Genomic DNA, 1,153,433 nt, shown 5'->3' on the forward strand with positions numbered 1-1,153,433 from the left:
GCCTATGAAAATACTGACATGACTTGCATATGGAATGGTTTGCAGATCACATGGAAATACCAGAAAGCGTCTTGCCTTTTTAGGCACCAAAATCTTTATATGACAATTTGAAAATAATGAAGCATATGATCAATCCCCACTTTGTGTCTAGCAATGAAATCTTGTGGGAATTACAAATGACCAGAGGTGATTTCTCAACTTGATATAAATAGGGAAGGCTATATAGAGAAAATTGGCTTAAAGATGAAGAACATAAGAAATATTTTTTTCAGAAGAAAAAACTATTTTCAGTATGGGAGAAGGGATGCTCAAGTCATTATCAGGGGCTCATCTTCTGTTCAGACTTGAATATGTAGTATGAGATGAGTATCTGCAAACATGGAAAGCCTGAGTAAAAGGAAGATGATTTTGCATACATAAACTCCCTATCAGTTCAGTGACTTTTATATCAGACAACATAGAACCTTCAGGAGATTCAGGGAAAATCATCGTGTCTATTCCTTAGCCCTCAATGTCTTCTGTCTCAATATAGCAGAAATGAGGATTGAATGAGGTCACCAAAGAGTTCTAAAGATTATTTATAGTCTAAAATAATAAATATTGAATCCTTGAAACTCTAGGGTCATCTCTTCCTGAATTCGGGGCTAACTTGGCATAAAAGGATGTGAACAGTGAGACACCTTAACCATAACATTAACGTCTTCTAAAGTTCTAATCTGACCTACAATATTCACTCTGACCACTGACTTCGCAGTGAGATGATCTTAAATCTTGGTCCTTCTGGGTTATGTTTCTGATAATAATAATTGCTAATTGAATTAGTCAAGGTTCTCTAGAGACGCAGAACCAATAGGGTGCGTGTGTGTGTGCGTGTATTATAAGGAACTGGCCCACATGATTACAGATGCTGAAAGTTTCCAGGTCTGAAGTTGGGAAGCTGGAGACCCAGGAGAACTGATGGTGTATTTCCAACCAAGTCAGAAGGCCAGAGAACCAGGGGAACCCATGCTGCAAGTCACAGTCTGAGTACAAGTGTGAGGGCAGGAGAAAATTAATGTCCTAGCAGAGAGAAAAATTCTTCCTTGCTCAATATTTTATTTTATTCAGGCCTTCAAGGGACTGGATGAGGCCTACCCATACTGGGAAAAAGCAATCTGTTTCACTGATTCAAATGTTAGTCTCATTCAGAAACACTTGTAGACACATCCAGAACAATGTTTAACCAAATATCTGGTTTCCCCATGGCCCAGCCAAGTTGATACTTAAAATTAACCATTACACTAATATTCATTGAGAACCCAGTACATTCCTGTCATTTATACTGGATTTTAATCTTAAATTTAACTTAGTCTTCCCAGACACTCTAAGAAGTCAGGTCTAATTATCATCTCTATTTACTGAATGAGGAATTGAAGGTACAGAACTGTAAATTCCTTTTCCATACATCATGCCACAAAGTGGTGGAAAGACATTTGCCTGGCCCCACAGCTGTCTAAACTATGTCACACTCACCTATCCTACTGTCATGGTGTCTTGGGTCCCACTGAGTCAGCCCAAAGGACCACAATTCCAGCTTTGGTACAAATAGTTGCTTTAATGAAAGTGAACTTGTCATAATTTTGCTTATATGTTGTGCCCATTAAACTTAACTAAGGACCTAATGTTCCTAATTTTATAAGATGGCTATGGGGAAGGAAAAATCACAAAGCTTTCTGGGAGGTAGTCTAGAAAATGTAACCACTAGAATGTGGAGCACATGAAGAGGGATGACAGTAAATAATGGCTAAAATTCAATGACATCTATGAGAGTTGGGATGTAGTGCTTCTCAGTGTTTGCCTGATTCAACCCCTTGATTTCTCCAAGAGTAAATCAAGACCTAAAGAATTTGGTTTTGTGACTCTCCAAAGGCTCTGTAGATTGGTAGATCTAAAGTTAGGTTAAGTTATGGAAAATCTTTTTTTAAAAAATTTTAACTGTATTTTTTCCATTACCATTTTGAATAACAATAGCCAAATATATAGTCCATGTTATGGTAGTAACACCAAACTACTTATAGTTGTCTGCTCACTTTGTCACATTGCTGCATAGCTCTGTTATGTGATGTGCTGCAGTTGGCTCTTGTAAAAGAGCAAATGATGCACATATTTTCCCCAGAACCCACTATTAAACATTTAGTAGCCCACCACTGTCTTTTTGCTTTGATTCTGACCACTTTTGTTCCATACCTTCCCTACCATTTTCACCTAGCTTTATTTTCAAATCTACTCATTTACCCCTTATAAATCAGCTAAATATAATCTATAAAAATAGTTCTCCTTAATCCCCTTCTTGATGCTTTTATAACAACTCATGCATATGCCCTCTTTTAGTTAAAAAAAAATTAGTCATGTTTGACCTTTTCAAAGATAGAGCCTGTGTGTGTGTTTTTTTATACTTGTATCCCTAGTATATAACAGGGCCCTATCTTTGGGTGATATCCAGTAAATGAACCTTAGTTAGGGGATCTACTGAATGTTTTTGATCACAGGGGGAATGTGCTCTAAACACTGGAAAAGATGACTTTGGCAGTGGTAAGACATGGGAATTGTGGTGAGAAAGACTAAAAGTCAAAAGTGTGGTTGTTAAGGCTAAGGGTCTGAATGAGGAAAGCTATGTAATAAATGATGTCTGAGAGTCCATGAAGAATGAACCACCTAAATTTATTAAAATAGGTGTGATAGAAATCATTGCTATGTATTGGCATCTCTTGGAAGTTTGTTAGAAATGTAGAATCTCGGGCCCCATTGGAGAGCCTATGAATCGAAGTCTGCATTTGAACAAGATCCCCCCGGGTGATTTGTATGAACATTTAAATTTGAGAAGCACTGGTCAAAGAGAAGGAAAGAGTAAATGATGACAAGCTTAGTCCTGTGTTTCCTAGTCACCGGATTTCTCAATATTTTCACATTGAGTAGATTCCTTTACAGATTCATATAAAGTGACAGTAAGCCAGGGACAGGTGAAACACTGGTTCTCTCAAAGAACCATGGAAACAACTGAAAATAATTTTGGAGAAAATAAAGTCCTCGTTTCCATAGAAGGGCTGCATATTTTTAGAAAGCTCATAATAAAATGTGAAGCAATAAACCTTATTCTCTATTGCATTTTTGCGGTAAGCGTCTCTTTGCTATATGTACAGACCCCCAGGTCCATAAACAGCCATGATTATCAGGTACCTTAGGGAGGCCTTCAGTGTAGGCTGTCTTCTCCATAGGAACTTAAAAAAATATTGTTATTCATTATTTATTATTTTTATTGTTGTTCAGTTACAGTTGTCCCCATTTCCCCCCCACCCTGTTTTTCTCCTCTGTCCCTCCCCTCCCCCACTCTCCCAGTCAATCTCTGCCCCATTGTCCTTGCCCGTGGGTCTTTACACATGTTCCTTGACTTGACCCTTCCCCCTCTATCCCCCATTATCCTCCTTTCCCCTCCCTTCTGGTCACTGTCAGTTTGTTCTTTATTTCTATGTCTCTGTTTCTATTTTGCTTGCTTACTACTCATTTTATTGCTTAGGTTCCACCTATAGGTGAGATCATATGGTATTTGGTCTCTTGTTTCACTTAGCATAATGCTCTCCAGTTCTATCCATGTAGTTGTGAAGGGTAGAAGCTCCTGCTTTCTTTCTGCTGCATAGAATTCCATTGTGTAAATGTACCACAGTTTTTTGATCCACTTCTACACTGATGGACACTTAGGCTGTTTCCAGCACTTGACTATTGTAAATAATGCTGCAGTGAACATTGGTTGTGCATAGGTTCTTGTAAATTGGTGTTTCAGGATTCTCAGTGTATAATCCCAGCAGTGGAATTGCCAGGTCAAAAGGCAGTTCCATTTTTAGTTTTTTGAGAAAATTCCATACCGTTTTCCATGATGCAGACTACACCAGTCTGCATTCCCACCAATAGTGCACTAGGGTTCCCTTTTCTCCACAGTCTTGCCAGCACTCATCTGTTGATTTGTGAATGGTGGCCATTTTGACCAGTGTGAAGTGGTATCTCATTGTGGTTTTAATTTGCATCTCTCTGATGGCTAGTGATGTTGAGCATAATTATTTCTAATACTCTTATTCTTCAAGGCCATTCTCAAAGTTAAATTTCAATCAGTTAATCCAGAAGACAAGTTGAAGTGTGATAATATGTTAACAATATGTAATAGTAAGAGTATTCAATGTATACAATGCTTGTAACAGGTCAGGCACTATTCTAAGTGCTTTACACATATAAACTCAGTAAATTTTCATAATATACTATGAAATAAGTGACATTAATATGGCCTTCTTCATTTTACACAAGAAGAAACTAAAGAACAGAGTAACTCACCTAAGGTCATGCAACTCAGTGACGGGCTGGGATTCAAACCCAGTGGCTGACTTCAGAGACACTGTTCTTAAGAACTGTGCCCATGGTTCTCCAACCTCAGCATGTGTCAAAATGTTGCCAAACCTTGAATGCCAGCATCCTGAGTCTCAATGACAAAAGAAATAAACACTGAAGTCAATACAATATCAATCAGATAGAGTTTGTTAAAAAGAGCGTGTGCATAGGGAGTCAAGCAGAAAAAAAGAAGTTGAGCTCCCCAAGGGGTTCTTGTGGTTGGCTTATCTAGGGGTCTTGGGGTAGATGTAGGGCTTGGAAATAAGATGAGGTCAGTTTTACCATGATTGTCATTTGGCTGCAGCTGATCCCCAACTAGTCACAAGATGGTTTCCATGGTCAGTGGACCACCCAAAGGAATGTAAAATAACACTTGTGCAAACATTATGGTTACCATTTAATTGGCAAAACAACTATTTTGCAGAACATGATGTTAAGAAAGATGTTATCATCCTATATTCTTTCCTTTAAAGATGTGGTTAGGTTAATTTATCTATGGAATTTTACTGAAAGCAAGCAGCCATAGTCAGTCCTCTAAGATGGAGTTCTTTCAAAGTGGAATCCAGATGTTACTCCTACACTTTTTCAAAGTATTCTGGAATGCTTGTTGAAACACAGATTTCTGCCTTCTCAACAATATCTGATTTGGTAGATCTGGCATATGGCCTGAGAATTTGTGTTTTTTTGAGGCTACTGGTCAAGGCTCCACACCTGGAGAATCATTTCATCATGCAACACATATCTGTCTGTGTTACTTAATTTTAGCTTATTTAATTTCGTTTTAAAAATATCTTTTTTGTAAAAAAAAGTCTAGATACAAATGAATAATAGGAATTGAGAATCCTCAGATGGTTTGAAAATATCATTATGAAAGAATTAAGTGAAAAGTCTTTTGAATGCCTCATACCAGACACACACAGCCTTTACAAGTAACCCTTTTCCAATAACTCTGTTCAGGTAATCCTATTCATACATTTTTTCTATTTTTTTTTCAAAAGAAAAATTTTCTAAAGATTTTACTTCTGCAAAATGTTAATGCTAGTTCTGAAATAATGGAGGATGTAAGATTTTCAGTGTGGTGGGTTAGAAGTAGCACAAGACCTACATACATGCATGCCATTAATTACCTTGCCTGCCTTCTGACAGGTCCCACAACCTCTATATTTCTTTATCTGTAGCATGAATCTTGGACTAAGTCAAATAGCTTCTTTTGTCTTAATCCTGTGGATAGATAATTCAAGATGGGGGCCAACAATCTCCCATCAGAGACCAAAATAGAGGCCCTGCAGAAGCACTTTCTGATGTTGTAATGATAGCCACGGCTTTCTTGTTACTGAAAAGGAAGAAATAACAAAGAACTCTGCCAGCAGTCTACTAATCATGAATCTATGTCACAGTGACAGTTAATCTTCTCTTCCTATTAATAGATGCAGATGCCTAGGGGCTTAACATTTTCCTACTAGCTTAATAAGGGGAAAAAGACTAAATGGAAGGCAGACAGAGTTGCCTAATTGCATAGCCAGCAGCTATTGGGGTGTTGCTCAAAGGGACAAAACCAAAAAGAAGAGAGAAGCAAGATGGCAATTCACCATAGCCCATGCCAGCATGTTGCCCTCAAAAGAAATTAAAAGCAAGTCATTTTGATCAGTTTTGGTATATCTTTAGGAGCATAATCAATTAAAACCCCAGATTAACCTTCAGTCACTATCCTGCCTGCTGAGCTATATAAAACAAAGGTGAAGCTATATTGATTTCTTTGAAAATGCCATGGAATATTTACTACAAGAATATAAAAGAAAAATAAAGCAGTGTCTACTCAGTTTTGCAAAACCAATATGGTTTCCAGTTCAGGAAGTTATCAGGTCTTAATGTGCTCAGATGTTTCATGGGCATTTAAACAGAAGAATCTCATGAGAAAGAAAGGGCCATATATGTTTTTAAAATAAAAAAGCATTTCACAACCTGGCTGGTGTGGCTCAGTGTATTGAGTGCCAGCCCGTGAACCAAAGGGTCGCTGGTTCCATTCTCAGTCAGGGTACATGACTGGTTTGTGGGTCAGGTCCCCAGTAGGGGGAACATGAGAGGAAACCACAGATTGACATTTTTCTAATTCTATTTTTAAATTAGGTGGATTTCTATCACATCCGAAATACAACACCCTAATAGTTATTTCAAGTGTTTCAATAATTTTTCTCAGTAAAGAAAAATAGTACTTTGAAAATAATGTATAAATTTTGAAGCAAGAGAAAGCTATATAAAATAGGCTAAATCTTCACATTGTATAAATGTGTCCTTGAGCAACTTTCTTACTAAAGAATACTCATTACACAAAATAGTAAAAGGATGCTTATTAAGCTTCTATTCTGATATTTTAAGTAATGTCTTCATGAACCACATTGCATAGAATCTAATTTGTACACCAGAACTACTGAATAGTTGTAAATTAAACTCATATTTACACCACTAGCCCATTAGCTCAGTTGGTTAGAGCTTGGTGCTAAATTAAGTCATGTCTGAGGGCTTACAAGGAGCTAGATATTTTGCTAGATAGACTGAGCCATTCCTTTGTTTGTGGTTTCCTAGACTACACAGTATAAATCTGCACAACAAATCACAGAGTGTCAATTCAGGGATTGAATTCTCAAAGATTTTTTTCCCTTTTAGAGCTCTGGCCAGAAAGATGTATTCCTAATCCATTCCCTTTGTAGACCAGTAAATACTTCCTTAATCCATGTTTTAAGGAGCTGATACTTTGTGGGGCATGCTGACTCTTAACTTTGCTTGAATCCAAAGTCTTGTCTCGTTTACTGTGTGCTTCTTAAGTCACAAACCTCTCAACATTAAAAACTGGCATATCCCTCACATCTAAGTAAGACTCATTTTCGCTCCCTTGAAATTTTTTAGCCCTGGGCATATTGTTTAATTTGGGGGGTCTTTGTTATATTTGTTACAATGCTTATAGATAGTTGATAGTAGAAAACATTTTTAGGCAACCTTGACTTCTAGGTTTCCAGAATAGATAACAGTTGTATGTGTTCTCTTTATAAAGTAATCACATTAAGAACTGTGTCTAAGTATGGAGATACTCAGAGGTAACATACTATAGGGTTCGGTACCAAACTGTCCAGATTCTCATTTGGATACCATAATTTAGTTTTAAGATCTTAGGTAAGTTGCTTAATCTTTCTCTCCCTTGATATCCTCATCTGTAAAATGACAATGACGACTTATAGGATGCTTTGAGAAATAAATGATTCAGGAAACAAAGCAGTGCTTGTATGTGTGCATTAAACTTTTAATAAAGATCATTATTAGTCAGCCTATCATATGTAAATTGAGGTATACAAATACTTGCACAGGATGTATAAATGAAATTATTATCCCCTGTACTGCTGGTCTATATCAGGTACTATGAAAGTTCTGTATTATGTTGACAAATATAATCCTCACAATCTGTTAGGTGTGCATGTACTTTTTATTCCCATTCTATCTATGAAGAAAATTACTCACTCAAAACTCACACAGCCTTTGCGTGGTGGAATAAGAATGGAATGCAGATCTGTTTTGCTCCAAAGTCCGAACTTGGTATCAATAGATTTAAGCTCAATGCAGACTCCATCAGTGACCAGTTTTATAATAATAATAATATCCAACACTTTCATTGTATTTTCTATGTGTTGGGAACTGTTTAAGAGCATTTAAACTCATTTATTTATCATAGTAAACCTTTGAGAAATGTACTATCCTTTCTATTACTCTGTTTCATAGGTAAGAAAAGTAAGACATAGAGAGTTTCAGTAACTTATCCAAAGTCACCCAAAAATAATAAGTAGAAAAGTATTTGAAACTAATCTATCTAGTTAAGTTCATATGTACTCCATCTATGCTATAGAACTATAAGCTCCCTGTTCTGTCTAAACTTTAGTTAGATTCCCCATTTTTAGAATAAAGATAACAAGGATTAAGTAACATCATACAGATAGAAGTTTTTTTAAACTGTAAATCACCTTATAATATTGGTTTTTATATGGAAACATTTTATAGTATGGGCAACAATTTAAGTTCATAAAGTGAGTAAATTATAATCTTGACAGTTTAATATTTACTTTTAATTGTATAATATACAAAGGGGCTTGTCAACATTAGTTCAATCATTTCATCACCTTTTGTGGAAAAAAGAATTTCATCAGAGTGATCACATCTTGACTAACATTTATAAATATTTACTTACATCCTTCCATTTCATTATAACAATGACTAATCACACATCATCTAATCTTGATTATGTGAGTGATTTAAGGAACATTGAATTATTTTACATGATTGAGGGTTTGGATATTCAAGACACTTGCAAATTGTCAAAAGAGGCACCTGTGAATATGAGAGATTAGAAATTGTACTTTTCATGTTTGAAATTTCGGGGCTTTGAAGATTTTCACATCTATATTCATGAGATTATTGGTCTATAGTTCTCTGCTAGTAATGTATTTATCTGGCTTTGGTATTAGGGTAATTCTGGTCTCATGAAATAACTTAGAATATGCTCCCTCTTCTTCTATTTTCCAGAAAAGGTGTTAGAAAATTGGTACTATTTATTCCTTAAATATACTGGTAGAATTCATCAATAAAACAATCTGACCTGTTACTTTCTAATTTGGAAAATTATTAATTTTGAACCAATTTCCTTAATAGATATAAGAGGCTAATAAAGGAAGTGATTGAGATGTGGGTTCTGAATTGGTTGGTTTGCAGTTGAAATGCCCAGTTACTGGCTTGTGGCTTATTACCTTCTGGAATTGGCTAACCTTGGGAGGGGAGGTGCCTCCAGAGTAGAAAGATCCCAGATGTCAAAATATCAGAATGAATAAACTAAAAGGCATAATTGATACTGGCTCCAGAGATTTCTGCTTCAGGTAAACAAATCTCATTTGTAACAGTATAAATTCAGGGGTGTCTCTCAATTTCAGGGTGGTAGTTTCCCCTGCAACCACAGTTCTCTGATGGGCCCAACAAACGGTATTGATTTTCAATTTGTTCAACTTTTTCTTGTTGTAATACAAGTGATGAGTTCTAACCTCTCAGTACACATAAGAACTGAATCCAGAAGTGTCCCAACCAGTTTTAATTGTTCTGTTCACTTCAGTTTTATGCCGAGCTCAGATTATTTGCACTAGCTTCCAGATTCAATGGAGTTACTCTGAGAAGTTTTTTTTAATGGAAATTTTTGCTCAGCCTAGAAGTGGGGTGGTAGGCAGTTTATTCATACAGAATCATGTGCTTTTATTTTACTTTTAAAAATTATATCATGGTTATATTTTATAGGAAAGTGCCAGGATATTATTTTCTTTAACAAATTAATTATTCAAACATTACTTATAGCAGCTAAAAAATAAATTTCACAAAAGTACAGTAATTTCTTTCTGCTCTCATGTGCTGAAATAAACACTAGCATGGAAATCCTAGGACTCAGTTTTGAGTATTGATTGTTAATTACCAGCAAGATAGTTTTACAAATACCTCATTCCCAAATTTCTCAATACGTGGATTCAGGTAATAATATTTGCCTTCCTAATTTGCAGTGTAGTTAGGACCATGAGAGGGCACATGGAAGGTTTACATTTACATTGCAAAGCACCACAGAAATATAAGTGAGTAATATCCTTATTAATAACTTCCATGTACTGTCTCCCCTGTGTATATGCCCCCTTCCAAACAGAACACTGATCGAAGGGGACATAATAGCTTCTGTGTTCTTGAATCCTTTCCCTCAGCTCTTAATGAGGGAGCCTAAAAGACTGAAATGAGAAGAGTAAGTGAAGCATGAGCAAATGAAGGACAACAAATGAGTCTTCAAAATAAACCACCATGGGCATGGTTACTCAGGAGTTAACTAGGTAGGAAGTTTAAATAGCCTCTGTGACAGAGTTTACTGCTGCTGGTGGCTGATGAAGTTAAGAGGGTATCCCAACACATATTACCATGTTTGCTGGCTAGACCAAGAGAGGAATTACATTCCTGTTTGACAATATGTCTTTTTCTTAGCAGTAAATTCAACCAAAATAACAAACTACAGGCAGAAAATGATCATAGATTGTGCCTTGGGTAATAACAGTGGGCAGGGAACTTTATTGCCCAATAAACGTTTGCCCCAGCTGTATCATAAAGCATGTAGGAGAGAGCAAAAATTCCCCCTAAATTGCCTGTTTCCCACCATTGTTTCTATTTTTTAACTTTGAAAGTAGTGAAGTTTTATATTACTAACTCTTTGTGTCCAGTTCCATAGCAAACGCTAACATGTCTTGCTGATGTCCAAATGAATTCACTTCCCCAGGACAGTTAACATTAAGAAAGAGTGAGGAAGCAGCCCAGCATTTCTTGAGCACGAACTGTATATCTAGCTCTACGGGAGCTGATGCATGTTAGAAGTAGAGGGCAAGTCAAGCTAATTTGGATTTGGATGCGTGGTTGCATAAACTGTGTGACTCTGGGCCTTGGGTTTACTCTTACAGTACCTTAATCATGTTTTTTTCTTCATTACACAGTCTGCCTTAAAAGCTCTGGGAGAGTTGGTACATGTAAAGCACTTACTGCCCTTCATCACAGAGTATCCTAAAGAACTCTGTAAATTAGGTACCTTTCTCCTCTGTTTTATAGGAAAAAAAAATGAAATGGAGAAAAGTTTAAAAAACATGCCCAAGGGAGGAATATGGCAGGATTTGAACCAGGGTTTAACTGGCTCCCGTATCTTAGCTCCTTCCTCTCTGTTATAGAATTATGAAATACCAAATTATATTTAAATATGTATTGTGAATATACTATATATGCTATATGCCATAAATATTATATAACATGTGTGTTATATATTTATTCTGGCCCTTTCCATATTCTCTTTATGCTAAAATAGTAACTTGCTAATGCCTTTCTTAAGACTAAGTTTTTAAATTTGAAGTTAAATGGTAATTTATCTCTCAATCACATTTCTTTCTTTGTGAGAAAAACTCAGATGAATTTTATTCTGTGTGAAAGGGTGAAAAGTTCATCAACTCCCCGTTTGGTTTATGTATTCAGACCTTATATGGGTTATTGTATTATATGAATTGCAAAGTGAATATTTGAAAGAAAATTGCAAATAAAAAGCAAATTTATAAGAGATTCATATAAATGTTATGTTTTTAAAATTTTGAGAAATTAATATGATTTATGTAATATTTATTATCAATATTAAATTATTTTTATTATTTCTTGCATGGCAAAATATACCTAGTTCTGAATAGCAATCAATTTTCAAATAGAATAAAATGTAGATTAGGTAAATTAAATTCAGTATAGAAGTAACCTGCATACAAAATTTTATAAAATTAAAAAGGAAGTAGAAAATATACCATTATACCCGGGTTTTTGTGTTTTATTAACTGGTAAAATAAACTGTGATTTATTTAAAGACAATTTTAAAAATTGACAATTTTTTTCATTTTTAAAATTAGACTGCAAATAAAGTAGAGTATAATCATATCAATTTTACTTAATTCCCATAAGGTGCTTGAGAGAGAAAAACAAAAATAAGTAGTCCATGAAATGCTGCCATATTTTGATTATGTAAATAAAAATTCTGATGTAGAGTTTTTAAGCAATTTTCTCAGATGCTAATATTTAACAGAGTAAGGCTAATTTTCTTTTTCTTGTTATGACTAATCAATGCTACATTTATAGAATTTTAAAAAGACTCTTGCTTAAATTTTAATGAAGCTAGTTAATTTCCAGAAGAGAGTAATAAGATATCTGTTTTGGAGAGGTAAATAAATTATTTTTTAAAGCAGTGCATTTCTCATACACATGCACTAAATGAAGGAAAACCACCTCTTGAGGGTAGGGTTGGAAACCAGGTTCAACTGTGAAAAGCATTTTGAAGGTAGTGATTAAGATAAAAAGTCCAAATCATAGATGTAAATTTTTCCACTCTGTATTAATACAATAAAAATAATAGCAATAATGAATGTTTATTTTCTTTCTTTTCTAGAAAATAACTTCTAGTAAACTCCAAGGTTTCAGATATAATTCACTCAAACTATAGAGTTGCTTGAAAAAGGAAATGAGAGAATTTATAAAATCTAATCTTGATCATGGAATTGCTTATTAAAAGAAGCTCCTAAAATTAGCACCATGCCTAAAAAAGTTGGTAGACACTATCACTGAATTATGGTCTATCTTCTACTGTATTTGGCCAATGCAAATGGAAAAGCTTCTGTGAAATTTCTTAATAGAGACATAATTTCAGTTCATTACAATCTAACACTCAACTCACTGGCAAAACACATTTGGTATATAAGACATAAGGTTTTCACTATGTGAGTTAAACACCTGGGACATTTAATACATTTTCATAGAATATGAAGGCGCTCTTTTAAATGTTAAATTTATATTTTAAAGTTATTATATCCTACTCTCACCTTACTTTTCTATAAACCATGAAACTTCTCAAGTTATTTGTCTATACTGTTTCTGTTAGTGGATTCACAAATTACATTATTTTATATAATTTAAAAGTATAGGTAATTTTAAAAAATTATGATTATTATTATTTTTAATCCTTACCCAAGAATGTTTTATTGATTTTAGAGAGACAAGGGGGGAGACAGAGATAGAAAGAAAGAGAAAGAAACATAAGTGTGAGAGAGAAACATCCATCCATTACCTCCCATATACACCCCTACCCAATCAAGGATCAAACTGCAGTATAGGTATGTGCCCTGACCAGGGATTGAAACTGCAAACTTTTGGTGTATGGGATGATACTCTGACCCATCCACCCAGCCAGGGCTAAAAATTAATATTTAAAAAATGAATATACCCTGAGTCTAACAAAATTATAGATGAATTTTCCTTTGATTTCTACATAAGCATAAAATAATGCCTATGTATTATTTGTTAATTATCATTTATTGTTATAGCAAAAAAAAATTGAATTAAATGTCTATCAACAGGGTACCAAACGAAAACAATTATTTATCGCCTATACCAGGGGCACCAAACTCATTTTCACCAGGGGCTACATCAGCCTCCCAGTTGCCTTCAAAGGGCCGAATGTAATTTTAGGACTGTAGAAATGTAACTACTCCTTAACTAGGGGCAAGGAGCCTTACTATTGTTACTATCATAGCAAAGTGATCAAACCTAACACCATTAATAGTGGTATCACCTAACATTATATGTTTTCTGATATGATGCAACATAGAATTATTGATAAAATTCTTTTGCCAAAATTGTATTAAAAAACTAATAAAGCATTTAGTACTAATTCAAAATATTCACAAGTGATTTTATTAGTACATTAATATCAATAATATATAAATATATCTATTTCTCCACATTCTCTCTAATAAGCAAGGCTCTTTTTTCCATGACTATGTAAATATGGAATAATATTCAACAGTATTTTCATTTTTATTTTTCTAATTACTAGTTCTGTTTTGATGGGGTCATTGATTTTTCCACACTATTTTATTATGTTATAGATGCTTATTCATAAATGGTAGGTTAATATGAGATAAATACATCCTTTTTGTGTGTGTGTTTATATGTTATATGCCTATGCAAAGTTAGCTTTTTGGTAGGTTTTTAGCATTCAGAATTTCTCAATTTTCACCATATTTTCATTAACAGCAGTCTGTTTCTATCATTGAGGGTCTAATCCCAGGAAATAAGATTGATTAAATATATAATATTGGATAATTTTTCCCTGATTTGTATAGGATTTTACTGGTTGCATTGCTTAAATCTTCTTCAGGATTAAAATTCTTATTACCCTAGCTGCTGGGAATGTTGCCAGCAAACACCCTTCACCTATCTCTTCCCTTTGGGGATTGCCTTAGCTAATGAGACCTGCCTCTCTCAAGGCCATTCTTCCTTTGACAGACCTACTCAGGGCTTAACTGACATGAGGTAAAGGCCTGGCCCTCTTGACCTTACTTAAGACAGCCTCAAAGGTTTATCCTATCTTGAGATTCCTAGTAAGGTCAGTTAATACTTTCTTTAAGACTGTATCTTTTAACTGAAAAAAAAAAATTGTTTTAAAAGACTGTATCTCCCTCTGCCCAATCTTGCTCCCTTCCCTCACCTTGCACAGGAGCTTCCCCCGAAAGCACTCCATAAAAAGTCTCCTATATATGATCATTCAGTATCTTTATTCTCCTCCTTCTATATTTGTTATAATCATTGTGGTCAGTGTTCTGTATTTGTTGAAATATTATCAATGGTGGAAAACCAAAAGATATGCCCTTCTCCCACTAAAAATGAGACTGTTTTCCAGAGGCCATTTCTGCTGTTGAATAGGTCAGAAACATTTCAAGCCAGAGGAAATAAAGAGTTCTGAAGATTTTATTTGCTCATGACTAGAGCAGAGGTAAACTCCTAGTGCATGCTTCTTACTGCCCGTGTCTCAGGTGATCCAGAATGACAACTCTGAATGGCTTAAGATAGCACCTCCAATTTTGGACTGTTTGGTGGGATGTACACTTAGATTTCTCATATTTCAATCTTAAGAATTTTATTTTATAGTGTTACGTGCATGTGTTTTATTGATTTAAAAACTGAGATATAAATATTAATGAAAGCATTTGTTTTATTTTTCAAATTTGCATACATAACATAGGAGGCTGATTTCCCCCTCCTGTTGCCTGAACAAACACAGGGAGTGACCATAGCTGCTCTGGCCCACAGGAAGCAATGTAGTCTTACTAGTCATCCCTAGACTATAAATTCCCAACTCCTGAGCCAAGCTCTCACCACCAAACTTGGCAAAAATTTCCAGCAGACTTGTTATATGAAATTTTAAGAACTAAAATGAACTTGTTTCTATTTTCTGTATTAGATGTTCTATTTAGAGGAACAGCATGCACCTTTTTTATATATAATGTTAGGTTTTAAACTATATATTTCTTGAAGAGCTTTGTGATACATCCAACCACTTTAAAAATAGCTCATATAACATTATTTCATCTGCCAGGAATTATTTTCTCAGTAGAAAATTTCTAACACTTCAGGCTGAAGTATATGGTTCTTTGGATAATGGGTATGGTATTGTGTTTCCATACTTAATGCACAAACACTATGGATCTGAAACAGGCCTGTATAGAAGGAGTACATATTTTAGAAAAAGAGTATATAATTTCAAATAATGTTTTCACCTTGCAAACATGTATGAATTTCATCACCTTTATGGCATCCACTTCACTTAAAATTCCATGTTGTAATTCTTCTATTTAACCTCTTGTAGAAAAATCTTTCCCACCTCACTTTACACTCTGAACCTCCTTCCTCAGTAATCATGGCATCTTTTGGCTTCTGGTGTAATCTACAAATGATGGAGGCACGGCTGGGAATAATTAATTTTGGGAGAAGTTAAAACTCAAAATTAATAAGGTGATGCCTGAAGTTTTCAAGATGTGTTTTGACACAAATTGATATCAATTTCAAAATACTATCACTGAGATGAATATTTATCTTGAGTAATGCATTTTTGGTAAATAGGTTTCTAAGAATATTTTCTTTTTAAGTGCCAATTTCAGGATAGTGCTTTTAAAAATCTAATTTACAAAAAATGTACATGCCAAAGGTAAACCTAGTTTCCTATTAGAGCCTAAGGCTGTAGACAAGAAGACTGTTGTAGATTACCAGAGCTGTCTTAAACCAATTAGTTAGATGATGACAAAAATGGAACAACCCCTATACAGGAAGACATTCCAATTATTATTCCTCCTCAAACTAACAAACCCCAGTAGTTAATCTTGGCTGAAAGTAATTCTGAATGTTATTATTGTCCAGCAAATAAGGAGAATAAGTAATAGCTGCTACTATCCTTTTAGCAGTAATATGGCCAAGCCCTGACTATAGCACTATAATTCAGTTTATTCAGATTTGACATCTATCTTTTGTAATGTTCTTAGGTATTCAAAATTGTCTTTATCTTATATTGGATCTGTCCAGGCCAAAAAAGAAAAAAAATGAAACAAAACAGAAGCTAGCCTAAGTACTTCAAACAGAGAGTAGTTAATAGCAGAACTGGTTATGAAAGTGTTAGAAGGGGTAGAGAGTGAGAAAGTAATGTTACCTAAAGTCTGTCTCTAAGGCAATTTGTTGCTCTGCCAGCAGAGAGTGCTGTGGAAATGGTACCAAATTAGATAAGTGGACAGCTAGGAAGACATGTGCAGATAGACACTGCAGGAGCCCGAAGTCCTCTGATGAAGCTGCTTTCCTTCCCCCAGTACGGCTAGAGCCAACAGTCAGTCACCTCCAATAGCCTACTCTGCAGAAGACACAGCACAAATAACATGGCTTTCTCTTTCTTTTATTTCTATATTCCATCATAGACACGTACTTCATTTTGACAGAATCCAGTGAGTAAACAACTGACAGAAAAGTCTAAAAAATATAATTTTAAGTTTCCAGCCCATACCACAGGGTGGAGTGTGAGATTGAACTCAGGCTGATTTATGCAATATACCTAGAGAGATATTGAGCAATTATATTTTAGGGTTTATTTTAAAGGAACTATTAGTACACAGGAGCCTAGTACATGATATAGGAAAAGTGTGCTGTCCTGGTGTGGTAGTCAGAAGCAGAGTTCTGATAAGAGTAACTTTAGGGTTGGTTTGTTATTGATGGGCCTCATCATTAGCTTTTATTTCATACAGGAATAATTTTACTTCTTGATAACTGCACACAAAGCCATGAGCAAATATGCATCTAATAATAAACATTCAACTGACCTTTTAATATCTTACCACTATTTTACTTCTAAAGCTACTACTGGCACAAATAGAAACTGTGATACAGACTATTGGTGGTCACTTCCATTAAGGTCTTCTGTTAAAAAAGGTCTTAATTGGAAATAACCCATTTTTATCCTAGCCTATGCTTTATTCAGTAATAGATACTCATTTCTAAAACACATAAATACTTGCTTATGGTGTACTATACTCTAGATTCATGAATTTCCAGATAATTGTTTTAATATGTAAATTAGATAGACAATGTAAGTGTGTGTTTAGAAAGAGGGAGAAATATGTTAGAAGAATGTTTATGTACATATAAGAATATATACTATACATACCTACCTGTATATCTGAATACTTAAGGATATTAAAGTCAAGGCTACAATGTGAAAACAATCATACCTCCTAAAAAGAATTGGATTGGATAAATAACACAGAACCCCAGAAAATCTAAGAAAGGGATTGGATAGGGGGAGGACCCAGCACAAGCCCCCCAAGAATTAGGGAAGAGATTGGTTAATTTAAAAGAAAGCTGACCTTTCCCAGGCCCGAGATAATATATTCAAAGCTTAACAAAGGCCCCTCTGCATTCATTTGTTTGCCTTTTCCTCAGGATATTCTTTCTCTGTTGCAGCCATGCAGGCCTGGCAGTCACATGGGCCCAAACTTGGGTGAACTCCAAGCAGGGGCCTACATGGAGCAGCACAGCTGGCAATAGAAACTAAGTTAGCTGGATGGGACAGAGACTTTGCTGTACTAAGATTTGGCATGGACTGAACTGAACTACAAAAGCTTCAGATGCCCTACCGATGTTGGGCCAACATCACAAAATTTCTGGACCTTGGCCCTTCTTCTGGGCTTGGTGAAGACAAGGCTGGACTTCTTCCACGATGGGACCAAGCTGAGCCATCTGGTCTCCTTCCACAGCGGGATGGAGCTGAGCCATCTGGTCATGAATGAGACACGGGGAACCTGGGTGCAGTCCTTGTGTTTGCTCCAGCCCCAGTAAATCTCACCACTACACCTCATCCTCCTATATGTGGGTCCCCAAAATGCTTTTCTTGCAACTCCAAGGAAGAACACTATTTCCATTGGCAACACTAAGAATGATGGCCAAAGAAAAATCTACCCTGCATATTTTTCCTTGTTATACTGAAATAAGCAGTTATACTGAATTAAACAGTTATACTGAATACGCTTCTATATTTTCAGAATTCTTAATTAACTAGCAGAAACACTGCTAGTGTTGCAACTTTAAATATAATATGGCTCATATATTTCCAGTCTATCAAGTTTAGACATATTCTTCTTTATCTGTTTAGCTGTTTTAATGTGAGAAATATCTAATAAAATGTATCAAATGCATTTTTATCTTTTGTTGATTTTTCTATATTAAAATGGTTAAGTTCATATATTGCCTAATGCTAAATCATCTTTGCATTTCTAAAACAACTACAGGAGCAGGTAGTAGTTATACTTCATTGCATAACTACATTTGCAATTATTTTTAATTAAGTTGGGGTATAGTTATTTTTAACATATAAAATTTTTGCTGTAGAATTAAGGATATTACTGTGACAAATTGTGATGGAAAACTACATTTTTCTCTGTTCTAAAAAATTATGTACATAGCAAGTATGTTACCTGAAGTTGAGTAGGTCTTGTGATTTTAGGAGTAAAAAAAAATAAAAGCATTATGCTAAGTGAAATAAGCCAATGGTGAAAGAGAAATACCATATGATCTCACCTATAAATGGAACATAATCAACAAAGCAAACAAACAAGCAAAATAGAATCAGAGACATTGAAATAAGGAACAATCTGACAGTAACCAGAGAGAAGGAGGGAGAGGGATAATAGGGGAAAATAGGGGAAAATAGGGGAAGGGCCATCAAAGAATATGTGTGGACAAAGCCAAAGGGAGTAGGTTTGAGGTGGGGATGGGTGGGGATGGGTGGGGTGGGGGGGCATGGTGGGGTGAAAATAGAGACAACTGTACTTGAAAAACAATGAAAAAAATAAATGATCACAATTTATAATTTTTTTAATTAAAGAGAGGATTCAAGTTTCATAATGGATATTTTTAATTTCTGAATTTTATTGAATTCATTCATAAAATTCCAAGTTTATTGGAAAATGTTTTAACCTATTTTTATAAAAGCGTTTAAAATTTTTTCACATATATTGTTCTAACCCTTCCCACTTGCCTAATTTAGTTTTTTAAATATCTGTTGTCTTGTGTTACAAACCAAACTGTGCCCCACTCCAATTCATATGTTGAATACTTATACCCTACTAACTTAGAATGTGGCTGTACCTGAGGTAGAACCTTTGAAGAGGTAAGTGATAATAAGGTCCTTTAGGTTGAGTCTTAATCCAATCTACCTAGTGAAGAGAATAAGTTTATACAGGGAGAAGCACCAGGTATGTGGACACAGAGGAAAAAGGTTATGTGAACACACAGTGGAGAGGCAGTCATCTGCAATGTGAAGAGAAAGACTTCAGGAGAAGCCAAACCTAACTTGACGATGGACTTACATATAGAACTTTGAGAAAATAAATTTCTCTTGCTTAATCCATTTATTCTGTGCTCACCAGTTATGGCAGCCTGAGAAAATGAATGCATCTTGCATTGATCAGACTTACAAGATTTGTTATTTTATCATTCCTGTTCCTAGAACTTTAGTTTTATTGATGAAATCTATAGCTTTTAGTGTACTTTATCTCTAAGTTGTTTCTGTTTTTGTTTTTATTTTTTACTATAATATGAAATGAAACTTGTTTCAACTTTTTATTTTTCCAAACTTTCATATTTAAAAAAAATATATTCTAAAGGCTCATTTCATCAGTTTATTGATTTAGTCCTTCCTTTCCATCCATTTCTAAAATCTATAATTTCAATCATAATTTTTTATTTTTATTCAAGAGTTATTTACAAGAGGTTTGGTTAAGTAAAGATGGATTTTTGTTTGTTTTATTTCTTGATCTTTGTGACTAATTTCTGGAGTATTGCATTGCTTTCAAACAACATATCTTATGCTATTTCTAAGTAAATATATGCTCCTTATAACTAAAAACATGGCTTATTTGTAAATGTACCCCAGGTACTTTATTCATTCACCAAACTTTTGTTGAACAGTATTTTTGGTGTGTGCCAGGCTCTGGAAAGCATGGAGAATAGCACTGTGAACAAGGAACAGTGCTATTCTCCAGGGGCGCAGAGATGAAGCTTACATATGAATTGAGGGAGTGAGACAAATAAAAGTAAGCAGTCCAATAAAATAATTTCAAGTTGTAATAAGTGCTCTAATGAAAACAAGTGAGGGCCGAGATGGAGACTAACAAAATGGGGAATCTACTCTTGGTAGGGTGGTTGTAGAAGTCTTCCCTGAAAAGAGGATGCTATCTGAAACATCAAATCAAAGGAGAGCTCACCATGAGAAGAGTTGGTTGTATATGGACAAAGATGGAGTCTCACAGAAAGCCCAAAGGCAGGGGCTATGCAGGGGAGAACCGGTTTTGCCACTGGGAGCCTTTCCTCTAGTGTTGTGGGTAATCAGCTTTTTCCTCTAGGTAGGATGATTTACCTCCTGGCAGCCTAAGTTACCTGTGGCACTGTTCTGCTTCTTTGGCCCCAGTGCCAACTCTCCAAGTGTTCTTGGTAATAACATCTCCCTCATTTGAAGAATTATATGAACAGGTTTAATCTGAAAATTTCTTCCATTGTGACCTTCTCTTTTAGATAGCTGGTCCCACCCTAATAATGAAATTATTATGATTCTACCAGGGAAATTCAGATTTTGGGGAGAGATTTCCACCATGAAGTTGTAGGATCCTCAGTGCTCTCATATTCATTTCTCAAATTGAAAGCATTTGCTTTACTTCTGAGTTCCTATCTATTCAGGCTTGTTGATGACACCTTTCTAGCTTGCTGGTACTGTTATGAATTTATTCTCATAATCATATTTTTTGATTATGTCATTTCAGTGAGATCCAGGATTAATAAATATACAGGACTAGTTGACTTTTTTAAACTAGCGTTCAAGAATTTACTTCAAAAGTATAGTTTTATTTATTTTTAAAATGCTTATGGAGTTCTCAATCAATTGCAAATATGTCAGTTTATGGGAAACTTGATGAATGCATGTTACCTGCTTTTGGAATTTGTTTTCTATTTCTTCCCATTTACCTTCATTTTTCTTTTTTCTTTTTTAGCTGATTTAGGACTTTAATATCCTTCACATATTCAACATAAAATACTGACAATAGATAAATCACAGAGGGAAAGGCTCTTCAGCAAGGATCTTCAGAACTCACAGCATCACTCTGGTCAAATACTAAAGCAAGGTCAAACAAGTAAACAAATGATAAGGGAGTTGAACAGATATTTTTTAGTTTAATGACATAAACCAGCCAGCTAACCTTCTCTTCCACCCAATGAATGTAAAATGAATCAAGGAACTTCTAAACCTGGTGAATCAGCTTCTAAAGGGAGGAGGAAAGGGAAAGACAGAACTGTTGCTAATCTAATGTGATAATGCACAAGGTCGAGGATTCTGACAAATTCTTGAAATCTCTACATGTGTTACCCAAAACCACATTATTAGAAATATAAATGCTTAGTGATAAAAGCTTTGGTATTAAAAACAGATCTTGCCACATAAACACATGGTCACTTTTATCTAATTATGAAAATAAAAGCACAAAGAAAAGATCTCCAGTTTGCCCTTTAGCCTTGAATTCCTAAATGCCATGTGGTCAACATTAACCTGAATTAACAGCTATGGAACCCAGTAGCCTCCAGTGCTGTCACTTTGGAAAGGATCAATATTCAGCACCCAGAGGACCCTTTCCACCCTCCATGCTGCATGTTTGTGTGTGTCTACAGAAACATTAAGTTTGCATGATTAAGTCCACAGGTAGGTTTGAATACTAAGATCTAACTAGAAAAATTAGTAGCAAAGACAACATAAGCTGGAATCACAAGGAAAGCTAAAGGAAAATTTCTAAAAATTGTTCCATTTCAAGTCAAATTTAAGATGTCTGTTAAGATCAATCAGTTTTACAGACCTGTGGATATTTTGCTGTTTTGGGAAAAGAAGGAGGACAAGGAGATGAGGAAGAGGAAGAGAAAGAGGAGGAGGAGGAAGAGGAGAAAAAGGAGGAGAATCTGTAATAAGCATGTTCCTTTGAGAAAAAATACTAAGTTTTTCAAACTATTGTTAAGTTACTTTAAATTTTGGATATTGTTCAAAGGGAGAGTATATATTGGTTAGAATATATTCACAGCTGATGCATCTCCAAAAATTCTTCATGAAGGCTGCCAGTTCCTGAGCACCCTCAGTGTGACAGGATTATACACAGACATCTGGATGCCTTCCACAGACCTATGCCCTTTCAAGATCATATTGAGCTCAAAGTCTTCATCGAGAAATATTTTTCTAAAGCATTGTCTCCTTTGGTGTTGCCATGAGGAATGGAATATTCATCTTGCTTCTTTTCTGGGGCTCCACTGGACAAACAGAGTCCTTCAGGATTATCAATGATCCCTTAAATCATTTGAGATTTGATGGCTGCTGCACCACCCATTGTCAATCCACTCCAGGACCATGCCCATGATGTAGATGCTGAAGCAACGGGGTGTGTGGCTCAAGGAGTTGTTTCTGTTCTGCACTCAGTACTCCAGAGCCGAGGGGCACGGTCCAAGGGAGAACCCCACCATGTCATCATGGATGATCACCACAGTGACTCCCACAGAGCCAGTGTTTTTCTGCACATCAGCAAAAAAATGACACCACATATGGAAGACGTCACAAACCAGCATTGCTCTTGAAGTCAGGAATTAAGTCAAAGTCCACACCACACACAGTCTCATTGGTGCAATAATGCACCAGGGAAGTGTCCAAACTGAGGGTCTAGCATTTTTGTATAACTACCAAGTTTAGGGTGGAGGATATTCAGAATCCCATAGCCCCACGGTCTCAAACATCTTGGCACCTTCTGCAGCTTTAGCTAACCAAGTTCCTATCATCTCGTAGCCAGCTAAGTAGTTTTCTGAAACTGTTACAAATGTTAGTGAAATCTAATGACCTATGGCTCATTTTAAGAACCCTAATGCCTTTGTAGCCTAATAATTCATTTGGTATCTCTAACAATACTGAGCCTAGAAGCTTAGCAGGGACGGCCCAAAGTTGATCATCTGCCTCTGTGTCCACAGTGCTGCCGCCTGGGCAGCAGGCAAGTCAGCAGAAAACTGAACTGTTTCTTAATTTTTCTATAATACTCCATATCACTACTATACTTTTCACAGTTCTGAATAGGTGTGAATATTGGCATTTTAGTGAATGAGAGAAGAAAGAAAAAGAAAGAAAGAAAGAAAGAAAGAAAGAAAGAAAGAAAGAAAGAAAGAAAGAAAGAAAGAAAGAAAGAAAGAAAAAGAAAGAAAGGAAAGAGAAGGGAAGGAAGATGATAGTTTGGTACCTTATACATATTCATATAAACAGAATAAAAGGTAACCAATATTTATTGTGCCCCCACCAAAACTAAGGTAATTTACATATATAATATATAATTGCACATTAAAACAACAAGGTCTTTTAATGCTAGGATGCTCATTCATTTACCTAAGATCCCAGAATTAACAACTGGGTTAGCTAAGATTGGAAAACATTTATTAACTTCAAGTCCTGCCCTGGGTGGCATAGCTCAGTGGATTGAGCATGGGCTGGGAACCAAAGTGTCCCAGGTTCGATTCCCAGCTAGGGTACATTCCTGGGTTGCAAGCCATAACGCCCAGCAACCGCACATTGATGTTTCTCTTCCCTCTCTCTCTCTTGTCTCTCTCTCTATCTCTCTCTCTCCCCCTTCCCTGCCTAAAAATAAATAAATAAAATCTTAAAAAAAAAAAAAACAACAACTTCAAGTCCTTGCTCCTCCTAATCCCCTACAAAGTCCAAAATCCATAGCAAATGAGACTGAATGTTAATGGGTAGAATTATTGGTGTTAAGAAATGGATCTGAAAACTCTGAAATACACGGACATGAAAAAATACATTATGTTCAGAGAAGGATGACAGAAGAAGAGAACAGTTAACTACAGAAGGGTATTTCTTTTTTTTTAGATTTTAAAAAAAGATTTTATTTATTTATTTTTAGAGAGGGAAGGGAGGGAGAAAAAGGGAGAGAGAGAAACATCAATGTGGGGTTGCTGGGGGCCATGGCCTGCAACCTAAGTATGTGCCCTGACTGGGAATCAAACCTGCGATGCTTTGGTTTGCAGCCCTCACTCAATCCACTGAGCTACGCCAGCCGGGGCCTCAAAAGGGTATTCCTAACTAAATAAGGGTCATATCACTTACTGCCACTAATGTTACTCCAGAACCCCAATCCCACCCTGTGACAATTTACAGAAGAACGCAATGGCTCCAGCATTTGTTTCCACGAGAACAAGGATTACATTTGTTTGTTATCTATTTCAAGAGGCAGAGTTCTCACTTCAGTACTTTTAATAGTCACAAAAGAATAATCAGTCCTGCTCATCACTCATCTTTTAATTAATATGCTGTAAAAAATTGGTTAGGATAATATTCTATAAGCTTGATAAATCACTTAATTTTCAGCAATAAATTTTGTCCAAAATATTAAGTAACATAACAAGTAAAATAGCAATACATTTTTACATATATTTTTGATGCAGGTAAAATTTACATAGAGTGAAAAGCACAGATCTTAAGTAAGGCTTTTAATGACTTCTGATAGATGTAATCACTCATAACTACCAACCCAATGTGATACAGAACATTTTCGTCACCCCAAAAATTTCTTCATGCCCCATTCAAACACTGCCACTCATAGGCAACTAATATTCTGACTTCTATTTCCTTGCTTTTTATCTTCATATAAATAGAATCATGCATAAGTTCTCTTTTGTGTTGGTCTTTTACTCAAGGCAACATTATACTTTTGAGGTTTATCTGTGTTGATTTTCTTTCAGTTGTGCATTCTTTTTTAAATTTCTGATTAGTATTTTATCATATAACAATATAATGCTTTGTTATTACACTCCCCTGTTGATGACATATGGGCTGCTCTGAGTTTGGGATCATTATGAATAAAGCCACTATAACTAGTTTTGTTCAAGTCTCTTTGTGGGCATTCGTCTGTCTTAGGTAAATATCCAAGAAGAATTTCTAGATATAAGATATATGCAAGTTTAACTTTATCAGAAAGTGTCAAAGAGTTTTTCAGAGTAGCTGTATTATTTTCTAATCCCATCGACAATGTAAAGAGGTCAGTTATACCACATGTTCAACAAATGTTGATGTTTTCAGTACTTCTAGATTTAGCTGTTCTAATGAGTGTATAATGGTACCCCATTGTGAGTTTAATTTGCATTCCCTGATCACTAATGAAATGGAGGAATTTTTCTGGTTGTAACTGGTCATACTTATATCTTCTTTTGTCAAGTATCCAGTTCTTTTGCTCATTTTTTAATGCAGTTCACTTTATTTTGAAAATTGATTTGAATGTGTTCATTATATATTTTGGATAAAAATTACTTGTCACATATATATTAATGAAAATAATTTTTCCCCTGATGTAGCATGTTCATGTACATTTTTGACAATGCCTTTTGATGAAAAATATATTTAATTGAGGCATTTATATCCAGTGATATGTTCAGATCAAAATATAAAAGATTTCCATCACCCCAGAAAGTTTTCTCATGCCTTAATGTCCATTTTTTTAGTCACCATCACACCCCTCCCAACAGAAGCAACAACCAATCTGATCTCTAACATTAGAATTTAGCTTTACAGAGTGAAGAATTTCTTATGACTAGATTATACATTTTCTTTCAGTTAACATACTTCTAAAATTCAGCTATGTTTTTAATATGTCAGGATTTCATTCCTTTTTATTGCATGAATCATTCATTTATCACATTGCTGCATGGCATTCCACTGTATAATAGTCTTTTGTTTATCCATTGATAGAAATCTGTTTTTTCATATTTTTCTATTATATGGATATAGTAATAACACTACTGCAAACATTTTAACATAAGACTTTCTCCAGATACATAGTTCTATGATAAATACCTAGAATGGAATTGATAGGTCTATAAGCTAGATGTATTTTAAATATTTCATAATTTCTAGTGTATTGATTTTGCACAGTTGCATTACATTAATCTTGAAGCTTTAGGTGCTATTTTAAGTAGATTTTAGTTCATTTTCTAATTGCCATTTATTTCTGATAAGTAAAAATACAATTGTTTTCTCTCTATCATATTCAAATCTTCAGAAAATGTTAAATTTCCTTTTTTTGTTTTTCCTTCTTTATTGCCTTAGATTGGATTTGGTACCAGGTTTATAGTGGCTTCTTACCATTAACCAGAAAGTATTCCTTTGTTTTCCATTTCTGAGTTTGCATAGGAAAGTATTATTTCTTCCTTAAATATTTTTAAAAGTTCACCAGTGATGCCACATTGTATTTGGAACTTTCTTTGTAAGTAGCTTAATTAACAATATAATTTTAAAACATATACAGGACTATTTAGTTATATTTTTTAGTAACTTCTTATAATTTCTGTCCTTTAAGGAAATTTAAGTTATTGAATGGATTGAACTAAAATGTCTTCACATTAGTTACTTATGTTGCTTAATTGTGTATTTCCTACTTTCTCTTGATAAATCTCCTTAAATATTTATCAATTTTGGTTATCTTTTCAAAGAATGAAATTATTTGTTTGTTGACTGTCTAGTATTTTTTGTTGCGTTTATTTATGCTCTTATTTTTGTTATTTTGTTTCTTCATCAATTTTAGTTTAATTTATTCTTTTTCATATGCTTAAAGCACAAGACATTAATTTTAAGTCTTGTTTCCTTTAAGAATTCAAAATTCACACTTCATTTAAGTATTGCTTCAACTAAATCCCACATATTTTTATATGTTTTCAATGCACTTATTGCAAAATATTTTCTCATTTACCTTATGACTTTTTATGGCCTGTCAATTACTTGGGAGTGCATTTTTAAATAACCATGTTTATAAATTTCTAAGTATCTTCTTATTATTGATTTCTAACTTATTTCCACTCTAATCTAGGATTTGATCTATCTTTTTGAATGACCTATATGTATGGGCTGCATATTGGGTGTAGGTATCTGCAAATGTCAAATAAATCAAGTTGGTTGATAGGAAGTTAATTCAAAGTAGTGCTCAAATCATATATATGTATCTTTTTTTGTCAAACTTCTCTGAAAATGGAATCAAGTCTTTGACATTAGTGTGGATTTATAAATATATTACTCTTGTTCTATTTTAGTTTCATAAACAGGAATATTTTTGTTCTCAGTGCCATGCACATTTAATATTTATAGTTTACAGATTAATTTACATTTTTTTCATTATGAAAAAAATCCTTTTCCAGGTATGCTTCTTGAGAGGTCCTTTTTCTGATATTAATAAAATTACATCGGTTTTCTTTTTTTTAACATCTTAATATTTTCTTTTTTTTAAAGATTGTATTTATTTATTTTTAGAGAGGGAAGGGAGGGAGAAAGAGAGAGAGAGGGAAACATCAATGTGCGGTTGCCGGAGGTCATGGCCTGCAACCCAGGCATGTGCCCTGACTGGGAATCGAACCTGCGACACTTTGGTTAGCAGCCTGTGCTCAATCCACTGAGCTACACCAGCCAGGGCTACATCAGTTTTCTTAATCCTTTGCATCCTCTTGTTTTCAACCTGTTTGTGTCTGTGTTTAAAATGTAGTTTTTTCGCAGAAAAAAAAATGAAGTCTGGGGTTTATTATTTTTTTAATTCTTTTTTGCTTTTTAAAAATCTAGTTTGAACTTTTCTTTGACTTGATGTGTTTAGTTTATTTATATTCAATGTAAATATTGGTAAGTTTGTAATTCCAGCATCTAGACATTTGATTTCTGTTTATACCATCTGCTTTCTATTCCTTTGTTCTCCATTCCTTTTATATGCATTTGTCATATGATACATGGAAATGTACTCATGTCACATTAAAGATGTAAGGTTTAAAATGATACAAACACTGGGAATAAAATATGTAAAAATAGAGAAGCTACCAAGTAAAGATCAGACCTATTTGACAGCACAAAAATGTAAAACTTTTGTGTAATAAAGGGTACTCTGCAAAAGTTGTAAGAAAAGTCACAGACTGGGGGGAAAATCTGAATCCATATATTTATGGAACTGTATATAATACACTGTATATGGAATATACTTGTACTATATATTAATATATTAATTAAATACACAAATTTACAGTATATTGAATTTTATATAATAAAATAGTAAAATAACATATGTGGTAAACATGTTCAAGGGTTAGCATAAATATTTATAAAGAAGTTTTAACTCCCCAATTTTCCCCCAGATAAAGACATCCATGTAATACCATATTTTGCCTGTCAAGCTGGCAACATATTTTTGAAAGAGAAATAATATCTGTTATTAATGATGATGTCAAGAAATCAACACATTTATATACTATTAATAGAACTGTGAATTGTAACATCATTTTGGATGGCAGTTTAGCAATGCTTATAAAACATCAGATGTTCCTATTCCATAATGCAGCAATTTCTCTACTTGCTCTGCAGATGAGAACCCTCATCACATCACTGCTCAATTCAGACACTAAGTTGGAAAGCACCTAACTTCCATAACAGGCACTACATACATAAATCATGGCAAAACCGACTGTGTACTCTTTTACTTCAATAAAACATATCTTCATGTATTAACATGAAAAGACTTCTGTAGAATATTAAATGAATAAAAGTAACTCCAATGCCCTATGATAAAATGTAAGTATTTTTAAATCTCATATATGTATGTGGGCATTTAATTTAGCAGGACATGAGCATGCATGATGATATTCTCATAATTGCACAGAAATAGATTTATTAATGGCACTACTTTTGGGAGATAAATGGAAATGAAAAGAGAATAAAGAAGTATTTGTTTCAACCCAACAGATGATACTTTTTCAATAAAGAATAAACAAATAAATAGACTAAATAAAAAAAAGCAAAAGAGGGAAGTGCTCACTGAGAATCCAGTTCTTTGCAAATTGCCTCCTGTGAGTGCCTTGTGATACAACTCTACCTTGTAGCTTTATGAAATTTGCTCATTTTTCTAGGTAACTCAGACACTTTTTTTCTGACATATCTGGATATCCATTACATGACTAACTATATAAACAAATTAAAGTGCCTGGTGGAGACTATTCATCCAGGTTAATTCACAGAAACTGGTAGATAGCACCTGCATCTATTTTGTCCTTTACTTAAAAATAGAGACTTTAACAGATAGCAAACGCCCTGGAATCAGCTACTAATGAAATATGAAATCTAGGAACATTCTCTTCTATTAAATCTTGAGTATTGTCAAATGCCCATACTCCTTCCCCTGTTGAAGAGAACTGGTTACTATAACAACCACTGCGGCAGTATTATTAACACACACAAAAACCCAAAACCCACAACCTCAAAATGACGAATGTTTTTGTGTTCACAGTATTATCAGGTAATTTAGAAATGTGATAAGAAAGGGAAAATGTAGAAGGTATTTGAAATTAGATATTTATCCACAAAGTAAGTTTAAACAAATTAGAAGTCAGAGGAAACTGAATAAACAGGGTACCTCCCACTTTAGGCTTCAAGATGATAGTGCTATGGTTACTCAGAGATCACAACCTCATTCTCCAACTAATCTGGGGTCTGTGGGTAAAATAGGGAGAGCTAACTACTGATGCTAGATAACCAAATGAATATATAGGTTGCAGAAAATGCAACCTGATTTCACAATAAAGACTACTGGGGGAGGTGAGGATAACTAAACTGAAGAAAGTACAAATTTTAAGCTTTTATTGTTACTTGCTGTAAAATAGAGATAACACTTCTCCCCCCTCCCTTATTACCATGAGTATAAAGTTCCATAATGTTCTTACAAAGTGACTTAAAAGCTGTTAAGCTGGAAAATGTAAATAATTGATATCAGTAATTCTTACTGATAAAATTAAAATGACCAAATATCTGTAATTTATTGATAAACTACTTTTGTTATAACATTTTCGATAGTGTCATTTCTTTAACAACAAAAAAAATGTTTGCTCTCTGAGACTCAAATGATATTAAAAGCTGTACCCAAGCATGGATAGCTATGGTGAATTCTGAAAGAGGGTCTGAGTCTGAGTTTATAAAAATATATTCTCTACATCTAAAAAGAAATAACCTTTGTTTAAACTCTCGCTATTATATGTATATTTAGTAGTCAATCACCAACCTGTTACTTTTCAGAATTTAACTACATTTAAAACGTCAGATTCTTGTTATGCTGCTAAATATATCTCCCTCCACATACAAGTGTAATGACCTGAAACAGTGTTACTCACATAATGGAGCCATTTTTATGGCTGTGAGCGAGTAAGTATAAAACTGCCAATTTCATTTTAACCCAGCTTTTCTAAAACAAAGTAGTCACAACAGCTTGCTTTAAACAGACATGAAAAGATGTGTGGCTGTGACCAAACTCTGAACTATAAGAGTGTTTTTACATGACTGATAACCGCCTAAAAATAGAGATTTATACATAGAAATGTTGGTAATCTTTAACTACTAAACTAGATTATGTTTCTATAAACGCTTACCAGACTGTTTTAAAATCCTGGATGATTGTCCTATTTGTAAAGTTGAGAACACTAGACAAGAATGATAGAACATGGTACACAGGGTATGAGTGTGTAGGCTTAGAAGTAGTATTTGATTTTGTTTGAAAATGTGAATGCCTATGATTAGTTTTATGAATCACCTACCATGTCAACAAAGACGAACTTCATAGAAAACTAAGAAAGGAAAGCCCACGACTCCTTCCCACAGACTACAGAATTTCAACATCAATAAGATAGCATCTCTGTAGCTATGAAACAGTAGCATATTTCCAGACTTTGGATTTGATGTAGCCTTATCTTCATAATAATATTAAAAATAACATTAGATATAATAATAGTCTAATTCTATTAATCAGGTTTTGTTTCTCTAATGAAATTTTTTTCAGGAATCTTTTTGTTAATACACTTTGTTGTTGTTTATTTTAATGTTTTCAAGAGTTTCAAATCTTCATTTTGATCTCTGCTCTGATTGTAAAAAATGTGAAGAGATAGATTCTGCTAAACTGAAAAACACAGATTCTCTACTTGATGAGATTTTGGGCAATGTTTCTGGAAAACATGGAATAATTTTGGATGATATTTTTAAGCAAATTTGAACAGAAGATAAAATATATAAACAGACATCCTGAGCCTTTGATGAATTAATTTACTATCGTCCATGGAGAGTCCAATCTGTAGCTTGGCATCCAAGGTACTCCACTATTCATCACTGCTTCTCTCTCCCAATGTGTTTTTTATTATTACTCTGTAAATCTGATTATCCACCTTCCATATCAGCCTCTGACTTTCTTCATTTTATTCCTGTTTGGAATAGTCTTTCTTTTTCATTGTTTCTATCCACACTTACTGTCCCTCAAAGTCTAGCTCAAGTCCCTTCTTCATGATGTTTGCCTGTTCTCATCAGCCTTAAGTAATGTCTTTTAATAGAATTTTTTAATTTTTATTGAATTTATTGGGGAGCTGTTGATTAATAAAATTATATAGGCTTCAAGTATACAGTTCCATATGACATCATCCATATACTGTGTTTTTACCACCCAATGCCAAGTTTCCTTCCATCACCATTTATCCTCCTTTTATCTTCCTTCTACCTCTCTACACATCCACTCTTCCTTCTGGTGATCACCATACTGTTGTATGTGTCTACTAGGGCTTTTTTTTCTTAATTCCTTCATCTTTTTCACCAAGTTCCTAATATTTGCTGCCCATTTGGCATGTACTATAGGGTGGTGAATAGCATTTGTCATTTATGAGTGTTCCCTTTCTAAGGCACTAGAAAACAGAGTAAAAGGGTCTAATAACTTTTGTCCACAGGAACTAGCAGATTTTCCTGAAAACAATAATAATAGTGATGATAACTACATATTTTTATAGATGTGCTATTTATGATGAAGGAAAGATATAGAACCAAGTTTAAGTCCAACTGCATCATTTATTAGCTTTGAACCTTTGATCGAGTTACTAAGTAATCTAAGACAGTATGTTAAGGACTTCGTAAGCGTTGTCTGATGCAATCTTCAATGTAACATCACATGGCAACATCTATTATTAACTCAACTTTAAGACTGAACAAAGCGAATCCCAAAACGGTTATTTAAGGACAGGAGCTAGGAAATAGAGGGTTTGGGATTTTTCTGCTTGAGAACCAGAATTATAGTGTTAACCACAGAGAACAGCAAGCTTGTTGGATGTATACCTATGTGTTATTATACCAACCTGTTGTTACAACTACCTGTTGAGCATGTACCCACATGCTAGTAAAATGGATTTTAGGGCAAGAGAAGGTGAATCTTTCTAATTACAATAAGAATCAGGCACTTGAGTTCAAAGGAATTTTTAACACTAATAGAAGAATTGTTAAAAGGACTGCTTCCGCCCTGGCTGGCGTAGCTCAGTGGATTGAGTGTGGGCTGAGAACCAGGCATCACAGGTTCGATTTCCAGTCAGGGCACATGCCTAGGTTGCAGGCCATGGCCCCCAGCAACCACACATTGATGTTTTTCTTTCTCTCTTTCTCCCTCCCTTCCCTCTCTAAAAATAAATAAATAAAATCTTTTTTTTTTTAAAAAAAGGACTGCTTTCTACTTGCTTTACTGACAGCAAAGCTAAAAGCCCTGCTGTTCTCCCTTCCACTGGTAGACTGGGTACTATTGTTTAAATCAGCTCTGAAGTCTCCCCAAATGAGGAATGACATGACCTGATAGAGGAGGTCTGACAGGCAACTAGCCACAGTTACACAGATAGTTGCCTTCAACTAGAGCTGGGTATTTAAAGTTGAAGCTGGTTTCCAATTTATCATCAAAATTAAGGCAGAATGTTTAAAGAATGAACAGGGAAATATCTCAAACACTTTGGCTTTTTAATAGTTTTGACCTTTTTAAAGTTGAATTTGTGACAGGCTAGGCTGCAAGAAAACCTGGAAGAAATAAAACTGGAAAGTTCTAAAAATATGAAGTACAAATAGTAATTATTTTTTAAAAGTTTAAGGCTCAATTCAGCTCAGATGTCCTAAGTACAAATGTCTCTTAATTTCCACCCCAACACTCTCTAAGCAAATAGATGGTCTTTGCTGCCTCTCCCTCTCCTCAGCAATTCCACGCTTCATGGATACACTATCAGATATGTTTTGTCATAATTTAATTGCAAGTGTTAGGTTGATAGTCATGAGCTACTTTCCTCAAGGGCAAAGCTGTCCCACTTTTCTAAATGTTTATATGTGTTGATGTCTCATTTGTATGAAAGGCCAGTGACTAGCCCACAGATTATGGAAGCCAACCAAGAATTAGGAGGACCTATTTTAAATCCTATAGCTTGGCAGGAAACTAGTTGTAAGATGTTACCTAACTCACAACTTTCTTGATTTCAGTTTTAATTATGAAGTTAAACTATTTGTTCTAAATTATAGTTGTGCATTAAACTCTTTAATTTTATACTGTAAACTTACTTATCATGCATAGTTTCCTTAATAGTAATTTCATCCTTATCTTCTCTCTCTTTCTGGCATTAGTTTATGTTTCTTTATTGATTATTAGCTACTATCATCCCTGAGCTGATTTCCAAACCTTCTATATTCTTCCACTGTTTTCACTCTTATTCTTTTTCTTTCTATGTTTATTCACTCATGGAATTTCAACTGCCAATTATTTGACACTGAATATTAAATTTTCAATTTTCTATTCTGTAACCACTATGCCATATCATTTTCCTAGGTCATTTATATTAGCAATAGGGATCATACAGCCTTACAATAAGGCATTTTCTCCCAAGTTTAGGTTGTCTCTGTTTTGAAGTCAATTTAGATTCCTTATGCAATACCTCTGTAGTTAATTCACAGCTAAATCTTATATTTCTCTTTACAAGCTTGTCTTATGAGATCTGAAACAATCTGCATCAACATAGCTCCACTTTTGGGACTGAAAACTGAGACCGGCTGCATCAACATGACTTTTGTGTGAAGAGGTATTTGCCTAGGAACATTGACTATAAAACCCAATAGACAACTTCACAGTTTGTTTCAAGAAGAAACAGTCTTGTTTTCATACCAGATATAAAATTTTAAAATCCAGTAAGGACATATTAACACCTATGACTTCAACATCTTTTCTAATCTAGTCATCATATGGCTGTTAGACTAAACTCTTTTTCTTGTTGTTGTTTGATTTTCTGTGGTTTTATTCAAAGGTAAAGGGAGAAACACATCTTTATATTAAGACATAGAGATGAATTATAGAATAGCTGCAACTTCAAAGAGTTTTGCTTTTATGATGGGCAACTTGGTATTATATTTATTTTTTTAAGTTTTTTATTGATTATGCTATTACAGTTGTCCCAATTTTTCCCTCTTTGCTCCCTTCCATTAAGCACCCCAACTCCCTCCAGCAATCCTCACTTCTTTGTTCATATCCGTAAGTCATATAAATTCTTTAACAACTTCATATCCTATATTCTCTTAACATCCCCTTGCCTATTCTGTAACTACCAATTTGTGCTTCTTAATCTCTTAATATTTTCCCCATACTCCCTTTATTCTCCCAACTGATAATCCTCCAAATGATCTTGATATTTATGATTCTGTTTCTGTTCTGCTTGTTTGCTTAGTTTCTTTTTTAGATTCAATTGTTGATAGACTTGTGGTTTTTGCCATTTTATTGTTCATAATTTTGATCTTCTTTTTCTTAAATAAGTCCCTTTAACATTTCATATAATCATAGTTTGGTGTTGATGAACTCCTTTAGCTTTACCTTGCCAGGGAAGCACTTTATCTGCCTTTCTATTCTAAATGATAGTTTTGCTGGGTAGAATAATCTAGGTCCTTTCTTTTCATCACTTTGAATACTTCTTGCCAATCCTTTTTAACCTGCAAAGTTTATGTTGAGAAATCAGCTGATAGTTTTATGGAACTCCTTTGTAGGTAATTATCTGTTTTTCTCTTGCTGCTTTTAAAATTCTTTCTTTATCTTTAATCTTTGACATTTTAATTATGATGTGTCTTGGTGAGATCCTCTTTATATCCATCTTGTTTGGGACTCTCTGTGCTTCCTGTAATTTTATGCCCACTTTCTTTATGAAATTAGGAAAGTTTTCTTTTATTATTTTTCAGATAGATTTCTAATTTCTTGTACTTTCTCTTTTCCTTCTGGCATGCCTATGATGCAAATGTTGAAATGCTTGAAGTTGTCCCAGAGGCTGCTTACATTATCCTCAATTTTTTGGATTTTTTTTTTTTCTTGCTGTAGTAATTGGATAACTTTTTCTTCCTTATGTTCCAAATCATTGATTTGATGTTAGGCTTTATCCACTCTGCTGTTGATTTCTTGTAAATTGTTCTTTATTTCAATTCATGTCTTCTTTATTTCTGGTTAGATCATTTTTATTCTGTCAAGGTACCCACTGAGTTCCTTGAGCAACCTTATAGCCAGTGTTTTGCACTCTGCATCTGACAGATTGCTTATCTCCATGTTGTTTATATTTTTTTATGGAGTTCTTTTCTGTTCTTTCATTTGAGCCATATCTCTGAGTGTCCTCATTTTGGCAGCCTCCCTGTGCTTGTTTCTAAGTATTAGGTAGAGCTGTTATGACTCTGTGTCTTGGCAGTGTGGCTTAATATAGTAGGTGTTCTGGGAGATCTAGTGATACAGTTTCTTCTATCCCCCAAACTGGGTACTTGAGGTGTTCCCTCTGTGTAGGCTTACTCCCTCCTCTCGTAGTTGAGTCCTGATTGCTGTCAGCAGGTCAATGGGAGGGATTTACCCAGTCCAGTCAGCTAGTAGCACTGGTTGTGACTCCTGCCCAGCAACCACCTTCCTTTGAGGTTTGTGAAGGTGGTTGGGTGGTGATGCCCCGACATGGTCTATAACTGTCTGTGGTTACACAGGCTCTAGAGTTTTCCAGGTGGTGCAGGCCAAGGTTAGCCTCCAACTATGTTCTGTATGGGGCCCCTTGGTGTAAGCTATAAAGCGATCTGCTGATGGCTGCTGCTAATGGCAGGCTGGCACCACTCAGTGAGGTACAATGGGGGCACCAGGGGGGAGGACTGAGCTCAGCTGTTGCTTGTTTGAGCATATTTAAGAAGGTCTTAAACCTGGACCTCACCCAGCCATTCCTATGGAAAAGCCACTGTTACCAGTATGGGTTGGATGGGGCAGAGCCTTAGGTAATTATCAGGGTGAGTCAGGTTGATAGTAACTCAGATGTGGTCCCTCTGCACTGTAGCTCTGTGTGATGGAGGACTCAGAAAAGGAACAATGCCACTGTCTGCACTTCTGTCTGGGAAGAAGCTGCCCCCAGCTTTTGTTCTGATGCCAGACACTTCAGTTCCTCCTGTACACAACTAGCACCCTTCAATGTACTGCCTGGGTACTAGAGCTCAGAGGGAGTAAGTCTGAGTAAGTCTAAGGAGATGCATGAGAATCCCATAGTTTCTTCTGTTGACCCAACTCCAACTGGTTTTTATAGCCAGAAGTTATGGGGATTTATATTCTTGGCACTTCAGCCTTGGGCTGGGTGGTCTGATGTGGGGCTGCATTTCCTCATTCTCAATATATCCCTTCATTTTATAGCCACCACATATGGGTTTGGGGCCAGCCAATTTCACATCTCTGCATCTCTGTCCCTCTGACCCTTCTATCTGCTTGGATGAACATGTTTTCTTTAATTCCTTACTTGTCAGACTTCCATACAGCTCAATTTTCTAATTGTTCTGAGTGATATTTGTTCTGTACTTTAGCTATAATTTTTCTGTGGTTGTGCAAGTAGGTGAGCTGTGTTTACCTATGCCTCCATCTTGACCTACAGTCTCTAAAGTAATTTTAAAAAATATTTTAGAAAAGTACATACACTCTAAAATCTACAGGGAAAGTTAAACCTGCAGAGCCAACTTCCTAATATATACTTTTGATGCTCTTTTCATCAAACAGTGCACCTTAATTCTCCATTAGGTCATTAAATTTAATGACCTTTTTTCTTTCTTTTTTTTTTTACCCTAATGAGATTCTTTCCTTATGGGCTCTTAATTTACAACACAATTGTCAGCAATTAAACATAAGTCTCTAACTTTCTTCTTTTACCAGGGAGTCTAACACATCTATTACCACTCATCTACGTTAACATACCCTTTGCAACCAGCTTCAATGTTCCTTATTTTGAAGAAGGCTTGACCAACTAATTCAAGTCATTCCATTCATCTGAATCTTCCCAAAATTCACTTTGTTCTTTATTTATGGCACTTGCTTTAATATATTTTTAGTGTCTTGCAGGATTTACTGTTTGTTCATTCTCAGCAACAGAATGAATGGTCGTCATCAAAAAGTCCATCTTTTACCTCACTTTTACCAGCCTCAAGCCATGTAACTAATTCTGGATGATAGGCTATATAATAAATGACATGTGTCACTTCTGAAAAAAAGCATAGGACATTTGGAGCTCAACTTCTCACATGTGTCTCCCACTAGAAGGCAGTATGTCCCAAACAGCACAACTACAAGATAAAGGAGTCCCTGTGGGCCGGACCCCCAAGGCACGTTACAAGGCAAATCTCTCAAGTAACTTAAGGTGGACATGGAGAGAGGTCAAAAACAAATCATTGTGTGTTAAGTCATACAGATTCTGTAGTTTGTACCTAAATAGTCTTCAAAGTTAGTCAAATGACTTTTGCTCAGTTAGAAACCATTTCTTCAATTGATGTTATGGTTCTCTCCACAGTATACCACATAAATTTCTACAGAAGTATTGTAGTCAATAAACACTTTTGTTTATATGCCTTTTTTCATAGTATTTAATGTTCTCTAAAAACAGAAATTGTGATACAATAGAAATGAAATCAATGGTAGTGATCTGGAATTCTTTTTCATACCGTTCTAAATATTGCATGTTATATTTAATTTAAAAGTTTTGTAAGGGAGAAAGTTATCTGAGTGTATCTGTCAGAGATTAATCAGGAAAACCAAACTCCTAGGAGTTATGTGATAAGGAATTTATTATATAACTCAGACCTTACATAATTGGAGGAGGAACTGGGAAAGGGCAGGTCTTAGGGAGTAAGAGGATAGGAAGAGATACCTACCAGTCAACCTGAGAAGCTAACAAGTGGAGTCACTGAGGTGGAACTGTAAAGGGGGAGCTGCTGGAAAGTCTTTGGGAAACTATTGCCTCTTCAAACTATTGGGTTTTCAGCCCATGGTCTTGCAGTGAATGTCACATAGCTGTTGGTCAACATGATCAGTAGTTGGGTGGAAGCTGAACCTGGAGTGGAAGAGAATGAGGAGTAGCTGAAATCTCTTACCACCAGTGCATCTATATTGTCACTGTACTTAATAATAGAGATTCTCAGAGAATAAGGGTTGCTACTTCACCTTCATTTCCCAAATCTCATGTAAATCTCATTCTCGGGCAGTGTAATCCAGAACCATAAAGGTGAAGGGATTAGAGGAACAGAAAGCTTGGCCTTTCAAAGCAAGATAAGTTTAAGAGCAGTCAGCTACTGGGCCAAGAATAATAGGTTAAAGATGGCCATAATTCAGTATTTCTTCTCCATCTATGTGTGGAGGTCAACTATACTCCCCTTGTAATTGGGTTGGGCATTGAGACATGTTTTGCTTTGCAGCTGAAGTGATGCTATGCCTGCTTTTGGCCTAACCCATAAGAAAACCTTCGCAAAGCCTAATTACTAGAGCCTCAGCTGCTTTCCTTCTGGATCCACCCTTGGTCAGTGCTGAAGCTGCAGTTTCCTCCACCTGCTCCTAGATTCCAGACCCATTCTGTGAGGCATGGAAATACTTTAATTTTTACTTTAAGAATCCCTTCTTGGCCTGGCAGAAACATCTCAGAAATGTGTACGATCTAAAATTTCTTTTACCCAACCTTCCTTCCTTCCTTCTACTTAACTTTCTTTCTGTTTAACCTTCATAGATGTTTCTCCCAAGAAATATCTTACTCATCTCATCCCATCTTCATATCTGCATCCTGGAATATCTGAATCAACATAGGCAGTTTGTTGTGCAGCAAGAAATAACTGAAACAAAGTTGAAAATTCTACTTTTGCCTAAGACAGACCTCATATTATGCCATTAGATTCTATTCAATAAAGATATCTTCATAAAATGTTTAATGATTATTCCTGTATGAACTTTTTATATGAATCACAAATAAATATCCTATGTTCAGGGCAGACATTCTCTTGTTAATGAAACAGTATTATGTATATTTTGAAGAGAAATATCAAATTCCCATAAAAATGTGGTTTTCAGATTCAGCTGCTTACAATGCTCAATCAACAAATCCTTTCTGGATGGCTGCCATCTGAGAGGTAGAATGCTCAGCCCTGAAGAAAACAATTTGATAACACAATGATGTATCTTCAAGAAGCTTTGATTGTACTATGGAGTAAATGGATGTACAAATATAATCAACAGTATCATGAGGTTAACTCCTGGTTGGTCTACCTTTTCCATCTGTTTATTATTGGAATAGACCAGCCAGCAGTTAACCCTGGGAATGTCTGAATTTAGCTAAGATTTGTAGAACAAGTAGCATGTAAGGAATGATAAAGAACCAGCGAAGAAAACCAAAGAGAAAATGAACAAAAAAAAAAAACTAATTACAGATTTAGTGAAAATTAGAATGGTTCATGGAAAGGAAATGGAACATTTAATGTAAGCCAGGCTTTTTGATGCTGAAAGCCTAATTTGATCCCCCCCTCAAAAATTAGCAGAGTATGTAACTATCTATAGGAAACTTGATGGTTAGTTAGCTTGAAACTCTAAAGCATCAAACAGCTTCATGTAGCAGAGCGAGGATTCCATACTACTTATATCTGATTTGTTTAAACATGGTGACTTTCTAGAATTTAGAGAATGAGAATAAAAATTTGAAGCCATAGGGGCTGGAAAGAAAGAAAACAGAGAAAATAATTTAGCAAGTAGGAGGTCACTTGATGCCTTCAGGATTGCAAATTCATAGAGTGAGAAATCTCATTTCAGTTAGTATGTAACTAAGAAACCACAAGAAAACACTTTCAAATAAATAGACTTTGAAATTTAACACAAGTGTTTATTTCTTTATTTCCCATTTTTCTTCTAATTCTTGGCTGGTAGGAAGTGGAAAATTCTTTACACTCCCCAGTCAGAACACTGGGCCACTTTTGAGAGCGAAATGATTATTTAAACTAGGCAAAGAGCCCAACCAGGTGTTATAGCTTAATAATAACAGTAATGATGTCATTTCCTGACTGGTATTATGTGTCAAAAAATGTTTGCCATGTATGACCTCATTTAATCCTTCCTACAGGATGGGGAGTAGGCATTATTTTAACCCCATTTTGTAGACAAGGATTCTGATCCACCAAGTTAAGAGAAATTGTTCAGATTTGCACAGCCTGCAAGTAATGGGAACCAAGCTCCAAACCCACAATAAACGGGTATCTACATCCTATTTATAATTTAACTTGTGTTTTGAAGCTGTACTTGCTTATATTTTGAAAAAAATTATGATCACATTGTTTAAATTCAAAACATCAGCATGCAATATGAGTAGTTTCTAATATGTCCTAAAAGAGGAATTATAAGCCCACATAAGAGGAAATGTATATCTATGTACATATATAATCTCAGTTTTTGAAAATACAAACCCTCCTTTATAATTTGCATTTTAGAAAGAATTACTAATTTTCAATATCAGCTTAAAAAACTTTTTTAATGGCTACCTAGTCTTCCTTTATATGGATATATCATAATTTGTCAGCCAGTCTACTATCAGTGGACATTTAGATTATTTCCAATCATTTGCTATTACAACCCATGTTATAATTAATAAACTTGTACTTTACTGCATTTGGTGTTTCTTTTAAATCCCTCAGTCTTATTCCTGACCCATGCTACCTCTCTGAAGGACCCACATCGTCATTCTTGGTAATTATAACTCAGAGATAAATATTTTTTAATTAAGAACATTTTCAGCTCCACCAGTCTCTCGCTGTAGCATTTCCCATGAGGCAAGGAGGTCTAAGTGTGAATGTTCAGCTCAGAGCATTTACTAAAGCAATAGAAGGAGTGGGGAACAATATTAGAAAAAAAAGTAAACAGGGTTGAGGACAATTAGGGGTAACAATCAAAAACAACCATCAAAGGGTCTTTTTAATCTCCTAATGTTTTAGGGAAAAAACTCCAGTTTTCCTATTTAGAAACTATCATCCCCCAAATATATAAACCAGCTAATGTCCCACATTTGTATTGCCAACCAATTGTTTCACCAAACATTTGCCTGATGCCTAGACATACTTTAAAAAGCTCTAGAAGCTTGAATACTGGTTATGCATTTTTTTTCCTCACTCATATTGATTACTTATTTGGAGAGCCAACTCATAAAACTGAACAACTTTGTCTGTAGGAAATCTATTTTATTTTGAGCTTTTTAGAAACACTTGTTTTATAGATCCTCAGTAATATTATAAATGGTTCAATTTTTGTTAATAACAAGGACTTTGGAAAGTTTAATATTTTTGAAGGTATTTATTAATCATATCTGCTCTGCTCTGAACATTTGTTCTTGGCTCCTTCTTTCTGATTATGCCAATTCTGTTCAAATGCAATCTTATCTCATCCCATTAAGAAGAATAAGCTTTATTAAAGCTCTTTAAGGGCTGGTCAGTAGAATGAAACCCTTACATATTAAAGTGAGAAGCTTAGAGGATATTCAATAAATACTATTGCCATGATAATGATAAAATGGTATTTGCCCAAGATAAGTAGGAATTAAGACAGAGGAGACAGATTTCTACCTCTGATAACTCCCAAAGATCAGAGGTTAAGCAGTCTTCAATTCTTTACACAAAGCATATGTAAGAAAAAATTTATTGTTACATGTCTTGGTTTAGAGGTCTTCATAATGCACAAATAACAAAATGAAAATATTTCTCAGAGAGACTAATTTACATCTAGCTTTTACCCTCAACTGAATGATTATGAAGACATTTATTGAGTACAGCTATAGTCTAAGGGTAAAAGAGCAGAAGCTATTTTCAAAGTATAGGTGAACAAAGAAAATATATATCTTCCTTGAGAAAGTAGTATCATTCAGTTGTGAACTTATTGATCAGATATTTAGTGTGGGCTTATTAGTGGCAGGTACTAGGACAGGAGCTGATGAATAAAGCATGATCCCCGGTTTCTGTCTAGAAGGAGACACACATGTTAAAAAAAATAAATGTTAGAATATTATAGCATGAGGATCAGACTTTTCAGGAAAGTCCATGCTGAGCAGCCAACTCATGTTCTTCACAAATATTTCCCTCCTGGAATGAGGCAGGCTGGTGCTCTGCACCCGCAGCCAAAGCCTCAAGAATCCCTGTCACAGGCCAAGCAGCAATGTATTTCTAGCTCATTAACTTTGGTGAGTGGGAAGCTTTAATGTGGTGGGCAAATTATAATACTAAAGTTTAATTATAATAGGAAATATAGTTTAATTTCAGCATTTTTCAGTAAATTGGAGCAAAAGGAGATATGTCATCCTAGTCAGAAACATATTTTCATCTGTAGAAATAAAATTCATTAGCAAGAGGATAATTTACTGCCAACAGGATGATCCAGGTTGCAGCTAGGTGTGCAAGTCATCAGGCTTTTTCTGGTTCATTATAGAAACAAAGAAAAGAAGCAATGAAATGAATATTCCCTAGTAATTAAGTAGCCCACAATTGAGATCAGTTTTATAGTTGCATAAAAATATAGTATACTCTCTGGCAGGCCTTCTCTTTTTTCTCTCTCTTTTATTGCAGGTCAATCAAATACAACCTGAGTCTTTGGATACAGAAGATAGAACTCTGAGGGTTACAGTTTGACTGTTCTATAGAAATTATTATTGTTTTATAGAAAATACTCATTTACTTCATAACATTTAACAATACTGGATCATTCATTCACTTATTTATTCAAAGAATATTTATTGCCACATTATTGGATATCAGTGACAATATGGTGGGCAATTAACAAATAAGTTTTCTGCTTTCATCAAACTCTGAATCCAGTGAAGGTAAAAGCTATTAATCTCCTGGCTGGCATAGCTCAGTGGATCGAATTCGGGCTGCGAACCAAAGTATCGCAGGTTCAATTCCCAGTCAGGGTACATGCCTGGATTGCAGGCCACGGCCTCCAGCAACCTCACATTGATGTTTCTCTCTTTCTTTCTCCCTCCCTTGCCTCTCTAAAAATAAATAAATAAAATCTTTTTTAAAAAGAGCTACTAATCAAATAATCAACCAAATATGAGTCTAGTTTCACCTATAATAAATGCCACAAAGAGAAATCACATAATGCCATGGGAGTATAAAGCAGAGGAAAAAAGAACACATTTTTAGGGTTAAGGGAAAATTCCTTGGAGAGTGACAGTTGATTATAAGTTGTGTGCTAAGGAGAACTAGTTATAAGTGTGGGGGCATGGAAGTGGATTCTAGGTAAAGCGCACTTTACATTTGCAGGCTAGAAGGATGACAAGTTTAAGAAACAATATATGCAGGTGGAGGGGGGAGGGCTTGTACAAGTTGAGGATGAAGAGTTATGGAAAGGCTCAGCAATGCAGTCTTATAGCCGTGTAAAGTATTTAGGTCTTTTATTAAAGCCCATTAAAAGATCAGTTAGCACTTCTTAAATCTATACTATATGCAAGGTCCTGTGGGTTTATTTTACAAGAATGGCTGTAGAATATATAATGGTGTTGCCCAGAGCACCACCCCCTTCAGGACTGAGATACTCTTTCCTCTGCTGCCTCCCCTCCCCTCCTTGCTGCAGGGGGTGTACCTGCTGACACACAGCCCAGTCCCTCCCCCTGACTTTTCATTAACTAGAGCAGCTACCTTCTCTAAGATTATGCCCATGCCCTATGACAACCTTCATCCAATGACTGCCTTATGTTGGTGTGAAAAGGCTTCCCTCTTTCCATATTGCCAAGTGAAAATGTATCCATGAAAAATAATGATGTATTATCATATACAATCTCTCATTGAATGAATTCATAACACTCATGTTTGGCTTTTGAACTACCAGAGTTAACAATCTGAGAAATCAATATGTATACTACTTTGACTCTTTACATTAAAATGAACAAATTACTTTTTAATGTAATTGGTCAAGTCTGTTGAATGAGGCAGGCAGATTTGTGGAGGTTGTCTTATTGATCAATAAACAATTAATTAAATGCCACATTAAAAAAGCATATATTTTTTCTATTCTTATCCTACATCTTTACATCACCTGAGACTGATGAACTTTCCCTTCTTAAACTCTTTTCCTTGCCTTCATAACATTATATCATCTGGTTTCTCCCAAAACTATTCTGACCATTTGTTCTCTGCCTCTTTTAAGGAATCCTCTTCATGTGTCCACTCTTGAAACTGTAAGAATATATAGAGTTCAAGGCTCAGATCTTAACCTATTACTCTTTTCACTCTGAGTGGCCTCATAATTTCATCCATTTTTATGATTTAGCTTCTACATAAGTAACGATTTTCAACCTTCAGTTTTAATCCAAAACTGTTTTACCAGTCATAGAATCTGCATCTTGATATGTCTGCTGTTCAGTTTCAAAACTGACTGTAAAATCAGAAACAAAACAAAACAAAATCCCTAAACAATAATCTTAGTTATTTTTTCCCAAAATTGTTTCTTCTTGTCTTCTTTATGTCAATTTATGACTAAATGGATTTATGTACTATGAATTTTACTTTATAAGTATTTCTAAAATCAGTCCACTGTTTCAGATTCCAGTCTCCACTAGGCAAAAACAGGTATTCTTTATTTCTTACTTATTCTTTTGTCCTTGATCTTTTCTCCCTTAAATTCTTCTTTCATCCTACTGCCAGAATGATCCATAAAAATTTGGAATTCAGTGTGTCATTTCCCAGCTAAAAAATCCTTCAATACTTTCTTATTTCTACAAATAAATTCTGAAAGTCTCAGACTGGCATATATTTTCAGAGTTATGGCCCCTGGTTACTTTTCTAGTAGTAGGTCTTGTCTTCATTTGAATTCATGGAACATTTTATACGGTATTCAGCAGTGCTCAAAATTGTTCAAAACTAACTAAATGAATGAATAAATGAGAATGAATGAATGAATTCTAGAAATGTAACAGACTATCTTGTATGACTGGACAAAATCTATAGACAACAGAGTGAGACTGTGCAATAAGGTAGTAACATGTTATTAGCTAAGCAGTACCAGTGGTTAATAAAAATCAGCTGCTATAGCAATCTAAACACCAATGAGACTATTAATGTGTGCACTGATTCATATCTGTATACTCTAGGATTATATGATAAAAAAAAACCCTCCTTAGAACAATTGGGCAATAGTTTTTAAAATAATGTATTTTAGTTATCCTTACCTGATTTGAATTTATAGACCCCTTTCATGGCAATTAAATGAATTTAAAATCACTTTTAAAAGAAAAGTGTACCTGGCTGGTGTGGCTTAGTGAATTTAGTGCTGGTCTGTGAATCAAAGGGTCACCAGTTTAATTCCCAATCAGGGCACATGCTTGGGTTGCAGGCCAGGTCTCCAGCATGTGGCACAGGAGAGGCAACCACACATGGATGGTTCTTTCCCTCTTTTTCTCCCTCCTTTCCCCTCTCTCTAAAAGTAGATAAATAAAAATCTTTTTTTTAAAAAAGAAGAAAAGTGTATATGAATTTGCATTCATCAATTTTTATATAAAAGTTCAGTGACTTCACTAAACTTGGCTTAAAAATTCCTGATATAATCAGTCTTTAATTTCTCTAATGCTTGGTTACATGAGTTTTGAAAGTTACATCAAAAAATTTTAATAGTATTATATATTCTGTTATAGTAAACAACAGAACCAAAAGGCAGATGATTGGTTTAAGGATAGTAAATAATCCTAAACTTACCTGACCTTCACCTTCATCTAGACTCTATTATTTACCCATTCACAGGTTTAACTTTATTATGACCCTCCCATGTCCCTTTCCCTGCGCTTGACTCTAACTCTCACTTTTAGTTTGACCTTTTACCTGTCTTAATCCATGTCCCTGATCTTCACTCTGATCTTTTTCCATGTTGCTAACCCTTAAGCTAAACCAGAGCAACACCATCACTATGACACTAACACTCTTTTACGATGAGTCTGCTGACTGAGTGTGACCTTGAATTTCATCCTCACTCTCATACTTTTTCTGATCTGTTACCCTATACCTCACTCTTTCCCTAATCCTTGCTTTACTCTTTAAAAAGTGGATTTTATTTATTTTTAAAGAGAGGGGACAGGAGGGAGAAACAGAGGGAGAGAAACATTGATCCATTGCTGTTCACACATGCCAAACTGGTGACTGGGGCCACAACATATACTCTGATGGGAAATCGAGCCAGTGACCTTTCAGTTCACATGCTGGCACTCAATCTGCTGAGCCACACCAGCCAGGGTTCCTCATCTTGCTCTTTGATAACCCTCATGCTAACTCTCATTATGACTCTGACCCTCAACAGAACTGACATATACATTCACACTACTGTAAATATGACTCTGACCCTCAACTGATTCTGACACTAAGCCTGAGTTAGACACTAATGATCACACTCACACAGTACAGAATCTGAATGTTAGTCCTATCCCTACCCTGCCCTGACTCTGATTCTGATTCTGACACACTGACTCTGTCCTTGAATGAATGCTCACACTTATCCTGACTCTGATTTTTACTCTCACACTGACTCTGTTCATGAAATAGACCTGAAGGCCAAATGCAAAGTCAGGATGAATGTTATAGTAAAGTTTAAGGTTAGGATCAAGGTCATGGTAATAGTGAGGGTCACTGTGAAGGCTGAGTAGAGTCACGGTGTCAGAGCCAGTTTTAGGGCAAGGATCATGGTAGAATTCAGACTCAGTGTCGCTGTGGTCAATGTCAGGGCACTGATCATGATCAGATCCAAGCTCTGTGTCAAAGAGAGCGTAATGGACAGGCTTAGAGTGAGGGTCAATGTCATGGTAAGAATGAGCTTCAGGGTCACAAGTCAGGGTCAAAGTGTGTGTCAGTGTCAAAATAACCATTGCAGTCAGTGAAGGGTTTATTTTCAGAGTAAGCTCAGCAGCTGGTCAGGTACAATGTCAGCATTAGTGTCAGACTGAAGTTAGAGGTCAGAATCAGGATGAGGGTGAGTGTACTATTATGGCCAGCGTGAGGATGATAGTCAGGATCAGGCTGAGAATCAAGGTTACTCTTAGGGTCATTGTGAGAGTCAGGATCAGAGTGAGTACCCAGTAAGGGTGAAATTATGTAGGAGGCTTAATGTCAGTTTCAGAAACAGCATGAAAGTTAACATCAAGGGAAGGTGAAAGTGTGGGATCACTTGCCTAGGGGATAGTCAGGGTGAGGGTCAGAGTCTGGGTGAGGCTCAAGTTGACTATCAGTGTGAGAACAGTCAAGGTATGATAAGAAAAAAAATAATTGTGGGTAAATGAAAAATTAGTTTTATTAACCCTGGTTGGTGTGGTTTAGTGGATTGAGTGCCGGCCTGCAAACCAAAGGGTCGCCAGTTTGATTCCCACTCAGGGGTTGCATGCCAGGTCCCCAGTGGGGGGCATGTGAGAGACAGCCATACATTGATGTTTCTTCTCCTCTCTTTCTCCCTCCCTTCCCCCCTCTAAATAAAATAAATTAAATCTTTAAAAAATTAGTTTTATTAATGCAATGTACTAAAGGTTTTCTTTATTAAGTTACATAAAATATATGTCCATGTGTTCAGTGTCTCAGTGAGGCATGTTGCTGAAGGAGATGGAACATAATATTTGAACATAGATCTATGAAGTCTGTCTAGAAGGTATCCAGCCATGTAACATGATAGAGACATTTATTGAAAAAATACAATAAATAAGAAACTTTGTACATAGGCCAATGATACCTCAGTCCCCTTTTAAGTATGCACCTTGGGACCTCACACATTTCTCCTAATCACCATCAGCTGCCCCATCATATTTTCTGGAATCTCATCAATGGTCTGAAATCTCTTCTTTTTCAAAGGTGATTTTATTTTTGAGAAAAGTGAGAAATCTCAGGTTGCCAAATCTAGGATGTAAGGGGATTGATCAAAGTACCTGCGTGATTTGATATTTTGCCAAAAATATCTGCACAAGACGTGATGCATGAGCAGGCACATTGTTGTGACAAAGCTGCCAATCACCAGTTGCGCAAGTTGTGGCCTTCTGAATCATACAAATAGTTTGCATGGAGGAATGTTCAGGCTTAACACAAAATTTAATGCAGATTCATTGCTGTACTCACTCAGTCATTTTGAATGCGACAGCCACACAGTGCACATGCTCACTCAACAACATCTATCACCCCCACTGACTTGTATAGTGAAGTCATCATTGTTCACACATGCTCATTCCAGTCCACTCTCCTTGGCTGCCAGGTTACATTGATGCCATGCAAACCATTCTCATTATATTAAGAATAACTAGACTTTTTCTAGACAAACCTTGTATACCTACTGAAACAAATGTGACAGTCAAAAGAAAAAACAACATAGCTATTTACATTTTATCTAAAAAAATCCAAGATGTTGAGGCATTAATGTTTTACTTTTTTAAATATATTTATCTGGGCATTTAGTTTTATTTTTCCATCTGCATTTCAAACTTTAGAACATATGTTGATATACACATGCAGAGGCAAAAACACAAAAATACTTTGGCATTACTCAAAGTATTAAATTAGTCAAAGGGTTAGCAGAGTCATTCACCATTTTTCAGTCCCGTGGGCAAAGATTGCATTATTTAAGGAAAAGAGAACGAAGAGCTGAGCAGTAAGTGGGTGATTCAGAGATGCATAAATACCCCTCCTAGAGTATTCAGTGAAACTCTTATCCTTCATCAGATTTAGGACAGAGAGTAAGAACTATATGGACAATTTCCCCGTCTTGCTGCCTTGCCATCTGTCCTAAAGTAATCATTATTTTTCTACAACAATTGCATTGTCGAATCTTCATTAAGGAGCAAGCCATTACTTGGAACAATTATACTGGCATTGAAACTGTTGGCACAGCAAAGCACATTATTCACGAATCCCGCATGTTCCACATATGCTGGTCCCATTGCAGATAAAACCAGAAATCTATAGTTTTACTCTGATATGAGAGCTTAGAACCAAAGACTAGTAAATCAGGTAAATCAAGATAAATATCAACATAAGATAGGGAGCAAAAAGTCAAGACCATTTGAAGTTTTCTTTATTGTGGGAAGCAATTAGAGAACTGGATACTTTCACTTTACCAATGAATTTATTGACCACAGTTCTGTTTAAAAATTACCATTTAAATTTTATTCTTTTCCTTTGTAATCTGCTATCAGCAGTTACAAATGCCTGTTGAAATTGCTCACAACCACTGAAATGAGCAATTTTCTGTGTTTGACAATATAATAATGTCACACTCTACTAACTCTACCCAAGAATTAAAAAATAATTTTAAATGATATACGTACTAGGTAAAAATATCAGGCCAGTGTTCACTTCATTCCTTTGTTCAGTAGCATGCAATCAATACCTGCAACTAGTGTACATGATCATTATGAAGAGCTCTGAAAAGAGATATTTAAGCAATTAGAAGATAACTGTGCTTATGTGTCATTATTCAATAATAGAATCAAAATAGTAGATTTTATGAAGGTATTGTTATATTTCAGCCCTGGCTGGCATAGCTCAGTGGATTGAGAGTGGGCTGGGAACCAAAGTGTCCCAGGTTCGATTCCCAGCCAGGGTACATTCCTGGGTTGCAGGCCATAACCCCCAGCAACCGAACATTGATATTTCTCTCTCTCACTCTCTCTCTCTCTCTCCCTCCCTCCCTCCCTTCCCTCTCTAAAAATAAAATAAATTAAAAAAAATTTTTAAAAAAGGTATTGTTATATTTCCTGGCATATCATTTACTTATTTTGTTTATATTCTGTTTGCTTCTGTTTGGCTCTGAACAAAAGTAAAAGCTGCATGATGAGCAAAGGTTATTTCCTATACCTAAAATCTCCTCCGATCCTATGAATACATTTTTCTTTAAAAACTTGAAATGTTTAATCATTAATTGTAAAGCTCCTAATGTCCACCAGAAATGTATAGGATAGTTTTGCAGACTGATACTGGAGAACACAGATCAGTACAGGAGAAATGGTAAGGTGACATGTGTCATATTTGCATTACTTTGTCATTGAGAAATTCCTTTTTATCTATGGAGAAAGACAGAGTGTTCTAAATCAAATATCATATTTTAGTAGGCAGTATAAAGTATTAGAAAGAAAGCTTCCCACAATGTATTTCTAGGAAAAATGGAAGTCTACTTCTGTCTTTCAAAGAAAATAGAAACTTCATTTTAAAAATAATCCACCAAATTATTATTTTATTAGTGACAATTGTCCTGCCCAGAAATGGAAGCAAAAGCTAACACCTTTTCTAATAACCATGCTTTTCCAGGCTTACGTTAAAAATATTGACAAATGTAGGTGAAATAAACTTTGAATCAATAGGATGACTATTATAAGAAACATGGAAAACAAGTGTGGGCAAAGCTGTAGAGAAATTAAAACCTTGTGCTCTGGTAGTCTGAATGTACAATGATGCATCCACTTTGGAAAACAGTATTACAATTTCTCAAAAATTAAAAATAGAGTTACCATATGATCCAGCAATTCCACTTCTGAGCATATATTCGGAAGAATTGAAAGAAGGTACTATATCTATGTTCATGACAGCATTGTTCACAGTAGCCCAAAGATCAAAGCCCAAGTATGCACTGATAGATGAGTAGATAAACAAACTGTAATATATACATACGTGGCATATTACTCAGCCTTATAAAGGAAGGAAATTCTGACAAATGCTACAACAGGGATGGAACTTGAAGACATGCTGAGTAAAATAAAACAGTTACAAAGGGACAATATATTAATAGCAGCTATATTCATTTTTGTTCTTTTAAACTATATATATATATATATATTTTAAATTTTGTTTCTAATAAGATTGTCTAATAAACAATTAAAAGAAGGAAGAAAGCAACAAGAGGAAGAAAACTGTATTTTACTTGCAAAATGCTGACATCCTTATAAATATAGACTGTTTGGAAATCGCATCTTGTTTAGGCACTTTATGGCCTTATTTCCCAACTCAGAGTTTCTTTTCTGAAAATAAGACCCTCTACCAGACTTAACAATGAGCTTTATGCAGTGCCATTTGCAGATTTACTTAGCATATGCTTACCTTCTTTTTCCAGAGATTAATGTGAGAGATGTTAAATGTGAGGTGTCACACCATTTCTTCAGCATTCCTCTTGAGCGCTCCCCTTTATTCTTTGGGAGTGATCATTACCCTCTTTTTCTTTATCCCTCAGCTTGACTTTAATCCATAGCTCTGTTGCAAAGAAATATTGACAGCCTTTTTCTGAGAGATAATGATTCTGTTTAACATCTTTGTAGTTGCCATGCAATACCCTCTTTAAAGTGCATTGTGTATATCACACAATACCACAGACACATTGAATCTTACTATGTTGTGTTTTTAATGCAGGACTTATGCCCAGCCACTGGATCCTTATTACAACTACAGTTCTCTCCAGATGTGAAGGTAAAAGAATTTCAAAGTCGTTCTGAGGGAATGAAAGGCACTACTCTAATAACTCTCCTGGGGATGCCACAACCAGACCCTGAGTAGAATTGCTCTTGAGTGGGGCTGATGCTGAACATTTCAGAGAATCACAGTATCTGTTAAACTGGGTTTGTGGAGGGTAATCATAAATGATGGACTTGGTTTTGAGAACCTGGATTGAGGCTGTGTGTAGACACAGGCTTTGAGAAATAAAGCAGTTAAACAACTTGAACAGTGCTTTTAATTACCTGTACTTCTTAGTTTTCATTAGCGTAGGCAATTAGAGAGGTTTTTTCAGCATGAAAATAAATCAATCAACAATTCTATTACATTCTGTATTTTTAAACCAAAAATGAATTCACATTTCAAATCTTATCTTTTTAAAGCAAAGTCATACAGTAGCTGTTATTGTATTTAAAGCCAAATACCACATGTATGTTTTTTAAATCATTTTCTTAACATTATTTGTATCATCATTACATTTTTCAGGGCTCTTTTCTGTGCTGAATTGTTAGGGGTGAAAATTCATCTCCAACATTCTTCCATTCTAAAAGTACTTTGCCCTGGCTGGCCCCTCCATGCAGAAATCTATTTTCCTGTGTTCTAAAACTTTCCTTCTTTTTTCAAATGTCAATGTCAACATAACTTTTCTGTGTCTCATTCTGTTATCTCCTGTTTTAGTGAAAAACAGATAATCTGGTGTACTCAAATGCTACTTAGTTCATGAGACTCCATGGTAAATGTTATTTGTCTATGCTAAAACCCAATCTAGACTGCTATGAGATAACAAATTAACCTAAAGAAATGTCTGTCGTCTTTGGGATTTAAGACACTCTTTTCCAGCTTAAGGAAGAAATATTTTTCTTTAGTTAGCTGGTTGTTATTATCCCTTCATGCTTTACTGCTCAGTGTGTGGACCTCAGACCAACAATGTCAGCATCATTTGGAAGTTTCTTAAAAATACAGGCTGTTGGGTCAGGGCAGGTAGTTCAGATGCTTGCAGTATTGTCCCCACATGTCAAGGTTGTTGGTTTAATTCCCCATTAGGGCACATACAAGAAGCAACCAATGAATGCATAAATAAGTGGAATAAGAAATTGGTGTTTCTCTTTTTCCCTTTCTTTGCCTAAAATCAATCAATAAAAATTAAAAATATGGTGTCTGAATTTTGTCTAACCACTAAGCTGTACACCTGAAACCCACAGAAAATAAAACTAGAAAAAAAAAAGAACATTAATTAAAAGAAATACAGGTTCTCTGGTCTCCCCCTAGACCTAATGAATAGTTCTCTGAATATTAGCAAAATTTCTAGGGATTTATGTGCACATTAAAATTTGATAAGTGCACTTTAAACCTTACCATACCAATATTTATATATGAATATTATACATACTGTAAATAATAATAAGACCCAATATTTTGAGTGTTTCTATCTACAGGCATTGTGATAAGCACCTACCATAATTCTGACATAGGTACTACCAGTATCCCAATTTTGCAGATTGGGTGCAGAGCCTGAGAGGTTCCACAGCTTGTTTCATTTCCTAGTACTAACAATATGTGAAAGAGTCAGGAATTAAGCTCAGCCCTATTAGATGCCAGACCATGAGAACTCAACCATCTCCTATATGTGCAGAAGGGTTTATGTTATTTGGCTTGCTTGGTAAAACATGGAAGCTGTAAGCATATTACCCTGGTGAGATCATCATACATTATACTAGTAATGTTATATCTTCAGGTGGAAACTGCCAGGAGCAGCATTTTATCCACCTGTATTTAGTGGAAAGGTTCAAAGGCCCATAAATCTAAGAAAGAATGATAAGCATCCAGGACCTTCTCTGATACACTATTGCCTTTTTCTCCAGGGTCAGTTCAGGACAGTTGTTAATCATGCCAAAGAGATTTTTGGTGAGTTGCTCTTTCCCTGTTTCCTTCCACTTTCTATATTACCATCCTAGGGTATTCACAATCAAAAATTCAGATATTAGAGATTTCCACATAAAATGGTAAATAATCCTACCTGCCTTTTCAAAGAAGCAGGACTGGGAAAATATTTATATTATTTTATTTTATTTATTTACTTTTAGAGAGGGAAGGGAGGGAGAAAGAGAGAGAGAGAGAGAAACATCAATGTGTGGTTGCTGGGGGCTGTGGCCTGCAACCCAGGCATGTGCCCTGACTGGGAATCGAACCTGCGATGCTTTGGTTTGCAGCCTGCGCTCAATCCACTGAGCTATGCCAGCCAGGTGGACTGGGAAAATATTTGAATGACTGGGTTAAGTAGGAAGTGCAGAGTTTCAAATAACCGAGGAAGCATATAGAGGTGACAGTAAAATGAGGTGAAATGGAAAATAGAGAGAAATTCCAGAATTAGATTACTCAATATAAAAAATTCCTATTTTGATATAAATTAATATGGCCCATTTAAAAGAAACTGAACCATACCTATCCGTGTCCTTATAATCTCATTTTCTAGAAATTAATAACAATTGTTAAGCCAGGTACTCATTCTTCAGAGGGATCCCTATCTCCTTACCTACTTACCTACACCTACTGTTAGTTTTCGCAAATGGAGATTACTCTAAGCATTTTGTTTTGTATCATGTATTCTCCCTTAATAACAAATGGTGAACATACAATATTGTAGTGTCAGGATATGTAGACCTATGTCACTTCTTTTTTTTTTAAAGATTTCATTTATTTATTTTTAGAGATGGAAGGGAGGGGGAAAGAGAGAGAGAGAGAAACATCAATGTGCAGTTGCTGGGGGTAATGGCCTGCAACCCAGGCATATGCCCTGACTGGGAATCAAACCTGCGACACTTTGGTTTGCAGCCCGCACTCAATCCACTGAGCTACGCCAGCCAGGGCATATGTCACTTCTTTAATGACTGAAGATAGTACATTGCATGGATGTGCCATATGTTCAAAATATTTTTATGGAAAACATTTATTTTGTCATTACTTTATGCTGCAAAAAGAGTATCCTGAATCTATGTTAATGCATACATACTTATGTGCTAATGTGAATATTTTTAAGAATAAACTTTATAAACAAAATTGTTCAACTTGATATACAATGCCAAAGCGTCCCTTTTTAAAGAGTGGCATCAGCTGACCCCTCACCAGCAATGTAGGAGCCTTCACATTGATACACTCAGGCTCTGAAAAATTGTGTCCATATGACAGTACACAAGTATCTTATTGGTCTTTAAATTTCACTTATTTGCCTCATAGCAAGATTAAATATTTTCATATAATAATTGACCATTATATTTCAATTTCTATAATTTCCTAATTTATTTATGCAGCCTACTTTACATATAAATGATCCTATCATTATCTGTAAGATTTATTATATATTATAGAGGTTCTTTTCACTAAAATAAGTGATACAGTCTTATAGCTTGTAATTTAATTGTATAAGAGTGTGTCTTTTGCCCAATTTTAATTGGGTTGTGTTTTTTTCTTTTTTGCTCTTGAGTTTTGTAAGTTCTTTATGCATTTTGGATATTAAGCCCTTTTCATTTGTATAAGCGAATATGTTCTCCCATTCTATAGATTTTCTTTTTTATTTTGCTGATGTTTTCCTTTGCTGTCCAAAAACTTCTTATTTGATGTCCCATTTGTGTATTTTTCCCTTTGTTTCCCTTGCCTGGGGAGAAATATCTGAAAAAATATCGCTAAGAACAATGTCTGAAATTTTACTGTCTATGTTTTCTTCTATAATTTTTTATGGTTTCAAGTTTAGTATTTAAGTCTTTCACCATTTTGAATTTATTCTTTTGTATAGTGTAAGAAGGTGGTCTAGTTTTATTTTTCTGCATATATCTGTCCAATTTTCCCAATATCATTTTTTGAATAAACTATCATTAGCCCATTTTATGTGCTTGCTTCCTCTGTTTAATATTAATTTACTGTAAAGGTGTGGGTTAAAGGTTCTGGGCTCTCTATTCTGTTCCATTGATCTATTTGTCTATTTTTCTATAAGTACCATACTGTTTTCACTACTATGGTCTTATAGCATAGTTCTATATTAGGTAGCATGATTACTCCAACTTTGTTCTTCTTTCTCAGGATTGCATTGCTCAGTGGGGCCTTTTGTGGTTCCATGTAAATTTTGAAATATTTGTTCTAGTTCTGTGAAATATGTCATTGGAATCTTGATAAATATTGTATTTGAATCTATAGATTGTTTTGGGTAGTATGAACATGGTAATGATGTTAATTTTTCCTACCCATCAACATGATATGTGTTTTTAGTTATTTGTATCTTCTTTAAATTCTTCCTTCAGTGTCTTATAATTTTCAGAGAACGGTCTTTTACATACTTGGTTAAGTTTATTCCTAGGTATTTTATTCTTTTTGAAGTAATTGTCTCCAAAGAGGACATACAGATGGCCAATATACATATAAAAAGATGCTCAACATCACTAACCACCAGAGAAATCAAATTAAAAACACAATGAAATATCATCTTACACCTGTCAGAATAGCCATCATCAATAAATCAACAAACAAGTAATGGTGAGGAAGTGGGGCAAGGGGAACCCTTTCAAACTGTTGGTGGAAATGCAGTCTGGTGCAGCCACTGTGGAAAGCAGTCTGGAGACACCTCAAAAAACTAAAAATGGATCTTCCCTTTGACCCAGTGATCCTACTTCTGGGAATATATCCAAAGGAACCCAAAACATTAATTTGAAAGAACACAAGCACCCCTATGTTCATTGGAGTATTAGTTATAATTGCCAAGATATGGAAGCAGCCCAAGTGTCCATCAGTAGATGAGTGGATAAAATAACTATGGGACATTCACACAATAGAATACTACCTGGCCATAAAAAGGAAGAAAAATGTACCCTTTGCAACAGTACTGATGGACCTGGAGAACATTATGCTAAGAGAAATAAACGAGTCAGAGAAAGACCAGTACCATATGATTTCACTCATACATGGAATCTAATGAATAAACTGAACTAACAAGCAAAATATAGACAGGCTCATAGTTAGAGGGCTGGATGACAGTTAGGGTGGGGCGCTGAGCATGTACAACAGTGTGGTGATTATGGGGGGGTATAACGGGGAGTAAATGGTAATGGAAAAATACAATAAAATAAATTTAAAAATAAGAGAGTGCCTTATACACATACTTCAAATTTCAGGAAATAAAAGCTGTTAACATTTTTCCATACTATCTTAAAACCCAAGTGCCCATTTGTTGCAATCCCTATTTATTACATGACTTCATGTAATTTTGATCATCCTGCATATACCTAGAAAATTTTATTTATGTCTATTCATTTTCTACTGATTTTAGGTCACAATAATAATAACTTTCTAAATTATTTTTGGAAGTGTTTTTCAACTGAAAGTTTCCCCATCATAGTCTTCCTTAGGCCTCAGAGAGTGTAAAGTAAATAAATAAATGCATTGTGTTCACAGATCTCTAATCTGGACTTCACACTTTTACTGTACTGCTCTTTAAAACTCTAGTAAATGTTAGATCACTACTAAAGTAGGTTATTCTTTCAAACAAATTCTGAGATTTGTTTGAAATTCTGAGATTCAGGAAGATTCCGTGTTGTCTTGTGAGGGGAAAAAAAGAGGAATTATATCAGGCAAGGCAGCTAAATCGGCTCTGGTGACCACTGGAGTGGCAGACATCATAGTCCTATTATCTATTCATAAAGAGAGCACAGTCCCAGAACAAGCTAGAGTCAGAGAACCTTGAAATATTTGCATTTAAAGAGATCTCAGTTGCAATCTAGTCTCCAAATCTTTTGCAAGAAATGAGTATTTAAATTACCTAAATTTAGACAACTCAATCAGAAATTAGAGATAAGAAAACTGTTTAAGATAGTAGAAATTACAATTTACAATTAGAGTAGTTAGTAAAAATTAATTGCACATAGTTTTAGAAGTACAATATTTCCCTAGTGGTGCTGGCAAAGCAGAGACCCATGGAAGAGAGCAGAGGTGGGAGTGCATAACCTATGGTGCTATCTGGGCTAATATAAGTCAGCTTCTGACAAAAATAGCAACAGGCTCAATCCCCATCAGAAACAGGACTCAAGACTTGTCAACTACTTACTCCCCCTAAAAGACCATCAGAAAAACCTGTTGATAAAGCAAAGTTTATTAAAGTTAGTTCAGAAAGGGTGAATAATATCTTGACAGTGTTAACAGTACCTCAGAAAAGGGAAGTCAGGTAAAGGTATTTATAGGTTTTTGGGTTTTGTCCCAGTGGTTTAATTAAAATTTAAGTTAACTATTTGCTCAACTGACTAAATTGACTTAGAATATTGGTTTCCAGCAGTTTCCTAAAGTTATTTATTATTTAGAGTATTATTTTTCTGGGTAAGAATTTCCTGAAAAAATGCTTAGGTCAAGTTGACGCAGGTGATCTAATTTCCAAATCCTGATAAACTCTGCAGATGCAATCAGTCTCAATTCTAAGAACTCTGAAGAGATCATCTGGGAAACAAGTCCTTTCTGCCTTCTAGCTCCTTGCCAATTATCATTTACAGACATCTAATTTTTCAACAAGATTCTTGTTAATCACTATAGTATAATTTCAGGGACCTACCAGCCCCCTCAAAATACCTTGCATTATGCCAAGTAACTAGATGTTAACACCATGTAACTTAATTGTGAAATGTATAAAACAAATGTGCTGTTTGGGTATCCTTTTTTTAAGCATAAGTTTTATCTTCCCAGCATTACTCGTCTGACAATAGGTGGCCTCCACCTAATAGTGTGGAATGACAGTGTCTCAGTACCTAAACTGTACATATTTTTTCCTGGACTAGTCACAGTTTTCACATTAATGGCTTTGAAGCATAGCAGTCAAAATGTGACTATTATATATAAAATGACCTTAGGTAGTGTTTTCATCATGCATAACTGTAGGGCAAGTGGAAGCAGTCTGGCTTCCTCACCCAGGTGTCTGGGTAACTAAGGGAAGCAGTTCCCATAGCCTTGGAGTGGCTTGACAACTAATGTTCTCACAGCCTTGAGACTGGGTCTGATAAACTGCTCCCATAATATGAAGTGGGCTTGCACGCATAGAATTATGTTATGTTATGTAATGTTCTGGCAGTTTTCCAGCTTTGCTCCCCTCTAGTATTTAAATAGGTAGGGACTCCCTGCAGGGCAATGATGAGAGAAATGCAAGGGGACAGGTGCCACGATGGGTGCAAGCCTAGGGAGCAGGGGCCATGACCTGAGACATGCAGATAGACACGCACCTTGCAGAGTGTGTGGCTCACCCATCCATGAGTAAAGGCGTGTCAGACATCCCAACGGCTCCATGAATATTTTTCTGTCTGCATGAATACCATGGACCTTACTGGTCTTGAAGAGTCACAACACAATAATTAAGGCAGGGGGAACTCTTAATGTTTGAAGTTTTAGAAAGTAAATATTTAAACACAATCATTCTCTATTTTGTTAATTAAATCTATTAAATATTATGCATATACATTAATGATTTTTGAGATATTAAATATAAATCATATCATCCCATAATAAGTATATATAACCCTCTGCTATATTAAATTCATATAAAAACTTTCTGGTTATAACATAAAAAAGAATTACAAAGGTGAATATTCTTATTTACAATAGTGATTATTGATGTTCACATCACCCCCCATTATTTCATGCTTTTTCCAAAGCTATGTCTAGAGTAAGCAAAATTGTTATTATAATTTTAATTTTCAAGATAAGGCCTCACATTCCCAGGATTATTTTGAAAATTAAAGCAATAAATTCATTCTCCTTTTTGTTAAAAAGAAATGTGCCAGTGATAGTGGCAACTATTAGAGTAATTTTTCCATTGTTATTACTCTTCTTCCATTTTATATTCTTAAGTAGAAAGCAATTACATACTTAGTAGTCCTTATGCAGTGGGCAGAGAGATAGGCTTGAGGGGAACAGGAATGACAGGCCATGTGCAGAGGGTAACCAGAACGGAGAGTTTCTGGGTGCCTATAGGCCCTTGCATGGCCACTCCCTTAAGCACAAACCGCTTCAGATGACATCTAGACCTCAGTTGTATTTCAGTTCCAGGCCCAGAAAAGCAGTAAAGCTAGGCGGAGCAACCGTGACTGACATCAGGACCAGCTGCAAGGACTAATAACCCTCCCCTGGTGCCAACCAGTCAGTGGAAACCATGACCCTGAGGAGGCACACCTGGGAAAGCTGATTAATATTCTCTTGAGTCCTTCCCCTGAGACCGCAGATAAAAGCCCTCAGGATGGGGTACCCAGCTAGGCTCACTCTATGGAGCACCCCTTTCTTTCCCCAGAGCTCTCTTTTTCTTTGTCTCTATCCCACCCGTAAGCATGCTCAAACCTCTCCTCTGTCTTTCATCTCTCAACACACATCTCTCTCTCTGTCTCTCTCTCTCACTCTATCTCTTTCTCTCCTAAGCTCCCAGAGCCCTTCTTTTGCTGTAACTTGTTTCCTGAACCCATTTCTTCTGCAGCTCACTTCTTCTACCTCTGTGACTTGTTAAATAAAATTTCTTTTATAAGTTGAATCTTGGCTCTGAATTCTTCATTTAGCTAGAACTGAAGAACTGAGGTTGCTGACCTGAGGTTATACCTGGTGCCATTTTTCCACCACTAACATTTAAATAAATTTTGGCCTGGAAATTATTAGAGCATGCACAAAGATTTTTTTAACTGAGCTAGTAAAAAGAGCTATAGCTTTATTGTTTCATTACCAGGACCTAAAATCTACATCAACACATATTTCCAACAAATCATCTCTCACATCTTTCTTTGCTGCAATTTTTTATCAGATTTTAATTTAGCCTTTTCACTAGGTGGTAAGAAAAAAACAATATTCTTCCTTTTTGTGGGATCCGGCTAAGGTAAATTGAGAACAGCATGTACCAAAGAATGCTCACTTTCTACTGCAATGTGAAAGACAAGCCTTCCTCCACCTCCAGGCTATAGAAAGGAAAGCTGAGAAACATCACATAGAAAAATGTCTATGGAAACTCCTTTATGAAGTTTGTCAAAGGGTTGTCTTCTTTTCTTGCCACCTGTTCAAGGATGAGAAGGATTTCTGTCGCCCTCAATCAAGTTGGATGGTACTCACAAACCTGACATGTGTCCCTAGAAATTGGGTGGGCACAACACCTAGTTTCTGCCTCAGATATAAACAATTTCAAAGTCTGGCTGGAGCTGTCCCTGTAAAAAGAGAGGCAAGAAGTCTGCAGTCGTAACAAACCACTCTTCTACTGGCTTCTTGGGCAAAAGTGCTTATTATTCAAGAGTCAGCTATGGTACCTGCAGAAATGAGCTAGAACTGAGTTATCTTGAAAGAAATTCCATGTGCAAGGACTGAATGAATGTCCAAAGTCAACTTACCAGAGAGAACCTTCTTGCAATGGAAACCAGGAACTGAGGAATAAGTTATAAGTAACCAACTAGCTGGAGAAAGATGTTACCTATGAAGATGGTGTTGTAGGAGGTCATGGGTGAGGGGGAGGTTCTTTTGAGAATTCACAAAATTACCCCATCAGAAGGTAGCACTTGAGCATCTTACAGGTAGAGAACCTTCAAGACAAATTTAGAAAGCATCATTCAAGTTAGAATGGTTTACCCCCTGCTTGCAACTGTAGAGGTACAAGCCAGGAGACTAGGTGATAGAAAAGATGATACAGATCAACAGTAGACCATCTCACACAGCCTTATCCCTGCCAGCTTTGGTCCAAGCTCATCAGGCCTGTGGTATAGGAGAGGAGCAAACTGTCAATCACATGAGAGAGTAAGGATTTTATTCAGATTGGATTAAAATGTTTATACCTGGAAAAATAAGTTTATTAATTAATTCCTGAGAATGTAAAGAAAATTTAAGGCATCTGAGAAATGATATGCAGAAAAGATCATCTGAGCTGTGGGCTCTAGGAATGTCCCTCGTGCGGGTTATGTAGGCCCTCCTGTTGTAATAGAGTCTCTATCGCTATTAGCGCATTTATGCATGGGGTTGACACTCAGGCTGGCTGACTCTGAGGGTCACCCCTGACCACAGTGCACAAGCTTCTCTGCAGGTGCTGACCACATGAAACAGAATTCACCTTAGCAAGTTCTGATGCTTGCTGATATCTCCCTTTGGGTATGCCACCTGTGAAGCTAATTGGATCCTGTTCTGATCTCTGAAGCTGGCCTCTATGTGTGTAGGTTCTGGGTACTCCTGAGAAGGACTCTGGTGCAGAGCAATGTCAGATGCGGCCTGTGATGGGCCCTAATCAACCTGTTTGGAGCTACAAAGTGATCCACAGTTTGTGGCTGCCTGTGCTGGGACCTGCGTTTATGTGGGAGGGGCCTAGATGTGTACCAAGGCTGGCTTTCATTAACACTGGGCCAGGGGCAGGTCAGCAGAAGTCACAAAGCACCTGGGAAATCATCACTACACTGAAGATAATGAATATATCAATCAACTCCAAAAGTTTTGTCATGACACATCTATCCCACCTAAACTTTTTGACCTTCTCTTCTGTCCCCAGACTAATCTACTTTCAGTCACATAAATTAACTTGCAATTTATATAAATGTAATCATATAGTACATACTTGTTTTGTCTGATTCCTTATACACAGCATAATTTTAGATAGATTCACTCATAACTTTGTGTGTATCAATTATGTGTTCCCTTTTATTACTGAGTTATATTTCCTTGTATGCATATATCATACATTGGTTATCTATTTGTCTGTTAATGAGAATTTAGGTTATTTCTAGTTCAAGGTTATTGCAAATAAAACTTCTATGAGCATTTTTTCACATCTTTATATGAATATATATTTTAATTTCTCTTTGGTAAGTGCCTAGGGGTGGACAAAAGTCCCAAGATACCCTGTGATATGCATCTGCCTACTGGCTGCCAAAGATTACAAAGAGAAAATCTTAGAAGCAGCAAGAAGAGATAGTTAGTCACCTACAAGGGAACTCCCATTAAGACTGACAGCTGATTTCTTAACAGAAACTTTTCAGTCCAGAAGGGATTAACATGAAATATATAAAGTGATGAAAAGCAAAGACCTACATTGAGGACTACTTTACCCAGCAAGGTTATCATTTAAAATTGAAGGAGAAATAAAGAGCTTCTCAGAAAAGAAAAAGCTAAAGGAGTTTGTTACCACCAACCCAGTATTACAAGAGAGGAGGAGAAGGAGAAGATGGGGAATTAAAATCAGGAACATAGTTAAAAAAATTAAATGTCAGTAAAATAAAATGTCAGTAAATATATGCCTATCAATAATCACTTAAAAATAAATAAATACCTATGTACATACATACATGCACACATACATACCTAGGAGTGGAATGGCTTGATAATACACTGGGTGTATTTTATTTTTATTTTTTAAAGAAAATGCTGGATTATTTTCCAAAGTGGCTATACTACCTTGCATTGCCAATAGTTGTATGAAAGTTTCAATTCCTCCATATCCTGGTCAGTGCTTAACATGAACAATCTTTTTAATTCCAACCATTCTAATGTGTACCCTATGGGTAATACAGAATAATTTTAATATGAATTTCTCTAATAATGTATAATATTGAGTTTTCCTAATCATATGTCTTCTTTGATAAAATACCTGTTCAAGTTTTTTTTTTTCAATTTTGTTAGGGGTATTTTTTGTTTGTTTCTTATTAGTGACTTTGAAAGCTCTCTTTTACATTCTGAATATAATTCCTTTATTTGATTTACAATTTTCTTCCAATATTTTGCTTGTCTCTCAATTCTCTTATTAATTTAATGTTTTTAAAGAGCAGAAGATCTTAATTTTGATGAAGGATAACTCATCATTTTTTCTTTTATGGATTATACTTTCAGTGTCATCTTAGTGCCATATAAGAAATCTTTGCCTACCCCAAATCACAAAGATTTTCCTCCTCTGTTTTCTTCTAGGAGTTTCATCTGTATATCCACTTGGATGGAATTGACATCTTAACAATATTGAGGCTTTGGACTAATGGGAAAAGACCATTTATTTAGATTTTAAAAAATTCCCCCATAATGTTCTATAGATTTCAGTTTATACACAGACCTTGCACATTTTATCAGATTTATCCTTGTCTGGCTAAGAGACAACATAAATCTGAAAATAAGTTTTCTGAGACATGAGAAGTATAAGCTTCACTATATAGAAAAAACAAGGAGCCTCACTTAAGTTCTCACACAGTTATATATAAAATAAGACAATAGACGTCCCTGAAAAATTTACCGTGATTCATATTCTTTGAGTTACTAAGGTTAGAAATGCTGGGTAATGTCAGGCTTATGGTTGAAATGAGCTTTCTACAGAAGAATTTAGAATGAGACTGATGATTAAAGAGAAAATAAAATCTAGGAAACTTTTGGGCACATAATTGTTAAATTTTAGTGGTAAGATTTAAAAATTTACTTTTTAGACTCTTCTAAGTGTCTATGCATGCCTCTTTGACAAGGTCAGATAGATACATCATTCATTGCAGTATCACAGAGTTTAACTGATCAGATAAAATAACTGTTTTACACCAATGCTGACTAACACCAGGTCAGGGTCTGTTCAATGTCAGTGAAATCCTCATGTCTGAAACCCTTAAAAATTAAATAGCTAATAATCTGTGATGAGTAATGAAGGCACTGACTTCTCCAGACTCCATGGCTATATAGCTTCCTCTGACACCTTAGAGCTCTGTGTGCAGTTAAATAATTTCATTAAATGAGAATTCATGTAAATAAAAAATACCATGTGAGTTCATGTCCTAACCAGATTTCTTTCCCTCTTGTACACTCTTGAAGCATTTTGGGCTGTGAGAAAATATTTGGTATGGAAATGCCTTGCAGCTATGTTAAGTCCCTGGAGTGGCAGTTGACAGTTCTGAAAGGCCATGGCCTTGGAGGCTGATGAGTCTCCTACCCCACCTGAGTTCCAGACAGAGAGAGCTATTTTTTAACTCCACTATCAGTGCACATGACTGTCCTTGCAGGACCACTGAGCCAAACTGATGTTATGTTTTCGTTGCTGAGGTGAGAGATGGAGGTGCAGCCAGTAGTTTCACATAATCTTTTGGAGTCGTGGACAGCATTGGGGAAAAAATGGCCATCAAAGTAAAATAAATAAAATCGAACAACAATTTTAGCAAACTACTCAGGAGTACCCAATGTTTGTCACTGAAGCAAATGAAAAGGTACAGGGACTTTCTAGATTGATTATTCTACCTAAACCTCATAATTCAAGTGTTGATGGGATAGTGGTAATGGTGCAAAAGCCAATTTAAGGAAACCTCTTGACATTCATTTCATACAGTGGTTTTTAAAAAGATATGTTTAATCCTACTGCTATTTTTATCTCCATGGAGAACTTCATGCAACTCACACTTTTTTTCTATTCTTCATAAATCACTCAGCTGCTGACTTCAAACTTCAATTCACTCAGTTCAACACTTACTGAGCAACTGGCCCGTGCAAAGCCTTGAATTAGGCTGGAAGGAATTCTAAGATAAATAGAACATAGCTTCCACCCTCCAAGGGGTCACATTTCAATAGGGAAGAGAGGCATACAAATCAACAATTTTAAAACAAGGGAACCTCTGTGAGAGTGTTTTTATTATTATATTGTGGAAATGTAATGGAGTACAGCCAGGGTCCCCAAAATGAATGATTTGTAATGGGGTCCATAACTCGTGGTGTCTAGGAATATAGGGTAATAAACCTGGCTAGGGGAAAGGACATATGGAGCAGGGCCATTGAGAGTTGTTTTGCAGGCCAGCTTCACAGTTGATATGCAAAAATGGCTATTTTATATGTCAATAACAGCAGGCTAGTCTTCCAGCCAGAATGGAGCCAGAAGGTATGCATAACTTTGACCCATGAAGTAAGTGGGAGGCAGGTCCCCCCTGGTTACAGCGCCTGCGTGACAGCTTGGAAATGGTTTGCTCCACGCCACAGGGCCACACTTGGCCAGACATACTTATGGCAGCCCAGAAACGCTGAAAACTGCAGGAGTGCTGGCAGGCGTAGCCAACTGTGGGAGTTGGAAATAGGGTTATGGTGGAGGTTCTAGGTCAGGATTTAAAGTAAATACAGGCCTCCACAAGGGACAAGGCACACAATGCAAGACTAGGGAAAGAGGACAATGTGAAACCATGCAGTAAGGAAAAGGGTGAAAGGACTCTTGATGGTGAGCCATAAGAAGGTGCCACGTGGTCTTGGATTAAGAACTGGAGATCCCCTCAGTGACAGAGCTAATGGTTCTGGGGGTAGGAAACCTGCCCAGCCCAGCATGGATGACTGAGGAACTGGGAGAAGTGAGCTGCAAACTTCTGTTCTTTTTCTTCTGGAGGATGGTACTTCCAATTGGCACGTTCTGAGACTGGCCTGCCAGGGCAAAGGGGGAAAGGAAGGACTGTGTGTGTTTGTGGGTATTTTAAGGGAATTAGGGATTTTAGTGGTGACATTCTACCATTACACTAAACCTGTATAACTTTTGAATAAATAGTTCCTTTCCTGTTTACCAGACACTGGCATTGATAGCCACATAACCTAAGGATGACAAGTAAAGAGCTATAGTATAGAAAGAACCCCAGGGAGGGGCTCGTTTTGGTAACAGGATCTGCTTCCCCCCACCCACCCGGGTTCATTATGTAACAGAAAGAGATGTGAATTCTGGGTAAGTGCAAGGACATAGACAAAGCAATTTCTTTTCTTTAATGATGACTTCTGAAACTTCTACCTAAGTCTCATTATTGGCTCATCATGTTATAACATAGTATCGATAAGGGACTCAAATTTGGAAAATTTTTAGTTTAAGGTAAATAGTTAATAAGCCTCTTAGGTAATGCATATGTTGAAGCTATTGTTTCAGGAACAGAACTTATGGCCCACCACTCCCAGAGAGACAGCCCCACCACTCCCAGAGAGACAGCCAACCTCCAGAGGCACAGCTAAAGACCACCACCTGGGGCACAGCTGGAGACATCCAAGCCATTGTGTTCTGGGGAGAGACACACCACCTACCACCTGCCTGGGGGACAGCTAATTGCCCAGGGCAAGAATGCTGTATTTTTTTAATCTATTTTTCCCTGAATTTCAAAACCCCTCACCATACTTTGTTCTGTTATAAAAAGGCTGGCTTGAAAGGAAATGTAAGACAGTCCATTAGGATATAGATCCCCGTCTTCTCAGATCACCCACAGAGATTCAATCTGTATCACTGCTTATGGGGTCTGGTAGGTGACAGGCAGCACCAACACTGGCTTTTCCAGTTTGGGCTTGGCTCAACTTTAAACAGGCTTCTTCATGACTGTAAGCCCTGACCTCCCTTTCCTTGGAATGTTCACTTTAGAAACCTCGTAATTTTTTTTCTCTGCTCCTTTGAAATGGATGTAAACCTTTCCTCAGCCTCTTGCTAGTTTACAACCCAGAAATTGTTCTTTTAAAGAAGTTGCTAACAACTTCTTTAAAATTTAAACTTGCAAGGGGATAGTACTCCAGTCTCCTGTCTGTGGGAGAATAGAACCTAACTGGAATGGATGGGTCCCCATTAGCACACAGATTGGCCTAGTTTACAGAGCAAAACATTTGTAAACTCAGGGAGAACTCAATGTGCTCCTTTTATCTCGCTAATCAATATTTCTCCTAATGTCCTCCAGTACTTCCTCCAGCTCCCCTCAGCACGTAAAAACCCTCCTGCCCTTCGTCTCACAGAGCTGGATATCCAGACTGGGCCTTTGTTCCGCCTTCCTTGTTGCTGGCAATAGTACAGGGATAAAACCAATTTCTCTCTGCTTATCTTGACCAGTGCAATTTTTAAAAAGCATGACCACAGGTATGAATTTCTAAGTGACTTTAGAAGTCATACTGCCAGTCTCCTGAACCTCAGTAGACCTTCTTTTCCCCATGTGTGACCAGCACCTTCTTCATAAGAACCCTGTGAGGATCAGAGATAGGCACATCCCCTGAAAGGAGGTGGGCACTCACCAGTTTCTCTTTTCTTTCTAACCCTCAGAAACAACACATAGATGAGTAATGGTTGGACACATGGACTCCACAGCTTTCTGTTTATTACTGAAGGTCTGTAGTGTTATATTGCTCTATTTGTCAATATAGTCCTCCAGAAAATAACTTCACTTCATACAGACTGCTGCTGGTAAGCAATTCAGTTATTAATAAAATTTTAAGAATACGGAGTAGCTAAAGAGCTGGAATCAAGAGATAATTAATTTGCATCTTAAAGGCAATGAAAAACTATTATAATCTGGGATTAAACTCTAAAGCCAACAGAAAAATATTTACGTAGGCTAGTCAGTTTTCTCACTGTATCTCTCTGTACTATGCTAACTTGCCTCTCTCTATATCTGAAAACAAATGAACTCTTTTTCTTAAACATTTCCCTCTACTTGCTTTCTATCATATTACTAACATTGGACTCGCTCTTATTTTCTTCTACTTTTTAAAGGTAAGACTTTCTTCTTTCTTGCTTGCTGTATTTATTTTTAGAGAGAAGGTAATGGAGAGAAACATCAATATGTGGTTGCCTCTTACATGCCCCCTACTGGGGACTTGGCCTACAACCCAGACATGTGCCCTGACTGGGAATCCAACCAGCGACCCTTTGCTTCACAGGCCCATGCTCAATCCCCTGAGCTACACAAAACTGGGCTCTTATTTTCTTCTTAAAATTTCTTCTCAAAATTTAAGTTTAAATGTCTTTTTGTTTGTATCTTCTTATTTATCTTCACACCATCCTTATGAGGAAGGTAGGCTATGTAAACCCCTTTTACAAATAAATAAACAAAAAGAAGAAATAGGTTTTCAAAATTCAAGTAGGTAACAATTGGAGGAAACTGGATGAAATTCTCATCATCTAACTCTACATTCAGAGTATTTTCTATTTTGCCATGCTAACATATTTTAAAATATGTAATAATTTTGTCTTCCTATTTCTACTTTTCATTAAGATATTATGTAAAACATCAGTATCTTGGGAATGTTTTGGCCTCTACAGGTTATTCACTCATTTTCCTTCAACCACTGCCTAACTAAATTCCTAGTACTGCTTGTTTTCTATCTACTGAATAGCATATTTGCATTTTTGGGATATACCTGCCGAAAACTGCTGAATTAGATAAAATGCTATGGCTGAACTCTTTGCCAACTCTGTTCCCCCTGCCTGACTGAAAGGTCTGCAGTGACCAGCACTGTGGCTGCATGCCTCCCACATAACTCCTCCTGAGGGGTTTCTTCCCCTCATCCTGTTCATTGTGTTAGGATTCTTGACTCCAAGTCTAGATATGCTATGAACTGTGATAGACATGGGTCAGAGTTGGGTAAATTCAGTTGTTAGATAAATGCTTCCCTGACCTCATAATTCTTTAAGGAGAAGAATGTAATGATGGACTCACCATGTTCCTTTCTAAACTCTCTTTTTCATGCCCAAGCCCAATGATGAGAAGGAAAGTTTGCCTTGTGATGGAAATCAAGGGCTTGATGGTAGATTCTTGGGAATTATAGAACACAAACAATTTATTCCACCACTATATAAAGGAAGTTTAATATTTAATAAACATTTTTTCTATTGGTACATATGAGACTAATTTAACACCCAAAGAGAAAATCAGGCTTAAATTTAAATGCTATTAATTATAATTAAAGATTGAGAGTTATCCAGGAATTTTTTCTTCAAATTTTGCTTCAAATTGTACTTTTGTTTACATATATTGGAAGCCTTTTTACAGTTTTTAAAAAATATATTTCTAGGTTTTAAAATCTGAATTAACTGGACTTCTGGCCAATATGAGGACATAGAGAGATACACTTTGCCTCATCCCACAACCAAAAGAAGGAAAACAACAAATTTAAAAACAAGAAATAACCAGAACTGCCAAAAAATCTAACTGTATGGAAGTCCAACAACCAAGGAGTTAAAAAAAGAAACACTCATTCAGACTAGTAGAAAGGGAAGAAAAGTGGGGGGTGGGCAGAGAAGGGAAGCTGGAATGGAGAGGATGAGTGGTAAGGCAGCAGCTGGAGGACTGGGCTGTCCCACATTTGTGTGAGGGTAAACTGGGCAGAACAACTGGGGAACAAGACAGACTGTGCAACCCAGGGCTGTAGCACAGGAAAAGAAAGCTTCAAAACCTTTGGCTGGAAAAATGCTGTGCGGGTTACAGCAATGGGAGAAACTCCTAGTCTCACAGGAGAGTTAGTTGGAAAGTCTTCAGGGTCCTAGAATGTACACAAACCCACAAACCCAGGAATCAGGATCAGAGGGACCCAATTTGCTTGTAGGTAGCTGGGGAAGTGATTGAAAACCAGCCTAGAGCCCAACAAGCAGCATTATTCCCTCTCTGACCCCTCCCCCACATACAGCTCCACAACAAAGCAAAGTGGGTTGCCCTGGCGAATACCTAAGGCTCCACCAATTACTTGGTAACAGGCACATTGAGACAAAAAAAAAATATGGCCCCAATGAAAGAACAGATCAAAGCTCCAAAAACAGAACTAAGCAATAAAGATATAGCCAAACTATCAGATGGAGAATTCAAAACACTAGTAATTAGGATGCTCACAAAAAAGGTTGAGTATGGTCACAAAATAGAGGAAAAAGTGAAGGATATGCAAAGTTAAATAAAGCAAAATGTACAGGGAACCAACAGTGAAGGGAAGGAAAACAGGATTTGAATCAATGGTTTGGAGCAGAAGGAAGAAATAAGCATTCAACCAGAACAGAATAAAGAAACAAGAATTCAAAAAAATCAGGAGAGGCTTAGGAACCTCTGGGACAACTTTAAACATTCCCACATCTGAATCATAGAGTTGCCAGGAGGAGAAGAGGAAGAGCAAGGAATTTAAAACTTATTTGAATAAATAATGAAGGAGAACTTCCCCAGTCTGGTGAAGGAAATAGATTTCTAGGAAGTCCAGGAAGCTCAGAGAGTCCCAAAGAAGTTGGACCCAATGAAGCACACACCAAGACATATAATAATTATATTACCCAGATTAAATGTAAGGAGAGAATCTTAAAAGCAGCAAGAGAAGAGGAGATAGTTACCTACCAAGGAGTTCCCATAAGACTATCAACTGATTTCTCAAAAGTAACTTATAGGCAAGAAGAGGCTGGAAACAAGCATTCAAAGTCATGCAAGGCAAGGACCTACATCCAAGATTACTCTATCCAGCAAAGCTTCAATTTAGAATGGAAGGGCAGGTAAAGTGCTTCTCAGATAGGTTGAAGTTAAAGGAGTTCATCATCACCAAGCCCTTATTATATGAAATTTTAAAGGGACTTATCTGAGAAAAATAAGATGATAAAAATATGTAAACTAAAATGACAACAAACTCACAGCTATCAACAACTGAACCTTAAGAAAAGTGAAAACATAAACAAACTACTCACACAACTAGAACAGGAACAGAAACACAGAAATGGAGATCACATGGAGGATTATGAGCAGGGAGGATGCAGGAAGAGAATGGGGAAAAAGGTACAGGGAATAAAAAGCATAAATGGCAAGTACAAAATAGACAGGGGGAGGTTAAGAATAGTATGGTAAGCAGAGAAACCAAAGAACTTATATGTATGACCCAGGGACATGAACTAAGGGGGTAGGGGTTGCTGGTGGGAGAGGTTGCAGAGCAGAGAGGAACAAAGGAGAGAAAAAAATGTGGCAACTGTAATAGCATAATGAAAAATATACATTAAAAAAAGAAAAAATCTAACATTATATTGAATCCTTATAATAATTTAATACCTGTCTTCCCTTTATTATGTCCAGAGTGCTTCAAAATCAGGTGAAATGACAAGAACCTGGCTTGAAAGGGAATTGTATGACTGAGATTTCCACTTCTATGCATGTTACTTCTTAAAAGAAATGGGTAGGGTGACTTTTCCTAATATTCTGCAATTGAAATTAATTTGAGTGGTCAAATGTTTTACATGGAAATATTTCAAGACAACATTAACCCTCCATTATCAATTGTCCATTATTCTTTATTGTGAATTATTAACATTAAAATAACACTAGCTTGTTAAGGACTGAAGTGATGAGATCTTTTACTTTGGAAGACTAAGAAATAATATGAATCTCTTTGGATAGCCACAAAGACACAATGAGACAATGTTTAGACACTGAACACTAAAAAGGTCCCAACCTCCACAGGGGGAAAGGAAGGATAAGAGATGGAGAAAAAAAAAGTGACCAAGATAAAATTGGTCTAATTTCAAGGTGACCCTGGACATTTTTGCTATTGTTGCTACTGCCTAAGGCAAGAAGACAATAGGATGAATTTAAAAGAGATCAACTGCAAAAGTCACTCTGAGCTGAGTACCAGTTTTCTCTGTTCATATCCTGTCCCCTCCTCCCCCTTTTTTTTCCCCAGCAGGAAGGGACAGGGGAGAGGGAAAACAACTGATGAGAAAGGAATATACACCATCCTCCCTTCTTTAGTGTCAGTGTAAGGCGTATGTTTTCCATAGAGCTGGTAGTAGCCTATAGATGAGGAGTATGGGCCAAATCTGCCAGAGTGATTCCCTGGAGACTTTGTGAAAGTTCAGATCTCTGATAAAAAGGTATGCCTAAAAGTTGGAAAGAACCTTCTTCTTCTTTCATGAACATCAGCATTATTTCTGCACTTTAACTAGTAGTACATGAACACAGAGACAGCATCCTTTGCGTGGGTATTGGCATTCCCACATAGTTTGTGGCAATGGCAAAATTTCTCCAACAAGAACAGACAAGGTCCATGTTAGCACTGAAGCTGACAGAAAGGTTGGTACTGATGCTGACTGTTGAGACATTTGGTAATTCTTAAAATCAACTGAAGAGCCCCTAACCATGTGCCTGAAGTCCTGAGTAAAAGGTTATCAAGTCAACAGTCTTCTAAGTTAAAACCATAATTAAATTACCAAAATATATCAGTAAAAACAAAAGCATGTAAGAGCTCATTTTTCTTGAGAGGGCATGGACCATTTGATCATAAGCTACCCACTACTCTCTCTCAGACATCCATTACTTGGCTGGTTATCAAGCTGTTTGCCATTTTGGTAGAAAAGCCTAGGAAGGAACAGGTTTTCTTTGGTTTGCCTTACATGTGAAACTCAGGAGGCAACTTCAGGTATCAGATGTGTTTTCAACCATCATAAAAATTAAAAGCCAATCAATCACCAGCCTAATCCTTGAATTTATTGTTTTATCCATTTGCTGAGTACCAAACTAAACACAAACTCAGTGACTCCTTTCACCCAAAGTAAAAGATATATTTTTTAGGAAAAATCCTGAAAAATTTTATTGAACAGAAATTTCAAGAAGATTAAACTATAGAATGAAAACTGAAAAATACACAGAACAAATAATAACATTTCCAGATAAAACTCTTATCCCAAAATGAACATGAGGGAACTTTTTATGCTAAACTCAGGAAACATTTCTTCATGTCATTCAAAACATGTGTTCATTCACCAAATATCTGGATGTCAGCTTGGTGCCCAGCATGATGAAAGGCTGGAGAAATATTGGTGAGCAAAGGAAACAGTCTCTCCTCTGACTGAAACTACTGTTTACTGGGAGTAGCTGGCCATTAATGAAATAAGCCCAGTAATAAACATGAATTACTAACAGAGAAAAGTGCCCTGAAGGAAGAAAGAGCCCAGCTTGCCCTTGTAACTAGATAAGTGGGCTTGACTGAAGACCAGGCAAGAACATACTGAGGGAGTGACAGAAAAAGGAAGATTAAAGAAGATAATCAGGTAAAGTTAACTCAACTTTAATTCAGACCACAATGATTTAAACAGCACACCAGAACCTCTGCAGTTTGAAAACAAAATCCCCAGCAAGAGATGTAGTTTGGCATTCAGTCACATTCTGATCTTTATAATCACATGCAATTCAAAATATCCTAATTACAAGAATAAGAAAAACTGAAATGTTGTTAAAGCGGCAGACACAATCCTAGAAATGCTGCTTCCAGTCAAAATATTGTACTAAATATGCTTGCTGCCCTTTGATTAGGCCTATTGGTTGTACGGACTAAGCTTGGTACTCAGCCTACACAGCAGTGGCCCAGCTCCCATCCCCTGTACTTCTCAAAAGAACAGTAACTACCATTAACAATTATATGATTATTTGTGTTGTCATTACAATGTGATGACAGATATCACCTCATAGGAATGTAGTAAAACTTAAAATCATCTTAGCCTTAAATTTTTATTCACACTGTTAATGTGCCATTGTCAAGTAGTAGAAAGAGCAATGTAAAAATGGAAAAGCCTGGGAAAGATGCAGACTTGACCTCGAGTGTTTAACATCCATGAGGCTTTTATTTCACATCTGTGGCCTCGTCACTCTGTGGTCCTGAGAAAGTCACTTATTCTCAGTCAACTAAATATTAACAGGAGTGGTTTGCTATTTTGCTCTTTAGTTTTTAAAAGTAGAATAACTCAATTATGAATGCACCAAGGCAAGAAAACCTTCCTTTCTCTACTCTGTCCTTCCTAATTTTACAGGTTTTTAAACAAAAATTAGGAAGTGTTTCCTTTTTTGGCTTCATGAAACCTTGCTCTCCAAGATTATCAGAAAAGGAGGCTATTAATTATCTTGTAGCAATTTGAAGAAAAATGAGATAATTGGTGTGAGTACAACTTGAGTTCTATAAGAATATAATCATCATCATAACGACCATCACCATGATAATAATTTTTGAGCATTCACTTGTGCTAGACCTTCTGTTATTAACTAGTTAACATGTATCACCTCATTTAGTTTTCAAGGCAATGGTATAAAATTCGTATTATTTCTATCCCCACTTTACAAAGGAAAAAACTGAGAATTGAACAGACTAACTTCACAAGGTGATACATTTAATAAATATTAGAATTGGGTTTTTATCTGGAGTCTGTGTTTTGAATTGTCTCCTTATCTAGCACAAATTATGTAACTTTATATCTATAGCTACATTATAAAAAAGATTTGTAATGCTAAATTGGAAGATAAATTCTTAGTATATGTGGAGGGGCTCTGCCCTCAGAACCACCCCCCCGCCCCATCCGCCACAGATGAGAATAAGTCTACCAAGCCCTGATCTGCTTGGGGAGGAAAGGTGGCCGATCTTTTGAGGAGAAAGGCCAAGAGCCTTTTCCTCAACAGCTTTTATTGAATTTGTTGACACAGGAATTCAGGTAAAGCTCATTACTCATTGTCAGGAAGTAAGGATCAAATAACAAGGAACTCTGAGGGCCTATTCTGAGTCAGGGTCAGATAGCTAAAGAGCTGTAAAAACTTTGAGTAACAAACTTACTTCTTCCCTGGACCCTTATCATTCAACTGAGAGCATTCTAAACAAAACAGGTTTCACAGGATTTTACATACTCTTTCTTAGGCCCAGTCACTCAGGGAACCTGCCCTTCCCAGCACAGAGCTGCACCACCCTCTGTCATTGTTTCAGGCTTAGGTGGAGCAAGGGAGGTAAGGCAGCCAAAAGATTAGATTTTCCCACAGGCAATGAGGACTCAGGCTATGTCAAAGCCAAGGGGTGAGGGTCCATCACCCCCTTTTGCTGTAGCCCCCAAAATCTTTCCTTGGGGGCCTCTCACATGATCGTGCCTGTTTTAGGTAGTTCCCCCCTTGGGGAATCTTACTCGTCATTGGCTAACTGACCAAGCATTGGGGGCCAGGCAGGGTGAAGTAAAAGGAGCAGAAGTGGTGCTCCTGCCAGGGAGATAAGCTTTTGTCTCCTTGCTGGTAACAGTCCAAGGTTGTCCCCTCAGCCTTAGCCTTGGTGGGGGTTACAGCTTCTGATACCAGGCAGGGCAGTTCCCAACAAGTATACTCATTTTTCTATTTATACACTGAAATATTATGCCAGGAAACAGCCCAGGTAGCATCTTTCAGTGCCTCATCTTCCCAGGTATCAAGAAGGTCTTCAAGTCATTATACCTGCTCCACAGGTGTTTGTTCCAGGCCCACCATCTTGGAGAGAATCTCCAGGTGGGTGTTCGCACTATTCTTAGAGCTTGATATGCTTCACTTTCTCCCAAGAAATTCAAACCAATAGCCTCTGAGTAGGAAAAAAATAAATAAACTAGGAAAAAATTAATTAGCAGTGCATCCTTCCCAGCATTTCTTTGTGTGAAAACCATAGAGAATTTCCAGGGAGGAATAAAAATAGACAAAGTCCACAGCCACCTCCTGGCCTTTACAATAAATTTGTCTGGGGTTTATAACAAATTTATGGTTCATTATAACAAATGAACCATAGTCTCAGCTTGCTGGGGGAAATGGTAGTAAACCCCTGAGCATGTTCTATAGATTAGGATACAGTCTCTTCACATTTTTGTCTTTTAAAGACTGCATTTCATACTCTTGTGTAACTTTGGAAACTGCAAAACTTGGTTTCTGTGTCTGAAGATTCAAATCCAACATTGTTTGTAGGACAGAACATGAGAAAACACTTCTGATTTGATCTTACACAGTTCACTCCTCAGTTGCTAGAGTCTGCAGATTCTATAAAGACAGAATAAGACCTTAAACACCAAATATTTTCAGTTAATATTAAACTTAAAAAATGGAAGCCATTGCTCAGCTAATTTAGGCAAAACAGAGCAGGATAGGGGAACGATGTTCTGAGGTACTAGCTCAAATACAAACTAAAAAATATTTTAAAGATCAATGTGTTAAATGTGTTACTCATTCACTAACAAATTCTTTGACAGGGCTATTCAGAGCCAGGCATTCTGCTGACATAATTTCTCTGCTCTCTGATTTCTATAAGTGTGTTGGTGCTTACTCTACATTCTACTCTGGGTTTCCAGAGTAGAATAGTAAAAAGGAAATGGGTTTCTGGTTTAATTTTCAGTTTAATTTCTTGCTACTTATGTGACATCAAACAAAGCAGTGAACCTGTCTAAGTTTCATTTGCCCATCTGTAACATTAGGGAAAATAGTGCCCATTTATTGTTATAAGTGTTAAACAAAGTAATGGGTGCAATACAGAGTGAGAGCCCTCCCCCTGTATTTCCTTGTATTCTCTGCAATTCCTGAAATACAGAGGTTTACTAACCATTTCTTTTCTGGATTATTAAGTGTTATTTCTGATACTTTGTCAATAGTGTTACCCCTAGAGCAATAATGCATAATTGTTAGAGTTTACATTTATATAACAAAACCAGTGTCATCACTCAATAATTTCACTGTATAAGGTCCAAACACATAATTTCATGATTGTAGGTCCTTCAATGCAAAGTGCTGTGCAAAGCAGTTAATTGGAGAGTTTGTTTTTGACACTGTGTCCTCTGGATGTCGTGGTCTGTGAATCACCTCCAGCTCCTCTATACACCTTTCTCTGCCCCTCCAAGGACCTACCCTGCTCCACTCACCAAGGACCTTGATTCTAACAAGCTCAAATTTTATTTGGATAGGGTACTTCTGGACTGTTGGACTGAAGGGGATTCATCCATTTATTCAACCCATATTTGCACTACCTGCCAAAGACAGGAATTTTTGCTAACTGTGAAAACATTATGCACAACATGGGCTGCGTTAAAAAAAAAAGTGCTTTTTGGTATTAAGACCCAGTATCAATCAAGTCACAGCAAGTAAATTCACTTTGATACCTTTAAGAGTGGATTATTTTATAAAGATTAAATTAACAGCAGATCAATCCCAGTGGACTATAAGAGAAAACTTTAAGTCCCTCAATGATTTAGGGGCTGAGATTTAAATTAGTAGGCAGAGACTGGAGGTGAGAACCCCTTTACTTAACTTGCTGTACACGGGAGAAAAGATGTATTTGACACCCTTCTCAGCAAGCTTTTGCTAAAGGGCTAATTACATGTGTTGTCCTAGAATAGAACAGAGAGAATTAACCCAGCAAATGTTTTTGTCCAAGACTAATATGCTAGCAAATATGAACATGCACACACACTTTGTAAGAAAGCGGCCCAGAAGTCCTTAATCAAATTTATATGGAAAATGGCCTGGTTATAAAAATATTTGTTTCTAGGGGTTACCAAAATGAGATAACTAAAAATCAGTGCCAAGTTCACTGCTGTTTCCCATTTTTGGGTTAATAAAAATCAAAATACATTTGATTTTTCCCTTATACTCTATTACTTTGGAAGAAAAACAGACTTTAAATCACATACCATGTTGTGTGTTTTGGAAGGTCTTCCTATTAATCTCTTTGCCACTTCTTTAAAAAAGGAGTTCTTACCTTTTGCAACATCATGAATGAAACTGGAGACTATTATGCTAAGTGAAATAAGCCAGTCAATGAAAGACATACCATATGATCTGACTTATAAGTGGAATCTAATGAACGGAAATAAACTAATGAGCAGAATAGAACCAGAGGCACAGAAACATGGAACAAACTGACAGCTGTAAAAGGGGAGGCAGGGGGGGAGGGATGGTGAAAGGAAGGGGTAGTGATTAGTCAAGGAACATGTATGAGTAACCTGAGGACGTGGACAACAGTGTGCTGATGGACTTCAGGGTTGGAGCTCGGACTGGGTGTGGGGGGGGGGGGAATGGGGACAACTGAATAGCATAAACAAAATACTTGAATTAAAAAATATATGCTAGAAACTTCTCTTAGTAGGTGTATAGAAGAGTTTCAAAAAATTCTCTTGACATTTTCATTGTTATTTTGGGGAAGAATAAGAAATTAAAAAAGCATAAGATATTTTTTGAGAACTAAAGAGAGATGTTCTTTCTTACTCACTGACCCAGGAAAATATCAAGAAAGTTAATATGTTCAAAGGGAGGTTTGGTCTTCCCACTACTCTTATCAATATTAGAGAATGGAGATCTCCACGATTCACTGTGTGCAGCATTCTGTATTTCTGACAGATCATTCTTCATATGTCCATCTCTAAACAAATCTTGTTTTCTTTTTTTAATCATCAGGTTAGCAACATGTCTACTTGTTTAAGAGAATTCATGGACATTTTCTAAATGTAATACAGATAAGTAATATAACCCTGACTTTATATTTTTTATTAATTATTTGTTATACAACTTGTCTTCTGTATCTCTTGCTTCACATTGTGTCTTTATACCTGCTGCCTGATATGCAAAGTAGTCACTATTTGTTGAATAAACTGATGAATTCCATTTCCATAGGAATCAACTCCCAGTCCCAAGACCAAGGAACTAAAATTCCTATCAGTGATATTTACTTCTCATGAGTTGTAAAATGTGTACTACATAAGGTTAAAATTACTAACCAAAATTAAACTAAAAAAGTAACTGAGTATAATCTTTAATGGTAAAATTGACATAATCTTCACAATACCCTGTCTCTAGAGTCAGGTTTGGACTGAAATTCTGGCTTCAATACATAGTACTTATGTGATTTATGTAAATCACTTAAATTGATGTGCTTTACATTTATCAAGTGTGACAACTACCTCATAGAGTTTAGGCAGCTTAAATACGATTATCCACATAGAGGGCTTTGGAACACTATCTGGCTCATAATTAGCTGTTAGCTATAACATATCTATTCCATCTTGTCCTGATGTGGAGCAACCTCCAGTTCACAGAAATCTTCCCATTGTATATAGAAGAATCAGTTTATTTTGAACACAGAGAGAGCAGTTCCACCCTCAATTATTTCCTTCTGTGCCAACTGTGGTTGTCAATGTTTCTGTTCCAACTTTTTCTCACCCCCTCATTTCCCAGAAGAATAAATATATAGAGAAAAAGGAATGCAAATCAGGGAGGAGAGGAATGAACACTGCTCTGCCACAGTTGGAGGGTCAGGATTTATGTGCTCTCAAAGAAGGTGGCAATGCCTGCTGACCTTACTACTTTCTTGCATCCCCAGTTTGGAGATCTGTACAATTTGGGTTCTAGTCCCAACACTGGCACTGATTGTTTTAGGCACAAAACAGCTCTCTGGGCTTGTAGTTTCTTCCTGTGAAAATGTAAGAAGTTAAATAAAATTATCTCAGTGGTTCATTTCAACTGTAAATTTGTATGATTTTATGTCTTCCCTCTTACACCCTCTTCAAACTGGATTACTTTGAAAAACATTGCATTAGTATCAAAATTATTAAGCAACATTTTCATTTTTGTTAATAACTAACATTTTGCACTAAATATTTTTTCTTAATTTATAAATAGTAAGTATCACCAACTTGTTCTTGAGTAAATAACTCTACTTCCCAAATGGAAGCATATCAACTCTGACAGTTATGCTTCTTGGCCTTTGATGGGGGTATATCCCCATAAAACCATAAGTTGAAAATATTGGTAAATCAAAAATTCATTGATTATACCTAACCTTTCACATATTGACCCTAGCCTTGCCTATCTTAAATGTGTTCAGAACACTTACATTAGTCTATGGTTGGGCAAAATCATCTAACGAAAATGTTATTTATCATGAAGTGTTGACTATTTAATGTAATTTGTTATGTGTTTGTGTTTTGCATTCACACAATCATAAAGTCTAAAAATCATAATTTGAACCATTGAATTGGGGACTGCCTATAATTTAATCATCAACATTATTACTGATTTCATTAGACTTGAAAAGCATTTCTTGCAGAGCTCTACATTAAATGATATTACTGGTTTTTTTGGGAGATGGGAAGTGAGACTTGTGTTTAAAAATTTTAACACTGGGTGAGGATTTTGCTCTTCTGCACTTCAGTAGCTCTTTCCTAATTATTGGAAATTACTAAGGCAGGAATGAGGTTATACTCTTAGAAATATGCAAAGTGTGTTAGGTAGTTTAGCAACATATATCCTAAGAATGTCAGCACTGATTATCGTGAACTCTGTCTATTTCTGGTACATTGTTTCCTTCAAGGGAGAGCATCTCTGCAGAACATGAAGGCTGTCTTGATAATGACATATACATAAAGGCTTATTGTGTTTTCAGCTATCAGTTTGAAAGGAAGTGTCTCAACATTTCTAGGCATCTCATTATTTTTAGTTTCAAGATTTCAAATGACCTTTAGAAACATTTTGAAAAATATTCCCCGATGCAAACTCCTGAGGAAAAAAAATAATGCCCTGGGCAATCAGACGCAGCATGCTACTGTTTGCCAGCCATTAATACACCCTATGGATCTACAGCAGGAAGGGAGCCTAGAGGATATATTTTCCAAACATTTGCAGAGAGAGAGCTGCTCTACTCTGGGGGTATATTTGTGCAGCTGTCTTGGAAAACATTCTGATGAGGCTCTAGTGAGCAGCTCTTCACTTATTTTTTCAGCAGTTCTTTCTTTTAACTGTAGTTGCTTTTAATATTTTAGAGTCAGGCTAGGAATTCTGACCTCTAATTTCTCCCAGACTATTTATTTCATCATTAATTGCTCACCCATTAAGCTCAATGTTTTCAGGTGGGCTAGAGAACACATAAATATGTCAAGCCACAAAGGCACAAATATTGTTCTTAAAAGAAAATCACCAGTATACAGGTCATTTTGAGAAAAACAGGTCTTCAGATGACCTGTGTTGACCATGGCTATGTTAGGAAGCTTGACCCTGGTCACCCATTACCTATAAGAAAGAAACTGAGAACTTGAAATTCTAGGAAAGTTTTCCAAACTCATTTAACCTTGGAATTGTGCTAGTGTTATAGTTTATCCCTGTGATTCTGTGCTCATGAGATAAAGCTCACTCACTGATTAAAACAGTACATACTCTCACAAATTAATTGCTAGCAGAAATTATAAAAATGAAGAAATAATCAAAATCTGAATTTTAAGCCTAAACAAAATTAATAATGCTGAAGCACCTGAAAAATTAAGTGGCTTTTAGTAATAATATTTTTACATGATTTTAAAAAAGTTTTACTTTTTTAAATTTGTTATAAAACATGAATCTCAAAACATTTTAAAACCAAGACAGTGTTTTATTTTCTTTTTAGTAAGTCACACATTGCATAAAATATTAGAAATATTGTCGTTTGATTCTTATCTCAAGTGCAGCATCCTACCTATTAGAATACTTTGTTTCACTATGCAATTATATATATATATGTATGTACATATATATCATTCTCATGATATGATAGAGGAAAAGGTATAATATGAAATTACAATTTGCAGGATTTCAAAGAGCCTTAACTTAAACCTATTCTTAAAAAAGTTGTAAAAGTTATTTATTCACCAATAATTCAACTAAACATAAAAATATACAAAATTTAAAAATGTGTAGCTCTTTTAATATGAAAATTTGCATGTAAACATAGAAATAAAGAAGGTAAAAAACTGCCTGGCTGGCATAGCTCAGTGGATTGAACGCGGGCTGCGAACCAAAGTGTCACAGGTTTGATTTCCTGTCAGAGTACATGCCTGGGTTGCAGGCCATGACCCTCAGCAACCGCACATTGATGCTTCTCTCTCTCTCTCTCTCTATCTCCCTCCCTTCCCTCTCTAAAAGTAAATAAATAAATAAATAAAATCTTAAAAAAAAGAAGGTAAAAAACTGAACTCACGTGTTCCTGTAACCAAACTTCAGCAATGATCAACATTCTACTCTTAGTCTTTCAACAATGATTTTCTTTATTTTCTGTAAATACCAAGTAGGTGGCTAGATTGACTTTTTGAGCATCACACTGCCTTCCATCAAGACACATATTATATTTGATTGTCTGAATGTAGTATTGTAAACATTCATCAATACTTTCCCACAATGTTACCCATCTTTATATCCCTACTTTACTTAGGTAAAGTACTTACCTAAGTACTTTAAAATTTACTGTTATTGCCTAGATATATTATTTCTTTAAATATTAAAAAACACGACTTTCTACTTTTATCATTCCTCTTTCATTTATTAGCTTACATAAAGATCTTAATCAACAGCTTGATGACTGACAAAGTCCACTGAAGACAGGTAGGATAGATGCTTGATTCTTCCTCGTTGTCAGTTCTCAAATTACGAGTTGTTTCTTTGTAAACTCTTAAGGACACCAATAATTTATGCTCTGCTTTGTTCATTCTATTTTTGTTTTGTTTTAGGAGCCTGTGAGTTTTATCGTATTTTATGATTTCAATCCTTTGCAGCCATTATTCTTTTTGATGCTCAAGATACCCTGTCAATGCCAGCTGCTCCTGGCTCCTTTTTGGGTTTTTGAGGGATTTCTTGCTTGTAGGCACAGCAGGATATTTCAGGCTCATCCTGGAATTTCCCTGCCCTAGACTTGAATGAGCCATTTGTCCGGGGGTCCTGGTTCCTTTCTCTGGAAAGTTGCATATAGAAGTGACAGTATTAGCATCAGGGGTACTCCCTGCTCCCAGGGCTTTTGGGGGCACAGGGTTAGAAAATATACAAATTTGAGAAAAACAATAAGTCATGAATTTATGCCAATATTTAGAATTGGTATTACAGAGTTTTTCCTAATGTGTAAGATTTTACTTGATTTCTAACATATTTATATATTTTCTCCTCCTAAAAGTTTTAGGTTCTAAATAATGTTAGCATAATTATATTTGCCTTCTCTTATAATAATATGTATGTGTATAATATAGTTTGTATATGGATGTTATATTGTTTAAAAATACAGTTATCCCTATGGTCATTAAACATAAGTATGCTCACTGAACGCAGTTTAAAATCAGTGTGATTCTTTTCCAGGCCTCTGAATATGTATTTCTACATGTTTGAGTAAAAATGTTGTGTTTTCTAAAGTACAGTCAAGTCATTCTTCCAGATCTGGTTATTCTACCAACTTTATATACTGTTAGTTTTATTTTTGGTTTCTTTCAATATTAAGGGATTGCTTTGGGGTTTTGATATGTTTTGTTTTAATTCAATTTGGTTTTTAAGTCATGAAAAATACTTACATGACTCCAAAGTCCAAATTGTGAATCAGAGTTCTTTGTTTGCAGCTTCCTCCTCTCCCCTCGCTATTCTTTTCTTCCCACCGAATAACCATTTTTATTACTTTCCAGGTTAGCCATTCATTTTTCCTTAAAAGAAAAAAAAAAACCCACACAATAAAAACACTTCCTGAATCTATTAGGATTTTATTAGTAAAGCAGAACCACTATGAGTGATATAGAAGATTTATTGTAGGGATTAGGCATTACACCATCCTGCAGAGCTGGTTAAATGGTCTCCGTGAGTCCAGTGGCCCTGGATCTGGCTCCCGCCTTCAAGTCAGCAGCACCAGCAGTTAGGAAGAAATGATGTACAGAAATCGAGGAGAGCGGTGGTAAACCTGCTGTGAAGATGCACTGGAATCCACGTCAGAGTCTTATCAGGACTGGCAATGATGCCTAATTAACTTCAAGCCTCTGGCTTTGATGGTGTGGGTAACCTGCAAAAGAGTTGGCACACTTTTCCACTATGTGACAAGTAAGAGAAGTTGAAGGCGGAGGTGCAGGGGCGGTTGGAGAAGCTGCCTGTTGAGCCATTGCCCCATGCAGACCCTCCATGATGTCTTAAAGTGTATGAGCAGCAATGGTGCCCTGACCTCATATTGAGCAAAGTGTAAACCTAGCAGCTGATTTGGATCAGTCTTCAAAGTCCATCCAAATTTTGCCTATGGTCAACTCTAACTTGGAACACGCTGGAAAAGAATACTGAGAAACTTAGCTCCAACTAAGCTAAGTGGAAACAATACAAAGACACCACAGTTCATTCTTTCCCAACATGTCATCAAATACCATATTTTTTGGACTATAAGACTTCCTGCCCCAAAATTTGGGAGGAATAACGATTGTTAATGCTGCTGTTGAGTTCTGTTTACATTTACATTGGTGAAATATTATGTTATGTTATTAAATATTTTACCACACTTTTTTCCTTCAGAATGTTTTTTCCTATTTTCCTCCTCTAAAACCTAGGGGTCTTATGGTCCAAAAACCATGGTATGTACCTTTTTTGACTCAAACTTAACTCCTAGAAAATATGATAGCAAAATTATTATTTTCACTTACATAATGCAACTATCCCTCATATAACCAAAAATATACTGCTTCACCCTCAAAGGGAGATACAAAATTCTTTGATCTATTTTTTGGTGATATTGTATGCCTCTTCTTGCTAAAACATCCTTCTCCTTTGGTGTTCTGTAACTTAAATACTGACATATGATGCCCACTACTGTGAATATGATAGATCAGGGGTGTCAAACTCATTTTCACTGGGGCCACACTAGCCTCATGGTTGCCTTCAAAGGGCAGAACGTAATTTCAACACCTTAGCAGTTAAGGAGTAGTTACATTTATATAGTCCTAAAATTATTTTGGCTCTTTGAAGGCAACCATGAGGCTGATGTGGTCCCTGGTGAAAATGAGTTTGACACTCCTGTAGATGGTAGAGAATAGTAGAAAGAAGACACAGATGATTTGTAAATATGTATGTATATACACACATATTCATATCAAAATTAGGAAGAAATATTCATGACTATCACTTTATTTCTTCAAATTGACAAATGACTATAGCTGATATTTATAACTATCATCTTCCACTACACCTATCTGATCGTCTTTAACCTTGGCAAGCACCATGATGGATGATGTTTCTTGACTCTTGAGGTGACTTCATTCTTAAAGGTCTGGGCCATTAGAACTATTACATAAATAATGCTGTAATTAATACCCTTGTTCATAAGTCACTCCATTTTTATTTCTTGTATATCTTTTGGGTAAAAAGTGTGCATCTCTACATTTTCTATTTTTGCTTTTTTGATTCAGAAACAGTTTGTGGAACAAAAGATTCTGTTCTTTCCTTGAAATGAGTCCCTTTTATTCAAAAATTCTTAGAGGAATGCATGTGTGGATTATAAATTAACATTATACAATACAAATCAAATAATATCCCAGACACATTTTGAAATTATAGTACACATTATATAACAAAGAAGCAATCATTAAAAGAACAACTGTATGTATTAGAATATTTATTATGCAGTATTGTGTGGTGTGAACCTTGATGATAAAGCAAATAATTCTTTCTAGCTTCTCAAATGAATCCACAAAAAGAAATACCATTGGTTTGTTCAGTGCCAGCATGAAATTTTTATGACTACGCGGGATGATACAGAAAACAGTGATTCACTCTGTTTAGATCTATTTAAAAACAGAATTAAATTTTGATCCTACTAAGTATCTGAGGACCACCTAAAATATCATTATATCCTCTGTGAAAATGACACTTTTCCTATGACTGAAGTAAAGAAACCAATTCAGTCTGTTAAATCTAAGTGCTCATGTGCCAATTTTTATTAAACCTTTCATTGAAAAATGCCATAAGATGATTCAGCTATAAAAACCCAAACTTATGATTTCTCTTGAGTTTTTGGACACTTTTAGCCACTGTGAGGTACTAAGTAATCCAAGAAGTTTTCAATACCTGAAGCAGAGGGTTCTTATGCTGATATGAAAGGAAGCTACCAAAAATATGGGGCACTGAGAAAAGATAGGGGGTTCAGGAGATAGGATACCAGGTGAGTCACAGTCATAAAGGATCAAGTGCATAAAATAAGGATATATTTTTCTAGGAGCAAGATGGTTAAAACATACAATAGGTGTTAAATCAAATGCTGGCCTACCCAAATTTAACATTATATTGGTCTGCATTTACATCAGAAATACTCACTAAAAGAATTATAGATAAATTTAGCAAAAACTGAGAATATTCTATGTGGATTTTGCATCTCTCTGCCTCTCTAGTCACATTCTACCTACTCAGTCACCTCCTGTTCAGATTTCTCTTTCCACGCCTTCTCCTTAGAGCCTACTCAGGTTTCCTTGCCAATTTCCTAAGTTTATCACTTTACAGCAGTGTTTTAAAAACTCTTTTACCTCTATTTATAGTAAGAAACATATTTATATTATCAGCCAGACTACATATGTACATAAATAAAGAAATACAATTTAAAGAAATAACACTTTCCCCCATTAATTCAATGTATGTTGATATTTTGTATTCTATCTAACCCTAGCCACTCTATTCTATGTCATTGAAAAAAAGAATGACAATTTCCTCACACTAGGTTGATATTTATCTAATACTGCAAAATGGCTTAAACACTTATTGCATGCTAATGATTTCCAAATCTAAAACTCCAACCTAGATCTAATTCTTGAAATGTAGTCATGTATAGGCATGTGCTCATTAGACATCATCTTCTAGATGTCTTCTGTGTCTCACAAATCCAAGGGCCTAAGATTAAAACCTCTCTCCCCTCTACTGTCCAGCTTGATAAGTAGAACCAACACCTACCTAGTCACTGAAAGTAGAAATTGGAGCTGAGCTAGATAGAGGAAAGAAAAAAATATAGCATTAATTAATGTTTTTTTTTACTGCAAGCAACAAAAAGTATAGCTCAGATTGTTTCAAACAATAAAGATATTTATCGGTTCATTAAAGATGGCTTAATCTTGGCTTGCTCTTAAATTTCTTACATCTCATTGGCCTGAATTGTATCACAAGCCCATTTCAAACCCAAGTACTATGTTTAGGGAAGTGTCAAGTGTTGATTGCCTTAGAACAATTCATAAAACAATACCTCTGCAAAAGATGGATAGGAAATCATAAATATCTATTGTAGTTACCCTACATGATTCAATCTTTCCTAAAGAACATGAATTACTTCTTAGAGGAGTGGCTGGCTGAAAGAAAATTGTGCTCTGGAAGGAAGAGAAAATGGAAAGTGGCTCATAGTTAGGCAAATAATGAATCCATCTCCACATGGCAAATGTGCCCCATCTCTCCTCTCATGCCATGACAACTATGGCTAATCTATCACTTTCCTAGTGCAAGCTCCCACAACCTTTCAGTTCCTCTGGACTGAGCACTCCGTGCAAACACTTCGAATTCATCAGAGTTATCACCTTGTGTTGACAACTATTTGTTATTCCTGCCCTGGGTCTTCTTTCTAATTCATCCCCATCACCTATTAGGACATACAATTTCATCTCTGACATAACTCACCAATTATTTCTAAAGTCATAGGCTCTACTTCAAGTTTTAACCTGTTCAAACATAACCTATTGAAAAAGTCTCAAGCTCTCACATCTATCCTTCCTTCTGATTTTAAAGAGGTATTTCTAAAATGCAAATATAACCAAATCATTAATATTCTTCTAATTCCTCAATGATTCCTCATCACCTATAGGAAAAAAGTTCCAAATCCTTATCAGGCACACAGAGCTCCTCGTGCCTTGGCCCTTATTTATTTCTTATTCCTGTTGCCCTCCACATGAGTCCTATGCTCCTGTCATAACAAACCTCATACAGCTCCTTAATTGCACCATCATGATTCATATTTTAATGCTTTGTGTATCTTGCTTTCTGTGCTGAGAAAGTTCTCTCTCCTTATTTACTTTCTCTCACTGAAATACCCCAGTGGTCACTATGGCATATGTTCTGTCTTGCTGCAATACCTTAATAAACTGAATTGTGTTTTTACAATGGATGTGTTTCTAGTAGTCTTTAGGCACTGTGCTTTATCAGTGCAAGGTTTTATGGCACAGACATGCAGGAAATATTGTGTGTAAGGCATGATGAGAAAAGCAGGAGGCTGCTTGGACACTTTGTCAGCAAAAGGCATCACCTGTCTTTTGAAGATTGAGGAATATCAGCATCCCTTCATATCTTTAACTTAACATCTGGTTTAAAGAGTTCTGGTAGAAGATTTAGGGTGCATGAATGCAAGGGGGCAAGAGAAGATTACTTTTGCAAAAACTCAGAATACAACTTCTACTAAGCAACTCAAAGCCTTAATGGGAACCCCTTTTTTATGAATAACAAATATTACTCATTGCTATGAAGTGTGTGACCTAAGGGGAAAAGTTATATCCTGTTCTACTTATCATTTCTTGACCACTTTATTAATCCATGCCTCTGAACCACAAAATGGAGAGCAGTGAAAGGGACAGCTCTCTTTATCTTACCATGTTCCCAGAGCTATTTCACCACTGCAGTGGTATTGCATTGTTTCTTCTCCTCCTCCTTCTTCTTCTCCTTCTCCTTCTTTCCTCACTCAAGGATATGTTTATTGATTTGAGAAACAGAGACAGAGAAACATTGATCGGTTGCCTCCCGTACGCTCTCCTACTGGGGATCAAACCCGTAACCTTTTGGTGTATGGGACGAAGCTCCAACCAACTGAACTGCCTGCTAGGATGCGGTGTTCCTTACCTCAGGCTGACTGGCCTATTAGTGGAGTCCCATCCATGTGAAAATTGGATCCATTTAAGGTGAGAGTCAGATGGAAAGGAAAGAAAAATGTCGGGAGATAGTGCCAGCTACCCCTTATGGTTTTCTATGGGAACTTCTGATTGCTGATCATCTCATTGCAAAAAAGAGGTGAGGAGTAGCGAACAGTAGTACAGAGAAAAATATATTTTTAGAAGACAAAAGAGTGAGGAGAGAGAGAGAGTCAAGGAATGCATAAGGTCTAGAGCATTGATAAAAAATGCAGAAAGTGAAAATGACTAAAGTTTATCCATAACTTTTTTATATTCTTGTTTTTATGAGTCAACTTGAAAGAAAGAAGCCTATCCTAAGTGTTATAAATTTAATAGTGTTTTCCCCCCAAATATTGAAATTCTAACTTCTAGTACCTCCAAGTGTGAACTTATCTGTCATAAGAATTTTTCAGGTCTAAACAAATGGAATGTGATCATTAGTGTACAGTATTATACATATTTATTTTGGAAATTTTCCCTTGGTCATGTTTTGTTTTATTAACTTTAATAGTAGGATATAAAATTGTTTCAGGTTTAAAAATCTGTGTATAAGCAGTCCTGTGCAGTTCAAACCTGTGTTGTTCAAGGGTCAACATTATCTTTTGACTATGCAGCTTCAAGTTAGAAGAGAGATTTTTTGTTTTGGAGTGATTTTTAAAAATGTAGTTCTAATAGGCAGGAAGTCACAATAAGTCACATAAAATAAGTCACTGTCATAGTGAATGTGTAAGCCTTTCTATATCGTCTTATACCCATCTTCTCTCCACTTTAATATTCAAGCAGTAATCTTGTCACAGAGCATTAGTCAGAAACTACGATTATCTAATTGCATGTTGCCTGAAGAGCTTTAATTTGAAAATCATTTTTAATCATATATTCTCTCCCCTTGAAATATTAGCACATTAACATAATAATTTGTGGTAATATAATGTAGTTATTTTTTAGGCACTTCAGATAGGTAACAATGATCTTTAGTGAGCTATGCATGTTGTTTTAATCAGGGCAATATTTATTCACAGAAGTTTGTAAGAATTTTAATTTTAAAACACTCTCTCACTTTTCTCAATTTCTTTTGCCTTAACCTTACCTTTCATTGCCTCAGATCTTGACAAATTTTCAGTGTCAAAAGGACACCATCTTTTTAATTGTGTATTTGTTTGGCATGTAAATGGAGGGAGCACTTTGGGATACGCGGGGTGGGGGGAATAGAATCGAAACATTCCACCCGAGTGGAGAATAAAGAATAAAGATGGCTTTATGCTTTACTGGTACCTTACCCTCTTTGACACTTACTTTAAGAATCAACTTACTTGGTAAAAATGCAAATGATTGCCTCCACCTCTTTAAAATTTTAGGTAATACCATTAGATATCTAATCAGTTAATAACTGTTTGATGCTTAATCACATCACCCACTTCAGAAAATCCTCACATACCATAATGCCTCATTTATTTGCACGGAAAATGTTTTTACACTGAACTTCCTAGCAAAATTCAAAGTATTACAAATCAATAATTTTTATTCTTATAAGAGAATTGAATACTTGACCAAACCCAATAGGAGTCTCAGAGGCACAAAAACTACTAAGATGTATTTTTCACCTGTTGGCAAATGTTTCTGACTTAGTGATTTTTCTCTGTAAATGTGTTAAACAATTAAAAGATAATTCGATAATGTGCTAATAAGTCATTGTGAGCAAAATAAATGGTCTCATTAACAATCCTTGACAATAATTAGTATTTTTATGTTCAATGCCATATACAACTTGACAATAATTAATCTTTTTAAGTTCAATGCTATACACAACTTCGATTCTTAAAGTCAGAAGTAACTTACCTAATGACTCATATATAGGCACATGTACATTAATTTGAACTTTGATGCTAATTGCATCTTTTGAAAAACAAAGCAATAACTCAAATAGCATTGGAAACCCCTTTGAAATATTTGCCTGTAAAAGTCAGAATTGAGGGTCAGCAGAGGTTAACATAAACTCAGTTTTGCATTTCAGAGGTTAACATAAACTCAGTTTTGCATTTCAGAAGAGGTTAACATAAACTCAGTTTTGCATTCCATTAGCTACTAAGGGATGGCTTAAAATGTTTGCATTCGGGGCTTACTTTTGCAAATCCGAGGTACTACTTTCTCAGATAAGCCAATGTGAAGAGTTTCTTACATAAAGTTCTTAAGTTCCAGAATGTAGCTGCCTCAGGGTGTTCTAGTTTAAACCTATTCCACTGACAGTGGACTCACAGGGATAAACCCAGGGCTTTCAGTCTGCTTATGCTATAAACAAAAGCCAGTCTCAATGCATGAGGAAAAAGGGGAAAAGATAAATACAAAATGCCTGGACATTGTTTCTCCATCAAAAGCATCCTTTGTGTCAGTTGTTCTAGATGTTGGAATGAACAGTGAACATGCCAGACACAGCTGAAACTGCCCTTATGCACCTTATGTCTTGTTCAGGAGGCAGAATATCTATCTGAACTATTGCCAACCCTCCAAGTGCCCTTTGAGGTATGCCCTAGGTGGGCATGTTAGCTGATAAGGACTAGGAGGAGGCTTGCCAGCTCAGCTAGTACATGGCCCACATGAGGTGGCAACATAAGCCACCTGGCTTCAAAATCTATACTCTTCCCGCTACACTCTAATTATAGAATTGAAAGGTCAGAATCTATTTCCAGGTAAATAAAACTGACCCTAGTGATTATCTAAGCAAGAATAGCTCTTCTGTTGCTTGACTGGTATTGAAAGAGATTTCTGTCAAGTGCAAGCAACTGTCATTATGGCTTCAGCCTCTGCCTCTCATAGTGGAACTAATGAGAGGCTGCACTTCCTACTCAGGCCAAAGTGATATGGTGGCTAGAGTCCCCCATGCCTGTCCGTGTCAGATGGAAGAGAAGAGGATGTCAGAGAGGATAGTTGACTGCACTTTAGGTTTGAGAAACGCAAGAGGGAGAAGCCCGACTACATGCCAAACTCCGGAAACTTCTATAATAAATGGCAACCCTAACAAAGAACACAGCAAGGGGATTTTAATTTTGAGCATTTTTAAATTCATAATTTTTAAATGTGCACTATGTATTTCTTTTAAATGTTATATCCTTAGAGAAAAATTACAATAAATTTCTACAAATGAAGTTAGTGATAGCAATGTTATTTTGTTATTAAGGGGTTGGTCACATCTCCAGCTGCCTTGTCGTCCCAACATTCCATTCTCTGATCACAGAATACCACACTTCCATTAGAAGAGTGCCCGTCTAGGTCATATCGGATTTAATTACTGTGGTACTCATATAATTATGGAGTTGTTTCAAGTTCCAAATACACCTGTTCCCTTAGAAATTTACACTTTTGCAATGAAGAAATACAGTGTAATTTTTTTAGTAGGAAGACATTTAAAAAGTAAATTGGAAATAAAATGTATCAACACAAAATGAACAAGGGAAATCGTAAAGTCCTTTCTTTTCTCCCTCTCCTTAACCCCTGGCATAGAACATAGTACACTAGAAGAAAGGAGAAAGATGGAAATTCATTTTATCCTTAATTATATGTATTGTGTGCCTAGTATGTGCCAGGCATTGCTCTAGATACATGCATTATCATGATGAAGTCAAGATCCCTGCTTTTTGGTATTATATGTTCAAGTGTTGGGTGCTTGGTAAGGGAGGAGAGAAAGAGGAAATAAGAGAGCAGGCATTAAAAAACAATAAGTACATAAATTTGATAATATGTTAGCAGGTGATAAATGCTATAGAACTAAAAAGTGGAGCAGGGTTTCAGACTGGAATGTCTCGAAGAGATGTGGAAGACAGCCTGCAGTATTAAAATAGGGTGGGTTAGGGATCTCATAGAGGAAGTAAGTTTTAATCCAGGTGAAGGAGTTAGCCTGTGGATATCTAGGAACAAGTATCCCCAGCAGATGCCTTAATCCAAGAGCACATATGGCTTGTCAAAGAAATAGCAAGTAGACTGATTGGTATAACATGAACAAAGGAAGGCATTTTAGGAAAGGAAGTAAGAAAGTTAATGGGGGTCAGATCATGCGGAGCTCTTGTAAGGCCTGTTACTCTGTATGAAACAGGAAGCCATGGAAGGGTTTTCAGCAGAGGACAGACGTGTCTGGGTGACACTTCACAGCATGATTCTGTTTCTGTTGACAATAGACTGTGAAGGAGGCAAACGTGCAACCAATTCAAATGGTGATTCAGACCATGGTAGTAGCAAAGGAGACGTTAAAAAGTCGTCAAATTCAGGAATTGTGAAGATGATATCAATATGATTTACTCAAAGAGAAAGAGAAGTCAAGGACAGGGAAATTATTGGACTGAGCAAGTGGCAGGATGGAGTTGCCATCAACTGAGATGAAAAATCTCTTTGGATTCAACCGATATGTAGAATAAGAGAAGGAGTTCAGTCTTGGACATACTAAGTTTTTGATGTCTATTAGTTATCCAAAGGGAGATGTCAAGTAGGCAGGCTCAGATAAAAGTTCTGACCTGGGGAAGACATTTGGTAATGAGCACAATGTAGGCGGTATGAAAATCCAAGGTTCTGCATGAGATCACCAAAGGACTGAGTGTGAGCAGAGAAGATGGCAAAGGATAGCACCCTGGAGGGGAAAAAGGAGGAAAGTCTAGAAAGGAAAACAAAATCAATTGACCAGTGAAATAGGACAAAACCAAGAAATGAAAGTCTATCTAAAGGAGGAGACAGTATAATCTGCTGGGTCAAATATTTCTAAATCTGCCAATGAAAACCAGAGAATGTGAGAAAAACAAATTCATCACTCACGCTGATCCATATAATTAGAGGAAGAACTATGAAGTGCTTTTTTTACAAGCAGCTTAACTCCATATCATCCATTAAAGGCCAAAAAGTTGCAAATACATACATAGAAATTGAACTATGAGCTCAGGAGCACACAGCAGATGCTATAAATCATCGTAAAGGCTATTGTCCATTTTGACCTCAACTGTTCAGACGGTGTTGATCTCTTAGGCTCTGCCTTATGTAAGTTGTCACTTGGTAGAGGAAGGGTGCTTGCTCACTCCACGAATGCCTCTCATTCATAGAGAAAAAACTCTGAAACAGATATTTGCCTGTTTATCTAGGCTTCCAGCCCACAAAATTGGTGAAGAGGTTTGTCAGCATTCAGTCAATGTTCTATCTGCCAACTCTTTCTGAGGGTAGAAGCTGGGATTGGTAATTAGTATCCTCCATCATGTGGGAAAATAATCCTTAGGTCAGAAAAGGGTGAGTTAGCAGAGAGGCCACCAAATGGCTCAGGAGCTGAGGAGGAGCCACAAGGATACAGAGCTGAGCAGGAGATTTCACATTTTTTTTTTCTACCAGGTGCTTAAGAAAAGTAAAACAAGGTTAAGTTATAGGTCTATCAAGATCTGAAGGAGGCACCGCTGGTTTGTTAGGTTAACCTGGTTAGCCCTTGAAATGCAAGGCTCTGCTCCTGGACAAGAGGAACCTAGAAGAACACAGCACAAAGACAGTAGGGCCAACATGGAGTGCAGCCCCCATGGTTACAGAAAGCCAAGAGGGACGTTTTGGGTGTAAGACATAATATCTAGACAATGTCCTTTACTCTTACTGATTGTTATAGTAAAAGTTTGGAAAAACCAATGAGGTATTCATGATGTTTACAAATCAGTGAGCTTCCAAATCATGCATGCAGAATACAATATTTTAGGTGTTTTCTTCAGAATAAAATTATGAAACTAGATAATGTTAGAACATCCCTCCCTCTCTCCTGTCTTTCCACCTTCTTTTCTTCCTTCTTTCTTTTCACTTAGCAAGCACAATGAGTTTTTATTATTTTCCCCTTGATTCTGTATGTGAATAGGACTGCAGGGAAACCACTGCTCTCTCCGGCATGGGCAGCCTCATCCATCCTCCCCTCCTAACCCTGATGGGCTGTCCTCCAGGATTGTGGCACCAGAATCAAGGAGTTAATTCATAGTATTCTAAAAATATTGTTCATATAATATTAAACATTAACTTTTCTAGTTTAAGTAATTTTTTATAAAACAAAGATAAAAATAAATAAAATTATTTTAGAATAAAAATTAAATAATAAATTCTTTAGAATTGTGCACTTTTTAATGTTTCTATTATTATATATATTTTTGGTATCAAAATTGCACAGGGATCACAATATTTTCTTACTGCTAAGAGATATCCATAGGCACTTAATTATTTATTTAAATGATCTACAAAATGGAACATAAGCATAAAATATTGAAATTGTTTATCTATTTGAAATGCTAACAATTTTTTAAAAAGACAACATATAGCAAAAGAAAACTAAATTGGTATACCTTAATTCTACAAAAGTGTATAAATATTTAAATTTGTAGCAAAAGAACAATTATACCACTTAGTAATGCTTACAATATTTAAAATGTGTAATTCCTTATGCACAATCTACTTTTATAAATGTTAAAGAACTGTGTGTCAAGCATATATCTAAAACATTTTTGAAATTATTTTCTTTTATTTGTGGCTGCATTGACCAAATAAATCCAAACGCTCTAAAAAATGTTATTTGAGTCCCCTTTTTCTGCTTGTGCTATTTTTAGCTGAAAGTACAACTGAAACCAAGCAACAGTTTATGCTCATTTTTACACCAAATTAAATGCATGATAAAAACCTCATTTTTAACCATTATAGATACAGCCTTCATCATCCAATTCCCTAACCTCATTCTAACTCATTAAAAACAGAACAGGAAGTGATTTGTTCTCTCTAGCCAACAACAAAAACAAAAGGATAGCTTTATGGAATGATGAAATGAGGATCACAGAAATGATCTTTATCTTAAAATACAGTTAACAAAAAAGCTGCCCTGCATCACTAGCATTTCAGAAGGTTTTTTTAAACAAATACAATGAAAACTGCCTTTAGAATTTATTGAACAATATGAAGCAAAAGTTGGACACAGATTTACACAAACTATTTAAAACACATTGCTGGTGTTCATTCAACACCTTAAATCCACACAATAGATTATATTTAATAGCAGTTTGAACATGATGTAGTCACACCAGATATGCTCATGTGCTCTACAGAAGAGATTCCCTTCCTCTATTCCCTATGTTGACATACTGGAGAAAAATTGTGGGTAGCAGCTAAATCCTGAAACACAAGCTGCCTTAAGACATAATTGAATTTCTGCTCCCCATCTGAATTGGAAATTTACTCAAGATCTGAAGATATCAGCTATGCAGAAAGACAGCTTGTGGATGATGACATATACTTTAAGGTTTCGCATTTCTTAAATTCTTTCTATTTGTTAAGTTAGCATACTTGCTAAGTTAAGAAAGCATACAAGTTTGGCTTCCTCTGGTACTAGATGTAGCATCTGTAAATGAGATGCAAGTGACATGGTTGTGATCAGGTAATATCATCAATTCTCAAGTGATGAAACAGCGTGGGTGATACCAATCTTTTGAGGTTATTTGAACTAATTTGTACTATGCTCTCAATCTCTCACCAAATAAAAATAAAAAAGGGTCATCATTCCTGTTGTTATATTTCTCTCCCCACCCCTCTCTCTCTTCTCTTCACCTCCCCCAACCCCCGTTTATTAAGTTTTTCTAAGCACCAAGGAAAAATTGAATTCATGGGCTGTGTGTGTGAGAGTCGCAGAGTTCCACTGGGCAGTGTAGAAATCTCTGCTGATTACCCAGCAGCCTTTTAAGCTGAATAACCTAGAACCTACACAGTGTTCACGATAACAGACAATCCAATTCTCAGTGTAAGCTGTGAGCCAATTTTACTTTTAACAATCATAAGCAAATGGAAGTGAGGGGAGAGTATGCTCTTTGTTTACTGCTAAAATGGCTTTGCTTCTCCAGAACAGTTTTCCAATAATGCCACAGTGTTGTGTAATAGGGCTGTTTCCTGTTAGTTTCTTTATTTTTGCTGCAGGTCTTTATTTATTGCCTGTGGTAGTATTTTATAGAAATAACTATTTATGTATGAAAGGTACTGAGAAGTTAAATTTCCAAAGTTAATTATCTGTAAAGAGAAGTTAATGTTTCTAAAGACTCAATGTACTTATTACAAAATGCTTAATAAAGACATTACTTTCATGATTGTGCCTTTTCTATTACGTTTTTGAGTGCTTTGCAGTTGAAGATGGTATTAGGCTATAGTATTAACAATGATGAGTCCTAACATCAGAGCTGACAGCTTTACGACCTTTGGACAAGCCTAAATACACATCTGGGTCCCAGTCTTATTCCCTATAAACAGAGAAACTGAGAATAAATCACCTGTAGGTTCTTCTTAAGTTTCTACAGTTGTTCATAGATTTGCACTTAGAAAATAAATTTTGTGATGGCTCCTGTGAAACCACAAAAATACATGTGATTTTTCATAAAATGACACATCTCCCCTCTAATAGTAAAAATCTTATTTATGCCATTAGATGGTCATTAAATACAACCAAAACCTAAAAATTACTTTTTATCTTAATGAAGCAACTTAGGTAATGTAGCAGCATGTTTATAAAATGTTGTGTTTCATTTCCATAAGGAAGGATATTTTATCATAGAGAAGGAACTACAGCCCATACTTTCATTTGAAGAGCATGAGGAAGAAAATTATCATTTGGAGATAGTTATGTACATCCTGTCTAAATATATTACTAGACTTTATTTTAAAATTTAAAATATTGTGCAAAAAAGGTATGATACAGTATCGCTTAGCAACTTTAACACACATTTTTTTAGTTAAATCAAAAATAATTGAAGAAAACTTACTATGTGCCAATGACTCTACTCGATACTGAAGGTAATTCAGTGAAAAACACTGATAAAGTCCCGCCTCCTGTGGGGCCTGCATTCCCCAGTGTGTGATGGTGGTGTTGGGGGTGGGGACACGGGAGGACAGACAAAAAATAAAGAAGCAAGTTTACACTTTGTCAGAGAATGTACAGGGCATAACGAGGGCAGGAGGGGAAGGTTTGCCTACCCGATGAGATAAAATTTGAGTAAAGACCTAAAGAAAGGGAGTGGGAGAGCTCTGTGGAGCAAAGGGAACAAAAACGTAGGACAGAAACTTGCTCGTCAGCCACAGTGGAATAAATGCTCAGAAATGTGTGTGTGTGATTGTGCCTGTAGTGTTGTCATTCCTGAAACAGACTGTATTAAAGTTCTTGTGTGTTTCAGCTTTTAAAGATTAAGAACAAATGTGCAGGGATATTTTCCCATAATTTAGCCAGGACAAGAAGAAAAGGGGAGAAAAGGAGAGTCCTTGGTTGACTTGTGAGTCCACTATCAATTTAAGGCAGTGGTTTGCTAGCTCTTGGATGTCACAGCTTCCTTTATAATTTTGCTGTAAACAGTGGATTCTCTACTTAAAACAAATGCCTTTCACAAACTTCTGCTTACAATTCTAAGGCATTCAGGGATACCTAAAGACCTCAAAGTGAGGCATGTCTACACTTTAAGAAGTGAACCTGAAATGCTCCAGGTTGTAGAATTCTTTCTTTGAGTTTTACCAGTATAAAGCCAAAAAGGAAGTAATGCTAGCAGGGAAAATCATACAAGATTCTACTGGCTTTCCTTTTCATTATAAAGCAGTGTGTGTGTATGTGTGTGTGTGTGTGTGTGTGTGAGAGAGAGAGAGAGAGAGAGAGAGAGAGAGAGAGAGGAGTTCGTTTTTAAGAAAGCAGTCAGAGCTTTTTAAGAAAAAATGAGAGTCAAAGACATGGCATCTACTTTACATGACGCTTCTTGCATTGCTTCCCCTAGATTTCTCTTAGTTGCTAAATTTATTTATTAATGAATAAAATACATGTGTAGAGTGAATTTAAAGGCATTGTAAATGGTATGAAATACTAAGTTATTAGCTCAATTCCCACTGATAAACTTTTCTTCCTTTATGTGTCTTCTGCTCATGTATTTTGAACACAAAGAGTTTTAGGATGGAGAAAGAACATGCGAAGCTAGCCTAATTATGACTGTGTTCCTCGAGCCATAGTTTATGGCAAATGATATTGAGCAGTTTATTCATGGATATGTATTGAGTTCATTCCTCTGATGATGAAAACGTTAGCTATTCTAGCATAGCAATAAAAGTCTGATAGCAATGCATTATTTTCAATATGTAAAATAAAATATTAATAGCTACCTAACTAAATGCTTTAAATGCAGGATCATTAAAAGTCAGAGCTTATACCCTCCACCCTTTGCCTACAATGCTGTACAGCATAAGTGATGAGTCACAGTCTAGAGTGAAGAGAACAGGGGCTGTATAAGACAAAGATGGTGCTTAAGGATTGATTTTCTGACATCAACACTGGAACCAGTATGATTGACATCAACTCTGGAACCAATATGATTGTTAAACACTCGACCTGCATTAGGACCACTTGCGACCTGAACAGAGTCTTTAAAAGGATTCAGTCGCTGCAGTTTGGCTCCAGTCATCTTGCTCCCCTCAACGCCTGCTTGTTTCTTTTGATTTCATGCCCTTCAAATTCCCCACCTCTTTTTTTGTTTGTTTAAATGTGATGCTTTTAGAACTCTGTAAATCAACATCCAGTTTAATTTTTTCTGGTGCAAAACTTGGAACTAATTTTGTGTGATGAATTCATTGTTCCGAGATAATTCAATGTGTGACCTGCTGTCCACATGGATACTCAACATGTTGGCAGAAAGGTCCAGCAGAAGCAGAGTGAGATTATAAAATGATACTTTTTCATAATGAAGACATTTTATAAGGCATTTACATTGTCTCTCTTTCAATCACTATGAAAATAAAAAATAAAAATACCCCTCCCCAACAATCCTGTTGACATAAGGACAATACAGATTGTTTTTTAAAGCAAACACTTTGTTTTGTTTTTTAAGTTTTTCAGATGTTTAATAACACTTTGCTGTTATTTATATTTTATGTGCTTTTGATCAGATACAAATTCTTGTAAGGAAATAAGCAAACGTTCCTAAAAATGAATTATAAACAACTGTGTTTTAGAATACTAAAAGGATTTTAAAACTTTCAATTCAGCAAAGTTAATATTTTTCCTTAATTGAAATAATGGAAAAACAAAAGTGTAGACACTTTGATGGCTTGGGGGAAACGGTATTCACACTCCCAAAGTCATGTTTCTCAGCAGCCACTGTTGGGATCTGCTTCCGCTACAGTCCTGCATGGTAGGTACCATTTTGTCTTCTTCAGAAGGTTCATCCAGACATTGGTTGCTGTTAACATGTCTCAAGGTGAGTCTCTGTAAAAGATAACCAATAATCAGTACAACATATTTTATCTCTAACTTCACTAGTACATCAGATTAAATCAGTTCTTTAAAAGAAACTTCATGGGTTTTTTTAGTATAAATACTGTAATATGTAAAAGGAACTGTGTAGGTGGCTCTAAATTAATTACTATACAACTTTCACTGTTACAAATTCATCACTATCTAATGCACCTTTATTTGCAGATGGTTAAAGAAACTGTCCAACATATGCTATGCATTGCCAAGAATTCGGGATCCTTTGCAGAAAGCCCATTTGTGAGCTCTGAATTCAGTCAAGGGCTGTAAATATTAACAAGCTTTCACAAAAGCTTAGTTTACTTAGACATGTGTTATTCAGTAACCATTTGGTAAATAGGCAAGGAGATGTCACAGCTGTGACCCAAATGGAAAAAACTACTAGAGATGCTCCCATTTCCAAATACTAAATAAGCCATAGTGTCTGTGACAGAATTTATTGAGAACAGTGATTATCATAGCAAAGATCTCTTACTTGATATTATGCTCACCATAATTTAGTTTGCATTTCCAAGAATCTTTGAAAAAATCAATATCAAATAAAAACAGGGATGTGATAGTCATATATTTTTATATGTATATCTATTTTATTTTCTTCATAACAATATTCATTAGAAAGCATTATCTCAGTACCCAAATTCTGAAGTATAATTCCAAAAATTTCATGTCAACGGGTCATTACACATCTTGTCTTTTGAGTTCATATTTACAGTTTGAAGTTATATATTTTTTACTTTATAGGTATACATTTTAAGTCCACATGCTTTATACTAATGTATGCACATTGATTATGCACATTTTTGCTCAGTTTCAAGGCCAGTGCCTAGAATCATACTACATAAAAAAAAAACCCTTCCCAAACAGAAGTGTTTAAATGCATAGGAAATGATTTGCAAGTATGTCTTGAAATAAGCACACCATTTTTATTTTGAATCACCAAAATTAAAGGCAGACAATTTTGGGAGATCTCATGATATTATAATTGAAAGTTGGATGAAAAAATGCAGTGAGAATGCAATAAACTGGCGGAGAAGTGCTGCCTAGACAATTGTAATGTTTCTGATTAGGTGTGCAAACACCCTGAACTGCCCTGTCCTGAGAAAAGATGGAGGGGAGAACAGACTTGTGGAGGAGAATGCTTAATGGACAACAAGCAGGAAATTAAAAGAGCAATGTTGTCAGATGTGAAGATACAAGAATGGGGCCTTTGTTGTTACTCTTTCATTACACAGCAGCAAGCTATTTATACTAAGAAATGGAGGGAAAAAATGGCCAAAGATAGGCAAAAAGGTAGTTGACTTATACTTATGATCCCAGACATTATGTTGTTGGCTGATGAATCAATAGCCAACTTGAAAAAAATTAAAAACAAAACCAAAATTTTTTCTAGAAAGTTCTAATTAAAATCAATAAAATATTTGTCATTTTTGTTACATACCTGAGGTCCTTTGTGTATATATGTCTTTTTTCAAAAAAGCTACTTACCCTTGCTTGCTTCTGATATATCCTTTTTAAAAATATGTATATGACTTTAAAGATCAAATTGAATGTGCTGTCAACAACTTAAACAGGAATACTTTTTAAATATTAGTGTTGTTCTTTCTAAAAATGTATAAATATTTCCTTCTATGGAATTCATTAATAGTCCAAAGACACAACTACAAAGATAACAACCAATCAACCAAAACTCTCTCATTTTTAATGCTGGACTGTTTTTACCTATTTTAGGATAACACAGCCCTAAGTATAAATTCCTATGATTTCCACTCCCCATTCACTGGTTGTGAAAACTTGGGCAAGTTATGAAATTATTCTGAGCTATCAGATTCTTTGTCAGAAAATGCTCAGTTAAAATTATGAATACTTAAAAATGCCCCTTCCTTTTCTGCTTAAAAAATTTGACCTTCAGTCTACTATCTAACTGGGATCCCTTGGCAACCTGATAAGGGGAAAATGTTAACTATATTTCCAGGCAACATTACTTATGGTAAAAATGACCTCTGATTGATAAACCGTATCAGCACCAAATCAACTTCATTATAAATACCTGATAGGAAGCCAAACTGTGGGCTTCACTAAGTGCAAAGTCTTGGAGTTTTGCATGTTGCACTGGTTTACTTGAAGCTCTGCCTATGGAGTTGTTATAGATACCCTCTCCTGTGAGGCAGAAGGCCCTTAACCAGGCTGTTTTCCAAGCCCACCTCACGTGGCTCTCATCTGCTCACACAGGGCTGTCACCCGTGGAGAAGCTCCCATAAAGCAGTATGAACTGCTTTAGGAAGTGATGCAAATTCTGCTCAGAGAAACGGGTTGTTGTTTCTGTCCTAGAATTCTGTACTCGGACCTGGGAGACTACATGTTTAAGTGTAAGAAGGCCCCTTGCTGGCCACTGCATCTCCCAGGCAAGGTTGCTCTGAAATTAAACTAAGGTAATATATGAGGTATGTAAATTGTTAGAGATGCAAGTTCTCATTGTGCAAAAGGTCCAAACTTTGCCAGCTTCCCAAATGCATGTTTAAAAGCCCTTGTCTAAAATGTAGTTCTGATCTAAATGCCACCCCTCCTCTCCTCTCCATACCTCCTTCCCAGCCTTGTCATAACCATTCCCAGCTCAATTTTATCCTCTTTAACTAGTTCATTTGATGCAGAAAAACTCCCTAACATCCCTGTGTTCTCATAACAAGGTATTGGAAAATGTAACATACTTTATTTACAGGACACAAATACCTTAAGATCAAGAACTAGGACATGTTGTTAATTGTATACTTTACAAAAATCAATACCAGTTTTCTTTAAACTTAAACTGAGTTTTAAGTTTAATAAAATTCATTTATTAGAATAAAAATTCACTTCATTGCTTACTGAGAAAATGTTCACAAAATCATACAAGTGAGAGATAAAAGGTACAATTTCTTAGACACGTTTTTACTATATCACTTAAACCAAAAATCTTAGTCTACAATAAATGCATTTGATTTAAATTTCAGCCTAAAGAAATAAATTCCAGAAAGGATATGTTACATCTTCACATAACCAAAGTATATGAAGTAAAATTAATAAAATTAAATCATTTCAATGTTCCAAAAGAAACCATTTTTGGTTATATTAGTTTTCTTACTGATTTTATTGACTTCTAATGCAAAATCTATTGTCATATAGACAGGGCTGTAGTTAGCATTAGTGTAAAAACTCTGTTTTTGCAGTAATGCAGTAATACATTCCATCAATTATATTTATATATATATATATTTGAAATAAAGAAAAAACTGGAAAATACCTGTTAATTAAATATGGAATAATTACTACTGAATATAGGCACACCCCAAATTAATGAGCAGCTAAGAAGTAAAAGACAGAAAAATAACTCCATGGAGAAACGGCACATAAAGATTTTTTTAACCACATTTAAAGAAGTTTCTAGATTTCAATAACAGAACATAAAAATACTAAACTAATATTAATAAAATCTGAGACACAAACCTCTACAAATTATTAGAGAATGTAATCAGTAGGATTCTCAAAAATATTTCTAAAAACTTCCACTCTTGTGTAGTTTCTCAGTAGCCATTTCTGCAAAGTGCTGCTGTTGCACACTTCCGCAGTGGGCTGCTGGGAGCCCTCAGCCACTTTGCTTACTGAGAGACAGGACTGGGTGTTTATGTGAAGAAGAGTTTGGGTCTGTTTGACAAAGAAAATAGTGAATAATGACAAAATCAAGTACAAAGGCAGTAATAAATCAATCGTTCTCGACAACATACAATTTCTACTGGATGAGAATGGAAGGCACACATCACAATAATTGCATCCGTGGAGCTGTGAGCCACATCCTTTTAGATGGCTTTAATATCAAGCGTATTTGGCAGGACTAAGTGAAGATAGAACTGGGAATAAGGAGAAGAGCCTGAGATCAAATATGAAAAATTTGCAAGAAAAGGTTATATTCTTAGTGCCCATTCTAGTAATTAAATATTTTTAGTGCTACATGCCAATTTTGTGAGTATGGATATTTAAAACTGTTGAGTAGTCCACAGAGTTTTCAGCCACGTTCTTTGGCCTGCTCCTCCCTTTGACCTAAACTTGAGTGGATGCCAGGGGAAGATGCAGGGGATCTCTTAGTGTTAATGCTTTGCTTTACTTTTTACTCAAATTGTTTCCACCATGTTTTCACAGGGCTGACCTGGTGGTGTTAAAAGTGTTGCACATATATGCTGGCACATTCATCTAAATGTCAATTAGCAAGCTAATGAAGGAAGAAAAAGGAAAAGATTGACTCCACCGGGGCTCTTAATTTCACTCTTCAAACACAATTTGCGATTAATTTGTCTGTTTCTTGTTTTCCATCTATTTCCTCAGAAGGAGCATAGCTCCAGGGAGATGAGAGACCATGACCACCTACATCACCAAGCCCAGTGCCTGCACATAGGAGTCATTCTCTAAGTTTGTTGAGAAAACGAATCAGTGAAAGGCTAAGGCAGAAAATAAATTTTGATAAAATTAGCTACATATCTTGGGCAGCTTAATGGACACACAATCAATGGATTTTTCCATTTCAAGGACTGACTCTACAGAAAAATGGTAAAGGATCTATAAAGATAAAAATGTAATACTAAAATATGTTAATATGTTAAATACCATTTAACATTTTTCAAAAAAATATATTGGTAATGGTTTGCCACAAAATATTTCTCCATGAATGACTATTAAAACATTTCATAGAGCTTTAACTCCAGGTACTTCTAAAATGTTCATGTATACTCCAAGTGCTTCTAAGAAAAATTAGAAATCTCAAACAACCACATTGAGATAAAAATTATTTTTTATTTAAAAAATAATAACAAAACTTTCAGTGTTTTCATTTGTTTGAGCAGTAGCATAGTTTATTTTCTGAGTATTCTGCCTAAAAGAGATATCAATTATTATTTTATGTTTTCTAATAATTTTTTACCATTTATATTATGCAAATTTATATAATAGAGTCCACCTAATTAAATACCCTTCAGTTTATATTGTGGGCATCTTTCTTATCATTAAAATAATCTAAAAACATAGGCCATTAAAACTTCTACAAGGTAGATTTGTCAAAATTATTTACCTTTTTCAGTTGGGGGCAATATCTGTCCAATTTAGAACCATTGAAAAGAAAGCTGTGATAAACATCTTTGAACATCTCTCTCCGTATTTACAATAATCTCTTTAGAAATAATTCTTAGAAGTGAAATCACAAGGTCAAAAGTATGACATTTTGATACTTACTAGCAAAGTTCTAAAAATACCTATAACAATGACTTTGCAATAAAGCAGCAGCTACTATTCTTACGCTTGTTAAATGCCAGGGTAGTGCCTGGGTGCTAGCTTCACTGCACTGACACCAACGTTGCGTGTTGCCATTGAAATTATTCTGGACAGATTGCCGAGATACATAAAGAAATTGATAAAAACACACATGAAATAATTTTTATGTATTTTTTATAGTTACTTAAAATATTTTTTTCATTTTCATTGGCTTTGTACATTTCTTTTCTGCTATTTATTCAAGAACTTGCATGTTTTTATATGGGGTGTACTCTTTAATATTTCTCTTTGTCATATTTGTTGCAAATGCTTCTCACAACTTTAGAAGACTCAGCTTTAGAAGACTCGGTCACATCAACTCAGTTGTGAAGGCAATGTGATATCCCGGTTGACACACAGCATACTGCCAAATATGTTTCCTACAACATTCTTTAAAATATTGGCAAGAAAACAGGGTAACATGAACCCTAAGCTAGTGTTGATTTTTGTTTACATTATACCACTACTTAATTGTTCACCTGAAGTAGAAAGAATTAGTATTTTCTGGGATTTGCAAAGTTTAATCATACTATTTTAAAATGCATAAGAAAAAAATAAGCCCTGGCTGGTGTAGCTCAGTGGATTGAGTGCGGGCTGGGAACCAAAGTGTCACAGGTTTGATTCCCAGCCAGGGTACATGCCTGGCTTACAGACCATAACCCCCAGCAACCGCACATTGATGTTTCTCTCTCTCTCTCTATCTCTCTCCCTTCCCTCTCTAAAAATAAATAAATAAAATCTTTTAAAAAATGAATTCCTCCTGCCTTTAAACATATCTGTATGTTTGCTCTCTAAGATAAGATGTGTCATGGAGTATCCCTAAACCTGACCTTTTGAAGATGGAGTTACTACTGAATATCAACTGAAACCAGGCTAAGAAAACAATTCCAGTGGCAAAAGAGAAAAACATAAATTATAAAATTAGACACACACTTGTACCTTGTTATTAAAAAACACAAAGTAAAAATTTTGCTATTTTAATGAACAAATAAAAGTGACTGCATGGTTGACTGAAAAATCAATCATACAGGTCTCAGTTTAAAAGATGTCATACTAAAAGTTTAAAATAAGACCTAAATGATAATTATTATACATACAAGTAAATAGGGTAGGATAAATTTAGACTGTGTAGGTATTTAATATTATTATTGCAAATACAATAGGATTTCCCCTATTGATCAAGTATAGAATAATATTAAAAATTAATATAATAAAGTTGCTATTCAAAATGTTAAATATAATCTCCTGAAAAAGTAATTTGTGCATTTGTTAGAACAGAATGAGTAGTTTAATGAACATGTATAAATGTTTAATAAACAAGTGCTAAAACTGCAGTACTAAACTATTAAGTTTCCTATTCACTAAATGATTCTACAAAAGAAATTACAGCTATGAGTCAATGGGAACATAGAAAGGTAAAACTCGTCTGATATAGGCAGCCTTTCAAAAACAAATCAAACAACTGTTTCTATTAGGAACGCTACACAGGGAAATAGCTGGGTTGCCAGTTAATAGATCACTTACCTTGAAATTATATTCCCATTTACCTGCTTTCTGATAAGGTAAATAAAAAAGGTATTAAGTAAAATCTACACATTAACCTCCATGATTTCAGTAAATACCAATCCCACATATTTTACCTACTAAAAAAAATTCCTTGCATTGTGACTCTGAAACGTTTGATACAGATGGATATTGACTTCATAACAATATTTTCTCAGTCAACTTGCTCAGTCACATGAAAAACAAGGCATTTTTAGCATCATATTTTGCTCCCTTTTTATTGTGTTGCATAGTGTTTGTTGAGCATAAGTGTTCTATTCTAAAAATAGATCGTCACACTGTATGTAGCTGCCTGGATGTTCAAAAAGAACTGTGATTATGCGAATTTATTGCAGGAAAATGTAAATTTCAAATGGATTGGAACGCAACTGCAATGTTCAAATACAATGTAACAAAAACCTGAATAAAATAGAATGGATGAATGACAGTCCTTTATAAAACTAGTTTTTTAAATGTTTCAGTGAGATGAAATGTAGGGTTATTTTTTCCTTTTTCCCTTAACTCTTGAGTCAGTGGGCTTTCATAGCACCAAAGTGTTCAGGTAATTTATTTAAGGGATTCTAGATCAGCTGAGGATTTTGCACATTTGCTAATGATGCTCAGTTGTCCCACAATCGAACATGTTTGGCTAGGAATAGGTGATATTGAATTAAATACATGGTTATGTTATTTAAGAAATATTTTATTAAGAAAGTAGGACATCACATTTTAAATCAAAGTTGACCAAAGACACGTATTTATTTCCAACATGCACTTCATTTTATTCTAATAAAAATAGAAGTAATTCAATATTAATTATATTATGAATATGGATACCTAAAGTCTGTAAGCAGTTAGACCCCACTGAAAATGTAGTTTTATGACTGTCTGTGTATCTAAATAGACAATGCTTATTTAAGAACATCTTTCCAATGGTCAAGGAGAAATTCTATGTGAGTAAAATTTCATATCACAAATAATTGATAGCATTTATTTCTTTCATTTATAATACCACACATTTAGCTTATCAGAACATCATAATTGAAGGCATCTAATTGTTCTGAGTTTTTCAGTGACCTTGACAGGAATATAATATAATGGAAAAATTGCTTGAATGTTTCAAAAATCTGGAGTGTACAAACCCAGAAAAGGCATTTAAATACTCAAAGCTTACATTTACTAATGCAAACAATACAAATAAGATATTATTATTGTTTAGCACTGTTGTTAAAATTGCATGAGAAAATTGATGAATTATAGACACTCAGAAACTTTATTTCCTCCTATTCCCTGCCCACTCCCCTCAGATAATAGTTAAAAAAATAAATAAATAAAACAAAGAAGCTAAATAGACTCCATGTTTTGAGACTTTATGACGCTGTTTCAATTTTTCTCTGGATATTCCCACAACTCTGTTCCTGTTTGTGACTTGTTTTTCTAAACTGAAAGGACTCTGGGAGATAAATTGATGCAATATTTCAGCTGTTCACACCGTGAGACTCATAACTGTATTGGTAACTAGCTTTCTTTGAATATGTCATTAACACCGAAATCCTGCCTCCACCCCCGGCAGTGTGATCTTTCTGCTTCCGAGTCTTCCTGATAAAGGTTCAGAGAAGAGAAGTTTAAGGTAAGTTTTAGCTCTGTAAGTCCACCAAGTTAAACTCGACCAAGTTTTATTCTGCTTTGAAACTGCATCACTCAGAAGTTTTTCAAAGAAGAATATTTTTGTCTTTGATAGCAATAGATAAAGAATAAATCACAGAAGTAGCAAGCAGCACTTTTTACTGGTTGGAATACTCAAAGACAAGAGCTACTTAGCAGTTACTCCTCTTTCCTGTCTGCTCCCGTTTCCTCCCCAATCTTTCTTGGACACCCTGTCATTTTCCAAAGTGTAGATATGTCCTTTCCTAACTTTGTAGTATTTTTCAACAGTGTATAAAAAGACTAAGATAAGTAAAGGTTTGGCCAATGTCTAGATCTGACATTTTCAAAGTTTAATATGTATGTGAATGTCTTGGAGATTTTTGTTGAAATATAGACTCTGATTTAGGGTGTCAAGAGTGATATCTCAGGTTCATAATTTCTAACAAGTTCCCAGGGGATGTTACTAGTCCTAGAATCACACTGAGGGTAGCAAATGTTGGGGCTATTCTGTAGACTAAAGTAACCCTAAGCCTAATATTTAGAAGAAGAAATGATGGGAAAATATATTATGTTTTTATTTTATTTTAATAATAATTTTCTTTTTTCCCTGACTTCTTCACAAACAATATCAGTCTTTTATTTCAAAGCTGAAATTTCCAGAAAGGCAATGCATCATTCCTCCAATTATTCTATTTTCTTGTGCCTTCTCTACATTATGATTTATACATTTACAAATTTGGGCAAAAATACACTATGACTTAAAATTTTAAAGTTAGACAAGCTAAACATCACAATTTAATTTTGAAACCTAAACATGTAAGACAGTAAATAAAACTGTTATATACTAGCCTGGCTGGCGTAGCTCAGTGGATTGAGCGCGGGCTGCGAACCAAAGTGTCACAGGTTTGATTCCCAGCCAGGGTACATGCCTGGGTTGCAGGCCACAACCTCCAGCAACCGCACATTGACGTTTCTCTATCTCCCTCCCTTCCCTCTCTAAAAAATAAATGAATAAAATCTTAAAAAAAACCTGTTATATACTATTAAAGTGGTTGAATAGTTTATTTAAAAGTAAACATTTCTCAATATTTATGAGCTTTATTTGTATGTGTTGTAGAAACAAAATTTACCTGATACAAAAATATTACAATAATCTAAAATATTGCAACAGACAACTATTACTCATCCAAAATAATAAATTTACAAAAAAATTTCTTTATCTTAGTTGAGGCTACCAATCTTTTTTTCACTTTTTCTTGAAAATCCCTTAGTATTCAATAGTCTTCCTACTGGCTGATAAAAATATAAATGAAAACATGTCTGATTACCAACAATGTTTCAGAAATAAAGGAGTTTGAGGCATAATTATAAAAGCCAATATCCACTCAAAAATTTAAAAGTTTGAAGATTAAGAGTGGCATTCTCAAATTCAACAATGCTCCATCTTATAAAAAATGTACATGCCTTCCCCTTTTCCTATAAATATATGTTAGATCACATATGTGATATCATATCACACACCCAAATAAAGCCCTGGCACTCTGGTGAAAACTAAAGAACAAAAACAACAACAAAAAGTTTTATTTTAGAAAAATAACTCTTTCCGGATTTCTCATTTTTCTGTACATTTATCTGCACTTTTCCTCACAGAGGAGGTAGGGAACAAAAGAAAGGTTCATATTTACTGACATGTATTATAGAGGAAATGTCTTCTGCTAATATAAAGGGCAGTGATGATAATGAAGAGAAAAATAATGGTCGTCAGATGAAGAAGGTGACTAAGGCCCTAAAAGGACAAGGTGTGAAGGGAGCGCACTGGAACAACAGAGGAAGGACTCGTGGTGCTCGCTTCAACGCTGTGTCCCGGAAGAAGATGTATCCAAAGAGCTTGGTAATGTTATGTCAAGTTTAGGCCCAGATTTTAACCCTGTGTAACTAGTTTCAAGTCATATAAGAATTCAGTAAGTTCTCTTGATACTCCACTTCAGACATTATAACATCATGCAAATTAAAGTGACATTAAAAGCTTTTGGAAAAGAAGGCCTTGTTAAATATCAGTAATACCAACAACTCTGTATATTGGTTTCTAAAATGTCACTCTAGCAGAAATTTTAAGCTTTCATAGAACACTGTATTTGTGAAATTTATTTACCTCTACTATATTATTTACCATGAAGGAATAAAGTTTACTTCTCTTCTTAAATAAGACACCAACCACTTAATAATGTGGAAAATGTAACACAACCAACTCACTTTGTTAAGCAAAGAGAAATGAAAAAAAAATCAAGCTGTTTCCAGGCAGCTTCCTTATGCAGAGGAAAATATTTCTTTTTTATTAGCTCCATCTGATGGTTGATCTGGTTTTTACACACTGCAAGGCTATAAATTCCCAACAGTAATTTTATTGTTTCTTCTCCCTCTCTTCTCTCAGAAAGATGTGCTACATTGAGAAGATTATCGCATTTTTCAGAGTATTAACTATTCTAAAGAATATTCATGCTAACCCTGTCAGTTTTTTTCTTTTCCCTTTAAAGTGAGAAGCATAGGTATCACAGATTTTAACAGTATAAGATTTAAAATGCGAAAATGTTGATACTGTCCTGCACATGCATCTGCAGACACACCTCTCAAATACCACAGCCTGCCCTTCATGTAGTTTATGTCAGGCATGTACATAGGATAACAAAGGTTAAGTACTTAAAAATGACCTTATGCCTCTCATTTACTTAAGTATATTTTGAAATATAGGTGGGGCAAAAGTATGTTTACAACTGTTCATATGGAAAATAATAAAGTAATACGTAGGTAAGAATACAAGAATAAACTCCATGTTTCATGTACTCACAAGCGTAAGCCCACTTTTGCTCCACCCTGTATATAACTGAGCTGAAACATTATAAAATAAGTGAACTAAGGAAAATACTATACCTCAGCATCATATTCCCATAACTGATTTCCTCTCATATGGTGGCATTTTAACATGATTACCGGTCCATTGAGTCTAGAAACATCCAAGCACAAGTCATCGGTTCGTATTTCTTTGTCAGCGGTGTAAGAAAACACCTGCAAATATAAAATTCAGCAAATAATTTAAAAATAAAAATCACAGTATAGCAGATTCATCTATAGTGGCTTTCATATCAGATAAACTTTCCAAGTTGTCTCTGCTGTGTGATCTTGAGGTAGTTTATCTGAGTCATTTTCTTCAACTGCAAAATAGGGAGAGTGTCATCTGTTTTAGGTTTGTGAAGCTTCAATTTAACAAATTAAATTATGAAATGCTTATTATTTGCTGGCACCATATTTCCTGTGCTATACTTGCTTTTTAAAGCTCACAACAGGTTCAATAAAAAAGTTTATACATTGCACGGAACTCAACAAAGGGCAGTCCTTGTTCCCACTACCATATGCACAGTTCCTCAATCCTAGAGATAATGATGTTTTTCATAAAGCACTTTAAATCTTTCTTTTCATAACATAAATACATCATGTAAATTTTATTAAATATTGTCAGTGGGTCTATGAAGATGTTAGAATTATCTTCCGTAGAGATCTCCTGAAAGGTAGGTTCTGTGCTTACCTTTTTCATATAGTTTTGAGTGGGCTTAACTACAATTCTCAAAATACTGAAGAAATGTCAGGGTGGATTGTAGACTCGTTGCTAGCTAATTCAAACTGATCCTATACAATCTCGATTGCTTTGTTCCTGGTGTGAATAATTTATTTATAACATTGGTCATTAAAGTTTCATGAGAGTTATTAAGTACATAATTATAAAAGTTGTTTTCTTCCTCTGTCAAATATTAATCCACTATAGAGGCATGGGTTTATTTCTGGGCTCTCTGTTCTGTTCCATTGATCTATGTATCTATTTTTATGCCAGTTCCATGCTGTTTTGACTACTGTGGCCTTATAATATAGTTTGATATGAGGTAGTATGACTCCTCCAAATTTGTTCTTCTTTCTGAAGATCACTGTTGCTATTAAGGGTCTTTTGTGGTTCCATATGAATTTTTGAAATATTTGTTCTAGTTCTGTGAAATGCATCATTGGTATCTTAATGGGAATTGCTCTGAATCTATATATTGCTTGAGGAGTATGGACTTTTTAATGATGTTAATTCTTCCTATCCATGAACACAGCATATGCTTCCACTTATTTGTATCTTCTTCAATTTCTTTCTTCAGTGTTTTATAATTCTCCAAGTACAGGTCTTTTACATTCTTGGTTAAATTTATTCCTAGGTATTTTATTCTTTTGAGCCCATTGTGAATGGGATTGTTTTCTTAGTTTTCCTTTATGATAGTTCATTGTTGGCATATAAAAATACAACTGATTTCTGGATGTTAATTTAGTATCCTGCTACTTTGCTGAATTCATTTATCAGTTCTAATAATTTTCTGGTGGAATCTTTGGTGTTTTCTATGTATAGTATCATGTCATCTGCAAATAATTACAGTTTTACTTCTTCCTTTCCAGCTTGGATGTCTTTTATTTCTTCTTGTCCAATTGCTATGTCTAGGACTTTCAATACTATGTAAATTTTATTTGTTGAATAAGAGAGGTAAAAACCGATATCCTAGTCTATTTTCTGATTTATAGGGGAGCACTTGTAGTTTTTGCCTCTTAAATGTGATGCTGGCAGTGCATCTGTCATATATGACCCTTATTATGTTTAGGTATGTCCCCTCTATTCCCACTTTGCTGAGAGGTTTTATCATAAATTGGTGCTGGGTTTTATCAAATGCTTTTTCTGCATCTATTGATAAAATTATGTGGTTTTTATCCTTCATTTTGTTTATGTGGTGTATCACATTTATTGATTTGTAAATGTTATACCAATCTTGCATTATAAGAAGAAATCCTGCTTGATCATGGTGCATGATCTTTCTGAGATAGTACTATATTCAGTTTACTAGTTTATTCAATAAATGGTGTTGGAAAAATTGGACCGATATATACAAAAAAATGAAATTAGACCATGTTTTCACGACACACACAAGAATAAATTCAAAATGAATTAAAGACTTAAATTTTAGACTCATGATTATAAAAACCCAAGAAGAAAACAGGTAGTAAAATCTCAGACATTGCTCAAAGCAATATTTTTTTCTGATATATCTCCTCAGGCAAGGGAAATAAAAGAAAAAAATAAAAATTAGACTACATCAAACTAAAAAGTTTTTGCATAGCCAAGGAAACCATCAACAAAATAAAAAGACAGCCCACTGAATCAGATAATATATTCAATGATACATCAAGTAAGGGGTTAATATCTAACATTTATAAAGAACTTATAAAACGCAACACCAAAAAATAACAAAAAACAATCCAATTACAAAATGGGTAAAGAATCCAAATACCCACTTCTCCAAAGAGGACATGCAGATGACTAATAGACATATGAAAAGATGCTCAACATCACTAATCATCAGAGATATGCAAATTAAAACCACAGTGAGATATCAGCTCACACCAGTCAAATTGGGTATCATCAATAAATCAACAAACAACAAGTGCTGGTGTGTATGTGGAGAAAAGAGAATCCTTGTGCACTGTTGGTGGGAATGCAGATGGGTGTAGCCTCTGTGGAAAGCCCTAATGAGTTACCTAAAAAAATTAAAAATGGAACTGCATTATGACCTAGTGATTCTACTTCTGGGAATTTATCCAAAGAAACCCAAAACACTAATTCAAAAGAATATAAGTACCCCTATGTTCATTGCAGTGTTATTTACAATAGCCAATGTATTGAAGCAGACCAAGTCTCCATCAGTAGATGAGTGGATTAAACAACAATGGGGCATTTACACAACAGAATACTACTTGGCTATAAAAAAAAAAGAAAGAAAACTTTACCCTTTGCAACAGCATAGATGGACTTGGAGAATATTATTTTAAGTGAAATAAACCAGTCATAGAAAGACAAATACCATATGGTTTCACTCATTTGTGGAATCTAATGAACAAAATGAACTAACAAGTAAAACACAGACAGACTCATAGAGAACAGGATGACAGCTCTGGAAGGGAGTTGGAGAATGGAGGATCAAGGGAAAAAAAAAGGTCCCATGGACGTGGACAATAGTGTGGTGATTGCTGGGACAGGTGGAATGGAAGAGGGTATAAGGGGGTAAATGGTAATGAAAAATACAATAAAATAAACTATCTAAATAAATAAATAAATAAATAAATGATAGTTGTTTTCCTCCACTAGCTCTGATAACCATGGTTCAGTATTCTGTGGGTATCTATTTTTTTTTCCTTGCACTGTCAAGTATAATGAGGAAGGCAATCTCAGTGTCTGTTTCCCAAAGCAGTCTGATCATACTGCAGGAAGTCAGGTCTACAGATCACTTATCAACTCAGGAGCCCTAGTCTTTAAGCTGAACAAGTTAGTCTTGAAAGGATTGTTGTTACAGTACTGCTACTCACAGTTTTCTGAAAATCACAAGAAGTCATGAGAGGAATGTGCAATTGGAGCCCAAGAATTCTCTTAAGCCAGTTATCTTAAAAGGAAATTCTTCACAGAGGTAATACATCCTACTCAACAATATAAAAACTTGAGAAGAATGTGGAGTTTCTTTAATTGAACTATTTAAAATATAGTCATCATGGCATGAAATACAGGAAAAAATGTCCTGTCTTTAGTATAGTTTAATGTTCATATTTTTCATGGAAAGTATGAGTTATCAAAATAAGAGTAAAAGAAACACCCCCCAAAAATAAGTATTTGTATCCTTCCCAAACATGATTAGTATTTTTTAAAAACAGAATTACTGTAGTCCCTCTTGCATGCGGTTTTGCTCAATGTGGTTTCATTGACCTGAGATCAACTACCATCAGAAAGTATTACCTGGAAAATTCCAGAAATAAACAATTCATAAATTTTAAATTCTGTGCCATTCTGAGTGGCACGATGAAATCTCACGGTGACCTAGTCCACCTTGCCAGGAGTGAGAATCTTCCCTTTGCCCCACTTGTCTATGTGATACATGCCCATAGCCTTAGCCACTAGCAGCCCCTCATGTATGCTGTCACTGTAGCACCTTGTTGGCATTCAAATAATTGTTCCATTTTACCATTAGTTATTATAATTGTTCTATTTTATTATTAGTTATTGATGTTAATAACTAATTTATGTTAATCTCTTACTGTGCCTAATTTATAAATTAAACTTTATCATATGCATGTAGGAATAGGAAAAAAAACATAGTGTAAGTAAGTTTCCATATTATACATGGTTTCAGGCACCCACTGGGGGACTTCCAATATGTTCCATGTGGATAAGGGGGGAATACTGAGCAAATATACTTAATTAAGTAACTAAATCTGGAAGTAAACCTTAATCTGATGGAAGAAAGTGTCTAGAGAATTTTCTTTTGCACATTACAGGGTTGTTCCAATATGAAGAATAGTTTTTCACAATGATATCACTTTCTTTTAGTTGCCTGCATGCAACTAAATGGAGACACCAAAGCACCACAGTTGCCATTAATTTTGTGTGATGAGTATAGTCGTTGCCTGAGCAAATATTCTCCTCAGGTTTCTTATGATAGCTTGGAAATTACACCTGTTGAAAGTTCTAGAGCAGTTTACTACATTCTTTGTTCCTCAGTTTCTAATTTCGATTCATATTTTGGTCAATTAGCAGATATCTTAAGTAATTTACAACCAGAGAATTTATAATTGTAGAATTTTTTGAGTCTCTCCCTCTGTCTCTTTCCTCTCTCTCTATATATATACACATATATGTATGTGTGGGGGGTATATATAGGCTCACAGGTACAATTTTTTTGAAAAATATCTGTAGATAATATGCATTCATTATTTTCTGGAATTAATGTAAAATTGAGATTTCTTTGTTTTTTTGTACCTGACAATCTTATTTTTATGCTTCAGTGTTTTTAGGATGTCTTTAAGTCTATATAATAATAATAAAAAGTACATGTCAGTATATACACATCTTTTTTTTTATTTGGAAATTATTAAGTTTGATCTCAATTATTTATCTTTTATATTTTTACCTATAATTATCATCTTTCTGTTTTTTCATATCTCCTACTGCAGGAGAGTCTTGGCTTTTGGGATAGCCTGAAATGAAATATTATATGCAAAACACTGTAGAGATCCAGGTTCCCGGAAACGTTCAGTGATCGATCATTTGTATTATCTTCCCAGTCTTGGAGCTAACCATACATTGTGGCCTTGTCTATGGATTACTGCCTTGATAGTATGTGTGAAATCCAAAACTTTTAAGACAGGAGCTTTGCTCCAGCCAGTCTGTGCCCACCTCTTGGCCACCTCAAGTCCTGCAGTGGGGCTCTAATATCTGATGACAGTCATTCCTGAATTTTTGGCACGATACCATTCCCATATGCCCTCCAGACTCACCAGTTGTGAGTTTCTGCGACTCCAGAGGCGACCTCACAATCTCTTCAGATCTCCTAGGAAGCAGCGGCTCCCTATGGCTATTGCCTGTCGCCTGTGTCAGTACTCCAAGTAGAATCTCTCAGTTCTTAGTAGCATACCTGCCCAATTTCTTTTCCTACTGTAGTTAAAAGCTTTATTCCCAATCATAAGGAACAGAAAATGCTTCAAACCTGAACATATGTGAAGCACATTAACTTAAACTATCATACATGTTGATGACTTTATGAGATTGATTCCGTCATTAGTGAAGTATGATGATATGTTCTTTTATAAAAATTGGAAGCTATCTCTCCCTTTCTAGTTGCCACTCAAATTACTTTATCATTGGTTAACAATACTTATTCCTACTAAACCAGAATTGAGTTATACAGACACTAGATTTAGCATTTATTTTCAGTTGCTCCAATGCCAGCTTGACTCTAATGACAGTTGATGAAATCAACCTGATCACATCAAGCTAAGGGGACGAGAAACAGAGTAAAATAATCTATTTCTGTCATTCCATCGATTATAAAAGAGGAACAGGGAGAAAGGTAACATTAATTAAACATCTATTTGTGTGAGAAACCATGTGTGATATGATTCATATATATTAAATAAATTTGTATTTTTGTTACATTGTGCAGTTATATTTATATTCCCATGAATGCATAGCAACTCATGGTATTGCAAAACATAATAATTAGCGCCCTTTCAGTGTGCTGTAGGGTGCTTTGAAAATTCTGTGTTTTATAACTAATCTTTATATTTATTTAAACACAAAAAATAATGAGTCTATTTAGCTTTCTATGTCTTCCTTTGTACTCTGCTGGTCAAGCTAGCTCTAAAACCACTAAGATGGCAATTTTTATTCAATTATTTTAGTTCAGCTATTGCATAAAAAGTGATGCATTTTTTTGTTCCACTTTGTGGATCCTGTTATTTATCATGCCTCCTGAGACTCTTTTATTGTCTCCTATTGTATTAGTTTGCTAGGGCTGCCATAACAAATTACCTCAGATTGGGTAACTTAAATAGACATTTATTTTCTCAGAGTACTGGAAGGTAGAAGTCGAAGATCAAGGTATCAGCAGGACTGGTTTCTTCTGTGGATCTCTCTCCCTGGCTTACGCATGGCAATTCTACCTGCATCTTCACAGTTTTCCCTCTGTGCCTGTTGGTGTCCTAATCACTTCTTACAAGGACGACAGTCCTATTAGATTAGATCTCACTGTAATGATCTCATTTTACCTTAATCACATTTTTAAAAACCCTATCTCTAAATACTGTCACATTATGAAGCACTGAAATTACACCTTTGACACAGAAATTTTTTTTAGGGGGGGACACAATTCAGCCCATACCTATCAACCCTTTAACATGCATGGAAAAGAGATAATGCATTTTTCCCTACCCCTTGAGTAAAACTACCAATTGTATGATCTCTCTGATTACCTGTCTAGAGTCCCTGAGGACTCAGTTCAGAAATTATAATGGTCTGTTTAATGTTATCAATTGACATTCTGAATGGAATACAATAGCAGGTCTTCTCCCTTTCTCTAAATCGAAGTGCTTTAGGGTGGAAGCTTGCAGCAGGACAGGGCAGCGTTGACTGTATATCACTGTCTTAGGTATTCTTTTCATTCTCACCTTCTTTGCCCACACCCCAATTCCCCAAGGCTGCTAATTGGTTTTTTATTATTCCAGGGAGGTAAAGCTGTGGAAGTCTTACCTGAACTGTTATAGCCCCTTCCCATTCTCCGGCCTGGCAGAGATTTAAATCTCTTTCTCCTGGGTGTTTGTGGTTCTTCAGAGAGTCCCAACACTAAGTAGATCTCACTGCAGTGCTAAGAGGACATGGTCTATTTTATAGTGGACCACTTTTTAAGACTTGAAAGCTCAGAGAGGCAAGCCGACCCAGGCAGGGAAGTCACTGGAATTCAGTGTCACAGGCCATCTTTCCCGCGTGTGGGTCAGGTCACAGGTTGCAAAACCCCGGAAGTGTAAGAAGCACCTAGTAAGCTCTCAAAGTGGTGTCCTACACAATTTGTAGGGCCCAGTGCCAAATGAAAATGCTGGACCTATTTTCAAAAATTATTAAGACTTTCAAGATTATAGGGCACTGTTCAGCTCCATGAGTTTGTATACCCATGAAGCTGCCCCTGCCTTGAGTCCTCCTCTTCATAGTTTTGTCTCCAGAAACTAGAATCCCAGCCCCACTCCCTAGAGGAAGGGCAACTACTCCTCCCATAGAAAACATTACAATGTTTTCTACCTTCTGCCACTTCCTGTTATGGGATGAATTGTGAATATACTTGGAAATAAGGTCATTATAGATGTAATTAGTTAAGTAACCATGAGGTCATACTGGAGTAGGGCAGGCCCTTAATCCAAAATGACTTGTGTCCTTGAAAGAAAACAGAGACATATGGAGAGAAAACAGCCCTGAGACTAGGGAGAGGGAAATTGGAGCAATGTACCTACACTGTATGGAGATTGCTGGCAAATACTGGAAAAAACCAAGGACTAATTCTCCCTTCTAGGTTTCAGAACTATGTCCCTCTGACAGTTTGATTTTTGACTTGTACCTCAAAAATTGTGAGCCAGTAATCTTGGCTAGTGTGGCTCAGTTGGATGGAGCAGCATCCCATGGATCCTGGATTGAAAGATAGTGGGTTCGATTCCCAGTCAGGGCACATATCCGGGTTTCGGGTTCCACTCCAGGTCAGGCCATACAAGAGTCAATTAACTAATCAGTGTTTCTCTCTCACATAGCTATTTCTCTCTCTCTCTCTCTTCTCTCTTTCTCTCTCTCCCTCTCTCTCTCTCTTTCTCTCTCTCTCTCTCTCTTCCCCACCCTCCCTTTCATACTCCCTGGTTTGCTTCCTCCTTCCCTTCCTCCCTCCCTAAGAGCAATGAAAAAATGAACTTGGGTAAAGATAAAAAAAATTGTGAGACAATAAATTCTTGTTTTAAACAATCCAGTTTATGGTAGTTGGTTATGACAGCCCTAGGAAGCAAATACAGGTTGAAGTATCTAAAAGTCATGGAATCAGTTTTCCAAATTGCTTTTGCAAATTCTGCATATAGGAATTGATTTTAGATTTCATACCTGTTGTATCTTGGTGACTGGGCTCAAAATTGCAACACCAAGTTATATTTTATAAAATCAATTTTATAGTATTTTTTTCTAAATAAATATATCTTCATACAGTGGTACTTTACTGTGACTAGGTGATTTATCTGGTTTCATACCTATTTATAGAGGTCAAATTTATTTCTCTTAATTGATATACTCAAATGAGTTTAACAATAATTTCTGACAATAAAGGATGATAGCCAATTCTAATCTAAATTCCTTTTAATCTTATTTTTTTTTCTTAAGTGTGCATTTTCTTTATTTCACATATATGTCTAGGTGTTCCAGATTTTTCATTTTGGTATGTCCAAATAAATTTTACAGTTATTCAAATATATACAGTGAAGACAGCCTTTAAAGAATTTCCAAGGACTGCTGTGAGAGTGATCTCTTACAATATGCTGCATGAAATGAATGCTGAATTTCAGACAATGAAAGATTGTGTGTATCTATTCTTTTAAAAGTTTCATCATGCTTAAAATTCTAATGTTGTATAGTTACTTCTTTAAAAATACTCTTTTATTTTTACCCCTTTGAAAATTTTCAAGCAAATATTTTCTTAGAGGAAAGGCCTAAGAACAGTGTTCAGCAGTACAAGTTTCAAGCCAAGTTCACTGTTGTCGTTTTGGGACCTGGGCCAAGCCTCCTTCAGCGAGGAGCTCAGGCACTGAACGCCCTCTGCTGGCTCTGTCTTGCCACAGGATTTCTTTTCTTTTATCCTTAGATGATGAAATATTAATATTTTGCAAAATACACATATGTATTCAATTCTTATGTATTTATATGTAATCTGTATTTGAAAGGTTCACCCATGTATTGTACTCAGCTTTATTATGTAAGGTGCGATTTCCCTAGATTTAGGTTTCAATTTATAAAATTATTTTCCTGTCGAGTGCCTCAGGACAATATTTTCTATAGAAGTTCAGTTTTATGTAACTCTGTCACTTTATGCCAACTGTTTCACTATCTAGATTAAGAACCAAAGCCAACAAATTTACAGGATTCATGCAGTTTTCCAGAGCTGCTTAGTGACAGAGGTCTCTCTGAACCCCAAGCACATTGTCACTACTTTTTTACTTGACCACAGTGCCCTGTACACACCCATCACTTAGTCATGCTGAGCTTTGGGCCCCCTGGGGGATCACTTTAAGTATTTGAAATGTGGTCAATTTGAGATTTTATCAACAACCATCTGGAGAAATAAATTATAATAAAATTAATACATGTTTTTTCCTCATTCTGTAAAAATAGCCCAGGAAAATTTGTATTGAAATAACAAGGAAAAACATCTAGCAACAAAAGTCAGACCTTCAACAATGTGATTTAGTTTTCAAAATGCTCTTACCCTCTTTCATACCATTGTGAAATTAGCACAGAAAATGCAGAGATGGAATGGAATTCATCAATGGAGCTACCAGGCAAAGAAACTTTTGTACCCAGACGGGTCCTTTGTCTGTTAACTTGGACTCAGGTTTCATCTCTAGCCTGTTGCTCAGTGGTTTGCTCAGAAGAGGGTAAGGAGAAGTAGGTAGCTTCTAGCTGTGTGCTCTTACCTTACATGCCTAGATGGTATCTGTGGTGTTTTACGATTTTAATGATCTAAAACCCTGTGAGTGAAAACAGCATGTGGGTGTGAACCTCACATTCAGCATTTCTATCCTGTCCTGAAATCATCTACCACACATCAACTCTTTCCTCTTTCACTTCACTGTAACTATGTGTAACAATTTGCTGTTTCTTCATTTGCACTCAGCTCATCTCATTCTTCAACCCCTGCTTGCTATGTGATGAGCACATCACTAGGACTATTCTTCCTATTCTGCTTTGCTCAGGAAAAGATTACCCCCCTTAAAGTCTTCGGATATTCACTTTCTTCATGCAGCACTTGGTAATGACTCTCACCTAGACGGCCTGCTTGCACTGCGTTCTATGTACAGCATTGTTTGTGTTCAGCGTGGTGCAGCACAGCCCTAAAACAACAGGATTTGGATAAAGACCCAGACCTGGGTCTCCACCAACAGTTACTGTGAAGTTTCGTCAAAGTCTTGGCTTCCTTATCTGGGAAAAGGGACAAAGATGTATGTCCCTTGTTTCTTGAGCTACTTTGAGAGAGGTAATGAGATAATTCACATAAATTTTAAATACAGTACTAGCCCCAAGTAACATCTAAGTATTAGTGTTTATCTGTACAAAAATTTAGATATATAATCTACCTTTATTATATTCTGTCTCATCCTTTGTTTTATTTTTAAGCCTTGCTGCCCCATTAACAACATTAAGGGTATGTTTTGAATACTTATGGAAACAACTCTAGGAAAAATGTATGTTTCCAACAATTACTTGCTGAATTGAAATGAAAACAATTCATCTTTGGAATTCTCTAGTCCATTTTGTGGAAAACAGAGCAAGAGAGTAAGGTAATATAATAATAAATGGGATGTACTAATACAGTAACAAAATGTGATTGATGTTCCTATTTTCTTTCTACTTCATCGTTAAATCTTCCCATTTTAAACACTACTAATATTAAAGTTTATGTATATTTAATACTTTACACTGTCTAGAAGTGTTTTTAAAGGAAGTCTATGATTCAAGAAATCTAATAAACATTATGCTCCAGACACTCACATTTTACTATTGTACCCTTGAATACAAATTTAAGCCCAATCAGAATCCCTCCCAAAAGAGACTCAGCTAGCTATCTGAATGCGTAGATGAGGACAGTGGTAGACTTCTCAGATGACTCCAGCTTTTCGGTCCCCTGCTGTGTGTACATGCCTGTTTAAACATGCTTCCTTTAAGTGGGAGTGAGACTTTCACTCTGACAGAAAAGTCACTCCATGATTACATTACTCTATATAGGATCTCCTATTAGCCAACCAAAGACAGATTTTCTTATTGGCCTGCAAGACACAAACTACCAGGTTTTGAAGAGGGCCAACGTGGCAGGGGACTGAGGGCAGCCTCTTGCTGCTGAGAGCAATCACTGGCAGAGAGCCAGAGGGGGGAAAACATCCCACCAAAACCCCAAAATATGGGACTTCAGTCCTTCTACTGTGAGGAACTGAAATTGGCCAATAACCAGAAAGCTTGAAAGAGCACCCTGAGACTTCAGTGAAACCACAGCTCCATCCGACACCCTACACTGCTGGCTGCAGAGTCAGGGCAGCTATAGACCAGCTCAAGACCTGAGAGCTACCAGAGAAGGCCTGGGAGATGCAGGCTCCAGAAACAGCATGGTGGGAACAGGCAGGCCTGAGGTGGAAGACCTCTGGATGGAGCAGGGACAGCACACAGTGACCAACCACCTTGTGTTATAGTAGAGCTAAGGGGATCTTCCCAATGCCATCTAGGAAAGATTCAGAGAGCAGCTTTATCTAAAACTATTGCAGGTCCTGTAAGGTGGTGGTCAGCCCTGATTACAAGAGACTATGTGATTTAGAGGGAGAGGGACTGCAAGGGGAACAGGGCCCCCAGGGGCCTGTGCTACAGCATGGGGGCCATGGAGACACTTTTAAAAAGAGAGCTGAGATGTACCTGAGGCTTGGCAGGGACCTGGGCACATAGACCTGTGCACAGGCAGGTCACAACAGCTTTGCTAAGCAAAAAAGCTCAGAGTCAAAATATACACAGAAGGAAGAGGAGGACCCAACCTAATATAGCTCGCAAGCAGAGGGCAGAGCAGAGTGGAGGATTCGGACTGAATCCCCTATGAGGAAGCAGCAGGCTTGGGTCTGGAAGGCAGGAGCTGAATGCCTGAGATTTACTCCAGTCAGCCAGAGCCCTTCACAGCAGGTGAACACAACCCCCACCTGCAAGATTACAGGCTTGATGGCAAGGTCAGGCCCAGGAATTTCTAGTTGATGTGTACATTTCCTTAGGGGAAAGGAGAAAAAGGCCCTTTGCCAGACACTATGTGCTATACAGCTCCTCAAGCCCCATTTATTAAACTCAGTAGAGCAGAGAAAATAGAGACAGGCACAAAAAGACACTATCTTCTCTCTTGCAAAGCTGTTTAACATTCACTTCATATCCTTCAAGTTGGGGCATAATACAGCACCAGGCTTTATAATATAGTTTATTCCAAACCTCATATATTGCTTTTCCCTTCTCTTATTCCATACTACCCCCTTCCCCCAACTTTGTATTTTTGTTTTAAATTCTATTTTCCCTCTTGCTATGATTTGTTTCTATTCTGTACTATTACTATTGCTCCCTTCTCAAGCCTCTCAGAACCATTTGTAACTGCCATTAGTTACCTCATACTCCTTCCTCCATTCTTAAAATACCCTTATTCTCTCCACTTTTACCAATGTTTTCTCATAGGTAGTAGATAAGGTGAATAATACCCTCTATCATCTCAAAGTAACTTCTTTCCTCTAGACATCTCTTAAGCTCTTCTTTCTTTCCTTGTGCCTTCTTATTCCCATTTCACCCATATAAATCTTAGCTCATTGGTTGTTGATATCTCTGTGGTGGAGATATTTCTGCAATTAGTGTATATACAAATATATATATTTTCTTTAAGGTTTGGTTTTAACCTAACACTACATGTTTCACTTCTCTTAATCCATTCAACCTTCCCTCTTCCCTTTTTAAATTACAAAGTAAATTTTATTTTCTTTCCCACTTTGCCTTGTCTCTACTCCTTCCTCTTATTATTGTCCCTCCCTCACAAAATCCCTTGTCTTTCAGTTAGTCATCTCATATTCATTTTTCATTTCTTATAATAGTCTTAATTTCTTTACATGCTTTTTAATATTGGTGCATTGCCTGTTGATAGTGTGAGTGTGGGTGGAGGATATCTTTATGGGTGTGGGTCTGTTTCCTGGACTGTTTGTTTTTTGTTCTGGCAGCATCTGTGCAACAGTATAAAAGATGTGGAGGGCAGAGTGACTCTCAGTCGATCAGCCAGAGGGAAAACCCCACCAAAGAAAGACCCAGAGACAACCCAAACCTAATTACAACCACATAAAAGGCATAAAGGGCAATGCAAGAGCATCAAGCACAGTTGATCAAGGGGATTGCATCACAGAGTCCCTCAGGTCTCCTGCCACAGAAGATCACACTTCAAAGACAGGGAGTCAAGGCAGATGGATCTAACAAGCAGAAAAAAAAGAAGAGTCACCAACAATGGGGAGACACAGAAACAACCCCAATCAAAAGGAAAGGAAAAATCCTCATAAGGACAGCTAAATGAAACTGAGGCAACCAAACTATCAAACATCAAGTTCAAAATGATGGTTATAAGGATCCTAAAGTTGATCAGCGAGAACTTCAACAACACCAGGTAACCTTCAAGGAACTTATTACAAACTACACCAGCATGAAAAATGACATAGACACTATCAATGAGAGCCAGGAGGAAATGAAAAATACACTAGCTAAAATGAAGAACACAGTAGAAGGAATTAAAAGCAGGTAAGATGAAGCAGAGGATCAAATCAGCAAGCTGGAGGACAAGGTAGAAGAAAATTCCCAGACAGAGCAAAAAATGAAAAAAGACTCAAAAAGAACAAAAAGAGGTTAAGGGATCTACAAGGCAACATGAAACATAACAATATCTGTATAATAGGGATACCAGAAGGAGAAGAGGAGCAAGCGATAGAAAACCTGTTTGAAAATGTAATGACAGAAGACTTGCTGAGAGAAAATGTCATGCAAGTCCAGGAAGTATAGAGGGTCCCAATCAAGATGAACCCAAACAGGCCCGCTCCAAGATACATCATAATTAAAATGGCAAAATTTAAAGACAAAGAGAGAATCTTAAAGGTGACAAAAGAGAAACAGATAGTAACATAAAGTGAGCTCCAATAAGGCTAACAGCTGATTTCTCAGCAGAAACACTGTAAGCCAGAGGGAATGGCAAGAAGTATTTGAAGTAGTATAAAAAGCAAAGGCCTACAACTGAGATTACTCTACGTAGGAAGGCTCTCAATTAAAATGGAAGGTGAAATAAGGAGTTTCCCAGACAAAAGAAGGCTAAAAGAATACACCTCTACCAAACCAGCACTGCAAGACATGATATAGGAACTGCTTGAAGAAGATGAAGAAAAAGGGTGAGAGAGAGTAACACAGATTCAAAGGTGAAAAATGGATAAGTACCTATCAATAATAACCTTAAATGTAAAGGGATTAAATGCTCAAATCAAAAGACATAGGGTAGCTGAATGGATAAGAAAACATAACCTACACATATACTGCCTAGAAGAGACCGACCTCAGAACAAAAGATCTATACAGACTGAAAGTAAAAGGATGGAAAAAATATTCTGGTCAAATGGGTAGGAAAAAAAAGCCAGGATAGCAATACTTATATCAGACAAAATAGACTTCAAAACAAATTCCATGAAAAGAGACACATAAACACACTTCATAATACTCAAAGGATGAATCCATGAAGAAGACATAAATATTGTAAACATATATGCACCCCACATAGGAGTACCCAAATATATAAGGAAAATCTTGGAGGACTTCAAGAAAGATATCAACAACAACACACTTACAGTGGGGGATTTTAACACCCACTGTCAACAATGGATAGATCTTCCAAACAAAATATCAACAAGGATACTGTGGCATTTAACAATGCCCTAGGTCAAATGGACTTAACTTACATATATAGAACCTTTCACCCCAAAGAAGCAAAACACACATTCTTTTCAAATGCACATGTAACATTTTTTCTTTTTTTTTTTTTTAAGATTTTATTTATTTATTTTTAGAGAGGGAAGGGAGGGAGATAGAGAGAGAGAGAGAAACATCAATGTGCAGTTGCTGGAGGTCATGGCCTGCAACCCAGGCATGTGCCCTGAATGGGAAGTGAACCTGCGACACTTTGGTTCACAGCCCGCGCTCAATCCACTGAGCTACGCCAGGCAGCACATGTAAAATTTTCAAAGATACAACACATGACAGAACACAAAACATGCCTCAAGAAATTCATGTCAAGCATTTTCTCAGACCACAAGGGATTAAAACTAGAAACCAATCTCAAGGAAAAATCTCAAAACATTCAAATTTATGGAGCTTGAATAGAATTCTATTAAACAATGAATGGGTTAATAATGAAATCAAGGAAGAAATAAAAAAGTTTGTGGAGTCTAATGAAAATGAACACACAATAGTCCAAAATCTATGGGACACAGAAAGGCAGTTCTGAGAGGGAAATTCGTATCAATACAGGCCTACCTAAAAAAGATAGAAACTTTCAAATTAACAATGTAATCCAATGGGTACCAGAACTGGAGAAATAGTAACAAACAAGGCCCACAGGCAGTAGAAGGAAGGAAATAATTAAGATCACAGCAGAATTAAATGACATAGAGACCAAAGAAAAATTGAAAGGATCAATAAATCCAGGAGCTAGTTCTTCGAAAAGATAAACAAAATTGACAAGCTTTTAACCAGACTCATTAAGAAAAAAAGAGAGAGGACCCAAATAAATGCACTCAGAAATGAAAGGGGAGAGATTACAACTGATATCACAAAATGCAAAGGATTGTAAGAAACTACTATGAAGAAATATGCACCAAGAAGTTTGAAAACCTGGGAAAAATGGACAAATTTCTAGAAACATATAATGTCCTAAAACTGAATCAAGAAGAAGCAGAAAGCCTGAATGGACTGATAATAGCTAGTGAAACTGAAGCAGTGATCAAAAAACTCATGGCACACAAAAGTCTTGGACCAGATGTCTTCAATCAAGAATTTTACCAAAGATTTAGGGAAGAGCTAACCCCTATCCTGCTCAAACTATTCAAAAAATTCCAAGGAGAAGGACGACTCCCAAACTCTTTTTATGAGGCCAGCATTATTCTAATTCCAAAACCAGGTAAAGATACAACAAAGAAAGAAAACTACAGGCCAATATCACTGATGAAAATAGATGCTAAAATCCTCAATAAAATATTGGCAAACAACATCCAGTAACACATTAAAAAGATCATATACCATGATCAACTGGGATCACCTCAGGGATGTAAGGATGGTACAATATTCAAAATCAATAAATGTAATATATCACATAAACCAAATGAAAAACAAAAATCACATGATCATATCCATAGATGCTGAAAAAGCATTTGATAAGTTACAGCACCCATTTATGATAAAAACATACAGCAAACTGGGAATAGAGGGAGCATACTTCAATATAATAAAGGCCATATGTGAGAAACCTACAGCCAACATCATACTCAATGGCAAAAACAAAGACTTTCCCACTAAGAGCAGGAACAAGACAAGGATGTCTACTTTCACCAGTTCTATTCAACATAGTATTGGAAGTCCAAGCCATAGTGATCAGACAGGAAAAAGAAACAAAAGGCACCCAAAATGGAAAGGAAGAAGTAAAACTGTTATTGTTTGCAAATGACATAATAGTATACATAGAGACCCCTATAGACTCCACCAGAAAACTACTCAACCTAATAAGTGAATTTGGCAAAACAGCAGATACAAAGTCAATATTCAGAAATCAAAGGCATTTGTGTATACCAACAATGAAATATCAGAAATAAAAATTAGGGGAAAAATTCCATTTACTATAGCCAGAAGAAAAATAAAGTACCTAGGAATAAACTTAACTAAGGAGGTAAAAGACTTGTACTCAGAAAACTACACAACACTGAAGAAAGAAGTTAAGGAAGGCACAAATAAATGGAAACCTATACCATGTTCATTGATTGGAGGAATTAACATCATCAAAATGTCCATACTGCCCAAGGCAATGTATAGATTCAATGCAATCTGTATCGAAATATTGATAACATATTTTACTGATATAGAACATATATTTTAAAAATTTATATGGAACCATAAACAATCCCAAATAGCCTCAGCCATTTTGAGAAAGAAGAAAAAACTGGGAGGGATCCAAATACCTGATATCAAACTATATTACAAGGCCACTGTAATCAAAAGAGTCTCCTACTGGCATAAGAACAGACACATAGATCAATGGAATGGAATAGAGATCCCAGAAATAAATCCAAGAGTCTGTGGTCAATTAATATTTGACAAATGGGGCAGGAGCATAAAATGGAGTAAATAAACCTCATCAATAAATGGTGTTGGCAGATCTGGACATGTACATGCCAAAATATCAAATTAGATCACCAGCTTACAACATACACCAAAGTAAACTCATGGTGGATAAAAGACTTAAATATAAATTATAACACAATAAAAGGAGAACCTAGGCAGGAAAGTTTCAGATTTCCCATTAGGCAATATTTTCATGAATATTTCCTCTAGGGCAAGGGGCATAAAGGAAAGAATAAACAAGTGGAACTACATCAATTTAAAAAGCTTCTGCACTGCTAAAGAAAACATCTGCAAAATGAAAAGGAAACCAACCATATAGGAAACATATTTGCTAATGACACCTTACACAAGAGTTTGATCTCCAAAATAGATAAAGAATTCACATGACTCCATGCCAGGAAGACAACTCAATTAAAAAATGGACAAAGGACCTGAACAGACACTCCTCCAAGGAGGATATACAGAGGGCCCATAGACATATGAAAAGATGTTCAACATCACTAGCCACCAGAGAGATGCAAATTAAAATCACAATGAGATACCACCTCACACCAGTCAGAAGAGCCATCATTAACAAATCAACAAACAAGTGCTGGAGAGGTTGCTGAGAAAACAGAACCCTAGTGCACTGTTGGTGAGAATGCAGACTGGTGTAGCCACTGTGGAAAACAGTATGGAATTTACTCAAAAAAGTAAAAATGGAACTGCCTTTTGATCCAGCAATTCCACTGCTAGGATTGTACCCTATGAATCCCAAACCACCAATTTCAAAGAACCTTTGCATCTCTTTATTCATAGCAGTATTATTTATAATAGCCAAGTGCTGGAAATAGCCTAAGTGTCCTTCAGTAAATGAGTGGATCAAAAAACCGTGGTATATTTACACAATGGAATACTATGCAGCAGAAAGAAAGAAGGAACTCCTATCCTTAGGACAGTATGGATGGAACTAGAGAGCATTATGCTAAGTGAAATAAGCCAGGTGGTGAAAGACAAATACCATATGATCTCACCTATAAGTGGAACCTAATCAACAAAACAAACAAAAAAAAACAAGAAAAAAAGAACCAGAGACGTGGAAATAAAGAAGAAACTGACAGTGAGCAGAGTTAGGGGAGGGGAATAATGGGGAAAAGATGGGGAAGGAAGGGTCAAGTCAAGGAACAGGTACAGAGACTCATGGTCAAGGACTATGGGTTGAGGACTGTCTTTGGGGGCAGGGATTGCACAGGGCAGGCTAGAGCAACAGTGGGAAAAATGGCAAAAACTGTAACTGAAGAACAATAAAAAATAAGAATAAGATCTTTATTAAAAATTAGAATAGATGCTAACCTGTTTCCATGGTAACTTACTGAAACAGGCCTTTCTTCATTTAATGGAAATGTATGATTTATGTACATAACACATGTAGCTCCTTGCTCTGTATTGGATCAAGTCCTTTGATAAAAGAATAAAAGAAATGAACTGCAGGAAAGTTCTATAGCTCTGTCCCTGCTTGTGGTAAAATTATACTTGGGCACTAAATAATAAGAATAAGAGGCCTTTCATTTTGGCTATATTCATTTGCTATGCCATTTTTAATAACAAAAGTGCATGTCCAAGTGTTTTCATGAGGTCGTATTAGAAATAGGTTACAAGCTATGCTTTGACAACCTCTTTGCAGCCTGAAGCTCTTTGCTCCTTTTGTCACCCTCAAACCAAAATTCCCTTACTTGACATTTACATTCTGTTATTACCTTAGCTCCTCTACTTATAAAACTTAATTTTCTGCCCTCCCTAGTGCAGGCCTGCCACTGTGTTTGGACCTGCGTCCTCACTGTCCTCACATGTACTCTGTGCTCTGTGCTCGCTGTCACTTCGGTGAAGCCTCCCTGTCCTTATTGAAGCTCTTTTGTGAATACATCCTATACAGCAGTATAAATATTCTTTGTTTCAAGAATCATTGTGTTATTATCCTGCTCAGATTGAATATAGGGATTGTGTTCTTATTTACTTATTTATATTTCATGCTTTAAAAAAGTGGCAGTAGATTTACACAGAATTTTACATATAGCATAACTACACATATATATGTGTAATATATGTGTGTGTGTGTAAATATATATATATATATATATATATATATATATAACAGGTAAGATGAAAGAGAGAAAATACATCCACATAAATGATGATGTAATAAAATAATCTAAGAATGAGGCTAAATATAGTCAATAAAATATTAATTTTTTCTGTATGAACTATGTATTTAGTAGGAAAAAAAAAACCCTTGCTCAAGAGAAAAACTTTTCATAATATGCAGAATAGTATGAAATTCTCTTAGGGGACCCATGGGAAGGATTTCTTGTCATGTAACAAACAGCATCTTCACCAACTTTCTTATACACACACAAAAAAATTTGAGTTTTAAGTATATCTTTGTATTCCTCTTAGTGCCCATATATTACTGGGTTCATAAATGGTGTTCAATACATTATTGATTAATGAGTTTTTTTCTTGAAATCATTAGTTTTTGATTGCCAGCAGGTTGCTCAAAATTGTCACATTGTTCTGAGATATTTTCTAAAAATATTTGTTTTCTAAACATATTTTCTTAAATTTAAGCTTTCTAAATTTGTTTTTCCTGTCACTGATCCAAAGATTTCACAAATCATTTGGATTTCCTGCTGTTGCCTCTATGACAAAACAGATTAAGAATACTAGAACTGATAGACATCTAGTTCAACCACATCAGTTTATAGTACTGGACACTGAGGTCCAGAAAGGACAAAAGACTTTTATAAAGCCACTGCTATGACAGAATAGTTATGCCTTATCACCCATCTTACGTCAAATCCAATTGCTGGATGGTGGTGTTTGGAGGGAGGTCTTTGATATGAGGTCATGATTGTGGAGCCCTCATGAAGGAGATCAGTGTCCCCATAGGAAGAGGGAGAGACCAGGGTTTGCTCTATGTCTGCGCCATAGGAAGACTTAGGCATATGACAGGAGAAATACACTTAAAGATAAAGTGAAGAAAGGAATGAGGTTCAGACATTTGAAATAGAACAGAAGAGAAAATTTCTACTGGGACTAAGTAGTTATTGGAGAAAAACCTGTATCTAATAAAATTAGCAGAAAGCTTGGAACCCGTCTCTAAGTAACAGGAGCTTCAGAGGAGATAAAGTGGTTGGCTGCAGGAGCAGATTGGTGCTGCTGGTTGCAAAACATTTTTTTTTTACTGGTTTTTAGTTAACAGCCGACCTTTCTCAATAAGAAAAGTTCTATTGGTGGTGTGGGATAATGTGTGTGTGTGTTGGGGTTTTATTAAACTAGGATAATATAAAACATTCTGCTTTATGAGAATGTGTGATATTTTACTATTCAGGGAATACTCTGGGATTCTCATTAATTAAATGAAATTAAATTTATGTGAACTTCTAAGGGTTCATAAAGTATTTTAAAGTGTGAGCCTTATGGAAATTTAATTTTAAAGTCTTCAGGGCATGGGTTGATATAATGATACACTATAATTAACCAATTAATCAACAGAATAAATATTTTATCCTACTACATGCACAGACATACACTGATATCACCGTTTCCCAAGGTCCCCTCTTAGAGACTATCATGCAAGTTCAGTCCAGGGTCCCCCTTGTTGCCCCTGCAGCCCATTTTTCATCTATCGCTTTCTGTAACAGGAGTCACGGTTGGTGTCTTCACCGTTTCAACACCAGGAATAATCAAACCTTTTGAAGCTGGTTTGTTTTTATACTTTGACATCATGAATCATATAACCAATTTTGTACTTATAGCTAGAAATCTTAGAGCCAAAGTTGTGGCTTATGAAAATGAATGCAGGATTTCAGGAAATTAATTTTAATTTTAGTATTTAACTTTACAGTAAAATACTAAAAGTGCTTTCTAGGTTGAACTTGCATTACCAATTTTTCCATAGCTTTTGGAAAAACTGTCATATGTGATGGATCTTAACTATTATTACAAAGAAATGCATAAAATTAGACTGAACAACACTTAGAAAAATGAATCTAAGAAACAGGTACTAAGCCCTGGCTGGCGTAGCTCAGTGGATTGAGCGTGGGCTGGGAACCAAAGTGTCCCAGGTTTGATTCCCAGCCAGGGTACATGCCTGGGTTGCAGGCCATAACCCCCAGCAACCGCACATAGATGTCTCTCTCTCTCTCTCTCTTTCTATCTCTATCTCCCTCCCTTACCTCTCTAAAAATAAATAAATAAATAAAATCTAAAAAAAAAAAGAAACAGGTACTTTTAGTACTCGATTTTCAGGAAACATTAAGGGAAAAAATTCTCACAATTTCTGAGTAATTCCTACCAGGGAAGAAACAGGTTGAACACCTGTGGATTTATCATTTGTTGCTATGCCAGGAAACATTCTGAGCAGGCAAAACTAGGCAAAATCAGATCGTAGGTTTAAATTCCTCCACATTTTAATCAACCCCAGGCTTAGCAGATGTTCCATCAATGTAAATAATTATGCAGTGAGTTAAGCAATTTTTTTGTGATTGTTTGCTCAGTTCTTGAGTTAAGATTAAAAAAAAAATTACAACAATTTTTAGAACTCCCGTGCAGAATTTATTAACTATTAACCAAAAGAAACTGTTATAATTTTAAGGATTTACTTTTAGATATTTTATATTTTTTAGTTTTATCAATGAAGTATTTAGAGCTTATTGACAAGTTTATTTGCTACAGCAGTTACACTAAAATAGAAAAGAGAATACAAAAAGTCAAAATAAAATGGAATCTCCATAAACAAAGTTTCCATAATTAAAATATTCTGTAAGATCAGTATAATTCAAAGCTATTCTATTTAGCTACCACTTCATATATTGAAGCTGTAAGATGAAATAATATATTTTTCTAACTTTGTGGAAGCTTTGGTGTCTTAGACCTCTTTTCCAAAGAGGTGGATTGCTTACAAATACTAAGCTAGACCATCCCGGGAGTTTTCATTTGTAAGATCCTATATTAATTTCCTGTGGCTGCTGAAACAAATGATCAGAAACTAAGTGGCTTAATGCAATGGAAATTTATTCTCTCATAGTTCTGGGGGCCAGAAATCTGAAACCAGTTTCATTAGGTAGAAACCAAGGTACTAGTAGGTCAGCATTCCTTTTGGAGGCTCCAGGGGACAATCTGTTTCTTGCCTCTTCTAGCTTCACGGCTACTGCCTGCAGTCCTTCACTCATGGCCCCATCATTTCTTCTCTGCCTCCATGGACTCGCTGCCTTTTCTTATCCTGTGTGTCAAGCCTCTCTCCGTGTAATAGGATACATGTGGTTGCATTTAGGGCCAACCAGATAATCCAGGATAATTGTCCCATCTCAAATTCCTCAATTTAATTACATTGCAAAGTTGTTTTTTTTCATATAAGATAACATTCAAAAGTTTCAGGGATTAGGATGTAGATATCTTTGGGGGTCATTTTTCAGCCTGCCATAGCTCCAAATCTAGGTACATCTATAGCGACAGTTTCATCCTCCAGGATATTTTTTCCTTTATGTGGTTGAAATGTTGAAACTATTTCTGTGATAACAGCAGGTATTTTAGTAACTAAAATTTTTGTATGAAAAATTTCTGTTCATTCATTTTTACAGTAAGCAGTTATTATCATACAGAATTAAAAAGGAAAAGAACTAATTATTGCTTCCAAGAAGAGTTTACATTTTTGGAGATATAATGAATAAACATACATAATTGAAATGACACCATAAGAGCTAAAGTATAAGAGAAAAATTGAGAGATAAAGTAAAAAAAATGAGAAAAATTTTAATTATTATGATTTCCAAAGAAGGAATTATCAATGAAGATTGAAAAACAATATATATATATATATATATATACACACACACACATATATATAATACTACACAAAGAGAATTAAGTTTTCAATTGGAATTAGATAAACTATGTAAACTATGGAACTATGTAAACTAGATAGAATTCATGCAGTTAGAAAAGTGGAGGAAGGCATATCAGGTTGGTATAAGAAAGATATCACAAAGAACAAACAGATCATAATAAATTTTTAAACACTTGGTCAGGCAATACTCAATAGTGATGGAGTTGAGAATTTCTGTAGGTGAGCAACAGAAGACAAAATTACAAAGGTAATAAGTGGTCAGATTATATAGAACTTGGACCAATAAATAATGTTAATTTTAGCTTGTAAAATCCAAGAACTTTTAAAAGTTTTTGTTTGTTTTTTCTAGTTGGGAGCGATATGCTGGAAGGAGTCCTCAGTTGATTATGGACTGTGAGTAGAGTGAAGATGGGAACAGGTTGGAGCCATGGGGAAATTCTACTGAAACTACTGTAGTAATCAAACTATTGAAGCAATCAAAGCCTAGACTGAGAAAGTAGAATTATTAATCAAATAAAAGAAGAAATAGATAAAAATCACACACAGAAAGAATCCGCAGGGCTTAGTGTCTAGTCTGGGGAGGGCAGGGGTAATGAGAGATAAGAGAGAAAAATGTAAAAATGGGCAAATGATGAGATTAGAGGGACAAAAGGCTTTGAATAAAGGATGTAATTATAGACAGACTGAGTTTGAGGCTACATATTCTCATTCAAAAATCATTGTGTATTAGTTTGAGACAACAGGTGGTATGATTTTGGGGCTTCCTTAAAGGTAAATTTGAGGGGATTGATTATCTAGAAAAATAAATAATAGACTCACTGACTTATACATGTATCCCAAAAGCTCTGTTGACATGGGGCTGATCCTATAATAACAGGCCCTGTTGAGACTACTTGGAATGAAACTAAATCTGGGACTGATGGACTTGAGGATGAGCAGAGACCTCCTGATCCCCAGAAAAACTGAGCCAATGTGAAATGTATGTCTTTCGATATTTTGTTCTTCCGACATCATATACTAACGTCATCTACAGTGTCTATCATAGGCTAGGATAATGAGGTTTTGTTGAATGAGTGTTTGAGCCAAATTACTATTTCATCCTCAGTATATTCTATTTTTCTGGTAGGAGCATCAGCCAATCAAAGACCAGAGATGTTCTCCTAACCAAGCATTAATGAGATTGAAAGGCTCTTAGAATACTTTCTATTTCTGTAAAAATTATAATAACTCTGCTCTTCTAGCTTGCATGTATCCAACTCATTTAAACATTTAATGAGTGTCACATGTTCATTCTTTCTTCATAGGGCATTTCCTTTCACTTGCAAATTTACTTTGTGAAATCCCTGGAGAGTTTTTATGCCATTATGCACATTACTAAAATGGGACAAAATTAGTGTAGAAATGGTTTCTAAGTAATTACAGTACTTACAAAAATGCAAACTTAAAATGAATACATACATGTTGAATGAATGTATTCATTACAATCTGGGAATGTATTAGTATGCATTACTAAAATAATTAAGCTTTCTCTAGGAGAAGGGATGTAATGAGGAAAGTATCAATCTACTCTCAAAAATTTGTAATACACCTATCATAAGGTTAGATTTCTTCTTACGTATAAATAATCACATTTTAGAGGAGGAGGAGACATTTGTATAAAAATATAGGTAAGACGTAATGATCTTTTCTTTATCTTGGCAGACACAGGGCTATAAGAAATGGTTAGCATAAGCTTCCCTAAACGCTACCTTGTAAAATGGCTCTGAATCATTTACTGCAATAAGTTACATGGAATGTTTCTGTATGCTTTCTAGCTCTCTTCAAATGAGTGGCTCCAGGGAGAAAGTGAACCATTATAAATGTATTAAAATGTGAGCATATATTTTATCTTTGGAAGGAATTAATACAATATGTATGGGGGTTTCTTTTCCTCCTTTTTGGATTAAAGATGTATTTTAATTCAAGAGGAAAGACTCCACATTACATTTAAAAAAATTATATACTGATACTTAATATCAAATCAATGGTTATTTTATAAATACTATATTAATCTAAGTTGTACACAAGTATATTTTATGTAAATTTTAAATAGAAATTTGTGTCAGACTTAAATTGACATGATATATGAGTTCTGTCCAGAAAGTATCCATCCATGTAATATGAAAAATAAAGACATTTATTGAAGAAGACACAATATACAGAATACATTGTACATAGGACAATGATGCCTTAGTCCCCTTCAAAGTAGGCACCTTGGGACCTCACATAGTTCTCCCAAACACCATTAGCTACCATTTAATATTTTCCCGAATCTCACTGACAGTCTGAAATCTCTTCCCTTTTAAAGGTGATTTTAGTTTTGGGAAAAGCCAGAAGTCATAGGGTACCAAATCTGGGCTGTAGCAGGGCTGAGTCACCTGGGTGAATTGATGTTTTGCCAAAAAACACTGCATGAGACATGATGCATAAGCAGGCGTATTGTCTTGATGATGCTGCCAGTCACCAGTTGCCCATAGCTGTAGCCTTCTGAATCATCTGAATATATTCCATGGAGGAATGTCCAAGCTTAATGCAAAATTTAATGCATATTCATTGCTCTATTTGCTCAGTCGTTTTGAATTCAATGGCCAAAAAGTACACAGGCTCACTCAAAGGCATCTACCCACCCCCACTAATTAGTATGGTAAAGTTGTCATTGTTCATGCATGCACATTCCTGTCCCCTCTCTTTGGCTGCCAGGTTACATCGAGGTTGCACAATCCATTCTGGTTATAGTAACAATGCCTGGACTTTTAAAGATTTATTCACCAGTTTTGGTATTGGCTCCTTTAAGTTTATGTAAATGTCATTTAAAAGCATCTCACTAAAAAAGAATTGTGTTTATTTTTGTGTGTGGTGTAAGAAGGGGATCTGGTCTCATTATTCTGGACATATCTGTCTAATTTTCCCAAGACCATTTATTGAATAAACTGTCTTTAGCCCATTGTGTGTGCTTGCTTCCTCTGTAGAATATTAATTGACTATAAATATGTGTGTTTATTTCTGGACTGTTTATTCTGTTCCATTAATTTATGCTTCTGTTTTTATGCCAGTACCATGCTTTTTTATTACTATGGACTTATGGTATAGTTTGATATTAGGTAGTGTGATTCCTCCAACTTTGTTCTTTCTCAGGATCACTGTTGCTATATGGGGCCTTTTGTGGTTCTATATGGGAAGTGGGGGTGGGTGGGGTTGCGAGGAGTTGTGGGGGAAAATGGAAACAACTGTACTTGAACAACAAACTTGAATTAAAAATGTGAAGAAAAATAAAATACTATTTACAATTGCTAAAAAATAAATAAATTTTTGAAATATTTGTTCTAGGTTTATGAAGTATATTGTTGTAATCTTAATAGGAATTGTGTTGAATGTATAGATTGCTTTGGGTATTATGGGCATTTTTATGATGTTAATTCTTCCTATCCATGAACATGGTATGTGCTTCCACTTATTTGTATCTTCTTCAATTTCCTTCTTCAGTGTCATAATTTTCTTAGTACAGGTCTTTTACATCCTTTATGTGGAATCGAATGGACAAACTGAACTAACAAGCAAAATAGAAACAGACACATAGATAGAGAGCAGGAAGACAGACCAGGGGTGAGGGGGTTATGGGGTAAGAGGGATTGAGCAAAAAGGAAGAAAGGACTCATGGGCATGGACAACAGTGTGGTGATTGGTGGGGGGAGTGGAATATAAGGGGACTGAATGGTAATGGAAAAAATAGAATAAAAAGTTTTCTAAAAATAAAAGAATTGTATTTCTAAATCAAAAATGGAAAGTATAAAGTCAAACAATGACTGAAACACAGTGTTTCAAAGTCTGTATATGAAACACACTGTAGACAAAATGTCAAATCAGAAAAATATCTACAATATGACCATAGGTAATAGTGTTACTTAATAAAGTGTTTTTATGAGTATATAAGAGAAAAAAGAATCCTCTCAATCTCCAATGAAAACATAAGCAAATTCATGACTAGGAAATTCACAAAGTATTAATATCAATTACAAAAATACTTAAGTGCACTGATGTTAGAAATATAATTTAAAAGTATGGATTTAATAATAATTCTCCATTTGCTACCTTGTCTTTCCAGTATTCTGGCTACAAAAACCTCCATGCATTCATTCATTTGTTTGACTAGTTTTTATTTGGTACCTACCACAGTCCAAGCCTTATGCCAGTGCTGGAGATAAAAAGGGGAGAATGTGCTGGATATAGGAGTGTTTAAGAAAAATATATCCAGAAAGTACCGAGAAGTTAGTTTTTTCTTGATCTCAAGAAAAGAAAGAAGAAAGAAAGAAAGAAGAAAGAAAGAAAGAAAGAAAGAAAGAAAGAAAGAAAGAAAGAAAGAAATAAGAAAGAAAGAAAGAAAGAAAGAAAGAAAGAAAGAAGAAAGAAAGAAAGAGGAAGGAAGAAAGGAAGGAAGGAAGGAAGGAAGGAAGGAAGGAAGGAAGGAAGGAAGGGAGGGAGGAAGGAGGAGAGAGAGAAAGAAGAAACTACCAAAACTCCTGTGCAAGGAAAAATAGTTAATGTATAATTCTCAGCAAAGATAAAGAACCTTCTTCTAGAAATGCAACTGAGTGGAAATATGAAAAAATAATATTAACATTTGTTATGACTTTTGTGTAAAAGCAGAAGAGAGAAATTTAAATATTTTTATGGATTGAGGCTACTTTTAAGAATTCAAAACTAAATAACCATAAAAATAGATGCTGCTTCCATGGTAACATGAAAGAATAGCAATAAAAAACAGGGAAGGTGGGTCTGAGAATAGAATCCTAAAATCTGTTATTTTTTTCAAGTAAGCCTAAAACTTAAACATGTTCCTACTATTAATCATCCTAGAAATATTGAGTTCTACCAAGGTATGAATCATAATAAGGTTTTATGCAATGGGTTAATATTTTCATATATATTTCTTAGAACAGGAAAAATAGTATATTTTATTAAGCTTAACAATATCACAGAAGCATTGTGCATTTATCTTGCCTCTGGCATTTTTCACTAAATGAACATTTTTTTTCTCATAAAAATATAAAGAGAAATAATTAAGAACATAAATGAAAAAATAAGTACATAAAATAATTAATGGCAATTTACCAGTAAGTACTGAGTGTCTAGTATATGCCAGGCTAACTGACAGTTGTTTCATAAATGTAGTAATCTTTAGAGAAAAAAAGATTAAGGAACATCTATCTACTTTGTAAGCTCAAAAACATTATGTGACCAACCATAAGTTATCCAAGCCAGATTAATGCTATAAAATGTTCTTTTATTCTCAACAGTTCATTTTTCTCTAGTTTTGCTTAATTATGAAAGTAATGCATATATATATATATATATATATATATGTACACATACATGGGATAAAAATTAAAATTCCTTCTTCCAGTTCAATCTTCTTGTCAGAGGTACTCTATATTCCAGATAGACTACTATACATAGCTATTATATAGAGCTACTATATAATCTATATACATAGCCACTATACATAGCTACTATATACATAGTTACTATACATAGCTATTATATAATCTATTACATAATCATCTATATAAAATTAGATATTACAGGTACTACAAAGAAAAATGTCAATGCATTTTTCATAAATGAGATCATTCAAAATAAGCTATACTCTGAATTTTTTATCCTCTTTTCAGTTTTTGCTGACAATGCATATAGACATATCAGTCATTTTGGTGGCTATGCAGTATTCTGTGCTATGAATATACCATAATTTATTTAAATATCCCCCTCTTGGTAAATATTTAGCTATTTCCACTGTCTGTGTTATAACAAAAAGGATGCCAGTTAACATTCTTGTATATATATTTGTAGACATGAATAAGTATTCAGGAAGATGAAAAATAATGGTTTTAATTTCTATCTTGCCATGAAATTGACAATGTAGAGATGGTAGAATATCTGTATGTATGGTGTTTTTACATGTTTTTCCTTTGCTCACTTCACTTATGAATCCCTGAGCTTGGTGACCTTGTATACTTTTGTCCTTATTTGCACATACCTGATAAAATGAGATGGGTCTAAAATATTTGACACTCTTCACTACCTGTAAGTTCATTGAAAATGTTGTCCTTTAAATTAAATTCTGTAGCATTTTCTTAGTAAACTTGGGATAATAAAATAGCCTAATTAGTTCTTAATTTGAATGCCTATTATTGTTATTGACTTGTAAGCCAGAGTCTAACTTGATGGCTTTCACAACAACATATTGCCCTCAGATGTGAAGCTGATAATAAAGGAGAGTTTACCTGATTTCCTCCCATACCGTGACAGTTGAATATGCCCACTTTTTCATTTTCCTTGCGGCCCATGTTGTCTAAACATTGATTAGTCTCAACATTTCTTATCTGAAGGAAACATACACAAAAACAGAATTCAGAGACCTAAGTCAGAAAATCTTTCTGATATCATCAAATTGTATATCGATAACAAAATTATACATGTTTATAAGGAAATTTCTCTAAGAACACTTCGCTTTAAATACGTATTTCTCTTTCTCTGTGTCCATTTCCAGATCCATGTAAGCTTCTGACGTCCTACTGAAATAAGCTTGAAGAGCCAACGCTGGCATTGTCATTAGCCCCTAATCAAGAGGCACAACTTGTTCACAGCACAATGTCGGAAAGGAAGGAAACTCTCCATGTTACAAATTAGGAATTCTTCCCAAAAATCCTTTTAAAACTAGGACAGTTTCCAAATTCTACTTGAATAACCATACTCTGTTCTTGAACTTTCTATGGTACCATATGCAAAGGAATAGACACAAATTGGTTAAATCTTCAAATTTATGTTTTTATAGATTGTTTCATTACTAGGTGCTTCACTTTATATATTAATAAAAATTAATTACACAGTTTATTTCTGTAACTAAAACATATTCATCCATTTCCCATTCTTAATGCCTAACTTGATGGAAAGCAGTTGACCCTAAGAAAACATTACAAGGATAAATGGTGATCTCACATTAAAAAATTTGGAAAAGCAAGATTAAATTGCTGACTGCAAACAAAAGATTTTTGGTATATAATCAAACATTGCATTAGTCCCAAAATTAACATAAAGCTAATACATATTTGATACATATTTGAGCCAAATGTAATTACATAAGCCATTCATAGTTTTAAAATACTCTAATTACTAAATCATGTACAAATGGGTGCAAAAAGAAGAAAAATTGTTCTAATATATAGAATGTTTTCATTTTTTTTCTTAGTCTCCACTGCAAGTATGAATTTACTGTTCTTGTCCACTGTGCTTCCAAAAAGTTTTTATCTCTGACTCTTATTAGGACATGCATATTTTATAAGTGAATGCATGTTCATTCATACATTACTTGGATATGTCCATTTAGCTATGTATGCTTTAGATACATGTTTATTCATATTGGCAATTTTTAAAAAGTTAAAAATTAATACAGGGGATGGATTAGGTTAATACAATTCACTTTTTTTGTATGGTGCAGAACTTCATGGTCACGGAACAGTTCCTAGAATTGGGAAAGAAGATATGATTTTCATTTAAGGCCCTATTTGGCAACTGAGAACAGTGGGAATAACAATTCATACTTGACTGGGGTTGGAAAAAGTGGAGCAGAGTGGTCAAACCCTGTTCCAGTGGGTTGGGATTCAGAGCAGCATTACAAACGTTTTCATCAAGAAATCTGAGCAGCAGCCCATTAGAACAGAGAGAGCACACTGTGAATCTTAGAGGGAAAGGGTATAAACTTCAAGCAGCAAAATCATGTACAGGTCCCATAATGGTGGGTTCTCTCGATCTGATTTAGGTTGGTTCAGGTGCTGGTGGAAACTGAGCCAATAGACTAAGGCTGAAGGTTTTTCAGAACCTGTAGCTGCATGGGATTGGGAAAGGTAGCAACTGACAGATGTAGTAAATTGGTTTGCCTATGTTTTCAATGATCTGATCAATATGCAACATATAAGTTGAATTATTTTTAAATCCCTTACATCAGACTTACTAACTTTTCATAAAAGGCACGCTTCTTGAAAAACAATAAAAGAATTATTTATCATCATAAAAAGTATAGAACAATATATACAATAACAGAGGAATAAATATCTCACTGAGTGAACAGAGTGAACACAGTCCCTCCCATCATGGACTATACATTTTAGAAGGGAGGAGTACAATACACAAACATACTTGTAATGTCAGAAGATCAAGGAGTCCTAAAAGGAAATGTAAAGTACAGGAAGTGTAGAGAAAGTAATAGCAGGGATACTATTTTAGACAGGGGTCCAGGAAAGGCCACTTTGAGGAAACGTTACTTGAAAAGACACCTTATTGAAGACAGAGAGCAATCATATTTCCATCTATGGAAGAGCATTCTAGGCTGGAGGAAAGCAAATGAATGCTCCCTGAACCTGAGAAAATGAGTGAAATAACAGGTGAATGATGTAGCCAAGGTACAGTTAGGGAGGGGAAGATTAGAGAGGTACCCAAGACTAAATAATATAAGAAATGAAAGGTTTTTGAGCATGAAGGTGACATATCAGTTTGTTCTGGCTTCTGTGTGGAGAGTGGATTAGATGAAGGCAAGAGTAAAAGCAAGGACACAAGTAAGGGACTACTGCAGTCACACCAGTAAGGAGTGATGGTTACTTGGAATAAGTAGGTCAAAGAGGTCAAGTTTGGCATGGTTCTTCAGGGAGAACCAAGTAGGACCTGTTGTTAAATTGAATATGACCTATGAGAGGGAATAAGGACATCAAGAAGCATTCCAAGGTTTTGACTGAAGCAAATTGGTAAATGATTCCATTTACTGGGAATAATATTCTAAGCTTTTGCATACATTGCTAAAATATGTCTGTGGTCTTTACATTTAAAAACCAATTTGGTAGATTTGAAATCCTTGACTCACAATGTTCCCTTGAGTAAGAGTACCTTTAAAATGTTATTCTATCTACCATCAGCATAAATAATTGTTTTTGAGAAGTCTGATGATAATCTGGTTTTCTTACCCTTATCCTTATAAATGTCTATCTGCCTGAATGCCAATCTGACTTTTCTTTTTCCTTTTCTTTAAAGTCCAATAGAGTTACCATAATATATTTTAATATTGTTCATTCTGGATTACTCTTCAGGTCTGTGGTATTTCTTTTCAACATGTAGTTTCACTTTTATTTTTAAGAAAGTTTCCTTTGTTATAATTATTATGTTAATTTTGTTTAATTGCTTTGATTTTCTCATTAGAAAATCCTATTATCTGGGACCTTGTTGCTTATCTTTCATATATATCACTTTCTGTTGAAGGGTTGTGTCTTATTTTTTATTTTGAAAAAATTTCCTTCTCCCCTCTAAAATGTCTATGGCATTTTATCCTGGAATTATTGACTCATATGGTCTTCAAGTTTAGCCTTCATTTCTAAATGGTTTTGTTTCTTATTTTTTAAATTCTTTCCTGCCCTCATTTCAGAGGGTTTTTTTTCTCAATTTGATTTGTAGTCTTCTGTCCTATATTTTATTATAAAATTTCTTCTACCTTGTTTTGAAATTTTAGGTTATATGTTTCCTCTTTATCTTTATTCTTATTATATTTATCCTTTTCAATATTTTTTTGCATGCCACCAAATCTCCAGTCTTTTAAAACAGAGGATTTTATCAAGGGATTCTTTCTCTTCTCACCTCTCTCTCTCTCTCTCTCTCTCTCTCTCTCTCTCTCTCTCTCTCTCTCTCTCACCTGGCATCTTAAAACTATTCCAAGGCCTGGTTCCCATGCCTAGACACTCCCATTTAGTTGGTGGAAAGTATAATCTGTCCATCAGGGTTTTTTTTTTTTAATTTCCTTAGGTAATTTTAATATGCAGCAAAGTTTAACAGCTACCATGTTGGAGGAAGGTATAGAGTGTCTTGATGTTAAATGGTAACTTTACAATGATTTTCCCTTTGAAATAACTTCTTTTTTAGCAGTTCCCATATGGGTTGCCCTGTATACTCACTTGGAAAGCTTTTGAAATATTCAGACTGGCTTCACCCTCATAGATTCTTATCCACATGATCTGAAGTATGGCAAGAATACAGTTTAAAGCCCCTCAGATGAATGCACAATTAGTGTTGAAACTCCTTGTTTCAGGAAAACACACTGGGGTACTTGCTAGCTGAAAGACTATCTATTTTGTGAATCATTTTAGACACTGAGCACTGGTGGAAAGTTAAGGAGGTTTTCATATCAAAGCTGATTCCTTTACTACCCAGTGGGGATGTTTAAGGGGGAATGTTTTGAGCTGTCCTTGACAGGAAATGTTTACACAGGAGACCATTTCAAACTTCACAAGTCTGGATCTCCTCTTTTTTACTTTTGGAAGAGCTGAAAAATTGTCTTTATTTTTTGAGATCTCCTAGTTCTGTTCATCTTATATTTTTATCTGGACCTTCCATATCTTTTGTCCCCATTGCCCCTACCTCCTCAATTTGGGCTTTATTCCTTCAGATTTCTCCTGAGAAGAAGCTTCAGCTTGTGAGTTTTAAGAATTCACAGGCCACAATGTTCAGACCCTCAAACATGAGAAAGGAGACTTTTCACTGACTTCAAAATTAGATTGTATGCAAGTACATCTCTTAGTCTTAACTATGATAAAATTGCCCTGAATCAATTTCTCATGAATATTTATTAGTAATTTAGGTGGCATCCTGGTCTTTCCATCAGACACTCCATTGCTTCCCTTTGCTTCCTACTGCAAAGATTGCAGTAAAATATGGTTGTAAAACTGTCAGCTCATATTTTGTAATTTGTGAGTATACCTTGCCACCTACTTTTGTTGTCAACATTGTCCATCAAGCTTTGGTTCTGCTATCCCCAGTGCTCCTTCTGTTTCTATGGGGGGAATCCACAGACTTGCAAGCATGATGCTACTGCTGCAACTATTTTTTCAGAATTTCAGGATAGACTCATTTTAGGGAATGCAAGGAAAGAAGCCTGCTACATTTTTGACATGTTCTAACTTTTCTACAGTGGTTTGGTAGTCTCTGGACAAGTAATATTATTTGTTTCTTAGGATATAGCAGATGTTCAGAGGATACAATATAGGAACTCAAGTCCAGTGTGGTGAAATTGGCTGGACATGGGATCTGGGAGACAAGAAACAAACAGAACTCTGGTTTGGGGCAGCTATGGAAGGAAACAGGGCAGATGACTACCACCACTGCCATGGTAATTAACAATTATGAATTGTACAAGCCACTTGCTATTCCAAGCTCTTCTGTGTAACAACTAATTTAATATTTATAACCAACCAAACTACTCTCATTTTACAAATGAAAACATTAAGATACAGTGAAGTTAAGTAATCTGCCCAAATAAGGAACTGAAAGTTATTATAATGAGTTTGGGAATTGCCCACCCCTGATGTCCAGAGAGGCAGGCAGAATTTATCAGAAAGGAGGTCTGGAAGGAGTGAGGAGGAATCAAGCTCTAGTTGACCAGAAGTAGAGGTAACAGTAGGTAATCCAGACAATGGTGAAGACACATAGAACAAGACATATGGAAGCTGGCTAGGATCAGATCTGGGGACCATGTTAAGAAGAACAGATGTAAGGTTTTCTTTGTGTTGAATGCCACACTGCTGGACTGAGGTCATGTAAGAATTTCTGGCAATGGCCAGGATGACATTAGATATATACAGGATGGGGCATAGAGTATCAGGGAACAGGGGTATCCGTCAATACCCATCTTGAAAAAATGGGAGGAACACATCATAGGAATACAGACATAATATCTGAAAAGTTTCTGTCATTAGACCTATGATACCCAGATTTAAAAAGAAAAATCCACACCCACCTAAAAGGCAGGTTGGTTTATATGAGATTGTTCTCAAGTTAGTGAGCCAAACACTCTTGGGATTTGCAACACCTTCTTTAAAATATAAAAATGGTCACTAGTGTGTACTGACAATCCTCAAAAAGAACATCTTAATGCAAATTATAAGTCATTGGCATACAAGAAAGTTCACGCTGTGCATCTCATCTGTCAATATGCAGAGGATGATCAGATTTAGGATAATCTTGTGTGATCTTGAAATCAAAATCTGTCTAAAAATACCCTGGGACCTCAGTCAAAGAATGTTATTTAAGCAAAGAAGTGAAATTTCAGGAAAGATCCTGATCTTGTCACCAGTACCTGACAATACTAGTTGCTTGGTCATGCCATTAAAAAAATCTAAGCAACCAATCACACTAAAGGAATTTGTTAGAAATTTCTTACTGAATGTGGTCTATGACTTGTATCAATGTAAGTATAGCACAATGGTAGTTCTGAGATCTGGAAAATTATTTTGATTCATGCTTCATGTTAGCAAGTCTTTTCTAAATGTTTCTACCTCATCGGCTTTTGCTCCCTCTGCTGGATTTTAATAGCAAGCAACCATGAGAATTCCAATTCTGAAAAGAGGCACTTACTCCCTCCTACTACTCCAACCTTTACATTTCAAAACTGATATGTGAAATCCATTCTAAAGATAAGAGTCTAAACTTAAACTATTTTATTTTTTGCTTTAATTACTCTGATACTTGTTTATCCTTTAATTTCACATTATGTTCCTCATTGTCATTATTTTATATGTCAACCTCATTTGGTTTTTCTTTGTAAAGAAGGAAATAGGCACATTTGTAGTCAATTCCTGAGTTAAATATTAATGTTTCCATATCATAATTGTTATAGTGAGTGTGTATTTAAGTATATTTTCTTTTTGCCAAGTTGTGAATAAATCAGAGGGATGTGTGAAGAATCTCTGTGCTTAATAAATCCAAGCTTACTTTGGTGTAGAATGCCCTGATGAATGACTATGAGACTTAAAAATTCTGAATATGTGATATCTTACCACCATTTCACCAAAAAAGTAAATAACATAAGAAATTAAACAATTTCACTTATTTTGGTGAATAACAAAAACAAACATGATTGAGTCCTGGGAGAATTCAGTATATGCCTAACTTGCATATACTTTGTTGTAGTTGTTTGTGCCAATACATATTTAAGTAATAAAATTAGAATTCATTCTAGCCTAATTATCAGTGATGTGAATTAAAAATATTTTCAGGTAATGAACCCACTCGCTTTGTTCACAGGTGAGTCAACCAGCCCAACTTGTTTAAAGTTAACAACTAATGATGAGTAGCATCTTCTGTCTGTCCATATGCACATTCAGTTACCCTGGCATGGAAATTAGCTACCTGGGTACCAAAGGGTTTTGGAAATATAATCATAAGCAGAGAGAATGGCTCCATTTGTGTAAGTCATCTAAAATGAGGCTTTCTTACTGGTTATCCTATTAAAGGGTCAAGAAGACTGTGAATCTATAAATAGATTAATCTCCTGATTACCCTCAGAGACGGAAAAAACTTTAAGCATTTTAGCTTCTGAGTTTGCAGTAACTGTTTATACTCTGAATCCCTTCAGCCTAGCAGCTTCATAGATGTTCATTTTTAGTAACATAAACTTGCTCTTTGACAGTATATAAGGACATGGTGCCAATATGTGCCAATCTCTTAATTAGTTGCTGTGGTTAAGGGACACAAGAGGGAAAAGAAGTGCTGAGGTCAAGTAGGTAATACACAATGCACAGATAATGTCTAAACATCTTCACACCAACAATGAACTACAAATTTTAAGCCCCAAGAGTTAAGTCACTTGGCTCCAGAAATCCTCTTCTTGCCGTCTGATGTACCTGTGTTCCATATAGCTCACGATGCATTTTTTTTTTTTTTTTTGTAAAAATGCTGGCCTGTCTTCTGGGGTGAGAGATTACTGCATTAAAATGACATTTTCAATCTTAAACTTGAATTAGCCTTTATATTTACAAGATCAGAGCCTGGCATACTAAATCTACATAAGCTAAAGGGCTACTTAAGAAGAGAATTTAATGCTGCAAAGAGCTTCACTTCCTTATTCCATTATGATCTACTTATCGAGTCTAAAAGGCACATGCTTCATTAAGCTACTTAAAGGTTTTAGTTCAAAGCAATTGCACAGCTTTTAACTTCCAATTGGAAATTGCATGAAATTCATGAGCTGGGAAATGTAATATTTCAATTACCTGAGTAAAATGAAAACATAAGAAATTAAGATATGACCATCTAACATCAATAATTCTATTAATGATTATTTTGGTGACAATATATAATGAAAAGCTAAATACCACATTTACCTCTATCTTCTAGTACAGCTAGGAAGATTTTAAAAATTAACAGGGAAATGTATATTCATCAGTGGGCTGCCACATTAAATATACAGGATTTGATAAATAGTGAAACTTAAGCAAATTGTAAATTGTTAAATCTTAACAATTTTGTTTGAAATTAAGTGGGTACATATGAATATACTACAATGAAATATTTTTTTGTCTGGATAAGTAGCTTGGACATGAGATATTACCTTCGTAAAGAGCTTTAAGTAAATAACTGTTGTTCATTAACAGTTCATCCCAAACTCATTATCAAAATGTCCATCTTAAATTATGCATATGTGACTATGCAAAATTGAATTGGGAAGTAGTGTTCCTTGCTCTGTGAATTTGTCCTTCTGTTTCCATGGAAACAGTTGCTAGATTGCTTCTCTTTAAGACTGGGTTTTTAAGTGGAAAACTACAGTACATTAATATCTCAGAAAGTTGAAAACATTGTATCTCATAGATTTTTTTGAATTTGTTAGGTTTTTGAAACAGGAGTTCATAGCATGCCTATATACCTCATGTAGAACAATTTTATTTCTATTGAGCTTCTTGATTCTCTCTTGCCATCCTCCCACCCAGCATAATGGCTTAAAAATAAAGGTCTTATTTGACTTTGCATCCTTGGCATATAATACAGATTCCAGCTCAAGCCATTTTTAAGAAGCATTTTGAATAAATAAAATACAATAATATAATCTATTTTCTTTTCATAGTTATAAGAAAATATGAGCTTTAGCATCATACTAAATTCATACTGAGTCCTGACTTGAACAGTTAGCTAGTTCTATGACTCATAGGTCAATCACATAAATTTTCTATATGTCAGTATCCATATCAAATGGAGAATCATAATGAAACTGTCATGTAGTTGTGACTTTTAAATGATATGGTTAAAATAAAGTATCGAAGACAATGTTTGACACAGTAAGAAATCAATAAATGGTACCAATAATAATTATAGTACTTATACCAGTGCTGCTACTACTTGTTGCCCAGCATGGTGCTAGATGCCCTGTATCTTCGATCATCACTGTGGCCCTGTGTGATTATCTTCATGCCACTGACAGGTACCAGAGATCCCTAGTGTTAGTGTCCCTCAAATTGTAAACTAGGAGGTCAGATACTAAGCGTTCTTTGCTTGTTTCCGAGGCCTGGGATTTTTTTCAGTACAACATACTGCCTCTTTTGGATATGTTTCAGAAATCCAGAAAGGCACAGTCTCTCTCTAAAAGCTTTTCAAACTATTTCTATAAATTAAAATATGGCCACCTGATCCATTACAGAAGATAGGTAATTCAAATCAGAGGTTGTACAAAGAAATATTCCCACACTGTAGTGTATTTTCACTTCTTGAGAAAGTCAGTTAGTGCAGTAAACATAAAATTGGATTTTTAACATGGAAGTAAATGTGTAGGTTCCATTTCAGAGGCCTGTGTCCTTCTCAGGAGTCACCTGGGTCACCCCAGGGAATTTCCCAAATGTCCTCTTTCACATCTGTCTTGTTATATGCCCTGGTTGTATCTCCTTTTAAAAAAAAGGTATCAATGTTTACTCATCAGCTGGGTCCATTTACTATAATGAGAGAAATACTCTACTACAAGAATAAAAAAAGACCACATTTTATAAGGGTACAGGCAGGTTCCTGATTGTTCAAACTCTTCAATGAAGAAATAGGAGTATTAGATATTTTATTGGGGATCTCCAGTAGAACTAGATTATAAAACTAGCATGCCAACAGTGTTCAAGTTTAAAAAGCATTCTCATATATTTTACATATTGAATACAAACCCCTGTGACATTGGTGCTAGCCTGGGATACTACCTATTTGAAAACAATGATGACAACAATCCCCCCATAAAAAACAAACAAAAAAGGTAAATAAAATCCCAAGGCACAAGACTATTTAGTGACTAAGTCACATCCAGAAAGTGGTATGTTCAGTGTTTTTGCATACGAATCTTTGCATTACATTATTCAGATTAAGGTTAAATATCTGCAAATTAAAAGATTTTACAGAGAGATACTTATATGGCTAATATGGAGGTGGTGATTTGTCAGATAGTGGCAATTTGTCAGAATATAGCATAGAAAAACACCTTTTCATAACAATTTGCTAGGGATCCATTCAGTTTGAGTTTTCTTATTTCTTTAATTATTTTCTAGTTAATCGTAAGTAAATTATGTTTCCATATTAAAGTTACAGAGTGGACAAAGTTACAGATTCTTTTTTTGGGGGGGGGGGGGGGCAAATGAACCAAAAATGTATTAGCTCAAACTCTATAAATTTTCAGATATCCTAATATTATAGTCTACAAAAATGTCAACTTCAAAGCCCTGGCTGGCATAGCTCAGTGGATTGAACGTGGGCTGGGAACCAAAGTGTCCCAGGTTCAATTCCCAGCCAGGGTACATTCCTGGGTTGCAGGCCATAACCCCCAGCAACCACACATTGATGTTTCTCTCTGTCTCTCTCTCTATCTCCCTCCCTTCCCTCTCTAAAAAAGAAATAAATAAATAAAATCTTAAAGAAATGTCAATTTCAACTGAAGAATAAAATTAATAATTATTTTCCAAATGTATTATTTGATTGCTATTAAAATGCTTTAGTTACAATCAATATTAAATTTGTTTTAATTCCCAAACCTAATCCCTATTAAGGTGGAAATTAATGACAAGGAACATACAATTCATAAAGGAATAATTCTTATTTTAAGCAACTGAATATATATTATGAATAGGTATTTGTATAGTTATGATGAAGCCAACTTGTATTTCTAAAGATAATATATATTTTGAAAAAGAATACTTCTCAGTGGATCCAGAAAGTCGAAACTTTTAATTTTAATAATAATACTAAGATATCACCTTCAGTTTTCACTCTCTTCATGAATGCACAAGGAGTCTTCCAGAAACTACGTGATGTATGATATTACAGGAGACAGAATACCAAAGCAGAGATGAAGGACACAGCTACCTTCTATTAGGCTAGACATTAATGCAATTTATAAAACTATAAATGATGCTAATCTTCTTACCATTGGTTTGCTTTGGAAAATATATTATTTTTCAAAAATTTTACCTATATTAACATGTAATGAAGTATTACATTAATTAGTGAGTTAATAAATAGGTCTTGCCCTGGCTGGTATAGCTCAGTGGATTGAGCACGGGCTGTAAACCAAAGGGTTGCTAGTTCGGTTCCCAGTCAGGGCACATGTTTAGGTTGCAAGTGAGGTCCCCAGTGGGGGCCACAAGAGAGGCAACCACACATTGGTCTTTCCTTACCTCTTTCCCCCTCCTTTCTCCTCTCTCTAAAAATAAATAAATAAAATATTTTAAAAATTAAGAGAAAATTGTTAAAAAATAGGTCTTAAGGTTAGAAGTTTTAGTTTCAATACAGTAAATATTAATAGTTAGAACCCATATAAAGATCTTTTGTGTTTACAATAAATTTTAAGACTGTAAGGTAGGTGCATTTGAAACCCATATAATCTTATTAACTATGTCACCCCAATAAGTTTAATAAAAAAAGAAAAGTGTTAGCCCTGGCTGGCATAGCTCAGTGGATTGAGCGTGGGCTGTGAACCAAAGTGTCGCAGATTCAATTCCCAGTCAGGATACATGCCTGGGTTGCAGGCCATGGCCCCCGGCAACCACACATTGATGCTTCTCTCTCTCTCTTTCTCCCTCCCTTCCCTCTCTAAAAATAAATAAATAAAATCTTAAAAAAAGAAAAATGTAAGATTCATAGAACCAAAGAGTCTCAGAGCTATTGGTAAGGAAACAAGAAAATACTATTTATTCAGACTTAAACTATCCTCATACATTTACAAATCCCAATGATAAAGATATTTATGGCCCTTGTAATATATAAGAAGTCATTAAAATAGATCTATTTAAATACCCTTAAAGTATTTCATTCATAACATAAAAAATATTGAGTTTATTAGAGATTGCTCCATTTTCAGACAAGATTGGGCACTTCAGGGTGGCATGACCGTAGACCCCGTTTCCAAAGTATATTTATAACTTAACCAAAATAAATAACTCATACCTCACCAAGTGAGTAATAACGCCTTGGGATCTGGGAGTCCGGATAGATGTTCTCAAGGTACCAAGAAAAGGGCTTACACTTCAGATTTTCTCTTAGTGTCTTTCTGACTGACACGTCTCCGTAATCCACTTTGACAACACCTGGAAGTTTTCAAAGAAACACAGATCAGTTTGTGCTATTTTTGTTTTAGCACTGTTTCACTCTGTTTACTTTGTGATCAGTTTTTTCTCTATCATTATAATTCCATCAAATTAAATTGCCTTTGCAGCTGTTACTACATTGATTTTTATTACTAAGATCCAATTAGTATATTAAATTGATATAAAAATAGTTTTCCCATTGGCTATAACTTTTCAAATGCAAATATTTATCACCAAGTACTTGTACTTAGATTGAATAATTAATCAACTAAGCATAAATTGGCTTTAATTTAGCATCTTATAATCGAAGCTTAACTGAACCATATGATAATATGGTTGTTTCTCTTTAATAAAAATTTCAACAACTCCAATGCCTCTGTTAATGCTCCCATGTTCCTTACAGTGTCATTTACTCACCACCCATAGATTTCATGAGGATTTTACTATATAAATATGATCCTCAACAATGTGTGGCAGCTATTATTTTATGTTCTAAATTTCCCTTCTTCTTGAACTTTTATTCCACCTAGACTTGCCATAGATCTGATTTTTTCTTTATTGACTTTTTTCTTGTTTTATTTTTTGAGTTGATGTAAGACACCTGAAATCCTTGGATAAGTTAGTAAGTAAAATAAGCATAAAGAAACTAACATAAACAAATTGAATATACTCAAAGGTGTATATTAAAATTACTTAGCACCTGGAGAACATTATGCTAAGTGACATAAGCCAGTCAGAGAAAGACAAATACCATACGATTTCACTTGTATGTGGAATCTAATATGCAAACTAAACTAATAAGCAAAATAGAGACAGAATTTTTCCCCAGGAGGGTTATTTAAGCAGTTTTCTGATTGAAATGAAGTTAGAAGTTTCATTTGAATATTATTTTACATTATATAACAGAAAATGTTATTTTTGCCCTCATCAGATCTGGCAAAGGGTGGCTAGTGGAGAACAGGGATTACTGTGGAAAGACAAGCCTTCATGCTCTACTGTCTCCAAACTACCCCTTGCCTTGACACTGCAAAGTGGGTTTTGTCCTAGTCCCAGGTAATTTAAATTACCTTTAGAAATGCAGGAAATACCTTGGGCTTATCTTAATATTTTGGTTAGGGTGGCTTTTTTCTTCTGTATCTATGTTTTCCTTGCTTAGAAGTAAAATATTGTGTAATAAACAGTAGTGCTCTCCAAACATTCCATTTCATCCTCTACATTTTCCAGGCCTCTGCTCCTGGCCAAAGAGCTGGTGGGTAAGGGACACCTGTCAATTCTGGTCTTAAAGATGGAAGATCAGTAATGAGACCTTCTCCAGCTCTCTTGTCCTCCAGTACAGGGAGTGATGAGGCCTTGTATCTCAGAGAGTGTAGCTACACAATGATGAGGCCTTTTTTTTTTTGTCCCATGTCTTTGAGTGACTATGAAGTAGCCTGAATTAGATTATTCACACCCATGGTTTAAAATGCCATCAGCCTCGTTTTCCAAACACTTACTTCCAAGCCCCTCTAAAGTAGTTGACCCAATTGTTTACCCAAGAATTTTACTGGGATTTCTAAGATGCATCTCAAATTTGACAAGTGTAAAACAGTCCTCTTGATTTTCCAACTTGCTCCATCTCCAAAGTTCTCCATTTCAATAACTAGAACAAATGTCCACCCACTTGTTTGGGGTAAAACACAGGAGTAATTCTCTTTATCTTACATACACATATTCAAATTATTAGCAATTTTTGTTATCTCTGTATTCACAATGTCTCCCCAGCTCCCTCACAATCCTCTCTACCACTCTCTCTCGTCTCTTGCTTAAACTGGCATTGTAATAGTCCCCTAACTGGCCCCCCTGACATGTTATATTCCTCTATTTATCCCTTATTCATTATTGCCTGCCCTCTGGACAATATATTTTGAATATAAGTAAAATCATGTCTATCTCCTGCTCTAAAGCTTCAAATGATTGTCTAGTATGCTAAGAATAACTGAAAATATCTTAACCATTGCTTAACATCCTTTATGAACTGGCTCTTGGCTATTTCTCTGAATTACTTATCCATATTCACTTCTTTGTAGCCACATTGACTTTTCTTGTTGTTGTTGTTCTTGTTTATTTATTTATTTTTTGCTTTTCTTCTGATGTGCCAAGGTCATTCTCACTTCATAGCTTTGTAGTCATCCTTTTCTTGTATGAAATGGTGGTATCCTGCACTAGAACTTACATGAGCTGCCCCTCACTTCATACAAGTTTCTGCTCAAACCTCACTTCCTCAGATTCACCCTGAACTTCCTATCATCATGACTAGCTTGGGAATGGGAATGTGAACACACTAGCCTAATAAATGTATACTGAGAATTTGCTAGTTGAAGTTGACACTGCTAGCTATATAGATGCTTCAAGACTGGGGCTTCTAGGACTACCATATAGAGAATCCCTACAATAGAGATACCAATACAGTAGTACAACAAACAGATAGAAAAAGAAAGGGAGCAGAGGCCAGGCCAAGATAAAGTCAGGAGATGTTTATTTATTTTATTCCGACTAAATGCGAGGTAATTTTCGAGGAACTTGGGATACATCAGTGAATGGCACAAATAAAAGTATCTTCCTCTCTGAAGTTTAGAGTCTAGTGGAGGAAGGCACAAAAAAATACACTAAAAGGTGATATATGCTATGACAAAATTAGACTAGGGTGAGATAGGAAGGTTGCAATAGAAGAACTCTTAGTGCATTTTTACATATTTTTTTCAAAGGCAACAAAGAATTACATGTTTTTAAGGTTTTTAATTCTTTCAATAGGATCTGCATAAATCTGGAAATGCTTTGATAATAAGATAAAGATGCATTATAAATTTGAAAAAAGAGCATTTTAACTAACTACAGGATTACAGATTTGATTAAGAAGTTAATGATAACACAAGTTGTTATACTTAATTAAATAACTTGCCTCTTATTCATCATTTTAAAATCTACTTCATTATAGTACTAAATTTAGATTGTAGGGCATTTAAGTTTTAAATGTTTAAATAGATAGTAGATTGAATATCATAATGATCTCAGTTAAATGCTTCTCTAGTAGATGCTTAATAAGCCTAAAGTTCTGGTTCCACTAGAATTAGGTCACCTGATAGCAGAATAGCCAAAACTCTAGGCTAAAGTTTAGAGTTCTATTCATAAGATTACGTTTTGCAGTTAGCTTCAAGAAAAGGGGAAATTATATGTCTTTAATAGGGAATGCTTAAGTAAATAAATGGTATATTTATTTATCCAATTGACAAAATGTAATTCATATGTTGAAACAATTCTGCCTGTATATGAATATGAAAAATATTAATAAAAATATAAAGCAATTTTACTATACTGTTATTATAACAAAGTAAAATGAAAATATGAAACAATTTAAAAAACAATAAAAATAGCACATTCCCTTTGCTAACTAAAAAAAGAAAGCAAGAACTTAATAGATTTATTTCTCCTTAAGCACAATTAAAACTATGTAGCTAATCACAAAATTTTTTATATCCAATGATACCATATTAACTATATGCCTGTATATTTTAGTAGACCAGTACATATAGTTTCAATTCAGAATTTTTTTGTGATAGTTTCAAAATTCCCTATACCTGAAAATGTATCTCTTTATTTTGTTATTCACTTCAAATACTTGTCATGAGGAGCTTTATTCTTATCTGCATTCCTTTCTTTTCAAAAGTATGAAATAAAAATAAAAAGAGAAATCATTTTTAAGCCAACTAAAGACTATTATGTTATAGAGAATATAAATACTATACTGTGTCAGAAGTTTAGAAAATTATTTGGAATTCTTTTTTTATTAATCAAAACCGCTCTTTAAATCCATTATTTAAATTTTTACCCATTCTTGATATGCAAAAAATTACCCAGGCTCAAAACCACTCATTAAAAAATCACTGGATAGAACAACATTAACAGGCTGATGGCCCATGCCAGCTAATAATACATAGTGGTTATCTGTTGAATTTAGCATTTACTATTATGACTGCAATTTTATTTTAATGGAATTAAAATGAGATAATGAATTGTACAAAGGTCATAGCTATGTCACATAGAAGAAGCAAATATCACACAACTTCTCAATTTATTTAAGTCTGTCTGATCTCCAGAGTCAAAAGTTTGGGCAGGTCTTCAGGCTAAATTTTCTAGGTAATTGCCTCAAACTCCAGCTCAATTTGACAATAAAAATCTCATATTGAACTACATGGTTCCAGATGAACAAGAGTATGAGTAATAAGAATAGTGAGCCTTTGCAACTGCCTTTTAAATAAAGGTCAATTTTATATCAGTTGAAGCAAATCAACTATAAAATGCACTATCTAGAGGGGAAAAATCCAAGTAAAGACCTTCACAGCAGTGTTTGCCAATCTTCTGAAGCTAGAGTGGCCAGAGTATATAGTCACCTGCTCCCTAACTCACAGATTTTGTAGAAAATGCAAATGTATTAGCTAATGAAACCACTACAGACATGCCTTTTGTATTTTGTTTTTTGTTGTCTGCTTTGTATCTCCCCATAGTAAGGAGAAATTTACAGACAATTTATATGTTTATCTTTTAAAACCTTCTTACAGTTACCCATAATTATGTAGTCACTGCAGATAATTCTAAAACAGATAAATATAAATGGTAAAATAAGTCATCTGTAATACAGCCACATTTGCATAATGCCAATGATTTTTCTAGGCTTCCTTCTATTTATGTATGATTATATAGATATAACTTCTCTTGCAAAGTTTTATTTATACTGTAATATGTACCAGTAACTTGCTTTACTCCTAAAACAGTATGTCATAAAGACTTTCTGGTCAATTCACTATTCTGTAACATTCTTTTTAATGCCTCTATGGCATTCTATTTTACAAGTTGGTAATAACTTAATCGGTTCCCTATTTTGGACACTCAAGTGTTTCTCATTTTAGATTTTATTTCTTCTTTTATTTTAGACTTTAAAATCAATGAATCTTTATACCATTTTTACTATGCTCTCAATTATTTCATTAGAATAATCTCTAGAAGCAATGTATTTTGAGAAATTATATGCTGATTTCAAAACTTTTAAAAACCATACATTTATTACTAATCTGCTCCCCAGAAACATGTATCAAATTAACACACACTTTAACAATGTTAAGAAAGCAAATTTCCACCCTGGCCAGGTGGTTCAGTTATTTGGAGCATCCTCCAGTATGCCAAAAGGCTGCAAGTTTGATTCCTGGTCAGGGCACATACCTGGGTTGTGGGTTCGATCCCCACTGTGGGCACATATAGGAGGCAAATGATTGTTGTTTCTCCCTCACATCTCTCTCTCTCTTTCTCTCTCTCTCTCTCTCTGTCTCCCTCACTTCCTCTGTCTCTAAAATCAATAAATATATCCTTGGGTAAGGATTTTTAAAAAAGCAAATTTATTTACCTTTCGGAACACTGACAATTTTAATTTATTCTTTTCAAAAAAACCTCACCCAAGGACATGCTTATTGATTTTAGAGAGTGGGAGGGAGGGTGAAAGAAATGGAGAGAAACACCTACCAGTTACCTTTTGTACCCACCCAGACTGGTTCAAACCCACAACTCAGGCATATGCCCTGCCTGGAAATAAACCTGCAACTTTTCGGTTTGTGGCATGACACCCAACCAACTAAGCCACATTGGCCATGGCTTGATTTATTCTTTAATTCACCACTTTTTTTATGTGGAGATAAATAGTACCTCATTATTACTTAAAATTGATTACTAGTGATGATAAATCTCCTATTGGCTTTTCCATGTCTTCTTTTATAAATCACCTATTCTTTCCCTTTCCCCAGTTTTCCATTAAAGTGTTCATTTTTTTTTTTTTGATGTATAAGCACCCTTGATACAGATTTTTGGGGATAGGTGGTACAAACATTTAATTTTTTTGTTCTTTTTTTGACAATACAAAATGCTAACAATTATTTCTCTTGTGCTTTGTACCCTTCATAAGATACTTAGAAAGCCTTTCATTAACTTGACATATTTTTTAAAAATGGCCAGCTATATCTTCTTCCATTCTTAAAATTAATCACATAAAATTTATTATAGTGTATTACCAACATGTTTCTTTTTGGCTTTTATTGTTTTTGTTTCTTTGTATTATACACAAACTATATCCATTTTTTAAATGATTCACCTGACTTTTTTTCATTTTGTTTTAATTAATAAGCATACTAACCAGCTCTCTAATTTATATTACTGCTTGAGAAGTCTGTAGGCCATCCACTGTTATAATGTAAATTTTATCTACAATCAACTTAGGTTAATAAAGTTTAACATATAGCTATATATTTAGATGACATCATTTTGACCCCTGTGAAATGTAAATGAGAATCTGTATTATGATATTGGTTTTCATTGAGGGTAAAAAAAAGGCCATTACTCAAAAATTATTGCTTTTAAAACTTATGCTGAGATCTTTGAATATTTCATCACATAATTTTGCTTTGTTTTATTGTTTTTTATTAGGAACTTTCAGGAGCAATTCTTTTACAAAGTCAGAAACAAGAAAAGCTCTTTCCCTCACAATCGATTTATTTTTATCTTACAAACACTGCTAACTTTATAGTGATAAGGTATCCCTCTGTTTTCTACCCAGTGTATCATATGAATTTAGAATTTCTAAAGCCATCTCACACCATTTTTGGAATAAGACACACATTTATCCATCCACCCATGGCATGGCATTACTGTGGCATGGTCAGGGCGAGGAATTACTGAAGCAACATAGCATTATTTAGTGGACTTCATGTTCTTAATTACACAACAAACACTTTTATATATACTTTCTCATTAAAACTATGTAACATTTAGCCCTGGCTGGCGTAGCTCAGTGGATTGAGTGTGGGCTTCGAACCAAAGCATCGCAGGTTCGATTCCCAGTCAGGGCACATGCCTGAGTTTCAGGCCACTACCCCCAGCCACCACACACTGATGTTTTTCTCTCTCTTTCTTTCTCCCTCCCTTCCCTCTTTAAAATTAAATAAATAAAATTTTTTAAAAAATCTTAAAAAAAAACCTCTAACATTCCTATGTATTATCATTGTTTTTTATTCACTTTAAGGATAAAAGGACCGAGGCATTAAATGGTTAACTTGCTTCAGCTTCCTTAGAAAATAGCAGGAGGAGGATTAGAAGTCACTCATATCCATCTAATACCAAGGTTCATGATCTTGTCCACTCTACTAGAATTAGAGAAAAAAAATGTAGAAACTTTGAAAAATCTATCCAGAGATCTATTTCCCTGAGTGGTGGTACAAAACATGGTAATTAATCCTGCATAAAGAACAGAATCAACTTGGCAAATTCTCCTTTCCTGAAAGACCCAAGGTTCTATACAAACTTGAATTCATAGAAATAAACGATCAGTAATTATACAATTGGGGGTTATTCTACTGATTTGACAATTAAGTATAAGCCAGACATTCCAGTGTGCAACTGACTGACCAAAACATGTTCATGTAGTGCTTCACAAATTGTGTCGGATAGTTCTGCAGGATGCTAGATACAACTGTTTCTTCAGTGCTATAATGATCTGATGTCATTATGCCATCTCTGAAATAGCGATATATTTGATAATCAGTGACATCCCACAATTGTCCCTGAGGAGAAGACAATTAACTGTAGTTGTCCACTGCTTGAGCATACGCAACCTTGTTTTGCTTTGTGAAATAACTAGCCAATTGTAGTTTGTTGTCTGAAAGCTTTCCTTTAACACTGCTGGTAAAATCAAGAAAGTGCCAAGATTAAACTTTGCTGAATGGTTTCAGGGATTTGAAAGAGGTCCCAGTGATAACAATGTTTTAAGAAAGCCTACATCATCAATCATCTTGAAGGCACTGAGGATGACAGTAGATGGAAAACACATACACACCAGTAAATCTGCAATGAAAAGTGATTCAAAAAGTCAATCTCAAAATGTGAAGTTACTTGATCAATTTATTTTGCTTATTTAAAAAAATACGTGTATTCATAAGAATGAGATATGTTCATTTTTTTGTCTGCATTAGTTTATATCTAAAACAGTCCTTTAATATGTTGACCCAAAGAATGAATGTACCTGTTGAGAAGAGCTAATTGGGCTCATATTTATAAACAGAGCCAAGCAGCCATTGCTAAATAGGGGCATCTTGTGCAAGCTGCACTTCACGGAGAAGCCTGCACCAAACTCGCTGCTTTGCACACTGAATTGCTTATTTGCACTGTGTTCTTGCCTTCTGAGCCAACCCTTATAAAGTAGTTCCTATAACTGTATCTCAACCAATAGGACTGTGACCTTCCCCATCCAACTGGTATTGCACAGCTATATCCTCATTAGTTTCTTCACTGACCAGAGTGGCTCCATTTCAATAAATTAGGATAGTTCCTTTTGGATCAATCAAACTGTGAGATTTGGAATCCTCATTTGCATGAGGAGTGACCAATCAGGGACCAGGGATGGGATTTCTCTCTATATGAGTCAGCTCAGGAAGTGGACTTTTAGTTTCTATTAAAGGCTGTGTTTCCCTGGATGGAGCTGTATCGTTGGCTGGAACTGCAACAACGGAGCAGAGCTCTAGCCAGACCTGAGCTGTAACACCAAAGCCTTGACAGCAGGGCTACCTCACTGGCACCATTTCATAGCTGTGCTGCTCCACAGCCATACTGTTTCACAATCGAACTGTTTGCTCTGAATAAAGTCTGTCTCCCCTTTTACTGTATCCCAAATTGGGGACTCCTGTTGGTGTTGAATTGGTGACAATGACCTTCCAGTGATAGGAACAAAATAACTGTAACGGAAAACAAGTCTTACATTATAGTTTAATTGGAATTTTTTCTTTTTGCTATGTAAATGGTGGTGTTATTTAAGTTGATAGTAGCTTAAATTAGATGAAAAAGTGCTTAAAATTTATTATCTGGTCATATTTTAATAGAAGCAATGAGTTAAACAAATTCAACAGGTATCTTTACTATAGGCTCCTCAGAACTCTTAATCTGCTAAAGTATATTTTGAATATCTAAACTAGGTAATATTTCTCAAATATATTTGTACTTTTTCAAAAATCTGAGATGACTCTCCACAAATCAATGATAAACACAGCTTTATTGTATTTTCTGCATCTAAGCAAAATATTAATCATGCACAGAACATAAGTTAATTTCATTAGAGGAAAACCTTTTGGGGGAAAATCTATATGCTTTCAATTTTTTTCATTAGCAAATTTCCATTGCAAGATTTTAATTAAACCAAGACAGTGGTAGTAAATTCAAATATATATATTTGTTGATATGCATATTTCTGTTCAGTTCCTAGAACAGTATCTGGAACCAATAGACATTATTTAGTACTAGCTGTACTGTTCTCTGGTAAATGCTCTACTTTCCCTCTATTCTTTCCCTTTTATTCTCTCTTTTTCACTTTAAAAAAAAAAAAAATATATATATATATATATATATATATGCAAGAAAAATGTGTATAAATTTCATTTCATGGTTTAGAATTGCTACTTTATAATTATTAAAAGTATCTAGACTTATTTAGACATAGTTTATATTACTCTTCATATAAAAGAACATGGGAGAGAGATTTAGCTCTGTATTTAGAACTAAGTTCAAAATTTAGCTCTAAAGTGTTACTTGGCCTCATTAAAAAAGAACATCATTAACAAAAAGTTTTAATATTTATTAAACTTGCACTTTTCTAGTGTCTATTTAATCAGTATTGTTGCTGCAAGGCCAATAAGAAAATCTCATTATGTTTTTGAATTATGAGTTATTAGCATAAAAAACTAATATGACCCAGGAAGACCAGTGTGAATTGGTTGTCACATCTTATTAACTCAAGTAATACCTGAGATTACATTATGGGACACATTAACTCATACAGAAGAAATATTAAGTTGACATAGTGAATCCTTGATTATCTAGGCTGATAAAATATAAACCTAGGGTATATAATTTTTGTCAATAGGAATGACTTGCATATAATTTAAAGATTTCTATTTATGCAGCAAAGGGAAAGAATTCTTCATGTAGATGTGATTAAAGGAGATTAAGAAACACCAGTTACCTTAGGGACTACTAGTTCAAACTCCCTGGGTTTGAATTCTGCCATGCTGTGTACTGAATTTGTGATATTGGGCAATTTATGTAACTTCATAGGACCTCAGTTCTTTCTTCTATTAATTGGGCATAATAATAGCACTTTCCTCAGTGTGTTATTGTGATTATTACATGAGTTAAAATGTAAAACATTACTTAAACAGTACATGGTACATACTAAGTGCTCACTAAAAGTTACCTATTATGTTTGCTGTTGTTTTTATATGGATATGGACCTCAAGGAGCACATTATGTCTTTACAGAGGGGTGGGCTAGTTATTTTTCTGAGCCTGTTCACTTCTGTTGGACATCAGATGAATGGAGTGGGAAATCAAAACTTAACTTTGGCCCACATGCCCTTTCAGTGAGACGCATGCCATACATTACTTTTATGACTTCAGAATTGCACTCCTACAGCCATCATTTAAGGTCTCAACACAAGCATTTTTCTAAACCCAAAGTGCTAATATCATGAAGGTGAAATTCCACATACCTCTGCACCTGTTACTTCCCCTGGCCACATTTTGCACTGTGGTGATTTTGATATATATACCACACACAAAAAACCCCACAAATTCCATAACCATGGATTTTCAGTTAAAAGGATACAGTACTACTATGAACAGTAGATATTCAGGTGTTCAAAAAAAAACTGTTCTAAGACAACATGTTCATTTCCATTTTGAAAAGAAAATTGCAAAAATATTCTCAACTTCCATTGTTATCCAATTTGACCCTCTGTCCTGAACTACTATAAGTGAGGGAGCTGGGGAAGCCTATCAGAGAGCCATTTGTCACCCTCAGGACACTGTGTACTGTTGCTGTGGAACAACCAATGACAAAAATTTCAATAAGCATGACTTTGACTTATGATTTTGGGGAATGGTAGAATAACATATTGCTCCTGGGTTTTCTATGCAGCATTTATCTTCTTCTAGCACCAGATATGTCAAAGACTTAATACTAAAAACAAAGCAAAGTTTATTTATTGCATACATAAGATACAGTTCACAAACCAGACTTAACACTACATGGCATGAGAACCGCTCAGCAGTTACTAAATAAGGTCAACACTCAGTCATGATGAAAGGGGGCTGAGTGTGTCAGCTGTGCTTCAGCGATGCTGAAATAGTCTTCTACATAATAGTCTAGTGCTCTATTATATAGAGAATTCTCACATGCTTCTCTTATTTTTACAGCACTGTATTTTTCTCAGGATGTCATTGATCTAAGGATATGCTACAATATAACTCAACAAACCCTCTGGGTCCACGGAGGGGATTGGGCCACTGTAGGGAAAGGCAGAATGTCAACCTCTTGAAAGGAATAGCATGTTGTTAATGTAGTTTTTTGTTTTCTTCTAGTGAGGGCTTGATTTGTCTAGGGAAAAGAAAAGCATTTTGAATCATATTCTAGCTGTGGAATTCAAAGGTACAAATTCTGAAGAATATCAGGGGCATTTCTAAAAATATAAACAATCTTACAAGCATTGATTTAAGCTCCTCATTTTATTTATCTTGTCCTCCAACTTTGCTTGTTGAAAATGGTTATAACCTTGAAATTGTTAGTTAAAATATGGAGGAAGGACTGATTAACAACTGTGTAAAATCATAACATAGCATCAAAATTGTAAGTGCTTGAATTAAGTTGACCTTTCACAGATGAAAGACTCAAAAAGTTGATTAGATCTACATGAAGTAGCACAGCTGATAAGTAAAGGAACTTGCTTGGAATCTAGGTCTCTAGACTTCCAGGTCAGTGCCCTTAACATCTGTTCCTTCATTCAACAATTTTTATTATTTCTCTCTTTGTGTCACATACTTTATTGGGTGATAGAAATAAAACATTGAACAAAAACCTCTATAGTTTCTTCCTTCACAGCTTAATCAGTAGTTAATCAAGTAAACAACACAAATGAAAGTCACCAAATATTAAATTGCAAATGTATTTCATAGATGGTCAAGGTGTAAAGGCATATAATAGGCAACTGACCCACCAGTGGTTAGGTCGGGGCAGGCCACAGAAAGCTCTCTAAGGAAGTGAATGTTGAGCTGAAATGGTAATCAAGGTGGATGAGAGGAGATGGAGAGTGAACTGGCTGGGCTTTACAGGAAATGCTATCTGATTTTATTGTTTGGGAATATATTAATAAAAGTTGTTTTTATTTGGCTATTTATCAAATTACTCACTTCTTTATTTCTGATTTATTTTCATGGCAGACATATTCTAAGATGGCTCTGCTTGTCCCTAGTTCCTGGTCTTCAAGTCCTTGAGTGGTCCTTTTCTTTGAGTGTTGGTGGAACCTGTGCCTTGTTTCTTACCAACATACTATGACAAAGGTGAAGGGATAGCACTACCATGATAATGTTACACTACAGTTGCCACTAACATCTGCTAGCAGATTATTGACTTGCTCCGTTATTGGCTTTGGTTGATTAAGCTGCCATCTTGTAAGCCGCCCCATGGAGAGGCTCACATGGCACGACATTGCTGGCCAACAGTCAGCAAGGAACTGAAGCTCTCAGTTTCGCGATCTGAAAGAGACTAAATGTTGACAAGCACATGAACTTGGAAGCAGACACTTCCCAGTCATGCCTTGAGATGTGGCTGCAGCCCTGGCCGACATGCTCATTGCTTTATGTCACAGACTCTGAAGCAGAGGACCAGTTAGACCCCACCTGGACTCCTAGCCCACGGGAACTGTGAGAAAATAAGTGTGTGGTTTAAGCCACTAAGTCTGTGGTATTTTTTAATATATCAGTCAATAATTAACATACAGGGTAGGGCAAAAGTAGGTTTACAATTGTGAGCATGCGAGAGACAATTTATTCTTGTATTACTATTTATCCATTATGATATTACTTTCCACTGAAACAGCTGTAAACCCACTTTTGACTCACCCTGCTTTGGTCCTTTGTGTCATTTCAGAGTGTATCTCAAATGTCTTCTTTTTGGTTCAAATAGCATTAAAGTCCTTTGTCATCTTATAAAAATCTCCAGGAAAACTAAGAAAAAAATTCTGGGGACAATATTATGAAATTATATAGATAATCATTTAATTCTTAGTATATAGATTTGAAAAGTCTTTAAAAGTTAAACATCTGGAAATATTAACACATAACCATTTAAGAATACATAAAGATATTTTACCACCTTTTTTTACCTAAAATGTAATAGAGTCTAAAAAGCATTAGGCCAAAAACTGTAGAGAAATGAGGACTTAGATGACTAATTTCTGTCTTTCACATGTGAATGGTGCATCTAATCATGAATTCTAGACCCATCACATACTAGCCATATGACCTTGGGTCAAGTACTTCATTCCTGAAATGCACAATAAAAATAATAACCTCTTCATAGATAACTGTGAGGAAATAAATGAGATAAAGCATGTAAAATACCCTGGCACAAAGTGAGAGTTTGAATGTTTTAACTACTGTTATATTAAAAAAATCATAAACACCTTTTGCTCAATTATATAAACTCTGCAGTAAAATCTGATACTCTAATATCAGATTAGTCTTATTTATTTCATTTGTTGAATTTTTAAATAAAAATGGAAAATTTTTAAGTTTAATTACATTTCTTCTGCTAAATTAGAAAAATCTTAAAGCAATTTAAGTAATTTTAGTCATGGATTAGATATTGGTTACTTCAGAAAATTATTATTAAGATAGTATCTTATTTTTATTTTCATAGGGCTCAATAATTTTAATCTTTTTTATGTAGTCCTCAATCTTGTATTTTCTCCCTGCCTAATGTTCAATGTTTGCTGAGTTGAAAGGTACTCTTCAAGGTGGTATTATAGAACCCATCCAAATTTTAAGAATATTAAAATTGTATGGTTTCTATATAATATAAATATAGATATCTGCTTGACGATAAACTAATGCTGTTTCAATATTTACAGAACACAGACAGACACTATGGGATGTAATTCATATTAAGTAATCATTAACACATCATCATTCTTTAATTTTTTAGTGTTTTCTAGATAATTAACTTTTAAAACTTTCTTGTAGATACACAACATGAGATTCAAACAGCCTTCTAAGGGACTGAATATGTGGGAGGATATGGGACAATGTTAATAGGGAAAGGTGAATTATTTTAAAAAGTTATTTACAATAAAGGGTATTTTAACTTTTACTCTTAGCTTTATAAACAAGGTCTCTGAACTTAAAGATGGTCAATAGTAACACTAGCTAAGGTTAAGAACATTCGATCAAACATCCTTAATAAAAATCCAATTTACAGCTTCTTTAAATAAGGAAGGGAAGCCACGTGACATTTTGCCTGGTGGGTTTATTTTATTAGAACATAATGTTAGTACTTAGTCAACATGACATGTTTTATTGTCATATTCAAATATAAATTTGCTGAGATAGCCTAATGACATAAAATTAGGTGGCCTTTTTAAAAATATATTGTTCCTGATGTAATTTTGTTTCTGCTTTAAAAAACCCAGATATTTATTATGTATACATTATGTATTTCCACCCACATATTATATGTGCTCTGAAATTACTGCTGTTATTATTATTTTACTTTACATAGTAGAAGAAATTTTTCTGAGACTGGTCCTTAAATATTTTTTAAAGTCACAATTTATCAAATTTTAAGTGCAGAGAGAAGATTCCTAATTATGTAAGCCAATAAAAATGGCATCATGACAAAATGGTACAGATCAGTGGTTAACCAAGGAAAAACAGCTTTGACTTTGTAACACGCAACTTTTAATACATAGCTTTGTAATGTAAGACATCATTGCCACCAATCTGCCCTCTGCAAACTTTAGACAAAATAAAATGCACTTTTTATGCATGTGTAAATTATATTAGATTAGGCACTTGAAACAGCGAGGTCGAATACTGGGTTGAAGCAAGTTTCCTAGAGTTCAGCATTTTCTCAGGAGAAGGAAGTTCAGGAAGAAGGCATTATTTCTAACATAACATATTATACACGCTCTCATTGTCTCAAGAGAAGAGGCACAAAACTGCACATCTCAGATCATTCATAAGATAGTCAACCTGGGGAGTTTAGTAATACTTCTGATAGATGATCAGTTCTTAATCTGCACATTGAGTAGGTGTAGCAGAGCTACCTCCTGCCATTATGGTCCCTGTGAGCATCTTGGGGTTCAGTTTAAGAGTGGTATGTAGGGAGGGGGTTCTTTTACAGATAACTGCTATCCTCCTGGACAGGAAACTGGATGTGGTTTGTGGGTCCAAATGTCGAATGGCCTACTTGGGTTTGAGTACTCCCAGATGATGGGGGTGGCATAAATATAGTCAGAAGGAGGGAGGTCAGGATAATCTAGCTAAAAGGGGATGCATCCCTAGAAGGCTGGTGTGTCCTGAGAAACCCCTGAGCTTTGTTCCACTGGTAGGCCACAGTGCCAGTGTGCTCACGTAACAGTAGGAATTGTATCAGTGGGGAATTGTAACTCACCCCATCATTCTTTTGACATTGTTTCTGTAAATGCTGACTCTTACATGTAGGACCTACATTGTAGGTTGTAGGTAAATAGAACATTTGTATAAGGATCTGATGAACTAACTTCAAAAGATACGGACTCTGACATTCAGGCATCCCAGCTCCAGGATATTTGCTGATTTTCAACTTCACAGCCAGGATGACATGAAGACAAGATAATGTGAAGCCAGGATGATGCACACCAGACCATCACTTGCTTTGTGAGAATGGACTGTGCTAGTCTGCAGGTAGGGAACTTTTCAATCTCCTTCCTTGATTTCTGCTCTGTTTCCCTCTCCCTCCTTATAAATACCTCTGCCTCCGCTGAGAGGTGAAGATAGGCTTTGAGACACGAGTCCCCATCTTGTCAGGGAAATGGCCTTTGAGACATGAGTTCCCCCATCTTCCAGGTGGTTGGCATCTGAATAAACCACTTTCTTTTATATATCAGCACCTGCCTCTTCAATATTCGCTTTCAAAGCAGCAGGCAGCCAGACCTGCGCTTGGTAAGTCAAATCACTGACGTCTCTCCCTGAGTGTTCTGCTGACTACCCCATCTAATGTGGCATGACTATTTTGCCCAGTCCCCTTTCATTATCCTACTAATTTCTTTAGCTGCTGTCATAATCAAATATACTACTTAATTATTTATTCCCTGTCTTCATGCTACAAAGTAAGTTCCATGAACATAAGTGTATTTGCCTGTTTCACATACTGTTAGATCCCCAGGACCTAGAAGAATGCCTGGCACGTATTAAAATCAATAAATGTTTGTTAAAGGTAATAGTTTATTCATCCACCTAAGTCAGATGATGTCTATGTAACTTTTCTTTTTTAATTATTTTATAAAGTCTCCTTTAAATAATGTAAAGTTAATAGATAAACTAAAGCCACAGAGTGATTCTTTTGTTGCTAAATTTAGAAGGCCTGAGCTTCATTTTCTCACAGAGCAAGTACAAAGGAAAGCCCGTTTCTCCCTCTCTTTTTCCCTTCCTCTCCTTTTCTCTCTCTTTTTACCCATGTGTGTGCATGCCAAGAAATCTTCTGCCGTAAAAAATAAAACAAAAATTCCCAGTATCAATCAGCATGGGTCACAGGTACATAAAAATTTTGGTTACAAAAAAAGACAATGAGCAGATGTGAGACAACTCAAAAAGCAGACACCACAAGCCTAAAATAAGTCCTTACTAAAGATGATTACTATCACATCACTGATAATTTAATATTTGTTGCATATACTCACCAAACTAGTATATATTTAAATATCAATTGTTTACATTACCTATTATTCTCAGAAAGTCATTTCACTGTCTTCAAAAGTTCTAATTTAGAAAATGTTTCAGGTACAATTTACAAGTTCATATTTCAACTGGATAGATACTAACATTCCATTATTTTTTAGGTTTTGCAGCTAAAAGTATTCAAAATGAGGTGTATAGCAACACTAACAGAAGTTTGCTTAGCAAGTCTTATCCTTTCCTCAGCATGAAATTATATATTCACAAATTTATTAAAGAAGGAATTAGTTAAAGCTATAGAGAACTCTTCCAGGAATCCTTAGATATTTCTTAGAGTTTAAGAGAGAGATCTTAAGATTTTCCTCCCTTATTTCTTTCATGTAGCCTTATGGGACCATGGAAAACCCACAGATAATATTGTCTTAGATATAGAGGAGTATGAAGTAAAAAGAGAATTTGTCATAATTTTTAAATTTTGTCTTATTTGCCAGATAATGTCTATGGTTACAAATGGACCTTAACCTGCCCTTTCTTGTTCATTCTCATTTGGTGTAAGAGATACTCAGTGTAATTTTGACAAAGATTGGGATTAAATATTCAAACGAGTTCAGTATGACACAGACACCTACAAGTTAGGCTGCATGTACATATGTATTTTATTAACGGAATTCATTTTGTTTTCTGTCAACTCCCTCTTTTACCACCTGCTATTAGATTCTTTTCACCCTCACTGACGTTTCTGTTGGTCAAAGTTGGCTTATCCAGTGGGACTGAGATCTTGATGGCCAGGGGTCCAAGCTCCTGGTTACCTTGCTCCTCTGTCAGGTTTTGATTGCCTCTGTTATCAGCAGACATGGAAACTCTAACAAGTACCTCAGCGTATCCAGACACTCTGAGTTCCAGACACTCACTCCTGTCCCTTTATGTGTCAGCATCTCTAACTTTTCACGATAACCAAGGTCAGTTACTCACACCAGGAGAGTAAATGTTTCTCTTTGCTGCTGGTCCTTCCACATAAGTGTCCAAAATAATTAGGCTACAGTTGTAGCTTTGGGTCATGTGGAACCCTTATCATTTTACCTGGTGGGAGCATTCCATCTCTGGGGGCTATACATTCAATACAATAAAATATGAAGTTGTGGGAATAGATGCACAAAATCCACTATTGACTTCCTTGGAGTGGTGAAAGGTATCAATCTTACTTCTACTCTTTGATTTCTGGACTATGTGTTCTTGTTACTGAGACACTGCACCCTATAACTGCTGCTGGTTCAAAGTATACCACATCTTGCAGGACAGCACCCAAACCCCGTGGGAAGTTCCAGCCAGTGCCTTAGCTGAGCCTCTTCAGAGGTCATTCCAATATTTTGTCAGGCTGACTTCTGTGGCAATATAGTTTTTGACAGAATCAATGGATCCCATGGTGATGTACCCATTGTCAAACCTTCTCCATGTGAAGTGGTTCTTTGGGCCATGGCAATGGTGTATGAGATCGCATCTTTGTTTGGGAAATGAGTTTGTAATCCCACTGCTAATGGCACTAGAAGAAGTAGTATAGGCAGGGAAGGCAAACCCATATGAAAGTAAAGACAAGATACTTCCTCCTTTAGGGCAAAAGGCATCTCATGGCATTAATTTGGCACTACTGTTTATTATTATTTTTATATGAAATATATTTTTATATTTTTAATTTGAAAATGTATTGAATTTACTGCAGGTGACATTGATTAATACAATTATGTTCAGGTGTAAAATTCTCTAATACATCATCTGTATATTGTATTGTGTGTTCACCACCCCAAGTCAAGTCTCCTCCATCACCATTTATGTCCCCCAAACCCCCTTCTACTTCCCCTCATCCCTTTACCCTCTGGGAATCACCATACTGTTGTCTGCTTATGACTTTTGTTTTATTTTTGTTTTTCCTTAACCTCTTCACCTTTCTCCCTTCTAACATCTGTCAGTCTCTGTTTCTATGAGCATTTCACCCCAAAGCAAGCAGAATATACATACTTTGTAAGTGTTCATGGAATATTTTCTAGGATAGACCACATGTTAGGACACAAAATAAGTCTCAATAAATTTAAGACTGAAATCATATCAAACATCTTCTCTGACCACAATGGTATGAAACTAGAAATCAGAAAAAAGCCTGAAAAACACACAAACTTATGGAGGCTAAATAACACGTAGCTACGCAATGAATGGGTCAATAATGAGATCCAGGAAGGAAGCAGAAGCTGGCACTGCTGCTTAGTCTCCCTGAGGGACAGTGCCAAACTGTAGTGTAAGTGTCTGATAATCAACCTTTTTGGTTGTAATATATGTGCTTGTAAGTGCCTGAGATTAAACTTTTGATTGCTTAGGCATGCATCTCAAAACATCCATTGCTAATTACACAACTAGACAGAGAGCCAGTCTGACCCACTGATTAAGTTGCCTTACCTACATAATTTACTGCTTGATTGAGTGCTTTTTCCTTCCAGTGGTTTAATTCCGACTCTTGTTGGTTTTTTAAAACTTGTTTTCTTTTTTATTGAGATATAATTGACATATAGGATTATATAGCATTATATTAGTTTCAGGTGTACATCAAAATGATTTAAGATTTGTATTATTGCAAAATGAGCACCACAGTAAGTCTAGTAAACATCCATCGCCACCCATAGTTACAATTTCTTTTCTTGTGATGAGAATTTTTAAGATTTACTCTCTCAGCAACTTTCAAACATACAATATGGTATTATTAACTCTAGTCACCCTGCTGAATTTGTTTTAAATAAAGCCTTAAATTCTTATATTCTTTAAAAATAAATCCAACCCTGCTGGGGTAAAAATGTTTCTGTACCTCTTTGTACTGACTCAGTAAAAGGTTATAGAAAAGAATTATATTCCATGAAAAACTCAGACTGTATATATAACCTCTAGTATATTTCAAAGTATGCCCCTCAGAGATCCCTGCTGTCGTCTAACTGTAGAATGTACCAGAAAAGCAAAAAGACATGTCATTAGGTAGCATTAGCTGAACTCAATGGCATTCTAATGAAGAAGGGATTTGCTCATGAAAAGGAAGACAATTTTTAGAAAATAAAAAAGTGAGGTATACACAAACACACACACACACACACACACACACACACACAAACAAAATACCCCATTTCTTCCAACCATCTTCAAATTCCAGGTAATGTTATTTTTATTATGGATTTTCTTTAGAGGGAACTTTTTTGTTAGGTATTTAACTGCTCCACAATACTTTTCCAAGTGAAAAGAAAGGCAAATTATATATTCCCCTTTGACTTTCTTATGTGAAAGTGGGGTTTATATTTTGTAAAATCTGAATGTGTTCATTAATGACTAGATACTTTAAACAAAATGCAATTTAAAAGAATTATGAAACCTTTAAGCGCATGGGCCAGGTATGCATTGCCAATACCAAAAGCAAATCTGATGTGGACTCATATGCTTTATTACTCAGAGGATCCAGTAGATGGAAGTCTTTCCCTTTTAACATTCAAACTGTTTCAAAAGCAATGTGGTTGGATTTGCTATTCCTGATGAAAAAGTAGATGGAAATAGCTGGGGATAAGCAACAAACAAAAAAAACCATTTGCATCTAAGAGCATATCAGAAAGACCACAATTTACCTGCTTTGTAAGCAGTTTGCAAATTGCGTTATCAAAGCCAGGTTGTTTTGGTCCCCATGAGGTGAATGAGAAAGGGAATAATACATAAAGGAATGATTCCTGGAACCAGGCTCTTGGTGGCTGCAGTTTTGTCTTCCTGCATTAGTGTCCGTGTTCTCATTGCCCTTTCTCAGTGAAAAATTCACTAGGCTAGTAGTTGCATCTGTTTCACTATGTTCCAGGCCTTTTGAAGCAACCCATTCTGAATTAGAATCTCCTAGGACTAGCAAAGGAAATAGCCCAGGAACTCTCCTGAGGAGTGAGGCTCCAGGGCAGGGCCTGGCTGTTTTCCTCTTTGTCTCTTTCTTTCTCTCTTAGGCTGGTCACCTCTGCTTTTTCTCCAGAGTCCTGAGTATTATCTCTGAGGGTATCCATAGATTTTTCTTCCACTTGACTGTCTAGGGAATGAATGAATTATATTTAAAATATCAGATTTAATTATTAAGATGAATTAAATCACTACTAGTCTATTAGATTATTTTGTTCTCTGTCTCTTTGAAAAATATTTGAAATTGGGGTAGTTTAAATAAGAACTGTGGGTTTGGAGCATTTCAATGTACAGTGTATGCTGAGTATTTTTGTCCAGTTCATACCTTAATGTGGAATTAAGACTTTGGCAGGAAATCCATGCATTTCTCCCATTCTAAAAGGGGCAGTTGAATGGTGCTTTTCCATGCGTCTACAAGTCAAACTAATGAAGCAATTATGTATGATGGAAAACTTGCTTTTTGCTACTCAGTTTTGAAGTTTTATTGTTAGGCTTTAACTTAGAGCCTTATCTTTGGTAATATCTCCTAACTGTTCTAACTGATCACCAGTTTGTCTTACACTAAGCAAGAGTCATCAGCTTGTTTCACTGAAAACTCATTTAGCCACCTCCCATAGACTTTTAAGGACCAAAAGGCAATATACAGGATCTGGCAGAAGTAAGGCTTACTTGAGTGTGGTTGGTAGGGTAATAATATGGGTGTAATAATTTATAGCTTTAATTTGAGCATTTCACCTAAATTGTCACATGGTGTGCTTGAGTGTGATATTGTTGTATTACAGAATTACACGCTTATGATTTTGTAAAAAAAAGATTATGTAATAAAAGAGGGGTGTTATTTGTGCTGGATCCTGTACTTAGGATTTAAAAAGCAACAGCTTCCACAACTTCTCTATGTTAATAGTGTTTTTTTGTTCAACAGGAAGAGATGTGGATAAAATCCTTCAATTTTTTTGTTTACTGAATACTAGAAATTCACCACATATTGTAATGGCTTTCAGGAATGTGATTCAATAACATTCCAATTTGCAAAGTGGAAAGTGTCATCTTGCAGCTACAGCCTCAACTTCTATACCAGAAAAGAATCAAGAGAATGGGAAGCAGGAAAAGAATCAGGAAAAGAAAGGAGGCTGGAGGATAATACATGGTTATAACTGGTGAACTGTCTGAGTTGACAAGTCTTAAGGAGGAATTCATAAAAGGCTTTGAAGAGTTATAGCATGTTTGAACATAACTTTAGCTTCACAACTTAAGACATCAAAAATGGCACTCAGATAACATAAAATCTGCCTCAAACAAACAAAACAAAGCAAAATACAAGCACACCTCATTCCAATGTACCTTGCTTTACATTGTGCTTTACAGATTTTTTTTAAGTAAGTTGAAGGCCAGACCCCACACCACAAAAGATTATGACTCGCTTTACTGCAGTGGTGTGGAAGCAAACCCACAAGATCTCCAAGGGATGCGCATACACATAAAACCCTGATTATCTTTGTTATTACTCACACACCATTTAAACATCTTTAAAAGTGTTTAAAGCAATACTCCTGCCACTCTTGTAAACCACTGGTACAAGACTAAGGTAAAATTCATACCTAAGGTGAAAAAGCATTTGTTGTTATAATCCTTTGATCAAAACTAGTTGCAAATAGACTCAGCTATTTTGTAAGAAAAAGCAATGTCTTAAACATTGCTTAAAATAGCTATTTTTAAAATTTAAACATTGAATGCTCATTTATTTTAAAGCAGGTATGGTTTTTACACAAGATTTTGGAGGAATAAAAAAGTCCATGGGTGGTACTGTTCTCTGTTCTATTGCTTATCATATTTGTGCTCTTCCACAAGGAGTGTTCCTTTTTGATATCGCTTTTCTTATTTGTAAATTGGGGAGCTGAGCTAGATATCTCTAAATTACAGAGACATGGGAAAGCAGAAACAAAAAGGAAAGGAAGAGAAAAATCCTGGAGTCATCAGATTCAAGTCTCAGTTTAAGTGGCAAGGACAGACATAATAATATGACTTTAAGTTTTTCATGTCATCCCTGTATTTAGTTTGATTACCAAAACAGCTAAGTTTATTTTTTCCTTTTTAATTAGTGTTCCCTCATATATTATGCCAGAAGTCTTCTTCTCAGCATCAGCAACTGATAATAAATTACAGTGCTAAAACTTTATAATAAACTGAGGAGTTCCTTTTGAACATTATTCATTTTTCATAATGTTTTCATGACTCTAATTGACTTTGGCACTACAATACTTAGTAGAATGTTCTGACTTTTTAAATCCAAGATTCAATTTTAGCTTTCTTAGTTGCTAGAAATTGTTTCCTTTAAAAGATATTTTAAAAAGTATTTTAGGCATATATTGATTAAAGACCAAGTTTATTTTTTAACCTATTTTAACATATATTGGAAAAGAAAAAAAAGTAACTGAAGTTTATAATATTTTCATGATTTGAGTTTATCAAAAAAAGTCATTATTTTTTTAAGCATGGAGAAATGATGTATTTGCTGGGGAAAGTTTCAAGAAGAATAAAGTAATAATCACATGCAATCCCACTACCCAGAAATAAACAAAAGTAACATTTTATCACATTTTTGAATATTTATGTTCTATGTATTTTTCATCCAGATGAAAACATTACATTTTCCATTTTTACTTTCTACATTTACCTTGTTTTCTAAGCAATTTGCTAATAAAAACACTTTGTAAAGTTTGAATAGATTCATAATAATGTAATCGATGTACCATTATTTGTTCCTCAGAGACCTATTGTTGATTGTCAGATGATGTTCTGCACAATATTACAAATGGCGTTGTGATAAATGCACTTTTGCATAAATATTTGCATGAATTTTATAATTACCTGTAAACATCTCTCTTAATAGGGCTCCAGGGACCAAAAGTCTGTTTTCTCTTGCCTCTAGTTGCTAGGGAACATTGACAACCACACAAATAAAGCAGCAAAGGAAAGAATGGTGAATTCTTTCACATACTAAGATCTTGAAACCTTTTAGTCTGAGCAAGTTCTATCCTCCTCTATAACTAGACAAAGTTCAAGTAAATGTGACAAATTTCACTCAATTTGATGACTTTTGGAATTTTTGATTAGACCATTCATTATGTATAAATCCAAAAAAATATGATCTAAAAAAAGGATTTACTGCTTTTTAGAAAGCAATTAAGCTTTAGAATCTTCACAGACACCTGAAGTGTGTACCAAAAAGTAACCTGTATTCTTTAATCTATATTAAAGCATCTCTTCCTTTCTAATATGTTACAAAACTTTTGAACATGACTTTAGGCTATAGATTTCCACTTTGTTTATGTATTTGTCTAGGTCTGGAATAAGTGCTTAATTTAACTTCTGCTCTTAAACTTTGGAGAGCAGTGTATTGAATGAATCATTCATTTCTACTTAAGTAAATATGGGACAGGGAAATATTTTTATCACACCTTTGCCCATGATCGTGGTAATAATGACCCCCAAAGACTAATATTTCTATGAAAATTAAGATTTAAATAAACCACTGATATATGAAAACTGTCCTTTTTAACTATTAAAAACCTAAAAGATAAAAATAAAGAAAAGTTTTAAAAATTATTTTTGAAAATGCTTTTTTTTAATACCTAAGGACTCATTTCATACCTTTTCCCCACTCAAAATCAGACTATAGCTGCAAATCAGGCAAAATGATTCCCTTCAGTGGTAGACAATACAAATGTCTACTCCTGCTAACAGAATATAAAATATTTGAAATTACACAGTCTCTGTGCCCCTCTGGCCTCAAGGACTTTCTTTTTGCTACTGTATATCTTTATCTTCAACTTTTCCCTCTTTACTAGCTCCTTCTTATGAGCACATAAATATCCTTTAGTATTTCCAATATAACAAAATATAGTCAAAAGTACAATAATAAATAAGAAGGACAAATATTTTTTTCTGGCCACATGATCACCTCTCTGCTCTGTCATACATACAAAATAACTTCTGGAAACATTTGTTGATAAAAGTAATTCTCAATGCTGGCAGCATATTAAAATTACTTGGCAAACTCTCAAAATACTCCAAGCTCCAAGAATACTTCCAAGATTTTCCTCAACTCTCTCCCTCACAGAGGCTCAGATTTAATTGGTCTGAGGTTAGATTTGCCAGGGATTAGACATAGGGATTTTCCAAAGTTCCACAGATGATTCTAAAACAAATCCATGGTGAAATACACCGGTCCATATCCTATTTCCGATTCCACACCACCCATTCTATGTTGAATCTATTCTAACATTGGATTTGGAGAGTAAACTGTCTTCTTTCACCATCTGCTGGTCATAACAGCTAGGGTGATCAAATATATTTTCTGACTGCTCAGTTGGGGGCATAAGTAACCAGCTTTATGTACCTAGTGGCTAACAAAACTATTTCTGGACACTTCATCTACTTTATCCTACCCTTCTCTTCATTTTCCTTTGGGAATTATTTTTGTATTTCCAGAGATCAAATCCAGAGCAGTGTTGGGGATGGCTTGGGGATTCATAGGGTTATTTTCCCTTTCTCTGCTTATATGAAGGCTCTTAACATCTTGAACCCTGCTCTTCCCTGCCTGTTAGAATGACCCTGCTTAAATTTGCAATGCTTATGTTTTCTCTCTTTATTTATGGTTTACAACTCAATTATCTTATAGCCAGGAACTCTCCACACTGCATGCAGAGAATTCTATTTCTACCCCATTACAAAAATTTTAATTTATCAACTTCATACTCTATAAGCATATGCATATGTTTTTCTTTCATTTTCAACACATACTTTCTCATGTTCTTTTAGGATTCAATTTTCTTTCTTTACCCTTAACTTGTATTTTAGTGGTGACCTCTGAAACCTTGGCATAACTCAGAAGGTTATACCACAATGAATAGCAATAATAATAGCCATTTGTTCAGATTTTGTTACGTTCTAAGCTCTGTGGTAAAATTTCCTTATATATACTAACATTTAATTTTCTTTAAAAACTTGGAGATCAAAGTTATTATCTTCATTTTATAGTTAAAAAACTGAAGATGAAAGAGGCAATGTCACCTTCTCATGCTGACAGAACTAATAATTAATGGAGTCTGGATCTACAGGCAGATGTTGCTGACCTGTGTTCTTAACCACACTATAGTATTTCAATTCTTTTGAATATAGTCAATAAATTCCCTATTGTCATAGACCAAATAAACATTGGGATCTGTTAAAATATATAATGTGGTTATGGATCATCTTGATTTACAAAAAATATCACAGTGCCTATAATACATAAACGAATGAAGATAGAACATAGTGGCAATGATTCCTTCTTTTCATAGGGTCTCACCAGACAGAAGGAAAAGAGTATTCCATAATATTTCTTGATATACATCACCCACAGTCCAGTCTAATCTGTCCCCATTTGTTTATTTTCCATCTGTGACCCAGCTTGTTGGGGTTCCTGTACCTGTAGTGATATCTTACAGTTGACTCATTTATGACCATCTGACCTCAGACTTTGACTTGCTTTTTCTGTGTAGCTATTCTGTCCTTTTGCCCTCCTGGTGACCTCTTTTCACACATTTGTCATTGTTCAACCCTACCCCATGTCTCTCTCCACCTCACGGAGAGGGTCTCTCCCATTGTGTGCCAGTTCATGCCCAGTCTCTTGTCAGATCAACTTGATTGTCACCTTAAAATTTTCATTTGATTAATGCTACTCAGAAGTCCTAACATTAAGTTACACATTTTAGAAATTAATGCTGGCTTGGAGCACACTTGAATTTGTTTCAACAGTTTAAATAATTGCATTCAATATATCATTAGTCCAAAAGAAAGGAGATGGTTGGTTTGGCCAGCCTTCCAACTAGGTCTTGGTTATGATCATCGTGTTCTCTTCAGTAGGTGGGCTTGGCATGATTTCTGTCTGAAGCTATGCATCTACAACAGACACGGTGCTCCTGTTTAAGTTGTTTCTCTCTCTTTTTCCTCATATATAGCATATATGTCAGTTGATATATATTCATGTATTTATAGAAAGAAATGTGCATATTCAATATGCATTATTGTATATATGCTTACTATTGTAATTGTAAAGTATGTGTACTTTATAAACTATGTATTTTAGACAAACAATTCTGAAAAATTCCTTTTTCACAGAAGGCAGGACATTACTTTCATGTTAAATAATATTATAAGATAAAATTAGTTTATTTTTAGTAACTAGGATATTTTTGAGAAGTAAGAAAGAAGAAAAACATTGACTATGATATGCCACTAAATTCTTTGTAATGGTTTTCGCATAAATCAATGTTAAATGATGTATGTATAATCAGGAAAGTATTTAATGTATTATTAATTAAGATTAATTACAGGAACATTTCAACAAGCTTTAGTTTCCATCTACAATATTTATTTCTCAAGTACTCTGGTAGAAAAAATAAAAGCATGTGATGATTGCCAATAGCACTGACTTTTTACTAATGGACATGGGCCTAAGTCTCTTCCTTGTGCTGGTATTAGTGCAGTTTCCTCCAGAGGGAAATATTTATTACTCCTTACACTGAGGACATCCTTCAGAAGATTTGGCTACAAAGGAGGGTTTCCCTTTGTAGCGATATTTCCTTCTGTGCAGTAAATAAGACTTAGTCAATCAATCTAATCACATTACTGAATATCTAACAGGAAAAAATGCAGGCAATGGACTCCTCAGTTTATAGTTTTTATCATTACTTGCTGTAAATAAATCCAGTGGAGGAGCATTTCCTTGCTTCAGTGGCAACACTCAGTCCATGGATAGGAGAGCCTTGTTATAGCTGCTCACATCACTATATGAATTAGTTTTTTGTGAACTGAATCTTAACTTTATTGGGAAAACTCAGCCTTTCAAGCAATTTTGGAATAAATGATTGTAGTGCACAATGAGACTGAAGGAACTTTGTGTAATATAAGTGCAAGAATTTTCTGGAATAATTTCAAAAACTGTTATTCACTCTCTTTTAAATACTGTTTGTAAACAGAACTATGTTTTTCTTTCTATTCTTTGATGATGGTATACTTGTGCTTTTCTGGTTTGTTTAAATTGAAAGTTACAGCTGGGAATAATTTGTATAAAGACTATTTATATTCGACAATTGATTGGATTAAGGGAATAATGTGTCTATTTCAGTATCCCCAGAGCCTAATATAGTAATAGGCTCAGTAAGGTGTTTAGTGAATGGAATAAATGGACAAATGTAGCCTCAATAAAGTTAATGATTTTACACATTCAAAAAGAAGAACGCACTGGAGCAGAATGGAAAAATCACCCCAACTAAATGGGATTCTATTTCCTATATGTAAAGGTGTGAATTAGATTATCTAGAAGTACTAAACTGCAGTATATTTTTACAGAAAATATGAGATTACAAATGCACATAAAAGGGTAGAATAACAATACTTAATAGTCATAAAAATAAATTAAAATTTAATGTCTAAACAGGATGAGAAAATGCAGCATTTTAGGTAAGATCTGATTTTAACTGGGCCCAAAGTTGTCTTCCTAAGGTTATTAATTTGCTGTACTTTCTAACTGTTACCACACTATTCCCACAGTCTTGATGGGATGCCCTAAAAGCAACATGTTCTCCCTGGAACCTCTAATGGCTACTCCTTCCTAATCATCAGATTTTGCTGATGTCCCAAGGAGAAGGAATATTACACAATATGTTAATGTGTTTAACATTAGCTTAAATGTCTTGTCAACAAAGAGGTTGCATTACTGTGCTCCCAGAATGAGGTTAATTGAGAAATATATGTCTATTTTAATTCCATGAGACAAAATTATAAATTGCCTTTCCATAATATTTCCATAAGAGTTGTAAATCATTTGCCTCTCAATGCGATATTGCTTGACTCTAAATAGATATTCCAATATAACTTGAATTCTATAAGAACAAACAACAGTACTTCATCTGTTTGCTCAGTATAGGACACTTTTCATTGTGTTCTATTTAATACATAGCTCAAGAACAGTGGACTTTAAATGCTCTTTATATGAAACAATAATTATTGAAAGATAAATGATTGAGACTGTTTTGCTTTTTAGACTTCCCCAGTTGGTTTCATCTGAGAGCTGTAAAGGGATTAAAACTTTTATGCCAACCCACTGAGCAGTGCTTGAATGTGATTCCTTTGTAGATGCGATAAAACACTCAGGTGATATTTTCAGATGAATAAAGACATTGATTTAAAAAACACAATTGCATAAACATGATGTGGAAGGTACAGGTCTGGGGAGTCAATTCAACACTTCTATTTAACTCAGGTCTTTATCTTTCATATTTATTCTAAAAGAGCTTCTCATGAAAATTCCCTACAGACAAAGAATTTGACCACATTTACATTTCAAGCTATAGACATAACCATTTCATCATACTACTCTTTGATTTTTCTCTTATTTTGGAGTGTGGTTTAATTTTCTTTCATTACCATGATGGGTCAGAGTGAACAGAAGAATGACTCAATAAAATTGCACTTTTAAGAAAAGGTCATGTGGATAGATTGATAGAGGTAACTATGGTGGCAGAATCCTCACTAGGTCTATCACAGGAATCCAAAGAATAAATGATCGAGACATTTACCCCCAAAAGACGAAACACATGTCATAGGCATAATTCAGAGTACTGCTCTGAAAAGGCTGGAGGCAAGACAGAGTTGGAGAACATGCAAGCCATAATAGGAGACAGGGATAAGAAAGAGTGATTCAAATGGGGGTGAGCTGGCTGGATAGGCACATATCTGGCCTAACAAGTATATACAGTTTGTCTCCTGATTAAAGTATAACAGTGCTAGAGCAAGTTAGAAAAATAAAAACTGGTTTCAAAAAACTTTAGCAAATCCCAGAGATCAGTAATATTGGGTGGAAAAAGAAAAAAGAAAAGAAGTATTGAATGCATTTAAGCCTAGAAAATACTAGGCTAAAGTCAATCAGAAATCAAGATGAATACTGCACAATGATGCTTTAAAAGCTGTGTAATGGAATTTGGTATCTCAAAAATAGACTGCAAGTTTATTTGTAACTTATATCTGTTATAGTGAAAACTCAATTAATGTATTTAATATTTTAAAGGACTTTAAAGGTAAACCTAAGCTAATTATTAAACCTATATGGTCTCCTCAGTCATGAAAATGAATATGGGAATAAAGAAGGATGGAATTACTTCTTTAATGCAAAAGCTAGTTGGCCACTTGTGGAGGATATTTCATGTAAGCATAGTAGTTAGCTGTTGCTACAGAACAAACCTAATGTTTAATAACCAGTTCATCAGCTCACAGTTCTGCTGATCATCAATTTGTATGGATTCAGCTGAGCTGTTCTTCCCTTGTTTTGGTTGGAGTTTCCTCTTGCATTTGCAAAGAGCTGCTGTGTTAGTTGAGAGTTTATGGAGACTTTGGCTGACAAGTCTGGGATGAAGTAGAACCTCTCTACATGACTTCTCACCCTCCAGTAGGCTAGAATTGGTTTGCCCACAGGGCATGCCCTCTCTTTTCCAAGAGGTAGTAACAAAACACAGGAGTGAGCCTCTTTGATCTTAGGCTCAGTACTTACTCTATGTTACTTATGCCACAAAGGTAACTTAAGAGGCCAGTCCAGATTTGAGGTTAAAAACTAGGCTAACTTCTTCATGGGAGAGGAAGAATTTTTGGTCATGTTTTTCACTCTTCCATGATATTTGTTAGAGTTGAAACTTCTAAGGACCATTTCAATTCTTATTGCCTATGCTTCTGTGCTACCTTTCTCTTTGGTCACTCAGTTTTTCACAAATCCTCACTCCTATTTTTACCCCTGATTTCCTATTTCTGATGTGATAGCCCAGAGAGTGTCAATTCCATGTGACTGGACTTAATAGTGGTGGAACATTTTCCCTTGGACTGTGAACAGACTAGTTTGGGGTCAGGGGACACTTATCTTAAAAATAGGTCTAATTAGTTTTCTAAATTAAATCAGACCTCAGTGGAATACCAGAAGCTAAACTATGAAGACCTAGGACAGCAAGAACTAAAACAGGTATGAGGTCACTGCCAAAGGCTAAGGTGAGTAATATAGATGAAACAGCTTGTTTTCTAGAACAAGTACTTTACATTTAATCTGAAGGCAATCAGATTGCCTGTGATATAGGCATGCTTTTAATCCTATTTTACACAAGATTAGAGTATCTTGTATTAAAGCAAAATAAAAGTGTTTTTACAGCTGATAAGCATTATAGCTACTATTTGAACTCAAGACAGCTTAGCTCCAAACATTCTGCTTTGAACCACAAAATTATATGGTCACTGAAAAGAAGGTTACAGCTGAAGGAAGTATTAGAGACCATCTAGTTACATTCCAAGATGGTTAATAACTTAAGCCAAAGTAAATAGTTGGCCAGTGTCAGAATTGGGACTATAATCTAATTTAGTTTACATATACACCAACCTTGAAAGGGATGTATACACTATATATGTACATACACTGTATATAAATACATTGTTACATTTATTGATCTACAAACATTCCCATCCTTTGTTATACCCAACAGTGCTGATCACATTCTGTTCAATAAACTTTCTCAAATTAAATAATCAGACAATAATAAATAAAATGCTTCTTTAGGTTTTAGTCTTTCCCAGCCAATTATTCCAATTATTTTACATAACCCACCCTTCTAAATTATGCATGGTATTTCTATTTCTCTTACTTTAAAAAATTCCTCAGCATTTTTCCCAATCAGATCTTTACTGTGTTATCCCAAAGCTCCAAAGTATGATATATTTTCATGGCCCAACTTAAATGCCACTCCTTGGCCAGATTAATCTTGTTTTCCCTCCTCTGAGTTCTTAGAGCATTGTGTTCACAAAGTTTGCCTAGGATTTCATTGCCCGATAGTCACCATGGTCCCACACTGAACTGTGAGAGCCCTGAAAGCAGGAACTCTGTTTTATGTTTCTTCATATCTCTATTGCACCGTATACTAGTTTGTACAAAATACATACTCCAAAGTTGACTGAGTAGGCTCATTATGAGAACAGAGTTTTTGGGACATTTATGCACACGGAGGTACACTGTTGCAGAATTACCACTCTAAAAATAAACATTAGATTGTAGGTACAACTCCTCTAATGAGCACTTCCAGTAGAAAAAAAAAAAACATTTTAGAATCTATTTTGCTTTTCTGCCAAAAAATCACCCTATACTGGGAGAATACCAGTCTGTTGTACCTTTTCTGGCACCTTCCTCTCCTTGTTGGCCTTTCTAAATCTCCAAAATCTAGCTGGGAAAGGAGTTAAACAGAGAATTGCCTATTCCCTTAACATTCTGAAATGTGAATTGTTAGATTGTTTTTGTGTGAAAAGAAAGAATAAGCCTGAATAGAGAGCCAATGAAGTGCATATGGGTTGTCATTTCCTTCACATTGTAAGCAACAGTAGTAAACAAGGACATAAATGTTAATGATTTTCCTTTAACTGAAGCCATCCAGTCATTGCTCTCGCATTCAGAGCAGTGCAGTCATTAAACTACTGAAACATATGTATATGTTAATATTTGCAAACACCAATGTATGAAGAAAAGCAGTCGATGTAATGCTGTATAACTCAAAATAACATGATCATCTTTCTTTCCCACAAGTTTATTGCCAAGCATTTTTTTTTAAATTTGCAAAAATTCATTTACTACATATTCAGAGACTCAATCTGGTCCCTTTACATGATAGTTATATCTATGCAATTTTTTTTTCAATGCTAGTGTTTGAGATTAAGGGCTACATTTTTAATCAGTCTACCTTAATAGGTTGCCTTAGATAGCATTGTATCACATCATGTTTAAGAAAATAGCCATTCTAACTGATAACCCACTCTACTAGGGAGCAGCAATCTAGTTCACATTGATTTTGAGTACAGTTTTACATATCCATCTGCTCCACTTTAAGCTGGGCTTGGACAAATCGATGCACCTCTAGCATCAACATGAGCTAAGTAATCAATGGGTAAGGAACATAATTATTTACTGCTCAGTAATTGTGTTTACATTCAAACAAAATACCATAAAATGTGCAAGGCCATATTGGAGGAACGACAAGTGACCCATGAAAGAGCAGACTGTATTCCTCTATGCATTCTTTCGAATGAAGCAGATTTCAGGAATTTTACCAGGTAAAAGGTAAGAAGGCCCTAAGTCTTGCCTTTGCCTAGTTTACTTCTCAGATACTGAGATCATTGTTAATCTTTTGATGAATACTGGGAGCCCTCCAGTAGGCAAACAGTAGCATCATGGCTCCAGGCAGCAGTCTTCTTTGCTGGATTATCATGAGCTCCTGTGCTCATCTGGTCTCTGCCCACCTGCTCAGTACTGGCTCTGAAGCCTCACCTTAATTATCCTTCTGTCATTTGAACTTGGATTTTATAGTTGGTCTCTGCAGTATTTGCATCTCAGTTCTCCCTAGTGGATTATAGCTTAGACTAGTCCCACTAATGCTCTGTAATCAGGGCCACCATAAACAGGAGACTTGGTCTAGTTCCAACTCCATCTGAACTCTCACCTCTGGTACCACTAGCTACCTGATTGCTGCTTTAACTCCACTGTGAAGGGTGGGGGCAGGGAGTCAAACAACAGCCATAAAAATAGCAGTGCATGAAATACCTTGTTATTCTGATTCTCCACACTTTCGTAAGGCAGACATACACGCAGCAGGACAGATAAGCCTAGGTTCTTGCTGCACAGCATAACCGAACAGATGGGCTGTGATGAAATTGCCCATCAAAATGTTTCTGTCCTATTTTATTATACTTATTCAGGCAAAGAATGCAGATTGAAATAAGAAATGGCCAAAAATAGGGTTGGTTGTTAGTGAATTTCAGTGAGTTAAAAAATTTATAGGACCATAGATGCAGGGCACACATTTCTTTCACTGTAGCCTCTTGTATACTACAAGAGCTAGAGACTGTACTTGGTAAGTATCTAAATAGTAAAGTTAGATGTATAAAAAATGAAATGACATAAATAAAGTGGGCAAGTACCCTGTTCAAAGATCATTCAAATTTGTAAATCAAATCAACAATTAAAGATATATATATATATATATATATATATATATATGACCAACTTGAGTTTATTTCAAAAAAGATAGTTATTTTCTTTTTTTAATTTTAAATTTATTTTGTTCAATTACAATTCAAAGTTTACATTAAAAATTATTTTGTGTTACTTTCAGGTGTATAGCACAGTGGTTAGACAATCATATACTTTGCAAAGTAGCCCCCCAATATTTCCAGTACTGATCTGGCACTATACATAGTTATTACAACAATACTGACTACATTTCCTATTTGTACTTTACCTCCTATGACTTTTGTAACTACCAATCTATACTTGTCAATCCCTTCACCTTTTTCACCCAGTCCTCCAACCACCTCCCTACTTCCCTCTTTTTTAAAGGACCTTTAACATTTTTTATAATACTGGTTTGGTGGTAAGAAACACCTGTAACTTTTTTTTTGTCTTGTAAGCTATTTTTCCTTCAGTTGTAAATGATAGCTTTACTGGGTAAAGTAGTCTCAGTAGTAGATTCTTGCTTTTCATCACCTTGAATATTTCATGAAAATCCTGGCCTGAAAATTTGCTGTTGAGAAATCAGTGGACACTCTTATAGGAGCTCCCTTGTAGGCAACCATCTTTCTCTTGTGGCTTTTAAGATTCTCTCTTTGCCTTTAAATTTTGCCATTTTAACTATAATGTGTCATGGTATAGGCCTCTTTGGGTTTATCTTTTTTGGAAATTTCTGTGCTTCCTAGAGTTGTGTATCTTCTTCTTCACCAGGTTAGGGAAGTTTTCAGTCATTTTTTTTCAAATAAGTTCTTGATCCCTTTCTTTTCCTTCCGGTACCCCTATAATGTGGATGTTGTTATGCTTCATGTTGTCCCACAGGTCCTTTAAACTGTGCTCCTTCTTTTTAATTCCTTTTTTTGTGTGTGGGCTCTGATTGGGTGATTTTTCCTACTTTGTCTTCCTAACCACTGATTTGATCCTCTGCTTCATCCAACCTACTCTTTATTCCTTCTAATGTATTCCTGATATCAGATATTATAGTCTTCATTTCTGAGAGGTGCTTTTTTATGGTTTCTATGTCCCTTTTCATGCTGTTGTAGTTCTCATTAACTTTCTTGAGCATCCTTATAACCATTACCTTGAACTCTGTTTCTGTTAAACTGCTTGCCTACATTTCATGTAGTTCTTTTTCTGGAGAGTTCTTCTGTTCTTTCATTTGGGAACTGTTTGCGTGTGTGTGTGTGTGTGTGTGTGTGTGTTCCCACTTTGGTTGCCTCTTTGTGTTTGTTTTTATGTATTAGATAGATCTGTTATGACTCCCAGTATATGTGGGTGGTCTTATGTAGTAGGTGTCTTGTGGGACACCACGGTACAGCCTCCTTGATCACCCAAGCTGTGTACTCCAAGAGTGTCCCTTGTGTGAGTTATGTGGACCCTCCTATTATAACTGAGTCTTGATTGCTATTGGCCCATTTGTATGTAGGATCGACCCTCAGAATAGCTGACTGTGAGGTTCAACTCTGACCATGATACGTCAGCTGTTGTACAGGTGCTAGCCACATGAAGCGGAATTCTTCTTAGCAGCATTTGGTGCCTGCTGAGATCTCCCTTTACATATACTGCCCATAAGCTTATTGGATCCTGCTATGATGTTGTTTGAGTTGGTCATTGGATGTGTTGTTTATGGGCAACTTGGGAGGAACTCAGGTGCAGATCAATGTCAGATGCTGTCTGTGCCTGGCCCTCAGCAAACTCTTTGGAGCTCCGAGTGATCCTTAGTCTGTGGCTGCCTTTCTGGGCTAGAGTGTGCATGGGAGGGATGAAGCTGCATACCAAAGCTGGCTTTTACCAGCACCACACCCAGGGCAGTTCAGCAAAAGTCAAAGTACCCAGAGATCTACCTCTGCCTGCTCCACCTGCCAGCTGACTTTCAGGCTCAGTCACTGAAAGAGCCTCTGGTAGAGTCAGGAGGATGGGACTAGTGGATCTCCTGTGAGTGGGAGGTGCTGGTCTGGCTTCAAGGAAGGTGGTGGATGTAGCCCCTACCCCAGAGCCAAAGGACTCTGTCCCAATTTTGCCTCTACCTTGATAGGACAGAGCCACTAGGAGTCAAAAGATATATTTTAAAAGTGGTATGATTTATTTTTTAATACTAAAAAGAAAAAGAAAAAATAAGTAAAAAATAAAATAAGTAAAGGAAAATATAACAACAGCCATATGATATTTACTTGCAGTATTTGTAACCTCTCCCATTATTTGGAATAAGTTAATATATTTCATGGAAATGTCAAATTAAAGGATTTTAAACCTTGATATTATTTTAATATATAAGGTACTATTGTGCAGAAAAGTGAACATAATTATTTTGATGCATATAGAATTAGCTTAGAATGATGTGATCTCTTAGTCTGCTGATTTTTAACCAAAGCATTTAGTAAGTAATGTGTAACCAATTCTAAGTTTACATCAAAAGGACTATAGAAAAATATTTTTGGAAATATAAAAATTTACCTAAAATAAATAACCTCATGAAAAAAGTGACAGATTTTTCTAAGCTGAGTAATTTACTAAAATATGTATGAAGGAAGAAAAGTCATATCAAAGACAAATGGATCACTCTTCCATGGACACAACACTTGCTGTTCAGAAGAGCAGCTTTCTTGATGTCAACATATATGTTTAGAACACCAAGTAATTTATGGCAGGACAAAGCAAATCAAAAGATGATTTCAAGGAGTAGAGCAGTGCATAAGCAATATGCAAATACTTCCACATACAGAAATACTCACTTGTAAGGGCTTATAAGGGCTTATAAGGGCATAGCCCACTTAAAGCTCAGATATACTCAAAATTTGTTGAGATGAGTAAGTTAGAACCTCAGTATAGAGGACCAAAGAACAATTACTAAATTTAAATAAGGGAAAAAAGTTAAAATATTTTTAGTTTTATTTATTTAATTGGTAGTATATTTTATAATGCGCATTTAACATAACGGAGCTGCATATTGTCATTTTTTATTGTCTATAAGGTTCTCTGAAAGATCAATCATTCTACCCACCCCTGTCATTGCTTTAGTAGAATGTCAAATGTGACTTATATTGGGGTGTTGGTATCCTGACCAGCCCACTAACAATCAGCTATCCCTTGACTGATACTCTCATGGCAGGTCTAATATGTGTAGCTTTGTTAGAAGTGAGAGCACAGAAGACCAGAGTATTTGCTTAGCTTGTCCAATGTTACAGGGAATAGGAATGCCAAATCTTCCTCCAGCTGATCCTTACCAAGCACAATGTCTCATGATTGCCTCCTATTAGTGAGTAACTTTGGCTAACTAAAGAATTTGCATTCCTTAAATATCAGAAGCACCTTCCTTCCTACAATGAACATGTAGTCAAATGAGAAGCCATAAATACACATGGACTCCCAAGCCAGACAGTAAACTTTATTAAGGCTCCACTAACTCACATGGTGTATTTAAACAAAAAATAGCATTCTTATCAGTGATATAAGAAAACAAAATATAGTAATATTAATTCAGTTTAGAAGATGCATTGCCAAAAGTGAATCATCACCCCAAAATGCTATAAAGCATTTCTGACTCTCCTAGGAAGTTAAAAGCTAGAAGGGATCTCAGTGATTCTGTAATTTTAATGTGGTGATGAAACAAATGATTTGGCCTCAGAAAATAATGTACTCCAAACTATGTTGAATGGAAAAGATACAGACAATTAGAGACAGATAGATCTTCTTTATCTAATTCCTAATAAAATGTTTTTTTTTAACCTACTACCTGAGTCACCATACCTGTATTTCTTTTCAATCAACCTCCAGGTTAATAAAAGATAGGTATTGTCAAATATCCATATTATTATAGATCATGTAAGACAACCAAAGTTTTTTTTTAAACTAAGATACTTGTACCACTAGAGGAAAACATGATAATTTATAATTGGTATATACACATATTTATATCTTAAATGTATAGCTCAGTATATATTTAATATGCATCAGCCTATAACTTCATAGTTTAAGGCTCCATTAAATTGAGATTTAAAATCAATTTAAAGAAAATGTAAATATACATTTAAATTGAGAATAGAGATTATTTGCCAAAAGTTGCCCCAGTGATGAGGTGTCCTAAATAAAATAATTTAGTGTAAATGATAAAATATCTCACTTAAATGTGAAATAAGATAGAATATTCCACTTTACAAAGTATTTTTCAGAATAATTTATTTCTCATGTGTTGCTTTCTTGCTATATTTGTTTCAAGAACTGATTAAAAAGCATTTTTTGCATGGGTCTAGATTTCTCATAACTAAAATCCAATCTGAGAAGACTGAAAACTGGCAATTCTCAGAATGTTAAGTAAAAACATAGGATTTTAGAGTCTAATTTAGAAAATTAGAATAATATATCAGAGACACACTTATTTCCCAGAGTGCAAATTAAGTCTATTTAATAGCAGGTACATTTAAAGTCACTTGAATAATAGCAGAAAGCTAATAGAAAAATATATAGATAATTTTGTTAAAAATAAAGCAAACAGATTTTAATCCGATTCTGAGAGTCTTTGCTCAAAATAGTAATAGATTGGTAATCAAAAGAAATCATTCGAAACTGTGTTTAGCAAAGATGTAGGGAACAATAACAGACCTAAATGAAGTTGAACTGAGATGCTAGAGACCATTGTAATTTCAGGGAGAACTTGATGACAAACAAGACTTCTGTTCCCAATAAGAACAAATGACAATGAAAGACTCTGGCAGAAAGAAAGACAGAATGCTGAAGTTGAGACTCTTTCCACTAACTAAGAACATGTTAAATGTCCTCTTTGGCAAGAGGAAAATGTGGCCTCACAGTATTATCAAAAACAATTTGACCTCAGAACATAGTGTCCAAAATTCTAGAACATTATTAAGTAGATAATTTTGCTTGAGGAAAGTACTCATTTTATGCTGTCTCTCAAACTAAAAGTTGTCCTGTGGATGCCGTGAGATTTATTATTACATTTATAAATAAACTCTGGGGTTATCAGCTAAGCACATGAGTAATAATAAAAATGAAAAACTTACTTTTCATAGTTTGATAATAAACTTTTATATGTTTATATAACATATGTTTTATATGTTAACTGCATAAGCCAAACAAAACATAAAACACATATACATGTTTTATAAAACATAAAACATAGCTTGGTAATAAACATTATATATGTTTATATTATATGTATATATGACTTTACATATATATGATTTTCAAAGCATATATAGCATAATACACTATAGCATGTATTATAGCATAATACACTATAATATGTAATGTACATTCTGACATATCATCCATCAAAATCTGAAATATATTTCTTAAGGATGTATTTTAAACTGTGCCAACCAGAAACCACTGGATGACTTTTGCAATTCACTTCACATAGCTAAAGATAAACTGCACTGGTTTAAAGAGAGACAACAATCACATTATCTAAAATAATAGTGGGGATTCAACCTCCTAATATCCATAGTAGTGATGAAGGTTCAAGGGATTTGGGGTCCTTATCAATAGTACTAATGAACCTGTCCCAAATATTGGTATCTATTGAGTGCCTACAGTTCAGTAGATCTCATTCTGAAATCTGGGTGGGTTCTCTCATCAGTTTCATTAAGACTACATGGCATCTTCTTTAGGCTCAGCAGTGGAAATAGCCCACAAGACAATAGATGAAGTCCATGGACAACCACTAGATACCTTAAGGGCTACTGGAGTAAAGAGAGAAATAAAAAATGGTCCAAAAGTACATGAACATTTCAAAAGCTGGTATCCCATTTATGTAATCGAAGTCTCTTATATCCACTCCTAAATAGAAATCATGTTCTTTCAGCTTTTGAGAAGTTTTACATGTTTCATTACTTTGAATTATGTTTAAATGATTAAAATATATTTAACTTTAAATTATCTTTAAATAATTTAAATATATCTTATTGGGAATTTTAAAGGAATCTCTATCTTCCAGGATAATATTTGAAATACTACATTTTTCTAAGCTGACAAATCCATTAATGACACAAGTCTACTTAAAATTTTAGATATGTTTACAGATGCTTAAGAAAAGCAAAAACAAAGTTCTTTTAGAAACCTCTTCATATAAAGTGAATATTCTCCACCCTGGTATACCTTCCAATAGTGTAACATGGCCAATTATTATTGTTAAATTGTCCATTAAAATGATAAGACCTACATTATACAACAAAATCTTTAAAAAGAACCAATTTAGAAGGATTTATACTCCCTGATTTCAGGACATAAAGCTACATTAGTCAAGGCAGTGTGGTGTAGGCAAGAGAACAGAAGAGTCCAGAAACAGACACACATTTACACAGATATTTGATTTTCAACAAAGCGGTCAAAACAACACAATGAGGAAATAAAAATAACTTCTCATATGACACTGAAATAACTTCCTGCATAGGCCAAACAAAATAAAACACTCAACCCTGACGTCATACTACACAGACAAAATAATTTCAGATTGATCACAGGCTTAAATATGAACGCTAAGCCAATAAAGCTTTTAGAGGTAAACATAAGGAAAAAACTCTGTGACATGAGGGTAAGAAAAGAAGTTTTAGGACATCATAAAATGACCATTGATAAATTAGGCCTCTTCAAAATTTTAAGAACTTGGCTTATCAAAAGACAGTAGAAAATGAATAAAGGGAAAGCACAGACAGAAAACATTTGCAAGACATATCTGAAAAAGGCTGATAGACAAGATTATATGAAGTCTTCCTACAAATCAATACTATAAAAAGACAACTCAGTTACTAAAAACTGGAAAATATTTGAAGAGATATATTTCAAGTAAAGATATTCAAATGACCAATAAGCACACAAAGAAGTGCACTCAACACTATTAGTTACCAGGCAAATGAAAATTAAAAAAACAATGAGATACCATCATACATCTCCCAGAATGATAAAACTTAAGAAGACTAACCACATATAACCCCTGGGAAGATATGGGCAACCATACTTTCATACATTGTTGGTGAAATTGTGAAATGGTTTGATTTTTTTCTCATAAAACTAAATATGCACCTACCTTGTGACTCAAAATTCTCAATATTTTGCGAATTATATGAAAGCTGATGTTCACAAAAATACTTGCTCATGAATGTTCATAGCATTTTGATTCATAATAGCAAAACCAAACCAAACAGAACTAGAAACTACCATGGCATGCATTAGTGGGAGAATGAATAAACAAAGATAGTATATTTTTACTATCTTTGGCACTTTACTGTGCAATGGCATTGCACAGTACTTAGCAATAGAAACAGATCCCGATACATGCAATACCACAGATAAATCTAAAGAAAAAATGCATAACAAAAGGAGGTTCTTTTAAGTGAAAAGATGAAAGTCCTTGACTACTTAATAAGGAAAGAAAATGTTGTATACCAAGGCTGCTAAGATCTATGATAAGAACAAATCTTCTGGCTGTCAAAGCAAAGAAGGAAAAAGAAATTCATGTGAGGTTGCTGAGAGAAGGAGAGCACATTCACATACCTTTTATAACAGCAATATTGTTATTTTTGTTCTATTTTATTATCAACTATTGTTGTTAATCTCTTAATGTACCTAATTTATAAACTAAACTTTATCATAGGTATGTATGCATGTACAGGATAAAACATAGGACTCGGCACAATCTGCAGTTTCAAGCATCTGCTTGGGAGTCTTGAAATATATCCCCTGAGAATAAGGAGGAGCTACTGTATTTTCAGTGGAGTCTTGGTTTACACAGTTGTATACATTTGTTAACTCAGACATGTGTACTGTAGATATTTGTATTTCATTGTATGTAAATTTTACTTTTAAAAACTTCTAAACAAATATTGAGTAATTGGTGCTATTTAAGTATTCAACTATTAAATATTAAATACTCAAACATTTAGTAATTACATAAAGTATTAAGTTTAAGTATTTATAGGATGCGATATAGTATCACAAGTATTTATAGGATAGGTATCTGAAAAAGAAAGTATATGGTAAAATGTTAATAGCAGAATACAAGTGGTTGGGTATACAGTTCTCTGTAATGTTCTGTCAACTTTGCTTTATATTTGAAAATTTTCACAGAACTTTGTGGGAAAATGCCATTATATTAACAGATAGAATAACAGAAAAGTAACATCACTGCTAGAACACTTGAAAAATTATGATTCAACCTGGCCAGGTAGCTCATTTGGTTAGAGCATCTCCCTACATGCCAAGGTTGTGGGTTCAGTCTGGGGTCAGGGAACATACAAGAAGAAACAGTGAATGCACAAACTGCACAAATAAATGGGACAACAAATGGATGTGTCCATCTCTGTCTCTGTCTCTCTCTTCCTCCCTCAATGAAAAAATTTAAAAATAAAAATTATGATTCATAGCCCCAGAAAACAAAGTAATTTATGGTCTTCTAGCTCAAATATGGAGAACATATTGACAGTACTATTATTCACTAAAGTTGGTTTAATAATGACACAATAAAAATTTTTGTTGTCCTTATCAAACCACACAGCCCAACAAGACTTTAAGAACGTCATTGGAATTCTGTAATGGCACCCTTCGGAGGAGGTCAGAGGCCCCAGTGGTCTCTGCAAATCGATAGTACCTCCCCCTGCATCTTTAATCACAGCTTCAGTGAGAGAGTGTCCGCAAACTATCTTTCACTTTCATGTTAAAAGATAGCTTTGATCTTAATTAAAATATAATTATAATTATTTTTAGTATTTAGAGAAAAACTTTTGAGAATCAAAAATATTTTTGAATGGTACTAAGAAGTGCTTATAAAATAAATCAGGAAAAACATGTAAACACTCTTAGTAAAGTGCCCACAGCACAGTGCCTCACTCACTGATGTATGTTATTTTACCTATTTTCAGAAAATTAATGTTTTAGGTAAACTGCTTTAGCCAATTTCATATAAGAGGATATCTCAGAATGGAGTTCAAAAATCATTTACTTTTGGGTTCTCTTTTCAAACAATAGATATGAAACTACTTTGCATAATAAGAACTTAATGCTCATACACTACCCATTAAGTGGGGCCTGAATAATAAATTATTTTAGTTCATATGTTTATCAATTCAGTTAATGTAGCTTTATTAAGTAGCTACAATGTGTCATTGTTCATGGTGCTAAGAGGAACATATTAGTTAATACTATGTTTTATAGGTTTGCTCAACAAGTTACCAGTCCTCCTCAAACTGAACACATACCTGATAAAGCATTAATGGATAAGACTAGGTAAGAACATCTAGGCAACTTCCAAGTATGAGCAGTAAGTTAGCCTTTTTGAGTTATAAAATAGAAGCAATAAGCTGAGAAAGTTTCATGCGGTGCCAGCTGACGATATCAAGACAGCATCTGTCCTTTGGAATCCCATGTTTTACGCCAAAGAGAAAAGTTGCAAGAAAGCTCCTCTCATTTTAGTGTGGCAAATACCATAATGCTAGAGTGAAGTGTAACATTTACACATACCTGTGCTGAGGCACTCTGAGAACCAAGACTATTTAGTTTGAGAAAAAGAACTTATACCCTGCATCTTTAAGAAAGCATTAGGTGGAATATAAAAAAAATGTTGGTTGGTTGTGTAGGTCATAAATGTTTAAATATAAGCAATTTCATATGGTTCAACTAAACATTATTTTATAAAGGCAAGTCTCCATTTCTTAATCTGATTTGTTACAATCCCTCAACTGATGTATTGCAAGAATCAAATGAGATGGCAAATCTGAAAGTACTTGGTACACTATAAATGTACCTACATGCAATCATACAGCCTGAGCTTGCAAAGGGGCAAGGCTTGGTCTGGGATGGGTATAAGCCTGGGGTGCATTATTCTGCTGGCAGGTGAATGGGGACTAAAGCTTAAATGTGATTCATAAATTCAAAATCAGTCCACACAAGATAAGAATTATATGATTATTATTCCAATTGAGTCTAGTTTCTGCCTGGCAAGTTTTATGGCACAGATCCAGAGAGGTAGAAAATTAGCATCATGGAAACAGTTGGGAAGTCCCAGGCATAGAAATGCCAGCATTCTAGCAGAGGAACCCAGATATGACGGAGCTGGAGTACAGAGGAGAGAATTGGTGTGGAGAGCTACGGTTAAGAATTATAACAGGCAGGTTTATTGAATGCTAACTGTATAGGGGTCACCATGCTAATGTCCTCTATTCCATTATTTCAGTGAATTGACAATAAGCCTAGTGGAAATATGAGTTTTACACTACAATGACCTAACTGTGAAAATCAATTCAGCCATTTATTAGTTGTGCAGTTTTTGTCAAGAGACAAACTCTGTGAGTGTCATTTTACCATCTGTATAATGGATTAAATGGTAAAACAATCATTCCACGATTTTTTACAAGAAAATTACCCAGTCACCAGAGAAGAAGGCCAGTGCTCCGCTCCTGAGTAATTGTCATTCAAAGTTAGTCTGCAGCTGCAGGGACCAGAACAAGGAGATTAGTAGGATGCTACCATTAGGACTAACTGGATGCTGCTCAGAGGAGATGCATCCAGTCAGTCTCTGCACTGGACTTGATGGTTTCTCAGAGAGTGGGGGTGGAGGGTTAGGCGGTGATAAGTAAGCTTTAGCAGACTAGTGGAGACACTGGGTAAAAGGTGCATCAAAGGAACCGAAATAGGTAATATGCGGAATTATTTCCTGTAACAGTGGCCATGGAAGAGAGCGGTCATACAGTGTTGGCGAGTATATTAGCCACGAAGTCAGGTTGGCCTGGATTTAGTCCCAGCTTTGCACCACCACTTCCTACATGGCAGAATTTAGGAAGTTTATTTACTTCTTAGAACCTCAAATTTCTCATTTGTAAATTGTCAACTGAAAAAACTACCACATGGTTTATGAGGCTTAAATGAGATAATTGCATGAACAGCACTTAGAACTGTGTATAACAATGTTAGCAAACACCTTTATAAGTAGTAGCCTTTGTTGATTAAAAGGCTACACATTTTACTTTTCAGAAAATTTATCAAAGTAAACACCTGGTATACAGACTTGAGCATCAGACAAAGTTTTAGAGACAACAAACCTGGCAGAGAGTCAGACAGAAACTGACCAGGACAGGAGCAGGGTGTGGGAGCTGCGGGTAGGCAATTGCCGCAGCACATCCACAAGTCCCTTCGTTGGTTATTGGAGCACAAGCCAGACAGGCTAGCAGAAAAAAGGAGGTGAGGCAGACGCAGCGATACTGTTCCTTACTGAGCTTCAATTTATTCACTTATTAAAAGGGATAATGATACTTATTTTAAAGCCTTTTATGAAAATAGCAGCCAAATAAAATTGTGTTTAAGTGTACTCCTTAAATTGAAACAATATGTAAGCCAGTTTTGTATTATTATTACCAAACAGCACTGAAAAAGCATGAGAAAATTTTCCTTATGGAACTGAAATGTAGAATACAGTTACATGGAACACAAGGGAGGACCTCCCCTAAAAAAAAAAACAAAAAAAAACAAAAAAAACCAGAATTATCTTCTGGAGGGTGGCGCCTTCTAGTGCAGGCTTCCCCACTAGGTGAGTGTTCTAGGAACCCATCTGTATCAGTGTGCCAGCTGGCGTTGTTGTGAGAGGCTTCATTTGGCTTCAGTGAATTTTTTGGAGACTCTTTCAAAGTGTTTGCCCATTTCATGATGGGTGGTTTACCAACACATCTGTTCACACTGTGCTGAGTGTTCAGCAGCTTTTGATCAAAAACAGCATGACCCCTGTGCTTCACCTTTCCTGTTCACCTAATTCACTCCAGGAAACATTTTTTTCCCCTGGATGAAAAAATTCCTCAAAGGGAAATGTTTTGCTAATGTGGAAGAGGTGAAAAATGGCAGAAGCAATAAAAAGCATCAAGATCCAGTTCAAAAACTGTTCTGAACAGTGGAAAAAACATTTTGACAGGTGTATGGCATCAAATGGAGAGTACTTTGAAGGTGAATGTAGTTTAAACATGTGAAAATAAATACACAATTTTTTCTAAATAAACTCCATTTTTGTGTGTCCTCCTTTGCAATTAGACTTCCTAAGTACATCTCATAAGTATTTTGTTTCAAAGAAAAATGTACACTGTGGTGAAATTTTTATAATCTGTGGTTGATTAATATGTATATTTTATATTTACTTTTTATACATTTACATAAAACTACTTGTTTTATTTATCAAAGTGTTTAGAAGCTGTATTTTCTTGTGATAGAGATGCATGGATCCACATGATCTTATAAGAGATTTATCTGTGTGCTAGTGATTGAGCGATCTCATAAAACAGAGCTCTAGTCTTTATTGATTTTTTTTTTCAATTCAGTTCTGGAAGTTCACAGCTGCAATCTTCTACAAGATGCAAGAAGATTATAATGCTAACTCATGTTTCTAAATGGAATTTTATCAGCTATATTGAATCTGAGATCTTTCAAAATAATAAAATCATGTTTTCAACACCATCTCCAAAAGATATTTCATGGCCTTGCCATTAATACTTAGACTGAATCAAAACTAAATTGTGCTAAGACATTCCTGGGGCTAAAAGTCCTTCAGTGTCTCCTTATGTTCTTCATGATAAAGACTAGAACTCTTTTACTGACATACAGGAACCTTTGTGAAACTTCCTTTCCCTTCAACATCAAACCCTGAATTCCCACCTTATATATATATATATATATATATATATATATATGCTTTTATATTATATATGTGTGTGTGTGTATATATATATATATACACATACACATAGATTTCCTCTGTCTTAAATATTCTTCTTGAAGATTCTATTTGTCACTTAAGACATAGTTGAAGTGTAAAGTTTTCTGTAAGCCTTTGCCTGGTCCCTGATGCCCTGTGCCCCCAAACACACAATGCTACTTCCTATCTATTTATCCACATCTCCTGACTTGAATATGAGCATATGAAGGCTATTGTGCCTTTTGCTTCTACATTCCTAAAATTGATATGTCCATTTGCACATAGTAGGGAATCCATGAATATTTTTTGAATGAACAAGTAAACACATAAAGGTTACCCTGACTGCTATTTTGACTCTGGATTAATGTTTTATTATAAATTGCATTTTTCCCATTACCATTTAGTCCCATTATACTCCCCTCCCTACCCCATAATTACCACACTGTCGTCCACGTCCATGAGTCCTTTTTGCTCAAACCCTCTGCCCTCTAAGCTGTCATCCCCCCCTTTTAGCAGTCAGCCTGCTCTCTAACTATGAATCCATCTCTATTTTGCTTGTTATTTCAGTTTGTTCATTAGAATCCACATATGAGTAAAATCATATGATATTTGTCTTTCTCTGACTAGCTTATTTGACTTAGCCTAATGTTCTCCAGATCTATCCATACTGTCGCAAAAGGTAAAATTAATGTTTTTAATACAGATGCTCCTGCTTTATTCTATGTTCATGCTTCCCCTAGGCTCTAGGATGATAATGATTCTCTTTATGACTCTTAGCAACACCTGAGAGAACCGACATCTATTTCTGATTTGCACACAGTCTAGTGAGCAGAGCCCCCTTACTTCCAGCAGACACAACTGGCCCTGCCCTCCTTCTGCTTTTCACCCAGCATTGTCATGATTTGCAGTCACGTGAGAGACAACATTACTTAACATTGGATTCATTTTATTTTGTCTATGGGCCTGGATGGCCATGTATTATTGGTATCCATAGATTTAGGATATTATGTCTGTTTGCTAGGTTGGACATCTCCCTCACTTCCGCTTCTGGATATGCCCATCTCCTTCCCTTCTGGTGTCTTTCTATGCACCTGTCTCACCCTAGGCTTTGGATTTACATCAGTTCCCAGGTCTCTCCCGGTTTAAATGACTTCACAGTAAATTAAGCCATGGTCAACCACGTCCTTAGAAGTGACTTGTAATAGCTTTAATGTTGGATCTAACAGCACTGTTGTGCATGAATAATTTGATTTTATGCAAAGACCATTTTGATTCCTTCTATCCTGAAAAGAAAATATTTATAAATAAAAATGTTGATTACATTCATCTACATTTTGACCAAGGAGGAAAACAATCTGATGGCAGTCTCTCATTAAAAGCACTTTAAATGACTTTCCGTGGTACTGAGAGTATTCTTGCAGTGTTTCTGTAAGCATGATAAGGTGGCTGTATTTTATCTACATTTCACGGATAGGAAATTATAACTGGGTAATTCCACTGACACATTTCCTCAGTTGTGTTTAATTATTGATGATAATTAAATGGGGTCCTTTGATTCCCACTTTATTGCTCTCTTCTTGGATTATACAAAGCTGTTTATTGATGATGGGCCATGTGAACAGTCTTTGGGATATTCTTGGTACTTTCTAGAATTGTATTTGATTAATAAAACATGTATGAGTTGTTCAGGTGTTTTCAAATATTATGGTAATTTCAAATAACCTGATATGTAAAGTATTTTAATGAATCAGCAACACAGTTATGGTATTGAAATTACAGTATTCATTTCTATAAATCTAGCAAAAAATAAAGAGAGGCAGAATTATCAGAAGGGATTTGATAGTTTTGTTTTATTTCCATGACCTTTTAAAAAGTTCTAGAAAGGCTCTGTTTGAATCTATGCTCTTTTATCCCTAACTCTCACCTCTGAATAACATGCAGACTCTGGAGAGCGAGATATCAAGTGCATTTCCCAGGTCTTGCAGAATAAAAGTGTCAGGAACTGCTTTGTGAAGGCTTTCCCACTGTGGAGTATAAAACAGTATTGGGACTTCCTCAAATGGAGTCCCCTGCTGGGACACACTGCTGGGAAGCGGCAGTTCGCACATCAGAGACAGGCCAGGCCCAGACATGAAATAGGCGCCTTGGCTTTGTTATGAATAAGACAGACTTATGGGTCAAAGCTCCTGTCAAAAGGGAATTATGCTGTTTTTTCAAAGGAGCTCTAGGTTATGCAAGGGAACCTAATAATTTTGTGGGTGATTTTTCCCTCTTGGCTGTAAATTCTGCCTAAAAAAGTACCCTTACAATAAACAAAGCAGGCACATTTTAACATTGTGAAACCATTAAGCATTACTAACACTATTAATTTTTCAGTGAATATATTAAGAGGGCCTAATCAAACAAATGTGCTAAAAAAACCTATTTGGACAGCAATTCATAAGAGTAGCTTTTTTTTCCACCCTCAAATGCTTGGGAAGTCATACAGAGTAGTTTGAAGCAGGATTTATAGACTGTTCATGGGCCAAGAATCAAGGAACAAGACCAAGGTTAGAAGCCTCTCTTTCCTCACCTTTAAAACAGGAATATAATACAATTCTGTAGTAATTTTGTTAATACCAAAAAAGATCAAGCATGGCAAGTCTTGAGCAGGGTGCCTGTCTGCTTCCTAGAAAGGACTGATAATTATTAGCTATTTCTGAATCATTATTATTAATGTGAATGTATGTGATAAAAAGAAAAGTTCTGGTAAGTGGCCTTAAAAATATCAATCTGGTGAAGAAAATGCTAACCTTGAGATAACTGGATCTAGATAAGGCAGCCAGCTTTAGATATACAATGTTAGCACTTTACTCAGCCTTTCACAGGCTCACTTTCTTCCTCTGTAAGTAAGAATAACACCTAGTTTTGAGAGTTGTAGTGAACATGAAACAAAGTCACACATGCCAACCACCTGCTATAAGTACTTAGCTAGTCCTTTTTGCCTTCCCTGAAAGTCTATGGCGACAATCTTTGTAGTTTCAGTTGGTCAGAATTGAAGAGACCAAATGTTTCCCTTCTATGGCTCTGGTCTGACAATATGATCTCTTAAGTGTATTAGCTTTAATATTATTGTTACAGAACACACAAGGCGGGGGGGGGGGGGCTGGGACGATATACTATTATTGAAAGAAGGCCCCGGTCCGTTATGTCCTCCGCCCTAGGAAAGACGTCTCTCAATGCCAGAGATTCGTGAAAAGGAAAGAAAATGTTTATTTAATGCTATACTAACTTAAAGTAGTGACCTAATGTCTTTATCAAAAAATCCTAAAGTCCCTAAAAACACCCACAAACAGACACAGTCCTTCCTTCCTTCCCCCTTTGCCCAGTCCAGAGTACCGTATCTCAGGAAAGGAAATAGAAGTCCACGGCTCAGGCAGTCCTCTGGTTCTTCCCAGTTAGTACTCCATCTCGACTGGGAGACCTCCCTGGCTTCCTGGCACCCTCGCCTGAGTCGCCAGGATCTCTGCTAAAACCAGGTGGTGGTTCCCCCTTCTAAAGCTGTGGGGGTCCCCACTCTGGCACAGGCACGTGGTCCTCTCTCTCAGGGCTGCAGGAGTCTCCACTCTGTCAAGTCCGCGTGGTTCCCCCCAATGGCTGCCGTGTCTGGGTTTAAATCCCCCGCACCAATCTTCTTCTGCAGCCCCATTTCTGACTCCTCCTACACTTGGGCACACTTGCCCTCAATCTGCTGTCTTCTCCAGCTTTTCTGGTCGCCATCGTGGGTCTGGACAGGTGTCACCCCATGTCCTGGAGCCAATCTTCTCCCAGCTCCCACGCAGGCTCTGTAACTCAGGGGACCTGCCTCCCAGGTCCCATCTTGGGGGCAAGGTCCCTTTGCATCCCCCTGGCCTTGAGCATGGCCATAGCTATTTAGCATATCTAAGTGACCAGCCAAAGGCTATAGGTATGCTAAATGACCATGCCATGGATTAGCTGCAAAGCTGCCCTGCACGTTCTTGCTCTGTGTGCCCCTTACCCCAACTCATACCTGTAGGGGAAGGGGTGAAGACACCTTAAAATCTCCTGGACACCTTGAGTTCTGGACCCCATTTCAAATGCCTATTTGGGGTCCCCCCTCTTGGCTGCACCCTGTAACATTATGAGCAATGACAAAGTTAAGAACAAACAAATATATATGTGACTGATTGGTAAGGAGAGATCAAACTTGACAATAATTAACTTGTCAAACCACTGGAGGATGTGTGATTTACAAAGTTGAGATGAGATAGAAAGAAGTTACAAAGAACAATTACAGATTTGAGCATGTAAAAATTTAGAAAGTGATATCCTCAAAATATATTGCCAAGATAAGAAAAAGGCATTTTGAATGAAATGTTATGTTTATAACAAACATGAAAGATCAAAGGTTATATTATCTTTTACATAGCATGTGCTCACATGAATTAATATACTAAGGCCTTGATAAATTAGTGGGGAAAAGCAAGGAAAGACTTTACAAAAGAAGAAATGCAACTATTAAAAAAGCAAAACATTCATAGTATTTCTTTTTTTGTTTTTATTTTAGAGAAAGGGGAAAGGAGGGAGCAAGAGGAAGAGAAACATCCATGCAAGAGACAAACATCAAAGAGTTGCCTTCTGTACACACCCCAGCCACAAACAAACCTGCAACCCAGGCATGTGCCCCAACTGGGAATTAAACCCCAGTGAACTTTCAGTTTGCAGGACGATGCCCAACTGAGCCACACTGGCCAGGGACATTCAGAATGTTTCTTAATCCAATTGTACAAACTAAAATATTGAGATAACTTAATCACCTATTATTTTAAATTTTAAATTAATACTTATTGCTGGTGATGATATGGAATGAAACTCTAACTTGAATTTGAGTTACAATGAATTTCCATTAACTTTCAAATTTCCTAAATGTGGTTATATAAATCTTTAACTGTAAGTTTTATATAAAATAATTCGATATTAGATTAACAGCTTTGAAGTAGTTGGTGAAAATTTTCTTACTACAGTGAGGAACATGTATGAACCCATAATTCATTGCTGTGTACAACAATTATATATTGAATCTCTTTTGAGAATATTTCTGGCAACTAAGTTGCATGGATATTTGATCAGACTCTAAGAGAGAGAATCTAAGTATCAGGCAGTAAATTTATGCAGCGTTATATTTTAAAGTAGGTTGAAAATATAATGTCTGCTGTGGCTATATTAGGGGTGCAACTTTACAAATGGGAAGAAGGGAGAAGTCTATGAGAGAAAAATATAGATGATTAAAAAAGTAATTTATAATTTTTGACATTTTTCTTTGAATATTAATTTTTTTGGAAACTGCTATCATATGTATTTCTCTCCTCTAATCCATTCAATGATTCTGTAAAATACATTTTATTGCAACTTCACAGATAAAACATTGAGACTGAAAACAGTTAAATGACTTCCTTCCCCACGTTCCCTAAGAAGGCCAGTAAAGACTTCAGCTTGGGTTTGAACTTGAGTCTCCTGACTAAAGTTTCTCTACTTTCTATTATGCCAGTATTAGTATATGAGTGTCAATGATAAAGAATAAATTTTTCCTGTAGACTAAAACATGGATTTTGGACAAAGGATAGAGTACATACAGAGTGAACACATACAAATGAAGTTTTCTTAGCTTTTGCTGTTTTGGGAACATTGGGGTAAAAATGTCCCATTGCTACAGGCGTGAGACTGCAGTGAAAGTTCGTTGTCAGGAAATGCTGACTCGAATCTCTTTACAACACAGTTGAGGCTAAGTTTATAGTTGTGTTATTTCTGAGGATCTCCATTCTAGTTAATGGAGATTTCAGAAGAGACTGAACTTCTGTAATTATTGGGAGTTTGTGTCACTCTAACATTCTTTAGACAGTCTCAAAAAGTGATTTTATTTTAGGGCTATCATTCTGGATCAAGCTGTGCTGTCCACATAATTAAATTTAAATTTAATAAAATTAGAAAAGCAGTGCCTTAATCATTGTGGGTACATTTCAAGTGATCTGTATGCACTTATAAATAGCGATGACTCTGAACAGTGCAAAATTATAGAATATTGTTATTATTGCAGAATATTTTATTGAGCAATAAATTTCCTAGAGCCTGGAAAAGTAAATTCCTTACTTTTTTTGTAAGGAGAAACCTGTCAACTCAGGAGACACAGGAAGTTTTTGAGCTGTTGGAGAGCCTGGATTCTTTCTGTGGGCTTGTTTTTAATCTCAGGAACCACGGGTCTCACGCTCCAGGTGTTCAGGGATTAATTATACACTGCCTGTCATGTCAGGAAAGAATAGCAAAAGCTAGAAAAAAAATCATTCATTAATCAATACTACTGTGAGGAGTGAAGTGCTTGCTCACATAAGGTCTCTTTGAAGAGCTCTATTTCCGGAGACATACAAAGGCCGCTCATAGGAAATTCTACCCTACTTGACTTAATTCCCCAAAAAGTGAATCTGAAGGCTTTTCCAATTTGAGGCAAAGATGAAAAGTGTGTGTGTATATTGTTCTGAGTCTCTTGATATGTTTGCCCTTATTTTTAACTACAGTATGCTGGGAACCCTTAAGGTAGCTTCCTGGGCCCCTGGAGCCCACCACACAACCCTAGTTAATTCTTGCCAAGATCAAAATTTATCCCACCCATTTACTTCTCTGTCATCAAAATTTGCCTTTCTAAAATGCTCTCCAGCTAACCGCATTAACTAATTCTTGTCTGTGCATGTAATGATTAAGGAATGGTGATGGCATGAGAATGTCCTCGAAATAAAAGTACTTGTATTTTCTGATGTGATTGATAGTTTTGCAAGACTGTGTCACTGAAAGAGTGAAGCACAGAATAAAAAGACCTGGGTTTGGTTCTGCCTCCACCATTTCTTAATTATGTCGCTATAGGCATGTACTCAGCTGTCTTGAGCTGGACTCTTCATGTGAAAAATGGGGACAATAATGCCTACTACACACAGGTTCTGTGAGGATTACATGGTATAATGGATTTGTATATAAATACATTTGAACAATTTCCCCCATGATGTCAAACTAACATCTCCACAGTTTTATTTTGTTCCTTTGTGAAGGCACTGATCTCAGCTTAGGGCTGTTTTCTGCAGAAAAATTCCAGATGTCCTTTAACACTGTCAGAATGTTATTTGCTAGTTTGAACATAAAAGGATGACAGAAACAGCAACATAATAGTGTGTTATGTCTTTGTAGGGCCACTCAACAAGCAAGAACTCCTATTCGTGGGCTGTGTAGTATGAGTTAATTTGGTTAAATTTCGTAAAGTTATACCATGCGATTATAGAGTTTGCAAACACAGTCTTTTGTGCTTTAAAGGCAAAAAAAAATTAGATCTAAGGTTAATGTCACTTTCTGATGAAGGAATTTGTAAAGAGCATAGAAACAGAATGCATAAAACCCCTCTTAAAAATATTCTATCAAGTAATAGGTCGTATGACTCACAAAGGGGAGAGATAATAGTGTATATTTGGAGCTGTGTTCATATTTTCAAGCCTCTAAAATGCCACTCAAAACACTGAAATATTCTGTCTATAAATAGACAAGTGACAGAATTTTATGTCTTCTCAAAATTCAAAAATCTTCTCAGGGGTGCAATTAGGAATAGTAACAAGAGTGAGAGCAGCTACCTTCCCAAATAGCTCATAATTTTTTTTCAAAATATTTCCATAATCAGTTATATCATGCAACCAAAATCCCTGGGAGAACTCTTGTCCCTTTCTAATTATACTAATAACTATGAGTAGATGTGTTTCACTGTACACAGTGTTAAGCCATGATTTGGGAGAGTGCATTCAAAATGACCTAGGACTCCCAGGGCCCATTACATGTGAGGTTCATTCAAGTCAGAAAGCTGTTTGTCAGATACATCAAAAGGCATTACGGGAAAGGCCATGGCTGGTTTATTGACATCTTACTGTAAATTTCAAAGTTTAGGAATAAATACTTAACTACACTCTTTTTTTTTTAATGAAAGCTCTAGTATTCCAATATGTTAGGTCTATTAAATCATATCCTATTTGTACCTCCATCATAAAGTTGCCTGTTTACCTGCCCACTGGCTTGAAATTTTCTTGGAGACAAGCAATGTGTCACTTACTACTTTATCTCTCCAGATCCCAGGAAAGTGCCTATCAAAACCACTTCTTAAAATGAATTTATGAATGAATAAATATATGCATTAACTCATATCATTCAATTCCTACCCATCCAAAACAAACAAACAGTTCTAACTTCTGATGCAGGTAACAGTTCTCCAATGTTGTATTTTTTAAATTCATTTTACTTGACTTCCTAAATCTCTAAATATTCTCCAGATCTCTGGTAATTTCTTCAAAAAGACCCACACACTGCCTGTCAGGTGCTGATGCCACATACATTTAGCTCCAATTGGCAGGTTTGTTGTGGAGTAAAGGAGATCCCAGACTTAAAACCCAGATTAGCCCGAGTTTGTATTTATTCAGTCTCCCTGATCCCCAACCTTCTTGTCTGTAAAATGGGGATAATAAATTTATATCAACTGTGATAATCTACAAAATTGGCAAAAAGCAGATGCTCAAGAGGAGATGCTTAAGTGCACTGTAATAGTATGGTGAGCTTAACTCAAGCAAATTTAGTATGTGCTCCATAAAATTTTTTTTATATCTTTAAAATTAAAACCCCTGAAGAAATGTCTTGTACGTATGTATATACATATACTATACATCAAACAACTGTACAGAATTGTATATAAACCAGGAGTTGGCAAATCTTTCAGTCAGGGGCCAGACAGTAAATATCCTAGGTTTTGTGGGACATGGTCTCTGATGCAACTATTCAGTTCTGCTATTTCAGCACCAAACCAGCCCTAAATTATGCATAAGCAAATGAGCGTGTCTATGTTTTGGTAGAACTATTTATGGACACTGAAATATGACTTCCACAGAATTTTCATGAGTCATAAAACATTATTCTTCTTTTCATTATTTTCCCAGTCATTCAGAAAGGTAAAAAGCATTCTTAGCTTACAGACCATAAAACAACAGCAACAATAAGAGAAACAGACAGAGGGCTAGATTTGCCCCATGACTGTAGTTTTCCAGTCTCTGTTATAAACCAAGCCATGTGTACTATGTATACTGAAATGTATGGCTTATTTAGGGAATTTTCAAGATTAATGTTTCCTGTGCACATTTTTCTTCTTTACATGATCACTTAATAACTCAACCACCTTTTGAGAGGTGAATTAACTCTTTTATCATTAGTGTTTTTGAATTGCCTTAGTATTCAACCTTTATTAAATTTCATTTTCTCCACACCTACTCTCTTGGTGACTCATTGAGTGTTCTGACCTGAAAATCGTATTCAAGTTGATGGCTACCAAATTCACATCTCTACCTGAACTTCTTTCCTGAACCTTAGACACATATTTTAAATACCCTACTTAACTTCTCTACCTGGATGTCTGAAGTTCATCTCAAACTTAACAGGTCCCAAACTAATGTCAGGATCTTCCTATTAAACATGTTTTGTTGTCTTTTATTTTTTTAATTTATTGATTTTATTTTTTCAGAGAGAGAGAAAGAGACAGAGACAGAGACATTGATTTTTTTGTTCCACCCACTCATGTACCAATTGGTGATCCCTGTATGTGCCCTGACCGGAAATCGAACTCATAACTTTTGTGTGTCCAGACAACACTCAAGGCAACTGAGCTACCCAGGCAGGGCTCTCATTGTCTTTTTGTCCTAATTTATGGCAACTCCTCTTTCTATTTGTCCAGGCCAAAAACTGGGTAATCTCTGACTCTTTTCTCTCTCTTAGGACACATATCAATTCCACTTGCAAATACTCTTGGCTCTATCTTCAAAATATACCTGGAATACAGTGATTTCATGCCATCTCTACTGTTAATCGTTCTTATCATTGTTCACTTGAATTATTGTACTGGGCTATCAACTGGCCCCACTATTCTCCCCGCCCTCAGATATCTAGTTTATTGTTAACATGAGATTCAGAGTTATCTGTGACAATCTAAGTTTGTCACTCTTGTGTTCAAAACTTTCTGATAGTTCTATTTTACTCAGAGAAAGTGCCACAGTCCTTGCTGTAGCCTACATAATTCACTCATATTTCCTGATTCCTCTCCCAAACCGTCTGACTTAATCTTCTTCAACTTTTGCTGCTACTCCATTGCTGCAACACTGGTCTTGCTGAACTTGAAGCATGATGGTCACACCTCTGTCTGGAAACTGTACCCAACCTTATGATGTAGGAGTTGCTCAAATGTTACTTTTTCAATGAGACGTTCCCTCATTACTGATTGATTGGTTTCATACTATGTCCCACACCTCCAATCACAGCACTTCCCTGCTTTAAATGTTCTCCATTACATTGTCACCTTTTGTAAAACACTGCACATTTTTACTGTCTCATTGATGCTACTAGAATGTAATTTCCATGAATGCATATATCTTTACCTGCTTCTTTCACTGGGGATCCCCCTGGTAAAATAGAATGATACCTGGCATAGTAGGAATTCAAAAAATATTTGTTGAAAAATTGAACATCTTTTGGTGTTGGGATTTTGAGTAATTTTATCCTTTTTTTCTTCATACATGCCTTGATTTCTCATGAAAAATAAAAAAATGTAGAACATTCATTAGATCAAGAGACACATTTTGAGCTCTAGCCCTAGATAAGTAAAGTCACTTTACATCTGTGTGAACTTGGGTAAGTTTTAATCTATTAAATGCTATTCAGCATGAGATCATTACAGAGGTTGCTGTATATTTTCCTAATAATAATTTTAGAATAAGCAATGTAATAAATTATAATTATATATATATAGTCCCATGGACTCGGTAATCTAAACTAAATGAAGGACAAGTTTTGAATCTAAATTCAGGGTGAAAGTAAAGTGATTTTTTTCCAACTACGGAAGAAGAAAAAAAAAGGAGGAGTCTTGAAAAAAACTTAATTTTATCATGGACATCAATATAGTGTATTAGATGACACAAGGAAAAATAAAATAAATAAATTGAAAACATATGTATTAAAGTCATTAAGGAAACAGTGCAAGTGGCAAAGAGCCAAATACTTTCATGCACCACATTTGAAGAATATATGTGTATTGTAGGTGAGGAAGGATGAGAAGAGATGAAGGGGTTCAAGGAGGATTAGTGGAGTTGTGAGCAGAAGATGGGAGGTGAGGTAACCTTGGTTTCCCAATCAAGTTAGAAAATTGGAGCAGTAGAGATCTGCTAAGATAATGCCATGGGAAAAATACAGTACTATGTTGGCTGGCTTCCGAACTGTTAGCAGGTTCTTACTTCAAAGCCACACACAACATTCCAATTTTTACACTATCTACCATGTGAAGACAGAAGTAGGATAGCTGCTTTTAAAATCAGTTTGTATTATATCACATGTGCTTGCAAAATATTTCTGTGATAAACCAACATAAAATATATGATCACAAGGCATGTATTGCAGCTGAAAGCATATTTTATCTACCAATAAACCTCTAGTACACTGAATGTAAAAATCCCTTCCAGCAATTGGGAAATAAGCCATCAATCCGAGAAACTCTTGTGTACACAGAAAGAGGAAAGGCTCAGGTACCAAAACTGAGGACCAAAGTAGAGTCTTTATTATTAAAAGGAGTTTAAATCATTCCTTGGAAATCAGAATTTAAATCAATAATTGTTAAAATCTAATCATTTAATATCCATTGTCACTAAAGTGAGTATCCATTTCTGTGTGTTAACTGAACACAATTAAAAGCTAAAACTCTTCCAAAAACCTCACAGTAAATGCTAATTTTTATTTTGATTATTTCTATTCAAACATGTTTATAAGAACATCTATATTGGGGGGAAAACCATGCAATTTCATTCTGATAACATTGCAAACATCTAAGTTATGTAGTAGTTAATTACTGGGGCATACACCTAAAGCTAATATAATATTGTATGTCAACTGTAATTTAAAAATAATAAAAATTATTTAAAAAAACTTTTAACACTAGCCTAAAATGTCTTATCTCATTGAGTCACTGCAAAAAAAAGCTCTTCAACTATCCAAAGTTCCTTCAAATTATGATCAATGAATTATACAACAGTATCATCTTCATGAAGGAGTTAGGCAAGCCTGAAAGTCTAGAGTAGCCATCATACAAAGAAGCTATAGAATATGATAAATGCACCAGCTCCTTGCTACTTACTCTTGGTGGTAAAACATCTGTATTAATATAAACTATGAGAAAGCTACATTAGTATCATGTGTTTGAAAATGAGGTTCAGAGGGTCAGTTAAATGAAAGAAGGATCTGTGCCTGGTTTTGTCTCTGACTGAATGTCTGACATGTAGTAAGTACTCAGACAATATTTGCCTAGTAAGTGAACAAATAATTGTTCAGCCATCTTATCAAGTCCTTTACCCTCACATGCATGATACACTCTGGCTCATTCTTTAAAAGCATCATATTTAACATCAACTTGTATTAACTGGATCTTTTTATTTTCTGTACTCTGATGCTCTGACATCTGGGACCTTGCTGACCCTGGACAGCCCAACCCTTCCAGGTTAGTTGATTGCTAGAGAGAGTAAACAGTCTACCAAGGACTATTCCTGTCACAGGCAAGCCCAAAAGTATAGAGCCCGCACCCAAATCACCTCCCCTATAGGGCTCTCATACTCATAGGGCTGCTATGTGCTTGCTCTAATCACCCTAGAACCAGGGACAACCACTACATTACAGGACCGGATGAAAACATTCAAATTCATCAATCATAGCCCTGCTTTCCCTGCCCTGCTTGTTCCTTCCTGTGGAGACCACATTAGGGGCCTGGTGGACATGCTCCTCACTGCCTCTGCCTCCTGACTGACCCTGGTATGCCAGGAGTGGCCCCTCCGCATGACATGCCATGTCTCTTGTTTCTAGGCATCTGTGAAAATAACAAACTTCTTCCTTCATGACACTCATTTTCATGTCTGTCTATAACCATACCTGCTTAAAACAAGTGCAGGTGCCCTTAAAACAGAATGCCTGTGTACAAATGTTTATATTCAAACTGTTGCCAAAAGAAATGTAACTCTGTGGGGGGAAAAATGATCTCATATGAAGCAATGAGAAACATTTGTTCACTTATGAAATTGGCAAAAATGTTTAAATTGGTCCTCAGAATAATTTGGTGCAAAGTAAACCAATACTGCGACAATTAACTCAACTTGTGACCAGAAACTCCACAGCTACCTAAAATGCTGAATGGAGTAGAGTAGTGAACAGTATGTATTAATTTATACTAGGTACTATCTCTTATATGGAAATGTATTAATACAATACTCAAAGAAAAATATTAAAAAATTATAATCCCACAATTATAACAAAACATGTATTTGGTTACTTATATAACAAAGAGTAGAAGCCAACCAGTAAAATTCTGAATGAGTTTGACTGTGTGGTGAGTTTATAGGTGTTTTTAAATGCTTTATTTTAGATTTTTAAATATTAAAAAATAGAAAAATTAAACTATGTACCCATAATACAGGTGTAACAAAGACAAATAGTTTATTAGTTTCAAATCTTTTTTAAAAATAAAATATTACTAACACAGCTAAAATTGTCACATTCCTCTACCTTTCCTTCTCCCCCAAATTTACGTATAAAGCAGCCGTTTTCCATCTATACTTTAAAAAAACTGTACAGCAAATATATGAGTTTCTAATTAGGAAAATCATATTAAATTTATCTGGTGTGATACTGTAATGTCTCTTTATATTAATGTTAATCTGCATCACTATTTTACATGCTGCAGTGATAGCATTTCCACATAAACCTTGGCCTTAACCTGGAATACTTACTGTATGAGGCCTCATTGTCCATCAGAGACTGCCAGGCATATCAGGGATCCTTTGATGGGAAGATTATATATATGTTCTGTATGTATGTGGCACTCAATTCCTTCTCTGACCCACTATTCATGCTATTCAGTCCCTTGGTAATATTGTCTGTCACTTGCCCTAATAGACATAGACTCTTTTTAATTTTTTATTGTTGTTCAATTACAATTGTCCCCATTTTCTCCCTATATGCTCCCCTGCCCTACCCACTGCCCACATTCAATCCCCCCCTTGTCATTGTCCATGGGTCCTTTATACATAATCATTATCTCTACACTATTCATCTTAGAATTCCTAAGGCTTTCTAACAAATTAAAGTACCAGGGAGATTCTTAATGAATAGACACTAATTTACATGTAGATTTAAAGAAGATCTGAAAGCTAAAGGAAGCTGTCAGGTCATAGAAAAACTTGATTCTTTTATTCTACTATTTATCACAACATTTTAACTTCTAATGATTTATTCTAATGTGAGGCAAAGATTTAATTCCAAAAAAATTTGCCATGTTATTTATAACATTTTTAAATGACCTAGAATCTCAGTAATTTTAGAGTTTGAATAAATAATTGTGATTAATCCTTATAATGCAACATAATGTAGTAATAACAAAGTATAAATATAATTTAATTTTTTAAAAGATTTTATTATTTATTTTTAGAAAGAAGGGAAGGGAGAGAGAAAGAGAGGGAAACATCAGAGTGTGGTTGCCTCTCAAGCGCCCCCAAATGGGGATCTGGCCTGCAACCCAGGCATGTGCTTTGACTGGAAATATAGCAATCCCTTGTTTTACAGGTTGGTGCTCAATCCAGTGAGTCACAGAAGCCAAGGCAAAGATAATTTCTGAATGGGAAAGTGTTCAAGGTATGTAAGTTGATTAATTTTTATCATTTTCCCCTCTATCTAGAGATTTGAAGTATACAAAAATGCCCACAGTGATTATCACTGGTATTAGAGTTACCGTTGTTTCTTATTGCCTTTAAAAAATCTTTTTATTTATATAATTTTCTGCACAGAAATTTATTTTATAGCAAAGGAAATATAACTTCTTTAAAATGATTTAAAAAGTGATTTCATAAATAAAGTGATTATTTAGCCAGTTGCTCTAGTGCTGCATAGAAGAGAAAGCAAATAGTTTATCTAAAAAGCTTCCTTCTTTGAAAGTAGGAAATACAATATATTACCAGGTTCAAAAGAATGATGCTTAGTACTTGGAATTTGTTGAACAAAAGTGACAGAGGGAAGCAAAGAAATTTGCAAATTTTCAATTGTGCCATCATATTTTTTTATATAACTATTCTACTTTCCCCTGTGACTTCATATTATAATATCAATTTTGAACTCATTTGAAATAGCAATTAATTCTATCTCTGCCTAAGTAAAAAACAAATACCAAAAAATATTTCAAAATATCAGTGTTCAGAAGTGACTAGAATCATAAATAAAAAGTTCCTGCTACTGTAAAGGCAATTAATTAGCAGCTTAACCCTCCTGTTAGACAAATTGAAATGATGAATATTTATTTCTTCCTGTTAAAGGAGAAAGTGAGTTGTCTTCCTACCAAATCTGCAAGTGGCAGCTGATGCTTTGTTTGAAACTAGCCTTTTGTTTTAACATATGAAGCTAATGCTGTCTCTTTGCTTGGATACTAATTGAGGAAGATAGTATCAGAAGCCTTTATCTACAATGGTAGCAACCTGCAAAGCTTCACAGACAGCTGAGTTCATTATGTTAGAGCTGCCAATCACATTGCCACTCATTTATACTGCTTTTGAAATCTCATTGTTATGTTTCTCATGGACTTTTCTTTTCTCTTTTCTTTCATAGGATACTTAAACCTTCCAATCTACCTCCTCACATATGACATTCTAGAAGATTCCCCATAAGACTTTCTTTGTCATAACAGAGAAATAAGATGGTTTATCATTCCACTAATGTTCACGATATGACTCTTAGCTAATCTCAAATATTTTAAAATCAGTTTCACAATTATCTTGACATTCTTTTTTCTGCTTACATTTATGAAAAAACATAGGCTACTATAGCATTCTGTGTATCATTATGGATTCTTATTAAGGATTCTCATAACACCCACTAAGAAAACCCATGTATAGTCAAGAAATCAACATACAACATTTAAACTTGAATTGGAGCTAGAAGTATTCTCAGCACTAGATAAATTTAAGTGGCAAAAATGAGACAGCAAACAATATCAAGTATCTTATAAGGAATTTCAGTGTTCACCATCTCACTCGCAGGGCCACTGCCTCAGAACAGCCTCGTGGGGTCCCATTTCAGACACAGGCAGTGACCGACTGCCTAGTTGCTTACATCAGAAAACTTGCTGTAATTTTTTTATTTTTTCCCCCTCTCTTAATTAAGAACTTTCAAGCAATCACTGTGTTTTGTTATTCTGACCTCCAAAATACTCCTGGACTTGTATACATCTCTCCATTCTCACCACCATACGGGTTTAGGTTGCCAACATTTTACACTTGGTTTAGAACACAGCCTCTCACGCTGCCTCCGATCTGATCCCCACACTAGTCTTTCTACCATAAAATAGTCAGAGCGATCTCTCAAAATAAATAAAATCAATTGACTTTCCACTATGTCCTTCCCTGGCACCCAGTTACCCTTTGAGAGAAATTCCTGCTGCTGCTTAACTTTTCCAATCACATTTCTCACTTTCAGTTCCTGGAAGGCATCATGCTCCCTCTTAATTCCCTGCAGTGACACACTTCAACCCTCTGTCAGAAAAGTTCTGTTCTCTCACTCGTCTCCTGGCTAACTTCTGCTCATCATGCATGTTCCAGCTCAGAAATCACCACACTTACAAAGCCTGATCTGGGCTCCTCAAACTATTTTCAGAAGCTTTCCTGTAAGTTCTGCTGTACATTTTCCTGGCCTACTTTCTCGTTTTCAAATGCATCCTAACTGTTTAATTATTTGCCTTTGTTTACTGTTAGATGGCAACAGTAATAAGGATGGGGAGTATGATATTTAGTCCAACATTTGTTAAAGAAAAACAAATAAATGGATTCAAGATTTGCCAGAAGAAAATATTGTTCATATATATTTTATTACAACTCAAATTTATTGCCAAATGAATAGAACTACCTAATTTTCCTCCCACTTAGGGCTTTAAACTCTTTAGCCCTATCCTGAGCATAAAATAATGTTGTCATTCCAGAAGCATCACAGTTCTTTATATTGTTCCATTTTTTTCTGTCCTTTCAGAGACTTTTCTGCTTTCTGTGTACATAAAGTCTATTCTCTGTCATGAGCACATTTTCTATTTGTTTCGTGGCTGTGTCCTCAGAGTGCCAAAACACCAAGGATATGAAGCTTAATAACAGGCACCTAGCACCCTTCTTCATAATGGCATTTTGTTAAAGTAGCCCTCTTTCCTATGGCCCTTCCGTAAATGCATCCACCTGAATAGAAAGCACTGCTTCAACAAGGGAAAAACTCTCATTCCCTCAGTATGGAGTCCAAACACCTGAACAGCTAAACAGCCTCCCATTGTTAACAAGGCTTCTGAAAAATATGATCATGTGATTTTCCTTTTCCCAACCCCTCTATTTTCTGCCTCTTTCAGAGCATACTTAATAGTAAGGGGTCTGGAGGAAAAGTTAAAAGCTCCATCATTTTTCAAGAGTCAGTGTTTCCTGAGGCCCTGGTGTGGAGCTAGGCAGGTAGGGAAAAAGACAGGCTTCCTAAAAAATGCTCTTGTTTGGGTGGGGGGCTGGGAGAGCAGACTCAATGAGCTCAGCCCAAAACAATATCACCTATTACAACAAAGGCTTGGGCAATTCTGCAGAAGCATTGATAATGGAGTGATTAGTTCCCATGGGAAGAATTAGGAAAGAGAGCTAAGAGACATCAGGAAGCTTCCAGGAGGAGGCAGTGCACACCTATGTTCACCTACATGTGTTTTATTTTCCACAGCAAAAAATCTGAATGACTGAAAACATTTACCAGGAAAATGGATTTCTTATTTGTCATAACTTTCATTTTGAGGTCAGATAAGACACGTTATAAATTTTCAACATTTGCCTTTAGTCTTGAATTAGTAAAAATTCATAAATTTGCCTGTTTTAATTTTTATTTTACTATATTTTATTTATATTTTTATGATGAAATTCATTCAGATTTTATAAGACATTTGGCTTTAAATATTTAAATCTATGCTATATTGAAATACAATATATGTAGCAGAATATAATAAATATTATACTTTTCCAGATAAATTCAATTAAAAATAACTTAATTGATAAAACTATAAAGGTTTCAGGAGTACAATTCTATAATACATCATCTGCATACTGTATTATGTGTTCACCACCCCTAGTTGAGTCTCCTTCCATCACCATTTATCTCCCTTTGCCTTCTTCTACCTGCCCCCACACCTCTTACCTTCTGGTAATCAATATACTGTCATTTGTGTCTATGAGGTTTGGTCTGTTTGTATAATCCCTTCACCTTTTTTACCCAACTCCCAATTCTCCTTCCCTCTGGCTGCTGTGAGTTTGGTCTCTTTATCTGTGAGTCTGTTTCTATTTTGTTTGCTAGTTTATTTTGTTCACTAGATTCAACAGGTACCTCACCACTAACTTTGCCCTTGACAAGTTTGAGCCCAGGGAAACCAGCCTACACCAGCAGAAGACATGTTCCCATTCTGGTGATATCTCTGTTGCTGGGTTAGCGACTAGAAGAGGTAGGTGTATTATTGTAAAGAGGCCTCTCAGCTTGTTTGTTTGAACTCTCAGCATCTATAAAATTGAGTCCGTAAAGAATATAGACATCTTATTTACAAACTATGTGGTTTTATAGACCACATATCATTCCCTTGGTCTCTAACTCTTCTGTTGAGTGGCTAGAACAGAATTTGTCATACCCATTTTACATATGAGTTGCTGAGGCTGATTCAGATTCAAAGATTTATCAAAACTAGAGAAGTTTTGCAACTATCTAGCTACAAAGTCAGGGTGCATGGCCTTCATTTATAGGCTCGATGGAGGTGGAAAATAGTATCAATATCTCCTACACAACATTCATATTCACATACACTTAATGACAACTTCAATTCCTTTCTTCTTCAGATTTTTCTTCTTTAATACCACTAATCCCTTTAGCTTTTCTCATAAGTCATAATGTCTGAGGCAATTTTCATGCTGGGCAGTATCAAATGATTAGACATAAATTATAAGTTCATAGTGTTCAAATGTGCTTGAATAAACACTATTTGTTCATTCTTTCAATCATTTGTTCACTTATTCACCACTTGCCCATTCTCCTATGCACATATGGGAGGGCATTTGTGCCAGACACTGGGCAAAGATCTGGAATAAATCAATCTCTGCCTGTGAGAAGCTCCCAATTGAGTAAAAGATGCAAATAAAAGCACATAGCTATAAATGCAATTTTAGGGTTACAGATAAGGTGACATGGGAGTAGATTCAGTAAAAGAACAGCAGTTGAACAGGATCTTGAAGGCATTTTCCAGGCAAATAAAGGATAAGAGTGTTCTGAGATAAAATGAGATTGTCCATACAGACACAGAGGTTAAGTGTGTCTGGACTGCTATCCCAGTGTAAGAAGCATGGTATTCTGAATACTGAGTCCAGGAAGTAAGAACTTCAAGTATTTTCCATGAGATGAATTAAATTATGCAGCCTGTTACAACTGCATTCAAGCCTAGTGTAGATCACAGAGACAAGCAGAGCTGCTGTTTAAATTCTTCAAACCAGTCCAATGAAATTCTTCCTTCGAGAGGATTGCCTCGGGCTTTTGCCTTCAGAGCTCTTGTGTGTTTCAGAAAGAGCACATTTACTCTTCCCTATTTCTGTAACAAGATGCAGCTATCAGCTTATTCCAAAAGCTAAATATTTGTGATTTGGGGGAGAAATTGAAGGCATTCCAAATTATTTCTCACCACTCAGTGACAGATGCACATATATTAAGTTTGCTGATAATGGTAGGCATCATTCAGAATGCATAAAATAGCACAAGAACGTGGTTAAAAGTAGATTGTATCCCTTTTTATCTAAACTAGCTTTCTGAAAGTCTATCTTCATTAGAATTCTAGAAGACTTATTTATAATGAAAAGAATATTTTTGAATAATAGTATAGAAAAGTTTCCAAGTACTAAAAATTGTAATTAATTAATAGCTTTTTATACCATTATTTCAAGAGGTGATCTTATCAAATTGTGCCATATACTTTTCTCCACATTTTCAAAGCTTGCATTGTATTTGTTTCATGTATAGCCAACATCTTGGTTGGTTTTATTTTGCACTGCATTTTATAAGGAAAACAAAGAGCGCTATAAAAGGAGTATTTTTGATGAACTGTACATTTTTCTTTAAGTCCTCATAAGGCTCATATGAAGAGAAAGAAACTGTCCAGGCAAATTAATTACCCCAGGTCTTCTCTCCTAAGATTATCTTTGGACCTTGTTGTCCCTATAGCTGAGACAAGGGACATAAATTGTCAAAGAAAATGTGTGTGCTGCAATTCCTTTGAATTTACATGATTACAAAAAGAGGGGGATTCAAAAACACTCATTAGGAACTTAATTGGAGGGATAGATTATATTTAAATTTAGGTCATGCTTTATTTTGTTATTTGAACCTGTAATTTCATGTGTACTATATTGGAAAATGTAGTTTAACCTAAGGTAAAACAGGGCCTACAATAATGTGTGAATTGTTTTTCTATGATGTGGTGTACATACAAAATAATTCCACTTATATAAGAGATCAAAAACAAGCAAATAAACATATATATGGGAAAAACCAATAAGAGAAGAAAGCAATAGAATATTTACCATAAAATTTAGGACAGCACTCAATTCTAGCAGCAGGATGGTTATGATGCAATTAAGAAGAGGCAAGCAGGTACTTTTAAAATGCAATTGGTATCTGGTTTTTAAATAGCATGTTGAGTACAAGTATGTTTATTTAATATTAATTTTTAAACTGCCCTTTATCACACAAATGTTGGTTTTCATGATAAAAATTGTAACACTATGTCCCTAATATAATGTAAATGTACTATAAAATGAAAATGGAATAAACAAAATGATCAGACAAATGCTTGGGACTACATAATTTAGGACAATTGGTAAAATTTGAAGTCAGAATCTAAAAAGAGAATTCTGGAAAGGCAATTCTGCCAAAATAATATGATCAAATTTACAGCTCTGTGGTGTTCTAATTTGATTCAAAAATAGATGGAGTATACAGCGGTGTGCATTGTTAGCAGCATATCCCTTAAATCATCTTCTACGAGACTTTGTGTAGAAACTACAAATTATACAACAATAGCTCTCCTGCAGTAGAGTTTAAATTGCAGTAATGATATCACTGATTAAGATCACTTGAGTAAAAGTGATCTTTTGGAAAACTGGCCAGCAGGGAGAAACTTTGTAACATATTGAAATTAAAGAGCACTCTCATCCACATAAAGATGCACTTCATCTCCTCATGGAAATGTGCCCACGAATGACCAACAAGTGATTCCTTAGGGAAGTGTCTTTACCCCCCTTTTTGGCACTGAACCGCTATTCCACTGCAAATCCCCAATGTGAATTAGAGCAGGGCCAATTTTAACCTCAAAAAAACAACTAAAGCAGGCATTACCTGTGATCCTCCAAGACTAGGGGAAACTTCAGCAGTGATCCAGCAGAAAGTATCAAATTTAAAGTAAATCTGACTCCTGATGAACAAGCCAGAATGACTTTAGCTGAAAAATGTGTCCTCAGCACCTGAAATATTTAACCTACTACAGAAAATTATTTGCTACTGATTTTGTATCTTGGAGAATATTTCTCCAGCCCAAAAGGAAATTTTTTATAGTTAAGTCCTTCCTTCTGACAAGTCTTAGATTGGGTGTTTTGTATCTATATCACAAGGCTAGTTCCTATTTAAGATAATAAGAATATAGTCAATTATATCTTTTGTAGGTATACAAAGGCATAGAGGGACCAGTTTAGTAGACAGTAGAAACCAGAGTTTCAGGTTATTTTTTTAAATAACCTAGAAAATTGTAATGTAAAACAATGTGGCTGTTTTAGTAATCATTCATATTGATGAGGAGGGAAAATAAAAATACAGAATATCCAGTTAAATCTGAATCTCATATGATCATACAGTTAATATTTTAATAGCATAAATACATTCCAAGCATCAAATATTTCATAGGACATACATTAAAATGTTACTTGTCATTTACCTGACATTAAAATTTAACAGGTAACCTTGTTTTGTTTTGTTTTTTTGGCAGGGGAGGGGGCTAGAATTCCTCTAAGTGTGGAGTAATTGTAAAGTTTAGAGATTTGATTTTAGAATTAAGGGGCTCAATCTTAGAAAAATCCTTTGCATCTATTGCAGGAGCCAGAGGGAAACAGAGGAGCCAACCAGAGGAGACCAAAAAATGAGACTGAATAATATTTACTGGACTTCAGTGTTTTTCAAACTTTAGCATGCCCATGAATCACCAGAGATCGTGTTAAAATGTATATTCTATGTTACTATGGAGTTTTAGTTTGAGCTGCTATAACAAAGAGCCGTAGGCTGGAAAGGATAGGGAGAAGCTGACTTGTAAACAACAGGAATAAATTTCTCACAGTTGTGGAGGCTGGAAGTCCAAAGTCAGGGTGCCAGCATCGTTCAGTTCTGGTGAGAACCCTCTTCCAGGCTGCAGATTGGGCACTTCTCAATGTATCTTCATTTGGCAAAAAGAGAGTGAGAAACCTCTCCTGGTTCCCTTTTCTAAGGGCACTAATCTCACTCATGAGGGCTCCACCTTCATAACCTCATCATCTCCCAAAGGCCCCTCCTCCTAATACCATCACATAGGAGGTTAGGATTTCAGCTTGTGAATGTTGAGGGAGATAAACATTCAGTTCATTACAGTGAAACTATGCAAACTAATAAGCACAGATAATAACAATGCCACTGGTCCTTGGAGCGTGCTGGCCAGAAAGGGATTACAGTAGTGGTTCTCAGCTCTAAAGTCCATTAGAATCATCTGGAGGCTTATCCACCATAAATTCCTGGCCCTAACATTCCCTCAGGGTCTGTTAAGTTCTCAGGTGATGCTCGTTTAGACTATTGAGACCACACTGGGGAACCATGGGATTAGAGACCGAGTACTCACAGATAATCTATTTATATGCCACTTGAAAACAGTAAAACAAAAAGGGCAATATATGCATAATTACACACAATCAAAAGGAAATACCTAGTTTTAAAAATAAATTACACAAGGAAATTTAAAGAAAAAAGTGGTTTTAAAAATCTCATATCTAAGTGTGCTTATATATTAAGATGACGGAACTTAATTTTAAAGGGAGTAACCTACTGCTGTCTTTTTTTGGACAAAAATAATTGTTTTTAAAAATGAAATAGATATGGCTTTTTAAACAAAAAAAGAGAAAAATTTAAATATGTACAATATGAGGATATCTGATTTGGGTACAAAAATGTAATTCACAAAGTTCCTTGATGGTGAAGTTTAAATCCTGGTGTCATTTGTAGTAAAATCTATCCTTTTTCAGACTTCTCCCATTTACCTTCAGATATCCAAGTGTCTTTGAGTACCTGATCTGAAGGAGCCCAATCTAGTTCCTTTCATGTGGAGGTAGTGGAGAATACTGGTTCTAATTTGACATTCAAATTTAATAGGGAGTCTTGTATTACTCTTATTATTATTGGCTAGAATACTTTTCTGTATGGAATAATCATAGTATAAAGCTTGGTGACTTTAGAATTAAGAGAGTCAATGTTGAAAAAACCTGTGTGTCCATTACAGGGTCCAGAGGAAACAAGAGGGCCAACCAAAGGAGAAAAAAAAGAGACTGAATGATTGTCTCAAACTTGAACATGAACAAAAGTACCATAGACTTGGACTTCAAACTGGCTTTGAGTGAATATCTCACATTGAAGGGAGGACCAAAACTTTCTCTTCTGGGATGGCTGTGAGCCCCAAGGTGTACCTTGCTGGCATGTGAGGCTGGCCTGGCTCACTCATTTTTCAGATTTAGGTTCAGAGATGAAGCCATGCCCATTCAAGTTGGCCACAGCCTTCTAGTAGAAAGCACTTTTGTTTCCCCACCAGGCCACTTCCACAGGAAGCTGGGACACCCAGTGTTTGGCCTCACAGAGATGAGGCATTGAAGGTTCCGAATACAGTGGAACTGCACCACCAGGTTCAGGACTCAGGGTGAAACGGTGGCTGGGTCTACCATAAAGAGACAGAAATGAAAACAAGGCAAGCACTTTTAACAGGGGGAAGCAGCTCACAAATAAGGTTGAGTTTCTTCACTGGAAAGCACCTACTACTTCTGGAGGTCATGTCCAGAGTACTATGGCAGGGCTGAAGGATTCCCACCTACTAATGGTACTTGTTAGTCCCCTGTGACCACACCACTGCCATGGGCAGCCAGCCCTGGGGAGCTCTCAGTTACATTTGGGGGTCTTGTGTTTCCTCTGTGTACCAGAACAACTGCGCCCACACCCACCTTGCCTGATTCAGAGTCAGAATCACCCCACCAGTCCTCCCTACCTTCTCTGCAACCTACTTTCTTTCTTGTGGCCACCCTGGTTTAATCCCTTAAATGTAGAACTTGGAAGAGGATTGGGTCCTTCCCTCCAGGAAGGTTATGCGCTCCTCATGCCCATAATGAATCTACTTTATCTCCACAAACCACTTGCATAAAAGATGCCAGTAGCATTTGCCAAGTCATTGTGAAAGCTTCTCAAATTGTGTCATTTAAATATAGCACAATATAAAAACAAAAATCTTCATATACTGCCCTGCTCAATAACCTCCAGAGAACAAAGATCAGATTCTATTTTTTAAAAATTAGCAAAATTGTATCATTGCATATGATTTTAAAGTAAGTAAAGTACAAGACATAATTTAAAATGTTTAAGGCAATAAAATATTTCATAGGAAGATGAAAAAGAACCAAAATGTTTTAAAAAAGAATTACTAGAAAAGTACTAGAGAATATTTTCAAAAAGGAAATCTGCAAGAGCATAAACCAAAAGGTAGAAAAATCAATTAATTTGATATCATCAAAATCAAAGATTCTCACTGAAAGGACTCAAAAGAAATTAATACCAAGTATGGAAGAGGAATGGAATAGGTAAAAATTGGGTTGGACCAAAAATTCTCCATAGTGACCTTGCCATACTGCTTTTATTTTTGAAATATGTGAATGTATTACATATTGAAAATTTTAAAAAGCATTTAAAATAAAAAAATGAATCCTGCTTAATGAAAAATAAATGGACAAAGTTAACAGACACCTAGGAGAAGATACTTGCTGTAATTCTGCAAAACCATCTCACAAAATTCTATGACCCAGGAATTTTGAGCCTGGGTACAAATCACTCCCTCCCCCCACCCCCCGCCCTTACATAAGTGCATAGGAACACATGCGGTGCTAATATCTAGAATGTCTAGCACACAATAAATAGCTGATGCTATTTGTTAATCAAATAATCAGAAACTAATAAGTTAATGGCATCAGGGAGTTAGAGCAACTTTGAGTAACCTTCACAGAGGACGAATAGTTAAAATGAGGTGGACTGGCACCCTGAGTGCAAACCAGCATGTAGATTTGTAATTAGAAACCAGGAATGGGTGTTAAAACCCTAATGTTTGTGTTCTAAAAAAGAAGAAAAATAATGAGATATATAACTGAACACCATTTATGCTAATTAGAAATAATGCTGAACAATGCACATTGTTCAATAAAATATTAAGATAAAATAAACATATTAAGCAAATTGGAATGGTTGCCTATCATAGGAAGTAAATAAGTAGGCCATAGCCACAAGCCAAAAAGTCTGATTAACTAAACCCTCTTCACCCAAAGTTGGCGGGGGTGGGGGGTTGTGATAGATTAAAAATAGTCATTCTTTGCACTAATATCCAGTGATACCCTTACTTAGTTGTCCTCCTAGCTTCTGAGAGCAGGAAGACGCTTGTCCTCTCTGTTTTTTCCTGTGCCTTGTCCTCCATGTAAGGAGCTTGAATGAGAGGAAGATGAGATTTCTTTAGTGAGTGCTGCTGCTGAACAATGCATCCCCTTTATGTCTACATAACCAGCTGGGAGAAAAGGATCTCAAATTTCAAAAGAATTAGAGAAGCTCCTTTATTCATAAGAATATGGACTGTTAGAGTTGAAAATACAGACCATCATTTTCTATTGCCAATAGAAATTAAGTACAGGCATTCCTTGTTTTAGTGTGCTTTGTTATATTGTGATTCATAGATTCTGTGTTTTTCAGCAAATTGAAGGTTTGTGGCAACTCTGCATTGAGCAAGTCTAGCAGTACCATTTTTTCAATAGCACTTGGTGTCTGTGTGACATTTTGGCAATTCTCACAATATTTCAACCTTTTCATTATTATTATATTTGTTATGGTGATCTGGGATCAGTGATTTTTGATGTTACTATTGTTTTATATTTTTTAGACATAATGCTATTGAACACTCAATAGACTATGGTATAAATAATTTTCATATGCACTGGGAAACCAAAAAATTTGTGTGACTCAATTAGGTTGTTGGCCTTATTATGGTGGCCTAGAACTTAAACTGCAATATCTCTGAGGTATGTCTTTATTCAGTACATGAAAAATTAAGTAGTTTTCCCAGAATAAAAAATCTACATGTTTAGACCTTAAATTCAAATCCAAGATTTCTAGTTTACTACCAGGCCTTTAAAGCTAGAGTCCTGAAGATATCACATGTTGATGGAAGAATGAATAGGGTTAAAATGTCCGTAGTACCAAAGGCCATCTACAGATTTAATGAAATCCTTATCAAGATTCCAATGGCATTTTTATAGAAGAAGAAATTAGAATTCTCAAATTTATTTGGAACCACAAAAGACACTAAATAGCCAAAGAAATCCTGAGAAAGGAGAATAAAGCAAAATAGTCATATGTAAAACATAAAAGTAGAACCTATCTTTCACTACTCATAAAAAATGAACTCAAATAGATGAAAGACTTAATGTAAGACCTGAAACCCTAGGAAAAACATAGGAAAAAAAGCCCCTTGACAAGAATCTTGGTAATGATATTTGGGATATGATACCTAAGAAACAATCAAAATTAAGCTAGTGGAACTCCATCAAACTGAGAGCTTCTGCATGTCAAAAGAAAAAAAAATCAACAAAGTGAAAAGGCAATTTACAGAATGGAAAACAAAACTGTAAGCCATATATCTAATAAGGGGTTAATATACAAAATTATAAAGGACTCATACAAATCAATAGCAAAAAATATATAAATAATTCAATTACAAATGGGCAATAGACTTGAATAAACATTTCTCCAAAGAAGATATACAAAAGGCCAACAGGTATATGAAAAGATGCTCAACATCACTAGTCATTATAGAAATGCAAATCAAACCACAATGAGATATCACATCACCCCTGTTAGAACAGCCATCAGCTAAAAGATAGGAGGTAGCTGGCAAGGATGTGGAGAAGAGGGAACTCTCGTGCACTGTTGGTGGTATTGTAAACTTCTGCAGTCCCTTTGGAAAACAGTAAGGAGGATTTTCAAAAAGTTAAAAATAGAACTACCATATAACTCAGCAATTTCATTTCTAGAATACATCCTAAGGAAATGAAAACACTAAATCAACAGATATCTGCACTCCCACAATCATAGCAATGTCATCCAGAACAGCCAAGCCACAGAAACGATCTACGTGTCCACTAGTGAATGAGTGATTAAAGAAGTCGTGGTGTATATATTAATAATAAAAATATTCAGTCATTAAAATGAGGAAATCCTGCCATTTGCTACAACATGGATGGACTTTAAGGGCATTATGCTAAGTGAAGTAAGTCAGATGGAGAAAAACAAATACTGTATAATTATAAGTGGAATATTTAAAAAAACCCAAACTCATAGCAAAATGGATCAGATTTATTAGCACCAGAGGAGAGGGATGGCAGAGGGGAAACAGGAGAAAGGTGGTCAAAAAATACAAACTTCTAATTACAAGATGAGTAAGTCCTAGAGCTGTGACATACAGCATGGTGACTACAGTTAACACTGCTACACAATATATTAATATGAAAGTTAGGAGAGTAAATGCTAAACTTTGATCACAAAAGACAAGTAAAAAGCTAGAGTACTAAACCTGGGGTCCTGGCCTCTTGCAAATTACAAAACTGGGAACCAAAGCTCCTGTGAATTCTAAATTTGTTTGAAGAAAGTTGTGTGTACATGTTTCTGACTGGAGTAGTTTCATAAACTTCATCAGATTTTTGAAGCAGTTTATAATCTCTGCTCTCAGTTAAAAAAGATTGTTTTAAAGGAAGTCAGAAGTATACTTTTGTATCAAAAGTGTCATTTTATTGTACAGCTAATTTTTTCACATACCTACTATTTATCAATGAATTTTAAATAATGACTTTTCTGAAAACAATAGAATACATACATATTTGACATTGACTAGTGTTTCCTTATATTATTTTATTCAGATATTTATTATTTATAACAAATCAAGTCCCTACTCTGTCTCAAAGTTCCAATAACTTTATATATATTATTTCATTAATGCTCACAAATATGGGATATGTGAGATGATTGATAATCCCAAAATGTCAAAAATGAGATTCTCTGAGATCATTCTTATTCAAATTTTTACTTTATAGATGCAGAAACTGAGGCATAAAGACATTACATAACTTGTCCCAGGTTACATAGCTAGTACTGGATTAAGACTTTACTTCGTATTAATACATGTGTATGTATTTGATAAAAAATATTTTCTCTGTTAATGTTTTAATGTATGGAGAAGACAACAGGATGAGAATGAATCAGTATTGTGGGTTATAGCCAACTAACATAAAATTTTTAACAAATGGTGGAATGAAAGAATTTGGAAGCAGGTATGGGATTCTTGCCCAAGACAGGAGAAAGGAAGAGAGGTTGACAATGGATAGCATGCCCAAAGTGTCTTCTGTGGGCATTAAGTACTATTGTTCTAAGTCTCTTTATCACATTTAGTGCCCTTCATCACAAGATAGCCAGGCTGACTCCTGGGTTACAACCCCAGGGTCTCTTCCTCTTCTTTCTCCCTCACTCATTCCTGTGTTCTTTCCTCATAATTGTCTAATTGAGATCCTGGCATTTCCTCTCATCTTCCATTTACTTGGGCAACCAGCCAGCAGAGCATGTTTATGATGCTAGATGCTAATATATTTTCTCTGAGTGGTTTTCTACTTATTCTCTTTCTCACATTTTTCTGAGGCTTTTCCAGAGTGAGGCCAATAAATACCAGAAGAAAATGGGAAACTAAAACATCAAGCTACTCTTATTGGAAAAGAAAATATCTTTTCAATATTACTGTCCCCAGGAGTCTGATTTCAGATGGAGTTCACAATCAAATTTAGAATCTTGCATGCTTTAGGTTTGTACAGAGCAAGATCTGTACCAGATCTTGGTACCAGAATGGGATGGCATCAAAAAGTAGAAGGAAAGAACTCTCTTCAGTCTCTCTGGTTCATATCTAGGACAGTGAGAGTGGCCCCAGAGAGATAATTAGGAGAGCTGTGGAGTGAGAGTGGAGAAGGTTGGTCAACACTGTGCCCTGCTCAAACCTTATTTCCCAGTCAAGTCTCCCATTCCTCCCATAGGTCAAAGCTAGATTTATACAGTTATATTTAATTGGGTGTTGATTTTGATCAATTAAATAACTTATTCAGGTACTTAGATCTATATTCTTTAATTTCAAAAAGGATTTTTATTGAAAGAATAATTATGTTGAAGTAATAAAATTCCCTAAATTACTGTTTTACAAATTCCCTAACTCATCACTGTTTTCAAATTTTGTTCAGAGACACTGCACCAAGAACATACAAAGTTTATAACACATAACAGTTTTAAAAACTTAAAGTGATATTAAAATGGAGCTTGTTTAGTAATGACAACTCCGAGAGAATAACATTGAGTAATAAGAACACCATCACTATCTTCATTTATCTTATTTTCAACTGTATAAATTAGAAAGTTTAAACTGTTTGATATGTTTTATCAGGGTTTCCATGTGTTTAGAATATACTTTAATACAAATTGCTTTTAATATAACTTAAAAGTTGTTTGATGAACCATATTAACCAGATATACAGGCAAATCATTAGATGAGATCTAATTATTTTGTCACTTTAAATCTCTTTGTAAAATAGTGCATTGTCCAAAAAGTTCATTTAGTTTTTTCTGTGCTATGGCTCTAGTAGTGCTTGCTTATCTTTAACTTCATTCAAAACAATGAAGTTGTGTTAGATTGTATTGTGATAGCTGTCATATCAATGTGCATTTAAAAAAACATAAAAAATGGTGAATTTTTGTGCAGTCATTTTAATATTGAAGATGGAAGAAAATATGCAAGATTTTCAGTGTATTATGCTTTATTATTTCAAGAAAGGTAAAAATGCAAGCAAACTGCAAAAAAAAAAAGATTTGTGCAGAGTGTGGAGAAGGTGCTGTGACTGATAGAACATGTCAAAAATGGTTTGTGAAGTTTCTTGGTACTAATTCTTTGCTGTAGGGCTATCTTATGCATTGGAAGATGTTTAGCAGCAATCCTGGCCTCTAACCACTAGAAGCCAATAGCAGGAGATAGCCGATATACTCAAAATATCCAAATCAATAAAGTTTTTGGTGAAAATGAAAAATGTGTCTTTTATTTTATGGGAAAAAAACATAGGGATTTTTTGGTTGACCCAATATAACAATCTGTTAATTTTAGCCCATGTCTCCTACAATTAAAACATGAACATTTCTAGACAATCCATTTAGAATTAGTACTTATCCCGCTGTGTGTTAGTGATTCTATGTGCTTTTGTGCACATGATCTAACACAGCACTCTCACACCAGGTGGTTCATAGGCAGTTATCAGTTATGGCGGCCATCTACTTTTAAGTATGGACAATCCACACTAATAGTAATTACTACACACTATGCTGCTTTTGATAAAATTATGCAAAGTCTATTTGTTAAGTGTGTGTCCTACCTTGCAGAAATTGTTTCCCCTTCCCTTTGCAAGGTCCTTGTCCCATCTCTGTTTATCCTGGCCTATATCCATTGTCCAGCATTCCTTGCTACCAAGGACTTATTGCAAATCTCTCTTTGACTTCTAGCACCATTGGATAAAGATAAGTAATAAAAACAGAATTCAAATTTTCTAGGTAATTAGTACTAATAAGCTAAAGGATAGAAACTTGCAAGGGAATGTGAATTGTTAGAATGCTGAGGGACTCTGTCATTAAGTTTAATTTCTGGTAGGAATAAGAGGTTAGTTTTTTTGGTTTTGTTTTGGTTTTGCAAGGGGCCATTTTAAGAAGTCTCAATTTAGCACATCTGAGAAGTTTAATCTATCTTGTGTTATTACTCGATCTAGAAAAGGTTGACTTTGCTAGTTCTGTAAAAGTTATCCTGGACTCTGCTCACCTTGTTGAGAGCATATGTAACTAAATAATTCCAGAACATAACTCATATTTTATTTAAGATTGCTAAAAGATGAGTATAACATAGAAATCCAAGCGAAGATTATCCACCAGAACATCTAATGCTGGAGACTTAGCCTGAAACTGCTAGAAATAAGAAATCTTCAATCATGTGTAACCACCTGGCCAACAGTCATTTACGTAGATGATGCCACCAAGGGTCTGAGTGATCCATTCAATTCAGTTAAAACTAGAATTGAAATTTCATTTAATTAATTATATTAATTTTTAAGCCATTCAGTGTTAGTTATGCTAAAATTAAATAATGAATGGGGGCACTCTGTAGATTAATTGACAAGATGAAAGTAGGTATAATAAAGCCTCTGCATGTACCTAAGTCATGTTTGATTCATATTTAATACTCATATCAAACAAAAATGCAGCTAACTCCTGACAGTAAAAACCCATGCATCTTACATAAGTCTTCTTAATCATTTGCATCAATTTGAAAAATGGTGAAATTTCCTACTTAGGTTCAACAGCCTTAAAAAAGTAAAAATTAATCATGACCAATCCAATCCAATTGGAGTAGAATATACTAATTGGAAACTTCAGAGTATTTCATTAGTTGTACACACACCCAAAGTAATCAATTATACTGGAGCTATATGTGTTGGTTTTTTTCTTTAGGGAGAAGCAAAAATTAGATATATTTTGGTATCTAAACCCTAGAAGGTGGTGATTATTCTGTGAATAAATCTGTATAAGAACTTCAGTTACATTTATTCACTCCTGAAATACTTTGAAACTACTCAGATTTGATAAGGATAAAATTCTTTAAGGGGTTTTATCTGAAATGGCTGCTGAATTGCTAATCAAAGACTCTGAAGATGCATTGATCATCCTTACTGTTAAAATTCAATATTTTTGTAACAGTCAATAAATAGTATCAATGCCATCTACTTATCTACTTTATGAAGCAAAAAATACATTCAAAATTATTAGAAAGAATTACTATAATGGGAAGTGATAGAATTACATTAATAAATTTATTGAAAATTCAACTGTTATAGCTGGTACTTTTACTTATGCTTCACAGATAAGGATAATAATGCTTTTTATAAGGAGAGTTTTCTGACTCTGGCATTCTGTTCATGCTTATTGCCCTGAAAGAACACTGACTACTTCAGAGAAGAAAATCTCATGAATTCTATTCAACTGAAACCTAAATCATTCCCCTACAATTTCTGGGGTACCTAACATATGTTAGAGTTTTAACAAAAAATTATCCAAAAAGCCATAAAGGCTAAAGCTGACAGATTTTACTTCAACAATTATTTTTTTAAATATCTTTTTCATATATCAACTGAATTAAAATATGTGTATTAGTCTGAGAGGAAATCCTTCCAGTGTATACAGACAAAAGACTACCAGAATACAAAAATATCTATGAATATATAAAAGGGCAAAAAATACCCAACAGTAAAATTAACAAAGATATGAGTGAAAAGAAATCCAAATGAAAAATAGCAAAAAGGATGTTCATGCCTAGTAGTAATGTGATAAAAGAAATAGGATATATATGTAAATATGCATAAACATATGCATACATGTCACAAAAATATATATGTAAAAATGAAAAGGACAGATAGGCTAGAGTGTTGACAGTATACTGTAATGGTGTTCAAGCACCACTCCTGAGAGTATTAACGATTAGTCTCTTTAGATGGAAGTTTTGAAAATATCTACCATTATGTATGTGACTATCCATTGATCCAATAAATCTTCTTCTATTAATATACATGGCTAATAATGACAGAAATATCTAACATAAATTGAGTGTTTAATGTTTGTCAGTCATTCTTATAAGTGCTTTTTTTTTTCATTTCAGTCTCAAAAAAGAAAGAAACCCCATTCTATCAAAGGCCCTATTACTCTAATTCCCATTGTGCAGTGAGGAACAGTACAGAGAGGTTAAGTAAGTGCAGAGGGCTGACACAGAGACAGGATTTGAACTAACCCAGGCAGTCTGCCACCAGGGCTTTCTTTCTTAATGCTACTGTCGTTTAGAAATATCCTCTCAGGTTCACAAAGATGTTACAAGAAATGCTTCTGTACTTTTTTTATAATGGCAGACAACTGAGACCTGACTAATGCTTGTCAATATTGGTATGAATAAATAAATGTTTGATACATCTCTGAAATATAATACTATTTAGCTGCACAGTAGAATTACATAATCCTATATGAATTACATATATAACAAATAGTATACTTATATGATCTTATTTACTCTTATGTGTATATAGCTGTCTATGTGCACAAATACATAAAAGAAGAATTTGAAAGATATATGTCAACTAATTAATGGAGGGTTATTTTAGGCCAGGGAGACATTGATGGTGATTGAAACACATATTCTATTTGCCTCTATCATATGTGATAAAATAGAAAAACAGATTTAAGTACAATGAACTCTAAAAACAAAACCCAACAAATAAATGTAAGAAAACATACATAGTCACATTATTTACATAGATTAGTGAAGAAAGGAATACTTTAAAAAATGTGTAAATGCTACGAGGGGAGATCTCTGGGAAGCTACTGGAGTTTCTGGGGAAATTATATCAAACTTGATGCCCAAATGATTAATGATTAATGTAGGTGGATGATGGTGTTATTTTATGCAGAGGTGACACATTCATTAACTCATCATGCTGTTTTAGACATATGCAAAAATGTAAAAGCAGAAGAGAGCTGGATTGAGCTTTGGTACATGAAATGCTATGGTTGAAAGTGTAGGACAAAAAGTTGAAAAGGTGGGCAAGGACCAGATCACATGACATTTTGCCTTTGTGTAAAATCATTACAATGTTAGGTAAGTGAAAGATCAAATGAAATTTTGTTTTAGGAAAATTCTTCAGCAGCACCATAAGGGAGGGTGAAATGGGCAAGCTTTTAGGTAGGGAAACCCATCGGGACAGTAGGGAGGTGATCTAGATGCAGGAAGAGTCTGAGAAGAAATATACTTGAATGAGTTTGAGAGAACTTAGCAGGTAGAATAGAAAGGACTTAGAGATTCATTTGATTTTGAAGCTTGTGAGTAAGAAGTAGGAATCAAGGAAAATGTATGCAGTTAATATTAAGTACCTCTTTTAATTTTTGACAGCGTGTTCCCCATGTACCAAGCACTTATGTTTTCATTTAAGATAATAACTTGCAATGGTCTAGTCATTTCATTCTTTAAAAGCTAAGGCAATTATCTAATTTGTGTTCATAAACCCCCTTCTTGGCATAATGCAGATACATATCAGATATAAAAATATAAATACCAATAAAATATTAACAGTAAAAATTGGCATAATGCCTTAAAGAATAAAAGAGTTCAAAGTGATTGGTTATAGCAAGGAAAAACAGTTGTCTGTCTCTATTATATCAACAATATTAAGTGTAGCTGCCATCCGTTATTTCAACATTTAACACTTCAAGGTTTCACACAGATACTTGAATTATGTGTTTTTACACTATGGAATATTAAAATGATTTAGACTTTTCCCCTCATAATATTGCATTCATTCAGTGACACCACAGTTTGTACTGCTGAAAAAGCACTTATTAAATAATAAAAGCTCAAAATTCATAGGTACAAATGTGCTTTACTTTTAGAAGTGCTGCAGTCTTTTTAGATGAATTCATGTTAGTCCAAGCAAAAACTGGTATCCTTGAACTATTATTTTTTTTAAAGTGTATGCTGCACATTTGCTGGGAACATCAAAATCTGTGCTTATTAAATCATCCTGAAACCACAGTTCTATGACTTATAAAAGAAATTAGGCTCTACACTCAAAAAGCTGGTTATAAAATATTGTAGCTTTAAAAATCAGCATATGAAGAAACATTTGTATTTTATAGATACAAATTCCAAGAGATAGAAATGAATATAAGACTTTAATGTTCATAAAGATCCAAAGATGTTGCTAACAAAGACTTCCTTTAATGAGCCGATTTTCTACAGCATTTTTAAAAGGTTAACAAATGGACAGTTAACCTTCAAAACAAGTTCAAGGATCTTTAAATGCATACTATGTACCCGGAATACAGATCAAAATACTACAATATTGCCAAAGGAAAATATGCTGTTTCCCTAGTTACACATACGTACATTTGAAGGTATGTTTTGGGAGTCTTTCAATTTCATTATCAATTTGTTTTTGCTCAAAACAAGAGCTCAAGCTGTTCATTAAGAAAAGGAAGAACAACTGGAGGTTATACAGTTGTTTCTAATCACCATGTCAATTGATACACATTTAGAATTCAGTCTCCCCAAAGAAAGCAGATCAATATGTGTTTATAGAGCAGCCAGCATTTCAAATATATGGTTAGTGTAACTACATTCAATGTTCTTAAGTTTTTTACCTGTGACCAACAAGAAAAGAATGTTAGTGGCCTGTTCTGTGAAGAGTGGTGTCTTCTTACCACATATCATTTCAAAGCATCTGCTAGAACAGTTAGATTGGCTCAAGCTGAACCAGCACAATTACTGGTAAAATCTGCCTCATGATTTAAGAACCTACAGGGCTTTAAAAATCTATGATGCTACAGTATTTGCATTCTTAAAAAGACAACCCAAAATCAAACTAAACAAATACTGAAAATGTACTTTCCAGTACTATTTCAAAGTATTTCTACTCTTCATTCTAACAGCCATTTAGGAGACATAATTAGACACTGCCAATGGCTAATGAGCAGAGGTCAAAACAATTAGAATACATAGTAAATATATTTTTTAAATCAGGTAAATTAATTCACATGTACATTTTTATATATCCCATTTTAACTTTCAATTAATGTGTATCTTGAGAAAAATTAAAATGTGTGGAAAAGTAATTTTGTTTTAAGTTTATGGGTTCTTATATTATGCTACTACATTAGAGAATATTATTATCTGCCTAAATTGTGCCTGTTAGGCTTTATATTAGTCCTGGGTGATAAGATTATATTACTGTGTATCCCTATGATTATGGCAGAATCATAAACCACTAGGTACGTGGGTAAGCCAATGGAAGGTCCTTTTGTGATGGCAAACTTAGAGGAATAATATTCTATATACGTGAAGAGTGTTCCTCACCTTTCTTTTGTCAGTGGGTTCTTAACCAGAAGTTGGATCAGAGAGGTGGGACAAAGGCTTCTAATTTGCTGCAATTCTTGTCAAGAGATTCCATGATATAGATCACACATCAATGGAGAATTCAGTAGAAAGGAAGAAATAAAAGTGGCTCCCTTTTAAATTCATTCATTCTTCTAATTATTCTGCCTATATTTTTTTCAAGGACTACACAGACAGGAATGTTACTAAGCACTGGAAATACATGTTTCTGAACTACTTATTTTGAATATAAAGATGATAATAATAAAAATGAAACAATATGATACAGAGTCATGTTTATTAGTTGGTTTTAGGGATGATTCAGCTCTGTCTCAAACTGGGTGTGCTTCCTCTCTGGAAAGTCTATTATTCCCTGCAGTTTGGAAACCATGGCCAATCCAAAGTGAGTATTTTGATTTGGCCAGGTGGCTCAGTTGGTTGGACCATCTTCATGTTCCCTGGTCGGGAGCATATAGGAGGTAATCAATCAATATTTCTCATTCTCTATCTGCCCCCCCCCCCAATCTGTCTCTTCCCCTGCCTCTCTCTCTCAAATCAGTGAATATATCCTCAGGTGAATATTTTTTAAAAATGGGTATTTTATAGAGTATACTGGAAGGAAGCAATGTTGTCAAAATTTGATTCATAAAGGGTCCATACTGTAAAATCACACCTTTAATAACTGCATAAGAGAAGAATAAGCTTTAGTATAGAAATCCTGAAGTAAAAAATAGGATTCTCTTCACAAAATGTCTTAGATAAATGAACAGCTACATGGAGGTGCTTCTAGAAGGTAACATAATTTCCTAGCCAGAATATTAAGGTGGTTCAGGGGAATTAAACAGAGCTCAGTATAAACTTTTTTAGAATTTTTCATAAATATGTGTGTGATGATTATAATAAAGCATATAAGTCTTAGTGTGAATCTGCATGCATATATGCCTCCAATCTCATTTCATACCACCTTCCTTCTTTACAAACTTACTTGTTACCTAATGAGATGAAAAATAGAAACCCAACAAATCTAGACAATAGCAAAGAAATGCAGGATTTTGATTTTGAAAGTAACAGAAACTATCAGTAATGATGAAAATAGTTACCCACTCTAAATGGCTAGACACCACCCATATGATAGATTCCTGGCTGCTTCCACACAACACACTTTGTTTTTGGATGATTTGAAACCTCCCCAGGGCTAGAATTGTTTTTAGGCATCCAACCCTACTTTCCAGCTTACTTCCCTTCCTGTCCCACTGAGAAACAATTCAGTGTTTCATGATTTTGATTTTCTCTCTGCTCACACTGCAGCAGGCAGCTTCCATGCTCTGCCATGCTGTGTCTTGAGACATAAATGCCTCTTAGAAAATTCCAAAGTATTTTCAGCATATTCCCCAAATATCCTTTCCATGCTTTCCAAGGTACCTTTCTGGATTTAAATGAGGCCATTTTCTGAGAAAAATAACTTTCCTAATGATATTTATTATAACATAAAAACTGTACTTTCCATAATATACAGCTCCTGTTGAGGAGCAAAACATGATTAGTTCCAGATAACAAGCATTATTTTTCACTCTTTAAACACTAAAGCTCATTATTTCATTAGTTTCAGCCATGGTTCTGCTGTTTATCTGCTGTTTTCACTCAATGGGAAGTTATACAAAAGAGTAACACATCTCTTTTCACAAATAATACTCATCATGAGTAAATATGATATATATATTACAATGATTTCAATTACATTTCTAAATGTAAGTAGTATAAAATCACACATACATTTCTTTATTCCATTGCTCTTTTCTTTATATTTGAACTTGTATATTTCTACAAGTAATGATTTGATTAAAAAAGTATCATCAAAAAAATTAAAAGGTTGTATAAATGTCACTCCCTTGCTGCGAATTTTACATGCTCTTGCTTAGCTGAACTCTGAACATCTGGGCTGGCTTTCCACTGAAAAGGGAAATACGCCTAAGCATGAAATAGCGTGCCTGGAAATAACTGCTTGACACAGAGGAGGCTTGAAATGTGTGACAAACATTCTTCTCTTAATCACACATTTACACGCGCATTACTCTCATTTTTCATTTCTACAGAGTAATGCTGGACCTTAATAAAAAAGTTCACATTGTTCATTCCCTTCTTCATCTATAAGAATTTCCCAGCTTCCTATAAACTTTTAGGAATCAGAGTATGTCAATTGAAACTAAACAGCCTTTTCTAAGCCATGAAATGGGTTCTGACACAGAAAAGGTGTGGACATGGACTTTGGCTGTTTTTATGGGTTACATAACAATGACATTGATGACCATAAGGTCTACACAAAACTATCAAAATAGAACATTACTGTTTAATTTGTCAATGTAGTTGAATTCCTGTTATATTAATTTATGCTTTGGTCTCTGTCTAGACTCTGAGATCTTGAAGGCATCCCTGTGTCTTCCTCTTGTTTATATCTTCTCATTGTGCTTCATCTTTTTCCTTAAAAGTAACTAATGTCTGAGAATCATTTTTAATAATATGATGATTGAAGAAATTCTAGAAAATTATAAAGAACAAAATCACTTATAATCACACAACCCTGTAATGTGATTTTCTCAGAAGGCTTTCTTCTTTTTGTTTTAAATGACTTTTAAAATTCTTTAAAAATTTTAATGCATTACTAAAATTAACTCCAAAATTTATTTAAAATAAATTTTAAAATATAAATATTTCATAAAGAAAATTTAGAAAATGTAAATACATAAAAGGAAAAGAATAAAACACCTCATATCCCACCACCTAGAGAGAGCCCACATTCACTTCCATGTCCACATCCATTGTTCTCTGTACAGAATGTAGTATAACATTTTATTGTCCACATTATGCTTTTTCACATATCTACTGATGAGTAATTTAGTTATTATATATTCTTTAGAATAAAGAGATTAATATTTGCATAATTTTCTATCTTGTTTCTGTAGATCATTTACTCTTTCCCTAGTCAGTTGGTAAAGAAAATAAGGCAGTAGAGAACATTTCTGCTGAAACATTATCAACATTTCTTATCAACTCAGCCAGTTTAATTTGTGAAACAAGAAAATAAAGTGTTCCTTTGCTTGAAAAAATTTTTTTTCTTAAAATGACCTGATACATGTTAATTAAATTTGGATCTCTCTGTGTAGTGCTTGCTCCATTTTTCCAGCATAATGCTTATGGCAAGAAAGAAATGAAGAAAAAAAGAATAGGCATTTAAGATCAGTGTAGTGTTTCTCATTTTAAGTGAAAATTAACTTCATAGTACAGATTTCTCAAACATGACTTTCTGCAACATTATGGTGATAACATTTTATTTAAAATATGAATAGCACCAATAAAACACATAGTCAGCATGCTTAAAATTGCACTTTCCTCTGCAGAGAAAGAAAAATGCCAGAATTGCTTACCTGGGGATATGATGTAGAAGAAATCTTTAAATTCATCCATCCAGACTTCTGCCAGTCTCCTGTTGTTCTTGTTAATGACATGACCAGTGCCACCAGGAAAAGTGTATGGAGTAGCCTTCCGAAAAACATGACCCACATGGGAGCAAGTCACAATCTCCAATGAGCCTCCACATTGCCAGATCTGGGGGAAAGAACGATTGTTACAAAACAGTCATTGTAGATAATACTGTCTGAGAAGCAACTGAGGCTAAATGAGGCCAAATCTTCACATCTTATGTGGGTCAAGGAAACATCAGATGAATACAATTTACAACTAATATACTTAGATTTGGCAAAATATTCTAGTTTGGAAGAACTTTATATATTTAAATACTGTAACATTAGAATCATAGAAATAAGATGTAATTTTTTTCGTGTGCCTTTATTAGACTACTTAATTTTCAGTTTCTAGTAGTTAACTTAATTGTTGTTTAAGAGTGATTTGGTGTCCAAAATTTGCTTCAAATGAATGAATTTGTCCATGTTAGATGTATCTTCAATAACTAAATTTGATCTGGAGAAAAATCAATCTGTTACATAGCATCCATTTGGAATTTTAAATTGCCACTAATTCCCAGTTGTCTGTACCCCCGTATCATAAGGCCTTTGGATATGTTATTATTCTTACTAAAATATGTTGGAACTCCTTTATATGTCCTCAACATCTACACATCCTTGAAAGCCCATCTCCAAGATGATTCCTTTTTAGTACTGAGATTTAAAATTGCATGAGTTTTGTACTTTGAACACATCTTTATGAAGAATTGATTACACCATGTTATAAGCAATTGTTTACTTCACCGTCACTTGGAAGATGTATGCAACATATTTCTTGTTATCCTAGATTTACTAAGAAGTTGGGGCCATCTATTAAATAGATACCCATAAAACATTTTAAGCACCCATAAAACATTTATTTCTATAAAATCACATATATATAGCCATAGGTTATACTAATAGTATGTGTGTATGTATGTTTTATATAGACAAATATACCTATATATTACTTAAATACATAGATGTGACTTATATGTACTTATACTACCCACACCCATAGATTTATTTCATAATGTGATATGTTACATAAGTGCTACAGTTTTTATTCCAATAAACAAAGTCATCATGATTGCTATATGTAATTGGAAGGACTTGGTTTAATACTGTAGCTAACATTGCTCCTATTCTAAGAAGAGTTGCTTATCTGTAGAGAAAACATTCTCCAGTTCATTCCTCAAGTAATATTTATTTTAAAAGGGGGCTACTCTCAGGATTGTGTAGTGCTATGAGACATTCATTTGTACCAGAAGATGAAAGATGCCAGGTAACAAGCTGTATTCATCAACAATGTTTTGTGTATTACATATATCTTTTCTCATTTTCTGCCTAAATATTGTAATGCTAACAAAGAAGATATTCCAATCAAACACCAAAATGATGCAGTGATATAAAAGAAGACTGGAATTCACCATTCCTATCAAAAGTCAGGATAACTCATTCTTAAATAATCAATGTGTTTAATTAATTGGTAACTTTCTCATCTTTCTAGCATGAAAGCTATAAATTTTTTTTGTAATTACATATATTTTTACATTCTTCCTTACCATTGGAAAGGAGGAAGTTGATCCTTCTATCAAAGACAAATTTATACTTGTTTGTCTAGATCATATCCCTTAAATCTAGCTTAAAGATTTCACTGGTTTGGTTCTCCTCTTAATCTTCTCCTGAAACATCAATATTTTCCCTCATTCCTAGATTATATCTATCTTCACATAGTATCACTTAAAATCTCCTCTTTCAAATAGGTTAAAAAGAGATAAACATTTAAAAAATTACAAAATACAACAAAAACTCCATTCCTCAGTCCATATTTTCATTCAACATCTCTTTTTTTCTGAATCCTCTCCTATAAATTAACATAAAATTTTTATTGAGATAGGTTGTTTCCCTTGCTCCACGATTCATCTATTTTCTATTCATCACGAAGTTCTTTACATTTCTGTATCTTCCCCAAAATTGCCATAGTGAAAATCACCAAAGTTTCTTGATGAATACATATCAGACACATTCTTGGATGCTCTAGCTTTTTGTCCTACTACTTCCCTGTTTGCATACTTTAACTCTAAACATCTACTTGAATGCTGGCCTTCATTGTTCTTTATTCATTCTCCAGGTGTTCTTATTTGTTCTTACAACTTTACGTATGATTTCATTAGTTACCACCTCCACAGTGACATCTCATCCCAGACCTCCTCTGTGGAATCCAGACTTATGAATTCAAATATCTATTTGATGTGTTCTCTTGCAGAGACATCCACAGAAACATGTCTGAAGTGGAACTGTCAATTCATCTCCATCTCATCAATCAGGTCTTATTTCCTTTCAGTGTTTTAAAAAAAGTCATCAATAAATAGTGCCACCATTCATCCAGGTGGTCAGCACAAAAAAGCAAACAAACAAAAACACCAGGATCCTCCCAAAGCCTTAGAAGTCTTCACTGATTTATTCTTTTCTTTAATCACTTATACTCAATCCATCAACAAATCCTGGTGGCACTCTCTATAAAATAATTCTCAGTATATTGTCTCTGTCTCCTGTGCCACCATCTTTGTCCTAATTATCAACATCTCTTGTCTGTCAATGGCAACAGACTCCTAATGGTCTTGCTGCTTTCACTGCTGCTCTCCTACGATTTGTTTTGTACTGAGAAATCAGAGTGGTCTTTAAAAATTTAATCACTTCATTTCGCTTCCCTGCTTAAATCCTTCAATGATTTCTCATTGCACTGTGAATATAAACAAGAATCCTTTAACAGGGCTTCTAAGACCCTACATAATTCTCCCCCTCTGTCAATAAGCGCTGGGGATATTGGCCCTCTGCCATTTCCTGGAATAACAAATCACACACCAAAGTGCCAACGCTGCTCTCCCTGCACCAGGAATACAATTCTGTCTGCCTGTCATCTGACTGCCTCTTCCCCAAATTTCTCATCTCGGCTAAAACATCACCTCATCACAGGGATATTCCCCATTTTCCATATTTAAAGTACCTCATCCCAGGTTTTTTCTGTAATAGCAACCTCCATTTATTTCCTTCATTTCTCATCATAATCTGCAATTTATTTATTTGTTCGACTATGCACATTTCCTCCAATAAGAATGCAGCCTCTAAAAGGGCAGTGGGGATGCCTCGTCTTTGTAGTCACAGAGCCAAGCCTAGTGCATGCTACCTGGTATGTACAATAAGTACCAAGATTCATATAACAAAGGCATCCATGGCAGAATATAAGATTTAAACTGACATATTTTAGAGAGATTTTAAATTGAAATTTTCATAGAAATATTTTGAGTATCAAACCAGGCAGTGTAGTTTATTAAAATGATATGCAACTGCTGTTTGCCATACCTTGGGAATAGAGAAAGTACTTTGGAGGTCACAACACAAGCAAACACTAGACATTATTGATAGTTTATGAAAAACCATGTTGCTAAATAATACAATCTTATTACTATTTTCAAAATGCTCACCCCAGGATACATTTATTGATTTTAGAGAGAGAGAAAAGAAGAGGGGATGGAGAGAGAGATCCATCAGTATGACAGAGAAACATCCATAGGTTGCCTCCCGTGTGTAGCTCAGTCTAGAAGCAAACCTTCAACCTGTGTATGTGCCCCAACCGGGGATCGGACCAACAAATTTTTGGTGTGTAGGATGATGTTCTAACCAACTGAACAACCAGGCCAGGGCCAATTTTAAATTTTAATATTTTATAAAAGTAGCCATTTAGCTGAATTCACATTATCTCTCTGTCAAAAAATGCAATTTAGTGAAGTACTCTGGTATTTGCACGATGTGACCAGGCCATTCAGACAGGTGTCCCCAGTTTAGAAGAAATAGCATATGGTATGTTGTACTTGAGAAGAAATTTAAGATTTTCTCTTCATTGTCAGGAATGCAGTGTTAGTATTGAAACTTTCCCTCCTCTTCTGTGGATTAGGTATAAATGAAGAGTTTCTTTCTTCTTTCACCCCAGTCATATAGCAGAACTAGATGAATGAAAGAGAGACTAGCAGTTCACTCCCTGGTGGATGTTTCGATCAGTGAGCTCAGCATTTCTACTATGGTGCTGCCATTGAACACAGCATGAGTGGGGAGTGAGTGTGGGGGAAAGCCTAAAGTGTGGGAAAGAACACGATTGGAGTGCAATGGGGGGCCCCTCTGATACAGAGAATACCGAAGGTGGGTTGGGGTTCACGGTACAACTCATTCCTGCACATCCCATCCAGGGATGCAATGACTCTGGGGGGAGTGGTCTTCGGAGGTAAGTGGACCAGACTTTAGTGATTCCCAGACTCTACATGGGATATAGAAGAGAAAAAAAAATGAGCTTTGGGACTATCAACATGGCAAATTATAAGCAGATGTACTGTTGACATAGGGGATCTTACAGGGTCAGAAAGAGACAAAAATTTCCCTCTCCAAAAGGCATTTGAATGACAGAGGGTGTAGGGGGTGAAGCTGAGAACACTTTTAAGTAAACAACAAAACCTTGTATAGAAGACTGTCATATAAACAGAGGTCACAAATAGCAAGTGAAACCATACTGAGACAATAATAGGCAGCCATCATAAAACATGATATGTTAAGACCTGCCATTCTCTATCCCTTCTGTTTGATCTTACGCTCTGGGGGCCTGGCAATGCAGAAACCCTTCCAGTACTTCTATCAGTGTGGGCCTAGGGAATGCGAGCCATGTAGTGCTTATGAAATCAAATCTTTGAACTGAACATTACTAGTTTTTTTAATAACCGAAAGTGACCAGAAAGCTATAGAATCTGTTCCAAATGACATCAGGATTTTAAAGAACATTCTTCAAAGCATGAAACAATGATTAGATAAAAAATAAAACCATTAAAGTTTTTATACCACTGATTTCCGACTACTCAGTAAGCACTGTTGCATATAATTAGTGATTGACAGCTGTCCTCAGGGTTCCCAATTTGCCTTTTTTGCAAATGTGGATTAGCACTGTGGCTGTGTAAGTGAGGGCCTCTTATTTCCACTCTGTCCCTCTTGGCCCTTACCCTGGGTTGTAGGCTTATGGATTTTATGCCTTAAATATATAGACAATCAAGAAAATGGTATCTAGCTTAAAATCTTTTAATAGTAGGGTTCCAGTAGTTTCATTCCTTTTCTTCCTAATAAGCAAGTGTGAGGATAGGTGAAAGTGCTGATTTTGGGTTATCCTCCTAACTGCAATGAGATTTTGTGTGCACATGTATTGGCATAATGCAATAATGGTTGTTGATTTACAAGACAGAAGAAAAGTCTGTCACTGACTTTCACTCTCACAGATGGAGGCAGTTCTTACACACTTATGAGAGATAACAGAGGTGGAGGTAAATGTTGCATCACTCAGCGAACACTGGCCTGTGTTTTGCTTTAGAGCCAGTCTACTGACTACAGGAAAAAAGTGAGTGCTTCTCCCATTGCCACCTGTGCTCACAAATGTCATAGACATTCATGTGATATTTCCCAGGTAAAGTCTCTGTGCCAGATTTGCATGAAAATAAAAAGATCAAGGTAGGAGTACATAGCATTGTACATTATCTAGAGTGATATTGTCACGATAATGCCCAGTTAATACAAAAACAAAATATTCAATTGATCAAACATTGACCAGGTAGTCATTGTGTACTTAGTAGATACAGTTCCCAGCAAACAATATAGTTAAATATTAAAGTGAAAAGAATTCAAAATGAGTGGAGTCCCTATGACTAGCATGGTAATTTCCCTTAGTGTACTTTCAAAAAATGTTTTGAAAGGATGGAAGAAATGAAGGAAAGAAAAGAAGGAAGAAAGAGTATGACACAGTCATTAATAACTTGGGCATGGAGATAAGCAAGTAGAAATTTTCCAGTGACTCTGTCACTTACTGTCTATGTGTACTTGTAAAAGTTATTTAAGTCTTCAAGGTTTTAATTTTCCCATTGGAAAATGGGATAAACTGTGTGGATTCAAGCACTATGCCTGACACTTCCTGTGGGAAGAATGAAATTATCTGTATATTGCCTAACTTTCTGTTGTTGTTGTTCAAGGAAACAGATATCTGCTGATTATCAGGTTCTTCTTGCTTATTAGAACTATTTTATTCAAATTCTGGTGAACTTTACCTTTTTTGGAATTACAATGTCTAGGAAGGTAGGTAAAGTGTAGAATTTTATAAAATAGCCAATTAGTCTCCAGTTAGAAATTATTTTGGTTTTTGAAATTATTTTACAGTGTCTGAACAAACAGTATACACTGAATAAAATACGATGCCTCACCCACATGAACACTCGATGTCCAAACTAGCATATGAACTAATGATGTCCAAATTATTCTGTATCATCAAGCACAACTGATTGCTATTTTATGGCTTTCTAACAGATTAATATTTGTATACCATAACTCTCTCAAGAAAATTCCATCATGTATAAAATGCAAACTGTACTTTTATCCACAGGGGATTGAAACTAGTTAGTTGCTTGTTTTTGTTCCCAGATATTTTTTATGAGAGACTTTTGATGATGGAGAAAGTTATTAATCAAAATGTAAAATGCCCATTGCTCATTTGATTATCTTCTTGATTTTCTTCTCCCAGCTAGAAGACAATTAACTAACATGCATTATTCTTTTCATGTTTCTTGGCACCTGCATCAGAGTGACATTTTAATTAAGGTTTGTAAACTTCATAAACTTCAACTTTGCAATCTCAGCTCTAGTGTTACAATCGTTTCTTATTTTACAGCTGTTGAGTCAAATTCGTGCAGCTGCTTGTCTTCACACTACTCATCCCTGCTATCCCCCTGCCCTCTCCCACACACACGATCTCCGGCACAGAGTCTTTGTTTATTTTGGCCATAAACAAAAACAACAACAATATACCATGGAAGCACATACACAAAGGTTGTGACTGTGGAGGCTCTAGTTCCCAAGATCATATCCTGACTCTGCCACTTATTAGCAGGATGAACTTGGTTACTTCATATTTCTGTGCTTTATGTTTCAGAAATAACATGAGGCTAGGAGCATCTACTTCACAGGTTATTGCTAGTACCGAGGCAACCTGACACACATAAAGATACTTAACCTTTGTGAGAAAATTAGATTGAAATGGAGCAAATAGGAGAGACTTATTAAGAGGCTATTACAATCATCTACGGAAAAAGATGATAATGACTAGACCAGAGTGATGACAATGAAAATAGAGAGTAGAGAGGAATGTAACAACTTGACATAATCTGGGGAATTAAAGCTAAGAATTAATGTATGTGATTTCCCCTTCTATTATGTTCTCCCTATTAGGCCAAAGTCACACACATTTCTTCAGGAAAACAGCTCTTAAGTATGCTAGTAGCTTTCATCGACCACAGTTTTTACTGACTTACAGCCTTGTCACTTACTTTTATACCTCCTCACTGTATTTAGCTCAGTTCTTTAGTTTGTCATGTTGTTAAACGTTCGTGTGTGTGTATTTATGTATATACATTACATATCTCTATTTTAGTCTTATCTCCCTAACCACATTATTATCTTTTCTGGAAGGGGCATCACATGTTTCACTTTATGAAATTGACATTCATCAGTACATGAAATTTAAATTCACTTTTTGAAATTGGTATAATTCACACATAGTGAAAAATATTAGAACTTATATGTACTATTCAATCAGTGTTTTCAAAGTTTAAAAAATATTTAGTTCACATTGGTGCTTAACACATTGTATGTGGGAAACATATTTATATGTTTTACGTTGACTGGTAGTAGAGCTCGCAATAAAAACTACCCACAAACAATGTGTTAATACATAAGGAGTGACCAATAGAGCTATTCATATTGATATAGCAAAATCTGAAAAATCACACAACTTATACAAAATGTGTCTCATAAAATGAAATTAGGTCCTGGCTGTGTTGCTCAGTTGGTTGGAGCATCAACTATAAGCCAAAAGACTGCAGGTTCTATTCCTGGTCAGGACACATACTTAGGTTGTGGGTCATATCCCAAGTTGGGGTATATACAGGAGGCAACTGATTGTTGTTTTCTCTCTTTTTATCTCTCCTTTCTTCTCTCTAAAATATTAATAAATGTACCTTCATATGAGGACTAAAAATGGAATTAAGAACAACATTTATTATTTTCTTAGTTCCAACAAAGGAAAAACTAAAATAAGATACCGATGAGTTGGTGAGTTAATTTTCAAAGTATTTCTTTCTGTATTCATTGTTTGTTTCAAATTATTACTGTCAACACTTCGATTCTCCACTTTGTTAATACGTACTCAAGTAGATTGATGACAAATCCTTTAATTCTTACAATTGAAGCAAAGACTAAAAGAATCTTTCCTGAAGGCAATATGATCCTTAATAGGTTGACACAAATACAAAAGGCACGAGAGTCTTCATCTAAAAGAGGTGGACATAAGGGCTTCTGTAGGCATTTTCTATTCATTCCTGACACAAAACTTGCTAGTTATTCCTTATAATTGTTTTGATCAGGGAGGGTCTCCTTTAATTTGTTTGACTCTTGGTCTGATTTGCAATTCAGAATATCACTGGGGAGATTTATGTGATCTTGAAGAGGTCTCTCGTGCTGGAGTCATATTCTGATATCATAACGTCTCAAGATGAAGTCTCATACGTCAAGCTGCCGTGACCTTCCAGTGCTCACCAGAGATGTTAGGGACCATGGATTCAACATGTCTAAAAATCCATCCAAGTTTGACTAATTTGGTGTATTTTAAAAAACAGAATTATTATTTGTATAAAAAAGAAAAGAAAGCACCAGATTTGAAATGGGAAAGCTGGATTCTGGATATGAAATAAACACATCTAATTGTTAAATTTGGAACAAGTTAATCTTGAGAGTCCTAAGAAAATTCGTATGTAAAAGGAAAGGTAGTAAGATTGATAGTGGCTAAGTTTTCTTCCATATTTCTCACATTCAAATTCATTCTTTATATAGAGTAAATGACTAATTTCAGAGATCATATCTTCAGATAGGAATTATAAAACTCTCCAAAAATGTTTTTTAATTGTTCAATTACAGTTGGCATTCAATATTATTTTATAGAAGGTTAGTCTGTACAGCATAGTAGTTAGACATTTATATATTTTATGAAATGATCCTCCAATAATTCTAGCGCACACCTGACACTGCACACAGTTATTACAATATTATAGACTATATTTCCTATGCTGTGCTTTACATCCTCAGGACATTTTGTAAGTAACAATTTGTACTTAATTGCTTCATCTATTTCACCTAGACCCCCAACCCCCTCCCATCTGACAGCCATTAATTTATTCTCTGTATCTATAAGTCTATTTCTGTTTTGTTTGTTTTGTTCTTTACATTCAAGTAAAATCACATGGTAATTGTCTTTCTCTACCTGACTTATTTCAGAGTATAATTCCCTCTACATCTGTCTGTGTGTCACAAATGGTAAGATTTCATTTTTTTTTTATTGCTGAGTAATAGTCCATTGCATATATGTATCACATACTCTAAACAAACACTTCAATTAAAAAATGGGCAAAGACTCTAAAATATATAAACAACTCATACAATTCACCACCAGGAAGACAAACAATCCAATTAAAAAATGAGTAAAAAACTTGAATAGACACTTCTCCAAGGAGGACATATAGAGGACCCATAGACATATGAAAAAATGCTCAGCATCACTAGCCATCAAAGAGATGCAAATTAAAAACACAATGAGATATCACCTCACACCTGTCAGAATGGATAACATTACTAAACAAACAATAAGTGCTGGTGAGGATGTGGAGAAAAGGGAACCCTAGTGTACTGTTGGTGGGAACGCAGACTGGTGCAGCCACTGTGGAAAACAGGATGGAATTTCCTCAAAAATTTAAAAATGGAACTGCCTTTTGATCCAGTGATTCCACTGCTGGGAACGTACCCTAAGAAATCTGAAACACCAATTCAAAAGAACCTATGCACCCCTGTGTTCATAGCAGCACTATATATAATAGCCAAGTATTGGAAATAGCCTAAGTGCCCATCAGTAGATGAGTGGACTAAAAAATTGTAATATATCTACACAATGGAATACTATGCAGAAGAAAGAAATAAGAAAGAATTCCTACTTTTTGCGACAGCATGGATGGAACTGGAGAATATTATGCTAAGTGAAATAAGGCAGTCGATGAAAGACAAATACCATATGATCTCATTTATGAGAGAAATCTAATGAACAAAATAAACTAATGAGCAAAACAGAACAGAGACATGGAAACAGGGAACAGACTGACAGCTGCCAAAGGAAAGAGGGGAATGGGGGAATAGTGGGAAGAAAGGGAAGGGACTTGTCAAAGAACATGTATGAATGACTCATGGACATGGACAACGGTGTGGGGATTGACTATGAGAGCAGGACATGAGCTGGATAGTGGAAGGCAAAAGGGGAAAAATTGGGACAACTGTAATAGAATAAATAAGAATTTTTAAAAATGTAAAAAATATATAAAAAATGGGCAAAGGACCTACATGGATGCTTCTCCAAAGAGAACATACAGATTGATAACAGACGTGTGGGAGATAATCAGTATCACTCTAATCATCAGAGAAATCAAATTAAAACCATAATGAGATGGCACCTCACAGCTGTCAGAATGTCTGTCAACAATAAATTAACAAACAAGTGTTGGTGAGGATGGGGAGAAAAGAGAACCCTCGTGCACTCTTGGTGGGATTGCAAATTGATGCAGCCACTATGGAAAGCAGTATGGAGGTTCTTTAACAAATTAAAAATAGAACTACCTTATGAACAAGCAACCTACTTTAAAAAGATATATGCATCCAAAATTTCAATCAACATTTTCCTAGTTGAGGAAGCTGATTATATGTTAGTTAAATTAGAAGGACATGGTACAAATATCATTCTCTGAACAAGAGAAACTATGAGAAATAACATTGTAAAATTTATTATAAAGCAATCAATGTGTTTTTTCCCATCAGATTTGGTAGTTACTCTATTTTAGAAAGGTCACAAATATTACAAAATATGCAAAGAACTTCAGGCCATAGGATAGTTTTTCAAGAAACAGAAATAGGGTAATTTGAATATTTTATTTTCACATTGGTATTAAATGTAGGCAATTCTGATTTGAATCTTTTTCAATTCATATATCCCATTAATTCTTTTAAAATGTCCAGTTATCAAGTATTTTCTCTTACAAAGTACTTTCTACCTTAACTTAGAAATAAATCTTCTGAAATCTCCAAATTCAAAATGAACCCTTTTATACCTATTCATTTCCTAAAAGACTTAAAATATTAATCCTGAAATAATTTTCCTTAAGGGAGGTCTCCCAACTTAATCTACTTTCTCCTTTGTCAAAGAATTGGCAAGTGAGTCTTGGAGTTGGGGGGTTGATGGGAGTACCAGGAAGAGAGAAGGAAAAAAAACAGAACAGAAACAAGGAAAGGTGCGCTTATACTGGGTGTGGCTTGAACTGGAAGAACTGTTTGGAAGTGGACCTGAGACAGCATGTGTATGAACCAGCGTGCATCACAGGTATAGTGAGCTGTTGTGGTCACAGATGCAGTCTTTTTAACCTTGTTGCCCACTCCTGTCAAACACAAACACCCATTCCCAGCTATTAAAAGGCACAATGAAGATACCTTCTCTCTCTCTATACACACACACACACACACACACACACACACACATGTATGCAACATGCACATTCTACTGCCACGTCTTGCCTCTCAACACCTGTCTGCACCTTGGAGCTTTTAGAACTACCATGCATTATGTGCACTTCATTTCCTAGCATCTGGATAATAGTTACCCATCATCATTCCACATTTTATTAGGACTACTTGTATTGTAGGAATTCCCAATTCCACTTTAGATAAGAGAGCAAGACTCATTCCTACTTGCATTATGACAAATCTTCCATCTTCTACTTAAATGACATGTATGAATATAACAGACAAGAAATGAAGAAGCTCTCTACCGGATATTGAAAACCCTAAGTAATATAAGGTGGTTCTGCCTAAGAAAATTAGTGTCTAGATTTTCATATTTACAAAAATGTACTAGTTTTTTATTAGCATACATTTTCTAAAGTAGATCATTTATTTAAAAGCATAAGAAATAATGTGAGTTGGCCACATTTTTCATCTTTCAATAATCAATAATCTTACAGTATGATAAATACTGGAGGTTTTTTGAAGTATTTACTGTGCATTTAAGAGGGATATTAACCAAAGCAAATGTAGAATTTTTGAAATTTGTGCTTTCCTCATTGTACAGTTAATCCTACAAATAAGCCTCAACTGAAAGTTGCATATAGACTAAATTTTTGAAAAGTGGAATGAAAGGATCTATGACTTATAAAATAATATCTGAGTCATATGTTTTGCATTTTACACTTGTTTCCTGCCATGTCTGATGATCGGACTGCCTGTCAGATATCAGTAATATCTGCTGCTTCTGGCCACAGAGCATGTGACAGCTGCGTGATGCCACTCTAGAATTCATGCCAGAACGGTCCTCTTTGAATAGCAGTAGACCACCTGGGTACCCAGCTGCAGTGTGTGACAACATCTCCTGTTCTTTTATGGATGCCAGAGATACTTAACAAGAACTTGGATCAGAGAGGGGAAGAAAACCTGGTGCCTCCGAAAGCTATCCTTCAGTTACTCGATTTGTCTATTTGTAAATTCTCCTCTCAGCTGACTGCTGCCATAGCATTTTCCTTGAAATGAAATTTCCTGTGTAACTTGTGAAGTGGTCAAAGGTCTTTCAAAGGTAAGACTTCTTGATAAATTTGAGGAAAGGGAATGACTTTTCCCCTCTCCAGCATTGTCCCTTAGGCATTGGCTGGGGTCTATTCAGCAAATATATACTGGCCATTGACTTTGTGTCAAGCACCATGCTGGGCTCTGGGGCATGGAAAGGATGATAAAACATGGCCCTCTGTGTGTAAGTAGCTCACAGGCCAGGCCAGTTGTGAGGATCAGACCTGAACATACTAAAGTCCAGTCGTAAGTTTGCATTTGACAGTTAAAGAGTAGCATCGTGCCTACAAGAGCAGGACTGTTTTTAAGAGGTACTCATCCTAACTGTAATCCTTTTATGGACAGTTTTCTTTTCCATTTTTCAATCAGCTAGAGACATTTTGTTTCTTGCCAAAGACCTGAGATATTTTTATAGGAAGCTATTTGTTTTGCTTCAGATAAATACGTTCCTTAGGGGGCACATATAAAACTCTAATGCCATCAATAGAAAATTATGATTCCTTTCCAAAAATCATCTTACAGGCATCTTTTGTGTGTGTGTGTTGTCGAATACTTAGTGAGATAAAGGTGAAACATATAAAAATATTCATATTAGTGCCACATCCAGTGCTCACTATAACCACAAAACTCACTTTGAGGGAAGGTAAATCTGTACTTTGACAGTTTTTAAAAATAAATTGGTAGTAATCGATGCAGGTTACACTACACTTCAGAAGAAGAGTAAAGAAATGACCATGGAAAAGCACCACTTAACATGTTACCTTATTCCCTATCAGTCCCAAATGAGGAGAGTGCAGTACAGAGTTTATTTTTCCAGATAAGATACTTAAAGTGTAGTGAAGATAATTTTCTCATGTTTCATTAGAATTGAAAGATGTCACTCTTGTGACATTGAAAGGTTGTTTAATAGAGAACATCAATGCTCCTTCAAATGCTTGCTGAAGAAGCTATGTTGAATCCCAGTCTTTCTCCTTTTATCAAGCCCCAATATCAATCCCATCCTCTCTGCAGATAATCTTTTGCTTTCCACTTTTCTTGAGTTCAAGAACACCTGACTTGATAAGTTATTCATTCCCTCCTTGAAATATCTCATATGCCCTAGTTTTCTCTTTTCATTTTAGGAGAGTCAACCCTCCTTTCCCAAGTTAAACCCTGACCTTGAGATCTTAAACTCAGAATAGAAGACTAGTAGACTGGGAACAGAGGATGTGGGTTGGATGTTCAGACCTGCTGATTTCTAGCCACATCACTTAATTTCTTAAAACCAATAGTTATAGGATAAGACAATAACAACACATTCACAGTGTGCCATAAAGACATAATGAAATAATAAGCCTAAAACTGCATTATAAACTAAAAAATGTTAGACAGTTGTACTTTATTATTTCTGTAACAGTCTTCTAATACCTGCAGGTGTTTACCTCATCAATTGTCTCCTGTTTCTCTTTCAATATCACCTAGGCTTTTTAATCCTTTCTATCAGCTTATATTTTATCGTGTCCCCTATGATAAAACAAAAAAATAACAAAGATAATTACTCTAGTCATATTTACCTTTAAGTTACTATGTGTCGTCTTTCTTATTTGATGGGGAATTTCTTTAGAAGTTTTCCTTTTCTATAAAAATCTTCACAATCCAATTTTCTTAACATCTTATATTCTGATATCTTCATTCTATCATCTGAAAGTGCTTACAAAGCTTTTTAGGAGCTTTCATTATTCTTACTTCCTCACTTCTCAGCAGCATTTGACAATGTAGACAATCACTACAACTTTCTAAGTTTTTGTTATATATATTTGTTCTTCCCTGACAGCTTTGACTTAGCATTCACTTTCTCTTATTTTCTCCCACCCCTAAATGTAGGTGCTATCTAAGGACATGTCTTGCTATTCTGCTCTTCCTATTTTCTTTTTTGGCGAACTCATCCATTTGCATATGATTATTTAATTATACGTTCCAAAAAGCTAACTATCAAATTTGTCACCTTCCTTATACTTTTCCTTGACTCTGCAACACATTTCCAACTTCCTCAGGTACATCTTTAACTTTCCATGACCTTAAAGATTCAAGAGTTTCCATTCTGTTCCCCAAATATGAAAAGAAAGTTTGTAGTTCCTGAGGTCTTCTTTTACAAGGCCAGAGAAATAATCAAGAAACACAAGTCTTTCATAGGTCTAATTAATATTCAAATATATCATCACAGGATTAGTGGGAAACATTTTTTCTTTGAGCTATTTATTTATAGATTCTTAATTCAGGAATTCCAGAAGTTATGATTGCTCAAGCCTTGTTACCTTTTATTGACCTATTAAAACTACAGAATATAAAGCTGGTCAACCAATAAAAATACAAAATTTAAAAATATAAATAAAAAATTTGGTTAACCCATTAAAATAGAAAAATTATAAGACTGACCTTGCACACTGAATTATGAAGTAATGAAATGGGAAGAAAAATATAGTCAAATCTTTGACAATGGAGCAGTCATGCAGGAACTTACTTTAATATTCAGGCACATTCTGGTGGCAATAGATGAGGGCTAATAATTCTACACCAAATTTTTATTTGAATTTTAGCATGTTTAGAGTGTAAACCAGTGGCTATTTTTAATAACTAAATATTTTAATAATTTGTAATTCATCGAGTTTGAATATTTGCATGTGTAGTGAAAACAGTTAAGTTGGATTTATTTTTTTAGGATAATTTAAGAAATCTGTTGAAAAATCTACAACTACATTTTCAGTGGTATTTAAAACTCAGTGTTATTGGTGCTGGATGCTCAATTTTGAACAAATGGATCAAAACCTTTCCTTAACATTATCTCATACCCTCAAAAGGATTACCCTTAGTATCTTGAATCCATTATTGCTGAAATCAGTCAGCCTTACTTAAATAAATCTCATAATTGGTTTCCTTTTTTAACTACATTTCTGGTTGACTACAGCAACAATGAAATGATTGGGAGTCACGTACTTAAGATAGACATCACTAAGTGTGACAGTATAATCATAGCTTAAGATGTTGCACATTTATTTCAGTAGTTGCCATAGAGATTTAAATTCTCCTCCTTAACAAAAAGAATAGGAACTTGATTTTGAATGTATTAATTTTGGCTAGCAAAGTGCACAAGATTTCCTAACTGAATGCACATATATAAAAACAACATTTTTGTAATTTTGCCCTAGAAATCTTTAAGGCATCAAATATAGGTATGTAAAAATAGTAGGTTCAATGTCTTGAGTTTTTAATGGATACTTCATTAACTCTGTCATTTGAATCCTACTCTGGGAAAACACATATTTAATGGCTTAGTAATATTTCATTCACATAACTTTCAAGAGAGAAAATAAAATGGGAAGGAGGGAGATCAGATACTCTAGCCTGAACTTAGGTATGGCTCAAGCGCAAAGGAGAACCATGGGTGTATAGACTGTAAGTCGGAGCTCACCTATTTCTAGTCCCTGTTCTTCTTCCGCTATTTATAAAGCCCTTGAATGTTTATTTATAAATTCTTCCGTGACTATCCTAGACCACAGAAATATTTTCCTCCTTTGAATATAATGTACTTTATATCTGCACCCTCAAGTGATACCTAAACCATATTTTACTCTCCAGACTGACATATACTATTCGCAGTGTTTAGTGCAGGTCCATATATATAAATATTTATGTTGACTGATGGCTAAAATGAAGGGAGACTGATATTTGGCTGCTGAACAAAGGTAATCTAAAGTATAATGTAAACATTCCAGAATTCATTAAAGATAAAAAAAAACAAATGTATGGGGGAAAACATCAAGGTTTATTATGATAATATGTGTAAAATGATTCTATGAAGTGATAATCAAATGAAAAGCCTCACAAACTCCTAGAGAGCATGTACTGGCCTGTTTTGGTCATTTCTACATCTCTAGTTCCTAGCACAGTGCTTGGTATATAGTAGGTGCATATCAACTATTCACTGAATAAGTCAATCAACTAAATATTGTCCTACAGAATGATTTATATTTTAGCCCTTGAATAAGAATGATTTTCCTCTCCAATAGCTTTAGGATATTTGTGATCCTATAGATTTGGAATGAGAAAATTCAGCTCACCATTTCTTAGTTGCCCAAGGCTTTTTGCATTTATCTTGCATGATGCTCTATCTTGAATGTTTCCCCTACAAAAACCAGCACAGCTGGATTCTCCAAACAGTTTGAACTCAGCTAAAACACTTTGAGATATTCCCTGACCACTCTGAGGCAGTGTAGTGCTCCATTTCTCATTCATTTCCCTCGAAGCACTTGTCTGTGTCTGAAATTAACAGACTAATTCTCCTATTCTCCTGGTTACTCATTTATTGTCTATCATATCTCCCAATAACATAAGATTATGAAACCAGGGAATGTCATCTATCTTTGACTATTGTCTACCTCCCTATACTCAATTACTAACAAATATTTTTAAAATAGATTAATTAGTAAATTATTTGAATTAATGTTTTTGAAATATTTTATTGGAATTTAATGACAACTTTATCTCATTTCATTAAACACAGTATACATAAATGATTCTTAAAATTTCAAAACTAGAAATATTTTTGGAAGTTAATTACCTTTCTATTTTCATAAAAGAATGGAAACTTCTCAGATTTTTACGGTTTTAGGTCTAACATTTAAGTCTTTGATCCATTTTGAATTTATTTTTACATGTAGAGTAAGAAGGTGGTCTAGTTTCATTTATCTGTACATATCTATTCAGTTTTTGCAACATCATTTATTTTTAATAAACTATCTTTAGCCCATTGTATGTGCTTGCTTCCTCTGCTGAATATTAATTGACTGTAAAGGTGTGGGCTTATTTCCGGTCTCTTTATTCTGTTCCATTGATCTATGTGTCTGCTTTGATGCCAGTACCCGGCTGCTTTGATTACTATGGCCTTATAGTAAAGTTTGACATTAGATAGCATGATTCCTCCCACATTTTTTCCCCTCAGGATCACTGTTGCTATGTGGGGCCTTTTGTGGTTCCACATAAATTTTTGAAATATTTGTTCCAGTTCTGTGAAATATGTCATTGGAATCTTGATAGGAATGGCAATCTACAGATTGCTTTGGGTAGTATGGACATTTTAATGATAATTCTTATCAATGAAACACAGGCAGCAAAATCTCAGATACTGCTCAAAGAAATTTTTCATCAGATATATCTTCCCAGGAAAGGGAAATAAAAGAAAAAAGGAAACAAATGGGACCACATCAAACTAAAAAGTTTTTCACAGCAAAGGAAAACATCAACTAAGAGGTAATATCCACATTTATAAAATACTTACAAAATTCAACACCAAAAGAACAAGTAACCCAATTAAAATGGTCAAATGACCTGAATAGGCACTTCTGTAAAGAAGACATACAAATGGTTAATAGACATAGAAAAGTTGCTCAATGTCGCTAATCATCAAGGAAATGCAAATTAAAGCCACAATGAGATACTATCTCACACTTGTCAAAATGGCTATTATCAACAAATCAACCAACAACAAATGCTGGCAAGGGTGTGGAAAAAGGGGGACCCTTTTGCTCCTTGGTGGGAATGCAGATGGGTGCAGCCACTGTGGAAAGCAGTATGGAGATACTTCAAAAATTTAAAAATGGATAGGACTTTCAACTCAGCTATCCCACTTCTGGGAATATATCCCAAGAAACCCAAAACACTAATTTGAAAGAACACAAGCACCCCTATGTTCATTGCAGCATTATTTACAATTGCCAAGTATGGAAGCAGCTCAAGTGTCCATGAATAGGTGAATGGATAAAACAACTATGGGATATTTACACAATGGGATCCTACATGGCCATAACAAAGAAGAAAATTTTACCCTTTGCAACAGTATGGATGGACCTGGAGAACATTAGGCTAAGTGAAGTAAGCCAGTCAGAGAAAGATGAATACCATATGATTCCACTCATATGTCGAATCTGATGAACAAACTGAACTAACAAGCAAAACAGAGACAGACTCATAAATAGAGAGCAGATGACAGCTAGTTGGGGGGTGAGGGGTGGAGTGCATGAGCAAAAAGGAAAAAAGGACTCATGGATATGGACAACAGTGTGGTGATTGCTGGTGGGTTGGGGTCTAAGAGAAATAAATGGTAAAGGGGAAAAATACAATAAAGATTAATTTAAAAAAGAAAAAAATAGAAACTTAATTTGTAAAATAAATATTTTAAAGCCAATTCAAGGCACCACGTCTTTAGCTACAAAATAAAGTTAAAATTTTTATCAGAATATTTTAGGCACATTTCAAATGTAAATAAGCAGGATAATTGCCTTAATTCTCAGTGTTATTTTGTATGATTAAGTACCCTTAATGGAAGGCTATAGTGAAATTTCGCCATGATAGAAATTGTCACTCTTTTCTGTATAATAATTCTGAGCAAATTTAATTTCTTCATGTATCTCTCCTTATTGCCATAAATTCAAACAGTTAACTTGAGGTCCTATGTATTTAGATTAGAAGGATCATAAAGATTTCTAGGTTTAATGCAGGTACATATTGAGTATCTGTGCACATTAGCAGAGAAAATTCAGTAGTCACAGACACAGAATTGGAGCATGTTTCTCAATGGTGACATTTCAGATATTATCTCTATTAATGATTCTTGGTTTCTAAATGTACTAAAACTCATTAAAAAAACAGGTACACCTGACTTCTTGCTAAAAACAAGGAAATTTTGCTTAGTATGTTTGAAATACGCCTGTATTTGTTAGAGAGCCTATATTTGTTAAAGCTGCTGCTTTTATCATAGTACAAAAATCAAATTCCTTTTATGCACCTTTATTTCCATTCAATGGTTTAATTCAAGAAGCAGAACAAAAACTTAGAGTAATCCCCCAATAAAATTTATTTCTAATGTATATATATATATCTAATAATCGTAAAAATATCATTTTCCTCTGCTTTATACATTAATGAAAATTTGTATTATACACCTTATTTTATATCATTTTCATTCTATCTATTCCTTTTTATGCATTTAATTTCTATCCATCTTAAAGGGTTTCATAATTCCCAAATCACTTAATTATCTGAGTCCCAACTCCTTTAGGATGTTGGGTGAGTATCACGCTACACTTATTTGCAATAGAGTTCACTTATGCAGTAACCTTTTTAAATCCACATATTTATTGTCATAGTATATCCTTTGTACTACTACTAGAGACTTAAATTCTAAATATTCATAAATATTATTCACACTTACATAGACACACACACATAAATTTAGATAGATAGGTAGATAGATAGATGATAGATAGACAGATAAAGAGTAGACTGTATAGGTTAAACATTAGATGAATATATCTGCAGGCTGATAAATATTCCACATGTTTACATTCTACAGAGAAACACTCATATGATAAGACTGTGAGACTATGAAAAAGAGCAGTGACTGTTATTGATTCAAGAAAGCAGTAAATTATGAGTGGTATTGACAACCCAAAAAATGTGTTTCTTTTTAAAAAGTCAATTTAGGAGACAGTCAAGTAACTATAAAAGAGAACCAGAGATTAATAACAAGTTCTAATGTCTCCATGTAGTATGCTTGCAAGGTGACACATTACTTCAATGACTATTTGATATCTATTCTCATATTCTGGTTTTGGGAACCAGAATGTTTTAATGAATAGGTATAGCAGTAAAAATTACCGAGCCTTAGGCTATTACAATTTTAAAGGCAAAACAAATTATTCTAAGGTTTGCTAACATCATCATAAAGTTTGATTATTTCCTAATTTTCCTGTTTTTCATTTGTTTTGTTTTTTCCTAAAGGAGCATATGAAATCAGGCATTTAGTTGTAGTTAACATTGAAAATAAAATTCTAACACATTCACTTTGAAAAAATAGTTTTCTATGGACACCTTAAATGTGAGTATATGACTCCCAGTGACCCAGTGATTTAAAACATATATAATACATGTAACACAGTCATTAGAAACAATTTCTCAGGTATCTCTTATGTAGAGAATTTTTTTCTGTGATTTCAATTAATCAAAGAGGAAAGACATAGAATAAGATGTGTTTAAACAATGGATTAATGTAGAGTGGTGGCCCAGATGCCAGAAGATCTAACTGTAAGCACAGAAGTGAAAAATTCAAGCCATTTGTAATGTGGTTAGGTTTAACCTGCACTAAACAGGTACCCTGCACTAAGCGGGTAACCAGAGAGAAACGTGCTGCAGTTCCATTAATATTGGTTTACATTCTTTATGGAGGCTATGGTGTCCAACCTGCTGCATGTGGCCCAGAATGCAGCACAACACAAAATTGTAAATCTACGTAAAATCTTTTTTTTTTTGGCTCATCAGTTTTCATTAGTGTTTGTATATTTAATGTGTGGTCCAAGACAATTCCTCCTTTTCCAATGTGGCCCAGAGACACCAAAACATTGGACACTCCTGCAACATGATGTGAGCTTATAACCTCTTAGACTTTTTTTTAAAGATTTTATTTATTTATTTTTAGAGAGGGAAGGGAAGGAGAAAGAGAGAGAGAGAAACATCAATGTGCGGTTGCTGGGGGCCATGGACTGCAACCCAGGCATGTGCCCTGACTGAGAATCGAACCTGCAATGCTTTGGTTCGCAGCCCACGCTCAATCCACTGAGCTATGCCAGCCAGGGTTGGACTTTTTTTAAAAAGAAGCCAATAATGGTACACACTTTTAGTTATAAAATGAATAAGTTCTGAGATCTAATATACAGTATGGTGATCATAGTTAATACTACTGTATAACATACAGGCACACCTCAAAGATATTGTGGGTTCAGTTCCAGATCATCGCAATTAAGTGACTATGGCAATAAAGTGAGTCATATTAAATTTTTGGTTTCCCAGTGCATATGAAAGTTATTTATAATATATTATAGTCTATTAAGTGTGCAATAGCATTAGGTCCAAAAAAACAATGTACATCCCTTAATTTAAAAATGCTTTATTGCTAAAAAATGCTAACCATTATTTGGGTCTGTTGGAAAAAATGTCCCCAATAGCCTTTCTCTATGCAGGTTTGCCACAAACCTTCAATTTGTAAAAAAATGCAATATCTGCAAAGTGCAAAAGTATGAAGCACAATAAAGCAAAGCACAATACTGCAAAATATGCCTGTACTTGAAATTTGCTGGGAGTAGGTCTGAAATGAATTCACCATATACGCACATACACACACCGCACCTAGGTGAAGTAATGGATTAGCTTGAGGAGAGTAAAAGTATGTTTATTGTTGTGAATATGTGAAACAGTTTATTTCTGTATTATGATCTATTAACTATATTATTTTTCATATGAACAAGTATAAGCCTACATTTGCCCACCTCTGTATATCAAATCAACACACTGCAAACCTCATATATACACAATTTTTATTTTCAATCATACCTCAATGAAGCTGGGGAAGCCCTGACTGGCATAGCTCAGTGGATTGAACGTGGGTTGCGAACCAAAGTGTCGCAGGTTCAATTCCCAGTCAGGGTACATGCCTGGGTTGCAGGCCATGACCCCCAGCAACCGCACATTGATGTTTCTCTCTCTCTCTCTCTCTCTCTTTCTCCCTTCCTTCCCTCTCTAAAAATAAATAAATAAAATCTTTAAAAAAAATAAAACTGGGGGAAAAAAAGAGGCTAACAAATCTCTATATTGACAATAAGAGTGCCTTATCATATTTACAAAATAAGTGTTCCACAAAACCATTTCCAACAAAACTGTGGATAATATGAACTTAGATTAAATTCACTTACCAGTAAATGAAATTTTATTAAAGTCTGGTTTTTATGACCAATCAAATAAAATGAAAGAAATGTCAAGCTCTCAACATAGATAAACCATTATGCTCAGATTTTCATGAATTAAGATTTTTTGAAAAGGCACAGTTTTAAAAGAAATTACTAGACTTTTGTCTAAATTTATTGGTATAAAAAATTATTAGGACTGACATTTTCACTTGTCAAATTTCAAATTGTGTGGACATTTCTAGAAAATTCTTTACTTCCTTTTAATGCTTTCACAAACCTGGATACTGCAATCCCAAAAGTCTAAAATTTCTTCGCCTCATTTACCACACTACTCTGTTCAATAAAAATGTCTGCTTTTCATTTTTCCATTATTTATGATGTCAGTTTCCATTTCTTTCTCACTTCATTGCTTGTGCAATTTGGAAATAAATAGATTTCACATCATAGGGCATTTCACTTGGTTATATCCTTCAAATAAATATATTGCTGTTTTTATTGTAATTTGAAAGACAGAGAAAATTGGATCATTTAAAATGAATTCCATCCTGTCAATTAAAATATTGGCTATTGACAAAACAGCCTCTAATTTTGAAGGGTTATGATCATAATAAAACTAATTATTTCTACAGTACAGTGTACTTCGTTAAAAACTTCAATAAGTAGTATCTGATTTCCACACGGTTGTTTTGAGAGGTAGATTGTTAAACTTAGATCAGTAGGACATTTACAAGTAAATAGGCTAAGGTCCTGACTGGTGTGGCTCCAAGAGGTGGGTGTCATCTTGCAAACTGAAAGTTCACAATTTTGATTCCTGGTCAGGGCACATGCTGGGCTGCGGGCCAGGTCCATGGGTTGGGGGTATGCAAGAGGCAGCTGATTGATATTTCTCTCCCACATTGATGTTTCTCTCCCTCTTCTCCCTCCATTCCCCTCTCTCTAAAAATAAATAAATAAAATCTTAGAAATTAAAAGTGAATAGGGTAAACCATACTGAGAATCTGATGTTGATGATGCTATCAATTACATTTTCCCTTCATTTGCTTCTCTTTGTAAGGTGCCTGCATTGTTGTGTCTCTGTGGTATGTGTGCTTTAATATTTTAACAACTTTACTGAAGTATACTTAACATACATAAAACTGCATATATTTAAAATGTGCTATTTGGTAAGTTTTGACTTATATGAAACCTGGGAGGCTATTGCTACAATCAATGTAATAAATATGTACATTATCCCCAAAAGTCTTCACATGCCCCCTTGTTATCTCTTCCAGCTCTAGTATCCCACAATCTGCTGTCCATAAAACAGCTTATCTTTGTGTCACTTAGTTTGCACTTGACTAAAATTTTATATAAATTGACTCATATATGTGATCCTTTTGTTTGCCTTGTTTTGTTCAGTGTAATTTTTTTAAAAAATTAACAGTGTTACAGGGTGTATCAATATTTCCTCTATTTTTTTTCAGTAGTAAGAAGTATTCCATGAATTGACAAATCATAATTTACCCATAAACCATTTGATGGACATTTAGATGTAAAACTGTTACAGCCCTGACTCATGTGGCTCAGTTGGTTGGGCATTCTTCTGCAGAGAAAAAGATCACTGGTTCATTCCCAGCCAGGACGCATGCCTAGGTTGTGGGTTCAATCCTCAGCTGGGGTGCATACAAGAGACAACCAGTCAATGTTTCTCTCCTTCTTTTTATCTCTCCCCTCATCTCTGTCTAAAAATAAATAAAATATTTTAAAAATGCTATGAACATTAGTGTACATCTCTTTGTATGGATATATGCTTTTTTTTCCCTTAGGTAAAATACCTAGGAGTTGCTAAAGAAATAGTAAAACTGTTTTGCAGCATTGTGGTACCATTTTACATTCCTACCTTTATTCTATATTCAGTTCTCTTACATCATCACTAACATAGTACTTTTTAATTTTAGTCATTATTATAGGTGTATAGAGTTTTCTCATTATGGTTTTAATTGTATTTCTCTAATGTTAAGAATTTTCTCAAGTGCTTATTTTTCATCTGTATGCCTCCCTTAGTGAAGTGTCTATTGAAATCTTTGAGTCTTTTATATTTGACTGTTTTTTTTCTTTTCACCAAGTTGAGAGGTTTTTGTTTGTTTTTTTTTAATACAAGTCCATCATCAGATACAGTGTTTTAACAGTTTCTTCCTGCCAGTGATTTGTCTTTTCAATTTCCTAACAGTGACTTTGAGGTATAATACTTTTCCATTTTGATGAAGTCCATTTTATCAATTTTTACTTTGATGAGTTGCAAATGTTTTTCTCTAATGTTTTCTTTTAGGATATTATAATTTTAGGTTTTACATTTTGAATTGTTTTTTATATTGTGCAAGAAATATATTTAAATACTTTTGTGCACATGGATATCTAGTTGTTCTGGTACTATTAATTAAAAATACACTCCTTTCTCCATTGAATATCTTTTGCATATTTCATTAAAATCAGCTGTCCATATATATGTGGGTATATTTCTAGACTTTCAATCATTTCATTGTCTTTCTTTTTGCCAATACCAGGGAATCCTAATTATTATAACTTTACAGTACATTTTGGAATCATCTGTTAGTTTTCTAACTTTTTACTTTATCAAAGCTTTTATGGTTATTCTATTATCTTTTGCATTTTCATATAAGTTGTAGAATCAGCTTGATAATTTCTTAGAAAAACAAAAGCTGCCTACTAGGGTTTTGATTAGTATTGCATTAAATCTATTGAAATGAGGAGAATCGACAGCTTAAAAATATCATATTGAGGCTTCCAAATATTAAATAGGCATAGTTCTCCATTTATTTAGACATTCTTTAATTTCTCTCAGCAATATATTGTAATATTCAGAGTAGAGATCTTAGTGTGTCTTTGTCAAATTTATCACTATTTCATATTTTTTATTCTATTTTAAATGGATTTTTATTTTGATTTTTATGGTTGCTGCTAATATCTAGAAATATAATTGATTTTGTATATTATCCTTATATCTTGCAAACTGAATGTATCACCTGTTTGTTTTAATAATTTTTAAAATAAATTCCATTGAATTTTCTAAATAATCATGTCATCTGGAATGACAGTGTTACTTTTTCCTTTATAATATGGATAGTATTTGTTTATTTTTGTTAGTCTAGTGCATTGCTTAGAATCTCCACTATAGTGTTAAGTTGAAGTGATAAAAGCTACTGATCTTAAGAAGAAAACATTGTCTCTTAACAGATGTAGGCTTTTCTTACAAACCCTTTATTAGGTTGAGGAAGTTCCCTGCTGTAATTAGGTGGCTCTGGGTTTTGTTGTTTTTGTTGCTTTTGTCCTTTTTGTTTTTTTAATCAGAAATAGAATTGCATTTTCTCAAATGCTTTCCTATTGAGATGATCCCTTGATTTTTCTGTCTTGGTTGTTAATGTGGTGAATTACATTGACTGGTTTTTGAGTGTTAAATCAGCCTTCCATTCCTGGGGTGAACCTCACTTATTCATTATGTATTTTCACTTTACATATTGAAAAGATCAATTTTGCTAAAGTTTTATTTAGAAGTTTTACATCTATGGTCATGAGGAATATCAGCTTGTGGTTCTCTATTCTCTCTATGTCTGTCAAATTTTGCTGTTTGACTAATGCTAACCTCATAGAATGAATTGGGAGGTATTATCTCCTCTTCAATATTCTGAAACTATTCTTTATTTATACTTAAAACACTTGTTAGAATCTACCAGTGAAGTTATCTGGCAAGGGGTTGCCTTTGTGAAAACTACTTGTTTTTTTAATTACAAATTTCATTTCTTTACTGGATATTGGGCTATTTGATTGACCTATTTCTTCTCGTGAGCTTTGATAGTTCATCTTTAAGAAAGTTGTCTGTTTTATCCAAGTTGACAAGTTTATTGATATAATGCTGTCAATAATATTATCTTATATTTTCTAATGTCTGTAATAGCATCCATAATAATATGGCCTTTCTCATTCCCAATATTGGTAATTTGTGTCTTCTCTTTTTCTTATTAATTTTGGCTAGAAATTTGTCAATTTTATGTATCTTCTAAAGGAAACAGATTTTGGTTTTATCTCTTTTCTCAAAATATTTTTCTCTTTGATATTTTATAATTTCTGCTTTGATTTTTATTATTTCCTTTGTCTTAGATATTTTGTGTTTACTCTCCTCCTTTTACTCTAGTTTCTGAAGGTGGCAGCTGAAGTCATTGATTTCAGATCGTTCTCTTTCTGGTACTTACATATATGTTCAGTGCTACAAATTCCCCCTAATTATTACTTTAGTGGCATCACAAGGTTTGAAAAACTGTGTTCATTTTCACTCAGTTCAAGATACTATTAATTTAACTTTAAATTTCTTCTTTGATCTATGAGTTATTTAGAAGTTTACGATATAGTTTCCCAGTATTTACCCCAGCCCCATGGCCCTTGAATTGGTCTGGGTGGAGAGTACAGGCACTATTGCTGGTCTTAAGTGAGGGACAATGAGACCTCTTTCTGATGGTCCTTTCCTCGACTTGGGTCATTTTCTCACACATATGTGCTGATCAGTGCTCAGTATTAACTGAGTTCTGTCTGTGCAGCCTTCTCTTCTCTATTACTCTGTCCACCCATCTCTAGCCACCTGATCTCCTGGACACCCACCCCCAACTTTTCAATTCATTGAGTCCACTGGGATCTACCTAGGTCCCACTTCTCTTTCTGAAGCCTAGACAGTTTCTCTAGGCAGTAAGATGGACACACTGTAGGGCTCTCATTGTTTCTCCCATCTTTCAGAAACTACTATTCTTGATGACCTATGTCCAATGAGTTGTTATTGGGCAATAATATATGCCCACCTTTTATTGATTTGTGTGTGTGTATAAATCCAGTACCTGTAATGCCAACTCTAGATGATGCTTTAAAAATAATAAACTGTTTTATTAAAATCCATTATGAGTATAAGTAAATGTTTTATACCCCAGGTTTTTAGGATGTCAAAGGATGTTGCAGCAGCCAAAACGAAGTGTTTTTTTTTTTCTTTTCTAAAATTTAACCTCTTTTCTGGGCAGAGGAGTTTAAGAACCACATGTCAACTAACAATTAGAGCAGTAGTACTTTTTATAAGTATTGCATATTCTGGCTTTAAAGAGATTTTGTTGTACATTCTCTTCGTTGATCACTTACAGTGAAGGTCTGATTATTAAGGGCCAGGTTGTTATTAAGTGAAGGTCAGGAGTGTCACAACTTGCTCAAAGTTGCACAGCTTATAACTACTGCAACAATAACTGCTGTTTATGACATACTTCACATGTGGTGAGTGGGGTGTTCAATGCTGTATATACAATCTTATTTAATTATCTCTGAAAGCACATCAGGAAAGTGTGACAATCTTTTTTATTGTAGATGTGAAGAAGTTACAGCTTAGGAGACATATTATCTTACCCAATTCACACAGCTAATAGGGGCAAGAGCTGGGACTTGAACCCTGGCTGCCTGCCTCCTAGATCATGCTTGTAACTGTTAGTCTATCATTCATGGCAGAGCAACACTCTTCTGAGTCCCTTGCTGCCTTCTCACAATTTTCCACCATGGCCTTAATTGTCTCAACAGTGGCAGGTTATCTCATTTTGAAATATACAAAACATTGTGCATCTTGGAAATATTGCTCCTGTGCTCTTCTTGCTCATGAAAGGCAAGGACTTTTGGTGGTGATGCTTGTTGGGTAGTTTTTATGCTGACACCAGGGGTATTACTGAAAGACAGATTATACTTTTGTTGGTAAATTCATATTATACTCAGTTCTTTTTGTCATCAATTATTTTATATGGATATTCATTTCTGAATTCCTATCTAAAATGTTAACTTCTACCAATCTCCAACATCTACCACTTCATATTATTCTCCCCTTATTTTTTCTTTTTAACACTTACCACTAACATATTAATATACAGAGGTTGGAAAAAGTAGGTTTATAGTTATTCATATGGAAAATAATACAGTAATTAATAAATATTAACACAAGAATAAACTGCATTTTGTGTACTCACAATAGTAAATCTACTTTGCCCACCCCTGTATTTTCCTTTTTTTCTTTACTCTATGTCTCCTTCTTTAAAATAGAAGTTCCATAAGGACACATGGTTTTGTTTGTTTTGTTCACTACTGTATCCCGTGCACCAACTGAGTAAGAACTCAATAGATATCAGCTAAATAAATCATCATCTGTGTTTAGACAGTGTTTTTAGGATTTATTTAGATGACTATTGTGGAATGGAGTGGAGAGCAATACCTGAGACTAAGCTTTCGGGAGTGTTAGGATCTGCCTGTCCATGTTCTCACTGCTATTGGATGTACATCATACACCAAAGGAAGCTAAAGCCTGTAAGAGGAAGTTAAGATTACTAGATGAGGCAGCTTCTCCTCTTTCTGCTGATAATACCATCAGCTGTTAGGACTGGCGTGTTATAGAAGGATAAGCTTACTGAGGAGGTGGTAGTGTGGTAATTAACAGCATAGCCAAAGGTCTCATTGTGTTGGGGTTCGATTCTCAGCTACTCTGCTTAATAGCTCTATAAATATTAGAAGTCACTATTATTTTATGTAAAAATTGTTTATCCTGATACTTCAAGGAATTCCAACTTATGAAATTGTTAAAACTTACTATTGTAAGAGACTGAATACTTCTTATTTCTTTCTAGGGAGGTCCTAAGTTTTCATCAAATTTTCAACATCAGCACTTTCAATACTTCTGGGCATTAAAGATCAAGTGATACTATTATAAATAAATCTGCACAATACATTCCTTTGGATTGGCCTAAACTCCCTTGGGGCCAGCCAGAATCCTAATATTTTGCAAGCTCTTAATATTTCTATGTTTCCTACTTACCCCTGAACCTACAAAAAAACAGAGCTACAAAGCAATAACTTCACTATGATTACAATCACCTTTACAAAGTTGAGGTTAAGTGATTTGCCTACATGACAAAGACAAACCTTATACATAAATTTATATTTAAAAATCACATTTTAACAGACTCAGAGCCCCATGCTGGCAGGAGGTGATTACATTGTGTCTGTTGTATCCCTGAATTTCTATCTTTGTACATTTCTCGGGACACGAAACTGAAAGTGAGAACCATGGCAGATAAGCAAGAAATAATGTGTAAATTGGAACATGTTAAAGGGATCAGGAATGAGACCCTACAGATAGAGAAGATCAAGGTCTGTTTGAAGGCTAAGGTTGAGGCCCTAGAATCAGTGGAGAGACACCTGAAGGAATACAAGCAGGAGATGGACCTCCTGCTACAAGAAAAGATGGCCCATGTGGAGGAACCCCGACTGATCCATGCTGACACCCATGTGATGGAAACTACCGTCAAACAATCTGAGAATGACTTAAACAAGCTGCTAAAGTCTACCTGGCATCTCCATGATGAGTATGAGCCACTGAAGGAACATGTGGATGTCCTGTGCATGACTCTGGGCCTGCAGAGGCTCCCCGACCTTTGTGAAGAGGAGAAGCTCTCCTGGGATTACTTTGAGAAGCATAAAGCAGATTGGCAGAACCACAGGACCTTCCCAATCCCCAAATCCCTGGCTACTGCAGCCCTTGCTGCCCAACAACTTCAAGTATTTGAGGAGCAGAACACTGGGCCGACAGCCACCTTCAGTATGCAGCCCCTACCTATGAAGGCCTGCTTGTCCTGTCATCAGCAAATTCACTGGAATGCACCCATATGCCCTCTGTGCAAAACTGAGAGTCAGTCCTAGAACCCCAAAAAGCTAAAATGGAAGTGGGAAGAGTGAAGAGAGGGAGAACGCATAGACCTCTACAGTTCATAACCCCTCCCCTTGGCCAGTGATTGATATCCTGATGTGAAACAACCCTTTCCCACCTCTACCAAGTCTCCACTTTATTGTGATGGAAGTGCAACACCTCTCTCACTTTGCTCTTATTTCTTTCTATTGGGGTTTCTGGTTTAGGAAGAGATGTGGTTCAGGTGCTAAAGGCAGTATGTCTCATAATGCCTTCTCTCCCACGGACATTTCATCCCCTGCTCTTCTTTGGAGCAAAGCATAGGGCAGCAGGTCCACATGTGATTCTCTGTCTTTTGTGCCTGAGGGCTGGGGCCTAAGTTCTGAGGGCTGGTGAAGGCCCATGTCTTGTTTAGTGTAAAGGCTGCAGGGTGTTCCTCCCTATACTTTTGCCTTAGGGTTTAAAAGGACAACAACGTTTCTCAAGGCCCAGAGGTAATTTAGACAACCTCTCCTTTTTATATTAATTTTGGAGGACTGCCTGTTATTAGAGAGTTCATCATCCCACCCTACCCTCAGTCTCTCAGATATACAAAAGTTCTCAGGTACCAGGCTGTGTGTCTGGGGATCCGGAGGTCTGCAGGCCTTTCTCCCATAGTCCTAGTTTTTACAAATCAGCAGAAGTTCCCCATGGTGAAACCAGGGAGCTGGAGCTATACCCACTTCATGAAGTTCTGCCTAACTCATTGCCTAAGTCATGGGGCTAGAGCTGTGCTACAGGGGTTGCTTTAGGCTTAGAAGGGCCCTAGGCCGACAATTGTGTTGCCTTTTACTTAAAACCATTACTGTGGCACTTACTCAATTGTATATTATGGGTCACAGGAGTGGGCTGAGATTCAAGTGAGAGACAATTAGTTTACCCACAGTATATATACAATATATACTATACAATTATACACAATTGTATACATAATATACAATTATATATATACAATATATAGTTATATATTATGGGTCACAGGAGTGGGTTTAGATTCAAGTGAGAGACAATTAGTTTACCCACATGAGTGGGTAGGACTTCTCCATTTATCCCTCCTTCTCCGGGTCTTCCCTCTTCTGTAAGGCAGCCCCAGCTCAGGTCAGCTCCTGGCCACCCACTTTCCTGTGGACTGTGCAGGTGGCCTTCCCTCCCCAAAGAGAATGTACCAGGGTCCCCAAACCCTAAAGCTCTCTACTGCACCAAAGCTGGATTTCTAATAAAGACACTCTCAGACTCAAGGGACAGGGATGGGGACTGGCTGACTGAAAAAGTTTTAGGTCTAGGTCTCAGTCCCTGGCTGAGGAAGGAGAGAGATTTTCCTTTCTTCCTTAACTTTCATTTTGAGTTCCCACAGTGTCCATGTATTCAAACTATAAGAGATTTCTTTGCTGTTTGAAGTAAGAGTGTTATGTTTGTACAAATCCTTTTAAATAAACATTTGTTCATTGGAAAAAAATCATATTTTGTCAGTAATACCTATGTATCTCTCTCATAAGAATGTGGGATTTGGAGAATAAAAGCATCACATCTTATTCATTTTTGTGGCCTCAGTATCTGGAAAGTATAAAGCATGTACTACAGGCCAACACGTGTTTGATCTGCAGTGACTGAGGTGGATATCAGCCTCAGGTCCTCAACACAGTCTTATTTCATTAAGTCATACATCTTCTCATGAAATTAGTCTAAAGGGAAAGTCTCATTCCTTTGCTAATATACTGGTCTAGCATTTTCTTTTACTATCTTCCCCAGCTAAGGTACTAGTTATTAAGCAGTTATATTCATATAATGGAAAGGACAGTAAAAATGAATCAAAAGTCTAATAAAAAGCAAAATATATAGGTTTTTTTAATTGAAATTGTGTGGAAACTAAAGTCAATGATATGTTTTAAAACAATTGAAAAGCAGTCACTTAGGAATACTTTATTTCTTAATAATCTCTAGCAACCAATCACAGTACACTTCCTATACTATTTTCTAAGGATCTGATCATACTTAGGGCCACTATTTGTATTCACTCCATCCTCCTGGTATCTGCATTAAATATTATTAGATTTTCAAATTTCATATTCTCAAATCTTCAATTTCTGATACATTTATACCTCTGTTGCATTTCCTAGATCATATTCTCCTGTTTTTTTCATAGTAGTCCACTAAATTACTCCCTATAGCATCTTTTAATCAGATGGATAGCATCCATGCAATGTGGCAGCTATGTTTTGAAAGTAACTGAGATCCACTGGCAAAGAATCAAGCTTAAGAGACAAGGAGAAAAGAGGTGAATAAGAATCTTAGGAGAGAAGAAGAAAAGAGTCACAGATAGTAGAAATATCACTATGTTGATTTTTTTCCTTATCCAATCCCAGTGCAGCATCCAAAGAATTTTGGTCACTGAATGTATTAATACTCTCATCATTATACCTAAGGTTAAGAGCAAATTTTTTTGAGGTTTTGAATTACTTCCTTCCTGAAGCAAGAAGACATTCCTGAATATGGTACTAAGTCTTGTGGAGCAAGTTGCATTAGACTATAAGTATATAAACAAATGTGGAAAGAGTAAAATTCCATTAATTAACAATGTTTTTAAACATCTGACTATAAGCAAGTTTTATTGGCAAAAAGCTGTAGAACTAGGCCATTCTAGTGCCTCTAAATAATTCAGATTAAGCAAGACTTGTTAAATTCTACATTATATAAATTCAAAACAATCCTTATCTTCAATTTTGGATATTTTATTACAGAACATCAGATATATTTATATTTTGCTAGTGAAAAACAAACTTTACTTTCTAACCTTTGTATATATATCTAAATATCATAGATAAATATATCTAAATACTAATAATTTCATTGCACAAATAATTCTGGCAAAACACTTGAGTGTTTTAAATATTGCATGTTATTCTAAAAATGGAAAAAACAACAGTGTTATTAATTTATTTCACTTAAAATAATAATATAAATGGTTTGAAGAAAAAACAGTATGTTAGCAATTATGCAACAGTATAAAATCACATTTATATGTATGTAATTTAATTTATGAATATAATAAAATGTTAAATTATGCATATGCTTCCTAATATATATATATGAGGGATTAACCTTTAATTTTTATTTACCTGGAAGGTCATTTAATAAGAGAATTTGCATTATTTAAACTGATTCATCAAACAATATCTACAATTGCAAAAATAGTCATCCTACATACAAAATTATCCAGAATTCCTTTTTCCACAGGCTATTCTTAAAGTTATTTGAGAATAACCTCAGGCAGCACTTGCAAATTTAGATAGCATAAATACTTCCAACATTCAGTTCAAAAATACAAACTGATTTTATAGGGTAATGTTTTATTGAAAAAGTAAAGCCCTTCTTAATATCAAACACTGAAAGACCTAATGTGTTTGTACTATGAATAAAATATTTTTGAAAACTTAAAAAACACCTATAAATTCCCACTTAACAGTAAATATTGCATGCAAAAGACTCTAGCAAAGTTTCTAAATGAGTATTAAAATGACCAGCTGATCAGCAATTTGCATCACTTCACCAAAAAAGATTTGACAGTAAGTTACTAGGTCTATATATGCATGCAACAGAATAGTATGTTCATAGCCAAAAAATAAAGTAAAATGCAATTACCCTAAAAGACATTTCAAGATTCTCTCCACCCCAGATATCCATTCCTGCATCGTAAGTTCCTATCTCTTCAAAGTAGTTTCTGTCAATAGAAAATAGGCCACCAGCCATAGTAGGGGTCCTAGTTGAAAAACAAAACAAAAAGAAAAGAATATCTTTTGAAAACAATGTGTGGAGTTTAATGAGAGTAGCAAATATTTCTGAGACATTCTAAATTAAAAATAATAGTACTCAAAAATCTCAAACTGGAAACATAAAGCCAAGGTGAATGAGGTTTTAAAATTAATAGATAGCATTTTATCATATTTTCTGTAAAACTAAATTGATTGCCCTCTTTTTCTTATAGATTATCATACAGACACATGGAAGGAACAATGGGCACTTAAGCAGGGTACCTACATTCCTTCTCAAAGGGAAAGCAAAGTTAGTGCTCTTAGCATTGAATACTACACCTTCAGAGATTACTGGTCATGAATATCCCAGCTGTGAACTTTTGTCATCTAATTATCACTCATTTTAATGTGAGCTCTAGAAACTTATGGATATGGTTCTTCTATGAAAAGATCTATAGCCTATTTAAATATAAAAATATTAAATACTATAAAATGTTTATAGACAATAAGTATCTAACAAGAATTATAAAATTATTTTAAACATTATTTTTACATCTAATCAATTAATCTGCTTACCTAATTAAAATACAGTCAATCAATAATACTGGAGAATCATAAATCTTATATGTTATTCAGAGGTTTAAAGTAAATTTGGCACAGATGCTAAAACTTTTTTCTAGGAATAAATGCCTTTCATTCTCCCATTCAAAAGGTCTCTATAGGAACTAAGAAGTCAATTTTTCAGTTTTAAGTGGTTAATTAGTTAATTTTAAAAAATCATTAAAGCAATATTGAAGTGTTTCTATACAAGTGGGTAAATTGAAACTAAAAAAGAAAATTCTAGTTGTTCACAACTGGATCTATCTATACTGGCAATGATTATTTTTGAACAGTTAATTATAGTATAGTGATTTTCAGCCTTCTTAGCACATTAAGCAGAACTTGAGGCACATTTAAAAAAAATGCACTTCCATGCTTGGGTACCACTCTCCACAGATCAGATTTAATTAACAGGAGGTGGGGCCAGACCTTGCATACTGTGTAACATACCCAAGATGATTGTGATGTGCTGTTAAAGATGACAAACACTGATCTAGTAACTTAGATATGGAATGCTCATCTAAGAAAACTGAGATTGGTTTAAAAAATGTTTTGCTTTTCGTGAAATTATATCCTCTTCTGCCACAGGGTATGCTCATGTCTTCTAATTAAACAATATAGTTCAAAGAAAAAACAACAAATAATATTGCACTTGGGTAGCTACCATATTGCAAAGGTCCCAATTTCTCCCAGAGCTCTCACTGTTTTATACTCAGGTAATTAACTGCCCATCAGCTGGGGAAGCACAGACTCACATAGTCTCAAATCTGTTTTATTACTTCTGGTCTTGCTGGGTTCCTAACAGGAATGGTATCATTGACCCTCTGAGTTATAATGAGAAACACTAACAAAGTGAAACAGATGGTAATTATGGTAGCCACAGCCCTCACCTGACTGGGGTTTTGAAATTCTGTGGTAATAACTATATAAAGTATTACAGTGCTGGATAGCCTATTTAATGAAATGAGGAACCAAAACTGTTGCAATTATTCTATCATAATGCAACTAAGTGCTTAAGAATGTTAAATAATACATTTTTAATGATCAATTCAGAGTGCCTACCTGCTTATCTATTTATTAATAAAGTACTAATGCATTAAAGTTAAATACATGTATTGATTTTCATCTTACATCTTGGTCATAATTCCTATAAATATGTGAGAAATATATAATAAATTGCTACAATAAATTATATATTTAACCATAAGAATGACTCATTTCACTTATTCTTGAAAAGTAACAAAAAAGTAAAATTAAAACCAAAAAAGCCTGCATTTTTAAGGAAATACACTCCTAGATAGAATTTTTTGTCTTTTCAATATCAGCTCTCTCGACTAGTTGATACCTACTAAATGATAACTGCAGCTGAAGCCAGTGTTAGGTAACATGTTCTGTTCTAAGTCAACTGTTCTGTATCATCCCTAATGAACGATTTATTTATGCCCATGTAAACCTTAAGTATTTAGGATGCCTAGAAAATGAAAAGCCTGGTTATAGTTGAATTAGCTGATATTGTATGCTTTTTAAAATGTGTTTATACAATGTCAAACCAACCAACAAATTCAATTAATTTGGGGGAGGGGGATAATCAGCTCAAAGGCTATAAACATTACCTACCACACAGCAGGTAGGTGAAGATGAATTAATAGAAGAAAAGCACTTAGCACAGTGCCCAGCATATAATAAACAGTTAATAAGATTATGGATATATCTTTGTTGTTGGTGGTTATTATTCAAAGAAAAGATTTGAATGTCCTTAATTTTAGCTTCCCATAAACACATCTTCCCGTTGAATTTCAAAATCATTTGGGACTACTTTATATCTAAGATGTTGAACTCTGAAATCTGACTCTCTGAACACAACTTTCTCTTTTACAAGCCTTTCTATTGCAATCTGATGGGAGTCATTTTTTATTCTTCACTGGTGATTTTGGTTCCTTACCTATTCCATATTCTCACAAAATAACCCCTTCAGGAATTGTCTTCCTTCTTTCTCCCACTCCCTTTCCAAGATTCGGCCATGTCAAGGAAAAACTACCCAAGCATCCCAGTTCTCCTTGCTTGCTTTATACAACCCATTTTCTTTTTGTCAGTATCAGTGTCTGGGTAAACGTACCCTTTACCTCATCTATTTCTGCTCCTAAGGCCTACAGAATCATTGATAGAGTAATATGATTAGGTTAACTGGTCATACTGAAAATCCATGTTGATTCTCCACAAACTGTCTGACATCCTTTTATCTATGCTCATTTACTTACCTGTTTCACTCCTAACTGAATCTTTGCCAAAGTTTGGGACTCTTCACAAGAAACTGGAGATTAAATAAATGCATAAAATCTGAACTCCTTCACTCTCTACCTCTATAGCTCTCTAGAGAGATGATAGATAGATAGATAGATAGATAGATAGATAGATAGATAGATGACAGATCATCTGGACTCTCCCTTCCTCTTGTCTCAGAGGAAATAAAATCTCTTTTCCTCCCTTTATGGACTAGCATTTACTCTTGTGCCCTCAGCTGGCTCTTTTTCTGACTACCATTTCAGCCACTTGCTCATTGACTGTTACATTTATGTTTCATGCCTTTGACTTCTAGACAGTCCCCTTGAGCTTAGCTATTCAATTCAGTTCTATCCTAAATCAAGATACACCCTCATACTATCCTACTCCTCATCCAAACTAGGGACATGCATTTTCTATTCTCTTCTCTGGTAACCTTAGTGAAAGGATACTTTCTATGCACTCCCTCAACTCCTGTTGACTTTCTAACGAGGGTCTGGATCTTGCTCCTACCTCTACAATAACCTTTTTCTGAAAAGGCCCCATTGATTCTGAACTTCAATAGCCTTTTCTGAATTTCTTCCTTTGAAAACATTTAACACAATTCATTAGCCTCTCTGCTGAAAATTATTTTTTACCTCAGTTACATTGTTCTAGAGAGATTTTTCTTTTACCAACTAGCCTATTAATTTTGTGATTCTTATTGATGTCCTTCCTCTTCCTTCCCCTTGCTGCTTGTCAGAGCTTGGTCAAGGTCTAAGTTTCACATCTGTGACATGATGTTATACAATTTTATACAATTTATAACATTGTTTTTTAGAAATGTGCACTTAATAACTGTCTTCTTTTCCCCAAAATGTAGTACCCCAAGGGTGTCTCAGTAGCACTTTTCTCTTTCTATACTCTTGGCCTGTTTCAGCTCATTTGTCATGAGCTGAATTACCTTTAATTGTCACCTCTATGAGTTTGACTCTTAATCTGTGTTCCTTTTGTCACTGCCTCCTTCTGCACTGTATGCTTTTTCAATTACTCACTAGATGTTTTGTTTTTAAAAAATCCTTCTGACTTTCCTCAGTGTGTTTATCACAGAACTGAGCATAGGCTGATATCCCTTCTATATCTGCTTCTCTTTCCATGTCCTCTGTCTCCTTCCAGAGCCTCAATGTAAAAGGATGAAAACACTTTTCAGCACCTTTGTCTTTTGTGTCTCATTCAATAATTTCCCAAATGCTTCTATTTTTTTCCAAAGCACTTTTGACTCTTATCTGTGTTCTCTGTTTTCATGGTCACTATCCAATTTTAGTCTTCTTATTGCTAACTGTATGTTAATGGAATTCTTTAGAGTCTGCTGCTTCCAAAATTTATTGTAACAACCATGGCCATATTAATTTCTCTAAATCAAAACTCCTCTTAAAATGTTAACCAGATGTTTGAAAACCTATTTTAAGGTATAAATCCCAGCTTCTTATCCTGGCTTTAGGGATCTGGAGTGCCCAATCGGTTCCTCCATTTGCTTTAACTGTTTCCTTGTATTTAAAGTGTTCAGCTGTTGCTAGTAAATGTTTCACACTTTCTCACCTTGGTGCATATATGTAAATCCATTTGTCACTTGCATTTTCCTTTGTAAACTCCCCTTATATGTTCAAACCTGGTCTATTCTTAGGCCAAAGGAAAGAGTATACATTCTATGCGATCTGCCCTTAGTACAACCCTTGTCCCTCCAATCTGGACCTAATATCACCCTCCTACTGACTTCCACAGCACCCTGTTTCTGTATCCAGGGTACTTGGCACTGCTTATTAAATATAATATTCATGTCTATATAAATTTTACCACTACTATAAGTAAGCACAGCCAATATATTAGTTGGGTAGTATTAGACTATTAATAGACATTTATTGAATAAATAAAATTTTATTTTATTTTTTAAATTTATTTTTATATAGAGAGGGGGAAGAGAGGGAGAAAGAGAGGGAAAGAAACATCAATATGAGAGAGACACATTTATCGGTTGCCTTTGGTACTTGCCCTGGCCAGAGACTGAACCCCCAACCCAGTCATGTGCCTAATGAACTAAGCTACACCAGCCAGGGCTGAATTAACAAAAATTTTAAGTGAGCAATGCATTTCATGGCCACAAAACAATGTATTTAAAAGTTTAAATTATGTGCAATTTTATTTCTTAAATTATAAAAAAAAATCATTGCTCATATTTGTTAAATTGATGAGTAACAAAAATGTCTACACTGATTCTAGGAATGTAAAGATCTTATTTTTAAAGGGGTTTTAGGAGTGCAGTGTGATAGTGCCTCAGAATTAAAGATATAAAACTTTGTGATGATGGCAAATATTAAAAGACTCCAACAAGTAAGCATTTGGCATGAAAAATATTGAACCTTTTCACCAGGAGATGGAATATTAAAAGAAATTATAAAATACATTCGATTATTCAGTAATGCTAAAATGCAATCCCTGTATTTTCATCAAGAAGTTAATGGTAGCCTATATTTCACACTGAGATAAACAACCATGTGTAAAAAGCAGATAACCAACCTGTGAGAGAGTCTAAGGAGACTCTAAGAGGTAGCTGAGTTTAGTTTTTAGGAGTATGGACTTAGTATCTAGATTGATGGGTTTGAAACTCATCCCCACAGAGTGAATTTTAGCAAGCCACTTAAACTCTGTCTTAATTCTAACATCTGCAAAATGGGTATATATGTCTTAATGCATGTAAACTCAGAATAGTACCGACACAAAGCATTTAAATATTATTTTTACTAAAAAAAATCTGTGTTTGCCAAGATTATAACCAGATTTATGTATATATGTATGTATGCATGTATATATGTATTTATTTATTTATTTTTAGTTTTCAGAGTTCAATTAATATTTAATATAACTTTAATATTTTAGAGCTACAGAACCTACAGTTTTGGTCAACAAATTTAGTTGCAGTATGTTTAAATGACTTGTTCAAGGACCCCTAAGTAATGGCCCAGTTAAAAAAAATTGCTTTCTTCCTTTCTTTTTCTTCCTTCCTTGCTTCCTTCCTTCCTTCCTTCCCTCCTTCCCTTTCTCTCTCCCTCCCTTTCTACATAATATTCTACCAATCTGTAATCTTTCAAGTTATCCTTTTGACTTATACAGCAAAAGATCTGAGAGGTGGCTATTAGAAATACAGTTTTCCTGATTTCCATTTCCAAATTTATGCACCATTGTTTTCCTGTGAATTTCAGCACTCTCTTCAAAGTAATTTCTTTCAAAGTTATTGAAACATAATTTCTTGCTATTTTTTTTTCTTTGCTATATAGAATTCTATGTAATCTTACCTGGCAAATAACCAAGGACCTTGTAGAAAAAAATCTAAAGAAGATTTGAGAGACTCTAGTTCAGTATTAGGCTGTTGTTTGTATTGGTCAAATATCACAATATGTAGACTTAGTGTTTAGCTCTGTATTAATAACATTTCTCATATAGTGTAAACCACAATAAAGAGAAATGATAAACATAAATATTTTATTATTTATCAAATATGAGGCATAAATAGCTAAAATGGTCATGTAATTTTGATTATTTTTAATATCATAAAATGTAATGACTTTGGCCCTGGCTGGCATAGCTCAGTGGATTGAGCACGGGCTGGGAACCAAAGTGTCCCAGGTTCGATTCCCAGCCAGGGTACATTCCTGGGTTGCAGGCCATAACCCCCAGCAACCGCACATTGATGTTTCTCTCTCTCTCTCTCCCCCTCCTTCCCTCCCTCCCTTCCCTCTCTAAAAATAAGTAAATAAAATTATAAAAAAATGTAATGACTTCATTTGGCTAAACATTTTGCGGATTCAGAAACCAAAGGAAAACTAGGTGTTGTGAATCTCTTTTCATCCTTCCTTAATCTGTCTACTATACCCAAATATGGAAACAGAAGAGAGAGAAAAGAGCAAAGGCACAACAATTCTTTTATTAAAGCAATGAATAATAAAATGTTGGATGTAATTAAAGGTTTTTTACAGAGAAAAAATGGGAAGTTTGATGGAATATTGAACACCATGAGACTCATTTCAACATAATGTTTGGGTGAGAAAATGCAGCTTTCTGTAGAAAAGAAACTGTTTCCATAAGAGTTTATGCTGGCTTGAACTCTTAAGCAAGAAAGCTTACCCAAATCCTTGTAGAATCTATGGAACACAAACAGTTTCAAAGCTATTTTTAAAGGATAAGAAAAAAATAAAGTTTTGCTTAATATGAGCTTATTTTCTGCCAGGAAAAAAGAACAATTTACCAAGTATGGGAATCAAGCACCTTGTATATGCTAAAAGACCTTCATTTCCAAAAATCAGTATTTTTTTCCTTAACCCTTTTTAGTAATCTTCACAATCTGATACAACTCTTAGCTTCCAAGAGGATGCACAGTAATTGGTACAAGTTTTTATCTTTTCTTTTATTTTTACTATATAAGAGGGTTCAAAATAAGCAATGAGGCCCACTGAAATAAGATATTTTAATATATTTTGTATAATGTAATAAATGTATTCAGTATATTAATGTGATATTTAATTCATCACCTTGAAAATTTCTATACTATCCCAGTTTTATTATTATTTCAATGGCCTGCTAGGAAAGTCCTGTTAATTATTACCTAAACTATTAGAAATTAGTATAATGTAAATGTGCTATTTTTCTCCAGAGAATATAAATTCACACATTCCATCTGTGGTTGGATCTTTTTCTCTCAAAATCAACGTATGTTAGATTTTAACATGGGCAAATAAGAATGTTGGACAGTTGAGCCCTGGCCTGGTACCTCAGCTGGATGGAGCATCATCCTATACACCAAAAGGTTGTGGGTTTGATCCCTGGTCAGTGCACATAACTAGGTTGCTGGTTTGGTCCCCAGTTTGGGCACATATGGGAGGCAACCAATAGATGTTCCTCTCTCATATCATTGTGTGTTTTTTCTCTTTCTCCCTCCCACCTCTCTGTCTAAAATCAATTAATATATCCTCAGGTGAGGATTTTCAATAAAAGAGGAAGAATGTTGAATAGTTGAATATTCCAAAGCTCAACTATTTCTATCACACTTTGTTCTGTTGAGAACCCTGACCGTTCCTTGTACTGTTGCTTTTGTTGCTTTAACATTTCCTACTGTAAAGAAGTGTCTCATGGACTTTGAGAGAATTTTTCTGCTTCTGTCTTCTAATTTAAAAGTATATTTTAATTGAACTGAGAAAAACCTGTAATACTAGAGAATATCTGAGTTAAAAATTAAGAACTTCATTATTAGTTGCTATTAACTAATAAGAAATATTGATTTATATTTTAATAAAATAAATGTTCTTCATTTACTATACTTACTAGAGGGACTATAAATTGAAGGGAATAAATTGGCAGAATATAATAATATTAAAACAAATTTTATATTGTCTGATTGCATTATTCTATAGAGACCACATTATATGCAAAAACTGTAGATAAGACATAGTTGGCAAAAATAAAGTATAAACACACTCTTAATTGACTTTAGTTACTAAAAAGAGATAAAGCTAAGTAAATAATTGAAATACTAGCAACTATTAAAATTTTATTTATGAAAAAATTAATGGCATGAGAAAATACTCATGATATACCAATTTTTAAATTGGAGAGAAATGTATATAAAAATAAACATAACATATGTTAACATATGTTAAAAATAAACATATTAAAAGAAGTGGCTCATTGGTGTTCTGTTTCATTATGCTTTAGGTGCTTGTCACATTTATTTTACAGTGCGCATATGTTACACATTAGAAATAAATTTAAAATATCTCCTTTCAAATACATTTCTCAGTTAATATTTTAGAGCACTTCATGAGTTAAGCAGGGCAGTGAGAATAATTTTCCATTTAATAGTTGAGAAGACTGGGTAATTTTCCAATTGGAGGAGATTGAAATAAAACCCAGATTCTCCAAAGCCAGATTCAATGCTTCAGTAATATCATACTATAAGGATTCAAGAAATTGATATGTGAAATTTCTGCTTTTCACAATAAAGTCACAGTAATTGTAATCTGAGCTGTTATTAATATGTTATATATTTGGTATTCTTTATAAATTTCTAATTCTTTGAAAGGAAAAGAAATATATGAGATCAGACAAATATTGAAAAGGGGTATCAAAGTAAATAAAATGTGTCATAAATAAAAATTCAAAATTACATCTATGGTTGACTTATTATAATAACAAGAATTAGAAAAATTTCTAAAACTCTTTAGTTTTGCTTTAGGAAAATACAAAACACAATTACATGTAAAAATGAAAGAAGTCACATTAATAATATTAACAATAGCTAAATGTAAAGGAGTCTACAAAATGAGAAAAAAGGGTAAAGAAAGTTAAATAGACTTGATAAATAGCATGTAGGTCTCCAATAAAGTTATCTATTTAAATAATTAAGGAATTAAAGTAGAAACTAGTATCTTTATAACTATGGAGGGTTACTCACAGGGCATAATTAAGAGACTAACGCAATAAATAAGGATAACAATGGATTCTTTTATAAAAGCCCACATGACTCAAGCAGTTGACATAGTTTAACTCCTGTGTATACATGCTCTGACCACATATGCTGGCCTCTTCCCCTCATCCAGCATACATATGGCCTGACCCAGATAGTGAGCAACTTTAAAGCAGAGAATGCTGTGCTTATTTTTGTATGTGCAGAACCTAGCACAATACACAATGGGTATCTGCATATGGAACTAAACTCATTTCAATAGCCTGAACCAAATCAATTAAAAATTTATATGCATTAGAAAAAATGCATAAAACACCCCAAGCTAAAAAAAAATTTATTTGGGAGACTATCTACACTACCAGGTAATTTATGCTACTAGTTGCTATTCCAATAGTTTATATATATGCATAGTCATAAAAGGTTCACTTGTTTAATACTTTAAAACTCAACTACTTTCCAGGCAGAATTCTCTAAGTCAAAGGCCATAAATTTAAAAGATTATAGTCAGTTATATAAAATCAGTATGTTGAGTTGATTAGTTGCAGTAAGTATATTCCCCTCCCCTTTGACTGGGAAACAGATACAGAGAAATATCTTTCCAAGGTTAGCAATGATGACACTTGGTAACTGATCCTCAGCCTCAGACTCAGGGACACACAATAAGAAGGAGCTGTGGGGACTGTGCTAAACTTTCCTGCTACTTCTGTATGGGCAGCTTTAACTCAACTCCACCTGATGGTGCCAGTTATAACCAGTGGGCAATAATAGCAAGATCATCCGGCTTCTAAAGAACAGCTGGAAATCCAGATTTTTACTTATAGCATCTCATTTTTAGCCCTGGTCACATGGCTCAGTTGGTTGAAGCATCAATCCCATAAACCAAAATTCTACAGGTTCAATTTTCGGTCAAGGTACATGTCTAGGTTGCAGGTCTGATCTACATTTGGGGCAGGTGTGGGAGACAACTGCTCAATGTTTTTCTCTCCTCTCTCTCTCTCTCTCTCTCTCTCTCTCTCTCTCTCTCAGATCAATAAACACATCCTCAAGTGAGGATTTTTTTAAATCTCATTTTTAAAAGGATGGTAATTTTCAAAATCCAAACACTATATAGGCCAAGAGAAATTCACCTGCAGAGCATATTTGACATGGCCTCCTAGGTTATGATCTCTGGTTTAACAATTGATTACTTTATTGTTGCACATATAATTGAGATATTTCTGAAAAGTCATATAATTTGACTACTGAAATATTAAGAAGAGGTTACTGATTAAAGAAAACAAAATACTAGGAATTATGTGTGATATTACTCCACATTCATAGCTTCTTCACAATTACCAAGTATTTCAAAAACTCAATATATTATCAGAATGAAAGTATCAAAGTCCAGAGGTTGACAATAGAATAATAATGATAACAATTGCAAACTTTACTTTAAATGTGGTATAACTAAGGTAAGGTCACAAGTTCAAATTGGTTCTCTATGTACACAGAAGCATGATTGTATTTCTAAGTGATGACTAAACTACTCAATTATAGTCACTAGGAAGTTCTGTCTTAACTGACATTTTAAATAAAGCATTCCACTAAGAAAACTAAAATTTCAACCTCATTTTAATCACTTTAACTATTCAGAATTCTGTTAATCGAGTAGAAAAAAAAAATGTCTTCAACACCTGGAATGATTAATATGTTTGTACAAATGTGAGAAAAATGATCACATCTGAAAGTAACAGATTACAAGTACAAAGAAGGTTCACACGATAGCTACGCTGATGAAAATTACCTTCAGGCTGTTGCAACAGAGCTTGTGAATTATTTAACCTTTTGCCATAAATATCTAGAAACTTCAGCAAAGATAGGTTTCTCTTTTTTCCTTGCTCCAGCTCCCTCAGCAATTTAGAAAATGAAATACTGTGCAGTTACTGAGGGACACAAATAAAATATACTTAGATTTTTATCAGCTCTCCATGTTACTACAATAAAACCATATAAATATTGCAAGTAGGCTATTTCATCTTATGTTTTCATTAATGAAAGATGAGAAACACTATCCCATTTCTATATAAATCTTTACTTTCATAAATGATATCAGTGAATTACTATGAATGTTGGCTACCTCTTAATTATCCATCCTTTCACTCTGTGAGAAAATAAAGTTAGGTTCCAGTCAGGCTGGTGGCATAGGTAAGAATGGTATTTGGAATATCCCACAACCACATAAAAAGTACAACTAAAGTACAGAACAACCATCATTTGTAATCACCCAAAATCTAGTTGAACAGAACCCCTACAACTAAAGATTACAGAAAAAGCCACATCATCCATAGGAGGAGCAGAGGGGTAGAACCAGCGGATCCACACCAACAAGTGGCAGATAAATATCAGGAGAGATATCTTGACTACAGAGGTCTCCCCTAAGGAGTGAAGGACCTCAGCTGCATATCAGAGCTCCTAGCCCAAGGTTCTGGTGCTGGAAATACAAGTCACTATGACTTCTGACTATAAAAACCAGCAGGGATTATGGCTGAGTTAGAGCCCTAAGCATTCCTCTTAAAGGGTCACGCATGGACTTACATGGATTCACTCCTCTGAACTCTAGCCCTGAAGTATCCACTTGAAAGGCATCAGGGACATAAAAAAAGAAACTGAATTGTCTGGCTTCAGGGCAAAGGACAGAAGGGCAGCCTTTTCCCAGACAGAAGTGCTGGCAGAGGCCATTGTTCCTTTGCTGAGCCTTCCCCCAACAAATCCAGCAGGTGGCCAAGATATCTGAGTCTCTATCAAACTGGCTAATAACACTGTTAGCCCTGTTCTGGTGATTCCCTGAGGCCCCACCCCACACAACTAGCAAGCCCACCCAATCCTTTCACAGTGGCTTTTCCCTATGAATGGCCTCCCTTTCCTCATGCTTCAGGCTTTCATATAATCTCTCAAACAAGCAGTATCTGGCCTCTGTGCTCTCTGTACCTATTGCCAAGTGGTCCTTGGCCCAGTACTAGCAGCAGTTTTCCCTGGTCTGAAGTTTGGCCTCTCCTGGGCACTTCCAACCCCAGAAAAATTAGTAGCCATCTGCAAAAAAGATGATGAAAAACTTCTATAACCTGGTAAAGAAAATAAACAGACAAGTTCAGGGAGTTCAGGGAGTCACAATGAAGATGAAGAGGCCCATACCAAGACACAACATAATTAAAATCCAAAAGTTAAAGACAAAAAGAAACTTAAAAACAGCAAGAGAAAAGCAGTTACGGTAGTTACCTTCAAGGGAGTTCCCATAGACTGTCAGCTGATTTCTCAACAGAAAATTTGCCAGACAGAAGGGATTGGGAAAAATATTCCAAGTGATGAAAACCAAGGAACTACAAGCAATATTACTCTACCCACCAAAGCTATCATCTAGAATAGAAGAACAGATAAAGAGATTCCCAGGCAAGAAAAAGCTAAAGGAGAGTGACATCAGAGAAGTGGTGGTGTGAAAGATTTCCTTGGTCTCTCCCTTTCAAGTTTCAAAAATTTGAACAGCTATAATTCAACAAAGGATTCTCTGATCAACACACATACACATCTGAGAAATCTGCACTTTGAAACATCTAAAGGTGAACAAGTGGGAGTGAACTGGGGAGGCACAAAGGGAAAACAGCTCAAAGGAGCCATGGATGGGGGCTGGGAGCTCACTGCAGGTCTCACACCAAAGACCTGCAGTTCCTTCAGCTGAGAGGAGCAAAGAGATTTAGTGAGCATTCCTGCAGAAGTGGGCAATATGAACTTGCAGCTCATCCCAGTGACCTGGGCAGGGGTAAAGTGCAGAGGTATGGCCACAGATGTCTGATAATTGGCATCCCACACAGAGAAACAAAGTCACAAAGCCTGGCTGCCTTTCCTTAACCTCCCAGAGCCTTCCTCTTTACACTCTTCATGTCAGGTTACAGAGCATATTACCTGAGAAATGGTACTACAGAAAGTTTTTTTTTTTCCTGAGTAAAGTGTGCACTCTGCTACTAATCCCAGGGTTGGGTGGAGGCACAGGTAAGGTGCTGCAGAGGTCTGCCAGTTGCTATTTCTGGGAGGACAAAGCAACAAAGCAGGTGGCGGGGTTAACCCAGGTTACCACCCACAAACATTGAACATACATGGCCAGTGGCATCTGGCAGTCACACTGGGATTTCAAGGATTTGGGGCCCTACCTCCTATTGCATTCCTTTGAGTGATAGGTTCCCTGGGACCTGTGCGACTGAATTGCAGGGGAAGTGCCTACCTTCCCAGGGAATACTGGCCATTTTCTACCAACTCACAGAGATATGAAAAGCCAGAGAAGTGCCAGAAAGCTAAAGAAAAAACCTTGCAATTCAGTACCACCTACTTGAAGACAACAGAAAGACATCTTTCTCAATCTACTAGAGAAGTGTCACACATACATACATGCCTACACAGAGAAGGAATCCATGAAATACCATAAATGACCAATATAATGAGGCAGCTCAGAGAGAAAATGAAAAATCTCCAGGAAACAAACTTAAAGACATGGAAATCTGTGATTTAAATGACATAGAATTCAAGATTGCAGTTCTAAAAAAATGAATGAGATGCAGGAAAACACAGATAGGCAGTTTAATGAACTTAGAAACAAAATCAATGAACAAAGTAAGTATCAAAAAGATTGAACTTTAAAAAGAACTAAATAGACATTCTGGAAATAAAAACATCAATAAAAGAGATCAAGAATGAATTGGTGAGCATAGGAAATAGACTCAACCAGATAGAGGAAGTAATTAGTGATATCAAAGATAGAAATCTAGAATGATGCAGAGGGAGACTTCAGCATAAAACAATGAAAGAAATCTAAGAGAATGATCTGAGTCCATCAGAAAGAGCAATGTAAGTATAATAGGCATACCAGAAAAAGAAGGATGGAAAAGAAGGGAACAAATAGGTGACAAGAACTTCCCATACCTATGGAAAGAGCCAGATCTCTAATACAATAAACAAACAAAACACCTAATTAACTCAATCCAAAAAGGCCTTCTCTAAGGCATACTGTATTAAAACTCAAAAATTAATGACAAATGCCCTGACCAGTGTGGCTCAGTTGGTTGGAGCATCATCCTGTAAACAGAAAGGTCACAGGTTTGATTTTAGGTCAGGACACATGTCTAGGTTGTGGTTTGGTCCTCAGTAGGGGCACATGTGAGGGTCAACCAGTTATACAAGGGTCAACTGATTGATGTTTCTCTCCCTCCCTCTCTCCTTCTCTCCTTCCTCTCTCTCTAAAACCAATGAGCAAGTTCTCAGGTGAGGATTAAAAAATTACTGACAAAGGAAATAATTCTCAAGGTAACCAAGGAGAAGAAGAAAGTAACCTATAAGGAAAACCCCTCAGGTTATCATTGGACTTCTCAGCAGAAGCTCTACAAGCTAGATGACAGTGGGACCAAATACTCAAACTACTGAAAGAGAGAAATTACCAGTTAAAAATAATATATTCATCAAAGTTATCCTTTAGAGGTAAAGGAGAAATAGAGACTATTCCAGACATACAGAAACTGAGGGAATTTATCAGTGGAAGACCTCCATTGCAGGAAATACTCAAGGAGGTTATTCTACCTGAAACAAAGAACAAAAGGTCACAAATTGTGAGTATGGTCACTACCAAACTTACAGTAGAAACAGGGATAACTTGTGACAACAGAAACTTAAAAACAGAAGGATTAAAATCTGAATTTGCAAAGAAGGATGGGGATTAGGTAAATTCAAAAGAAAATAATGACTTTGTATAAAACTTTCTTTTCCATAAACCTCATGGTAACCAGAAACAAAAACCCCAAACTGAAACACATAACTTTAAAAAAAGGAAACAGGGGACAAAAGTATGAAATACCACCAGACAAAAACACAACAGAAAAGATCAAATGGAGGCACAAAGCTACTCCCCCCCCCACCAAAAAAAGATAAAATGCTTATGGGAAATCCTCATACATCAATAATTACAGTAAACATAAATGGACTGAATTCACCAATAAAAAGACAGAGTAACTGATTAGATCCAAAACCAAAACACAATGATGTGCTGCTGCCTTCAGGAGACATATCCAAGTTGCAAAGACAAAAATAGACCCAAAGTAAATGGGTGGAAATGATTGTCCAAGCAAACAGCATCTACAAAAAAGCAGATGTAGCCATACTAATATTTGACAAAATCAGTTTCAATATAACAAAGGTAACAAGAGACAAAGATGGACATTACATAGTGATGAAGGGGGCACTACCTCAAGAAAACATAATACTTCTCAATATATGCAGCCAGTCAGGGAGCACCAGAATGTATAAAGCCACTACTAACAACTAAAGGGAGAAATAGACAAAAGCATAATCCTAGTAGGTGGCTTAAATACTCAATGAACAGCTCCAGAAAGATTGTCCAAAAAAGCAAATCAATAAAGAAATATCAGCCTTAAATGATACACTAGACCAAATAAGCATAATTGACATTTACAGAGACTTTTACCCCAGAACATCAGATTATTCATTCTTCTCTAGGACACATGGAATATTCTCAAGAATAGACTACCTGTTAGGACACAAAAGTAGCCTCCACAATTTTAAAATCAAAATCATACCAAGCTTCTTCTCTTACCACAATGCTTTGAAATTAGAAATCAAATGCAAAATGAAGGTTAAAAAAGCCCCACAAACATATAGAGATTAAGTAACATACTACTAAAAAATTACTGGGTCAAAGAAGAAATAAAAGTTGAGATCAAAAGATATATAGAGACAAATGAGAATGACAAAATGACTTATCAAAACTTTGAGATGCAGTGAAAGCAATAATAAAAGGGAAGTTTATATCAGTACAGATCTATCTCCAAGAAAAAAAGAGAAAGAAAAGAAAAATCCCAAAGTCAGCAGAAAAAGAAAATAATAAAAATTAGAGCAAAATTTAATGAAATAAAGAAAAAAAGACTGTTAGCAAAAGCATAATACAACAAAGAGCTGCTTCTTTGAAAAGATTAATGAAACTGAAAAACCCCTGGCTAGACTTACTAAGGAAAAAAAGAAAAAACTGAAACAAAATCAGAAACAAAAGAGAAGTTACCACAGACTTCACAGAGATACAAATGATCATATTAGAATAGTATGAAAGACTATATGCCATCAGTTTAATAACAGAAGAAATGGATATGATCCTAGAAATGCACAGTCCTAGTAGACTGAATTTTGAAAAAGTGGAAAATCTAAATAGACTAATCAACAGAGAGGAAATTGAAACAACCATTAGAAACTTCCCCAAAAATAAAAGTCCAGGACCAGACAGGTTTACTAGTGAATTCCACATAATATTCAAAGATTTGGCATGTATCTTTTGCAAACTCTTCCAAAAAATTGAAGAAGAGGCAATACATTCTAGCATATTTGTAGAGAGAAACATAACCCTGATACCAAAATCTGGCAAGAATAACACACACACATACACACTACAGAGTGGTATCTCTGATGAATACTTTATTTCCTTAAAAAAAAGCTAGCAAATTGAATACAATACATTAACAAATACATCATGAAAAAATGGGGTTAATTGCTGGGGTGCAAATATGGTTCAACAAATGCAAATTGGTCAAAGTAACATTCCATGTTAACAAAACAAAGGAAAAAATATATAATCTTATCAACAAATGCAGAAAAAGCATTTGATAAGATACAAAACCCATTTATGATTATAATACTCAATAAAATGGATATAGAAGAAAGATATCTCAAATAATGAAGGTCATATGGGATAAATCCTTGGCCAATATCATGCTCATTGGTGAAAAACTGAAAGAAAGTCTTTCCTCTAAAATCAGGAACAAGACAAGTTTGCCCACTTTCATCATGCTTATTCCGCATAGTTCTGGACATCCTAGCCAGAGCAATTGGGGAAGATAAATAAATAAAGGACATCCAAGTTGGGAATGAAGAAGTAAAAGTGTCACTTTTTGCAAATGGCATGACTGTGTATATAGAAAACCCAAAGACTCCACACAAAAAATAGAAATAATAAATAGAGTCAACCTGTAAGATTCAAAATTAATGTAAAACATCCATTGCATTCCTATACACTACCAATAAATTTTCAGAGAAGAAAATGAAAAAAATTCCTTTTGTAATTACAACCAAAAGAATAAAATGTCCAAGAATAAACAAAGAATGTAAAGGACCTATATACTGAAAACTACAAAATATTATTGAAAGAGATTAACACAGACATTTAAATCCATGTTTATAGATTAGAAGAATCAAGATAGTTAAAATGTCCACATTATCCAAAGCAATATACAGATTTTTGCAATCCTCATCAAAATTCCAGTGTCATTTTTTAAAGAAATGAAACAAAAAAATCATCTGATTTGTATCTGGGAACCATAAAAGACCCAGAGTAACCAAAGCAATCCTGAAAAAAAAGAAAATAGCTGAAGGTATCACATTATCTGACTTCAAATTATACTACAGATCTACGATAAGCAAAACAGCATGGTACTGTCAAAAAACAAAAACAAAAACAGACATACAGACCAATGGAACAGAATTGAGAGTCCAGAAATAAAACCACGTGTATATGGACAAATAATTTTTTTAAATTGCTTCTTTTTTTTAAGACTTTGTTTATTTATTTTTAGAGAGGGAAAGGAGGGAGAAAGAGAGAGAGAAACATCAATGTGTGGTTGCTGGGGGCCATGGCCTGCAACCCAGGCATGTGCCCTAACTGGGAATCGAACCTGCGATGCTTTGGTTCGCAGCCCGCGCTCAATCCACTGAGCTATGCCAGCCAGGGGCGGACAAATAATTTTTGACAAAGAAGCCAAAAACATAAAATGGAGGAGGGAAAAAAGCCTTTTCAATAAATGATCCTGGGAAAATTGGAAGGTCAAGTGCAAAAGAATGAAACTAGAGTATAGTTTTTCCCCATGTGCACACACACTAAAATGGATCAAAGACCTAGATACAAGATCTGAAACATTAAATTACACAGAAGAAACCACAGGTACTAAACCTATGGACCTGGGTCTTAGAAAAGATTTTATGAGTTTGACCCCAAAGTCAAGAGGAACAAAGGCAAATAATAAATGAATGGGACCATATCAAACTAAAAACCTTTTTCACATCAAGAGAAAGCATGAACAAAACAAAAGGGCAACCACCCAAATGGGAGTTGACATTGGCAAATAGCTCCAACAAGAAGTTAATAACTAAACTACATCAAGAACTAATACAACTCAACACCAAACAATTCAGTTTTAAAAAATGGGCAAAGGACCAAAACAGACACTTGTCTCAAGAAGATATTCAAATGGCTAATAGATACATAAAAAGATGCTCAATGTCACTAGCCATTAGGGAAATGCAAATCAAAACTACAATGAAATACCACCTCAGAGCTGTTAGAATGGAATAAGGCAGGCAATAACAAGTGTAGGAAAGGTTGTGAAAAAAAGGAGCTCTCATTCGCTGCAGGTCAGTATGTAAACTGGCACAGCCACTATGGAAAACAGTATGATGGTTTCTCAAAAAATTAAGAATAGTTATAGTTTGACCCAGCAATCCCTCTTCTGGGTATCTATATGAAAAATTTGAAAACATTTATTTGCAAAGATGTATGCATCCCTATGTTCATTGCAACATTATTCTTGGTGGCCAAGACATGGAAACAACCAAAGTGTACTTTGATAGATGACTGGATAAAGAAGATATGGTACATATATATTGTGGAATACTACTTATCCATAAGAAAAGATGAAATACTACTTTAGGATATTATGGATGAACCTTGAGAATATTATGCTAAGTGAAGTCAGTCAGAGAAAGACACCATATAATTTCACTTATATATGAAATCTAAAGAACAAAATAAAACAGAGACAGACTCATAGATACAGAAACAGACTGATGGTTAGCAGAAACGAGAGGGTTTGGGAGACTGGGTGAGAAATGTGAAGGGATTCAGAAGTACAGATTGTTAGTTACAAAACAGTAACTGGGAGGTAAAGTACAACACAGGGAACATTGTCAATAACATTGTGATAACTGTGTATGGTGCCAGGTGGGTACAGGAAATATCAACTGGAATACTGTAAGGTATATGATTATCTAATGAATGGGCTGTACATCTGAAACTAATACAAAATAAAAGTGAATGTAAATTGTAATTGGAAAATTTTTTAAATAAAATTAAAATAAATATTAACGCTCAGAAAATAAAATAAACTAAAAACCTGGAAAAGTATATAATAAAGCATAACTTTGCCAGTGTTTAAAAAAACATTGAGTACAAAAAACACTTTTAAGACTCATCTTCGAATGAATAAATACATTATGTATATTTAAGTTCAAGTATTTTGATAGAGTTCACTTGGGATCTGAATTTGAAAAACCACCTAACACTAAATGCTACCATGCTGTGGGAAAATAGGATTTCTAATAAACAATGGTAATGTGAACTACTATATTTCCTCAAGTTATGAAAGGCAAGGATCAATAAGACTTGGTGAATGTGAAGATTACAGCAAGATTTCAGGACTACTAAATCACACTTTAAGTAATATCATAATTTTATCTCTTTATTCAATCATTGTAGCCACATTTTTTCTTTGATGTAGTAATACTTTCTCCAGGGGTTTAATTATTTAATTAAATAACAGTATTTAATTCAATAACAAACAATCAGAGCTGTTCTCTTCCATTGGCAAATTTTTAGAGTTAGTTTTATTTAATTCATTATATAATTAATCTTGCCAATGGATGTAAATCCCTCATTAGTTTAAAAACCATTTTTATTGAGATAAGGGGCTATATATATTATTTTAGAATGTTATGGCATTTCTCTATTATTCCATCTAAATGATGATATGTCAAATTAATTTTTAAACTAGTGAACTCTTAAAGTATATTACTCAGGAAATCAATTATTGGTTGCAGGTAAGAGGTATGCAACAATATGTTAAAGTAAGAAGATGATAATTTTATGCTAGTAAAGTGGGTAATGCTTATCTAGACAACTAAAGATGTATATGGTATTTCTCATTTCGTATTATGGGCAAACATATTTTATGAATAAATATTTCAAATTAAGTAGCTGTTTTCAATAATTTGGAACAAAAATTCCTTAGTAATTGTTAATATATTAAAATTTCTAAATGGATTTTCTTTTGTATCTGCCAGGAAGGCAGTTCTTTAAGGTTGGTAAATTTAGAATATTTTGGTTATTTCCATTTTGAGTGCACCACTACTATAAAATGTATACATTTAGGTAAGGTATATACATATGTTTACCTGAATTGGCAAGGCTAGCCCATAGCACATATCTGTCACGTAGAAAACTTACAAAAAGTATATTTTGAATATAAGATTATACAAAGTTTCAAAGGAAACTTGGCATTTCTGCCAATACTGAAATTTGCCTGTGCTAATTTAAACTAGATTTAATATTCCCATTGATTCTTAGAAGACCATGTAAAAGGTGATAACATATGAGTATATGAATAAACACTTTATGACTTTTAAAGACTTAAAAATGAGAATACAAATTTATAATACTTCTTAACTACTATAAGAATACACATGCTATCCTTTGGAAGAAGGAGCTACATACCTGACAGGTAATGTTCTGTCTCCTTTCCTCCTATCCATTTCTCTTTGGGGGACAGGATACCAACGAAAATTCAGTTTCCAGTTGAAACCCCCATAGGTCATGTCTGACCCAGCCATATATTCAAACGTATCATCGCTAATCACATCAATGATGGGGCACACAACTGTTTTCCTGCAGGAAAAGTAAAACCAGTAAATAATAATTTAAACATTACATTTGTTTCTTCAAACTAAATATAGCTGACATAAATTATAGTTAAATATAGCTATAGTTGAAATTTAATTATTTTGTGACATTAATATAATTTTATTTGATTTCATCTTTTTATCTATAGAATTATTTCTTTTTATCACAGTCAACTTTATACTCCTATGTATAATCTAATCAAATATAATAACTGATCTTCAGCTGATTTTCAAATGCATTCTAAGTATTAACTCAGCAGGATGAACATGGTCTGTTTTTCATAAAACCTTCCCCTACAGCATGATTAGTAGAGCTGTTTTGATATTATGCATTATTTTAGCAATTTCATTTATAGAAAAGCAATAAGCTACAGGAGAATAAATGATTGCAAATTTGATCTTGCAGTTCGAATCTCAGGGGGGTTAGGTTAGTTTAAAGAGACAGTTCTGAGAAAATCTTTATGGAGACAATATCTATTATGAAAAACAAACAAAAACCAACAAACAGAAATAACCATAAAAATAGTGGCATCAGTTTAAGTGAATGTTTCCTATAAAAAGTATTAGGGTCATGACAATTTCTGAGTGAACTGTCCTCTACTTAAGACATTTATTGTAACAATCTAGATATTTTAAGACAGAGAAAAATAATCAACATCAGTTTCCAATGTTTATCCCCAGACCCATCTTTTCTTAAAGAAAGAGGAACAGCTTCTGGATGTGGCTTTTAGGATAAGAAATTTTTCACCATGGGAAGTCATTAGGTACTCTTTTAATCCAAGTTGTGCCTTCTCAAGTCTCCCCCTACTCCTGGCTTATATGTTTTGCTACAGGATCAACCTTGTGTCATCTCCACAGTAAATGTGTGGGTCTATACAAGTTTTCCTTAGTTGTATCCTGTTCTGAAGAACAGAGCTTATTTTTCAGCTTTGGTCCAAGGTAAACACACAAATATGCTTTGGAATCACCCATAGATGTGGAAAGTAAAGAAATGCTATCCATCATGTATTCTGGTTCTTCACACCAGTATCACCAACACTTATTTCAATTGGGTTTTATATTCCACACAATTAATTAGAGTCTAGAATTCTCTGAAAACAATAGAATCCGTCCATCCTTGGAAAAGCTCCTTGGTAACACTGGTTCCTACAAAATTAATATATTTCTCTCTTTCTTCATTAAATTTAATAATTTAATTTGTAAGGAGATGAAATTAGATCTAATAACATTGAACAGGACTTCATTATATCTTATGGCAACTTCAGAATTTACAAGTAGGACAACATATTAGAGTTCATTACATACAAATACAATTTAGGTATGCTGTTAGATTAAAAAGTAAATGATCTATGCATGGTCATATTAAAACAACATCATATTAAATACTCACTAAGTTGAATATGAAACACATGTTTTAAAAAAGCAGCATAATGTATGAAATGTTGCCAGGAAATGCATTTAAGATGTTTCAAGTTCATTTTATTTTGTCAGTCTTACCCTCCTGTAGGCTCTGTACAATACACAGGGTGGAAAAATGTTATTAGCTGTGTAGTACACTCAGTTGACTAAAAGGTTCCTACTGCTTTATTCAACTGCTATGGTTCAGTTTTAACAGCCTCCATCCATCTTCCTGGCAAGTACCAAATCTTGCCACTTACGTGATATAGCTGGACTAGCTTGCACTGTGTGGCCCTGTCTAGGGTGTTTAATTAAAAACCTCAATTCTACAAAGACCTTTTTACTGTAGGTGAAATGACTTTGCAAGCAAGGTGTTAAGCAATACTATGTTATATCAGACAGTATTTAACATAGTTGTCTTCCTTAAGTGCTTGGAAATTATACTCATTTATCATCAATGTTTATGGGGATGCTCAAAAAAAGCTGATACTTCATAGCCTTGTCATCAGAGAGAACTGCGGTTATCCATAAGAGTTCTTAATTTCTACAACATATTATTTAGTCTTTCATTTCACCATTCTTATATACAAAGTGGCAATATTGTTTAAATAATGAAACATTCTTTATTACTGTGCTCTCCATGTTTTTTTTTTTTTAATTCTGAGTGGAATGTGAGGTTTTATGTGTTTATTTTTAAGGTCCTGGCAAGGTGGTTTTGAACTAGGCTTTGAATAAGGACACTGACCTAGTAGAAAGAAGACTGTTCTGGGAATGGGAGGAACTGAATTACTCCCATTACTCTCAATAACTGGGGCAAGCTACTTAATTTATATGTTCCTCCTTATTAGGCACAAGTACAAAGGTAAGGTAAGAATGTCTACATTACCTACCTCACAGAGTGGTTGTGAGGATACCATAAGTTGCTTTGAAAACCTGCCAAAATTGCACTATTTCAAATTATACTGTTTTCCTTCACCTAATAAAATGAATATTCAACACATGTTTACTGTTTGAATTAACTATTTCTTAATCAAATATTCATGTGCAGCACAAATAAGCGAAGTTCTTTATTAAGTGAGGAGGATGGGGATGGCTTACTTAATTTAGTTAATTTTATTTCATTTTATTATTTTATTTTTATTTTTAATCCTCATCCAAGGATACGCTTCCATTGATTCTACAAAAAGAGGAAAAGGGAAAGAGAAAGAGAACCATTGGTGTGAGGAAGAAACACAAATGGATTGCCTCCTGTATGCACCTCCACCAGGGAATCAAACCCACAGCCTTATGCTGTATGGCACAGTGCTCCAACCAACTTAGCCACCACCCAGGGTGAGGGTATGGCTTTTTTAAAAGCTAGGAAATAAACCTCCTGAAAATAGCAACCTAGAAAAGTTTTGATGGAAAGCCTAAACTGTCCTGACAGGTTCAGACATGACCCAGGCAGACATAACACACGAGTTCTTACCTGTCTTCTTTTATTCTGGCCAGCAAGGGCTCCAGCCATCCAAAAGTACATTCACAGTGTGCATCAAGAAAGGTTATGACCTGCCCTTTTGAAGCAGCTGCTCCTCGGAGACGGGCGCGTATTAACCCAGAGCGCTCTTCCATTCTGATAATTTTTACTGGCACATCTAAATTTTTCACATAATTTTCTAATGTCAACTTGAGAAAATCTGTAATGTGCAATAAGAATTTAAAAGAAAGTTTTGAAACTGTTTTAAGACACAGCAGAGATACTACGGGTCAGATGAATATTCAGCACATAGAAATAGTGTCGAACTCTTGCAACTATTTTTGCAGTCGGTGGCATAAAGGTACAGAAATTGCATCAGTCTATTCATGTCGAGTTCATTATAACCTGCCACTTACTTGGCTGACAAGGATAAGGATAAAATTGGAAGTTAATACACCAAACTGTAATTGAGAAACTGGGCCACACTGGCAAATGAAGGCTCCTCAATTATGTTATTTTGCATTTACCTGAACTAAAAGAAAAAAAAAGACAAGTATCCATAAGTCATATAAATGCTCAATCATATAAGCAGTTAAGTTGTGGGAAAAAAGGAACTGTTTTAAAAGTCATTTTGGCTGATTTCCTGGGTTAGTAAGAACCAAATGGAATCATGAGAGAAACTGTAATAATTAGTTACTTGTTTCTGGAGTTGGCATTGCCTGGGTACATTGATGAAAAGGCACTGATTATGATGGGTGGCTTCAGGGCTAGTATAATTATAAGGAAAACACAGATCATTTCCCAGCTGTCCTTTTGACCATAACAAAGTTTTCTAATTTAAGAAAATATATGAGAAAAATATTTATACCTCTTTCACTGGCATCATCAACCAAGATGACCTCAGAAAGTAAATAGTGTGGGGAACGATTAATAACACTGTAAACAGTTCGGAGGAGAGTGCTCCAAGCTTCGTTATGAAACACAATGACTACACTCGTGTTTGGAAGTTCATCAGGGTAGACCTTTGTCTTGCATCTGGAAAAAAGGAATGTTGAAGGATATGTTAATAAATAATTCATTTTTCATTCTGATCCCTGTAATAAAAAATACCCATAATAGCACAATTTTAAACTTGAAAGGTCCTTATAAAGGAAACATTTTATGCATATATACAATAACTTTCCTTTTTATAAATGCTGTGAGTAATCAGTTGGCATTTAAAAATTAAATATGCACAATTACTAATATTTCACTTTAATTCCTTCAGAGAACCAAGCAGCATGACTTCCACAAGTCTAAGAAAGCTAAAATAATGTTCTGAGACTGTCAGTAGAAGATCAGTTACAACAGGAACAGATTAGTTCATTTAGTGGATATAATTTTAATCATTGTTTAGAAAAGGAGAATTATTATATAACTCAAAAACTCTTAAGAACATAAAAAGACATGCATCCACAGGATTTTGAAGCATGTAGAATGAAGATTATTTTTTCTATTCTCAAATCAAGTAGGGCATGCTTTCCATTCTCTTTCAGAACGCTATAACCATGTCTACTTTGAAAGAAAGTTTAAGAGCCAGGATGTATGTGGCAGAGTCTCAGTTAGTGTTCTGTATAATCAAATTGGAGATCAGGAAAGGGAATAGGTAGGCCACCAGCACTCCTCAACCTTTAATGGGCATAGGAATTACCTAGGGATTTTTTAAAATGCAGACTCTGATTCCATAGGTCTGGGTTATAGTCTGAGCTTCTGCACTATTAAAAAGACATCCAGGGGGTTCAGAGGCCACTGGTCCCTAGAGCAAACTGATTAGTAAGGGGCTAATCCATAATTGTCATTACTACTAGAACTTGGTTTCCTGAGAAAAGAATTTAGCTTCACTCATGAATCCAAAGCAGCCCAGATTTTACTTTTCAAGCAATCAATCCAAAAATGTACATTTGAATAAATAATATTCATATTGTTCTGGTAGTCATCCAAAGTTTAATCATGTAGGTGGTCCTTATCCTGTCAATTTGTCAACATTCAACATTCAGACATTTCTGTCATGCAATGTAAAATCATCGTGATTATAGAATATTAAAAAATACCACTGGGTATCCATAGTTGGAATTAAACTTTATTCACATTATTTTTCTTCATATAAAATATTCTGAAGAACTAGATGATTAAAGTTATTCTATAAAACAAAATGAACCCAATATTTCTTGCCACTCACAAATGACCCAACACATGACACAAAACAAGCATTGTTATAATTACCCATGAATGAGAAAATCCAATAAAATGTGAGAAAATAAAACATATAATAAAACAAATACTGATTGTGTGCCTATTGAGATTTTAATCATCTTTTAAAGTAGTATAAATTTTACCTACTTAGTGAAGTCTTCTGCAATATAATCAAGTAAGAATGTACATGTACCTGAACTACTTTTCTTCAGCATATATTTATTTGGAAAACATTTAATAAGCATCTGCAATATATGAGATACTGTATATATAGGAAAAGAAAAATGTAGGGAGGAAAGGTAGTTTGATTCATAGTCATTCTCCCCATTCTGCTGCCAGATTCAAGTAGCTTCTATGTGCTTCATCATCATTTGACTTAAAGTTCTACACAGCTCAGCACTACATGAACTTAGGAAGCCATATTGGTAAGTCAGAAAGCATGTCTCCATGATTTTCCTCAACTCTCAATTATTTGGCATTATCAAAACACCTCACCACACACCTCACCACTTTCAGCATGTTAAGAAAAATGTGTGGTGAAGATAATCATCATCGTCATCATTACCAATAAAGAAATAAGACTGGAAAAATGGGCTGAAGCAGTCTAATGGTTAACAACTAGCTTTGCCTGAGGATTACAGTCTATAAATGCTACTCAGTATTATTTGGAATAATGTGATGAATTTTAAATCAAATTTTATGTCATACTAAATGCCAACAAAGAAAATATGAATGAAGTATTCATTTAGGTAAATCACTTAAAATGTCAAAATAAAAGCAGACACTTAGATACACTTTCTTAAATCATTTCTATCATGCTCTATTTTTGTAGTTTAAAAAAATCTACTCACAAATGTTAATTTTGTATTCATAATATGTGACAAAGTTATACTGACCCAGTTCACTATTAATGCAGCTATTATGTTTGCTTAGAAAAATCTCTGTACTATGTCATTATTTAATGCAGCATAAAAATAAAATGTGGCTAATATTTTCATTAACTCTTCCTCCTTACCTGTGTGAAAAGTTATTTGGCAAAGAAAACTTTGTCTAATAATAAAATCATTTATAGTATAATTGTTAAACTACAAAAATCAATCATTTTCTATGTCAGTTTATCTAGTCACCTCAAATACATAAATCAATGAGTTAGGATATACATTGTTTCTGATAGTTTTGTGATACACTGAACTAGTATTATTGCCTGTATTTCATCAAAGCTATTATTTCCTCTATTTCACTCGTGGTAAGATACAACATGATCGTAGGTACCACTGAAAAAATCTTACAATCTAATTGTAATCTCTTTGGGGAAATGTTGGTTACATTTAAATTCTACACATGTGGTTTATTCAGCACACATAACTTAGTGAAAGCATTGCTGTATAAATAGCCATGACCATATTCATACACACTTAAAAAATATTGCCTACATTACAACTGCTGGCTGGGTGACAATGTCTGTAACTAACCATTAACTGTAACACTTATCCTGACTTAAGACATATAAAATATAAAAAGTACATTTCTCACAACAGGCAAATACAATAATTTTCTGGTATAGTCAAGAAAAATTACTTAAAGTGTTATTTAGGTTTTTAAAAAAATAGTTTTAGTTTCTAAGATGGTAGAATCTATAACTCCCTGATTTTCCAGGCATGATTATAAATAAAGAAACAGGAGAAATCTGTATTGGAGGTGGGGATACTTAAATAGATTGGACTGCTCTAGTATTCTCTTCTTCCTGACAGATGGTGAACATTGTCTTCTTTGTAATATTACAAAAAAAATTTCAATATTGTCCAGTTTAGCCTTTATATATTTTATATAGTAGGAATAAAGTAGATAATTTTGAATGTGTGGTAGACATTACTTGGTCTAAAAGCCCAGAATTGCCAAATGTTGGAATTGACAAGGATTTCAAAGCTGACTAATTCAAATATTGATTTCACTGAGTACAAATTTCAAATCACATAGCTAGTTCAATACTCTGGCAAATAAAGAAATACAATGATAATAATAAGGTGATTTGTTATTTAATAATATTAGTAACAGTAATGTTTTCCCCGTATTATATGCTATATGAAACATTTTAAATATTACTGGTATCTGAAAATTACAAAAATTGAATTACTCAAAAATATGCCTTAATCTTATGCTGAAATATATATATCTTTAATCAAATAGAGCAATGATTTTCCCCAAGGAGTTTGTCATTAAAACTAAGCATAGAAAATCAACTTTCACAAAATTATGTACATACAGACCAAATACTGTTTTAGCAATCTGTCTTATGAAGGCATTAGTTTTCTCTTATATAAACATCTAAGTGAAATTGGTAAAATTGACATTAGTGTGGGAGCATAATGTATAAGTAACAGAGTAAAAGTGGCAGGTTACAAAAGCAATTTTCATCAATTTGAAAGGAGTATTTGATTCTTACTAGTACAATTAACTTCCTGAAATCTGGTATTCTAGTAAAGTCACAAGCATTATCACAGCAATATTTCATATTTGTACTGTATTATGACATTCTAAATCTATAATAATTAAAGTATGAGTTTGTTTTCTTTTAATTCTGTAATAACATATTTGTGACTCTTAATCTTGGCTGTACATTGGAATCACCCCGTGAGCCTGGAAAAAAAAAAAACCCAAAAACTGATGCATGTATTTCAGCAACAGAGATTCTGTTTTTAACTTACAGCCAAAGTTGAGGACTGTTGCTGAAAGTTATTCACTAATTTTTAATAATATATGTATATATATGCTTATTTATATATACATATATTTAAGTATATAACTATATAAATAAAACCCTTTTACTTACATCAACATTTTAAAATAAGATGCATAAAGTTAATATAATATCTCTTTTTATGTTTGTAGCACTATTTCCTATAATTATAGCCCTGGAGTTGGAAAGTCTCCTCCACTTCATTTACAATCTCTTTGTCATCTAGTACACTAGTGTCAGTCAGTCTTCTCTTTTTCATCTGTTGATTTATAAATATATGAGAAATAAATCCACCCATCCTACTTGAAAGAAAATATAGGGGTAGGGTCATGTTTCCAATGTCTGAAACATGGAAAGACAGTGAGATCGTGTTATCTGTTTACCTTCTTTTCACTTGGGTATGCACACACTATGAGAACAAAGACTATTACAATTTGATTTTATCCTTTTCTAAACCATACTGATGTATTCAGATAAGCTACTGAGTACAACATGCCATATCAAAGAAAAATTGACTATAGATGAAAATGTGAAATCACAAAGGATCCATAATTACACGGTGGCTTAGACACAATCCATTTAGGACTACAAACAAAGGTTGTCAACACTGCAGTGTGTGTGACTTGTTGGATTGCTGGTCAGTGAGTCAGTGGTCACTTTTTTACCACCTCAATCAAAGGTTAATAACAATCATTTAAAATAAAGACTAACAATAGAAGTCCTCTATAGCCTTCTTACTTTTAAAAGCTATAGGAATTGCATTGAGTGTTGCAGAATCACGTGTGGTTTCTACATTTCCAAATCATTAACACTGATATTCACAGAGGAAAATTTCATCATTTTCCAATGCATCCATGCAAAAAATACTTGGGCAACAGGACAGTAGTTCTTTCATAATCATTAAACAGCTCGGGGCCTCAATAAAATGAAACATTTAATTTTGTATGGGTTTCTATATATTGATTTCAATTTGCATTATATTAAAATCTTTCAAAAGTAAGTTCCTATAAGTCATAATTACCTCAATAATTCAATTTTTTAAAAGAATCAAATCTTTATCAATCTTCTCCAAACACCTTTATTTTAAAATCCAGGTAGACCCTGTACTCATTGTTGCCTATTTGCTAGTAGAGCCACTCCTTCCTTGCTCCTTCTGTTTTCTTGTACACATTTAGATGGGTGGAGTGAGAGAGTTATTGGGTTATTGATGTGTTTCCAAGACTCCCTTGCAGGTTGGCTTGTGTTTGAAATATGCCAAAAGGACCTCAGAGAGAGATTGACAAGTTGGAGCAACCAGAAACAGGAAGCCAGGTAATGTCTCGCTCCCTTTCCCTAACACCATAAAGAACTAGTCTGCCTGCTCTGACACCTGAATCTTTTTAACCTGATTATACTGTTTCATAATAAAGCTATCTAATCCAATAGACTAAGGGATTCTTTAAAAGAAGAAATATTCATTGTATTTACCTCTGCCTCTCCAGAATATAGCGTTCTGCATGTCACAAAATATTTCATAAGGCATTGAGGAATATAAACTTTATAGTGAGGTTATTGTGTGATTTATCAGAAAAACTTCTCTGCTTTTTTAATCATCTGAACTAGAGGTATAGAAACACTAAATTTTCCACATTTCTGTCAGATCTTCAGTTGGTTTTGTTATTTAATCTTCTAGAGCAAGGGCAAATAATTGAGCTAGGGATTGGAAAGGGAAATAATATAAGAAAATGGGTCTACAGGTTATTCTATTATAACATATTCCTCTCCAACCTAAGTAACATCATTCCTGTTGAGACATATTGGAGCAAGCTCTCTACCTAGAAAAAAATGTCTGCCCCCCAGTTCTGCCACTTAGGATCTGTGAGCAAACTCTTTTGTTCAGTTTTATCATCACCTAAATCAGAGTAACACTACTGCCTTATCTGTTTTACATGACTTTTGAGGAAAACAAATGAAATTATAAATGTTATTATATGAATGTAATTTATTATACTATTCTTACATTATAAAACACGGTATACAATATTATAGATAAGGTCTATGTATTATTTGGGTCAGCCTTGCTTTTGATAGGATTCTGAGCATACCCATGTTCTAATAATTTCTCTTTCATCCTTAGATCCTGTGGCCAAACTTCCACTGTATTCCTCAGTTCTGATGCAGTTTCAATAATAGATCTGGTGTCCAGACCATCCTGGCTTGAGAACTTCTGTATTTGTTTATCCAGTTATAGCAATGTGGAATAAAAGTCCCTCCTCTTTCCCCTTCAGACCTTCTAAATCATTTATTGCTCTAATCTAAACTTTCTCTGGCTAGCTGTAGCTGTCAGCTATTCAAACTTCCTCCTTATTTACTTTAATCTCTGCTTATTATTTTCTACTGGGCAAATTCAGAGGGTCATGTTCCGCCTGCCTGCTGAGATCTCTGCTTCTGGGCTGCTTCTGAGTATCCATGAGCTGTCTACCAACTTGTGCTCCCTCATACCAACTGAAGCTTGGACTGCCCACCACTGCTTGCTCACTGTGGGGTATTATCAAATCCTGCATTCCCCAGCCAGAGTTCAGCCATCTCCTCCAGCAGTCAAGCCCTGATTTAAGAAACACCATAATATGAAAGCTAGTTCTAAGAGGTGAACATTTATTGGACTCTTAATTATGTATCATTGTATTGTACTATATATTTTATGTGGGTCATCTCATTTGTCCCTGAGAAGTGAAACCTTCTGAAACTACAAAGGTTAATTATCAGTACTGTGATTAAGGCTATAAATTTATAAATAGCTTCAATGCATACTTTAATAAATTCCAGGAAATAAATTTATTCAAGCAATAAAAAATTGCTGAAACAAGCCTCTTCTGAGAACAGGTTGCTCATGTGAGCAAACAGCTTTCTTCTCAGAACAATATGTATTTTACTTAAGTAGACAAACTGCTTGCTTATCAATGGACCTTGAGACCCTCTCCTCATCATGTCCACCAATCCTAAATTATTGTATCACATTCTTGACCAACCCAATCATAAACCACTGATACCCAGACCTCCAATTCTATAAATACCCACGTATAACTAGCCTCCTCTTTCCCAGACTATTAGAAATGTCTGTCAAGGTAGTTGTTATTCTGGTATTCTGGTTGTCTTTTGTGGACTAAGCTGTTGATAATCCTTATAATATTATGAACTAGTCATATTATTACTTCAATTTGTTAAGTAAAGATCCTGCTATTCAGATCAGTTAAGTAATTTGCTTCTAAGTGATGGAGCCAGGCTTCAAAAGTTGTTGTTCTATGGATAGAGTAAAGTTCTTTGCCACTTAAGGAGGAAACTGCCTTTGTTATGGAGAATTTTTAGATAAGGAACTTGGAGAAGCTGGGAGGAGCCAGAAGACTGAATTCCTAGGAAACAAAGAAAGTCTAACTGCTTTGAATGAGATGAGGGGTGCCTTTGCTTGCTACAGTAGGTTGGGGCCGGGAAGTGAGAAACACTTAAGAAAGAAGAAAGAAGGAACAAAGGAGAGGTGATCACCAAGTAAGATGCTGAGAGACTGAAGTAGCCATTAGACTTTCCTCAGTGTCCGTGATAGCTGGAATATATTTTTAAGATGAGTTATGTCCAAAGTTGATATTTGACTATAATGCTGTAATGCAATGCCACCTTCTGTCCTGGAGTTCATTAAACCTGCTGTGCCCATAAATGTACTGCATTAGTGGTTACAGGGCTATGTCTCTAATTTTAGAAAGAAGCCAGGTTTAGTTTTGGATTGCTCTGTGAGAAAATGGAGAAAATGGTCACAAAAGCAATTACAAAATCATAAGTCCACTGGGGCAGTTGAATAAATCCTATGAAAAGCTCTAGATGTCCACAGATAATTCTTTGTGGGTTTAAAATGACCTCATCTTGACTTTAACAGACTGGATTCAGTCAACTAACATCTGGTTTATATTAAAAACTAAAACATCATAGAGGTAATTTCTACCAAATAAATTTCTACCAATGGGCCATCAGATAGTCCCATTGGAGTTATTTCCAAGAGTTAATAAACAGCATTTTTTAAGGATATAAAACTGGATATTGTACAAGGATACTTCATATTCTTTCTATTGTGAAGAACGCCCCTGAATTTTAGAAGTGAACTATATCATTCAACTCTGTACCTAAAAGAAAAGGAATACCATTCAAGTAAGTGCTATAACCTTCAATGTTTTAGAACATGAGTTTGAGATTGCTCCTTTTCTGTGGCCCCTGAATATAACTCTTTCACGCTACTGAAAGCACTTAACTATGAGTTGTCTAAAATAAATGTTTATTGAATGTGATCATTGTAATGAAAGTGAGTTTGCAACAAAATTACTCATTACTGCCATTTGTATATTTAAATTCTTAGATTTGTTAATAGAATTTTATAAGAGTAGCAGTGGAATTTGGACCAGGCTTTGTTTCTGTCTCCATTGATGGCCTTAGCCAGGGTCAGCTGACCATTCTAAGCCTCAAGTTTTTTACCTCTGAGATAATGCAGCCACTATTCATCCAGGTTCACAGCCCAAAACTTTGATGCTAACATTACAAAGGTGATTTCGACATCATGAGTTACAATCTGGATGATTCCTCCCTCAATACCTTTATTACCCATCCTGCTATTGTATTCTCTTCACAGGCCATCACCTCTTCTTTAAGTTATTGCATGGTGTCAACATGGTACATTTGTAGAACATTCTTGATCCCCAACACATATCCTCCTCATTGGAGATCTAATGAGGATTCAAACAGCCACTCTTTTATTCAAATGTTTGTGATGGCTCTTCATTGCCTAAAACTAAAATCCAAAGGCTCCTCCTGACATGGCTCAGCACCAGTCCTGTTATCTTCTCCTGTCATTATAGCATTTAACTCTTTAGCAATATTGAACATCTCAAAGTTCCTTCAGGAAACAAAGTTCTCTCTCACACATTTATCTCTATCTGTGAATCTGTTGTTTTTGGAATGTTTTCCTCCCTGGATAACACACACATTGTTTAAGATAGGGCTCAAGTCAACTTCCCTTCTAAATTTGAACCCAAATGTTCCCCAGGGCTATTCGACACTTCTTAAACTCTAGTATGTTTTATACCTTTATTTCCCTTCCCTTCTCATATAAATAGTTAGGTAATTCAATACATTGAAAGAATGGAGTCATTTTGAAGTGTGTAAAAAATTCTCTGTTATACTACATTGCTGTTTTCAAGAAAAGATCTGAAAGGCTTCCTCTGCACTTAGTATTCTAATGAGACTTTCTAACTATAGAATTTTTTAATATAAAATATTTATTTGCAGTAGCTCCTGTATTCATGATTCTGCTTTGTGTGGTTTCAGTTAACCATGGCCAACTGCTCTTTGAAAATATTACATGTACAATTTCAGAAGTAAACAATTTATAAGTTTTAAATTGCACAGTTGAATAGTGTGATGAAACCTCTTGCCACCCAGCTTATCCCACCCTGGACTGAATCATCCCTCTGTCCAGTTTATCCACACTGTATACTCTCCCTGACCATTAGTTACTTAGTAGTAGTTCTCTCAGTTATCCATTTGACTGTAGCAGTATTGCAGTGCATGTGTTTAAGTAACTTTTATTTTGCTTAATAATGGACCCAAAGCACAACAGTAGTGATGCTAGCAATATGAATATGCCAAATAGAAGCTATAAAGTGCTTCCTTTTTATGTATGTATGGGGGAAAACATAGTATATATGGTACTTTCTGTGATTTCAGGCATCCACTGGGGGTCTTGGAAGATATATCTCATGGATAACAGGGACCACTGTACATACTAAAAATATGTTGGTTGTGAAGCATACATTCTTGGGAGAAGATGGAGTTAGAAATAAATGAAAGTTCAGTTGGTCAAGGAAAACTCTGTATCCAGAAAGAATTGTTATAGATGATATTTCAGAGTAAAAGCTTGTGTCAAGTACAGCCTAGCATTGGCAAGCGGCAAAAGCATTGCCATGTGTGCGGCCTAAACAAGCAAAACAAAAATATGCTAAAAATTGATGTTTTTTGTGGGACCTAGTATCAGATTAACAGGGACCAGATGATGAATTCAGAAGTAGAACACCACAGTACCTGTAAGTTCAGAGAAAGAAAAGAATTCACTCATGAGGAAATTGGGCTTCTGCTTTTACTGAACACACTAATACCAAGTATAGAAATCAGTCCATGAATCAGGATATAACATGGGGACTAAATCACAGGATCAAAGTGCTAGCTGAGAGACACACCAGCTCAGGCAAAACATAAAATGAGCTTGTCGAACTAGGATCAGGACCGCCATCAGCCTATACTGACCTTTGTGTGGTTAGAAAAAGATGCCCCTTCTGGACAGTAGAGCCCTGTCACCACAGACTTAAAAGCAAAGGAGATCTTTGTGCCCAGAAAAAGGCCCTTTTTCTTCCAGTGAGAAATAGCCACTTACTAAAATGCCCAGACAGCCTCATCAGCAGACAGCAGTCCTTCAGTCAGGTGTCTCTGTGCTGCACACAATGGACAACTCTACAGGGATGTCCTGAACCTGGAAATCCTTTGATTATCCTGGCTATAAAGATGATTAGTTCCATTTCCAGAGGCATAGCTTCATCTCTGGATCAAGAATTGGGAGCAGAATTCATAGTGAGGCAAAAAAATCAGGCAGGTCATTACACTTTATTGGAATGGAGTCGATGTGGAGAGTCCATCTGTATGGAATCAACTATGTGGGCTTTATGAGAACTTACTTTCTTTGGCACAGACAACGTTTTCACTTATTTCTACTTTTGTTTGCTTCAAAGCACTGTATGTCTACATATCTATATTTTCTAAAAATTTTTAAAAGATTTTATTTAGTTATTTTTTAGAGGGGAAGGGAAGGAGAAAGAGTGGGAGAGGAACATCAATGTGTGGTTGCTTCTCAAGCAGCCCCTACTGGGGACCTGGCCTGCAACCCAGGCATGTACCCTAGACTGGGAATTGAACCAGTGAGCCTTTGCTTCTGAGGCCAGCATCAACCGCTGAGCCATACCAGCCAGGTATTATTCTAAAATTTATATATATATATATGAGTTACATTCAATAATATTCTGAAATTGAATATTACAGGAAACAATTATACTCTGTTCCTGTGGCATAAAACTTAAATTCCATATGTTACACACATGCAAAAATATTTTAAAACCATTTATAAGAACAAAATTAAAAGCAAAGTGCCGTGTAAAAGAAGTGAAGAAATTAAAGCATAGAAAACAAGTTATTTTACCTTACAAAAATGTTTAAAAATATGAGAGTAATTGTAAGGTTTAATTGCTGCTGAATTAAGTCATAGTTAAGACTGTATGAATCACAAATTGCTCTTCTTTCCTCCATACCAAGTCTATTAATAAAAATAATATTTTTTTCCACTTAGTTTCCACTGAGCACAGCCATTGTTGTCAATGGCAACAGCAGGCACATCATTTTGGGTGAAGTGAGATTCATCTGATGTTTCCCCACCATTTAGAGTCTGGTAACCAAATTTTGGCAAGAATACAACTGGAGGGATGTGTCAATCTTAGTGCATTGTAGCAAGAGGCACATAATGTTGATTTGGCCATTAGTAATATTAATGTTGACCACTTGAGTATGGGGGTGTCTGCCAGATTTCTCCAATGTACAGTATATTTCCTATTGAAATATATAAGTTGCTTATGAGGAGATAATTTGAGATTTTGTAAATTTTTCTAGCTTTTATAAAAATTTTACTACTAGTTATATCAACCATTGGTGATTTCTGCCTTTAATATGCATATAGCATGCTTTTTTGTGTGTGTATTTGGCGGTGTATTCTCAGGGTACTTTTCTAGGAGTAGAACTGCCAATTCAAAGTACTGTAAATGCATATACGATTGTATTAGATGTTGACAAATATTCTACTATAAAGGTTGCACCAATTTGCTTTCCAATCATCAATGTTTGACAGTTTGCTTTCTTAGAGACTTGCAAACAAAATGTATTATCAAGCTTTGAAATTATCACCAGTCTGAATAAGATATCTTAAAGTAGTTTTAACTTGCATTTTTCTAATTAGGAATGAAGTCAAACTTCTTTTAGTGTTTAACATGTTTACAAGTCAATGTTACGTGTGTGAATGTATATATGTGTGTATAATGTCAGTTCCAGGTCTTTGCCATTTTTGTATTGAAGGATTTTGGTTTCTTTGTTTTTTTGTGGTCTTCCCTTAATTTTACAGACATTTTTACATTATGTGATATTAGCCCTTTATCTGTGATGTGTCTGTCAATATTTTCTACCAGTTTGATATTTGTCTTTCATTTTAATTATGTTTTGTCAATTAATGGTTGTTATCATTACATATATTCAAATGTATCTATATTTTCTTTTATTGTGTGTGCATTAATTACAAGCAGAGACGATTTCCCCTCACCCAGGTTATAGAGGAATTCAGCTTTCTTTTTTAAAATGTAGACTTCTGATTGCTATGGTACTTACTCTTTTGTATAATGTAAGGTGTGGGTATAATTATGTTTTTTTTCCAAATAACTAATCAGTTGTCCAAGATTCACTTCCTAGAACTAGAACAGTAACTTGAGGTGTTACTTTTATCATGTATTAAACTTCCATTTATTCCTATAGTTATCTCTAGACTTTTGTTTTACTCCACTTGACTTTTAACTATGTTCCACTATCACGCTGTTTAGTGGTAACATGATACTCTAAGAAAGTATTATGGAGCTGTATTTTAATGTTTGGTCAGACTAGTTCTCTCTTGTAGCTCTTGTCTTTGTTGGTCTGGCATGTTTATTCCTTGTGTGAGGTCCTCTAGCCATCTCATTTTAATGCCTTTGGAAGTATCAGTATACTCCTCTTATATTTTGCACCCTGTTTATCAACTACAGTGTACTGGTAAATTAGTTTATCTATTTTAATGTGAAACTTAAATACAATGAAATGCACAAATCAGAAGTGTATATTTCCTAAGCTTTGATAAGTGACAACATCTGTATAGCTCGAAGTCCTATCAGGATATAAAACATTATCACAACTGCAGAAATCACCAGGTCTCTGCTCTTTTCAGTCACAACTATTTTGCCATAATATCATACAGTATGCACTCTTTTGTATGGTATTTCATTCTCTTTCTCTCTTTACACACACACAAAATTAAAAAAAAAACAGTGTAAACTTCTCTGCTTACCTAAAAAAATATAAAGAACAACTCCACTCTGGAGCATCTTCTGAATTTAGAATAATTGAAATCAATGCAATCTTTATGTCAACTCCCCCTTTCTTTCACAAACACCTCATGAATGCCCTGAGTCTCAACTGATATTGCTAACTGTAACATAAAATATGCTTTAGTGACTGCAAGCAATATCAAAATGTCAAATGTATCTATTCTTAAGTGTAATGTAATGTTAGTTAAGAGCACCCACTACTATTGAAGAATGAGAATCCTGGGTAATAAATACTTTTACCTATAATAAATTAATTTCCAAATGATTTATTAAACATGAAGTAATAAATTCCAGCAAAATAGACCAGGTATCCATTTATAATTACATAGTAAAAAGAAAAACTGAATATAATTACTGTCAAGTATATTTGTTATTTGCCCAACAGTCTTTGCATATTGTAGATGTGTACTATGTTGAGCTGTCTAAAACATAATATGTGTTTATTTAATTTCTTTATTAAAATTTTCAGACCTGTATTTTTTTAATTGAAAAATAATTTGAATATCAGTATAATGGGTTTCTCTTTTAAATCACATTTAAGGTTTAAGACCATAAAGGAAGATATAAGTTGTATATGCTAAAGAAATTCTAGATATTATCTTCAAATAAATTAACCAAGAACTACAATTTTTTATTTAAAAATAGAAATCCATTCTTAAACCAACTATTTCTCTGCTACATGTAAGCTCTGGACTATACCTGGAAAAGTATCTTAATCCAGTCTTCTTTATTATGTATGTAATCAATGTGTCCTTTGTCTTTAAATCCTATTGTAATAAAATGAAATTTAAAAAGACAACAATTGTTTGTCTCTCTCTCCTGTTCACACCCACAGTTTCTACCACTTCATGACACCCCCTTGCTAATCCAACCCACTCCATGCACTTAATACTTGCTGAACCAGCCTGTGCTTGGGAGCAACATATATGCATCAACTCTTTTTCTGAACCTCTTTTCCTGAGAGATAACCAAATTGGGTAGATTTAGCATCTATTTTGTCATTGCAACCCCTGTTTCATTAGTTTCTAGGTGGCTTAGCCTCCTGGTACCATACCAGCCTTGTAATTTACTCCCTGGATAGTTAACTGACTTTCCTTCCTGTAGAATTATGTCCACAGAGACAGTCAATGCCGTGATGTAGGTGGAAGATGGTGAATAGGAGAAGGAAATGACTGATATCGGGTCTGGGAAATACAATGAAATCAAGGCCCTACAGAAACCATGCTTTTTGTCACCATGAGCAAAGTAATGTGTGAGTGTTTAACGTGTGAGTGTATATTTTCTATTCCCTTGTTCTACTTTGTATGTATAATAGTATTCACAGAATCAGACAAGGTGCCTCACTAACCATTTAATAACTTTAATTTTACGAATGGGGAAACTGCATCACGTATGGAAAAAGTAACCTAACAGAAGTCTCACGAATATTTTGTAGCTTTGCGGTGGCCAGAATCTAGGTCACTGGGCTCCCCAAACAGTGACCTTTCCTCTTCAGTGTGTCCAGTAACTGCTAGGGGCTATTTCCCCACAAAACACAAATGCTGCAAACGTTTTATCTCTTATGAGACACATAGCAAGAAACCAAAACCAAAATGAACAGACAGGCTAAGTGATTCATTGTTTTATCAAAAAAAATTTTAGGGACTAATATAATATAAAGTACTTTTTTCGTTTTTGTATAGTCTATCCTTATCTGTTTTTCCTCTTATTAAAAACTTCTTTATCTTTCATGTTGTTGGTTGTTCAATATACAGTTTCACTGAGACAACATAGTGCAAATGAGAAAAGCTGTGAAATATTTCAAAAGCCTTTCTCATTCACCAATAATTGATGTAGCTCATTGTAGAATTTATGATAGTTTTCTTTTAGGTATTTAAATTTCCTACATAGGCTTTATAGACAATATATCCAGTGCTTTCTCTTCTAGGTAGAGTGGGGTAAGCCTGTAAATTTTACAATGAAGCAGGCTAGAAGAGAATAAAAGTATGCAGAGAACAAATAGTAAAGAAAAAAAAGATTAAAATGGTGGTTTTCCTGAAATGCTAGAAAAGGGAAGTCACACATATTATTTTCCAAGTTTCTCAATATAACAAACAAAACTTGAATGGAGACAACTATGGGGGAAATGAACATTATTGTGGAGAAATGTTGGGGAGAGTATCTCTGGGAGAACTACAGTGATGTGGCTGTCACAGTGGCTTAGAACAGAGGAAACGCCACTGTGTGTTCCCCTCCAAACACTAATAAAAAATATAGAAAATGACTTTCTGTAATAAGAAAAATAGGAGATGTTTTTAGCCAGGACAAGAACAAACTTCATTTTAATGTCAATCTTTGTGTTCTAAAAAAGAATGTTTCCATGTCAGAAGAAAGGTTTCAAAAGTAGTGAATAGAGTTAGTGTCTGAAATCCAAGTCCTTTTTCTACATGCTGTAGGAAGAAACGAGTTATCATTGGAATCTATTACTGGAAAACACAAATAGAATTGCTTTTCATTCTCCAAGGAGAAATTACTGCGGTTGCGATTGTCAAATTATTATATTCTAAAGGTCACTCCTCTCTCAGATCTCAAATGGCACATTATGATTCCAATTTTAGAGAACAAAGTCAAATTCAAGCCAACAGTCAAAAGAAGTACCTATCTGTAAAACAAAACAGTTCAGTTAGGTGAAGTAACTAAGTCAAGGAGTTATTCTCATAAGAATCTTAATTTAAAAAGATACTGGCTTTGAACATAGTGATGAGAATGATTCACTCCTGACAACTAATACTAGAACTTGTTTTATTATTGTCATTAACACTAAAATAGTAGAATTCATAAGATATTCGAGCACAGAATTTTTATGAGATGAACTTTTGAAGAACTTTTACCACATGGTCGTAATGTTAATGTCATTCAAGTTAAGATAACATTTGAGACCCTGGCTGGTGTGGCTCAATGGATTGATTGGGCACCAGCCTGTGAACCAAAGTGTTGCTGGTTCGATTCCTAGTCAGGGCACATGCCTGGGTTGCAGACCAGGTCCTCAGCAAAGGGTGTGCAAGAGGCAACCACACATTGATGTTTCTCTCCCTTTCTTTCTCACTCCCTTCCCCTTTCTCTAAAAATAAATAAATAAAATCTTTTAAAAAATAACATTTAATTCTTCAGAAATATATGTGTGTGTATATGTACACATATGCATATGTATTTTTAAGATCTGGGGTAAATAAATGAACAAAAAATTAACTTAACAGCTAGAGGCCTAGAAGAAAATTATTTTAGAATTGCTGAGAGTATATTGGAAAGTTCTGGAAAGTAGGTAGTTATTTTCTTTGGTATATCATCAAGTAACTAGTTGCACCTTAGTCTTTTGAGCTCTGAGATTTTTACTAATCATAATATTTATTTTAGATATTTCATTCTACTTTGTAACCTCTATAGATTACCTCAAGTTCTGCCTTTAATTATACATTCAAACTTTTCATTTATGGCTGATGGATGACATTTATACTTGGAACATATGGGAACATTCACTCATGGGGGATATGTTTAATCAACATGACTGATACTTAATGAAGTGGATAGAGGCAGATGCACCATAAAGAAACTCAGGCACCAGCCCATTCAGCATACTGTATCTAATTTTATAATTACAATTTTTATTATTTTCCTTGAAGACATGGAATTAGCTTAAGTTTCAAGTTCCACAAACATAGTTTTGCCCTAGAGGTTGAGTATCATGTATGAGAGATGTTTCCTCATTTCTCACTTACCAGAAATTAGCTTGCTGCTTGCTGAGGACCTTGTCTCAGTGTATGGGCATCTATTGGTCACATGTGCACACAGACCGAAGGGTTTAGCACTAAGTTTTCAGCAACCATAACTCTGCTGGCAATCCTCATTCCCAGGAGGAGAGTGGCATTCTTCTACCTCAGCAGGGAGCAGGACCTGAACATGACACACTCAGGGCCAGACACCACAAAGCTAGGTTGGCACATGGACAGTTTCATTTCCCAAATAGCACCCAAAGCCATGGCCATCTGAAGACAGCTCAACTTGGAAGAGGACTAGGCTGAGGATGCATGACTTCATTGTAATGAGAAACTGAAGTGGCTTATTTGTAAGAGAATTTGAAATAAGAAACCTTACTTGAGTTATGCTAGTTATGTGCAACATGGGTCCTCAAATGGCATTGCCTAAAAATATATATTGGTAGAAAAATTTGGATTTAGGTTATTTTTGTGAAATCAAAAGATTGTAAAAATGAAGACAGGTAAGGAAATTAAGAAGCAGGTTTTCGCACCATAATGCCAATCGTTTACCTTGGATAGAAATTTGGTAAAGTGACAATCATTTTTTTTGCCTTATCTTCTTCTTTGAAGTGAAATTAGTTATAATGCCTATCTCATAAGGATGTTGGAAGGATCAAATGAATTGATACAAATAAAGCACTTGACACAAAACCTACATCATAGTGAACACGCAATAAATGTTTATTATTATTATTACCATATTTATCACAATTATTAACATAAGTTTTAGGCTCTGGCTAGGTAGCTCATTTTGGTTAGAGCATTGTCCCAATATACCAGCATTGCAGGGTTGATCTCTGGTCAGGGCACATACAAGGAGCTGATGTTTCTCTCTCTTTCTCTCTTTCACTCTGTCTCTCTCTCTCCCCCCGCTTCTCTGTCTCTCAAATCAATAAACAAAATAAAACAAGTTTTACAATTTAATAAGCAGATTAAAAATCAAAATCAAAGACAAACACTGAAAAGACATTTGAGCCATGATGGTTAATTTTGATATGTCCAGAGAGATATGGAGATATCTGAGGTGACTCCAGGTTTTCAAGTATCACTAATAGAGGCAAAATGTTGACTTTGATAGATGCAAAAAGATATGGAAATAAAAATATAAAATGTTCAACTCTGTAGCTCTACTTACTCAAATATTAAATAGATAATGGGAAATCAACAACACACAATTATTAACAAAATTAGTATTACTGATGAAAAATATGTGTTTGGAAAGACTGTTTATGTTTAAGATGTGATGGGTAAAAGAACTCATGGAGGAGCCGTGAAAAGAATGCTGAGAGAATTTAGATAGGATTAAGATAAAGTGATTTCAAAGAAGGCTTAGTCAGCAGCACTTAGAAAAAAGACAAAGACTCTGCTGGATTTCCCAGCAGGGAGGCCCTGGGAGACAGGGGGGGGGGGGGGGGGAACCCCAGTGTGAGGAATTTCAGTGGACAGTCTTGGGGACAGGCACCAGGTTACACTGGGTGGGGTCAACAAGTAGACACAGTCAGTGACGACTTTTTCTGGAATTTGACTGTTAAGTAAAAGTGAGAAATAGTGCAACAACTGGAGGAGGATTTGAAGCCAAGAGAGGGTATAATTTTTGTATGTAGATTTATTAATCTGGTTGCTTATACGGTAGAAATAATGTACCATTGTTTCAGGCTGTGGAAAAGGTCAGTAGGGACAAAAAGTCTGAAGACTGAGGAAAGAAATGTATTACTGTCACATTTCTGTTTATGGCTGACACTAGGATACTTAGGGAATCACCTCTTCACAGCCTTCAAGTAAACCAAGTAGATATAACCCTGGTTGAAGGTCAATGTCCCAGGCTGATTATGAAGACTCACTCCACTGATGAAAGTCCAAGCAGTCCCTGTTTGGGTTCACTGACATATTTGTGCATTTGACCTGTTGGTGTCCAGCTCTTTTGTCAAATTTGTATTGTTTGTATTTTCTGAAATCTGATATCTGATCCATCTGATATAAAATGCCCTCACGGCCTCATGCTGTGTCTTTGTTGAATATTCCCTGTTTTAATAGGTCGTTCTGGTCTTTCCTTTCAAGATATCCTAGACTCCTATAGCTTTGCTAGGATCTCTTTCCAGCAATTTTGTATACTGCCAACTAAGTCCCGAGATGATTAAGTACACACAAAGAGACACTTTTCAAAATGTGTTAAAAACATTTTTCTTAGAAGAATTTTTTTTTACTTTAAATATTTATAAATAGTTTCCATTTTCTATTGTCTCTTTTTTTTTTTATTCGCATAAGCATACATGTCTCTTAGAATCATGAACAATAAAAATTATTTTAATCTTAACATTGTATAGTTTTCATATTACTGGAAGGCTAATTCCTCAGCAAGAAACTTTTTGATATATATTTTTAAAGCTTTGCATATATAAGGGAATTAGCATTAGCTGAGTCACAGAGGCCTATAAAATTCATGAGGATAACAACTGCTAGAACATGTGTATAATACTTTTTAATATCATTGAAATCAAGAGGTACATAAATTAGAATAGAACATATGACACATAAAATTAAAATGTAAACTTAAAAATGTTGATAACCCTTTTCCCCACTAATTTACACATTTATGTTTACCCTTCAAGCACTCTAGACTGGCTTCTAAATGTACAGCCAGATGTAATCCCCTCCAGAAATAGTGCTTTGCTCAACCTTATCTTTCAAAATAAGAAGTTAAATGTGAGTTATGTGCTAAATATTGAGAATTTCATCACTGGAAACTAAAGTTTAAATTTTATTTGTTATTTGTCATGTTCTTTAAGGATTTCACAAGAGGTAAGGCAAGTGACATGGGTCTTTTTTATTAAATCTAAATAATATAAACTATAAGTCCTTTGTGAAGAAAGAAGCAATTTGAATAACTTAATAAAAATAAAAATAAATGGAAGGTGTTTAATATAGCTGCCATTATAAGGCTTTTAAAGAGGAGAAACAAGTTATTTTGCATTTTCTTCTTAATAAGTATAATCAATAACATTGAAAAATATATGGGAAACGGTTATTCTGAAAGTTGTACCTATATTAAATTACTGTGAATTAAAATTAAAGAGAAAGAGCTCCTGTCAACATGGAGCTGTACATAAACACAGCTCACCTCCTCACACAACCACATAAAAATTACAACTAAGCTGTAGAAAAACCATCACTCAGAACTGTCAGAAATTGAGTTAAATGGAAGTCTGACAACTATAGAATTAAAGAAACCACATCCATTCAGACTGGTAGGAGGGGCAGAGACATGGAGATGAAGAATTAGCTGGTCCCACACCCTCACCTGGTAGATACAAATTCAGAAGGGACATCTTGGGAGCAAAGGGTTCCAGCCTCATACCAGGCCCCCCAGCCCAGGGTTTTAGGGCTAGGAAGATAAGTTTCCACAGGTTTTGACTACATAAACAGGAGGGACTGAGTTGGTGGAAGAAACTGCTGGAAGATTCTCAATCAGTTCCTCTTAAAGAATTTGCATATGGACTTATTCAGACTCAATCTCTCTGCATTCCAGCACCAGGGTAGCAGCTTGAAAGGCACCACTGGCATACAGGGAGAAACTGAAGTGTACAGCATCAGGTCAAGAGCTAGGGGACATGCTTCATAGCTTCTTAAAACCTCTCAAACAAGCAACAGCCAGCTGCAGCGTGCCCCCAGCCCTCGTACCTCTTGCTAAGTGTCCTCAGGCCCAGCACTAGCAGCAGCCAGCCTAGGTTCACAGCTTGGCTTAGCCCAGGAACCTCCAAGCCCAGAAGAAGTAGCAGTCATCTGAAGATTGCTTTGTAGCTTATATTGTTGGCCTGGGGCCAAACACAGGTGATGGCTGACCTTGGCCTGCACCACCTGGGAAACCTCAGAGCCCATGTACCCAGTGGGCAGCTATAGACCATGTCAGAGCACCACCACCCTGTCCCTACATAGCTGTTCCATGAAGGGTAGAGGTTTGTCATCAGTGGTCATAACCAGTCCTTGCAGCTGAATGGCCTAGCCAAATCTCTCCCATTGACCTGCCAACAGCAATCAAGGCTCAACTATAAGAGAAGGGAGTACTTATCCCACATAGAGGGCAAACCTTGAGTACCCAGCTTGGGTGACAGGGGAGGCTGTGCCACTGGACCCTGCAGAACACCTACGACATTAAGCCACACTACCAAGACAGGGAGTCAAAGCAGCTCTACCTAAAACAAATAAACAAACACAGGGTGGCTGCCAAAATAAGGAGACAAAGAAAATTGGTCCAAATGAAAGAAGAAATCAAAACTTCAGAAAAAGAACTGAAGAAAACAAAGATAAGCAATCTATCAGATGCAGAGTTCTAAACACTGGTTATAAGGATGCTCAAAGAGCTTAGTGAGTACAACAGCTTAAAAAGATTCAGTCAGAAATGAAGTATACACTAATTGAAATAAAGAACAATTCACAAGGAATTAACAGTAGAGTAGATGAAGCTGAGAATCAAGTCAATAATTTGGAACATAAGGAAGTGAAAAACAACCAATCAGAACAGCGAGAAGAAAAAAGAATCCAATGAAATGAAGATTGTGTAAGCAGTCTCAGGGACAACTTCTAGCATTCTAACATTTGCATCATAGGAGTGTCAGAAGGAGAAGAGAAAGAACAAAAAGTGGAAATCTATTTGAAAAAATAATGAAAGAAAACTTCCCTCATTTGGTGAAGGAAATAAAATGCAAGTCCAAGAAACACAGAGAGTCCCAAACAAGATGGATGCAAAAAGGCCCATTTCAAGACACACCATAATTAAAATGCCAAAGATAAAGAGAGAATCTTAAAAGCAGCAAGAGAAAATAAGTTAATTAACTACAGGAGAGTCCCCATAAGACTGTCAGTTGATTTCTCTACAGAAACCTTGTAGTCTAGAAAGGATTGACAAGAAATATTCAAAGTCATAAAAAGCAAGGACCTACAGCCAAGATTGTCCTGCCCAGCAAAGCTATCATTTAGAATCAAAGGGTAGATAAAGAGCTTCCCAGACAAGAATAAACTAAAGTAGTTCATCATCACCAAACCATTATTATATGAAATGTTAAAGGCACTTATTTAAGAAAAAGAAGATCAAAACAATGAACAGTAAAATGTCAAAAAATACAAATCTATCAACAATTGAATCTAAAAACAAACTAAACAAACAGAATAGAGACAGAATAATGAATATGGGAAGTGGTTTAATGGTAGCCAGAAGGAGGACAGTTTGGAGGAATGGGTGAAGAGTGAGGGGACTAAGAAGGTACAAAATTGCTGGTTACAGAATAGCCATGGAGATGTAAAGTACAGTAAAGAAAATGCAGTAGCCAAAGAACTTATACACATGACTCATGGACATAAATAATGGTGTGGGGATTGCCTGAGGAAGTGGGGATGCTGGTAGAGACGGTAAATGGGGAAAAATTGGGACAACTGTAATACCATAATCAATAAAATATAATTTAGCTCTGGCTGGTGTGGCTCAGTAGATTGAGTGTTAGCCTGCAAACCAACATGGGTTTCGGGCCAGGTACGCAGAAGGGGGTGCATAAGAGGCAACCATACATTGATGTTTCTCTCCTTCTTTTTCTCCCTCCTGCCTCTCTAAAAATAAATACACAAAATCTTTAAAATATATATACATATAGTTTAAAAAAATAAAAATAAAATAAAGTGGAGTCCTATTGTAATATTTTGGAAAACCCTCATTTAATCTCATTTTAATAAATAGAAAGGTATTATTTAAAAGCTTATTTTTAAAAATAGAAGTCATTTACATGGCAAATTCATAATTTATTACATAATCAGAAACACAATTAACAAAAATTTTGCTTCCTATAGAGGAAATGGATTCTATAAAGCAACTATATCTTCACAAACTTATTTTTAGTCTTAATGGTTTGTTTAACCTATTGTATACAAAGTGTTATCATTTTATCATATAATATAAACATTATTGAGATATTTTACATTATTTTAGCAGTTTCAAAAATCAGAGTTTAATTTACACATACAGCCCATCACAATTAGGTCTAGCCATGTTTCAAGTGTTTGATAGCCTAATGTGGACAGGAGCTACTCTATTTCACTAACTTCTTGAATTTTATTGGAAAAAAATACTCATATGCCAGTCAATCTTTATATCTAGAAAATGATGGACATGTAAATATTTAAGGAAAATGGCCCTGTAATATTCAGCTATGCAATATCAAAAAGGTTTTAAGTCTGCCAGAATGAAACCCTTCAATCACACCTTCCACTGCCACAGTTCATAATGATAACATACTCTGAATCTAGACTTGAATGTCAAATTGTTAAAGAAAAACACTTCTTCAGTCTCCTCTACTGTCCATGCTCTACTTCACTTTTGTCACTTCTGATCACTAAATGTATAGTAGTTTTATACACATCAACCAACTCTGGGACACATAGAGTGTTTTACAATTTAACTCACTTTTGACACTCTGTACTTGGAGTTAGTGCCAGAAACATAGGTTAAGAGCTCAATCCCACAACACTGCCCACTCTCCACTTCACATGCCAATTGCAAATCCAGGTTGTTAACCTGTGCTTCTGACAGATTTGCTATAAATCAGAGGTTCCCACAACTCCTTCCTCAGGTTTGATTAATTTGCTAGAGCAGATCACCAAATTCAAGAAAATAGATTCGATGACCAATTAATTATAAACAAATATAACACAAACTGCCAGATGAAAGAAATGGATAGGGCAAGGCATAGGGAAGGAGCATGGCATTTCCACGCTGTGTCAGAGAGTGCCATTGTCTCTGCATTCCCATGTGTTCACAGCCCGAAGGCTCTCCAATGCCTCCCTTTTGATATTTATGGTGTCTTTATTACATAGGCCTGATTGATTATAAAATTAGCCATTGGTGATTAAATCTAATCACCAGTCTTTCTCCCTTCCATGCAGGTCATGGCATCTCCTGAAAGTTGTAGTCCCCTTCTCGATCTAGGTAAGATATTCTTCTATGTCAACTTCTCTCTCCACATATGGTTGCAGAATTAGCCCCAGAAACTTTCGATGTTTTTATATACCCAGCCCAGCAATACTTCTGAAAGCTAGGGTGTTTACCCAAATAGACCAAATTAAAGTTGAGTGAGTGATCTCATAAGTCATATTTAGTCAAGTCATGTGCCATTACTGAGTCTAACACTGTGGCTAGGGTAGCAGGCTACTCTTAAGGGAACACCCATCACAAGCCCAACCTTCAAGGTAGGAAGTTGGAAGCAATTCCATTTCATTCCCATGGACTGATAATAGGGAAAAGATGATTCCCCTAATTATGATCTAAAATAATGTTATTTTAATAAGATGGGGTTGAGGTGAGAGGCAAAAAACAATAGTTCCACAAGCAGGGTCTACATGTTTTGATGAAAAGGTAGTGTTTGATTACAAGGTAAACCATGTAACACATGATGAGAGTATAAACTAAGGAGATGGAGAATTAGTGCTGAATTCAAGACAAACTTAGAACAAGGGCAAAGACTGGATAGTATTTGATGAAGGAATGGCTGTATTTTATACAAGAATAGGAAAAAAAAGGAAAAATTGGTAGGTCCTGGTCTTAGTGAATAATCTGAATTCTAGAGCCAGTCATTGAGAAAAAAATACTATTTTGGATTCATAAATATAATTGATAAATTATATAATGCTATCAGTGAATACTCCAGTATGCAGGTGGACCTCAAGAGAGATCTGAACAAATAGAAGTAAAAATTATTTAAATGAATGAGATAAAACAGAAAAATTTATGTAGTGAAAAGGAGGAAAATATATTGAGGAATGGAACAGATGGGAAGAAGAGAGGTACCTGAGGGTGGCTATTACTCTAATTCTTCTTTTGTTATTAGAAAAAATGGAACATGTGAATAATTTTAAGCAAAGGTAAAATAAAAACTAATAAATAACTGGGGCTTATCTTGTTTTTTAAAGATGATCTGTATCGTTATAAAAATATGATTTTCTACTCTCTTCTGTCAAAGAAAGGGCTCCCAAAGTTCACTGCTACTGGCATACCAATATGTAAATTCTCACTTTCTGCTTTGGGTCTACTCCTTCTTTCCATCCACTGCTAAGTAAAATTCTCCTTTTCCTACCCCCTTCATTCCCAATAACCACCCACCTATCTCATTTCCCATATCATTCCCAATACTGTTCTCTATATTCTAGTCTAGTATCTGCTAGATATGTCTTATTAATTTAAATCTGACTTTGTGATAGTTTATAAATTTATATCTACAATCTGCTTTCTGCTAATGTATCTGCAACATTTACTTTCAAATTCAAAGCCATTTGATTCAACTTCAACATAAAGAAAATTAATTTTTTACAATTAAATCCATAATTTTTCACCTTTAGAGCAGATGTAACCATTCTTCCTCTTTAAACCAAAGAAATTTTTTTAATTACTGGCTCAGTCCTTTGATTTCAACATCTAAAGTGAATATTATACTTTCTGTACATTAGAAGACCACAGAATATTTTATATTTATCTATTATATTCAACTCTTTTGATTAATAAAATGTATGTATCTGAGCAAAAAAAATCTGGAAAGGAATGTGCACAATTCTCAATAATAATCGTATTGCATTGAAAGGATTATATCACCTTCATTTGTAACCTGCTTCTTATCCACTCTAATGAATTATTTTTCTAGCCATTAGTAGATTCTACTGACTTAAAAAAAAAGAATAATGGCAGGGGAATAAATAAAGAACAAAAGCTTAAAATGTCTGCTTTATTGCCTATCTTCAAAATGCTATCCCTACCTCAAAACCCTTTGTATGTTTTCAGAGGCAAAGATTCTTGAAAATTCCTTATACTGTGTCCACTTCTTCAATTCTCATTCTTTAAAAAAACCAATTCAGTCTTGCTTCTAGCATCTTAGCAAAATGGAATTCTCTCCAATTGCTTTGGAGAGATTCACCAATGACATGCATTTTTCCAAACTCATTGAACATTTTAAAGTCATTACTTTGGGAGATTTCTTGATTTCTCAACCTACCACTCTTTTCTCCTGCCTTTCTAAATCAACCCCCCTCTCTCTCTCCCTCTTTCATCCTCTCTCTCTAATCATTTCTCCTCAGTTTACTTTTATAGATTTTCTTCCTTCAGCTTTCAGCTTCTAAATGTCCTCAATGAATCTACTACTTCCTTCCTATTTTCACTTCAGGATATCTCATCCAGGACCTTGGCTTTAAATATCATGTATATACTGATGACATTTCTATATCAAGCCCTGATCTCTTCTCTGGGGTATCGACTTGCTATACCCCTTGAATGTCTGTCTCATAGACATCACAAATTAACACATCCAAAATCAAACTATCAATCCTGTTACTCTTCTAGTTTTCAGCACCTCTATAAATGGTGCCTACATCCATTAAGTTATTTAGGCTGGAAACCTAAAGGACATTTCTAATACTGACCCCCACCTTCAGTTTGTCAACTCTACTTCCTAAATATATCTTGATCTATCTTCTATGATCACCAAAGCTTCTTAGTTTCACACCCATCATATTTACTTTACCAGTACTAGAAAAAAACAGCCTTCTACATGGTTTCCCTGCTACCATATTTGCCCAATTCCAATCCACTGTTTCTATAAACCATTCAAAACAATATTTGTAAAATGAAATTAAGATCATATTTTCCACTGTGAAACCATTAAATAGCCGTCATTACAGGTACATGAAATACAAACTCCTTAGCATGGCCCTCAAGACCTTGCATATATTAACCTCATTCTCAAACTACATTGTCTCACTTCTTTCAATAGCTATATGTGTAGGTTACTGGCCTTGTTCAGTTCCTCAAATAGGCCACGGTCGTTCCACTCAAGGCATGTTCTTCTCTTTCATGGAAATTTTATTATCCATTTCATCTGGCCAGATATTGTCATTCTAAACTGTCTTCAAAACGTATAGTTCCATCCTCCAAAATGCCATAAATACATAATATGTCAAATACGTTATTGTCTCAAAGAAGTGGGCCACTTCACAAATTATTCTATATAACAATATTCTGTCGCTTTGTGCTCCATTCTAGTTATCACAAAATATAGTTGCAGGTCTATTTTGTGACAATGATTTATCAGCTATTTTCTAAACTGTATGCTTCACTGGGACAGAGTCTTAACTAGAACAACTCCTTTGTCCTCTAAGAATCTAGTAACTTGCTGGGCACATATGCTCAATAAATAAATTCATAAAATGTTATAATTTAAAATGCACTTTATACCTTATCACCAAATGTTGGTGACATTTCCCAATAACTAAAAATTCACAAATATGGGGAAAATACAAAATAGGAAAAAGATTATATTAGCACTATTATAAAGATAAATAACCTAAATCTTCAAGGAATTTCAATGCTCTAAATTATTTTAATGAACATAACAGAAATTTAGAATACAGAAAAAATGTATGACATTCTAGTGTAAAACTACAGCAGAAGGTTGATATAAAAATCATCTTTCAAGAAGTTTAAATTTACTGATTTTGTAACTAGAGATATATAAACACACATAATTAAAATTCAAGAAACATGCAATGATCTCTTTGAGATAATGCCCAAATAAAGTACTGCACATGTAAGACAACTTTGGAAAGGTTGGATATTTTTTCTAAAACTTTTTACTGGAAACAAACTTTCTAGCAGACTTTAGAGATTAACATCAGTCAGCATTATGTAAATGATAGGAACAGATATCAAGTGCTAAAATAGTAACAAAAGTGTTAGAACTTAGAAGAAAAAAATCTAGCAGAAGTAATGAAAACTGAGTGCAATTCAGTAACATAGACCCTAATGTATAGTTCTGGTAAGAAGTTATTAACCTTTGGTCCATCTTTTGGGTCCCATTCCCTAAAATTAAATGGAAAAAGTTTGTATTTATTTGCATTTTGCTTGGGAGAAAAGAATCTTAACTTTTGTTAAATTCTCCACTGAGGTTTGTGACCTTTTAAAAATAGGTCAACAACAACCATAACCACAAAACCCATGAATCCTCAGATTTTTTTAGATTATAATTATTTAGTAATCTTTCTGGTAGATGTATGGAGAATAGATTTGATGGAGATGATACTGGAGAAAAAAAATAACAGGAGAATGTTAAAGTCATCCAGGTAAGAGATAATACTGCCCTAAAATAGGACGTGGTATCAGAGATGAGGACGATGAACAATTATATATAAATCCCGATGTCTGATTCTGCATGCTGAAGTAGCCCTTGTTCTTGACCTTAGACTTATTCCTTAACTTCAAAAGCCACTTCCTCTTCACCCTGGACAATGTGATAGTAAACCTAGGATGCTTAGAAGGTTATCCATGCCTGAATAAGCAAACTTCTTTAAAACCACAGTCACTCAACTCAAGAAAATTTTATAGGAAAGTTTTAAATTACTGAATTTGCCTTATAGTAAATAAACAACAAACATAAAAATTATAAATGTCCCAAAAAGTGAAGACAAAGCTTATAAATAGAAGAGGCCATGCAAAAAGGCACTTAAGATAAAACTGAATAAAATATAAAGAAACTTAAAGAAATGGATTTTTTTAATACTAAAGTTGGGTGTTTCCCAAAATTTTGGAAACAATCTCTAGAGTTTTCGGGCAATGGAGGTAGAAAGGAAAATGAGTCACTTAATTTTTATAGGAGGGTTACTCATGAATTGGAGACACAAATATAAAGCTATATGATACTCATCTGACTTAAATGTATTTTATTCTGAGAATAATAAAAAGAAGCAATGACAAAAGTGACTCCTGGGAACTGAGTAGCATTGTTGGCATAAATATTGTGTGACAGACTGCTCTTAACAAATAATAGACATATTGGCAATTAAACAATTATAATTTTAATAAAATAAGATTACAAACTATATACACAATTCTAAATTTTCTAGTTGCCATGTTAAAGAAATAAAAAGGAAAGAATGAATTAATTTTATTATATATCTTATGTTACTGAATATATTCAAATTATTAACATTTCAACATGTGATTCATTTATTACCTAGAAAATTTATACTTTTTTTTACTAAATCTGCATATATATTTTATACTTACAGCACATCTCAGTTTGGATTAGCCACATTCCATGTGTTCAGTAGCCTCAGGTTGCTAGTGGCTACTATATTAGAAAACACAGGCATGAAACACAGAAAAACTATACTTTTTAAAGAGGAAAACAATTTTCTTTAGACAAAAATGTATGAGAATACTATAATCTATCCACTCATTTAATGAGTAGCAATTTTATATGATCATTTAACAAATAGTGTTAAGCCCTTCACAAATTGAAAGCCCTGTGTCAAGGCAACACTCAGATGATTTAGAAAGGATCCTATCTACACGGTGATTATAGATTAGCAGCGTGACATCTCCATCCATCCACCCACCCCTCATTCATCTGCATAGATAAAATATGTGTAGACATGTAAATAAATAATTACCATATGACATGATAAATGCTAAGATGGAAGCCACTAACTTCTCACGAAGAGGAGAGAACTGACACAAGGTGAACCTCCACAGGATAAATGTACTGACACAGGCAAAGGCACAGATCACAAAACAGTATGTTATGCCTGACACTATTCATAGTTTTATGTGACAAGGTAGTAGGCATCACAAGGGGAAAGTAGCAGGAATGAAGGTAGAAATAAAAAACTATAAAATGCCTGTAGGTCTTACTCAAGAATTTTGACTTTATCTTATAGATTTGGGGAACTGTGAAAGTCCATCATCTTAATGGTTTAACATTTTAACTTTGTGGAAGATTTAACTATGTGGAAAATGAATTACAGTGAGGTCAAAACTGAGTAAATAACTATTATTATAATATTGTAATTGGGAGTTTAAAAGAAAGAGAACATACTTAAGACCTCTCAAAATTCAGGGAATTTTTGAATGAAAAAAAGAAAGTCAAGAATCCAAGTTATTATGCATTGATATAATATTACTATATTTATTCAATGAATATTTATTATGTACCTACAATATTAAAAATACTTTCTAGGGTGAGGGATATGGTAATACTAAGACAGACAAAATCTTATATTTTATGGGGAGCAAGTTTTAATTAAATCAATATGCAATTTAAAATATTTAAGTCATTGAAACCATTAAATAGGGTAAAGAAGTGAGTGTGAGAGTGGAATGGTGGCGCTATAGTTAAGCTGATTAGAGAAGAGCTATCAGACGTGGCTAATGTCTGAACATAGACTTGATAAATGAGGAGTCAGTCAGAGGTCAAGTGCCTCAGAGGAGAGCAAAGGGCAGTGGCCCAGAAAGGATGAGCTTAAATGTTCAAAGAAGAGAATTATGGCCTGTGTGTATGGGCTTGTGGAATGTGATACAAGTATATGTGTGGTAGACAAGGTGAGCAGAAGCCTTATTAATGATAGCCTAGTAAGTAAAGTAAATCTTTTACATTTTCTTTATTGAAATCAGAATCTAATGGGGAGTCACAACCGAGGTAGTGGCGGTATCATTCTTAATTTTTACTAAGTCCCCTCTTGCTGTTCTGTGGAAAATGAACAGGAGATAGGCAACAATGGAAACAGCAGTGATGTAGGATGGCAGCCTAGGAGTCTGGGAGAAGTGAATCAGTCTACTTTCTCTTCATATTCCAAATGGCTGAAAACATATTCCTTAGTACTTCCAAATATGTCAGTAATCTCATTTGATGACCATAGATTGTTCAGGACACATTGTGGAGCTGGAAGAATAAGTGGCTCAGATAGTTGGAGAGTAAATTGAGGTAGAGTGTGAATAAAAGGAAATTATCCAGAGAGTCCTGAAGTTTCTTCCAAAGCACTAGGCAGAAGTTGTTGCCACTTACCCTGGAGGAGGAGCAGATGGAGGGGTACCCTAGGGATCAGGAGTTAGGGCGAGCCTTCAGACTTCTAGTGTGAATGACTTTAAAAGGAATTACAAGACCAGAAGGAGGTTTAGTGCCAAAGGGAAAATTGTATATATATATGACATGAGACATGTCATAGAAAAGACATTTCAGTTACAACTGAGAACGCATGTCCTGAGAGCTTGGTAGTAAGGCTTTCAACCTTGATAAATTGAGAGCTTCCTATTGCAGAATATTAATGACTTTTAATCATCTAGAGGTGTAACATGAAGAGAACTGGACGTGAACAGGGAGGAATATAAAACACTCCCATTTATTCCATCATCTTCTGTCAAGGCTGATCAAGGCAGAAATGGCTGACTGGGTATGAGTACTGATCATGAATTTCATTATATTTATCCCCACCCCCAACTGCGTTATTTTAAGTTATTAGTTCTGAGAGACTTTTTGTGTGGGGGCCAGTCGTAGCTTGAAAACAAAAGTGCAGACTAGAAATGTAGGAATGTACATTTTCACCAGCGGGTATGCGAACCTCAGGTCAATGGCTTCCAGGCACCATGGCATTGACTGACTGAATCAGAATCACCCAAACTGCATACTGAAAGTCATTATGTTTCTCCCCAGGCCTCCTGTAGAAAGCATCTAATGGTAGGCTCAGGATACTGCATTTTTATTAATTTCCCTTGGTGACCCTGATGAACATTTAGGTTGAAACAACTAATGGTGGTCAAGCGGGATTGCTGACATACACTTTGAAGCACTAAGGAATGTGGTTTTAGCCATTTTAAATATCAAAGGAGAGTATATTTTAAATAGAAACAAATATATATTATATATAATATATAAATAAATACATATAATATATATAAAGCTTCTTTATGTGTGTGATTATATATAATGGTGGTGAAAAATGGATGGAATTATAGGGACACTTAGTAAACATTTCAGTTCGTAAATTGTTCATCAGATGATAAGGCCTGGACCATTAGTCTTGCCCTCAGGTAGTCGAGAAAATGCCAGAACTTTCTCAGGCTAATAATCTTATTTATTATATGGTTTTAGTTACTCTGGGCTTCCTGTCCATGGTTGAAGAGGATACAGAGAGCAATAATCCTAATCTGTAAGTGACCACCTACAGGACCTGTACTAAAAAAAAAATTTCCTATCGTTGCTCTATTACCATTGCTCCAATTTCCCTCATTTCTCTCCCTCACTGTCACAGTCAATCCCCATCGCTGTTGTGTCCATGTCCATGGGTCATTTATACCTATTCATTGATTAGACCTTTCCCTGTCTTTCACCCCATTTCCCCTGTCCCCTCTCCTCTGGCCCCTGCAGTCCTCTTGTTTCCAAGTTGCGGGTTCTATTTTGCTCATGCTGTTTTGTTCATTGGAGTTTCATCTTACAGGTGAGATCAGATGGTATTCATCTTTCACCTCCTGGGCTATGAAAAAAAATTCCGACCTCCAGTCAGATAGGAAGCCAAAAGGAGAGTGCCCGCAAGGACAGGCGAGAATAATTCCTGAAAAACAGACGTTTAGGCAGGCAACAGCCGTACTTAACTATAGAAGGAAAATACATACAAAGTTAGCTGAAATAACGCTATTGGGGTTTTCCTGCCACCTTAAACGAGCCCCCAGATGAAGAGCAGTTTTTCTTTTCGCTACTACAGATGCACCATTAGCTCTTTATATATCAGCATTATTCTTCAGTCAAATAGTTATCTGTCTTCCCTGCTAGATACAGAGTGACCTCTCCTGTAGTGAGACATATAGTAAGTGTTTAATAAAAGTATCCTGAGTGAATTAAATCTAATACTAAGCAGTATAAGCACTATAAATGCCAGAGGTTACTTTCCCTGATACAACTTAGTTGTGAAAATGTGATTTTCGAGAGGCAAATGTGAAACAGCAATATCAAAATTCAGTGAATCTCTCAGAGTCTTTGAGATGTCAAGGACAAATTGCAGATGGCACCAGTATCTTTCAGTATGAGCCACTCTAACTGAACAAGAACTTAGATGAAGGAAGAGCAGTCCCAGACAAAACAATCTTTTTGGTCGTATCAGTTCAAATAGCTGCCAATTTTGTAAGAAAGAAGCAAGGAATTTTCAAATACACACTCTTATGGCAAAAACTATTTCACTTGACTTTTACCATTATCTGAACACCAATGAAGATAAAGGAAGCCTGGAAAGGAGCAGATAACAAAGGATGCTTTAAAAAGTGTGATCTAAAGAACATGTTATGGTCTATAATTTTGATTGTTTCTGTATGTTACAATGGAAAAATTACCTCAGCCCGTTTGGAATAGTTATTTGAGGGACGCCATTCCACATCCCTCTAAATAAACTCAGAGAGTGAAGATTTACATGTGTGCCATCAGCACTAACTAATGTCTTCCGTGTTGACTGCTAATAGGTGTGGGACAGTTTTCAATGCCATGCTTCGCAGAGCAGGTAACAGACACACTGGTTTCGGGGCTTCTTTCCTGCATTGAATTTCTGTCAAGGCAGCAACAGTAACAAATCAGACAAAGCTTGTAAGACATGCCAGGATTTAAAAATGCATCTAGAGAGAATTATGCTCCCACACTGTCATCAATATACATGCATGCAAGATTTTTTCTACCATCTCTATTAACTATGGATATTTTAATTTCATCACTGTGCCATCATTCAGATTATATTATGAATGCCTATGACAACTCTTCATAGGCTGTGATTCCAGTTAGCCAGCTGCACTTGATAATGGTGCTCACAAACTGACACACAGCATGCTATTTACACATATGGCAACCCACATGACTGCACACACACACAACACACACGTGACTTTAGGTGTAAGAACTGATAACATTTCAAAGGATCTTTATTAAAACTCATAATATTGTTTTGTAATTGGGTTGTATTTTATGAGTAAAGCAAAATTATGTAGGATGTTAAACTTTCTAGTCTAGCTCCTAAAGTCTCTTTAGTTCACAATATAACTTAAAGATGAATGGCATCATCATATACATTAGCCAAATTTATAGCACAGTTCTTCATGGACAATGTATTTAAAGGCAATGTAGTGGCATCCCCTGCCCCCCATTCCTCCTACCATACACTCACCAGACCTCACATTTGTATCTGTGGTGGGATCCTCTTCATAGTTACCACACTCACCCCGTAAGTAAAGCAGCAAAAGCTTTTCATTGAAAATAAAGGAGATAAGAAATAGTATGCTTTAGGCATGTTAATAATAATAATATGAAAGGACACATCTAATTTTATGTTCCACTGTTTATACAATCATTTTCATTCCTAAAATAAAAGTTTAAAGGGATAACAATTTATAGAAATGTAATGCCCTTAATATTTAAGTTTCTTAGAGTTAATCCCTCTTCCCTACTCCCCACCAAACAAATGTCTTGCCAGTGGAAATAATTTCTCGTATGTTGAAGATATAATTTTCTGTAAGCGTCTAATTGGAATATGGCAACTGTGCATCTCTGGGATTCTTGCTCTGCAATTATGAGATCAAGGACAAAATGCATATCTGAATAATGTATTATGCTTTCCATCCAAGCCTTGATTGTTACAGTCTTACAGAGTTTAGATAAAAGATTCCTTACCCTGGGGTAAAAGAAAAAATTCTGTCTTTGGAATTCAAAAAGAGACACATTCCAAAATTAGATTTTGAAAAATTGCAGATTCTCTGCATTTTAATAGTATACAATCCCTAGTTTATGTCCCTGATGGAATTTTATGACCAAAATTATAAGACTGATTATTTTTGCACTAATACAAACTTTGAACATACCCGTAAGCAAAAAATTACTCCATTCAGACATAATTACTTAGCTTCCATTTGTTAAATTACTGTAAAACCCTCTCACTAACTGCCTTGTCTCACAAATAAATTCATGATGAAAGTAAAAAATCTAGATTTATGAAGCCACTGTGATATTGGATGGAAAAAAGAAAAGTGACTAAATCTCAAGCTCCCTGAAGTTTAATGTTCCCATTCCATGCTGTGTTTGGTTATAAAGAAAGCATAGTACAGTTTAAAATCTTCCTTAAAATGAAGGTTGAATTCTATACTTAGTATATTTCAAGTATACTAAACCTAAAAAGTTATTTGCAATTTACTTTGTCCTGAGAGTAAAAATAGCCTTTCCTCTTGCAGTCCATTTTTACAGTAGTCCTATAATAGGCATACCCTTCTCCTAATAGTAAATCATTAGAATCAGATATAACACAAATTTAAGAGGGAGATTAATAGCAGACAGAGTCATTGTTGTGACCTTGATAGGATGATTATTTTTTAAATAAAAGCAATAACAAATGGTTAAAAATACAGAGAAACTTATAATTAAAAGCTACAATCTCCCAATTAACCTCTCTACTCTGAGTCCAGTTCATCAGATGCATGCACTTGGAGTCCTTTCTGTTGTATCTTCTCCATAGCTTTAAACAATAAACTATTATTTTTAAATATGAAATACATTCTCATTTTTACCGGTTATTTAACATTAGCCAATGATATTCTGCTATGTTAGGTTAATATTTAGTCATTTATATCATGCTCCTCTTGCCAATATAGTTATAATGCCATTGTCAATTACCATATCTAAATCTCTCTTCTTGTTATGTCAGCCACAGATGGTAACTTCTTGACTTTCTAGTTTTTAAGATGAGGATATTAGCTCTTCAACCCTTTAACTCTCCCTGCTCCCATTTTCTAATTTGTTGCTGTTATTTTATTTTGTCAAGATTAATAACATTTATATCATGTTTTGTAATCTCACCTGAAAAGGCTATATGCTCAGAGGTATCTCCTAGAACTGGCACTCCATAAAAGTGGAGAAAGTGACAATCTCTTTCAGTACCTTCTCTACCCCAATTCCTGGTTCTAAGGCGGTAGTCACATACTTAAGGAGAAACCACCCTATTGTATTTATAGCATGTTGAAAAAAACAATTAAATAGCTTCAGGAGGTTTAGGAAACTTATCCTGAAGATATTAGAGGTTGGGAAGAAGGAGTTACAAAGGATAGCTTTAATTTCTAAAAGACTTTCATGTGTAGATAGAATTTGTATATGACATCAAGATAATAGGATAGCATTGCAATGATTCACGTTGTGATGCAGGTAGCAGGAAATAACAAGACCACACACAATTAGAACTCAAGAGATTTAAACATTGGCTGAATGACTACTTAGTAAATGCATTGCCAAAAGGCATTCCACAGAAAATTCATGAAATAATGATTTTAAGAGAACCTAATTCTTTGAAATCAGAATACAAAGAGCAACAAAAGAATAATAGCATTTATTATGAAAGTTCACATCTATAATTACAATGTGACTTTTCAAACATGGATTTATAAATATCACAACATTGATACAATTAAAAATAAACTAATCAATAATGATGACAGGCAATAGCTTCCTATTAGTATTACCATTAGTTTTAAGTACACATTGATTATCATGTGATTAAATAAAAACCTTTATTTCTTTTGTTTTTTTCTGCTGATGTTATCCTCATCTTTTTAAAAATTGTTATTCTATTACAGTTGTCCCAACTTTTCCCCCATGGAGGAGGATAAATAAAAACTTTAAAATTGAGGTTTATTATACCTTGCTTTTTAAATTTTTCTCCTTATTTTACCTCTGACTTTATGAGTATCTAAGGGGTTCCCTTCCTTCTATCTTTGGTGTGACTAACACCATTGGATTAATACTGATTATTGTAGAGTTTCTGCTCTTTTCTTCATGGAAAATGTTGGGGTCAGAAGAGTAATATTTAAAATCACCAGGCAGACTAAAGCCCTCCTCCCCTTTCCTGGGTTCTCTGCAAATCTGGACAGAGTGGCCAGTGGGAGTCACTGAGCAGACCTAGAGGAAGTGTGCCCTCCAGGCCTGCAGGCCAGAGCAGCGGAGCAGAAGTGAATCTAATCTGGGAAAGAAGACTCTGCTGGCAGGCTGCCAGTCTTCCCCACGTGGCCACTCCTATCTTGCCTTGGGAAGGTTTTACCTCCTTTTGTTCATAAGTCTGAAGTTACTTCCATGAGATAATTACCACCAAGGAGAGTAGTCCCTCAAATATATTTAACTCTTCATCTCCTTTCTGAAATATGGACCACCTTTCACTTTCCAGAACACACATGCTATGTAGCCAGAGGATGTGCCAGGCTGATGGCCCCATCCATGGCCATCTCTACAAGTGTTGGTGCTGTAGCATCACTACTCCTTCCACAGCAGTGCTGTACAAATACCACAGCCTTTGTGGAAGTATTTTTATCTCATAGCCTTCAGGGGTTTAAACAATTCCCTGAATTTCTCCTGAGTTGGCACTGGGCTGAGAAAAACACTAATGGTGGAGATCTGAAGCCACACAGAGCTTCCCCAGGTACCTATAGTCCCGCCTTGCTGAGGACTGTGGTTCACATGTGTATGCATATACAATTCAGCTTTAAAAAGAAGGCAATCCTGACATTTATGACAACATGGATTAACCAGAAGGACATTATGATAAATGAAATAAGTCAAGCACAGAAAGACAAATGCTGCATGATCCCACTTACACGTGGAATCTAGCATAGAAACAGAATAGAATGGTGGTTGCCAGGGGCCTGGGGGTAAGGGAAATAAGAAATGTCGGTTAAGTGGTACAGAGTATCAGTTATGCAAAGTGAGTGACTTCTGGGGATCTAACGTGCAGCATTGGGCTGTGTCCTTGAAATTTGCTAAAAGGACAGATTTTGAGTATTCTCACAACAAAAATAATGCTTAAAGAGTATATAATTTTAAAAATAACACATATGTACAAAAATGTGACTGGAAAATTCTTTGGAATTATATAGCAAGAAGGATTCTAGAATCATCAAGAACATGCTGTTTACAGGTTGTTGTCATTTAAATTATTCAAGACAAGCTGTATTATTTAACAATTTGCAAGGATTAAGATTTCCAAAGATTCTGTAAATTCTTTTGTGACTTCAAGACTCTATTCTAAAATCATTTATGGTCAATAAATATTTCTTATAAGATTTTTATTGATAATTTCATTTAATAACACTAGAAATTAACTTGAAGAAACTACATTGTATTCATATGCAACAATATCATATAATCTTTAAAAATTATGGTATCCATTATGTTAATATAATTTCATTAAATAAGAAATCATGTTACAAACCATCACCTACTCTGATCACAAACATTTAAAGCAGTATATACACATAGGCATGTGCATGTAATGTATATTATAAATATGTGATGTTCATAGACAATGTCAATATGTTTTTGGTACACAAGAAAAAAAGAACACATTACAAAGCATGATATACTATGTTCCTGAATATGTACACACTATATGGCATATATGTAGTGGGAGAGAGTCCTCTTGAGCTCCTACTTATCTTTCCAGGTATACTCAGAATTCAAGCCTCTACTGCTCTGTGCCCAGGCCAACTCTTAGCAAACACCACTGAAGGAAGAGATGATGCCCCCTGGGACAAAGGGCAGGCTTGTTATAAAAGCAGTGCTTCCCGAGAATGCACACTCCTCTCCTGTGATGCAACTCAACTGCTTCTGAAGTGCCCTTGGTGTTCTGTGTCACTCAGGCTGATGCAGTGCCATGAGTAACAATGTTCTTTGTCTCTGACCCAAGAGTCTCATGTCTTTTGTCAGAATCCATGAAGTATCAAATTGTATAGATCCACATATGTCCATATGTATCTCATATTACCACATGCATGCAAACAGGCATGGTCATTTCCAGATGATAGTGTCATGAGTAATAGTTTCCTTTGTGTCTGCTCATCTTTGATATTTCTGTAACTGACATGTATTATTTGCAACCAGAAACAAAACAATAAATTCACTTTTAAGACTAACAAAAATTAAAAAACAAAAGAACTACTACTGTAAAGCTTTATAATTCAAGCATGAACTCTACCTTTTTCTTAAAGTATCATTAGAATTTTTTACTTATATTTAATGAAAATTTCAGACAACACAGCCTTAAGCATAAAAAGGATTTGAAAAACTCAGTTTTCTGACTTCACATGTGATTTGATCTGAATCCTCACAATGTCATCGGAGTGTTTTTTCTAAGTATCATATCCTTTCTAAAACTCGCCTTTCTCTTTATTTCAGAAATAGTTGCAATGGTGTCAAGCTTTATAATCTTATATCCTAATGTCCAAATGAAATGAGACTATATTTCCCTATAGCTCTCAGAGGAAAGACTACTCAGAAGACATCAGCAAGTATCTGCAACATCCTGAATGGGAGCAAAGTTTGCCCCTCCAAATTATAACTCTTTGGGATACTATTTGAAGCAGGTTATTTTTTAACAAAAGTCCCAGGATATAACTTTAACCTTTTCCCCAACTGCTTAAAAGGAATTTAGTTACAGAAACTGCTCTAGGAAGGGAGATATTACAGAGAACTATATATACTAGTATGCAATATAAAGAGAGTAATCTAGCAAGGTCCATTTCATCACAGTCCTTCCTGTATCCTGCTATTAAAGATGGTCCAGAAAACATTTACTTACCAAACACTTAATTTTCCATCCCTATGTGAATCTCCTTTCTGCCCTGAGAAGTCCCAAACCACAATCCCCTCTCTCTCCTTGGCTCCATATTGGCCTGTTAAGCTCAACTGTCCAGTGTGCCCTCATGTCTCATATTCTATGGCAGGCCTGTATGTACATCCGTAACAAACTCTGGACACTTTCTCCCGTTAATGTGTCCCATGTTAACTTGATTATTAGTCCAGCCAGAAGTACTGAGAAGGTGAGATGAAAATTATTTTTGACTCCCCTAGTCCCATGGGCTCAAACTGACTCATAGGACCAGGCCTGATGAAATTAGTAAGTGCTAGAGAATGGACTTCACAGATTCAGCTTCTAACCTGGGTGGGTCAATATGACCCAATTTGTGGATCTATGAATATGAGTAGTACCATTTTTCAGAGTGAGCTGGGATTCTGTTACTACGTAAGGGTTGTGGGGTGGCAGGAAGGATCGTTGCCAGTGGCAAAACCATTTCACTGTAGGAGCTTAGCTGTGTAGATTTGGTTTGTGCATATAACTGCCCAACAGTCTAAAAGTTAAGACACAGTAATTCATTTAAACCCCATAGCTGTGACTTTTTTATAAAATTTGAACAAGTTCAGGTTTAATTACCACTGAGAAGCTACGAGGTATGGCGTCCCCATATGTGTGGAAGGCCTTGATCACTAAACAAAGAAAGGATAGGTCAAAAAAAAAATCTTTGCCTATTAAGGTATTGAAAATCTGACAACTGCTAGGGGTAGAGAAGATCAGGATGACATGATTAAAGTTGAATTTAAGGTGAAATACTTAATCTGAACAATCTGAAGTGAGCAACAGTCTTTAAAAGTTATGAGAAATAAGGTTTCTTAGGAACTCTCTGTTTCACCTCGTTGAGTACATTATTAACATGAATTATTTAATCCTGTCTAAAGAAAAGAGAAATGGCAGTGTTTCTTCCATGGTAAGTTTTAGAAGAAAATGGAAACTACTTTTCAATAGCATTCATATTTGGAATGTCAAGAACAGCAATTACAACTAAGAAGGTTTGGTAGTGGCCAAATCTGGTGGCTGAAGATAAAAGTCAGGAGAGAATAAGGAATTCCTAGGTAAGACTATTTCTGCTTCCCAGAAACAATAGTCTATATAAAGGAACACATTTATTCTCAAAAGGATCTGACTGAAAAACTGTGGTGGGGGAGGCAGGGGCACAAAGCAGTGGTTTTAAGACTGCGGTTATGTCTTTAAGGTTAAAATGTTTAAAATCTTGGCTGTATGATTTATAAATTGTGTGGTTTGGGGCAACTTGCTTAGTCTCTTTGATCGTAGGATCCTTATAGGTAAAATGGTAGTAATATTAATAGTTTCTAGTTCATTATATTACTGTGATAAAAGCATTCAAAGCCCACACAACAGTATTTGACTCCCAAAAGGGCTTTAATGAATCTCAGCTAACAAAATGGGATAAACTGAAAAGTTTACCGAGGGTAGAATGCAGGGGTGCTGCAGAAGGAACAGTGGAAAGGTTGGCGAAATGTAAGAGGCAGAGAACTTTAGATGTATGTACCATTTGGCTCAGATAGACCCAACCAACCAATTTACCACTAATCCCTCAGGAAATGACTGTTTACTCTGAGGACCTTTACAGAATTCTTGATTTCTCTCTTTGTATATATTTTATTTTCATAGACAAACATTGATCCCTTGTGCTCTTCTTTTTAACTCTACATGTGTATGGCATAGACAAAATTAGCCTCAGTCTCTCATCCGAGATCTCCACATAAATGTCAATACTGAAAAATGGTCTAGTTAATGAAACATATGGTCACTGTTTGTATATGATTAGTTTACAGCTATTTAAAACATGACACCAATTATATGAATAATATCTTCTTATAGTAGTTAGTCTCAAATTTGGCTGGATATCAGAAACAATTGTAAGAGTTTAAGAAGGACACAAGGTGGCAAATACCTCTGAAGATGCTAATTCAGTCACTGAAGATTGAGACTCAGATACAGAGATTTTTAACAATTTTGTTTGGTAGTTCTGATGTGTAATCTAAAACCACTGCTGTGAGGAGATACTCTCCTACATGAAAATTACAACTGATACTGACTGGTTGCTTACCAAGTGCCAGGCACAATTCTATACGGTTTACATGAATTAACTCACTTGAACTTTAACCTGTCTAATCCTCACATATGATTATTATTCCATTTCACAAATGAGGAAATTGAAGCACAGGGAGGTTAACTTGCCCAAAGCAGCAAAGCCAGTAAGAGGTGGAGCTGAGATTGAAACCCAGGTAGTCTGGCTTCAGAAGCCATGTATTTGTACATATTGGAAAGCAAAGCAAACTTTTGACATTCTCTCTCAAGAAATTAGTGGAGATAAATTAGACAAGAAAAATTATCATTAGTTATAATCTCTATGGCAAAGGGGAATTCTGTGCAGCATGACAGGGGGAGCTTCCTGGAACAGGGCAGTGTGCTTTTCCGTAAGACCCTGTCAAGATCAGGACCGTGACTGATCACTGCTCAGGCTTCTGGGGAAATTCAGGCTCCCAGAGGAAAGTTGTAGAAGAAAAACTTGTAATATTCAAGTGATATTTAGTCACGGTCACGGTTCTTCAGGAAATAATTACCTATGCAGACTGGTCAGCTCTGAGAAAAGACACCTACTCTTCCCCAAAGATAGCTGTCCTAGTTCTGGAGATGCAAATGAAGGACACAAACTTGAATGCCTTCCAGCCTGAGTCTGGGTTCTCTTCAGTAACAGTGAAAAATGAACCAGCTAGAGATATCAGTACCGTCTAAGTTTGCAGGAGAGAAGATGGAGTGAATCATATGGACATATACATATAATATTTATGCTCAGCAGATTCTGTTCCTGACAACTGTAAATTCTTCACGGGAATTTTCAAATAAAATTGTTTGCTGTCATTGCTCAAAAATAGTCAGAGATTTATGTATTCTTATCCTGATGTGAAGCAAAACATATGTATGTGTTTTATTTTTGTTCAGAACATGCATACACACAATAGTAATACATTTTTTACAAAATATTTTAATGCATGTGTGATATTTACTCTTTAACTATTTAACTAATGTTTGTTGATAGCTCTTTTACTCAGGAAGTAGAACTTATAGCTGCTACTTTAAAGAACTCAACAAATTTCAACTTTTGCTGTGAATGTAAGTTAATAAAAATTGTTAATGCAAACTTTTCGGTATGTGTTTCTAAAATAGGAAAACAAGCTCTTGGCAACCAAGATATTTTAACAGTTTATTCAACTATACCTAAGCCTTAAGTATGGAACAACATTAACATTTTAAAAATTTGCTTAGAAAATTTCTGGTCTTCTAAGTCTTGCCTTTAAAATATTTTAAAAACTATTTCTAAAATTTTATGAATTTAACTTAAACCAATAGAAATTATTGACTGGAAACTTCTATGAAAATGGAACTAATTTCTAGCTAACAAGGATAACTAGAAAGTAAATTTTATAGAGATAAATATAAAGTATTATGCCATGTTTGCTCACACACACAAAATGGTGAAACAAATGACTTTATTATACATTGCTATGAAAAATAATTGTGTACACTGTATGACCAGTGGAAGACACATTAAATGTTTTTTTAAAATAGAGCTACATCACTGGTCACTTAGCCCTTTTGAAGATAAATGTAACTCAAACCTACCCAGTCCATGTTCATCTAGGTATCATGTCAAAAACCATCAATTCAACATCTCACCAAATTGAAAAGTAGAATAAATCTTTGCCAAAATCACTCAAATGGATAACCCAAGGTGACTACATTCCTATCATATAATAAAATGTTACCCTTCTGCATTTCTCTCTCTGTATTTAGAGATCATCAATCTCTAAGTATCACTCTCCCCTAAATCTCACCCAAAAATGACAGTTTTCTTGCTTCCAACTGCAGCCTGCCCACATGGCTTTTCTTCTGAAACAGCCATTTTCTAGCCTTAAAAATGTAAACAAATCTAAATTTGTCAATCCGTAATTTAAGACAAGAGAAGTCAGTGAGCCAGGAAAACAAGTGTTGTGTGTGTGTATATTTGCTATTATTTCCTTGTATGTAAAAGGAGACTTACCTTTTGGAGCCTTATCATACTGGCAAAGCCACACTAAAGCAAGTGCCCTTGTCCCCTGCTTTCAGCCATTTCACATCTCCAGTGTTTGCCACTGATTAAAGGGTTCCACACACCCTCGAGTCCAGATGGTTTGGGGACATGAAGCATGGTGGACTTGTACCGCCTAACAATGGAAGCTACTGAGTATTTCAAATATATGGTTACTACAAAAAATTGAATGTGCTACAAATATAAAATATATCCCAGATGATGAAGACTATTAAGGACTATAAAATATCTCATAAAAAACATCTTATTGATTAAGCATTAAAATAAGCCTATATTTGACATATTGAGTAAACTAAAATATATCCTACTAAAATCAGACTCACCTATTTCTTTTTACTTTTTAAAAGTGAAACCTGTAAAAAAATTAAATTGAATGTGTGGTTCCCATTTGTGGTTCCATTTATACTGCTACTGGATGGCTCTGTAGATTATTAGCGTGTTCAGACCTCAGAGACTGTGATTGAAAACAGCACTGAGGATGCTGAAGTTAATGAGGAAGAAACAAATTGATTGTTTCCTGCATAGCAGATGGTCAGAAACAAAGCTGAGCTGGACTTTGCCTCCTCTGTAATTTTCAAACCTGGTAGATATCTTAGTAAAAGTAATGTGCTTATATCTATGAAAACATTTTTATAGTCAGCTTAAAAAAATACAATACTTTCCATCTGTGCTAAAATTGTATCAGGTTCTTTGAACCCCAGCATGTTGGTCCCATAGTGCTGAGATTCTAACAAGAGCCACATACCTATTTCCAACTGTCTGAAGAAACATGTATTCTTCAATGGGGTGGGTGTACAGAAAAGCTTAACTCTGACTGAGGCAACAATTGGTTGGGTCAACAGCTGTAATCACAGTAGACATCAAGTTTTGAGCCTTGACTTGCCAGGCAAAGGGGGTTGCTCTACATGAAGAAGGTAATTTCATGCCTGAGTAGCGCTGCACTATTAAATCAGAAAATTGAGTTACAGTCCTCTCACATCACAGGGCCTGCTGCAAGCAAGCCGGCCTCGAAGGGGCATTTGATGACATTTCATCAAGAACAAGACAGGGGAAAGAAACACACAAAAAAGGGAAACCAAATAAGGTGTGTTGTACGATCAGATATTTTGGCTTAAAAATCTTTTATTTTTACCTGTTTTGTGGTTTTCAAAACCAATTGCATTTTACATACTAAAGCTAACAATAGAAAAACTTGAGCAGCATTATTAGAGGTATAAAATGTGAATCTCTATTTTTTCTGTGATATGAAGTGATTTTTTTCTAATGTTGGTAAAACAGCTTTACTTAATCATGAAAGCATTCACCCCACACCTCACCTCAGTAGAAATGGGTGGCAGAGTACAAAGTGGTTAGTCATCTAATATTTATTGAGATGCAAGTTGATATCACTCTTATGTTTAGTATTTCAACTTCATTTTTTTCTAAATTAACTTCTACTTTTTTATTCTACTTTTTAGTTTGTTAGGTTTAGCTTGTTATCATTGAGAATGTGTCCAATCTCTCTCCATATGCTATTTCAGAAAGGTCAGAAAGTACAATTATATAAATAAGAAAAATATTTTGACTCAAATCAAAATGTCATTAAATCACCTCATTCAGAACTTTTGTTCTTACAGAAGGGGATTATTAAATATGTTCTTGAGATCAGGAAAGTGAGGCACACTAAATAAATGATTGATTCAACAGTTACTACTTGTAAGTGGAGAAACCAAAGACTTAATTATTTTAAAGCAAGCCAATGTGCAGAAAAATGAGAAGTATTTTGACTATGAGATAATCCTACATATTTTAAGAATAAAATAAAATATACTTGTTTTTGCTATGATGATTTTTGTTTCCAGCATAATATGCAAGCAAAGACAACTAAGAAAAGTCGTATCTTACTCCATTTGCTATATACAAACAAAATATTCACCAGTCTAATTTAGAAATAGTCTGCTGCTTATCAAATGTTCTTTGCTACTCAGAGATTAATATGCTTATCTTTTCCAGCTTTAACATTAATAAACACTAATTAACTTACATGCAAGGCTTCAGCTGGGTTCATAATCATAACATCTATTGTTATGTTTTATTTTCCTAGCCGGCGGTCTGCCTAGTAATAGACTTTATTTTTACTAACATGGATACATCTTATAACTATACTTTATAATAATTTTTAATAGACACAATTTTTAAAATCTTGTAACAGTGAATACCTGCAGTACACAGCTTTATTTTGTCTTCCTGGAAGCCACTTCCTTCTTTGGAGAAAATACTACTCTTTACTTAAGAATTATCACCAGCCAATATTGACTTATATAGTCCAGCTGGGGACTGCCATGATGCTTAGTTTTTGGTCACTGCTCTGTGAGGTCCAGAGTGTTCATCTAACCAAAGGCTGGCCAGTGAGGCCCTTCCTTGTGACTTTTGGACATGGGTCCAGGAATGTCAAGTTATTATTAGGCAAACATTTGGAAGGCTATGTTTATTACTGTTTGGGGAAAGATGTACAACAATGTCAGAAAATGAAGCTAATGCAGAGACAAGAGCAGCAATGAGAAACAGAGAAGGAACCCCGGTTCCCAGCTTTATCACTACTCTCTCTTTCCTTGGCTTAATTATTCTGTAAGATAAACAAGGAACTCTAATAGAAGAGAATATACATTATTTACCTCTTTTGGTGAGATACTATGAATTGTGGTTCTGTTACTTATAGTCAAAAGTACCCTAGTAAATAAAAATGCCATAGAAATGGAAACAGTTTTATTTTATTAATTGTAATATAAACAAAACTTCATCTGATGTCCTCAGAATGCACTACAAATTAGTTGTACCTCTCTCCCCCATCCTCAGTTTTTAATGTCTAGGTGTGATCTCACATGGTTGTTCAAATCTCCAGTTTTGAGCCCCTATTTCTGTCAAACCAGTACAGTAGAGAAAGTTCATTGACACGGTTTCAGAGTCTGCATCGCAGGGGATCTCTAAGGAACTACCATTGCTGAGTTTTGCTATGGTACCAAATAAAGATATCCGTAATTATCCTAAAGGGCTATCACAATGCATCTCCCTTTTCCAACCCTACATCTCTGTGAGATCTACTATTCTTCATATACCTAAACCAAGGCAATATTTCCAACAGTTTGAATGCACAAGCAGATATGAGACATCAGCAGTTTTCTAAGACAGATATTAAAGAGATCAATACTACTAATGTCAGTTTCTAAATTTGTAAAATAAAGCTACTTTTCATAACAAATATTTTATTTAACAAATAGTGAGATTGTTATTTTAAGTGAATCAATATATATTTAATATATACTTTTGCTTAAATTCTAATATAACAAACATCATTTATTATAATCTATATAGAGACAAATTTTTGTCCTTCACTAATTTTTAAGATTAAAGTTTGAGGACAGTTGGTATACTCTCCATATTGGTAGCTAAGAAAGAAGAATCCTTAATGACCCCATTATAGAAAAATATCACAAAAGAAAACAAAAAAGCAGCCCTTTGAGGCTCAGACTAATTCTGATCATATGCACAGAACAAGCTGACAACTTTCAAACATTCGGAAATACTTCTACCATACCATACCATACCATATTTGCACACACAAAACCCACTAGTAATCTGTGTGTTTTGCCATTTGATCAAATAGAGAGTCATGGAACCCACAGACCATTTTCACAGAATGAGTTTAGTAGTCACACGATTGGCATAACTTCGGGAGGCAGACAGCCTGATTTTGAAACTCTGTTTCTGACTTCGGTTAGCCTGGGCTGATTATTTGCCCTCTATAATAAGCCTGTTTCTTTATAAGCAAAGGGAGCTATGATAGTACCAAGCTCAAAAGATTCTAAGAAAATTAAATAAGCAATGCATATAAAGTAATTGGCATAGTATCTGACATTCAGTAAGAATCCTCTAAATATTACTCAGTATTTCAATTATGTTATTATTCTCATTAGACTCCCAGATTAAAAGACTGAGTGGACAGAGATAAATAATTCTCAATAATGTCTGAAGAAAAAAGAGAAAGTCTTAATACTTTTTTAAAATGTAATAATTAGTACACTTTATTTGACATTCATATTAGCTTAAACATTAAATAAATGACTAAATGGTGAAATATTCTTAATATTAAATATTTATTTGTAATTGATTTTTTAATGTAAGAAAAATCACTGTTGACAATCTTCAGGAGACATGCAAATGTAACTTTTAGTAATCCTGGATCAAATAAAAAAATAAATTATTTCTATTTGTACCTACAGGATCCAGTAACTATATATAGTGCACTGAAAAGTGTTTTATAGTTAAACATTAAAAGCTGTATTGCATGTTGTGGAAGTTTATCGAACTCACTGCCTTTAAAAAAGCAAAATGGCATTGCTTCATCTCCAAGTTTTAATGATTCCTTTGGGAAAGGCACACATTTATGTTAAATAACTGATAAAACCCCAAATTGTTATTTTACTGAAGTAGTTACCAGAGAGGAAAATGTTAATGTAAGGGGAGAAGTGCTATAAATGAGTATTAATTAAATGTCTATTTGTAGTAAAGCTGAAAAATATTTTCTCTCCAAAGATATTTTCCTTTTAAGCAACACATTCACATTTTGTTGATTTGCTTCTAGATTCTAACCTTATTTCTAAAACCTATTCTCTTATTAAATGCTTTATTGTCAAAATGGTCCACAAACATAAAAATGACTCATTATACACCAATAAAAATGAACTAAATACAAAAGAGTAGATCCACTGAGTACTTGTTTTATCATAACACATTTATATGCATATGAAGATCTATAGTTACTGATATTGAAAGATAGGCATTTTAATAAATAAAAAGCAGATTTAAAAAGTAGCAATAAAATCTGCCTAAGTACCACACTGATCAATTATCTAGTTATATATACAAATATATGTGTGTGTGTGTATGTGTGTATATATATATATATGTATTAGTCAAGAAAAATAAGTTTGGAATTATTAACACCAATTTTTACTATGGGTGGTGATTTTTTTATTCTTTATTACACAGTAATTAATTCTTGAAAAATATTCTGGATGCATTTAATACAGTTAGAAAAAATCTGTTAGCTTCAACAAACAAATATAACTATAGAAATGTGCACTTTTCATTAGGAATATATAAATGCAGATACTGAAAAAACAATATTTATACTGACTTTTTAAATAAGTGGTTTGTTGAGTTGACTGAGATAAAGAACCACAGAGAATGAGGAAAAGAAAAAGGAACTTCTAAAATATATCTAATATTTGAATTATATTAAAGTAATAGAACATTCGAGACCAGTATATATACTCAGCTTTTTATTTTTAATGTTTAGGGAAACGAATTTCATGTTGTTATGAGTCTGTGTGTTTTTGTAAATAGCTTAAAATAGTCAGTGAACAAAAAGCACAAAAAACAAAATGATTATGAGAAGGCTACAGATGTCACAAATTATTTTTCATGCACTGATGCCTTCGATGCCATCTGTATGGCATGTGTTTGGGTTAGTTTAAACAATGCGATGACACCTTCATAAATTGGTATTCATGCTGAGTATGTGAAATGCACTACAACTAAGCAGCATATTTTTATAAATTTTGCTGTGAAATTTGTTTTCAAATCAAGCACATAATAAAATGCACTCTAAATCAGCCATAGAAAAATGTGTGTCCAAAAGCATTTGCCTCCCAAAGTATCTAATTGAATATGCAGTAAAGTTAACAAATAGAATTATGACAGAGTTAGCTGAAAACACTCTTCTATATTTTCATCAACCCAAACAGTGACACTTAAATGTCCTTCCTTGAAAAGCTGCTTTGCCTGGATATGAAATTGTAGCTGAAGCCTCTTTAAGTCATAAATGGCACATGAAAGGAACAACCATTGAAAATCAGCATTTAATATGTCTTCATGGCCTATTTCAGAATAAAGACAACAACAGCAAATACAAGACATTTTATTTTATAGCAAATACTAGTCAAGTCCTTTGACACTCAATCCTACAACTTTGAAAAAATATCCCTTGTTTAGGGATTATCTTCCACATTTTACATTTCTCCCACCCTCTCTCACTTTGGAAACTTGATGCATACTCATAATTTTAAAATGACTATGAAAAAATCTACAAAAAGTTAAATCATATGTGCAACTTACCATCAATTACCCTTTTCATAATTTAATTGTCAGGCTGAAGAATATTATGTATTTCACATGCAGATTCGCCCAGCCATTTATTTGTGTATTTATTTGTTCACTGAGCATTTGCTGAATATTTACTATACAAGAGGAAAAGACAGTGGAAGAAAATATAATCTCTGCTTTGCACTCTGAAGAAGGGAAACAGATGTGTAAAAAGTAATTACATTAAACTGTGTAGTAAGCACTATCAGAAAGTTATCAATGGAAGCGTCTGTGAGGGGTGCTTCTTACCGTACCTGCGACAGTATCCGGGGATGGAAAGAATTAGAAGAGTCAGGGGAAGGAGATGATTTTGCAGGGCTCTGAAAGATGAGTGGGAGGTTGTCAGGTGGACTTGGCAAGGAAGAGACTTGGCAAGCAAAGGGAATAGCATGGTGAAAGGTATGTCAGTAAGAGAAAACCGAGTGCTCTAAAAATTCCAAAGGGGTCCTGTATGTCTGGACCACACGGTACCTTTAGGGCAGTGGCTGCAGCTGAACTAAGAAAGGCTGTCTAAAGGAGTTTTAAAAGATGCCAAGGCATTTAGCCTAGAATGTCAGTAAAAGATGTTTGTAAGGGAGCCATATGACCATATTTGCATTTGCAGAAGATAATTCTAGCAGACTTGTGAAAGAAATTGGAGCTGGCTGAATGTGAAAGGAAGTTGACCACAAAGCTGGTGACAGGGAGATAAATTAAGAAGCAATTGCAAACCCTCAGGCAGCAAATGATGAGGACAGTGTGACTGTAACAGTGGAGAGAGACTTGAGGAATATGTAATTGATGGAATTAAGGACATTGGGACTATCTGGATAGGCAGAGTAAGAGAGAAGACATGCAAAATTTTGAGTTATTTTCTCACTTAGCAGTTCCCACGTTTTAGACATTGTTTCTCCACTCTATACCCTATTTTCCATTTGAAAAAAAAAAAACTGTCAAATCTGTCAAATGCAAAAGTAGTCAGACATATTTTGGTATGGGCCGGTGATTTTGAGTTCTGGCTTTGCCAGTAGACAAGTGCTACCTCCTCCGTTTAGTGCTTATGTAACTCAAGCAAGTTGCTCCCACCTCTTATCACCTACCTCACAGAGGTGAGCCAAGCAGTACATGAGCTAGAATATGTGAGGCCCTTAGCACTGTGCCTGGATCATCCGAAATGCGAGCACAGCTAGGAACAGGGCAAAGACATGATATCCTTAGCCCCTGCAATGAGTGTTCTCAGGAGCGAAGATCATCAATTATTGAATTAATTTAATGACAGTTTTGCTCTTAAAAATTTACTTTTCTATTATTTGAGTAATTATTTGTGGGGACTAGAGCATACACATAAAATGGCAAGTGGGACATTGGGCTACAGCTACAAAAGAGAGTGGCTACTACTCACTGGAAAATTATTATACTAAAAACCTAGCCCATTGATGGCAGATCCATTGTTCGCCTGGTGTCTAATAGACTAGTTTCTGTAGGAGTTTTAGGTTTACAGAGAACATGAGCACAAACAATTTCAGGGGTGTAAAACTCATTTTCACGGGGGGCCACATCAGGTTCGCAGTTGCCTTCAAAGAGCAGAATGTAATTTTAGGACTGTAGAAATGTAACTACTCCTTAACAGTTAAGTGAGAGCTCTGCACTGCCACCGGGTAGAAACAAGGTGCCCGGCTGGGTAAAACAACGTGGAGGGGCAGATTTGGCCCGCAGGCCTTGTGTTTGCCGCCTGTGAACTATATGGTTCCCTTATACTTTCTTTCCCACTACTCCCCTCCCCTCACCACACAGATTCCCTTATTATTGATACCTTACATCCGTGTGGAATTTGTTATTACTGTAGAGACAGGGTAAATACATAATTATTAGCTAAAGTCCATAGTTTATATTAGGGTTCATTCTTCCTTTTGTATTGGGTTGCCCAAAAAGTCAGTTTAGTTTGTCTTTCAATAAAGTAACACATTTTTCATTTTCACCAATAACTTTATTGATTTGGATATTTTAAGTATGTTGGCTAACTCCCATGTGGTGGAACATCGATTGTTCCCAATTGGGAATGGTCTTCAACTGGTCTACCCTACCACGGGGCATTGTCTAGGGACAAATCTCCAGCACGAAATTTTATAAACCAGTCTGACACATTCGATCAGTCACAGCACCTTCTCCAAACACTGCACAAATCTCTTTTGTGTTTCAGTGCATTTTTACCTTTCTTGAAATAATAAAGCATAATATGCTGAAAATGTTGCTTATTTTCTTCCATTTTCAATATTAAAATGGCTACACAAGAAAATCACCAATTTTGATGTGTTTTTTTTTTAGTGCATGATGATATGGTAGCTGTTGAAATACAGCCTAACAAAATAGGTTCGAATGAACTTAAAGACAACTAAGTGGTACTAGAGCCATCTTATGGAAAAGAACAAATGAACTTTTGTCAACCCAGTACATTCCATGGGCCTTACCAAATGTACAATGACAGGTATCCACCTGTCATTTACAGTATCATGCAAAAATAGTTTCATGGCCCTAATTCTTCCCTGTGCTGCACTTACTCATCTCTCTTTCTCAAGCTCCTACTGCCTGGCAACCATTAATATTCTTTTACTGTTTTTATAGTTTTGTCTTTTCCAGAATGTCATATAATTGAAATCACATAGTATGTAGCCTTTTTGGACTGACTTTTCTTTTTTTCACTTAACAATAGGCATTAAGTTCCTCCTTCTCTTTTCATGGCTTGAGAGGTTAATCTTGTCACCATTGAATAATACCCTATTGCCTGGATGCACCACAGAAAATGTACTTGTTCTATTTTCATGATACTAGAATTCTAGATTCTTTTAACATGAAATCTTTCAGTGTTTAAATATTGGTAACTAACTTAGGTGGTTGTTACTGTTGTTTACCATTGTCTGTAACTGTTAAAACACTGATCCCTTAGCCATATACCCCAATATTATAACTCACTAGATCAGAATGAGGCTCATGAATTTGCATATCTAATGATTTCCGGGCAGAGCAGATGCTGCCGGTTCCTGGCCCACAATTCTGAGTGACACTGATCTAGCTAATCCAAACTATAAATTTTGACCAAGAGGAGTTTTTGGTTAAAATGAAGTCACTAAACATATTCCCATGAAGAAGTTTTCCTTTTGCTTTGGTTGATATGCTAAATAAAATATAACATTATTATGTTAAATAATGTTAAACATTATTTTTAACATCCACATTTTTAAGGATACACAAATAGAAAAATAATGGGAACACTACAGAATAAAGGGATATGTTCACCAGGATTGTTTCACTTTTCTTGTTTTGTATAATAGCATTCATACCGTTATTCACAACAGACTTTTAAACCAAAGTAACTACCTCTTCATTCTCTTGATACCAGGGTTTCTTAAAATGAGCACATTAATTAAATATATCCCTCTACTAGAACTTGAACAAAAATCTTCTGCATTATGCTGATTTATAAGAGGTACACATTCTCACAACAAAGATATAAAAATTCCAATTTAAATGGGCAACATTCTATTTTTTTTTCCTGTATATGTGTGTCTGCCTGTGTCTAACCTAAGCAGCATGGTCCAAGGTTGTGATGATCACTTCCGTCTCTCAAGGAATCGTTATCATAGGGTTTCTTAGTCTGGTTTCTGCTTCCCTGAAAGTGGGCTACACATAGCAATCAGGGATTCATGAGCTTGAATGGGAAAAATACATATAGTCATTACCTTCTAAATGAGAAACAGCAATTATTTTAACTATAAATGTGGGCAGCAAATCATGGAAATGTTGCAGTACCTGTTACTTTGACCCTAATAATAATCATAGACATTTTCATCATCTCATCACATCACAGTTATAGGTGTCTGGGATTACCACCTATTTTTATCACTATTTTAAAATTATGGTGGTTATCAGAAAGAAGTACCTCAAGATAGAGGTAATACTGCAGGAAAATTACTGTATTATAGATTTCTTTTAAAATATTTGACTAGTTTCAAATTGTTTTTTTTTCTTTTCTTCATATTTTGTACATTCCAAGAAGTGGTCCATAGGTTTAACCAGGTTGTCCAAGTAACCCATGGCACTGAAAGTTTAAGAAAACTTGCAGAACTCACTAAAAACATCCTAAGTAGCACTAAGGAAAATATTCATTTGAATTATTACATCCACAATAGTTTTCAATTCTGGTCTTTGATGAATGTCTCTCATATTCAGTGTCTATTTTGGAAGTGAGACTATTCAGACAATAGAAAGACACAAGTCTTTCTCAATGAAACTTAGTATGTTGAAAATGTCACGTTATATGATCTGTGTGGATCTCTATAAATTGAGTTGACCACAATATTGATCGAAACAGCTAAAATGAACAGATTAGCTAATGTCACACACTAATGTATTTGCCGCATATACTAATCTCTGCAGAAAATGAGAAGGGTAAGCTGAAATCAAAATTATTCTAATTATTAGTTATGTTTCTAATAGTGGTACATATTTATTTGATAAGACTATGCAGATGTTTGGCTCACTGGTTGTTTTCAAACATTGAGAGACCTGAATTTGCAACTTCCCTAATCAAACTAACAAAATGATAGAAAATATTACTTATGATTTGCTCAGAAAAAAAGATAATGGTTATTATGACTACATTGAAATGAAATAACATCAGCTCTAGTATTCATAAGGACTTATGATAATTCTCTTTTTAATATGCAGAGACTTTTTAATCAAACATATGAAAAGCAATATAGTTATGCTGACAAGAAAAATGTCCTTATTTCCCCAAGACTAAAAACATGTCCTCATAACAGATATGCAGCCAGAAAAATGTGATCCATGTAATCAAAGTAAAAAATGAGAGATAACAAAACAAAAGTTCCACTTTCACAACTGCTTAGAACTTTCATAAAACTTCAGCTTATATCTCAGTGATAAATCCAAAAAGTTAATAAACCAAATGCCAAGTTTTCTATATATATGCTTACATAGAGGAAAAGATATATTGGTTATACCTTCAAGTAAATCTAGTAAAAGTCAAATACTCCTACTAGTTTTGCTTAGACACTTCCTTTGAGTAGGAAGGATTATTTTAGACAAGTTAATGCTTGTTTTTTTAAACTTTATGTGTGTCTACTCCATTAATTGCTTTCCAACAGGCTCATGGCACTGTGTGCAAGCTTAGAAAATCCTGAGATTAATCTCCTTAAATCTCAAATTTAATAAAACTCCCTATACCTTATATTTCCCTGTTTCTCAGCCTCTTTCAACTCTGCAGACTGGTGTCTGGTTTCTGCTTAGTGTCACAGATTCTGTGCCCTAAGTTAGGACTGCTTAGCCTGTTTCAGACTGTGGCTGCAACTGTGCTTTTCCACATCCCCTTAACTCGAACAGGGGCATTTGGAAAAGAATTTGCAAACACTGAGGCATTGTATGGCTAAAACCACTTACTCTTAGACCTGGGGTGTCAAACTCATTTTCCCTGGTGGCCACATCAGCCTGCAATTGCCTTCAAAGGGCCAAAATAATGTTAGGACTGTATAAATTTAACTACTTCTTTCTTAACTGTTAAGGAGCAGAAATTACAGGAACAAGTATAAAGGGTTCATGGATAAAAACTAGGGGCAGATGAAAATGGGAGGGAGGAGGGGAGGGCTGGGTGGGTGGGTTGGGATGGGATGGGAGTAAAAGATAGAAAATTGTACTGCAACAACAAATAAAATAAAATAAAATAAAATAAAATAAAATAAAATAAAATAAAATAAAATAAAATAAGAAGAAATTACATTACATTTGGCCCTTTGAAGACAACTGAGAGGCTGATGTGGCCCCCAGTGAAAATGAGTTTTAACACTCCTGTCTCAGACAATCTAACCTATCATTGTAGGTACTGGGAATACACAATTTAAATGCATCATAAATTCTCTTTTCAAAGGTAGGCTAAGAAAAATCATACATTGTAAACTTATTGCAGTTAAATTATGTCTATATAATGTAAGTTCAAAGAACACTTTTATTGGGAGTGGTCATTTGAAATTGACCTTCAAAAACCTCTTTTTTGGTAGAGTTACTTAAAATTCAGTTTTTCAGGAATCCAGATTCATATTTGATGTTCAAGGATGAGTAAAATTAAAACTTACTTGATTAGTTTGACATTGTGTGTATGTTTGTATATGCATTTCATTATTGTATTGACCCTAAAGAGCATGTTCACTAAATAAAAAAGTAATAGGATGGCAAGTAATTAATAAACATCTCCTATAGAGTAATCATAACCCACAATTTACCACCATTTCCACAAGTGGATTATATCATTAGCAACTCACAGCAGTCCATAAGTGCAAACCTCTCAAGTGGAATCATCTTGAAATAGCTGATACAATCAAGCTGTGAAGCTGAGAAACAGTTGAGCTCTTAGGTTATCATACTTCACTAGTGCTGCCTTAATAAGACATCCAGGAGCTTCTGTTTCAAAGTCAAGGACCTCAGAGTGTCCAAATTAGACAGGTACTTTTGAGTCAAGAAAACTAGGTTTGTATCCTGCTGGTCTCTTCCAATTATTAACACTATGCGCTAGGGCAAGTCAATTAACCTCTCCAAATTTTGTATTTTCCATCTGTGAAATGGGATTATTATCTGACTTGAACCAATTTACAGATTGAAAGCACACAAACTTACATTCTAGTTATTATACATATTAGGTTTCAAGTTATAGAGAAATGGAAGGATGCAAGTGAAACTGAAGACAAGTTGCTAGAGTAGCAGGTAGCGTGAAGTCCTTCTCACTCGGCATCGCAGCTCAGCTTGGTGGTGTGCTGGAGCTGGCCAGTACCAGCTCACAAGAGCTGATTTGTACATCTAACTCTTCTCTACCTCATATCCAGTGATGTCAAGTGGATTTCTTAAAAATCTACGTGTGTATTTTTAAGTGTGTGCACACATATCCATACAGAAATGCAGGTACATGCATACTTACCTTTGAAATACCTTTGAAAGTGTATTTCTATCTCTGTATATTGAAATTCAGAAATTAACATCAATAGCTCCAATTTCATTTTAATACCACAAGATTCATTATAGTTTTTCTCTTTCCATAATTTTATCTCCCTTTGGTGACAATAAGAAGCCTGACTATTTGATCAGTCTTAGTGTACACATCAGCTCAGTCACCTTCATCACACGAACGAGCTCTGAAACTCAATACACAGCACCTCTCCAGCCCTATGTGCTCTGACATGTAGTTCTATACCCTACCACCCAGAAGTCCTACTCTACCCAAGCTTCAGCATCCTTCCCTGGTCAGCTACTAAATGGATAACCTGCTCACCCAGATCCTCATGCCAAATGCCTCTCCCCATACACTGGTGCCCTGCACCCCTGACTTGGACCCAACCACAGACTGGCTGGGTCCCCTGTAAAATCATTCTTCATCTCACTCGGGTTCTAATACCCTGTCTGGGAAGTGCTGTTGTGAGGATGCCTTCCTGAAACTATTCAGGTTCTGACATGCCATGCCAGGCCACCTCCTGCAGGACTGCCATCCAAGACTTGCACAAGTTCTGGCACCTCTTGCAAATCCACCTTTCTATGAGGACTGTGTCCTCACCCAGCTTGGGCTCTGATGTTCATGGGGTTGCCTTCCTTATACTCTATAGACTCTGACACCTTCACCACACATGGATGCCTTCATCACCCTGCATGGGCTCTGACTCTGATTGGCTGACCATGGCCTATTCCCCCCACCCACCATCCATGCTCAGCACCACCTAACAGCTTTTGGTCTAAAATGTTTAAGAAGAAAAGAGGAATGGAAGGAAAGGGAAAATGGAAAAAAAATAATGGAAATGGAAAAAGATCTTTTGCTTTATGTCAAATGTGAAAGAAAAGTTTACTGTTATCACTCTCAAAAGCTCAAAGAAGAGGCTGTTTTTTATTAACCTTTCAGGCGTTTAAACTAATTCCCAAAAGTTGTTTATTCATCAAAAGCATAATTGGTACCAAAATTCTTCTATCAGCCTTGGGATACAATTTTTTAAAGTGCTATCTATGTGTTGGAGAAATGGGTCAACCAGTCACGCTACATCTTCTCGCATACAATGTGTTTCTGGTGCTCTTTCTCTCTTCCTCTACTGGCAGGAAACAGGTCTAACTCACACTTCCAATCACAGGATCTGGCACCATTCCTGGTACCTGGTAGGCCCTATAAAATAGGAAGATATTTATTTAGGCTTATGAGACTTAAAGAGAAACTGACTACATACCACCCTCAGGTCTCCACATGCAAACTTCTCACAAAGAGCCTTAAATAATAGCTGCCTTGTACCGAAGATCTCAAGCAAAAAAGTGGCTCTGTCCAATACTCCTCACTGAGCTCCTAAGCAATTGAAAATTCTTCTGCCAACTGTGGAGTTTGACCCAATGACATCCTTTCGATTCAGTTCTTCTAATAGCCTTTCTGTTTGTGTAATTTTCTTCTCAGCTTGGAGCCCTGATCTTGATTTAATTTCATTTTCTCTAGCCAAAAACTACAATCAGTGCCCCTTGGTGATGTTTCCCTGAGACTGCTTCTTCATCTAACAGAAAGATCCAGAATATCCATTAACTTCTGCCAGTGTGAGAAACTAGAAACCTATGTTGCATCTTATCCCAGAAAGCTAAATCCCAATAATTCTAAATATACATGAAAACTGAAGAATTAAAAAAACCCTCAAATAATAAAATGTAAGTATTTATTCAGAGTATTCTCAATCATATCTTAAAATGATTAAAGACAAACTCAATGTTTCACCCTTTCTCAAGCTGATTTTATTTGTATTTTGCTGATATAATAAAACTAACTGTAAGCATGTACATATGTCTCAGTTAATTATGATCAATTTCTGAAATTTGTGCTAATTACATGATGAGTAAAAAAAAAAAAAGAAACCCTAAACTGGAGGTACCTTTCCACAAAGCAGAACAGATAAATAGGAGGATCTCTTCCAAATTTATTGATACTTTTTGTTTTAGTGAAAAGAGAAGAGGCATATATTTCCAATGAAAATATCAAGCATTTAATTGATATTTATTAGATTATTTTCTTAGCTACTCAAAGAGTAATATTTTTATTAATCTTTCTTTTCACACTGACATTTATTTAAAGGAGAAAAAAGAACAACTTCCTATCATTTACATTTGTTTTCCTTTTTTGAGTTCCTTTTTCCATGTATTTTAGTTTTTTAAAGAGTGTATTATTAATATATTCAATATGTAAATGTTAAGTACAGAGACAATGTCAAATGCTTTCCTAGACATTAGAATATAATGAGTTCTGGCTGGTGTGGCTCAGTGGTTAAGTGCCAGCCTTCCAATCAAAGGGTCACCAGTTCAATTCCCACTCTAGGGCACATGCCTGGGTTGCAGCCAGGTCTCCAGTAGAGGGCATGTGAGAGGCAACCACCAATTGATGTTTCCCTCTTTCTCCTTCCCTTCCCTTCTCTAAGAAAATAAATAAATAAAATATTTTTAAAAACAGTTTAAAAAAGAATATAATTTAAAAATCAGCCCCAACACCTTGTTTTCCTTAAGCTTAACATTTAATATAAATAAACAATTCCTTTCAGTTTTAATAAATAAAATGGTTGATATTTTTTCAAACATTCTGATTTTCTAAATTCTAAATTTGGACATATTTCTGTGTGCATATATTCAAATTCAAACATCTATTCTATATTTAAATTCTAACTTTAAATTACTAGCATTTGAGGGTGACACATCATGGGCCTTCTTATGCTCCTTATGAGTAACTTTTCAATATTAAGTCACACAAACCTTTTTATGTAAATAGAATAAATTAATCTTTTAACTAAAATAACAGCTCTTTAGTCAGTAGAGTTTCTACTTCTGAACCCTGAACCTCAAATTTTGTTTTCCAGAATGCCAAGTTTAGTTTTTTGTATGTTTCAATAACTTAATATCTCTCTTCTTTGAATGGTAAGTACTTCAAGCTGCTATTACCTTTTGTTAAAAATATTTTTAGTTGTTGAAATCATAAAATATATTTTAAGTACTTAAGCTTTAATTCCAAATCCCAAACACAATCAGTGTAACACAGGAAGGCAATGCTATAAATGCTCTGTGTATATTTCAGTTATGTTTAAGCCATTTATCATCCAAATATAACCTTTTGGATCATTTTATTTGCCATTATTACCAGATTTGTCTTAAAATGCTGTGAATTCCTGGATTCACAGCCTTTTCCACTGTCAATTTTAAACTTATTTTCCACCTCATATGTTGGAACATTAGAATAACTCTATGTCATACCTACAGTATGTCTGCATAGCTGCCTATTGGAAAGTTTTAAAAATACCCCAGCATCTGGAATTCAGTGTGAGATAAAGCTCCCTATGTTATTTGGCATGCCAAGTGGTCTAGTGATCTTCATTAGGACTAAAGTTATACATGAACAAAATAGTTTCAAGAAGCAAACTTAAAGCTGAAAGAGACCTTTGATGACATCAAGGTAAATGCTTTGATTTTATAAATGAGAGACCAATACCTATGGAATGTAAATGATATAACCTCAGGGAATTAATTAGAGGGGAAAACATTTTTAAGATTTTCCTACTTCTTGTACAATGCTATTTTTAAAAAATCTCACTTTAAAATAGGTATTTCTATGTTCCCCTACTGAACTGCTACCATTTTTTACTAAATTCCCACTGTTATGCACTTATTCCTCAGAAAATCCATTTGTAATTTCTATTTCTGGGCCTATGATACCCTCAGTGTTGTTACCGTGTAGACACAATGCTAAGCTAGTATGTCCACACAATAGTGTGTACATGGATGTTTATAGCAGCTTTATTTATACCTGCCAGAACTTGGAAGGAAACGAGATGTTCTTCTGTAGGTGAATGGGTAAATAAACTGTGGTACATCTAGACAATGGATGTCTGGATGAGCTATTAAGCCATAAAAGGACATGGAAGAAACTTAAATGTGTATTTCAAAGTGAAAAAAAAAGCCAAACTGAAAAGGCTACATACTGTATGATTCCAATAAGATGACATTCTGCAAGAGACAAAACTATGGAGAGAGTAAAAACAACAGTGGTTGCTAATGTGGGGGTTGGGGGAGAGTAGTTGAATAGGGGGAGCATGGAGGATTTTTAGGGCAGTGAAGCTACTTTGCATATCATAATGATGGAGATATGTCAATATACATTTGTCCAAACCCACAGAATTTACAAAAGCAAGAGTAAGCCCTAATTTAAACTATGGACTTTGGGTGATTATGATATATCATAATGTAGGTTCATCAGTAGTAATGAATAATAATGCCAGATGTATGAAATGGGGGAGACTGAATGTTTGAGGACAGGGGATATATGGAAATCGCTGCACCTGACTCTTGAGTTTGCTGTAAACCAACCACTGCTCTAAAATATAAAAACTTTAAAAGTTATAACTAGAAAGAAAAAATGAAGGAACACAAATCACTCCAGATATTAAGTATTTTATGGACTACTATAGTCACCAAAGAATGCATAGTCTCACCTACTGTTTGTCAAATGAAAAACATCCCATGATCACACAGCCACCACAGCTTAGGTGTCAGATGGACAAAAGCAGTGAGATGAATAGTGAAACATTTATTCATTCAGAAAATATGGGTTGAGGCACAGTTTTGTCTTTTTTAATAAGTGATCTTGGAACACTCATCTAACCACTATAAGTGATGCTGACACTTACTCACCTGACATTTTGTGTATTGAATGTAATCAAACATTTAAGTGAGAAATATGAGTCATAATAACAGTCATAATAATTATATAGAAGGATCACTATAAACATAATTAAGACAGTGTGAAATCCATTCACATATTTAAAGGTGGCACCAAACGAACATTATCATCATTAAAATTTCATCAAGGTGAAACTGTCTACCACCATAGATTTTTTGGTTGATGTTTTTAAGAATAGTGAGGTTGGAAAACTTACATTACTTCATATCTTTATCTAACCATGTTCTTTGTAACACATAAATATTCAATGCCTATATAAAAATGAATATTTTTATTAGGAAGATCAAACCATATCATAAAAAATAAAGATGAAAATATGGTATTGTATAGCCCCAGCCAAGTCTTCCCAGGATGTATCTGCCACAGCCAGGCCATTATTGAAACATGTGCATCTCATGTATACCTGATGTCTTTCAGCCTCCTGGGTTCTGGGCTTTCATTTTGTGATACAGCCTATTAGGCACACAGTTGAAGAAATTTACTTCTATTAAAATCTCTCACAGCTGAATTGACTCTCAGATGACCAAAACTGTTTATGAAAGACACTAAATGTCTTTTTAAAAACTATGTTAGTTTGGAATTGCACATGACACAAATTTTAACATCAAATTGATATTTCCCTGCATATATACATTGATAGTTCTACCAATAAAAATTTCTTTTTTACTTAAATTCCAGATATATGACAAATTTTCTCACTCAACTCAAATTTTTTTGTCTGTTTGTTTCTTTTGATATAGAATATTTTAGGATATAAACCACAACAAAATTTTTCAAAAAATACATTTGATTCTGTTATGTTGCTCAGCCTTATATTTTCTTAGAATATGATCCTCTTGCCTATAGCAAAAGCTTATAACAAAAACATCGGAAAAAATTACCTTCCATGTGTTACTTGCTCTTGCATAATTTTCATTGTCAAAGGCAGTAAATATGTAAAGGTTTTATCTTATCCTATATTGCCTGAATTACTTGAATGAAATTGTCCAATTTTTCCTTACTCCCCAATGCTACTCTCATCATTATTTATCCACTACCCTCTGGATTTCTTTATCTGAAATCAACACCATCTGTCAGCCACCGACTTAATCATTCCTGTTGTTCCCTGTTATCCCCACTCCTGCCACAATGCACACCAATTCTGGACTCTCTAAAATGATATCACCATAAGACTCACATTTCTTTTTTTTTTTTATTTCAAGGTCCATTTCAATCATCTGGTCTGGAGATGCATTTGACATGAACTTCTAGACGATTTAAATGTAGACATATCTATTCTAGTTGAATATTCATTAATACTATAAAATACATTCATTGGACCTTGAGTTTACATGCATTGAACAAGGTAGACTGCAGCATTTCACAGAGACTTATGCTTTATGATCTCAGTCTTACCATTACTGCCTCATTGCTTTATATATATTTCAGTGTCCTCTGACCTCTCAACAAACTCAAGTAAGGAAGATCGGAAAGAGTACAACTACAGAGTCAGAGAGCCTTGTACAAATTCTGGCTTAGCAACTTGTATACTGTCTGATAACAGATAATTGTGGATATGTAAAATAGAATAAGAAAACCCCTTTTTCTTAGAATTTCAGCAAGTGTCAAAACTGAGGCCAGCTAGTGTTATTTAACCTAAGCTCTTTTTAAAGAAACTACTGGGTAGATAACAGACTTAATGCTGTGGCTGTGAGTCTCTTTCAACCACCTCCAGATTCTAGGGAAGAAGAATAGGAATTTGAAGAAGAGTGCAACGAAGTAAGGGAATTAAAAGACATCATGTATATGGTGGTGTATCTCAAGATGTTCATTCTCAGAGACTGTGACTGTGTTTAATAGATCAGAATCTCATTCTTAGCATAGACATTTATTGGCTTTCAAAGTGTAACAACCTGAAACCTCTGGGGCTATAATAAAATGAGAAAGGACTTGGGGAAGTGTGACTTGCTCTCCTCAGTGTTTAGAGACATGCAAGGCAGAAAGCATCCTAGAGAGTGTAAGGTCTTGGTGGCGAAAAAAGTGGAGAAGTGCTTTTGAACCTCTGTGTGGCATGACACCATGAATTTCCAAGGGCAAGTACATATGGTAGGAGGTAGACAGCTTCACATCCTCTCAATGGGGCTGTGCTCTATAGAGCTATCTGCTGTGCCTGGGGAACCAGAAGCAAACACTTGGGAGGTTAATTGCCTGAAGCAGGAACTGAGCTGAGAGACTGAAAGAAGTCAGCTGGAAGTCTTTGGTCCCTGTTGGCAATTGTATATGGAAGATGTCTCCAAAATGTGCCTCACTAAAAATGAAAACATGGATGCCTGCCACATTGGAGACTCTGATGACCAAACAGCATTAGCCAAAAACTAGCTGTACCATTTACTATTTGAAAATGAGTCTACTAGCTTAAAATGGCCAGAAAATTGCAGATAAGTCATCCAAAGCCTGGAAGGGGAGGTCTGGCAGCCAGTTTAGAAGAAATTACAGGAAAAATCCATTTCTAATATTTCATCCCCCACCCCCAAAAGGTCTTTTTTTTACCTAGGTTCCTTAATTATAAAGTGAGAATAATGCCATTTATTTTTAAGCTTAATTTGAGTCTTAGAGGACTAAAGACTGAGAATTTATAAGCATCTAAAATAGTGAGTCCCACCCAGTTGTTTCTCAATAAACAGAAGTTAAAGAAGGACCCACAACTTTAACCATCAGTTAGTCCTCTCTTAGGTATCACTAAATTCCAAATACTTCAATTTTGCTCTGATTTTTTACAGAGCACACTATACTAATTCCCAACATTGAACTACTCCCAATTCTCATTTGTGGTATTCTGCTCCAGGTGAGACTGTCTGGCTGGGAAAAAAAATTAACAAAAATGCTAACTTACCTCAATACAAATCTACACTTCTTGCATGATGTCAGTAACCCTCTGAAAACCCTCTCAAAACCTCTTTTTTTTAAAGGTTTTATTTATTTATTTTTAGAGAGAGGGTAAGTGAGGGAGAAAGAGAGGGAGAGAAACATAAATGTGTGGTTGCCTCTCATGTGCCCCTTTCTGGGGACTGGGCCTGCAGCCCAGGCATGTGCCCTGACTGGGAAGGAACCAGTGGCCCTTTGCTTCAAAGTCTGGTGCTCAATCCACTGAGCCACACCAGCCAGGGTTCAAAACCTCTTTTGATTACAAAATCAAGTCAAGGTTTTCTTCCTGTCACATACTCTATATACTATCACAATTTACATCATCATTCATTAATTTATAGTCACTCAACAAATACTTATTGAGAGTTTCTGCATACAGCAGAAACTATTCTAACAGCTGGAAATAGAACAGAGAATAAAACAGAAAATTTCTGCATTCAATTAACTTATGTTATAGGGGAGGAAGCAAATAACAAGGGTTAAAAATAAAACATGCTCTTCTTTAGCTAGTGAGTAGTATAAAAGAGGAAAATAAAGCAGGGAGATAGAAAGTGTCATGAGAGGTGTAATTTTGTATGAGGTGGTCAGGAAAGATCCCAGAGAGGAGTAAAGACCTTGAAGAGAAGAGACCCACCCATGTGACTATTCCAGGCATTAACATCCCAGGAAGAGGGAATAGAAAGTATAAAAGCCCCAGTATCACCTATGCCTGGAACGGAGTGAGAAAGTGGGTGAGCACAAACACAGAATGTGGGAGAAGGAAGGGGAAGATAGATCATGTAGATTTCCGTAGGGGATTGAAAGGGCTTTGGCTTTTACACTAAAGGAGATGCAAAGCACTGAAGGGAATTAAGAAAAGTAGCACACACTGAATGATGTTTTCATAGAATCACTCTGACTGTTACATTAATCTGGGACTGCAGGGCACCAGGGAAGGTCAAAACACAAACAAAAAACCCATTTAATAGGTTACTACAATAACTCAGGTAAAAAATATCAATAGCTTGGATTAAGATGATATCAGTGGAAATGAGAAGAGCTAAAGTTTTGAATCGGTTGATATGTCAGATTGGGGTTTCAAGGGGAAAAGAGTGTTCGAATGAGACTCCAGGGATCGGTACAAGAAACTGAAAGAATGAGCTTCTATGTCTTAAGTTAATGAACTCCATGAAAAAAAGAGGTTTTATGGGTACTATCAGGTGCTGAGTTTTAGATATGTTAAATTCCACATTAGTATTAGACATTCAAGTGAAGATATCAAAAACCCTATTAGATAATCAATTCTGAATGTTAGGGGAAAGGTCTAAACTAGAGGTTGAGATGATATTTAAAATGAAGAAACAACATGAAATTCCTAAGAGAATAAGTGCTGACAGAAAATCGAGCAGCTCCAAGGACTTACCCTTTGGATATACCTACATTTAGAAGTTAGGGAGAAGAAAAGGCCATAGAGATGTAAGAAAATTAGGACAACATAGTAATTTGAAAGCCACATGAAAATTTTGTTTCAAAAAAGAGATAAAAATCAACTGTGTCAAATTATGCTGACAGCTCAAGAAATACAAGGACTGAGAATTCACAATTAAATCAAACAACATAAGGATCATTAGGGACTTTGGCCAGAGCTGTTTTGTGGGGATTAGAGTTAACTGAAGTACATTTAGGACAAAATGTAGGTGTATTGTTGTTCAAGACACAGGGTACAGCAATTCTTTCAAGAAGATTTTGAACAAGAGGAGAAGAAAAATGGACATATCTGTAAGTAGAGGTGTTGTTTAAAGAAGTATTTATGTTTGTTATTATGGAAGAATAAACAGCATGGTTGCATGCTGTTAGTAATAATCTGAGAGAGAAGAGAATTGATGACTGAATGGGTAGGCAGATTGTTGGGATTATGCACTTGAGTAATGAAGAAGGGATGGTACCTGGCGTACAGTAGAAGGGCTGGTTGTATTCAAAGCATGGAAATCCATTCATAGTAATAGAAGGGAAGATAGTGTAAAAAGCTACGAAGGCAAGTAAGTGGGTAGATGCAACGGTGAGACTAGTGGGCATTTGATTCTATGTGCTTCTATTTTTCTCAATAAAATAACAAGTAAATTTATAAGCTGACATTGAGGATTAAAGAGGAGGTATTAAACATTGGAGGGAAGTGTTAAGATTATGAAGTAATAATTTATAAAGAGAAAGTGAGAGTAAATGTTGGAAATGTCATATGACTAAAGGACAACAGTAGTATCCTCCTTGAGGATAGTGATCGTGACGATGAGTCAGCATGTTCAGCATGACTCTGTGAGCACTTCTCTGAAGAAGCTCACTATTACATTAGATCAGTCTTTTCAACAGACTGTAGGATCATCCTCTATGGCACATCTCCTCATCTCTTCCTCCCACTTGGAATCTTTGTGTTTTCTCTTATATCTACATGTAGCACATGATTATTCAAGGGCTAACCCATAGTTCAAGTTTTCTACAAAGCTCTTAGTAACATAACTAGTTCATTTTTTTCCATTATATTTGTTGGTGTTCTCTAGTAGTTGAAAGCACATACTACCAAGATTCAAATATCAGCCATGTGACCTCAGTGAAGTTCCTTATCCTTTTCAGTATTTTTCCTAATCCATAAACCAAATAAAGCAAAACATAAGATATTCTCTTGTTGAGAATTCCATGAGATAACACAGATAAATTACCTAATGCAATGGCTGCTCCACGGTAAAAGTTCAACAAATACTGAATATTAGCTACATTTACTATTATAAGAGAATTTATTAATTCATGTATAGTAATGAACTCATGGGATAAAAATCTTTTCCTAATCATTATGTTATGTAGGGTATTATGGATCAGAACTGTATACCATATTTGCTTTTATTTATTTTATTTTTAAAACCTGTTTTATTGATATCATTCCCATACCATATAATTCTTCCTTTTAAAGTGTCTAGTTAAATGGCTTGTAATAAATTCAAAGTAATACACTGGCTTTTAAATTGCTCACAAAATGCTAGTCAGAAAGAACATCCTAGATGTGTGTTTATGAAACTGAATTTTACTTATAAACTTACATTGTAAAATTTAACTTTATCTTGTATAGCCTTATGATAAAATAATAACTTTATACTGGATCTTTCCACTTGAATTTCATATAATACCATTTTAAAATAACCTTCTCATAGAGTATAACCAGACAGCTTTGCATGACCTTTTAGTGAAAATGTCTCTATCTTATCTATATAGTATCATTACTACTTAAAAATAAAAGATGTAAAAGGATCAGAAATAATGTCTTTCCTGAGGGAAAAAATAAAGCAAGACACAGTAAGTGCTATAAATAAATGTATAGTAGAAAATATATTTTTACACATATGAGGGGGGACCCCCCAAAAACAGAATTTATTTATAAAAAAATTGTGTATTCTTACATGTTTAAACCTCAGTCACCTTCAAAGTGTTCTTCATCTAATGCAATACATCTATCGAGACATTTTTTCCACTGCTCAAAACAGTTTTTGAACTCATCAATTTTGAGGCCTTGTAGTACTTCTGCCATTTTTGTTTTACCTCTTCCACATCATCAAAACATTTCCCTTCGAGGACTTTTTTCATTGGGGAAACAAACAAAAAGTGCTCAGAATGAGATCAGGCAAATAGGGAGGGTGGGGCATGGCAGTTATGCCATTTTTGGTCAAAAACTGCTGAACACTCAGGGCCATGTGAGCAGGTGCGCTTGTAAATCAGCCATCATGAAATGGACAAACATGATGAAAGTGTTTTCAACAAGAAATTCACTGCAGTTGGTACACTGATAAAGAGGGGTTCCTAGGATGCTCACCCAGCAGGGGAAGCCTGTACTACAGAGGGCCCACCCTCCACAAGATAATTCCATTTTTGGGTCCCCCCTTGTGTATGTCTATCCTATAATTATAACCACTCATATAACCCATATATTTCAAGATGGACTTGGACTATATTAATAAAATTTATTTATTTCATAACACTGTTTGTAATATATTTAATGTCACAAAATTACATAGCAATATTAAGACAGTAAATGTAAAATTCAATGGCCAAAAACAAATTTTCTCATTTATACTGAAATTATCATTCAGCAAGTATATTGGCTCTGGAGGAGACTTTGCAAGGTCATAAAATATTAATCACAATATACAATAGGATTTTTAGACATATGTCAACATCTCCCATGTCAATGTAACTGTGTCTTACTGTCATGGGTTAAGCTATATTAACTAAAATCAAATTCTTCCTCTGCAAAGTAACATTGTAAGTTGGCATTAGAACAATTTAACCTTCCCTTAATGTGCTGATGTGTGTACAGAAAACATCTGTCCATGGGGAAAAAGCAGTGTGGAAGGATTTCATATGGAAGTCAAATATTCCTTTCATGTAAGACTCTTCTAGGAACAGCAAAGCTATATCCTTTCTTAAGCTAATCAATCTGCAGATGTTAAGAAACCATTTCTACTTTTTAAATTATATTTTTGTATGGTAAGAAAAGTACATATTTAACCACAAAGTCTACTTTCAAGGACCAACTTTAGAAATATGAAGATTACATTTTAAAAGTTATATTTTACACAATAATGCTAACACTATATAGATAAACATAGCATTGATTTCACAAAGCAGAAATATAAAATGAGAATATTAATTGGATTTCTCATCTCTGTTCCACTTCTTCTTAATTTGAGAATTACTACAACTTTCATATGCTGGCAAAAACGTTGCTTTATGTAAAGATAACTATAGTTTCTGCAGTATTTCAATTTTTCTAATGCACACATGTGTGGAATTAACGCCATTACCCAGGTTATGAGTGTACTTTGGTATGCCTCTGCATATGTAATTGCAGGGGCACTTACATTTAGTAGGTGTTTGATGGTTGTGACACTGCAGAGACCCAGGCACATGTGGTTGGGACCCACACACTGAGCAGCAAAAGGAAACGGAAAACCACTAAGGCACTTTCTTTTCTTATTCTCTTGTTTTTCTTTTGTTTTACCTTAAAAACTCCATGATAAACAGTCCCAAATGAAGCACAAGCTAGTGCTGAGATGAGACTCCAGGTTGGGAAGCACTCAAACAGTCAGTGGTGAAGAACCAAGAACAAGTACAGATTTCATTGTGCTAATGATGTAACAAGACCAGGGCCAAGATGACTAGCAACTGATGGGCACAAAAGATGCTGCCCCACAACACATAAAATCAGAAAATGGAACATAAGAAGCCACAATCAAGGTAAACTTAAAATTATAAAGCAAGCAATGGAATGTCTAAATATTGTAGTGCTTGGTGTTAGTGAATTAAATGGATTGGAAAGGGACATTTACAGTCTGAGAACTACAAAGTGTTCTACTCTGGGAATGACAAACTCAGAGGAAAGTAGTGGCTTTAATACTGAGGTAAGATGAAACACAGGCTATCAGGTGCCAATGCCAAGGTCAGACTGAAAAATATCAACTAGCCTTTAGGGAAAACTGTTAACATAACCAACATTCAAGCCCATGCTCCAACTATGGAGGCTGAAGAAGATGAAATTGACAGCTTTTGTGCAAGTATCCAGGAAGGAATTGATCACACACCCAAACAAGATACACTGATAATTATATGTAATTGGAAAACAAAAGTAGGAAATAAATCAGAATCAAGTGTTATTGGCAAATTTGGACTAGGGATCAGAAATAAAGCAGGATACCAACTCATGGATTTCTATAAAGCCAACAAGTGGTCCATAGCAAACACATGCTTCAAGCAAGCAAACAGACTGTTGTATACATGCACATCACCAGATGGCCAATATAGAAATCAAATAGGCTATGCAACTGGAAGCAGGCAATGGAGAAGCTGCATTCCTTCTGCCACTGGATCAGGAGCAAATCGCAGTAGTAACCATAAACTGTTAATGCTGAACATTAGCGTAAAGCTAAAGATCACAAAAGGAATCATAGTGCCAAAATATGACATTCCTGATATAAATGACATTCCTGATGTATTTAAAGTCCACATAAAAGGTATTCATGCTCGTAAACTTAATTGAACAAGAACCAGAAGAACTGAACCTAAAAATATTATTAGGAAAGAATGAAAAAGACAATGTCAGAAATAAAAAGGAGGGAAAAACCAAGATCTGCAACAAAACAAACACTGAAAATCGTTGAGACAGGTAAGAGGCAAAAGTTAAACATTACAAAAGCAGAGTTATAATCCTGAATGCAGATTCTCAATGACTATTGCAGAAATAAAGATAACTGTTATGTAGTCAATGCAAGGAGACTGAAGAGAACACCAACAAGACAAAACAAGAGATTTCTACTAAATCATATATGGAACACAAGCCAATGGATTTCAGACTAATGATGTGTGACACATATCCCAACCTTCAAGAAAGGTGATGCCAAAGATGCAATAACTGTAGCATCCTGCTGTAATTTCCCACACAAGTGCAGTGATGCTCAAGGTGATGCAACAAAGGCTTCTACTGTATATGAAGCATGAAATGTCAAATGTTCAAAATGGATTCAAAAAGATAAGAGGTATTCAAGATCCAGCTGCAAGCATTCATTGGATATTGGAGTGCTCTGAAGATTTTTAGAAGGCCAGTCTATATTCACAGACAGTTAAACTCTTGACTGCATGGATCATAGAAAGCTATTGGTTGCCCTGGTTGAGTGGCTCAGTTGGTTGGACCATTGTCCTGTACACCTGACTGGTTTGATCCCCAGTCACAGTATGTACCTAGGTTGCAGGTTCAGTCCCCAGTTGGGGCATACATGTGACGCAACCAATTGATATTTCTCTCCCCGCCCCCTTCTTCTCTCTTAAAAATCAAGGAACAGATCCTTGGGTGAAGAACAAGTTTTTAAAAAAGCTATGGGTTGCTGCAAAAAAAAATGGCTGTGTTTCAGTACTTGATTGTCCTGATCCTTAGCTTGTGTTGTGGGTAGAAAGTCAATGTCAGGACAGTATAGGGACAGACAGAACGGTTTCCTGTAGGGAAGGCATCAGACAAGGGAGCATTTTATCTCTACACTTGTTTAATCCTTATGCAGAACATGTATGAAAAACTGGGCTAGACTCAGAGGAATGAGAAGTGAAAGCTGGTGAAAGAAATACCAATAACTTAAGATATAAAGATGACACCTTCTTACTGGCAGACAGCAGCAAACATTTAAAAGTACTTATGAAGAAAGGAAAAGAAGAAAGTGCCAGAGTAGGACTGCATTTGGACATCTAAGACAAAATTATGACTATAGAAGAAAGATACTTTAACATAGACAAGGAAGACATTGAAAATTGTTAAAGATTGTATTTACTTGGGTTCAGGCATCAACTCAGGTGGACACTGCAGCCAAGAAATCAAGAGAAGGTTGAGACTTGAAAAGGCAGCAATAGAAGAATGAGGAAAGATCATCAAGATGAAACATGTGTCATTAGAAACCAAAGCTAAGATCATCCACACCCTTATATTCCCTAAAATGATGTGCAAAAGTTGAACAGTGAATAAGGATAATATGAACAAAATGATTCATTAGAAAGTGCTTACTGGAGGAGAGCTCTATGGATACCCTGAACCATCAGAAAGACAAACAAGTAGGATAAGGGTAAAGTAAGCCTGAGTGTCACTAGAGACAAAAATGACAAAACTGAAGCTGTTCTGCTTGGGGGCACACCATGAAAAGGCAGATTCTTTAAAAAGGAGCAATGCCTGGAAAAATAGAAGGCATCAGGAAAAGGGGAGACCAAATATGAGATGAACTGACTTCATAAAGGAAGCCATAGGCATGAGTCTATAGGAGCTGAGCAGGGCTGTTAGGGACAAAACACTGTAGACATAACTCATTTATAGGGTTGCTTGGAGTTGGAGCCAACTCAATGGAATGTAACACACAGTGTGTGTGTGTGTGTGTGTGCGTGCGTGTGTGCATGCATGTGTGTGTGTGTGAAATAGCAATACCACCAATCAGCTCCAAATACGAATTTGAATCATTAGAGTCCTCTTTTGATCCTTTTGCTTTCTCTTTCCCTGTATCTTGTCAGTCACCAATTCTAAAATATCATTTCAAAATATTCTTGAAATCATTTCTACTTACAGAATATTTTCCTCTTATTTGCTTTACGTTTAAAACACAAGCACACACACACACACACGGATATACACAGAGATAGATATAATTGAAAATTAAATCACATGGCCATCTCTCCTGAAGCCATCCTGAATTTGGTATTTGTCTTTATCCCTCCATTTTAATTTATTACTAATCATTGTTTTATATTTCTAAGGAAACTATGTTCAATAATTTCTTATCTAGTCATATTATGTGAAGATAATAGCCAATAGGGAATCCTATTAAATTCAGGTTTCTCTTTAATATAATATCTGGTACATAAAGTGAAGGCATATCTCATCATAAGCATCATTTCCTTCATGGCACATTTCTGCTTCAACACCTCCTAGTGGTCTATCATGACATATCTAAACAAAGGCAGGAGCATTGTTTTTAAGATTCTTCATCACCTTCCCTCAGCCTATGATCCAGAATGCCTATTTACATAAAACATTTCATTCTAGTTCGCCCGTCTCCACTCAAGGCTTCATATACTTTCTGTCTAAACTACATAAAAACTATATAACCTTTTTTATTCCTGAATTATCCAAAATTTCTGCATTGAAAAATTGCCTTTCTTATTTTTTACAAAAAATTATTTATATAACTAAGTCTATCACATTTTATTGATACAAGCTCTGATTTTTAATGAGGATTTAAAAATTAAACATTTCACCCTGGCTGGTTTGGCTCACTTGGTTGGAATATCATCGTATAAACCAAAAGGTTACAGGTTGGTTTCCCGGTCAGGGCACATGCCTAGGCTGTGGGTTCCATCTCCAGTTGGGAGATCACAAATGGTCCCTGGCCAAGGTGTGTATGATGGGCAACTGATCAATGCTTCTCTCTCACAAGAATGTTTCTATTCCTCTCTCTTCCTCCCTTCCCCCTTCTCTAAAGGAGGTCCTTGGGTGAAGATAAAAAATAAATAAAAGTAAACATTTCTGCACCAAATTATATAGAATTAAATATAGGAAACAAAAAACAACAGAAATATGGTGAAACATTTATAGCATAATAGTGGGTAAATATAAAATCCTTTTAGTCTAAAATAACTCAAGTAATAAATACATACATAAAATATAATTACCATATACATTTAGAAAATAAAGACTAAGTTCTATGCTTTCTAAATTAGAATTCACAAAACCAAAAATAAAAAAGAGGGTATTTGGTCAACTTGAATATATAAACTCTAGAGAGTATAAATGAAATAATAGCCAGGGTCCATACTCAAGTTTTCCTGTAATTCATATTCTTAACAAGTAGTTTCATTAGCTCTGCTCTAGCCAGAACTGGCTTGTTCTTATATATTCTTTTCTTCCTGTACAGAAATGTATCTCCTTTTTGTCTAAGCCTGGCTCCAAGCACAATCACCCTATAAAACCTCAGTCCAACTACACCTCTTTATAAAACTTTTCCTTTGCCTCACCTCTACACAATGGTACTTCTAACCTCCCACGTTCATGTACTATGATTTTTAGTTACTTTCTGTCTTACATGCACAATGATGTGTAATGAAAACTTGTGCCTTATAGTTTTCATGGGTACACAATTAAATCTTGGTAAGTGCAAATATATAAAATAACAAAATACTTCTGTTTTATAAAAGATGAGGCTGTAAATGACAGCTGAAAACTTTATTTCCAGCCCTGGGAAAGAATACCTATCATTTTAAAAAGTTCAAAAAACACAGTTGGAAGTCTCATAGTTCCTGATCTCAAAACTTATTGCAAAGCTACAATAATCAAAACAGGCTGGTACTGGCATAAAAACATATAAGACCAATTGGATAAAATACAGGTGCCAGAAATAACCCCTTACATACACAGTCAAATTACTTTCAACAAGGGTGCAAAGATTACACAGTGAGAACACTTCTTTTTGAGAAATGTAGTTGGTAAAACTAAATATCCACAGGAAAAAAAAATGAAGTTGGACCCTTAACTTAGATCATATATAAAATAAACTCAAAATAGATCCAAGACCCCAATATAGGAGGTAAAACTCTAAAACTTCTAAAAAAAGCATACTAGAAAAGCTTCATAACATTAGATTTGGCAATAATATTTTGTATGTGACACCAAAAACACGAGCAAAAAAGATAAAAATAGATAAACTGGACTGTATAAAAATTAGAAATTATAGAAAAGTAACAATACAGAAAAAAGGTACCTGGACTTCTAGGGGTGGTAATGTGGGAAGGCAAATATATGGGAAAGCTGATAGAAGATAAGGGTTATTCTGTAAGTTTAGTTTATGCTCAGTCATATCAGCATCTTATCTACCACCAGCAATAAAGGTTGTTGTTTCCTTCCTGGATCAAGGGAGATGGCAACTTCACCAGGTTAATTTATGCCTTGTATTTGGGCACATGGGGGAGAGAAGAGAGCTTTACTTGTGTCTGAGAGCTTTTACTTAATTGCTCTCAGTTCAAAACAATCTTTAATGCCAAAGTGGTATATTTGGGGTGGCATATTCTGATCCCCTCCATAGTTAACACTACTGAACTGTACAGCTAAAGATAGTTAAGGTGATAATTTTTGTTTTGTATATTTACCACAATTTTAAAAATTAAGAGTAATAAGTGAAAATGGAGTTATGCAACATTCTTTCTCCCTACAGTGGTTATAAATGTGTCCCTGAGACCATGTCTGGTAATGTTTCTCTCAACTTTCTTATTTGAAAGAAAACTTACAGTATAACAGTATATTAGCTCAATAATAATAATAATAATAATCTATCATCTCCATCTTTCACAAATACATATGCATAAACACACATATACAGACATTTTTACACACCACTTTCAATTTCAGTAGCAAAATTAATTCCACACATGAGCATATTACATTAATCAAAGTATTATAGAAATTATCTTCACTGGCAAAATTTTTGTCAGCATATAAAAGAAGGTAGTAATTCTCAAATTAAAAAGAAAAGATGTGGAACAGAGATCAGAAATCCAATTAATATTCTCATTTTCTATTTCTCCTTTGTGTAACCAATGTAACATTTATCATATTTCAATTCATGAGGAAGGCAATCCACATAGATGGACAGGTACACTTATAAAATTGAGCACAGGAAAATACACACTACGGTTTATTGCTATTTTATATAGTAAATAAACTCTTCATTTTTGAAAGAAATTATTCAGAATTTTTATGCTACTGCTCCTCTTCCACTAACAATGAAAGAATGCTAGTGTTTTTTTTTCTCCTTATCAGCTTGCAAGTGTGCATATGTAAGAAGCAGTTATTTGGTCTATGATATAAATAGCTAAAATAAATGTCCTATTTCCTCATTTTCTCCCTGATAAAATATATTTAAATGCCAGATGCATCATAAACTTCAAATAACTCAATACAGAACTTGAAGTGCTATTAAATGTTTGAATACAAGTAAATGCTAAAGAACCTTAACATTTTGCTTTAATTTTTAATTACCCATAGCTTTTCAAAATAAATATTCACCCAATAATTACTTCTAATTTGTTATTCAAAAAGAATTATAAAGAGAGAAGATCATTGCTTAAAAAGTTACCATGCTTAGTATAAAAAAGAAGGCTAAGGCATAAGAAAGTTCCACAGAAAAATAATAATATAAAATTTTCAGTAGGAACTCAGTACAGTCCTATTCTTACTTTGCCATTTTTGCTATTATTGCTATGTTCATACATTACTGTGGTTAGTTGTTTAGGTAAATATATTCCTATACCCTCACAGTCAGGGCCCAATACAGTCATTTACTTTGATTCTCAAAGCTAAGCCTGTTTTAGGTAAATGGCAAAGATTGCTTGATTGGTTGACTGACTCATTAGTTTGTTTAATCAGTGAAAGGAAACTAAGGTTCAGAAAAGTAATGATTTACCATGATTTTACACCTATATGTTCAGTTCTATCTCTAGGAAATTTCCCCCTAATTACTTGAAGAATTCTCCAGAGTTGGTTTTTGTGTTCCCCTTCTTTATTTACTTTTTGCATTTAATGGAATACAGTCATATGCCCAACTCAATGATTATGATCACAGTCAGACTCTCTTCTCTGCTTCCAGGAATGCCCAGAGCATGGGGTAACATTGGCTACAGAAACCTCAGTAAACCAAAATGTGGTATTTGTTGACTTTCATGTAAATACAATTTAAACATTATTTTCAAAAAATAATACGCATACACATAAACATGCATGCAAGGCGTACACATTTACTTAATGTGCATTCTCTTGCATTTGTGCAATTATAGTTTTATATATCCACTGGTCTCATATCTCTAGCATTGTCTGTTCCAGGAATTCAGTAATTATTTAACAGCTTTGTTAATTACTAAAAAGAAATTATAGTATTTACATGATTAAGATCTACTCATCTGACTCAAATGTGAGTTTCTAAAAGAGCCTTTTGCTCACTACTCTACTCTTGATCCCTTTCCTTTCTTTATTCTTTAATTTGTTCTAAGTTCCATGAAGGAGGGACTGAATTGTGTCCACTGCTATATCCCCATAACAAGGAGCAGTACTTGGCACATGCTAGCATATTAGGTGCTAAAAAATAATGTGTTTAACATCTTCTAAAAGGGTTCTTTAGTTTGGTAATTCTTGTTTCTCTTTCTCTCCCTCTAAATAGTAACACAAAATCTTATGTTTAAAAACTAAACAAAATGTTATATATTTACATGTTTTCTGAAAACAGAAATATTTATGTCCTACTCTTAAATCCAAACTACATAAATTTATAAAACTTACAGTCATAATTGGTGAGAAATAGGCTAATGATCCTTAATGCCGATGCATCAACACATCAGGATAATAATGCTTTTTAAAATTATTTTAATATATTTTATTGAAATTATTAGGATTATATTAGTTAATAAAATTATACAGTTTTCAAATGTACAATTCCAAAAGACATCATCTATATACTGTATAGTGTGTTCATCTACCAAAGTCGTCTCCATTCATCACCAAGGTTAATAATATTTTTTCTCAAAGTTCTGAATCAAAATGTTATAACATTGTAATATTTTAAAAATATATGGAAGGTGGACAAAGGAGAAAGATGATTGGTTACATTTGTCTGGAATTTTATTTTTACACAGGTTACAGACTTCAACCAGAATGTCAGAGACTGAGGGTCTTCAAGAAAATTAGATTTAGTAAGGTCTTCAGCCTTGATTGAACTTAACATATCCAAATACCACAACTAATTGTGGTGTAATTCCTTCTTGTCCCTCAAATAATTAAAAATTATATATAATTGTACTACAAATACTAACAAACTAAATATGTTCAGAAAAGAAGTAAATTAACATAAATACTTAAGCATCCCTAGGGATGGGCATTCAAGAAATTAACTTCAGTTTGTCGTGATGTCTCATCATGACTGCCTCCAAGAAAAACTATTTCACTCTAGTCTCTCCTCTATGAAAACATGAAGTATTTGCTTAGATTTATTCCTCTGAAAACACCTTCAAATATTTGTAGATTTACATTAAAACTAAATACAATATTAAACTATTTGGGTAAATTTTCTTCATTTAATTGAGCCAGTTTAAGTGTATATCTATTTAAATATTGAGATATTTAAATGAATTCACTATTTGAGCAGTGCAGGCACTTTCTAAATAAATATCAACTTAAGTTTTCCACTAAATAAGCTTTCTTAAAAATAATTATTTGTGAATTCCATCTTTTTCATATTGCATATAATTTATATCAGTCATCACTAAGGCTATCTTAATGTGCCACCATCCTTTTCAGGTATAACTATTCAAAAATTAATACCAAGGTTGAAAAACACTGTTTTGTACACCAAATGAGTATTAACAAATTTTGACATCTTTTAAATAACAGTTGGGATAGCTGATTCATGGTGTGTTTTTCAACATTTGTTCCCAAGCAGTTACACAACTGAGTCACTCAAGATGACTTGCAAATGTCCCTAGTAAAACTCACATACACTTTATGATTTATCTAGGAAATGTAGATGGTACTTATGATTTTTTTCTTTTGTTTTGATGGCATACACTGTGTTGTGATATAAAAGTGAAATGGGAATATTACTTCATAGACTATTTACAAAATCACAAACTTTAAGCCAGTTATTCAGATCATGTGTGGCATTTTGGGAAATTTTTAATACTAAGCAATTTGCATCCTCCATTTTTAAAATATAAAATTGTTTTACAGTTTAGAGCTTAATTATTCAAGTACTCAATATGTTAAGTGATTCTTAAGGGAAGATATAGCACTGGCCACAAATATTTTCAATGGCTTCTCATAGATGATCTTACTTGTTTTTAAAGTAATGTGTCTGTACTAAAGTAATTCTTACCTTAATCACCCCAGATCTTGTATTAAATTTAATTTATGTTCTGCAGGTTGACAATAAAGATTCCTTGAAAATTTGAACTAGTGCTTACATGGTTTTCTTGAATGACTAAGTATCACATTTACACATTTTATTAAAACATGGTTTATAAAACAAAATAATAAATGCAACATTATAACATCATAAATCTAGCATATAAAATACTAAAATTAATCAGAAGAATATGATTTTTGTGCTTTTCAAAATACAACATTTCTATATACATACAAATATGGACAGAACTACCTATAAAATTATTTAGCTCTTTGGAAGGCACAAATGTAATACTTGAAGTTTTAACCTTTTCCTGGGGACCAAAAACATCATAATCTACAGTTGTTTGTGGTCTTGTTGAGAGAAACATTCCCAAAACAAACAACAGTGTGTAAAAGCAATTACTTAGCTACCAAATGAACTTTCTGACAGCTGAGCCCCAGCATCTCAATAAGGTTTTGGTTACTTTCAGCTCATTTGAAGAAATTCAGAAAGGAGAAAAAAATCGGATTTAGTATTATGATGTTAACACCACCATACTACCAATGTAATAAAACCAATTATATGTGGCAAACTTTACTTGCATTAACTATGATTTTATTGTATATAGAAAAAGTCATTATATGGCTAAAAGAACAACTTCAGTTTACATAGAAGTGTGTTTTTAAATATATCTGTAAACTTGGAAATTTTCTAAAATCTCAGGGCATATCTTTCTAAGTTCCAAGCATTTTCTTTATAAGGTCTATACATTAGAATGACACTACTGCAAATAAACACCTAATTTCATAACATCCATTTAAAATAAGTTCAACTATCTAGAGCATGGCTTATAGTTAATCACATATAAGTTGAATTTTTCAACTTAATTTTTCATTCCATATTATTATTGCTAGGCGATTATTTCCTTTATGGATAATAACTGAGCACTCCGATTATAAACAGCAGCATAAATTGCTGGAACCCATAATAAATAATCATTTATAAGGTCAAAGAATCATACAGGCAACTGACTACTTTTATGCTGGAATAGCAAAGCATATAGTTTCTCAAATCAAAATGTGAGAGCTTTGTATGCTGGCAAGAAAATAATCTACTAAAGAGCAGGTTTGCTCTATATTTGGCAAGATAAGACAAAGAAAAATAAAACAAAAAACATCTCATGGTGAAAAACCTGTTAGGCTGTGTGTTCTGCATTTTTTTTCAAACAGCATATTTTGCCCTGCCAGAGAAGAGGACAGTTCATATTTCTCATTATATATATATGCATAGTAAAATCTTGCTATGGTGTAGTTATTCAGAACCACAGACTTCTAGAGCTGAAATAGTCTTAGTTAACTGAAGTTTCTGAGATAGTCTGAAATATATAAGATTATGTAACACATGTAAACTCACCCTTCTAATCTTACATCTGGCAGACTTCTGTTAAGGGCAATCAGATCACTGGCCATAAGGTTAAACTGATTGATTTTAAACAGTTCTTTCATCTTCTCCTGGTCATCTTTAGGAATCAGCACAGCCTTCCCCATTTCTCCTGGCCCTTCTTGGTTTCTTGAAATAACAGCTGTAAGACACACAGTAAACAGATACATAAAAACACAGATAGGGAACTGAATGAATAAATTCATGTGTTGGATTTGATTCTCAAGCGTATTATTTATATACTGTCTTAATAATACATTCATTGAATTTTTAGCATTTACTTATAAATCACACACTACACTAAAGAAACAGCCCATTTTAATTCACTTAATGCATGTTGTCTTTCAAGTCTAGACACATAAGGTGACCTGACTAATTATCAAGATTTAATAATTACATGATACAAAATACCAAAAGTAAAATTTCCAGACCTGTACTTAGAAAATTATGACACTGAAGAAATACAAGAAACTATAAATAAGTGAAAGCACATACTATGTTCATGGATAAGAAGAATTAACATAATTAAAATGCTCATACTATCCAAAGTAATCTATAGATTTAGCACAACCCCTATCAAGATTCCAATGACATATTTCACAGAACTAGAAAAAATATTTCAAAAATTTATATGGAACCACAAAATGCCCTGCATAGCAACAATGATCCAAGAAAAAAAGAACAAGTTAGAGAAATCATTCTACCTAATATCAGACTATACTACAAGGCCATAGTAATCAAAACAGCATGGAACTGTCATAAAAACAGGCACATAGATCAATGGAACAGAACACAGAGCCCAGAAATAACCCATACCTTTATAGTCAACTAATATTCAACAAAGGAAACAAGTTCATACAAAGGGCTAAAGGTAGTTTATTCAATAAATGGTGTTGGAAAAATTAGATGGATACATGCAGAAAAATTAAACTGTATCACCTTCTTATACCACACACAACAATAAGTTGACAATCAATAAAAGACTTAAATATTAGACCTGAAACCATAAAAATCCTAGAATAAAACAGAGGCAGCAAAAGTTCAGACATTACTCGTACCAAAATTTAACAGATATCTCTCCCCTAGCAAGGTAAACAAAAGAAAAAATAAATAAATTGGACTACATCAAACTAAAAAGCTTTTGCACAGCAAAGGAAATAATCAACAAAATAAAAAGACAGTCCACAGAATGGGAGAACATACTCACTGATACATCTGATAAGGGGTTAATATCCAAAATTTTATAGAGAACTTATAAAACTCAACACACACACACAAACACACACACACCAACAACAACAAAAGACACCCCAACCCAATTAAAAAATTGCTCAGAGGACCTGGATAGACACTTCTCCAAAGAAGACATACAGATGGCCAATGGGCATATGAAAAGATGTTCCATGTCACTAATCATCATAGACATGCAAATTAAAACCACAATGAAATACCGTCTCACCTCTGTCAGAATGGTTATTATCAATAAATCAACAAACAGCTAGTGTTGGTGAGAATGTGGAGAAAGGGGGACCCTTTTGCACTGTTGGTGAGAATGCAGATTAGTGTAGCCACTGTGCAAAGCAGTATGCAGAAACTTCAAAAATTTAAAAATGGATCTGCCTTTCAATTCAGCTATTCCACTTTTGGGAATATATCTGAAAGAACCCAAAACACTAATTCAAAAGAACATATGCACCCTTATGTTCATTGTGGTTTTATTTACAATCACCAAAATGTAGAAGCCCCCAAGTGTCCATGAGTAGATGAGTGGATAAAACAGCTATGGGACATTTACACAATGGAATACTACTTGGGCACAAAAAAAGAAAATCGTACCCTTAACAAAAGTATGGATGGACCTGGAGAACATTATGCTAGGGAAAATAACCCAGTTGTATAAAGGCAAGCACCTTTCCCTCATATGTGGAATCCAGTGAACAAACTGAACTAATAAGAAACATGGAGACAGCCTCATAGATGGTGAACAAGAAGACAGCTAGTGGGTGGGGTGAGGGGATGAAGGATTTGAGCAAAAAAGAAAAAGGACTCATTGACATGGATGACAGTGTGGTGATTACTGGAGAAAGGTGGGTATTAAAGGGACTACATGGTAATGGAAAAAATACAATAAGGATTAAACTGAAAAAGAAAAATAAAAAAGAGAAAGGATATTTTGCTTGATTTGAGAAATAAGATTCTAACAGTAATATGTTCCCTTGGGAGAGAGTAAGCTTATTGTCCCTAAAATCAGAGGGAGTTAGAGTTAGCTTTGGGTGAATATTGCTGTTGGTGAGATGTTGGACTTAGCTAGGCATTAAGGTACCTTCCATTTCTAGGACATAAGTTTTTTTTTTTAATATCAGTTTCCTAGGTTTTTCTTTTTTTTCTTTTCTTTTTTTTTTAAAGATTTTATTTATTTATTTTTAGAGAGAGAAGGGAGGGAGAGAGAGAGAGAGAGGGAGAGAGAGAGAGAGAGAGAGAGACATCAATGTGCGGTTGCTGGGGGTTATGGCCTGCAACCCAGGAATGTACCCTGGCTGGGAATTGAACCTGGGACACTTTGGTTCCCAGCCGGTTCTCAATCCACTGAGCTCCGCCAGCCAGGAGATATAAGTTTTGATTCCACAAAAAATGCATGTTGTTCTCTCGGGAGTCTTCTAATTCTGACATAAGGAACATAATTGGGCTATATAATATTATCTATTGCCCATGGGTATTTCACGTGTGCAGCAGGTATACCTATACATGTATCTCACATTTATTTGCCCATTCCTTGTTTCCTCTATATAGCTCAAAGATAAAAAATCACCTCAAATCCACAAAATACCACATTTCTCCACCAAGTAAAACAAAACAAGACAAAACAAAACAAAACAAAACACGAAGCACAGACCTGACTGGTATGGCTCAGTGGATTGAGCACCAGCCTGTGAACCAAAGGGTCTCTGGTTCAATCCTAGTCAGAGCACATGTCTGAGTTGAGGGCCAGGTCCCCAGTGGGGGGCACATAAGAAGCAACCACATATCAATGTTTCTCTCCCTCTCTTTCTCCCTCCCATCCCCTCTCTCTAAATATTAAAAATAAATTTAAAATCTTTAAAAAAACAGAACTATCATTAAAGTACATGTGCTACCTTTTTACTATAATAGGAAAATGTAATAGAGAAGGCAACTAAATGTACATTATACCTTAATTATTGATTTGAATATAGAAGAAAATATCCCAAATCAAAAGCTGGTTTGAACTACAAAAGTACATTAAGATACTATACTTTAAATTATCTTCTTTAATTATATAGTAAAATCATTAAAATTGATAAATAATTTGACTCAAAAATGACACTATAATCATGTGCCACATAATGAATTTAAATCAATGATGGATCATGTATATGATCCATCACATACAACCCTGGTCCCATAAATTATGATGAAGCTGAAATATTCCTATCACCCAGTGATGTCAGGGCCAGCATAAGGTCACGGAGCAATGCGTCACTCACATGTCTGTGGTGATATGGCGTGAACAGACACACTGTGCTGCCAGTTTTAGAAAAGCCTAGCTCACACAATTATGTATAGTACACAATACTTGATAATGATAATAAATGACTATGTTACTAGTTTATATATTTATTATACTGTACATTTTGCCATTATTTTAGTGTACACTCTTTCTACTTACTAAAAAAAGTGTGCTGTAAAACAATATGCCATGCTATGCCAGCTGCAGCCTCACATCTCTAGTGTTTACTGTGTCTCTTGATTTCATTTGTTATGGTAGAGTCTAACTACTGGACTATCCTCTTTTCTCTCCCTCCTGAGTACACATTTTTACATCACCCAGTCTCCCCTGCAATTAAGTGTACTCCTATAACTGATATAGAAATGATATATGGCAATTCCAGACCTAGTCCATAAAAACTTCCCAGTGTGATTCTCCATACTCCTTCCCTTGCTATAGCAACTTCAGAAGCCATTGAAAAGAGCAGAGGCATCACAAGAAGGCAATGATATGAGTGACTGAGTTACTTGGAGGAGTGCCACTAGCTGATCAGGTACAGGAGTCCCCCCCTTGTCCATAGTTTCACCTTCTGCGGTTTGAGTTTTCTGTGGACAGCCAAATTCCAAAAATATTAAATGGAAAAACCAAGAAATAAGCAATTCATAAATTTTAAATTGTGGGCCATTCTAAGTACCTCAGTTCATCTCCGATATGGGCATTGTATTACCTCATATCAGCACAAGAACACAGGTGAGTTCAGGACAGTAAGATATGTAGAGAGAGAGACACATTCCCATAACTTCTATTTCAGTGTGTTGTTGTAATTGCCTCATTATTAATTATTATTGTTACTATCTTATTTTGCCTAATTTATAAATTAAACCTTATCATAGGTATGTATGTGCAGGAAAAAACAGTATATATAGGGCTTGGTACCTTTGCTGTTAGAGACATCCACTGGAGGTCTTATTTTTTGATCCTCACCCAAGGATATTTTTATTGATTTGAGAAAGAGAGAGAGGAAGAGAGCAAAATCAATGGGAGAGAAAAACATTGATCGGTTGCCTCCCATATGCACCTCAGTCAGGGATTAAACCTGCAACCTAGCTATGTGATTGAACCTGCAACATTTTGGTGTATGGGACAATGCTTCAACCAACTTAGCTACCCATCCAGGGTATCCACTAGGGGTATTAAAAGATTTGACCTGGGATAAGGAGGGACTATTGTATACACACTGCATAATTTACATGAGAGGAAAGCAGCTCTAATTTTGTAAACCACTGAGATTTCAGAACTATCTGTTATGCCTGATAGTGTTATTTTTGTTACTTCACTTTGTCCTTTCCCCATTAATGTATAAAGACTCGCCAACATGTTCTGCCTCAACTTTGACTTAGCCAATTGCCTAGCATTCTGTTCATTCAATCAGTGAATAAATTGAAAAAAGTAGGAAACTTGGAGGTAATCTAGTTCTTCTATCAAGGGACTGATGAACAGAATAATTCAAATAGAAGTTTTCTCCATCTCAGAGATGCATGAAATTATTGACCATAATATTAAAAAAGTAAAACTCGTACTTCATATTTTATATTAAATTTAGTGCTAACGTGTATTATATTTGGCTTGATAATAATATTTTTACACATTATAAATAAATATAGAGACATTAGTACAAGTTCAAAAATGTTTATTGATAGCAAAACATAATTAAAATGTATGGGAACTATGGCCTTAAGCAGTTTTAATTAGATCACAAAACAGATCCTAAGCAGACAGTTAAAGAGACCATCATTTAAATAAAGCAAGCATTTGATTAATCTCTTTTCAATTCCCAATTATGTAACTTCTAAAAAAATAATAGTTTGTATACCTATTACGAATGATACTCAGTATGGCTGCCTAAATTTTGGCAGCTATTAGCCTCACAATCACAGACCAATTACTCTGCTTTCATTGTTCATAAATTCTTCTTCTATAAGATGTTTAAATGACTTCACAGTACTGTTTAAATAAAATGTTATGTTACATGTTCGCATGGGCATTATAGTGGATGCTCATATCACACTCTCTTAAAATATTCTATACAAGAAAATGAAACACTGCTTATACGTTATGATTCAAGAATTCATTTAAAAATATATTCTAGGGAAATATAAATATACTCAAAGTTTTACTTACATATATGGCATATATGATTAAAGTAGCATTATATTTGTACATGCAGGCAAAAATAAATGTATATTCTCCTCTCTCTTGCTCTTTCTATAAGCAAAATATTATATAAACTGTTATATCTTTAGAAAAAACTATGCAGCAATTAAAATTATCCCATAAAAATGTAAAATATTTTCATATACCTAAGTGAAAAAAATGTGCCATGAAACAATGTTACAAAACAAACTCATTTCTATAAAAATTAGTTGTATGATGTATATGCATATGTCACCAATGAAGATTGGCAGTGATATGTTAGATTAGAGCTTTTATTTTCTTTAGCATTATCTATATTTTCTTAATCAGTTCAACATTACCTAATAAGGTGATTTCAGTCTCATATTAATAAAAAATCTGGTTTCAGTGAAAACAGGTATAACCTGGCTTTTACAGAGACAGTTACAAAATGAAGTTAGTAGATGTTGGAAGCATTAAAAAAAGGGAGATTGATGTTGCTTGGAATTCCTAAAGGAAGAAAAGTTTCTTAATGTACACAAGATGACAAGCATGTTGAAGACCCATAAAGCATTAAGGTTTGTTCTTAGGAAAATTTCTCACAGGAAATTTGCTACAATTTACAGGTAAGAAAACATTTAGTAGCTGAGCAAGCATGAGTAGCAAAGTTCTTGGTTTGTTTTAGGAAAAAGCAAATTCCTATATTAGTATAAACAGTTTTCACTTTCAGAGTCATCCTTACAAATCATTCTACATAGCTATGAAAGCCAATGCGATCCTTATGTTCAGGAAGATGTGTTTGGCACGTGTGATAGCCATAAATGTTTCCTGGAAACAACTGGCCCAGTTTATAAAGTGTTCACTAAGGTAATAAAATCATGAGGAAATAGGAAATTATTTCCTTCTGCATTAAGAATGAGCTTGCTCATTTAAAGTATTTAAATTTATAATGGCTATAGTAATAGCCTTAGTTTCTGCTTTGAATAAAAAATCTTCCTAGCCCTGGCTGGTGTGGCTTAGTAGATTGAGTGCTAGCCTGTGAACCAAAGGGTTACCAGTTTGATTCCCAGTCAAGGCGCATGCTTGGATTACAGGCCAGTTCCCCAGTAAGGGGGATGTGAGAGGCAACCACACATTGATATTTCTCTCTCTTTCTTTCTCCCTCTCTTCCCCTCTCTCTAAAAATAAATAAATAAAATCTTAAAAAATAAAAACATCTCCCCCCCACCTCTGCCTATACTACCCCCCCCCCAAAAAAAGGAAAAAAGAAAACACAAGCCCACGAATTTTTTTGTAAAGAAAAGCACCAATTTTGGCTTTAAGATGCTTTGGAAAGCCTTCTGTAAGGGGACACAAAAAGTGAAACTGGCCATTTTAAATAAGTTACACAGACTTAGACACAATTCCTGTGTCTGAGACACAAACCTAGACACAGACCTGACACAATTCACTTAAATAATCCCTTACATAATCCAACATTCATTTTAAATTGTTTCTAAGATACACAATTATAAACTCTAAGCATTTGATATATCCCAGATATGATTCATCAAGTTTGGAAAAATATAAACACTTTGACCAAAATTAAAGAGCATTGCATTCATTGAATGTACATCTAATTGTGGAAGTACAAACATATTTTTCAAATAATTTCTGAACATTTTATTTATTATGAAGCTGCAAAAAATATCTAAAATGGTTAAAGTTTATTAACTGATATTTCAGAGAAAATGTGAGGCAATCGTTACTCAGTTTGTTATGAACTCATGTAGAAATTAAAATTCCTTCACAGAAGTCTGCAATTAAAAATTATAAAATAATACTGAATTAAATTTGAGCAGAAAAGGGAATCATGTCAAATATTCCAAAGTATTTTAAGTCATTAAATTAAATCAACTGCTGGATTGCATGGTTTTGTTGATGGTAGTTGTGCTGAATGTCTTTTTTTTAGCTCACCAGGCCTCACTCGGCCCCATGTCTAGCCTGCTGTGTCCCAGGTTGCTAACTTCTATTCACATCAACCAGGCTCCCTTGGCCTTTGATTTTTGACTGAGAAGGTACCAACAGGTATTGGGAGATGGAAGATTAATGAGGTTGAGGTACTAATTTCCCTGGTTCCCTCTCTGCAGGGTTGCTGTAGGTTGGGTCTCTCACTCTCAATGATAATGTCATGGGGAATATCCTATGACTAGCTAATGAAGTAAGAAACAGTGTAAGGCCAGATTCAATAAGAAGCTACCCTCCATTCTAGCATCTGCTGGAAGCTGCTTTCTTACAGTTCTATTCAGCAGTGGCCCTGAAAGTCAGTGGGTGAAACAAAATCCACCCACAGGGCAGAACCTCAAGGAGAAGAAATTTGACTGAATATTTAAAAGGTCCTCTAGAGGTAGGGGACCTACATAAATCCATGAGCAGTAGCTAACAGGTTGGACAGGTGGTAAGAGATTTAAGGGAGCTAGAAGGGAAAATCGATGACAAAGATGTTTGATGGAAGGAGTATACGAGTGGTCCCCTTGAAATAGATGCAAAAATGGACATTAATGTCCTGTGTAATCTTCCAGAAAGGGCTTCCTCTGCAGAAGAGCCTCTCAACAATCAGATGGACAAAATTATCCTTCCTATAGCTGTCAGTTTCTTTTTCTTTTTCATTTAATCTATTTTCTGTTTCTTTTTTCAGTTATTTGGGAGGGAGACATACTAGACCAGGATAACTCAGATGAAGACTATAGATGTGACAACATCCACTTCTCACCACAGTTAATATGAGTAAGGCCACCTAAGCTGCCAACAGCAGAAGGGAACACAAAGCCATTCATATGGCACCATTTTAGACCCATTGGCATGAGGCTGATTCTACTGGACCCCTTTCATCATTGTGAGGAAAAATGTTATCTTGGAGAGAAAGGTATCAGGAATCTGATACCTTTCACAATTCTCTCAGTACCACCACTTGTAGACTTACAATATCCTATTTTTCTTGAATTTAAGCAAAATCTCACTTCAGACCAGAGAAAATAACATAGCAAAAGAAATGTGACCATGAGCCCAACCAAAAAATCCCCTGGTCTCATGTCCTCAACATATATAAGTAGCTGAATGGATAGAATAATCTGCTGAAGACTGCTGGAGCATCATTAGGGAGACACAACCTTGTGCATTTGTGATGTTGTCCTATAGGATGTTATATACCTGAAACCAATATCCATAGTGTCATATCATATCTCCTATAGACAGAATGCACAGGTCCAGGAATCAAAGAAGGAAATGAGAGTGAAATCTCTCAGCCAATAATTCATTGGAGCAATATTTGATTTCCATCTCAGTAACTTCGGGCTTTATGGGTAGAAGGATACTAGTTTCCATGTGAGAAATGCTTTCACTAGAAAACATAATCATGATTCTGTCAAACTGGAAATTGACAAATCAGAAATTGAGTCTTCCCTCTGGCCATTACGAGCTCCTTAAGTTGTTGTACTGACCAGCAGACAAAGGGACCACTATAATAGTTGAGGTGATTGATGTTATTTACCAACAGAAAATTAGATTGCTGCCACACAAGGGGGATGGGAAGAACTACTTCTGGAGCCTGGAGGGTTTTTTTCTGGAGCACCTCACTTCTTCAACAGCCTGGGTAATAGAACAATGAAGCAATCCCATAAAGACAGACCAATTAAAGGCTGATAGCATGGGATAGAACACCACCAAGTAAAGAATACTATACAGATTATTCACTGACAGAGCTTAGGATACACATTGTATAGATGTAGCTAAAAGAATACAAAATTATCATCTAAGATCTCATGAGTAAGTCATGAAACTATAGCAGCTATATTTCAGATTATTTATGAATTTCTTTCTCTACTTTTGTCTAGATTACATCATACAAAGAGCATTAGGGCTTGCTAACATATTAGATTTTGTTTGGGAATATGACTAGACTGACATCAAGTCATAGGATACAGTGGTTGGTGAGGTTTGTGCCTTTCTTATACTAGGAAGACATATTTTTCATCTGGAAAAAAAGGTAGAAAGCTGAGAAGACCTAAGAGTGGCATGTAGGACATTTTCAGTTTGTTCCTCCAGATCCACATTCCACTCTAATCTTTCTCAAATTACTCCCTAGGAAGCTGATCTGAATGAACTACTTCTTTGGCTTGAGATAAGGATTTGGCCATTGGGAAAAACCAGTAAGAGTTTGGACAGAACAAAAGTAAGTTAAAATGTTTATTCCCTTGGTTCTTCCTTATGTAGTAGTTACAAATTGGCTCTTGTCCCCAAAACAAAGGGTGCATCTCTGTCAGGTGGTCCTCTCCCTAGAGGTATTTTTTTTTAATAAGTTCATATAATGGCTCTTCCTCTTCCATTTAAGTGCAGGGCTTAGTGATAACTTAACTCCTGCTAACCAGCCCCAGCATACAACCACCCATTCTTGTTTTTTAAAAATCTCTCAATTCCTTTGTAAATAGCCCTTGTGTCACACTCTCCTTGGCTACTGGGTTGAAGCATGCTTCCTGCTGATAGAAGAGTTTAGAAAGGTATGGGGAACTCTAGTGGGTTACCCATTTACATGGCAAAGTTTACAGTTAAACCACTTTAACTAGCACTTAATCCATCATTTTCTCTGGATTAAATTTTACTTTAACTCTCTAATATACTTTCTTTAAGGTTTTCATTTCTTTTTTGGTCATGTTCTTTGATCAGTTAAAAATGTATAAACATGTATCTGTAATTAATTAGGTTGATTCATTTGTGATTAATATGGGTATTACAGCAAACAAAAAATAGAATAAAGTAAGCTAAAAATTTAAAAAATGCGAGTATTTTCCTTTTCTACCCCAGTGAAGTATCTTATGCATCCTTGAGGCACATACAGCACATTTGGGAAATTACTATAGATAAAGTGATAGCATGCCATTCCATTTCTTGTCACAAGACATTTTGCCATCAAGAAAGGCTGATTTGACATCATCGTTGGTTGGTTCTTATACAGGGACTATTTTCATTTTGGATTCACTTCTTCAGGCTGGGCATGGGGCTGACATTCTAATTGATTTTCCATAATGGCACAATAGCAAGAAAATGAGAAAAATTACTGGACAGAATTTCTTAGGGCAATAATATGGATTAGGTATAAATGGTAGGCATGCTTTGCCATGTTTCCTGAGAATCACATCCTCAAATTTCAAGGAATGAGGTATGTTAAAGCCTGGCATATATGTGTGTATTCTGATGGGGGGTGATCAATGAGAAGCTGAAAAAAGGAAGTTTAGAATGGTGGGGCATAAAACATGAAATCATAAAAGTACAATTTGCTTCTTTTATTTTAATATTCTTAATATTAACTTATTTTTTTAAGGAGGAGGGAAGGGAGGGAGAAAGGCAGTGAGAGAAACATCGATCAAATGCCTCTCATGCATGCCCCAACCGGGGCATGTGTCCCAACCAGGAATCAAACTGGCGACCTTTTGTTTTGCAGGACGATGCCCAACTAACTGAGCCACACCAGTCGGGTGTTTCTTTATTAAATATTAATTCTTGGACTAGTGTATTGCCAGTCCCTCTGATGTTGAAAACCTGAGACTGGTGAAGGTTTGCAGGGTTTACATTTCAAAATTATCAAATGTAACCCTGAGAGTAAGCTTGCATATTTCATAAAAAGTCACAAAAAGGAATTTTTATCAATTCTTAAATTAAGCTGCTACATAACAGACTTAGACTTTCTATTACCTAAATGGTTATGTGATTTTTAAATCAGATCCTTTCCAGAAGCTCAAGCAATTATTCAGGTTATCAAAATAAACTGATGTAAATTTGCTGCAAGAAGCACCATAATGTTAAATGTAACATTCTGATAATTTTTTTTCATGGAGAAAATCTGTGGTGGAAGAAAAAAAGTCCAATGCTCTATCCAAACTAAAGGCTAACCTCAGCGATCTCATACCTAATCACTACCTGCCTCCTACTGCTGCCCCTTATGTTTATGTTTGGGGCAGTCCTACATTTTAATGGCCATCTGTATACACCAACTGCTGATCTTTGTATTTATCACAGTTATGTAAATCTTATTGCTTAGCATTAATTTATACTGAATTTTGAGTTTTCCATTGCCTCTGGCCCTCTTTTGTTAGTTAATAAAAACAAATAGAATACTAATAATATGTTATAATAAAGATGACTTTCTTTAATAATCACAAGAATTAAATTGAACATGCTAACTAAATAATGCAAATATGCCATTGAAATTTCAGAAATCCATCATACACTACTTTGCCCTTTATAAAGTATCCAAACATTCTAGGAACTCAACCACTCAAGATATGTAAGAACTAATCAATACTCATTCAATAAGCATTTACTTTCCGTGGCAAAGAAATGTGATAATTCTAAAATAGAAATGCTATCATAAAAATCAACACAAGGCTCAACCACCAGTAAAATACATGTTGAAATGACAAACTCTTTTTAAAATTCATCAGATCTATATAAAATATTGTCAAATATATTCTGGCTTTTATTATCCAAACCTTGTTTGTTTGTTTGTTTCTTTCTTTCTTTAAGTTAATTTTAATTATATCATAAGGTCAAAGGCATACCATGGGTGCTTGCTCAGCAAGACAAATTGCAGATTAAATTACTGAACCAATATTAAATAGCAGACAGTGCTCTAAGCCTGAAGATGAGCAAAACCCTCCTCTTCTCTTTATAGTTTCCTCTTAAAATCCTTAACATTATACCTGACTATATATAATAAATATCATATATATGTATGTATACACACAGAGTTTTTTGGTGGTAGTTTTTTAAACATCCTTATCGATACTACTTATTTCTTTTATAATATTTGATGATTTCATCTTCAACTTTTCATAACTAATAGAAGTATTTAGTTTTCATTATACAAGGTTGGCAAATGTAGGTTTACAGCTGTAGTGTAACAATAAATTAATATAAGAATTAATAAATAGTCATACAAAAATAAACTGTTTCACTTGCTCACACTATAAGCCTACTTTTGTGAACCCCTGTATATGTGTCATTAGTTTAAATCTTGTACAACTCAAAACCAATGTGGTTAAAATTTAGTTTTAGAGATTCTTCACTCAGACTTGATTTTCAAGGTAACTGTATATAAAGCTTTTGAGGAAATTTTCCCATTAATTTATTTTAACACAAAAAACAAGGCAGCTTACTCTCATATAGTTGCCTTCCAATGGTTAGTAACAGGTCTAGCATTCTATGGGAATAAGTAGCAGCAGTCACTTAAGAAAGCATCTTTAAAATGTCTTATATTAGTGGTTAATGTCATCTAATATGTGATTCCATTGCAATATATGGTTAATAGCTTTTATCATGCTATTAGGAAGGAGCAACTAAAAATATGTGTCATTATATTGTTACATTTTCACAGTTATTTTGTATTTATTTTTCTGTAGTACTAAACCAATGTGAATTATATCACCTTTTGTATTTTATAGCACACAGAAGAAAAAATACTTCAAGGCCACTGGTGGGGACCTCAGTTGGTCAGAGTGTCATCCCACCACACCGAGGTTGTGGGTTCGATCTCTGGTCAGGGAACATAAAAGAAGCAAACAATGAATGCACAGTTTAAGTAGAATAATAAAATCAATGTTTCTCTCTCTTTCGCTAAAAAATATCAATAACAAAAAGCAAAAACGCTTCAGTAATTTCAAAATTAAGTTTGTTTGGTTTAATTAAGTGCAGCTATAAGGTAAATGTTCTTTTAGAAGTGGATTTAAGGTTGTTTATTGATCAAGTTTTAATTAATCTTCCATTCGAGCACATCTAAAACTTTTCACTATCCCTTAGATATTGTTTCCTTCCAGCTCTATTTCTTCACTCTGGCCTCTTTCTTCCTGTGCACTGTGCTGCTTTATGGACTCTCAAACGGGACATCAGTTAGATGAAATAACTCAAACTGGACAGATATGAGCATTGTATGTTTAGGGAATATTGATTTACATTCATCAAAATCCAGATACCTGCATATCTTACAGTCACAATACCTCAACTTTGCAAATTTAGGTGTTTTGTCTGAATGCATGCAGTGTTTGAAATAGAAAGTTGTTTTGTCTGAATGCACAAAGTGTTTTAAATAGAAAGTTGTTTAGAGTCAAATTGTCTCTCTTTACCTAAGCTATTGGGGTTTCAAAGTCAAGTTGACTTTAGCTTGCAAGTCAGTGTTGCAAATTTATCTCCTTGATCTTAACATTAACTTTTCAAAGTTTAAAACATTAAAATATGGGCATCAGAAAAATAGATTGGTGAAAGAATAGAATATAGAGTGATGCAATAAAGTTTCCCTTACATATTAAATATCACACCTAACTAAACAAAATCCTATGATAGTAGCAACTTGCCTATTCATCGACATAATGTGTTCTGCTCATTGAAAGAGAGTCAGAGATCCCTAGCTTCAGCTGTTGAAGAAGGTACATCATTTCCCTTATGAGAAAGAATCTGGGATCATTATATGAAAGTTTTTGCTCTTATGATAAGATGTTCCTATGGCTTTTTTTTTAAGAGTTGCCTTTTTTTAAGATTTTATTTCTTTCTTTATTTATTTATAGAGAGGGAAGGAAGGGAGAGAGAGGGGGAGGAGAGAGAGAGAGGGAGAGAAACATCAATGTGCGGTTGCTGGAGGTCATGGCCTGCAACCCAGGCATGTACCCTGACTGGGAATCAAACCTGCGACACTTTGGTTCGCAGCCCGCACACAATCCACTGAGCTATGCCAGCCAGGGCTGTTCCTATGGCTTTAAAGCAAAGTGTAAGTGGAGGTCCAAATCTGGCTTATAAAGTTTAGTTTTCACTGTAATTATTTAGATAACCTCCATTCGTATTGGTCATCTTTTAACTATGTAGGTGAGAAAAAAAAGGAGTGGGAAGGATGGAAGCAAACTTTGTCAAGTTTAACTCTGTAAGGTTCTATGTAATATATTTCCCCATTCATTACAACTCAAGCATTCATTAATAATAATTTTTCTTCTTAGAGTTTTTCCATTTCTTTCTGTTTTTCTCATCTAATGTGAATTATTGTCACCTTTCTCTTTGTCCTGTCAAATCCCAATGATGTATCAGGACATTTTGTTGCCTTTTATCCTATCTGCAAATTATCTAATGCAGCTTTCCTTTTTTTCAAATTTGGGGTAATATTTTATGAAACATTTTGTTTTTATGTATATTGCATGTTTAGTTATAATTATTCACATACAATTGAATATTTAACTCTTATAGGTATTGGGTATGATAGAACTATCTCTTCACATTCAATTCAATTGAGTTCAATAATCATTTACTGACTTCTACATGCCAGGCTCTATTCGGGATACTTTGACATAAGTCAGTGAAAAATACAGAAAAAATTCCCTACCCTAGCATTTCTTACATCTTACACATTCTCTACTTCTGCTTCACCCCTTGATAATTTTCATTTTCTCCTATGATATCCTTTCTTACCAGTTCCACTAAATTTTTTTTCAATTGAAAATCATGTTAACATTTAATAAAAACAATAACAAAACAGGTCACACTTAAGCTGTGCTCATGTGCTAACCACTCTTTAATATCACCTCATTTAATCTGCATAACAAGTCTATGGGATGGGCCCTGTTTATCAACTCCCTGATTTTATGAAAGGAGAAACACAGAAACAGAGAAGGGATAAATAACTTTCGGTCTTGCCCAGGTGACAAGAGAAGCTTTGATCAAACCCAGGCAGCTTAACCCCAGAGTTTGTGCTATTTACCAATATATGTATAGTACCTGCCCAAAATCTCTCCAGAAAGGTTTATGCAGCATTCCTTTGAATGTGGTTAATTTTAGTTATTTGTTTAAGAGCAATCCAAAACTCAATTCAGGATCTCTGATCTAGCTGAAGCTATGCTGTGCACTGATAATCAATTTAAAAGCGTCAAATACTGCTCAGAACACAGTATCTGTCCCTTTCTTAATTTAATTTAGTCTCATGGTCACCGACTTGAAAGGTCCCTCTTTAACACTAAACTGATCATTCTTCATGTGAATTCAGAGAATTCACATCTGTTCAAAATAATTAAATTTTCCTTACATGTGAGAAATATATTAAGAGAACATGTATATATTTTACTGTTATCTGATGCAATGACTTTTCTGGGTTGTGAAGAAGCATAGGCAAACTACATATTTGAATACTTCACATTAAAAATAATTCTAATAATTGAATAATTATTTCTGCAGGAAACAGAGTCCTTTTAGATAGCAACTTTATTTGCATGCTGTAAGTTGGACACAGACCTATAAAAATATTAAAGAACAAAGTTTATATCAGAGTAAGTACATTAACTTAATACATAAGGACCAATGTATCTGCTTCTTATTCTAAATCCATTGTTCCAAATCTGTGATAGCTTCCCTATCTTCTATATCAATGAGATTACCCTCTTCAGATGATAAAAAAAATCTCAAGATTATATTCTAGTTGTGCTCATCTTCATCTAAATGAGAGAGAGACAGAGAGAGACAGAGAGAACTCAGATATGTCACTAATTTTAAGATTCTTGGCCCTCACAGTTATGATATCTTTTTCAAAACTAGCTTTACTGAGGTATTTTTAAATACAATAAATACTCATTTTATGTGTGCAATTCAATGAAATTTGACAAATATATACATCCATTTAACCACCACTCCAATCAAAACACAGAGAATATTCACTGTTCCCAAAGTCCCCACTTGCCCCTTCTATTCAGGCCTGCACAGCTGCTTGGAGTTGGCCATGTGTCTTCTGTGGCTGTAGTTTAGATTTGCTTCCATAGCATTTGTATAAACAGAATAATATAGTATATAGCCTTTGCCTCTGACTCCTTTAATTTAGCATATTGTTAATATAAATGTATATTGTTTATGTAACAGTACTTATTTTTTTTTTGAGTCAAGACCAAGAAATAAAATTGCTGGATTATATGATAAGCATATTTTAACTTTGTAAGAAATTGCAAACTTTTCTTCAAATCACATTACTGTCAGCAATACGAGTCCCATTTGTTCCACGTTTTTATAGTAGATATTGTTATCCATTCTGATGTGTAGCTTTTCATAAATACTAAAATATATTTTATTTAAAAGTTTGCTACAAATTTATAAATTGAAAATATTTAGACATCTTGATCTTCATCTCACAAATGTATGGAGGTGAGCCCACACTAAGGCATCATAGGGGCATCAGTGGGAAATAAATATGTTCAATCCCCTACACAGGTCTATAGAGGACTCTACAGAAATGCGCTTTATGCCTCATGGCAAAAATGGCTTTCACTAGGCTGACATAATGGAAGCTGACCTATGTATGCATCTCTGTATGTGAATTAATCCTGGTCCCATTCCCAAATATTTTTATCTCAGAAGTGTGTATAGATGCCACATCTATCTTTCATGGTCCTTCTTTATAAAAACAGACCCTCTGCTTATAAAACAGTATCAATTCACTGATAATAATTTATTTCATTTCTGACACACCTCTTATCTTTATGGAGATTCAAGTTTCTGACATGTTATGTTGTTTCTTTAAAATAACTTCTTTCAAAATATAGTAAAGATCTGTAGGCAATAAAGAGTTTCAATTTTTGTCTGAGCAAATGTTTTTCTCTTTCACTACTATTTCCTATAGTCTTGGATGCTTCAGAGACTTTTTTCCAATCTTTTTTTCTCTTTGCATTTCGGTCTGGGTAATTTCTATTGTCCTATCTTCCAGTTTGCTCTCTGTCCTTGGCTAAGGCTTCTATGAGTGCATTGAATACACTCCTCATTTCTGTTACTGTGTTTTTAATGTCCAATATTTCCTTTCATTCTTTTTTAAGTTTCAATATCTCTGTTGACATAATCCATCTGGTGCTTCATGCTGTCTACTTTCTCCATTAGAGTCTGTAACATACTATCATAGTTATTCTAGATTCTATATATATTTCCAGTATCTGAACCATGTGAGTCTGGTTCTGATGATGACTTTGTTGCTCCAGATTGTGTTTTATCTTGCCTTTTAACATGTCTTGTAATATTTTGTTGAGAGACAAACTTGTATAGGTCAATAGATATTAAAGTAAACAGAACTTTACTGTGAGAATTTAAGATAGTCTGGCCAAGAATTAGCTTGTTGATGTTTATTTTATCTATCCCATCAAGGTTTTTTAAAGTCTGGTATATTAATATAATAAATATATAATAAAATTCATCCTTATTAACATAAGTTCTTACAGTTGCATATAGTATGTAATTATCACCATAACCAAAATATAGACTACTTCTAGACTTCAACTAAGTTTCACTGTACTCATCTGCAGACAATCTGCTCCTCACACCTCCAGCCACTGATAGCCACAGTAACTGATTCACATTCCCATAATTTTAAATTTTCTAGAGTTACATATAAACAGAAGAGCACGCTATTCAGTTTTCAGTGTTTTTGTGTGTGTCTGGCTCCTTTTACTTAGCATGATGTGCTTTTTAAAATGGAATCATATGGCCTGGCTGGTGTGGCTCACTGGATTGAGCACCAGCCTGCAAACCAAAGGGTCTCAGATTCAATTCCCAGTCAGGACACATGCCTGTGTTGTGGGCCAGATCCCCAGTAGAGGGGTGCACAAGAGGCAACCACACATGATGTTTCTCTCCCTCTTTCTCCTTCCCTTCCCCTCTGACTAAAAAGAAATAAATAAAAAATAGAAACATATAAAATCTTAATTATAAAAAGAGAAGGCAAAAATGTAGAAAAAAGGTTCAAGAACAATTGTAATGAACATAAAATATGCACAAACATAGCAGACATTAATCCAACTATACCAATAACCACTTTAAATGTAAATGCTTTACAGACACTAAATAAAGGCAGACTATAAGAATAGTTAATAAAATCTATATTGTCTATAAGAAACTCATTTTAAATATAGAGACTCAGGTAGGTTAAAACTAAATGGATGGAGAAATACAGATCATGAGGCAGACAGTAAAAGAAAAATACCACCTGATCTCATATGTGGCATCTAATGAATACAAATTAATAAACAAAATAGTAACAGAAACTAGATACATGAAACAGACTGACAGCTGCCCAAAAGGAGTAGGTGATAGGTAATGCTATGAAAGATATTAAAGAGATTAACCAAAGAACATTTATGCAAAATGCATGGCATGGGCAACAATATGGATATTGACTTGCAGAGGGTAGAGGATGGGGCTCAGTGGAGGTGGGGAAAGGGAGAAAAGGCAGGAACAACTGTATTGACATAAATAATAAAAAAACTAAAGGGAGGAGAAATACAGATCCTGCTAAAAGAAATCACAGAAAAGCTGTGTTAGCTATATTGACTTCAGACAAAGCAAATTTCAGAACAAGAAAAATGATCAAGAATAAAGAGGGTTTTTACATAGTGATAGAGTGGCCAAATCTCCACAATGAGATAACAGTCTTCAACATGTATGCATGCAACAAAAGAACATTAAAATGAGTAAGTCAAAATCTGATAGAGTGTATAGAAAAATAGACAAATTCACTATTTAATTGCCAACTTCAGCACCCCTCTTTTAATGTTTAAGAAATTTAGCAGGCAGAAAATCAGTAAAGATACAGATGATCTGAAAAACCCTATGAATCAACTTGATCTAATAGATATTTACAGAATACTCTATCTAATAACAGCAGAATACACATTTTCAAGCTCACATGACAGACTGAATAGGATAGATTACATTCTGAAACAAAATTTTCAAGAATAAAGACAATATATGTTTTCAGACCACAATGGAATTAAAGTAGAAATCAAGATGTGGAGAACCTATATTAGAAAAGATATAAAACTCTGATGAAAGAAATCAAAGACATAAATGAATATAAGATATTCCATTTTATGTTCTGGAAGACTCAATATTAGTAAAATGCCATTTATTCCCAACTCAATCTATAAATTGAAAATAACCTCAATCAAAATAGCAGCAAGTTACCATGTATACATTGAGAAACTATTTCAAAATACTAATCAGAAAGGTCTATGATAAATAAAAAAACAAAATTGGAAGACTGGTACTACACGGCATTAAGACATTGTTATACAGTACAAAAGAACAGACACACAGGTCAATGGAAAGAACAGGACACTCAGGAAAAGACCTATATAAACATAGTCAACAGAGTCAACTTCTCTTTAAAATGAGTAGTCCCTGTGACAAGCAGTACTAGATAAATTAGGCATGTGCATGCAAAAATAAGTAAATAAACCTAGACACAGACCTGACACAATTCACTTAAATGAAAAATGCAAAACTTTTAAAATTCTAGAAAGCAATAGATCTACATGATATTTAGTTGAATGATGAATTTTAGATACACTACCAAAAACATGATCAATGAAAGAAAAAAGAACAAGCTGTATTTTAATAAAATTTTAAATTCCAGTTTTACAATACCTTGTTAAGACAATGAAAAGTCATTGACAGGAAGAATGTTTTAAAAGTATATATCTGATACAAGATACTGTCCAAAATATACAAATAATTATCGAAATCTGCCCTGGTTATGTGGCTAAGTTGGCTGGAGCATCATTCTGTGCAACAAAAGGTTGCCAGTTCGATCCCCACGTGCTTATGTTGTGAATTCAATTCCCAGTCAGGGCACATACAGGAGACAACCAATCAGTGTTTTTCTCTCACACTGATATTTCTTTCTCTCTCTGTCTCCCTCTCTCTCCTGCATCCCCTACCTTCTTCTCTCTATAAAATCACTGAAAACGTGTCCTCAGGTGAAGATAAAAAATTTATCAAAACTCAACAATAAGAAAAATGGGCAAAATATCTGGACAGACATATCACTAACGAAAGTATAAAGATGACAAAGGAACATAAGAAAAAATAATGAACTTCATTTGTTTTAGAAAAGTGCTAATTAAAGTAAAAATTGTCTTTATACACCTATTAAAATGGCTCAAATAAATAAAATTGATCCCCAAATATGCCACTTTGGCACTTTGATTATTTTGAACTAAAGTTATTTTAAAAACAGCTGGTGCAAGAAGATCACTCCAACCATCTTTTCTCCCCCTGATAGTAGGAAGTACATCCTCCCTGTAAAAGGTACCTGCCCTGTACCAGGAGGCAGAGAGACATCCTTACCACCAGAGATAAAGAAATTTAGGGCCCAAACAGCTGTATAAACAAACCTTGTTACAGACCTACTATTTACTCTACCCTAAGCCCAAACTTCTTTGTCTCATAAATTCTTTACAAATATATTGTATCTTGGACTAAAAGGTATAAAAGCAGCCTTACTTAGCTCTTTAGGACTCATATTTTAAATAGGGATCCTGTTCATACAAAATTTAATTTATTTTTCTCTTAACCTATCTTATATCAATTTAATTCTTAGACTAACCAAAGAACCCAGAAAAGAAGAAGCAAGTTTTCCATCTCAACATTTTCTATAAATTGATAAAATGATTTGGTGTCAGATATGGTACAAAAGGAAAGGGTTTGAGAGATTTTTAAATGCAGGTTCATAATAACACATATATACTATAATGAAATATATGCATAGATTTTTATATTTAAAATTTAATTAGGTAATATTATAACATTAGGACTGATAGTATATGTTGCTGTTAAATCTTCTACCAAAGGCATTTTAGTAAAAAGAGTTTTTGAATAGTTTGCATATCATCATTAAAGTAAAGTATAGTGTCTTATTAATAATATATACACATATATAATTGATATTGATAATTTTTGCTTACCTTTGCATAACAATGAATCACAGTTCTCATTTGAATGTTTAATGTTTGCTTTTGTTTATGAAAGTTAGTGTTTTACTTTACATTGTATATAATAGATGAAACAAAAACCAATAATTTTAAAACAAAACAAAAATGTACAAGAAAATATATAATCTAGTTAGTATTCAATTTAACCAGAATACTTTTTTAATGATGTAGATAGAAAATATTATCACTGTAGGAAAACACTGACCTTCAGGTAAATTCTAGCATTATAACAGCACACAGGTTCATCTTGTACTTTAAACCAACCTCTTTCACTTATAGTTCTTATAATGCCCCCCAAATGTTCTTTGTGGTGAGTTTGAATTAATCTCTCCCAAAGCTCCCTCATTCAGTTAATTGCTAAATGCTATACATCCTATACTTGTAATCTTCCCATTTATTTACTCCTTTCCAATTGTATAGTTACTTCACTATGATGATCTACTCAGCAGGTAATTATTGAGTTTTTCTTATTTGACAGGCACATATCAAATAAGAAAACTATGAAATTCATTAGATGCAACTCTCCCAACAGAGGCAGTTTCACTCTGCCACCTCCTAAATTCAACATTTTTCATGTTTTCAATTGTCTGGCTCATTTGTGTCTTTAATACTGAACACCAGGTGTGCCACATTTGTTGTTCACTGAAGGCAGAGAGTGAGGGATAAAAGGGGCTTTAGGAACATGCAGAGATACCACATTTCCTGCCTTGATTTGTCATATTTGACTTCCCTGACTCATCAATTAATCAAAAATATACCCCAGGTAATTTTTATAAATACATTCTTGAGCTGTGTTTTACAATATGATAGTCACTAACCACATGTGGCTGTATAATTTAACTAAAATAAAATAGAAATCTAGTTTCTCTATTGAAGTAGTCACATTTCAAGTACTCAAGATTCACACAGGGCTAGTAGCTGCTTTACTGGACAGTGAGGATTTCAGGATTTTAAAACATTTCCATCATTGCAGAGAAGTCTGTGGGATGGCACTTCTAGTCTTAAAAACATAGATTTTTTAAACCGGTCCAAACAAACTTCTGTTACCCTGGCAAAATTCCTTATAAATATTTTAAAAATAAGGTTTTGTTAATCTTCTTATTTTTTTCTAAGCAAAGGTCAAGTAGGTATTATATTAGGCATATTTAAGGAAAAATAGGAATACTGTATTACTTGATAAAAATCCAAAATGGAATAATTATATTTCAAATTTCAGAATATCTGAAAAGATGTTTCAATAATTTGATTATTTTATAAACAGTGTATATTATATCCTTGTTAGATTTATCATGATAAATACAGAAACAGGCCTTTTTAAATTCAGGTTTATTTATGACATTTTTCTTTAAAGTAGTATCTGCTGCTGAACAGAAAATAAACTTTTCTTCCATCCTATTGACATAGCACATCATCCTCCTATAATAGGATTTCTGCTATTTAGTGTTATCCCAGTGGTTTTGTGTTTTTGCTTGTTTTTATTTATGTGCCCATCTTACCTGTTAGTTAACTGCTGGAGAATAGAGACCTTCTAGTTCTGTTTCCTCACAAAACCTATTATAATGCTTTGAGCCTCTTAAAACTGCAACAAACTTAGCATGTGATCTACTGTATGTTTTAATTCATCTTAAAAATATTTATTTATTAAAATTATTACTTACTCCTTTACTAATTTTGATGATAAGGGATAAGTCCTCCCAAAGCACCTTGTGTCACACTGGGTGGATCTCCTTTGTTCTCTGATTCAGTTAACAGGGCCATTTGATTCCCATACTAAGCTAATTCTTTTAATTTAATCTTTCTCATTAATAAAAGTGCTACAATGGCTAACACTGTGTAATATCACAATTTTTAAGAATGCATGCAGGGAAGAGGGCTGCTATTTACTGGTACTCCTCATAGTCACTGTCATCAAGAACTTGATAACTATGCTGCTAATTTTGGACTTATCCTGGAGGCAATAAGAAATTATTAATAGTATTTGAACTACATGGTATAAGCATAGCATTTTATAATAAATCAGTGGTAGCAAAAGAAACAGTTGTTTATGATAAAAATGACAACTAAGAATATTAGTTGAGAACATATTGTAAGAGATGATGAACATCTCTGTATATACAAGGTTTGAGTCTCTGTATGTACAATAGGTGAGGAATATTGAGACATATTTTGTTATTTTTAACTGAGACTGATATTAGAATAAATCATTTCAATATCATGGCTAACAGCCAGTTGAGAAAACTGGCATGCCTCTTATGAACTTCTCTGGTTTCTGTTTTTTAACTAGAGTATTTATCTCTTTTCTCCACTCTATTTATTATGCTAGGTAGGTATGTTCCTAAGCCAGAAGCCAGAAGGGGAGTATGTGCCTAATACTAGGAATGTGGTTGTGAGGGATGAAATCAAAAATTGAAAACACATGAAAACACCGAGAATTTGTGCTTTTATTTTCTTTGAATATGCTACACTAATTCCACTAAAAACAAGAAGAACAGGAACAGTATCATAGGTATGGAAGTCATTTGAAAGATTATCAGTTGGGAGGGGGAAAGTGGAGAATAGGAGAAAAGGTGCAGGGATTAAGAAGTACAAATTGGCAGGTACCAGTAGACAGAGGATTTTTAAGAGCAGTATAGATAGAGTAGCCAAAGAACTTATATGCATGACCCATGGATATGTCTAGTGGGGGGGACTGCTGGAGGGAATGAGGGTATCAAGTGGAGGGGCATAAAGTGTGAAAAATCAGGATAACTGTAATAACATAATCAATAAAATATATTTAAAATTGAAAATGATACTTTGTCTCAGACTGAAAGAAAGATGAAATTATCTTATGCATAACCTTGTTCACAAAGATAAAACATTGACATGATACCTAAAGAAAATAGAGCCAATTATTTTAATCTACATAATTTATGGTTTATAATATTCAACTTATAAGGATTTGTGCTTAATCCTGAATTATTTCATAAAGTATAATATAAAAATATTGTATTCAATATTATAAATATTAAAACCAGTATATTTTAAGATGTGAATTATTTAATTTCATAAAATTTATTCAGATAAAATTACAAAAATTCTAAATGACCCTATAATTAATCCATGTTATTAACTGCTTTTCTAAGTTTAACAAATAATAGAATAATTTTGGGGACAGCCCATAAATAAAGCTGCATTCTGTTCAGATATTAAGAGAAGGCTATCATTTTTTTTTTGTCTTCTTGTGGAAAGATCGCATGCATTTTGCAACATGGAAGAGATTTATTTAAAGACAAGAATGAATTGGGGTGGAGTGTAAAACTAGCTTGTTTTTGGCAACAACTGAAAGTAAATACTAAATTAAACTTTTTAAAAATAGCATTCTTGACCTTTCTTTTTTCCATAGATTCCTTTGGATTTTAGTGAAGTACTTTAGCTCTTTTCAGATTAGTCTTTAAATATGTAAAATAAAATGTATAGGATTACAGTAGAAACCAATCATATTAAAATAGTTATCAAAATATTGTTTTAATTTTGTGAATGAGTTATATGAAATTTTCTTTGCTAACATCATATAACATGATATAGTAGGAAATCAAGTATCTCCAATAATTTTGAAGTAGTTATGAGACTAAATGATACTTAAGGATATTATAACATCTGCACAATAAACTAACAGCTGCAGAAATCAAAAAGATACATAAACACTAAAAGCGTCAGTGTAACATTAAATTTGTTATTTATGAATAACATAGTTCAAATTTATTAAGTCCTGGATATTTGCAATAGGAATTTTCGCTTTGAAAATCATTCTTACATCAGTCAACTATGCATCAGGTACAGTTCATGAAGAAATTTACCTTTTATATATAAGGTGCTTTCTTTTCTATTAAAACAAAAAAATGTTGAGTTTTTAAATTGGACTAGATTCAGTGAAATTGGCAAAAGTATTGGAAAATTAGCTGATAGGAAGCATTTTACAGTGACAAAAAACAATAATATGCAGTCAATTATTTTGAAAATACAATTTCTTTGTTCAACTTTTCTCTATAATCCAATATCTAAATTAGAGCTTTATAGATACAGGTTATATCAGACTGAGATTTCTAAAAATGAAAATACTGAAGATGAATGCATGCCAGATAACTAATTGGTGGAGGAACAGTTAACATTTAAACCAAGAGAACATGTTAAGTGAATAATATTTTCCCTCAAAAATAAAGATAGTCTGCCAATTAAATATTGTATGTAACTACTCAGTGCCAAGTTAAATATTGAAATTCATTTGGAGAGATGAGAGGTGAGAAAAGGACAGGAGGGAAAGGGACAGAAGAAAGGGAGAGGTGAAGGGAAAGAGACAGACAGAGAAAGAAAATTGATTGATTATAAAATTCTACACCATTTAAAATTTAAAAATCTTTTTTTTATTTAAAAACATTTTTCCTGCCCTGGCTGGCGTAGCTCAGTGGATTGAGCGCAGGCTGGGAACCAAAGTGTCCCAGGTTCAATTCCCAGCCAGGGTACATTCCTGGATTGCAGGCCATAACCCCCAGCAACCACACATTGATGTCTCTCTCTCTCTCTTCCCCTCTCTCCCCCTCCCTCCCTAAAAATAAATAAATAAAATCTTTTTTAAAAAAATATTTTTCCTCAACCAAATATGTCTTTAGAGTTTATTGAAGTGGCTATTTTAAGGATAGGATTAGAGCTGGCAAATAACTTTTACATATTTTTATACTATTGTGTCTTTTTTAAAATTGATGAGAGAGAAGGGAAAGAAGAAAAGGGAGAGGGAAAGGGAGAAGAAGGGGAAAGGAGAGAGAGAGAGAGAGATTCGTTGTTCTACTCATTTATGCATTCAATGGTTACTTCCTGTATGTGCACTGACCTGAAATCAAACCTGCAACCTTGGTGTTATTGGGCGATGTTCTAACCAATGAGCAACCTAGCCAGAGCTATTATGTCGTAATGCCCATGCCTTAGTAATCATAAGAGTTTAGGGAAGGATCTGGTCAAGATGGCTGCATAGGTGAATGAAGTACTCAAATCCTCCTATAACACAACAAAATTACAACTAAACTAAAGAACAACCATCATTGGAACTTTCTAAGATATAACTGAATAAAAGTCCTAAATTAAGGCTATAAAGAAGTCCCATCAACACTGACAGGAAGTGCAGAGACTCAGAAAAAGCTGGTCCCACATCCACACTTAGCAGATAAAAATCTGAAGGGCTATCTTGGCTGCAGAACTTCCCCCTGAGGAGTGAAGGATTTTAGTCCCACACCAAACCCCCAGCCCACAGTCCCAGTGCTAGGAAGAAAAGTCCCATGATTTTTGGTTATGAAAACCAGCAAGGATTCTGGCTGAGTGAGATGGGGTATGACTTCTGAAATCCCAGGTGCTCCTCTTAAAGGGCCTGTGCATCGACTTAGACTCACTTACTCTGAGCTCCAGCCTTGGGACAGCAACTCAAAATGCATCAGGGACATATGGGAAGAACTGAATTGTCTAGCATCAGGGAAAGACCTGGAGGGGCAGCTTTCTCCCAGACATAAGTCCTGGCAGAGGCCACTGTTTCTTCTCTGAATGCCCCCCCACCCCTATCCCCCACACAGCCAGCACATGAGAACCATATCTGAGATTCCACCAACCTAGAGTCTCACCTTGGTGATTTTCTAAGACCATGCCTCGCCCAACTGGTGGACCCACACAAACTCTTTCCCATGGCTTTTCCATATAAAACGCCTGTTTTGGCTCATGATTTGGACTTTCTTAAAATCTCTCAAACAAGCAGCATCTGGCCTCAGTGTGTCCCATACCTCTTGCTAAGTGGCCGCAGGCCTGGCACTTGTGGCAGCTGCCCTTGGTGTGCAGTTTGGCTTTTCCTGGGCACCTCAAGCCCAGTACAAGTAGGAGCCATTGCCATGGCTAGCATAGCTCAGTTGGTTGGAGCATTGTCCCATAAACCAAAAGGTTATAGGTTTGACTCCCAGTCAAGGTACATACGTGGGTTTCAGGTTTAGTCCAGGATTGGTGCATATAAGAGGCAACTAATCAATGTTTCTCTCTCACATTGATGTTTCTCTCCCTCTCTCTCTCTGTCCCTTCCCCTCTGCCTAAAATCAATAAGCATGTTCACAGGTGAATATAATAAATAATAATAAAAATAAAAATAAATTTAAAAATAAGTAGCCATTTCCAGATTGCTCTTTACCTCATGCCAGGTGACACTGGGCAGAGACACGCTGAGGCTGACCTTGGCCTACACCTCCTGGAAGGCCCCAGAATCATGACATCCAGTGGACAGCTTTAGACTATATTGAAGTATGACCCAACCACCTTCACAAGTGACACATTCAAGGAGCAGGCTCAGCAGGCCCCAAAGCTTTCTGAACTAAGTCCTATTCTGTGGGGTCAGCCCCTGCACAGCTGATCCTCCACAGTGGTCCCAGCTAGTCCTTGCAGCTGATTGGTTTGGGGGTAAATCCCTCCCATTAATGTGCCAAGAGCAATCAAGTCTCAACTATAACAGGATGCAGTACACACAACCCATGTAAGGGATGCACCATGGGTGCCAGTCTCAGGTGATCAAGGATGCTGTGCCACTGGTCTCTACAAAACACGAACTATATAAAGCCACTTGACAAAACATGGGTGACATAACAGCTTTACCTAATACATAAAAACAAACCCAGGGAGGCAGCCAGAATGAGGAGACAAAGAGACATGTCCCAGATGAAAGAAAAGAAATCTGTAAAAAGAACTAAACAAAATGGAGACAAGCAATATACCGGATAGAGTTAAAAGCACTGGTTATAAAGATGTTCAATGAACTTGGGGGAAAAGTAGATGAACTTAATGAGAATGTCAACCAAGAAATGAAACACATAAAAATGAAGATTGAAAACAAACAAAAAAAAATACCAGTCAATTAATGTATGAAAAATACATTAATTGAAGTGAAGAATACATTACAGGAAATCAACAGTGGAAGAGATTAAGCAAAGAGCCAAATTAGAGATTTGGGATATAAAAAAGCAGAAAACACCCAATCAGAACAGCAATAAGAAGTAAGAATTTTAAACAAATGAGAATAGTATAAGAAGCCTCTGGGACAACTTGAAGTGTACCAATATTCACATCATTCGGTTGCCAAAGGAAAAAAGAAAGAGAGCAAGGAATTTAAAGTCTATGTGAAAAAATAATGATGGATAACTTCCCTAACATGAAGTAAATAGACATACAAATCCAGGAAGCACAGAGAGTCCCAAACAAAATGAACCCAGAGTCCCACACTAAGACACATATAAAATGCCAAAGTTTAAAAACAAAAAGAGAATCTTAAAATCAGCAAAAAACCCAAAAAATTAAAAAAAAAAAAAAAACAGTTAGCTACCTATAAGGGAGCTCCAATAAGACAGTCAGCTGCTTTCGCAGCAGAAACTTTGTAGGCCAGAAAGGATTGACATGAAATATCCAAAGTGATGAAAAACAAGGATCTATAACCAAGATTGCTCTACCCAGGAAAGCTACCATTTAGAATCAAAGCACAGATAAAGCTTCCCAGACAACAAAAAGCTAAGGGAGTTCAGCATCACCAAACCAGGATTATAAGACATGTTAAAAAGATCTTCTTTAAGAAGAAGAAAAAATCAGTAATAAAATGGCAATAAAGACATATCTATCAACAACTCTTAAAAGCAAATGGATTAAATGCTCTAATCAAAAGACAGGTGGAAGCTGAATGGATTTAAAAAACAAGATCCTTTCATATGCTATATATGAGAGATTCACTTCAGATCAAAAGACACACAGAGAATGAAAGTAAAGGATTAAGAAACATATCTCATGAAAATAAAAACAAACAAAAAAAGCTAGCATAGCAATATTTATACCAGACAAAATACTTTAAACAAAGGTACATAACAAGAGACAAAGAAGGACCCAGCAATTCCATTTCCAGGTATTTATACAAAGAAACCCAAAATACTACATAAAAAAGAATATACATCCATATATTCATTGCAGCATTATTTACAATAGCCAAGATATGAATGCAACCTAAGCGTCCATCAATAAATGAATGGATATGAAGTGGTACATATATACAGTGGAATATAATTCAGTCATAACAAAGAATGAAATCTTTTCATCTGCAACAACATGGATGGGCCTAGAGGATATTATGCTGAGTAAAATAAGTCAGATAATAAAATACAAATGCCATATTATTTCACTTATATGTAGAATCTAAAAAATGAATAAATGAATAAGCAGAACAGAAATCTATTCATAGGCACAGAGAACATTTTGATGGTTGCCAGAAGGGAGGGGAGTAGGGGGAGGATGAGTCAAAAAGTGAAGGGATTAAGAAGTGCAAACTGGTAGTCACAGAATTGTCATGGGGATGTAAAGTACAGCACAGAGGATAAAGTTAATAACATTGTAATAACTGTGTGTGGTGTCGGATGGGTACAAGATTTATTGGGGTGATCACTTAGTAAGTTATAGAATGTCTAATCACTTGGTGGTACACTAGAAAATAATATATTATGTGTTAACTGTAATTTCAAAATAAAAGCTTGTTTAAAGTAAAAAATATTGGGAAAAAAGAGAGTCCAGGGCAATAAAGGCTGGTACAAAGCTGAGCAGCACTACCCTAAGGCTTAGAGCACAGTAAACTACCACAGAGCCGGGCAGGACATTGACCGAGTATTTCCTTTCCCAACAGGACTTTTTGCTCTTCTCATAGGGAAGGCACTACACTTTGCTACCTTGGAAACTGCCTGGTGGCCTAGTTTGATAAAAACTTGTTCAGTTGGATTTAATGGGCTGTTCAAAATAATTGTGTTTCATACAGAAGAAACAAACTTGAGAAAAACACCAATAACTTACCTATACGTAACATGTGTCCAATTATAAAGGTACTATACATATATGATCTCTGAGATACTTCTATATGCAACATGTTAAGAAAATTAAATGTTACACTCTGAATAGTGACAGGCTCTACATGTAGGAAATAGCCACAAAACTACCACATCAAAAGATCTTACTTTTATAACAAGTCAACAAGCAGTTCCATTTATTGCTTTCTATGGTTATATTTACATACCACTTTCATTCAATTTAACAAGCAGCTTGATGTGGTGGGGGAGCAGCAAGACTATTTAGAACAAGATTACCTGGGTTTGAGGTATGCTCTGTGGTATACCACTTGTATGCTGAAGTATATGCATATTGGGCAAGGCTATTCACTGCATCATCATAAACTTTCTCATTTGCAAAATGAGGAAAATAAACTGTGAAATGTCTGGGATCTCCACTAGGTTCAAATAAAATAATACCGGGAAAAATTCCTTAAACAATACAGGCTGTTTCATGAATAGTCTTGTGTATTTATTTTTATTTAACTATTTGATATTTAAAGCAGCATCTCTTCAAAGAAGTCTCCCCTAAACTCTCAGTTTGGGCTATTTTCTTTTGTTGTGCTTGCATAGTACCCTGTGCAAATAGTTACAAGAAAGTTTACATAGATAATTCATCCTCCTCACCACAGACATACAGTGACTATGCATAACCCATTTTTGTAATGGTAGAGCACAGTACATTACAGATGCTAAACAAACTTTGCTGAACTGTACTAAGCTAAAATTCAAAAATATTTAAGAAAATCAGTATTTATTATAGATAAGCATTGATTCTATTTTTGGGTTTCTCTTAGTAATCTCTGCAGTCACTGTTATTTTAGTTTAAAATATCACTAAAAAACACAAAAGAAAAAGATAAAAGATAATCCTCTACCCTCAGATAGTTTATAAAAATACCATTTAAAAGAAATGTTCACCATTTACTATTTCACATCTCATTTTCTTTATTCATATTATTTTATTTCTTCTACCGTTGAGATTCTATTGAGATATAAGTAGGATTATATTATTTTCATTTAATGGGACATGAAATCTTTTGAGCCTTTATATTTAAGTACTTGAATTTATATTTTAAGTTTTTCTACTAATGCTTTAGAAGTGTGTGTGTTGAGCATTCTATATTTATTTTTTGAACAAGCACTGGGGCACAATCCAGATATTTGCTAGGGCGCTGCACAGAAACTAGTCATATTTTTTCACATGGAGCTCTTTAACGCACACACACACACACACACAAAGTACCTTTGGCTGCCTAGACCCCACATGTTCTCTGTACTCATATTTCATGCCTCTTACCCAGCACACATGATATATTATTCTTATTGAAAATTTGGGTCTTGTTCACCTGACTTAATATCAGTACCATCATTAGTGCTGATTATGGAGAGAACAATGTTTCTGTACAACTTACAGATTTTCTCTTAATCATAATATGGTTACCTGTCCTCTAAATACATTGTTAGGTATTCTTAAAGCAACTTCTAATTCTAGTGAAAATAATTCCACATTTTAAGTCTTTGGCTATGCCAGTGCAATTCCAACAGTCACAGTTTTCAGTTAATTAGGTTAATTGGAGAAGACATTTTCAGCATTCCAGGAAAATAAGCCTACAAAAAGCATGCATTTCAAATGGTGTAGTTGCTTTTAAACTTCAAAAGATTCATATTATAACACTTTGCATATCTCAGTTAGTCTAGTAAAACACCTTCACAAAACCACAGGGCCTTCTAATGCTCACAAAAAATCAAACATCAGCCTCAGATTTTCTTCTTAATAATTTTAATTTGTTTTAAAGAAAACCGTGTAGAGTAATTCCTACCAACATAGGTGAAATTTATCAGAAATGACTGCAGTTAACTTGTCTGGGAGTTACAGTTTTTCACAGGAGGACTCACAGGCCTCAGCAGCTTGAACTTAGACTGCCAGAGCACTGACTTGTAACTGTCCAAACAACCGTACACACCTAAATTACAGCAATTTTTTTCACACATGAAGCATGAAATGCCTCCGCTGGCAGCAAGATTCTCTGTACTCAGCTTGTAATAACAGGGTTGCCAGACAGGCCTTCTGCCTATCTAGATTTTTGTAATAAGCCCTCAGGGTAGTAGAAAATATGTGATTAGTTTAGTTTAAAGCAGTTCTGTAATCTAAATGATCCATTTACCTATTGACGACAGAGCCTTGCAGTGGTCATTTGGTCATTAGGTCATTAATATCTTGATGAATATTTAAAATTACCTCAAGAAAGTCTAAAAATAAAGTAAAAACTTTCAGTTTAACCATTACATGTCCTTTTTCTGACACAGATGACTATAATTCTGAAGAAAGTTTTATTAATATCTTATAGGTGAATTAGATCTTTTTAAATGATTTAATATAATAACATGTTACAAAAAGTAACATGAACATTTTGGTCCTAGCCTTCAATTCTTCTATTTAAAACTGTTGAAAGCATAAATTTAATGATAAAATATAATCAGAAAGTATAATGTATACTATAAAAGTAATAAAAGCTAATAGCATTTACTTTATATTGTCTCCATCCCAAATTGAAGATTTTCTCAACAAAAATATCATTAGAGCATTTATCAAACATCTAGCCTAGAGCACTAGACTTCAAACACAGCCTCAGCAGTAAAACAGGGACTAGTTTAGTTATTGCATATCATTGCAATATTATACTTTATTTATGCAGTCTAAGATATTTTAAATAATTTTATGTTGAAAGCCATTGGTTCTTACTGAATTATCCCTTTGCATTCCTGCTAACAATACTGATAATTCTATATTTAATAGTTAGTTTGGCTCATCAAATTAAGAACACTGAGCACTTATGCAAAAGATTGTAATGAGAACATCTGTTGTTTTCTTTCCATATCAAAAACAAAAACCTTACTCGATAGCATGGATTACACTTTTTATTGTTGCACTTTAGATTTTTAAAATTTAAGGGATACTGATGTATACATATTTGAGTTGGATAACTGTGACACATATTTTTGTGCAAAAATGGAAAACATTAAGGACATATAAGTGAGTAGGATAAATGTGAAATATCCTAATTGAAAAAAGTTATTCTTATAAAGGTAAAGGATATTTCAGTTGAATATCCGGAGTGATTTCCTGACTATGAACAATAAATGAATTATGGAACAGCTTCCTGAGACTGTGGAAGAAGTTCAGTCACAAAGGCTATTTTAAAATAGACTGGGGAAACTGCTGAAGGTACATTTTGTAAAATAGGAAATGTAGCTTTTCAAAAGGATAGAATGAGTAAATCAAATTTGGTATTTTTTATGGGCTTGCATTTTGGGCTTGCATTGATAAAATACATTTTGAATTGCAGACAGCCAGCATATCACACCCCTCACCCCCAGTCTGTGTTGCAGAAAGTCTATTGCAGAGAGTGGCTGAAGGGCCTGGGGCATCTTCTTTTATCTAGCCCCCACTCATAGGTACACCACAGGTATGACATACAGGTCAAGAGTAAGGGGACCTGATCACATTTGGCCCCAACTCACTCAGAGGGCAAAAGTTCTATGCTAGGGGTGGAAACCCAAGAAAACTGGAAAGTACCACCACTGCTCAGTGTCCTGCTTAGAAAGGAAAAGTGTGACATTTTATTTATTATTGAATTTTGGGGAAATCATTGGTTAATAAAACTATATATGTTTCAAGTGTACAATTTTATGATACATCATCTGTATATTGCATTGTGTGCCCACTATCCAAAGTCAAATCTCCTCCTGTCAACATGCACTTGACCCCCTCTAGCCATCACTACTGCCCCTGTTTTCCTCTGGTCACCACCATACTGTTGTCTATGTCTATGAGTTTTGGGTTCTATTTGTCTTGTTTGTTCTTTGCTGCTTTCAGTTTTATATCCCACATATGAGTGAAACTATATAGTTCTTGCCTTTTTCTGTCTTATTTATTTTGCTTAGCATAATATTCTCAGGGTCCATCCACATTGTCACAAATGGCAGTATTTTGTCTTATGGCTGAGTAATACTCCATTGTATTTACCACATCTTCTTTAAACAATCCAATTTAAAAATGGGCAGAGGACCTGAACAGACACTTCTCCCAAGAAGACATACAAATGGCCAAGAGATATATGAAAAGATGCTCAACTTCACTAACTATTAGGGCAATACAAATCAATACAACAATGAGATACCACCTCACTCTTGTTAGAACAGCTATTATCAGCAAGACAGGTATTGGAGAGGTTATAGACAAAAAGGAACCCTCATTCACTGATGGTGGGATTGTAAAGTGGTGCAGCCACTGTGGAAAGTAGTATGGCAGTTTCTCCAAAAAGTAAGGAGAGCTACCATAAGACCCCTCATGAAAACCCTCTTTTGAGGATCTACCCCAAAATTTGAAAACATTTATTTGCAAAGATATATGCACCCCGATTTTCACTGCAGCATTATGCTTGGTGGCCAAGATATGGAAACAACCAAAGTGTCTCTCAATAAGAGTATCATTTTTGAGAGAAGCAGGCCACTGTCCTGCCCTCAGCTACAGAGCAGTGAGGCACACAGATTTTACCAGGGAAAAGATAGGCCTTAAGAACAGAGAGTTTCAAAGGTCACCCCAAAGGAACTAACTTTGTTAGGAACAGACTATGAGGATGATTGAGCCTAAAAGCAAACATTCTCTATAACAACAAGAATTTTGGAAGACAGCATTAAGAGTAGGGTAGTAGCTCCATGAGAGTAGTAAGCTAAATTATAAATCAACTATAATTCACTATAGAGAACCAGGTAAAGAGACAGTCAAGAAATGCCCTCCTGGGTTTAGAACAAATCTCAAAGACTGACCTTTAACTCTATGCCTGCAAATGAGCTTAATTTAACTGGATCAGACTGTAGAGCAATTTTTGTCTCTGGGTATTTTTTAAAAACAATAGCACAATCAATTTGCAATTAATGCTGAAGAACAAAAACAGACAATCTTATCTGTGCAAAAAGGCTTCCCAAAATTGTTCTGATATTTTATTGTATTTTTAAGATTTTGTTTACTTTTTAAAGAGAGGGGAAGTAAGGAAGAAAAAGAGGGAGAGAAACATCAATGGGTGAGAGATACATAGATTGGCTGTCTCTTGCACACCCAGCCGACAACCCAAGCATGTGCCCTGAATGGGTCTCGAACTTGTAACCTTTTGGTTCACAGGCTGGCATTCAATCCACTGAGCCACACCAGCTAGGGCTAATATTTTATTTTAAAACAAGCACTGTTACCTCTACCTTTTATTGAATTTATTGGGGTGACATTGGTCAACAAAACCATACAGTATCAAGTGTGCAACTTAATAACTATATATAGAACACTTTTCTAGAAAATACACACTGATTTTTCAAAATATACAGAATATGGAAGGTCACAGTATGATTAATGAGCAAATGGCATTAGTGCCTGAATCTAGATAAAATTAAAATAAAGAATAGTTTTTTCTTCATATCCACTAAAGGTAAAATAAGAAAAAACAATATTACAATATAACTGAAGAGATGAGGGCCACAGTTACTTTTGCAAAATCAATTAGAGATTCAAGGCTACTATAAAGAATTATAGCATATAGGACACAGCCTGTGGCCCCCTGTGTTTAATATATTTTCACAATATGGTAAAAATTTTCAATCTACAGTATAGCTATCTATTTACAGTTATTTATATAATCTGTTCCATTCACAAAGGGTATAAGGCAATTTACAGACATTTATAAAAAGTTCTCTGATACAAAAGCATTAATGGAAGTATATACAACTAGCATACAACCCTGAATAATTCTTATAAAAAATACTATAAGGCTCAACACAATTAAGAAATTAGAAAATAGATTTAGTTCTCTCTCTACTTTTGGACAAAGAAAAAACATAAATAGCAATAGTTTCAAATTCTTATTCCAAGAAAGTTACATGGTTGCTATGAAGTGCAGCCTATTCTAGCACGAAGGTCTGACAGAACGTCTCCTGTAGGTCCTTTTTCTGGGATTCCTGACAAAGAACAGGAAAATGGACCATATGTATAGTCTCATACCAGTCAAACTTATCAAATTTGAAAAATATCAAAAATCACACAGTTTATTTTAATTATCTTATTGAGTACATGAATAAATATATTAGAAGACTAATGACCACACTAACATAACCATACTTTAATGTAATAAAGTCTTTCAACTCTTCAGAGTTAGGAAATGGGGATGGCAGACAAATTAATAGCAAACCTAGACAAATATGTTTATAATGGTTTATAATATCAAATCATAGTCTCATTAAAATAAAATAAATTTGAAAAAACTCTAAGATAGACTTGTAAATGCTAAAGATAAGAGATCCCTGAAACAAAAAATAAGGTCTCTGTATAATCACAATACAGTGAGTGCTATGAATTCCACATATATTATGCCTCCAATTTCTATGCATTATATTTTGAGATTCAATAATTCAGACTTTTAAGAATATCATGTAACTTAGCGTTTATGTAAGGCTCCACTGATGTGCATAACAGCCTGAAAAATTAGCTTACGGGCCATTATTATATATAACTTTTTTAGGAAAGTACATTTTGACAAGTAGCCAAAGGTTTCTCAGTGGTGTAAAATCTGCATATTTTCAATAATGCTCACTTCCTTTCAGAAGAAAACAATATATCTTTCTTTTTTCCTTATCAGGAATCTGAATTCACACCTGCAAACATTTGAAATAAAGAACTAAATCCTCTCATGAAAAACAAATGATGATGACAGAGTTCATGTGGTGAACTCATTACATCCATTTCATCGAGCTAGAGTTAGTTTTGTTTTGTTTTACCAGATAGTTCAGTTGTGCACAATGGTATGTCCACAGGTGTAGTTCATCTTCATTTACTAATAAAGTTACTTTCTTGAGGGCATCAATCTGTTGGGTCCCTCTAGGTTATGATTATAAAATTTAAAAATGTAAATAGGTATACCTAGCTTTAGTAAATATTTTGTTTCCAAGTTGTAATTGAAACATTGGTTTTCTAAAAGTTAACTCATGCTTTAAAGTATCACCAAAACAAACAAATAAACAAAAAACCCTCAAAGGCAAATCCTCTGTCCAAAAAGTTACATTTATGGGGTGAAAAAATAATCAGTGTTCTGAGTATAGATGCATACAATCAAGTTTATGTAGATGAATATGTAGAATATTGATATTTATATACTTGTATCTATAGCTAAGACATATATACAAATTATACAAATATACAAATATATATTTGTATACATATATACAAATTAAAAACTAAATAGCTCTATAAAGGAAAAAAGGTATTGCCAGTTCCACATTACAGCTTGCTGAAACGTCAGCATCATACTGTGGGCAACAACCACAGTACAATGAGTAAATAGATGCTACTAACAGCACTGTAAAAACTTAAGCCAAATTACAAAGCAATTAAGAAAATATAATTTTCCTAAATGAATTATTCATTATATTAAGTTCATAGGTGTGAGATGAACCCAATTTACACCCAAAGCTTAAAATACATGATCACATGTAATCTTCACAGAAGCTCTGCTGTGCGAACAACGAGGAAACTGAAGCTGAGGGTTTGGGTACCTTGCCTGAAGTCTACTTAAATGAAATGATGGAAGCAGGTATCACACCCAAGATTCTAGAACCCTGAAGCCTTTTGACTGTCCTTTCGTCAGCAGTCAGAGCACACATGCACACCCTTCTGGCTCTCATAAAGTCGGTGGATTTTGAATGACGCTGCCATCTGTGTTTTCCCCAATTTGTGCATATGGATGTAATTATTTCTACAACTAGCTTTTGTGAGGCTAAGCTGCACCTGAAAACAACAGTTTGCATGAACAAAGAAGTCATTCACACACTACTCTTACAGTTTAATATTAAAATCATAAATGTGCTTTGTTTTAATTAGCAATTAGTAATAATCCACATTTTCAGCTGCCACTATTTAAACCCTAAGCGAGAAATTAAAGAGCATTTTTTTGCTTCAAACAAATTTTCTAAATTGATACTTTTCTTCCATTTGGAGTGTTTTTATTTTTTGAGTTTAGTACTGCCGAATATTTCTATTTCTATGATCAGGGGAGGAGAGTGAAGGGGAATAACACAGCTCAGTAGGAATATAAATGAAGATCAATTGTGTGGAATTGGATTCTCTGGAACTTTCATTATATAAATTCTGTAGAAACAGGCACAGGACCAATAACTAACCATGACTTCAGAATTACTTAAAAGCAATTAAATTGCCTTAGTGAACAAGAAAAAATAAAGAGTGAAGAATAAAGAAAAAAATAAAGAATAAAGGAATTTCATTTTTAAGCAAGAAACTTGATGTGAATGTTCAAAATTGATGCTTGTAGTAAATATAAAAGATTTCTAAATAATTTCAAATACAATGTTACTAATAATTGGTATACTTTGAGGAAAAAAATTAACATTGGGAACAAAGAGAAAAATCATATTTAGTGCATGGAAGTTTTCTTAGGTAGCACTGATAGTATGAAAGCTTATCTGAACTTTACTAATGAGCTTTCCTTTTATTTTAGCCTAAACAAATGCCTGTGTTATAGTTGGCATGAAAGTTGGATTTGTTTTAATATATCAGCTTTTCGTCATTTATGGTAGAGGCAAGTAAAAGCATTAGTATTATGGTAAGCAGTTTTATAATGTAATATAGCCTCTTTAAGTATGTTTAAATAATTTAGGAATTATATTATACTTAACTTAAAATTAGTTTCCTGGAATTTAGTCAGCTTACCTTAGACTTGCAATATTGTTTCATGGATCAGAATTTAAACACACCTTTCATACTCAAGTTATATAAATATAGTTTTCATAAAGCACAGCTAGCACTTATACAGTAGAAACTATATGAACCAAGAATCTTGTTAAACAGTTCAGCACAAAATTTCCCATGATATATTCATAATTAGATTTTTGTAGAAAGAATGTCCAGGAAAGTATAGTTAGGAAGTTAATAAAAGTGATTTTCTAATGTACTTTAACCTATTACAATAAAAAGTTACATTTACAGTTAATATATTACTTTTAGAGCATTACTGATTAGTACTCTAAGAATAGCAACCAGCAGATAGTGTTTAAGCTAAATCTCTCCTACAGTAAAAAACTGAGAAGTGTATATAGAGTATTTCAGAGGCAGCCTATCTGCATACAGTGTAGCTTTCTCCAATTCCTTCAATCTGCCCTCCACTGCCACCAAATGAACCTGTCTGTCACCTTCACTCTCTGGGTTAAGAATATGGCCTTTCTTCCTTCCTACTAGCCACAGAAGCATCGAGGTTGAGTTATTCTTCATGATGTTTAAATGTATTATTCAGAACTCCCCAGAACTGGCAATCTCCTTTTGATACTAAAGCCCGTCTTTGTCATCCCTGCTCACACACCATTACTTCTCTCTTCTTTACTTCAGCAGGGACTAAACTAGAATTGTCACCACTGCTGCATAAAGGGAAATGGCGGTCAGGATGTGGCTATCAGATGAGAGGACACAAAGGACTGCTTCATTATCAGAGGCACAAATCATTATAAAAAGGAGAGTCCGCGCCCTGGCTGGTGTAGTTCAGTGGATTGAGTGTGGGCTGCGAACCAAAGTGTTGCAGGTTCAATTCCCAGTTAGGGTACATGGCTGGGTTGCAGGCCATGGCCCCCAGCAACCGCACATTGATGTTTCTCTCTCTCTTCTTCCCTCCCTTCCCTCTCTAAAAATAAAATAAATAAAATTTTAACAAAATCTTAAAAAAAAGAGGAGAGTCCCAAACAGAAGTATTCATGGATCAAAGAAGGAAGATATCTTTCTCAACTTTCAAGTTCCCCTTCAAAGCAACTTCCTCAGCAAAGCCTGAGCTTTCTCCAACACTGGGAGTTGAACAACGCAGCATTTATTTCTCGAATCAATCATTAGATGTTTATTATTTGTTTCTTTGAGGGAAGGAGACTTTGTTACACCTCACAATATTCATCATAATAAAATTGCATATAAGGTATGCTCAAAGCACAAGTACTCCTGCTAATTCATCAAACAAGAGTATTAAAGAATTTTAGACGCCATTTTGGTCAACAACCTTAACTAAGAAGTGAAGAAACAGAGGAACAAAGAAATTAATAAAATCAACAAATTAATTTTCAGAATTTATGATATGAATATAAAGATTATTTTAGTCAGCCTGTGGAAAAGTTATTTTATTTTTTGGAACATTCTGGTATTTTATGTGAAATAAGACAGGGGGTAAAAGACAAATACCATATGATCTCACGTATATGTGGAACCTAATCAACAAAACAAGCAAGCAAAATATAACCAGAGACATTGAAATAAGGAACATACTGACAGTAGTCAGAGAGGAGGAGGAGGGGGATAACGGGAAAGAAAAGGAAGGGTCATCAAGAAACATATCAAGGGCCCATGGACAAAGCCAAAGGGGGGTAGGATTGAATATGGGAGGTGTCAGTGGGTGGGGTGGGGGGAAATAGTGGTGGGAAATGGAGATAACTGTACTTAAACAGCAATAAAAAATGTTAAACATAAAAAAATAATTAGTAAAATGAGCAAGAATTATTTTTTAATATCACATAGAAATCTTGAATGCTCTGAAACATGATATGAGGAAAACTTGTGCTTTGAAGATGAAGAGCATCAAACCAAGCATCAACTCAGTTGTATCTGTGTTTTATGATCTTAGGTAAGTTATTTTACCTCAGCTTCATTTTGTACAAAGTGAAAGTAAAATTCATTCATTAAGTAAACATACATCATAAAACCATCATCAGTCTGCTTTTTACCCAGGGAATCTATTTTGATAGTGAATAGTAAACTGGCTTCTAGATTTTAACAAGATCTAGGTACTAAACACCTATGCTATTTTTTAAGAAATCTGTCATATTTATAAAATGTTTAAAGAATCTTTTGGTTGTACGGACAGGAAATTGCTTGAATTAGAGCCTAGAGACTAAGAAAACCCAAGGCTTAAGCACACTGCTCTATTGTGGTTCAACCACAGATTCCATTAAGGTTGAGGCTACTCCATACTGTTAAACACCAGACATAGTATTAAAGCATAAATAAGATAAATCAATAGTCATTTGACAATGGTCTACCTTCAAAGCAAACTACATTTGGATATCTAATAGCATTAATACCTATGGGAAATTAGGCATATGGGAAAAAAAATCATGCATTATGGAATAGAGGGGTATATACTGTTTTCTAAATACTGGTAAAAAGTATTTCAGGGTATGGTCAGGGTCTGTGACCTGAGTTTTGGGTAGGAATATCTTTGGAATGAGAATAATTGATCTATCACAGTCCATTTTTCTACTTACTTATAGCAAGGGCCAAAATAAAATTCATGATACTGCCACATAAAGGGCAATGATGGGCAGGGATGTAGATTTTCTGGTAAGAGGACACAGGACACTTCTAAATTAGGAGTGATGTAAGCCATCTTAAGAAGGCAAGTCCCAAACAGAGGTAACCATGGAACAGAGAGCAGGAGGCAGTAGGCTGAAAGAATACCTACTCTGTCTCAAGAAGCCAGGTCTGTATGCAATATTGAGGTGGTTTCAAATATGAAAAGGAGGAAAATAAGATGGAAAAAATCAAGGGAAGGGTATTAGGGTATCCAGAAATGAAGAGATTTAGACAGAAGATGAGTCAGCAGACTTTATAATTTCTCTGTGGAATTAATGTTAAAAATCAACTGAATTACAGGGGTTCCCCAGGTACATCCAGACAGTGAGAACATGGAACTCAATCTATAAACACAGAGAAATCTTGCATACATAGCAATATAAAATATGATATGAAGTATTTCAATGCGAGCACATAGCCAGGTGACTTATATAAGAAGCCTTGGAAAACTTCAGAAACTAAATTTTCTTAAAAATCCAGCATTTTCTGTCCTCTATCCCAGATAATAAATGTGACACTCTGGCTAGAGATCCTGAACACTAGCCTCAGGTTTTACCCAAAGAATTGTAAAGTTTCTGCACTGAGCTGATGAGTGATACCTTGGCTCATATAAGTTCCCAACTCACAGGGAAAAATAGTTGATATCATCATGCTTTGATAACAGCATCTGAATAGCCAAGGGTTAGGGAGAGAGTAAATACACAGGGACCTCAAGTATAAAAAGCTGCTTTGAGCTCTGTGTATCCTAAAGTTTGACCAATGTTAATATGTCAGGAGAATTGAAAGAGGGTTACAAGTTAGAAGTCAAGTGAATGCTCCTTCTCTTGCCATCTCCTTGGAGGGAAATGGGTTTTTAAAAGACCCTTAATTCTAAGTTTTCTTAATTTTCTTCATTAAATGCTAAAGAAACCACTTTAACACCTTGGTCATAAAAGTAATAGTTAAATAATATTTAGCTCTTCTTTCTATTCTTTTTTCTTTTTCTTTTCTTCTTCTATAGCTAATATAGATTAGCTATATTCCAGTACATGACCAGTGAATATTTGCAGAATAAGTAAATGATGCAAGTAAAACAGCCAAGTTGCTTAAAGGTTCCCACAGTATACCTCCTTCCCAGCACACTTGCTGAAGTAATACTTGCACAGATCATCAACTATACTAACTAAAGGACATTTGAAAGACAAAGGAATAGAGGAAACCAAAGTAATAGGGTATGTTATATCTAAATATACTCAAGTTCAAAATACTGCTTACCTATAAAAACTATGTAAAGATATACAGAAGAGTAAAATGGAATGTTTTATTTTGTTTAATATTCTTCCTCAATATTGTCAATATTGTTCAAGATAGCTCAAAGTAATTTAATTTTACTTTGTTTTAAAATTTTTTGTTTGATGATGCATACTGTTAATTCGTATTAATCTTAACAACTCATATTTGTAAATTACTTAAACTTATTTCATGTATTTCAAAAAATATTCTTTTATCAATTATATAAATTTTTTAAAAGAAATTTCCAATTAGGAAAAGTTTCTTGCATAATGTCTTCTGACAAGATCCAAAGACCAGCTTTTTTTCTGACCCATGAATATTTATCATCATTCTGCTTTGGGAACCCCATAAGAATTTCTTCTTCTAAAAGCTCTTTAATTATATTCCATAACATTCATAATTTTTATTTCTCTAATTATAAATTCATCAACAAGTATTCTGGTTACCGCTCATTTCTCTATATCCAGAAATCTCTTGGTGATTAGTTCTACATATGTTGTTTATCTTCAACATCCCTCCATGTAACAGTAGAGCTCCCAACAAATTATTCCCAGGTTAGAATATGGTTATGTATTCCTCGAAGCTACAGCTATACATTATAATGAGATTATGGTCACTTAGGCAGGAAATTATCTGGAAACAATAATAACTAAACATGGCATATGCTAGATTCTGTTCTTAGTATTTTGTAATCATTAATCCATGTAATCCTCACAATTCCAAAAGTGTGGAGTATTGTTTTCTATATTATTGTACTTGAAATAACTGGGGCACAAAAAAGTTAAGTAACCTAAACTCACACAGCAGTACTGGGATTCAAACACAAGCAACATGTTTCTGGGGTTTGCTCTTTCAACCACTGTGTTCCCTGCCTTTATGTGTGAGTACAAGCATATTTTTAGTAACTTATTCTTCACCATTTACCTCACATATGCTATGTATTTGGTAGTTTGGAAAGAAAGAAAGAAAAAAAAGGAAATTAGGACTCCTAATTTCAGGAAAAACATAAGTGCATTTATAGGAGGCAAAAACGATTGTTTTTTTCAATAAAGATGTCAGCAATAGTGATCAGAGATGTCTCCATCGATTTTGACATTATTCAGGGATAAAGAAGGATGAACAAAGTACCTTCTTCCAACCTATATTCATTTTAACTAAAATTTGTTTCTTACTTACTGTATCTATCTATCTATCTATCTATCGTCTACTTGCAATCACAGCCTATTTAATATACATTTTTCATCTCAAAAAGGAAATGTGTGAATCTGCAATGAACAAATCAATTTAATTTTCTCTACCTACCACTAAAATTCAATGTATTAAATATAACTTCTATTGTATATAAAAATTACAAGGTAATATCCTGGAACAAATGAAGTAACACATAAATAAATAGTAGGCATGGATTTGAAGATATTTATCAAACCAGATGGCAGTCATGGCAGCCAACAAGTCAAAGAACAGTCTTCCAGAGAAGCCGCATGCTATTGGTAAATGGAAATTTTAAATGGCTTAATTTTACTTCATAACATTTCTGATTAATCACTGAAAATAACTAAATTTTATTGCAAAATATTTGAAAAATACCTTCAGTTTGGAAAAAGAAAAAAGTCACCCATTTTCCCACTGAACAACTTAAAACTATTGTTAGTGATCTGGAACATATTCATATTTCCTTCTGCTTTTTAAAATATTGATCATCCTCTCTTCAAGAATGCTATAGTCTCTTATTTTCACTCAACATTGAACAATTAATATTTCCTTCAATTTACTATTGGAAAACATGTTTTATTTTAATTAGTATGTAAGACTCATGCATAGAAACAGGCCATAATTTATCAAATCTTTCACTATTATCTCCAGATTCTCAATTAGAAATAATGCCAGTAGATAAACTTTTTATTAAAATTTATGACTATTTCTAAAGGATATACTTATACAATTTTGCTGTGTTATTTCAGACTACTTTCCACAAATGCGTCAGTTTAAATTCTCACTGGTAGTATAAAAGGACACTCATTTAAACACACCCTCACCAACACAGAATGTTATACACTTTTTTATACCTTTGCCCATTTGGTAGTTAAAAATGATGTCTTATTTTAATTTTAATTTAAAGGGATGTTTACTTACAAATACTGTCACAAATAATATGAAATATATTCTATTATTTTATATATTTTATAGTCACCTCCTTGTCTCAGGTCCTATTATCATCTATCTATGTGGAATTTATGTTTCATTTTAAGTTTTCTAATGTCAAATGTTAGACAAAAACCTATGGGAACCTTGTAAATAAAATTTGTATCAAAACAATTAATGAGCTTGGTAAATTTATAGCAGCTTATAAACCAAAACTCTCCTAAAAGTTTCCAATACATGAGTATTCAAAGTTAAAATTAATGAGGCTTTATAGTTTGTATATTCAACTGCGTTTAAATTCTTTCACCAAGCACCCAAAACAGCAGGTGTATTATCTCAGGTCAGACCTTCTTGGTCCTTTGTGTCTTACAGCAATTGATTCTTAGAGACGTTTTATTATTCATTCTACTCTAGCTATTAACACTTTAGTAATATTATTTGTCATTCTTTAGGAATATTTATTACTTTAAATGGTAGCTAAAATGAACTAAAATAGAAGAGATTTAAGAGACCATCTTAGAAAGCACTACGAGAATTAATAAGTTTCACTTTCAGAATATAGGAAAGCAAAACCAACTTAGAAATTTACTATGCTATGGAGGGTATTAGTTTGCAGTGAAGCCTCTATAAGTGTTACATGATTAATATTCCTTATTCAGACTTGCAAAGCCCTGAATTACTGCTCAGTAGTAAGTACAGTGTTTTATAAAATTTGCTTCAAGGTTAACCCCTCATCTTGGTTTCCATGAATCAGTCCTAGGTTAACACTAGCCCATGCAACCCATTCATTTTATCACTTATCAGAGAAACGGAGGCCAGGCTTAGGAAATAAATTATAGAGTTGTCGTTTATAAAATGCTATAAGGTGCTAGGTGATTTTCACTAGCTGGAATTTATGTCTTATTATTGGAACAGAGCACAGTCTCCAAAACCAGAGTGCTTAGGCTTGCCTCTGGCTCCCCAATTTATTAAATCGCTTAGCATGGGTACATTACTTAAACTCTCTGTACCCCAGTTTTCTCATCTATGCAATGTGGAAAATAATAGTATCTAATGTGATAGATTACATTTTTGTTTCTAAATACTTGCTACCACACCTTATGAGAAGAAAATAAATTCCCTTCCTCATTGAAAACATGATTGATCATGCAATTGTGGTGTTCCCGCCTATGAATTATAAATCTTCATTCCATTAAGGAAGGATTAGCCATTTCAATTCTTTTCCTCAAATCAATGTGAACAAAAGTGATGAGTACCACTTATGCAGAGAAGTTTTAATAGTCATTGTTTGACTAAGCCCTCTCTCTTTCCCCTTTGTTACAAGATTCAGTTTGGACTAATCTTTCAGCCTAGGTAGAGCAGAGCCACTGTTTGTCAACCAGAGCAACTGTTACATGCAATGTGAGCAAGAAATAAAATCTGTTTTTGCTGTATGCTTCTGAGACTGAGGACTTGTTCATCATGACAGCATATCATGGCCTAACCAAACCAGTACATTATTTCAAAGGGTTGTTTTCAGGATTAAATGTATAAATATAAACATAAAACATTTAGAACAGTGCCTTAAACACAGTAATACTATATAAGTGATGATGAAGATGATTAATTCTAGTAATATTCAATAGCTAATGAAGATATCTTAAATGCAAATGGCCTATAGACACATGAAGCCATGTACAGCTCAATAATATTAATGATAAAAATAAATGAAAATTAACATGAAAACAAAAACTTTTATTCTAGTATTAAATTGACAATAAGTATTAGAGCAGATTTATATTAACAATGACAATGTTTCTGTAGTATAACTTAGAGGTACATGTAAATAATTATAGTTTAAACATTTTTCTGAGTAAGGAATTATGGATGCATTCTAAATTATAATTGGAAGTTATCTATTCTACATTATTTACATCAGCAAAGCAATGAAAATATTATTTAATCCTAATAATAGGAATCATTAAATTATGGTATATGTACTGTTAAATTCTACTTAGAAATTTAAATTATTTTAAAGGAATATTTAATGATACCTACAAATGTTGATTAGATCTAGATCTAAATATAGATATAGACATACACATATTAAATGGAGTATACAGAAACTCCATTTTAGTAAAAACAAATACACATGGGTAGCTGTCTCACCTTCTATATTTTTCAATTTTTATATGTATTAATTTTACAGTAAGAAAAATAATTTAAAAATTAAACATACTGCTTTATTTATTGTATAAATGTGTCTCAAAACCAAAGAAGAAAAAAACAGAATCCTCATGACAATGCTGTACAACGCAAACAACAAGGACTGTGGTACTGAAGATGTATAGTCTAATCCCAACTTCCTCACTCTCTGTGTGATTTCAGCAAAATTACTAAAACTCAAGGAGCCATATTTTCTCCATCTGCAATATGATAATCATAACTACCCACCCTGATGAACTGTGTAGAAAAGAAACAAAATCATGCATATAAAAACCTGATTATTCTCAATAAATGTTAGCATCTTAATGCCAACTTATAGTATTATGCTATATCAGTTGACTGATTCCCCAGTTATCAAGCAAGGAAAACCTTTCTTCAGTCTTTGGTTTGGTAATGGGTTGTGGATTTTGCTGTCATCCCTCTCCCATGTACCTTTACCCTGGGAACTGTATCAAACAGTACTACTCCAATAGGTTATAAAACAGCTAAGTGTGTGATCTTCCTTTTGATTACCCTGTGTAACTGCCCTTTTTACTTTTAAGCATAACCTATTTATGATAATAACGAAACTTTATACAATTGAGATATTTGCAATACATAGTAGCTCTCAAACTTTTGGACTTAGGACTCCTTTATAGTCCTAAAAAAGATTAAGAATCCAAAGAGCATTTGTTTTTTAGGGCTATAGCTATCAATAGTACTGTGTTATAAATTTAAACTAAATTTTTTAATTAAAATTTGTTAGGAACTGCCCTGCCTGGTATCAGAAGCTGTAACCCCCACCTAGGCTAAGGCTGAGGGAGTGGCCTTGGACCATAAGCCAGCAAGGAGATAAAAGCTTATCTCCCTGGCAGGAGCGCTGCTTCTGCTGCTTCATTCATAACTGAACCCCAAAGCTTGGTTGGTTAGCCAATGACGGGTAAGATTCCCCAAGGGGGGAACAATCTAAGATAGGCACAATCACATGGGAGGCCCCCAATAAACTTTGGGGGCTACGGCAAAAGGGTATGATGGACCCTCACTCCTCAGCTGTGATATAGCCTGAGTCCTCATGGTCTGGGAGAAAATCTCCTTATCCCTTGGCTGCCTTACTTCCCTTACTCCACCTAAGCCTGAAACAATGACAGGGTGGCGCAGCTCTGTGCTGAAAAGGGAGGGTTCCCTGGGTGATCAGGACTAAGAAAGAATATGTAAGACCCTGTGAAACCTGCTTTGTTTAGAAAGCTCTCAGCTGAATGATAAAGGTCCAAGGAAGAAGTAAGTTTGTTCTTTAAAGTTTTATAGCTCTTTGACCCTAACTCAAAATAGGCCCTCAGACTTCCTTGCTATCTATTGTTTGATCCCTACTTCCCAGCAATGTTTAATTTATTTATTTTAATCTAAAAATAATAAAGCCAAATAATGTTAACATACAAAATATTTTAATGAAAAATTAAATTTTTATTATATTTTCTAAATAACTATATTATTTTTTTCTAAATATAATTATATTTTCTAAAAACTATTGAGAAATCAAAATTTTTATATAGTAAATAACCTTTAATATTTGGCTCAATAAAAAGCCTGTTGTATTATATCATATATGTCTTTGAATTCAATCAGTTGCTATGTTGTTTTGTTTCACACATATATTCATCTGGAAAAGGAAATAGTATTTTTATAGCATTTTCAGACAATTATAAATACTATGCTTTGATAGTACACTAAAACTCAACAAGTAAGCCCTGGCTGGTGTAGCTCAGCTCGCGGGCTGCGAACCAAAGTGTCGCAGGTTCGATTCCCAGTCAGGGTACATGCCTAGGTTGCAGGTCATGACCCCCAGCAACCGCACATTGATGTTTCTCTCTCTGATGTTTCTCTCTCTCTATCTATCTCCCTCCCTTCCCTCTCTAAAAATAAATAAACAAAATCTTTAAAATAAAAAAAAAAACTCAACAAGTAAATTTCCCAAAGGTTACTTATAACATGGAAACTGAAAGCACAATAATCAATGTTTCATACTTGACTAGGTTAAATCTATTGGTCTATGTTGCACTTTGGGTTTTTAATATATGCCTAATTTTATAGCATCTTGCATTATAACATTCATGGAAAATATCTGTTCATTGTGTTATGCACATCTTGCAATTGTTGATACATTTCATATGCAATATTTTTAAAAATTACATTTGCTTATATCATCACTGATCTCAAAAAATTATTTAAATTTTAGGAAGCTATCAAGTTCATAGTGAAGAATATGGGTTTACAAAAGTATGAATTTCACTTCAAAGCTCAAATTTTATCTCGGCAATAAATATTGTTACTTGTTTTTCTGAGATGAATGATTCACTTCATATTTTGAGGAAAATGTCTGCTAAATACCCAACTTTAAATATGCATAGTTTCTCTGTCAGCTACTTGTTCAGTTAAAAATAATGTGCTGTGAAATAAGTAGCTAGTTCAACTTACTATTAAAACAACTGCACAAAAGCTTCTATTCTAAACAGCCATGGCATAAACAGTATGAAGTGGAAGTACTTTATGCTTATTTCCCATTTCATCATAAATATGTACTCACTCTTTATTGTCTCTATCAATGTAAATGTCAACAAAATGAAAAAAAACAAAGAATATCTTAGTATTATTATAAAAAGGCATTTGACCTCATAGACCCTGTGATGGGGACTCAGGGATCTCCAGGGATCTACAGAAATCATAATTTGAGAACTACTGACATCAGTCATATTCAAGTCCTGAAATCATGCAAATGATTGTATATCCTTAGTTCTCTGAGGTAGGTTGGGCTTTGTTAACTTTGTTTTACTCCTTTAGAAGAAATATCTCCTGTGTTCATTCAATTCTTTGTTTCCCCAATAACCATTGAATAGTCCACTCACCCCCTCTTAAAAATGGTAGCAGACTGTTGTCTCTTCATTCAACTTTATCTAAATGCTGAAGTTGCCATCCCACTTGCACCTGCTGTACTGTTTCCCAGAGGTAGAGAGATGGGTAGCCTCAGTCCCCTACTTTTTATGACCAGGAAACAAGGTTCTACTGATTCTGCAAAACATGCCATATTCTCTTGGGTGAAGCATGGTAAGTGAGGTAGCATTACAGAAGGAAGTATAAATGTGGGCTCTGGAAATCTACTAACAGTCATGAGCTGTAGGTCTAGGCTGTGGTTTTTGAGCCAGGTCTTGAATATATGGTAATGAAAAAAGAAAAAGTTGCAATTAGCCCCAGTCTGTTTGACAGTAAACAATAAGCAATCTGTTAATGTTTTTCATCACAGATATGAACAACAGTTTCATAAAAAGTCTTATGTTCAAACATGATGACGATATGCATATGTAAATGAAGTATAGTCGACTCTAGTTATTCCCCAAAGTTACATTCTGTGAAGCTACAATGAACCCTGGATTAACAGATAATGAAATATGGCTCTTCTGGGAAATACAGGGTTAGGCTCCTGCAAGCATCTGGTCATATTTTTTGTCATCTAAAACACTGTTTGTATCATGGAGATCGGTTTGCTAAAGTCCTTTATAAAATAAACCAGTCTCTTCAGCCTTGCAAATTTGCACTTGCATATAACCCTTTTCCTGTACAACATTCACCATGTATTTTTAAATGTCAATTACTGTCTCATAACTAAGGAAGCTGTCACCCCTGCAAGTTTATTTTCTTGCCGTATCAACCTTTGAAGTGAGCAAGCCAGGCAGCACTAACCAAGAAAGGGTTAGCACTTTCCTGACTCTAGGTAACATGACAATAAATTTCTTTACCTATCAGCCTCCTAGTAATGCTGTTCAATTAAAAAAATATGCTTTTTGTTGATCATTACCTCACAGATCCACAAGTTTAGTCACCTACCCATCTATTCACCCTGCACTACAAATGTTAGTTTATCACATTGCAGAGCAGGCTTATATACAAATAAAAAATTTTCCTCTTCCTTTTTCAGGATGTTCCAAACTTTGATTCATTAACATTGAACTTAGGGTCAGCAGCATTATAACTCATGCTGAAACAAACTTGTCTAACATGTGTACCTTCACCATAAGACACATCACAGCCTTTTTGCGCTTAGGAACACTTCACAGCACTTCAACACTATGCTTGGGAGCAAATTTCAAAGGTGAAAGCACCACAAGAAAAAAATGCAAAACCACTGGCACTAAGTAGATTGCTACCAAGACACCTGTTTACAGCCCGAGAGCTGGAACAAAAAGACAGAGCGTTGCCTATACTCTCTCCATGGCAAATGTGTGCAGCGGGCAACGCAAATGTTTTGCTGCTCTGTGTATGTGTAAAAACTGACTACAAAAATGTCACAAGTATTGGTTTTGTGGTAACAAATATATTTTATTAAGTAGGCAGACTCACAAATACAGAATCCATGGATAATAAGGGTTGACTATATTCACAGAGAAGTTAAAGTTCAAAGGTATTTGGAATTATAAAAATGTTACAATCAAAAAGATGAAACTGCAAATGTATTTTTTCTGTCAGTAACAAAAGCATTCATCCATAAATTCATAATCTTTAGGGATATAGACACTGTGTTAGGATTAAGTATATCAAAGTAGTTTTTTATATATAGTATAAAAATTAAAAATCCAGAACTTCTGGACAATTTCCATTATCAGCTATTCATTCAAATGACATCAACTCCCAATTCAGGTCCAGTAAAAAGACATAAATTTATATTTCAGTTTCTAGTATTGGATAAAATACTAATAGAAAATCCATTGTGCTTGAATTAATACAGAAAAAGTAACAACTTGCCACAAAAAAGTCATATATCGGAAACATTTCTGAAGCATTCAATTCTATTTTTTAAATTCATTTTGGGAAATTATTCCTTGATGATTGATTCCAGGCATTTTAGAAAAGGCATACCAAAATTGAAATGCAATTTACAGAAAACCCTCATTATTATCCATTTAAAATCATCCATAAGTATTTTAAGATCTTATTAGGAGCTAAATTCTAAAACTTTGTCTCAAACTTAACTCTTTTATCACAATAATTTTGATATAATTTAGATTAACCTTCTTGAGTCAAATATTTTGCATTCGGTTACCAATATGTGAAACTATATGAAAATATAATATTAAGTCTCAGAAGTTTTACAAATCAAGAGGTTTGCCTTGTTTATACATACAGAAGCAATATGAAAGAACACCCTTCCATTTCTTCTTTACTTTGTCTACTTCAAGGCCAAGTAAATAACCTGCTTTGTGATTGGCTCACTAAATATGGAACTATAAATCCTTGCATGCCAGCTCCATTGTGAATCCCCTTAAGTTTAAATCTAGGGTCACATATCAAGCACCTGTAGGAGTAGCCCTCCTGTAGACTCCTCCAGTGCTCATAGCGAAGGTTCCAGCATCCTAAGTCCTGGGTCAGTCATGTTGCTGGCCCTAATTATGCACACTAATAACATTTTCTCAGTAATGAGTTTTATATTGTGCCACTGATTCATCAACTATTTATTCAATATCCAATATGTACCTTGAACTGTGAGTTAACCAGAATACAAAATGAATGATACTATATATTTCTGTCCATGATCATTTTCAAATTAATTTTTATGTGTAGAAAAGTAATCATTATTTTCATTAGAAGGTCATCCTTTCCCCAATGCATATGTGTTGGTCTATTTCTAAACTATGTCGTCTCTCCTGCTCCTTCACTTGTTGATCTTTGTACTCATACTAGACTCTGTTAACTTTTCTAATTTTAGAATGAGTCCTGAAATCTGTTAGCATGTGTTCTTCTTAAACATTTTTTTGAGCTATGCTATGTCCTTTTAGTTTCCATATAAATATTAGAATTATCTAATTAATGTCCACAAAAATTAAAGTGTTTGATATAGATTAAAATAAAATATATCCACAGATCAATTATATTCTCTACATAACTCTTTATTAAATTCTATAGGCAATGTTTTAAGGTTTTCAGTATAGAGGTCTTACACATCTATTAAATTCATTCCTGGGTATTTTGTGTTTCTATCAATTATAAATGGTGTTTTAAAATTTGCATTTTGCAATTAGTCTCTAGTTTCAGTTTGCCACTAGTCTCTAGTTGACCATCTGAAGTTCTTTTAATCATTTTATAGGTATGTGCTTCCATTTGAAATTATTTTCCTTCAACTGAAGAACTTTCTTGAGTATTTCTTGTAGTGAAAATTTCTATAGAAATTTGGTTTTGTTTAAAAAGAATTTATTTTGTGCAAATCTTTGAGGAATATTTTTAAGGATAATATTCTACATTGACTCTTTTTTTCTTTGAGCCCTTTAATGACATATTATTATTACTATTATTATCATTATTGAAAAGTGGTCAAGCAATTTATTCAGGAAATCAGTATGCTGGTGTTAGAATACAGTTTTCCAGTGCTTTTAAAAAAAATTTTTTTAACAAACTTTTTTTTAAGATTTTATTTATTTATTTTTAGAGAGGGAAGGGAGGGAGAGAGAGAGAGAGAGAGAGGGAGAGAAACATTAATGTGCGGTTGCTGGGGGTTATGGCCTACAACCCAGGCATGTACCCTGGCTGGGAATCGAACCTGGGACACTTTGGTTCCCAGCCCGCGCTCAATCCACTGAGCTACGCCAGCCAGGGCTAAAAATTTTTTAAAGATTTTATTTATTTATTTTTAGAGAGGAAAGGGAGGGAGAAAGAGAGAGAGAGAGAAACATCAATGTGCGGCTGCTGGGGGCTATGGCCTGCAACCCAGGCATGTGCCCTGACTGGGAATTGAACCTGCGATGCTTTGGTTCACAGCCCGCACTGAATCCACTGAGCTACACCAGCCAGGGCCACATTTTTTAATTTAATTTTATTTTTTAACATTTTTTGTTGTTGTTGAAGTACAGTTTTCTGCCTTTTCTCCCTACCCCTCCCCACCACTCCAGCCCTCCCCACCTGCCTCCCCTGTTTCTACAGCCCCTTGTTATTGTCCATGTGTCTTTTATAGTTGTTCCTACAAACCCCTCACCCTTTTCCCCTTTAACCTCCTCCCCTCTCCCCTCTGGTCACTGTCAGCCTGTTCTAAATGTCAGTGTCTTGGGTTACATTTTGCTTGCTTGTTCATTTTGTTGATTAGGTTCCTGTTAAATGTAAGATCATATGGTATTTATCTTTCACCGCCTGGCTTACTTCACTTAGTATAATGCTCTCCAGTCTCATCCATGCTGTCAAGGGTAGGAGCTCCTTCTTTCTTTCTGCTATGTAGTATTCCATTGTGTAAATGTACCATAGTTGTTTTATCCATTCACTTACTGATGGGCACCTAGGTTGCTTCCAGCACTTGCCTATTGTAAATTGTGCTGCTATGAACATTGGGGTTCATAGGTTCTTTTGGATTGGTGTTTCAGCATTCTTCAGATATAATCCTAGCAGTGGAATTGCTGGGTCAAAAGGCAGATCTATTTTTAGTTTTTTGAGGAAATTCCATACTGTTTTTCATAGTGGTTGCACCAGTCTGCAATCCCACCAACAGTGCACTAGGGTTCCCTTTTCTCCACAACCTCTCCAACACTTGTTGTTTGTTGCTTTGCTTATGATGGCCATTTTCAATGGTGTGAGGTGGTATCTCATTGTGGTTTTAATTTGTATCTCTCTGATAGCTAGCGATACTGAACATCTTTTCATATGTCTCTGGACCCTCTGTATGTCCTCCTTGGAGAACTGTCTGTTCAAGTCCTTTGCCCATTTTTTAATAGGGTTTCTTGTCTTCTTAGAGTGGACTCATGTGGACTTAGTGAGTTATTTATATATTTTGGAGATTAAACCCTTATCTGAGGTATCATTGGCAAATATGTTTCCCATATGGTTGGATCTCTTTTCATTTTGATACAGTTTTCTTTAGCCATGCAGAAGCTTTTTTTATTTTGATGAGATCCCATTTGTTTATTCTTTCTTCATGTCCCTTGCTTTAGGGGACATATCAGTGAAAATATTTCTGCATGAAATATCTGAGATTTTCCTGCCTATGTTTTCCTCTAGGACTTTAGTGGTATCGTGACATCACTCTTTAAAAAACTTAACAGAAAAGAGAAGAAAATGACAGAACTTACGAACCAAAAATAAATCCTGTTCATAAAATGAATAAAAATAGAAAAAAAGCAGATCACATCAATGTGAAGTGACAGTTTAAAATGTTTTAAATGGTGACTAAAGCAATAATGCTGACGAAAACTATCTCCTAAAAAGCAAGCATGAAGCTAAAATAAATAATGCATTAATCCAAGTTGAATTAAATATCATAAAATATGTATTTAGAGTCATGAAAAAAAATCTGGATAATTGTGAAAACTAATACCAGAAATGGACAAATAGGAAGACAAATAGGAGAATTAAAAGGACTCAGGAAAGAAATAGAAAAAAAAAATAACTCATTTCAGAAATGAAAGCTAAAGTAAAAAATTTACAAGGGCAAACATATTTAAATAAAAGTCTAATAAAGGCCATTGTACAAAAGAAGTAAAATCACCAGGAGAATGAAAATTATATACACACACACATATAGGTATTTTTAAAAAAAAGGGAAAAAGTGTTTGAATTGGAAGAAAATCAAAGGGAAGTCTATGTATAAATGCAGTCCATAGAAAAGAAAATCAAAAGGATGAAAGTTAACATTTCAATATTTACAACTATAATCAAAGAAAACATTCCAAAAATACAAGAATATCAGACTCCACGTTTTCAATTAATACAGAACAAGGAAATCTGGCACCATCTAGCAAAGCTATTGAAGATCAAAGACAAAGTCCTTAGGACCCTCAGACAAAGATGGAAACCCGAGAGAATTAGAATGTCATCAGACCTCTCTAAAAGAAACACAAAACAAGGCACAAGTAGAGTGAGGTTTTTGAGGAAGTTAAAGAATAAAAGTGTGAGCTCTTCAGGTATGAAACTTAAAAAAAGGTCAAACCCTTTTTAAAGTATCAGGAGTACAGAAAAGCAGATTTAAATGTGCAAGGAGTTACAGAATACCAAACTGGAAAACTTTGCTAAGGGACTGATGTGAGCATTCTGTATGTTTACTTCAATAAATTCACTTTTTGAATTAAGACTCAAACAACATTGGAATTACAGGCAGAAAAGTAAAATTTACAAAATTAAAATTTGTGACAAAGTACTGAAGGATCTGATTCCTGGCCCAAATTCTGTATGTGAACTTTCAGGCCCAACCTTACGCAAATACAAAGACTGTTTTACCCAACAGGCCTCAAGGGGGGAAGCTGCCCTCCCTGCCCGAGATTTGGTGCACTTCAGTCTCTGAAGGGAGTTGAAGTCAAAGATCCAGGCCCTACTGGTTAGCCATGCTCTTAGAATAGAATAATATAAAAATTATTATAGAGAAAGACATACAGAAAATATGGGTAAGCAAATTGAGTAAAATCTTCATGAAGGATAAATCTGGTTAAAGGATATATAGGTATTTTTGTAGTGTTTTTATTTTTACAACTTCCTTATAAGTTTGAAAATATTTTCTAATAAAAATATGTAAATACATATAAGCTAAGAAGAAGAAATCATTTGCCAAAGGTCACCTCCATGGGAATATAATGAGAGGTGCCGGCTCATAACATTTGATTTCTTGGTGTATCTCAATATAAATCAATTTCTCTCTTAGAAAATATAATTTCATGTTGGCTATATTCCTCTTGCTTGTTCTTCCAAATCTGCTCTCTGTATCAGTACAGTTTCCTGTGTTCCCCTGAAGGCCGACCTTTATGGACTCATTAATCAGCTCCCTTTTGCTAAGGTACTCTCCTGTGTCGAGCCAATGAGAATGCCAGCAGGATCTCAAGCTTGCTTTGTTCCAGGGACTGTTTCTCTACCAAAGTTTATTGTTTCCTTTAAGTGGCTCTCTCATACAGATACCACTGTAATTCAAATTATAACTCTATCTATGGGTACTGCAAAACTGCTCCTTCCCTTTGCTTAAGGGGTGAAACAGCAACCTCGGCACTGTAAACCTACTCCCCCAGCTTCACTATTCCTGGTTGGTTTCTTTTAACCCTGACAACGACTTCATAAATATCCCCTCTACTAAGCCTCCCCCAATCACTCTTTTTTAGTATGCCTTCTCTTTATTGCAGGGATCTTGTCTGGTATATAATGCTAATGGGAAAAACAAAACTAACATGAAAAACGTATTTAAATCTTGAAAATGTTTTAAAAACTATATTACAAAAATGCAAATATTAGTAAAGGCAGGGAAAGATGTGAAAATTAATCATTTAAAAATATCTACATGGGTCATTTCACTGATGAAAAATAGATGAAATCAATTTAACTGTTAAAGCAACACATTTTTTTTAAAGATGTCTCTAAAGTAACTTAACCTAATGGTGCATATACAAGTTGGTAGGAATTGTATATTTACATATAGATACCAAAAGCAATGCCTTGAAAACAAAATGAAGCCTATTATATATGATCAAATCTTTATATTATAAATTAGTATCACTTAACTTCTCTCTCTTTCCTTGCAGCCATGGTCAAGACCCCAAAGACCACTGAAGGGTAAGAAATGTTCAAATAAGGCAACTTCAGTATAAAACCATGGCTATTTTCCCTAGTTTTTCTGCATCTTCCCTCCATTTTCTCAAAATATCTGCTCATATCCTATAACCAAATCCACTCTATCATTGACTATTAATAGCAGCAGGTTAGGTAAAAGGGGACATTTTCTTTTACTCAAGTTGTGACAACTCCATCTTTCAGCTGCTCAGTCTCAAAACCTCAGAGTTATCCCTGATTCCTATTTTTGGCTCACACCTCAAAAACTATTGGTTCTTGATGATTAGTCAGATTTTACAGTAATTTTTCCACTGTTCCGTCCTAGTCTGAACCACCTTCCTCTCACACCTACATTACTATACCTTTCTAATTGTTAGTACAGCTTCTATCTGACTCCTACTAAGTCTCTTCTTGGCACAGTGGCCAAAATAATCCCTTTGAAACATAGACTATGTCACACTTCTCAGAGCTCTACAATGGCTCTTTTCAATCTAAATGGCTCTTTTCAATCTAAATGAAACCCAAATTCTTTTACAATTGCTTAAAAGGCTCTATGTGATCTTGTTCCCATTACCTTTCTAAACACATTGCCTACTAATTGCCAACATTTTGCCTCTTCTCTAGCCAAACTGGCCTCCTTGCTGCTCCTCAGACTCCAGGTATGACACCACCTTTCCACAGGCACTTCTCACTATCTGGAACACTCGACCCCCAAATATTCCCAAATGCATGTTCTATATTTACTCAGATGTCACCTTTTCAATGACGCCTGCACAGACCTGTCTCTCATTTTACCATTTCCTATCCCCTTCTCTTTTCTAAATTGTCTTTGTTCCAGGAGTCATTGTCTTTTAACTTTCTATATCATTTGTGTAGCACATTTATCATTTATGGGCTTCTATGACTCAAGTGCAATGACTGGCACTATGCATGTGTTCAATAAGCGTTTGTTGAATGAATTAATGGAATAATATATTCAACAAATACGTTTTGAGTTCCTCCAAAATTGTTAAATAGTCTAAAAGTGTTTTTCTAATGAATATTTACTCTGTAGATTAACCACAATGTCTAAATGATACTGAAATCATAATGATACAATTGAATCAAAACATTTCTCATTTCTGAGTAAATCCTACTCAGCTATTTCTGTACATGTATTTCAAACACACATCTTGTCTGTGCTTCCTCTTGATTCTGCTCTCTATTCCCATTGCAGCTCCAAAGCAAGACTATGTGGTCCTACTTCTCTTTGCTCCACCATGGGACTTCATATATTCGATTGGGTTTATGTGTTAATGTGTTCTATTTCACAATTGATTTTGAAATTTTCTATGGCAATGTCTATTGTGTGCATCTTAGTTTCCCAGCATTTAAAGTCAGCAGTGTATGAATATTTAGTGAATAAAAAGAAGAAAAAAAGGAAATAAGAAGGTACACAGAACCTCCCTGTATATATTTTTCTGAAACCTGTCAATGTACAATTATTTCAAACTCTAAGAAGATGATTTAGGTTTCTTACCTGTCTTTTTCTTATTTTTTTCTTCAGTTTTCCATACATAAAAGAAGACTATCTATAAAAATTCTTGAGTCATGTAAATTCAACACAAGACTAAAGTAAATTAATTTGTATCATCCCTCAATTTTTCTAATGTAAACATTTTACTAAAGTAATTATTTTAAAATGCCATATAAATATTCCAATATTTTTATTATTTTGACATTTTTCATCACCCTTAAAGTATCATAAAAAATTTGAGTTTGTAACAGATTCAGGAGAACCTCTGTATTAGTGCCTTAAGCAAAGACATTAAAGAGTTTAACCAAAATTTGAGCAGTTTTTATGGTCAGTTTCAGCTATTGGTTTAATTCAACAATTTTTAGAAGAAACACTGAGAATTAATGCAAGTTCCAAAACCAAAACTCAAGCTTTGTTTTTATTTTTTCTTAAGTACTATAAAAAGCACTGAGTGTATGAATCTGAAACTATCAGGATAGTTAAATTGATCAGCTAATGTATTAACTACATCTTAAGGTAGGCTGATCAATATTTTGTCTTAGATTAAAAATGCAAGGATGCTAAGTAATTTCTATAATAGAAAATATAAACCTAGCTGTCCAGTAATACTTAAATTATTACAGGCAAATAAAATATATTGTCCACTTTTCTTTGTGCAAACTATACAGCATATTTGGGGCATATGTAGGGCCTATTCAACACAGTTATATTGACTTTCGGCCAACATGTTTTCCAATTACTTTTTATCCAGAAAAATACTGGATAAATTCAGTTTTTCCTTCTTTTCTTGATGTCTATGTGAAAAGATGCACAGCTCTTTGAAATAGGACCAAATCAGCTTAATATAGTTTTCTTACCTAAGCTTTTATCTCTATGGGGGATCAATAATTCCAGCATCAAGAAAAGCCTATCACAGAATTATAACTACAAAGACAAAACTTCCTATTGGTTTATTTAACAATAAAATTCAGATTTCAGTTAATCTCTTTTTCCTGAGAGAATAACCAATTCTGGACCCTGTAAACAAACATACTATGCATTAAAGTTGGAGATTGACCATTAGATCATACCCTAGTGCCTTTGCTCTGCTTAGGTCATAAGCCTCTAAAAGCACTACTTGAAAATACAATATTCCTAATGAGAATGAATCTGAAACTGGAAATTTAACAAGTACTTTTCTGAACATGGACACCAGCTTGCCTTTGTGCTATTTCTAAATTAAGCTTCTTATTTTTAAAAGTGAACCTCCTCTTTCTATTCAGACTACTCTGATTACATCAAACAGCATCCTTCCTACTATCCATGCACTTTTTTCAAGAAAATTGAACCTCTGGGATGCTTCTTCCAATTAGTTAGTCCCATTCTTATGGCAGAAACTCAATGCAATCTTATAATTATTTGCTTATCTCTAACAGTTTTAATAGTGATTATATATTTGTTTGCCTTTGAAAATGTATCCATGTTGCAGAGGATGGGATATGTTTAAATTGCTGTGAACACTACAGTCAAACAATAAATACTAGATGATTAACTACTGATCACACTCCCATAAAAAGAAAGCACTATATTTATTTCAATCTGTGTACAATTGTAAGTCCAAGAAAAATATAGGCTCAATTATTTTTTAAGCTACAGGTTGAAAAAGTGGCTCAAGAGGAAGGACCCCTGCTGTGGATAAACCCGTCAAAGATATTATCCTGCCTTCTCATAGACAGAACAGCTGCTTCAAAGTGATAGCTATTCCTACACACACAAAGTTGCAAAATAAAACATTATTTGATGAAAATGTCTACTTATGAGGGCAAGCACATGAGTAGACAAACAATTATATGGGATTTAGTGAACAAGAGAGCCTAGATCCTTAATCAAACTTCTACTTATCTTTAATTAAAGAGAATAATTGGCCACACATATGCTAAGGGATTCTTTTATTTTTAACAAAATTATGTCACACATCATATTTTGTCAATTTAACTAGACACTGAATATGTCATGTAGCTCACTGAAATCACACAGAACATTTATCCACCATTTTAACGTGTGCTCTTAGTTTCTAATTTCTTGTATATTTTATTATGTATACAGCTTTTATTTCATAAGGCTTCCTATGAAAAAACTTCTCTGAATAATTTTGTTGACAAAACTTATTGGGTTTTTTCCCTTCCTACATAGAAGTTACTCTGTTGGCTACTAGCATGCATTGTTTAAGGATGTTATAAATGGAAGAATAAGATACCCACACTCTGGCCTGACAAGAAGGGAATTAGAAAGAGAGAAATAAATTTGTACTCAAAAAGATCAGCTCTGAAACACATTTTATACCTTAATTTTTAAGAATAAAAAGCAGTATTGTTTTTCCTATTTAACATAGATTGTTATGTAAAATGCAAAATACAAAGTGGGGCAAATGCAGGTTTATAGTTTACTATTGCATTATTATTTATTATTATATTATCTTTCCATATAAACGACCATAAAATGTCTTTTGCCCATTCCTGTATGTCATAAGTCCCTTAAATACATGAATAAGTCATCAGTTAGCAGTAGCTTAGATGGTGCAGTTTATGTTCCTTTTATCACTCTTTCCACCTTTGTTCCTCATACAGATAATAGCAGAGTCAGAGAGTGTCACTTAGAACATGAAAATAAAAATGGACTATTTGAAATTCATAACACACTTGTCCAGAAAGCATCCTGAAAAAAATTAAGGAAAAAGTAGCATAGAAAATATTGTTGGAGAAAAGAAATATAAACAAGAAAACCAATAAATAGATCTGAACCTGTACCAAAAGAAAATAATTGTACACAGAAAATTCCCCAATAGTATAATATAGATTCAAAAGATAAAACATTAAAAATAAATGTATTTATAAAAATGGTTCCATGCAAAAACTGCATTTTATTCATATACAGAAAGTAAAAGCAAAGGGGGGAAATGTCATGAGTATAAAGTATAGGGAAAATAAACAAATCAGAGTTCCTAGGGCAAGAAAGTGAAAGTGGTGGGTACTATAATAGGAAAATCTATCTGTTCTGTTATATGTATTTAATCATCATCCAAAACACAGTACAGGTATGCTCTCAATTTTCTTAGAAAAGTCCCAATAACTTAAGAAAAAAAAAGGAGAGAGGCAATGGCATTTAGCTATTAAAATCTATTTACCTGTATTTTGCTGTGTATAATGTGCAATTTTTGCCCAAATTTTTTAGGAAAAAATAAGGATGTAAATTATACATGGGTAGTACTAATTCTGTATGTTTATAAATGTTTTTAATTCTTTTATTTATGCTTATGTGTTAAAAGTATAACTCTAGAAAGGAATAACAATACCCATATGCAAAATAATACCCTTTATGATACAAAAAACAAGTATCTAAATAAAAATAAATAATTGAATTAAACAATTAAAACAAAACACTTTTTTCCTGAAATTTTGGGCCAAAAATGTGGATGCACACTATACACGGCAAAATATGATACCTCAGAAATGACTCTCAACACTGGTCTTTCATCCATTCTCAGCCCAGATTCACACCATAGGTTACTTTAAATCCTGTTGCTTTAAAACCTAAGCCACAAATGCACATATTATGTAAATTCATTGACAAATATTCTATTATTTACAAATACCTATTACAATGTTTGATACAGGCTCTAAACATCCTAAACCAAAAAACAACTCAATGTAAAAATGGTACCTATCTTAGCCAGGAGGTCAAGATAATCTTAGAGAAAGAAAACTTGTTTTAAGTAAAAACAAAACAAACTGTATTTACTGAGTACTTATTATATAATGAACACTGTTATTTACATGCATTAGTTCATGAAGATTTTATGGGATAAAAACTGCCATTGCAACTATTTTGAGAAATGTAGTACCAACAAGTTAAGCATGCTGCCCAGGGCTGTGAATCCTGTAGGCTGGGGAAGATGAGAAGAATGAGAGTGCACACAAGGGCAAACTCAAAATGTTGAGCTCCTTCCTCACCATCAAGCTCCCTGAGTTGAAGAGCTTGACCTGGCAACTAATTAGCTATGCAAGCAGTAGCAATGATATAATCTTTCTGGACATGCCTCAATTTCCCTTCATTGAAAAACTTGCTTCAAATGATTGTCACAATAGCTAATTCTCTAGGTTTCAAATTAAAACCGTTGGAATTAAGTGGTGTCACTGAGTGATTCAGCCTATGAGGCAATATCATGTTACAAGAGATCTTGAAAAATGAACAAGCCAAAAACAAAAACTTTCTTTCTTCATATTTATTCACAGGCACTTATTTGTGAGGATATGGGAGAACAATATTTCTGTAAATCTATTAGTGTAAAAAATGCCATGCAAGACGACTCTGTCTATTCCCTGAGGAAGACACAAAGACTATAGAGAAATGTCATTTTAATCAGCCAAGGCCAACATACCTCCTGCAGGCTCCTTCAGCCAGAGTCCCTATGCATCAAACCCAAAACACCCTCTGTGCAATAATCCTTCAGCTCTCACATAGCTCAGAGGTAGCGATATCCATAAAAAGACCCAGATACGGTATTAGATATGCCAACACTGGTTAAGTTAACATTGATTCATATAATTTTGATTCCCAGGCAACCGAAAGTGGTATCTTTCTCCCTATGAATATGGATGTAGGGTAAGTGGAGGCAGTCTGACTTCCTCATCCAGGTGTCTGGGTAACTAAGGGAAGCAGTGTTCCTATAGCCTTGAACGGACCTAATAAGTAGTGTTCTCATAGCCTTGACACTGGGTCCCATAAACTGTGGGCTCGCATGTGCAGAATTGTTATATTATATAATTCCTGGCATCTTGCTGGCTTTATTCCCCTCTAGTATCTAGACAAATAGGGACTAGTTAGAGACACACACGAGGAGACAGGTGCCATGATGGGTGCCACACTGGGGAGCAAGGGCCATGACATGTGACATGCAGAAGAGACAAGCAGCTTGCACGTGTGTCTTGCCCACCCGTGAATAAAGACATGACAGGCAACCCAACAGCTCCATGAATATTTTCCATCTGTATGAATACCATGAACCTGACCAGCCTTGAATGGTCACAACACAATAGAAATATTTTTTTTTAAATAAAGCATAATTTACATTCAGTAAAATTCACTCTCTCTGACGTATAGTTTTGTGAGTTATAGCCATGTAACCACCACTAAAATCAAGATACATAATAGGTCCATCACTATAAACTCACCCTTTTTAAAATATAGTTCCATCACTTCTGGAAAACACACACACAGCTGTGTAATTACTACCAAAATCAAGACACATAATGAAGACATAAACCAGTTCCAACACCCCACAAAATGTCCTGGAGCCCTTTTGTAGAAAATGACATGCCTCTCCCCTTCTCCTGGCAACCATTAATCTGTTGTGTGTCTCTATAATCATGCCTTTTCCCAAATGTCATGTAAGAGTCATACAACTTCTGGTCATGGCTCTCCTCCCTGCACAACCACATCAAAATTACAACTAAAATATAGAATTCTAAAATATAGAATTCCATCATTCAGGAATGTCAGAAATCGAGTTAAGTGGAAGTCTGATAACTATGGAATTGAAGAAACCACAACCACTCAGACTGGTAGGACTGGTGAGGATGCAGAACGGGCTGGTCCCACACCCATGTGGATAAAAATTCAGGAGGCATATATCGGGAGCGAGGAGTCCCAGATCCACACCAGGCATCCCAAGCCCAAGGTTCCAGTTTTCAGGAAGATAAGTTCCCATAATTTCTGGCTGTGAAAATCAGCAGGGATTGAGTGGGAGAAGGAGGTTGATGGAGCCCTAAGCAGTTTCTCTTGGGGAACCCATACATGGACTCACCTATACAGACTTGCTCCCAGTAGGCTCCAGCACCAATGAGGCAGCTTTCAGGGCACCAGTGGTATACTGGGAAAGACTAAAGTGTCTGGCATCAGAGCAAGCAGAGGTCTTGAACCCTTTGCTGAGCTCTCCCCCCACAGAGCTGGTAGGCTAGTGCTATACCTGAAACTCCAAGAACCTGACTAACACTGTGTAACCCAACTTGGAGATCCACAGAGACTCCACTAGACCCACTTTAGCGGCCCACCCAATCTGCTTTCCCATAGAATGGCTGGTCTTAGCTCCTAAATCCTATCAAGCAATAGCTATCTTCAGAGAGCCCTAGCAGCAGCCAGATTAGAGTCACGGCTTGGCTTCACCTGAGAATCCCCAAGCCCAGCACAAGTAGCAGCTATCTCAGATTGCTTTACAGGTCAGACAGGGTGTCCTGGGCAAAACACGGGTGGGAGCTGACCTGGGCCTGTATCACCCAGGGAAACCCCAGGTCCAGCACACCCAGTGGACAGCTACAGACCACATTGGAGCACCAACACCCTGCCCCTGCACAGCTGATCGTCCGTGGAGGACAGAGGTCAGTGGTCAGTGGTCACAGCTAATCCTTGCAGCTGACTGGCCTGGGGAAATCCCTCCCATTGATCTGCCAACAACAACCAAAGCTCAACTACAAAAGGAGGGGGTACACAGCCCACACAAAGAACGCACCTTGTGTACCAAGCTTGGGTGACAGGGGAGGCTGTGCCACTAGACTCTACAGGACACCTACTATACTAGGCGACACTACCAAGACACAGAGTCAAAGCAGCTCTACCTATACCTAGAAACAAACACAGGGAGGCTGCCAAAATGAGGAGACAAAGAAACATGGCCCACATGAAAGAATGGATAAAAACTCCAGAAAAAGAGCAAAGTGAAATGAAGATAAGCAAACTATCAGATTCAGAGTTCAAAACGGTGGTTATAAGGATGTTCAAGGAACTTAGTGAGAACCTCAGCAGCATAAAAAAGACAAAGTTGGAACTAGAAGATTCACTAATTGAAATAAAGAACAATTCACAGAGAAACAACACTAGAATGGATGAAGCTGAGAATCAGATCAATAATCTGGAACATAAGGAACCACAAAACAACTATGCAGAACAAGAAGAAAAAAGAATAAAAAATGAGTTTAGTATAAATAGTTTCTGGGACAACTTTAGGAGGTCCAACATTGATCTCATAGGGGTTCTAGAAGGAGAAGAGAAAGAACAAGAAATTGGAAATCTATCTGAAAAAAAAAAACAGTGAAAAAAAATTCCCTAATTTGGTGAAGAAAATAGACATGCAAGTCCAGGAAGCACAGAGTCCCAATGATGGATACAAAGAGGCTTACTCCAAGACACATCATTATTAAAAGACCAAAGGCTAAAGATAAAGAAAGACTCTTAAAAGCAAGAAAGAGAAAAGTAGTTAGTTACCAGAAGGTTGCCAGATGGGAGGGAAGAGAGGGAGAATGAGTGAAGAGGTGAGGGGATTAAGAAGTACAGATAAGTAGTTACAGAATAGCCATGGGGATATAAAGTACAGTATAGAAAATGGAGTAGCCAAAGAATTTATATGCATGACCCATGGACATGAACACTGGTGGGGGGATTGTCTGAGGGAGTGGGAGGTGCTGGGTGAATGGGGGCAAAAGGGGAAAGATCAGGACAACTACAATTGCATAATCAATAAAATATCATTTCAAAAAAGATTCATACAGTTTATAGCCCTTTGAGTCTAGTTTTACTAACTTAGCATACTAGATTTGAGATTTTCTCGTGTTTGCATTTATCAGTAGATAGCTCATTTCAATTGTTGAGAAGTATTGTGTTGTATGGATGTACCACACTTTAACCAGTCACCAGATGAGTAACAGGGGTTGTTTGCAGTGATTCTGAACAGAGTCGCTGTAAGCATTTGCATACAAGTGTTTGGGTAAATATAAGTTTTTACTTCCCATGGTTAAATACCTAGCAATTGTATGTTTACCTTATGAGAAACACTTTTGTATTTTCTAAATAGCTATACCATTTTGCATTCCCACTAGCAACGTATGGATTCAACAGAGTCTAAGCTGTTCTACTTGGCATTATCAGTTTTGTTGTTGTTGTTGCTGTTAACCATTTTAATAAATATATGGTGATATCATACTGTGGTTTTAAATTGCATTCCCCTAAAGAGTAAAGGTGTATAGTGTATTTTCATGTGCTTAGTTGTTATACCTTCTGTACTGAATATCTATTTAAATATTTTGTTCTTTTCATACTTGGTTCTAAAAATTTCAATACTTTGAGATTTTTATTATTGAGTTTTAAGAAGGCTTTATGTAATCTGGATAAAAACACTTCATCAGATATATAATTTTGGATTATTCTCTCTACAAATAGATTGATTTTATTTTCATTCTCCTGTATTTTGAAAAGCTGATATTTTTATTTTGATGATGGTCAATTTTATCAATATTTTATGGGCTGTGCTTTGAAGTTGTAGTTAGAAAATATTAGCCTAAAATAAGGTCACAAAAATCCTCTACTATGTTTTTTTTATTTCTTTTTTTTTATTGTTGTTCAAGTAAAGTTGTCTCCATTTCCCCCCACCAATCCTCCCCATCGCATCCATCCGCACCTCCCACCCTTGATCCTACCCTCCTCCCTAGATCCTACCCCCTTTGGCTTTGTCCATGTGTCCTTTATACATGTTTCTTGACGACCTTTCTCCTTTTATCCTCCATTATCCTCTCCCCTCTGATTACTGTCAATTTGTTCTTTATTTTAATGTCTCTGGTTATATTTTTCTTGCTTGTTTCCACTTACAGGTAAGATTGTTTCCACTATAGGTTCCACTTATAGGTGAGATTATATGGTATTTGTCTTTCACTGCCTAGCTTATTTCACTTAGCATAATCCCCTACTATGTTTTCTTCTAGAAGTTCTATACTATTAGGTTTTATATACTGGACCTGTGACCATTTTTTAGTTAATTTTTATGTATGGAACAAAATATGGATCAATGTCCATTTATTCTGCATATGGATGTCCAATTGTTCTAATGTGAATTTTTGAAAAGTCTATCATTTCTTGACTAAATTTCCATAACATCTTTTCCTTAAAAATCAATTGACCATATATGTGTGAGTCTATATCCAGCCTCTATATTTAAGCAATTCATCCTGAAGGGTTTTAGGAGGTAGATAGTACCTGTAAAACCAGATATTGACAACCAATTCTTTTCCATTCACAGGCCAGTGCTCAATCCACTGAGCCACACAGCCAGAGCCAATAATGTTTTCTTTCTAAATAGTTTTTATTTACATAGTTGATCCTGGTAGCTGAAGGCACTATTGTTTCATTAGTCTTCATATTTTTACTATAAGGCAAATAGAATTTTCCCTAGTTTTTGCATATAGGAAATAAAAGGCACAAAAAGAAAAAAAGGATGAATGGATATAATATAAACTCCATATTATAAAGGTCTTCATAAATTTAAAAGAACTTAAAATTTACTTAAGAAAATTGCTATTTTTAAAGTGGAGGACAGGAATAAAAAGAGAAAACTGAAGGCAAAGAATAATAGAAAATGAGAAAAAAAAGGAACATTTATTGAGCACCCCTGATTGCCATGTACCATATAAGGCATTTTGCATGTGATGTTAATTATTTTAAATAATTGATTCTGACAGCAATGTATTCAAACAGTCTGTAGAGAAGCCAGTCACTGAAGTCAAGATTTTTCTTCCAAATTCAATGGAAAAACAATTCCTTCTTGTTATATATCTCAAATCAAAAGTGATTCTTTAAATACTTGTAAAAGCCAAGTTCTTTTGAACTCCTAATAAATCATAACAACTGTGGGAAGTTTTAAGATACCCAGGGAGAAAAATAACAACTAAAAGATCAATCCCATAGTTAAATGTGAATAAAAAAGCCAGGGCTCCACTCACTCAACAAGCATTTATTGAGCACCAGCACACTGAAGGTTTCTATAGAGGGTTATGTTGCAGTCCAGTTAAAACACTCTCCAACCCTCTTATACCCACTCACCTCAAGGAAGTAAGAAGAAACATATTTAGTAACTGATCCAAAAGAAAAAAAAAAACAAGTTTAGTAAAAGAAATATAAAATTTTGAGGGAGTTTTTGGAGACAAAAATAAACTAAATGAGATTAGATAAATCATTAAAAAAGAGTGCATTTGAACTCATAGGTCACAGAATGATAGGCAATATAGATAATGCAGATGGGGGGTAAGCCATTCTAAGTAGAAGAGGCACATAAAATGCATGGAGAAAGTTGGGGTACGTTTAGGGAACAGAAAAGATAAGCCCATTGTGTTAAACGTAGAACACATGGCGATAAGTGACAGGAGATAACCTTGGGAAGGCAGACTGAGGTCAGGTGATGTGGTGCCTTGCTACGACATCTGTTCTTTCACAAATATTTCCTGAGTGCCTGCTGTAAGACAGGCAGGACAGCAAGCACTGACAATATCAGCCACATACAAGACACACAGGTCACACAAATATCTTCCCTCATGGTTGTTACAGTCCAAAGACTTGGAAATTAGGACTTTATTCAAGAGGCAATGACTATTACTGAAGAATTTCAAGCAGTCAGGCTGGGTTTGGGGAGTTGTGATGGTAGAGGAGTATTAGTAAAAATGAGTACAATTAAAACAATTATAAACATTCAAACTATTTTTGCTAAAGAGTGTGAACACTGAGAAATATATAGTATTTTACAAATGAAAATCATTTCTAAATAGACTTTTGAAAGTTTAGAGTTAGGACAGAACAGTACACTAAACTAAATATTTTGCTAACTAGGAGAATCACAGGTTTTACATATGCTGGAGTAGGGTTTATGATTATTTAGAAAAGAAAGAATCTTCTATCTATACACCTTAATGATATCCACTGATCTATTAATTCTTGTACCAATGAGCATCTACACTTTATTTAAAAGGAAAAAAGGCTAAAGAAATAGATTCTTTAATTTGTTTCAAACCCTAATTAATAATTAATTGTTAGAGGCTTCAACTTGAAGAAGGAATGAGATAATTTTCCACCACTTGCTTTTTTCAGTAACTGAGATATAAACAGGAGTGAAATTTAACAAGTTTTACTCGACAGAACAGAACATTCTGCACATTTGATGTCTCCTTGGCATTATCTCCTGATTTCCACTCAGACAATGCCTGATTCCTGACAAGATAAGACAGATATTATTACTGAGAGTTAGAAGCACTGCTGGCTCTTATCTGAGCACCACCCCCCCAGGAGGACACAACACTCCCAAAGTTTCCGAGAGACATTCTATTCCAGAGTTTATAATGTCTATGTCCTCAGAGCAGGGAGGGGATCAAATAGTGCATCTGTGCTATAAGACAGACATAAAATACTCAGCTTGGTTTCTGGAAACAAATATGTGATTTCCTTTAAACTTTTAATTAATATACTCAGGTACTTTCTAGTGTAGTACAAAATAAGGACGCTGTATTTCTAAAGTGAAGATTAACTAATTTTGAGTATGATGAGTATGAGAAAAGGCAGTAACAAACATATTAAGAATTATAATACTTCACTGCGTTTGCTTTCATGAAGAAAAACAACTCTATTTTTCTCTACTATATATAATATATAAACTATAAATATCTTCATATATCATATATAGTATACATCATCTATATTAGATATCATATATGAGATATCATTACTATTATTAATATTTATTTTATTTTCATTGTATTTTTCCATTACCATTTATCCCCCATACCCTTTTCCACATTCGCCCACCCACTTCCCCAATCACCACACTGTTGTCCATGTCCATGAGTCCTTTTTCTTTTTTTGCTCAATCCCTCCAACCTCAAACCACACCTTTCCCCCTCCCCTGAGAGCTATCAGTCTGGTCTCTATCTATGAGTCTGTCTCTATGGTGCTTGTTCAGTTTGTTCATTAGATTCCATATGAGTGAAATCATATTGTATTTGTCTTTCTCTGATGGTCTTAGTTCACTTAGTGTAATATTTTCCAGGTGCATCCATGCTGCTGCAAAGGGTAAAGTTTTCTTCTTCTTTTACTGTTGAGTAATATTCCATTGTGTAAATGTTCCATAGTTGTTTTATCCACTCACCTAGTAATGGACACTTGGGCTGCTTCCAAATCTTCATGATTATAAATAACACTGCAATGAACATAGGAGTGCTCATATTCTTTTGAATTGTATATCCCTAAGATTATTAAACCTCAAAAAGAAAGCAGCAATCTATTCATGTATTTCCTCTTTGAGCACTCCACCATATCTGAGATTTAATTGTTAAAATGTGGGTTTATATTTCAATATTATTTCCCTCTTAAATTGGCTGCTGTGTTTTTCAGCAGTAGGAGAGATCCTCAAGGCTTTGTAAAAAGAGAGAGAGAGAGAGAGAAAGAGAGAGAGAGAGAGGTACTTCACCATTCTCCTCAAACTATTGGCTTTCTTCATCAGTCTTTCAAAGACTACATCAAGAGGAATTGCACATCAAAATAAGAAACAAAAATTCATGTCTTATAAACAATTGTGAGATAAGTTTATCTGGCAAACAATGTAATACAGCATAAGAGCACTGGCTCTAAAGCCAGAGGAACTAGGATCATATACCACCTGTGCCACTTACTGCTCCACCTATGAAGAAAGCCTTTCCACCACAGACTCACTTTTTCCAGCCTCTAGTAATTATAGTTGCATCACCCTACTATTGTGAAATTTTTAAGTCACATATGAGAGAATTATAAAAATGTTAATTGGTATTACATTTAAAATCCCTTGTTTCTATAACTCTATTCTTGATTTCAATGTGGACTCTAAGACAAAAAAAAAGGAGAAAGGAAGTGGACTTCACAAAAATTTTGGATCAATTTTAGAGAGCATACTTAAAATTTCATATAGAGAAAAATTATTCAAGTCAATAACAAAATTTAATATAATTGAATAAGGAATATATGTTTTGATAAAGCTATATTCTCATTTAGGGAAAATTTGCTGGCATTGCTCAAAGAGAAAAGTATCAAACAAAATGAAAATTAAATAATTGTTTAAATTCTCAAAATGACAAAAAACTGTAGGACACCATCTTTAAAGTGGTGACAAAAGAAAACTTTTCTTACAGACTGTATAAGCAATAAAAGGACTACTCATTCTTTCCCAGCTTTTTACCTTGATATTAAAAAGTTATGTCAAGCCCACCATTGGCATGAAAACTTGGTATAGTAACTACTAATGATCTGAAAAGCTCCATTAGTTTCTTAAAATGAACATACTTATTTCCTGTTATATCTAGTAAATCCTGAATTCTGCATCAATTTGATACTTGTGTCTCTTGACTTTTAGATTACAATATATGTCAATAAAGCCAAGAATGAGAAAATATGCTTTAAATTAATATCACTATAAGATTCCAACAGGAAAAATATTAATCCAAAATTATTTTTCAGACCAGCTAGCAATACGAGTCAGAAAAAAATAATAGCTCAGATGTAGGGAGGACCTACTATAAACCCAGTACTGTTTTATCAATTAGTTTGTTAGGTGTCAATCACAGTCTTATGAGGTGAAAACAAATACTATTATCCCTACTCTATGGATGAGGAAAATGAGGCTTTAATTATGTTGGTCATTGTTACTCAGCTTCCAAGAGGCTGGACCAAGATTTCAACCACAGTTTGCCAACTCCAGATCATATACTCATGTCTACATCACAATATTATCTTCATGTTTATCAAAGAACCTATTTTCTGATATAGGTTTTTAAAAAGCATCCTTTTTAATAATATCTACAGAAACTCCTGATCTATTATTCTCTACTGGAAAATTTCGTTCTTGGAGATCAATAAAAGTTCAAGCACATAGCAAATGTCACTAAATCATTACTTACTCATTTATTGAGATTCTCATTTCAGTTTTAGCAAATGTACTCAAAATGTCTAGAAAAATGAAAAATGTTCAACTAAGTGAAACACATCGCACTAAGAAGACAATGAGAGCAGAAAGCACTTAGCTCTGGTATCCTTTCACAAATGTAAAAGCAAGTTAGAGTAAGAGAAAGGCTCATCAAATCATCAGGAGGTGTCATGTTTTCAGAATAACAGAGATAAGTTACATGCCACCAAAAATTCACTCAAGGAAATTACAATCTTACTAACTGGTATGGATGATGCATTAGTGTGCTAGGCCTACCGTAACAAAATATTATAGACTGGATGACTTAAATAACAGAAATGCATTTTTCACAGTTCCAGAGGCTGGAAGTTTAACATCAAGTTATTGGCAAGTTGGCTTCACTCCTTGGCGAGCACACGGCTGCCCTCTAACTGCGTCCTCCTGTGGCCACTTCTCTCTGGGTATGTCTCTGGTGCCTCTTCCCCTTTTTATAGGGACACCAGTCATTTTGGACTAGGGCCCTACCTTAACAGCTTCATGTTAACTTAATCACCTCTTTAAAGACTTTATTTCCAAATATGGTACATTCTGAAGTATTGGGGTTTGGGGTCTCAACATAGAATTTGGGGGTACATAATTCTGCCAAACGTATGGCAAGGACAATTCCTAAGAAGACACATGGGCTGAACCTGTCCAGACCTTTCTCATGGAGAAATAAAAGAGCAGTTTTCCAAGTATTAGGGGGGGAAATCTGTACCAATTATGAAGCACTCTTCCACACCCCAGGATGACACCACAGGAGCGACACCTAAACAAAGATGGTCTGCCAGACCATTTCAAGTTTGTTGTGTCTAGAAATGGCCATCATGGTATTGCCAATGGCCCTGCAATGTTTCCCCCACATCTACTAGACAGAAAAACAAACAAACTTTATGGCAAACATGCAAGACAGTCAAAAAGTATATTGAGTATTTGTCTTTCAGTGAGAGACAAAGGTTAAGTGCAATCTGGTATTCCTCTGCTGTAAACCATTTTTTCTCTTTTGTTTGTCACTGCTTTTATCTCTTCTTTCTAAAACTGCAGGACTATCAGGACTGCTGCCTTCAATCTAAAGCAGTGGTTTTCACTAGAATTTAAAGCCTGCATCTCTGTGCCTGCCCAGAAAGCAAGCCCTTAACTGTGGGACATGGTGTTCTCCCCTCTCTCTTGAAGCAACATGACTTCCCTCCTCAGGTGTCCTCCAACTCAGCAGGTCAGCAGAAGCAAAGAGAAGAAGGTGAGAAACAAGCAGAGCAGAAGGCAAAGGCCAAATGCAAAGATGAGTGAAGAAGCATGGGGTCACAGAGGAGTATTTTCTTAGAAAACACAGCTCACTGGAAGCAGTGTGGTAACAATAAAACAACTTCATTAAGTGTAAGCAATCACTAATACAATAGTCAATCTTTGTCACACAAACACAAATTTCCATTTCATTCTCTTTCTTAATCTTCTATATCATGGCTATCATGTTCCTCTCCTATGTTTTCTAATCACAGCAGCCAAAACTCACATGGCTTTGTGGACGAAAAAGGGGGTATGTACAAGTTCAGAGACCAAAAGAAACCTCACAGAGAGATCTGATCAAAAATTACTAACTGCCCAGGCCTGTAACTTCGTTTAGTAAAAGGTTTAAAAGCAAAGCCCTGCACATAGTTCTTGTGTATCTAGGATAGTAGACCTTTGAAATGTCAGAAACAATCCTCTTTTGCAGACTCCTAGAAGGTGCCCACTCTCAACGGAGCACATAGTCCTAACTATCCTGACCTTGCTTTCTCCCACTTTCACGTGATCTCCCTGTGTTCCCACCGTATTTCCACAGGTGTAAGAGAAACTTCAAAACTGTCATTCTCTGGAGCACTTAAGATCTTGCCTCCCAAAACTGTCATCAGTTTGCTCAAATAAATTCTTATAAAATTTCTCTCAACAGGTTTGACTGTAATGAGGTCTCCCCATTCAAGTGCTACCTGATTACTTGTCTTTAAACTACTCTTTCATCATGTAATTTCATTCCTCTTTTCTAAAAGTCTCTTTAATTAAAAAGTACATCAGCCTTTAATAATTCTATTATTTTTCTCCATAATCTGATAATTTGGCCTCACCCTACATGTCCATGATCCATCCTTTTTACACATTAGTCAGCATACACTGAGTTTAGTAAACACCTATCTCCGTATTATTCTAAAAGCATGTCACCAGTCAGCCCAGAATGTCCTCCCTTTTCCCCTGTCCTGCTGACCATAGATGCCCCATCTTCTGAAATCCGGCTAATATCCAATCCATGACTTCCCAATGATGACTTCCAAACAGATAGTACCAGAGCTGGACCTGACAATCCATTTACCTTTGGGTAGCTTACACTGTATCTCTCACAGTTACCGCAGATTAAACATGAGTAACATAAACATACCTCCTCCAAAAAAGCTGCTTCTGCCCCAGGGTTCCTTTTATAGACCCAGCCAAAATAGATCTTCACCATCCCCTACACCCAATAATTCATTAAGTCCTTTTGAACTGACTTCCTAAAACCCTCTAACATCTGGTCCCATTTTATCTCTGCCCTTTACCTTGCTTTAATCAATTCCCAACCTAGCCCACTGCATTAATGTCCTAACTCTCTTCTTTGTCATTCCATCCTGTTTCAATGCACCAAACTATAGCGCTGTAACAGGGTAACCAAAGCTCATCTTTATCTACTAGCACCAGGAGTTGGGGTCAACCTTACCTCACCATCAGATCACCAAGCCAACAATATTATCCTGCCACATAATGGACAGTAAATGCCCCCAAGTTTTTTGCCTGGGAACGGCCTCAGATAAATGCCTATACGTAGTTTAAGGAAGTTCAAATGCACTTATTTGATGAAGTCTTCCCTGACTTCACTAGGCAGACTTGGTCACATCTTCCCCACAATTCCAGAGTATTATGTACAAACTCTGTTTTGGCACTTATAATGTTATAATACAATCCCTGCACATTATTTCTGTGAGTAGTCTATAAGCAATTTGAAGGTTTGGGTCATGTATTTTTTTCATGTATATATTCCCAGAAAATATCAAGGTAACTATTACCTTGATAGTTAGAAAATATCAAGGTAATTATTACCTTGATTTTAAATAGATGCATGACAGGTGATTCAACAAACAAGGATCGATTGTCTAATACATGTGTAGAACCATATCAGTTGGAAGCATTAAAAAACAGATAAACCACAAACTATAGATATAAAAGTAATTCTGAAGTTTCACTTAAAAACCTAAAGCATTACTTAATTTTGAGACTTCATAAAATGGTAATCCTTGGAATTTTATAATTTATATTAAAAATGAGAAGGAGTATGTTGATAGTACAGTTAAAATATTTTAAATAAAGAGTTACTACATGTGGCATTAGGTCTTGCAAAATATCCCATACAAATCCTAAAACACAAGAAAATACACTACAATTACATGAAATGAAAAACTGATAATCAGCAAAATAACACTCCATCAGTGAATAAAAGGAAAAGCCATATTTTTCTATTTGCTTTTGCTGCACAAAAGGTTTTCAGTGTGATGCACTCCCACTTATTTATTCTTCATTTTGTTGCTTGTATTAGGTATCTTTTAAAAAATCATCAAGACCCATATCAAAACACTTTATTCCTATGTTTTCTTCTAGGAGTTCTATGGTTTTAGGTCTTACATTTAATCCATTTCAAGTTAATTTTTGTCAGTGATACCACTGACAAAAAAGATATAGGTCCAGTTTCATTCCTTTGCATGTGAATATCCAACTATACCAGCAGTATTCGTTAAAAAGACTTTTTTCACAAATATTACCCCAATCAAATTTTAGTGGACTGTTCATGCTTGGGTTTATTTCTGGGTTCTCAATTCTGTTCCATTAGTCTATAGCTCTTTTTTTTTTAATGCCAGACCATACTGTTTTAAAAACTGTAACTTTATAGTATAGTTTGAAATCAGAAAATGTGATCCCTCCTGCTTTGTTCTTTCTCAGAATTTCTTTGGATATTTGGCATCTTTTGTGCCTCCATAAAATTTTTAGTGTTTTTTTTTTTTACTTCTATAAAACATGTCATTGGAATCTTGATAGGGACTGAATCTATGGATGGCTTTTGCTTATTTTGAAATGTTAATGACATTGACTCTTTCAATCCTTTAACACAGGTAACTTTCCATTTGTGTGTCTTCTTCAGTTTCTTTCATCAATATATTGCTTTCAACATAGAGATCTTTCACCTTCTTAAAATTATTTCCATTTTGTTGTTTTTGATGTGATTTTATTTGGGGTCAATTTATTTTCAGAAATTCTGTTGTTAGTATTAGAAATGGTACTGATTTTTGGTGTTAATTTTGTATTCTGCAACTTTACTTACTTTTGATTAGATCTAACAGTTTTTTGGTTAAGTCCTTATAAATTTCTACATACAAAATAATGTCATCTTCAAATAGAGACTATTTTACTTCTTCCTTTTTAATTCTAATAACTTTTATTTCTTTTTCTTTCCTGATGGCTCTAGCTAGAATTTCCAGTAATCTGTTGAGTAGGAGAGGAGAGAGTGGACCTATTTGCCTTGTTCCTGATCAACATCACCAACCATTAAGGAAATGCAGAATTAAAACCACAGTAAGATATAACCTCACACTTGTTAGAATGGCCATCATCAAAAAGACAAGACATAACAAATGATATAGTGAATGTGGACAAAAGGGAACCCTTGTGCACTGATGGTAAAACTATAAACTGATGCAGCCACAATAAAATCTGTATGAAGGATCATCAAACAATTAAAAAATAGAACTACCATATGATCCTGCAATTCTATGTCTGGGAACACATACAAAGAAAATTAAAATACTAATTCAAAAAGCTATCTGCACCCCCATGCTCATAGTAGCATTATTTACGATAGCCAAGATATGGAAACAACCTAAGTGTCCACCAAGGGATGAATACACATATCTATATGGAATAGTATTCAGTGAAAACTGAGGAAATTCTATCATTTGTGACAACATGAATAGGCCCTGCAGGTTTTATGCTGAAGGTGTAAATATATTTTTAAAATAGAAATTATCATTTGTGCTCAATATAATTTGAGGATAAAATTTAGGATGTTAGGAAACAATTCAATGAAATAAGGGAGAGGTTGACTTCAAAATAGAAAAAAAGACTTCTAAATAGAAATTGATATTTGATATCAATTCATATTATACTTGAAGATCAAAGTTTGAACTTATTTATAAGTGATAATGTTACTCATCAGAAATTTTTAGCCCATTTTGCTAGAATATTAACTAGATGTTATTTTTCCTTTTGTGATTCATAGTCCAAGATCTATGTCATTAAAATATTTTGGCAAGGTATCTTTCAATTAAGGTCTTAGTTTTTATACTCTTGAGCTCAGTTTTTTCATAATCTGCCTATACATACTTGATGTAAAGCAAATATTTGAACCAAGACAATATGATTTCAGAACCTACAACTATATCCAGTTGTTTATAATGCCTATTAAAAAAAAGTTTTAATCATATTATATCCAACTCAGTGTAGTAAAATGTCAAATGCCCAAAAGACATCAAAGAAATGTCTTAAATTTGAATATATGTGACTTAGGCTTTAAAGGACTTCACAATGACCTTCATGATTTGGCATTTTCATATTTTTGTTTTGAACATCCTGGACATTTAGCTACCCCATGATCCATAACACAAATGCAAGCAAGCGTGAGTATATTGCTTCTGTGTTAGACAATGATTGGACTGAGACAAGAACTGGTTATGGCTCTATATCTAGAACACCTAGCAAGTACCTGAAAAGCAGACTAGGCATTTCAATAGATAACTATTTAATGAACAAATACCTATATAAATGAGCTAATCATAAATATGGAATTAATTAAAGTGATCTGAAAATGTACTTTATACACAAAAAAAGGCCAGAAATAGGCCACAAGGAATATGGAAATCTGTATAGCACTTATAGTATTTACAGAAAAATTAAGAATTTCCTTCACACACACCATTTTCAAAATCCCATAACAATGACATTACTATCTGCACTTGATACATAAAAAAGTAAGTTTCATGAGTTCATTGAATGCAAAATATTTAGGATGTGGCAGAATCACCAATCAACCCCATGTTTTCTGCTTTTAAGGGGGGTAATTTTTCATTCCATACACTCTAATAAAAGGGTAAGTTATACCACAATTCATACCCCTGTTTGAAGACTCATAGAGTGTACCAATTCACTTTAAAATCCTTATAAAAATAACTTCTGTACATTTTTAATTCATAAAACGTTAATAAAATGGGTGTTTCTTATTTCAAAATACACAGTCTTTGTATACTAGGTACTCACATAAAGTGTTTTCTAAAGCAGTAGTTTTCAAACTTTACTGTACATTAGGATCATTTGGTTATTTTTTTAAAATCCTAATAGACAGTTTACACACAACAAATTTTAAATCAGAAACCCTGGGGCTGGATCCAAGGTGTCAACATTTCTCTAAAACTCTGTGTTTCCAATGTGCAGCCAAGTTTGTGGACTATCCTTCTGAATTTTCCTAGACTTAATTGAGTGTTTGTTTACCCACTTACTGGATTAGAGGGCAGACTTTGTTAGGTGTAGATGTCAAAGTAACAACACATGATGGTATAACAGAAAATGTGTGAAAAATATTTGTACATGTGTGCACTGTGCATACACACTCACACTCATGTAGACACATGGGTCACCAGGAATATATCTTAAACCTGTCTATGTTCTTGCTATTATTTTTGTCCATCTGATGAATCAATGATAAGTCAAGGGTGATTTACACTTTACCGTTGGAGTTTGAGGTATAAATGCCTTGTGGTAAAACAATTATTCTCTCAGAAGCTTTTGTTTTGTCATCATTCCATAAATGTTGCATAAGTTAAACAGCATTTACCATGATGGCATCTACAATGCAGAGTTTGTGGTTCACATTTTAGGCAATTAGATTATATCAGGTATATCAAGGGATCAATTTTGCTATTTTCAGTATAGATAAATTTAAACAACAGAGCTATAATATGAAATGTTCTCACTCTATGATTAAAGAAGACCTCTGGTGATCTCACTGTTTCTATAGCAGTATTTCTTAAGTTGGATACTAATAGCTGGCAAAGTGCACCAATAAATGAGACAAAAAAATTGTTTTCCTTAAATAATGCTTAAAAATTGACACATTTATTTACATTTTGAAGAGAAATCACCTATCGGCTCTCATGAGGGAAAAGTTAAAAATACTACAACAGGAAAGGACATAAAAAGAGCTTCCAGGCAGCAGTCACAGATCCACTGTGCATCTGGCAGGAGGGGCCTCTGAGTCAGTGGCTGGGCAGCTGCCCCAGTACTTGGTTTACAGCTGGCAATTCAGTGGGACTGTTTACTATGGAGCCATCCATCGTAGCTTGGGTGGCATCAGCTGTTGACAACAGATGCCCGCCTAGCAACACCTTCTAAGCAACCAGAGCCCAGGAAACCAGAGAGCTCAGAAAGAGAAGACAGGAGGAGAAAAGGGTTTCAAGGAGCCCAGCTTCTTCAGGTTCCCTGGGGTGCTGTTGAAGACCCATCACACAGTAGCAAGTGCAAAATTGAAAATGGCTTCACCAGAACATAAGAACTTGTCCCCTTCACCAGAGTCTCTTGAACTCAGGTAACAGCATATTATTAACAACACAAGAGAAACACCTAGAAAAAGATTTAAAGCCAAACACTGACTTGAAAGTTGGAAAAGAGCTTCCTTGTTTATGAAAATCTTTTTTGAGGAACAGTGTCAGAGCTCTTGGAAGATGTGGATCCACACTACCAGAATCAAAATACTTTCATGTACCAAACAAAAAGAGAACAATTTTAAGATTTACTGCCACCTGCTGTACACTGTGTCCTTTCAATTCAATTGGTAGACCAAATATTAAGATTTTGATACATCCTTTTTCCAACTATTAATTTCAATTAGTGTTTTATTGACTGCATATTTATGTCCACGTCTGATCTGCAAAAATGAAGGCCAGCACAACAGCACACTTTCCTTGGACTTGACACACTTGAAATGCTTGCAAAACTCACTGCAAGAGGCAAATTGGCAGGACAGTGTTATTCCTTTGGTGATCCACGGGACTGGCCTGATTTCAATGTAACTTTGAGAATACAATGAAATGCTCACCTCTGAGCTTCATTCCAATATTTAGAATGGTAAGAAATTTGAAAATTAGATATCCTGCACCATTACTTAAATAAACTTCCTGGTGTCATTATCTGACTTTGTTTTTTTCTGAGCCTATTTTCTCTTAATTGGGATGGAGTTCTTATTAAGCATCGTAAAGTGTACATGTTTGCGATGGCCTCAAGGAAACAAAAATAAAACCCTGCACAACAGAACCAGAAACCCATGTTAAATTCAAGGTAAGAATCACTTGCCATCTCTTTCAAAAATATTAAAATTCTTCTTAATGGAAAAGAAGTCTTCACAAAAATGTTGATTTAAAAAGAAACAAGAACAACCTGTTGTTTCAATCAGAACAAATTCCACTTCAGGTCAAACTTCATGTAAAGGTTGTAATGTGCTCCAATACTAACTTGGATCATTATCATTTATCAAAAGAGCAAGGTTCCAATCGTCAGACAGTTAAATCATGGAAACCTACATTTGGAATTCCTCAAACTTATTTTTTAATAAATAAATATGACCAAACCCTAATTTGCAATTTCATCAGAGTAAATCCTCATAGTACTACCTTTCCTCAATAAAATTTCTTGTTAAATATAAATGTAAGTTTGTCCACTCAAAAATACTGTAACAAAATATCATCAAGAAATCACTACATAATTGAAAGCCCGGTTAACAGCAAAGACTTCCTGGGTGTCTACAATATTAGGCATGGAAGAGCATCTCAAAGAGGATTATTTATTCTTTATTCTTCCCTTCCCAGCTGTGACTAAGGAGTTCAATTCATATTTGTAACACAGTAATACTAAATTCCTGAAGTATATGCAAAGTATACATATTCTAGATTCTACTAAAGCACACCTTAGAAAAATGGTTTTGTTATATTTAATTACGATGTGTTCTTATTACAGATCATTAGTGCCTTCATAGATCTAACACTGTCTTAATTTTTAAAAAATCAATTAATAGTTTAAACCACTGTACTTTGAAATAGTTTTCTATTTTAAAAAAGTGTTGTTTAATCATATATCTGCTGACTTTCATACTATTCTTCTTTGTAGTTCAGTAACAGAGAAACAATTTGCAGTGATGTTAACCACTGTGGGCAAAATATAATCTAGTTCTGGGACCAACTGAAAGTTCTAGGTTATACTAAATCCTAGTGTTCATTTGATCAATAGACAATTATAACACACAGAAAGAATTAAGTTGCAGGAATTCACATGCATTTCTATGGCAAATAATATTTTAATGTAAAACACTTTCCACTAAAAACACCTCTTTCACACACACAACACCAGTAACCATGTAATAATTGGAATAGAGATGTGATGAGCAATGAGAACACTCAGAGAAATTTTGTCTAGTGACTAATTTTATTTTGAAAACGTATTTGTTTGACCTCTCCCCAAATAACACAGAAGCGGAATCATATACCAGGTAGCCTTTTGTGTTTGCCTCTTTTACGTAGCAAAATCCATTTAAGATTCATTTGTGATTTTGTACAAATCAATAGTTCATTTGTTTTAGGGGCTGAAACCTGTCCACTGTATGGTTGAAACACACAGTTTGTTTATTTCACTGGTTGAAGGGCATCTTGATTCTTTCAATTTCTTTTTCACTAAGAATAAAGCTCCTAAAAATATTTTTGTACAACATGTTGTATGGACATAAATTTTCATTTCTCTTAGGTAAATAAATACCTTGTAGTGAAATTGCTGAGTGATATTGGAAGTATATCTTGAACTTAATGAGAAACTGACAAACTTTTCCAAGGTGACTTTGCTTTCTGACCAGCAATGTATGATGGCTCCATTTGTTCCACATTTTCCTCAGCGTTCATTATTGTCTTTTTTTTCTTTTTTTGAACTATAATAATAGATGTCTCCTGGTATCTCATTGTATTTTTAATTTGCATTTCCCTTATGACTAATGAAGTTGAACATTTTTTCATGAGTTTTACATTCATGTATCTTCTTTGGTAAAGTGTCTGTTCATCCTTCATTCATTTGTTTTAACTGGATAATATCTCTTATTATTTAGTTGTAAGAATTCTTGACATAGTCTCAATATAAATCCTTTGTCAACTAAGTGATTTGTAAATATATTCTGCCTCTGGAGTTTGTGGCCTATCTTTTCATTATCTTCACAGTGACTTTCATGGAGTAAAAAAATTACTATGATAAAGTTTAATAATGGTTTCATTTATGGAGTATGACTTCGATATCATAACTAAGAATTATTTGTTTTTAAAGTCACAAAATATTTTTCCTATGTTTTCCTCCAGAAGTTGTATAGTTATGTTTTACACTTAGGCCTATGATCGTATTTTTAAAAAATCCTGGCCTGAGGATACATTTATTAATTTTTTTTGAGATAGAGAAAGAGAGAGAAACATCAATCAGTGGCCTCCCAAATGCACCCTGACCATGTATGGAACCCACAACCTAGGTATGTGCATTGATCAGGAATCAAACCTGCAACTTTTGGTATGTGGGATGACACTCCAACCAACTGAACCACACCAGCCAGGGCAAGTCAATGATCATTTTAAGTAAACTTTTTATAAGGTATCAGATATGGGTCGATTTTCATTTTTTCACAGTTAGTTGTCCAGTTTTTTCCAGCACCATTTATTGAAAAATCTACATTTCTCTAATAAACTTCCTTCACAGTTTTAGAATGTTAATTAACAATATTGGCCAGCTCTAGGTCTGGAGACTCTCTCTTTCCCCGTAAGACATATTCACAGACAATGTTAGCTTCCATATAGAAAAGTCCAAACAATTGATTAAAACAACTCCCGTGATTACAAAGTAAATTTACTATGTTACAGGCTATAAGATCAATATTAAAAAAATCAGGGTTGTATTTTCATGTGCCTTGTTTCTAATCCCAGCAGAAAAGCACTTAGTATTGTATCAATAAATATGATGTTAGTTACTTTCTTATTGTATCAGGTGCCTTTTGAGGTTAAATAATTATCCTTCTATTTCTAGTGTTTTGGGAGGTCTGTCATAAATGGGTGTGGCCCTGGCTGGTGTGGCTCAGTGGATTGAGTGCTGGCCTCTGAACCAAACAGTCACTGGTTTGATTCCCAGTCAGGGCACATGCCTGGGTTGTGGTGTGGGCCAGGTCCCTGGTGAGAGGGGTGTGAGAGACAACCTCACACTGATTTTTCTCTCCTTTCCCCTCTAAAATCAAACAAATAAATACTTGTAAAAAAATAAAAAATGGTGTTAAAGACTTTCAAATGCATGATATAGAATAATCTCTGTAATTTTTTTTAACATCTGTGGGGTCTGTAATGATATGCCCTCTTGCATTTCCAATTTTGACAATTTCTGCCATCTTTGTTTTCTTTTTTGGTCAGTCTGGCTAGAGATTGGCCAGTTTCAATGCTTTTTAATTTTTTCAAACACCAGCTTTACTTTCATCAATTTCTTATTGTTCTGTTTTAAATTTCATTATTGCTGCTCTTAGCTTTATTATTTTCTTCCTTCTTGTCCTAGGTTTGTTTTTTTTTATAGTGTCTCAAGGTGGAATATTAGGTTACCAATTTATGTCCTTTTTTCTTTTTTAATGTAAGTATATATTGCTATGAATTTCCACATGAGTGCTTCAGCTGTATTCCACAAATGCTATCACCTCATATTTTCGATATTAAAAAATATTTTTAATTTCTCTTGAGACTTCTTCTGTGGGTTAATTATAAATGTGTTTGATTTCCAAATATTTGAGGATTTTCTAGATATCTTCCTGTGTTCTATTTATAGTTTAATTATTTATGTTCAGAGAACATGTTTTCTATGATTTCTATTCTTTTTATTCTGTTAAGGTTTAGTGTACATCCTAGAACACTGTCTGTCGTGCTGAACGTTCCAAGTGCTCCTCAAAGGAATGTGTATTTTGTTATTGTTTGGCTTCTTGTATTAAATGATAATTCTTATATAAATGAGAGTTCTGTTAAACTAGTTAAGTATATTGCTCAGGTAGTCTTTATCCTTATTTATTTTCATTCTAGGTTGATTTATTAATTATTGAAAAAGGAGTGAGTGTCGTAGTCTTCAATTATAATATTGGATTTGTCCACTTATTCTTTCAATTCTATACATTTTTGCTTCATATATTCTGCTTCAATGTTAACTACGTGCATATTTAGGAACATTATGTCTTTTTTGGAAAACTGACCTTTTTATCATTATTTAATATGCCTCTTTAACCCTATTTATATGCTTAATTTGAAGACTGTTGATATCATATATAGCTACTTCAGTTTCCTTTTGCTTAGTGTTTCCATGATCAATACTTCTGCACTCTTTTACTTTGTCTATCAATACACTCATATTTAATGTGGGCTTCTTGTAGATTTTGCTTTTACTACCTAATCGATCCTTCTGACTTTAAATTAGTGTATTTAGACCATTTTCAATTAATTTCATTTAAACAATACTGTTAGATTTGAAAATCTATCAATTTGTTTTTTTTTATTTATCCCCTTTTCTCTGCTGTCTTTTTCATTATTTTTATCATCCTATATTAAAGCTCTGCTATTGACTTATAATTTATAACTTTTTAAAAAATGGCTAATGCCCATCATAAGGTTTAAATTATACATCTTTACTTAATCAGTCAACCCTCAAATAATATTATATTGCTTCATGTATAGTTACTGCAAGAATGTTGTAATACCGTATTTCCCAATTCTTCCCCTTTCACCATTTGTGCTATGTTTGTCACGTATTTTGTTTTTACATATGTAAATACACTTCACTGTTACTTTTTTTATTTAGACAACCAGTCACATTTTAGAGCAATTAAAAGTATGAGAAAATAAATTTCATTTTACCTTCATTCAATTTCAGTGCCCTTCATTTATTTTTGTATATTTGCGTTTTTGTCTGGTATCATATCCTACATCTCTAAAGAACTTTAATAGTTTACAGAGCAGTTCTGCTGCCAGTGAATTCTCTCCAATTTTGATCTTTAAAAAACACTTTTATTTCTCCTTCATTGTGCTTGAATTTCAGTAGGTATAGAATCCTTAGTTGACAATTGTTTTCTTTCAGCATGATAAAGGTATCACTCCTTGTCTTCTGGCTTGCTTAGTCTGATGAGAAGTCTGATATATATTGTTATCTTTTCCTTTGGATGACTTCAAGATTTTTAAAAAAATTAATCCTCATCCAAGGACATGCTTATTAGTTTTAGAGAGAGGAGAAGTGGGGAGTGGAGAAAGAGAGAGAGCACCAAGAACTGAACCTGCAACTTAGGTACATGGTCACACAGGAAATTGAACCCACAACCTTTCAGTTTACAGGAAGATGCTCCACCCAACTGAGACACACTGGCTAGGGCATCTTCAAGATTTTTATTTTGCCTTTAGTGTCCAGCAATTTATGTTTATATGTATATTAATTTGTTCTTTGAGCTTCTTTGCATTGTGGTGTCTGTCATTGATTTTTTTAACCAAATTCTCGATATTTTTCCTATTAATATTTGAAAATTCGTTGCCATTACTCTTCTTCAAAGATTTCTTTGTTCCTGTTCTCTCTTTCTTCTCCATCTGGGATTTCAATTACACATATGTAAAACAATTCTTCTGGGATTACAAATACACTAATTGATATTGTGCCATGACTCTTGTTTGGCTCTGATTTTTTCTGGTTTTAAATGTTTTTACCTCTTTGTTTTTTAGTCTGAGTAATTTCTGTAGACCTACATTTAAGTACAATAGTTCTTACCACAGCTGTACCAAGCATACTGATGAGCCCATCAAAGGAATTCTTCATTTTCATCACTGTATTTTCATTTCTAACATTTCTGTTTGATTCTTTCTTACAATTTCCAGCTCTGCTAGAACTACCTATTTGATGTGCATATTATTCACACTTTACATTCATCTTTAAAATAATAGTAGTTATTTTAAATTCTCTATCTTTCATTTTATTATCTGGTCATATCTTGGGTTCCATTGAATTCTTTTACTTTGGCATTGTGTCCATTTTATTGTGCCATTTTGTATGTCTCACAAATTCTGTTTAAAGGTGAGGATCTTGCATAGGACATCAGACACTGAGCAAATAATTTTGGTCTTTAAATGAGAGTGACTGTCCTGCTAGTTTGAATGAAGCTACTTAGGAGTTGAGCTGGGTTAGAAGTTGTTGTTACCAAGGTTGTTCTCTGCACTACAGACTTCAAATTCCTCTACTATTATCTTGCGTTTGGGGTAGAAACTAGTTGGATAAAGGGTTTTTCCTCCATAGGTCCTCTACCCTCAACCTGAGGATTTTCCTTTGCTCTGTAACTCAGAGAAAGTCTCTTCTCATGTTCTTTTACTCACCCAGCAGTATCCACTATTAGTTGTCATTGGAAGCTTATTAGCCTGGTTGGTGGGGAACAAGAGCATGGTGGATGTTCTCTGCTGTTTTGATTAACCCTTAGTCCTAAATGAACTTTGTGTCCCTGGCTCTAGAGATTATGGCCTTCTCAGTACTTCATTATCTTCCTCCAGTTGTAGTTCTGGGACTAGGAGATATTCTTGCTTTTTCTGCTTTATTCTCCCAGCTTCACTGTGTTTTCAGCTGGAACCCTAAAAGTCATGGCTTGTCTTTCCCTTAGCAATTTAATATTTTTCTTCTATTGAAGAAAAGGGGGTGGGGGAAGGATGCTGGAGGTGTATTTCTTGCCTATCCTGAAGTGGCTGCTATACCCATCCCTAAGCCTGAGCTAAAAGTGATGCTTTCTGAGGACTCTAGAAATTAATCTTGTGAAATTATTTTTTTTGGGGGGGAGTTATTTGTGGTTTTGTTTGTTTGGTTTTGAGCATCCACTGAGACTGTGGTCCATGGAAAAAAGCCTGTTAGTGAGTGCAAACCCCCCTTACATCTGCAGCCTCTAGGGATACCATATTCTCCTCATAGCATACATTGCCTTTTTAATTAGATAATGAAATTAGCCAAATTATTTTTAATTTATTTTTACTGAAATATATTTGAAATATAACATTGTATACATTTAAGGTATACAACTTATTGATTTGATACATTTATATAGTGTAATATGATTGCCACTGTATCACATAATTATCCTTTCTTTTTAGTGGTTGAAATAACTAGGATCTAGTCTCCTAGCAAATTTGATGATTATTATACAATAGTGTTATCTACACTCTCTATGTTGTGCATTATTAGAACTCTAGGACTTATTTACTACCCATTTCAAATTTATACATCTCTTAAAAAACATCTCTCCTATCCTTCCAACTCAGCCTCTGGTAACCACAGTTTGATTCTCTGTTTTTACCAGTTTGGCTTTTTTCAGATTCCATAAGTACATTACCACTGACTGGCAGCATCTGCTCCAGACAAGCAAGTGTTCATGTTCTGTTTTAAGTTTCAGGTTGATTGATCTCATCTCTCTGTTATGTTTAAGAAAAAATGTGAATCTGCAGATTATCCATTTTGGGGGGTTTGTTGTTGTTATTTTAAATGTGAGAATAACGTCCCCTCCGGATTTCTATATCCCAAGGAGAAAACAGAAATCTCTTATTTAGTTATCAATCCATTGTTGCATATTTTTATGCCTACTAAAAGGCAGCAGAATTAAAAGCAATTGCTAAAATATAAGGCCTCAACTGCCCTAAAGAATTGGCTAAAATAAGCACAGAAACATTATTTATCATTTATTAAAATTCATGAAAGATTTTTAAGATGTGAGAAGATTGGAAAAGAGCAATTATATTGCATTTTCTAAAAGCATATGTTCATGTAGAAAGAAGTAACTGAAGTAATAATCCCTCAAATTATAAGGATAGTTTTCTAAAATTTCATGCTTGAAAATATACTTGTGCAAATCATAAAACAAAAAAAATCAATTTGCAAGCTGTAATAAAATTATGGGCTATTAAGTAAAAAGAAAATCATCATGCCCTTGTGAAGAATAATTTATCAGACTAATCAAGTTTATTTCCCTAGTGAAATAGCACAGACAAAATAATAAGCAGTAATATATTAGGACCTGACAAAGCTTCTGATTTTGCCCTCAATGAAATGACTTTTAAAATACAGAAAATATTGTTTAGGACAATGTCAACATTCCTTCAGTCCCTAACACTGTCAGTATCCCAAATGTGCTTACATGCTAGGAGGTTCAGCACTGACTAAACATTTGCCAAATTCCTTTGGCCATAATGCTGTAGAGACACAGTCATCTGAAGACCAGGGTTTGCTTTTGGTGGAAAAAACAAAATTTTATGTTTTTCTTAAGCAAAATTTAATCAAATAGAAGATATATAATGTTCATCTATAAACCATGACATGCATTTTTACAACATAGTAAATTTAAGATTTTCAAAATGCCTTTGTCATTAAACAGTCCCATGGAAATATCTAGAGTTGTATTCCCAGTTTGTAGTTATCTATTCTCCTGTGATATTTCTAGATATTATACAGAATTTGTCTTATAAAACTTTGTCTAACATTTTTCTCCTAACAATGGGAACATTAAGTTTTCTTAACACTAGGTCTCAATATCTTTCTTAGTGAAAATAAAAACTCTTAAAAATTTTTATTTCTCCCAGGAAAGGTCATGCTTGGAACAGTTCTGAGCTTAGGTCTCCTGGGTTGTATATCTCATGCATCACCCAAAGGACTCCAAATAGAGAACTGTCATGGCTTGGCATCTGGAGGGAGACTCACCTATAACATACTTTCTCCAATCACATATACTCAATTTATTCAACAGTCTGTCCCTGCCAAGGATTTTTTTTTTAATTCAAATGTTAAAAATGATAATCTTCTGACTACAGAAGATTAAACATCAAGTAATATTTCTGCATAAGTGGCAAGTGTAATGCTGTGCCATGAACATCATTCATTACAACCAATGTGGTAAAAAAAGGCTAAGTAGTGGAAGAGACACTAACAACAAGAAAGCATTGAGGACTGGATGAACGTTACCAATACTATATGCTGCCAGTGGGTAAAGATTTGTTTAGACAGGCAATATAGTTTCTGACTCATTTGACTTATATTGACATTATTGAATCTTCCACTCTACATAATTTATACTTCTTTATAGTCAAAGATGGAATACCTTCTGCTTTTCCTTCAGCTGAACTTTACTTTTGCTATCTCCTCTTCTTCTGATACCAACATAAGTGTTGACGTTCTTGACCATTTTCCTTTTGCTCTGGATGCCTAGCTTGGGCACATTCATCTATTTTCATGATGAAGCATACCCAACTGTATCTCCAGTTAAAGATGTCATTTATAGTCCAGGTTGATGTTTAGCTTATATGGACTCAATTGTATCTCCCTAAAAACCATATGCTGAAGCCCAAAACTCCAGGGTGACAGTATCTGGGAATAAAGTCTTCAGGGAATAATTAAAGTTAAATGAGGTCATAAGGGTTAGGCCCTAATCTGATAGGACTGTGGCTTTATAAGAAGAGGAAGTGAGAGAGATTATTCACACTCTCTCTACTATCGAGGGCACAGAGAAAAGACAACCATCTGCAAGCCAGGAAAATAGCTCTCACCAGAACCTGACTGAGGGGGCATCCTGATTCTCAGATTTCTGGTCTCCAGAACTGTGAGAAAATAAACTTATGCAATTTCAACTATCAGTCCATGCTCATTCTTTCTCCCTCCCTCCTTCCTTCACTTTTTTTTTCTTTTCCTTTTTTTCCTTCCCTTCTTTCCTTTTCTTTCATTTTCTTTCTTTCCCTCTCTCTCCTTCCTCCCTCCCTCCCTCCCTTCCTTCCTTCCTCCCTTCCTTCCTTCTTTCCTTCCTTCCTTTTTTCAGCAATCTAGTCAGCTTAGTAGTCAGCTTAGCTAGCTACTGGTCATCTCTACCTGGATGTCCAACAGACAATTCAAGCCAAACTTGTCTAAATTAATATTCATTACTTTTCCACTAAACTTGCCCTTCCTTTTGTATTTTATATCTCCTACAATAGTAGCAAGCCAGAAGATTGAGAACAATCTGAGATTCTCTTTACTCTTAACCTTCCGAGTACCAACCAGTTATTAAATACTATAAACTATCTTTTATATAAAGCCATAACTTAATTTCTCTTCAATACAAACATGGTAACACTGGATCTCATTTCCTATGTGGACTATTTCAGTAGACTTCTCACTTAAAGGAGCTTCCTCACTTCAAGTTTTACACCTGGGCAATACATCTTCTGCTGTCATATAATCAATTGAAAATGCATATCTACCAAGTTCCCTCCTCCACCATGAAACTTTCTGTTTTATCCATTGCTTATACTATGGGCATCAAACAAGCTTCCCTCCAGCATGATTTGGGCCCTGGCTGTCTTTCTAATTTATCTCATTGCTCTCAGTGTATGCTCTTCTTCAGTCATTTATTCATATATTAAGAGTACGATTAAGATCCAGTTTCCCATAATATGAACTTTTTCACTCCTTTTTCCTCCAAGAATTGACTGAACCACATTTGATGAACATATTGCTTTATTAGTCTCTTTCACATGAAGGCACTAATTCCCTCAAGGTTAGCTAACATTTCTTATTGATTGGTTGTATCAAAGTGTTTAATACACAGTGGATATTTAATAAAGATTTATTGAATAAAAGAAGAGATTAAAAAATCAAAGCTTTAATGAGGCTACAATTAATATTCTATAAATTAAAAAACAATGATCATAAATGGGAAGATGGTTAAGTAAATGATGTGATGGTAAATAAAAATCATTTTGTTTTATACAAATAGTAAAACATAACACTATACATACTCTCAATTGTAATTCAGCAAGGACTACTGCATATGTGAGTGTATATGTTGTTATGCACAAAGACTACAAGAGTATATATCAAAACACTGACAGAAGTTACTTCCAGATGGTAGTATTAGAGTCAAATTATATTAAAATTTTAAACATGTGCATTTTCAAATATGATAATAAAGTAGTATCCCTATAGCAAAACAAAATATTAAATGGAGTTAAGATGTTTAAAATATAAATAATCCATTTGATTTCTAAAATATGAGTTTGGTAAAACTCTGATTTAATTTGTCTTATTCAGGGTTCTTCAGTTTGTAAGAATGAGCCAAAATAAATGAACAAACAATATAGGTACAACTCAAGGAGTCCAAGAATAATGAATGCAGTCAAGCTTCTAAGAACTGGAATAAGGGAATAAAAAGTTGTTTGTAACCTGGATCTCTATTGGTCTAAGGATGCCTAATGTTTTGATCCTGCTCTTTTCTACACATCTGTTATCTACAATCTCCCCACCTCCACTTCTCCCACTCTGGTTCAGCTTTCTCTGCTTTTGTAGTCACATGAACCAAGAAACACTTAACTCTTCCATCCTGAGTTTATATTACCTTAATTCAAGTGACCATAGAGACTAATATCTATAAATCCCAGTTCCAAACTTCTGAGAGGATCTGACTGACCCAGCATGGATAAAGTGTGGCCAACCAGCTATGTTCATATTCCTGGGGGAGCAGATGAACATGATTTCATTTTGTAAGTATGGTTCCTTCTCTTAGGCTGTGAGTGGTAGTTCACAGAAGCAAATAAACCTCAAACAATAAATAACAATGTAAAAATAACAAAAAATAAAAATGCAATTTTCTTCATTTATATATTTGCTAGGATTATGAATTTATAGCTGGGAGTATGCCATATCTGAAATTTCAAGAGGACAATTCTCAAGTTGCTATTACATTTAGATATCTAAATACAAAACAGAGAGGCATGACAGACCAAACATTGCTAACAAAAATAAATATATGTCTGTATACAACATCGTTTGCTCATCTGATTGACTATGAAGTTATTTGATTCTCCAAAATTCATTCAAATTTCACTATAACAAATTAGAGAGATACAGTAAAGACCACCAGAGAGGGCATCAGAACCTCAGTCTGATACCAGTTTTCCCATTTAATATGAGACAACATTAAAACCCATTAATTTCTTTGATTATCAGTTTTCTCAGTTGCAATCTAAGGAAATGAAATCTGACATGATTATTTCTTCACATTGACATAAAAATTTAAGTACATTAAAAGGTAGGCTGATTAAAAAACAACTTTAGGAGGCAAAAAAACAACTTTGTCAAAATATACAGTGACAAATGTCAACAACAACAAAAAACCCCTATTTCCACTTGTACTAAAAATATAGGTAAGAGTTTGAAGATAATACATGTCATAACTAAAGCTCATTTCAGCACTTAAATATCCTCCTTATGAAGAACCAAATAAAGACTTTGATGTGCTTGTCAGGTTGCAATGGTGAGATACAAATAGATTAAGTTTCAAAAATAATAAAAATGGTTATTTACTTAGAGAAAAGTTAACCCTATATTTCAGAAAGGTCTGGTTTTGCTCATGTTTGGTAGAGAAATCTAAATACTTTTGTCAGTCAACTATAGCAAATTAATTTTCATTCATTGAGGCAATAAAAAGCCATTAAATTTTTTATATGTAAAAAGTCAAAGAATAACAGAATTTGCTGCATTCTGTGCTGGTGACTGCCTACACTAAGTAAATACCGATTATTTTCATTTTGGCTGGCACCTCTGCACTGTACCTCAAACCTACACATGTTCACATCAGCATTCCAATGGTAAACTATTCATTCTTTGTTGTGTATAATATTAGGGGGATTAAAAAGATTTAAAATTTAAAGAAAGAACATAGGGTTTCCTTTCCAAAGTACAAAACCATGACACTAACATGCTGAATATTGGAAGAAAACACAGATTACAATTAAAAACATTCAAAATATCTGAAAGTAAAATCCTCCTTGTAGAAATTATCTTTTTAAAGTTTAAGCTTTTGTTCTTTTCCTGCTAGCCTTAGTGTAACTAGTGTAGGTGAAGGCAAAGTGGTAACATTATTTCCAAGTGGAAATAAGGAGATAGTTTTTAAAATCCACAATCAAATGAAAGTTGTTCATTGAGAACTATGTATTCTGCTAAAGGAATGTTGGGAAACCACAGAGAGGTTGCTAAGAGAAAAGGACATGGTGATGTCACCAGCCACAGTCTACCAGGTAACTCTTATTGATATAAATGGCAGGTTCTCATCTATTGATTGGAAACCCATACTTCAAAAAAGAGATTTTCTTAAAAATTCATCAGTGATACTGTGCCATATATCTTATCTAGAATCAGGAATAAATAATTTTTTTCTCATACTCTATACTCACAACTTAAAATAAAACTGCTTAAATCTGCTAAATTAGATTTGTTCTGATAGCAATAATTTATATATTGTTACAATAGCAAATCATTTTATTTACTTATTGATTTGAGAGAGAGAAGAAGACAGTGAAAGAGAAACATGGATTTATTGTTCCAGTTAATTTTGAATTCATTTGTTGATTCTTGTATGAGCCCTGACCAGGGATCAAACCTGCAATCTCGGCAAATGGAAATGACCCTCTAACCAACTAAGCCAACCAGGCAGGGCTTACAACAGCAAATCTTACAGTAGCATAAGAATTAAAGCATTTTAAACTCTGATATTGGAAAAGCAGTATCTATTATTTCCTTTTTTATATTTCTTGTGCTGACATAATGGTTTGTTTCCTTTGTTAAATATATTTTTACCTATAAAGAATGAACCCATTTTTTTTCTGTAGATAGCATATGGTTGTTCTATTTTGTTTTTCTATTTTGTATATACATTATATTTTTCCTATAGGCATATTTGAGTCAGGTAGATATAGGGAACTGTCAGAAAGATTTTTTTAAGCTGCACAAAAACAACCAGGAAATTTACCCCAACAGGGAGAAACCATTCAAACAAGTAGTAATACACTAAGGTCAGCTATAAAAAGAATATGGCATTACGCTGCAAAATAATGGATAACCCAAGTGTCCCTAGATGAGGGCGAACATTCTTGAGAGAAAGCTTTTGGATGACCCTACAAACTATAATGACATTCTAATAAAGCAAATTGTAAACTGAGTGTGGACATCCTGAGACAAAAATTTGCTAAACATAGGAATAGTTGGGGAGCACCAAGGAGGGAGTAAATAGGGGGAAGAAGTAGGAACACTTGCTCATTTACTGTAGAATGGATTCTCCACTGGCGTTAAATCTTGATGAGGCAAAAGTTGTTAATGGGCTTCCAAAAATGGAACTTATTTTTGGCCCTGGTGTGTTGTACTGTTGGATCAAAGTTGATATCAGGGGGTGCAAAAGAGTCAAGAGTAAATGGTCCTTCTGAAAAAAGAAAAACAATCAAAAGTATAGACATGTATAAAGAAAATGTTAGAGTTCCTTTCTCTTTTTCCCATCTACAACCCCATAATCCTGCACCTAAAGAAGCCATTATAACATCAAATGTTAAGAGTTTGGTGGATATTCTTACAGGGCTTTTTCCTAGGTATATAAAATCCTTCCCAATGAAACAAAAAACAAAGCTCATCATACAGAGTCAGTTCTAATAAATTCAGAATATAGTATTAACTAACATAATTTGGGAATATGATACTTAGAAGTAAATGGATCTATACAAATTACCTAAGGCAAACTTTTCATTTTCCCACTGAGGATTCTCACAGTTTCCAGAGGCCAGACATCTGGGCACAGCTTAGCTATATGCCATCAATTCAAGGTTTCACAAAGTCGAAATCAAGGAGTTGGCCATGCCATGTTCCTTCTCTTACAAACACATTACTGTTGACAAAATTCAGTTTCCTGAATTTATATGAATAAGATCTCTGTTTTTTTCCTGGCTATCAGCCAGGACTGCTCTCAAATTCTAGAAGCCACAGGACCCTTGCACAACATGGCAGCTTACTATTTCAGGCCAAGAGGAGAATCTCTCACTAGAAAGGACCAGTCACTTTTTTAAAAAATTACCAGATTTGGTCTAACTCACTCAGAATAATCTCCTTTACAATTAACTGAAAATCACCTGCAAAATCCCTCCACCTTTGTCATATAATTGAGCTTAATCACAGTTAACATCCCATCATATTCAGAGGCCCTAAAACACTCAGGAGGAGGGGATGATACAGGATGTGGGTTACTGAGAAGTGGTCTCAGAATCCTGCTTATCACAGCCCGGATATCCAAGGACTAGTCCTTCAAGGCTCTCAGCTGAAAGCTTGGGTGTTTACCACAGCTCCTTTTCGGTATGCATCTTGGTGTAATCCACAGCCCTGGGAGACTACCAGAAATTATGCTTGGCCACTTATAACTATCACTGTAACAGAGTGCAGCCCTCCCCCCACAAAGAGGGGATTTGTAACTGTGTGACAGTTTCAAGGCCTGTTTCATGGTATTCATGCAGATGGAAAAATATTCATGGAGCCACTGGGATGTCGGGCATGCCTTTATTAATGGATGGGGGTGCATGCAGCTTGCATCGTGCATGTCTCCCTGCATGACTCACATCATGGGCCTTGCTCCCCCAGCATGGAACCCAGTGGGGAGCCCCTCACCCCTTGTTAAATACTAAAACAAACAAAGCCGGTAAAAAGACAGAGAATTATATAACATAGCATAATTCTGCTTATGGGAGCCCACTTCATGTTATGAGAACAGTTATCAGACCCAGTCTCAAAGCTATGAGATCACTAGTTATCAGGCCCCTCCAAGTCAGTGGGAACACTGCTTCCCTTAGCTACCCAGACATCTGGGTAAGGAAGCTAGACTGCTTCCACTTACCCTTCAAAAGAGATCACATATCTGCCCCCGCCATGGGTTCATTCTGTAACACCATTTGCAAATAGGCAATTACCAGAAAAATAAAGTGGTGCTGAGTGTTGGGCTCCCACCTCTGCTTCACTTCTTTCCAGGATCCTTGACCCCTCACATGCTCCCAACGTCGGTAGCTAGGATTTGACTTTCAAACACGTTGGCTGTGGTGTGTTTTAAACTTATTTTAATTTTATTTTTTAAAACAATATCTAGGATTTCTCGTTATTCTTCTTGGAATGCTAATCTTCAACAAGATGGTCCACCATTATTCGAACCTGAAATCAATTTTCTAGCATTTTATGAGACTTTATTCACAAGTGGTAAATTTATAAGATATGGTCCATTATTATAATAATTATCTAGCAACTGGTACAGTATACAAGTTAGCTTTTTTCTTTGTATAATCAGTAAAATCTGTGATGAACTCATTAGACAATGGATTTTAAAAGTGAACTTTTAATGTTAATCATTCTACTTAAATATAAATTTTACTGGTAATACACACTACTGGGCACATTAAGCAAATTTTTTGTGCATGCATCAACATAATCTTTGAACAATATTATCTTGAAAATGATCAATAAATTTGCATTTTTTTGGATTGGTGATCATTAATAGCAGCAGCTTCCATTTTGAGGTATAAACTGGTCCAATCAATTCTGAAAACTAAGAATCTCAGGATTATTCTAATGTGACATTTTTATGGAACAAAAAAGGTGTTCAGTATAATTACCACCAAATTTACATGCTTAAAGTCTATTAATCATTAACACTCAAACACATGGAAGATGCTTTGTGTGCCTAATTAATAAATGTACTCATTATCCTCAAAGTTCTCAATGTTTGGCTGATATCTCAAGTTGCTTACCACTATCCGCCAATGTGCTTCTCATAGTGTGAGGCCCTTAGACAGGCAGCGTGAGCAACCACTGGGAGTTCGTCCAAAGTGAAAACCCAGGGCGCCTACTCCTGGACCCACTGAATCAGAATCTCTGGCAGCTATAGCTAAACACAGATTTCTCCAGGTGGCAATTATGCACACTAAAGTTTGGAAAGCATTTATCTAGCTAATCTTGATAGCAGTGGAATTTTTCTAAACACAACAAAGCAAACAGATCAAAGTAAATATATGAAAATGTCCTGTTGTATTTGTGCCCCTCTTTCAATTAGTCAATCAGATGTCCCATCAAGAAGAACAGGAATTGTACCCATTTCAAGGGGAAACAGATACTGAAACCATGAATTTCACTGTGAAGTGTAGCTGGATGTCAATGCTGAGACCTTCAAGGGGCTGTCAGAAGACACCGAGGACTTTGTTTCCCAGGGGCTGGTTAAAAGGAAGAGGTGCAGAATGAGTGCCACCCAGTGCCTGAAACACAAGTGGCTGAAAATGTGCCAGGCAAAGCTTCCAAATCCAAAGTTCATCTCAAATCCCAGCTACTGCTACAGAAGTATATGGCTCAGAAGAAGTGAAAAAAACATTTCAATGTGGTGACTGCTGCCAACAGGTTAAACAAATTTGCAGTTCGTCCCTGATCCTCATCTCTGCAATCACCTGGGTCGAGAAGCTATTGAGACCGGTGGTGAAGTGCTGACTCAAAATTTTAAATCATCTGGCCTTTTGCTAGTATTGGTTCCACCTACTTTGTAAAAAAGTTTATGGTAGTCTCCTTGCTTGTGGATGAAAAAGTGGCTGTGAAGAAAATGACTTAAGAACTTTTCTTCTGCCTTAAAATATCACTAAGTTTTAAATGCTGTGTTTACTCTTCAAGGGTATCTAATTTGGGTGACAGTGTAGGCATGCTGTATGTAGGTAGGAAAGCTTCTCCTTACATATGTCACATTGGAATTCTAAACCTACTTTGATTAAGGAACTCAGTAGATTGTCACACAGTCACGTGTTAGTCAGCATTACCTCCCACCACACAGAGAATTCCTACAACTTTGATTTGCTCAAGTGCAGGCAGGTGTTTTATTGGATGACCCCACCTTGTGTTCAGCAGTGTGGATTTAGGGCAGTGAGCCTCCAACTTGTCTTAACTTGTGCTCCCTTTTGAGAATCAGAACACGTGTCTTCTAAGTCTTTGAAATTTCAAAATATAGTAACCTTCATGGCTAAATCAGGATCATTCTCAATGCCTTTAAAGTCTCTACCCACCTCTACCCTCTCCTAATTCTGCCCTGTCCTGACCTCTGCAGTCTCCCTTCCGATGCCCCTCCCTCAGTTATGAATCAAGGGCTTCATAAGCCTGGGGACCAAGATTCAATGTGAGAGAGTTAAGAATGTGACCATGTTTCACTTTCTGACAGAAACACAGCATGGCACATCAGGTGCTTTAGTAGGGACATACCACTTGCAAAGTTGCCATTCAACTGACTTATAAAATGATAAAGAAGTAGTACTTTATTATTCAAAAACAAACACTTCTTTCCATTTCCTCTCTTCTAACTTGAAGGTTTGTGCTGTTCCAATGACCTCTCCCCCTCCCTGAGAGCAGTTTTATTTTAAATAGTTACTTTGAGTTATTAATTCACCAAGCAACATTTCCATTGCCTTCAGGATTTTTGTTCAAATAAAAACTTGTTTTGGGTGTCAGGAGGGAGATTCCTGCGTGGCTGCTGTACTCAAGTTGACTTTCCTGGTCAGAAACCAAGATACCGGGTACCAGCCCATCTGGGCCTGCTTCAAGCAGACCCAATGACTGAAAGTAGGAAAAGGGAACTGCTGCAACCTCCCTCTCAGGAGAATAACGGGGGACTTTGTAAAATGCTGATTGTGAAGCATCAGGTTACCTCTCTGAAAAAGGTTTTCTTGAGGGCAGCCTGCAGAAGGCACTACAGAGGATATCTCACAGTTACATTAATCGTGTGATTCTCAGCCTCTGGGACTTCAGGTTCTTGGGAAATTCTCTGAATTTTGTCCCCAGAAAAACATAGTGAGTTCCCCTGATCTACAGCAGCATGGTTGACAGAAATATAATATGAACCATACACATAATTTAAAATTTTCTAATAGCTCCTTCAAAAACAAAAACCTGGTCAAATAAATTTTAGTAATTTACTTGACACAATAAATCAAAAGCATTATTTCAATATGCAATCAACATAAAATTATTAATAAGATACTTTGTAATTTTTTTCATACTAAGTTTCAAAAATCTGGTGTATGGTTTACACTTACATTTCAATTCACATGCTAGGTTTTCATTAGACATAATTTGTATATAGAATTTACTCTGGAAAAATACTTCAGTTTGAAATATCTAAGATATTTTCTAATAATTAAATTTAGTACCAGTTGTACATTTAGTTAAAATAAAATTAAAAACTCAGAAAAAATAAGGAGGAAGAAGGAGAAGAAGAAAAAGAAAGGGGAAAATAAACCTACCGATGCTTGGATATGCCCGTGGCCCAGGCTGAGGGCCCCAGCCGCAGTGTGGATTCCAGGGTTGTTTTTTACTGCCACAGGGGGGTTGGGGCCACACATTCTGCCACAGTGCAAACAACTTAATAATAAATCCAAGATATTAGCACTCTGATCTTGCAGATTACATATTATGGCATTTAAAAGGGGATATAAAAATTATAAGTAGGCAAACGTTTCCAACATACCAAGAACCACAGAGAATTAAAGCATAACCCTGAAAGTAAAATTCACACTGAATAAAAATCATGATATAGGCACTCAAATTGCCAGAAAGATAATATAGGAATATCTTGCTTGTATTCCCCTAAAAGGTAAGATAAATACTGCTTAGATATCAATACCAATATGATTTAGCCACTTTACCAGCTAATATTCTAAAATAATTTTCAATAAAATCATGATTTAAATTTGAACTGTATTTAATATGACTGAGAAAGACAATAAAAAATGAAGTATTCACAGAAATTAAAAGCAGAAAAACCTAAGGTCAAAAATAAAATATGTACAAAATATCAGCTTTCCTCACTGTGATGGAATTCTAAATCCACAAGCTATGTAAATCTGTATTAAAAAATTACTAAATTGTCATTCAAATCTTTCTAACTTTTTTAAAGATTTTATTTATTATTTATTTTTAGAGAGGGAAGGGAGGGAGAAAGAGAGAGAAAGAGAAACATCAATGTGTGGTTTTGGGGGGCCATGGCCTACAACCCAGGCATGTGCCCTGACTGGGAATCGAACCTGTGATACTTTGGTTCACAGCCCATGCTCAATCCACTAAGCTACACCACCCAGGGCCAAATCTTTCTAACTTTAAATATGCTCTTAATTATGAAATATTTTCCTGAGACTACAAGCAACAAAATAAAATGTAAAATGCTAATATTATTGAGCCACCACTCACCTGGTATTTTGCTCATTAGCATTGTATAAAGATTTATTCCCTTAGCAATCAAGGACACATATTTGAAAGATAACTAAGCTAAAAAGTATTCTTATCACCAATGGAAAAGTTTTAATACTTGTTTTCCACCTCCACCTCCATCCCCACCCTCACTATCAATGATCAGACCTAATTGAGAGACAGCAGATCAATTTTTGTAGCACTGATACCATCAGGGGTTAAATACTGATCTATGGGCCTCTGAGATACTAGCTGCAAATAAAACAGACTGAGAGGTAAATCACTGAGAGTGTGTAGCAAGAAAGCCTGGCCCACATTTATCTGAAGTTCCATGTTTTCAGAAACAAATCCCTTTTTCAATACATTGCATTTATTCCATCCTACAAAGTCAGGTCCATAATGAATGGTTTAATATTTCATAGCAATTCAATACTTTATTTGCATACTCTATATTAAACTAGTAACAGAAATAATCATATGGGAAAAAAGGTAGATTAAAATTCTTTGTATTCAACACTGTTAAAACAAAATTAAAATGTCAGTCATGAAATAACTAATTTCTAAGTTGCCTCTCAGCTCCTTGAGAGCTACAGCAATGTCCTATTCCTAATAATTTATGTATAACCCTTCATTGGTTCCAAACTGAGTGTGCAGTTGCTGTTTATTTATATATCTAACACAATACTGAGTTTAGTGTTGTGTTTAGTGTTTACAAAAAATAAAATTGGTTTTAATTAAAATGTGTTGAGTTGTTTAAAAAATTTTTAATACGTAAGCAAATTAAGAGCTGATTCACACACTTTGCAAGGTATCAATAACTTGCAAAAGTTATCAATATGTGAGTTTTTTAATTATTAAATATTCAATAAATGAACTTAAAAATGGAAAAGATAACATAGATGTTTATAATGAACCTACTTAAAAGTTGATAAACGGTATCTGTATATGCAAATAATTCAAAAATTTTTACACTAACACAATACTCTTTACCATATTTAGAAATACATGAGGATGGAAGGATTCAAAAAAAAAGAAACAGGACTCATGGGCAGGGACAATAGCGTGGTGATTGCTGGGGGGAGAAGGGTATAAATGGTAATAAAATTAAAAAAAAAACAAATAGATAGGCTCAGTCCACTAAAGATTTCAACTTTCTTAGATGATTTGGTAATTTATAATAATACTAAAGATGTTTTATTCAAAATACATGAAAGAATAAAAATGATTAAAAAGTTATTTTATTCTAAGTAATCATGGATGCACAGTAGGCTTACTCACATGTTTTGAAAAGCAAGAGAATAAAAATTATTACCACAAAATGTTCTCATTTTTGTAGCATATCTTCTAGTATGTTACTAGAATTCAATCATATTGATACTGGCTACTATAGTGAATGTTGAAATAAATCATTTGTTAATTTTACTAATTGATCAATTTATTATATTATATACTAATATTTTAATCTTTTATTTAGCAAATTTATAGCCATTTTTAATTTTTGTACATCTATTAAGCATAAATTGGATATTTAATTTATAGCAAACACCTGGAATTGCTATACATAGCAAGTTTAAATTATCTAAATTTTGGAGTATATGTTTATAAATTTTCATACTTGGTAACGATATAAAATATAAGGGTCATACATGTAATACTTTCTGAATTTCTAAAAATTAATTTGTAAAGAAAAGTTTGGATGAATCATTTCAAAATTATGTCAGCCTAGATGCACAGAAACAATGGACAGGTCTTGCTTAAGGCAAATTAAAACTTTTATCAGAAAGCTATATGCCAGGGGCATGATACACATAACAGCTGATGATCAGGTAGAAACTGGTGATCAGATCACCATGTGACATTGCTTTCCATAGAACCCCATTTTTGTCCACAATACTAGGAATACAATAGTAAGCAAAACATACAAAAAAATTAGAAATGAAAATATAGATGGTAAGACCAATCTTAACAATAATTGTCCTCTTATGGATCAAAAGCCATTTCTCAAAGATACCTAATAAATAAACTAACTCTAGATTAATTTATAAAAAGAAATTAAGAAAGAAGGAAAAGCTGAGATAAATCTTTCCTAATCAAGTAAATGCTTCTCAGACAATATCATGTCTGACTTCACAGTATATTTTCTTATAAAGTAGAAATTTGTAAGGTTATGTTTTAATGATGGAAGAAAATAAAATATTAGGGAGAAATATAAGATTGACAAAAACAACAATCATAAAAATTAGTTTACTTGTCTAGGCTTTGAAGAAAAACAATCAATTTGCCTAACAGGTCCACGTGATGGGGCAGCACTTAGAGCACACTGACATTTTCGTTCTCAGTGCTGCTATGAGTTTTTTGCTCTTTTATTCCACAGATAATGTGTATATACAACATCTGTCCAGATGGTATGACATGTAATATGAAAAGTAGAGACATTTATTGAAAAAGGTATGAGATACAAGAAATATTGTAATTACGACAACGATGCTTCAGTCCCCTTCAAAGTAGGCACCTTGGGGCCTCACACAGTTCTGCCAGTCACCATCAGCTGCCCCATCATATTTGCCTGAATCTCATTGACAGTCTGAAATCTTTTCCCTTTCAAAGGTGATTTTAGTTTCAGAAAAAGCCAGAAGTCACAAAGTGCCAAATCTGGGCTGTAGGGGGCTGAGTCACCTGGGTGATTTAATGTTTCACCACAAACTATGCACGAGACATGATGCATGAACAGGCGTGTTGTGGTGATGAAGTTGCCAATCACCAGTTGCCCACAGCTGTGGACTTCTGAATCATCTGAATAGTTTCCCCATAAGAATGATCAAGCTTAATGCAAAATTTAATGCAGATTCGTTGCTCTACCCACTCATTTTGAATTTGACAGCCACACAGTACACATGCTAATTTCACAGCATCTATCACCTTCACTGAAGGTGAAGTCATCATTGTTCATGCATGTGCATTCCAGTCCACTCTCTTTGGCTGCCAGGTTACATGATGTCAGGCAAACCATGCTCTTATACTAACAGTGGCAGGACTTTTTCCAGACAGACTATATATGTGAAATATATTATATGTAAGAAATATATATAAGATGTATATATATGAAATATATATATATATATTTCAGACTAACATGATAATCCAGGACAGTATATTACAAATGCACTGTTTTTTAGAAGAGTTACTAGGAAGGGATACCCTTATTTCAGAACCACCCACTGTTATAGGGTGCAGCCAAGAGGGGGGACCCCAAATAGGCATTTGAAATGGGGTCCAGAACTTAAGGTGTCCAGGAGATTCTAAGATGTCTTCACTGCCCCCACCCAAGGTGTGGGTTGAGGGAAGGGACACATGGAGCAGGGCCTTTGAGAGCTGTTTCCCGTAGCAACAGCCTAGTAGCTAGCCTCTGGTGTGGTCACTTAACATATCTATAGCCTTTGGCTGGTTGCTTAGATATGTTAAATAGCTGTGGCCAGGCTCTGAGCCAGGGAAATGGAAGTAACTACTCCCCCAAGATGGGACTGGGGGGCAGGTGCCCCGAGTTACAGCACCTGTGTGGAAGCTTGGAGCTGATTGGCTCCATGACATGGGGCCACACCTGCCCAGACTCATGATGGCAGTCCAGTAAAACTGGAAGGATATGAGTTCTGGCATGTGAAGTTGAGTGTGGGAGGAGTCGGAAATGGGGCTGCAGAGGAAGACTGGCACAGGGATTTAAACCCAGAGGTGGCAGCCCTGAGAGGGAGAACCATGCGGCTGTGGAAGTGCAGAGAGCATCATTGCTACAGGGGAGAGAGAACCAGGCAGCTTTAGCAGAGTGAAGACTCCCGCAGCCCTGCAAGAGAGAATCACCATGCGGCTTTAGCAGACAACCTCCACTCGGCTTTGGCCGAGTGGCGACCCCCCACCCCACTTGCAGCCATTGTGCAGGGGGAGAAGCACGCGGCTTTGGCTGAGTGGGGACCCCCACAGCTTTAGAAGGGGGAACCACCACCTGGTTTTAGTAGAGATCCCGGCGACTCAGCTGAGGGTGCAGGGAACCCAGGGAGGTCTCCCAGTCGAGATGGAGTACTAACTGGAAATAACCAGAGGACTGCCTGAGCCATGGACTTCTATTTCCTTTCCTGAGATACGGTACTCTGGACTGGGCAAAGGCGGAAGGAAGGAAGGACTGTGTCTGTTTGTGGGTGTTTTAAGGGACTTTGGGATTTTGGTGAAGACATTAGGTCACTACTTTAAGTCTATATAGCATTAAATAAATGTTTCCTTTCCTTTTCACAAATCTCTGACATTAAGAAACGTCTTTCCTCTGGCGGCAGACATGACAGATCTGGGGGCTTTTTTTTCAATAATAGTATATCGTCCCAGGCCCCCCCTTGTTTGTTCTATAACACCACCACCATTACTCAGAAAACAGTTCTGTTACCCTAGAAGCCAAAAAACAAGTAATACAATTAGATCATTTAGTGTTCAGGTTGAATTCAACTTTGTCCATACATGTATTTTTCAATGAATTATATATAAAATGAAAAATGTAACATTAAATTACATGGCCTTATTCAATTTTAGTTCCAGATGCACTTCCACAGACGAGTGCAAGTTTCAACATGCATTCTATTATTAAACATTCCTGATACTGTTATTTTCATCAAAGCATAGCTTGTGCCTAAACTTCCTCACAAATTGGTCAAATAAATATATATTATCTTAGGACACAAATTATACAGACACATATGAGATATTAAAATACACTGAAGTATTTATTACCATTTTATTTTGACTTTTATTTCATGATATTCAAATATGTAAATTAATATCATGTTTGATATTTCTTTAGTTATTTAGAACTCATGAATTAAAAGCATATATATAAAAATATGGAATGGTAATTTGCTCACATCCAATTTCAGAATGAAATAATGAAATATTATTTCTCTGAAAGGTTTAAAAATTAGTATTTCATTTATGTGATTCACTCTCTCATTATTTTAAACATCTTACTGAAGCCATCAGTTCCTCACAAATATTTCTATCTTTGGTATTAAGTCAAATCCTATCCCTAGTATCCCAGAAATATTTGGTGATCTTCAACACACAAATCCCTGACAATAACCCCAGAACATAAGTATTATTATAACCCTCTTTTAAGACAATGAAAGTTTAAATACTAAATAATCTCTCAAGGTTAACATGGCTAGGAATGACAGAAATGAGAATCAAATGTAGGTCAATCCCATCCCCTTAAACACAGCATAACAGTGTGTCTGTTTAATGCATTATGTGATCATTATTTGTTTATAGGTCTATATCCACCACTAATTTATAAACTCCTCAAGAGCATGGACTACACCAAATTCATTCTTTTCTTGTAGTGTAACCCAACAGTGCTTTAACAATAGTTCATTCTTTGAGGAGTGAAGGCCCCATCTCTGGGAGAACATTTTCTGTCCAACACTCTTCCTTGACAAAGGTGACCTTTTTCCTGTGTATCTTACCCATGTCTTCCTCACATGTTAGAATCTATGTGACTTGAATAGATCCTCTGCACCTTTGGTCCCTCACTCCACCTTCCTATGCAGGCTTAACCTCAGGCCCTCCCACCCTCAACCTTTTGACTGGGCCAAAAGTCAGCCTCTTCTCACCTTCTCTATCCCACCACAGTCCAAGCTTAGCCAAGGGTTCATTGGAACGAGTTGTACACTATCCCAACACTACAAAAAAATTATTCCATCCTTACCCCAGCTAGGCTTCAATGTCTATATTTATATGCTGATTTGTTGTGGTTGAGGATCTTAGAAAAGGTTTTGTTCAGTGAAGCCGTGCAGGTAAGTTTTGCTTAAAGCTTCCCTGCTTCTCTTTACTCTGTTTCCCAAAGGTCAGTTCAATGAACATACATCCCAGAGATTTAAAACCTACCAAAGCAAGCTTGGTCAGAACCCTGGGCACCCATCCCAAATAGAAGCCAATTCACTAGCTTCAGTTGTTTTTTCCTTCCTACAAAATGCTTAAGCTTTAGGCTAATAGCCAATTTTGTGTTTCAGTCTGCTCATCAAATGTAAGACAATAGCTATCTCTATTTTCTAAAATATTAGTTTGAACTAGCTCAAAGTTAAAAAGGAAAGCTTTAATTCTACTCTGTAAGCTGTGTGGCTAGGAACACACACATTAGATTATTCATTTAGACTTGTTTCTAATACGGCCCTGGGATATTTGTCATCCCCTATTTTCAAACTTATTTTTTTCTTTTGTTTTCCAAAGTAACAGAGCACCGCTATATGTAATGAATGTCTTACTGGACTCTGAAACATATTTCTTAAATATGATTAAGTAAACCTAATTTCCTCATAATAAGAATTTCTAAAATTTATCATCCTCTAGTGACTCATTTGTATTTCTACATTAAATGCAAAAAGTCTTTATTCTGAGAAACCACAAGTACACATTATTTATTTATTTAATTATTACATAAGGCAGAAGCATGCCTTCTGCCACAGAGGTTTAGGATTCTAACATTGGCCATCTATATAATTAGATGTGGAAAAGTCTAAATACAAATTATGATATAAAGAACACATTGTTGATAAATATATCTTCTCTGCAGCTCTTCTGTGACAACTTCCCACCTTTCTTACATCTTTTTCTCTTCCACTTTTCTTAAATGATAGATACTTCACTTAGAATTCCAGTCCCACCATTTACTAATTGTATGATCTTGACAAAGTAACTTAACCTCTGTGTGCCTTAATTTTTTTTAATAACTGAAAAACAGGACACAGTCAGAAGCACTACCCTATAGATAGACTATAAAAGTAACACTTGTGCTACATAAAACTGTTGACTGGAAGCCTTCAATAAATACTACTTATGCGATCAACAGTACACTGCCACTAGATCAAAATGGATTAAGCTCTGATGTGTTGCTCCATTTCAATGAGCACAGTTCAATATACTGTTGATCCTTTTGTTTTGTGTTATCTCTACAAGTAAATATCATCCCTCTCGTATTGAAACTAATACCATTGTCTTCTGATAAGTTTACCTCTAGATTTTTTTGTCCAAAACTGCATATATTCTAAGATCATATCAACAAGCCTTAAAAATTATATCAATCTACATCTTTCCCTAGCTAACACTTCTAACTAAATTGCTAAGAGATATGAGAGCAGATAAAGGGATGCTCATCTTTTTACTGATGCAGTATTTTGTAGTGTGAATAGATGTGGAATATGCTCAAGAAACAGCTCTCTTTGACATTCACTGTCTCCCTGAAATTACCCTGGGCTTTGCCATACTCAGATACCTTTCCCCACACAATACACCTTGTCAAGAAAATCCTTCCACATCTTTACAAATACTCAGGTTCTACCAATCAGTTAGAGGCAGAGCGAAAGCAGTGCTATTCACTTTATCTCTGTGCTCCCTTACACACTATCCCAAAGGTGGGAAATTCAACAGGTTGGTGGCGTTTATTATCACAATTGGGTTACATATGTTTAATAATTGATGCCTTAGGTGAAAGCATATAAATAATTAGGTAGACTAAGAACTCTCTACTCTCTACTTTTTTCCTCTGACCCTAAAGGACATGACCTTTTGAAGTAATAGAAGGGTATGATTTGAGACTTACCTTTATATTTACAACTTGAAATATATGATGCAGACCTGCACTGTACTTTGATTTTAGAGTATTGAGGCCGAAGGAAAAAAAATCAGATAATGCAGTTTTCAACAGCACCAATCAAATCCAACTTTATAAAGTATTACTTTGCCCTATTTTAAATCATTATGCATTAATTCACAAAAAAATCCTGTAAAATGTGAATAGGAGAAGATCCATTTATTCTGTATACATTGGTTGAGATATTATTTTAACAACAATATCTAAGTGTTCTCCATAAGCACACCTTTATTTGTTATTGTAAGCTTGTGGTATGGCCAGGATTAACCAAATTTGACATATATTTCCCCATCTTTTAAGGTTCAGTATAAATCCACTAACACCTCTGGCAGTAACATATTGAGTCAAAAACTTTATTCCTTTTTTGACTCAATATATTTCCTGATTTATGCATGAATCATATTTGTCATTTCAACTAGTCACTTGACTTTAAAAACAAAGTTAACAAATAAATAAGTAAATCAAAGATTATTTTTTTACAAAATGTAGCCTTTACTAAATATTAGGACTTTGGGTCCTCATCATGCTATCAAGTTTTTAAAATTTTCTCAAGGGTGACAGTGGACACATATTACTCAGAAGGGCCATTAATGTCCTTGCTTCCCACAAACACATGATGTCAGCTAACTTAGACATCACTGACAATGTTTTCTTGTCCATATTTTTAATTCCTACTTCATTGTGTTCTTTACCACCATATTCTTAAGGAGCTTAATACCAACTCAATTGTTATCAATTGTTATAGAGCCCTTAATATTCCAGCTCTTTTTATTTGACCACTCCTTTACATTTAATTCTCTTGCAAAAGATGTAATAGAGTAGATCAGAAAAATAAATGATGATTCTATAACATCATTCTCTGCAAGGCATATATTTCTTTAAAGAAATTTTTTATTTACTTATTTTAGACAGAGGGGAGGGAAGGGAGAAAGAGAGGGAGAGAAATATCGATGTGAGAGAAACATTGATAGGTGCTTCTCAAACACCCCTAACAGGGGACTGGCCTGCAACCCAGGAATGTGCCTTAAATGGGAATCAAACTGGTGACCTTTCAGTTTTGCAAGGCATGCATTTCCATTGGCTTGAAGTCAGTTGTCTCCAAACTCAGGGTGAGTTCCATTCTATTTAGTATCATGCCCAAGATAATAAGGGTCAAATCCTACTTCTATGATTGACTACAAGGCCATGCATTTGAGGTTATCTATCAGCACCTACTTTTGTGGCATTATGCCTCCAAAAGTACCTTACAGTATATAATCCCTATGTTGTGCTCTGGCATAACCTAACATGACCAATTCCTTACAATAAACACAAAAATAGGATTTCAGACCATTTTAACATATGTGTATACATTTAATCTCTCCAACTAAAGTATGAGATCTTTCAACACACAGGTTATGTCTAATAACATTTATCCCCTTTAGTGCCTAGATAGGTATCTTCTACTGACAAGTGTTTGTTTTGTTTCCAAGTTAAAGGCAGCAAACATCTTCTTCTGTAAACCCAGACTAATTTTTCAACCCCCTACCTACTAACTCCACTCACATAAATTATGTGTCTCTCAAATCTAATAGCCAGCATAAATTCCTGGTTTCACAAGACCCTTGTTTCCTTTTCCTTCCAAACAATTCCTCTCACCACAGACTCATCCAATTTTATTTAAATGACCACAGCATTTATACATTGCTTAGGCCAGGGATCTGAATCTCATCCTGATTCTTCCACTCCTTTATCTTTCAGGTCCAATCTATTAATATTATTAAGATTTCTTCTCTGTAATAATGTATATCAACTCCATAAACTTCCTGCCATCTCCACTTCCTCCTCCTAAGTTCAAACTTCTTTCCTGTCTCCCCTTCAGTTACTGCAATAGACTAACTAGTTATTGGTCCTCATGCTTTTCCTTTTATTTCTCTCCAAACTAGCTGCCAAACAATATCCACAATTTTTTTTTTCAATGTGAATCTAATTATCATTTCCCTCTCATGCCTTTCCTCCATTGTCAATATTCTTCAGTGGCTTCCCACAGTACTTCAGATAAAACCCAAAGTTTTACCAGACCCTAGAAGGCTCTGTGTTATCTGCTTCTTTCCTAACTTTCTATAGTTATTTCTTATAATTCTCCCCTTCATCCATGTAGATAAACCCAGTAAGGCCTTAATTCCTCATACATGCTGTACTCTTTTTTAGACACTTCCACAATTAGAGGCTGTTTTACTTTTTAAAATACTAGTAAAGAACACTGAGTCTTCCACTCTGACAAGAAAATCTAGTCACAAGTTGTTAGGAACTGCCCTGCCTGGCTTCAGAAGCTGTAACCCCCCATGGCTAAGGCTGAGTAAAATGACTTTGGGATCATAAGCCACTAAGGAGACAAAACTTATCCTCCCAGCAGGGGTGCAGCCTCTGCCCCCTTTACTTCACCCTGATTGGCCTATGGAGGATGGCTGGATAGTCAATGACCATTAAGATTCCCCAAGGGAGGGACAACCTAAGACAGGCACAGCAGCAAGGAGGCCCATCAGGGAAGGATTTAGGGGACTATAGAAAAGCAGTGATGGACCTTCACCCCTTGGTTTTGTTATAGCTGGAGTCCTCATTCTATCTGTAAGAAGTCTCCTAATCTTTTGGCTACCTTACTTCCCCCACCGGACCTAAGCGTGAAACAATGCTGGAGGTGGGTGTGGCCCTGTGCTGGTATGGGCAGTTTCCAGGGCAATCAGGCCTAAGAAAGAATGCATAAAATCCTGTGAAACCCGCTATGCTAAGAATACCCTGAATTTAAATGATAAGGGTCCAAGCATAAAATGAGTTTGTTTCACTCTATCTATCTGACCCTGACTCAGAATAAGCCTTTATAGTTCTTTGAATGTTATCTATTGTTTGATCTTTACTGCCTGACAATTATTGATGGAGCCCCCCCACAAGAAGTGATTAGGATAAACATGAGATAAAAAGCTTTAGGAGTGAAGGGGTTAAAAACAGATGCTAAAGCAACTTTACAATTATGAATGTCCACAATTCAAACTGGAATGCCAAGAGTATATCTCCATATTAGTGATTTTTAAATGTCTGATTATAAAATCCTCATATTTGTATGAGATTGGTATTTATTATATGATCGAACATATTTTTATAATTTTAGTACTTATTGAATAGTATATACTATATCTAAGTAAAACTGAAACATTTCATTTGTAATAATAATATTTCCCTTTTGTTTTAATAAGCAATATATATTTTTGACTATGGCATAATTTTCCTCTGATTTAGAAGTCCAAAAGAAAATATTGCAAAATCAAATTGATACCATTCCAGAATAAACCAATCTTCATGTTAATGGATATAGCATTTGATATTTGGAAGCCACTATTTACTACTAAAAGTAAATATAAGGTAACAGTTTGTAAAGAAGTAAAATTAAGAAGATACAGCTTTCTTTTTACTGCCAGAATCAAACAGCAGGAGAAAGCTAGCTCCCAGGGGCTCTCGTTCAGTATTTCAACACCTCATCGTTGAAAATGATATCTAGCCATGTCACCTTACTTGTAGATAATGCTTAAAAATCTGGCCAAGGGCCAGTTTTAGAACCACCACAAAAGTACAAAAGTGCTCTGACCTGGACAAGTGTGTTGAGATCACATAACAACTTATACCAAGGAAACTAAATACAGCCAATGATTTCCAATAAAAACACAGCACTGCAAGCCATCACCAAATCCAGCTTCCTGAAGAGCTTGCTAATAAATAATGAAATAGGGAAATGCATCAGGCAAACAGGTCTGGAAGTCATCTGCAGACATTCAGTCAGGATATGTTTTCATGTGATGTCAAGTAGTTACTGTGGTAAACTCTTCATATTTAATAGTTTGCTGAGACAGGTAAGAAGAAAGTCCATTAACACATGAAGATAATATAGTCCATTAAAAGTGCTAAAATAAAAAGTAATTATTATGCCAAATACTGTCCTTGGTGCTAAAAATATGACAAATAAGGTGAAAACCCAATTCTTTCAGAGCTCCTTGTCTAAAAAAAAAAGGAATTTATAAACAAATTAAAGCTAATATAAAAATTGATATAAAAGAGGAATACCAAGTAAACAGGAAAGGAATTCTTCACACAATTCAGTTACCAGTAGAGAACATGCTCTGTATGCATAGGGTGATGAGGAGAGTCTGGGGAGGACACTGTCAAAAGGACTTCAAGAGAAATTAACCTTTGAACATATTTTGAGCATATTTTGGAGAAAAAGGAGTTAACCAGGAAGCAAAGGGTTCTTTTCTTAGGAAAGTGATGCTCTCAGGTGAGAACTAGGTATAATGAACATATTTAGTTATCTAAGAACTGGAATCCAATAAGTCATAAAAACTAGTAATAAAAATAACAACTCTTACTCATTGAGAGTTTACTGTTTACCTAGATAATTGTATTTAATCCTATGAGGTATATATAATTATTTTTCCATACTACAAATGAAAAACCTCAAGTTCAAAAATCAGAAACAGGATCTGACCCTGAATAGTCATTTAAAAAGTATGAATTTATTACAGAAGTCCTTACAGAGTTTAAAAATAAAATAATAGAAATGCATAGTGAGCGGTATAGAATTGCCGACAGACTTGATCCTGCAGAATGGAAGATCAGTGAACTTGATAGTGGTGAATAGTATTTAAAATGAAACAGAAAGAAAAAGTAAACAGAAGCATTAGTGATGTTTTACAATAACCTATAGTTACAAAAACCAGATCAGGGATTTCCAGGGGATAGGTAAGTGAAGAAGACTGTGTTAATGATTACACAACTGTATACATAGTCATCATAATGCACACTTAAAATTGGTAAATATTATTATTTACAATTATACTTCAATAAAGATGATTAAAGAAAAAACTGATTAATGGGTAACTCACCATTTGGCTTAAAAAAAGACCATGACATATCTCATGGAAATAAAAAAAATGAAATTTATGTAATCTAAATAATGAGATTTAAGTAACATTAAAGGCAACAGAAATCTGTTTCTCTAAATTTCACTTTTCAGATATACTTGAATGTTAACCTCTCTGGCTGCCTTTAGTATATCAAAGTCTTCTGGAGTTAGTATAGCACCCTTTACTCTACTAGCCTCTAAATCTTCCAAGATTCTAGGACAAGACTGTACACACAGTGATTGGGTTCTATATGTTAACTATTGCTGATAATCTAAGCAGTCTAGTACAAAAATAATTTAAGATTTCCATAAACATAGGTTTGTTTTTTCATTACAAATTCCATATAAATCTTAAGCACACAAGCTCAAAGAAAAAGCATTGTATTATTGGAAATCATCCCTGATCATAACACAGTATAAGAATTAGTTATTTTATTAAACTTTTAAGGCTGTAGCTCCTATAAATAAAAATAAATAGCATTCAACAGATTTTCTTTAAGAAACATTTTATTGTAAAAAATAAAACTTTAAAATTAAAGATGAGAGCTACAATCAAATATAATAAATCTTTCCTTAAGCTAACCAGTAAAATTTATTGCAGTTCTGTGATACCATTAAACATTGACCTGTTTTATTCTCACATTATCTTTCTTTTCCTTTAGAAAGGAGCACAATATTTTCCCTAAAAGGAAGAAGGTTAGTGGTAACACCTTTCTGGAAATTGTATGTCACACTGCAAAGGTCACAGAATGAAATATGTTTATCTCATTTAAAACATACTGCTACACATTATTGGTGTTAAAATAGAATGTAAAGTATATAAAGGGATACAATGAAATAAGTTAAACTCAAATTCTTTTATTTTATTATACAAATAAAATCTCATTTAATTTGTTTTATTTGAAAATCAGTTTGAGAGAATGTTTAAAGCCTGAATATTTCATTACTATAGATACAAACCATCTATTGAACACTTCATTATATGGTCACAGACCGACTTTAACAAATAATCTTAAACTATTCAAATATTAATAAAGAAAAGAGGGTGAGGAGAATAAATTGCATCATTTTAAATGCATAACCTAAGTCATAGTCTCCAATACTTACAGTTTATAAATAAATACCAGCATTACCATGATTAATACTTAACTTTTAGATAGAAATTACTGAAACACTTTTTAAAAGAAAAAAAAAAACAGAAAGCCATTTTTATTTAAAATTATTTAATTTGGAGATAACATTTCAATGCTATAAATAGTTATGTTTTTCTAAACTATTATAATGACCTATATCAGATTTCTTTGGAAGTTCTATCCCAGCTAAAAATTGATACAGATTAAAGTAACATTTGTATTTATTTTAAAAAATCAGTAAAAGTGGCCCTGGCTGGCGTAGCTCACTGGATTTGTGGGCTGCAAACCAAAGTGTCGCAGGTTCGATTTCTAGTCAGGGTACATGCCTGGGTTGCAGGCCATGACCCCCAGCAACTGCCAATTGATGTTTCTCTCTCTCTCTCTAACTCCCCCACTTCCCTCTCTAAAAATAAATAAATTTATTAAAAAATCAGTAAAAGTGAAGAAACTATAGTAAATTTTACTACATATTGTTCATACCAAATTTTGCTCTCTATATCAAGATTATTTTTTATATTACTGAAAAATTAACTTTATATCTTATTTTGACCTATATTTTTCCCAGTAGATAGTTCTCCTTTCAATATTTTAAGCAAATTTAGTTTTCTTGTTTTTTCTCTTCAAACCCTAACAGAAATCCTCAACATCTTAAATATACTCAGTTCCTTAAATATTCCCAGCACCCTGGTATAAAAGATACCACAAATGTTTATTGAATACATACTTTTTTTCCTTCTCTAGGCAGACTGAAAACTAGTATTATATAGGATATATATGTGTATGTGTGTGTGTGTGTGTAGTTACATTTATGTGATAATCCACAACTCACTTTTAAAAATGAAATGAAACATGATGCTTTGTTAAGATCATTCAACATGAAAGTCAATTAAGAAGTTACAGTTTCTTCAGGCCACTGGTTTAAGGAAATAGAGAGTGGATCTTAGAATAGGCTCTAGATTACCTGCTAAAGATGGTTAAGCTTCTCACCTACAAAATGAAGTAGCTGTCTACACTGACAGATGCTATGCAGACTCTAATCTGTCCCGGCCACCATTTTTCTTAGGAATATTCACTTCAATATGCACACTTGGTGATAGATGATGATTACAATTTACAACAGAATTTGCAGTTATCAGCAACCTATTTACAGACTTGTAAAGTGAAATGGCCCAGGATTTGTATCACAGTGGAAAATGCTTTGCATACATTTATAACCTCCACATTTTGAAATTCATTTAATACTTCCACTGAAAACAGATCAATATTTCAATAAATTTAGCAGTATTTACTTACTAAGATGAGCCAAGTACGTTTTCATCCTTGCAAATGAATCATAAAGTTTAATTCCACAGCATAACTTCTCTCTGAGCCTGTCACATTGATTTCTAATGTTTCACTGGCCTAAAATGATCAATGTTAAAACTGTGGTTGTTCTTGTGGATTGTAATGAAATGTAAAAGGAAAAAAACATCAATTTCTTCCAGCACACATTTGTTAGAGTTGAGTATCTGCTTGAAAGAACATCAGAAAACTGAAAAATATACCTTCTCACTTGCTGTAGTAGATGGACATTCCATGTGTGGTAATTATTTGTCCTGCACAGCATGGTCAAGACTACTCACTAATCCAGCAAATGATGTTACAATAAAAGGTATGATAAAATAGAAATTAATTATAAGACCACATAAAAAGTAACAAAACAGAATATATCTCAGACTATTCTTTGCAAGGCAAGGGATATGGAATGTGGACCACTGACTGGTCTGTATTCTGTGCAACTGGAAAAAAATCTCCATGCTGAAAGGAGATAATCCAGTTCAGTGTATAGTTGATCTCAGGCGACAAGGCAAAACTCACAATATGAAACTATAGATTGAAGCAACTTACACCCTATTGTTTCTAAAGCGTATCTTTTGAAAATATCATGAGTAAAAAATAATCTTGCATTAGACCAAGCAGTTCTTCTAATCCAATATTTATTCTCTAAAGAAATAATTGGGGAGATGAGTATGAGTCATTGCCCTTCATGACTTCATCCTCACATGTTTAGAATGTAAAATGAGATCACTCACCACTCTCTAATAATGTTTCTCAGACTTTTCACCCATGGATGTAATTTTTTAATTAAAAATTATTTCTTTTAAAAGTAAAATATATTTGAAATTGTGATGTACACAGTAGACAAAAGCAGGGCCCCTTTCTCAGAAACGGAGGTTCAGGGCCTAGCTTCCTGTGCCCAGACACCTTCTCAGCACACAGCATACTGGGAGTGCCTTCATGGGCCTTGGAGCTCTGAGAAACAGCTTCCAAACCACTATGCATCTAAAAGCTTTGGAAGCCTACTTCTATTTACTACTCCCATTCAAGAAAGATTCCTCAAGTGTCTCTCTCTCCTTTCATTTGCCTTAAAATGGTCATTTTCAAATTAGTTCTCAAGGCTTCAGAAACATCTATCCAACTGCCCACTCAACGCTCATATGTGAATCTCTCAAGGGCACCTCAAATGCAACATCATCTAAGACTAAGCTCCTTTTCTTAACAGAGATCACTATCACTCACATGACAACTCATGCAGAACACCTGGAATCATCTTGAACAACTACCTCTCACTCATCCCAAACAATTCCCAACCATCTCTTAAGCTATGCTTAAGCTACTCATTCTGAAATGTACTTTCTCAAAGCCATCTATTCTACTGCCATTAAACTGGTTCAAGCTACCATTATGTCTTCTTCCAAGCTACTGCAACAACTTTCCAACACATTTCCTTCCTATTCACTTTTCTAGTTTTCTAATCTATTTGTTCACATAGCATTTAGTTATGACCTACATTTTCCCTATTGAAAATCCTTCAGTGGTGTCCCACTGCTTTTAGAATCAGAAGCAAACCTCAATATAACCTAAAATGATTTGACCACACCACTAGCTTCCTTGGTCCCTGTCCTCCAGCAATATAGCATTCTCTCATTCTCTCAAATCTGCTGGCTCCTCCTTGCTCCAGGGCCTTGACACAGATAAAATCAAGTCATCCATTTATACCTTGTCCTATCATTTTGGATTGGGATCATTTATCACAATTATAAATCAACATGCAATTCCATTTCTATTGGCTGTATGCTCTGGCTCACTCTCATACTCTAGCACAAGGCATAATGTCTTGCATAAAATAGAGCTTCAGCAGTCTCTATCAGCTGAATTAGTAAATGATAATCTGGGATCTGGGGGAGAATATGACCTATCTTTCATTTGACTTTCATAGACTTTTGACCAGATTTAAACTTTAATTTTTTTAGTCTTTTCTCAAGAAGTAGATCAGCCTCATTTTAGATTCTGAAATTGCTTTTCCAGGGTTTTTTTCCAGCTCCATTATAACTTTAATGAGGTTGAAGAATGTCTATAATCATATATACAAATAAAACATTTATACATATGATTTTATGTACAAAGATTCTACTAAATGATTATACTTTGTATTAGTGTTTTCAAAACCATTATGATCAAAGAGCATGAGTCTTCAATATCCTTTTAAGTATCCAGGAATATCAGTACTTTTTGTAATTCACAAGCATTACAGAAAGACAGGTTAGTAGAAGAGGGATATATCTCAGGTCACTAAGCTTTGCCAGAGACCATAAATCTCAGATCCCTAACTCCATCAAACAACAGTGAATCTATTTTTAATTCATTCCTGGATATTTAGCTATAAGTGCCTCTGGTTCACTTACAGATATTGATCTGTTCAAAAGCAAAGAGGCCTTCTGCCACATTAATTTTTGATCCTCTGCCCCACAGCAACCTGGTATTATTTAAGAAAGTGTGGCTAGCTAAATTACTGACCAGACTCATGAAAATATTGATATTTAAAGTTCAAAACCACTGATTTGGGGTTATTCATTAAGATAAATATAAATTAAATAATTTTAATATTTAAATTTTTTTGTAATTTCTTTATTATTGTTTTATTTTCATTGTTGTTCAAGTACAGTTTTCTGCCTTTTCTCTCCACCCCTCCCCACCACTCCAGCCCTCCCCACCTCCCTCCCATTTCCATCCCCCTTGTTACTGTCCATGTGTCCTTCATACATGTTCCTGTAAACCCTTCCCCTTTTCCCCTGAAATTCCCTCCCCTCTCCCTGCTGGTCACTGTCAGCCTGTTCTCTATTTCAGTGTCTTTGGTTATATTTTGCTTGTTTGTTTTGTTCTTTAGGTTCCTGTTGAGAACAACAGGAAGGTGAGATCATATGGTATTTGACTTTCACTGACTGGCTTATTTCACTTAGCATAATGCTTTCCAGTTCCATCCATTAATTTTTTAAAAATTTACATGAACTTTTCTTGAATAGTTAGGTGTTAAGTGTAGATTACACTAAGATAATCTACATTTAAAATAACAAAGTAATTATTAATTTCACAACTAATAAAAATGTCTACTGACTACCTATTATAAAAAAATAAAAATACATTAAATAAAGCAATAACAATGTCAATAATAGTCATTTCAGAGTATTTATTATATTCTGATTTCAATGCAATTTTTTCTACAGATAAAATTTAATCCTAATAATAATCTTATGAAGTAAATTAGTATATTACTGTATTGGGATTATTCCTATTTGATATATGGAAAAAATAATATTTAGAAAGCAAAGATACTTGCCAAAGGTCATACAAAGCAAGAAGGCAAAGCAATAATTTATATTGAGGCTGCCTCCCTGGAAGTACAAATAATGATTCAAGCATACTCTGTTGGGTCTCAGCCCAAGGGCAAATGCAGGAAACCTCCTCAGCATTTGGCTTCCTCACTACTGACTTTGTCATGAGGGAAGACAGAAAGTTTTTGACTCTGAGGAACAGCAATGCCAGTGATTAAGCAATAACTTAGGAAGTTTATGGACAATAACCTGTCTTCTTATCTCAGAGATATCTAGTTTGCATTAAATTCAGTATTCCATTTGTAATATTCTGGGAAGCATGGATATAACTGACACAGCATTTTTGGAAAATCTATTCAGTTACGGGATGATTTAGGCATGAAAAGTATATTCAAGAAGGAAGCGTGTATACCAGTAACAGTAATTAAAGGTACCATTATAAAAAATACAACAATTCACAGGTTTCAGATATCTTATTCTTTTAGGAGATTCAGGGAAGATTTCAACAGGTAGGCTATGGATATAATCATCAAACAATGTTACAATCTGAATGTGCATATGAATAATCTGGGAATCTTGTTAATGTATAGATTCTGATTCTGTGGATTTGGGTGGGTGGGACTTAAAATTCTTTATTTTTTTAAATGCTCCCAGATGAAGCAAGTTTATTGGTTTAAGGACCACACTTTGGATAGCAAAATGAGTCTCAGCATATAAACAGTATGAACAAATCTATAAGACAGGAAAGAATCACACTTAATTTGAAGAATAGTCAGCAGCACTCTTTCCCTGAAGAAACAACAGATGGAAAGAAATATTTAAAGCAAATCACGGAAGGCCTTGAGTAACTGCTTATTACTCTAAGATTTTATCTCAAGTACAACACTTGTTCTCAAAGAAACAAGTGTATCTTCAACTTGACAAAAGCAATGTTAAAAAGAACTTAAAGATAAATGATTTATCAATTTAGTGAAGGCTGCCATTCCCTCTACTTTATTAAAACTAAAGCTCTAATTTATATTAAATATACATTCACATCAATAAATTTTTAAGTCTAATTTTACACCACTTTAAATCAAGTATTGAAGACTGCCAATTCACACATTTCCATGTTATCCATTTTTTACCAAAAATGTGTTCTAAAAAGTATGCGAACATCAACTGCTCTGCAGCAATTCATTACTTAATAGCATGGGATTAAATATATTTACTATGTAGCTTATTTTAAATAGCCAACACGGCAGATTAACAGAAAACCCCATTTTTACAATTCAGCAATTAATTACTTAATAGTATGGAATTAAATATAGTTACTATGTAGCTTATTTTAAAAAGCTCAACACATCAGATTAACAGAAAAACCCATTTTTACAATAAAAGTTAAAGTGAACTCCTCTTGTTTTTCAAAAATGAGCTATTACCTCAAGCATTTATTATTGGTTTCAAATGTTTTATTCACTCAACTCATATGATCCCACCATAGCCTGTTCTTTACAGCAGTATTATTTTACTAATGTATTTTAATTAAAGTAATGAAAATACCATTCTAATGAATTAATACATAACTGGCCTATAAAAATTTAGTTTAGGTATAGGAGACATCCAGGTTTTATGATGCTTGAAACATTAATTTTAGAGGACTTTTTTAGAAAGATTAGAAGAATTGAAAATGGTTCATGATTGTTCAGAACCCAAAAGCTTATGCTTCAGTAGCATCATAGTAAATAAGGTTCAGTTTAGGAACTATAGAACCCAAGTTTAGTTACATTATATAGTTGATTGGTTAATCAATTCATCCTTATTGGGTACCTGCTATATTCCAACACTACAGAATATAGCCAGTACTATTCTAGACAGTGAGGGTAAAATATTAAATGAAACAAACTTTCACCTTCATAGAACCTATGTTCTAGAGGTGGGAAGCAAAATAACACATAAATAGATCAAACATATCCACAACATGTAGAAAAAGAGAAAGACTATGAAATTTAAATAAGGTAAGGAGACAGAAAACAGTTTAGGAGTGGCTATTTTAGCTGAAATGGTCAGGGAAGGTATTCAGAATCTGATACTTAATTAAATTCTTTCATAATAAGAGAGAGGCAGCCAGGCTAAAAGGGTTTTTTTTGTTTTGTTTTGTTTTGTTTTGTTTTGTTTTGGGGGGGTGTAGTTTTATCCAAAGTAGAGAGAGGAGGTGAAAAATAAATATTTGCTGAAACATTAAATGAATAAATCTTGGGCAAAGTATTTTGAGTAAAGTGGAAAATGTAAAGGCCCTGAGATGAGCATAATTTTCAATTTGGGGAAATGAAAAGAAGACCTGTGTGTAGAGAAAATCAATTATGGGAAGAATGACAGGAGATGGGGTTGGAATAAGAGGTCACAGAAATCGAGGGTTCTCAGGCCAGGTTGCACATATACCAACTGAGAAATTTTACAAAGCACCAATGCCTAGGACCTAATGGAGATCAGTTACATCAGAAGGAGGGGAACCTGGTGTTTGCACAGAAGCATTTGTCTTCAAGCCATCCAGGTGAATCTGCTGTGCATCCAGTGTTAAAAACCAGTGGTCCACAAACTTAAAGTCATAGTAAGAATTTGGATTTTAGCCTATCATCAAGGCGTTCCATAAGAAAGTTATAATCAGGGGAAAACCAATAATGTCAAGATGCAAATTGCCTTAAATTAAGATTCAGAATAAATACTTTGGTCAAATTCCTCTTTTTTATCTATGTAATTTGTGCATTTATACAAGAACATAAAGAAAACAACAAAGAGAATCACATGCAAAGCAGAGTATGGTATAAAATGTTTTCTATTCTATCAAATTATGATATGTATACAGAGTAGGACAAAAGTATGTTCACAGGTGTTTATATGAAAAATTATATAATATTTAATAAATGATAATACAAGAATAAACTGTGTTTGGGGTACTCACAATTGTAAACCTACTTTTGCCCCACACTGTATAATATACTAATAAAGAATTCCAAAAGTTTCTCACTCATTATATAAGAAAAATAATATTCACTCTCCTTCACCTAGACCACCTCAAACTACATAGACTTAAGAATATTAAACTGTTAAAGCCAACTTCTTTTCCTTGCACATAATTCAAATTCCCCAGGACAGTCTGACAGTACAGAAGTAACAGAAAGCTGAATCAGTTGTATCTCAAAAATCTGACTTCTTCTAGTAGCTCTGTGATTTCTAGAGGGCAAGGCAGGAAGGATACTTCAGTTGTTTCAAAATTGATTTACAATCTTCCTCTTCACTGCTACCTCTTCCCAGTTCTTTATACTCCTTACCTACATTTTTATAGCACTTACATCTTCTATCATAGTCTATAGAGTATTTATTCATTTATTCTTTATATTGTCTATCCTCCCAACTAGTACACAAGCTCCACGATAATTTTGTCATTGTGTTTACTGATGTATCCCAGTACCTGCAGAAGTACCTAGTATAGAGTAGGCACTCAACAGATGCTTATTAAAGGAAGGAAAGAAAGTGAATGTGGTCATTATTCCTGTTTTCAAGATGAAGACACTGAGACTTATAGTGAATATGAATTACCCAAGGTCACATCTTTAGAAAATGACAAATTAAAACAAAGATCTGTCTCACACTACAGTAAAGGCAATAACCACTCTACACTAAATATTAAGTAAAGTATTCAAGGCTAAAACTAAAAACTTCATGCTGTGTTCAGACTGCAGGCAGCCTCTAGTTCCGGAGTAAGCAGTTACAACTCTGAGCTGCCATTACTTGGGAGTTATTGAAGGCCACTGAGAAGACAAGCAACGTCATCAAAGCAGTGTTTCAGGATGATTCATCTGCCATCAGTGTGGAGAACAGATTGGAAGGAGAACATCAAGGCAGCAAGGTAGTTCAAAGAGAAAAGCACAACATCAAGATAATTTCATGAACTAGTCCAAGTAGAAGTCTATAAATCATTGGTAAGAACAAATTGTTCTTCAGCTTTGAGATGCAAACCTATTACAAATGTTCATTCAACAAATATTTACTGAGGGCATGCAATGTTCATAATAGCCATCAATAGACTCTACCAGACATTCTGTGTCAAGTCTAAGACAAGATCGCTTATTATGGTCATGCTCATTTCACTGCACTTGGTGGACATATGACTAGCATAGACAACTTAAAGATCTTCAGAAAACCACTATAAAGTAAAAGTAAGAAAGAGTATCAAAACCAGATTGAAGTTTATTCAGTCATGTTGGATTTGTGCCTGATTTATGAAAGACACTCTGGTATATGGTTCCCTGACACACAGATGGATCTTAAGTCTTGAATACGTAGTGCTCTTAGTAAGAACAATAACAACAAAAATACACGGTAGCCTAAAAATTAAAAACAATCACAGTGGAAAAGGTTTAGATAAGGTACTATGTTAATTGAAAGGAAAAAAGGGTTACTTTCAGCTTGGGATTGCAAAAATCTTCAGTGACTTACTAGTAACTGAGCTATAAAATATATCAAAGTACATCAAAAATAATGTGTTAATTAATGGATTCAGGTCATTCTTGGTAAAATTATTAACTTTTAATGGCATTAGGTATTACAGACACGACAGTGATACATTCTGGCAAGATACATTACAGAACTCATGGGGCCAGAAGCAGGGCTGCCAATTGGACAGGCCCTTTCACGGTCACTGTGATTTCTAAATAGGGTTCTAAGTCAGAATCCTCAAGGCTCTGAATAGGTTCAGTCTACTATTTGTCTAACCTTAGTAATTGATAACATGCTCCTTAGAGTTCCGGTGGTCTTCAGAAAAAAAAACAGATAGGCTATGAGCCACTAATTCCTCCATTACACATAAGATCTACATTTGATGGATTGACAAATTCTATTATAAGATTTTATTTGAGAAATGTATTTTATGTAATAAGAATTCTAAAAACTTGAAAATATACTACATTATTTCTAAGATTGTTACCAACTCAAAAACTCTATGACTATCTGTTCAGCATTCCTTTCATTTGCTTTTTGTCATATAAGTACCAATTCTGAAATGTTATATGAGTTTTATCAATTAGACCACTTCATAGATTACCCTGAGTAATAATCTATGTTACTTTGTGTACCTTCTATAAAGAGTTGTAAAAAATATATAACATGACTTCCAATTCACTTGTAGCTCCTTTTGTCACAAGAAGAACTTTGAATTATAAAATATAACAATCATTGCAGCAGCCTGTTTATCTAAGTAGGTAAAAGTTTATATATTATCAATGTTAGTTAAGTTTATTCTAGTGTAAGTTACTTTCTAAAATATATATTCACATCTTCATAAAACAATAATTTAAAAAAAATTTTATCCTGGTACTAAAATTGAAAAGATGGAGAAGTATCTTTGCAGTAACATTCTGATCCAGGGGTAAAGGCTTCTTAATGTCACTACCAGCATTCTGACAAATTATTTTGTGATTTGGGACAAGCTATATCTTCACTCATCCTATACTTTTATGGCCATGGATCATTAAAAAAAATTAATGACAATGTTTATATTTGTTTCCTAAGGCTACTGTAACAAACCACCACAAATTTAGTGGCTGAAAACAACAGAAATTTATTTTCTCAAAGTTCAGGAGTCTAAAAGCCCAAAATCAACTTCAATAGGGTCATGACTCCTTCACAAGTGCTAGGGAAGAACCTAGAACCTAGCTTCTTCCTGTTGTGGAAGGCAAACTTTGACCTGTGGCAGCAAAACTCCAACCCATGCCTCCATTTTCACATGGTTTTCTTCCCACGAATCTCTCTGTCCACTCCTCTTATAAAAACATCAGTCATTTCACCTAGGGTCCACCCTAATTCAGTGATCTCACCTTAACTGATTACATCTGCAAAGATGCTATATCCAAATAAGGTCACAATCTGAGGTTTCAGATGGACATGAATTTTTTTCAAACACTTTCAACCCATTACAGTGGTTATGAAATATTCTACCAATTTGTATCAAATATGAAAAATATTAGCATATAAAATAATACACACATTCTTATTAATATTTTAAGTTATATAAAAAATCTTTGATGTTTTTAGCTGTTGGAAAACCTGTATTTGAAAACTTCATGCTTTCTTTACATATTAATCACATTTATACCCTGTTTATGTTTTATATGGATTTCCAGTTACAGTCTTGAGATATTTCTCTTTAGTCATAAATTACTTTAGAAACAAAAGTTGGATTCTTTTCTATAAATCTGTCCATCATGATAGCATTAAGCAAGTAATTAGTATTCCTTCTTTCATATATCTGATATTTGAGGTACTTCTAGGTATAGGAGACATCACAGTAAGCTAAATAGACTGACATTATTGTTGTCATGAGAAAAAAATAATTTAAACAAGTAAAATAGGTGGTAAAAAGTGAAGCTGGGAAAAGCAAAGCAAAAAGAAAGGATAGGGAGTCCAGGGTTAAGGAACAATTCACATTTTTAAATACTGTAGCCATGGAGGCCACCCTCTGTCACTTGCATTTGAGGAAATAACTGAAAGAGGAGAGGAAATATAAGCAAGACAGAAAGAAAACTGGAGAAACAACATTACAGACAAAAGAAAGCCAAGTGCAAAGGCTGTGAAGTGGAAGGATACCTGGAATATTCAAAGAATAGCAAAAAAAGCCTACATGAATGTAATGACATGAACACGTGGAAATTAACAAGATTTTGGTAATGTCAGCACAGATGGTAGAGAACTTGGTTAGGGCATTTAAGAATTTTAACTCTGACTCCAAGTGACAGAGAGCCAACAAAATGGTGAACAGAAAAATAACATTATCTAAAATGAGGTGTTTTTCTTAATTAGTTTTACTGATCTGCAGAGAATAGATTGTAGAGAATAGGTGGGCAAAAGTAGAAGTGAGGAGACAAGTATATTGTAAAGAACCCTGAATTCTGAATATATTTTAATGAAATAATAAATAGGATCTGCTCATATGGAATATGCAAGAAAGATAAAAGATAAGAATGAGTAAGACTTTAGGCTTAAAAACTGAACTGCAGGTGTTGCTAAAAACTAAGGTAGAGAAGACTGCAGGTAGGGAAGCTTTGAGTGGAATATTAAAAGTTCTTTTGAACACAGTAAGTTTGAGATGTCTCTTAGACTTCAAAAGAATATGTCAAGTGAGCTTTGGTCATAAATGTCTAAACATTAGGGAAAAGGTGTGAGGTGAACATATAAATTTAGGAGTTGTAAAATTCCTAAGGTAGCATATAAAGCAATGAGATCAGATTGGATGAAATCACCAAAAGAGTGAGCATAGATAAAGAACAGATCCATCTAATTCCATTTCCTGGGCAACCTGAACATTAAGAGTTGAAAAGAGAGCCCTGCCAAGGAGGCTGAGAAGGAGCACTCAGTCAATGGAGTAGAAAATCTGGACAGTGTGAGATCTTCTAAGACAAGTGACAAAAGTATTACAAAGATGTCTGAATGATGAACTATTTCAGATGTTATTCATAGTCAAGTAAGATAAAAGTTGAAAACTGGCTGTCAGATTTAGCAAGATGGAGGCTGTAAGTGGTCTTCATAAACATGTTTTTGGTGCAATCATGGTAGAAACTAACTGGAGTAGTTTGTATTTAAGAGACATAAACAAAAGCATGAGTACATAAAACGCTGTCAAAATAATTCTCTCTTAACTTCTCCACGGAGATGTCTGAAGATGAAGTAGTGCTTTGAGTGTAGGTCTCAGCATATAGTAGATGATAAGTGGTAGCTCTAATGACAGTGGAGATGTTGACAATGAAGCACACAAACCTTCTAATTCTACCAGTCTGCCAATTTTCTCAAGAACAATTTTTCACCTCCAGAAATCTGTCTTTTAAAATCCAGTTCATAGCTCATTTGATAAATAATGAGTAGAATTAGACATGCCCCCAAAAGGTACATTAATAATTAAATGATTACAACTCATATATTTAAAAAGGAGAGAAAACACTACATGAAAGTAAATAATGTATACAGTTATGAGTGGGGAATTAATAAAGATTTTTAATTTTTATCCTCCTTTTTAAGAGCCAGAGGAAGACATTTAAACAAATGATGATGTATTAGAAAATTGTACAGCCAGTAAAATTGTTTTAAGAAATATTTCATGATGCAGGAAAATGTCTAAAATGTAAATTCAGAGAAATAAAGCAGAATATAAAATGAATAATGTAGGATCACTATTATAAACATAAAAAATAAATCAAAATGTAATTATAATAAACTATATGTGATTGGCTTATAGTCTTTTTTATATCCTTTCTCGTATTTTTTACATTGACAAAATATTTTTATAAATAAAGACTTTGTCATGGTATATTGAAAGAAGAATTAATCATCCAAATAAGAAACCACATATTATATTTAAGTAATTTTTAATAGTAACAATATTTTAAAAGTGTTTTTGCCTAAAGAAATAAGGTATTTTTTTAGAACCTGTTGAGTCTTTAAAAAGTCTTCTCCCAATTGCAGCCAAAATTTTATATTTTACTCTACCTATGGAGTTTCCTTGTACCACTAAATGTATCATAGTATAGAAAGAGAATTTTACCACCACCTAGATTCTGTATATGCTTCACATTTTCTACACTGTTTAATATATTACATTTTTGAAACCAACCTTCCATGTATCTTCACATTTCAAAAATATAGACATAAAGCCAGCATACCCTTCTGCTCAGTATTTAATGGTGAATTTTAAGTACAAATGCAATTAAAATGTAAAAACTGTAAAAAATAAAAAGTGAGAGAATTTGTGATTAGAAAAGTACTTTAGTTAGCAGACATATTTTAATTAAATTACAAAATATTACGGTGAATAAGTATTCTCATTTACTAATGGTAAGATGTGAAGATTAATATGCTTTTCAGGAAGTCATTAGAAATATTGATCAAGAGACTTTTAAAACTATAAATGCCTTCCAAAATAAACCAAGTAATCAAGAATCTACCTGAAGAATATAATCAGCAACATTTTCAAAAATAATGTCATTAAAATGTTTATAACACTTAGTGGTAAAAAAATTAGAAGCAATCTACATAAAAATTAATGAAAAGTTAATTAAGGAAATTATAGTACATATATATGACAATATTACACAGCTTTTAAAACCATGTTTTGAAAGAATATCTCATGCAGGACAAAGAAGCCCATTCTATATTGACTGAAAAATTAAAATATTAAATTTTATTTTAGTATGATGCCAATTTGTGGGTGAAATTGCAGATTATTTTCCTCCTTTATTTTTATTTATATTTTAAACTTTTCTATAATAAATATTACTATAAAAATAAATAATGATTTTCTTTCTTTTTATTGAATTTATTGGGCTGACACTGATTAACAAAAATTATACAGGTTTCAGGTACACAATTCCACAACACATCATCTGTACATGTATTGTGTGCTCACCACTCCAATATTTTTTTTCAAATATAAAAAAATCATATTTTCATTTGCCTTTAGGTCAAAATGTCTAAAGAAGATGTGGTTACTAAGATTTGGATACTTTTCATCAATTTTACATTAATTATGTATAATATGCAACAAGTTCTAGAAAATACACTCAAATCTTTATAACTAAATCATTCATATAAGCAATAGAAAAAATGTATAGGTACATACTAAGAAATATTACATCAAAACATTCTTATTTCTAAGGCCCATGCCTTTTTTATTTACAAGAAATAAATGTTTCTGGACAGCTGGGGTTTTATTTTGAAAAAATAATAAACATGACTCTTTTTATAACATATACAAAAATCTTAAAATCTTAAAAGCTAAAGCCAAACACCTAAAAGAAAAAAAAAATTTCATGGCTTTGGCAGAGGGACAGATGTCTTAAATAAGACACCAAAATAACAATAAAGGGGAAAAATGATACTTCATCAAAATTAAAAACTTCTTCTCTTTGAAACATACGATTTTAAAAAATGTAAAAAGCAAGCCACAAATAAACCAATTACAAAATAGGCATAAAATGATATACAATATGTTTATAAAACAAGGCTGGGCAAAAAAAAAAAAATAAGATGCTCAATAACAGTAATTACCAAGACATGGAAATTAAAACCACAATGAGATCTTACAAACTCACTAAAATGGCTAAAATTGAAAATACTGCCTATGAAGTGTTTGCCAGGATGTAAAGTAACTAGAGCTCTCCTGCTTTGCTGATGGGAATACCAAATAGTTTAACAAGTTGGGAAAACAGACTGGCAATATCTTACAAAATTAAAATACACTCAGTATATGACTCAGCACTATGACTCCTTGATATTACCCAAGAGTTGTGAAAGCATATATCCACACAAACACTGATGTAATAATGTAGCAGCTTTATTCATATCAGCCATGGAAAGAATCCAAATGTCCATCAACAGGTAAATGGATAAACAACTTGTAATATACACATAAAATAGAATATTTCTCAGCAATAAAACCACTGATACACTCAACACCATGGATTAGTCTTAAAACCCTTAGAGTAAGCAAAAGTAGCCAGACATACAAGAGTTCACAGTGTGCATTTCCATCCACCAGATTTTCTACCATAGGCAAAACTAACTATAGCCACAAAAACCAGGTCAGCGGTTGTCTGGGGCTAGACTGGAGAAACTGACTGGACAATGATATGAGGGAACATTTTAGGGGTATCATCACTGTGGGGTTGAACCCTGGGATTCATGTGTCACAACTGGTCAAACTTTATACTTAAATTGAAGCATTCTATTATACTTCAATAAACTGTATTTAAAAATAATAATTCTTTTTTTATTTGTATCTTTTTTATTTATTTTCACAATGCTTTATAGTTTTATTTTTAAGATTTTATTTATTTATTTTTTAGAGAGGGAAGGGAGGGAGATAGAGAGAGAGAGAGAAACATCAAAGTGCGGTTGCTGGAGGTCATGGCCTGAAACCTAGGCATGTACCCTGACTAGGAATCGAACCTGCGACACTTAAAAATAATAATTCTTAACAAACTACTATCCTCAATCATTCCCCAAGCTATATTTACATAGAGCCTTGCTTATTAACTATGGGCCCTGTTATACAATGACATCACCCTATTCTTAGTAATTTTCCTTTATGATTTTTCATCTTTAAAACTTTCCCATATTACTTTCTCATATTCATTTTCCATCATCTCCATTTCTTTTTGTTCTACAGATTAAGTATACCACATACCTACATCCTTTTCAAAATTCCTCAGTCTAACTTTCATAAATATTCCTCTCTGTCCTCTGCATGTTGATTCATTCTACATCTCCTGCATGTTATGCATGCTCCATCAAGAGCTCTATTCAATGATAGCACTACCACATGTCAATACATTGTGATCTTATATGCCTCTGCATCTCACAGGCAGTACATCATATGCAACACGAGGCAGATTCTGGAGGAGAAAACATAGTCCCTTGGCCATAAATTTGCCAGTTTGGGCTGATGATAAAATTACATGGAATAATAAAGGATAAAGGATGCATATATTTACCACCACCAGCATCAAAAAGTTTGCCTTGATAATTGAGTTATTCCAAGTTTCCTAATCATTGATATAAACTAAATACTCTATAACCATAAAAACATTTGAAAAGTACAAAGCTAATCATACATTCATCCTTCATTTATTCAACAATTACTAATTAAGCACCCAATATGAGGCAGACACTGTTATAGATGTTAAGGACAAAAGTGGGCAAAACTGATAAAAATTCAACCTTAGCTAGCTGTCTCTGCTGCAACATAGCCCTTTAATGACAATGATTTCCAGTGGTTAGAGATCAAATTTGTCAATCTCCACTTCATAAGTAAACTATTTGGTAAATAGTTTTATGCCCAACTCTTTACTCAATCAACTCCAGTCTTTATGGAACCAAAAATCAGATTCTGCCTTCAAAAGACATATGATATTACTGAACTTTTTCTCCATATTTCATATATACTCTCTCTGACCATTCATTCATATAATTTTGAATTCATTTCTCCCTTTCTAAACACAAAAACAGGAACTTATCTTCTTTATCTTCCTAGCCTCAGTTCTGACACAAATCAAGCACTCAAATGTTCATTCATGAACTGTCTGCTATTTAACAATAATTACTTTTTAAAACAATCTTACTTGTCCCTACCAATTAATTTGCCAAGTGAATAATTTTAAATGGCTTAATATTCCACTTAATTACCATCTATTTCAAGTGCTTTTAATTACTGGATTAAACTTTACTGCCTGAGCCTTTATTTAAACAAAGATAAAACATCTTTGTGCTATTGTCTTGCATACATGTTAAACCACATCACATTCTCCTTTTACACTTCAGCTAAGGATCAACAGATCTTTCTTTGCCAGAAACCTTCAATTGGTTCCCCATTTCCTAGAGGACAAAGTTAAAAAATCCTTTCCCTGGCAAGCAAAATCCTTTAAAAACTGTCTTTATCCTAACTTTCAACTCAAAATCTAGAATTACCCTTCATGTTTATTTATCCTGCTCCAACGAATCAACTCATTGAACTCTTATAAACTTATTTTGGGAAAGACTATAGCTTTCTCTTTCCTTCTGACATCTACTCCCTCCCAATTTTTTGCATGACTACATAATTCACATACTTAAAGGCCACTGATATTAGTTTATTTAGGATCTCTCTTATAGCAGCCACTACTAGGCTATACAATTCTTAAAGACATATATTCTATTTGATTTAATTCTGTATATTTCATAGTACCTACCTGAATCCTTTATTGAATTTTTTAAAAAATATGTCAATTGTTCTGAAAAAAAATAGTGCATACACTGTTTACGAACTTTAGCTATTCTTTCTAAGCCTTCAGAGGCTTGGCCCCAAAGGAAACTGCTGAGAAAAATGACAACCTAAATTAACTAGACTACTGTAGAGACTCAATAAATGCAAAATTGCTAAAGTCTGAAATGAGGGATGGTAAGCCTACAGAATAATTTTCTTCCAAGTTATAATAAGGTGTTTGTATACAAGGTCAGTGGCCTGTTCTTTCTTTGTCCTTCAAAAATATCCCTATTTGTAAAAATATTTTACAAATAGTGCATAAATATTATGATTTCTCTACCTAAAGAGTCTAGGCATGCATGCGTGAGACAGGGACACACATAACACAGTGGTTCAAAATCTGGGCTCAAAAGTGTGACCAAAAAGGCTGTGAGTCCTTTGTTCCCTCTTACCACTTTTGTGACCTCGAGAAACTTAATTAACTTTTCTAGGTCTCAGTTTCTTATATGTAAATGAGCATAATAATAGTACCTACCCTCCATGCTACCTTGAAAATTAATGGAAATTATGTATATAAAGCACACAGCACAGTAAACGTAATAATTTTTCAATATTACAGTATATTTCTACTTCTGACATTGATATATCTGTGTGGAACAGAAAGATCACAGTAAATTATGAATAAAATTATGAAAGAACAAAGCAAATATCAAGGGTTAAAGTTTTATAAGGCCTATTAATATTTGAACACTATTTATAAACTTTATTAAAAATTATCTGAAAAATTTCTGCCCTTAATCCAAGTTGACTAAGTCTGTATGCCCCACTTTTTATATGTCTGTAAATATTATCGCTTGAAAATCCCAGTGATCCTCATAATTTATTCAGGGCAATTCCAATACTGACAATGCATTTTAATCAATCATACTCTTGTACCTGCTTCCAAAAGGTGAAGCCATATATTTAAAAAGAAAAAAAAATGGTGTTAGTTTTAACACCATAATTAATCAGTTTCTAGTTTCCTGTCATATCTGTACACTGGAATTTTCACCTGAGCCACCAAAAATTAATCAAACAAAATCAACATTTACTGCTTAATAAATGAGTATGATGCTAGGTATTAATGTTATGAGGAAATTATTTAGGAAAAAAAGAACAAAAGAAGGGACTGATACAATAGCCCATTGTCAAAAATCCAAGAGAACAAGGCTACATAGGATCCTAGATTATAAGAACACACCAGTCAGTTTCCCAGGCAGGACCAGGGGAAACATGTGGGTATCAAATTGAGGTAATCAGTCAACAGCTCCCCTCATTTTCTTGATTCCCCCCTCTTCCAGAGGGAGGAGCCATGGGAGAATCTTGGGGAACACAAGTGGATAAGAGTAATTTTATAGAAACTTTAAATGCTAGATAAGTTAATACAGTTTTATGAAAGATATGAACCCTAGGAATTATTTTCTTGGCTGAAGTTGCTACCTATTAACCAGGCAGATCTGTCTCTGAGAGTGAAGACAAAATAATCGATACAGATTTTCAGAATATGTACTCCATATACATATCTGAATCAAAGCATGGTACTTAAATCTCAATGCAAAGTTGCAGTTAATTAATGACCAAGTCCTTTGCTGAACTTACACTCCCACAGTATAGAAACCAAATCCTATTCTACTGGCTGTCCAAATTCTGGCATGTCCCCTTAACCTCACTGTGAAATAACAGAAGATAGATATGTTGGTCTGTAATCAGTTTCCTAGCACAGAGCAGCTATAACCCTTGAATTTCCCAAGACAGCCCTCAGGAGCATGTTTTGTTCTAATATTTGTCTTTGATCTTGGATCCTGACACAGAGCTCCTAAGTCCCTTGGAATTCCCTGGGTGACAGGAATGTCTTTTGTTGCTAAGAGTTAGCAACTCTTAGTGGGTTCCTGGGGTTGGTCACCAGAAAGACCAAGCCCTGATTAGAAGCTTTGAACTTTCAGCTTCACCACTCAAGCTCCAAGAAGGGTAAAGAGATTGGAGATAGATCATATCCATGTGTTAAAGCCTCCCAAAAGTACAGGGTGTGGAGAGCTTCTGGGTTGGTGAATGTATCTACATAACAAGAAGGCAGCAAACCCACCTCCACGGAAACAGAAGCTCCTGCACTTAAGACTCTTCTGGACCTCATCCTAATATTGCTTCATCTGGCTGTTCATTTATATTCTTACTATATTTTTATAATAAACTGGTAAACATAAGTAATTGTTTCCATGAGTTCTGTCAGATATTCTGGCAAGCCCAAATAACAGGACATGGAAACCATGATTTATAAGTGGTTGGTCAGAAATACAGGTGACAACCTGGTACTTGCAATTGGTGACTGAAGTGAAGGCAATCTTCTGGGACTGAGTCCTTAACTTGTAGGATCTGATGCCAACTCCAGGTGGACAGTGTCAGAATTTTAGGACACCTAGCTGATGTCTTAGAGAATTGCTTAGTGTGGGAAAAACCCACATGTCTGTACTTACAAAGTTTTTTTGTGTATGACTAAAGAAGAAACAGAAAATTGTTTTCCCAAACTCATTCTCTTTTTTTTTTAAAGATTTTATTTATTTATTTTTAGAGAGGGAAGGGAGGGAGATAGAGATAGAGGCAGAGAGATAGAGAGAAACATCAATGTGCGGTTGCTGGGGGTTATGGCCTGCAACCCAGGAATGTACCCTGGCTGGGAATCGAACCTGGGACACTTTGGTTCCCAGCCCACGCTCAATCCACTGAGCTACGCCAGCCAGGGCTCCCAAACTCATTCTGCCTCAGTTTCCTCATATGTAAAAGAAAAAATAACAAATGCTTACTTCACAGAATTTTTGAAGTGGGGAGGGATTAACTAATTAGACTTGTGACTTATTAGATTAGTCAATAACATAGTCACTGTTAAAATTTTTGGCTAATGCACTTATCTTTGTTTACATATAAGCAGCAATTTCTTATTTCCCCCTTTTTCAAATTACAGTTTAATTTTATTTCTTAAGTATGTACAATACATTTAAGGTTCAGGATCAGGTAAAGAAAGGTGGTTTCCTTCCCTTCTTAAACATGGTAACTGTATATCCCGTCTGCACCCTGTGATGATGAGAAGGCCCTTCCACAGCTCCTGAAGCAGACCCCTTCCTGTTGTGTCACCTCCATGTCACCAGTGCCCATGTCAGAGTACACACTATCTATGGATGGACCACAAGTTCATACCTAACTTAAATGGCTCACTCTCCATAGTTTCATTTTATTTTTTAATTAATTTATTTTACTTTTTTCTTGTTTCATTTTAAAAAATAGCTACAAACAGAATCCTTCATTTGAAGACTAGCATAAGTTTTTTTTTTTAACCTGATTCATAATCATTACATTGTGCTCATGGTAACTGAGGCCCAGAGAGGTTAATTACTTACCTGAGGACATAAGCCCTTAGTGAGGAAGCAAGGAGTAAGACTTGATATTGCACAGTGACCATGCAAAACTGCCAAACCACCTCATATTTCCCCAGCGCTTGTAGCACTTGAGTCTCTAAGATTGAAACATGTCTATGTGCTTCCATAAAGTCATTAAAATAAGTATTTTTATAGCATCATTCAATAATTAATGTATAAAATAGTAATGATGACTCAGCAACAAAGATTCAATTATATTCTATATACTCCATTTAATAAAGAATAATATAACCATTTTAGAAAGAAAAGTCCATAAAAGTTGATGATTTTTAAGTTTGATATTTAGAGTTTAATTAACATACCCAACTTCCTACGAAACAATTCCATTCAGTTGCTTAAAGGGTGTCTCAAACTCAACATGTCTAAAATAAACTCAATGTCTACACTCAAATCATCACCTGCTATATTCTCTTCTCTTTCAAGAAATTGAATCAATGTCCTATAAGAAACTCAAGACTTGTCCTTGACATTTTCATCTCCTGCAACCATCAGAGCCAATCAAGTATCTAGCTCTCTTGTTCCCACATCTCAAATACCTCTTCATTTTACCCACTTCTTTTATATCTCACTGCCACTCTGCTTTAAGCAAGCATCATTTCCTGAACAGAATTCATGGAATGCTGCCGCAGCTTCCTACTCAGCCTCCTGAAGAGACTGGCTCTTCTCCAAGCCATTCTCCTCACTAAATCCATAGTGATCTTTCCACAACATAAATGTGATCATATCTGCTTTTTTAAACCCATTCAGTGGCTTCCCAACTTTTAAGGCCATTCAGTGGCTCTTATTCATTTAGTCATCTATAAGGTATAATAAGCACATCAAATCTATATCAAAACAACTCTAGAACCCTAGTAATGGCCCACATTCAGGTAAAATATTCATCCCATCCCATGTTCCTTCTCTCTCCACAAAAAGGGCCAACTAAATCCCATATTCATAATTAGCCTCACTTGCTTTGTATAAATTTTGTTGCATCTAGATATATCCTTAAAATGTATATTTTCAAATTTAATTGATTTTAGCTTTTCAAACTGTATCACACTATATATCATCTTTCAGGGACATAACTTTTATACTTAATTTACTGTTGTATCATCAAGATTTTGTCATATTGGTACAAGTAACTGCAGTTCATTCATTTTGACTACTATATACTAATCCCTTATATATTGATATACCACTGTTCATTCATCAGCTTTTCCAATGATGGCGATATGGTTTATTTTCCACTTTTATTTTTATGAACAGTAGTATGATGAAGTATGTATGTATGTGGAAAACATTTTGTTGAGTGACCCATATGACTAAGAGTAATGGTTCATACACAAATGTTCAGATTTGAAAGATAATGCCAAACTGCTATCTGAAGTTATTATAAAATATGGAGATGTATCACTTCCAATAATTAGTATTATTAGCCTTTTTAATTTTGTCAACTGAATAGATATAAATATGTAATTGTAGCCTTGGTCTATATTTCCCTGATCAAAACTGATGTTCAATATTTCTTTGTAAGTTTTTCTGCTATATGTGTTCCCTTTCTTAAGAAATGTCTATTCATGTCTCTAGCCCATTTGTTCCCTTGGGGCTATTTTGGCTTATCTTATTAATAGCAGGTGTTCTTTATATATATTTGACAATAATCTCTCAGATGCATGTTCTTTGAACATCAACAATTGTAACTTGTCTTTCCACTTTAGTTTATTTTTTAATAAACCAACTCTCATTTTTTTTTGTCTTGACATTAATACATCCAAAGTTTATCTTGGTTTCTGACATGAAGTACACATCCAATTTCAACTGTTTTCCACACGGATTACCATGTTATTTTCAGCTCCATTTACTGAACAGCCCTTCTTTCCTCCATTGATATGTAGTGCTTCCTCTGTCATATACCAAATATTCCAAACATATGTGAGTCTACCCCTAGGGTCTCTATTTTGCTCCACTGGACATTTTTTCTACCCTTTGTGTCCCTGTACCAATGCTGCCATTTAATCACTCTATTTTTATAAGACTGCTGTATTTCTCTCCTCAAGAGGTTTTTTGGGTATTCAGTAATCTTTAGAACTTCATAAACTAATTATTTCCTTTTTAATGTTTTACACCTCTTCTTAAATGCTACACCCTCTGTGAAATTTTATCTAATACCCTAGATCTATTTTCCTCTACTCAGAGCATGCCTCTTTCTTATCCCAATACACAATATACTCTTTGTGTTTATCATCATTTCTAAATTACATTTTTAGAGAAAGATAGATAAATGTTTACTTTCTAATTGACTATAAGCTCTAAGATAGTGGGGACCTTATTCTCTTTTATCTTCAGGTTTCACCACATAGTAGACACTTAACAAATGATTTTCACAAGAGTTACTTTTTCCTTTGGAGCCTCATGCAGAATAACTGCTTCTTCTTGTCCCCTACTGTGGACCCTATTCACCCTGGACAGCAAAGCCCGCTGAAGCCTCCTCATTCAGACCTTTCAGTCATCATCTCAATACATAGCAGATACTGATTAAAAAAAAGTCACCATGAGCCAATACTCCACTGAGGGTCTTGTATACACATCTCATTTAACTCTCAAGGCAACCCTGTGAAGCAAAATTTATTGCCCCTAAGGTTCTCATTTTAGTGAGAACACAAGGATTTTATTAAGAAATTTGTCAAAAGTCATATAACAGCTTCAATGGGGAGGAGGTAATAGCCAGGATGCAGAACAGAGCCTGGGCTTTTAACCTGGTGGTAATCCTCTTACAGCACTTGTGAACTCAGATGACATTATTATACATTTGCTTAGGATTTGTTTTTCCTTTGCCCATTATTGAGCTATATTCTTTTTTCTTTTTTAAATTAAGATTTAATTGATATATAACATTGTGTAAGTTTAAGTTATACAACATATTTACTTCATAGGCACATAAATAATTGATGATGCGATAAATAAGTAAACATTTCTAAAAATTAATTCAGAGTATATGCTAATATTGGATACTTAAACACAGTTTAAAATTTAACATTTAGAACTATAAGGGATCTTAGAAACCACCATGCCCAAATGCTTTCTTTTAATATTAGAGACACTTAGGTCCCAAAAGATTAACTGTTTTAAAAAGTCAAAAGGCCTTCTCTTGGCATATTTTGAACATAAAAATTTCAGTTAAGTAAATTTTGAGCACCAGCATCTGCCTATAAATAAAATATATTATAACTATATGACACAATTTCCCAAATGAAATAACATTCTGAAATAATAAGTAAAAAATAGAAAATGTAGAGTTCCAGCCAAGGTGGAGGTGTAGGTAAATACACTTCGCTTCCTTGCACAACCAAAATAAGGATAACAACAAATTTAAAAAACAAAAACAGCCCTGGCTGGTGTGGCTCAGTGGATTGAGTGCCAGCCTGCAAACCAAAGGGTCACTGGTTTGATTTCCAGTCAAGGCACATGCCTGGGTTTCAGGCCACGTCCCCAGTAGGGGGTGCACGAGAGGCAACCACACATTGATGTTTCTCTCCCTCCTCTTCTCCTTCCTTTCTCCTCTCTCTAAAACTAAATAAAATCTTTTTTAAAAAATTAAATAAATAAATAAACAAAGACAAAAGCAACCAGAACTGCAAGAAAATCAAACTGTATGAAAGTCCAACAACCAAGGATTTAAGGAAGCAGCATTCATCCATACTGATAGGAGGGACAGAGATGGTAAGCTGGAGCTATGAGGACACATGACAAGGTGGTAGCTGCTAGACCTGGAGTGGCTGAGGCCACAGCTGGTGGACAAGGATACCTCAATTTGTGTGCAGATAAGCCAGATGAACAACTGAGGAGTGAGGCAGACCATGCAACCCAGGGTTCCAGCACCAGAAACTAAAGCCTCAAAACCTCTGGCTGTAAAAACCTGTGGATATTTGGGTAGCAGGAAAAACTTCCAGTCTCATAGGAGAATCCATTGGAGGAGGCAGCAGGGTCCTAGAAAGTACACAAGCCCACTCAGCCAGGAGTCAGTGCCTGAAAGAGCACAATCTGCTCATAGGAAGTGGGGGTAATGACTGAAAACTGAGCGAGAGCCAAGCAAGTGGCATTGTTCCCTCTCTGACCCCTCCCCCACATACAGCATTACAAGGCAGTGAAGTGGGTTGCCCTGCCCTTGTGAATACCTAAGACTCCGTCCCTTACTATGTAACAGGTACACCAAGACAAATAAATGTGGCCCAAATGAAAGAACAAGATCAAAACTCCAGAAAAATAACTAAGCAACCAAGAGATAGACAACTTATCTGATGCAAAGTTCAAAACATTGGCAATCAAGGTGCTCACAGAAATGATTGAATATGGTTGCAAAATAAAGGAAGAAGTGAAGGCTGTGCAAAGTGAAATACAGAAAAATATACAGGGAACGAACAACAAAGGGAAGGAAACTGGGACTCAAATCAGTGATTTGGGACAAAAGGATGAAATAAACATCCAACTGAAGCAGAATGAAGAAACAAGAATTCAAAAAAAATGAGGAGAGGCTGAGGAACCTCTGGGACAACTTTATATGTTCCAACATCTGAACCACAGGGGTGTCAGAAAGAGAAGAGGAGGAGCAAGAAATTGAAAACTTACTAGAAAAAATAATGAAGGAAAATGTCAGTGTGGGAAAGGAACTAGACATGCAAGTCCAGGAACCTCAGAAAGTCCCAAACAAGTTGAATCCAAGGAGAAAAACACCAAGATACATCATCATTAAGTTACTCAAGATTAAAGGTAAGGAGAGAATCTTAAAAGCAGCAAGAGGAAAGGAGAGAGTTATCTACAGAGGAGTGCCCATAAGACTATCATCTGATTTCTTAAGAGAAAACTTACAGGCAAGAAGGGCTGGAAAGAAGTATTTGAAGACATGAAAGACAGGGACCTACATCCAAGATTACTCTATCCAGCAAAGCTATCATTTAGAATGGAAGGGCAGATTAAGTGCTTCCCAGATAAGGTCAAGTTAAAGGAGTTCATTATCACCAAGCCCTTATTATATGAAATGTTAAAATGACTTATCTAAGAAAAAAAAGATTAAAAAACTATGAACAGTAAAATGAAAACAAACTCACAACTATCAACAACTGAACCTAAAAATCAAAAACAAACTAAGCGAACAACTAGAACAGGAACAGAAACACAGAAATGGAGATCATATGGAAGGCTATCAGTGGAGGGAGGGAGAATGGGGAAAAAAAGAACAGGAAATAAGAAACAAAACTGGTAGGCACAAAATAGACAGGGGTGGTTAAGAGTAGTGTAGGAAATGGAGAAGCCAAATAACTTATCTGTATGACCGGTGGACATGAATTAAGGGGGCGGGAATGCAGGAGGGAGGAAGGTGCAGGGTGGGGGGAAATAAAGGGGAGGAAAAATGGGACAACTGTAATAGCATAATCAATAAAATGTACTTTAAAAATAAATAAAATGTGCAATACTATTAAAAAGAAAGTAATTAAACCCCTAAAGTCTACTTTACATTTACTCAAGACAAATATAATGTATAACTAAACAAGTCTTAAAAATAAAAAGAATATGGCTTAATTTTATAATTTAAGTACAAGGAAAAATTACTGTTTTTGTCTTGCATCATCACATTTCACCATTTGAGGTTTAATCTGAGCATTAAGGACTTAAATCAGCAAAACTGTACTTTTTTGATAGTTGTAGAAAAGAATTTCATAATTTTGCTGAATCAGATTATAACATTTTTGTGACCAATCTAGATGTCTCCATTCAACAAATGATAAAGTGATCATTCCAAACTGATGTAATCCATCAAAAATACATTTGTACTTCAGTCAAGCAGTAATTCAACTGATTCTAACAAAGAAGCAAAGAAGGTGATTTATTCTGGGATTTTAATCACAGACCAGCAAATCAATCTCCATGTTCATTTATCAAAAACCAATAGACTCATAATGGTCTCCTCTTTGAATAGTCCTAGTATAAAGGTACAAAAGATGCACATAAACTACTTAAATGGGCCTAAGTGTAGTCACTACCAAAGTACTTTTCTCAACTTTTGAAGTGGTTGAAAATTACAGTGAGAAAGCTAGATTCATTTTAAAAAGAGGAAGATAACCAGAATTTCTCTAGTTGAGCAAGAACATTATTATAATCTAAAGCAAACTCGTGATATCCTAAATACTTTTTTAACAAAAATTAATTTTCGGAAATGCTCTTTCCTCTTTCCTAAACCTTATAAAATTAGATAGTATCAATGAGACCTGTTCATTAGCATATTTTGATTAATAAATAATTTCAAAAATATCTATACTACTAAAAAGAGATTATGTTTATTAAATAAATGCAAATCTCAAGTTCAGAATATATATTCACTCTTCCTAAAGGTACAAACATTTCAAATAAGACTCAAAGTTTACTTTTTGCCATATTTATGAAGAAAGCTTTTTCTAAGCAGAAAATTAATGTAAGCTAGATTTCAAGGGGAAAAATGCTTAATTCCATGAGAATAAAAATAATGTGAAGCACTTTTAATACTTTAGAAGCACTCATTTGCTAGGAATAGTTCAAAAATATCTTTGCAGACTAGAAGTCAGCAAAAAGCACAGAGAAAATTATTTGAAATAATTGCAGGAAATGAATATGTGTGACTTCACTTAATAAATCCCACTTACATATATCACTATGTTTCTTTGGAATTCACTCTTTGCTAGTCATTGAAACTGGTCTCAAAAGAGGTAAATACTGAGTTAAAGTGACCTTATGATATATTTTAAATTATCTTTTGCCCTTAATACAGGGCAACAACCTGATGGCCCTCAAGTTGGATTTGGTCACCAATACACCAATGTGTGTTTTGTTTAAAAAGTGTTTATTTGTTTGATTATATTTGGAAGTCTTTAGGGGTGCCATGTGCATTCCACTTTGCTACAGTCCCCACCATCTCACTTCAGTCAGTTTTTCTTCTCTCTGTTATATGCTTGGTCTCTAAGGGATTTTCCTTCTGGAAGCCTATAGTTAAAATTCTGTACAATTTGAATGTTCACTGAATTAGTTTTTCCATACAGTCACAGAACATAGGAATTACTAGAATTGGAACATACCCTAGAGGTTAGTTTACTGTCCTCATTTCTTCTAACAAGATACTGAGGGCAAGAAAAGTAGAGTAGCCTTACCATAGTTAAATGCACATTAATAGTTCTGCCAAAATGTTCTTCTAACTCAATAAGCTTAAACAACCCCAATTCTGAAGTTCCATGTTTTGTCATGAGTCGCCACCATTCTCTCATCTCTATAAATGTAGCATTTGCTTCAGAAGCACTTACCCCTGAGAGCAGGTAGCAGGGATCTCTCCTTCTTGTCATCACATTTGTTACATTCACTGAAGTACAGGAGTAAGAAGACATCAACCAGAACCCACATCAGTGAAGTGGCCAGAACCACCTTGCAGTAAACAAACCTCCTCATGTCTTTCCTTGCTTTCTAGTTAAAAAATAGACTGAAGACAGATGCTACTGTGATAAATCCAAGCCACAGCGGTGAACTCCACGATGAAAGCAAAATACACCCCACTGTTTAAAAAAAAAAGAAAAGAAAATTTTATCACCATATAGTTTCTTTTGCATGAAGAAGACATAACATGAAATATATGACTTACTTAATGTGCCCATATATATCAGCACTTGACCTTGAAATTCAGAATTAAAAATCCAAACAAATAAAAGTTGTACATAAGCCAGGTGGCTAAAATTTGAACAGTCAATCCTAGATATGCTACTACTCTGCTGGGCCCTTAGCAACTATTCGATTTCTTCAACTCGTACTGTCTCCTCCTTAAATCCCCATCATAACATTCTGTAGAGCACCAAGTTGTCCAATGATGAAGCTCTGAATTAACCCTGCTTCAGCTCTTTCAAGGAGTTAATGAGGTTGAAATAGAAATCATCCTGGGACACAATATATCATAACGGCTCACAGTTGACCTTTATACACAGATGGTATTGGGTCTATTTACTTCATAGTTATGGGAGCCTAAGTTTTTTTTCCCTTTGTAAAATGAGAATAACAATGCAAAACCTAAAGATTTGCTATGAGGAGTAGGTACAATAACACTTGTAAACTATCTTGCAGAAGACAATGTTAACATACAGAAGAAAAACATTCTTAAATTCTCAAAAAGCGCAGTCACATGAAATAAGTCATTAATTATTAAGCCTTAAAGCCCCATCTGGTCTGCAGAGAAAGTTTATCTACAGCAGATGTTTATTTTAAAATAAATAGCATATATTTAAAAATATTATTACAGGAGAAACAACATATTACTGTATAGTGACTTAAAATAACCAGATTAAGAATTCTAAATGGAATAAGAACAAATATACACAACTATTGAGTGATATTTGAAAACAGTATAGGATTAATACCATATACATATTTGTTCTATTTACACTGTGTAGGACAATAAGGACCTGGTTAATTCCATCTACACAGTGTGTTTGTGCATATGTAGATATGTATGTATGTATGCATACAGCATATATATACTGTATATATGTACACACACATATGTATACATATATGTATACTCATACTATATATGTATATGTATACTGTATATATACTACCCTTTTTGTATACTATATGTATACAGTGTGTATATATATATATATACTAAATCCAATCTATTCTCATGTCATTTGCTACATTTAAAAAATATCAACTGAAGTATAAATGTATTGATGTGAATAAGTAACACAGTTTTCACAGATATTCAGGGAGAAGAGCTTTTAAATACAAAAACATTCAGAATATTTTATAAAAATTTGTCTCAAAATTAAAACATCAAAGTGCAATTTGCTGAGGCACAGTTCTTTAAATTAATGGCAGCTGACTTTGTATAATAAAGCAACACAAATACTGTTGCCTGTTACAACCTATCCAGACTCGTAACCAATTCAAAATTTATATAAAGTGACAGTTTAAAAAATCATTATACTGAAGGGTCTACATTCAATATTTACATAAAATTTATAATTATTCAGAATATTTTTTTAAAAAAGAAAGAAGCCAACTGTGCAAATTTAAGGAATACATTATATTTAAGGTTTGTCTGCTTGTTATTTCTCTTGAGAAAGTGGTGTTCAAATTACTTATTTCATTTTGAATTCATTGTTCTGTAAAAATTATAGCTAACCATTGGAACTCAGTCTCTAAACCTTGGATTACAAGAGAAAAGTTTCCGTGTGTGTGTGTGTGTGTGTGCGTGTATACACACTCCATATATGTATACACACACACATATATAATTTCCTCTTACCCTGTGTATAATTTACTGAAAATGAATGTGAAACAATTTCAGTTATCAAATTTTCTGTCTTTTTGGGGGGGAATAGGTCCATTCAATTTATCTTAGAAAAAAAATGTCTCTTGGAAAAGTGTATATAAGACTGGTGGTTACCAAAAGTCCATTCCCAGATTATAAGGAATACCTTAAAATAAAAGATCCTATATTAAAGTTTCTATATGTTATATAAAATTCTTTATTATAAAGATCAATAATAAAGTAATAAACACCATTCCTGGATATGTCATAAAGTGAAAAGATGACTTCAAAGGAAAAGATACGTGATGATGGAAGCAGAGGTGGAAGTGATGGGGCCGTAAACCAAGGAATGGGGGTGGAGATGGCTGACAAGCAGGATTCTTCTCTAGGACCTCCTGAAGGAACTGGCCCTGCCAACACTTGATTTTAGCCCAGTGAGAATCAGTTTGAACTTTCGACATGCAGAAATGAGTCCTATCCAAAGAAGAGGAATTACACTATGGAAATTGTACCACCTGCTTTTCTGGATATGTTTCCTTCAGGAAACAAGAACTTTCTATGTGATCTCACAAACACAGTAGTTACAAAGAAACCTTACTCCGTAAAAGCTACAAGAGCTCCTTCCCTTAAATTGATACCTCTGAGGTAGCTATTACTGCTCCAGGAACCAGGAACCATGGAAACAGCTCCACAGGTCTGACTGGTCACCTCCATCCCCCAACACACTGCACTCAAAAATATTCTAAAAGTTATTTGATCCCAGTCTAAATAATATATATCTATTGTGTGTCCTCTGGATTTTCTGAATTGATCACAACCAAGAATATTTCTAAATCAACATATCTACAGGGTATACAAGCAGTCCTCTTATTAGCCAACCCCCCTCTTCTGTGGGAACCACAGAGGTCAAGAATAAGGAAACTGGCCATACAAATGACCTCTCTCAACAGGAAGACAGTGATCCCCCAAAAGAATATGATCCTGGGCAATTTTCTCTCCTTCTCCATGGATCCTCTCCAGCCTCTGAGTCTCCTGAAATCCATTTCATCCCTATGGGAAAAGAAATGAACATGAAGAAGGACAAGATGAAGTCATTATGGCAAATAGTCTTTTGCCATTCAAGGTGTCCTCCATCAGAAAATAATTCAGAACACTTGCTAAAGAAAATCAAAGCCAAAGTGTTAGTAGAAATTTTTTTACAAAAAAAAACACATAATCAAGTCAAAAACCATACCATTGTTAGTACGAGAACAACTGGGAATGCATCCCAGAATGGGGACCAGTGGATTTGGAACATAACGGAATTTGTAGAGACAGCATGTATACTGGAGAGAATAAGGTCATGGCCAAAAGCCCTGATTGACAAGCATTTATCAAAAAATGTGTCTAAATCACATTCTGACCTCATTGCCTATCCTTCAATTGAGAAAACATCAAGAATTAACTGGAGTGAATCTGAAACTGCTGAACACAGTTCTAAAGGGGATTTTGAAAGAAAACCTCCTTCACTTCTGAATGGGAAAAAGTTATCAAAATAATGAGTTCAATAGATGTTGGAATTAACAGTGAACTTGAAGAAATGAGTAGCATACTGTTTCCTACTGAGGTTTTTGACCTCAACTCCTACAAGCTGCGGCCATTTCTCTGTGAGCTCCTCAGGAATTTGCCCTACATTCCACTTTATGTGGCATGTCCTTTTGTGCTTCATCTCCTTGTGAACTTCTTCCTAAAGTAACTTTTATAAGCATTGCCAATTTCTCCTCATTGCAGATATAACAAATTGTGTTGCTGCTGCTGCACTTTGGGAAGTATTTTGCTTGAACCAGTCAGAAGCAGTATTTTTTATAAAATCAACATTTGATACTATTACTTTCAGTTATTAGAAGTTCATGTTCAAGCCCTGGCTGGTGTAGCTCAGTGGACTGAGCACGGGCTGGGAACCAAAGTGTCCCAGGTTCTATTCCCAGCCAGGGTACATGCCTGGGTTGCAGGCCATAACCCCCAGCAACCGCACATTGATGTTTCTCTCTCTCTCTATCTTTCTCTCTCTCTCCCTCTCTTTCTCTCTCTCTCCCTCCCTTCCTTCCCTAAAAATAAATTTAAAAATCTTAAAAAAAAAAAGAAGTTCATGTTCAAAATAACCAATAAGGTAGGTACTCAGAAGAAATTAATATATACAAGAAAACTAACATTTTTTATTATGGTATTAGAGTTTTATAACTTGTCAAACTAAATACTATATTAATGAAGAACATATAATCAATAAAATCAGTAAAGGTTTAAAATCTTGGCAAGACCCCAATTCTACCATTTAATATGTTGATTTAGCCAACTGGGAATTCAGGAATATATATGGTAAAAATATTTAAATAAAACTCATCAATTAAAGCATTTAAGAAACAAAGTATGACAGCATTTTATTTTGTGCCATTTTTTTCTTGTAAGGACAAAAACAGAGTATTTTCAGCATTTATCCTATAGTTTTACCAACATGCCTTAAAAAACAAACCTTTTCAGTATGGAAAATTTTAAACATATACAAAAATAAAGAGAACAGCCTTAAAAACACTTACATACCATTCACCTAGCTTCATAACCTATCAACACGTGACGAATCCTGTTTTACTCCATAGTAACTATTCATTCCCTATACACATCCAGGATCATTTTAAAGAAAATTGTGGATATTATGTTATATAATCTGTTAATGTTTTGTGTAAAACTCTCAATGATACAGACAAGAATAAGCCAAAGTACTATATTACACTAAAGAAAAATCAATAAGAAATTTCTTTTTTAAATTTCATTCTACTTTATCTTACCATTTTTTCTTTTCTATTAAAAATTTTGAGATGATATTGGCTAATAAAATTATATAGGTTTCAAGTGTACATTTCTATAAAACATGACCTGTGTATTGCATTGTCTGCCCATCACCCAGAGTCAAATCAATCAAACAGTGATTTATGCTGCTGAAGATCCACTTGGTTTTTAAATATCTCCAGTTGTCTCAATTTATTTTTTAATCTTTGATTTGTGTGAATCAAGTTGCTATTAAATACATTATGGTTGGTTGAGCGGTCTCTTAAGACTTTTTTAATATGTATGTTCACACTCTTTATCTTGTTCCTTGAAATTTATTTGTTGATGAAGTCATGCCAAAATGTTTTAAAACCTTCTTTTATGAGTTCAATAATCTGTTATTTGAAACTTGGCTTCTCTCAAAATAAGAGAGAATAATAATATTCTATTTTAGAATAATAATTAAATCCCTGTTTATGTTAAAGGTAGTACCAAACAGTAAAAAACAAAAGTGAAAAGATGACTTTAGATAGGCACATTGCTTCTCTGTTCTTCATTATATTTAATTATAACATATTTTCTACCCTATCCACTTCACAAAATATTGTGACTTAAGCAGAATAAAGAATGAGGATATTTTAAAAAGAAAGTATGTAGAATATTATTATAATAGAAAAATTTGAATGGAATCACTTAATATTAAATATTAAAATGCCTAAGATGTCATTTTCTAAGAGCCTAACAGTTGAAGTTATTTGAGAATTTAATTTTAACTTTAGCTATAATGAAATGTGAAAATCACATCTTATTATCACTTCGATAATTATACAAATTATTCTAATTTCAAAGCCTCCTAGATCTGTACATCAAAACATTAACACCAAAAGAAGTCTAACTTTAGTATTTTATGGGCTAGAAGTAAGTTGCTGTTTAAATTTTTATGTATTTATGAAATAGTCTTTTTTATATATCTTAAGCTTTTAATTCTATCTGTACATTTAAAATATAGTAAATGTTATCATTCACAAGGGTCTTATCTGCTGGCACTTGTAAAAGAACAATCTTGTATATTGTGCTGCAATACTCTTCACATAAGAACAAATTTATCAGAAGGATGGCACAGTATACACAATAACACTCACCAACATGAGCACAGTTGGGGCCCCAGGTTTATTTAAAAGAGTCAGCATTTGTATTCTGTTTTTATTCCAGTAAGCCCCCATTTATTTGCAAACACTGTTCTGTCTCTCAAACCAAGTCCAAGTTCTGCAGATCCCTGGCTTGCCAAGCCCATGTGCAGCATGACCAACTACATAAACTACTGGCTCTTCTAGCCAAAAATACAATCCTTTTTATTAATTATTTCAAAATCTTCTTAGCACAGTTATTTCCCTCTTGAAAATACTTCTCTAGATAGAAAAACTTCAGGAGTTAGAAAACTATCAAGTACCATTTTGCCAGTCAGACTGCCCTTGCTTTTCTTCCTGCCCACTAAATAATATCAGCCAGATAGTCTATGAGATATGACAAGATTCTTGTCTGAAAATAGACACCATTTTTTCCTATCTTTATCAAAAATGGATTTCAAATATAAAAAAATAAAAACTGGATAAAATTTATAAGTTTGGTAAGTATATTATTAAAATAAAAGAGAAAGACTTTTGTTTCTTTTTTTAATTAGTAAGTTATCCCTTACCCAAGGAGTCTAGTCATATTGCTGTTAAACTTATTTTTGTCTGTAGTCATCTGTTTTCTTTTGCAGAAAATTGCATAATAGGTGCAAATGTATTCAGTCTATTTTGTGAGGCTGTGCTGCAACTGCCAAAGGATCCTGGAAGCTAGTGCAAGACTGCTGGTCGTGCCCCAGAAGTTCCAGGCACTGACACACTTTCAATATTTTGAATCACTATGCAGGAGCTTCTGTAAACTGGTGACTGGACAACTTTGCAGTTTGCTTATGGACGGATAAACCTAGTGAGTACACACTGAATAAATACCTTGAATTAGCTACAGGTTATATTGATAGGAAGACCGATCCTTTTATAAAGGAAAATCTAAAAAAGAGGTGAGCCAGAAAAATACACCCTTTGCCTAAACCAAAGGGACCACACTTGAAACCACACCACACAGAAAGATGTAATAAGAGACATAGAAGCAGAAAAAGATAATGTGAAATAAATGTCTTACATGAAAAAATGGTGGAATGGAAGCTATATGTATGTGTGTGTGAATGTGTGTGTATATATATGTATATAAAATATATGTACTCTCACTTGCATTTAAACTAAGGAAAATTTAAGTATTCATTACATAAAATTTAACTAGTAGAAAGCAACCTAGCTTATGATCCAGAAATAAATAGTTTGGAGTTTCAATACCGTGATTTGAATCTGGGTCCCAACACTACTAATTATATGGCTTAATTCCAGTTACCTAAATGATCCATGCCTCCCTTTTCCTAGTCACAAAATATGAAAAGTAGTAGTTGTTCCTCCTAAGACTATGATGAGTATTGAGCTAATTAATACATGGAAAGGTCCTATAACAATGTCTGACACATAGAATGGGCTCACTGCATAGCACCTATGTAACACCAAGTTATAGTAATATTGTTATTATAATGAACATCATCAAGTGAACAAGAAAAAAGAATTTTCCTCATTAATCTTTCTAGAATCTAGAAGCAGTGTATGTTCAGTATGTATGTATTCAGGGGGTCAGAAAAATGATGATCACCACAAACATATTTGATATTTATAAGCACGAGGTCTGTCCAGAAGGTATCCAGCCATGTAATAAGAAAAACAAAGCCATTTATTGAAGAAGATACCAGCTATAAGAAACATTGTACATAGGACAATGATATCTCAGTCCCTTTCAAAGTAGGCACCTTGGGATCTCACACAGCTCTCCCAATCACCACCAGCTACCACATCATATTTTCCTGGATCTCACTGATGGTCTAAAATCTCTTCCCTTTCAAAGGTGATTTTAGTTTTGGGAAAAGCCAGAAGTCACAGTGTGCCAAATCTGGGGTGTAGTTTGGCTGAGTCCCCTGAGTGATTTGATGTTTTACCAAAATACTCTGCACGAGACATGATGCATGAGCAGACATGCTGTCATGATGAAGGTGCCAGTCACCAGTTGCCCATAGCTGCGGCCTTCTGAATCATCCAAATAGTTTTGGTGAAGGAATGGTCAAGCTTAATGCAAAATCTTATCCAGATTCCTGTTCTACTCACTCAGTTACATTTTTAATGTAACTGCCACACAGCACACATGCTCATTCAACAGCCTCTACTGTCCCCACTGACTAGTACAATTAAGTCGTCATTGTTCACACATGCATATTCCAGTCCACTCTCTTTGGCTGCCAGGTTACATCGATGTTGCGCAAACTATTCTTGTTATGTTGACAATGGCTGAACTTTTTCCAGACAGACCACGTGTGTTTAATAGTAAATCACAAATATATATAATATTAATATTTTGAGGATTGTAATACATTTTATATTTAATAATAAAAGTGTATTTGATAGATGTAGTTTCTGATGTAGTCACACAGGACACAAATGTCAAAACTCACTGAACTATACACTTGAGATCTGTGCAATTTAATTCTATGTAAATGATACCAAATTTTTCAAGGTAAAAACCAAAATATTTATGTGCCTATCATATGATTCCCTGACTTCATCAACTTTTTATTAACTAAAGAAGTTACAGGCACAATTGCATCAAATAGAGGACTTCCTTTACTCAATACCTTTTTGATCTCATCTACCATTGTTATCCATGGCAGTGGCTTGGGTCCCCTGGCCATTCCTTATGGAGACCAATCATCATCTTGCCTCAGGGAATGTACATACGCTGTTTTCTGTGTTCACTGATGGGTGATGGCTTCCCACTCTTCTTTCCTTCAGCTATCACTTCTATCCTGCTCAAATGTCAAATCATGGATAGCTTGATTTATATGAAAACACATTCTGTATTTCTTTAACTCAATTTTTTTTCTTTGTACCTATTACCCACCCAATATACTAAAAAGTTAATTGGTCTTTATATTTGTTTGTATGCCCCTCTTAAATACCAAGCTACTTGAGAACAGAATTTCACATCTCTTACATATGCCCTCTCTCACTCCAATAGATTAAGTTTTAAAACTCCAGCACTAGCAGTTATGGTATGAATTGTGTCCTCCTCAAAAAAAATTATACATAAAGTCCTAACCCCAGTATTTTAGAATGTAACTGCATTCAGAGAAAGGCCTTTAAAGAAGCAATTAAGGTAAAATGAAGTCATATGCATGGGCCTCAATCCAATAGGACTGGTTTCCTTCCTCATAAAAAGAGGTGATTAGAGGAAAGACACCGAGAGGAAAGACTATGTAAACACAGAGAAGCAGCCACCCATACGTCACAGGGAGAGAGGCCTCACAATGAAACCAATTCTGCAGACACATTGATTTTAGGATTCTAAAATCTCTGAAAAAATAAGTTTCTGTTGTTCAAGCCATCCAATCTATAATACATTGTTAGGGCAGCCCTAGCAAATGAATATACTGGTTTAATCCAACTTTCCCCTATTCCATTCCTACATGCAAACAGATGAATGTGGCTGGAAAGAAACCCCCATGCTGACTATTCTCATTTGAAATCTACAAACTCACAGTGGACTCACAAGTGGACTTCCAGAGCTTCAGAGCAATCTGCAATACGGCAAAGTCAAATCAACCTCCAAAAGAAAATGACTGCATCTCATTTGCCATCCTCATATTGCCATCTTCATGCCTTTTCCTCTCAGTTCATCACTACACTTCTACATTTGTGGGTGATGTGCCATTGAGTCAGCTCCCACTCCCAGGGACCCTTTGAGTGAGCAATGTCCACAGCTGCCTGATCTTAAAAGCCCTGCTCAGCTCCTGTGGACTCACGCCTATGGCTTCTTTTACTTTTTAATTGTTAATTACATTTTTCCATTATCATTTAATCCCCTTACAGAGTCAATCCATCTCATTTGCTCTTCCTTTTTTTTCTGGTGCCTTCTATTTTTCCCAGTATTGCTGTCTTTCTCCTAAGGACTTGACTTTTCATGATTCATGATGTACCCGAAATACAGCAGCTTCAGTTTTGCCGTTTTTTAAATTTTTTTTAATTTAATTTATTTTTAGAGAGAGAAAGGGCAAGAGAAAGAGAGAAACAATGCGTGAGAGAAACATCTCACACAACCCCAATGGAGACCTGGCCCACAACCCAAGCACGTGCCTTCACCAAAAATCCAGGGAGTGACCTTTCAGTTCACAGACCAGGGCTCAATCCTCTGAAGCACTCTAGCCAGGGCCAGTTTTACCATTTTTGTCTCTGCCAATGTTTCAGGCTTAATTTGCTCTAGGATCCATTTGTTCATCTTCTCCATTTAGCAGAGAAAATATAAACAATCAGAGGAGAATTTTGCATATGGCTATGTTGAATGTATCAAATTGATTGCTTCTATTACTGTCACCCCTAAATATACAATCCAAGTGTTAAACAGATGAATTGTCCTTTTAGGAATTCAACACCCATGCTCTCACAGATTCATAGATTTCACTGATATACTTATCTCTTCTTCCTCAGTTTTTCTTTTCTAATAAGTCACTGCTATCAGCATAAGGATGCTATATGAATGATCATAAAATAAACTGATTTGTCCCCATATTGCTCTTTAGCTATCCTTCCAGCTCTCTGCTCACCTTCAATGGAAACTTTTGTATAGAATTATGTGTAACCATTGTGTACACATCCCACATCCTTATCCTCTAATTCTCTCTTAAATACAACAAGCTTCAGCCTTGCCACTATCTGGAAACCTTATTTGACACAGTCATGGCCAAATCTAACAGTCAGTTTTCATGCATTTCTTGTATAACTCCTAGGCAGTATTTGACAAAGCTTGAACATACAGCCTTGTACCCTTTTTCTGGCAGCTCTTTTCTTTCGCATCCCTTGTTTGATCTTGCAGCAGAGTCTGTTGGCTCTACATTCAGATCTGACCCACTTCCTACCAATTCACTGCTACCACTCCAGATCAAGCCACCAGCACCACCTTGCCATTCTGCCTTAACTAATTAAAAAAAACTGCTATATTTAGATGTGTACTGTACAATTCATATACTTAAATTGTAGAATCAACGGCTTGTAGTACAGTCACAGAGTTGTGCATTCATCGCCACAATCAATTTTAGATCACTTTCATTACCTCAAAAGAAAACAGCTCCCCTTTGCTATGACCTCCCAATGCTCCTAGGTAACCAGTGATTTTATTTGTCTCTGTAGGTTTTCCCATTCTGAAATTTCATATAAATGGAATCATATAATATACAGTCTTGTATGACTATCTTTTTCATTTACCATAAAGTTTTCAAGACTTATCCATGTTTTAGCATATGCCAATATTTAACTTCCTTTTCTTGACAAATAATATTCCATTGTGCGTTTATGCACATTCTATTTATCCATTTATCAGTTGATCCACATGCAGGCTGTTTCCACTTTTTTGGATACCATAAATAGTGTAGCTATGGACATCCATGGGCAAGTTTTTATATGAATACATGTAATTATTTCTCTTGAGTATATAACTAGTTGTAGGATCACTTAATCATGTTATTTGTTATATTCTTAAATGCATTCCCATAATAAACTACTCTCCAGAAGGCAGGTGGATCCTGTTAAAATTTCATCAAATCTCTTCTCTCTTCTGCTCATTAATCACCAATGGCTTTCTATCACATTTAAAATAAATTCCACATCCTTATCTTGGCCTGTAACAGCCACCCAAATCTGGACCTTGACTATCCTTCAAACTTCACCTTCTAATTCTATTTCCTTCCCTTAATGTGCTCCAGGTTCTTCATGCTTCACATTCCCTCTGGGACACTGTTGCCCTGAGTAGTACAATGGCAGCACCCTTTGCCCTTTACTCACCCAGAGAGGTCTTTTCCAGACCAATTTATCTAAAATAATGCCTTTCCATCATCTATGCCATATAATTATGTAATTTACTCAGAGTACATACTACTGAGATATGTTAATTTGTTTTTTGTCGACTTCCCCTAGGGAATTATGTCTATTACTCTCCATGCTATCCTTCAGATACCAAAAACATTTTATGGTACAACATACGTGCTTAATAGTGCTTAATAAACATTTGTTTAATGAATAAGTGCAAAACAGACTGAGAAAGAAAGGGTCTTATAGGAATGCAGGGGAACTAAATAAGCATGGGTATTAATAATAATGGAAGCTGAAAATGTTGAAGAATCATTTGTTGAGCTGTGCGGGAATGGCCACTCTAAACTGGATAAATGCAAACCTTGTTCACTGGCACAGAGCTGCTTTTCTTCCTCCACACCCACTGATACCTCTGGTCCTCTCCAACCTGACCACAGCTGCTTTAAAATAAAAGGTGATTAAAGATAAGGTTGAGGTATCCTTTCACCAGAGCAGACTTAAGGTCATAGGTACCGGTGTGAACATGGTCCAGAAGTTGAGGGTGGATGGTGGAGTAGGGCTCCCACCTACAGCTCTGTGTGAGGGAGGCTCTGTATGATGAGGCACCCAAGTTGCCATCCTACATGGTCCCAAGTTACAGTGTTGATGTTCTAGTCTAGCAATTTTCACCGGGTGTGCCACACAAAATTTTGAAACATGCACTGACCTCTTTTCTTTCAGATTGTCAAAAAAAATGACAACAGCCAACAAAATAATAGTCGTCAGGTGTGATTGATTCAAAATTATACCTATTTTTCGCTGTGCCACAGAATTCTAGTAATTAGTTTTTGTGTGCCATGAGATGAAAAAGGCTGACAATCGTCATTCTAGTTAAATCCACCACTCCTGGCCACACCGCCAAGGCCCATGAAGTAAACTGGATCATGTTTCCTGATTTTCAGACTGTCTAGAGTTTGACAATGTTGTGTTTTTTGTCACAAATGCCACCCAAAAATGAAATGACAGCCAAGGTGTTAGATTTTCCATACTACACAGCATTCAAAGTTTTCATTGAATATTGGAATGACCTTTGTAAAAACTGACCGCAGAAGATATCTGACCCAACGTCCAATCACCTCCTGGTCTACCGCCCGAGCAAGGTGGTTGGCTCATTGAACTTGACCTTCCCTACAAATAGTTCATCTTCCCCTGGCCAACTACTGAATAATTATCAGTATAAAATGGGTAGGGAATTATATAAAACTACGTTTTCAACCTGGGATACTACCCTGTCCATTCCTAAACCTAGCACATTTTTCTTTCTCCCAGCAGTAAGTACAAGGCAGCCTGGTTGTTATGCCTCCAGTGGCAGTCCAGCCAAAGGGGGCCTAGAGTATTCAAACTTAATTCTGATTCAAGTACCTGGATTCTCTAGTTGAAATTACATGGTCCTAGACCATGATGATAATAAACTCTTGGTTGTATGCACTAACTGAATGCCCTACAGTTGTCCATGTGGGCCAACATAGGAGCTATCTTTAAATTTAATAAAAATGCCCTTGTTCAATCCACATCTAATCCTTCTACAGGGGAGTTGTGGGTCACAGACAGGTGACAGAGAAAAGAAGAGGTTCAGTTATATTTATTGATCTGAGACACACCAAATTTCATGTCTATGGAGAGAAACAATCCTGACATCTGGGGAAGGAACAGATTATATCCTACCAGGTGAAAGAAAAGAGTGAGCTCAATTCTTGTTCTCTGTGTCACCTAGATCCAGCACCAGAGCCTGGCAAAATAATCACACCGCAGTCCTCAGTGAACCAATGTCTGCGACTGACAATCTGCCTGCTCTTTGGCCACCTAAACTTGATAATCTGTGAGGAGTAGAATTGATTTATAGTTTTCTGTAGGTTTAAGTTTTTAATAAAAACATGTATTGTTTTGGGGATAAAACCATTGCTTTAATTTATAATAACTAAAATATTCCTTTCATTTACCCAGCAGATACAATAGAGTATCTATATAGGTGGCACTCCTGTGCAAGGCACCAAAAATAAAACAGAGAGACAAGCACAATCCCTGCCTCTGCCTTAGGATCCAGTAGCAGGGGTAGATTAAGCACTGGAGTGGGGATAAGAAAGGAGGTACATCAACATTAGGAGTGATTTTCAGATGTAGAACTCTTATAACATACAGTTTTTGTATGTAATTAATAATGTTGAGAGAACAGAGCAACAAAGGATTATCAGGCATGGAAAGATGGAAAGAAGAGTGAAGCCTCACAGAGAATGTTTGTAAGGCAGATGCCATTTGTCAAGGCACTTTGTTCCACACTGGCTTTTCCAGTCATGCTTGGATAATGGGGGCATCTCTTCTAAGACGATGCTATGAATGCCAAAGCCTGAAATACATGTTAATGATATTTTACAAGAAAATTATCATTAAAACATAGTGAAATTAAGTCTTCATAAAGAAAGCTTGTAAAAAAGCAATATATGTCACTCAGAAACAATCATTTTTCTATAAACAACCTAAAAATTGTTCATCATTCGTTTTAGCTATTTAATGACTGCTCAGTATTCATCTAATAACATGGCATACCAGTGGCTTAAGCTTGTCCATTATTAGTTACCAAGAGGGGAAAATAAAAATACAAAATATTTGCCTGCATATAAAACCTAGAGATTTCAGACAACAGTAGAGCATTCCGACATTTCCCAACAGACATGGACCAGCAAGCTGGCCATCTTTTGCTATAAATCACATGGTTAAAAAAGAAAACAAATGTTTCCACTGAGACATCTAACCATTAGAAAATCTTAACCTCAGCTTCCTAACTGGCCTTAAGGCTTCTGAATTCTTTATGACAAAAGATGTAAGGAATGAATTACAAGTGTTCCTTCTTTGAAATGTATAGAATTATGTGGCTATTTCTTGTCTAGGTTTTCTTTAGAAAATATAAGTGTTTATTTGTAGAACTAATTAAGAATAATCTTAAATTATCTTGCAAAATTATACTGGTGTCACTCAGTTCCAGCAGGGAAGCAGGGGCAGACAAAAAGAAAGTTAAGGAGAGTCCAGCAAAAGTCCAGAACTCTAGGGCACAATAAGGTCCCAGCAGCATAAGGGAGAGAATGCAGAGGGATGTGGTTGCAGAAAAAGCTAGAAAGAAAATCAGTTAGAGCTCCTTTCTGAAATTTTATCACAAAATTGCATAAATATAAATCAAATTTCATTTGCCAGCTTGAATATTCTAATTTAGTGGACTTTTTTATATCATATTTCATACATGGGAGAAACATATAACTTCATTTTAATTAGTTTAAAAACACTAACAAGTAAATATTCAAATTTGTCTATCTAAAAATATTTTTAAGTAAAATAATATAAACACCTTATTAAAGCTACTTACTTATTAGTCTGATTTTCAGTTTCAGGGGTTTTTTCTCCTGCAGCCTTTCTAGTGAAGTTATTAATTATAAATTAAGTGCCTTAAAAGACAGGCAACTAGAGGGAAGATGTAAATAAAGAATTAAAATCAGAATATTGAATAATTAGTCCCAACTTAATTAAACAGCTAAGTAAAATTATTATATCCCCAAAGAATTATAATTCATATTCTTATTAGCAAAGCACCTTGTCAAATAAAATTGCTAAAGAATATAACTTGCTAATCAACATAAAGCAATCTAATATAATGGAGTATATAATCTAATAATAGAAAAGAGAAATATTATAAAGAAATAAAATTTGCCAAAAATACATAAGGAAAGGAAACATATCATGCTTCTGTTCAAGATTTAAAAGTTGAGCAAAGATTTTAAAAGTTACCATTATATTTACAAGCACATCAAAAGGCAACTGAAGTGAAAGCAACATTTTCCCTTTCATCAGGGGAAAAAAATACTAATTAATTTAATAGGGGATTGTGCTAATAATGAAAGACCTGTAAATTAAAATTAAACACTGTTTTTTTTAAGATTGTATTTATTTATTTTTATAGAGGGAAGGGAGGGAGAAAGAGAGAGAGAGAGAGAGAGAGAAACATCAATGTGCGGTTGCTGGGGGTCATGGCCTGCGACCCAGGCATGTACCCTGACTGGGAATCAAACCTGCGACACTGTGGTTCTCAGCCCGCACTCAGTCCACTGAGCTACACCAGCCAGGACTTAAACACTGTTTTTGATAAAATTATACTTTAACAAAATTGGGATTAAATGGGTCCTTTTTTAATTTTGTGGGTAAAAATGTGAATTAGTTAAAAGTTTTTTTGGAAAGAAATGTGGTATATTAAAAACAAATATGATTTTTGGATGTACCTTCTTAAAAATAATCCTGTACTTTCAAATAGTAATTTCTCTACTGCAAAAGTTTTTTGAAATACCCACATTAGAAAGAAGAGTTTGTTCATGGTGATATCATGACAACATTATTAAAACATTCAAAATAGATACACAGCTGACTGACAGTATAGTATTCAGCAATTAGAAAGTTATGAAATTTATGATAACATAAGAAAAGTTGATATAATAAGAAGAAATTAAATCAAGATACTGACTTTCACCATGATCACAACCATTTTTTTACATTACTCATATAACAGTACTGGAAAAAATAGGTGGAAATGTGTAATTTTTTTGTATGTCTCTTACTATTTTTATTAATTTCCAAATTATCCAGAAATAGTATATACTATTTGAGTGAGAGAATATAGGCTTACTTTTAAAGTAAATAAGAAAAGCACCAACAATGGTGATGAAGAATAAAACACTGAGTTACGTGACATTTGTGCACATGCATAGCAAACATAGGGTCATACATAGTTATAGTGAAATGCAACAAAGAGAGAGCAGCAGGCTCAGAGGTCTATCAAAAGTTATTCACAAAACAGAGTAAAAAAGGGCAGAAACTTGTATTAAAATAAAGCCTAATTTGAGTGTTGTGTTTCCAAATTTCTCTTTCTTATTTTTGTAGATTTATTTTTGCCCTTTTTGTAGAGGGGCTAACTAGTTTTTGTTGTTGTTATTGCTGCTATTTGTTTGTTTTTTATCCTTACCCAGGGACATACTTATTGATTTTAGAAGAAGAGAAAGGAGCAGGGAGAGAGAAAGAGAAAGAGATACAGAGAGAGAGAGAGAAACATGGATCAGTTGCCTTTTGTATGTACCCCAACTGGAAACTGAACTGGCAACCGATGTGTGTGCCCTGACTGGGAATCAAACCCTCAACCCTTCTTCGGTTTATGGGTCAACACTCCAACCAAATGAGCTACACCGGCCAGGGCCAAATTTCTATTTTTTAGTAGTCTCCAATAGCACAAAATTTATGTGGCTTTGGAAAGAAAAATGTTTGCCCCATGTGTCAAATTCTATTAAAACTTTAAAAAAAAGTGGCTAATTTTCCAAACCTGGAGTTTCACCCAAGATTCATGAACTATCTTTTTCTGGTAGCATTTGTTGACTTTCTTCCAAATAAATACCCTCTTAAAACCAACAGTAGTACTTAGAAGTGATTATTGAAAATGGGGAAGACTACTGACTTCTAAACCCTCTCTGTTTCAGGCAATTGGGTTTCTATCAAACCCAACTAAGTTTGCAGAAAAGAAATGACACAAATTTTAAATTCCACCATTCTGGTGGGACTGCAAAATGTCACAAGCCTAGTACAAGAAAGTTTGGCAGTTTCTTACAAAACTAAACATAATCTTAAAACATGACCCAGCATTCATACTCCTAGATATTTACTCAAATGAGTAAATGAGTAAGGAGAATTTAATATTTTGAAGACAGAGCTACTCAAACTCTCAAATATTTTTCTCTTGTATATAATTTAGATTAAAATGCCATGCTATAGAAGCAACCTCAGTGTCCATCAGTGAATGAGTGGATCAAAAAACTGTGGAACATTTACACAATGGAATACTATGCAGAAGAAAGAAAGAGCTCCTGCCCTTCGTGACAGCATGGATGGAACTGGAGAGCATTATGCTAAATTAAATAAGCCAGGCAATGGAAGACAAATACCTTGTGATTTCACCTATAAGTGGAGCCTAATCAACAAAACAAACAAGCAAGCAAAATATAATCAGAGACATTAAAAGTAAGAACAATCTGACAGTAACTAGAGGAGAGGTGGGAGAAGATAATGAGGGGAAAGGGGGAAGGGTTGTCAAGGAACATGTACAAAGGATCCATAGACAAAGCCAGAGGGGGGTTGGGAATCAAGGGTGGGAAGTTGGGGGTGGCTGGGGTCAGGGCAGTGGTGGGAGGAAATGGAGACAACTGTACTTGAACAACAAAAAAAAGGGAAAAAAGATATACAAATGAAAAATAAGATGAAAATACCAATATCATATCTCTTCAGAAAAAAATGCAAATTAAAGCAACAATTAAATACTACTATGTATTGATTAGAATGGCTAAAACCCAAAACACTGACAACACTAAATGCTAGTGAGGGTACAAAGCAACAGGAGCTCTCATCCATTCTGGTGGGACTGCAAAATGTCACAAGCCTAGTGCAAGAAAGTTTGGCAGTTTCTTACAAAACTAAACATAATCTTAAAACATGACCCAGCATTCATACTCCTAGATATTTACTCAAATGAGTAAATGAGTAACTCACTTAACTCAAATGAGTTAAAAGCTTATGCCCACATAAAAAAATTGCACCTGTGAGTTATGAAGAATCATTCATAATCATCAAAAACTAGAAGAAATCAAGAAGACCCTCAATATGTGAATGAATGACCTATTTGTGAAAGATGGATTCTAAAAAGGTTTTAAGCAATGACAACGTTATTAGCATACTGCATAGTTTACCAAGATAATTATGTAGAAGAATGCCTTCATTTAGATGTTCAAATACTGATTTTAATTAAATCTTTCAGAAATATTACCCCCCCCCAAAAAAAAATGCCATGCTAAACCCTTTGCAAGTATGGACGGCCAGGGAGAACATTATGCTAAGTGAAATAAGCCAGTCAGAAAAAGACAAATCCCATATGATGTCACTCATATGTGGAATCTCATAAACAAACTAAGCTAACAAGGAAAATGGGGAGAGGCTCATAGATGGAGAGCAGATAACAGCTAGTGGGAAGGGAGGGGATGAGGTGGAGGACTTGAGCAAAAAAGAAAAAGGGCTCATGGACGTGGACACCAGTGTGGTGATTGCTGATGGGAGAGGGTTTTAAGGGGACTAACTGGTAATGGAAAAAATACAATAAAGATTAAATAAAATACAAAAAATAAAAAACAAAAGAATAAACTGATAACTACAGTAATTATTGCTATAGAAAAACATGGTCTTATGTCAATATTATACTGTAATTTGACACACCAAATCATCATTGACATGAGAAAAAAGTTCAAATTCAAAAACTGAATTGTCATGAGCAAAAAAAATTCTACCTGTTAAAAGCAAGCACCCCAGTATTTGTTTTTATTTGGAGGTAAAAACAAAAGATGCAGTGTACAATTAATATAATCTATCTATCCCATTGTCTGTGTTGAAATGTGTAATCTATAATTATTATTTTTAAGGATCTTAATTATCACTTTAATGCAATAATTAAATAACATTATGTCTCTGAGTCACCAAAAGATGTATGTCCACTTTTAACTTTGTGCTAGTCAATGCTAATTAAATCAACTTTCAAAAACAATTCTTTCAGTGTGTTCACCAGAAATTAGCTGTGGGGAATAAGGCAGGTGATGGAGGGATATGAGGGGTGTGAAAAGAAGCTACTCTCAGTGTCCCAGGTTCGATTCCCAGCCAGGGTACATGCCTGGATTGCAGGCCATAACCCCCAGCAACTGCACATTGATGTTTTTCTCTCTCTTTCTATCTCTCTCCCTTCCCTCTCTAAAAATAAATAAATACAATCTTTAAAAAAAAAAGAAGCTACTCTCACCCTACTCAAATTTACTTCAATTGTTAAATTTCCCTTCTAGAAATAAGTTCTTTATAGTTTACATTATAGCAGTCAGAAATATTAATAGCCAGTTTTTCTTATTAGAGTTTATTTTTGAGTCAAGGTGCAAAATCTAAAAACAAACAGCTCATATATTTTTACAAAGGTTTTACCGTTTTACAGTTAAAACAGCAAAAGTATAAAACTTCACAATCAATAACATCTGTTTAATCCAAAGAAAAGCTCTGCTATTTATGTGGCTGAATGGTTATAATATTTTCTTTTGATTTTGATAAGCATAGTAAATACATTCTAACCACTGATTGCCATCAGAACAAATCAGTAGGTGTGCTCCATTCCAAAATCTCTTATCTATTAATTTCTGTGGAATGAAACAGTGTTCAAACTGAGACAGAAAATGCTTGTATAATTACTCTCCTACAAAAAAGCCATAATCAGTATAAAAATTCTCATGCTTCTCACATCCATTCAGCTTCACCCCAGCAGAGCAGCAATCAACGTTTTATTTTTCTTTTTGCTTCACATTTTTGGCAAAGATATGTATAAAGGAAGCAACCTCAATCAATGAAACCTATTTACTGATGGATGGGATTTTTTTCTTTATGCCATTTTTAACTCCTGGTTATTCCCACTCCTCTAATTTTATTAAATTATACTTCTCTTTGATAGTATTTAAAGCATGTTTCCCTTTACCATATTTCTTATACTCCTTTTTTATTCATCTCATTTCATCTCAATATTCTCCCCTTTTCAATTATAAAAAATCACCTAATCTAAATTTCTCATTTCAATTTGCAGTTGGCTCTGCAGGATATATGTGTTAGTTGTTTTCCATGTGACAACTATTTTTCCCATTCTTTTCCCAACTTTCCTGTATTCTCATCGCCTTCTATAGAGAAAACAACATATTGTTTACCCATCCCAATATTTCTCCATAATTTCTATTTAATATTTTCCAGAAGCTCCTTCTCTGTTACCCAAATCCTGATTACATATTCTAAGTTCTTTCTTCATGTCCACCCAAACAATAATGATAGCAGATAATACCTAAGAAAGTATGTGCTTGTAGTCATTTGCCAGTACTGTGACACAGAGGCGTCTAAATGATAGCAAGAAACATTAAAACAAAAGAACAATTGTATCAAAGAACCCGAAAGATGGAAATCATTACTTTTTATAAAAATTCAGTAATATGTAGTGTGGTTAGGAGTATCAGACAGAGTTTGATTCAAGTCTCACCCTCCACTACCCTTTCATTTAGAGATAACGGAGAGGTTAATTTGCCCAGCTAACTCCAGTTGTTCCCATGTTTATAAAATGGCAATAAGAGTTACACCTATAGGGTCATGGTAAAAATTAAGTACAGATAATGAGAATCAGAGCAATGGGCACACAGAGGTAACTAATCAGTACACATTGGCTATTGCTATAATTGTGATCAATATTTGAGGACCAAAATAATCTGTTAATATAACTCAAAAGGGGTAAAGCATGAAAGATTTTTTTCAAATATAAGCTATTTATTCCATTTCTTCAGCAAATAATTTTAAAGTAAATGCTCCCAGTCCTATGCTAGATGTTTGGGGTACCTAATCTCATGAAGTTTATAATCTATCAGTTCTGGAAAAAAATCAAAGACCTGCTCAAGGTTAAGATTTCTAGGGCCAGCATCAAAGTACTAATATTATCATCTTTATTCTGTTCTTTATTGATTCCATCACCTTATTTTTTAATTAGGTTTATAATAGAAAAATAGGGGCATTCATAAGTTTACTGGTAGACTTTGAAAATGTTGAGGCTTCTGTGTAACATACAGGTGGAGCTGCCAGAAGGCAAGTGAGTGTAGGAACTGAATTTCAGGGGAGGTAAAAAGAGGGAGTCAGCAAACCAATGTTTTGCTGTTGTTGAGTTGTTTGTTTGTTTTTAAAGATTTTACTTATTTATTTTTGGAGAAGGGAAGGGAGTGAAACATCAATGTGTGGTTGCTTCTCAAGCGCCCCCTACTGGGAACCTGGCCCACTACCCAAGCATGGACCCTGACTGGGAATTGAACCAGCAGCCCTTTTATTCTCAGGCCGGTGCTCAATCCACTGAGCCCACCAGCCAGGGCCAATGTTAATTAAAGCAACCAATGGGAACTGGTAAAGTTTCTTTAGTGAGACTGTGAGTGTGAGAAAAAAAAAGCGGGCACCACAAAGTATTTTATAGAGTACCAATCTGAAAGAAAGATAAACCCACAAATGAGATTGGGTAAGGGATGTGGGGAGGAGAAAAACAGGAGGGTGCAATGTTGTAGTTCCCAGTGGAAAGAATATTTTTAAATAGAGGGCACAATCCATGGTACAAAGTTGTGCTAAGAGATCACAGTAGTTTATTCTATTGTAGTTCCAGGACTAACTTTAGTGAGCTTAGAAAGAACATTTTCCAGACAAGCAGAAAAAGCAAGCCTCAGTGTATTGAGGTGTGAATGGAGAATGCAGCTTTGAGGCACAGAATACAGACAATTCTAAGAAACACTGGTGGGGGTAGTGATAAATGTTACTATGTAGCTAACAGTGGACTTAGAATAAAGGAAGGATTTATGCACAGATGTGTTTTTGATTTTGAGGAGAAAGATACTTGGGTATATTTTTTATCAATGGGAAGAAATCAAAAGAGAAAGTCATTTGATGACATAGAAGAGAAAGAAAATATTCATGCGAGTTAGGGCTCATAGAACACATGTGCATGAAAGCATTGGTTTCCAGAGAAAGAAGCATTTGAAAGGAGGACTGGACAGTGGTAAATTAGCAGTAACCTCCTCTGTTCCTGTCTTACAGGTGCTAATTTCTCTGTGAGTCATCAGTTAAAAGGGAAGAAAGGAAAGTAAAAAGGAGGACATGTTAGAGCATAGGACAGTACAAAAAGTCTCCTACAACATTGTGGAGAATAGCAGATACCTCTGTAGAAAAGTACTTAAAAGTTGCATCCTCAGAGTAGAGGGCTCAGCTGAGGCTGTCACCCCAAATTCTCACCCTGTTTGCGTGGTGTATATCATCCCAGGTGCCTACCCAAAAGGACCGGGGCAGCCGTCCCTCTCTATTCCTCTTTACCTTCCAAGTAAAGGGTTAACTCCAGGTAGTAGGTATTTTATTCTGTACTTTCCATTTTTAACAAAGTGTATCAATTTAAAAATCAGGTTATTGTAAGTATACTTACAATAACTGAATCAAACATAATATTATATAATTACAATCTTAATGAATTCTTAAATGGTTTGAATGTGCTGAAAATGATTTGTAACATCCTCCTCTCCTAAAAATTAATGATGATGCATCTTGCCAAACCTTTGCACTTACATCTGTAGACAGAGCAAAGAAGGAAAATACAGTGAAGAAAGTAGAAACTCAAAAAACTTTGCTCTGAGCTAGCGGTATGTTATTAGAATAAAAAATTGTTTGTGTTCGTAGCTAACATAGATGAATTCTCAAGTGACACTTGTTTTCTTTTTTCCCCCTCTCACTTTCCTCACTCCTTCTCTATCTGTTGGACCCTTCTATTTCCAAGATGCCTTCCAGTTTGACTCTCTGCTACCCAATTGGGAATCTCTGATGCTAGCTGAGGTTGCCTGGCAACATGACCTACAGAGAACTGCCCAGCCTGTGTGGAGGCTCTATTGTTTTAGTTCACAGGTAGGAGATTTGTGCAGAATTTCATGAGTTTCCCACGTTGCAATCTGTTTCATTTCAGTGAGTGTGTAATAAAGTTTATTACTTGCAACATTATCATTACAGGTCATTGTATTATTTAGCATTGTTTTTATTTTTGTTATAATTATGAATACTACCAGAAAAATCTAAAATATTGAAATTGCCCTTCAAAATACTTCATACCTTTTTAGAAGTTCATTATTATAATTCCAAAGTAAATATATATAAAAACTCAAAGGCTATTGATAGGGAAGATATGCAAGGGGACCTTCTTGGGGTTTGGAAGTGTTATATACCTTGATTTGGGTAATGGGTAATACAAGCATGTAACTACATAAATATCCATCAATCTATACACTTAATAGTAGTACACTTCATACTTTAATATACATATGTCATACTTTGAGAGTTTTAAAAGGTGGTAGCATGATGAGTAAATGTACATACCCATAAAGAAACAGAGGCTACATAAGCTTGATATGTGTGATCTTAGGGAGAAAACTAATCTCTAGACTTTTATCATAGAGCAGAATATCTTCTTATAGACTGGGCACAGCTGCTGTATTTAATTAGCTTAACAATAGAAACTATGTTGTCATGTGTCAACAATGCTTTTGCTAATAATATGCTATTTACAGAGTAGGGGCCTTAACTGTCAACTCAAATGGGCTGATTGAAGAGAGCAGACAGCACTAATAGTCACACACAGCAAATGATCTGCTATTTGTTTCAGCCTCACTGGATCACAAGCAGAATGCCTCAGCTGCAGAGAAAGATCACATACGGAAATTTACCTCCAGGAGACACTTCATACATAAAGTCACAGGCATGTCTTGCTGGCCTGGCCTATGCAGAGTACATTACATAACCTCTCACTTATCACAATTTACTGTGGCAGATAAATAGATTGGCAAAGTCTAACCTAAACTTTAAAACAGAGGTCCTTAACAGCTTCATTTCATTGTATTTTATTTGTAAAGCATCGTCATATAATCTCTATACCAAAGAAAAAGGGAATTTCCTGTACTTTACACATACACAGAAGCTTCTAAAGAATTTACAATTGAACTTGTCTAAGTTTTAAAAATACTTCTACATTGTCCTTATTTCATTTCATCCTCATCATGGCCTTGAATCACAGAGTCTGGCAGAAGAAATGCCTGCTTGAGTGTGGTTGGTACAGTATTAATATGGGTGTAATAATTTATAGTTTTAATCGGAACATTTCACTTACATCTCATATGGTATGCTTGAGTGTGATATTGTTATACTACAGAATTACACACTTATGTCTTTTGTAATAAAAGATTTTATAATAAAAAAAGCATTATTTGTGCCAGATCCTGTATGTTGGCCATTTTTTAAATTCTCAAGCTCAGAGAATTTAAGTGACTTGCTCAAAATGACGGTTTGCCTAAACCAGAAATTTTCCCAACCAGAATGTGGAGCCAGTTTCCTAACACACAACATTGTATTGTTCAGTTAATTTCTACTGCTTCATTTCGGAACTAGCAAAACTTTGCAACAAAGCCAGTTCCTACAAAAATTCAATTTTAATTTGAATAAATAAGTCTTGATCACTTTATTTTCTGTTCTTGAGAATATGTCTTGCATCAGAGGAGATAATACACATAAGAAAATCTGTCTAGAGCAAGCAAAAATGCACAGAATTGTGCCTTAAAGCTGTCAGATAGGTGGCAGAGGTCAATTTGTCCAACTAATTGATTTGTCAGTGGACAAAATTCAGGTCTAGAGGGTTATAATGACTTTCACAAGATTCATAACTTTTAATGGCAGAATTCAAACTGGAATTCATTCCATCTGCTTCTTGTTTTGACATTATATAAAGTGCTACTATTGTAAGCTTAAAGTTTGAACAGCACTCCAGTGTAGCTGAAAATATAAAAATAACATACTTAAAGAGCAGAAATTGAGATTCAGCCCCATCTAAAAGATAAAGCTTTACCCAAGAGAAACAAAGTAAATTGCCTTTCTACCCTATCAATCAGTATTAGCCATAAATAGACTCTGTACCCCTTAAGTAACTGAATTTATGTTAACATAAGGTGGGTACAATGAAAGAAATCATTTATTGACCCTTTCCTATAGACCCTTTGCATATGTTATCACATTCAATCCTCACCAAAATGCTTCAAGATAGTTATTACCATGCTCTTGCACAGCTGAGAAAGTAGAAGCAGTTAGGATAAGACCTTGCTCAAGGTCACGACACTAGTAATTTGCAAAGCTAAGATCAGAAACCAGCTCTGTTTAACCATAGAATTTGTGAATTTTAAATCGCACCATCTTGCCTCAGAAATAAATGCAGTCCTCATCCTCTAATTGTGACTGAGACTGCTAAGAGCCTGCCCACTCTCTGTAACATCTTCCCCTTCCTCACAAGGGACATATTCAGAGCGGTTACGTGTACAGCTAAAACACTATATTTAACAGCTTCTTTTGCAACAAGAAGGAATGATGGTTGATGGTTAGGTAGAAAATATAGGGTGAAATTTACAGGGAATCTCTTTGAGGCGGCTAAATTAGCTGGTAGCAAGAAGCACCTACGTCATTGTTTTGCTTTGTTTTTTTCATCCCCGCTTCATAGATCCAAATATGATGGTAGGATAGCTGGGCTCCGGTAGTCACTAAAGCCACTGGAAAACCCTTGAGAATGAAGTCTTATGGCTAAGATGGAGGAACAAAACTACATGAGATGATTTGGTTCTCTAATAAGCAAGGTATTAAAATTACACTGGCTTCAACTCCTCACAAAAGCATGATAGCAACAACTCCTGTTTGTGTAAAATGATACTAAAAGTGGCATTAATTCAAGCTTTCTGGCTCTCATAAATGTATACTAGGTAATTTGAAGAGAAAAACACATCTTGCTTTAAAAGTTGGGTTAAAATATATTTTTAAAATTGCAGTTTTTCTTCCATTTAGAAGGTGAACACTGCAATAAAATACTGTTTGTATCCTAACCATGAGAAAAGGCCAGATAATCTGCAAAATAACTTTTGTTGAGTCCATCAGACAGCTGGAGTTAGAAGGCTAAAAGATTAAATAAAATTCAAATGGTAACAGACACACTGAGGAGAGACAGGATGTAAATAAACCGTTTCGCCTTTGCCAGATCATGAGAAGAGTAGGTACACATTATAAAAGTGGGTAAAAAAAAAAAAAAAGAAAGAAACCTAAAGGCCAGAAAGGGCCAACAGAACAGTATGCACACCCTGGGATCCCTAGGACACAAAGGGATACGCGCTGATTCACGAGCTCTTTCTTTCCAGCATCTACTGGCCACTGATTCACCAGACTTTCTCTAACACAAACAAAACTTCAGCTTTTTAGGACAGAAAAATCCTCATACTCCCAGGGCCCTGAAAAAGATCCATAGTTTCTGTGAAAGAGGTAGAAACAAAAGTTATCTGGCCTTGCTAGAGGGCCAGGTACTCTGTTGGGCCCAGAATCTGACACTAGTACAAAGCAGAGATCTGCTATCACCAGCCGGAGAATGGGATACTCACATCAAAGAACCCCAGAGTCAAGGAGGCATTTGGGCTGGGTGCCAAGGGACTGGCAGGAATGTTCAAAGAGCCACACTCTAAGGCTCAGATGCACAGGACAAGTCTAAGAGGGAGCAAGTGTACTGAAAGTCCTCCTGCCCCTACCAGGGGCACTGCACCAAATAATACGCAACAACACTGTGCCACTGGGGGAGATAAAACAGTGTCAAAAGAGACTTCCTCTGTTATTTAAGCATGTGGGAATGCTAATAGGGAAGGGCAGAGAATACACCCAGGAAACCCTGTGGCATTCTAGGTCCCACACTAAGCACAAGGAAGTAGCATCTCTGCTGCTAGAATTTTAAATCTGAAAAAATGTATATTTAAATCATCAAATTAACACAGTAAAAAAGAAAAATTATTTGATAATCTCAACAGGTACAGAAGAAGCATCCAATGATATTCAAAACCAAGTTATAATTTAAGATCCCAGAAAAGTTAGAATAAAAATAAATTTCTAAATCTAATATGTTATTACCAAAAAAATTATAGTAAACATCATTCTTAATAGTAAAATGGTAAAAGTGTTCTCTTTGTCTTGGAAATAGGAATGTCTACTCTCCCCACTTTATTCATCACTGTGCTAGAATTCTACCCAATTCAGTAAAACATGACAGAGAGAGAGAAATATAAAGTTTAAAAAGCACTAAATAAAATTATCTCAGATCATATCAAGGTCTGTCCAGAAAGTATCCAGCCATGTATTATGAAAGAGCCCTTTATTGAAGAAGATACAAGATACAAGAAACATTGTACATAGGACAGTGATGTCTCAGTCCCCTTCAAAGTAGACACCTTGGGACCTCACACAGTTCTACCAAGAATGATCGGCTGCCCTGTCATATTTTCCTGAATCTCATTGACAGTCTGAAATTCTCCCCTTCAAAACTAATATTGCTTTTGGGAAAAACCAGAAGTTGCAGGGCAGCAAACTTGAGGTGTAGGGTGGCTGAGTCCCCTGGGTGATTTGATGATACACTGAAAAACTCTGCACGAGACATGATGCATGAGTAGGCATGTTATCATGATGAAGCTGCTAGTCACCGAGATACCCATAGATGCGGTCTTCTGAATCATCCAAATAGCTTCCACAGGGGGATGTTAAGCTTAATGCAAAACTTGATGCAGATTCCTTGCTCTACTCACTCAGTCATTTTGAATGAGAAAGCAACACAGTACACATGCTTTCTCAACGGTGTCTTCTGCCCCCACTGACTAGTACAGTGAAGTCATCATTGTTCACACATGTGCATTTCAGTCCACTCTCCTTGGCTGCCAGGTTATATCAATGTTGCGCAAACCATTCTGGTTATATTAAGTGAGTTTACCTTCTGCTGTATGTAAGGTCAATATAAAAATTACATTTTCATATAAAAAGACAAAGAAAATAGTTTTTTAAAATACATAATATATAATAAGATTAAACTGCAAGAACTTGTAGAAACAAATTAACCACAGTGTACAAGAGCTTTATTCAGAAAACCACAAAATAAAATTGAGAGAAATTAAAAAGACCTAACTATGTGAGCATATAAAATGTTCACAATTAACTCAATATAGTAATAATACAATTCTTTAAAATTTTACTTAACAATAAATTGACTTCGATCTGAACTAAAACCACAACTTTTTAAATCAAACTTGACAAAGTAATTCTAAAATTTATATGAAATAAGGCAAAGTCAAAATGCCTTAAATAAAACATGGTAGGAGAACCTGTTTTAATGGATATCAAGAATAATTAGAAAGTGACTATAATTAAAATGTGTTATATGGAACAAGAAGAGACTAACAGACCAATTAAAAAGAAAAGTGGGCCCCCAAAATACAGACACATACAGACATTTAAAATATAATAAATATGGCATTGAAGAGCAATAGGCAAAAGGAAAATTTCAGCATGGTGCTGTAACAACTGGATATGCATTTGCAAGGAAAATAGAACTTGACTTCTAACTCAAATCATTCACAAAAATCAATTTTAAGTGGAATGATCTAAATGTAAAGAGGCAGAAAAATAATTAAAATTAAATTTAGAAACTCTTCCTCATCAAAAACTCCATTAAAAAATTGAAGAAGCAAGTCACAGAGGGTAAAAAGTATTTGCAACATTTAATTGAAAGGGGCTCTTAATCTAAATATAACTAACATCTGCATATTAACAATAAAAAATCAACATAGAAGAAAAATAGGCAAGACAAACAGGCAATTTATAAACAATAATATCCTTAAGTCAATTAAACCATATAACATAACCACATTAACTCAAGAGGGAAATGTAAATTATACTTTCATGAGAATGGCTAAGATTAAAAAGACTGATTATTCCAAGTATTGCTAAGGATGAAAACATGGGAGCTCTCATAAACTACTGAATGGAGTGTAACTGGCGTAACTACTTTGGAGAATTCTTTGGAAATACCTACTAAAATTAAAGATTTACATAAAAGGTAACCAAGCAATTTCATTGCTAAAGCTCAAATGTCCTTCAACTAAACAATGAATAAATCTCTAGTATTTTATATAATGGAATATTGTATTATATAGCAATGAAAATTAATAAGCTGTACAAAAACATTAATGAAACCTAAAAATATATGTTCAAGAAAGAAAACCATGTACAAATGAATGCAAGTTATGTGATTATTATATATATAAATTCAAAAATAAAGCTAAAATAAATTTCATATTTAGGTATGCATGATGAAATGTTAAAACTACAATAAAAGCAAGGACATGATTACTATAAAAGTCACAAAAATAGTATCTGTCAAGGAACTGTTAAAAGCGGACTTTTGTTTGGGAGGCAGAAAAAGCAGGTTTTCTGGAACGCAGAAAGTGTTCTATTCCTTGACTTGTGAAAGTTACATGATTCTTTGCTCGTTAAAATTATTGTTTTGTGCCCTTAATGCATAAAAATTCACAATAAAACAGCATAAAATGGCAATAATTCTGTAATTAAATTTTATAAATTAAATATTATAATAGATGAGATAAAGTTCAATGAACATAACTAACATCTATTGAGAATTTACTGTGTGTTAGGAGCCACTTCAAGTGCTTTATCTCATTTAGCCTTTACGAGGTTGAGAAGACATAGCAGTACTACTACCACATTTCAAAGGTAAGAGACTGAGGCCCAGAGAGCGTACAGAACTGACACAGTCTCACAGCTAAGGAAGCCTCCTTTGGGGATCTGAACCCATGCTTTAGTATGGTTCTGGAGCCTATGCACGTAAGCAGTGTATTACGCTTCTTCTCCAGTGCAGAAAAAGAGACTCTCTATGCTAGGTACAAGGTTCTTCTCCTTGTCAAAATTATTGTTTAGTATGATCAGTAAACTACATCTAAAATAACTGGCCTCTCATGGACCCATAATATTAAATCTTTAATTTAGCACTCTATACTTGTTCCATTTTAAGCTCTGCTAAGGTAAGGGGAAAAAATCATATTAAGATGACATATTTACTATTCTAATTTACAATTGACCAATATCATAAATTACTTTGTTCCTGTTGCCAAGCATTGCAGTGAAGGTATACAAGAGATTCATCACTAACCATCAGGAATATTTCTCCCTAAATATCAAATTTTTCTCCCCTCCCAAAAACTTAAAGACAGGGTAAAGATTTAACTTAAAGAAAAGGTAAACTTTGGGGAGAAAAATTGTTTCTCTGCCCATTGGCACCATCATTTTCCAGCTCAGTCAAGCTGAAAATCTCAGATTTTTTTAAGAAAAATAATGGACAGTGCTTACCTGCAGAGATTCTGGACCTTGACCAACTGGACTCAAATATCAGCTCGACCATCTTCTAATTATTTGACCTGGGGCAATCTAGTTAGCTAAAGGCTGCCTAATTATCTCTTGTGCAAATGGGAATAACGTTACAGAATCTACCTCTCAAAATTGATTGAAGGTTAAATTAAATAACAAATATAAATAATTTAAAACAAAGCCTACAACATAGTAAATGCCACTCAAGTGTTAATTATTATTCCCTGACCCTATTTTTTTTTTCAAAATCTCACCTGTATCTACTCCTCCCTCTTCATTCCCCCTGGTTGGCCTCTTGTCCCACCCCCATCCATTCCTTCGCATACTACTATTTTTTCAAAAAATTGTTCTTGTCTACAAGTCTTCCAGCTGGAATCCATCATGAAGAAACTGACTAGTATTCAAGTAAGAAGCTTTGTTCACAGAGTTTACCTTTACAAAATATTCTTGTTTATATTAATTGCCTACCAATGAAGTTTAAATTCTAATTTCTTACTGATTATCAGTATTTTTTACAAACCTACTCCAGCCTTATTTTCCAATGTTATCCATTTTAGTCCACCACAGGAAACTTATTTGCTTGCCAACCTAATTAATTTACCATTCATTGAATATGAAATCTGCCTCTTTCCCTCTGCCTCTCCTTTGACTTCTTTGTTAAAATTTCCACCTCATCAAGATCTAGTGCAAAGGCAACCTCCGTAATGAAATCTTGAACCAATGAAATTTAGAATTATATCTGCTTCTTAAATCTCTTCTAATGCTTTATTTTTTGTATATATAACTTTTTCAAATTATTTGAAATAGCTTTATTAATTTGGTTACTTTCGACTGCTCTCATGATACCGTAACCTAATAATGTACACTTTGCTTTATTTATGCCTAGGCATATTTTATTTCCTCAAAAAACAGAAGACAGAATTTTCTTTTTCTTTTTTTTTAATTTTATTTTCATCATTGTTCAAGTACAGTTTTCTCCCATTTACTCCCATTCCAGTCCACCCACCCAACCCTCCCTACTACCCTCCCATTACCCCCCACCCCTAGTTTTTGTCTATGTGTCCTTTAAATTTGTTCCTGTAAACCCTACCCATTCCCCCCTGAAATTCCCTCTTCTCTCCCCTCTGGTCACTGTCAGTCTGTCCCCTATTTCAGTGTCTTTGGTTATATTTTGCTTGTTTCTTTGTTTTGTTGTTTAGGTTCCTGTTAAAGGTGATATCATGTGGTATTTGGAAGACAGAATTTTCTTAATTGTCATTTTCATCTTTCCATCCCACTTGCTCTAATGCTTAACAGCAATGTGCCTCATATTATAGGAGCATGCAGTAAATATTTATTGAATTAAATGAAATAGAATTACTAAATGTAATCACTAGCTTTGTCTTTCAGAGACCAAACCTTGAAATGGAAAGTTAAAGCATTCTATAAGTCTTTCAGTCTTAAAACAGAGTAGTGTGGGAATGCAAAAGACCCTTCATTTTTAGGGCAACAATATTTTAAAGTGAGTTTGACAAATAGCCTTCAGGTAAAGTGTTAACCCTTCGTTTCAAGCAGTAATGTGTGAAGAGACTGGACTCAGTGGATGACTGAAATGAAAGAAGATGAAGTTCACCGAAGAACTGAAAAGGTGAAGTATCACAGTGGCCAAAGTGTTGTAAAGGGTGTCCCTGAGAGCTGATACATCTGAAGATGGTAAATAAGGAGGAGAAAGAGTAAATCAAAGTGAACTCTGCATTCCCAACTTCTCTGCACTGCAAAAAGTGGCTGAAGGACTGCAAGGAGAAGATGTGGTCAGTCACTTCAAATTCTGAAAAGTAAGACTGATAAAAGCATAAGGTATACTCTCTGACATTAGGGAAGGAGCTTTTTTATTTTTTCAATTTTCTTTACTCAAACAGCATTTTTCAAGACAATTGGGCAATTAGTTTTGGATTCCAGAGCTCTCCTATTAACACTTATTATAAGGCAATTGTCATTTGTTTTAGTTAAAAATAAACCATCAACTCTTTATTTACTAAAGAATTCACATGTATGAGCTGAGGTTTGGGATCAGTGTTTTTATGCAAATAAAAGAAAGTTAGATAAGCCACAGGCTTTCAGTGCTTAACACCCAGATTAAGAGGATAGGCAAAGAAGTTTAGAATTAGATCGACATCAAGATTCATTTCCATGAGTGATAGATTTAAACTTTCTGTGCTATACTTTTCTCCTACGAAAAACAGAGACAATAGCATACCAACGTCATGACATTTGCTTAGCTTAACTGAGATGTGGAATGAAAAGTGCATGGTACAGAGTAAACGCTTAACAAATATTGTTTGCTTCTCCACATGCCTCAATTTCCACAAACTGTTTAACAAAACACTGGATGAGATTGTTCTCCCAAATTATTTGACAATCATTTCATTATTTTCTTTACTTTTGTATTTATAAATCTGCCCTGTCTTCTTCAAAATAAACATTTCAGGTTCCATAAACACCTCACAAGTGCCCCTCTTTTCTTCACAATGTACATAAACACTTTCAGCCTGGGTATATACGGTTTATACACACACACAATGGGATGCATATGCATGCTACTTTATACATTGTGTATAAGGTGTGACACAAGTAGGTATACAGTTGTGGGTACCAGAAACACAGAGTTTATCCTAGTATTAATATGTATTGATTATTGCATTACTTTCCATACAAACAACGGTAAACCTACTCTAAGCCCCACCCTGTATTTACCTGATATTTGGCAAAATGGTTGGTTTCTCCATTAATAGTTCAAATAAATAATGATTGTACTAAAAAGCACCTTGCTCTGTTTATAAAGAAGGCTGAAGTTTAGTTTCTTTTTGAGCATGTCAACCAACAGTATTCACTGAATACCTTTTCTGTGTACTTTATATGGCATGATTATAAAGCTATGATCCTTACTGACAAACATACTTGAATTAAAACATCTAAATAAATCAATTTCTATTTACTAACATTTATTGAACATTTACTCTGCACCTGGAACTGTGCTATACTTTATATGTATATCTCATTTGCTACTAATGAGCTAGTCCTTATCTTACCCTCATTAAAATATTAAGTAATTTATTCTGCTACATAGCTATTAAGTAATAAATCCACGATTCAAATCTAGGTGGTCTGACTCCAGAGTCTAAATTCTTAACCCTCTACACTATGCTGCCTTTGTTTTCCTTGAAGTAGTTGTATTTGGAGAAAATGTACAAAATCAATGCTGCCATCACTGATTTTCCCTTTTTTGGAAATTCTATTTAGATTTGTCCTCCAGATCATCCCACTTCATCAAAGAAGGAATCTGGGCATGTAGAGGCTAGGAATCAATGGTTTTATGGTCCCTTCCATCTCTAAAATAATAATATGGTAGTTAGCATTTAATTGTACATTTGTATTTAATGAATGAAAGAAGATTCTTGGAGAACTTCAAAATTCTATTTTTAAACATTTTTATATAAGAGTAATTTAGGTGAGTTATAATCTTTGTTTAAAGTTGTTACATTTTCACTTATTTCCTACTAGTTCAAAACAGTTCAAGAAAGAACTGGAAAGCATCATTTGAAATGAAAGCAAAATGTGATAGATAAACAGCAAAAAAAAAAAAAAAAAAAACCTGAACATTTTCAGGATAATGTTTAAGTAAAACAAAACCCAAAGAAATAATCAGAACATGTTGGACATTTAAACATATTCAGGCTCTTAAGTAAAAGTTGTTTGACTTTTTCTGTTATTGGTGGAGGCAATGTTTTTTAAAGTCTTGTATTCAAAGCCCAGTTTCATCACTTTGAATAGATACTAAGCAATGTATTAAAACTTCCTGAGTCTCAGTTTTCTTCTTTTAGTAGAAATAAAAATAATAAACTTAAAACATCTGTGGTAGAATTAATGGCACTACATATAGATTACCTGATATTCAGCAAATCTTGATACTTAATTCAATACTACTTTTTAAAATTTCCATATCAACAGTGGCTAAAATAACACTAATTTTTTACTTCACTCCTCTCAACTTACGATTAAGAAAAAATAAATCTTAAATGATATGTGGGAAATATTGTGGAAGTTATGTATATAGAACAATAGTAAAATCAGTCATTAGAAATCTTGAAATTATACAACTTAATCTCAACTACCAAAGAGCCCATCAAATTTTTTTATATTTTATATACATTTTTCTTCAATATTCACAAATATCAAGAAATATAAAAATAGAAATGTGTTCTTTTATGACTGCCAAATTCATTCAGCATGACTGCAATTGAGTGGAAAAATAAAAATACATATTACTTACTGTATGTGGCACTTGGCAATTTCAAAATGATTTGCAAACATTCATCCTCAAAATACTCCTACAAAATGCATCTGTGAAAAGAAAAAAAATCCAAAAGAGTAAGCAATATGCCAAGGTCACAGAAACACTAATGCAAACCAATGCACACTTAGGCACTACATACTTAAAATACTGAAATAAGATTTTGCAAAATATAGATGATACATCTTGCAAAGTATATTGGGCTGATGAATAGAAATATTCCTAGCTGTTCTAAACATTAGTAAAGGGGGATACTCTTTATTTATTTAACTTTTTTTTTGTTTTTCAAGTATAGTTGTCTCCATTTTTGCCCCTCTCACTGCCATCCCCACTTCCCACCCTTGATCCTACCCCCCCTTTGGTTTTGCCCATGTGTCCTTTATAGATGTTCCTGAAAACCCTTAAGTAAGAGATAAGAGTCTTAACATTGGCTTCAGAATTATATATGAGAAACACAATGCTCCCAGAATATGGAAGAACAACATAAAGCAATTCAAACACATGAAATGTTTGCAGGTTAAATTTAATTGGAGATTTGAGGTAGTTATTAAAATAATTCAAGTTTTTAAAGCGCACTTTTTTCTGACATATGAAGATCTCTGTTGTAAAAGAGAATTTTGCTTGATTTATCCAGAGAATCACACCAATTCACTTTGTAATTGCATGTCAACTCTAATTGAAGACCAGACACTGAGAAAAATGCAGGAATGCCGCTTGCATGCCTCATAAAAATACACAAACATCCATTTTCTTTTTTCAGAAAGTCAATAATTACAGGAAGAAAGTTATTTATCAGATTTTATTAATTAACTTGCTTGTTTTAGAGAACAGTGTTGGGAAGAACACATTTATTTTAAAGCTCAAAATATTTCAACCCAAATGACATTTTGTATTTGGGGGTATACTGTTTTATAAAAGAACTGTACAAAAGGAAAAAAAATAAAACACAACCTAACGATACTTAAAATAACCCTTTAAAGCACAATATGTTGTTTCACATAGATTAAACACACTATGGACAATACAAAGAAAATTCCCCTATATAGCAAACATCTTTTGAGTAATATTAGTTCTCAACAACCAACAGAATTTCTGCCCAAAGAGATTTCATTCTTTATAGTACAAAACAGAAATACCAGTTTATTAATACAGATTTGCTTCTGTGTTCACCAAAATAAGTTGTAATCAAATCAACAGTTCAACAAACAGAACAAGTATTGAGCTGAATGTCTAATTTATCTTCTTGGAGTGTAAAAAACACATCGGATGGCAAAGTCCTCCGCCTGACACAGGAAGACTTCACTAATGGTCAACACAGGGCATCTCAAACAAGAGGAAACTATAGAGGTAGTTAGCAAGTTTACAGTTAAATGTTAAAAGTAAAAACAAAAAAAACTGTAAGAAACTCTAAATTTTTTAAATTTCATTGTCAAAGTTTAAAACTTAAAGCTTAATCAGAGACAAAAATTCATAGTCATACATAATTTTAATAGAATTACAAAGTTGTAACATCAGCACATCTGTATATTTCTTTAACTTTAGTATATTCCTCTTCATAGGCAAGAGAATTAAAGTTAACACTAATCAGGTGACTTCCCCAATTTGACACAATTAATAAAAGGTGATCCTGGGCTCAGAACCAGCTTTTCTGATTCAATTGCTTCTCACAATAAGCCCTGTTAGTCCCTCCATTGCATCCAGAGTAGAGGTTGAAAAATGGGGTGGATTAACCAAATGTGGCTTACTGACATGGTTTGTTTAATCAAAAAATAGATTCAAAAGTATTTTTAAATATTCAAAAATGGAAGATTTCTCATAAGGATCCTCATTTCTAGCTTCTTGGAAAGAGCAGAGATTTTGTTAGGATGAGCTCACAGTCTCCAGAGAACACAGAAATGGTTGCCCCTGTTGGATGAGGCATACTTTCTGCACTCAGCCATGTCCTACTTTTGCAAGCCGTTGTCTACTCTGTCATTTTCAAACACTGGGGTGTTTTGTTCCGGATACCTACATACCAACTACATCCATACCTCTTTGCTGTGAAACTGGAGAAAGGACTATCCTTAATTATGTTCAAAAGCTTATTTCATTAGTTGAAGCAACTGCTTATAACTATATTTCACTGGATTCTTAAAATCATGTGTTATTGATTAGTTACCTTATTTTAATCTATATACAGGGTCCAGCACAAATAACTCCCCTTTTTTATTACAAAATCTTTTATACAAAATCATAAGCATGTAATTATGCAACATCATAATATCATGCTCAAGCACACCATATGACATTTTAGGTGAAATGTTCAAATTAAACCTATAAATTATTACACCCATATTATCATCCTGCCAACCACACTCAAGCAGGTGCCACTTTTGCTGGACCGTGAACATGTTTTAAAATTTCATGTGCTTGAATTTCCATTAGTCTAAATAATTTTTAAAGTAAGGAAGAAATTTTAAATCACAATTGATTGGTACAAATCAAGCAAGTTATCTCCAGTAATGATTTTACCATGAACCCACCTCTTGGACACTTTTTGGATTGATTAAGTGTGCCATTTCATAAAATAATGATAGAGAAAACCCTTAAATTTATTAACAAATAAGAAAGGGTTATTAGGAAAACCCTTAAATTGGATTAAGAGAATGCTCACCACTAAAGTTAAGGCTATTCAATCCACACATTCTGGTTACATCATGCCATATTTTAAAAATAACATGTTTTGTAGAACATTTTAAAAATATGAACTTGGAATTTCTGGATAGTGGTAATAGCAGCCACCTACATCTGAAACACTTCACAAATCAAGCAAAATATATACAGCCAACAAAAACAAAATAAACAAACAAAAAATCCACACAAATCCTAGATCTTCGGTATAACTGCAAGCTGGATAATAAAAACTGTTAAATACCTATATACAAAAAATTGAACACCAATTTTTAACAGAGCTGTCTTTTAAGCACCATTATGTGTACTGGAGCTTAAGGGATCTGAGGGGTCCAGAAAAAGTGTGAAGGAGAGAAAAGAGAGAAACTAAGGTTCTAATAGTGACACAAAACTTACTCTCAATAAGTCCACAAAAGTCATTAAAATACTGAAAACACTATCCTGGCATATTAGAACATGGACACAGGAAGGAGATTTAAAAAGTATAGAATTCACAATAACAACATTTATTCTGGGAGAGGAGTACAACATTTAAAAATTATGAGCATATGTCCAAAGGACATAGAATCTAACTTCAAACACTCTCACCAGTCAAATCCAGGATACTTGGAAAATCAAAATAAATAATAATCATAAAAATTAAAATCCATTACAGAAAGTAAAATAAAAATAAAGAAGTATAAAAAGAATAGAAAACTCTTCCTTTATATAGAATGCCACTTAAAATATATAGGTAGATGTGTTGATAAAGTGAGATCACCAGTAGGCAAACGTTATAGTTAAATGATTCAGTTAAGAAAACGTTTGTGAATCAGCACTTGTGGAAAAGTATGATGACGAACAAGATGTTTCCTTAGTCTTAAAGTATCTTCCCACAAACCACTTACTAATTACAAAGGGAAAAACAGGAACTATCAATGGAGAAACTTGACAAGAGACCACCGTCACTAAGTGATCAAAGACAACATCATCAGTAACAGGAAAATACATATGACGTGCCTCCAAGTATATCGCGCATGAGAGGGACACAACATCACTTGTAGTGGGCCTGCCAAAATGTATAACCTGAACCAAACGATCAAGAAATTTCAGGCAAACCCAAACTGAGGAAAGTCTGAATATTATCTGGCCTGACCCCAATGAGGAAAATCTGAAAATATGTGACTTGACCTCTTCAAATTCCAAGTAATTAAAGACTAAAGAATTAAAGATTTCCAGGTTAAAGGAAGTTTAAAAGACATGACAATCAAATGCATGTGTGATCCTAGGTGCACTAAGTTACATATTTTCTTAATAATGAATTTCTTATTTTCTATAATTGTACTGTGGTTACACATAGGATAATATCCTCATTTTTAGGAAATATACACAAAGGTACCTAACAATAAGCATGATGTCTGCACCTTATTCTAAAATAATTCAGGGAAAAGTGATATATATATATATATATATATATATATATATATATATACACACATGTTTATATGTATGTATACATATGTACAGAATTTGGCAAAAGGAGGTTTACAGTTGTGAATACATGAAACAAACCTTATTCTTATATTATTTATTTGTATTTCAACTGTAAACTTCCTTTTGCTCACCCCTGTATGTATATAATTATGTAAATATACATACATACATACACATACATACACAAATACATATATGGAGAGAGTGAACAGTAATAAAGTAAAGGAGGGAAAGTTTAAACTAGTGAATATAAACAGAAAATATTCAGTGTTCTTAACTACAATGATTGCAAATTTTCTGTATGTTTGAAACAATAGCCAAATTTAAAATCAGAGAGTAAAAATGAAAGTAAATGTTTTATTTTCATTGAGATATTTCGGGAATCACAGGAAAAGTATCAAGCACAAATCAATGAAGGGTATTTTTTGCATATATATGTTATATATATCTTAAAACTGCTCCACACACATATACTCTAGCTTGAAATAAAATTATAACTGTTATTCCAGCAGTCCCTCTATTACTAAACAGCTTCAACTGAAAAGTAAATTTATTTTATCTTTCCTTTTTAAATAAAGAAAAACATTTAAACAAATCATAATCATGGCCCAGTGTTTTGGACAACTAAGACAATAAGAAACCCAGAATTTAATATAACCTGTATTTTATATACTATTACTTATATACTTATATATTGAATATGTATGTATTTAAATTAAATATTATTTATTTATTTATTTATTTATGCATATTAAATATGTAAATGCAGGAGAATTAAAATAAATGGGTAATCTAGTTTTAGGTTTTTAAATAAACCATACAGACAATATCATATTCAGCAAATTCAGCAAAGTTAAACAATAAAATTATACTCACAAAAGAAATTAATGTAGCCAACAATTAAAGAAAAATAATGTGTCAGTTTTTTAAAGTTGTCAATGTAATTTTTCCTTATGTTATTGTTGTACAAAATAAAAATTACAAAGTTTGTTATAAAACTTAGAAAAAACTAAAAAGTTAAATCATCCTTAATTTCCTAAAATAATGTATTTCATGCATAAGGGGGGACACACAAAAAAACAAATTACTTACAAAAATTGTATTTATTCTTACATGTTTAAACTTCAATCAGCTTCAAAGTACTCTCCATTTGTTGCAATACACCTATCAAGACATTTTTTCCCCTGCTCAAATGTTTTGGAATACATGGATTTTAATGCTTTTTAGTGCTTCAGCCATTTTTTTGTTTCATCTCTTCTACATCAGCAAAACATTTCCCTTTGAGGACTTTTCATCCAGAGGAACAAAGAATTCTCTCAGGGTGAGATCAGGTGAATAGGAAGAGTGGGGCATGGGGTTCATGGCATTTTGGGTCAGAAACTGCTGAACACTCAATGCAATGTGAGCAGGTGCACTCCTAGTGATCACCAATCATGAAATGGACAAACATGCTGAAAGAGTCTTGAAAAAAAATTCACTGAAGCTGAACACAGCCTCTCACAACAATGCCAGCAGTACACTGTTACAGATTTGTTCCTAGAACACTCTCCTAGTGGGGGAAGCATGTACTATAAGAGGCACCTGCTCCAGAAATTAATTCTGGTTTTTGGGGGGTCCCCATTGTATAACTATTCTGTGTTTATTTTCAGACTCTTATTTAAAGAGTTATACCATATGAACTATTTTATAATTAGATCCTCTTTTTTCCCCTAGCCATTGTGGCCTGCAGTGAGTTGGGCATCATCTGGGTCAGGGCACATGCCTGGGTTGTGGGTTTGGCTTTGGTTGTGTGCATTCAAGAGGCAACCAATCAATGTTTCTCTTTTTCTCTCTCTCTTTCTCTTTCTAAAAATAAATACATAAAATCCCTCCTTCTAAAAATAAATACATAAAATCTTTAGATCCTCTTTTTACTTAATTGTGAGTATCTTTTTGTGGCAATATCGTATTCATCATTATAATGCATAATCACTTTGTTGATTGCTATCCCATACATGCTATCATTTATAATTTTTCATATAAGTTATCAAACATCCGCACCCAAAATTAAAAAATTACAAAGGTCCTTTTCTACATCTCTTCTGCCATAGCATGATTATTCCATTAGAACAGTGAATTTCAACCTTTATTGTCTTGTGGCACACATAATTACTAAAATTGTGTGGCACACCAAAAACTACACTTTTTTGCTGATTTGACAAAAATAATTGGAATACTTTTGATTCATTCACACCAGATGTCTTTGCTGTGTTAACTGTTGTCATTTTTCATTTGACAGTCTGAGAGAAAAGAGGTCAGTGTCCCTGACTAAATAGTCAGGTACTGCATGTTTTAAGAATTCTTGTGGTACCCCAGTGTGCATCTTGCAGCACAGCACACCACTTGAAAATCGCTGCCTCAAGATAAAATACCCAGAAGGGGAATTGCTGGAAAAACAGCATGAGGCTGTTAAGACTTTGTAAACTATACTTAATTAATATAGATGCATGCAATTTCATATTTTAACAATACCACACTCAGATTATATTTTGCAATTACTACAGCCAGTAGCAGTTATGATATACACAGTATTTGGTGCCTATCTATGCCTCAATTTGGTCCTGGCTCTTCATACTGTCATGTCTTAAATTGAGTTTTATGCATTCTTGGTATTACAAATGTTGAGTTTAATTATATTTTTTAATGTCTTTGAAGAGATTACCCAACAGTTCGACATTAGATTAAAAAAATTTATATGAAAAGGCAAGGAAATGGAGCAGCTTTACTAAAGTAATTATTTATTTTTGGAGGAATTAACACAATTCCTTTTTTTTTGTAGAACCTAAAGAATGAAAATACCAACAAATAGATGAAAACTTATTATAGTCTTAAAAACTTAAAACATACAAAGGGGTTGATTACTCCATGATAAATCATGTAAGTGAAGGCAGGAACCACCACAGATCCCCCTGAATAATCCAAGCAGCAGTATCAGGTCTCATTTCTAATTAATAGCAACAAAGTGTCAGATGCCTGGGTATTACCATTTTGTTGCACTAGATATATGGTTTACATTTCATTACACTAGATATTACCTTTTTCTTTTTAAGTGCCATTCTAATCAATGGTTCTCATTGATCCTCAACTTAATTCAGCCACTTTTCTTGCTTCCTATATTCACTTTGAATTCTTGAAAATTCCTACAGAGTTAGCAACTTTCCTACTCCAGAGATTCCATATTTTATATTCTCAAATTCTGGAGATCAATACAAATATCATTCAGTATGAATACTCAATAAACCCTTTTGGAGTTTACTAGGTCTGTCCGGGCAGGTCACTGATTCAATGACAAATAACAAGATATGCCCCCCTTTAAACCAGACTATATTTTCTTTACTGGTTGATGAGACTATTATGTGAGACAAAAACCTAGCCTCACTGAAGAGAAAATATATGAACTCTTTTAATTTTATTTTTAATTTACAGCTTACATTCAATAGTATTTTGTATTAGTTTCAGGTGTGCAGCATAGTGAAGATATATGAACTCTGGCTTCCCCTCATATTTAAGTCCTGTCATTGTGTGTCAGAGAATAAAATTAAATTAACTCACAGTAATTTACTTCTCGCAAGGTCATGTTGCTTCTTATCCCCATTTGTTCTGATCTATGAGGTGTATGAAAATCTACTGCCTTTTTTATTTATTCCTCTATTTTTATATCAAAGCAAAATGATTAATGTACAACAGCTAAAGTTATCACTAGTATGTCCGCCCACCCCTATTTTCATTTGCACTTCAAGAATCCTAAGCTAAGTTCCTTTCACACTTTCTATTGTAAGTGGAAGTTGATAATAGTCACAGAATAACTCCCATTGTGAAAAGTACAATAAAGGAGAATCCCTTGAATGTTGTACACAAGTTAAATGTCCTCCTGAAGTTCATTGGACAACTTGTACCAGCACACAAGTCCATATTCGGTCTACTCCATGATTAGATGCCTACGTAACACCTTGACCAAGACCCAGGTCACCCCTGCCCTTTGATTTCTGACAGAGTGTGTATACTGCAGATAGTGTCCCTGTTGTGGTGTTCTATAACTGAAAACTGTTTCATCCTGTCTCTCCTATATTCATCCCGTCAGGGAGAAGTTGAGACCTGTTTCCTAACCAAAGTATGCTCTCAGTCAACTCTTTGTTCCCTTTGTTTTTTTTTTCAGTGACTCCTTGTTTATAGCTAGCAAAGTGACTGTTTCAAACATTGACCAGCCTCTCTAGATAAAGAGTTGTGAATGTGTTCTCCTTTATCACCTGCTCCTATCCACCTGAAGAAAAATGAAAAAAAAATGGCTCCTTCATCCTTTGAGGTGAAGTTTTGCCTAACACACTCCACCCAACCCCCAGCAAACACGTGCTAAGTATAGAATATTCTACATTCTTCAGGTCATTATTTTCTAGTCTCTGTAGAAAATTTTCCTTTTCCTTTGCACATCCTTATCTTTTGACCTCTTCCACTTCCATGAAGCTATTCTAAGAACTAACTAAAGATAATACAGACCAAAATTCATGTTCAAAGAATTTCATCAGTGTCACAATATTTCATTGTAAGTCCTTAAAAGCAACTAGAGTGTCTAACAATTAGGGATCAGTTAAGTTGTGCTTTGTGCAGTTGACAGAATGCCACACAGTCACAAAAGTTATGACTCAAATGGTATTTACTTACCTGTAAAAATCTGCATTCTGGGCGAAAGAGTTTTCAGGAACTACTACTAAGGACACATGGATAAAACCAAGGGGGGAGGTGGAAGCAAGGGAGGGAGGTGGGTTTAGAAAGGACAGGGGGGAAATGCTGACAACTCTAATTGAACAATAAAATAATTCAAAAAATAAAAAAACCTACATTATATATTTTTTACTTTTTTAAGATTTTTAAATTTATTTTTAGAGAAGAGAAGGGAAGGAGAAAGAGAGGGAGAGAAACATCAATGTGTGGCTGCCCTTGCAAACCTCCTACTGGAGATCTGGCCCCCAACCCAGGCATGTGCCCTGACTGGGAATCAAACCCACAACCCTTGGGTTCACAAGCAAGCACTCAATCCACTGAGCTACACCAGCCAGGGCTATAGTTTTAAAACCATATAAATACTTTTTAAGATAATATAATGAATAAAGTAGCAATTATGCAAATAATTATAAATATATGCACACGTATTTACATATATATAAAATTCAGAAAGATTGGAGGACTATACAACAAAGTGTTAATTATCTCTGAGTGATGTGAAAATATAAGCAATATTAATTTCTATTTTATACTTGTCTTAATTTTTCAAATCTTTTGCAAAAATACGTATCATGTTATAAAGTCCAAAAAGAAAAAACACTAGTTTAAAAATCCATAAAAAACAAAAGCAATACAATGCATAAATAAGAATCAAACAGCTGAAAATTAGGCAGAACTTCAACATTAAAAGAACTGGTAATGAGCATAGACAAAATTAGGGGATAATTAGGCAATAAAAATTGCCAGAAGTTAATAAAATATGATTTTTGATGTAATGTGGCCAAACCTGCCAGTTGTCACACCAATGTCTACTCTCTCCTCCCGTAGTTGCTGAGTGCACCTTAACAGTCTTTGGCCTTTGCCTGCCATGAATGTAGCTATAACAGCTGGAACTCTAGCAGCTGTTTTGAGTGCATGAATCTTAGGCTGCAAGGATTCAAGATCCCTGGTAACATTATAAAGCCACCTTATCAGGCTTGGACCAGCAACATCAAGATTTCAAATTTTTGAGGGAAAAATAATGCAGTAATTTCTTTGGGCCACTCTGGGAATACACTGAAATCAATGTCTAAGTGATATATATTATCTAAGAATATTCAGGTAAGCATAAAGAAAATGTTTCTCTGTCATGGATTTAATGATTACTTGACCAGCATATATATTACTACATATCAGGGTTCATAAGTCAAGTCATACTTAAACTGATGAAAAATTTAAAGAAGTTCAGAGGAGAAAAACATGAATAATTAACATCAAAAGAATTGGAATACATTAAAAATCACTCTAATAGAGAAATTGATAGTCCAGAAAAGAAAATATTTAGAATTTTAATTATATTTAATTATATGAGGGATCATTTTTTTAAATAGATCACTTTAGTTATTTTAAAACAAAACCTAAGTTTAGATCTGGGGACTTTCAAATACAAGGCACAATTACACATGTGTAAACATGCAATGAACTTTAGGTAGAGAATGTGTTAGTGTTTATTGTGTCCTTTGGTCAATATTTGTGCATTCTTCATATGGTATGCCATTGTTCAAACTTATATTTGTATTTACTTCTTTGTACAATAAGTTACACTTGATTTGAAACACATCCTTTACTCCACTACACCACCAAAATATATGGTGTGCCAGGTTGTTCATTCAAGGATAGCCTCAGCATCTCCCATCCCACATGCCCTTCCGCATTGTGACCTAGACATTCACTCATTGAGAAACAAAGCTTTTTCTTTATTTCCTGAAATCTGAGCAGGCCCTGGGACTCATCTGATCAAGAGAATATTGTGATAGCGATACTGTACCAGTTCCAAAGTAGACTTTAACTGGCCTAGCACCTTCTATTTCCTGACTCACAGAGCCCCCCACTGCCATGCAAAAAGTGCAGGCTGCTCTGCTGAAGAGAGAGGCCATGTTGAAGAGGAATGAGGTATCGGACACAAGCCTAAAGAAACCGTGCTGAACATCCAGTCCATCCAGCCTTTAGATTACTCCTGCCCTAGCCACCATGGCACCAGCATGAGCACACCAAGTGAGGATCTTCAAGCTCATCCCAGTAAACCACAGAGCTGAGAGATTAAAATAAGTTGCTATCTTAAGTCATTAATTTTCTGGATAATTTTTTGCATAGCAATAAGATAATCAGAAAAATATGACCACCCTAGAGTCTACAATGTAGAAGCACAATGCAACAATCTGGCATCTTTATTTACTTATGTATCCAAAATTATATATCTAAACATATACTGGCCAGATTGTGGATTGTTTGCATGGTAATTAACCTATTTTTGTTTCTGTCTCTACCTCTTCTATGCAAGTTATTTCCAATTAAATTATTTCCCATGGTTTTCTGGCTAGTTACTGGTATGTATACTAACACAAATGTTACACATGTGTGTACTGATATGTATACTAACACAAATGTTGTGTGTGTGTACACACATATGTATTCCACAGTCTATCCAGAAAGTATTCAGCCATGTAATATGAACAATACAGACATTTATTGAAGAAGATACAAGATACAGGAAACATTGTACATAGGACAATTACACCTCATTCCCCTTCAAAGAAGGCACCTTGGGACCTCACAAAGTTCTCCCAATCACCATCAGCTGTCCTGTCACATTTTCTTGAATCTCTTCACAGTCTAAAATCTTTCTCCTTTCCAAGGTGATTTTAGTTTTGGGAAAAGTCAGAAGTTTCAGGGCACCAAATCTGGCATGTAGAATGGCTGAGTCACCTGGGTGATTTTATGTTTTGCTAAAAAACTCTTCACAAGACGTGAGGCATGAGCAAGCGTGCTGTCACAATGAAGCTCCAATCACCAGTTGCCCACTGCTGTGGCCTTCTGAATCATCTGAATAGTTTCCACAGAGACACACTCAAGCTTAATGCAAAATATGAGCAGATTCTCTGCTCTATTTGCTCATTTTGAATTCAACAGCCACACAGTACACATGCTCACTCAATGGAGTCCTCTGCCCCCACTGACTAGTACAGTGATGTTGTCATTGTTCACACATGCACATTGGCTGCCAGGTTACATCCATGTCATGAAAACTGTTCTCATTATGTTAACAATGGCTGAAATTTTTCCTTGTATATAAAAATATACATACATTTTACATACAGAGTGTACTTGGGGGCCATTCAGCCTATAATACAGAATATATAGCAGAGACTTCACTGCAGTTCCTATGTGGAAAAAACTGTCAATGTAAGAAGCAGTTTACAAATCAGAAAGAATATATGCACTCTTAAGTTCATAGCAGAGTTATTTACAATAGCCAAGATCTGGAAACAGCCCAGGTGCCCATCAGTAGATTAGTTAATAAAAAGCTGTGGTACATTTAGAGTGGAATACCATGTCGCCATAAAAAACAAAATTTTACCCTTTGTGACAGCATGGATGGACCTGGAGAATATTATGCTAAGTGAAATAAGACAGAGAAAGAGAAATACCCTAGGATCTCACTCATATCTGGAATCTAGTGAACAAATAAACTGATGAACAAAATATGACCAGAGGCATGGATCCATGGAAGAGACTGACTAATCTCAAAAGGGAGGGGGGTAGAGTAGACTGCAAAAGATCAGCAGGGAACATATAAGCATATATGTATTGTCCATGGACACAGACCAGAATGTGGTGAAGGCAGGCAAAGTGTGGGAGGAGTGGGGGACATTTGTAATAGTGTCGACAATTTAAAAAAGCAATTTAAATTTCTTTTCTGGGTTCCCCCAAAGCAGAACCAAGACCAATAACACCAATTAGAAAAGTTGCAAGAATCAAATTTCAGCTCAGCACAAGGTAACACTCTCTTATTGTGAGGAATACCAAAATACACTGTGCTTCCCTAAAAAAAGAAAAGAGCCAAAGGAAAAGTTCAAGAATTTGAATGTCCATTCTTTAGAAATGTTGAAAGAGACTTCAAACACTGGCTAGAGGTTAGAATTAAATCGTTTTTATGCACACTCTTGAACCCAGAGTTTTGATGAATTTGTGGTATCTTTGGAATAACACAAATATTCTTTTATACCCACCATATTCCAGAAAAAATGAGTGTCACAAAGATTCATTCAATAAAGCATCATTAATTTCATAAGTCTCTATCCTACTGAATCAATACTTAACACTTTTTCAAGACAGTGATTGAATGACTCGCTATATTATGGGCTTTGGTAGATCTCAGGGGAACAATAACAAATGTGATGCCTCCATTGTGAAAAAGCTTACCATTTAAAATAAGAGACAGATGAGGACACAACTAATCACAGTGATAACGTACTGTAAGTTAGCAACAGCAACATGAACAAAGAAAGGGCTATAGAAGTAGAAAAAAATAGAATAAAATTCTGCCTTCAAGATTTGGGAAAATATTTTTAAAAGGGTTGTCACTTGAGCTACTCTTGAAATGAAGAGATAGGTAATTCAGGCTGAAAAGCAATGTGAGCAAAGGGGCAGAGTCATGGACATTTATGGCATATCCACATAATGGCGAAGGAACTCGGTGAATCCTGCAAATGGCTATTAGATGGGAGTAAAAGATGAGATATGAGGTTGCAAAGGACATTTGGGATAGATTTCTATGAAGTCTCTTCAATGATATGCTAAAGAGTTTAAAATTTAAACAGTAGAGCTTTCAAAAGTTTTTACAACCAAGAATTACATGCTCAAAGCTGTATTTGCAGAGACCCCTCTGTTGGCAATGTGGAGTATATAACGGACTATGCAATGCAGGCTAGCTTTATTTTAGAGAAATATGTGCGTGTCAAGTTTAAATGAGACACAACCATGGCTGAGGGCAGGTAGGGTGGCAGGATCACCCCTCAAAATCCCTTTCAATCTTAAACTCTGTGACTCATGTCCCTTGTGAAGCAAAGGAGTTTCAGACAAATTCTCATAAATGACAGAGGTGGCAGGACTCTTGGGCCACTCTGGTGAAAGTCATAAAGACATTGCTATTTCAAACACTCAATGAGTTTGACAAGAAGTATATAAAGTATACAATCTTTGACTAGCTGACAATGGAATTTGAGAAGAAGAAAAATCACAAGGAAGACATTAATACAGCACAGTGGAAAGACACATTCAAGTATCCTACTAGGAAAACCAGATAAGAATTTGACTGACCTAAATTCTTTCTGGCCTGCAACACTTTCCAAAGTAGCATCTACTTGCGTTGGAAGGCCCAGGGGACCTATCTGTACATGTACAATCTAATTAAGTTTATGTTGTAAGAACTTAATTGTATAGGGCATTTTGCTAGGTACAGCACAAAAAGAACTGTGTTAAACTGCCTTCTTGAATTTCATAACCTACAAAAGACAGATACGTGTGGATATACACCTACAATTTAGGAAGATGGGTAAAAGGATTCATTAAACTACAGAAACAGGCAAAAATATACATACTTACATTCAATGCTTCATGCACATCAATAAATGGGATACCTCCCTGAAAAAGTCCATTTCAGGGGGAAAGATGGCTAAAGGACAAAAAATAAATGCCGGTGGCCAGATCTCACTCCTGAGACTTGCTGGAAGATAAAAGGAAGACTCTGCCCTATTCAGCTTTAACAGCACTGGAAGCCAAGGTCAGTGAAGCAGTCCAAGACACAACATGCCATAGGATTGCAGGTACCTGAAGGAAGGAGGAAGAGGCCCACCAGAGCACAGCATCGATCTGGGGATAAAAGCTCCTTTTCTTTCTCTTTCCTTCCTTCCTTCTCTCCTTCCTTCCTTCCTACTTTCCTTCCTTCCTTCCTACTTTCCTTCCTTCCTTCCTACTTTCCTTCCTCCCTTTTTGTTGTTGGTGTCGGTGTTAGGCCACTCCAATAAGCATATTTGGCCTTGCAGAGTGTCAGCAAAAAGATAAAAATACACGGAATTCCTATTAAACAGAACGTATAAACCTAGATTAAGAAAGTAACATGTTAAAAAGTTAGAAATTGGAACACGGTGTACATTTTATCCCAGAGGCTAATACAGGGTGTGTGACATCAGAACTCTTTTAAGTTTTCTGAATGACTTGCTTGATGGCCATCAGCCAAGCATGTCGCCAGATCAGAATTCTAGATACTAAAGAACCTCACGGTTCTCAAAGACCCTGCTAAGTGGTGAATGAACAACTGAAACACACATTTTCCTATAAAATATAGTCATGAATAACACACTCTAAACACATTTGTTAAAAAGCACAGAGCAGAAAAATAAAAATTCTACAAAATAACAATATGTAGTGATGTACTCATGATTCATAAACCTATAATATTGTTCATATAGAAGTTGACATTTATATTTGTTTATGGTATACAAAGCCCTTTTTTGATGGAAAAGCATGACCTTATAAAACTATGTAGCTCTATTTTGCAGATGTTTTTCATCTCTGTATAAGGAAATAATCCTCAGAAGCAGAAATAAGAAAATCATCTTTTTAACAGTATGAGAACTCAGGAAAGCAGAGACTTGACAGAAAGCAAGCAGAAGTGCAAGACACTCAGAAAACAGGATTTTGCCTAGTGGATCCCCAGTTTCAGAATTGCAAAGTCACTCAGTAACTGCAGGAGGTGAACATGAACCCATTGCTAAAAAACCATTTGTTAGTATCTGCCCTTTAGTGAAAGTTTGGAGGTGCTTGATCTTGCATTCACATGGTGTGTTAAACTAAGCAGATCCCCAAAACACTGACCAGATTTATTAATTGATTATGTGAGCTGGATGCTTAAGCAGTAATCATTTCAAGCACCAATAAAGTATTAAAATGTGGCAACATTTTATTGGCCCTCAGTTTTGTATAAATTATGTGATGTAGCTAGATAGGCAATTAAAAGTACATGGGTATTTAGAGAATTATAATAAAATACAGATGCACATAATACAACTTAATTGAAATCACAAAAATTTTCCATAGAAAGTACTAAACACATATATGATTAAAAAAGAGATAAAAAATAACATCATTTAAAAATTGACTAAATGTAGGAGTTTTAGGGTATGTTAGAATGGGGAGGAGTGACAAAGGTGAAAGGTTTTATAATTGGCTAAATACTCAAACTACTCAGGAATTAAACCTGACAAAAAAGTTACACTAAAAATAAGGTCTTAGACAGAGAAGTTAAAAAATGTTAAACCAAAACTTAACTTTGTCCAACAAATGGTCAAAACAAACATTATAGTTAATACAACAACTAAAAGTTAAAAATAAATCTGAATTACCATAAAATAAGATCAGCAACTTATGTTTAGAATAAGGGACAAGCACAAGGTTGTAGAGGTCTATACTTCAAAATACCCAGAGAGCCCTGGATGCTGTGGCTCAGTGGATTGAGCACCGGCCTGTGAATCAAAGGGTCGCTGATTGGATTCCCAGTCAGGACATATGCCTGGGTTGTGGACCAGGTCCCCAGTACAGGACTTGTGAAAGGCAACTATACATTGATGTTTTGCTCCCTCTCTTTCTCCCTCCTTTCCCCTCTCCCTAAAAATCTTTTTAAAAATACCTAGAGAACCCATTAAAATGAAAACTCAACTTTAAGTTGAAGCCCTTTGGGAAACAAAAGCACAGACACGGTAGGCATCAGCCCTGCCCTAAGACAGGAAATATATATCTTTGATTTTTAATGTTAGTCAAAAATATACATTGTAAAATCAATCATATTACTAAATCTTTCCATATCTTGGTTTTATTGAATATATTCATAATGATGGTGCATATTTTTTGTGAGTTACTAATTTCCAAAGCACTTGTTATAAAAACTGTTCACAAAGTAAGTTTACAAGGTTAATTATCAGCAGACTATTTCACTATAAAATAATTAAAGGTTGTGTAATATTTTGGCCAATAGGTGCAACAATACAAGAAAATAATCATTTGTGATTTATTGCAAATTTGGTTGAAAATGGTTAACCTTGTGTACAGTTTACAAACATAGGAAGAGTTATTACTTAATTTTAAATATTTCTCAGGCAGAAATTCCTTATGAGGTTATTAAAACTTTTCATTTTAATCATTTTTAAACTATATTAAGTGGCCTACAACCTCAGGATGAGAGTCAACAGAAATATTTATCACATGAAAGCCTGGGACCCAACATTATTTTAGGCAGCACTAGAAAATCATTTGAATCACTCTAGAAAAAGTAGTAAGAGGTTATTGAAATAATTTTATTACTTGTAATATGAAAAGAATTTTTAAACAGATACAAACATATATACTATTTAGTAACCTGTAAAACCACTTCTCATGTAATAATCTCTTGTACAACATAAGTAAGACCTTCATCATTTTTTAAATAACTATTCTATATTACTGAATATGCTTTTGGAGTTGAGAAAGTTGTAGGTTATATTAAATAACTGTACAGTTCAGTAGTCTTCAAATGATTCAAAAATAAATCAAAAACAGCTAGACGTATCACTAGATTCTCACCAGCAGTTTATTAATTTATGTATAATTATCATTTGTACAAATCATTGTGAAGGAACTGACAAACTATCAATGTTCAAAACAACATATTTTCTTCATATGATATAAAAAAAGAGAATTGATGTTCAAATATTTCTAAATGAGAAATCAATTATAATTTGTTGTTGCAAATTATGTATTTGTTTAAATTTAAAATAAAGCAGATTTTCGATTAAACATTAATAAAAATCATTAAAAACAACTAGACATCATACTAAAAATAAAGTCTGTATCTCTAAACAAAAATAATAATGTTTCACCTTTGCCATGTAGGAAATAAGGCTAAAATGGCAACATGTTTTAAACTTTTTACTATTTTTCACATTCACACACATAAAAAAGCACTCAACTTCCCATCTAAGAACTAGCCAGGAAAAAATAACAGTCTAAGCTGATCAAAAAATTAAGGGGAAAATGGAGGATGACTTCATTTAACCAAGAACACCTCACAAAAATCAAGTGATGTTGGAATTTTCCAAATAACACTGAAAGGAATAGAAGAAGCTTACCACTTTCCGCAAAGTGGCATTTTAGTGTTAAGCATTATGTAATATTTGTACATTAACACATAATATTTATGCTATATACCCTTCCCTTCACACATTTACCTTTTCTTCTGTCTTATATAGAAATTCTAAATATTTCACTAATACAGTTTTATGGTCTGTTTTGCTTGGCTTCAATCCATCTTTGACTCCTATTTATTTACTATCTCCTGGGACCTGATTTTGCAGTCATTCCTTACAATAACTCTTCCAGGTTTGAGAATTTTATTTTAAAATTCAGTTAAGCAGGCCAAATTTACTAGGCACTGTCAAACTAAATGCCAGTAGAGGACCCTGGGAGAGGAGATGTGCTAATAACAGCTAGCATTCCTTAAGCACTTGCTAAGTGCCAAGCACAACAATCAGTACATTACATTCACTGTCACCTCAACCCTCAAGACAAGCCATTAAAGTAGTTACAATTATTAGTGGGATGAAAATAAGTATCTAGCTCTTAGTATTGTGAGAATTAAATATACTAATATTATCTAAAGCACTTAAAAGAGACCCTTGTGCCCAATTAGAGACCTGGGTTGTATTAGTGTTAGCTATTATTATTATTACTACTCCAATTTTAAAGATGAGGCAAGTAAATTCCATAGAGGCTATGTAACTGTGCTTTGTTCTTCTGCTAGTAACTAGATGAGTCAGGATTTCTGAACTGCATTTAGGCTGGCACCACATTCTTAAAATTGTGTCTTTACCACAACCATGTTCCTTTGCCTCCTCCAAATTCAGTCCCTGCATTTTTCCTTATCTTAGAATCAAGGGGTAGCTCATACACTAAAAGTTCTAATTAACTGCCAAAAACTTCACCTTAAAAGGAAATTTAATGGACCTTCATTCATCAAAACAAGTGAGACAATAGGACACAGCAGCCTTTGCTGCCCTGGAGCCACCATCCAAACACCAGATCACTCAGAAAATGGTAAAAGGAGGTGACCCAGGAGATTGTCATCACAACCTGTCAACAGAAACCAGATAGCCACAGCTTTAGAGAATACCTTACTGTGAATTTTCTAATTTCAGAATCATTTATTATTCCATATCATAAAAATACTAGATTTTAACACGTCAATTGAAAGGAATTTCCCTTCTCAATTTTCCACAACAGCTTTGTGCTGCACGCATCTCAGACTATGGGGAGAGACTGGGAAATCTCCTCATTCCTCTTTCTCTCTCCCTCTCTCCTACCATTTCTTTTGGTTTGCTGAATTGTTGAGAGGCGCTAAAACATACACACACAAAAACACATCACACAAAACTCTTCCAACAACCAGCAGGTTAGTAATTTCTTCTAGGACCCATCTGTTTTCTCATATACATTAGAAGTAGCTAACTAACATTTTTAAAGCAACTATTTCTGATTAGCTACAAAATTAAAAAGTGTTAGCCCAAACAATAAGAAATAATGAGAACTTCAAGAACAGCTGCCAGTCTAAGATGACAATATCTTCGCATCTGTCTAATGTTGAAGTGGCCCTCCTTCATCTATCAATTCTTCTATGAATCTGCAGGCACATCAGGTAATCAGAGTAACTGGTATAATTTAGCAACACAGAGCACTATAAAATCTACCATCTCTATCTGGAAACCACTACAAAATATTGTTTAAAACTAGTTTAACATTTAAAATTTATTGTTTACTATGTTCAGGAAAACAGGTGGAATGCCGATAGGAGTTTTTAAAAAAAAAAACACTTGGTAATGCTTTTAAAAATGTTTTTAAAAATAAGACCTTGAGCAATTTAAAAATTCTATCAAAACAATTCTATTTGGGAAGTTATTATAGATTAATAAAACTAAAGATGCAAGATTCTAATGTGAGTGGTCAATTCAGTTAGAAGCAAGATCAAGAGATAAACTTAAAAGAGAACAAAGACCATTGTTAAAAAGGTAATTAACACCTTGACTTGAATAAAGAGATTGGGCAAGTAAGATATGGTATGATTTCACTTATCTGTAGACTCTAAAAACAAACAGACAAAAATGAAAATTAAACAAAACAGAAACAAACTTATAGAAAACAAACTGACGGTTCCCTGCAAGGTTCTCATTTTGTTACTGGTTTTCATTTATCTCAGTCTCCCTTTTTCTTGTTGCAGACTTTTGTTCATTTTTTTTTCTTAAATTAAGTTTTGAATGTTTGGCAATCCCAGGTTGCTGTTTTATATTTAAGAATAAAGGACTAGAAAATGTTGTGCCCTTTGTACTTATGTGGGTCCCCTTGATCTGAAAACATTGCTTTGGGGTAAGCAGGAGCCAAACATTAGTCTTAAAGGCTCTAAGTTCCAAAATGAAAAAGACTTTATTCTATGGTTTGAAGACACACCTTTAGCTGCCCTTGTTCCCCAGCAGTGCAGGTAATTTCATTAGTGTGTGTAAGAAGGACAGTGTGAAGGGCAATAATGAGAAATAACTTGCAATATGGATATTTACATAAAAGTGGAATTGGTGAACAGAAGGCTGGTAATTCCAGCAATACACCTTGATTCAATTTTTTGTTTCAGCTCCAGTGTCTCACTTCTGACTTCTATTTTTCTTGGCATTATTGAGCCTCAAGCCTTTGGGAGCTTGTTAATGGCAAAGTGGATTCCCCCTCAACTTTAGGCTATTCTCCCATATCTTAGACAATTTCCTCTGCCTGGCTTCACTCCATATAGTTTTTGTAGCAGCTTGATATCTTTTTGACCCCTTATTGTAATGCTTAAGTTAATAAGTATTCAGGGGGAATTTAGATAAAGATATGTCTCAATCCTTCCTCTTAAAATGGATACTCATCTGTTTAAAAGCAATTCCACTGACCTAGTAAAGGTACCCTTAAAATGCCTAAAGTGAATAAAATCCAAAAACAAACCAAATTATTACAGTGTTGCCTATGACCATAGTCTTAGGGCAATAACACTGTTCGGAATTATAGAAAAGAGGCTCTTTATTGAAATAAATGCAAACTGTACATACGTACAAAACTTAAGGTACACAGGGTAAGGTAAAAGTGGTATTATTGTTTCTTGTTTCTGAATGCTTAATAGTCTGTCCTTTTGTAGGGAATGAGACAACTGATTAACAGTTTCAAAAAAAAAGATTTATTAAAATTCCAAAGTATTTAATAAGATAGCTGCAAATATACAGTGGAGGTTATTTTCCTTACAAAAGGAATGGAAATGATGCATACATGTTATCCCACTTAAATTCGAATTTTGTATAGATAATAAGAATTTGTTCCCTGTAGAAGCAAAATGGGCTCATTGTTGTCTGTTAGAGCAAATGAAGTGTCTCATAACTGGCAATTCAATGTGTTAATTCAGCTGCACCATCCAATTACCTACGATTCATCTCAACTTAGTTCACAATAATAAAACTCTTTAAAAATCTATGACAAAATGTTTGCTCTAGGTTTACCAAGTAGGGAAAATAGTATCCTGAAATCAGGGAGTGGAAGCCACAGAAAATAATTTATAAAAAGTATTCATCACAATCTATCAGTAGTGCCACAGTGAATTTTTTACATGAACTCAAAAGTCTAGAGTTAATAATGAAACACATATTGGATGTTTTATAAGAAAGGCATGACCAAAGAATGTGAGAACTGCCTGGCAACTGAAACTGGCATACCCTCAAATGCACAGCTCCATTTTCTTGGAGCTATGGTCCTGCCAACTGCCAACTGACCACGGGGCCCAGGCACACAAGTCTAAAAGTAGAAAAAGGTAATGAGATGCGAATTTAGCATCCCCAGCCTCCTGTTAAATGACCCAAATGCAAGAGCTAGAGCATCTGCTTTTTACCTATCCAGAGACTAATGATGAATTAAATGGAAGCTCTTTTCTATCTTTATTTTTTTTACAGAATCAAGACAACTAATAGAGTGTCCAGTTCTGCTACATGATGATTTATTAAGCCACAGAAGATAGACAGTTTAAAATAGTTATCACCATGAAGACGAAAGAAAGGAAGGGAGATGCAAGGGGGATACAGGAGAAGAAAAAGAGTGTAAGGAAATTATAAACACAGTTTTACTTATTACAAAATGTGGAAGTACACTGAAAATCCATAGGATATGGGTAATATCTCAGTGACAAATAGGGAGGGGAAGACTATTTTCTAATATTTTTCCAGACAAATGACATACAGTTCCATTTGAGCCTGAACTATCAAGGGAATCAAAGAAATATGAGCCTTAAAGATTTAGAAAAAGAGGTAGAATTTGCTGTGAGAAAATCAAAAAAGACTCTATTGTTTTGAAACTAGGTTAGTCTAGAATCCCATGAACCCTCACTTGATTATAGAATCTGAAAACAGAATTGTATTTAAGTGCAGGTTTTTATTTAAGGAAAAAAAAAGACAGGTAGAGTAACTCATTACCAGGACAGGAGTACATCATTCAAATAATCTACATAATTCAATCAAATTATTAGTCTAAAATAATATTTATATTTTAAAAAACTTAGTAATAGTCTAGTTAAAACACTGTCTAGTGCCTTAAAAATATTAAGTAACAGAAAGTTGCTTAAAATCAACCAAAGGACATGCATAAGGAGAAAATGTACCTCATCAAAGATGGATACATCAGTTCTTACAGATTACCAGTAATTACAAAACAGCATGGAGATTCCATCATAAAATAAGCTTACAAAAAACATAATTGAGAAAAACACAAAAATTTCTATGGGATTTTCCCAATACTTTTCTTAAATATGAGTATGTTCTATTGTAATATAAGGAATTTATTAGCAATACTACAAAAAATAAGATATTTCTTATTAGGTTAGTTACAGATGTGGATTTTAGTTATAAAGTCTATATGTAGTAATATTATTTAGTTACGAATTTTATTTTTTTATTCCTGTCTGCATCACTCTATATTAATTCCTTATGGGGTTTTTTGTTTGTTTGTTTTCCTTGGGGCAGGGCAGGGTCTGCATATAAGTAGACACCACAATCAAGTTGAAGAATACCACTGATTTTTCCATGTTTTCTGTCCCAAACTTTATAATTACCTTTCTTTCTTAATTTGGTGCCATTACTTCTAAAAGGGAAACTTTTTTTCAATTCTAAAAGTCTAAATTGGTCAGGTTTTCTTTCCTCATCTTTACTGTTTTTATTTTTTAATGTTATTATACAACCATTAAATTTCATATTAAAACATAATGACATGGGGAACACAATATAAGTGAGAAAAGGAAATATGAAACCATATTGTCTCAGATTTCTAAACAAACATATACTTAGAGCTATTTGAATATTGTTGCTTTGAACACTCTTGGTTTCAGTGTACTTTTTTTTTATTAAATACTTTTGAGTTTTACTACTGTTCAAGTAGTTTTCTGCCTTTTCCCCCACCCCTCCCCAACACCCAACCCTCCCCACCTCCCTCCCCTATTTCCAACCCCCCTTGTTTTTGTCCATGTGTCCTTTATAGTTGTTCCTGTTAACCCTTCCCCCTCCCCCACCCCCGCCCATTATCCCTTCCCTTCTCCCCTCTGGTTACTGTCAGTTTGTTCTTAACAACAATGTCTTTGGTTAAATTTTGCTTGCTTCTTTGTTTTGTTGATTAGGTTCCATTTAAAGGTGAGATCATATGGTTCTTGTCTTTCACCACTAGGCTTATTTCACTTAGCACAATGCTTCTCCAGTTCCACCCCTGCTGTTGCAAAGGGTAGGAGCTCTTTCTTTCTTTCTGCTACATAGTATTCCATTGTGTAAATGTGCCATAGTTTTCTGATCTATTCATTTACTGATGGGCATTTAGGTTGCATCCAGCACTTGGCTATTGTAAATTGTGCTGCTATGAATATTGGGGTACATAGGTTCTTAGGATATAATCCTAGCAGTGGAACTGCTGAGTCAAAAGGCAGCTCCATTTTTAGTTTTCTGAGGAAATTCTGTACTGTTTTCCATGGTGGTTGCACTTGTCTGCAATCCCACCAACAGTGCACTAGGGTTCCCTTTTCTCCACATCCTCTCCAACACTTGTTTGTTGCTTTGTTTATGATGGCCATTCTCACTGGTGTGAAGTGGTATCTCATTGTGGTTGTAATTTGCATCTCTCTTATGGCTAGCAATATTGAGCATCTTTTCATAAGTCTCTGAACCCTCTGTATGTCCTCCTTGGAGAAGTGTCTGTTCAAGTCCTTTGCCCATTTTTTAATTGGGTTGCTTGTCTTCTTAGAGTGGAGTCCTGTGAGTTTTTTTATATATTTTGGAGATCAAACCCTCGTCTGAGGTATCATTGGCAAATATGTTTCCCATACAGTTGGTTCTCTTTTCATTTTAATGCTGTTTTCTTTAGCCAAGCAGAAGCTTTTTGTTTTGATAAGATCCCATTTGTTTATTCTTTCCTTTATGTCCCCTGCTCTAGGGGACATATCAGTGAAAATACTGCTGCATGAAATATCTGAGATTTTCCTGCCTACGTTCTCCTAAAGGACTTTTATGTCTTTCTTCACCTTTAAAGGCATCACTTACTCAAATAGAAAACAAAACATAGAAATTGAAATTCCTTTTTCAATTCTTCTATTTCAATACTTCTTCACCTAAAGCAGGTAGTTTTATTAATCATTTCATCAAAATAGCATAGACTTTGCCCTGCTACTTACCAGTTTACTCTGGACAACTTAACCTTTCTGTGTCTCAATCTCCTCATCTATAAAATGGAGGTACTAATAAAACCTACTTGTGGAAATTACTATAATGAAATAAATCTATATCTGTAAAGCTTTTAAATGGTGTCCAGAAAACAGTAACATTTGCATTAGTTAAATAAATAAAATTAATAAGTGAACCTGAAAAATTAAGTACTAAAAGTAGATCAGTTGCTTGTAAAATGTTTACAAAGTCATATCCTACGAACCCGTCTCAGGTAAATGAGACTGTATGAATGGGACCTGACAACCTATATTAAAACAAACAAAAACCTCTTTAAGTAAATTCAATAAACAGACTGGTTTGTCAGCCATGACACTCAACAATATCCTAGGTCATTTAGCTACATCTCCCCCACCCCACCCTCACTCTTTTCCTCTTCAATGGCCACAAAAGCCATTAACCAAAGCAATCTGGGATTAAACAGCATCAGTCAGTTTTACAAAAGCAGTTAGAAGTTTAGCTTTGGAATTTTCTTTCTTACCTAAAACAAAATTGCTTTGTCTTCAGCAAAACAAAGAAGTGAAAAAGGAATGACTGATCCCTAAAGATTGAGACCACCAGTTGGGGGAAAGACAGAAGAGTATGTTGACAGGTGCACCTTGTTTTTGCCCAGCACTCATTCCTTGTGTCAGGACACAGATTGGTACCATCTTAGTGATGGTGATTGATCCTGAACTACCAGGAAGGAACAAATCACCTCCAATCCTCTAATCCTTTCAACAAACACTGAAGCAGTCAAATGAGGCTAGAGCAATTGCTAACATCTTTCCTAGATCCAAATTTCTTGCCCTGAATTGCAACTAGAAAGAGAATGCAACAGCTACAGGGGCTAGGTCTCATTAAGTCATGAATATGTTGATCATGTTGGCCTGTGCTGTGTGGGTGCATTGATAGGCAGTATATTATAGTTGTTTAGGATAACAAGGATTCCCAATTACAGTTTACAGAATGCAATGAAATTACCAATTCCATGATGAAATTTTCATCCATACTTGTTAAATCAAAGAAATAATACAAGATAAAAAATGCACAGGAAGCTACATTTATTTTAAGAACTATATTTTGAGATTCAGTTCTGCCATCTTAGTTGGTGCTAAAAAGACCACTCTTTTACAAAATAATGGTGATATTGGTAGACTTTGTAAATCCTTCTTACTATACAAAAGAAAATGTTCACCTTGAGGTTGGCACTCACTTTTTTAAAAAAATGTATTAGTCAGTAAAAATGTCAGACTGAGAACTGTTAAAGCACTGGTTTTGCCGACAGAAAGAATGGATGTGATCCCTGCCCTACTACATATTATCTGTGTGATTGTGAGCAAGGGAGTCCTCACCGATACAATGCGGATAGTGACAGTACTGACCATGTATGTGGTGATGAGGATAAAATGAAGTAAGACATGTCAGATGTTTATGTACCCACAGCACAATTACAAAGTAAGTATCCTATAAATTTTAATCATCTTATCAACTTATAACTAAATTAACCATTTTAATACCCTTAAAAATAAATTTAAATATCTATACCTTCACATATATGTTTCCAAGTATTTCGGCCCATTTTTCTTTCACTGGATTAATAATGGTATTGCATTGAGCTCTTGATAGTCATATAAATCTCATCCTCTCCATCTAAGACTAATTATATAATAAAAAAAACTCCAGAGGAAATTAAGTCAGTTATTTTGTTTCTGGTCTAAAGGAAGACAATCCTTCCCATATGTCAAAATCCATTTTTTAACAACAAAAAAAGGTGCTGTGCTTAGAGCGTGAAGGCAATTAATATTAGACAAGAAACTAAGTTGACATTCATTCCTATCTCTGAGGTGTAATTTGGGTAATTTTGAACATATGTGCTGTGCTTTAAATTATTCTTTCAATTTAAAGTGGCTACTCAGCTCATGTATTATGTTCACCAAAGTATCAACCAGCAGTTCAATCACACTCTTCCCTATAATGTTCTACAAGAGTTTAATAAGACTTAAATGACAATTCAATGTAGTTCAATGTATCAAACAGATTCCTAATTAATTCCACGTCATGTTAAAACTCTGCTATGATTTATCCTGGACAGTGTCTGTATATCTTTACAGTAAGTACTTCTTAAAAAATACAAAAGAAGTCTCAATATTTAATGTAGAAAGTCTTTTTAATTTTCTCACATAATAGAAAATGCTCATATGATCACAAATATGTTCATATCTATGATGGAATAGTCATTCTATTCCCTACATCCTTCTGAAGTTACATTGTGAGGATTAACCATTAATAAGAAACAACTTTTAAAAACTGATATTTTGCAACTTGCTATAATTCTACTGAACAGGTTGGATGATTATTGTAGGGTAAACATCAACAGAGAACTGATAGTTGATGAGGGCTATAATAATGTGGACATTTGACTGAAGTTGGGCCCTTAGAGAAAAGACATGTCTCCCTAACTTAACTCACATTTTAAATGTTAGGCCTCAGCCAGCTTTTAATAATCTGTAGTAATACTTTTTAAAAAATAAGAATTCAGCTTAAATAAATAGATGTTGAGACATACTAAGAAAATAAAATTGTAAACTTCATAGCTAAAAATGAATTTTATCTAATGCCTTTACGTGGAGCATTAGGACATATATCAATTACACAAATGTCTTTAGCCACCTTTATTTCTTGGTAATCAAGCTAAAACCTATTAAATTTTTTACTATGAATATACTACATTGAAAACATACACATAGGTTTAAATCTGAGTCAAGGGGAAATAAGTATGAAGTGAATAAAATCTGCTTGATTTATATTTTGCTCCCAAAGATAATTTCTTATAATGCTCCAAGTGAATGACCAACTACAACTGAATTAATGCATCCATTTACACAAATTTCTTTGCATTCTCTAAGTATTAAACTTAACAATGAAAAGCTCAACTCTTCAAAAGCACGTATGCCTGTAATTAAATAGCAGAAGTCTAATCTGTTAAAATGATAAATGGTTTATCAAAGCAGACAGTGTCAGATCTGTAAGTGATTTATGTATTCAAACATATATTTAATGTATATGTGTGTGGAGGGCGGTGATGTTAAGAAATGTTTTCCAATAGATTGTCAGAGTCAATATGAGCACACATACTTAATTCTTAATTTGCTATTTGACATGTACTTATTCTGATTACAAGAGCAAAATGAAGGATTTAGAACAAAAGTCCAGTTAAAATTTTTAATAGCTAGGCCATTAGTTAATATGGTCACTCATACTTCAAAGTAGTGATCCTGTAAGATCTTATTAATTTAAGACATCTCTATGTCCTGGCTACTGATAGTGACACAAATCCAAGAAGGTAATGTATCAAAATCAGCCAAAACTGGTTGTTTATTGCTAGAGGTGCCAGTTGAGAATATGATGTCTGGTAAGGCAAATTAGTTAAAGAACAAAACTGTAAAAAAAACGATTTCTTCTCTTAAAGCACAAAGATTTACTACATACATGGAATGTTGTTATTTATTTAACATATTGGAACTGTACTAATTCTTTACACTCAGTCATGTCCCTTATTTTTCTTGTTCAGAAACACCATATTCTCTTCATTTGCCAAACCAGAGAAAACAAAAATACTCATTTGCTTGTTCTCTCACCCTCTTCCTAAAATGATGAAGTTTGAAAAAGCTGCACAACACTATTAGGTGGTGATATTCCTGTTACAATTACTACTTCTAAACAACAAGTTGGCAAAATGGAAACATTATATTTCACTCTGACATAACTGTTTAACCTGAAACTAATGCATATTAAGTCAAAAAGTTAAATGCATCTCAATATTCTTAGTGGTACAAAATCAGAACACATCTCAACCAATATCAGAATTTCACCTTTATGCCTGCAATTTTTAAATACAAAAAATTAAGTAGCATATCAAGTGATTTATAAGTAATAATTTTAAAAGCAAAATAGCTGTTGAACATGATCTTAAACAATACACATAGCAAATCCCTAAGTGTATTTTTTAAAATATTTTATTTATTTATTTTTAGAGACAGGGGAAGGGAGGAAAAAAGATAGGGAGAGAAATATTGATGTGCAAGAGAATCATCAATGTGTGAGAGAAACACCAATTGGTTGCCTCTTGTATGCCCCCAGCTGGGGACCTGGCCTGAAATCTAGGCATGTGACCTGACTGGGAATTGAACCGACAATCTCTCAGTTTACTGGTTGATGCCCAACCCATTGAGTCACCCCAGTCAGGGCAAATCCCCAAATGTTTTAAGAGGGAAGTACCAAATACTCAGAAAAGTAGTATTACAGCCCATGGATTACTACTAGATCATTATATCAGGAGGCACTACATTTCCAAGTACTATGGCAAATTCTTATATACATGTAGTATCACACCACTCAAATATATTCCAAGTGGTAAGGAAACCTATAAATTATTTAAGGTAACTGATTCAGTTTGCAGATCAATTTATATCCCCAAAATATTTTAAGCTGATACATCTCTTCTTTAACAGAGAACTTTTACTTGTTAAAAATCACACAAAACTATGCTTCCACAAATGATGTCATGTCCTCATTTACTTTTAGGTGGGAAGGTTGAGAAGTGCCACCATCACAGCCTCTAAACTCATTTCTTCCATTCTGCAATGATTGTTAAACAGTATCAGCCAAGTTAAAAACTTGCAGAGATGGCAAGTTCAAGCCATGACTGAGCTGAAAAGACACAGAAAACACACGTTGCAACATCCTTTCTATTAGTCCTCTATTCTCATTCATAAAAGACTAAATAGAATAAGGAAAAAAAAGGAGGCAGAATTCAACTTCTTGTATAGGCTCATAAGCATAGCTGGGTGACTCCAAAGCCTATAATTAGCTGCATGCTAATCAATCAACAAGTTTTTATTAAGCATTTACTAGTTTTCCCACACTGAGCTAAGGTCTCCATATCTGAGACACATCCCTTCCCATTCTGGATTCTAGGACCTAGAACTAATGTACACCAGCAATGCTACAAGTACTTCCTTTGGAAAAGCTTTCTTTTCTCCCTCCTCAAACCTAATCTGAGACACCCAGAGCCTTGTAAGCTCTAGAATGGCATGAGTATCACAGAAAAGGTGATAAGCATTTTTAAAAGCATTTATTTAAACGAGCAGGAGCAGACAGGTAACATTCTCAGTGGAACTGAAGGTGGTCAGGGACATAAGAAAAAGATGGAAAATCCTGGTTTGTAGCAAACAGTGTGGAGAAATGAACTTATGTTCAAAGCCAGCCTTCCCCTATGAACATTCTCCAAATCTATATATCTCTGAAGTGACTCCAACAGGATTTCAATATTAAGGTCCTAATGCTGCAGGAGAGGAGGAGTTTTTGGAGATCATGTAAAAGGAAAGATTTGTAATTCTATGAAAATGTCAAGATGAGCAGAGAAAAGGATGGGCAAAAAGGCAAAGAGAATGATCTGGGAAGGTGAGAGGTCCAAAGTCAGTCATCAATAGGTTGACCTTACTTTTCAATATTCTCAAACCAGCAGGTTCCTTTAACACTAGAGGGCACAAATGCAAACACACACACACACACACACACACACACACGAGGTGGCAGCAACCTTGAGCAAAGGCAGCCTTCACACAAAGCCAAAGATTTGAGGCCCTAAAGGAAACACAAAATGTCGAGGGGGCAGCCAAGTGTCTTTACCCTGCAAGTAAAATCTCTGTCCTGTTTCTCAGGGGAGTGACCGCGAGCTCTCCCAAGCAAACCGCTCAAGGACTGAGTGCAATGGCAGTTTAAAGCAGGCAGTCCCCAAATGCTCTGCTCCTCTGCTAGTAACACCTCTGCCTCACGAAAGCTCTCACCCTTTCAAGATTAGTTTCCCCCTGGATCTCTGAGCTTCTGGGTTTGTCTGCCCACTGTCTCTTCCCCCGTGGTTGCCTGTAAAGGCTGGAGATGTAGGCTCGAGGTAAGGGAAGGGGCGCCCGCAGCTTTCGCTGTCCAAACTAGCAGCCTCCGTGTGCTCTGGTTGGCAGCAGCGCAGAGCCCTCGAACCCCGAGAGGAAAGGCTGGTCCTTGAGCTCGACTTCGCAGCCCAGACACCGGCAGGCTGCTTCAATCCCCGCAACCCCTCTAGATCCCAGCAGGGAGGACTCTGTACCTGAAGGTGCCCAGAAGGTGGGCCAGGGTGTGTTCCCCTGGCCAGGGCGCCTCCTCGGGATTTGGGAGCTGGTGTTCGGGAGGACGAGTCAGGGCAAATGAGTACGGGAGATGAAATACGAAGCGAAAGGCAAAAACGGAGAAAATACGGCAAGACTGGGAGACAAGCTGAAGCGATAGAATAACAGGGACACAGAGACATCCCAAGAAAGACAGGGAGAAAGAGAATAAAAGAGAAACAGGGAAACCTAGAGGGTTGGGGAAGCCAGACCCAGGAAGAAAGCGAGTCAGAGACGGAGAGACAGACTGAGAGAATGAAAGGCAGAGGGGCACTCAAAGAGACAGGCAAAGGGAGGCAGAAAGAGAGAGCAAGGCAGCCGTCGAGGAAGACACCCGAGATCCAGAACCTCCCCGGTTGCCGGGCAGTGTTAAAAAGCATTTGTGCATCGCAGCTCCCGGTCGCCCGCAGCTCTTTGGAAAAAGTTGCCGGGGTGGAAAGGCCGAACTGCCCTGCGCCAAGCGTCACCAAGACACGGAGGGGTCCTGTGCCCCCACCCCCCTGATCAGCGGGGTAACTGAGAAAGCGGGGTAGAGGGCGGACAACGGCACAAAGTTCCGCGTCTCGTGCCTCGGGGTCCCCCGCCGCACCTGCAGCGACAGGGGACCATGCTCGGGGAGCTCGGAGAGCCCTCGGCCGGTTCGGCCGGTCCGCCCGCGCCCCTGCCCCGGGACCGGTACAGGGTGCTGGACTCTGCTCCCTGCCACTCGCTGCAGGACTTTGCGGCGCCCACCCGGGCACTCTGGTGGCCCAGGGGTGACTCGCCCCAGACAATTACAAGGAAGAGAAGGGGAGCAAGAGAGACGAAGACCTGCTATCGTGGCCAAGGATCCCGCGAAGAGGGAACGGCGGTCCACGCACGTAATTCAGCCTCCAACCCAGCCAGGCGGGCGCTGGCCAGCCTCGCCGAGTGCCGGGCGCGCAGAGCCTGAGCTCACCTGGAGCCCCGGCTGGCCCGCGAGCGCCGCGAACAGCCGGGCTCCCGCCTGCGCCACTCTCTTCACACTTCCCCGCGAGCAGAGCGAGCCGGCTCCGGCCTCGGCCAGCCCCAGAGAGGCGCCCACATAGCGCAGCGGCGGGCTCGAGGACTCCGTGAGCGCAGCGTGAGCAAGAGCCGAGGCCGAGGAGGCGCTGGAAACCGATCGAGGGCTCCTAGCACAGAGTCACCTCGGCAGAGCCGCCGCCGCCTGGTCACTTCGCCCCCGGCCCCAGCCCGCTCCCTCCCGGCCCCTCCTCCTCGTGCGGCCCCTCCCCCTCCCGTAGACCCAGCCAGGAGGCCTTTCACAGGGCTAGTACCATTTACGTAACCAGCACCCCCGGCCCTCCCCCTCCCTCGCAGCTCCTACTTCTCCCCGGGTTGAGGCTGTGCGGGCTGAGCTCGCTCCAGCTGCTCCCAGAGCCGCGGCTCCAGCGCTGCGCACAAGTCCCGCGATACTTGGCAGGCGCGGCCTCGAAGGGCAAACCTTAGGGTGGGCTCCGGTTCCACGAGAGCGCCCTGCGACCCGGGGAGCCTGGGGCCCGGAGCGCGCGAAGCCGTGCGCTGGCGAGCTCCGAGCAAAGGCTGTTAGGAAATCGAGACTGCCCTCGGGGAAAGCCCTGGCTGCCGCACCCCGGCCGTCGGCTCTGCGGGGGAAGGTTGCTGCGGGAGCTGCAGGTCTGGACGCTCTGTAGCGGAAACGACAGAGAAGAGTTTGGCTTCTTGTCCATTACACTGCCTGCCGGGGTGCTAGTGTTCTGGTTGGTGAGAAAACTGGGAAAGCAAAGTGCTTCCTTGTGCTCTTAAATTTTTTAGGAAGAGGTAAAGTAAAAAGTGAATCTTTGGATTTCTTTTCAGTCAGGAAGCTATGATCTTTTAACACACACACACACACACACACACACACCCCTACCCCTGAAGTACCTGAATGCTTGCATTTCAAAAGTAATCATTTCTGTTGGGCAATCATTTCTAAGTAGGGTTAACATGTAGTGTAGCAGAAAGGCCTGGTAGTAAATGAGTTAAAATAGTATATGTAAGGATTTTAGAGCAGTGCCTAGCACAAAGCACAGACTTAAGACTCAGTATTAGTGTCTGAAGACGTGGGACCTATCCCCCACTTCTAGAAAATTGGGATGGCTGAATTCAAGTCCCTGCTTCGTCACTTATTCACTGTTTACTCTTGGTTTGTTTTGGTCCTTTGCTTTCTTCATTCTCAGTTTTCCTGTTTTTAAGAAGGAATAAAGTAAGAGTGTTTTCCCCTTTCACAGTGTCACTTTACCTATCTTAGCTCCCTGTTCTTAGTTTATTTGGCAAACCTGTTTATTTTTATTAATAATTTTATATTATTAATATAAGTTTAAATATTAATAACAAAAATATTAAGAGCTACATTATACAAACATATTATTAATTATAATCAATGAGGTTATTGATATTCATAAAAGGCAATTTCTAAAGATATTATCCATATACCTTTTCATGAATCAATTATCATCTGAACCGGTATGATAGCTATATTTAATGTTTCCACCTACATTGTCCATCCTGCCACCCCTTCCCGCTATTAATTATGAAGCATCTACCAGAGGGGCTTCTATGCATGTGTGAGGACACCTGGTGTCACTTGTAACACCAGGGACACCCCACAATTCTCTATTGCTCCCTCTTGTGAATCACGGTTCTGCCATCAGGCTACTCACCTCTTCATGGCAAATTGGAAAAAACTAAGGACCACGGGTAAGATTTGGGTTCTAATGCTGGCACATCATTTAGTAGACATATATACTGTAAAGAATATAATACCCAATCTGTATGTTCTTCATCTTTAAAGAATGTAGCAGTACCATTTTGCACTCTTTGTAATATTTAAGGCAAGAATCATAAATCTAGTCAGTAAAAGTTATATGTGTAACAACAAGACATTGACATCATCTCAAAGTAGTCCCGCCTGGGAATTATTAGCTTTTGCTTTGTAACACACTATTCCCAAACTCAGTGACTTAAAACAATAAATTAAATCTATAATTTCTCATGGTAATGTGGATTGTCCTGGTGATTTGCTGCTCTGGCTGTCTCAGGTTGGGCTGGATGACCCAGCATGGCCTCACTCACTTGTGTACTGGTTAGCAAACTAATTGGGGGTAAGGCTTCAAACTGGTCTTTCATCCTTCATTAGGCCAGCCTTGTCTTCTTGAGGAGTGGTAGTTGCAGGATTCCAGAAAGCAACAGTGGAGTGCAAACTCCAATTTAGAGTGCTTTTCAAGGTTCTGTCAGCACACATTTGCTGATGTCCCCTTAGCCCAAGGAAGTTACATAGCCAAGCCTGGATTCACAATTGGAGCAATATAGTCCATGTCTTGAAGGGAAAAACTGAAAAATCATATTGCAAAAAAGAATGCACACACAAATGGGAACCACTCGAGGACCACTTTCATAATCTACCATAGGTTCTTCTTAATTACCAGAAAATGAAAAATTCCTTGTAGTGAATGAATCTGATAAGCATTCCCTTAACCAAATGACCAAGTTTAAAATCACCAGTAATGAGGCCATGTGACATCATCAGGTTCATGATGTAATGTGCTAAAAAGTACATAATAAAGTTTATTTAGTATTCCAGACCAAAAGAAAAAGCATAAGTGACTGCAAAAGGTAAATTTAAATTGAGGGAAAAAAACCAAAATATCTTCTCTGTACTTTTCAAAAATATCACTCTGATAAAAGTCAAAGAAAGGCTGAGGAACTGTTCCAGACTAGAGAAGATTAGAGAGACTTGACTACTAAATGCAGTGTGTAATACAGAATTGGACACCGGGCTAAGAAAATGAATATACCTATAAAGGACACTGTTAGGACAGTTGGTAAAATATAAATAAAGTCTCTATCTCATCTATAGGTCCTTTATGTATGCTAAATTACAATTAGTTTTATATCAATATTAAATACCCTAATTTTGATAACTTTACTGTGATTAATGAGTAAAAAGGCATATTAGCTGCAATTTATTCACAATGTTTCAGAAATACCTCAAGAGAATGACGAAAGAAGTGTGAAAAATGTCTAAGAGGTGGTAAATTTGGGTGAAGGGTATATGGGAATTTCTTGTTGTAATTTCGGAACATTTTTTATATTTGAATTCATTTTTTTAAAGAGAATCAGTCTTTGCTAATCTCACAAAAAGATTAAATGCAATATTCTATGTGGATTAGTGTTGAAATTAATAAAAATTTATGTTGCACATTTTTCAGATAGAAAGCTATGAATTTATCTTTAGTTAGTGAAGTTATTCAAATATTTGTGTAGATAAATATGATGGCTGACATTGTTTAATTAATTGGCTATAAGACATAGAGCACCTTAAATAGGAATAGACTAAAGACAGAAATATAAGTTAAGCAGGTGCAATTGACTTGATTAACCAAGACCCATATTAAAATGGAAAAAAAGGAGGTGCTATATCTAGATGATAGATGATAGATAGATGATAGATAGATAGATAGATAGATTCTGTTGAAATTAAAATGTCTGTGGCAAATTATTAGTAACGAAAGAATGAAAAGGTGTTATATAATTTTTAGAGTTTAATATTGGATGAATGAGAGAATGGAGATACCATTCTTAAGAGAAACAGAAAGCAATAACTTTATTTTCTAAAATGAAAATCTAATAATATTTGTTTCTAATTATAATATATCAGTCAATTCCCATTGCTTTTAGAAAATAGCCTGAATTCCCTAATAAACCTTACAAGAATCTTGATGATCTAGACCCTGCTTACTTCCATAATACTTAAATGAGCTAAACACTGGTACAGAATAAAAAGAAAAAGAAAAACAGCCCTCATTGAACATAGAGACTTAGAGTTGCGTCCTTTATTCATTGCATATGTATTGAGTGCTTAGAGTATGCACCAGGAATGTGAGCAGAAAGACTGCTTTCATGAATGCTACATTTCAGTGTGGTATGTACTAAGCAAATAAACAAATATGTACTTACATCAGGTGGTAATAAATTCTCAGAAGAAAGTTGAAACAAGCTAAGAGCTGAGCTTTTCAACTAGTCTGTTATAAAATGTTTGCAGATACCCCTTGATATACTGATAATCTCAAACATCTAGGATGGCCAAGTAGAGCAACCTCAAGTTGTCAGAGTTCACAGCCAGGTAGTCTCTAGTCATATGAAGCTTGTTCAGAGCTCTTTGGAGAATGGCCTGAGTGAGTGGGATCTGAGAGTATGTTCCATTCTTCCTGAATGTGGCATAAAGAGGGGTCTACTTCTGGATATCTACATCAGCATTCAGGCTACAAGGGCTCATGAAATAGTTTGAGAATTTTTTCAGGGTACAAGGAACATTGCAGGTTAAAGTGTAACCCATTACAGATAGGGGAGCAAAGACATCAGGCAGGAACTTCTAGTGAGCATAGTTCTAATAGATGACCCAAATATCTAGCAACATAAATATAATTCTATTCTATATGCTGCTTATTTGTTATTTCTCTGTTTGCCATATTGGCTGCAAGTTGACTGTTTAAACAGTGATTGAACATTCTTCAAATGCAAGCTTTATAATTATTTCAAATTTTCTGGCAAAAAGATTTGAACAGATTTGAAATGCATTTATATCCACAAAAAACTCAAAATTACAAAAATTAATATGAAAGTAGAGCTGATATATTATAAATATCATGTCAATTGATATTTTGGGCCCTAAAAGTAAAGGTTTGAAATCTTTTTCACCTACTTGTACAAACAAATTTTCTCAGCCTTGATGATGATCAACTATATCATCATATAAAGTGTAATGACCTGCAAATATTATAGCAATTTCAAGTGTATAATCAGTTATTAAATGTTGAGATCATAGAGGCAAGATTTCACTGAAATAGTTTTTAAAAACTTTATTTGGAGATCTTACACAATCCAGTAGACCATCTCTTCTTTAATATATTGTTTTTACAATAATAATTTAATGATTTGAAGACAATATAATTAACTTTTAACCAAGCTTCATATTTGTTCTATTTTATCTCAAGATCCATAAAGCCCTGTATCCTTCTTAGTACCTAACACAGTTGCAAATGTACATTTTTCCACATTTGTGTGATTGACATCTATTTTCTCCAATGTAAAGTAGAATACACCAGAGTAAAGTTTTACATAGTGGCAGTGGGAGTGGTGGGCGTTGTGGTACAACCAGTGGCTGTTGTACAGTAAACTTTCATTGAATAAATAAATTAGTTCAAACATCCATTAATCAATAGCCTTTCTATTTTTTTAAGATTTTATTTATTTTATAGAGAGCAGGAAAGGGAGGGAGAAATAGAGGGAGAGAAGCATCAGTGTGTGAGAGATACATTGATTGGTTGCCTCTGGCACACCCACAACTGGGGACCTGGCTCCCAACCCAGGCATATGCCCTGACTAGGAATTGAACTGACAACCCTTTCATTTGCAGGTTGGCACTCGATCCACTGAACCACACCACCAAGAGCAAACCTTTCTATTTTTATCTTCCCTTTTCCCACTAGACTTTTTCTATCCCTGTTTTAAATTCTTGGCCAGACAGTAATCTTTTGTGTCAAAAAATTAGAAGAAACAACAATTTTCAGTCTTCCGTGATCTTTCAGGACCATGGAGAGTGACATATGAGTTTCAACCAACTCTGTGGTCACACCATCCTAAGCTATTATATAGCAACATTTGCAGAGATAAGTAAATAGAAAGATAATGTGTGTAAAAGACTATGCTACTATTCAGCATTCATAAAGATAGAAAAGTAAGTAGATGGAAATAGCAGGACAATGTGGAAAAGCTTTTGGCATTCACTTAAGGGAATGTGGTACTGCTGTCACTTAACCTTTCTGCAAATGTAAAGTAAAATGTCAGGTGCCATAAGAATCCAAAGCATGAAACAATTACAGATGCACAACCTCAAGACTATTTCACTCATATATAACATGTAGACGTACCCCATCTTAGAAGGTAAATCCCTGGAAATCAGGGACTATATCACTGATTCCTAGACCTAAGTACAATATCTAGCACATAACCCAGATCCATTTATTCATTAAATATATGTACTAAATTGCATATATTTTAGTCATCCTGTCAATAATATTCCACTTGTTTATTAAAGTTCATGAATGATCCATTATTTTGTCAAAGATATTTTTACAACTAAGAATAATTTCTACTTATACTGTGAATATGAATGCTTACCAAAAATACCTGTGTAGTGGGTAAACTTTACTGTTTTTCATATTTTAAAGGTATCTTTAAAATATCACCTTCTTTTAATGAAGGATTTTTCCAGTGTGTTTTAATTAATTGTTTAAAGATTTACTGATAACTCCAGCATACTATATGTAACAACCACAAAATCTTGTACTCAATAAAAGTTTCCATAATGCTCTACTCCATCAATGCAACAATGTAAAGGTTATCTTGTAGAATTAGAGTGAGTCAGGTACAAAAAATGTATCAAATCCACTACTTAAGAATTTTGATATCTATAAAGATTTCCAGAATCATATTGGATTTTTTTTAGCCTTGTTTTAGTTAGGTACCCCTTTCAAATAAAACTTTTTATGTTGCTTGCAATGTACAAAATTATTTGTACTGAACAAGAAAATTTTAAGTGGGGGAGGGAAGGAATGTGGCAGGCAGAAAACTTGGAAACAAAAGAGCTGTGATCCATCCCTTCCACCAAGAATGTACTTTCTTCTAAGGAACCACAGTTGTGTGGATGCAGGTGTGCCAAGACAAAAAAAAAAAAGGCCCAAATGGAAGAACATATCAAAGCTCCAGAACAAATACAACTAAGCGATGAAAAGATAGCCAACCTATCAGATACACAGTTCAAAGCACTGGTGATCAGGATGCTCACAGAATTGGTTGAATTTGGTCTCAAATTAGATGAAAAAATGAAGGCTACAATAAGAGAAATGAAGGAAAATGCACAGGAAACCAATAGTGATGGGAAGGAAACTGGAACTTGGATCAATGGTGTGGACCATAAGGAAGAAAGGAACATCCAACCAGAAAAGAATGAAGAAACAAGAATTCAAAAAATTGAGAAGAGGCTTAGGAACCTCCAGGACATCTTTAAACATTCCAAAATCTGAATCATAGTTGTACCAGAAGGAGAAGAGGAAGAGCAAGAAATGGAAAACTTCTTTAAACAAATAATGAAGGAGAACTTTCTCAATCTGGCAAAGGAAAGAGACCTCCAGGAAGTTCAGGAAGCTCAGAGAGTCCCAAAGAAGTTGGACCCAAGGAGGAACACACCAAAGCACATAATAATTACATTAGCCAAGATTGAAGATAAGAAGAGAATACCTAAAAGCAGCAAGAGAAAAGGAGACAGTTACCTACAAAGGAGTTCCCATCAGAATGTCAGCTGATTTCTCAAAAGAGACCTTACAGGCAAGAAGGGGCTGGAAAGAAGTATTCCAAGTCATGAAAGACAAGGACTTACATCCAAGATTGCTCTATCCAGCAAAGCTTTCATTTAGAATGGAAGAGCAGAGAAAGTGCTTCTCAGATAAGCTCAAGTTAAAGGAGTTCATCATCATCAAGACCTTATTATATGAAATGTTAAAGGGATTTATCTAAGGGAAAAAAAGATTAAAAACATGAACAATAAAATGACAACAAACTCACAATTATTAACAACCACACCTAAAACAAAAACAAACTAAGCAAACAACTAGAACAGGAACAGAACCACAGAAATGGAGATCACATGGAGAGTTATCAGCAGGAGAGTGGGAGGGAGAGAGAGGGGGAAAAGGTACAGAGAATAAGTAGCATAAATGGTAGGTAGAAAATAGACAGGGGGAGGTTAAGAATAGTATAGGAAATGTAGAAGTCAAAGAACTTACATGTATGACCCATGGACATGAACTAAAGTGGGGTCAGGGTAGGGGGGAGATGTGGATAGGAGGGTCTGTGCAGGACAGAATGGAATAAAGGGGGGGAAATGGGACAACTCTAATAGCATAATCAATAAAATACATCATTAAAAATTTTTTAAGTGGGAAACAAATTATTCATGTTTTAATGGAAAACAACAAGTAGAAAATGTTAAGTGAAGTGTCACAAATTTTGGTTCTAGACCCTATCTAAATATCTGGTTAGAGTCCAGATGAAAAGAAAGAATTTGTTTCACTTTAAATCAGTCTGTGCGGTCAAATTGATGTGAATAGCCAATTGTCTCAATATTAAATGATGGAGGAACCACTCTCATTTAGTAGGACAAAGTGACTCCCACTACCTGTGAGGAACTTATAAAAGAAATAAATAAAAGAAGGATGTGGAGAAAAGGGAACCCCAATGCATTTTGGTGGAAATGTAGCCTGGCACAGCCACTGTGGAAACAGTATGGAATTTCCTTAAAAAAACTAAAAATGGGACTGCCCTTTGACCCCATGATTCTGCTACTGGGAATATACCCTACGAATCCCAAGTCACCAACTCAAAAGAACTTATGCTCCCCTCTGTTCATAGCAGCACTTTTTACAATAGCCAAATGCTAAAAACGACCTAAGTTCCCATCAGTAAATGTGCGGATCAAAAAAAAAACTGTGGTGCATTTACACAATGGAATAGTACATAGCAGAAAGAAAGGAAGGAAGAAGAAAGAAAGAAAGAAAGAAAGAAAGAAAGAAAGAGAGAGAGAGAGAGAGAGAGAGAGAGAGAGAGAGAGAGAGAGAGAGAGAGAGAGAAAGAAAGAAAGAAAGAAAGAAAGAAAGAAAGAAAGAAAGAAAGAAAGAAAGAAAGAAAGAAAGAAAGAAGAAAGAAAAAGAAAGAAAGAGAAAGAGGGAGGGAAGGGGGAGAAAGAAAGGAAGGAAAGAAAGAGGAAGGAAAAGAAAGGAAGGAAGGAAGGGAGGGAGGGAGGGAGGGAGAGAAAAAAAGAGCTCCTACATTTTGTGACAGAATGGATGGAACTGGAAAATATTATTCTAAGCAAAATAAGCCAGTCAGTAAAAGACTTATACCATATGATCTCACCTATAAGGGAAATCTAATGAACAAAATAAACTAATGTATAAAATAGAACTACAGGCACGGAACAGTTGAAAGTGACCAGAGGGAAGGGGGGTGGGGGGAATGGTGGAAAGAAGTGGAAGGGACTAAAGATCATGTATGAATGACCCATGGACATGGACAACAGTGTGGGATTGACTGTGGAAGCAGGGGTGGGATGGGCAGAGGAGGGCAAAGGGGGGAAAATAGAGACAACTCTAATAGAATAATGATAAATGATTAAAAAGTGAAAAAAAGAATATAGTTCACTTTATTTTGAAACATCAGAAACTTATGTTATACTATTGATTAAATATTTTAAAAGAATGTTATTAGAATTGTTCATTTATTACCCTAGAATGCATAACAATACATTTTCAGTAATAATTGTTGTGATATATAAAAGGAAATATATATCATATGTACATATACCATATATGTAGTTTTGATAAATATAAAGCATTTATAAATGTATAGTAATAACAAGTGTAGAAGTAAAACTTGGCAGATTGTTACAAACAAGGAAAATGATGGGACATTTAAATAATAGTTCCCATGATTCTAATGTAGTATAATTAAAGAAGCCATGTAAGAGTACAGTAGGTAGTGATGTTTTCAAGTGTTATTTCCTTGGAATGGTAATTAGTATTATATAAAAGCAGTAAAGTTTGTTAGCCACAAAGAGCATCATAGTAGACTCACCAAAAATTCCACAAACATGGGAATTGATGTTTCATAATTTATATTCTAAGATATTAACAATTTCTCAAACTTGTAAAGAAAAGATAACTTAAAGCATTAAATTTATCTGTGTCCCAGGATTATAAAAACAACTCTCAAATTCTTTCCAGACTTTCAGTTATATCAATTTGGCCAACATCCATGTTTTCCTTCCTATTATATATGTATATATGTGTGTATGTATATATGTGTGTATATGAATCTGAATTGTAACATAATTCATTTTCATGAAGTGAATGCCTGGAGTTATTATTCTTGTGTATAATTGCTACAAGATACTTGATTGTGCCCTGGCTGGTGTGGCTCAATGGATTGAGCACCAGACTGCAAACCAACCTGTTGTCGGTTCAATTCCCAGTCAGGGCACATGCCTGGGTTGCTGGCTAGATCCCCATTTGGGGCATGTGAGAAGCAACTGATCAGCATATCTCTTGCACATTGATGTTTCTTTCCTTCTCTTTCTCTGTCCCTTCCCCTCTCTCTAAATATAAATAAATAAAATATTTTTTAAAAGATGGTTGTGAAAAAATTAGCTTTTATAACTATCTCTCATTAAACATACTGTGGAACTACTTATACCATGTGACATATTGATGATATATTGAGTTCAAGGATATTCAATAATTAATGATAAACATTTTCAAAGTGGTTATAAATTAAAAACTGAAAATATTTTTTCCTTACAAATCTGAAAACTACACAAGATGCAAGTAGTTAGATTTTTGATATTGATATAAAACCTGGAATCATGACCTCAAGACACCCATGAGAGAAAGGAAAACACAGCAAAATTTAACTGTACTAGAATCAGCTTTTCAAAAGTGCTGCTTCTGCTTCCATTTTCACCACAAACCAACCATACAAAGTAGTAAAAAAAAAAAATCACACTCATATTCTCTCTTCAACCAATACAAAACTGTGTGTATTTGCTTCCATCCACATACCATCTTTCTTCTCAGGCTTAAGGGGTCAGTTTGTAGACTTCAGAGCAAAGTAGACATGGACTAAATGTCCAGTTCCATGCCTTAGCATGCACCTCTCTGAAAAATAGTCACATTTTTGGTAAAATGAGGATACGCTATGTTCCATGATAGATGTTTTAAGAATTAAATGACACAGTATATATACCTGACTCACACTAAGAACTCAGTAAGTGATACTATTTTTAAATGTATTGTTTTTTAAATGCTGTTGTTGTCAATTTTCATATACCATTGGGATTTAAGTTGAATCCAAAAGATTTCCTGCTCCTTGCTCTGGGGACAATTTAGAAGTAGGAATCAGAGTGATCAAATTGTTTGGGCAGATATCAGAAATTCTCTTGCTGCCTTCCCCCCTCCTCAAATCTCTGGAAATGATGGTTTGAACTTCAAATTAGAATAAGCACTTGAACTATAAATAGGCAGTCAGACCTAAGTGCGACCTCTATCATTTGCACATATGCACGTGTGCAAGCACCATACACACAACTGCACATGAGCATACATGTGTACACAAGATTCCCCTGTAAAATGTAAGCCCCATAAGCTTTGTCTCATTGATCATTTAATTATCCTGTTAGATAAAACTGAGTGCTTACCATTTAATTAGGGACCAATAAATAGCATGAATCATAATATAGTCTTGAAGTCTTCTCAGTAATCATTGCTTACTAGAAGAAAATTGTCTTTTTTATAGAATAGTCTCTTCATGACTAGACATGTTAATGGCCTCCTAATTAGACAATGAGTGCTCCTCTCTATGAGGTTCATCTTGTCAACAACCACCCACAGAACCTTCCATAAGCTCTGCATATAGAACATGATAGAATTCAACCAATTTAGTACCAAATAAATAAGCAATTAACTCTATCCCATATTTCTAGTTTGGCCTAAAGTTTCCTCAGCTAGCTCTGGCAAGAACAGAGATATCCTAAATTGCCAAAGATGTGAAAAATTCAGGAAGCTCTTAAGAAGGAACAGAAATAGAACTATGATCTGTTCGTCAGGACTCAAAGTACTGATATGAGTTACGATAATAACTCCAACATTTTCAAATTCAGAACTTTCCTTTACAAAGCATTATGGAAGATAACTTCCATTTTAGCATAATATTTTGTATTTTGTAACCCAATTTCTAGAGTTGCAGAATAAAGTATAAAATCCCTGATTGAATTTATGTATTCACATGCAATTTACTTACCCATTACTGAGAGGTGAATTATCTAGGACTCCTTTTTCCCCACTCTTTTTATCTATCTTTTGATTTATTGAGTTTTTGTTATCAGTGCCAATGAAAAGAAGAACCAGTTTTATATATATGAATTATGAACTTTACTTGTGATATACTGTTCTACAGAACTGTTTAAATAGAATTCTAAACCAATTATTCTTCCTATTAATTCTGAATAATACTGCAGCATTTACTGCATGGCTTTGAAAATTGTCTCATTGGAAAGTACAGAAGTGATGATTCCTAGATTTTAAAATAAATATGTGCTCTTTATATAGAAATGTAGATGGATATTTCAGTAACATTTAGAATGTATTCCTCAATTTGCATTTTATAGACACTATACGTGGTTCAGAGCCAATCTATATTGTTGCTTTTTTCTCCTAATATTAAGTAAAAACTGAAGAATGTTTTTTATTCATCTATTTCTTTTGTCAATTATTAACCTCTCATATTTTGACATAAATATCAAAGAAAAATATTGCCAAAAGTAGCTCTTTGGGGCTAAAAAAACACTAGTCAGTTTTCTATTTGTTTCTTCTATAAGAGAAATACTTCTCAAATAATTTGTCACATTTCAAAACACAGCACAGGAAAGTGGAAGCCAAAATCAAAGGATCCAGAATAAGTAAGGAGAGACATCAGGCCAGAACCTGGCTGGAAACTCATCTGTTTATGAAGAAGAGACCTAGTACAAAGAGCAGTCATGAGGGTTAGCAGCAGTGTTCCAGTGACACATGGTTCTAGTAAAAACTCTGTGGATATGGATTTTGCACATGTGGGTCTTCACATGTTAAAAATGAGAACAAGAGAAATTGATCCAATATTAGAAAATCAGGAATTTCATCATTGGAAAACCTTGATATCTGGCTTGTCTTAAATATTAGAAAATCTAGAAAATTAAACCTACTTCGTTAAATGCAAAATGGAGCTACTTCACTGGACCAAGTAGCTATTACGTGTCACATGGATTTTTATGATAACCTCCAATTTCTATCTCCTCATTTATTGAATCTATTATCAATGTGGGAGCTGAACTGATCCCATTAGACCCAAGTTAGATCATATTACTATTCTGCTCAAAACTCTGTATACCTGCTCATCTCACTCAGAGTAAAAAGCAGAGTCCATTTGGTGGCCTATCTTTATAATCCTTTTTCACTGGCCTTCTTGCTATTTCTCAAATAGTTCAAGCATTATTGTCCCTCGGGGCCTTGGCATTTCCAGTCCCCTTTGCCTATAATGACTTTCCTACAGAGAGTTACGTCTTGCTCTCTCACTTCATTCAATTTTAACTTAAATGTCATGTTCACAGTGAAAACTAACCACCTAATTTAATACTACACCACTGAAACTCGTATCTCCTTTCCAAAGTTGCCTTTCCTCCATGGTTGTCACCAGTATAGATTTCACTTATACATCAGTGATTCTGTGTCCCCTCTTACAACAGAAGCAACTTTAGATCATGGAGCTTTGTATATTTTACGTTTTGCTATATTCTCTGCTTTCAAACCATACCAGGCACATGGTCCTTACTCCACAATGCTTTGAATGAATAACTGATGGTGTATGAATATTTCCCCTAGGTTGTTAGTGATGAAACTAGAAGTTAGAGTTATATAACTTGCTCAAGATCACATAACTAAAACTAAAAAGCCTGTTTACAGATATATCAAAAAGAAGTATGGAATTTTCAAGGAAAATAAGGAAAACAATGATTATTTAAAAATTGTACATAACCAAGAGTGAAGGTACAGAATATTGTAAGTGAATAAATTCACAAACTTTACATTTATTCTTCTATAGTACATGTCTGACCTCTGTAAAAACAGAAAGATCATGACCCTTAATCTAGATGGTAAAAATAGAGAAGAAATCAATGTTTTTATCAGTGATTTGGCTCTATTGCCTCTCTCAGAGCTGCCTACTTAGCTCTCCTCCATTTTCCTTGGCTTTGGACTAATCAATACTATATGGATATTTGTTTAAAATTACAATGACCAATGACTTCTATTTTTCCTCCTTCAAATATGAAATATCTCTTGAAGTAAAAAGAGTTCACAAAACAGAGCTATAAGCATAGCTTTGTGAAGTTAACAAAGTGAACACATCTTATACCAGTATGATACTGGTAAATATGTGAGAACCAGCTGCACCATCTCAAAACAAAAACACCTGGAAAAAAACAGAACTTCCATGACATGAATACTCTCAGCATGGCCAATTTTGAGCACCAATTTGATGTCAACCAGCTTGTAAAACTGAAACATTTAACAATCAATTCTTGCAACTTGATGCAAGCCATTTGCAACATATCACTAAAACCCTAAAAGCTCTTGTCATATTTTCTCCCAATCACTACTTTCCTCTTTGCCAAAGGTAAACAGTATCTTCACTTTTTAAAAATTTATTGACGAGAAATAGAGAAAGAAGACACTACTTTGTTGTTCCACAGAACTGATTTATGCATTCATTTGTTGCTTCTTGTATGCCTTGGTCAGAGATTAAACCCCCAACCTTGGCATATCAGAAGCTACTCAGCTAACCACCTGAGGAAGGTGGTTTCCCTACTCAATTAGGGAAATCATTTCTAACACCTATTTTTGAACTTAATATAAAGGAATTATATATACTATTTCACATATGGTTTCTTTCTCTCAATTTTGTGTTTATGAAATATATCCATGTGTTATATAAGCAGTGGTAGGTCATTAATTTTCAGTTCAGTATAGTGTTCAATATGATGCTATAATTTATACAGCTTTAGAGTTGTTAAACATTTGGTTTGTTTCTAGTCACCAATTACTACAAAAATATTGCTGTGAAAATTCTTACGCTGTTTTTCGGAGAACACGTGTACTCTTTCTGCAGTGCAGTGCTCACCACTCCTCCTTCCTACAACTGCTGGATCAGGGGTCTATCAGGGTTATTAAATGCTGCCCCAAATGGTTCCCAAGTGACTTCATGAATTTAAACTAGTGTTTACAGAGGTGGGAATTCTAGTCTCTCTACCTCTTCATCTAGGCAAGGAATTGTCAGTCTTTTTCATTTGTTTGCATTCTGATATATCTTATTTGGATTTCAGTTTATTTCCCTGATGATTGTTGAGATTGAATACATTTTCATATGCTTAGTGAACTATTTCAGATACTCTCTTTTGTAAAGTGGTCAGTTTAAGTCTTAAGTTCATTTTTCTTTAGGTAGTATGGTTGATTAGTAGTTCTTTATAAATATATTCTAGCACTTGCCCTGCTGCCACAGAGCTGTGCGGAGGGGGAGGCTTGGGTATGTTCAATATTTGGATCCACCCATAACCCACCACCAGGGCCAAGGAAGGCATTGCTGCTGGAGGTGTAATGGTTCTGAATACTGCTTTACAACAAATGCTGATGACTGCCCTCATCCACGATGGCCTACCATGTGGAATTCATGAAGCTGCAAAAGCCTTAGACAAGCGCCAAGCCCACCTTTGTTTGCTTGCATCCAATTGTGATGAGCCTATGCATGTCAAGTTGGTGGAGGCACTTTGTGTTGATCACCAAAGCAACCTAATTAAGGTTGAGGACAGTAAGAAACTAGGAGAATGGGGAGGAAGGCCTCTGTGGTGGTTAAGGACTATGGCAACGAGTCTCAGGCCAAGGATGTTGTCTAGCAGTACTTCAAATGCAAGAAATGAACAAAGAAACTTGGCTTTTGTTTCTTAAACAACAAATAACTAAATTCTAACTATCAGATCTTTTTTTATTACAGGTATTAAAAATATCTTCCCCACTCTAGTACTTGCATTTTAACAATCTCAATGAAATTCTTTAATAAACAGAAGTTTCTTATTTTAAAATAATCTAATGTATCTAAATCTTATATATCTGTTATTGCATTTTCAACCTATCTACCTGTTTATCACAGCTTTGAGATATAATTCACATTCCTTACAATTCACACACTGAAGTATGGAATAACTCAATAGCTTTTAGTATATTAGCAGAGCTGGGTAACCATCACAACAGCAAATTCTAAAACATTGTTAACACCCTCAAAATAAACCCCACATTGATTTGCTGTGACTTTTCATTTCCTGCCAGGCCTCATCAGTGTTAGACTACCAGAAATCTCCTTTTTGTCTGTATATTTACATATTATGCACTTTTCATATAAAAGGACTCATACAATATGTGTTCTTTTGTGATAAGTTTCTTTATTTAGCATAATGTTTTCAATGTTCATCCATGTGGTATCTTGAATCAGTACCTTATTTTTAAAGCTGAATAATATTCAATTATATAAATATATTTCATTTTATTTACTCATTTATTCAACATATGAGTTTGTTTTTACTTTTTTGGCTATTGTAAGGCATGCTTCTATGAATATTCATTACCAAGTTGTTGTATGATCACATGCTCTCATTGGAATTGTGTATACGCCTAGGAGTAGAAATGCTGGGTCATACAGTAACTCCATGTTCCACATTTTGATGACTCCTCAAACTGTTTTCCGAAGCAGCTGCACCATTTACATTTCTACCAGCAGTGTATGAGGCTTACAATGTCTCCACATCCTTGACAATACCCATCCTAGTGGGTATTAAGTGGTATTTCATTGTGGCTTTGATTTTCATTTACCTGAAGGCTAATGATGTTGAACATTGGGGAACTGGTGAGGTAGGGGGAGGTTAGGGGTAGAGGGATGGTTGGGGAGTGGAAAGATGGAGCAAAAAAGAAAAAAGAGAAAGAACGCATGAACAAGACAACAGTGTGGTGATTGCGGGCAGTGAGGTGGGTGTGGAAGAGGGTATGGGGGGATAAATGGTAATAGAAAAATCACAATAAAAATAATGTAATAAAAGAGAACTGTCTTTGCTTTGTCATTTGGCACATAAAAGGTGGTAAAAAAAGAACATTTTTTCATGTGTTTATTGGCATTTGTAATCTTCTGAGGAAGATTACAAATCTTTCCTGTGCACATTTTTAATCAGACTATTTTTCTTTTAATTATTGAGTTGTAAGAGCTCTCAATTACTTTTATGTTTAGTGTGTTAAATGCCCTGTTTAAGAATCCTTTCCTCACTCTTAGGTTGTAAAGATATTTTCTGATGTTAATTCCTAGAAGCATTACTGATTTACTTTTAAAATTTGAATTAATTTTATGTATGGTGGAGGTCAAAATTAACACCACATGAATATTCAATCAATTTAATATCTTTTATTGGGAAAGCAATAAATAAGTCTGTTTTATTTTAAAATCACGTATGATTACTCTAGTATGTGGATTATCTGGTGGATTGTTTGTTTTTATAATGGCTCCTTTGACTGTTTTTGTCATTTGTCCTCCTTTTGGCATTCTTAATATTTTTATTTTTTATTATGTTCTAGTCCTTGTGTATAAAAAAATGAAAGATTAACTGAGATTCTGTCAGATGTAATTTTTCATCAGAAATAAAACAAAACAGCCCTGGCTGGCGTAGCTCAGTGGATTGAGCGCGGGCTGGGAACCAAAGTGTCCCAGGTTCTATTCCCAGCCAGGGTACATTCCTGGGTTGCAGGCCATAACTCCCAGCAACCGCACATTGATGTCTGTCTCTCTCTGTCTCTCTCTGTCTCTCTCTCTCTCTCTCTCTCTCTCTATCTCCCTCCCTTCCCTCCCTAAAAATAAATAAATAAAAAAAGAAAGTGTCCTGCCAGTCAAAGCACTCCTCATTCAGGAGTTCCCAAAGACCTGTTTGGCTTTAAGGGACAGGAGCACCTTGTGAATTGAGACACCACTCTGTCAGTAGCTGTGCATCCTGACATCCGAAGTAGAGCTTTATAAAGGGTGGAGGATGAATTTGTGGTTGAAGCATCAGGGTTAAGCAGCACCTGTCAGTGAACACATATTAAAAAAAAAATTTAAAAAAAAAGAAATAAAACAAAACAAACAAACAAAACATGCTATTGTTTATGGCAGGCAGTTTGGTTATCAGTGGAAGTGAGGTTCCTGCAATGTCTATAGAAAAAGAAATTCCTGAGACCTGCGTGGGAGGATGTGGCTCTGTGGTATGGTTTACTGATGATGCACAATTAAGGGGGTCCTCCCCCTGACTCGTAATATTTCACTTCTGTTATCTTGCCATAGAAAAAGTCCAAACTTGTCTTCAGTAAGGGCAGGACAAAGGCCACTGACCAGAGTTTATGCTCCATATTAAGGTACAGTCCAGTCCAGCATTCAGCTAGCTTAGTGTGTGTTTCCAGCTGTAGTTCATTTGTAACTGGAAAAGACACCAGCATTCGGGTTGCCTGTCACTACCAAGCCCAATAAGCAATGACAGTGATTGAATCTTTGTGGGCACTTTATTCAGATGGCCAGTGATCTGAGAAGATGGTGAGTTCATACCCTAACAAACCATCTTGCCTTCTCTTTCTAGGCCAGATTTTTTATACCAGGGAATAAACAAGATGCAGTGCGGGCTTTGAGATTCAGGGAGGATTAGGTGATAGAATCTGCAACATTCCTGTCCTGGGCAGTCAGCAGTTCCCAGAGGCAGTGTTCATCTGTCTCTCCCTGAAACACAAAGGTCCGGGTGCCTCTAGTTGTCCCCAGGCAGTCATCTTCAGCAGTGCCCCAGGAGACCAGCTATTTTCCCAGAAGCCAGGATGGGCCTCATCTGTAGTTTCTGAAATAAAAGCTTTAACATACACATTGCTTGCTAGACTTACAACTTTTTACCTTAAGCTAAAATTTTCCAAGTCTTGAGTCCCCTATCATATTCAGACTCCCTCCTGGAGACTGTGTGTGGAGATGCAGGGCCATGGAGAGAACAGGTGACTGCACTGTGCAAATGCAGGTCACAAGCAAGAAAGCTGCTTTATTCCCCTAGAGTCATATTAGCTTGAGCTTGGGACAGATCAGGTATTTTTTTTCAAAAGAACCAATCAACTTCCCAAACTTTCTGCACTCTGGATGGGTCTACCCTTTGTTAGAGGGTAGACCCATCTCTTTGGTCCAGCACCTTCTTCTGGGCCCCTCAACAATCTGGTCCCAGATGGGAGAGGGAGGAATACTAATCCCCTTGGCGGACATGGGGTGTGAAACTGTAGCTTCCTGGCTAGCAAGCAGGCTTCTTGTTTCCCAGCTTATTAAGCTTGATGTCTAGTTTCTTTTGCTCCTATTTTCTAGCTAAATACCAATTGTAACATTTTGAGTAGGAAAAAATGACAAATACAGTTGGGGATTGAGCTTGTTTAAAGTTGTTTTTTAGTTCTCTGTGAGAGCTGGTGTATTTCTGGTTCACCCTTCCTCCTAGGTTGTGAAACACAGGGTTCTAAATGCACATTCTGAGTATCATCCAGGACCTCTGCCCTTTGATACTCCCTGACTTCCCGTATTGGTCTCATCAGCCTGGGACTGTCAAAACTCTGTTCAGTTTCTTATTCATTAAGTGCCTCTTTTTGTTCAACTTTTTGGCCTCACAATTCTACATGACATGAATGGAAATTTTTTTGGCAAATAATTTAAAAAGGAAAAGAGATAAAAAACTGTCGGGCCTATTTCAGTTTATTTCCCTTCTTTTATATCCTGGCTACCTTGCTACTTCTCTGATGTTGTGGGACAAATTTTGTATTTTTCAACATTTTCTAGTTGTTCTCAGTGATATAATTGTTCCACAAGAAGCTATTTTACCTTCATTGGAAATGAAACCTCCCCCATACCCACTGTACTTTCTTTTGTACAGGAAAGCACATCCCGTAAGATGGGGTACTGACTCTATTCATTTGTCTTCTTTTGGATCAACAAACGTTAAGTCCTTAGCTTAAAATATGTCAACAGTGAAAGTCAGAAATGTAAACACCATCTTTTGTGTATTTTGTTTGGAGTATTGACTTGAACTTTCTAGATCTCAGAAGTACATTGTTACAGACACAGACAACTTACTGAACAAGGACCTCATTGTAATTCTGTACTTACAGATGTTCTGCTTTAAACCTGAAATCTAACCATAACACAGATGCTCATGTGATTTTCTCTGAACAAAGAAAGATGTTGTATAGTAAAAATTATTAGTGAAAGTGGCAGAATATAAGTACTATCTTGTGTACTTCAGGAAGTGTCTCAGCTGATTGTGTATTCAAACCCTGGTTTTACCACCTACTACCTACTTAACCTAGGTTTTAATACCTCTACTCCTCAGAAACTGTTAAATCAGTTTCTAATACCTGTGTCATATGAGGTTTGTGTAAGTTTAAATGAAATAATATATAAAATTTGTAATTCAAAATCTGCTTAACTCAAAGAACAGAAATGATATTAGATATTCATTCATAGTTTTAAAAATTTATCATGCTAAGTAAAAGTATCTAAAATAGATTAGAATAATGCTAGATTTAGGTTTTAAAATTATAAAAGAATGAATTATTTTAAGTTGCATTTTTAAGGTGATGAAAAAATTTACCCATAAAACAAAATGTATTAGAGAAGAGAAATGATTTGATGTTCAGAAGAAATCCTTTATAGGGAGAACAATATTAACTTCTTACTGTGGCTAAAGTTCTTACTGTGGATCCTTTGTACTTAAAGACTAGATTAATTGTGCCCTGGCTGGCGTAGCTCAGTGGATTGAGTGCGGGCTGCGAACCAAAGTGTCGCAGGTTCGATTCCCAGCCAGGGTACATGCCTGGGTTGCAGGCCATAACCCCTAGCAACCGCACATTGACCTCTCTCTCTCTCTCTCTCCCTCCCCTCTCTAAAAATAAATAAATAAAATCTTTTAAAAAATAAAGGCTAGATTAATTGCCAAGAGTAATAGGTTCATAAAACCATATTAAAATTAGAAGTAATTGAAAATAAACCTTTACATACTTACGAGACTTTAAATCATATTCCATTAAGAAAGAAAAAACCCTGCATATTTAGGGAGAACTGATTCCAAACTTGTTTTCAGAGAATCATGACAATTTAAAATTGTAAGAGATCTTATTTAAGAGATGAAAATGCTCCAATCTAGAAAGAATGAATACTTTCCAAGCTTATATACAGAAAAAAGACTGAAAAAATACCAGATTAAAATCTGTGCTAAATACTTTTGATTTGCCTCTTGAGTTTTACTCTCCATTCTTCTGTATCGTGTGCTATGGTTTGAAAGGCTTCTGACTGGCTTATGCAGTGGGCAACACTATCAGGTTAGTGGAAAGCAGGAGAGGGAGTTTAGCATATGTAATCCTTCTACTATCTCCCACTAGGGTCACCCTGGGCAAAATTTATTTCTTGCTTGAAGTCATATTTTCTTCCAGTCAGTCTTTACCACATAGCTATTACAAGCTACTGTGATAAGCCTCAGGGTACTGCATGATCCCTGTGGTTTACCTGTGCTCTGCTCTTTTTTAAGCATTCTTTAAATTACCTATTTTTATCACCATCTTTTTTTGTTTTGACTCTGATGCCCATAGAAATCATAGCTTTAACTGAAGGCTAAGAATTTTGTGTTTCATGAGCCGACATTTTCTGCCTCCGAATATGGTTATGGGATTGTTGCTGCCTGGAAAGTTATTGATTACACAGATGACATAAAATGACCCAATGATACCCAAGGATGTTCAGAAGATGACTCATTCTTGCATAAAGTTATATGTGCCTAGTTTCTAACATGTAGTTTAATGTGTCATTGTAAAAGTAAATTAATGTAAATAAATACTTTGATAGTAACCGAGTACCAAATATTTTTATAACTGAGAAAAACAGTGTATCCAAAACAGTTCAATGAAATGCTATTATCAATGGATTTATATTGCATTATCTGTTAGTTTGTGTATTTATTTTTTATTTGTAATCAAAGTTCTTCAATGTACTGGGGGGAAATTACATAGGAAAATGCACTAATAAGCAAGTGATAGTTACAACATGCCAACTCACTAACTGGCAATAGAGTAAATAAGTATAGTCACCTGCCAAACATACCTTTCCCCATATCTCTTATCCACCACTTTTTGGAAAAAAAATTTTTTTACGTCAGGTTCCTCCCACTATTAGTCTTCCTTTGGTGGTAAATGTAGCCATTTAAGGAATCAATTTTTTATGATTGTGGCAATACCTTTATCAACTTAAAAATTATGTTCTATTTATTCCCTTTTTTGATGTTGTGAGTCTTTTAGTTTATGAACACACAATGACCCCTTAGTGGTTCAAAAGAAGTCCATCTAACATAGGCCCTGTGTCTAATATTATCCATCATGCAAAATAATGGAAATGTATACTCCAAAATAGTTACTTTTAATGAAAAGTTCAGCATCCAATGAGGCTATAAATAACGAGTAATTGGATATACAGATTTTAAGTTCAGAAACATGGTAAAATGGATTAGATAAGCCATAGTTAATATACTTTTCTTGTCTTATCATATCAATAATTTCTCCGTGTGTTATTTTATCTTCATTGGATTCAGGTGTTGAAGCCACAACTAAAGTTGCTTATCTTCTCCAGATATCTTTAAATATTTGCCAACTGGAATTAATGTCTAGCATGAAAGTTTTTAAAATTATTTTATCTTAACCTAGAATCAGTAGAAAAGATCAATCAATATTACTTTATTTTATTCAGCACATTAAGGTAAATATTCAATGCTCTTGCTAAATTTACTTCTCCAAAGAGTGGCATGGCTAAAAAAGACGTGTAACTTAGCGCAGATTAATCTGATATTCAATCTTAGAAGCCAAATTGCCTTAAGACATGGGAGAGTGGACTCATTATCCGTCAAAATCTTAGAGTAAATTTGTTGGTGTCCATAAATTAAAACATGTTCTTAAAATGCATATTTAAAATATTTAATATGACATTAAATGACAACACTAAAATAATACTGTAATATATGCAATAGGTAGGTAAACTTCTGTCTTTTACATTATATAGACTTATATTTTAGTGAAATATTTATGCGTTTTTAAAGCAAGGTTCAAACTTGTGAATTTCAATTTAAAGAAATTAGGACATTTTTAACTGGAAAAAGCTCCCTCAAGATTCCAGATTACCAGAAACCACAATATTTAAAATACTTTGTTTAGCATGTAACCAAAACACTTTTCACTAAATTATAATATTTCAGAACTACATTCTGTCTTCAAATTACTTTCTAATTACTCAAAATATCACTTGCTCCAAAGATTACATCAGAACTTTGTACTGACAGGTAATAACCTTTAGACTCTTAAATTAACTGACAAAGGGTACATCATAATTTTGCATGAGTTTTCTTAGGACCTGTGTTGCAACTCTCCAAGACTGGGCAGGTCCATGGTATTCGCACAGATGGAATAATGTTCATGGGGTCATTGGGATGTCTGACATGCCTTTATTCACAGGTGGGTGAGCCATGCACGCTACAAGCTGCTTGACTATCTGCATGTCTCTGTGTGGCACGTGTCATGGCCCTTGCTCCCCAGCATGGCACCTATTGTGGCACCTGTCCCCTTACATGTCTCTCATCATCATTGCCCCCAGCAGGTGGTCCCTACCTGTGTAAGTACTAGAGGGAAACAAAGAGGGAAAACTACCAGAACATTATATAACATAACATAATTCTGTGCATCTGAGCCCACTTCATGTTATGGGAACAGTTTATCAGACCCAGTCTCAAGGCTGTGAGAACACTGCTCCCCTTAGTTACCCAGATACCTGGGTGAGGAAGCCAGACTGCCTCCACTTACTTTACAGCACCCTACAAGTAAGATTCATCACCATAACCTGTATTCACTGGTTTTTACAACAGCCAGATATACTTAATAATGTTATGTGATCGGTTCAGATTCTTTTAATTAGAAAGAAAAGAAGTCCACCAGGTTAGCACAGGGTAATAAGACTTTATCATAAACTTACATGTGGCAAAGGTCTAGAGCTAGAATGAAAAGGCATCACAAGAAGAACAAATTCCAGGGACCAGATTCTCATCCCAGCTCTCTCCTGGCTAAATGATCTTTTTGTTTGTTTGTTTGTTTCTGGGTTTTGTTTTGTGTTGCTTTGTTTGCAGATCTTTTCTAATCGTCTCTCAATTGACTTACTCTGCTTACTCATGCTTTATGGTAGTTCAAATATTTAACTTGAAGATGTGTTTATTCAATTTGAAAAGCAAATATTTACTGGGACAGACTATGTTCTAGCTATAGATGACTTCATTTTGCCATGTCTCCAACTCTGCCTCATTTAATGTCAGTTTCTTTCTTTTTATTATGGTTCTTATACAAGCCTATTATATGCCTCTTTATGCTTCCAAATTTAAGTTCTCAAAAAAAATCACTGTGCTACAGAAGCTATAAAATGTGGCAAGGATCCTTTTAACTCTTCAAATCTGTGTATTTTAAGCACATACACTGTCTAAAGATTTTTTAATGTAATTAACTCCCAAAATTTAAAAAAAAATGAGAAATTTTTACCCCCAAAAAATCCTAACTTCTGCAACCACTTTGGAAAAACAGAGGTTTTGACAACACTACACTTTTGTACTTTTTCAGAAAAAAATCACTTGCAGCTGATTCACTAGGTAGCCAGCCCCCTAGACAGAGCTTGTGCTGTCCAGATTGCCACCAGTTCCAGTTGTGTCCCACTCTACAATGAGATTCTTCAGCCTTTCATTTTCATCTCCATGCCCTGGATTATTTTAGAGGACAGCCTCTGAGCAGCAGAAAGTGATCTGCTTGTTCCTCGGGCCTCCTTCAGTCTTTGACATGGTCTGCGGGACCTCTGGCACTCTCCAGCTGACATGCCCTGGTCCCTCCCAGCACACTCCCAGCATGGTGGCCAGCCCCTGACTGAGCTTCCCTGCAATAAGACTCATGACTCTTCAACTTCACGATAGCATGAAAGGGATAAGCATCCCTTAGAAACTGTATATTGAATTCTGAATTTTTGTTTGTAGGGCAAGCAATATAGAATATGATACTTTCCCACTCTCTTCTGATCTTGGATAGCAGCAAGATGATTTTGCCCAACTGCAGGCTAGTGTAAGTGTTCTGAGCACACTGAAGGGAGGTTAGGTTAAGCTATAATGGTCAGTAGGTTAGGTGTGTTAAATGCACTTTTAACTTATGATATTTTCACCTTATGATGGATTTATCAAGATGTAACCTCATTATAAGTCAAGGAACATTTGTATAGTTACCTAATTAACAGAAGCTATAGGTGATACAATTTTTCTTGCAGGAGGGTAAGGATAGGCAGGCCAGTATATTAACCTATTTAATTTAATAATAATGAAAACAAACTTGAATATGTTGAAATAAAAAAAATTCCAGCAGAAGAAGATTCAACACCTTTTATAAATAATGTGGCTCAGAAGTCATACGATGGCTTTCAGGGCAACCACTCCGAAGCCAAGAGGGTGCATCCATCCATCAGTGCACTCAGAGGATCTCAGGAAATCAAAGGCTTGGTGGCACTGAGCCTCTGAGCTCTCACCAGAGCTCGAGAGCTGCTAAAACATAACTCACCAAAAATCTTTTGCCATGGAAAGCTGAGCTCACAGGCTCTGTATCTGATCTCTTACAGCAGAGTCAGCAAACCACAACCCAGGGCCCCAGATCTGCCTGCTGCCTGTTTTTGTAAAGAAAGTTTTGTTGGAACACGGCCATGCCCATTTGTTTACCATTGTTTCTTGGCTGCTTTCACATTATAAGGTCAGAGCTGAGTAATTGTAAAGACACTGGCCCACAGAGACTAAAATATTTACTATCTGACATTTCACAGAGAACGTTTGCCTATCTCTGTTCTAAAGACATAGCTAGATACCCAAAATATATTACACAGTGGCCCTTCTGATGCAGATTCTTTTCCTACCATGCTAAATTCTGCTTCATCTTAATTTAATTCCTTTATTTGACCCTGGCTGAGATGAAGAACTATACATGATATCATTAATAACATTTATTTACTCTGAAATCTGTTGGCAAATGATGGACAATGTCTTTCTGTAACTAAACCGTGCAAGTTTTATTTCATGCTAATCATATTCCCTGGATAAGTATTTCAATCAAAATAAAGATCTTTTACAAATACATGCTTAATTCTCTTAACAACTTAAATCCCATAAAAACTCCATTTATTTTAAAATTTGTTTTGATCATGGCAAAATTGACTCATTAAGACTCATACTGGAAAAGTAAAATTTTCTTTTATACCCTCACAGAGCACATCACCGATAACATTTGTAATTCCCTATAAATAGCATTTCTTTTAGAAATAATTGCCATTTTTCGTAATGCTTGTTGTGATATTTCCCATCTTTACTAGTCCCCATGCCTCCCATTTTCCCAGAGAATGTGTATTACAGACATGCACTAGATAGCAGGCTGTTTCAGAATGAGTGGAAAAGGAGGTTCAGCTCACATTAGCATAGGCTTTTAACATATAGTCTGTTAGAAACTCCCTCCATGATTATTCCCCCCAAACATATAGGTCTCTTCTTTCATTAACTTCAGAAAATAAGAATTACTTAAAATGAAACTGGCAATAAAATGCTTACTTCATTTTAGCAATAACTAGCTACAATGGCCAGTTGCCCTCTACATTACAGACAGCAAAGTATAAAATATCTCATGTTTATCTAGAAATATATAATGTGGGTATAGAAATATAACTATAAAATTACTTTAAAAGACTTAAAACAGTAAATGTAGATGTGATGGTTAATTTTATGTTAACTGGCTATGGGGTGCCCAGACAGTTGGTGAAACATTATTCTGGATATTTGTGGGAGGGCTTTTTAGAATAAGAGGAACATTTAAGTAGACCAAATAAAGCAGATTGCATCCCCTAGTGCGAGTGGGCCTTACCTGATCAGTTGAAGGGACAAAGAGAACACAAAGGCTGGTGCTTCCCTGAGTCAGAGAGAATTCTTTTGCATAGATTGACTTGAACTGAAACATTGGCTCTTCTTGTGTCTTGAGTCTGCTAGCCTCTAGATGGGAGCTACATCATCAGCTCTCACGGATGTTCAGCTTGCCACCTCAGCCTGCAGATACTGGCACTTCATAATCGTACATCATCATATAGAAATACACATTTATTGGTTCTGCTTCTCTGGACAACCCCAACTCATACAGGGGAGAAATACTGTGTTCCAGTTATTAGTCAGAGCCCAGTCAGGAAAAATGTCAACTCAGTTACACCAGAGAGGCATAAAGCTCCAAACTAGGTGAATGAAAAGACTGAACAAAACACACACACACACACACACACACACACACACAGCCTTATAGAGTCACAGACGTATCAACTTCGGAAGCAGTTACCACCCTTAGGGCTGAGGAAACAAAGGGAATTAATAGTTTGAGAATGTATCACAGAGCTGAAACTCAGACATTCAAAGAGGTGCACAGGGAGTTAGTTGGTGCAGAGGCCTCTGAGGGGGCCTGATGAGGCGGATTCTGTGAGGGCTGGAAAATGAGAAAAATGGATACAATTGCTGCTGCCAGCAGGAGAAATGTCACTCCTGAGACGCTCACAGGACAGAAGCCAACCTGAAGCCACAGAAAGAAGCAAGTCCCTAGTCCTCTTCCTGCTTTGCAGTCTCCCTCTAGCACTCTCTAGTGGCAGAGCTTGACACAGCCGCTGGCAAAAAGGAAGTGTGGCTTGCAGAGCCCTATTTCTGCAATCAAAAAACAAGGTATGCAAGCGGAGGGTAGGGGGGGAACCGAGTAAAGAGACAGCAGACATCCATTTTTCTCAAGTGCATTTATGGATATAAAAAGATGGGAGGTAGGAGAATGGTGATTTAGAATACTATAAAGTTCAACTGTAATTAAAAAAAAAAAACAGGCAAAGGTAGTGAACAAACAGAGTTTGTCAAAGAACATGTGTAAAGGGCACAGGGACAAAGCCAGAGGTGGGGTAGGGTCGAGGGTGGGAGGGGGGGATGGTTAGGGTGGTGCAGTGGTGGGGGAAAAATGGAGATGACTGTACTTGAACAACAATAAAAAAGAAAGAAAGAATAATAAGTAGTTTTACATCATGGACTTGAGGAACAACAATACTCTGAACCATACAGGAATGCAGGATAAATTAATTAAATAAATTGTTGAGAAATAGATTCTGTTATATCTTCAGATTTGTAGTGATTAATCAATACATTGTACTACAAAGAAATCTGAGATATCCTTATTTTATATATCATACTGAAACAAAATTCATATTCAGTTGGACTAAAACTTTGAGTATATATGATAAAGATACTAAAATAGAAGAAAATAGTGATTACTATTTACTTGATTTCAGGGGGTAGAAAGAATGTATAAGCATAAAAAGAAAAGAAAGCATTAAAGGAAGAGTTACATTGATCACATGTAGTATATGACTTATATAAACAAAGTCATTATGTACAAAAATGAAAGGGATAATGATTCCTAGAAATAATTTTGTGCAAAGCAAGAGATATGCTTCTCATCATCCCCTCAAATGAAAAAATTAATAATATGCATGAAAATTCCTCCCTAAAAAAGTGAGCAAGATATCTGAACAAGTAACAAGAAAGAAGAAATAAAAGTGGCAAAAATATATGAAAACTTAATCTTCCTTAGTAATTAGTGAAATGCAGATAACATAAAAAATTCATACTTTTGTATGCAATTGGCCAAGGCAATGCCTAATACTAGCAATAATAAAGGTGTTTTCGCAATTTTCTTGCAGGAGTAAAATTGGCACAGCCTACTTAGAATACAAGATAGCAATATGTGCCTTACAATCTTAAATAAATTTCCCATTCCTAGAATCTAGCATAAGGAAATGAACAGAACTGTAATTAAAGGCTTGGCAATGGAATGTGAATTGCAATTTTCTATTATCATAATAGAAAAGTTTAAAGAAACTAAATATCTAACTGTAAGAAAATTACAGTACAGCCATGGGATGAAGGATTATGTAGTAACTGAAAAACATGTTCTGTAAATAAACTCTTGGCATACTCAGAAAACTTTCAAGACATGCAAGGTTAAAAATAATAAAACCAAAATGCAAAATAATGATTTTGCATTTATGTAATATATTTTAAAAAATAACAACCATAGTCTCGGTATAGGAAAATGATAGGTGATTGTTGATTGTTTTACCTCTTAAAATATTTTAAGAACCACTCATAAAATCAGACTACTAAAGCATAGGTTTCTTCTCACATAAGACTGGTTAAGGAAAATATTACTCAGAACCTGAACACCAATTTCAGAGCCAATAGATCCCCTCATTGCTCCCCCAAAACAAAATTCAGAGAGAATTGAGACAACTTCTGCAATAACAAAGTAAAAAGATTCAGTCTTCTCTAAATATCAACTGCTCATTCTTTAAAATTCCAGAGAGTATAAACAAGTTTTCTAGCAATAAACATTTGCCAAATATCAACTATGAAATTCTATTTTCTGGACAAAATAATAAGCTAAATGCTGTTCATATTGTTCCAAACTTAATTTTCTGACTTCTTCCCTGAGCTCCAGAGTCCCACATTTAATTCTCTATTCGGGATCTAACCTTTAAGGTTTTGTGGAGTTCACCAGCGAACATGTGCAAAAAGTACAGTTGTATTCCCTCTGTCCTGTCCTAGCTCCTCAAGCCCCTGTATCAGCAGCTTCTGCCTCCTCACTTTCTCAAAAACACATCTAATTCTTCATGCCCAAATTTGACATTTTTCTCTTTCTCCAGCTGTATCCTTCATCTATCCAGTTCTAATTCAATGAAATGCTACTACCTGGCGGAAGCCCCCTCATCTCTCTTGTGCTGCTGAATAGCCTTCCATCATGTTTCCTAGCTCACACTGTTGCTCATCTTCCCAACTGCCCATTTGTCACAAAATAGTTATAGTGGCTATTAAAAATACTAATTAGGTAGCATCATTCTCTGCATTAAGAATCTCTAAAGTTGCTGTCTTAATTTGGGTTTCCCCTGAAGCAGACCTTGATAAGGTTTGAAGTACAAAAAATTTGTTTTGCAATTGATTCTAATGAACACCAGCCAGAGACTGAGGACACAAGATAGAAAAGGGAAGAAAGCCACAAGTGGTACATTACTAAGAACATTGTCACCATGAGCAATTCAGGCTCTTGGTAGAATTCAGTTCCTTGTGTTTTTAGGGCTGAAATTCCCTATAAAGTCCTCGCTGCATATCTTCTGGGTGCCACATTCAGTTCCTCAAGGGTGTTTGCATTCCTTGCCAAATGGCCCCTTCCATCTTCAAGCCAGCAGGAGTATATCAAATTATTCTGGACTTGCCCTCCTGTCCTCAGCCAGAGAAAACTGACTGCTTTTAAGGGCTAATGTGATTAAATCCATCCAGATAATTATCTTAAGATCAACTGATTTGGAATATTAATCACATATGCAAAAATCCCTTTACAGTAATACCTAAATTTGTGTTTGACTATCTAGGAAAATACATATACACACTAGGGGCTGGGAATCTTGGGAACTCATCTTAGAATTCTGCCTACCATACCATCCCAAGGTTCAGTCAATCTACCAGTTCTCCATAATGGTGTATAAGGCAGGGTCAGTGGCTTCTCTGTTCTTAGGCCCATTGTTAACCTCCTTCAAAAAAAAGAGTGAATTCTTTGGCCTAAGGCTATATTATGCTGAACCCCATTTTGATAAATCAAGATCAGTTGACTTCAAGTGACCCCTTTGTGAATAGGGGTGCTAGTGCTGGCACTGTTGGCATGAAATGCAAACCCATACCTGTAATATATATCCATCTAAACAATGATTAATTGATGCCCCTCCTTAGGTGGAAGATGTCAGGTGTAATCAATTTGTTTCAAGTCGCTTGTTACTCTCCTCCAGGAATGTGTTTTCAGAGCTTTTAAGGTTGGTTAGATGTTCAGCAACAATAACAGCTATATGCCTTGGCTACATGGTATTCTTAGTCTTTTTCCCCAGGGCCTCTCCATTTTGGGCTTGTGCAATCAGTGGAGTGGTTGAGGGCAGAAACTGACTGATCTCCATATGATTACCTTATCTTACACAGAGATTATCCAGTGTGGTAGGATGAGGAACATCTGTTGCTAGTAGGCATTATCGTGAGACGAAAAGAGCCATGCAGTCTGTGCGGAGTCCTGCAGATCCATCCACACACTTCTTTCCCACGTGTCATTGCTCTGGACCTGCCAGGTCCCTGACCAATCAGTCAAATTATTTGTCACTGAGCGGACCTCTGTGTATATATCCTGAATCTCAACTACTTCTCTCTCCCTTCTAAGTTGATGACTAGATAAGTTTTGCTTAAATGTCTGCCAGTTGGGGGGATGTCTCCCTTAGCACTATCTTTCAGGACCCTCATTACCTAGAGTTGCAGTGTATCAATTATCCATTTGAATATTTTTAGCATTATAACTAGCCAATCCACCCTCTTTTCAAACGGCTTTATTGAAATATAAAGCACACACCATACAACCCACCATTTAAAGTATATAATGCACTGGCTTTTAGTATGTTCACAAAATTGCTCTTTCATTATCACAATTAATTTTAGAGCATTTTCATTACCTCAGAAAGAAAGCACTTACCAATTATTCCCTAACCTTCCACCTCTTCCAGTTCCAAGCAATCACTAATCTGCTTTCTAACTCTATAGATCTGCCCACTCTGAGAATTTTATATAAATGGTATCATACAAAGTGTGGTCCATTGTAACTGGCTTCTTTCACTTAGCATAATGTTTTTGAGATTTATCCATGTTTCAGCATGCATCAGTACTCAATTTCTTTTTATTGTAAAATAATATCCCATTAATGGATATAACATGTGTTCTATATTCATCAGTTGGTGACATTTGGGTTGTCAGTGATGTCATGGGATTCTGAGAAATCAGCTTAGGGTTGATTCTGAATGTGGCACTTCTCTTATATGGTGGATCTTTGCTGTTTCTGACTGTCCTTAGGACTTGGTGGGTGGCAACACCTAGTTTACGGTAGAAACTCTGACTGCATAGACATAGGCATTTGATGATCCATCATCAGGAACTCACCCTACCAAAGCCCAATACCATAGCAGGAGAGAAATTTGCATAATCTATGACCTTGTTGGAGAGCCCAAAGACTGCTTTGTGAATCTCCTTTTGGATGTTGCCCGAGACTTGACATGTTGTCATTATTTACCACAGATTCTTCTAGAAATGTGGAATTTGCCAGATCTCATAGAACACTCATCAAGACTGCTTACACTGCAACCTGAACTTGCCACAAAATTGTCCCTCACTGTAAATCCTAGTCAAAACTGGTAGCTTTCTAAGTAGCTTGATAAATGGGTCAGAGAAATACTTTCTAAGTGTGGCACCAGCAGTATCCGGTGCTTTCCATTTTATTTAAAACTAAAAGCAGAACAGTGTGTGCCATGGCATGCAGATGACTTCATGAGCCACCCTTCCTCACCCACGTCTCCTACCTAAGCTGCCACCACTCACTATGACTTCATATTACTTCAGAGAAGGCAAAATTTAATCTGTCTTCAGGCCTCTGTACACTCTGTGCCTCTGACCTAAATGCTCTTCCCACACATCTCCTCAGACTGGCCCCTTCCCAGCAGTCTGGTCTCTGTCCAAATAGCAGCACCACAGATTCAGACAGATTGTCCTTCCTGACTGCTCAACACAAGTTCCTCCCTCCTTTCACTTCCCCTTGCTTTGAATTCATTCTATTCTCTGTTTTACTCCTTTATGAAACTTACCTCTAAAATTATGACACATGTTTATTCATTTACTTATTTATTTCCCCCCTTAAGAATATAAACTTCACAGAAGCATTGAACTTGCCTACCTGGCTCTCTGGTGCATGCCTTCCATCTGACACTCATTGAATAAGTGAATAAAGTAAGTAGAGGGATTGTCATGGATAGTCATTTTACAGAAAGAAGAAATTGACATTTTTTTCTTTTGTATATAATTTTATTTTAATTGTTGTTGCGGTACAATTTTCTATCTTTTATTCCCATCTCAACCCACCCACCCAGCCCTTCCCTCCCATTTGTACCCACCCCTAGTTTTTATCCATGTGTCCTTTATACTTGTTCCTGTAAACCCTTCCCTTTTTCCCCTGAAATTCCCTCTCCTCTCCCCTCTGAACACTGTCAGACTGTTCTCTATTTCAGTGTCTTTGGCTATATTTTGGTTGTTTCTTTGTTTTGTTCTTTAGGTTCTTGTTAAAGGTGAGATCATATGGTATTTGCCTTTCACTGCCTGGCTTATTTCGCTTAGCATAATGCTTTCCAGCTCCATCCATGCTGTTGCAAATGGTAGGAGCTCCTTCTTTCTTTCTGCTGCATAGAAAATTCCATTGTGTAAATGTACCATAGTTTTTTGATCCATTCATTTACTGATGGGCATCTAGGTTGCTTCCAACACTTGGCTATTGTAAATTGTGCTGCTATGAACATTGAAGTGCATAGGTTCTTTTGGATTGGTGTTTCAGCATTCTTTGGATATAATCCTAGCAGTGGAATTGCTGGGTCAAAAGGCAGGTCCATTTTTAGTTTTTTGGGAAAATTCCATACTGTTTTCCACAGTGGTTGTGCCAGTCTATGATCCCACCAACAGTGCACTATGGTCCCCTTTTCTCCACAACCTTTCCAACACTTGTTGTTTGTTGCTTTGTTTATGATGGCCATTCTGACTGGAGTGAAGTGGTATCTCATTGTGGTTTTAATATGCATCTCTCCGATAGCTAGCAATATTGAACACTTTTCATGTGTCTCTGGATCCTCTGTATGTTCTCCTTGGAGAAGTGTCTGTTCAAGTCCTTTGCCCACTTTTTAATTGGATTGCTTGTCTTCTTAGAGTGGACTCCTGTGAGTTCTTTATATATTTTGGAGATTAAACCCTTGTCCGAGGAATCATTGGTAAATATGTTTTCCCATACAGTTGGTTCTCTTTTTATTTTAATACTATTTTCTTTAGCTGTGCAGAAGCTTTCTATTTTGATGAGATCGCATTTGTTTATTATTTCCGTTATGTCCCTTGCTCTGGGGGACGTATCAGTAAAAATGTTGCTGCGTGAAATATCTGAGATTTTTCTGCCTGTGTTCTCCTCTAGGACTTTAATGGTGACATGGCTTATATTTAAGTCTTTTATCCACCTTGAATTTATTTTTGTGTATGATGTAAGTTGGTGATGGAGTTTCATTTTTTTGCACATTGCTGTCCAGTTCTCCCAACACCACTTGTTGAAGAGACTGTTTTTTTCTCCATTTTATGTTGCTGCCCCCTTTGTCAAATATTAATTGGCCGTAGAGACTTGGGCTTATTTCTGGGCTCTCTTTTCTGTTCCATTGGTCCATGTGCCTGTTTTTATGCCAGTACCAGGCTCTTTGGATTACAGTGGCCTTGTAGTATAGTTTAGTGTCAGGCATTGTGATCCCTCCTACCTTACTCTTCTTTCTCAAAATTGCAGCAGCTATTCAGGGTCGTTTGTGGTTCCATATAAATTTTTGAAATGTTTGCTCTATGTCTGTGAAATATGCCATTGGTACTTTAATAGGTATTGCATTGAATCTGTAAATTGCTTTGGGTAGTATGGAAATGTTGATAATGTTAATTCTTCCAATCCATGAACAGGGTATATGTTTTCATTTGTTTGTGTCTTCCTTGATTTCTTTCCTCAGTGTTATGTAGTTTTCTGAATACAGGTCTTTTACCTCTTTGGTTAGGTTTATTCGTAGATATTTTATTTTTCTTTTTACTATTTCAAATGGGATTTTCTTCTTGATTTCTGCTTCTGCTGTTTCATTGTTGGTATACAAAAATGCCTTTGATTTCTGGATATTGACTTTGTATCCCACTGTTTTGCCAAATTTACTTATTAGGTCAAGCAGTTTTTTGGTTGAGTCTATAGGATTTTCTACGTATACTATCATGTCATCTGCAAACAATGACAGTTTTATTTCCTCCTTTCCAATTTGGATGCCTTTTATTTCCTTTTCTTGTCTAATTGCTGTGGCTAAAACTTCCAATACTATATTGAATAAAAGTGGTGAAAGTGTACAACTTTGTCTTGTTCCTGATCTTAGTGGAAAAGATTTTAGTTTTTCCCTTTTGAGTGTGATGTTGGCTGTAAGTCTCTAATATATGGCCTTTATTATGTTGAGGAATGCTCCCTCTAGTTCCACTTTGCTGAGTGTTTTTATCATAAACGGTGCTGTACCTTATCAAATGCTTTTTCCACATCTATTGATATGATCATGTGATTTTTGTCTTTGCTTTTGTTTATGTGAGGTATCACATTTACTGATTTGCGAATATTGAACCATCCTTGCATCCCTGGGATGAATCCCACTTGATCATGGTGTATGATCTTTTTAATGTATTGTCCGATGTGGTTTGCCAATATTTTGTTGAGGATTTTAGCATCTATGTTCATCAGTGATATTGGCCTGAAGTTTTCTTTCTTTCTTTTTTTTAAAGATTTTATTTATTTATTTTTAGAGAGGGAATGGAGGAGAAAGAGAGAGAGAGAGAAACATCATGTGCACTTGCTGGGGGTCATGGCCTGCAACCCAGGCATGTACCCTGGCCGGGAATCGAGCCTGCAACACTTTGGTTCACAGCCCGTGCCCAATCCACTGAGCTACACCAGCCAGGGCTTGAAGTTTTCTTTCTTTGTTGTGTCTTTATCTGGTTTTGGGATTAGGATGATGCTGGCTTCAGAAAAAGAGTTTGGGAGTCTTCCATGATTCTGGATTTTTTGGAATTCTCTGTGGAGGATAGGAGTTAGCTCTTCCTTAAATGCTTTGTAGAATTCTCTTGTGAATCCATCCAGGCCCGGACTTTTGTGTGTCAGGAGTTTTTTTCTTTTTTTTTTTTTTTTTAAAGATTTTATTTATTTATTTTTAGAGAGGGAAGGGAAACATCAATGTGCGGCTGCTGGGGGCCACGGCCTGCAACCCAGGCATGTACCCTGGCTGGGAATCGAACCTGCGACATTTTGGTTCACAGCCCGCGCTCAATCCACTGAGCCACGCCAGCCAGGGTGCAGGAGTTTTTTTCATTAATGCTTCAATTTCATCTGCTTTTATTGGTCTGTTCAGGCTTTCTGCTTCTTTTTTATTGAGTTTTGGAAGATTATATTTTTCTAGAAATTTGTCTATATCACCTAGGTTTTCAAATTTCTTGGCATACAGTTCTTCATATTAATTTCTTACAATCCTTTGTATTTCTGTGGTATCAGTGGTAATCTCTCCTCTTTCATTTCTGATTGTGTTTATTTGGGTCCTTTCTCTTTTTTTTTCTTGATGAGCCCACTTAAAGGCTTGTTGATTTTGTTTATCTTTTCAAAGAACTAGCTTCTGGATTCATTGATCCTTAGAATTCTGATTTTAGTCTCTATGTCATTTAATTCTGCTCTGATCTTGGTTATTTCCTTCCTTCTGCTTGCTCTGGGCTGTCTTTGTTGTTGTTCCTCGAGTTCTTGTAGATGTAGGGTTAGGTTTGAAATGTTTATATCTTTTTTAGGTAGGCCTGTATTGCTATGAACTTCCCTCTCAGGACAGCCTTGGCTTTGTCCCATAAGTTTTGGGCTGTTGTGAGTTCATTTTTGTTTGTTTCCAGAAGCTTTTTGATTTCTTCCTTTATTTTATTCTTGACCCATGCATTATTTAATAGCATGCTATTCAATCTCCATGATTTTGAGTGTTTCAGGTTTCTTCCCTTAGGGTTGGTTTCTAGTTTTAGTTCTTTGTGGTCAGAGAAAATGCTTGGTATAATTTGAATTTTCTTGAATTTGTTGAGACTTGCTTTGTGTCCTATCATGTGGTCTATCTTTGAAAATGTTCCATGTGCATTTGAAAAGAATGTGTATTTTGCTTCTTTGGGATGAAGGACTCTCTCTCTCTCTATATATATATATATCAGTTAAGTCCATTTCCTCTAGGGCATTATTCAATGCCACAATATCTTTGTTGATATTTTGTTTGGAAGATCTTTCAACTTTTGACAGTGAGGTGTTAAAATCCCCTACTATAATTGTGTTGCTGTCAATATATTTCTTGAAATCCTCTAAGATTTTCTTTATGTATTTGGGTGCTCCTATGTTGGGTGCATATATATTTACAATGTTTAAGTCTTCTTGGTGGATTCTTCCCTTGAGTATTGTGAAGTGACTTTCTCGGTCTTTTTTTATGGCCTTTTTTTGAAGTCTATTTTGTCTGATATCAATATTGCTACCCCAGCTTTTTTTTTCCAGTCCATTTGCTTGGAAAATTTGTTTCCAGCCCTTCACTTTTAGCCTCTGTATATCTTTTGTCCTGAGGTGGGTCTCTTGTAGGCAACATATGTGTGGGTTATGCTTTCTTATCCATTCAGCTATTCTATGTCTTTTGATTGGAGCATTTAATCCATTTACATTTAAGGTTATTACTGATAGGTACTTATTCATTGCCATTTTCATACCTGTGTTCCTTTCTCCCCCCCCCCCCCCCCTCTCTCTCTCTTTTCCTCCTTTTCCTTAAAGCAGGACCTTTAGCATCTCTTGCACAGCTGGTTTAGTGGAGGTGTTCTTTTAGACTTCTTTTATCTGGAAAGCTTCTTATTTGGCCTTCTATCTTGTATGAGAGCCTTGATGGGTAAAGTAGCCTTGGCTGGGACCTCTGGTTCTCATTACTTGGAATATTTCTTGCCATTCTCTTCTGGCTTGGAGTGTTTCCATTGAGAAGTCAGCTGCTACCCTTATTGGGACTCCTTTGTATGTTACTTCCGGTTTCTCCCTTGCTGCCTTTAAGATTCTCTCTTTGTCTTGGTATTTTGACATTTGAATTATGACATGTCTTGAAGTGACCCTCTTTGGGTTCCTCTTGATTGGAACTCTCTGTGTTTCCTGGATTTGTGTTACTTTTTCTCTCATCAAATTAGGGATGTTTTCCATCAGTACTTTTTCAAATAGATTTTCTATCCCTTGCTCTTCCTCTTCTCCTTCTGGTATCCCTATTATACGGATATTATTACGTTTCATATTGTCTTGCATTTCTCTTAATCCCTCTTCATTCTTTTTGAGCCTCTTTTCCTTTTGTTGCTCCTTCTGGGTGATTTCTTCTACTTTGTCCTCTAGCTCACTGATCCAGTCTTCTGCTTCATCAATCTTGCTTTTCATTCCTTCTACTGTGTTCTTCAGTTCAGAAATTGTATTATTCATTTCCTCTTGGCCCTTTTTGGTAGTTTCTATTTCCTTTTTCATGTTGATATAGTTTGCAATGAGCTCATTGTAGCTTCCCTCTAGTTTCTGGTAGCTCATTGTGAGCTCATCGAGCTTCTGGACAATCATTGCTTTGAACTCAATATCTGATAGTTGAGTTGCCTCTATTTCATTTAGCATTCTTTCTGAGGCTTCCTCCTTTCCTTTCATTTGGGGATTCTTTCTTTGTCTTCCCGTTGTTTGTGAGACTCTTCTTGTTATCCTCAGCTTCTTAAATTGATCAGTTCTGGCTCCCTGGGTTTGTGGTATGAACTTCTGTGGTAGAATACCAGTGAGTTTCAGTGGTGCAGTTTCCTTGATCTCCTGAGCTCACTGGACTTGGGCTGCCATTTAAGTTGGCTCTGTGTTTGTCTTTGGGTTTTGATTATTGTTGGGTCTTTCTTTGGTGGTTCCTTCCCACCAGCTGGTTAACTGAGGGTCACTCTGTCCACAACCTCTTGTATTTTGTCATGCTGGTGAGGGCAGGCTTTGTTGAAGCTGGTTCTTCCATGTGTATGAGGTTTTGAGGGTTCTCTCTTGCTCTTGTTCAGTTGTTTGTACTGGGTACTGTCTCTACTGTTTAGTTTTATTTCCAGATAAGTCCTGGATTGATGTTTGTGTGGTTTTCACTCTCTCCTTCACCTTCTTCTGTTGTTATCTATTAGTGATTCCTTTGTTGTTGGGTTTCCTCTTCCAGTGGGTATCCTGGTGTTCACCACTTCCATCTACACTTTTTTTGTGATCCATTGGAGGGGGAAGGCAAAATGGTTTAAGACAGCAAGAGAGTATGCTATGATATTTACAGTAGCAGCCAGAAGAGAAGAGATAGAAGATCCTTTGGCTATGTATAGTATTAACTGTGATCTTCCACCCAGCTAGCTGATTTTTAGAAATGATAGAAAGAAGATAAGACTCCTTTTGTGGAAGGAAGGATTGTGAGTTGGATCTATAAAGCAGCAAGGTCGTGGGAGGTCAGATTCTGAGGTAAAGTGAGAGTAAAGGATAGTAAATAGATGTAGTGTGTGAGAGAATAGAGTTAACCACTACAGTAATAGAGTTCAGGAAACTGTGAAGTGGACTAAGATCTGGGAAGGGTGTTGTGTAGTATTTATAATTGTATGGAATAGCTATTATTTACAATAATATTAGAGCAACAATCATATGACAGAATCTATGAGATCTAGATAATAAGAGTAGGGAGTATAGAACCTTGAGTAGTGTGCTAATGGGACACAGGTGAGGTGAAGGACAGTACATTAGCAATACATTATGAAAGAGATATCAGGGTGATACAATATACCAGCCTAGCAAAGCATACTATACAGAAAAAAGAGGAATAAAAAAATACTATTTTAAAAAAGATGTAAGAATAATGGAAAAATAATAATACAAATATGCAGTAACTTGCAGGTTCTCTATAATAGCAAAGTGAAATTGGTCTCACTGTAGCAGCTGTTGTGATTCCCCTTCTTTGGGTTCAACTCTGGTCTTTTCACACATCCAGGTTTTTGTCTCACTTGTAGGTATTTAATAAATAAAAATAAGAAAGACAGATGAAGGAAGGAAGAAGAGATAAAATTGAAGAATAGGAAGGAGGAGGGAATAAAACAAGAAAGCAGGAAAGAGAGGAAAAAGAAATTAAAAGAGAATAAAAAAATAAAAAATAAAAAATTAGGAATTGTTTAAAAAATAGAATAAAATTAAAACGTCTCTTGATTTCAACGTGGCCAAACTGGTTTCTCTGGTCTTACTGGCTGCAGCAGGCTGAGGGGTGATTGGTATGGCTTTTCTTCCTTCGGAATCTGCACTCGGCCAGTGGTGCACACTGACTGGGGAGCTATCGTGGCTCCTGGGCCCTGCACCCTGGGTGTGGGAATCAGGTCTTTCTGCAGGGTTACTGCTGTGGACTGGGGTGCAGGGATGCACTCCTGTGCATGCCCTTGGCCTGACCACATCACCCTTCCCAGCAATATAGGGGTGCACAGGGTCCTCCACACAAGCACAACCCTCTGTGCAAACTTGGGATCACTGCCCAGCTGGGTGGCAGGGCCACTGGCAGTTGCTGTAGGAGAATTCCCCAAACAGCATCTGTCTTTTCACTCCTTCCTCTTGAGAAATTCCTCCTATTCAGGCTTGCCACTCTACACCTCGGCCTTGCTTCTCCAGAAGCCCAACTCTCCAGCCAGACCGGTGACCATGGGGGTCAGGGCCTTTTGCACAACCCAACCCCACTGGTGTCCACAGACTCTGAGGGTGCTCACAGCCCTTGTGTGTTTGCTAGCAACTGGGTTCCTCTTGGTGCCGCTCAGACCCTGTTTGGCTGGGAAGGGAGCAGTTGTCCCGGCTTTCTCCCAAGGACTTTTTGGCAAAACTGGCAACGGGCCCTGGGCCTGGGGCTGTAGCCCCCCGACCGGTGCTGGTCCTTGGGACCCTACCGTGTTGTAGCACTCCTCTCAGGGTCTGGTTTTTCGGTTCTGCCACAATCCTTGGTCCCCTATATTCACATATGCTGAGGTATGTTGGTTGCTTGCTCCTCCACTCCATAGATCGGCCAGGATTCTCTCCTGTGTGCAGAGGGAAGCCAAATGTGCTCCCTCCCACTCTGATGTCATTTTCCTTCCACCTAGAAATTGACATTTTAACTGAATAAATAAATGCATCCTAGGGTATAAGATTAAAAACTTGAGTGACTATTAGAACAAAGAATCTCAGGTGTGAAGAATTTTCTTAATACAAAAGAATAAACCTTCAGCACATTTTAATAGAACACAATAATGAAAATTAAGACCTATATCAAAATCTTGAATCAGGATTTTATGACAAGCATCTATTTAAGGACATTTTTAAAATGCTCGTTATGTTTTGCAAAAATTTATTAGGAATGAAAACACTCTTATTTTAAGACATGCAGAGTTAATGACCTCGCTTAACAACCTGATCTGCACTGCCATGATTCTGAAGTAGCTCACAGTTATTATTTGAAAAGAATTCAAGATCTGTATAGATGGAGAGTAATGAGTATGAAGAAGTAAATCTTAGAAGTATTAAAAGTTATTACTTTCTTATTTAAAAGTTTTGTTTGAAGATATATATATCTCCTAATTTGGTTGTTGGACTTTACCCAAGTGGAGTGAGGTAACCGTACATTCTGAATGGTTTTCCTAAAGGTCCCCAGACACTGTGCCTAAGTTTATACACACTAGGTCTATGTACAACCAGATGAGTGCACTAACTGTAGATGAGGGAGAGATGACAGGAGAAAGTGTGAGCAAATCCTAGGAATTTTACTTAATCAAAAGCTTAACATAAGAGAACAGTGTCACTAGATTAATTGTGTCCAGGACTAGGGCATAGATGACACTATCAATTTTGTACTAAGCAGAGTCTCCAAATGAACTGTGTTTCCATTAAGTGCTATATCAGCCAAATGGAGCCTATATGTAAGAGAGTTGTCAGGCTACTGAGGGGTTTAGAAAAATGATAGGAGAGAGGAGTTTTTATCAAAGAGCAGGGAGGAGCTTGGGTGGCAGCACATTACCTCTCTTTAGAGCATATATATTGGATCAACCAAAAAGTCCTTTTAGTATTTTCAGTAACATAAAAGACATATTTTTTATTTTCATCAATAACTTTATTGATTTGGATATGGAGTATGATGGCTATCTCCTATGTGGTATAATGTTGATTCTTCTCAATTAATGTCTCAATTTGATCACTATCCACTTCTACTGATCTACCCAACCATGGAGCATCATCCAGCAAGAAATTTCCAGCACAAAACTTTACAAACCACTTTGACACATTTGATCAGTCACAGCACCTTCTCTATACACTGCACAAATCTTTTTTGTATGCATTTCAGTTAGGTTTTTACCTTTCTTGAAAGAAAAAGAATAATATGCTGAAAGTGTGGCATATTTTCTCCCATGTTCAATATGAAAGTGACTACACAAAAATTCACCAATTGTGATAAGTTTTTTTAAATGAATGCTGATATGACAGCTATCACAATACAATTTAACAAAATTGTTTCAAATGAAATAGACAGCTAAGTCCCATTAGAGACATCTTACGGGGGAAAAAAGAGCTTTTTGGCCAGCCCAATACATATAGAACTAAAAATAATTAATAATAATATTTATAGGGAGTTGGATTATAGTTTACTTTATAGAGAATCTTTTTGACAAGTAGAGGTGTCTCAACATAATATACAGAGCACTGTTCAATTTTTCCCCACCTCCTCTAAATGTGGGATGTTCTAACTCAGAGAGTTAACAGAATGAGCAAAATAGATCTCAAAAGAATACAAATTTAGTTGGGCCACTTAATAGTATAATGGTACACACACATTATATGTATTTGCTCGAACTCATAGAACATGCAACACCGAGACTGAATTCTAATGTAAACTATGGGTTTGGGTCCGAGTACACTGACACAATGCGTCAGTGCAGGTTCATGGACTGTGACAAATGTGCCACCTGGTGGGGCGTGTTGATAATGGAGGTGGTAGTTCATATGTGGGGCCTGGGCGGGGGCCATATGAAAACTTCTGTACCTGCCATGCAATTCTGCTCCAAATCTAAAGCTTCTCTAAAGAATAAAATCTGTTAAAATGTTTTTAAAAGTCAGCTGGGAAAGAATTAGGGATCAAGATTAGAGTTCATTCACCTGAGAAAGATTTTTGAAACTGGGTGAGGAGACCATTGGGATAAAAACGACCAGGAACACTGATTGGCAAAAGCTGTGTATTAGAGGTGGTGCTGGCTGATTTTGTTATATTCCAAATGTGCTACCAAGTTTCCAAAGGTGGCTGCAATGACATCTCTTGTTTTACAACCTGTGACAATGGACTGTGACTCCTATAATCAAGAAGTAAAGTCTATTTCTGCTCTCTCCCACTCCACCCCTGGAACCTAGATTGCCTGTGACCTGTTTTAATAAATCAAATGTCAAAGATGTGATGACTTGCCTCTCTTGGGACTAGACTTTAGGATACCTGGCAGCTTCCATCTTCACTCTTGGAAGGCTGCTGCCATGCTCTAAGAAACTATAGGTCAGCCTGCTGTTGAAGGGCCATGTGGATCCCCAAAGATGAAACACCACAACGAAAGACAGACATGAAGTGGGGATGCACCAGTGTCAGGTAGGAAGCTTTCTTGAGTTATCAGGCCCAGCCCCACTGCCAGTAAATGCAACTGAGTGAATAACCTCACTGACAATAGGCAGATTAGAGGAACAGCTTTCCTAAACCTTGCCCAAATTCCTCACTTACTGAATTATGAGAAATAACAAATCATTGTTGATAAAAACCCTTAATTGTGGGATTATTTGTTCTACATCAACGAACACCTGAACCACTAAGTGTTTATGATCCAGATGTGCATTGTATCAGATTGGGATTTCTAGCCACAGGCGATATTCAAGCTATCCATACATAGGGCAGGTAAAGTTGGACCACATGGCCTATGAGGTTCTTTCTGATATCCAAATACAATAGAAACTTCCTTCCACTTCCTCTGTTTTTAGAAAAAAAATGAGATTAAGTGTGATTTCCTCCATAATCCATAAGAGGAATTTTATGGACTGAATGCATTCCCCCCAAGTTCACATGTTGAAGCCCTAACCACCAATGCAATGGTATTTAGAGATGTAGCCTTTGGGAGGTACTTCAGGTTGGGTTAGGTCGTGAAAGCGGGGCCTTCCCCTCACCATGGGATTATCAGTTCTATAAGAAGAGGGAGAGATCTCTATGAATGTCTCCTTGTCTCTCTATCTCTTTCTGTGTGGGTATGTGGGGGTGGCGTACTCACCAAGGAAAGGCCTGGAACCTTGATCTTAGATTTCCTGGCTTTCAGAACTGTGAGACATAAATTTCTATCATCTAAGCCACCTAATCTATGGTATTTTGTTTTGGCAGTGTTAGCTAACTCACACAGGGAAATTGGTCAGTTGGTCTTCAACTTTCTGATTCCAGAATTTACTCAGTTGCTTGGGGTACAAGATTTATAAAACTGAAGATACTCATCCATATGTAGTTTTCTTGATATTCTTATAAACATGTAAAATGCATTCAAAATAACAATATAAATATGTTATATCATAATAAGTTTGTTTTATCAATATTCAAACTCGTCAGCACTAGGGACTCCTGAAAAACAGTGTTTTAGCCTTGTTCACTAGTCCCTACCTCCACTTCAGGACTATCATTTCACTTCTGTGAAACCAGGAAGTGCACAGTACTTAGATTCTGAATCTCTGAAAAGAAAATAGATGAGAATTCAAGACTCATATGCACACTCTAATTTAACTGAATAATGATAATGGAATGATGAGCTCAACAAGAAATACGATCTCTGTAAAAAGTTGATAAGATATGAAGCATATCTTATGGACAACTTATGGATAAAAAGAGAAAAGGTGAGATGAAGGGAAAAACCATTCTGAGATTTTTTATATATTTTAAACTATCAGCAATCTCTATGAATAAGACAAAAACTGAATGTAAAATGGCTCAGATAATTTGGTAAGAAGGAAGAAAACCTAAAGGATCTTTTAAAGTCAACAGTCCAATAAGATATCACTATTTATATAAAGTAGGGAAGGCACAGGGAGAGCAGTATGAACATGCAGAGAGAAGTCGCCAGTGTGCTCCAGGTAATAACAGAGTAAGAAGAGCCCTGGGTATCCTTTGTCCCAGCTTCAGAGGAGCAAAGGAATAGGGGCGATACTAAAGAGAAAGGAGTACAAATTAGCACTGAGGAGAAAAATAATCTGTAGGGGAAGGGCACAACCAAATACACCTTTCTTATTATGTTGTGAGTGCAAAGTAAATAAGGTAAGAATTGAGTGTAAAGAAAACTACATTTTTATTATTCTTTTGATTGTGAATAAATGATGTAAAGAAATATTGTTAATTGTAGTAAGTGAAATTCTCTTATTTTCTTCTAACTGGTATTCTAACTCTTTTAGTTTCATCTCTTCTTCCTTTGCAAAACTTCTTTTCTTTGCAAAACTTCTAACTTTAGCATATTTTTACAAGAAATTGAGCAGAGTAACAATAAAAACCAAGTATGAAGGAAACTAAAATAACTCATGTTTTTGAGCTGCAAGGGTGGAGGCTCCTAATTGTTTATAATTTTGCCTCTTCTGCATCACATAAAAAGCAAGATGGATTTACATTCAAGTGGCTTTACTATAACAGTCTTAAACTAGACACACCCCAAATGACCATCAAAAGGAAAACGATATATTCTCACAATGAGGTATATTCATACAATGGAATACAATATACAAATAAAAAGAGTAATCTATTCTATTAGCAAAATACAGTCATTTACAGAAACAAACAAAAAACAATACCATCCAAATATAGGCATAATAAAAAAACAGATGGATCTCATGGATATGTTAAGTAAAAAAAAAAAGAGGCAAGAAAAACAGGTACCTTCATGTTGTATGTCTGATTTCAGTTTATAGAAAATTCCAGAACAGGTAAAACTAATCCATGGTGATAGAAGTCAGAATTGTGGTTTCCTCTTGGGTGGGGTGGTATGGAAGATAGGGCACAAAGGAAACCTAGGGAATGCTGGAAATGTTCTCTATCTTTATCTGGTTGGTAGTTTCAAGGATGCAAACATATGCAAATAATTTTTAAACTACATAATTAACAGTAATATACTTTAAATACTCTGCTATGTGTATATTATATATCAATTTTTTTAAAACAAAAAGATTGATAAAATTAGAGGCTCTGTGGCAAATGTGTTAATTTTGGAGAACCCTGGTGTGAGCACTTCAAAAGAAAGACTGTGGTCCCCCAGAGCAGCTGAGCCTGAGACACAAAAAGAGGCTTGTGTAACTGACAATCAGGAGAACCATTCTGCATATATTAAGACATCACAGACAGAGAAAACAAATTGTGGTTTCAATTATAAGTCCTAAATAAAGAGCTGCAAGGGTGGAGGCTCCTAATCGTTGGCTTTGGCTTGCAATTTATCTACTTCCCACGTGGGCAACTCTATGTTGCAACTTCCAACACTGGTAGTAGCAGAGATTTACTTGTTCAACAATGGCAATTCTTCTAAGAAATTAAGAAGGAGAGCTAATAAGGAAATATATGTAAAAAGTAATTACCAGGGAAAAACAGAACACAAACAAGAAATAGATAAAGGCAATGAAGATACAGGCAATAGCGACAGATAATTGCTATGATTATACTTTAAATTTGATTCAGCTTCTTGGCAGCCAGTGAACAGGGGTAAAGATAATCAGGTTTTTAATTCTAATTGTCAGGAAGGAGACAAATATCAGTCTTCCAAAGGAAATGAAAATTTGTCTGGAATTAAATTTATGTTTAAATCCATGTTAAGTGATACCACTGAACCTAACAATATCGTAAAGTAGAAAGATCACTGAATTGGAATTTAAAAGAATAAACATGTAGATGTTTTATCAAGAACTCATTACTTTCCAATTGGGTAATTTTAAACTTTATGAACTTCAGCTTCCCTATCTTTTAAATAAAAAAATTAATAATAATAATAATGCATAATACTAATGCAGACATGCTATATGCTAGGTGCTGAATTAATTTAATCTTCACTAAAGCCTTATTACTAAGGGATTTTATACCTATTTTACTGATGATTAAGTTAGGTCCCTGAGAAGTTAAATGCCTGACCCCAAAATAACATGTAGAAAAACAAAGATAATCATTCATTTTTATTCTACCTTAATAAGTGGTTGTGTAAATCACATGTGATTTCATTAGTCTCTCTGAAAATACTTTACATCTTGTAAATTAAAATCGGCAAATAACTATTTTGTATATATTTAAGGAAAAAGCATTTTACTAGACAAATTGGAGTCCTCAAAGATGTAAATAGTATTTGCCTTGATTTAATAAAATGTCACCACTCCCACAGCAGTGTCCAACTTGTGGCCTGTGGGCCACCTGCAGCTCAGGATGGCTATGAATTCAGCCCAACACAAAATTGTAAATTTACTTAAAACATTATAAGGTTTTTTGTGTGATTATGTATCACAATGTACTTAATGTGTGGCCCAAGACAACTCTTCTCCTTCCAGTGTGGCCCAGAGATGCCAAAAGGTTGGACACCCCTGAGAAAGCCAGTGGCCATGACAGTCTCTTACATAAGAATGTCTTCTCTTCCCTTGATCCCATCCTTTTCTATCCTTTCTCAGGCATTTTCCTGATTTTCTCCATGTCTTCATTATTCACTTTTTATTCTTCAATGATCTCTACCCTGCCCTCATTCAACTTGGTATTAACTGAAATAATGGATGCAATTGGAAAATAAATATATAAGCAGCAAAAGAAAATTGATGGAATGTAAGGAATCACATTCAGAGCACTTGTGATGAGAATAAACCACAATAATTATATTAGCTCAGCTAGATAGAAGTTTTTAAAATGTAAAGTAGATGACCAATAATTTAATTTCAGTAAAGAGAATAAAAAGAAAGTGAAGGCAATGATTACACATAACACTTAAAAAATTGTTTCTCTTGTGTAATTGGAGGAAATCTTTGGTCAAAAGGAAAAACTTTTCAGTTAATAGAACATATTTGTACAGTAACAGGAATCATTGATTAGAAAGAAAGAAACTGTTGTTACAAAGGAAATAGGGGTTGATTGAGAGAAAAAAATATTGTGCAAACAAGAGGAAATGGGATAAAGTGCCCAAATGGAGGGACTAATCTTTAATAGACACAGAGACAAGTCATTAACTGTAATAGTGGAGAAAGCACATTATAAAGTGGCCATGATGTTAGTTGTCTCCAAAATTGCTATTTTTTTCTTCGTTCTTTCAAACATAACCCAAATTGTGTTAAGGTATGCCTAGGGTTGATAAACCCACTAAAATGGAGTAGGCCTAACTGATCATATTTCTTTTTTGATAACCACTGGTTTAAGTATGGGTGCTCAAAGAGATAGAGAAGGAAATTAATGAAAAGTCTGGAGAATTGTTTTCTCCTTGATTAAAAAGAAGAGACATTCAAAGAGAAACTCCTGCAATCGATGGAAGTGTTAGGATGTGATGTTGGAGCTATGTTTTAATCATAGAGAAACTACTCAGAGCTCTGATATTTTGGCCATGGAATTAACCATTCCTGAAACCACATATCTCTGGTTTTATTTAATTTCTTATTATCTAATATCCCTTAGATATTAAATAAGAAAGCCTATTTTATAGCCAATTTTATAAATATCCCTTAGATAATTATTTAATATTAGAAACCCTGTTTTATAACCAATTTTAATGTATTTTGTGCTTGCTGGCAAAAGCATCCTAAATGGTTTAATGAGCAATTGAGAGCATATCAATGGAGGTTGAACATTTTCATGATAAAAGACAAGAATATTCTCTCCCGATGGCTTCTGTGTTACCAGTGAAGCAAGAACAGAATTTACTGATTTTTGGTAAAGAAATGAGAGGGCTTAGGGATTTTGAAGAGAGGAGAAATATGAAACAGTCCTCCCTAGGAGTAGGCAAGTAAGTTTGCCAAGGAAATATAGAATAGCTTAGCACTCCCGAGCAGCTAGTGACTATAAACTTAACATGCAAAATCATCAGCACAGTACTGTTTTTCTCTGATAATGCTCAGGTATTTAGGTGCATACACAGAGTAAGCAAAATGATGAGTTTAGTCAGTTTTAGCATTTTTCCAGGCAAATTTGAAAGTACTAGAGAAAGGCGAGGGAGTTGAGGGCTTCTGCAAAGGAGTGAGTACAGTGATTAATCATGGAGGATATAGCACGTCAGAGAGAACACCAAGAATAAGATGAGGCAGATGACAATGAAGATTAGGTGAGGTCAAAGGACTGGATGTTTCAGTGAAAGCAAAAGAGCTGGGGGAGAGAAGAAGCTAAACTGAATTAGAAAGAGCATGTAAGTGGTCAGAGCAGGGTGCTGATATGTGAGTTTTGAGAGGCTAAATCTTGGATACATCAATAAAATGGAGGGTATAGTCATGGAGAATGATGATAGGCACAAAGGTAGAAAGTGAAACTTCAGGTGACAGCAAAAAAGACAACTAATAGGAGACCTAATCTGAAGTCAGCATTCCAAAGGACTGCCTTTAAAAAGGGAGCAGAAAGGAGAAATGGCCCAAAAGTGGTAATGAACAATAAGAAGGACAGTCACAGCACCTCCTGCCCCTGTGGTGGTAGGGCATGGCAGAAGAAATGGGAAAAAATTAGCTAAATTTTATGAACATCAGCTTTCTTAACTATAGGATATTGCTAATATTGGCCTTCTAGAGTAATATGAGAATGTGATAAAATATAAAGTACAAGAAAGCTGTCAGTATTATAGAATAAAAACAGTCACACCCATGTAGTTCACATTTTAAAGTTTCTATCACAGTATTAAATGTAGCTTTTTTGGATGTTTGTATTGACTTTGTTGCACGTACTCTTCATTGGACACTGAAGACCCAGTGACGAGACAATTTAGCTCTGTGGGGTAACCTTGCAAAACACAAGTTGAGAAATCATATGAAAATGGTTCCAAGTTAGTAGTTTAGCCAGGCATCTATCAAAAAAAATTGCATGCGAATTTTCACTAGGAAAAAAACTTCCACATGTAATACAAGGTTCACACTGAATTTCCATAAAGATCCAAAAATTATGAACTCACAGTTTAAAAAAAATCACAAACTGTATAAGAAGACAAGATACCATAAATAAATTGATATATTAGACAACAGAATCTCAAGATCTCAAGACTGGATATTGGAATATCAGACACAGAATTTAAAATAATTATTCATATTATAAGTATATTTAAAGAAATATAATAATTTTTTTAAGATATGGGAATAGATCAAGAAACTAAGAATAACGAAATGATCTGTAAAATCATCCATGAAAGGGACTGAGATAATGTCTGAGATAGTGTCTGAGAGAATTTTAAAGTTATTTACCTATAGTTTAGACTGGTAGATGGGAGTACAAGTCTTCATTATATCACTATTCTTTATATCTTTCATATATGTCTACATGTTTGAAACACTGTAAATATGTAATGCTTAATAAAATGATTAAAATAAATAACTTTGATCATTCTAGGAAACATTGTATAGTCATTCAAAGGGAGAAGTCTAATAGAAAATGTGTCTTAGACATATTTTCAGTAAGAAAAGGAAGTGAATGGGTCTGTGTATAGGCTGATTGAATTTGTATGAAGCAAATACATAAAAGCTTCAATAAGTTTATGCTTACGGTTATTACTGAATCTGCCTATCTATGTATCATCTATGTATCATCTATCTATCTAGTTTAAATGTAAAAGGTTATAAAAGTATCTAGGCGAGTATACATTAGTGAGCTACAAGTGATGACATTCAGAAAAGAGGAAGGGGGTTGGTTGCTAAAGAGAACATTTACTTTTTACTTTATGATATTATTACATAGTTTGAACATATTTAGTAATGTTAGTGAACACTCTTGTACCCACTACTCCAATCAAGAACTTTGTGAGCCACCTAAGAAGCCTCTATATATTCCCAGTCCCAATAACTATCCTTTCCCTTCCCACAAAGTAACTACTATCAACTTTATGGTAGTCACTGTATGGGTTCATTTAAAGTTTCATCACCGAAGTGTACATCCCTAGGCATTACAGCTCTGTTCATTTTTTTTAACTTGGTATAATTTTCAGTCCCTTTAATCTACAGGTTTCACATCCATGCCTTTACACTTAATAATTTATCAGTTTAAGAATCTGAACCATTTGACTTACAGCATTTCACACAGTCTGAACTTTGGTGATGTAATATTCATTTGGTAGATCTATATGTTTTTTCTGCCTATTTTCTACAAAAGGACAGGTAAATCCAGAGGTTTAATCAGACTCATGTTCAATAGCTTTGACAAGACTACAATGATATTGATTTATTTTGTAGAGAGGCACATGATGGATGGTTGCCATTTTCTTGTGTGTATGATATTGGCAGTTGTTAATACTCAATGTCTATATCCATCAGTTCACTGGGGGGTTCAAATTAGTGACATTCCACTTATATCATTTATTGCTTATTTTTAGTTGAAATGTTATTGTGAAGAGACAATCTTTTCATCTATTATTTACTCAGTGGACCAAAATAAATGCTTTTTTCCCATTATTTACCTGTTTTCAAGATAGTATATTGATGCATTAAATCAATTTCAATTATGTTTTTTGCTTTTAACAAGTTTATTTTTGTACATTTTAACATTTAAATTTTCATGACACACAAGAAAATGATTTTTCTAATATCAAAATATGCAACTCTATTGTACAAGTACTTAATATATGTATTACCTATAACTTAAAAAAATTAATTAAGAACTATGACCTAATATGCTACACAAAACTATTTTTTGTCCATTCATTTGTCCCTATTGTAGCCCCATTGTGGAGCTTTAGAACATAGTTCTGTACACATCTCCATATCTACAAAGAATTAAGATGTTATATCAAAGATGTCCAGAGTTATATAGTAGAAAATTAATTGACTTAATCATCGACACATGGCAAACTACCAGAGAGAGACAGAGACAGAGAAAGCAACCTAAGATACAGAACAAGTAAACTAGAACATTGTCAATAAAGTCAAACAACATGAAAATAATGACATCATTTAAATTTTTGCATTAAAAACACAGTAACTTCTTTAAAATTTTTATGTTTAGGATTTAGAATTATTACTTACAAAGTCCCAAAGGCAACAGAACAGAGCCATAATTGTGACAAGGCACTTTATAGAGAACAAAAATCTAACAACATGAAATGCAAGAAATATTATCTGTAGAAGCAGTTAACCTCACTCAGAAATAAAAAGGGAAAAAATAAGAATTCTATACATGCTTGCATTTTCTGAAGTAAAAGCCTTTGTAAAAGGCATCATAGAAGGGCAAAAAGTATTTATCATATATTTTAAAAGGCTGTCATCAGTTAAAGTTTAAGTCACTAAATATTTGACTCAAATATTTTTTAGAGAAATAATTACATCCTTCATGCTAAAATCAGGAAGAAGAAAACAGATTTTAATTATGCTGTCAACTCTTTTATCCAACAAACTTAGAGTGATTATGTGGCTCTGTTCCAGGTGCTGGGGATATGGAAGTAAGATACAGTGAGTTGTTCTAGAGAGCTTAGCCTAATGGAGCTGGATCTAACATTATTAACCTTAAAGTTATCTTCCTTGGGCTCAACTTCAAACTCAGCCCAGCCATTCTTGGCATCTTCCTGCAAACTGAATAGAGTAATGTTCTACCTAGTTTACTACTGGTAACACTGTGGTATTATTATCCACTGATGAAATGAACTTTCATAAAAGATTCTCTAAAAGTTTAGACAGAATGTATTTAAGGTAAACAAATACCAGCCAGCATAAAAAAATTAACATCAGTAATCTACTTTCACAAAAGTAAAGAAAACCAAGAAAAATTTCATTTTGAGTATACAGAACTACTGGAGATTACTGTGGTACATGTGCAAATATCATATATGAGGAAGTAGGAGTTATTCCCCAACCAAATCAGTTGTCAGGCTTCAAAGAATTATAGCCTTCTTTCAAGAGGTCCTGCCATCTTTTAAGGAAATGTGCGTTTTCTGTACGTTTGAAGTCTCACCCTTCCACTTGCGCTGATACTGCCGATGTGGCTTCAAGAAGTTTGGCTAATGAGAGAGTGCTGTGTCTCTGATCTGCAAGTCCACTTCTCCAGTAGGTCCACCATTCGGCTGCTGCTCCTGCTCGGAACTGGCCAGTCCAAACTCACTGGGACGCTGGGCAAAGATGTTGAAAAGGTGTGTGAAGACAAGGGAGAGAAAGAAGGCAGCTAGGGCTGCAGAGAAACCTGTACCTCCTCATGGTCTGCCATGGAGAAGAACTGAGACAGCTGAATCTGAACTTCGTGTAGAACTTGGCAGAACTGACACCAATTGTCTTTCAACTGCTCACTCTCTAAACCTCAATTATGATCTGACTGAAGCACAATTATTCCATTTTTGGCCAATGAGAGCATCTTCAAATTGATTCCTTTTGACATAACCCTAGTAATTTTTTCATTCTTTTTTATTGTTGTTCAGTTACATTTTCCCCTTTTTTTTCCCTGTTGCTCACCTTTACGCCTACCCTGTCACCCCCTAGTTATTTTTAATGCTACCCTGTACTCTTTGACAGCTTCATCACCGACAGGTATAACAAGGTGTTCTAGGATTTGCTTGGACATTTACTGTTCCAAATGTGCCATCAGATATGTTTCCAAGCAGCCTAAGTATTTTAATGGTAAATGGTATTTCAATACTACAACCTGAATGCTAGGAGCTAGTGATTCTAATTGTCCCTGAGGTCATTGTTTCTGGACTCTGGTCATTAGCTAAGAAAAACTAAATAAATTTAAATACATACACACACACATACACACATAATATTCATATATATATACATATTTATACCATATATTATATATATATACATATACATACATACAGGAGATTATAGAATTAGAAAATTCCATAATTACTCTTTGTTTTACCACAAATTAAACATACTGATGTTTTAGAATAAGAATTTTAATAGCACTATATCCACACTGATAATTCTAAAAAAGATATTTTGGCATACATTATTTCCATATAACCCCCATTATTTTCAGTATAGTTGTACTATTCCTTCATGGTTGAGCATTATATAGACTCTCCTTTTCAATACTCATTTAGAATTAATTCAATGAGTTTAACATTCATCTCCACTTCTTGTGTCAATGTCTCCCTAGTCATTTGGTTGTTGTCTGAGTGGGTGCCTCTAGCAGATTCTGCAGAAAATGAAATAATATTCCCTGAATTCACATATGTCAATAGTAGTTTGTTATTTTTATGTAAGTAAATCAGTTTTTAAGATATAAAATTTGTGGTTCATATTTTCATTTCTTGAGTATCTTAATGTATAACTCAATATTCTTCTGATATAAATCATTGGTGTAAAAAGTTTTATGACAACATATTTTTCCCTATAAGTTTCTTGCTGAAATTTAGTATTTATTTTAGACCCTTGTTTTGATTTCTTTTCAGAGATTCCTACAATCTGTATTTTGGTATTTCCTTTCTTATTAAGAGTTCTCATTGCCTAATTTAATCTTTTTTACCTTTTTCCATTTATTTTTTTAAGTTTTATCCTTTTAATCTCCTATATTCATGTATTCATATATATCATACATTATATATCATATTTCATAGGCCAATTTATACATATTTTACATAATTACCTATATTTATATTATATTTTACTATGTTAACTTGTTCTTCTGGTTTAGTCTAGTTTTAATACCTAAATAATATTTTCTTTCATATTTAATTTTCCTACATTCTGTCACTCGTGTTTTAAGTTTTTTTAATTATTTTTTAATATTGTATTGTTTATTCTATTAAAGTTATCTGAATTTTTCCCCCTTTGCTCCCTTCCACCCAGCTCACCCCCCACTTTCATAGTTAATCCCCACACTGTTGTCCATGCCTATAGGTCCTTCATATATGCACTTTGAGTAATCACTTCACCTTCTTATTAAAGTTACTCCTTTTATTTCTTTAACATCTTTTATGTTTTCCAGCTGATTTAAAAATAAAATGTAAATTTAAAAAATATTTTATAGGAGCCTATCTTTCTGGTTTGCTTAATTTTCTATTGATGTTATTCTATTCTTTTCTTGTATATTATAATAAAATGTGTGGGATTTGAGATTATACTCTTCTGTCATTCATTTTTACATGAAATCAGTTATAATTTCTTAACTTTTTCAGAAGAATGAAAAGAAATAAGCATTTGATTTAAGCATACAAAAAATAAATTTATTCTTTCCCCTTTTAACTAGTCACTACTTTTTTGTTTGATTTGTGTGTGTGTGTGTGTTTGAAAACCAATGAAGGAACACATTAGGATCATCAGATATAGGATTTTCCTTATAGGTCTTTTTTTAAAGATTCTATTTATTTATTTTTAGAGAGAGGGGAAGGGAGGGAGAAAGAGAGGCAGAGAAATGTTGATGTGCAAGAGACACATCAATCATTTGCCTGTAGCACACCCCAAACTGAGGAGCTGGCCTGCAACCCAGGAATGTGCCCTGACTAGGAATCAAACCGGTGAACTTTTGGTTCACAAGCCAGTGCTAAATCTACTGAGACACACCATCCAAGGGCTTCCTTACAATTCTGTTGTAAGAATTGTTCCACTCGCTTTTGTAGGCAGAATCTTACTTACGTCTGCTCCTTAATTATCTTCAACTAACCCTAATTTATATTCCATTGCCATATCACAAGCCAATCATTCCATTTTTACTATTTATGTCATTTCATTGGTTTAAGGATACTAAAGAGGCATTTGACAAATGCAGGTATGTTCACTCCAGCATGATGTGGATTAGGGGGATGGATAGCAGGGTAGTAGGTAATTATATTAGTCAGCTCAGGCTGCCATAACAAAATATGGACTGGGTGGCTTAAACCACAGAAACTAATTTCTCACAATTCTGGAGGCTAGGAATTCCAAAGATCAAGGTGCCTGCAATGTAGTTTTCTTTTATTTTTATTAAATTTATTGGGGTGACATTGATTAATACAATTGTATAGGTTTCATGTGTATGTTTCTATGATACATGGCCAGTATATTGCAATGTGTACCCACCACCCAAAGTCAAATCATCTTCCATCACTATATATTTGACCCCCTTATACCCTTTATTACCCTCCCCCACCTTCCCTCTGGGAACCATCATACTGTTCTCTGTATTTGTATGTTTTTGTTTGTTTTTCCTTGTTTGTTCATTGGTTGCTTTCAGTTTTATATCCCACATATGGCTGAAATCAAATAGTTCTTAACTTCTTTTATCTGACTTCTTTTTTTTCTCAAGGTCCATTCATGTTGTAACAAATGGCAGTATTTCATCTTTTATGATAGAGTAGTATTCCATTGTATGTACCACATCTTCTTTATCTCGCTATCTATTCAAGAACAGTTTGGTTGTTTCCCTGCCTTGGTGACTGTGAATAATATTGCAATGAACATAAGGGTGCACATTTCTTTGCAAATAAATATTTTCAGAACTTTTGGGTAGATACCCAGAAGAGGCATTGCTGGGTCATACAGTAACTCTACTCTTAATTTTTTGAGGAATCTCCACACTGTTTTCTATAGTGTCTGTACCAGTCTACATTCCCACTGGAAGTGAATGAGGGTTCCTTTCCCTCCACAACCTCTCTAACACTTCTTATTACTTGTCTTGTTGACAATAGCCATTCTGACAGGTGTGAGGTAGTATCTCACTGCAGTTTTGATTTGCATTTCCTTAATAGCTAGTGAAGTTTTTATTCTGAGGCTTCTTCTCCTGTTTTGAAGTTGGCCACTGTTTCACAGTTTGCTCACATGGCCTCTTCTTTGTGTGCACAGGGAGAGGGAGAGAGAGAGAGACAGACAGAGAGGGAGAGAGAGAGAGAGAGGAGAGGGAATGAATCTTTCTCTTTTTAATTCAATATAAAGCAACCAATTCTTTTGGATTGTGATTCCATCCTGATGATTTCATTTAACACTGATTGCCTTTTAAAAACCGTCTCCAGCTACTGTCACATTGAAAGTTAGAGCTTCAACACATACATTTTATGGGAACACAATTCAGTTCATAGCATTAGTATAATAAAATTAATTATATAAAATAAGACAATGAAAATATCCATTTGCATCTGAAACATAGAGAAAGATGAGTTTGAAAAAGATGAAAAGTATAAGATATGCTTAGCCTAATACTCCATCCCAGTCCCAGGGACTAAGCTGTACAGAGGCAGCCTGAATCTACAGACACTGGCTTAGGGGAATACAGGGTATCATCAAAACAAGAATCTCCAGTTGTATACAATGAATACTGAATCTAATTTGTGTTATGGGTGGCAGCACTGAAACTCAAATAAGTGAAAATTACACAGAAATCAGCAAAATCAGAATTTCCTTTCTAAATATGTTAGGCCAAGAACAATACTATTTCTAATGCATTCTGTCCCCATTGTTGCCACTAAAAACTTCACATGGTTATTTCTGAGGGTGGATGCTCAGCTGTTTGAGCTTCTATTTTGACTTTATTCCATTCAGCAGTTTTAGAGGTATTTTGAGCTTTTGGTTTCTGCAGTGCATGACTAAATGAAATAGACCTGCATAGAAACACAAGTTTGTGAAGACTGATTGAACAGAAATGAAATAACATTGAAGCTATTTCTCTTCTGCAGGACAAATACTCTAAGTTATAAAAATAACTCAAGATGCATTGCTCATAGTGATATTTCATGAAATTGGCATGCATATTCACTGACGTTTTCAGAATTGTCACCCTGAAAAGTGGTTGTAAGAATCGAATGGACTCATAAACACAGCAGACTGGGCAGTGCCTGGAGATCATATAGAACTCTCTGTTTCTGTTATAATGTTTTTAACAAAGTGATTGAATTACTTTGGAGTGAATGATATCATTCATCTCCTATGACTAATATTAGGATGACTAATAGTAAAACAAACCAAATAAAATATCCTATAATAAGAGATTAGTATAATTTTCATTAAAATATGTACTCTGGTTAACAAAGACAAACCACAGAAGAAATATATTCAGTTTTCTTTTCAATGTCATTTTAGCTTCTGAATACATCTGGATTTCCTGAATAAAACTCCAGGGTGATGGTACAATTAGTCCATTAATAGGTGCTAATGATTTGATAAAGCCTTGAAGACATAGACTCTAATAACTATTATTCCTAAGAAAATTTATGGCAATGTGACATTTTTCCAATCACAAACATTTTACCAAAAATATTGTCCACACAGTAAATGACATGCCAAAGTCCACATATATGATGGGGGACCCAAAAACCCTGGAATTTATTTATTAATAATTGTATATTTATTCTTACATGTTTAAACTTCAGTCACCTTCAAAGTACTCTCCATTTGTTGTAGTACACCTATTGAGACCTTTTTTTCCACTGCTCCAAACAGTTTTTGAACTTGTTGGTTTTGGTGCCTTTTAGTGCTCCTGCTGTTTTTTATTCGTCTCTTTCACATTGGCAAAACATTTCCCCTTGAGGATTTTTTTCAGGGGGTGGGAGGAAAGTTGCTCAGGGTAAGACTGGGTGAATTGGGAGGGTTAGGCATGGTGGTTATGCTGTTTTTTTGTCAAAAAAAAAAAAAGCTAAATACTCAGCTCAGTGTGGGTAGATGCACTCCTAAATCACCCATCATGAAATGGGCATATGCAATGACTCCTCAAAAACCTTTCACTGAAGCCAAATGCAGCCTCTCACAACAATGCCAACTAGTACACTAATACAGGTGGGTTCCTAGAACACTCACTTAGCGGGGGAAACATGCACTACAAGGGGACCACCATCCAGAATGTAATTCTCTGGGTTTTTTTGGGGGTGTTCCCCCCTCATATGCTAATATAAAGACTGACCAGTTGTCAATTAACTAGCTGGTCATAAACATTCCACACAACAGGATGACAAATGATTTATCCTCTTAAGATTATCCTCTTAATTCAAACACACTACCTTGTAGGGTGACTAATTTTTGAAGTGTACCACAGAAAACATTGTTACTTTGGTAAACTAAGCTAGTTTAACCTTTCAGCAAACATTTATGAACATAAGCTAGAAAAGTTAGATTGCAAAGTATGGAGATTTTTTTTCTGAAAGCAAGCAGTGGCGTATAAAAATGATTCTTAGGAGCCTTTACTATTTAGATTTGAAATTCTGTATTCTCTTTCTATTTTTATTTGAAAGTTTGAGTCATGGGCTTAGCAGCTATTCTTTGAGAGAGGAAACTGCTTTGTGATAATAATGCAAATAAAAACCCCATTCCTAGCAAAACATCTTATTTTTAAAAACAAAAACTGTAATCCATGTTAGTACAAAAGAGGATTATCCTGTAAAATAACTTGATACATTAAAAATGTACCTTATTTTATATCTTACATATTTATTTGAGGTTTTGGACAGATGAAATATGAGTTTGTTGTCTAACCATAAGAAAAAGTAGGCAAACAGCATTCTGTTCATTAGTAGTATTTTAAGTAACTTGTTTTTCAAATGTCAATAACAAAAAGTTTTGACAGAATAAAAAACTCAGAATATATACAATTCACCTATACTGTTGTGTTTAACACCTAATTGTTCTATGCCAAGCACATTATACATATTATTATGACACAGTAAATTTGTTCAAAATAAATTTAATTGGAAGCTAAATAGCTTAAGTGAATGTTAAATTGCTCCCTCATGAAATATGTTCTGTTCATCCAGTGAAAAGTACAAAGGCAATAGGAGAAAAAGCAGATAAAATTCTATCCTGAGTTGTAAGATCTAGAGAAGCTAGTGCTAGCCAGCACAGAGCAAGTCATGTGTTGATTTAAATCAAGCAAGTATAACACAGAACAGGGCTTCTGAAATTTTAATGTGCACAAAAAATACTGGGGATCTCTTTAAAGTGCAGATACTTATTAAGGAGTTCTGGGAAGGGCCTGAGATTCTTCATCTCTACCAAACTTCCTTCTAGATAATTTCAAGGCCAGGGCCCATGAATGGCCAGGGCCCATGAACAGCCAGGTGCTAGGTGATGGTAGGAACTATGCCAGAATTATTGTAAAAAGACACAGTAGAACACAGAAAGCACTCTATTCCATCTTTTCTAACCAGTTTTGGGCTAAATATTATTGTATTTCTTAATCTGCTCATGGGAACACTTCAGTGGACACAAGTCAACAATAGCATGTGATGGGGTCTTAGCAAGGTCAAATAGCAACCCTTTGCACTGTTATCTTTACCTAATTCCAAATATTCGTATCTGAAGATGTAACTGAATCCCACAGGAGTAATAACTTCTGTTTGCAAGGGGAGCTTTTTAATTATTTTATGATGCACATTCATTGACCAAAAAGATGTAGCTGACAGGCTTTTCAGGGAACAACATTAAGACTCTGATCTCTACTCGTGCTGATGGGAGGTGAAGCAGGAAGCAGCATCATAGAGAATGTCCTAGAGGGATTCTGTGAGATTAAACATGTTAAACCAGTGTGATTAATTCTTAGACGGTTGATCTTCTGTAACCTGTATAGAGTGAATGCTATTTTGTCAGTGCAGAGAGGGGTTCAAAAGGGGCCTTTGGTCCAATGACAACACACCACTTTTCAAAAACCACAAGCATCACTGAATCATTTTTTTCTAATCACTTATAGAAACACAGCTTCCTTCTTTCCAATAGTGATTTATACTCTAATGGCTATGCTTCTGGACATTTTTTTTCCTCTCAGATTGAAGCTGGATACAAGATGCTTTTACTGCTTTTTTTAAAAAAATAAAGCCTTCTGTCTATGGCACATTTAACAGACTCGCTATCTGTTATTCACTTCTCTTTTGTGTCTGGTGATGAGATAAACATTATATGTGGCCAGAGTGCTAGCTTTCATGTTAATGCTCATTGAATGTATTATTATCTCTTTCTTTGATAATATAGATCATACAAAGTTATAGCTTAAAACATTTCTTTCCATTTGTCAAAAAAAGGAACTCAAATGAAATTGATGGTAGAAACAAACACTTCAATTCATTGCATCAAACATGTAGGAAAAGATAAACTTTCTTCCTTTAATGATTGGCATTTATTTGCTGAAGTTATAAAATGTAGCTTTTGTTCATAATGGAAGTATTGAGTATGTAGGCAGGAGAGAAAAGTGTGAGCTTAATTTTTTTTTTTAATTTAAGGCACCAAAAATGTATTGAGAGACAACCAGGCCACTTTCATATTCATGACATACTACACAAACTTCTGTGAATATGTACCTCACTACAAAGAAATAGAATATATTTTGACCAAAAAATGTCTTATCTTCTATGCTTGTCTGGGAACATGCAGTGAATTCTAAACATTTTTATACTGCCAAAAATATTTTCTTTAAATTTCAATGTACTGCATTCATAATACAACTTTTATTATATTTGATTGTAATCTTTATTTTTGTAAAAGATCATTTGTCATGATGATTGGTAAACCAGAGCTTCGAATTAGCTACTCCAGTATGAGCAATTTCAGTGTTGCCAATTGCTTGTGGAATATAAACATTGGAGTTTGTGGAGTTATGACAGACATGGTTTATTAAGTAACACATATTGCAGGATCACAGCACAGGGAAACTTTTGATTGCATGTGTGTGCATAAAATACATACTGTTTTAGGAAGAAAATGCTGTCCATTCTACTCTCTCTTTTTCCTGTTCCACAATAATTGACCCCACATTTACCCAATCTATGGCATCTCAGAAGCCTGATCATAGGCAAGAAGTGAGGGTGGACAATATTGATGCTGTGCATTGGAATGGGTTTCTCCCTGTATTAAATACTTCATCTACATTAACTCATCTGCACAGAAATGCTCTCATTGCTAAAGTCACAAGTGTGTGGGAAAGAAGTTGAAGTGAATGTTTGCACTATCTGACTTGGAATTAGAACACTCAATGGAATGTAATGGAGGGCTCTTTTTATCAAATGACAAAAACGAACAGATGTAATGGTAAAAAATGTAAAATAATCATTCCCAGTAGTAAATATGCATGACTAGTTCTCTTTAAGCAATCAATTATAACCTCAAACTGGGTAGAATCCAAGAGGAAATTATGCATCCTTTATGCAGAAGTCTAAAGCAAACTTCAAAAGGTTGGTTTTTATAAGATGCTTTTTTGCACACTAAAAGTTAGAGAAAATGGGACAAAAAGATGCCTAAATGGATTTATTTTTCTGAATTACCTCTTGTTTTGGTCCAGGAGGTCATCAGGTCATTCCTGTGATTATTGGCTAGTGTGCGTCAGGTCCAAAGTCAGGTAATTCATTTCATTGTTTCCTCCACTGAGAATAACCGCGACAGCTTTGATGTCAGTAGACAGCCCATTTCCTGCCTGAGTCAAGAAATGTATTCACAAAATTAGCTAATGTGCTATAATTTCCCCCAGATTGATTTAATTTTCAGCCAATTTCCCAAGTAAACTAAAGAGTTTAAATAATGTAGAAGGATTATTTTGTCTACAAATTATGATAGTATAAATGGATTGGGAATCAATAGCAAGATATTACTAATGCAACTTTTAAACAGAAACAGATACAGACTAACACTGTGAGGAAAGGTACAAATTTAGGTCACATACAATGATTAACTTTCTAGGTGTGATTAGCCTTTTCTTTCCTTTTTTAAATTTGTGCCTCCTATATTTTGAAACTGTGATGAGCACCAAAATGGAACTGATTGTGCTGGAGCATTTTTTATCTACAAGTGAAAGATTTCTTTACCAGACATAGGAATGACAGACAAGTCCTTTTACTGTTTATCATTGCTTAAATCTGTCTTATTTCTGCTTCAAAAATTTCTGAAATATTGATTTAATATAAAATTATCTTAATATAGTTAACAGAGTGTTTTCCAGAAAATAATTTAACATTCACTGGTTGTAAAAATTTTGAGCATAGTTGTTTTTAACTGCAGATTGCTATATTAAATTACTTTTTACAGTGCTAAAGATAGTTTTTAAATAACTAATGACAAACTAATTCTAAAAGAGAAAATATTTAGATTAGAGAGACATTTTAAGGAAACAGTAAAATTCCTTCAATGAAAAAAATGGTAGAACAATAAATTATTACCTTATGTTAAAGTTAAGGTTTTTTTTCAAAAAAAGCTTTTATTTATGTATATATGTATTTATTTATTTATGTATTTATTTAGAGAGTGGGGAAAGGTGGAAAAAAAAGATGTAGAGAAACATTGATGTGTGAGTTAAATATTGATTCGTTTCCTCTTGCCCACCCCCAGCTGGGGACCTGGCCCACAACCCAAGCATGTGCCATGACTGGAAATCAAACCAGTGACCTTTAGGTTCAAGGGACAATGACCAACCCACTGAACCACACCAGTCAGAGCAAATGTTAAGATTTTTTAAATAGAGTTTTTGTTTTTTAAAAAAATTTCATGAGATTTAATTTAAAAACATATTAGCCTAGATCTTAAGATAGAGCAATAAAAGTACTTTTTGATGGATAATTTTTAATTTCAAGATTTGAGCACCACCTTGTTACTTGGTTTCCAGATTGAAATAGAACTTAACTCTTTTAATAATTGCTAAAACAGATACTGTACCGTAAAAAGGACGACAGTTCCACATTCTGAAAAGTCCAAGTAAGAGGTATCACAATGTATATAGCATAAATAAGATCCACTTCCTTAAAAGAGATAACCTACATACACTGTGGGAAATTATATCCTGTGACTGCCAAACTTCTAGTGTGTTCACTCATCATTTTAACATAAAGTTTCTATTTTGCTTGAATTATATATTGTGAAGTTACATGAAATACTTTGGGATAAAATATTTAAAAATGTTCTCACTTTTTCATTTTACCTGCTAGGTCATATTACTAGTCTTTAAACCCAAGGATTTGAATTTCCCTTTAATACAGAACATGTAAGATGGGAAGGCCATTTACTAGTCTAGACAAAAATAAAAAGGTAACTATCTACACCTTTGTCCAGCTACTTTGGAAGAATATTTTCCAAATCAAAATAGGTGTCTGTTTCATAATTTTGGTTCCAGAAGTGAGAAAACAGAACAAACAGTAGGAAGTGGCATAATTTCACTATGGTGTTTGAGGAACTGTAATTTGAGAAACACCCTACTGTATAATGAAAGGATTAAGAAGGTAATGAGTTTGAGGTTGTTAAATATTGTGCTCAGGTTCTGAAAGATGTTCTGGGTTTGGACAGCAGAGAAAAAGTGCAAGAAAAATTTTATATCAGAGAACAATATTGAAACCACATTGATTAAAAAATGTATACAGCCTGTATAAGTTCTTTTTAAAAAATATTGCCTCAGAACACCAGAGTCTAAATAAATGGAGAGCTCTACTGTGTTTCTGCTAGGAAGATTGTGTATTATAAATGTTCCAATTCTTCCCAAATGGATTGACATCTCTTCTGGAGAACTGTTTGACTGTACAAATCAAACGCCTTATGAACATGCTTATCCTCTACTAGAAATTTCTCTTAAAGACAGTGTGTTATACAAATAAGCATTTCCATAAACAGGAAAATCACTTTAATGACCAATTGTAGCAAGCTGATTACATAAGCCAGGATATGCAAAGTTTATTACATATAAAAATCATATTTTCAAAAATTATACCCTGAAAAATACTTAGTTGTAAAATATTTCAGCCTGAATTTTATGTGATAAAAGTAGGTATAGTATCTATAAACTATAATCCCAATATAAATAATTAAAATACTAAATAAAATTATTACATATATATACATAGAAAAATATTGAAAAGATATACACCAAAATTTATAGACATTACCAACAGGTGGTAAGATTGTGAACAATTTCTATTTTGTAAAACAACTTCTCATGGTTTCCAAATATTATTAAATTTTTAATAAATTATGAAATATTTTAAACAAATGTACAAAAAATACAAATCACACATAACTCAAATTTTACATATATTTAACTTTTGAGGTCTGCAGTCAGAAATAACTACATAGGAGGAGGTAACAAGGACCTATGGGGGGATCAGAAGAGAAGGGTCACCCAGAGAGGATGGCAAACACTCCGTAGGGACTATACACTTGGCCTTGGCTGACTGTTAGGAGGAGTGCAAATCCAGGTTGTAATTAAAATGGATCCTCAAAGTAATAGGAACTACTGAAGGTAACTGATGAAAGAAGAGAAATGAGGAAAATAAGCATTATAAAAAAATATTTGAGTATAAATCTTTATCTAGGAATGAAATATGAAATCTATTCTCAGGAGTTTCTTCCTTATTTTAGATTAGTTTATCTACTTACTTTTAAGATTTTGTTTCTTTCTTCCTTGGATTTCCTACTGGGTCCTCTCTCCCACTCTAACCCTTGCCATGTTGATTTCCACTCATGTATTTTCTACATGAGAAATACAATCTATTTTCACAATACAAATTTTTGTATCAATGTGAGTTGGCCTTACTCTTGAGCTCCAGACTCCAATATTCATAATCCCTTTAAAAAAATTTACTTTCAGTTTACCACTAAACCCAATGTATTCATCAGTTTTCATCACATACTAGGTTTCCTTTTTGAATTTACTTTTTTCCAGTGCTTCTGTAACCATTTCTCAACTTGTTTGGGGGAGGGGCTGCCCAGCTCACTCACCTAGCTGTTGGCAGGCCTCAAAAATCCACTAACAAACTCATACATGTGGTTGTTGGCAGGTGTATTAGTTTGCAAGAGCTGACTAACAAGGCACCACAGGTTGGATGGCTTCAACAACATATTTTATTTTCTCACAGTCCTGAAGGCTAGATGTCCAAGATCAAGGTGTTGGCAGAACTGTTTCCTTCTCAGGGCTGTGAGGAAAGATCTGTTCCAGGTTCTCCTTGGCTTGTAGATGACCCTTTTCTCCCTGTTTCTTCACATCACTCTCCCTCTGTACACGTCTGTGTTCAGATTTCCTCTTCTTATAAGGACTCTTTTTACTAGATCAGAGCACACCCTCATGATTTCATTTTAACTTAATTACCTCTGGAAACACCCTGTCTCTAAATATGGTCGCATTCTGAGCTGCTGGAGGAGGTTAGGATTCTAAAATAATAATCTGGGGGTCACACAATCAGCCCATACAGCAAGCCTCAGGCTCTCCTGGCCATTGACCATAGATGTCAGTTCCTTGCTGTGTGGGCCTGTCCTGAGGGCAGCTCACAGCAAGACAAGTGCCTTCCCTCTGAGTGAGAAAATAAAGGTTGAGAGAGAATAAGCACACAGCAGCCACAGTCTTTTCATAACCTAGTCTTAGAAGTGACACGCTATTACTTTTGCCATATTCTATTCGTACAAAGTCATGTCCCACCCCAATTTTTTGTAATTCTCTGTAGAATTTGGAGCAATTGTGCCCTCTTTGTCTCAACTCTGATTTCTATTGACTATTTCTGGGTCAACAGAAAATGTCACATCTGATATCCTCTTACATTTAGATTTTAGGTTTTTTTGTTTTTAATTTGAAGGCAGTTTTCTAGGGAAACAAAGGGCTTCATCTTGGGTATTCCTTCTGAAATTGGTGAAAATAAAAAATGCTTAGCTTCTTTTATGCTGGTTGATCTAAATCCTCCTTTCAAATGGTAGAGAGTTTTTCTGGCCAGAGAGAGGGAACCCATGCTCCAGAGAGTAACTGCCTACTTATTATTGCCTGCCATGCTCACCAAAGCTTCATCATCCCATGCGTGCTGTACATCTCAACTAGAAAGAAAACGAATCAATTCTCTATAGATATGTTCATTCTAATTCTGTGACACCAAGAAGTCTGTGAGTGCATTTTCCTGTAACAATACGAGATGGCAGGGTAAGGAAGAGGAAAATGAAGCAATAGAAAGTCATGCCACACTCCTGAATCTGCTCAGTGACAAAGCTAACATGACAACTTTATAGTTTCTGACACTGTGATTGTTCTCGATCCAATATGTCACACTCTAAAGTGGAAAAATGTAATATTAAGGCTATGGGATGGTTCTAATATATTATGGAACAAGGCTTCAATTTGCTGGAAGCAAATGAACAAAGATTCTCAGTCCCTTTGCACATGAGGTTTGCTCCACCAGGAACTCTCACAACACTGCCACTTCATGTAGCTAACACCCAATCGTCTCTCAGGGCCCAGGCTGTAAGACTGTCCTTTTGAAACAGTCATCCAACCATTCCATACATTTACTGACAAATTATCATAAGTTTTACCATCCTGTGTTATAATCTCATGCTTAGCTATCCATCTTCTTTATTAAACTATAAGCTCAGGGGAGGCAGGAATCATGACTCAGCTGACATTGTAACACTGGCCACTAATTCAGTGTCTTGCTCATGATAGGGTCTCAAACTACTGCCACAAAGGACTAAGCAATATCGTTGCTGCTCTCAAGTTTGGATGGAAAGTAGGCTATTGTTTGAGCATATCATTAAAAAAGCTCCCCGCAAAGAACATTAATGGTGTGTTCCATAGTTACCCACATGGAAGCGTTTCTGTTTTTAGTACCTATAAGGTATTATTGTAGTGGTTGGTGTTAGGGCTTGCTCTGTAAGCATCAAGAAGATCTTGTGTGTAGACAGGTTAAAATGTTCTTTTATATGTATAAGAGTCTGTTAATAAAAGCAAAGATTTATACTAAATCCTTAGGACCAGAAATATGATTAAAAATGGAAACATAGAACCCAGAGTTTGTAGTTGGGTAAGATTTGTAGTGATAAGAAGTTAAGCATCAGAATGGACCACCCAGTGTGATTACAGTGAACATCAATGCAGGATCAAGAGTCTATCCAAATAGTTTAGATGATTTTGATGGTTTGAGAAGTATGTGAAAGTGTGATTTAAGAAGAATTACATTAATGTCAAATGTGCAGAAAGATAGCTTCAAATGCATAAATCTTAAAAGCTTGTCCAAAAGAAGATTATGTTACTAAGGATTGCATGATTTAAAATACTAGTTGTATGGAATTATTATGTAATAGATCGTTGGTATGGATGAGAAAAAATGCTGGCTACTTTGTAAGGCTGTGTTCTGGGGGGCAGTTCACCAAAACTATCATTGATTTTGATGGTGTCTTGCTGAATCATATGTGGTGTCAGAAGAATAGAAAAGTTTCCTGATAAATGAATGCATTACATTCACCACACATGTTAAACAAGATGGAAATGAAGCTGAACAGTGAACAAAATGTAAACAGTTCTTGATTTACTCAGAGACTACAGGGGTTGACAAAAAGAAAAAATGCTGAAAATCCTGTTGTGCTATGTAGGGATATTATATTTACATCTAAGAAAAATTGGAACCAGTTTAGCTATTGTAATCCAGATGTTTTATGAAAACTGCGGTTTCTAGTAAAACCATCACTCATGAGAAATTACACATTTTCTTTTTACTGTGAGTCTGGAAATACACAGATCACTATGCCTTCCAGAAATTTTTATAATATAAAAATGGAACATGGTAATGCATTTGGGACTGACACTGAAATGTCTTCTCATAAGGATATACTAAAATAATAAATGTACTCTTTTAAAAACCTTTCTTTTATATCATGGTAGTTGAAGTTAAAAGATACTTTACTTGAATTGCATTGTACATTCAATTTTACAGAAGTTTTAAAATCTAAGCATTCATAATACTTTATGTGAATTTGTAAGAATTAAACTCCAACAGTGTATTTTAAAATGAGGCACCTGAGAATCAGAATTGCCTTTGTAGTAAATGTGTCAAAATGATAATTTAAAAATTGTAGACTTTCTGGTCAAGATGGCAGCATAGACAAACATATCTCACCACCTCCCACAACAACATTAAAATTACAACTAAAATATAGAACAACCATTACCCAGAATTACCAGAAATCAAGTTGAATGGAAGTCTGACAACTATGGAATTAAACCACATCCATCCAGATTGGTAGGAGAAGTAGTGACATGGAATGGACTGGTCCCATATACACCTATGGTGGATAAAAATTTGGGAGGGGTATCTCTGGAGTGAGGAACCCCAGCCCCAAACAAGACCCCAATGCCCAGGTTTCCAGTACTAGGAAGATATGTCCCTATAACTTCTGGCTGCAAAAACCAGTAGGAATTGAGTCGGTAGAAAAAACTTCTGGAATCGCAAGAAGTTCCTCTTAAAGAACTCACAAATGGTCTTACACTCCCTCTGAGATCCAGCACCAGGGTAACAGCTTGAAAGGCACCAGTGGCATATAGGAAGGAACTAAATTGGTATCAAGGATAGAGATGGAGGATAGCTTTCTCCCAGACAGAAAGGTGGGCAGAGGCCATTATCCTTTTTCTGAACCACGCCCCCAGAGAGCCATAGAGCTGGAAGGTGGGTGCCATATCTGAGACTCCACAACTTGGCTAACAATGTTTGTCCCACCCTGGAGATGAGCTGAAGCTCCATGCCACCCAACTTACCTACACACCCATACTCTTAACAGTGACTTTTCCATATGAATTGTTGGTCTTGGCTCATGCTTCACAACTTCCTAAATCCTCTCAAACAAGCAACAGCTGGCCTCAGTGGACTCACACTCTCCTTACCTCTTGCTAAATGGCCCCAAACTCAGCACTAGTATCAGCCAGCCTAGATTTCACAGCTTAGCTTCATCTGGGAATTTCCATGGTGAGAACAAGTAGCAGTCATCTCAGTTGGTTTATAACTCAGACAGGGTGGTCCTTGGCAAAACATAGGTGGGGGCTGGCCTTAGCCTACACCACCTGGAAATCCCAGAGCCTGTGCACCTAGTGGAAAGATACAGACCACATCAGCATACCAACATCCTGCCCCTGCACAGCTTATGATCCACAGAGGGTAGAGGTTGGTGACCAGTGGTCACAGCCAGTCCTTGTAGCTGACTGGACTGGGTAAATCCCTACCATTGACCTGCCAATAGCAACCAAGGCTCACTTACAAGAGGAGGCTGTACTCACCCCACACAAAGGGTGCACCTAGAGTACCCAGGTTGGGTGACAAAGGAGGCTGTGCCACTGGGTCCTACAGGACACCTACTACATTAGGTCATACTACCAACACAGGGAGTCTTAGCAGCCCTACCTAATATAGACAGACAACACAGGGAGGCTGCCAAAACAAGGAGACAAAGAAACATAGCCCAATTAAAAGAATAATCAACATTCTAAAGAAGAACCAAACAAAATGGATATAAGCAATCTATCAGATGCAGAGTTCAAAACACTGCTTATAAGCATGCTCAAGGAACTTAGTGAGGACTTCAGCAGAACAAAAATGATCCAGTCAGAAACAAAAGGTACACTAATTCAAATACAGAACAATTTATAGGGAAACAACAGTAGAATGGATGAAGGTGATAATCAAATCAATGGTTTGGAATATAAGCAAAAACAACCAATCAGAACAATAAGAAGGAAAAAGAATTAAAAAATGAGGATAGTATAAGCAGCCTCTGGGGCAACTCCAAGAGGTCCAACATTTGCATCACAGGCTGCCAGAAGGAGAAGAGAAAGAACAAAAAATTGGAAATCTATTTGAAAAAAATAATGAAAACAAGCTTCCTTCATTTGGTGAAAAAAATAAACATGAAAGCCAAAAAGCACAGAGTTCCAAACAAGATGGGTGCAAATTGGCCCACTCCAAGACACATCATAATTAAAATGCCAAAGGTTAAAGATAAAGAGAGAATCTTAAAAGCAGCAAGAGAAAAGAAGTTAGTTAACTGCAGGGAAGTTCCCATAAGACTGTCAGCTGATTTCTCAAACGAAACCTTGCAGGCTAGAAGGGATTGGCAAGAAATATTCAAAGTCATGAAAAGCAAAGACCTACAGCCAAGATTTCTTTACCTAGAAAATACATCATTTATAATTAAAGAACAGATAGAGATTCCCAGACTAAACTAAAGGAGTTCATCATCACCTAACAATTATTATATGAAATGTTAATGGGACTGACTTATTTATGAAAATGATCAAAACTATGAACAATAAAATTGTAATACATATCTATCAACAATTCATTCTGAAAAAAAACAAGCAGGCAAGAAAAACAGAAACAGAATCATAGATACAGAGAGCATTTTGATGTTTGCCAGTTGGGAGGGTGATATGTGGGGAGATGGGTGAAGAGGTGAGGGGATTAAGAACTACAAATAGGTAGTTACAGAATAGCCATAGGGATGTAAATATACAGTATAGGAAATAGAGTAACCAAAGAACTTATATACGTGACCAATGGGCATGAACAAAGGTGCAGGGATTGCCTGAGGGAGTGGGTAGTGCTGGGTGTAGGGGGCAAATGGGTAAAAATTGGGACAACTGTAATAGTGTCATTAATAAAATATAATTAAAAAGACTGTATGAGTGGCATCGGTTCAGTTTTTAATAGAAAGACATTTACTTGTAATACTTGAACTATTAACTAGCACATCTTCACATGCTTGACCGAGTAGTCAAGCTTTCAATGAATAGTATAAATAAACTTGCACTTCTCACCTCTAGGCATAGAATTCTTTACAGAGAAAATGAGAAAATATTTGTATCCCTATTAGTGAGTGCCCATCTCTAAAGTCCATCCATTTATTGAGTGCTTAACTATGTATGAGGCACTGTATTAAGAATTTACGAACTTTATTTGGTCTTCATAAAACCTTGATAATAGGTCACCCCAAATTTCAGTTGAGGAAGCAGGGTTCAGAGAGATTAAGTAGGTGGTCCAAGGCCACACAGCTAGTCAATTTTAGAGCTGGTACTCGAATCTGGACTGGCCTCAAATACTTGCCTTCCTATCGCTGTTCTTTTCTGTATTCTCACTTTGATATATAGATTATATTCTGGCTTTCAAAGAGTTCAGAAAAAAAGTTTTAAAAAATTACATAAAAGTTTAGAAATAGAGTTCATAATAGAGTCTGAAAAGAGGTGGAACTATTTAGCAAAGAGAATAGGACTAAAATCATTCAATATGATTATTTTTGTACTGTTTCTCTATTACTATTCAGCCAATACTTGTATATATATTTCAGTAAGATAGATAAAAGTTCATTTTAGTAGATATTTCCACTGCTTCCATTATCCCATTCTCCTCTCTGTATGGTTGGAGAACTGCACTCCCATCCTCTTACAGGCAGGCTTGCCACGTGACTACATTAGTTAATGACATGTGAGTGGAGAGAAATGTGTCATTTCTGTCTGCAGACACAATTGTCTTTGCTTAGTTCAGTAGGCCAAGCTTCTCTGCCATAACTATTAAGGGAGCCCATTTGATATGCCTTGTTATATTAAGCCACTGACATTTTCTTTTACATTTTATTACCGGAGTGGAGCGTACTCTATCCTGACGGATACAGATACTGCCATCCCTAAACAAACTGTGCCATTCTTATGTGACCCCATTTCAGGAACAATGGGAATCCCTTCCAAAACAATCATATTTTGAAACATAGAAATCATCGCTGAAATTCTACCATAACATGTAAGTCATTTATGAGTCTTTGTTTTTTAAATACGAACACCTTTAGAAGGATAATATGTGAAAGTTTATCAATTACCGGTGTTTTTGTGTACACTGGATAGTTTCAGCTAACACTTATTCCATGTATTAGGCACGTATTTGGATTAAGTACATGGACAACCTAGGTCAGAATGAGAACACAGAGAATCTACGAAGTGGCTTATAGTAAAAGAGTCTAAAAGAGTGATAAATAGAAGACTGTTAAAAACCATAAAAAGTTAATTTCAGTGCTATCCTAAGTGAAAGCAGGGCTCCAAATTATACTAAACATTCTACTATTTAAAAACTTTAAAGTGCTTGAGAGAAATGAGGTAGAAATTTATTTTAATTGTATTTTTAAATAACATGTTATTAGGTTTTATTTAATACAAAAATGTATAAAATAAAAAGTTCAGTAATGTTTGAAGCAAAAAAAATACTCTTGGTAGGAAAAATAAGTATTAACTCATGTAAAGAATATTTGAATTGTTTATAAAAACACAAAATTGAAGTCCAACTCCTTTCCCAACCCCAGCAATCTGCCTGTTTTACAAAGTTAACAAGTTACCAATTTTTATATCTTTCCAAAAAATTCTTATATAACATCTAACTTCATCAACATTTCCTTCTCTATCTATATCTTTATTTACATTTCTACTTAATCATAGATATATAAACAGATATATTCTTTGTGTTTATATAAAAGGTATTACATTACACAAATATAATAATTTATTTTTATCTTAATAACAACTATGGAAAGCTTTCCACATCAGCACATATCTCATTTTCTAATGTTTGGGTCTCACTAATTTTATTTTCAGCTTTTTTGAGGTATAATTGACAAATAAAATTGTAAGTGACCTTATCTGTGCAACTTAAGCAATTTTAAAATGTGGCAACTCTGTCATGAAAAAATTACCATTTGCTTTATGCGTTTCTTATATTATAAATGTACTGAAGTGTTTGCCTACATTTTTTGAACATTAAATTTTTTGTAAATGATTTGTTAATTTTTAAATCATTCTAGTGTAGTAATTAATGTGAGTGGAGAACATTCTTTGGCTTACCAAAAATTTGTACCTAAATCACTTTTGTTCTCTGCTATATTTTTGCATATATCCTATGGATTCATGAGAAGAGATGAGGGAGAAAAGGGAAATGAAGAAATTGAATGAGCAGAAGGTAAGATAAATATGACACATAAGAATGAAAGTGAAACAAAAACAACTAAAGAAGAAAAGAAAGCCAGTAAAAAATGAGGAAATAGGAAACCAGGACAAAAATGCTTTATTGCTTCATTTCCCACAGCCCCAGCTTTGGGAGTAAAAAAGTAGATTTAGTATAAAGAAAAGCATTTCTGATTTCTTTATCTATTGTGAATTCAAAATGTTTGCTAAATGTAAAGAATACCTATTATTTTCTCTTTGCTTAGACTAGGATTAACAGTGAATCTAACACATCATCTAAATGCTTCTGAAAATTATTGCATAGCTTTTTGTTCTTTTTCTTGACATTAAGAATGTTCTTAGGCAGTCCCTCTGTTCTGGTTTCAGATGTAATTCAAAATAATGGTTCTGTGTTAGACATATACCAAGGATTTAACTTGCTATTGTATAACCAAGGGCTATAGGTGTTATTGTCTTCATTCACTAACTCAGAGAAGAAAATATAACTTTATTTTTCTGTAATAATGACTAATGTTTAGTACAATATCTCACTGTAACTGGATTGAGGATTCTTAACCAAGCCATTTTAGAGTTACTACCCTTGAACACCTCACATCTAAACTCCTGAGATTTCAGGTGGAGGGGTGAGCTGGACAAAACTGGGGTGATCATCACTGATCTGCATCTGTGTCTGTGCTCACTGGCACCCAGTGAAACTCAGTCCACCAAGTACATGCTGAGTGGTCCCAGTCTGGACCTTAAGCCATGCTGAAATCCATTCCTTTTCTGTCCTATTCTTCCATCCCTCTAAAGTGTAAGGAAATAGGTCAGGACTGCCTAAGTCCCTATACGACTCCCATGCTACCCGGAACACGCAAGACTAGACCTACTGATTCTGGGCATTGCCAGGGCAGGAGAAATTCTGAGAGGCTCTCTCAAGCCAGTTCAGCCTTAAAGTACCATGCCATAATTTCAGGACTCACCTTAGCATATAAACTTAGTAAATAAATTGTGCCACTAAGCTTACCATTTTAGCTCTTTTTTCCACTCCCACTACCCCTCACTCTGCTTCCCCCTTACAGGTGAGAAAACTGTCTGGTATAGGGTAGGAACAGATTTGCAGTCTGGGGCAAGGAAACTTCGCTAAAATTTGTCATAATATAATTATCTTAACTCTATGGCTCATAGCCTAAGAGCTTCCTTAAAGAATTTTTAAATTTTATTTTTATTTCTCTTATTGATTTTAGAGAGAGAGACACATTGAGTTTTTGTTCCACTTATTTATGCATTCATTGGTTGATTCTTATATGTGCTCTGACCAGGGATCAAATCTGCAGCCTTGGTGTATTGCGACAATGCTCCAACCAACTGAGCTACCCTGCCAGACCTAAATGCTTCTTATTTGTCTGTGAAACTCAAAACCCAAGAATGGACTTCTTATTTCCTATTTCTTTTATGGTGCTGCTATCTCTTCTCTGAAGCATGGTGCACAATGATTAGCTGATTGCATGTGACTGTGGTCATGAATCCAAAGAAAGTATAGGGGAAACATAGGGAGTATTAATCATGATATTGTCCTGCCAACACTTTTGACAACAAGTTCCCAACCAACAGATAGTATGAATAAAATGTTCAAGTGATCTTCAAAGTTTTAAAATTTCTAAACCAATTACTAATGCCATTAAAGGTTTGGCAACCATACCCTTTATCCTTGTTCATCTAAGTTTCTTGATCATATTTTTTATTGCCCTCAAACTTGTTAGATGATTATATTAAATCTCTCTAGAAAATGCACCAGTTTTTAATTTCTGCAATGACTCTTTGAAATGCATAGCAGCCTTGTCCTCTCCACTCCTTTCTCCTGCCTTCACCTCTCATGCAATCAGGTAACACTCAGAAGTACCGCAGAGTGTCTGGTGCACTGAAAAATGATACTAGGGGTGACTTTTTATTCTTCCCTTTGATTTTGGCTTATTTCCTCCCCAAACATCTATAATTCCTTGTAGAGTTTTATTTCAATTTGAATAATCTTGAGTGTCAACAAACCCTATACACAAGCCACTAATATTCAGATGTACTTATTGTAAACATCTCTTTCTGGTGGATCTGCAGTTATTATAAAATGTCAATCAGTTTAATTTTGAAAAAATAAAGAAAATAAGACTTAGACAAGTAAATGTGGTTCACCCAGAAGGGGCCTTAATAGAAGACAGGAAATGATGAAACCACTTTTCATGGTGGGTGCTCCATTTTCACTGAGGAAAACTTGATTTGGATGTGTTGACAGGCTAAAAGCAGCCTTGGCTGGGGCAGAGAAAAAAACTTAGTGCCTTAGTAATCAAAGTGGAGGACTTCTAAAATAAGAAGTCTAGGAAATGTTTCATCTAGGGAAGGCACAAAGCCTGGCTGCACTAAGGTTGAAGCAATTACTGAAATGTCATGGCTGCGCAGCAAAGAGAATCTACAAAGATTTTTATAGAGGGTGACAGGCATTTTTTTTAACATTCACTTTACAAATGTTTTCAGTAAATGTGTGCTTTAGAAGTACTTAGTTCAGAAATCTTTGGGATAGGCAGCATCAGGAATGAAAAACATAAGCAATTGAGAAATTGAAAGAAGCTTCTCTTCAATGTTAATGCTTTGCTGAAACTGACATTTTGGAGCTACAAAATAAAAATCATTTAATAGCTGCAGTGAAGCACCAAGGATGTTTTGTCCTTGAAGAAAGCTAACAGGGTGCTTGCTATGTAAAGGATAAACAGAGGACACCCAAAGCCTTGGTGCTCTTTGGCCTTACTGAGTACATTTCAAAATAAATTTTTAGAGCTTCTCAAAACTGAGGTACAGGAAGGCTGCCAGTGACATCCAGGTGTTTTCAAAGCATGTACACAACCAGCTGGGATAAATAAACTCTCCCCCTCTTACACCCTGGTTTTTAAATTTCTGGATAAAAACTTCAAATGTATTTTAGTCTCAACATTTGCTTAGTAAAAGTCCGCTTCAAAATAGTAGATTTCATTATTTTCTTTGTGTTTGATTTCTATAGTAATACTGACACCTATGTCAAATTTTATGTTATATGAAAAAGTGCTTGAATAGGCAGAATAGATTTTCCTTGTTTTTATAATTGTATCTGTACTGAATTTTTTCTCCTCGTTTCCTATTCATTGATTTGTATCTTCCATTTGGAGGTCATCTCCTCGTTTGAAGGATGATTTCATAATTTATAATGAACAAATTTCTAATGAATAATCCTAGGGTTTTACTAAAGGCTTCAAGCAGGCAGTTGATTAAAATGAGGAAGAAACCACGTATCTTAGAGTGTATATTTAGTATGAATGATTTTTGGTAATTGTACAAGACTTAGTCATTCACTACTATTCAGTGCATTGTGTTGTGTTTGAGGAAGGCAGCAAAGATAATATGATTCTTGGTCTTAGAAAGATAAGTGAACAGTTTTAGAGTATTTTTAAGGCAACATAAATTAAATATAAGTAGTATAACACAAGCTGTATACATGAAGAAAAAAATGTTAGACTTAGTGTCCTTGATCTTACTTGGAAATTATATATTTTAGTCCAGGATAGGTTCACTTGTGGGAAAAGAAAGAAGAAAGTTTACAGGAAAAGGGTAAGTTATTGTTAATAAGTGAATAGTTTCTTTGATAATATGAGTACTTTCCATTTAATAACTTGGAATTTTGTCCTGAATAGAAATCTGAAAAGTGAATAGAATATATCAACATAAGAAAGACACAGTGTGGGTTATCATGCAACTTCCTTAATAATTCTGACAATAAACTAAAAAACTAAATTTCAAAATTACCACAGTAAAAAAATCAATACTTATTTAAAAATACTGTATCTGTGTCAATATTGGACTTGACTCTTTTTCTATCAACATTATAACCAAATTAATGTTTAAAATAAGTTTTAAAAAGTAAAAGAATTATGATATATTTTATAACTCTGCATGACATTATTTTAATAACACATTAGGTGTTCTAAAGAACATAGAAACTTCTTCCTCACTGTCTCTACCTCTGCCAATCCTCCTCTATTTACTTATAAAACAGGGAAAAAACTGCACTACTTCTTATTTGACCCATTACATAAACACTCTTCTGCATAAAAATACTTTGGATTAATTAATTCTACTTCTGAAAAAATGAAATATCATTCAGGTGTTTTCTAGTTTCAGGGAACATGTTTGACCATTTTCAGAATTTGATTAGAAGTATACGACAGGAAGTTATTTTTGTTCTTCATTAAATTTTAACATGAATAAGTTTACCAAATGAAGAAGAAGGAGAAGGAGAAAGTAAAGAAAAAGGAAAGAAAAGAGGATAAGGAGGAGGAGGGGCAATTTTCCTGTCTAGAGATCATGGAAAAATGTAGGTGTGGAATTTATACCTTGATAATTCATTTGCCAAGTCAAGTAAACTCTGCATTTACCTGAAAAGCACTTAAAACTCCCTTTATATAAGACACCACTGAATTTGTATCTTACGTCCTACTTTTAAAATTAATTGCCATGGCATCTTCTCCTATTAAATAATATTTTCTCTTACTATGGAATTAATTTGTACACATCAGAGAAAATTTGGAAAAGAGAAAGAGGAAAAAAAACATCATCTATATGTCCACTAGCCAGTGATATTGAGTAACAAGTTTAATGTTACATTTCAGAATTTTTCTTAATTATTTAAAAGATGACATCATCATTTATCATATTTATAATTTATTAGATTTATTATGATTACCTTCTCAATCACTAAGCTATTTATATACATAATTTAAAGATTATAAACATACATTAGTCTATAAAACATAATAGTTGTCAATATGTATTTCAACAGTCTTTCTGCAAAATTTGCTAAAAATATACCCACCAGTAATGTATAATTAGTTATAAATTCATCAATCATCAATTATATCAGTTATAACTAAATTAAGGTATATTTAGTGTTTCTGTCACTGGGTATGGTAAATTACTTTAAAAAATTTTTTAAAGATTTTATTTATATTTTTAGAGAGAGGAGGAGGGAGAGAGAAAGAGAGGGAGAGAAATACTGATGTGTGAGAGAAACATCAATTGGTTGCCTCTCAAACACACCTTGACTAGGGACAGAACCCACACCCCAAACATATGCCCTATCCAGGAATCAAACTAGAGACCTTCTGCTTTGCAGGACAATGCCCAACCAATTGAGCCACACCAATCAGTGAGGTCCTAAATTACTTATAGATTTACATATACATTATTATTAATATCCATTGCTAGAGTGAGAGTTGACTTTGTAAAGAGACTTAAAGTTAGGGTCATATTTATTATTAAGGTTATATATAGACTGTTACTAGAATTTGCTTTCAGATTAATATTCAATTTAGGTTTTATAGACCAATGTGATTTCTAAAATGTGTATAGGTATGATATGTGTATAGGTATGTTAAGTTTTGGGAAAGGGTAAGGATTAAGATTAGTGGGAAGAGACAGATCAAACAAATAATTGTTAAACTATGATTACCATGTCACTTGAGGTCTTCAAAAATCTCTCCAAACCAACATTTCTACTTTTTCTTTAGCAGTTTATTATGGCATTATTCCTTTTTCAAACTTGATTAGATATTCTCACTAATGTGTGAAAATAGCAATACTTGCTCCAGAAAGGTTAAATTAAAACAATCTCTTGTATTACATTGGCCTGCTTGGCTTTTGAAATATAAAATTTAAAAATATAAGGTGAAAGCCCTGGCTGGCATAGCTCAGTGGATTGAGCGTAGGCTGCTAATCAAAGCATTGCAGGTTCGATTTCCAGTCAGGGCACATGCCTGGGTTGCAGGCCACAGCCCTCAACAACCACACATGGATGTTTCTCTCTTTCTCTCTTTCTCTCTCCCTTCCCTCTCTAAAAATAAATAAATGAAATCTTTAAAAAAAATCTTTAAAAAGAACCATCAAGGTGACCACCTACAATAGCATAACCTCAAGGATGCTGATTGCCTCTCCTCTATTGAAAAGCAAATGAAAGAAAAGAGTAAGAAAAAATAGGAAGAAAAATTCTTTCTTCCTGATAGCTATAGTTATTTCAATAAAGAGACCTATTTCTATACCACATAAAGCTTAAATGCAAATATATTTAAAATAATTTTAAAAAACTACTCCAGTTATATTATTCAAATCAAGTGGCAAATGACTGATCTGATATCCAGTAATATAAGAAAAAGGGGTTTGATTGTGGCAGCAGTAGTAGAGGAATAAGGGCTAGGTGAGAGAAAAGTACCTGAAAAAAAAAGGACAATAGAAATGTAGGGCACTGGAGCACATATTTTTGCTCTGGAAGGTCTATCTGAAGGCTCTGAAGAAATGAGATATGAGCCTTTAATTTTCACCATGCATTTTGAAGACACTGGTCTAGAATGGAAAGTCTGGTCAGTGGTGAGCTCTAAAATGGTATGGCTGAAAAGGAGGAAAGGGTGTTGAAATGTATAGATAATGTTCTTCATGCTTAGGCTACAGAGGCTTACATACTCAACATGGGTGAAAACAGAAGATGGTATTTGAGGCAGATTTTGTTTGTATGATTTTCTTTTAAAGGCAATCTTAATGTATAATTTAAAAGCAAAATCAAATTTAAATAAATTTAACTGGTAAAATGTGAGTTATTGTCCTTATTAAGTTTTACTACAAGTAGACAAAAGTAAACTAAAATCTATATGACTTTATAAAACAATATTGCAACCAAATGTGCCACCTCTAACTGGTTCATTTAACAAAGCAGAGCGGAGCAGATAAGCACTTAAGTTAACATATTTATTTACATGGCTTATAATTTTCTTTTGTTTTGTTTTTTGTCACCAAGACATTTTCCCTTTTTGATCTAAACAAAGTAAAATATTTATTTTGATAATTGTTTTTTAAACAAAAGACATTAAATTGTAGTAAATTATTCATGTGTGTGACCTTATTTATATGATTATCCTCTGAAGACAATATTTCACACTTCAGGCTCAAATGCTATTTATTTCTCAATCAACTCTAAGAACTTAAGAAAAATGAAATTTATATTTACTAGATCCTCCAATTTTTCTATATAATCTTATAACTTATCCTTTGCTTCTTAGGAAATTTTTGTAGGAACATACTTTTCAAACAACCTGCTCTGTTGGATATGTGGCATAGAATAACAGAAGAAACTTCCTGCAAAAGCAATACAGTATGAACATTAAGCAGGAATAATCACTTAAGGCTACAGGACACATCTGTTATTTATGCTCTGGTACAAGGGTCAATGGGAGATGAATATTTGGGTATTCATTGTGATTATATCTTGGAAGATTCTAATAAATACCATGCTAAGGGATATTTTTAAAAATAACTAACCCCTCTAAAAATAGTCATGTTAAATAAAGAAATACAGTAACACTTGAATATTTGTCAAACCTACACTGTTAACCATCCAGATTAAGATGTTCTAAGGAAAACAGAAAAGCACCACGTGGGGGGGAAATTTAGATATATGTGCAGATTCACAATTTCCTTTTAGAAAACCTTGTTTATTTCCTTTTAGAAAACCTTGTTTATTTCCTTTTATAATTTCCTTTTTTCCCTTTCTTTTCATTTCTTTTGAAATGAAGAGAATAAAGAAAAAGAAAAAGAATATACAGGAGCAACAATGAAACCAGGCAACGGTTTTAACCTCATATAAAATGCAAGAAATATTAGGTAGCTATATTAAAATTTGGATTCTTTATTTAACAACAAAAATGTATTAAGCACCTGCCATGCTAACTGGGGATTAGGAGGAGAGAAAGACTAAAAAATAAAGGAAATAAACAAAAATCTTATGCAAAACTGTTATACAAAATATGGCTTTAAAAATTCTAGGAATAAGGGCAAATTTACATATACAGAGTAGGGCAAAAGTAGGTTTATAGTTGCTTGTATAGAAAATAATACAAGAGTTAATAAATAATATAAGAATAAACTCTCACATACAACTGTAGGCCTATTTTTGCCACATCCTGAACATAATTATATATCTATATATAATTATTTTATATATAACCATATATACAAAAACAAATAGATAACATCTGTTAAAGAGAAATGTCCTAAAGAACATTGTAAAATACAGACATGAATGATATTGGACAGGAACTGTTAGGTATAAAAATGCAAATAGTGAAACAAAAAAATACATATTTAGACATATCATACAAGATAACTTTCCTGAATAAGATTGAAATGGCTCATCATAATCCAGAAAAATAATAAAATATGATACTTAGATATATACTGATGAATTTGACGAATTTAAGGCCAAAGAAAGAATCTTAAGAAACCTAAACAGAAGCTACATGCATAGGAAAATATATAGGATATTTGCAGACTTCTATTAATCAACATTAAATGATGAGACACAATGAAGTTAGGCTTTAGCTTCTAGTGTTAATAGGGTTCCCACTTTTAAAACTTTTAGTTTAAGCACAGGTACTACATTGGAAAGCTAAAACTCTGGTAGAAAATTCAGTCTTTATGATCTTACAAATAAGAGGAGAGCCACTGGAAAGTGAAAGGGAAATCTTGGAAAACAGAAAGTTGGAAAGGGGCTGTCCTGAATTTCGTACATAACTCTGTTCAAGCCCCTGGCTGAGCCTAAACTGCACATATGTAGGCATTCACAAAGCGACCCAAATAAGATCTGAGCTGCCGCCCAAGAGGCAGAGGTGTAATTTTGAATTGAGTGAAGTTAATAGCCTTCTGAAACAGCAACAAAATCTCTCTGAAGAATTGATCCCAAAAACTCTGTCTGCAAAAATATTGCACAACCCAGAGTTTTCACCGTAAAATATTCACAATGTCCAGGATTTGGCCTGAAATTACTCAATATATAATATTTGGATAAGTTTTAACAAGTCTTAAAAGAAAAGACTAAGGGCTAGAAAATCTATATGTTGGAATTAGCAGCCAGGATTTAAAAGGAGCCATCGTGTAAAGAAAAATTTGTTCACAGTAAATAGAGATAAGATTTTAAGTTGGAAATAGAAATATATATAATGAAAATTCTAGAAATAAAAAATATAATATCTGAAATTAAAAATTCACAAGATGAGTTTAGCAATACAAAGAAAATTGAAGAGAAAAGAATCAGTGAATTTGAACATAGATTAATAAAAGTGATTCAATATTAAAAAAAAATGGAAAAAAACAACCTGTGGGGACAATATCAAAACACACAGCACAGACTGACTCAGCTGCCAAGCTGGAGAAAAGAGAAATAATCAGACAGAAAATGTATTTGAAAATCATTCCACAATTGTAGTGAAGAGACAAATCAAAAGATTCAAGAAACTTGGAGAACCCTAAAGCAACAGATTTTAAAATTTAGGTAAAATAGACAAATTCTTTATAAACTACAACTTACCAGAATTGATACAAGATCAAACAGAATATTTGAATACTCCAAAATACTCCTTTGTCTGTTGGAAAAATTTAATTTTGAATTTGTTATAAAATTTTTTCCACAAATAAAACTCCAAGCATGGATGATTTTACTGGCGAATTCTATTAAGCATTTAATAAATAAAGAATACCAACAATATGCAAACTCCTTCAGAAAATGGAAACTAGCATAAATCTACTATCAAAACCTGACAAAGGTATTACTGCCCCCAAAAGTAACAAAAATATTCCTCATGACTATGAGTGCAAAAATATTTAGCACAATCTTAACAAATCAAAGTCGGCAATAAAATTTTAAGCCATTTGTAATGTTTTAAAAATAATAATAATAAGATTAACAGAAGTTAACTCTATGTGCTATATATATAATAATGAGATTAACAGAAGTGAACTATATACACTATATATGTGGATATTTATGTGCTAAATAATATAACCATAAAATATGAATAATATTTTCACAATATATAATATATAAACAAACTGCTTGAATATAAAGGAGAAATTGAAATTGGAACAGAATTGATATATAAGACTTTGATACATTCTTCTAAGTTTTTACAAATACAGTACAAAATAGATAAGAAAATATTAACATCATAAAAATATATGAAATCTGCCCTGGCTAGTGTGGCTCAGTGGACTGAGCACTGGCCTGCAAACCAAAGGGTCACCGATTTGATTCCCAGTCAGAGCGCATGCCTGGGTTGTAGACTGGGTCCCTGGCAGAGGGCATGTGAGAGGCAACAACACATTGATGTTTCTCTCTCTCTCTTTCTTCCTCCCTTCCCAGCTCTCTAAAAATAAATAAATAAAACCTTTAAAGAAAAGAAAAATATATATGAAATCTTATAGCTGTTTATCAATTTTACACAATGAAAACAGAAAATATGCTTTATTTTCCAACTCAGAGGGGAATGTCCAAAAACCTGATCCTGTAACATGGCAGTCCACCATAAATAAAGAGTCAGTACAATCTAACAAACACATAGAAAAGAGAATAAAAAACAATAACATTTAAACAAAGATATTGAGTAGAAAAAAATAAGAGAAACTCCCAAAAAATGAACCATTAAAAAATATGAAAACACTTTCCTAAAAACCTTTGGTTCCTGACTTTCTTGATCCTTTAAAATTATTTTCTTCCTCTCACCCTGTGTCCCTTCCCTTCTGCCTGCTTCCCTTCCTCCCTGCATTAGTAAATTTGTAAGCTATTAAGAGTGCATCCCTGGGAGGGAGGCCTGGCCTGGTGTGGGGTGCTGGAGACTGAAGAGACTGAAGATGACGTATGTGGTAACAATGATGATAGCCCAGCATGGACTGCTGAATCCCAAGTGTTTGAGGAGGGCTTCCCAATTGGGACGGTGATGGCAATGGTGACGGACAAAACAAGAGCCTGGGAAAGGATGTCAGAGGTTGTGGGAGTGAAGAGGGATCCACAGAGGGTGTGCTGCAGCAATGAGATCAGCTTTGGGACTGAATGTGGTGAAGATCTTGTCTTCATGACAGCACACAGCGTCAATGGCAGCAGTGACAGGTGCTAAACTGCATTCAGAAAAATTTAAGATAATGGAAACAGATTTCCATTATCTTATTTGTTACAGGAGGAATAAATATGAGCCTCGAAAAGGTGAAATAGAAAATGAATCCTATACTGTTGGAATTTAATTGGTTATATCATTGTTAAAATTTAAAGATGACAAGTAGATAGATGATAGATGACAGATAGATAGATGATTGATAGATAGAGACAGATAGATGAAAATGTGAGTGTTTTGGGGTGAATATACATGAAAATTTATATGCATGGTCCCAAATTTTGCTCCCTGACAGGGCATTGGAACAGCAATATCCCAATAGCAGTAAGGTTTCTGGAAGAAAAAAAATGTAAAGTGCAATGTGAACCTGTAACATCTTAAGAATTGATAAGGCATGTCAAAAGGATGCAGAAACTATATTAAAGGAATAGGCACTAGCCAAATACGAAATAATTTGGACATCAAAATAAATAATGATGACAGCATTACAACTCATTAAGTAGAGTGGGAATCAATGAGTCCATACTGATTTAAAAGAATGGATAAATAAATGAATGGCAAGGGGAAAAACTTTTGGTTGTAATGGAGTGCCAACTAAGAAATGTAGGAAAAATTATAGGGGACAGGAAAATTCATCATTTAGTAACCCAAAATGCCAATGGATGCTTGACCTAGTGGGTAAAAGTTTGACCAAGTGGAATATTTACATAACTCAAAGCATCTCCCCACAAATGCTTATTAATTTCAAATGTAAAAAGAATAATTTTACAATAGAGAAACTAACAATCACCAACTTAAATCAAATATTCAAAGTTAACATCACCTGTAATGGGACAAATCAAAATCATATCTATCTGCTAGGAAAAAAATAAAATGATCACAAACTCACTCTTTAATTTCGTGTCAAAAAGGTGTTGCCTGAATCTTATAGTAAAACATCAGACAAAGTAGGTTGAGGGACGTTCTGCAAAATTTTTGCTCTGCGAACCTAAAAATGTTTCCAGTGAGGAACTGGGAACTTCTAGATCAAAGGAGCCTAGACAGATATGACAGCAGAATGTGGTACATGACCCTGGATTGGCTCCTTTAGCTGGGAAGAGCATTGTTAAGACAGCTGGTGAGGCTTAACTGGAGTCTGTGGAATGCATGGTAGTAATATCATCTCTTAGTTATTGCAAAAGCAAATTCAGTGCCTGTCCTCATTGAGATAGCCTACTGGAATTATCATAATATTTTTTAAAACCTATATTTAGAATTTTTTTTAGTAACATCAATTTTACCTATTTTTGAATTGCAAATTCTTAAAAAGGCAGCTTATTTTGTGTGTCACCCAGGACATTCTATGTATGTGACAACTTAATGCTTTTGATGCATGAAATCTTAGGGGAAAAAAAGGTCTATTCTCTCCATAGAACAGTAACCTAAAACCATTATTTTAAGAAACACTAATCTCTAGAGACCAAATTCAAAGTTCTTTTATTTTAAAAAGTTCATTAGGCAAGAACTGCTCTCAGAAATAAAAGCCAGTAGACATAGCATGCCTATGGATATTAATCAAATTCTCTGAAAATAAAAAGTCAGAAACACACTTTTGAACATATCACAGAACACACTGAAAGAGATCCCTACAGCTGTGACTCTCACATTTTGTCCTCCAGGTAATATCAATGAGTGTTTCTGTCACTCTGCCAAACAGCCAGGGAGTTACAGGTACTGACAGAGATTGATACAAGGCCTTGTCACCAAATACTCAGGAAGGTGGAAATGAAAAAGCAGACCTAGGTCTTGACTGTGGTCCTCTAGTAACTTGCTATCCAAAATTCAAAAGCTGGTGATTTCAATTAAAAACAATACCAACAAGCATAATTTTTTAAACTAACAAAACAAACAAAAGAAACCCCTAATGCTCCAAAATTTGTAACTCTGCCCATGTGTAACTTAAGGCCAAAAAATATAAGCTTGATCAAAATATAATTTTTGACATCAAAAGTAGGACAGAGTACAATTTATCCAGAGTCACAAACTACACAAACTAGAGAGGGATGAATGTTATGCAGATGAAAGCTCCATTGATGCTTTCAAAAATAAAAGCACCCCAAATTATTGGGTAGGACCCATTCCTTTTGCAGCCAGTCAAAATTCACTAGCCTGTAGGATATTAGTACATTTGCATGCACTGACTGTGGGTAGGATCCTTGATTAAAGCAAGCTGCTCATGTATGCAAATCTATCCCTGAGCCCTTGTTTATGTCCCTCTAGATTCCACTCCAACCTTGTTTGCCTCCTGTGAATTCAGGAGACCAGACTTAGCAGAGCTGTGTTTTGATAAGCCAGTAAGTCAAAATAGTTACAATTCAGGTAATCATCTTTTGTTTTCTTCCCAGCAGTTATGTTTGTTTTAGTGGAGACTGTCACCAGGGGCTTTCACATGAGAGAAAAGGAAAACAATTGCTTGTGTGAAGACATGTTAGTTATAACACATTATGAAACTGAAAAGCATAACCTCTTGCTAGTAAAGGGTTTACGGGGTAGAAGATAAGAACTCTAAGTATTAAAAAAGCACCTTTTTTAGTGCATGTGGGGTTCACCAGAGGCCAGTAAACTTAACTGAGGTACCAGGAACATGGTTTCTGACATACATAGCTTAGTCACAAGATTTAGTGATTCAAACATCACCTAAGCAACTAAATAGACACTCTGGTCCTGAGCTGTGCTGGAGTGTCACGGACAATAAAGAAACCTGTTTTCCTGAGAATTTGGAAAGTGTAGACATTGAAGAAATGGAAAGAAATGGCTCTAAGACGAATTCAGAAATCTGAAAGAGAAAGCTGTTAAATAGGAGAAGGGATTAGATAGTCTGTTCGAAAATCCATAGAAAGCCCCAAGTTCATACTTTGTGTTACTCAAAATGATTTAAGTTACATTAAGTCTTACTTCACAAGTTCACCTGCTATGAAATGGACACTTTGCTACTACATGCCTGCCGTGGCTGCCTCTTTAGACCACCACGTTATTGCCAATAACCATTTGCTCAATAGCAGCTGTAATGCCTTCCACAGAGAGGAAGCTACTTTCAAGACTTAATAACACTCATTCTAAAAGTCTTCACTGAAAAGGGCTGAATTGCAAGGTTTCTGGAATTGCCCCTGCTATAGAAAACAGGAAACAGTTTCTTTAAAATGATGTTAAGTCCATTATGAAACATGGCAGCATAAATGTGCGAATATGGATGCATGTGGGTACTGAGTATAAAAAGGGGTAATTAAGAAAAAGAGGAGCTACACTCAACTGATCTTCACACTATGGTTTAAGGAAAATTATTCTGCAGATATTTATTGAAAGGTTTTTACCATTCGGGAGATGCATTAGGAGCTGTATGTGAATAAACAGACATTGTGATCTTGAAGCTTACAGAATGACTTAAAGGGCAGGCTGTTTCTTGCATAGTCTGTATAATCTATGTCAATGAACACATGACCAATGAAGAGGATGAATAATTTACAGCCTGGTAATATGTATTTTGTTTAGTAGAAAAGCTTTTACCCATTACACATGGCTTAATGAAACATGGGTTTATTTTTCCTTGCATTACAAGAAATATGGAGGTAAGTAGTGTTAACATTGGTTCATCTTCTTAAGGACTCAAGATCCCAATGTCTTTCCACTCTTCCACTTTACTACTTCTACTGTCAAATTTTTATCCATAAGCTCATTGCCTCACAGTTGCAACACAATGCCTTTTAAGATGTGAAGAAAGGGTAGGTGAGTGGCTAGCTTCTGTCTCCATACATTTATTAGGAAGTAAAACATTCCAGAAGGTCCCCTGATAAATATCTCCTTATATTACATTGACTAGTATTGGATCACATGCCCAATTCTAGTATGGGTTTTGGGGGTGGGTTTTTTTTTTAAATAGGATATAGTTTAATGCTTTAGCTGCTGTCAGGTTACAGATACCCCTCAGGGTGGGATCCCAGGACCCTGAGATGCTGAGATGTGAGTGGGTCTCCACTCTCATATGCATAGATGTCCACAAAGGGAACTGGTCATACAGTGTCTTGCTGGGACCTGCCAGCTTGGCCATACTGTGGCGGCATTGTATGTGTTCCTCCACCCCAACCCCCCCCCCCCCCCCCACCACCCAGCCACCCACCAGAGTCCAGGGCTGGGCCATCCCACCCGCTGCCATACCAGGAGTGGTTCAGGAGCAAGTTCTGATGGTGTTCTTGGTAGAAGAGCTTCTCATGGAACTTCAAGCCATCCAGGTGTACTACTTCCAGGCCATTGGTACATGGGCCACGTGTGGCTGTCAAGAGGCTGGTGGCGGGGGGGGGGGCGGCATGGAGAGAAAAGGGGACCTTGTAATTTTGAGTACTCCTCCTCTGCTTGCACTCTTTGTAGCGGACGGTTAGGAAGTACAGTCGGCTGTGTAGTCCACGGAGTGTGTAGCGGTAGAGCAGTAAGCCCTCCTAAATGAGGGTGCCAGTGGGTGTCCGAGGTGCCAGTTGGACGCTGACCCTGTGGGCATGGTCCAGGAGCTGCTCGCCCAGGCCTGCGCGGTGCTCCGCTTGGCCTCCGTGTCCGGGGACTCCAGCAGCTGCCACTGCTTGAAGCTGCCCAACTGCGTCTTGGTCCGGTCGCTTCAAAAAGTCATCCTGGTGGATCACCTGGCAGTTGCGGAGCCTGGTTTTGCCGCGTGAGTCATGTTTCTGATAACCACCATGCAGTTCATGTCCACATGGAGGCGTGGCGGGGATTTCAAAAAGCAGCATGTGACTATGTCACTATTTATCAGCTCTGAGAATCTCAATGACTGCTCAAAGTACCACTGTAAAGCGCATTACTTAAAACAACACAAAATGATTATGTGCATTTAGTCTCATCACTTGTGAAGTTTGTTTTCCAGTTTTATTTAAAGAGTATTTTTCTCAGAGTGGTTTAGAGGAAGTTCCACATTGCAGATAAAATGGTATCAAAAAGTAAAACTGACAAATTAAACTATATCCTAACCTCGATCTTTAGCTTAAAACCTTTGTTTCACAGTAAAAATAATTCTCTTAATACATTTAACCAACAAATGCCTCCTCCGTGGTAAAGTTGAATCCTGTAATACACTTCAGTAATAATACATTACTAAATAATATACTTCCATAAGGCCATGTCCACTGTCTGTCAGGTGTGGACCTGGTGAACAAGGAGGTAATGAGACCATTGAAACTACATGTTATTTTACTGTTGAACTCTGGCATCCATCTACTTCTGCCATGTTCAGAATGAATAAGGTGACCTGGATGACCTGGAGTGATGTGCACCTAATATAGACCTTCTTTTAGAATAAGAGGTTGTTTCAACACTTCTGTACTTCAGAAAACAACCTTTATGTATCTTCCAAGTTTTATATAAACTTTCCACATTTGTAGATTCAAAATCACAAAGAGATCTAGATAAGATTTCAGATTTGATTAGTTGTATAGTTGAGGACAAATACATTTTACTTGCTTGCAATTTGGGAGCAAAGCTGTAAATAAAATTAAATTCTTGTACCTAGATCATAGATTATTGATTTGTTTACTTGCTTTTTACAACAACATCAAAATTCAGTTCATAAAGGGCTATTTGATGGGATTCAATAGGAATCAAAAATAAGCTTAAAAATTAACCAAGTCTATATACTGAAAATTATAAAACATGAGATAAATTAAACAAATAATGAAAGTATAATCATGTTCATTCATTGAAAGTATTAACAGTAAACTAATTAAATAATATTTTTATTCAATGCATACTAATTAATATCCTTGTAGGATTTTTAAATTGAAATTCAAAATATGATTCTAAAATTTGTATAGAAAAGTAGAAGCCCTGGCTGGCATAGCTCAGTGGGTCGAGCGTGGGCTGCAAACCAAAGTGTTTCAGGTTCAATTCCCAGTCAGGGCACATGCCTGGGTTGCAAGCCATGGCCCCCAGCAACTGCACATTGATGTTTCTCTTTCTCTCTCTTTCTCCCTCCGTTCCCTCTTTAAAAAATAGATAAAATCTTAAAAAAAAAAAGAAAAAAAAAGTAGAGGTCAATCACAACCAAGGCATATTTGAAGAACAAAGCTAGATGATTTCTCTACCAGCTGTTATATTATATAGTAGTTAAGACTATGTGACTGGTATAGATAGACAACTAACCAACAGAAGATAACAGAATTCATTATTTTAAGTATGTGTATATATACATACCCACATGTGTGGGCACACACATGTGTACATATACATACACATATATGAGTATGTCTGTGTACACACATGTGTATTTGCACATGTATGCACATATATTTGTGTATAATATATGGCATTAATATATTTATCTGATTTATCACAATACAGTATACTGGAAGAAGGATAATCTTCTTAATAATTAGTACTAAGTCAACTGTAGTCCACTGGAAAAAAGTAAATCTTGACTCTTATATAAAAATTGACCTCAGTGGGATACAGACCTAAATATAAAAGGTGACACTCTAAAGCTAGTAGTGGCAAACAGAGCACAATAACTTTATATACAAATAGGCAAATATTTCTGAAACAAGGCATGATGAATAATAGCTATAAAATTAAAATGATAAATTGGATTATATAAATTTAAAAATGTATATTCAGGCCCTGGCTGGCATAGCTCAGTGGATTGAGCACGGGCTGGGAACCAAGGTGTCCTAGGTTCGATTCCCAGCCAGGGTACATTCCTGGGTTGCAGGCCATGACCCCCAGCAACCGCACATTGATGTTTCCCTCCCTCTCTCTCTCCCTCTCTCTCTCTCTCTCTCCCTCCCTTCCCTCTCTAAAAATGAATGGATAGAATTCTAAAAAAAATAAAATAAAATAATGTATATTCATTCAGAGTACTGAGAATTAAAGGTCAATCCACAAAAGAAAAAAATGAAAAAAATGATATTTATAATTCATACATCTAACAAAATATTTATATCCAAACCATTTAAAATAATTCCTATAAATCAATAAGAAAGGGTCATAAAATACAATAGAAAAAAGAAAGAAAGGTTTTTACAGGCATTCCATATAAGGAAATATCCAAATAACCTTATTGTATGCTTACTGCACACAAGAAGTGCTTATCTAAACTTCTGGCCAAGACGGAGGTATAGGTAGAAATGCTTCACTTCCTCACACAACAAAAAGAAGGATAACAACCAATTTAAAAACAATAAACAACCAGAACTGCCAGAATATCAAACTGCATGGAACTCTGACAACCAAGGAGTTAAACATTCATCTAGACCAGTAGGAGGGGGTGGAGAGGGGTAGCCTGGCAGAGAGGACCTGTGGCAAGGCAGCAGACCATGAAGGCAAGGCGGGGCTGGCAGATCAGGAAACTACAGTCTCAATACCTCTGTAAAATACTGAGGGGATTGTGAAGGTGGGAGAAACTCACAGTCTCATAGAAGAATTGGTTGGAAAGTGGGGCTAGAGGGGAGCCAGCCAGCAGCATTATTCCCTCACTAACACCTCTCCCACAGAGAGTGCCGCTATGCAGCAAAGAGGGTTGTCCCACCCTGGCAAATACCTAAGGCTCCACCCCTTACAACATAACAGGTATGCCAAGATAAAGAAATATGGCCCAAATGAAAGAACAGATCAAAACTCCAAAAAAAGAGCTAAGTGATGAAGAGATAGACAAACTATCTGGTGCAGAATTTAAAACACTGATAGTCAAGATACTCACAGAATTGATTAAGCTCAGTCACAAAATGAAGGAAGACATGAAGGATATACAAAGTGAAATAAAGGCAAATATACAGGGAACGAACAGTGAAGGGACAGAAACCTGGACTCAAATCAACAATTTAAAACAAAAGTAAGAAATACATATCCAACCAGGACAGAATGAAGAAACAAGAATTAAAAAAAAAAAATGAAGAGAGGCTTAGGAACCCCGGGGACGATTTTAAGTGCTTCAACTTAAAGTGCACAACTTTAAGTGATCCGTAGGGCTGCCAGGAGAAGAGGAAGAGCAAGAAATTGAAAACTTACTTGAACAAATAAGGAAGGAGAACTTCCTCAATCTGGCAAAGGAAATAGACTTCCAGGAAGTCCAGGAAGCTCAGAGAGTCCCAAAAAAGTTGGACCCAAGGAAGCACACACCAAGTCACATAATAATTATATTACCCAAGATTAAAGATAAAGAGAGAATCTTAAAAGCAGCAAGAGAAAAGGAGACAGTTATCTACAAAACAGTTCCCATAAGACTATCAGCTGATTTCTCAAGAGAAAGCTTGCAGGCAAGAAGGGGCTGGAAAGCAGTATTCCAAGTCATGAAAGGCAAGGACCTACATCCAAGGTTGCTGTATCCAGCAAAGCTTTCATTTAGAATGGAAGGGCAAATAAAGTACTTCCCAGAAAAGGTCAAGTTAATGGAGTTTATCATTACCAAGCCCTTATTATATGAAATGTTAAAGGAACTTATCTAAGAAATAGAAGAAGATAAAAAACTATGAACAATAAAATGACAACAAACTTATAATTATTAATGATCAAACCTAAAAAACAAAAACAAAAACTAAACAAACAACTAGAACAGGAAGAGAATCACAGAAATGGAGATCACATGGAGGGTTATCAGTGGGGAGTGGCAGGGGGAGGATGAGGGAGGAAAGGTACAGGGAATAAGAAGCATGATGGGTAGGCATAAAATAGATGGGGGGAGGTTAAAAATAGTATAGGAAATAGAGAAGCCAAAGAACTTAATATGTACAACCCATGGACATGAACTAAGGGGGGGAAATGCTGGAGGATGGGGGCTGAATGGTGGAAAAGGGAGAAAGGAGAGAAAAAGATTGGGAACATTGTAGTAGCATAATCAATAAAATATACCTAAAAATAAAAAAATAAAATAATCTTTATATTTTAGAATAATTTTAGATTTACAGAGAAGTTGCAAAGCTAGCACAGTTTCCCCTATTGCTAACATTTTTCATGATTAATAAATCAATATTGATACATCCTTTAAAAAAAAGAAGTGCTCATTTAATTACTCAGCAGGAAACACAAGGTAAAACCACAATATGGTACTATTATAAACCTACCAGCTGGATGAAAAAACAGAAAGTAGTGTTAGGCTTTGGAGAAACTAGAACTCTTATAGACTATTGGTACAAGTGGAAATTGGTAAAGCATTTTATAAGACTTTTTGACAGTGTCTGTTAAAGTTGAAAATGTGCATACACTATTATCCAAAAACCTCATCCCACTCCAATTCCAACTGAAATACATGTTAAATGTTCATAGCAGCACTATTTGTAATCACTACCCCCAGCCTCTAAAGGAACTACCAAATGCCCATCAACAATAGAACAAATAAATTTCAGCCTAATCACACAATAAAATAAAATGAAAATGAATGATGTCCAACTATGAGCAAAGCTATGGGTAAATATCAAAAATCTATTGCTGAGTGAAAGAATACAGAAACAATACATTCTAATTATGTTTATGCAAAACTTCTAGGCAGAAAAAACCAATCTACTCTGTTAGAAATCTGAGCATGTTTACTCATGACCAAGTTAATAATGGGAAAGGAACAAGATTTAAGAAAGTTCAAGAGAAATAAATGAGTTCCCAATTACTCTAATTGTGCTCTTTTTGAAAAAAAGTAAGCTTTAGAATTTATATCAGATAACTAAAATCCATATAATTAGCTAATGTCACACATGTCTCAATATTACTATTTTGAAACTCTTATTGCATGACTTCAGGTCATAGCTGGGACCCATGAGTTTCTAATATAAATTTTTTGAACAGGAAAAGAGCTACTTAATATGTGTTCCTTCAACAGTAAAAAGTTGTATATTTGAGGGGAGGGGTATGGGGGCTAAATGCTGTGCTTTATTTGCATATATCTTAAAAAAATTCTTATGTGGAAAGCAGAATAGGTAGAAGTTTAGCCTTCACTATTTATCAACATTTAGGTTGGAGCATCCTATATCATATTTACTTTGCAAGAATTTCATTAAAGTGTGTCATGCTAAGCCATATTTCATCACACTCAATTATGGCTGCATCAGGGAATGGCTAAAAAAATTAACCTAAAATATTGATTCCCTATAAAAAAATAAATTTACAATTAAAAAAAACTATGCAAGATGTGTCTATGGGAGTTACTAGAAACAGCTTTGACTCGCCATTTTAATCCATCACTTTAATTGCACCTTCCCAAATAGCTCAAGCTATAGCTTAGAATAATTTATATATAAAGTGCATGTACATGGAGATGTGTACCTCATTTGGGTGATTTTTCCATGCATGCGTGTGAGTATGTATGTTTGTGTGTGTTACCAGTAAAGGACTACAAAACCCAATCCCAATATACATGAAATATGTTAAAATTTTCCTAAGTCTTCATTTTAAAGATTTATTACTATAAAATTAAAATCTTCCAAGAATAACTCCACATAAATACAAAAAATTGTTAAAAAATAGAGGCTGTATGTATTTTCTAGTACCATTTTATACCAAAAATCATTATTAAAATTACAACATGCACACAAAAACATAATAGAATGTTTTATAGTTTACTCGAAACAAAAGAGGTGAAAGACTTTTTAAATGTTCAGTATAATGTGAATGTTCTGTGGAGAATACATTCAGGAAGTGCCCCTTTTTTCATGTGACTAAACCGTGTGGCACATTAGGAATGCCAATTAAAGTTTCAAATCACATTGCCGGAACCCACTGCCAGGGGCATCCATCTTCCTCTAAAGTAACATCTGTGAAGCTGGCGGATGGGACCAGATATTTGAATGCTCTAGGATAGAATATCATAAACTTTATGTTTTCCCCCCTAAAGTCTCCTTGAACTTTTCTCAACCTACTCCTGCCTATCCATTTATTTTTTGAAAACTTCTCATGGTTTTGTATTACCTTCAAATTAAAGGCAGAGCAATTCCCTTTTAGTCACATTAGCTTTTTCAGAGGGACTTCAGACAAATGCAGAAGCAGATACCTCCTCCCCATCTATTACATATTTGAGAAGTATCTTTCAGTCAATGCCGGTTAGGCCCCCAGAAATAAAAGGCATTTGTCACTTGAACACAGAATCTAGTGAGTCAGAGAGGACTATAGATAAATACAGTCTATTTTCATATGACAGAAATTCAAACATTTGATAACATCTGTGATGGTTAATTTTATGTGTCAACCTGACTGGACTAAGCGATGTCCAGATGGCTGGAAAAAACATTATTTCTGGGTGTATCTATGAGGATATTTTCCAGAAAAGATTAGAAATTAGCATTTGAATCAATAGACATAATAAAGAAGGTCCCTCTCCACCAGTGTGGGCAGGCATTCTATCTACTGAGGACCCAAATAGAACAAATAGGCAGAGGAAGCATTAATTCCTCTCTCTCTCCTTGAGCTGGGAAGTCCATTCTCTCCTCAGATATTAGAGCTCCTGGTTTTCAAGCTTTTGAACTCTGGGAATGACACCACTGCCTCTCCTCTCCCACCCAGTTCCCCACTCTGCTTTGCATCCCAGCTCCCTGGTTCTCAGGCCTTACTCAACTAAATTGCACCACAGGCTTTTCGGGTTTTGCAACTTGCAGAGAGCAGATTTGGGATTTCTCAGCCTTCATAACCTTTTGATGCAATTTCTGTAATATAATAACTAAGCCATAATTTCTATCTCAATTTATCTTCCTTGTTTTCCTTTTTCCAAGCTAAACATTCTCAGCTTCTTTAAGCCATTACTGATTGATTGAATGGCTGTTGTAATCACCCTAATAGTACCAGCACCAAAAGTAAAGACAGAAAACAAAGGCCTAGGCTCCCTGCCAGAATCATCAGAGATTCAGTGGAATAAAAACAGTGAAAAGGGTCCCAGCAGGGGTTGACCTGACCTAGATAATTACAACCAACAGACAATCCTTCCCAGGAATTTGAGGAGTATCTCCATTCCTTCCTATATAAACATGGAATCCCAGAGTTTAGACACAGAATGTTACATGTCCTGTTCAATAGCAGCACAGCATGTTTTTAGAGTGCTTTCTGTTTTTCAAAATGCATCCTAACCCTGCCCTTTATAAGACTAAGAAGTCCACAGAATAGAAGTTATTATTATGATTAACAGTATATAGATAAGAAAGATTGGGTTCATGGAGATAAAGGAACAACACATTCGTACAGCTGGTGGGGAGTAGAAACAAGCCCTCCAACCAGGATTTCTGCTCATGCTCAGTCCTGACTACACTTTGCTGTGTCTTTGTCACGCAAGTGTAAGAATACGAAGGTTGCTTAGGACATGCTTTGAAGGACGCCTAGAAGGCCCGAAGCTGCAACACCACCTTCATGAGCCTCCAACTCCAAAACAGGGATTTATATTTGTGGGGATTTAAAAGCACCTAACTTTTTAAAAATAAGTTATAAGATTACAACAAGAAACTTTAAACCACACCAGAATATCTTCTAGCAGGGAGACAATTAACAGGAGATATTAAAGGACACCAAAAACAAATTTCCCCACTATTTTACTTTGTATCCTGGTACTAGTTTTTGATGAGTCTTAGTTCTGTTTTTTTTTGTTTGTTTGTTTGTTTGTTCTTATTGTTTGCTTGCTTTATTTTGTTTTGCATTTGACTGTTCACAATTTCATTTCTTCAACTCTCACATAATATCCTAAATTTTTTAAAGATCTATTTTAGTTTTGCCTTGTGATAGTAATAACAATGAAACTACATTTATCTTCAAAATCATTTCCCCCAAATTATGGACTTCTTCAATAAATAAAAAAGAAAGTGAATTTTGTTGACACAGTTAAAGGAAAAAGAGAGATTAGCAGTATTTTCAGAATTTCAAATCTTTCTAGAGCACCATCAAATGAGGGGTTTTATAGATATCCCATGGATTTGTATTAAAAATGTAGACATTTTTAGGTATTTTTCTTTCTGTCTCTATGAGGTTTGAGTACTTTTTAAGTAAACCTAGATGTAAATAATTGATGACCAATCTCTAAGTGGTGACAAGGTTTTTTAAATTATATTTTATTAATTATGCTCCTACAGTTGTCTTGATTTTTCTACCTTTGCCCCCACCCAGCACCCCCCACTCCCTCAGGCAATCTCCCCAACAATGTTCATGTCTATGGGTCATGTGTGTACTTTCTTTGGCTACTCCATTTCCTATACTATTCTTCACATCCGCATGGCTATTCCGTAACTGCATATTTGTACTTCTTAATCCCCTCACCTCACAACCCCTTCCCATCTGGTAACCATCAAAACTCTCTCTGCATCCATTATTCTGTCTCTGTTCTTCCTGTTTGTTTAGTTTGTTTTTTAGATTCAATTGTTGATAGATTTGTATTTTTCTGACATTTTATTGTTCATAGTTTTGATCTTCTTTCTTAAGTAACTCAGTCCCGTTAACATTTCATATAATAATGGTTTGGTGATGATGAACTCCTTTAGTTTTTTCTTGTCTGGGAAGCTCTTTATCTGCTCTTCTATTCTAAATGATACCTTTGCTAAGTAGAGCAATCTTGGCTATAGGTCCCTGTTTTTCATGACTTTGAATATTTCTTGCTAGCCCCATCTAGCCTGTAAAGTTTCTTTTGATAAATCAATGACAGTCTTATGGGAATGCCCCTGTAGGTAACTAACTTCTTTTCTCTTGCTGCTTTTAAGATTCTCTCTTTATCTTTAACCTCTGGCATGTTAATTATAATGAGCCTTGGAGTAAACTAATTTGCAGCCATCTTGTTTGGGACTCTCTCATACTTCCTGGATTTGCATGTCTATTCCCTTCACCAAATTAGGGAAACTTTCTTTCATTATTTTTTAAAATAGATTTCCAATTTCTTCTTTCTCTTCTTCTTCTGGAACCACTATGTTGTAAATGTGGGACCTCTTGAAGTTGTCCCAGAGGTTGCTTATACTATCCTCATTTTTTGGATTCTTTTTTCTCCTTGTTCCTATTGGTTGTTGTTTTCTTCCTTATGTTCCAAATCATTGATTTGATTGTCAGCTTCATCCACAGTTGTTTCCCTGTAAATTGTTCTTTATTTTCATTAGTGTACCCTTTGTTTCTGACTGGATCTTCTTTATTATGCTGAGGTCCTCATTAAGATCCTTGAGCATCCTTATAACCTGTGTTTTGAACTCTGCATCCGTTAGACTGCTTATCTCCATTTTGTTTAGCTTGTTTTCTGGAGTTTTGCTCTGTTCTTTCATTTGGGCCATGTTTCTTTGTTTCCTCATTGTGGCAGCCTCTCTGTGTTTGTTTCTATGTATTAGGTAGAGCTGCTTTGACTCTGTGTCTTGGTAGTGTGGCCTAATGTAGTAGGTGTCCTATAGGGTCCAGTGGCACAGCCTCTCCTATCACCCAAGCTGGGTATTAGAGGTATACCTTTTGTGGGCTGAGTACATCTTCCTCTTATACTTGAGCCTTTGTTGTGTTTGGCAGATCAATGGTAGGGATTTACCCAGGACAGTCAGCTGCAAGGAATGGCTATTGACCACTTACCACCAACTGTGGGATGCCCCATCCCATGGGGCTCTCCTGGCCCCCGCAGATGAGAAATAAGTCATCCTGGACATAATCTGTTATTCTGGTAGGAAAAGGGGTGGTAGTTCCCTCTGGTGGAGAATGCCCCGAGCCTTTCTCCAAAGGCTCACCAAAGCCTCAAATGCATGCAAAGCTCACCAGTCAATATGTAAAGACCATAGTTACAGAAAACAGATATTATTTATAGATAATAATTGATGAAACACAGAGATCTGCTTTGAAGGGTCTGTTAGAGATGCTGATGCCAGAGGGTCAGGGTCTGTTAGGTCAGGGTCTGTTAGAGATGCTGATGCCAGAGGGTCATTAAGGCATATTTCATGAGATTAAGAGATCATTCCTCTACGTTTTGAATTTAAACATCTGGTTTATATCAACAGGGCTACACAAAGCAAAGCAAGCCTCAAGGGGTATATTGCATTCTTTAGGCCAGATCTCCCATGGGAACCCTTGGTAATAGTGCTAATATTGGATCATACCTGCCTCTAGCATTCCTGGAATTCTAGTCAAGACTCACAGGCCTCTTTCAAGTCCTTGTTCATGCAGTGCTACAGTCTCCGATACCACACAAAGTGGTCCCTAACAACCAACATTTGTCCTCCATGGAGGGTCAGCTGTGCAGGGTGAGGGTGGTGGTTCTCTGACATGGTCTATAGCTATCCACTTGGTGCTCTGGCCCTGAGGTTTCCTAGGTGGTATAGGCCAAGATCAGCCCCCACCTGTGTTTTCCCTGGGGCCATCATGCCTGAGTTATAAAGCAATCTGAGATGACTGATACTCATGATGGGCTTTGAGATTCCCAGGTAAAGCTAAGCTGTGAATCTAGGTTGGCTGCAGCTAGCACCCTGCTGGGGGGCTCACTGAGGTGAGCTGTTGATTGTTTGAAAGGATTTAGGAAGTTGTTAAGCATGAGACAAGACCAGCCATTCATATGGAAAAACAACTTGCATGGACTGGTAAGTTAGGTGGGGCAGAGTATCTGGGGATTTCCAAGTTGGGTCAAACAGTGTTAGCCAGATTGATGGGGTCTCAGACATAGCACCAGTTTGCTGGCTCTGTGAGGGGAGGGTTTAGAACACAGGTGGCAAAAACAAGGACTACGGGCCAAGTCCAGCCCCTCACCTTGTTTTATCCCCCCTGGCACCTTGTTTCTACCTGGCATCAGCACTAAGCTCTTGCTTAACTGTTAAGGTGTAGTTACATTTATACAGTCCTAAAATCACACTCAGCCCTTCGAAGACAACCATGAAGCTGATATGTCCCCCAGTGGAAACGAGTTTGATGCCCCTAATTTAGAAAAGGGACAATGGCCTCTGCTTACCTTGGTGCCAGATACTTCAGTTTCTCCCTGAATACTACTGGCTGCCACCCCGGTGGCAAGACTCACTTACTATGGGTACTGAAACCCATAGCAAGTGAGTCTGAGTAGGTGAGTCCATGTATGAGCTCTTTAAGAGGAACTGCTTGGGGTTCTAGCAATTTCTTCCACCAACTCCATCCCCACTGGTTTTTGCAGCCAGAAGTTATGGGAACTTCCTGGCACTGGAACCCTGGACTGGGGGCTGTCATGTAGGGCTGGGACTCCATTCTCTCAATATATCCCTCCTGCATTTTTATCCACCACACACAGGCAAGAGACCAGCCCGTTCCACATCTGCACCCCTCCTACCAGTCTGGATGAATATGATTTCTTTAATTTCATAGTTGTCAGACTTCCATTCGACTCAATTTTGGATGGTTCTAAGTGATGGTTGTTTTATATTTTAGTAATAATTTTGATGTGGTTGTGCAAGGAGGCAAGCCATGTCTGCCTATGCTGCCATCTTGACTAGAAGTTCCAGAATGGTTTTGATTTGATGCTTAAATAAGTCTTTTGGTTGATGGTTGCTATACAATCTGTTCAATTCTTACTCAAAGTAAGCCGGTTACCAGAGTTTCTAGAAAGCCCTTAGATTAGCTTAACAGTCAGTCCTTACAAAAAACTTGGTCTTTAAAAATTCAGCCTGTTATTGAAATAGTAAACACTTGTGCTTCTTTCTTTTCTTTTTCCTCTATGAAATGTTCCACTAGAGTAGAAAGTTTTAAAATTTGTAAAATTTTTATGTATAAACTTTTAAAGTAGTTAAATATAGGCACTCAATTTGTATTCTGTAAGTGATAATATTGAAATAATTTGGGGGGCATGCCCTTTCTCTGCAAAACACCACGTTCAATATGTTTTTTTTTTCAGGAAAAAATTCAAATAATTTAGGAGTAATACCTGAGAAAGCATAGTATTGAAAAATGTATAAATCAGTATCCTTGAACAATTTAGAAGTTGTTTATTCTATAGATGCTCAAATTTCTACTAAAAATGCCATAGTAGTAGCAGAAAGTCTGCTTCACTTACTGTCTGAAAGAATACTAAAATGGAATGGAATCCCTGCAGAATGGAAGTGGAACTTGCTAATATGCACTTTTATTTCCCATAAGTGACAACATTGCTAGCAATTAGGAAGAACAAACAGCCAACAAAAGAAAAAAAAAAGACAAAGCAGAATGTTTGTTATTTTGAGTGGTTCATCAGGGAATGCTTTTATGTCAGGGGAATAAACACTGTCACCCAGGCAGGGAAGCTTCATATCTTCCAAAGTGTGCCAGTGACATTGAATAAAGTTATTAAAATACTTCTTATCCCTTAGTCTTCACTGAAACAGATGAAGTGACAAAGGTGTGTTTCAGAGCATGCCAGGCGAGATATAGGCAAACCGATGTTATTGGGAGTCAATGATTTTATTAGAATTCAAGATCTATCTCAAAAGGAACAGTCTCTTTATGAAGAACATGAAAATATTACCCTTCTATTATGTGTCTTTGATAGGAGGCTTTCCTTTTCTTTTGGTTTAGTAACAGAGAAGTTTGAAACTATTTATTTTTTAGGTCCCTTTCTAGGGTGTTAAGAATAATTTTACTATTCACAATCCTATTTATTCTGTATAGCATTACTTTTCTAGTGTTCCATGGGATAACATTCAAAATTTAGTAAGTCACTAGTGAGCCATTAAAAGGTTTCTAATGGTCATTGTAATGATCCCTAAATTTAGTCATTATACAATCTAGGTCTTCAGTGGAGAGCAAAGTCCAATATTATAAAGCCTCACTTAAAACCTTTAATCTGAGATATGTGCAATACAGATTATTTCCTATTCATACAGGTTTAACAAAAGTTGTTGTTTGTGAACTTCAAAATTAAATGTCATGACTGGCTGCCTTGGTTGCCTGGGAACTGACATTTCCCAATGAGTGAGCTTTAGAGACCCAAGATATTCAGTGTGCAATTAAGTTCCAACTCATTTTCTGGCTCCTAGTCACTGCTTTCCATATGGTGGTAGGTCCTGCCACAGGTGAGAAAGTAACCAGCCCAACTGATACTCAACAGACGAAGGATTTTCTCTGACTCTCCCCCAAACAATTTTTTAAACTTTAAGATTTTATTTATTTTTGGAGAGAGGGGAAGGGAGAGAGAATGAGAGGGAGAGAAACATCAGTGTGTGGTTGCCTCTCATGTACCCCCCACCTGGGACCCAGCCTGCAATGCAGGCATGTGCCCTGACTGGGAATTGAACTAGATGATTTGGTTCACAGGACAGCACTCAATCCACTGAGCCACACCAGCCAGGGCTCCCCCAATCTACTCTTAATTCTCAAATATTTATTACTGATGAAACACTTACCACTGCCCTTTCAATGATATGAGAACAAAAAGAGTACTCAGTATTCTAAAGTTTTTTCTATCCAGAAAACCACCCACTGGCCCTTTGCCCTATATGTGTGTAAAATGAAAAACCTCAGCTTGAAATTGTGGCCACTTTCAGCTCTAATAGCCAAGCCATGGATCACACCAAACAAAGAAGGCTAAAAGAGGGAGTGAAAGTGTAATGACTGTAAATTTAGGATTGAAGGTGTTAGTGTAGGTTAATAAAAGAGCAATGGGTGGATGAAAGACAGAAGGTCCAGGACAGGGGTGGGAAGCACAAGGAGCAAATACTCTGACCCCAGCCTGCTGAAATGCCTCACAACAATCATTTGCTTTTTGGAAAGTTGACAAGTAACACATACCAAAGACTACAGATGGAGTTGTAGCTTTAATTTATGTATGTTTTCAAAGTACATTGTGTTTAAAGTACTACAAGGAACTGAAACCTGCTGGGAGAACTGCAAGGCTACAAAGCCATTAGCATCTACCATTGAAAGCTGTTAAAAGGCTGTGAGTCAGGCACAGCTGAGAGAGTTGCTGATACATTGTGGAGGGGCCAAAGCCAGCTAACACCCCTGGGAGCCAAGGAGACTGCAGGGCTGCAGAGCACACAGCCACTGCCTCCGAGTCTCTCTATTTCCAAAGACTGTTCTAGACCTCATTCCCAGGTCCAATTACTCCCAAGGCCATTGGTAGCAATTAACACTTAGTAGGCACACAAAAATACCCTTCATTACACATAGATCAGTTAAACTAATAAATTGCACACACCCCAGTGAAGTTAACAAGTGAGCAGCAAGAGCCAGCAATTGGATCTTGAGAGGAAACCAATGTGCAATCTTGAGCTCTCCTGTGCCTTGCAGGATGGTGGTTCACTAGGAGCCATACGGAATAGAATGACAGAAGTTGGACAATGACAGAGAAAATGAACTACTTCAGACATATATTTTATATTGATGGATAAACTGAAGAAAGGGCATTTGAAATTTTAATGAGCTCTCAATTAACAGCTTGTGGTGATATTCCTTACCACTGACATTTGAGAAAATGTATAATGAGGGATGCTTGAAATGAATGAAAAGAAGGAGCTAAGGATTACAGATAAAGGAGTATTACCCTGTGTGTTTCTTTTTATCTAGATTCAGACTAAATAGTAGGATGATATAGAAAAGCCTGAGAATCCAAAGTGCGGGCACCCATTTTCGCTTTTGCCACCTTCACTTTGCCTTGCTTCATTTAGGCTAGTGCAGGCTCTTGGGAAGACTGGACGGATACCTCAAGTACCTCTAATTTAGCACTTGATCAGTGTCTAGCTTCCCCTTTCTTAATTATAACATTGCAAATTGTTTAATATTAATAGTTTGGGGCTTCATCAATTAAAAAAAATAGGTCTATGGCCATGATGTATTTCATTATCATTAGAATAGAGGGAAGCATGGCTTTCAGAGCCTAGACGTGCACATTAGAATGTGGTCTTCTAGAATATGGAAAAATAATGGGAACATTTTGAAAAGTGTATGACAACAAGGTGAAATAGTTGCATGAGTGAGGGTAGGACTTCATTCATTCTTCCAAAACATGGTATCCATATATATACCTGTAAAGTGTTTTGTTTAATTATGCAACTGAAAATCTACCTTGAAAACTCTGTTACATAAAATAGGCCTCCATATTTTTCATCTGCATGTTTAGGTCCTTCTAGGTGGAAAAGTAATGGAGGTTTTGGAAATGATAAGTGTTTTCTACCTCAGTGGAAATGTCAATTTTAAATGGAAAAGGGAATGAATATGTCTATATCTCTGGATTTCTGGAGGAGTGTCCCAGGTTAGCCAGAACTCACCATGATATAGGATAGATTTAAGAAACTTAAGAAATTTGGGGGGGATACAGAAACTACAGGAAGAAGTGATGTTCCAATACAACAATGCTTATCATTCAGTGCCTTTACCTAGTCCCTAGGAACTTTCCCCAAGACATTGGATTAGAGCCCTAAAAATTTGGAGAGGTCACTTAGGTGAAAGAGAGCAAGTTATTTAGAACACTATTCATTGCTAGAGAAGAGGGGGCACTTCAAGAACTTCACAGATTTTGGTAGCCAGGGAGTGGACATGGCAGTAAATTATATCATTTTGAAAATAAGAAAAATTGAATATTAAATGTAAACTGTCACTGAAAAAGTAAAAACTAAAAATTGAAAGGAAGGGTAAAAATGAAAGAAGGAAAGTTGGAAATCTGAGTGGTACCAGAATAGTTGTAAGGGTGCTGGAAATTTTTAATACTTGATTTTGCCCCTGTTGGCCATTGAAGGACACAGCCACTCCTTGGAAGAGCATAGAGCCATGAGAGACGGAAAGCGACTAGCAGAAAGAACTAACTCCAGCCAACTGGGATATTAGAGACATTGGGATATCAACAAGGTGGGGGCAGACCAAGAACCAGGTTGTTATTTCATGACAGTGTTCCTGAGTAGATGATGGATAATCAATAGCATGGCGATGGCTGCTCAAGCTTTATTGGCTCTCAGATTAATCTGTCCCTGGGAAATAAATAAGGGTAGTATCTATTTAATATAAAATGGAATGTTAAAATAGATTCTTTTATCTAGAAGATAAAATTAGGTGCTAGTGATACTTATTCTAGTTTCAGGAATGCTATCATTTTTACTAATTTTAACATGTATATCTCTATAAGTTAAATTCCTTATCTGCCATAAATCTTGGCTCATGCCATTAACAGAGTGCCTAGAGTGACTCATCTATTAACCTTGCTGGTAGCCTCAATAGAGCTGGTCAAGTTCCCACAGCACTGACTTCTTATTTTGTTAGTCTCACCCATACTTTCACAAGAAGCCTGAGGTGGATTTATTTACTTAGCATTTCACTGTGGGGCAGGATGTGACTACCTTTTCAAAATGGTGGAACAGTACATGTTTTGACCTCTGCAGGGCAGGGGGCTGGCTCTGTGTGGACTGACTCCAAAGTATTAACTTCAGTAATTAGACACCAATTACCTGTCACTGCTGATGGTTTCCATAAATGATGGTAGAAAAGATGGCCATCATGATAGCAGTCTTCATGCCACTTTAAAAAGACCATTGCCACATAGCATTGCCTGCAAACCTCAAAGTCACACATGAATATATTTAGAAATAATCATGTGATGGGGTGGCAGACCCTTGTCCCTCCTCATGTCTGCAGAAACAAGAGGAACAGGTTTTAACACAAATCATCAGGCCAAAAGCCCAAGACTTTTCTACGCTAGGACAATGTCCTACCTATTCTCTTCAACCCAATACCTTATTCTCTAATTACATAAGTAAATTAACAGAGCTTCAACTCTAAAAATGTAATGAGATTTTTCTTTGTATTCTTAGCTGAAAAGCATGTCTGTTATAGTAACTCTTGAGCTTTGTTAAGAACTGAGGAGTAGATTGGAGATAGATTGTACTGATTTTTGTTAAGTGTTGAGGGGGAAGTTAGGAAAAAAGATAAATTTATTAAATGTTACAGTTATTCTTTGAAGAACTAATAAATTGGTAGTTTCTTTCAAAAGGCAGGCCATAATTCCTAGGAATGTCATATGCAATACAATAACTGTCATATCGAAATAATATAAACAGTAAACTTCTAATTGAAGTACATTTTTATACTGGTTAATAAGAATTGGAGGTATAAGAATTGCCAATTACTTTTTTGGAGATTTTATGACATTTTTAAGATATTTTACTTTACTCTGAAGTTTCTAAAGAATAAAAAATTGCAATTTGTCTATCACCTCGAAAATAATTACAAGCAGCTGAACAATCTTATTCTTTATTTCTAGTGACATCAAATGAACTGATTTCAAAAAGACCACTTTAATTATAGTTTTCATTCTTCCCAGCATACATGAGGACTGCCTATTCCCATTCTCTTGAAATTAGGTATGGACATTTGCCTTGGCGTTTAAGTAATAAATAACAATGAAGTATTTAACAGCCAGTGCACAATCCTCCATGTCCCCTTCCCCTGTCACAGCAGCCAATAATGATCAAAGGCCCCTGTTAACTTGCATTTCTGTGTAAAGAAAATATGGAGCAGAGCCCATAGCAGACCAACGATGGATGTGGAACAATAGTGAGGCACAAACCTTGGTTGTATTATAGCATCACAAATCTGGGTTTATCTGGATTATCTAATAACTGGGTTTCTCTTGATTGATATAATTACTCAACTTCTTTGTATTAGAGAATTTATTACAAAACATAGCTTTAATGTCAAACAAATCAGGCCTGAAATCCTGGTTCTGCCACCTTTTAGCTAGGTGACATTGCTAAGAATCTCAACTTCTCTGAACTTCCAGCTACTCATCTGTGAAAGGGCATGATGATAGCCACTTCACAGGGTGGCACGAATTAAAATGGGGACATAGAAAGGACTGGACATAGTTTCTAGCATATCATACTAAACTGCACAATATATGGTAACTTTTACTGTAATTATCTTCTAGAGAAGACTAAAGCATAAGCTATTTCAGGTTACTCATGATGACATCAGGTTCTAACTTGAGGCCAGATTTTTAGTTAATGTTTCCACTAATGTAACCCCATGCACACTACGACTGTTATAAAGCTACAGATTTAGGCTAAATTATAATAGCAATTTTTTATGAATCCATTTCAGAATCCTGAGCTTAGTAATTTTGATAAATGAGTCCTTCACAAACTTGGCTTTGGTAGTGACTGATAATGGTTTAGAGAGCTGAGTTTAGAGCTGAGTAATTGTGCAACAAAGTATCTATGACAAAGCTCAGAAAAAAAGGGGCTTTATAATATTGTTTTAAAAGCAGGTCTTTTCACTCAGAGTACAAGTGTTTCTTGTTTATTTTTCCAGTAAAATCAAATCCAATTTCTAAGAATTTTGTTATTGAAGGGAACAGATTAAGATTAAAAATAGACTGAGGAATAAGGACCATTTTTAGCATGACATGACATTGCTTTTGAAAATTTGTACACTTAGAGACCACTTAATTCTTAAAAATAATCAAATTCACAAAGACAATAAAAATAAAATATGTAAACTTGTTGATGTGACAGATAGATTCATATATAGTAACAACATCACTTAAACAGTTTCCAGTGTCTATAACAATTATCTTATTGATAAATTTATAATAGTATTAGAGAACTACAAGTACAGTAAATGAACCAAGTTTGTTGGGGGGATGGATGTCTCCTATTGTCCAGCAGAGAAAGCATAAAACAAAGATTGGCTTTCTAGGAGCTATAATCTAATTGAGAAATCAAAATATGCATCCTTTCTTCTTTAAGGTTAATGTTCAGATGATAATTATACTAGAATTCAGAAGAGATAAAATGATTTATACCATTTGTTTTCAAAATGTGGTTCAGGAACTCATAGGGGTCACTGAGACCTTTTAAGGGCTCCAGAGGTCAAAACATTTTCATAAGAATATCAAGATATTATTTTCCTTTTTCAGTTTCATCCTGGGTGTAAATAGAATTTCTAGAGCCTATGAGGTGTGATGATAAATTTAAAGATTGTATGACATGATAAGTTTTGAATTGCTTATACATAAAATAAAACTAATTTGATATATCTAATCAAATGCATAATTGTTACTGTACTGTATAGCAGTTAGGAATAGTTACAGTTTTATTTTACATCTGGTCTCACACATGCACACACACACACACATGCACACACAAACACACACACACCAGTGGATTGTCTGGAAAGCTACTTTGAGGTCCCGGTGAAGACTGTGAAATTCATACCTTGATATTATCCAGGCTGCCACAGGGAAGAAACATGCACTCACTGTTGTGGGAAGCCCTTTTTCTTCTAGTTTACACATCTTTTCTAATGACAATTACTTATTATTCATTTCAAAATAAAAATTGTTTCAATGGGATCTTAAACTGAATATGGACATTGAAAATGTGGAAATAAAAATGAACAAGAGTTCTCTCCATGAGAGAAGGCAGGGAGAGGTGGGGGCATATGTGGTGGAGGAAACTGAATCCATTCAAATGCTATCTTTCTCTCTATATCTATATACTCCTTCCTCTCCACAATACCAAAAAAAACAGTTCTGGCATCTTAATTTCATTGAATGTAGGCAATGGTAATTCAGTTTTCAGTCTACTCAACTAAAAAGAAATTCTAACAACCCCCATTTGCTTAGCTCAAACATTAAATTCAGAGCTCTTCTGGCACTATATTTAAAACAACAAACTTGGGCTGGTCTAAACTTATTTGTGTTCCTCCTGTTCTAATACTCACAGCTTCCCAATTCACACATACAATCCAGGTTTTTGCTCTTGTATATGTTCTCCTCTCACAGGTTTAAATTTGTAAGTAGTGAGAAGCCTCTGGAATAGGCTTAGTTGGTGGTAATGAAAGGTGATGGAGGAGGAGCATAAGGAATTGGCTTCTCTCTGAAAGTAAGTATCTCAAGCAAGGCAGCACCATAGTGGAAAGGCAAGGGAGGGTCAGATGTACTGGCAAATGCATTGAAGTCTTGTGCTATTTCATTTGTTAGGCAGAACTTAGGTCACATCTTCATCCATGTACAAAGGAAACTGGAAAATAGAATTCTGGAGCTTTGAATTAAAATGTATTTCTCCAAATAGGAATGTTGGGTGACAACTACAAATATGATGAAGATTCTTAAATATTTGTTTGATTTCTTCAGTATTATGAGGAATGATGCATATGATGATAAAAGATAAAGATAATGTATGCCTCAGATCAATGGGGATATTATAGAAATCAAGATATTTGTTCTTAAACTATACAATTTAGGTCTTATTTTTCCCAATTTAAGGATAAGAACACTAAGATTCACAAGGAGTAGGCCATGGTTTTTTTGAATATCACACCAAAAGCACAAGCAACAAAAGCAAAAATCAATAAGTGGGACCATATCAAAGTAAAAAGCTTTTGCATAGCAAAAGAATCAACAATAACAAAAAGGCAGCCTATGGAATGGAGGAAAATATTTGCAAAACATATATCAAGTAAGGGTTTAATATCCAAAATATAAAGGGAGTTCAGACAACTCAATAAAAACAACAACAAAACCCTAACAATTCAATTTAAAAACTGGGCAGACAAACCAAACAGACATTTTTTCAAAGAAGACATAAAATTGGCAAATGAGTACATGAAAAGGTGCTCAACATCCCTAACCATCAGGGAGATGCATGTCAAAACCACAATGAGATATCACCTTATACTTGTTAGAATGGCTGTTATCAAGAAGACAAAAGATAATAAGTGTTGGTAAGGATGCAAAGAAAAAGCAACACTTCTGATGGAAATGTAAGTTACTATGGAAAACTTTATAGAGAGAGGTTTCTCAAAAAATTAAGATGGATCTACCATAACATCCAGAAATTCTACTTTTGGGTATTTTGCCAAAGGAAATGAAAATAAGACATTAAAAGAATTGCCCTGGCTGGTGTGGTTCAGTGGATTGAGCGAACTAAAGAGTTACCAGTTTGATTCCTAGTTAGGGCACATGCCTGCATTGCAGGCCAGGTCCCCAGTAAAGGGCGTTCAGGAGGCAACAACACATTGATGTTTCTGTCCCTTTCTTCCTCCCTCCTTTCCTCTTTCTATAAAAAAATAAATAAAATCTCCTGTGTGTGTGTGTGTGTGTGTGTGCATGTGTATTTGCACTCTCATGTTCATTGTGGCTTTATACAATAGCCAAGATATCAAAACAGCCTAAGTGAATAGATGGATGATTAAAGAAGAGAGCATGTTCTATATATACATACACACATATATACCAACAATGGACTATTACTAAGCTATGAGAAAGAAGAAAAATTCTGCCATTTTTCACAACATGGATGGATTTTGAAGACATTATGCTAAAGGAGATAAGACAGAGAAAAACAAATGTATGATATCAATTATAGTGGTATCTAAAAAAGCCAAATTCATAAAAAAAAAACAGAATAGAATGATGGTTAATAAAAGCTGGGGGTTGGGGGAATGGAGAGATGTGGATCAAAGGGTAAAAACTTGCAAGTAGAAGATAAACAAGTTCTTGATGTCTAAGGCTCAGCATAGTGATTACAGTCAACAATACAGTATTAGATACTTCAAAATTGCTAAGAGACTACATCTTAAATGTTCTCACCACAAAAAAAGATATGATAATTATGGGGCATGATGGAGATGTTAGCCAGTGCTACAGTGGGTATCATAATGTAATACATAAATGCACCAAATCAACAGGTTGTATGCCTTAGGGTTACACAATGTCATGGCAATTGTATCTCAACAACGATAGTTAAGCATTCACACAGTCCAGGTAGCTTATTCAATGTCAAGTAAAGAGTAAATGTCAGAGAATTTGATTCTACAATCCATCCTATTTTCCTCTAGGCTACATTAGGACAGAACAAAAACTAAAGTATAAATTATATTCTTAAAAGGAAGTAAAAATAAGGACACTATAAATGATGGAGAAGGGAGCAAAAAAGGGCTCTACTAGAAATTATAAAATATATGTTCTGGAATGTGAAGGTCTATTTCATGATTAAATCAACTGAACCTGTTCTCTAATGTATATTTTTATGTGCACATACATATGACTTAATGGAAATGATTGAGGAGTGGGCCTACTTTGTCCACCTTGCTTGATAATTAAATGTTAAAATGTAGCCATTTTGCAACATTTCATTATCTAATTTATCTATCTCTACCTGAAAATTATTCCCACAGTTTAAATTTTAAGATAGTTTTGTAGTGGGTTTTAATTTTTAAGAGTATTCTTTATAGTGGTCCTAGAGCTGGGACAGTGGCCTTTTAATATACATTTAAATACATGATTGCAGTAAGTGATATAGTCATCAAAAAGAAGCACTTATACTTTGCAAAGCTAATTGAAGAGAAAAATGCTATGACAGTTGCTATTTCAAGATATTTTAAGGTGAAAAGTTGAAGAAAAATAGTGTGGAGCAAAAAAATCTTAACTGTTCTAGTTTACATATGGCCCTCCCCTCAATTCATCCCTCCTCTCTGTACCCACACCCTCTGCCATGTTATGGTACAGTTCCTCCCAGAAGAAGGAGAGGGTATTTTCTTTCCCTGTTGATGTGGGGCTGGCCATGTGACTTGCTTAGACAACACAATGGTGAAAGTTATGCTAGGATCAAAGGATTGCAATGTGTTTGTGCACCTGGATTTATCTTCTTGTGCTTCTGCCTTTCCCATGTAGAACACTAGGTTTCAGATTGTTTGCCCACAAAGAATGAGAAAAATGTGGAACAGACCCAGATCTACTCTATAGTTTGCAGTGAACCCCAATGAATCCAGCCTAGATCTGTTGAACACTACCAACTGTAGATACATGAACGAGAAATAAATGGATATGTCTGCATGCCAGCGAGTTTTACAGTGGTTTGATGTCAGTGGTAAATGCTCCATCACCATGTTAAATGGTGGTACCTCTGTTAAAGAACAGAAATTTCTTCATAAAATTTCCTGGAAATGCTGCAATGGGTCTTACCAATAGGCCTGGCGACCTAGTTAGAGTCGATAGAAGTATAATCATTATTTTACAGGAAGAAAACAGAGACAGCAAAGTCGAGTGACTCTTCCAAGATTAGTCAGTGGAAATGTCATAATTCAAAATGCCTTTTGACTCCCTATTCAGTATTCTTTTCCAGATCCTACTATGTTTCAATATATGTGTTAGATAATATGACACAAGAGCACATTTCTGCACCAAATCAACATTTACCGCTAAAGCTATACATACAGCAAAAATTTTAGTACAGTCTAATATACTTGGCTGCTTTAAAGAATGCTGAGGTATGCAATGTTCAGTGGTTGACATGACCATTTCAAAATTAACTTTATCAGTATAAATGAGATTATCGAATTTCCCCCATGATTCCAGCTTTACTGTTAATGTTTATCGTAGGACCTGTGAGTGCATCCAAGAACTTATTTAGTAGCAGTCTTCTGGGATCTGTTTATTACATTAAAAATATATACCGGAAAGATAATGTTCTGTTCTCATGCTGCAATAAATTTCTCATGTTGTTAATCTGTGTGAAAATATTCAGGTTTCTATTAACCTACCTGCCAGATTTCAGTCTACATTTGCTATCTGATTGGGAATAAATCACTGGTTCACATAGTATTTATATCCCAGAAAGGAGGTAGCTGCTGTTAAGAAGCAGAAAATGAAAGTATTATTCCTTTTAAACAGCTCTCCAAAGTCACATGCACACTCAAACAAAAGCCACTTCAGCTATTTTTTATATATAATAAGCTCCAAAGCTTTAAGAAGAGAGATTTTTTCACTTCTGTATTGAGAACTGAGGTGCATTTGTACATTGAGAGAGAAATGCATTGTGTTTTCAACGAAAAAAGTTAAACTCATACCACTCACTGTGCACTGAAAATTAGAATAAAATTACAGGTAGTTTTGAAGGTATTTAAGGGAAAGTTAATATGATGCTCAATCAAATAAATGGCTTATTTTTCTTAACTATAATTTTTAAAATAAAAAATCCCATTTAATCTGTCCACAAATAGTTGAGCATAAATTTTTGTAATTGGATTAAAAATTGCCATCTCTGAATCAAACTGTTGAGTGATATTTGTATATTAATGTTTTGGTGATAAGAAAAAAAGAAAGTTTTGAAAAATACAATGCCTTATATGTAAAAGTGAGTCACTTCTTCTGATTCTTAATATTTTAACATCTTTGTAAGATAAGCTTTTAACCAGTATGAAATGCACTAGTGCATTTTTAAGATTTAATATATTGAAAAAATATATTGAAACATTTTTGGAATTGGGTAAATTGAATATTCTATGTTAATATTTCAAGAAATATGTTGAAGTAATTAGGAACATAGAAATTTCCATCCGGAATGGTCTCTAGAATTAATCAAATTTAATACCTTATTTTTAAATATATTTTACCTTTTTGAAAGTTAAATGTTTTTATTTTTTTATGCTATTACAGTTGTCCCAATTAATACCTTATTTTAACCTGAAGAAGCTGAAGTGAAGTGATTCAGGAGACTTGAATGCTGCTCTATAGTAATAATCCATGTCTTCTCTGTTGTTTGACAAGTCTCTACCTAAACAGAATGTCACTTGTGCCTATGAACTATTTTTCTGGAAGTCAGCACTAAAGGAAGTGCAGGACATAATTAATTTGATTCTACTTTCAGCTTGGATTGATGAGGATAAGCAAAAAAGGACCAGATGAGAAGATCAAAGAGGAAAGAGATTTCAAGCATCATCTAATCACCCTACACTTAGGCAAAGAGAAATTTTAACTAGAAATACTTGTGAACAAGCTAATAAAATGAAAAGCCACTTTTCAAAAATACTAAGAAAGAAAGGCAGGCAGAATGACAGGAAGGAAAGAAAGGGGAAAAAAGGAAGGAAAAGAAGAAAGGAGAGATGAAAAGTCTGTGCTAGAAAAAAATGTATATCCTTAGGAAACAGAAGCAAGATGTAGGCAAATTAAGTTAATATACTCTAGGAATGGAAAAGAAAATGAAATAAGAGTTAAAAAATAAAGAAAATTAAACATGAAATTTATATCATTAAGAAATAATAATGAGATACAGAAAGGACTATAGTACGTACTCTGGAAGAAAGAATTAAGATACTTTTTTAAATGAAGATTAAAAAGACAAAGAGGGAAAAGCATTTGGAAAGCATAAAATGTGTGTGGAAAATAGATGCCATATTTTAATTCACACCATTTTATAGAAACTGCTATCGTCAAGATGATTCACCCTTTTGGAACTAACAGTCAGTTTTCAAGCCTCTTGTTATTTTACTCAGCTATTCACTCTCCCCATCGAAACATCTCCCTTACTTGGCTTTCAGGACGCTGCACACTGGCCTTCCATTTCACTGGTCTCTGCTTCTCAGTCTCTTGTTGGTTCCTTTTCATCTCCCCAACTTGTTAAGTTTGAGGTGCCTTAGAGCTTAGTCCCTGCTCTTTCACTCTTCCTTGTCTGGGTTTACCCTCCAGCCTTCATGCCTTTATTTACTATCTAATTTTGTCGACTCCAAAATATACCTCTTTAAAATAGATCTTAGTCCTGCACATCCTAGTCACATTAATCTTCCTGCTTGGAATTTCTGTCTCAACATATCTAAAACCAAACTCTTGTGATCCTCCCAGATTGCTTCAGATAACAACCATAATATTCAAGACAAAAGCAAGTCTATTCTTGCTGTTGTACAGGCCAAAACCTTGAGATCATCCTCAATTCATTTCTTTCTCTCATGCACTATATCTCATCCATCAATTAATCCTGTTGACTGCATACTCAAAATATATACAGAAGCTCACCACTTCTCACTACTCCCACTGGTACTGCCCTGGTCTAAGCCATTATTACCTTTCATCTGGATTATGCAAATAAACTCCAAATTGCTTGTCTCCTTGACAGCTTGATAAATGCAAGTCACTTTTAAAGCACAAGTCATTTCATGTTATTCTAGGTTTAAATCTCTCCAGTACATTTGCATGTTATTTAGATTAAAAGCCTAAATCCTTATTGGGACCTCTGAATCACTTAATGCTCTGACCCACCATTACCTCTGACTTTATCTCACGCTACTCTTGCTCTCAGTCAGTCACTCAGCTCCAGCCACACTGGCATCCTCACTGGCTCTTGAATATGTCAGATATTTTCCTGCTTCAAGGTCCTAGTAATTAATTTTGCCCTTGTCTGGAATTAACCACGCTCCCATATTCACATGTCATTCTCACAAACATCTAATTCCTCATTCCCTCCTGAGCACATGGAAAGTTACACCTCCCAGAATCCCAGTGGTTCGGTGGGGCTGAGTGACTAGGTATAGACAATGAAATGTGAATGAAAGTGATATCATGTCTAGCCTCAACCCTGCAGGATGTCCTTGTCTTTCTCTTCTCTTGGTGTACAAATATGAAAATATTGTGTTGATCTAGAGAAGGAACAAGACTGCAGAATTTAGAACTGAAGAAAATATAGAAAGTCAAATAAAACAGAAAACATGCTAGGCTTTGTAATCAGAAAGAATTTAATGTTATCAGATGCTTACAAAACCAATGTATGTGGCTAGAGGAGGAACAGACAGTAGAGACCACTGCTAGCTTTTAGGTGGTTCACCACTACTGTAGTATTGGAAAAAAAGAAAAAGAAAAGAAAATGCTGCTACTACCCTAGTTAGAATTATGGGAAACTACTTATGAACCCACAGATTCCCTGCAGTCATAGACCAGGTTACTTTCAGAGAAATGAATCCTCACAGTTGCAAGAGCTCACTAATCTTTGTTATTATTTTTAGAAAATAGTTTCTGATTCCTGTCTTCCTGTCAGTTATGAGACTCCATCTCATTGGCAAAGTGTGGCAGAATTCAGATCCTTAGAGACAAGAGAATCTGAGAAATATAGGTCTTTCATTTTCAGCCCATGAAAAGATGGTAAGATCTATAAAGGGATGAAGTTGCCAAGAGAAAAGTAGCACAGTTTCCTACTTCAGCTACTTAGCATCCGTATTCCAACTATAGTACCCTTGCAAACAAAAAATAGCTAAAACAGTGTGCCACTGCCTGACATAATGCAATTAACTCTTAATGAAGATGTGCTTACTTTCTTTCAAAAAGGAGACCTCAACTTTTATCCTCTGTGAAATGATTATTTCTTCTAATTTAGCTACAATCCACACTTATTAAAATATAATTTAAAGTTAATTTATAGGTTAAATAAACAAAAACATTATAATGGCAAGAAGAGACTACTTTCTGAAATTGAAATTGGTCAGATGGCCATACTCAATATTTTATCTTCCATCTGCTACCACATGTTTTGGTGTCCTTACCTTTCCATCAGTTCAGCTGGTCATGATTTTATTTAGTAGACTAGATTAAATCTTTATTCCTAAAGTACAGGAGACTGGAGTGGACCTGCCCATATTTAGTTGCTAGGCAAAAAATAGTTAATTCTTCAGGCCTGAGACTGCTATCCTTTGAAAGGCCTGCTTGCAAGGTTGGTTAGCTAGTGTCCGGGAACTTGGATTTTTAGAAGGGTTCCCACCATTCAATAATAAGAATGGCTTATTGGAACTGAACTGCTTGTTTAAACAATGTGGTTTATGTGGAATACCTGCTTTTCTTTTGGGAATCTGGAATCTTGCTATAGGCAACAAGCCTTCAATAAAAACTCTGGGTACAACGGCTTTTCTGAGCTTTGCTGGTACATGGTATTTTATACTGTTGTTACAGCTCATTGCTGGACAAATTAAGTGCACCCTGTAAGACTCCATTGGGGCAAGATTGTTGGAAGCTGTGTTTGGTCTCCTCTGGATTTTATTCCATGTGCTTTTTACCTTTGTTGATTTTTCTTTATGTCTTTTTTCTGTGATAAATCATATCTGTAAATACAACTATAAGCTGTGTTATGTGTGTCTTGGAACCACCTACACCATTGTTATAATCTGTAATTATTTAAATAAAGCATATTTTAATGCTTATTGTCCAATCATAGCATATTAGCTGCCTTACACAGAAATGAGGAACAGATTTGAGAAAATTCTCTCTTGTCTCTCATTATTATATCTAACTTTATTTTACTTGAAAAAATCAAATTTTAAGTGTCTAATCCAATGAATTTTACAATATATGTGCAACTCACCAATGTCAACAACTGTTTCTAATGTCCCAGAGAGCTCCTTTCTGTGCCATGTCCTGTCAATACTTTCCCAAAGGTAAACACTATTCTGACTTTTAACACCATATATTAGTTGCATCTCATTAAAAATTATGTCAATGGAATCATGTAGTATGTATTTTTTTCTGTCAGAAGCTGCTTAGCTGAATTTAAGATGTGTTAGATCTTGGGCTGCTGTGTATGTCTAATTTAATGGCATAATGAGAAAGATAATACCCAGGGATGTCGGGCTTCTTGAGCCCCCTAGGATCCAGGAGTAAACCTAAATCTGTTTTTAAAAAAATTACTTAAAGAAAGCATAACAACAACAAAAATATCCAAAGGACCTGTGTTGTGATTCTACTGTGAAGTCTGGCAAGAGATTTTTGACAGCATTTCTAATAATTACAAACTTTTCAAGTACCATGGAACTACTATGTTGGAAAATTCCAGCACAGAGCAACTTAAACTGTATTTAGGAGCAGTTTCAAAGTCTTTTCTTGCTCTGGAATACTCTTAAAGCTGGGTTAAATATTAGGTTGGCCAAAAAGTTCATTTCTTTTTTTGTACGATGGCTCTAATAGCACTTAGCTGTCTTCATCTTCATGCAAAACAATTTTGTTAGATTGTATTGTAACAGCTGTCATATCAGTATGCATTTTTAAAAAATTTATCAAATTTGGTATATTTTTGTACAGCCATTTTAATATTGAACATGGAAGAAAATATGCAACATTTTAGGCATATTATGCTTTATTATTTCAAGAAAGGTAAAAATGCAACTGAAAAAAAGATTTGTACAGTATATGGAGAAGGTGCTGTGACTGATTGAACATGTCAAAAGTCGTTTGTGACATTTCATGCTGGAGATTTCTTGCTGGACGATGCTCCACAGTCAGGTGGACCAGTTGAAATTAATAGCAATCAAACTGAGACATTAATTGAGAACAATCAATGTTAGGCCACACAGGAGATAGCTGAGATACCCAAAATATCCAAATAAATAAAGTTATTGATAAAAACGCAAAATGTGTTTTTTATGGAAAATACTAAATGGACTTTTTGGCTAACTTAACATTAAATGGATTGTAGAGCAAACTCAAATACTCTATATATTGCCATAATATAAACAAGGCCCACCAAGCTTTTCGTGTTGGGAGTGTGAAGTGCAACAATGTCTTTTACTTGAAGGTAATATGACAACATGAGCCTTGCTGTTGAATCTCTAGAAGCTTCCTGAGGTAGCAGCAAAGAATTTTCATGAAGCTTAATCTTTTCCTCCTTCTGGCACATGTTTGTCTTACACAAACACTCAGGAAACCTGTTCATCATTTTCTAACTTTAAAATAACATCAATATCTCAGACCACACACATGTTCCCATTACATGGTGATGGGCAAGTTGATAGAGGTTGCTGGGCAGTAGATTAAGACAAAGAGCCAGGGATGAGACAATGAAGGTGTGCCGCTGCTCTGCCAGATGAGAGCAAACTGCATCTGGTGATCACTGCTAACCAATATAGAGAAAATAACATTTGCTAGATCAATAGTTGCATACTAGGGACCAGAGCCCAAGCTGATTTAGTCCAACTAAAGAAGCAATATCTGAAATAGTAGCAACAACTTGAATTAAGACCCCATTATATATTGTCATTCTTCAAAAACTCATTTTCCTTCTATACTGGCCACGTGTGTGTGTGTGTGTGTGTGTGTGTGTGTGTGTACACACACATATATAGCTTTCAAGTCTTTGAAGATGGCACTGATCTATGATATTTCCAGGGATGCACTATTTAAAAAAATTGTTATGAATGCAACTATAATGCTCATATCATAAGTATACATCTTAATACATTTTTCAGAACAAAATTATCATATAACCAGCTGCCAGATAAACACAACAGTGTTAGCACCTCAGTAACTCTCTCTGTGCATTCTTCCACTCACTACCACTTCCACAGGTAACTATTATCCACACCCCTAACAAAATAGATTAGTGTACCCTGTTTATATAATGTATATAAAAGGGGTAATATACAATGTACTCTTTTGTACCTTTCTTCTTTCGTTCAATACTTATCCATACTGTTGTGTGGAGTTAGATTTGTAACAATAAATTTCTATTGTTGTATAATACTCCACATTATTTAGTCAATCTGTTATTACTGGGTATTTTGGGCTAATTCAATTAATACTGTTATGAAAATTCTAATACATGTCTTTTGGAGAATATCAGTATACATTTGTGCTGATTGTATACCTAAGAATGGAAGTTCTGGTTCTTACAGCATGTATACACTCAGATTTACTAGATTTTGATGAACATTTTGTTCCCAGTGTGGTTGTGCTGATTTTCACTATCGGCATTAGTGTATGAGATCTCTAGCTGTTCCTTATCTTTGCCAACACTAATTTTCTGTAATTTTCACTTGTAGCTTTTCTGATGTGTGTACTGTATTTCAATAAAAAGTTTACTAAAAAATCTCCCTTCAAAAAATTAAGGAGAGCAAACTATTTAGTGGTATTGGGAATCTACCAACTTGTTCAAGTCAGAGAGCACAGTGACCCTTCAAACTATTCATGTTCTAGGGAAATTGCAACCACTCAACTAACTGCCACCATAGCATAATAATAGCTACTGACAATACGTAAATGATTGGATGTAGCTATATTCCAGTAAAAAATTTATTTGCAAAAACAGAAGGTAGGCCATAACTTGATGACCTCTACTGTAAATTAAAGTAACAACTTGAAAAGAATTGGAGGATTTTATTAAGATTAAAAGCAACAGAAACAACTCTATTGGGCATATTTTCAACATTTGGGGGCGATATCAATATTTAATTATCTCCTATGCTTTTTTATAACTATAAAACCTTGAAAAGTAACTTAATTTTCATAAGCTGAAATATGAAAAGTTATGCCTAAATAATATACCAAAATTGTCTTTTCTTCCAACTTCCCTTCTTTTGTAACTTTTAAGGCAATGTGTGACTTCAGACATTGTCTGAAAGTACTTATATTTGGAAGCTGACATAGAGATTTTCTATATATGCTAAATCATCATATATATGCTAATATTTTTTTCATGGAGTTGGCATTTTCCACTCACATCTGGGTTATTGAGCTAAAAAATTACTGAAGCTTCATCAGGATCAAAGATTTAGTAAGTTACTATTAACTGTTATGCTAGTGAAAACAATGTCCTTTTTTGATATGAGTACATGCCAAGCTGCATAAAAAAATTAAGGTGGAAAAGAAATTAAATAAATTCTGAAGAATGGGTAAACATTTCTTCTTCTGACACTATCAATAATGAAATCAATCATGAATAAACAAGTAATTTCAGAGAATTATTGAGGCCAAAATGAATGTGTGCTCTAATAATGTCTCATACCACTTGTTACCCTTCCACATGATTGAATGCTTAATGGAGCTCTCTGATACCCAAGTTAAATTTTTTACTATGTAGTGTGATGTGATTCTCAAGCAGAATAGAATTAGGTTAATTATCATTGTTGTAGCATTTAGTTGAAATAAAATACTCCATGTTTTGCTACAAAGCAATGAAGAGTTCATGCATAATGAGAGTCAGAAGAGGCATAATAGAGAAACAATAATCTAGACAACTGTTATAGAAAGAAGCTAGGAAAAATGAGCAATGTGAATATAACATGAAGAAAACATATATAATCCCACACTAATAATTACCATAAATTTCATTACATTGCTTCCACTAATCTCGCTTGTTCTTACATATTACCTGTGTCAAATTTTAATTTCTCCCAGACTATCTGTAAAATGATGTAAAGCTTTTTAAATAAATGCTTTGACTATAGTCCTGACCTGAGATATATATGCACCCTCATCATGAAGGGAAAATATTAATATAAGATTTTCAACGAGAGCTGCTGATTTCACCAAAAACTCTTACCAGTTGAGTTTTTCAGTGCTGATCCAGTTTCTGAAGGACAGTGGGAATTGAATGTGAAGGGTAATTATTTTTTGTTATATACTTTTATCCATTTATTTGCTACTTTCTACCATCTCTGCTTTAAAATGAAAATACAGAGGCTCCCAGGACATATCAAAACATTTACCATTGAGGATATACAGATCCTAGAAAAAGTAGTTACTGTCAAAAAATTAGAAATGATGGAAACTGGTAAAATATATTTTTACTGTTTAGTTCAAAGCCTGCAGAGCAGATTGTACCCAGAGTCAGGGAAAGCCTCCTTGGAAATGGGTACAATCTGAAAAGCATCAGAAAGCCAAGGAAATTTCTCTCACTGGCCATATCTTCATGCTTACCTACTCATTCTTTCCAATAAAATGTTTCTAGGACAACTAACATTGGAGAATCATAATAGATCAGAATTATAACAGACATTAAACATTGTCTAGTACAATTAATTCATTAATCCCTTCAAAAACACTGAAAATTGATGAGATAAAGATAATCTTGAATTTTTTATCAAGATTAATTTCTTGAAGTTAAGCTTTCCAATAATGTATATGTAAACTGTATATTTTAATGAAAACTTTTAAAGCTAAAATTTCCTCTTCTAATTTCTACTCACTGATAATTACAATGTATAATTATTGACTATTTACTATGTGTCAAACACTGTGCCTAACACTTCACTTGTATTTTTTATTTTAATTCTTCCAATTACTTAATCAAATTGTAGAAACTGAAGGTTGGAGAGTTAAACAATTTGCTCCAATTTCATACAATGGAATGTCATGGCAGAGATTTGATCCCAAGTTTGTTTGATATCTTTGAGCATTACCTAACGTGTTGCACTCTTCCCGATCTACATAAAAACTTTTTTAGTATCTGAAATCAATTAATGAAGGTATTGTGATTTTCACTCAAGTTAAATGTCCCCAGTTTTTTTTCCTAATAATTTACTTGGTTTTCATAACATCTTTTCTCACATTTGTGGAAGATCTCTAAATGTAGAAACCATAACTGAATACATAATCCAGATGTGTTCTAACTGATGTAGCACAGAGAAAGTCATGCCTTCCCTTCTGGTCACTTCACTTCTGCCTGAATTAGACAGTAGTTTCATTACTTTAAAACAGTGGTGTCCAACCTGTGGCTGTATGCGGTCCAGGATGGCTATGAATGTGGCCCAAAACAAAATCGTAAATTTATTTAAAACATTATGAGATGTTTTTGTGATTACATGGTGCAATGTCACATAAAATAAACCTATATACACTCACTACTTTTACGCATGTGTAGCTTGAGTTTTACAGTGGAGTGTGGCTTCCGGTTTGTTATCTTCCACGTGCAGACAGTAGAATTGACACCATGAGAGGTTACATGTGCTGGCGGTGACTTAGCGAGGCAGTGATTATCAATAATATCTCACCTACCCTCGCAACATTAGGTGTTTAATGTTATCTAGAAGTCAGGTAAGCATTCTTATTTGATTTTTAAAGATGCTTCCACACCTCAGCAACGCCTCACATCTCTTGCCGCGCTTTACAACTGGCCCTCCTCTTTGCCCTGAATTAGTAGCTGAGAGGACTGTGGAAGGGCCCAAACCTTGTTTTCTATTTTCCTGTCAATTAATTTTCATAATAAGAATAAAAAAGTCCCTTATCTATTATTTTTTTAAAATCCCAGCATGGTATCTACAACTTCTCAAATGAAAAAAGAACCCCCAAAGAGAAAAACTACAGATGAAAGAAGATTGTTCAATGAAAAGTAGACAGATGACTACTTTTTTCTCAAGGCAAACAGCAAGGCACTTTGCGTAATTTGCAGGGAATTTGTGCAGGTTTTCAAAGACTATAGTTTGAAAAGGCATTATATGCAAAAACATGCCACCAAATTCAATGCATATGTATTGGATTGTGTCATAAGGACAAAATAGTGGAATTGGAAAAAAGTCTGTCTTTTCAACAAAATTTTTTTTCAAAAAGTTACAACTTGGGCAGTTTTCACTATAAAAGCTAGTTTTGTGGTAGCATATTTAATAGCAAAAAAATTGAAATCATTTACTGATGGTAAGTTTATTAAGCAATACAGAGAAAGTGTGGCAGATATAACTTGCCTTAAAAAAAAGGAGGATATTTCTAAAATCAATTTGTCTTACCAGATCATAGCCAGGTGAATTGAAAAAAATGGAAAATCTACCAAAAGAAATTTGGAGAGTAAAGCTGCTAATTTTAAATTCTGTGCTTTGGTCATGGGTGATAGCACCCATGCTATCTCTGGGTGCTGCAGATACAGCTTAATTTGCCACTTTTATTAGAGGTATTGATGATGAATATAATGTCACTGTAGAAATGCCTTTTTTTAGTGCCATTAAAAGACACAACTGAATCATGAGATTTATATGAAGTAGTAAAAAATATGTTCAAGTGATATTTTTAGCTATTGTCAACATATCTGGTATACCTATTAATGGTGCCCCAGTGATGGCAGATAAAAGAGAATGACTTGTAAAATTAATAGAAATTGATGCAATTGCTGCAAAAAAACTCACATTTGATGAACTATCATTGCATAGCACATCAAGAAAATCATGCACAAAAGCTTTAAAAATGGATAACATCATGTAAATCATCATCAGGACCATGAATTTCATAAGAGCCAAGGGATTGAATCATCACCAATTCCAGGAATTCCTTAAAAGTATTGATGTGGACTATGGCAATATCACTTACTTTTAGGAAGTAAATGGCTAAGTAGAGGCCAAATGTTGAAAAGATTTTATGTTTTGGGACAGATTATCAAGTCATTTATGGTATCAAAAAACAAATTTGTGCCAGAACTTGTTGATGAAAGCTGTCTTACAGATTTAGCAATTTTTGTGGATTTAACTGCTCATTTAAATGAGTTAAACATGTGTCTTCAAGGTGAAAACCAACTTATCAATAACATGTTTCAAACCATAACAACATTCCAAATAAAGCTGAAATTATGGCAAGTTCCAGTTAAGGTAAACAATTTTATGCATTTTGACACATTGACCACATTGACTAAATACAGTCCTGTGAACAGCAAAAAGATATGCAGCCTCATTTTTTCAATTTGATAAAAGAACTTGAAAATAGATTATGAGATATGGGAAAATAATCAATATTTTGCTATATTTGTGACTCCATTTTCAGTTGACATACATATATTACCTGCCAATTTTCAAATGGAATTCATAGTGCTGCTATCTGACATTCAACTTAAAGAAAAACTTGATCATGTCTCTCTTTACTGGACTTTTATAGGTCCTGTCTTCCCAGAGACAAATATCCCTTGCTTCACACTCACACCTTATTCAAGTCATCACTATTTGGCAGCATCTACATTTGTGGGCAACTATTTTCAAGAATGATACACATTAAGATTAAAATTAGAACGAAAATATCTGATGAGCACCTTGAGAACTCGTTGAGAATTAACAACTACTTCCAGCAAACCAGATATTGATCCACTAGTTTCTCAAATACAGTGTCAAACATCCCATAGTTTAAGGTTGCCCTCTTTTCTTTTACTTTATAATAAAAAATATTTTAAAAAATCAATCATGTTTTATTATTTTGATATGCACATTTTCTATATTAGTGATCACAAATTTGGGACCTGCTTGATGATTTTAAAAGAATATTGAAAGGGCCACTGCATAATTAAGGTAATTATATAAGAAATTTTTTGTTTATATGTGGTGGCAGATATCATGAAAATTATGCATGGACTTTTTTTTTGCTCATCAGTTTTGGTTAGTGTTTGTGTATTTAATGTGTGGCCCAAGACAATACTTCTTCTTGTCTTTGGGTCAACACTCCAGTGTGGCCCAAAAGGTTGGAACATTTGCTTTAGAACATTTAAGTCATGCAGTTCAGCCATGCCAGCATTTTCTGTGGTGTGTGTGGTGTATGTGTGTGCTTAAGAACCAAAAGTGGGACTTAACTATTTCCCAATTACATTTTATATCATTATACACATCAAGTAATTTTGACCTACTAAATATTTCAAGATAACAACTCAGCCACAGGTAACATATGTTATACATATCTAGTCATCTGCAAATTTCATGAGAAAGTCAGTTGGGGTTTCATGCAACATTATATTCAACATTGATGAAAATGTTGAATATAAATTTCTAAGGAAATGCATTATCAATTTGTTTTATATTTATTTGCATCAGAAAATGTTTTGACTGTTTTTTGAGGATAGATAAGTGTAGGTAGTTTGCACTGATGGTAGCATATGAATATGGGTAAGTCAACAGTTGGAATCTGAGCTGGAGTTCAAGAGGAAAGACCTTTGTAAGATATTAGTTTAGGAATTCATACAGACGTAATGGCTGTTACAAAATACTCAAGGGAGTGAGCATAAAATAAGAGGTAAATGATGCCAGGATATTATAGAAATCTGGAAAATCAGAAGTAATGAGAGGTTTACAGAAAAAAAAATAAAGATTCAAAGAAGGTAATATTAATGCTTCCCACTCTTAAAAATTTACAAATATTACGGAAAAGCAAAATGGGTAGAAATAAAGAGTTTATGGGACAGCTATAGGCAAGACACCAAACATACACTCTGATGATCTCAACATAATTTCCCAAGGAGAAATAACATATAGTGTGCCTAGAGTATATGTCATGACATTAATCATTAAGGATAATGCCCAGTTGCTAAAGCAAGAATCTATAACCTTGACCAAGAGAAGCCTGTCCATACTAAATAAGCCTGGTGCACAGGAATAACACCTCAAAGCATGAGCCAAGTTCTACATCCTGAAACTGAGGATTGAGTGATAAACATGTGCATATCTGTGTAAGAACTGAATGTTTTGTAGCATTTTAAGCCCAGACCTCTTTTCTTGTGAAGGAAAACCTGACCCCATAACTTTGGGGTTTGTATCTTCAACAGGTGAAATTTTGGAATGAAGCTCAGATCCCAGCATGCAACCACTAGATTTCACAGTGGGGAAGATTATGCTAACTGATATAAAGAGAATTTTTAGTCAAAGTTAAGAACAGAAAATACGTTACAAAGGGTAAAAGAGTGGGTGACGGAGGAAGAGAATGAGGAAACAGTGAATGAAGATTACTCTGAGGAGGTGCACTGAAGGAAGTTGAGAATGGTGTGATAGCATGATGAGGAAGATTTGGTTGTTATTGTTTTTTATTTTGTTTTTGTCTTTTTTAATGGTGAGGAGTAAAGAGATGAGCATGTCTGTAGCCTCAATAGATGTAGTCAGTACTGAAGAGGAGAAAGGTAACAATAGATTATAATTCCAGAGAAGATAAGAGGAATGGTAACAAGAAAACTGCAGAGAAGTAGTAGAAATATTTTAGTCTGCCAGGTAGCTCCCAGACTAATATATTTAAGACATAATCCAAGAGCACAATCAGGTTTTTTTCAGCACAGAATCCAGTATCTAATTGATTTATTCAACCCCCTGAAAGGTGTCATTTGTCAAGGAAATTTTCACCAACTTATGCCAGGTGGAATTCCTGTAGGACTGAGGCTTTGTCCTTATCTCCCGTTTGCAAAGTCTTCCTACACGTAACAGACAGGTTAGACCATATCTTTTGACATAAGCAAAGGCTTACTGCAGTGTGTATGTCCTTATGGAACTTGGTGGACCTGAGCCTTTTTGTTGGATAACTTGTCTGTGTAACCTTGTCTTTAGAGGCAGGGTCTTGACCACAGGCCTTGAAGATAGAAAAGAACAAAATTATGTAGCTTCTCTGAAGGCTATTTCTGGCAACCTAATACAAAATGTATCTGGGTTTTATGTACAGTGCACAACTAATCATTGTTTTAGTGGTGTGGACTCATGTAAAAGTAGCAAAACAGTCACAGTTGCCCTCACATAGAATGGGCACACCACTAAATGTTTTAGAGTTCTGAGTGAGAGAGAGGGGTTGGTCTGGGAATATACTGAATGTGGGCCACATGAGCAGAGAAGTAGGAAAAAATGTTCCATAAAAACAATCATAATTTTCCATGCTCTTTACTGATCCTGAAAACAGCAGTCTGAAAATACTTTTATTCATGTTTAAATCAGAGGTGATTGAGTAAAGACAGCCTATGACAATCCCATAATTATTTGAAGGTGAAAAATGTGTTTGTGCAAAGTTTATGTAAGAAGAAGTCATAATTTATGTATTCTTAACACTTACACATTGAGCATATTTTCACTCTTCTTTTTCTTTATTTTTTCTTTATTTTTAATGTTAATACTATTTCAAATATCCCAATTTTCTCCCCTTTGCCTGCTTCCTCCCAGCCTCCATCCCTCTTCCCTCTGGCTGTCCCACACTGTTGCCTGTGTCTATGAGTTATGGGTGCATGTTCTTTTATACAAATTCTAATGTCACACACACACACACATACAGTGGGCAAAAGTAGGTTTATAGTTATTCGTATGAAAAATAATACAGTAATTAATAAATAATACAAGAATAAACTCTATTTCATGTACTTACAACTGTAAACCTACTTTTACTCCACCCTATATATATATATATATATATATATATATACTTGTACATTGACATTTGCTATTTATTGTCCTCTATGTTAAACAATTTTAATCCATTTTTTTCCCTAGGTAAGGGATGAAAACATATTTTTGGTTTTGATTTCCTTTGGGATAATAGAAATAGGCACATTTTTTTTCTCTTTCTCTATAGAACAAAAGATAAAACAGCTGTTATCTTTCCACGACTCTGCTTTTCATTGGTTATGTGACATGACACACTATTCACCCACTGCACTCCACAGGGCACTGCACTCCTTCTATTTTTTAACTTTTTTTTCTCATCTTTTTCTATATTTATTCATTATTCATTCATTCATTCATTCATTCAACAAACAATTATTTAGTGCCTTCTTAATGAAAGGTGAAACATGGTCTCTACCTTAGTGTTGTGGGATGAAGGTAGAAAGACAGGTGATAAATACACAAAACAATAAATTCTGCATAAGAGTAAACTTATGTTATGGAGTTCAGAATAATGAAGGATTGTATCCGAGTGGAATTGTTCTTGCAGATATGGTAGTGTATTGTGGAAAGTTTAATCAAGATTCATTAAAAAACTGAGTTTGAACTGAGATTGAAGAATGGAGTATGCAGTGGGGATGTGGGGGTAATAGAGGAAAATGCACATGAGAGACTTTACCATATCATATCCCAAATTCACAGGATGCACATAATAATATGTAGAATTAAATTGATCTGTTGAGGTATGGAATATTGGTAAAAAAAGTGATACTATTAGATTTTTAAAAGACAGAAAAGAAGGTTTATGAAAAGGATGATCTTGAATTTGGTTTTGAACATGCTGTATTAGGTTGTAAGAAGGATAAACAGGTAAAGACAATCTCAGAAAAGGACTGAAGTTGGACCAATTTGTCAAAACTGAAGACACAAAATCAATGACATGTACATTGCATAATATACACATTTAGGATAGACTGAGTTTATCTTCTCATTTTCCAAATAAAGAAACCAAAGCAAAGATATTTGCCAAACAAACAAAAACTCTACAGGACCAGAACTCTCTTTATCAAACTACTATTATAAGTTACATTTCTGAAGTTGTAACACTCAGGGTGTGATCAGAGGAGCAGAATCACTATGGGCATTATAGATAATGGATTTATTATAGGAATGAGACTTAATGCAGCCTTTGGAGCTGCTTAGGCAATCTAGTGTAATGCTGTTGTTTCTTCACCTGGGGTTTTTCTGAAGCCAGGGCTGGAAGTTAGGAAGGAAGTGTACATGTATGTAGGGGGAAGTAAGGAAAAGCTGGAATCCATGAAGACAAACATGAATGCCCAGAAACAAACCAGTACCCCTCTCCCTGTCCCCTATAACCTTTCATCATGGGGATGTAGGTGGTACATTTGATAAGCTGATTCACTTTCCTTCACCACCGGGCCTGCACTTGGCTCAGAATGCAGAGAAGCTGAAGGAGCTGATCCCAAGGGAACTGTGAAACTGCTGAAACAACCACTGCCCCACACAAGCAAGGTGAACCAGCAGATCATCAACAATGTGCCTGAGCTTTTTGAGTACCTGCCCCGGCTCTGTGCTGACATATAGTGCACAAAGAGATGCAGAGCTGCTTCACTTGCAAGCCCTGAGTATAATTCTTTTGTGACCTAATGGAAAGCATGTTGGAAGGGAATTCTGGGAAATGTAGTTCTAACTTAGCTATGTTGACACAATGTGAAACCACCACAGTCTATCCCTTGACAACTTAGCACCATACTTGAAAAATTTTAAACCACATTCTTTTTAGCTTACCTAAGTCTTCCAAATAAATACAATAGAGAAATTGTACTTCAATTTAATAAGATTTAAATATGCTGCATTCAAACAAAAGCATGCTGCCTCACTCCCTCAAAAATGGTATCAAGTTCCTTTATTCATCTTTGAATAATGCTTATTCTTCTTCTAGCTGAGTTACTCTCCCCTTTTAATATCACCTAGTTTACATAATGAGATGTAACAGTTACTATTAATATGTTTTATATTAGATAGGAAGATGTGGGAGGAGAAGAGAATTAATTTACATTACATATATACAGTCAAATAAAATAAGGAAGGAATCCTCATAACTATTGTAGATTCTGGTTTTTGCAATTGATCATGTGGTTGAACTGATATTTATAACTTTATTTTTCTATCATTGATGCTATGTTCTCTTTGCCCTCAGTAAGCACTTCCTTGCCAGGTTCCTTGCCTGGTGCGATGACCCAAGTCTTTATTTTATAAAGGTCTTGGACATTAGTAGTGCTGCCAATAGTGGTGTTGTTGTAGTATTTTTATTAACTTACAACAGGACAATAGAGAAGACACTTCAGGGGGTTTTCTCCATCCCAGACATTCTCCTTTTTACTTCCATTATGTAAAGCATCCTAGTTTTCCCTTGAAAGTCAGGGCCAATCAACATAGCCAGTAGAGTAAACATTTGCCTTGCCTGTTGATTAACTGGCACGAGAAGCCCAAACTGGCCAGCTAGTCAATATGTGTGTGAATCTCTTATAGTGGTTATTGCTGCCTATAAAATTGCACCACAACTTAGTGGTATAAAATAACAACCATTTTATTTTCTTCACCATATGTGGGTAAGTTGGGAAGGGCCCATTTAAAAAATTCTCATTTTGTTGCAGTGATGTGTTGGCAAGGGTGACAGTAAGCTGCCTGGTCTTGTTTAAAACAAACAAACAAAAAACCCAATAAAACATAATTATAGGGTTGGTAGTTGATGCTGCAGTTCAGGTGGGCAATCAATTGCAGTGCCTATCCATTGCCTTCCCAGCACAGCACTCTCCGTGTGGTTATATTATTCACATGGTGGCTGCCACCCATCAGAGTGAACATCCTAATGGAATGAGGAAAAAGCTGCATAGTCTTTTATGATCTGGCTTCAGAAGTTCAATATCAAAAATTTATCTGAACTCTACTGGTCAAAGCATTCACAGGCTTGCTCTGTTTCAAGGAAAGGGTACATTGACCCTAATTTTTGAGGGAAGAAGGTTGAAGAACCTATAATCATATTTTTATAAACTATAATAATAGTCTTTGATTCCTTTCATACTCTCTACACTTCTGATCCTTTAGACCATGCACAGTTTTCCAACTACCTTGTGCTTTTTTAAAGTATGAGCAGTAGTACTTATACTGCTTTCTCTTCCAAGGACATCTTAAGTCTGTGATCTCTCTCTATCAAGATGCTGCTATTTTTAGATTCAGCTTTAATTCTAACTTACTAATTTCTTCATTCATCCACTCATTCAACAAATCTTTATTAAGGTGATTTAGATTCTAAATAACTATCCAAATACTTTCCTAAGGTAAAATTGTCCCTTTCTTAAGCCATTAAGTTATTTATTAACTTCAAATTGTCCCCTTTATCTACTTACTGTCTTCAGTTATAACAGTTCTAATATATGATTTTGTTCTTCCACCTCGACTGTGTGATTTTTTAAAAATACAGTAAGCATATCTTGCATTTCTGCCTCTAAGTTTATGCTACTATATTGAACAGATTGTTCAGTTGTGGCTGTTGGATGGAAAAGGTAGCTGGAAGGCTGAACAGCTGGATGGATGGAGGGCCAAGAGGACAATTGGACAAGTAGATGGGAGGACTGATAAGTAGATGAACTAATACAGGAATGGAAATGACTTCATTTTCAAAAATCTTGGAAATTAATATTTTCCTTTTACACTTTCACTGTGAAGAAACAGATAACTTTAAAAACTGGCTTGTTTGCTGCTGCAGTAGAAAGCCACATGCAGATGAAATAGCCCTACCTAGAGTATGCAGGTTGTACGCTGCAAGAAACCCTTCCCAACACTCACATCTCCCTCAGGTGCATATCCAGATGGGACAGACAGACCAGACTACAAGATAAAATGAGAATTCTGAGGAAGTTGAAAGCCTGTTATGGAAAATAAGTTGAGAAACATTCTGTAAGTTAAGCTGAGCCAGTTGACTGCAATACATAGATAAAAGTTTTGTTTTTCAAAAAGAATTGTGCTGGCTACATTAACATATACCAATCACATGTATTTTTGTGCCTGGTACTGTGAAAAGTGCTCTCAAAGTTAATGCATATGTATACATGGACAGGAATACATATGTATTTTTTTGGTGAAGGCTGTTTATCTCAGAATCTGTTAACTACATCTGTAAATTCAGAAAAACAACAATAAATAATATATCGTTTGTAATTAATTGTAACAGAATAAATCAGGTTAAAATAAAAACCAAAAGTTTATTGTGTAGAACAAAACTTTAAACCCAAAAATAAGCCAGAAAAAAAACCACTTTGAAAAGATATGTCCTATTACCTCAAGCTGATTTTATTAACAACAAATATCTATCTGTAAGTTCTAACTAAATGACCAGATTCCTTAGGACAGTAAAGTGTCACCTTACTTTAGTGTATATCATTTCAGATGTTAGAATATCCCTATATAATCATGGAAGAAGTTCAATAAACACTTAGACATAAGGTTGAATACATTCACAGAGCACTTGAGTGCAGAAATAAATACATACACATTTGGAAACATATTTCTTCATGTAGGCAAACCTGCTTTGTGAAATCTTTGTATTGATACCTTCCTTAGCAATTTTTCTTCAAGATGACATAAAGTCTATGGCATGAATGATTATTGGTTTCAAATGAGTCAAACTTGAATTAATAAAGATTTTCTATTTATGACTACACTTGTGAGTGTGACCAACCACATTGTCTGGTTCAGAATTTTACTAAACAGCCATGCCAGATCTCTGCAGTTCTGGCTTTTTCCTAGGAGAGCTCCTTACACATGGTGGGATTTAATTCATCTTGACAATGGTTATGACATATGGTCAGAAAATGAAGTTAGTTGACCTTGGACACACATGCCATTTAATTCCCTACAGTGAAACTTCTTAGATATGACTTAAAATACCAACCTGGAGTTAAGGAAGATGTGAAAATTTGAGTAATTCAGTTGAGCTTTAAGACCAGTGTGTGCTGTTTTAAACCATGACACCTAACTTAATGCAATTAAGCGTGACTGACACTTTCTTTTCAAGAAGGAATTAGAAGCAAAGTGGGATAAGAAAGAATAACTTCCCCTACCCTGAATAGACAGCTATCCCCAGGCTGAAGTTGAGCTCATTAGCAGGGCCGGATGTGGACAATAAAGGAGGAGCACTCTACTGCCAGCTGCTGCCATTTACTTTATTATCAAAAGTGAAATTCTGTCCCTCAGTACAGAGACACAGAAAAATGTTCTTTGGCAGGGGGGCAGGTATCTTTAATTGGCTGAGATTTGTTCCAGCCATATTTCAAACTGACACTCAAAATGTCAGTTACTTTCAGATAATGAAATCAATCTATTGTATTTCTGAACAGCACGCAGAGTAGCTTAAAGCTCACTAAACATTTTCTTTTCACTTTTATTCTGACATGGCCAAAATTAAATAGTGATTTATTGTCAACACATTACAAGGAAGCTTATCAACTTAAAGTGTATTCTTTCCTTATCGGCTTCCTCTTACACACTTCAAGGAAATCTTGACATTTACAACACTGTAGGTACCATAACCCTTGCCAATTTTACTGAGCAAATATTATGTGCTTCTGGATCCACTTAGTTTGTAGTCTCTTTATACTATTAAAGGTAAAATTTAATGACTATAGAAATTTCTCAGATCATGTATATTTACTGAAACATCAAATATTTTGACAAAATTATCACTAGATATTCAATTGCTCACAGAAAAAGCAATCCTGGGGTTTATTTCTATTATTACTTTTAAGAGTTCCTTTTTCCTCTCCTAGTGCTTTCCTCCCATCTTCCTTTCACAGTCTCCCTGTGTGGGTCTGCCTGGTGCTTCAACAGGAGAGCCTGGAAGCACCATTACAGGGCTGCTTCAGGAATGGACTGCTTGTGAGTTCCTTAAGTTTAATAGTCTGACTCTGGGAAACAGTGTTAAGGTTTCAGACAGATGGCTAGAAATCGAGCTCTTCACAGAAAAGGAGGATAGTCATAAATGCTTTGTCTTTTAGTTTTGTGTACCTAATAAACATAAATTCTGCCTTTGTAAATATTTTGTAAGCATTTGCTTCATTTATTATAAGTTGTAAACCCTTAGCTCTCTGAAGAAAATTCATGTAAATACCTTATAGCAAGTCACTTTGATTATAGAAGATGATTATTATTGGGACAAAGTGAACACATCATTCATTGCACTTGATTTTCATGAGAGAAGACTCACAATAAGATAACCAAATTATTGTTGAGGAAATCTGGGTGATAAAATGCTTCATTCTGTAGAAACTTTATCAAGAAGTCTACACAGTAATGTTGTTAGGCTTGACTTCCTAATGGTCAGAGAAAGCTAAACAACAGTACAGAAATCAGTTTGTCAGTGTGACAAGCTGGGTTCCCCGGGGAGTAGAGATGGTGATTAGTGGGATTAATGAGCAGCCTACTGGAAAGTACTTTCAGTATAAGCACCTGTGGGGGAGTAAGGACACCAAATTTTGGCTGGACGGGAAATTAACTTCATGGCAGTTTTAGTAAAGACCCAGCCAAATATACTGAGAAATCTGGAGCTAAAGACAGTTCTTCAGACTTGTTCCAGGTTGGAACATGGAGATCAGACAGTTATACCATTGCATCAACCAGTCATTACAAGAGGAATGTCCCCCAGAAAGCAGCATGACCTCTCATATCACAATAACCTTTGAATAATGATCCAATACACCTTTGAGCTACTAACTGTCTTTAGCCAGAGAGGAACTGAGCTGAGAGAAGTCATCAACATTCCCCGCTGGGGTGCAAGTGCTATAGTCCTGAGAGGGAGGGACATCAGTGCAATGAATCAAAACATCCACCGCTCCAACAAAACTAAGAGTGCACATATCCTTGGCACAGCAGTACCACTTTGGAGAATCTATCATAAAAAAATAAATAAAGGCAGTAAATGTAAAGAATTTTGTGTAAAGATATTTATATCAATATTCTTATAATGGAAATTTTATGAAGAAAATGTGAACCTACTTAAATAGGTGAATCATCAAATACATTGTAGTATATTCATACTGGGAACTATTATAAAGCTATTGGAGAGAAATTAGATGTATATATACTATGCTGGAAGGACCTTTACAATACATTATGTGAGAGAAAATAATAAATGTAGAAAATATGCTTGGTCCAAACTTATTCACATAATCTTTTGTAAGAAGTAATCAGAATTGAAATTATGCATTATACAAGTGATATATATGCTTGCATGTTCATGGAAAATAGCACAGAAGGATGCATTCTAGAGAGTTAGTATCAGTTATATACAGGGTTGTTTGGAGACCACTAATTGCCCCTTTGTGTTTTTTCCCTGTTACAATTAGTATGCTTTCATTGAAAAAAAGATGATTCATTAAATTTGGGGATATTATGTGCCTCAGCAAGTATGTAAGGAGAAGTTTAAAACTGAATATGATCCCATTTGTTTCCTTTTTGTTTGTTTGTTTCCCTTGCCTGGGGAGATATATCAGATGAAATATTGCTATGAGCAATGCCCATGATTTTACTGCCCATGTTTTCTTCTAGGATTTTTATGGTTTGAGGTCTAATATTTAAACCTTTAATGCATTTTGAATTTATCCTTGTGTATGCTGTAAGAATGTGATCTAGTTACATTTTTTCTGCATGTGTCTGTCCAATTTTCACAATACCATTTATTGAATAAACTGTCTTGAACCTATTGTACATGCCTGCTTCCGTTATTAAATATTAATATTAAATATTAAATTAATAATGTTAAATATTAATTGACTTCAAAGGTGTGGGTTTATTTCTGGACTCTCTATTCTATTCCATTGATCTGTGTGCCTGTTTTTATGCCAGTACCATACTGTTTTAATTACCATGGCCCTATATAGTATAGCTTGATATTAGGTAGCATGATTCCTCCAAATTTATTCTTCTACATCAAACTAAAAAGTTTTCAGACAGCAAAGGAGACCATCAACAAAATGAAAAGACATCCCATGAAGTGGGAGAACATATTTGCCAATACATCAGATAAAGGGTTAATATCCCAAAATCTATAAAGAACTTACAAAACTCAACACCAAAAAAACAAACAATCCAATTAAAAAATGGGCAAAGGACCTAGCTAGACACTTGTCCAATGAGGACATACAGATGGCCCGCAGACATATGAAAAGATGTTTACCATGACTAGCCATCAGAGAGGTGAAAATTAAAATCTTAATGAAATATCACCTCACACCTGTCCAAATGCCTATCATCAATAAGTCAACAAACAACAAGTGCTGGTAAGGATGTGGAGAAAAGAGAACCCTAGTGTTGTTGATGGGAATGCACACTGGTGCAACTACTGTGGAATGACGTATGGAGATACCTCAGAAAATTTAAAATGAATCCACTTTTTGATCCAGTGATCCCACTTCCAGGAATATATCCAAAAAAACCCAAGACACTAATTCAAAAGAACATAAGCACCACTATGCTCGTTGCAGTGTTATTTATATTTGCCAAGATATGGAAACAGCCCAAGTGTACACTAGTAGATGAGTGGATAAAATAACTATGGGACATTTACACAGTGGAATACTACCTGGCTGTAAAAAAGAAGAAAATTTTACCTGTTGTGACAGCGTGGATGGACCTGGAGAACATTATGCTAAGTGAGATAAGCCAGTCAGAAAAAGACAAATACCATGTGATTTCACTCATATGTGGAATCTAATAAATAAACTGAACTAATAAGCAAAATAGAGACAGTCATAGATGGAGAGCAGATGACAGCTATAGGCTGGGGGTAAGGAGATGAAGGGATCAAGCAAAAGGAAAGAGGGCTGATGGGCATGGACAATAATGTGGTGATTGCCACTTGTGGTGGGGTGGAGAAGTGGGCACAAGGGGTTTAAATGGTAGTGGGAAAAATACAATAAAAATTTTAAAAAACCTGATGTGAATCTTAGAAATCATTCATTTCTCTACTTTTTAACCTTCTGGGTCCCAGTGATTTTGAGAAGCTAAGCATCCTTTCTTCAGGATATGTCATTCAGATAATATCACATAAAGATAAATTTCTGTATGCAGTAATTATAACATTAGGATATATGGACCTCTCAAAATCAATCTAATCTCCCCTGATTCTAGCGCTTTGTTATTTTACAGATGATGAAAATAAAGTCCTGGTAGGTTAAGTGACTTGCTCAGGGTCACAAGTTTTTAGTTTAAAAGCAAAGTTAGATTCCAGGTAATTCTTTTTCCTATGACATGAGTCCAATTCTGGAGATCTGTACTCTTCTGAAGATATTCCCATGATCACCTTTTTCAATTTTCCCATTTGAACCTATCCCTTTTATCTCTTTGGTAGATTATATTAGTGCTTCCAGCTACACATCTCTCTGTAGAAAGGTTATGTATGCTCACATGTTGTTCTTTGACTTGCATCATCTGCTTTCTTGTAGAAGAATGTTTTCATGCCCCATTGTCATGGTTGACCATTTGACTTCCCTTGCCAATTAATGTGACTAAAACATATGTGGACAAAAGCTTTCAGAACAATTGTAAAATCAGTCTCTACCTCTTGTTTTTTTCTCACTGTTCAAGAATAATATGGTCCAAAAAAAGTCAGCTCCTTCATCCTGGCTGTATATTAGAAAGATACACAGAGCATATTCCCAAAGTTGAACTGCAGTAACTGATGGGTTACGCATGTAAGGAGTTGTTTTGTAAACCATAAAATTGCGGGAGGCGGGGTGTTACCACAGAAAAGCTAATGTACTCCACACCTGTTGCTACTCCCAACCTTTTCTATCTCAAATAAGTGCCATCTACTCAGTCTACTTAAGCCAAAGTGATCTTTTAAAATATGTAAATAATATTGTATGAGTACCTTGCTTAAAACTCCTCAGTGGCTGTCCATTACACTTCAAATGACTTCCAAAGCCTTTATACTGGTCAAAAAGACCCTGTGTATTTGCCTTCATTCCCTACTAGTCCTTTTGATCACTCTGGTTCTGGTCCTGCTTGTCTTATTTCTGCTCATAGGATATGCCAAGCTTGTGCCTTTTGACTGGTTCCTGACAGTCACTTCTCTGGTTAATCCCTTACTAGATCTCTGCTTAAATACCATGTCCTCAAAGACAGTTTGTACAGCCAACATTAATAATGTTACTTTCAGTTCTTACTAGTCACTTCCTATTACATTGTGCTGTTTTATTTTCATATATTACCATATTTATGCACCCAGATAGTTTTCTTGTATCTCCTTTAAAGAACTTACCCTAGTATAACTTGGATTACTTTTATTTGACTATATATATATATATATATATATATGTCTTGTTCCTCAACTAGACTCACAAGAGGTTGTAAATATTTGGGTTTTGTGAGAATATAGAATTTAGATAGTGAAAAAAGAAGTGAACAGAGATGCAGCTAGAGGGTAAGGCATCTGACTCATTTTTTGTGTCCTCACTGCACCTCCCATGAGGTCTAACTCAAATCAGATATTTAATGTAACTTGGTTGTGTTAACCTGAAAACTAACACAGAAAAGAAATACAGAAATGTTTGATTCTTGCACATATAGAATTTGTCAACTGCTATTAAAGTCTGACAAATATCTATGTTAATACTCCTATAAATGATACAGTAACTCATGATGGAATTGATGACTGCAATTCCCATCACTACTGACTTTCTGTGCAGTAGGAAATTGTTTATAAAACCTTGTTGAAATATATGTATGAAATGCAATTTTGTAATAATACTGGATCCTTTTTTATTTTCTGTTACATTCTGGTCTATAGGAACAAATAGTGTAGATTCATACATTAAATTATGATGATTTTGTTTGTGAGAACAGTGTTATAAATATTATATTAAAATGACAAATACATGTACATTACAAGGCATAAATATGTGAGCTTATAGATGGACAAACAGATGTGTTTATTTTGCCTTGCATGTTGTTTAAAGCTTGCTTCAGCAAATATTCAACATTAAAGAAATTTCATAAGAAAATGAGGATTTCTGGATTGTCTTAAAAAACACACACAAGATCTGGGGACAGTGAATGTGCATTTCTACATTGTAATAATTTGCCACTGTGTACTGCTTTTCATTTTGGGTAAGGCATGCAATCCCCAAATGACTTGCTAAACTCTTATCTATATTTCACTGAGTTTGTGACTCAGACAGTATATATATAATATACACTATCACATCTGATAATAAAGTATTAACTATTTGGTAAACTTTGAAGATGCCAATCAAATAAAAATAATACTATAATGTATGATATTCAGAAATATAAGTAGGCTTCCAGTTAAGATGGAGGCATAGATAGAAACACTCAGCCTCCTCACACAACCATAAGAAGTATAACAACCAGTCTAAAAAATAAACAGAAATGTCATAAAATTGAACTGTATGGAAGTCTGACAACCAAGGAGTTGAAGAAGAAACATTTATCCAGATGGGTAGGAGGGACACAGACAGGCAGCCAAGGCAGAGAGGATACATGATGAGATGGTAGCAGCCCATGGACTGGGTGGTCCCATACTCACATGCAGATTAAAACTGGGAGGGATGGTTGGGGAGTGAGCCATCTCAACTCTAGAACAGACCACACAACCAGGGTTCCAGTGCCAGGAGGATAAAATCTTATAACCTCTGGCTATAAAAACCTGTGGGGTTGCACTGGTAGAGGAAACTTCCAGTCTCTCAGGGGAGTCCACTTAAGCATCCCTCAGGGTCCTAGAACATACTCAAGCCTACCCACTTGGGTAATCAGCTCCAGGGCAGCAGCTGGAAGGGTACCAGTTGCTTACAAGAAGTGGGGGAAGTGACTGAAGGCAGGTTGAAAGCCAAGCAAGCATCATTGTTCCCTCTCTGACTACTCTCCAACATATAGTGCCACAACCACAGCTGAAGTGTGTTGCCCTACCCTGGTGCATACCTAAAGCTCTGCCTCTTACAATGTAACAGGTGTGCCGACAATTTGAGGAGACAAAGAAACATGACCCAAATGAAAGAACAGATCAAAACTCCAGAAAAAGAACTAAGTGACGAGGAGATAGGAAACAACCTATCAGATGCAGAATTCAAAACACTGGTAATCAGGATGCTCAGAAAAATGATTGAGTATGGCTGCAAAATAAAGGAAGAAGTGAAGGCTATGCAAAGTGAAATAAAGAAAAATATACAGGGAACCAACAGTGATGGGAAGGAAGCTGGGACTCAAATCGATGATTGGGAACAAAAGGAAGAAATAAACATTTACCCAGAACAAAAAGAAGAAACAAGAATTTTTAAAATGAGGAGAGCCTTAGGAACCCCTGGAAAATGTTTAAATGTATCAACAACCAAATCATACTGGTGCCAGAAGAAGAGGAAGGGCAAGAAATTGAAAACTTATTTGAAAAAATAATGAAAGAAAACATCCCCAGTTTGAAGAAGGAAATAGGTATACAATTCCCAAAGCTCAGAGAATCCCAAACATGTTGGACTCAAAGAGAGCCACACATCATAATTAAAATGCCAAAGGTTAAAGATAAAAAGAGACTCTTAAAAGCAAAAGAGTAAAGGACACAGTTACCTACAAAGGAATTCCCATAAGACTGTCAGCTGATTTCTCAAAAGAAACTTTGCAGGCAAGTAGGGACTGGCAAGAAGCATTCAAAGTGTGTAAAGCAAGACTTACAACCTAGATTACTCTGTCAAGTAAAGCTATCATTTAAAATGAAGGGCAGATAAAGTGCTTCCCACATAAAGGTTAAAGGAGTTCATCATTACCAAGCCCTTATTATATTAAATGTTAAAGAGACTTATCTAAGAAAAAGAAGATCAAAACTATCAACATTATAATGACAAACTATTAACAACTGAACCAAAAAAAAAAACCTAAGCAAACAACTAGAACAGTAACAGAGTCATAGAAATGAAGATCACATGGAGGGTTATCAGCGGGGTGGGAAAGGGGAAAGAATGGGGGAAAAGGTACAGGAAATAAGAAGCCTGATTGGTAGGTTCAAAATGGAGAGGGAGACGTCAGAAATAGTATTGGAAATGGAGAGGCCAAATAACTTATATGTACAACCCATGCACATGAACTAAGGAAAGGGAGGATTACTAGAGGGAATGGGGACACCAGGCAAAGGGAGACAAAGAAGAAAAATGGGACAACTATAATAGCATAATCAATAAAATATACTTAAAAAAATTCAGGATCCATCAATAAAGTTTTATTGGAACACACACACACACACACACACACACACACACACACAAAGTAAACATTAAGGCCAAGACCCTGCTCCTCCTGCTTTGGTTGGGTGTTTTCTTCTGTCTTTTCTTCCAAATGGCTAATTCAATCCTCTGCTTCATTCAATCTGCTGTTTAGTCTTTCTAGTGTATTCTTCATTTCAAATATTGTATTCTTTTTGACTAATTCATTTTCATGTTTTCTATAGCCCTTTTCATGTTGAAGTTCTCATTAAGTTCTTTCAAGTTCCCACTAAATTTCTTGGGCATCTTTATAACCATATTTTTGAATTCTCTATCTGTTAAATTACTTTCCTCCATTTCAATTAGCTCTTTTTTGGAGAGTTCGCCTGTCCTTTCATTTGGAGTATGTGTCTTTGTCTCCTGATTTTAGCTGCCTCTCTGTGTTTGTTTCTGTGTATTAGGCAGAGCTGCCATGTCTCCCAGTCTTGGTAGCATGGCCTTATGTAGTAAGTGTCCTGTGGGACCCAGTGGCACATCTGGGAATGTCCCTTTTGTGGGTTATGTGAACCCTCCTGTTATAGTTAAATTTTGATTTCTTTTGGCTCATTCGTGAATGAGATTGACTCTCAGGCTGGCTGACTATGAGGACTGGTCCTAACCACAGTGTTTGAGCTGCTGTGCAGGTGCTGACCATACAAAGTAGAATTCACTTCAGCAGGGTCTGGTGTCTGCCAAGATCTCCCTTTGGATTTGTGGCTTGTGAAGGTAATTCAATCCTGCTCTAATATGTTCTCAAACTGGTCACTGACTATATCTGCTTTGTGGAATTTGGGGATAGACTCTGGTGCAGGTCAATATCAGGCTCTGCCTGTGACTGGCCCTGGTCACCCTGTTTAGAGCTACAAAGTGATCCACTGTTTGCAGCTACCTTCTGGGCCTTGGTGTGTGTAGGAAGGACCAATCTGCACACCAAGCCCAGGTACTCTTTCAGCAGGACCAAGCCCAGGGGCAGGTCAGCAAAATGCCCAAGACACCCCAAGATCTGCTTCAACCTGCCTCTGACTGCTAGTGCCTGTTAGGCTCAGTCACTGAAAAAGACTATGTACTCAAGTTGCATAAAGGCTGTCAGTGAGTCACCAGGTAGGTGTGAGCGATGTCACCAGATTAATACACGTTTAAAGTTGATACCAGTGCTGAGTCTGAGGCCACTAAGCAAAAGTACCAGAGTATAGCAAATCTAATTGTCCCCTGCTGGATTCCTGCAGATCTTTGAGGTGGGCCAGGGTCTCAGGGAGTTGTCAGGGTGGGGTCAGCAGGATTTATCAGGTTCAAGCAGACCAAGATTTGGCTGTGTGAAGGGAGGGCTCTTCACCAGTTGGGTGTGTAAGGTAAAAATGGTCCCCACCCTAGGGTCACACAACTCTGTCCCAGATTGTGCCAGGAGCCTGAGCTCAACAGGGTGAGGCCTTCAGTAGTTGGGAGGGTGGGGCTAGTGGGTCTCCTGTGAGAAGGAGTCACCAGTCATGCTTGGAGAATGGTGGAAGGAGTGAACCCTCACCCAAGAGCCACACAAATCAGTCTGTCTTAGATTCTGCCCTGACCTTGGGGGTCCCTGGGAGCCTGGAGGTAGGGGTTAACACATCTCCAGTGAGGACTAGAAATCAGTCAGGTTCAAGAGAAAGTCGGGGGTGGGGCAAGGGAATGGCTCCCACACCACAGCCACGCAACTCAGTCACTGACACCCCCTGAGACTGTCCAGATCTCTACCAGGGTGTTCAAACTTTTGGCATCTCTGGGTTGCACTGGAAGAAGAAGGTAGCCCAAACTTTTGTCTTGGGCTACCTGTTAAATACATCATGACATGTAATCACAAAAAAGTCTCATAATGTTTTAAGTAAATTTACAGTTTTGTGTTGCACCATATTCATAGCCACTCTGAGCCACATGCATTCTGCAGGCCGCGGGTTGGACACCCCTGTGGCTACACCCTGACCCAGAGGCCAACCCCTCAGCAAGGCGTGAGCTCTGCATTTGGGGCATCAGGTAGTCCAGAGGGCGAGACTATTGCAATCCCCAAAGCTGAGGCCCTAAGGAAGGTAGTGCTCTACCCTCTGTGGTGTGGGAGAGAGACTCAAGTGAGGGACCCTGGGGGCTGCCCCTTCAGGCCTCTCTCCAGAGTGGCAAACCCATCTCTCCTCACAAGACTCTCATCCCTTTACCTTTATTCTGCGGGAGGACAAGGTGAATGGCTGTGAATGAGATTTTGTGTACTGGCCCTTTAAGAGAGCACTTGTGTCTCTAACAGTCTTCTTTCTCTCCCTGGTGGAAAAAATTTCCACTCATTATCATAGTCAGGTGTGATTTGGGCACCTCTTCCAGACTCTGGTCCTCTGGGCTGGGAAGCCCAGTGTGGGGTGAGATCCTCACACTCACCAGGGAGAAGTTTTGCAGCTGAGATATTCCCCTGGAACCTCAGCCACATTGCACAGGAGCAGGACTAGCCCTTTCTATGAGTCTCAATGTGGCTTTTTCTGTAATTCCTTGGTTATAAGACTTCCGTTCAGTTATTCTTCACTTGGTTATTCAGGTTGATTGTTCTATACTTTAGCTGTAACTCCAGTTTGGTCCTGTGAGGAGGTGAGTGTACCTTTCACCTACTCCACCGCCATCTTGGATCCTCTCTGTAACAGGTGCCACTTCTCATCAGAGCTAGTGAAGTGCAGGAAAGGAATTCCAGTGCTTATGTAGCTGGCCACCAGCAAAGGTGAGATGTGATCTTGATTATGAAAGAATATGTGAGATTCAGATAAGCAATGGACATATTAAAAGAAAAGCACAGGGTTCAAGCATTTTAAAGAATACAGGGTAGTTGGGCAAGATAGAAGAATGAAGGGTTTATGCAAAATAATAGGGAAGACATGACTAAAGGAATTTTGTAAGACAAAACTGTGGACAGGCCTGATTGAGGCTGGTGTCTATTTTTTTGAGCCATATTGTTGATGATCCTATCTAAGAGGTCTAGAAATACAGTTGTCTGCAAGCATGTTCTTTTAAAATTCACTTCAGGCTCATATTGCAGAAGGTGGGGTTGGGTATATTAATAGATCAGCCTGGATTTTCTATACCAGTTGAAGGATGTTGGCAGCAAAGTGGAATCAATACCCAAAGTCAGCCAGATGCTGTATCCAAGGCTCTGAGGGACACACATGGAATGGATAATAAGAGCCCAGGTTTGTTAAATTATAGTGAAATCTGCCAAGTTGGTCTCAAACATATGCCTAATTGGTTTATGCTGTAAGACACTAATTGAAGATTTAAAAAGAAGTTAACTTAAACTTGAAAAACTTGGTTCACAGAGCTATTTTGCTCTAAAATGTGTAATAAATATAATTTCCGATGTAGAATGCTTTCCATGGAAGTGAAGGGGCTTGAGAGCTCAGTCTTCATACTCAAATGGACTACTGCTTCCTGACTCTACCCTACCATCTTCTGGCACTTTGACCTTAGCACATCATGTAGTCTCTCTGTGCTCTACATTCTTCAACTGTGCAATGGAGAATAAAGCCATGATCTACTTCATCAAATTGTCGTGGGACTGAATGGGGATAATGATCTAAAATGCTTAACAGTACCATGCCTACCACATACCAAGGGCTATTACTTCTACTGTCTTATGTGCTACTCTCCCTGTGCACCAATTTTAATTCTCTTTTCTCTTCTGCTTTTTCTGGACACTGCCATAATGTACAGTTCTCCCATTAAAAAGTTTGTTAACTGCCCCAGTGCCTAAAAGATATCCTGTATTCTTTACCTTGGACTCTTTGTCTGAAACCTGTCTTTACTGTGCATTTTTCTGGAAATCCTCATTGCTTGAACAAAATTGAACATATTTTAAATTTTCTCAAAATGCTCTGTGTTTTCTATGGCAGAATTGATAACTTCATGGAGCTCCATATGACGGTTCCCTATCATCTGCAGCCCCACTTCAAGATTATTCATCCCCTTTCCATTTTCTACAATTTTCTTCATCATTCTTTGGTTACTTAGCTAGCTGAGGATCTGGGCTCTTGCCATTGACTTCTTAACTTCCTTTCCTATCACTTTAGCTGCCAAGCCTCCACCTTCTTAAAGCCAGAGTTGTACTCCCTTTTCTATTTGTACCCTAGGGCTTTAATCTCACTCTCTAAATTTCATCCCAAAGTCTGACTGTTGCACACTTCCTCAAGAAATGTTAACCCAAGATTTGACATATTTAATCCCCATGTGAGTTCTGACACAATCACCAAGCAAATTGTCATAATGTGTGCAAAAATTATTCCCCATCATCATAGAATATTTACCTTGACATTTCTTTCCCTGAACAGTATCCTTAAAATTACCTTAGATGGCATTTGTAATAAAAACAACCTAACCTTATTGTTTATGGAAATATTTCTCTTGAAGTTTAATAATTACGGGAACTTTATCACTATTCTAACAACATTTCCTTTCTTCTGCCTAAAACTCCACAAACGCTGGGAGTCTACAACATGCTAAAACTGTGGGCTGCAGGAGAAACAGAAGAAATAGTCTCTGTAGCCCACAATTCTCCATTCTCAGGCAATTCACAGTTAAGTGCAGTATTTTCTTGTTAGAATACACTTTTACACTGTGATAACACACAAACACACACACACACCATGGATGTAAAGGTGGTCAGACAAACATGCAAAAAAGCAATCACAGTGCATGATGATAGTACCTGTAACTGAAATGTGAGCATACATTGTCTAACTGTCTTAATGATGCGCTTTAGGATCTGGCAGAACATTTTCTGTAGAGTAGGTGCTAAAGAAATACATGTAAGATTAATAAACCTGTTAACAGTATTTTTTAAATTAGCTCTTATTACTAAGAATTTTAATTTAATTCATAGGCCAACTAAAATGTTTAATTGCTGAGACTTAACCATTTATAGTTTGTTCAATATAGTGGGCAAGGCATTCTAATGATAAAGATTAAATGAAATACTGATAGAAAAAATTTAAATTTTGTATTGATTGACTTTTAGAAAGAGAGAGGAAAGGGGAGAGGGAGAGGGAGAGAGAGAAAGGGAGACAGAGATTAAGAGAGAGAGAAACATCAGTTTGTTGTTGTACTGATTTACTCATTCATTGGTTGATTCTTTCATATGCCTCGACGAGTGTTTGAACCCACAATTTTGGCATATGGGGATGACACTCTAACCAAATGAGCAACATGGCCAGGTCAAAGATAGAAAATGTTTATATGTGAAAACGCTATTGCTGTTAAAGGACTGACTTTTAGATATCTCAAGAATTATAGTATATATTCCTTGCATGTAAATTTGCTCACTTTATAGCATCTACTTTAGTCTCACCACCTGATTTTCAGTCAGTCACTTTTCTCCTCCCACTCAATCATGACAAAATACTACAAGTAAATTAGAATTTATAAAATATTATATAATACATTATACAGTATATAATATAAAACATTTTTCTTATATGAACTGAGGTTAAGAAGCTATCAAATTCTATATGTCCCAGCTTTTATAAAGTATCAGATTTCAGTTTCTTCCCAGAAATAAATACACAAATAACTCTATTCCCAGGTCTTGAAGGTACCAATAGTTCTAAATGCCTTTGCATGCCCCACTGTTGCCTTCAGTTTGGGCCATTTTTCCTGATATTTGGTTTTTCATAGCTATCCAGAATTCTTATGTTTATAATTTGGATCTGTGTATTGGTCATCATAAAAGTCTCTCTCCTTTTAAAACATTTCCACAACAAAAAACCTATAAATCTCTTAAAGGATCAAAAATGGCTGTTAGGGAATACCAACATTTAAAAACAATTTATACAGGGAAAATGCACCTGTGAAATGATATTTTAGTTAAAAGTCAATTGAATAATTTCAATATGAGGAAATTATCTGTTTTCTCTCACTGTTACATTCTATTAAGTGACAAGCATTAAAATGCTCAACATTTCAAGTATTTTGAGGTGGGTAAACTACATGTGATAAATAAGTCAACTCTACAATATAAATCTGTGTTATTTCTCAAGAGAAAGCAGAGCAGTACTAATAATCAATTTAGCATTCAGAGAATTTGGTGTAGAAGTCAGTTGTTTCAATAACATCCCACTTTAAATTGTAAATTTCTCAAAGATAATAAAAATGGAGACTTTTAAGTTATGATGTCTCTAATTATTTATTCACTGAGTAGTTAATGTTAGCTAGGCCCTGTGCCAGAGTAGTTATAAACAAGATAATTTTATGTAGAGCACACCATTGAAAATTTGTTTCTTTGCTCAGTGGAAATATTTCAAAACTCTTTGGTAAATGCCAAAAAGGTACAATTATGGCGCAAATACAAATTTTTTATTTAAGCATATTTATTTAAAATAACTGATTCAATTTAATAAAATATGTTATAAAATAATTGTATTTATATATAAAAATGTGAAGAATTTTACATTAATGCATCAAGTTTGGGAAACCTTGATTAGCAAGCCTCAATTGTTGCTCCCAGCTGTCAGATTTTGTAAGCTGAGGATTGAACTTTAAGAGACTTAAAACAAATTTTTAAAAAAGTTATTAAAGTTCAAATGGCTATTATATTCAGCAATAATCCCTTTTTTCTTTGTATTATAATGAGGTGTTTGTTTTTCCCAATTTCAGCTAGCTGATTTTACTCAGCTAGAGTAAAATAGAGGGGTGAGAAACTAGGGAAAATCAGAGGCCTCCCAAAGAACAACTAATCTAACTACCCTCATGAAACAGATCTACCCTCAGACTATAGTATGTCTTGAAAAAGTAAAGCAGGATAGCTCTATCATTTGAACATTTGGGGAGGAAGCAAGCTCTGAACCTGTGGAGCTGAAATACTAAGAAGTGAGGATTTAGCAATAAGCTAAGGGGGCAGTAAGAATAGCAGAACCAGCAACTGTAAAGCACTCTTCTACCCAAATCAGCATCCACAGAGATTGTCAAATATATTATAGCAAGTACATTTGATGAGCAATGGTGATGTAAGGCATCAAGACAATGTGCAAATTGTGCCAATATACTCTGTTTAAGATGATAGGAAAGCAAAAACCAAATTTTGAAGCTTGTCAATTATATAACTAAAATTGCAGAACTAAGCAACCTCAGCTAACATATAATGAAATGAGAACAAAATAAAAATTACTTTTCGTCAACCATTTAAAAAAATCTTCAGTCATAGCCACTGTGTAATCCATTCCAAATAAACAATGTGAGCTCTTCCTCACAAATTCAGTTAAGCAAGCTTAACGTTCATTCTGACAACTTGCAATGGCACTTATTTGTGTTTATCATGTGGGATTTAGCCTATGATGATGATTGCCAAGATTCTTTTCAATCCAAGTTTGTCATTCAACATATTTTCTGTCATTTATGACATTTTTGATAAAGGCCAGTTTGATAAAACTGTCTTCTATGTAATCATGCAAATAGTTTAATATTTTAAGTTAGTTATAGAAATTTTCAACTATGAAATTATTGTAATTTCTATGTACTTATCACTTATAACTTAATTTCAACAATTCTCAACTTTTGCCAGCTTCGTTTTATTCATTCCTCTTGTCACCACCACTTATAGCATTTTACCCATTAATACCTATAGTGTATCATATCCCAATAAAGTTGAAAAATAGCTCAGTATACATTTCTAACAAGCAAGATCTTTTAAACTTAACCACAATGGTGTTAATATATCTATGAAGTTAATATTTTGTTAATATTATCTAATACTTATTCAATGATAAAATTTTTATATATAGTTGATTTGTTCAAGGCAGGATCCATGCAATTGCATCTGGTTAATGTCTTATAAATCTTTAAATTTTTATGACAGTTCTTTTTTCCCTTTCTTTTTCATATCAATTATTTGTTGGAAAACTGTGTCAGAATATTTTCCACATTCTTGCTTTAGGATTTGGATTTTTTTCTTATGTATGTTGTTTCTCTATCTTCCATATTTCCTGTAAATTCAGAGATAGAGACTTAAAAATACATAGGTTTAATTACTGGTGGGGATACTTCATAGGAGGTACTGTGTACATCTTAATGTTTTCTTATCAGGAAGTATATAATATGTAATTGTCCAACAGAGCAAGATTGAACAGTTGGTTCAGTTATTTTAACCTGCTTCATCAATTAGCTTCTCAATCTTCTTCCTAATGTTTGAATATTAATTAATAATAATTAATTAAAGCCATTATTTCACTGTGTTGCTAAATGATAATTTTTTATTTTATCATTCTGTCCCTATTTATTACCATAAATTCTTTTATAAAGAACTTTTTCTCAGTTATGTTGTTATTCTAAAATATATTTGTATAAGAAAGGCAGAAAAAAATGCTGGGTGTTTTCCTTATTAATCTTCAAAATAATGAGTAGGTACCCAAACACCCTACTAATATGATGCTATTTAAAAATGGTAAAATGAACTTGTGGATATATATTTTAGGTGTTTTGATACTCTTCTGTCTTTTTCGGGGGTGGCATGATCCACCCCCCAAATTGACTGAAACTTAATCAGTGGAAATCAAAGTTGTCGCTTCTCTTGTTTTTTTTTTTTTCCATTTTATCTTAATCTCACACAACATGTGATTATATTTATAAATATTTCAATAAGCAGTTCTAAAAAAAAAGGATTCTTTTTCAAGCATAAGCACAATTTTTAGGACAGCCAAATAATTTCACAGTAATTCCTCACCCAAGGCCATGTCTTTCTCAGGGGAACCCCCATCTGATGACCAAATGAAAACGGTTCATAAAGCGGTAGCCCCGAGTGAGACTCCTTAAAGGCAGTTCTGACTCCAAAGCTCCCCAGTGGGCTGACAAAGACTTTGTTTAGCCTGAACAGTCAATCTTTTCTCTCTCCAGTCATTTTTCTCCCTCCTGTCCTACACATGTGTTGATTCCTAATGAGTGTATTTCACCCCAATTGTTATTTCAGCATCTACTTTCAGGGAAGCTAACCTATATAGCACAGATATTCCATGAATTTGCACCTCAAATTTTTTGACTACCTGACCCAATTGCAAGTATAATCCCTCAAAATTGTATTCTCCCTTATTACATATAGGTGTTCTATAAATTCATATATACATAAAACTCACATCTTATGTTTATTATCAATACCTATGCTCAATTTTTTAAAGGGAAAAAAGAAATAAATATTTTGTCTTTTTATGAAATTTCCATTGTTTCCTCATGAATTCTCTTATAACATTATGAATATGAATATAACTGTTTACGATTTTAAAATGATATCAGAATTTCTGCTTCAGATGGTAAAAAAACTAGAAGGATTTCTATATGTATATGGGACTAATTACATTTGGAATAACTATAATGTCATTTGGAAAGTGACATTTTTACATTCTATTTTCAAACTGATGGCAAGAGTTCAAGTAACATATCAATCCTAGTTATTGATCTTTCTGCATATAAATTTATGGGTCTATTTGTTTAATAAAATTATGAAGTTCAAGTTAATTGTAAAATACTTTTACAACATTTTTACAATAGTTTTAGGTATTTGAATGTAGCAATTTGTTACAAAATGCATTTGTTTAAACTCTCAGTAATATCACCAAAAAAAAATTAATGTCAAACTTTATATGTAACCTATGTAACACATACAACATAAATTTTATGTTCATGTAAATCAGAGTAGACTAGACTAAAAAGAGGTACAAAAATATTTTGAAATAATGAGTTTTGCTATTTCTGCCTTTGGTTCTGATAATCATCTTTTTCCCCATTTGGAATCCTATCAACTAGATAATACCTGGGAAGCTTACAAGTAATTCACTCAAGAAGACGCCCACCAGTACTGATAAAATTATGCAAAAGTTCTGTTGATGTTGGTAACCTAAAGCAAATACACAAATAATTGATATCCAGATACCATATCTTCTCCCTTGATAAAAACTGTAAGGTCACCACAATATATTTTAGGCAATAAATGCTATCAACCCAATGGCATTCATCTATTTTGCTCATCAGGATCTTACCTTTCTCACACACCCCATTTCCCAAACCTTTCCTAAATCTGTTATTATTTTAAAAAATGATACATTATTAGAAATAGTATATTTTACCAGCACCATGGCCAGACCTAATGGTTACTATGTGGTCAAGATGGTCTTTCCCATGTATAAAACACTTTCCATTTCAAGAGAATTGTTAACTTAAGAATAATAAAAATTATCTAATAGCTGTGTGTTGGTGGCCTTAGGATGTTTTCTACCAGGAAAAGAGAATGACAGCTGAGATATTGGGGGAATGCCAGAAAGATATCATCTCTTCTGCTCTGAGCCACTGAAAGACCTTTTCATTCACCCACCAGGGCCCTGTTATAAGTGCCAATTTTTCCTTGAAGTCAGGTATGCTCACTGGCTTCTTTCACCCGTTTGTTCTTACTCATATTCATTAAACTGTATTTTTTTTGCAATGAAAACAGACTGAATCCTATTAATTTCCTTCTAACCTCTAGTCCTTATCAATTCTCTAGACTCCTCTTTTATCTTCCTATACCTCAGCATTTCTGATCTCTTAATTTGCTTTGCTTGAACTCTTTGTTACCTCACGCCAGTTAGACAAATACTCTCACTCTGAACACCTGGTCAAGCTCGTATCAACAGTACAAGTCAGATTATAGGAGATGGGATTGTTCATTACACCCAAGTTTTATTCGTATAATTCTTAAATGTGAGTGGAATGTGCACTTTGCTTCAAATAATTTAAACACAGCTCCTCAGCTAAGAAACTTTAACCTTAATACTTATCCAAAGTTCCAAATTACTTCATTTTGTAGATTTTTTTACTATTACTTGCTGAATATTTTACTTTACTATTGGATTGTTTAATAATTTCATTGGAAATGCAGATGCCTCCAAAATCTAAAAATTAAAATCTTAGTGAATATTTTTCAAAAATCATTAACATTTTCTTAAAATTACTTATGTATACTTTAAGCCATGAGAAAATATTATTTTATTTTTAGCCAGTCAACAATTATTTAAAAGTATACAGTATATAGTAAACTAGAAGGGACATGGAATCAGAATTTATGAGTCAAATTTTATCTTCACCATTTACTAAGATATCCAAAAATGCCCTCAATCTGCTCCATTACTCGCAAAATATTTAGCATTACTCACAAAATAGAAATGATATTTTTCCTGCATACTTCATAAGGCAAGGGCCAAGTGAGATTGTGTAAATGTGAACAGGTTTTGTAAAGTGTGAAACACTCTCCACAAATTTAAGATTTTAGTAGTATTTTATGTAAAATACTGGGATGGAGGCTGGTTGTCTCAGTACTTAGTGTAACAACAGGTCTCCCTGTCACACTATTACCTTTCTTTACTATCTCATTTGTTTGGCGGAAAATAAAAAAGTGCAAGGAGATGGGAATGTAAAATTAAGATCCTGTGAAAGCCTTGACAGGAACATTTGGAGATAAGTGTATTGTGAAACAAACACTTCTTCTGCCTATAAAAATGCTTTCTTTCTTTTTCGTGGCACCTCAAAGGCAGGCACTACTGCAGGATGAAGCTGAACATCCCCTCCCTAGCCACTGGCTGCAGGAAACTCATTGAAGTGGACAATAAATGCAGATTTCTTACCTTCATGAGAAGCATATGGCCACAGAAGTGGCTGCTGATGCTGTGGGTGTAGAACAGAAGAATTATGTGGTTCAAATCAGTGGAGGGGAGGAGGACAGACAAGGTTTCCCCAGGAAGCAGGATGTCCTGACCCATGGCCGTGTCTGCCCGCTGCTGAGTAAAGGGCACTCCTGTTGTAGACCAAGGAGGACTACAGAGATAAAGTACAAATCTGTTCGGGGTTGCATTGTGGGTGCCAATCTGAGTGTTCTCAATTTGGTCACTGTTAAAAAAGGGAAAAAATTATTCCTGGTCTCTCTGATACTACTGTGTGTTGTCAGCCTTGGGCCCAAAAGAGCTAGAAGAATCTGCAAACTTTTCAATCTCTCTAAAGAAAATAATGTACAATATGCTGTGAAAAAGTCCTTAAACAAAGAAGGTAAGAAACCTAGGACCAAAGCACCCAAGACTCAGTATCTTGTTTCTCCACGTGTTCTGCAACACAAACGGCAGCTTATCGGTCTGAAGAAACAATGTACTAAGAATACACTAAACTTTTGTCCAAAAGAGAGGAGGCCAAAGAGAAACACCAAGAACAGGAATCCAAGAGACGTAAGCCACTGTTTCTGAGAGCTTCTATTCCTAAGTCTGAGTCCAGTCAAAAATAAGATTTTCTAAGAGTAACAAATATATAAGAATAAACATAAAAAAAGCTTTCCCTGTTGGAGTAGTCTCTGGAGACATTTCTTTTTGCAAAATATGCTTCCTTTAATCCACGATCATTTTAATTTACAAAACCCATAAATCTTGATGAATGAAAATAGCTTGGTATGTACATATGATGATAAATTTAACCCATTTATGAATAGTACATACTTGAATAGTTTTAAACTTTCTCTAAGCTAAAGAAGCATAATATTCTGTTTTAAAACATTTTATCTCAGAATTTTTTCAGAACTGGGAAAAAGTTGCAATGCTATTAAAGAAAAAACTTTTAAAGGACAATTAAAAATAAATATATAAACGTATACTGGTGGGGGGAACTTATCAACAATGCTCCAAAGTATTATTCCTACAACACTATGAAATTAGACTATTGGAAAAGAAAAAAAATGTGATTGGTAAATGCATATTACATTTAAAAGGTCATTAAATTTTAATCTTTAAAATTAAGTATATAATTCAAATTTTGAGCAAAGCCACATCCAGCTTCCTGCCCAGCAGAGAGCATTTCACCATGAAGTACATGTTTTTCTCCATATTCTTATAGAATATAATCTGAAATAACCTTTCTTTTAAGTCTTTACAGCTAATTATTATACATGGTTTTAATTAGGGAAAATGTTTCTCAATAGTGAGGATCAGGGAATGTGTATTTGCAGTTTTCTCTTACATGTATTTTAAAAGGAGCAGCACCCTGACAAAATGTTTCAGTCGAGTTGAAAGAGTAAAAACAGGAATGTAAGCACAGCGAAGGGATATGTAGGACATCATGTCAAAGAGTTTGCCCAACGGTTGCATTTCTTCATGAAGCTAAGTAGACAGAAAGAACAATATAAAAAGCCCAAGAATCTTAATAGTAACAAATTGGTACTGTCATTGACTTGGTCCTAACCTGAAGGCAGAATTTGTATACACTTTGCTTCATCTGGAAAATACACTTATGGACTACATTAGATTCTAATACAGAAGGTATTTACAGGAATAATAAGATTCAGTATATGGCCAGCGAGGCAGGATATGGGCCCAGGTTTAGTGGTGGGAGGAATGGATGTCAGAGAATGTTACACCTTATAGCTGGAGTGGAGGTCAGGACAAATAGTACATTACATACGATGTCTCTAAATCTGGGTAGCAACAATCATATAAAAAATAAAATAAAATAAAATCTGGAGATCCTCCTACTGCACTGTACACAGCTCCAGTTTCCTACCCACTTATCTCAGTCTGAGGGATTACTGGACTGATTTTACATAGGTAATTATCCAGCCCTTAAGCGTCAGAGATAAGGAGGGAATTTTACTAAAATCAGATTCAATGTGAAAGGGCCAAAGAATGCATACTCATCATTCAAGAAGGAAAAAAGGAATTCTGATTCAGAATGTTAATTTTCTGTACATTGTACATATTAAATAGGAAACTTTCAGCATTAAAAAATATTTGTATTAACTATGTATAAAAATAAAATCAATTTATATATTTTCTTATATCAGCATCTTACTAGAGTTTCCTATTGATTACAATAATTTGTAGATGCTTTGATTTGCTATTTAAAGAACTATATCATCTTCAAATAATGACTGAATGACTATCTCTCTTTTCTTTCTAGGCTTTTTTTTAAAGATTTTATTTATTTATTTTTAGGGAAAGATGGAGCCACACTGGTCTGGGCTCCTTTCTAGTTCTTACAGTTTTTTTTTTACTTTTCTTGTCTAACCACACTAGCTAAAATCTCCTGAAAAATGTTAAAAACAAATAATGACAATATGTTTTCTTGTCTTCTTCCTGATGTTACAGAGAACATTAAAGAAAATGGTTAAGAATAATTGTTCTAGGTTTTTGTCAGGCATTTTTTACAAAAAAAAGTTTTATTGAATTTGCCAAATCTTTTATAATAAATGACTATTGAATTTTATATTTTATCAAACTTTTTTATGTATCTACTAAGATGATATGCTAATGTAATAAATCACATTAAGTGATTTTATTATATCAAACCATAATTTTATTGTTAGGGTAAACCCAAATTAATTGTGATATATTTATCTTTTGATATACTCTGGACACAGTTTGCTAATATTTTTAAATTTTTGCCTATATTGCTGAGTGAGATTAGACTAAAATTTTCACTCCATTTTTTTCTATCCATTGTTAGGTGACATTTGTAGGTTACAGTAATATTTGGAGTTTTTATGGAAGTTTGTATAAGATTGGAATTATTTGTTATTTGATAATTTGGTAGAATATAGATCTGGTAGTTTCTTTGGGCTAAGGTTTTGAATATAAATTCAATTTATTTAATTTTCATATAATTATTTTTAAAGATTTTATTTATTTTATTTTTAGATAGAGGAGAAGGAAGTGAGAAAGAGGAGAGAAACATCAACGCGTGGTTGCCTTTTACAGACCCCTTACTGGGAACCTGGCCCATAACCCAGAGAATCGAACCAGCCACCCTTTGGTTCACAGACCAGCCCTCAATCTACTGAGCCACACCAGCCAGGGCTAATTTTCATAGAATTATTTAGACGTGTTTTCATTTAGAGTGAATTTTGTTAAATTACATTTTTTCAAAGTATTTTCAATTACTCTGTTTTAATATTTATTGCTATTTATCTTTTTTGGGTTTTGTTTTTAAATTCTAAATTATGGTTTACATTCAATATTATTTTGTATTAATTTCAGGAGTATAGCATAGTCTCTAGATAATAACATACTTTACAGTGTTCTCCCTGATATTTCTAGTACTCAACTCACACCATACATAGCTATTACAATATTATTAGTGAAATAAGTCAGTCAAAGAAAGACAACCACCATATGATTTCACTTATATGTTGAACCTAAGAAACAATGTAAACAAACAAAATACAGACTCACAGGTACAGAAAACAGACTGATGGTTGCCAGAGAGAAGGGTGGTTTGGGGACTGGGTGAAAAAGATGAAGAGATTCAGAAGTATAGGTTGTTACAAAATAATCATTGGGATGTAGAGTACAGCTATTTAGCTGTTTATAATATTCTTTTACTGAATTTTGTTGCTGCTATATTTGTAGTTATGGTCTCTTTAAGAATTCTAATGCATTGATTATTTTTGCCTTCTCCATTTTTTTCTTATCAGTGTTACTAGAGCTTTGTCTAGTTCTTTACAAGTCTTTACAGAGAAACAATTTTTTTGTGGATCCACTCCATTATATTTTTATTAATTTTTTGTTAATTGCTGCTCTGAAAATTTGCATGTCTTTACTTCTAATTCCTTTGCACTTATTCACATATTTCTAACCTTTTTTAATGTAAAATTTGATGTTTTGCAATTTAGGGCTGCTTCACTCCACAACTTACAACAGGCAGTATTTCAGTTATTAACAGATCATAGTAATTTTTAAAACATTTCAATTATTAATTCTTTGTTAATTATTTAGATGTTTCTTAACAAATGTATAAATTTTTACCTGTGTTTTTCAAGTTCTAATATAAACACATTTGACTAAAGAACTGGTATGATTATATCTACATTTGAAGTTTGTTGTAAATTACTTTATTGCCTAGTACATGGACAATTTTTGGAAGGTTTTTAGTTATATAATAAAATAGAATGTTTTAATTGTGGTGTCAATTAAGGTAAATTTATTATTGCATTGCTCAGTAATTGTTGAGTACCCTGTCAATCAATAATCAAATGCTCTGGAAATCTCCTCCATGATGGAGGAAGAAGCCTTTTCTTCCCTGTAGTCTTATAAAACTCTGTTGTATATGTTTTTGAAGATGTTCTTATGGACACACAATTTAAAAACTACTGTATCTTTCTGGAACACCAAACCTTTCACAATTTTGTAGTAAATGACTTTTGTTCTCATTAATTTTTTTCTGATTAAAATAGCAACTTCATGTTATTTGGATAGCATTTGCCTGCTCTCTCTATATTCTTATGCTTTTCTTTAAATCTTTCCATGTTCTTGTACATAAAATGCATCTTGTAAACAACATATATAATTAGAATAAAATGTGTATTATAATTTACTGTGTACACACATACATACATAAAATTTAATAAGAAACTTAAAACAGTAAAGTTTTATAAAAAATTATTAAAAGGCAGCAAGCCCAGGAATAAAGAGCTAGAACACTGAAAATACTGGAAAATAATAAGAATGAATGAGAGCTTTAAAATTCTGGCTTTAAAACATAGTATGGTGATAATATAATTTAAATATCTTAATACTCCCACCAAAATAAACAATTTAATCAATTGAAAACAGACAATTCAAAACAAAACTAAGTGTAAGAATTTGATATGTTATTGAAGTGAGATATTAAGTTATTTGAAATATTATTAAATAAATATAATGTTTTTCAATATATATTTTATAACTAGAATATTATAAATAATAGTTGGAGTATACTAACAGGAAAAACTGGTAAGTGAATTGGAAAAATACACCATTTGATTTGTGCTTTTCTCATGCTATTCAGGAGTACCTTGGAAATATTTTGGATTTTGTTCTAGATCACTGCAATAAAGTAAAATTTTTGGTTTCCCAATGTGTGAAAAGGTTATGTTTACATGATACTGTAGTCTATTAGCTGTGCAATAGCATTGCCTAAAAAACAATGTAGAACACTTAATTAAAAATACCTTATTGCTAAAAAAATCCTAACCATAATGTGAGGCTTCAGCAAATTATAGTTTTTTTTTGCTGGTGGACGGTTTTATGGTTAATCTGTAAAAAACAACAACCAAAAAACAATGCAATATCTGTGAAGTGCAAGATAACAAGGTACACCTGTATGACTTCTATTCACCTAAAGAATACTGTGCTAAAAACAGTAATAACCATCATATCCAGCCTGGTTATTGCAGTAACTCCTTTGTGTCCCTGCTTTGTTTCCCCTTTCACCTCCCTACAGCCATTCTGCATGGAGCACCCGGAATTACTGTTTTACAACCAGGTCAGGTCATGTCACTCTGCTGAAATCCCTCCAAAAGTTTCTCATCTCAGAGATTAAGCCAGTGTCTACAGTGATCCACAAAGGCCCCAGATGATTTGCCCGTCATGGCTTCTCTCACCTTGTCTCCTACGACTCTGACTCAAATTCACTCCATTTCCAGCACCCCAAACATCTCTGAGCCTTTGCCTTTGCCCTCCTTCTTCCTAGAAGGACCTTGCCAAGGCATCTAAAGACTTGTTCATTTAGCTTCTTCAAGTAATCAGTGACACCTCCCTGGCTACCTACATAACACAGCACCTTCCCACTGTCCAGTGAACTCCTTGTTTCCTTTAGTGTGTTTTTGTTTCTTTCATCACACTCACCAACAATTGATTATTTATTTACATGTTTATTTTTTATATGTTTTCTCACTCCAGTCCTCATTAAAACTATAGCTCTGTATGACAGGAATGCATGGCTCTGGCCTTTGTGCATGACATTTATAATCTATAAAAGTTTATTGAGTGCATGAATAAATGAATAAACTTAGTATGTGCTCAACATTATTGAATGATGCAATCAGTCCTGTTTTCTCATAAGCTTCTATAACACACAAAGTCTGTATCATGTCAGTTAATATCTAATTATGAAAAGCTATTTTCATCAATAGTTACTATTATGAATTCCTTATGTGTAAAGATCATATTTTACTTGTCTTTCTCTGACTTGCTTACCATATTTTGCCATGTATTATGCACACCCATGTTTTTGGCCCCTTTCAGGAAAAAAAATCTTTCATTTTAATTTTTTAATTCAATTTTTATTTATTTAAATTTACAAACTTGTTTTTTTTTGTATTATAAAGGAGTTTACCATTTATTTTTCAACATATTGTGGCATAAGAAATTTTATGTTTTATGTAACAAATAATTACAAAGCACAAGAACACATACAAGGTATTTCAGGTACTACCCATCCATAATGGGCATCCTTATTTTTCCTTCAAAAATTTGGACAACAAAGTACACATTATATATAGCAAAATATGGGGCATTTCACTTAGCATAAGACTCTCCAGATCCATCCATGCTGTTGCAAAATGTAAAATTTCCTTCTTTTTTACAGCTGAGTAGTAAGAAATTGTGTAAATATACCAGTATTTTTTTAATCCTCTCATCTACTGATGGGCATTTGGGCTGCTTCCAAGTCTTGGCTATTGTTAAATAAAGCTGCAATAAACATAGGTGTGCATATATCCTTTCAAATAAGTGTTTCGGGTTTCTTTGGATATATTTCCAGAAGTGGAATCACTGGATCATAAGGCAGCTCCATGTTAAATTTTTTGACGTAACCTCACAGTGCTTTCCTCTTTGGCTGCACCAGTCTGCATTCCCACCATGATTTCATTTATATGTGAAATCTAATGAACAAAATAAACTGACAAAGTGGAGACAGACTCATGGATACAGAGAACAAACTGACAAGCTATCAGAGGGGAGGTGTTTGGGGGCTGGGTGAGAAGAGGGAAGAGATTAAGCAAATTAAAAAAAGAGAGAAAGACTCAAACATAGACAACAGTATAGTGACTGCCAGAGGGAAATGGGCTGGGGGAGGTAGAAGAGGGGACTAGGGGAATATATGGTGAAGGAAGGAGACTTGACTGGAGGTGGTAAACATGCAATATGCAAAAGATGTATTATAAATTGTACCTGAAACCTGTATAACTTTGTTAGTTAATGTCACCCCAATAAACTCAATTTAAAAAGAAGATTCTATTTTGTGAATGTAAAAAAATAAAATAAAGGGAAAAATACAATAAGTTTTTTAATTAAAAAAATTAAAATTGAACATTCTGCTACATATTTGTCAATAAATCATTTCTTTTGTGAATAGCCTTTGTTGATTTGCTTAGTGGAAGTTCTTACTGTTCTCATTAATTTGTATGTACATCTTGTATAGCAGGTATGACTCCTTTTGCCTGCCATTCTTTTAATAAACATTACTTTCAATTTGTTGTTAAAAAATAAATTAATAAATTTTTCCTACATTCTCCACAATACTTTAATTACTGCTCAATTACTGGCAGGTGCTCATTCAAACTTGTGTATGGATTTAAATATTCATTAATAATATCCTCTAAATGTTCCAAGAAAATGCAACAAATTTGCTGTGATATACACTTTCCTTTCCTTCCTCTGCTTATTTTACACAAAGTTAGCTCAGAATTAATCACATTAGGAAATATTGAATTCTCACTTCTACTGAGCTCTATCCTACCATTCAGAGAGGAGCTTACCAGTGATGAGATGGGAAAGAAAAGTGAAATAAAATAAGAAAAAAGGCAGAGAAGGATGAGAGAGAATTGGAATCCCTGCTGCATGAGCATTTGGATTTACCCTGGGGTATTGTTGGTTAATTAAACATCATATGATAGATTGCAATCTCCTGAGCTTCCTTCCAGTTAGAACATTTGATTCAAATTGTATGAGGCAATGTACACTTCAAAGGGAATTAACAAAGAGATATCTTTATACATATACATTTTAGAAATTCAGCAACTTAGTATATGACCAAAGAAATAATATTACAAGTTTGAAAAAACTACAAATAATGTTATAATATAATCAGGTAAAAAGTATCATAAGAGATTATTCTTTGTATTTCAATGTAAGAGAGGTTTAGTCCTTTTGTTGCCTATCCTTCTTTTTCCATAATCTTCACGTGCAGATATGTTTATTGATTTAAGAGAGAGAGAAACATTGATTGGTTCCCTCCTGTATGCACCCTGATGGGGACTAAACCTTCAACCTATGTGCCCTGACTGGAAATTGAACTCACAACCTTTTGGTGTGCAGGACAACCAACTGAGCCACCCGAGCAGGGCTGGTTGCCTGTTCTTGTGTTTCATGCACCCTTTGTCCATAAATGTCACCTTATATCTGATGCAGTAGTTTATCACCATAATTACCATCTCCTCAGCAGAGATACAGAATACCTACTCACATTTTGTGAGGAACATTTTGTTTAAAGACATATATCAAGGCCCCTTTAAATCTTCTCTTCTCTAAACTCAACTATCTGAACTACTCTATCTTTCCTTCACAGATTCATCTTTCTTACTGTAATAATTTCCTTAAGTCTTCATCATTTTTTCTTTCTTAAATATATAGAAATTTAAGAACCAATAACTGGACATATTATTTCAGAGGGTTTAAATGCTGCACAATGAGAAGCAGTAAGAGATCTGGCCTAAGGAATGAAAGGCCTGGATTCTAGTGCTATTTCAATTGTTCATTACAGTTGCCATGGTCAAAGCACTTACCACCCAGATCTGTAATTTCTCCAAATTTTGAAACAATAGAAATGTCTTATTTCATCTAATGGAGTCTTTGGGATAAGAAAAAGCTTCATGACCTATAAAGCATTTTGTAACTCTATAGTGTAGCATTTCCTGCTAACCATAGATGTAAAGGAAATTTTGCACAGAAAATCTACAGGAGAATTTTATACACATTAATAATTGGAGAATACCAAATTTCTGTTTTTAAGAGAGTTAATTTCTTTTTTTTCATCTTTTGTCTTTTTTTTAAAAGAGTGGGAAAGGGATAGAGAGAAACATTAATGTGAGAGAGGAACATCAATCAGAGGCCTCTTGCATGTGCCCCGATGGAGGACTGAGCCTGCACCCTGTGCATGTGGTCTGACTGGGAATCAAATGGGTGACCTTTCACTTTGTGGGACAATGCCCACAAAGCTCAGTCACACCAGTCAGGCAAGAGTTGAAAATTATTAAGTAAAATATGACTCTTTGAACCTACTTACTGAGATACATATAATTTTATTTGGTTGAGGATTTGAGCATCTACTGTATTTTTCAGATTGTATGACACACTTTTTTTCCCAAAAATTTGGGAGGAAACTAAGGGTGTGTCTTATAGTCTGAATACAGCTTTACATTTACATTGGTGAAATATTATGTTATTTACATTATTAAATATTTTACCACATTTTTGCTTCAAAATTTTTTCCCTATTTTCCTCCTCTAAAACCTAGGTGTGTCTTATGGTCTGAAAAATACAGTATGTTCATCAGGGATATTGGCCTATAATTTTCTGTGTTTGGAGTGTATTCATCTGGTGTTGGAATTAGAACAATTCTAGCCTTATAAAATGAGCATGGGAGTCTTCCCTCCTCCTGAATTTTTGTAATAGTTTGAAAGGGTAGGTGTCAGTTCTTTAAATATTTGGTAAAATTCACCAGTGAAGGCATCCAGTGCAAGACTTTCATTTGTTGAGAGATTTTTATTACTGCTTCAATTGCATTAGTTATAATTGGTTTATTCATATTTTATGATTCTTCCTAATTCAGTTTTAGAAGATTTTTTTCTAGAAATTTATCCATTCCATCCACATTGTCCTATTTGTAAGCATATACTTGTTTATAGTATTTTTGTACAATCCTTTGTATTTCTTTGGTGTCAGTTGTTACTTCCTTTCTTTCATTTCTGATTATACTTATTTGGGTCCTCTCTCTTTTTTTTCTTGATGAGTCAGTCTGGTTAAAGGTTTATCCATCTTATTTATCTTTTCAAAGAACCAGCTCTCAGTTTCATTGATCTTTTGTACTTTTTTTATTTTTCTGAAAAAAATTTTAGATTTTATTTATTTTTAGAGAGAGGGAAGGGAAGGAGAAAGAGAGGGAGAGAAACATCATTGTGTGGTTACCTCTCATGTGCCCCCTACTGGGGACTTGGCCTGCAATCCAGGAAGGCGCCCTGATTGGTAATCAAACCAATGGCCCTTTGGTTCGCAGGCCAGTGCTCATTCCATTAAGTTACACCAGCCAGGGCTGAACTTTTGTATTTTTTTAGATGCTATTTCATTTATTTCTGCTCTGATCTTCATTATTTCCTTTCTTCTACTCACTTTGGGCTTTGTTGTTCTTTTTCTATTTCTTTTAAGGAGAAAGTTATATTTATTTATTTGAGAGTTTTCTTGATATTCTTTTGTTGTTAGGCCTATAATATTCAAATACTATGAATTTCCATCTTAGAACTGCTTTCACTGTGCCCAATAGATTTTGGGCTGTGTTTTTATTTTCATGTGTTTCAAAGTATCTTTTGATTTCTTCCTTAATAACACTGTTAACCTGTTCATTATTTACTAACACGTTATTTAGCTTCCATTTCTTCGTGTGTTCATTTTTTTCTTGTGATTAATTTCTAGTTTCATATGATTATGGTCAGAGAAGATGCTTGATATGATTTCAAATTTTCTAAATTTATTGAGACTTGTTTTCTATCCTAATGTGGTATACCCTTGAAAATGTACCACATGCACTTAAAAAGAATGTATATTTTGCTGCCTGGGGTGAAATGCTCACAAGATAATTAAATCTATCTAATCTGGCATGTGATTTAAGGTTACAGTTTTCTTGTTGAATTTCTGTGTGGAAGATCTATCTATTGATGTCAGTGTAACATTAAATCCCCTATTATGATCATATTTCTGTCAATCTGTTCCTTTATATCCATCAAGATTTGTTTTACATATCCAGGTGCTCGTATGTTAAGTGCATAAATATTTACAAGGCTTATATTTTTGATGAATTGCTTTCTTTATCATTATGTACTACCCTTTTTGTCTTTTAATATAACCTTTGTTTAAAGTATTTTGTTGTATATAAGTATTGCTACCCTAGCCTTTTGTTCTTTTTGTTTGCATAATGTAACTTTTTCAATTTCTTTACTTCTACTCTGAGTTGGTTCTCTTGTAGACAGTCTATATATGGGTCTTGTGTTTTTTTAATCCATTCAGCTACCCTTTTATTAGAACATTTAAGCCATTTACATTTAAAGTAATTATTGATAGGTATGTATTTATTGCCATTTTATTCTTCATAATTATGCTTTTCTTCTTCTTCTCCTCTCCCTCCTCCTCCTCTTTCTCCTGCTCCTCTCCCTTTTCCTTCTCTCTCTCCTTTTTCTCCTTCTTCTTAAAGAAGATTCTTTAACATTTCTTGCAATACTGTTTGGTGATGATGAACTCCTTTAGCTTTTTCTTGTCTGGGAAGTTCTGTATTTCTCCTTCAATTTTAGATGACAGCTTTACTGGGTAAAGTAGCCTTGGTTGTATGTCCTTGCTTTTTATCACTTTGAATATTTCTTGTCCACCCCTTCTGGCCTGAAATGTTTCCATGCACAAATCAGCTGACAGTCTTATGGGAGCCCCCTTGTAGGTAACTGTCTTTCTCTTATGGCTCTTAAGATTCTCTCTTTGTTTTACACCTTGCCTTGGTATACACCTTTTAAAGTTCATTGTTTGAGATTCCCTGCCCTTCCTGGACTTGTGTTGTTGTTTTTTCTTTACCAGTTAGAAATGCTTTCAGTCATTATTTCTTGATTCCTTTCTCTCTCTCTTCTCCTTCTGGTATTTTATTATATGAATATTGTTACTGTTCATGTTGCCCTAAAGGTGCCTTAAACTATTCTTATTCCTTTAAATTCATTTTTGTCTCTGCTACTCTGACGGGATGTTTTCTGTTACCTTGTGTTCCAAATAGCCATTCAGTCTTCTGTTTCATCCATCCTAATGTATATTTCTTCTACTGTATTCTTCATGTTTGACTGCTTTTTTATGGTTTCTATGTTTTTTATATATTTATTATCTCTTTGTTGAAGTTCTCACTAACTCTCCTGAGCATCCATACAACCATTTTTTTTTAACTCTGTATCAGGTAAAATGCTTGTCTCAATTTCATTTAGCTGTTTTTCTGGAGATTTCTCCTGTCCTTTCATTTGGAGCATGTTTCTTTGTCTCCTAATTTTAACTGTCTCTCTGTGTTCGTTTCTATGTATTAGGTAGATCTGCTATGTCTCCCAGTCTTGGGAGGGTGGTCTTATGCAGTAGGTGTCCTGTGGGACCCAGTGCACAATTTCTTTGTTCACCTGAGCCAGGTGCTCTGGGATTGTCCCTTGTATAAGTTATGTGAGCCCTTCTGTTCTAATTGAGTCTTGACTGCTATTGGTTATTCAGATTGATTATTCTATATTTTATTTGCAATGCCAGCTTTGTCTTTGGAAGAGGTGAGTCTAACTTCCACTGCCTCCACTGCCATCTTGGCTCTCCTGAGACATATTTAATTTCATAATTAAATGTGCTGTTCATGTTTTCATTAGAAACAGTAGTAGAGAATCAAGGAGAATATAAAAAAAAACTAGGTAAGTTCATGTCTTGGTTTAAACTCTTTTACCATTGAAAATGTGACTGCATCTGGATTGTGTGAAATTAAACATAAGTGGGTATGTGTTCAGCAGGTGCAGAGGGAATTAGACAAGAAACAATCTTGTTACGTTTTTGGTATTTTGTGCCTGATTTCCTTCTCAGCATGCTAAATATGTAATCACCATATGTGATAGAGAAATGCATGGACTCTGGAAATTCCTCCTCACAGTTCTTCTCATCACACATCAACACACACATACACAACAACATACATACATCTCATGTTTATACATGTAGATTCTATTTAATATGTTATTCAAATGAAACATTTTCTCTTATGGTTCTTTTTTCTCCCTGTTTCAAAGGCACCTAAAGTGGAAAAACTTATTTTTTAAACTGTGGGGATATTAGGGAAAAAGAATACTAGAAAAAGTTCCAAAATAATATGTGAGGATATAGAAGTTTATTGACTTAAATTATATGGAAACAACAAATACACAGTATTCACAGATCTCTAGTTGGTAGCATAAAGTTAGTATGTAGAACCACTAGGACCTCTCATGCAAGCATGACTCCTAAAAAATATATAAATGACTCCTAAGGAAATGAGAGGTATCCTTCAAATCTACAAAATTCATCCTTAGATTAATTATCTTGGTATAAATTTTAGATGTCTACACGTACAACTCTTTGTCCTATTTAGTTTTATTGTCATGAAATTTCTTACAGTCATAAATTTTTTAATATTGAAGACAAATTTTTTCTATTATGTTTTGGATAAAAAGTTACAGAAAAATTCCTCTGTATAAGATTATTTAGTTGCAAATACCAGGAACTCACTTCAAACTACCTGAAGCAAAAGAGATATATTGTAGAAGAATATTGTGTCTGTTATGACTACCACTTGAGGAGTGGTAAAAATTCTCAGAAAAAGAAAAAAACTTCAACTGGACAGATACCCAGAACTGGGTCTACTTAAAAGGAAATAATAAAGCACATATTTTGTTTCAAGAGTCTCACTTCCATTCCATTTCTTGGAAAGTTCTTTTTCCTTTCAATATCCACTTTCCAAAGTAACTGTCAGTTCCATGTTTCCTAGAAAATCTGTTTTTAAAAAGTAATTTTGCTTTAGCACCTAATATCTCTCAACTTCAATTTTCACATTTCTAAATTAGAGCCAAATATACCTGCTTCCCAGAAGTATGATAGAAAACCACAATGAGATAATTCATGTGAAAAACTTATCATGGTGCTTAGTATGTAATTTGTGTTCAATAAAGATCTTTATTTTTGTTTTCTAATCATTAAATCATACTCATAGGTTAGGGACATAATTGTCACTTCCCCTAGGATGTACAGATGCATAAAAGAGTAGGAGTTTCATGTATTTACTTCTTGGAGTAGATATCATAAAAAACAATTGCAAAATGCCCCAGCAATGTATTATGAGAGAACAGAATCAGTTGTATGAACAGCTATTACATTCTATAACTTTCAACATTCATACTACTTCCAAAAAATGCTCTTATGGATATATAACTGTAGGTAACATACAGGTAACAGCTCTGGTTTGGTTAATTATTTATGTTTATTTATACTTAACATGTGTTTTTTCCTGAATAAAATCATAAAAGTCAAAATTACATATGGCTGTTTTATTGAATAATTTTCCAAACGGTTCTGGATTACTGAGTCCCTATATAACTTCTGTTTATTTCCCTGACAATTTATCAATATATCACACAAAGTTATGGAAATCTCTTCTACATTGCATCTGATGTATTTCAGCAAGATGATGGAAAATCATGATCCTTAAGTCAACAGCACTCAAAAGGTAGTTAGTTAGATTTTTAAATTTTTAGAGTTTATACAATTTAAAAGTCAGACACTGGGAATTATTAAAAGAAGAGAGATTGACAGTTCTGTCCACAGACATTATTGATTACAATATGATATTTATACAACCACAACACTAGAGAAAAAGTACTGTAAATATTTTGCTATGAAAAATTCAAGGGGGTTATATAGGATGTCAAGGAAATATTAGAGGCCTTCATAGAGTTCAGCAGCAGAATTTCAATGATCGGAGTATTTTGGAAATAAGCAATGAATGCTATAATTACAAATAGATTACGATCATTAGTGTTTCTTAAGTGAGTGATGAAGGGTAGGGAGATATTATGGTAGGTAAACAAAGAGAAGACATATTTTGGAAGAGGCTATGGTTTCAGAGTGTCTAAAAATAACAGGAAGTCCCCAAATATATTTCTAGTCTTTCTATAATTGGAACATTCTTAAAACCTTGAAGGGAGAAAGGCCTGATATTTACTCAAGTTTATTATCATCTGCAGTGGCAAAAGACAGTAAATTGAATGATAATAATAATAAAAGGCCACTTAGTGAGATAATGTCTCATTTTCCTCTAGCTTGAGCAGATGTATCTCTCCTAAGAAGAAGATTGTATATTCTCAGCTGTGCTATTTAAAAATATGAATTAAACTGTACACAATTTCAACCTCATGGGGGAAGCTATAGCTTATGCTTCCTATTTTATCTATGCGGGAAATTAAAAGTATATTTAGAAATTTCCTTAAAATTCATTAAACAGCATGATGAGAAGCAAAAGGCATAACCTCTCTCAAATCTATTACACAGCTATTCCACTACCTGCTGATTTTCTTGCAATTCTGTAGTAGATGAAGAGAGTATTATTGGTGATATAATCAAAAGCCCTTGTAAAAGGTTTTATTAAGCACAAAGCTAACACCTGGGAAGAACTTTAGCAGATCCTCATATGAAATATAGAAATAATAAAGTGAGATATTTTTAGATTTGTTACTGTGATGATTTAATATTGAAAAACATCCTTTGTCCTTCACCATCACTTTTAAACCTCTCATAATTTCTCAGTTTTGGATGCATCTGAGACATCAGCCTTGTTCAGAAAGTATGTCTCCTTTTTGTTGTTAAGGCCCAACAACCAGAGACCACCAGATACAAAGCACATATCTGGTAAAGGACTTGCATCTAAAACATACAAAGAACTCTTAAAACATAACAGTAAGAAAACAAACAACTCAATGAAAAGGTGGGCAAATAATCCGAACATGAACCTCACTAAAATGGTATACAGATGTGGTGCTATGAAAAGGTGCTCAGTATGATATTACATTAGGGAATTGTGAACTAAAACACAATGATATACCACTCCACATATAGTAGGGTGACAAAATTCCAGGACACTCATACCATGGAATGCTGGCAAGGATGTGGAACCACAGGAACCCCCTTTCATTGGTAATTGGATTGCTGGTGGAATGCAAAATGGTATAGCCAACTTAGAAGACAGTTTGACAGTTTTTTACAAAGCTAAATGTAGTCTTATCATACTATTCATCAATCCCCCTCTTTGGTCTCTACCCAAATAAGTTGAAATCTTATGTTCACAAAAAACCTACACAAGAATACTTACAGCCTCTTTATTCATAACTGGCCAAACTTGAAGTAACCAAGGTGCCCTTCAGGAGGTCAATGGATGGATAAACTGTGTTATATCCAGACAATGAAATGTTGTTCAGTGATAAAATGAAATGTTATTAGGTCATGAAAACACATAATTTCTGAATGCATATTACTAAGTGAAAAAAGAATGTATTCTCTATGACTCCAACTGCATGACCTTTTGGAAAAGGCAAAAATATATAGACATTAAAAAAGATCAGGGCTTTCCAGGGTGTGGGGTGGGAGATAAACAGGTAGAGCACACATTATTTCTAGGGCAGTGAAACTATACTGTATGATATACTATAACAGTAGATACATGACATTATGCATTTGGCAAAAATCACAGAATTGTGCAACAAAAAGAGCAAACCCAGTGTAACTGTGGACGTCAGTTAATAATAATACCCATCAATGTTGGTTCATCAGTTGTAACAAATGTACCACACCAGTAGAAGATGCTAGTAATGAAGAAATTGAGTGTGAGGGGAGAATATGATGGGAACTCTGTACTTTTGACTCAATTTTTCTGTAAACCTAAAACTTCTCTAAAAATATTAAGTCTATTAATTATAAACAAACAAACCACCAAGAAAATACCTATAACCCAAAATGTTAGAACTACTATACATTTTACAGGAAAAAAAACATAAACCAGAGAAACTCTGAGAGGTTATCAATTATTGGGAAAGCTCCTATAGAATTTGGATTTGACCTTGATAATTTTAAAGAGTGACTAAGGAAGCATGGTACCTTTCTGGCAGGAAGGTGAGAGGTGGGAGCAATGGGTATCTTAACAGTTTTCATTCCAACATGTGGGGGATTAAAGCTAGTCGGCAGATATCATTGATAAGGAAGAATTGACCCCTTAATGTGAGTCCAAAGGAGTGTTGTTGAAGCAATTTTTGTGATTGTGGGAAGGCCTGTGTCTGTCTTCCCAAACATAGTTACAGAATGGACTTGTCTGAGTATTGCTTATATTTTACGATTATTTATGCTAGTTGAGAACACATGACTTATATGTTACTAAGATTATTTTTATTTGTTTAACATAATATGGCAACAATTAAATAAATCTCATTGTGTTTCCTGGTCTAGAACTACAATACTTGAGATGCCCATTTATCTAGCTGACCTCTCTTAACCAAGCAGCTCACACTCCCAGGCAGACACTATTTCAAAGAATGTCTGGCTGTTTTACTCCATTTTACAATCAGATTCCAATTACAGTATCTCTTACAAATGCTTTCAGATGCAAGAAATATAAAATTTGAATTAACTGACTTAAACAATAGGGAGAAACTATTTTATCATTCATAGAAATATACACAATCATGATACTTCAAGGTGTGCTAAATTCTGAGGTTTAACGACATCATTAAGAAAAGGCCCAAGGTTCTCCTTATCTTTTCATTCTACAATGCTCAGTATGTTGCCTTTTATCATCAGGCATGTCCCTCATGGTCCCAAGATGGCTTCAAGCACCTTCAACCATTACATCTTCACACAACAAAGCTCAAAGATGGTAAAGGAGAAATGGATTGCATGTCTTCCTTTGTCCCTTTTTAAGACAGAAAATAACTTTCCAGAAACTTCCTTCCATAGGCATCTTCCTCTACTTGTAATGTTGCTCCTCAGTCTAAAGCAGGGGTGTCAAACTCATTTTCACCAGGGGCCACATTAGCCTCACTGTTGCCTTCAAAGGGCCAAATGTAATTTTAGGACTGTATAAATGTAACTACTCCTTAGCTAGGGGCAAGGAGCTTGGCACCGGGTAGAAACAAGGTGCTGAGCCAGATTAAACAAGGTAGAGGGCTGGATTTGGGCTGCGGGCCTTGTGTTTGCCACCTGTGGGCTAAGGTGTCATGGCATGTGTCACTGCCTAAAGTCCCTATGTCTGGGGCTAAGTCTGGGATATATTCTCTGAATTTAGAACAGGGGGGCAAACATTTTCTGTAGGGGGCAAACAGCTGATATCTTAGGCTTTCCAGGCCACAGAGATGCTCTACTACACATTCTTGTGTTTTGTAGGTAAGGGTTATTTACAACTCTTTAAAAATTTAAAAACCATTCTTAGTTTGAGGCTGTGCAAAAACTGGATTTCAACAATAATTATTCAAAACTATACAATGTTTTTATCATGACTACAGTTCTATTCCACAGTATTTGCTAAGCACATCCTATGTGCCTGGCATGAAGAACACAACCATGAGTAAGTGAGGCAGATTCCAGTTAGGACAAGAAGAGCTGACCTGAGAAAAAAACGTGTGTAATCAGAGAAAAACCACTACGTACAGCGAATCCTTAGATTCCAGAGGCTCCCTTATAAAAAGGAAATAGCATCCGGAAATCTTGCTTTTTTAAAAGCGCAAGAAAATTTATAAGAATTTTCTTATTTATCTCTTCTTTTCATTTACAATGTATTCCTTGATTACCTTCATGTATGAGGCTGTGTGGAGACTTACATGCTCCTATTACAGTAATATTTATCTTTATGTTGAATTCTTCCTCTTTGCACTTCCCCCTCTATGCGTCTGATGAGTGAGTTTATATTTCTTCCCTGAATGAGCTGGACAAATTTTTATGTCTTCGGCTGGGAACCAACCTGTCATATGCAAACAGGAAGCTGGTGATTATAGGGAGCAGTTGGGATGGTATCTCTATGCTATATGTTAGGGTGGCCGGTGACACGAGTTGAGAAAGAATTCACAAAGAGGAAATGCAGAAAGTTTTATTTCTACCTTCATAAGAGAGAGAAAGGGCTAGGTGCAGGGAAATGTACCAGCAGTGAAAAGTTGGGGCTGTGCATTTTTATTGGGCGATAAAGGGGGAGTGGGGGATGCAGCTGGGTAGTCATGGCAACCAGTTGTAAATTAGGAGATTTTAAGCCAATTGTGCAAGCTTCAGTTTGTTCTGCAGTTACCTTTGGGTTCAGAGTCTGGGCACTCTGGTCTAATACGCCATGTTTGTATAAGTTCTAAAACACCTGCATGGGAGAATGCTTCCGGTAATCTCTCCAGTCCTGAGAACAGAGGCTCAAAGAAACAAAGTTAATTATTCCCGACAGACTCAAGGAAAGAGAAATAGCTAGCCAGTGCTGCTGAAGAGGGCCTGAAAGAGCCCTTTTGGTCCTTTCAGTATATATCCTTTATGTAGGTGTAGGTCTCATACACTTGAAAGATGTTTTTCCTTTAGAATATGTTTTCTAATTTGCAAATGGAAGTGCATTAGAAATGAAGGAACAAGTTTGTGAATAAAAAAGAAAAATAAATGCTGCCATAGTCAGTTTTGGATAACAGATGATTCCAATATTTCAGTGGGTGGCTTTCATCAGCAGTCATTTACTCCCACTCTTGTGACATGCAGCCTGTAGTTAGCCTATGGCTGCATTGAAATCCTAACATTTCACTCTGGAACTCAGAATGAAGAAGAAACCCCTACCTGGGACATCTGTTCTTATGGCAGAGGTATAAGCACAGACCAAGACGAACTCAGCAATCATAGTTAAAGATTCTTTATTGCTCTCTTCAAATGCAGCCAAGAAGGACAACAGGAAAGGGAAGACTTCCCAGAACATAAAGCTAAAGTCCATGGAGAACAGTGAACAGGAGAGTGGAAGAGCGGCCGCAATTCAAGATTATTGCCTACCGCAGCATAAGGGGTTTTCATCACTTTTCACCAGGAATGGAACCCTCAACCTTGTGGTGCATTGGAGAATGCTCCTATCAACTGAGCTACCTGGCCAGGGCAAGGATTTACTGATAACGGAAACAGTCCATGTTGTCTTTGTTCCAAACTCTGGTTACTTTTTAGTTATAAATTTTTCAAACAGAATATTATCTAAATCCTAGTTAAAAAGTCAGCTTCATAAACAACCACTCCCTTATGACTTATTTTGAATGTAGATTTCTCCTCACTTAATTTCAGGCACTTTCAGTCTATAAGATTACTGTGGAATTATTCCCTTCCCTTTAATGAAGCTGTTTTGTCCACCTTTCCATTTTTACCCCCTCAGAAATTTAAGATGGAATACCATGTATGGTGTTTACCCTGAGAGAGCAGATTTCCTAATTTTATGTTCCCATGTTCAATTCTGCAAGTTCCTCAGTTGCTGGGATCTCCACACTGTCACCCTTATTTTCAAACACACCAGTTCTTTTCTGAGCCTGGCTTTCCTATAGCACCACCTCAAATGCACCTACTAACAACTCATGCTGGTAACATACTGTTCTAAAACTTTTGTACCCAAAGCCACAGCTTTGATTGTACATCAGCTGCCTCTCAACCTATCTCAAATAAAAATGCTATAAAATATTTTGCCACTATATAGTACTTTTTAAGTTTCTAGAAACAGTTTCTCTCCCTCCAGGTGTCCAGCAAAATCTTTGTCACATATATAAGCATTTTTGTTATAGCAGCCCACATGGTTTAGCAGTTATTTTCTCAATTAGACATTTTTGCTGCTAATCAATAATCCCCAAAGCTCAGCGGGTTGCCTCAGAAAGCATTTTATTCCTTTCAGATTGCACGTGAACTGTGCTTTGGCTGTGGCTGTTCTGTGCGTGTTCAGCTCTGCTTGGCTCCCCTGTGCCTCTCATTCCTGAGCTCAGTGTGGAGGGCCCACCTCTGCCTGGGACACACGGTGTCCATGGCAGGGAACAAAAGCAAGAGCCTGGGATGGAATCTCTTTCAAAGCATATGTCCCATTTGCTTATATCCATTGGCGAATGTATGAGGACGGGGAACTATCTTCCACCAGAGGGAGACCCCAGGTTACAGGACAAGGGATGAGGAGGTTACGAGGCGAGTGATTATATCAGTCATATAGTTTAAGACAAATGCTGTGCTGCAGGAGGCTCCTTCTGAGATTATATTTCGTGAATGAATTACTCCTTGAATCATAAGAAAAGCCCTCCAATAGAATATTAAATAATTACAATAAGCCTTTCCAGTTTTCATTTAACTTTGGAATCCTTAGGGATAATATGTTCAAATAATGAACATAGACTCTGAATTAAGGTAGATATCTCATTTTCTTCTTCCATTCTCCTAACAGATTCCCTCACCCAACAGCTCTGTGTGATTTTCATTTGAAAAGGTAAAAGCATTTCATAATTAAAACAGAAAGATTGGGAACTCTGATGGGAAGAGCATCCTTAAGTGACTTCCAAGGTCTGGCAGAAGGTGGTATATCCAAGCCAATCTGCTTATTGATTCCATGGTTGTGCCATCCCTAAAGATCTCTCTATAATTCCTCACTTATAAAACAAATATCCAATTTACTAGATCTTAAATAAAAATTATATTGGTGAAAATATTAAAGAGTACAAAATTTATTTTTATGATACATAAAATTTTATCTCCGATCTTTAAATAATCCCTTACATATACCATAGAAATTCAGGCATTTCCAATTAATATGAATTCTCCAAGTTAAAGAACATTTTCAATAAACTGAAGCATATCATTCTTTATCAGATAGGTGGTATATTTTCACAATAATTATATTTACCCCTGTTGTCTATGTACAATCATGACCTTTTGGTTTTATTTTAAAGGCCTAAAAAATGCTTGTCATTACTTAAAAAGAACCTGCTTAGGTTGAGTGGTTTGTTAAGAATAAAGGCAGTTTCTTCTCTTGTAGCAGAATAAACTATGTACATTTCATTTGTCCTTGGAAAGCACATTCACAGAGAGAAGCGTTTATAAAGATTTCAAAAGAAGATTCGATGCCAAGTGCCATAGTACAGCAAACTCCACCAAAACTACAATTTTATACTTCAAGAAGCTAATAGGCCTTCAATAAAACACATTTCCAGTTGAGATAAGTAGAGCTAAGCATTCTCATTCAACCAATGAGGGAACACAAGGTTGAGGAAGAGTATAAAGTAATTTGCCCAATGTCAAAGGAGTCAGAAGTAGATCTTAAACTAAGGCCCTAATAGGTTAGAGTGAGAAAGAGAATTATAGAAATTACAAACCACTCACTCATAGTACAGCATTTCTGCTGCAGGAATAAATAGCCTCTGTCACGAGAAACCATTTCAGTGGGGAACACAAATTTCAGTAGCTCAGCATCAGCATTAAGAAAGAACAGTCACAATACCCACATGACTTCAATGTCCATATTGAACATAAAACCCAGAATATTTATGTTATCACAGCACTTCTCAGGACTTCCCTAAGCTCTTTGAGTTTCAATGGGGCAGCCACGTCATTCATTTATTCACCAACAAGTCGTTCGAAGTCCAGAGTACGTGTGTGTTACTTTAATATATAAGATTAAAATTTCCTATTTTTAATTATCTGCCATTTAATGTTATTTTAATATTGGAGCTAAGGATAAAATCAAAATGTAACTTATCCATGAGCTCATTGTGGAAGCTTGTGAAGGAAGAAACCACTGGGCATGACAACCACATGGAACTTTTCTTAATAAGAACTTTGTTTTTGCCCTGGCTGGCGTAGCTCAGTAGATTGAGCGTGGGCTGGGAACCAAAGTGTCCCAGGTTCGATTCCCAGCCAGGGTACATTCCTGGGTTGCAGGCCAGAACCCCCAGCAACTGCACATTGATGTTTCTCTCTCTCTCTCTTTCTCTCTCTCTCTCTCCCCCTCCCTTCCCTCTCTAAAAATAAATAAATAAAATCTTTAAAAAAAAAAAAACTTTGTTTTTTATTTTGTGTACAGTTCTGAACACACATAATAAATAGTGAATGTAAAACCATGAGAAGACAAGCTCCGTCAATGTCTAAAGAAATGCCATAAATTGTGCTTTTGTAGCTATTTTAATGATTCAAGCAACCACTTTGGCAGATCTCAGCAATATCTTAAAATATAACCTTATTCTTACATCATAGTTATAAATTAATATAACTCACTTCCCTGTCAAAAATCACAAAATCTTTGTAAATAAGACCTTCTGCTCTCTATACAATTCAAATCATATATTTTATATCTGATATCAGCATGAAATCCACAGTATGTTTGTGGGGGGAAGAAAATTTTAAACTAGTAATATTTATTTATAGTTAACATACCTAGAACTTACATATTCATAAAATACTGTTCTTCAGTTGTTACTTTGAACACTTTAAGTGAATTCCAATGATATATCTTTTTCAAGATACCACAGGTATCAGGGCAAATAGTCATCAGTATTGTGCTTCCTTTATAGTCATATCTTACTTTTAATAAAAAATGGCATGATCTAATCCTTCACCCACATTTTACCAGACTTTTAATTGATGTTAAGTTGCTTCTAAAAATCTAAGGTCACCCTGAAAGTTTCACTCTCTATTCGCATTCCAAATCAATGTGGTCAAGCATTGATACCAATTCCAAGATGGAAATTCAAAGAGTATTTTTAGAAAAGAATAATATAATTAGTTTAAAATAGAGTAGAAATAAAGTTCCAAATAGTCCTTAGCGCCTAGGCACCATTCAAGTACTTGTGCCTCTGCTTCAGCTCAAGGCAGGAAGTTGAACCCCTTCCTCTGACTCATTAATTTCATTCTGTTAGAGAATGCTGAACCACTTCCCCCAGTGCTCTAGAGCAGGGGTGTCCAATCTTTTGGCATCTCTGGGCCACACTGGAAGAAGAGTTTTCTATGGCCACACATTAAATACATTGTGACATATAATCACCAAAAAAAATCTCATAATGTTTTAAGTAAATTTACAGCTTCGTGTTGGGCCACGTTCATAGGCATCCTAAGCCACATGCAGCCCGTGGGCCCCAGGTTGGACACCCCTGCTAGAGAAATCCATGTTCTTCTGCTGTTCTTTTCAGAAAATGGTGATAACTATAATAGTAGTAATAATGATATTATTAATAATTATAATGCATATTTATAATGAGTCAAGGGCTTTCTAAATGTGATACTTCCTTTAATTTTCAAAATAATCCAATTTAATTCTTCCAACAACCCTATGAAGTAAGTACTGTACTGTATGAATTCCATTTTACATGTAATGTCTTTAAAGATGAAACGGGACTTCACATTGATGTTATAATTGATTTGGCATTGGTTTCTATAGAGTGGTCCTAGACCATGAATATTTACAACTCACTCTCAATGAATAATTGTCCCTTTATCCATTCCTCACCCCTACCTAGAAATTACTTACTTCCTGGAATTCCTTTAGTGCTAATAATTTCTCAGTTTGGAAAACACTTGATTCAACAATTTTCTTCTATCAGTATTTCTTATTTTTTCTAAAATATGGGCAACTTAAATTTCTAAGAAAGCAACAGTATATATAATTTCCTGAACTGATTTAATGTGGATTCTGTCCCCCTGGAAGATATTTTAGGGTATTATTTAAAGGCAAACACTTTCCATTCTTATCACATACCAAACCCTAATAAAGCTTCATTATCCAACTGTCACTCTTTGCATGGTGTTACATCCAACAGAAAGACAATCCAAACTTAATATTTAGAAAGTAGTAAACATCTTTGTGGAACTCTCTAAACTAGACAGCAGAGGAGTAATTACATTGAATTTACACAGAGCAAATCTTTGGTAAAGCCTCCACACTCTCAAATCCCCATGCCATCTGCTAAAACATCTATTTGCTCTTTTGCCTCCACAGTGCTCTAGAAAAATCTTAAACCTGCACTGAATCTATGTCCTTCTTCTATTTCTCCATCCTGTCAGCTTACAAACTAATTTTTTTCATGAGTATCTCCATTTCAGTATCAGGTTGGATGTTTGCAGCTGCAAGTAAATAAATACATATTCAAACAAAAGTCACATAGATAATGAGGAATTTATCTTCCTACATAAGAAGGAAGGCCAGGTGAGTCTGAGATAGTTATTTAGCAGCTCAACAATGTGAAGCCTTCAATTTGGCTGTCCTGCAACTATTCTTTTTTATTTTCATGGTAATGAAATGGTTGCAACAAATCCTAATAGCACATTCTTACTCTAAAACATCCAAAGGCAGGAAGAAGAAGCCCCTTTACTCATATCCCTTTTTAAAAATAAAGACCATTTTGTCCTGGGTAGTGTGAGTCAGTTGGTTGGAGCCTTATCCCATAAACCAAAAGGTCATGGGATCAATTCTGGTCAGGGCACATGCCCAGATTGTGGATTCACCCCTGGTTGAGTTGTGTATGAGAAGGCAACCAATTGATATTTCCCTCTCACATCAATGTTTTCTCTCTCTTTCTCTCTCTTCCTCTTCCTCCCCCCTCCTTCCCTCCCTCTTTCTCTTTAAAAGCAATGAAAAAAAATGTCCTTAGATGAGGATAAATTTTTTTTTAAAAAAGAATGAAGAACATTTTCTCAGAAATACCCACTGATATTCTAGTGTCTTGTTTAGGATTTTCTCATGTGCCTGTGCATATCAACCACAGGGAGTGGGAATGAAATAACTGTTACTAGCTGATCTGTTCTAGTCAAGACTCATGGTATTAGGTTGCAGAGAAGTCCACATAGTACATGATAAAATGCTATTTGCATAGAAAGAAGAGGAGACATATTTTTGAGCAAGAAACCAATATTATCTGCCCTTTCTATTTAGCTTTTTGCTCACCCGTGCAATATCCCATAACTCATTACTCCCATTCAGCACTACAAAAAGATCCTGCAAGCAAACAAAAGCTACAATGAGACAAGGAAAGATAAAATTGAAATTAAACATTAGTTTTCTATGCCATACATGTATATATATCATAGAAAATATTAATGCATAAATACCAAATTGTCCTGTCATCTGCCCTTTTCCTTCTAACAGCAGTAGATTGTTCTTTCCATGCAAATGAATACTCCAACAAGACTGGTTTTATTGACTGATAGGCAATTTTGTGACTACCACAATTATTAACCATTTATATATTTTCATATGTGATCTTTGTGTAGTTTTCAAACTTCTTTTCTTGTTGATGTAAGACCTCTAGTGTTCTAAGGATATTAATTTTTATGTCATATGTAGCAACTATTTTCTCCGTTGACTTTTGATTTTGTTATGAAGGATTACTTCACATAGAAAGGATTGTAATTTTCATGTAGTCAAATCCATCAAGTTTTCTATCTAAAGCCAATCCTAGATCTTACTCTTAAAATGTACTTCTTATCCTAAAATACATGTTTTTTGTCTATGTTTTGTACCCATAGCATATTTTAAATCCTCTGACCCTCAAACCAGTTTGTCTACATTAAAATTCTTATCAGCCAAATATTAGGTGTGTTAGCTTGGGCAACTCAATTAAATTATTTTGACTTATTGTGAGTTACTTAGAACTCACAATACTTGACTATTCTTCTAGCATTTTTATTTTGTATTCTAGAGGTGAAGTTTCAACCCATTTAGATTTAATTTGATACACAGTGCAACTTAAGGATTTAACCTTATATTTTTAAATGTTTACTCTGTTCTCTCAAAACTGTTTAAGTCAAATAATAATTATTTTTCTGCTGATTTGAAATGTGGCCTTCATCATAACTACATTCCTTATCTGATTTATGCATTTCTGGGCTTTTTATTTTGTCACACTTCCTTGTGTTTCCTGTAGTTTTAACTTTATTTTAATATTATATTTCTTGGTCCAAAAAAATTCAAGTCTGAATGAGAGTTATACTCTAATATAAAGTTTCTTTTCCCTTTTCTCTTATTGGAAAGGTTTGTCTTGGCATCAACATTTTTTATAATGATACAATTCATATTTTCTCATTGGCATTTTCCTCGTTTGTCTTTTTCTCACTCAAATTTTTAATTTCCTCATGTCTGAAACATTTTATTTAGCTACATTTATTATGCACAGCCTATAGTTGGGTTTCAGTTTGTGATCCAATCTGTTTATTTACAAATATTAAAGTGTTTTCTACTATATTAACTTTTCTGTTCCTAAACCTTCATTGTCTTTCTTTTAATAAATTAAGCTTTGTTTTGCTTTGTTTTCTGTGTGTTTCTGTATGTGTATGTTTAGTACAATACTTTGGATAGATTCCCATCTGGTCTCAGTTCTACTAGCTATATTGCACATTTTATATAATAAGCTCAAAGTCCTGTTGACTTATTCAGCAACTTTGGCCGTATTTATTAACAAATCTTCACTATGAATGATGAAACATGGGAAAACTCTCTGGGACTTTGATCTTACTCCCATCAGTCAACAACAGACAGCAGAGCAGAAGGTTGGCCACGCTCCTAAACTGTAGCACAGAGCAGCTGTACAGGTATAGTCAGTATCTCTGATTATTTATCTGATTTATTTTTCTTTGTAAAATCATTACCCCCTTCACCAACACTTTTTCCTTAGTGGGGGATAGTGACTCAAGACCCAGAAATGTGTATTTATTACACTTTATTACAATTGTAATCACCTGGGATTTTATATATAAATGCACACATGTATGTGTATATATACATGATAAATGTATATATCATGTATATGTACATGCATGCATAGATGAATGTATATATCATGTGTGTATATGTGCACATATACAAACATATATAAATGTGTGTGTGTGTGTATAGAAACAAGCAGAAAACAGAGCCTTGTCTATTTCAAAGTATATACTAACATCTGTTCAGAAGGTATTCAGCCATGTAATATGAGAAATAGAGACATTTATTGAAGATATAAGATACAAGAAACATTGTACTGGACAATGGAACCTCAGTTCCCTTCAAAGTAGACACCCTGGGACCTCACACAGTTCTCCCAATCACCATTAGCTGCCCATTGTATTTTCCTGAATCTCATAGACATTCTGAAATCTCTTCCTTTTTAAAATTGATTATAGTTTTGGGAAAGTCAATAGTCATAGGGTGCCTTATCTGGGCTGTACAGGGACTGAGTAACGTGGGTAATTTGATGTTTCCACCAAAAACTCTGCATGACACGTGATGCATGAGGAGGCGGATTGTCAACGATGAAAGTGCCAATCACCAATTGCCCATAGCTATGGCCTTCTCAATCACCTAAATAGTTTCTGCAGAGGAATGTTCAAGCTTAATGCAAAAGTCAATGTACATTCATTGCTCTACTTGCTCAGTCATTTTGAATGTGATAGCCACACAGTCACATGCTCACTCAGTGGGTGTATCTACTTCCCCCACTGACTAATACAGTGAAGTTGTCACTGTTCACACATGTGCATTCCAGTCCACTGTCCTTGGCTGCCAGGTTACATGGACATCGTGCAAACCATTGTCATTATATTAACAATAGCTGGACTTTTTCCGGACGGATCTCATATATAGTAACATGTGTGTATGTCACTAAAATAATCATTTTCAAATCACTTGAAACTTATTAGACAAAAGGTGCTATTAAAACATAAAGCATTAAAGTTGTGATGGGTACTCAGGTACCATTTTAAAATTTCAGAAGCAACAAAATCAAATATGTGTGTGAATGAATATGTCTTTAAAAGAAAATATCTCCTTTTTAATCTTCTCTCTGTTTTTGAAATTGCCACCTAATTTTATTTTGTTCTCAGTTTATGTTCAATACATTCTGTCACTATGGATGGGATAGAGGAGAGAAAAACTGTGGGATTTGAAAAAGTAACTTGTCCTTATGACTTTATTAAGCCCTCAGAGAAATGAAACACCTTTAAATATGTTAGAGAACTGAGTACAAGCTTAAATTCAGTTTGTTAGAAGGCATTGAAAATGTGATTCATCTGCTATTAATCTCTAAACCTCCTCTGCAGCACATCGTCACCAAACAGGGAATAATCTAGAAGGCTTTGGAATCTGACATCTCTGCTGTAAACATTTCAGATTAAAGTCCCTGGCGCTTATTCAGAAAAGTCATTAATCCTCCCAGTAGCTGCTTCTCCACTTTGAAAAAGGAAAAGAAGTTGATGGTGAGCAACTGAATGAAAATGTTTTTAAAGGAGAAAATTATGTATTAGATAAAAATAAAAGAATGTTTTAGGGAATCTAGCTAAATATCTGTGGCTATTCCTTTAAATAACAGCTATTCTTTAAAGTTTATTTAGCTATTTGCTTTAGTGAAGTACTCAGCATCTTTAATTTAAATAAGAACTCATCTGAGTTGAAAAAAATCTGTTTTAACTTGTTCAAAATTAGATAATGACATTAAATTTTAGTTGTTTCCCCTTTCTGGTAAGTGTTCATGACAGTCTTTTTCTAAGATGCTGAGCTTCTACAAGCATTTGTTTCATATCCAGGTCCTCACTCTACATGATAATATTCTAAATTGTGCTGGAAATATCTACAAATATTTCCAAAGAAATTTGGGGGTATGTCTAAGAGCTATGGAGACCTCAGCAACAAAACTTACAAACAACTGTTTGAAAGTTTTATTAATAGAAAACACTACCACCTTTTATACTAAAAGAACCATGTAACTCAGTTTGTCAAATTAAAAGAAGCAAAAACAGAGCATTGTTTATTTCAAAGCATATATATATTTATATGCTTACATATATACATATACGTGTGTGTGCATGTGTGTGTGTGTGTGTTCAACTTAGGCTGAGTCCAATTTTGTACTTTCCAGGAAAATTTGCTCTTTTAAAAATTTATATAACATCAGATATTATTTCAGTTGAAATAAAAGATAATTTCACTAGTTTTCTCTTGGTGGTGCTAAGAATTATGATTACAAAAGATACTTAATTGGATCCTTTCTGCCTTTAGTCATACCCAAAACTTTTCTGTATATTTTTTCTTATTATTGTCTTAAACCATTGAATATTTCATTCAATATGAATTTTCTCTGGTGATGTATTTAGAAAACAAGATTATACATAACATGAAGCCAGTCTGCTTTATTATCTGGATGACTTTTCCCCTACTCATCTTTGTTCATCCAGTGCCCAGAACAGTTCTTTACATGCAGAAGGCACCGATGTTGGAGGGATAAAGAAACGGAGCCACCCTTAAATTTCTTTCATGGAGCCTGCCTAACACCCAGTATCACTTGTTAAATGAATACTGAACACCTACATTGTGTTAATTCTGAGACTTTCATGGTAAACAATCATGGCCCCTTTATGTAACATAGGGTCCTAATGGACAAAATTTTGACAAGCAACTCTAATAACTGTTCACACAGAGATAGCACTGAGCGCTACGAGATAGAGCATGCTAAAGGGCACCTCACACTGGGTTGGCCAGAGAAAATAGAAACACTATATATAATGAAAGTTGAAGCATAACTAAGTATTATTCAGGTGAGGAGAGATAGAGAATAGCAGCTGTCAATGGAGGATATGAAGATAGAATGCATTAGGCAAAGAAAAAAATGTGTGGAAAAAACCTGGATAAAGGTACCACACAGGATTGTTAGAGCATTTTTAAGTAGTTCGTAAGTCTGGAGAACAGAATGTGAAGAGGAGAGAAGTGAGAGGGGAGGCTGTGGAGCAAACAGTGGCCAGATCTCCAGCTTTCAGAACAGACAGAATACTCGATGCTGGGCCATGTGGCTAGTCCCACCACTTTGAAGATCACTAGGCAGGAAAAGCTATTAGGGGCAAACAGTTTGGCCTGGGAATTCAAGATTTTCTTGTTGGCCTCCAAAATATCATCTTATACTAGGGTGCACTGACTGGTGCAGCAGAGTTCTCTTCAAGTATGTGTTTCTAAATAGCCGGAAATAACCTATGGAAACAATGTCTTCACTAGAGTCCCAAGGCTTTGACTGCATGTAGCTCAGTATTTGATGATATATATTTCTAAACCTTGTCTTGCTTTGGATGTGGTGGCTGTACACTGCTCTCATATGAAACTGCCTCACTATTGCTGCCCTCTACAGACGGATGTAAGAGTGTAAATATGGAGAACTCAATATTGCCTCATTTACAACCCAGCCTTCTGGCTTCCTCTCCTTCTGCTCTTCCTCCTCCTCTTCCCCCTCTCCTCCACAGTATTGTTTTAATCATGAGGACCCTCACAGCATTTCAAGGACCCTCTAGTGCCAGAATTCATAAAGTTTATCATAAATAAAGGTGAGACATAAAATCTCAGCATGAATATAAATTTGGCCCCTTCTCCTCTGGGCTTCTTATTCCAAAATGGTTTAACTCTGGACACTGAAAATTCCTAAATTCTTCCAACACAGAAATGATATTTGATTACCTTACCCTCAAAACTCTGACCAACTTATCTTGGAGGTAGTTTTGTTTAAACATGTAGAAAGAAGCCAGTTTATTTTTATACGTAGTAGAAGCAAGGCCAAAAACTGATAATCAATTTCTTTTTTACTCTGGGTAAAAAGTGAAGTCTGACATGTGTTCACCCACATTTCTAAAATGAAGACAAGAAATGACAAGTGGCTCCAGAGGAATTGATTTTAGACTGTTTAAATCCAGACCAGTCAAGGAAAAAAAATCTGCTAAAAAACTTTTACTGAACATGCCAGGATCTCCCAAAGAACATCCATATGTATATATATGAAGCTAAAAGTTAAAATTTTTTTTCTGAGTGCTAATAGCTAACTGCATTGTGCTGCAGCAGTTCGTAATAATAGAGAAAATAAGACCATTTTAGGACCTAGTGTGATGGTCTTGGATAATTGAAAAGCCTCTGCCCATAAAGACAGATGAGCTTGCTTAGCAAGAAAGAGTTTAATTTTGGTCTGGAGTCAATCAAGATGTAATTACCAGCTCTGCGTAAAGAGCCTATCTATTACTTGCTACCTGAGAGTGAGAAAAAAGAGAATTTAGAGCAGAAAAGAAGACTGCCAAAGAACTATTTGGAATTCCAAGAATGGAGGAAAATGTACTGGGCACATACTTACTCTTTTCCTGTGCTTTAAAGTACCTAGGTTGGAGTCGGGGGGAGTCAGAGTGTTGTAGAAGCAGAAATCACACTGAGCAGACAGACTTCAGAAGACCTGACTTTAGGTCTTGGCTTGGACTCTAACTGCATGATCCTAAGAAAGGCATTTACCATACTTACCTGGGCCTTATATTCTTCACACATAAAAATGAATAATTGAATTAGATAGCTCCCATGCTCTATTCTATAAGCTTCAGGAAAATGAGAACCATGTGTTTCTTCTTAGGCTCAGTAAGCAGAGGGCCTGCACACAGTATCAATAAATATTGGAATAAATATTAATATCCAATAAATATTATTTATGTGAATAAGAAATCTATTAATAGAATATCAACTTATTCATGTATATGCATAGAGAGTAAAATAATTAATAAAAGATACTGATAATGTCCTGGACTAGTGACTCAGTTGGTTTGAGCATGGCCTCATATACAAAAAAGTTGCAGGTTCAATTCATAGTCAGGGCACATACCTAGGCTGTGGGTTCAATCCCTGGTCACGTGCATTTAGGACACAACCAATTGATGTTTCTCTCTCACATCAGTATTTCTCCCCCTTACACCCCCACTCTCTCTCCCCGTTTATCTCCCTCTAAAATCAATAAACATCCTCAAGTGAGGATTTTTAAAAAGTTACTGATAATTAACATTGAATGATTAGAATATCAAGTTACATAACTAAGAGAGCCACACATAATTTAAAATATTAAGCTTAATCAAGATAGCCCTTTGACATAGAATCCAAATAATAGGTATGATCAATATTTATCAACAGATTTTCCTGGATATAAATTTAGATAGGCATCTTATTCAGGAGGTGAGATCTGTTTCAGCTGAGACTTTAATGATAAAAATGGTCAAAAGTGAAATAACTAAAAGTAAGATCAAATTATTGGTTAGAAGAAAGGCTAACAGCAAAAATTTTTCTGAAGGTCCCATCCAGATATGAGAAAGAGAATGAAAGCAATTGGTAGAAGTTATATTTGCATAAAATTTCCTTATACCTATAGTAACCATGTGATTTATTTTCCATGAAATTTCAGGTTACACCAATGTCCCTATCAAAAAGATTAAGTATAGTGCTGAGTCATTTATGGCACTTAATAAAACAAAAAGGCTATGGACATAGGGTGATGACTCCAGATGCAGTCAGAGCACAAATTGTCGGGGGGAAACAATGACAGAAAGAAGAGAAAAATTCTTTGAAAATGCTATAGCTTCTCCATGTGCTTTTCCTGGTTAACATCTTCACTTCTGGAAATCCTTACATTGTAAATAACTCATTTGATGTTATGGTGATACAAGTTATTCTATCAATGAAAGAGATTATTAAAAACAAACATAAAACTTTGAATATTTCTTGCCATTCCCTCCTAGCCTGCAAAGTTTCTTTTGAGATATCAACTGACAGTGTCATGCGAACTCCCCTGTAGGTAACTATGTGCCTTCTCTTGCTGCTTTTAAGATTTTCTCTTTATCTTTAACCTTTGGAATTTTAATTATGTTGTGTCTTGAAGTGGGCTAATTTGTAGCCATCTTGTTTGGAACTCTCTGTGCTTCCTGGACTTACAAGTCTATTTCCTTCAACAAATTAGAGAAGTTTTCTTTCACTATTTTTTTCAAATAGATTTCCAACTTCTTGTTTGTTCTCTTCTCTTTCTGGTACCCCTATGATGTGAATCTTGTACCTCTTACAGTTATCCCAGAGGCTGCTTATACTATCCTCATTTTTTGGGATTCTTTTTTCTTCATGTTGTTCTGATTCATTGTTTTTTGCTTCCTTATGTTCCAAACCATTGATCTGATTCTTAGCTTCATTCACTCTACTGTTGTTTCCTTATAAAATGTTCTTTATCTCAATTAGTGAATCCTTCATTTCTCACTGGATCATTTTTATGCTGCTAAGGACCTCACTACATTCCTTGAACATCCTTATAAACAGTATTTTGAACTCTGTATCTGATTTGAACCCAGGAACAGGAACGCTATAATTTCAAATTGAAGAGCAGGTAAAGATCTTCCCAGAATAGAAAAAAACTAAAGGAGTTTATCATCACCAAACTATTATTATGTGAAATAGTAAAAGGACTTATTTAAGAAAAAGTAGATCAAAACTATGAACAATGAAATGGCAAAAAATATATATCTAGTAACAATTGAATCTAAAAAACAAATTAAGCAAACAAAAAGAAAAGAGGCAGAATCATGTGAGTATTTTGATGGTTACCAGATAGAAAGGGGGTGTTGTAGAATGGGTAAAGAGGTGACAGGAGTAAGAAGCACAAATAGGTAGTTACAGAATAGCCATGGAGATGTAAAATACAGTATAGATAATGGTGTAGCCAAAGAAATTATATGCATGACCCATGGACATGAAAAATAGCTCAGGAATTTCTTGAGGGAGTAGGGGTGCTGGGTGGAGGAGAACAAAGGGGTGAAATCAAAACAACTGTGATAGCATAATCAATAAAATATAATTAAAGGGTTTTTTATACACTTCTGGTCAAGATGGAGACATAAGTAAACACACTTTGCCTCCCTGCACAACCATAAGAAAGATCACAACTAATTTCAAAAAATCACCTAGAACTACCAGATAATTGAACTATATGGAAGTCTGACAACAAGGATTTAAAGACATTATATTCATCCAGATAGGTAGGAGGGGTGGAGACTGGGAGCCCCGGTGGAGAGGATGCAGTGTGGTAATGGAGTGCCAGTGGCAGCAAGGTGGCAGTAGCTGGCAGAATAGGCAGTCCCACATTAATGTGTGGTGGATAAAAATCAGGGAGCAAGCGATCTCAGACCCAGGCCTGACCATGTAGCCCAAGGTTCCAGCACTGGCAAAATTAAGCCTAATAACTTCCGGCTGCAAAGATGAGTGGAAATTGGAGCAGTGGAAGAAACTGCTGGTTTCAGGAGAGCCTGGAATGTATGCAAACCCATCTACTCTGGGAACTACAACCAGGGCAGCACCTTGGGAGCACCAGTTACATACAAGAAGTGGGTGAAGTGACTGGAAATGAGGGGTGTGTCAGGCCAGCCCCCAGAAGTCAGCCAGCAGTGGTACTCTCCCCTCTATGACCCCTCCCCTACACATGGAGCCACAAAGCAGTGAAGCAGGCTGCCCACCCTGGTAAATAACCAAGGCTCCATTACATACAACTTAACAGGTGTGCAAGACAGACACTCAAAGTGGCTCTACCTAGTACACAGACACAGGGAAGCTTCCAAATTGAGGAGACAAAGAAATATGGCCCAAATGAAAGAATAGAACAGAAGCCCAGAGAAAGAACTAAGTGATACAAAGACAGCCAACCTATCAGACAGAGTTCAAAACACTAGTGATCAGAATGTTTACAGATCTCACTGAATAGGGCAAAAGCATAAGGGAAAAACATGAAGGCTACACTAAATGATATAAAAAAAGTCATAAGAAACCAAGGGTGAAAGGAAGAAAGACATGATTCAAATCAACATTTTGGAATACAAGAAAGAAAGAAATATTCAACCAGAACAAAACAAAGAAGTAAGAATTCAAAAAATGAAGAGTGATAAGAAGACTCTGGGATATCTCCAAATGTGCCAACATCTGAATCATAGGGATCCCAAAAGGAGAAAAAGAAGGCCAAGAAATTGAACTTACTTGGAAAAACAATGAAGGAAAACTTCCTCAACTGGGTGAAGGAAATAGACATACAAGTCCAAAAAGTACAGAAAGTCCCAAACAAGTTGGACCCAAAGAGGATTGCACCAAGACACATTATAATTAAAATGTCAAAAGTTAAAGATTAAGAGAGAATCTTAAAATCAGCAATAGAAAAGCAGATAGTTATATACAAAGGAGTTACCATAAAACTATTGGCTGATTTCTCAAAAGAAACTTTGCAGGCAAGAAGGGACTGGCAAGAAGTATTCAAAGTGATGGAAAGCAAGGACCTACAGCCTAAATTAGTCTATCCAGCAAAGCTATCATTTAGAATGGGAAGGCAGATAAAGCGCTTGTCTGGAAGTGCTTCCCAGACAAGGCAAAGCCAAGGGAGTTCATCATCACTGAGCCCTTATTATATGAAATGTTAAAGGGTCTTATTTAAGAAAAACAGAAAGATCAAAACTATAAACATTAAAATGACCATAAACTCACAACTATCAGCAGCTGAATCTAAAAAATAAAAACAAACCAAGCAAACAACTAGAACAGGAACAGAATCATAGATATGGAGATAACGTGGAGGTTTATCAGCTGGGAAGTGTTGAGGGGATAGGGGAGAAGGTATAGGGATTTAGAAGCCTAATTATACAGGTACAAAAAGACAGTGGGATGTTAAGAACAGTATAGGAAATGGAGAAACCAAAGAACTTATGTGCATAACCCATGGACATGAACTAAGGGGGGCATTGCAAGAGGGAAGGATGGTACTAGGTGGAAGAAGGCAAAGGAGGAAAAAATGGGACAACTGTAATAGCATAAATAATAAAATATACTTAGAATATAATTAACAATAACAATAAAAAAATTAAAAATTAAAACAAATAGAAAACAACTTATAAGAAAGGGGAACCTTTCTTTAAAAGGATACAACAGATGATAATGTATGCACAAAAAACTATGGATATCCTTTGAATTTTCCTATATCCAGAGTTTTAAACACAGAAAACTTATTTTAAATGTATTTGAAACAAGTTTCTTTAACCCACATGATAACCTTCTTAAGAATTAAGCCTGAGATCTTGTACATGGAGTTTTACTGTTTCCACATTAGGTATAATCTCACCTCAAGCTTTTTATTTTAAAAATATTAAATTAGTCTAAAGATACAAATTGTTTTGTAATGATTCAAGAAAAAGCAAGAGGGGACATACTGGGTTGGCCAAAAAGTCCACGTGATTTTCTCCCTTTAAAAATAAAAGACAGGAGACTTCTGGCCAAAATAGAGGCATAAATAGTTACACTTTGCCTCCTTGCACAACCAAAAGAAGGACAACAACAAATTTAAAAACAAACAACAACCAGAATTGCCAGAGAATAGAACTGTATGGAAGTCCAACAACCAAGGAGTTAAAGAAGAAATATTCATCCAGACTGGTAGGTGAGGCAGAGACAGGCAGCCAGAGCAGAGAGGACATGCAGCAAGGTGGCAGCTGGTGGGTCAGGCATATAGATAAACCAAGAAGAAAAACTGGGGAGCGAGACAGACCATGCAACCCAGTTTCCAGCACTGGAAAAGAAAGCCTCAAAACTTCTGGCTATAAAAATTGTGGTAGTTGTGGTGGCAGGAGAAACTCCCAGCCTCACAGGAGAGTTCTTCAGAGAGAACCACAGGGTCCTAGAATGTACACAAATCCACCCACCTGGGAATCAGCACCAGAAGGGCCCAATTTGCCTATGAGTAGCAGGGGAAGTAACTGAAAGCTAGCTGAGGGAATGACTGAAAGGAAGCCAAGAGCAGAGAAAGTGGCATTGTTCCCTCTCAGACCACCTGCCCCCCACATACAGCACTACAATGCAGTGATGTGGGTTGCCCCGCCCTGCTGAATATCTGAGGCTCTGCCCCTTATATAGTAACAGGGGTGCCAAGACAAAGAAATATGACCCAAATGTAAGAACAGATTAAAACTCCAGAAAAACATCTAAGTGACAATGAGATAGCCAACCTATCAGAAGCAGAATTCATAACACTGGTAATCAGGAAATGACTGAGATCAGTTGCAAAATAGACTGAGTGAGTCTATTTGAAATGACTGAGATCAGCTGCAAAATAGAGGAAAAACTGAAGGCAATGCAAAATTAAATACAGAAAAATATACAGGGAACCAACAGTGAAGGGAAGGAAACTGGTACTCAAATCAATGATTTGAAACAAAAGGAAGAAATATCCAACTGGAACAGAATGAAGAAATAAGAATTTTTAAAAATGAGGAGAGGCTGAGGAACCTCTGGGACAACTTTAAATATTTCAACATCCGAATCATAGGAGTGGCAGAAGGAGTAGAGGAAGAGCAAGAAATTGAAAACTTATTTTAAAAAATAATGAAGGAGAATGTCTCTAATCTGGAGAGGAACTAGGCATGCAAGTCTAGGAGGCTCGGAGTCCCAAAGAAGTAGGATCCAACAAGAAACACACCAAGACACATCATAATTATATTACCCAAGATTAAAGATAAGGAAAGAATCTTAAAAGCAGCAAGAGAAAAGGAGAAAGTTACCTACAAAGAAGTTCCCAGAAGACTATCAGATCATTTCTCAAAAGAAACTTTACAGGCAAGAAGGGTCTGGAAAGAAGTATTCAAAATCATGAAAGGCAAGGACCTACATCCAAGATTGCTCTATCCAGCAAAGCTATCATTTAGAATGGAAGGGCAGATGAAGTGCTTCCCAGATAAGATCAAGTTAAAGGAGTTCATCATCACCAAACCCTTACTATATGAAATGTTAAAGGCTTATCTAAGAAAAAGATCAAGAACTATGAACAGTAAAATGACAACAAACTCACAGCTATCAACAACTAAACCTAAAAAGCAAAAACTAAGCAAACAACAAGAACAGGAACAGAATCACAGAAATGGAATTCACAAGGAGGGTTATCAGTGGGGAGGGGAAGGGGGAATGGGGGTAAAATGTACAAGAAGAAACATAATTGGTAGACACAAAATTGACAGGGGAGTTTAAGAATAGTAAGGGAAATGGAGAAGGCAAAGAACTTAGATGTACAACCCAGGGACATGAACTAAGGTTGTGGGAGGGGAGGGAATGCTAGATGGATGGTTGAGGAGGGTAAAAGGGAGAAAAAAAATGGGACAGCTGTAAGAGCATATTCAATAAAATATACTTAAAAATAAAAAATATATATATTTTTCATTTTCACCAACAACTTCATTGATTTGGATATTTTGAGTACATTGACTATCTCCTGTGAAGTATAACATTGATTGTTCTCAATTAATGTCTTGATTTGATAGCTATCAAATCCAACTATTCTACCTGACTGTAAAGCATCATCCAGTGAAAAATCTCTAGCATGAAACCACAAACCACTTTGGATACTTTCGATCAGTCATATCACCTTCTCCATACACTGCACAAATGTGTGCGTGTGTGTTTTAATTATGTTTTTATCTTTCTTGAAATAATGAAACATACTATGCAAAAAATATTGTAATTCTCTTCCACCTTCAATATTAAAATGGCTACACAAAAATTCACCAATTTTGGTAAGTAGTTCTTTAAATGCACACTGATATGACAGCTGTCACAAAACAATCTAACAAAATTGTTTTGAATGAAGCTAAAGGCTACTAAATGCTACTAGGGTCATCTTATAGAAAAATAATAAATAAACTTTTTGGCCAATCCAACATTTTTCCCTTTACTAACAGGAAAAGTTGAAGAGTATTTTCTTTTCACAGTAGAGTTTATGGCAGCTTTTACTAGAAAAGGCTGAAAATAAATGAAATTTAAAAATGTATACTCTGTAAACAATATTGTGGCCTCATCTATACCAACATGAAAAGAATAGGGTTATTATCACCTTGAGTCAAATCACCAATTAGTTTCTAAACACATTACATACACTAACATATGGTGACATCTCAGTATCCGTTCTAATTCAATTACAATTAGTCCTGATGTGGGCTGTGGACACATGGCAGCTCTGAATCATTAATTCCTCAGGATCCCAGCTTTTCTCCTGTTTCTGTATCATGAGTGGTTTCTATTCTTAAGGTTACATGATGTTTCAAATATCCTCTTTTGTTACAGTTATTAGGTCTGTATGAACTACAGAGAAAAGGATATGCCTGTTCCTTAGAAGATACCAGCCAGAAGATGTGTATTGCATTTATTGTGTTTCATTGGACAGAACTTAATTATAAGATTACACCTGATAGTACCCATAGATGCAAAATTCAGCTTTATGATAAGCTGTTGTAAGTCCTTTTAAAAAAATATGTAGATTTAGGGAGAAAACTAGAAGACTACAAAAAATGCTTTTAGTTTTTAGATGAATGGTCAATATATCTGTTATTTAAGCCACATAAGCCATAAAACCTCGTAGCTGTTACAATCAAGTTGTGTTGAAATCAGACCTATCTTTTTAATCATCAACGGTTTAACCCATTCTTAAATTCCTTGATTAATAACACTGATGTCCAGGTATTAGGTCCCTTTAAGGGTCAGTGACTTTGGTTTTAATTTCAAAAGCAGATATTCTCCAAAATCCATCTCATAAATGTATTCCATGAATCATAAAGGAAACCAGGTCAGAATTTCAAATTTAGCATGACCACAAAACCAACCATTTCAAAATTAATATTCCTCTAACAAACAATCAGTAAGTCTGTTATATTCAAAGGGTAAATATGTGTCAAATTCTATCATAGAAAAATATATCAGCGGTATTTAATACAGTTGGTTATTTTTTTCTTCCAAATAAACATTTTTCACTTATTTGCTAAGACTCCACATTCTCCTGTTCATTGATTTTGCTCATCAGTTTCTAATTCTCCTTTCCTTTGTTGGTTATAGTTTGCCTCTCTGATGACAATATACTGAAGTGGCCCAGAGCTCGGTTCGTGAATCTTGGCTTTTCTTAATACATATACTCATTCCCTTCATTACACCATCTAGTTTCATGACTTTAAAATCAATCTTCTAGTAACCCTAAAATTAGTATCTGCAGCCCAGCTCTCTCCTAAATTCCAGACTTCTATATCCATCTGTCCTCTCAATATCCCTGTTGGATGTGAAACAGGCATCTCAGACTTACAAGTCCAATTGAAGACTTCTTGTTCTCCTCTTCTCAAACCACTTCTCTATAATTTTCTCAGTTTATACAAATGGTAACTCTATCTTTCAGTGTCTTAGGTCAAGAAATATTGCCATTATACTTGATTCCCTTTTTTTTCACTTACACATTCAATAAAATAGCAAATTATTCAGATTTCCCACCCAAAACATCAGATGCTGACTGCTTCTCCTTGGCTCCCCTACTACCACAGTCTTTCAAGTCCCTATCATGTCTACTGTGGTTTATTGCAAAGTTAAGAGAGACTTGCTGATTTTTAAATCCCATGGTTTGCTCTTTGCCTTTCCCTGTTTTTTCCATCATCGGCCCTATAGTCTATCTTCACGAGGCAGCCAGACCTATCTTATTAAAGCACAACTAAATCATTTCAATCTCGTTATGAAAACTTTCCAATGCCTCCTCCTATCACTTAAAAACTTGGTCACTACTATGATCTTGTGGACAAAAAAAAAAGGGACACATACTAAACAGAACAAGCTCAGGGGAGGCCTATACAGCAGCTTACAAACTCAGAGACCTAAAGTACCACAAAAGATGATCTGAAATTAAAATATCTACACTTGATCTTAGCCAAAAGGCCAAGAAGCGATGAAATTAAAATTTTTGATGAAAAGCTGTTCATGGAAGGTAGTTTTGTGCTAGGCCAGTATGTTTCCTTAACAAAGGTCAATCTGTATCTTAACAGATACAGAACCTGTCTGTTGTCTTTTTTTTTTTGCATCTATGATAACATATTTGATAATATAACTTTGGAATATCCAAGTAATTTCCTTCCTTCCTGATCCATCAAAGCGGAGCACCAGAGCAGAGACCATATATCCCCTCATTGTTATTACTATGTTAATTGTTACTGTTAACTATCTTAGTAAAAGAAATATGTGTCTATTAGTTTTACTTTTTATCCAGTCTTAGAGATTTTCCCACTTTGCCTTCTCTCACCTCTCAAACCTACCATCAATGAATTTCATGTAATCCCCTTATGTCTCCTCCTCTGATTGTAATCTATAAAATAAGGTGCAAAACTGCCATTCTCTGGGGAATTTTCTAAACCCATTGACATTTTCTTTACTGGCAATTTTGTCAATTTGGGTCAAATAAATCCATAAAAATTCTTACAGGTTTGGACATTTCATATGTCAACAATCTCCAAAGCCTTATATAACCTGATTGCCTATTATCACTTCTCATCTCCTACTACTGTTCCCTTGCTCACTCATGCCAGTCACAGTTTTCTTCCTATATCTTATTCATGTCAAGAATGCTAATACATCAAGGATTTTGAACTGGCTGGTCTCTCTTCCTCAAAACTTCTTGCCCCATATGTCTACATGGCTAACCCCTCACCTCTCTCATGTCTTTCTCCAATGTCACTTTCCATGTGACCCCCTCACCCATCTATCAATCTAAGTCCCCTTTCCTGCTTTATTTTTCTTCAAAGCCCTTTTCACCAACTAACTGCTATTGACATGATGTATTTAGCTTATTTTCTGCCACCCCAAACTAGAATTAAGCACCATGAAATCTAGAATTTGGGAGGCTTTTGCTCATTACAACTTTAGTGTATAGAACGACACTTACTTAGAATATATAAAATGTGCAATAAGTATTTGTCAAAGAACTTAAAACATTATACCTTAGCTTAAAAAGCATAAGACATAAGTTGTATGAACTCCTCATATCTACTGCTGGGTTTGCTAAGTCAGATCCATAATTAATGGAGACTTGCTGGTCTCTAAATCCCCAGAGTTTGCTCTTTGCCTTTCTCTATTTTTGTTTTATTTATGCAGTAGTGACAGAGCACTTTGGTAAGAATCTACATTGGACTAAATATTTGCTCTTTTGAGAACTTTCCAGTGTTTGCATTTTAATTGACCTATCACACATGGCTGAATGAATCAAGTGATTCATCATGATTAAGTCTCTTTGGATTATATAGGAATAATGCAGCATTCTTGCACTTTTTTTTTTTTGCCCAGGGTTTAATAAGATCATTTGGTATATATTCTCTCTCAGCTTACATTCTGTCTTTTACTTTTTTGTGGAGTCTTTCTTTGTATTTTTCCTAGAATAAGAAGCATCTTGTGTGTGCCCATGTGAAACTGAAAAGTCATAGAAAGCCTAAATATATGTAACATTTATTCCTGTGCATTGAAATCATTTTCTGGCATTGCAACACATGTGAAAATCTATTATATGACATGCTTTCATTTCATTTATAACTAAACTGAACAGGAGTGACAATGTGGAAATGAATAGAGTTTACTCCTGTTCAGCTTGAGAAATTGCATCTGCCATGAAGTGAAAGGAAATATGTGGGAGTGCTGGAACCAAAAGGAAAACAGTAAAAGTTGTCAAACAAAAAAAATGTCATTCTTTGCCCATCTCCTCAAGGAAAAAATGTATGTCATGATTTTTTATTTTACAAATTAGAAGTATCAGCAATGATTGCAAGTTATGCCTTATTATAGTTTACTTTTCTTTTTTTTAACCATTGTTCAAGTACAGTTATCTCCCTTTTACTCCCAATCCAGCTATAGTTTACTTTTCATGTAATTTATTTATATAGTCTGAAATCACTAAAGATAATATTTTGCAATCATTACTAATATAAACTCCATTTTAAGAATATGTAATATTAAAATCATGGCAGGAAAACTCATGAGTAGGCAAGGCACCTAATACGACTCTTGGTTTACAAATAAATTTTTAACCAATATTGAACTAAAGCTTGAAAGAATATAAAAGCTTACAAAAGAAGTAAATTTGAACACAGTAAGTATATATAAATATGGTGTAGCAGAGAGCTATTGTTCTATTTAGCTGCCAACATCTCATTTCTTTCTCTGGTTAATAACACCCTGTATTTCTTTTCTAGGACCATTATTTCACCATTCAGAGCCTCTGTGTGAAGACTAATTTTATTCCTTTGCTTTCCTGACTGTTATGGACTGAGTTCATGCTCCCCAAATCGACATGTTAAGGCCCTAAATCCCTGGTGTGGTGGTACTTGGAAGTGAAGACTTTGGGAGGTAATTAGGTTTGGATGAGGTCATGACAGAGAGATCAAGTATATTATGTGATTAGAATCCTTATAAATAAGAAAAGGGGAGAGAGAGAGATCTCTCCCTCTGGCAAGTAAGAACTCAGAGAGAAAGTGTGTCTGCAAGCCAAAAAGAGAACCCAACCACACCAGCACCCAGATTTCAGACTGTGAGAAAGTAAATTTCTGTAGTTTAAGTCATTCAGTCTATGACTTTCATGCACATTATGAGTTAGGTGTAACTAATCTGTTTATTTCATCCTTCTGGCCATAATGACTAAATCATGGAAGATTATTGGTCATAACTTAAACCATTAAGAGTTAGATTGGTATATTTTTAGAATTCCCTCAGTCTTTCTCAGCTAGAGTACCTCATCCGAATCTTAAGTGATTTCAATGACTACTTTCTCTATTCTCCCAAAGACAGTACCCTACTATCAACATTTAAGATGCCAAGGAAGAAAGTTAACTGAGGATTTAAACCTCTCACATTTAAATTCCAGTTAACATCCTGACTGGTGTGGCTCAGTTGATTGGACATTATCCTGCAAAGTGGAAGTTCACCAGTTTGATTCCTGGTCAGGGCAGATGCCTGGGTTGTGGGTTTGGTCCCTGGTTGGGCACTTGCAAGAGGCAACCAATCAATGTTTCTTTCCCTCTTTTTCTCCCTCTCTTTTCCTCTCTCTAAAAATAAATAAATAAAATCTTAAACTCCAGTTGAGTAAGGCCACCTTGCTGGGGAATATGACAGTGGAAAAAGGTAAAGCTGGAGATGCTAGAATCTCATGGAGCAGAAGGAGAAAGCACAAACACAATAGAGCAGAGCCAAGAACTAAGAAAAGAACAGCTGCATGAGCATATAGATCATGTCATTTCTGATCCGGCACCACACCTATGTAGTCAGGTGTACAAACACTTCCTTTTGGCTTGTTGTGCAGATGAATTGGATTTCTGGTACTTGCAATGGAAGACCAGATTAACACATTTTTATATTTCAGTTGGACTTTGGAAAAAAATAAAATTGCATTTGATATTGCAATTATAAAGTATTATTTTTAGATGGTGAGAAATAAGAAAATGTTCTACTCTACAGTTTATTATAAATAGATAAGAAATTGGGAAAGCAATACTGAGAGGCTGCATGTTTATGGCATAAACCTAACAAATATATCCAACATCTCTATTCTGCCCCCTTGACTTTTTATTTCTGGCTTCTCTGGTGTTAGCTGAAAGGCAAACATATTTTTAAAGAACTGGGGCTGAATTTCTCTAGTTCATTGGGATGATGGTGGTATGTATGTTGGGGGTGGGGAGAGGTGAATATTTACGTAAAGCCAATTTACCACCTCATTAAGACTTATAATGCGCCTAGTAGACACCTTTACAATACATAAATTCTTGACAAAGCTTTGGTGCTTTACTGCTGCTCTGAGAAGAGGAAAAAAATGTCCCATTCAAGAACCTGTTTACATGTGGAGATGTATAAATTATGCATTCTTAGCTGTACCAGTCTAGGAACTAAAAAGAATAGAGGACAATAACGCAAACCCATATCATATTATAAGGTGTCCAGCTATCCTCAAAGCCTGCCCTAGTTGTATCTGGATATCTCTGGGGGTTGCACAGCTTGATCTTACTTCCTCTTCTCAAAATGTAATAATGAATATGGTGAACAGTCATGAATCATGAGAGAGCAGTAGTTAAGAGTATGGGTTCAAATCCCAGCTCCACCATTAACTAAATATGTATGTACCCTTGGGTCAATCAGCACAATGGAGATGGCAGAACTTTCCTTATACAGTCAAAATGATTTTCAATGTTAGAGACTTAACACAGTGCCTGGCACACTGTCAATTAAGATTTGTTAAAATTATTGTTACAGTTGCATTGACTTGTACCTCAGTGTTTTTGTAGTGCTGAGACCACAGAAGGCTGAGCTTTCTACAGGGTACTGAAAGTGCTACTTATGAAGCAATTATTTAGATGAGAATAAGAGTTGCCCAGCTGTGCCCAGGCAAACATAAAATCACAAAATATAATAAGAAACATGTTGCTTTAAGCCACTAATTTTGTGCTCTGTTAATTTTCAATGGGTAAATGAAACACTAAATATTTGTCTGTTTTATAATAATGTAAATAAAATATTTCTCTTTTTACTAAATTCCATTTAATTTGCTTACTTGTTTGTATACAAAAAGGCTATTATTACTGTATATTACTTATTATACAAGCAGGCAAAAAAGTAGGTTTACAGTAGTGAGTACACAAAACACAGAGTTTATTCTTGTATTATTATTCATTAATTATTGTATTATTTTTCATAAGAACAACTATAAACCTACTTTTGCCCCACCCTATATATTAACATTTATTTTCTACATTAAAATTTTAAGAAGCCACTGTGCTGAATTCTCATATTTTAAATCAATTTAAATTAATTTTAAAATTAAAATTTAAAATTAATTTTTAGATTTCTTATATATAAAATCATACTAGTGGCAAAATATTCATATGTTTCTTATCTTCACCTGAGGACATTTTTTTCATTGTTTTCAGAGAGCAGGAAGGAGGGATAGAGAGAGGAGAATACAACAGCTGTGTGAGAGAGAAACCTCTAACAGGTGCCTCCCACACATATGCCAATGAAGTATCAAACCTGAAACCCAGGCATGTGCCCTAACCAGGAATTGAATCCACAGCCTTTCGGTGTACCTGGCAATGCTCCACCCAACTGAGCCACATATGCTAGCGCTACTTTAATTTTTTTTTAATATTAATACCACTTATTTGTATGTCTAATTGCATAAGTCAGTATGTCTAGAACAATGTTAAAATACAGTGGTAATACTGGGCTTATATTTTATTGCCAACTTTAATGAAAATGCTTCTAGTATCTCCATCTGGCTTTAAACAAAATCACTATAGGAATATTTCCTTCTATTCTTATTTTACTTAGAGTTTAAAGTATCTTTTTAAAATACCAGGAATAGGCAGATTAAAACCACAATGAGATACCACTTCACACCAGTCAGAATGGCCATCATAAACAAAGCAACAAACAACAAGTGTTGGAGAGGCTGTGGAGAAAGGGGGTCCCTAGTGCACTGTTGGTGGGACTGCAGACTGGTACAACCACTATGGAAAGCAGTATGGAACTTCCTCAGAAAACTAAAAATGGATCTGCCTTTTGACCCTGCAATTCCACTGCTGGGACTATATCCTAAGAACACTGAAACACCAATGCAAAAGAACATTTGCACCCCGATGTTCATAGCAGCACAATTTACAATAGCTAGGTGCTGGAAGCAACCTAGATGCCCATCAGTAAATGAATGGATCAAAAAACTATGGTACATTTACACAATGGAGTTCTATGCAGCAGAAAGAAAGAAGGAGCTCCTACCCTTTGCAACAGCATGGATGGAGCTGGAAAGCATTATGCTAAGCGAAACAAGCCAGGCAGTGAAAGACAAATACCACATGATATCACCTTTAACAGGAATCTAAACAACAAAACAAAACAAAACAAAACAAAAACTAGCAAAATATAACCAAAGACACTGAAATAGGGGATAGTCTGACAGTGACCAGAGGGGAGAGAAGAGGGAATTTCAGGGGGAAATGGGTAGGGTTTACAGGAACAAATTTGGAGGACACATGGACAAAAACTAGGGGTGGGGGGTAATGGGGGAGAAGGTGGGAGGGTTGGGTGGGTGGGCTGGAATGGGAGTAGGGGGGAGAAAACTGTACTTGAACAATGATTAAAAAAAAAGAAAGTAAAAAAATATCAGGAATAGATATTAATCATTATCAAATTTTTAAAGAATTTTGCTCAACCATCCTAGAATATCATTTCTGATGGATCTTTTCAATATAACATAATTTGGTTTGTTTTATTATTCAGTCTTTTTATAATAGATGATTTCTCTTATTTATATTTATTGTCATAAACAAATACATTTGGTTGAATTTGATCATTTTGTGTAAATTTTTAAATCTTTTTTCCCTAATATTTTGTACATGGTCTATGTTATTTCTTTTGAGTTTGATTTTTTACCATCAGGTATGAGGTTTCATCATACCTGAAACCTCAATTTTCATTTGCTTCGTGATTGGGTGACTTTGTAGTCATATTGTTTTATTTTTCAAGGACTCATTGGTGCTTAAATCTGAATTTTTGCACACTTGAGAAGGTATCTGTTCTTAGCTGGATGAGGGCAAGATCAATTAGCAAAAGGAGCAATAAAGATTCTCTATTGTTTCTAGCTCATAAAACCATTGTGTTTACAATTTTCACTTAGATAAACTGTCAGTGAAGAAAAAGATAAATTTTGAACAAGATATTTTTACCTATAGCATATAGGCGATATTTACAATAGAAAATATATATCTGTAGTTCAGTAGAAAATTCATCTTTGGAAGGTAAAAGGACTGGAGTTGTTAGCATTTAGGGAGTAACTGATTTAGAAAAGATAAGATCATCTAAAGAAACTTTAGATAATTGATAAATTTCCTATAATATGATTGTTTAGAAGGGAAGTGGGAGAGAATGAGAGAATTTAAATGAGAAGATTAGAAAATAGTCAAAGATACAAAGAAATTCAGGAGAAATCAGTTTCATGAAAGTCAAGTAGACAAAAATTCCAAAACCAACATATAGTGACCCAGGGCAAATACTATACATAATGGATAAGAAAGTCCAACAGTGAGTTCTAGAATTTTTAGTACAAAGTTAAACCTTCATTGATTACCTTCAGTTATTGGTAACCTTCATTAGAACAGTTTAGTAGTGTGTGAATGGCAAAAGTCGGATTTTAATGGTTATTGTAATGGGAATTAATATCTAATACACTGAGTGTAAGAATGGGAAAGAATTGAAATACATAAACATCAGGAAAAATTTTTTTTCATTCATTTGACTTTCAGATTCCAAAGAATCTAAACTAAAAGCTTGGTTTGGATGTATAAAATTAGTATTACTTATCTTCATTAATGTAAATTGACTATCATTAATGTATAATTACCAACTATAGAGGATTTATGATACTTATTGTCAATATGGGTCAAATTATTTTGTGGAAAGTTATTTAGTTGAAACTAAACCCTTTTCATGAAGCCTCAGTCTTTGTAGACTCATGGAACATTACTCTGTACAAGATTTTAAAGGAACAGAAAGGCTAAAATTTTAAAGGAAAAGAAAGGCTACAAGCTCTTGGGAGAGTTCCTGTTGCCTCAGAGAATGGGTCAGTGGTTTCTCAAGTCCAGTAACTGTATGTTATACTATATTCCAGTGTCAACAATTGGCGTAGAGCACTGCATATTAAATCATGGGGGTATAATTTTTCTGGGAATCTGTGCTGTGAGGAGAAAAGCAGAACATAAAAACCCTAGTCTCTTCCCCACCACATTGCCACCACCTGTCTCCTCTACCCTCCCACTCACCCCACCACTTCATTTCACCAGCACAGACTGCCCATAAGCATGGCATGTAAGTAACATTTTGTGGAGATAGGAGGCACCTGGCAAAGAATCTAAACAAAAGCAACAGAATCATTAAATAATTTGAAAAGGGAAATGATGCTATTGTGACAATAGGCATAAAGGATTATCTAGTTATATGATTACATAATCCATCTCCCAGCCCCCTGACTTCATTTAATCTAACTGAGACATGTATCTTTCTACTTTCAGTTCAAAACTTCTATGAATTTTGTAGTCATAAATTTGCAAGGTCCTTAAAAGCATTTCTGCTTATATCTGGACTATGCCCACTGTGAGTGGTTTAAAGGTTGGTTGGTTGATTCTGTCATTACTTAAAAAAGAAAAGTTAAAATAAATAAATACATACATACATATATACATACATACATAAGTTAAAAACTTATTTAAAAAATTATTCTTGTTGTAATAACACCCATGGGTTTAACATGATTACTTAATCACCATGCTTTTTTTATCCTATATTCTAGAGAAAGTGTTTGAGAGGCCTAAGAACAACAGAGCAATTGTTTTCCTGAATATGATTTTAGATATTAATTCTTCCATATTTATTACACTAATATTAGGTCGAAATTGCCATTTTGTGTCAAAATGGTCAAATATCAGTAATTTCATATGCTTCATTAATAAACAATTATAATTTCATTGCCATGATCTCTCATCACACATTTTGTAACATCTATACCTAAGCCTGAAGTTCTCTTTCTCACTTTTTTATGGGTTAAGTTTTATTAATTCTTGGGATTCAGTGTAAGTGATATTTCTTCCAAAAAGCTTTCCTTGACTTCTGTCTTAGACCATTCAAGCTGTTATAACAAAAATTACACAAACTGATCTTGGGTGGTGTAGCTCAGTGGACTGAGCACAGGCTGCAAACTAGATGGTCTCCCATTCAATTCCCATTCAGGACACACACCCGGGTTGCAAGCCCGGTCCCCCGTGAGGACCATGTACGGCCAACCACACATTGATGCTTCTCCCTCTCTTTCTCCCTCTTTTCCCCTCTCACTAAAAATAAATTTAAAAAATCTTTTTAAAAAAATCCATAAACTAGTGGTGTATAAACAATAAACATTTATTTCTCACAGTCTGAAAGCTGGGAAGTCCAAGTTCATGGCACTGGCAGATCCAGTGTCTAGTGAGAGACTGTTTCCTCTTCAACACCCATCTCCTCACTGTGTTCTCACAGGGCAAAAGGCAAGTGATCCCTTTTAAATTCAAAGGCCCTTCCCGAAGGCCCTCTTTTAAAGGGCATTAATTGAATTCGTGGGACCTCTGACCCCATGATGTATTCACCTCCTAAAGGCTCTGCTCAAAATATCATCAAAATGAGGATTAGGTTTTAACACATGAGTTTAGGGAGACTATAAACATTCAGACCATAGCAACTCCATGCTAATTTAAATCTCTCTACAATGGGCACTCATGAACATTTCCTTTATACTATGTGTCACAGCTATAATTTTATAATTATGTTTGTGATTATTTGATTAATTGTCTGGCTTCTCCATCAGACTTTAAGCAATATCAAAGTAGAAACCATGTCTGGTTTTATCATTTTATTTCCAGCAACTAATACTATAGCTACCATACAGTATGTGCAAAATCAGTTTAAAAATAAAATATTTGTTTACCATCAATGAAATTACTCTGCCCTTAGAAATGTATACCCAATAAAATAACAATACAGCATCTAAAAGCTAAACACATCTTAATACACACAAGTCTCAGTATTTGGAAAACAGATGTTTATTTTTCTAGTCTGTTATTTTTTACTTCAAGGAGATAGAGAATCTGGCTCATTTAAAGGGCAGTAAGTAACTTATAGATCTTGTTATCAAAGATAAAAATTCTACAGGAGTAAATAACTTTTATAACACATGACCATATTCTTATAAGTATGTTTCAGATAATTACAATGGTGGGAAAAGATTGTTAAGACTATTTTAATAAATTTTAGTTCTTAAAATAAGCTTTTATTTATTTTAAATGATATAAATCCATTTCTTTTGGCCAAAAACTAAATGGTTTTGGGCACTCAACGTTATTAAGTTTCTGTATAATCAGAGTTTTACTCATTACTAAGCTATAATCAATTCTAATCGGCTAATTTAAAAACACTCAGGTATTCAAATGGCTCAAAATTAATTAATATACATAACAGGATAATTATTTATGTGGATAAGTAAAATCTGTATTTACATGGATAAATAAAGTCTGTATTTGTTGTTGAGATAGTTGTCAGCATAGAACATTAATCAAACCAAGTGAAAATTGAATGCACTTAATGACTTAGGAACTATAAATATTCTTACAATTAAACTGAAAAATGACTGAATCAGTATTGTGTGGCAAGTATTTAACAAAATTGAAATATTTTGGCAATATCCAGGAAACTTTGAGCACTTGCCCAGGTATTCCCTAGGGGAATATGCTAGGGGTTCCCACTACATAAACACACAGACACTAAAAGGTGCATAGAATAAACCTCCCCTCCACTTCCAGGAACCAGAGGCTGGCCCTGCTTTGCCTTGCAACAGCTGAAAAGAAGACTAAAAGTTCCTTCCAGGACTCAGTTTTGGAAACAACATATTTTAAATATTTTCCATTTATAAAGAGATGAGTAAAGACCAAAGAAATGAGAAAGAAAGAAATGTAACCAAAAATTTTTGTATATTCTATATGGCACACAGAGGGAGAGGTAGGAATCAGAGTGGTCTCTGAGGGCATAACCCAGGTCTTTCACAAGCTTACGGTCTCTTGCAAATTACAGATAGTAAGGCATCAACAGGTCTTTGTTAAATGAATTAATTAATGAATGAATTAAGGGCTGTGCATCTTTTATTCTTATACATCAAACTTTACTTTTATCTAAAGAAGATACAGAATCTTACAATTATTGTACATTCAGTCCTTAAGTATATTACAAAGTAAAATAGAAACATACACACAAACATACAGACATGATGATAGTAAGGAAATTTTAGGTACCAATACTTATTTTTCAAAACAAGTGTTAACTTTTATTTTTCTTTTGGAGATGATTTATGCAAACTTATAAAGAGAATACAGCCCTGGCTGGCATAGCTCAGTGGATTGAGCGCGGGCTGGGAACCAAAGTGTCCCAGGTTCGATTCCTAGCCAGGGTATATTCCTGGGTTGCAGGCCATAACCCCCAGCAACCGCACATCTCTCTCTCTCTCTCTCTCTCTCTCTCTCTCTCTCTCTCCCCCCCCTTCCTTCCCTAAAAATAAATAAATAAAATCTTTAAAAAAAACAAGAGAGAGAATACAAAAAAGGTAGAATGAACACAACAGTATTTGCCAATAAAATAACCAAGGAAGAGATGAGAAAAAAGTCTAAGATATTGATGGTGAACATACAGAACAGCAAAGTACTTGAAAATTCCAGGTACTTAATCAATATTCATTTACTAATCAAACAACTTGTGAGTCAACAAAAGAATCATTTTAAAAATTAAGTGCCAGTGTAAAGAAGAGTGTTTCTTCAGTGTATTTAGTAATCCAGTAAACATTTATTGGACAACTCAACATCCCACACACTACCCAAATATGGAGGATGCAAATAAGATATGAACACAAGTCATTACATGTCATAAATATGACAGAAGATATGAAAAAGACAAAGACATCAAACAGTTACTTATGACACAAAAAGTTGAGCACTACATTAGAGGATACACAAGGAACTCTACCCAGAATAGGTCAATGAAGGCAAGAGAGGAGGTGTCATTTGAATTTAGGCCCTGAATGATGAATAGGAATTTCATATATGAACACCAATGGCTACTACTTCATAGGAAAAGACAACCAAAATAATTCCTTCATACTCACCTAGGTCTGTACCTAAACAAGAACAATGGGAGAATGTATATATACTGCTGCTGTAACTATTACCACTAAAGGTACATTTTACTGTTAGTTCTTCTGTTAATAATTCTGTGTCAATACTTGTTTTTTTTTCAAGCATTTGTTACAAGAAGTCTATATAATGGGTTTAATTTAAAAAGTATTCTTACTGAAAGGTTATATATCCATTTTATTTCCCTTAGAATATCTTGCAAAACTTCTTTTTTCTATGTTCATAAGTTTTAGAGTTCTGGTCCAAGATAGTGACACAGGAGGGCTCCTGACCTTTCCTCCTCCCACAGACACTCCAAATCTACAGTTACCCATGGAGCAATTCCTTCAGGAAAAAAAAAAAAAAACAAGAAACTAGTGGAGATGTCCATATTCATTGGGTGGACAAGAAAACACCCACACAAAAATGGATAGGAGAGGGTGAAACACACTCTTGCCATAAACTACACCCCTCCCAACTTCCAGGTTCTCCTGAGGAGTAAAGGATTTGAATTCAACATCTAGTATCTCAAACCATTAAAACTTCCAGAAGGATGGGCCCCAGTTCATCTACTTCTGAAAGCCAACAAGGTTTGCAACCATGAGATCCACAACACCATAGTAAATACAGAAACAGTTCTTGGTGAGCTCACAAGGACTCAGGCTATCCACCCCAATTCCCACCCCCAGGCTTGGCACATTAGAAGCAGAGAGAAAGACTATCTCCCAGTCTTTCTCAGAAACATGCTCATTTTTGTACTTTAAAAGCTACTTCCTGAGGGCCCGATATCCAGTCAGCCAGCATCTAGGTGCTGATGGAGATCATCTCCACTGGGACACTGACAGGTCTTGGCACACCCTTAACTACTGGGAGCCACTAACAACAAAGGCAGCTTGCAAGACAATGATAAAGGTTTCAGAGATAACCAAGAGCATGGATCAGAATGAATGGTAAAATTCCTCTCCTACAGGAAACCACTTTACCAAGACTGGGAGCACTGACTGTTTTATCTAATGTGCATAAACCAACACAGAGAGTCAAGAAAAATAAAGAAACAAAGGAATGTGTTCCAAACAATAACAAAAAGGATAAAACTCAAGAAACAGACCTTAATGAAAAGAGGTAAGTGAAGAGGTAAAAATAATGTTGATAAAAATGCTCATTGAGGTCAGGGAAACATTTCATGATTCACAATTCTCAAAGTGAGAATTTCAACAAGGAGATGGAACACATAAGAATATAAACCAAACAGAAATCAAAAAGATGAAAAATAAATCAAAACAGTATTAACTAAAAATTCAAAAGAGAAGTCAAAGAGTAGACTAGATTAGCAGAAGAATCAGTGCATGCAAGACAGGGCAGTTGAATTCATCCAATAAATGGAGTAAAAAGAAAAAAGAATGATAAAAGAATGAAAGTAGCTTAAGGGGCAACATCAAGTGGACCAATATTATATTTACAGCATAGAGATAATAGAAGGAGAAGAGAGAAAGAAAGGGACAGAAAGATTATTCAAAGTAATAATGGCTAAAAATTTCCCCAACTTGGAGAAAAGGAAAAAACAAAACAAAACAAAACAAAATAGAAAAAAAAGACACCAAGATGTAGGAAGCCCAGAGTTCCAAATAAGAAGCCAAAAACTCCACAGTGAGACACACTATAATTAAATTGTCAAAAGTTAAAGATAAGGAGAAAATCTTAAATGCAGCAAGAGAAAAAGCAGCAGTTTGCTATATATAAGGGAACCTCCAAAAGACTACCAGCACATGTTTCAGCACAAGTTTTGCAGGCCATAAGGAAGTGATGCAATATATTCAAAGTGCTGAAAGAAAACATAAACTGCCAACCAGAAAAACTCTCCTCATAAAAGTTGTCCTTCAGAATTAAAATAGACATAGAGTTGTTCAGACAAGCAAAAGCCTAAGGAGCTCATCACCATGAGACCAGTCTTACAAGAAATGTTAAAGGAAGTTTTTCAAGCTGAAGTGAAAGGATGCTAATTAGTAATAAAAAAAAACATGAAAGTATAAATCTAATAGTTAAAGGTAAATATGTAGTTGAATTCAAAATACTCTAGTGTAGTAATGGTGGTGGGGAAATCAATTATAAATCTAGTATGAAGGTTGAAAGACAAAAGTATTAAAAATAAGTATGACTATAGTAATTTGTTCATAAATTCAATATTTGTATGACAAATATTTGGATTACATTAATTATAAGTGGTGACATCAAAACATAAAATGTACAAGGGGGTATAAAAACAGAGACTTTGTGTATATGTTCAAAGTTAAGATATTAGCTTAAAATAGATTGTTATAAATATGTTTTATTTTTTAAAGAAATTTTTTAAAAATATTTTATTTATTTATTTTTAGAGAGAGGGGAAAGGAGGAAGAGAGTGAGATAAACATCAATGTGTGGGTTGCCTCTCACGTGTCCCCTACTGGGGACCTGGCCCGCAATCCATGCATGTGCTCTGACTGGGAATGTAACTGGTGACCCTTTGGTTTGCAGGCTGGTACTCTATCCACTGAGCCACACCAGCCAGGACTAAATATGTTTTATATAAGCCTCATGATTACCACAAAGCAAAAATTTATAGTAGGTATGCAAAATAAAGAGGAAGGAATCTAATCATACCACTATAGAAAATCGTCAAATCAAAAGGAAGAGAGCAAGAGAATAAGAAACAAAAAAATTCAAAACAACTGGAGAATAGTTAACAAAATGGCAATAAATAGATATGTATTGATAATTACTTTAAATGTAAATGGACTGTGTTTTCCAATCAAAAGAAATACTTAGAATTGTTGAATAATTGAAAAAATAAAAATCTCATATATATGCTACCTACAGGAGACTCACTTCACGTTAAGGACACACACAGACTGAAAGTTTAGTGATGGAAAATAACAGTCCTCCAAATGGAAACCAAACAGAAGCAGGAGTAGCTATACTTATAAAAAAGAAAATAGACTCTAATCTAAAAACTAAAAAGAGACAAAAATGTAATTATATAATGATACTTTGATCAATCAACCAAAAGGATGTACCATTTGTAAATTTTATGCATCCATATATACAAAGCAAATGCTAACAGACTTAAACAGAGAAAAACATGGCAATACAAGAAAATTAGAGAACTTCAATACCTCACTTTCAGTGATGGGTAGGTCATCCAGAAAAAACAAAATCCATAACAAAACACTAGATTTAAACTACATGTTAGAAAAGGCGGATTTAACATATACTTATAAAACATTTGATCCAATATTAGCAGTACACACATTTTCTCAAACATGTATGAAAAATTCTCCATGACATCATACATGAGGCCAAAAACAAGTCTTAATAAATTTAAGAAGATTGAAATCATATCAAGCACCTAGTTTGATCATAATGGTATTAAACTAGAAATCAATTACAAGAAAAAAACAAAATTTCACAGAGATGTGGAAATTAAACAACATGCTACTAAACAACCAATGGATCAAAGAATAAATCAAAAGAGAAATCATGAAATATCTTGAGGCAAATGAAAATTATGAAATGTTAAAGGTTCTTATCTCAGAAAAAAAGGGCAAAACAATGAACAGTAAAATGACAACAAATTCACAACTATCAACAACTGAGCCTAAAAAACAAAAATAAACTAAGCAAACAAATGGAACAGGAAGAGAACCACAGAAATGGAGATCCCATGGAGGGTTATCAGTGGTGAGGCGGAGGGGAGAGAATCGGGGGAAAGGTACAGGGAATAAGAAGCATAATTGGCAGGTACAAATACACAGGGCGAGGTTAAGAATAGTATAGAAGATGGAGAAGCCAAAGAACTTATGACCCATGGACATGAACAAGGGGGAGAGAATGGTTGTGGGAGGGGAGATGCAGGGCAGAGGGGGACAGAGGGGAGAAAAATGGTGCAACTTTAATAACATAATCAATAAAATATAATTAAAAAATTATGCACCAAAAATAATGGGATACACCACAAGCAGCTCTAAGAAGAAAGTTTATGGCAATGAAAGCCTACTCTAAGAAAAGAAAGACACATTTCCAACTTAATATATTGCTTGCTCTATGTTTTGCATTTTTAGTTACCCTATTTTCCATCTGTTCTTATCTCATTAATTTTTTATTATAAAATCCAATAGGGTAAACTTTTTTCTTGGAAATTCTCTCTAAATTACACTTGTTAAATATATTATAACACTAATGACAATAGCTATTACCATTAAACAGTGGCAGAGAATATTTGAAATATAAACTTCACAAGAACTAGGAATCTGTGCTATGTTCATAATATAGTCCACAAACTTTTTAAAAGTGTTTAACACATAGTACATGTCAGAAAATTTATTGACTAAATAGATTTTCTACAATATCCACAACTTGCAGGATTTTATTATCTTTACCTTACAGACACAAAAGTTAAGGCTCAAAGTGGTTAAATAACTTTCTAAGAGTAAAACAACTAGTGAGCGGAAGTGTGGAAATTCAAACCTAATTCTATCTTTCAATCAAACATTTCCCACCAAAAAAGGGGGAGAAGCTCAAATAGTCACTTAACTTTATACTTCAAAGACCTAGAAAAAGAACAAATGAAGCCCAAAAGTAGAAGGAAGGAAATAAATATCAGAGCAAAAAAAAGAAAAAGAAATAGAAACCAAAAAATCAATAAAACTAGGAGCTTTTTTAAAAAAAACTTTTATTTATTTATTTTTAGAGAGAGGGGAAAGGAGAGAGAATGAGAGAGAGAAATCAATGTATGAAAGATTGGTTGTCTCCCTCACACCCCTAAATGGTGACCTGCCCCATGAAGCAGGCATGTGCCCTGATCTGGAATCAAACAAGTGACCTTTTGGTCTACAGGTTAGTGCTCAGTCCACTGAGCCATACCAACCAGGTATATTTTTTATTTGAAAAAATAGACAAATCTCTCTCTCTCTCTCTCGTTCACTTTCTCTTTTTTTCTCTCTCTCTTTCCACTCCTCCCACACACACACAAGAAAAAGAAATAAAATAAAATTAGAAATTAAAGTGTAGAAAATATAGAGGATTATAAAATACCATTATGAAATATTTTACCCTTACAAATTGGACCACACAGAAGAAATTGATAAATTCCTAGAAATATATACAATATACAAAGACTGAATGAATCATAAAGTAATAAAAAATCTGAACAGATCAATTACTAGTAAGGAGATTGAATTAGTAATCAAAATCCACTCACAGAAATAAATTTTCAGGACCAGAGGCTTCACTAGTGAATGCTACTAAACATTTAAAGAAGAATTAATACTAATTCTTCTCAGATTCTTCCCCAAAAAATAGAAAAGAGAAGGACACTTCCAACTTTTTTTATAAAATAAGCATTACCTTGATACCAAACCACACAAGCATTCCATAAAAAATGAAAGACGCAGGCTAACAAACCTTATAAAAAAGGATACCATCCTAAACAAAATATTGGATAATAAAATTCAATCGTATATTAAAAGGATCATACACCATGATCAAGAAAGATTTATTTCAGGGATACAATAATGGTTCAATATCATAAATCCATCAATATAATATACCACATCAAGAAAATAAAGGATAAAAATCATATGATCATCTCAGTAGATGCAGAAAAGCATTTGACAAAATGCTAACATAACACTCAGTAGTGAAAAGATGAAAGTTTTTCTGCTAATAACAGGAAACATACAAGGATGCAAGTTTTGCCACTTTTACTCAACCTAATCCTGGAAGTCCTAGCCAGAGCAATTAGGCAAGAAAAATAATTGCAAGACATCTAAATCAGAAAGGCAAAAATTATATATTGAAAACCCTAAAGGTAGCACTAAAAATTATTTGAAATAATAAATTTAGTAAAGTTGCAGGATACAAAATCATACACAAAAAATCAGATGTGTTTCTATACACTAAAACCAATCTATCAGAAGAAGAATTTAAGAAAACAATCCCATTTACAATCATATCAAAAAGAATACAATATCTAGGAATAAATTTAATCAAGAAGTTGAAAGATCTGTTCACTGAAAACTAAGACAATGATGAAAGAAATTGAAGATGACACAAATAAATGGAAAGATATCCTATATTCATGGATTGAAAGAATTAAAATTACTAAAACATTCATACTACCTATAGCAATCTACAGATTCAATGTAACCCCTATCAAAATTCCAATGGCATTTTTTACAAAAATGAAAAAAGTAACATTAAAATTTTTACAGAATGACAAAACATCTAAAATAAAGAGAAAGAAGAACAAAGGGAGGCATCACAGTTTCTGATTTCAAACTATATTACAAAGCTACAGTAATAAAAAAGTATAGTATTAGCACAAAAACAGACATATTGATCAATGGAATAGAATAAAAAATGCAGAAATAAGTTCGCAAATATGTGGTCGATAGATTTTCAAAACAGGAGTAAAAAATATACAATGGGGAAAGAATAGTCTTTTCAATAAATCATGTTTCAAAAACTGGACCACTATATGGAAAAGAATAATAGTAGACTCCCATCTTATACCATACACAAATATCAACTCAAAATGGATTAAAGTCTTAAACATAAATGCTAAAACCAAAAAACTCATTGAAAAAAATAGGAGGGAAGCCCCTTGACTGCAGTCTTGGCAAAAAGTTTTTTTGGATTTGACACCAAAAACAAAGACAATGAAAGTAATAATGAACATGTGGGATGACTTCAAACTAAAAAGCCTCTGCATAGTGAAAAAATCTCTAAAAAATGAAAAGGCAACCTACAGAATGAAAGAAATGTTTGCAAATCATATATCTGAAAAGAAGTTAATATCCAAAAAACACAAAAACATATAACTCAATAACAAAGATACTAACAATATGATTTTAAAAATGGGCAAATGAACCGAATAGACATTTTTCCAAAGAAGACATTCAAATGACAAAGAGATACATGAAAAGGTGCTGAACATTGCTAATCATCAGGGAATTGAAATCAAAACCAAAATGAGATATCACCGCCCATCTGTGAGAATAGCTATCCACAGAAAGGCAAAAGATAACAAGTGTTGGCAAAAATGTGGAGACAGAGAAACCCTGTGTACTGTTGTTGGGAATGTAAATCAGTGCTGCCACTATGAAAAACATTATAGAAAAATCGATGCAGGAGGATTGAGAGGTGTATATCCAAAGAAAACAAAGTCACTATCTCAAAAAGATTTCTGCTCCTCCGTATTTACTGCAGTGTTATTTACAATAATCAAGACATGGAAATAATCTAAATTTATAGATGGGTGAAATGTAAAAGACAACGCATCAATACAATGGAATAGTATTCACCCATAAAAAGAAGGAATCCTACTGATGGTGACAACAGGAATAAACTTTGAGTGCATTTTGCTAAGTTAAATAAGTCAAACAGAGAAAAAATGACTATATGGCCTTATTCCTTTGTAGAATCTAAGAAACTCAACTCAGAAACAGAGAACAGATTGGTGGTCGGTCACCAGAGGCAGGGGATGTGGATGGAGAAAATGAATGAAGGTTATAGAAATGTACAAAATTCATGTTCAAGATAAGTTCTGGAGATGTATACAGACTGACTACAGTTAATAATACTGTTTTTGCATATTTGAAAGTTTCTAAGACTAGATCTTAAATTCTCATTACAAGAAAATAAATGTAACTATATGAGGTGATGATAACTATATGAGGTGAGGTAAGTTTACTATATGTTAAGTAAACTTATTGTGGTAATCATTTAGAAATATATACATATATCAAATTGTTATTTTGTACACTTTAAACTAATACAATATTATATGTCAATTCAAATAAAACTAAAAAATGTATTTCTTTGTTTTCTGTATTGTCTTTTTGAAATTATGGTCTCTATTGTTTCCTCTCAATTTTCCTGCATCAATTTTTCCACTTAAGTGTAGATATTTTCTGGCCAAAATCCTATTTCCTATATGCATTGTCTGGGTTTTTTCACCTGGTTCTAACCAGATATCTGGATTCCCTAAGTTAAAACTGATTGTCAGATGCCTATTGATTATTCATTCAGTTCTGGTAAAAGAGCTGGAAACAAGATGTATGGCTTATCTGTACCAGCATCAATTTTTGGTCAAAGGAATTTTTATACCGTTAGAAGGCATTTGTTAAAACTAGCTATTCAAGATAGTGTTCTATAACCATGAAATTTTCTACAGAATAAAGTAACTTACAGAAGACTGAAGTGCATGAAAGATGCCTGACCTTGCAGAAAACTACTGGGATCCACAGAAATGGCTCATTTTACCTCCCATTCTGTGTTTCATGTAACTATGACACTTTGCTTCCTTGAGGAGATAAGAAAATACCAAAAATTAGATTTGAGTGTCTGAGCTAAACTAAAACTCATGGGAGCTTTTCCTGGGTGCTCTTGGTGGTATGCTTTCTCTATCTTATAAAATCACAAAGAAGTAAGTACTTTACAATTCCCTTGAAAAGACAATGAATTATGAAAAATGTTATAAGAAATAAACAGGGGAACATTTGTGCCATTCTACCTTTTGTCTCAAATTATGCTTAATCATCATTATATTATGCCTTACAGATTATTTTTAATATATGGTTATTTTATAGATGAAAAATAAAAATAATATAAAATAACATTATAATCAGAATAGTAGCATTTTCCTTCTCCAGAATGTTCCAGTGAAGAACATATGACTGTCCCTAGATGATTGACTTCACTTCTACTGATGACTTAACAATATGTTTCATAATCATCTTAATTGTGAATGCCAAACCATAAGACTTGAGGGAGGAGAGCATGGGGAGTGTGTAGGAGTACACAGGAATGGGCCAGCCTGTAGGGTGCCCAGGGGTAGACCGCCCAGGCTTTCTGGCACACTGGGAGCCTATGACCTGGGCTTTCTAGGTGGACCACCACTGCTGCCCACCCCAGCATGATGGCAGCACAGAGTTGGGGAGGCTGTAGATCATCTCAGGACCTGTGAGCTACCAGGACGGCAAGAGAAGGCCTGGGAGATGTGGGCTCTAGAAATAGCACAGTAGAAACAGGCAGGTCTGAGGCTGAAGACCCCTGGAGAGAGCAGGGACAGCATGCCATCACCACCTTGTGTAATAGTACAGCTAAGGGGATCTTCCCAATGCCATCTTGGAAAGATTCAGAGAGAAACTTTATCTAAAATTGTAGGTGGTCTTGTAAGATGGTCAGACCTAATGGTAAGAGATTGTGTGATTTGGAGGGAGAAGGGGCACATGGAGAGCAGGCCCCCCAGGGACCCATGCTACAGCAAGGGGGCCATAGAGAAAAGGGAGTTGAGATGTACCCAAGGCTTGGCAGGGACCTTGGCATAGGCCTGTGCATGTTGGCAGGTCACAGCAGTTTTGCTAACCAAAAACTCAGTCATAGAACACACAGAAGGAGCAGGAAGACACAGTGCAACACAGCTCACAAGCAGAGGGCAGAACAGAGTGGAGAATTCAGGCTAAAATTCCAGTGAGGAAGCATCAGGCATAGGTGTTGAAGGCGGGAGCTGAATGCCTGAGATTCACTCTAGTCTGCCAGAGCCTTTCACAGACAGGCGAACCTAACCCCCACCTGCAGTATTACAGGCTCAGCAGAGCAACAAGGTCAGGCGGCCCAGCAGTTTCCTGCTGATGTATACATTTCCTCAGGGGAAAGAAGAAAAAGGTCCTGCACCAGACACTATGTTCTACACAGCTCCTCAGGCTCTGATTTACTAAATCCAGCAGAGCAGAGAAAATAGAGACAAGCATAACAAGACACTATCTTCTCTTCAGCAAAGGTATTTAATGTTTATTTATATCCTTCAAGTTTGGGCATAACATAGCATCAGGTTTTATAATATAGTTTATTTCAAATCTCATATATTGCTCTTCCTTCTCTTATTCCATACTACCTTCTTCCCCCTACTTTGTGTTTTTTGTTTTAAATTCTATTTTCCCTCTTGCTATGACTTGTTTCTATACCACACTATTAATATTGCTCCCCCCACCAGCCTCTCAAAACCGTTTGTGGCTGTCATTAGTCATCTCACATCCCTTCTCCTATTCTAAAATACCCTTTTTCTCTCTCCACCCTTACCAATCATTGCTCATAGGTAGTGAATAAGGTTGTTATTACAATTCTGCAATCTTTCTAGATAGTGACTATCTTTGCATTTCGAATCTCAAATTTCACTGTCCCTCTCCCCTAGTCCATTTTGCCTTCCTCCTTCCCTTTCATTTTTTTGTTTTAAATGTTAATTTTTCCCTGTCTTAGCTGGGTTTTCATTCCACACTCTTAGTATTCCTTCTCCCTCTATCCCCTCAAAATAACTTCTATTTCCTCTACACATCTCTTAAGCTCTTCTTTTTTTTCTTTGTGCTTTCTTATTCCACCTGTATAAGTCTTAGCTCATTTGTTGTTGATATCTCCATAGTAGAGATTTTTCTGCAATTATTGCTATATTATTTGAGATTTTATATATACATATATATGTGTGTATGTGTGTGTATATATATGCAAATATATATAATTTGTTGTGGTGGCGGTGGTGGTAGTGGTAATGGTCAGTTTTTCTCTCACTAGATATATACAAATATATGCATTTTCTTTAAATTTCAATTTTTACTTAATACTACATGCTTCTCCTCTCTTACTCCATTCCAACATCCCTGCTTCCTTTTTTTGCTGTTTCTCATATTTTAATCTTTCTTTGTTGTTTTTATTTCACTATAACTTTTATTAATATAGATGTGATTTTTTTCTTTCTCCCTGCCTTTTCCTCCCACCCCCCTTCACCCCAGCCCTTCCTGCCTCTCTCCCCATTTCCACCCCACCTTTTGATTGTCCATACATCCTTTATAATTGTTCCTATAAAGCCTTCACCCTTTTTCCCCATTATCCTCCTTCCTTTTTCAGTTACAAAGTAAATTTTATTTACTTTCCCACTTTGCCTTGTCTCTATTCCCTACTCTTATTATTGCCCTTCCCTCTACCCTCAGAAAATCACTTTTCTTTCAGTTAGTCATCTCATATTTGTTTTTCTTTTCTTATAATGGTCTTTGATGCAGACACCGGCCCACAGTGTCCACGTCATTATGGATGAAATGAGACATTCACACAGACTGTTGAGTCTGGTGGAGGAAAAGTGTCAGCATGCCTTTTCTCTTAAGGGGAGCAAAAGCCTTGGCCTCCGCCATGACAGGCCTTGTTTTCTATCTCTTGGCACATTACATGATGGTCCTCATTTACCACGCCCAGGTTCACTTTAGGTGGTTACCTCATACAGTAAACAAAGGAGCCAATGCTGCTAATCACATCACAGAAGAGGGATATTTGCAAATGAAAAGGCAAAAGTGGTTGAACAAGTTACACTCATCCTTGGAAGGTTTAGCATGAATTTTAGGAAGTTACTTTGCAGCAAATATCCTCAATTCAGGGTGAGGGAGTTTTAGCAAAAAGCAAGACTCATAGCAGACTAGGTACATTGCAGGCCTGATTCCCCAAGGGAAAACCTATCCATTGGGCATGGGTCCTGTGCATCTCCAAGTCGGAGCTGGGCCCATGCCATGCAGAACTATCTCCTACAGTCTTAATCTCCTTACACCTTTATTAATATTGGCACATTGGCTGTTGACAGTGTAATTGTGGGTGGAGTACAGCTTTGCAGGTGTGGGTCTGTTTCCTGGGGTGCTTGCTTTTTGTTCTGGCAGGACTTGTACAACAGCAAACAAGACATGGAGGGTAGAGTGACTCTCAGTCAGTCAGCCAGAGGGAAGAACCCACCAAAGAATGACCCAACAACCAAAACCCAATTACATCCCCATAAAAGGCATAAAGGGCTACACAAGAGAATCAAGTGCAACTGATAAAGGAGACTGCACCACAGAGTCACTAACCAGAGACGATCACACCACAAACACAGGGAGTCAAAACAGATAAATCTAACAGGCAGAAAAAAACAAGAAGAGTCAGCTGAAAGGGGGAGACAAAGAAACAACACCAAATCAAAAGGAAAGGAGGAATCCCCAGAAAGACTGCTAAATGAAATTGAGGCAACCAAACTATCAGACATCAAGTTCAAAATAATGGTTATGAGGATGCTCAAGGAGCTCAGTGAGAACTTCAAAGAACTCCAGGAAAGCTTAAAGGAACTTACTGTAAACTACACCATCATGAGAAAGGACACTGAAACTATCAATAAGAGATGGGAGGAAATGAAAAATACAATACAGAAGAAAGAAATAAAAGCAGGTAAAATGAAGCAGAGGATAAAATCAGCAAGCTGGAGGACAAGGTAGAAAGAAATTCCCAGACAGAGCAAAAGAAATTTTAAGACTCAGAAAGAATGAAGAGGGGGTAATGGAGCTGCAGAACAACATGAAACATAATAATATCTGTATAATAGGGATATCAGAAGGAGAAGAAGAGGAAAAGGGATAGAAAACTGTTGGAAAAAGGAATGATAGAAAACTTCCTAACTTGATGACAGAAATCACACGAGTCCAGGAAGCACAGAGGGTCCCAATCAAGACAAACTCAAAGAGGCCCACTCCAAGATACATCACAATTAAAATGGCAAAATTCAAATACAAAGAGAGAATCTTAAAGGCAGCAAGGGAGAAACAAAAAGTAACATACAAGAGAGCCCTGATAAGGCTAGCAGCTGACTTCTAAACATGTATATTATAAGTCAGAAGTGAATGACAAGGAATATTCCCAGTGCTGCAAAGCAAAGGTCTGCAACTAAGACTACTCTATCCAGCCAGGCTCTCAATTAAGATGGAAGGCCAAATGAGGAGCTTCCCAGACAAAAGAAGGCTGAAAGAATATTCCTTCATCAAACCAGTATTGTGAGACATACTAAAGGGACTGCTTTAAGAAGAGAAAAAAGAGAGTAAATATAAATGGATTAAATGTTCCAATCAAAAGACATAGGGTAGCTGAATAGATAAGAAAACATGACCCACACATGTTGCCTATAAGAGACCCACCTCAGAACAAAGGACCTACACAGACTGCAAGTAAAGGGTTGGAAAAATATTCCAAGCAAATGCACAGAAAAAAAAATGCTGCAGTAGCAATACCTATATCAGACAAAATAGACTTCAAAACAAAACCCATAAAAAGAGACACTAAAGGACACTTCATAAACTCAATCCATCCAGAAGACATAAACATTATAAATATATATACACCCAACATAGGAGCACCCAAATACATAAGGAAAATCTTGGAGGACTTCAAGAAAGATATTGGCAGCAGCAGAATTATAGTAGGGGATTTTAACACCCCACTGTCAAAAATGGGCAGATCTTCCAAAGAAATAACAAAGATATTGTGGCACTGGACAGCAAACTAGATCAAATGTACTTAACTGATATATGTAGAGCCCTTTATCCCAAAGAAGCAAAATACACATGCTTTTCAAATGCACACGGAACATTTTCAAAGATAGACCACATGGTAGGTCACAAAACAAGCCTCAACAAATTCAAGAAAATTGAAATCATATTAAGCATTTTCTCAGATCACAATGACTTAAAACTAGAAATCAAACTAAATGAAAAAACTCAAAAACACTCAAATTCATGGAGATTGAGTAGCATATTGTTAAACAATGAATGGGTTAACAATGAAATCAAGGAAGAAATAAAAAAATGTGTGGAAATGAATGAAAATGAACACACAACAGACTAAAACCTGTGAAACACAGAGAAGGCAATCCTGAAAGAGAAATTCATAGCAATACAAACCTACCCAAAAAAGGCAGAAATATTTCAAATAAATAACCTAACCCTACAACTACAAGAACTGGAGAAACAACAATAAACAAAACCTAGAGCAAGTAGAAGGACAGAAATAATCAAGATCAGAGCAGAATTGAATAACAGAGACTAAAAGAACAATTCAAAGGAACAATAAATTCAAGAGCTGGTTCTTTGAAAAGATAAATTAAATTGACTTATCAATTTCTTGACTCATCAAGAAAAAAAGAGAGAGGAACCAAATAAAGAAAATCAAAAACAAAAGGGGAGAATTACAACTGATAATACAGAAATATAAAGGATCATAAGGAATTATTATGAAAAACTGTATGCCAAGAAATTCAAAAACCTTGGCAAAATGGACAAATTTCTAGAAAAATATAATCTTCCAAAACTGAATCAGGAAGAAGCAGAAAGCCTGAATAGGGTAACAGATAGTGAAATTGAAGCAGTGATCAAAAATCTCCTGACACACAAAAGCCCTGGGCCAGATGGTTTCACAGGTGAATTTAACAAAAGATTTAGAGAACTAACTCCTATCCTACTCAAACTATTCCAAAAAAATCCAAGAAGAAGAAAGACTCCCAAACTCCTTTTATGAGGCCAGCATTATCCTAATTCCAAAGCCAGATAAACACACAACAAAGAAAGAAAAGCATAGGCCAATATTGCAGATGAACAAAGATGCTAAAATTCTCAACAAAATATTGGCAAACCGGATCCAGCAATATATTTATAAATTAGAACACCAACTTACAACATAAACAAAAATAAAATCAACATTGATAAAAGACTTAAATATAAATCATGACACCATAAAAGTCCTAGATGAGAACATAGGCAGGGAAATTTCAGATATCCCATGCAAAAATGTTTTCACCAATATGTCCCCTACTGCAAGGGACATAAAGGAAAGAACAAACAAACAGGACCATATCAAATTTAAAAACTTATGCATGGCTAAAGAAAATAGCAGCAAAATGAAAAGGGAACCAACTGTAAGAGAAAACATATTCGCCAATGATACCTTGGACAAGGGTTTGATTACCAAAATATATAAAGAACTCATATGAGTCCACAACAGGAAGACAAACAATTCTTTTTTAAAATATATTTTATTGATTATGCTATTAAAGTTGTTCCGTTTCCCCCTTCACTCCCCTCCACCCTGTACACCCTCTCCCACCCACATCCCCCTCTTTAGTCAAGTCCATGTGTCATACTTATAAGTTCTTTAGCTTCTACATTTCCCATACTATTCTTACCCTCCCCCTATCTATTTTCAACCTACAATCTATGCTACTTATTCTCTGTACCTTTTCCCCCTCTCTCCTCCTCCCATTCCCCTATTGCTAACCCTCCATGTGATCTCCATTTCTGTGGTTCTGTTCCTGTTCTAGTTGTTTGATTATTTTCTTTTGGTTTTGCTTTAGGTGTGATTGTTAATAATTGTGAGTTTGCTGTCCTTTTACTGTACATGTTTTTTCTTTATCTTCTTTTCTTAGATAAGTCCCTTTAACATTTCATAAAATAAGGGCTTGGTGATGATGAACTCCTTTAACTTGACCTTATCTGAGAAGCACTTTATCTGCCCTTCCATTCTAAATGAAAGCTTTGCTGGATAGAGTAATCTGGGATATAGGTCCTTGTCTTTCATGACTTGGAATACTTTCCAGCCCCTTCTTGCCTGTAAGATCTCTTTTGAGAAATCAGCTGACAGTCTGATGGGAACTCCTTTGTAGGTGACTGTCCCCTTATCTCTTGCTGCTTCTAGGATTCTCTCCTTCATTTTTACCTTGGCTAATGTAATTATGATGTGCCTTGGTGTGTTTCTTCTTGGGTCCAACTTCTTTGGGATTCTCTGAGCTTCCTGAACTTCCTGGAAGTCTATTTCCTTTGCCAGAATGGGGAAGTTCTCCTTTATTGTCTGTTCAAATACGTGCTCAATCTGTTGCTTTTCCCCTTCCCCTTCTGGTACCCCTATAATTCAGATGTAGGAACATTTAAAGAAGTCCTGGAGGTTCCTAAGCTTCTCCTCATTTTTTTTTAATTCTTATTTCTCCATTCTTTCCTGCTTGATTGTTTTTATCTTCCTTCCGGTCCACTCTATTGTTTTGAGTCCCAGTTTCTTTCTCATCACTATTGGTTCTCTGTGCATTTTCCTTCATCTCTTTTATGGTAACCTGCATTTTCTTGTCTAATTTGTGCCCAAAATCAACCAATTCTGTGAGCTTCCTGATCACCAGTGTTTTGAACTGTGCATCTGATAGATTGGCTATCTCTCGGTCGCTTAAAATGATGAGTCCTGGGGCATTGATCTGTTCTTCTGTTTGAGACATGTCTCTCTTTTTTTAGGGGGGTAGGGGGGGAGGTCTGGTTGTTCCAGTTATGGTGAAGGGCAGAGCCTTAGGTGTTCACCAGGGCTGGGCACCCCAGTTGCTAGATTGTGACATTGTATGTGGGGGTGGGGGTGGGGGGGAACAATGGTGGTAGCTCCGTTCTCCTGGGACCTCAGTCCCTTCTCTGGGATCCTGGGTTGTGCACTCTGCCCTGGTCCACAATCACCACCTCACTGGGTCTGCCAGCTGCCACTTGCATAGTCAGGGTCCACCGCTGTGATCTTGCGTGCCCCAGATGCCTTATGCACTCCCGGTTGCCTTATGCACCCAGTTCTCCCTGTTCTCTGCATGCCCCAACCCGTTCCCGTCTTCTCCTCTCCACCCCTCCTACTGGTCTGGATGAACGGGTCTACTTCAACTTCTTGGCTGTCTGACTTCCATCCAGATAAATTCTCTTTCAGTTCTGGGTGTTATTCTGCCTCTAAGTTGTTGTTCTAATCTTGGTTGTGTGTGGAGGTACGGTGTGTCCACCTATGCCTCCATCTTGCCAAAGACAAATAATTCAATTAAAAAATTGGCAAAGGAAATTGGACCCAAGGAGGAACACACCAAGGCATATCATAATTAAGTAACCCAAGACTATAGATAAGGAAGGAATCTTAAAAGCAGCAAGAGAAAAAGAGATAGTTACCTACAAAGAGTGCCCATAAGACTATCAGCTGATTTCTCAAAAAAAAACCTTGCAGGCAAGAAAGGGCTGGAAAGAAATATTCAAAGTCATGAAAGGCAAGGACCTATATCCAAGATTACTCTATCCAGCAAAACTACCATTTAGAATAGAAAGGCAGATAAAGTGCTTCCCAGATAAGGTCACATTAAAGGAATTCATCATCACCAAGACCTTATTATATAAAATGTTAAAGGGACTTATCTAAGAAAAGAAGATCAAAGCTATGAACAGGAAATGACAACACACTCACAACTATTAACAACTGAACCTAAAAAACAAAAACTAAGGAAACAACTAGAACAGAAACAGAATCACAGAAATGGAGATCACATAGAGGATTATCGGTGGAGAAGGAGAGTGGGGGGAAAGGTAGAGTGAATAAGAAGCATAATTGGTAGGCACAATGTAGACAAGGGGAGGTTAAGAATAATATAGGAAATGGAAAAGCCAGAAAACTTATATGTACAATCCATGGACATGAACTAAGAAGGCAGAATGCTGGATGGAGAGGGGTGCAGGACAGAGGGGGATAAAGGATAGAAACAAATGGGACAACTGTAATAACATAATCAATAAAATGTACTTCAAAAAAGGGGCGGCAAAGGACCTAAACAGACACTTTTCCAAGGAGGACACACAGAGGGCCCATAGGCATATGAAAGGATGCTCAACACCACTAGTCACCAGAGAGATGCAAATTAAAACCACAATGAGATATCACCTCACACCGGTCAGATTGGCCATCACTAACAAATCAACAAATAACAAGTGCTGGTGAGGTCGTGGAGGAAAGGGAACCCTGTTGCTCTGTTGGTGGGGATGCAGACTGGTGTAACCACTGTGGAAAACGGTATGGAATTTCCTCAGGAAACTAAAAATGGAACTGCCTTTTGATCCAGCATTTCCACTGCTGGAATTATACCCTAAGAACCCTGAAATACCAATTCAAAAGAATCTATGCACCCCAGTGTTTGTAGCAGTGTTGTTTACAAAAGTCATGTGCTGGAAACAGCCTAAGTACCTGAGTGGATCAAAAAACTTTGATACATTCACACAATGGAATACTACACAGAAGAAAGAAAGAACTACTCTTCACAACAGCATGGCTGGAACTGGCAAGTATTAAACTAAGTGAAATAAGCCAAGTAGTTAAAGAAAAATACCACATGATCTCATCTATAAGTAGAACCTAATGAACAATACAAACCAGAAAGCAAAAAAGAACCAGAGACATGGAAATAAAGAACAGCCTGACAGGGACCAGAGTGGGGAGGGGAGGATAACAGGGGAAAGGAGAGCAACATGTACAAAGGACCCATAGGACAAGGACAATAGGGAGGGGATTGTCTTTGTGAGCAGAGGTTGGATGGTACAGGGAGAGCAACCCAGTTATAAATGGGGACAACTGTAACTGAAAAATAAAAAATTTTTTAAAAATAAAAAAAAAAGCCATAAGACTTGGAAGCCTATATTAGCAAATGAAAACTTGGAGTACTATGTTAGAAAAAAACTTCTTTTTAAAGCCAGAATTCTCCTAGACCTATGATGTCCTAGTAAATCTTTCAATAAATCTAGGCTCAACAATACCCTAGACAGTTCTTAACCCCTAGATTGGAGAGAGTAACACAAAAGTCCATCACCTAATAATAGGGATTCCTATGCTATGAGCTAAAACCTCTGGGAAAACTGCAGTTTTCCCTCCTCCCCAAATCAATATACCTAGGAAACCCCAGGGGACACTAGACACTTAGTAAGTTAGGTTGTCACTTGTAATTAACTAGAATTTATTAGCAAAATAACTAGCTCAGCCAAGAAGACTTTTACTCATTGTCTGATTTAATTATATTATCAGTGAAAACTATATCATGTAAGTGGTTATAGCACTTATTTTCTTTTTATGATCCCCTATGTAACTTTTATGTTGCGGGTGACTGCAAACAATACCAGGAACAAGGCCAACGTCTTTCAAACACCTGATCAATCTTAGCACTCGTAAGATTAACTCCATAGAATATTGTTTACTGCCCACTGATTGCTATAGTCATACTGCTATAGTCATACAGCATACTATGACTATAGTTGCTATAGTCATACAACACAGTCATACTGCTCTGCTGATTGCAGCCCCTGGACCACGACTGCCCCCTAAGTGTAATGGTTCTCACCCTCCGAGATGGAATCACAGTCAACTTTTGTTCTCATCTGTGTCTTCTTTCTAGGCTTAAACAGCTCAAGTTAATGGCTTTGTGTCTTCAGAATCTTAGGATCTTGCCTTTATTTCCACTCTGACAGGTACACAGTGAAGGTTGTTGCTAATCAGGCTTCTTCATACTCTATTTCCCCTTCACAAATTCTCAGCTTAGAGAAGAGGTTTGACTTAACAAGTAATGCATTGTCTTCTACTTTGTGTAATTTGACTTCCTATGATCTAATGATATCAACTGTCCCAGGTTGCTATTACAATGGCTCTGGGTCAAATATGTTATCTTACAGTTGATATGACAGCTTATGACATTAAATTTTAAGTCATTTAATGAAATAAGATTTAAGATTAAAATTAGTTTTGCATATGCTATGTTCCTTCAGATAAAATTAAACTACAACCACCTGGTCGAAATGTAAAAAATGTACTATTGGCTCAGTTATAGACCTAACCTTGAGGCTTCACCTCAAGAACTGATATCAAAAATCACTTATGACATATGTTGGCACAGTGGTAAAGGTACAAAGAGAATTATTTAAAAGCCAGCTTTCTTTAGGACTTTAGAGTTTAAAATATTATAACAGATTCTAACAACACAGTACTTAGAAAATAATATGCATATATATAAAATTATATATAAATATATGTAGGCATACATATTGATTATAAGCTCAATGAATGAAAGGATCTTTATATGTGATTATGTGTGAATATATATGTGTATGATTATAAATATATGAGGTCTGTCAGAAAAAGTCTAACCAGTATTAATGTAACAAGAACAGTTTACACAACATCAATGGAACCTGGCAGCCAAGGAGAGTAGACTAGAATGTGCATGCATGAACAATGATGACTTTACTAGTCAGTGGGGGCGTGGACACCCATTGAGTGAGCATGTGTACTGTGTGGCTGTTGCATTTAAAATTACTGAACTATTAGAGCAACAAATCTGCATCAGATTTTGTGTGAAGCTTGAACATTCCTCTGTGGAAACCATTTGGATGATTCAGAAGGCCTCAGCTATGGACAACTGGTGATTGGCAGCTTCATCACGATAACAAGTCCACTCATGCATCATACCTCATGCAGAGTTTTTTGGTGAAACATCAAATCTCCTAGGTGACTCAGTCCCTCTATGGCACAGATTCGGCACCTTGCAACTTCTGGTTTTTCCCAAAACTACAATCACCTTTGAAAGGGAAGAGATTTCAGACCACTGATGAGGTTCAGGAAAAGAGAAAAGGGCAGCTGGTGGCGACTGTGCAAACTGTGTGAGGTCACAAGGTACTACTTTGAAGGGGACTGAGGCATCATTGTCGTATGTACAATGTTTCCTATATCTTGTATCATCTTCAATAAATTCCTCTATTTTCCATGTTATATGGCTGGGTACCTTCTTGTCAGACTTTGTATTTATTTTTGACTCACATAGGCTCTGGATGCAACAAGGCAAGAATCAGCCTAAAATTCTCCATCCTTGACAATGTTTACTAAATCCTGCCAAACCAGGCTATATCAAAGCACTGAAATGGAACTAAAAGATATCAATAAAAAAAAAAAAACTGAGAAAAGCCCAAAAGTCCATAAACAAAGATAAAAATGTGAGAAGAAAGGAAGAAACTTACAGAGCTGTTTGTGCAATACCATTTCTCATTCTTCAGTTACTTTTAAATCTCCTTTGCAGAACACATTACCACTATGACCATTTTCTCTACTCTGCTTATTCTGTCCCTGCCCTATTGTATTGGTCAATATGTGTCCATTCATCTTTGTCTTTTTTTAAAGCTAGAAAGAGCAAGATTTAGTCAGTCTAGATTTTGACTTACCCTCACAACAAACCACATGAGTGTGGAAACACCACTAATTCTACTTGGTTGCCTCATTTTAAAAAGTTGTTTGAGTTTAATCAGGAGTTCTCTATATTGGAGGGGGGTGGTAAATTCCTTTTATTTGCTAAAATCACAAGGATCATGAGGATAATGGGGGGTATGTCTCTGACTTAGTTGAAGTGAAGTGAAGAACAAAGGTCTGACTGCTAGAATCATGGTGAATGCTCCTGGTTCCAGAGCCAGAAAAACTGGAGTTTGAATCCTTACTTCCCCATTTATGCATGATATGACACTGGGCAATTACATACGTTCAAGTAGCCTCACCTTCCTCTTCCATGAATGTGAATGATAATAGGGCTGACTCAATAGGGATATTATGATGCAATACATGGAAGAGAAAAGGCACTCAACATTTACCAGTGTAAATATTTAAATGAGGTCTACTGGTCAATGGCTATAGAATAGTGGAAAGAACAGTGAAGTACAAATAAATCTATGGACAGAATTTCAAATTCTTCTTTGGTCACTTGGCCACTGTGGTATCTTGATTGAGTGACTTACCCTAACAATTCCTCATCTACAAAATATGATTAGAATAAAAGTTTTAAGGTATCTTCCAATTTTAAAATACTATAATTATCTTACCTGTTATTATTTTTTAAAAAGTCTAAATACTGTGGGATTCCATAGTAGCTGAATCTTACTGTACTATGATTCAGCACCAAGACTTATCATAAGAACTCCACAATCCAATCTTACAATAACACATATTTTCCAAAAAAAGATTCTATTTTAAAATATTAATTATCATCACATGTTACATTTTAGATTCACCATGATTCTGCCAGGTTGATTCAATAATTTTATTTAAAATAACAAGAAATAGTTCATTATTAAAGATGTATCTTGTTACCTTTGATACCATATAATTAAGGGGAATTAAAAAAAGGGAAAAATACAACTACATTACCCTCACTGGTGTGGCTCAGTAGGTTGAGCATCATCCAGCACAGCAAAGGGTCACTGGTTGGATTCCAGTCAGGGCACATGCCTGGGTTTCTGGTGCAGTCCCTGGTTGGGCCGTGTGCAAAAGGCAAACAATTGATATTTCTCTTTCTTTCTCCTTGCCTTTCCTTCTCCATAAAAATAAATAAAATCTTTTAAAAATATATAACTACATTAAAAGCATCAATATAGCACATAAAGTTGCATGTATTTCACTATACACTTTTTACCTAGAAGTCTTTATACTGAATTTAAATTTTCCTTATATTTATGTTTGCCATATAATTAAATAAATGAGTATATTTATATAGTCAATAAGCCATAAAAAATTGAATGTCCAGTAACTTCAGATTAAATTACCTCTGTGCATATTATAGAGGTATAGGTGTGTGAGTGTGTGTAATATGTACACTTATATATGCATAAGATATATTAGAGAGATATAATATGTTATCATATATTATATGAAATAATACAGAGCCAGGAAAAAGTAGATTTACAAAACATAGAGTTTATACTTTTACTATTATTTATAAATTATTGAATTATGTTTCCATACAAACAACTGTAAACCTACCTTTACCCTACCCTGTATATTATAAATTATATTTAGTATAATAAAATATACTTGTATATTATAGAGATAGAAATTCATGCTCTAATCTGTACACACATACAAGGTCTTCAGCCTTGCTAAAAAAATAATCTGGAAGCAAAAAGATATAATCGCCCTAAAATCTGCCAACCATGAAAAAAATAATCCACTTAGTAATTAATATTAATTTGAAAAGTTCACTGTCATTTTCTAATAAGTTTGCAGAAAAGCCACTGAATTCACAAGGTTCTAGCAGTTACTGAAATCACAAAGAACCCACCTCAGTGTGTCCCTGTCTCCAGTTTCTTTTCCTTGTTCCTTTCCTTCACTTTTTCTTTTTGTAATGTTGTATGTATTTGTTCTCTGTTGATGCACAATAAATTACCAAAATTTTATCACCTTAAAAAAGTACACATCTATTATCTTACAGCTTCTTTGAGTCAGGAGTCAGACAAAAGAGCTTAGATGGGTCCTCTGCTCAGGCTTTCCCAGGTTCTCATGTAAAATCACAACTAGGTAATATTTTGTATCCAGGATAATTTTGGTTTTTATTTTTTAAGTATATTTTATTGATTATGTTATTACAGTTTTCCCATTTGTTTATCCCCTTTGTCTCCATCTGTCCTGTACCCCTCTTCTTCCAGCATCCCCCCTCTTAGTTCATGTCCATGGAATGTACGTATAAGTTCTTTGGCTTCTCCATTTCCTATACTATTCTTAACCTCCCCCTGCCTATTTTGTGCCTACCATTTATGCTTCTTATTCCCTGTACATTTTCCCCCATTTTCCCCCTCTCTTCTTCCCCACTAATAACTCCCCATGTGATCTTTATTTCTGTGATTCTCTTCCTGTTCTAGGTGTTTGCTTAGTTTTTGTTATTTTTTAGGTTAGGTTATTAATAGTTATAGTTTGTTGTTATTTTACTGCTCATAGTTTTGGATCTTACTATTATTTGATAAGTCCCTTTAATATTTCACATAATAAGGGCTTAGTAATGATGAACTCTCTTAACTTTATCTTATCTGGGAAGCACTTTATCTGCCCTGCAATTCTAAATGATAGTTTTGTTGCATAAAGTAATCTTGGATATGTGTCCTTGCCTTTCATGACTTCAAATACTTCTTTCCAGCCCCTTCTTGCCTGTAAGATTTCTTTGAGAAATCAGCTGATAATCTTATAGGAGTTCTTATGGCAACTCTTTGTAGGTAACTCTCTCTTTTTCTCTCACAGCTTTTAAGATTCTTTCCTTATCTTTAATCTTGGGTAACTTAATTGTGATGTGCTTTTGTGTGTTTCTTCTTTTAACCAACTTTTTTTTGACTCTCAGAGTGTCCTGCCCTTGCATGTTTATTTCCTTCACCACGTTGGAGAAGTTTTTCTTCATTACTTGTTCAAACAAGCTTTCAATTTCTTGCTCTTCCTCTTCTCCTTCTGGTACCCCTATGATTTGGGAATTGGAATGTCTAAGTTATCCTAGAAGTTCCTCAGCCTCTCCTCATCTTTTAAAATTCTTGTTTCTTCATTCTGTTCCGGTTGAATGTTTATTTCTTCCATTTGTTCTAAATCATTGATTTGAGTCCCAGTTTCCCTCCCTTCACAGTTGGTTCCCTGTATATTTTACTTTATTTCACTTTGCATAGCCTTCATTTCTTTCTTTATTTGGCAATTGTACTCAATCATTTCTGTGAGCATCCTGAATACCAGTGTTTTGAACTCTGCATCTGATAGGTTGGCTATCTCCTTGTCACTTAGTTCTTTCTCCAGAGTTTTGATCTGTTCTTTCCTGATATGAAAGAACAGATCATATTTCTTTGTCTTAGTGCACCTGTTATGTTGTAAGGAATGGAGGCATAGGTATTCATCAGGGTGGGACTATCCAGATGGCTGTGTTGTGATGCTGTCTTGTGGGGCAGGGGTCAGAGCAGGAACGATGCCACTTGCTAGCTTGCATGGTTCTCACACCACTTTCCATCACTTCACTCATTTCCCACAAGTGTATTATGCCCTTTCATGTGCTTATTCCCAGGTAGGTGGGCTTTTGTACATTCTAAGATACTGTGGGCCTCTCCAAGGGACTCTCTTATGACACTGGGAGCTGCAATCCCCACAGGTTTTTACAGACAGAGGTTTTGAGGCTTTATTTCCCTGCACTGGGACCCTGGGTTGCGTGGTTTGTCTTGCTCCCTACTTGTTCCTCCTGGCTTATCTGCACTCCAATGTAGTACCGTCCAATCTACCAGCCCCTGACTTGTCTCACATCCTTTCTACCCTGCCTTTCTGTTTCCATCCCTCCTACCAGTCTGGATGAATATTTTTTCTTTAACTCTTTGGTTGTTGGACTTCCATACAGTTTGATTTTCTGGCAGTTCTTGTTGTTTTTTGTTTTTAAATTTGCTGTTTTAAAAATCCCTGTTGTGGTTTTGCGAGGAAGGGAATTGTATCTACCTATGTCTCTATCTTGGCCAGAACTCTCACTTTGGTTTTTGCAAGAATACACTTTTTTTGTGGCTATTGAAAGATACCTTCATGTCCATAGCTCCCTGCTATATGGCCCTCTCCATAAGCAGTTCACAGCCTAGTTGCATGCTTCTTCAAAGCCCACAGAAAACACTCTGACTCCATCCTGCTAACACAGAAACTTACTTAATATAATATAACCATAGGAGCACCATTCCATCTCCTTTGCAATATAATGTAACCTATCAAGGGAATGGCCTTTTCCACAAGGATGTGATTCTATGGTAGTCTACCTAGGGTGTGTGTACCATACTGCATAGTAGTAATTGGTAAAAAGTCCTTTTCAAAGATCACTAGTCATTCTGACTGGTGTGAGGTGATATCTCATTGTGGTTTTAATTCACATTTCTGTAATGATTAGTGATGTTGAGCATCGTTTCATGTCTGTTGGCCATCTGTATGTCCTCTTCGGAGAAGTGTCTATTTAGGTCATTTGCACATTTTTAATTAGATTGTTTGGAGGTTTTTTGGTGTTGAGTTTTATAAGTTCTTTATAAATTTTCAACAAATAACAAGTGCTGGTGAGGATGTGGAGAAAGGGGAACTCTTTTGCACAGGTGGTAGGAATGCAGACAGGTATAGCCACTGTAGAAAGCTGCAGTAGATACCTCAAAAAATTAAAAATGAATCTGCTTTTTGAACCAGTGATCCCATTTTTGGGAATTTATCCAAAGGAATCCCAAACACTAATTCAAAAGAACATAAGCACCCCTCTATGATCATTTCAGCATTATTTACAATCTCCAAGATATGAAGGCAGCCCAAGTATCCATCAGTAGGTAAGTGGATAAAACAACTATGGGACATTTACATAATGGAATACTATTCAGTTGTAAAAAGGAAGATAATTTTATCCTTTGCAACAGTATGGATGGACCTGGAGAACACCATGCTAAGTGAAATAAGCCAGTCAGAGAAAGACAAATGCCATGTGATTTCACTCATATGTGGAATCTAATTAACAAACAACTAACAAGTGAAATAGAGACAGATTCATACTTAGAGATCCAATAGCACCTCATGTGAATTTATAAAAGTATGATTAAAATAAATTGAATATGTAATTATAAAACTAACCCTCACTGGAGACAATATGACCAAATAAAAGTGTAAATGTGTTTTCTGACAAAAAATAATACAGCTAACAAATAGTGGGCAAGAAAAGCAGAGTGTATGGGATACATAAGTTCACTTCTCACAGTACATGAGTTGGTATAAGAGATTATCATACCTAAATAAATTTTGAGGGACATCCTGGCCTGCATGGCTCAGTTTGTTGGGCAACATACTGTGAAGTGAAAGGTCATTGGTTCAATTCCTGGTCAGTGCACATGCCTTGGTTGCGAGCCTGGGCCTCAGGTAGGGGCATGCAAGGGGCAACCAACTGATGTTTCTCTCATATCGATGTTTCTCTCCCTCTCTTTGTTCCTCTCTTTCCTACCCTCTAAATAAGTAAGCAAAATCTTTTTTAAAAATAAATTCTGAGGGAAAGAAAGGGAACAATAAAGAAGAAGTTACTAGCTAATTTCATTATTGTTACATAATGAAAGTGGTAGATAGTATCAATAAAAGAATGTACTAAATGTATATATTAAGATAACTATTAGAAAAAACACAAGCCTTCAGTAAATACTAAATAAATTGGCATATACCCAAATTAATCACAAATGATTCGTATCAATTCCTAGGATAAACTCCAAATAAATCAATAATATCAAAATATAAACTAAAATAATAAAAGAACTGGAAAATTTGGATGAATTTGTTTTCTATCCTAAGAAAGAGAAACACTTTCATTCTAATCTATCTGTCTATCCATCCATCAATAAAGGAACTATATACAAAAAATCAAAGGAATACAAACCCTATAATGTTACTCTTTAATATGGAACATCTATATATACTCAAACTTTTTCCATTAATATAATTTTCCCATGTATGTATTTTCTATCACTAGCAATATACTTATAGGGTCCAGATTGTGCTTTCTAAATATTATTTCCCACTAAAAGAAATGAATAATCTTAGGAGAAATGGCTGATACTAGGTCTGTGGTACAAAATATATCAGGTGATCTTAGGTCATTATATCTAAAGAGTATAGGAATCAATTTAATGTGACTTCCACTGGCCTAACTTACATGATGAGATTGAGCATTGGAAAGTACAGGCACACCCCAGAGATACTGCAGGTTCAGTTCCAGGCCTCTAAGATACAACAAATATTATAATAAAGCAAGTCACACAAATTTTTTGGTTTCCCACTATGTTTACACTATACCATAGCCTATTAAATGTGCAATAGCATTATGTCTAAAATAACAATGTATATACCTTAATTTAAAACACCCTATTGATAAAAAAAAATTCTAACCATCATCTGAACCTGTTGGAAAAAATGGTGCCAATAGACGCTGGACACAGTGTTTCCACAAGCCTTCAGTGTGTGAAAATCTCAGTATCTGCAGAGCCCAGCAATGCAAAGTACAATAAAACCAGGTAAGCCTGTGGAAAGATTGTACTGAAGTGAAACACCAGATATAATAAAATTTTTAAATAAAAATAATATTTTAAAAACCAATTAGATACTGTTATACAACTTACTCACTTAAAATAGATTTTTTAAGAGAAAAAGAAAAGACATCTTATTTTTCATATTAAAATGTTAGGCAAATAACTCCTCTCTCCTTCAGAGAAGAGTTACAACTAATAAATGCAAATAAAATCATTAAATTAGAAAATCATTTTGGTCCTGGCTGTTGTAGCTCAGTGGATTGAGTGCAGGCTATAGACTGAAGGGTCACTGGTTCAATTCCTAGTCAGGGCATATGCCTGGGTTGTGGGCCAGGTCCCCAGTGGAGGCCACATGAGAGGTTACCACACATTGATATTTCTCTCCCTCTCTTTCTCCCTCCCTTTCCCTCTCTGAAAATAAATAAATAATTAAATGAAATCTTTAAAAAAAAAGAAAATCATTTTGCAGACTAATTAATGATAAATGGGGAAATAATCAATGGATTGTTAAATTACTAGGTAAAAAGTTGATGGGAACCTTTTAAAGGAGAAATCAGGCTGTTACCACTTGAAGGTGAGCATAAGTACAAGTGAAACAAGCAGACACTTTGTGCCTCCCACTATGGTATGCTGGGAAGTACAGAATCCCGGCCTATGGGAATATGTCATCACAATTAAATCTGAATCTAATTGTCTCCATAGTACATATAGGAGATAGCAGAACAAGGTAAGTGACACCACAAGAAAATGATCAGCTAGAGCCAACTGGACATTCTATAAGATAAAAAGTTCAATTTCTCCAACTAAAGTTTGGCATGGAGAACAAAGGGTAAATACACTTAAGAGACAGAAAAATCAAAAGCAATGTGGCATCTTCCTTGAATCCATTTTCAAACAAATGGCAAAAAAAAAATCTCTGAGACAATGAAAAAAAACTTCAACATAAATTAGGCATTAAGTAGAATTAGTTAATTATTAATATTGTTAGCTATAATAATGCTGGTCAGATTTAAAAAGTAAATGTCTTTATTTATTAGTGATGCACGCTTATGTATATTTGGATGAAATAACATAATACTTGATATTTGCCTCAATATAGTTTCAAAAACAAAGTAATATGTGTAGGTCTCAGATTACTGATATTCATTTTGTCACCACCAATATCTAATAAAATATGTATATGCCAAAATATCTAATTTCCCAGGCAAATTACTTATTGGTGTAATTAAACATTGTTCCTGAATTTTCAGATACCAATGGTTATGAAATTTCTACTGTGTTCAAAACAATGGGTTTGTCTGTTGGAAACTTCACAATCACTTGACTTGTAAGAGCTTATGATTTTTCAGTGGAGCTGTAACACATAATTTGAGAAATACACAGCCAATATATTTTAATATAAGGTATAAATATACAGGAATCCTGTACCATTGTTTTCCCATTTGGAGAGGGTCATTACCTGAAGGCAGTTGAAAAAACTAGATGTGAGCTTGTAAATGCTAACCTACAAAGGGCTTTGGTAAGGGGAATACAGCAGAACTCCATTTGCTACTTAAAGCACAAACGCCTGTTAGAAGCCTCAGAAAGAGGTCAGTAGTAGATGTTTATGATGCCATCTCTAAGATATGTGGGCTGTAGCTGAAGGAGCTATTGCAAATGACAGAACAACTCTTCATAAGCTGCTGCTTTCAGTGAGGCCCAGTTAGGACTATCTGCAAAGTCTGCCCACTGAGGATACGCAGACTATCCTCAGGCTCAGGCAGAGTGGTGGGAAACAGCAGCATCCCTAAAGAGTAAATGCCTGAGGAGCTCAGATGCATGTTAGGTGTCCCTGTAGTCTTTCTAAGTACAGCTTGCACTGACCATTAGTTTATACTTTTACATATTTAAACATCTGTTCCCTCAAAAAAAAAAAAACATTGGTGATGCAAAAGCAGAAAAACCTCTGCTCTACTGGAGCTCCCAGTCAAGTAAGGGAGGCAGGCTTTCACCAAATAATCACATTGATAAACACAATGAACACAGACTCACAAAGAGTGTTAAGGAAAGACATAAGTTTCTTTGTGAGGATTTATCAAAGGAGCCCTTTTCTTGACTGGGCGATTCAAAAAGGGCTTTCTTGGCGAAAGACACTCACCTGAGGCTTGAAGAAAGAAAAGTTCTCTGGGCAAAGATGATTTGATTGAAACTTGCCAGGCAGAGGGGGCTGCAGAAGACACAGTGCTTCTTCCTACGGGAGGCCAGGTGGGCTACAGTGCAAGGAACTAGGGGAGAATAAGGCTAGATGAAGTTTGAGAATGAGGGAAGCCAAAATTTAAAATATGCTATAGCCACATCAAAGAACTTGGATTTCATTTTTATTTATTTTTAAAGTATATTTTATTGATTATGCTATTATAGCTGTCCCATTTTTTTCTCTTCTTTATTTCTACCCTGCACCCCCTCCCCACCAGCATTCCCCCACCTTGGTTCATGTCCATGGGTCATACATATATAAGTTCTTTGGCTTCTCCATTTCCTATACTGTTCTTAACCTCCCTCTGCCTATTTTGTGCCTGCCAGTTATGCTTCTTACTCCCTGTACCTTTCCCCCCATTTTATTTTTTAGAGCAATTGGAAGCCATTTAAAGATACAAAGCAGAGGAGTAATCAGAGTTGATTTACATTTTAAGATCACTCTGGTTTTAGTTTGGAGGACAGATTGTAGAGAAAGCTGAATAGATGGAAAGATCATAAGTGGGTGCTGCAAATGTCCAAGCAAAAGATTATAGAAAATGAAGCAAAATTGGTGGCAGTGGAGATGAAGAGAAGCACAGGCCTTTGTAAGGGATAAGATTGAAGGGGGAAAGTGAAGTAAGGCAGAGGAAGTTGTCAAAAAAAACCCTTAGATATCTTGTTTGTGCAGTTAAATGGGCAGGGACCAATTTGTGGAGCTGGGGAACATTTGAAGAAACCAGGTTTGAAGAGGTTTGGTCTGAGATATGTTCAATATAGGATATTATTTTGAAATGTCAAATATACAACTGTGTATAAAACTATACAGCTCAACAAAAAGTCTAGAAATTAGAGAACCATTAACCAGATGGTAAATGAAGCCAGAGGCATAAATGAGATTTTCTAAGGGCCCTCAATGAGCTGAATTGATCCAATAGGGAGGGTTGATTGTTCGACTTTTACCAGCCAAATGCCTTAAATTTTTCTGAACTTAAGAATACTTAAATATTGCATACATTTACTTGTTGAACGATTTTCCCTTTTCTACAGGGACTCAACACATCTGCAAAACCTGTTGGCTTGGAAGACATTTGAGCTTCACAACATGGCTTATGGAGGAAGGGGTTGTAGGGCAGTCTTGGGCCACTTCACCCCATCCTGAACGCTTGGGTGCACACAGATACAACCTGCAAAGGAGACTGAGAAAACCACTGATATGCTAAGGGGCAGCGCAAAAAATCGCTTTAAAAAAGTCATCGTACCTTCATGAAAAAGTTTATAAAATTATATTATGAAAATGATATCATTTGCTTACAAACATACTTTACAGCATCTGAGCCATGACCATTTGTGTACTATAAATATTTATTTTAAATTTCACATAATTTCTTGAGGTGGAAAGTATATGAAGTTTATAGTCCAATGGGGAAGCAAACACTGAAATCATGTACAAATTTGTTTTAATTTAAACTGTATTTTACTGTCATTTTTTCCCTAGTTAGAACACTCCAGGCCTTGGATATAAAAGAAATTGTTTCATTAGGCTATCATATATAATTCTTCATTCCTACATGTTCTAATTTTGAAAACTGGAAGGTCATTATATAATTTCAAGTGTCACCATCTATGAAAAGAGAATAAGGAATGAAAAATATTGAAAATGTGTGGAAGCACTTGACTAAAAAATATTTTCATTACAAATGCAGAAAGAGATATTAGATGACAAAGAATCATCATGCACTTGCAACCTTTAAAATTTATGGTGACATTTGGTATATAGTGTCATTTATAGTGGCTTATGCAACGAATTTATTTTCCCCAGCTTTCGGCAAATGCGTTACGTTGCATTTAAGGCACTGAATTAATAAGTATTCAAGTATGTTATACACAAATAATCTCCTTAAAGTCTTATGTAATAGTCATGTTTCTCCATTATTTTTAATACTGTAATCAGTTGAATTATAAATTAAAAAAAATTAAATCTATTTTTAAGAATAATCATTCAGAAGCAGTTAAGAGTGTGCACAGCTCAAGTCCAGATTGCTTTTGTTCACATGCTCAACACTGCCCTCTTCAACCGTTGCCTCAATATTTTACATCTCGGTTTCCCCATGTGTAAAATGAGATAATAATCATAATCACTTTGTGGGGCTGTCATGAGAATCAAATTCAGCACTACAAGTAAAGTGCTTACAATAATGCCTGGCATGTAATAAACAATCAGTGTTAGTTGTTATTACTGTTTGTTATAATTGAAAATCAAAGTTTCTGTTTCCCATTTATAAAATTAAAATCAAGATAATATCAGGATATATTTGGGAGATGCTATAGATTAGATGCTTATATCCCCTAGAAATTCATATCTTGAAAACCTTATCTTCAATGTGGTAGTGCTGTGAGGCAGGGCCTTTGGGAGGGGATTATGTCACAAGAGAGGAGCCCTCGGGAATTGCATCAGTGCCTTCATCAGAGGGCCTGGAGAGGCTCCCTCTTCCCTTCTGCCAACTGAGGACACAGTGAAAACATCCCTGAAAGCAAGACCTCACCAGACAGTGAATCTGCTTGAGCCTTGATCTTGCCATCTCAGCCTCCAGGACTGTGGGAAATAAATTTTCTGTTGTTCCTAAGTTACCTAGTATGTGGAATTTTGTTACAGCAGCCTCAAAATGTCAAGACAGGAGAACAATATTACCCATGTAAGATCCATTCTACCCATATAAGCTATAGAAATATCCTAAAAAGTAAATTTTTTAAAGGCACTATAGAGTTTAATCATTTTTTTCACTTAAGCAAATATTACTAAGTAGCTACTATGTGCTAGGTGATTTGTTATGCCTGGGGTTATAGATCAAACTCTACCTGCCCTAAGAGTTTACATTCTAGTGAGGAGACAGACATTATATAATCTCTCCCTCTCCCTCTACTCCTCCCTCTCTCATACACTGAGTTTTTCTCACATTTACACAAAAACAATAATTTCACATTTTGAAAACGTATCATAAGGCATCACATAAACATACTAGGAGGACTTTGTTATGAACAATAAAATGGCAATAAATACATATCTACCAACAACTGAATCTAAAAAACAAATTAAGTGAACAAGCAGAACAGAAACAGATTCATAGATACAGAGAACATTTTGATGGTTGCCAAATGGGAGGAAGGTTGGCAGGATGGGTGAAAAAGTTGAAGGGATTAAGAAGTACAAACTGGTAGTTACAGAATAGCTGTGGGGATGTAAAGTACAGCACAAGAAATATAGTTGATAATATTCTAATAACTACATATGGTGTCCGGTGGGTACGAGACTTATCAGGATGATCACTTAGTAAGTTATATAATGTCTAATCACTGGGGTGTACACCTGAAACTAATATAATATTGTATGTCAACTGTGATTGAAAATTTTAAAAATGATTTAAATTAAAAAATAAAGTTAGAAATTAACATAGGGTGATGATGTTGTTTCAGTCCTCTAGTGAACAAGAAGACATCTGTAGGTAGTTTATATGGCACATGTGTATGCGGCACATGCACGCAGCATTCCAAGCTTCCAGTTTCAGGAAAAGCCTTTTTCTTAGGTATTAATGATATTTGGTTCAACTCAGTGTCTGGCCCATAATACAAGGAACAGGTTTAAACTCTAGCTGCATTTATTTTGTAGATGCTTTAGGAAAAAAATCCATCAGAAAATTGCTGAGTCGAGGAAAGAAGGAACTGCATGACAGAGCATACATACATAGTTCGTGTCACTGCTGGCTTTCTCATCTGTATAGCACCAAATGCTACATTTGAGGCAACTGACTACATTTTGTTTCCTTTTCACTTGAGGGTATCACAAAACTTTGATTTTCAAGCTCTCTTTTAGAAAGCATAACAGCTAACTCTCCTTATCCCTCTATCCATGTTTGTGCCAAACACAGAAAGCCACCCAAGATGCCTAGGGCCTCCCTAGCCCCAAGGACTGTCATTTACTTCCAAACTTGGGAAACCTGGCCTGACTCGGTCCATCCTCAGCAAAACCTCCTATACCCTCAGCACCCTTGGAAGTCTCCTCCTCTTGCCCTGTCTGGAGCCTGACTCTCTGGCAAGGACACTGCTTCACCTGACCCCTCTCAAATGAACCTTCTTTGCTCTTACACTTCTTACTCACTTAATCCTGAAAGTTTGTGGTTCTTACCCTGGCCACTCATTACCACTTCCAGACATTTTCATTTTCTCTTCCCTAAAACCAGCTGTTTTTTATTTTATCCATTCACACTCCACCTAGTGACCTGTCCTCATTTCCTGACAAGTTCCATAATCACTTTTATAACTTCCAGGAATATTCTTGTCATATTGCTTGATGATTTTAACATCCTGCACATGGTCCAGCCATTCATTAACCAGCTCTCTCCCAGTGACCTTTGCATTCAATTTCACACATTCGATCATAATCTAGACTTTGTTATCACCAGTAAACAGAACCTCTATATCTCAGTCCCCGCCTCCTACTTTCTGGCCACTAATGCCTTGTTTTTCTATTTCATACCTTTTAATATTCCCAATCCAACAATTATTTAGGCACAGTTTCCCTACCACCTAGAAAACAATTTTATACCATTGCTTCTCCCCTCAACCTCTAACACCTCCTTCCCATCATTCTCATTTTCACTGTTGACAGTGACTCCAATGTCACAGAGGAAACATAAACAGAATCACATCTTCACCAGCTCCCACCACCACCACTGCTCACCTATCTTACCTGTGTTTATAAACCCTGACTACTCCCGACCTTAAGGAAGAGCTGGCCATGCTTGGTACTTCTATGTCAGCGTTCTGACCCCTGTGCATTGGATCCCATCTATGCTCACCTGTTCTAGAACACCGTTCCTTCAATTGTCCTTTCTTCCTTCTCTATCTTCAATTTGTTCCTTTCTACTGGGTCATTCTCATCAAAATATAAAGGTATTGGAATTGTTCTTATTTTTAAAAAAGTGTTTTCTCAATACACCAAAGTTGCAGATTTGATCCCTGGTCAGGGCACATACAGGAAACAACCAATGAATGCATAAATATGTGGAACAATGAATCAATCTTTCTCTCTTTCTTCCTTCCTCTCTTTCTCTCTCTCTCAATAAATACAAATTAAAAATAAAATTTTCTTACCTATTGTCTTGTTTATCTTCTATACTTTACAATAAATCTCTCCAGAGAGTTGTTACTCTTAAAGTCTTCTGAATCCAATTCTTTCTTGAATCAATTTAAACAGGTATTTGCACACAAGTCCACTGAAACTTCTCTTTCCAGTGTCCACAAACAACAACTATATTGTTAAATGCAATGGTACATTTTTAATCATCATTTCATGTCATCAGCAACATTGGTTTCCAGTTTATTGAGGTATAATTGATATATCACACTGTATAAGTTTATTGTGCATAATACGATTTGCTATGTGTATATGCTCTGAAATGATTACCACAATAAGATTAGTTAACATATCTATCACATCAGATATTTCTTTTGTGGCAAGAACTTTTAAGGCCTCTTAGCCACCCACAAGTATGCTATATGTTATTGTTAACTGTAGTTACCACTCTATACATTAGAGCCCCAGGAATGATTTACCTAACAACTGAATGTGTGTAACCTTTGACAACTTTCACCCATTTTCTTTACCACCTTCCCCCCACCTGTTGAAACCACCAATCTAATTTGTTTCTATTACTTCACTTTTTTTTTAAGATTCCACTTATAAGTAAGATCATGCAGTATTTCTCTTTCTCTAATTTATTTCACTTAACATACTTTATCCATGTTGTTTCAAATGTCAGGATCTCCTTCTTTGTATAACTAATAACATTGCACTGTATGTATGAGCCACATTTTCCATATTTACTCATCTGCCCATGGACACATGCTGTTTTCATGTCTTGGCAATTGTGAATAATGCTGTAATAAACATGGGGTACAGAAATCTCTTTGAGATAGTGATATTACTTCCTTTGGACATATTCCCAGAAGTGAAATTGCTGGATCACATGGTTTCTATTTTTAATTTTTAAATATAACCTCTATAGTATTTGCATAGAGGCTGCACCAGTTTGCATTACCACCAATCGCACAAAAGAGCTCCCATTTCTCCACATCCTCACCAACATTTTTTCTTATCTTTCTGATACCAGCCATCCTAATAGATATGAGGTGATATTTTAATGGGGTTTATTTGCATTTTCCTGATGTTGAGTGATGTTGAACATCTTGTCATGTATCTGTTGACCATTTATATCTTCTTTGGAAAAATGTTTCTCAGGTCCTTTGTCCATTTTTTAAAATCAGAATATTTGGGGGAAAGGTTGTTTGCTATTGAATTGTCTGAGTTTCTATATATTTTAGATATTAATCCCATTTAGATATATGGTTTACAAAAACTTTCTCCCATTCTGTAGGTGGCTTTTTAATTTTATTGATTGTTCCTTTCACTGGGCAGCTTCTTATTTTGATGTAGTCTCACATGTTTAATTTTTTGTTGTTGTTGCTTATGTTTGTGGTGTCATATCCAAAGAGTCATGGCCAAGACCAAGTCAAGGAGGCTTTTCCCTACATTTTCTTCTATAAATTTTACAGTTTCAGGTTTTATAGTTAAGCCTTTAATCCATTTTGAGTTAATTTTTGTGAGTGGTGTAAGATAGGGTTCCAGTTTTGTTTTTTTCACATTTTTTTATTGTTGCTCTAGTACAGTTGTCTCCATTTCCCCTACCACTCCCCTCCACCCCAGCCGTCCCCACCTCTCACCCTTTATCCTACCCCTGTTTGGTTTTTACCATGTGTCCTTTATAATGACTATCCAGTTTTCCCAATACCATTTATTGAAGAGACTATCCTTTTCCCACATTGAGTATTTTTGACTCCCTTGTTAAATATTGTCTAACCATATATGTGTGAGTTTATTTCTGGGCTCCTGAATATGTTATGTTAGTCTGTGTGACTGTTTTTATGCTAGTAGCATACTGTTTTGTAATCAGGAAGTGTGATCCCTCCAGCTTCCTTCTTCTTCATCAAAATTTCTTTGGCTATTCAGGATCTTGTTTGGTGGGTTCCATACAAATTTTAAAACTGTTTAGTCTACTTCTGTAAAATAAATAAATAAATAAATAAATAAATATCACTGGAATTTGACCTTCCAAAAACATTTGATGAAAGGATCTCCCATGCTCCTAGATATTTTTGACTACACTGGCCTCTCCTTTTGAAGTTATGGTGCTGATTCATCTTCATCTTCATCTCCATAAGCATCAGATAGTGTAGAACCCCAGGTTCTGGTCCTCACATTTCTCTTTTCTGCCTAAACTCACCAACTCAATGATTCACTCCATGCCTTTGATTGTCATCTGCATGCTAATGACCCCAGGACGTATATCTGCAGCCTACAGTTATTCCTTGACCTACAGATTTACATGTCCAACAGCTATCCCAGATCTATACTCTGAGACAGAATGGACATCATGAAGTTAATATGTCCCAAACCAAATTCTTGGTATCCATCTTACAAACTTCCTTATCTCAGCAATGAAAATAATAGTTTCTCAGTTGCTCAGCCCCCCAAAATTTTAAGTTATTTTTATTTGATATTCATCAGTGAACACTGTCAGCATGAACTTTAAAACCCATTCAGACTTCAGTCCTTCTAAGCACCACCACTGCCACTACCTCAGTCAGAACCATGATCATATCTCGTCCATACTAAATATTCTCCTATCCCATCTCCTTCACTCAGCCTTTGTCTACCTTAATGCTTCTTTTGTTTCATTTTGTTTTAAAAGATTTTATTTATTTATTTTTAGAGAGAGGGGAAGGGAAGGTGAAAGAGAGTGAGAGAAACATCAACGTGCAGTTGCTTCTCACACGTCCCACTGGGAACTTGTCTGCAAACCAAGCATGTGCCCTGACTGGGAATCAAACCAGCGACCCTTTGGTGAGGCTGGCACTCACTCCACTGAGCCACACCAGCCAGGACATAATGCTTCTTTTGTTTCCTTACAGTCTATTCACAACAGTAAAGCCAGTGCAATTATTTCATATCAGTCATGTGTCATCACTCCTCTGCACAAATGATCTTCTGGGGTAAACATGAAGATGTACCACCTGGATCCCCTTTCACTGAGGAAACTGCTGCCCAACAAGGAGGAAGTGGCCAGAAGGCAGCATCCAGTTGTCATGCCCTGGGATCTGCCTCAGTGTGGGGGAGCTTTGCCCGCAGAGCCCCTAATGTCTCAGGTACAAAAGTCACCACCTTACTAGTATCAAATGACTAAGCAAAACAGGTTCCACATCATTTAGGCCTGATGTGGAACTCTGATGGGATATATTTGTTTCAGACAACCCCACTAAATTGGTCAAGGTTTTGGGGGGCCTGAATCACAATTCAATTTCACCAATTAAATTTCAATATCCCACCCAACAGCTCTCTCTAGGCCAGGGGTGTCAAACTCATTTTCACCTCGGACCACATCAGCTTTACATTCAAAGGGCCGAATGTAATTTTAAGACTGTATAAATGTAATGCTCCTTAATTAGGGGCAAGGAGCTCATCACTGCAGCCAGGTACAAACAAGGTGCTGGGCAAGATAAAACAAGGTGGAGGGCCGGATTCGGCCTGTGGGCCTTGTGTTTGCCACCTATGCTCTAGACCCTCTCAGCTTAATTTTTCTCCATAGTATTAATCACTACCTGGCATAACACACAATTTACAAGTTTAATTTTTATTGTCCCCACCCCACTAGAATATATTCTCCATGAAGGAAGGAACTTTTTCTTCATCGCTATATCCCCAGCATCTAAAAAACAGTAAAGACCTAGTAGTTACTCAGTAAGTATTTATTAAATGGATAAAATAATTAGGTAATTTACTAATTTATATACCAGTCATTATTATTATATATATAAGGAATTATATAAATTATATAAAGTTGAGATTTACCAGTTACAGAAATATTTGGAGACAGCTTGAATGTGGATAAGGTTTATTATATGTGCTTGGCACTCAAGAAGGGCCTGTTTTCAGTGGTGGCCACAGCGATGGGCATTGTAGTGATAACTACCGAATGTCCCAAGGACCTGTGAGCACTGTTCTGCAGACCTTAGCAATTAAATCAAAAGTTGAAACTTATCAGTTACAAGACTGCATTTATACATTATCAACATGCAAATGTGTATGGAAATAACCCAGAAAATAAACTGAGAAATCACTGTGCTGCTAGCTAGCTGATCTCTTGTAGAGCTAGGCTCTTAAACTGTATTTAGGAACCAGTGAGCAGAAAAGGAATGACCTCTAGGACTTTCAGTCAAGATTCTTCTTTCTGGCACAAGACCAAGTGTCCACGTGGACCTATCCCATGAAGTCTCTTAAAGATTTCCCTGGTCTTTTAGAGGTCAGGTCTTTATTGATTCAGAAAGAGAATAAGGTAGAAAGGTCTTAAAAAATCAAGCTTGGAGAAGGAAAAGAGAATATAAAGGAGACAGAAAGAAACTCTGCTTAGATGCTGCCAGATATTTTAGCCTTTCTTATTTTTAATGTGGTCATCATTAAAGTCCTGTTAAGAAATGGTAGCTATTCCAACAAACAAGACCTTGCTCTGTAACAACTCCAGAGCTTAGTGCTTTAAAACGACAATCATTTATTTGCTCAACATTCCATAGGTAGGCAATCTGGACTGGGCTCTGAATGGGAAGTTTTTCCCTGCTGAGCCCATTCTTGTATTTGGGCCTCTAGCTGAAACAGCGGGATGTGTAGGAAAGTTGAGACTGTTAGTTCCTTTCTCTCATGCTCGGTCTCATGCCTATAGTTTTCCATGAAAACAAGAGTTGAAGCCCAGGCTTGGAGCTCTCACATCACTGTTGCCACATTCCCTTGTGCGAAGCAAGCAAGACACCATCACAGTTAAAAAGAGAAGAAAAATAGACTCCACCTTTTGAGTTGAAGGATCACAAAGAATTCATTCCTATTTTCAAATCTACCCCTGACTCATAAAATGAAACCAGACCCTTTAAATCACAATGAAAGAATATGGGTAAAGTTTTCAAGTATTTAGTCTGTAGGTCTTCAGCAGCTGAGGCATCTGACATTTGATATACTCTTATTGTTTGCATTTTTATTGATATATAATTTGTATACCACTATCGTGTACCATAAAATTCACCACTTTAAGGTATTAAATTCAGTAATTGTTAGTATATTCACAGAGCCGTGCTATCATCTCACTATCTAATTCCAGGTTTTTATCACCCCATGAAAAAACCCGTTATTCCACATTCTTCCCTTGCCACAGGCCTTGGCAACCACTCACCATTTTCTATCCTTATGGATTTTCTTTTTCTGGATATTTTATATAAATTAAATCATATAATATGTGACCTTTTGTGTCTAGCTAACCACAAATATTGTCAAAGTTAATTCACATTGTATCAGTATTTTATCCCCTTCTATAGCTGAATAATATTCTATTGGATGAATATACCTCATTTTGTTTTTCCATTCATCAACTAATGGGCATTTGGGTTGTTTCCACATTGGGGTTATTTAATAATAACACTGGAATGCAAATTTTACGTACATGTTTTCAATTCCCTTGAGTATACATCAGAAGTGGAGTCTTGATGTACTGTTATATCCAGTATTTCTCATTATAAGGATGTTTGATTGAGGCATAGAAATAAAAGTAAACTTTGATACATGTTTCTGGTAGGGCAAGCCAAATGGAAAGACTTGGGAGCCCTTATTCCAGCAAGTTCAAATTAATTACTGTGGTACAAAGGAGTTCAAACAATTCTCCAGATGTAGAAGGCAGACGATGGTATTCCCTATTCCAATGACTCTCAACTCTCTGCATACCCCACCAGCCACACATGCACATATATATTATAATCAACAAGGTAGTTCCCTTGCTGTCCTTTGATGTTATTTATAATATACCTGATCAACTGAGGTCACTGACATCACCTACTGTTTGGGAACACACCCTTTGTTTAACATTGACCTCTAGCACCAGGTCTTCCTATTTCTCTTATCCTTGTTGGATCAAGGTACTTTTTTAACATTACTACATAAGTTATGATCCACAAAGCAGCAGGCACAGTACAGCATCATGTGTGAGCTTCTTAGAACTGCAGAATGTCAGCCCCACTGTGGATCTAATAATAAAAATTGCATATGAACAAGATCCCCATGAATTTGCATGTGCATTAAAGTACAAATGGCAAGGCAATATAGCAATCTTAATTCATGAGCTCCTGTAGAACTTAGAGTTGGAGGCTCAGCCTTCTGATATGACCAATAATAAAGAGAACAGTGACTGGGTGTCAACTGTGCTTCTGGCCCTACACCAAGTGCTTCCCAAATATTCTCCATTCTATCCTTACAGCAGTCAACTACTTTTGTCCCATTTTATAGGGATCAAAATCAGGGCTCAGTGTGCTCAAGCTTCTTGTCAAAAGTCACAGCTTTTAAGAGAAAGAGTCAGGAGTCAAACTTCAGTTTATTACAATCAGGTGGTCAGTCTACTCACTATTACTCTATCTTGCCCATTGACTTCTATAAATAGAATTCCTTCAATCTAACTCATTTTTGAAAAAGAAAGAAACAATAAAAAACAAGATCTGTTCTATACAATTTGTACACATCCTTAACTAGTTATGTGTATTCTTACCATTTCAGGAGAAGTAAAGCTCCGTGGGGGCAGGAACTGTCACTGTCATTGCTGTGTCTCCAGTATGGACACCAGTGCCCAACACATGCTAAGCCTTCACTACATTTGTTGCACTCGCAAACTAATCTACAAATCCAAACCCAACCTATGGTTTATTAAAAAGACCAAAGGTCCATCTTTCCTGATTTCTATTCCCATTTCTTGGCCTTGGACTTTGCCTGTACTATGAGTGCTAGTGGCTGATTTGTCATGGCATCAGTGCATTTATCTTCCATGGAAACTGAAGTGATACGGTGTTTATACATCAGCAGTGACTCCTCACGATGCCGTCTTATCATAGAGCATTTTGACACAGTAGAGCCTTGAAGGAGCCATATTTGTGGCTAAAAATGTATCTAGTCAATTGCCATTTTATTATCGGTGTGGAAATGTCAGTGTAGGCCTGCCACACTGGTGCATTTTGCAAGAAATGAAAATGTGCAGCATGCTGGGGGAACAACACACACAGGGGAAAGTGCCAGAGCATTATCCAAGGGACAAGCAGTGCTGGGAACTCTTCAAACTAAACATTCTGCTTCATCCATCTTCCACATGATATTTTTAAAACAGTAGGACCACTTATTATTTTCACCTCCATTCCATTAGGCACCCAGATGATATGCCAAGTAAATATGCATTATGATATGATATGCCAAGATGATATGCATTACAAGTAAAACCCTGAGTAGGTGGGCCACGGCCAGAAGAAATTAAGAGAATAAACTTATTTATATACTTTTATCTCTTAGAATGGAAATTGTCTTTTCCATTCATATGTACAGAAACTATCAGAATTTGAGAGAGGCAGGAAAGGGTGTAATATTTCAAAAATATTTAGGAAAATGCAGTATTTTTTAATATAATAAAAGGATATAAATCTACACAGACATGCTGAAAATTACCTTGTGGTTACTGGGGCAATGTACACACTGATTTATTGGCAAGGCTACTTTGCATCTAATGCTAATACCAAACTTGATCTGCACACAGGTCCGATTGGCATTAGTAAGAATGTCCCATTTGGCCACGGATGCAGAATGGCTCGCTAAGTAATGACATGAAGGTGAACGAACAGCCCTGTGTGACACCTGATGAAAGGCACATCTGCACCGCTGAAGTGGAGCTGTTCTAAGTAATTCTTTCATGAAATTTTACAAACTTGCCTCCAAAACTTCAAAAGCAAGATATTCTGGTATTTCACCAAGAAAACTCATTTTCAAGCCCAGCTACAAAATTTGTGGGACCCAGTGTGAAATGAAAATGGGGGATTTTCTGTTTTAAAAAGCCTGGGGTGGGGGAGAAATGCCATTGAAAGCATTAAAATGTAAATCTTTTTTCCTTTCTTCAGAACCATCTCTTCAATTTGTAATGGAGTTGTTGTATTTGCTACTTAATTTCATTCTAAGTAAAGAATATTAAGATTTTAAATTATTAGCACTCATTTTAGCATTCATCTTTATATAATGAAATGTCGGTTTAAAAAATTCAATTAACGGAGCATTTAACATGCATTAGGAATCACCAAAATTAAGACTAATTTTGTGGCTCATCCCTTCAGAGGGACTGAAGTAGGCCAAAAGAGAGAAACTTGAGCCAGATTCAGGAAGGAATTATCCCCCAGGGTGAACTTGTACCTTGTACACTAGCAGAACAAGTGTGGGCCCTCACAGCTGCAAGAGGGTCAGCTCACACCCCAGGGCTATCCTGTGCTGGGAGGGACCTGACTGCTTGCAGCTGGGCTCTGCTTCCTGCCAGCCTCCAGACTGATTGACATGCCTTGCCTTTGCCTGGGCCAGGAGCTGAGCTAGGCAAATCCTCTTCCCAGGGCCTGCTGCTTCATCCCACTACAGCCAAGGCCATCACAAGTTCGAGCAACAAAGTCTGGATCAGGGTGGGTGAGAGGCTGCTGTAGTGCTGCCAGGCCAGTGGAATGGTTGCCACCATGTCTGCCCTCCCTGTATGTGAGGGCATGACCCCAGCCCTTGTGGCACCCACACCCAGGCCCTCTCTGGGGCACAGGGTGGCAGCGGTGTCGAGATGGGAACGAAGAAGGGGAGCACAGATGGGGTCCAAGTCCGGGAGGTGGAGAAGTGTTCAACCTAGATCTCCATCCCTGGGGCCTTAAGCACTGCACTGAAGCAGCTCTGCTCATTGACACATCCTTTCTGTTGAGGCAACCTCGGCAGGGACTGCTGTGTTCCCTCTAGTATCATTCTTCACTTCCTCTGTAGTAACAACGCCTCACCTGTTGGCTAGGCACAGGACACTTGTTACAAAACAGGCATTTGCCAGGCAGCCTCACAGCTAAGTGTGCAGTGTGACCTGAGCACAGCTAATGATGTGTGGATGGACTCAACATCTGTGCCCCTCCCATGCCACTGACTCCTGCTGTGCAAAACACAGAGCGGACATCTGGAGCTCCAGATGTCCTCTTGAACCCCAAGAACAAGGACCACACTGAAGAGACGACTGAGCGGGGAGGGCCCAAAAGCCAGCTTCCTCAGGATTTCATGGCTCAGAGCCACCTCGCCAGCTGTGGACTGCCCACTACCAATCGTAAGGGACAGAAATACACACGTCCAACATGTTTAAGCCTTTCTTTTCTGGGTCTCTTTCTCACAGCCAAATTATAGGGTGGGGTTTGTATAATACAATAATTAATAAATAATCATACAAGAATAAATTCTGTTTTGTGGTCTCACAACTGAAACCTACTCTTGCCCCAACCTGTATAATCTTAAGTATTGCCTAAAAAGTTGAATCCAGTTTTTATGCTGTTACACTCACCACTGACCCTTGTTGGGGGGAAAAATTATACAGTCCCAGGACCTCTTGCCTTTCCTTCCTCTGGCTCACCAATATTTGCTCTGAAGCTACTTGAGAAGGATATGCCTCATCTTTGCATTTTGTCACAGCTTGATTTTACCTTATCTCAAAATGTTTGTAATTGATCTTATGAACTTGAGATTCTATTCCTCCCCCTACAAAAAAAGCAGCAGTTGCTGGCCATTTAAAAGTAACTACACTCTGGCAGAGTATTCAGTGGGTTAGAGCATCGTCCTGCTGCACCAAGGTTGCAAGTTCCTTCCCCAGTCAGGGCACACACAAGAATCAACCAAGGAATGCATGAACAAGTGGAACAACAGGTCAATGTTTCTCTCCCTCTCTCACTCAAATCAGTAAAAAATAAAATAAATAACTACATTTCTTCACACTGCTCCAATCTCTATGATTACAAAGGAATCAAATATCTAGATGGGGAATACTTCATTCTTGTATCCTAGTAGAAATTGTTGAGGAAATTCCCCAATTGGTTCTAAATAAATATTAGGAAGCCTCACTTGAGTCATGCATTGCTATCTAAATCAGACAATTTTTGTTAATTCCCCTCATTCAGATTATTTCTTAAGTGAAATCTTTAGGAAACAAAGTAGAGTGATTCTGTACTTTGAATGTCAAAAGGAAACAGTACCACCAAATTGGCATGTATTCAAGTATCCGAGTGAATAAATTGCTAACTTCTTTATTTAAGTAAAACCAACAAAGTTTCAGGCAATGTTTATATAATATCCAACCTGTTAAGAATGCTTGTAGATGGTGTAAGTGCCCACAGACACAGGAACTGTTAGCAAGGGGAAGAGATCAAAGCGAGAAAGATGGCCACCAGCTAGAATTAGTTTATCCTGGATAGGGACTTCAGGAAATCTTAATGATAATCTGCAGCTTTTGTTTACTCATGCATCAACTCTACGTTCAGGGTAGATTTCTTAAATCTTATGCCCAAACTAATTTCTTTAGATTTATGATCCAGAAATCATACCTTTCTTTATTTACTTTTTCCATCTTTCTCTGTAGTGCTTGTGATTGATCTCTAGGCAGAGGAAGATGAAATTCTGCGTATTGATGTGGAGCGCAGGCAAGGACCCTGCTGTGAGACATTAGCCCAACTGACACAGTGTGATCCCACTTGGGAGCAGAAGGGATGAGAAGCGCCCTTTCCCAGCCCCTTTAAAAGGCGCAGAAAGGGTACATTGGCCTGCTTCATTCAACTTCCCCTAGTGAACACCTCCAGGGGCAGAACCAGGGAACTTCTTTCCTTGACTGCTATAAATAGAAAAAAGTTCTCATTTAAATATGAGCGCTATTATCTGCAACAATTTGCAAGAGTGTAACCCTCTCCAGGAATGTAAATGAGCCAGGACTTGGGGGCATTCAAGATGCGCACAGACCAGAGGAAGACCAGAGGAAGACGTTCCTGGTAGCAAACTGGAAGTTTTGTTGTCCTGTAGGAGCAGTCACAGACATTTTAGCTTTCTCCACCCAACTCCTGCTCAACAACTACATCAAAGAAAAAATACAAAAACCCCTCAGTTCAGCCACTCCTCTTCTGAGAAACTTTCCCTAAGGGTTCTACCTCCCTAACAAACATCAACTAACACACATTAACATAAACTTTGTTAGGATTGCAGAATGTGTGTTTTTTTATGAAAGCACTATCACCTTGTAAATCATCATTGATTTACTGTTCCCTCTCTCAGCAAAGGCAGTTCTCGTTTTACATGGACTCTCCAGCCCCCAAAATGGGCCTGCCAGGTGCCACGCACTCAGTAATGAAGTGCAGGTGGGCGGAATCACCACAAGCTCCATTGTCTCTCTCAGAGAGTGCTTTAACTACTGTAGCTAGGCCGTCTCAGCCTTTTCTCCTCCTGCTCAGTTCTTAACTGGGCCTTAGATGTGGGGACTGCCTCTTTCACCTCCTCTCCTTTTCTCACTCTGTTACAGGGTGCAGCCAAGAGGGGGACCCCAAATAGGCATTTGAAATGGGGTCCAGAACTTAAGGTGTCTAGGAGATTTTGGGATGTCTCCATCCCACCCCCCAGGGTGTGGATTGGGGGAAGGGACAAATAGAGCAGGGCCATTGAGAGCTGTTTAGCATAGCAACAGCCTTGCAGCTAAGCTCTGGCATGGTCGTTTGGCATATCTATAACCTTTGACTGGTTGCATAGATATGTTAAGTAGCTGTGATCAGCTCTAAGCCAGGGGAATGGAAGTAACTTCCCCACCCAGATGTAACTGGGGGGGGGGGGGCAGGTCCCCTGCGTTACAGCGCCCGCGTGGGAGCTCAGAGAGGATTGGCTCCGGGACATGGGGCCACACCTGCCCAGACTCATGATGGCAGCCCAGTAAAGCTGGAAGGATACGAGTTCCGGCATGTGAAGCCGAGTGTGGGAGGAGTCAGAAATGAGGCTGCAGAGGAAGATTGGCCTCGGGGATTTAAAACCCATATTTGGCGGCCATTGAGAGGGAGAACCATGCTGCTTTAGGAAGGAGAGCCATGTGCATCCCAGAGACAGGAGAACCATGCGACAGCCCTGGAGGAGAGAACCATGCTGCTTTAGGGAGGAGAAGCACGCGGACTTGACGGAGTGTAGACTCCTGCAGCCCTGAGAGCGGGAGAACCACGCAGCAGCCCTGAGGGAGAGAACCACGCGTCTTTAGCAGAGTGGAGACTCCTGCATCCCAGAGAGAGAGGGAACCACGCGGCCTGGCAGAGTGGGGACCCCCAGCAGCTTTAGAAGGGGGAACCACCACCTGGTTTTAGCAGAGATCCCGGTGACTCAGCGGAGGGTGCCAGGAACCCAGGGAGGTCTCCCAGTGGAGATGGAGTTCTAACTGGGAAGAACCAGAGGACTGCCTGAGCCATGGACTTCTATTTCCTTTCCTGAGATACGGTACTCTGGACTGGGCAAAGGGGGAAGGAAGGAAGGACTGTGTCTGTTTGTGGGTGTTTTAAGGGACTTTGGGATTTTGGTAAAGACATTAGGTCACTACTTTAAGTTTGTAAAGCATTAAATAAACATTTCCTTTCCTTTTCATGAATCTCTGGCATTGAGAGATGTCTTTCCTAGGGCGACGGACATAACGGACCCGGGGCCTTCTTTCAATAATAGTATATCATCCCAGGCCCCCCTTGTTGTGTTCTGTAACAACTCAACAATTATTTCTATTTCTGGGTGACCTCATCTACAGACTTGTCTTAAAGCAGCAGCTTCCAAATTGCAGTTTGCCAGGCAATCAATGGAGTGTGGAAAAACATATCAGAACGATCTGTGGCTATTTTTCAATTTCAGGTTTTTAAAATTCCTACTTATAATATATGTCGCACACAAAATTTCACAGGTATGTAAGTCATTATAAACAGATATAAGCTCAAAACTTTATTGTATTTATGTGTATTTTTATTGATGAGGTATAAAATATACAAAATAAAAAAATATCTGCATCCATTCCTGCTTATGTATTCCCTGACTTAGTAAATGGTACCAGTCCTCACTAGCCACCTGAGACAGAAAATAAACTTTCCCCCCAAATCACCCACTGAACCAGAGATTCTATGCTACAAATGGATCCAAATGCTTCTGTCCTATAAACAGGCCCCTCCTGCCCATTTTGACAGCTACAGTCTTAGTTCAGGCTCTTGCTTGGTGGTTGGACTGTGCTACACAGGTCTATCTCTGCCAGAGTACTTTTTAGAAAACCCAGCTGTGAGTCATTTAAAAATCTTTCAATTATTCCCCAAAGTTCCAAGGCAAAATTCAGTGTTGATCTTATGTCCTGCCACCCCTGCTGCCCCGTAACTTCCTCTCATGAACCCAGAGAGAACTACCTGTGGTTCTTGGAACCCAGGAGGCAGCCCATACCTCTGGGCATCCTCACTCGCTGACTTCCCTTACTGGATCGCCCTTTCCCCTAGTTTGCCTACCGAATCCCACTCATCCTTTGAAAAGCAGCTCAATATTTACCTCCAATGTTATATGTCAATTATATGTCAATGAAGATAGAAAAAAAAAGTTCATGCAGTGATTTCCCAGGCAGGTATATTTAACTTTCAACTAAATGCACATAACACTGGATACAAAATACTGTCAATGTCTTGATTATAGTGTTTCACATATATAAATTATGTAATTACGTAAATCTTTTATATTGTTAGATTTTACATGCTTTTATAAGTGTGTCTTACGTAATTTTATAATTATATATAATATCTTCAGACTAAAAACATTTATCACACTACTTACAATGTCTGACTTACATATCTGTGTACCTTCCCACCAAAGTGTGAGTACCCCAAGAGCAGAGGTCATTTCTTATTTGATAATGTAAAGTTCTGTACTGTTACTCAATGTATATTAATTGAATAAATGCATGACAAACCAAAGTGGGTTAGCACAGCCAAAAACAAAAATGAGGGACAAATACCTGTTTTGTTTAGTTTAAAAGTTGATATAATTTATTAGCTTGGAATACACAAATGTTGGTAAAAATCTTAAATTTTTATTATGACTTTTCTACTCAGAAAATATAACAGTGTTTATCACCCATTTTTATACTGTTCTTGCATAAATTAATTAGACTTCATGAGAAACACTGTGCACTGCGATACCTGCAACACATACTGAATATAACCACCCTTTACATGGTGGTTTTAGCTATATTTCCTAAATGTCACTGTCCTCCTTTAAAAGAAAATAAGCACATTCAAAATTATAAAATAAAATTATATTTATCTGTTGTGCACCAGAAGGAAAATTTTGAAGCTATAATGTATGTCATAAAATTCTGCAATAAAATGTGTAGTTTAAAAGCAATTTTTTGTTCAGCTATTTCAATGAGCTCATTTTTCAGCAAAATAAACTATTTCTGATTTTCATAAGATCTTGTGCTCTCTTCTGTCTATATGCTTTAGTGTATGGCCAGAGAATTATTCAGATTTCATGACTATATTCTAATAATTCCCATCAGGATAATATTGTGTCACTGAAGGGGTTCTTAAGCTATTGTAAGTTATCAAAATAGAAGAGAAAAATGTCTTCAAAAATGAGTCTTCACTAATAGAAATGAACACAGTAGGTAGTAGTACCAGGAAAATGGGAGGCAAAGCTATGCCAGCATTTCAGCCTTCAGGTTTATTGCTGAAGCATCAGGATGAGGCCCCTGCCTGGAACCACTAATGAGTCCTCCTCTCACCAGGAAACAAAGAAAGAAAGAAATGAAGGATTCCTGAGGACAGACTGAGTTCATAGTCCTTCAGACTATATTTCTGAATAAATCCCTAAGTTATCAATGAAGCTAACAATTCATGAAGATTTGAGAGACAACACTAAGCTTGAAAAAAATAATCTCTGTTCTTCACTCACCAGAAAATTTTGGATAATATAAACTTCAAATGACTTCCCTGAGGTCACTAAATCTAACTGCTAATCTTCCCAACAAATGAGGATCTCAGTCAGCCTGAATGGACTTGTATCTGTCTTATTTCTATGATCTCTGGAGAAAAATATGCAACAACTCTCCTTTCCTTTAGGTGCCTTACTGCCTGAAATAAGTCATTATATCCATTGAGATAATTAAAATAAATAATAGCTCAAATATGTTATATATTTTTAAATGAGTAAATTTTTTTTCCAGTAAGACTGATGGACACCCAGCTCATATTAACATCATTATACGTTTAATCATTTCATTTAGGATCTGCTGCTTTTGGAGCCAGTCCTACACAGTGGAGGCAGGTGGGAGGGAGGGTGGTAGATTAAAGATGGGCCACATCTGCGGTTAGCCATAGCCAATAAAAGCATCCATGCTCTAAAAGGCAAAGATATTCAGGCCACCTTATCTGATTCAGGCCATTATTGGTGGTGGATCCAGAACACTCTAGGTATTCTAGATTCATCTAAGAAATAATACTAAACTTGAAGGGCTAAGACAAGCCCAGAGCAATAAAATGTAATAGATTCTGACAGTGTCTTGTCATTCCATGTTCTAACTCTCTGAAGTTTAACTTCTGACTGTGGCATTCTATTCTCAATACAACATAGGAGAAAAAAGAAGTTTTAGAATTTTTGTCACATGAAATGTTTCCCATTCAGGGCTATTGCTGTATATTTCATAGCAAGAATGAGCTGGTTATATAATGGCTTGATTTGTCAGTCAACTGAAGAAGAAATTTTGTGTTCATAAACCCTACATACGTGGATGATACATGCAAAAAGCCAGAAGGCGGCAACAAACTCACAAAACAGTAACAAAATAACACTTATTACCAGCAGGTGGCGCAGCAAGCCATCATTGTTAGCCAATTGGAGATTTAAGACCTACTTGCACTGTCTTGTTTACTTCTAATTTCCCTTTTGAATTTTTCCTATCCTTTTAATTTGGTGCATTATGTCCTGTTTACTTATGTCTAATTTCCATTTTGAAATATTCTATCCTTTTAACTTGGTGCATTATGTCTAGTTGAGCCAATTGTTCTCAATCACAAAGAACAGAAAGGTAATTGTTAAATCTACAGGACTGATCGATTAACTTTGCTAACAATATCAACAGTCAATATTTTATAATAAACATGTTATTAACCCTGTGCATTATCAAACAAAATCACTTAACCTTGAAAAAATGTACATTTTAGAGTTCATAAAAAGAATCCAATTTAAATGTGAAAATGTGTGAAGTACAAACCTTTTGGTGCAAAGTTAGGCTAAATCCGCCTCTAATGGTCATAGGAGCCCAGGACCCAATAGGCTCAGTCATTAACTCCTCAGTATATGTCTTAGGAACACTTACGGGTATAACCGACTTGACATGCATAATTAACAAAAATTTAATTTCCATTTGTAGCCCACTGGAGGCCAGGCCTCTGGGCCTGTGTGGGGGCAAGAACAAACCTAGGCACCACTGGCTGGCCATGCACATGTACACACTGAGGGCTATGCACTCATAAGCCACTGACCTGACTCTCATCATCCGCCTCCACCGAAGCGCACATGCCTGAGGGGAGACTGCTCAGCCAACAGAGATCGCACTGGCATCCTGGGCCCAGGCAGCTGCTTCTGGGCTCCCACTAGTCCCTGTCTTCACAATGGCTCACACTACCATACTCACTTGCAGCTAGACCCTCCAGTTGTGCACCGGCACACCTTGAGCCCAAACCCTTTCCCCAGCCTCTACTGCCACGCATACCTGGTGAGAGCCAGGGGCCACAGTAGAACATGCCAATAGCCTGGGCCCCTACAGCTGCAAGTGAGTCCGTAGTAGGCCCAGCCCTTGCCCCCACCACATACATGTGTCTGCAAGCAGCCCCTGCCACTCGGTAGGTACCTGCAGCTGGCCCCTGAAGCTAAATGCATACACACTACTGGCCCTAGGCACCAGACTCAGAAGGTCAAGAAAGGGTATGAAGGCTAGAAAGCTTATTTAAAGAAATAATGGTAAAGAACTTCTCAAACCTAGGGAAAGACTTGGATATCCAACTATACAAAGCCAATAAATCACACCAAAATATTAATCCAAAATGATATTCTCTAAGATAAATTAAAATAAAACTGTCTAAAATCAAAGACAAAGGGAGAATTTTAAATGCAGCAAGACAAAAGCTTTTGTCTCATACATGGAATTTCTATAAGGCTATAAGCAGATTTCTCAGCAGAAACCTTGGTAGTATAGGAGAGAAAGGGATAATACATTCAAAATACCACCCCCCCAAAGGAAATTCCAACCAAGGATTTACCTAGCAATATTGTCCTTCAGAAATGAAGGCAAAATGAAGACTTCCCCAAACAAACAAAAGCTCAGGGAGTCTTTCATCACTAGACCTGGACTACAAGAAATACCGAAAGGAGTTATTCACACTGAAATGAAAGGACACTAATTAATAACATGAAAACGTGATATACATCACACTGGTAAAGGCAAGCATCTAGTCAGATGCAGAACACTCTAATAATGTAACATGGTAGTATGTTAAACATGTAAATCTACCCTAAATATTAAAGGACAGAAGTGTTAAAAATAGCATCCTGAGAACAGCACCTGCTAGGCAGCAGGATCATTAGGCAGCCAAGAGCATAGAGGAAGAAGCCAAGAGCACAAAGAAACAAGCATCTGAGTGTTCCTTATCCCAGCCTTTCCCCAAATCTATGGACAATTGCAACAGGAGCAGTGGGCCTTGGATAATAGCAAGGACTGGAGCAGAAACCCTGGGCAGTTTTCTGGGAGTAAAGGACGGTGGAAGATCAGGAGGAGAGAGGGCTGGTTTGAACCTCGATTCTAGCTCTAGAAATGTTTATCCACAGTAGATCCTCACCCTCAACCTCCCCTCCCATAACTCTCCTGAAGGAGCAGAAGCCAGGGCTCAGGCTTTTACCATCCCTCAAAGTGATGGTAAATTATTAGCAAGAGTGGCTGATTGGTTGGCCAGACACAAGTCAGAACTTTAACAAATGAAACAGAAGGAGCAGAACTAGGGAGCAGAGAAAAGAGCATAAAATAACTGCTTTTAGAGAGATGGGGAATCTATGGGCAAGCTAAAGAAGAAACATGAAATATGAAAAACACCAATTAGTGATGGTGGACTTGAAAAAACAGTCATTGAAATAGTGATCTCAATGGATGTGTTAAAATATAAAAATTTAATAGACCTAAAATTGATTTCATAAGCTGAAAGATTAGAGCAAAAAAAAATCTCTTCAAAAAAATAAGTAAAAGATAAAGTTTGGGGAAAATGGAGATAAAATTGATGAGGATTAAATTAAAATGTCACCACTAAGAAGTCCAGAGTGAAAAAGGGGTCCAGACTGAGAGTGGTGGGAACATGATACAGTATACAGATGATATATCACAGACTTGTACGCCTGAAACGTATACAATTTTACTAACCAATGCCACTCCAGTAAATTCAATTAAAAAAGAATTCCAGAGTGAGAAGAAAGAATAAGCAGGATTATTTAAAAAATAATAAAAATGAATTCCCCAGAATTAGACAAAAATAAGACCTCACATTGGAAGTAGTGTAGTGTTATACCTTATTTTTTGGACTATAAGATGTACCCCACCCCCAATTTGGAAGAAATAATGGTTGTTAATGCTGCTGCTGAGTTCTGTTTACATTTATATTGGTGAAATATTATGTTATTTATCTTATTAAATATTTTACCACATTTTTTGCTTCAAAAGTTTTTTTTCCTATTTCCTCTAAAACCTAGGTGCGTCTTATGGTCCAATAAAAATACAGGTAAATAATCCCTAGAAAAATAGAACTTGAAGCAAAGCCTACAAGCTAAAGGTTTTTTGGAAACTGCAAATTGAGGGTGGCAAGACTGGGTGAAAAAGGGAAGGGAAGCAAGGACAAAGGAAAAGCAAATACAAGGTGGTGTGTTTCCAAATTCAGCACAGCTTCACACAAAAAAATATCATGGCTGGGTGCTTCATCACATTTATTGTATTCCAGACAAGGAATACAAGTGTCTCAGAGAAAAGGATTTGTCTGCCAGCTCCTCCCATTTTCTGTCCTTCATGGGTTACAGTTGGCCTCGCAGGGTGTTAACTTCCCTAAACCTCTGGTCCGTGTTATGTGCTCACCTCCAGCTGGGCTGACGAGGGCAGCTGGATGCCACACAGACACTTCTGTACTTTCCCTGGGCTTGACAGCAGTGGGAAGACTCATAGCCCTCCTGAGTCCAGTCAGGCCAACCTGACCAATGAGGCCACAGCAGCTGGCATGGTCAAGGCTATACAGAAGCCCTGGCCTTAATCTGGGGAGGGCGAGATAGTTATATACCTAGTACAGTCTGAGATCTTCATTAAGCAAGACACCAAAGACAGGGGCAGGAGGGATCAAGCAAATCTGGAGATGTTCACAAATGATGAACTCTCTGCCACCCTAACACCACCAAATAAAATACTATAGTCATTGTTAAAGCTGTCAGAAACACACTCCTTGGTATCTACCCAAAGGAGATAGAAAGCCTGTGTTCACACCGAAACCGTCCCCTGGGTATATATAGCAGCTCCTTCCATGACAATTGCCACAACTTGAGAGCAACCAGGATGTTCTTCAGCAGGTGAGTGGGAAAACTGGTACATTTAATGGAACATTATTCAGTGCTGAAAATAAATAAACTATCAAGTCATGAAAAGACATGGAGGAAACTTCAATGCAGCTTACTAAGTGAAAGCAATCAATCTAAAAAGGCTACCTACTTTGTGATTCTGGCTACATAATATTCTAGAAAAGGCAAAATTATGGAGAGAGTAGAAAGATCAATAGTTGCCAGGGACTAAGGGAGAGAAAAGGATTTTAGGACAGTGAAACTACTCTGTGTGATACTGTAATAGTGGGTATGTGTTATGTATGTGTCCAAACCCACAGAATATGCACCACTACATGCCGGCAAATGTTGATGGGTTTGCATTAACGTATGTTAATGTGGATGATGGTGGCAGTGGGAGAGGTTATGCATGTGTTGGGGCAGAGGATATGGAAACTTTCTGAATCTTCCACTACATTTTACTATAAGCCTAAAATTGTTCTAATCTATAAAGTCTATTCAAACACACACACACACACACACACACACACCCAAAAATAAAGAAAAAAGTCTAAAAGCTTCCAGAGAGAAAGAAGATTGCTTATAAAGAAAAGTGACATCAAATTTATCAATAACAACACTGGTACATAAGGTTAATGGAACACTCCCTTCACAGCTTTGAAGGAGAACTTTAAACTTAGTAGTGTTAAAATGTCACTTAAAAGTGAAATAAAGATATTCTCTGACATATAAGGTCTTAGGTAATGTACAAAATAAAAGCCTCTTAGGGGGAAAAATACCCAAATATTTAGAGATTGTTCTCCAGAAAAAAAGAAAGGATTGTCTAGGAGGAAGAAAATAGATATGGAAAGTAAGAAGTAACTGAATTAATAAAGTATTTTATTGCCTAGATGAGTGATGACCAATAGGAAAATAAACACATACAAACTCAAGCACAAAACTGTCAGAAGAAGAGGGTACAAAATAAAGGGGGTGAGAGAAAACATTAGAAAGTGATAGATGTGTTGATGACTTTGATGGTGGTGATGGTTTCATGGGTATACACTTATCCCCAAACTCATTGACCTGTGTGGATTAAACATGTACAGCTTTTTACATGTCAGTCATACCTCAATAAAGTGGTTTTTAAAAATTAGGGGTAGGCCCTGGCTGGTGTGGCTCAGTGGACTGAGTGCTGGCCTGCAAACCAAAGGGTCACCAGTTTGATTCCCAGCCAGGGCACATGCCTGGGTTGCAGGCCAGGTCCCCAGTAGGGGGCACGTGAGAGGCAAATACACACTGATGTTTCTCTCCCTCTTTTTCTCCCTCCCTTCCCCTCTCTCTAAAAGTAAATACATAAAATTCTTTAAAAATAAATAAAAATCAAAGGTAGGAGGAAATGGCTAAGGGAAGTGAAAATTTGCTCAGGTTATTTTCTCATTCACTAAACATAGATATGGATATGTTTTAGTAATTGATAAGAAAAAAATAAGCAAATTTTTGGTCTGAATAATTCAGGGATAAACATTACATGTATAAAATATGAAAGTATAACTTCCCAAAGAGCAGATGAATTTGATTTGCCCAAGAGAATGAGGAAGGCAAGAGAAAGAAAAAAGAATTATGGAAAATAAAATTCCCTAAATAGGATGGCAAAATTAAGTTCTAGGAAAGCAGCAATTTCAATAAATATAAATCTGTAAAAGCAGCAGGATTCAGAAACTCTCAAATTATAAGGATATAAAGAGCAGAAATATGTTGTGTCTGGGAAATATATTTAACTCAAAAGAATACAGAGAAACTACCCCCCCAAAAAAAGAAATGTATTTATTCAATTATCTCTAGCAGCATATGCTCGAGGGACATTTATTTTAACCTATGGGTTAAAATTCATTAGTATGTTTGGGGTCCAGGCATCCAATCCATGGTCTTCTTATTTGGGATTTCTTTTCTAGTAAGGTTTTAGAATTTTTTAATTAACAAATTACATATGTTAAGAAATATTAATTGATATTACACAGGCCTGATGCCACAGAAGCCTAATACATATCACATGGAGGCCAAATGTTCAAATGGCAGTAGAGTAAACTCAGCTGGACAGAAAACAGCTTTACCCATTCTTTAGCAGGCATCTGTCTTTGTCTCCCCAAAGGCAAATTAAAAATGAATAATAATAATAATAACAATAATAATCTTTTTTGCTCCTCAAAGGCAAATTAAAAATGAGTAATCATCATCATCATCATCATCAGACCTAACATTTACTGACTGCATCCTCGTAATATGTACCAGGTGTTATCATTTCACATGCATTAACTCATTTTCCCTACCCAGTAATCCTGTGAGACAGATCGTGTTACTCTCCCAATTTTATAACTGAAGATATCAGAATGCTAAGGCATTAACATCACAAAGATAGTAAGTAAAGAAGCCGTGACTGGAATATAAACCAATACGCTCCAGAGCTTAGTTTAACCATCATGACATATCACTGCTGTCAATGAGCTGACAAATATTGCCTTTGTCCTCATCTGCTGTAAAAAGTCTATAGCCCTCCCCAAGTGGTAGCGGCTGCTTCTTCCACAATCTGTGTCCACTGTGCCTGGAAGTGGTGTAGGTGTTCTTCATGCCCCTCATTGTTGCTCCTAAACCATTGACCCTCTTTTCCTAACAATCCAGTTTTGAAGCTCAGAACATCAGTTTCTACCATAAGCTCCACTGGTTCCTTTTCATCAACTGCAAACTCCAGGTCCTCCTCCCTTCCTTCAGAACTGACCACCTGAATCAGTTGTTCTCTCCAATTCTCCCCCTGGTACAAGTCTCGGTGGTTTCAGTATCCTCTTAGATAGTCCTTCCCACTCCCTGTCCTCTCAGTTCAGTTACACCTGACTCCTCCATGACCGTGTTCCCGCCGTATTTTATCCCTTCTCAGCCAGCAGGTCATAGACAAGTAGATTAGCCGTAATTGAACCTCCTCCATAATTTCATATTCAAGCAGCCTCTCTGACAATGACCTCTTACCTTTCCAGCATACTAACTTGAATACCCAGATTCCAGTTACTCTTCCACCCCATTGGAACCTGATTTATTACATACCACCTATTCCTGCCCCATCTCCTTTCTGTTTTCGATTCTCTCCTTACCAATGTGAGATTACATGGGTCATAATCATAAATACTTTCTTTTATTCACCCAGAAATCTCATGTTCCTACATTGTTCTATTGTATGCCTTTGGCATGGCCACAAACCAAGTAAAAATCAACTCTCTTGTTTATTCTCTTATTTCATTTACTCTGAACCTACACTCTCACAGCTGGCAGTGTTTAGTGAAAAATATGCAACAGTGCTAATTGGCAAAAACTTCATTCCATGACCACTAACCTCATGTGGTCCTGGTCCATTCACTTTCCCTCACTCCTAGAATTAAATTATGACATCCAATACACTCTCCTCCCTGGCTTTCTATTTCATTAAAACAAAAGAAATAATCTGAAAAGAAATTCCACTGTCTTCTGCAGCCCCTTGGGGCCTGTACCCATACATTCTGTCTCCTCTCCTATCACCTCAGGATGACCTTCTCTGGCTGCTGTCAACAACCACTCAGTTTTGCGCTAGATGCCAGCCCCTCTCCCACACTCAAGGACATTATTTTAAAAATTTCTTCTTTGTTCAACTTCATCAATTTCTTCCTTTCTACTGGATCATTCCCATGAGCACACAAACCTACTTTAGTAGCTCCTTTCAAAAGATAGATGAGAAAGATTTCACCCTTACCTCTCCAAAGAGTCTGCTGCTGTCCAACAGTGCCCTTCACATTGTCACCTACCACATGGTGGCCAGTCCTCTCCTCTCAGCTGTATTTGACAGGTCCCCTCTCCCTCTTGAAACTTTTTTTTCAGTGGAAATCTGTTACACAGCTCTCTTTGTGGCTTACCTCACTGACTACACTGCCTCTGTTTCCTTCACCGACACACTCTACTCCCTCTGGCTTCTAAACCAGTACTTCTCAATTCCTGCTGCATGTAAGAATCACCTGGTAAGCTTTTAAAGTACAGCTGACTCTGGAACAGCAGGGGTTTGAACTGCACTAATCCACTACACGCATTTTTTTAATGAAATTGGTAGGCTCTTCTGGTATCCAGGGGTTTCTAGTTGAGGAATACAATAAACTGGGATCGAAAACCACAGTATTGTATTTTTGCATTCCCAGTCACAGATTTCCACACATAGGAGGAAATATGTTTTTGCTCCTGGGTTGATAGAACCCGAGGATGCAAAGAGCGTATTGTAGAGTCAAAAGTCATACTCAGACTTTCAGCTGCACAGGGTGGAGGGATTGGTGCTTCTAACCTCTGGTTATTCAAGGTTCAACTTTACATCAATACCCAAACCTCAACTAAACCAAGTAAATCAGAGTCTCCGGGAGCGAGGTCATGGGCACAGGCAATGCTCTTCAAGAACCCTGTGTAATCCTAATGTGCATCCAGGTGGTAAACAACCGAGTGCCTCAGGGCTCCGTCTCTGACCTGCAGGCTCACCTGCACTTCCCTAGGTGATCTCAGCCAGTCTCTTGGTGTTGAGTAACACCAATCCCTAGTGTCTTCTAAATTTATATCTGCAGTCCTAACCTTTCCTCTGAACTCTGGAGTTTTATCTATAACTCTTTGTTGTCATTTACTCTTGGGGGTATAATATAGTTTTCCAAGTTAACATGCCTTTCAGCATTCAATCCCATCTCAAACACTAGCAATTCCATCTTTCCAGCTACATGGACCCACACAGAGAGAAGTAAATGTTGTTATCTTAGAGGCATCATTAGTCCTCTCTAACTCTTGTATCTCACCTCCTCACTGTCAGCCAGTTCTGTTTCAAAATACATCCTGAATCTGATTACTTTTCTCACCACTTTCAATGTTACTCTTTGATCCAAACCCTTATGCTCTTTCTCTGCATTATTACCATAAGTCATAAACCGGTATTCTTGCTACTACCCTGGCACCAAAGATAGAACTGAGAGTGACACTTTACCTAAGCTTGAAATAATTCTTGGCATGTCATAGACACTCAAGAATCACTTGCTCAATAAATGAGGGTAGCTGGGAAGCTAAGAATTCCGGCCAAAGCCTATGTGGTGCCATTGTAAGTAATGGCACATCAAAGGACCAGACAACCCTTTCAGATAAAAAGGTGTACCTCAGAAATCTTTCCTTCTCTCTTATTAGGAGTATCCCTTTGATTCAGGTGGGGAAGTAAAATTGTAACAATATTATAAAATGATATTGTGATACCGTGGATTAAAATAAATCATTATGAGATTTGCCTTCTCTGAGTCATGCTTCGGCAGGAACATTTTTGCTTACATTTAAACACTCTTCATTTTCTAAATTCTTTGAGACCATAAGGGCCACTGCTCCTGAGAGGTAAGTCTGGTGCTGGAACCAAATCATTCATCAAATAAGTAAAGTCAAAAAATATAGTGCAAGGTAAAATGTAATAAATGTCAAAATGAAAATATATTTAATAGTAAAATGAGTCTCACCAAAACTCGATTTTGGGCCTGTAACTGAACAAAAAAATTTAAATTACAAGCAGAACTCCACCCCTCTTAATTCCTTGCAATTAGTGACATGAAGCTGGGGCTGCCCCTGAAGTATTTTGTGTCAGGCTGTGCCAAAACAGAAAGGCCTTTGCCAGCCAGTTCTGAGAGGCTCTTGGGAGCCAAAGTTTTACATGTGGTATAAGCCTGAAAAAAGGAAGAAACTAGTTGTAATTAGTGATGGTTAGACTTAGTTACTTCCTTGGCTAAACTAAGAACACACACAGTTAGAGGGGAAATGCTGAAATTTGATACCTCCTATTTACACAGTAACAACTGAAATGATCGTCCACAATACTTTTAAGGAGTTTTATCTAGGGCACACTGGTGCGCTGCAAGAATTTTTAACACATGCAGTACTTGACTATTTAGTCAGGGGCATTGACCTCTTTTCCCTTAGATTGTCACATAAAGAAATAAAAACAGCCAAAACAACAATAGCTGTCAGGAATTTTTTTTACTAGATGAGCGAAAAATATACCATATTTTGGTGTGCCCCAGAATTTTAGTAACTGGTTTATGTGTGCTGATCTTCATTTAAAAACTTAATATATCTGGTTAGCAAACTTAGTTCCACCTGCAATATTCCACATCACCAATATAAAGTAACACTTTCATAGGTTCCAGGGGCCAGGATATAGACATATTTTGGAGAGGCATTAGCTTTCCACAATGTGATCATAAAATTATTTTTTAAATTAACTTTTATAGTAATTGCATTGCAGTAAAAAATGTACTTTTTTTAAATTTTAAGATTGTTAAATGCTATTTATTCAGTTTCTGTTACTTTTATTATGAGAAATCCCTCTACCTTTTCATCTAGAAATTATGACATCTATATACTGGATTTTATTTTGATATATGACATGGAAGAGGAAGATAATGGAATTGAATTTACTTTTAAAGATCATAATTTTTTTCCAAAAGCAGTTTATTTTTAACACAATTTTATAGGAGAAAAATAAATATAACAGAAGCACTGAAAATTCAGCCTATTAAAGGTAGAAAAACACAGACTATTGTGAACGCTGCTGCAAGGAATCTAAAGTGATTCCAAACGAGGAAGGAATGTCCCAAACATTGATGTCATAAATTTTATGCTATTCTGTCTAGTTACAACTGCCCATCGTTTTCTTTCTGCCTGAAGAATATTCCTTCATGTGATGGTGATGATTTCCCTCAGCTATTCTCTGTCTAAAAATGTCTTAATTTGTCTTTATTTTTAAAATACACTTTTACTAGGTACAGACTTCTATTCTTTAGTGTTATTGCTTTGTAGTCTGCAGTTTCTCATGAGAAGTCTGTGATAATTCTTCTTATTTATTAATTTATTTTTTGATGTAAAAGCAAGTTGTCTTCCCCTCCTCCCCCTTCCATCCTGGTTGCTTTTTAGAATTTCATTTTTATTACGGCTCTCCATTAATTAATTAAGTAAGTAAGTAATTTATACTCTTTTAGTGTTACTCTATTACAGTTGTCCCAATTTTTCCATTACTCTCCACTGCCCCATCCCCTCACCAGTCAATCCCCACCCTATTGTCCATTTCCATGGGTCATTTATACATGTTCCTTGACTAGACCCTTCCCCTTCTTTTCCCCCTTCTCCCCCTCCCCCACCCCTCTGATCACTGTCAGTCTGTTCTTTGTTTCCACGCCTCTGGTTCTATTTTGCTCATTTGTTTGTTTTGTTCATTAGGTTCCTGTTATAGGTAGGATCATATGGTATTTGTCTTTCACTGGCTGGCTTATTTCATTAGCATAATACTCTCCAGTTCCATCCATGCTATCATGAAAGGTAGGCATTCCTTCTTTCTCTCTGCTGTGTAGTATTCCATTGTATAAATTACTACAACTTTTTGATCCACTCATTTACTGATGGGCACCTGGGCTGTTTCCAGCACTTGGCTGCTGGAAATAATGCTGCTATGAACATTGGGCTAAATAGATTCTTCTGAATTGATGTTTCAAGATTCTTAGGGTATAATCCCAACAGTGGAATCACTGGATCAAAAGGCGGTTCCAGTTTTAGTTTTTTGAGGAAATTCCATACAGTTTTCCACAGTGGCTGCACCAGTCTGCTTTCCCATGGACAGTGCAATCCCTTTTCTCTACAACCTCACCTTGTTGTTTGTTGATTTGTTAATAATGATGGCTATTCTGACTGGTGTGAAGTCGTAATTTGCATCTTTCTGATGGCTAGTGATGCTGAGCATCCTTTCATATGTCTCTTTCTGTCCTCCTTAGAGAAGTGTCTGTTCAGGTCCTTTGCCCATTTTTTAATTGGATTGTTTGTCTTCCTGATGTGGAGTCATGTGAGCTCTTTACATATTTTTGAGATCAAACCCTTGTCTAAGGTATCATTGGCAAATATGTTTTCCCATACAGTTGATTCTCTTTTCATTTTGCTGATGTTTTCCTTACCCGAGCAGAAGCTTTTTAGTTTGATGTAGTCTCATTTGTTTATTCTTTCCTTTATTTCCTTTGTCCTAGAAGACATATGGCAAAAATGTTGCTGCATGGGATGTCTGAAATTTTACTGCCTGTGTATTCATCTAGGACTTTTATGGTGTCCCAGCTTACATTTAAGTTATTTATATATCTTGACTTTATTCTGGTTTATAGTATAAGTTGGTGGTGTAGTTTCATTTTTTTTTTCATGTACCTGTCCAGATCTCCCAACACTATTTATTGAAGGGGCTAATTTTACTCCAATTTATGCTCTGCCCCCTTTGTCAAATATTAATTGACCAAAGAGACCTTGGTTTATTTCTGTGCTCTCTATTCTACTGATCTGTATGTCTCTTCTTATGCCAGTACCAGGCAGTATTGATTACAGTGGCCATGTAATATGGTTTAATATCAGGTGATCCCTCCAACTTTGTTCTTCTTTCTCAAGATTGCTGAGGCCATTTGGGGAGCATTTCTAGTTCCATACAAATTTTTGAAATATTTATCCTAAATCTGTAAAATATGTCATTGGTATTTTAATAGGGATTGCATTGAATCTATACATTGCTTTGGGTAGTATGGACATTTGAATGATATTAATTCTTCCAATCCATGAACATGGTATATATGTGTCTATTTATTTGTATCTTCTTTTTTTAAATTTTTTTATTTTAATCTTTGTTCAAGTACAGTTTTCTCCCTTTTATTTGTATCTTCTTTAATTTCTTTGTTCAGTGTTCTGTAGTTTCTGAATACAGGTCTTTTGCCTCCTTCATTAAGCTTATTACTAGGTACTTTATTTTTCTTAGTGCTATAGTAAATGGGATTTTTTCCTAGTTTCTGTTTCTGATATTTCATTGTTGGTGTACAAAAATGCCTTCAACTTCTGAGTATTGACTTTGTATACTGCTGTTTTACTCAGTTCACTTATTAGGCTGCGTGGTTTTATGGAGTAGCCTATGGGGTTTTCTGTGTACCCTATTATGTCATCTGCAAAAAAATAACAGTTTTACTTCTCCTTTCCAATTTGGATTCCTTTTATGTCTTTTTCTTCTCTGATCACTGTGGCTAGAACTTCCAATACTAAGTTGAATAAAAGCGATGAAAGTGGACACCCTTGTCTTGTTCCTGATCTTAGGCAGAAAGCTTTTAATTTTTACCCATTGAGTATGATGAGGTTTGTTGGTTTTTTATATATGGTCTTTATTATGCTGAGGTATGCTTTCTCTACTCCCACTCTGCTGAGTGTTTTCATCATGAATGGGTGATTTACTCTATCAAATGCTTTTTCAGCATTTATTGATATGACCATGAAATTTTTGTCTTTCATTTTGCTTATATGGTGTATTTTGTTTATTGATTTGTGAATATTATATCATCCTTGCATCCCTGGGATGAATCCCACTTGAGTGTGATGTATGATCTTTTTTAATGTATTACTGGATCCAGTTTGCCAATATTTTATTGAGTATTTTGGCATCTATGTTCATTAGTGGTATTGGCCTGTAGTTTTCTTTCTTTCTTGTGTCTTTTTCTGGTTTGGGGACAGGATGGCACTGCTTCATAAAAAGAATTTGGGAATCTTCACTCTTTTTGAGTTTCCTGAATAGTTTGAGGATAGGAGTTAGTGCTTCCTTAAATGTTTGGTAAAATTCACCTGTCAAGCTGTCTGGTCCAGGACTTTTGCATGCTGAGAGTTTTTTGATTACTGCTTCAGTTTCACTAGTTGTTAGTCTATACAGGCTTTCTGCTTCTTTTTGATTCAGTTTTAGAAGAGTATATGTTTCTGGAAATTTGTCCACTTCACCCAGGTTGTCAAATTTCTTGGCCTATAGTTGTTTGTAATAATTTCTGACAATCCTTTGTATTTCTGTGGTACCAGTTGCAATTTCTCCTCTTTCATTTCTGATTTTATTTATTTGGGTTTCTCTCTTTTGTTTTTTATGAGTGTGGTTAAAGGCTTCTCAATTTTGTTTATCTTTTCAATGGACAAGCTTCTGGATTTATAAATCTTTTGCATTGTTCTTTTAGTTTCTATACCATTCAATTCTTCTCTGATCTTGATTATTTCCTTCCTTCTTCTGGCTCTGGGCTTTGTTTTTTGTGTTATTGTAGTTCTTATAGATGTAGGGTTAGGTTGTTTATTTGAGACTTTTCTATCTTTTATTTATTTTTTTTAAATATATTTTATTGATTATGCTATTACAGTTGTCCCATTTCCCCCCTTCTCTCCCCTCCACCCTGTACCCCCCTCCCACCCACATTTCCCCCTTTAGTTCATGTCCATGTGTCATACTTATGAGTTCGTTAGTTTCTACATTTCCCGTACTATTCTTGCCCTCCCCCTATCTATTTTCAACCTACATTCTATGCTACTTATTCTCTATACCTTTTCCCCTTCTCTCCTCCTCCCACCCCTCTACCGCTAACCCTCCATGTGCCCTCCATTTCTGTGGTTCTGTTCCCGTTCTAATTGTTTACTTAGTTTCTTTTGGTTTTGCTTTAGGTGTGGCTGTTAATATTTGTGAGTTTGCTGTCCTTTTACTATACATGTCTTTTCTTTATCTTCTTTTCTTAGATAAGTCCCTTTAGCATTTCATAAAATAAGGGCTTGGTGATGATGAACTCCTTTAACTTGACCTTATCTGAGAAGCACTTTATCTGCCCTTCCATTCTAAATGAGAGCTTTGCTGGATAGAGCAATCTGGGATGTAGGTCCTTGTCTTTCATGACTTGGAATATTTCTTTCCAGCCCCTTCTTGCCTGTAAGGTCTCCTTGGAGAAATCAGCTGACAGTCTGATGGGAACTCCTTTGTAGGTGACTGTCCCCTTACCTCTTGCTGCTTCTAGGATTCTCTCCTTCGTTTTTACCTTGGCTAATGTAATTATGATGTGCCTTGGTGTGTTTCTTCTCGGGTCCAACTTCTTTGGGGCTCTCTGAGCTTCTTGGATTTCTTGGAAGACTGTTCCCTTTGCCAGACTGGGGAAGTTCTCCTTTATTATTTGTTCAAATACATGCTCAATCTGTTGCTTTTCCCCTTCCGATTCTGGTACCCCTATAATTCGGATATTGGAACGTTTAAAGGTGTCTTGGATGCTCTTAATCTTTTCCTCAATTTTTTGAATTCTTATTTCATCATGCTTTCCTGCTTGGTTGATTCTATCTTCCTTCTGGTCCACTGTATTGTTTTGAGACTCATATTCCTTCCTTTCACTATTGGCTCTCCTCCGCGTGTCTTCCTGCATCTGTTTTATGGTAATCTGCATTCTTTCATCTAAATTTCGTCCAAAATCAACCAGTTCCATGAGCTTTCTGATCACCAGTGTTTTGAACTGCGCATCTGATAGATTGGCTAATTCTTGGTCGCTCAAAAGGATGAGTCCGGAGGCACTGATCTGCTCTGTTGAAAACATATTTTTTTTCCCCCCCTGTCTCTCCTTTTTTTTTTTCCGGTTTGGTTGCTCTTGTTACGGTGGGGGGCGGAGCCTTAGGTGCTCACCGGAGCTGGGCACCCCAGTCGCTAGATTGTGACGTTATATGTGGGGGCAGGGCGGGGCGGGAGCGGGAGCAGGGCGGGAGAAAACAATGGCGTTAGTTCCGTTCCCCTGGACTCAGACCCTTGTCTGGGCTTCCGGGCCGCGAGCTCTGCCCTGGTCCACAATCGCTGCCCCTCTGGGTCTGCCAGCCACAGCTTGCGTACTCAGGGATCACCGCTGCCTTCTTGCGCGCCGGATGGCTTTTGCGCCGAGTTCGCGCCAAACCTTCCCCCGACCTCCGCACGCCGCCGACCCGAGCCAGCCCCGCGCCCGCCCGGCTCGTCTTCTCCTACCAGTACGGATGAACGCGTCTACTTCAACTTCTTGGCTGCCCGACTTCCATTCAGATAAATCCTCTGCCGGATCTGGGTGTTATTCTGATAGTAAATTATTGTTGTAAATTATTGGTTTTCTAATCTTGGTTGTACGAGGAGGTACGGTGCGTCCACCTATTCCTCCATCTTGCCGGAAGTCGAGACTTTTCTATCTTTTAAAAGTAGGCCTGTATTGCTATGAACTTCCCTCTCAGGACTGCCTTCACTGTGTCCCATAAATTTCAGACTGTTGAGTGTTCGTTTTCACTTGTTTCCAGAAACTTTTTGATTTCTTCTGTAATTTCATTTTAACCCATTCATTAAATAATGTTGTTCACACTCCATGTTTTTGAGTAATTTTTTTCCCTTGAGGTTGGCTTCTAGATTCACACCATTGTGATCCAAGAAAACACTTGATATAATTTCAATTTTCTTGGATTTGTTGAGGCTTGTTTTATATCCTATCATGTCATGTGGTCTGTGTTTGAAAATGTCGCATGTGCATTTGAAAAGTATGTATATTTTGCTCTTTGGGGTAAAAGTTTCTGTATATATCAATTAAGCCCATTTGCTCTACAGTGTTGTTCAATGCCACAATATCCTTGTTAATTCTTTGCTTGGAATATATATCCATTGTTCACAGTGGGGTGTTAAAAATTCCCTACGATGATGTGTTGCTGTCTATATCTTTCTTGAAGACCTCCAGGATTTTCCTTATATATTTCGGTGTTACTATGTCGTGTGCATATATATTTATAAGAGTTATATTTTCTTCATGGATTTTCCCTTTGAGTATTATGAAGTGTCCTTCTTTGTCTCCTCTTATGGCCTTTGTTTTGAAACCTATTTTGTGATATGTATATATTTCCCCCCTATATTTTTTTCAGGTCAGTTTGCTTGGAATATTTTTTTCCATCCTTTCACTTTCAGTCCATGTAGATCTTTTATTCTGAGGTGTGTCTCTTGTACCAGCATATGTGCCAGTCATATTTTCTTATTTATTCAGCTACCCTATGTCTTTTTTTTGGAACATTTAATCCATTTACATTTAGGGTTATTATTTCTAGGCACTTATTCATTCCCATTTTTCCCTTTGTACCTGTGTTCCTCTGTCCCTCTCATTCTCTCTGTTTCTTCATCTTCTTAAGGCAGTCCCTTTAGCATCTCTTGCAATGCTTGTTTGGTGGAGATGTATTCTTTTAGACATTTTTTTGGCCTGGAAATCCCTTATTTCACCTTCCATTTTAAATGAAGCCTTGCTTGGTAGTGTAGTCTTGGTTGCAGGCCTTTGCTTTTCATTACTTGGAATATTTCTTGCCATTTCCTTCTGGATTGTAGTGTTTCTGTTGAGAAATCAACTGATGCCCTTATCAGAGCTCCCTTGTATGTTACTAGCTGTTTCTCCCTGATAACTTTAAGATTCTCTCTTTGTCTTTATACTTTGCCATTTTAATAATGATATGCCTTGGAGTGGGCCTCTTTGGGTTCATCTTCTTTGGGACCCTATGTGCTTCCTGGACTTGTGTGACTTTTTTCACTCATCAAATTAGGAAAGTTTTGTTATTACTTTTTCAAGCAGGTGTTCTATCCCTTGCTTCTGTTCTTCTCCTTCTGATATCCCTATTATATGGATATGATTATGTTTCATGTTGTTCCCTGACCACCTCTTCATTCTTTTTTAGTCTCTTTCATTTCATTGCTCTTGCTGGGTGTTTTGTCTACCTTGTCCTCCAGCTCACTGATTTGATCCTCTGTTTCATCTAGCCTGCTTGTAATTCCTTCTACTGTGTTCCTCATTTTAGATATTGTGTTCTTCATTTTCTCCTGGCTCTTATTGATAATTTTTATTTCCTTTTTCATACTGGTATACTTCACAGTAAGTTCTTTGTTGCTTCCCTGTAGTTCTTTGTAATTGTCACTGAGCTCATTGAGCTTCCTTATAACCATTATTTTGAACTCAGTGTCTAATAGTTTGCTTGCCTCAATTTCACTTAGCAGTCTTTCTGGGGATTCCTCTTTTCCTTTTGATTTGGTGTTGTTTCTTTGTTTTCCATTTTAGGTGACTCTTCTTGTTTGTTTCTGTGTATTAGACTGATCTGTTTTAACTCTCTGTTTTTGTAGTGTAACCTTCTCTGGTAGGAAAACTGTGGGGTTCAGTGGTACAGTCTCCTTAATTTCCTGAGCTGGATGTTCTTGGGGTACCCTTTATGTCAATTAGTTAGGTTCTCTGGTTGTAACTAGTTTTTTGTTGTTGCTGGGTTGTTCTTCAGTGGGTCCTTCACTCCAGCTGGCTGACTGAGAGTCACACCACCCACCATGTCCTGTATGCTCTTATACAAGCGCTGTCAGAACAAAACCAAACAGCCCAAGAAACAAACCCACTTCCACAAAAATAACCCTGACCCATAACCACACTATCAACAGCAATTGAAACAATATTAATACAAGTATAAAGAGGGTGAAACGTCAAGAAGAAAAAGTAAACTATAAAATGATGATAGTGTAAGCAGCCTCTGGGACAACTTCAACATTCAAGAGGTCCATCATTCACATCAAAGGGGTGCCAGAAGCAGGTGAGAAAGAGCAAGAAATTGAAAATCTATTTGAAAAAGTAATGAAAGAAAAGTCCCCAAATTTGGTGAAGGAAATAGACATGCAAGTCCAGGAAGCACTGAGAATCCCAAACAAAATGGGTGCAAAGAAGCCCACTCCAAGACACATCATAATTAAAATGCCAAAGCTTAAAGATAAAGAAAGAATCTTAAAAGCATCAAGACAAAAGAAGTTAGTTACCTACAGGGGAGTCCCCATAAGACTTCCAGCTGATTTCTCAAAAGAAACTTTGCAGGCTAGAAGGGATTGACAAGAAATATTCAAAGTCATGAAAAGCAGGGACCTATAGCCAAGATTGCTCTACCCAGCAAAGCTATCATTTAGAATCAAAGGGCCAATAGAGAGCTTACCAGACAAGAAAAAAACAACTAAAGAAGTTCATCATCACCAAACTATTACTATATGAAATGTTTCAGGGACTTATTTAAGAAAATGAAGATCAATACTATAAATAATAAAATGGCAATAAATACATATCTTTGAACAATTGAATCTAAATAAACTCAGCAAACAAGAAGAATAGAGACAGAATCATGGGTTTGGAGAGCATTTTGATGTTTCCCAGATGGGATGGTGGTATGTGGGGGAAGGGTGAAGAGGTGAGATTAGGAAGTACAAACAGGTAGTTACAGACTAGCCATGGGGATGTAAAGTGCAGTATAGGACATGGACTAGCCAAAGAACACATATGCATGACCCATGGACATGAAAAATGGTGGGGGAATTGCCTGTGGAGTGGGGGGCAGTACTGGGTGGAGGGGAAGCAAAGAGGGAAAATTTAGGACAACCATAATAGCATAATCAATAAAATACAATTTAAAAAAAAGAAGATATAAGGTTTCAGAAAAAGAGGATATGGTAGGGTATTTCAGATGAGGAGAAGAGTAAAACAAAAATTAAATTACTAGTGAGAATCATATATTCAAAGAACTGTGAAGGGCTTATTGTTGTTAAGTGATAATAAAACTTGGCCCAAAATGGTAACAATGAGAATAAAGAAGAAACACAAGTGAGATTTCTGGTGAAAAAAAAAGAATAATAATGAGGTATTAAACATTTGAAATTTACTCCCCAAAATGGTAATTATGTGAGGTGATGGATATGTTAATCAACTTGTGGTATTGTGGTATTCATTGCACTATGTATTCATGTATTAAAACATCACATTGTATGTGTTAAATATATACTATTTTTGTTTGTCAATCATACTTTAATAAAGCTGGAAGAAATAAGCTTGGAGGTTAGTAATTCCACTTGTATGTAGTAATTACTAATGACAGTCTACCATGCAACAATGAAATACAAGCTTGGACTGAGGGAAAGTAAGTAAGCCCCAACAACTTTTCTTCAAATGTGTTAAGTGCTATCAAAACAATCTTTGAATAATAGGGAACATAAAGAGTTCTTTAACATTTAGGAATTAATAATTTTAAAAGTAGGATGGGACTTCATTATTTTTCCCTGGTGTTCTTAATTGTCTAAGTCTTCTAATGTTGGAAATAGCTTTAGATGTATCACAGATGCATCAGACAGACTTTGTTGATTTTCAACAATGACACTACATCAGTTTCACAGTAATTAAATACAAGCAGGCACTCCAGTGATGGTTTTGCAGATTGCAGTCAGACCACGAAATGGATTCATGAGCCACCAAAAACATCATTAGCTGAGTAGGATAAAGAGCTGATTGGCGACTATCAAAATGAAAGTAGGTCATCCAGTAGTCTGAAAAAAAAATTATTTGCAAAGCATCACAAAGCTCAGGATTGCAGAAAGACTAGTAGGGCCTAAAAGAACACCCTAGAAAGGATTCAGAGTCACTGCCCACCAGGAGTGAAAGTGACATGATGCCTGCAGAGACACACTGCAAGAAGAAAAGCAGTCATCACAGAGGAAAAACTGAAATTCACTGGGTGGAAATACCTTCTTGGTCATTTCAATCAAGTTCCCCTTGGGGACTATGTTCTCTTTCACAAAGGTGCCCAGCACAACCAAAGTAACCAAACTAAATAGTGGACACTTATGTTCTGAACACTGTCGTTAGTGAATTATAAAATGAAGTTCTGAAAGTGAGGAACCACTTCTATCACTGGGCTACCAGGCATGTGCTGTGATGTATTTAATATCTAAGGTATGGGACTTTATACTTTTTATGGAGGTTTCATTTACTTTAATAGTTCTTAGCACTACCTGTGGAGATTCTTTCTAAAATGCAAATTTGACTTTTTCATTCTGTTGCTTAAAACCCTTCAATGTCTCCCCATGGCTTTCAGATGGAAATAAAAATTTCATAATGTAACCTAAAAAGCCCTTTATGGCCTGGTCTCTCCAAAGCTTTTAATCTTTCCCATCTCGTAGTAGTCAATACTCCAAAATTACAAAAGTACTTGCAGATGCTCCTTAGTGACTTCAGCATGCTTCACCTGGCTAACTCATCTTCTAAGACATCCTTCAATACTCAGCTCACTACCACCACTCTCCCAAAGCCCCAGCCTGCATTAGGTGATCTTCATATATCTACCAAAGAATTTCTCATAGTCTACAATATTTACCTCTATGTCAATCTACCTTTTTGGTTACTGGAGGGCCATGATTGCTGCTCTTAGTTCTTGTCCTAGTCCTTTCAGGCTGCTATAACAAAAATACTATAGACTGTGTAGCTTAAACAACATTTATTTCTCACATTTCTGAAGTCTGGGAAGTCCAAGAACAAGTGCTGACAGATTAATTGTCAGGTGAATGCATTCCCTCTGGCTCATAGATGGTCATACCCTTGACATAGTTTCACACAGTGGAAGAGGCAAGAGATCTCTGGGGTCTCTTTTTATATGGACACTAGTCCCCTTCATGCAAGTGAACCCCTCATAACTTAGTCACCTACCAAAAGTCCTATGTTGATCAGATTGGGGGTTTGAATTAAACATATGAATTGTGAGGGACACAAACATTCAGTCTATAGCAGCTCCATACCTCTAGTGTTATATACATAAAGTGGTCCAAAAATGTTCCCAGAATAAGCGAACTAATTACTTGTCATAAAATTCTTGGAGGAAAAGGACAAATGGTTGACCTGCGTTCATGGATGATTTTCCCAAGGACATCTATCATACTGACTTTTACAAGTAATTAAAGATAGATTTTTCAACTGCAAAATCATGGGTGTGCATACAGTAAATGTTGGACTACTGTTGTCATTATTATCAGTGTATAAATAGAAAATGCTGCCACTCTTGCTTGTTATCTGAAAATAGGTAACCTTCATTGTTTCCATTTATTGTGTCTACAAATTTACAGAAGATGTAAGATGTTCTTTACAGAATCTTCTTTACAGAGGATGTAAGAAGATGTAATCTTTGCAAGTTTAAATACACAACTCTAACTTCAACATGCTCTGGAAAAGATTTTGTTTTCTTCCTTTGTTTCTAGGATAATTTCTCGCTTGTAGTTTTATACACATATTCAAGGGAAACGACATACACTTGCCCTATGGAAATAGAAGGTATAATCCTGTCCTAGATTAAATAAGCTAAAGCTGAGAAATTAAAGAAATTGCATCTTTCATACTTCCTTGCAGCTGCCTGCTTCTGCTCATTTTGAAGGTGGTACAAGTCTTGTTTCTTTAATGTGGGAAGGGATGCGCCAGTAGCACTAAAGGCTTTAAGTCACTTGGTGACTTCCGACTTTAATGTCTCTGGGCAGAGAATCAGAATAAAATAATGACAATTCCATGGAGGCAAAAATTGTCTATGTTGCACATCAAAAAAAAAAGAGAGAGAGAGAGAAAGAGAATGCCACAGGGGTACCATGTACCATTCTGAAAACTTCTATGTTCAGTGGTCAGGATATGTAATCAAACTTGGAAGTTAGTTGTTACATGCTTTTCTTGGCCCTTTATTTCAACAACAGTATAAAGGTATTAACAGATGAGAACACTGTGGCTGCTACTCACCATGTTATTCCACATGCTTTGAAAGAAAGCTCTGACTCACAGAGGTCACCTGTGTAACACAAGGACAGTCTTTACTCTTCCCCCACAGAATGAAGGACACTGTCACCAGATGGCATTAGGTCAGAGATCCATGAAGTGTATTTAATAGAAGAGGAGGAGGCAGACACTTGGTTTAACCTTCATTGTTTCAGCCATTTGCTGGCTGTTTTTCTCTGACCTACCTTTAACAAAGTAGATGCAAAGATCAAAAGCTAAATTAGGCTGTTACAGTTTCTACAATTTAGGCGTTTAAATTCATTTAAAAGTTTACATGTTTTCTATTATACAAAATGGCACCAAAATTCCTTAAGTTTTAAACTTTAAAATTTGTGACTATTAGTGTTTACCTATTAATCAGTTATTTAGGGGGACAAACTTATGAGGTCTGTCTTGAAAAAGTCCAGCCATTGTTAATATAACAAGAATGGTTTGCATAACATTGATGTAACCTGGCAGCCAAGAAGAGTGGGTGATGGGAATGTGCATACATGAACAATGATGACTTCACTGTACTAGTGAGTGGGGGTGGTAGATGCTACTGAGTGAGCATGTGTACTGTGTGGCCATCACATTCAAAATGACTGATCAAGTAGGGCAATGAATCTGCATGAAATCGATGAAATTCAGGAAAATACGGTGGGGATGCTGATTGCAATTGGGAGAACTATGTGAGGTCCCAAGGTGCCTTCTTTGAAGGGGACTGAGGCATCATTGTCCTATGTATAATGTTTCTTGCATCTTCTTCAATAAATATATCTATTTTTCATGTTATATGGCTGAAAAATATCTTCCATATAGACTGTTATGTTAAATGCAAAGCAATACAAATACAAAAATGATTTAAAAAATAAAATAATAATATATAAATAAATTCTGAATGAGGGTATACTTTCTACATTTAGAAGCAATGAAAAATTCCTTCTCAGTCCATATCTTCCCAAATGCATGGCACACGCTGGCTTTGCTGATGGTAGCACTGCCCCAGTGTCAGGCACCAATCTCTTCAAAACACTTCTGTCTACTTTTTCTTCTGCAGTAGATCCTGGGACATACTGTTCTCCGCATCTCTTAGACAACTAATTCACTCTATTTAAAATAAGGTATTGAGTTATAATTGGTATACAAAGAACAGCATTTTTGATGTGTACAATTAAATGAGTTTGGGCATATGTAAATACCCATGATACCCTCACCACAATCAAGGTAATAGACATATCCAACTTCCCGAGTTTCCTTGTGTTTCACTGAGTTTTTTTGCTTTTTTTGTCTGTTTTTGTTTTGTGGTAAGAACACTTAACATAAGATCTATGCTTTTAACAAATGTTGAAGGGCACATTACCATATTGTTAACTATAGGTACTATGTTTTACTGAAAATTCCTGGAACTTATTTGTCTAATATAAGTGAAACCTTATACCCACTAAACAATAGCTTTTCACTTTCCCCACCTCCCAGCCTCTGGCAATCACTGTTGCATTCTGTGCTTCCATGAGTTTGACCATACTTGTCCTTCTGTGACTATCTAACTTCACTTAGTCAAGGTGAGTTTTATGTATTAATAGTGTTGGCTTAATTTTGTATTTTGTAGGAGACCATTCTACATGGCATGAGCCCACCTCCCACTCAGAAATGCACAGGACCCACGCCCACAGACAGGTTCTCCCGTGGAGAATCAGTCCTGCAATGTGTGTAGGCTGCTTTGAGTCTTGCTCTTGCTAAAAAACTCCCTCACCCTGAATAGAGGACATTTACTGCAAAGTAACTTCCTAAAAACCATGCTAAACCTTCCAAGGATGAGTGTAATGGTTCAACCACTTTTGCCTTTTCATTTGCAAATATCCCTCTTCTGTGATGTGATTAGAAGCATTGGCTCCTTTGTTTTCTGTAAAAGGTAACCACCTTAAGCGAACCTGGGCATAGTCAATGAGAACCATCATGTAATAGATGGAGAAACACAATTAAAACCCCTCTTGGTGGAGGCCAAGGCTTTTGCTCCCCTTGAGAGAAAAGCCATGCTGTCCCTTTTCCTCCACTGGACTCGGTAGTCTGTGTGAATGTCTCATTTCATCCATAATGTCTTGGACACTGTGGGCCAGTGTCTGCATCAGTATTTCATAGAAATTCATTTTATTTTCTTCTCTGATAAAGTTGTATGACTGACCAAAAGAATGAGAGCACAGATATGTTTGCCAGTGTGAATGGACTATCAGCCTTTTCTACCCACTGCTTACTATTCTTTCCCAAGATCAGCCAAGCAATTTACAAAATGGATGTGAAAAGTCTCCAGGGGTGGATTATTTCTAAATTTCTCCTGGTGGATGGCTGCATAATCTATATAATCTGAAACTCAGAATAGCTTTCCTGTACCTAGAACCTACTAAGGAGGAGAAGGTAAACTCAAAATGTCTGCTCTTATGGGGCTAATATTGAATATAAAATGTAGATGTTGTATTTTATTGAGGAAGCTTAATTTTATAATAACTCTTGATTATTTATAAAATGGAAAACTCATACAAGAGTTAGTAACAATTTCACACCCCAATTTGATGCCTGGGCAGTTGTCATGGGAACATTCTGCACGATCATGAAAGCAGCACCGGGTCTCAGAGTGCATCACTACTGAGTCACCTGTCAAAAGCATTTGCAATATGGCTCACCTCCTTGCATAGCCACAGTAAAAATTACAACTAGACTACAAAACAAATGTCACCCAGAATCATCAGAGAATTGAGCTGTATGGAAGTCTGATAACCAAGGAAATAAAGAAGCTACACTCATCCAGATTGGCAGGACAGGTGGAGATGCAGAGACATGCAGAAAGGCACTGAGATGCATGGAAAGGCACAGTCACTGAATGGGAAGTCCCACACCCACATATGATGGATAAAAATTGAGAGGGATACCTCGGGAGCGAGGGATCCTAGCCAACACCAGAACACCCAGCCTAGTATTCCAGTGCCAGGAAGGTTAGTCCCTACCCCCAATATCTCCTGGCTATAAAAACCAGTGGGGGTTGAGTTGGCAGAAGAAACTGAGGGATTCTCAGGAGTCTCCTCTTAAAGGGCTTGCAACAGGCTTAGGACTTTCAGAGACTCAACATGAAGGCAAAAGCTGGAAGGGCAACAGTGGCATACAAAAAAGTGAAGTGTCTGTCATCAGATCAAGTGCCAGGAGAAAGCTATCTCATGGACAAAACTCCAGCAGCCAGACAGCACAGCATTGTATACTCTCTGAGCACCCTCCTCAGCCCCTGCCACCAACACAGAGCTATAGAACAGCAACATGGGTTGCTTGCCCTGGCGATTACCTAAAGCTCCACCTTATCCAATTTACTAGTGTGCTTGTCTACAGTAAGCCACGCTACTAAGACAGGGAGTCAAAGCACCTCTACTAAATAAACAGAAACAAACACCAGAAGGCCGACAAAATGAGGAGACAAAGAAATATGGCCCAAATAAAAGAACAGAACTCCAGAAAAGAACTAAACAAAATGAAGATACATATCCTACCACATGCAGAGTTCAAAACACTAGTTATTAGGATGTTCAAGGAACTCACTGGGTACTTTAACAGCATACAAAAGACCCAGGCAGAAATGAAGGCTACACTAAGTAAAATAAAGAAAAATTTACAGGGAACTAACAGTGGAGTGGATAAAGTTGAGAATTAGAGCAATGATTTGGAACATAAGGAAGCAAAAAACATTCAATCAGAACAGCAAGAAGAAAAAAGAATCCAAAAAAGTGAGGATAGACAAAGCAGCCTCTGGGACATCTTCAAACATACCAACATTCACATCATAGGGGTGCCAGAAGGAGAAGAGAAAGAGCAATAAATTGAAAACTTATTTGAAAAAATAATGAAAGAAAACTTCCCTAAATTGGTGAAGGAATAGACATACAATTCCGAGGAGCACAGTGTCCCAAACAAGATGGACCCAAAAAGGACCACTCTAAGACATATGATAATTAAAATGCCAAGGGTTAAGATAAAGAGAGAATCTTAAAAGCAGCAAGAGAAAAGCAGATAGTTACCTACAAAGGAGTTCCCATAACACTACCAGTTTCTAGAGAAACTTTGCAGGCAAGAATGGACTGGCAAGAAGTATTCAAAGTGATGAAAGGCAGGGACCTATAACCTGGATTACTCCATCTGGCAAAGCTATCGTTTAGAATGGAAGAGCAGATAAAGTACTTCCTAGACAAGGTAAAGCTGCAGGAGTTCATCATCACCAAGCCATTATTATATAAAATCTTAAAGGGACTTATTTGGAAAAAAAGAAGAAAGTCAAAAGTATGAACATTAAAATGACAATAAATTCACAACTATCAATAATTGCACCTAAAAAAAACAAACAAAACAAACAAGCAGAACAGAAACAGAATCATAGATATGGAGATCATTTGGAGGGTTGTCAGTTGGGAAGGGGAAGGAGGAGAATGGGGAAAAAGGTGCAGGGATTAAGAAGTACAAATTTGTAGGTACAAAATGCACAGGGGGATATTAATAACAGTATAGGAAATGAAGTAGCCAAAGAACTTATATGCGTGACCCATGGACATGAACTAAGGGGGAGGGGATTGGTAGAAGGAATAGTAGATACCGGGTGGAGGGGGACAAAGAGGGAAAAACTGGGATAACTGTAATAGCACAATTATTAAAATATATATATTTTTAAAAGCATTTGTGTTAGAGACTTGTCTAAATCTGTGTCCCCAAGGTGGGTCTTATGTGAAAGAGCTTTCTCTGATGTAATAAATATGTGCTTCCCCCTTAAAGTACAAAGCAATTAAAGAAATCACTGATGATATTGTTGACTCATTTACATATGTAACCAGATTCTATATATCCAAAAAGAATATAGCTCAACTTAAAAGGCAAATAAACTAAAAAAATATTTATAAATATATCATACATAGAGTTAGTATATTTAATTAAGAAGACTTATTATAAATCAATAAATCAATATAAATGATAAAATGTCAAAGGAGAAATAGACAAAGACCTGAACTTGAACACAAAGATTACAAAGTAAGATATATAGTTTTATAATACATATGTGGAAACATTTTTGGCATAATAATAATATGCAACTTCAAACAAGGTACCATTTTTTCATTTTTTCTTTCAAACTGATAATGAAGAAATTTTTAATCATAATACTTGGTGCCCAAGAACAGCGTTTCTGGGGTACTTGCTATAAATGCAAATTTATAGAACTCATCGCAGACCCACCAAAGTAGAATCCCAGTGAATGAACCCAAGATGCAAGTTAGGGAAATTCTGATTCAGTTGGCTTGCAGTTGGACCTGGGAATCATTTCCCATTCTCATCCTAGGTGATATGAGAGCACACTTAAAAAGATTACTTTGCAGTAGTTTTCAACCACGGCTGGATCTATTGAATTACCTGGGAAATTTTGAAAAGTACAGAAACTTGGATCCTACTGTCAGAAATTCTGACTTAATCCTTATGGATTAAAATTTGTGATAATTTTAATCTTATGGATTAAAATATCTGATAATCAAACTTTGACTTGATTATAAAAAATGTTAAGAGCTTATTAGATAATTTGAAAATGTAGCCAAAGTTGAAAATATGTATCTCAGAGAGTGTGAAAAAAAATGTGTATTTGTATGCTTCTCAAATGGTAGTGAAAGTTGGTGCAACTTTTTAGAAACAATTTGGCTATGTTGCTTTTAAAAAAAATAATAATATTTTCCTAAAAATTGCAATTTTCTAAATTTATCCCGTCTGTATAAAGTAAATATAGAAAACTTTTATGAGCAAAAATGTTTGATTGATTCAATAGCAACACTAGAGAGCAACGTGACTGGCCAGCTACAGGTCAATTGTTTAATAAACAACGGTATGTTCACATAATAAAGTGCTATATACTCATCAAAAGTGTGCACATAATACATGTTTAATGGTGTGAGAAAATACAGGGCTAAGAGGTGAAAGTAAGGTAAAAATTGTATTTACTGCATGGTCATGCATAAGTTAAAATAAGCATAGCAAAAGAAGGGAAGAAAATAGTCTAAACTACTAAGGGTGAACTCTGGGGGGGTAAATGACTTTTAGGGGCCATTTTCTAACTTTTCTGAATTTCAGAAATTTAAATATAGTATTTATGTCAGGCAGATTTAAATATTTAAGGTTTTTATTGTGGTAAAGTATTTTAACATAAAATTTACCATTTTAACAATTTTGAAGTATACAATTCAGTGGCAATAAGTACACTTTCATGCAACCACCACCACCATCCATCTCTAGAACTTTTTCATCTTTCCCATTATCTACTCTTCCCAGTTTCTGGAAACAACTATTCTACTTTTGTCTCTGAGTTTGACTATTTCAGGTATCTAATATAAATAGAATCATACACTGTTTGTCTTTTTGTATCTGGCTTATTTCACTTAGCACAATACCTTCAAAGTTCACTCACGTTGAGTATGTATCAGAATTTCATTGCTTTTTTAAAGCCGCATAATAGTCCACTGTATGCTGCCTATACCACAGTCTGTTTATCCCTTCATCCACTGATGGATGTCTGGGGTACTTCCACCTTTTATAATGCTGCATAAACTTTGGTACACAAATCCTTGTTCAAGTGCCTGCTTTCAATTTTTGAGGGTATATACCTAGAAATAGAAGTGTTGAATCATGTGGCAATTCTATGTTTAACTTTTTGAGGAACAGCCATAATGTTTTCCACAGAGGATGCACCATTTTGAGGCAATTCAGAAGGGTTTAATTTGTCCACACACTTAGAATTGTTTACCTATCAAGGTCAATCAGTCCATATGAAAATCTTTCTAAAATGTATCACTCACCTTCCAGCCTACTTCAAAGGAAGTATTAAACAAAATGTAACCTTCATTTCTTTTAATAATTTATAAAAATTGATTCCCCCTCAGGAGCTACTGAAAGATATTTTTACTTGAGATCTTGCTATGTGCTAGATACTATTCTAAGTTGTTTTCAGAGAATGAATCAATCCCTTCAAAATCCTGGGAAACATCATTCCCATTTCACAGATAATAAATGAGATACATAGAAATAAAGGAACTTTTCTAAGACCATGCAGCTAGGGAGTGAAGGTGGCAGGATTCAAAGTGCATGCCTTTACAGGTTTTGTTAGACTCCTAACTAACTAAGTTTGTTTCTGTATTAAATATCTCCAGACTAATGCTGTACATTTTTAGAAAATGTGTGTGCTGTTCAATGTTTTATTTTGTTTTCCTTCTGGTATGACTCCTTGCAGTGATAAAAGCACCTGCCTTTTGCTACTTTCTTCTCTCCAACTCGGATGTTGATACTGATACCCTGTCACCAAGAAAAAGAGATACACAAAAGAGTTAAAATTATGTGTAAAATAAAAGTACATAGGTTTGAGAGAGGATTTGAGGGGTCTATGCAAGGGTGAAAATATATGAATTTACATATTTGAAGTTCATTTTATCTATTTTGGTAGTTTAATAGTCTATTTTGCTTTTTCCTGGCTTTGTGTGTGTGTGTGTGTGTGTGTGTGTGTGTGACCCAGATGCTTAGTCTGCTTTCAAGAATGAATGTGAGTGCTTATTCTTACTCCTACTTATATTGTGTAATATAATATAATTTAGTTTTTAAAAAAGCTTGCCTCCAAATAATAGATATCCATTCCACGTCTGATACTATCTTTTTAAAAATTACCTATTTAATATTTTCATAATACATGCAAAGGAAGAACCAAGAAAAAAGGCTTTGATACTGAAAACCTCTGGTTCTACATTAAGATTATTTAAACTATAACCCAATGACTGCTGATTACAGATGCCCATTGATACCAACCTGTAATGTACTTGCAGAATTAATTGTGTATCAGGGATATATTTCCAGGAAAGACCATACAAGTGTTTCTTTCCCTGTGTAACATATGTTGTGAAGTGCTGAGTATTTAACTTTCTGAAAGTCAAACCTTCTTTCCAATGAAGTAGGAGAGATCACCAGTTAAATAGATTTAACAATGAGTCCCTCTATGTGTCAAAACCTTTCATTTAAAGTGGATTATCAGTACATCACCCCATTCCACACCACCATTTATTTTCCTGGAAATTGTTTTTCTATATCAATATTTCTTTAAGGATTCTCTCCCACATCTTTAATATTTTCCTAGAAACAGGTGAATAATAGTTATAAAGTTGAGAGGCAAATGCTCATTCAAAATACAAAATGGAAAGATAAATAAAAGTTTCTTTAGAGAAGCTCTAGCAATCCAGATGCCCTCAGATGTTGTAATGAGTGAGGAGCAATAAATGTAATTTTGTACTATTACGTTTAATTTACATCTAAATAGTCCAAGCAATTTTATTCAGCAAAATCAGAGTGAGGGAGAGTTTAGGGAGAAGATAAAGGAAACAATAACACATTCCCCAAAATCTGAACTAGCTGATGGAAATAACACACTCTCAATTTTGTGACTGGTTAGGAGTTACAGGTGAAAGAAAATAAAGTGACAGTGTTACCTTATTTCTTTTAAGACTGTATCCCGAATCCAAATGTTTGACAATATAGTATGTCCACTGGACTCCAAGGCACAATCATTTTAACATTGACTACTTACTAAAACAGTAATACTGCTAATATCAACAAATGCACAAAAATTCTGATAATAATTAAATTAATATTTTTAGAAATTTTTTATATCTCAAGTCTACCATGCTGGCCTTTACAAATGTACTATAATTCTATTTGTTTTTGTCACACAAAAAAGGGGCTATTCTTTCTCTAGTAATCAACACCCAACTTCTACTAAACAAAAAACCTTGTGTAAGTTAATATCCCTGCGAGTTGACCTCTACTGTCCACATTTTGCTTTTCTAAATTCCTATTACTTGCCTCTGCCATTCATAGTAATATTGCTTTACATCGTCTTAAATTCTTCTGTAATTTTTCATATGTACATTTTATTGTTCTTAAGTATCACCCATATTAACTAAGATGGATTGATTGTATAGTGAGATTTAAATAAGTTTTTTAATCAATTGATAATAAATTTGTCCAAAGAAAAAATTATTGGGAGTGGAGCACTCTTCAAGACTACTATAATCGGGATAGCCAGAGCAATAAATTAGGTGAATTTAATTAACCTAAATTCACCTTGTGGACAAGGTCCAGGAGCCTGGTTCTTAAAACACTAAATACCCTCCCAAATAAAAAAAAATACTATTTAGAATGATCTAAACTTATTGAAGCTGACATATAATCAACATCCAAAAATCAGAAACTCTTTTTTTAAATAACTATGTGTTTTTTAAAATATTTTTATTTATTTTTAGAGAGGGAAGGGAGAGAGAAAGAGAGAGAGAGAGAAACATCAATGTGTGATTGCTGGGGGCTGTGGTCTGCAACCCAGGCATGTGCCCTGACTGGGAATTGAACCTGCAACACTTTGGTTCGCAGCTCACGCTCAACCCACTGAGCTACGCCAGCCAGGGCTTAAAAAATTAGAAACTCTTAACTAAAGGACAGTTCATTCTATTTCATGATAGCCACGAAATAGTACAAAAACGTTTAAGGAAACCTCTGAACCTGGAATAAATGATGTTTGGGGAAACAAAAATTAGGTTTAACAAGCACAGAATGAAATTGAGAGTAGAGTTGAAAATGTAACAGCTACTATGTTATAGTAGAAATTTAGTAAATGTATTCTATCAAAAGTTTGGACTAGACTTCAAGGTTTCCAGCTGTCAAAGAATTGAAACAAACAAACAAAAAAGAATGGGAGGGAGAGAGGAAGGAAAGAAGGAAGGGAGAGAAGGAAGAAAGCGTGTAGAAAAAAGATTTTTAAAAAATTGTAGAGTTCAGGAAACAGTCTGACAAGTTTATAACATTTCATGGAAACTGTTGGCAAAACTATAATGGGCTAAAGCTTCAATCAGGCCCCTAATACATCTGGAGTTTTGTTTTAAATGACTAAGGTGAAAAATATCAGATTATGGAAAATGGGGAAGGCTTCCAGCAGTTGGCCAGTGTTCTAGGTGATGGATGTGATGGGCAATTCCCTTAAATAACTGATTTACTGCCAACAGAGAAAAATATTAGATAGAAGAACATCAAAAAACTCATCTGCAATTAGGATCACAAGAGTGGCTGGCCACTCCGAGTTCACCTTCCCCTCCCACACCAGCGAGGTGACCCTGCTCCTGGCGAACACCTCCACACAAAGGCCACTGAAGAACATCTTCCCCTACTCTCTTTTCCTTTGGCTTAAAACTCACTATAAAACCTGCTTTACTGTTTTCCAGTAGCTTCCATTCTCCCTCCCTTCTTTCTTTGTTCCCACCCTTTGTTCCCTCTTTTCCTCCTTCCCTCCCTCCCTACTTTTCTGTCTTCCTAAAATCATTGCTTTTTAAAAAATACACCCAGATCAACCCTACTCTACTAGAAATCCCTCTCAGGCCAGACGGAGTCAGGCACAGGCGGACAGCCAGTGCATTTGCAAGCACCATCTGGCACCTGCGATTCATTGATTCATCCTCACATTTTGTACTCGCAGAGGTGAGAGGGGCGGGAGACAAAGAGCACGCAGAGCTGGTGTGACCCAGTTCCTTCGGAAACTTTCAGATGGTCGTGACCTCGCCCAGCACTAAACGCTTTAATGATCCTTCAAGCCAGAAAAGTATAGTGACCTCTGCCTAGCCGTTGGTATTGGAAAAGAGGAAATGCAAGAAAAGCAAAACTGGGAGGTTCGCTCGTTTGCCTCCCCAGCGCCCAACCACAGAGGGCGCAGAGCCGCAGCGCTGCCGGAAGGGGCCGCTGTTCGCTCAGACCAGCAGCCTCGCCGCTGCCTGCACCTCCCACCTCCCTGCTGGCCAAGCGCCGTCAAGTTCTAACAGCCCCCAGTCGAGTGAGCGCCGGGGCCGGGAATGATCACCGCCTGGGTAGCAGCAGACGGCGCAGACGAGCCAGGCTGCGGTGGCGAGAGTCTGAAAAGCTCCTGGGAAACTCCCACAGTGCAGAGACTTAGGAAAGAAGAGAGCTAGCAGTCCCTGCGCTCGCACGTCTGCAAGTGAGTGCTCATCCCGGCACCTGTTCCTCTCGTGCCACCGCCTTCCCATCCCTCGGACCGGCGCCTCCCTGGTGCCCGCCCGCTCCGGCGATGAATCCCGCGCTGGGTAACCAGACGGATGTGGCCGGCCTATTCTTGGCCAACAGCAGCGAGGCGCTGGAGCGCGCGGTGCGCTGCTGCACCCAGGCATCCGTGGTGACCGACGACGGCTTCGCCGAGGGCGGCCCGGACGAGCGCAGCCTGTACATCATGCGCGTGGTGCAGATCGCTGTCATGTGCGTGCTCTCGCTCACCGTGGTCTTTGGCATCTTCTTCCTCGGCTGCAACCTCCTCATTAAGTCCGAGGGCATGATCAACTTCCTGGTGAAAGACCGGAGACCGTCTAAGGAGGTGGAAGCGGTGGTCGTGGGGCCCTACTGACCGGCCCTCAGGCCCCCGCGGCGGCCGCCTCACACCTCCCCACTTCGCCAGCTCGGCCGCGCCCCTCACCATCGAGACCGGGCGAAGCAAACCTGTCGGAGTCAATGATTTCTCTCGACTTTTGCCTTTCGGGACGAAGCGACCTGTTTCTCACACGCTCTTTGCAAGTCCCCATGTCTGGACTAGGAGGAGAGCGCCCTGACTCTGGACTCAGCCGCAAGTGGCAAGAAGAGGGCGGTTAGGGCGCAAACTTTGGAAGCTGCAGCTAGCTTGGGATGCGGGGAAACCGACGGAGCAAAGGCCCTTCTCCACCTGCAGGTGGGCCAAGCTCTCGGGGTAGGTGGAGAGGGTGGGCAGGGGAAGAGACCCAGAGGCATCGAATGCCTAGGTGGCCTGAAAAGTGATCCATGTATATGTCGCATAATAAAACTCATGGGGACACAAATCCGTGTCCGGATTCACGCCCATTCTCTCCCTCTCCTCCCAGCCCTGGCGGGAGAGGCGATAAATATCTTTGATTGATTACAACTTGCCGTTTTAAGGGATTTTTGTGTTTGCTTGAATATAAATACTTGATATGCCCTTTTCTGCCCTAGTGGCCTGTTTGCCTGCCTGGGAGTTAGAGTTTTGTCAACGTGGGGAAAGGGGTGGGGGAGGGGAAGCCTGAGAATGTGAACCGGGTGAGTTGTGTGTTTTTGGTTTTGTTTTGTTTTGTTTTGTTTTGTTTTGCATTCACAACTGGGCCTTTTGGGAGGGGGCCGGGACTGGTGCCCCAGCTGGCCCGGGCAAAGACCCTAATAGAACTTGTCTGTAGCTCGTGACTGCACGATTTACGCCACAGAAGTGCTCTTGATATTCGCGACACCGTTTTGACTTTCCCTCCTCCCCATTGTTTAACATTTCCTTAATAAATGCAACATTTAAATGTTTTGTTCCTGGCCTCCTGGTGGTCATTCTGCGCTCCCGGCAGAAGGGAATGGGCATCGGCGCGTGAGGAGTCGGGTTGCTGGCCCAGGGAATTCCGCTTTGGAGAGCTGTGATTCCATTCGTGGATCCTACGAAGGGACGGTGTGGGGACAAGACAGAGAGGCCTAGAGGCCGGTGAGACATGGCCAAGCCTTAGGCACAGGAGCCGCCTGGAGGCAGAATCCTTTGTTTTATTGTGCAGTTAATATTTTATATTTCATTTAGGCTCAGCTTTCCAGCCAGACGAGAAAACCCGAGGTCCCAGTGGAAACATTACACTCCCCTCCAGGTCTCCGGTGGGAACACAGGGTTATGCCGCTAATGAAAGGAAGAAAGAGCTTGGCCAGCCTTCTGGGAGGGCGTTTTTGCCCTCACCGACGTCAGCAAGACGGCGTTGGGATGCTGCTCAAATATATATACATATGATAAAATACAATTTTTAAAAGTATAATAAATAAAAATTATTTAAATGCGAGGAAATGTAGCTGCTAAAAAGTACATAGTGATGCTAATTCTCCCTGGGGCAAACCATGAAAGCGTGGGATGCATTATCTTTGCCATATTACTTTTTCTAGCAAAAGGGTGAGATTCAAAAGGGCCTGCTTGTTCTTGAATTGCCAGACCCAGCCCCGGCAGAAAGGTTCAGAGGAGTTAAACGAAACTCTGAATCTTAGAGAGGAAGATTACTACCTAAAACGAGAAGATTGGGCCAGAGTAGAGCTACAGATGGTCGTGGGTACAGTTAGGGCTCAGAAACTGAACAGTGTTGGAAAATAAAGAAAACTGAGAATGTGAAAATAACCCAAAGGATACAATAACTTCGAGCTTGAACTTGACAAGAGGTTTTGAGCAGTTTGTTTTTATGCCTTGGTTAAGATCCTAAATATTTTCAAGAATATAAAGGATCCTCTGCTATGCTATAGTAATTAAAGACTTCACAGTAGCAGATTCAAGACTGAAAAATTAAACAATAAAATGTTCCATTTATTTGGGAAGAAGCACAACTTGTGTAAACAAAGCCAGTGACTCAAAGAGTTGAGATCAAAGTGTTTGAGTACCCTTAACATCCTGCCCACTATTGTCTATTTCATTCCCAAAGGAATTAGGAGCTAGCATAATTTTTTGAATGCTAAATAGTATCAGGCATGAAAAGAATTTTGACATTTTGTCTATTCCTGTCTTCAGCAGGTGTTTGCTCGTTTTGAATCTGGGGCAGGGAGCAGGATCAACATGTAGTCCAAGATGAGTCTCATGGTGGGCGGTTTACTTTGCAGAGGTGCAGGACAGGAAATGTAGACCTCTTGTGTTGTAGACAGTTTTTGTGGCACCCAGTTAACCTGCTGCCTCCATGTTTCTCAGGGAGAAACACAGCAAGACCAGTTGACTCTGGGGCAAACCACACATTTAAATTAAACTCAGGGTTTTTTGGTGGCTGCATTATCTGCTGAGGGTCCCTTCCCCCCTCCCCCCCCACACACAGATTTATTAGTTCACCAGTGAATTCAGTGCTGTGTGGAAATCGTGGGATCAAAAACCAATCAGTGAGAGTTTGTAGGACTCTTGCTTTGGGCTCTGCTATGTGCAACATACATGCTTACAGCAAGTTTCAGACAGAAAGGGTTCACACCTACAGGTCAATGATTACCTGTTTGTAGAAAACAGGTTTCTGTTTAAAGTCGAAGTCGTGAAAGTTGGGAGAGGGTCTGCCCAAGCTCCCTATTCCCCTCCCTTATACCACTAGTCTCTCCTTCCTTCATCTGACCTCCATCCTTGTTCCTTTAAATACTTCTTCACACCTCTTTCCTCTTCCCTGTACCTCAAAAGCAAAATTCAGTTTATTTTTACCTCAACGCACCAGATTAATTCTCCTACCCCAAGAAATCGTGATTGTCACAAACCAGAACCTGCAACATTTAATCCTTAGAAAAGATATGTGAACAGAGCCCCACAATCCATGATCTATGCATTTTAGGAAAATGCACACAGTCTGAAAATATCATAGCCCTAGGGACTATTTCCTGCCAACAACTCTTCTCTACAGCCTCTAGATCCATTTGTTACTTAGAGAGATGCCAAGTGGTTCTGGTTTTTATAGATGAGGCGATGTGTACAAGAAGCTTTTTACACTCCCTGTTCCCTGTGGCCACACAGCAGCTACTTTCTTGGGCCCCACACCACTCCCTGTCTCGCTCTGCCTTTGAGTCTCTTTTCCCCTGATTCTAACAAATGCTTTAAATGGAATTTTAAATCCTGCTCAGAGTTTATGGAGCGTCAATCTTTCCCCATAGACGTGTTACAAGGAAAGTGAGTTTTAAAAGTCACTCTCTGGGTTTCACATAAGAAAACAGTGTCAGCTTTAAGAGGCTGGGGATTGAAAAGAATAGATGCAAACAGGCAGAGTTTTATCATTCCACACGTAAGTCCTCCATTTGGTCAGTAATTAGTGGGAAGCTTGGGCAGAGAGAGATGGCTTCCTGTAAAAGCTTGCTAGATCTGACATGGCCCATGGGGAGGTATCTGATACTTCCTGAAACCCTTCTGGAAAAATACCAGAAGCAGGGAGAGGTTTCCATGAGACATAGCAAGTGGATTAGCAGCAAGTCACTGATAACTCTGACCCTAACTGGGTGGCCTCTACATAAATAGCTTAGGTAATTGCTGGTAAGTGATATTTTTCTTAAAATTGGTGTTATGAATCTTCCGACTCTAAAAATGTTTCAAGAATTTGAGTGCCGGATACTTTGAAGACTGCTTGAGGGAAGTCAAATCACAAAGGCCGCAGTGCTGTGTTGTTTAAGATCACACTTGCTCCTGTGGATGGTTGCTGTGCCCACTATCTGATTTCCAAGCCTCCCATTAGATCCTGGGTCAGTCGGTTACTGTACCTGCCCCCTGCCCGCACTAATTCTGAGGGAGGAAAAGGCACACTGGACCATAAGGTAAGAACGTTTGGTTGTGGACCCTAAGTACCTACCTGAGTGGCCTCCTCCCTAAAATGAGGAAGATGGACTCTAAAACATCCCAATTCTAAGATTCTACCGAACTCTTTGTTTAACATTTCCTTGTCTATTAAGATGTTTTTTAGACCTCTACAATAGGTAAGTTAAATATGTATTTTATCATTCCAATCTTGGTCCTCCAGGTAAAAATTCCCACCCCTAAAAGTCAAGTGCTTCTCTCCTCAGGATACATTATTTATAATAATCAAAGCAAGATTTCAGACACCTAGCCAGGCCTAGGTAAACAGTAGTTTCTAAGCTGACAGATCACACATCATCTAAACAGTACCTTAAATATCCCAGATCTCTGTGTTTTCACTGGACAAAGTGAGGAAAGCGAAGCCCAGTGAACCGGGGAGCAAGTAATCAGCAAGTGATTCCCATAGGTGTACGCACATTCAGACTAATGTACACTGTTGTTTATAGAAACTTCTTGTGTATTTGAAGACTAAGTAACAGCCAATTTTTCTCCCCTAAAGCATTTTCCCCTTTGAGCTTCTGCAACAGCACACAGCAGCTGTTCTGCATGCAGTTTAGAGCCTTCCTTAGCCCTGGCTTATTATGCTTGTCAGTTTGGGGAGAGGGGGTTGCAATGCCAGAAAAGGATTTCAGGGTTCAGTTTGTTCTCTAAGACTCAAACCTGATTTGAAAGCCTGTTGGAGCAGTAAGTCTACAACAATCTCCCAAACAGGAATCAATAAATCTTTTATCTACCTGCCAAACCCCATTTAGATATGTGCACAGTAGCTAAAATGGAACATGTTAACTGCAGCTCCACCAGTAGTAATTGTTTCCTAATGTCTGAGTTTAAATGCTCAATGGTTAAATGCTTCCATGGGCAACCTCACTCTGTCCTTCTCTCCAGATATTTTTGTATTGATTTAAACACTTAATGTGTTTGAAAGTCCAGGATTCATTTTATAGCGTCTGCTTAGATTTTAAATCTTTGGAAAGTATAGGTTAAGGGATAAAATAAAGCATCTAATATTATCAGTAAGTCATAGGTCATTTATTTTATTTTTTAAGAGAAACTGAGGTATACTACATCTTTTTTTAAGATTTTATTTATTTATTTTTAGAGAGGGAAACGGGAGGGAGAGAGAGAGAGAGAGAGAGAGAGAGAGAGAGAAACATCAATGTCTGGTTGCTGGGGGTCGTGGCCTGCAACCCAGGCATGTGCCCTGACTGGGAATTGAACCTGCGATATGTTGGTTCGCAGCCTGCGCTCAATCCACTGAGCTATGCCAGCCAGGGCAAGTCATAGGTCATTTTACAGTGAAAATAAAAGTCTGGAGGCATTACTTAATTTGAGAAATTCAAACTATTTCAGAAGTACTTCTACAAGACTATTGTAAAGATAGCTAGATGCATTTAAAAATACTCCTTAGTGAGCTTACAAACAGTGGCTTACCTTTTACCCAAATAACAATACATGCTAAGTGACAATAAAGAAGGCATATTTTCATTTACTTGAATATTCACATATATGTTGAAAGGGTGATAGGTAAATAGTTTCCTTCTCTAGAAATATGTAACTGCTTGCTTGCTGAAATAGTTTTGAGTGGGTAAATGCAGGCACAGAGTGATCAATACATAAAAAGCGAAGCCATCTGTGATAATGCTGTAACAAAACTCTGCCCAGCCCCCATTTTAAAACTGCTTTCCATTAGATAATAATATTTCCTGAACTCAATTCAAACAGATAGTGCTTGCCAAGTACCCATGTGTACAAGGTACGTTAGAATGTATTACTGAAAAATTGAGGTGATTCCTATTAATTTGTACCATAAATACAGGCACAGATAAACACACATAATGAAGGCATATGATCTACTTACATGAATCAAATAAAAAATTGTTCCATAATTTTTATGGCATTCATAGTGATATAAGTGTACATACATAATTATGCTATAGCCTCCATGTTGGCATGGTTTTTTATAGGGTTAGCTTTTCTTTTGATTGTTTCTCTTATTTGCCTTCACCCTCACCATTCTTCTCCCATTAATTACTCCTTCCCTCACCCACATCTACAGATACGCTCCCCTGAAAGAGTCATTGATTTTTATCTGACTAAGACTCCAGATGTCTGATTGCTTTGGGAAATGAATTCCTCTGGGACCCAGAGTGTCTCTTTTGCCTTATTTATTTTCCTATAAATTGAGCAGGATCATGTAGTTCATATTCTAAATGGTATTGATTGAGGCGGGTGCACATGCACATGCTAACATCCTGTTTCCCATATTGTATATCGATTAAATATACTCCTTCATCTGCAGACTAAAAATAAGCATCACATATTCCCCAACTCTTTGTTTTGCACTATTTATATTTACAATAAAACAGTGTATAGAAACATTGCAAGTAAATAGTTCCAAAGTGTTCACTACATAAGATTTATATGGGGTGCCTGGAGTCTTACATCTATATCCTGAGATATATTTTTCAACCTTCATGTAGAAACTGAAAAGAAAAATAAGCTAAAACCCCAAGGAATGAAAAGTCAAAGATTATATATTGTACAGTCTTGAAAAACCTTTAAACACTAAGTTAAGAGAAATGAGTGGGGACCCTAAATATATTATCAATGAAAACAAAAAGAACCTAGCAAATTAAGTAAGTCTCTAGAAATGTACAGGCAGATCTAGAATTATCAAAAACAGTGACTAGGAAATTTTATATTTAGAGGACTTAATAAAAGGATCAAAGGTTACCAAGTAGAAAATCTAAGCAATGTGAGAGGATGTGGAAGACTGTTAATTCCTTATCCATTCCCTCTTCTCTGGAGTCTTGGCTAATTGCAGCATCCTGTTAGTTAGCTCAATTTTCTGACACTCAAAGGTCAAAAAGGCCTTGCAGGATCTTCTTATCTTTATCATCAATAAAAATTTATTATTTAGTATCCATTATAGACATGACTCTGCACTAGGTACTAACTTAGACCTGGGGAGTTGAGTGCAAAGTATCATGGAATTAAAAAGGGTCTTCTATGATTCCATCCATATCTTCTGCTTATTTTATTTTCACATGTCTTGGAGATACAGCTGTAAGAGACACACACTTGTGACTTTTCCCCTTACAGGTGAAATGCTCTGTATTATAATTAATATGGAGGCCTGAATTAGTCAAGCAACTTAATTTGGATTTTCAGGCAGCATATGTACATCGTGTATTCAAGTTCAAGATGAACGTGTTAGGGAAGGCCTGAAAAAAGTGCTCCAAGTGCATGTCTTGAAAGTACCTATATTTTTCTACAAATTCAGCCCAGAGACAGTATTTTATTTATTTCTCCCACTGTGAATTGTCAAGGACTGAATAATTAACAAAAGGATCAAGTGTGAAATTCACTCCCCTACATTCCATTGATGAGCTTTGTAAGGAAATGATACACCCTTGTCTTAAGTAACATAAAAATCTTCTTAATTCATGAAATGTTCAAGCTGGAATGGGCTGTATTAATTAAGACTCTTTTAGTTACATACAATCAACACAAACCCAATTCAAACCAATTTTTAAAAGAACACTGAATGTACTTACTTGTGTGACTTCAAGTGCAAGGATATCAACACTTCAGCTATACGATGAGAAAAAAAGAACTCCCGAAGCCCAAACTTACATCTTACCAGCTAAACATTCTAGCAGAAAGAACCTGACTTTTCCTGGGTGAACTCTGGCCCAGTTTGGATCATGTATTCATCCTAAACAAATTTCTGTGGCTGAGTTAGGTACAGGAAGAAGGATGCACTCAATCAACACACCTCTGTGGTAAGAAGGGAGAGAGCAAGCAGTAAAGTCAAACCACCAGGCCATGAGTCCTCACATGAGACATAGATTCTGTGTACTATCAGAAGAAGCAATAAGGCAGCTTGCTGGGTGGCCTACAACTGTCACTGAATTCAATGAAACCAAAGCCTAGAGAGGTCAAGTCTTTTCCTCAAGGTCCCCGCACAGCCAGCCAGTGATGGAGCCAATAATGGGACCTACATCTCCTGACTCTTAATTCAATATTCCCTTTAAAACTATATATTCTATCAACTGTCTTTCAGTAAAGGTTCACAAGGCTTTTATAATTTCTTTCAAGATCGCTTGTGTCTGAGCTGATGTAGATCCAAGTGCCCTGGACTAGAGCCTGGAATTCTGGGGCGGGCACTGATACCACCTGTACCTGATGGTGTGAATTTCTCTCAGTCATTGAACATTTTTGTTTGTAAACTCACCTGCCCTCCCTAGACCTGGCTAGGCATAAACATGTCTTTAAGGTGAGGTGAAACCTTTGTTTGCTTTGTAGAATGGAAGAATAATGATACATTTTATGTTAAAAATGTCTTTAATGTAATGAATTATTAGAGAACATTAAGAAGAATCATTCAATGCAGGACCTCTCTTCTAAGCCTCATGACTCCCTGAGATGGACAAAATATTCATCATTTCCCAAGCTGATCTGACAAACTCACTTTGGCAGAGCCTCTCTCGTGACTCCTCTGCCTTGAAAATGCTGCTACCCTTTAAGTACATGTGATATTTTATTATGTTTTTTTGAATCCTTCCTTATTTGGGGTCTAAACTGTTCCTCATCTAAACTCACTGTAAGTCAGAGAGTTGACTTAGCTCCCTTTTCCACATAGAAACTAAACTGTCATTGTTCATCTCTTTGGGTTTCCAGCTGCTCTGCCTGCTCCGCACTCTTGACTGAGGGAAATTGCCTTGCTAACCATGAATAGTTATTTGCAAGTATCTGCTCCCCCATATGAGACTTGGTACTCGTGGGCGTCTTCATTCTTACTCACAAGTAGGGAGGGGAACAGATGGTGTAGTTAAGAGAGGAAATCTGTCAACCATAAAGATTGGTGTTTAGGAGCTTGTTCCTCCTGCAGCTCATCACAACAGGTAAGCCCATCTCATCTTCAGGCTCCCAATTGTGGGAGCCTGAACCTGAGGATTGGAAGCACAGTGTTCCCAGTGAGGGCCTCTGCATTTGCAGCACACCTAATGGTTTCTCAGGCACATTTGTACGAATATAAGAGCACTTCCATTGCCTGGCAATGTGTCCTCTTTTTCTTGGCATGATGGTCTTCCTATGTTTTGACTGTTTTTCTTTCAGAAAATGGTAACCTTAAAAATAAGGAAAACAAACAACTGTCAATAGTAACATAAACGACTGTACTCTAGGCATATGGTTTACTCTGTGGCTAATCCTTGATTGATTGATTGCATTATGCCCATCCAACAGCTCGATTACCCAGATTTTGCTCAATGATAGTCTTCTAAACAATTCACTTTGATTTATAATTTCCTGAGTAGGTGTTTGGTGTCTAGTCTTTTTGTACCTTAATATTTGGCCAGTGTGACATAATTCATTACACAGTGGTTTATAAAATCTTGTTATAAAATAGTAAACCATGTACTAACCTGGATTATCTGATAAGAGAACTCTGTCCAAGTCTGTTTAGATTTTGTTTAAAAAGGTTAAATATCTTAAGTTTTTAATGTTTTCTTGATGAATTGTAAATGTTTTTCTAATGTTATTTAATTAAAATTTCTTAATATTTAGAAGATTTAATAAGTAGAAATTTTTAGGGATGCCAAAGCAATGAACTCTGGTAAATATAAAACATGTAGCCATTTAATGACAGTATATAAAGAACCAAATACTTATATTGAAAAAATTTTTATTACATTTTATTGATTACACTACTATAGTTGTCCCATTTTTTCCCCCTTTGTCCCCTAAAAACAGCACCCCCTACTCCCTTGGGCAATCTCTTCACCATTGTTCATGTCCATGGGTCACGTGTATAAGTTCTTTGGCTACTCCCTTTCCTATACTGTACTTTACATGCTCATGGCTATTCTGTAACCTCCTATTTGTACTTCTTAATACCTTCACCTCTTCACCCATTCCCCACTCACATCAGTCAACCATCAAAACACACTTCGTATCCATGATTCTGTCTCTGTTGTTGTTTGCTTAGTTTGTTTTTTAGATTCAATTGCTGATAGGTATGTATTTATTGCCATTTTATTGTTCATAGTTGTGATCTTCTTCTTTTTCTTAAATAAGTTCCTTTAACATTTCATATAATAATGGTTTGATGATGATGAACACCTTTAGTTTTTCCTTGCCTGCCTGGGAACCTGTTTACCTGCCCTTCATTTCTAAATAATATCTTTGCTGGATACAGCAAACTTGGATATAGGTCCCTGCTGTTCATGACTTTGAATATTTCTTGCCAATCCCTTTTAACCTGCAAAGATTCTTTAGAGAAATCAGCTGACAGTCTTATGGGGACTCCCCTGTAGGTAACTAACTTCTTTTCTCTTGCTGCTTTTAAGATACTCTTTAACTATTAGCATTTTAATTATGATGTGTCTTGGAGTGGACTTCTTTTCATCCATCTTGTTTGGGACTCTCTGTGCTTCCTGATTTGCATATCTACTTCCTTCATCAAGTTAAGGAAGTTTATTTCATTATTTTTTCAAATAGATTTCCTATTTCTTGTTCATCTCTTCTCCTTTTGGCACCCCTATCATGCAAATGTTGGACTTCTTGAAGTTGTTCCAAAGGCTGCTTATACTATCCTCATTTTTTTGATTCTTTTAAAATCTATTTTATTTTTTAAGATTTTATTTATTTATTTTTTGAGAGGGGAAGGGAAGGAGAAAGAGACTAAGAGAAACATCAGTGTGTGGTTGCCTTTTATGTAGCCCCAAATAGGGACCTGGCCTAAAATCCAGGCATGTGCCCTAGACTGGGAACTGAACCAGGAATCCTTTGATTTGCAATCCTTTGATTGCACACATGAGCCATACCAGCCAGGGCTGGATTCTTTTTTTCTTGTTGTTGTTCTGACAGTTATTTCCTGCTTCCTAATGTTCCATATCATTTACCACCAACCTCTGCTCTCCGTGGTAGATCAGCTGTGCAGGGGCAGGGTGGTAACTCTCCAATGTGGTCTGAAGCTGGCCATTGAGTGGGCTGGCCTTGGGATTTCCCAGGTGGTTAAGGCCAAGGGCAGCCCCCACCTGTGTTTTGCCTGGGCCACCCTGCCTAAGCAATCTGATATGGCTGCTACTTGTGCTAGGCTTAGAGATTCCCAGGCGAAGCCAAGTTTTGAATCAAGGCAGGCATCTGCTAGTGCTGGGCCTAGCTGTTGCTTGTTTGAGAGGATTTAGGAAGATGTGAAACACAAGCTATTCATATAGAAGAGCAGCTTGGGTGGGCTGGTAAGTTGGGTGGAACAGAGTCTCTGGGGATTTCCAGTGCAGGTCCAACAGTGTTAGCCAGGTTGATGGAGTCTCAGATATATGGCACCAGTTTGCCAGCTCTGTGAGGGAAGGGTTTAGAAAAGGGACAATGTCCTCTTCTTTTATAGATACCAGACACTTCAGTTTCTCCCTGTATACCACTGGTGCCTTTCAAGCTGCTACCTCGGTGCTGGAGATTAGAGGGAATGAGTCTGAGTAGATGAGTCCATGTGTGGGTTCTTTAAGAGGAACTGCTTGCAGCTTTCGCAGTTTCTTCCACCCACTCAATCCCTGCCAGCTTTGCAGCCAGAAGTTGTGGGGACTTATCTTCCTGGCACTGGTACCCTAGACTGGGGGCCTGGTGTGGGCCTGGGACTCCTCGCTCCCAGGATGTCCCTCCTGAATTTTTATCCATCACACATGGGTGTGGGGCCAGCCCATATCATGCCTGTTCCCCTCCTACAGTCTAGATGGATGTAGTTTCTTTAATTCTATAGTTGTCAGGCTTCCACTCAACTCAATTTCTGATGGTCATGAGTGATGACTGTTCTATATTTTAGCTGTATATTTGATGTGGTTATGCAAAGAGGAAAGCTGTGTCTGCCTATGCCCCCATCTCCACTGGCTGTCCTAATATTGAAAATTTGAAAATTAAAAAAAGTCAAAGTGTATTCTTCCCTTTTAAAGAGAATTTAATGAAGGATTGCTTTAGCTTTTTGACAAGCATGTATTTTAAAATTAAAGTAATTCCACATCTACCTTTTGTATGAGATTGCACACGTGAGATTAAATTTTACTGAATTTTTTGCATTTGTAAAATTTATTTTAACTCCTCAACATTATACTCTCATTCTACAAACCAAACAAAGACTTCACTGACTATTGAGATAAAGAAAAGCCATTCAGAGGATGAACCTTTGCTTTTTGATGTTGGATTTCATTGTAGGCTTAACATGTTATGTAGAGAAAGAAAGAAAATGATAGAAGTGTTCCATGATTCAATGATTTTAGAGCTAAAAGTATTTTCAATTTATGATCCTCTAGATTCAAAAAGAGTGCTTAGACACTAGATGACTGCTTTGAGAAGGTTATTTGACCACCAAGGGACCTGTCATCTTCAACTGTGGGTTACCTGTGATGTAGCAGTCACTTAAGAAAGGTTGAGTGAACTTATGTCATTCCATGTTTCAATGACATTATAAATTAGAAGTTTTGGCCATTCTCTAAGCTGGTATGACTTTCCTTATCCAACATTTTCAAATAAAAAATGAAGTTGTTATTTTAAGAGAAGCTTATTTCCACACTGATTCCAAAGCACTTAATCACAGTGAACTAATTATGGTCCTATATTCTGTATTCTCCTATTACTGTTGCCCTCTAGTTGGACTGTATTGTAGACATGGTTGATTTTTCAAAGTATGTTCATGGAATCTTGGTAGGCATCAAATAAATTCTGTTGATTATTGTCATCATCATCCATCATATGAGTGATTTATAATAACATCTAGAATTAATCATACTTGGTATTTTGTACATGTTAACTCAAAATCCTTACAACTTCAGAAGTTACTATTGTCCCCACTGCCATACATAAGAAAATGAAGGGACTGAGGGATCAGTAACTTTTCCAAGGTCACATAGCTAAAATGTTCTTGTGTTAAGATATGAACCCAGATCTGAGAATATCACAACTGAGAGAGCTTCTACTGTATCATCCTACTAATTCTTCTGGTGATGAATTGACACTAAGGAAAGTTTCAACTTACCCACACATGGTGCTTTGTCATTAACAATTTGGATCCACCCCTACAGCTTTGAGTAATGATTTCACATAGAAGAAATGCAAAGCAATTTATCATTTTGGTAGATTTAGAGCCTGCTAGTAGCAGATGGCCTTAGGAGGTGGGAATGTGAATTTTAGGAGGCAATTCAAAATGAGCTTTAACTTGTCCAAAAATACAGTATATATGAGTTATAGCCCCCTTACTTGGAAATATATAGAGAATTACATTTTATTGTCTTCAAAGTCTATAATTGTAAATACCTCTAGTATTAACTAATATCATGTTGCTTAAACAGTTTTTTATTCAAACTCTATACAATGTAGTTTTGACAAAAATATTTTACACTAAAATGTTACAGCTTATTTGCATGATATCAACAAATGAAATTTAAAGTTAAAAGACATTCTTATAAAGGGGACTTGCTTACAAAAATAATAATACTTTATTTTATTGAGTACTTAACATGTATAGTTCCCGTCTAACACACTTTCCATAAGTTGGGTCACAGGATCTTCACAACCATCTTATGAGGAATCTTTATTCTCATTTATGAGGAAACTGAGGAGTGAGGGAGAATCTGTTGATTAACTAAATCTGTGTACAAAAGGATTCTGAGAGATTTGAGTTATGGTCTGATTTTATCAAGATAAAGTTTAACCTGGAAAAAATATATAAGGTCCTGCATTTGGGCCTAAAACAACTCTGCAAACATAGAATGGGGAAATGTGGTGTACTGATGAATCATAAATATAAAGCATGTAGAGATTTTGCTCAAGAATCTATAGAAAAGTTAATAAACTATTGAGATTGCTCCCCCCTCCAAATAATGTGAATTTAGTTGGCGATTATGGAAGCAAAGAATGGTATTATGGAAAGACAGATGTCCCTTCTTTTATTGGTTATTCCAGTCTTAGAATGGTTTTGGTTCTGGTACCACATTTTTTTTAAAAAATTGTAAACAGCCCTGGCTGGTGTAGCTCAGTAGATTGAGCATGGGCTGTGAACCAAAGCATCGCAGGTTCAATTCCTAGCCAGGGCACATGCCTGGGTTGCAGGTCACAGCCCCCAGCAACCGCACATTGATGTTTCTCTCTCTCTTTCTCCCTCCTTCCCTCTCTAAAAATAAATAAATTTTCAAAAATCTTAAAAAATATTGCAAACAAACTCAACGTATTCAAAAGAAAGCAACTATACTGACAAAGTTTCTAAAAAAATTTTAGCTAAAAGTGGTAAAAAAATTGACAGTGCTTATTATTCAGGGGGAAAAAGCCTCATGTATAATAGGATATCTATGCTCCAGTATCTGAGGAACGGCCACAAATAGGAAGAAACGGGAAGAATTACAAATGTTTAGTATAAATCCAGTTAGTAAAACTGGCAACAGTGAGTAGAAGGAACTACACAGAGGAAGAGTTCAACTCTTATCCAGAAAGATTTTCTAATGGAGATGCACAAATATGACATAAACTGCCTCTGTAGAAAACGAATTCCCTATTTCTGATGCCATTCGGCAGATATCGCAGAGAAGATTCAAGAATGACTATATCCTTGAGTTGCCTGCCAGTCTCGTGCTTTCATTATTCCAGATGCTTTCCTTTTGGACAGAAAAGCAGGGCACCTGGCAGGTGCCTCCGCTGTCTCTTCTGAACAAGCCATGGCCTGCTCAGGGACTTTGGAGAAGGCCTGCTCTTTATAGGAGCTGGAGGGAAGTAGCAAGATCTGAGGTACAAGTATGAAGGCCAAACCCTCCTTTCTCACTAGCATGCCTGGCTCTTCCCACAACTTCCCCATTGTGCTAAAATAATCTTTAATTACATCTTGGCCATGAATATCATAAGTTTCTGATCTCACATCTAAGTGGAATACTCTTAAGTGGTTTGTCCACAAGTTATACTCAAAATGACTTCAAGATTATTTTACTGAGGCAGGTGCAAACACAGCCTCTCAGTTTTCTGCAAGTTCAAAGGCTAATTCTTACATTAAGCTCCCTACCTCAAAAGGGAAATTAAGCTGGCTTTGGGGCACATATTTATCCCAAACAAAAGAATCCCTGAGGTACAGATTCTCATGGATTTAACAGGGTTTTGTTTTCTTAGTGTATCAGTAAGAGGTGTTAATGGATAAATCATTCTTTCTAATGCAGCATAAGATGTGGTCTCTACCACACTAAATAATCATTTCACTGTTTCTAGGAAAGAAAACTTAATATTTTTATGTCTCAGGGCTTAAGAACACACACAGAATCTAAGCCTGTGACTACAGCGTTGTGTCCAGAGCCCGCACAGCACTGCAGAGAACACAGTCCCTGCTCTGAGGGATAGGAGGTTTTGCCAGCATTCTGTCCAAATCCCAAAATATCTTTCTACAATACTATAGTTGTTTCATATGTTAGGCATCCTAAACATTTTTAAAAATTCTTTTCCAACAAGAAGAATGTTTTAGGCTAAATTTCTTCCCAGCTGACAAAGGCATTCTTAGTAGACACAGACACATTAGAGACATGAAGACCTCCTTTCTTTTTTTTTTAAGATTTTATTTATTTATTTTTAGAGAGGGAAGGGAGGGAGAAATAGAGAGAGAGAGAGAGACATCAATGTGCAGTTGCTGGGGTCCGTGGCCTGCAACCTAGGCATGTGCCCTGACTGGGAATCGAACTTGCAACACTTTGGTTCACAGCCCATTCTCAATCCACTGAGCTATGCCAGCCAGGGCCTAAGACCTCCTTTCTTAATGCAGACTGATTCTGTTCGTCTCATGGAAAGAAAGGAGGTGATAAGTGTTACTAACCAGAAGGCCACTCATTCCTAAATCAAAATCAGTCCTATTGGAATCATACCACTGTACATCTTGTTTCTGATCCTTGACATAAGAGCTTTAGATATGGGTTTTTCAGTACATAAATAGTGTTGGCAAAGTTTATAATGCTCTTCACACATCACTTGCTTTTTATTATTATTTATTTCAGTAAAGAATGTTATATATTTAACGTTAGTTCAATTCTTTCTTAATAACACAAAGTCTTATGTCATTAACATAAGGAGACACAAAAGGAGAAAAATCATGAAACTGTAACACCTGAGTTTTCTACATTTCTAGGAGACACCAATCTTATTATCAAAAATGTCCTGACCTAATTTTACAGCATAATGTGACCTCACTGTCCTGTACTCCAAAGTCACTATAATTGACATCGTCACCTTAGGATCTTGCTTCAATACTCCTTGCTATAATATAATTTCATGCTCTGTGCTCAGAGTGGCCTTTATTTTGAAATTTTGCCAAGAGTACCATCATTTTGAATGCTAAAGTTTGATTAAATATAGCCTCAAAGAATGCCTTTCAAAGGATATTTCTCACCCAGTTTCCACTTATAAAACAAAGTAGCATATGCTTTGAATTGACAACAAACCATCTTCAAATTTAGACTTAAAAACAAAAGATAATTTGCTCTTAAACTCTTATCAGGGAGAGGAATGCTCCCCAGAAGGAATTTTGTGGTTTATCTCCTGGGCACCCAAGGCTGCATGTTTGGGTGGTAGAGGATCCCAAACACCTTAGTATGCACAACTGGTGCCCATGGTGTTCTCAGCCAAGCTGAGTCTGCAGCCCTGAGGCCCTCAACCAAAGGCTCATTTCTGCCCAGTTTCTGAACTGATTAGGCATAACAGTAGCTTCCAGGGGCTGGCTGGTGGGATCTGACTGATCCTACAATAGTATTTGGTATACTCAAGGTGTTGCCTAGACAATCTTTTCTCTAGAACCCCAGCTTCTCTCTGAAACCGACTTGTGTGTCTAGTCTACATAGCTGGCTTCTGTCCAAGTACCTTGGCTTCTGCCGCAGAGTTGACCAACCCTGATACCCTGCCCAAACCTGACTGTCCCTCAGAGAACTGGAACTTTGTTTAAACTCCCAACTGTTGATGGAACAATCTAGAATTGTGATGCCACCACCTGTACATATAGAGCATAATGCTGCTTTGAAACGGCTATGATTATGTCTCAATAATTATAGCATGTGGTCTGGTATATTCATGATAGTCAAAATCAAGCTCAAATTAGCCATATTCCTATGACCCAGAGGCTTGAATGGCTGCTGGCTCTCCTCATCTAGAGCCAAAATTACAGTTTAGTTTGCTTCTCAACTCTGGTCGCTTATTCTCTTCTTCTTTCCTATTCCTCTGCTCTGCCATGAACATGCAGTATACTTTCAGTATAAATTATGTAGATAAAAGCATACCAGCCAATGTGAATCAAAAGAAAAAGAGTGGATGTGAGACTGAGAGATACATCTATTTAAGTAAACTATGTATTTCTTTTCCCTCCTCTACCCACAATATATCCAGTGAGATCCTAGACAACTAACAAAATGTTCAGAGAAACCACATGTTCAGACACAGAGGCCAAGGTGATTTAAGATGCTATTTTGGTCTTGAATTTGAGAAGCACTGAATATGGCCCCTACTTTAATATACACTTGTATTTGAGTGGGTCATCTAATAAAAGCTCTTAATATTACTAAGACAACATTACATTGTTCTTCACTATGTAATGCTCCCAAGACGATGCAGGGCAAGGGTAAATTACTTTTTAAATTATTCATCGTTTTGTACCCACTGACTTACTCATCTTTCCCATTACCTCATTTAAATCAAGAGTTTATTTTATGTGGAATAAAATCCTAGAAGTAAATAGGGTGAGGTTATAAATTATGATTTTTGAGAAACTTCTTTCCTCAATATATGTAAGAGTAAGAAAAGGATCTTCTGTGTAAAACAGTTTATTAAATCCTATGTGAGGCAGGAGACTGAATCATAAGATTGTCACAAAACCTTTCTATGATCTTATGAAAAGATACAGCTACTGTTTTACGTGCCAGTGACTAGGAATTATGGTTTCATACAATAATATTCTGCCTTAGCCTGTTTATGAGCCAGGACCATCTGGGATGTTTTATCATTTTCATATTTGTAGATAAATATGCCAGTCTCCATTTTTTCCTTGCATGACAAGTCTTTTGAACAGTGACAAATTTTAAATCCCTTTGGAGCTTGGAAAAGTGGCTCAGCAAGTCTAATTTGGATTCCATTTCTTTTGATTCTAGGGACTTGAGAAGGTGAGTGTGAAATGACTTTAGTTCCTGACACCAGTTGCACAGATTTATTTCAGCAATTGATTAAAGAATCACATGGTTTTTCTAAGCATTGCCACACTGCATCAATCTTCAAGAGAGCTCAAACTGCTATTGATTCTGCCCTACTGTCTCAGGAAGAAAATTTTGAAAGGCTGTATCTAGCCATTAACAGGCACATGCAGAGTTAATGGTTGCTTCAATTGCTGAGCAAGCATGGCAGATGAAAAAAAGCTGGTCTAACAACAGCATTTCACAATATTCTTTTTTTAAACCTTCATCCATTTTCTTTTGTCAATTAACTTAAATTTAAATGTAGAAAACACAAATGATTACTACAGCCAGTAATTAAAGGGGTACTCACCTTGGCAACATGTAAACTTCTACAGGTAATTTGAGATTTATTTTTACTTCACCATTTTATCTGTATGAGGGAAATGTTAACTATATTTTCTTGGTTATTTTTAATTACAGAATAAGTTCTTGCTGCTATAAAAAGTTTATAGCATAGATGTTTATAAGGAAAAAGTGAAAATCTCTACCTTCTCCCTAAAAACTCTTGGGTCGGGAAGGGATACAATAGTAAGTGTTGAGGATTTACATAAAGTAGAGGAAGAGCAATTCAGGTGATGGCAGATACACATTTCACTCTATATTCTCAAGTATAAAAAATGGTATTTTTTTCTACAACAGCTTAACTTATACTAGGAGCTCCACACTACTGCATCTGTTCTTTCCCTCAATCACATCCGACCTCCTTCCCTACAGTTGAGTCCATGGATATGAGCTGAAAGAGGGCCAAGGTTTCAGGAAGAGCAATGGTGACATCTTGTTGTCCTTATCTTTCCACTGTGGCATCTGAGATAATTCATGTCTAATGTGGTCCTGAGTGGTGGGTTCATATAGGTGTCTCCTTGCAGACCTTCTGAAAGACAGATGACTCCTGTATGTAATCTGTATTGTCCTTGGACTGGAGAGAAGAACTGTGGTCTAGCCTTGGGAGTACAGGAGTCCTCCACCACTCCTGCACTGGCGTGGGCATCCTGATGTTGGGAGGTTGACTCAGACCCAACTGCCTAGCCATACTGCACAGCCATTTCCCCTCTGCAGAGGGTCCCGTCCTCACTCCTTTCAGATGTTCAAGTCCATCTGCAGGCCAGCATTGCCCTACCTTGGTCTTAATCTGGCTTTGCCTGAGAATGGGGGCAGATAGGATTCTGAGTCTCCTTCTCTCAAATCCAGTTCTATCAAAATCTTCCAAATCTTTTTCTATGTCCTGAGTTCTTTCAATTTTTTCCTGCATGCTAAACTTGTAAAGTTCAAAACTGACTACTTTTTTCCCTTTTCTCTGTGATGTCATGTCTTGGTGAGGCAAGAAGAAATAAAACCCAGCTGATTAGAGAAAAGGTTAAGGCATATAAGAAAATACAGTGATGAATAAGCAATTGATAAGTCAAAATATTAATATGAATTATGGATTAAATATTATTAAATATTCCAAAATATTTTGAAATATATATATAACACATCTCTGCCATATAAACAGTAGATTCTTTTGTTTCTATTTTTCACAAAATAAAATCATTTAAATGTATAGATAAAATTCTGCAAGTTACTCTATTTCCCTTAAGCAATATATTATGAACAACCCTCAAGTATAATTCTTAGAAATCAGTCTCAAATTTAAAAGCAGCTGATGAAAACTGATGTATTTATGGCTGGCATCAAATCAGTATACAGCAGTATTCTTATGCCATTTCTTATAGTCATGTCCACTCTGATTAATCTCTTCTATGTAGTTAGCTGCTAAGTGTTGTGCTGCTGTTGATTTTTCTTAGCATTTATTTATCCTCCTATGATCCCTGTATGTACCATATCACATTAAACACATGTTTAATAAGATAGATATGAATATATGTATATATACACACACACACAGACATATACATATGCACACATACACACACTCAAGTTGTTTCTAATTTTTTACAAACATTGCACTGAACACCTTTGTACATATTTTTGTATGTGTGCCCAAAGTATTAAATACTCCTATAGCATAGATAACTAAAAATTGGGCTGAAATATGTGCACATTTAAAAAATCTTCCAAAGTTTCTACCAATTACACACTTACTGAAAGGATGAATATACCCTTTTATCCATGGCCTTGCTAGCGCTGAATATTATAATTTTTAAAATGTTCACCAGTTTTTAGGTGACGAATATTAGCTCACTATTATTTTAATTTTTATTACTCATGTTTCTAGTATGATAGTGCTTGTGTTTTTTGGACACTGTTTCTCAAATTTACTTTTTTATTTCATTGTTGATCTTTTGTTGTTAATTTATAGATGCTCTTTGACTGCCAGTGATAGTGATTTTTTTGGTATTTTATATATGTGGGGAACATTTTCTCCCAGTCTGTCACTTACTTATGTGTTTTGCCCCATATAAACAATTTCTCTTTCTGACAGGTCATACCTGTTTGTCTTTTTCTTTTTAATGGTTACATTTGCTGTTAGAAAGTCATAGAATGAATTTGGAAAGTATCTGTATTTTTTTTTTCAATGCTTGAGAGCAGTATAAATAACATGATAATTACTTGTTCCTTCAAGACTGGGATAAAACTTGCCCACCATAAAATCATTAGCGTCAAGTGTCTTTGGAGATGGAGAATATCTATGTTTTGGTTATTTTCCCCTATATCCTCTATGGTTATTGGTCTACTTGAGTCTTCTAATTCTTTTGAGTCAAATTTATACTTTATGTTCTTGAAGAATACTGCCCATTTAGTTCATAGTCATAAATACATTGATAAAACATTGTTTATACTTTCCTTTCATTATCTGTTAATCCCATTTCTTTGATTATCTTATTTTTATTTCAGGTATCACTTGTATTTGCTTTCTTTATTGTTTCTCAGGCATGCCAGAAGTTTGTCAGTTTTATTGGTGTTTTCAAAGAAGCAGTTCTTGCCCTTATTAATAATGCATAAGTTTTGTAATTTCTGATTTATTATTCATTTCTGCTTTTGTTTTTATTATTATTCTTACGGTTTCTTTTTGGTTTAAGAAAATAGTTTCTCAAATTGAACAACTTAGAGTATTTTCAGGCTTTTTCTCTTTTTAATAAATGTATTTACTTAACTAAAATAAAATATACAAGGTGAAAGAGAAACCACCAGTTAGATGAAGATCTCTTTAATCTGCACAAGAAAAAATTGAGGATCCAAATTTTCTAAAGACTTATGAGAATAATAAAACTAATATGAATTAAAATGACAAAAGTACATGAAGAGGAAACAAGGAAAATAGGCACAAGAAAACTAGTTCAACATAGCATGGAAAACAGGGAAATGCAAACGGAGACAACAATTTAATAGTTGTGTGACTATCAAATTGGCAAAAACAATAACATTATATTATTGACAACATTGACTTAAGAATTTGAGGGATTGGGAACTATTCTTGGTAGTATACATTATTGCAACTATTTTAGAGGACAATTTCAAAGCATCTAATTAAGTTGAAGAAGGTGTATTCCATGCTCCTGCAAATCCACTTTTGAATAGAGAAATTCTTTCACAAGTAAACAAAGATATCAGTATAATGGTCTTCTCATTGTTGTCTCTGATCAAAAATAAACTAAAAAGTACCTATAGGACTAATAGTAGGGAAGTGGATTAAATGAACCAATGGAATATTGTACAGCAGTTAAAATGAGTGAATGTGATCTCTTTATGCATTTATCAGTATGACCTGATCCTGAAGATATAATAAGTGTAAAAGCATTTTGAATTTTGTTATTTACACACCATATAGGTAATTAAAAACAAAAGCATACTATATAGTTTCTAATTCTATAAGTGATTATGAAGAGTAAAAAGTAAGTACTTGGAACACATCATGTATGTGATAGAGGGTAGAAAATAACCTCTATCTGAAATCCTTTATTTATCATAAAAAGATCTAAAGTAATACCACAAGATATCAGCATTAGTCCAAATATCAGCATATTTTATCTTACATACTTATTTAATTAATTAAAGTATAGTTTACATACAAAATTATATTTGTTTCAAGTGTACAGTTTAGTGATTTGACATTTATATACCTTATGATGTGATCAAAGGTAACAATGCCACCATAAAAAGTTTTTATATCATTGACTATATTCCCCATGCTGTACACAGCTCCGTGGCTTATTTATTTTATAACTGAAAGTTTGTGCCTCCTATTCCCCTTCACCTTTTTCACCCACACTCCCAGACCCTCCCCTCTGGCAACCATCATTTTGTTCACTATACTTATAAGTCTGTGTCCATGTGGTTTTGGGCTCTTTTATTTTATTTTAGATTCCTTATATAAGTGAAATCAAATGGTATTTGTATTTCTCTGACTTATTTTACTTAGCATAGTACCCTTTAGGCCCATCCATGTCAAAAATGGAAAGAATTCATTGTTTTATTATTGCTGAGTAATTCCATTTCTTCTTGTATTTCTGTCGATTTGTACTACATTTATGTTGATTTCCTGTTAGTGCACAAGAGTTTATAGCTGCAGGAAGTACTTGATGAAATGGCTCTGAATCAATAGAAACTATTTCTTTTTAAATCAAATATTGGGGCAACACTGTTAATAACATTATATCAATTTTAGGTGTACAACTTTATATCATGACATCTGCATACTCCATGTGTAATCACTGCCTGAACTCTAGCCTTCCATCACCATATGTTTGCCCCCTTCACCCTCTTCTTCCTCCCTGCACCCCCTACCCATCTGGTAACCAAAATTCTGTTACCTATATCTATGAATTTGTTTGTTTTATTTGTTCATTTATTGTTTTTTATTTTATATTTCATATATAAGTGAAATTATATGGTTCTTGTCCTTTTCTGACTGACTTATTTCACTTAGCACACTACTCTTGAGATCTATCCATGTTGTCAAAAATGGCAATATTTCATTTTTTCCATGTACATGGTACATATATACCAAGGATGTCAAACTCATTTTCACTAGGGACCATATGAGCCGTGCAGTTGCCTTCAAAGGGCTGAATGTAATTTTAGGATTGTATAAATGTAACTACTCCTTAATGAGGGGCAAGGAGCTTTACATTCATCCCTTTGAAGACAACTGTGAGGCTGATGTGGCCCCTGGTGAAAATGAGTTTGACACCCCTGATACAGACTATATATATTGGACTACATAGTAAATATAGTATATATACTATAATGCCATATATGACATATGTACTATATCTATATTTATATATGTGGTATGTGTACTATATGTATATATAGTATACATATATGTATACTATATATGTATACATGTACATGTATATATATAATATATGTAACATTCTTTATTCAATCATCTATTGAAGAACACTTAAGTTGTTTCCATGTCTCAGTCACCATGAATAATGCTGCAGTCATCACAAGGATATATATATCTTTATAAAGTAAGTATTTTGAAATTTGGGGGTAGACACCCAGAAAAGGGATTACTGTGTCATATGGTAGCTCCATTCTTAAATTTGGGGTCTACCTCCATATTGTTTTCCACAGTGACTACATCAATTTACACTCCCACCAGCAGTGTGCAAGGGTTCCCATTTCTCCACTCGCTCTCCTTAAAAACACATTTTTCTTTAAGTTCAATTCCATACAACTTCCACATTTCCATCCTTAACTTGATTGGTAGCATTTGTCTATTATGTTCTTTTCTATTTTTCTCTTTTCAACACATCTTAGTGTTTTGCCATACTACTTTTCCAAACTTTTGAAACTGGTGCCATATAAAATTCCAAAAAGGAAGTGATGTTAGTCTGCCAAAGTTGCTTCTCTCACACTCTCCATCAATTGCTTAATGAAGTTCATGACACTTCACATAAATTAGTATTTACTTTTTTTAAATATATTTTATTGATTATGCTATTACAGTTGTCCCATTTCCCCCCTTCTCTCCCCTCCACCCTGTACCCCCTCCCACCCACGTTTCCCCCCTTTAGTTCATGTCCATGTGTCATACTTATGAGTTCTTTAGCTTCTACATTTCCCGTACTATTCTTACCCTCCCCCTATCTATTTTCAACCTACATTCTATGCTACTTATTCTCTATACCTTTTCCCCTTCTCTCCTCCTCCCACCCCCCTGCTGCTAACCCTCCATGTGCCCTTCATTTCTGTGGTTCTGTTCCTGGTCTAGTTGTTTGCTTAGTTTCTTTTGGTTTTGCTTTAGGTGTGGTTGTTAATATTTGTGAGTTTGCTGTCCTTTTACTATACATGTCTTTTCTTTATCTTCTTTTCTTAGATAAGTCCCTTTAGCATTTCATAAAATAAGGGCTTGGTGATGATGAACTCCTTTAACTTGACCTTATCTGAGAAGCACTTTATCTGCCCTTCCATTCTAAATGAGAGCTTTGCTGGGTAGAGCAATCTGGGATGTAGGTCCTTGTCTTTCATGACTTGGAATATTTCTTTCCTGCCCCTTCTTGCCTGTAAGGTCTCTTTGGAGAAATCAGCTGACAGTCTGATGGGAACTCCTTTGTAGGTGACTGTCCCCTTATCTCTTGCTGCTTCTAGGATTCTCTCCTTCGTTTTTACCTTGGCTAATGTAATTATGATGTGCCTTGGTGTGTTTCTTCTTGGGTCCAACTTCTTTGGGGCTCTCTGAGCTTCTTGGATTTCTTGGAAGACTGTTTCCTTGGCCAGATTGGGGAAGTTCTCCTTTATTATTTGTTCAAATATGTGCTCAATTTGTTGCTTTTCCCCTTCCGATTCTGGTACCCCTATAATTTGGATATTGGAATGTTTAAAGGTGTCTTGGATGCTCTTAAGCTTTTCCTTGATTTTTTGAATTCTTATTTCATTATGCTTTCCTGCTTGGTTGATTCTATCTTCCTTCTGGCCCACTGTATTTTTTTGAGACTCATATTCCTTCCTTTCACTATTGGCTCTCCTCCACGTATCTTCCTGCATCTCTTTTATGGTAACCTGCATCCTTCCATCTAAATTGCATCCAAAATCAACCAATTCCATGAGCTTTCTGATCACCAGTGTTTTGAACTGTGCATCTGATAGATTGGCTATTTCTTAGTTGCTCAAAAGGATGAGTCCTGGGAGACTGATCTGCTCTGTTGAAAACATATTTTTCCCTGTCTCTCCTTTTTTTTTTTTCTGGTCTGGTTGCTCTTGTTACGGTTCGGGGCGGAGCCTTAGGTGTTCACCGGGGCTGGGCACCCCAGTCACTAGATTGTGACATTATATGTGGGGGCGGGGGCGGGAGCAGGGACGGGAGGTAACAATGGCAGTAGTTCCGTTCTCCTGGGCTCAGACCCTTCTCTGGGTTCCCGGGCTGTGAGTTCTGCCCTGGTCCACAATCGCTGCCCCACTGGGTCTGCCAGCTGCAGCTTGTGTACTCAGGGATCACCACTGCGTTCTTGTGGCCCGGATGGCTGTCACGCCGATTTCGCACCAAACTTTCCCTGACCTCCGGGCGCTGCCAACCCGAGCCATCCCAGCGCCCGCCCGGCTCGTCTTCTCCTACCAGTCTAGATGAACGCATCTACTTCAACTTCTTGGCTGCCCGACTTCCATTCAGATAAATCCTCTGCCGGTTCTGGGCGTTATTCTATCTGTAAATTATTGTTGTTCTAATCTTGGTTGTGTGAGGAGGTACGGTACGTCCACCTATTCCTCCATCTTGCCAGAAGTCTCAATTAGTATTTACTTAATACCAAATTTAAACTAGTAGTATTTTATTTATAGCACAAGATGTGGCATAAGATGAAAGGAGGCAGCAGAGCATAGAGAAGGTAAATCAACAAAAGTATATGGTATAACCTTTGCTTTTAAGGGTCATATCTTCTAGAGAAACAGGAAGAATAAGTAAATGCCAGTAGTGTAAAATGTATAGTTTGTGTGATACTCAAAGAAGAAGATAGTGCTTACTGAAATAGTTGGAGGAAACTTCATGGATCTTTTTAGTGAGTGAAAGGAAGACCAATTTATTTTTTATGGGAAAATAGCATTAACAAAAAAAATTCATTCAACCATTTATTCATTCAACAAACACTGACCAAGAAACTACGTTTTCCAAGAATGTTGTATGTTGGGAATACAATAGTGTACAATAAAGGTTTGATAAAATTAAGCTTAGAAGTTTTGAGGGGTTTATATAATCTGAGTAGGTCTAAATTAAGTTCTTTACCCAAGGAGTAAAGTGCTGGATCACCTATAGGAGGAAAACTCCAGTTATAGAAGCTGATAAAGGCTTCCCCAAAATATAAATATTAAATTGAGGGCAAAAGAAAGAGTAACTTTTTCATGACACCTCAGAGGCAGTTGGCTGCTTCAGGATGAAGCTGAACATCTCTTTCCCAGCCACTGGCTGCCAGAAATTCATTGACATGGATGATGAATGCAAACTTTTAACATATGGCACAGACACCACTGCTGATGCTCTGGGTGAAGAATGTAAGGGTTATGTGTTTGAATCAGTGATGCAATGGACAAACAAGGTTTCCTGTGACACAGGTTGTCTTCTCTACTCATGGCCATGTCCACCTGCTGCTGAGTAAAGGGCATTTCAGTTACAGACCCAGGACTGGAGAGAGAAAGTACAAATCTGTGTGGAGTCATATTGTGGATGCCAATCTGAGTGGTTTCAACTCAGTCATTGTAAAAAATGTGGGGGGAGGGGGAGATATTCTTGGGCTCACGAATACTACTGTGCTATGTGGTCTGTGGCCTGAAAAAACTAGCAGAATCCACAAACTTTCCAATAACTTTAAAAAAGAAGATGTCCACCAATATGTTGTGAGAAAGCTCTTAAACAAAGATGGTAAGAAACTGAGAACCAAAGCACCCAAGATTCAGCATTTTGTTATTTCATGCATCCTGCAATACAAATGTTGGTGTATTGATTGGAACAAACAGCACACTAAAAAATTATGAAAAAAGGCTGCAGAATATGCTAAACTTTTGGCCCAGAGAATGGAGGTCAAAGAAAAATGTAGGCTGTCCTCTCTGAGAACTTCTACCTTTAAGTCTCAGTGCAGCTAAAAATGAGATTCTCTAAGAGTAACAAATAAATAAGATTAGAAGAGAGAGAAAGAGAGAGAGAGAGAGAGAGAGAAGAAAGAAAGAAAGAAAGAAAGAAAGAAAGAAAGAAAGAAAGAAAGAAAGAAAGAAAGAAAGAGAGAAAAAGAAAGAAAGAAAGAGAACAAGCTGTGCAAAAGTATGTGAGGGAGTTTATTATGCAGAAGGAACAGTGTGTGCAAAGGCCCAATGGCAGGGGAAACTTGGCTTGTTCCACCTCTCTTTGAAGATAAAAGAAGAAAAAAAAGAAGTCATATGAGAAGCCTCTGAAATGGAAAGAACTATTTCAGTTGAACAATATTTAGGAGGCAAAATACATGGGGTGATAAAATGGATTAGATATAGGATGCAGAAAGTCAAGGAATGACTCCAGGGTCTGCAGCCTCTTTAGCAGGATGGGGAAGGTCTGGAACATGGGGAGACTGTGAGATTTGTCCTGGACATGATCACAGTCATTGAGAATGGAATGTGCATGCAGGTGATGATAATGATACTAATGTGGCAGCAGCTGAAAGTGCCTAATGGAGATTGATGCAATAAAAACAAAAATTGAATGGGTGGGGAGGAGGCAGAAAAAGGTAACTGAAATTCAGTGAGTGATATTTGGAATCATACTCAACTAGATAGTGCATGACCACTTGGTGGTTTTAAAAACGCATAACCACCTCTAAGAGACTTGGTTTTCTCACTTTAACATTGTGAAATTGTATTCACTCATAGGGTCTTGTGAGGGTTAAATAAGAAAGTTGTAGAAATTGTCTCTACACAAAATGCAAGTGAGTTGTTTGTTCATCTTGACAATACACCCAAGTAAATGGAGTTCAGGAAGCATAAAATTTTTTAGGCTGTGGCCAACTGGTTTGTGCCAAGGAAACAGCCTACCACCTGGCTATCCCATGTGAAAATACCCAAGAAAGCAAGTACTAACACAAAGTAGGGCCATAAGAACTGAGCATATGGACTCTCTCTGGGTTCTGGTTTCTCATAGAAAATCAGGAGTTCTGACACCAGATCTGCTCTCAGCTACCCAGTTCACATACTCCCAACCACTTCATGTTTGCTGCCTTACACCTGGTTCTTTGTGTTCACTTATATTACCTACTGGACCCTGCATTCATCCCAGACATTTCTTCCACTGACCCCAGTAGTTGAGAACCTGGGCTCTGGAGTGGGATCACTTAGGCTCAAATTCTCGTTCTGATGCTTGTTTTCTGACCAGGTAAGTTACTTAATCTCTATAAACTTTAGTTTTTTTCTATTGTAAAATAGGATTATTAATACTTAATTTCAATGTTGTCATGCAGATTAAAAACAAAATATATTTATATAAAGCCTACGGGACTTTATATAGCAACAGATTAATGCTCATGGCTAGGTACTGGAGAAGTGGGCAGATATTTTTCTTACGTGTGTCTCGAATGTTTTAGTACATACAAATGCATATCTTCAGGGGTCCAGCTATTCTCAAAAAGTGTCTCCAAGGAAATACCACTCATTTCCTTTGGCTTCCCTTAACTAGATTTCTCAATACTCAAACACACATTATCAGCACCTCTAAACTTCAGCCCTTCCAACTCATGTTCTCCATTTTTCCTCTAGAGGATGACTTAAATGTAGGCTCTGTAGAAGCCTAGATAGGCCTCACTTTGGCCTACTTCGGCCACTCTTCAGAAGGGCCAGCTCTCTGATGCAATTTCAGTGTTCCTGAGAAGATGTTAGTGCTTACCAACCACCCTCCTTTAAAGGGGTTACCAAACACCTCAGTTAAAGGGGCTTACCTCTATAATTATGTTCCTTGAGTTTAAACTGTCCCTTGTTTGTTAATCCTTATAATAAATTATCATAAGTTCATTAGAATTTTAAAAAGTTATTTTTCAAAGAATTGCATGTGAGAAAAAATTCAACCTACAACAACAAAAAGAAACAGAATATCTTTCTTCCTTACTCATCTCTTCCTTCCTCTCCCCAGTATACCCACATTGTCAGTTTTAGTTTATATACCTCAAAAAGAAAAAACTCAGGTTTACTCAAATATACATGTATATGCATTTTTAATTACAAGTGAAGTCATATAACACATCTCTGTAAAATTTTATATGTAAACATACATATCAATATTTTAATCCTTGCAGTGTGTTCTGTTGTATGAGATAGTATGCATAGATGATTATGTGATAACTTCTCTATTGTTACACATTACAAATAATGTTATAGTATGTGTACACACACCAACACACATGTGTGCACACACACATGCATCTTGCCATACTTTTCATTCAAGACATGTTGAAGACCTAAATTAAATCAGTGACAGTGGAGATGGCAAGAAGGAAGGTATATAATACTGGATATGTGGGGGGAAAAAAGTCCAGGTCAACCCTTAGATTTCCTTTTTGGACAAATGGTTCTATGGGAAGGCATTCACTGAACTAAGGAAGAGTAGAAAGTGGTGTTTATAGGGGAAATGATGGCTTCAGTTTCTTACAGGTTAAGTTTCAGTTGTCCATGGAGCATCCAAGTTGAGCTTTCCAGTAAGTAATTAGATACAATTGCCTGAAATTCAAGAAACAAGTCTCTGCTGCCAAGTTTGTTCTGCAACAGGCTGTGAAAATGGACAGTACAGTATCAGTAATTAGTAGCCTGGCCTCGGAATTACTTAAAGTCAGATTCTGGATGAGTTAGAAAGGAAGAGTACGGTTCCATTATGGACTAAATACTAAACACTTATGAGATAGAAGGAGATGAATTCCACCTTGAAATGATGTACTGATGTATAATAGTCACATATTTCACTTACTAAGGCTAAATTTGTATCTTTTATTACTTATATATTTTTATTTTTAAATTATAGAAAGATCATAGTTTTAATTCTTTAATTTGATCAGAAACCACATGTTAATTTCAGAAAAATGAGCATGTTTCTATGGCATAAGCTTTGTTGTTTGCTCCCAGAGCACCTGCTGAAGGGGAACTCGCTGACATGGCAAAGAGAGCAGTAATGCTAAAACTGCAAACCCAAAGTTCTACAATTCTCATGAAAACACATCAGACAGAGATGGAATCAGGGCCTGTTATACAGGCTTTACAAGAGATACTGGCTTTTTAGGAGGCTGTCCCTTAGGATCTTTCTAACTCCATGTCTGATTCTGACTGATACGAAGGAGAATCCAAGTTTTTGTTCAGTCAGAAAGCCAGGGACTACTCCAAAACCATCCCTTGAAGCAAAGAAATCCTCTGCTTTCTCCAGAATCTCCCATCTAGCTGACTTCACTGGTCTATTATTAATCAAGACCAGCCTGCCCTGACTGATGTGGCTGGTTGGTTGCCTCTTGATGTTTCTCTCTCACATTGGTGTTTCTCTCCTTCTCTTTCTCTTCCACCCCTTTTCTGTCTCTCTAAAATAAATAAATAAAATCTTAAAAAAATAAAGAACAAGTCACTGGTGTCTTTCATTTACCCAGTCTCCTGGGGCAGGGACTCTATCTAATTGCAGTGGAAAGAGAAAGGAGCAGTCTTTCTGACACTACTTGGGGAAATTCTTTTCTATTTCCTGCATGCAAATTTGCAGTGTAGAACATGAAAATTTCTCCCAAGCTCAGAACAAAAACATACAGTGTACTTGAACTGTTGTGAAATGCTGATTGTGGTGGAGCCCCTCAGAACACATCATCTCGATCTGATATTTAAACTTCTCTTTCTACACTGCCTAAGAGTTTGGCAAATGCTCCTTACTAAAAAGGAACAGAGGCAGTTGAATGTAATTCAGTGCTTTCTGGCCCAGTATCATGTAGTTGGGAAACAGCAGTATTATCTGATGATGATAGTGATGATGAAAGCACTGATAAATTGGTATCCTCTTCTCAAGCTTGAGGAGAAAAGGTTCTATACATTTATAAAATCTAATAGATAATTAAGCTAAGTGGGTTTTTGTGATAAAGGATGGTGTCACATATGGGTTAGAAGAGGTTACCGAGGCCAAACTATTGCTAATTCTAGTATTAGGTGAAAAAAAGAATCCTGTTTATTTAGATGAAATTGTGGAAAGAAAATAAATAAGAACAGAATCTGTTAATGTGTGTTGATAATTTTATGTCAAAATATATTTCCTGAGGTTATAAATTCAATTATTTTTATAGTTTCAATTAAAGTACTGGTATGTTAATATTTAGTTGCAAAATACTTTTTGGGGTTGAATGAGGCTGAAAATATGTAGTGATTGAAAAGAAAGCATATCAAATCTCTCAGGAGTGTTTGATAAATAGTGAAGTATGATAATGAATTCTATACAACACACTCTATTTATGGTTGAAATCTATAGAAAATTCTTTCTGTGGGACACTGGACAGGTTTTCATTAAAATATTGTATCATGTTTCCTTGCAGGCCTGTTGAAATATTCTACAGAAAAGTTAAGGTCCTGAGGAAAGAAGTCAAAGTGAAGAACATATTTAGACAAGTTTCCAAGAGGACACCTATTAGCTTCTTCAAGTCAATGGAAACTGGCCACCATTGCTTAAGAGACCCTATTACTATGCTACTATATTATAAAGTCAGCTTCATTCTAAAAGAACATTCTTTGGAAGACTGAGCTGATATTCATTCATCAGAATATAACAGACACCTGCAATCAAATTCCATCCAGAAAATATTCTGGGCACAATTTAACGTATACACAAAAAAATAGCCTCTTAAACTTAAGGATATAGAACTCAGTTATCTGTGGGAATCAGAACTCATTGCCTAACTCTAAAGGACCATCAAATACTTTAGGAAAGCAATCACAGTGACAAAATCAGTTTCTGAGTTCATGATTTCTGTGAGTCTCATGTAGTAAATTTTATCATGGATCATTTTGGTTCTATCAGGTTTTATTCAAACTGACATATTTATAACAAAAACAAAAAGTTAGAACATGAAACAAAAATAAAAAATGAATGCCATAATTTATAATATGCTAGAAGAAGCTTTAACTTGCTGTTTTTCTCTTTTAAGGCATAGGAGAAAAAGAGAGAGAGATTACTAGGAAATTAGAAAGATATTTCACATAACTAACTTGTCAAGTCAGAGTAGATTGTAAGGAACTTCCAACAATTGCTTAAAAAATGAAGTGCCTAAAGGACTCTTTGTAACCTCTGAGAGAATAAGCCTTGTTACGTAAAATGCCCCTGTAGTATCCAACTCTATCCAAGAATGCTGGAGCTACTCTAGGTCTTTAACCCAGAAAGATTTCATGTAGAAAATTGTTTCAGAGATGATGCAATCGTTGAGGAACAAATGGAGGAGAGTAAGGCAACAGCAGGAAGCCATTACTATTTCAAGGGCAGGGGGGACAACGGCATGTAGTGTTATCCATCTGGTGGGAACCACAGTGACATACCTTGATCAGAAGTGAGATCTCAGAGTGAGGGGCTTCCTGAAGGGAATTGGAGTGACAGAGAAGCAGTCACTGATGGAGACACCATGGGAAGTAGAAGGGAAGGAGCAAAAAGAGCCAGACTTCTCTTCTCCTGCCAAGTTTTGTCCATGGCCTGCTTATGTAAGTCTACTTGGGCTTCCATGACAAAATACCATAGACCAAGTGGCTTAAAAAACAGCACTTTATTATTTCACATTTCTGGAAGCTAGAAGTCCAAGGTCAAGGTTTCTAGGGAGATTGCTTTTCCTGAATGACCACCCTCTTGCTATATCCCCACATGGCCTTTCCTTGGGGTATTGCAAGAAAGAGGGAGAAAGAGAAGGAGCTCTCTGGCATCTCCTGCTATAAGGATATTAATCATATCACATTAGGACCCTTTTTTTATAACCTAACTCAACCTAATTACTTCTGTAGAGGCCCCATCTCCATATACCCACATTGGAGTTTACAGCTTTAACATATGAATTTGGGGGGGGGGGCAAACGTTCAGTCTATAACACTGACTTTGGCTGAAATTACAGAGATGCCAATGAGCAAGGGACCCTGGGAAATGCCCTGAGATATAGAAAAGGAGGGGAGGTAAAATGAATATGAGGGTACTAACCTATACAATCTATCTCACTATTATTTTAATCAGATTTTTAATAGAACTTGGAGAAAAGCAAATAGTAGAACTGAGTGGTTTTAATATAACTTTCTTAAATATGTGTTCCTTAATTATTATAATGGCAGGTCAATGTATGATGGCAAATTTGATCATTGAGACCAAATTTTTAGCTATAGAAGATGGGTAATTTATCACCAAACATATCTCCCCCTAAACCTTAAGTTTTATGATTACTGAACCATTGTAGAAATTTTGTTTCTGGACAACAAACATTTGTCTGCCTGATGAAAAATATAAGCTGTTGCCAAAATAAAATAAAAATAGGATTCTATTCTCATATACCAGAAAACACACAAAAATAGGTTAACTCTAAGATCTCTTTATTAACTCCCTACCCTACCCACTCACATATGGATGTAGATGCTGTTGACAAATATAAAAAAGCAATATTCCTCCTTTAAATAGTACCAAAAAACAAAACAAAAAAGTTTATCAGCATTTGGACAAGGGGTAAGTCTTTCATTCTAATCAGTACTCTAAATCTGAGAAGCCACACACAGCCCTAATATGAATGCACAAACCTCATTTCCTGTTAATACACTGGCTTTGCAGACCTTCTCAGGAGAAGCTACAATTACCGTGTAGACCTACTGAGATACTTACGTTAAACTTAACAGATACTATTCAGGTAACAAGGAGAACATGCAAATGGTTAATCAAAATTAACAACAATTCATATGAAGAGTAAAATGGCCCTGTAAGAGGGATTTCCTAGAATGCAGTGCCTTCCCATTTAACTGATCTCAATGAACACTCCAATACCTGGCAATATCTATCAAGAATCATATAAAGTTCATATATTTCCATCCACTGACTTCATCTAGAAAGCTAAGGAAATAAACATTCTGGAATCACTTTACACATAAAGGTGTTCATCAAGTCATTATGTAAAAATGACTATGTACATATTATTAATTAGAAACAATCTACTATTTTAACATTAGGAGAATGTGAAAGGGGTTCCTCAACCCAATTCTAATGGGTATGGAGGCCTTTCCACACCAACAAGAAATTTTTGGACAGCAGCAGGGTCTCTGAGAACTCAGCTCTGGCACTATCTACCCAGAAATACAATCAGATTCTACAGGTAAAAGGCTCAGTCCCACAAGACTGCCTACCACTTTGGATGCCAAACCAAACCCAGGTTGTTGCCTCTGCTTCTGACTGACTGGGTACAAATCAGAGGTTCCCATGACCCCCTCCTCAAGTTTGATGAATTTGCTAGAACTGCTCACAGAACTCAGTGAAAAACCTGTTTACTCACTAGATTACAAATTTATCCTAAAGGGCCATAACTAGGAACAGTCAGAAAGAAGTGATGCACACAGAGGGTAGGGTGTGGGGGAAGTGCGCAGCACTTTCAGGCCTCGTTCAGGCGCACCCCTCCACTTGCATTTCCAGCTCACCCACCCAGAAGCTCCGTGAAAAAGAAATTACTACAGTTCTCCTTCTGGATTTTTCTTAAGGTGTCATTACGTACTCATGATTAACTAAGTCATTGGCCATTGGCAATTGATTCGCCCTCCATCCCATTGTCCCCTCCCAGATGGCCAGGAGATAAGACCGAAAGTCTCAACCTTCTAATCACATGGTAGGCTCCACTGGTGATCAGCTGTCATCCTTGGGTTGGGTCCAAAAGTCACCTTAGTACTATAAGAAAAAACACCTTTCTTGCTCTCACCACTTAGGAAATTCCAAAGGTTTTAGGAGCTCTGTGTCAGAAATGGGGATAAAGATGAAATATATATTTATAATCACAATATCACAGACTGCTTAAGGAAGCCATGATGTAGAGATATAAGAGACTGTTACATAACCAATAAAAGCTATGATTATAAAGAGAATTTATAATGTGGTGAAGCACAAGTATAGAATACTATTATAGCAATGTTAAATATTAGGGTAAAAAAAGGGGTAAAAATGTAGCAAATCTTAATAAGCCATAATACTACAAATGTTAATAGTGGTTCAGTTTTAAGATTATGGATATCTTTTTCCTTTCTAGTATACTCTTATTAAAAAAAATTCAACTGAATAAATGTGAAGATCTAATGGTTTTGTTAAGCAATTTCTAAATCAGGCAGCATCCCATCTAGCAACTAGAAGGGCACTCAGAGGGCTTCTACAAAATGGAAAGTTTTTATAGGAAGAAGGGTGGGGCAAGGGGGCTATTTACAAAAGAAAAGAAATGACTATTTTTAGACCAGGACATCTTCTTTGAGGGGCAGGGTGGTCAAGTGTGAACCAAAAAGGGGCTACATGGTAATAAACATACAGGATAATCTAATCATCAATTTCTAACTGGGCAGGTCATGGTGAGTAGTCACACCCCAGGTCTATAGCTTTCCTAGTAAACAGTTAATCTTTGCCTTAAGTGAGACCTGTCCATTGATTGTTCTTGCTCATCTACCATAACACACCTTTAAAATGCCAGAGTAATCTTTTCCAGACCCCTTGTGATACAGATAGATCTGGCCACACTGTTGGGCAGAGGAGGGGTCTAGGGAAGGAGGGGTGGCAAAAAATGTGGGAGGTGGTGGGGATGCAGCTGAGCTGCTAGCAGGGTGAGTGACAGATTTCCCTATCTCCCGCCCCGCCCTGCTGAGACACAGTGAGAAGGAGACTTACATGGAGTCTGTGTGAGGCTAGAGCCTGACTGATGGAGGGAAAACTCCTCCTACTCCCTTCCAGAACATAGCAGCAGGGGGAGATGCTGACCTGCCAGTCTAGCTTGGTAAAAGGATAGGATTGGCTGGGGAAGCTGGCTGCTCTTGGAGTGTACAGAATTTTGAGGCAGGAGATTTAAATGGAGTGAAGGGAGAAACACCTAGCGTTCTTCTCTTTGCTTGCCCTGTCAGGGTATCAGGGGATGGAGTACTCACTCACAGACCAGAGGGCACTAGAAGCCTCATGGCCAGGTGGCAGGCACCCCCTCCCACCCTGTCTTGGGCTGTGGCATTGGTGGCCATGGTGCAGACAGCACACATGCAAACCCCAGAAAGAAGCCAGAGGCTGGATTGTAACAAAAAAACGAGCTAAACCACCTGGATAATTGTGCTGCACCCACCTGTGTTTCCCAAAGGACAGAATTCTTAAATAGGAGAAGGAATTCTGGGCACAGCCTCAGGTTGGTGTGACAGAGGGTGGAGGGGCTATGTTATTCTGGGTGTTCTGGGGGAGGACCTCTGAGGCAGAAACCTGCTATTCTTCCAAAATTGTGTAGCTTTTGAATAAGCAATGTTTTTCTTTCTTTCTTTCTTTTTTTTTTTTTTTTTTTTTTTTTTACCAAATCTCTGCCCCTGGAGTTTGCCTATGAGCAGCAGACAGCAGAACCCCAGTTTCTGTTCAGTAAGACTTAGAGGAAGAGGTGTAATCACCTCATGGGACTATATGCACCAAAACTCCTCATAGTTATCTTGCCCTCATATCACATCTATTTACTATAAATGTTAAATTCTAACTATACCATAGCTGCCAATGTAAAGGAAGAATGTGTCTCTTCATTTTTCTTTTTATGAAATCAGATTTCCCCACTTTGTTTTGTTTGGCCTCTTGAATCTACCATCAATGGATTTCATGTAACCTTCCTTATGGTTTCTCTTTTGATTTTAAATGTATTAAATGAACTGCAAAACTACCATTCTCTGCAACATTTCTCTCCCTTGAGATCTTGCCTCCAGGCACCTCCTGAGTTTGGCTTAGATAAACTCTAATAAACTCTTATATAATTTTTCTAAAAGTTTGGATGTTCTTGCATCCACCAAATGGAATGACAAGGGGTTTTATATTGAAGATTGCCTCTTATTTTTGGAAGGGTATGAATTATAATGGAGGGGTCCCATGTAACAGATTATCTTACTGATGCTTGAACAAAAATTCCAGACTGGTTAATTAAGATGACATTTCTGGGAAAGGTTGAAGCTTCAATTAGATCAGATACTACTACATCTAGGTTCAGTGTCATGGACTTCTAGCCTATGAATTCAGGCCTATGGCTTTCCCTTCAACAATCATGTAGTATGTATTTTCTAAACTGACCATCTAATATTTAGTGGTATTATATGAAAATAATCATTGCTAACACCTGACAGCTTTCATCTTATTTGGTATCTCTTCAGTCTCCTTCACCTGGCATATCAGTTTTAGAGGACAAAGATCGGAGAGCTCAGCTACCCATTTGGCCCACTACTCACTGCTTCTTGGTGCTATCCTAGCCTCTTCAGCTGAAGTCACAATTATTTACTGAGAATCTGTTATCTGCTAAGCATCATGTTAATGAAATAGGAAATCCAAAGAGGTGTGCCACATCTCTGATTTAAGCTTACAATTTGATTGGGGACAGAAGTCACATACTTCAAACAAAAATTAGAGGAAAAAATAGCATTTAATCTGATACTTTGGGCCACAGACTCAATCTACTAGTGATAGCAGATGAGATGTTATTCTATGAAAAACAAATTTATAATTTTTCATTTATTAATTCTGTGGAATTTTTAAAATTGTTTTCAAAGGCATAAATATCAATATTTGATAAGGCCATTATTTCTGCTTTTTTCAAATTTATTTTTTAATTTAGCCACATAAAAACCCTTCTCTCTGGGGAGCAAGAAGTTGTAAAAGTACACAGAAAATTGATTTAATTTAAAAACAATTAGAGAAAAACTGTTTTATCAAACTCTGATTTGCTTCCTTGTTTTTGCTAACTTTTTTTTGCAAAGAATATGTTTCCCTTCACAATAAGGAACAAGTTTATTATTAAAATCTGAAGACATTACTTAGAAAATCGTAAAATATGCCCTGACTGGTGTGGCTCAGTGGATTGAGTGCCAGTCTGCAAACTCACTGGTTCAATTCCCAGTCAGGGCACCTGCCTGAGTTGTAGGCTAGGTCCCAGATTGGAGGCTTGCAAAAGACAGCTGAACAGTGATTCTCTCCCTTTCTTCCTCCCTCTCTTCCACTCTGTCTAAAAATAAATAAAATATTTAAAAAAAAAGAAATTTGTAAAATAGTAAATATTTATTTCAAAAATAATAATTTATAGAGAAAAAAACAAAAGGAAAATGTAGATTATTCTACACAAAAGTTATACAATGATAGGAGAAGAGTTGTCAACCTAATATGGTGTGGAAAATTAATTACCAAAGGTATTGTATATATTTGTCCACTAAATTATACTTGACATTAAATCAAGAGGAAACAGAAACACCTTAATTCATCACATTGCCACTTCATGTAAACTAAGGAAGAATGAAATAGGTGAGAACTTCATAAGACCATAGTTTTGTTGGTTTTTTTTTTAATGAGGGTAGCAAGTTTGAATCATGTTTTAAATTCTCTTCTTAACTTATTGAGGAGAATATTTCTTGTTATTTCTCTTCTCTTACAATAAACTGTGAGTCTTTTCACTCGTTCCTTAAAAATAATCCTCCAATTATTTCAACATTCTCTTATGGTTAATACCTCACCTTTCCACACCCTATGCTTGCATTACTGGATAACATACAGAGTCTCCCAGTGCTCACTGTGTGAGTGTTATATGTTTAGCCTCAAGAAAAAAAAATGAAAGACACTGATGAAAAATAGGCAGATTATTAAATGAAGTGGGACTTTATGAAACACTTTGATATACATTGTTTAGTGGTCATTTAATATTTTTCAGAAGGAAAATTAATTTGGTAAGGCTATTTTCTGTCTTATTTTTAAATCAGAACATGCTATGATTCATTCTTAGATAAAAATAAAACAATAAAATGAAACTGCACTGATTGCTGTGTCTTACCCACCCTCCCCAACAAAACAAATCCAAACAGAATGCTGTGAAGGTTTCTCTGAGAAAATGTTGGTCCAGAAATGAAAAACTGACAAGAAGATCGGGTAGACCACAGCAGTGGGGGAGGGGAGCTCTGCCAAACAGTGGTGGAAACTGGAAACCCAGTGTGCATTAATCTAAGCTATCTATCAACTGGTAGGGCTGTTGACCTTGAAGAAATAAATCTATCTCCTGGTCAAATACTTTCTGAATAGGTGCTTGCAGTTTAATCAATTTTCAGGCCCTCACTCAGGTCCAGATTAATTTGTGCAGCTCAAAAGTTAATTAAACCACTTCTAACAAAACAGATTCATTCCAGACCATTTGATGTTAGCTTACAACCATTTCTCAAAAGTGCTCCTGAAAAAAATCCACTGTTGGTAATAGAAACAGAGAATCCTGGGGAGCCTTTGGAACCATGTCCTGTGGCTTTTAGGTAGGAACGCTAACAAATTTCAATGACACACAAGTGTACTATTAACCTCTCTTAGCATGCATTCTGGTAGTCTCAAAAGTGAGGTTGTTGATTTTATATGGAAATTGAAAAATCACAAACAAGTTCTTCTGGGATTTTTTTCCTTTCATTTTCAGTTACCTTAATATTTGTCAAACCAGAAGACTAAAAAAGAGACAAAAGAAATAGTTAATTATTTAAAGATGTTATACAAGTAGAATAAGTAGTTTGAAGCCTGAGTGTCCCTGGAGGTTTAAGACATTCTGGCTTATGTTTAAAACTTTCTACCAGCTATTCCAGCTGCAGTGTTTGAGGGGAAATAAATGAAGTATGCAGTTGTCATTTGACATAATATGGCTATCTACTGGTTGTAAATTGAACTGTCTTCAGCGATTGTTGAGAAAGCAGTAGTGTCATGAGTGTAACTGGTTAGTTTTTCAGAGCCATTGTATGTGAAATATATTAGATGCTTAAAATAAATGGATGGCCCCTTTAAAATGTGTTTTTTTTTAAAGAACTGAAATAGCAAATCTCCCCTATAGCTTGGGTAGAAACAGAAAACTAAAGAATATATTCCATTCCTACACTACTTGTCTGTTCAGTAGAGCTCTTACCTAAAGCAAAGAGAGAAAGGCTCAAAGTTTCAAAAGAGAAGGGAGGATGACTCACAGGTACTGTGTCATTTTTAATGAGCTAAACTGTGGTCTTAGTAACCAGAGGACAAAACAACTGCCATCTTCTTTATTTTTTGTGCAGTTGTAATTTAAATCAAGCAGAGAGTACACACAGGCAAGCTTCTGTCCCTGCCCTCATCTGAATAGCCACCACTTATAAGCTCAGTGTGAAGACCAGCATTCATTAGCTGAAAGACTTTGACACGGCACATCTCTTGCTTACCTCTGACACATTAAACCTCAAAGCCAAAATAATAGTGAGTTTAGCAGAGGAAATCTGGAACAGTTTCTTGAGGCCTAAGACAAGAAAGAAAGGGTAATTTAGGTTATTACCTAAAACTAGGCAATCCTCTGGTTACCGGGTTTAAGTTAATAACATCAGTAAAAACTGCCTTAGAAAAGTAGAATGTTCCTCACTGTGTCAGGACTTTTAACTATCATTCCTCTTTATAATCCTAAATGATATAGTTCCTATATAAAAATATAATGTTAACTGGTGAGGATTTTTATTTTAAATAAGTGTATTTCACTTATAAAATTTTGAATGCTTGAGCGGATTAATTGGGGGTCTCATATATGATAATAGAACCACCAATTGTGGGGCTTCTGGTCAAGATGGCGGTGAACATGAACACAGTACAGGCATCCTCCTATAACCACGTTAAAATTACAGCCAAGCTACAGCACAGCCACCATTGACAACTGCCTGAAATCTAGCTGAATGGAAATCCTATAATGACAGATATACAGAAGTCACATCCAGACTAGTAAGAGGGGCAGAGACTTGGAACAGGCAGGTCCCACATCCATGTGGGACAGTTCAAAATCTGGATGGGTATCTCAGCTGCAGAAGGCTTCCCTGAGGATCCAGGAATCTCAGTCCTACACTGGGCTCCCAACAAAGAACTCTAGTGCCAGGAAGAGAAGTCCCCACAACTTCTGCCTGTAAAAACCAGAGGATACTATGGCTTGGTGAGATAGAACATGGCTGGAGCCCCAGCCATTCCTCTTAGAGGGCTTTCACGAACTTACTCAGACTCATTCGCTCCAAGCTCCAAGGTTGAGTAGCACCTTGATAGGCAGGAGAAACTGAATTCTTTTACTTCATTCAGGGTGAGGACTGGAGGGGTAGCTTTCTCCCAGGCAGAAGTGCAGAGACTGTTTTCCTCTGCTGAATAATAAAGCTGTCCTGTTCCTGAAAGCTTTGGTGGGTGCCAAGTCTGAGTCTCTATCAATCTGGCTAACACCATTCACCCCACCCTGGTGATTCACTGAGACCAAACCCTACCCAATTACGGGACAACTCAAGCCCTTTCTAGTAGCCTTTGCATACAAATGTCTGTCTGGGCTCATTATTCAGACTTTCCTAAAATCTTTCAAAGGTTCACAAACCCCAAACAAGCAGCATCTGACTTTGACATGCACCATACCTCTTGCTACACAGCCCCAAGCCCAGTGAAAGTGACAACCATCCACAGATCTCCTTGCAGCTCATCCTGCATGGCCACAGGCAGGGCACAGGCAACAGCTGACCTTGGTCTACATCTCCCAGAACACCCCAGAGCCAGTGCACCCAGTGGATAGGTTCAGACCACACCAGAATACCACCCAATCACCACCATGAACAATACACTCAAGAGGCAAACTCAGTGGACCCCAGAGCACTGACATAGTAAGTCCTGCCCTATGTGGGGGGGAGGCCTGAACAGTATATGCTCTGCTGTAGTCTTGGCCAGTCCTAGGCATGGGGATAAATTTCTCTCACTGATGTGTCAACAACAATCGAAGCTCAACTGTAACAGGATGGTGTACACTGCCTGCACAAGGAGACACACATGGAACACTCAGCTCAGGTGACTAGGGAGGCTGTGCCACTGGTATCCACGGGACACCTACTACATAAGGCCCACCCTACCAAGACTAAAAGATGTTAACAGCTCTACCTAATATGTAGAAACAAACACAGAGACTCTGGTAGCCAAAGCAAGGAGGCAAAGAAACATGTCCCAAATGAAAGAACAGGGCAAAACTCCAGAAAAATAACTAAACAAAATGGAGAAAAGTGATCTACCAGATACAGAGTTCAAAACACTGATAATAAGGATATTCGTGAACTTAGGGGAAGAATATATCAACTCAGTGATAACATCAACAAATAAATGGAAAATATAAAAATGGAGACAGAAAACATGAAAAAACACCAGTCAGAAATAAATACAAAAGCTGAAATAAAGAATATACTAGAAGGAATCAACAGCAGATTAGGGGATGAAACAGAAGATCAAATCAGTGATTTGGCAGATAAGGGAGGAGAAAAACACCCAATGAAAACAGCAAAAAGAAAAAACAATGCCCCAAAATGGAGGTAGTTTAAGGGGCCTCTGGGACAAATTCAAACATACCAACATTCACATCATAGAGATGCTGGAAGCAGAAAAGAGAGAGCAAGAAATCAAAAACTTATTTGAAAAAAAATATTAACAGAAAAGTTCCCTAACTTAGTGAAGAAAATAGACACCCAAGTCTAGGAAGTGTGGCAAGTCCCAAATAATATAAACCAAAAGAGACCTACACAAGACACAGCATAATTTAAATGCCAAAAGTTAAAGAAAAAGAAAGAATCTTAAATGCATCAAGAGAAAAACAGTTAACTACAAAGGAGCTCCCATACAACTGTTGGCTGATTTCTCAATAGAAACTTTGCAGGCCAGAAGAGACTGGTATAAGATATTCAAAGTGATGAAAAGAAAAGACCTACAACCAAGATTACTATACTTAGCAAAGCTATCATTTAGAATCAAAGAGCAGATAGAGAACTTCCAGAGAAGAAAAAGGTAAAGGAATTCATTACCACCAAGCCAGGACTATAATAAATGTTAAAGGATTTTTTAAGAAGAAAAAGAGGATCAAATATACAAATAATATAATGGCAATAAATATACATCTATCAACAATTACTTAAAGTGCAAATGGATTAAATATTCAAATCAAAAGATATAGGGTAGCTGAGTGGATAAGAAAAACATGCCTTTATAAAAGACTCACTTCAGATAAAAAAAAAAAAACAAGAACAGACTGAGTGTAAAAGAATATAAAAAGATATTTCATGAAAATGGAAACAAACAAGAAGCTGGGGAAGCAATACTTATACCAGACAAAATAGACTTTAAAACAAAGGCTCTAACAAGAGACAAAGAAAGACCCAGCAATTCTACCTCTGGGTATTTATCCAAAGGCTCCAAAACACTAATTCAGAAAGATATGTGTACCAATATGTTCATTGCAGTGTTCTTTACAGTGGCCAAGATACAGAAGCAGTCCAAGTACCCATCAATAGATGAGTGGGAAAAAAAATCTGTGGTACATATTTATAATGGAATATTACTCAGCCATAAGAAAGAATGAAATCTTACCATGTGTGAAAACATGGGTGGAATTAGGGAATATTTCGCTGAGTGAAATAAATCATACAGAGAAAGACAAATACCATATGATTTCATTTATATGCAGAATCTGAAGAATGAAATAAGCAAAATGGAAACAGACTAATAGATACACAGAACATTATGATGGCTGCTAGAGGGTAATAGGGCATGGGGTCTGGTTGAAACAGATGAAGAGATTAAGAAGCACAAATTGGTAATTACAAAACAGTCTTGGGGATGTAAAGTATAGCACAGTGTATATAGTCAATGATACTGTAATGAGTATGCATGGTTCCAGATGGATACTAGATTTATTGGGATGAACATATTGTAAATTATATAAATGTCTCATCATTGGGGTGTACGCCTGAAACTACTATAATATCATATGTCAACTATATGACAAATTAAAAAAGTATTAAGCAAAAACTATATAACTATCTTCTGGTGAGTTCTCTATACTTAGGGTCTATACAGTTTATTGACATATTCAAATATATGAAGCAAGGGTCATACGAGATCAATGAATACTTAAAGACTCAAGAGCTGTGACTCCTCTGAAATGATAAGCTAAATTTGGTATCTCTCTAACTATACCTACCTATCTGTCTATCTACCTTTCATCTTTTTCTTGAGAATCTCAAAAGAATACCCCAAAACCTTACGCATCACATATATAAGGGTCAACTGTAACAGTATTAAGTGCTATTCTTCTGAATGTCAAATCATGATGTTGCAATAGCATATAGTGTTATGAAGACTATCACTAAAGACTATTTCCTTAAAGTAATAGGTATAACTTTTTAGCAAACTTCCACTATAATATTTAAACACAATTTTCCCCAACAGAACACAGATTGAAATTGGCTATTCATTCTTATCCAGGATTTAAAATATGTGAAAATTTTCTCAAAACTTAATATTGCTGTCTCTCCACATAATTACATATTTAATGGGTCTCATTTAAAACTTGTCACTCTCAGTTGAGGCAAAAAATTTTCATACTGTGAAAACCTAATGATACACACAATTCCAGTTATCATAGTTTTTACTCAGTATAAATGCACACAAATTAATTCCTGTAAAAAGTTCTTATAAAAAACACATTCTTACCCTATTAATATCTCATTCTACTGGCAAGGACACAATTGACATTTGTTGTGATGACTTAAAAAATAATACTAACTGCATGTTACCTTTTTTGTATTTGAAATCTGTATAAAATGTTTTGATAAAAATAGTTGTGAGGGGAAAAAAGAGGTAACATATGTCAAAGCATTTGGATGAAGAAGGCAAATATATTTATACCCCTGTTATTATTTTAGCACTAATATGGAGTACCATAGCTTTAAACTTTAACATTAAAGTTTTCTAAATATTTTATGACATTAAAAGATTGCTGAGTTTCAAGAAGAAATAGACAGCACATTAAATGAGTCATTTCATGAAAAAGAAGACACACACACAAATTTCAGCATTCTCTAGTTAAGTATCAGTAACAGGCAAATAAAGAACTCTGACAGTATTTTTCTTTTTAGTTTTATAGTCTGATATTAATTTTGCTCTAGAAATTTTAACTAATGCAGTACTTATTTCTTACAAGGTATTTGAAAGAGGCATTAAACAATGTACCATATGTAAGGTAGTGACAAAAACTTGGAAGGAAAACAAAGCACAATATGAAGAGTACAGAGCAGGCAATACTGATGGGGCATGTGGAACCACGTGAATTTCCTGTTTTAAAGGCTGAAAAAGTCTAATACCTAAAATTTCATGTCACTTAATCAATATAGAGCATGCAATTTTTTAACAGTTCAAAATACTCCAAACTTTAATCCATCTTCTTCTCCTTCCCATCTTTTTCAGCAAATAGGTACTTATCTCTTTCTTACAAGGGTAACCTCTAATTCTGTGAATTGCCTTTCTCATTCACTTTTCATTGACCTTGTCTTCTTAGTTAACTCTTCATTAATTGTTCTACTCTTATTTCTCCTACCCTATTAAATGCACTTTTTCCCAGAAGTTTTACCTTAAAACCTTTTCACCATGAACTTCTTCAGTTCAAAATCTTACAGATTTGCTCATTACTTACACCCATTGTGAGCTCTTAACTTTGGCCTTTAATATTTATAATAGGGGTATTTGTTATGCTTGTGGCTGGGAATGCAGATTGATATAGCCATTGTGGAAAACAGTATGGAGTTTCCTCAAAAAATTAAAAAAGAAATTGTCATATTGCCAATTGCCTTATTGCTTGTGGTTATTTAGTCTACATTGGACTATTATTCTTTAGCTTTTCGTATGTATATATGTATATTTTTACTTTTTTGAATTTATTGAAGTGATATATGTTAATAAAGTTATATAGATTTCAGGTGTACTGTTCTATAATACATCATCTGTATATTGTATTGTATATTCACACCCCAAGTCCACTCTCCTTCCATCACCATTTATCTTCTCTAAATGCTCTTCTATCTCGTTCATCCCCCTTTCCCTCTAGTAATCACCATACTGTTTCCAGTGCCTATGAATTTTGTTTTGTTTATAGGAGTTCTTTTTGCTTAATCCCTTCATCTTTTTCACCCAGCCACACAAATCTCCTCTGTGACAGCTGCCAGTCTACTCACTATCTCTGAGTCTGTTTCTATTTTGTTTGTTAATTTACCTTGTTCATTATATTCCACTTATGAATGAAATCATGTGGAATTTCTCTTTCTCTGCTTTATTTCACTTAGCATAATGTTCTCTAGGTCCATTCATGCTGTTGCAAAGGGTAAGGTTTCCTTCTTTTTTTAAGGCTGAGTAGTATTCCATTGTGTAAGTATACCAAAGTTTTGTATCTACTCATCTACTAATGGACACTTGAGCTGCTTCCAAATCTTGGCTATTCTAAATAATGCTGCAATGAACATAGGGGTGCTCATATTCTTTCAAATTAGTGTTTTGGGTTTCTTTCAAATTAGTTTCTTTGGATATATTCCCAGAAGTAAAATCACTGGGCAATATGACAGTTTCTTTTTTTAATTTTTTGAGGAAACTCCATACTGTTTTCCACAGTGGCTATATCAACCTGCATTCCCAACCACAGTGCATGTGGCTTCCCTTTTCTCCACATGTTCACCAAAATTTGTTTGTTGATTTATGCCCGTTCTGACAGGTGTGAAGTGATATCTCATTGTTACTTTAATTTTCATTTCTCTGATGACTAGTGACATTGAACAGTTTTTCATTATCTATAGGCCATCTGTATGTCCTCTTTGGAGAAGTGTCTATTCAGGTCATTTGCCCATTTTTAATTGGATTGTTTGTATGTTTTTTGGGGGGGGGCATTGAATTTTAAAGTCCCTTATAAATTTACACCCTTATCAGATGTATCATTGGTGAATATGTTCTCCCAATCAGTAGGTTATCTTTTCATTTATTTCATGGTTTCCTTTGTTAGAGAAAGTTTTTTGGTTTGATGCCCCATTTTTATTTTTTCTTTTGTTTCCCTCACCTGAGAAGACATATCAGAAAAAATACTGCTATATGAAATGCCCAAGGTTTTACTGCATATGTTTTGTTTTAGGAATTTTATGATTTTGAGTCTAATATTTAAGCCTTTAACCCATTTTAAGTTTATTCTTGCATGTGATGTAAGAAGGTGATCTACTTTCATTTTTTTTCCTGTATCCAGTTCTCCCAATATCATTTATTGAATAGACTATCATTATTCCATTGTATATTTTTGCCTCCTTTGTCAAACATTAATTGACCATAAAGGCAAGGGTTTATTTCTGAGCTCTCTATTCTAGTCCATTGATCTAAATGTCTGTTTTTTATGCCAGTATTATGCTGTTTTTCTCCTTTAATCTTTGCTGGAGGATACTTTTATTGATTTTAGAGAGAGGGGAAAGAAGAGAGAGAGAGAAACATTGATGTGAGAGAAAAACATTGATCAGCTGCCCTACCCATGTGCCATAACCAGGGATCAAACCCATAGCCTAGGCATGCGCCCTGACCAGGAATCAAACCTGTGACCCTTCAGTGCATGGGAAAAAAACTATATTTTTCTGTTTTTTTTCCTCTTTGTTTTTCTTCAAGAAGGCTCTTTATCATTTCTTGGAACACTAGTTTGGTGGTAACATACTCCTTTAGCTTTTTCTTGTCTGTGCTCACATGACTCTTGTCCAGTCCACACTCCCTTTGCAGAAGCCCAGGGTAAGAAGCTGTGAATTGACTTTTGTGTGTTTGCTCTTTGAGAGGGCACCTGTGTCTCTAGGACTACTGGCTCTCCCTGATAGACAGAATCCTGCTGATTATCACAGCCAGATGTTATGTGAATGCCTCTTTCTGGTTCTGGTGCTATGGGTTAGAGAACCTGGCTTGGGATTGAGACCTTATGCCTCTCAGGGGGACCCCTCCATAGCTGAGATGTTCCTCTGGAATCCCAGTTCCCACATGTAGGTTCAGGACCAGCCCTTTTTCTGTCTCTGCCCTTCCAACCAGTCTCAGTGTAGCTTGCTTTGTTGGTTATTCAGGACAATTGCTCTAGTTTAGTTGTAATTCCAGTGTGGTCCTGGAAGGAGATGAGTTTACCTTCTACCTACTCCCTGGCCACCTTGGATTCCCTCATATGTATATTCTTCATCATCTCAGTTATACTATAAATTCCATGATAGCAAGGTGAGTCATTTACTTTTTAATGATATCTCAAGATCTAATTAACCATTCATAGAGTAGGCACTCAGAATGTATTTTGAAATAAATTAGCATTGTACATTTTTGGTGTTCTAGGAAAGTGAGTTTTAATTTTTATTAATCTTAATAGTTTGCTGCTTGAGAAACCTTAAAATTCCACAAAGTGAACAACACTATGACTGGTTATACAATGTATGTGGAAACATAAATTTCCAGTAAAATTTATTTTGACATTTCTTCAAAGTGTTTGCTATCTTAAAACTCAAAAATACCTTCATAATGCGGGATACAATATGTAAACATTTTTAATGAGCTGAGTCAGGAAACATAAGGACTAATTGCTCTGAATTGTCCAACTCTACAGTTTTGTTTCAATCTTATACGATGACACGGGCTTCCATCAGGTTGTGCTTGCCAAAAAAGCAGGTGAAACACCCAAGACAGAAACAAGAGGAACAATAGATTCAAGTTTGCAGGAAGAATTCTAGTAATAAACATAACTTAAAAAAAAATTTCTTATTGTTCAGTTACAGTTGTCCCAGCTTTTCCCCCCTTGCTTGCCCCAACCCCATGCCCCTCCACTCCCATAGTCAACACCCCCATTGTCTGTGCCCATGAGTCCTCTATTTATGTTCCTTCACTTGCCCCTTCCCCTTTCCCCTGTTATTCCTCTCCTGCCTTCCCTCTGGTCACTCTCAGTTTGTTCTTTATCTCTAAATCTCTGGTTCTATTTTGCTCATTTGTTTTTGTTGATTGGGTTCCACTTATAGGTATGATCATATGGTATTTTTTTTCACCACCTGGCTTATTTCACTTAGCATAATGCTCTCCAGATCCATCCATGTTGTCACAAAGGGTAGGAGCTCCTTCTTTCTTCCTGCTGCATAGTATTCCATTGTGTAAATGTACCACAGTTTTTTGATCTATTCATTTACTGATGGGGCAACTTTGAAGATTATTATACAGATCAACCTGCATGACATGTTGTTAAAAAAAACTGATTACTACTTCAGTTTCTTTACTAATAGTTCTCTTCTTAGGACTGTAAAAATGACCAAAACTTACAATGTTAGCTTTAATTTGCAGCACTGACTTTCCTACACATTAAGCCCTAGGATTTGGGAGAGCCATTAATGAAGAATCCCAGATTGTTAACATAAAATCTGAATCTATATTGATACTAATCATTGTTAGGAAAATAAAAATATATGAAAATTTGTTTTTTCTGCTCAATGGAAATTCTGTGCCCTATGGTCTTATACTTTAAATATCTCAGTTTTATGTGTTTTTAAGACATGGAGGTTATGGAACTGAACAACTATCAATCTAGAAAACAATAATCTATAAACTATAAATCTCTGGTGGTAATTTATGGCAACAAAAATAGACTAGATGGAGTGATAGGAGCTGTTTGTATTTATAGCACTTTCTATTTTAATAGGATAATGTAATGATCAAGTCATTATTCATTCTTACTATTTTTAGTAAGAATTATTCATTCTTACTATTAATATTAAATCATAAACTGAACTCATTTAGAATTAGACCTTACGTGACCTAAGAAATTGATGAAATCTAAGAAAATTTAGGGCATCAAAATGAGTGAAGTTTTTCTTTTTTTTTTTTTTGTAACACCATGACCTATTAGAATAATTACTGCTGAAGGAAGATGAGATAGTAAAGAAGAATGACTCAGAAGAAGAAAAAGCCAATCTCATATTACTAAACTGAAATAGAATTTAACAGGAGAAGAAATTATTATAATTACTCACCATGTTTTGTAACATCTTAAACAATATAAATTTTTAGGCCATGGCCTAGGTACTATTTGTCAGGCTTAACTAAATTGTCTTTATTGTCAAGTATGGCTATGTCACTTTTCATACATGTAGCTTTACTGGAAATGCACATGTAAATGGCAGGTGTGTCCTCTGTGTCATTGTTTCAGAGACTTAATATGTAATCTCAGATATGTATTCCTTCTTTGGCATGACAGGAAAGAAAATGGAAAAAATTTCATGAGTCAGAATTTTAATATTTATTTCTATAGGAATCACACCTTTATCAATTTTCTGTCCATTGTACTTACTTCTTCCTGGGTATACATATCAAATCCAAATGCATTTTCCACACTCACTGAAACCCAGTGGTTTGGTTTTCCTGTGTAGTTCTCAGTGACCTTATAGAACCTAAATGTTTAAGCACCTGTGGCAATTGCTACACTTTCAAATTATAATTTGCAATTGCTTGTTGCTTGTATACAATAACTGTTTTTAATTTTTTTAAAAAATTCATTCCCTGGAGCTTTTTGTGAACTTTCATGTGCATAATCATAGTATCTACAAATGATGAGAGTTTTGTTTATTTCTTTCTAATTCTGTTTATTTATTTTGCATACCTTATTGATTTAGCAGAGACTCCAGTATAAAGGTGAACAAAAGGAGGCTTGAAGTCATGTTCCTGACTTAAAGACAATGTTTTAATATTTTATTATGAAGTATTGTGTTTCACATAGGTAATATTTGTTAGCTGTCTTTTAAACATAGTAAATAGGGTTTATCTCTTCTGTTTTTATTCACTAAGAGTTTATGTCATGAATGCGTCATGAGTTTATTAAACAATTTTCCGGCATGTATTAGGGTAATCATATTTTTTAACTTTTTAAAACATTTTATTATGATAAAATACACTAATAGATATTTTAACATTGTTATACCTGCATTCTTAATTCTCTTTTGTCATAATTTATGTATACATACTTTTCTTTGATATATTTGCTTACATTTTAAGTAGGATTTACGAATCTGTGTTCATAACATATAATGTCCTTGTAATTTTATATAATGTTTTTAGCAAATGTCATATGTGCTATACTAAAACATAAAATTTTTGAAGAGCTTTCTTATTTTTATCTCTTCTTTTTTATTTATTCTTTTAAAAATTTAACCTTTATTGTATTTTTTGCATTACCATTTAGTGCCCTTATACCTCCCTCTTCCCCCAGCAATCAAATTGTCTATATCCTAATTGTTTGATAAAATTATCCTGAAATGCATATATTAAAGATTCATGTTGTTTTTGCTAATTTGGGTGATTTTTGTTTTTATCTTGTTATTGATTTTGTTGCTGATTCTCCAATGGTTAAATTGTTGGTTGTTAACTTAATTTCATTTTTTAAGGATTACTCAGATTTTCTATTTATTCTTAAATATGTTCTGTGAACTGTATTTTTCTAAGAAATTTATATTATAAAAAATTATTGCCAAGCTCTGGCCTGATGTCTCAGTTAGTTGGGGTATCATCCCATGCAACAAAAGGTTGCAGGTTTGATCCCAGATTAGGACACATATCTAGGTTGCAGGTTTGATCCCTGCAACCAGTGCATTTTTGCTTCATGTATTTGGGTCAGTGTTGCTGAGTACATACTGGTGAATTATTTCTTTTATTATTTTGTTATAACCTCTTTTCCTTTAAGCATGCTTTTGGGGTTCTGGCTAAGATGGAAGCATAGGAAGAAATGCTTCACTTCCTCACACAACCAAAAGAAGGATAACATCCAACTTAAAAAAAAAAAAAGAACAACCAGAACTGCCAGAAAATCATTTGCAGAGTAGTCCAACAACCAAAGAGTTAAAGAGACATTCACCCAGACTGGTGGAAAGGGCACAGATGGGCAGCCAGGGCAGAAAGGATGTGCAGCAAGATGGTGGATTCACAGACAGATAAGCTGAGAGGAACAATGGGTGATCAAGACAGGCCATGAAACCCAGGGTTCCAGCATGGGAAACTAAAGACTCAAAACCTCTGTCTGTAAAAAAATCTCTGGGAGTTGCAACAAGAGAAACTCCCAGCCTCACAAGAGAGTTCATTGGAGAGATCCACACAGTCCCAAAATGTACACATACCCACCCACCAGGAATCAGCACCTGAAAGACACAATTTGCTTGTGGGAAGTGGGGGAAGTGACTGAAAGCCCACTGAGAGGTGAACAAGTGGCACTGTTCCCTCTCAGACTCCTCCCCCACAGACAGCACCACAACACAGCAAAGACGGCTGCCTGGCCCTGGTGGATACCTAAGGCTCAGCCCCTCACCATACAACAGGTTTACGGAGACAAAGGAATATGGCCCAAATGAAGGAATGGATCTTAACTCCAGAAAAAGAACCAAGCAATGAGGAGATAGAAAACCAATGTATCTGATGTAGAGTTCAAAACACTGGTGATCAGATTGCTCACAGAATTGATTGAGCTCAGTCACAAAATGAAGGAGGAAATGGAGGCTACACAAATTGAAATAAAGGAAAATATACAGGGAACCAACATTGAAGGGAAGGAAACCTGGACTCAAATCAATAGTTTGGAACAAAAGGAAGAAACAAGCACCCAACTGGAACAGAAGAAACAAGAATCCAAAAAAAAAAAAAAAAAAAATGAGGAGAGGCTTAGGAACATCTGGGAGAATTTTAACTGTTCTAACATCTGAATCATGGGGGTGCCAGAAGGAGAAGGGGAAGAACAAGAAATGGAAAACTTATATGAACAAATAATGAAGGAAAACATCCCCAATTTGGCAAAGCAAATACACTTCCAGGAAGTCCAGGAAGCCCAGAGTCCCAAAGAAATTGGACCAAAGGAGGAACACACCAAGTCACATCATCAATAATTTACCCAAGATTAAAGATAAGGAAAGAAACTTAGAAGCAGCAAGAGGAAAATAGAGTGTTACCTACAAAGGAGTTGTAATGAGGCCATCAGCTGATTTCTCAAAAGAAATCTTGCAGGAAAGAAGGGACTGGAGACTGGAGAGTATTCAAAGTCATGAAGGGCAAGGACCTACATCCAAGATTACTCTATCCAGCAAAACTATCATTTAGAATGGAAGGGCAGATAAAGTGCTTCCCAGATAAGGTCAAGTTAAAGGAGTTTATCATCACCAAGCCCTTACTATATGAAATATTAAAGGGACTTATCTAAGAAATAAAAGAAGATAAACTATGAACAGCAAAATGACAACAAACTTATAGCTTTCAACAACTGAACCTAAAAAACAAAAACAAAAACTAAGCATACAACCAGAACAGGAACAGAATCACAGAAATGGAGATCACATGGAGGGTTATCAGTGTGGGGGGAGGGGGAGAATGAGGGGAAAGGGTACAGGGAATAAGCATGATAGGTAGGCACAAAATAGACAAGGAGGGAGGTTAAGAATAGTATAGGAAATGGAAAAACCAAAGAACTTATTTGTATAACTCATGGACATGAACTAAGGGGAGTGGAATGCTGGAGGGTGGGGGGCATTCAGGAAAAAGGGGGAGAAAGGAGAGAAAAAATTGGGATAATTGTAATAGTATGATCAATAAAATACACTTTAAAAAGAAAACATACTCAGACAAGAAAAAAAGAATGCTTTTGGCTTTAAAGTTTGTTTTGTTTGATATTATTATAATGGTGTCAGCTTTCTTTGTTTAGTATTTATTTAAATATAATTTTCCATTCCTTTACATTCACAATTTTGTGTCTATATGTTTTAAGTAGGTCTTTTATAAATAATACAAAGGCAGGTGAATTATTTCTTAATGTACTCTAAGAATTTTTGCCATTTAACTTGCAAATTTATTATTTATTTCTGCTATTCTTTTTTTAACTTTTATTTTGAGATCATTATAGATAGATGTGAGGTTATGAGACATTCCCTTCCCTCAGTTTTCCTCAATTGTGATATCTAACACAACCAGAGTACAATATCACTACTAGGAAATTGTCAGTGATACAAACCATTGATCTTATTCAGTTTTCACCAGTTTAACATGTACTGGTGTGTGTGTGTGTGTGTGTGTGTGTGTGCATTTAGGCCTGTGTAGTTGTATCACATGTTCAAATTTGTCTAACTATCACCATAGTTAAACATAGAATAGTTCCATCACAAGAATTCCTATGTCCAGAACCATCTCCTCTCCCCACTACCTTTCAGTTCCTGAGAAACATTAACCTGTTCTCCATCTCTATAATTTTGTCATTTCAAGAATGTAAGTGAAATTGTAGAGTATATATGATTTTGACATTGGCATTTTTTCACTCAGTGTAATTCTTATACTTAAGAACCATACAGTCATTGCATGTATCAATAGTTATTTCTTGTTAGTCCATGGCATGGAAACAATAGACCCTCTCACTCAAAAACAGGAAGGAGATGAAGCACATAGTGGCCACTGCTGCCTAGCGATCCTGTTTCCAGTTTTTTGCTTCCATTCTCTCTTGAATCCAATTCCAATTTGGCTTTTCCCATTGTGTCTCCACAAATTCTACTCCTGTTAATGTCATCAATGACCTCCATGTAGCTAAGTACCTGGGTTGTTTCTCATGCTGTATCTTACCTGACCTACAAGCAGCATTAAATGTCATCAATTACTCCTTCCTTTTTGAAACACTTCCTCATTTGGCTTCTAGGACAAGACATTCTCCTAATTCCCTACTAATTTCACAAACTTCTTTTTTCATAGTCTCTGTGTTTGTTTCCAATCACTGCTGTAACAATGGAAAACTTATTATCTTACAGTCTGGAGGTCAAATATCCAAAATGGGTTCTGCTGAGCTAATGTCAAGGTATCAAGCCTTTTGGAGCCTTTAGGGAAGAACTGATTTACTTGTGTTGTCCAGCTTCTAGAAGCTTTTTGCCTTCCTTGGCTTATGGCCCCTTTCAGCAATCACATCACTTGGACCTTGGCTACTGTCCTCACATCTCTCTCTGATTCTGACCTTCCTGCCTCCATCTTATAAGGACCATTGTGATTATGTTGGGCCCTTCCCATAACACAGGACAAGTATCCCCATCTTGAAATCCTTAATTTATATCTGCTAAATCTCTTTTGTCATGTAAAGTACCATATTCACAGGTTTGGTGGGATTAGGAGGTAGACATCTTTTCCAGGCCATTATTTGCTGACCACATTGTCTCTTGCAGATTGTTCCACATCTTACTTGGCATGCTCCAGAGCTCGATTCTCATCTTCTTTTCCTCTGCATCTACACTTATTCTTTAGGTTAATTGATACAGTGGTTCATGTAGCTCATACATCATGGTTTATAGATTCTAAGCGTATGCTGATGATGTTCAAATGTACACATCCAGTCTGAACTTCTATATTGAATTCTAATTGCAGATTTGACAATCTCCACTAATATATCCAATGAGCATCTCAAATGCAGAACACCTCAAATAAAATTTCTTATTTTTCTTGTATCTAAAAGCACATTCTCTGAGTCTTTCATCTCATTAACTTCAAAACTTCAATTTGCTTACTCATGATAAAACAAGTAGAGTTTCCTTTGATGTCTTTTACTACAAACTTATACCCAATATACTGGAAAATCTTGTTAGTTCTACCTTCAAAATATATCCTGAAGCAAATGACATTGCTTTACCCCCTCTAGCAGACTAGTCCAAGCCACTATGACCTGTTGTCTGGATGACTATAATAGCCCCTTAACCATCCTCCTGTTTACATCCTTTCTCCCTGTGGTTTAATCTTAAGTCAGCAACATGAATGAAAGCAGAAGTCAAGTAATTTCACTGCTGGTGACTTTCCTTTACTCTGAGAGAAAAAAGGCAAGAAAACTTAGGAGGCCTGAAAGGCCCTATAGCATCTGTTCACCCCTCCCCACAGCTTTTTGTTACCCCTGGGATCCATCTTCTAGCAGTTTCTCCTAAACTCCCTTTATGTTTGCCCCACCAACCCCCATTCCATTTTTTGACCACAAGAGCAGGCTCTTCCTATAGGGATTTTGTACTCCCTTCTTTTCCTGGCATGCTCTTCCCATGTATAACCCTGGCATGCCCCCTCTGCCCCCACCCCAGGTCTTTGTTTAAATTTAGTCCCTTCAGTGAGGCCCTCTCTGACCACACCATAGCAGTTGTGATCTCCACCTCTGCCATAGCTTGTCCTGCCCTCTGCCAGTTTATTTGTCTCCATAGCACCAATTCTAAAGTGAGAGACTCAGAATCCCTTCACTTGCAAAGGTCCCATCCAAGGTCCTGTATCTTATTTTGTATTTTCCCTCTTAAAGACAGCCCCTAAATTATTCAAGCCTCACGTGTTGTCAAACTTAGATCTGTCTAACTTGTTTATTGCCTGTCTCCCTTCATAAGGGTGTAAGCTCCATGAAGGCAGGGGATTTTGTCATTTTGGATTACTGCTGCAATTGATAGCACATAGAGAAGTATCTGGCACACAGTACACGATAAATATTTGTTGAATCAACTGATAAAATCAGTTTAAAATTCAGCGGTCCTCAAACTTTTTGGCACCAGGCACTGGTCTGCAGTACTGAGGTTGGGGACTCTCAGTTTAAATGACAAAGAAAAAGGCCAATGGATATAACTCTATAAAAGAAATAACTTCTATATTAAAAAGTACCAAAAACAGAATCAAATGGTAAGTAGTATAGCAAAATGCTTGCACTGACTTTGATAGATACAAAATTAAATGCCTTTAATATACAAAACCATACAAACAAAAAAATAAAAACCAAATCCAACCTCCCTCCCTCAAAACAACAACAACAAACCATGGGAAATATGTAAGCAGTTATTTGCCAGCTTTAATGAAATCTGCCTCTGCACCCTTGGAATAAAGATTCATGTAGTTTTGATAGAAGAACCCAATAGCTAATAATTAAGTTGTTTTCCTCAGTACTTTTTCTGTATTAACATTCTCACATTGGCTCTACTCCAGGGTGTCTGGAACCAATGAGACGTTATGGACTGCTCTCATACAACAGTAGCAGACACGTGACTTTGGACTTCACATTTTTCAAGAAGTACACAAGTACACTTTCTTATTCTTAATACAATAATAATTTTAGTAATATTTATTAATGTTGAATAAGAAAATGATTGCTTATGAATCATAAGCCACAAAACCAGGGAGAGGCTTTTGTTCTGTTGTCTTTTATCATAAGCAACATTCATATACTTTTTCCTAATATAGGCCCTAATTCCAGTAGGGTTGTTGATACACTTGTTTATTTATAGCATATGTTCTTTAAACCATTACCTAAAATGATTAAAAAATTTTAAGTAGGTTGTTGTATACTGCTGTTGCCAAACTTTTTTCTTTTTTTTTGTAAATAACATTCATTTAATTTTTCATGATTATAAAAATAATTTTTGTGATTATAAAATAATTATAATATAGAGATAAATACAAATAGGTCTCTCTTATTCTCACCACACAAACTGTTTCTATTTTTGTGTATATGGTTTACGGTAAAATTTCAACTATATTTTAACAAAACTAGGATCTTACTCTATATGTTATTTTGCTTCCTGATTTTGTAATTCAATTTCATATTGTGAGCATTTTCTCATATGCCATGTTTTCTATTAATATAATAAAACTGATCATGTACCACTATTTTTATATTGACCTAAATAGAAGTGATTGTGTTTAACACAATAGTTTGTAAGTAACCAGAATTAAAGTTTTCATCTGAATGAAATGAGAACTGAGGACCATTTTCACTACTTCACTTTGCCTGCAATATAAGGAGTCAGACTGAATAAAATGTGTCAGCCCATTGCTGTCCTTGGTAAGCCTGGTTCAGACGTGGATGACTGCTAATCAGAGGTTCTGAACAAGTCAACCTCCCAAATATAAAGATATTGTGGTCCAGCCAACTGGCATCCTTTTAATAATGGAACCACATACTTCTGGACCTGACCTTGGATAGTCCATCCCAAAGAGCAAGACTATTTGTGATTTTTCTGACATCTGAAAGATAAAAAAGCCGGCACCCTTTCCAATGTTTTCTGTATCTTACATTTAAAACATAATTTAGTCTGTAGCTAGTTTTATAGAAAATTGACATATTAAGAAACCAAGATGATAAATAATACTACATCAATGTTTTCCAAAAAAGTGTGAAATTTTTACTACCTGCAACAGCAAAGCAGTTATAACAAACTATGTCTTTTAAAACCACCTCCTTGTTTCCCAGGAAGAACATTGCTCTCCCCTTACCATGATTCTGCTCCCTGGTGACCCAAAACTTTAAAAATATATACTTTCATTTTTAAATGTCAACAGTAGGTCTCAGGAAAATGCTATAGTATAACCTTTCAATGTCTATAAATGTTGATCAAAGCTTGAAGGTGGGGGTATATTTTTAGGGTTACGAAGGACCCCCTGGGTGGAGTGGAGGGGGAAGCTAGTGAATAAATAGGTTGTTAAATTCAAATCTCTTGCTTCTGAATCTTAAAATTTCATTCCAATATCTTTACATGTCTAATTCCATCTGTTTATATATAAATCCAAACCCAGGACCAATTAGATTGACAGGATTTTTCTTTGTGAATTACTCATATGCATTTCATTTAGTGGTTCTTGTCATGACTCTACCTTTCATTTTTGTGGCAGCTGTAAAGATCAATTATAAAAATAAAAATCTCTGGCATTCCTAATTCATATGCCAACCATTTTATCAAACTTAATTAAAAAGAACACTGTATCATTTTTAAAATAAAGAAGGAAAGGGCTGTATTAATTTTCTCATAAAGTTTACTCCAAAAGAAAAATAACTGTAAAGATTTTTGCCTTTTCTCTTTCACTCACCCCTAAAAATTCATTATTTTGATTTTTTAACTTTTATTTTTTTATCCTGATCTGAAGACATTTTTTCATTGCTTTTAGAGAGAGAGGAAGGGGGAGAGGAAGAGAGAGGAAGGAGAGATAGAGAGAAGCATCAACTGGTTGCCTCTCATACGAACCCCAACAGGTGGTCAAACCCACAACCTGAGTATGTGTCCTGAATGGGAATGGAACCCACTAACTTTCAGTCTATGGGATGATTCTTCAACCAATGGAGCCACACTAGCCAGGGCTGAATTCATTATTTTTAGAATAATCACAGAATATATAGATTTTTTCCCAAATATATAATAGTGTTTGTTTTTAAACAATCTAAATCCACTGAAGGTAGTGTTTAGATGCTAAATTATGAGTTTAGAATCTCAAAGATATCTATAAATTGTGAATAAAACAAAACCATTCATTCACATAAAAATTGTTGGCAAAGATGTACTGAAATTGCTCAGAAATAACATTTTCCTACAAACATTTGTCTTATTGCACTTGTCTTTAAAGACTAATGATGCTCACTGAATTTTCAACTGAAGTCTAACCATTTGGAGTACTTGGGATCTTAAAGAATGAGGTTCTATTTCAAATGGATTCAATAAAGGTCAACCATGACAGTTATATAACTGAAACTTATATCACTCATGTCTAGAAAATGCAGTTTGTTTTCTAGAAGTCAACAGATGAAATTAGTCAATATTCAAACAGGAGAGTAAGTATGGGCATGTGTGTACGTATATGTATCTCCTATATCTAGATACGTATTCTGAATATACTGTGGATTCTGCTAAGGAAGGAAGACAGCAATTAAAGTTTAATGATTATATTCTATATGGCATTGTAGTAGACACTTACCTACTATGTCTGCCATACAACTCCCTGAGCCAGACACCTCTTCTGCTCTGCTGTCTGCCCAAGGAGCCTGGAGGAACCTGCCCTGTATGAATGGTATCAGTATAGTCCTCTACATGGTTTTGGCCAATGGAGAGTTTAGATAGAATATGGAAGGGAAGCACAGAGGTAAAGGTGTACATATTCCTGTTTGCTCACCATGAGGTCGCCTTGGGCTGGCCATATCTTGAAACAGAAGGTCACTGCTCCTTTCAAGACTGCCTGAGCCATCGAACTCTCTTCTGGGCTCTTTCAAACTCTCCTTCCTCTCTTCCTTAACAGTCTTCAGATGTGTATAATTCCTTATAGTTCTGCAACTTGCCCACATTTTTGTATTTAGTCACTTTTTATAGAAACCCTTCTTGAATTTATCCTAGTTTATGTGCCATGTGATTTCTGTTAAGATCCTGTTACAACCTTTTTGGAAGAATTACTCCTCTTCTGGGAAATATCCCAACCCCATCCCCATATTAGTACATGAACTAATAAGAAAGAGCTAGGATTTAATTTGAAATATCAATGAGACAAGTAATAATTTTAAAAAAGAAAAAGCCTATGGATAATCTTTTCTGCACCAATGCCACTATCAAGGATTTCAAATGTTCCTTGAAACCCCTCAAATAATGTCAGAAACCCTTTAGTGTCCCTTCTATTGCAGTACTACTTACGTAGCAGGGAAAGAAGGTATCCTAGAATGCCTGTTCAGAGCTGCTCCTAAGATTTTCCTCTCAACTTTCCCCCCCTCCCTAGGTCAGGAACCAGAGAACAAAGTGTTAGCTCTGCTAGTTTACATCACCCATCAATCTTATCTTCTTCACACCTGAAATGCTATGAAGAGCTTGGAATGTTGGTGAGTTTGGATATTTGTTTGCTGGTCTGTGTCTGACATTCAGTTAGTTCCCCAAGGGCAACCCATAGTTTTAAGATCTGAGTTTGCTGAAAGTTGAAGGTTGAAAGGTCTAACTGTGCAGGGTAATTAATATTAAATACCACTTGTCCTATAAGCATAATTGGTATGTCCTCATTAATTTATAATACCAATAAAATAATGTTTATATTAGTATTTCTAAAGTTTCCCCCATCCTCTGCTTCACTAGCAGAAATTCCAACCATCCCTTAAGTTTTCCACTTCAATTATTTCTAAGAATCCAGGCCTATTCATCATCTCTACTTAGAGACAGTACTCATTGAGAAAGTAGGAATTTAGGTATCCTCCTTGAGTTTGGGTTCCAAAACAGTAGCATCGATGATAATTGCACAGGAAATTGATCAGCATTAGCTCACTGCAGAGGACAGCCCTTCAGGTCCTTTCAAAGTAAGGGATGCCCTGGCTGGTGTGGCTAAGTGGATTGAGCGCTGGCCTGTGAACCAAAGGGCTGCTGGTTCAATTCCCAATCAGGGCACATGCCTGGATAGCCAGCCAGGTCCCCAAAGGGGGGTGCTCAAGAGGCAACCATGCATTGATGTTTCCCTCCCTCTCTTTCTCCCTCTCTTTCCTCCCTTTCCCTCTGTCTAAAATGAATAAGTAAAACCTCTTTTTAAAAAGTGAGGGAGAAGACTTCCTCTGTGCTACACTCAACCAAGGAGTGCCCTCAGCCAAGCTGCAAGGCCCCAAAGTGTTACAGGTCACTTATATATACAAAAGCACATGCGAACACACACATGCACATGTGTGCGCACATCATTTCCCCTAGGGTGCATTCATGCAGTTAGATTGACTAAAGTGGATCCTGGTCTCAACTTTACGAATCAGGAACCACCATTCCTTTTTAATCCTTAACTTTTGCCTCTCAGTCTTCACACAGGACTAGACTCCTTATTCCTATGTAGAAAATCCAGTGTCCTTCTTCCAGTCTGTATATATTCAGCAATCACATTCACCCAACACATGTATGTTTATATATACAGCTCATGGGGATTGAGGTGAGGTACCTAGTCCATTTTTTGTCCCCAGAGGAACTTACCAGTCCCATGCACAGACTGCTAGATACAAAATAGTATTTGAGAAGCACACAACAAACACTGCCCACTAATAGCATGCAAACACCAAAAGGCTAATGGAGATTTTGTAGGAAATGTGACAGCTACCTCATCCAGAGCCAACAGAGGCTGTGCCCTGTCAGCCTATCTCACAGCTACAATGAGCACCACATACATGTGAACGTGAATACTTTTATGAAACATTTTGTTTCACTTTTCCATGGGAAAATTAAATCTCATCTTTAAAACTATAGAAATGTTTTTACTTTGATATATAACCAGTTTGTTTCCTGATTTTATTTTCAAATATGCATACTTCCATGTATTTATTAACCAATAAGTTATTTTTCATAGTTACTAATATTAAAGACACAAAATTTGTTGATATTGATCCAAAAATACTGTTCATCATATAATTATAAAAATAATCACTCTTCTGTATATGCTAAATTTATTATGAGAAATAAATGGTATGGATTAATAATTTTACTTGATAGTAGCAGATAAGTGAGAAATACTACTCCTAAATTTTTCTTTTTCTAATAGCAAGAGCATATATTTTGGAGGGAAGAAAATCAAAAGTAGGTGAAAGGAACAGAAAATACAACTTGCTTAACAAATAAGGATATTGATTGTCATATAACAAAAAATTCAGAGGCAAAGAAAGCTTCGGGGTTAGTTGATTGATGACTCATTTTATTACTAAGATCTCTGGTTCATTTTCTTATTTTGCTCTCACAAATACACATTGGCTTCATCCTAAGGCTAACTACCTCTACTCTAATGAGAAATATGCCACCAACAACTGAGGCTACATGTCTCTTTTTTCAGGAAAAAGAGTGGAAAAAAATCCTGTCCTTTCAAATACCTTGAAATTTAAGACATTTCCATTAATCACTGTGAACCAGTTTAAGTGGCCAGCCCACCCCGGACTGTTACAAGCCACCATGGCTTTGTCACACACCAGAGAGCCTATATGAGTATTTATGGCACCTTCCCTATGACAGGAAAGATTTTCAGTGTTGGTAAAAACACAGATTTCTACCCCAACTCAGAAGAGTCTTTTGATTTTACTAAATCAAAATTTCAACTGAAGAGTCTGATTATATATTGAACTAGGCTCCCAGGTGAATCTTGTAATCAAGGCAATTTGGGAAAACCTGCAGATGGATCAGAATTCATAACGGGAGCTGGGATGAGGTCAGTTCTCTGAGTCACACAGGGGAAGGGAGGTACCTCAACAGACTGGAGTTCTGTTAGGATGAAGGCAGACAGAATCGATGCTGGATACCAACCAGCAGTAACAACTAGAGTGGCAGCTTTTTTCTTCTTAGCTCTTTGCTCTGAGTGCTTCTGTCTTGGGTGATGTTTTTCCCACTCCACTGCCACAGGCACCCTCTCCCTATCTACTTCAAAGCATGGATTTCTCCCACCTAATTCCACTAATAGGTCAAGGCTGGTAACTATCTATTTAAAACATTGGAGCCTAAGGGTCATCATTGAGTGCGAGGAATTTTTCTCATGGAAGGCCAGTTGTCCTGGTGACATAAAATGCTGGCATGAAGGTCTCTTACAGATTATTACAGGTTCTTCTCATGCACTGCATTAAGTCATGGAGCTTCGAAACCTGTCTGATATATATATATATATATATATATATATATAATATATATACATTATATATATAATGTATATATATATACATTATATATATAATGTATATAATGTATGTATATATATACATTATATATATACATTATATATATATAATGTCTCCTGAGGTAGAAAATACATCATGTGGAAAATGCATTGATTTGAAGATGCACGCAAAAGAAACAGGAAGAATAAAGATCCCACAACCAGAAATGAGAAACAGCCTTTTACTCTCTGACACTAACAAGGTTAAGAGCATTTTTCATTGGAGCAGATGCTCATTATAGTGCCATTAGTTGGATGTTCTATATATAACTAAATGTAATCTTATAGAAGAAACAATCATTAAGCCTATGGTTACTTTCTAAATGTGACTCAGAGGATAAAAGCAAAGGACGAAACCAAACCTCATTCATGCTCCTGTCAACTGTCATAGCTTCTCATTATTTCCTATCATGTTTCCTCATCATACTCACACTCAACATATGCCATCATTGAGCACTTACTTTCATTGTATTAATTCACTCTGAGGAGCCCTCTTGTGGGCCTCCTGAGTGGGCCTGGCTCAAGTCACCAAGAAAGAGGAATCTAATTCTCTTGATAAACTGAAACCCTCTTTCCATTTTTCATAAAAGGATGAGAAATCATCCGGCCTTTCTGTGAAAATCACCACTCCACCCAGAGGAATGGCTGCATGTTTCACATCTCTGGAAAGAAGCATACATTTTCTTATTTTCTGTGAAAAGGAGCATACATTTTATTCTTCTCTGCTGTATGGTTCTTATACAATTGACTGTGTGGCCATGTTACTCATCCCTGTTTGAAATGAATTCTCTGGCTGAGGCCCCACACCATTCACATTGGGATAGTTTCTCATGTATGCTGATTATTTTACAGACAGAAAACATGTTAGACAGAAAACACATTTTAACATATGTATATAGGTAAAAAATGAGTCAATGTGTAATCAAGGAAGCTTTCTCAAATTAGTACCATGTTTTTTGCACAATCCTTGCAGCCATAATGGATTCAGTCAGTTGAAGTAGGTATTTTCTATTCCCCCTCCCCAGCCTTTGCCTACTAATAGGTGAACTACCTGGTAGAATGTTTGTATTTAAAACTTTCCAGAATGAAAACTCCATTTGAAAATGGATTGTTTTCTGTTTTGCTCACTGTATTCCTCCTGTGTCCAAGGAGAGCACCCAGCCCAAAATAAGTACTCAGAACACATAGAACGAAGCCACTCAGCTCCTTCTTCTGTCCAGCTTCATTGTCGTTGCATTAGTGCGGTAATGGTCTATTTACAGGAGTTGGCAAATGATAAGCAGTGGTCCAAATCCAGCCTGCCACCTGATTTTGTAACTAAAGGTGTATTGAAACAGAACCGTACATTTGTTTATATAAATTGATGGCCTCTTTTTAATACTACAACAGTAGAAGTGAGCCATTGTAACAAAGACACCATCTGGACCACAAAATCTAAAATATTTACTACCTGTTTTTTTATAGAAAATGTTTGTCAATGCTGGTCCATTGCAATAATTTATAAATAATCTCCCTTTGCCCAATAATACCACCTTCACTCCTACACACATTCTCACCCCAGCCCTCTCTTCACTGGCCCCAAAGAAATCATTCTAAAATATAAACATAATCTTGCTAATTCCCTGACTTACTCCCTGAAATATTCATCAACTGATTCTGTTTTGGTATATGTAGCACTTTCTTATTCTTCAGTGACAAAAAACAACACCTTTCACAATGAAGCTTCAAGCCTGTTCTCCCATACACCCAATAAATACACATTTCCAACCATAATTGTAATTGTACATTCTTTTCTATACAGAACCCTTGAGCTGGTACTGCTAAGATAAGGAGAGGAATAACAAGGAAGGGGCTGCCACAGAGTTTCTGCAAATAAGCAAGAAATAGAAAGGGAAGGGTATCCAAATGAGATATCCCTGGGTACCCTGGAGGTCTAATGTATTTAAGTTTCATGTGTTGAAAAGAATCATAATTGCTAAATAGGGACTGCCATCTAACCTGTTAACCCAAATTTCCCCTATCTATTCTGTACAACTTTGACCCCATGTGATAGGCAGACTTCTAAGATGCCCCAGATACTCATTTCCTTGAATCCACACTTTGTACAATCCCTTGCCTTTGAATGTGGATGGGACTTATGAATATGATGGCATAGTCAGACTCTTGACTAAATTATATGAAAAATTATGATGAGACAGTCATTTTGTGATTACCTTCAATTGCATGGAACTCCTTCACAGCAAATGAGAGATTGAAAGTATGAGAGCAACTAAGAAATGGGCCAGTGGAAAGGGCCTGGGAGTGGCTTCTGAGAGATGACAAGACGACAAGACTCTAATCATAAAACTGCAGGGAAATTAATTCTGCCAACAAACTGAGGGAGCTTGAAAGTTTATTTTTCCCTAGTTAAGCCTTCAGATAAGGACACAGATGGCCAATACTTTCATTTCAGCCTGGTGAGAGCCTGAGCAGGGGACATAGCAAAAACATACCAGAATCCTGACCCACACAAACTGTAATACAAGAAATTAGTGTTGTTTTAACCCTCTAAATTTGTGGTGACTTGTTACACAGAGATAGAAGAATGCTCACACTATTCTAGAAGAAAGAGAATTATTTAAACAGTTTCTTAAGGGTGGAAAGACATTTAGAATGACGGCACTTATCTTTTGATCACTGCAATTGTGACGTTTATTGTACAATCCTCTGGTTATCAAGGGTCAGACTTTTTATGATGAGAATATCCCATGAGAGAAGTTCATGGTCAGGTTCTATAAGTGTAGAGTGGGGAAATGATTTTTTTGAGCCAGAAAACTGAGGATTAATTAGCATTTGTATAGCCTGGACTCGTTGGCTCTACACTCCTGAGTTCTAGTTTTCTTCAGTCAGCTAGAAAAGTAAGCAAGAGGTTTAGATATTTGTATGATCCCAATTTAAATTTTTATAATACCACGGTTAAAAATAGTATTAAGTGTAATTGTAACATCTAGGAGTAAAAGAAAATTCTGGCCCTGAAGTGTAAATTGTTATATCAGTCAGGAAAATATAGGTCATATTATAGTAACAAACAATCTCTAAATCATAGAGGCTTACAAAATTGAAAGTTTAATTCTTGCTGAAAACTTACTTATGTCCACCACAATGTGCTCTAAAGGCTCAACTTCTCTGTTTTCACATTTCCTGAAGCTGGAAAAAGTGAATGTGGCAGATCATGCACTGGGTCTTGAAACTGACACACATCATTTCTGTTCACATTTCATTGGCTAGAACACATCACATGGCCTGTATTAGTCATAGTTCTCCAGAGAACAGAACCAATGGATGGGTGTGTGTGTGGGTATGTGTTATTGAAGGATTGGTTCACATAAGTGTGGAGGTTGGTGAGTTCAACATCTGCAAGGCAGGCTAGACACCCAAGGAAGAGCTAATGTTGCAACTTGAGTCCAAAGGCTGTTTGCTGGCAGAATCCCTTCTTCTTTTGAGAAGTTACATCTTTTTCTCTTAAGACCTTCAATTGTTTGGATGAGGCCCAGCTACATTATAGAAGGTAATTTACCTTACCTGAAGTCTACTGATTCAAACGTTAGTCTCATCAAGAATACCTTGATGGTATTCTAGAACAGGAACATCTAAAAAAATAGTGTTTGACCAAATATCTGACTACTTTGGCCCAGCTAAGATGACACATAAACTTACACATCACACAGCCATACCTTACTTCTGAGGAAGTAAGGAAGCACAACAGTACCACGGTTTGGTAGGTAGACAGCCAGAAATAGTTGGTGAACATCACTAACACCGACTGCAACCAGCCAAAGAAACTAGAAAGACCTGTTTCACCATGTATCTATTTCTTTGAACAGAACACAAAATTTGAGACTGCTGAGTTGATTGTTGGGACTATAAAATAAATTAAGATAAAATGTCTAATCAGAAGCTTAGGGAGGATTTTGACATATAGTTACAGATCAGACCACAAGGACCAATGGGGCTCTGAACTTGGTGATGAAAAGTATGAGTTTTGTTTAAAAATCTCGAGAAGGTGATTGAATTGGGGAGAGAAGGCAAAGAAATTGGATTCAGAGGAGTATTGAATACTTATACTTAGATTCAGAGGATCTGCCTACCTTAATAGATCTGACCTAACTGGTAAACCACAGTCAGGAGACTCAGCGGCTTCCTCTAAGAAATTGTGAAGATCCTCAACAAAGGAGGTTAGTCAGCTTTGAGATGGAAACAAATGCTTTCATATTCTTGTTTTACAGGAGGAAAATGAAGTCCCAGGTCTTAACATATCAAAGTTGTTTTTTTTTAATTGTTAGATTTCTTTTTTCTTAGTGAAAAGTTTGAAGGTAATAACTTTAAATACTTCAAAAATCTCAATGCTTTTAAAAAGCTTAATTAAAGAAAAAATGTGTATAATGCTTATAAATTAGGTCATTTGTGAAATTTGCCAAAGTACTTTAATAATGTTTGTTATTTCATGATAAAATTTAAAATATATTATATTTATAATACATTATATTATATTACATTAATATATTTATAGTACATTATAAATATGCTATAACATATATTCTAAATATATATACATATATAGTTTTAATGTTATAAGATATTATTTTTTAAATATATAATATATTTCAAGGAGTAAAGGTAGGGTTATGGTCACAGTTTTCTCATTTAGTTGGAAGACATGGGACTTTGAAATTATGATTTTCCATCATGAAGTTCTTTTAAAATAAATAACTGTATTTTATACCAATATGAATGTACTGCAAGCAACATAACTGTCTTTTTCCTCATCAAAATCTGCATGTGAAAAAGCTCAGAAGTAAGTCTTAGTGGAAAAAAAATCTCTCAAATTTCTTACCAGCAATAGCCATACAGCATTGGGTGAGTTTATACTGTACTATAAATTTTCAAAATCTATTGTTTTCTTCTAGGAGATCATAAGGAGATCTTGGAGGAGAAAAAAATGACTTGATTTCAAGACCCTTTAGCAAAGCTTTTTTTTTCATGGTTCAAATTCAAAATGATATATTAGAGATACATTCAACCAGTCCTTAAAAAAGACCTACCTACAATATTGCCACTAGAAGTATTTTACAGTCTCTCTTATCTTGGGATATACCTTCAAAGTCAACCTCAGCTACCAGTCATAGACATAAGTGAACCATAAATACAAGATGCAGTTTTACCGAAGTGACGGTATGTCAGCCAAGCAGGCACACAGCTCTACTTTGGACATATCCACCTCTACAGCATAAGATGTGCTGCCACTATCTTGCTTCTAGATTCCAGGTGTCTACCTTTCAACTCCTACTTCTGCTGCTATCCTTGTCTACCTAACACTAAAGAGAGCACTAGGGAGGTCATTCTTAAATGTGCCCAAGCCGTCTAACAGCCCCCATTTCCCTCAAAGTAAAAGCCCATGTCCTTGAAACCTCCTATGAGAACTTACATAACCCTGTCCTCCATAACCTCTCTGGTCCTTCTGCCTGGAATGCTCTTCCCCAGCCATAGGAATGGCAAATTTCCTCACCAAGTTGTGTTCTTTCTCAAATGTCACTTTCACAATAAAGTGATCAATTTTGATCACCCTATTTAAAGTTGCCCCCAATCCTGACTCCCTTAAATTTCTTCACATTACACATTTTCTTTCTTCAATAATACTTATCATTTAATATGTTAGATAATTTAAAAAATTTCCTTTAGCATTTTCCCCAACTTTAACTTTCTACTGCAATGTAAGCCCAATGGGGGCAGTTTGTCCTCTAAATTATTACAACCACCTAGAATAGTACTTGATACATAGGAGGCACTCAAAAATATTTATTGGATGAGTGAATGATTGTAGTAATTGGTAAATGGGAAGAGATTCAGATAGTTATTGGGAGGGATATTCATAGTAATGTAATTTATTCTTCTTCTTATTATTATTATTAACAAATGATATCTAATATTAATGTTAATTGCTGCTTTCTAATCTGGACTCTCAGTCTAACCAGGGCCTATCTATACAATGTAAGAAGTCTTCTATAACTGATGTTGTTATAAAGTAGGGTAAATTGTGATATTTATATGGATCTTTATCATCTTCAATGTGTTTCTATAAGCACTGTTATTTTTGACATATAATAAACCTCTGAAGTAAGTAAAAAATTATTATTTCACTTTATGGATTCAGAATTTGAGTTTAAGAAAGAGTACCTAAGATTAAACAAGCCAGGTATTTTTCTCACGGCCCCAAGCCCTCTGCAATCTACCCCTTCCAAGGAGCTGCCATGGAAACTCCTATGTATATGTATCAGGTCAGAACCCTTCCACCGTCACCTCTGTATTTTACAAATGGCCAATAAGACTTCAGGGCCTTCTTCCATCTTTTAAGATTTCCTGATGTTAATTTTAGTTCATTCTGTTGGCATCACAGTATAAAAAGTGTGTAATAGAGGTGCAACATGATTGGTGAACAGTGTAATTGGCTGTATACCTTATGTTTCTTTGAAGCTGAATACCCAGTGGGGAGTCACTGGTGGGTGTGAGTGCTGGCATGGGGCTACCCACATGAGTGTTTCTCTCTCAGGAATTTTTTGGCTCAGAATGTGCATTCCCCATCTCCATCTCTCTGCTGATACCTGTGCTACTTGTATGTAAATTTCCACCTAGGCACAGCAAGATGACCTTGAACAAATCATCACTAATGAGAGTGTTCAAAATCAAAACATATACATTCCAATTATAATTCAAATATCAGCAGAGTGCTCTCACTCTCAAATTGCCTGTGCTGCAAATAAACACTGTACAAATTAGTAACAGAAAAGACACACTTTGCATAGTTTTATGGGAAGATTCTTGTGCAGGTATTAATAACTCCATGTATCTTTCAGGCAGTGAGGAAAACCACTGTCCCTCAGAGCATATGATGAACTCTATAGACATGAACAATGTTATCAAGGAACTAATTCTGCTGCAAGCCTAACATACTTTCTTATGGTAAAGATTTTTCACTGTGGTCCCCAAGGAAATGCCCAGGAGCATTCTGTGAGAGGCTACTTTTACTCTTTTCAAGTAAACCGCAGGAACCACTTCAATTGTTAGAAAGCAAAAAACCCAGGGTATAATGGGGGTGGAGAAAAGTGTCAGATACAAAGCAGAGAAACCTACATTGTCACAGTCTGTCCTCCTGGACCTCCAGGCTGGAGCTGTAGCAAGAAAGATACCTTGGACTGGGCGTTAGGAGGCCAGACTTCTACTCCTGGCTTTGCAACTAAACCACTGAATGGTTTTAGCAAGTCACTGGAACATGGAGTTTCTGTCTTTTCATTTGTATTATAGGGGGATTGGACTAAATTGCAAAGGTTGCTTCAAAATACAAGCTCTAATGAATCTATGCTCCGGCTGATGAATTCACGGTTAATCCTCTGATGACAGGCTCCAGGAAGTTCTAATAAAGCTTTTCCATGGATGGAAAATGTGCCATATGCCTGAAATCCTGACAGTGAACCAAATGCCTGATACTGAACTAAATGCTTTCCCTCCCGGCTCATGGGGACTCTGAAGCCAGTGTACTTCCACTTTACAGCTGAGGAAACCAAGGATCAGGAGCAACTGCCTAAGGGATGTCTGGCTTTGGGGTAAGTCTCTCTCTTTATTCCCACTATACCACATAGACTCTCCTAACTAGCCAGTTTTTGTGGCCACTGGAACTTTGAAGAACTAAATGTGAAAATACTGCTTCCATTTATTTAGATTAATGAATGAGCCTCCTAACTCCCAGTCCAAGGTATCTTTCTTGATACTACTCTAGCCTGGAGGTCCAGGAGGACAGACTGTGACAATGCAGGTTTCTGTTTTGTATCTGACACTTTTCTCCACACCTATTATACCGTGGGTTTTTTTTTTTTTTTTTTTTGCTTTCTAACAGTTGAGGTGGTTCCTGGGGTCTACTTGAAGAGAATAAACTTTGCTCACAGAGTGCTACTGGGCATTTCCTCAGGGACCACAGTGAAGTTGTGTTTTAGCCCCTAATTTTACATGTGGAAAACGACCCCTAGGGGAGTTTAAGTAACTAAGAAGTAACAAAGCAGAGACTGAGGTGCATATTTCCCTTCCTTCCTCCCTCCTTTCCTTTCTTTTTTATCTTCTTTCCTTCCTTCCCTCCCCTCCTCCATACTTCCTTCTTTCCATTTATTCCATAATTCCCAAAGTAACTATGATACGGCACTATATTAGAAGCAATTATTATGTGTGAGAAATATTCATTTCCTCCCAGGGGCTACCTGATGACTCCTTTTGAATAACATTATAGCAAGCTTTCTTATTTCTTTACTAATTTAGACACTACTATCAATACTCAGTGTTCAAACCAGAAGAAAACAAAGCTTCGTACGACAGGCATTTTTTTTTAAATTACACTATCTCACTTCCAAAAACTCATCTATTTGTACATAAGTTTAAAGGGAATAATTAAAATCTATAGATTTGAAGACATAACAATTAAAGTTTTAGCTATTATTTAAAAGTTGTGAGTGACTTTATTTATATTACATATAAAAACATTTTTGTGCATCTTAAATAGCTCTGAACATCTCAGAGGCAACAAATAAATTCAGTGGGTTGATAATAATGCATAAATTTACCAATAACATTTGATGTCTATTCTTCTAAAGAGAAAAAATTCCTTGATACATTAAGCAGTGAAAATGAAACTCCTTTATAACAAAGTTTGTCAAATAAAATCAAAACAAAACAGCTGACACAAATGCAGTAATTAGTAGCTCAGCTGCCAGAACACTGAGTGGGGCACGGGGGCATATTTTAGATGAACATATTCCATTGGTAGCAAATTTTAAAAGCATACATGTATAATCTACTCACCTGTGTGCATGTGTGTATGTGTTATGAGTATGTGTTTGTAACACGTGTTACAAACACATATTACACAAACTAGTATGTGTATGTGTTTGCGAACCTCTATTCTGTTTACTATTTAAGTTGACCATCACGGGATAAACATAATGTTTTATGTTATTTAAATACACTAGAGAATAAAATAACTAGGAGATCTTTATAGAGTCATACAACATTCTGTCTTCTCATTACCCAAGAAAATAAGTGGCTCCCTTTCAGGGATTACCTTTAATCTTCTCTTTCAAATAAACGTTTACTTTTTAGTCTCTAGAATTAAATGACAGAGCCAAATGCTATGAAGTAATGATTAATGCAATCATTTTTTTTCCTTTCTCAAATCAGAATTTCTGAGAGTAGATTCTCAACAATGAAGTGTTTTGGGAAAAGGAAGATAGGAGTTTGTGTTTTAAAATTTGCTCATCACTACAAACCTGAGCTGATCACTTGGCATTATTATTATTATTTTATCTAAAGCATTCCAGGCTTCACTGGGGGTGGAGGACGTAGCTTCAAGTATACAGGGGATAGGCAAAGACAGCAGTTGTTAGAAGCCCTGAATCTAAACATGTATCCCCAGAGACCTGGCCACTAATACCTGTGGAGATAAAGTACTGTGTGCCCAAGTACAAGTGCAATTATACTAAATACATGTGGACAGAGCATATTGACCTGGCATTGATGAATCTAGCAGTTTCCAAGCAGAGGGTAGAAGCTTGAGCAAATAGGATAAGGCATGCACCTTCCTGCTTCTGCTTTACTTTCACCATCTGGAATCTTTTCCCCTTCTCTCCTTTCTATTCCTGCAAGTCCAACAGATCCCACATTTACCACAAAGCCATCTTCGCCTACTACAGCTTCCACTCACATCTCATTTCTAAAGCTCACAAAGTCCAGAGGAGTGCATTAGCACTTTAAAAACATGTTTTTATCTTTTTTCTCTGTTGCTTTATCTTTTCCTTTTTTAAAAGCCAATTTTATCTGTCTAGGTATATGGTGACTTTCTCGCAACATGGCGCTTTTAAATTAATTATTAACTTACTTCTCTGAAAGATTTTCTTAGGAGGGAACAAAATAATGGAGTGATACCTAGATATGCATCAGACTTTATATTTTGCAGTGAGAATGATTACAGAGGCCCTTTGCAGTCCACCAAAGCCTTTCAACATTTTGTGCCACTGCTGGAGCAAAGTTTTTTCTTTGGACACTTCTGAGAATTCCCCCCAAAATTTAAAAGCAAAACAGGAAGGTAAAAAATAAAGTGAGCAGTATGATTGAAAGGGAAGGGGAAGGGAATTAGAGTCCAGCATCATAAAAACTAGGCATAATTTAATTTCATTCTAACAAAAATCCTACAGGGTATATATTTCTTATCCCTATTTCACAAAGTGAGTCTTCAGAGGGTTTTGATCAGAGGTAAGGCAGAACTGGGAAGCACAGAGAGAGAGGACTGACTCCTTACTTCGGAGCTCTAGGAGGTTAGACACTGAGTGAGGGGAATCAGAGAACAGAGAACTAGAGTGAACAAAGGAGTTAGTTGTGTTGGAAAAGAAGGTATGATGAAACCAGTTTACATGGCACTTGGAGATCTAATGACCCTTGTCCACTCCTGGTACAGAAAATGCAAGAATTGTCCTTGTTGGAGAAAAGGAAAAGAAGTCCCCTAGGGAATCTCATAGGTGAGAAATTCTGCCTTTTTCAGTAGGCTGAAGAAATGTCCATTTCAAAACCCTATCAATGCTTTTAGTTCCCTGAAAGTTGCTCATTGCTTTAACGCCCATCCGACTTAACCTCAAAGAGAAAGACTTACAAATGAACTACCCAATTAAAATTGTCCTTCAAGACACCTCGTTTAGGACTAATTTTCTTCTGCTTACTTATGAGAAGAGTTCACTGTTTTGCTGTCACATCTATTTAGCAGAAAATTTTCCCGCATGCTTAGGAGTTATTCAGGTCTAAAATCTAGCACATATGGAACACTGAGTACTGAATTTAGGACTTTAAAAAAAATCCTCCTTTAAGTTATAGGATGGTATTTTGACATCAGTTCCTTAGAAAGTATAAATTTCCCGAATCAAGAAATTTTATCATGGTATAAAAGTACCTATTTGCTTCCATATGATAGGATATGCCGTACCTCTGTATTTTTATTTTTTCCATATCGAGAGTGGATTTTTAATAGATTAACTTGCCATTAAAATATATATGCAATGAAATGGGCAACATGAATGGAGGGGATGCATTTTATGTTTTTAATTTGAAATCTATGGGGTCAATACTCCTCTCAAGTTCTTTAAAGCCTGTGGTCATACCTTCCTCATTTTTGGAGTGTATATCTCATTATACCTGGCACAGCACCATGCTTAAACTGTATGTTTGATAACTAGTTTCTGAATTGATTTGAAAATAGAGAATTTTATTTTTCCCCATTATATTTAAAAACCTGAACAAAAGAAAAAGCCTTCAAAGCAGAAGCTGTAAACCAGTATCCTGTTGCCTACCAAACTAGGTAGACAGATGTGTTTTGCCTGGGTGGAATATTATGTTTGAGATTTTGGGGGGAGAGTTTCTTTTAAGAATCAGGAGATGTTTACACAAAGGGTCCAGATATTTGTCTTACCTTTAAAAATTGATGAACCCGTAAGACTGGACCTTAATTTCAATATGACAGCAATCAACTAGAGGGATGCATCCTTTACACCCTCCACAATTTACCTCGGTCCATAGACCCTACTGTGCTGCACCCAGCTTGCTTCACTCATTTATGTTACCTGCCTGATTAAGAATCCTGCTGTGAAAATGACCGATTTCTTCATCACTTGAAAAACAGGTAGCTTTTAAAATGCTGTCTGCTTTCAGTATTTCCCAAAAATAACTTCTAAGGGTGCAGTTTGCAGAGAAATAGAATGTCTTCAGGTTTCATTTGGTCACAGTAATTACTCATCTACCTCTTCAGTGACACAATTGGTTCCACAGGAACAAAGATCTTGTGAACTTAGAATTACCATGTGAAATCAACATTATTTTCAGGAGTGTGAGAAAGAAGAAGAAAAGAACTCATCAAATTTGAAATATTTTTTTCACAAAAATGTGCCTGGTAATTTATGAGTGAAGGAACAGAAAACAATGGTGTTTGCCATTTAAATTCTTTCATAATCAACTTCTTTTCAGTTTTCCTGGTACGAATTTAAAACATCTACCTCATGTTCATATCTTACCTTATTTTTATATTCACCCATTTCTGCCCTTTTAATCCACCGCACTACTTCTAATGCTCTTGGCCCATCAAAGTACATTTAGTATCTCTTTCCCAATGAGTCTTAATATCCTTCTGTCATACGAAGAATTGTGGTCCATTTGATTTTTCTGCTACTCGCAAGGCTCTGGACATAGTGTTTTGGTAATGTCCCCTTCTCATTGATACTATGGCACCTTTTAATCCTAAATTGGAGGTTTTACTGAACAATCAACCAGGAAACAAATGTATTCTTAGGGTACATGTATTATTATGACAATTTATATGAATCGGAAACACACCACGTAAGTAACTTGAAAGAAACAATGTAGAAAGCCAATGATAAACCTGGAAATATGCCATATTTTTCTCTTTTCCACCCCAATGTAAACTTTTTTTTCTTACCAATGTACTGTTTAGGTTGTCTTCAGGAACCATTTTAACTCATGGCATAAAGCAATTCCCAATCTAATTCTAGCTTATGCTTTTATTTAATTAACTGTGGTTAATTTTTTTAAACACTCTGAATACCAATGAAATAGAAATTTTCATTTAGTAAATGAATTCAACTAAACAGTTACTGCATTAAATATGAATATTTCAAAATAAAAGTATTTGGCGTGACTCTGAAATAACCCTCCTAGAACTATGTGCACACATGTGTGTATGATCATTATATATTTTTGTGAGCTCACAGATAGGTCTTCTGAATTATGAATTCTATGCTACATGAATGCTGAGAAACTGGTTTCCTTAGTTTTAGTTACTAAGCACTTGTATGATATTGGAATTTTCTTCTGTTCCCTCACAATATGCACTGAACTCTTTTTTTCCAGAGATCTCATTATTTTTACAAGATAAAACTATTTAATTTAAATCCACTTCAAAGTAAGGCAACGTGTCTAGTTTATAAATCTACTACTGGAAGAACCTGAACATTTTAGCCAGTTTCTTTAAAAAAAAAAAAAGATTTTATTTATTTATTTTTAGAGAGGGAAGGGAGGGAGATAGACAGAGAGAGAGATACATCAATGTGTGGTTGCTGGGGGCTGTGGCCTGCAACCCAGGCATGTACCCTGGCTGGGAATCAAATCTGCGACACTTTAGTTCGCAGCCCATGCTCAATCCACTGAGCTACACCAGCCAGGGCTTGAGCCAGTTTCTTACATATACTAAAATATGGATAGCTACAGAAATTAATTTCAAAATTAATTCTTAGAAGATTCCTATAATTGCAATGTGTATATAATGACATTGGTTAGTGCTTTCCACAGGAGAATATTTTTCATAAGATTAAGTAGAAAATTCAGCTGGATTCATTTAGAGTTTGCAACACTTGCTCTTGATTAATAATCCATTAGTCTTCCAATTTTTAACTGACTGACTGTTGATCAATTATGTAGTCCACCACACACTTATGCATGATTTTGTCATATAGTGAAAAAATTAAAATTTAATTTGGACTTACATAAAAACTTAAGTACATTTATTATCTCTAACTTCAGGTTTGCCCCTAATTTATACATTTATTATAACTTTAGTTGTACACTCAGTAAAAAATAATAAAGTTGAAACAAATAACTGAAATAAGAAAATTTACTCTGTTGCTAAGTAAAAATGACCTGGTCCTGAAGTAGACAGATAGTATAAAGGAGGGCAGAACCAGGGAGGACACTGATTCTATCAAGAGACCATTCCTAGCTGACCAAGTTCCTTATTAGCCATGCTGAGAATCACTCCAGTCTATTTAGAAGTTCAGTCGTGGTAATTGGCATTGTTTGTTTCTAGATACTTTTGGATTACATTGAGTTTTTCTTTTTTTTTTTTTTGCCATTAGGTTTATTATTGGCATTATTTTCCTGTACACAACAATCCCACTGGGGTAAAGTAATTAGACAGTCCTTTGTGTAGCTCTGTTTTGTTTCTACCAAGGGAAACAAAGGGAAAAGTCTCACAGATAACAGTATAAATGCAGGGTGATTGGTTGTTCAATATATAATATTGGTTTCAAGAGGTGCTCATAAAATTTAGATGACTGTTCAACAAAATGTTAATTCTTAAAATTCACAACTTCCTAGACATGCTTAGGGTTGACCAGGCTCCTTTATGTCCTAGTTAATCTATTCTTTTTCTGTCATTCTCTGAACACTCCAGTGCTCCTTTCAGATCATGTGTCTCATCTCACCCCATTAGCTTCATAACTCATGGCAATCTGGTTCCTCCACTACCACTGCTCCGAAACTTGCTTTCTCAAATGTCCTAAGTTTTGTTTTACTTTTTTCAGTTTGACATGACTTCTTTGCAAAACTCTCCTCTGGGTTCTGTGGCCCTACTGTGCTCTGGCTTTTCTGCTAGTTCTCTGACCAGTTTCCACACTCTCTCACCAGAACCTTTTTCTTTCTTTGCATGCTAATTCTCCAAGATTCTCTCTCTGCAATCCTGCCCCAGGTGGTCCTGTTGCCACTCATTAATTCAAATTCTACATGTATATAGATTAATCTGAGCCTTATATCTAGCATCACTCAGATTCCACATCTATAATTCCATACAAACAACCTGAATTCCATGGGCAACATATCCATAATTCAATTCATTATCTCTACTCTCATCCTTTATTCTTTCTTGCTTCCTCTTTCTGATTAAATGATATCATCGTTTTTAAAAATTCTTTAATATTTAAAGATAAATATTAAGCTAAAAGCTCAGATAAAAATTCTGATAAATAAGATAAATAAATATAAATACTAAATGTTCAGTAGATGAGTAGATAAAAATACTAAATGTTCATTTAGTATTTCTGGTTCTGTCTTCTGAGCACACAAGAGGGTACCACTTCTACATTCCTATTCATTTACACAATGGAATTCTATGCAGCAGAAAGAAGGAGCTCCTACCCTTTGCCACAGCATAGATAGAGCTGGAGAGCATTATGCTAAGTGAAATAAGCCAGGCAGTTAGGGTGAAGTACCATATGATCTCACCTTTAACTGGAACATAATCAACAAAAGAAAAAAGCAAACAAAATATAACCAGAGACAATGAAATTAAGAACAATCTAACAATAGCCAGAGGGGTGTGGGGAGGGGACTATGGGGAAAGGATTTTCAGGAACTACTATAGGGGACACTTGGATAAAACCAAGGGTGAGGGTGGAAGCAAGGGAGGGAGGTGGGTTTGGCTGGGTGGAAGTGGTGGGGAAAAAATGCAGACAAATGTAACTGAAAAACAATAAAAAAAGAGGGTACCACTTCTACATTCCTTTAAAGTTAGGCATGGCCATATGACATAAAGAGGAACAACATCCTTTGTTGCTTTGAGCCATTGAAATTTGGGGGTTGTTTGTTATTAAGGTGTGACTGAGTTCCCTCTGACTGCTATATAATTTCTCAGACATGAAAATATGTCACTGAATTAGTCAGGAATAAGTTTAGGTGTATGTGACCTAAACAATTACTATTATTACTATTACTATTTAATTACTATGGCCTAAAAATGGAACTGCCTTATGACCCAGCAATTACAGTTCTGAGAATGTATCCAAGAAACCTAAACATTAATGTGAAAGAATATATGCAGCCTTATGTTCATTGCAGCATTATTTACAATAGTCAAAATTTGGAAACAGCCCAAGTGCCCATCAGTAGATGAGTAGATAAAAAAGTTGTGGTAAATTTACACAGTGGAATATTACTTGGTCATAAAAAGAAGGAAATCTTACCTTTTACTAATAGCTTAGTGGACCTGGGAGTATCGTGCTAAGTAAAATAAGCCAGTCAGATAAAGACAAATACCATATGATTTCACTTATGTGTGGAATCTAATGAACAAAATAAACTGACGAACAAAATAAAAACAGATCATATTGTATTTGTTTTTCACAGCCTGGCTTATTGTACTTAGCACAGTGCTCTTCAGTTCCATCCATGCTGTTGCAAATGGTAGGAGCTCCTTCTTTCTTTCTGCTGTGTAGTATTCCATCATGTAAATGTACCATAGTTTTTTGACCCATTCATAGACAAATACCATATGATCTCATCTATAAGTGGAACCTAATCAACAAAACAAACAAGCAAGCAAAATATAACCAGAGACATTGAAATTAAGAACAAACTGACAGTAACCAGAAGGGAGGTGGGAGGGGATAATGGGGGAAAATGGGGAAGGGAACATCTATAAAGGACACATGGACAAAACCAAAGTGGGGTAGGATCAAAGGTGGGAATTGGGGGTGGCTGGGGTGGAGGGAGTGGTAGGGGGAAAATGGAGACAACTGTACTTGAACAACAATAAAAAAAGTTTTAAAAAAAGAAATTCAATGTAAAGAGAAGACAAAATAGAAACAGACTTAGAGATGTCAGAAGGGTAGCGGGAGGAGGACTGAATGTAAAAAGGTGAAGATAGTAAACAAAACAAACAAAAACCAATCTCATATACAATAGTGTGGTCACTACCAGAGGGGGAATTAGGGACTGGGGGTCAGGAGAAGGTAATAAGGGAATAAATGGTGATGGAAAGAGACATGATTTGGGGTGGCAAACACACTATACAACATACAGATGATATATTATAGAATGTACACCTGAAATCTATATAATTTTATTAACCAATGTAATGCCAATACATTGAATTTTTTGAAAAAAACTTATAATATAAATGAAAAAACCACACTTTTATCTTTATTTCCGTGTCAGGTGAAAGGTATCCAGAAGAAAGCACTCTTGGTCTGCCCTCCAGTGACTCTGTTCCTGCTCCCCGGCTCCTCCCAAGCAGTAGTATCAGCTGCAGCACTAGCTTCCACTTCAAATGCAGTAGCTGGTGGGGCTGCCACACATTGCACCTCATCTCAACACCTGCAAGGAAGAAGTGGAAGAAGTAAATGTCTCTCAAGGAGAATTTCTAGATGTTGCACTTATGTCTTGTAGACTCGATTTTAATCCCATGGCCACACGCAGCATGGAAACTCTAAAACACATGAATGACAAGGTGCCCCACTAAATCTCTGGGCAATGGTATTAAATAAGAAAGGGAGAATAAACACTGAAGGTTACTAGCAGTCGCAGCCACAGGTATGTTTGACTCTAACATTTACCTCATTCTTCACATCTTCAAAATTTATTAATTTCACTTTCTAAACGTCTCTCAATCCTGACGCTTCCCTTTCACCCCAGTGATACTATGGAAATAGTTTTCACTGGGACTCATGCTACCACTTGAAAATTGCTTTATTCTACCCTCCTTTGAGAATTGGAACTTCCCAGTGTTCAATACTTCATGCAGCCACAAGAGTCACTAGTTTATATAATCACTCTTCTATATCATCCTTTACACCCTCACTGTACATTCTGCAATGATTCCCCATTATCCATAAAATGGAGTTCAAATTCCTTAGTGTGTGATTCAAGACCTTCCGTTGTAAATTTGGTCATCATGTACCTTTACACCATCATTCCCCACTATGGAATGCATGTTCACGTATATTCCTCCTCTATGGCACCACACTTTGTTCCTCCTAGGACCTGCCTACCCTCCACTTATCACTGCTGTTTTCATTTTTCAAAGCACCTGTCAAAATATCACTCCCATTAGGAAGACATTCTCCATCTCTTAGGCTCTTTGTGCTGTCCTTTCTTCCTTCTTTACCAGAATTTTATTTATATTTCTTTTCAGCACATAGACTGATATTCATGAATTTATATATGCTCTGTCTGTCTTTCTTAATTTTCTAGCTTTAAAAGTTTCATATACATAATGGGTATTCAGAAAAGGATGTCTGAATGTGTGAATGTATGAGATTCTGTGTCACAGAGATATTCTATCCATGCAATAAGTATTAAAATATGAGTGTGAATGATGTTGTATTTTTGTTGTTCCACAGTTGAGTAAGACAACATCGACTGTAGGTCAAGTTCCCAGCTTCATCTGGGACTTGTCATCGTTGCCTTAAATATCCTTCATGACCTATTTGAGAGTCCTAATCAGAGTAAATGAAAAAAAAATATGGTTCTATTAACTGTTTTCTTTGCAATACAAAGAAACCTGATTGCTGCCTAATTAGTTAGATTAGCACCTGATAAAATGTATTTCCCTACAGGAGCTTTTTAAGTACTGATTTTTAATTGCCCAGTCTCTACTTTAAATCAACTAGTGGGTTCTTCTTAAAAAAAAAAAACCTAGGCTCACTTTGATGTTCTCTTATCCTTTTCAAAATAAGCACAATGTACTAATGCCAAGAAAAGAAAGTACTATGTCATAGTCTTGCTTGGTTTTTATGAACCTGATGTACTATTTGTGTCCTCATGTGCAATATTCTAAAAATAAATTATTAGGCTATTATTAGAATCAAATTCATAGACTACTGAGTCTTTCTAATGAACTTTGTTCATTTTTATTTAAAATATAAAACATCTTGCTGCACAATTACATCTAAGGATAGAGGGCCCTTACAGTATCTCCTTTCTGTGGGCTACTTCTGGGAACTATCCCCCATACCAGGCTCTAAGGGTAGGTTCTATTTGGCCATAATTCACTTAATAAGGTCAAGACCTGCTATTAACACTTTTGGGTTTTTGAAGGAATATGGCCAACAAACTAATGTAAGAGTAGAAAATAGTAACAATGGGAAATTATAACCCACCCCACCATTTTTTTGACATTGTTTCTGTAAGTGCTGACTCTGACTAATGTGTAGCTTATAAAAAACAGCATGTTTCTCTAAGAATCCTGGGAACTAACCTCAAAAGATACAGACTCAGATTTCAGGCTTCCCAGCTCTGGGAGATTTGCTGACCTTCAAATGTAGAGCCTGGATGATGTACATCCAGGATGACTAAATCGGGATGAAGCACACTGGGCCATCACTTGCCTTATCAGAGTGGACTGTGCTCTTCTGCACATACAAAAAATTTCAACTCCCTTCCTTGACCTCTTTGTTCTGTTTCCCTCTCCCTCCTTATAAAAACCTCTGCCTGCACTGATGGAGGGAGATGGGCTTTAAGACAGGAGTCCCCATCCTCCCAGGGAGATAAGCTTTGAGACAAGGGTCTCCCACCTTCCCAGGAAATGGGCTTTAGGACATGAGTACCCCATCTTCCAGTGGCTGACATCTAAATAAACCACTTTTCTTTACATCAGCACCTGCCTCTTGAGTACTGGCTATGGTAGGCACAGGCAACCACACCTGTGTTCAGTTACACTAAGAAGGCATGGCCAAAAGAGTTCCAGAAATATGAAGTAGAAGCAGGATTAATCTGTCCACAACACTGTAGTCTGGCAATGCTCTGGACATTTCAACATGTGCACAAGCAAATTCTTGCAATTGTTTAAGTGAGTTTAAGCTTCCAAGCTAATAAATTACCCAAACAGAGGTCCAGAGTCACAGAGGCCTGTGTCACCTCTGCAACTGAGCTATCATCATATTTTTCAATCAAATAAAAGGGAAATCAGATGTTTTTAAACATAATCTATGTTATACTTGTTAAGAGGTAAATTCACCAATGGGAAAATCTATTTCTTAACTATTGGCCCCAAGAAACATTTAAGGATAAACTTTGTTGGACAATTGTATACACTCTAGAAGACAGGAAATAACTGAGAATAAAGTCCCCTGAGTTTCAGTGGCCTATGGACACTATCCTCTTAGACTATTTGGCTATTATTGATCCAGCTTTCTCAGTTCAAGGAATCTAAGCTAATTATGCCTGCAAAAGATTTATTTTCTCTTCCCAGCTTTTGTTTTCATATTTATATCACAACCATATGTTCCAAAAAGACTGAAATATGAGTTTATTCCCCAGCAATAATTTGTGAAAGCCTGAAGAACCAACATTTACTCAAAAAGTACAAGGTATTAAGTGTTATTTACCCTTCTGAGAACATTGCCTCCATATAACATATTGAGAACAATGTTTCAAAAAGTAGTATATAAAAAGGAAAGGTTGATCTACTGGAGCAAATCATCTAATTACTCCATTCACAGAATAAGAAACATTTTAATTTTCATGCTTTATCCCTGGATTTGAATCATTCTGACACTCTAAAGAATAATCCAAAGGTCACTAGGCACCAAAGAAAATAGGAAGATAGTAAAGAAGTGATTCAGACTTCTGGCCAAGATGGAAGTGTAGATAGTTACATTTTGCCTCCTCACAAAACCAAAAGAAGGACAACAACAAATTCAAAAACAAAAACAACCAGAACTGCCAGAAAATCGAACTGTATGGAAGCCCAACAATCAAGAAGTAAAAGAGGAAATATTCACCCAGACTTGTAGGAGGGCAGAGAGGGTGCACAGCAAGGCAGAGGCTAGTGGTCCCGCATTTGTGTTCAGATAAACCAGGAGGAACAACTGGGGAGCAAGACAGACCTTGCATCCCAGGGTTTCAGTGCCAAGGAAATAAAGCCTCAAAACCTCTGACTGAAAATACCTGCAGGAGTTGCAGCAATGGGAGAAACTCCCAGCCTCACAGGAGAATTCTTTGGAGAGATCCACAGGGTCCTAGAATGTACCTAAACCCATCCACCTGGGAATCATCACCAGAAGAGTCCAATTTGCTCATGGGTAATAGGGGAAGCGACTGCAAGCCAAGTGAGAGCTGAGCAAGCGGCACTGTTCCTTCTCTGACCCATACTGTACTTCACATACTGTACTTCAACCCAGCAAGTGGGTTGCCCTACTCTGGTGAATACCTAAGCTCTTCCTCTTACAACATAACAGGCACACTAAGACAAAGAAATATGGGCCAAATGAAAGAACAGATTAAAGCTCCAAAAAGAAAACTAAGTAATGAAGAGATAGCCAATCTATCAGATGCAGAATTGAAAACACTGGGAATCAGGATGTTCACAGAAATGGTTGAGTATGGTCGCAAAATAGACGAATAAGTGAAGGTTATGCAAAATGAAATAAAGAAAAATATACAGGGAACCCACAATGAAGGGAAGGAAACCAGGACTCAAATCAATGATTTGGACCAGAAAGAAGAAATAAACATTCAACCAGAACAGAATGAAAAAGAAGATTAAAAAAAAAAATGAGGAGGGGATGAGGAACCTCCTGGACAACTTTATAAACATTCCAACATCTGAATCATAGGAGTGCCAGAAGGAGAAAAGGAAGAGCAAGAAATGGAAAACTTATTAGAAAAGATAATGAAGGAGAACTTCCACAATCTGGCAAAGGAAATAGGCTCTCAGGAAATCCAGGAAGCTCAGAGAGTCCCAAAGGAAATTGGATACAAAGAAGCACATGCCAAGGAACATGGCAATTACATTACTCAAGATTAAAGATAGGGATAGAATCTTAAAAGCAGCAAGAGAAAAGGAGACAGCAACCTACAAAGGAGTCCCCATAAGACTATCAGCTGATTTCTCAAAAGAAACCTTACAGGCAAGATGGGGCTAGAAAGAAGTATTTGAAGTCATGAAAATCAAGGAGCTACATCCAAGATTACTCTATCTAGCAATGCTATCATTTAGAATTGAAGGGTAGATAAAGTGCTTCCCAGATAAGGTCAAATTCAAGGAGTTCATCACCAAGCCCTTACTATATGAAACGCAAAGGGACTTATCAAAGAAAAAGATGATAAAAACTATGAACAGTAAAATGACAATCACTCACAACTATAAAAAACTGAACCTAAAAAAACAAACCAAGAAACAAAACAAACAACTAGAACAAGAACAGAAACACAGAAATAGGGATCACATGGAGGGTTATCAGCAGGAAGGATGAGGAAGGAGAATGGGGGAAAAGTTACAGGGAATAAGAAGTATAAATGGTAGGTACAAAATACACAGGGGGAGGCTAAGAATAGTATAAGAAATGGAGAAGCCAAAGAACTTATATGTATGACCCATGGACATGAAATAAGGAGAAAGAGGGGAATGCTGGTTGGAGGTGGGTGCAGGGTGGAGGGGAATAAAGGGGAGAAAAAAGTGCAACTACTGTAATAACATAATCAATAAAATATACTTAAATTTTTAAAAATAAAGTAGCAATTCAAGCATTTAATAATTTTGTTAATAAATTATATCTCTTACTGAAGAAAAGACAGTCTGATTTAATATTAAATTTAAATATTTAGTGACTTTCTGAAAAATGTTTAAAAATAAATTTCTATGGTTAATATAGTATTATAGAGTTGAGAGTTGCTGAGACTAGAGCTTTTTTATTCTTAAATTATTATTTATTAATGATTGTATTATATTCTATATGAACAACTATAGAACTACTTTTGCCTGTATATAAATTTTATGGCTTTGAATTTTTAAAATAGGTTTTTTACTTATTTATTTTTTGAAAATTAAAAATTTTTATTGTTTATTCTGTTACACTTGCTCTCCCCTGCTCATCCTACCCCCAACTCTCAACCCCTCACCACTGTCCATGTCCATGGGTCATTCATATATGCTCTGTCTTATTCCTTTACCTTCTTTCAATCAGTCCTCATGTTCCCTCTCCCCTCCTATAGCTGTCAGTCTGTTCCATGTTTCTGTGCCTCTGATTCTATTTTGTTCATTAGTTTATTTTGTTCATCAGATTCCAGTTATAAGTGAGATGACATGGTATTTATCTTTCATTGGATTATGCTTATTTCAGTTAGCATAACAATCTCCAGTTCCATCCATCTGTTGCAGAAGTAAGAATTCCTTCTGTTTTTACTGCTACATAGTATTCCTTTGTGTAAATGTACCACAGGTTTTTTATCCACTAATCTATTGATGGGCACTTAGGCTGTTTCCAAATCTTGACTATTGTAAATAATGCTACTAGGAATATAGGGGTGCATATATTCTTTAGAATTCATGTTCCAGGATTCTTTGGATATATTACCAGAAGTGGGATTGATGGTTCAAAAGGCAATACCATTTTTAATTGTGTAAGGGAACTCCATACTGTTTTTCAGAGTGGTTGTACCAGTCTGCATTCTCATCAGCTGCACACAATGTATAAGCAACTCATATGACTCAACGCTGGAAAGGTACAAAATCCAATTGAAAAATGGGCACAAGACCTGAATAGACATTTCTGCAAGGAGGACATACAGATGGCCCATAGACATATGAAAAAAATGCTCAACATCTCAAGCCATCTGAGAGATGTAAATTAAAACCACAATGAGATATGACCTCACATCTGTCAAAATGATTAACATCAATAAATCAACAAACAACAATTGTTGGAGAGGATATGGAGAACAGGGAACCTTAGTGCTGAGACTAGATCTTAAGCATTCTCACAAAGTTAACTCTATGAGGTGATGGATATGTTAATTATCTTGATCTTTGTAATAATTCATATATATACACACACATATATACCTCCTCTCCTCTCTTTATATATAATCATCATATTGTATACTTTACAGGTATTTATATTTGTTAATTATTCCTTAATAAATTTGAGGGAACAAGAAGACATGCATCTTCTTTGTCTGGTTCTTGGTCTCTTTTTATCATTAATATATTTGCTCCATGTGTATGTAAATGCATGTTTTAATTTTTAATCACCTGTATTTGTTTTCTAGAACTACTATAACAAAATACCACATACTGGCTTGCATAAACAACTAAAATTTATTTTTCCCAGTTCTGGAGGCTGGAGGTTCATAATCAAGGTTAGCTTCCTCCAAGACCTCTCTCCTTGGCTTCCAGATGGCCACTCTCTTGCTGTCTCTTAACATGATTGTCCCTTTGTTAAGGGTACCCTTGGTGTCTTTTCCTCTTCTTATAAGGACACCAATCTTGCTGGATTAGTGTCCCATTCTAATAGCCTCATTGTAACTTAATTACGATTCTTTTTAAAGACCTTATCTCCAAATATACTTACATACTGAGGTACTGGGGGTTGGAGCTTCAACATATGAAATGACATAATTCAGCCCAAAACTGTCATTTTGCTTTCTTTGGGTATAAAAATGTATAAATTACAAATATGTCCACATTTACCATCCTATCTTAATTGTTATATATTAATATATGTTGTTGTCAGGAAGAAAGTATCTGATATGTACAGAACATTTCACCAATATTTGCTGAATTAATAAATGAGTGGATCTAATACACAGATATATTTAGCAAATTTATATGTGTATATTCTACAGATTTCTCAAATGCAACTTCACCAAAATTGAACTCACCCCTTTCTCTAAAAAATCTTTTTCTTTTCCACTTCACATACTGCCCCAGCCAGAATCCTTAACCGCTACCTTTTCTTTCCTTTGTCTGCCTGGTAGCCATCAACTCTTGTAGACTTTACATCATTAATATGTCTTGAACTCATTGATTCATCTTTATTCATGTCACGATATTTATTTCTCATATTATTGCAATACCTGTACCAGACATCTTAACCACATAAATTCTCTCTCCATGTTGGCAGTAATTTTAGTTGCTCTTCTACTAAAATCCTTCAATTGCTTCCATTGTTCTTAACATAAATTTTACCTCTTTCCTTGAAAGGCCCTAAATGAATTTGTACCTTCTTATCCTCTTCATGTTTCACAAATCTCCATCTCATATTCCATTATCCCATGATACTGAATGACATATAAGTCCTCAAGCAAACCACGTTTTGTGTTTTCTAACCATTATTGTATGTTCTTTCCTTAACTTAGAACATTCTTCCCATATTCCTCTCACTTACTCACAACTATCAAAATCCCACTTGAACCTGAGGATTCAGCAAAGGGATCATCTCTTGCTTGAAGTCTTTGCTGAACACACAGTCTGAATGCATTGTCTATGTTTCTCCTATCAAAGGCTGGTTGAAGAAAAGTTTGAAAATTTTATGCTATTAAAAACATAAAGATAATTCAGCAAAATAGTCATATTAAGAATCACTGGGCTTTATATGTACAAACAGAAATGTTCTACAAGTTATAAGGAAAGATGACATTTACAATAACAGCTTTGATAAAATACCTAGGGTAAAGGGAGTTGTAAAAGAGCTCTGCAAATAAACTCTAAAAAGCTAATGAGAAGTATGAATGAAGTGATACTTGAGCAAATGTAAAGAATATGGCGCTGACTATGAAATGAAGACTGCATGACCAAATGGACTCATAAAGATGTCACTTATCCCTAAATTAATCCATACATTTTATATTTGCTTAATAAAAATACCAGTAATATATTTTTAATTTTATAAATAAATTCTAAAAGTCAAACAGAAAATATACAAGCAAGGATAGCTATAAAAATTGTAGGAAAAAGTGAGAAATACTTCATTTCTAATGTGATAAAAATATTGAATGGATCATAGACTTGAATGTAAAGACTGAAGCCATGAAAGAAAACATGGGATAGTTTATTTAAACAAAATTTTTATGAAAATGGCCTTTTAAAGTATGACAAACTATAGGGACCACAAAAGAAAGTATCAACAAACTAAGATTTTTCTATATATCAAATCCACTATAGTCGATATCCCAGGTAGAAAAAGATAATGCACTCAAATGAAGTGAAGTGAGGGGTGCTGAATGAAGGGACTATTTAAAAAGCTAAGTGTAAGTTATAAGAAAAACACTAGATCAGTGCACTGCCTGAGAAGTGGTACTAGTAGGGCACCTTGTCCCACATAAGACCGAGGAGGTAAGAGAGGAACAGTCGCTGGACTGAGAGAGAGAAATGTGCATTTGAGGGCTGCCTGATAGAACCTGATCCTGTAGCAATACAGTCACCCTCCAAGGAAGGAGGGAGATTGTAGCTATCCTGCACTCACTCTCCTCCTAGACTTTAATCTCCTGCTAGTACTCCTGATTGGTGAAACTTAACTAGTACCTCAAAGTCAATCCATAGAGTTCATTCTCTTAAGACATAAAGGCTAAAAAATACAATAAGCAAAATTAAGTGTTTGATAAATAGTTTATTAGCTTGGACATAGCAAAGATCATTGTGAAGTAGAATACAAATCTGTAAAACACCAGATTGCTGCACAGAGAGAAAAAGGGATGAAAATTTAGAAAAGAGTAAGGAATATGTTGTATCTGCTATAAGTTCTAAAGGAAAAATAGGCAAGAAAGTACATGATAGGGGCAATATTTGAAGATATCTTGTCAAAGAATTTTCAAAAATTAATGAATGTTTCAACAAATGGTGCTGGGAAAATTGATAATGTCATGAAAAAGAATGAAGCTGAACCTTTACCTCATACCATATTAAAAAAAATTAACTCAAAGTAAATCAAAGACATGAATGTAAGACCTAAGACTACAAAAGTCAGAAGTAAGCGTAGGGACTAGTTTTATGACATTACATATGGCACAAAAAGAACAAGTAACAATAACAAATATATATATATATATATATATATATATATATATTGAACTATTTAATACATCAAAACTTAAAACTGTTATGCATTCAAAAACACTATCAACAGGATAAGAAGGCAACCCACAAAATGAGAGAAAATATGTGCAAAGCATGTATCTGAAAAGGGAGCAATATCCAGAATAAAAACCCTTATAACTCAACAAAAACAAGAAAACTAGTCAATTTAAATATGAGCAAAAGACTTTAAGAGACATTTCTCCAAAGATGTTCAAGTTAATAACAAGTACATGAAAAGATGTTCAACATCACTAATCATTAAGGAGATACAAATTAAAAACACAATGAGATACCACTTCACACCCAATAGGATGACTCTTATCAGAAACACATGACATAACAGGTATTAGTGAAGATGTGGGTTAATTCAACCCTTGTGCACCATTGGTCAGAATGTAAAATGATTCAGCTGCTATGAAAATAGTATGGCAGTTCCTCAAAAAATTAAAAACAGAATTACCATTTGATTCAGCAATTCCACATCCAAAATAATTCAAAGCAAAGTTTCAGACAGATATAAGTATACCCATATTCATAAAAACATTATTCACAACAAGCTCAACAAATACTGGCATTTAGGTCCTCCCACAAAATGCAGAGGTGCTACCCTGCCTTCCTGAAGGGAAGCCCACTAATAGACAAGCTTCACCAAACACACAGAAGTTTCAGTGAGCTTTTTAGAGCCTAACCCTTAGATTTTTAAAAAGTATCCAAAGCTCACCAGATATTTGAGAAAAGATAAATTTTAGAATCAGCTTGTAAATATCTGAGCAACACTAAAAAGACCTCTATCAGATCTATATTTACATAAATGGTTGGGGGAAGGGAGAAGAGGGTAAAGGGAGGGTAATAACAATGGAAGGACACTTGGCGTGGTGAACACACAATACCATATACAGATGATGTATTATAGAATTGCACACCTGAAACCTATATAATTTTATTAACCAATACCACCCCAATGAATTCAATGCAAAAATAGTGATGTAAACCTTGTACATCATTACATGGCTGAGACTTAATTCCCTTTAAAATCACTATAAACAATAAAAATAATTAGAACCAATATTTTCTACTTTCAAATGTATCAATCTGACAAACATGTTTACAAATATATAATGTCTTTTTAATACTATTAACCCTCTATTTCAATATCTGTAGATGTGGTATTATAAAAGTTTCTAGACAGCAAGCTTTACAAACATCTCAAGAAAAGCAAAAAAACTGCCAGAACAGCTTATGACTCCAAGTTGTTTCCAGTCATCTTATTTTGAAATCTCATATTTCACTACTTTGCACAGGCAATTAGAATTTCTTGTAAATGTTTCAGTATTACTAATTTGGGAAAATTAACAAATTTAATTATAATCCATTATCAACATAGATCATTAGCATTTTAATCAGTATAACTTGGTAGTACAATGTAATAACAAATAATCAAGTTGAAATAAACACCTTCAGTAATCAGGTTTAACCCAAATTACTTGATGAGGTACAGTACTTACATTTGAATAATATTTTCCATTAAATGTGTTCCCAATTATAAATCAAGGTGATATATTCATCAAATGGAAAGTATTCAATTAAACTATTGCCTATTGTTGCATGCATCAAATTCCAACACAGCAAGGACATACCTACACAGACAAGGAAGATTAAGTATCCATTATCTGCAATGATCAAATTAATTGGAAAATTTCCAGATCTCTATTTCTCTCTGTATTCTGTACACCCAGTTTCTCTGTTCTCCATCTACCCGATCTGGGGTGAGATAGAGAACCCCATAAACATACCTCTGGTCTATTTATACCTAGGAAGTTGATTCATATATTAATTTTAAACTAGATTATGATAAGAAAACTAGATTGAGCCTTAAGCATTATAAGATTTTACTTGCTTTTATCCAGTTAGTATATCTGGCATATTGATCAGCCATTTCTGCAGCTCTGAGTAATAAAATACAAATTAATTTGTCACTAATGAGCAATTCTTTATTGACTTCTCACTGACAGGAGACACTTGAGAAAATGAAGGGAAGTGATCACATATAGCCCCTCCATCCTAAAACCAGTACACTGACACAAATGCAAACTTTCTATCCCAGCCAAAGACTTTTTACCAGAAAGACTAAAACAAGAACAAGTGGGGAGAATATCTTTGACCTGTAATAATGTCATTTTAGTGAATTTCAACCCAATTGCTCTAGCAATATAATGTGTATCTGTTTAACTTTGTTATTATCCATGGTCCTCAAATCTACTTTTTCTGAATTTCTTTTGGGAGACTGATATGTAATTTATATATTTATATAATATATAGACATATAAAATATAGTTTCTGCTCTGCAAAGCTAACTGATGCAATTATCGAGTTAGTTAAATATAGTGACATATATGTATTGTGCTACTGCACCACTTTAGGCACATTGCAAATACTATTCCATTCAATTCTCACACCATTGGGGGAGTTGAATTTTGATGTCCTTATTCTATAAAATACTTGAGGAAGCAGGCCTAAGGACACTTCTGGCTGCTAAGAATTGGTGAAGTTAGAATTCAAAGCCAAATGTCTTAAATCCAGTTTACTCTTTTGTTCTGGTATGTTATTTTATAGGGACAAAGTTATAAGCTATAAAAAGAGTGGTAATGTGATTTTTAGTCTTTAAAAGATACATATTAATAGCTAACACTCACTGAGCACCTGTTATGAGTCAGGCAGTCTTCTAAAAACTTTGGGAGAAAACTTTTGAACTCATTTGACCCTCATGAAGAACATGTAGGCACTACAACTGCCTTCATGTTACACCTCGAGAAAATGGTCCTTTGAGAAGCCCAGTCAATTGCCCTGGGTCACTGGTGAGCAAGGAATGCCTCAGGTTTATGGGCTTTTAACTAAGGAACCCAAACTTTGAAGCACTAAATGCAACTGAGCTCAGGAATGACATCACAAAACCATCCTGCTTCTGATCCAGTGTTTTATATGAATATATTTATCTATTTTCTAATTATCACTTTATGTAAGACACTATACCATGTGCTCGGTTCACAGAGAAAAAGCCAAAATTTCTATGTTTAAAGAGTTTGTGATCTAATGAAGGAAAAACAGAATGTGATGATTGTATTGTTCTGTAATAGACATATACACAGATTGATTGTGGGTGGACATCTAATCCATGATGAAGAAATAGAAAAACAAGAGGTGCATATGGTACAAAATTAGCATATATTTATTCATTGGATCTTCTCTTTATGAAAATATAGTATATTTCTTATACTTATAATATTTGTATTATCTTCGTTCCAGACTCCTCTGATTTAATATTTTCAAGAGGAAAAGTTCTGCAATATTACTTTTGTCCAGAATAACAGACAAGTTTAGCTAAATTATTAGCCTGTTTCACACTCCCCATGAAAAAAATCAATAAAGTTCCCTTGTACTCTACTGAATGATGTGATATTTGGTGTGGATTGTGTTGTATGAGAAGGTGGTCAGTTAATTCTTCTCTAGAGGAAGCTCTTGATTTGATAGATTGGAAATTGAGAAATCCAATATAGTTGGATATTTCAGTTCAGAAAGTCTCCAGCTAAAGTTTTCTTTGTGCATCTACTGCAGCAATGGAAATATTGGCCTTTATTATGAGTGTAACCCTGATATCTTGGCATAAGAATGGGTCAGACTGGAAAGCTATTTCTATCAATGTGCATTAGGATATAATGATCCTAGGCATCTTGAAATGTCACATTTAATCCTTGACATTATAAAACTAACATAGAAAGCTAGACCTTTTGTTATAAAATACAAACTGAACTGCTTAAAACCCTTGGTGAGTAACTGGGGCTACTCAAGAGTGGTAAGTGTGACTGGATGAAAACATAGTAGGTCAGTTTGATACATATGTCTGAGGCAGGAAAAATGTGAATAAACCCAGTTCCTGCCAATCTAACCTGGAGTAATTATAACTACTGGCTCATACAGTTTCTTCTGAATCTGCTATGATCATGTGGCATGCTTAGAAGTTTTCTCACACATTTGCTATAGTTTCACACTACCTTTCTGCATCTTATTATTATCTTAATGCATCCTTCTTCCAAAAATAAAATCCAATATTATTTTGTGTTTCAACTTGAAGACACATTTGCCATTCACCTTAGATAGCACTTATTTAATTTTCCAGAGAATTTTTCCTAAAGGGGTAATAAAAGTCTATCATTCCTCAAATCTACTGAAAAAAGTAAAAAAATTATTTTTGTTCATTTTTAGTAGAAGGTCACAGAATTTGAACAATACTTTTTATCCTGAGACATGTGATTATGTTTTCTCCTTTATATTAGGAATTCTAAGTTGGACATGGTTTTCTATTTTTGCTTCAAAATATCTATAGGAACTTCAAAAATGGAAGAGGCCATTTCTTCTTAACTTGTGTGATATCATCATCACTGCTGTTGACTGTTCCACATCTATTAATACATTAAGGCTTGCGCCCTCTAGGTTAGATATGCTTTCTGTTGAAAACTGGGTCAACTATGGCTGAGGTAATACAGGTTAAAAACTGATGATGCTTAAATAAATAAATGATTATCCTGTGGCATATGTGGCTTTAAAGAATATTTAGCAGCATGTTCCTGAAAAGATATATTGTGTGGTAAACAGTTCTGGTCTAAGCAAAGAGAGCTTCTAAAGGAAACTATTTGAAACATTTATTTTATGTGTCCCTTAATTTTTCTCATTATTTTAACATTTTAAGTAAAATTTTAAAATATGTTACAAAAATGACTACAAAAAAGAGGGTAAAGTTTGGAATAAATTACATAAAATTCAACCACCCCCATATTGTGTGCTGACAATCAGAGGAGGAAGAGGAAGGGCCATGCCTAGGGAAGTGTCTGCACACCAGTCAGGCCGGGGTAGAGACAGCCAGTCCAAGGAGTGTGGCAAGAAAGTGTAGGTATGGTGAGATGAGGTCTCACCCTGAAGCAAGTAGTGCATTAAAATTTTTGAGAAGACCACCATGTTTCAATTAAACTTTGTGTCCAAATTCCCTATCATCTGGAAAACTACTTACGGTTTTTCAGTGCTTTATGTTTAATTGGACTCAGTGGTAATCACCAACCTCCAGTGCTGAAGGGTGATGACTTGTGTGGAATTCAACCCAAAGAAGTTGGCAAAGAGAGGAATATCCCACACCCATAGCATATCTCTTTGACAGGGTTTACGGGGTTTTCTTTGTGTGGAGTACTGGGGCAGTTAAACCTCATTTTGTTAGTGGATGGATTAAGGAAAATGTAGAAGTGATTCTACCTTGGCAGACTCAAAAGGCAGAGAGCTCTGAGTGCTTTTTCAGAAATGCAGCTTGAACCCTCGCCAGTGTGACTCAGTGGATTGAGCACTGGCCTTTGAACCAAAAGGTCTCCAGTTCAATTCCCATTCAGGGCACATGCCTGGGTTGTGGGCCGAGTCTCCAGTTGGGGGAATGTGAGAGGCACCTGATCAATGTATCTCTCACTCTTTGATGTTTCTCTACCTCTCTCTCTCCGTCCCCTTCTCTCTAAAAGTAAATAAATAAAATCTTTAAAAGAAAAAAAAAGAAATGCAGCTTGACTCTTCACATCATTTCTGGGAATCTGCCACCACCTTTCAGAGCAGTCATTTAGGATTCATCTTCCTCCGACTGTTCTTCTCCTTTTGTGTAGTCAGAATAAATGACAGACACCAATTCCAAGCCCTATCTTGAAAACTTTCTTTATGGAAGCCATAATAATGCAAATTTTTCTAGTCAATGGATTAACTTGGAATCTGTAGAAATATTTATTATCTTAACAACACCAGGCATTATAGGATAGAGAAATGATAAAGCTGAGACACTGAACCAACAAAACTCGCATGTCTATCACATAATCAAATGCATCTCTTGGGCTCCTTGACTAATCACAGGCATCTTTATTCATATTAAAAAAGAAAATGCATGGTTCATGGAGCTTAGTCTTTTTATGAAATTCCCCCTCTGTAGACAATCCTCTGAAGATGCTGTCAGGGAGCTGCTGACAAATAATGTGTGACCCACAAAGCTCCATATTTCTTCCTGACAGTCCACTAAGTAGGAATCTAAGGTCTAGGAGTTTGAAATATCCTTATCATAGTTATTTCACTATCTATGATGGTGGCCTGAATGTTTGTAGTTTTAAGATGATGTCTTGTCACCCTCTAGAAAGAAACCACATTGACCAGAGTGGTGCACAGTATCAGAAGGACTCCAGGCGGCCACAGATCCCTGTCTTCAGAGGGCTCAAATCCCCTGAGCTCTGTTCCACTGGCTCCCATCTCATGCGGAAGGCTGCCATATGTTCAGACCAGGCAATAATTAAATCCCAATGCTTCTAGCTTTGCTGATTTGTTTATAATTAAGAGTGTTTAAATGTCTATCATGTTCAAATAAGCAAGGCTTACATATACGAATTTTAATATGTTCCTTAAAAATCCAAAAACATACAAACAGACTATACCCTTTGCATTTCTAAGTTAAGCACCATGGGCAAAATGGGACTCTCTATGTTCTTGGATATATGTTTTATTTTTAAACCATCATTTTCAATATCATGCTTTAGTTACAAAACTTATTCCACAGAATTAATTCGCCAGATTGTTAAACACAAACATTTCGAGAAGAACAAGGCCTGCCATTTCTGAAGAGAAAAGGGAGGAGGAAGCCTTCTGAATATAAAATCATTTCAACGTAAAATTGCTCTCATGATGAAATAAACTTCACAAAGTAGGTCTTCGAATTAATCATTTTGAAGTCGCCTGGGTTGGTTTACATATTAATCCACTTCCCCAGCATCTCCCTTTGTGACCTGGCAGGCTCCAGCTATGCACAATGACAGAGAGACAGTATGCTGAAAGGTCTGTTCTTTTAAAATGTCACTCCTCACTGTGGACTATGTTTTATTAAGGGTAATGGGAAACACACAGGTCTGGCGGTGAATTTGCTTTGCTTTCCTCAGATGAAATTTGAACACAGACTTAATAAGGAAATTTGTCATGAAATTGTAACAGCAGAATGGGCTGGGCTGGGTGCCAGCCTCCACCCCAAACAGAGGACTTCAGCCTAACTTCCCTGGGAGGTTAACTGTCCCCTGGGAGGCCACTGTCTGGGGCCAAGAATCACATGGTCAAGACTAAGCATCGTTTCCAACAAAACTAATTAACAATCTATGGAGGAAAATTTCCAGGTCACTATAATAAGAAAACTTTTTTTCAAGGAATAATGATAATGCATTAATGTGACTCATTGCATATTTTTAAATATACAGGAAATAATATGCAGGTAAAATCATTTGATCAAAAGCATAATGACAAGCAAGAGTCAAAGCCTGCAATGGCACGACTGCCTAGAAGATGGGGATTAGTCTCTTTACCAACATCACCTGTATGAGGATTTCCCTTATCTTAGTAAAAGCCTTCTGTGGGTGGTTTCTGATCTCTAATGAATTTGTGTAACTCCTATTTCCTCTGCTGAATGGTGTGGTTTCCAGGATGGGAAGGAATTAAGCTTTGTAATCCTACAGGACTGTGTTGGAGCCCAGACTTTGTACTTAACACTAATAATGCCGGCTTCATGGGTGTGTGACTTTATGAAGTTTCGTGAACTTTAGTCTTTTTTATGAACTCTGTCTCTCTGAAGGCAAGGCTCAGAAGAGGGGCTCATGGTTAGGCTTTAATGTTTGACAGTTTCTGTCTTGAAATTCTTCATAAATTTATATCTAAACTTGTGATTTCTTAAGCAAAGCTTGATGGGACTCTGACACATGTGTGTAAGACTTGAAGCCCGGGCTCAGGTATGATCCCTACCTGCCACCAAGTCCTGCTTTCCTGGGACTAGTTCTCAGCCTGCTTGCTCTTCCCCTGGTACCTCAAGTCCCACCCAGCCTCCCCTTTCCAGGCTCTCCCTCCCAGCCCTGCTCCTGCTGGGGCCTAGCAGGGAAGGTCAGGTTAGATTTGCATGCCCAGTGCAACACATTGCAAAGTGAGGCTCTGGACACCTGTTAGAGTCTGCCTGTATAGTTGTAGTGTCCTGATATCCAAGTGAGGGCAACATTCAACAACAACAGAACAAACACAAAAACATTATGACAGCTTAAGACAGAGACATACATCCAAAAAAGGATGAGCTTTTTTTTTCTACTTTTTTAACAAGAGGGCCATATTTTCATTTTGTACGTGGCCCCACAAATTATATAGCATGCCCTGACTATCAATATGATCTTGTGAAAATTATATAAGTTTTATAAGCCTCAGTTTCCTCATGTAGAAAATTGCAATAATGAATGGCATCTTTAAAAGAGTTCTTTCATTTGTTCAGTATTTTTAATTTTATTTTTAATAGTTCAATTACAGTTTACATTCAATATCATTTTGTATTAGTTTCAGGTATGCAGCATAAAGGATTTTTTGTATAATCTCTTTTTCTTTTTTCTTTTTTTATTGTGGTTCAATTACAGTTATCCCCATTATCCCGCCATTACTCTACTCTGTCCTACCCACCCCTCCTCCCACATTCAATCCTACCCCCCTCGCTGTCTTTGTCCATGGGTCCTTTACATATGTTCCTTGGCTATTCTTCACCATCTTTCCCTGTTATTCCCCTCCTCCACCCTTCTGGTGACTGTCAGTTTGTACTTTATTCCCATGTTTCTGGTTCTGTTTTCCTCTCTTGTTTGTTTTGTTGATTAGGTTCCACTTATAAATGAGATCATATGGTATTTGTCTTTCACTGCCTGGCTTACTTCACTTAGCATAATGGTCTCCAGTTGCATCCATGCTGTCACAAAGGCTAGGTGTTCCTTTTTCTTTTGCTGCCTAGTATTCCACTGTGCAAGTGTGCCACGGTTTTTTGATCCACTCATTTACTGATGGACACTTAGGCTGTTTCCAGCACTTGGCTATTGTAAATTGTGCTGCTATGAACATTGGGGTGCATAGGATCTATCGAACTGGTGTTTCAGGATTCTTAGCGTATAATCCCAGCAATAGATTTGCCAGGTAAAAAGGCAGTTCCATTTTTAATTTTTTGAGGAAATTCCATATTGTTTCTCACAGTGGCTGTACCAGTCTGCATTCCCACCAAGCATGTACTAGGGTTCCCTTTTCTGCACAACCTCACCGACACTTGTTTTCTGTTGATTTGCTGATGATATCCATTCTGACCAGTGTGAAATGGTTTTAATTTGAATCTCTCTAATGGCTAGTGATGCTGAGCATCCTTTCATATGGCATAAGGACAGAACATAGATCAATGAAACAGAATAACGAGCCCAGAAATAAACCCATGTTTTTATGGTCAATTAATATTCAACAAAGGGAGAAGAAGCATAAAATGGAGTAAAAAATAGCCCCTTCAACAAATGGTGTTGGGAGATCTGGACAACTACATGCATAAAACTGAAACTCGACAACCAATTTGCACCATACACAAAAATAAACTTAAGGTGGATAAAAGACTTAAATATAAGTTGTGACACCATAAAAGTCCTAGAGGAGAGCATATGCAGGCAAATTTCAGATATTCCATGCAGCGATATCTTTACTGATATGTCCCCTAGAGCAAGGGACATAAAGGAAAGAATAAACAAATGGGACTCTTCATCAAATTAAAAAGCTTCTGCAGGGCTAAAGAAAACATCAACAAAATGAAAAGGGAACAAACCATATGGGAAAACAAGCTTGCCAATGATACCTTGAACAAGGGTTTGATCTCCAAAATATATAAAGGACTCACACAACTCCACACAGGAAGACAATAATCCAATTAAAAAATGGGCAAAGGACCTGAACAGACACTTCTCTAAGTAGGACATACAGAGGGCCCAGAGACATTTGAAAGGATGCTCAGCAGCATAGAGTTTTAATGAGGGTGAAAATTTTAAATATTCATGTATAGGGCTTAACATAAAACTATAAGGGGACTGGTCACATCAGTTATAAGTTTCAAAAGTTATAAAACAAACTAACAAAAACATGTTCTGACTTCATATATTTATATGGACAACAGAGTAAGTACAACACACACTTATAATTCAGGATACCTCAGAAAATGCAGGGTCTACACTAAGGATACTTTGGCCCATAATTTCTTAATGCTCAAACATACCAAATAAAATCACATATGTTTTCAAGGTTACTGAAGACCTTGGCATTTAAAGAAAAATCAAAGGAGTCTTTCCTTTAAAAAACAAGTAATTTATAAAATGTAGAAAATATTTGAAAAAAGACCTCTAAAGGAACAATTACAAAATGTCACTGTGCTGTGGTGGGAAATCACATGGAGAGGACACCTAAGACAAAGGCTGTGCATTTAGGCGTCTGGCCCAAAGGTGACAGTGAATAGCACTCCATTCCCCACACTTGGAAAACTCCATGAGAGTGCTCCAACCTGAGCATCACTAATCTCTAAAGCAATTTTCATAGAAGAAACAGATGGAAGAGATGGTTAAAAACAAACTAAAAGAATTTGCTAATTACTTGTGTAGAAAAGCAAAATGTCCACTTTCTTTTTTTTTCTCAGTATCACATAAACGTTTATTTTTTTTGTTGTTGGTGTTCCAGTACAGTTGTCTCTGTTTTCCCTCCACCACTCTCCCTCACCCTACCCACCCCACCTCCCACACTCAACCCTACCCACTTTGGCTTTGTCCATGGATCCTTTATATGTGTTCCTTGAAAACCCTTCCCCTTCTTTCCTGCCTGTTACTGCCCCCTCCCCTCTGGTTACTGTCAGTTTGTTCTTTAATATGGGGGAAAATTAAATGTCTAAATATATCACCTTGTAAATCTCAGAAATTATTTCTTACTCTTTTTGATCCTGAGAGTTATTTCTTGTCTAGGACAAAATTCCTTTGTCCATCTAGAGAACTCCTCAGAGGTACTCAGAATGACCAAACCCTCAAGAAAGGCTTTGTCCAGCAACAGAATCCTGGGAACATTTTGGCTCACGGAGCTCTGGCCCCACCCTGCCTCTTGACCAGCAGTGCTGGAAAGACACTCTCCAGGAAAACTGGGTGGCCAAACCCACACAACTCCTTTTCAGACACTGTCATTATTGCTAGAATACAATAATCAGAAGATGGCCCACCTTTCACATGAAACTCATAATAAAAGATTTTTATTTAATAAAAGTGTGATTAATGCCAGAAAAATAATAGGAGCATGCCATAAAACACATCTGAAATTAAGAATAAAACTAACATTCATAATTAGTTTCCCCAAAGTGAAATTAATATTCTTTTTAAAAAGATTTTATGTACTTATTTTTAGAGAGATGGGAAGGGAGGGAGAAAGAGAGAGAGAAACATCAATATGTGGTTGCCTTGCCCATGCCCCACACTGGGAACCTGGCCTGCAACCCAGGCATGTACTCTGACTGGGAATTGAACCACTGACCCTTTGGTTCACAGGCCTGTGCTCAATCCACTGAGCTATACCATCCAGGGCCTGAAATTAATATTCTGTTTCAATTAATATTTCCCAGTTTGGTGTTTATGTTGGTCCCGCACTGATTTTTTTACCACTGCTATATTTCTGTGTTCTTCCTACTAGTTTGTAAATATACCTCTCCTTGAGACTTTTCAAGTTCTTAAAAGATAAGTATCATTTCTAACTGATCATTTTACTTCCCACATCAGCTTCTTCTTTCATATTTCACACATGTATAGTGGAGATTAATACTTGTACACTTGGACTATTATTCCATAAACCAAAATATTTCATTGTTAACAATGTTAAAAAGAAAATAATCCCACATTAAGTTATTAATAACATTAATTATAACTAAAGCTCTTTACAGTTTAATATTATCCAAACTTTGGCATCCATTAGCCCACTTCTCTAAATTCAATTTGCCTTTTAGGAGGCAGCATAACATACAACACTGGACCTCAGTGTGGTTCCCAGGTGAGCAACATCTGCATCACCCAGGTGTAACAAGTCAGAAATGCAAATCCTCAGGGCCCAGTCCAGACCTACAGAAGTAGCTCTGGAGCAAGGTTCAGAAATGTGTCTCAACAAGCCCTCCCTGTGATTCTCTTGTATCCTAATGTGTTTGGATAAATAGTGTAGAGGAAAACACAAATTATGGTGAGAAGACTTGAATTCTAGTCCCAGTCCATACCTTGTTTTGTGAATTTGTACAAATTATTTAACCTCTTTAAAGATCCATTTTATTCTCTGAAAAATTAAAGATAATAATGCCTACTGCATTGGTTTGCTATAAACATGAGGTAAGAAAACATCTGCTAGGAGTCTGACACAATAAGCCATCAATAAATGGTAGTCATTGTCATAGGTGGTTCATTCTGAAAAGTCTGGCTTACAGCCTTCACAATGCCTAATCCACCTCACTCACCTCTCATAGCCCTTCCAGCAGCTGACATATAATTCAGATTATATGTCATAAATATATTCATAAACTGGTGTTCAGGAATAACAGTTACTACTGTTTTCTCATTTGAAAAGTGTTCCACATACAATGAACTCCTTGCAACTAAAGAAGCTGTTAATGGCTGTTAAGTACTAAGAAAATACTCCTTTTCACAGCATATCAATGATTAATCTCGATAGACTGTGTATATGGCACAAATTAGGCATTTAAAAATAAGCCATTCCCAGGAACATTCAGACAATGGTAAGTGATGAATAAAATTGAACATTCTAGATAAAAATTCCTTGGTTTTGTCAGCAAGATCAATAGGAAAAACTATTCTGAACGCTCACCTTCTAATTGGTTCCTCTGTTAGAAAACAAATCTCTTGTAACTATACTATATGACTGACAGGAAAAAGGTAAAAAAATAATTGTTTTGGAAAGGGCTGCTTCCTTGGCAGGCTTACCAGGCTACTATACTGTTACCTAGCTGAACTTCCCCCAAGGCACTAATTACCAGAAATGACCACCTGGCTGCTGGACGGGCCCACTCGTTCAGGGTCTCTGGTTGCATAGCTCTGTGATGAAAACACACACCATCTGTGACAACCACCAGCCGCTACCCGGAGCAAGGTAATGAGATCAAATCATTCCCCTTTCACTTTAACTGGTCTGGGTGAGACAATGCCTCAGCAAAGAGAATATGTCACTGAATTTAATTTAGACCTCTGTTTTCATCAAAAACATAAATGTTTAAATCTAAAGCCATTTGCAGGGGCAGAAGTAATGAAACACTGATTTCTTAGCTTCTAGATAATGCTAGGTTCTTACCAGTGCATACATCCCTAATAAAACAAGAAAAATTAAAATGGTGAATGTTGTCTACTGCCCATTTAAAAGATATATTCCAGTCAATGTTCCCAGTGATCTTATACACATAAGCTTAACTCTCTTGTATGTTAATAACATTTGTCTTTGTGTTTTTGAATAATATTGCAATTATGTTGAGTCTGAATCATAGGTTTGCATTGGCTAGGCACAAGATACTGTCTGCACTAAATGACTTCTTAAAGAGTTTCTAATGAGCATTGGTGTTCAATATATCCGGAGCTGTGAATACCACATGTATCAAGGTGCTAGCTATTAAAATATACTTCCTTCATTAAAAGGAATTAAATTATCTTTAAAGAAGCCATTTGACTTGATCAGATAAACACATTACAATGATGTGGGGAGGAGTCAGGGTCACTGCAGGTGGGAAAGTGACTGGAGTGGAGATCTGTTAAATTTACAGGTTTCTTCCTCTTCCTCCCTCCATCAGCTGCTTTATTTGCTTCTAGGTTGACAGCAATATGAACGTTTCATCTTCATGTTGACCCTGGCTTTTTCACTTAAAGTCTGAATTTACCTTTGGCATTTTTGACTTCACAACATCCCAGGTTACTCCATTCTTTGCACATCAACATTCCATATTGTAGACTGTAAGTATTTTAAACATGAGGTATTTGTACTATGTATTTTAACAGCTATGCAGAATAACTTTACCCATATGCCAAGGGAAATATGAAAGAAAGCCTAAATAAAGAGAACCAATACCGAAAGCAAGTAAAAAATTAATGTACTTTATTGTCTAATATGTCATAATTCCATGAAAGTTTCCTTAAAAATACAGAGCATTTGCCATCACAGTATTTGTTAAATATAAGTGATGAATGATTTTTCCCTTGTTAGACTACTTAGTGGACTGCCAGTGCATGCATTGTCCTGTAGTTATAGGAGGAATGGCCATACAGGATTATAAAGCATCTAATTTAAGCCCCATTATTATGTGGGCTAATTTATTTATGTATTATTAACTATCTACCAAACTGGATAATAAAATGAACATTTAGTCTGGCAAAGTGGTTCAATTGGTTAGAGTGTTGTCCCATGCACCAAAAGGTTGCAGGTTCGATCTCGGTCAGGGCATGTACCTAGGTTGTGGGTTCCATGCCTGGTTGGGGCATGTATGGGAGGCAACCAAGCCAATCAATGCTTCTCTTTCTCTGTCTCCCTTTATCTCTTTCTAAAATCAGTAAACATATCCTTGAGTGAGGATTTAAAAAATGGGCATATAATCAGAGAGATGCTGTCAGTACAACATAACTAACTAAACACTGTTATTGAACAATTAGAGAAGGTGGTATAATTTAATAGCTACTATTTTCATTATTAAAGTTATCTTTTTATTAAACAAGGGAAGCTTTATCTCAGTGTTCTGAACAAACCAGCTCACCATGGGCATTAGGTAAATCCTAAATAATTAATTTCTAATTTATATTCAACAAATTACTTGTTCTGTTTAAGAAGGAATGTATATATCTATTGTTAAAAACTTGGAAAACAAAATAAATCATAAAGAATAAGGAGAACCCATAATTCAACCCCCTAAAAATAATGTCTAACACATTGGATATTCAGCTCATTCTTGCATATAATTTCCATACTTTTTAAAAAATGAACATCACTGTGGAGAGCAGGACCGGTAAAATGGCATTGGTCCAATTAAGATAGCATAAAGTACATAAAACAAAGCGGAGTCACTTATGTCAACTAAAATGTCTGCAAGTCAGCCATGACACTTTGGTTCAAGAGGAAAATGACCTAAGTCAGAGTAATCACATCAGGCAAGGAGACATATCTGCCTATGTGGTCAGAGCAGACACATCTGACAAGGTGACGTACTTAAGATATCTGCACACATTGTCAGAGTAGCCATGTCTGCAGAGAGGGACCACCCATAGTTAGGCTCCTGGGGAGATTCCTTACTTGCCAGCAGGGGTGTCAAGCAGAACAGCCATGTACCACCCAGAAGCTCCTGTGTAAATTCCACATCTGGCACCAGGGTATCAAGACATTTATCAAAAAGACCCAGAATGGTGGAGTACACCACTTTCAAGGTATAACTGAGCAGGCTCCAGACCACTGCTGATACAACCAAGCTCCACACACCAGAGTGCGGCCCCTGCCACTCTCCCTTGGCATCAGCTGCCAGAGGCTCTTCCCTGCTGGACTGAGGACTTCATCTGCCCTGCTGCCCACCTGGCTCCTGAGATCCTTCCTTGCAAGACACTGACAACTCTCTTGCCCACCGTCCTCTCTCCTAGACCTTCAGACTGAGACTCTGGGACTTGGGTTCATTATCCCCCACTGATTGCTGCATGTGTGCATTATAATTCTCTTAGATTGTTAGAGTGTTAGTAGAATATTAATGCATGTTGATGTTCTACTTTGAGTGCATTCAATAAAAGCTGAGTGAATAGCCTAGTCATTGTGTGTGACTCTTGTCTATTCCTTGGTGTCAGGCTGCTTAGCAGGCATCTAGCTGAGCAGTCGCCCAGCTGACTTATAGGAAAGACTATCACAAACAGACACTTTGTGTCTGAAAACCGCACTTCCTCTGGGGAGCTTCTCTGTCTCCTTCACCCTGACTAGACTAGCTTCCTCTTGCAGGATATCTATATTTCCTCACTTATTTACTCCATATTACTCTAAGCATATATTTAAGACCTGTCCACCCTTCTCAACTAAAAATTCTAAATGAGAAAGATCATATCTAAGTCCTCTTTGTAGTTAGCACCATGTGTGCTGAATCTACAAACATCAAACCCAGAATTATGAACAGAACAAATGTATAAATGAGTTCAACTATAATTCTATACCCAATGTTTTCACCTAACATTATATCATAAGAATTTTCCATCCCATGTCATTAAATTCCTTCAGAAATTCCTTTTTAGGTATAATAATTCATTACATGGCTATACAGCAATTTTTAACCTTTTTTTAGATAATCATCTCCCTTTTTGCTATTGTACAAAGCACACACAAAAAAGTTAGTATAGCAGAGAAATTGAAATTATTAATCTTAGTATTAAAAGTGGGGGGGGGGGGGCCCTGGCCCAGTGGCTCAGTGTTTTGGAGCATCATCCCATACACCAAAAGGTTGCAGGTCCAATCTCTTTCTCTACCATTGATGTTTCTCTCTCTCCCTTCCTCTCTCTCTAAAATTAGTAAACATATCCTCAGATGAGGATTAAAAAACAGGGGAGGATGGGTGGGATTAAATATAGAGGGTGTGTTAGATAATATTTTTAATTAATGTTAAATGTCCTACCTGCAATAATGACATGTACTTAATTAGGCAGAAGAATGTTCTCATTCTTTGTGGTACACAAATATTTTGGGGTAAATATATATATAAAGAAAAAAACAAATGAAGCAAAAATTTAACAATTGGTAAATCTGATTGAATAAGTGAAGGGTTCATTGTATTCAGCTATCAACTTTTCTCTAGACTTGAAATTCAAAATGGGAAGAAAACTAGCAATGCTGAATTCTATATACCTAGGTTTTAGTCCCAGTTTCACCAATTATTAGCTGTGTAATCATTAGTTAATTAACTTCACTGAGCCTGTTTTATTACCAATAAGACAGAGGCAATAATAGTAAACATCTTACAGAATTGTTTTGAGAACAATTATATAGCTTAATAATTTAAGACATTTAAGAGTTTCAATTGTACAAGTGCTTTTGAATGGTCAGCTATTATTAATATTATTATACATAAATGTCTACATTTTGCATTATTTAAACAACTATAAGTTTTTCCTTGGGTTAAGATCCTAAAAGTACAATTACTGAATAAAGAACATGGGCATGTAGGGAGCTTCTGACTGATAGTAACAAACTGCTTTCTAAATGGGTTGGATCAGTTTATATTCAAGCAGCAGTCTTTCTAGTATTGGGAGTTTTTTTGAAAGTTAAGAATAGTAAATAATTAGCTTACATTAATTGATGGTTATCTCAATATGTCTTAATTGTAATCAATGTCAAATAAATACATTTAAAACTTACTGCTATCCCCAGTGGATTGAGTGCAGGCTTGTGAACCAAAGTATCGCTAGTTTGATTCCCAGTCAGAGCACATGCCTGGGTTGCAGGGCATATCCCCAGTATGGGGTGTTCTAGAGGCAACCACACATTGATGTTTTACTCCCTCTCTTTCTCTCTCCCTCCCCCATCTCTCTAAAATAAATGAATAAAATCTTAAAAAAAAGCTTACTGCTATCCCCAAAACTGAAAACCAATGCTGACATTCATTAAACTTGCTAAGAAAATAACACTAGAATGAGAATTATTGTCAATTCTTAAATAACCCAAATAAAACAGGTTCTGGGTATTATAGATTGCATATTTTTCCTTGCTTTTTCCTATATCTAATTATTCTGATTTGAAACAAATATCATTTATTATAGTCATTAGTAAAATATAAAGAAACATATTTTTCTCAAAGCAATTTTTTAAGGTTTAGTACAGGAGGCAGCTTGAAAAGAGTGACCACAGCAAGCAGTGGTGGAGGTGAAGTCGCTGCTTCTTAACGTTCCCACTGATTGTAATTAAATTGTAAATCTAGAGAAAGTCTATTCCTCAGGCTGTTAGCAAGTTATGGTGTCTCACGGAAACCTACCTTATCTTAATCACAAATCCTTATTCCTGTCCACATATTTTATATACTCACCGTGCACACAGCAGGCTTAGTCACTCAGACAGTGTTTCTCATGTGTAGGAGGCAATGAGAAATGAACATTGCATTTAAAGCAAAAAGAAGACTCTAGAAACATTTGTTATCAAAATATTTCAGATAATTACACTTTTACAATATGACAAGTAGTTTCATCTGAAATTCAAAGTGCCAGTTAGAGCATAAAGGATTCACATTTTCATGGCAAAAAAAATCTGAAAAACCATAGAAAATTTTGGCATGTTTATGAGAGTTCCATTTCAGTTCAGTTATCATTGGTTTACAAAAAATTGTCCATAATTTTGACCCTCAAGGGGAAGTGCTGGAGTAAAAGTAATCAGTAAGTTAAAGTCCTTAACTTTAATTAGCTTTCATCAGTTTCAGAGACAATTCAGGAAAACTGTTGAACTACCTAGTCTGGTTCAAGTAAGAGAATCCTGAATTAAACCCTCCCTGGGAGCCTAACTTCTATTCCCAATCCAATACAGCAGTTCTCTCTAGATGAACAATGGTCTCTGTATTTTTGACACAGTGACCTACACCAACCAATACAGCATGTCTAAATTGAGACTGCAGACATCCCCATCTCCCACTGCATCTTTCAGTTCAAGGCAATGAAAATTATCTCCATGAGTCATATAGGTTTCCTTGGGGTCATCAGCTCTATTTTTCTCATTCTTTCACTGATACTTTGAGTATATCAGAACTTTCTGCCATTTATTCCTGAGATATATTCTAAGGTTCTTTGTATCAATATGTATGTGTGTGTGCAGGTAGGCTATACCCTGAACTTCTAGCCAATAGCCTCCTTCTTCTAAAATTGTATCTGAGTCCACTAAAAGCAAAATCTTCAAACAGAGATAAGACTCAGAGAAAATGTGTATTAATTTTAGGGTTCAAAACCGGCCCTGTAAGCACAAGGCCATTTTAAGATCCTCACTGAATCTAAGGCTCTTATGTTTGGAGACACCACTCAAACTAAAACAATTTCATTAAAATAGATCTGCATGCCATAATAAATATAACTTTTGCTATAAAAAGTATTTGAGAGATTTTTTATAATTTTGCTTTTGAAATTATTTGGCCATGAGTAACTTTCTTAAGCTTGGCTATAATTTTTATGGCAAGCAATATGGATGATAGTTGGGAATATTTGTGAAGTGAGAAATATGTGATCTGCCAAAAAGTATGAAAAACAATACCATAAGCCATGAATTCAAAATTGGTAATCTTTCAGTATATAAAGTTAAGATCACACTCACATGCACACGGACATGCATCAATACATACAAAGTACATTAAACACCAATTCAGACTCTCAGTCTCAACTGTCACTTTTTCCAGTGATGGCTCATCAGAGGGGAAAGCCTCACTGAAGAATGCTGGGACTTAATTTGACAGTGTATTTTTACCTCATCTCCATACCAAGTGTCTCTCACACCCCACCTTGAGGCTTCCCCAAGAGACACTGCCCAACACTTCTTATATTCAACCCAGAAACTGGGGGAAATTAAGGATTTTGGGTAAAATTTTTGTCAATTGAAGGTAGGGGCTGTTAGATAAATTCTCTCTTCCTTTGTCCCTTTTGGGGGAACTCAGGCTACAATATTATCTAGGTGTAAAATTTCTGGAAGAAATACTATATTTTGCCAGGACAAATTGCACACTCACATTTTTGGCCCAAACATTCAGGAAAAAATCTTTCATTTTAATTTTTTAATTCACCTTTTATTTATTTATATTTAGATATTTGTGGTTTTTTATTATAAAAGAATTTTAGCATTTATTCTAGGGTATTATTTTGCATATGGATATTGTCATTGATTTCTAGAGTTGTACTTTTAATGAATAAGTATAAATAAAGAATTAAAAACATTTATATAGAGAACAGGACATTTTAACAGTGATTATATTATCCCTAAGAGAACGTTATCTAATACAAGAGGCTGTTTGATTGGGACTTCCAGCCAAGATGGAGGCGTATCTAAATACACTTTGCCTCTTTGCACAACCAGAAGAAAGACAACAACAAATTTAAAAACAAAAAACAACCAGAATTTCCAGAAAATTGAACTGTATGGAAGTCCGACAACCAAGGAGTTAAAGAAGAAACATTCGCCCAGACTGGTAGGAGGTGTGGAGATGGGCAGCAGGGCAGAGAGGACTCATGTCAAGGCAGCAGCTGGCAGACTTGGCAGTCCCGCATTTACATATGGATGAACCAGAAGAACAATTGGGGAGTGAGACAGATTGTGCAACCCAGAGTTCCAGTGAAGGGAAATAAAGTCTCAAAACCTCTGGCTATAAAACCTACGGGTGTTGTGGCAGTTAGAGAAACTCCTAACCTTATAGGAGAGTTCCTTGGAGAGATCCACAGGGCCCTAGAACATGCAAAAATCCACCCACCTGGGAATCAGCACCAGAATGGACCAGTGTGCTTGTACGTAGGGTGGAAGTGACTGTAAGACTGCCAAGAGCTGAGCAGGCAGCATTGTTCCCTCTCAGACCCCTCTCCCACATACAGCACCACAATGCAGCGACATGGGTTGCCCCACCCTGCTGAATACCTACAGCTCAGCCCCTTAAAATGTAACAGACACAACAACACAAAAAAATATGACCCAATAAATGAACAGATCAAAGCTCAAAAAAAAGAACTAAGCAATGAAGAGATAGCCAACCTATCAGATGCATAGTTCAAAACACTGGTAATTAGGATGCTCACAGAAATGGTTAAGTATGTGATGCAGACACCAGCCCACAGTGTCTGCATCATCATGAATGAAATGAGACATTCACACAAACTACTGAGTTTGGTGGAGGAAAAGGGACAACATGGTTCTTCTCTCAAGGGGAGCAAAAGCTGCTGCCTCTGCCATGACAGACCTTTATTGGGTTTCTCCGCCCATTACATGATGGTCCTCATTTACTATGCATAGGTTCACTTTAAGTGGTTACCTTTTACAGAAAACAAAGGAGCCAATGCTGCTAATCACATCACAGAAAAGGGATATTTGCAAATGAAAAGGCAAAAGTGGCTGAACCAGTTATACTCATCCTTGGAAGGTTTAGCATGGATTTTAGGGAGTTACTTTGCAGTAAATGTCCTCAATTCAGGGTGAGGGAGTTTTAACAAAAGGCAAGACTCATAGTGGCCTAGGTACATTGCAGGCCTGATTCCCCACAGAAGAACCTATTCATGGGTGTGGGTCCTGTGTATCTCTGAGTGAGAGCTGAGCCCACGCCACATAGAACAGTCTCCTACAAGTATGGTCTCAGAATAGACAAAGAAGAGAAGTCTATACAAAGTGAAATAAAGGAAAATGTACAGGGAACCAACAGTGAAGGGAAGGAAACTGGGACTCAAATCAATGATTTGAACCAGAAGGAAGAAATAAACATTCAACCAGAACAGAATGAAGAGACAAGAATTCAAAAAAATGAGGAGAGTTTTAGGAACCTCCAGGACAACTTTAAACATCCCATCATCCAAATCATAGGGATGCCAGAAGGAGAAGAGAAAGAGCAAGAAATTGAAAACATATAGAAAAAAATAATGAAGGAGAACTCCCCCAGTCTGGCAATGGAAATAGACTTCCAGGAAGTCCAGGAAGCTCAAAGAGTCCTACAGAAATTGGACCCAAGGAAGTACACACCAAGGCACATCACAATTGCATTGCCCAAGATTAAAGATAAAAAGAGAATCTTAAAAACAGCAAGAGAAAAGGAGATAGTAACCTACAAAGGAGTTCCCATAAGGCTATCAGCTGATTTCTCTAAAGAAATCTTGCAGGCAAGAAGGAGCTGCAAAGTATTCCAAGTCACGAAAGGCAAGGCCCTACATCCAAGATTACTCTATCCAACAAAGCTATCATTTAGAATAGAAGGGCAGATAAAGTGCTTCCCAGATAAGGTCAAGTTAAAGGAGTTCATCATCACCAAGTCCTTATTATATAAAATGTTAAAGGGATTACCTAATAATAATAATAATAACAAAACCATAAACAGTAAAAAGACAATAAACTTGCAACTATCCACAATTGAACCAAAACTAAAACAAAAAACTAAGCAAACAACTAAAACAGGAACAGAGTCACAGAAATGGAAATCACATAGAGGGTTATCAGTGTGGAGGGGGAGGAGGGACAATGGGGTAAAAGGTACAGGGAATAAGCAGCATAAATGGTAGGTACAAAATACACAGGGGGAGATTAAGAATAGTATAGTAAATGTAGAAGCCAAAGAGCTTATATATACAACCCATGAACATGAACTAAGGTAGGGGAATGGTGATGGGAGGTGGGATGCAGGGTGAAGGGGAATAAAGGGGAGAAAAAATTGGGACAACTGTATTAGCATAATCAATATTTTTTAAAGATTTTATTTATTTATTTTTTAGAGAGGGAAGGGAGGGAGGAAGAGGGAGAGAGAGAAACATCAATGTGCGGTTGCTAGGGGTCATGGCCTGCAACCCAGGCATGTACTCTGACTGGGAATTGAACCTGCGACACCTTGGTTTGCAACCCGCACTCAATCCACTGAGCTACCCCAGCCAGGGCATAATCAATATTTTTTTTAAAGAGGCTGTTTGATTAAGGAAAGTTTGATGAAGAATTTCTTACAGTGAATGAAGATAGAAACAGAAGAATTTGCTATTGGAGGCAAATTGCAGAATGGTAGTATTCTACACCTTCTATGCCCAAAACTAGGCCCACAGATATCCAACCTTAAAGGCAGCATTTGAATATCAAGTGAGCTGTATTCAGGCTTTGAAATGAGGTGAAAAACTTCTCAAGGACTGCCTGTTCAGTGGCCTGATTGAGATCCCAAACATAAGTAGATCTAGACTTCTTAATTCCAGAGAGAAGAGATGTAAATCATTTCAGAAGTGGAATACTATGGTAATAATGCCTTATTTATTATGATGTGTTTTATTATTTACAAAGCAATTTAATACATTATCTCAATTGGTATTTAAAATACTTCTCAGTCATTTTAATGTTATTGTCCTAATAATACTTTTATACCATTTTATAAACTAGGAAACTAAAGCAAAAAAACCCACTTTTATATAGATACAGAATTAGTAGAATCCATGTGTAATGCACACCCTTATTTTTCCTTAAAAAATTTGGGCAAAATATTGTGCATTATACATGGCAAAATACAGTACTTAAGAAACAAGGCTGGTTAACAAGTAAACAAAGGTGATATACTTTCATTTTTATATCCTTTTGCATCTTTTGGGAAAAGGTAATGTGTTTATAGTATAATTACATTAAAATGATTTTTTAAATATTTAAAAGATTGACAATCTTATGAAGGCAGGATAAATCAGAAGAATTCTGAAGAGCCCAGACTGTCCTAACTGTAGCAGCTCTGATGGACACCCCTAGCAACTTATTTTGGGGAGAAATTGGAGGTGAAACCATGGAGTTGTAAAAATTGAAGAATGTATAAAATTGATGCAGTTTGGACATTGCTGATTTGTGATGAAATCTGACAAATACTTCTTTTTACATTAAATACAAGTATCGCTTTAAACTGTATACCGTACCCCAAGATTAAAACTTCTTTAATAATCCTGAGATTTGGCAAGTGAAAAAGATAAAATTGGTACTGATGTCCAAGAACAAGTCGTTCTTACATCCTGTTCTCACTCAAAAATAAACTGCAAGCATTGACTCAGTAATATGAACTATATTAAGGCTGAGCGCCTCAGTACAAATGAAAAAGCAGATTTTATTTTTTTATTTATTTTCCTTTTTTTTAAATTGTTGTTCAAGTACAGTTGTCTCCATTTTCCTGCCACCACTTTCCCCTGCCCCACCCTCACTCCTTCCCCTCTTTGGCTTTGTTTATGAGACCTTTATACATGCTCCTTGACAACCCTTCCCTTTCAGGGAGAAAAGGGGAGAAAAAGTATTTAAAACAAAGCAGATCAACCCAAAATTTGGTGCAATTTGATAAGGTAGGAGGTTACAGAGCTTTTAGTTGAATGGATTAAAAGATATGTAACCCAGCCTTTTTATGGGAATCGGAATTATCCAGAAATAGAAAAAGGACTAAGAACTGAACCGAAGTTAATTATAGTCATTTTCCGCATCTTTCAGCTAAAGATATTAAACCAACTTTATTTGGTATAAGGTGGGAGGGAAGTGGTAATTACATAGTATTTATTTATTTTCCTCAGTCAGCCTCTCACTTCAGCAAATTTAAATTTAAAATTCCCAGTGTCCTTAAGTGTGTCAGAGATGCAGAGATAGGACCATTCCATGCAAATGATATTAAAGGGAAAGTTCTCATAACTTCAAAATTGGCCCATAAACCAGTGTTTCCTATAATTCCTATTAATAAGACAAAGAAGTAATATTTCTCAGCACACACTGCAAGAAACACTGCCAAAATCAACTGTAGCTTTGAAAGATAATGACCTTCTCTGTCATGTTCACGTCTATATCTCCAGAAGCAAGATCTTAGGCACTTAGATGTTTGTGTATTGACTATGTGACTGGTTCTAAATCAGCGGATGAATGAAAAAGCAAATAAATGGGTGGCTGAGTGAATTAGTACTAGGCGAGTAATTGAGTAACCAAATAAATGAAAAGATGAATGAATAAATAAATGCACAAATTAGTGAGTAATGAATTAACAGGTAAATTAAAAAACTAAAACACAATAAAATTACCATAATTACACAAACTTAAAGAAATGTACCACTTTTCATCCTTTATTCCAATGGCCTTCAATCTTTCCTCCACACTGGAATCACCTGTGAAGCTTTAAATAAAAACACATTAGCAATGAAGTCTGTTTCACTGGTCCAGAGCAAGACCCAAGTATGAGTATTTTTTAAAGACCCATTTGTAATTCTATTGTGTAGCCAAGGTTGAGAATAAGAGCTAGCCCCCTCTTTTAATCACAGAACTCTGTGTCTTTTATACTTTATCTTTTTCTCTAAAATCCCTGAGTATGAATCTCCATTCTCTTCCCACCCTGCCTCATTCCTGAGGCCTTGGTTGACAAATGGGGGCCATGAATGCTAACATATTTTTAAAAGCTAGTTAAGCTTTTGTGTTCTTCAGATGAATAGGGAAAGGATCTTCAGATAGGAGGGTCAAAAATAAAAGTTCAGTATAACAAATATAGAAGATTACAAATTTATATTAACGATAACTTTCACAGACATCTTCCTGTAGGTCAAATATGAAAACTACTCACATAGGATAAAAACAGTCTTGTTAATCACTACATTTGAATCCGCTATAATAAATGAAAAAGTGACATCATGACTTTATAAATTAATCATATGATTTAGTCTTACAATATGACTGAAGTATATATGCTGGGAAATAATGTTATTGTTCATAAATAACACTCAAAGAAGTTAAATGATAGTAAGTGGTACATATTTGGAACTATAAAGCTATGGGTTCAAATTCTAGCTCTGATCTTTGCCAGTTATGGTACCTGAAGAATGTTACATAACCCCTCTAAACCTTAGGTCCCTTATTTGTGAAATAGGTTAATAATAACTACTTCACTGGATAGTTGACATAATAAATTTGATGAAATGTCTAATTGATGAAATTGCCTGACAGAGACTAAGTGCTTGGTAAATAAAATTTAAAATAAAAGATAACACATAATAAATGACAGAGAATTTAAACTACCTTTTTCCATTTCACCACATACCCTTGTTACAAAATATTTTCTACATATTCTTAAGGCAGTACATTTGACTAATTTTGTGTCATAGATAATACTCTCTGTATCAGTGCTAATTCTTTTAGTTGCATAGAAAATCCAATTTGAACTAGCCTGGGGTAGAAAAAATGGAATAGTACAAGGGTACATCTGACAACAGGCACTGCTAGAAACAGATAAAATAACATCATCCATATCTGATTTTCTCCATTGCAAAGGGCTCTTTCCTCAGGGTTGCAAAATGGCTGCCAGAGTTTATGGGAAAATCCCAACCAACTCAGCTAAGAGAAGAAAAGAGTCATTATATAGGACCTTTTATTCTAGGAATTCTTTATTAGGATCTACCCTGATTGGACATTACCTGCCCATTCCTGAACAAATCAATATAGACAGAGCAGTGGGGCACCCTAATTGGCCTGGATCTGTTTCACATGCATCTGTAGCCCTTGTGGGCAGGGTCCACCTAGGTGACATCAGTGAAGAGTGAAGAGGATGTGAATTTTTAAATAAGTATGCTGATTCTTTTCATCAGAATGTATTTTTTATATATATAATAAGGGATAGATGCAAATACCTTCCATGTCTATATTCTACAAAGGAAGAAACCATGTACTGTCTAATAAATCTTTGCCTACTTTACTTTGCAAAGTTATTATCATGTTTTCTTTAAACTCTTATAATTTTGGCTTTTATTTTTATGATAACATGGAAGCCCATTACTGTATTACATACTTCAAAGCTGCTAAGATACTAGATCTTAAGTGTTCTCACCACAAAAAAAGAAATGATAATTATATGTTATGATACAGGTATTAGCTAGTGCTACAGTGGGAATCATATTGCAATATATAAGTGTATCACATCAATACATTATATACCTTAATCTTACACACTGTTATGTGACAGGTACATCTCAATTTAAAAATTGTAAAAAGAATGGTAGAACCATTACTTATAGCAGGTTTTTCTGGTTTCACTATGTCCCTGAGCATCACAAATTTGCCTACCAAGGACTGGGATGTAGACACCATAGGGAGGATGCTAGAAAAAAACATTATGAGGCATTTGGGGGGAAATTTCTGCCTCATGAGACATGGGAGCAAACTAGCAAAAACAGGACTTCCAAACCTGTGTTTCATCATCTGTTTTTATTTCTTTCATTCTCCAATCTTTTTTTCTTTTATAAATTATTAGATTACCTAAAATATTTTTGAAAATTATAGGCTCTCTTAGTTGTATGGAAAATATCAAGGCGAGTGGTTTTATCTATATTTAACTGAAAACTTTAAAAGAAGGAAAAATGGATCTCAGGGGTCAGTGCAGAAATAGCAGTGGATTGTATTCTGCAAGAGTCCTTGCCAGAACACATATCTCAGAGATTCTAGGCTTGGTTTTAATAAGGAATGTTTTATCAATTATCAAAAATAAGTTATCAATAAAATTGATAATTTGATCAATTATCAATGTTTTATCTATTTAATAGGAATTTTTAATCAATTCTTATCATAGAATATTGAAGATTAATTCAAAATGTCAGCATTTAATTTTAAAAATCGGATAATTCCATGGAAACAGCTTCAACATAAGGCAAAAATTATATAAAATATTCTCCCCAAACAATATAGTTTTTTTAATTGAAGATTTTTTTACACTTAAAGTCAATAGGTGGGATGTCACAGAGATTTAAATATATCTCATTTCTGTTTACCCACTGGGAACTTTAAAATACAAATGTAGTATGTTATGAAAGCTCTGCAGGTGTTGGAGAATAAAGATTGGCATCTCTTCGATAATCAAGCATTTTGGAAACATAAAGTATCCTGAATAAATTCTAACTTCCATCTCTGCAGTGTAAAACTATAGGATCTCAAAAAGAGCACAACACTAATGCTGAATTTCTAAGGTGTTGTCTGCCTTGCTAAATATAACTATTTTCCCTAACCAAGAGTTTTGAATTTTTCATTTTGTCTCTGAGGTAACCTTAGAAGCAAGAGAAAGAAAACTATATTTAGGGAGAAGAAACATAGAAGTTTATGTTTATTTATAACCTGTCCTGCCTCAAGAAGGATTTCTCTTTTTATTATTTATGAAGATATGTACAAATTTTTAGAGTGCATTCAATTAATTTTTACAAATGAAAACAGCCATGTAACGCACATGCCTATATAGAGTATTTATGTCACACCAGAATTTTTACTCTGAAAAATGACCAAGTCAGTCCCCACCATGCCACCTACCCCTCATGACCTCTGCAGCTCCATCAGGATAATGAGTTTGTTCCATTGTATTGCTGAGTAGTATCTCATGTTTCTTCGTTCTCCTGCTGGTGCCTATTTGGCTTGTTTCCAGTTTGGGGATTTTATGAATAAAACTGCTGTGACCATTCTTGTACAAGTGTTAGTGAACATATATTTTTATTTCCATTGGATAAATAATTAGAAGTGGGAGTGCTAGGTTCTGCAGAGGCAGGGAAGGAGTTGAAATTTGTAAGACATTTCCAAACAGGTTTTACCACTTTACATTCTGGCATGAGAGTTACAATTGTTCCATGTCTTCAAAAACACTTGGTATTGTCAGTCTTTTCAGTTTTATACCACTCTATATGCTATGTCATTTGCACATCCCGATAATTAATAATGGTGAACATTTTTATGTGTTTACTGGCCATATGTATATCATCCTTTATGAAGTGTCTCTTTAAATATTTGCCTGTTTGGGGGGTTGTTTTTCTTCTTATTACTGAATTTTATTAGTTTTTATATAATTTAGGTACAGGTTCTTAGTCAGATATAAAAAATGCAGATATTTTCTCCTAATATGTGTCTTGCTTACTTACTTTAGTTTCTGAAAGATTTAAATTTTTATAAAGTCCAATTTTTAATCCTTTGAGTTTATTTAGACAAATATTAGTTAATGTTTAATGTATGCTCACGAAGGATGTCTATCCTGCTGTGTGTGGGTTTAGTGCTCTATGATTGCCAATTAGGCCAAACTGATTGATAGAGATTTCAAGTCTTCTCTAGCCTTTCTTCATTTTTTTATTTGATTACTTATTAAAAGAAGTCTTTAAAATATACTTATGGATTTGTCTGTTTCTTTAGTTCTGAAAATTATTGATTAATGATTTGAACCATGTTATTTATTATCCCATTATATACCCACTATGGTCTTTTAATTTTTATCTTATAGAAATTTTATTGAAGTTAAAATATGCATCCCTAACTTTTTTGAGTTAGTGTAATGCTAATTTCCATATGATATAAGGACCACCTAATAACATACCAACATTTATGCTGTTCCCTTACTTATGCTATTGCTGTCATGAATTTTGCTTCTACATACTTTACAAATGCACCAAAATAACATTTTGTCATTATTTTTCTTTGAACCATCCCTTGTTTTTTAAAGATATTTGAAAATAAAAACTATTTTATTTTGGCTCATTTCTAGGCGAAAATTTCTGGCTGTTTCTTCAAGCAATCCTGAATTTCTACCTGGTACCATTTCCCTTCTGCTTAAAGAATGCCCTTTAATATTGCTTATAGTACTGATCTGCTGAAAACACATTCTCTCAGCTTTGTCAGCCTGGAAGTTTGGCCTATATTTCACAAGGATATTTTCACTGGGCATAGACTTGTGGACCAATAGTAATTTTTTATGCAGTTTTAAAGATGTCATTCCATTACCTTATGGTTTATAGAACCTTATAAAAAGTCAGTGAAATTCTTATCATTATTCTAGTTGCCTTTAAGACTTTTTTAACCTTTGGTTTTCAGCAATTGCACTATGATATGCTTAGATGTGGTTGTATTTATTCTGCTTGAGATTCTTTGAGTTCTGAGATACTCACATGTTTTTACACTAAATTTGCATACTATTCAGACATTTGTCTTCAAATAATTTATGCCCCAGCCTCACCCTCCTCTTCTTCTGGAACTCCCAAAACAAAGACTTCCAATCCATGAACACAACATGTTCCAAGTCTTAAAATTGTAACTGCTTTGCTCTATCCAATGTAGGTGCAACTGATAAGTTTTAAGAGTTTGGACAGGTATTCTATCATATCTCTGATACTGGCTTCAGGACATAAGAAATAGGGGTGTCAGGTTTTTAAAAAAATTGTTTTTATCTTCAACCAAGGATATTTTTTCATTGTTTTCAGAGAGAGAGGAAGGGAGGAATAGAGAAAGAGAAAGACAGAGAGAGAGAGAAAGAGAGACATCAATGTGGGAGACAAATAGTAATTGGTTGCCTTCCTCAGTTGCCTTCCTCTGCATGCCCCGGTGGGGGATCAGACCAACAACTCTGGTATATTCACTGACCAGAAGGAACTCACAACCTTTGGGTCTATGGGACAAGGCTCCAACCAAGTGAGCCACCTGGCCAGGGCAGGAGTGCCAGTTTTTTTCTGAAAGACTGAATAACTTTTAGTCTTTCTCCCATTTTTTTTTTGGTTGGGGCGGGGGTGGGGGGGCTTTGTTTTTTCCTAACATTTTCCTTTAGAATGGATTGCTGGACATTTAGAAAAACCCGCACTCAGCTGCTATGGACAAAGCTTCATACGTATTGAATATTTAAAGTTTTAATGATTAAACAATCTTTTCTTCCCTTTCTTTGCCACATTTCATTATTTCATATGCCTATCTCTGCCCACTTAGAAGTCTCCCAATTCCTGGCTTCCTTTTTAGACGATTTCTTCCATTTTACCCATAAGACAACATTGACAAAAGATAATTTGCTTATCAGTGTTTTTTCCCTTTGCCTCTATTGCTGTGTGACAATAGTTCTGTGATTTTACATTCATCTGGGAGCCAGACCTCGGGAAGCCTGACTATTCCAGAACATAGCTGAACATTCAGAGTGAAGAATACAGCCTCTGTTCTGTCAAAACAAAGCCTTCCCAAAACTGAAGCCCTTTACTCCTCAGGACACCAAATGATTTACATTATTAACCACATGATATGAAAAGCAAAGAAAAGCTTATTATAGAGGTTACCTGATCATAGAAATTCAACATAGAAAATTCAAATGGAAGTAAGAGTTGGTTCTACTGAGGCTGACTCACGTTGTTTGTGAGAGAAGTGATATTTAAAACATGGGAAGAGATAGAGAAACTACAAAAAAGAATTATACATGCTCAGCAATGTAGAACACTTAATGACAGTCAAACCAAAAGGTCAGATTAAATTCCGTGGAAACCATTTAGGAAAGCAGGGAAGTGTGTAATACATTTCAGAAAGGTTTCCATCAAAATATTTGTTCGTGTTTATTTGCTATTTAGTTTTTAAGCTTAAATGATACATTTAGGTTTTATCAAGAACTCCTCAGGACTGAACGGCTATTAGAGTAACAGGGCCTTGCTGTATCACAGAAAATGAAAATAGCCCCTGTGCTTTCTCAGTTTATCAGCAGCATCTCTGCCTGATTATTTTTGTCTTGTTTTCCAGATGAGATATTAAATAACTACCTCGTCTCTCGCCCACACAAACTTTAATATATCTAGTTCTTTTCCCTGTTTGTATCTAAAAATGTCTATTTGCAATAACATTTGCATGAAACATGTAGTACAAAAATAAAAGTAAGTTATTTTGTTCCTGCACACACCCGTTTAGATGCTAGGACTAATGATGAGAATAATTTGAACTGCATCCCTGAACTCTGTAAAATATTCAATCTATTTTAGTATATTTTCAGTTTTAAAGCTTTTCTTATAAAATAATGTTTTAAAATATTGAATATCAAACAGAAGAAAAAGTATCCATAATTTTAAATAATGCAATTTTGATTTCTGAATATATCTTTTCTGTTTTTCATCTGTGCACATTTGCCATGATTCTAATAATGTTGCATTTATAATTTATTTTGCTTTTTATCTAATATTATATTCTAGTAAACATTGCTTCCATCTTTTATAAGATTTTTATCTTGTGGTAAAATACACATAACATAAAATTCACTATATAACCATTTTAAAGTACACAATTTTTCAGATTTCTTAAATGTTCATTTATAAAACTTTATAATTAGTCATTCAGTAAATATAATATCATTTACCTTACTATTGTCCAATTGTTAGATTTTTAAGCCACTTCCTTTTTTTCAAAGGCTACATAATATGATATGAACAAATTTGTATACCTAATTGTAAGGTTCTCAAGTTTTTTTCTTAAAATGAAAAAACAAATGAATCACTAGTTTCATTTCACCATGTCAGCGGCAATGGATGAACTCAACAGTCTCAGAGCTGTCTCTCACAGACGACCATGGGAAATCATTTTCATGATGCGAATACCTGTTTCTAATTTATCAGATGTGTTAATTCATATTTGATATTTCAGATTATCTTAAAGCATACATAAATACTTAAAAACTAAACTTCTCCAATGTACAATGAATGCCATTGCCATACAGAATAAATCACTTTCTATGGAAATAAAACAGGATCTGTAATGCTTAACAGTTTTATTTTTCAAAAGTATCCTTATGATATTATTTTTAAATAATAGTATAACAAATGCAGGTAAGGTGATAGCTGGCAATGATTAAAATAACTGCTGTGAATTCCAATGGAAGTTTTCACACTTGTCTTCAGCATCAGGTTGATAAGCAGATGATCAGTCATATTAAAATGCAGTTTGAAAGATGAAAATATGTTATCAAAAGAATATGTAAATATAAATTTGCTAAATCATAAAGTATACAGGTGTTTAGCAAAAGCAACTGGAAATTTGATGTCAATTGTCGAGATTAAAATTAAATATCAAATTCTACATGTATACACGTGCATATACATATATACACATATATCTCTATATGTAAAATCATTCATAACGTATTACACATAAGTAGTTTACATCAAATACTTCTGACAGAAGAAAACTAAACTCAGGTTAATTAACCTTGTTTCAATACATAGCTGCTCACAATTAAAATGATAAAATTTCAACCAAGTTGCTTCAATGGCTGGCTTGTTTTATCTTCATACACCAAAGGAGGCAGGGAACAGTCAACTGTGTTTACTGGGGACAGTGGGCAAGATAGCAAAGGAGACTGCTGGAGGAAAATGCACCACCAGAATGTTCTAAAAGCTATGGGTCATAAAGATAGTTCTTATCACAGATTCTACTATAGTTTTTGGTTCAGGGGCTTAAAACACTTCACATTAGACCTTCCCAGTGTGTGTGCACCTTGGTCACCTGTTCTTTTCATTTTTTTTATTATGACCTCTATAACTATTGCAAGGTTGGCCTTCATAAATGGAAAGTTAAAAAAATCCTATGGGAGGTAGCAAAAGTTCAGTGAAGGCACTCTAGCAAATATCTTCCTGAAAGCTAAAAGACAAAGTCCCTAATTTCACAACTCATGATGAAACCTAAAATGTAAAAAATCAAAAAGGAAATCCATCATGGGGAAGGTATGAACTTCCTCAGAAATAAACCACAGGTTGATTTGGTGAACACGGTTTGCCCAGTAAAAACATTGTGGAGCTTCTAAAATATTTGAATGCCAAGACTTCAGACTAATTGGATTAGAATCTCTGGGAGGAGGGGCCCAGAGATTGGCACTTTCTAAACTTGCTCATACTCTAAGGTCTAGCCAGAGTTTACTGAAAGGTTGTAAACAATTCTGAGCCTGCTTAATTAAATTTTTACAGCATTTTACAATTTCCAGAACATTTTCTCACTCATTATCTCACTTGATCTTCATTAGCAACACAAAAATTAGAGTTTACAGAATAGAATACTTATTTTATAAATCAAAAATGTTGAAGTCCTAAGAAATTAATAAACTTCTCCCAAAGTACACAGTGTGTAGATTTAAGATCAGAAAGAGGGAGCAGAATACAAGGTGTAGAAATTTACAAGTGTTTGATAAGAAAGGCCCCAGAACCTATGAGAAATGTGTAGAAAAATGAGACCCAGGCCACCAAAGACAAAAATTGCCTATATTTTTGTTCCCATTGTAAATATTATAAACCCAGAACCTACATAGTCCATCACAGAACACTGGCGAGGACAGACACAATCCATAAACCAGCAGAGACCACAGTGCACGAAGCACCTGCAAGTTGAACTCCTTGAGAGACAGTACTTGGTTGACCTTTTGCTCTCCTACTTGGCAAGCTACTTCCCAGCAACATATTTTTGAATGATTGAATCAAAGTAAAATGTTAAATTACCTAAAAATAGAAAATTTTATTTTTCCAAAACTGTAAATGATGTTATATAGTCTTCACAAACACTAATTTAAAATTTGTTATTATTCTATCCATCTCTCCACTTTCAGCTCCTCCACTACAACTTTCTCCACAATTCTCCCAAAGTGCCTTTCACCTCCAGCCCTCTCTCTCTGCAAATCCTTTTATTATTACTTTAGAAGGGAGAGGAAGGAGGAAAATTAATTTCAAAATAAGAGGATTAGTATCAAGAGAGAAGAAATCTGTGACCACGTTCATGGTAATAATTTATGTTTGGCCACGCTTTTGCCCAGATGGGAAATGGGTGACTTCCCAGAAAACAAACATGAGGCTCTAGCATTTAATACTTCTGTCTCCAAGGCTTTGCCTCCATTATGAGGAAAGGAGATTGTACGGGAGTATTTAGCCACAAGATATTCTACGTATATCACAAGTCACAGTAATGTTGTTCACGACTTACCAGCAGCATGTTAGTAGGTCTAATTTCCATGAGCCTGGCTGAGGAGCATCCTACAATTAAGACTAGTGGACCTCCTTATTAAACCCACCCAACAGGATTTCAGTTCAAGTGTTAATTTTCAAGGAACAGAGGAATAGTTGGGTGACTCTGGCTTCTCACATTTGCTCTAGCATTTCAGATTTGAAGTTCATTCTATTCCTTGGGAATTAAGAAGTTTAACTCCTTTTCTGCCTTAGTTCAGTTGTGTTCACCTACAGATGGAATTTTCAGGCTGAGTAGAGTAGCAGTTCGATTCTTACTAATTTCTTCAAATTGCCCCCATATGAAATTGATTCAGATGCTTTAGAATATTTAGTTCTCATACTGTCTCTTGGTAGATCCCATGCCATACTAATTCTTTTAATATGGACACAAAGACAGAAAAATATTCCCTTATTCACAAATATTTACTAATAGTTGTGACATCTGATTATGAGTAATGATCCAGCCTACCATATAATCATTCTGAGCAGTGATTCAGTCTCCCCAGGGACCTCAGGCTTTGTAACTGAGTCCATATAATACTTTAGTGCTGGACCTGGCAGCTTCTTCAAAGAATAGTATCTATTCTCTGACTCCAAACTGGCTAATTGCTGAATCATATATTTCTTAATTTAGTGAATTCTCATATGTTTGATTATTTCACATTTTTGTAATTAATACCATGTGGTCTGTATGATATTCCTTAATTATTCTCACTACCATCAATTCAGGCATGATATCCTTTTCTACAAACACCCTCCTTCTACAATTATTCCAACAATTTGGCAATCAGGGAAAATAATCTAACTTCTACTATAGGGAGATGACCTGAGTTGGAAGTATGGCCATGTGCCTAAGTAAGATCTAGAATCCTAACTGACAATTTTCAAATGGCTGATTTTTATACATTGGTTCTCTACATACTCCTGGTTCAAATTAGTGGCACAGTTTGAGGGAACACAATTAGCAACCAGAAGTAATTTTACCAAAAACTCAAACTAATCACTTACATGAAGCAAGTAATGATGAAGCTCTAAATACATAATAGTCCTTGGGAGTCCTCTTTGCTCTCCTACCTAGTTCTTTTATATTCCAGATATTTCAGACACTATCATCATAATTATATCAGCTTTCCCTCCATATCCAGCCCCAATGCAAGTATTTTCTTCTTTTCTACTCTCTTGCAATTTCATCATTATATGATGTAAGTTGACCTAACATTTATTTTACCAATTAAATACACTCTCTCTCAAGGAGGAGAGAGGGAGCAAAATTTGGCTCTCAGGATCCTGGAGGGGAGAAAGCTGTGAACCTATCATTGCTCATCCTTTGTGTATAGTGAGAAGAGTACAACTGTAGTTTGGCTTAATGTTTCTTCTGTTCCTTAATAACCAACCAACTCTACTCTCTTGGTATACTATCTCAATAAATGTAATTTGAGGAAGCATTATATGTTGCATGGAATATAGCCCTCCCAACTTCTAACAGAACAGCTGCACAACTGAAGAACAGCAGCCATGATTGTATGCAACACCATGGATGATATTAGCTGGAGGAAGGACAATAAAAATTTTGTGAATTGTAGGGACAAATGAGAACAAAAGAAGTAGCCTAAAAATTTAGCAAGAACATTACCTTACAGATGCCTGAAATGCTAAAATGAGACTAGTCTTGAAGATGAGAAAATGAACAATTTGGGTATAAAATAGATTGAATTACATTTGATAATATGACAATGAACAATTGTATTGGATATCTTTCATTTGTCCCTCTGGGTCCACTCCCTACCCTTTCCAGCCAAATTCTGTTTTCTAAAGGGCTGATCTGTACTGGTTTTGTCCACAGGTTTTCTTCATTTTGGTTTCCCTTTGGTTTTTGCCAAAGAAAAGTGGGGGAAAATAGTTGGATGGGAAGAGAATAACACTGGCTAAGGTTTTTGTTTTCCCAACTCTCTTCTATAGTCAACATGCTTTAGCTGCTTCCATTCCAGAAGGCCACAGGCCTAGCAGCCATCCCTGCCCATGAAGTTCCTCCCCCTGGGTGCTTCCTTGCCCATTCTTGCTGGCCCTTTGGTACTGCATATCCCTTATTAAATTCCCTACTTACCCCACCCACCCTTCTATAAATGGTTCCTTTATCAAATTCCCCTCAATTACTAAGTTCAAGTTTGCTGTTTTCTGGCAGCATACTAATTTATGTTTCTTAAATTTTAAAAAAAGAGATTACTGTGCTCTGAAACAACCCTGAAAGTCATTTCCCAACAAATTTTCCTTGTTCTTATCCTACATCAACGTCCCATAATTTTTTTCCATCAATATTTTTAAAGTATGCTATATCCTTATAAAACCAGGCTAAAGAAAACATTTTTATCACCTAAAAAACAACAGAATGAAATTCATAGTATTTGGCTTCGTATTGCATTATTCTTATATAAAAGATGGGAATATATTTGTCCTTAAAGGTATCTTGTGTTTGTACTCCAAAATTAATTTCTTCTGAGAGTTGAGAATGAAATGGGCCACCTAGAAGACTGTTGTTTTGTTAAAAGAAAAAGTATCCTCATATGAAAATATGATTGTAATTCAATAAAGTATTGTCCTTACTTCCCTGTAACATAAACTTGAACTTCATACATATGAGATGTTTTATCTTCACACAGAAACAGAATTATCTAAAGGGTATTAGGGGAGCCTCTAATAATCCCAAATTATCTCTCTCGTAAGTATTAAAATGTTTGAAAGGTTTTCATTAGTTATTCCTTGGGTTTGGTTAAGCATTGCCCTCTCCTTCCTGTTTTCTCTCTTTCCTCTTCTTTGAAGACACATTTATGTATATAGCAGGACCCACCACAGTAAGTCCTTAACAGCCTAAAGTAAATTTTCTATAGATCTCTTCTTGTTAGCAAGAGTAGAGCTGCCTACAAGAACAGGGGCTTTGTAACCATGCAAGTCTGGGCCAGCAAACAGAGAAGGAAAAAGCAGCATGGAGACGTTTCATGTGGTTCACATATGACGTGCTTCACAACTGACATTTCTGTAGGGGAACAGCACAGGTTTCTCAGTAAAGCCCTTGAAAAGAAGACAGAGAATGAAGAAAAGAATAAAGAGGAAAAGAAAAGGAAATAGTTCTTTTGAAGCCTTCCATTAAATCCATGTAGTAATCCATGAGTCAGTTACCATAAGATAAATGATGAAATAATTTCTGGTTCCACTACTTCCTACCAGTGATATAAAACAAATTGTTCATTAACCCTTTGCTAAAAATTGAACTCATAAAGATGTAGGGGATCACCATTCTCATAAGTTTTTACTTGCACACGAATAACAGCAAGATCTAGAAAAGTCTTCAAGGACTGACTCTCGAATGATAGAATGTCAGCCCCAATGACAGACGGCTGGAGCTTCAGGAAGCCTCAGTGCCATCACAGAGAAGACCAGAAAGCCTGCAGATATGTATGTTGGCCTTAACGTGAGTATCAGTGATTATCTACATGGTTCCTCTGCAAATTTCCTCACCAGTTGTACCCTTTCAACTCTTCTATGTCCTGTAGTTTGAGGTCAGAGACCATCTGAGCTTTAAGAAAGTAAAAAAGTTATCAGATCAAGGAAGCATAGTAGAGATATGCCAATGACAAGAGCAGCAGCTATAGCAAAACCTCGGTGTCAGGGAGAAAGAAGGCAGCACCTCCTTTAATTTTCTGAGATAACTTGCTCACTTGTTTGAATATGTTCCAACTTTCTCCTAAATTACATGTGCAGAACCAGCCTGAAGCAGCTGTATGCAGGCCCCTCTTAGAGCTCAGGTGAGTTATAGTCTTGAATCAAAACTTTCTCTCTCTCTCTCTCTCTCTCTCTCTCTCTCTCTTGAATTTTTTGAATCACTCAGTTTGAAGGATTTTTTTTCTAACTCAAGCTACTTTTCTGCTGGCACATTGTGACAATGTCATTTGGAGAAACCTGCTCTTGCTGTCATCAAGAAGAGTATTGTACTCTGCCCTAAACCCTGCAGCCCATTTAGTGTTGTGAGCCTCAGCAGCTGCACTACAATGAGTTAACTCCTGTAGTAGCACCTGAAGGGCCCTGCAGTAATCACCTTTTCTAATTCAGTTCTCTGTACAGGGCAGAAAACTTGCTTGCCAAACCATCAATCCACTCATCCTTGTAGATTATGACAAAGTTAGTGCCTAAATGTTCACGTTTGCCACTTCAAAACAAATATAAGGGGCTTCATTTTCGAATTTTTACTGCAAGTTTCTAATTGCATGCTATCAATTCTTTAAAGAATTATTGTCTCCCCTCAGCCGTGTGTGCTAAATATACAGGTGAGATCCTCTCTAGTTCAAATACTCTGCAATTTCATGCATCTTCCAGTTTTCCCTTTATACATTTTCATGTAATTTTTCTGTTTTTCATATCTTAAATTATCTTCCCTGCCTCACAGCTGCAAGTTGAAAAATAAAGACCTCCTTTGGGTTGACATTTAAAGGTTTATTATTCTCCCTTTGATATATGAGCTTAATGCTCATTAACACTAAAATGAGCCAGCTGAGAGGGGGAAAAAAAGCTGCCTTCAAAGATCCTGGGATGAATAATATAACACAGTCTCTTTCTTTCCTCACCACTAAGATGATATTAGCCAATTCCATATTCCTTCAAAGTAAGCTTTCAAAAGTTTAATACTATCTGTTTTCACTGTTCAAGGGTATGCTAATGCTGTCCTGAAATCTGATTGTTTTGTTAGAAATTCTTTTTCCTCCATTGGCTGGGGGAGGGGGGGTGCGCGGAGGAGGGCAAAGGCTGAAAATTGTGACAACTGTAATAGAATAACAATTAAAAAGTGATTAAAAAAAGAAATTCTTTTGCCTTGAACTAGATTTAATACATCTTCTTCCATCTCATTTTCTATGTTTGCTCCTTCGGATTACATTTAAAGCAACTTCTGAACACCAAATTATTTGAAATTAAATATAAAGCAAGTAATCCTTTGGGAAAGATGATCACATGGCTCTCTCGGGCTTTGGGGAGTTCCAATAGTTGAGGGAAATTTTTAATAAAAAACTTAACATAGGCATTTAAATTAATGTTTTTGATTTATCTTTTTTCCTAGAATCCCTTTCTGCTCTATATGTTTCCCTGTTTCTTTCTGTGTAGATTTCTTTCTCTTTCTCATCAGAATATTTTAGGTAAAGCCAAATTTGTCCAGCCTCTGCTAGGAACTACTAGGAACACAGTTTGTTTCTCTGGCCCTTTAAATCGTACCCTTTCACTCTGCATCACCCAAAAACACATCCTGCCAAAAAAGTCTAATGGTGATATGATATAACTTTTCACAGGTGACCTATCATATATGAGTCATCTATTGGAAATAGTTTGGGAAATCTGCTGTGTTTTCTCCATGAGCTTCTAATTACTAAAACAACACTAAATCCTAGGATTTCCTGAGGTGGAAAATACTTGGATTTTCTGGATCAAATATTAAATTCCCCAAAGGTACAAGAAGTTGTCCATTTTATCGTAGGTTATTTCCTCAGAGATTTTTAAACTCAGTGGACAGGCTTCTATCTACTATGATGGTTTTGAAAACAGAAGTTCTCCAGGAATGGGAAATACAGGCCCTGCCTCCTATTGGTGCTAATTTCAATTTCTACCTGAGGCCCCCTTTCCAGAATTTTCCACCTGCTCAAATTCTCCATCCTCAAGTTTCAGTGATTAATGGTGATCAGGATTATCTCAGGGTTCCATTCTTTGTAGCAGACTGCATGCAGAGATAATAAGATAGCTAGAGTTTTCATATCTGATGGGCCTCCTGCTTCAGCAGTCTGGATAGTGGAGCAATATTTTCCATAAGGTTGTCTGATAAGTTGAGTCAGGCAGAGTAGGTCCCCTAACACAGGGCTTGCCCCTTCCTGCACCAGACACAGTAATGAGAACAGCTAACTCGGGCTTCATTCAGGGAAAAGCCAAAGTCAGATATATTAAACCTGAGCTGTATCTGCCTCAATTCGATAAGACATTTCTTAGCTTTTAATGCAGAGGTTATTTCAGCACTTCTCACACTTTCATGTGTCTGTGACTCTCAGAATCTTATGATGCAGGTTCTTATCCAGTAAGTCTGGGATTTGGCATGAGATCCTGCAGTTCTAACAGCCTCACAGGTGATGCTGGTCCAATGCTCATCCATAAATCACACTTTGAAAAAACAAGAGATTCCAGAAGCTTGGAAGTTCTCAGACTTTTTATATGCAAAAGAATCCCCTGCAGGACTTGCTTAAAATGCAAAATGCACAGTCCCCAATTCCATGCCCAGAAGATCTCAGGTGGAGCCCAAGTATCAGTTTTTTACAAAGTGCTCCTGATACTCAGCCTTCAGGGCATTAGCAGACCCCTCTTTAAGAAAGACAGGAGGAGGTTGTACTGGATTCAGCTTTGGAGGAGGCTTCAGACCAAGGTGCCAGCCACTCCTGCCTTCACAACTTACTAAGTCTGTGATCTGAAATAAGTAGTTTAACATCTTTTAGGCAGGATCCTCCCAAACTGTAAAATGGGTTTTGTATTGTCTGCCTTGTCAGTGTCCTCATATTTTAGGATGGCCTGATGAGATCGTGTATGTTGACGAGCTATACTAATGCAAGTTGTCTGGCAATCTTCTGTAATCATTTCCAGATCGTTTGATACGGAGATGTAACTGCCTTCTGCCTGATGTAGTGCCAGCCCCACTTTTCTATCCTTTGAAACATTAAAAGAGGATCACAGTAATATGTTCTGAGGGAGTCCTGGAATCTCACCAGGAATCCTCAGACACTGAGAAATGCAGCAGAGCATCATCTAGTTATTAGACTCGGAATGATGGGCTTCACCCGTGTCAGAGCCGGCTATCAGGAATCTATAAAGCCCCAGTCCCTAAGAGATCATTTTTCTCTTCATGTTCCAATAATATCCTTGACAATCTTTTATTCTTCAGGCCTAACACTTTGGTCTAGGGACCTGTATAATAGACTGATGACACTTTTATTCCCTCCCTGCCTACTCAATAAAGAAGATCAGTGACCTTCAGTGTTTACATCAGCCATGTTTCTTAGGCTAAAGTGATGATGCTGTTTTTGGTAGATTGAAAATAATGCAAGTGTCAAGTAACCCTCTAGTTCTTCTATTTCTTATATTTCATTGAACATGTATTCAATCTCATAGTTCCATCAGCCAACAGAAAACATCCTCTCATCTTTCCAAGGGCATCCCCTTCCACCCTCAGCACGCTCGCATTCAACATCTGTTGTTGCTTCAAGATGCAGGAAATTCCCCTTCAGGAGAGATCACAAACTGAAGACAAGTGAGTGCACAATACATTGAAATAATTGTCTAAGCCAATACAAAGTCCAAAATATTAATTTTGAAAATAAAAATAAGTGAAATTAGATATGTAAAAATGAACTCCAGAGTATCTGAATCCATACTCTTGTCAAAATATAGATACACACACATACACACACTAATGCACACACACTGCATGCACACACATGTGCACAAGAAGTTTTAAAATCCTTTGTAACTCAGACGGATTCCACATGCAAAGCTTACACTGAGCTCAGTTGAGAGGGTGAGTCTCTGAGACTGGGAGGAGGAAAGATGACTCTGGGGAGCCTGAGCATGGCGGGGGTCTCCAAGAAAGTTCTTCCCACCACAGACTCTCACTCGTCTGCCTGCACCCAACAACAAATATCTTCCCTGAAGACTTATTCCTGAAGTTGTAACATTGGAAAGTTTTTCTTTAGGGGTGTAAAAAAGAAAAGAAAAGCATATGTGTTAAGCTTTGTCAATTGTCTGTCCATGTCTGCCCATGTAAGTCTATGTGCTTCTTTCAGATGGATTTCTGTATTGGTTTCCTTCTGCTGCTATAACAAATTACCACAAGCTTAGTGGCTCAGTAGAACATAAGTTACTTATTTTATAGTCCTGGAAGTTAAAAGTCCAAACTGGGTTTCATGGGGTAAAAATCAAGGTGTTGGCAGGGCTGCATTCCTTCTGGAAGTTCTAAGGGGTAATCCATTTTCTTTTCTTATCTAGCCTGTAGAGTCACCCACATTTCTTGGCTGGTGACAGCTTCCTAAATCTTCCTAGATGATAGCATAGTTTCTTTCTCTGAGTTCTGTTTTCTGCTTCACAACATCTCTGACTTTTCTGCCTCCTTCTTCTACCTTTTAAGGATGCTTATAATGATATTGAGCCAATCCAGAAAATCCAGGATAATCTCCTTTATGTCAAGGTCTTTCATCACATCTGCAAAACTCATTTCGACATATAAGGTAATAGCATATTTGCACATTTCAGGGATTAGGATGTGAACATCCACTCTTCTGCCCACCATCATATCTAGAAAACTACAGTATAAGAAGCTGGTAATAGGGCACAGGAAGTAAATGAGTTAAGAGGCAGAACCTGGACAGAGATGGGTAGGACACCCAAACACAGATATTGAGCTCCTGGGACAGAGAAGGTATTCCCAAAGTAGAGAGAAGGCCCTAACAAAAAGGTGAACAGTGATGAAGTCAAATTTCTACTTCACAGTTTTAATTACGGTTGACTACAAAATAAAAAATATGTAGGCAATAAGCATAAATATGCTTATAGCTATATATAAATACATGTACATACATAAATATATATTTACATATATACATATCTGGTGAGAATTATACTGGTTGTTTCGGAGGTGGTATATGAATAATATTTCTTCTTTTTGTTTCCCATCATTTCTCTGGATTCCCCTCCTGGGAAATTGCTAATTGGTAACTGCCCTAGACCAGGTTACATCTCTTCTACCTGAAATTACTACAGTAGCCTCTAAAATTGTCTCTTATTTTCATATTTGCTCTTTTAATTGCTTCTCCAAACATCATCCAAAAAAATCATTCTAAACTGCCTACTGCCACCTTAGCCCTGCTGCTTCTTCAGCCTCAGCTTTTTGCTGACTTTTCTCACTGAGCTTTTGGATGGTCCTTGCAGCCAGGCCCCCTGCTGTGCCCCCAGAGTTCCCAGAATACCTCCACTTCTGTTGCATGCTCTCCTGGTGTTTCACTAGACTGCATCTCCATACGGGAAGGGGTTGCTATACCCAGCATTTGACATGATGCCTAGCATATAATAATTCTTAATAAATGTACTTAGTAAGCAAATGAACCACTTCTAAAATAAAAATATAGACAAGATAGCTTTTCCCTGTATTCTCAGACAAGAATACAGAGGATGCCTTCACCCTCGCCAACTCCCCTTTGCCTATTACTCTTTCCAGAAGGAAACCTTAGCAGTGAGAGCCCAGCAGTCATTGGTCCATGTCCTTTGGCTCACAGGGATATGCTCCAGAAAACAAATCACTAACGCAGCATAGAAATGACTAATTATATATGAACTATGATCACAGTGATGTGAAACGTGGATAGCCATATAAACAAGCCTCAGAAACATCTACAGAAAGTCTAAGATAGCTTTGTTACTGTAGTGGCATTATGGGTAATGAGCTTTCTATTTTCAAAATGCTTTTTAATTTGGTTTATATATCTTTCAGGGAAAATGCTTGCTATTATTTACAATGAATAGATAAACAGCATTACATACACATGTGAAGACATACCCATATATGGTTCAACTCAGTCATATGGTAGGTGTCTTTCCTACATATCTCTAGACAACTAATGTTTTTATACAAATTTGACAGATTTAATATTTTATTTGCTTGTCCACAAAAATGAATTTTTACCTGTTAGAAGATAATCAGCCTGGCAGCAAACCTGCAATAACTGTGCCATATGCATGGGTTTTGTTCCATGGACTAGACCATCTGCCAGAGACTCCAAAGCAGGAGGGGTAATGCTTTGGGTTTTCAAGATGCACAAGTCACCTTACATTTTGGGGTAACTCTCAAGCCAGTATGATGTCAGGAATGCTGGTTTGCAGAGGCAGAGCTCAGGCACTGACCAGAGTAAAGAAAAGGATATGTTCACTTACAAAATCTTTTGAACTATGTTCCTATTGTTCCACTATGTAACTATGTAACTATGTAACCATGCCACTGTGTAACCCTAGGTCATGAGTAAAACAATGGATAAATGATAGTCCCCAGCTCCAAGGAAGACAGATGGTATTTTGAGCTCTATCTCTCTTCACAGTACAGATGTTATCTTTTTTTCTTTTTTCAACCTAAAACTTAAGGTCCAGCTTATTATGTAAATATTATAAAATAAAAAATAACATCAGGGCTGTTTTCTGAAGTGATGCAGGCACTGTGTCACTCTGTAATTACAGTCCAAGTGGTGTAGCTTCTATCTTACTCTCAGTATTCCTATCACTACCACCTGGCTAGTGGTCATGACTGGGACCGACATCAACAGTCAGCATCAATGAGTCCTTGAACCCCTGTCAAATAAATCCCCAGACAGCAATTTTGATGATTATTTTTTAAAGAACAGGATGATTTTTGACTAAGACATTTAAAGAGTCTCCAATAAACAAGTGAAAGGGCAATGAAAAGGAAAAACAGTGTTTAGATTTACATGTTATAAATTTCATAGGTAACAATTTAGAAAATGTTTTATTCTCTTATGTTTATATAGCTGTATGATGATTAAATGCAATATCAGGTTATATTTTTACAAATGGATAGTGCTAATAAACCTAAAATTGCATTTCTTTTACATATAAAGTTGTAACACTGAAGTATATTATCAGTTTCACTAAAGAAACTATCAAACTTCTCCATGCAAGGTACAGATAAGGCTTTTAAGGGACAGAGGGACATAATATGTGAGCATTTTAAAAATCATGCCTTGGTCTTACCCTCAGTTATTCTATAGAGGGTACGGGAGAAAAGTCTGCCCCATGAAGTCACAGAAGTGCCATACACACAGTGAGGAGATTGGTGTGGTGCTCTGGGCCCTATTAACACAGCAGGTACTTAATAGTAACTGTTTGGTGATGACATATAAATAAAGTAAATAGTACTCAGAGGTAACTGCTTTTACCATGAAAGAATTTTGGTAATCGGTGCCAACAAAATTCTTTAATAACTTTTTAGAGAATAAATCACTTTTTAAAAAATATACTAGCCATGTAGAAGCATATTGGAAATGGTTCTCAAACATAAAATAATACTTTCTCTGTGAAATAGTCATGATGTAAGAACGTTTTGGTATTTGAAACATTCCTGCTTTGATGAAAATCACAGCTAGCCTACCCTGCACTAAAATTCTTAGCTAAAAATAATAATCATAATATTTTAAATTATCACTAACAATTTTTAGGCAAAACAATCAATTGCAAATTAAAAAGACAAGGTCTCTATTTATGTCTAACTACATTTTTTCATTTAACAATTATCCTAACAGGATATCCTAACAGGAGTTTTAAAAGACAATAACAAGACAATTTTGAAGTTAAGAAGAAAATAATAAAAATACAAGAACAGACATTTCTTTCAAAATAACTCAATTTCTTAAAATTGTTCCTATGAAAACTGAACCTCACAGAAGTTAAGAACCTGCCTATACACAGCTAGGAAATGAAGCAGCCACAGTTTTGATCCTTGTCTGACTTCATTTTCACGCTCCTAACCATCTTGCTGTATGGCCTCCAAATATAAGAAAACATGTTAAAATAATACACTTCTATAATTGCACTTGTTTACTAGAGAGGTCTCACATAGCACCTCATGGCGCCAAGTTTGGCCCCAGGTATGTTCTATTTGGCAGGCACTTTACCTCCTTCCAACTTCATTCATCTGCCAGGGCCTGAAGGTATTTGAGTTGCAACCTCTGAGATGCTGTAGTTGGTAGTGCAAATTATTTTCAAAGTACTTTCTCATATTGTGTTTGCTATTCAGAATAAATTAAAAGCTTAACAGGGACGGTGAGAGTGGATTGAAGAACAGAAAACTTAAATAACTCTCGAAGGAACACATTGTACGAGGGTGACGAGAGCACCAGGTCTGATACAGATTCTCATTTGATTACTTTAGAGCAAATTTCTAAAATCATAAAGCCTCAATTTTATCATCTATAAAATGGAGTTTGTATTACTGTTCCCACCGGGTACAGTGAGGCCTAATCTAGATACATGGATAAACCTCCAACGGAATGCCTATCATCTAACAGATTCTCAATAAAAAATATGTTTCTTCTGTCATTAATGATTGAGGAATAAGATAATGTATGAGGATATAAGGTCAGTGGAGAAGGTAATAAAGATTCCTTCTGCTCCTTCTCCCGGATATGATTCTACCCATCATTATGAATGCAGATTAGAAGCTTAATTAAAGTTGAAAGTAAGATCAATATATTATTGAGCTAAATGAAAAGGGAATCAATGTTTCACTAGATTTTTAATTATAAAAATGAATATACACTTATGATAAACAGAAATTCAAAGAGTAATAGGAATAAAAGTATGAGTCATCTGACTTAAAGCCCCAACACCACCCCAGAAACAGTCACTGCTGGCTATGTCTGTACTCACACACTTTTCATGCTCAATCAAAGGACTTTCATAACATGTAAACATGTAGATACTCGCACTTATTTGTAGTTATTTAACTAAAATAAACTATACGTTACATGAATGTAAATATAAATGTACATACAAAGGAATACTATACACACAATGGAGTGATATATACACAAAATACCTATATGCATGTATTTATATCAAATATAGCACATTCTTTAAAATGTCTCTGTACTACTCTGTAGTTCAGAATTTTTTTGTCATCTTTAAACCATGTTGAGCTATTATGAACAATACTGCAACAAACATAAATCCCTGCACATACATAAAGCTCTATCTCTAGAATACATTCTAGAAGTAGATCTCCAGCACATCACTCTCAATTGTGACAGGACTTACCAGCTGCGCTCCCAACAGCAGCTCAGCCCCCCAGCAGCTGTGTGTGAGGGCCTATGTGCCCACTGCCTGTCCCATACCTTTTACTATCTGACAATTGCAAAAGAGAAAAATATAAACTCAGCACATTACTGTAATCATTTGTGAGGTCAAGAATTATTTGGCCTTTGTAAATCTTTTTCTATGAACTAGAATTATCTCATTTTCATATATTTCTTTAATTTGTGAGATATTTTGTATATAAAGAAATTACCTTTTGAGAACATTGCTGACAAATTAAAATTAATCTTTAAAAGCATTTAAATATTTTCTTACATTGCCCTGTGTCTTTTGAATGTTTTTGAGTTAATTTTTTTTTTACTTAACAATTTAAAAACATTTTAAAGCAAAAGTTATTAGTCATTCTATTTATAAATTTTGTATCCTGGTTCATTTGTAGAAATTCATTTCCTATTCAAGATTATCTATAAATTCATATTTAAATTTCTTTTCATGCCTTTGTTTCACTGTTTACATACACATACTACCTCCAACTGTGATTCAATTTGGGTGTATATAATGATATAGAAAAGTAGTTTAATTTTTTCACCTTTGATATTCAGTCATAACAATACAAATTACTGAAGATTTTTCCCATTGATTGGAAATTGTTCATATTCTACAGTTTCAATACATTGTTCTATGTATTTTTAACTCTATAATGTTTCATTAATTTGCCTTTGTAGTTTTAGATCTTTGTAAAAATAATTTAGCTTTTAAATATATCAAAAAATATAATTGTTCATATTATTCTTCTTTCATGAAATTTTTCTAGGTAATCTCATATTCTAAATGAACTTACTTTTTTAAAAGATTTTTTAAATTTCTTTTACACACAGTAAAATATTTTTCAGCCACAAAAATAATAAAATCTTGCCATTTGTGACATGACTGGGCCTCAAGGACATTATGCTTAAAGAAATCAGACAGAGAAGGACAAATACCATATGATCTCCCTCATATGTGGAATCTAAAAAAAATTATTAGGAAATGAGCATGCTCATAGATATAGAGAATAGTTTGGTTGTTTCCAGGGGCAGAGAGAAGGGAAGTGAGAGAAATAGGTGGAAAAGTTCCAAAAAAAAATCACTTTTTAAAATTAAAAAATACAATAATGTATGCAATGTTTAAAAAAGAGAGAAAGCTAAGAACTTATCTTTAATTAGCAAGGAGCTGTTATGACATTTGTTTAGATAAATAGGATGACAAACAAGGTACAATTCATCAGCAATAAGGCATTGGAGTGACCTGGAGCAGATACAAAGGACAGGTATATGAGTTTAAAAGCAACAAAAACTTTTAATAAAAACTAAAAATAATGGCTCTTAAGTGTTGGCTCTGCCTTAGAGTTATGACTTATAATTTGGATAATTTTCAATTTAAATTCACAGTCTATGCCACTAAGATTATAAAGATAAGCATGATTCTCTACCATCTCATTTGTTACCAGTGTTGTTTTAAAACTGGTCAAGTCTGTTTTAGTGATTTGTCACGTATCTAGTGACGGATTGTACTATCCTTAAAAATTAAATAAAAAACTTCTTTTCATTTAAAAAATTGCATTAGAAGGCAAGCTATATGGTGAGAGGATATATTTCAATGCATACAGCTGCCAATAGATATGAATTTAGAATATACAAATTATTCCTTCAAGTCAATAGTAAAAAGATAAAGAACTTATTTAAAAACTGGGCAAAGACCTCATAAAGGAAGAATATTCAAATGGTAAGTAAACATATGAAAAGTAGTCATCAGAAACTACAAATTATAAACCAAAATTTTAAAAATGTCATATATATATATGTAGTCATTTTATATATGACTAGGTGGTCTTTTGAATAATTAGAAAAAGAGATTATTCAACACATGGGGTGGAAAATATCTGAAAAACATAATTATACTACTCTTTTTTCATCATACAGAAAAATAAACTCCAGACTGCAAAAAACTCATAGATGGAGAACAGAAGACAGCCAGTGTTGTGGGGGAAGGGCGGGGTGGAGGAATCCGGCAAAGAAAAGGGCTCAAGGACACGGACAGCGGCGTGGTGACTGTTGGGGGGAGGGGATATAAGGGGACTAAATGGTAATGGAACAAATATAATAAAGATTATATATGAAAAAACAGAATATGCAGAAGAATATACTTCATGTTTTTATCATGGGGAAAATTTTTCTATATTAAGCAAAAAATGATAAAAGAACAGAGTTTGATATATTTTTTAAAATATTTCATTTATTTACTTTTAGAGAGGGGAAGGCAGGGAGAAAGGTGGAGAAACATCAGTGTGTGGTTGCCTTTCACGTGCCCCCCACTGGGGACCTGGCCCACAACTCAGGTGTGTGCCCTGACTGGGAATCAAAGTGGTGGCCCTGTGGCATGCCAGCACTCAATCCACTGAGCCACACCAGCCAGGACAAAAGTTGGATAAATTTAACTAAGTAAAAGTATAAAGCTTTTCTATACAATACAAAACAAAATATAAAGACAAGTGACAGAGTGGGAAGAAATATATTATATAACAGACAAAGGAAGATTTTATTCATAATATACAAAACCTATTTATAATCAATAAAAAACACAATCTGATACAGAAACAGGCAAATACTAGGAATAATAAATTAACAGAAAATAAAATGCAAATGGCATTTAAAAATAGGAAAAGAAACCTGGCTGGCGTAGCTCAGTGGATTGAGTGTGGGATGCAAACCAAAGCATTGCAGCTTCGATTGACAGTCAGGGCACATGCCTGGGTTGCAGGCCACGGCCCCCAGCAACTGCACATTGATGTTTCTCTCTCTCTCTCCCTCCCTTCCCTCTCTAAAAATAAATAAATAAAATCTTTTAAAATAGGAAAAGTTCAACCTCATTAATAGTTCAGAAATGCAAATTCAAACATCAATGAAGTATAACTTGTTACCAATCATCCTGATAAAATTTAAAAGATAAACGATAGCCTATATTGGTGACGATGCAGGAAAACAGGTACTCTCATAGACTCTTGGTAGGAATATAATTGAAACATTGCCAATTTCAGTGTATCAATTTCAAGTGGCAGGATCAATGAATATTTTTTAATTTGTCTCTACCTTGACCTCAAATTTTATTTTCTGGAATCTACCCCACAGAAACATTGGCACAGGAACATAAAAGCTTATTATTTGTAATGGGAACAAATGAGAACAAACTTAAACACTTATTAATAAATCATAATATTGCCTTAACATGGAATACTTTCCCTCCATTAAAAAGAATGATACAGCTATATAATTGAGACATGAGAGGGAGACATAAAGTCATCTTCAAGACATATTGTTGAAATCAAAGAGCAAGTTGTAGAAGAATAGTTCACTATGATGTCTTTTTTAACAGTTTAAAAAATAAAAACAAATGTGAAATTAAATGTGTGTGTGTCTATTAAGAAGGTTGAAATAAATATGCACTAAACTATTACCAGCGGTTAGTTTTGAGGAGTGGAGCTAGGGGTATCTGAGGAAGTTAGAAAGAACTTGATTTTAAGTTCCTTATTATTTGACTTGTTGATATCTATTGGGTATTTCATATATTACATCTGTAATTTAAAAATACAAAGGACATGTTTACAGTTAGAAGTTTGTGATTCATCAAATATGAAACCCTAAAAAGAAGAGAATGCCAATATGCCAAGCCTGGTTGGCCACAGTATTTGTAACACCGACAGTCTTGGGACAGATGGGCTGTATAGGCACCATGTGCGAGGCAGTCTTCATCACGCACACCTTACACAGCTATGGCTCTGGGGGCAGCAAGAAGTGGAAAGGGGTAAGAGGTTGAGAATTTGGAAGTAGGGGACAGAAGGTCTTCAAGAGTATTCAACTCCAAGCAACAAATGAAAGAAAAAGGAGATCAGAGCCAAAAGAATCCACTCACAACTAAAAACAAAACAAAACAAAACCAAAAAAAAAAAACAAAAACCCCAGAAGCTTTTGACAGAAGGAAGAAGGGCTCCAAATACAAAATCGGCCAAGTATAGGAATTTGGGCCCCTGACTATAGAGACACCAGTATTTGGAGCAGTTACAACTGACATCAGGTACTGAGGTAACAGACTTTTGTCGCCAGGCCCCCTCTCTTCTGCAGTTCTCTATAGAACTCTTCCACTGTAAGCATCTCCTCCTTTCGCTACTCATGCCTTCTACAGAACATTGTGGTGCAAAACAGCAAGAACCAGAGAGCAAGTAGTAGCCATTTCTAGATGATCACTGTCTCTATCACAGCCCCTGTCCTCAGTGTCGTGTTCCTACAGACTGACAGAAAGACCCAACAGGCCAAGGCTCAAACTAAAACAGGCAAGCCGTGATTGGAAGCTGTAAATTATCTTCACTTTCATGAGAATTGCCAGATAGATGCCTGAAGAACATCTCCAAGGAGTCTTCCTAGATGCTCACTATGATAAACAATCAAAAATAAACTGAGCTACAGAAGGAAAAGACTTGGTCTAATCTTCATGCAATTTCTGACATTTATTTCGGGAAGTAATTAGAAATATAAAAAGAATGAAATTTAATTTTAAATGCATAAAATTAAGAATATGAAGTGTATATAAACACACATACACACTGTTATCTGACCAGCAGCAATGATGGTTGATTGCTCTCCGGTTGAGACAACTAAATGAAAAATCCACCCTCCTGTGACAGTCTCTGAAAAGCAGCAGTAGCTTCATATCATCCTCCATGTGGTGCCCTCGGGAGCAGGGACATTTTAACTCCTGGATTTGATCTTGAGCCATGTGTAAATATTTTTGTACTACCCATGAATCTTGAGACACTTTTTAATGATCACAATTAATTGTAATAACTGTGACCACCGTCAGTATCACCTTGCGGGCATGGCACTGAATCAGCAAATGACAAATCCAGCCATCACTGAGGGCTATTCTTTGAACTCCAGTTAAGGGGAAGTACCGGGTAAGTGGCATATTGGAGACAAGTTAATTAAAACCATAAAGGTATTTATAGACAAAGAAGTAGCATTTAATACCAAACTTTTTACCTAGTACTATGCAGATTAGTTATTCTTACTTCATATAATCTTATCTCTTTTCCTTTGTATTTTGCAGTTGTTCACTTTTAACTATCATGGCCATATGTTTCTACAATTTAAATTGCATTTAGAGCCAAAGCAAAGGAAACTGTGTCAGAAATAGACCCCACATGTAGCAGGTGAGAGTTTGGCCACTGAAGTTTAACTGCCTGCTTTTGATCTTAGCTCCACTGTTGCTAGTGCAGAAATTTAGACAAGTTACTAAACTCTAATTAATATCTAGGACTTGGGGTTGATGCTGGGTTGAGTGAGCTAACGTGTAGAGAGAACTGAGTAGAATGCCTGGCATCAGACTGTTAGCCCATGGGAACAGTTCTGCCTTGCTCAGTACTACCTTTCCTGTACCTAGTGTATCTGACAAAGAGTATGTGCTCAGAATGTTCATAACAAGTTGAAACATTTCCATAGAAACCTAGTATGAGAAGGTCTGCAGATACTACATGTGGACTACAGTTCATTTGCATCAGCTATCTAAACCAAATTTTAGATCTCAAAAACTGGGCTTTTCGAAACCATCATGTAAATAAATAAGATTTTTCCATCCCTGGAGACCCATATTCCAGTTTAGCTAGCTCAGGCTAAAGGACTCTGTCTTCCCCATTCTTAAGACCTCATAGGGGGAAGAACTTGGTGGCATAGCCCCTTTTCCTAACTTGGTCAAATATCACAAATCAACATTCCAGTTGAGAATTTTCCATTCATTTCATCCAAGTGCCCATCATCTTTTGTTCTCAAATAGATATCAGGTAATCATATCAAAGTTATGAATTTCAGTATGTCACATAATTGAATTTTAGCCTCATATACCTGGCTTGGGCAACTATGAGATAGTCAGAATTATTCTGCATCTCGGTGACCTTTCACAATTAGATAGAAAGAGGAATCACTGATCTGAGGACAGTGCGATGTGCCCTCCTCTGAAAAGCCAGGGCAGGCCTCCTTCAGAAGCATGAGGGCACATTGGAGAAAGGAGGCTCAGTGGATGTGAGCTCTGGATAAGGACAGATGAAAAGTCCTTTGTGTAGATGACACTATGGTGTTACAATGGGATGGCTATTAATGCAATTTTGGAGTTTTAAATTAGTTCTTTTAAGAATTACTGCTAATAAACCTGTTAGTACTGTTGTATTAACAGTACATTCATCCATTTCAGCTTTTTTCTTTACAACCAGAAGAATGCATAGTACCCTTCTTACAAGTCATAAAGCTGGAACCTCAAATGCCAGCTGGAGTCAGAACGATTACCCAAGATGCTGCATGCAGCCTTGCCTTCACTTACTGATGTTCACATGACCTAGATCCTGAACTTGACCCTGTAGCCGCAGCTTTGATCATCACTTCTGCCACCCCACCCAGTTCCAGTGGGCTTTCCCTTGTGCCCTGTTATGCCCTTCTCTATTAACTCAACCTTATGCTGCAGCTGGCTCCTCCCTTCCCCTGGGCCATGCTCTAGGGTGGAGACCCAAACCCATAGAATAAAACACCCTCTCAATCAAGCAGACCAAGTTTCCATCCAATACAAAAAGAAGAAAATTTAGCCCATAGCATCAAAGAGAATTTTTCAAATTTGAGCACTAAATGGGCCTTTTAAATGAAAATATTTATTTTCTTAAATTATGACAAATTATTTCAAAGTAGAGTGTGACTTTAAAAAGTACAGACATGAAATTAGGTATATGCTTCTTTTGTACCTCTTTGTAACTATTCTTAAACATCTATAAAGCTAAACTAAATAGAAACCACAAAAAATACAATTCAGATTAACAGAATTAATATACTGTGACAATGCTGTTTGGCTGAAATAAATTTTTGCTTTTTATGTCAATATAACACTGACTGTTTCAAGGCATGTGCTCATGAATCCAAGATGATTCAATTCTGCCATTCCCTCTTTCAGATTAAGTTACTATGAGACCTTGTGCATAGAGCATTGTATGACATTTGGCCTTCATTTTATACAAATATATCATTTACTTGTAAGTCTGCTTATGTTCCTCTTATATTGACTCATAACAATTAAAGTTGTTTTGGAATAGTAGGGTAGATTAAAGGCATCATCCTGATAATTTCATAGATGATCATTGAACTAAACGCAAAAAAACAAATAATAAGCTCCTGCTACAGGTTGAATGTTTGCATCTCCCCAAAATTCACACATTGAAACCTAACCTCCAAGGCGATGGTATTAGGAGTTGAAGTCTTTGGGGGCAGGTAATTAGTGCTCTTACAAACAAGGGCTCACAGAGAGCTCCCTTGCTCCTTGGGAGGATACAGAGGGAAGTTGGCTATCAGTGAGGAAACAGGCCCTCATGAAACAGTCTGCTAGTACCTTGATCTTAGTCTTCTTAGCCTCCAGAACTGCAAGAAATAGGTTTCTGTTGTTTATAAGACACTCAGTTTATGGCATTCTGCTATAACCCCCAAATGAATGAAGACAGCTCCCATCATCGATTTGCATGCCACTGAGAATAAGTCCAATGAATGGGTCCACAGGGTCCCCTATGAGGCCCTACAAACTGCCTCCAGAGATTGAGTTTTATGTAGAAGTCATACATACTCATAGATTTTAATACTTATAGGAATCAAAAATATTAACACGAGTGGAATTAGCTCAGAAGTAGTCCTAAGGGGTATGTAATCCATGACAAACTGGAGAAATTATAACATACCTTAAGGAAGAAATTTCATTCACCACCAGAATATGATGGCATTATAAGAACTATGCCAGATTCTGAATTTGCAAGGATTTTCAATTTTTCAAGGAAGAAGAAATAGAGATCATGATTTTTATATGAAAATCCCTAACTTTTAAATCTTGCAAAGTAATTCAAAAATTTTAAAAACTCTGGGACAAACAATTTTATTTATAGGTCTGATGTGCCCTGAGAACAATGGTTCCTAATATCTGATTAGTGCTGACTGGGAGCTATCCAGAACAGTTCTGCATGTCCAGAGATAAAGGTGACCCCATGGGGGTCATAAAGGAAAGGCTTAGAAGCAGCTACTTTGGAGATATGTAACAGATGTTAGCCAGCAAGAGAGACCACTATGTCCTATGACACTAAGCTGGAGAGAATTTGAGTTAGGAAGAGTCTCCAGGAGCTGCTGGTTCAGAGTAAACCTCCTGGGCAGAGAACAGCTGGCCAGTGCTGCCAAGAAAGACAATCTACAATTGCATGTAGCAGATAAGAAAGTTAAGGGAGGGAATCACATTTTAAATATTGAGGATCTGCCAACCAACCATCTCAGACCTATCTCTAGTATCTCAGAATGAGTCACCACTGAGAGCTGAAAGCTGTAAACTTGCCATTTTTCCAATTTACAGCTCACTGTAGAGATGAATGGATTTCCTTTCAAGGAAGCAAGTAGAATAAATAAGATTCTCTGGAATAATGGAGCAGGCTTAAATCATATAGACTTTCATTGTGGTGGATGTGGCCCAAGAGAACATGGGTATGTGTGAAATAAGCATATTCACTTTATTAGAATTTCTACCCAGGTAATGATAGAAATGAAACAGCCTCACCTGAGCAATGACATTCAATACTTTCTAAGCAACCTCCAAGGTTTTTGAAACAATCAGAGAATCTGTGGCTTTCTGGATTTAAGGTTTAGGTTTTATGCTTTTGCAACACATATTCTGTTCTATGAATGATGTATCACTTTCTATGTTTTTACCACAGATTATTTTACTAAAATCTATTAACTCTTGAACACATCAAAGTATGCATTTGTATTGCATTGAAATTGATTTTTTTAAAGTGCTGAAGTTGGAATAAAAGGTTAATATTATCCTGACATCTTCCCTGAACATTGAGAACTGTCAGTGAATGTCTTAGCATTTCTTTTCTTCAACAGTTGGAAACTGCTTGTCTCCACTCAGCACCACAGAAAATAATGGGGTGTATAGGAACAGAGGAAGAGATTCTCACCGAGAGTCAAGTACTCAAAGATCACAAGTACAGTTGCTAAAATCAATCTAATGTAACCCTAAATCAAACATTCCCTTGCTGTGGGACCTCTGCAAAAGGGAGATATAAAATGTCCTTTCTTCCTCATCTACAAAAGTATTTCTTATTTTGAGGACCAGGACAAAAATAGCCAGACAGCTCTGTGATTTTATCAATAAGAGAAAGACTCAGGTAAGGAAGAATAATAGAGGTGACAGCTGACAATTTTTGCTTTTGTCATTTATTTTTCACAGGATAATTTAAGAAAACCCTATCTGGGTAATGGAAGGACTATCTACCTGATTGTTAATGTATATGGTTAGGCTAGAATATTAACAATCCACGCTGACGTTTATTAAATGAAGTTTCTATAAATCCTCTTATTAAGGTATTATATTTTCCTTTCAAGCATAAGATGCAAATGCAGTGCTGAATCTTAAAAGAACCTGACTTTGATCATGACCCATTCCTTACAAACAGCACTATCACATAACTTTGCCACCTGCAAACTCTTCCTTGAAAAAGACAGATGGGGGAAACTGAGGAAGATGTGAACTCTCTATCTTCTCATAGAATAATTTGCCTCTGTTTTTTTTAACTGAGTTCAAATTTCAAAATTCTCATTTAAAAACTTCAGACAATTGGTTTGGGGTGGGAAAAGAAACCTAATGCGTCTGCTGGCACAGTCCCAGCTTCTGTGTCATCACCCTACATTCCTGCGAGGACCTCCATTACCTGGAGGTGACAAAGCTAAAATGCAGTTTAAACCAAAGTGATTGAAGAAGAAGGAAAATTGCCCAACATGCAAAATAATGGAGAAACTTTAATCAATATCTCCAGTCAACCACTGGTTAGGACAATCAAGAAAAGCACCATAGGTTTCCATGTCCATGTCTAAAAGAACTTTGGATTAGACTAAATGGAATCAGGCAAGAAGATTTAAAAAGCTGGGGCTTTCCTCAGAAAATTTAATAATATCTATCATTTATCTTGTGAATTTTATGGTAACATATATGTGGGAAAACCCTCCAAATACAATTCCTGAAGATTGAGAGCCTATGTTCTTCCTTTCTAAATCTAGCATTAAAAGGGGGAACTTAAGGGAAGAGTAAAGAGCCTATGGGAGTGCCAGTAAACCTGCTAGGGAGAAGGATACTAATTCTTAATGTTCAAAATTATCTCTATATGTGTACATATATATTTAAATCATGAGGTACAATTATTTTAAGAGAAGGTGATTGCTTTACTCCAGTCTTGAGTACCTCACTGCCCTCTATCAGCCATTGTAAGCAACATAAAAGAAATCAGTCATAACATCACGATGAATTATTTGGGGCTCCTCCATATCACAGCTAATAAGATTGTGGCTTCATGGCATTACTAAGTCAGCATCAGTCAGAGGCTGATTTAACAGAGCAAGGTACAACATTGTCGCAAGAGGAGCTGCTCAAGACTGGTGTACAATGCAGGAAAATATTCACCACTATATCCTATATTTCTGAGTATGTCCAGTTGATCTAATCCAAAAAGAATAGACACAAGGATTCTTATCTGTTTACAGGAAAATTTTTAAAAAATTAAGTAAGAGCAACTCTTCCCTAAATTCCATCGAAGTTCTTGACTCTCCCATTACTATCCCCAAAATATACTAATCTGTAGCACATAGAAATAAATCAGCAGGCCCCAAAATTTATTGCTGAAGCCAATCTTCCCCATCCCCACTTCCTACCTAGCATGCATTCAGAGGCTTCTAGAGAGGAACTACAAATGGATTCATTTGACCAACTGATTAATGCCCCTATCAAATTACTTAGAGTAGAGAGTCCAAAGATTTCTTTTTTTTTTTAAAGATTTTATTTATTTATTTTTAGGGAGGGAAGGGAGGGAGATAGATAGATAGAGAGAGAGAGGGCGGGGAGAGAAACATCAATGTGTGGTTGCTGGGGGTTATGGCCTGCAATCCAGGAATGTACCCTGGCTGGGAATCGAACCTTGGACACTTTGGTTCCCAGCCTGTGCTCAATCCACTGAGCTATGCCAGCTAGGGAAGATTTCTAATATTGTCAGACAACTGGAGCAGAGTGATTTTACTGGGCCTCTCAGCTCCAAAAGTGCTGAGTGAATATATTGTAGTGAAACTCCATTAAAGGGCAGAGTATAGCCAGTGTCCTCTGCTCTCTTACCTTGTAAGACTGACTGGCTTCACCCTCTGTAATGCTGTTAAAATGCTAGTGCATTGTGCCAGCAAACTGTTAAATGGAGGATTTAAAGATTTTCCAAAGAATGTAATTACCAAGTGCTTTCTGGGCAGATAGAACTTGGGAGGCACTATTTCCTGACCGACATTTTTTACCAAATGCATGCTTTTCAGACTACTATCAAGTCATCAGAAGAAAGAAAATTGTATATATCACTCTAGAAACACTATTTATACTTGTAATAGAAGGAACAACTGAAAAATAAGTAATAAAATTAAGTGTACCCTATATGGACCCATTCAACCAATGATCATTTTCAGGAACTATAATTGGTTTCACCTGAAAAAGTGGCAGATGCTTGCCCCAGATAAATGGTCTGTAATTTACTTTCACTTTATAAATGCTGCTGATTAAATACTATATAAAGAATTTACCCAGAAGGCTAGTACATATGAACTCAATAATAAGATCTTTTGGCATGATAAAAAAACAACCTGGCAGCCCTGGCTACTGTAGCTCAGTGGATTGAGTGTGTGCCTGCAAATTAGAGGGTTGCTGGTTCGATCCCAGTCTAGGGTACATGCTTAGGTTGCAGGCCAGCTCCCCATTTTTAGGGCATGTGAGAACCAACCACACATTGATGTTTCTGTCCCTCTCTTTCTCCTTCCCTTCTCCTCTCTCTAAAAATAAATAGAATCATGTTTAAAAAGTACCAAAAAAAAGAAAGAAAGAAAAACCCAGCCTAGCTAAGGTACAGTGGATAAGGAAGCTAGAAATGAGTGACCAGTCAAACGTCACAAGTCTCAATATTAGAACCAGTTTGCTTATTTACTTGAAAGATTACAGTCTTGAAGGAAAAAGGTGAGAAGTGATGACATTTCTGATATAAAACTGGAGAACTGTCCATTTCAAGCTCTCAGTCATGGAGAGTTAGACGAAGAAGGATGGAAGCTCTGCTTTATAGTGTATGCACCACCCATAATTGAAACTGGATCTGGTGCAAACAGCATGAGCAGAAATGTAGCCTTGTAGAGTAAATTTGCCCAGAGAAAATGGTGGGTAGAATGAAAAAAAAATCAAAATATCAGTTCTCACTCTATCTCAGACTCCAGCTTCCTGTTGAGTGAAAACAAAGCTGGTCAGAGTAGTTTTCTGCCTCAAACATCTGAATTTGGATACAAGGTAATCAACTAAATATCAGTGCTACATCTTTAGCCATTTCTTGTTCAGAAAGTCCTAGAATTGTTCAAAAAATTTGATTTTTCTACCTAAACACAAAGAACTTAGAGATGAAAAAAAAAAGTGCAAGTCCAGACTGGAATTGAAAGCTAATCTAGATTTGTGCAATCGTAATGCTGTTTTGTCCATATCCTGGTATTTTCTCTGATCATGGAGGTAGCCAAACTAATTAAATACAGGCATTTTCAATATTTAAAAACAAACAAAATAATCTATTTGACACAGAAGAGTAATAGAATTTCAAAATTTAGAAAGATCTAAGATATTTCTGTGTTTGATCGCCTCATTTTACAAATCATAGAACCACATCCCTACAGTGTCACTCACTCAGCGCCCAGCAGGATTTTAATAACCAGAGCACAGAATTCAGATTTTATTACTCTTATCCTAGACATCCATCTACCACACACATGCTTAATTTGTGTCCTTTTTTTTTCCTTTACTTCCTTCAACAACTCTGGGTATTGTATCTTAAAGCTCAGCATTCTATGTTACGTTACTGTTTTAAAGCAGGAGGATACAGATTTATTTGCTGTATTTAAGTGGGATTTGAGAACTTTGGACAAACATTCATAAAATACCTATGGAATTAAACCATGCTATCTCTCACCAACATACATATAATTCTTTGCCAATTTCTGGCATTATCCTAGACCAGTGATTTTCAACCAGTGTGCTGTAAGAATTTTTAAAATACACAATACCTGACTATTTAGTCAGGGCCACTGACCTCTTTTCTCTTAGACTGTCAAGTTAAAAAATGACCACAGTTAACACAATGCTAGCTATCCAGTGCAAATAAATCAAAATTATACCTATTTTTGTCATATTGGTAAAAAATACATTTTTGATGTGCTGCAGAATTTTAGTAATTTGTTTATGTGTGCCACGAGATGAAAAATGTTGGAAATCGCTGCACAGGCAATTGTAGGAACCATGTGGTCTGTTCATCCAAGCCCTTATAGTTCCTTTACCTCATCAACTCTAATGGTTTTCATCTCTGCTGCAAGCACCATAGGTAAATCCCTGAAAAATTCTCTCACAAGTCATCTCAACCTCCTTATCTCCTCTCCTTCCACTGCATTGGCCCTATGAATCAATCCTATGATTCATCTGCAGTGTACCCATATTCATCCACCCGGCTGCCCTAGAAAATACCATAGCATCGCTTGAGTCAGTGCCAAGACAGATTTGAGAATTATAATTTTAGTGGCCCACTCAAATCTCTTTTCTCCTGTTTGGTAAATTTCATTTTGATTTCTTGGTATCTTTTTTCAAAAACTACACCACATTATTCAGGTATCTTAACCCCACATTTCTGTATTCTTCCTCATCAAATGATGATCTCCTACTTCACAAAGAAAGCAGAGATGAATCAGGATAATAAGCTTGAATTGTCCCAGTGCCCTCCCCCTAGAAAAAAAGCTGACCTCTGTTTGTCCTTACTGCCCTCCAGTTTCAGAGGATGAAGTGGTCCTGTCCCTGCACAAAATCAGCTTCTATTCCAGGATTCTTTACTGCTCTGCCTTGCTCTCTGTTTGCTGACACCTCCTTAAACAATTAATTACCCCGTCCCTTTCTGTGTCCTCAGCATCTTCCTGTCAGCTATTATCCTTTTCTTCAATTTTTAAAACTGTCCACATTCTCTTGTACGTCTTAAAAAGCAAAGCTAACCTTTGACCCTGTGTATCACTTAAGCAACTTTTTTCTCTTTTTCCAGTAACAGAAGACTTCTTAAACTTGTCTTCACTTAATGCTTTCATTTCTTTAATGCCTATTCTCCTCACTAGACTCAGGTTCTACCTCCTCACAATTGAAGGCTGCCTGGCAAAGTTCATAAATCACTTCCTCGTTGCCCTCATCACTTCCATGAATCTGCCCTTCCTGAGGTTACCAAAGACATAATATCCAAATCCAGCTGACATTTTTCAATTCTAATCTTATTAGCCATTCCCCTACCTCGCCCTGAATTTTTATTATTGGCAGCCACCTTATCCTCAAAATTCCCTCTTCTCTTGACTTCCATAACCTCCATCCACTCCTGCCTTTCCTTCAATCTCTCTGACCATTTATTCAGTCTTCTTCACAGACCCTTCTAAATCTGCCCCTTCCTTAAACGTTACTTCTCCCCAGGGGCCTGTTCTCTCTCCACCCATTTCCTCATTGCACTCTCTCTCTCTCCAAAGGTATCTTTTCCATTCTTGTGACTTTACTGTGCCTTACATTCTTACAACTCCTGCTCCTGACTTAGAGTTGACACCTGTGTCTTTTTCTATTTCCCTAAGGTAAAAGCTTAGGTTATTGATTTTAGATTTTTCTTTTACCACATCTATTTAACACCATAAATTTCCCCCTGAATCTGCTTTCATGACATCCCATAAATACTGATAAGTTGTATAATCACTTACATTTAATGGAAAATATTTTGAAAGTTCTTTTGAAACATCTTCTTTAACCCATGTGTTCTTAGAAGTATTTTATTTAATTTTCAGAGATTTGCGGGGGGGGGGTGTTCAGCTTGCTTTATGTTATCGATTTCTAGTTTAATTCTATATGATCTGAGCCCTGACTGGTGTGGCTCAGTGGATTGAGTGCCAGCCTGCAAATCACAGGGTAGCTAGTTCGATTCCCAGTCAGGTCACATGCCTGGGTTATTGGCCAGGTCTCCATTGGGGGGTACATGAGAGGCAACCACACACTAATGTTTCTCTCCCTCTCTTTCTCCTTCCCTTCCCTTCTCTAAAACATAAATAAATACAATCTTTAAAATAAAAAATAAATTTAAAAAACAAAAAAATATATACTCTTTAAAACAAAAAAAAAGAATTCCTCTTCAAAAATATTATATATGGTCTGAGAACATATTTTGTATGATACTTATTCTTTTAAGTTATCACAGTATATGTGGTGTATTTTATGGCTCAAATGTGTTATATCTTGGTGAATGTACCATGTATGATGGAGAATTTGTGTTCTTTTATTGTTAGGTGGAATATTAATGCTAATTAGGTCAAGTTGATTGATACTGAAGTTCAAGTAATTTATATACTTATTATCTGTCAGCTTGATCTATCAATTAGTAACTGAGAGATATTTAAATTTCTAATTATAACAGTGGATTTGTCTTTTTCTCCTTTCAATGCTAGCAGTATTTGCCTCCTATATTTTGATGTTCTTTTGTTAAATGCATAGATATCAAGGATTGTTTTATCTTCTTGGAGAATTTACCCATTTCTCTTTATGTCACGACTCTCTTTATTCAGATACTCTTTCTTACTCTAAAATCTTATTTGTCTAACACTAATATAGCTACAACAACTTTCCTTTGATTTTTGTTGTCATGGTGTATTTTTATTCATCCCTTTACTTTTAACCTGAGTGTTCATATTTATTTTTTCTTTTTTTATTCTATTTTTCCATTACCATTTAGTCCCCTTATACCCCCCTCCCCCTAGTAATCACCAAACTGTTGTCCACGCCCATGAGTCCTTTTTCCACTTTATATATAAAGTGAAATTTTTGTAGACAACATAGAGTTGGGTCTTGTTTTTTTAACCATGTTGATAGTGTATTTTTAAAAATATTTTATTTACTTTTAGAGAGAAAGGAAGGGAAGAAGAAAGACAGGGAGGGAAACATCTATGTGTGAGAGAAGCATCAATCAGTTGCATCTTGCACGCCCCCAACTGGGGACCTGGCCCACAACCCAGGCATGTGCCCTGAGTGGGAATTGAACCTGCGATTTTTTGGACTGCAGGATAATGCCTAATGCACTAAGCCACACCAGTCAGGACTGACCATGTCTCTTGATTGGTATATTTGTACCATTCACATTTAAAGTGATTATTGATATAGTTGGATTAATATCTACCATGTTTGTTACTGTTTTACATTTTTTCTTTGTTTCTTTTCCCCTTTTTCTGCTTTCTTTGTTGCAAATTGCAGTTTATATGTTTCTCCTTTATCTTCTCTCTTAGCCTATCAAGTATACTTTTAAAAAATGCTTTAGTCATTGACCTAGAGTTTGCAATATACATAAACTAGTCTGTGCACACTTTCAAATAACATTATACTGCTTTACATGTAGTATAAGTACCTTATAACAAAATATTCCCAGTTCTTCACTTTGATCTCTTATGACATTTCTGACATTAATTTCACTTATCCATATATCGCAATCACTGACAAATTATTATTGTAGTTGCTTTAAACAGTTATCTTTTATCTTAAGTATGAGTAAAATAAAAGATTTTATTTTACCTTCAACCATTACTTCTCTGATGCTGTACACTTCTTTGTTAGAATCATATTTCTGACCTATCTTATATTTCTTATGCCTGGAGAATTTCCTTTAACCTTTCTTACAGAAAATGTCTATTGATAAATTCCCTCAGTTTTTTCTTTGTCTGAGAATGTCTTTATTTCCCCTTTACTTCTAAAAAATAATTTCACTGAATGTTAAAACCTAGGTTGGTAGTTGTTCTTTTTTGACACTTTAAATATTTCATTCCTTTTTCTTACTTGTATGGTTTTGACTAAAAATTGGCTTTCATTGTCATTCTTGTTCCTTTATAGGCAAGATATATTTTCACCTCTGGCCTCTTTCAAGATTTTCCTCTTGTCTTTGATTTTCTGCAGTTCGAAGGTGATATACTTAGGTATGTTTGACTTGGTTTGGTATTTATCCTGCTTGGTGCTCTCTGAGCTTCTTGGATCTGTGGTTTAATTTTGGGAATTTCTCAGCTATTATTTCCTCCAATATTTCTTCTCCTCTATTATCCCTCTCTTCTATTTCCAATTGTACATATGTGATCTACCAGTATTGTCCCTAAATTCTTAAATGTTCTGTTTTGTTTTGTTTTTATTCTATTTTCCTTTTGCAATTAAGTTTGGGAAAGTTCCATTGCTCTACCTTCAAGCTCATTGGTTGTTTCCCCAGCCATGTCTAGTCCCCTCATGTGTACATAGAAGGCATTCTTTATTTTTTGTTATAGTATTTTTTATTTCTACCATTCTTTTTAATTATTTACTTGCATTATTCATCTGTTCTTATATGTTGTCTACTTTTTTTTAAATTACAATCCTTAGCACATTTATTATAATGTAAATAACCAGTCTGATCATTTTAATACCTGAGTCTGGCTGTGAGGATTTGCTTTGCCTTCCATGCCATGTTTTTCTTCTTGCCTTTGGCATGACTTCTAATTTTCTGTTGAAAGCTACTCATATTATACTGGGATATAGGAACTGAAATAAATAGGCCTTTACTGTGAGAATTTAAATGAATCTGGTTAGGAGTTATATTGGGTTTAATGTTTGCCAGAAGCTTCAGATTTCTCTTGTGTCCTCTTTTGGGTCTGCTCTTGACTTTGGGCTTTCCTAAGTACTCCTCAGAGAAAGTCTGCATCTTGCAGCTCTTTCAGCTATAATCCATTGTTTATACCATAGCCTGTTAGGATGCTGGTAAAGTGTGGGGGAGGTGAGCATTCTATAACCTTCTAATTAAATCTAAGTGTTTCGGTGGCTCTGTATCTCTGGGCTATGATTTACATGCATTCCTCCAGTGCCAGCCCCTTATGCCCTTCTGTCACTGCAGCATTACCAATCTATTCTCTGAAGCCTTAAGCTGTGCTGATTATGTTCTTCCATTAGGTGAGGCAGAAATGCTGGAGGGGCCTGGAACTGAAGAAACTCCCTTCCTCCAGCTGGGATAACAGTCTGGCAGTCTTTTGCCTAGAGAACAGATTTTTGTTATGAGAGTACTCTGGAGGTATTTCACAATGATTATTCATTAGCAACCTTTACCAGAGCCGTGAGGGGATATTTCGCAGATCTTCACCCCTAAACACTCTTTGTGTCCTAAGAGTTTAAACTACCTCCCAAAGCAGTTGAAAGCATTATATAAGAAAATGTACTAAAATCACTGAGGTTATTCCTGGTATATAATACTTAGTAAGTACTTGGTGTTACTGTTATAGTAATAACAGATCTAGGTTCTACATTATGTTTGATGACTACAAAAATAATTAAATTGCTCTCAGAGGGCCAACTGCCAAGAAGGAAATACAGAGATAGATAATTAATACATATTATGATAATTTTATAATATGTAGTAGCTGAATCTAACTGGGGAGAGTAAGAAAAGGCATATTGGGAATATATTAAATGCTATTTTCTAATAAAGTTGTAAATGAGCCACCCAATATTTATTCAGTGTCTATTCCTTGGCTACTACTTGGTAAAGGCTTTATTAATACTTAACCTGGTCCTAACTTGATATTCTGATCTTCAAAAGCAGAAAGAGCAAGTAATATTATTTTCATTTTAGGAAAACTGAGCTTCAAGGAAGACAAGTGACTTTCCCAAGTTTCACAAGCTAGTTTTGAAATAAAGGCCAGAATTCAGGATATGTGAATTTTATAGCAGCCTCTATCAGTTTTACTAGACAAAATGTTTTTATTCCTATATAAATGAATTGAGACATTCTGTGTTTTTTTTCTCTCAGATTTAGCATTCATTCAGCTTAAAGCACTTTCAATCACAAGAGGGTGATTATTTCCTATATCAATAATAGTTTTCAAACAGAATTGTAATCTAGGGCTTTCTAAATCAGCTAAAAAGTTTCATTTGAAAAATGATTATGTTGCAATAACTAGTTGTTCTAGTATATTTTCCCCTTCTAAACTGAATCACAACTAAAGTAGAGACTAGGTTGTACACTGTGAAATGAGTGGGTAACTGGGTCTTACAGGATTTAAAATACCTACACAACCTAAAGTGAGTATAAAATTGGAAAATTAGTAGTCACTTCAATTAGCTCAGCACTTAAATCACCTACAGTGCAGAAAAGGCCACTCTAAATGATCAGAGACCGCTGCTCTGCTGGGAAATAATAGATCAAACCATCAGTTGGTTTCTCTGCATTAAGGATCATGATACCTGAAATATATTGAAGAAATGGCTTATAGAACTGCCCTGGAGTGAGTTAGAAAATGGTCTGGATTTCAAATGGAATCTGTCCATTGTTTCACCGATAAACCAGAGCACATTCAATAAACACGGAGATCAAATTGTCTTACCAAAAACACCTCTGCAAAACTGAATTTTATGTTTCCACTAGTGATTAGTATAACAATGCTAAATTTTCCTGAAGAAAATTAAGAGGTAATGACTGAATAAGGAAAAGAGAAATTCTTTATTGGCTTTGATGCTGTGGGATGCATAGCCTATTAATTATCTTACTAAGTAGACATCCTGAAAAGGCACTCTGAAACTAAGTTCGATTAAAATGGAAGTATTCAGTTGTGTGTACTTATAAACTGAAATTAGCACACACCTTCACTTCTGCCTGGATTATAGAGCTGGAAAGAGTGTCACTCCCATCCTCTCACAACAGCAACCATAATAAAAGCTGAAAAACTAAACTTTTTAACTTTTTTGTACCCACCAGAGAGTTGAGATCACAGGGCAACCAACTAGCCCAAACTGTAAGGAGAGTGAAACAAAAATAAAAACAGAACATGAGCACTTATTTTTTACCAGGGGCAAATATGTTGCCAGAGTACAATTAGAAGAAACCAATTGGAATTGTTAGCAAATTTGTAGAGGTCAGGTGTGAACTGGAAAAAGTGTGGAGCTCCTGGGAACTAAAGATACAGAATGAGTTCACAAATACTTATATACACTTCTCCATGAACCTCACCAAATGGTTACGGGAAAGAAAGAAAAGAAAGAAAGAAAGATCGAGGAGGAGAGAAAGAGAAAAAGAGAGAGGAGGGAGTAAGGGAAGGGAAAGGAGGGAGGGAAGGAGGGAGGAAGGAAGGGAAAGAAAGAAAGAGAGAGAGAAAGGAAGGGAAGGGAAAGGAAGGGAAGGGAAGGGAAGGGAAGGGAAGGGAAGGGAAGGGAAGGGAAGGGAAGGGAAGGGAAGGAAGGGAAGGGAAGGGAAGGGAAGGGAAGGGAAGGGAAGGGAAGGGAAGGGAAAGGGAAAGGGAAAGGGAAAGGGAAAGGGAAGGAAAGGAAAAGCAAAAGGAAGGAAGAAAGGTTGCTGATTCCCAAGAGGGCATCCATGAACATGCAGGTCTGAAAAAGGGGGTTGTCAACCACTGTGGGAAGAACAGAAAGCCCTACTCAGATCTTCTTCCCTATCTTCCCCATCACCACTAAGGACCAAAAATCTCCGGGTAGGGAGGGAGGACAAACACTGTTACCCCTAGAGCAGTGGAAAAACCAGTTCTATCTGGGGAAGAAAATAAGGGGAAAAAATGTGTGCATGGGAGGACAGAAATGCCTACTGGGCTCAGAAGGACAGCTGGAGAGGATTGGGAACAAGAAGATTAAGAAGATACATTCCAGAGACCCAGGGGCACAATACCTGCCTAAGACTAAGGCTTCATTTAGAACAACAGAGAATTTCTCCCTTATCTACTACCATCAGAAAAACAAGTATTTAATTATAGGCAACACTGTAATATTGCTGGAAGAGAGATAAGAGAACAACAAGAAAGTGGAAAAGAAGCTATGTGAGGCAAAGCTCATAGGGAGGACACAAAGCTGAGAGTTGAGTGCACATTGGGAAAATCCCTTTGGTAAATGAGCCCTAACCCTAAACACAAAATATCTCAAACAGAATTTGAAATTGAGGTTATCTTAATTCATCTATGGCAACAACAAACTCTATTCCAGCTCAACTCCTTAATAGATTGATTGATATCCCCACACTAGAGACATAACAGAAAGAAAGGCATACTCATTTCCATGCATAAATTTTTTTTACCTCAGCGTCTACTGTCATGCATAAAGCTTTAACAAGAATAGTAATGAAGTGTATGAAGAAGCAAAGAAAACCTACACACTGCCATATAAAGAGGCATTAAATAAAATTAGACTTATGTATGCCACAGATACTGAAAATATACCCGATTGTGTTAAATTTTAAAGCAACTATAATTAATATTTTAAAAGCTTTAATGGAAAAGGTGGAAAACATGCATGATAAAATAGATAATTCCACAGGAAGATAAATATTATAAGAAATAATCAAGCGGAAATGCAAGAAACAAACAAAAAAACAGGAAGAAAAATGAAGAATTCCTATGATGGGCTCATTTCTAGATTAAAATCAACTGAGAAATGAATCAGTGACTTTGAATATATGTCAATACAAGTAACTTGAAATGAAACACAAGGAGAAAAAAGTTAAAAATAAATATAAAATAGAACATCCAAAAGCATTGAGATACTATCAAAACTTTCTAATATTCACATTACTGGAATTGCAGAAAAATGAAAAAAGAAGGTGGAAGAATTATGTCTAAATAAATAAATAAACTGAAAATTTCCAATATCAATGACATACAACAAACCACAGATTCAAAAAGCTCAAAGAACACACAAAAAGGATAAAAACCACATAAACACACACACAGAGGAATATCATGTTCAAACTGGTGAAAACAAAAGTCAGAGGAAATCTTGAAAGTAGACAGAAAAAGACACTATTACATAACACATTATATACAGAGAAATAAAGAATTACAGCAGACTTCTCAGTGAAAACAGCAAACACCAAGTGAAAACAGAGTGACAATCTTAAAGAGCTGGGAGAAAAATGTTACAATCCCAAAATTTTATACCTAAAAGAAATATATCTTTCCAAAAATGGAGAAGAAATAAAAACTTTGTCAAAGAGACAAGTTAGAATATCATTTCAAGGAAAAATGCATTGCTGAAAAATGTTCTTCAGGCAGAAATACGATGCCACACAGAAATGTGGGTTTACACAAATAAATGAGAGATGTGGAAAAGAAATAAAGATAAAAATAAAGTTTTTTATTTTCTTGTTTTTACTATCTTTAAAGATAAACATCTAAACTAAAATAGTAGTAATGTATTGTGTGTTTATAGCATATATAAGAGGAAAATATCTGCCAACAAAAGTGCAAAGGATGAAAAGTAGAAATTGGAAATGTACTATTAAGATCTTTACACTACATGCAAAATTGTATAATGCCATTTGAAAGTGTTTTCTGATTATTTAAACACATGGTAAGGCCTAGGATAACAACTAAGCACTTTTAAAAAAAAGAGCTGAAAATAATAAGTCAAACAAAAATTGCTCAATTAGAACAAGAAAATACAGGGTAAATGAAAAAAAGAAAGAATGGTATAAACAGTAAACAGAAAGATGGTAGGTTTTAATCCAAGTATATCAATAATTACAGTAAATGTAAATGTTATAAACACAACAATTAAGAGAGAGACTTTCAGGTTGAATTAAAAAAGCAAGAGCTAACTATAAGCTGGTGAAAAGAACACCACTTTAAATATAGAACATAGTTAGATTAACAGTAAAATGAAAAAGAACCCATGAATTAAATAAATCAAAAATAGATTTTAAAATATTTTGAACTAAATGAAAATGAAAACAACATATAAAAATTTGAGCAATAGCACTAAACAGTACTTCAAGGGAAATTTATGGCACTAAATGTCTATGTTAGAAAACAGAGATATTCTAAGTAAAAAAATTTAAGTAAAATTCTCAAATTTTTTATTTTATAATTCATCTTAAAAGAAACTAAAGATGATGAGTATATTGATCCAACAAGAAGAGGGAAGGAAACAATAAAGATCAGAGTACAAAAAAATTTAAAAAAGAAATCCCAAAAGCAACAGATAAAATCAATAAAAACAAAAGATTATTCTGTGAAATTCATAAAATTGGTAAACCTCTAATTAGACTAATCAAGAGAAAAGCAGAAAATACAAGTTATCAGTATCAGGAATGAGAGAGGTGATATCAATAAAGATTTTATACCTATTAAAAGGATAAAAGGTAATTTTATGAATGGTATACCAATAAATTTGATGGCTTTAGGTGAAGCAAATAAATTCCTTAAAAGACAAAATCTGTCAAAGGTTATTCAAGAAAAAATTATCTGGATAGCTCTTTGTCTGTTTAAGGAATTGAATGTATAGTTAAGAGACCTTTAGCCAACAACAACCAAGTAACACTCCAGGCCTAAATGGCATCACTGGGGATTCTGCCAAATAGTAAGGAACAAATAGTACCACTCTACCCAAATCTTTTAGAAAATTAGACAACAAGAAATATTTTCTTATTTCACTTTATGAAACCAGCATAATTTTCATACCAAAACAAGTAAAGACATTACAAAAGAATTATAAACCAATATCCCTCACAACACAGATTTAAAAATTCTGAACAGAATTTTAGCAAACTGAATCCAACAATATACAAAAAAGGATAATGCAACATGCTCAAGTAGAGGTTATTTTAGATTTAAAAATATATTTGAAAATAAATCAATGTAATCAGTCTTGTTAATAAATTAAAGAGGAAAACTATATGACAATCCCAATAGACACTGGGGGGAAAAAGAAAAACCCAATATCTATTTCTATTATAAACTCCCAACAAACCAGAATATTGGTCTCATACATACAGTCTTTTAACCCCCACCAGGTCATCTGACAAAGGGCCTTTGGCCTGGGATACTTCATGAACAACAGATAAAGAACTGGGCTTATCATCTTGTGTAGGAATATCTTTCCATTTCATGCTCAGTGAGTTCTCTTTTGTTATGTTTAAAGTGTGTGCATTATTTGGCAGGGGGCCAACGCCACTGTTACATCTGTCCACCACAGCAAGGAAATGAAATTCTTTCACTGCTTCATGAGAGGGATTCAGGTAGGCCAATTTTCATGCATTGTGGAATAGATCCACTGCTCATGGGGACCAATACTATCCCTTCTCTATGTAAGTAAAATGTTATTCTATCCAGTAGTTAACTGCATTGTGCTTTGCTTGGCGACTCTGATACCAAGATGCAATACTTGAAAATTATTAAGAGAACAGATCATAAATGTTATCACCACACAAACATACAAAAGGTAATTTTATGAAGAATTAAAGGTGTTAACTTTCTTCCCATAATCATTTTACAATATATGCATTATATAACCATCACATGTATACCTTCAATTTACATATGCTATATGTTAATAATATCTTGATAAAGCTGGAGGGAAAAATATACCTGTCGAATCAAAATCTGGAGGGAAAAAAAACAAATATATCAATGAAACAAAATAGAGATTCCAGAGTATATCCATACATACACATACAATGGACTTTTGACAAAGGTACAAAGGCAATTGAATGAGGCAACATAGTTTTTTCCAGCAATGGGGTTAGAACAATTGGATATTCATATGCAAAAATAAAAAAGGAAAAAAAGAAAATTTGATCCTTACCTTACTCCACATATAAAAATTAACTCAAATCATGGACCTAAATGTAATATCTAAGTGTAATTTCGTCCAAGGTAAAATAAGTTGTTAGTACTTTATAGGGGAATGACATGGACTTTTCAGTTCGTCAAACTGGCCTCATTTCAAATCCTCTCACCTTCAAATTTACCTTTATGATGTTGAAAAGGTTATGAAACTTGATGGAGTGCCAGGGTCTGTGGCAGATCCTGGCCAGCAGAATCCATGTATGTTGTGGCTGCTTGTGAACAAATATACACGGACAACAGAAGTCCTGTGGAGGAAAAGGGACAGCATGGCTACTCTCTGAGGGGGATGGGGGTGGCAAGAGGGCCAGAGGCCCCCAGCCCCTGTCTGGACAGGCTTTTATTTCTTTTCTGTGTACATTACATGGAGGGTAGTCCTCATTTACTATGCACAGGTTCACTGCAGGGGATTACCTTTTATAGATAACAAAGGAAAGAATGTTGCTAAATTACTTCAAAGAGAAGAATGTTGCAGACCAAGGGGAAAAGTGGTTGAACCAGTTACACTGCATACTTGGGAGGTTTAGCACAGACTTTAGGAAGTTGCAGTAAGCACTTGCTACCTCAATTCAGAGTGAGTGAGTTTTAGCAAAAGCAAGTCTCATAGCAGTCTAGGTACAATGCAAGCCTGATTCCCCACAGGAAAACCTCTGTGGTTGTGGTCCTGTATGCCACTCGCTCCCCACTGGTTTTCCACATGATGGCTGAGATACATTTCCATGCCATGTGAAGCGGTTCCCTCCCTACAAGGGTCATCTATGAAATGGCAATAAAATATTAATGAGTAAATTGATTAAAGTTTAATAATGTGCTGTATTGGTGAGGCTGTGTGGAAATAGATACCTTCTACATGTGATTACAAATTAAAAAATCTCTGAAGGATGATAAGAAATTAATTACAATGACTACTTCTGTGGGAGTTTGAACAATGGGAATATGGTGGGAAGGAGCAGGAGAGAATCTTTTCACATACTGTTTGGTACTGAATCATGTGAATGAATTAATAGTCTAAAATACAAATTTAAAAAATTAAATAGCCCTGGCTGGCATAGCTCAGTGGATTGAGTATGGGGCTGCAAATCAGAAGGTCACTGGTTCAACTCCCAGTCTAGGGCACATGCCTGGGTTGCAGGCCAAGTCCCCAGTGTGGGGCACGTGAGAGGCAACCACACACTAATATTTCTATCCCTCTTTTTCTCCTTCCCTTACCCTCTCTCTAAAAATAAATTTTAAAAATCTAAAAAAAAATTACATAGATAAGCCATAGAGAGCCATCCCAGTACCGGACACTCAGAAGGCATGCTAAAGGTACTGGTGATAGTGGTGGGCATTGTCATAATAAAACTAGTTTAGAAAGGATTCAAGAGAATGGTGTTCACTCTAAAGTGCCAATACAGCTAGCTACAAAAAGACATCTGAACATGGTCTCCTTGGTGGATGCTATTTGAGTACTCACAGCCTTCAGGTAATTTTCAAAGATATTTACAAATCAAGACTTCCCCAATAGAATATCCTTATTAAGCGAACATTTTACTCTCATTTTTCAAGTATTTCATTTTTTAAATCTAATATGTAAATTATGTATTTTAATCAGATATTTTTAACAGGTCAACTTCTTTTTTAAGATTTTATTTATTTAAAGAGAAGGGGAGGGAGAAAGAGAGGGAGAAAAACATCAGTGTGTGGTTGCCTCTCAGGAGGCCCCCGCTGGGAACCTGGCCTGCAATCCAGGCATGTGTCCTGACTGGGAATCAAACTAGTGACCCTGGTTCACAATATAGCCCTCAGTCCACTAAGCTACACCAGCCAGAGCACAAATCAACTTCTAAATCTTATTCTTAAATAACCTGTTATTCAAAGTATTAAAATACTGACCTTGCTGTATAAAGTTTTGAACAAATGTTTCAAGTTCCATTTACTTAAAAAAGGAGTTCCTTATAGCAGCTATTATTGCAATAAAAGAAAACATTTCAGCATAGTGGTCTGTCACAAACCACACTGTACATGGTGATTTAATGTAGCATGCCATAATTCCTGTGACAGCATGCTTCCATGCATCAAAAGCATGCAGTCTGATTTTCATAAAAGTTGATTTTATAAAAAAGTGGGTAAATTTATGCAATAGGAGTTATGATGATGGAATGCATAGCTTCTTATCCCCTCCTGGCAAACTTTCCCTTTTCCATTTCAAATTGTCATTGAGTCACCATAAAAGTGCTCTCATACAGAAGAGCTATATAGGATGTGGCCCTTCATCAGCTATGGTTAACAGTCCTAACAAGGCAAAGGTCTTCCTGGTTTAGCTCTGCCAGTGTAAAATTCATCATTGGAGCCTAGCATTGCCTAGGAAATTAATGGGTGCCGTTGAAATTCTGTGGGGTGTTCCATTATCCAGGGCCCAGTCCAACATTTTATAGAATTCCTAACCACTGTTAGGACAAACCACTATTTTATTTTATTGTATTTTTATTTTTTTATTTTATTTATTCTGTTTTGCCAAGGAGAGCAGGGTTTATTAGTGGGGAGTAAGAGGGAAAGTGGAGCAAACCAAGGGAGGTTAAGAGGAAAGTGGAGCCAACCAAGGGAGGTTGGGACTCCACAAACCACTATTTTAAAACACTTCATCCATTCAACACTTGGTGAACAAGAGGAAAAAAATTAAATTAAATCAATAGTAAATAATTTTAGTGCATAGATTTATGATAGAGACCTCTCACTAGACAAGAACATGTTCATTTAGTCTTGTTTGACATCAAAGTTGCATCATAATGATGCTGAGGTTTCCTTCCTTCAAAAATAAACTGAGTTACGTTCAGGATAGGGTCTCCTCTATTTTTTATTTATTTGAAAGCACTACCACTCTTAACAAATACTAGTTGTTGTTAGCATCTCAATGCTTTCATTTTATCGGCAAATTAATGCAATTTGGTTAACTGTGTATGTATTTCATTTCATCTTCAGAGAAACCCTGGAAGATAAATAATTGTGTCCATTTTGCAGATAAGGGATCTGAGGCTTAGGGAACTAAAGAAACTGGACCAAAATCACACAGCTGTTAAGTAGGAGAAATAGCAATATAACCTACATCTCTGCGATTCTCCAAATAAGCTCTTTCTAATATATGCTTTTCTTTCCTCAAGACCAAAACATAGCATTTTGTCTTTTATCTTGTCCCTTAGAGGAGCACACGGTTCTTTAGATAAAAATATGGTGTAATAAGTACGTAACATTGATATACAATCCTTCGTGGCATTTCTGCACATCCTTGGACTATCTTTCTAATAATGCTTGTATAGCAAACAGCCTTGGAAGAGACAGTGTCTCCTTCTAGAGCAGAGAAAGAGTTGCTTCCAGTCCAGGATAACAAAGATCATGTCTCCATGTGAACTAAAGTTTGCTCAGATTTTGCTTATGGGTTCTTCAGAATATCGGTGTGTGTGTATGGACGGGGCATGGAGTAAAACAATCGGTGGAAATATAACCTATATAACAAACCAATGAGAAAAGCTCATGCTTCTTGCTGTGCTGAGTGATAAAGTCCCAATGGTCTTGTGTGGCTCGCTAACTTGTTAGCTTGTAAGCAGGGCAGAATCGCAGACCCTTCACAGTTCTCGACAACAGCAGATAGCTAGTATACTCCTACTGACTTTTTAAAGTACATTAGGCAGTATTCAAATCTTTTCCAATTTTATGAATCATTGATATATAAAAACTCTACTATGAATAATATTTTACTAAAGAATATTTTGCTTAGACATGTAATTCAGTTTCTTATACACAGTAATAGGTTTTGAAACAACTAACTGATCATACAAATGCTTTATATTTTCTATAATACTAAAGAGTAATTTTTATAAGAATACAGGAAGAAGGAAGGAAGGGAGGGAGGGAGGGAGGGAGGAAGGAAGGAAGGAAGGAAGGAAGGAAGGAAGGAAGGAAGGCTAGTAATTCCATTTTCTAATTTGAGCAACTAGACTAAAGTGGGGTTATCAGAGTAATAATTATAATAAATAAAAAGAATCCTTGATTCCTTCTGCCCAAAACCAATGAAATTGAATTTTGCATTTTATTTTAATTATGAAAAGACAATATATAATATTTCACTCTGAAAAAAATAGTTTTTTTCTAATATCATTTTAAATTTATTACATTCCTAGTAAAGATCCTCATATCAGCTGAGTCACAAGTAACCTGTCATTGTTTTATGCAATTTATACTGCAAATATCATCAAGAATGAATCATCGTCTATTTCTTTGCTCTCAGATTATCTTCATTAATTAGAGGTTTGTAATCTTTAAACTCTCTGGCTTAATTTATGAGCAAAATGGTGCAGTGTGCACAATGGAAAGAGCACACTGTTCTTTAGGAAACAATGTGCAGTAATTAAACATACAGACAAGGTTAAGACAGCCTTTGAAGGGGGTAAAATCAAGAAGCTGGCATTAAACGGTTTTAGCATAGTTCATCTTTTCCTTTCTAGATTAGGTTTTGAACTATTAGCATGTCTGTAAATCCTAATAGACTAGTAATTTGAAGAGAAGCAGAGAAGGATATGTACTTAGAAAAGAATGGGCCTATTAAATGTGGGCAAGTCTCTCAGATTTTGTGGGAACTTGACAGCTGGATGTGCTGTTAGGAAAATGCAGACAGACACAGCACCCAGATTCCTGAATGTCTGATATTGAAACGTGTCTCCATTCTCCCCATAAAGTCTACTTTTTCTCAGGGTCACTTTATGTAGATAGCATGGGGGGGAGGGGAGAGGGAAGGTGTTCTTGAGCATGCTACCTGCTACAAGTAACCTGTGCCTTTTGCTGTGGTTCAGACTGCCCCTTATAACAACTGTATTTTAAATCAATAGAAAGGAACTGGCCCTCTTCTTAATGCACTGAGTTTAACTCCTACTGTTTCCAGCCACCTCATACCCTGCCAATTGTCAGCTCAGCCAGTGCTCCCCAAGCTTTATTTAACAGCAGAATCGCCTGGGGGGCTTGTCAAAACAGATGCTAACCCCTGCACCTTGATTTAGGATATGGGGTGGGGGCACAGATTTGCATGTGGCTGTCGATGCTGTTCATTCTGTAAATATCTCTGTGGCACTCGGTTTCATCAGCAGTGCAGAGTAGGAATTGTGCTAGTCTTTGAGGCTTTTAGCTTCTACTCTTTTCTCCTAGTGAAGGTTGATGTTAAGGTAGGTGATAGGGCAAGAGGGAAGCTATAATATCATGATAGCCATAGAGAAAAATGTTGCACTTTGGAAGAAGTTTTAACAAGAATTGTCAATGTTAGCATTACAAGAGCTGCATTGAAGTTATTTTTACCTTTAAAACTCCATTAAAACCAAAATAATTATGTAGTAAGCTGCCACATAATTGGATATAGATATGCTATGTCTGGTCTTCCCTGAGATGTTCTATATAAAACCATTTTCTGCTTAGATGAGGTTCAAAATATGCTAGATAGCTCACTATAATAGTTATTATTATTATCAGTAGCTAATACTTATTGAGTGTCTACTAAGGATCAAGGGCCAGCATGAGCATTTTCTCAAACACTACATAAGATTATCGCACTAAATATCATCATGGCAGGAACAGAGGCCCCCAATGCTAATTTATTTATTTTGGCCACATCACATGATCTGGTTCTCTACACCTATAAAGTTACCTACTAAAATTACAGAACTCTACCATATGTAGCCATGCGTAGAAATAGCTTTTGAAAGATGATTTCATTCCCAACTAATTTTTTTTCAAGTTAGCATTATCCCAATACCAAAACCAGAAAAAGACTTTATCACAAAAAGGAAAGATACTACAAGTCATGTTCGTATCTCCTGAACATAGGCCCAAAATCCTTAACTATAAAACTTCTAGAAGAAATCATAGTAAACATTCTTACAACTCAAATGACACAAAAAGGAGATACCATTACAAACCTAATAAAATCACTAAAGTTAAAAAGACTAATGCAAGTGCTGGTGAGGAGGCAAAGCAACTGGAATGCTCATCCATTGCTGATAGAAATGCAAAACAGCACAAACACTTCAGAAAATAGTTTGATAATTATCTATGAAGTTAAACATACACTTATATCATCCACTGATCCCACTCCTAGATCCCAAAAGAAATGAAAATTAATGGCCACACAAAACTCATATTCAAATATTTATAGCAGCTTTATTGATAATTGCCAAAGATCAGAATCAGGTTAAATGGTCATCACCTAGACAAAAAGGCATGCTGCACAACCTCCTCAGACACGAAACATCCAGGGTGAGTCTTAAAAATACTATGCTAGGAAAAGAATTCAGAGAGAAATGGCAATAAAAATACTCTCAGTTTTCATTTATGTATTTGATCTACATGACTTCTTGGAGGAGGCAAAACTTTAGGCACAGAAATCAGATTAGTGCTTGCCAGGAACTGGGGATGTGGACAAGTGATTGACTGAAAAGAAGCATGGAAAAAGTTATCAGAGCAATAGAGAAGTTTCATATTTTGTTTTTGGTGTTATCATTACACAACTCTGTACAACTGCTAAAATTCATTGACATGTACATTAAAATGTGCAGGGGGAGTGTTGTATTGAGATGTGTTTTTAAATAGTCCAGATGCTAGAGGTTTTTCCATATCTTTTGGTTCTTTCAGAAGTCAATGTTCCAGTTTTTAAGAGTCTAGTCATAGCCCATCAGTGCATTAACTAGTCACAAAAATCTAGTGTGGCAAAGTATTTGTAATGGCCTAAAATTTGACAATAATTAGTGTATTTTCCAATAATTAAAGATGTAACAGGAGAAGGATTAATTTTATTTGACTTGGCTTTAAGTAATTTCAGACTATTGGGAGAAAGTTTTCTCTAACAGTGTTACATAATCATAACTGTACTATTTCCCCTCCCTCGTCCCTAGCCTTTCACCAGAGAAACCTGGAACAAAATGTTGATCTCTTCTGGAATTGCTCCTTTCCTAAGGCTTTAAGAATAGTCAACACACTGTCCCATCCTCTCATATTGCTAACAGGGCACCCGGTGCATTCCCCTCTCTCCTGGTTTGGCCTCGTCATTAGTCACTTCTCAGTCGGAAATTAATTATTCCATGTCACCAGTTTCACAGTTCTGCTCAGGGTCCATGATCGTAAAGCCACTGTTAGTTCTAAATTTCTTTTCCAGTTGTACAAATAGCCAAGGTTCTCTGATGCTAGCTCAAGTAAGTGGGAGGGAAGGCAGAATTGTAATTTAATTTCTTTTTTTTTTTTACCATTTGACCCCCATCATCATTTCTTTCACTGCCCCCCCAACTCCTGACAACCACCAATCAATCTATTCTCTGTATTAATGAACTTGGTTTGTTTATTTAATATTCCATATATAAAACAGATTATATGGTGTTTGTCTTTCTCTGCTGACCTATTTTATTTAGCATAATGCCTTTAACATCCATCCATGTTTTGTGAATTGGAAAATTTTATTTTTTATGGCTGAATAACATTCCACTGTGTATATGTGTGCATCTGTACCCCAAAATTTCTTTATCCATTAATACATTGATGGATTTATATTATACATATATACAATATATAATAGATATCTTACATATGTACTATATATAATGCACATATCACCAAATTTCTTTATCCATTTATCTACCACTGGTGCCTAAGGATGTTTCTACATCTTGGTTATTATAAATAATGCTGCAATGAGCATGGTGGTGCTTTTAAAAATAATTATGAAGAGTTTTTTTTTCTATAGCCTTTATATTTTAGGAAAAGTTGTAGGCAGTGCTTCATAGACAGTGTGTGTTTGCTTAGGTGTTTCAGTCCTGTGATACACACAAACAAGCCTCCACAGTTAGAGAAGAAGCACAAATTATATTGTGGGGAGAGGGTCGCTCTCTTGTCAGCTAAGTTATAGAAGTTGTACACACCTCTTTTTTAATAGTTGTTTCATATAGTTTGCTCCATAATATTTGGATGATACATCAAAAGATAATAAAAGCAACAGTCAAAATATATTAAACTTGAGCATTAATAAAGATAATAGTTCTAATGAACTTATGCACTTTAAAAATTTAAGTGAAAGTTAATGACTATACAAATAATTAGTCACTAGGAGAGAATACATGTAAACCAAATTATCATTTCATAATGGGGTAAATAAAAGGATTAAGCATCTAGTCTGCTTTTCCTGTGTAAAGAGTACCACTGGATAGTTCAAAGGTGGATGAAAGAAAGACAGCTGATCAAGATGACAGTGGAGGCAGACACGGCTCACCTCTTCCCACATCCACATAAAAATTACAACTGAAATACAGAACAATCATCACTCAGAACCATCAGAAATCAAGTTGAATGGAAGTCTGACAACTACAGAATTAAAGAAACCATATCCATTCACACTGGTAGAAGGAACAAAGAGGTAAAACAGGTTGGTCACTCACCCACGTGTGGTAGATAAAAATTCAGGAGGGATATCTCAGAAGCAAGGAGTCCAAGCCCCTTCCAGGCCCCTAGTCCAGGATTCTAGTGTCAGGAAGATAAGTCCTCACAACTTCTGGCTGCAAAAACCAGCAGGGGTTGAGTCAATGGAAGAAACTGCTGAAGCATCAAGCAGTTCCTCTTAAAGAACCCACACATGGACTCACCTACTCAGACTCACTCCCTCTGAGCTCCAGCACCAGGGTAGCAGCTTGAAAGGCACGACTGGCATAAAGGAGAAACTGATGTGTCTGGTATGAAGGTGAGCAGGGGCCATTGTCCCTTTTCTAAATCTTCCCCCAACAGAGCTTGCAAGCTGGTGCATATCTGAGACTCCATCAACAATGTTAACTCTGTTTGACCTGCTTTGGAGATCCCCAGAGACTCCGCCCCATCCAACTTACAGGCCCACCCAAACTGCTTTTCCATATGAATGGCTGGTCTTGGCGCATGCTTCACAACTTCCTAAATCCTACCAAGTAAGCAACAGCTGGCCTCAGTGAGCTCCAGACTGGGCACTAGTAGCAGCCAGCCTGCATTCGCAGCTTGGCTTTGCCTGGGAATCTCCAAGCTTAGCACAAGTAGCACCTGTCTCACATTGCTCAGGCAGGTGGCCCTGGGCAAAACGCAGATGGGGGCTGACCTTGGCCTTCCCTGTCTGGTAAACCCCAGGGCCAGCCCACCCAGTGAACAGCTACAGACTACATGGGAGCACCACCACCCTGCCCCTGCACAGATGATTCTCCATGGAGGATGGATGTTGGTGGTCAGTGATCACAGCCAATCCTTGCAGCTGACTGGCCTGCATACATCCCTACATTGACCTGCCAATAGCAGCCCAGGTTCAACTACAAAAAGAGGGTGTACTCAGCCAACACAAGAGGCACACCTCAAGTACCCAGCTTGGGTAATAGCAGAGGCTGTACCACTGGATCCTATAGTAGACACCTACTACATTAGACCACACTACCAAGACACAGAGTCAAAGCAGCTCCACATAATACATAGAAACAAACACAGGGAAGTTACCAAAATGAGGAGACAAAGAAACATGGCCCAAGTGAAAGAACAGACCAAAACTCCAGAAAAGGAACTAAGTGAAATGAGATAAGCAATCTATCAGATGCAGAGTTCAAAGCACTGGTTATAAGGATGCTCAAGGAACTTAGTGAGGACCTTAGCAGCATTAAAAGATCCTATCAGAAATGAAGGATACACTAATTGAAATAAAGGACAATTGACATGGAAACAACAGTAGGGTGAATAAAGCCAAGATTAAAATCAATGATATGGATCATTAGGAAGAAAAAAAAAAAACTGATCAGAATAAAAAGAAGAAAAAAGAATCCACAAAAATGAGGAGAGTATAAAGAGCCTTGGGCACAACTCCAACAGGTCCTACATTCACATCATAGTGGTGTCAGAGGGGGAAGAGAAAGAACAAGAAATTGGAAATCTATTTTAAAAAATAATGAAAGAAAACTTCCCCAGTTTGGTGAAGGAAATAGACATTCAAGTCTGGGAGCACAGAGAGTCCTAAACAAGATAGATGCAAAAAGGCCCATTCCAGGACACATCATAATTAAAATGCCAAAGGTTAAAGATAAAGAGAAAATTTTAAAAGCAGCAAGAGGAAAGCAGACATTTACCTACAAGGAAGTTTCCATAAGAATATCAGCTGATTTCTCAAAAGAAACTTCAGAGGCTAGGATGGATTGGCAAGAAATATTCAAAGTCATGAAAAGCAGGGACCTATAGCCAAGATTGCTCTACCCAGCAAAGATATCATTTGGAATCGAAGGGCAGGTAAAGAACTTCCCAAACAAGAATATTAGAAAGGAGTTCATCATCACCAAACCATTATTATACGAAATGTTAAAGGGACTTATTTAAGAAAAAGAAGAAGATCAAAACTATGAACAATAAAATGGCAAAAATACATATATTTCAACAACTGAATCTAAAAAACAAACTAAGCAAATAAGAACAGAGACAGAATCATGGATACAAAAATTATTTTTATGGTTGCCAGATAGGAGGGCAGTGTGGGTAATGGGTGAAGAGGTGTGGGTATTAAGAAGTACAAATAGGTAGTTACAGAATAGCATGGGGACATAGAGTATAGGATATGGAGTAGCCAAAGAATTTATAAGCATGACTCATGGATGTGAACAATGGTACAGGGACACCCTGAGGGAATGGGGGATGCTGGGTGGAGGGGGAGCAAATTGGGGAAAATCAAGACAGCTGTAATAGCATAATCAATAAAATATAATTTTTAAGAAAAGAAAGGAAGTTTCTCTTAACAGAAGTAACCTAGAAAATGAGGAAGATATGGTAGATGTATCAACATTTAGCAATAAGTTAGAGATATAAGGATGCATCATCAATGACTTTAACATCACAGAAAAGAGAGACAACTAGGCATTATGTGTGTTTAGATAGGAGAAAGGAAATACATATTAAAAATAAATTTGCACAACACACAATCTGAACATGATTCAGATAATTCAGTCACTACAGAAACTGAAGAATATATAAAACACACAGAAAGACAATCAGTATAGTCCAGGTTGTGGGACACAATTTTCAAGAGAAAAAATGTTCCATTTTTTCAACACATTACTTACAAGGTAAAAACAGGAGTAGGAATAATCTGTAGACTGAAAGTGATCAGTCATTTGCAATGTGTAGAACTTAATCTAGATCATAATTCAAACAACTATAAATGAAATGTGACATTTGTGAAATAATAATGTAAATAGTGGATAAAGTTAGGTATTCTTAATATATCTAGAAATTGCATTGAATTTGTGATTACAAAAAAGTTTTAATTTTCTGGATATGCATACTAAAATTGTAAGAAATGAATGAGAGAGTTGAGACCTAAAATAGAGATAAAATAGAATAGGTCATGAGTTTGTGATTGTTGAATCTGAGCAGTGGGTACAAGAAGGTTCATTAAATTATTCTGACAGTTTTTTTAGTGCTTACAACTTTCCATAATAAAAAACTTTTCAGGAGACACAAAAATGCACAAAAAATAAAATGTTTCTTGAGCTTATTTTAGCTGGTTCTAACAAACACATCACAGTTTCAAATCTTAATACAGGCAGCACTGAAGGTATGAAGAGGCTCACCCTTTATTATTTTTTCCTTTTAGATATAAATTTTCTTTGCCCTTTCTACCTTGCATCTAACAAGCTCTTCAGTTATAATTATCATTCAATATTTTAAAGCCAAAGTTCCTTTCAATGTGACCCTTCACGGTGATCTTTACCACCACCAATGTGCTCTCAGCCCTAGTACAGCACTGTTAGTGCCTAGAACTAAATGATCTTACACAATCAGCTGTAGAAGTGTCCACTTTGAAAAGTGAACACTAGTGTTTAAATATCACAACAAACCTTCAAATCTCTTTACAAATTATTCCAGACATTGTCTTCTTATTATGGCATCAAGCTCTGAACATTTGGCTGTACTAACTGAAAACGATACTAATGTTATGGATGGGAAGTATATTATTCTTTCCTTCTTTCTTTTCTTACTTAGTCAATGGCATTTCTATGAGGACAAACATTTTTTTTTCAACTATTTGATTCAACAAGTATTAAGGACCTACCGAGAGCTCTGAGGAGGGTAAGAAAGAAAGGCAATTATTGCTTTAAATTCGATTAGATAGTAGAAAAATAACAAGTATTCTTAAAACTAAGAGATATTAGTAAGTTATAAATAATTTAGTTTGAAGTATATATAAACTTAATACTAAAGGTTCTGGATGACCTTCAGAAAAAAACAGTCTTGCACAAGGTTTTAAAATTAAATGATTTCAATTGATGGAGATGAATCAGAACAACTTTCAGGACAAAGTGAAACAGTACTAGACTAAAAAACAGAGATCAATAAAATGTATGAAGCAGCTCCAGGTGTGTCAAAGTGCTGGGTCAGGCTTATTGGAATGAAATAGAATAAAAAAGACTTCACTGGATTATGTCAATTGGATTGTATCGGTTGGATTGACTGGGTTGCTGGAGTTCAATTGATTGGATTTAATTAAGCAAGAATAGAGCTTTTCCAGAAAATAACAAGAATAAGAGGATGGGGAGAGATGAGGCAGCCAGAACAAGGAGCTTGTGTTAGGCTGGTTAGATCGTCAGAAAGAGCTATTCAATCTTATGTGATGATTCACAAAGTTAAAACTTTGGTTCAAATTTAAGTTAAGCAAATATTGATTAAGTACATTCTAGCAAGCACTATTAACTCTATAATTCTGCTTAAGAAAAAATTATCTCAGTAGCTCTTTTATGACAGACTTAGGAATAGATTAAAGTGACCATGATCAGCAAAAATGTCACTGAGTTGCTCCAGGCACAAATAAGTAGAGCTTGAACAAAGCAGCCGAAAGCAGACTGCCAAGATTTCAGTAACATTACTTACTCCTCTGGTCGAGACCCAAGTCTAACCAAATTTACACCCAATTTTGTTTCAAACCAAGAAATATTATGGTGAAGTTCCAATGTAATAATATTAAAGTAGCCTTGCAGTTTTCTTTTTAAATATTTTAGACTGAAGTCATCTTTTACTGTAAGTATCAACTAGTAAAATAAAATAAACCACCTTTTTCTTTCTTTACTGGCCAATAAGCAGAGTTATTCAATAGAGATTTTTTTTAACAGTGTAATGAGTTCCCAAATGGGCCATAGCCCAGAATGTCTACATAGTTGACTCTCCTTCTTCTGACTCTACTAGGATTTCATACATTAATTTGCAAAGGGGACAGAAATCTCCAGAGAGAAAGAACTCCAAGTAGTTTGTACCTGTGGTCAAGATATAAAAAGGAAGGAAAAATCTAAGAGATCCTAACAGGGAATACTCTAGGATTTCCAACAGACAACTCATTTTGAAGGAAAAGGGACTTAGATGTGGTCAGATATATTAAAGTATGTCTGAAGACATTTCCAGGTTATAGTGCAGTGTGGTGTTTGTTAATGAAGTTGACTCCAATCAGCCATCCTAGGGTGTGTCTTAGGAAAAAAAAGTTGGTAACTAGAAGTAACAGGTGTTTGGATAAATTCTGCCATACGTTGATGCCAAGTCTCTCTCCTTAGAGTCAGTGAGGGAACAATTTCCTAGACCTTAAAATACTGGAAAATACAGTCACCACTCACTGTGGAGCTAAGACAGAGAATGCAGTAACCAAATGAGGCATCAGAACACAGTCTAGGATGAAGGGAAAAAGATAAAGCCAACAGCAGATTGATGGAGATTTAAGCATTTGCTAGATAATCTTAGAGGGTCTCTTAAAGTTACATAAAAGGAGAGAAACCTTTAACAGAAATATGAGAATCTACAGTTACACATGCTGGTATTACTGACTATCGAAGCAGCAAGATTCTGATTAGTTAATAAAGAGCTTCTGGTAAGGTGCATAAGTGATGAATAAATTGCCAGTGTGCCGCCAAATACTGATTCTTTCATCTCTCTGTTTAGACAGAGCCCTGGGGGGCCAAAGTCCCAAGTTTCACCCCAGCAGGAGACAAACACCTTTATCACTGGCAAGGTATGGGGGAGTGAGGGTGGGAAGAGATTAGGGGTATAAGGTAGGGCACAGGTCTGGTGAGAACAACTCCAGGCAAACAAGTAGGGAATCTCTCTTCAGGTATACGGGATAAGGCTCTTCATAGATGACGTGGCCGTTACTAGTGGCATCCAAGCCAGTGGTAGTGTGACTGCCCCCACAATGTGTGTGCATTCTATAAGTGAGAGCATCAGCAACACTTACAAATGCTTAATGTGAAAAATGCTATCGCATTCATAATCTGCTCAGGTTATCTCCCAAATTTCCCTATTTCACTTGCTAATAAAACAAAAAGCTCTTACTTTCCTTAAAAATAACTTCTAATTTGTGCATATTTGAAGAGTTGTGAAAAAATTTTATCACTTGTCTGTTGGAACAGCCTGGATGATGAGGGAGAATTTAATGCCTTTATTTAACACATTTATTGAGCATCTACCATGCACCAAATATTGCTCTGGGTGCTGGAGATACAGTAGTGAAGTAGGTCAACGATGAAAAAGTACAATTTGTATGTTTTAGATAGTAATAATTGCTAATTAGAAAATAAATCAGGAAAGTCTACATGGTTGCCATTTTAAACCAGGATCACCAGGGAAGGACTGCAACCAGGAGGCACCAGGAGTCCAGACCTGAGTCCAGATTTAATCAGGAATGGCAAGGCCTCTTCACTCATGATACTTCATTTTATTAAGTTATTTTTATATAAACAAGCTCAAGTTCTTTGTAAAATATAAAATACTTATTAGTACATACCATACCTATGTTGTGTTTAATATCTTTCCTAAAGCCTGATTATTTTTATAATAATATTATATAAAGAAACTGAAAAGACATACTGAAAAAGGTCATCTAAGGTCAACTTTCCAAGTGACACAGGGAACAGATATAACCTCTGGATTTTCAAATAGCTGTCACTCTCTTCGGACTGCTCTCTGTCGCCACAGCTCTCTGCACCTACTTGCTCATCCTTGCTGACCAGCATCAGCTTTGCAGGGCTCCCTTCCAACCTGCAGCTGAATTCAGGAAATCCAAGTGCCCCCTCTGTCCAAGAAACTATCAGGTCCATAAGCCTTTCACCTTGTTCCTTTTGCCCTGGGCATATCACCACATATAAAACATTCCTGCCTTCTCTCTACTGCCAACACTCTCTTCACACCCAGGCCTCCCTGCTCTTCCTCTCCTCTTGCTCAACTTCCTGCCCCTCTTTTCCATCCACACATTGCTTAGATGAGGACTGGAACAGTGACTGACACACTCCACTGTGTCTCCTGTCCTTACTGAGGGCTGTATGGACTTAGCTGAAGCCTGAATCCTCCTGAAGACAAGCCTCTCAACAAGTACTGGCTAATCATTACATGTTTCATGTACCACAGAGACAGTCCCACTCCTCACATGCCATCCAACTGTCTCCATTGCTGTTCCCAACCATCTCATGGTTTCTCTTCCATTTATGAAAAATCTGATACCAGAGTCATGGACTTCGTCTCCAACCCAAGTCCTGCCATTATGCTTATTGAAAACAATGCCCATATGAACAACTTTGCCAATTTTCTAGCCTCTTTCTCCCTTGACCACTTCATTTCTAATGACCTCACATTCCACTCCACTGGCTTCATTACTTTCATATTTCCATGAATATACTATTGAAATGTGTCATCAACAGAAAACAAGATTTCTAATTCAAATGTCTCAGTCATATACCCCAATCTCCTGTCCTTGCAGTGAGCTTGCTTTATTACTCTCACAACTGATCTTTAACTTCATAGGTAGCACCAGTCCAGAATTCCAGCCATTCCCTTTCAGTATTCTCAATTCTTTTCCCTGTATTTCTTTCATCTCTTCCATCTGGCCAAACTTCAATCCAGAATTAACCTGCTTATTGGCCTTCCCCAATCCCACATCTAAATCAAAGCACACGTATCAGACAGAGCAAGAAATATTCACATGACAGTGAACAGGCAACTTCGAAGAGTACAGAGTGATTCATAAGACAGTGAATTACGGGACAGGATCTAGGCATAAATAAGCTTCAAAGTCTTTCTTAATGAATTTATTGGCTAAACTAAAAACAAACAAATAAATACACTCATTGATTCTCTTCACATTTAATAAGAAATTCAGAAAATTGTCACTAATACTGGCTAAAGTTTTGCCTTACCCCATCTAAAACATAGCTAGCTGGTTAGGGAAACTAGCAAAAATGATTAAGCCTGATTAAGGTCAAAGGCAAAGGAATTTTTGTTTAGATAATTATAAAAACACCTTATGGGTAAAAATGGCTAAACATAAATAAGATAATTACCAAAACTTACATTTATATGATTATTAAGACATGGCCTATTCCCCTCTTTCCTGCCCTTGTCAGCAATGTGACTATAGACACTTAAAAATGACAAAACTACATGTTTAAAATGAATGTTCAAAGTCAATATGTCACTAAAACAGACAGCCTTTTCTCCCAATGAGGACAATTTATCTTGTTTTGTTATATTTACATAGGGTTTCAGAGATTCCAACTTCTATTTTCCTTTTATGTAAATATGGTCAACCATAATTAATTTAGATTTTCAAAGTATTTTTTCAGACATTTTATTTGAATCCATGACTGTGATGGTCACTGGTACTGATTGAGATGGCTTATGCAGAAGTACCCCACCGTCTATGAAGAAAGAACCAGGCCAAACATCCTCCCTACTTCTATGTCAACCACAGAGCTGGTTTAAGGAATGCCCCAACCTTGAAAGATCAAGGAAAATTCCAGAAGCCATGGGGTAGGCCCTGTCCTCAGTGCCAAGCCTCAGGGTTGGCAGGTATTGGGAAAAGCTGCCCACCACTTACTTGGTTGACCACTAAGTTCTCTGTTTTCCTTTCCCTTTCCTTTTCAAACGCCATAATTTCCTGTTTGCAAGAAGCTGTAATTACCTCAGTTCCAGATCCCAGGCAAAAGCACAGCTTCTTCCCAAAAGAAAGCCTGGAAACTAGTATTTTTCCGATTAGGTGGAAGGTGGCATAAACATTTTCCTGTGAGTAACATGGAAACCAGGTTCCTCAAGTCAGCTGCCAAGGGGAGGAGGTAGAGCTGGACTCCCTGCTGCTGCCCCGTCCTTGATATCACTTGGGAGTTCAGCCTTTCCCTGCATCCAGACTGGGATGACCTGGATCCTGGGGAGACTGAGCTGCTTCTGACTGAGTTCTGCATCTAATAAAATCCCAAATATCCAGCTTCTGTGACCTGCAGATGGGTGAATGGGTGCTGGAAGGGGCAAACTGAGCAGACAGCAGATGATTCAGGGTGATGGGAGAAGGATGGAAGATGCTGGGCTAGCTAGCTAATGTTTCTCCATGTCAGTGATTTATAGGGCATGTACCCAAGTGTCATGTTGAGAGTGATTTGCCTCCACAGTGTGATATACTCCTCAGAAGTTTTAAAGTCAGCCTGCAACTTTTCAAAGATTTTCTTCTTGGACTCGAGCTCTTCATCTCATTGGTCCTTCTCATAGTCCCTCACAAATACTCACTCACCAGGAGCAGAGCCCGCAGGAAGGTGCAGAGGCTCAGCCTTGTGGGTTATACCTTCTTTAGAAGCTCACAGAAGCATGCCTTGAGACTCAAAAACTCACCTTCTAGGGGTTCAGATTGCACTGCACCACCACCAGCCTACCCTGCATTTCCTACTTGGGCATAAACTGCACCAGACCACTCACCGCAGTAAAGGACTATTTATTTGAATCAAGATTATCATTAGATGACAGGTTAACAGTTATTTACCTTAATTATTTTCAAGTAAAGCTGCAATTCTAAAGTAAGGAAGCTGATACTTGTTTTTAACAAGAAATCAGAATAATGTTCAAATGTGACTTGTTCTTAACCTAGAGACACTATGAACCATTTCCAATGATATCATTGTTGTGCTGAAATATTATCTAAGGTCTCCTGTTAGAAAAGCCTTCAGAGCCAGTTCCTGAGCCTCTCAAAAATAAATAAATAAATAAATAAATAAATAAATAAATAAATAAAACAGATCAGCCACAGCACATTTTGTTGTTTCTGTTTTGTTTGTTAATTTATTTTGTTCTTTAGATTCTACATATAAATGAAATCATATGGTATTTGTTTTTCTCTGGATACTTATTTCACTTAGCATAATACCTTCTAGGTCCACCCAGGCTGTCACAATGGTAAAATTTCATTATCTTTTTTATAGCCAAATAATATTCCATTGTATCTATATGTCACATCTTCTTTATCCAATTGTCTTTTGATGGGCCCTTGGTTGCTTTCATATCTTGCTATTGTAAATAACACTGCAATAAAAGTAGGGATGCATATATCCTTTTAAATTAGTATTTTAGGTTTCTTCAGCTATATAACTATAAGTGGAATTGCTAGGTCATAAGGTAGATCTATTTTTAATATTTTGAGGAAACTCCATACTGTTTTCCATAGTAGCTGCACCAATTTGCAATCCTACCAACAGTGCATGAGGGTTCCCTTTTCTCCACATTCTTGCCAACACTTGTGAATATCTGAAAAAAGAGGTAAGAATATCCAACGAGATAAAGATATTCTATTCAATAAATGCTGTTGGGAAAATTGGACAAAAAATGAAACTAGACCACCTTCTTATGCCATATACAAGAATAAACTCAAAATTGATTAAAGGCTTAAATGTAAGACCCCAACCCATAAAATTCCTAAATGAAAACATAAGTGGTTAACTCTCTGACATTGCTCTTAGCAACTTTTTTCTCATTTGTCTCCTCAGGCAAGCAAAACAAAAGGAAAAGTAAACAAATGGCACTGCATCAGATTAAAAAGGTTTTACAAGGAAAAGGAAACCATCAACAGAACAAAAAGGCAACTTACTGAATGGAAGATATTCACCAATGATATATCAGATAAGGGGTTAATATACAAAATTTATAATAAAAAGTAATTTCAATTAATGTGGAACATCACAGTTTAAGGAAATAATACCCAGTTAAAAGTCAAAAGTCAGTGTGTATATAAAAATACAAAGTTCAATGTGTTTATAAAAAGGTCATGCCACTCATACTGAACCTGGCAGGAGAGATGCCGTGATCATAAAAAAGGTCATATCACTGAATAGCCAAACTTTTTATTTATGCAACAAACATTTATTGAGTACATATTTTGTGTTAGCACTATGGAAGGAGCTGGGTATACAATCGTAAACAGAGGTAACCCCTACCCTCCAGAGATTAAAGTGCAGTGGGAAACACGCAAAAGGTGAGTAAGCAAAGAATATCCAAGTGTAAATTGTGTGTGCTATAAAACAACAGAGTGAGAGGGTGGAGAACCTTCAATGGGACCTTCTTAAGGCAGAGTGGTTAGGGAAGGCTACTCGATGTTTACATATGAGCTGAGATCTAAAGGCTGAGATGGAGCCAGTCATTTGAAGACAGGGGAAGCTCAGTGCAGCCTGAGTAAAAATCAATAGAAGAAAAGGTTGATTTCAAAGACTGAAAGAGTGTGGCTGTGGCCAAAGTGCAGGGAACAGGAGAATAGAAGAAAGGCGCAGGGCCAGCAAAGCAGAGGTGCACTGGTACTACGAAGCATACTAATATTAAAAAAAAAAAACCTGTGTACTTTGATTAAAGGTATGTAAAACACTTTACAATGAGAGAGATCACAGAAACATTGAAACTACTGGCATAAGAAGATCAAATTTTGTAGTAAAGTAGTCCCTCATTCATGGTTTCACTTTCTGTGGTTTCAGATACCCCCTGGTCTGAAACATTACATGGAAACGTTTGGAAATAAACAATTTATAAATTTAAATTATGCACTATTCTGAGTAGCATGGTGAAATCTGGGGCCATCTCAATCTGTTCAACCCACTAGGATAGTGAATCACCCCTTTTGTACAAATATCTGCACAGTATACACTGCCCACTCATTAGTCACTCAATAGCCATCGAGGTTATCAAATTGTCACAGTATGGTGCTCAGGTAACCCTTATTTTACTTAATAACAGTTGCAAAGCACAAGCGTAGGGATGCCAGCAATTCGGATATGCCAAAGCATAAAGTACTTCTTGTAAGTGATTGAAGTCTTTCCTTTTAAAGTGACTGTTTCAGGTTTTTTGAGGTACCATCTACAGTAACTTACATCATGAATCCTAAATGTTCTAAGAATAAATACATGAGCCCAACTTCCTAAAAGCAGACATACGACATGCTTCCTGACTTTCGAATCTGACTCAAAAGCTGGCCTCTGGTGCACACCAAAGCAGAACCAAGAGGCACATAAGGCCACCCTGGAGAACTTTTTGAAGAAACTGAGAGGTAAAAGGAGAGGGAAATCAATATTGGCTCACACAATGAAAGCAACAGAAACAAAATTATTGATTGTGAGATGAAAACAAATGGAGAAAGCATATTATGCCTTCACATTGTGTTATAGTAAATTATTAAAGGTAAGTCTCTTAATAAGATGTATTTTTAAACTTTGAATGAACTACTGGAAAATAAAAAATAATAGACTGTATGATTTTAAAATGAAATCAAAATCTTATCATTTCTGTCTATTCTTGTTAGAATAACTCAGCACACTCTTTGGAAATCATTTACATTCTAGATGAGGATAATAACAGCTTTTTTGTTATTAGGTGCATTATAATGGCATCAGTGAATCAGTATAGTTACATATGTGTTTGCATTATTTGTGAGTAATAAATTGCCCCCATTCTCAATACACACTTGCAAAAGGCCAGGACTAGGGTCCACTTTCAAGTCTAAGTAGAAGTTGAGCATTGATCGTAGCAGGAACCTGCCAGTTACACCATGGATTTTTGTTTGTTGATCATTATTTAGTGGTTATACCACCCAACTAACCTGCATGAGCTCTGTGCTCTTCTCTACTGCTTCTCAGCATTCTTTTTTTTTATAAACCACTTTGATGTATGATTGACATCCGAAAAGCCGAACATATTTGATGCATACAACTTGACAAGTTTGGAGATAAGTACACATACATGAAACCATCACCACAATATATACCATTGGCATTTTCATCACCTTCAAACATGTCTTCCTGCATTATTTATTTTTTTGTCATAAGAACAAAACATAAAATCTACCCTTTTAACACATTTTTAAATACACAGTGCAGTATTATTAACTACAGGGGCCAGGCTGTATGGCAGATTTATTCATCTTGCACAACTGAAACTTTGTGTTCTCTAATATCTGTCAATTTTGCCCTTTCCCCAGTCCCTGAAAACCACCACTCTATTCTCTGCTTTTATGTCTTTGACAATGGATTCTTCATGGAAGTGTTACCATGTCCTTCCATATCTGGCTTATTTCACTTAGCACAATGTCCTCTACATTCATCCATGTTGCAAGTGGCAAGATTTTCTTCTGTTTTTAAGGTTGGATAATATTGTACTATAAGTACTTACCATGTTCCTATCATTCATTCATGTCAACAAACATATCGGTGGTTTCCATATTTTGGCTATTGTGGATAATGCTGCAATGAACATGGAGGTGCAGATATCCTTATGAGATTCTGATTTCAATTCCTTTGCTCATGTACACTAAAGTGGGATTGTTGTCTGATGTGGTAGTAATATTTTTAATTTTTTGAGAAAACTCCATACTTTTTTCTATAGTGGCTGCACCAATATGTATTCTCACCAATAGTGCATAAGGGTTCCCTATTCTCCACATCCTCACATTTATCTTTTTTTTTATAACACTCATTCCAAAAAGTTTTCAGATTAAATCATTGTAGTTTTGATTTGTATTTTCCTGATGATTAATGATGTTGAGCATTTTATTCTCTGTAGTGTTTATAAATTATAACGGGAATACCTGTATATTTATGAGTAAAGCCTGGAGCACCATGGGGTGATAGGATACTGAATGAAGAAAGCAGGGGAAGTAGTACATGTGGATTAAAAGTCTAGCGTATACCCTCATAAAAAAAAGAGTGGGTAGAGAGAAGGGTCACCTATGGAATCCCAATAGTAATAATGACTTGTTTGTTTTGAGTAATGTGAAGAGAATGGAGTCTTAGATCTAAAGCTTCAACTACGTCTGCCTTGGGTGAGCCATGAATTTTATCCCAGTGGAAAGAAAGTGTTGTTCAGTAAACAGCTGACATCACAGCAGCTTTTCACCAGGGTAAGAACAAGACAGCAAATGGTACCCTGCTTATGAGGAATACACTACCATGTGAAATCACATTTATGTAAATGTGATCACATAACTTACACTGTAAGTTAGAAAACAGACTCATTTCTCATGTTTTGAAATAAGTCAAATGGTTTTAGTTGACTAAAGCATTGGTTCAAGACCAAGGGCCATAGAAGTTGGCATGTTCTTTACATGCTGTATAAAGCAGCTTTGGGAAAAGCATGTGCCCAAAGCTTTTAATACTCAAAGAAGTATTTGCATAGAAGCCTCTACTAAGTAGCTGATGACGTAAATCAGTTTGAATGAATGGCCAGTATAAACCCAACCCATAATTACTACCAGTAAAGGAATATGTATGTGTTAGTTGGCAGGGGGAGGAGATTAGCAATGCAGATCAATTTACTTTTTAGACTTCCTTTCTCGGTAGGTTCTCTCTTTTACACACTGTCAGAATAGATAAGCAGCCACTCTTTCACCTCCACCCTATAGGATATAAGTACTTAATACAATTCAAAATGACAACAGACCTACCAAGCAGCACAATCCAAGGTGAGGTCTCCTATGCCACATCTGTAGGGCTTGCCATAGAAAGTGCTGCAGAGAGCAAGATTATTTGGGGGCACACAGATGAGAGAAGCAGATGTAGGACCAGATGGAGTTGTGTGATTCTGTCTTATCAACAGAATCAGGAACACAGAGGAATTTCAGGAGAAATCACTAATGGAAATAGCTCTATTCATTCTCTGGGTGGAACATAAGGAAGACCATAATAGAAAGTTGTAATTAACTCTTGTGTCTTGAACCACAAGAAAATTATGGTCCCACTAACAGTGGGAGAGTACACCACTTCCCAGTAAGCCTCTGGATTCAATGCTACTCTTTTTGTGTAGAAATGGGTGCTCTCAGGAGAAATAAACACCTATCCTAACTTTCCTGCAGGACACTTCCCCATGTGCTGATCTGTTTCTTTTATCACTCCAAACTTCAATTTGGCTACATTGATTCACATTTTTTTCCAGCTTAAGTGGAAGAAAACATTCTCATAGGAGTGTAAGGCAATTTAGTTAGGTCTGGGTTCTGTTTATTTCTAATTCACAAAAATCACAAAACCTTATTTCTATTGAGTGTTTTTATTCATTCATCCAACTAGTATTTCTTGAGATTTTGCTACATCTTTGGCAAGGATATGGATTCTGTGACTCCGAGTGATAAATAAGGGTTGGTATCTACCTTCAGGGAGCACACAGTCTTAATTTCCAGATCCAGTGGACAATGGTTCCTCTAAGATGCCACTTCTGCTCCATTGTACTGGTCACACCCTACATAAATATTTTCCACAGAGCATGCTAGCCATTAGCCATGGTCTATTCTGAGGTGTGCAAATAACTTCCTTCACACTGCCCCAATCTGCTTCCAGCTCTCCTGACCACCAGCTTCATCACTAGTTACATTTCCAGCCCTCTATCCCGTTAGTCTTTGAAGGAAACTGCTACCTACCTGGTTATGATCTTGTTTTTCTCAATGACAATTCTTGTCTTCTACTTTGGCAATACTACAGTCTTAGCTTGTCTCAGTATGCCCTTCATGGTTCAATTTATTCCCAAAACTCTCATACACATAACTTTAACTTCCATGATGCAGCCCAGAGATCAGGAAATTAATATCAAATCCAAAGTCCTCTTTATTTGTTTATCTCAGCCAAGCTATGCTTAGGGCGTGTGGGTCCCCCTGTTTATGTAGGTGATTTTATTTAAAATGCATCATAAAATTCATGGGTTCATGTGAGATATGATTATTTATCAATAAATATTTAGAAATAAGAATAAGGAAGAAGTACTTAAATATTTTTTATTGACCAATAAGCACACAAGAAGATTCTTCACATTGTTTTGTCAATATCGATTCCTATTCAGGTCCAGGAACAATCTCGTCATATTCTCTGTGGTCAAATGTCCCCTTCCTGTATAATTCCATATACACCATTGTGAGGAAAAGGTTATAATGCTGTTATTACTCACAATACTATGGTTCTAAGAACATGTTTGTATGGAAACAACATGGATCTTGTTGCCTCTGCAGTTCACTAATACTACTTGCTGAATACTGTTACATTACTCATGGGACGACATCATCCCTCATGCTTTCTCTATTAGGCAAAACGGTTTCTGGTGCTTGACACAACTGACACCATTTTATGAAGCAAGCTACTCTCAGTGACTCCAGTTCATTCTAGGAAGTGTGGACCTATGTCACCTGAAATTCAGAATGCTTTTAACACAGATCAGTTGTTTACTAGCTTGGAGTATATAGCTTTTAAAAAGCATGAGCCACTCGGCTACAAGCCACCTACGTTCCTAGAGGATATATATATCAAGCCTCATCCCCTTTCAAAAACAGAGATCCACCATCTTGCTGCCACCCAACACTCTGCTTCTGTCCATAGTTCTCTTAATAAACTCTTTGTTTAATTCTGGAGTTGTCAACCACTTTCTTCAGTCTCCCAGCCCTGCCCTCCTGTGGAGGTCAGTTCCAGTATGCCTAGGGCAATTTTCCCAACACCTTCCATGTACCCTGGCTTTCAGTTACTCTCTCAAATGTTGTTTCTATGTTTCCATGATAACCTTATATGTAAGTCTACCCAGAGTATGCAGAAAAAATGTGAATAATAATTGATTTTCTGGGAATTGTAAATTTATTGTTCTTAATTTTATAGCATAAATATAGAGCAACACATCTTCTAACCATTTCTTCCCTTAAATTCAATAAACTGCAATCATGTCATGTTTAGAAAGTGATGACTTTCCATTATGACCACACAGCACCACCAGCAGCAAGATTGACAAGTAGCCTTGCTTGGGGATAAAACAATAAGAGCAACCCAATTTGCCCAAAGTGTATCTGTCCAAATAAAGAGTAAGGAATGGACCACTGCTAGCTCATAACCATTAAGTGTTCTTGCCTGTGACAAGCATGAGAGTCACCTCAAATTATCATATAATCCTCACTTTAGTGGCCCATATTATGCATATGCATGAAAGAAATACCACACCAGTGAGCAGAAGCAATCTTATTGCTAGAAAGCTCTTCAGAAACCAGTTCCAAGCCAAAGGACCCTGGGATGACCCCATGGGAGCAAGTCACAAAATATTTCTGGGCATCTGCTCAACCCTATTCTTAAAGAGTAAAGGGTCCAAGAGTATTCCAAAAAGAAAAATCAAGAACCGGGACTTGGGGACTTCTGGCAAGATGGAGGCATAGGTGGATGCACCGTATCTTCATGCACAACCAAGATTAGAACAACAACAATTTAGAGGCAGAATAACACCCAGAACTGACAGAGAATTTATCTGAATGGAAGTTGGACAGCCAAGAAGTTGAAGTAGACCCATTCATCCAGACTGGTAGGAGGGGCAGAGAGGAACAGCCAAGTGTGGATCACGGCACGAGTTGCAGTGAGGAGAGCAGAGAGAGTTGGGTGCATGGGGCAACTGGGGTGCGTAAGGCATCTGGGGCACGCAAGATCGCAGCAGGTGGACCCTGAGTACGCAAGCGGCAGCTGGCGGACCCAGTGAGGCGGCGATTGTGGAGCGGGGCCAAGAGCGCTGCCCAAGATTCCAGAGAAGGGACCGGCGGTCCTGTGGAGAATGGAGCTGCCGCCATTGCCCCCCTCCGCCCCTGCCCCCACATACAACATCACAATCTAGTGACTGGGGTGCCCAGCCCTGGTGAACACCTAAGGCTCCGCCCCTCACCATAACAGGAGTGACCAGACCAAAAGGAAAAAAAAAAAAAAGGAAAGAGATATGTCTCAAACAGAAGAACAGATCAATGCCCCAGGACTCATCATTTTAAGCGACCAAGAGATAGCCAATCCATCAGATGCACAGTTCAAAACACTGGTGATCAGGAAGCTCACAGAATTGGTTGATTTGGGGTGCAAATTAGATGAAAAAATGCAGCTTACCATAAAAGAAATAAAGGAAAATGCACAGAGAACCAATAGTGATAAGAAGAAAACTGGGACTCAAAACAATAGAGTGGACCAGAAGGAAGAAAAAAACAACCAAACAGGAAAGAATGGAGATATAAGAATTCAAAAAATGAGGAGAAGCTTAGGAACCTCCAGGACTTCTTTAAACGTTCCAACATCCAAATTATAGGGGTACCAGAAGGGGAAGAGGTAGAGCAACGGATTGAACACATATTTGAACAAATAATAAAGGAGAACTTCCCCATTCTGGCAAAGGAAATAGACTTCCAGGAAGTCCAGGAAGCTCAGAGAGTCCCAAAGAAGTTGGACCCAAGAAGAAACACACCAAGGCATATCATAATTACATTAGCCAAGGTAAAAATGAAGGAGAGAATCCTAGAAGCAGCAAGAGATAAGGGGACAGTAACCTACAAAGGGGTTCCCATCAGACTGTCAGCTGATTTCTCAAAAGAGACCTTAAAGGCAAGAAGGGGTTGGAAAGAAGTATTCCAAGTCATGAAAGGCAAGGACCTCCATCCAAGATTGCTCTATCCAGCAAAGCTCTCATTTAGAATAGAAGGGCAGATAAAGTGCTTCTCAGATAAGGTCAAGTCAAAGGAGTTCATCATCACCAAGCCCATATTTTATGAAATGTTAAAGGGACTTATCTAAGAAAAGAAGATAAAGAAAAAACATGTATAGTAAAATGACAGCAAACTCACAACTATTAACAACCACACCTAAAGCAAAACCAAAAGAAACTAAGCAAACAACTAGAATAGGAACAGAACCACAGAAATGGAGATCACATGGAGGGTTAGCAACAGGGGAGTGGGAGGAAGAGAGAGGGGGAAAAGGTACAGAGAATAAGTAGCTTAGATTGTAGGTTGAAAATAGATAGGGGGAGGGTAAGAATAGTATGGGAAATGTAGAAGCTAAAGAACTTATAAGTATGACACATGGATATGACTAAGGGGGGGATGTGGGTAGGAGAGGGTGTACAGGATGAAGGGGAGTGAAGGGGGAAATGGGACAACTGTAATAGCATAATCAATAAAATATATTTAAAAAAAGAACCGGGACTTACATAAATTCCTGGGGTGCTTCATCTAGAATGCATTAGTAGTTCTGTTTAGTCCTGGGTTTTGAAAGGACACAGAAAATTTTGACAAAATCTCTCCAAAATCCAGAGTCCCTGGGCTATGCCTCAGGGACAGAGGCTGCCAAGACCAAAGGGCAATACTGCTCCATGGGATCGAAGCATACAAATACAATTCTTTTTTTTTAAGATTTTATTTATTTATTTTTAGAGAGGGAAGGGAGGAAGAAAGAGAGAGAGAGAAACATCAATGTGCGGTTGCTGGGGGCCATGGCCTGCAACCCAGGCATGTGCCCTGACTGGGAATTGAACCTGTGATGCTTTGGTTCGCAGCCTGCTCTCAATCCACTGAGCTACACCAGCCAGGACACAAATACAATTCTTAATAATTGACTTTATCATCCCAAACATTCTGAAGAAGATAAAAATCTACAATCACCACAGACTTGTTTCATTAATTTTGATCTGGCAAGAAAAGCAGGACCATGGATCTCAATAGGATCCTAAACAGTAATGAAAGCAAAACAGAAAGCAAGGTAATGGGAGCTTGATAATGAGCTATGCATCTGCAAAGTAATTAATAATAATAATAATAATAATAGGAAAAGAAGAGATCAGTAACTTAAATTATAACCATGGTAGAGAGAACAGATACTGCATTGAAAAGATACTCCTTCCATAACCTAGTATTTTCTCTTCATCATTCTCTCCCCTTTCCTTTCCACTTTCCAAGCAAACTCATTATTTTAAAATTGTTACTTTGAACATATATTTTCTACATTCATGATTGTATCATCCATATTTTATGGCGGTTTTTCTTTCTTCTTTCCAATTTTCTCTTATTGCAGTGACTGGGGCCTCAAAAACAATGTGATTACAAATGGTTACGGTGGACATGACCATTTTCTTCCCGAAATCAGGAAAAAATGTTAACTCTTTCACCATTAAGTATGATTAGCTGTAGAATTTTGTATAGATACTCTTTATTAGGTTGAGAAAGTTTTATTACTATTTTGCTGAATTTTTAAAAATCATGAATGGGCAATAGTTTTTAGCAAATGCCTTTTAATGCATCTATTGATTGTGTTAATTTGTTCAATTACATTGATCACTTATCAATAGTAAACTAACCTTGCAATTCTGGAATAAATCCCACTTGATCACAATATATATTCTTTCTTTTCTGAATTTTACTTGTTAATATTTCATCTAGGATTTTTATATCTACATTTATAAGGATATTGTCTTAGGTTTTCTTTTTCTTTTTTTGTCATGTCCATATAGTTTGGGATCCTGATATTCTGCCTTTAAAAGGAATAGGACAGTGACTTCTTCTTATCTATTTTCAAATGTATGTGTAAGATTGCTATTATTTCTTTCCTCTTAAGTATTTGAAAGAATTAATCTGTCAAGCCACATAGACTAAGAATTTTTCTTTGCATAATGGTGTTTAATTTGTATTCAATTTATTGAACAGATATAGTACATTCCCATTTATTCTGTGACAATCTTGGAAAGTTGTGTTTTTCTATTTCCCCTAAATTATCCAATTTATTTTTTATTTTTACTTTTAAAATTTATATCATCATAAAAATTTTTGTAATATCAATGTACCTCTGTAAGGTCTATAGTGATAATCCCTTTTTATTCTTGCTATTGAACAGTTGTGTTTTGTATTTTTTTACTTTCTTTGTCTACCTATAGAGAGGCTTATCAATTGTATTAACATTTTCAAAGAATTAAATTCCATCATTTAAAAATTTTTCTGTTTAATTGATTTATTTTCTTCATCATCTTCTCCTTTCTCCTTTGTTTCTATTTTATTTGTACTTATTTTTCTAGTTCCTTGAGAAACTAGAAAAATCGATAATTGTTAGGTAATTGATTCTTACCTTTCTTCTTTTCTATGTATACTTTTCAAGCTCTAAATTTCCCCCTAAGTCCTGCTTCAGCAGCATCACACAGGTTTCAACATGTCATATATTCGTTATGATTCAGTTCACATTCTTTTCTAACCTTAATCATTTCTCTCCCATAGATTACTTAGAAAAGTGATACTTTACTTTCTAAGCATTTGTAAATGTTCTAGTTATTGTTCTGTTATTAGTTTCTTGATTAATTCCACTGTAATCAGAAGCTATATTCAATATGATTGTAATGCTTTGAAATTTGTTAACAGTTGTGCTGGTCAGCATAAGGTCTATTTGGGCCTATGTTCCATGTGCACTTGAAAAGAATGTGGACCCTGTTGTGGCTGCATGCAGCATTTTGAACATGTCATTTAAATCAAATTGGTTATTTTGCTTAAGTCTTCCATATCTTTGCTGATCTTTTGTCTACTTATGCTGTCATTTCTTAGAGACATTTATTAACTGTGGTGTGAATGTCTATTTCTTCTTTAAGTTGTGTCAGTTTTTGTGTTTACATTTTAGACAATTTTACCAGCTTCACAAAATTAGGATTGCTATATTTTCTAGACAGTTTACCATTTTAGCTTTATAAAACTTTCCTCTTTGTTTCTATAAATGTTTTTCCAGTAAAATCTACCCACCAACTTTTATTTTCAGTTAGTGATCCTGTGATATATATTTTCCTATACTTTTAATTTATATGTTTCCTTATAATTAAAGGACATATCTTATAAACAGTATAGAGTTGGGTTATTTTTTAATAGGATACAAAATAAGAACTGTGTTGCAAATTTAATTAGACTTAATCCAGCTTTCACTTATTCCAGTGCCTCAGATTAATTACCCCCTGCATTTATAATTCAAGGTTTGTCAGGTCTGTTACTTCTTCCTGATAGTATTTGAAAAACATTTCACATCTTCTCCCTAGTCTTTCCAAGGTGTTCATCTGGGCATGGCTTATTGAATCCATTGTTGGCATAGAAAGAAGAGTCTCTTATTTGTACTAAGTGCTCTGAGCAGGTGTCTTTGCTATTAATCAATTCCTATTATCTTATCTGCCTCATAATAGTGATCCTGCTGGTACCTATTGTAAATATCTACACTAGAGAACAAACCCATGACATGTCCTCCTTTGGCTTGGTCAGGGCCCAGTGGTCCTCTCTACTGGCCCCAAAACTTCACTTTTCAGTGGCGTTGCAAACCCCCTTCGAGCTGGCCATGAATCCCAGTCTGTCAAAAGGTCCTCGGACACTGCAGTCACTACCTTTTCTGGTGAGCTTCCCATGCAAAGGCTTGGCTGACTCGTTGTCTCCCTACTTCACAGGAATCCTTGAGTTTGAGATTCCTACCTCTACTACATGAGACACAAAGGGGGCTCAGAGGAGGTGGCAGAAGCCCTGCCTGTGCTGGCACCACATCTAACACTGATGCATTCTCTCACAGGTAGATCCAGGGCTTTTTAAAATACAGCCTTAGTCTAGAATATCAAATATAAATTGCTGTAAGAGATACTCTGCTTTACATTTCCTATCTATTATGCCTCCATCTGTCCAGGACTTCATTGTAATGATCACATCAATACAGTGTGGTGCTTTTTCTAAATTTTCTGAATACTTAGTTATTAATGCTAATTAGATTAATAGACAATGCTTCCTTTTAACTATTTTATATACCACATGTCTTTTTAAACTCACCCTCACTAACAACCAAATGATATAATCATCTAACCAATTCATGCATTTAATTAATTGCCAAAACCACATTGCTATGACTTTTGAAAGCAAGGGAAACCACGTTCAGAAATATTCTCAGTATCCCACTTCTTAGATGTGTATATCCCTAACCTAATCTTTGGCAGAGGGAAAGAAAACACCATGATTGGCTCAGACCAGCCATGATGCAGCCTGGGGCTGGTGCAGGCACATGTCTTCCTTGAGGCTCATGTAGAGTGAGCCTTTCCCCGCAGTGGTCTGGCTGACCCAAACCAGGTTTCCGTTAGAAGGGAGAAAGAAAAAGTACTGGTTACTGAATGGGCAAACTAAGTGCACATGAAAAATGTTAAAGGAATTTTGAAAATTATTTTATCTCTTGATAAATTCTAACCTTCATAGTTATTTTTCTCTACTGAAAACCTTATTTTCTTAATCTAAAGCTATATTAGGCAAATGAGTGAATCAGATTAACTTGTCAGAAGATCGCGTACAGGGAAATGCAAAACAGGAAAACACATTAAAGTATTTCAAAAACAATTTCCCTACTGACTTAAAACCAGTCTGTCCCCAAAATGTCACGAGCTACAGTGTGAGTTTCAAGTGCGGTAACATTTGTTAGATAATGTTGACTTCACTTGTTTCAGTTGGCTAATGACCAACCTGTATTTGGAAGTCAGCAAGTCTATGTTTAGCCATCTAATGCAGCATTTGGCTACTAGCAGTGTTATTTGGCTTACAACAAGAGATTTTTTTTTAACATTTGGTTTCTAAGCAAGCAGTTTAGCTTAATTATAAATCTTGCTATGCATTGTAAAAGATCATCTGTTTCAGACTTTGGCTATAGCACATATATTTTCATAGCCATACATACATTTCTTTTTTATGACTACTGAAGGGTCAAAGAATGATAAAATCCCTCAAGTCATAGATTGAATCTTCCTCATTTCCTTGGTTAACAATAACATGTCTCAGATCCCAGTGATGTATGATTTTATTTTGATGCAAAATTTATATTTAAAAATAATTTACTTAAAAGAATCTTTTTTGATACATCATGTTATCAATCAAAGCAAGTGTTTTCATGTATAAAAATAAGATGTGAAAATTTAAAGAACACATCAGGTTTTGTTTACCATTTCTATTTTTACATTAAAAAGTTCTAATTTAGCCTTATAGAATAATGTAGTCTTCTAATAAAACATACTCTTAAGATTTAAGGATTTAACCACCATTTATTTAGATTTATTAGAGATTACTTAAACCTCTAAAATAATTTTGATGGGATTTTATAAATTAGATAAGAGTTGTAATTACCCCTACTAGCTAATTAAATTGGCTTTATCTAAATAAACATTAACATCAGTTAGTTAGACACAAAAATTTTATTCAAGTCTAATTTTGGATAAAGGCCTTTACATAAATTCTTTTCCACATACAAAAAGGTGAAACTACACCTGCTGATGAGGTCAAGGACCAGCTCCTTCCAATTTCTATTTCCACACATGTCAGCAAACAGCTGGATGCTAACAATAGTAGAGAATATGTTTTTTGACTCTTTAAAAATAAAATAGGCTATGTTTTGAGGAGACAAAGAAAATAATGCATTACAGATTTAAACCCTGTGTTTCTTTCTCAGGTTCACCCAAGCTGCCAGTAACACAGTTATCTTCTTAGTTCTCTTAGAAGCTGAGCCACAGCCAGGCCCTGGTCCAATGTTGTCAGACCTGGCAGTTCTCTCTGAGCCTCTCTTTTGCATATAGTAGCATCTCTGAGTGAACAGTGTCATTGATCCTAAAAAGATTGGTGAGCTACATCCTTCCTAATCTACCCCCATCAAAACAGGACTTAGCCTTCTATCTTGGACAGTTGTGTTCCTGATCCACTCTCCTACTTCCTATGGAGACTTTTACTCCAGGGCTGGACCATATTTCCATATCTTTTACCTTATTTCGGTCAGGTCTTTAATCTTCACACTTGAGACACCAAAAACCAATAAGAGCCTGACCATCCTATAACCTTCCATTGGCCCAAACCCTGGCCACTGTGATTAAAAAAAAAAAACACAAAAACTCTCAAATTTGAATCTCACTGAGATCCAACCTGATTCTAACATTCTACTTCAGCCTATATTTTAAATTGTTTGTCTTCTAATGGCCAGCTTTCCTGAGCTTCCACCAATTCATTACCCATTCTGTCCTGTCCCCAGGTCAAGCCTGTTGCCCCAGAAGAAAATTATACTATGCCACACATTCAGGCAGAACTGTTAATGACAAATGGATATGGTGCATATCAGAACACTCAGATTTAGTTGGTAGCCACCTAATGAAAGTTAGCTCAACTCATGAGTTGGTGCAAAAAAAGCAAGTGACTCTATCTAAAGCAAAAATCTTTTATTTCTATTAGCATAACTGGATTTTTTTAAACTTTGTTGTTAGAGAGCAAACAGCTGGTTGGGGGACTATAACAAGAAAGAAGGCTTAAAGAAAGCTGTGATTTCTGCAGTTCTTCTGTTAAATGTGTGATATAGCCAACCTGGAAGCACAGAAAAAGAACCGAAAATGAATGAAATGCTACTTTGCATATATGAAGACATACGAGGTCTCCCCTTCAAAAGTGTTTTTATTCTGAAGTACAGGTGGTAATAATGAATGAATTCTTTTTATTACACCAGCACCTTAAATGTACTAGTTAATTCTCACAATAATCATAGGAGATAGGAAACTTTTGTAAATGGGGAAACTGAGTCACAGAGAGTTTAAAAATCTTATCCAAGGTCACACAACCAATTAAATGGCCAAGTAAGAATTCAAACCCAGGTAATCTGATTCCAGGATGATCTAAAGTCAGTATAAGTCAAAGTTAACTATCATTTAGAAATAAATACACAAATTTCTATGTACCTTATATCACAATGAAATTTAGGAATAGTCTCCATTGTGAGGCAAGGCAAGAACAAAAATTTCTTGTCCTCCATTAAATGATCAATTTAAGGTAGCATTTGAGTAAAACATATCCTTTTGTCTTCCTCTACTATCTTATCTTTAAATATTTTAAGTACCATCAGCAGCGTACATTTGGTCTCCAATTATAGAAATGCTAGGAACATAAGAATTCCCTAAATCCTTAACTAGCCACTCAGTTTGGCTAAATCTTGAGGGGTCAGGGTATGGTGAATATTTTGGAAAAAGAAACATTATTTATTACCAATTTGGACTTGGTTTCCTACTATAGTGAACTTGGCTGTACCACTTATGATACCGGAAATTCCTTTTCTGAACAAGAGGCAGACCAAATAAATGTCCTCCTTGGTTCTTTGCTCCCAAAATCATCCTGACCTTGCTCTTTGAAATCATTCTTCTACATAAAGAGCCTCTTCCTGAGGGTACAATTCCTTGAGTAGTACAATTCATCTTTCCTTCCCCCTTGAATTCTGTCCTAACTCCTAGAAGACTTTCTAGGCCAGAGTCCCAAGAATACGCATCTCCAGACTGTCCTATTGCACTGGACTCTGTGTCTGGAAGACACACAAGAATAATGATATGTAAAGTAATCATAATAGGAGGATAATATGATATACAGAAGACATGTAAAGAGAGTCTGCCATTTAAAAGGCAAAATTTTAAAACTCTGCACAGCAAGTTTACCCAATCATGTCCAACAGAATCATTCCTCCTCAGGAGGAAAGACTAGCTTATTCTGTAGTCACATAAAATCTCAGTAGCTTATAGGGATAAATGTTTATTTTTTTGTCACCATCGTATGTTCAACATAGGTCAGACATAGTTAGGTAAAGAAAGAAAAGAGAAACATGGCTTACCTCAAGCTGGCTCTTAAAGTTTCGGCTTCCATCCAGACTCCATGGACCAAAGAAACTTTGATGGTGGCTCCTGAGTTCAAAGGGCAAGATGATGCAACCCTCCTGCTGGGATGGCACCACATATTACATAATGCCAGTGAAGTAGAGAAGTATAATTTGCCCCAAAGAAGGACAATGAATATTCTCTCTCTCTCTTTTTCTTAAAGATTTTATTTATTTATTTTTAGAGAGAGGGGGAGAGAGGGAGAAAGAGCAGGAGAGAAACATCAATGTATGGTTGCCTCTCACACATGCCCCACTAGGGACCTGGCCCACAATCCAAACATGTGCCCTAGATTGGGAATTGAACCATTAACCCTCTGGTTCACAGGCCAGTGGCTCAATCCACTAAGCTACACCAGCCAGGGCTGGATATTTTCTATAAAAATATAATATACCACAGGTTGTGTCTTTTGTCTACTGGTATATTATTTTATATGCTTTATAACATATTTAGCAGTTTAAAATAATACATATTTTACTTTTCTAGTTTCTGTGGCCCAGAAGTCTGGGCACACCTTATCCAGATTTTCTTTTTCATGGGCTCCTAAGGTCGATTAAAGATGTCAACCAGAATTTCAGTCTCTTCTGAGCCTTGGGGTCCTATCAAAACTCACATGGTTGTTGGTAGAATTCAGTTCCTTGCAGCTGTAGGTCTGAGGTCCACAGCTTCCCCAGGCCACCCTCAGTTCCTTGCCATATGAGCCTCCCCACGTAGCCAGTATACAATGTGGTAGCTTGCTTCTTCACAGCCAGCAAGGGAGTCTCTAGAACAAGTCTGCAAAGAAGACAGACTGTTAAATAATGGTAAAGGTGTAATCATGGGAGTGGCATACCATCATCACTGTCATCTTCTATTGTTTAGAAGTAAGTCACCAGTTTCACACACACTCACAGGGGTGTTATACAAAAGTGTGAATACCCGGAGAAGGAGATCATGGGGCCACCTTAAGTCTGCCCAACACAGGCGTGGGTGGGACATGAGCAGGAAATCATTAGGCCCCCTTTAGAATATACTGTTAACAGACACATCAAAAACATTATCAAGAATATTCTAATTATTACAAAAAATTATAGCTCCCTGTACATATAAAATTATTTAATTTAAACTGAGATTATGACACCAGTTTTATTTGAATCCCCACATCTTCTCCCTACCCTAAGGCTGTTATTCCTCATTTAGTAGAAAAATCATTTAAGAAAATATTTGGACATGAAAATGATAAACACCATCTTTGGTTCTTTACTTTTGTTTCTCTTGGTTTCCAGAAGAGGATTGTATTTCTTTTAATATGCACTGACCTGACATATATTCCCATCCTACGGTCTCTTTCATCTGTTCCTTGTGAACGATCAATTAACATTTCCACATTAGTCAAAGAGAATGTGTGTGGCAAGAATAGCTAATAAATACAACCTATGCAAAGCCACTGCTGTCAAAATTAGAGAGTATGCCAGGCTCCTGGTTTCCACAATTAGTGTATATTGTGTGTTTACAAGCCAAGCAGCTCAAATAAAAGGCATTGCCAGAGAACATGCTGAATAAAAATGTTTGCTTACCGAAAAGGAAATGTCTAAATGTTAATTATGACCAATTTGCTTTTCCCTTAAAACTAAAATAATGTTGCAAAAGACTTTGAAATATAAGTTGGCAACAATAAAGCTGGTCGCTTTTAACAGTTTATGGTATATGTATATTATGAGAAATGTTTTGACTTCTAGAGTAAAATTCATTTCAAAAGGAAATGCAAACATTTTACAGAGCACAGATTGTGTTTTATTGCAGTAATAATCAAGTGCCTGTTAGATGGGATGTGTATTGTTTCTCCCACACTATAAGAAGGAAAGTATCCTTGTCTGTCAACAGAGTTTCATAATGCAATAATACTATATTTACACACAACTGCTATTTGTCATTGGCAACACCAATGGCAATATAATTCCTGACTCCAAAGGTTACGTGCTGGTCTTTTTCTCAAAGACTCTGGAAGGTGCCATGATAATCCAAATGAAAACTGGACTTCCATATTTTTAGGACTATAAGACATACCGGACCTTAAGATGCACCTAGGTTTTAGAGGAGGAAAATAGGAAAAAAAAATTTGAAGCAAAAAATGTGGTAAAATATTTAAAAATATGTGACCCCGCTCCACTGCTGCTCCTCCCACCCTCAACAAACCAGGTAAGCTACATTTGGACTATAAGATGCACCCCCATTTTCCTCCCAAATTTGTGGGGGAAAAGTGCATCTTATGGTCTGAAAAATACAGAACAGAAGATACTCAACTTGACTTATAATTAAGAACATGCTAACACTGAGATATAACTTTTCTTCTAATATAGTGTCAAAGATCAAAGTGTTTCAAAATGCTCTGTTGGCCATGGTATGAAGAAGCAGGCACTCTCATAACTTGTTAATGAGACTACAAATTGGGCATCCTCCTTGGCAAGCAATCTGGTAATAGCCATTAAAAAAATAAGAATACATGTAAACATTGACCTAGGAATTCTGCCTACATATATACTCACACACCAGAGTAATGGTATTTCCTCTAGGATAGCTTCCAGAAAGTACTGTATACTTTAAAAAAGTCAAAAAGACAAAGCACAGATCTGCATCCTGAGGTGCTACCACTCATTTCATAAAAGGGGGTTACATATGTTTTTATATACATTTTTTTCCTCTGGAAGGAAAAACAAGAACCCTTGAGCAGCAGTAGTTATCTCTAGCAAAGGGAGATGAAAGTAGAAATACATATTACTTTTTATTGTGTGGCTATAGCACTATTTGAAAATTTTACTATTGATTTTTAATGAAAAATAGAATAAAGAAATAAGTAAAAAAATGAAACTGACTTCATCTGAATGAGTATGACACACTGAAATCCATATTTTAATTAGAATTATGGAGTTATATTTGGTTCCCAGCCTGCATACATTTTAAGTGTCCTTAAGAGCCAAATGAATGGCAGGATAATTGCCATTCAGAATGGTAATTCCTTTCTCTGGCATTCAAGTCATATTTATACATTGGAGACTTTTTCCAGGCTGACATGACCTCAGGAAACTCATCTAGTTAGGTTCAAGGTCATCCTCTGAAGATGAAAGTTGAAGTTCTGGTTGAGAGCATACTCTGAGATAGACCAAAACCCTAGATCATATCAGTGTAGTAAAGGGTAAGGAACAAGTCAAGAACCCTCCCGAAGTGTCAAAAGGCAAAACAACTTTAAGAAGTTTCTTTATGCCCAAAGTAGAAGGTGGTCCAAAATTGGATTTCCAGAGTGTGAAGACCAAGAATGGACCAAAACCAACCCAAATTGTCAAACCCACCTGTTTAGTCTATTCACTTGCTCTTAAATCAGATTTACACTACCCCCTGGTGGTTAAGGTTAGAAGAGATATTCCTTTTTGTCTATCTCACCATGGCCTTTTATTCAGAAAATGGGACTCCATCTCATATGAAGACAAACTTCCCAGGAATGAAAAACATAATGGATTTTGCTATTAGGGAGGGAACAAAACCTCTAATATGGCAATATGAGTGATGGCTAAGATGGAAATGGTGATAATTGGTAGAAAAAGTTTATGCTTTAGATGAAATATATTTAAATGTTTCCCTGTGTTGCAAATAAATGCCTTTTCTTCTGGCTTCATTCCCCTTTTAAACACCTCATTTAAAAAAACTTCCTACTTAATGCTGTATGCCCCAGCCTCTCTGAGCTGCAACTGATGCATTGGCTCTAATTTGTACTCATGTGGGTGGATAACATAGGTCACCTCAGTGGCTCTAAATCACCAAAGGCACATAAGCAACACTTCATCTTCCAAATTACCTAACACCTTTAGGAAAAATTTGAATCTCTTGGTCAGAACCAATCCGCTTATGTTTGTCTCACTAGATTTGATGGCTTCTGAATGTTGTGATAGTATAAGCTATGGTGTCCTAATATTGCTCCTGGAATACGTGGCATCTTTATGTAAATATCAAAATATCTATGGGCTTCTGAGTAGCATGCATTAGTGTACAGATGAATAAGTAGATATATTGGAGGATTCTTCCAAATGTTCAGCTATTTGTTTTACTTTAGTTTTATTGAACCTTCAACACTCCCTAAAAAACTGACTTCTTAAAATTGCCTTTTCTCATCTGAGGCAGAATGAAAAATATGATTTTATTTCATTGAAAAATCCCTAGTTAGGAGGTGGCAAAGGAGGGTACCTCCCACGTTTCCAGGGTTTAAGATAAGCTTCTCTGAATTTTACCCTCAATTATGATGGTGCTTCCTGGTCCTTATTTTAAAAACAAAAGATTAAAAAGTGATTTTTAAATAATAAAAGAGACAAATAGATAACACTCAAAAAGAGAAAAATTTTGAAAAGTAACTGCTAAAATTAAAACTGCACATGGTCAAATGATTAAAAAATAACCCTTGACCAATAAATGGCTTTCTGATTATTTAAATGATTAAAAAGTGCCTGGCATCTGTCTGCATTGTAGATATACAATAGCCTGATTGACAGAGTCTCTCTAGCAGGCAGCTCGTGGGCTGGGTGTCTTTGCATCATCACTCTTTATCTCATGCCAAAGGTTCATGTCTACTACAAGGGAGGTGCATTCATCTCTTCAGAAGTCATGATCAACCACAAACCAATAATCAAATACCAGCAATCAACCTCAGCATTCTTGGAATCCATCATCAGCTTGTGGAGACTACAAACCCACTTCCTCTTCCCCAAAAATTCTTTCCATTATCTGGAAAAGTCAAAAACTATGAACTGACCCTTATTAGTTGCTAAAACAAGTTCAAATGATTGATGGTCAAAAAGTATCAGGGGCACTGTCTGTAGCCAAGCTAGGGTGAAAGCTGACAGGTGTTACTGGGCCCTTTGACATCATTTCTTCAGAGCTTCTTCCCTTTCGCTCTGCTCCAGCCAAACTAACCTCCTTGATTATCTTCTCACATACAAGGCACACTTTCAGGCATTTTCTTTGCTCCTCCTCCAAATCTGGCTTAAATGTCAATTTAACATCACCATCTTCTCCCCCAGCACCCCTGATCCCCTAACCTTGATCTATTTTTTCACATAGTACTTACTACCTTCTTAAATCTTAAATAATTTAACTATTATGTTTCTGTATTCCTATCCCTCCCATTCCTCACATTATAATGGAATCTCCACAAGGGCAAAGATGTTTGTCTGTTTTATTTACTGGTATATCCTCAGTGTCAAGAAGAGTACCCAACAGATGGTAAACACTCAATAAACTCAATGTTGTAAAATGAATACATAAAAGAATAAATAAAGACATTAACATTGTTTGGCAGACCAGTTCTTTTACTGTGCAAGATAAGAGACACAACCCTGGGCCCAGAGCTGCTACTTAAGGAGTAGCCAAACAGCAGAAGCAAACAGGGTCAAAAAGTTAATACAGCAGAACTGGATGAAATCTTTGGTAGTAATTGCTAGAATAAGCTTAGGGCAGTAGTTGCTTATGTACTGCTGCTTGTAGGATTTTACTGCTTTGTAATCTAGACCAGGGATGTCAAACTCATTTTCACCGGGGGCCACATCATCCTCACGGTTGCCTTCAAAGGGCTGAAATAATTTAGGGCTGTATAAGTGTAACTACTCCTTAACTGTTAAGGAGTTGAAATTACATTCAGCCCCTTGAAGGCAACTGCAAGGCTTATGTGGCTCCTGCAAAAATGAGTTTGACACCCTGGTCTAGACTATCTCTAGTCTACTAGTCTAATCACCTTGTTCTGCACAAACATTGTCTCTGGTTTAGGGAGTTTTCAGTCATTTCTTGATCATCATCCCTCATTTTCCATTTTTCCAGGAAGTAATGCCTTCTCTGAAAGAATAGCGGACCCTGAGGGTGAATCTAAATAACCCAGGATGTAACTGGAAACTTGGCCTCACTCATTCATTCTCATCAAAACCATCAACCCCCAAGGACACTACTCTGATATTAGCAAAGGGATATACATACATCATTTATATTGAGTTGATTGGGTTGGGAGAGATTCTTAACAACTCTCTCCCATTCCCTCAGACTTATTCTGTGGCATATTTGGAATGCCCACCTTAGCAATGACTGTTTTTCTTCTGTAGATACATGTCTCCCTCTCCCACTTGCTCACAAGCTACAGAATACTTTTGTATCGTTACCATTTCCTTGTATCACTCATCAGTTCATGACCATATTCAACTGGTAACCAAAAAATATTGCTTGAATGCTAAGTCTTCCTGGTAACTGAACACAATAAGTTACTCTGTACATGAAGAAAAAAGCAGAAGGAAAGACTAATGCTTATTGAGCAACTACAGTGTGTTACACATTTTACAGATGCTGCCTTATTTTAACTTAGCAAGAAATTTTCACAAGTGATGGAGTATGTTTTACTCTATCAGTTAAATGATAAGCTCCTAGAAAAATGACTATGTTTATCTTGCTTATTACCATATCCCTAAATATAGCAAGATGGCTGGCTCATAGCAGGTGTGTAATAAATAGTTTTTAAAAGAGAGTAAATAAAATTATGTAATGGCGGTTCCTCTTGCCTACAAATGTGGCCCAAATCACAGTTCTATATCCTTCCTTGTTAAGTATATTTTACTCACAGGGCTAATTAGGCCTTGCAAAACAGTGGTTATGTTCCTCCATACCCCAAAACTACCTTTAAAAAATGCTTAACCCACATTATTTTTCTTGAATAGAGTTATGTGGTGGCCACAGCTGGAGCCTGGGTCCTCTGCACAGAAACTCTGGGGCGGGCCCCTGCAAGGTGGTCAGTGAGCTCCTGGAGGGAGGCTTAGTGAACAGTCTTTCCAGAGGTGGGGGTAAGAGTGCTGAAGGTGACATTAAAGGTGGCCCTGTCAAAGTTGCCCAAGGTGGAAGTTCAGCCCCTGGCCAAGATGTAGCAGTTGTCAACACTGGCTGTCATCAACAGCTTCTTGAGTACAGGGGCCTAGACAATGTCCATGCCCCTGGATGCAGAGGGAGTGCGCCAACACAGAGCCACAGTGGCCAGTCACCTTGCAAGGGATGGCGTGGGGCTTGTTGATCTTGTCCTCCCAGTAGCCTCACCACACAGGGACAACAGAGAGCTTGACCAGAGTGATGACCTGACAGATGGCAGAGGTTACTTCCTTAGAACACTTAACACCCAGACCAACTTGTCCATTATAGTCCCCAGTGGTGACAAATGCCTTGAACGGGGTCCTCTGGCCAGGGTGGGTCTGCTTTTGCAACAGTATAACCTTCAAACCTCTCCTTGAGGGATACATTCAGGAAGAAGTCAATGATCTCATATTCCTTGATAGGCATGGAGAAGAAATAAACCTCCTCCAGGCATTTGACCTTCATGTCCGTCACTCCTTGTGCTCCATCTTGCCCCCTCAAGTTCTGTAGCCTCCAAAATGCTTCTTAATGCAAATACAGTGATCATTAGAAACTGTTAATACCATATTTTGCCATGTATAATGCTCACTGTTTCACCCAAAGTTTTGAGGGAAAAATAAGGATGCACATTTATATGGGTAGTACCTGAAATACCTTGTATCTGTTCTTGTATTTTGTAATTATTTGTTACATAAAATTTCTTGTACCATAACATGTTCAAAAATGAATGCTAAAATTCTTTTATAAGCAAAAACCAAGTATATAAATATAAATAAATAAAATTGAATTAAAAATTAAGAAAAAGATTTTTTTCCTGAAAGTTTGGGCCAAAAATGTGTGTGCATTATACATGGCAAACTATGGTACTTTGTAAGGAAAATAATACAATAATTAATAAATAATAATATAAGAATAAACTGGGTTTTGCATACTCACAACTGGAAATGTACTTTTTTAATTGAATTTATTGGTGTGACCTTGATTAATAGAATTACATAGGTTTCAGGTGCACGACTCTATAAAACATCATCTGTGCATTCACCACCCCAAGTCAAGTCTCCTTCCATCACTATTTATCTTCCCTTTACTTTCTTCTTCCTCACCCACCCACCCTTTTGTATTCAGAATTATCATACTGTTGTTGGTGTCTATGAGTTTTTTTCTCTGCTTAATCCCTTTACCTTTCTCACCCAGCCCCCTAACCCCTTCCCCTCTGACAGCTGTCAGTCTGTTCTCTCTATCTGAGTCTGTTTCTATTTTGTTTATTTTGTTCATTAGAATCCACATATAAGTAAAATCATATGGTACTTATCTTTCTCTGACTGGCTTATTTCACCTGGTATAATACACTCCAGGTCCATCATGCTGTTGTATAAGGTAAGGTTTCCTTCTTTTTTATGACTCAGTAGTATTCCACTGTGTAAATATACCACAGCTTTTTTATCCACTCATTTACTGGTGAGCGCTTGGGCTGCTTCCAAATCTTAGCTGTTGTAAATAATGCTGCAGTGAACATAGGGGTGCTTACATTCTTTCAAATTAGTGTTTCAGGTTTCTTCAGAAATATTCCCAGAAGTGGAATCACTCAGTCATAAGTCAGTTCCATGTTTACATTTTTGAGGAAATTCTGTACTGTTTTCCACAGTGACTGCACCATTCTATATTCCCACAAACAGTGAATGAAAGTTCCCTTTTCTCCACATTCTCTTCAGCACATGTTGGTTGTTGATTTGTTGATGATGGCCATTCTCACAGGTATAAGGTGATATCTGATTGTGGCTTTGATTTGAATTTCTCTGATTGTGGCTTTGATTTGCATTTCTCTGATAATTTGCATTTCTCTGATAATTGGTGACATATGAACATTTTTTCATATGTCTTTTGGCCATCTATATGTTCTCTTCAGAGAAGGGTCTATTCAACACCCTTGCTCATTTTTTAATTGGATTGTTTGTATTTCTGATGTTGAGTTGTATAAGTTCTTTATAAATTTTGGATATTAACCCCTTATTATATACTATTGGTGAATACATTCTCCTATTCAGTGGATTGTCTTTGCATTTTGTTGATGGGTTTTTGTTTTGTTTGTTTGTTTTTGCTGTGCAAAAAAGTTCTCAGTTTGATGTAGTCCCATTTATTTTTCTTATTTTTCCCTTGCCCCAGAAGATATATCAGAAAAAAATACTGCTATGAGAAATATCTAAGATTTTATTGCCTATGTTTTGTTCTATGATTTTTATGGTTTCCAGTATTTTTTTATTGTTGTTCAAGTTCAGTTGTCTCCATTTTCACCCCAGTATGGCCCACTGCCCCACCTATCCCTGCCTCAAACCCTCGAACCTACTCCCTTTGGCTTTGTCCATGTGTCCTTCATACATGTTCCTTGATGGATCTTCCCCTATTTTCCTGCATTATCTCTCTTTCCCCTCCTCTTTGGTTACTGTCAGTTTGTTCTTTATTTCAGTGTTTCTGGATATATTTTGCTTGCTTATTTGTTGTGTTGATTAGGTTCCACTTAAAGGTGAGATCATATGGTATTTGTTTTTTATCACCTGCTTTATTTCACCTAGCATAATGCTCTCCAGTCTTGTAGTTAAGTCTTTAACAAATTTTTGAATTTATTCTTGAGTACGGTATAAGAAGGTGGTCCAGTTTCATTTTTTTTGCACATATCTAATTTTCCCAATACCATTTATTAAATAAAATGTGTTCACTCCATTCTATGTTCTTGCCTCCTTTGTAAAATATGAATTGACCATAAAGTTGTGGGTTTATTTCTGTGCTCTCTATTCTATTCCATTGATTTATTTGTCTGTTTTTATGACAATATGCTGTTTTTATGCTGTTTTGATTACTATGGCATTGTAGTATAGTTTGATACTAGGTAGCATGATTCCTCCAACTTTGTTCTTCTTTCTCAAGTTCACTCCACCTATTGGGGTCTTTTGTGGTTCCACATAAACTTTTGGAATGTTTGTCCTAGTTTTATGAAATATGCCATTGGTATCTTGATAGGAATTGCATTGAATCTATAGATTGCTTTGGATAGTACGGATATTTTAATGATATCAGTTCATTCTCTCCATGAACATGGTATACACTTCCACTTGTTTGTATCTTCTTTAATTTCTTTCTTCAGTGTGTTATAATTTTCCAAGTATAGGTTTTTTACAATCTTGGTTAAATTAATTTCTAGGTATTTTATTTTTTGATTTTTGATGCAATTGTAAGTGGATTTTTCTTAATTTTCCTTTCTGATAATTCATTATTAGTATATAAAATGCAGCTAATTTCTGGATATTTTGTATCCTGCTACATTCCTGAATTCATCTATCAATTGTACTAGTTTTTTAGTGGCATCTTCAGAGTTCTCTATTTACAATATAATGTCATCAGCAAATAATGACAGTTTTACTTCTTCCATTCCAATTTTGATATCTTTTGTTTCTTCTTATTATTGCAGTGGCTAGAACTTCCAGTAATGTGTTGAATACAAGTAATGAAAGCAGATATCCCTATGTCATTCCCAATCTTAAGGGAAAAGCTTATAGTTTTTGCATATTGAGTATGATGTTGGTTGTGTTTTTGTCATACATGGCCTTTATTACATTGAGGTGTGTTCCCTCTATTCCCATTTTGCTGAGAGTTTTTATCATAAATGAATGCTGGATTTTATCACATGCTTAACCACATGAAAAGATCATATAGTTTTTAGCCTTCATTTTATTTATGTAGTATATTGTTTTGCAGATATTGGACCAAACTTGCATCCCCAGAATAAATTTCACTTGATCACAGCAAATACTCTGTAATGTATTTCTGGATCTGGTTTGCTAACAATTTGTTGAGGATTTTAGCAACTATGTTCATCAACACATTGGCTATAATCTTTCTTTGTAGAGTTTTTATCTGATTTTGGAATTAGGATAGCACAGGCCTTGTACAAATGAACTTTCGAGTCTTCCTTTCTCTGGAATATTTTGGAATAGTTTGAGGACAGGTGTTAGTTCTTTGAATGTTTAGTAAAATTCACCTGTGAAACCATTTGGTCCAAGACTTCTGTGTGGAGGGAGTTTTTTGATCACTGCTTTGATTTCACTAGTTATAATCTATCTATTCAAATTCTCTGATTCTTCTTTATTGCATTTTGAAAGACTGTATGTTTCTATAATTTATCCATTTCTTCCAGGTGGTCCAATTTGTTCACATGCAGTTGTTTCTAATATTTTCTTTCAATATTTTGTATTTCTTTGGTGTCAGTTGTTACTACTCATTCTTTTCTAACTTTAATTATTTATGTCCTTTCTTTTTTTCTTGATGAGTCTGGTTACAGGTATGTCAATTATATTTATCTTTTCAAAGGACCAGATCTTGGCTTCATTGATCTTTTGTATTGTTTATCATTTTTTTAGACTATATATTTTTTATTTCTGCTCTTATCCTATTATTCCCTCCCTTCCAATCACTTTGGGCTTAAGTTGTTATTTCTTTTTCAAGTTCATTTAGCTGTAAAGTTAGATTTTTACTTGTGATCATTCTTGTTTTTTGAGATAGGCTTGTAATGCTATGCATTTCCCTATGTATTCTTTTTGGGTTTTTAATCCTCTCCCAAGGACATGCCAGCTAATTTTAGAAAGAGGAAAAGGGAAGGAGAGTGTGAGGGAGAGAAAGAAACATCAGTGTGGGAGAGAAACATCAGTTGGTTTCCTCTCTTTTGCACGCAGACAGGGACTGAACCTGCAACCCAGGTATGTGCTTTGACAAAGGATCAACTTATGACTTTTTGTTTTAGCGCACAATGCCCCAAGCAATTGAGCAACCTCTTTCAGAGCTTCCAAAGTATTCTTTTTTTACCTTCATTGTATTTTTCCCATTATCATTTAGTCCCTTTATAGCCCCTGTCTCCAGCAATCACCACAATGTTTTCCATGCCCATGAGTCCTTTTTCCTTTTTGCTCAATCCCTCCACCCCCAACCACTCCCCCACCCCCACTAGTTGTCATTTATTCTCCATCTATGGCTCTGTCTGTTTTGATTGTTAGTTCAGGTTGTTCATTAGATTCTACATATGAGTGAAATCATATGGTAGTTGTCTTTCTCTGTCTTATTTTACTTAACACACTATTCTCCATTTCCATCCATACTGTTGCAAAGAGTAAAATTTTCTTATTATTTATGGCTGAGTAGAATTCCAGTGTGTAAATGCCCCATAGTTATTTTATCCACTAGTGTATTGATGGACACTTGAGCTGCTTCCATATCTTGGCAATTGTAAATAATGCTGCACTGAACATAGGGGTGCTTATGTTCTTTCAAATTAGTGTTTTGGGTTCCTTTGTATATATTCCCAGAAGTGGGATTGCTGGGTCAAAAAGCAGATCCATTTTTAAGTTTTTGAGGTACTGTATTTTTCAGACTATAAGATGCACTCTTCCCCCCAAATTTGGGAGGAAAATGGGGGTGCGTCTTACAGTCTGAATGTAGCTTACCTGGCTAGTAAAGGTAGTTTACATTTATATTGGTGAAATATTATGTTATTTATGTTATTAAATATTTTACCACATTTTTGCTTCAATTTTTTTCCCTATTTTCCTTCTCTAAAACCTAGGTGCCTCTTATGGTCTGGAGTGTCTTATAGTCCTAAAAATATGGTATCTCCATACTGCTTTCCACAGTGACTACACCAGTCTGCATTCCCACCAACAGGTCAAAAGAGTTCTCCTTTCTCCACATCCTCACCAGCACTTGTTGTTTATTGATTCATTGATGATAGCTCTTGTGATGAATGTGAGATGGTATCTCATTGTGGTTTTAATTTGCATTTCTATGATGCTTAATGATGTTAATCATCTTTTCATATGTCTATAGGCCATATGTATGTCTTCCTTAGAGAAGAGTCTATTTGGTTCCTTGGCCCATTTTTTAATTGGATTGTTTGGGGGGTTTTTGGTGTTCAGTTTTGTAAGTTCTTTATAAATTTTAGATATTAACTTCTTATTAGATGTATTGGCGAATATGTTCTCCCATTCTGTGAGTTGCCTTTTTATTTTGTTGATTTCCTTTGCTGTGAAAAAACTTTTAGTGTGATGTAGTCCTATTTGTTTATTTCTTCTTTTGTTTCCCTCACCTGGGGAGATATATCCAGTAAAAAATTTCAAACAAGCAATGTCTGCAGTTTTGCTGCATTTGTTTTCCTCTAGGATTTGAATGGTTTTTGGGCTAACATTTAAGTCTTTGATCCATTTTGAATGTATTCTTGTGTGTGGTGTAAGAAGGTGGTGTAGTTTCATTTTTCTGCATGTATCTGTCCAATTTTCCCAACATCATTTATTGAATAAACTATCTTTAGCCCACTGTATATGCTTGCTCCTCTGTCAAATATTAGTTGACTATAAAGGTGTGGGCTTATTTCTGGGATCTTTATTCTGTTCCATTAATCTATGAGCCTGTTTTTATGCCAATACCAGGCTGTTTTGATAACTATGGCCTTGTAGTATAGTATGATGTTAAGTATCATGATACCTCCAAATTTATACTTCTTTCTCAGGATGGCTGTTGGTATGTGGGGTCTTTTGTGGTTCCATATACATTTTTGAAATATTTGTTCTAGTTCTGTGAAATACGTCATTGGAATCTTGATAGGAATTACATTGAATCTGTAGATTGCTTTGAGTAGTATGGATATTTTAATGGTGTTAATTCTTCCTATCCATGAACATGGCATGTGCTTCCACTTATTTGTGTCAATTTTTTTCTTCAGTGTCTTATAATTTTCTGAGTGCAGCTCTTTTATATCCTTGGTTAGGTTTATTCCTGGGTATTTTATTCTTTTTATAGCAATGTGAATGGGAATGTTTTCTTAATTTCCTTTTCTGTTAGTTCATTATTGGAATATAACAATGCAACTGATTTTTGGATATTAATTTTGTATCCTGCTACTTTGCTGAATTTATTTATCAGTTCTAGTAGTTTCTTGGTGGAATATTTGGAGTTCTCTAGTATCATGTCATCTACAAATAAAGACAGTTTTACTTCTTCTTTTCCAATTTGAATGCCTTTTATTCTTCCCTGATTGCTGTGACTAGGACTTCCAGTATTATGTTGAATAAGAGAGATAAAAGTGGATGTCCCTGTCTTGTTCCCAGTCTTAAGGAGAACACTTGTAGTTTTTGCCCATTGAGGATGATGCTGGCAGTAGGTTTGTCATATATGGTCTTTATTATCTTTAAGTATGTTCTCTCTATTCCCACTTTGCTGGGAGTTCTTATTATAAATTAGTGCTGGATTTTATCATATTTTTCTGCATCTATTGATATGATCATGTGGTTTTTATCCTTCAGTTTGCTCATGTGGTGAATCACATTTATTGATTTGCAAATGTTGTACCAACCTTGCACTCCCAGAATAAATTCCACTTAATTGTAGTATGATCTTTCTGATGCATGGCTATATTCAGTTTGCTAATTTTGTTGAGGATTTTAGCATCTATGTTCATCAGATATATTGGCCTATACTTGTCCTTCTTTGTAGCGTCTTTATCTAGGTTTGGAATTAGGATAATGTTGGCCTCATAAAATAAGTTTGGGAGCATTCCTCTTGAATGTTATGAAATAGTGTGAGAAGGAAAGTGTTCGTTCTTAAGAATGTTAAATAAAATTCAACTGTGAAGACATCTTGTCCAGGGCTTTTGTTTCTTGGGAGTTTTTTGATTACTGCTTCAATTTCACTGGGTGTAATGTGTCTATTTAGGTTCTCTGATCCTTCCTGATTTATTTTTGGAACACTGTATGTTTCTAGGAATTTATCCATTTCAGCCAGGTTGTCCAGTTTGTTGGCATATAATTGTTCACATTTTCTTACAATCCTATGCATTTCTTTGGTGTCAGTTGTTATTTCTTTTTCATTTATGATTTCACTTATGATTTTATTTATGTCCTTTCTCTTTTTTTCTTAATGAATGTGGTTAAACATTTGTCAATCTAGTTTATCTTTTCAAAAAATAAGCTCTTGGATTCATTGACCTTTTGTATCATTTTTCTAGATTCTATTGTATTTATTGCTCCTCTAATCTTTATTATTTTTTTCCTTTTACTCACTTTGGGCTTTGTTTGTTGTTCTCTTTCAAGTACCTTAAGTATAAAGTTAGATCACTTATTTGAGTTTTTTCTTCTTTCTTTCTTTCTTTCTTTTTTTTTTTTTTTTGTAGTAGTAGTAGGCCTGCAATGCTATGAAGTTCCCTGTTAGGATTGTTTTCCCAGTGTCCCACAGATTTTGGATTGTTATGTCCTCATTTTCATTTGTTTCAAAGTGTGTTTTGATTTCTTCCTTGTTCTCATTTTTATCACATTCATTGTTTGATAACATGTTATTTAGCTTCCATATCTTTGCATGTTTTTTAGTTTTCTTCTTGTTACTGATTTTTAGTTTCATACCAATGTGGTCAAAGAAGATGCTACATATGATTTCAATCTTAGTAAATTTATTGAGACTTGTTTTGTGTCCTAACACATGATCTGTCCTGCAAAACATTCAATGTGCACTTGAAAAGTCTCTATATTCTGCTGCTTTAGGGCGAAATGCTCTGAAGATATCAATTAAATCCATTTGACCTAGTGTGTTGTTTAAGGTCACTGACTCCTTGTTGATTTTCGGCCTGGAAGATCTATCCATTGAGTCAATGGGATCTTAAAATCCCTAACTATGACTGTATTTCTGTTATCTTTCCCCTGTGTCCATCAAGATTTCCTTCACATATTTAAGTGCTCCTATGTTTGGTGCATAAAGATTTACTAAGGTTATATCCTCTTGTTGGGTTTTTCCCCTTATCATTATGTAGTGTCCTTCTTTGTCTCTTACGATAGCCTTGGTTTTAAAGTATATTTTGTCAGATATAAGCACTGCTACTCAAACTTTTTTCTTTTCCATTTGCATGAAATATCTTTTTTCAACCCTTTACTTTTAGTCTGTGTGTATCTTTCAAACTGAGGTGGATCTCTCTACCTACCCTGTGTCTTTTGGTTGGAGCATTTAAGCCATTTACATTTAAGGTGATTATTGATAGATATGTGTGTAGCGCCATTTTATTGTTAGACTGTTTTCCTGTTTGTTTGTTTTTTCTTTCTCCTTTTCTTCTTTTTCTTAAAGGAAGCCCTTTAACATGTGTTGTAGTACTGTTTTGGTGTTAACAAACTCCTTTAGCTTTTTCTTGTCTGGGAAGCTCTTTATTTCTCCTTTTATTTTATAGGATAACATTGCTGGATAAAGTAGCCTTGGTTGTAGATCCTTGCTTTTCATCTCCTTGAATATTTCATGCATAGGATTGATCCCCAAGTTTCATACAACAGAGGATTTTCATAAATATCTTCTTTTTTAAAAAGATTATAATTTTTTAATTGTTGTTCAAGTACAGTTTTCTGTCTTTTACTTCCATCCCACCCCACTCCCTCAGTCCTCCCATTTCCACCTCCCCCTAGTTTTTGTCCATGTGTCCTTTATACTTGTTCTTGTATACCCTCCCCCTTTTCCCCTGAAATTCCCTCCCGTCTGCCCTCTGGTCACTGTCAGCCTGTTCTCTATTTCAGTGTCTTTGGTTATATTTTGCATAACTATCTTCTTAAACACCTTCTGTCAACTATAGGTCATGGAGGCAGCACATCATTTTATGGACGCATTTCAGTTCCCATCATCAAATTATGTGTAAATTAGACAACAATTTTTCAACTGTTTCTTGGCTTAAATCTTTTTGTAAGCTGTATGGACAGAGTTAAGACACCAGGAATTGACTAATTTTTTATAGGTAAGCATAGCTGTTTATAAATTATCTTTCTTTTCAGTGATTCACTAGTTTTAGTCATAATAAAATATTTATTCTGATCATAGGTTCAGTTGGAGACTGCTTAAATCTACAAAAATATTTTTAATTTTAATTTCATTACTTTGATTGTTTTCATTTTTAAAAGTCAGCTTTATTGAATGGTACAGCATTTTAAATTGTTTTAATTTATATTTTATTGATTATACTATTAAAGTTGTCCTGACTTTTCCCCACTTTGCTCCACCTCCACCCAGCACCCCCCACCGCCTCAGACAATTTCCCTACCATTGTTCTTGTCCATGGGTCATGCATATAAATTCTTTGGCTACTCCATTTTCTATCCTGTACTTTATACCCCCATGGCTATTCTGCAACTACTTATTGGTATTTCTTAATCCCCTCACCTCATCACTCATTCACCCACACCGCCTCCCATCTGACAACCATCAAAACTCTCTCAGTATGCATGATTCTAACTCTGTTCTCCTTGTGTGCCTAGTTTGTTCTTTTTGTATTCAATTATCAAAAGATATATATTTTTGCCATTTTATTGTTCATAGTTTTGAACTTCTTTTTCTTAAATAAGTCCCTAAAATATTCCATATAATAATGGTTTTGTGATGATGAATTGATGAATTCCTTTTGTTTTTTCTTGTCTGGGAAGCACTTTATCTGCCCTTCCATTCTAAATGATAGCTTTGCTGGGTAGAGCAATCTTGGCTGTACGTCTCTGCTTTTCATGACTTTGAATATTTCTTGCCAATCCCTCCTAGACTATGAAGTTTCTTTTGAAAAATCAGCTGACACTCTTAAGGGAACTCCCCTGTAGGTAACTAACTTCTTTTCTCTTGCTGCTTTTAAGATTCTCCTTTATCTTTAACCTTTGGCATTTTAATAATGATGTGTCTTGGAGTGGGTCTCTTTGCATCCATCTTCTTTGGGACTCTCTATGCTTGCTGGAATTGTATGTTTATACCCTCCATCAAATTAGGGAAGCTTTCTTCCGTGATTTTTTAAATAGATTTACAAATTCTTTGTCTCTTCTTCTTTTGACACCCCTATGATGTGAATGTTGGACCTCTTGAAGTTGTGCCAGAGGCTGCTTATACTATTCTCATTTTTGTGGATTTTTTTTCTTCTTGTTCTGATCAGTTGTTTTTTGCTTCCTAATGTTCCATATCATTGATTCAAATCTAGGCTTCATCCACTCTACTGTTGTTGCCATGTAAATTATTCTTTATTTCAATTAGTATATCCTTTGTTTCTAACAGGATATTTTTTTATGCTGCTAAGGTCCCCACTAAGTTTCTTGAGCATCTTTATAACCAGTGTTTTGAATTCTGCATCTGAAAGATTGCTTATATCCATTTTTGTTTAGCTCTTTTTCCAGAATTTTGATTTGTTCTTTCATGTGTGCCATGTTTCTTTGCCTCCTCATTTTAGCAGCTTCCCTGTATTTGTTTCTATGAGTTAGGTAGAACTTCTTTGACTCCATGTCTTGGTTGTGTGCCCTAATGTAGTAGGTGCCCTGTAGGGTCCAGTATCAAAGCATCCTCTGTCACCCAAGCTGGGTACTTGAATCGTGCACTCTCCATGTGGTCTAAGTACATCCTCCTCTTGTAATTGAACCTCGGTTACTGTTGACAGAGCAATGTTAAGATTTACCCATACCAGTCAGCTGCAAGGATTAGTTTACCACCAACCTCCACCTTCCATGGAGGATCAACTGTGCAGGGCCAGGATGGTGGATCTCTGATGTGGTCTGTAGCTGTCCATTGGGTGTGCTGGCCCTGGGGTTTCCTGCATGGAGCAGGCCAAGGTCAGTACCTACCTGTGTTTTTCCCAAGGCCACTCTGCCTTAGCTATGAAGCCATCTGAGATGGCTGCTACTTGTACTAGACTTGGAGATTACCAGGCAAAGCCAACCTGTGAGTGTAGGCTGGCTGCTGCTAGTGCCAGGCCTAGGGCTCACTGAGGCCACCTGTTGCTTGTTTGAGAGGATTTAGGAAGTTGTGAAACATGAGCCAAGACCAGCCATGCATATGGAAAAGCAACATGGTAGGCCTATAAGTTGGGTGGGGCAGAGTCTCTGGGGATGGCCAAGATGGTTTAGTGTTAGCCAGGCTGATGGATTCTCAGATATGGCAACAGCTTGCCAGATCTGTGGGAGGAGGGCTTAGAAAAGGGAAAATGGTCTCTGCTCACCTTGATGCTAGACACTTCAGTTTCTCACTCTGTGCCACTGGTACCTTGCAAGCTGCTACCCTAGTGCTAGAGCTCAGAGGGAGTAAGTCTGAGTAAGTGAGTCAGTATGTGGATCCTTTAAGAGGAAGTGTTTATTGATTCAGCAGTTTTTTCCACTGATTAAATCCCCACTGGTTTTTGTAGGCAGAGTTGTAGGGACTTATCTTCCTGACATTGGAATCCTGGTCTGGGGACCGTGGTATGGGGCTGGGACTCCTTACGTCTGAGATATCCCTCCTGAATTTTTGTCCACCACACATGGGTGAGTGATCGACTAGTTTCATGTCTGTGCCCCTTGTACCAGTGTGGATGGATGTGGTTTCTTTAATTCTGTAGTTGTCCCACTTCCCTTCAACTTGATTTCTGATGGTTCTGAGTGATGGTTGTTCTATATGTCAGTTTTAATTTTGATATGGTTGTGGGAAGGGATGAGTTATATCTGTCTATGCTGCCATCTTGAACAGAAGTTTCTATATTTAGAATTATTGAAACTGATACCATTCCATAGCCTTAGAGATTTTCATAATAAAATAATGAAGAAAAACCTTTAAGTACTTTTTGTAGCAAACATATCAGGCTCCTGTTCTCACAAAATACTAGTAAAAACTTTAAGACATTTTGACTTGCATAATAGGATTAATTCAACCAGGAAGGCAATGATGAAATGTGACGTTAACTTCTTGAGCTAAAAAAAGGTAATTTGTGCACCAATTTAAAAGAAAAAGAGTCATGGATTGCTATTAAAACAAATGGAACTGTCTAGGAAATTATTGCCAATATCAACAATCACAAATAGAAATGGGCATTTTCTTCTGATTTTTCTCCCTCAACTATTTCTTATCTATTTTATGAACTTTCTCTTCCAGATGAACTTTAGAATCAAGGTATATAAAAAGTCCTATTGTGATTTGTATCAAAATTATTACATTGAATTTATAGATTCACTGAGAAATAATTGATATATTTGCAATATTGAATGATCCTCACCAGATACATGTAACACCTCTCTGTTTTTAAGTATTTTCTGTATCCTTCAGTAGAGGTTGATATTCTTTGAAAAAATATGTATGTACCTTTAACATTCTTTGTTAATTACATTCCTAGGTATTTAAAGTTTTTTTGATGCTATAGGGAGTAATCTCTTTCTGTAAATATATAGAGATATAAGAAAGCAAGCACATTTGAACTCCACTATGCTTGGCCTGATTATCAACATAATTCCGTGGATTAAGTTACAATGTAGGAATTGTTTTTGTGGTTTTGTTTTTAATTGTTTTAGAAGATAATGGTTCCCCCCAAAACACTCAAACACTTCCTGATCAGAAACATATGTGCAATTTAATAATGTTTATTTTTAACTTGAAATAAGCTGTTGTTAGACAGAACATGTTGTAAGACAGGTAAATGGGAAATAACCTGAGATAACTTCACAGAACATCCAATTATACAGAGCCGGTTGTGATGCACTAGCTCTTTCAGAGCCAAGACAAAAGGATGGAAGGGAAGCTTTATTTCAGCAATAGCTGCCAAAAATTTTATGAAGCACATGCATAGATAGTGGCATTGAAATTTCAGTGTTATTCACCTCCCAAAATCTTGTGCTAAACACCGGTGGACTGGTGAATTTATCATTGCAAATGATAAATTGCAACCATAATCTCAAAAGGATTTCTAAAGAAACAAACAGATGATTTTTATTAAAATAAGGTATATGGATTGGAAACAAAATTGTATTTATCATGAAAACTCCAATTTGCTGAGCTTTCATAAAAACAGAATCATTTGCTAGACTTTTTTTTTCCATATGCTGTGTGTCTCCATTTCTTTCTCATTTAGCTCTACAAGTCACATTTTCCACCTATTTTCACTGAAAAGCCCAGTCATTTCCAACTCTTGTGAGATAAAGCAGGCACTTCACAGAGCTCCAAGAATAGTTTCTCCTATTTAAGAAACACCAGATGGAACAGCTAATGCTGTGCAGTGCCTCATCTGTACTGTCAATATGGCACAACTTTTACTTTCTATCAAAACCAAAAAAGTCTGTATCTCTACACAAAGAGAAAGGAGAAAGCATCTTTAATCCTCATCCTCTAACACAGCTGTATCATGCCTGAGCCCCTCACCCAAGGTCAGTTTCTAAAGCAGTGGTATAATCAGGATTGGTAGTTAATAAATAAATTGTTGAGCAGGGGTTTGGACAATGGTGTTAGGCAGGCATTAAGACTTCAATGCTAAGTTATCCATATAACTCTAAAAGGGAAAAGTGACATATGTCTATTCTATTTAGAAGAATCAGAAACATGAGATTTCTGATGGTAACAATCACGTAGGGGGGAAACCAAAAAATCAAACCCTTTAATTGTCTTTCTAAAAGCACCAGTTCCCCCTCCTCCTGAATGTATGGATCATATATCTTCATTCAACTTCTACTAGTGTTGAAAGAAGATGTAGTCAAAGTTTACCCTCATTGAAGACAAATGTGCTGGGAGAGAGAATGTGTTTAAAATATATAAATGACTACATTAGACAGAAACCTAGAATAGAAAGTATTCAAGTCAAAACTCCAGCTGTACATGCTCCTGATCTAGAAGTCATTAAACAACAGATGGAATTAATAGAAGAAGGTATTAAAGAATAAAAGTTTTTCTTAATTAAGATTTTCTTTTTTTTTTAAAGATTTATTTATTTATTTTCAGAGCGGGAGGGAGAAATAGAGAGAGAGAAACATCAATGTGCAATTGCTGGGCGTCCATGACCTGCAACCCAGGCATGTACACTGGCTGGGAATCAAACCTGCGACACTTTGGATCGCAGCTCACGCTCAATCCACTGAGCTACGCCAGCCAGGAAGATTTTCTAACAAAACCCTAATATCACTGGTTGAGCCTCATGTTCTATCTGGCCATCTTCAAGTCAGTTACCATGGCCACATCCCATTTACGGCCATGCCCCAGCGAGGAGTGGTTCCCCTGCATCTGCTATGCACATAATCAGCATGTCATAATCAAGAGGACAGCCATGAAATTACAAAGAAATTAAAGGTTATTCCTTATCAAGAAAATTTTAGAGAGTTCCTTGTTACAGGCTTTGGCACACCTGGCCCTTTGTCTGTTATGAAAGTTTAGTAATAATGCACCTTTGAAAAAGAGACACATTCCCCATCTGTGAAAGGGAGATAAGTTAAACCCACTCCACTCAGGATACAACAGTTGGTCAACCTCTCCTATGTGTTCATTAATGGGATCGATATGTCATAAATTTCATCTTTTACTAAGTCTATCTCCTGAAATCAAAGGTGGTGAGTCATCAAATAGGTCAAAGAGTATATAGTACTTCAGATTTTCCTTTAAAGTTATTTGAAAAGAAGGAGAACTAGTTTAATTCACAGTTTGGCCTTCTTCATAAGTACACGTATTGGAGTGATGTTGATAAGAGACCTTGGGCCATATGGAGACAAGAGATGTCAAACCATGGATTCTTTGTGAACTGGATGAGCCGGCCCCTAAAACATCATATTTGATTAGAACTCCAAAGGCATTATTTTCAGGCAAAAACTACCATTCTAAAATGTTGTGTCTTATTCTAGATGATACTGCTAGAGATATTGTGTTTAATTTGACTATGTTGTTATCCATTAACTTTTCATGTATACAAATAAAACATGGGAGTATACTGTATTAATAACTATAATTTATAGGAGGTAAGATGAAGTGCAAAGAGTAAAATGTATTAGCCAAGACAAGGTAGGGTATGCTGTTGGAACAAATACATACACCTTACAATGTGAGGGGATTGATCAAGGAATGGTTTGTATTTGCCCACATCACAGACCAATTTGTGCTGGAAATATTTCCTTGGTAATTTTAATAAATCATGACTTAGATTTCTTCCATCCTGAGACACTGACATCTTCAAAACACACAGACTTTGCAGTCTCAGTGAAGGGGAAGAGAACCAGGATAAGGAACATATTTTCTTAATTGCTGCAGCCTGGAAGTCACATAAGTGACCTCTGCTCCCAGTGCATTGGCCAGAACTTGGCCTCATAGAAGGCTGGGGACACAGCCCTCCTGACGTGCATAAGAAAAGAAAGCACAAATCACTGCCATGCCATAAGAGTCATGGGCTTTGGAGTCAAAGGGGACTGACTCCTATGGCACCTTGGGACAGTTGCCTCAGCTCTCCTCATCTTAGTTTCACATCTATAAAATGGGAACAGCAGACCCCTTGCAGGGCTGCTCTGATGATTTGCTTGATATGTGGAGCCACTGTTACTGCTATTTAAATAGTTCAAGGTTTTTATAACTGACCCCAAGGCCAAAGCAGATTTCAAGTTCAGCATAACACCATTCTGGCCTTTGAAATCATCCTGTGTGGATCTGCACGTGTGCATTTTCAAACTTATTTCACCCCATCGAATGCTTCACACACAAACACCCACCTTTAATTTACCACAGAACTATCTTCTCTGCTTTTTAATGAATGTCTCAGAGGCAAAATTCCTGAGGATTTTAAGTGCATTAGCCTCTGGGGTTCTGATATTTGCTTTTTTATTCCCTTGAAAACCTTAGAGATAATATGTTATTGATCAAATACCTCTTTATGAAGGTTTACTATGTTTTCAGAAACTAGTTTGAAAAAAAAATCCAGAATCCTGGGTGTCCTAATAAACAATGGAACCTAAGTGACAGCATTTTTATTCTTTTCTTTTCTGACATAGCCTTCCCTCATTAAAGAGCTCAATTTAATGCAAGTAAATGAATATTCCTTCCACATTAAGCACTGCTGGATCTAGATGAAAAAAAAAAAAACAGATCCATCTTCCAATCCTGTATTTTTAAAAATCTAAATAAGTGTCTTACCAGAAAAAAGCCAGGTGGGGTGGGGGGGGGGGGAGGACCTCTAGCACTGTTTTTTCTCATTATGCCTTCAGTATTTGATTCACACTACAAATATGTGTCAACACAATCATTCAGGAGCAAGAGAGACAGCAACTGCTGCCTAACAAGGAAACCGGTATCATTCCTAGAGTGTGTGCCCTCCTGCGGGGCTTGGATGAACTCAAGATGGATATTTTCTCTCTCGTGCTTTGTTACAAATCACCTCTGGTAGTGCCAGAGGTACTACAAAGAAGCATTCAACACCGCAAAGGGGTTATTTAAAATGAAATATGAGGCATTCTGACTGCTTCTGGATTATCTTTGCTGTGTTTCTTAGTGAAATTTTTAAAAGAAAGTAGCATCTTTTCTTCTATTAGAGTTTCCGAAAATGGGCTTGTGCATATATCAACCTTGATCAAGACAAAACTTAATCCACTAGATATGGTTCTTCTCATATATTTAGTTAGCATTATTTTACCATAACTTGAGACAATTCTTACTCGAGCATATTCAACTCCCACAGTGCATCCTGGGAGTTCTCTAAGGCTCCCAGCCACTGCTATTGCAATCCCATCCCTCTCTTCTTCCCAACCCCAAAGTAGGAATAAAAGTTCAAAATACTCTGTGAAGCATGTGATGAACACTTAATGTTCAGGAATGCCCTGCCACCGAAAATGACTCAAGGACCTGGTTTTCAATGGAGCAGGACGATAAAATTATACTCATTTTTTTCTATAAACCCATTGTCTTTAGCTTCCTCCATTCCTGAAATCATCTTGCACCTTAAATGTTGCCTTAGATAAGGTGACTCTGCAGGATCTCTGTAGACATCTCTAGGAACTGCTCCTAGTTATTTAATCAATGTTAAAACTTCTAAGAAAAGTAGTTTTGTTTTATTTTTTTATAACAAGGCTATTGTGATTCCTGAACTCTCTGTGAAGGGTATGTGAGGTGACAAATCTCTAGAAATTATTGAATCGTCTATTGTCAGCCTCCTTTACAGCCACTTTCTACTCATCTGAACAAGAAGAAAGAAATGAGATAAAATAGGAATCTTTTAACTTGCTTTGTGTTAGTTGCTAAAAAATCACTTTGAAAATGAGTGTAAGTCCTGAGCAGATTTTACAATGTTGGCCGTTGCTGGTTCCCTGAGGATGGAGGGTTTGGAGCCAATTCTGACCACATTCTGACTGGCCTGGTCAGTCACCAATAAAGAGGACTCTCAAGATCAGATCCTGAAGCTCCCCCAAAATAAGCACAGCAAGAAGGAGCTACCACCATCATCTCCAACTCTTTTTTATTGTCCAGAAGAGCAATGGCCTACTTAGCTGCATGTCTTGCACAACTCATTTCTCCTCTGAATCCTAGTTCCTAACCTATGTTTCAGAGTATCTTAAGCATAAATTACTTGTTTCATCAATTATATTCTGCCATCTTATTTCAGGGATAAGGTGAACATAATATGGAATAAGAGAAGGGAATATTAATTAATTGCATTGAAGATATAAGATGGAGACAATTACTGGACTAAAGTATATAAAAAAATTCTGTGAGTTACAATGAATGGCAGGTTCTATGCTTTAGCCAAGGACAGCTCAACACATGGAATATGATTTAAGAAAAATTTTGAAAACCAACATGTTAAAATGCACCTCCTCCATTAAGCTGTACCTGGTACCTTGGTTGAGGTCTTGAGCCCCTTAGAGGCCTCAGAATACCTGAGCAGGATAAGGTAGCAATGCCTTAGCTATATTGGCCTTATCAGAAGAGATCATACCCTTTCTGAGCTCATGACTAGGTTCTAAAAGGCTTGATAAGGGGCAAAGCAGGACCCCTGGTTTAGAGAAAAATATATAAAGCCTAAATGGGTTAAAGATAACATGCAGATATGGTGGGAGAGGAGACAGGGTCACAGTTACTGGAAAGCTGGATATAAAGGAGGGATTGGATCACAAACATATTTAACAAAATTCCACACACCAATCTAAGCTTCCTAAGTGCAAGATATTCCAATGACACAACTGGTTCAAAAATCTGAGTGAGGCCTAAACGGGTAGTTGGTTCAGTGGCCCTAGCTATGACGAGTTCCTGAAGCACAGGGAGTGAAATACATACTTCTGCCACCTCTTCACCTAAGGCTTCCTCTCTTAGAGAAGACTCAAGCTGGAGAATCATTCCCTAAAGCATTTTCATTCACTCCTTTCACTGAACATCCTCATTACCTTCTGTGATTCTATAAGGACTCCTGCACTAGGTTTCTAAAAATCATACTGAGAAATCCAAATTCTTTCAACATGCAGTTCTTTTGTCTCTAACTGAGATAGCATCACAAAACACACAGTTGAGTTCTGGATATACTGTATTAGTTCTAAGGCTTAATAACAGGGACCAAAGCTAGCATTTGTTGAGAACTTATTATATGCTAAATGATGCCCTAAATGTTTTACATCTACATACTCATTTAATTTTCATTAAAGGTCACTGGAGTGGCACCATTCATACCTGCATCTTCCTAATGAAACGAAGGCACAGGGTAGCTTCAGTAACTTACCCAAGGACACAGAAGGAGGAAGTGGCAGTGCAGTGATTTGTAAAAAGCCAGGTTGACTCCAAAGCTTAACCACCTTGCTGCTCTGCCTCCCATTGCTTATACCTGCTGCTAAGTTTCCTTCAAATGACTTGAGAGGAGACCACTTCTTAGGCCTACAAGCCCCAGTAAAAACTGGAGTTGATGTTGAATATTCTTGGCTACCATTTTCCAGCTGTATTCTTCAGAATTCTACTCTCAAGGACATCAATAAATATGTGGTGAAAAAGTGTTCACTACTGAAATCAGTTTGGGGATGCTGAGTACTATGTCCTCTTTTAGAGAGTCACAATTCACATGAGCATTTCAAAGATGATAAGTCTTGCAGTAAAGACACTTAAGTTTGTTTAATCCAGCACGTGTTTGGTGTACTTGACAACAGAACTCTTTGTTTTTAACCACACATCAGTTAACATTCTTGAAAACAACATCAGCTTGAGGAAAGCTGGTCTAGAGTCATGGCAACATATGCAAACTGTCTGAAACATGCTTTGGGGGATATGTGGACCTGATCCTTTAATGTAAACTGAGGAACTAGCCCCTTCCCAGGTGACTTCAGAGGAGACTGAAGAATAGAATGTATGGTCTTATAGCAGTGGTTCTCAACTGGGGATAACTGTGACCCCTAGGGACATTTGGCAATGTCTGAAGCTATCACTACCAGGGGTCTGTATTGGCATCTAGTAAGTAGTGACCAGAGATGCTTGTATGCATCAGACAATGCGTAGAACAGCTCCCCAAATAAAGAAACAGAGGGTTCAACATGTCAATAGTGCCACTATTGAGGAAGTCTGCCTTAAAGAAATAACACCATTTGTTCCTGACTTATACTTAGGGAGAGCACCTATCTACTGGAATATAAATCCCATGGGCAAACAGTTATATCACCACTACATAGTGCTATTCTTGTTACATGATAAACATGGTACATAGCTTACCCTCTAGGCTAAAATATTATTCCCTACTCTCCATAGTGTATTTTCTACCAGAATCTTAGCATTTTGGAAGCTTTTAGCTAAAGAACAGCTCCCCCCACCACCACCCCCAAGACAAGCCTTTCTGATTCAGGAAGATCAGCTGTACTGAATCTCAGAGGGCAACAGAAGAGATGCTACTTTCTAACATTGTGATCAGTAAGCAAGTTTCTGTGATGTGTCCCACAGTGATGAGAAATATCTGGGAACCTGTTCCTATCACTGAGTGCAGTGTCTGGCTAAAATACTCATTTAGAGTTTCTTTGTACTGGGAGACAATGTTTTCCCCTAACTTTTTGAGCTCTTAGGACAAGAGTTTCTCCAACACAGAATAAATAAGAGAAACTGATCCACTGGGTTTAGAAGGAACAATTAGATTAAGTCTGGGTGTTAAGGAAATTGGCAAACAAATAAGAAACTTGACAAATAAAGAAATAGAATGAAAATAAACTAAATTGTGTACTCATAGCATTCAAGAATAATGTTCCATTGTCCTGGGAAAATCACCCAGAGGCCTAGCAGAGGGAGAGTTTGATAGTTCGAGGTTGTGCTAGCCTACAGATCCTCTTTCAGTGTGAGGTACACAACGTTGTTCTTGGTGCCCAGATTCCCCCACACTCAGTGCACTGCACATATGTTCATAATAGATGAGCTTTCAGCCTCTGAGCGTTTAACTTCTTACACATTCCAGGTCTGGAGAGACTGCACTGAGAGCCATCTGCCACTAAGCATCTAGTTGGATTTAGACCTAATCTATCTCTCACAGATGTCTGATATTCACACACCCTAAAACCCCAGTGACAAAATTACATGTGAATCAAGGACCTGGGATTTCAAAATGATGTAATTAAGAAATATTTTTTAGAATTCAGCTTAATTTTTAAGGCTTAAACTTCAAGGATTATTATCATTACATAATCAGCAATCTTTGAAATAAAATCCAGTTGAATATAAGTTTTAACAGGGAATCACTCAACATGATTTACTAACTTGGTCAATGTAAAATGTATCTATACATACATATTTTTATAATGGACACAAGTTTTAAATGGATACACCTTTTTTTAGCATGATAGAATTCATAAGCCTTTGATTAAAAAAAGCAGGTAATACTGCATTGTTGTATTTTGTTCTGACAACCAAATACATTAATTACTACATTCTATATACTGTCTTTAAAATAGCTATTCATGAAACACAAAATCTGCAGTATATACATTCAGTACCATAATAGGTGACCATTTTGTATCAAAAATAGGTAGCATTCTAAGTTTTTTGAGGAATAAGACCATGTTTTCACTTATTTATAGTATACTAAACATATAGCTATTCATTAAATAATTTACAAGTAAACCTAAATTTTATCATCCTATGGCCTTACTAACAAAAATGGGAATAATAACTAATGCATATTATTAGCTTCCTGTTTGCCAGATATCATGCTAAGCACACATTACATACATTTTTCAGTAATCATGTGAGATAATTTCTGGCATATCTACATTTTACAAGTGGAGAAGCTGAGGCTAAACTGATAAATTTTCTAAAAGATACAAAGCTAGTAAATGGCAACTTGCTGTCACAATCTCAGATCTGTCCAACTTCATGTAAGTACCACATGCTAACCGATTATGCCACAGGAGCACCCAAATCTGTCTGACTTCAGAGTCCTCTGCCTTAATTACTGTTTTTCTTCAGCCATGAACACATCTGTCTTCTGGATCTTCTATTAGCAGTAGGCCTTGTGGGCAAGGATTATTATGTATTCAGCATACCCAAGAGCGAGCTAACATTTTAAATTATTTATGCTGACTGAGCCTACTGCTCCCTGGGACGCCAATTTTTCTATCTCTCTTCTGCCTTGGTACACCACATCAACTTTTCTCCCTTAATGGAAAACTGGGAACCTCACTGTTCAAGAGCTCAGACCAGGCTTCACTGAGTTCTCTATGAAGTCTGAGAAACTGCTAAACTAGTGACAATGTAGAAACCACTATTTAGATAGGCTGAAGAAATGAAAAAAGTAGCACAGACATAAAACAAATGTTCACGAAATATTCAAAAAACATCTTAAAGGTCCTCAAACTCAATCCTCATCCTACAGATAGGAGCTCATGAGGAGAAAAGACTTCCCTGGACATACAGAGCCAAGTCGGCACAGAGCCCCACACTCCTCCCCGTCAGCACCTGTCTCCATTGCACCACATTCCCTCTCCTTGAATTATCCCAAGGCAAACAAATACCAGTCTCCCATGCAGGGTGATCCAAGGATTTTTCCAATGACCTTTCTTTCCCTGGAGCTTTCTAAAATTAGAGAAAGGAATTATTTATAGCCCTCATTTCAAGGTGCTTTTCAAATATCTAATTATCCAATGACCCACACAAGAGCTAGAGGTGCTAAAGGATAGAGAACTTGGCTATATATTTTATAATCATTCATGTGATGACCAAAACCCAGTGCTTAGACAATGAGTGCCCAAGGTGAAGATGCTAGGAAGTGAAGGCAAACATCTGCGCGTGTCATTTAAAGATATGCCGAGGGCAGGGAAAAAGTTTAAGAAACACTTTTAACCCATTAGACGTAGGTAACAAAGTGTTTAATCTCTGAATGATCAGCCAACTTTGTAAGGGTTGTCTGGGCAGATTGTCTGTCCAATTCCATTTTTTTGTCATTTCTTTATTTTCTTTTATTTATTTTTAGCTTTTTATTGTTGTTCAAGTACAGTTGTCTCCGTTTTACTGCCACCACTTTCCCCTGCGCTGCGCCCCACCCCCACTTCCCACCCTCAATCCTACCCCCTTTTGGCTTTGTCCATGGGTCCTTTATACGTGTTCCCTGACGACCCTTCCCCTAACCCTTACCCCTCCCTTCTGGTTACTGTCAGTTTGTTTTTTATTTCAATGTCTCTGGTTATATTTTGCTTGCTTTTTTGTTCTGTTGATTAGGTTCCCTTTATAGGTGAGATCATATGGTATTTGTTTTTCACTGCTTGGCTTATTTCACTTAGCATAATGCTCTCCAGTTCCATGCACGCTGTTGCAAAGGGTAGGAGCTCCTTCTTTCTGCTGTGTAGTCTTCAGTTGGGATTATACCCTAAGAATCCTGAAACACCAATTCAAAAGAAGCTATGTAGCCCAAAGTTCATAGCAGCACAATTTATAATAGCCAAGTGCTGGAAGCAACCTAAGTGCCCATCAGTAAATGAGTGGGGGGAAAAAATCTATTTTTTAAAGGTGCCTTTTGGGCTTTCTAAATGGCACAGTATAGGAGAATACAATTCTTAGTTGTGCAAGAGACTTCAATTGGTGGCATTTTTAACATAGTCCAGGAGTCTTAAAAATGTTTCCATCTACCAAATTAGACTGTTTCTACCTGGCAGACAATGCCACTTGCTTTGGGAGTTGAATGGGGCTGAAACAACCATGGCTGCTTTTCAAGGCTTCAATACAATATATGAAGCATTTTCATGCCCAGGTTTAACTTGATTTCATTGCTCAGAGACTACAGCACTCTAGTTATTATAGCCCAAGAAGAAAGATTACCTGCTCTGGGAGGAATCAGACTAGATAAAATTATAATCATAGATCCTAAAATCTGGCTTCAGGTGTTAACAGGCATAAGCCAGAGAGTTCTTGCAAAATAATGGATAAAGGCAGCACTTTAAAAAAGCACAGAAATAATCAGAGTGCAAAATATTTCTCTTTTTTCTTTTCCCCATTTCAGCCATTTTGCAAAAGAGAATACCATCAGAGAAATATCCTATGCTTCAGATATCATCAAGGGATGGAGTGATGATAGCAAGAATCTTGGGCAGGGAGCCTGCATCAGAAATAATTAGAAAAAAAATGCCAGATTCCCAGATTCCTTCCTTGCTGATCTGGTTCTAGGAAAACCCACTTGGGTTCTTCTTTAGCTACTAAAGTTTACCTTTTTCATCGCTGGGGTTACCTCTCTATTCACACCCTTGAAACTCCTATTCACTGCCTTCTATCCTTGCTCATGTTCATCAACTTGCATCATGTTCTCCTTTGAAAATTACATCCCTTTCTGAACTACTGCTCTGCATGCTGCAAAACTGATTAGCTGCAATGAGTCACCATATGAACTTCATTCTTTCCAATTCTGTATAGACCTCTAGAACACATTGGCCCCATATATAGACCCCATTCTATACCTTTGATTTCTTTTCTGATGGCAAGACAAAGCTTTGGGACTTGACTTCGTCACACTGCCTTCCTTGATTTCTCATAGGACTGCTTGTCAATATTCTCATTCCCATAATAAGACTACATTAGGCCAAGACAGCTTATAATATCCCTAGTTACATTTCTTCATTTCATTTCCCGCTTCTTCTTTTCTCCTGTCCCCTGTCTTCCTTTCTCTCTAATTCTTTCACTTTCCTCTAGAAACCATCTTTTGGAGGTCTTGGGATATGTTCTTCCCAAGTTTTGGGATAGAAAACAACATGCATAACATTACAATATAGCAATCCAGTGACCACATGAAGTTTTTGTCATTCCAGAGTAAGCTCCCTGCGTATCAGGACATTGTTTGGTATGTTTACAAAAGGCTGTTTCTCTCTACCTACATCATGTACTTACCATCTTCAATTCCACCAATCCTACTGAGCACTCATGCAAATAAAACTTCCAGTGACTATCTCAAACATGTCCTTAGATGCCAGTGTTCCAACAGTATAACATTAAGGAGCCACTTCTCTTCTGAGAGTTTTGCTCTATATGTGAAGTCACCAAATGAAAAATCTTCACAATGACCTAATTTAAGGATCATTAAAATAGTATGTGTCTGTGGAGTCAATAAACTTTTTGTATGGCATATCTTGATTACATAGAGGAATAATTTAAGTACAAAGTTTAAAAATTCTATAATTTGTAAAAAAATACATATTTTTCCATAATAGCCAAAAAAGTGCTTCATGATATATTTCTCAACCCAACAACAATAATCTTTATTTTAATACCCTTCATGTGAAAGCTATTTTTTTCTTTACTTTGTTTCTTGATTCTTTTGGTTTATTAATTTGTTCAACAAATTATTATCAAGCACGTGTCACAAGCAAAGTATTGTGTCAAATGCCTGGATTCAAATTTTGACCCTGATATTAACTTCCTTATTGTTAGATTGTTCTAAGGATTAATGAAAATAATAGGTTTAGAAATTAAATATATGGAATATGACTTCTGGAATAATGGCACGTGGAGCTCCAAGACTCTCTCTGGTGAAATGATCATAACTTGTGAAAAAATATTTAACAAAAACAAACAAATAAACAAAACTCTGAAAATGGGTTTAAGGAATAGAGAAACAAACAAACAAAAAAAAAAAAACCTCAAGAAAATCTACCAAATCTCAGTAAAACCAAGAAGAGTGTGTGGCATTTGAATTACAAACCTCCTCCATCCCAGTTTGACATATGGGGGCTCCAGTGTGGGTGTGTACAGCCAAAGCACAGGGCTCCCTTTCCTCCCAGCACCCAACTGAGGGCTACAGTATTTCTTCAGGAGGGTTAGGCTGCCAGGGTTTCCCCATCCTCACCTATCCACCCTCCTTGATCTGTGCTGCAAGAGTTCTGTTCCAGCAAGAAGAGTTTTGAGATCTGGGGTTCTCTTCCTCTAACTTGTCCCCACTTATAGGATCTGAGCTCTATTCTAGGCACACATACCTTTAATAAAGAGACCTAGATCACTCTTGCTTAGGTCATCCATAGAACAGAGATTCATACCATGAGAGACAAGCTGAGAAGAACAGTAGACACTGCCCTAGCCCAATACCCTGCTTATAAAGCCAGAATGTCATTCCAAAAGATGTGGGCCACTGTCTTCACACTCAAATATGGAGCAGTGGTACAGAGCTTTTCCTCAGAAGGGAAGGCAGGCATAAAGCAGAGATCCCTGAAGATTTTTCCAGAGTACCCAATTTTATTTGGAAGAAAGTAAGGGAAAATAACTATATTATTTAAAAGGCCCAATATTCAACAAAAACTTACAATAAATGCAAAAAAAATGAAACTGTGGCCTACATATAGAAAAAAAGCAAGCAATAGCAACTGTCTTTGAAAGGTCCCACATGTCAGACATAGCAGCAAAGACTTCAAAGGACCTATTACAGCCCTGGCTGGGATGGCTCAGTGGATTGAGTGCTGACCTGTAAACCAAAGGATTACCAGTTCTATTCCCAGTCAGGGCACATGTCTGGGTTGTGGGCCAGGTCCCCAGTTGGGGACAGACAGAAGGCAACCACACATTGATGTTTCTCTCCATCTCTTTCTCCCTCCCTTTTGCCCTCTCTAAAAAAAATAAATAAATGAAATCTTTTAAAAGAAGTACCTATTATAAAAATGTTCAAAGATAAAAAAGAATCCTTGCTTGAAAAAGAAAGGAAAATGTTATGACAATATCTTATTCAATAAAAACATGTTATTTTTAAAAAAGCCAAATAGAAATATTAAAGTTGAAAAGTACAATAACTGATATAAAGCATTCATTCTAGGGGCTCGTCTTTCAATCTGAGATGGCGGAAAAAAGAATCCATGAACTTCAGTACAGATCAATGGATATTATGCAACTTAAAAACAGAGGTAAAAAGAATGAAGAAAAATAATTAACCTCAGAGAAATTTGGACACAATTAGGTGCACCACCAAATGTGCAACAGGAAAGGAAATAAAAGAGTAGAAGAGAGAAGAAGAGGGGAGAGTGAGAGGAGGGAAAGAAGCAAAAATTTATTAAAGAAATAATGATTATAACATTCCAAGTTTGATTAAAAATACTAATCAATACATCCAACATACCCCAAAAGATTAATAAACTCTAAGTTAGATAGATACAAAGGGATTCACACCCAAACTTGTCAAAATGTTGAAAATAAAATACAAATATAACATCTTTAAACCAGCAAGAACAACATGGCCATGCATTTAAAGAAGAATTAATAGCAAACTTGACAATCTCTTCCTCCCCAAAATATTTTCTAACTTATGCGGCCACCCTGATTTAAAAAAAAGTAGACAAAAATATCACAGCTATGGGCAGAATTGTTTCTCTCCCAAATTTTCCTAACTCCCAGTGTGACAAGTTGGAGACAAGGCCTTTAGGAAGTAATTAAGGTTAAATGAATTCATAGCAGCGGTATCCCAATCAAATATAATTTGTGGTTTTAGAAGAAGAGGAGCACTGCTCACTCTCTTCCTTTGCTCTCTCTCTCCCCTCCCTCTGCTTATCACTCTCTCTCTCCCTCTCTGTCTCTTCCCTCTGCTCACTGAGAAGAAAGGTCACATAAAGAAAAAGTGGCATCTGCAAGCCAGGAAGAGGGGTCTTACCAGAAACCAAATCAGTCAGCAGCTTGATCTTGGAGTTCCCAGCTTACAGAACACTGAGAAATAAATTTCTGTTGTTTAAGTCATGGAATCTATGATATTTTGTTATAGTAGTCCAAAAAGACTCATATAATCATAATAAAGTACAAACTACAGATCATTATGAAGATGGATGCAAATATAGTCAAGATATTACTATCAAACCAAATCTAATACATATAAATATAGTTATACACTATCTGGGGTGCCCAACCTTTTGGAATCTCTGGGCCACACTGGAAGAAGAGTTGTCTTGGGTCACATGTTAAATACACAAACACTAATAAAAACTGATGAGCAAAAAAACGGTTTTAAGTAAATTTATGATTTTGTGTTGGGCCACAGTCATATCCATCCTGGGCTGCATGTGGCCTGCAGGCCATGGGTTGGCCAACCCTGTGACTATACTAAGTGGGACTATCCCAGGAATGCAAGGTTAATTCAACATTTAAAAAATCAATTAATGTAACTCATCATATTAATATAAAAATGTATGAAGCCACACAATTGTAATAGATGTACAAGAAAACACTTGATGAAAGATCTAGTACCCTTTCATTATTAATTTTTTAAAAGACTTTATTTATTTATTTTTAGAGAGGGGAGGGAGGGAGATAGAGAAAGAGAGAGAGAAACATCAATGTGCGGTTGCTGGGGGTTATGGCCTGCAACCCAGGCATGTACCCTGGCTGGGAATCAAACCTGCAACACTTTGGTTCACAGCCGCACTCTATCCACTGAGCTACGCCAGCCAGGGCTCATTATTAATTTTAGAAAGCCACAAAACCAACTAACTAGGAATAGACAAAAACTTCAGCAATCTCATAAAAGGCATATACAAACAATCCATAGCTAACATTATATATAATGATGAAAGACTAAATGCTTTCCTTTTAAGATAAGGAGCAAAGTGAAGATGTCTGCTTTACCTACTTCTGTGCAACATTGTGCTGAAGGTTCCCATCAGGGCAATGGAGCAAGAAAAGAAAAGTTACCCAGATTAAAAAGGAAGAAATAAAACTTTCTATTTGTAAATACTTGATTATATATAGGACACCTTTTAAAATCAACTAAAAATTATTAGAACTAATAAATGAGTTTTGTTAGACTGCAGAGGACAAGATCAATAAAAATCTATTGTATTTCTATATACTAGTAATGAAAAATTTGGAGAACAATTCCATTTATAATATCAACAAAAAGAAGAAAATACCAAAGAATAAATTAGCAACATGTATTTAACAAAAGGGTTGCAAAACTTATACTCTGGAAACTATCAAACATTGTTGAAAAAATTAAAGAACACCTAAGTAAATTGAAAGACAATCCATATTCGTGGATTGGCGTACTCAATGTTGTTATGATGGCAAGATTCCCCAAACTGACCTAAAGATGCAATGCAACCAATATCACTATCAAAATCCTGGCTGGCTCTCTTACAGAAATTGGCAAGCTGATCTTTAATTTCATGTAGAAAGTCAAGAGACTCAGAAAATACAAAATAATGTTGAAAAAGAGAAACAAATGTGGAAGATTCACACTCTTCATTTCAAAACTTACAACAAGACTATAGTAATGAAGACAGTCTGGTACTGGTATAAGGATGGATACATAGATCAATGAAATAAAACTGAGAGTTCAAGAATAAATTCTTACATTAATGGTAAATTAATTTTTAACACAAGTGACAAGACAATTCAATGGGGAAGAAAGGCTTTCCAACTAGTGGTGCTGGAAGAACCAGACATCCACATGAAAAAGAATGAATTTGAATCCCTTCTTTACACCATACACAACAATTAACTAGAATAAATCATAAACATAAATGAAATGCTGAAACTATAAGATTCTTAATAGAGCAGTAAACTTTTATGACCTTGGCTTAAATAAAGCCTTCTTATGTATGATACCAAAAGCACAGAGGACAAATGAAAAAGTTGATAATTTGGCCTTATTCAAAATTTAAAATCTTTGTCCTTCAAAGGACATTATCAAGTAAGTGAAAAAAAAAACACAGAGTGGAAGAAAATATTTGCAAAAAATCTATCTGGTAAATGACTAGAATATATAAAAACTCTTGTAACTCTAATAAAAATAACCCAATTTTTAAAATGGACAAAGGATCTGAATAGAGAGTTTGCAAAGAAGGTATATAAGTAGCCCATAGCCATATGAATCATAATCAGTAATGATTTGCATTATCCTTCAGGGAAATGCAAATCAAAATCACCATGAAATGTCACTTCACACCCACAAGGATGGTTATGATCAGAAAGAAAGTGTTAGCAAGGGTATGTGGAAGATGGAACCTTTATATGTCACTGGTAGAAATGTACAATGGTACTGTTTCCTTGAAAACAGTATGACAGTGCCTCAAAAGGTTAAACACAAAACTACCATGTGACTCAGCAACTCCACTCCAAGATATATACCCAAGAGAAATGAAAATACATGTCCACACAAAAACTTGTACCCAGGTATTCGTGGCAACATTATTCATGAAAACAACATAAATGTATATTAATAGGTGAGTAAATAAATAAAATGTGGTATATCCACATTATGGAATGTTACTCGGCAATTTAAAAAACATGAAGTACTGACACCTGCTACAACATGGATGAACACTGAAAATATTATGCTAGGTTAAACAATCCAGTCACAAAAGCCCACATATTTCATGATTTTGTCTACATGAAATGTCTAGAATAAGAAAATCTATAGATACAGAAAGTGCATTAGTGGTTGCCTACAGTGGGAGGGGTGGTAAGATGGGGAATGACTACTAACAGGTATGGGAGTCGGCGGCGAGGACTGATGAAAATGTTCTAAGACTGTGACTGTGGTTGCATGACTCCATGAATATACTAAAAGCCAACAAGTTGTGTACTTTAAATGGGTGGACTGTATCTCAATCAAGCCACTTTTTAAATTAAGTACAAAAAGCATTATACCATATCTTCACTGGATGTTCGGTAAATGCTATATCCTTTTTCTTCCCTTTTAGCAGGTTTGATGAGAATGCAAAAATGACAAAGTGACTCTCACTTGAATATTCAACTTCCCTAGGTAGACCAAAAATTACTTGAGGGCAGGGTTCCTCATGATACTTAACATTTATTTCATACACAAGGCACTCATCATACTAATGTTTGTGAAACCTTGAGTTTTACCATTAAAAGTGCACTATACAATAAGGATTAACAGCATGGATTCTGGAACCCTATAAACTGGATTCATGTCCTAGAATCAAACACAAACCTCAAAGTTAGACTGTTGGATTTGATTCTCAGCTATAACATTTATCAGATGTGTAAACTTAGGTAAGTATTAGCCTCTCCCAGCTTCAGTTTCTTTATGTTTTATAAAATTACATCCATATGCTTACATTTGCTCACATTCTTTCTGTCAGTCTACCTGTTCTTTCCTGTATTCAAACTTTGGAATCCTTCCTAAGATCATCTCAGAACCTGTCTCCTTCATGAAGAAGTATCCATCTCAACCACCCCCGCCTTCCACTCCCAGGCCAGTTATCTTACAGGGTTCTTGTGGAGATTAAAAATTAAATAACATGTGTGAAGTCCTAGAGCCACACTTGGCTCATACAATGTGCTTAAAAATATTAGCTCTGATGCTATTGATTATTGTTTATTGCCTTCAATGGTAGTTTTTGGTTGGGTGAATGTTCACTTCAAAGCTGGCATTTTGAGCCTTTTGAGAAAGTTGATAGTAGGATTGCCATATCACCTGATGCCAGACCTGAGGGCCTCTCTGCTGCTCCTAAGGGCAGATGGGAAAATAAATAGCAATTGTAGGCAGGGGAAAAGAAATATTTAAAAATCTGTAATCATGATCTCATCACCTCTATTTACTAGAGCTCTCCAAAAGTAAGGATAGTAATTATAGCCACCTGTTAAACAACTGCTCTATGCCCTGTTGCTTGGCTAAGCAATTGCTGCTTCTGCCCACAAAGCAAAGTCCACACTGAAAGCAAGCAGACCTCTCGTAATCACACCAGAATCTCTTCCTGTTCTGTCTGTACAGCACTCAGATCCCTCTGTGTCGGATGCATGGAGCAGTTGGCTGTTCTCTCAGAAGACCGGTCCCTTCCAACTCTGTCATTTGCCTAATGTGCCTTTCTTTGCTTTTGTTTTCCTCTGAGCTTGAACACTCCTTCATACCTTCTCTATCTGTTCACATTATATTTGTCCCTAAAGGGTGTGCTAGAATGTCACCTCCTCTAAGATGCCTCCTCTAATCATTTTCCCACCCTCTCACACCATTATAAATAATCTCTTTTTTTCCTGCCTCATTAGCCCTTTGCACTTCCATTATAAATCTCATAAGGTTCTGCTTTGTAGCCCTGTACAAAACTTCTTAAAGGCAGAAATTCATTCTCTGAAACTTAGCATTCAAAAAGGTACAACTGACCACCATGTTTTGTATGTATTAGGTGCTCAAAAACTACTGAATTAAATTTAAAAGCTAATTATGAAAATAGTCTTGGTAGCATGTCTGTGAGAGGAAAATTCTGGTTTATAGTCTAGGGATTAACAGAATGTATTGTGTGAAATGGTTCTAGAAAAATCTTAAAACACCACCATTTCATTTCAGCAAATATCCAAAATAGTACCTTACCCTTCAGAAATCTCATGTTGACTGTCATAAAAATATATGAAATAACATGAAATGAAGATAGTGTGCCTTCTGTTGAATTTAAATTTGTGACTTAAGTTAAAGGCAAGAAATGCTTGGAATAAAGCATTTGTGAATTCCAAGTATAACAGTAAAAAGGGGACAGGCAGAAGATTTTCATATTCTCAAATACTTTCAAGAAAAGTGGTGAACTGGATATGCAAAGAGAAGACTGAAGATTTATGCATGTGCCTCCATGCGTCTGCACCACTAATCATGTTGAAGAGCCCCAGGCTACGGCAGCAAAAGCAGGCAACTATTAATAAAGTTTTGTAGCGGAGCCTCTTACCAGTAATCAAGAGACTGACAAAGCTATCTGAGTATGCTTTGGGTGGGGAGTTTAGGGGTAGAAGTTTTGATTTTTAAAGAATTACATAATTCAAAATACAATATAGTGTTTAGGATCTAGGGTAATCTGACAATTATGTGACTGCCCAAATCGACAGATAGCTGAAATAGTTTATTTGATTCATCTTCAGTATTTTCTTCTATCAAATCTCTTCCAATTTCCTTCTTTCAAAAGAACCAGATCAATATAAAGAAAAATATCTCTTTCATATTTGATATAACAAATCAGTAAAAGAAAAAGTAAAAAACGGAAATCCCAAAGACTCCCACACTGAAAAATTTGGCATCGGATATCATTTGACAACATTACTATCCTGCCTTTTATAGCATCCTTTCCCCCAAGATGCTCAAAAGCACTTAATGACCTCGTTAAAGTATTTGTCTTAGGTTACATCTCATCAATCTCAGATGTACAGAATAAAGCCAAGTTTTAAATCAGTGACAGAAATTAAAATGGAATTCTCATCTCCTTCCAGACACTACTAATGAGGATATACACACTACACACAGGCAATGTAAGGGTGGTAGTTAACAGCGTGGACTCCAGAATCAGAATTTGAAGGTGTGAATCCAGGTTTCTGCACTTTACAGCTGTGTGACCATCTGCAATTTAACCTTTCTCTGTGCCAGTTTTCTCATCTGTAAACAGGAGTAATCACAGTACCTACCTCAGATAATGATGATTAAATAGGTAAATATTTGAAAAAGTTTAAAATAATGTCTGCTACATACTAAGCATTGTGTAAGGGTCTATTAAGTAAATACACATGGTAATGAAATACCAAAGAAAATAAAGAACACAAGAAACATGTATCGAAATCAAAACACTTTGGCTGAAGAGTCAGTTGCCCAAAGAGTGAATGACTAGAGTGACCACTGCCTGGGTTTGCCTGTGATTGAGCAGTCGTGGAGAATTCTCAGTCTCCTTGCACTAGCTCAGGGTATACAGTTTCAAAACAGAGTCTTTATCAACTACTTCGTGTAGCTAAATCCACTGCCAATCTCTCATTTGTTACTGAACGAAAAACTTCTTAAGGAAGATCAGTACTCTAGCCACTCTTCCCCCTTTTCCATTTTGCTACAGATAGACATGCTGCTTTGTATCTAGTCCTCAAACACATTAGTGCATTCACATCATGGGCCTTTGTCCTAGCTATGTATGCCCTCTGGCAGCAATGTGCTCTTCCTTTTCTTGACATAACTGACTCCTTGTCCTTCATGGTTTGCCTTAAATCTGAAGGTTTATCCTTAACCACTCAGTCGAAAGCAGCAACCCAAGTGCCCTGTTGTGTCAACCCAATTTATTGTCAGCTGGTATTGTGGTTATAGTATTTGTCTACTGTCTTTATTGCTCTGCACTCCATGTGAGCTCCATTAGAACAAGGACTTGCCGGTCTTACAGTCAAGTGGTCCCCAGAACCTAGAAGAGTGCTGGCACTTAGTAGGCATTCAAATCTTTCCTGGATAAATAAATACTGAATAAATTTTTCTCCTGCAACTACCTTCCACCAGGGAATTATTCCTCTCTAAAGTCAACTTTTACTTAGAAAAGAGCAAGTAACCATGGAAGTACATCTGAAAACATGTCTTAACACATAGAACTTATTGACCATTCCTAAGGCACGTGAATAAATGCCCTCCTGAATAAATTAGTAGGCAAGTCACCAGAGTTTGTACTTTAATTAAGTTATTTTTATGGGAGAGTTATAAGAGAATTTTACATACCACAAAGTCATATGTAAAAGTTAGTTTTGTTATTATTATCTACGGTCCGAGAGGGTCTGCCTGTGCATGTTTTCAAAGTATCCTTGGCTTTCTTCACCCAAATGCATCCTCGGGAGTACCTGTAATCTCCAGACTGCTCAGGACCTTGGGTTATACTATTCAAACCTGTTAAAATCCAAATGTATAATGAAGTCCTGTTTAGTTCTAAAGGCAATTTCTAATGTGAAAAATCACAGACAAAATTAATCCTTAAAAGTCCCTTAAATCACCCACGAAGTATAGCATGCATATATGCCATTTCTCAACACACCAGTCAGTTTTATTTCTTTCCCCAATGTTATTGGAACAAAGAACTATTTTTTCAAGTGATCATCAGATGAAGTAATTAGTCATACCTTAGGAAATTTACATATATTTAAATTTAGAATTAAACTCAGCCCAATAAAACACTCACACAATGAAAGAAAAATGGAGACTGACCAAGGTAAATAAGTACACACACACACACACACACACACAGTCTTGTTCATTCCCAGTCATGTATTGATAGAGCAGAATAGATAATATGTACTGGACTGTATCACCAAAATTCATATGTTGAAGTTCTAACCCCCAGCATGACTGTAGGGTAGGGCCTTTAGGAGGAAATTAAGGTTAAATAATGGCATAAGGGTGGAGTCCTAATTCACTATGATAGGTGGCCTCATGAGAAGAGAGAAAGAAATCTTCTAAGACTGGCAGCTTCTAAGACAGTAGCTATCAGTAAGTTAGAAAGACAGTTCTCGCCAGAACCCAACCATGCTGGTGCCCTGATTTAAGACTTCCAGCTGCAAGAACTGTGAGAAGCAATGACTTGTTGTTTAGGCCTCCCTGTCTATGGTACTTTGTTCTAGCAGCTCTTGAACTGACTAGTACAATGGGGAACAAATTATAACATGTTTCTCTCTCTCTCTCTCTCCCCCCCCTCACTTCACCAATCCTCAAACCGTGCCCACATGCTTAATTTACTTAACTTAAAATGTGCATGTGATACAACTCTACTATAACACATTGAATCATGTTGGTCATTGCTACCTTGGATGGAAGAGTTAATGATATTTATTAGGCAGGTATCAAGCAAAGCCTGGGAGAACAGAATACATGAGAAATTTGAACAAACAAGAAGAAGTCAAGAAAATCTGGGCACAAAGCTTCTCCAGAAGAATACTGAAGTGTATGCACAAGGTAGGTTTGGGATTGGGCATCTAAGGGGTGGCAAAAAGGTTTGGGCACTAAATTCTAGAAGTTTAAGAATGAGATTAACAAAGACAATAAAACAAATATACATTGGTAGCACAGATAACTTTCTCCATTTTGCCCAAGGCTCTTCCTACTCATAAATATAATAACTGTGAGAATCGCTTGGCGAGTTATTAATCTACAGCAGACAAATAAACAGCCCCACTCACCAGCTCTTCTTATGCCCTTCTCTGTTCATCCTCTCAGAGGACACAAGGAGGAAATTCACTTCCAAAATGACAAAGGGAAAGATTACCTATTCTTATTCACACCTATATAAAATTTTAAGAACACTTACACACAAAGATAGGAGAATCATCTCCAAAGAGAAATGGCTTCTGTGATCTTTCAGGAGGGAAAAAGAAGCCACATCATTTATGCTTTAACAAAAAAGAAAATTTTAAGTTAGAGATACTGGATGCTGAGGATTTGAGATAACTTTTAACAGACTTTAATGGATTCTTTTTTTGAGACTCTGTCTTTTATGGTCCTTTCGAATTTCCAATTTCCTCCATCTTAACTGTCAAAATAGATGGGGTGCTCTGTCCATTACAGTAATTAGTCTAAATGAGGAAAGAGCTGTGAAAGGAGTGCAGAAGCCACAGCACATTAGTATTGATGCTGTTTATGTTCAAATATGAACACTGGCATTATCTGACACCTATTGTTTGCAGAACACCAGGCCTGGCTCCTAGGAGAAAGAAAAGAAACACAAAACTGTCCTTCTCTTGAGACTTACAAGGCTGTAAGTCTCAATGGACCAAAACACTTTGGGAAGTCATCCCCCCAAAAAGAAGTCATTTTGTCTAAAACGATGACCATCATGACCGTCATTAAGGACTGAAATTGTATCTCTGTTAGACAAATGTAAAGTTATGTTGCCCTGAATTTAAAGAGAATGATTTCAGGACACTGTGACTCTTATTTTCTTAGGAAAGTTTCAATTGTCTATTACCCAATGTAGCTCACGAAAAAAATAAAGCTCATTATAAACAATTCCTTTATAACTGACTGGTCATCTCCACAGGTCAAATCAGCACAAGGTAATCTTGGTGTGAATGTAAGAGATTCTAAAAATGAACCTTGAGCCTGGTACTGGTAGATCGTCCTTCTGACAGGAATTGGATTTACTTTAATCCTTTGACCATGCCAGAGCAAGACTTTCTTGAAAGGCTCTCTTTGTAAAGACTAAAAAAAAATTAATCCACTTTAATAATTTCATACTGACATAAAAATAATGTTTGTGTGAAATTTCAGTACCAACTAAAACTGTGCTTGACTTGCTACAAAAATATTTTCAGACTGACATGAGAACCAATAACATACTAATCAGGGCAGAGCTGTGAAGTCGATACATAACAAGCATGACTCATGGGACAGAATTATAAACAACTTCATTTTTATCTCCCACTCTGTCTTCAAATTTATTCTGGTGGATTAGTATTTCCACTGCCTCCAGATGAAGATGTGGGTAGTCCCTGCTACCTTTTCTGGATATTCAGATAAAAACAAAATCCTAGAGTCACTTTAAAATACAAAAAAAAATTAGTTTTATTTCATTAATAAATCAAAAGTTCAAATGTCAATTAAAGCCTAAGCTTCTCCTTTCCCACAGCTATAGCCTGTACAGAAGAACAGTTAAAGAGAAGAACAGAGTCTTCTCTCTTTTTCTACTTCAAGCCCCACTCTTCCCTCTGAAGTTAAATGGGAAAACCTGGAAGATAGGAGGTTCATATGAGACCTTACTTTGATTTACATACTCCAGTGGTCCAGGGACCCAAGAGTCTGCAACCCACTATGAGTTCTTGGCTTCACACAGGAAATAATTCTTACATAAGCCAGCATAGAGTTTAAAGTGAACGTGAGTTTATTAGTGAAGCAGTAAAAACAAGACTGTGCTATTTCACTGACAGAGAAGCCCCCCTTTACCAGAATATGCTTTTTTTTTTTGAGGCTCATTTAATCAGGGTTAGGGATTCCAGTGGTGGGGGGATTATTCAGGATCTTCCCAGGAAACAAGTGATTTCTCAGAGGAGCTCCAATGGGCCATTTTGTGTCCTTATGGGGGCTTTCCATTTCCAAAAATGACGTGTCGTTTAGCATACTAATGCATTACAATGAGTGTATAATGAGGTTAGGGGTTATCATTTGGTGAAATTAGTCACCATGGTGAATGGAGGTGCTCTCTGTGCATTTTAAGCCATAAATCCGGTGGGGGTTGTCTTCTTGACATTTCCTTTGGCTTTTATTCATTGAAGTTGTTTTGCCAACAACATACCCTGTCTCAACTTAATTCATATTCCTATGAGCTGGTGTTGGCCCTCTCCACGTTTTTCAAATATTTATAGGTAAGTTTGAAGGTGAGCTCTTTTGTGGATTCTCCTGACATTGCCCACACACAAACCCATCCACATACACAAAGCTGGATAGCTCCCAGCTTCAGTGCCATAACACAGGAGATGAATTCCCCATATCATCTGCTAATGCTCCCTCCTCACCTTGGACATGCCAAGAATCCCTTCAAGTTCCTTTGTTGTGACTGGATCATTTTTGTGGGAGTATTTTTGGACATATGACCACCAGAGATCAGGTCTCTCTCAGAGCGTGAGGTCCACATCTGCCTCATAGAAAATACTCAAGAATTAACCCATTGATTTATTTATTTTTCAAATGCTTTTTGAGCTCCCATTAGGTACCAAGCACTCTTTAAAACATCACGTACTGAAATATAAATGAGTAGTCAGGCTTAAACTGTACTTTTCCCAAGGAGTATTTGCATTTTTTAAAGACAGTGTTTTAAAACCACATAAATAAATCATAGAACCCTACTCACACAGATGGATTTATTCAATAGAATCCCAAAAGCTTATCCAGAAGACACAGCATGAGACTTCTACATGGAGGGCACTCCAGAGACATAAATGTGTTCTAACAGGTGAAGCCAGGAGGCTTTCAACTTTCAATGAGCAACAAGACCATTGCTTTATTCACTGCTTTTCAACCCTTTCCATCTCATAGCACATGCAAACTAGTTATTAAAATTCTGTGGCACACCAAAAAATATATTGTATTTTTTTGCTGATATGACCAAAAATAGGTATAATTTTAATTCATTCACACCAGACAGCTATTGTGTTGGTTGCTCTCATTTTCTTATTTGATAATCTAAGGGAAAAGAGGTCAGTGCCCCTGACTAGATAGTCAGGTATTGCATATTTTAAAATTTTGTGTGGCACACCAGCTAAAAATCATTTCTGTAACTTAATTTTAAAAAAAAATTACTGTTTTTAATTGTGTGGTTATTTGGAGTCATTTGAGAGTGGATGATAGATTACAGGGAATAGAAGGACTAAATCCTTTCAAGTTACTCCTCAATTCTTTTTTCACATCATTAATGTTTGTAGTTGTGTGTTAGTATAAATTTTTAACAATATCTGTGCTGGAAGAGACCTCAGAAACTTTGGTCAAAGTCTCTCTGTTCATACCTTTCCTGTCTGTGTGTGTAAGTGGGTGTGCATGGGTGTATATATGGGAACTTTTTTTATGAGCAAGCGTGCAGAAAATACACAAATACTAACTCCAATTTTTTTGTCAGTACTTTGGATCACAGAACCATTTATATTGCACCCTCAGCTCACTGGGGTGAAAGCTAAATTGTCAAATGAAAATCTATTCATATATGAGGGAAATGAAATCTGGCCTAGCTTGAGGAGTTTGATTCAAGGGGGAAAAAAATATAGGCTAATTAAGATTCTTCCACTCATAATTGTCTAGGGATCCCTGTGTGGGACATAACATTTTGAAAACCTGAAGGAGACTCACTAGAAGGAGTGTCAGAGAGCACAAAGACAGGTGGAGGTGTGCCTGGTGTATCTGAGAAAAAGTCAGGAGGCTTGTGTGTCTGGGGTTTATTAGAGAGAGACTAGAGGTAAGAGGAGTAATGAAGAAAAGTGAAAGTAGATTATGGAGGACAATGGTTCTCAACCGTGGATGCTCATAAGAATCACTTAGGGACCTTTCAGTAAATATCAGTGTCCCAACCACAAAACCAATGAAACCAACATATCAGGGAACAGATCCCCAATACAAGTATTTATTTAAAGCTCCCCTGGTTGTGTCTAATGGGAGCCAAGGTGGAAAATCTCTTATAGGACCTTGTAGATGACTTGACTCTGACATTGGGTGAAATGGAAAACCACTAAAATAGGGGCTTTGAGCAGAGGAGTGTCTGACCTCACTTAGGTCTTCAAAGAGTCCCTCTAGTTACTGTGTTGAAAATAGATCACAAGCAGACAGAAGCCAGAACTAATTTTAGAATGCCTTTGCAATAATCTAAATGATGATGTTTTGGTCCAAGGTGAGAGCAGTTGTGGTGTGAAAAGTGGTTAGACTCTGCATGTATTTGAAGAAAGGGCTGACAGGATTTATAGATGCACCTGATGTGAAGTGGGAGAGAACAATGAAAATCAAGGAACACTCACTTTTCTTGAAGCTTCTCCTTTCTGTGGTTTCTCCAATCCCATTCCCTCCACACCTCTTTCCTTCTCTCCACCTTTCTATCTCAAAATCTTGCTCTTATGAAAAGATCTTTAAAACTTTATAAAACCTACATAATTTTGTTAACCAGTGTCACTTCAACAAATTCAACAAAAAGGAAAAACAGCAAACTTGATCTACTTCAATATAAATGAATAATAAGGCTTCAAGTGTATCTTTCCCAAAAGATATTTGCAAAGAAACAGTGACATTTAAACATCATGAATAAAGACCTATTCTGATGTTAATCACACATACTGGTTTATTCTATGGAGCAAGTTCCAATGGTAGCAGACCCAGCATTTCTACTTTGGAAAGGTTCTGGAGAATAGCGATGTGAAAAAAGGGAATGGTCAGGCTGATTATCTTGACATTTAATTTATATAGCAAGCCTATTGGCTTTCTTTAGATCACAAGCTGATTTGAAGCAGTTTATACTTGGACTGATGGACTGTGGATGGGGGGCGGGTGGTGGCATGAGGTGAGCAGAGGGAGGGGCCAAAGCCCTGAGCCATCCCTTGGCATATCACTGTTTTCACACATATTTGATGTCTTTATTACTATTTTTAAGCAATAAGGTAGAATATTTGTGATAAAAGAGACCTCAGAAAGCATCTGTTTCACATTTCTAAGATTCCAGAAAAGGACATTGAGCCCTAGAGAGGCTGAGTTTCTCACTCAGGATCCATTGCCCTACCAAAAAGCAGGGTATTTTAATATTGCAACAAATCTCAAGCCCTTCAGACTTAACATACGATGGAAATCCACTCAAACTTCAAGCATCAGTGATCTCAACTAAAAGTGTAGACTTCCTTTAAAATTTTATCTTTATTTCCTTTCCTTTATTAAAAATAATGTGTATTATTATAACCAATGAAACAATGCAAGGTTGGTTGTATGCAGAGCAAGTTAGTAATTTCCTCAACTCCTCCACTCTCACTCTTCTGAGAAAACTTCATGCATGCTCATGCAAATACTTATACACATATTATATTTGTATATTATTTTTAAATGGGCCTATATATGTTTACATATAAACTCTATATGTATATGTGTGTGTACGTGTGGGTGTGTATATACGTGATCTGTCCAGAAAGTATCCAGCCACATACTATGTAAAATAGAAATATTCACTGAAGAAAATACAAGATACAAGAAACATTGTACATAGAACAATGACACCTCAGTCCCCTTCAAAGTAGGCACCTTGGGACCTCACACAGTTCTCCCAATCACCATCAGCTGCCCGGTTGTATTTTACTGAATCTCATTGACAGTCTGGAATCTCTTCCCTTTCAAAGGTGATTTTAGTTTTGGGAAAAGCCAGAAGTCACAGGGCACCAAATCTGGATTGTAGGGGGGCTAAATCACCTGGGTGATTTGATCTTTCACCAAAACACTGCAAGCAAGGTAATGCATGAGTGGGTGTGTTGTTGTGATAAAGCTGCCAATCACCAGTTGCCCATGGCTTTGGCCTTCTGAATCATCTGAATAGTTTCCACAGAGGAATGTACAAGCTGAATGCAAATCTGATGCAAATTCCTTGCTTTAGTTTCTCAGTCATTTTAAATGTGACAGCCACACAGTACACATGCTCACTCAATGGTGTCTACTGTCCCCACTGTGTAGTACAGTAAAGTCATCATTGTTCACACATGCGCACTCTAGTCCACTCTCCTTGGCTGCCAGGTTACATCAATGTCATGCAAACCATTCTCATTATATTAACAATGGCTGGGTGTTTGCTTCTAGAAACGCATAAACATATTTATCTTTATATCCTGGTCCTTTTACTTTTACAGAATATGTTATCTGAAGGCTTGAATAAAGTAAATGATTGTTAAAAAGTTTCTTCTAATCTCCTTTTCATAATTTTTTCACTAGACTCTATTCTTAAAGTAAGCCTTTGACTTTTTTCCTTTTATTAATTTATTCACTGTACAAATATATATATTTAATACTGTTAATAGACCTGGGTCCTGAGACACATTCTTGAGTCCTACATTTTTAGTTGCTGTTCAAACATCAATACAGTTCTTAATAAATGGTTTTTCTCCACACATTACTTCAATCCAATTCACCTCCCATTGCCTACTCTAGTGGCTAAAACACCATATAAGCATTTCAGGCCTGAATCTGTGAAAAGTAATAAATCATTTTTAGAAATAACCTTGTTTGCTTCAGGTTGGGACTTTCATTTTGCCAGAGAAAACACCTTCTGCAAGGGCCACTGGAAAATTATGAGCAGTACAACCCTTATTAGCCTCTTGTAGTCTTTTTTCCCTAAATCAAAACCTCAGGCAAGACCAGATTGCATTTCCCTCATATATAAGGAGACCTGCCATTTGAAAATTTAGCCTTCACCCTGGTGAGCTGAAAGCACAAGATAAATGTTTGTGCAGGCTAAACGACATCCAGAGGGAATCAAAGGCAGTATTGGTGGATTTCTCACAGTCACACTCAGATTTTTACCTAAGTCACATTTACCTCAGTCACATTTTTACCTAAGAAATCCCCATAGACACACATTCTCTCTCTCTGCATAAACTCTCACCTACACAGGAGAGACAGTGATAGAGATCGGTGCCTTTCACATACAAATAAAATGCCATTTTCTGATTATATCAAGGACATAGATTTTGCAGTGGTTTGAAGGAAGGGTCCCAACTTGAGCAGGAAATCAATACTCAATAAGAGACAATATGACAGAGAAGAGGCGCTGCAACATAAAGATCGTGATCTTTGGAGTCAGAGACACATGGATCCAAAGCCAAGCTTTCTGTATACCTTTAGGTTAATGTCTATATAAGCCCTCTCTAGGGTGTATTGAGAATCCAGGAGTCAAAAATACTAGAAAATAAAGTACATGGACAAAACCAAGGTGAGTTGGGATCGAGGGTGGGAGGTGGGGATGGCTGGGGTTAGGGGGAGTAGTGGGGAAGAATGGAGACAGCTGTACTTGAACAACAATAAAAAATGTGGAAAAAGGAACATTAAAAAATAGCAAATTTTAAAAACATCAGGAAGGAAACTTTTAAAAATACAAAAAAAGAAGAAAATAAAAGTACAAGTTAAATGACAAATACAAAATACTAGTAAGACTGGAGATTGGATATCACTAAGATTTCAGTCTCAAGTTTCTCTGCTGAGAGAAACACATAACAAAAATGGCATTGAGGTGTCTGAGTATTCGTGTGATAGGGCCAGGGAAAACTAAGGGAGGATGTTAATAAAGACATGAATTAGGGGAGAAACATTAGAGTCATGCTCTTCTTGTAATTTCAACTTTGTATGAGCATTTCACTCAACAGGAGTATATGGACACAGGAGGCTACACAACTACATTAAAGCAGTTAATTAAAATAAACCTGATGTTCAAATGTATAGGATTCTTCAGCTCAGTATGCTGAAGGAAAAAAATCAATTACTGAGGTTCAGGGCCTCTATTATAAAGTCTAATGGTTACTTTAGAATGGAAGATAAAATTGTTGGATTATTGATGTATAATGTACTAGGCTACTATTAAAGACAAAAAATTACTCAGTTCTCCATTATCTACACCAACAAAACCAGAACCCTGATAATTCAAAGACTATTGTGGAGCACTTATTTTCCTTAGAGATTAAATTTCAGATCCTTTTCATTTGGGGTTCATTTCCTGACTGCTCAAGCTTTCTGCACTTTCTCTCAGCTGCCTTAGCACTCCTCAAATCTACCCTGAAAGACTTGGGTCAGTCAGCCAGCCAGCCAGTCAGCAAAACGTGAGAAGATACATTCCATGCACTAGCTCAGGTCAATGGGGCACAACTCTAACTCAGCTGCAACAGAACTCCAGTAAAATATTCAGAGAGCCACACTCCTCTAAATGGAGATGAGATCAGCATGAGAATTCTAAATGGAAAAAAAAAGTGAATTTCCATTCCACCTTCTTTAGTATTTCTAAATAAGTCATTTTCAGACTTCAAAAGATTGAGATGGTAAATTCCAGGAAACATGGCTCTAGAGCATCTAATAAATAAATCCCAGTTTTATTTTTGCAAAGTAAATACAGTCCCAACAGAACAGTATCAGAAACCTAGAGGCAGCGCGGGCAGAATGAGAAGAAGCTCGGGCTTTAGTCAGAAACTGTGTGATGAAGCATGTATGCTGTGAGCTTTCAGTGCAACCTTAGGCAAGGTATCTTTTCTCTAAACCTGTTCACTGGTTATTTTGGAGATTTGAGGAGATAATGTAAGTGAAAATATTTTGTTCAAATTAAAACATTATTCACTTATATATTGTCAAATGTAAGGAAATTATTTTAATATCAATAAATTTTTATTACAATCACAAATAAATATTTATGTAATCAATACTGTGTATCTAGCCTAGTGCTGAATTACAGAAGAAATATAAATAAAATCCTTCAACATAAAAGAACTCTGAACATTTGAGTTACAAGTAACTGCTCACAATTTACTTGGCTATTTGTCCCCAGAGAAAATAAAATTACTGATAGTTTATCAGTTAAACTTCTGAAAAATAAGTTTTATTTTAGCCATAAAACATAAAGGTGTTTCTGGGTCTTGGTATGTGATGGAATAAATGCACTCAAATGAGCAAGGCATGAAATCTGAATGACATTTATTCAAATTCCTGGGTTAACCACTGGGATTTCCTATTTTTACTCTGCTGGTCTCTGTTTTTTCATTGCACTTGTTATTTTTAAAAAACCATACTGTACATAAACCCATTAATAAAAAGAGTAGCTTAGGTAAATTGCCCATGTAAATGTACTTAAACAAATAAACAGATATTCAAAGTTAAAGAACAGCATAAACAAAAAATCCCCATTAACTCTAATTAGAGAGCAATCACACACATGCTTAGACCTCTTAGTACCAGTTAGCAAGGGCCTTCTTAATGCTCACTGTGCATATTTATGTATTTCACATAATTACTTTAGTGCTTATAGATCTACATGTGTAAATATATGAATATAAATGCTCCTTAAATATGATTCATTTTTTTCCACAAACTGTCCCTCTTTAAAACAGGTCTGCATATTTAAATCATTATATTAATACAATCAAGTCAGAAACAAACAGTTAGTCTGTCTGGCTATATCATAGGAGTATCAGGATCTGTAGGATCTGCCATTAAAGCTATCAAGCTGGTCTTTTGTTTGCAGAATGAGACCCACTAATTGTGTCAAAGAATATCAGTTTTGTCTGTTAATGACGCAGGAGCCCTTACGAAAGCAGTTCAGTAATGATTATGACATTAAAACTTCAAACATGCACAACCACAGGATGAGTTTCTAAAGCACAATTTTTATCAGCATCTCAGGGTCATGTGGGGGAAAGACTGGCCTGAAAACCAGACTCCTGGATGCTAGTGCAGACTCTATTACTGTTTGCTGTAAGGTTGCCATAAAAAATATAAGACACCCTGTTAAATTTTAATTTCAATTCAACAATGAATTGTATTTTAATATAAGTATTTCCCAAATATTACCACTTATGTTAAAAAATGATTCACTGGATATCCGAAATTCATATTTAACTTGGTATCTTATGTTTATTTTATATTTGCTAAATCTGGCAACTCTACATGGGCAAGCTAATGATGGTTTCATCATTTGAGAAGTGCAGGGGTTGGACAGAATGACCTCCAAGTGAAACACCATAAAAAATATTGGGTTCTTAGGTAAGCAAGTGGCAAAGTTCACCACATTTGCACTCCTTAATTCTTAAGCAGAGATTCATAAAATTACTCACATTTAAAACAAAAACAAACTACCCTAGTAGTGGATATGAATATATCTCTAAATTTCCAAATATGGGGTGGGAGGAAGCTCAGGTATTTTAATAGCTTTTGTATTTGCTATCTACTGCTGTATAAAAAATTACTCCAAAACTTACTGTCTTAGACAACATTTATTATCTCACAGTTTTTGTGGGTTAGTACTCCATAAAAAGCTTAAGTAGGTCCTCTGGTTCAGGATTGCACGAGATGACAATGAAGGTTTTAACTGGGCTACAGCCATCTCAAGGATCAAACAGAGACGAAGACACTTCTAAAGGCACATGTGTGGTTGTTGACAGGATTCAGTACCTCCTGCATTGCCTCCTGCATTGCTGGACTGGTGGCCTCTGTCCCTTGCTGCCCATTGGGTGAAGGCTGCTCTCAGGTCCTTGCCATGTGGACCTTGCATAGGGTGGCTCATAGCAAAGCAGTTTGCTTCATTAGAGCAAGCGAGCAAAAATAATCAGAGAGAGTGCAAGGAAGACAATCATTTGTAACCTAACCTCAAAAGTTATATGCCATCACGTTTACCACATACTGTTTCTTAAAAGCCAATCAATAAGGCCAACCCACACTCGAGAGGAAGAGATCATACAAAATGTGAGTACCAGGAGGTGGGGTCATCAGGAACCATTTTAGATACCACCTGTTGTACTTTAAAAAAGTTTTTTTCTAGAATAATTACTGAAAAGCTATTCTTAGTTAAGAATAATTTATAATTAGTTAAAATGGGGAGCCCTTAAATATTGGAGGCCAATATTAAAGACATTGGGCTTTGGATCAAAATTACATTGAATCATTGTTGTAAATACTGACATATCACTTAAGATAGATGGATTTCTTCTTCCTAAAGATCTAATGGAAATGCTTTTTTCCAGGGTGAATCATACCAAAAGACAGTTGGTTTATCTGTTTTTCAAAAGGTAGCAGCAGTTCAGATGTGTCAAAGTAAAACTTTATTCACTCCAACTTACCATGTTTATTAGTCTCTTCATTTCCATTGACGATACAACAAGCTTAATCTTGCCCTTTGCTTGATCATTTCTGGTTTTAAAATACTATTTTTGGTTAATAATCAGTCAAGTTAGGATTTAAATTTAGGAAAATTTAACAAGTGGCTCTCAAATTTAAGAATGCAGAAAATTTATCTTAGGGTGTATATTTGTTTTCTGGGACTGCCACACACACAAAAAAAGTACCATAAAGCAAGTGGCTGAAAACAGAAATTTATTCTATCACAGTTTTGGAGGTAGGCATTTGAAATTAAGGTGTTGGAAAGGCCATGTTCTTTCTATAGGTCCTAGTGAAGGATCTTTCCTTGCCTCTCCTCAGCTCCCGGTGGTCGCCAGTAATGCTGGCATTCTTTGCCTTGTAGATGCATCACTCAATCCCCATCTCTGTGTTCAAAGGTGTCTTACTCCTGTTTTCCGTATCTGCCTTCACATGGCAATCCCCTCTCTACCTCCTCTAGATCCAAAGTTGCCTCATCCAATAAGATATCAGTCATTGGATTAAGGGCTTCCCTAATTTGGTAGGACCTCATCTTAACTTGATTGTACCTGTGAAGACCTTATTTCCAAAAAAAATCACATTCACAGGTACTGGGAGTGAGGACTTCAGCACGTCATTTTGAAGGACACAACAGGTTGCTCGATTCAGATGCAGTGTCTAGCCCCATAAGAACTTCCCATCTCCTGGGATTTTGGTTCTGTAGGTCTGGGCAAGGGGTTAGGGATCTGCCAGATGGACCAACTCTACAGGTATGTTCTATGGCAGTGGTGTACAAACCACAACGACACACTCTGCTCAAGCCAACCAACTATACTTTCCTACTTACTATTGTTAGACAAACAAAAGTTAAAAAGTCTCCAGCCTTTGTCCTCTTCATTCCCTTGAGAAAATTTAGAATAGTGGCAATATGGCAAAATGAAGAGAACAAAATGTTTGCCATCAAAGGTCACAAGCACAGATACGGCTCCACACTGGCCACATGACTGCAATCAATCCCGAACCTCTGTTTCTTCGTCTACATCATTGCACTTTTCTTAGAAATAAATGAAATCAGATTTGTAAAAGCATCTAGCCAGTTTAAAAAAATATCTCACTATTAAAATTGTAAAGGGCAATAAAAATTTAGTCATGCCATTTAATCCAATAATTTCTCTTCATTCATCATTCATTTGTTCAACAAAAATTTATGAAGTCCATACCATATGTCAGACATTGAGCTTGGCCCGAGGGTTACAACAGTGAACAACTATAGTTCAAACTTTGTATTCTGGAGGAACTATATATTAAGGAAATAATCTAAAATATTAAAATAAATCATAAACAAAACTATTAATGACAACATTAATAATAGGAACAATAAATATCTAACATGAAAATATTTTATCTACTACGTGAAACACTGCAGGCATGAAGTAAAGAGTATGTAGTAATTTGGAGAAATGTTTTTAATGTAAAATAAAAATCAGGGTACAAAATGGCTTGTATATCATAATTGCAAATACATAAAAATAGAAATGTAGAGAAAAGAGGGGACTAAAATTGACCAAAATGAAATAGTGGTTAAGATAACAACATTAGAAGCGACATTGTTTCTTTGCCTGAGTTTAGACTGGGTTTTGTTTATTTGATTTTTTTTTTTGTAGTTTCCCACAGAGAAATCACTTTTGAAATCAGAAAAAAGAAATCATAGTTTTAAATTAGTTGTATACTGTGTAGTTACAGTGCCTGCAAATAATCTATAAACATCAGGCAGATCCAGCTTTCTCCAGGTCTGAGAGGTCCTCTGTGGGGTGTGCAGCCCAAATGCATCACTTCCAGGACCAGGTGCACTGGGCTTGCTCCTACATGCCACCATGCAGTGCTTCTTTGGCCCAGTCCTTCTGTGGGGCTTAGTGTTTTGTGGTCTTTCTTTTTTTTTTTAAGATTTTATTTATTTATTTTTAGAGAGGGAAGGGAGGGAGATAGAGAGAGAGAGAGAAACATCAATGTGCAGTTGCTGGGGGCTGTGGCCTGCAACCCAGGCATGTACCCTGGCTGGGAATCGAACCTGGGACACTTTGGTTCACCAGCCTGCGCTCAGTCCACTGAACTATGCCAGCCAGGTGTGGTCTTTCTAATTGGAGCAGCATCTAAACAATAGGCACTCTGCTTACATCTGCAGGTTTCAACTGAAATGCTCAAAAAACGACTTCAAGGTTTCCTTTTCTTAATTGTAACTGACGTTTTGGAGCACATCACACAATAGCTAGAGTGTGAATTATTTTTCCAGGAATATTGCCTGGGCTTCATTCACACTAACAGGCCCTGTGCTGTGAGCTTGGTGAGACAGAGGGAGAATTCCACTCCCAGTTTTCTGACCACCAAGATCCTTCTCACTCCCATTCCTCCCCCAGCCCTAACCCCAAAATTGCATTTATTAAACAAAAAAACTAATTTCCCTTTTTATTAAAGACAAACACTAACTTCCAGTTAGAGCTTCAGACAACTATGAGATAGTAAAATTCCAACTAAGAGCAAGTATCTTGGACCCTTTGGTTATCTTAAACAATTACTTTTTTTCTTTCAGTTTTATTTTGTATTGGTTTCAGGTGCACAGCTTACTGGCTAGACAATTATATACTCTATATAGTGTTCCTATCAATATTTCCAGTATGGACCCCAGCTGGGACCATACATAGTTATCACAATATCATTGACTATATTCCCTATGCTTCTGTTATGTTTCCATGACTGTTTTGTAACTACCAATTTGTGCTTCTCAATCCCTTCGCCTATTTCACCCAGTCCCCCAACTCTGCTCCCTTCTGGCAAGCACTCTGTGCCTATGGTCAGTTTCAGTTTTGCCTGTTCATTTCTTTTGTTCTTTAAATTGCACATATAAGTAAAATCATATGGTATTTATCTTTCTCTGACTTATTTCATTGTCCATAATTCACTCTATGTCAATCCATGCTTCACAATGATTAGGATTTCCTTCTTTTTTATGACCAAGTAATATTCACTGTATATATATGTACCACAGCTTATTTATCTACTTACCTATAGATGGGCACATGGGTTCTTCCACAGCTTGGTTATTATAAAACTTCAATGAACATAGATGTGCCTATATTCTTTCAAATTAGTTTTCATTAAATAAATATCCACAAGTGGAATCACTGAGTCACATGGCAGATCCATTTTTAATATTTTGAGGAAATTCCATATTGTTTTTCATAGTGGCTGCACCACCCTGTGTTCCCACCAACAGTGTATGAGGGTTCTCTTTTCTTCACATCTTCCCCAACACTTGTCATTTGTGGAATTATTGATGACAGCCATTCTTACAGGTGTGAGGTGGTATCTCATTGGGGTTTTAATTTGCACCTCTCTGACAATTAGTGATGGGGAGCATCTTTTCATATGTTTATTGGTCTTCTGGGCAGAAGGCCAAAGGCCCAGAGCAAGGCTCTGAGGCAACTTTGTGATCAATGACTACAAAAAATTTTCCCCAATGTATTTTAACTCTTTCTTGTTAATAAGAAAGAGTTAACATGTTTAAAGTTTTTTATTTAATATTAGCAACCAAAGTAATAATCATAAACATCATTGTCTTAGCTGAGTTCTTTCAGAAGCTGACTCTGAGAATAGTATCCCTAAGAAAATAGCATATTTGTGATATGTAGAAATACATAGGGAGTAGAAGGACAATAATTTAAAAGAGGAAAAAGTGATAAGAGAAGGAGAGCCAGAAAATAAAGCCAATATTTATACATCTACCACAGTGGACAACAGAAGCTATACTCCCTCAGAAAATACAAAGGTCATTTTGGTCATTTTTGATGCATACTATATTTAATACTGTGGTATATTATGGTCATAGTAGACAAATAACTTTGTTTTCTACTATGAGATATATGCTACAAACTGCCTTTTGATAAATAAATCTCTATTCAATTTCCTTGTCATTGACATTTTCCCTAAAAGCAAAGGTTTCACAGAAATGAAATAATTTGGGGTTCTGGTTTTCAGATACACTGGGAAATGGTGAGGTGTAGTTGTTAAGAACCCCACGTTTAGAGCCTGGTTTCAGATTCTGTGCTCAGACACTAGCTGTGCACCTTCAGCAAGTTACTCAACCTCTCTGTGCTGCAATATCCTTATCTGTACATGAATAATTTTACCTACTTGATAGTGCTTTGCTGAAATGAGTTAAAATAAATAACCTAGAATAATACCTGGCTTTTTCTTATCCCCCTTATAAGTGTTGATATTGTTCCTAGGGTTTTTTTGTGATTTTTGTTGTTGCTGTTTTACTCAGCAGTCATTTATTGAGCCTATACTTTGTGCCAGGAGCTACAATTCAACAGTTTAGTAAAAAAAACTAATAATAACAGCTGATGGACAAATTAGACAGACAATTGTATCACAATGTAGTAAGGACCATAGAGAACAGAACAGGAGCAAACCACCACTTGGGTGATTCTGGGACATGTTTGCCCTTGGAGTTGGTGTAAGAGGGAAGGCAGGCGCTATGAGATGGGAAGAGATAATGGATGCTCTGGGATAGGAGAACAGCCTATGTAAACCAGAAGACTTGTGAGCTGGCATAGGGCATCAGAGCAATAGTAAGAAATCAAAGTGTGACTGGAATTTAGAGTGCTGTGTAAGAAGACGTGTTAGGTTTGGATTAGGCAGTAACAATCTTGGCTCACTGGATAAAGGATGACTTTTCTTCTATAAAGAAAGAAGACAGAAGTGGTTGGGTTTTTCTTTGCTTGTTTTTGTTTATCATTTTTGAGACACGAAAAATCTGTTTTATGTCAAGTGACATCTCATATTTGTTAGAAAAATAATTTGGTCATTAATGCGAAGTGGGGCTGGAATTAAGAAAGCAAAGAGTCTGCTGTGGCTAATTCAAGTCAGAGACAATGCAATTGGAGCAGTGGGGCTTTCTCACAGTCAAGGCAGTGGGGACAAGAGCAAATGGCAAGTTGAAAAAGACTTCAGAGTTTGGGACTAATTGGATAGGTCTGCACAGAGAAAAGTGGGGGTTTATGGAAGATACTGTGATGTCCAGCTCTTGAAACTTGGCTGACCACAATGTTAAGAAGCACATAGAAAACAGAGACAATCAAATTTTGGTGCAGGTGTGAGGAGACTATGAGGAGGTTAAATAGTGACAGGGTAAGTTTGAGGAACCTATAGGAAATTCAGACCAAGGTGTCAATTTGGGTATCTTGGATGATGAGCCTTGAACATACAAGTATTGTAAGTAGATGATCTCACCCAGAAGTTGTAATTTGGAAGAAAATTGGATGATGTGCCAGTGCCTCAATCACCCCAAAATAAGTGTATGAGATGATGTACCTACTAAGCTGAATAACATCTCTTCTGGTTCTTCCATAGGTAAATCTTATATAGAAATCACTGTACAACACTTTCTCTTTCATGTTTCAAAAAAGTCACGTGACCATTTGTTTTATAATGCTGCCCCAATATATCCATTCTAAAATTGACAAGGAAAATCAAGTCAATTCAAAATATATAAGCCATAATTATAATGAAGTTGTTCTGAGATTAATCTCTCAGTAATGACTTGATTTCCAATATTTATTTTACATAGCATTGGCTCTTTCTCCCTTGTTACTGCATATGTATTTATCTGAGGTTTGTAGCACTGACATAGGCTTTCCTATACAAAGGGGGCCTATGTCTCAGGCAAGGATATCACCTTAATTGTGTTCCTCTGCTAGAACTCTAAAATAATAAAGGTGGGTTTTCTTTAAAAAGAAAACCGCACATATCTCCAAGTGTTTTCACCTTCGATGTAGTGATCATTCAGGAGGCTGGACATCTTTTTCCAATAGTGCTGCCATCTCTCAAACCAACATCAGAATTCCTTAAGAATAATCAATAAACCACTGTTATTTTAGTGTAATAACAGCACATTCTCATCCTTGAAAGTTCAGTTTGATTTTTATTACCAGCCAGGTATTATTTGTAGCCAAGTTATTAAAGTAAACAAGGAAAGTCAACAGTGAAGCATAATCTTAAAATGATGAGTTTTCTTCTGTTTTCCTATTGCTATAGGCAAATCCTAAACACAAAGTCTAAACATGACTGTATCCTTGCAATAAATGACCACTAAAGCAAATACACATAAAATTATATGTTCTAGTATGTTCATTGAAAGGAAAAAAAATGGATCTCATTACTTTGTTATAAAATCTTATTATTTTACCACTCTTTCAGATTTTTTTAGTTAAAAACATCAAGACCACCCATCCAAAAATTAATTTTAGATAAATTTTAATAGATGCTAAAGCTTCATAAAAATATGTTTACCATTTGTTCTTTGCACAATTATCATTACGAATTTCAAGATAACCCCCCAATTTCAATTGGTTTCTTTCTAATTTAAATTTCCTTGTCCTTTATACACACTGAAACATTCTAGAATTTTTAGTTTATCCCTTAAGACTACAACCTTAATTTAACCATACATCAACATTTTAGATAACAGCTGAAATGTTAATGAACAGGTCTAAAAAATACTACTGGCCTATTTTTCATTAAAAATAAAATACCCTTTGGAAAAGAGTCACATAGATTGATTATAACTGAATGCCGTTTCCTTAAGGCCGAGCACTGACCTAAGTCTAATTGATTCACATAAAAGAAGTCTTATTAGACAAATCTGACAGAAACCTTTGGCTGAATATCATCTTATCTTTATACTTTTCAACAAATATTTCATAAATTCCTAATTATAGACAATTGCTTAAATATATTAATAATTATATACAAAGTAGGCAATTAGTTTGATTGGTTTTTAGTGCCTACCATGTACCAGGCATGATGCTGTGCAGTAAAAACACAGTGGAAAACAAGACAGACACCAGCATGAGCCTCCCCCCTACAGAGTTTATGGTTTGGGACAGATCATGAACAATTTCTGATTCCACATAGATTTTTAATCCTCTCTGTGCATTAAAAGGAAAACTGACAATGATCAAATATCAATGTCTTTCATTTTGAGGGAAGCTTTGAGTATGGATTCAAGTGAAAGAGTGAGAAAATCTTAAATAGTCTTGATTTAATAGAAGCACATGCTCTCTTGATGACAGTACATGCTAGTGTGTCTTACCCCCACAGTTCTTCTGAGTGCCATCATTTCATTGGCTTTGGGGATCATAAACAGATGTTCTCAATCTTGTATTTTACTGTTACCTTCAGTGACTCACTCCTCCTTTTCTGGGTTACTTGCCTATGAAAAGTTTTCAGATTCATATGAAATATGGAGTACAGGGCAATAAAGGGCAGGGATGTATGACAGAAGCATATTCCAAGATATGATGACAACCACTTCATTTTTCACAGAAGTTTAGTACAGCATTTGAACAGCTATTTGGAAATATCAAACCCTTAGCTATACAGCAATAGTTACTTACTTTTTGAGCACTCACTATGAAGAAAGTATTCTTCTTAGCACTTTCCAAATGTTACTTCACTTAGCTGCCACAAGCATCCCAGGAGGTAGGTATTACTGTCCTTATGTTACAGATGAAGGAACTAAAGCTCAAAGAAGTAAAGTAATTCACCCAAAGCCATACACCTTATATTTGTTTAAAAATAGATTTAAACTCAGGCCTGTACAATTCTAAAGACCAATTCTTAACCACTCTGCTATATACTGCTTTATAACAACAGTAAGAAGGAGGGAAAAAAAGGAGGAGGAGTGTTTCTAGGGATGATTATTGAAGTTTACTGGTAAAGTCAGTTTTTACCATTTTACTTAAACTCATTTCTAAACTAATTACAGCAGAAAGATAGTGGAGAAATAGTTGCCCAAGTTTGATCTACATCCCAGATAAAACTAAGAAGAAATAGAATTTTACATCCCCAGGTAGGTTGTGGGTTTCCATTAGCCTATCACTTTAATTGTTATCTCTTTCCTATATTGAGTTGTCAAAAGCTATCTTAATATCAAATCCTCACTGGTAACAGTTCTCAGGTGTGTTCATATTTTTCTACACAATGGAATTCAAAGCTATTGTTCTCTTTGACATAGACTTCAAGTTAATTGAGGATGAGCAGAATAATTATTTTAGTCAATACTTTTGCTCCAAACTCTTCAATCTTTTTATCAGATTTTTGACAAGAAATAGAATTGACTGACTTCTCTAGCCAAGGCATAAGTCCACAGCACAAGAGCTAGCACCTGGAAGAATAAAACCATGAGGCTAGCCGCTGTGCAGGATAGGAAAGAATCTCCACAGGGAAAGAAAAAGCTATGAAATCATAGCCCCAGGGAGGAGCTGACCAATAAAACACAAGGTCAAAGAGAATGTGGAACTATAATTCACTTTGAGCAAAGGTTGTCATTTTTTGGTGAGGCAGGACAAGCATCATCTCTACAAGTTCAGGCTGGGCAGTACAACCTTCAGGCCCTGTCCAAGATAGCATTAACCCAGGTGGTAGTTTGATCCTGGGGAAGGGAAACAGCAGTAGTTTAGCCCCAGGGAAAGCCTAGTAAGAAAGCCTCAAATTAATGTCAGAGATAAAGGGCTAAACTGTCTCACACAACAGAAATAAGATTAAAAGGAATTGAGATAAGCACGTGGCCCTGACTTTCCCAAAAAGATCTCTCCAGTAATCATAGAATCTTTATATTATTCCATTCTGGCCAATGGGTGGACCTCCACCCATTGTGGGAAACTACACAATCAGATCTAATCACTAACCAAACTATTTGCCTAAACAGACCCATGAATATGATCTATGTCAATCCCACCACTCTGAAACAGTTCAAAGCACAAGAGAGGCTCACACAAGTCCATAGCACAAATCCCAACTTGGAGAATATTGAGGTTCTGGAAAGATCACAAATATTTTCTTCTGGCAGTTAATGAGATGATGATGATAATGATGATAATATCTAGGAGTGATTATTTAATAATATGTATCAAGCACTATGCTAAGAATTATACCCACAATTTGATGATTCTCAAACAGGACTACTTCAGGTTTGCCCAGTGCTGTCTAAAACTGAGATACATACAAAAGGTAGTAAGTGCAAACTTTGGAAAGAAACTCCTATCCTGGGCCAAAACCATATCTAAATGTCTGTGTCTTTCCTTTCTGTTTAATATGATGACAGAAAACACACAGAATTAAATCAGAATTCTAACTTCTATTCCTGGATTGGCCACTAACAAATTTGGGCAAGTCATATTCATTGCCTATTTCTGTTTTTTCCAAATATAAAATGAATTGTCTAACTTAGTGATCTCCTAGATCCTTTCAAGTCCTTTGTTGTTGTTGTTGTTTCACTATCCTTTGAATTGAAGGCTGAACATGTACAACATATTGGGCTTCAACAAATGTACATATCTTTTAGAAGAAGGGTGATTACCCAGGGACAGTGCTAAATATTATCTGAACTATAGACAGTATGAGAATCTATACTCAAAACTCCATCAGTGTCCATGGAGTATTGTGGGTGGCTGAGTTTATGGGGCTCAGTTTTGCCTATAGGAACATTGACATTTCACATGTGCTTTCCTAAAAGTCATGGAAACCCTAGAGTACAAGATTAAGAAATGCTCCTACTTCAAGCATTTGAGCTGTAAAATTTTAACAACTCACTGCTTATAGGAAAAACATTTAAAAATTAGACATTTTTGCTAATATTTTGCAATACTATTGACTCTTGCAATAGAGAATCCAGCATGAAGAGAGAGAAACATTAAAGTAAACACTTCCAGAGTCCAGAGTTAGAAATTATCCTCCTACCTAGATGGACAGAAGATATGCAAATCTCTGTCCTCTACTCTCTTAAGAAATGGTGAGTATTAAATCAAAACTATATAAACCAAGAACCCCAAATTCTTGCCAGAACAGAAGGACACACTAAACTCCTCAATAAATAGTCTTTTAAGATACACAGATATGTAAAAATGTAATTTTAAAAATCTATTATTGGATCAAATCAAAGTGAGGACATACAGACCAACATGATTCTGTAATATTTCTCTTCCTTTCTACTCTGGTATTCCTTAAAATGGATTTGATTTCAATGAAGCCATATTTTAGAGAAGTATCTAATTCCATCTCCTCTTTCTAATTACAGATTATCTGATTGGAATCTATGAAAGAACAGGCTCTTAAAGTTTGACCAGTTGTTCTCTGCACGTACTTCCCCCCATGCTTTCCCCTATATACAGTAAATTAAAGCTAAGCTATGTCCCCAAACATCTAACAGAAACTTGGCACATTTAAAAACTTGGTGCTGAGAACTACTGTGCTCACAACTCTATTGAACAAATAAATGACTCTTTGTCTTTAAGAGGGGAAGTTAACACTTCCAGTGAGGGTTTCAAGTGTGTTTTTATAATTAAAAGCATAAATGTAAACCTAATTCACTCTTTAATTTTTTAAATCCTGGTGCTTATTTATTCTCTAACAAAGCATTAGCCTGGGAATAGAAAAAAAACATGGCCAGAATACACACACACACACACACACACACACACACACACAGAGAATATTTTAATTAGCTCCAGAACCGCTATATAGTTACATATATATTTATATATATATGTAACTATATACATAGATAACTAAATATCTATATAACTATATATGTATTTAACTATATAGGGGCTTTGGAGCTAATTAAAATATTCTTTTCCATTTGAATATGGAATTCTTAAATAAAAAGAAAGAGATGGATAGTGCAAAATGTGTCATTTATTACTCAAATAGCTTAGTTGATATGGCTTGTATCAATGGAGGAGAGTATTTCCTAATATTGAACCCAGAATTAGACAAACAAATCTACTTAGTCTTAGGCACTGCTGGGTAGGACAGGGGTCTCCCTTCACACTCAGCCAAGGAAGGGTAGAGCCTTCATTGGAGAGGAGTCTAGCACACACTTCCTGTAGGCAGTTGGTTCTCAAAAAGAAGAAAGGAAGGAGTAGATCCAAGCGTGCCGAGTTTCCTCCAGCCAAACTCATCAGTCAGACAGTGCTCAGCTCCCCTGGAAATGGGTGAGCAAAGAGGCAAAGGAGTCTAGGAATCTTACATTCTGCCTCTCTACATGAGAGAAAACAAAAGGATGGAGGGAAATGCAATTCTTTAGTAATTCTCTAAGACAGTCATTCACTTGGCTTGGGATAGGTAACAGGGAGCAAATTCATATCCCCATTGCCTAGTATAATCCCTTAAAGAGATAGCAGAAAAACCTATGTAAATTACCACTTCAGATCATAGGATTAGATTTTTCATAATGCAATAGCTAATTCCTAGGAATAGATAGCAGGGACATTTAGGTTTGCACAGAACTTTATAACTACCCAATTTTAGCAACAGACCTGACAGGAGGGAAAGAAGAAGGGACAGTAATTCTAGGTCAAAGGATAATATTAGTATGATCTATTATGATAAAGATCAAGTTCTTAGGAAAACCAACTAGAATTACTTCCTTTGTCCCATGATAACCATACTAATGAGAAAGTTCACCTAAACTATACCCAAATTGAGCTGAGAGTTATTCATGTTAACAATCTGGGAAGCAAACTACTTCCACATCTATTGATGTTGCTTCAAAATCACATTTTCCAACCCTATTAGTTCTCCAAATTGCTCCTCTCACACTAGGTAAATTTCTCTAATTTTAAACCATTTAGACTTAAATTGGTCAAACCCTCCTTCTCACCTGTAACTATAGAAACAAAACTGAGCTACAAGACTTTATCCAGAACAATATCATATGGAATCTCTAGTCAAGAGGGTTCTCAGCATTATGAAAGGTGCTGGGGGTTTTTTTAAGGGACACAGAAAGTTTTGTTTTTGACTGTTATTCCAGTATTTCATATTTGTTTTTGGTAGTCAAAGATGTCTAAAGGAATTACAAAGTTCTACTTGTTTAACATTCCTTAATATATTTAATAGGAAATACTAGATCATGGTCTTCCAAAAGATAGATTGCTTTAAATTCACAATGTAATATGCATGGTTTTAACAATGATATATACCATTTTGGAAACCTCTCTTGAATTGTGGCAACTGGAAAGTTTGTGCCATGTACAAAGTAGGTTCATATTAATCTCGAAACTTCTCTTTGTTATCAGTAACTAACTGTGGAGGGAGGTAGAATAGATGAGGTAAAGATGGACAAGGACTGGCACGTTACGAAGTTATTTTACAAACTTCTGTGGGGTCCTTTCAATCTCAAAGTCACTTGCATTCATGAGTGATTTCATCTTCTTCATCTTTCCTTATACTCCATGAAAGAACCTTGCTTAGGAAATAGAAAATAATGTGTGATTTCTTCTAAGACTCTTAATTGAGCCTACCCAAGAGTAAGTGTATGTGAGAGTCTTACCTCCTCCCCTGAAAAGCAGCCCAAAAGTAGGGGGAAAAAAAAGGGCAAGAATGCATGTGAAGACGGCAAGGCATTTTGTCTCACTCCTTGACTATAACCCCATATGAGGTACTAGACATCCAGACTGTAACAGCAGTGACCAGTCTGGACCCTCATCAGGAAGTTGTAAAAACAGTTTCCTAAGCATTAGTTCTCCCACTTGAAGTCACACATACTGCAAGAGGCAGAGCCAGAACTAGAAAAATCCAATGGTCCTTCTTTATCAAACATGAAGCAAGAGCTGAGGCTTAAATATTACAAGATTAATGGGGAAAGGTGAAGTTTTACTCTTTAAACCCTGCTAAGAGAAGAACTTTTCCAAAAACTGTCCTTTAGTTAGGATTTAGAACTTACGTGTTGATGGAGGTTGTTAGATACCTGAAAATGTCAATAGTATGATTCAGTTCTTCTAGCCTCAGTAAAACAGATCTATATTTAAATCTTTTAGAACAAAATTTTGTCTTTACAAAAAGGCTATCAATGATCAAATGTGGAAAATGGAGGGCCGAGAGACAAAAATAGGAGGTGGAAGTCTATATTCCAACTACTTGTTTGGGTACATTTTAAAGAAATTCCAAATCAGTTTATTGATAGAATTTACAGGATGACTCAGTTTCATTAGAAAGTAACATGTTCTTCATGAATGTGTATTCATCCAAATAAGGTAATTCTGTCTTCTTCCAGCCATCTGTTGAAAATGAATTTTTATGGGTTGCTTTCTCAACACAGAGAGAAAACAGATGTACATTTAACCTATTAGCTCAGCCTATTCTAAAGTTTGATAAGATATCTAGGATATCACATGCACAAATTAAAAATAAACCTGTTTACCTTGTGCTTTTGTAGTTTAATATTTCATACCGAACAAAGGCCTATAAATAAAGCTGTTTATCTTTCAAACCTAATACAGCCCAAGTCATTCTGCTTTCTGTACACTCACATCATCACTGAGTCTTTATTTTTAACACGTTAAAAGAATTAAAATTGATTTGAACTTTTGGAAAACGTCAGATTCTTGCCCTGCAATGACAGTGAACAGAAGGGTTCACAGAAGAGGAATCTAACTGGCGGAAGTGGAGACTCACTAACCTTTCTAAGTGATGCTTTACAGGATTAGTAGTGCAGGCACGGCACACTGTCATTCTAAAGGGTTCCAACCACTTTACTCTACTCAGTTACAGCGGGAGACATTAGGTTGTTTCCTATTAGTTGGGAAACATTGGAAAACCTTTTCTCAAGAGTAGATAGTAAAGTCTCTTTCCCAAAATGCTAATAGAACTATCTAAAATGATCTGTCCTGTTTTCCAAAGCAGTGTGTACATTCCTTCAGATCAGGGCTGATTCTACATTTACTGCTTTGCCTCTACTATGTCCAGCAAATGCTTGAAGCCCACAAAGTGGTTATCAGTAGTGATAAGGAATGTGACTGTCATTTTAAAGTTCCTTCCAAAACACTGGGCAGAAAGTGAAAGGACCCACTTTCAATCTTTGGTTTTACAGTTTTGTAAGCCATGTAGACACCTTCTTTCTGAGTTTCATAGTTTTCTCATCTTTAGAGTTGATTCTCCCAGTCTATGATGTATATGAATTATCAAAACCCCATGATATGTAGGGGAATAAGACAGAATAAGAGATCTCTTAAGAAGTAGTCCTACAACAAGTCGATCTAGAAATACTGAGTATCTCTTGGACATGAAAACCCCAAGGTTATAACCATGCTATTGTTTTACCCTCATCAGAGCCTCCTAAACTCCATTTGTTTCAGTTGAGGCTCCAGATATATTTTCAATATTTCTGTGTATTCATACACAATTGAGCCTGTAGACATCAGTTTATTCATGAAATGTCCTTATATGGGTTGTATGGTTAGAAAACATTCTAGCACAGAGCATCCAGAAGAAACAGAATAAAAGCATGTAACATCCCCACAATTAGTTAGCAAGGTATAGAAAGAACTCTCTTCTCTTCTTAAAAAAGTGCTACAAAGAGCACTGGTTTTAGAGTTGGAAGATTTTAGATTGTAGGACTGCTTTTTACCTGTGGGAGTTACTTAATCTCACTGTGGCTCAGGCTCCTCACCCACTATCTATTAAGATTATCTTCAGGTGATGGGATCATCCCTGCCCACTCAGAGTTGGACTAATGTCACTCACATGAGGTGGTGTGCATAAACATACATTGCAAAGATCTGTATAAAATTAAAAGTAATTATTAATAAAAAGGGAATGGAGCAGCAAGGAATGAGCAGCCAGAGGAGAAACAAAGGCAGGGCCCTTGCCATTACAACCTAACAAAGAACTCAATACAGGGGACTGGAAGCAAAGGAAGACATGTCGCACCCATTGACCCAGCAGCCCTGAGCCTTGTCTGATTAGATTACCAGGCATTCTGAACAACACAAGCAAAAGTATGATAGCTCAGGAGGGGTGGGGGAGCCCATGAAAGTCTGTGTACCTGTGTGTGTATCTCTGCTAGCTGGGAAAGGGAAACCTTGAGACTTTGTATTCATCCTAAGACCTGGAAGGGGGGAGGGGAGGGGAGCCACAGTGCCCAAAGAAAATGCCTGTAAAGCAAGTTTGGTTAATTGTCTGCCTTCTGTCACACATAACAAATGGAGTCTGGAGCAAGATAAGGATTTGGGCTAACAGACCCCCACACATATCTGTGTTTGTGTAGTCACATCTCCCTGGGGTAAACTGGCACCACCTTTATTCATCAATCAATGATGTAATCCCCGTACCCCCATCCCACAAGCAAATTATATAAGTCCTTAGAACAAAGCACTTGCTCTCTTGGCACTCTTGCCACACAGGGCTCCCTGGCCACCCAGCCTCTGGCCACTCTCTCTTTCTGACCACCTGACCTCTGGCCACTCTCCCCTAGCCACTCTTGCTTTTGTTCTCCCATTAGAACTCAGCACTAATAAACTTTTTCTGAACACTAATAGGCTTGCTGATCTGTAATTCTTTACCACGTCAGCAAGAGGAACCAAATATTTCCTGTAACAGAACCAATGTCGACACTTTTTTACTTCCCAAGTTTCTAAATATTGTTGTTTTGATTATTTTGCTTTGATAGATGGGTTTAGTTTAAATGATTACAAACTTAAAGATAGGAAAACAGATGAAAAGTTGAAAAATAACTGTCATAAAAAATGCAAATTACCCACCATGTTCACAGCACCTCCCTCCCTCCCCAGCTTAAAGACACATAGCTTATAATTGAGAGTTTATTGTTATAAAGTATCTATCCACATGGAAAAGTTCTTGTTCCTATAGATCTATTCAATTTCAGGTACTATTGCACAATAGTACCCCAGTGGGGAACACACATTTTAAGGAACACTACATTTGTTCCTGTGTCACATTTGGAAAATCACTAGTCTCATGCAGATGAGGACCCACACTTGAGTCCCCCCACTGGATTGTTCACTTGGTCATTGTCTTAACCCTCTGACTCTGGGAGCTTTTAGTGTCTGGATCTACACGGTGAGGACCTTTCAGATCAAAGCATCTCAAGCAACTCAACTGCACTTAATTTTGGATCTTATTTTAGTGCTGGATATAAATACGCAAGGCCACCCAGTTGCCCAAATTAAGATAAAGACACACAAAGAGCACTTCTAAATGTGACCTACTTAAAGCAAGCAGGGCCTTTATTTTTGAAAACCTATGTACCTACTTCAGCTTCTGAACTCATCTGGGGCAACTTACCCTTCAAAGTATTCAATCAGATTTTCACACCAATTAGGATAATTATCAGCACAGTTTAAGCAGATTTCTTAATTATAGCTACAAATATCTTTCTCAGGAAACAAGCTCCAGAGTTTTTAACAAAAAGAGTTTTTCATAAATAGTAGGTGCACACTAATTTCCATGCCTCACATCAGTGAAAAAATAATATTTCTTCTAGCATCCATTTTCAAGTCATAAAGAAACCTTTTATCCCAGCTGTTGAAACTGTAGGATCATACCTACATTTTTTGGTGTCTGATAGTTGGGCATATATCACCTCACATTGACAATAACTAGAAAACAACATCTCTGGCCATCTAATTTAATTAAAAAGTAAATATGAAGTTGTCTTGGATTTATTTCCACACTCAGCCTAGAGTGCCTCATTTTTCTTTCTTGTTAAAGACACGGACTTGCCTAAGAAGCAAGGAGGACTTCTGCTGGCCACGCTGTGACTTAACTTCTCTTTGCTTCTGATGTAAACACACCACTCACTCGTTTACTCATGTGTGACATGGATTCACATGCGGGAGGGTAGGCTTGAACAAATGTTTCAAGGAAGAGTTCAGATGGCCTAAGTTCAGTGAAAGGCCAGAACACCCCTGGGCACAGGCCAAGTGATCTATGTTCTAAGATATGCCAACTACAGAGGGAGGGAATGATGCATAATTCATCACCTTCTTGTGTTTTAGGCCAAAATACATTTTTCTATGACTCTCCCCTTTTATTTAGAAATCTAAATGTATGTCAAGGAAAATGTAACCACAATGCTCAACTGTCTCAAAGGTAATCTTCAGGGGAGTTATTTGAACAATAGCATTCAATTTAATTAGCACTTACCTCCATGGGATGGCTAGAAAGCATCAAACAGATATGCACAACACAGAAAAGGCATCACTTTGTAAACAAATGTCAACAGAGATTTGTCAGCTCTATGTATGCCGAGTCAATAACTGAAGTCAACATGTAAAGAAAACATTTAAATTTTTTCTCAAAAAAAATTATAGGATGGTAAGAGCTAGAAAGAACCTTAGGAATCAACAACACATCATTTCCATTTTATAGAGGAGGAACTACAGCCCAAAGAGGTAAAATTATCACAAAGAAATCTGTGATAGTAGAAGCCAAGCATTCTAACTTCTAATCTGAATTCCACTCTACCTCTTCTCACTGCTCCTAACGAATGGAAGCTTTTGTGTGAGGGTGGGGGGTGGGGGTGCCTTAACATAACCCTCCTTTTCTTCCACAGCCTGTTTCTATATGCTTGCTTCCATACACATGTTTTCTATATATAGTCAAATGTAGTAGATAATGAAAAGTCTGACTTTAGACTTTGGAGTCAAATGGGGCTGGGTGGGATTGCAAGTTTCTTTAGACATTTACTATTGGGTCATCACTAATGAAAATCACATAGGCATCATAGAAATAGGATACAGCTGGAATGTGAAACTCCAGTATGTAAAGAGTACAAACGAATAAAGGAAGACCAGAGGAGATGACAGTGAACCAGACAGAGCACACGTGCATTTTCAGCATGTGTTGTCATGAGGTATGTCAACCCAGGGCTGCCAAATTGCCGTATTTTAGAGCAAACCCAAAAGTCCAAAACATTTTGTGAAATCTACGTTTCAATTGGTAGCAACTCATTCAAAAGTTTAAAACATCGTGAGAGCCAAAAAAAACATATCTGCAAGCTGTGTTTAGAATGTGAGCTGCCAGTTTGCAATTCCTTGGCGGAGTATGTCTGGGCAAAGAAAACATAAGGAATGAGGCCAGACCAGAGACAATTATAGTTTAAAAGGAAAAACTGTGGCTTCCACTTAACACAGGACTATATAACTCAAAAATTCAAAGTTTAAAAGTCTAAAGTAGTAGAAAATAGTACTATTGTCATTTGATAAGTGAATGTGCTAACATAAAGCTGTCAAAGGAATTGTGCTAAACGTAATAGGGGCTGTAAGATGAGCATGGCATTGTCCTTGCCATGTGTAAGTTTCCTCTGTAGTGCAGAGGACAGGAAATTAACAGGGACAGCCTTCCCATATTCTTATGGGAAGGATATAAGGTCATTAAAGGGTAGGTATAAGGTTTCAAAAAAGGAAAACTTATATTTGGATTGAAAACTCAAACAGACTTTTGGACGAGTAAGCGAACTGGGAGGCAGCAGTGACCAAGTTGTTCAGTGAATCAGTAGATGACAGATCCCTACTGAACATCTTGCAGACACAGTCTGGGTGTGTGGGGTTACATAGTGGACAAGGCTCTCAGACCTCAAAAAGCTTACCTGTTAGTGTGGAGTGACAATATATAAAAAAGAAAACCAAGAAAATATTTCAAGCAATGGAAAGTACTAAAAAGTAAGTCATCAAGTGTCAGGGAAGACCATCCTCATTGTTTACAGAGGTGGAAGTATTCACTTTGCACATCCAAATGTAAACTCAGGGGTCCTGACACGCCCAACACACATCTGACAACAGTCTGTGTTTGTGTCCTTAAAATTCCCTGTCACCACTAAAGAAATGTACCACCTCCACCTGTCTGTTGCTGTCTTTCCATCGCACATACAGTAATGGCATAAAGAGAAACAGGGGCTTGTGTGGGAAAGAGGGAAAATATCTCTGGAGAGGTCACATTTAAGTAAGGAAGCCAGGCATGAGTCACTATGAAGAGTAATTCTGAAGAATGCTCTCTGCCAAAGGAACAGCGGGAACTAGGCCTGAGAAGGGATTGGGCTTGCCATCCTTCAAGAACAGTGAGAAGGCCACTGTGCCAGGAATAGTGAACGAGATGGAGCACAGAAAGGCTGAGGTCAGTGGGGTAGGCAGTGGCAAGTATTGTGGTGTTTTTAGGCTATGATAAGGAGTTTGATTTTCTTCCAGATGCAAAGTGAAGTCATTGGAAGATTTTATGCAGGAGAGGAACATGATCTGACCTAGGCCTTAGGCCAATTGACTTGGTCTTTGAAAAATGTACAGTGGGAGCAAGGAGTAAGCATGGAGATGGAGTGCCAGCTGGGAGGCTGTTTCAGTCTTTAGTAGCCTGGCCCATGCTTCAGTATACATAGCCTCCCTCTTGCCAGAACCCTGTGCTTCTTACCTGTTATGTAAAAGAGGTTGTGGCCAGCACCATATCTCATCCCCTGACTAAGTCATTTCAGTGATCCTTCTGATGGACAGTGCTGTGACAATATTTGTTGGGAACCACCCTGCCTGGTTTCAGCAGCTGCAACCCCCCATGGCTAAGGCTGAATAAAGGACCTTGAGACCTAAGCCACTAAGGAGACAAAGTTTATCTCCCTGGCAGAAGCACTGCCTCTGTCCACTTTACTTCACCCTGCCTGGCCCCCAGTGCATGACCAGTTAGCCAATGATGGATAAGATGCCTCAAGGGAGGGACAACCTAAGATAGGCAGGGTCACTAAGGGGCCCTCAGGGAAGGACTTTGGGGGCTATAGAAAAAGGGGGTGATGGACCCTCGCCCTTCGGCTTTGACATACCCTGAGTCCTCATTCTGTCTGCAAGAAGTCTTCTAATCTCTCAGCTGCCTTACTTCCCCAGCCTGACTTAAGCCTGAAACAATGCTGAAGGTGGGTGTGGCACTGTGCTAGAAAGGGTAGGTCCCCTAGGGTGATCAGGTCTAAGAAAGAATGCATAAAGTCCCCTGAAACCTACTTTGCTAATATCCTCAATTTAAATGATAAGGGTACAAGCATAAAGTGAGTTTGTTCCCCAAAGTTTTATGCCCTTTAACCATCTGACCCTGACTCAGAATAAGCCCTCAGAGTTCTTTAAATGCTATCTATTGTTTAATTGTTTCTGCCTGACAATGATTGATGAGCTTTACATATACACCAAGTATTCCAATGCAAATTAAGTGCAATAAAAACCCATTGAGGAACAGGTCCCTGGCTCTTCTCCTTTGAGAGATTGGCTACCTTTCCTCCCCAAGCAGATCATGTCTTGATAGACCTATTCTCATCTGTGGCCATGTGGGTGGAGACCCCTCCCCCCAAATATTAGCAAAACCATATTTTCATATTGACTAGCAACGGATAGCCTACCTGTGAAGGGTTTTTGGTATACCATGTGACACCCTAACCCCTGCTATGAACTTTGAGTTTCTTCTTTGTTAATAATATTGCCTAAAATGCATAGCAATTCACAATGTACTACAGCCAGATTTTCACTGTTTTTTTTTTTTTGTAATGCTGATTATATTTTCCTCCAAGGAACTATCAATATTTAACTTTTAAACTGAAAATTGGAAAACCATAATATAGCAAATTTCCCTTCCCCAATTGATAATGATTATTCAACAGATTAATTTCACTTCAAATATAGCCACTTCAACAATTACAAATATATTTCTGAGATTTAAAAGTGTATTAAGATACACAATAAAAATAAAGCTAATAAGTCTGAAAAATCAAAAAACAATAAAAGATTTTTCTAGAGTTATATTCTCTCTCTATCTGCCTATCTAGACAGAGAACCAGAGAACCAGAGGGCCAGAGAAAACTTGTCTAAGACAGAATTTATACCCAAATAGATCAATAACTATGGACATTGATGTGGTGCTCAAAAATTCCCTTCTACTAAACCAAACACCTTCATGGTTTAATTTTATCAAATTTCCAAGAATTGATGATATCTTTCATATATAAAATATTCCTGAAGAAAAATTAAACAACTTATATTATAAATCAATCTTGATAATATAGCTAGAAGTGAAAGAAAAATATGAAATAAATACATATGCATAATTTCTTAAATAAAATGTTAGAAAATTAGAAGCTGAAGTAATTTTTTCAATAAAAATTCATCATCACCATTTGGAATTTATCTAAGAATGACAAAATAATTTTATAATTGTATATTTATCAACATAACTTACTGCATTAAGAGATTAAAGGGGGAAAAAAAGCATATAGGTTATTTCAACAAATGCTAAGAGAAAAATGAAGCATTTGAAAAATTTAACTCCTATACATGAAACCTTAAAACTCCTAGAAAACTAGGAATAGAATGGTATTTCCCAAACTTACTAAAGATCAATTTCTAAAGCCATATAACAAACATCATATATATAATGGTATTTTAGTTATATTCTCATTAAATTCAGGACTATATTAAGGCTGGCCTAACTATGGAACATTGTGCTGAAGGACACAGCTACACCAGAAACAAGACAAGAAAAAGGAAAAACAAGTGTTGCAAAGAATAGGTTTTGTTGCAAGTAACAGAAAACCCAAAGAATCAAGATAGTAGCTTTGTTTTGTTTTGTTTCTAATTATTCGTCTTTTGTAAACCTCAGTTGCTTGATCCTGAAACATCAGGGATTCAGAATCTGTTCCTTACTGTTCTGCCATCCTCAGTGTGGAGTTTTCACGGCATGACGGAGGACAAATGCCCCAGCGCCATGGCTATCGCTTCCGCGCTCCACACAGGGAAGAGGTGG

At 35.7% G+C, this 1,153,433-nt stretch overlaps 3 protein-coding genes, 1 long non-coding RNA gene and 4 pseudogenes across 8 annotated transcripts; 5 read left to right on the plus strand and 3 right to left on the minus strand.

The window, feature by feature from the left end:
- Positions 1 to 22,466: 22,466 nt before the first annotated feature.
- On the minus strand, positions 22,467 to 47,439 carry LOC114494853 (annotated as a pseudogene).
- Positions 47,440 to 96,094: 48,655 nt separating this feature from the next.
- Positions 96,095 to 590,562, minus strand: GALNT13 (polypeptide N-acetylgalactosaminyltransferase 13). Of its 5 annotated transcripts, none has more exons than XM_036023467.1 (15): positions 590,299 to 590,562; positions 558,590 to 558,660; positions 523,539 to 523,784; positions 380,040 to 380,208; positions 299,563 to 299,729; positions 298,707 to 298,914; positions 295,656 to 295,826; positions 274,553 to 274,670; positions 240,503 to 240,683; positions 153,797 to 153,936; positions 141,808 to 141,906; positions 111,931 to 112,065; positions 107,338 to 107,367; positions 103,963 to 104,160; positions 100,313 to 100,437 (listed from the first exon to the last, which is right to left on the minus strand). In XM_036023467.1, the coding sequence occupies exons 3-14, from the start codon at positions 523,678 to 523,680 to the stop codon at positions 103,975 to 103,977; spliced, it is 1,746 nt and encodes a 581-aa protein (XP_035879360.1). In that variant the 5' UTR covers positions 523,681 to 523,784; positions 558,590 to 558,660; positions 590,299 to 590,562; the 3' UTR covers positions 100,313 to 100,437; positions 103,963 to 103,974. The 5 variants fall into 5 exon arrangements, with proteins under 5 accessions (XP_028366791.1, XP_035879362.1, XP_035879360.1 ...); XM_036023466.1 differs by having other exon boundaries at positions 590,172 to 590,562; XM_028510990.2 differs by lacking the exon at positions 107,338 to 107,367 and having other exon boundaries at positions 96,095 to 100,437; positions 590,172 to 590,562.
- Positions 269,186 to 271,233, plus strand: LOC118500107 (zinc finger C4H2 domain-containing protein-like). The gene has a single exon (XM_036023470.1). The coding sequence runs from the start codon at positions 270,256 to 270,258 to the stop codon at positions 270,886 to 270,888; it is 633 nt and encodes a 210-aa protein (XP_035879363.1). The 5' UTR covers positions 269,186 to 270,255; the 3' UTR covers positions 270,889 to 271,233.
- On the plus strand, positions 495,466 to 497,260 carry LOC118500108. Its single transcript, XR_004902638.1, has 2 exons — positions 495,466 to 495,589; positions 495,781 to 497,260. It is a non-coding gene; the product is annotated as an uncharacterized LOC118500108 (long non-coding RNA).
- A 52,402-nt stretch (positions 590,563 to 642,964) lies between the features above and the next one.
- On the minus strand, positions 642,965 to 643,567 carry LOC114493848 (annotated as a pseudogene).
- Positions 643,568 to 743,085: 99,518 nt separating this feature from the next.
- Positions 743,086 to 743,809, plus strand: LOC114495224 (annotated as a pseudogene).
- A 136,193-nt stretch (positions 743,810 to 880,002) lies between these two features.
- Positions 880,003 to 881,720, plus strand: RPRM (reprimo, TP53 dependent G2 arrest mediator homolog). The gene has a single exon (XM_028509816.2). The coding sequence runs from the start codon at positions 880,458 to 880,460 to the stop codon at positions 880,785 to 880,787; it is 330 nt and encodes a 109-aa protein (XP_028365617.1). The 5' UTR covers positions 880,003 to 880,457; the 3' UTR covers positions 880,788 to 881,720.
- A 25,542-nt stretch (positions 881,721 to 907,262) lies between these two features.
- On the plus strand, positions 907,263 to 907,987 carry LOC114494854 (annotated as a pseudogene).
- The last annotated feature ends 245,446 nt before the right edge of the window (positions 907,988 to 1,153,433 follow it).

This window comes from Phyllostomus discolor, chromosome 4 (genome assembly GCF_004126475.2).
Source record: "Phyllostomus discolor isolate MPI-MPIP mPhyDis1 chromosome 4, mPhyDis1.pri.v3, whole genome shotgun sequence".
NCBI classification, from domain to species: Eukaryota; Metazoa; Chordata; class Mammalia; order Chiroptera; family Phyllostomidae; genus Phyllostomus; species Phyllostomus discolor.

Coding starts and splice junctions, on each gene's coding strand:
- LOC118500107 (XM_036023470.1), top strand. CDS start 270,256: ATGGCAGATAAGCAAGAAATAATGTGTAAATTGGAACATGTTAAAGGG.
- RPRM (XM_028509816.2), top strand. CDS start 880,458: ATGAATCCCGCGCTGGGTAACCAGACGGATGTGGCCGGCCTATTCTTG.
- GALNT13 (XM_036023467.1), bottom strand. CDS start 523,680: ATGAGGAGGTTTGTTTACTGCAAGGTGGTTCTGGCCACTTCACTGATG. Junction 299,730..380,039: donor CCAGATGTAAGATTAGAAGG/GTGAGTTTACAT, acceptor CCTTTTTTCCAG/ATGCAAGACAAAGGTCTACC. Junction 153,937..240,502: donor CTTCTACATCATATCCCCAG/GTAAGCAATTCT, acceptor GAAAACTTCCAG/GTGTTGTCAAAGTGGATTAC.